This window comes from Xenopus tropicalis, chromosome 2 (genome assembly GCF_000004195.4).
Source record: "Xenopus tropicalis strain Nigerian chromosome 2, UCB_Xtro_10.0, whole genome shotgun sequence".
In the NCBI taxonomy this organism is placed as follows: domain Eukaryota; kingdom Metazoa; phylum Chordata; class Amphibia; order Anura; family Pipidae; genus Xenopus; species Xenopus tropicalis.
In genome coordinates, this window is record NC_030678.2 from 122,627,830 (window position 1) to 123,781,262 (window position 1,153,433).

The following is a 1,153,433-nucleotide window of genomic DNA, read 5'->3' on the forward strand; positions in this document are numbered from 1 at the left end:
TCCCAACTTTCAGATCATAAGTACGAAATTTTCGTGACATTTGCAATTCTCAGAAATGATCGGATTTCGTGATTTGGATTCGTACATTAGTGAATTGGCCCTTAGTCTTTTTTAATAATAGACATCACTGATGGTACCTGTTGAACAGCAGTTATCCTATAATATCATTTGAATGCAATGGATGTGGTAATGTGATAATTGAATTTATGTAGTTAAAAATAGTGATGAAAGGTGGCCAGCTAAGTTATCTTGCTTCATGCTGTTATAGCACACTTGTATATTCCTCTAATTCATTTATTTTGTGTATGTATGATTAGATAAACAAGACATGTTATTTCAGAAAGCAATAATTGGACCTGTTTACATACACATCCCTCTCTCTCTATTTGTACATTCCTTCCTGTAGCACAGCATCGGCCCATGTGGAGCTACATGAAGTGGATATCAACAAGAGCATGCATACTTTCACATTTCCACTCCAATATCTGAATATTAAAGTGGAACCTACTTTCTTCTAATTGGAATTGATGCGTCCACTGCAATGGTCTACTGGTAAATAAAGTATTAAAGAGTTTATTATAAGGTCCCCTTATGTATTTATACCTAGTTATCATATTACCCCATAAGCACCTCTTCTCCATCGTAAACAGACCCAACTTGGCCATTCTTTCTTCATAACTGACTTTCCATACCTCTTACAAGCTTAACTGCCCTTTTCTTTGCACCCTTTCAGGTTCAATAATATCCAGTTTGAATACTGGAGACCAAAACTGCATGACAAATTCTAGATGGGTCTTACCAGTGCTCAGTGGAAGAATGACCCTCTCCTCCTGTAAGTTTATTATGTACAAGGTATTCAAGGTCCTTCTCCATTATGGATTTCCCTAGGACATTCCCATGAAGGGTTAAAGTGGCTTGGTATTTTTACATCCCAGGTGCATGACTACATTTATCAGCATTAGAGTAGCAATTACGGTTACATACTGTATAACTTTAAATCTACTAAAATGTTTGATGAATGTATATTGGAAAGATACTTTTTCTAAGGAGTGAAATGGGAAAGTTACATAAGTCCTGATACAAAGTCCTTGAGTGACACTGTGGTGATATGTGGTGGATGATCACTTTGTGACCACCAACCAAGCTGAAATGCTCCTAACCTGCCCTGATTTTAAAGATAACATTTACTCTTTTCTACAGGGTGAAGTACCAAAGATAGAGTTAGTACAGGTATAAGACCCCTTATCCAGAATGCTCGGGACCAAGGGTATTCCGGATAATGAGTCTTTCCGTAATTTGGATCTCCATACCTTAAGTCTACTAAAAAATCAATAAAACAATAATTAACCCCAATAGGATTGTTTTGCATTCAATAAGGATTATTTATATCTTAGTTGGGATCAATTAGAAGACCCTCTCCTCCTGTAAATCTATGGCCCTTTTAATAATCAAAACCTTGTTGGCTCTTGCAGCTGCTGCCTGGCATTACTTTCTACAGTCAAGTTTATTATGTACAAGGTATTCAAGGTCCTTCTCCATTATGGATTTCCCTAGGACATTCCCATGAAGGGTTAAAGTGGCTTGGTATTTTTACATCCCAGGTGCATGACTACATTTATCAGCATTAGAGTAGCAATTACAGTTACATACTGTAACTTTGAATCTACTAAAATGTTTGATGAATGTATATTGGAAAGATACTTTTTCTAAGGAGTGAAATGGGATAGTTACATAAAAGAGAGGTATCCAAGCACAGTTAAATAACAGCTGGAGGGCTACATGGTGAACATCTCAGATGTATATACTGAAAACATCTGCTGCTTTATATATTATTGTTTGTCTTTACTCCAAAGGGTCCCTTTTATTTTATCGAGACCTAAGATACTAAGCTATGGCCTTACTATTTTTTTATATATATGGCCATGACCATTGGGTCCTTGGCCTGAGTATGAGCAATTGGGGTTGCTGAAATATACCATTTGGAAACCTTCCCAGTGTATGGTAATATGTACACTAACTTTCTGGGGACAAACAATATAGGTACCCTATAGGCAAAATGAGGCTAATACATGGCGTTTCAATCCAGCAACAATATAAGCAATGCAAGCCAGTGTTTTTATTTCAAGTACCTGTAATCATGCCCTATTAATTCAGAAGTATTTAATGTATCAGTGCTTACTGGCCCGTCAATTCAATTACTTTTCTGTAAGTAGGAAATTAACTGGTAGCTGTTTTTTTTGTTAAGTACATGACAAAAGTGCTAATTCTACTGTTAATAAAACCAGAAGCAACATGAGCTCTTCATCTCTTATATTTTTAATAGATTCTGGTTTTCATTCTTTGAAAGTGAAATAAATTAATATTGGAATTTTGAAGCATATATTAATAAATGTTACACTTTTTGTAAACAGAAAATTAAAAAAAAAAAAATCTCGTGAGTCTTTAGATTGAAGCACCCTTATATAACCCATTTTAACTTCAGGCTAAAAAATTGTATATATGTGGGGAAATCATAGCATGAGCATGAATTACAAGCAGAACCAGAAAAATTCAATAATTTATCTGCTTGTTCTCAGCATTTTGTGCACTGGTATTATATATATATGTAACTCAGCTCTTACCCGTTATCAATATAGTAATTGTTTGTCCATATATTGCAACATATTCAAGCTGGCCAACTACATCACATCATTCATGGTCTGGCCAGTCCTACACTCACTTTCATCTGAGAAACTTGCTTTCCAAGAATAAGAGTTCCATATCGTTTCCCTTTTATTGCCCGCCACTGGGATCATCTGACTGTAGTTGGGATGATGATGGGAGCTACAACATGAAGCTGACCACTACTCCTGTGTATATATATGTATATATATAAATGTGTATGTATATATATATACTCTAGATAGATATGTGTGTGTGTTTTTTTCCTTTGTTGATACCAAGTCCTTGAGTGACACTGTGGTGATATGCGGTGGATGATCACTTTGTGACCACCAACCAAGCTGAAATGCTCCTAACCTGCCCTGATTTTAAAGATAACATTTACTCTCTTCTACAGGGTGAAGTACCAAAGATAGAGTTAGTACAGGTATAGGACCCCTTATCCAGAATGCTTGGGACCAAGGGTATTCCGGATAATGAGTCTTTCCGTAATTTGGATCTCCATACCTTAAGTCTACTAAAAAATCAATAAAACAATAATTAACCCCAATAAGATAGTTTTGCATTCAATAAGGATTATTTATCTCTTAGTTGGGATCAATTAGAAGACACTGTTTTATTATTACAGAGAAAAAGGTAATCAGTTTTAAAATTTTGCATTATTTGATTAATATGGAGTCTATGGGAGATGGGCTTTCCGTAATTCGGAGCTTTCTGGATAATGGTTTTTCGGATAAGGGATCCGATACCTGTATTTGGATTATACCTAAATGTGGGTCTCCTCATTTCTTCCTTAGTCCTATGACCCTCACAAGGCATGCTGCGAATGGGGTGGGGGGATAACTTGGTTAATTATTAAAAACATAAATTCTGTGGGCTTCTGATCTCTGAATCAGCAAATATAATTCTTATATAATTCTTATATGTATTTCTAGTAATTTGCTGGCCAATTTGTAGATTTGTCTCTTTTTAAAATAATAATAATTGATCCCTTGGTGGATTTGGCATATGGTAGATCTGGTATGTGGTGATGTATTTTCCTTTCTCTCATACAGTGTGTATAGTATGTGTATAATGTGTAACAAAAGTAGGGAGCAATTATCCAGAATGAGATTCTAGTAGAATAGGACAGGTAATTAACTTACCCCCAAAGAGAAGGGAACCTTTCCATGTTTAAACGTTGCACATATATAAATAAATGATGATGGTGATGATTGTAATGGCATCACATTGAAATGTACGTACCAACCCATTAATGGCAGTAAGGGATCACATAACAGTACATGTGACATCAATAATGGTATTTACATGTGACATCAATAATGGTATTTACATGCAATAGGGTCCTTTTTGACTACTGAACTACTACGTATGAAAGCCTAGCCACCCAGAATTTAAAAGAAACTCCAGTTCCCCAACATGTAGCTCAAAGGGGCAACATTTTGGCAAAACTAAATTAGGTAATCTCTAAACGAATTAGCAAACTACAAAGTCTCTAACCTACTGTCTAAATGAGGGTGATTATTTGTCATGTATTCTAAATAAGGATTGTGCTTTTATTATTTTTTTCTATATAATATATTTGCTAATAAAAACACACAGGCATCTTTTTATATGCCTAGGTGGCCAGCACGTTTTTATGTTTTACGTGTCACTTATGTGAATACATAGCTGGGATAAGAACATTTCTACATAATGGTGGCTTCAAGGGGTAGGCCTAGCCCTAGAGGGTAAGATATCAGCCTTTGATGTTGGATCTCATGCTAGAGACCCTGTTTGATTGTTAACTCCTAATGTCCTGGACAAGTCACCTAATCTCCTGGTGTCCTGGCACACTTACAGGACAGTATTTCTATTAAGGCACCCAAGGGCCTGTGCCTAGGGTTACAGGTTTTTGGGGGTGGACATATTTTGGCAATATATTCAACTTTTAATTAAAAAAAAATGCCCCTAGCCTCCGCCAAGGATTTCCGTAGGAAATCTGGTGACGGCAGTGTCGGACTCGCCCACCAGGATACCCGTAAAACTCCCGGTGGGCCCAGGGCCCTCTTGCTTCTATCTATTTAGCCGATTTTATGGTCATTCTCTATTTCTGTATGGGAACATGGAAGCTTGATAAATGGAAGATTAGAGTATAGTATGTAGAGAAAAGAGACTAGGATAATAAAGAGTTTGAGGAAGAGAGCAGAAAATAAAGTTCTGAGAGTGGGCCCATGGTCCTGGGTTTTCTGGTGGGCCCCTGCCATCTTAGCCCAACACTGGGTGATGGAGCTGGGGGGATGAGGGGTTGGGCCACTTAGCGGAAGTGACATCACTTCCACTAAATAGGTGCATGTGATGTCACATGCACACTACACATGATGTCATGTAGGGGGTGTATTTATATCCAGTGCCTAGTGTGGCACCGGACCTAAATACAGCCCTGCACACTTAGTGCACCTATAATGGCCGTTTGGCTTGCTCTAGTGCGCTTTGAGTCCCAAAGGAGAAAAGTACCATAAAAATGATTCCCCCTTATTGAGCAGAGAAATTGAAAATCACATTTAGGGTTAATAGGTGGTAAGCTAGGCCATGGTAACCTGAATAATGTGCATTGCCTTTCTTTATTTCTTGATTTTGCTCTACAAAATAAATAGAGACAATAAAATTAAAAATAAAATAAAATAAAAACATAAATTAACAGCTATGGGACCTGCTCATAAATTCTTATAATTCTGGACTGCTGATACCCTGTAGGGTTAAGTTGCCTTTTTTCAACACAGATTATCTTGAATTGATATTCTCATTAATGTATAAAATATTTAATAATTAGGGTACTGTCTTTCTAATAAATTATAATTCTGCTTCACTTGGACAAACCAGGCTTTTTTTTTTACAAAATAAAGCAAACGATAGGAATGGGTAAAGCACTACAATTCATTCTTCCTGCATTGGTTATACCATTTAAATCTCTTAACTTCAACATATATCCTCCAGCCGTCTTCACTTCCTGGATTTCATTTTTTTTTGGTCCTTTGGGCAGCATCAGTCAAACCAGTATTATGAATTTAAAGTGCTAATGCCTTGAAGAGTAGAAAAACATTGAAATATATCCTTGCCTGATTAAATTACCACCTCCAGCTACTTTACATGCTTATGTCTAAACAGATTTCTGTTTTCTTGCCAACTACTGGATCTGGAGATTGGAAATGTAATGTAATTTCATGGGGAGAAAAAAATCACATAGACTTCTATAGACAAGTACGTTCTACTTAAGTATCTCTCAAATGTATTAGATAGAAAGCTTCGTGTGTCTGATATTTAAAATTGCATGCATTTTTTTCAAAAAGCAATGCCTGGAATTCAAAGAGAGAAATCTGCCATTTTGGTAAAATATACAACTCAATGTCACTTTCATTTAATGCCTAATGCAGGCAGTTCTAAATAACAAAAAACCAATGTCGACTTCTCTCACACTGAATATGAAAATAAATCCAATGAAAACTAGGGATGTTGTATCCAATCCCAGGCTCTAATATTACAAGAAAGCATAATGAAACCTGAAACAAAAAAATATTTGCCAAAAAAGGAAGAAAGGTAATTTTAATCAAAATGCACACTAACTTTTATAATGCAGATTATGGTACTATAAATGGCAAAAGATTTGTAATATATCACTGGACTGCTTTTTGGTCGCTAGGGGTCATTTTATAAAAAAAATTAGTACTGTGGTCCTAGTGATACTGACATGCTTCTTTCAAATATAGGAATTTGCCAGTATCACTCATAAACCTCCGACATGCCCCGTATTACTGTTTGTAACTATGTAATTTAAAGATAAAAACTGAGGCCACTAGCTCTCCATTGAGCCACTACACAAAGAGACCAGGTTGTGGGTTCTCTGATTTGAGCTACAATTTATTTTCTGCACTGTAATCACATTTACAAATTTATAGAAAATAAGCTCTGAATTACAGGCCATCTGCCATAGAGCCTATAATAAAAAATTATTTCCTTTTTCTCTGTAATAATGAAACAGTACTTGTACTTGATGGTGTAAGGAGCTTCCGGGTTGTGCTGGGGCGTGCATGCGCCAGGCCTATGAGCGTGATACGCGCGATAGTCCGTGCATCCGTGCACAAAATATATGCCCAGGCCCGGATTTGTGGAAAGGCCACAAAGGCCCAAGCATAGGGCGGCACCAATTGGGGGGCAGCATGCCACTTCACCGCACCAAAATATTAAAGATTGTAAAGACCGGAGCATGCGTGTTTGTGAGAGGGGGTGCGCGCGCGCCGTTCGCGCATGCGTGTGCGCGGGGGGGGGGGGGGGCGGCAGTCGACGGGTGGCCTCGGAGCTCCCGTCTTACAAATCCGGCCCTGCATGCGCACGTCAGGACACATGCCGACGCTGCGTTTTCGCGTCAAGCATAACTCTTTTTAAACCCACTGAGGGAATATTGGTTATAGGCCTAGCTTTCCTGCTACTTACTTGCTACCTCAGTATTTTGTGACTTTCTACCTGACTTTGGACTTTGGTGAATTCTGGGTTACTGACCCTCATCCTGATACTGGATTTACATGAACTCATGCCTGCCATGCCTGCCTCGACTTTTGTCTGTTAAACAACTACGCCTTATTCTTCTGCCTCGGATTAAGATACCCCTTGGATTGACTCTCTCTAGCCCCAGTTGCCTGCAGTGACTCTTCACGTGATCGAGCTCCACTATCAGGTATCATTAGATACGGTAACTAAGCTGCATGAATCCATATTGGTGGCAAAACAATCCTATTGGGTTTATATAACATTTAAATATTTTTAAACATTTTTTTCAGAAAAACTTCTTGTATGGAAAACCCAAGGACCCAAACATTAGGGACAATATATCCCATACTGAATTGACACTCCTACATGAATTAACCTACTCAGTTCTCTAAAATTAGGCATAAAATGGTACACTGTATTAAGTATGACAGCTAACATGTAACATGTAACATTCCTGTAATGTATATATAAGTTCATTTCATATCAGAATTTGCTCTAAGAATATTTTACAACATATTGTATAACATAAATATTACCGAGATATATAATACAATACTTATACGCTGCCTAGCCGCAGGATATGATTATAGAGAACTAATCCCTACAATTGAGTGTAGCTAGATGGTGATATTCATCTTGAGGCTTGATATGGTAATGTTATATTGCACAGTGTCATCAGCAATGATGTAAATGCTTGCATTTGGTTTAGTTTTATTTTTTACTAAAAATTCAAAGAATTAATGATAACTATTCCTTGCAAAGCATGGCACCAAAATTGGTCTCTTGGATATGTCAGTTACATGGTTTTTCTCTGCAGTTCCTTGACTTCTTCATGATCCCGAATTATTTCTAGGTCCCCAAACTTTTTTACGTGGGAGCCACAGTCAAATGTAAAAAGACTTGGAGAGCAACACAACCATCATAAAAGTTCATGGAGGTACCAAATGAATTGGCTATTAGGGAGCCTCTATGCACACTATCAGCTTACAGGGGGCTTTATTTCGTAGTAAATCTTGTTTTTATTCAACCAAAACTTGCCACCAAGTCAGGAATTCAAAATTAACTACCTGGTTTGGGGGCACTGAAAGCAACATCCAAGGGGTTGGGGAGCAACATGTTGCTCACGAGCCACTGGTTGGCAATCACTGGGTTAGTGCCTTACCTTCTGTAAGCAAACTCTTAATATCAGCGGCTATTTTTTAACATAGTTTGTCAGTTTTCCAGTAGATAAGGGTGTGCAAAGGGCATTCAGAAAGATTTCATATACCCCTAATACAAGTCATGTCACAACTGTCACAATAAAGAGAGTTCCATGACCATATAAAGGCACAATGCTGCTGGCCAAGTGTATTTCTAACTAACTAATGGCCTCAATTTCCATAATTTATAAGGATATATTTTAGTTTTGATCTATTATATATATTGTTTTAATATTACAGTCAAGTGCCTAAACCGTAAAACTGAAACAACATTTCTAGGACATTATTATTTGTCCTAGAAATAGGTCACCCCTATAGATTAGAGGAACGGAGCTTCCATTTGAAGCAGTGTAGGTGGTTTTTCACAGTGAGGGCAGTGAGGTTGTGGAATTTCCTTCCTAGTGATGTGGTAATGGCAGATTCTGTTAATGCCTTTAAGAGGGGCCTGGATGAGTTCTTGATCAATCAGAATATCCAAGGCTATTGTGATACTAATATCTACAGTTAGTACTAGTGGTTGTATTTATAGTTTATGTATGTGAGTGTATAGATTGGTTAGTATAGGTTGTGTGCTGGGTTTACTTGGATGGGTTGAACTTGATGGACACTGGTCTTTTTTCAACCCTATGTAACTATGTAACTATGTAACTATCTGTATCCCTACAATCTTCTTGTGACTCATTAAATAATAGTTTTAATAGACTTGGCTCATAGCTTGATCTGAGAGATATTGTTCTACAATTTGTAGATATGAGGACTGCCCTAGTGCAAGACCTGGCTGCTGTGCTACACATGGGGCCCGATTCACTAAAGTGCGATAAAACGTGCGCTATTTATAGCGTGCGTTAAAATTTTTATTGTGTCTTAATTTTCGCGACTTTTCGAAAGATTCACTATAAGCATACTTGCGCTTTTTTACGCGCAGTATTTCATGCGATAGGTTTGTCGCGATAAATAGCGTGCGCGGTATTTTCCGCATGCACGCTATTTATCGCATGCGCGAATTGTTGCAACATTACGCACGCGACAATCGGCAGCATAAAACTGGCGACATTTTGCCCTGGGAGAGCACAGAGTGCTAGAGAGGTGCTGTATAAAAGTTTATTTGGAAAAAAAACCCCCAAAAACCAATAAAAATCTAAGTAAGAAAAAAAAAGAAGTGCTAGAGATAATAAAATGGGGGGGGGGGGGCATTTAAGAATATTTAGGCAAATACTTAGGGGTCCGTTTGCTAAAATGGCTTAAATTAAGTGGGAGATTTTAGACACAGAATAAATGGCAAATATGTTATGGGCACTTTATTAAACGGGGACAAATATAATATTGCAATTATTCTGGCAACAAAACATTGGATTGGCAGTTATCACACTCGCCAGAAAATACGCTACGTACTAATTAACGCAAGTTTTACAATTCAGCAAAATGGGCTAAAGACTAAATTGTTGGCAGAATATTTGCAAACATTTAACCCATATAGCATATTGATGTGTTACTGATAAATGTAAGAGTGTAGGGGAAACTACATGAAAGTATAGAATACCATATCTAGGAAGGCAAAATAAGTAGACATTACTCAGTTCAAAAGTAGAAATATATAAAATTTTACTAAAAGAAGAAAAAAAGGGGGGAAAAAAAACTTAGGGTTTGCTGCCCTTGAGTTCTCTCATGTCCCTCTTGAGTTGATCCACCTCCCCCCGGAGCTGGGCCAGCTCGGCCTTCATGTTGGCCAGGTCCTCCTGCACTGATGGTCCCTCGTGCGCAGGAGAACCTGGCGCCCAGCGCTTGGCCTGGGGGGAAACTGGGGGAGGAATCAAGGGGGGGGCTGTCTGGGGCCTCGGGGGCATATTCGGCCTCGGGGGCCAATTGTCCGGCCTCAGGGGCCAGTTGTCCTTGGGCCTCGGGGGCCGCAGGTCTGGCCTCAGGGGCCGGTGGTCGGGCCTCGGGGGCCAGTGGTGCCTCAGGGGCCGGTGGTCGGGCCTCGGGGGCCAGTGGTGCCTCAGGGGCTGGTGGTCGGGCCTCGGGGGCCAGTGGAGCCTGCTGGGCCACAGGAGCCTGGAGGGCCTGGGGTTGGGCCTGGGGAGGAGGCGCCAGCTGAAGTTCTGTGAGATAGTATTGCAAGATGTTATTTTGTGTAATATATTATATATATATATATACATTCATACACCATCATAAATAACGGGGCCAACAAAGGACACACAGACATTGTTAGCCAGGGCCCCCTAAAGCATTCGTGGTCCTTCCCCAAATGACTCACACTATGGGCCGCTCCCTGCTGCTTCCCCCCTGCTTCAAACTTATTTATGCATATGTATTTGAAAATAGATGTGTATATATATATATACAATACGAAGTGCTGGGAAGCTGCACACCATAAGGAACAATAATACCTGGGTGCCTGTGGCAAAACAAAATCTAGACAGGCATGGGGTGACAGCACACACAGGATTTTCACAAGGAGTCACAAAGATGTGAAATAATATTCAGAGGTTTATTGTGACCAACGTTTCAGTTCCTCACTGGCATTATGGTTGAACGTGATGGACGTATGTCTTTTTTCAACCCAACTTACTATGTTACTATGTTACTTTCATCATCCCTGACATTTCTTACATTTGTACCTTTAGTTCAAATTACTTGTTAAATCTTTTACTGAACGTATACTGTAAAAGCATAATAAAGTACAATAATTACCTTCCGCAATTTCAGCAACCAGTTCTGGACTCCAGCGCTTCAGGTCAGACCACAGACGCTGGAGTTGGCGGGGGTCCACATCAATTCCGAAGCCCCCGCGCAACCCGGCTTGGAGGTCGTGCAGAATGGCTCTCTTCCTCTCGTGGACCCCTAAGTCCCCCAGCGGCGGGTCATCATATCCTGAACGCAGGAGCACGCTGATAATATAGCGCCTCTCCCCTGGTAGCAGATCAGAAACCCCAGGCATGGTCCTCTGAGTTTGGTGGCTGCAGGCTCAATGACAGAAAATGGCCCCAAGTCGCACATGTTACAAGATTACAAAATCGCCACAAAATGTCCGCAAGTCGCGAGATTACAAAATCGCGACAAAAAAAAAATCGCCAAAATATACATAGTAATGTATTTTACACGACAAATATTCACCGCTACAGTACAGTATATTATCGCGACAAAATAATGCGATATTTAGCGCGCAAAAGTTAAAGTGAATCATGCGATTGTATTCTTTTCAGCGCGGAAATTAACGCATGCGTTAAAACTAGCGCGAGAAATACCGCATGCGAAAATGGCGACTTATCGCACGCGATAATACTATGGTGAATCGCGCGCTAATTATCATGACAAATTTAACTCAAAAAAGCGTGCAATAATTTTTATCGCACTTTAGTGAATCAGGCCCATGGAATTTAATGTTTTCCAGTTTATGTGTTTCAGCCATACGCACATATCTTTTGCCTATCTTTTAGATAAGTAGAATACTCCTTTTATCACTGTGCAAATGTGCATTTTCAGTCTAAAAACAACAGGTCATGCGTCTTTGGTGACAGTGAGTGGGGACTGGCAGTTGGCTTCTCTTACAAGTTTGTTCAACCTTCATTGCTCTAATCAACACAAAGTTATGCTTATAATATATGGAAAATCCTTAATACTAGATGTTCAGTTTAGTTGTTTTCCTCTTGTATGGCGAGTCTAGACAGAATTCTAAAAATCCCATCTCGACCTTAAAACTTTACTTGTGAAAAAATTGCAAGCCAGCATTTTGAAGGATTTCAGGACAGTAGCACTACAAGGTATGGTGTTTAATGGATATTGGACTTTCTTCCTTTTTAGCATTGGGGGAACCTCTACTAAACGCTGTGGTGACTATGACTGTAGGGACTGGCAGGTGCCAGCTGTCTTCCTGACACTTTATATGCACATTGCCTTACAGTATGCTGTCTTTATGTGATTATCACTCTATTGCACCGTTACGATTTTACTTTTTCTTGGGATGTGTATTGGTTAAAAGTAATTGTGGTAGAGCCTAATGAATTGACTGATTTCATTGATTGTAATATAAATATTATATAATAGTTATATAACAGCAACAGAGTTACGCAAGGCAGGACTTCTTCAAACTCACTTATTAGATATTTTGGGGGACAATGATCACCAATTATTAGCATAACTGTGTGATCGATAGACACCTCACGCTTGTAACATTGTATCATATTCCTTGTTCATCAGTTTTACAGACTAATCACCGTACACAATGGTTTTCTACAAGAATTTGAAGCCAAAAATCTTTGGTGAAGAGACAGACAAAACCTTACATAAACCATTATACATGGTGCATTGTACCTGAAGAAGGGGTTATCCCCCCCAAAGCTTGTGCTATTTGTTTCGGCAATAAATGAGTTAAATGCATTGCTGGCATATTGGTGTGTTTCTTCCCTTTACAAAGATACATGGAAAAGGCCTGGGAACAGCTGAGGAAGTCAAGCACCCTCTGAGAGTATGTATGTAAGTGGTGTGCTGAAGATTTTTCTTTACGTTGATCATTCTAATGTATACATTCTATTATACTTTGCTGCCTCTGGATATTCATCAAGCAAGGGCTATATGTCCACATTTATTACAGAACTTAAGCCCTTTTTTTCTACTTCCATCCTTTCAGCTCCAGTAGTCAACAAAAAAAAGCAATGACCCAAGGAAAAAAGGTGGTGTTGCCATCTTACTTTTTCCTGTGGTCCCTTCAGCAGACTTAGACTTGTCCATAGACAGTAGAGTCAATTTAAAACATTTTACTCTAGTAAGCATGTGTCTGTTAGGGACTGGGCAGGGCTACTTTTTTCCAAGGGCTGGTGCATATTTTTTCTCAAGAGGAGCACAAGTGTAGAGGGAAAAAACTAGTTATTGAATTCAGTGTGGGGGGGGCTAACATACTGGCATCCCCCACATGCCAATATACCTATAGGCAGGTTAATTAGTTCCATTAACCATATTTCTGTAAGCCCCACTAGAACAGGGACAGATGTTAAATATGTAAAGTATTTGTAAATTGCTGTGGAATATGTCAGTGCTATAAAAATAAAGAATACTAAAATACTAATACAACAACTAAAAAAAAAGTCCCTGTTAAAAATTTTAAAAGCTGACCAAACAAGTCACCTCTGTTCTGGCCAGTCATGCTATCCTTTCCAAGACTTGACCCTCTCCATCAACAGCATTACATTAAAAGATGCCGACATGACTGTGACCAATAAATGCTACTGAGTGGCTACCTATAATTATACTCCTCTATGTGCAGAACATTAATTTAGTGGTACAAATTCAGAATTGCCTTATGCTTCCACAGCAAAACCTGCAGTGAATATTACAGTTGGCATTTCCTAGAAATTAGAGTAATAATATGTTTCTGCATTTACATACAAACTCCTTAAAATTCACTTGTCAGTTGTTTTCTTTAAATAAGATACATGTATTGATATGTGCTTGCACACAAAGTATTGATTTCCCAAGTGTGTACAAAAAATAAGGTAAAATTCCTCACTTGTACAGTACAATATTACTTTGCAGATACTTGAACCTATTAAATTGAAATACTAGTACTGCAGTTCAGTAACTTGCAGCAAGATCAGTCTGTCACACTTTAGCTGATTACCCGCGGTTTGGTTTTTAGCATTTTTTTTAGATATCTCAGCTTTATCTATAGTCATACCACTCTAGTATATTTCTCTAAAAATCAATGGAAATGCCCACTAATTCTTATTTATATAGAGTGGTGAGCTAGTTTATATTTGATCTGCACAGTTATTGTTTTAATCGATTTTTGAAGCCATGTTTTTGAACATTCCAACCACAAGAGGCTGTATTAGTGCTGAACACGTGGTCTATGTTATATCAATCACCTCTTTGAAGAAGTTATGCTGGGTGTAAACTTTTCCCCAGGTTTCCAGTATGTGGTAAGTGTGTATTTGTGAGAAGTGTGTGTGTGTGTCTATCTATCTATCTATCTATCTATCTATCTATCTATACACTCACACACACACACGCATATTCCCTATATTTACACATTGGTTGTATTCCCTTGAGAAAGGTCACAGTTAGTGACCAAAACATCGGGTTTGTAAATTAAATAAAAAAACTTATTTTTGCTTGCATAAGACCTATTAAGTGCTGTACTTTGTGGGACTACAGGGTATTACATTATTTATAACTAGCACCCAGGCAGAAGATATATTTTTTAGTGTGAGTGCTCCTCATTTGGGACTATATATATATATACACAGGTATAAGACCCATTATCCGAATTGCTTGGGACCTGGGGGGTTTCTGGATTAGGGGTCTTTCTGGAAATTTAGTCTTGTAAAAATCATTAAAATATTAATTAAACCCAGAAGGGTTTTAAAAGCTTTTGTTTTATCTTTTTTATTATAACAAAAAAAAAGGACATACATTTTAAAAATTTAAATTACTCGGTTAAAATGGAGTCTAGGGGAGACGGGCTTCCCATTATTTGGAGCTTTCTGGATAAAGGGCTTTTGAATAATGGATCCCATAACTGTATATATTTATATATATTTGTAAAAAGGCATCTGCATTTCAGTAATCTAATGCAGGTATAGGAATGCTTGGGACCTGGGTTTCCCAGATAAGTGTATTTTCCATAATTTGGATCACCATACTTCCATACCTCACCATAAGTCTGCTAAAAACATTTAAACATTAAATAAACCCAGTAGAACCGTTTTGCCACCAATACTGATTCATGCAGCGTACTTCCCATCAAGTACAAGGTACTGTTTTATTATTATAAAGGTACAGGAAAGCATTTTAAAAATTAGAATAATTTGATCTCTATGGGAGATGGCCTTCCTGTAATTTGAAACTTTCTGGATAACAGGTTTCCAGATAAAGGATCAGATGCCAGTACAATGCTATTGACAAGTTACATTTGGCACTGAAAAAATGTTTAAAATAAATCTTGGAATTAATATTCAATTATGGGGCAAAACTGCTGCATTTAATGTTGCCAAAAAAATAACTTTTCAGTAAATAAACGTAACTAACCTAAACTGGTACAGGTATGGGACCAGTTATCCAGAATGGTAGAAACCTGAGGGTTTTCCAGATAAGGGGTCTTTCCATGATTTGGATTTTCATAAATCTACTAAGAAATCATTTCAATATTAATTAAACCCAAGAAGGATTAAATATATCTTTGTAAGGATCAAGTACGAGGTACTGTTTTATTTTTACAGAGAAAATGGAACTATGTTTTAACATTTTTAATTATTTGATTAAAATGAAGTCTTTGGAAGATGGCCTTCCTGTAATTTGGAGCTTTCTGTAAAATAGGTTTCTGGCTAATGTATCCCATACCTGTATTTATATTTCTAGTAACGTAGGCATATACCAACTTGTACTCAGGCCATCTTCAGTCTTGCTCTGTCTGTAGAATCAGAATACCTGTTCCAAAGACATGCTTCCGGTTAATTGCACTGTTTGGCATTATTTTAGAAAGTTTTGATGAATTTCTTGTTCCAGGACTCCCAGCGGCAGGGATCTGTGTAAACCGTGTTTCTCATAAACCTTAATTTTATGGGAATTCCACAAAAATTGTGAAAAAACCCCCACTTATGTTTTCATTTAAAAATGTGATTTCCTTCCCAGGATTCCTGGAAAATGGTAACCTCTACAAAGGCAAAATCAACCTGTACCTGGGTTTATAAAGCCTGTAACAAGTCTCTCACAGGTGCACAGTAGCTCAGTAGTTAAAGGAGAAGGAAATGCATTAACACTAAGAAGTGCCAATTTGTAAGGCTCCCCCAGTGATTATTATTGCTTAAGTCCCCTGGTTGGTATTCCTGTTTGCTACAAACTGCACCAGCCTGGGCTACTACTGTAGGAGCAGCACATTGCCATCTTCTTACTCTTCAGTAATCCAATCTCTGAGGATGCAGGGATCCATAGGAGAGAGAAGATGGTGATGTGGCACTCCTACAGTAATCTAAACCAGTGCACCAGCAATTGCTCACTCGCTTGCTTACTTGCCATTTTTGCCAGACTGTTTTTGCAGTCACAATTACACCCCCTATCTCCTGCACCATAGGCAAGTGCCTACTGTGCCTACTCCTAGTGCAGTTCTTAAAAAAAAAAAATGCACAGCTCAGCCAAGAAACATATGCTCTAAGTCCTAAACCTCAGATAATGTATTAGATTTTTTTCTTGTAGAAGGCTCACACCGCATTATTATTTTTCAAAGTCCTTTATTCTCCATCAAATCATTAAACCCACCTAACGCGTTTCATCCACACTGGACTTAATCATAGGCTACCCCTAGTGCAGAGGTGACCTATTTTAGTTCCTGGGAGCCTACCCCTAGTGCAGCCATTGCCAAGAGGTTACTTATTTTAGTTCCTTCCAGCTCTTCCTGGCTCCCTAGGCTGCCCAGATGCTAGTTCATACATTGATCTACTGGTGAATAATCAGGCATTATAATTTTGGCAAAAAGATCAAATAATTAGGCGGTGATAGACACTTGCCTTGGGGGACGTTAGGAGCCCAAATGGATGACCGGGAAGGAAGGAGGTCTTGGGAGAATCCAGGATTTGATACCAAAGTGAGGTTGGGCTTTGCAAGGACAGTGCACACAAGCACAATAAATACAGTTAATGTGGCTTGGGGAAATATATGTGAGCAGTTATTGCCAGCACACTGTGATAACCAGAGCCCAGAAGTTGCCAGTAGGTAAAATCTAATAAGTATTCGAAGAATAAGTATTTTTGTAGTGCCCACAGAATGTATTCATTTACAGATGCACAATATCGAGCTTAAACGCTATTCCCAAAAGTACTTGCCCCTAAACAAACTCCTTGAAACTTACCCTTAGCTCCTGTGCTTTGATAAATTGCATTCAAGTTGCAAAGTACTTGACTTAACATGAGAAGTCCTATAGCATGTTAAGCCAACTCATTCAACTGACTTGCACCTTTATTAGTAAATCACATGCACCTTATGGTGAATGCTCTTTTGCAAGCACTTGATATTACACTTAAATGCTGGGAAAAAATGCTGCATTTTTCATAAAATAAAAAAAAAAAGATTTGCATGTATTTTTGCACCTATTTCTTTGATCTTGCAAAATGAGCTCTTCAGACCTACAATGACTGTAGGCAGATTAATAATAACCAGGGAAGGGTTGCCTGTCCCACATACAAATGCCACTGGATAAGCCTGCAGTATAGAGAGCTTATCTGTGAGGGGATGCTATTTGGAGGATCCCAGTGGAAGTAGCTTTGATTCCCAGGGATTACATGGAAGAGAGGCCCTGTTCCTGAGAGCAGAGGACACATGCATACAGAGAGGCCCAGGATTTGCAGGGCTTTGAAATGAACCATTTAATGCACAGCAGACAAGTGACAATACAAAACCCTGACAATGCCGGATAAACAGTTCCTTTGGGCTGAGGAGAGACACAGTGAAAGTGCAGAGAATGCATAAAAAGAAGCAAATCAAAGGCAATAAAAGGGAGAGAAAGTGAACAAAAGGCAGAGAGGGAGAAAAGAGCCATGCAAATAGATGAGACAAAGAAGGGAAAAAGAAAGGAGAACAAGAGGGGGAAAGAAGTAATATTTCCTTGATAAAAATGCACAAAAGGAACGATGAACTTTGGACTTTTTTTTCTCCCCCTTTCTTCTCTCCTCCCTCTCCGCTCCTCGCCTCGCAGCACGCCAGCCTAAGCTCAGAGCTGGAATGTCATTAAATTGCAAATGCATTTCCATTTCCGACACACACTGTTTACTTATCTGGCAAAAACATATGTTGGAAGGAATCCGTTAAATTCTGCCCACTGCCTTGGGTAAAAGTGCAATAGAAACGGCCCCAGCGAGGCCACTCTTTCTTGTGTTAGCGTTGCCCTTATCAGGCAAGCTGCTTGGCACAGAGCGGCTGATTCAATGGGAAGGGGAGATACAGCTGCAGATTACAGGGAAACACTGAGCACAGGATTCCTGGAGAGAGGGTCACTCCATAGCAAATCATTTCACTGCTCTGCATCTGCATAAATTACTAGTTTTAAGGCATCTCCAAAGTCTGTATATTTTTCTCACTCTGTCAAACATTTAATTTCACGCCCCATGTTCTGAATATGCTAAAAATGCATATCTCTGATGCACCTTTAAGCCAGAGAAACGAATGCAAAATTGAAGATAAAATGATGTGATTTACACTACAAGCCTATTACTTGAAGTATTTACATATAGTTTACCTTAGCAATTCCGCAAAGAGTTTATTTTTCTTTAAAGAAATAAAAAATCATCTAGCAGGATTAAGCTCATATAAATATGTATAAACCTTTGTTTAGAAAATAGATTTTTGTAGTTAGGCGAAGATTTCTATAGGCCCAGCAAAATAAATTCCCTTTTTCTTAAGAAAAATTGTACCGTTTGACAGCATTCTTGGTTAGAAGTGACATCCACTTTTGTATCGTATTTTTATGCAGATTTCTAACATGAAGCACTGGGGAAACTGAACATTATACTGAAATATTATGTATAAGATGTAACTCTATTAAAACAGAATACGTTCATTCAATAGAAATAAAAAGCACTTTTGTGCAGTTTAATACACAGGACCCTTTTATGTAATTCATCATTGCAAAAAAATTATCTTGCGCAGCTTTGAGTTATATAAAAAGCTAATCAAAAGTCTTTCTGAGTACCGGTATATTGTGAAGTAATTAGCAGATAAAGGAATAATTCTTTTTTTTGTATATATTTATAGGTAACATTTTGTAACTGCTGCATAGAATATAGACAGAAATCATTTTTGAGTTTGCTCTTTACCCCTTAATTCTGATGTAAAATTGCTTATACATGTTCAAGACATGTATGTAGGTTAAACCATTTTACATGTATGTTATGATGCCATACTAACTACATTTCATCAGGGAATAAAGCTATTTCATGGAATTAGGAGGACATAAATTTGGACATCTTTTTTACATAATAATATAGTGATGTTAGAACTGGTTGGCTCTACATTTTCCAGCTAATATTCTATATTGACAGCCCTATTTTGAAATAATACTTACATTTTTACAGACTGACCTAAACAGCTGCTAAGTCAGAACAGTAGGTACAATGACAGTATTAAAATAAAATCTTAAATTATCTGTATATAAGAAAAAAATGTTAGTTGACTTAATTTAAAGATAAAAAAACATCCTTGGCATTGATTTTCTATTATTCAATGAAACAGCTGACACTGTGTAATACTCTGACACTTTTTTCTTATTTATAATTGTTCCCCTTTTTTCATTCCTTACATTTAATAATTTTCTCAATATATCCCTTAGTACAAAGATGTATAATATAATGAATAACATCCGTTATATATATATATATATATTTTGAATTTTAAGGAAGCAAATACACTGGTTTGTCCAAAAAAAGTGCCTCTGTAAAGACATGGCAAGACATATTGTGGAAAGACATTGTTACACCACTTTACATAAGAAATATTTTGGTACCTGAACTTGTCCCGTTGATTTTAATCAGGATAGATATAGCATGGTGTGACATGTTGGCATCAGTGTATGGGTTTGGGTTAGTGTGGCATATAAATACACACATTTAAGAAGAATAGGACTGTATTATTGTAGTAATATATATTATATATAACAAAGTCCCAAGAGACACTCCCATGATACACTATGTCAACTTGCTTGGATGGAAAATAAAAAGTAACTGCATAACAGGAAATAACATTTCACTCTGCAAGTCAAACTCAAAAATGATTTATTAGATAAAATGTTAGTGGTCCAATGTTTCTTTCACAAAACTGTGACCTTTCCCAGGGACGGCAAGCAGAATATATAGTATGGGATCCCTTATCTGGGAGCCATCTCCCATAGACTTCATTTTAGCCAAAAAATGAGTACCTTGTACTTTATCCTAATTATATATATATATATATATATTATATATATATATAATGTATATATAAAATTAATCTTTATTCTATGCTTAAATGTTTAAATATTTTTTTTAAAGACAAGGTATGGGGATCCAAATTACAGAAAGACCCCTTATCCAGAAAAGCCAAGGTCACACGCATTCTAGTTAACAGGTCCTGTACATGTATATATAAACACAAAAAAGTCTCAATTTTCTTATTGGACAAAATGACATAATACAGAGTATCACACAAACGTATTACTAAAATTATACACCTGTACAAAAACTTATACCAGAGTCCAAAATCCCAGTATGAAATCTGTTGCCTTATAACCCCCTCTAGTGGATAATATGAGCAAAACAATGTCATGCTAAAAATGTAAGGGTCTAGTCTCTTACATGAAACAGTCTTGCTAGGCTTAAGAATCAGGGGCCTGTCTTCCAGGTGTCTTGACCAGTACCTATATCTTACCAACCATGTATCAATGAAACATTCAGAGCAATTGTGGCATTTACTTATACTAAGACTGAGGGGAAAATGCACTGGATAGATGCAAACTAGGTTCTGTGATATAGGAACTCCATAGAGCAGTGGGAGCTTTAGAGAATGGAAGCTTGAGAGAATCTAACAGTTGGGAAGACAAAGTGATGAGAGGACAATAGAGATGAAGGTCAGAAGCACAGAGTAGGGAGTTGGAAGGAGTGCATTTTCAGATGTGAGCTGCAATGTAGGTGGAGGATTCATTATTAAGGGGCCTTGAATGCAGGCATGAAGAGGAATTGAAAGGAACCATCCATCTTGTATTTTTTGCTGAAAGATTGTATCTTTATAAGATACAATTAAACTCCAATAATCACCCATGATAATTAAAGACATAAAAAAAGGAAAAGAAAAGCAAGGAGCTTCTTCAAAATATATTCTTAGTTTATTCTATGTACCTTTTAAAAATGTAGTCAACCAGCCTACCCTTACATTAAATATTATTAATATAATTAAATACACTGTATTTCATCAACAACAAAATATCCACCCCTATGATAATATATATGTTATTATTGTTGTGATAGGCAGATGTCAGGTGGAATAGAGCTAATGGAGGCAGATGCTTAGAAAAAAGGAAACATTCACTAGAAAACATATAATTCCTAGCAAACCCAAATAGGTAAATATAAAATCCTTACAAAATTCCAAACCTTCTGGATAATGGGTTTCCAGATAATGGATCCCACACCTGTAATATTTGTTTAAAGCTAGTTTTAATTTTAGTGTTGTGGATCATTAGAATATTTGGCGCTGGTGCCAGTGCTGTAGATTCTAAGCTTCTGGATTGAGGAGCCACACAAACTAGAAGGGATAAGACACTGCAACCATAAAGAAAACAAACAAATGTAACCAACGTTGTAAAAACTTTTTGAAAGAATACAACAACACCAAAATTTGCTCTAAGCCACTCAGCACATCAAGTCTAATTTAAAATTTGAAACAGCCAGTCTCAAGTAGCATTCGCTCACCCCTTCACAAAGTTGGTCCGGGTGCCGATCCCCGGACCCTTCACCCAGGGAAAATTATTTTCACGTCTATTTCTTCATTAGATTATCATGTAAATCACAGTTTTTGGACACTCACCCCCTAATCCAATGGTCTAGGTGCAGCGCCCCAGACCCATAGCAAAGGGAAACCCAGCAGTCACAAGCACAATTTCTCAATGTGTACGCACTCCAGACACGGGTGAAGGTGGTTTAAGAAATAGCTTTATTTCACATTTGAAAACCTTCACCCGTGTCTGGAGTGCGTACCCATCGAGAAATTGTGCTTTTGAAAGAATAACTAATTTAGAGGACACACTTTCTTATGCTGTATGCAAGCCTATGGAGATAATATATGGTCAATAAAACATTACAGGCAAGTCTATCTAATATCAGTAACATTTCTTAAAAAGTGGTACAATTTCGTGACCATTTTCACTTATTTTGTGGAATTGTAATGTGAAAAGGACATACTGAAATAAATAAAATACCCAGTCAATAAGTATTTATTTTTCTTCAAACAGCCATGAAAGGGCTTAGCAACTGTGAGTGCAGAAAGTTAGCAATGAGAGACGGAAGGTGTGTTGTGAATACCAGCTTTTGATGTGCAGTCCCCCAGTATAGAGATCTGAGAACTTAGCTCAGTGATATTCCCTTTCATGCAGGAACGGCTAAAACTATCTTAGGAATAGAAAACGAATACTGTTTAGCTTTTGCCAGTTATGGACCAGGAAATCGGATACACCAGGAAACTGGACTGTAATATATTAAATTATGGTGTCAAACAAAGTTGTCTAGGTATCTCCCAAGTGAATCCTCCGGCATAAAAAAAACATTTTAATTACAGTGGCATACAAGATATTTTAAATTATTATTTAAAATGATTGAATGCCATAGCAATGGAAAGCGCTAACAATAAATCTGGCAACACTGCATTGTGGGTGACAATGGCAAAACGGGCTTATCCCTGTGCTTCTTGTTACTATCAAGAGAAAAAGTGACACATGCTCATCCCTGCTATTTGGAACATTTCTACTTTGTATTGGCAATAAAAATACTTTGGGCAGTATTTATAAAATTGTCTAAAATATTGCAAGCCAAAAAATGTTATTAAAGTTGGCATAAAATAAATACTGTATTCACAGTACGTTTATGTGAATTACTACCATAGATAACATGTTAGTATTTATAAAGGTGTAGATTTTTCTTTAAAGGCAGACTAGATCTGAAAATCATTCCATTATTTCACACCATCTCAGGCCTGGCTCAACACACTAGCTAATGGGACAAATTCAGACAGCAAATTAAAGTAGCCTGGCAATAAACAGGCAACATATGATTTATTTTAATGTTGTTCACACACACCTATAATTATTCTCCATGTGCACCTAGCCCTAAGGACAATGAAACACCTGATGGCTGCCACTTTAAGGGGTCATTGAAAATGCCCACTACCTACTGCAGATCACTTGACATTTAGACCAGTGGCAAGCACTGCAGACTTCCCTGACCCTGCAATTAGCAGGCAAAAAAACACAAGTTTATGAATTCAGGAAATAATCACACGGGTAGAGGTGAGCCCGGTAGGGCTTTTTTTTTTTTTTGAGAGTTTGTTAGTATTTGGAAATAGTCATTATATGGTCCCTAAGATGTATAATTATGTGCTGAGGGTTGCAGTGCTATCCACAACGTAGAAGAAGGCATATGGATTAAAGGGTAAGGCTTAATAATGACAACTTTTTCACTTATGAGTGATGGGGGAAATCCCTGCTGTGACCAACCATTTGTCTTTTTGGTGCACTGCCACAGAAGTTGGACAGCACTGTTCTAGGGAAACAGAGGTCCTAGGAAGGCACCAAAGAAAGTGTTGGGTATTTCACTGCCTTTCGAGACCTGCATAGCAGCTAACAGATAAACTACATTGGTTTTTTAACTGAATTTGGGACAAACAAGGCTAAAACACAATGCATAGTTCATCACACACCTACAAGATGAAAACCTTTCCTATACTATATAGGAAATAGAAATACTCAATTTCCTGAATATAAACATTCAGTCAGTAATTGTATAATGCATAAAGTATGTTCAATATTTGGTGTCACTGGTCCTGTAAACCCAAGATGTATTTTCTTGCTGCAGTAAGATAAACTGACCTTAAGACAGATTACCTCTAACACTTCACTAGTTAATGGCCTCTTTAAAGTTAGATTCCCAATAAGAATACATAACTGGACAAAGAAAGGAAACAAATATGCTGAAATGATTACACATAAATTAAAACTTACAATACAAATTGATAAAACATGTTAGCCATAACAAAGCCAACAAGACCACAGTACTTTAAAACTAGACCTTGCAAATGCAAACTTGGTCTTTCCTGCAACATAAAACCACAAAGAACCATTTAAGCCTGCTTTCAAAGTTGAATTGATCACTCAAACTGTCATAGTAATCTCCTTTTTTTTTATAAAAAAAAAAATAGTATAATAGTATAATTAACTTAAAAAATAACCTGTCTCCCATGTTTTACCAGTCAATGCCTTGCAGTACTTTGTCCCTTTTCAGCAGTGCACCATCAGAAAAATGTTCCTCTGATATATGAACTACATTCAAATAAAAAACTGTATGCATCGTTATAATTAAATAAACATCTTTCATCCATCTAATCACATTTTATACATTTAAAAAACAGGTGATGTAATAGATTCCTTTGAAGGCAAGATTCTAGCAGTTCAATATCTACTGGTAGATTCCAATCTACGATTTGGGCAACTCTGCTGTACAGTCACAAAAAATAATTCAGGATGTAGCTTAGAAATGACTAAATCTAGGCTCAGACTTGTTTCAATATAAGTTGTATTGACTTCATGCTTTATGTAAGTTCTTAAGCATCATTTCACTTATTTCAAGTTCTTCAGTTTCCTCCATTCTTCAGCTGGCAGGAAAACAAACCTTCCAAAATCTTGAAAATTCCAACAATGTGGCCTTATTCACTTACTGGGTTATCAAGAATAATATCGGCTTCTGTGTCCTGAAGATACTGTTAAAGGCAGTGTGACAGATGAAAGGGAAGATACCTCCCAGTAGAGACTGTGAGACAAAAATAGTCTATACAGGATAATCATGGAGACTGACTGAGAAACGATGACACCGACAGTAATAACCTGAATGAGGAAAAAAAACAATTTTATCAAGCATATGATTATTTGCATGGCCACTACATGAAATGAGCTTGCTATAACATTTCCAGACAAAAATGAAGAACCAATTGTTTTTCAGATTCTGTTGGATGGGTTATTGAAAGACACTGATTGACACTACTGTAGTTATACAGAAGTATAACTGTATTTCAGTAGACTTATATGTACGGTATTTGTTAAAAAAATCATAGTAACTGTAACCCTGTAAGTGGAACAGATTGTAGAATCTACTATTAAGCACCAACATTAATAAAATTGTCTTCATGTCTAAGAATATATATTTACAAACACACCAAAAAGGCACACTCCTGCACCTGCATTTTATGTCTGTGTGCTCAAGAAAAACATACAGTTAGAGATGTACTTTCCAACTTCTCAGACAAAAGTATTGAATGATGGCAAGGGAAAGAAAATTTTGTTGACGAAGGAGACCAAACAACAACTGCTGCTATTTCTGAATCAAATGCTTCAATACTACAGTGTCAGTATAACATACAAAAAGGATAACTGATGTCAGCATAGCATTAGCATATTCTGGTAACGTCTGTAGAGAAGTGCATAAAGAAAACGAGGCAACACCCAAAATCAAGTGGGTCATCACTCAATGGCATTAATTCTTTACTTATAGTTTTAAGAAAACACATACCTTTTCTCTTTGATACTCTTTAAACAGAAAAGAAATAGCAACAAAACAAGGGTGGCACAGAAACCACAAGAAACAACCCTGTATAAAGAAACAAAAGAAAGATTTAGGTCATCTATTGACATTTATAGGGAAAAATAATATTTTTTTTGTTAACAAATAATAGATAGAAAGTTCTACATTTCTTGTGTAAATGATGGGATTCAGTTTTGCTTACAAACAAAACACAGAAATGCATCAGCATTCAGGTATGCATTATGGCTTACAGCATGTTAACTATGGACAATAAAAACAGCTTGTTTCACTAGCACCAATTTCTGCTTTTATTGCAAATTTACCCCGTAAATTTGTCGCTGGTGGGGGTTGATTTGTTTAGCACTCAAGTCAACAATAGGGTCATATAAGGGGCCTATTCATATCCATCGGCCCCAGATCAGAAATCTAATGGTTTGGGTCTTGGGCAATGATAAAATTCCTGGAATGTAGCAGTCTTTCCATTGGGTATGGGAGAGGTTCCTCTGTTCATAAAGTGGACCATGTTACTGAGAAGTAGCTTGAAAGAACCAATTAATGTTCCAGCTTTTATTCATATCTACATCCTTCCATAAGCTACACTTTTCAACACATTCACCTTGTCTGACACAAGGAATACATAAATAATAATTTACAAGCACAAGTATGGCATACATTTGCATAATAAGTCAATTTTAGTGTGTCTTCAAAGCCACCATTTTGTCAGTGACAGAGATCTGAAGTTATTGCAGGATCTAGGTTTATGAAAAATAAACAACCAGAAGAAACTATGTGAGGCAGTGGAATTGCTAACAGGAGTTAACTATAATTTATTTATGGTTGCGCATTGAGAGACCAAAAATTATTGCTGAAAACCTGCATGAAACCTTGGGATCCCTTTACACAGCATGAGCACCCAGTTTACCACAAGGCTTAATCTATGTGCAGTTTAATTTGGAACACAGGTTATCTTTTTTCCCCATAGACTTCTTTACATTTTACGTAAAATTGTTCACGCAGGAGTAAATTCCTTCCCTCATACATCCCTATCTCCACTCTCCAGCTCCTGTTGCTGCTACAGTGTAAAGTGACAAAATAATCCAATGACCCTGACCAGTTTTTGAACATTGGGAGATTCCCTTGAAGGGATGGTAGAACACATATGAGCAAAAGGGAGGATTTCCCCTGTGAAGTCCAGCAGTAGTAATCAATTACCACCCCAGCCAATGATAGGCAATTAAGAATCTATGAACAATGGTATTTGGAATAAATATCTGGACAAACAAAAAACTTCTGTAGAAAGAATGTGTGCAACCAAACAATTGCCCAAAATGGTTTTTTTTGGCCACTGGGCATCATGAGAACAACTCCCAGAGAGCAAATGGCAAAACAAGTCCTCAAAAAGTACTTGCAGATTGTCAGGCATGTTGTAATTCTCACCCCACTGGCGCTCTAGAGTTGAAGTTTACATTAAAATGTTGCTGCTAATTACTCACAAGCTGCGTATACAAGGGTCAATAGGTCTACTAACACAGGTGTCATCATTCATTTCTATTTTACAGCATGGTAAGCCTGGCTGCAACTGACACTGAATGTATAAACTAAATGTAATGGAAAATATTATCATGATAACTGTGGATTAATGTAAATGTTTATTATGTTTGTTTACTATAAGTTTACTATGAAATAGTATTATGTAATTATTTAAATGCCTAATACAGGTTTGTGATCTATTATGTATGCTTGGGACCTTGTGTGAGTTGATTAGTGATCTTCCATAATAATAATAAATTTTATATATATATATATATATATATATATATTCCTGCTTTCTTTCCCACTAAAAAGCACTAAAAGAAAATAGTTTTATTTATAATGAACTTTGTATACATCTCATTATACAGAGGAGGGCCTATCTGTTGATTTATTTTACTAACTAACTAACCAAAAAAAACCCCAAATTGAATTGTTTTGCCATCAACATAGGGTTATGCTAGATGGGCTAACATCAAACAACCCATTCAATTTTGTTATTACAGATCAACAAGAAACCCACCTTTGCAAAGGTGATGTAGAATTGTCGTTTCATAGTGCTTCTTTCCACAGTGATTATCCGATATAATCCACAGGCTAAAGATATAGCTAGGCAAATCTTTAGGGCAATCAGGAGATTCTCTGCTAGGCTCCGATGGGCATGGAAACTGTGATGATTGGTGTCTTCAAACAGCTCCCAAACCAGCAATATTACCTGGAACAAAACAACCAGATGAACTACAGTACAGAATGATGACTACTTCACATCATTCATTTATATAGAGAAGTGTATTACTGAACCTTTTTGTATGAGAATGAAAAATTAGTATTGTCCAAATATATTTTGTTGGTCCATTTAATTATACTTGAGCAACCCTTAACTGCATGGTGACATATTGCTGGGTTCCAAACCCACAGGTACAGAACCATTGTTGTTTTGTCTGTTGCAAATGGCTATGCTCACTCACGCTTGCATTAGGGAAAATATAGTGCTGGTTAGCATAGAACAATCCTCAAAACATACCCACATTTAAATTACCAGTGTCCCACCATATTTGAAGAGAACAGAAACAACAAGTTCAGCAAAGTAAATCACAAAAACAATCTACAACAATAATATTTTTTAGCAATTCCAGAAGGAATGCCAGCAATTTGATCTTTCTTCTTTCCTGATTTTGAGGAAATTTTTTCTTATAAAAGCAATAACGAATACAACACTTAACAAAGCTGGGCTACTACCCATTTGAATCTTGAATTTCCAGTGCAAATTGCATGCAGGGATTAGTACAATAAAGATATCAGATACAACGAGATCTGATACAAAGATACTAGATACAAACCTGGGCAGTGACAGCCAGAACCGCAATACCAGTAGATGTTGGTGTTGAATCCCACTGCAGGGGTCTCCCCTGGGATTTTTTTTTCCTGCTCAGAGTCCAACCAATACATAGACTAAGTAGTAAGTACAACATCTGCACTTCGGAGGCTATGTCACACACTGTAAACAGAGAAACACAACTAAGAACTGTTCATGCAAAAGACTGCATGCAGAAACCATTTAAAAAAAGAAATTGAAAAAATATTGAATATCGTTTAAGTAAATAATAACTTTGTCAGATGTAATAGGAAAGTCAATCTGCCTGCCTATTAGGAACTTTAGCATGTTTACAGCTCCAACCAGTACAACTAAAAACTACAATGTAAGAATAAAAATATATATATATATATATATATATATATTAGAGCAACAGAAAGAGACATGTATTTTGCAGTTTGATCTGTGAGGCCATAATCTTAACCCTCCATTCCCTTTAAACAACAAATCTCCCCATTCTCCACTTTGACATATCCAGTGTATTATAATTAAAACTCACATTCAGCTAAACTTCCAATCAGAGGTGCCCCTTTGCCATCTGTAGCATACCTATGGGATTTCAAAGGAAAGGCAGTCACAACAAAGTTACAACAGTTATAAGGACACAGCGATTTGAAGTTTCTACAAACCTGGAGAAATGCAGATAATTTGCCAAGGCTGACACAACCTGCAAGAGCAGAGCAGTTGACAACACCTTTAGAACTGTGTGCATTGGGCCACCTTTCTTTATCATTTGCCAGAGAGCCTGTATATAAATACAAGCAGCCACAAAATAGACGAGTACCAGGAGGAAGAAAAATTCATGCAGTCCTGAAAAAAAGAATGCTATATGTAATAAATATACCTATAACAAAGAAGAAGCCGGAGTGGAATGACACACAGGGAGATTTAATGGTAGCGATTTAATGCTGGCGACAATTCTCCCTGTGAGTCATTGCCCTAAAGAGATTAAATAAAGGAAAACCAAAGTCAGTGCTACACATTAGCCCTGTATGGATGACTGTAAAATTTAGTCATTTTAATTTAAAAGATGTTGGGCCATTACAGGAACACTAGTACTAAGTTGTTTGAGCAAAAATTAATTAATTACTGTATACTTTTAATATTTTTTAATAAATCATTGCACAAAGAACATAAAAAACTATTTTTTCCTTAAAGGAGAACAAAACCCCCCTATGTACAACAGCTCCCCTTAACTGCCCTCTATCAGCCCCCTCACTTCTCCCTCCCCACACAGTCTGTTACATAGAAAGGTACCCCTGTTGTAAACTTGCTATAAAACGTGGCAGAACGGTTGTTTTTGTGCCAGAAAGAAGAAAGAGCACCACAAGAGAGCCAGGAAAAAAAAAAGTTAGCTTTACAGGAGTTCACCTCACAAAACTACACTACTTCACTCTATAAAGAATGCCGTTGTCATACAACATGTAAACAGTAGTGCAGTGGTATAAATACATAGACATCTATTCATTATGCAAATACTTATTTTTTACCTGACTCATCAGCTCCGAAGTGGTCAAACGGATTTCCTGCAGCATCTGGATTCAACATGGTAACCTCAAAGGTGACAGCATCTGATTTTTGATCCTCATATTTTACAAGGCAGGTAAATTTGTCCACATATATTACATACCATGCTTTGGGATATACCATTTGTGGGAGAGTATAGTTATATTCAGTTTGATTTAAGGGAACTGTAAAATAATGGAAAAATAAAAATATACATATAAGGAATCCTACAACATTCCCATACAAGCTATGTTGTTGTAAAACACAAGGTCTGTTACACTGAAATATCATTGCTGAAATATCAGACTGTTATTATGAAACCTATCATGTATAGTCTCCTAAGACTAGAAATGCAGATCAAAATGTCTGACTGTTCTGCAGAACTGAGAATATTTACATATGAATATTCTTAATGTATTTAATTGGTTTATGCATACTTATTTTATCACAGATTATTTCTGCATACATTCCAGTTTGCATTTTGCCTTTGTTGAGATTTCTACTGATCTAATGCTGGCAAGACAAGGAAAGATGCGTCTGTCTGATCTTTGACCTGCACTTGCTAAATGGGGGGCAAACTGGGCAAAGGTACTAGCCCTGAATGTAATATGTTTAATTCGAAATTTAAATTTAAATCGAAATTTGCCACCGCTCAGAGATTAAAGGTTGGCCAAACAATAGGGAATTGTCTGACTGTACATGTAAATATATGCCAAATACTTGTTTGATCCCTGTGCAGATGGATAACAGAAAAAACCAATGGCATTTAATAGAATAGTAGTCTGGGCAGCTTCAGCCTGGGATCTGAGGCTAGCAATTACAATCACTGGGGGGTGCCCATCCCAGTCAACAAATTGATATCCCCCATGATTTAGCTGTTCCTTGTCCTTTCAACAGTATGGCATCTTCTGTAATGTTAAAATATGGAAAGTGGTTGATTTATGTTCCCTGGCTCTGCTACTAATTCCACTACAGCAAAATAGTAAGTGAAAATAACCATAATAAAAATAGTAAGTGTGAGTCTTTCAGACACAAGGTCACTAGTCTAACCCCCCCCCCCTTTTTTTTTTTTTTACACAATTTCTTGCAAAAGTATTTAGACCCTTGACAAATTTTTCTTTTAAATACTAGTATGGCAGCCTCCTAATGATTGTAATTACTTACCTGATACCCCAGGACAGTGCTCCTGTTTGCACTGACCAGGAACCTTTTCCTTCTTCAGGGCTGAGGCATGAGCAGTAGAGTAAAAATGCTGTCTTTTTTTTGTTAAGGTTTGTTTTTTTACTCTACTGCCCATGCGCACATGCACAAAAAGAAGCAGAAAGAGGATCGCATGCACAGTACCTGAGTTAAATATTCCATACAGGGTAAAACCATGTTTCCTGCAGTAGAACATTCTCAATATACCTTCAAAACAACTTCATGGTGTTGTTCGCAGATTTTTTTTTTTATACTGAACTTCATTCCGCAATTAAATAAAAGGACCTAACTTACTCGTGAATTGTGCCAGGGACAATCTCTCAGGGCAGCTATATTCCTCCAGGCTGCTGTGTATTTGTACCCATTGCTCATCTTGGTAGAGGTAAAGGGCGGATTCCTTGCCAGCAGCAGCAGCAACATTGTTGATTTTGACACGCAACACAGCTTGGTCACCTTAGAAGCACAAAAACAAACATTTAATAATATAAATCTACCAAAAAACAAATCTAACACCTACCCTTAGTAAACACTGTTGTTTTACAGGATACTACAAATGATGTAAAAAATGCTTAGAAATGCTAAAGACGAGAACTTCAAGATTTAAATTCCATTTTTTGTATCAGAATTTTGGGTTTTCAAGAGCAGAGAGCACAATCTCATACTTTGCACTAGTGATATGGCCCAGAAAAGGCCCCTATAGGGTGGCCAAGGGTGTAGAATAGTCCTTCAGCTTGGCAGTCATCTGAATTCATCAAATCATTATGCAAAGTGGTGTTACATCTGTTTTAAAAGCTGATGGTACCGCACTGATAAGAAGTTCTAATGCACAATGCACCGCTTCCTATCCTGCCATGTAATGTTAATCTGAATTAATATCTTGCACAATGGATTATATACATAGGAAATAATGTAAACCCTATTGTATTTCATAAGTCACCAAGGAGCTCCATGACCATATAAGAGTCATGAAAGTGCAAGGTGACTTCTAATAACATAATACAACAGGGGGGGGGTACGTTATTTTTTAATAGTACAAACATTTCAGTGAGACACAAACAACATCACTTATCACAGATATTCAAAGCTCTTGTGTATTATATTGAATTTATGGTGTCCTCTGCGAGCCTAACCAGCAGCAACCCAGGGCATGTGCTGTGAACCAACAGGCAGATAATCGGAAACTACTGGAGAATCTAGTCAAGTATCTTTTCTGCATTGCTACAGAATGCAAAAACATGGGGTATAAAATGTAAGCTGAAGGCTGTGTGCTTTTATACTAGTTATGGAACACTGAGGTGACATATATCCTTATATTTTTATAATAGGGGGTACATTATTCACTACATACAGTATAAAGTTAGATAAACTTTAATATAATGATGACCAACTGGGGCTTTAGGCAATAAATCCTATACCTTATGTTATTATAACCACCACAGCCTTTTAGCGTAAAAGATATTTGCTTCCCTAGATGTCCCAAGTAGTTTCCTATCTATCTGTTGATTCTCAGCACTTCACAGGTACATAGGGGGTAGATTATTTATTATTATACACATGTTATAGTCAGGTGACAGAAATGACATCACTAAGCACTAAGATTATAACTGATCACATCACTTAGCACCGTTTATAAGGATATAATTTACAGGATGATCATGGTTTATGTGTATTATAGGAAAGATTCTAGATAGCAGGGCTACATATATTAACACAGTGCAGCCTAGCAATCTGTTTTATTAGTAATGTCCCTGATTTTCTGGAAACCCTTGATACAATTGCACTAGTAATGAGCCTGATGACATGCAACAGAGTAAAGCCTTGCTGGAAAGGATGCCTTAAGTGGAAAACATAAATACTCTGATGATGCAGGAGGCCCAAAGAATGAATGGCATGAAGCATCTGCCTCCCGTACCCACCATGGAATAGGAAGGTGACAATATGCTGCCCACGACCATGCCACGCCACGGCACTATCCAAGCTCCCATGCACAGTCCTGGCACGTCCCGAGTGCAGAAGCTGCCACAGCACCAAGAGGCTCCAGAGCATCTCTTACTGCCTGCTATTTCTTTCCCGGTAACATGTGTATCGCCTCAAGCCGCCACATCTGCACAGCGACTGCAGGCGGGCCTGTGACGTCACAAGTAGGCGTTGAATCCCGTGGAACGCACAGCTAGGCGCACCCCTGCTACGTGTACTTTGTTAAAGCACTGCCACAAAGCGAGCCCGTCCTGTGCTGTCGTAGTAAGTTGTGACAGCTGATTTTGTGCGCTCCTCTAATGAAGGAAGAAAGAGTAGATTGGCAAGTTAGGGTCTGTCTTATGGACGGGACGTGGCAGGGTGTTTATTCGCGGATGAGTCGCCAAACACCGACTCTTTAGCTTATTTGTAGCCGGTTTGACTGTGACTCTTTCCCTGCTACTATGAATGGGATGGTACGGTCGGAGCGGCCCGCGGGCTTCAGCAAGAGGATCCTGGTAACCGGAGGGGCGGGCTTCATGTACGTAAGCATTAGCGTCAGTCGCAGGCCAATGTTAGTACGAACTCTGTATAAAGGGAACATTTCCACTTCAGCCTGTCATTCTCTTACTATGCCAACCAATAGTTCGTAACATATACTTTTAAGGGCAACTGAAGCCTATTTGTATTCCATCTGTAGGCTGGTATTTTATCCATAATGAGGGGCAACCTACTTGTGGCATACAACTACCGTGCTATATCCCCTAGACAGGGCCACCATCAGAAACCTAGGGGCCCCCCTAAGTATATATTTTGATTTGGGGGAGTTTATATGTAAGGTTCACTGAAAGTAATTTACTTTGTTTGCATAAATTATGTAATACAGGTATCCCTTATCTGGAAACCCGTTATCCAGAAAGTCCCGAATTATGGAAAGGCCATCTCCCATAGTCTCCATTATAAGCAAATAATTCTAATTTTTAAAAATGGTTTCCTTTTTCCCTGTAATACGAAAACAGTACCTTGTACTTGATCCCAACTACAATATAATTAGTCCTATTGGATGCAAACCAATCCTATTGGGTTGATTCAATATTTAAATGATTTTTAGCAGACTTAAGTTATGGAGATCCAAATTACAGAAAGATCCCTTATCCGGAAAACCACAGGTCTCGAGCATTCTGGACAATAAGCAGTCAAAATAAATAGTTAAAATGAATAATTAATGTGCTAATAAGTCAGTTCATTGGGGCAGTGGAATTTAAGCTTTTTAATTAAGCTTTTAATTCATTGGTGGTCAGTGGAGTTTGCTGCTGTCAAGCTACTCTGCCCTGTCTTTAGCTTGATAAGCAACTTACGTAAGTTTCTAGGCAGTTTTTGCAGAATTTACCGTATATACTCGAGTATAAGCCAATCCGAATATAAGCCGAGGTACCTAATTTTACCTAACAAAACTGGAAAAACGTATCTGATCTCCATTTTGGAATTTCAGCAGGTATCTTGTTGCTAGGGTCCAAATAATCCTAGCAACCAGGCAGTAGTTTGAATGAGAGATTGAATATGAATAGGAGAAGGCCTGGCTAGAAAGATAAGTAATAATATAAATCAAATTGCAGCCTCACAAAGCAATATTTTTTTTGGCTTCTGGGGTCATTAACCCCCATTTGTAAGCTGGAAACAGTCAGAAGAAGAAATAAAATAATACAAAAACTATAGAAAAAGGAAGACCAGTTAAAAAGAAAGAATTGGCCATATGCAACATACTAAAGTTAACTTCAGGGTAAACTACTCCTTTTACATTTCTGATGATTACTTCTCTTGCTTTTGAGAGTACATAATATTGTATAACAGAGTATGCTGTAATTTTGCATATTTGTGCTGCTGCCTGTGCAAAAATGTTCTGTTTGTAATGTCTACCAATGTCTGCATAGTTTGGTGTGAGTGACTACTGGCTGAATATATAGACGGCTGGTTGTTTATCAATGGCAAAGAGGGGCTAAAGTAGGGAACCCCAAAATATTGCCCTTAGCAAATTTTTCATAAACATAGGTTTTCTGCAATATTTTATTAGTCTACAGTAGTTGGACATTAAATAAGCCAAATCATATGAATGTGAACAAATATGTTACATAGTTACATAGTTACATAGTTACATAGGGTTGAAAAAAGACCATTGTCCATCAAGTTCAACCCATCCGAGTAAACCCAGCACACAACCTATACTAACCAATCTATACACTCACATACATAAACTATATATATACAACCAGTAATACTAACTGTAGATATTAGTATCACAATAGCCTTGGATATTCTGCTTGTTCAAAAACTCATCCAGGCCCCTCTTAAAGGCATTAACAGAGTCTGCCATTACCACATCACTAGGAAGGGCATTCCACAGCCTCACTGCCCTCACCGTGAAAAACCACCTACGCTGCTTCAAATGGAAGCTCTGTTCCTCTAATCTATAGGGGTGACCTCTGGTGCGCTGATTGTTTTTATGGGAAAAAAGAACATCCCCCAACTGCCTATAATCCCCTCTAATGTACTTGTACAGAGTAATCATGTCCCCTCGCAAGCGCCTCTTTTCCAGAGAAAACAACCCCAACCTCGACAGTCTAACCTCATAGCTTAAATCTTCCATCCCCTTTACCAGTTTAGTTGCACGTCTCTGCACTCTCTCCAGCTCATTAATATCCTTCTTAAGGACTGGAGCCCAAAACTGCACCACATACTCAAGGTGAGGCCTTACCAGGGACCTATAAAGCGGCAAAAATATGTTTTCATCCCTTGAGTCAATGCCCTTTTTTATACAAGACAGCACTTTATTTGCTGTAGTAGCCACAGAATGACACTGCCTGGAATTAGACAACTTGTGATCTACAAAAACCCCTAGATCCTTCTCCATTAAGGATGCCCCCAACACACTACCATTCAGTAGATAGTTTGCGTTTATATTATTCCTACCAAAGTGCATAACTTTGCACTTGTCAACATTGAACCTCATTTTCCAGTTTGCTGCCCAGTTTTCCAATTTTGTCAAATCGCTCTGCAAAGCGGCAGCATCCTGCATGGAACTTATAGTTTTGCACAATTTAGTGTCATCAGCAAAAATAGAAACAGTACTGTCTATGCCCACCTCCAGGTCATTAATAAACAAGTTAAAAAGCAAAGGCCCAAGGACTGACCCCTGCGGTACTCCACTAACCACACTGGCCCAATTAGAAAATGTTCCATTTACCACCACTCTTTGTACTCTATCCTTCAGCCAGTTTTCTATCCAATTACAAATATTATGTTCTAGGCCAATATTCCTCAATTTGATCATTAACCTTCTGTGCGGTACTGTATCAAACGCTTTAGCAAAATCTAAGTAGATGACATCAACTGCCATTCCAGCATCAAGGTTCCTGCTCACCTCCTCATAAAAGGCAACTAAATTAGTCTGGCAAGATCTGTTACGCATAAAACCATGCTGGCACAAACTAATAGTATTGTGAACTGCAATGTATTCAACTATCCTATCCCTTATTACCCCTTCCAGAAGCTTTCCTACTACTGATGTCAGACTAACAGGCCTATAGTTTTCAGGCTGAGAACGAGATCCCTTTTTAAATAACGGCACCACATTAGCAATCCGCCAGTCTCTCGGCACCATGCCAAACCTCAACGAATCCTGAAAAATTATGTGAAGAGGCTTGGCAATCACAGCGCTCAGCTCATTTAATACCCTGGGATGAATCCCATCCGGTCCTGGACCTTTGTTTACCTTTACATGTTCAAGTCTCTTTTGAATTTCCTCCTGAGTGACCCATGCGCCAGTAGCTAAATTACTAGCACTGGGTATATTAAAAGGGAAGCCTTCATTATCTGGCTCCTCAGATGTATAGACAGATGAAAAATAAGAGTTCAAAATTTCAGCTTTTTCCCCGTTCTCATCAACCAACGTACCCCCCCGTGATAATAAAGTTCCCACCCCTTCTTGCTTAATTTTTTTACTATTCACATAATTAAAAAATAATTTTGGATTCTTTTTACTCCTAGCTGCAATATCCCTTTCCATCTCTATTTTAGCTTGCCTGATAGCTTTTTTGCATGCTTTATTTGCTTCCTTGTACCTGATGAAAGTTTCCGCTGTCCCAGCTAACTTGAATGCTTTAAAAGCACGTTTTTTATTACCAACCTCGACCTTAACTCTTTTATTCAGCCATAAGGGTTTTGCTTTGCGATGCCTCTCCTTGCTTACAAGGGGAATATACTGTTGTGTATACCTGCAAAGCAATGTTTTAAAGATGTTCCATTTTCCTTCTGTGTCTAACCCCATGAAAAGCCTTTCCCAGTTGACACATTGCAGAGATGCCCTTAAACTGGCAAAGTCTGCACGTCTAAAATTGAGCGTTTTAGTTACTCCCTTATAGAGCTGTCTCTGTAGCATTATCTCAAAGGAGACCATGTTGTGATCACTGTTCCCCAAATGCTCACCCACACAAATGTTAGAGATAAGTTCAGTATTATTAGATATTACCAGGTCCAAAATAGACTCATTCCGAGTAGGTTCTTGAACCACCTGAAATAAAAAGTTGTCATTTAGCATATTTACAAACCTACTAGCTTTTTCTGACTTAGCCACCCCATTACTCCAGTCAATGTCCGGATAATTAAAGTCCCCCATAATAACAACTTGACCCAATTTTGAAGCCTCCTCCATTTGCAAAAGTAGCTGGGCCTCATCCCCCTCATCTATACGGGGTGGTTTATAGCATACACCAATGATCATTTTCTTTGTGACCTTCAGCCCTACTGAAATTTCTACCCAAAGAGATTCAACGTTTTCATTGGTAATGTCTTTATTACATGGCTTTAAATCTGACTTTACATAAAGACAAACCCCTCCACCCTTTTTAATCCCTCTGTCCCTCCTAAAAAGCGTATACCCATTTAAATTCACTGCCCAGTCGCATTTTTCATCCCACCAGGTCTCAGTGATACCAATTAAGTCATAATTTTCAATACATGCAATAGCCTGCAGCTCCCCTATTTTTCCCGACAAGCTACGCGCATTAGCCAGCATGCAGCGGAGATTACTACTTCTTCCTCTACAGCTTACATTAGCTAAAGGACAGTTAGAGCTAAGGTGAAAATTAGTCTGTTTCCCTTGTAACAATGGAAGCTCCTTATCTGATAAACTATATGCCCCCCTCACTCCTCCCCCACAACCCTTTACTGGTCCCACTGCCCCATCTACACTAGCTCTCCCATAAGAATCTAGCTTACCAACCCCCCCCTTGTCTAGTTTAAACACTCCTCCAGCCTCTTAACCATTCTCTCCCCTAGCACAGTAGACCCCCTTCCATTGAGGTGCAATCCGTCAGGGCTGTATAGATTGTACCCCAAAGAAAAGTCAGCCCAGTGCTCTAGGAACCCAAACCCTTCCTTCCTACACCAAGACTTTAGCCACGCATTTAGCTCCCTAAGCTCCCGCTGTCTCCCTAAACTAGCACGCGGCACCGGCAAAATTTCCGAAAAAATTACATTGGAGGACCTTTGCTTAATTTTAGAGCCTAGATCCCTGAACTCACTCTTTAAGGTCCCCCACCTACCGTTCATTTTGTCGTTAGTACCGATATGTACCAAGACAGCCGGGTCATGCCCAGCCCCTCCCAATAATGTGTCGACCCGATCAACCACATGCCGAACCCTGGCACCAGGAAGACAGCAAACTGTCCGGTTGAAGCGATCCGCTCGACAGATTACCCTGTCCACTTTCCTAATGATTGAATCCCCTATAACCACCATCTGTTTAGGCCTAGCTCTGCTCTCCTCCCCACCACTACTAGAGAAACTGGTCTCCCGGCTGTTAGAGAGATCAGCCTCATCAAGAACCGCCAGTCCAGAGTTCACACTCCCATCTTCTTCACACAATCTGGCAAATCTGTTGGGATGCGCAAACCCTGGAGCAGCCTCCCTTTTTCTTTTCCCCACACTCGATTTTCTAACTGTCACCCAGCTTACTGCCCTATCATCCTTTCCTTGCTCCCCTCCCCCCATACTATCTGACCCCGCTAGTTCTTGTTCAGTTAGCAAGAGACTTCTTTCAAGATTGTCAATAGAACGCAGTGTTGCAACTTGTTCCTCTAGTGCTCTAACGCGAGCCTCTAAAGTGGCACGCGAGCCTCTAAAGTGGCACGCGAGCCTCTAAAGTGGCACGCTTTACATTTTGTAAGTACCCTTCATTCCTCTCGGCTTGTAAATTAAACATATATAATTCATTTTGGTGAGCAGGTGTCTTAAGGTTAGATTATCTAAAAACATCTAATTACTGTAAGATAAGTACTAGGGGAAAAAAATCAACCAGGGTTTGTACAGTACATAATGATACAAAAAATTCTCACTGTTAGTAGTTTACCTCCATCTAGTGGAGAAAAGCATAACAGCAGTAGTTCCATTCCCCAAATGCTACTTCATAAAATAAATACCATACCAATATTTAAACAGATATTATTTAACCATTCATAAGCAAGAGTATATGTCAAATGCTTCCATATAGTGTGCTCCCACAATTTTATTTTTGCGGCATAGTGAACTAAAAGAATCTGTCTCTCTCTCCCTATTATAGACCCCTATCCCCTATCCCACATTTGGTTTTTCACTAAAAAAAAAATCCTGCTGTTGCTGGTCTTTTTGTGGATTCAATGTTTTTTTTACCATGCACGAGTGCTACCTTATGGAGATATACTGTATATAGGCCTACAATTACAAAGCAGTTTTAATAAGTGTTGTTTCCTGCAATTCGTCAATGCAAGGATACTGAAATTTACTAAAGGTTGGCATCACACCTATTATAGAACACATGAAAGCCAAACATTAATAAAGTCAAAGTGAATACAGTACACCATTGTTAAAGATTAGAGCACCACATATAAAATCCCTCCTCTATGAGAAGAGCAGCGTTAGGACCAACATTAAACAAATACTAATTGAAAATATTTGCCCATCTATTATTATTTGCTCATCTATATTAGGAAAACAATTTAGGGCAAACAGTTAGAGAAAAAGATGTATAATAGTCTCAGTTACTATATACTATAGCAGCTACTTAATTAAGAGAATTAATGTTATCATACTTTGACACATGAGTGCCTATGAGTAAGTGCGCACGAACACAGGCGTTTAGCTTTTTATATGAATCAATAAAGGACCTGCTTTTAAAGACCCTTCGAGTCCGGAGCGTTTGGTGTTCATTTTCGTTTATACTTTGACACAGTCAATTGATGTAACAGACCCTAGGAGGTGCATTGAGCATATGAGATCCCGTACAGTATTTTAGATCTCTTGTCCCATCCAAATCTGCCCAGTCCTATTAGCAAGGCATGGAATGTACAATCACTTTAGTAACCTTGGCAATCACCCAGATTTAGAAATATGAGCCCTGAATAGAGCTGGGCGGTATGACCAAAAATTTATATCACGGTATTTTTCAAAATTATATCTGTGTCACGGTATTTGACTGTATTTTTTTTTTCCATGCATGATTAGGTGTTAACCCCATTTCCTAATAAATTAGAGAATAATTACTGCAGTATTGAAAATCAGAGTCAGGCAAGCGAAGGATCGGCAACAGAAAGTCGTAAGGTAAATCAGGCAGGCTTAGTTTCCCAGGCAAGGCCGCAGACAACATAGCACAGGAGGAGGCGTTTGATAGCTTTAAATATCCCCCACGCGCCGTCAGCGCACCACGGACGTGCACGCTTTGACATGTACGTGCGCTTTGACGCACGCGCACCTGGACGCGCGTGCGCAACGTCCCGCGGACACCGGGACACGCGTGCACACGCAAGGAGGTGCGCGAGACCGGGACGCACGGGTGAGTACCCTGACACCCCGGTATTGCGGTATCTGAAAAATTAATATAGTTTTACAAAAAAAAACACCGGTATTCGGTATTAAACGGTATATCGCCCAGCCCTAGCCCTGAATATTGTTTTCAGTGTCTGGTAGCTTTGACATTGTATATGAGCGAACAGGAGCAAAAACTGTGTGTCAGCTCCAAATTCTATTCTAATACGATGAAAAGTCTGTGAGACAACTCAAACTCGGGTTTAACTTTCCCAACAGCATATCTTTTTTTTTTAATATCATCCTTGCAAGAAATGCTGGAAAAGGGAGAAAAAAACAGGAATTTGTTTTCCCTCAGCTGATTGTTTCCCAGATCTGGTTTTACTCATGACAGTCATGCAAGCAGCTCCATTCCATAATTGCCTAGTAGCTATCTGACTGTGTATGTCTTTTGCTGACTCTCACTCATGGCTTTCTTCCCATAAGGCTAACTTTTAAATTTTGTCTCATTGTTTACTGGCAATAAAGGTGCAAAAGCTAACACTAAAGTGCTCCTCTTATATTTTAAGCATTACATTCCTTTGAATGCTCCCATATGGTAAGTCATTTAAGTCCCAACTTATAAGCTAAACACATCTTTAAATTTATGCTTGGTAAAATACTTTTCTCTGAAACTAGGGTGAAGGTTACTATGTACGCCAGTCTAATCAAATGTCTCTTAGATAATTTAACAGCTTTTTAAAGGAAACATGAACATGTAAATGGAACCATCCTTGTCTAACCTACTTAAATCCATTAGTGCTGAACAGCTTTATGAAGACATAGTGACACAGTTTGACTAACCTAGAATATATCACTGTCCTTTTAAGGAAACTGTCTTGCCTTCTCCACAGGAGGTGCAATCTAAAAGAGCCGGATGTTTTGTGAAAGCAAGTATGGATGTTCCATTTATTTAGGTTATAGATTTTTGAGCAGACAGCCCTAATATGTAAACCGGTGTAACTAGTGGCATAACTAGATATTACTGGGCCCCAGAACTTTGAAATTTAACATATTTTACCAAGATATATTGAAATTGCTTATTAATTAGGACCTTACTGGGCCTCTTACACTCCTCTGCAGTTATGCCTATGTAGTGACTAGTACTGCCACAAATATGATGTGGGTCTTTGCCCTGGGTCCATCATTGCTTTGATTCTGTCCTGGCTACAATATCTTGGTGTGAAAAGGAATAACAACATAGAATTATTTAGGGAGCTGATATTCGCTCTTAAAAGACAGCCCGAGCAATGCTAACGTATAATTCCCCATTGCATGCACGTCATCTCAAAATACATCCAAACGCGGTGCAACAGATACTTGCAGTCCATTATACCTAAACTTATATGGATTGTCTATGACCACAAGTGTAGTTTTGGCTGCAAGTTACCAAGATTTTTACCCCCAGTACATCTTTTTTGCAGGGCGATAATTTCTGTGTAATTACAGACATGAGGGTAAGATGAGCTGATGTGCACTTTAGAGCAAATGGACTGCTGTTGGTGCTGAAAATCGGCATTGTTGGCATGTTATAAAAAATTGTCTACATGTGATGTTTAGGTGCATGTGTTCTGCATCTATTGATGCTGCCTGTGGAAAGCATTGAGCTACAACCACATTTGAGAGTTCCCTTGTGTCCACTGTTGCTAGGAAAATAGAAAGTATATATAATGAATGACCCACACTAAAGCTGGCAACACGCTAAAAGATCTGCATGTTTGGTGAAGTCGCAGATCTTTCCTCAATATTCTTACCTTGAGGTGGACACTATTGATCACACTGATCAGCATTTTTAGCAGTAGCTCTGAGTACTGCCACCTACCTGAATCAATAATAGTAAGTTCCTCTAGTAGCATACCAGTATCCTTGATCTTACCAGGCTTCCCCCACAAAAATGTTCAAGGGTCCGCTCACTTAACTGTAGGCCAAATTTGAAGTCTAAAGTGGCTGAGGAGGGGGTACTACAATTTCACAGAGCCCGGGATCCTCCCTACAGACGTGATGCACAATGTATCTACGGTCCCTCCTTGTGTCACCACCATAATTTTTTTTTTTTTTTTTAAACTCAAAAGCTACTTAAAAACAAATTAAGAGCATACAGTGCAAACTATTCTGAACACAGTTTAGAAGATTTCTAAAATTTCCCCTAAGCCAGTGGCAGATTAATCATATGTGTGGCCCCTAGGCTACACTTTTTTAAAGCCCCCCCCTTCCGTTGTGTGCAAGCTCCCTTGTTGGGTTCGGTATGCAATGGTGACATCACTGGTGTGCGCTGAACCCAACACATGACAGAGAGAGCTAAGGCCTTGGGCACGCACATGCTGGCCAGCACAAATAAAAAGTAAGATAGATACGGAAGAGTAGAGCTGAAAAATAATTTAGAAAAGATAAATGGGCCCCTAGGATATAGCCTAGGTATGCCTAATGGTTAATCCGCCCCTGTCCTCAGCCTTTGGATTCAAATAGTGCAAACTTTTTGTAAGAAAGGACTTTTCCTTTTGGATAAATGCTGGCTTTGTAACAATCATGTTCTTTCGTCATCCTTTTTTTGCTTGGTCATGTGAGGGTCTTGTGTGTGTTCAAGTAAAGACATTTCCTGGCATGTGAAAGTATTGGAGCATTTTTGAATTTTTCTCTGATGTTTATCAGTACAGTCCAACAAAATCTCTATCCTTAGGGGCATATATTATGTTTTTCAGGACTTGGTGTATTTTATTTAATGTTACATACAAGCTGGAATCCATGCAATCTCTTTTACTTTCCGCTTTATTTGAATATTATTTATTTTTGCCACATGCTAAATTACAAAAAAACCCCAAAACACTTATCCAGAACACACAAGACTTTAAGTATTTCAAATAATAAATCCCATAACTGTGTTTAGAGTGCACACACTAATATGTGATTGTCACATGAGTTGACAAAAGTACAGAGCCACAATTATTTGCCAATATGAGATTGTCCTAGCTTACAGAGTATGCAACAGTTTGACATTGCGCATACAAAATTAATTTTATAATATAAACGAAAATAACATTTATAAGACTTATTTATTTGTTTCTTTTTAGAGCATCTCACATGATAATATCCCTGGTTGAAAACTACCCTGACTATCTTATTATTAACCTTGATAAGGTAAGAATTATATTTAATCAAAGAGCAGAGATGTCAATTTTAAAATGGAATGTGTCATTTAAGATGGTCTTCTTCAAACAGGTCATGTCTAAACTGGTAAATGCAGGTATGGGATCTGTAATGCTCAAATTATGAGGCCATTTCCCATTCAAGTCCATTTTGCACCAATAATTCTAATTTTTAAAATTGATTTCCCTTTTCTCTGTAAAAATAAAACCATATCTTGTACTTGATCCTAACTAAGCTGCACGAATCAATATTGGAGGCAAAACAATCCTATTTGGTTAATTTAATGTTAAATGATTTTTAGCAGACTATCTGGTATAGCGATCTAAATTAAGAAAGGATCCCTTATCCAGAAAACCCAAGCATTCAGGATAGTTGGTCCCATACCTTTATACCATTTGAGCAGAAGAAATTCAAACTTTTCTCTATATGTTTTTACTCAAAAGACTGCCCAGCAAATCAGAATGGTATTTGAGTGCTCAAACAGGTAAACGCATTCTGATGAATTTACAGAACTCTCAGATCTGCTGCAGATGTCAATAAAAACTTTTCTGCTTCCATATTACACACAGCATCAAGTTTCCTTCCAGTTATTGGGTTATAGCTGTCTGTCTTTGGGGAAACAAAAAGAACAAAATGGATACCTTTATTATCAGTTAACCTTTTTAAAAATCTTATTTCCTTTTGTATACACTGTTAAACAGCCATGTGCAGTTCTCAAACAGTCAATTTTTTTTTAAATTATTTACTTCAAAATTCCTTTGGATTTGTTATAGGTTTTCTGTGTTGTCCACAAAAGAGGAATTTCAGGCGATAACTCCTTTTAGATTAAGACCCATGTACAGAATTATGTTATATATTAATTCAAATTTTTTGAAGATTGGGAAGATAGTACAGTAGCTAACTTACTTATGCTGAAGCGTGGCATTCATGTGGCCTGGTATGTGACTTGATAAAATCGTTTCAGTAGGAAATCTAGATTCATTTTATTGTGAGACTTTAAAAGCAAAGGTCAAGTGTTAACTCTTCTCAAGATTTAACTACAGAAACATCACCTAAAAAGTAATTAAATATAATGTACTGTTGCCCTGCATTGGTAAAACTGATGTGTTTGCTTCAGAAACACTACTATAGTTTATACAAACAAAATTACTGCGTTGGCATGGGGTAGCCATGGCAGTATCTGCTGCTTCTTTTTTATATAACTTATTAAAAGTCTCCTTTGTTCTCACCTAAGCTCCTCATATTCACATGGATTGTCCAGTGATTTTCTATTCTATATCCAAGATAAAATATTGTACAGGTATGGGATTCGTCATCTGGAAACCAGTTGTCCTGAATGCTCCTCCAGACATATAGGCAAGGTGTCAACATAAAACAAAGTAATTGTTCTCTTCTTTTTCCTCCCTTTAGCTTGATTATTGTGCCAGTTTGAAGAATCTGGAATCTATCTCCAGTCATCCAAACTATAAGTTCATACAGGTATGTTATGTGACAGCACCAAAATCTCTCTATATAAAGACAGAAAAATACACACTAAACCTGTATCAGGCTGACAAATGACATGTGCTGTACAAAATGACAAGTGCACAGGGACATAGATAAGTACAAAGGCATAGCACAGGCCCCCATTGTTAGGGAGCTAATAATTTTATTGTTATTATACATGCCTTACTTTTAAGCCATTTTTGTAAAAAAAATTGTCCAATGCTCTTACAACGCAAGGCTAAGCCATATCATTACTTGCAGATGTTTGGCCAGGCTTTGAGGTGGTGCAAAAGCCAAATAGTTTGGGCCACTAATTTAAACTGTTTCTCCAGCTTAACACTGCCTTCAGCAACAAATATGGGAACTCAGGGTTCTATTTATTATGCTTTGTAAAAAAAAACAAAACAGCTTCACTGTGTAAAAATGGTGTAATTTTGTGTTTTTTCTTCCAACGAAACTTACGTAATATAATGGCGTTTAAACATTGAAATTTGTCACTCATTTTACATAGCTTTTTACACCACTTTTTCTGCGAATTTCGTATTACAAAGGCTATTAAATAGGCCCCTTACTATTGCAGTAGCTAACCTATGATTTCACTGCTTCTAAATTGACAGACCTTGAGTTTAGACATCTCCTTTGTCAGTGTGCGCGAATGCTATTCTAACATTTTGTCTTAAGTGCAATCATCTTTTTTTACTTTAAAAAATTGACCTATTTTATCCTTTGAGTTGAGGGCTGTGTCCTTTACTTTATTTCAGTGCATAACTAGAGAATCAAGAGGGAGCTGGCATAGAAGAGAGAGTAAAGGTTAAAGAGACAACAGAATTCAGTTGTAGTGGTTGATTTATCAACGTTTAAATTTGAACTTTTTCAGAGATTTTTTTTTGCACAGAAACTCCCAAAATCTGAATTATGGTTATCATGTTTAATATTTTTAAGTGCAAAAAAATGTGAAAAAATCAAATCTAAAAGTTTGGCATCTAAAAGCTTGCAGTTGTGCAGCCAGCCCTGCTGACTTTTTCCATATGATCTGGGCATGTCCCCATATCGCTAAGTTCTGGTCAGCAGTCACTAAATAACTTAGCCTTCCCTACTGTGACTGCTCCCGAAACTTGCTTACTAGGAGTCCTAGACAGAATAATTGCTCAAAAAAACTCCCGGATACGCTACAGAATACTCCTGTTCTATGCAAAAGAAACAGTCGCAATGCATTGGATGGGCTCTACCCTGCCCACCATTACAGCCTGGAAGAATCTAATGAATGCGGTAGCTCCTCTGTATAAACTCACATACGAGACTAGAGGCGCACCTGATAAATTTGACAAAGTTTGGGGCCCTTGGTGTGACCTAGAGGGAAACTGATCGATCCTGCTCCTAGCTGCATAGTAAGATAGACCTGGAAAAGAAAGTCCAATACATTTTCCTCATTGCACTGTAAAATGTGTTATTTTATGTTTTTGTTTGTATGAAAATTAATAAAATGCACCTTTCAAAAGCTTGCAGTACATGAAGTCAGTGGGAGTTTTTTTTTTAATTGTTTGAGATATTGTAGACCCATTGAAATTGACAAGTAACATGCAAATCGATTAATTTTAGTTTTTTCACTATTAAATTTGATTGAGTTTTTTATATTCATATTTTTTAATAAATAAGCAAATCTTCAAGTTTGGTAAAATTTCAGGTTTATTTTCATTAAAGAAAAATATATAAGTGATAAATAAGCCTCATAGAGTATCTATGTCACAGCTACTTTGTATCTTAAATAACTAAATGGGCTTGAACATGTTTTGGGCATGTGTTTTTTGGCCCACTAATAACCCCGGGCACTGCCACAACAATAATATTCTTTGAAAACTAAACTTGTATGCACAAGTCATTCTTTGTAATACAGAAAAACCAAGTAGTCCATTAAGACAAGGCATTTTCCTGTGTGGCTTACTTGCATTTCTGCTGAGACCTAAGTGGACTCCTTGTTCTACATAAATGCCTGTCTATTTGCCAGTAATATTTGCAGACACATGCAAACATAATTGTAATTTTAGTAGGGATGTTTTAGAAAGGTGAGGCTGGCTACTAAACCTAAGTGAGGGCTTTGTGTATAAAGGCTGAGAACCCCCAACATTAGCATTGACATAGGTTACAGTATGGCTTGCTGTTTCCAAAATATTTGGAACTGAAAAAGTTCTGGTAGAACATGCATTTTTTTGTAATTATTACTTATTTACAGACTAGTAAATGATTTTATTTATAATTCAGTTAGTATCTCTCTTGTTATGTGTTTGGAGTAAAGAAAAAGACCCTGAAATAAAAAATTTTGCTTATTCAAAAGTGTCTTCCACAGTAGCGCCTGTAAAATTATACACATTTATTTTATGTGTAGCCATACATACATACAATTTTACTTTTAAAGTAGTATACGCTTGAACTATTACTGAATTTGTCCTTCTGGCATCAATTCGTTATACCAGGCTGAGGTGGTGTAAAATATCAGTGAAAATTTAGGCATTACTCTGGTGTAAAAAAAACCTTGAAAACAGATGTAAGATCCCGCACTGCTTGCTTAGCCATACAGGAGTACAGTAAGCCTTTCAGACTTGTCAGCCATGTGGTACGGGACTTGGTTTCCAATCCAAAAGGGAATATAAAATAGGCCAGGAATAATATAACTAAATATAATATAGAATATATTTAAAAGTTATAATGCTTTAATTTCTGTTTTTTTTTTTACCACAGGGTGATATCTGTGACCCTGACTTCATAAAACTTGTTTTTGAAAAAGAAAATCTTAATATCATCTTGCATTTTGCAGCACAGACCCATGTAGGTAAGACTGTATTTTTACTTATTATTTTTTTTAACTTTTTTTCAGTTATATAAAGTAATAAAAGCATGATTGTTTAGCTTTATCAAAGGTGCTTATTCTCACAGACTGAGGAGGGGAAGTTTACCTGCATGTGAAATTCACTAAGGTCAATAATAGTTTTTATGGGAGCTATGTTGTCGCAGGTTTACAGTATATCCTGCACAAATGCCACTTGAGTGTGGTTTTATTTATAAACAACCTAAATTCTGCAAGATATATTCTAAATAATTAAGTCTTCCAACACACAAGCATTCCTTTGCCCTTCTTTGAACTCTTTCATGTTTTTATTATATTGCTTTTTGCATACCATGGCAAACCCACATCCTATATTCATATACACTTAATAACTTCTGTAAGTGTCATTTATAGGGGATATGTAATGAAGGGTGGAAAGCAGGCTACCTATCTAGTAACCCACAGCAACCAGTCAGCAGATAGTCTATATTTGTCCACTGTTTGAAAGCAAATGTGATTGGTTGCTATGGATTATTATGAGATATACACTGGGCAAACTTTGGACCTTTTATTACATTATCATGTATATGATTATTTTTAAACTTTGTGTTCATATATTATTGATAATATCATCAAGTCTTTTATGTTGAGACATTTTGAAGTAACAGTCACTTAGTTATTGCATTAGTAAGACAATCCTTCCTTCCTTTATTTTAAGGGCAGCAGTTCTGCCTACAGTGTTCAAAATCCTCCATTTCTTAATGCATTGCCATCCAAAGTTTAGATTAATTAAATATAGCTTAGACTCGAGTGTATATTTTCCCTTATATTTTTGTGTAATGAAACTTTGTTTGGGTTTTTGTTCTAGATCTTTCATTTTTGCAGTCCTTTAAATTTGCCTATGTGAACACTTACGGCACAAGCATCCTTTTAAATGCAGCCCATGGAGCTGGAGTTGAAAAGTTTGTGTATATAAGTACAGATGAAGTGTATGGAGGTAGCCTTAATGAAGTAAGAGCTATTTTACTTTATGTAAGAGTTTGAGTGTGCATAATATGTGGTTAGTATTAGTATTTTATGTTTTCTTACCCCAAATTTGTCTCAGAAGCCACCTCTTTTTAACTCAGTGGCTCTTTTTACTATCACAAGTTTTGTCTAGGCAGATCTGTGTCAACTCTATGATTTTAGACAGTTTTGCGCTGTCTTTTGCTTTGTGCAGTTTATGTTTATGCTCTAGCCTTTTATTTCTTTCTTCTTCAGCTTCCTATCCCTGTGCTATTCTGATCTGCTGATAGTTTGATTTATACTGCTTGTCTTTTGCCTTTATGAGGAAGAAAAGAAGAGCAGAGACAAGCACAGATATTGGTGCTAATTATAACTAGAAAAAAACAGAACATGGAAAGAAAGAGAGAAACTACTTATTAGAGAGAGTTCCCTAAAATGGGTGAATTCAGAGTGTGGATTGAAAATAGTTTAAAGGAAGAAACAAACACAAAAATTGTTAGTGGAGGTGGGGGGCCACTTGCCAAGATTACCTAGGGCGCCAGAATTTTAATATTTTCAGTTATGTCTGTCATTCATATTCACTGCTGTATTGTAATATTTCATTTAGGAATTTGATGAATCTTCACCAAAACGGCCAACCAACCCGTATGCCTCATCGAAAGCCGCTGCAGAAAGTTTTGTACTGTCTTTCTGGGAACAACACAAGGTAAGGGCACAGAGACAGCCCAGGATGTATTAGCAAAGGGAGTCGTAGCTGTTGAAAAGGGCACGCGTGCAAATGAAGCATCAAATAGCCATATGTTGCACACTGTGAGGGAATGGTTAATATTGCTGGTATGTATAGACTAAAGTCTACCAAACCACCCTGCTGTTTTCCAGCTGTCGTTTAGTTTTTTCATAATGATAATTGTTCTCCTTAGCTTTTAAAATGTATGATCTGTCCAGCGTTAAATCACAGGAGCAACATTTGTGTTACAGTTATATTAAATGCCATTACCTTTATAACAGATGCTGTTGCATAGAAAACCAGTATACATATGTCTTAATTCAAAGCAGAGTAATGTAAGGCTTTGCAGCATCTACCTTTGTAGATGACTCTATATTGCTCTAAATAACCCATTTGCTCCTCAATTGAAGTCCAGTTGACCTAATGTATTATTAGTATGCGAGTATGGATTCATGTTGAATTCATACACTGCAGTTCATACAGAGCAATATCCAGGTATAATCACATCAGTTCAAAATATGTTGCTGGCACAGGATCAAAATTGGAGATATTAATTTTTCTGTCTTCTTTTCAACCATGGAAACTAACCTCCCATTCATGTGGTTTTTTGTTTGTGGCATTCTGGTACTGCAGAATGTGACTACATAAACTGATATTTATACTGAAAAGGGCAGTGCTACTTTACAGTTCCTAGCTAATTAGCAATATTGTGAATAGTAGGGCTCATTTTCTATGTGCACTTATTTTCTCCACTGACAATTTCTTATACAGAGCCTACAAAACGAGATTAGAAAGTTTGTTAATGAAAAAGTATTTCTTGGACTGTACATAAATCACAGCACTAATAACTATGTACAGTGTATAGTTTACACTTTGAGAACCCTTTGTGTATATAAATGTACTTTCTCTTTTTTTTTTCCAAGTTTCCAGTTGTAATTACCCGAAGTAGCAATGTTTATGGACCACATCAGTATCCAGAGAAGGTAAGTTCCAAATAAACCTAAACTCAGGAAAACTGTTTAATTCAGAAAGGAAACCATCTTTGTAGGCTGACCAGAGGCCACACTTAAAGAGACAGTATAAAAAAAAGAACACAAACTTATGTTGAAATGCATTCTACTTATTCTTTTAATTTTTTAAAAAAATCCATATTTTCTTACAACCACTATTGGAAAACTGGATTTTTTTCTCTGAAGGTCCAACACCCCTTTTGTTTAGAGCTTCTTATACGCCTTTGAACAAACAAACCCCTCTCAAGTCTAATTTACAGCCTTTGAACAGCTTTATTATCAGAGGACTTCTCAAGTGAAACTGGTTTAATTTTCATTTTTTGCCAGAAATAACAAAAAACATAGGCCAGTAGTTGAAAAGTATGTTCAGCATTGAGCTCCTGTTGAAAAGGTTTTTACTGTTGGAGTAATGGCCGCTCCTGCCACGAGGCAAGGCAGTATCTACAAGAGACTGGCAGTATCTACAAGGGCCCTGCTTACCATTTTTGTTACTTTTACAAAGTTATACAAAGTAGTCTGTTTGGCCTCAACCTATTGTTACTATTTGTTACTTATTGTTACTATTTGTTACTTTTCATGAGCTAATTTACTGAAATGCAGTTAACATTGAAGGCTTTTTTCACATGTGACATTTAACCCCCATAGCATTTTAAATATGTTTTTGATGCGTTTAGATTTCTAGGATAAACAACACAAACAATATTTTCTTGTTATTTCCTTTTTTCTTTTTAAGTCTTCATAGCAGCCATGTGAATTGGGTAAACCTTATATCTTTTCAAATCTTTTAGCTGTAAATCTTTTTAACATCACAACGATGGGCTAACATGATCCAAGATTGTGAGCTGCTGTTGACAACTAGGCCTAGTGTTATAGGGCTGCTGAACCCGTCAGTTGGTATGGAAAGTACAGTATGTAAAATACAGGTTTTTTTTAAGGCATATTTTTAGGCTTTAGTTCTTATTTAATGCTGATACCCAAGAGTCATATGTCATTCTTGGCTCTCTTCACACAAGATGTTTAAGTTGCCTGTCAGTGCTTTCAAATATGTGACCTTGATTCACTTTTGTAGTGAAACTTATCAAACCTATCCGTTGCCAAGAAACCCTTGGCAAATGTAAGTGTACATGGAGCTTGCAAATGGATTTGTTACAGTTTTTCTTTGCTTAAATAAAATTAACTCTTTCTCCTGTGTTTCATTGTGCTGTTGAAGCATATCTATCTTTAATGCTGATGCTTGCCTTGTTGAAATGTTGTCCATAAACGGAAAATATTCTTTTGGTGAGGTATCTCTGGGAGGTTAACCTAGCCAGATGCAGAGACATTCTTTGGATATTCAAAGTTTATGGCAGTGCATATAGCACTGGGAGCACTGCCAAGATGGCTCTGCCATGGCTTAGTGTAGAGTAGCCTGGCCAATCCGTTATTCAAAGAACAGTCTTTCTGCCCAGGGAGACTAGTTTAGCAGCTGGGGGTCACAGGGTAGAAATGCCTTTAAACTCTAATTCAAATATATTTACTTGTATTTCTCAATTTTAGGTAATCCCAAAATTCATATCTTTGTTGCAACGCAACCAAAAATGGTAAGTACAGTGACCTTTAACTTAAAATGTTCGTGTGACTGTATTTTATTTTTACTTTGATGTGTCTCTTAAAGCAGAAAATATACTTTGAATATGTTGTTTCACATTTTAAGAGTCCAATGTCAGTGTTGTAATAACTTTGGGAGACAGGTGCCTTGCTCGCTGCACAAATATGAGCATAAATTTAGCTTCAGCCTAGGTTGCCATTAGCTTTCCAAAAACAACCTCAATATATTTACACTGAAAGCAAAAATTCATAAGGGATCATTTACAATTCCTGTGGGCAAAAGTGCAAGAGTGCTTATTCATACAGCACTTCTGCCTGGGTGAATAGCTGTGCTGTGCAGCTCATGCTAGTTAAAAATATCCGCTGTGAGATCTACTGTAGTCAGAAAATCAAGTTAGTTAACAAGGGGGTAAACTAATAATTTAATGTTTGGCATTTATAAGCCCCTTGAACGCTGAAAATCTCTGAACATCAAGCTAAGCATAGGTGGCAGAGAATTCTAAAAGATATACAGTACAGGTATGGGACCTATTATCCAGAATGCTCAGGACCTGCTGTTTTCCAGATAAGGGATCTTTCCATAATTTGGATCTCCATAACTTGTCTGCTAAAAATCATCAAATATTGAATAAACCCAGTAAACTTGTATTGCCTCCAATAAGGATTAATTATATCTTAATTGTGATCAAGTACAGGTACAAGGTACTGTTTTTTATTATTACAAAGAAAAAGCAAATCATTTTTAAAAATTTGAATTATTTGCTTATAATGGAGTCTATGGGAGATGGCCTTTCTGTAATTCTGAACTTTCTGGATAAAGGGTTTCCAAATAAGGGATCCCATACCTGTACTAAAGGCAGAGAGGGTTTGGGGTGAAATATATGGGAATTACAGCAGTTACTGAACTACAACTACTAGAATTATTTGTCTTTATTGGATCTGAGTTACTAGCATTAGGACCTTCTAGTCTAGTGTATATTAGCCGTAAATGGGAACTCCACCCAAACACAACTGTAAACAATATTTAAAAAAAAAAAACTTTGCAACACACACCAGTTAAAAAATATGGATTTTTCATTATATTTAATGTAATAATATGGTTTGGAACAGTTACCTAAGCCTTGCCCCCTGCTCTCCTGCTCATCAGGCTACTTTGAGACTCAAAAAAAAATTGTAACAGTAGTTGACTCCTCAGCTTGCCTTCAGCCTGCATTTTCCAAATCCCACAATTCCCTGCAAACATGATGTCAGTAAGGAAAGGAATATCACAGGGCAATGCATTGTGGATTATATAGTTCCTGCAATGCTGTCTGTAAGCTGTGGAGAAATTGTTACAATTTGTAACATCAGTGTTTTAGTCCCTCCTCCCCTGCCAGGATTTCAAATGAAGAACTGTTTTGCTGGATTTCAGCATATAAAAAATAGTATTTATTAGTATTCCTGTGATATACTCTTTATATATTCTTTAACACATTTTGGTTCAGAAGCTGGAGTTCCCCTTTAAATTCATCTTGCATAGAACACCTGGGCTCCTGAAATGACTTTTTGTTCTATATTGCCATGCCGAAGTTGCTTCAGACACCTACATACGTTTTACTGGAAAAGTAAATGTACTCATTATGCACATATGGGGAAAAAAAGTTGGTCCCTAACCAATACGGTCTTTTTTTTTTTTTTTTTTAATTTATGGATGTTTACTGGGAAAAAAGCTGCATTCATGGGAGTGGAAGGCAGACCAGACATTTTCTTTATGCTTCGGATGTGGTGGACGCGTTAATCACCATCCTCACAAGAGGTGAAATTGGAGAAGTTTACAACATTGGGGCAAGTTTTGAAATCTCAGTATCTCAGCTAGCCAGAGAACTAATCCAAACAGTAAGTCACTGGCATCAAAGCTGTAAAGATTGAAAAAGTGAAAATTGCTTGGAACCTTGGGTTTTCTAGATTTGGGGTATTTTAGTAATGTGGGGTACCATGTCTTATTCCAAAACATTATCTTTAGCCCCTTCCTTTCTGCTGCTCTTTGATCTTGTTCTGTCTCTTGTTGATCTTGTTGTGTCTCATGTTGTTAGTAATGCAATACAGCACGATTTAAAAAAACAAAAAAAAAAACCTTTTTGATGAAGTGGTGTGCAGCGGACTTCTGGGAAATCGCAACTGTACTTGCGGACGTACCGTACATGAGTTCTAAAGTTATGATCATCTCATTAATATGTACTGCATACCTCAGTATGCACGGAACTTCTACCTATAGATATGTCTATATACACAGAAAGGGGTTGTGGGAGCACTTCAAGGCTAAATAGAGTATACAAATACAATGGAAGTGCGACTGATCTGGCCAAATTAAAGCATACAAAAAGAAAGGGGGATTGATCAATGCACATTCCCTGGTCCCCTGTTTCATAAGTAAATTATCTATGCTAGTGCATGTATTTACAAAATTATGATCATAAGATTGGTAAGCCACCATACCACGTCAAGGTAAACCCCGTATGGTGGTCCTATCTATTTACCTCATATTTTTCAAAGGCTGGCACTCCCGTGCACTGTTGCTTTTCTTGACCTGGGGGCTGGTTTGAGTCAGAGGGCTTAGTCACTCCCATGCCTTCAGCTTTTATAAAGAGAGATTGCCAGGACCACAGCTTGGTTCTACAGGCTTAATCCTCACCCCACTTGCCCAACAAGGCTTAAGACCACCATTAAAGGGATGGGTGTGGGGGTGCTAACCCACATGGAAGTTTGGCCATTCTTCCTGCAGAATAACCAGGGATTGTGCATTGATCAATCCCCCTTTCTTTTTGTCTATATACATCCTTTATTGGATTATATTCTCTTCTTAAGGGCCTACTTAATATAACACTTTATATAGCTTATGAAACCAATTTGGATTGTTCTTTGATTTGTTGGTGCTTCTCTGCACTTTGTGCAGTTTATGACTCTCAACTGAGTGATCCTGCATGCTTTTAGTACTGATGCCCCAGAGGTACTAATTATTCTTTCTCGCTATAACCTGCCTGTTGTTCTGTATCTGATTAAGCATTTGTTCTATATTACTGTTTTATAGCTCTATATTACTATGATGTTGTGTCTGTTTTATAAAAGCTATGCCAATAAAACACCAGTATTTTAAGTTGACAAGTAATTTTAAATAATCATTATTTGAGCTAATATTTGGTTTTATCTTTGCCTAGATGAAAAACACAGCATCAGAATCAGAAATTGAAAACTGGATTGTTTATGTGAACGACCGGTAAGGATATATTTTATTTCTTCTATTTGTGGCTTCATATGAATCATTTGATCTTTTCACATACATCATTTCTAGACAAAACACATAATAATTATTTGTAAAGCACTTTTATTTAAGGCACTTCTTTACAGGAAGATTCCTTTTTCAACTGTAAACTACCATGTGACGGGTAACTACCATGGATGTATCCCTACATCTGTGGGGGATGCTTTTTAAATAATGAATTAAAAAAAATCTTTTAGTTTTTGAGAAGTAAGTGGTTTATGAGTACTTCCTCAACCTGACATTTTGGCACCATAGGAAAATTGCAAATGATTGTATTCTATATTACAGCATTATCAGAGTACAGTGGTGTGAAAAACTATTTGTCCCCTTCCTGATTTCTTATTCTTTTGCATGTTTGTCACACAAAATGTTTCTGATCATCAAACACATTTAACTATTAGTCAAAGATAACACAAGTAAACACAAAATGCAGTTTTTAAATGAGGGTTTTTATTATTTAGGGAGAAAAAAAATCCAAACCTACATGGCCCTGTGTGAAAAAGTAATTGCCCCCTGAACCTAATAACTGGTTGGGCCACCCTTAGCAGCAATAACTGCAATCAAGCGTTTGCGATAACTTGCAACGAGTCTTTTACAGCGCTCTGGAGGAATTTTGGCCCACTCATCTTTGCAGAATTGTTGTAATTCAGCTTTATTTGAGGGTTTTCTAGCATGAACCGCCTTTTTAAGGTCATGCCACAACATCTCAATAGGATTCAGGTCAGGACTTTGACTAGGCCACTCCAAAGTCTTCATTTTGTTTTTCTTCAGCCATTCAGAGGTGGATTTGCTGGTGTGTTTTGGGTCATTGTCCTGCTGCAGCACCCAAGATCGCTTCAGCTTGAGTTGACGAACAGATGGCCGTACATTCTCCTTCAGGATATTTTGGTAGACAGTAGAATTCATGGTTCCATCTATCACAGCAAGCCTTCCAGGTCCTGAAGCAGCAAAACAACCCCAGACCATCACACTACCACCACCATATTTTACTGTTGGTATGATGTTCTTTTTCTGAAATGCTGTGTTACTTTTACGCCAGATGTAACAGGACACGCACCTTCCAAAAAGTTCAACTTTTGTCTCGTCGGTCCACAAGGTATTTTCTCAAAAGTCTTGGCAATCATTGAGATGTTTTTTAGCAAAATTGAGACGAGCCATAATGTTCTTTTTGCTTAAAAGTGGTTTGCGCCTTGGAAATCTGCCATGCAGGCCGTTTTTGCCCAGTCTCTTTCTTATGGTGGAGTCGTGAACACTGACCTTAATTGAGGCAAGTGAGGCCTGCAGTTCTTTAGATGTTGTCCTGGGGTCTTTTGTGGCCTCTCGGATGAGTTGTCTCTGCGCTCTTGGGGTAATTTTGGTCGGCCGGCCACTCCTGGGAAGGTTCACTACTGTTCCATGTTTTTGCCATTTGTGGATAATGGCTCTCACTGTGGTTCGCTGGAGTCCCAAAGCTTTATAAATGGCTTTATAAACTTTACCAGACTGATAGATCTCAATTACTTTTGTTCTCATTTGTTCCTGAATTTCTTTGGATCTTGGCATGATGTCTAGCTTTTGAGGTGCTTTTGGTCTACTTCTCTGTGTCAGGTAGCTCCTATTTAAGTGATTTCTTGATTGAAATAGGTGTGGCAGTAATCAGGCCTGGGGGTGACTACAGAAATTGATATTGAAATTGAAAATTTAAATTGATAAACCACAGTTAAGTTATTTTTTAACAAGGGGGGCAATCACTTTTTCACACAGGGCCATGTAGATTTGGAGTTTTTTTTCTCCCTTAATAACGTAAACCTTAATTTAAAAACTGCATTTTGTGTTCAATTATGTTATCTTTGACTAATAGTTAACGGTTTTTGATGAGCAGAAACATTTAAGTGTGACAAAAATGCAAAAGAATAAGAAATCAGGAAGGGGGCAAATAGTTTTTCACACCACTGTATATAAGAAATAATTTTGTAAAATGTATGAATGAACATGCCTTTACAGTTGTGGAGTTCTGAGATGGCTTCCAACACCCTTAATATTCTTTACACGTCTACAATTTCCAACAGTGTCCCCTTTCCAGGAACCTATCAGCCATCTTTTGCACTCATTCATTACACACCTTCACAATTCCCAAAGGTGTCCTCTATTCAGAAATTTGCAGCTATCTCTTGCACTGTTACTTTACACCTCCACAATTTAGAAAAGAATAATTTTTTCAGGAATTTCCTGCACTGATTCTTTACATCTTCACAATTCCCAGTATGCCTTTCAGGCATCTATGAACCATAAAAAAAAATAAAATTCTTAGTTTTTGAAGTGGTTTGACTGTGCTTCCTCAACCTTACCTTTCTTACTTACAAAAACTGAACCATGCTGCTGGTTAGAAGTGAATTGCAAATTGCTTATTATTATTGTTGAGACATATTTATGAAGCTAGTACATATGCCTCAGCACTTATAGGTGTGGTATTTGTAGGCAGAATACAATGTTTGGTTGACGAACACACATGTAAATTATTAAATGATTACACCTTGATGAATTTTTGTAAATGAGCCCTGCTTTCCTCCAATATTAGGGGTTTCTTTAAGTGTTTGCGAGTACCTAATTTTACCTCCTAGCCTTTCTGCTTATATGTTTGAATGGCGCCCCCTTGTTGTTGCAATTTAATTGACTACCTTTTACTTATGCAAACTTTTAATTAGTGATAATAAATAACTATTAATTAAATGCAAAAAGCACGTAGATTTCTTTAATAACTTTAGGCAACCAAAGGCAAACAAAGTTTGGGCTATGCCCGAAACACTGCTAATAAATTTAATTAGCTATGGGCCCTCAAAGCACCGTTATGAGATATGTAGGCTCCTCAAGCTACCAAATAATTTTTATAGGTCCTGTGTTATGTATTTATTTTCTGCAGAATTTAGAGTCCATTGCATTTTGATGGATACAGTGATTTTATTATTACTATCTGTATGTAATGTATTTACATCAAAGATTGGCTATGTGTGTTTTTTATATTGTATTATATTGTTTTATATTATCTAAGTATTGTACATTGTATTATTTGCAATCATTCACATAAAAATGTTCTTTTTCTTCATTTTAACTGAATGGAAAATTATTAACTTAAAATAATATTTAAATAATATTTAAATACTCCTACACAGTTTCAGTTACTACGTTTTTTGTATACTGTATCTCGTATAAAACTTCTGTGTAGTTTCTTTTGTTTTGCTTAATTTTCTGGCATGTGTGGATTTTCATTAGTCATTTACATGCAGCGGAGAAAAAAGGGGCAAAATGTGCATACATTTTTTTCACCTATTTGTACACCCAATACATTGGATTTCAGCTGTTTTATATCACTTATTTACAGAAACGTCTTTATGCTAGACTAGGTGAAATCCTTTACTTTCAAAGCATAATGCCCCAGTGCCCCAAGCACCCCTAACCCTGTTATATTCCCCACAAATCATTTATGTTATTTATTGGCATATGGGAGCCCTTCCCTGTCTAGGAGATTTTTCCTAAATAAAGAATAGGACAAAAAGATTTTCTTAAATACTAAATAACTCCCTCTCTAAAGGCAAAGCACCAGGACAAAATAGTAGTAATTACCTGAGATGAGTGTAGACTTTTTCCAGGGCAAAAACCCCAGTACAAAATTCTAGTAAATATCACTTGAGAAAAGTTTATGGCAAATTAAATGAACACATTTTATTGTTAAAGCATAAATGTCTGCCTTTTGGTCTCTTCCAAAGTAAATAAACTACAACAAAAATATCCCAAGTTTTTTCCCACCTTATTTTCTAATAGTACAAATTTTTATTCTTCTTCATTTTCTTCTATATATGTAAAACACTTGAGATTTTTTTCTGCTTGTGGTTATTAAGTTACTCTAATATATATATATTGTAAGTATGCTTTTATTTTTTAGACCTGTCAATGATCTTCGTTACTCCATGAAGTCAGAAAAAATGCACAGTTTAGGATGGAGACCTAAGGTTCATTGGAAGGAAGGTATTCAGAGGACCAGTAAGTAAAGTGACTGTATATATAGGGGCACATTTACCAAATCACGAACGCTTGGAGCGTTCATTCGCTGATTTGTTCGGGCGTCCGTACGCTTGCACGAAAATATCGGAAAGGCTTTACCGCTGTTTACAATTGTACGGTACGAAAATTTTGTGACTTTCGGATCGCCAATGCGATATTATCGTGACTAATACGATTTTTTCATAAGCATTTTCATGATATTTGCGATCTTCAGAAATTTTCGTTTCCAATCCCATTCGGGATTCGAACTCTTCAGGAACCTATCAGCCATCTTTTGCACTTATTCTCTACAATTCCCATGAGTATCTTCTATGCAAGATTCAGAATCTCGTGCAATCATTCTTTACATCTGAACAATTCTCAAGAGTATACCAAGGAATCTATGTGCTATCTCTTGCAATGTTTATTTACACTTTCGCAATTCCAGAAACTATACTATGTTCAGGCATCTCTTGCACTGATTTTTTACGCCGTGACAATTCCCAAGACTGTAACTTCTCCAAGGGTCTATGAGGCATCCTTTGCCCAAGAGCATTTTCTCTTCAGGAATCTATGAGCTATCTCTTGCACTGATTCTTTAAACCTCCACATTACTCAGGAGTATCCTTTTGTTCAGAAATCTATGAGACATCTCCTACATTCCTCAATTTCAATGAGTATTCTACAGTAATTTATAAGCTATCTCTTCCATTCATTCTTTTATATCACATTTTCAATGTGTATCCTCATACCAGGAATCATTTGTAATGATTCATTACATCTACTATACATTATATACATTCTTTATATCACTAAATTTCCTCTTAGTATCCCCTCTCCAAGAATGTGGGTCATCTCTTGTTAAGTTTATTTAAATCTACTAAGACAATCCTGTTTTTGTGTATTAATGTCATAAGCCAGCACCAACAGGTTTTTTAAGTTATCACCTCTCTTATATGCTTACATTGACATTGTTGACAGAAGGTGCCAACGTAGCATCCTCCTCCAGGAAATGCCAATGTTGCTTGAGTATATGTTTGACAGATTTAATGGCTGTTATGTACCTCAAAGAAAAAGAGGAAGTTCCTTCTTAAAGGAAAACGAAATCCTTGAACAATGTAGGTCTCTATAAAAATAAACCAGCTCATATTTAAAACCCTGCTTCATCTAAATAAATAATTTTCATACAAATATACTTTTAAAGTATTATGTGCCATTGGGTACTCCTAAATATAAAATTGCCATTTGAAGAATTAAGGGCCGCCTCCTGGGATCACAGGATTCACAATGCACACAAACAAACCAAGGCAAACATACATGCTAGGCCACATCAGCCAATTAAGGAACAGACCTTTGTCTTTTGCTTTCCTGTTACAGATAAAGCTGCATTATTTCTGGTCATGTGATCTCTGGGGGAGCACACAGCCCATCACTAAATTGCAGATCAAGGGAAAGGATGTAAAAGGGCAATATTTACTGATATATATATTCCAGTTTGGCAAGATTCTTTAATAGGCCACTTAGCATAATATAAACTATCTGTTGGTTAAGTATTCATTTTGGGGCTATAGATTTCCTTTAATGTGGTTATCTTTAGCTTTCAGTCATTCCTTTTGTTTGGCTTCTTCCACAGTTTAATGTATTCCATCTTCAAGAACAACAATTCTCAACATTTCCCAATAATATCCCTTCTTTGTGAATCTATGCAATATTTTTTGTACTCATTCTTTATATACCTTGACAATTCCCAGAATTATTTGTTTTTCTAGGAATCTATGAGCTATCTCTTGTGCTCATTCTTCAAACCTCCACAATACTCAAGAGTATCCTTTGTCCAGGAATCAATGAGCCATCTGTTTCATTTTTTTACACCATCACAATTCCCAAGAGTGTCCTAATTTATCAGCTATCTCTTACACTTTGACATCACCAAATTTCCAGTGTGTATCCTCATTCCAGGAATCTGTAAGTCATCTCTTGTAATGATTCTTTACATCTACTAAGACAAATCTGTTTTTGTGTATTAATGCCATCAAATGGTACCAACAGGTTTTTCAAGTTATAATGTCTTTTAAATGCTAACATCGGCATTCACAGACAGAAGGTGCCACAATAGCATCCTCCTCCAGGAAATGCCAGTGTTGCTTGATGATATGTTTGACAAATTTACTGGCTGTTGTAAAACAAGACTAAGTTCATTCTTAACACACTTATCCTCCTCTTTTTGTCATGCCTTTTGTTTAGTTGCTTCCACAGTTCCACAGCCATCTCTTGCACTGATTCTTTACACTTTACGAAATTCCCAAGAGTAGACTCATTTATCAGCCTTCTCTTGCACTCATTCATTATATCGCCAAATTTCCAAAGTATCCCCTCTCCAGTAATCTCTCAAACATCTTTAGTAATGATTCTTTACATTTGCTAATACAATACAGATTTTTATTTTAAATGTACATCCATTTGTGGGTTCTTACATTCAGGTCTACAGGAATACATAATTATATCTATTTTGAGGTAGCAGGACAGTCAGTGGGGATAAGCTTTGTAAAGGGTTGAAGGCAGACCTTTCCCTTTATAACCCTATAACTGAAGATGTCAATGTTAAGAGACTGCACTATGACATATGAAAGTGTTTATATTACCTTATCCCTCTGGAAGGAAAGCATATATGTAGACATATAATATAATTCCTTAATTACAGTAGGTATTCAGTTTTATAATGTTAGCTATACCAGCTAAATATATTCAAATTAAGACTCTAGACAGTAATTGTTGAGGTGAGTTATATGAAAAAGGCTTTTCTTTTGAGGTCGACAGATTATGTATACCGTTTTCAAATAATATATTTTTGTTTTTCATTTGGCAGTTGAATGGTATAAAGATAATTTCCATAACTGGCAGAATGCTGAGCTTGCACTGGAGCCATTTCTGCATGAGGCATAGGAGCACTTACAGTGCCCAGAAGCAGGGGAAGGAAAAGATGAATAAGGAAACACAGAGCAACAGAAATTCCTCTTGGAGTAATGAAGGGTAGGAAGAACAGCAGGAACTGCTTGCATTTCTAGGTTTTTCTTAGGTTTACTGGACATTTTATTCTTTGTAATTTTTTAATTTATATACCTCTAAATACTTTATTTTATTTATGAATCATTTTGGAAGTACTGTATTTATATCAAAGATCAATGCCTTTTTTGGCTTATGGCTAAATAATTTGGGCAGAGATGTCCGATCTGTTGCCCTTAATCATTTGTGGAACTAGCAACAGCGCCACACGTTAGACATACCAGCATTGGAAATTTGATCTAATCATGCTTGTTAAACTTGAATGACATTAAAGAAATAAAGTGAACATTGTAATGCTTTATAGTTCCATATTAAGCAAAAATACACACTATTTCCATAAATAAACATTTCAAGTTGGTGCATGGAAGCAAAGTTATATTTACTAAGTAATATAGATTTTATACTGTACAGTGTACGGTATCAGTGGAAAATGCTATTAATCAGCTTCAGATACCAAAATAAAGTTTATATTTTCTTTAACATACTGTATATCTTTGTAAAACTTTTTCACACATTTTGCACTTCATTCAAAATTGTTAAAGCAGAAGGAACAGCAAATCCACTGTGGGGTGCAAACATTTTACGTACCTCAAAGTGCATTAAATTACTTGAGCATTTTCTTTCCATACCAGTGCTCCAGAAAAAATTCACAGGCCTGGGGATATTTTCAACAGAGTGCCACTATCTAGTTCCCTGGGATGCCTTGCATATGCTTGCGCATGTGCAGTATACTGCAACTGGGTAATTTTACTTTATTGCACAAGCACCTGCCTAAAGTTTTGGTGCCCCACTGTGAATTATTCTTTGCGTGCCCTTTAAGTAGAAAGTATTATTGCTCCTCTTAATTAAGAGTCTGTCAAAAATCAGCTGAGAAGTTGTCCAATGTGCTTATTCCTGGCCTCAACAGAATGCCAAATGATCAAATGTGTCTTTTAAAACTAAATTTTTATGGGTCAGCTGTGAGTTAAATGTATTCTTGTAATCAATGTGTTTTTTTTTTATTCTTTAATGTTCTACAACTTACTAAATGCATTCCTTCTTAATAAAGCCTTTCGTTTTAGATATTGTGCATGGAGTATGTTTTTGCATAAATTCAAATTTAGCAAAGCGTTCCATCCCCCGGGGCAATTATAGTAAAATATTTTGGTGCACATTTATCAAAGTACGATTGCTTCCGAATACAAACATTTTTTGTTTTTTCTAATATTGAACTGTGTGTATTTTCTGTGTTTTTTTCGCTAATTTGTGCAACTTTTTCATACTTTGCAACAAATTTTACACGACAAAATCGTATTTGTCGCATTGAGTATGAATGTTTCGGGTTCATTAAAGCTTCGTTATTGCGACTTTCCTTTGGCCAGGTTGGAGCTGTAGTGTGCCATTGACTCCTATGGGAGGCTTCCAAAAACATGCACAGAAGGATCAAAGGCAGAAAGGTTTTCCTGCCGTTTGCGATTGTTCGGATACAAAAATTTTGTGACTTTCAGATCGTCAATACGATATTATCGTGACTATTACGACTTTTTCATAAGCATTTTAAATTCAAATTATCGTATCTAATCAGAATTTTACTCATTTCGGGATTCAAACTCGTCCTTTGATGAATCTGCCCCTTTGTGTAGTAAAGTCAAGCTTGCATTACTGCATCAATGTCTCAACCATGCCCCTCTTAGACGGAAGGCCACCTTTCCTACATTATCAGTGCCCGTTAACTCCAGCCCTGTCAATTAATGATATTTCAGTATACTTCTGCTGAGGAAATTGATTTTTTACCCTTAGTTTCTGAGATATGTGTCTCTTTTTTGGCTATTAGTACTTAGTCATGTACCAAAGTCACCTAAAAGGAAAGCCATACTAAAGTGTTGGCATGGGCTTTTTTCCCTTTATCTAGGCCAGCTCCTATTTATCTTCCAGTCTCTTAGTAAAAACCACTGCCTTTTGTAAATTGAACCCTTGTAAAGATATAGCTGCTGCATTTCCAAACTGAGAGCTGCTTAAAGAAGACTGAAAGGTGACATCACTGGGGGGTGTTAAATGTTAGTAAACACTTACCTGATGGGCACCTTGGAGCAAACGTCCTTTTCTGCTTCTTCAATGTCCCCGGGCCGACACATGCAATAGAATGAAAAGACTGGCTTCTTGCTTAAACCTCAGCTTTTCACTGTACTTTGCATGCATAGCCAGTGTGAGGAAGGATGAAGACAAAATCACAATCTGGTGCACTACAAAAGTACCCCAGGCCGGTGCAGTTTTCTGTTGCTAGGCCCCTGAGTGTTGTATCAGGTAAGTGATTATAATGACTGGAGTGACCTGACATCTTGCAACCTCCCCTCTAATGGTTTCAAGCGATTTCGTTTTTATTTTCCTTTAACAAAGAGCTGAAGCCAAAACCCATACAAAAATGTCTAGTAAATGTATATTGTCTTAGAATAAAACTGACTACTTCATACTAAAAGTAAACAAAAACTAACTATTTAACGCAAGTTTGCCTGTTTTACCTGTCAAGCTTCTTGCTTTGTAAAAAATATGTTAAACGCCACTGCCAAAATTTAGATTCCTCACACATACAAATTCTACAACCTAAGGCTTTGACTTATGGTAATTCTAATTGTCTGGGAGAATATTATTACAAAATATCATTCATTATAAAATACTCTTCAAGTCCCCATGAAAAAGTTACCTTACACCAACCTAAAGAACTGTGATACCTGGAAATGAGTGTAAATATGCCTAAACATGTGAGAGATATAATTTAAATAGGGTGGAGCGAGCAAAATAATACCTTACTACAGGTATAGGACCTGTTATCCAGAATGCTCTGGACCAAGGGTATTCTGGATAAGGGGTCTTTCCATAATTTGGAACTCCATACCTTAAGTCTACTAAAAAACCAATAAAACATTAATTAAACCCAATAAGATTGTTTTGCGTCCAATAAGGATTATTTATATCTTAGGTGGGATCAATTACAAGGTAGTTTTATTTCTACAGAGAAAAAGAAAATCAGTTTTAAAATTCTGAATTATTTGATTAAAATGGAGTCTATGGGAGACAAGCTAATATGGGAGACAGGTAATTCGGAGTTTTCTAGATAATGGGTTTCCGGATAAGGGATCACATACCTGTACCGTAAAGAAGGTTTATTTGGCACAATGTTGGCTAAGAATGCTATATAAATCAGGTTAAAAGCTGATTTAAATTCAAGTTAAAAGCCAAATAAGATTATAACATTGTTTTGTTCCCAAACAGTGTTTGTTCCCAATTAGGCAATAAAGCCTGTTCAATCCTCAAGTACATTCAGCCGTATTCAGAAATGTCACATTCCAGCCTTATAATTGTACTTGTGATGTCAGGCAGTGAGCTGGATTAATCCCTCTGGTGCTAAGTGAGTGACTCTCGGTTATCTTTATTCTCACATAATTTGCAATCAAACATATGTTTTCATGCTATTGTACAGGGGTTAGTTAATATCAGCACAATATGGAAAGTGAGATAATAACAAGAGGCACTAATGAAAATGGTAATGGGGGATATTCAAAGTGATTTGAAGTGTTTCAGCTTTCAAATGTCTGACTGACAAAAACAGCTAAATACATTTTTATCAGTCATGTTCTCAATACAATCTTTATCATTTCTATATATACAGCCTACAAGTTAAGCAATACGTTACACTGAGAAAAATGTACTCTTAGGGGCAGATTTATCAAAATGTGAGTTTAGAGCTTATACTCAAGAACTCACATATGTTCTATTCATTCCTATGGGATTTGAATCCCACAGGAATGAATAGAGCGTGGGTGAATTTTTGTGTATTAAGCTCTAAACTCACATTTTAATAAATCTGCTCCTTCATGTAAATGTAAAATATAAGGATATTCAAAACTCGAAATTCAATTTTGGGTACAAGCCTGCAAATTTAGTGCTTGTATATACAGGTATGGTATCTATAATCCAGAATGCTTGGAGCCAAGGATTTTGGGATAAGGGATATTTCCATAATTGAATGTCCCTACCTACTACCTTCAAAGTCTGTATTGAACAAGAAGGGTATACTGCCCCTTTAATTATCTGTTACCTAAATAGTACATGAATGGATGTCCACAGAAGGTTTTCAATGAGTGGTTGGTTATTGTATCATATCCAATAACCAAAAGAATTGGCACACACCAGCAAAAAAACTATTTCCATAATGTTTTAAATGTGGGTGTTCTTTAAGTATAGTGTAAATTAGCCCTAAGCACGCTCACCCCTCCCCTATCTGGCTTTTGCACATTTGGGCAAAGGGAGCCAGGGAGCAAGAGCACCTCTTTGGGATTCAAGGACTCCTTGAGGTCTCTCAAGGTTCTGTGCTTGGACCACTATTCTTCTCCCTCTTATTCTACATATCTGTCAACTCATTAGTTTCTTTGTCTTCTAGTACCACCTTTCTGCTAAATATATTTTTTTATACCTTGTGTCTCACTTTCATTTCCATTCCTATATACTGTAAACCCATGTAGGCAGAACCCTTGTTACCTACTGTATTGTATATCTGTATGTCAGTTATTTTATACCCCAATGTACAATGCTGCAGAATATCAGGTCCACTAATACTCCAAGTGATATTGTAAAAGAGTGGCTTTGTGGATTTACAAGCAGCACCAAATTAAAGGGAACGTAAAGTTATATATAAATTTAAAGGAGAATGCAAGTCAAAATTTAAAAAGCATACTGCCCAATAGTCCTCCTATAGTTTAGTAAAAAGGCCACACTTTTGGCTCACCTAATCAAATATTTACTCAGTCACACTTACTTCACATTTTCTATCTGTTTTCTTGAGCAGGCAGCCATCTTTAAAAAAGGTGTCTTCCTTTCCTTTCCCTCCTTGCTTCATACTGCACGTGTTTCATTTCCCCCCCCCCCCCAGCAGATCCGCATGATTGGCTGGTGGGCATGTGTAGCTCAGAACAGGAGACAGGATCAAGATACACACGTGCATTGCTACTGAAGGCTGCCTACAGGAAGGGGGGAGAGATTTGTGATGTCACTGGAGTCTTCTAACTGCTGTAGGCTGCCAGCACCATATCTCAGAGAAGCAAGCAGGGATCTGGGAATTTAGATATGCAGTAAGTACTTAAAAAGAATGCCTTTAGACTTACTTTTAATTTATATTAACCTTGTCCTTTAAAATATTGTTTCATGTAACTTTACAGTATACATTCATTATACATTTTCAGTGGTTTAAAACTTATTTTTACCTTCTATTAAAAGCAGTAGCTGCTTGTTCCTTTCTATTTTAATTTTGAGTTAGTGCAGTAAATGTCAGCAGTGTCAGACTGGGATACCTGTCGCTGGGAACCTCACCTCGAGGGCCCACCAAATACATATGTGCTTGGAGCAGAGGACGAAAGGACTGGTGGCAGGCAGTGGGCCAGTTGTGCTATGTAGATTGACAATCCAGGGGGAACCAGAACTGGGACCCATCAGGATTTTCCCCTGTACCCCACTATGCCAGTTCAACCCTGAATGCCAGCATGGGGTCTGATGGGACCTTTTTTTCCTCACTTCCACTGAAGTCAAACAAGCCTACCCTCTCTCTCTCTCTCTTACATGCCAACCTGAGGCTCTCATGTAACAAAAGTAACTATAATCAGGCCACTGCTGCCTGGCAAAAAAAAGCCCCTGCAAGTAGTCACACAAGCATTTTGCTGTAATTAAAACCAACACTGTGCCCTTAAAATGGAGAAGGTACTGAAGAAAAGACTGGTATCAGTATGCAGGGCTGCATGAAAAAAAGAATGTGGTTGTTCCAACACAATTAAAGAGACTGAAGAACATCCTGGGAAATGACTAGAATGACTTGTCTGATGTCTTCGCTTTAAATAAAAATTAAAAAAATGTTTTTTCTGTTTTGAAAAAAGGATTTCGGTACAGGATTATTTGAGGTGTGCTTTTAACTAAATGTTTTGAAAAAGTTTCTCCATGACAGTATCCCCTTAAAACACTATTAGGGGGACCTGGGGCACCTATGCTGCTTGAGGGGTACCTCCACACAGTATCCCCTTAAAACCCTATTAGGGGGACCTGGGGCACCTACGCTGCTTGAGGGGTAACCCCCCCTACAGTCCCCCTTGTTGCCCTAGCCATCTATGAGTACAGATACAGAGATATACTTATCACACAAACCACAAATCGTCTTTCTTACGCTGACAATACGGCCATGAAATCCTAAAAAAAAAAACATGCTAATTACACTGTGTGATTAATGTCCCACTGGCAATAAAGCATTTTTAGAGCAAAAATACAGTACAAAAACTGTCAGGTTGTATGTGATGTGTGAATGCAAAAAGAAGGGTCACTCCAGATTGTGTATGTATAAATGTGTGTGTGTAGAGGCACTCTCATGGGCACCTAATATAATTATTAGTCTCAATTATTGGAGTGTAATAATCCATGTATACCATGGTCCATGTACAGTATATCAAATTGTCTGTTGTGTATGTTTTCTACGTCTGCAACCTCTGCATTTCATGGAAAGCAACCCTGGGCTTACACAGAGGCAATGTTGTACAGACATGGAACAAATCTCTTTGTCAGGGCTTACACAGAGCCATTAAGTAGAAAATTCCTGTGCCGGTTAGTTGACTAGAACTAGCCAGACAGACACTGATTTCAATGGCAAAAACATTAACCAATTATTATTTAATAGTTATTTGTAATTATTTGAAGTTCCCCTTTAAATACTTGAGAAGGGAAAATAGAAACGGCAAACATTAGTAAAACTACATGATTCTGTCAGGATATCCCAGTGTGCGAGATACGAATTCCCTGTGGGAGGCGGCATGCTGGGAGCGGCTGTTCTGTAGGTAAGTCATATGCTCCTCACGAGTGGAGTGGCATGGGCATGAGTGGCCCCAGCCTGCGTGTTGGCAGATTAATTGCATGTAATTAGACATGAGACATTTGGCCTCCCAGTGAATGGCTGATTGTGAGTCCGTGTGCATGTGACACACACTAGCCGATAAGTAGCGGGGCCCGCCAGTGAGAGGAGCAGAGCGGAGATGGAGTGCAAGGGTGTCAGGGCTGTGTTGCTCCTCGCTTGCTGCCTCCAGGCGGTTCGCGCCCAATTCCCGCGGTCCTGTGTGACGGTGGAGGCGCTCACTTCCAAGCGCTGCTGCCCCGCTCTGGGCTCCGACCTCAACAACGTATGCGGCTCCCTGGAGGGTCGGGGCCAGTGCACCCCTGTGGTTGTGGATGAGCGGCCCTGGAGCGGACCCTATACCCTGCGCAATGTGGATGATCGGGAGCGCTGGCCGCTGAAGTTCTTTAACTCCATCTGCAGGTGCACAGGTGAGACGCGCTACTCAAGTGCGACACCGACTGTGCGACTTCCCTCCGCATCTGTCATGCAGTACTCTGCTGCACGGGTGTGGGAGTAGTTGGGGGAGCCTCCTGGGATATACTTGGGGTAACTGATCAAATAATAGCCGTGAACCTTGAACCCAATTACTGATGTACATTCTCCTATAGGTAACCCAGCCTGAAAGGTGAGATGTAGGGAGAATGTCAATATTCTTACCTTAGGGGAATATTTATAATGCTGTGTAGAAGGTGGAGTGGAGCCTTACCGGTGGGCAACCAATCCGCAATTAGATTTAAATTAGATTTCAACAGTTAGAAAACCAAAGCAAAGCTTTTGATTGGCTGCTATGGGCAACATCACTGGTAATGTTTTATTCCAGTTTTTACACAGCATGATAAATATACCCCTTAGTACATCTGAAAGTGTAATGCCATGGTCAACAGGGTGTGGGTTTGGGCGAAAAAGTAGTGGGCCTTGATGTTCTTGGAATTATGGCTGATATACCCATGTCTATACATCTGTTACTGTGTCCTTTACTATAGGCATATTGAGATCCACTGCACTGACCCATACAGCTAATCTGCAGCAAACAAACTGGAATGTTGCTATCATTTATCTTGCTGCAGCTCTTGGACCAGAACTTTGATAAAATATATTTTTTCTTTGGTAGAGGTATGGGACCTGTTATCCAGAATGCTCGGGACCGGGGTATTCCGGATAAGGGTTCTTTCTGTAATTTGGATCTCCATAACTTAGGTCTGCTAAAAATAATTAAATATTGAATAAACCCAATAGGCTTGTTTTGCCTCCAATAAGGATTCATTATATCTTAGTTGGGATTCGGAACTTTCTGGATAATGGGTTTCCGGATAAGGGATCCCATACCTGTACCATTATGTAATCTACAACTGAATCACCTATTAAGGGCTCTGGCACACGGGGAGATTAGTCGTCCACGAAAAATCTCCCTGTTCGCGGGCGACTAATCTAACCGAAATGCCATCCCACCGGCGAAAATGTAAATCGCCGGTGGGATGGCATACGCAGCGGCGCGATTTCAGTGTAATCGCGGAAGTTTCCTCTCAAGGCAATTCCATCCCACCGGCGATTTACATTTTCGCCGGTGGGATGGAATTTCGGGGAGATTAGTCGCCCGCGAACAGGGAGATTTGTTGCGGCGACTAATCTCCTCGTGTGCCAGAGCCCTAAAGAAACAGTAGCACCAAAATATAAAAGTGTATAAAAGTAATTACAGTATAATGCACTGTTGCCCTGCACTGGTACATCTGATGTTTGCCTCAGAGAGACAACTATACTTTATATAAACATAGCTGCTGTGTAGCCATGGGGGCAGCCATTCAAGAGAAAAGGCACAGGTTACTTAGCAGACAAGATATAAAGCTACTATTATATTATGCAGAGATTATCCGTTATCTGCTATGTAACCTGTGCCTTTTTCTTCTTTTTTCCAGCTTAAATGGCTGCCCCCATGGCTACACAGCAGCTTATTTATATAACCTATATGAGCATTTCTGTAGCAAACACACAGTTTTTACCAGTGCAGGGCAATGGTACATTATATTTTAATTACTTTAAAACACTTTTATTTTTTGGTTTTACTGTTCCTTTTAGTTCAAATTACATCCAGATTCCAATAACCACTGGTATGGTTCAAAAGACTGTACTATGACTGGGTTTTGAAACTGGTTTTATTTAGGACTCTTGCACACTGGCATTTTTTGAGTGTTTGATTTGTGATGCAGTTATGAGCGCATATAAATGCATTAATGCAATTGTAGATACTCAGAGTTGCATTTTATGGCATTCATGTTTCAGCACATTTTTTTTAGACACCGCATGCTGCATTTTCCCATACTTGAGAAACGTGGTTTGGTCTGATTATTGTAAATACATATTCTTGGATAAACACCACTGCTCTAATAGGGGAATATAACGAACGCTGGATAACTGAAAAAATGTGCATTGCGCAAATACTGAGTGGGTAATTTTCTGTTACGCATAGTAACTTTGTCCGCACATAGTGACTCCAATGGGAAAAAGCACGGCATGCCTTGTTAGAGCCAGTGCACAGTGTATGTGATCACACTAATGGAAAAATAAGCTATTTTAACCTCTTAAATGAGCATTTTTTTACCCCATGAAATGCACAGTTTTATTCCAATTATACTTTTTTTTCATACCGCCCTAATCATTTCCCCCATATGCTCTAAGTTTGCCTTTAAAGCCTTCAGATCTTTAACTGCTGTCATTTTAATCTGATGAACTAATGAGCTAATTTTCAATTCTTTTCAGTTGCAGTTTTGCCTGTGATTATACATAAAAATAACTAAGTATATGAAATTTTGTTGTGTTCTCCCAAATTGGCCTTTATTTTTTTCGTCAGCCTCAGATTTCACGCTGAGAGGCTGTTTCTAACAACATTGATCCCAACAGAAGAAAATTGCCTTTCAAGATGGTAAAAATGATTTAACACACAGAATATATGTAGAAATTATATTTTTATTTCCAGTGTGACTTTGTTATAATCAGGGCATATAAAGAGCCACTTGTGTGAAGTTCTTTAGTAGTTAAAAATCCTCCTGGAGATCCTGAAATCCAAATGCCACCCTTAATAAGCATAAAACTGCAAATCACACAAAGCATTAACTGGGAATGATTAGCGGTTTCCCCAATTAGTTCCTTTGAATCCCACTGTGTCTCGGAACTTCTGATCATAAGGGGGGCCATGTGACACGTGGGAATCTGCAACGCTAGGATAAGTAATTCTCAGGGGATGTAGTTATACAGAATAAAAATCCCAAATAACATTCTTAAAAAGAGAAGAAAAAACACAAGGAAAAAAAACTTTACTAAAAAGTTTATCGTTAAAGGGGAATCTCGCCAAAATAATTTAGAAAAGAATAAATACATAATTTTTTAAATCAAAAATGTATTTCTAAACTTTATATGTATTAATTTATGTATTCATTAAAAACATATTTGCCCTGCTCATGTTTATATTTATAAAGCTGGACGAGACTTTATTGTGCAAACATAATTGTGATTCGCAATGCGAATGTCTGCAAAAGCTTTATGAATATGGCACATTTGCAAATTGCGAATATTTGTGTGCTCTCTGCGTCCGAGTTATGCCACAAATTTGATAGTGTAAAAAATATTCACTAAACTGTTTGCGAATATAAAATTGCTATTTGCGAAAAGTGTGCACAATTCACATTTCACTAAGATTCACAGAAAAAAGTCAAGACTGGCACAGCAGAAAACATGCGCAAAACAATATTATGTGAAATAAAAACATTTGTGGGAACTATATAAATGACCACCATTGTCCACGATATTGTTGGAAAATGTAATTGCCGTAATTGTTTGTTTATTTTTCTCTGTTTCTGAGTCTGACTATAAAAATAGTTACTATAATAGAATACCTCACCCCTCTCCCCCACGCACAAACAAGTTCATGCACACTTAGGGGTATATTTATCATGCTGTGTAAAAAGTGGAGTGAAGCATTACTGATGTTACCAATCTGCAATTAGATTTCAACAGTTATAGCAGCCAATCAGATGCTTTGATTTGGTTTTCTGAGTAACATCACCGGTAATGTTTTACTCCACTTTTTACACAGCATGATAAATATACCCCTTAGTAACATTGCGCGGGGAAAGCAGCTAAAGTGACCTGTGGCGGTAGAGGTGCGAGGGCCCAGACTAGGGGTAGGCAGAACATTCCCAGCACCCTCCTCCCTTGTACCTCTTTTACCTACCCCTTACTCCCACAGGCTCTGTATAGAAAGAAAAGTTAGTGTATTGTTTCTTTAAGTTGCTATTTTTCCATCTGGGTGTTTTTATCACAATTAAAAGGGATATCTGAACTTTTTGTATTTAACTAGGGAACTTTGCAGGATTTAATTGTGGAGAATGCAAATTTGGCTGGACGGGACCCACTTGTGAGCAGCGGAAGCCCCCGGTTGTGCGAAAAAATATCCATTCATTGACTGCACAGGAGAGAACTCAGTTTTTGGATGCGCTGGATCAAGCCAAGAATACGATTCATCCTGACTATGTGATTGCTACTCAGCATTGGCTAAGCATTCTTGGGCCCAATGGAACAGAACCACAAGTGGCAAATACTAGCATCTACAACTATTTTGTGTGGCTTCATTACTACTCTGTTAGGGACACATTGCTAGGTTTGTAAAGCCATATTTGTAAATTGTGCCTATTCTAATGTGCTTATTTCCAGTCTTTAGGCATTCTTATTCAGCCCACTGGTCAAACAATTTTGATGTGTGCTGATGGTTTGCTACTTGGATATTTTTGGTAGACTGGTTACCAGTTTTGCATACATTGGATGCCCATAAACCATTCTTAAGTGAGCTGGCAGCCTACTGGCGCCAAAGTAAATCCATTATGATATTGGATCTCCTTTAGCTATTGAGTAGCAAGGGTGGAAAATCGTTTTGGCCAAGGGCTCAGGGTTAAACATTTAGATCTTTTATTTGGCCAAGTGCTGCCTTCAAGCTTGTGTTCCATGTGTCCATGGAGGAGTGGAGGTGCTCTGTGACACAAGCTTGAAGGCAGTTATTGGGCGAATTAAAATTAGATCTAAATTAGATCCAATACCATGATAAATTAAGTTAATTTTGGGGCCAGTGGGGGGGGGGGGGGGGGTGTGTGTGTGTGTGTGTGTGTGTGAAAAAAAATACAGGGAACTCAAAAATAAGACATCCTAGATCTGAATTAATGAAATATTCTTGTTAAATATTTCATTCATTACATAGTTGAATGTGCTGACAACAAAATCAAGCAAAAATTATCAATGGAAATCAAATTTATCAACCCATGGAGGTCTGTATTTGGAATCACACTCAAAATTAAAGTGGACAAAAACACTACTGGCTGATCCAACTTTGATGTAATGTCCTTAAAACAAGTCAAAATGAGGCTCAGTAGTGTGTCCTTAGACTTGTTTTAAGGACATTACATCAAAGTTGGATCAGCCTGTAGTGTTTTTGTCCACTTTAATTTGGAGTGTGACTCCAAATCCAGACCTCCATGGGTTAATAAATTTGATTTCCATTGATAATTTTTGGGTGATTTTGTTGTCAGCACATTCAACTATGTAAATAATGAAGTATTTAATAAGAATATTTCATTCATTCAGATCGAGGATGTCTTATTTTTGTGTTCCCTTTATTTTTTTGAGGTGCTGTGTGTGTGTGTGTGTGGTTCCTGTAGGTGCAGTATAAACAAGTAAAAGGGTAGTTTGTATATTTCAGACATTTATATTTTTTATACCTGGTTTTAACATTTTCATAATATTGGTGTTTTGCTTTATAGCAAGCCACACATTATTAAGAATCACTGAACCTAAAAGTGAACCTTACAGTGTCATTAAACTGACTCTGCTAGAAATGATCTTAATAGCTCCCATTTAAATGCCTCACTGATGCCGTTTAATCCATTTTATTGGCTGTAAGCAAATGGTTTTATGATGCCCTTTTATATATAGACAGAATTTAGTTTTAAAATAGTATCAGTGTGGGTTAAGATGTCTCGGCAGGATATTGTTACAAACCTGAGAATAAAAAAAAAGCTATAAAAACTAAGTCTTGCTTGTTACTTCCTATCCAATCTATTTTGTAGGACCAGGACGTCCCTTCACTGCAATTGACTTCTCCCACCAGGGACCAGCGTTTGTAACTTGGCATCGTTACCACCTGTTACTGCTGGAAAGAGATCTTCAGGTTGGGCTTCATTTCTTAAACATGTAACCCTCAAATTCTCTCTCTGTGCAGCACAGCAGAACTGCAATATCCTGATACAAGGGAGGAGCCCCAAAAATGTCTCTCTGGGGGTTAGTTCTATAGCATGTTGTAGATGGACATTTTTTTACTCTCTCTGTGTGGATCAGATCCTATCATTATCATATTAATGACCAAGCAGTGGTACCATATAGGAAGAGGGCAAAGTGTTTACTAGTTACAAAACTGTTATGAAACAATAACTAATGGGTGGGAGAGTACTCATTCTGCCTACCCCCCTAGTCTGGGCCCTCATCTGTGAGGGCTGCAGGTCCTACCTTCCTCCCTGTCCCCCATGTGCAGTGGAGTAACTATCGTGAGACCACATGGCAAGCAATCCTGCTGCTTGCGCTCCTGGAGGAGGGAGTGCAGGTCTAGGTCCTCACAGGGGGGGGAGAGGTGGCCAGCAGGCTTTGCCTGGCTCTGAGTTCAAGTCACTAATACTTTTCCATATCGATTTTTAAAATACATTATTAATTTCCAAAAGGAATCCATCACAATGCTTTATTTTAATCATTTAGCCTACACTCTCTTTTTTCTGTATCGTTAGTGTTTTATTTTATTTTAGTCTAAATTTTGAATAAATCATAAAATGCATGAGCTTTTTTCTGGATGACAGTACAGTTTGGGGCTAATTTTTTTCCCAATATCCAACAGAGAATGACTGGCAATGAGTCCTTTGCTTTACCATATTGGAACTTTGCAACTGGAAGGAATGAGTGTGATGTATGTACTGACGAGTTATTTGGTGCACCCAGACTGGACGACCCTAATCTGATAAGTGCTGGATCCCGATTCTCACGCTGGGGAATTGTGTGCAACAGGTATGTGTATTCTAGCCAAAATTGTAGCTTTATAGAATGTAACCTTTCACCTAGGACCTAATGTGTATGCAAATGTAGAGTTAATCACATACATGTGTGTCATGTTAGCATGCATGCCTGTAATTCATTCACCAAGAAAGTATCTCAGTCCCATAATTTACAGCAAGTATCATATTTATTATCTGACAGAGTATGCATTGGTCTGTCTCCCAGGTAAAACCTGTCATGAGTCTGCCAATGCCTTTTGTTTGTCCTTGGCAGGAAATGCACGTAGAATAAGAAATATTTATCTTTACAAGAATTGTGTGATTTACATTTCGGTTTTTTTTTTTTTGTTTTTTTATACTTTAATTGTTTCATATGTTTGAATCCTAGTCTGAATGATTACAATCGGCTTGTGACCCTGTGTAATGGAACTAATGAAGGGTTTCTTCAGAGAAACCCTTTGGGTGGTGCAGAAGGAAGGCTTCCATCCATGGAAGATGTGCAGAAATGTCTCTCTTTGAATGAGTTTGATAATCCTCCCTTCTTCAGGAATTCTACTTTCAGCTTCCGGTAAGGTGATGATCTGTGTTTGTCTGTTAATAATGAATATACATGATATTGCATGATATACTAAGGTCCTGGATATGCTCTAACCAGAGCTCCATCTGCAAGGAGTTTGTATCTTCATCCTGAATCTGTGTAGGGTTTCCTGCAGGTGCTCTGGTTTCCTCCCACACTACTTTAAAAGGGGCTTGGATCACCTTTTAAGGGGGTTATGGATGATTTCTTGAACAAGCATAGTACCCAAGGCTATTGTGATACTAAAATCTACAGCTAGTATTGATGTTGGTATATATAGTTTATGTATGTTAGTGTATAGATTGGTAAGTAAAGGTTTGTGTGTGCTGGGATTACTTGGAAGGGTTGCACTTGATGGACTGGTCTTTTTTCAACCCTATGTAACTACAAAACCAGGCTCCTGATGAAACTGACCCTAGGTGTGAATGTTATAGGGACCTTAGATTGTAAGATCCACTCGGCAGAGACTGGTGTAAATGAAGTATAATCTGTGAAGTGAAATATGTCGGCACTATATAAATGAAAGAGACGAATATATTTCTTTGATCATCCTAGGAATGCCCTTGAAGGATTTGATGAACCAGATGGAACATTAAATTCAACAGCAATGAGTCTACATAACCTTGTCCATTCTTTCTTAAATGGAACTAGCGCACAGTCACACTCTTCTGCCAATGACCCCATCTTTGTGGTATGGTTTCCTATTCCTTATTATGAACAGTCACGACTTTTAAATATTAAAAAGGCCCAAAGAAACTATGCATGTATAACTATAAATAAGTATAAATACGCAGGGAGTAAGTGCCATGTGGTATGAGACAGTAGGAAGGAGGTCCCTGCCCCGTAGAGCTTACACTCTAAGTGGTTGGGTAACATACAGGCACAAATTGGAAGGTAACATTGCACTAGGTTTGGGCATTTGCCCTTAAGCGCAGGACTAGGCAAAATAATGTTTTAGTGCTCCAGATATGTATATTTTATTTTGAGGTTTAATTCAAAAAGAATAACCTCACATCCACTAGAAATAGTGATTACAACACCTTTGAAACTCTGGACAGAAGTGCAAAAGTGCACCCCTGATTTGAAGAACATTTAATTTGGTAAGGCCCAAGTGCAATATTGCAAGGGAAAATGAACACCTGAAGCAATAATATGGCTTTGTTCAGGGAGCAGAAGGGAAGGAGGCTATGAAGATTCTGCATCACTCTTGAATTGTGACTACTCTTTCAGATGATTTTCCAGGAAGAGGTGTTAAATTATAATCTGTCCAGTGTTGGTGCCGGCATGCCATTTATTGTTATACATGATCTCTTAAGATTGCTATTAAGTAAAAGCAAAATAAAAGCATCATGCAGTTTATAAAAATAATTATGAAAAGTGCACACTAGTTGCCCATGTAGGCATTATCGTTTGTGGGGTGACCAACCCATTGGGGGAGATTTACTAATCCACGAATCCGAATCGCCGTTGCGGCTTTTTCATCGCTGCCGCGACTTTATTGTATTTTGCGCGACTATTTCGTTGTTGTTGTGATTTTTTCGTATTGAGCGATTGTAAATGGTGGAAAAACTAATCAGATTTTTTCGCCACAGCGCCGAAAAAGTCGCAAAAATAAGCCCGTCATGTACTTGTTTGATAGCAATAATATGGTAAAACATGTTCCCTTCCATGTCTAATGTCCACTATCTGTTTGACTGCATAAAGGAACAGTAACGCCAAAAAAATAAAGTGTATCAAAGCAATATATTATGTACTATTGCCCTGCACTGGTAAAAGTTGTGTGTTAGCTTCAGAAGCACTACTATAGTTAATATAATAAGCTGCTGTGTAGCCACGGGGGCAACCATTCAAGCTGGAGAAAAGGTTACATAGCAGATAACGGATAAGTTGCATATATTCCCGTTTCCATATTCTACAGAGCATATCTGTTATCTGCTATGTAACCTGTGCCTTTTCTCCTTTTTTTTTCCAGCTTGAATGGCTAAATTCTACACCTAAATTATTTATTAGGGTGACAGGTCCCCTTTAAGTGTTTTTTTTCTTATGAAAATTATGTTGTACATAAGTGTAAATTTGTCAGTCAGAATATTACCGCCATTATGCTATCACCATCCTCATTTTTTACCTAATGTATGTTAAGACCAGCCAATATCTGTTCCCATTCCCCCAGGTGCTGCACTCTTTTACTGATGCTATCTTTGATGAGTGGATGAAACGTTTTCAGCCATCAGATGTTGCTTGGCCTCAAGAATTGGCTCCAATAGGGCACAACCGTATGTACAACATGGTGCCATTCTTTCCTCCTGTTACCAATGAAGAGCTTTTCCTACCAGCTGAACAGTTAGGCTATGTTTATTCTATCGACCTACCAGGTACATTTTATATTCTTTCATTCTGAACTTTATTTTTTAATGTAAAGAGAGCCATAGCTTTAACAGCTATTAGTCCAACATTGAAAGATTGGGAAGACCTCATTTGTAAGGTTATCTCATGATACAGATTGACGTATATGAGGAGGGGTGGCTTAAAGAAATTCCCAGGAGTCTTGGAACCATGGCAGACACTCCAGGATATGACTTACTTAATGGAATACTTTTCTTCCTATGTAAATAACAGGGAAAATTTGACTTACTAAATACAGGTATCTATCAAAGTGAATAGCCATTGCTCTAAGATGGATGCCATTAAGTCAATGTCAGGGTGTTGTTAAATTGTTTATTGCATACAACCTAAAAACTGTAACACAATTGATGATGCATTATACTGTTTTTTTTCTTTAATAAAATAATTATATTACTATTACTTAAATTAGAAAAAAGTATACAATAAAAACCACATAAATAATAGCAAACTGACAGCATTCACAAACAGTCCATTTGCAATATTTATTTATTTATGGACACATGGAGTTGACTCCATAACCCTTTAACATATTGGTTAGGGCAGACATAAGCAAAATAAAATTTTACTACATATATTGAAATACAACCGATTTGGAAAGCCCCAGTATTTTGAGGGCCCCAGTACCTATTATGTATAGTATCACAGATAATTCTATCCTTTGTAGATCTAAATCCTGCAACAGTACAATACTACCTACATTTACTAATATTCATTTTTTTTTCAATACAATGTGTTGTTTGCCAAGGCATTCAAGTTTTTTTTTTTGTTTTTTTTTTGTATTTTTTGGGGGAGCTATTTCCCCACACATTTTTGCATCCTTAGTTTGAATGTTTTAGGTGTGTTTGAAAATTTATAAAATCTGCCTCAGGCTTGTGTAGTTTCAGAGGTTTTTTCTAAGAGACACAACGAACATGGTGGATTTTTTTTTTTTTATTGCAAAGCCTAAAAGATGCTAACAGTAAGCTGACCTCTTTGCCACATTGTGACAAATTCTAAATTTGTCTCTACCCTTTTACAGTGGAGGAAATAATTATTTGACCCCTCACTGATTTTGTAAGTTTGTCCAATGACAAAGAAATGAAAAGTCTCAGAACAGTATCATTTCAATGGTAGGTTTATTTTAACAGTGGCAGATAGCACATCAAAAGGAAAATCGAAAAAAATAACTGTAAATAAAAGATAGCAACTGATTTGCATTTCATTGAGTGAAATAAGTTTTTGAACCCCTACCAACCATTAAGAGTTCTGGCTCCCACAGAGTGGTTAGACACTTCTACTCAATTAGTCAACCTCATTAAGGACACCTGTCTTAACTAGTCACCTGTATAAAAGACACCTGTCCACAGAATCAATGAATCAAGCAGACTCCAAACTCTCCAACATGGGAAAGACCAAAGAGCTGTCCAAGGATGTCAGAGACAAAATTGTAGACCTGCACAAGGCTGGAATGGGCTACAAAACCATTAGCAAGAAGCTGGGAGAGAAGGTGACAACTGTTGGTGCGATTGTTCGAAAATGGAAGGAGCACAAAATGACCATCAATGACTTTTCATTTCTTTGTCATTGGACAAACTTACAAAATCAGTGAGGGGTCAAATAATTATTTCCTCCACTGTATATAATATAAATAAAAAAAAAAAAATATATATATATATACTGTATATTTTTATATATATATATATATATATATATATATATATATATATATAATATGTGTGTGTGTGTGTGCCAAGGGTCTACAGAACAATACCGTAAATCTGTAAAATCTACTTATAAACCCTGCCTACTCAATGCATTTGCCTGGCTCAGTCCATCCCCACCCCTTTTATGTCATCACTCTGCCCTGTTACAACACAACTCCACCCCTTTTTTCACCTGCTTCTTATATCATGAGTCAGTACAGGCCTGAAGAAAATGTGGCAACACTGATTATAGATTATACATTCTGTTGTGTTTCTGTTCCATTTGCCACAGATCATGGATTCTGCAATATGTGACACATATATATGATTAAAGGGTATTGTTTAAAGTAACACCAAAAAATGAAAGTGTATAAAAGTAACTAAAATATAATGTGCTGCTGCCCTGCACTGGTAAAAGTTGTGTGTTTACTTCAGAAAGTCTACTATAATTTATATAAATAAGCTGCTATGTAGCCATGGAGGCAGCCATTCAAAGGAGAAAAGGCACAGGCACATAGCAGATAACAGATAAAACACTATTGTATTCTACAGAACTTATCTGTTATCTGCTATGTAACCTGTGCCTTTTCTCTTTTTTTCCAGTTTGAATGGCTGCCCCCGTGGCTACACAGCAGCTTATTATATAAATTATAGTAGTATTACTGTAGCAAACACACCAGTTTTACCAGTGCAGGGCAACAGTGCATTATATATTTATTACTTTAAAGCTCTTTCATTTTTTTAGTGTTACTGTTCCTTTAACAGCAGACGATTGTGTAGTCTGATGTGGTAACATTCCATCCATGGTGTGTTAAATTTTTGCATCATTATGTACACTTTCTACCATTCTAGCTTCCATCGAAGACACCCGTGCAGTGGCTGTCCTGGTTGGGTCCACTATTGGTGGCATTCTTCTTGCCGTACTTTTACTTCTGCTTCTCCTAGTGCTCTTCATGCAAAGAAAACGTCAACAAGGATTTGAGCCATTAATGAATGCCACCTTTACCAACAAGAGATACACAGAAGATGCATAACATAACAATTGTAACAAAATAAACCGGTACTTCAGTGTGTACCATTATGTAAATATCTTATTAAACTGGTTATCACTATTAGGTTTTTGGAAAAAGCTTTTGTTTAAAACCTTAAAGATTTTCTTTGTTATTGTTTGAAAATCATATCCGGTTTATCCTGTATGATATGATAAATATTTTCGCACAGGTACACAAACATTATTTATGTGGGTACAGACTGACTACAATTCCTATCTCAATCAAACTACCTAAGTTCATTTTTTTTTTATTTGAAGAGGGAAATAATATCCATAGGCCATGTATTGGCTTCTTTAATATTTTAAAAAAAAAAAAAATCTAAAAGAATGTTAACCATTTTCCCTGTGTTTTATGTGATGCCCTCTTTCCATACACACAAAATATATATTTAACACGGGTCTTTCAGCCCATAGCGCCATCTCGAGGCGGCCAGTGGAACGATGCACCCTGCCACTTTGGTTTTTAGTTTTAAAGGTTGGACACTCTCTACACTAGAAGAGCCGAAATTCCAATTTAAAAATCAGAATCCTAGCTCTTGAAATTACCAGAGGCGGCTTTTTGTTGCCCCTGGTAACTTCAGGGTCTCCGCCGACTGAGGCAGGTTTCTTAACATACTGCATGGCAGTGCCCCTGATTTAACATAATTAACTTTGCCTATTATAAGTAGCTTGAACAGTCCTGCACAAGGATACATATATAATAATTAGATATTCAAAAAGTAGAACTTTTTGTACAAGACCTTTTAAAGATTAAAATTCTGCTGACTTTACCAGCACATGTTGTCACAAACTACATGCAGTAGAAGTTGGTTCTAAAATTTTGAAAACCATTTCATGCTATACAGTAGGTATGTGACCTCTTGTACAGAATGCTTGGGACCTAGGGTTTTCTGGATAAGGGATCTTTCCTTAATTTTGATTACTATGCCTTAAGTCTAATAAAAGCATATAAACATTGAATAAACCCAGTAGGATTGTTTTGCCTCCAATTAATTATATCTTAAGTACAAGGTACTAATTTTAATATGGAGACAAAGGATATAATTTTAAAACATGAATTAACCTTATTCAGAGCTTTCTGTATAATGGGTTTCTGCATAACTGATCTCATACCTGTACAAATAACCCCTTTAAAGGGAAACGAAAGGCAAAATCACTTGGGGGTGCCAAAATGTTAGGCACCCCCAAGTGACTTTAACCGCTTACCTCGTACCCCGGGCTGGTGCCCCTGTTAGGAGAAAACAGCACCAGCCTGGGGCACCTGGAGCGGATCGCTTCCTTCTTCCTGCTTCCGTTGCTGGAATGCCAGCGGTGGGCGCATGCGCAGTAGAGTGAAAAGCCGACTTTAATTTTTAAGTTCGGCTTTTCAATCTACTGCGCATGCGCGCGCAGCGAATCGGAAGAAGGAAGCGCCGGCAGCTACCCCGGGCTGGTGCTGTTCCCTCCTCACAGGGGCACCAGCCCGGGGTAAAAGGTAGGTGGTCAAAGTCACTTGGGGGTGCCTAACATTTTGGTACCCCCAAGTGACTTTGACTTTCTTTTTCCTTTAAAAGCCTTTTTTTTTATTAATATAATCACTTGTACTTCAGTTTTGTAAACAAACAAGGTTGTCACATTTGCCAAGTTTTTTTTAATTAGAAATAGGCATATTTGTTTTGCTGAACGTGTAAAAAATAAAAAGAACCTTAAAACTTTTCATAGTACGTCATTAGGTTAAACATTATATTTTAATGCTTCCCAGCTTTTTACTTGCAACACCTTGGGCTAGAAAATGTTCTCACAGTTTCATCCTATTACTATGAAACAAGTCAAAATGATAGAAAACAGTTGATTGCATATAACTAAATAAAGTTATGCTTGAGGATGCAGGTGTCTTTATAGAAGAGGTTTTTTTATAGAAGATAAAAATGAAATTACTTTATCTTTGGGAACATGGTTAGAACTCCCATCCATAATCCAAAATGCAACTTAAAATAAAATGGGTATTGGTTACATTGACATTAAAGGGGTCATTCATCTTGCCAATTCTTGAATCAGTTTAGTTGATTTCATACCGCATCAGAAAGCTTGAGTTTTTATTTTTCTAAGATTTGTTTTTGCTGAAAATCCTCCGATGCAGCTGAGAAATGAAACAAATTGTTAGAGGTCAAAGAGTCAGACAACCTGGCCTTATTGAGTAACTACTGGGCAGCTTTTATCGGCCTGTGTAATAGCCACCTTTAGTTTCCTTTTTACTCAATCTTTCAATACAACATATCTACTAGACTACTATTAATGTAGTTTAAATTGATTATATTTGAATACAATTGAATCTGCTCCCATCAGGCTGAAACGATTAAGGGACAGGAGGGCACTGGCTGATTAAAAACAAGAACATTTTTTTCTGAAGTTCACCTGCCGAAAAGTGGAAGAGTGAAGGAACAAAGATCTCTGCATCAATACACTAATACTTGTTCTAAATAACATTAAAATGATTCTAAGTGATTCTATGTTTCCCACTTAAAAACAAAACACTTACAAAATAATAAATCAGTTTAACTAGCCTCCCTCCTTCCTTCCTGTAAAAGAAATATGTGGGGTCTCAGGGTGTCTTCCTCTGATATATTAATACTGTGCTTTTAATGAAAAACATAGTTATATTAGATGGGGTCCCCTACACTAGTATAGGAATTTAGTAACAGACTGCTGGCACATGAGATTAGTTGCCCAGATAAATCCTCTCTAGCCTGGGTGACTAATCACCTGTAAATACTTCCCCACTGGTGAAAAAGTAAATTACCAGTGCGAAAACATACATGATGCTTCATTTTACTGAAGTAGAGAAAATGCCTGCTTTCGCATTTTGTGGGACTGCTGTACTCTGCTGTACCCCATGTAGCTGCATTCAGGCTGAAGTTGTGCCTGTCAGTAGAACTATAGGAAGCTGCTGATTACATCATGCCTGATTAAAAACCACAGGTGTAGTACAGCGCTTGATAAGCAATGTGTGCCCTTGTGATAAAGATGATATTGAACAGCCTTAGTTAGCAAGTTTATATAGAATATTATAGGCAATGTCACAACCAAAAATTGTTATATTGTTGATATAACAGGATCACATTTTTCTGGGCTGTTTACCTGTTTTTTTGAAACCAGTAGACCAGGGGTAGGGAACCTATGGCTCGGGAGCCAAATGTGGCTCTTTTGATGGCTGCATCTGGCTCGCTGACAAATCTTTAATAAAAAAAAATAACGGGGGGTGTGTCCTGCGCTCTCCTCCGCATCGCATCCACATTCGGCATCCTTGGCACCCACCCTACCTTGCCCCTGCGCTCGGCGGATAGAAGACGTGTTCTAAGCCTTAGAACACGTCTTCTATCCACCGAACGCAGGCCACGCCCTCCTCTGCATCGCATCCGCATCTGGCATCCTTGGGACCCACCCTACCTTGCCCCGAAGCATCCGCGGCCAAACATATCGTTTGGCTCTCACGGAATTAATTTTAAAATATGTGGTGTTTATGGCTCTCTCAGCCAAAAAGTTTCCCAACTCCTGGGTTAAATGATTCCCTTTTCTCTGTAATAATAAAACAGTACCTGTACTTGATCCCAACTAAGATATAATTACCCCTTATTGGGGGCAGAACAGCCCTATTGGGTATATTTAATGGTTAAATGATTCCCTTTTCTCTGTAATAATAAAACAGTACCTGTACTTGATCCCAACTAAGATGTAATTACCCCTTATTGGAGGCAGAACAGCCCTATTGGGTTTATTTAATGCTTAAATGATTCCCTTTTCTCTGTAATAATAAAACAGTACATGTACGTGATCCCAACTAAGATATAATTAATCTTTACTGGATGTAAAATAATCCTATTGGGTTTAATTAATGTTTTTTGATTTCTTAAGGACTTAAGGTATGAAGATCCAAATTACGGAAAGACCCCTTATCCAGAATACCATTGGTCCCGAGCATTCTGGATAATGGGTCCTATACCTCTATACATTTTTGTTAAAAGTTACATTTTTCGTTTTAGCAGCAGTGTCCCCTCTTTAATCCCTTCACTGACACTCGCCCCAGCTTATCTGTGCCCCCCCATAGCAGAACTACAGAGCTGCCTGACAGCATTGCCCCCCCTAACTTTAGCACTTTAGCTGTGCCCCTTCTGTTCCCAGCAGCCCCTTGGGGATCAGCAAGCAGCACTTACACACTGGCACCCAAACTGGGATATTGGGGTACTGGGAATTCAAATCAGGGGCCGTGACTGATAATGAATAAAGCACCGGTACCTTATTCCCAGCCTGGGGCCCACACTTACTGTTCCTCTTCCCCTCAGATTAAGTCCCGGTACAGCTGCGCAGTGATTGGATGGGCTGCAGGGTGAATGCTTCCAGTCTATCCAATCAGTTTTCAGCTGTACCGGGACTTAAATACTGAGAGCTGATTCGACTTCATGTTCCCTCAGTTTATCATTTTAGCCCTCAGGATTGGAAATACAGTAATTAGTGCAGAGTTTGCTCCCACACAAACCAACCAGCTTCCAGTCACAAACAGTAAACAAACAAGCTCCCACCTTGTAAAACTCGACACCCCATAAAATATCAAGGGGAATTAAGGGGGACAAAAGTGGATGGAGAGGCTCGGGGGTGTAGGGACCTGCGGGTAGGGCTGGTATTTTACAGTAAAACATGTTGCTTGATGCCAATGTTATTAATAGGGAAAAACATAAACATATAGGAAGGCCCTACCTGTGGGGTTAACAGTTTCTATGGATGTGAATCCCCTACAAGTGCTATTCCCCTAGTTGCTGGGCAGAAGCGCCTGTATCTCAGTCACTCTATGGGCAACTTTAGCCCCCAAACAAAAAATTCACCCTCCACCCATGCACAGCAGACTGGCGCAGGACAGCTGGGTACAGGGTACAGGCACCAAGGGGTTAAAGAAGTTTATGGCAAGTTTAAGTCCGGGCACCGTGTTGGGCAGGCAACTTCCAGTAGCAGGGAATAGGGGGGGCTGTAAGGTGCCACAGACAGTCACTATTTATTGGGCTGGGGGGGCTGTTTGTGCCTCTGGGTACTGGGAATGCCAGGGGGGCTGTAAGGTGGCACAGACAGTCACTATTTATTGGGCTGGGGGGGGGCTGTTTGTGCCTCTGGGTACTGGGAATGCCAGGGGGGCTGTAAGGTGCCACAGACAGTCACTATTTATTGGGCTGGGGGGGCTGTTTGTGCCTCTGGGTACTGGGAATGCCAGGGGGGCTGTAAGGTGGCACAGACAGTAACTATTTATTGGGCTGGGGGTGCTGTTTGTGCCTCTGGGTAGTACCCACCCGTTGGTGGAAGGTATCCAAGGGTGCTGATCACCTTGGGATATGGACTCCCTCAAGGAGAGGTGGAGATATGATTGATTGAAAATGTTTATGTGTTTACTATTTCCTTGCAGGCAATCCATTGTACCCTTGGCAGACCTCAGGAGAGGCTGTTGAAGTGTGATGTAAAAGTTTTGTGTTTGGTATTTGGGTGTGATGGCATGTGTCAGCCAGGAGGTGACAATTTTTCAGCAGGGGGAAAATGTAGGCATCCCCAAGATTTTGGGCCCCTGGGATGGGTTCTCCTTAGACAGGCACTAGAGGGTGGCCTTAGGGAATTTGACACCTAAAAGTGGTCCTGGATGTTTTTCTGCTGAAAGGGAGTTTCCCCTGCATTTCTCACCAGCAACCACTAGATGGGGTACTGGGATATATAAAGGGATGCAGCCATGTACTGGGAGACATTTTGTTAGTCCAGAGAGTGCACAGGTAGTGTGCACCCCTGGAACAGTTAATAGATAGCAGTTTCTATATAAGAGGACATTCTAGGAGTGTCATGTAGGACACCAGAGGTTAGAATGGTCAGACATCGCCCCTCCAGGAGTGGTAGCGAGGTTAAGACCTCCCAGCATTACATCTGCTGGAGTGCAGGGACACAAGTGGCTAGGTAGGTGGACAAGGTCCCCATTAGTCCAGGAGGCCTGATCTGAGGGTGCCTGATGTGAGTACCGGTGCGGGTCCCTGGGGTGTAGCGTCCTAGCGGAGTACCGGGGGAACTCTAAAAGAGAGTGTCTCTGCCGTGAGTACCTGGGAGAGCACCTAGAAGGGAGCACATGTCGGGAGTACCGTGGGGTATGCCAACAGGAGAAGGATCTCAATGAGAAGTAAGGAGATATGCCCTGCATGCTGTATAAATGATCTGTGCCGCTCCTGGAGAGGTTTCTGCCTAATAAACCGTTGCATCTATTTCACATACAATATTGTGTCTGCTGTGACTATCTGCCAAGCCGAGAGGACCACTACCAAGCTGGTAAGGAATAACCCCAGGGTGAGGTACATCTGCCAGGAGTAAGTGGGTCCCAAAAGGGGCATAGCAACCTATTAAGTTCCCAGGGTGGATTGTAGTTCAGCAGGGTGGAGGCACGCCATTTTAGGAGAAATCCTTGTAAACCCCCATAGTAAGCGGGGGCTCAGGACTCCTGTAGCGCCAAAGTATAGTGCTCCAGCAGGTAGTGCCACACAAGCATTTAAAAAGTGGGCTACACATGAAAGTTACTAAGAACTTGGATTTACAGCTCAGCGCCTCCACCTAGTGGGCACTGACAAGTAAACCTCAGGGGAATTCCACCAGGAAAATAAATCAAACACAAGTTTGCAGAAACAAATATAAATGATGCATTAAATAAACAGTATTTGTTTCTGGGGACACATGGGTTTCTCTACATCCTAGCACTGTCTCTCAAACTGCCACAATCCCACACTTCACTCCAGGTGGACAAATCAATTGATCGGTTCAGTCCCTGTCAAAGTGTCCCTTCTCCAGAGCTCATTAGTACCCCAAGTAGTGCTACCTGCTCTAAGTACCTCTCCCTTTGGATAAAGCTGTTGCTCCCATGTAGCAGGCTCATTAGAAACACTTCTCCTCACACAGAGGACACACAAGTATGGCAACAGACATCCACGGCAGCTGAACAGGACACTTTTTTTTGAGAGAACACTCTTTCTCTTTAGGGCTGAAGCTCAAAGTTGCCCCAACCTCAGCACACCGCAGCATCTCTGATTACTGCCAGTTTTTTTTTTACTTCTCTGCCGCTCCCTGTTTCTCTGGCTCTGACTGGCCGCTGCAGAATCCTTTATAACTTCTGGCCCACCCCCTGGTTTTTGCTCCAAAGCAAGACACTCCATGGGTCCTCCACTTTTCCCAGAAGTGCACTAGGGCTCCCAGCTAATCAGATTTCTCCCTAGTCTGTAACGGGCCTGGATGATGTCCAAGGATGTCCAAACCAAGGATTTCAGACAGTATGAAATGTAATGCATTTCTTGCCATGCAGATTTTTTTCAATAGAAAAGATGACATTATTAATAAATTACTGTTATAGGGCTGAGAAAGTTTAATATATAAAATACAGAATGTCTAGCTATATTCATTTTTAGTTTATGAAACCCCAATTTGGAAAACGCTTTGTAATCAATCTAACTGGCTGATCAAATTGATAGGCCTCTTTTATAAATTTTGTTCCAAATTTATATGTGTCAGAGTATTCTGCATTTGTTACTTGTTATCACTCCAGTCAAAAGAATAATTAAAAATGTAATTTTGATTATCTTGCTAATTAAAAAAATGGCAACATTATGTTTGCGAAACCATCATTTTCCCTGAGAGATTTTTCTCACCAGACTAATGAAGAGGGTTGGAAGATAAGGTAAAGATTATATGCCCTTGGGAATTAATTTCACATATTTTATAGGTTATAAAAATGACAGGCTAATATCTATTTATGCAGATTATTTGGGCACCTTGTCTTGTACATATCTGACCAGGAACTGTCTGAACAATTAACAGCAACCAGGGCCGGCCTAAGGCAACAGGACTTAAAGGGCCCCGCACTAACAACGATTGCCCAAAATGCTGCTATGTGTTCTGGGACATTAAACACAAAGTGGGCACTGCATTTATACTGCTACTCCAGGGCACTTTCTCAAACGGTATATAGTATGCTTGGTGTGTCAGTGCCCAGCGCTTGGGGACCAATGGACCAAGAGAAAGGTGAAAAGGCAGTGTTACAACATCAGTCACAGAGCGAGAGGCAGGGACTTTTTACCCACCCAACCAGCCCTGGAACCCTGTGCCAGCTGGCAACACGTTGTGCCAAAATGGTCCCAATTGGGCTCCGCAGTTTACAAGACAGCAAATAAAGTTCATATGAAGTTAAATCAGTAGCTAAACATTTCCTGATTAACATACAAATATACAAGTAAATACTTGTATATTTTTCTCCCATGCTGTTATTTTTAATTAATCTACCTCTTTCTGAATATATTTTCTTACAGAAATGAATTTTACAATAGGCCATTCACTAATGGTCAGTGTTTTTCTTTTCCGATTCAATTTTTTTAGCGCTAAAAGTCACGGAGAAAAAAAGTTCCCAATCGAGCAATGAAACTCAAAGGACTGGTTCCCAATGGAGAAAAAAGTTGCGACTTTTTCAAGATTTGCTATGCGACAAAATGGTTAATAATACAATTCCTTGTTGAGATCATGTAGAAGTCATTGCTTCAAAACTATAGAGGTTTTCAGAACCAGAACAAATGTAAAAAGGCATTATTAAATCTGCCGCCTAGTGTGATTAGAGGTTTTAACACAGTGCAACTGCCCTCTAGTGGCAAAAATAATTTTCTTCATTTTTTGCTGCTCTACTGATACCCATCATACTGATGTTATGTTTAAAGTGGACCTGTCACCCAGACATGAAAATCTGTATAATAAAAATCCTGTTCAAATTAAACATGAAACCCAAATTCATTTTTATATTAACACATCCAAACCCATTATAAAGGCATTTAAAAATCACAGCTGTCAATCATATATTGCTTGCCCCGCCTCTATGCCTTAGGCATAGAGGCGGGGCAGACAATAACTTTAGCTTTCCATTCAGCACTTCCTAGATGTCACTGCACATCTAATGTTTCCCCTCCCTCCTCCTCATCCGATTGTGTAGCCAGTGCATGGGCATGGGTATCAGGTCCCCCATTCTGGCACAGAAACAAGATTTTGGCATGATACAAAGCTTGCCTTAATAACAGTGTCCACAAAATGGTGCCTGCCTGCTTGCTTTGATTGAGTAATTCCAAGACGGAAGGAAACAAGATTTATATTATTTATATAGAGTAAGTAAAGTTTATTTTGCTCAACTAACAATATAGAAAATAATTTGGAGTTATTTCTTAGGGTGACAGGTCCGCTTTAAATGCTGAAATGTATCACTCAATCCACTCACTTTGGACAATGGAGCTTATTTAGAAACATAGCCACATTTTTGGCCTAGCAAAAATACATACAATGTTTAATCAAATTGATGCCATTTATTAATTAAAATGCACTTAGATGTATTTGTGCTAGGTGCAACTGCACCCTCCAAATCAGTCCTGATGACTTGTGCACAATTGCAGGGTAACCCTGGAGCTACTGTCACCTTGAAGGTGTCAGTAAATGAAGGGTTTCCAGTTCAGGCTGTGACAATACACACAGCAGATTTGTGCATAAAGTATCAGGTACACACATTATTTTGATAAAAGTTATTCTGGAATTATGGGAAAACACAGCAAAATGTATCAGCAATTGTAGTTTGCACACCACTCATAGCACTAATAAAACCTAATATGAAACTAATATCCTACTACAGATTGAATATAAGAGTATTCAAACCATGCACACAATAATGGTCATAGTTATAAATGTATTACTTTGCCTTGTATTTTTGAAGCTGCACTCCCCCACCCAATGGAGATTTTAACACAAAATTTTCTAGGCAACAAATTGTGTGAGCAAAAACATGGGTTGTGCGGTCAGCTAAGCCTCTGGCAGCCGGCGCAACTGTGTAAAGCTAATGCGAGATATCACTGTAGAATTTTGTTGTTGACCCTGTAGGCAGTCTTACTGCCAGCTGGAAGTGCAGAAGAAAGGTAAAAATACATTTTCTTTGTAGACATTTTTTTCTTATATTTTCAAATACAGTCTTGAAGTCTTTTTCTTACCATAGAAAATGTTTTTTAAGGACAAGTAGCAGGTCTTTAACTACAAAATGTTTGTGACTTAAAGCAAAACTTAACTCTAAAAATATATATGGCTAAAAATGCAATATTTTATATACTGAACTTATTGCACTAGCTTTAAGTTCAGAATCTCAGTAGCAGCAATGATTAAGTTCTTTACGGTTACGGAAGTGTATGCGACACTCACATATTCATTGAGTAGCTGTTGAGAAGTTTAGGGGTTGTTTCAAATTAGAAATAGTAGGTTTGTCTGTCATATAAGCTGATGTTACAGGGCTGGTTATTAAATTCTAATGCAAACTGCACTGGTTTCATTAAATGTGAATAAATGAAACTAAATCTAATCAGACATATATTGGGACATTTATATATAACCTATTTTGGCTCAATAACTGCCTTCCCAGACTAGTACCAGTAGAACATGGGGTACTCTGGACTTAACCAGAATTGGACTTCGCTAAGTGGAACGTTTTTTTTTACTCACACATGGTTTCTCAGAGGTAAGTGGTTCAGGCAACACCACATGCAGCGTGTAATACAGACTGACACTCCCCTGCGAACAAATTGGCAGGAATCTCACTTCACCTCTGCCACACCCCGTAGTGGATCCCTCAGGGAATTCTCTAGCCTGATTCCCTATTCACTTGGATCCTTACACTACAGGCAATGTGGCCTGGGAGAGATACCTCCAAAACTGCAAGTCCTATGTAGGAGCTCAGAAGTGCTCTTTTTAGCTCAACCCTAACTGCCTTACACTCTTAAAGGTGTATTTAACCCTATGGGTCCCTACATATATTTTATATATACAGTATATTGTGTGTTGGTCCCTAAGCTCAGTAACAGACAGCAGCACAGAGCATGTGAAGGGAATCAGCAGAAAAGAAGATGGGGGCTACTGGAGCATCTTTGGAGGCACCGATCTTCCCTGCTAAAGGGCTGTGGTTACCTTGGGCTGGTACAGAAACCCAAAACATAATGTACAACTTTTCTAGCCCTAAACATATGGAAAGATTAATACAATACACCTTTTATATACAAAATACCAAACTTTTAATTTAAGTCTCTAAAATATATAACTGTCAGTTACAAATAACCTGCTCACCCCGACGTTCCAAATCATTTTGTGGGGGCTGCCTTGTCCAGCAGAGCTGAGTAAATCATTGTGAGACATCCATTTAGGCTGTTTTTCTTGAAAGCAGCCTAAATGGTATGGCTTTATATTGAATGTAACTGTATGCCACTGCCACTCTGTGGTTTTTATTCAACCTCAGTAGTATGGCCTTATATTGAATGTAATTGTATCCTAATAGACAAAACCTCTATCCACCCCTGACCATGCCTAGTTACACCTAACATCTGCCCCTGTCCCTATCCTTATTGTAGCTTGCCTTTCAGTTAAAATATTTATAAACTGTTCTAAAATTCTGTCTTGCTTTAATAAATAGCACTATAAATATATGCATATATATATATTTTCAGCATTTCTTGGAACAAGAGTAAATGTCATATAAGACTATGCAGAACCTGACGCCTAAATATCTATCTTCTTGTCAGTGAAATTATCCGGAGGATTAATGGTGGTTGTGTCCCTAATTCAAGTAAATGAATAAAAGCTATGTAAATATTGTTATTGCTTGGTGTATTTAATGTGGTATATCATTATCTGTCTCTGCGGTCGGACTCGCAGCACTCCTTCTGTGCTTTAGGGATTATGCAGTAATGATATTGCACTTTAGGTTTTGATTTTTTTTCTTGAAAGCAGACCAAAACTTATCAGTTATTTTAATATTTCATCAATGTAGGCAATTAAACCCTTTGACTCCATGCCATCAGGCATCTGTGTTTAAAGGCAGGAGACCCGATAAAAGCAATTCTTCCAGACGGAGCCGTCGCTGAAAATGACATTTGCTGTTAGCAGCTGGCTGCAGAATGGAAAGTCAGATCACTGTTACAGAGAATTAGGGTTGTATATCAAGTGCCAAGGCAAAGTAGGAGGCTGATTTGGGGATTTATCATCCTCAATAATTAATCCAATGATATTATAATGGTTCAGAAAAAATCCTTTCGAACTGCTCTTATTTTGATTGATGTACTAGGAAAAGGCTAAATCGATAAATATGGATAGTTACTCCATCAACAGGAATAACTATTACCTTCTATGAGATTCTACATACCAGACCAATAGTTATTTTGTATGGCATTGGATACTGCATTCTGAATGCTCTATTAATAAATATTGATATTGATCTTAATGATTTCAAAAATAGTTTAAATGCATGGGAATTCTGTTCCAGATCAATTGTTATAAATAAGTGTAAATCTCCCTTATTAACAACCCTGCATGATTTCTCAGATCAATAGGAGCCTAGACCTTCTCTAATAATGTGTTTTATATCATGCATGTACAGGCTGAGATTATTGGACTGTTTCTAGATATCCTGCTAGATTTCACTGCATTCCTCACATCCCTCTCCCTCCTCATGGGATATAATTGTGTTGCCTGTGCATGGGCATGGATAATGGTCCCCCATTCTGGTGCATACACAATATTTTGGGGTGATATAAAACTTGCCTTAATAACACTGTCCACAAAATGAGGCCTGCCTGCTTGCTGTAACTGTGAATTCCAAGGCTGCAGGAAACAAGATTTATATAATTTATATAAAAGTTAAGTTTATTTTGCCCAACTAACATGATAGAAAATAATTTGGAATTATGTATTGGGGGGACCGGCCTTCTAAGGAACAGCAATGTATGGATTATGTTTGCAATAACCCTTGAACTTTGCTGGTAAAGATTGCCCAAACTAGCTTCAATGCAAGGGCCAAAAGCAAAATGCAATAAGAATTAAATGTTTGTTATCTTATGGTAAATTGGTACTCTTACAAAAGCTGCTCACTAACTAACCTCTACTATGTCACACCTAGGGGCACATTCATCAAAGTACGAGTTCGAAATGGGAAAAATTCGGATTAAATCTCAAAGTACGAAAAAGTCACGCAAATGTACGGAAAAGTCGCACACAGTTTTTTTGTATTCGGACTCAATCGTACTTTGATAAATGTGCCCCCTAGTGTGAGCTTTTACCAGCCTAATCTAACACTAGCTATACCTGCACCTCCTATCAGTGTCGGACTGGGACCCCAGGGGCCCGCCAGAAAACTTTAGACCTTAGGCCCAACCTCTTTATTCTCCTACGATGTAAATAGCCAGAGCGTATATGTTGGAAAACAAAAACATATAGTAGTGCAACAACGTTTATACGGAGTGATCCCTTGTCACCATATAAGGGAACTTGTGCTCAATTAATTTACACAAACACCACAGTGCAGTAATACTAACTGCTTACCAGATGGCAGTGTTGATGGACCAAACGAATATAATGTGCTCAATTGCAACATGTAACTAGATGAATGAGTATTGTATCCTGATGTAGATTGTAACTGTATCCACGTGCAGAATGAATCTGATGTATCTTATTGCAGATTGTAGCTGTATCCTCAGGCACAAAGAGAAGAACAGCAACTGGTGCAATATTATTTATTATAGAAAAACTGATAAAATGAATAAAACTTACAAGATGCAGTGAAATACAGGATCTTAAAAGCCCAACGCGTTTCGTGTACTTGGCGGTACACTTCCTCAGGAGCAAAAATCAAATGGTCATATACCACAAGTGATCATCCTTATATAGCCCTGTTGTAAGGGGTCTGTGCCTCGTGTAAAACTTCTGTCTGACGATTATGACGTCATCAGGTGTCTACCTGCAGGCTCATCTATACTATAAAAGGAGTAAGTGTCTCTGATGATATATAAGTAAACGTAGCGCCCCACATAAATTTGTTACCATGGGGATCCAAAAATAGGGCCACAAGAGGTACTTGAAGGATTGGTACTATACTATGCACAAGTATGGTGCCGAATTGGCATTTCCTTTTCTTCGGTGTCTAACGGCAGAGGCTTTGTATAACACGGTGTGTTGCCATGGTAACGCTTAACATAACCACGGGTGCCTCAAACTCCATGACCCCTGCCGTCTACTGAAAACCTGCCTCATTGCGCACATAAGCGCCTACTCAGGGAGAGAGCCAATAATGTTACTGATGCAGAACCAATAATATCAAGTGTGTGTGTTGCCATAGATACGCATAACGCTGAACAACGAGTTTGGACCTAACAGTGGTGGGGACATATGTATTGGAGTGGGGTGCGGTAGCCAAATACTTGTTATGTACCTTAATATCAATCCACCTCCAGCATGCGCGTTACCATAGCAATGCATAGCAAAAACCCTCCCTAGATCCTTCCAATCCTACTAACCTCCGACCTATCTCTCTGCTCCCATTCATCTCCAAACTGCTTGAGCGCCTAGTATACAACCGACTGACGCTATTCCTCTCTGACAATAACCTCCTGGATCCCCTACAATCTGGTTTTAGACAACAACACTCCACAGAAACTGCTCTAACCCGACTAACAAATGACCTCCTTTCGGCTAAAGCCAAAAAACACTACTCGCTACTAATACTTCTCGATCTCTCTGCTGCTTTTGACACTGTGGATCACCCTCTTCTCCTCCAGACTCTCCGCTCTCTTGGCCTTCGTGACACTGCCTTATCCTGGTTTTCATCTTATCTCTCAGATCGATCCTTCAGTGTCTCTTACAATGGGGAATCATCTTCTCCCCTGCCTCTTTCTGTTGGGGTTCCTCAAGGCTCTGTCCTGGGCCCCTTACTATTTTCTCTCTATACCTCCTCACTTGGCAAACTAATCAGTTCTTTTGGCTTTCAGTACCACCTCTATGCTGACGATACTCAGATCTATCTTTCCTCTCCTGATCTCAACCCAGAGCTTCTAACTCGCGTCTCTTCCTGCCTGTCTGCTATCTCCACTTGGATGTTCCAACGTTACCTGAAATTAAACCTCTCTAAAACTGAACTGGTTCTCTTTCCCCCATCCAACGCCCACATTGTTCCCGAGGTATCTATAACGGTTAACAATTCTACCATCACCCCATCTTCCCAGGCCCGGTGCCTCGGGGTTATCCTTGATTCTGCCCTGTCCTTCACCCCTCATATCCAATCACTTATCAAATCATGTCACTTTCACCTAAGAAATATCTCCAAAATCCGATCATTTATCACACAAGATGCTGCCAAAATTCTTATTCACTCTCTTATAATATCTCGCCTGGACTACTGTAACTCCCTATTAATTGGCCTTCCCCTCCAAAGACTGTCCCCTCTCCAGTCCATAATGAATACTGCTGCCAGGCTCATACACCTCTCCAACCGCTCTTCCTCTGCCATGCCGCTCTGCCAATCCCTGCACTGGCTTCCCCTACCATCCAGGATAAAATTCAAGCTATTGACCCTCACATTTAAAGCAGTCCATAACTCTGCCCCACCCTACATCTCTGAACTCATCTCTAGATACCATCCAACCCGCTTGTTACGCTCCTCTACTGACCTGCTCCTCAACTCCTCTCTCATTCCCTCCTCACACGCTCGCATTCAAGACTTTGCAAGGGCTGCCCCCCTTCTCTGGAATTCGCTCCCACAAACTGTCAGACTTTCTCCCAATCTCTCTGCCTTCAAGAAATCTCTAAAAACACATTTATTTAGAGAGGCTTACCCTAATCTAGTTTAGCAATACCCTGTGCCCCACCTCTCACAACTCTGGTCATGCCCATTCCCACACCTTGTGTCTCAACCCTTTCTCCTTGTAGATTGTAAGCTCTTTTGGGCAGGGCCCTCTTCACCTCTTGTATCGGTTATTGATTGCTTTATATGTTACTCTGTATGTCCAATGTATGTAACCCACTTATTGTACAGCGCTGCGGAATATGTTGGCGCTTTATAAATAAATGTTAATGTAATGTAATGTAAATGTAATGCCCAATGCTGAGGTTACTTGAATACTGTTCTTCTTGCTAACAATCCAGCATGCGCGTTGCCATAGCGACGCACAATGCTGTAGTGACTATGACCATAACAAGGGCTTATCATCAAGTTATAAAAAGGGGAATAATATATTATATTAAAATAGAACGATATAGTAAGAACTTGTTGTTAGCTGTGAACTATAAAGCTGACTGTAAAATATGTTGTTTATTCCCTCTCCCCCCCCCCTTCCTTTCTGTACCCCCACCTATCCCATGTTAAAATGATAAATAAAGAATATACAAAAAATATATTATATTAAAATGAAAAAATATAATAAAAAGTATAAAACCTAAACGTGTAAATAACTAAAAATAATACAGCCAAAAACTTTTTGTAATACAAAGGGAAAGATAACAACTAAAAAATCTATAAAATCACTTCAATCAATACATATGACGGGTATTAGAATGCAGCTATCTCCATTTAGTATAGAAATTAAAATTACAGTTACTAGGGTTAGTGTCACCCAAAAAAGTTGTCTCTTTTTGTTTTTTCTTTAGTAAAAGGTCTCTATCCTTGTTTAAGGCCTGATATTCCACCTCCTTTAGCCAAGAAGGTTTGTATCCCTTATTGAGAAATCTCTCCTCTAAAATAGCACATTCCCTCATAAAATCAGTTGGTCTTGAGCAATTTCTTCTTGCTCGCAAATATTGTCCCTTGGGAAAATTCCTAATCCACTGTGTATGATGGTTACTGGTGGCATGTAGTAGGCCGTTACGGTCCATAGGTTTACAGAATAATTTAGTCTCTATCTTACCATTTAGACTGAAAAGGGTCAAATCCAAGAAATCTGCTTTGGTGGCACTCATATCAGCAGTAAACTTTAAATTAAAGGTGTTCAAATTGATATGAGCGATAAAATCCTTCATTAGCTCCTCTGGGCCATCCCAGATAAAAAGTAAATCATCGATATATCTGGTGTACAAAATAATGTGTTTGTTAAAAGTAGGTGACCCCCAAATGTACATGTCTTCCCACACTGACATATAAAGGTTGGCATAGGATGGTGCAAACTTGCTACCCATTGCTGTGCCCTGTTTTTGTAAATAGAACACATTATTAAACATAAAGTAGTTATGCGTAAGAATAAATGAAATACTTTCCAATATAAAGGATTGGAGAGCCTGAGAGAGGGTACTTTCTGTGTTCAATTTTCGTCTAATAGCCTCTACCCCACTATCATGTGGGATATTGGTATACAGGGCAGCTACATCGCATGTGATCCATCTATAGGTATCTTTCCAACATAAATTTTTTAATTTATTAAGCAGATCGATCGTGTCCCTCAAGTATGACTTTTGTTTAATGACCACTTCCTGTAGGAAGTGGTCCACAAACTCTGAGAGATTGCAAGTCAGTGAATTGATACCGGAAATAATTGGTCTCCCCGGTGGTTGGCTGGAGTTTTTGTGTATCTTAGGAAGATGGTAATATAGAGGTATTCTGGGATAGCGTGTACAAAGAAAATTAAACTCCCTATCTTCAATAGTGCCCGCTGTCTTTGCTGTCTTCAAAAAGATATCCAATTCTTTAATGAAAGATTTGGTTGGATCAAAAGTTAATTTTTCATACACAATATTATCACCCAAAATCCTATCGGCCTCTTTAAAGTAATCTTTTTTATTTTGTATAACAATACCACCTCCCTTATCTGCCTGTTTAATGATAATGGAATGGTCTTTCGTCAGGGCACGTAGGGCAATAGATTCTTCCCGTGTGAGGTTCCCTTTAGATTTCAAAGTGCTAGTGAACAGATTATCAAAGTCCTGTTGTACCAGTTTTTGAAACATCCTGATATGTTCACCTTGCGAGTCCCTAGGATAAAAGTTATTTTTAATGTGACAGTTGAACTTTTGAATAGAATTGCTCATTGAATAAGTCTGTGGGGTTATTACAGGGTCTTTATTCTCCTAGTCTCTTTTATTTACATACTAGCATCTATTTCTCCTCTTTGTTCCCATTCAGAAATAGGGAATGATCATGAAGCAGGCCAAATGGTTATGAGCAGGAGGGTCCACTGACACCTGGGCCCGCCGGGAGTTTTCCTGGTATCCTGGTTGGCCAGTTCGACACTGACCACTATCCTCTCCAAGATCGCTCCAGAACCCATGAGGGTTCCACTTATATATTTTAAAATAATGCCTTCTTGTGGCTAAACTAGTTAACTACACTGGTCATATTTTGACCAAGTGAAGTGGCTTACTTCCCTTCTTGGAAAAGGATCCCCCTTAGGTGTCTAAAGTACTAGGGGACTGCCAGTTAAAAAGGGCAACCTATTTACCAGTCCCCTACATGTTTAAATCTAGTTAAGATCTAAAAGCAAAACTAAATCCTGATTAAGTTGAAAGTCATATATACCTTTGGCAAAGGGTTTGTCTGCCTGGCAGAGATGAAAACTGCCATCAGTTGTGGGGACCTGTTTCCTTAAGTTCAGGGAATTCAGGGAAATTAGAGAATTTATATACAAGCGGTAGATTAGAGTTTCATAATCCACGTATTAGAAAATCTGGACCATTGTGTTCCTAAATGTCTATTATATTGCCACATTGCAGCTAAAAAGTGGCTGTCTTTGTACTTATTCTTAGACTGTAGACTGGGCCAGGGGGTCCAGAGGAATTAAAATAAGAGTATAACTGCAGCAGAGACTATTGAGGTGCCTCATCTGCATTTATCTGCATCTTTAAAACTATCTGCATATATAAAGCAATTAACTCAAGCTAAGCTATGTATAAGCATACAGGTTTGCAAGTAAGAATAGAGAAAAATTCTCGTCCTCAGTGTTCAGCTTTTGCTGAGATTTTCTGTATCAGTATCAGGATAGCTGCTTTTAAGATTCAAAACTGTTCTTGTATTTTCTTTTGAGCACACAGCTTAACATGTTTTACTTTTACATTTGGCATTTTAGAGAAAGGCTACCTGACGTGCTGTGTTGTGGAAAATGACACATACTTTGGAGGTTGTTAATGGACGGCACCGCAGGATGCAGTACACGGGGGTGGCATATTTACTGCAACTTAAGATAAATAGGGAACACTCTGGATATAGCCATAGTTGTGCAATGAAATGAACAACCAAGGGCTTTCATCCCCCCATTGAACTACATATCCCAGTAGGCCAGCTATCAAACATAAACTGCATCTATCCTATAACTGCAGCCAACTGCAAAAGCAACCACTTGACATCTTGCTATCTTTTTGTTTGTCATTGTATCTATTGTATTGCATCTTTCCTGCTTTTCTGACTTTATATATCAATTTTAATGATCCCGAAAGCTCCTTTTTTACTGGAGTGTATTTAGTAATTGATTGCTCCACTGAAAGGAAACATTATTGTCTCTTTTTAAACATATTTTCTTCAATGCCACATGCAGAGACAAGGGTTCTGCTCCAGAATTCAAAGGGCTGAGAAAGGAAAGGCACTGCTCCGGTTTCCTAGGATATGCCACATTACATTTCTTCTAAAAACAGAAATATTATTCTCTGACTTTTTCTATAGGTGGCTGAGTTTCTATGATATAGAACACATGATTTATTCACCTGCTGTTATAAGTCACCAGTATGGCAGTTCTCTTTATGAAAAAAGTCTGTAAGTGTGTGGCAACAATGGCATAGAACAACAACATGAAAATTCCATTCTGCCAGCCATGAAAAAGTTGCCAAAGTTATTGATTCAAATAGGGCAAGTCTTGCCTTGTGTTATATGTGGTTTCTTTTTTTATGTTTTCAAAGTAAATAAAAAGCCATCTACACGTAATCACTATTGTTTTATAATTTACAATGTCATTTTGTACACAAAGTTTAATATTGTTTGGCTATTTATTGTCACAGTAGGATTTGAATTAGGTGCTGGGCACAGTATTATTTTTGCAATAGGAAAAATGATTACCCAGACACTTAGAATCTACAGTAGTGTAGGAATGTTTTGATTCGCCAAAGCCCATTGGATTGCTCCTCCTTATAGGGAAGTTCATTTTCATTATGCCACAACTGTTTTTCCTAGGGAAAAAGGCTCCCATGATGCCAATTGCTTCCAAACCCATGCTTGGACTGCTCCTCCTTAGATAGAAGGGTTAAGGCATCCATCCCATTTATTGATGTGGAGGGCATAGGGTAGATAATGATGTTGGGGGTTTTTCCATCACAACAGGCCACATTTTTTGTTCTGCAAAACAGACCGCATGGTAAAATTGTAATGTGGATTTGCAAAAAATTTCACCACTAGCGAAACTGCAAATTTTTCTGCAAAACTGTACCGGGCAAAAAAAAATAACTTGTGTTACAATCTATAATTCACTTTGCTTTCAAGAGATAAGGCTGATATGTCTAAAGGTGGCCATACACGTGGCGATCCGACGATGTTTCGTACGACCATCGGTCGCACGAAACATCGTAAGATCCGCCACACACCATTCAGGGCTGAATCGGCAGGTAAGGAGGTAGAAACAATAGGATTTCTACCTCCTTCTGCCGATTCAGCTCTGAAGGAGAAATTTTGGTCAGGCGCCTTCTATGGCGCCCGATCAAAAGTTTTCAAACTTGTCCGATCGGCGAGTCGTCCGATATCGGCAGCTTCCTGCGATATCGGTCGACTCGCCGACATGCCATACACGCACCGATTATCGTACGAAACGAGGTTTCGTACGATAATATCGGTGCGTGTATGGCCACCTTTAGTCTCGACAACATCACCTTGGTATACTATCATATAACCTGACTGTCTAATTGATAGTGCAGTGAAAATAACTTGAATAGAAAGAATCTACAGCGCTTTCACTTTAGCAGATGAGCGACAGCTTTCATGGTGGGTACCAGGGGTAGGCAGGGTAGACAGTTGCCTAGGTGGGCAATTGGAGGGGGCAACGGGAAATTACACAGTTTCCACCACTGGAGCACTTGCACAAGCAGTGGTGACAAATAACAACAATGGGGGAATCAGTGGGTCAAAGGCACAGGTTGGCTTTAGGCAGTCTTGGGTACCCATATCTTTCTCCCAGCTCTCCAACACTGTAGAGTCTACTTCCTACAACACTTAAATGGTTAATAAAAGTAAGTAGCTTTGATCTGATTCTGTTCCAAAAAATATCAATTACCATCCTGAATTTTCTCTGGTACACCTGAGCCTTCTTACTGGCTTCCCATCATGATTTGTTTAAACAAGAAAAGTGGAGAAGGCAATGAAAATAAGCCATATAATTATATTATGTCTTTAACTTTATTATCTTCTGAGACTGTAGAGCAGTGATTAATAATTTAGATAAGGATTTCTGACCCTGCACAATTTCCTTCTACAGACAGCTAGCATTTTGTGACTGGAAGGAGCAGGGAAAATATAATCCTTTGAGCAACAAAAAAAGATATTTTATTAGAAATATTGTACATTTATTGTTTTTAGTGGTAATCTATTTAACTAAACATGATGCATTGTTTTGGATTACTGTCTCCCTTTTATTGTGTATTGTTATTGTAAAGATCTTTACCCACATCTATACAAATAAGAAATCTAAATGGCATCAAGTGAGTACAATCTTTATGACAAAGCAGTGCTACAAGAATGGAAAGCTTGCCCAGGCCTGACTAATAAACTACAGGTATGGGATCTGTTATCCAGAAAGCTCTGATTTATGGAAAGGTCTTCTCCCATAGACTCCATTTTAATCAAATAATTACAGTTCTAAAAATGAATTCCTTTTTGTCTGTAATAATAAAACAGTACCGTGTTCTTGCTCCCAGCTAAGATAGAATTAATCCTTATTGGAAGCAAAACAATCCTATTGGGTTTATTTAATGATTAAATGATTTTTAAGTAGACTTAAGGTATGGAGATCCAAATTATAGAAGGACCCCTTATTCAGAAAACCCCAGGCATTTTGGATAACAGGTCCCATACCTGTATATTCTTGTCCCAGTATTTATCATCTATTTAGCAGGTATATCAAGTATGTACCAAGCACCAGGAGCTGCATCTGGACACCCCTCACATTTCAACTAAGAATTTGTTCTAAATTCTCTATTTTAAATATCATCATATATTATTAAGCAATTGTGTTGTTCTGATCATGCTTGCTGGGTAATTAGGCATTACTTATTCCATACTTTCTGTGATTTTTTGGCACAGATAGACAAGGCTCAGAGCTCAGCACAGTTCTCCAGAAGGAAAGATCACCAGTCTCTTGTAAAGTCTCTTAAGGGACATATTTTTAAGTATGTTTTGTGCATGCCTGTGGTTCAACCTGGCTGTTTCTGAATGAACTGTTTGGACACGTGTGTAGCCCCAAATTCATTTTTTACACAAAAAAAAAAAAGTTATTTGAAAAGCCCAACTGGTATGTGGTATAATCACACTGCCCAGATAAGAATGAGATTACATTTCTTCAAGGTTTTTCGAGGTTTCTTCAAGGTCATGATTGCTTTGGTTAAATTAGTGAAATCTTGCCATGTCCAAAATCAACACAACTCAAAACAAACTCAAATCCTACCCTTTTGGAGCACTAGCAAAGCATTGATTCATTCTTGACATTTCTGGACCAATGCCCAAAACACTGTGAATGGTAACATGCTCTATGGGGTAGGAACCATCATCCTCCTGTCTCCTATCATACATTGGGCACAGTCTTTGTAAAAGTTTATGTGCATTTTGTATTCATTACAATGTTTTTCCCTTCATCTGCATGGATTGTAATAATGTAAAATGCTGTGTATACAAGTATCACTATAAAAGTTATACCATCATACTTTTAAACAGGGAAGATCTGTGCCTCTGAATATGCCACAGTAGCTCTCCATCTTCTTTCCTGCTCAGTCAGTTACTGAGCTTAGGGACCGACACGCAATATAATGTATATATGGAATATAAATGTCACAATATGAGGCTCTGAAATATTTATACTGTATATTTCAGATTATTAGCACATGGCAGCTAAGCTTAGCACGGCCCCTAAGCTTAGCCTCTCAATAGCTGCCCAGAGCGCAGTGAGCACTTGCATTGACACTGATACTTCTAACAAAATCCAAGATGGGGAGCTTCCATGCACAACTTTGAGTGCCTGGATCTTTATGGTTATAGACATGCTGGGGGTCATTTATAAAAATTGTGCAGCACTGAATTATTTGCACAGTGAACATATTTGCCCTGCCCGTGTTTATATTTATAAAGCTGGGCAAGACTGGTGCATTTAATGTGCAAGCATAATAATGACATTTTTATTTGCAGTGCAAATGTACTTTTTGAATATGGCATATTTGCAAATTGCAAACATTTATGCGCACACTCTGCGTCCGAGTTACCCACCACTTTTGTAGCAGAAAAAATATTCTCAAATTTACATTCACAAATCGCAATCTCATTTGTGAATTTTTGTGTGCATTTTGCATTTTACTGTGATTCACAAAAAAAACGAAAAATGGGCACAGCAGGGCAAAATTTAAGCCTTAAGAGGAAAACATGCGCAAACAACTGTTTGCGAAAAAATATGAGCTGCGCAAACTTTATAAATGACCCCCACTGAACCGTAAGGCTACCGCAATAAGTTCAGTATATAAAATATGACATTTCTGGCCATATTCATTTTTAGAGTTTAGTTCTCCTTTAACAAATCTTGCTCTCCCCATATTTCACCTGTTCAGATGATCAGAAGCCAAACAGGAAGAAAAAACACTGAGCTCTGTAAAGAAAGTTCCCATAATGCCTCACTCCTGCACAGACACCCAGACCAAGTGAACATGCTCAGTTTGTAAGACTATGGAGCACATTTACTAATCCATGAACATCTGAAACTGTCCGAATGCATTTTTTTCGTAATGATCGGTAGTTTTGTGATTTTTTGGTCGCCGTCACGATTGTTTCGAATTTTGCATGACTTTTTCGTCGCCGTTACGACTTTATCGTATATTTTTCGCAACTTTTTCGCCGCCGTCGCGAAACATTTGGATTGGTTTTTCCGCCGTTTACTATAGCGCAATACGAAACAATTGCGACGGCGACGAAAAAAATTGCTAAATTTTCGTTTCCAATCCGTTTTTTTCCCATTCGGGATTCAGATTCGGGGAGTAGTAAATGTGCCCCTATGAGTCAGCTTCCTGCTGATTGGCTCAGATCCACATTCCTAAGGGGGGGGAGGGAGTTCTTAGCATTCTTGAGGGAGGGGGGAGCAGGAGAGGGGAGAGAGCAGAGAGCTGCCTGTCTCTGGCACATAAATTACAGACAGAACAAATCTTTTGACAGAGAAGTCAGTGCAGCATTTTTGTGAGTGCTTATGGCTGTATTTACATAGACTTTTCTGATAAAGCTTACTTAGTTTTTACCTTTTCTTTCTCCTTTAATTTAAAATGCTTTTTAGAGCGCTTTTATTTTTAAAAACAGCCTGCCCATGACAGTAGTTCACAAAGGCCTTGAAACTACACACACAGTGTGCTCCTTTATTACAAACCATGCAAGCTTCCCATCTGTTTTTATGACCCTGCACATTCTCAAGACATAAATTGTTGCTTAGAAAGCAATGCTATTAATTTCTAATTAGTTAATTACTCATTGTGGGTTTCATGTTACACAATTAATAAAAAGAAAAAAAAAGCCATCCTCTGGCTTTTTTTACTGTAGAATTGAGATTTTACCATGCAGTCCAATAAAATTAAAAAATAAAAAAAGCATACGTGGAGAGCCTAATTTGTGTCTGTTTCAACAGTTGTTGACTAACTAGTATAGAACTTGTGAAAAACTCATGAAATAGGTTACTCACATGGTATCCTCCTGAGGCATCATTATGGCCTTATCACTAATAAACTGGAACTGTGTTATTCATGGAAAACTGCTACGGAGAATTGTACGCCAACTGCAGAGAATTTGATGTGCCTGGAATGTGTAATTGTACTGGCATGCCAAAAGTAAATAAACCAGTTGGAAATTGAAGCAGCTCCCTTCCTTTTGGATGATATTGGTATACCTTAGGGGGAGGAAAACAACTGTATATTTCACTGAATGTTTATTTTGGCCATTGTACCTCCTACAAGTGGTCCTTCCTTAATTTGAATCTCCATACTTTAAGGGGGTAATGTAATAAAAGTTGATAACATAAAATTATTTGCAATGCGAAAATGTATGCCTCTGTGCAAACAAATTTGCCTTTGCAGGAATTTAATATGGGCTTTGGGAACGCGAAAACTATTTAGCGACCACTTCTGAAAGTGAAAGAAAGTTTGTGAATGTTATTGTTTGCACAGTGTGTGCAATAAAACTTCTTAATGAAAAAGTTGTTACGTTTGCTCCAACATATTACGCCACTTTCAAGCATGCCTTAAAAATTTGCAATGTGTAATTTGAATTCGCAATGCAATAACAGTCCAATGAACAATATTACATTGCAAAATGTGTATTTTTATTCTTATTTGTGTGCATCTTTTGTCCATTTATGACTTTTATTACATTCTCCCATAAGTCTACTTGAAAATAATTTAATGTTTTGCCTCCAGGATTAATTATATCTTATTTGGGATCAAGTACAAGATATTGTTTCATTATTGCAAAGAAAAAGAAAACATGTTTTAAAATTTTGGATTATTTCATTAAAATTGAGTCTTTGGAAGATAGCCTTGCTGTAATTCAGAGCTTTCTAGATAATGCAGAGATCCCCAACCTTTTTTATTCATGAGTCACACTCAGATGTCAAAAGTTCCTTGGGGGTCCTAAATAAGGGCTGGGATTGGCTATTTGGTAGCCCCATATGGACTGCTGGCCTGCAGGAGGCTCTGCTTGGAGTAAATCTGTGTTTCTATGCTTCCAAAACTTGCCTCCAAGCCAGAGATTTAAAAATGGCCACCTACTTTGAGGCCACTGGGAGCAACATCAAAGGGGGTAGTGAACAACATGTTGCTCATGGATCACTGGGATAATGTGTTGCCAGATAACGGATCCCATAGATGTATTATAAAAACAAGTCAATAAAGTGAAAGGTAAGGACTTTAATAAACTCCAGCTTATTATATGGGGGAATGGGAGTGTACTATCTGTGTCACCGATTTGCCCATAAAATCAATCTATATTGTATGGGCTGAAACAAATATGTGATTTATTCATAATAAGGAAAACTGAATAAGATATACATATCTGGTAAGATGATACCAGTCTCAAAACCATATATTCAAATTTGTGTTAACAGTATCTGCTGCCTGCATCAAAGGAAAGCTGCCTAAGGTGCAACCTTTTCTAGTCCTGGTCCCTGTATGGCCACTGTCTGCACATCGCCATTCCCTTTTCATGTGTCTACCTTTTACCCGGCCCCCGTCGTCAATGTTTGCGCATGTGCGTGGGGGGGAGATGGGGCTGTCCGGGTTGCCTAGAGTGCACAGTCAGCTTGGTTCACCGCTAGTTTGGTTTTAAAGTTTAAGGTTAATGCCAGGCGAGGCGTAGGGCGGATATTTTCGGCAAGCAGAAAAGCGCTTGCTGAAAATACCGCCCTACACTTTCTACATGTGCCCGCACCTGAATGAATGAGATACGCTCGGGTGCAGGCACATGTAGCAGAAATACGCATAAAAACGTGAGACTTTGCATTCTTTGCGTTTTTATGCGTATATCGGCTACATGTGCCTGCACCCTAGGCAGCAGAAATATGTAGCATTGCTGCTACCAGTAAATACTTTTATACATTGTAAGATAACATAAAAATATTCAAAGGCATGCAGGATATTGTGGTCTGCTGCTTGGAAATGAATCCGCTTAACCCTAAGCCCAACCTTGTATTCAGAAATGGTAACAGGAACTCTGCTGACTGGGATATATCGCACTGTACTTACCCATCTTAGCAGCTTACTTTTAATATTTCATATTTAATTAAAGTTGGAGTTACAAGGGTGATCAGTAAGAGAAGCAGAAGGAGCGCCGATTCCCTATTGGTGACACCTCACATATATATGACTGTTCCTGCCAAGCACTGTTAAGCTGGATGTACATCAAACCCACTAGTGTTCTGTTTTAATTACACTGAAGTGCGCTGATTGTGACATTTCTTATTGCACATTAAACATGTCATTTCACCCAAAGGCACAGGGGACAATGCACTGCTTGTATTATTAAAAAAAGGAAAGCCTCTTGTTGGTAGTGGTTTATTGTTTATTATCATTTTTCTGCAAATTAATATCTTCAAAAAATGATGTGTTCTCAATAAACAAAGTACAAATTAGGTTTGGTGGTCATTCTATACATATATATCAATATATCGATATATTATCAAATCCTGGCATGTCATAGTACATATATTCAGCAATAATACATTGATAATAATTAGCAGGTATTTTCAGTTTTACTGCATGAGTTCAGAGATTTTAGGACTGTAAACATAAATACATTGCCATGTCACATTTATTTCGGGAATAGTCATACTTTTATTGCCAACAAATGCCTGAATAGTTAATGCCATGAACTGCATTGTTGGAAAATAGATTTGAGTAAAGTAAGACATTTTTTAAATGCAAATCAGAACAGTAGTATTCCATTGTTCAACATATATATTGTATATTCTAGCCATGTCCATGTCCTTATTCTTCTGTCTACATTCATTTAAAGGGAAGCGCATATATTCAGGGAAGCTGACCTTCATTTTGGTTAGTGACACACCTGAGAGACTGTCATTTGGTTGTACATAATGTTATAGTATTTCACAAATATTTTGAAAGAACCATTTTATCCAGTCTTGTTGGAGTCAGGTTTGCCAATTTTAAAGGCCCCAACTTTAAGAGGAAGCTCAGCTTAAAATTAGAAGTACAATGCTTTATAGACAGTGCCCTAAAGCATTGGAATTGGATGTGGAAGTGATTGCCCACAATGCAGCTGATTTTGGTTGTTTAATTGTGAACATAATATAGACAATGTTATTCTAGGACAACTAGCATTTGGCGTTATTTATTTTTGTGGGTTTTGAATTATTTACTTTCTCCTTTTGTCATTTAACCTGCTTTGAGTGTGCTAGGCTCATGTATCTTAACAACTGACTAGATGTCTGAATGGCTGCAAAAAAAAAGATATAGAAATATAACAACAATAAAAAAATGTTTCTGGTTCTGTTCTGGTTGCAGGGATCACTTATTATAGCAAACAGGCTTCATTTCCAATTGCACTTTGGCAATCTGAAGCATAGAATGCAAAGAACTCAAAAACCACAAGAAGGACAGACACAATTAGGCTTATTGGAAAATAAATGTGTTAGTATACCATAGAAAAAAATTCTGTGACCAAGTGACCAACACAAGTTCGTAAATACAATTTGAAATATATAACGTCTTGCCAAGACATCGGCTTACTCATGTTCTATTTACTGGATTAAATAAATCAAATTAAAGAACCTGGTTGACAAAACTATTTTGCTAAAAGAGGTGTCAACCCTGAGCTTTCCATTAAGTAAAATTCTGAAATTGTCATACTTATATATATATACATATATATATACACTTACATAGCTATAAAAATAGATGATAATACTAATACTAAAAAAGTGAAAGAACCTTGGTACCAGCAGTCACTTGCATATCTATGTTGAGTTAAATTAATGGAACACATTGCAATATTAATGAATACTGGGAAAAACTGTGAGGAAATTATCTTCATGTAAAATCTACTCCATAACTGAATTACAGGTTAATTTCGCTTTTGACTACCACTTTTAACTCTGCCAAGAGGCGGCTGTAAGGTTTAAGGGAAGGAGCATCTATCTGTCAAAGAAGAATGTTGGATAGCTTCATCTATAGGTTTTACCCTTTTTGTATCCCCCACACTTATGGGTTGGATATCCTCACAGTGTTTTGGACCAAGGAAGGTGCTTTGTGTTCAAGTGTAGAACATAATATCCCAGATAAGCCACTATGCAGAATGGGCTGAAGGCATAGAACAATGGGAAAAATGAAAATACACAGGTGAGTAGTCTCTGGGGAAGTTTTATTCATAGGAGCTTGTCTAAAAAATTAATATCTTAATGTATTTAAAAACAAAGTTTCAAACATATTCTCTCGGTTTTTTGAGGCAGATATAATCCAGCTGTTTTGCAGTAATGTCAATTATCATAATATATACTATATATAACAGCAGAACATTATGTGTGTAAGGTACATGTATGTAACATGTACAACAAAATAAAAACAATGTGCATCTATAATTAGTTGGAAAGCCACATCCATTTAATTTGTTGGTGATGATTTCTTTCCACCCATGAGAAACCTACAACGAATGATCCAAATACAGAACAAATGCTCTGTGTTAATTAGCACCCCTGTTCCGCACAAATAAAATACCTAGGGGGAAAAAAGCTGGCAACTCTAGAACAATAGCTTGTGTATTGATGATATGCATCAGAAAATAGGGACCCATTATATCTATCTCTGTTCACAGGCTGGCAGTTCACTGTCTCTTAGAGCAGAGACAAATGGGGAGATTAGTCGCCGCCATTTTTAAAAACCCAATCGCTGCAACTAATCACTTGCTAATTCCATTTACGAATGTACAAGTTGCCACTAGTGAAAGATGTGGTGCAGCCCCACACTTATGTATGCCATTAAGTAACGTTATGTGGGACTTGAAGTCCCTCTGTTTTCCATAGCAAGTGGTGCACAGATTCTCTGCAAAGCAGAAGGACTTCAAGTCTCAGAATACATTACTCCAGAATAAAAGGCATGGGTGGGGTTGCATTACATTGTGTGGAAATTACTCATACGAGTATCATAGCTTTTTTCAATGAGTGAAATCAGGTATGTTTGTGTAGGAAAAAGACATTTATATTTATTTATGGAATCTCAGATAGCATTAATGCAACTTTTCTACATAAAGCTATAAGCTAATGACAAAAGAGGGTAACATTTTCCCTTAATGAAAAGAAAACTCATTTGTGCTAATAAGACCATGGTATATGTAAGCTATGTGTAGGCATGTGAATACATCTGATTTTGATAAAGCCTTTACATTGATGGGAGTCTGTCCTCTTTAGACTTACCTTAAACTTTCCAATTTGTGATAACATCTTTAAAATGCAGTCTCTGCAATAATATTATATCATTGCTAATGATGTTGTGCACAGACCGGCTTTATAAATCAGAATAAAACATCACAGATATCAATCAAATAAAACACTTGACTTCTCTAAAGGTGGCCTTACACAGGCAGATTTGAGTTGCCGATTTAGGCCCTTCGGACTAATGAGCCAACCTGATCAATATCTTGACGAAAATTGGGCATATGTTGTTTTGGCAGGTTTGATTTTTCTGTTGGGGACTGCATGGGCCCTAGAACTTAACCTTAGGTGGGCATATTGGGGAAAGGTCCTCTTTTTTTGACCAGTTTTACACCGTCTCCTGACGATATTAACAAACTTTCAAAACTTGCTTATCTCAAAGATTAAAACCTATTCTAATTAACTCCTGTCATCACAATTATGAATTTGGTATGTTCTGTATATGGAACATTGAACTGCGTTACCAATTTGTTTCCAATAGTGATTGCATATTTTACATTATTATTACTATTCATACAGTACTGTTTGAAAATAATATTTTTCATTGTTCCCTGGTCATGGCTTAAGTCAAGGATGGGCAACGATATTGCTATAAGTTGCCATCATAGGTTTATAATGTTAAATGTTACAAATGTGAAATGATTACTAAACTATGTAAGGGTAGCCCCAGTGGGACAGTTTTTTAAGAAGGTAATTATTGTTTAGACAGTGACATGCTTTATTGTGGGTTTTTTATGGCAGCCAGAGGTTAGAGGTATGCATATGACACCTACATCTTTTGGTGCTCATAATTAGCTTCTGGCATAGGCCATGCACTTGTTCTTAACCACAAACATATTGGTGGGCAGTAATGCATTGTGTTCCTCTGGATAAGGGTAACTGATAGATGGGTATAAATATATTGTGTATTATGTCAATATATTCATGCTGCACCACAAACCAGCTCCAGTGCATGTGAAAAAAACAAAAAATTATGTTTTAAAGGAGAAAGTCTATTGTCACCTTTTCTATATGTCATGGTAATAACTTTAAAAGCAGTCAGAAGCCGCATCAATTTCAGTGAGACCTGCCCCAGTTTTCCTAATTTGGAGAAATGGGCAGGTGGTTTTGACCCAGACAGCCCTTCCGAAAATTGGGTTGTCCGGGTTAAAACTGGATAGGTGGCAACCCTACATATGCATGTATTTTTTTTTATGCAAGATTAGTAAATATGGGCACCTTGATACCTGGTGGTGCTAGCAATGGATTCAACTCTGTAACTGCTGGGCTCTGGCAATAATCTGCTGATTTTAACAATTCCTCTGCAAGCTTACTGGCACATATGGGGTACATCAATTGTTTTGAAAGCCAATGAATTCTTAAGCATGTTATAATGATTGATACATTTTGATCTGTATGGGAATACTGCAAAACTTTTTTCATACAAGGGAGCTACTTACCTCAGTGGGGCATAAATACAAGTATGCAGACAATGTGCTAGTTTCTTTCTTTGTTCACGTTCCTTCACTTTAAAATAAAGTAAATTAAATGTTTGGTAAACTGCTGGGAAATCAAAAATATTTCAGAGGTGCTACTTATCTATCTAGGCTATCTGCCTGACCCTCATTATTATAAAAGTCTGTTGCTTTTATTCGTGGAGGGTCTGTGGGGTCTATAGACTAGAGGTGCATCAAGCTCTCCTACAATGTTAAGAGCAATTCCTGAAGCTCAAAAGTGCTCACCTCCCCACATGGATGAAACCACATGGATGAAACCCAACCAGGCATAAAAATGCAAGGATCCACAATAAAGGGAGACTGCAAAATAAATGGACTAAATCTTGGACAAATTACACTTGTAAAGTGTAGTATGATAACAAAAATGCTTGTTGCATGCCTAAAACATTCTATTCCTTGACAGATCTTGATATATGATATTACACAGGTTATTTTTCAGACACCTACGTAATGCAATTTTCTCTGCATCCTATACAGAACAATCCCAGAGATACATGTCCGATTATCTCTGCTCCATGTAACATTAGCTCCTTTTCAGATAGCAGTGGCTGCACATATTCTTCCTTTTCATTACAGCGGAGATCAGGATGTGGTAGTGCTAAGTGAAATTGCTTAGCTTACTGAAACATTACATGCATTATCCAATTATGATGGACCTGTGTGTAGACATACAGTATTTAGCTGTGAATGGCACAACATGCTGTCCAAGCTTTTTAATTTAAAATCTAAGGCTATATTCTGAAACCTTTCTTTTTTGTTGTTGCTTGTAGCTTAACACAATGTTCTCAAGGGCCTCTATGGAATATTCTCCAAAAATCAAATTCTCCAAAAAGAAACTCTTAGAATATAACACTGGTGCCTGTAATTAAAGGGGAGCAAGGAACAAAAGAAAGCAGAAGTAGAAACGTCAGTGGTTGCGAAATGGTCCATTGCCCAAAAAAGTGTAGGAAAAGAAGAAAATTGACTATTATTTATAACTAAAACAGTCCCAGGAGCTTATAGATTATCTCCATTGTCTCTGTAGTACCAGGATGACACATATGAGCACTGTGAAATGTGACTGGCTAATCTGTGATCCTGCAGAAAAGTCCATCTCCCCCCTGTCTGAGTCAAAAAGTGGTGCTTCGGTGGTGATAAAGTCAAACTCAGTCGGACAGATATCATCAGTGCACCCACTGCCACTTCCTGAGCCACTGGTTTCCTCACCTAGGACCAAGAAAAAAATGTAAAATAAATGATAAATTCAACACAAAATAGCAAAACGGCAAGGCTATTAAGGGTGTAACATAACAAATAATTAGTTCTATGAATAATTAAATGAAACACATAAAACATGTGATTAATTAATTATGCTAATTGCTCTTGAAGCAATGTAACACTTAACTGTGTCTATTTTTCTGTAAAAAAAAAAAATTCAAGTTTTAAGGGGGACAGCATTTGCTGCAGGATGTAGTTAAACAGCTCCTTATGGTCGCCTTCAAATTAAAGGAGAAGGAAAGTCATTTTGGCATTTTACTGCCAATAGATTCGCCACATTAGGGCTCTTTATAATACCCGAGTAAAGAGCCCTAGAGGTTCCCTCTGTTTAAGATAGCAGCTGCCATTTTAGCTTGGTCTTCATAGCTTTCTGCTGTAGCTCTAGCTGTTGGTAGCTCAGATTACATATTCCTAAGGGAGGGGGGAGTGAGTTTTATTAATTCTTATGGGAGGGGGAGCAGGAGAAGGGAGAGAGGAGAGAGCCGCACAGACCCTGGCCCCAGGAATGAAGAACATGTTTACAAAAAAGGAGACAAGAAATCCTGTTTTTCTTTTGATAGAGACAGCTTTTCTGTAAGTGCTTAAGGCTGTATATACATAGACCTTTCTTATAAAGCTTACTTACTTTTCACCTTTCTTCCTCTTTAAACCCTTTCCTGGTATAATCCAGCACCTGAGAGCTCTTGTTGATCTATGCCAAAGGGTAATAATAAAGTCTGTGGGACACATCTTAGGAGACATTGAATTACTTCAAGGGGTATTGATATTTTTTACTTGCCTTTCTTGGCCCCTCCATACAATGGCTGCACAGATATCTCTTATATCCGCACAGGTATCTCAGATATCTCTTAGCTTGCCTTTTTGACAGCAGATAAACATGAGAACCAGGTTATTTAATTTGTATAGCTGAGCACTGGTTACTCGTGCAGAAGTAAATTCTGTCTAAAAAGTTCTTAATAAACCTTGAGGATGGCTGGTCATTTTCAACTTGTAGAGGTGAGAATAATAGGAGGGTAAAACATAGGTGGGTTATTGGGATTTAAGACATTTCTGCCTTTGTTATCTAAACAGGATAATCCTGGTAACTGTATATATATATATATATATATATATATTTCTCATTTAGACATTTATGTGGCAGTTGATGTAGGAGGAGATTCAAACAAAGCAATTTTCATTTCAGGTTTGAAGTGGAAATATTTTTGTCTTTATCTGACACCTGTAATTTTGTCAGCATTTATTGGAATAATTGCGATTTTATGCATACAGTTTAATAAACTGCTCTCATCTATAAATTCTGTACACACCAAATGGAAAGTCTTTAACATGAATATAAAGCATTATTCTAATGTGCATTTTACGTGCCTAGGAAGGTAAGACGTAATTATCCAATCTCCGTGCCCAAGGGTCCCGCACAGTGTGTTATATGCATTCATTCTTCCTCCTCATTACAACTGAATCAGGATGTGGCAGTGCTAACTTAAACTGCTTAGCTTACTGGAACATTACTTGCAATATGCTATTATACTATCCAAAGGGAGAAGAAATCTTCATCATATTCCAAAAAACTTGAAAAAAAAAATCCCAACTACACTGTCTGCTTGTCATTGCCATGTAAAATCCACCATACCTATCAAGATGTAAATAATGATTTTTGCCAAATGTGTAGTTCCTTGTAAGGCAACTTCAGGCTACAACAGGAAAATGAAGTGATGTGAAAGAATTTACAGTAGATTAGTCAACCTAGTAGAGCAGATTTATCATGGGCGACTAGTCTCAATGTCTGCCATAGCCCTAGACATTTTTTGGCATGGGCGACATTTTTTTGCCCGTTTTGCAAAAATATCTGCCAATGGTGAAATGCGGAAATTCGCTGTGAATCCATGCCTGGTGAATTATTTTAACCATCACTATACTTGAGCCATATACCATGTTTAAATAAGGGAAAATGAATCAAGGTTACAAAATATTTGTATTTCATCTGAAGAAGCTTGAAGGATGGGCTGAACCAATGCAGAATTTGAAACAAAGGGTATTGACCACCTGTGTGTTTAAGATGGTTTTGTAGCACAAATGTTTACAAGTAAGTTTCAACTGTAAATGTTCCCAAATAACAACATACTAAAAGGATAAAGTAAAACAATCCTTGTTACACCCACACCATCCCCTTTTACTGGTTGACAAATGCTTACTCGTCCACTAAAAATATTCAGGGGAACCCTTTCAAGTATTTGGAGTTGTTAGCAAGTTTCTCTGAAAAACACTCAAAATTGGGATGTTACTTTATGTAGAACTGCATTTTGCTTTGAGCCAAATATTTCCTTGAGGTATATTTATTTAGGTTGACAGAGGAAAGGCTGGCATGACTTAGAAATTCCAAATTTGTATCAATCCTGTTTGTATTATACAAGTAAAGGATGTCAAATTGTGTTGTTGATGCAGAATTACCATGTATTAAACTTACACATAAATCACAAGGGCACTTAATCCCTGCATTTCTATATATTAGTTATGATCAAAGAACAGGACACAGGCACAGAATAACTGCAATTGCAGGATGATTTTAGACACCAAGACCAAAGGTCATTCCATTTGCTTAGATCTTAGAATGTTTACACAGAACAAGGAATCCATCTGTTGTCTCCTGTCACAAGTATTCATAGTGCAAGGCTAAGAAAGTCACAAATAGTCTCAGAAACACTGACTGCACAGATTCCATTCAGGACACTGTGGTGATGTAGATGATCTCTTTTACCACATTTAAGATGGACAGAGAGACACAGTTATGCTAAAACAAGAATGATCATTGGATGTCATGTGAACAGCCCCACGTAGGAAGAAATGGTTAAATGGCAACATTTTGTACTGGAATATGTTTCCTCCATGTCCCCATGAGCTTTCAGGACATATGAGCTATTATTTAAGACTCTGTATTAATGTATACCCTAAATAAAGCTGTCTGGTTAATATCCTGAGTGAATCTGAACGGTTCAAGTCAGGCCCAGGGGGAACTTCGGGGCCAGACTCAATTTGAGTAAGTATTTATTTAAATCCAAGAGTGACTTACAGTACTCACTGTGGGCGAGAATCATCATCATATATATCCCTAGAATAATAGGGGAAGATGAGTATATATGAACCTGACATTTAGAGCATGAACACAACATTTATGTATATACAAGCCTTTAAAAGAAACTCAGATCACTTGAGGTCCCACTAGAATATTATCTAGTCTAGTCTTGGCACTTGAAGGAAAAGGAAAGGGGCGGGGGGCAATTATAGTGATTATAATTGCTTACCTAAGAACCTGGGCCAGTGCTGCTGTTCAATGAAAACTGCACCAGCCTGGGTACCTCTGTAGGATTGGAAAAACTATCTTCCACCTTGCAGATCCCTATACAGCCCTGGGCTGGGTGTGTATGCTAAGTAGAGCATTTTTCTTCTCCATGTGCACATGCGCTCAGCAGACTCTATGGATCCCTGGTAGACAGTTGTAGCAGGTGATGTGGCACTCCTTTGGTAAAACCCCAAGCTGGTGCTGTTTTCAGCAAACAGGAGCACTGACCTGAGGTCTCAAAAAAGCTATTACAATGACTGCAGGGTGCCTAACAAACTGGAACCCCCAGCATACTTTTCTTTCTCCTTTAAGGGTTAATGCCTAAACCTTTGTACACTTTTGCCCTCCTATTTGTGCTTGTATGTTATCCACCCAACTACAGCTCTACAGGCAGGGACCTCCTTCCTACTGTATCTCTTACCCCATGGCACTTAATCTCTGTATATTTATAATTATTTTTGTATCATTTATTATGTGTACCTTTCTACACTGTAAAATTGTACAGTGTTGTGTATACTAACAGAGCTATATAAATATAAAATTATATTTACACACTTATACAGCTGAACATCGGGGCACAAGGTTGGCAATACAAATATTTGGTGATGTTATAAGTGGATGATTTATGAAACTGGCATACTGTACAGTATCAGTAGTTGTATGGAGTACTTAAATATTTGCGATGTAATTAATTAGATGTAAAGCATACCATACAATATATATATATATATATGTTAATGTGTAACTTAATGTGTTGTAAATGTATTTCCTATATTGTTGATTTAATAAAGTATATAAAGAATGATACTATATAGCATTTCTGGCGCTGGCGAGTTATGTATGTATAAGATAATTACATTAAAACCTATAAAAAAATCCACTTGTTAAAGGAACAGTAATACCAAAAAAGAAAAGTATTTGAAAGTAATGAAAACATAATGTACTGTAAGGGGTATATTTATCATGCTGTGTAAAAAGTGGAGTAAAACATTACTGGTGATGTTGCTCATTGCAGCCAATCAGATGCTTTGCTTTGGTTTCCTAACTGTTGGAATCTAGTTGCTGATTGGTTGCCCTGGGCTACATCACCAGTAATGCTTTACTCCACTTTTTACACAGCATGATAAATATACATCTAAAACTGATGTTTGCTTCAGTAATGCTACTGTAGTTGATATAAATAAGCTGCTGCGTAGCCACGGGGGCAGCCATTCAACTTGGAGAAAGAAGAAAAGGCACAGGCTGATAACAGATAAGCAGATAGAATCCCATTGCATTCTACAGAACTTTTCTGTTATCTACTAAGTAACCTGTGCCTTTTCTCCTTTTTTTCAGACTAAATTGCTGCCCCGTGGCTACAAAGCAGCTTGTTTATATAAAGTATAGTAGTATTACAGAAGCAAACTCACCAGTTTTACCAGTGTAGGATGAAAGTACATAATATTTTCATTTACTGTTCCTTTAAATATACTTGAAACAGCAAACTATATACAGTACATATTTAATGATTTGAAAAACACAAGCTTCCTTTGTGGTTTTTTTTCATAATCCATTTGCAGCAATCATTTATTCACATTCTCCCGCACTCAAATTAAGAGGGTTCATCTGAACCAGCATCTCTCTAATCGTTCCTTTTTCTTTCTTTTTCTATAACACCCAGTAATTGTATCTTGCTTCCTTTAAATTCTCATAAACCTATGGTTTGTGAAAGTGCAGGTTCTTATTTTTACCAATATAAGTAGTGTTATTATATTTCTATATACAGTATGACTACATATAAGGATGAAATCACTACCTTATAAACAAGATATATACATAAACTAGCCTAACAACTGCAGCTGCAACATTAATATTATGTGACTCATGAACACCTGCCTGAGAGTGGTATATAAGATGGAGCTAAGATATTTCCAGGCAAATGGTGCCACTGGCTATCTTGGAGTTACTAAAGATTAAAGTCTTTAAAACCATAGACTAGAAGTAATTATGAATCCATATCCATTCCCCATGTCTATTGATCGTTTTATACCTGCCAATGGGGTCAGGGAAAAAAAGCAGTGACTTCAAGCTCAGAGCCATGTAAGGCTTAACTGCTGTGATCTTCTATTTATAGACAGATTGATGCATTTGAGACTACATTTGCTAGCAATGTGCTCCCTAGTTCAAGCAATTTGTCCTGTAGCTGACGTTCCAGCGATTTACACATTACACGTAATTGTTGCAGCTGCTCATGTTTAGCATTAACTGCATTCCTACAGCTCCTTTTGAGGCACACAAAGAAATAGATTGCTGCATGTACAGGGATTATAGGACATGGAACATTCTGCTGTGTGATGGCTCTGTGAAATATATGGCTGTCTCCTGCAGTCAAACGCTTCTACCCTGGGCTACTTGCTTATAGAAATACCTAAGGTTTGCTGCTGATGAAAGGGGTTTGGTATCTGGGAGGCTGCAGGTTGCTTATACCTGCTTATAAAGTGTTACCGACACTTTTTTAACGACTCCTCAGATGATTTATGTACAGGTAAGTAACTGTTACTTGCAATTCCTACTCTTACTTAATCTTTACGGGGGCCTGCAGGCGACCCACACCGCACAAGAAATTGCGAGTGATCCCACGCATTTTTGAGCATCACAAGTGACCTGCGATTATTTGCACTTTGCAGGAGACCCACAAATTTGCCCACACCCCCAAAGTTACATCACTGGTTGCACTATTTACAAAATTAAAATGGACAAATATCATTTAACTATCCTCAACTCCTGAAAAGCGTGAAACTGGTACATACTTACCCCCAAATTGAAGGGTTAACATATGTATGCACAATTCTAAGAAGGTATGTGTATGTGCTACGTCAGTTGTTATGATTACCTTGACCATCCTGTCTCTGTCCAAGTTATTATCTCAGCAAATGTTCAAGGCTAATAAACCAAAATAAGCTTCAGCAGCTACTCTAAATGAATTCCTGTTTTCTGCAAAGCAACTGCAAAGCATATGTGCCCACCCCATGTTACGTAAGCATAATGGAATATCTTTATCTACATGTATATAATCTGTGGATTCACTACTTGTCTGTGTCTCTCTGTGCAAGTTCCCGGATCCTTATCACGTGACAGTGTACCAACAAGAGAGCCCGGGGTCCTAATAATCGGTAAAACCCAAATGACTTAAAAACATTATTCCTGCAAAGAAAGTGTGGGTAGCTATACAAACAACCTATTTCAGTGTTTTAAGTTAAATATTAATGTTTAGTTTTTTAAAGTTTAAAAAACTAAATTTGAGTTTTACCCCCATGTGTAATAAAAGTCACTATGGGGTATTTATCATGGTGTGTAAAAAGTGGAGTGAAGCATTACAGGTGATGTTGCCCAGGGCAACCAATCAGCAATTAGATTTCAACAGTTAAAAAACCAAAGCAAAGCATCTGATTGGCTGCTATGAGCAACATCACAGGTAATGTTTTACTCCACTTTTTACACAGCATGATAAATATACCCCTAGGTTTGCCCAGGAGCAGTAACCCATAGCAACCAATACGATGTTTGCTTTTAAACAGGTGACCAATAAATTCTATCTGCTGATTGGTTACTATGGGTTACTGCTCCTTAGTGCCTTTTATTACACAACTTCCTTAGTGTTTGAGGACTTAAAGGTGTAACTGCATTATCTTACTACTCCAGCTAGCTAAGAATGTTGAGGGTTTGGAATTAAAGGTATAATTGGCAGCTCCCAGAAAAGAACCACACAAGTACTAGGTGAAAAGCAAAAGTGCACAAAATACTTTTACCATCATCACTTTTAAAATTGTACAAATATTTATATGTGTCATGGTAGTAAATCATAGTAATGTACTAAAAAGTACTTGCAGTAAAAGTGGTAGTATTAATTTATATTCTCGGAACTGATTTGTTCATAGATTATTAAGACACCTAAGATCTTACAGGTAAAAAGATATATTCCTGTATCTTACTTGTATCCTGGAAGTTGACATCATTCCCATTGTATGCATTCTTCAGTTTGTTCGTAATCACTCGGAGTGCCATGATTTGCTGTCTTATGAATGTATCTGGCCTTGTGATGTCTACATCCACCTCTGGGTTATTGATCTGATTTATAAGTCCATCATTCATAATTTCAGGCAGATACCTTGGAATAAAAGAGTTTATGCGATAATTTCAGATTTACAGGGCAAATATGATAGCCAGAAATGCAATTTTAGGCCAGATTTCCTAAGAGCATTTACACATCATATATTCATAGTAGTTATATATGTATCTTTTATGCCCAAAACATCACCCTAACAAAACTAAACTAAATGGGGCTTATCTACTAATAAAGTGAAAATTTGCACCTGGGCAGTAAACCCCAAAACACTCAAGGCAACCATTTAGAGGTGGATGCAAAGCTTTGTGCTGGGTTTTCACATGTTTTACCTTGCCCAATTTATGTAAATGAGCCCAGTATGTAAATCTACAGAACGCATTTATTATATGGAATTAATGAACCTTTAAAATTCCCACGGTATCTTTAGAAGTATTATTGTGGAGACATTAGTGCTAACATTACCGAGCTCTAGTCTGCCCATTCCAGCATTTGTCTTCATTTGGGTTTTCTCCTGTTATTCTCACTTCCTTACAGATTGCATGTGGCAAACTCGACCACAATTTCTTTGATACCTTCAGTTTGTCTTTGATTTCAATAACCTAAGCAAAGAAGAGAAAAACAACACCAAGATTATATACACTTCTTGTGCTAAATATGAAACACATAAGGGCTCAATTACAAAGAACTAGGCACAAATGTAGGAGTGTGAAGAGCCTTTAGAGCTCCATGTACTGAAGGGTGCATCCAAAGCAATGGACAAGGGAGCCCTGTACTTAATGACTGCCATAGGTAAAAGGTTTAGGCTCTCAAACCCCTTCTTCCCCTATCTATGGGATACTCAGGTGCCATGGAGGAACTCCATTGTATGATGACTCTCCTTAAAGGAGAACTTTATCCCTGGGTGCTAAAAGCCCCCTTAACTATCACTGCCTAGACCCCCCTCACCTCTCCCTTATTGCATAGTTTTTAAAGGAGAAGGAAAGGTTAATAAACAGTTAATCTCAAGCTGCAGGCATACCTTCAGTTGTCTCAATAGTGCCCTTAAGTCTCCCAAAATTTCACCTGTTCAGAAGATCTGAAGCCAAACAGGAAGAAAAAACGCTGAGCTGTGTAAAGAAAGTTCCCATAATGCCTCGCTCCTGCACAGACACTCAGACCACATGAACATGCTCAGTTAGTAAGACTAAGGGGCTGATTTACTTACCCACGAACGGGTTGAATGGAGTCCGATTGCGTTTTTTTCGTAATGATCGGTATTTTGCGATTTTTTCGTATGTTTTGCGATTTTTTCGGATTCTTTACGAATTTTTCGTTACCAATACGATTTTTGCGTAAAAACGCGAGTTTTCCTATCCATTACGAAAGTTGCGTAAAAAGTTGCGCATTTTTCGTAGTGTTAAAACTTACGCGAAAAGTTGCGCATTTTTAACGCTACGAAAAATGCGCAACTTTTCGCGTAAGTTTTAACGCTACGAAAAATGCGCAACTTTTTACGCAACTTTCGTAATGGATACGAAAAACTCGCGTTTTTACGCAAAAATCGTATTGGTAACGAAAAATTCGTAAAGAATCCGAAAAAATCGCAAAACATACGAAAAAGTCGCAAAATGTTCGTTTTCAAGTCGGAACTTTTCCAATTCGGGTCGGATTCGTGGGTTAGTAAATCAGCCCCTATGAGTCAGCTTCCTGCTGATTGGCTCAGATCCACATTCCTAAGGTGGGGGAGTGAGTTCTTAGCCTTCTTGAGGGAGGGGGGAGCTGGAGAGAGGAGACAGCAGAAAGCTGTGTGTCTCTGGCACAGCGGAGAGACTCAAAGAGTCTTCAGTCAGTAAGAAGATGTCGGCCAGGTACGCAGCTGTGCTACTCTGCATTTTTAGCTAGGGGTTAGCGATAGGGACAGCGTTTAAACTTAAAAACTATGTGATAAGGGAGAGGTGAGGGGGTCTAGGCAGTGATAGTTAAGGGGGCTTTTAGTGCCCGGGGGTATAGTTCTCCTTTAAACTGTAGGTTTGGAGCATGCGGTAAGCTTTTTCACCCTTTTGTGGTTTACACACTTAATATTCCTCTTTTTATGATACTCAGGTGCTGCCCACCTTCTGCATGCAGCACTGCATAGAGGGCAAGGCACGACTCTTTAAACCCCATTCAAGGAGTGCCTCATACAGATTTAGATAGGGCAAGATGCAAGTGCAAAAAACAGGTTTAGCATTTGGCACATTATCACATTTTTGTAAATGAACCCGATGAGTTAAATATTTATTAAATCATGCTAATCCGATGTCCTACAGCACTTTTCTATGAAAGAGGCAAACAATACATTCTCTTCTGTTTAAAAGGCAAACATATAATCATTGGAGGACATCAGTGTCTCTGAATTTAAATGTCACAAATCAAATGGCGTCCAGATCTTCTTATGCCATGTGGAGAAGATCAGAATGTCATCAGCAGAAATAATAAAGTAAATATGTGTATCATCAAATGAATAAAGGTAAAATATGCATACAGATATACAACTTACAGAATTATTTTAGTGCTGCATAAGTTTCTTTGGGGGGGGTCCAACAGATTCTTTGTGTTTATGATATTATTGGATATCTGTTCACGGTATCTACACAGGTAACTGTACTATTATATAGTCTAACACTCCCCAACCAGTGGCTCATGTTTAAATTTCTGACTTGGAGGCATAAAACCCCATGTGTACTGCCAAACAGAGCCTCCTGCAGTCCACACTGGGATACCAAATAGCCAACCACAGCCCTTTTTGGACACCCCCTTGGAACTTTTTTCATACTTTTGTTGCTCCCCAACTTTTTTTATATTTAAATATTGCTTACAAGTTTAAAAGGTTATGGACCCCTCTCTAGCCTAAAAAATAATCCCTTCACATAATTCTACAAATCACTTTTCAGTGAACCTGTATACTTTCTAGGTCTCGGAACTGAAACGTTAAATTATTTAAGGTCACCCAGGCATTCATGAATAATGTTCTACGTCTTGTAGTCATATAATTAGACATCAGAATACCTGCAAATCAAATGCACTTATCTTGTAACTCATTGTACAGGAATGTAAAATTGATAAACCTTTGCTGAATATAATATGGGAACATGTACTAGAAAAGAAACCAACATTTATGTGTTTAAAAATATATAAACTGAAACAACTTAGCAGTATATTATTTTGGATATATATATATACTCAGTTTAATGAGGCACAGCACAAAAAGCCAGCACAAAATAAACACATAGGCTCAATAGGGCAGGCACTGAGATGAATGATTTAGGTTGCTAATTTCCTGACATATTTAATAAATGGAACTGTATCTGTTACCCATAACAATCAATGGCATCTAAACTTTAATTTTCAAAAGTAGATACTGATTGGTAGGTATTGACAATGTGACTAGTGCAGTTTGGTGCCCTGTGAGGGATAAGGTTCTAGGCTGCACTAAGGCCGCATATTGACCACCTTGGAACAGACTGTAAAATTACCACAAAGCTTTTTTAACTCCATCCCAGTCCCTCCTTCTCATTCACTGGTGTTGTGTTTGGGCATACAATGGATGTAGCTTGCTTGTCAGTCTGTGCTTTTTGTAAATATGCATGTTGGATTCAGGTTTTCTTTATTATAACCAGATTATCTCTAATTGGTATGGGTTTTGGAAGCAATGGTTAGTATGGTTTGTTACATTACTGGATACCTGAGCCAATTATTACTGAGCCACAGACATCGAAATGACTTCTGATAAAGAGTGCATCTATATAATGTAATTTATGCTGTAGAATGAGTATTTTATGTTGGACTTTTGCACAAGTAGATCGGAAATGGGGAATATTTGTATAACTATAATAACCATATATCCATATTTATTTATTCCAGTTACAACTAATAGGGGTTCAGTTATACTGTTGAGAAGTCACAGTTTTCTAATATTTTTTTTCAAAGCACTGTATAAACATTTTGATTGGACACATAGAGGTGCCCTGTCAATTCACTGGGTTAATTAATTAGTGTATACATTTGACAGTTAAGGGAAATAGAGCTTATTACTGTAGATGCTGATACATTAATTTTAAACATGGAACCGTGTCAACAGAATGGCATGCATGTCTTAATTTAATCAGTGCTATAGAAGTCAGTGCCTTGAGAGATGAAGGGCATTTTATCTAAACAGTAAGTCACAAAATGGATTCAGGTCCGTATTACATTGTCATGTAATCGCCTGAGATTGTTCCTTATGCTGTTCCTTATTATTTTAAAAAAATTAAATAGCCAAATTGGCTGGAACAAGATTATCAGAGTGGGTTCTATTATATATATATATATATATATAATATACACACTATATATTTGAGTATATATATTTTCTTCCCTATTAATAACATTGGCAACAGACATCATTTTTAAATTTTCAGGAAAATACCAGACAGTTGGCTACCATGATCTAAGTGCATGGGGCATATCTGGCCACTTACTTGCTGGTAGCATGAAAGCATACTAAGCTGTTAATATATTTGCAATAATAAAGAATTCCTAAAATGTGTCAGTCACCAAGACCTGGGGTTTTCCGGATAAGAGATCATTCAGTTATTTGGATCTCCATCCTTTATACCTACTAAAAAATAATTTGATTTTTACTTGATTAAAATGGAGTCTATGGGAGATGTCCATCCCGTAATCTGGAGCTTTTTGGATAACAGGTTTCGGGATAACAGATCCCATACCTGTACTTCTAATGCTTCCTGGAATACAAAATTTATATCGATAGTATTTTTCTTCAGATAAATCTAAATAATCATATAAATAACCTAGGGTAACTAATAAATGTATGAGCGGGGCCAGCTTTATAGGTGAAGCTTCCTCCTTTGATAAGTAAAATTTTTTCCACCATAAAAATTGTCCCCCTCAATTTTAACTAGTTTTTTTTTTTCAACTTACTTTTTTATTAGTTTTTACAATACATGCAAACCATAATAATTACACTATTTACTTTATCAGTATCTCCAGAGAGAAAAGAAAAACACCATAACTTAACATAACTGATAGCTCCCCCCCCAAAAACCCCCCCCAGACACATCAAACATAACTATAAATTATCAAGACCAGAAATGTTCTTCCATAATTTTTGAGCTTCCTGTAAGAATCTTCTTTCTGAAATATTTACTGGAATTGCCATTTCAAATTAACTAATTTTATAAATAAAGAATATGCAGAATATACATTGGCATCAATATTCAGACCCAACACAGATCTAAAACATTTGGGCTTTGCTAACAAGTCAGTAAGGCCTGTGAGTTCATACAGTGTATAGTTGCATGTTTGTATGTGCTTTCTGTGCTCATGTAAAACTTACCAGGTGATCTTAATGATGAATTCCCTTTAAACAAAGGCAATTAAACAGATAGAAAAATTCTACTCATAATAATATATATATGCTGGGAAAAAAATCCAGAGAAAGGTGATAAGACAGACAATGCATATTTGAGATATGATTGAATGTTGTTTGAACTGGGCTTTAATCAGCATCAGAATTTGGCTCCAAGCTCTAACTGACCTTTGCTGAATGAAGCACAATAGTATATCAAATAATTGACTATATAAAATGATGATTATCTCTTTACACTGTAAACCTTATGAACTTCTTTAAAAAAATATGAAAAATTATATATATGTGAAACTGAACAAGGACAAGAGAGAAACAAGAGTTTCTGGCCATCAGACATGAGGCTGATGTAACTTACTGGCAGCAAGGTATTGTAATGGGTAGGGGAAGGGAGTTAAATGAAATCCCTGCTGTAGCACAGCTGGTGACCAGTAGCACACTATTACATTGTAACCCTTTCTCTCAACTAGGACCTTGCAAGCTGTTAGAAGAAAGGTTTAAAGGAGAAGGAAAAGTAAAAACTAAGTAAGCTTTATCAGAAAGGTCTATGTAAATACAGCCATAAGCACTCACAGAAACGCTGCACTGACTTCTCTGTCAAAAGAAACAGGATTTGCTGTCTCTTTGTTTTCCTGTGCCAGAGACACGTACGCTCTCCTCTACTGCTCCCCCCCCCTCAAGAATGCTAAGACCCCCCCCCCCTTAGGAATGTGTGATCAGCAGGAAGCTTCCTCATAGTCATACAAACTAAGCATGTACACCGGTCTGGGTCTCGGTGCAGAAGTGAGGCATTATGGGAACATTCTTTACAGAGCTTAGCTTTTTTTTTCCTATGAGGCTTCTGATCATCTGAATGGGAGAAATATGGGGAGACTTAAGGGCACTATTGAGAGAACTGAAAGTATGCCTGCAGCTTGAGATTAACTCTTTATTAGCCTTTCCTTCTCCTTTAATGTTACTAAACTGTAAATCCCAAGATGTATACCATACTATATGAGGAAAGAACTAGGCAGCAGAGGTTCTTAAAAGGAAAAGAAAGGCATTTTGGCATTTTACTGCCAGTTGTTTAGCCACATTAGTGCCAGCTAGAATGCTATATTTATTCTGCAGAAAGCTTTACCACTGAGTAAATAACACTAGAAGCTCCCTCTGTTTAAGATAGCAGCTGCCTTTTTAGCTGGGTCTCAGTAGCTTCCTTTGCTGCAGCTCTAGCTGCTGGTAGCTCAGATCACACATTCTGATGGGAGAGGGAGTGAATTTTTATGAATTCTTATGGGAAGGAAGAGAGGAGAGAGCTGCACAGACTCTGGCCCAGGAATGAAGGATTTTTCTGAGACAGGAAGTCTGATACTGAAGAACATGTTTACACAAAAGAAGACAAGAAATCATGTATTTCTTTTGATAGAGGACTGAGTGCAGCCTTTCTGTGAGTGCTTATGGCTGTATTTACATGGAACTTTCTGATAAAGCTAAAACATAAACCTGCATCCCACAGGGCATATGTTACAGACCAGGGACTTCCTGAGTAGTAGGGGCGATGAACCCTTTGGCTCCCATGTGATGATCACTCTAGCTAAATTAACAGGACAAAAAGATGAATAAGGAATGTGCATTTCTCACCCCTCCAAGTGTCCTTAAACTATAACTGACAGAACCCAAAAAAATGTTGGAAGATACCGGGAGTCACTTATCAACAAGCTCTGTAGTGCCACAGAAGTTTTAAAGGCACAAGCTATATTATTTCCCAGCTGGGAGGTATTATATTATAGGTGTAGTGATAAAATATCTTACAACTGATTGCTGGTCTATGAATCAAAGAATTCCAACCCACTGACTCTGCAGCAGTATGATTCACAACTCCCAGCACCCTGAGTCAGCCATATATAAAAATATGTCTTCAAAGATGTTTGTGGTCAGTATATAGATTTCAAGGTGCTGTAAATCACAGTGACTGTAGTCAGTATGTTCCTAAGGGAGTGTGCATAAATACAGATGTGGTCAATAACAAAGCTCCAGACATAATATTATCAAGAAGGCACAAAATACCTTGTTTAACCATTTGGGCTGCACATAGCAAGTAGCATTAGTTCTGCAAGTTAATGATGAGCAGATTTCACTCTTGTGAATAATTTACCAGCCTTGCGTTTGTGAAAATCCTAAAACGGCACTTTGGCTTGATAAGCATAATGTAAAAACACCATATTGCATTACTCTGTAATAAATTATGCAGAGTGGGTTTATTTTGCCAAAGCATGCAATGTACAGCACTATCAGAAATGGAAAACGTATAGTTAGAATAGCTGTCTAAATAATAATAGAGACAGAGTGCCCCCCGGTGCACCATAATGCTTGCTCAGGGATGTGAGCCAACTGTTGGTTTAACGGTGATCTCAAAGGTTTGAGAGAACAAAAAAAAGCAAAAACAAAAGTAAAAAGATAACAATGACCAAATATGCAGCCCCCAGCCCCAGTTATGTCACTGTATATCCATATTAAAGAGGGTTCTAGAAATATGAACAATGATATATTCTTAAAGAGAAATTAAACCTAAAAATGCAATTTAACATAACAAAAGAAAATGAAATTTTGTTTCCAACCTCCATCCATTACAAATTTCCAGGGATTTTTAAAGTTGTAAATATCATTGCTACCAAAATCAGCATCTGTTTGATTCTCTGCACAGCTGGTTTTGAATATAAAAACAATGTAGCAGAAGTCAGCTGATTAACAGATCTATTAAGTAGCATGTGTGGCATGGTGTGAAATGGAAATTAAAGTCCTTCCAGTAAAAAGTTAAAAATCACAAATTGAAAAATACATTTTACAACTGAAAAAGATCTGTTTTGTGCATCTGTAATAGTTTCATCCAGAGTTGCATCTTTGCAGGACCAGAGTGTGAGCCAGTTGTTTCAGTAATAGATCCCCACATTCTACTACAACCACCTATTAGCACTAATATCAATTCTAATCGCAGGCTGCAGTCTACTGCAACCTGCTGTTAGCGCAGATATACACTTTATGTGCATGAGTAATAGAGCGTTGGAATTAGGGATGCACCGAATCCACTATTTTAGGATCCAGCCAAACCCCAAATCCTTTGCAAAAGATTTGGCTGAGGACAAGGAAGGTGTAAAGAGAACTTCAGTGTTTATGTAATAAAAAGTCATGTAATTTTAAAGATTCTGTTTGGCCAGAGACATGGATGAATTTGAATCCTGCTAAAAAAGGCCAAAACTTGACCAAACCCCGGACTGAATCCCGGATTAGGTGCATCCCTAGTTGCAATGAAGTACAGCCTTCCATTAGCACAGCGATCCCCAACCAGTGGCTCGAGAGCAAGATGTTGCTCACCATCCCCTTGGATGTTGCTCCCAGTGGCCTCAAAGTAGGTGCCCATTTTTACATTTCTGGCTTGGAGGGAAGTTTGGAAGCCCAGAGACCAAGTTTTACTTCAAGCAAAGCCTCCAACAAAAACAATCAGCGCACCAGAGGTCACCCCTATAGATTAGAGGAACAGAGCTTCCATTTGAAGCAGCGTAGGTGGTTTTTCACGGTGAGGGCAGTGAGGCTGTGGAATGCCCTTCCTAGTGATGTGGTAATGGCAGATTCTGTTAATGCCTATAAGAGGGGCCTGGATGAGTTTTTGGACAAGCAGAATATCCAAGGCTATTGTGATACTAATATCTACAGTTAGTATTACTGGTTGTATATATAGTTTATGTATGTGAGTGTATAGATTGGTTAGTATAGGTTGTGTGCTGGGTTTACTCGGATGGGTTGAACTTGATGGACAATGGTCTTTTTTCAACCCTATGTAACTATGTAACTATGTAACTATGTAACAGGCTTCCAGTCCACATTGGGCAACTAAATAGCCAATCACAGTCCTTATTTGGCATCACCAAGGAACTTTTTTCATGCTTGTGTTGCTCACCAACATTTTTTACATCTGAGTTTGGCTTACAGGTAAAAAAGGTTGGGGATCCCTGCATTAGCACATACTGCAGTCTAAGTGCAAATGTAATAGAGTGCTGGAGGCTAAAACTACTACAGCTGCTAATTCTAACTGCATTACTGCAATAGTGGTTGACACACTGGGATAGAGCAAGTGGGACACATGGCATAGCAGGGTACTGCCACAAGCCTTGTAGATCATCACAAAGGCACAGGGCTGCATTCCCTGCTCTGCTCCTAAGGATAGGGTTTTCTGAGCTATTATTTTACAAGCAGTTATGAAGTACAAGGCATTCTAGGGGAAAAGTAGGATTGTTCCATTCAGTAGGTGACTGTGTACTCTAGGCAAAGAGCTACAAGTGTCACGCTAATAAGGCAGAACCAGGGACAAAAAATACCAATATTACAATGCTATATGATTGCCTAAACCTTTGCATTTAGTTCCTACACTGTAAGGTGACAGAAACATGACACCTGCTTTGCATGAACAGAGTATTGGCACATATACAAGAAATGAAGCCTTTATTTGTCTTCTCAGTTGCAGCAGTTAATTGAAATGGCTAAGTGGAGTTTCTAGGAAGGCATCTGAATACATTAATAAAATGGATTCTTATATAAGAGAAGCAGATTTGTGCAGCCCTGTACACAGAAGCGTTCAGGCACATTGACTCTCTGCCTGATGGAGCTTAGAATCTCATTTTTGATGCCGGCAGCACGGGGAGATGAAGTGACTTGCCTAAGGTCACATCTTAGAGTGGAAAAGGGAATAAGATCAGTTTTCCTTGCTTCAGAGTTCAATATCTGTCTCAGCAAAGTGACTTATAGCTCTGAGCTACCATGTTTCTGGCAGATTGTGATTTCAGGAAAGGCAATACGGAAATCTTTTTTTTTTTTTTTTTAAATCTCAGTTTGTGATAACATTCTCTCAGATAAGATATAACAGACATGCCTGTCCCAGGCTGTAAACAATCTAGAAATCCCATCATGTTCAAGCAGCCATATCACAAGGATGTTGGGAACTGTAGTACAGCTATAGCTGTCAAGCCAAAGACGGGGGATGCTTGTCTTAGATCAACAGAAAATGAAATTGGCAAAAGCTAAACTTAATGGCCCTTGTCTGTAACCTATTTCTAAATAGTCGAAGAAAAAAGGATCAGGCTGATATGCACTGTCAGCTGTATTCCTATAATGAAGAGTCGCATTTTGTACATTATCAAAATACTTTTGGTGGCTAAATGTATTACAGGGCATGAATATTGATCATGAGCTTGAAAAGAATGACACTTCTCTGCCTGGAAGGCAAAGAGATTCCATGTATGAGCACTAGATGGCAGTATTGTTTAGCCATTCCACATGGCAGAGGGTAAACTGTATTCATCTATAATGTGCAAAACTGGCATCCCTGTTATTTTAGACTTCAAACTGACAGAATGTTATTTTAATGAGGGTTGCTGATGCCAAGGTTAACCAAACCTTTATTTTCCTAGGAGCTATAAAACCATGCTACTAAAAGGAGGGTTGTGAAGTTTATGTATAATGTGAATCCATCCCAGAATGCTGCTTCTAAAATGGCTGGACACCAGCTCCTAACATCACCATTATCAGCTCATCCAAAACTGAAGGATGATTTGCACGCCTGCATTTCAGCAGAGATCCCTAGCTTGCCTTCAATGGAATGAATAGCATGTATACAAGTATGCCATGATCCAGAATGCTTGGGACCTAGGGATTTCTGTAATTGATGAAAATTATTTAAACATTAAATAAACCCAATAGGATTCTTGTACCACCAATATGTTTTCATGCAACTCAGTTACCATCAAGTACAGGGTACTGTTTTATTATTACAGAAAATCATTTAAAATTGATTTAAAATCATTTAAAATTGTAATTATTTGATTAAAATGTAGTCCAGAGGACATGGTCTTTCTAGGAGTGTGAGTTAGTTAGGATTATTTAGAAAGTGTAGTTGTTTGCTCCAACAAAGGAGAGATTAGTGGGATTAGTACTCCCAAAGCTCTGCTGCCTTAGTGAAGGGACTATAGTGGCGACAGGGAACTCAGGTATAGCTCCACTCCCTGGTTCAAGTCAGATGTAGGGATCTGGCCCATTTAAGTTGGATACCCTTGGGACTTCAGCATACTGTACTTTCCCACATCAGTCTCAGTGGTGCTACAACACTCTGCCTTTATACCAACTGCACCTGATATTCTGCTATTATACCTCATCTTGTCGTCTTGGACAAATATATCAAGTTCTAGTTATTTGCAAAGAACCTATGGTGTCCTCATTTCATTATTACTACATTTGGCAGTGGAGAGTTGTAGTTAAACAACATCTCCCAAGTACATTCTTCCCCTTTGCAAAGGATTATCCTTTGTGTTAGAGTCACGTGTTCCCATGCTGTCACCCACTAGCTAAACATTGGCATAATAATAGCCAAGATAGCTTTACATATGTTTAGGCTTATATTTATTATCCATTTTACTCAGAAATGAATATTGATTTTTGGTGACCACCTATCCTGTTGATCTACCCAAGACATATTTAATGCCTAATACAACTTGGGCTCATTTATCATCACTGAGCAAATCCGCACCTGGACAGTAACCCATAGCAACCAATCTGTGATTTGTATTGTTCAGCCAGGTGCAAGTTTTGTTTGCTGTGTAAGATTGCATTAAGGCATATTTGTACTGTGTTAGTAAATGAAATCAGCATTTATCTTCACAAATCTTTATAAAGATCCCATTGTCAGCCTCTCATCTAGGCTCTCCCCAAGCCCATAGAAACAGCAAAAAGCTCAGATTGATGTGAAGTGAATCAGTTTATTACTATTAAGTTCCATTCTGTGTTGCTCATTTAAGGGGAATGGCACACAGGGCATATTGTTGCCTGCCACATATCTGCACTACCCCAGGTGACCTCGGTCCCTACAAGCATAAAATGTGGTGTAAAAGCTGTTGAGTGGCAAAAAACTTCTTTTTAGACATCTTTATAAAAAGTAAAGGCATGTTATCCTCTGTTATGTGATTATTGTACAGCGCTGTGGAATATGTTGGCGCTTTATAAATAAATGTTAATAATAATAATAATAATTATGCTGAAGGTCTTTGTGTCCTTTATGATTTATAGAAATATCCTGGCAAAAATATTTGAGCTTTGCTAAATAACAGATATTTGGCCAACATTCACATTTTTACAGTGCTCATATGAATGTTTGGTCAGAGCTTCATTGCTGTAATTTAATGAAGCAAAAAGCATCTCCTGATGATTCCCTGCTCTTTTCTATTGGCTCCTGTTTAGTGATGAGGGAATCTGTCCTGTTTCGCTGCGTGGGAAAATTAGCAAAACACATTGAAATCAATGGGCTGGGTGTTTTTTCACTGCACAATTTTGTCAGTGTTGAGAAAATATTCACAGATTGGAAATACCTGGCAAAAAATTTCACTCATCACTTCTCCTGTCACATTAATCCCTGAAAAACACTTCTTGCTTCATAAGTTAAAGTGATACTGACACCAAAAAACGACTCCTCAAAATATGAATGTACATAAAAAGTTACCTATAGGCCATGTTGATTGATTTTCGCTGAGAGATTTGCTTTTGTAAGTAATTGTTACTTGAAGTTCCTAAACCTGACTGTTTTGCCAACCTGACTGTCCCTTCTCAGCCTGTCAGTTATAGCTTCTAATGCTAACGGCCTCCTGCTGCACAAATATGGCAGCCCCCTTATAGAGGAACATGGGGGATCAGACAGGTAATATAAAAGCATTGGGCAAATACTTTTATGGCAAAAATTAAGGTCATGCAAAGACAATGTTATGATAGATGTAAAAAAAGGTTTAATTTCTGGTGTCAGTATCTCTTTAAGTGTTTGCCTTTTTCCCTGGCCATGACCTGGACAAAATTGCAGTTGGCACATGGTGGTTACAGATCCATGATATTAGTGGTGTAATGATTCAAGTGCTCAGAAAAGCAATCTGAGCAATTTTACGTAGGATGCAAGTCATTTAAAAAAAAAAAAAAAAAAGCCCATTGTTAAATTAAAGTGATATTAAGCATTTCAGTTTCAATTGGGCTGAATAGAAATGTATCAGTAAGTGCTGGGGTTCAGCCTAATCCTGAACCTTTTATCCTCAAGATAAGAGCAATGTAATAACAGGTAGATATTTGCACTACATTTAATAACCCATAGTAACCAATCAGATGTTTTGACCAGCAAATGTTTGCTATGGGTTTGTAGAACTAGGTAATATACATCTGTAATTATAGCTGCCTTTACTTACAGTTCTAGGCTTTATCATCTGAATCTTTGAGTTTCTTTACTGTGGATAACTTATCCAGTACAGTTATCACTAAGTAAGCTCTATGCACCATGTATACTGTTTGTAGAGACTTTTTTACTACCCTAGCTAGCAATAGCAAGGCGACCATACCCTAGTGCTAACTAAAGAATACAGGCACGTTGTAGCATATAAATGCAAGATCATTTTCAGAGCAGCTTCTAGTATACTGTCTAGGCTGTGGTTTTTAAGACAATTTACACCTGTCCTTTGGGATTTTTTTTTTAGATTTGTAAATATCTTTACGCATATTCTATGTAATTTTTATACAAGAATAATGAACGTATAGGGTCACTCACCATATACAGTGGTGTGAAAAACTATTTGCCCCCTTCCTGATTTCTTATTCTTTTGCATATTTGTCACACTTAAATGTTTCTGCTCATCAAAAACCGTTAACTGTTAGTCAAAGATAACATAATTGAACACAAAATGCAGTTTTTAAATGAAGGTTTACGTTATTAAGGGAGAAAAAAAACTCCAAATCTACATGGCCCTGTGTGAAAAAGTGATTGCCCCCCTTGTTAAAAAATAACTTAACTGTGGTTTATCAATTTCAATTTTAAATTTCAATATCAATTTCTGTAGTCACCCCCAGGCCTGATTACTGCCACACCTGTTTCAATCAAGAAATCACTTAAATAGGAGCTACCTGACACAGAGAAGTAGACCAAAAGCACCTCAAAAGCTAGACATCATGCCAAGATCCAAAGAAATTCAGGGACAACTGAGAACAAAAGTAATTGAGATCTATCAGTCTGGTAAAGGTTATAAAGCCATTTCTAAAGCTTTGGGACTCCAGCGAACCACAGTGAGAGCCATTATCCACAAATGGCAAAAACATGGAACAGTGGTGAACCTTCCCAGGAGTGGCCGGCCGACCAAAATTACCCCAAGAGCGCAGAGACAACTCATCCGAGAGGCCACAAAAGACCCCAGGACAACATCTAAAGAACTGCAGGCCTCACTTACCTCAACATCTGGCGTAAAAGTAACACAGCATTTCAGAAAAAGACCATCATACCAACAGTAAAATATGGTGGTGGTAGTGTGATGGTCTGGGGTTGTTTTGCTGCTTCAGGACCTGGAAGGCTTGCTGTGATAGATGGAACCATGAATTCTACTGTCTACCAAAAAATCCTGAAGGAGAATGTCCGACCATCTGTTCGTCAACTCAAGCTGAAGCGATCTTGGGTGCTGCAGCAGGACAATGACCCAAAACACACCAGCAAATCCACCTCTGAATGGCTGAAGAAAAACAAAATGAAGACTTTGGAGTGGCCTAGTCAAAGTCCTGACCTGAATCCTATTGAGATGTTGTGGCATGACCTTAAAAAGGCGGTTCATGCTAGAAAACCCTCAAATAAAGCTGAATTACAACAATTCTGCAAAGATGAGTGGGCCAAAATTCCTACAGAGCGCTGTAAAAGACTCGTTGCAAGTTATCGCAAACGCTTGATTGCAGTTATTGCTGCTAAGGGTGGCCCAACCAGTTATTAGGTTCAAGGGGCAATTACTTTTTCACACAGGGCCATGTAGGTTTGGATTTTTTTTCTCCCTAAATAATAAAAACCCTCATTTAAAAACTGCATTTTGTGTTTACTTGTGTTATCTTTGACTAATAGTTAAATGTGTTTGATGATCAGAAACATTTTGTATGAGAAACATGCAAAAGAATAAGAAATCAGGAAGGGGGCAAATAGTTTTTCACACCACTGTAGGTATTTTTTTACCTATATCTGTATTTTCTTGCTATGTGTTCCAGGGCTGACACACATTATTATTATTATTCATTTCAGTACTTAATTATTTATTTATAGGACTCTTTATAGGACTTTTAACTAAGAGGTGCAGCTTTTTTTATCCTCTTTATATAATGATGGTAGTGTTCCTATCTCTGTAATGACTGACACTGCTTCTTATCTAAAAGACACCATGATAGTATCCAATAGGGATGCTTAAAGGTTAGATGCTTGAAAGCAAACATCCCATTAGTTTCTATAGGTTACAAGACCTGGGCAAACATTAACCTTTTTATTACATTGCAACATATTTTGCTGAAAAAATCCATGTTAGTAAAACAGTATCAAGTTTTCCACATTTTAGTAGAGTACCCCAATTACACCATACCACCAGGGTCCACGAGACAATATCGGGTCAGATTCAATTTAAGAAGAAACACCTTTCTCCTATTTCAAAGCCTGATTTACCTATAGACGTCATTTGAATTGCATGTTTTCTGTAATCTGCACACTTTCCTTCTTTTTTTCTTCAAATGACTCTACAAATGGTACCTTGATACTTTCTCAGCCTGATATAAGGCTATTATCTAATATGCATATATAAGCAGCAGTTTGTGATAGAGGTAGTAATATATACTTTACTGTTAACACACCTTAAGCAATTTTAATTTATTTCCACCCTAAAATAGTATAAACCTAGCTCAGGAGGTAGTTCAAGTGACTTATGGAACTCTAAATTTCTTTAAAAATATACTCTTTGCTCAGTTTGACACCCAGGAAAAGAATGGGGGACATGGTCATACCAATTACAATTAGTCTTTTCACTAACATGAAAGGATCCCTTCATTTATTTAAAATATGTTCTGTTCTCAAACTAAAATACTGGCAAAAAACAAAGGGGGGGGGGGGCATTTGTTTGGACATCCCCATATTGGCTGGTGAGATTGGAACCTTTAAATAAGAAAGGCATTTATATACACAGCACATGTGCTTAGTAAGTTTCATTGGAAGCCAGAGGGGCTTCACAATAAATGTGCTTTCATCTGAATATCATTAGCCTTGTAAAACCTGTGAAAAAAGACTATCCATATTCATTTTCATTAAAAAGACCAATATTTCCTGAGCTATTTCAGTTAATTTGTTTTTATTCACTTTGAATGTCCTATCACAGCTGAATAGAAAAAGAACTGTGAAATGAGTGATCTAGAGGTTTTGATGTTGGAGAAAGGTGAGTAGTACAGTGATGTAGGCTAAGCACTCCCAAAGGCGGTAATACATTGAAAGGCTATGTGACAGGAAACATTCTGTGCTCTTGATGATAGAATCATTTCTGCAATTCGCTACATGGAATCCTGGGAGTAATGTGTCTCACTGACCTTGCTGTTAGTATCGTCCTGACCAGCCAGCGATATGGTGTGCTGAATCTGATTAACTGTAACTTACATCTATTACTGGTTTCAATCTAGCTATAAAATAAGATGGCAAAGGAATTTAAGATGTCATTTGTCTAGCTGCAGAGGTTGAGTTAGGAAATTCCACAAGGAATATGTTGGGTGCAAACAATAAAGGACAAAGATCCAGCAGGGAGCTACTGGTGACTGTGAAGGATGAGTAGCTATTAAAGACTCCAAGCTCCACAGTCCTCCTGTTCTCCTCCTCTGAGAAACAGAGATAGGCGAAAAACATATTAGCATGACAAGACGATCAGTGCGCCAGGATATATGCTGAATATTTATAAATAAACAGCTAACAACTTCGGAAACTGTTTAAAGTCACTTGGCATCCTAGATCTTACTTCAGTGAACTTTTTGTGCTGTAATGGCCCCCATCAGCTAACCTTTTGTACAAACCACTGGGAGAAGGGCAAGCTAAAGAATTGAGATATTTATCTTTTTTGTTCTGAAAAGCTCCATCTGTCTCTGAATATCAGAGTTTTCAACACAGCAGGAGGAAAGTTAAAGAGGTGTCTATTAAATGTCATCCTACATCGAAATAAAGCTAAATATCTCAGAAGATGACACACAAGTATTTTTCTCTGAACTACCTACAGCAGGATACAAGCTCTGTGCTTCCTTTATTTTTCTCCCACTATATCTACTAAAATGCTTCCGCAACCTTCAATGGAAAAACTTTTCCAGAAAGATTACTTTGATGCAATGCCTAGAACCACTTTGTACAATTTTTTTAGATAAAAAGTTAATGGATTTTTTTTTATCACCATGCAGAATCTTTTTTCTAAGACTATGAAAACTTCTTGCCGGCTTTCTTTGTTGTATATTCATGGAATTGTGCTTGAGAGTTCAGAATGCTTAGTAATAAATATCTGACATTTTGTGAGAGGGTTTTTGAGTAGCCAGAATGTAACAGGGTCAGATGGAAGCTCTCAACTAACTGCCAAAACAAAACTTCCTTTGTCGTGTCACTAATTGTTGCACAGACACAAGCTCCTAAAATAACTATCAATCTAAATTCATGCTAGGCTACAAAGCCAACAACTAAATGCATGTTAACAATAATAATAATAATAAAAAAAGGAAGAATAATGTGAAATAATACCACAAACTGTATAGTGGGTGAGGTGTCATGCTAGGTATGGGATCCGTTATCCAGAAACCCATTTTCCCAGAATGCTCAAAATTATTGAAAGCCTGTCTCCCATAGACATTTTAATCAAATGATTCAAATTTTTAAAATTGATTTTCTCTGTAAAAATAAAACCGCACCTTGTACTTGATCCCAACTAAGATATAATAAATCATTATTGAGTTTAATAATGCTTTATTGATTTTTAGTAGACTTAAGGTATGAAGATCCAAATTACAGAAAGACCCCTTATCTAGGAAACCTTTGGTCCCGAACATTTTGATTAACGGGTCCTATACCTTTATAAGAAAATTACATGAAAATAATTGACTGCTGATATTGATTGACTATAATTAAAATGTAACCATACATTGATAAGTCTCTAACAATTACTCATACAATTACTCATACTTTCATATTGTAATTCATTAGTATAGCAATAGTATAGAGTTAAATGTCAATTTATGGGGTTGGCCTATAAAAACATCTGCAACTCACCTGAAATATCACCAAAACTAGTTGTCAAGTTGTCAAAAATTCACAATGCCAGCAATCAAAGTTTAATGGGTGATGAGATATAGACAATTTTTACAAGCTTTATTAAACAGGCACCCGTAATGTCGACATTACATTTTCTCAATGAAATACTGACATTGTTAGAAAAGTCATATTTGTGACTTAAATTGATTCCATAAATTTCCTTGTTAAAAATGCCTATTGATACTAAGTTGCCCAGGGTGGTCCTATCTAGCCACCCTCTGCTAGCTCTGATTAGCAGATAACTACAGTGCACAGAGCTAGTTAGCTGCAGAGAAGAGGGTTGCCAAATATTGCAGTGCATTCATCTCAAATCAGTTTGATGTCCAGCACTGCCCATGGATCAATAATATACACAAACATCAGCTGGTGTTTCCCAAATGATTCACCGTAACATGTGAAATATCGCCTGCAACAAATTCTCACAGCATTTAATTTATGTGCAAAATCTGTTTAATTGCTCCTTAAAAGGAAAATGAGATTCATTATTAAATGTATTTCATTTGCATTTCTTCAGGAGGATTCCAGCAAAAGGACCTGGGTAAGTTAAAAAAAACAACCAGTATTTTACATTGGGATGAGAGTTACCTGGATCTAAAATAACAGAATGGTACAATCCTATTACTATTGTTGATAATGGAGTTTATTGTTCTGCCTTTTTGGCACATTTTGGTTATCTCTGAAGCTTAATACCACCGTCGGCAGAGCTGTCAACTTTTCATAACCAGGAGGATTCCAAGCGTCTCACACAGCCAAAAATGACGTCATGCTCAGTGATGCACCCCCAGAAGTTAATTCACATGCATTTGCTCTGCTGAAGCCACTGAACACTACCTGGGCATGCTCACACCCTCTACATGATTTTCAATGAACGCTTGCTGCACCACGCACACCCGCCAAATGAGGAAAAGTCAGAAGATTTCTTTCCCCCACATTCGGGGGAATGTGGTAGGATGTCGGGAGACCGAGGGGGAGGGTGACAAAATTGGAGACCTCCTGAAGAAATAGGAAGGGGTTGGCAGCTCTGCATAGGTAAACTTTACAGTGGAAGGCAGGCAAAAACCCAGTGCTGAACTGGCCCACTGGCATACCAGAAAAATCTTGGTGGACACCTCTGGGCCAAACTCTACTGACTCAATCCAGCAGCCACTATACCCAACAGATCACAGAATGCTGATTCAGGCCAGGTCTGAGTTGTGTGAGGATGGGGTGTGTTTGCATGTATATATACATGTATGTATGTGATAGTGGTTGGTTGGCCTGTGGGGGGATGTTACAGTAGGCCCCAGTCCAATGCTGCAAAAAAATCAGCTGTGGCTGAAGTGAGTGAAAGCTAGAAGTGGAATTTTCTGAACGTGTAGTAGACTGACTTACAACAGTTACTAACTGATTTGTAACTGGTTCATTCTATCACTTATATTAGTATATCAGACTCTTAAATTGCACCCAGGACAACGAATGAGTAGTCACCCCTTATCTCACTCTAATAAGCCAGCAAATGAAAGAATGTTTAACATAATTCATTGGGGAAAGAAAGAAAGCAAAACTAAACTGCTGAATTGAAACTGAATTTCAGACAGATTAGTTATTCAAAGCTAGAGTTATTAACCATGAAATAAGCTGTACTCCGCAGTAGTTAATAATTAAAGCTGATAATTTAATTTTTAAGTAACACAATGAAACTAAAAACAATATTGTGGTAGGTCTTTAGAAAATGTAATTATAAGAAATAACTGTTATTATAGTAAGTATACACCAATTGCATCTATACATTCCACACAGTCACACTTTTAAAACCGCTCAGCGGATACAATTTCTCTAGCCTGCCAAATTTCTTAATTACATTTTACAAAAAATAGATTGAATTGTAATTTTATGGTAGGATGTTGTAGAAAGAGGTGGAAATACTTGACTTTTATGAGCAAAGTAAAAACTTCAGCGGGGGTTCATCTCTCTTTTGTTTTGTATATGTACAGTAGAAACCTACAGCACTCTTATGTTATATAAAAATGTGAGGCAAGTAGTTTTTTATATTTTGCATGAATTGTTTCTAGGCCTGTTTTGGCTTTAACTGCAAATAAGGGCTTAGAGGATAACGTTGGTCAGACAGAGACCAAGAAGCAGTATATGATATATACTGTATGATACTAGTGCAATATGGCCACACACATAGGAGGACACATAACATGTTAGCTCATGTGGCAGAAATATTGAAAGTTTGGGCCTGTGAATTTCTAGGTGCAATCACTAGATGATACTGGGCTAAACAAACTGTTAAAAGGCCAAACATATAGAGACAATCAAATTGTTGAATTATTTAAAACATCTGGGGGTATATGCAGTGCTTGTGTTGGCCCACAACTTTGTAATAAAGACACTAAGCTAGAATACCAGCATCAAGGGCTGGCACCTGCTTAGTGGACACCAGTGATTTCCCATTGAATTCTGGATGTGACATCAACATGCCACTTTGGTATCAGATTCTAACCATAAAAGCCTCTCATGCCAATGGGACTTCTCTAGTTCATTAGGCCCTACTGTTGCTGGTGTCTTTGGTAGGTGCTTCTTTCTCCACGTCACTGATTCATGATTTTGATCATTCATTTCAGACACTTTTTAAGACCCTTTCCCATTGGTTAACTCTTAATGCATAATTCTGAGGACTGCCTGTATGAGCCAGGTGCTGACAATCACAGCTGACTTCCGGGTGTGACTTCAGCGCATCATGCTACATGTAAGTTTTGTCTAATATGCAGATTCTCACGTGCTACTTTGCATGCGTTGGATGGTACACGGTTAAATAATCAGAGTTAGGGACATTTGCACAGACTGATGACATTGTGTCAGTGTCCTGCAGTGGGTCAGGTACCCATGAGTACCTGTGGGTTACCCACAAAAAAAAAGCAGGTACCCTGCAGGTTGAGGGTAGGATTTTCACATTTTATACATGCAAGTCTGCGGGTTGGGTTGCAGGTCTTGTCTATATTTCTTATCTTATCTATATTACCTATCTTTTGCTCTTTTTTTACTAAAACGTTTTAGTTTTAAACATTTTACTTCCGATTTGCAGCAACAGTACTTTCTGTTCAATGGTGGTCAGCAGGGCGCAGATCTGGTTGCAGAAAAGGCAGTTGGGTTGGGTAGTGAGTAGAAGCAGGTTAAAATGAGGGTTGCAAATTGGGGTCACGGGTTGAGGACCGCAGGTCTGGGTCGGTTTTCAAAAAATGGTTCCGTGCAGTGTCAGTACTTATGCGCTTGCTGAATTTGCACTTGTCTTATAGGTGTATTTCTGGCTGTTTTATTAAGAAAAACTTTCCTCAACAATTGGGGGAACAAATTCACCTTAGACTAAATATCAATCTTCTTTTGTTTTAAAGAACTGCAACTTGACCGAAAGTTCCTGTAAATGCAGTGCAATGAAATGTAAAAGAAACTGAAGGGATTAGAACATGCCTTATTGTTGGGTAAAAATATTTTCCTCCTTTTTTACATTCTAATTATATTCAAATCCCTAAATTCAAGCTATTTGAAATGTCCCAGCTTTTTGTGACCTTGTCCCTATCTATGAATACAAAGAATTTGTTTTTTTACTGGAAAGCAATTTTGTATGCATACAACTGTCTGATATTTCAATGCATATCAGGTAAGGGCTAATATAAAATATAATTGCTGTGTCTACTTTATTGTTGACTTGGAAAATAGTATTTATATTCAAATGATGTCCCAAGGTAATGGTAATTATGCAAAAGCTATACCCATCACACGAGAATTTACATTCTAAATTCATTATTTTTGGCTTCAAGCCACGAATGTGTAGTTCTGGAAATCATCTATGGAGTTTTTTTTAACTTTATAAATGAAAGATATTTAAATGCGGTAGATCCATTAGGTACAGAAAACACCTTAAATTGGAAGACTACTTCTTTGCTTGAAGTGCAGTGCAATTTGTATCAGAGGCATACCTGGTTCAGATACAGTTTTTAATGTAAACATTATTAAAATGTATACTATATTCAGTTCTGAGCATAAGAGAGAGAGTGTTTATAACTGGAATTTTTAAAAGTTATGGTTCAGCTTTATACATTAGAACTTTATTCTACTATGTCCAGTAATATCTGATCAACTTAAGGGGGGGAGTTAAAGGAGAAGGAAAGTCATTTTGCCATTTTACTGCCAATAGATTAGCCACATTAGTGCCACCTAGAACACTATATTTATTCTGCAGAAAGCTTTACCATACCGGAGTAAAGAGCCCTAGAAGCTCCCTCCATTTGTTTATGATAGCCATTTTAGCTTGGTCTTTGTAGCTTCCTGCTGCAGCTCTAGTCATTGGAAGCTCAGATGACACATTTTGATGGGGGGGAGTGAGTTTTATGAATTCTTAGGGGGGGCAGGAGAGAACTGCGCAGACTCTGACCCCAGGAATGAAGGATCTTTCTGAGAGAGGAAGTCTAATACCGAAGAACATGTTTACAAAAAAGGAGACAATAAATCCTGTGTTTCTTTTGATAGGGGACCCAGTGCAGCTTTTCTGTGAGTGCTTATGGCTGTATTTACATAGACCTTTCTGATAAAGCTTACTTAGTTTTTACCTTTCCTTCTCCTTTAAATCAGGCTATATGTGTAGTTGTGGCATGACGCAACAAATCAGTAAAAATGTGTGTTTTCCCTTTTAGTTCTTCATAGTGGGAGATGTAAGCTTCAAGGAAGATGTGTCAGAGCCTGCTCGGCTCTGAATGAATTTATAGGGACCAGGAGGAAAGCTTAATTACAAGCAGTAGATTAGTCCAAGAACGCAGTACCAGAAGGGTTAAACAGTCTTAATCACAGCCCAGGCAAAGGTCAGTTCAGGTGGCAAATAGGATGGTCAGAAACAGGCAGCGAAATCAAATACTGGAAGATAGTAACATAGTAAGTTAGGTTGAAAAAAGACATATGTCCATCAAGTTCAACAGATCAATAACAGCTCACCCAGACGCTTTCTATAGAAGTCCTGTATATTGGCATTGAACCTGGGTCAATGGTGGGCTTTTAACTTTGAATTTCACGCCAAGCGCAATGACATCATCTGTCGGCGTGTGGCGTAGTGATGCCATCTTGGGCATGCACCCGAAGCAGAGCGCTCCTAAAGAAGTGCTCCTGACAAGATGTTATTAAACAGAGAATGCTTTCTCTGTTTAAAAGACTTTGTGGTCTGGTCTTGGAGCCTATAGTGTTCTGGAAGGAACAGGCAGACCAGGTGATTCCACTAATCCAGCTCAGATATTGAAGCTCATTTTCCACAGAAAGGCTGTCCTGTTTGAAGGTATTTAATTGTATAGAGAATGTGTGTAAGGTCTCTCAGAGCCGGGCACAGGGCAGGAAGGCTACCTGTCTGTATGAGGAACTCCCAGAGGGGCTGGGGGTGCTGCCTGTCACTGCAAGGAGCAGAGGGAGCCATTCATAAAGTGACTGTGAGACTGAGTGTCTGGGAAACTGAGTGGAAAGCCAGGAGGCTAAGAAACTCCCCCAAAGAAGTATTGTGGGTACAGGAGTGACCCCAACTATTGGTACCATTTTCTTACTGCTAGTCCACAAGAGGCCCATTTTAGTGAGGGAATCCATAAAATGTGTGAAGGTAGCACCCAGAGGACAGGATTTATTTTTATGAGTTGTGTTTTGTATGCTGAATTGACCATTCCTTTGTTAAATAAACTGCCTTAAGGTGTCTGTCATGGACGCAAGTTTAAAGTGTGGCTGTCTCTTGTGGTATTCCAATTTTTATCCTTTGTTGTATATGTATGTCGTTAATTCATTTAAATGTGTCACTGTTTTTAAACATTTTGGCTACCATTATGAAGAATAATTTGAGGAGCATTACATGATGTTATAGGTATGCTTTAGTAGAAATATTAATTATTCTAAGTTGTGTTTGTGTAGAGTGCACAGTTTCAGTATTAGTGCCTAAATGAGATATATAGTACTCACTTAGAAACCTTTTCTTATAAGTTAACTGCTTAAAGGACATGTAAACTCCAAATATAATTTTTTGCCTAATAAAAGAAAACATAATTCCCAACAACATTTTTAGTGCTTTAAATGTTATATGTAAATGTAATTGCTATAGAAAGCAGCATTTGCTGAACTCCTGGTTGTTACTTTTTAACCAATACTGCACACCAGGGCAGAGAATAGAAAAGGACTGGCAAACACTACGACTAATAGCAATTATATATACAAATAAGTCAAAAACCACTGTAATGAATGTATGTTGCAAAGTTGCCTAGAATTATGTTTCCTTTTATTAGGCAAAAATTATAATTTGGGTTGACTTGTCCAACTTATACAAAGAATTAGAGGTTGCTATTGATTGTTCTTGGGATTTGGACAAAAAGAACAATATGATATAGCAGTCAGTTTCAGCTGAGTGAATTAGAATTAGCGTCCTTTAACAACCCCATAACTACATCCCATAATACTACTTGACCTGGTGCCATATCAGAATGTCCCCTGCCTGCTATTGGCTGCTTGCCCCATCCCTTGTTCCCCTGCCGGTTTCTCACTTGCTCTACCGGTCTCTTGCTTAATGTGCTGGTTGGTTGCTTCCTCACTTTCCCTGACAGTCACTCTCTCAGAGTTGCACCCCTTACATGTGCTCTATAGGCAAGTGCCTTTGCAACCCCTAGTTCTAGCCCTGTCACCCCCCTCCCACTTTTTCCAAAATGTCTGCATTCCAGGCAGGTGCCTGTATTCTCTACCTCTATTTCCAGCCTTGATGGAACTGAAGACTTTTTTATGACAGGAACCTAAAGATACATACACCTTTCTAAGTATTTACCTCACTATCCATAATGCATGCTCATGTGTTCTTTTTTATTATTTTGCTAATTATATTCAATATTCTATTTATACACATGTTTTTATATATGAGAGACCAATGCCTCTATTTATTGTAAGAAAGTGTAACAGGCCTTCTTGAACAATAAACCATTAAATGGCACATTTATCAGGCAAGAGAACAGAGTTATGATTTTTTAGTCATTTTAATTATCTATTAGCATTATCTATTAGTTAAGATGTTGGTGCCACCAACTGGTAGGATTTACCTACAGTGTCCCACAGATATTTGATTTTATTGTGCCCCCAGTTTGCAGAAATCCAGAAGGTCTGCCAGTTCCATAAAAAATCCAAATGGCATTAATCTGGGTAATGTTGGTCTCTTGTAGTGGAATATGGCAGGGCCGCTGCTGGCCAAATGGATGCCCTAAGCAGAAATTTACTTTTGTGCCCCCTCCCCCAAATATTACAGAAGTAAAAATAAAATAATAAAAAAAACACCTACTATAGGGGCCCCACACACAGTGCCCCCATAGACAGTGCCCCCAATAGCCCCCATAGACAGTAGCCCCCATACAAAGTAGCCCCCGCCGTACACAGCCGCTCCTTCTTTTGCGGCTCTGCTCCTTTTATGGCAGCGACAGGCACAGGCCCTTTTATAAGGTTGCGCCCCATGCGTATGACATCACCCGTACCACGGGGCGCAACCTTATAAAAGGGCCTGTCACCGCCGCACAAGTTGCAGAGCAGCAGAAGAAGCCGATGGAAGGGTACAGTCAGCGCATCTCGCTGTGCTTGATAGTTCAATGAATGTCCCGGAAATGCGGGACATTGATTGAACTATCCAGGACAACGGGATGCACTATAAAACCGGCGGGACAGTGTTGGGGGGTATGTTATAATATATAAAAATGATTTTTTTGAGCAGCTGGGATGGTTCCCCCCTGGGAGTTGGTGCCCTATGCAGACTGCGTACTCTGCTTATAGGGAGCGGCGGCCCTGAATATGGTTTCTTTCACTTAAGGCAAATTTAAGTACCATTAATGGGTTAGATCCATTAATGGGTTAGATCCATTGTGCCAGGTGGTTCCTTGCCCACTGACTCCTAAAACAACACACAGCTCTTTTAGAATATACTTTTTTAATTTATCCTTTGTATTTCCATACTCCTCCTCTCAGTAGAAGGTACTATTTTATTTCTTTGTTCTAACACCCTTTCTGAGCTCTGTGGGTGAAGCAACAGCAAGTTCAAATAGACAAGAAAATACTCAAAGCAGGGATAGAGCTCCCATAATGAAAGTTGTTAGATTTAGCAGACAGAATGGCACCAGTGCCACTAAGGGCAACAGCAAGCTTACTATCCAAATTACAAAATAATTTCACCCTTTATATCCTGTAACACTGTACACTGAACCCCCACATAAAATAAAGCTATACTGTGAATACAAGATAACTAAAAATATCAAACACGCCCATGACAGGAAGCTGTAGCGTTGCATTAAGAATTATTTGTATTGTGTACTGGGACCTTATGGAAGGTCATAATTATAAGAAGTATCTTGTACTTGATCCCAACTAAGATATAATGAATCCTTATTGAAATTATTTTTAAGTATGGATTACTTATGAATTACAGAAAGACCCCTTATGTTGAAAACCCCATGTCCCAAACATAGATAGAGATGAACAGGAAAAAAAACATCTTATTCCATGACACCAATGAATTTGAATTACACCGCTATAGTCAACAGTGCAGGCAACGGCAGTGAAACCAGGTTTATGTTATCATTTAATGTCAAGTTATGAAGCGAAATAGAAACACCGACATGAAAAATATTGGAGCCGAACAAATGGATTTTCACATGTATCCGAAACACTTGTATCAATTCACAGTACAGAATATAGAACAAAGTAAATTCCTTTTTGACACGGTTAAGATGCAGCGAATAGCATGACATTTGTCCTATTATAAAACTGTAAGTGCAGTCTACAGTCAAAGGAATGTTTCCTGCCAGCGTTTCCATGAGCACTGTAATATAACTTTCAAAGAAAGTAGCCAGATCTACTTTTGATCAAAAGGCGTAAATGAGTTCTCTGTTGCATTTTATGATAGATCATTATGTACCATATATCATTTCATATTTTAAAAATAAAACAGTAATGTGCCGCAACATAAACACCAGGTTTTCTTGCCTTCCCAAAGTACAATCGAATGTGGAATAGATGGGAATCCTGCTGGCAGTAATAGGTCTTGATTCACAAGACCTATTTTATTCAACAGAAGTATAATTTATTTTTTTAACACATATCATTTGTTTTTAAGTATTATTTGACAAAATTTCAGATGCCTATTTTTAAATGAAATTGTATGCTAGAGATGTGAAAGCTATATATTTTGTTTGCTATGAATGGAATATTGAAAGTTACCACTTTATTGTGTTCATTGAATCCCAGTTTTGCAGTCAACAGTCTCAAAGAAGGGATGACAAAGTTTCCTTTTTAATTTTCCAGTCATTTTTTATTTCTCACCTGCCCTCGTCTGTGCTACAGAGATTGCATAAATGCAGCTTACAGGATATATATTTACTTAAAGATCAGTGAGACCCCAGATATTCCATGAAGCACTGCATGCAGGTTTGCCACCTGGCCAGTATTTCACAGGCAATTTTCTTTACCGTAACTTTGTAATTCCTAGTGGTTCGGCCATTAGCCCTTCCCCAAACGTCCCTCCATCCCCTCGCTATTCTTCTCCTTATGCATCCTGCTTACTCAGAATTCACACTTGCCCCCCATAATGCCTTAACCCTGCTACACAACTCCGCCCCCTTTCAGACCCTATCTGCCTCTTTCATCATCGGCTGGTACAGACCTGAAGAAAAGGTGGCTACCCTAACTGCATGTATGGAAGTTCATTTTTTTTTATAAAGCTGACACATGGTTTAGAGAATGTTGAATCATTCACACAACTTAGTGGAGACTACAATTTAATTTCCCCATTACAGGGACTGAACCACACACACACTAGAGTCAGTTAAAAAAAAGTCTTATTAGGACTTTGGGAGGAAACTATAGCACAAAAACATTGGGCTAACATCTTTAGGGCCCTGGTTAGGAATAACTCTAGACAGACTCTAGACCCAAGACTCTAGCACTGTAAGGCATCAATACTAGGACCTGTACCACCATTGTGTCTATTAAAAGGTGTTCATTATGTATGATTTCATTTCCTAAATGTTTTTGTATTTTTTTCTTCCTTGAAATGAATATGCACATGTGTTGTATAACACTTTCTAGTTCAGTAAGTAACTTTGATTTTTAGGGATCTCCCAAAGCAGACCAAATTACACGCAGCAGCCAATGTCAACCTTAAAAAACATTTAAATTGACACTCAGCGCATCTTCAGATTTAACGTCGTTATCTTTAACGGAGACTATAAACAGGTAATCAGAATAAACAGATGTGCACACTTACAGTAATTTACGGATCTCATTATTTATGCATTTGAGAAGTTTCATGATTTCAGCTGCTATAAACCTTAATTGTAAGGTGACACACAAAATGTGACCCACACAACTTTCAAACTAATACACTGTAGCAAACTGGTCCATTACATGCTTGTAGGTTTCTTTACATTAAAGGAACAGTAATACTTAAATGAGCTGAGAAAATGCCTTGTCTCTGTGTATACTATTTTCAGCAAACGTTATTCTTGTATAGATTGCACAAGTGGGAAACTGTAGTGATATGCTGGTGAGGAACCCATATTTGCTAAGAGATTCCAAAATGACAATAGTCACATTTCTGCTTTTATTAGATTTCCATATTTACTTTTTGGTTGATGCTTTGTTGGCCATTTTGCTTTATTTGCAAAGCACCCTTGTTTGGTTCACATTTGATCTTTTTCAGCCGATTTACCTCCAACACATGACCCAGCACAATGCTTTCTGAAAGCTCAGGCTTCATTTTATAACCCATGCTAAGGATGGAGCACAGTACATTTCATCATTACGATAACATGTAGACACGAATGTTTATACCCAAACACTTCTACAGCTGCCAGAAGCTCAGGAACATTGCTACATATGATGTACTTTCTGGCAAATATTGTATCTCTGTTATAGTTGTGCTATTTATGCTGCCACACACACACAAACAGAAACTAGAGTCAGGTGGAGTGTAGGCAGGAGACTAAAATAACTGAAGAAAATGTGACACAGACATGGGAAAAGCCAAGAAGCCCTTGGTGGAATCAGCCGAGGACACAATTTTCTGCATAGTAGTAGTGCTGTTGAGACTGCTCCAGCAGTGCTACCATATCACTCTTTTTTTTATCCATACAGTTTATCTGCATAAATATTGTGTAATATTTTTTGTGTACAAGGCAACACCAATAAATAAAAATAGCCATTTAAATTAAATGACTTACAATGATGTTAATCATGTAAATTTAAAATGTTTGTAAAGCAAGTCCCAGTTTCTCTGCTGTGTTTGGATTTATTGTGTTGCAAAGCCCTATGATTGTTTTTTTTATCCATTGTCAAGCACAGTCTTACTTCTTTTGCTTATGCGACCATAATAACTGCCATTGGGGTTTTTTTCACTGCATTTTTTTTGTTGTTTATTATTTTCGCCATTGAGATTTGTGAATTTTTTGGTGAAACGGGACAGATTCACTTATCACTAGTTGTGAGTACTTGGCAACAAAAGGCATCATTTACTCAGTGCAAAATGTTCCCATTAATCATCTACTGAATACTTGAATCCAGGGCAGTTGCTGCTCTCTGTACCTGGTGCTACCCAGCCTGTGTGTCTGACTGCTGCACAAGCTAACAGGCATTTCAGAAGAATGCTCATCACCCACTCTTTTTAATTAAATTGTTGTTTGTTTGCAAGCTGGAAGCAGCCATTACTGTATTCAGAATAATGCTCAGTTCTTTGTGTGCCAATTGCAAAAAGCTGCTTCTTCAGTTGCAACAAGTGAGGCAAGGTAAATAGTAAAAAAAAAAAAATTGGTTTTGTAAATGTACCCTCTATATAGATGATTACAATTACTGCTGTTTTGTACCTTAAAGGGCAATATACCACCATGTTAAGTGCAATGAATAGGGCTTGTGTTGGACATATGTTTTGACTTTTGCTTTAACCAGGAAAAAGCTATGGATTCTGTTATTCCTTGAAATGCAGGGAAACTGAAGCTACTCCATGTTGGGTCTTAGTGAGGTAAACAAAAACACTGCACATTGTATCAAAATACACAAATAATCAGGAATAAAATGATTTTTGTGAAGTGAACAGCTACATTGATAAGATATATATTTATAAATGTCAGTGTCAAAATTCAGAGCAATAATCCAGTTAGTAGAGACATGAGATTTTAATGTTTATTTTAAAAGGGGTGTACAGGTCACAGTTTCAAAAAGATTTACATTTTCTATTTTTGTTCTTGTGGAATTTATCTGCCTGTTTCTGCATTGTGTTGCAGTCAAACGCTTCTTGTCGCTGCTGCCTCCCTTTCACTTCAGACAAGAGCACTGTGATTGGCTCTTGGCACTGCCAAGGCAAAACCTGATACATATATTGTCTGCAAGTGAAGATCTATTTAAGCCTAAGCAAAAGCTCTCCTTGCAATGTGCAATATATCTTGCTTTGATATAAAGCACTAATATGCCAGTTCTTGGGAGGAATGTGATCCTCAGCTCTAGAATACTGACATAAATATGGTAAATCTTCAATGCACTCTAATAAACAGAGTAATAGCTTTGTCTTTTTATTGCAGAGGTTATTTCTCTGCATGAAACTATCATCTAAGCACTGTATATTCTGGCTTTTTATCATTGAAAGAAAGTGCACACAGACAGATTTAGCATTCGGAGCTAAAATTGTTTGAGAGGAATCTGAAACCAATTTAGAAAGTGTTTTGTGGTTGCAGTGTTTCAGTGGAAACCACTGCTTAAAAGAAAAAAGAAAGACTTATAAAAGCCTGGTGAGCAGCAAAAATCACTTATCTGCAGCTTGGGCCCTGGCCAGAATGTATAAATGTTAAATAATGTACAATTAGAGTAACTTTGTGAACTAATTTGTTGACACCTTAAGTTTAAACGCTATATCATGTCTGAAACGCTGAACAGTCAGGGCTAGGAGGCCACCTGATGTGGGGAAATGCTTGAGAGCTTGATGTCTTCATTGTTAGACAAATTGAACCACAGGGAAAAAGAACGTTGGCTATCTTGTCTTATAGCTGCCTGGCTGTGTTCCTAAAAGGATTACAGCTCCTTTTAGGATGAGAACTTTCCATTAGTGACTAGGGATAAGATAGACTAGGCTACAAAGACTAAAGACATGATCGAACCTTTTAAGCTACATATACTTATGGGGAAATCCTTTGTTATCCACTGTAAGAGCTATGTTGTCCGTTGCTAGAATTTCTTTATATCAGCTTCATTTAGGTTTTAGAAAATATACGTTTCTAAGCAGTGTGCTATGATTTGAAACAGTGGGTAAACAATTGAATGTGGAAATTAAAGGGTCATATTTAACCCTTTTTAATGTTTGAAAGCTATGTGACATGTTTTGAATACAGGTGTTAGACGTTATCCAGAATGCTTAGAACCTGGGGTTTTCCGGATAAGGGATCTTATCTCTACCAGAAAATCATTTTTAACATTAATTAAACTCAATGGGATATTTTGCCTTAAAAAAAGATTAATTATATCCTAGTTGGGATCAAGTACTGTTTTAATATCACAGAGAAAAAGGAAATTAGCTTTTAAAATTTGAATTATTTGATTAAATGAAGTCCATGGGAGATGGTCTTCCCGTAATTTGGACCTTTTGGGATAACAGGTTTTTGAATAATGGATCCCATACCTGTATTCTAAATGCTGTCTCACATTTAGGAGTTCACATCGAAAAGGATTGCAGAACTGAGCCACATGTTTGTTTCACACATTTAAGTTCTGCTAAGTGCTGTGTACTTTTACAGCATTAAGACTAAAATAAATGCAAACTTTGTTTTGATATCACACTATCACATGGTACAGGCATTCCGTTACACCATGGCAATATATAACATAATCCATTTCAATGTCTTCACCTCTAGCCTTGTCATTTGCATTAAAAACATCAAAAATAGCATGGCGTCCTCATTTGAGATTTATAAAAAACAATCTAGTTTACTTGCCAGACATTCATTGGTCAAGTAGTTAAGGTGGTTTTAGAAACACGTTCAAACTGGTAGATTATTAAAAAAAGAATGTATCCCCTACTTTAAAAAGATATTAGTGATCACCTTGTTGTTTCATGACCTAGACTGGTGTTATACCTTCATATGGTCATAAGATTGAAGAAATGGTATATATGTCCATTAACATTTCTATAGTGTCTAGCTCATTTGAACAAGTAGCCAATAAGCTGCATTCCTGTTGTTAGGCTACACTGTCAGCAACAAAAACCTTACCTATAAGATGCGTTATACTGTTATTTATTACTCTGCCAGCAGGGCTCAGTATTAATATCATTATGTGTTTATTAAGTTTTCTTAAAACCTGTGCATTCTGGGAAAAGTCTCTAGGATGCGATATCCTTTTTTCCCTTTGCTTGTTGTAAGGAGAATAAAGTATCATCCAATGGCAGGCCAAGCTGGCTGGGCAACCTCGGCAACCAGGCCGGGCCCCCAGCCTATCCGTGTGGGCGTAAAATATGCATACATGGTGTTGGCACTGGAGGGCGGGATTAGGTAAGCAACAGTTGCATGGTGGGGAGAACAAGGGCCTGGACTAGGAGTAGGCAGCCAGAAGAGGTACGTGCATAGAGCAACCCCCATTGTTGCACCCTGGACATGTGCCTTTTCTGCCTACACGTAGTTCCCCTAGCATCAGTGTGATTGCTGACACCAGATTACTCACATTCTCCTGTACTATATTTATATTATATTTATTTATCTGGAGTAAAACTATTTTATTTCTAAGAATATTTAAAAATCGATGACCCATGTTTGGTTAATGTAAACTTTGATATCTATGCTCCAGTATAAAATCAATTTTTCAGATTTTCTAAAGAACATACAAATTCCAGGAATCTCAGCACACTGCCTTTTCAGTATCTGCAGTCACCGAGAGAGCAATTTCTGTAATAAAATATGACAAACTGGGAGCAAGTACACATGAAGCCCAGAAATACATTATATTTGAAGATAGATGCAAAGGTTACATTGTTGATGCTGCTGGAACTATCCTGTCCCTATAGAGTCCTACAGGCTAAGAGGGTCCTTTATCACAAATTGAATATGATAAGAATAATGAAAACCTGGGATTCCCAGAAGTTTTCTAAAACAAATGTTATGTACTCTGCCCTATCTTGCAAGTCTACACGCATTGTAACAGAAGAGAGCTGAGATTACTCAATTTAAATGCTAATTCTGAGAAAGGTGATTCACACACTTTATTTACCATTTAATTCCCAGCTAACATCTGGAGAAGCTGATCTTAAATCTCCCCAATAAGCACAAAGTAGCCATGCATTCCATAAAGAAGGCATTTAGGACCACTGGAATGAGCTGGATGTGTGCTAGTAGCAGATGTTTAGGCACTAATTAAAATCACTTGATTGTATTTAACACTTTACATTACGCTAAATTGCATCTACTGCTAAACATTACAGAAAGGAACAAATGCAATGAAAAATAAAAATAAGCCAAAAGAATAAAAATGCTTAAAACTTACAGCATTCTGCATTGTCCTCCATAAAGTCCTCTGGAAAACAGTGGTGTGCAGGGATAAAAAAAAGATAGATTACTCTCTTATCTAATGAAATGGCAGCTTCCAGAAACATGACTCCAAACATTTACTTATCCTATATATTGGGTGCCAGTTCTGTAACACCCAGCCATGTCCTGATTTCAAGTTAGATCTGCCTCAATGCACGTGGTTTAAAAATCAATTAATGCTACTATGTTGCTGCTTAATTCTAAAATATAGATTGTGATTAGAAATGAGGCCAACAGTGGTTATTTCTTAGCTCCTAAATAAGTATATTTTAAGCTATATCACAGGCTAAGTATAGTGCCACACCATGCATATTATTAGTCTGTGGCTAAATGTAGGCCAAAAATCCACCCCTACACTCCTAACTGCTTTCTGATGTGTCTGCACCCAGAGTCACTGTGTTGGCCCAGGTGCAGGCACACAGAGAGGATGTTGGTGCCAAAATGCATACTCAAGTATTTCCACACCAAAATTCATCCATGTGCCTCTACCTGGTGTGGCGCTTACTTAACTGCTGCCATCTTGGTGGATGAGTTATTCATAACAGAGTAGCATGAATCAGCTTGTTCCCTCTTTGTGCATGTCATGTAGAAAAGTGGAAGGATGACAGTGCACTTGGCAGTGCGTGAAAGCTTTTTTTATTAAAGGAGAAGGAAGGTGTTAACCACCTCCAGTGTTTATAATAACTTACCTTAGTCCCTGGTACAATGCTCCCCTTTGCTGAAAAACATGCCGCCCAGGTTTCCATATTCTTACCTTGTCCAGCAATCCCATTTGACTGGTCTGTGCACACACAAAGTAGAGTGAGATCAGCACTTGTTCTCTTCTTTGAATGCTACAGTCCAGGGCCAGAGCAAAGATCAGTAGACAGGAAAGTAGATAGTGGTCTGGCGCTCACTGAAATTCTACACCAGGTTTTCACATTTTGTAGCTCAGAGGAGAACCATCCCAGGGACTAAGGTTAGAGATTAGAATCACTGGGGGTGACACATTTGGGAGTTATTTTGTGTCCCATACAGCAGTTTACTATTTTGCCTTGTACTGATTAGTGTCTTGGCTTTTGAATGACATAAAGCAACAATTATTTCACCAAGTGATGATGACATTCCTTTATAATTACCATATTTTTGATTATCATGATTATAAAAATCACTATGCTTGTTAAGTTGCACCAATAAACAGCTTTGATTTTAATTACATAACAGTTATAATAGTAATCAGCATATAGTGCAACGTCAAGCGGATATAACAATGTTTTCTCCTGTAAAACTTAAAGGAGAAGGAAAGATATATTCACTGGAAGGTGCCAATTTGTTAGGTATTATAATCTCTAAATAATGTCTAAACCCAGCCTAACTGAGAGGCAAAAAGATGGCTTTTTGCTCTACTCCCATGTTTACCTGGTGCCTGGGGCCATACAGATCCACAGGGTGAAAAGACAAATGATGCTCCTACAGTATTACCCTGGGTTGGTACAATTTTCTGTGAAAAGGAGCACTGGCCTGGGATCTTAGGCAGGCAGCTATAAATTGGCACCCCCAGTGATTATGCCTTTCCTCTCCTTTAAAGTGTATACCATGTAAAGTCATTGAAAAAGCCAGCCAAAAACAGGAGTCACCTTTATTGTATAGACTGGTACTTACTGATATTTATTAGCCACATTTAACTTTATAGTTTAACTTTTAACAATAGCTTAGCATTTGTTAAAGCATTACTGATCATTTGACAATTTATTTTATGTGCTGGAACAATTTGCTTGTCCATGCTATTTGCTGTTATCGAACAGCACTAAGTACTGACACACAAGCAAAATGAATGCATTTAACTAAACATTAGGTAGAATGCATAATATTAAGATTTATCAAAAAGTGAGATCAGAGCTCACTACTAAATTCCCCTACTTTCTATTCATTTCTATGGGATCTATAGATGTGAATTTATCAAATTTTAAATACCCCTCTTATCAACTAAGAAAAAAAACATAATTGCAAAAAAAAAAAAATTAAATAAACCATTGCATTTTATTGCTTTTATCTTCCACGTTTGAGTTTTGAATTTGACAAGCAACCTTGCAGCTACAGACCATATAAGCAAGTGAATCAGCACTGCTAAAACTTTTTCTCTGCGCTTTCTTTAAAAGGGATCACCAATCCCAACTTGCATTGTGCCCTAACAGGAAGTTCACTTTGAACTGGTTACTGAACATGCCTTTCCTCTCCTGCCTAATTTGTATTTAATTGAGTCGATTGACTGAATCTTGCCAGCCAATGGTATCAAAGATATACAAATGAAGCAGGAGAGCGAAGGCATGAGTAGCAATCAGTTCAGTGTGAACTTCATGTTAGGGCACAATGCAAACATGATATATAAGGAGTAGGAAATATTTTTTTTTGGAAGACATAAAAAAGGACTAAGCCCTGTAACCTTATTATATGGGGTTCATGAATTGTATAATCTTAATTGATCTCTGGGGTTCTTATTATCAAAACAATATGACAGCAGTGACCAGTTTATCCCTGAAGTTGTTTTTACGAGAGTCGAGTAAATGCCTAGAATGACAAAATGTATTTTATACAATAATACCTCTTCTGGTATGGTTTGAATCCATCCTTCTAAAGTTAAAAGGTTCATTAAGATTTCAGAAAGCTGATGAGTACATTATTTCATTCACTGACTATTGTATATAATTATTTTATGTTTTAAACGGAAAGAAAAAAAATCTTTCTTCTCACTAGTACCATAAATACTAGTAGTTCTAGTATTATAAGTAAATCTAACATTACAAGTTCAGCCTATAATGGTAACACAGCATACTGCCAATTGGCCACTAGGATGCATAAGTATACATTTGCATCTGAATATGACTTTTCCAATAATTGTGTTTTTTTCTGTGATTGTATGCTTTTTATCTCAAATGGGTTAATTGTGATTGGGTTATTGCACTGAAAATCATGTTCATGGTCACAAATTTCAAGCTAAATATACACTTCCTAATGACTACTTTGGCCTCTCGGCAGGTTTTAGGTGGCATAATTTGCAATTTTCGCTCTTTTTTTAAAAAAAATATAAATTTCAAGTAACCATCGTAAAAAAAATAGCAATGAGGAAAAATATGCAATCATGATAGGTAAAACGAATACTGATGAATATGCCCCTAGATATAACTTAATAAACTACAGTACTACAGAAACTTCTACAAATTTGATTTCTTTATACAGTTTGGACCATTTCATAAAAATATTTTTTAATTTTTCCTGAATTTTCCATTTCCTATAATTTCCATCAAATTAAAGCCTGGTCTCATGAGAAGTGTAAAATTAAGATTCCTACTATATTCCTACTATATTACCATACTTTTTGAAAGTACAGTTTTTAAAAATATAATATGCATGAAATGAATACCCCTATGCAATACAGATAATTTGTACCAGTCTGTCAAGGCTTGTGATTGCAGCAGTTGTGGGTCTCTCCTCTGCAGTGTAGGGATGGAACCGCACATTGTTATTTTCTGAAAATGATCGTGAAAGCCGTAGTAATGGTGGAGACTTGGGCTGGCCACATCCTAAAAAGACCTGAAAAATTAAATAAACATTATCCATACAACAGAAGAAGCAATTCCAATGTTTACTGTATCAGAGAAATGTATTTAAGAAAGGTTAATAAATAATCCAACAGAATTGTACAATACAGGGGGGTTTATTAAGAAGAAAGACGATTCGACAGAAAGGGGCTTTTATGTATTCCCTAAATATCTACATTTTTTAAAATTAATTAGCATTATATCTCCCTGTGGTTGCACCCTTATACTACTTTGGTTTTCTGAACCCATGGAATTGCAGACAGCCTCAGTACAGAAATGTTTTTATTTTTTCCCCACCATTTTAATTGGACACTGAGCCATCAAGGTTAAATGGGACAAACTTGTCTCTTTAACCAAACACTTATAAACAACCGATGGGTAGTGTTAGTCAATGTCTGCAGAATAATATATACAAAGAATATGCTTTGAACTTGATAAAGATGGGTTATCTCTAGAAATGAAACGCACACAATGAGACAGATAATTTTATACTAGTTGTAGAATTTAATTTTTTGGGAATATATTGTGCATGTATCTAATGGTTGGCTACATCATGCTAGAAAAAAGGGGTGAACTCATCCCTAGGACACAACATTTTTCCTGTAAGAACAGAAATATTACTAAATTTGGGCTACGGATTATCTTGGATCGTAAGCTCTCTTGAACAACAATATGAAGTTGTGAACTGTGCAGCTATTTTGGTATAATGTTTTGTCTGTATATGTAAACTGTTTAGTCTTGTATTTGTATCCCTTTAAAGCACTGTGGGGAATGATGACACTTTATAAGTAATAATAATCATAGGGAGAGTTTACAGTACTACATATATGAACTGTTTCAACACATTCTATGATATTAGACATTTTTCAAGAAGCAAGATACTCATGGTTACATTGAATCATTAGAGACTCATATAGATAAATAATAAAACTAAAGGGGAGCACCACTGTGAGGGCTATGAGGATTCTTGCCTTGGGTTCTTCAGCTCAATCCCCCTGTCTAGTAACTTTATTCCAAAGAGGCTGAACATTTGGATCCCTTACCATTTATAGGCTATTGAACTATCGGACAGCCTTGGTTAATAAGAAACTTACCCAAGGCATTTCTCTCTTAAGAGATTCAAATAAAAAAAAATGTATGTGGTTTTTCTTGAGGGGAGGACAAACCCTTACACCCCTACAGGTCATTTTATCATCTTGATGTTGCTAATATTCAGGCAAATCAAATGATAAAACAAGCAACAAGTGGCTGAATGTTTTTTTTCTTCTTTACAACCCAGTTATTATTTTGAGATCAAGATATTCCTTTACTTTTCTAGAACATTCCCTGCAAAGCTGAGCTGACCTTGCCCCACAGGCCCCTTTAACTAGGTATGCATCAGCACTGGTTAATTATTATCACATCTCTTTTCTTAACCTGTATTGGACAGCCTTGCAGTTTGTTCTTGCTCCAACAATAAATATTGCTCTACAAGATTGCTGTCATTCTGTTGCTTTAGTAGTTCTAATTGTGTTTTATGTTTTCATAGTGGCTGAAGTTCACCTTTTATGTGCTGTACTTGTGTGGTTGTAATTATTTCGAGTGCTGATACAATGGCCCTCCCCAGCACTACTTAATCCTCTAAAGCTTCTTAACTTGTTCAAGTGCTTCTAAATCACTTTACTCAACACTGACACAAGCCCTTTGTATACAGAATGTAAATAACAATATATGTATTTTCTATATAAAAAAATGTATTTAAACATTTTATTGTGAGTGTAGTGAATTTTGTCATTGTGTATAGCACTTATACATGTATTGTGGAAAATAAATATGCAAACAATTATTGGCTTGAAAGCCTCTTTCATTGTGTGGGTGCATGAGTGCATTGTGGCTTAGTCCACACAGTTATATAAACATAGTGACCCTTATAAACTGTAAGTAGCCAGTACTGACAAAAAGATACAGAGCTGCAAAACATTTAAGGCCAGAATCATCATAGATCAAACTGGGGAATTCAGAAGGATTCCTTATGATTCTTCCAAACTTTCATTATTATCGGTAATATTGACATATTTATTAAAATTGACACTGACTGACACTGTGCCTTTTAATAAATAATATTTTGAAAATAAAATGAGTATATTATCTAAGACTGCTATGTAGGAAACAAGCAGAACCTCTAAATAATCATGTGATCAGTTATCAATACATTTCAATGTAGAGAAAAACATTTAATGCACAGCAAAGGATAATTATGATAACAGTATTTCTTCTCCACAGGGTGTGTTGAACCTACTGTACTATGTATTGGTAATCTGACTGTGTAGTTTATTGCCACTGAATTTCTTACCATAGATACTATTTCTTTGGCATATTAATTTGATCTATTTTTACAGTGCAGGAAAGAGATATTTTGCTATTTTGCTGTCTGAAGCAGTCACTTCTATGTTTACAAAAATACAGTGAATATTAAAATCATGTTTTGTATCCATCTATGAAATACTACATCAATCATAGTTTTGTTTAGATTAATGATGTGAAGATCCAATAGATTGCTATTCATGGTCAGAGAACAGCTGATGTATAGCATAGAGAACAGCCATTTTTTAAATGTGTAACTGAGCAGCACTTTGTACTGCCCTCTACACTTTCTATATCTTTTTTATTGAACTAATAGGCACTGGGAAATGCTTAACTTCAGCTAAACCTACATATCTACTCTGCTCTCTTTATAAATGGGAGATTAACATGTGTTTTTGTATCTATGCTCTGTGCATTTTTGTCAGTGAAAGATAATTTTCCTGAGGTTACATATTAGTGATACTATGAAAAAGGGGGGTGGTGGTTAAAGAACAAATAATTAAAGAATAAAGAATTACAATGAGGCAATATGACTAAAATAGCATAAGCCAGAAGGACATGCATTCTAGAGCAAATTATGTTGCAATGCAAAAATAGTAAGAACTAAAGTTCATGTGAACAATTTATCAAAATTCGGTTAGAAGTCAATGAGAATTTTCTCTTAAAACTTCATTAATTTGCAATAAATTATGGCTATAAACAGAATATGCAGTGACTCTTACATCCCCATTATATGGGCAAAGGAAAGCAATATCCCAACAAGCACCCTCTGATAGGTGCAACTCTGAAGGTGCGGACATCTAATTATATCAAATACAAGCTCTCTAACTCCTCATATATCCTACAACCACTAATACAAAACATATCAAAACAGACCAACAATAATAACTGATTTTATACAGAATAATAGAATGATATCCCTAGTTTAAGTCCAAAAGAGATGGGGTATCCGCCTAAGAGATTGTTGGTGCTACAATCAAATACACCACTATATTAACAGTCTAAAGTATAATCAGGATAGATCACAACAAACATGGTGGGAGAAAATCCTAATCACAACACCAAATATTAACAAAACTATGTTTTCAATATATAGACATCTAATTTCAGACAATTTAGAAATAACTCCCAGCCACAAATATGCATGGGAAAAAGAACTAAAGATATCCTGATGAAACAGATGAAATTTGGTATGCAATATACAACTCAATCCATAAGACATCTATTGCATCCAAAACACAAGCAATTAATTATAAGTTGATATCTAGGTGGTATTAAACACTAGGCACATCCAACCAATGCTGGTGATGCCAATTGGAAGAGGGCACCTACACCCACATATGGTATACTTGCAAAAGTTTAGAAAAGTATTGGGGAAACATCATAGAAAATATAGAGGTCATCATACAAGAAAAAAATAAATCACTTCATATCAAAACAAATAAAGTAATCAAGAACAGATTACTAATTAATTTGCTCCAGGCAGCAAAGGCCTGATTCCTAGGAGTTGGAAAAGAGCTGAACCCCCTACATATCATGACTGGGTGAAACAAATGGAAGAGATAAGAATAATGGAGGAAATCACAGCAATTCTCCATAATAATAGCCACAAATATTGAAAAATGTGGAACCCATGGTTAATATATTTTCAGCTAACTAATTGAAAGAGGTATTTTTATAAATCAGTAAGTCTTTGTGCAACTGCTTAGGTACAGCCTTCTCAAACTGAAGGGATAAAGGTAAACAAACATATACGAGCAAATTGGGGATACTCATTTTGATGTTTGATATGTAAGAAGATGTAATATACGAATGTATGCACAGACTATGTTATATTGTGAGTTGAGATTTTTTTTTTTATCCTTTTCTGTTCCCTTATCCACCCCCCTTTTTCATTCTGTACCCTTACCTCTCCTTCTTTTGATAAAGCAATAAACAAAGATTTAAAAAAAAACAAAAAACAAACAAACAAGTTTTTTGCTTCACTGAAAGTAAATAGAATAATGTGATTTCCTCAGCATGTGACTTTTTTGTGACAAATGCACACAGTAATATTCTGTTGTGTATTTTTCTTAAAAAAGCTAGTTTTCAAAAAGTTTTGTCCCAGTTATTTTTTTCATCCAAGTTATTTTTTTTCACAAAGTTGAATTTTCTTAAGCATATTCTTAAGTATAATCATGTTTGAGTTTCTTTACCAAGTTTTTTTCTTAAATCATGAAAAAACACAAACTTGAATTTTGATAAATCAGCCCCCAAGTGTTGCATGTTGGAAATAAAAAATCCACTTTGTTGTTTGGGTTTCTCACCATACTTCTTAGAGTAAATGATACATTGTGCTAAACAGTGCAGAGGCTGCCTCCTGAAGATTGGAAAAGTGGTGTACTAAGTTGATAAAGTTTGTAATTTCAGTGATATTATTTATATATATATACTGTATTGTTGTGTGTTATTTGTGTTAGAAGTGTAAGAAAATTATCAACCCACATAAAGGCCAGTCCTGAGTAGTAAGTATTGCATCTCCACAATCACAACCTCAACACTCTATCCCAATCTTACATAGTTACATAGTTACATAGGGTTGAAAAAAGACCAGAGTCCATCAAGTTCAACCCATCCAAGTAAACCCAGCACACACAACCCACACCTACCAATCTATACACTCACATACATAAACTATATATACAACCACTAATACTAACTGTAGATATTATTATCACAATAGCCTTGGATATTCTGATTGTTCAAGAACTCATCCAGGCCCCTCTTAAAGGACAATGAAAGGTTAATATAAATTAAAAGTAAATCTAAAGACATTCTTTTTAAGTACTTACTGCATATCTAAATTCCCAGATCCCTGCTTGCTTCTCTGAGATATGGTGCTGGCAGCCTACAGCAGTGTGAAGACTACAGTGACATTACTGAAATCTCTCTTCCCTTCCGGTAGGCTGCCAGCGGCACATACCCACCAGCCAATCAGAAGCGGATCTGGCAGAGGGGAGGGGGGGAGGGAATGAAACACATGTGCAGTATGAAGCAAGGAGGGAAAGGAAGGGAGAATACCTTTTTAGAGATGGCTGCCTGTTCTAGAAAATGTGAAGTAAGTGTGACTGGGTAAATATTTGATTAGGTGAGCCAAAAGTGTGGCGTTTTTACTAAAAAATAGGAGGACTATTGGGCAGTATGCTTTTTAAATTTTGACTTGCATTCTCCTTTAAAGGCATTAACAGAGTCTGCCATTACCACATCACTAGGAAGGGCATTCCACAACCTCACTGCCCTCACCGTGAAAAACCACCTACGCTGCTTCAAATGGAAGCTCCGTTCCTCTAATCTAAAGGGGTGACCTCTGGTGCGTTGATTGTTTTTATGGAAAAAAAGAACATCCCCCATCTGCCTATAATCCCCTCTAATGTACTTGTACAGAGTAATCATGTCCCCTCGCAAGCGCCTCTTTTCCAGAGAAAACAACCCAAACCTCGACAGTCTAACCTCATAGTTTAAATCTTCCATCCCCTTTACCAGTTTAGTTGCACGTCTCTGCACTTCTCCAGCTCATTAATATCCCTCTTAAGGACTGGAGCCCAAAACTGCACTGCATACTCAAGGTGAGGCCTTACCAGGGACCTATAAAGGGGCAAAATTATCTTGGTGCCAAGCATAAGCAATCGTTTAGTAAACATTTTCGAAGGCACATGGTATTTAGAGGGTCTTTAGTTGGAAAAGTTCAGTTTTAGGGAAAAGTCAGATTTTCTACACAGCATACTACTACAACCAATGCAGCATATGTCATGAGACATTACTGAAGCTCCAATGCAGAACAAATATAGATTTGCATGCACGGTAATTATACTGTAAGCTCTAAAATACCAAAATTAGAATGCCTCTCTATAAATTTGCTTGTAACATAATTGTACAACATTTTAGCATATGCTGGACTTCATAAATAGGATGCGGATGCCTTAGACATATCAATCCCTTGAATTGTGTTTGCTAATCTACTTTTTAAATGTGATTGCCAACCCAAGTCTAGGGAATAAGGACTGTTCTTCAATGAGTATACATGTGGTATACAAGTGGCATCCAGGCAATGTACCAAAAGGCTAAGTGTCAATACATTAACATTATTTAGCTTTCTCTCATGGCAAACATATCTTCTATCTTCTCCAACAGGACAAAGGACAAACTGGACCCAGCACATGGGAAAACAACAACTTTGTTTTGTATGGCTTCCTGATATAAATCCTTCTTCCACTTTTTCTCTCTCTCTAACAATATGTTTGCCTTACTTTTACTGCCAAGATAATCTTTGTGAAAGGACTTTTTCTCTGTTTGTGATAACTGGATCTTGTGATTCATCAGCCTGCTCTAGGATTCTTGCCACAATTCAGGGTTTTGTCTTTTCAGGGATTGATTACAGGCACATGGGAGCCATTTGGATAACTTTGGTGATTTTATTTCTCTAATTATTATTATTATGTAGAGCATGCTTAATGTTTTAGATCAATGCTTAAAGAAGCCCATTAAATGTAGTTAAAAAGCCCACACTTAACTGAAAAACAGTTAACAGTACAAAATACGTCCTTCATGGATATATTTCTAAACAAAACTACAGGTATGGGATCCCTTATCCGGAAACCCCTTACCCAAAAAGTTCCGAATTGCGGAAAGGCCATCTTCCATAGACTACATTATAAGCGAATAATTCTAATTTTTAAATAAAAATTTCCTTTTTCTCTGTAATAATAAAACAGTACCTTGTACTTGATCCCAACTAAGATATAATTAATCCTTATTGCAGCCAAAACAATTCTATTGGGTTTATTCAATATTTAAATGATTTTAGTACACTTAAGTTATGGAGATCCAAATTATGGAAAGATCCCTTATCCGGAAAACCCTGGTTTTCTGAGCATTCTGGATAACAGGTCCCATACCTGTACTTTGATTTTTTTATTGGATTAATCCAATATATGCGAACACACAGCACATCACATAAAATATTTGACATTTCTTCATTTCTGTGACTTGCAGAGGTAATGCTCCTTCCCCAAGCTTAACCATTCAGTGTGGTGTTAGAGCTCAGTCAGTTGGCTAGTTGGGGTGACAGTAAGAAAGTGATCTGTTTGTGAAAGGAAGTAAACTGAACAGACTACTAACTTGATCTCATTCCTTATTTATGTAATTTGTAATTAACCTAAGCTCCGAATTACAGCAGACTTGCTGCACAGAGCAGTGGTATTGTGGCAAAAAAAAGTAGCCAAGAGGTTCACAGTTGTTCTCAATGTCCTAAACATGGATGATAGAGCTGTGGAACTTACATGCAGATGTGTAGGACAGTTCTGAGGAATTCATTCTGGTAGGCTTGCCAGCTGCTACAATAAAATGAAGCCTGACCATCCATAGGTAGGGTGCAGGTATGGTTATTAATACTATGCTAAACATGCACATATTTTTAAAAAACTATTATAATGAGAAATATGTACATCAAATGATAACATTTTGATTAAATGAAATATCCCTTTTTTTAGTGTAATTTTTACTTCATGTAATTCTGCCTATTTGTACATTGCGGCTGAAGGAGCCAGAAGTCAGCCAACCTTGGCAAAGAAGAGAATATAGAAATAAATAGCAGCCTAGATGAAGGATTTAGTTGGAACATGTAACATTTCATTATTCTATTAATAAATATTAGGGCAAACGTTTTCTTCTAAAGAGTTTTATATTAGTTTTCTTATCCCTTGTCCTTTAAGCAGAATAAAAGAGGGGCTTGAGCTGCACAGATCAGGTTTGTTCAGGACACCTTGTAACTTATATTTTTTCGCTTTTAATGCAACACGCTTTTGTTCTCACTTAGGAGAAATATCATTAAATTCTGTGGCCTTTTGCTTGTTCAATTTGTCCATTTTGGAAAGGATCTGACATGACAATAAACCTCTACAATGATAGTTATTTCGTGCCTTCCAATTTGAGCTCTTTATTTGATCAGAGAGATAAAATTTATTGGTATTCCGCAGCATGCCAAGAGCTGTTTGCCTGATAATATTACACACTTAATCGACTGGGATTCAACTCCAGATTTTTTTCCAATCACCATTGCTCAGATTGTCTAAAAAGCAGCAAAGTGTTTAGGTGACTGTTTTTTTTCCTAAACTGCAAATAATTGCATACTCCTAATAATCTGTAACTATTGTTCTTAAAGATAATAAAAGCAAATTGAGAAAACCAGTTTAATGACTGAGTTTTAATGGCACCTAGCTGGATAAATCACCTTATCAAGGTGAAAGCAACAAAACTAGCAAACACAGCTAGGAAAGATGTAAATCCATCCTTTCATTTTTAATTTGGAAAAATGTAATTTGGGCTACAACATTTTGTGTACAATTAAAGCACTGGTACAGTAAGGGGCAGATGGAGTTTTAGTGAGCTTTAGCTTTGTGAGTTTAGAGCTTAATACATAAAAACTCACCTACATTCTATTCATTCCTATGGGATTTTTAGAAACGTATTTATTAAATTTTGAGTTCTAACATTCACCCATTGATAAATACAATTCTAAAAAACCCATAGGAATGAATAGAACATGTGTGAGTTTTTATGTATTGTGCTCTAAACTTTTTTAGAGCCCTAATACATCTACCCCTAAGTCAATGTTTCATCAACATCATCATTTCTTTACATAGCAACATCAGATTATGATTTGCTTTACACTTTATAACAAACAAGGGTTTATAGTAATCCAACAAACAAGTTACAGAATAATAATGGCATCAGAAGGCCTTGCCTGTTCACAAGAACTTACAATCTGAATAATATATTTGCTGTACATGCCCCAATGCGGCCTAATCCTCCTTTCAATAGCTAGTCCCTGAACCAGGCAGATGTTAATTACATTTGTTATGTATGCTTGCAGATTTTGCAAATGTGTACTCACAGGGGTTTATTTATAAACATAAGTGCTAAATTGCACAAGAGCAGCTGCCAATAGCAACCATTCAGGGCTTTAATTTGCCAACTTGGAGTAGACTGTTTGCTGATTGCTAATTGGCTACTACTGGCAACTGCAGTTGTGCAATTTACCACCTATAATATATATGGTTAGCAATACCATAAATATAGTCTAATGAGGAATGTCATTGGCCTCTTCCTCTAGTGTGACATGCACAACCCAAGACTAAGTAACTTCAGAGGAGTGTTTTTTAAAGGGCTCCTATTACACAAATGCTTATTTGGGCAATAAGGACAACATAGAGTAAACTTTAAAAAAGTGAAGGTACTTCTCTAAGAAAACAGCATATATAAGGATTTCTATTATTATCCTATCCAGTGCTACTAATGTTAATTTATGTATTTCCCGGTAACCCTTTTGGGTTCACTATGTAAACCATTCTGACCAAGCATGCCCGATGCCCTGACAAATGGCAACAGAGGGTTATAATTACATATTGGAAACTGAGACAATGTTTATCCATGTTAATTTTTTGGCATGTTTAATAACCATTACACACAATGCTTTGCAAAGGCAATGGCAAAATGTTTTTACAGTTCAAAATTCAAAAAACCTTTTCACAGTTTTTTACTGCAAAAATTGACATAAATACTAATCCAATTTTACTAAATACTGAATCCTGTCAAATAAACATTCTCTTTGTAGCAGCTACATTGTGGTCTAAGTCTGCACGACTGACAATAGCAGGCACTTCAGTTTGAATTGATAAACGTAAGGATGGCTATATTTACTCGGTAAATATCTAATTTAATTGAAAACTCAAAGTTTGCCAATTAAAATGCTAATTTCTAAACATTTAATACAAACCAAAGATTCTAAACATTTACTAAAGTTTCAGAAATCAATATACAGTTTAATTGGTTTCTCAAACAATTAACTAGGGCAGGATTTCAGTTTTCTGGAAAACAAACTACAGCTTGATACTTGATTGCAATAGCAAATATAGTTGGACAGTCTTTATCTTGCTAATTAAACCCAATGTATAATTATTCCCACTCCATAAAGGCACCTGCATAAAAGCACCTCTGAGAGGTAACATGCTTCCTTTTAAGTGTAATTACTGGAATAATCAACCATTCAGTCTTCAAACTGGTTTACTGAGAGCTAGGTTATAATGGCCCTGATTGAAGGCAAAGCAATGGTAAATTCATACCCTCTGTGAAAGCCATATTTTTTGCACACAGGGCATTTGTAGTGACTATATGTTGACTGCATATATGTCTTTAGTTCCATATAGTTATTGTATTATGTTATTGATTCCAGCAACAGTAAAACTGCCACCTACATTGACAGAGCTTAATATTCTTAGCTTGTTGATAATGCAAGTGAGGGGGATAAGAAGGTCCCATATGTGCAGGGTTGACCATAGCGCACCTCCTTTGCCTTGCTTGGTCAAGCAACCCACCCAGAACTTTGCAGTGAAGTTCTGTAATACCTGATGATGTGTACACTGAAGTTTCTGAAGCACTGCTGCCTATTAAGATGGAGAAAGCAGGGGAATAGGTGGTGTCAGCCAAAAGGGTAAGGGAGTCAGTGACCCCCTCTGGGAGTATGTCCTTGTATTATTACATCACTACATTTCTGCCATTGGATGTAAATTATACTGTATATATGTTCCAAATCATGGTGAACTACCCCCTTTAAAGAAGAAACCTAAAGTATACACCAAACCGAACCGGGCTAAAATGTGTGCAGCAAGATGCGACACCATATTCAGGATTACATTTACTGCTGAAAAGAACACAGGTACTGGGGTTTATGTGGTGTTAATCTGGTGACCCCAAATGTTTTCAAGTGCAACAAGAAACATTTCCCCAATCAAACCTTGGGAGGATAGCTCATCTCAAAGAACATACAGAATGCTTAATTTTGCTGCCCAAATGCATTACCCTATATAATAGTATCTATTTCTGTATATAGTTTCTGTTTATGAGCACATACACCTACTTTAGCCAAGTCTCTCTTAATAGAGCAGCTGTCCTCATTTGACTTAATTACCTTGCAGAATTCAGTAACTAACTGAAATGCTGCATTCCTCTGCAGTAACCACATTTGATTCTAGATAAAAACCTATTGGAAAAGGTAACAGATTACATTTTGTCTGCAGTTAAACGACATTTACCATAAAAACAAAACAGGTTAATTTTAGATGACTGGCAATACACAGAAGGATACTATTTATTTGTTATAAGGGTATTAGGATTGAAATATTTAATAATGCTACCTAGCATACTTTCAAAAAGCTACCATAAGGATTGGGATACCGTCTGGTGCCATTAAAAAATATATATATTTTATTTAAGGGATAGTATTAACCTATTTTAAATATTAACTTTATGAATAGGGCTTGGGCTAAACATATTTTTGTTTATTGTTCTAATGAAAAAATGTCTATGATTTTTGTTAATCCTTGAGCTAAACAAAAAAAAAAAATACAATCAGTTTCACATCAGCACTTCCTGGTTCTGCCAAGCAAAGGAGTCATTCTTAAAACTATATACAATGAGAAGTACAATGAAAAGCCCTCTGCAGGTTGAAAAAAGGAGGGATTTGTTCAAAGGAGCAAACTCTGAATAAATTGTCCTGTCGCTAAGGGGAAACAGAGGATAAAGAAATTTTAAGTTTTTAAGTTTAAAAATTAGGAAAATCTGTTTTTCTTTTGTAATTAAAAGAATAGAATATATTTTTCAACAAGTTCTATTTAATTTTTTTATTTGCCAGCATAGGTGTTTTCAGGTTAATACTACCCCTTTGAATTGTATGCGTGTATTTTTTTTTTAACCTTAATTGGTGAGTGGGACCTCAGAGTTACATGTATTATATTTATCTTTTCATACCTAAAGAAAACATTCAGTATCATGATAGTGTGATCAAGAGCAACAACTTCCTGTTGCACTTATAAGAATTGGTGGTTGAAAATTGCCCAGGAACACCAAAATGAGCTTTTCATAGAAGTCCCTACCTGTCAGTGGCAGTATTTCTCATAGGCAGGGCTATTACCATTTACATATGAATATGAAGCAAGCACCCTGCATGCTATAAGCCTTATAACCTATTTCATAATTCAGTTGCTCTAAAATTTTGGAGGCTATTTACAAAAATAAAACCATCTTATAGCTTTTTGGTTACTGCCACACCTGTATATAATGAAAACTGAAACTAAAATGTTAAAACACCAGTAACAGCAACCAGTTACATTAAGGGGCACATTTACTAAAACCTGAATCCGAATCGCCATCACGATTGTTTCGTATTTGTCGCGACTTTTTTGGCACCGTCGTGACTTTATCATATTTTGCGCAATTATTTTGTCGCCGTCGTACGATATTTTCATATAGCGCTATAGTAAACGGCGGAAAAACCAATCCAAATGTTTTGCGACGGCGACGAAAAAGTCGCAGAAAATATACGATAAAGTCGTAATGGCAACAAAAAAGTCGCGCAAAATATGAAACAATTGCAATGGCGTTGTAAAAAAAATACCGATCATTACGGAAAAACACATTCGGACGCTTTCGGATGTTCGTGGATTAATAAATGTGCCCAAGTTACAACAGCTAGATGCTATTCTTAACATTGAGCCTAACATTTATTGCAAGCATCTTACCCCATTATAAAATAAAAATCACTAAGTTTGTCAAGATGCAGTAACCCATAGTAACCAATAAGATGTTTGCTTTTAAACAAGTGGCCAGTAAATTCTACTTCGCTGACTGGTTGATATAATAAGTTTTGCACCTTTTATTACATAACCCCTGTAAAGTGTTAAATGGTGCAGAAATACTAATACAAGGGACATGCAACAGTATGCATTCAGTGACCCGTAATATTTTTACACAAGTTATTGAACGGAAAGTTTCTTGCAGCCAAACACCATTAAATTGAAGCCATGAATCTTATTAGGAAATATCTCCAGACACGGAACTCACCTTTCCTGACACCTGCACACTGTTTTCTTGCATGTTCACGATGGCTTCAGAAATTTTCACATCAATAGGGCCCATAACTGACTCAATATTGAATGGTCCCTCTAATCTGTCAACTACCAACAGCATGGCATCTGTCAAAACAAAAATAATCACGCGTTAAAGAAAGGTCACAAGCAATCCAAAGCACTGTATTAAAAGGTCACATTACCCTCAAAGACCTTGTTCTGCGAGAGCTGAATTAATTGTTTCTTGACAGTAAATAGGCATCTACACCGTACTGTAAACACACCTGTCACCTTATCATCCTCTCTAAGACAGCAGCAGTTCAAAGTGGATTGATTTTATTTTTTATTTTCAGATGCCTTACAATACCTGCCTGCCAAGATTAAATAGCACGTTGACATACTCAATAATAACTTCTACATCAGTTAAACTTCTGAGTTCTAATGCATCCAATCCTGTGTTTATTACTGCTCATTTGAGGACTGAAAATGGCATTTTTGAATGTAACCAGCATAGTACAAGCAGAACAAAATACAGAAACGTTATTAGTAGTGCTGCAGCACAGGGAACCTTGTTTTTGTATAATAAAAAAATGAGCTAATACTGAGGGAACTGCTAGAAATATGCTTCATGCATATGTTTATAACTTTTTTAAAATATATTTAACAAGTTATAACAACCCGATCAGCATGCAGCAGTTAACGATCACCTAATTGAAAACAATCATTTCACTGGTTCCTATAGATTACTAGAGTTGGTGCAAACTTTTTGCAACTTTTATTACATTTACCTATTGATGTTTTAACTGTGATCTCCCTTAAGCACATTTCCCACTGCCATTAACATTACACATTGACATGTACACACTAACAAACCCTGAGGTCATAATTACAATGACAGCCCTACACCCACCAATGAATCCCATTCCCCCATTTACTCAACAACACACTGCACCATTTACATCTTTGGGTGGAAAAGGCGGCAGCTTGTTTATTAGCAAGTGACAAACAAACACCAAAACATTTGAAGTTGAACTTTTGAAATCATCCAGCAAGTGGAATACTAAAGTACCGTATTTTTTGCTGTATAAGACGCACTTTTTCTTCCCCAAAACTGGGGGGGAAAAGTTGGTGCGTCTTATACGGCACACTGCGTCTTCCTCTATGTGCCACGGCTCTCTGCTACATCCTCGCTTTTATAAGGTTGCGCCCGTGCGTACTGACGTCACACGCACAGGGCGCAACCTTATAAAAGCACAGAAGCAGCTGGGAGAGGCGGCAAAGAGAGGAAGACATCACGGGAGCCGGAAGCCGCTGGGGGGAGGTTAGGGGGGAAATGGAAGGTGCTTGGGGGCCCTGGGGGAAGCTGAAGAATGCTGGGGGTGCCGTGGGGGAGCTGGAGGATGCTTGGAGGCCCTGGGGGACGCTGAAGGATACTTGGGGGGGGCCCTGGGGGAAGCTGAAGGATACTTAGGGGGGGCCCTGGGGGAAGCTGAAGGATACTTTGGGGGGGGCCTGGGGGAAGCTGAAGGATACTTGGGGGGGCCCTGGGGGATGCTGCAGGATACTTGGGGGGGCCTGGGGGAAGCTGAAGGATACTTGGGGGGGCCCTGGGGGAAGCTGAAGGATACTTTGGGGGGGCCTGGGGGAATCTGATGGATACTTGGGGGGTCCCTGGGGGAAGCTGAAGGATGCTTGGGGGGAGCCCTGGGGGAAGCCTCATCATGTGCGAGCCCAGAGACAATTAACTTTATACAGTTGATATAAAATATTTTACTACCAGAGCGTCTTATAGGGCGAAAAATACGGTACACCTTATTGAGTATTAAAACCATTAACATCCTTCTTTTAGCCTCCATTAGCTGCACATGGCTGCAAACTATTACAGAAAAAGTGAGGGTCAGCTCGCAACTCATGCCCGTTCCACTGGAGTGAATGGATAACTAATGTAATAGGCAGAACACAACTTCCTCCTTTGCAGCCCTCTGTTATAAGTCAGTAAGCAATCAGTGAATCTGCCATGCATGCTATGGATCGAGAGCAAACTAAACAAACAGTTATGTCCCATGTGGCCCCCCTAAAGTCACTGACTACTTAAGAGGTTAGAGAGCTGCAAAGGAGATGTTGGGTTGGGTTCTGGCTTTAATGTTAGACATCTGCTCACTCCAGCCTTTATATATAACATTTTTGGCTAACTAACCACATTAGAAAGATTTTTTATTTTGCACAGCCTATCTATTTACTCAGTTTTATTTTTACACTGAACTGTTCTTTAAACTCTGTGAATAGATAAAGCTGATTGGGTGGTAGCAGTAGGAGTTCTGGGACCAACACAGTTGTGCTATAAAGGAATTAGATATTATTGATGCCAGTCATTGTGTGAACTACACCAGTGGACAGAAAGGTATAACTACCCTTGTCATAATCCATAAACAGCTATCAACTGCACACTACTGATCATGTTAAGTTGCCTCAGTAAACTATTGGTGCAATATTACTCCTATAACTCTATAAAAGGAAACTGGGAAGAACACCTACAGTTGGATATTGATCCTCAGGACAACACTTCTATGAAAGGACAAATTTATTGGCCACTGTCACAGATCTATTGACAGTTCACTGAATTATATTCAATTTAAACTTCATATAGAATGTATTTTTCCCCAGGGAGATGTAATTGATATGTGTATCAGATTAGATGCAATGAGTTAAATAAATGTAATCAGATACAGAAAGACCAGAGTCTGCAGATATTTATGTACCTCTAAAGGGACTAGTTGTTTCGCTGGGAGACAGGAATGATTAACACAGCTCAATATATTTCGGTAACATTATTAGTGTTTGGTTTGCATTAAAATTGTAATAAATACCACCAGCACCAAGTCAGCATACAATTATTTGCTGCTAGGGGCCATATATAAGGTTCTATTGTGTCAACCAAATAATATTGTTCTACTGCATTAGCCACTATCTCCTTCAAAGGTAGCCTTTATCATTAGCTTATTATATTTTTTTTATTTAATTTCATTTTAATTGAAGTTAATTTAGGTATCATTAGGTGTGAGGTAGTTTGACATATTTATATTTGTTATCAAACTTGTAAACATTTACTTAAAGCAGCTCATAGGCAAATGCTCCTCCAATAAAGGCACTGGAAAAGCTAAAGGATCAGGGGCAGATACATTGAGAGGCTCCCCACATAGGGGGCAGCCATGGGACAAATGAATATGGGGTAATCTGGGATCTGATAAATTCTTCCAAATAAAAAATTAAAGCAGCAGTTGAGCTAAACAATAAAAAAATAAAGATCAAGAGCAAATTGTATTCAAAACACCACTATGGACCTCATACTAGTTTCAAGTTGAATTGTCTTTTTATACTTTTATATTGTTTTATATGTGTTTATTGAAGGTGTGTTTTGTATTTTAATTGATGATATGTAAATAAACTTGCTTAGAATATCAGAGACCTACAGCTTAAGACTTTTCTTTATCTGAATTTAAGGCGCTTCCCAAATAGCTTGACTTATTCCTCCTTCCAAATAAATTCCACCAACTGGCTTCCTTACCCTCTTTGTAAGCCACCTGACATATATGACATGTACTAATGTTAATCTTTCTATTCTTGCTCCATAAAGCTGCATTTTCTATCCACCCCTTAAAGAACTGCCCCCCAAAATATTTAAAAGATACTGCAATTATACCAAAAGGAAAATATTTGTCTCTCTTGTATTCCCTGGCACCCTTGCTTGCGTATCTCAAGGCTGACACTTTATTTACTGTTCCCAGCAATTTGCCCATTATCTGTGTTCAAAGTGCATTAGTCTCATCCAAATCGTGATCTTGTTCTGTCCACATGCAGGTAAACCTCCTGACACTCACAGGCACCAGCAATATCAAAATAAAGCTGCTTTCCAAGTCATTACAGCACCCATCCCTGGGACCTTTGCAGCTGTGGGAACTGCTCAGTCTATCTATAATGCCATTGCCCTTGGGTTACAGTTTTGACTCTAGAGCATATCTGTTTTCTGGGGGTGGGGGGGGGGGGGGGTGAGGAACACAATTTGACTATGTTGCTATTTACATTTTTATGGGAAGTGGTCAAACTGTCTCTGTTAAAATATGAGCTGTTAAAAAACACATTAATATATTTAAGATGCCACTAAATATGCATTCAATCAAACTATATGCTATGAGTGCTATAATCTTGCATGGATTCCTTCAAGATGTACACACATAAATCATTTTTATTATAGCAAATGTAAGATGGCTGCATAATCTTATATAAACACCTGGAAAAGATTGCCAGGATTGATGCTTTATAGCTAGCTTCTATCAGGGAGAAAATGTGCTTTCATTAATGATGGGAGCTGATGGTTAAAAACACTCAAACAGTTATTATTGAAGAATTTTGTATAAAAAAGTCAGTTTATTGTTTGTGTTTCCAGTATTTGTTCGATAAACATACATACTGCTTCTGTAACATATATAATTGAATATAAGTAATGGAACAGTAGTATTAATACATTGTGTGCCAGTATTAATACATTGTGTGTGTGTGTGTAGTAAACTGACAGGCACCTAAACTGTGGAGACAAAAAAGTCCAACAATATTGGGAAAGATTATTTTCCTGTCAAATTCTCCAGTTAAGGACACGAATAAAAAGTAAACAAATGCATCTTAAATGTATATTTTATCCAAACTGGGCCCAATCTGCAGCTGTGATTTACTACAGGGTCACCAGTTAGGCTGTGACATACATTGAAGTGTGAGAGAAAACCAACCCAAACACAGGTATAGCATTCAATGCACATAGTATTGTGGTTAAAACCGTATTTAAAGTGAGGGCCCCAGCAATGCTAAACACTGCTTGTAGGTATTGAGTAGTGATAAGCGAAATTTTTCACCAGGCCTGGTTTTGCGGCGAATTTCCGTGTCTCGCCATAGGCGGATCATTTCCCTAAGCCCTACAGATACAGGCACACTACAGAAAAAGGGGTATGTGGGACAGACAAAAGCATATTTTACTGAGCAAACAAAACAATAACCAATAGTTATCCCAATCGTTAGCTGAACAGTAGTTTAAGAAGGTACTGAAAATGACCTGACTTTTATGAACATATGAGTATTAGTGAATAGGGAAGTGGCGTGACACTGATAAATGAAAATGACAATTGTGTTCTTGAAATAGAAAGTTTTATGTGATGCTGGTAAGATACTACACTGTTTGACCGAGAAAGTGGATTTTATCAATTATCAGGTGTAATTTAAAATAAAAGTAGGCTGGATGATGGAGACGATATCTGTGCCAATTCTCAGCAGTTATCAACATTGGGTACCACTTGGAAAAGAAAGACATTTGCTGTGCTAGGCTAGTAAATTAAAAGAAATGTCTGACTGTGACAGTTGGCTTAATCAGGCTTAATCTGTATCACTTACAAAGAAGAAAGATGTTGTTATAAGTGATAAGGATGATTGATTGTTGGTAGTAACACTTGTATCCTTCTAAGAGATGTTGTGACTTGGATATCTTACAAAGGCCTCTGATTAAGCCATGAAATGAGCATTGCCTTTCAAAGACTTATATAAAACATTTTTTTGGCTTTTTTCTATCTATTTTGACATGGTTCTAATACTGTTTGTCTTCAAAAGAAGCAGGTGCTATATGCCTTAGGGAACAAAAGTATAGTTTAAGAACTTTTCATTTTGGTAAGCAGAAGTTGAAAACAAGATGGAATGAGCCACATTGTGTTTGGTTTAAGGCAATCATCCCAAAATGCTAATAATTCTTCAAATGCTAACTTCCCTGAATGGCTTCTAAACTACCTGCAGTTATATTTCTCTTTTTCAATATGCATTTCCCATTCCCTTTTATAGGACATTCAATTATATCAGAACATTGCAAAGCAAAATACATTTTGACCCTATTATATTTTTCCTTTAATGCACTCTAAATATAATGAACTGGACACAAAATTCTAACTCTAGGAAATATATTCAGTGAAGCAAATAATTGAAAAAAGCTTTTCTAGATTTACACTGTTATTAATAGGAACTTTAAAATACAATCTATCAATAAGGCCCATGAGAAACCGACAATAATTTGACTGTTCTGGGGTGTTTTGTCAGTGAATAAGTAAGTTTAACTTCAAAGTTTGAGAACAGAAATATGGGGTGGATTCAGTGACAAAATAAGGGAAACAGCATGTGTTCTATCCTGCAGCCCGCAAAGGAGACCAATTCAACTATTACCTAGTAAAAGGTATTATTTGTGTGAGAATTGATACTTAATCATTTTCATTTGATAATTGCAGCAAGTATATCTCAACTCTGCAGCCTTTGTTTTACTCTTGTTTTACAATTACCAACATCCCACTGAAAGTCAAAAGTGTGTTGCGTGCAGTGTTGGTCTGGGACACCAAGGGCCCACTATAGAACCTAATATTAAGGGCCGTCCAGCCAGACCTCTCTGGACAGAATTGGTTTCCGCAGATTTATCAAAATGTGAGATTAGAGCTCACCACAGAAAAATTCACCCACTTTCTATTCATTCCTATGGGATTTTTAAAACTGTATTTCTTAATGGGTGAAAGTTAGAACGCACCAATTGATAAATACGCTTCTACAAATCCCATAGGAATGAATAGAACGCCGGTGAGTTTCTATTTATTAATCTCTGAACTCACATTTTGATAAATCTGCCCCTATGGGTAGAGCTACTGAGCTACTAGTAGCAGCTACTACGCCAGAAAATACCCTGCCGAAGACAATACTGAGAATTGCCTAAAGAAAGTTGCTAAAACACATGTAGAGACAATGATCAGTAAATGATCAGCATTGTCGATTTTAGTAGCCACAACAAGTAGCTGCTACTAGTAGCTCCGTGTGTCATCACCCTAAGAGGAGTACTCATGCTTGCCTCAATGATCTTGCACTTCTTTGCGGGGTCTTCGTAACTGACTTATTTGCAAACAATATACAGCAGATAGCTGTTAATATCTGACTGTTAATGAGTTAAAGCAAATTTGCACAGAAAGTACAATTGATTACTGGAACATAGAGGCTGCTTGTGGTAAAATTCACAATAAGTGAAGTAATTTAACAGAGTATTTTTCATTCATTCATTCATCTTTCACTAAACTTTTTATATGCCCGGACATTCCCTTTTATCTTCATATTGTTATTAATGCTGTATTTATTATTTACACACATACAAAATCAAAGTAGTGCTCACATATTTAATAAATACCAAATGTAAATGCCATGCTATTTTGAGTTGATTATTTCACAGTTATATTAGCATGCCAGATGTTTACCCCAGCTTCCCATTTGTGTGCATATTTCACTACAGATATGACAATTAAGCATTTCAACTCAGATTATGGTACCTCTCTGAATATTTTCCACTTGCAGATTTTTTCCACTTCATAGAAATGCCAGATGAGGACATAAGTGATTTCAATAATTAATGCTTCTAAAGTTGTGAAGCTTTATCCGTGAACTTTAAAGGCACTGCAATTGAATGCTAAATACAAAAATGTATAATGAGAAATAAGAAATCATGTATAAAACCTTTTTTTATGTGCTAAAGCTACCAAGTTCAGATATGCTGGCAACGTGTTGGGTCACTGACAGAGGTTGTTCTTGAGATAAAAAGAAAAGAAAGGAAAGTCCGGTTTAACATCACTTCAAATGTTCAACAGCTGGAGGACATCAGAGCATTATATTGGTCATTTACTAAAACCCTGGACAGAAGTGGAAGTCCTAAGGGATACAAACAGTGTCCTTTAGTTCTCACCAAACAGCACTTGTGTCGAGTGTCTGGCTGTGCTCTGCTTCTTGCCTTGGCTAATAATCAGAGAGCAGCTTCATTGGTGCAAGGCAGCTCTGTCCTCAGTGCCATCCATGAGGCAGACAGTAAGTACAGGGCTCTGTAGCAAATTCAAAGAGTCTTTGTGCCTCCCCCACCCACTCCTCATGAATAAAGCACTGCCAAACACGTCTGCACTTAGCATTGGAGTGCAGAGACCTGTGGCAGTTTTCCTACATGGAGGGCACTTAGCACCATGCCCTGCATGTAGTAAATTACCTCTAAATAAAGCTTAAGTGTTGTTGCCTCTTTCCTGTGTTACACACCAGGTACAGTATTGTGAGCCCTGTCATAAACTACTGACATGCTTAGTTATGCCAACATCCTAAAAAAATCTACATACTGGATGAGGCATAGTAATTAATTTAGTACTGTATAAAGTACTTACATGCTACAAAATGGTTTCACAGTGCTATCCATAGGCATTTTGCAAAGGTCCCCCTTTATTAAATAAACAATGAAATGGTCAGAAACACAGAGTTTTTGTTTAAATACCTGCATTTTTGGATCATTAAATCGATCTGTAGCCTCCCAATATAATATTTCTTATCTAAGATCACCACATTTCCTCTTTTGTCTAAATACTGTGTTGTCCATTATGTGGGATATAGAGCTCAGTATCAACTTTTGACTCTTTAATTGAAGGGTCTATTTATATAAGGCATCTCAGAGGCACAAAAAATATTGACCAAATTTGGTTAACACAACTGACATAGGTTTTTTGTTAAGTTGTTCACCAACGAACTACAATGAAAGCAAGGAGACTTGTTTAGCATTGATAAGTCTATTACAGGCCCAAGCAGCATAACACAGGGGATTTATGCTATAGAACAGCTGTTTTCAGAATGATTGGACTCAATGACCATTATTTGGCCAGGCTTTCCTTTATTTCCTTATTGCAACTGAAAAAGCAGCCACACAAGATAAAAATCATTTATGTTATTTATCAGAGCTGACAAGTTGCTTAAAAATCCAGGTATCATGTAACAGATCCCAAAATCAATATCAAGCATCAAAATAGAACTTTCTGACACTGGTAATCATAACAGTCTTAAAACTTCCTATACCTTTGAGTGATTAACAGTACAGTGGTTGAGAACCATTTGGGAATAACTGCCATAGAAAAAAGCTCCTCTGGGAAAAGGTATGGTTTTGCTACATGAAACAGCTTGTGGCAGACAGAATACAAGACTTGTTGCAGGACATCTTAACCCACTGTGTTACTGGAGTGGTGATGATCTGGACAACATTTGCAACAAACAACAGGACAAAGAAGAATCAGCAGACATTTCTGTTTTCATGTCTCAATATTATACTCATATCTCCACATACTGCATATATAAGTCTCAGAAAAACCATTTATGATGATAAAATGCAAAGCAAACCAGGCATTTCATGGTGCCCACTGTTTGATGGGTCTTATCTGCTTAATCTTTGTCTTATGTGTGAAACCCCTTCTAGAATATTTAAACAAAAAAAAAAATACCCATATTACAGGCAATTTCTAATATAAAACCTCAGTCCTTATTTAGATTGCCTTTACCCACTGTTGTCTGAGCAACTGTTTTTTTTTTTTAAATACACTTGCCAGTGGTTAATACATTATTGAGATGTTTTTCTATATGCTGTTACAAATAACATTCCTATTTAACTTATTTTTTACAGTTTATGTTGCCCATGCATTGCAAAATTTACAAAATATTCAACCCATAACGTTTCACCTATAAGGACACCATAATACATTGAAAAAAAGCTTGTTATTTACCAGCATACCTCATGAAATTAACACATAAAATTGAAAATACTGTAAATTACTGGAAGAAATTGTTTTTTTAGGGTACACACCATACCCAAAGCAGATTTTTAATTCTGAGGCTTTTAAAATGCACATATATTAATGCTCAAAAAAACAGCTTATAAATTGCAATAGAAGCACTTCTGCGTGTAACATGTGAGTCAATTTTAGTCTGGGTTGAATAATGAGGTTTTGGGATTGCCCTTTGTAATTTAAATTTAAGTTGTTATCATGGAAGACAAATGCTGCCTCTCATGATTCCACATTTCCAAATCCACCCCAAACTTAGATTAGAAATGAATTTTGAATGAATATTGAAGAAAGTTAAAGAGCAACAGTTTAACCAATAACATGGCATTATTACATGTCTACACTTCCTTTGAAATCCTTGCTAAAAAAAAGCACCAGTTGGCTGCCTGCCATGCAAATGAACATATTGAGCCTATGAGACAAACACTGGGGTTTAGCCCCGCACCCCTGGGAAGCATTTCTCTGACAAGCACCCTAACTGCCTTGAACACTAACTTTAAGGGAAGGCAAGTGTTCCCTGGCTGCCCAACAAGTAAAGAGACCTAAACTTCCTATCACTGTCCTTATATCTATTTGAGCCCTGACCTCACTTCCTGCAGTGCCTATTCCATCTCCCATCAATTGATGTTCTCCCACCCCCCATAAAAGCTCTTTGCTTGCCCTTCCATTTGGTGACATGTTGCCTCTAGGCTCAACTCTGTATCAGCACAGGTGATCCTTATTTTAGCTCCCTGGCTAAAGACTAAATTTGTATTGTTTATTACCTGCATTGGGTAGCCTAATTTGTTAAAAAAAAGTAGAGTAACAATTAAATAAGCACCCTGGGGCTCACTTGGCAACACTAGACAAATCTGCAAAAGGATAGAAACTCATAAAACATTAAAAGTACAACTGGTATTGGTTGCCATGGGTTACTGCCCTGGTAGAAATTAGTACATAAATGAGTCTCACTAACAGTGTCTTTAGGAACATTAGGTGGAAAGCTAAAAATCTACTGATGTCTTCATTAAGCATAAGGTATGAGAAGAAACTATATTTTCAAATATACCACAAAATCCTTAATTTAAAAATCATAACTTGATCCCACAAGATTCTCTTTATATGATTGTTATTGGGGTTATGTAATAACGGAAACTAAGTTTGCCCAGGAGCAGTAACCTATAGCAACCAATCAGCAGGATAGTCACCTATTTAAAAGCAAACATCTTATTGGTTGCTATGGGTTACTGCTCCTGGGCAAACTGTCTTATTACATACAGGGGGCAGTGTGCTGTTAGCTTCCTATTGTAAAAATCATGGTACAGTATACTACGTAATACAGACTTTTTAACGTTATTCTCTCTACTCTACTACCGTGACTATTTGCTGTATTTGGCAGATTCCAGTCATATTACTATTGCCTAAAATGTATATACATTGTTCATGACTCCACCTGCAATGTTCCACAAGTGTATTATTTTTAAGTTCTGTATATATTTTTATAGGTTGAAATATAAATACATCCACAAATATATTAAATATTGATGACTATATAGAGATTTTTTTATTCTCTGTACAACTGAAATGTCTAGCCAGTATGAATGAATAAATGAATATGTCATGAATTGTTTCCATTATTCTTACTGATTTAAGAGACATTAACAATAATAGCATTAACAGCATTAAAGCAGAACTCTTTATTGATTGAATAAGTCATAAGAACATGTATGTTTTGGTTATAGTTTTTCTTCTGAGTATTATTCATTTACTTGTATGTGCCTGAGATAAAACTGCAGACAGTTCATGACCCCACTACATGAATAGGATTATGCCCAGCGAGAAAAAAGATTTGCAGGTTATTCAGACAGGAAGAAGCTGGAGAGCCAAGGAGAATGGGTCAATAAACTGTTATCCTGTCAATTTACTGTAAATAAATATGGATTCTGAGCCAGTGCATCTGCAAGCCTTACCATCATACTTTTTTTACTTAAGTTTTAAATAGGTGAACACAGTTTTTTTAAAAAAAAAATAGTTGCTTTGAATAATACAGTTTTAAAACTTTACCTTACCAATATAAGTGCATTAAAGAAATACTCCTGTTTTTTAAAAAGTATTTAATTTTGAAATTTCACATTTCTATGTTCTTCATTTCCCAGGGTGCCACAGCCATATGACCAGTGCTCTGAAAAACTTCAGTCACACTTTACTGCTGAGCTGCAAGATGGAGTGATAAACCCCCTTACCCAGCAGCCGATCAGCAGAAAAATGGAAAGGTACTGTAGAAAGATAGCAGCTCCCAGTAGATCAGAATAGCACTCAATAGTAAGAAATCCAAGTCCAGTTTATGACTTCTCCAGTTACATGGGAGTAGGAGAAACAATAGATTAACTGAAAGCAGTTGTAATGTGTAGCGCTGGCTCCTTCTGAAAGCTCAGACTCAGGCACAATGCACTGAGATGGCTGCCTACACACCAATATTATAACTAAAAAATGGTATTGTGAATTATTTGCTATGTAAACAGTGTAATTTAGACATTAAAAATACACCATAAAAATCATGACAGTATCCCTTTAAACACTCCAGATGGTAATCTGGCAATTGGTAATGCCCCAGCTATACATTTGGCAGTCATGTTGTTTTTACGGGCATTCTTCAGTTAGAAAGATTTATCAGTGATCACTACGGAACAATTAATCCATAAAGATCACTGGAATTTATTAAAGCAACATTAAAAAAAAGAATTAACTTTTTTTTATCAACCACCCGGGAAAGTGTTCTCGTGCTTTGCTTCCAGGAAGATGGATTTGGTTCATGTCAATAGTAACCTAATCTGCCTATAGCCTTATATGGAGTTTGACATCCAAGACTAGGCATTCTATAGTCTTAACTGGGTTGAAACACACTGACCCCCTAAAGGAGACTTTACCTCCCTATTTAAGAACATTTAAAGAATGTGGTGTTTTAAGTACTTACTATATGCTCATAAATTTTTAAATAATGTATTGCTCTTTTCAATAGAGAGGGGGTGCAAGTATGGGATCTGTTATCCAGAAACCCATTATCTAGAAAGCTCCAAGTAACAAGAAGGTCTTCTCTCATAAGGGCACATTTCCTAAAGGACAAATTGTCTTTTTCTGGCAAAAACTCTCCATAAAGACAATTCGCACGGCATTCACTGATTTACTAAAAGGCAAAGGAGACATTTTTCTTGCAAAAAATCTCAACACTACGAGTTTTTGTGCAATTTGGCCAGGCAAATTTTCATTCAGGGGAAGAAGTGAAAATTCTGTAATTTATCAAATGCTGCAAATTTTCTGTTTGTTTCTCTTTTTGTCAAAGTCTATTTCGCCTGGTTCTGACTTGCAAATTGATGAAACTAGATCCACTATATTAGAGAAGCAAAGCTTCCACCAGAGGCGGAAGTTCGCACCTCAATGTATACGAGTGTATATGAGCTAGTGTTAATTGAAATCAGTGAGTTAAAGGAGAAGGAAAGGCTAAGTCACTTGGGGGTGCCAAAATGTTAGGCACCCCCAAGTGACTTAAATCGCTTACCTTGTACCCCGGGCTGGTGCCCCTGTTAGGAGAAAACAGCACCAGCCCAGGGTACCTGTAGCGTAGCGCTACCTCCTTCCTGCTTCGTGTGCGTGCGCATGCACAGTAGAGTGAAAAAGCTGGACTTAAACTATAAAGTCGGCTTTTCACTCTACTGCGCATGCTCCAGTCCCGGGAATTTGCCGGCAGAACGAAGCAGGAAGGAGGAAGTGCTCTGCTACAGGTACCCCGGGCTGGTGCTGTTCTCTTTTAACAGGGGCACCAGCCCAGGGTACAAGGTAAGCAATTAAAGTCACTTGGGGGTGCCTAACATTTTGGCACCCCCAAGAGACTTAGCCTTGTCTTGTCCTTTAATGTGAGTAAATGTGGCCCATAGACTCCATTTTAATCAAAGAATTCACATTTTTAAAATGAATAACTTTTTCTGTTCAATAATAAAACAGTACCTTGTACTTGATCCAATTAAGATATAATTAATCCTTATTGGAGGCAAAACAATCCTTTTATTTGACTAAAAACATCCAAATTACAGAAAGATACCCTTTCAGGAAGCATTCTGCATAACAGATCCCATATCTGTACATGCAACTTTGGAGTTGACCACATACAACTTTTGACATGGAGAATGCACCCCCTGCTCCGAAGATGTTTTTCCCTTACTAACCCTTTAACAATTGCGAGGGCACATATACAATGTATATATATATATATATATATATATATATGCACACTTGCAGGCGTATTTCAAATATTATGCTGAAAAAGTGTTCTTTGGCACATTTTAAAAGTATTAAAGCATTCGCAGCACACAGAAGCAGCAAGAACTGTCTTTATCTTCTGAATGAATAGTAATAGCCAACCAAATAAGCACTTCATTTTACCATGTATTATAAACTCAATTTAAATTGTGGACCCCACAGTTTTAACAAGGGCCCAAAGTGTAAAGAAAATGAATTACTAATGGTAGGCAAACAGTAAAGCTCTTCAAAATCCTTTGTAATATATACTGTAGTTAGTAAAAAATAGAACTTGAAATCTGAAATGATGGATGGTAATTTGATTAGGGGACTGCTGGCAGAATAAACAGAATTTATACAGCTTGATCATCACAGGGATCCAATTAGAAAATATGGGTGGTTTTGATGTCTAGTGTCATGTTTAACAGCCAAAGAAAAATATTTACTGAAGTAATCTGAAAAGGGAATAGGCAAAGTCTTGTCAAAGAGGTATAAAATCCATGAATTATGGAGGAAGTTAGTGGTGTTGATAACATGCTGTATGACACTTACAGAGTGTTGGGGAAAAAGTAGCACGTATTATTCCCTAAATTAATACTCTTGTTTGGAAATTTACAAATTTATGTCACTCACTGAGAATGAGGAAAACTGAAATAAAATCCACAAAGGCAGTTTTCTAAATTCTAGCATGGAAAGTCAAAAACCCATATGCAGAACTTACATTTTCACTTCACATTTGTTTTATTTATAAGGAAAATGTTTTATTCATGGTTTGCAAATATTTGCCAAGACATGCGCACTTTAGATGCCATCTTACCACGGCATGCTATTGGAGTTTTATTCATTCATTTATTTTGATTTGTCACAGATTTTATTAATTCATTATTAATAAGGATAAAAAGGCATATAATAGGGAAATTAAAGTAATAATAGGCATAAATATTGATAGTTGCTTTAACAATACTTAAACACTTTCAAAGAGTATAATGATTAAAATACTTCCAAAGGATCTAATATCTGTAAAGCAGCTATCCAGAAAGTTCTGCAAGGTCATCTACATCTTTATTTTTGACAGATATCGCTTTTCCATATAATAAGGCAATATTTTGTGCTTGATGTTACATACATTTGCATAAATCCACATTAATGGCATTTTTTTTCAATAATTAAATGTTTTTAGTACTCTTAATTAACAACAGTGTAATAGAGGTATGAAAACTGTATTAAATGGCTAATAATACATGGAATTTCCTTCTAAACAATACAGAAAGAATATAATTGCAGCATTTCACACAATATATACACCTTCTCTCTCTCTCTCTCATATATATATATGTATATATACAGTATCTATACACACATACACACACAGGGGCCGATTCATTAAAGTCCGAATTACGAGTACGATTTGCGAAAATTCCCATTAAATACGAAAATTTCTGATGTGCATTAATTTTGCGAAAAGTTATGTCGTGCTTGTACGAAAATATCATGGTATGATCCGAAAGTTACAAAATTTTCGTATCTGAACGATTGTAAACGGCGCAAAAAACTTTTTGACTTTGAACCTTCAGTGCACAATTTTGGAAGCCTCCCATAGGACTCAATAGCACTCTGCAGCTCCAACCTGGCCAAAGAAAAGTCAAGATACTGAAGCTTAAATGAATTCCGAAACTTTTGTACTCATTGCGACAAATATCATTTTGTCGAACAAATTGTCGCATAGTACGAAAATTTTCCAAAAGTTAGAAAAAATATGATTTTTTTCTATTCGTAACCAATCGTACATTGATAAATGGGCCCCATACAGTTTCAGGACACACTTAAATGACATCTTCATTTAGGAACATACACTTGTGAGGTACACTTGTATCAGAAGAAATGTATGCACAACGGCTACTTCTAAGGTGTTGGGAAATGTTGAGGCTTTATGGTTGGTGCAATGGATACACATCCTCTGGAGTGATAAATAGCATTTCACTATCTGTCAGTATGACAAAAAAATCTCGGTTTGGCAATTGAGAGAAGAACACTACCTGTCTGAATGCATAATGGTGAAGGGAAAGTATGGTAGAAGAACTATAATGGAATAAATACTTGGGCTGTTTTCCATGGTTTGGGCTAGGATATCTGTTTCTAAGAAAATGTAAGGCTACAGCATACAATTACAATGACAGTCATGACAATTTTGTACTTTCTACTAATACCCACATGCACAAAGCAAGGTCTGTACATAATGGCTTTGCTGAGATGACAGTGAAAATACTTGAGTAGAATGCACAGACCCCTAACCTCAATCCAAATGAACACAGGTGGGATGAATATTAATGTCAGCTGCAAGCCAGACCTGATCTCCAACATCAGTGCCTATCTGCTCTTGTTAGTGAATGGAAACAAATCCCACTACCAATGCTCCAAAAGTTGACGGTATTCCCATAAAAATAGAGGCTGATATAGAATTAAAGGACAAAGCACATGTTAATATCTTTGATTTGGGAATGAGATGTTGGATAGGCAGGTGTCCAGGCAGATCTGGACTGGGATTCAGATTAGGCCCTGACATATCAAGGACACAGAGGCTGAAACAGCCCCACACCAGCCCACTATATAGTAAATGTCTATGGCATCTTACAGCAGCTCCTCTGGCCTTTGTCCGGGTACTTTTGAGCATATATGGTGTGCCTCTGTGTTTCTATACACACTAACATATACACACACAAACATACGTACATAAATATATAGGCGTGCATTTACATTCACTTATATACACAAATCTATCTGTATCCCAGGAGATTACTGCATTCCTGTATATTTTGCCTCTCTAGGAAGACATTTAAGCCCCTGTTAAAGTCATTAAGGGAATCTGCCATCACAACATCTCCTGGTAATGTAGTTTACCTATTATGGCTTACTTATATCTTTCCAAAGAACCGGTGCCCAAAATACACACTACAGAAATTGATATTATTGTTTCACAAAATTGAAATATATTCCAGTGTTATGACATATTACCTACTCTTTCTTAGCATAGATCTCAAACCAGTTATGAAAATGCGAAAGGGAAGCTCTTTCAGTATAATGGCACTGCATTAGCAATTCAACAGTCTCCCAGCAGATATTAAAGAATAAGTTAACGAATAAGTTAAATATAAAATAAAGTGGTTTAGAACTACAGAGGTAAGTTCATTTAATACCTCGATTCAATACCCTCAGGTACTAGACTTTTTTTTACTTTTGCTTTTTTAAGTCAGTCAGTCTCTTATTCTTACATTTATTGGGTCGATTAAAATGAAGCTTTTGTTGACTGTATTTTATATGCAATTTACCTTACTCTGATGCAAAGGGTCCCATATTATATATTTAAACAAATAATGTAGCATTTGTTTTACTCAGCAATGCCCTTTTCAGTACATATTTGTTCTGATTGCTTTTGTTGCAATGCTTGAGTGGCCTCCTTGTGTCTAATAAAAGTTTCAGCTGACCTTCCTAACCTACTTAAATGCACATTTTTTTCCTTACAAATCACAGAGCAACCATTCTATACAACTGTTTTGCTTTGTTATGTCATTGCTTGAGTATATATTATTGGTAGACCAGTCATAAGTGCAAATGATTCAGTTCTGTACAATGTTAGCCATTAGCCTATGTCTAAATAATACTTCAGATGCTTTCTTTAAACTAGTGATCATTTTACATAAATCCATAGGATTGGATAATAAGACTGAGGTCTGTATTTTAAGAATTTCTACTCAAAAATGCAATATTACAATACTGTAAGATATTTTTGAAATACTAATTATTTAATGCAGTGTTCCGCCAATTCTTGTATATTATGTTGAGATGAAAAAGCCAAGTAGATGGTTTAATACTTCTTGGCTGCTACAGTGTGTCCTAGCATTCTAGTAGAGACGTTTGCAGAAGAAAAACACGAAGCAAACCCCCTGACCTTCTTCCAATGAAAGGTGGCAACCCTATGCTATGGTCTTTTTTACACATTGTCTGGACCAGGCTCCTTATTACAGTTATCTGCTGTGTCCCTTAGCTGTTCATTACATCTTGCTTTAACACATTGGCTCTAGTCATCTAGTTATGGCAATGTTTACTCAATATAGACTCCTATCAGCAAATTCAGGTTACCCTAAGGGGCACATTTACAAAAGCACGAACGCTCCGAGCGTATTTTCGCAGATTTTTTCGGGTGTCTGCACGACTTGTTCGTACGGCGCACCACTTTTTCGTACAGCGCACGACTTTTTCGTACGGCGCACAACTTTTTCGGACGTTTGCACGAAAAAATCGGAAAGGTTTTACCGCTGTTTACAATTGTTCGGTACGAAAATTTCGTGACTTTCGGATCGCCAATACGATATTATTGTGACTAATACGATTTTTTCGTAAGCATTTTCGTGATATTTGCGATCTTCCGAAATTTTCGTTTCCAATATGATTTTTTCCCATTCGTGATTCGGATTCGTGGATTAGTAAATGTGCCCCTAAGTGTGCTAAGATTATAATAAAATACAAATATAACAGGTTTATATCCAACAACACATTGCAGCTTATCAACAAAGTCCCCAATTAAAAGAAGTTACTGGATTGTATGGTGGGTGTAGGGTTAATTTTTTTAAAGTCCCTTTCTGATCTTGAACCTTGGATTTCCTGATGTAGCTTGTTCAGTTTTCTACCAGAGTATGCCCCCCTAAATGTCTGATTCCTGATCAAAGGTTGGCTGACTTGCCTAGACCACAAATTTGAGGACTGGATGTGCCAAGATTTTTCCATTCAGTGTTATAAAAAAGGTATTTCTAGCATATAAGAAAATTAGTGCAGAATCTCATAAAAAGAAGTAATTTTTAAACTAGAATTTTTCTAATTAAACCATAAAACTAATTATATAATATTTCATACTAGGACATGTGTCATCTCTGCAGCACAAATAAGATATGATGCAAGCAAAATAATAGCACATATATTGGAAATCTGTTTATTCTCAGCCGTATTGATTTATGAAAAGATGAAATGCTAGCCTTTAGAACAATAAGGAATCTACACATTGTTCCTCATACATAGTTACAAACATATGCTATAAATCCTTTACACAGGGATTTTCATAGAACAAAACAAACCAAAAACACGTTTTTATGTAGTTTTAACACACTAAGCCCATTTTTCAGTTTGAGACAATATTGCGCAGTAAATGGTCCTAAACATTATCTTATTAAATGGCTGGTGCTGAGTTGCTAAATTTTACACAGTAGTGAAAACTCTCACAGCCAGGACCCTGCAGAGTCTTATCTTTATTGGATTCTCTTTGTTCTGTCAGTCAGTGTGGCAGAAAATGGTAAAACAGCATTTGTACTGGATATTTGTCTGTCCCTTATAGAAGAGCCCAGGGGGATTTCCACTTGTGGAAGTCATATGGACATTTCTCCAGTCCCTATAGGTTAGCTTTATGGTGGAGCGCGCACATAAGAGGGGACTTATTTTTATTTTTAAAAATGACCCTCATCATGCATACAACTATAAATAAGATATGGCATCTGATACATCTCCTGGTGATCATGCACATCTGCCCAGGGTCTAACTAATTGACTCACAAAGTCTCTTTACCTTAATAGCTTCTAATGCATGGAAGTATGTGTTCTTCAAATTGAAAACCCTTAGCAACAATGCCATATATAAATGGGCACACACAGTTAAACAATGGAGCCCAGCAGACCATTTCTTTACATAATAAGCCTAATTGATTTTGCTACCATTTTGGAGCAACAAACACCAATAATAGTTATGAATACACCAAATCCAAGTATATGGCCAACAAATCTTGCAAACGGTGCTGGGGTTGTGCTAATCTTGAACAGAATTCTGGATTTGGTGTATTCACCTGCAGGGCCCCTGGGGTGGGAGTTTTGTTTGCGGCAACTTTTTTTGTCTTGGGCACATTTTTCTTGCCCACTTTTTTGTTTTGGCAACTTTTTTATCACTGCAAATTTTTTTGCGGTGAATTTTTGCAGCAGTTTTGCAAAACAATTCACCAATGGGGAAATTGCTGTGCAAATCCATGTCTGGTGAAAAAAAATCGCTCATCGCTAGTTCAGGATTCTGTTATGATATGATATGGAGTTTGGCACAATGTGGATTTTATCCCTTACAAAAATAACAAATAATTATGGCTCAAGCCCATTTGCCCAAATGTATTTTATGGGACATGGCACATAGAGTGCTCACACAGAAACAAATTTGTAATTTAATTTCTGTAAAAAATGTAGCTCAGATTTCTTGATACAAGATTTTATATCTAGTTTGTATACTCATAAGATTTTTGAGTTTTTAATATTGATTGTTAGGTCTAGATCACACCAATACCATCAGCTGTAATAATCTTTAGATCAGCTGCAGTTTGCTCCTTGTGGATTCCAAAATCTTCCCTGACTGGGATCTTGACCTTTGAGGGTAAGCTCTGTGATAAATTCTTCTGATTTATCTATCACTTAATGTACTCCATATGCTTGCATTACTTGCCTGGATGCTGTGCTGGTTTCCTTGGCCTCTGGACTTACAAAAAATGGAAATGATAAATCATTGTGCTGCTGCAGTATGCTTTCTAAACCTACACTGACAAATCTGAGAAAGGGAAAAAAATAAAATACATACAGTGATTGCATCCGACAATTTAAAAATCACAGCATTCTTAGCAAATACACCATCCTAGCTATGAACAGATATAAAAATTGTGATTTTCTTGTATAAAACTGTATGCATATATTACATATACAGCTGCAACATTTAATGAGAACTACCTTTAATCATTTTGATTTGTTGTAATATTAGATGAAATCAGCTGCACTATGCATTATGGATATGTTTTGCTTAGTAAATATTTAAGAAGTAAAATTGTACATTATGTTGATCAGGTTTACAAATAACATTGGTCGTGGCTGGCAGTGCTTTAAAAGAAATTCTTTAAATGCTCACTATCCTCATCCCTCTTATATGCCAGGATGTTGGAATTCACATTAATTATTTAAACCTGGTAACACTAATCTCCACCTCCAGTTAAATAACAAAAAAACAGAAATTGCCACAAGTCTCATTCTATTCTTAGAGCTTGTACAGTAGATATTTCTCAGCTTGTCATGTCATTGCTGCTAAGTGCATATTATCAATACAATACGATTATCGCCTAAAGTAACTTTTCTGCAACACCTGAGACAAAAATAGACGTACATGGGTTAGTATAAAGAATTCCAGGTAAATGCATATTTTATGTGCTCAAATGTTATTATCAAGAGTAACCTAGGAGAATGCCTACAGTGGGAAGTCATTCATTAATCATCATTAACTTCTCAGTACATTGTCAACATATGCCTTGTGAGTAATATACAAATGTAAAATGGATCAGTATGGTCTGTGGCCTTCCGCACTTGAATTCATAATATGCTAAGTTCTGCTTCTCTCACCCCCAATGCCCACCCTGCCCCCCGTCTCCACTATGGTAGAAGTAATACCTTTTTCTAAATGTACAACATAATGCTACTTCACACAAGGGGAGGTGTAGGCATCAGCTACCCTTAGAAGAGTGTATTCCAGGCAAGAAGTCAAAGTAGTCACAGAAGCATGTTTCCCCTAAACCCAACCCCCAGGCCCCTAACCACTGGCAAATATTGCTTATCTATTTTCCATGTGATTTTTTCAGGGGCACTAGCTGAACTAGCCAGTGTAACCCCAACCAAACATACTAAGATTTGACACAAACTGTTTGTTTAAACAGAACATTTAATAATAAAAATGAAAAACAAGACCCAGCAGAAAAGTATAACAAACAAATAGAAACCAATTCTGGATACTGGAAATTGGTTTGGGGAGGTGGCAAACACATCCAGGTTCAGGAATTAGGTCAGGGCAGGCAGCAAGCAAACTGAGTTCATTAAACAGACAGAGCAGGCAGCAGACAAGCAGGAATCCAGATAATAGGCCAAGAGTCAAAACCAGAGAGTCAATGAATGGGGGGACCGGGCAGAAATGGCTCACAGGACACTTGGACAGGATACTCAGGAGGATTGGTCAAGGCAAAAGCACAATGATCCAGCCCAGGGTATAGGAGGAGGCAGGCTATTATCTGCATCTGAATCACAATGTCAGTAAGGGAAAACAGCCCAGAGAAAAAGTATTTGATATTAATACCCAAGCAAAAACCACAGTGCCTCCTGTGGCCCAGTCTTGAACAGCAGCTGCCAGTATACACAGGGTCCTCGGTACTAGAGCAGGGAGTTCCTAACATTGATGTGGCATTGGTTTTGCAGAATTCTGGAACATTGTGATTTAAACACTCCACAAATGGCCACACAAACACAATACAAAACACAGAATTTAGGTCGATTTGTACCCTAAACTCTACATTATATTGCTTTTTGAAATGGTAAACTGTAATCCGTGGATAAATTACTAGCTGTAGCGTACTTAATAAATCGTAACACTGTTTGCTTCTATACACCCAGGAGTATATTCTGCTAATGGATCTCCATAGATTTCCACTTAATGCTTCCAGTTAATTATAATTACAAATGAGCAAAACTATTTTAAATGTGAATCAAGTTATCAGACCAGTTTAGCAAATGTATATTGTATAGCAATTTCAGTGGCAAAACAGCCCGTGCCATTGTTTCAGGCCTTCATGTCAACAAACATCCAAAACTTTTTTGGTTCATTAAGGGGGGAATGTGAAAAAAGTTACAAAGTTGTATTAACCCATAGCTATGAATAAGGTGTATGCTTATAAATAAATGAAAATAAACCTTTTGTTGGTTGCTGCAAGTGACAAGAGCTGTAACTAAAGGTCCCCATACACCATAAGATCCGCTCGTTTGGCGATGTCACCAAGCGAGTGGATCTTCTCCCGATATCCCCCACCTACGGGTAATTTAATTGTTTGGCCCTGGGGCCAAACAATCTAATTATAACACAAGGTATAGGAAAAGTCGGTCCGGGGACCGCATCAACGAGCCGATGTGATGTGGTCCCCAATCCGACTAGATTTTCTAACCTGCCTGATCGAGATCTGGACGATTTGAGGCCCGATATTGGTCAGGCAGGACCGTCGATAGTGCCTGCCCATACACGGGCGTGTATGGGGCCGGCAGCAACTATCGGCCCGTTTATGGGGACCTTAACTTTGTACCTTTTATTACTGGGGAAATGCCATACAAAGGTTGCCCACATCCAGTAACCCATAGCAACCAGTCAGATGTTTTTTAAACAGCAGACCAATATATGCTACTTATGGATTGAAAAGCCATCATTATATTTGGAGTGTCCTTGTAGATTCCAATACATAGGCAACTAAGAGAAATTGAGTGGGAGAATACATGAACATGTTAGAAATATTGAGAAAAGAATAGGAGGCCATAGATTTCAACATTTTAAGGACTGTCATTCTAAAAACCCAAAGGGTCTATAGTTTGGGGAATCAAAATAATGAAGGGGGGATAAGGGTAAAATTATATAAAAATAATATAATATTGCATTTTTAAAATGCATTTTTTGGGTTGTATGTAGATTGAGCTAGTAAGATTTAGATGCTATTAGATTAATACATTAAAAAGGACTTTTGAGAGAATGGGAAATGTGCAGCGATGTGAGACAATGCCACTATGGCAATGAAGGCCAGTAGGCAATGTAGGCCAGTAGGCAATGTAGGCTGACTATCGAAACACCTTCGAAGTCCCTACCTTATATATCTTACTATATAAAAATGTTTTTATGTGCCTGTACAAGTGCATTGATTTATTGGTTGCTATAGTTACCTGTGTTCTGTGGTTTATTGCTGCCCTGTGTGTACAGCCTCTGTTGGAATGAATAGGTTCTGTTAACTCATATACGCATTACCTTTAGAATGCATCATTTATTAATTTATGAACATGCATGATAGCCCCAAAATCTCTTGCTATAATTTCTTCGTAAAGGGATTTTCACTATACAATTAACTTTTAGAATAACATAGAGAATAGATTCACTTTACACTTTTTGTCTTAATTTTTTATTTTTGGTTGCTCTTTTTAATTTTTTGTTTCTGTTAAAGTAAGAACACCTATAAAACTAAAATCACACTCCTAATCTCTTTTCTTTATTGCCCAGCAACCTTATATTATTTTCAGATGCAGGTTTTAAAGAGGCTAAAAACATAGGAGCTGACTTGCCAATTGTGTTTTGATTAATGATTTCTGCCCACACGTTACCAGTAGTTTTGGATTTAACATTCTGTCTATTGAGCTGAAAAGATTTGTTCCAGCACAGAAAATAACTGTTGGAATACTTTCTTCCTGCATGGGATGCGCATCAGGGGGTCAGCATTCGGATGGGTCTTGGTGCATTGCTGAACTGTGCTGTGCACAGACACCCCATAAAAAATGAATGTGTTTGACTGCTCAGAGCTCTGATACCTGTGTCAATTTTTAAAACTTCTCTGAAAAAGTTGTTGTGTTATTCTCACAACATTGGCATCCCCTGTTGAATCAACTCTAAAGCTAATCCCCCCCCTCCCAATTTTACTTGAAATGTACTCCATTTTGGTTCTTATTTTGCAACCCTCTATATAATAGATTTACCCCAACAGTCACTTTACATAAGAAATCTAGAGGAACTATAAATAAAATAACCAGTAAGGTAGGCCTTACATAAGTCTGATAAACCAACTATACAATACAGCAGAAAATGTTTCTCGGTGTGTCATAGAACAGTGCCCATGGCTCAGATTTGTTCAGCAGACAAGACAGCTGCTGATAATGGAAAATAAACTTTGAATGAAACATCTCGTTAATGACGGTACCGCCAGTTAAATCTGTAGGAATTGTTTTCACTTTAGTCTTCGGAAAAAGGGGTATAAAAGCTCTTTAAACATAACCTGCCAGAATAAATGCTATGTTGGCTCCTTATCTATGCCAAGTGGCATCTTGTCACAGCCTGTTTGTGCTGATATTCTGACACCTTAAGGATGGTGGGATAAAGGCAAAGGAATTTTTTATATATATACTCATTCCATTCCATTATCATACTGTTATAAAATGCAGAAGTGTGGGAGTAAAAGACACAGCTCGGTCCATTCATTGGCTGATGTGACCTAGCATATATGTGTGCCCTTGGTTTGTGTGTGAGCACAGTGCCTCATATGAGCCAAAGGGAGTACTTGAAATGCTATTTTTTCTATATGAGATTATCCAATGATACACAATACTATTAATGTATATTTTTGTATGAAATGGTTGTATTCATACGAAACAGTGTTTTATAGGTGGGCTATTTTATGTCATACAGTTTTTTTTTATAAAGACCTGCAATGTTTCTTTTAAGGTAGCATGGTTTTCTTTAATTCATCACATTCTTTTCTACAGCTGCTTTAATCTTATACACCAAGGTCTGCTCTTATTAATAGGATCTAGTCAGCACCCTCTAAAGTTTTTATATTGCTTTATGAGGAAAAAATGACCTTTTGTCAAATCTTTTAATATCACTCAAAAGGCCTTTCATGTTTTCTGTAAGCTGATTCTGCAGACTTGCAAGACGGAGGCTTTATGACTAAAATGGCCAGTAGCAAATTTCTTGCTCATGCATTACATATCAAATAGCAGTGAGTAGATATTTTGTTGGATCTCAAGTGGGAAATGCTACATTTAGAACCATTGAGGGACTTCCTAACACCACAGCAAATCATCATGCTATAATCATTCCATATGGAATTACCACCAATACTCTTCTTTCTGGTGCAGATATTTACAGTATATTAATTTCATACAGAAGAAATGTACGTTTTTATTCGAAACTGTTATATACAATATTCAATGCACATGTTTTTATTTCTAGCTAGAAATAATTCTTCCAGGGAGAATATACTCAGTAAAGGTAAGAAACCATATAAAAGATGTTTTTGCTGCAATGCAAACGAATATAAAGCCAGTCACAGGAGAGCATTATACAAAACTTACATTTGTGTGTTGAAGAAGTTTAAAGGAGAAGGAAAGGTAAAAACTAAGTAAGCTTTATCAGAAAGGTTTATGTAAATACAGCCATAAGCACTCACAGTAAAGTCCTCTATCAAAAGAAACACAGGATTTCTTGTCTCCTTTTTTGTAAATATGTTCTTAGGGTATCTGACTTCCTCTCTCAGAAAAATCCTTCATTCCCAGGGTCAGAGTCTGCACAGCTCTCTTCTCTCTCCCTTCTCCTTCACCCTCTCCCATAAGAATTCATAAAACTCACTCACCTCTCCCTTAGGAATGGGTAATCTGAGCTACCAACGGCTAGAGCTGTAGCAGGAAGCTATGAAGACCAAGCTCGAATGGCAGCTGCTATCTAAAACATATGGAGGAAGCTTCTAGGGATCTTTACTCAGGTATAGTAAAGCTTTCTGCAGAATAAATATATTGTAATGTGGCGAATCTATAGGCAGTAAAATGCCAAAATGCCTTTCCTTCTACTTTAAGAATTCCTATTGTACAAGGAGGTAAGATGGTTTTGCCCAAGTAATATATGCCAAAGCATTCTCTTGCACTCCACCAAAGAGAGAGCCCAAGGTTAATAAAGGACTTCAGTGTAAGCCAGGAAGGATCTGGAAAGATATTGAATAACTCAAAATCTAAAAAAAATGTATAAAATATAAATGCTAATGTATCCTTGCAAATATTCCATAAAAAAGCCTCTTTACAAATATAAACTTTTAAAATAGTATATTTTATTCCATGTCGATTTTCTTTTTTTCTTATTTGTATTATTAATTCTCATATGTTAACCTTTTCACTATCTGTCAGTGTTCTCTGCTAGTAATTTTACTTTCCATTTTCAGTTGTGATAGTTGATACATCCCACAAGACCAACCCAACTGTGTGTTAGACTTGCATTCTGCTAGATTCTTATATACCGTATAAGCAATGAATAATAATATGTATCCCTAAAATAGATATTTATTCAATTACAGAAGTAGCAAGTACAGTAGCTAAAATGAACTCAGCCATACGAGTCTATAGGATAAGCTATACATAACAATAAACATAGCCTATAAGCAGCTCTGCTAAAAAGCAATCAATTTTGCTGGCACAATGCAGCTGAGGTGTCAAGCTCTTTGGCACAACCAATATTGATTTTCCCCTACCAGTTTGCAATTCATATAAAAAACTTCCTGTTGATTGCTTTTTGCATGTACCAAAGTCTGTAGCTGTGCTGTGTGAAGAATCACGGAAAAGCTTATAAAAATCACTGCCTTTCTATAGGGAAGTAATATCTAAAAAAAAAAACAACAACTTTTCCAGGCTAATGTTTAATTAGTCATAAGCCCAATATATGCGGACATTCTGTGAATGTGGCTCAGGGAATCCCTGTCCCAAAACAATAAAATAAAATGATTCGATTGTTTATTATTTTGACACTTGTTCTTAAAAAGAAAAGAAAAGCAGCCAGTGTTTATCTCAGAGGAATATGTGTTACAAGAAAAACACTGTAAAATATAATCAATAAAAATTGCACCTTTGCTCATCATTCCTTTGTCTACATTTTTTGAACTCAAATTCAAATTATAAGGTAAAAACAATATTATGGATTTCAAGAAAGTCAGAAAAGTTGCAATGCTTTTGCTTGATGTGCCAAAGCTAAAATAGTTTTGCAAGTATCATTATTTGCGGATTCTAATTTCTTATATAGAACTTATTGTATGTTCCCCTTATCCACAGTTATTATATCTGCCCTTCTGAATTGAGAAAGCCAGTTGGATGACTGGCGAAACGTCTTCAAGAAAAACACTTGACTTATTACTACAGATATATTATCCTCCTCTTTGGCAAATCTATGATCCTTTAAATACAGCTCATAACGTTGTTGCCCTTGCAGCTGCTGACTGGCATTGCTTGCTACTGCCAAATGTATTATCTAGAACAGTGCTGTCCAACTTCTGTTGTACCGAGGGCCGGAATTTTTCTGACCTACGTGGTGGAGGGCCGATAATGGAAGCCAGTTTTGACCACTCCCCTTTTTGAAACCGCACCCACTTGAAACCACACCCATGTTATCACATGACCATACCCATATTAAAACCTGCCATACTCTGCCTGCCCTACCCTGCCTGTGTGTGCCATACTCTGCCTTCCCTACCCTGCCTGTGTGTGCCATACTCTGCCTTCCCTACCCTGCCTGTGTGTGCCATACTCTGCCTTCCCTACCCTGCCTGTGTGCCATACTTTCACTGTGTGTGCCATTCTTGGCTGGTTTGTGCCATACTTGGCCTGTGTGTGCCATACTCTGCCTGCCCTACCCTGCCTGTGTGTGCCATACTCTGCCTTCCCTACCCTGCCTGCGTGTGCCATACTTTCACTGTGTTTGCCATTCTTGGCTGGTTTGTGCCATACTTGGCCTGTGTGTGCCATACTCTGCCTGTGTGTGCCATACTCTGCTTGCCCTATGATGCCTGTGTGTATGGCACACACAGGCAGCATACAGTGACACAATGCTGGCACTGCTCCTACAGTCTGCACAATAACTATATATTAAAAAAACTTTTTAATTGAAGTACCACCTCAGTATAAGTTCTATTTGTAGTGTGCAGGGATTATTTGTGGGTTTCTACTGCTCCTGAGGTGTGAACAGGGGAACAATGGGGGTGATTACAGCCTGAGCCTGAGGTGTGAACACTGCAGGGGGTGAACAATGCAGAGATTAAAAGGTGTGAACAACACAGGGGATTACATATTTAAACAATACAGAGGGATTATAGCCTGAATCTGAGGTGAGAACCATGCAGGGGGCCAGTTAATCTCAGTACTGATACCATTTAAAGCTTACACAAGAGTAAGCCATCAAAGAAGCCAGGCAGGTGGGGGGCCACACAAAGGGGGATCTAGAACAGTGCTGTCCAACTGGCGGCCCGCGACCCCCCTCTGCGTGGCCCCCCACCTGTCTGGCTGCTTTGATGGCTTACCTTTGAGTAAGCTTTAAATGGTATCAGTACTGTGATTAACTGCCCCCCCTGCATGGTTCTCACCTCAGATTCAGGCTGTAATCCCTCTGTATTGTTTAAAAATGTAATCCCCTGTGTTTTTCACACCTTTTAATCTCTGCATTGTTCACCCCCTGCAGTGTTCACACCTCAGGCTCAGACTGTAATCACTCCCATTGTTCACTTCTTCACACCTCAGACATAGGTACTGTAGGCAGAGTATGGCACATACAGCCAGCATAGGGCAGGCAGGGTATGGCACACACAGGAAGGGTAGGGCAGGCAGAGTATGGCACACACAGTCAGGGTAGGGCAGGCAGAGTATGGCACACACAGACAGCATAGGACAGGCAGAGTGCTGCCTGTGTGTGCCATACTCTGCCTGCCCTATGCTGCTTGTGGGAGGTGAACCCGGCAGGGGTTTGTTGTGGGAGTTTGTTAGCAGTTGGAAATAGCCATTAAATGGTCCCAAAGGTGTGTAATTATGTACTGGGGGTTGCTCTGCTATCCACAGGGGAGGAGGAGGCATATGGAATTTAATGGTATATCTTAATATGACATAATTCTTTCACATATGAATGACAGTTGATATCCCCACAGTAAGGACCAAGCATTTGGGATTTTGCTGTGCTACCACCATTGTGATAAAATAGGTGTGGTTTGAAGTGGGTGTGGTTTCAAAAAGGGGAGTGGTCAAAACTGTCTTCCATTAGCGGCCCTCCACTATGTATGCTAGAGAAATTCCGGCCCTCGGCACCGTAGAAGTTGGACAGCACTGATCTAGAAGTACTCCAATGTCCTTTTCCATTATGGATATGCCTAAAGCTTGCATCTAATCTGCCACTTAGTCACTATGATTGCCAGTTTGTCAAGATCCTGATGCAATGATACCACATCCTGGATTGAATTAATTGGGCTGCACAGTTGTGTGTCTATTTATTACTTTCAATGCCAATATTCAATACATTCAATAAACCAATTAAACAAAGTCAACCCAGTACAGAACCCTGCAGCATTCAGAACAACCCTCCATACAAGACCCTTTACCTGTTCCCTCTCCATGTGCAAACAGCACATAAAAAGCAATTACATTTGCTTTGACATGAGCTGTCCTTCATAAAATGAAAATGTATTTACAAGAATACATGGTTGAAATGCTAACTGACACATTTTGGCCTACTATCACCTAAATTAGTTGTAGGTAATTGCTTTTGGTCAGTGTATTTGACATGCAGGTACCACACTGACTTCAACACGGTACAGATTTAACCTCAGTGGTGGAACCTACAGAGACTGACCCAAGGTTAGCGCTGACAAGCTTTTGGGGGATGTAATAATCAGTGCCAGGTAGCTGTCATTAGTTACGAGCGAATCTGTCCCGTTTCGCTTTGCCATAAAATTCGTGAAACGCAAAGGAAAATTCATGAAACGCATTTGTCGCATGATTTTTTTGTTGCCCTCTTCTTTTTTGTCGTCCGCATCTTTTTTGGTCGCCCATGTCTTTTTTTTTTTTGTCACCCATCACATGCAACAAAATTTTTTTACACATGACAAATTTTTCCACTGTGAATTTACACTGAAGTTTCACGCCAATTTGCCAATGGTGAAATGTAGAAATTCATTGCGAATCCATACCTGGCAAAAAAATTTGCTCATCACTAGCCATCAAGCTGCAAGTATGCCATAAAGGTAACCAGTTATGTGCTTTGGTATATTAGACCAGATGCATTAATCCGCAGGCCAATAATCAGCTCAGTGTGGCATTAGCTTTAAAGTAATGTTGAGGGAAACAAAAATATAGACTTAAAAATAAGGTGAAAAAACAAAGCACCAATGTTATATAAACACAGAGAATACCCACAGATTGTTGGTTTGTGTTGGTTAGCAAATTATGATGGGAACAGAAATGGGGGCAGAGAAAGGATCCTGCTTACCACTGTGCTGGTAGTCAACTCATGAAACTCACTGTGTGAAGAAAATGCTGACTTCTGCATAGTACTTGGCTCTCAATCTATGGGGAAATCTTCGAAAGTGCTGAAGACTTTGCACATTGGGGAAATGTACAGTGCAGCCAAAGCAACATTGTGAATTCTGGTCTGCTGGGCAAAGCAGCCATACATAGCCTCTATAACTCACTGGGGAGCACACATTTTGACCCAAGTCAAGGAAGGACAACATTCTAAAACCTGCAATTGTTTTTTATTGCAAAAACCTTGCCCTTTTGTTAAACACAATTAAAGGTGGCTTTTTAAAGTAAACCTTTAAACACATCAGTGCCGCTTTTAAAAATAAAAGTATTTCTATTACCTAGTTTGTCATTTTTTTATTTACCTTTTTCATTTAGGTTTACCCAGTGCTATTTAAATATTCAAAATGCTATTCAAACTTTCAAGGCAAAGTTACATAAATGTTAGAAGTGCAGTTTTCTACACAAAATGTATTCTCCAATTTTCAAGAAATAGCCTTGTTATAATATATTTAGCTAAGATACAGCAAACTAGCCAACATTTTGAAGACAGACACTGAAATACATACGCAGCATTTATGTACATAGATAACAAATTCTTCCCATTTCCTAATAGAAAATCTATAACAGTTATTATGATTAAAAGTTAATGTTGCATAAAATCCTGCTTTGTGCAGTTCAGCACCAAGATAGTTGCTGCCAGGCAATACAAATTGTACAGCATATCTTCTATTATTGGCAGATTTTACTGCAGTTCCTACAAAAGGAAAAGTTGCACACCTGTAACAGCGTTGTTTTATTACCTGCAATAAGGATGTATATTGTCTATGTAAACCTTATATAAGTTTCATATTTCTTATCCATAAACCTGATATCCAGAAAGCTCTGAATTACAAAACGCCATCTCCCAGAGAATCGATTTTCCACATAATGTTCGAGATTTTGTGTTATTTATGTTATTTTAGTGAGAATAATCAATTTAACCTTTTTTACAATTTTATTGTTCATATTGCCAGTCTGCATTGTTGAACTGAGACTAGCAATATGTATAGTTGGCATCACTGTCTATGAAGATTCTTATTCATCCAGGTCATGATATAGAGTATCTAGTAGAATTAGGTCTAAGGGTGAAGAAACATGGAGGTACTCAGTAGCAACTACTTGTCACGGCTACTTAACACCAGAAAATACCCTGCCGTAAACAATACTGGGAATTGCCTCTGGTAAAACACAAAGTATTCCTGTAGCCATAACAAGTAGCTGCTACTAGTAGCTCTGTGCGTCAACTGGAAAATTTTTGACCAACATGTAACGCTGAAATACTCTGGTAATTTTATGGAGCCATCTATGTTATAGTTCACTGAGCTGTCCATGGTTCTGATATCATAAGTCCTGAGCTACACAGTGAATCAAATTCAATTTGTTTGGTGCAGAAATTCAGCCAGTATATTAAAACCTAAAATTTAGGCTGTAAAATAAGGCTGTATCTTGGGTTGATGGTCAACACAATAATCATTCAAGTCTTCTCAGTGGCTTTTATTTAGACTTGAAGACAATTTCTGACTTTTTACCTGACCTAATAAATTAATGGCTTAAAAGTGACTATTCATGAAGATCAGGTATCAAGTTAAGCAAAATGACTGCATAGAAAAAGAAAAGTGTAGGAAGGCATGTTGAAGTCCTTTATTTAACGACTGTGCCATTTTGAGAATCACAATATCTGCAATACCTCCAGGCCCGGATTTGCGGAGAGGCCACAAAGGCCCGGGCCTAGGGCGGCACAAATTTAGGGGCGGCATGCCGCCCCCGCCGCAACGAAATTTTTAAATTTTGCTCCGTATGGGAGTTAAATGCCTGCACATGCGCGCTTGCGTCGACGCGGCGCGGCATGGGGGCTTGTTCGCGCATGCGCAGGGGGCGCGAATGGGGGACGGCCTAGGGGCGGCTGCTTTTGAAATCCGGTGCTGAATACCTCATTCTGTATGAAGCATAAAAAAATCAAGGGTTTAGCTCAAGCTTTATATATTATTGAAGTCAAAATGGAAAACAAATACACATTTTTATTTCTTATGAAGGTTCCACTAGGGCCTGTAGAAATAAACCACCACTTTTTGTAAATGTTTTCTTTTCTTCTATATTTAAAAATGTCTACCAAGCATGCTATTTATGAAAAAGGGGGTAAACTATAATAAGGCTCATTTATCACAGAGATGCTGACCTCAACAATTGCAGATTTGATTTGTGTATTAATGGCTTGCCCTGACAATGTCACAAGCTCTGTACTCTGGCAGCATCTGCTGATAAACAGCAGTGAGCAAGTTGGAGTTGCACTGGGCACTCTTAAAAAAATGGATGCTACATCTCTCTACCATCTAAGATGCCTGCTGACACAATAAAAATTATGAAGGATTTTAAGATAAGTTATGCAGAAATGATAGAATGTTTTACTTTCTCTGCTGGACCACTTTCTCCAAAGGTCTCACTCTGCACACTAGTGAAGTGCAGGTCGAGTTTTAATCAACCCGACCCAAACCTGCCTGCTCCCAGCCCTAACCATACCTGACCCGGCTAGTCCCCTCTGTTTATAGACTTGCACCCGACCTGCCCACCATAGTCGTCATGTAAGGGGCGCCTGCCTATAAATAAGAGAGCTGGAACAAGAATGACAGCAGTCTAAGGTTGCGGGTGTGGATAGCGAGCAGAAGTGCTCAACCCGAACCCGCCACCAATCAACCCGAAATTGTTGTGCAGAGGTCTGTGGGTATTGGGCCAGCCCACACATCACTAATGCACACATATTGGGGCCTATTTATCATGTTTTATAAAGAAACGGCGACCGAATTAACACATCTCCAGTGCACTTGCGGTGTTACTTGTCAAGCTGTTCAGTGATTTTGACTTTTTTGTAAACATCTGGTGTAAACAGTACCAGCAACCTAAAAATTTAAAAATACAATGTTCCTTTATTGTGTTTATTTTTCTAATTTTTTCCATGTTTTTTTTTTTTCCGCAAGAACCCTCTTGACCTGCAAATCTGCATTCACGTGGTGCAAAATAAAACACATCATGAAAAATTTTGACACAGCTTTTTATGCCATTTTTATTAATAATTTTTATACAGTATAGTAGGCCCCAATGGTGAATATTTATTGTGACTGCAACACAAAAAGAGATCTGTGAATTACTGGAGGATAAGAGATATCTCTGAAGATAAAATGATGGCAGTGTGCAATAGATATAATATTGCAAAGCAATGTGCATGTGTATTATACAAAAATGAAAAACTTGTCATGATAATGCTCCCTGTGGATAAAGAATTATTCAATGACATTTACTAATCAGTTATCAAACAGGGTGCTAGATTGTGCAATTTTTTTCCAAACTAGTCATTGATCTAGGTTTCATTAGTATGTAACAGGATACAACATGAGCAATGATCCTTTTTGGACAATTAAGTACAGCGTTGCTTTTCCAACCCTCTGAAAGATATCACCATTTATTTATTGATTTCTCAGTGCCCTGGTGATAGCTTATCTCCTTTACTTGCTTTTCTTTAAGAATCTTTCTTCAGAGATTCTGTATGAGGCCATTTTTCATCTTTACACTTCCCTTTGTTGAAACTGCTATCTTCTGAGTTAGGAATATCCATTGTTATTCAGTACACCACATAACAAAATAACTGATTAATCAAATCATGTTGTACAATACTTCAAAAGAGCATGTAAAAATAGGCTTTGTGCAGAAAAGGAACAGCAAACAGTGACACTGCAGACAGCAAACTGACATATTCCAAATGTACAAATATTAGCCCAGAATAAAATATTGCTTTCAGCCTTTCCTAAAATAATGCTGCAGTACATCTCACATTACTGTGCGCTGTGGCTGCTAAGACTAGGCATTGCCTTCAATGACTTATATTCAATAAAGAGGTGAAGTAATGATCCCTAACAGCCTAGAAGAAGTAAATCAATAATTATAAATGCTTCTGCATTTATGGGGTTTTAGGAATAACAATGCAAAATGAAAGCAATCTTTTTAAAATTACAATGGCTTTAACAGCTAAGAGTTTGCAGTTATTTAGATTGGATTTAGCTGTCCAAAAAAGATTTTTCAGTAGGTTGAGAATAAAGTCAATTTTAAGCTTATTTATGGTTTTATGGTGCTCTCCGAGTAAACACTTTTACATAAATAATATAACTATCCAACTCAATTGCATATTCCTTATATTAGTAGCAAAGTATCCTGATGCTTTTTTTTTTAAAACACACACAATAGGAAACTGTAGAAACTAAACCTTCCAATGCCTCTATATTAGTGTTCTTGGCTTAGTCTATAAAATACCAGCCAGGCCTAGGCCGGTATTACAATTTACTGGCTATATAAAGTGGTTACACTTTACCACTGCAGTGGTTACACTCCCAGGCCACCCAATTCCCTCCCAAACTAACTCTTCCCAACCTCCTTCCAAACCCCAACAGCTCTCTCATTTTGCCTACTTGCTCAGTCTTCACTTGCTCTGGCCTCTGTCACATCTCTTTTCCTTTCTAGCCCCACCCCCATGTCATTGCCCAGACCCCCCTTTATGTAGGTCAGTATTGCCACCAGTAAAAGGTGACAAGTCTGCTCTATTTGAGACTAATTCTTATGCTGTTAATCACACAGTTTAAAGGTGGCCATACAGGGGTCGATGAAAGCTCCAATTTGCTCCTTCAGGACAAAGTAGTCAGCTTATTGGCTGTGTATGGGGCCCTTTGATATATGGCTGAAATGGGGCAGATATTAATTGGGTAGGTTTAAAAATCCCTTTAGGGCAAGAACTGCATTAGCTGCTTGATACATTTGTCGCCCTGACAGCCTGAATTTACCATCGTCATGATCCAATCATTTGGCCCAGTGTCAAAGGAGCAGATTTTTAAATGTATGGCCAGCTTAATGATACTTTTAAAAACATTCACTCAATGCACATTACTTGTGTGAATAAAATAGCATTCTATGGGTCTTAAACTCCAAAACTAATAGTCCCCGTGTTCTGTGAAATACTAATGATTCACTGACAGATTAAAGGGCACCATATGGTATATCCCTTCCCCACCCCCTTTTCTTTTTTTTCCACTTCTCTCTTTTCTATCTCTAATTTCTCTCCTCTCTCTCATACATTTACTTCCTGTTTATGACTTGAAATTATGATTGACAAATCTTTTGTTTTGTAAAAAAATAGCAAGATATTATTACAGAATAACTGCATCTGTATATACTGTATATACATATATATATACATATATTCATTTTTTTAAAAATCAGATACCAGCTTAATAGCCAGAATTGCTGAATAATAAAAATACATTTTAAAAATTGCACTTTGGAAAAGTAGCTAGAATATACTTAAAGCAACATTAATGTAGAAGAGTGTCTTGCCATTTTATATGTGTAAATTTGCCTTTGTAAAACTGCATCTGTTGAAAATTTCACACCCACTAATTCTTAATACAGTTTCTACTTGTAAAAGATACATCCTGCGCATAAAAGTTTAACGACAAAATAAATACAATAAATGCTGTTCAGTTACATTAAACCACACATCCCTCAGAAACTCCCTTTCCCATTTCATTGACTTTGCTTTAGGAAATATTAAGAATACTTAAGGTGCCAGATTTGATGGTGTGGGGGGATAGTGAGGCTCAAACCACCTCCTGCAATGCAGAAGAAACTCGTTGTCTGCAGTATGTAAGTTTAGCACTACAGATCCTAGATGTTGATAGGATTGATGTTTGCTTCTTCAGTCCAATTTTCTGTCTGCATTTTCCATTTAATCTACTGTCTGCTGCTGCTAAGGTGATATTAGTCTCCTTGAATTCACTCAGTTGGAACAATGTGACTTGGTATGCATAGTTGATAGGAAAACCCTTACACGCATACCTCAAAATGTTATCATTACATACATTAAGAAGTTTTTGTTGTTTTTTTCAATCATGAGCAATCCTTGGTTGTGCTGTATAAAGTACATGTCTTCATATAAATCACCATGGGTAGTATCATCCTGTTTATATCGCTGTAAATAAAAATACAATCTTTGTCAGCATTTACAATTTTTCCATTTTTATCATAACAAAATATCTCACTGTCCCAGACTGCCGGTTTTCAGTGTCACCTGGCTGCCGTGTGTTCCTTGTTTTATTGTCTCCACTGTTATATTTATTGCCATTATTATCTCTACTTTATCAATAACTTCTGTTTTTTTCCACCTCATTTTCACTTTTGCATGTTTTGTGATCTTCTTGCTCCATTTCCCCCTCTCTTTTTTCTTCTCTCATCCCACAGCATCTTTTCTCTTCTCTCCCATCTCAATCACCACTTTCCCTTTATTTTCTGCTTCTTCTGTTGTGCCTTTTACGTCTCTTTTTTACTGTTTTCTTTTTTCTCCTTTCCCAGATGTAATTCTATATCTAACTTCCAAAGCAGGCTCTATTTTCTCTAGGATATTCCGTTTGGTAATACATGTAATGTGAATACTAAAAAGCAAGCACAAGATTATCACCCATTACTATTTGTTATGCGATATCCTGTTACTTCTGTCAAGAGCTAATGATTCAAACTTATGCAGACTTGTATAAGCCTGAGACACAGGTCTAAAATATATGGATTTTGTTTTCTCCAAACAAAATCCATATAAATGGTCACAGCTACTGTGTGACCATAAACTAGCGGGATCCACGACAGACGCTTTCTTAGCTTAAGGCAGTTTATTTACGCAGGGGTGCCCATTTCAGCATACAAAACAAATCATAAAAATAAATCCTGCCTTCTGGGCGCTACCTTCACACATTGAATGAGTTCCCTCACTAAACTGGGTCCCTTGTGAACTACCAGTGAGAAAACACAAATGTTGGGGTCACCCTTGTACTCACAACACTTCTGGGGGATTTGCTCAGCCTCCTGGCTTTCCTATCAGCTCCTTAGATGCTCATTCTTTTGGTGGCTTTTTGAAGTCAAGTCTGGGCTCCCTCTGCTCCGTGCAGTGGCAAGAAGCACCCCCAGCCCCTCTGTGAGTCCTAAAACACAGACAGGTATCCTTCCTGCTCTGTGTCCTGCTCTGAGAGAGATTTACACACCTTTCCATACAATTAAATACCTTTCCACAGGAGAGCCTTCATGTGGAAAGTAAGCTCCAATAGGTGAGCTGAACTACTGGATTGGATCGCCTGATCCGCTTGTTCCTTACAGAACCCTATAGCTCCCAGGGCCAGACAGCAACACCCTTTAAACAGAGAAAACATTCTCTGTTTATCAACATCTCCCTTAAAGGTTACATCTTCCACTATGGAGAACTTTAAGGGAAAACTCACATTTTCTCTCATTTGTTGGGTCACTCTACCACATTATTTACAAATAACAAATTATAATGTTTATCTGTCTTTTTAAATAATATAAAATAGTTTTAATATTCAACAGCAAATTGTGCTGCTAGCAAAAAATGGTGTCATTTAACCTCAAGTGTTAAGGTGCATGAGCATTATTTCTATTTCATTTTAAAGCATTTTGTACATAACCAAGAAAAAAAATCAGATACGATATCAATATAAAGCTTTAACTAACCAAAAGAAAAGAAATGGGAAACCCAATGAACATTCCAGGATAGTCCTTTGTAAAATCAAAAGGAAATAATCCATCTGTTTTATCTGTTATTGTAATTTAAGAAAGTCTCTCCAGAGTTGACAAGCTTCCTGTATATGTTTAATTTTTCATGTAAATCTCTTGGAATTGCTACTTCATAGTCTAAGTTGTTTGCAACATCCTCTTATTTGAGTGATGTTTGGAATAGCTTGCTTTTTGTCAGTATCTAGCAATCAAAAGTTTACAGGCATTCAAAACCTGAAAAGTCAACAATTCATGTGATATTTTCGGACAAACAAGATATAAGTATAGAAGCATTGCTTCTGATATTCTCAAAAAATGTTTTGGGTAAGAGTTGTAAGTATATTGTACAATTGTTTTTTAATATGGTGAAGGTCTTGGTGAAAGATGTCTGCCATCTGTTAGTATGTGGACTGTACCTTGGATACATGGCATTCTTTCATGCATTTTATGCATTTATTTAATATTTTGATACTACTACTGTATACTATCTATCTATCTAGAATCCTAGGTTCAGATCCTAAGGTTCAAATTGATTTAATTTGCATCTAACCGAGAAGATGACATTGCTTTCTCATGCCCTATATTGATATTTGCACTGTAATTCAGAGTGGAACGTCTTTTTCCCTATTGTATGCTGAATAAATGCATCACCGTCACCATAAAGCAGGATACACTTTGGACAAGACCTGCCCTTGGGTTAGATGAACAAAATAATTCATCACATTTCGAATTTCACTGTAGTTTAATACATGAATCTAGACATGATGGGATTTTAATTGCTTAATTAACTGAGGAACGACTCCTGTGTGGAAGCACCTGCTTTCTGAACACTTTGCATGCCTCATTTACTGACGTTTTCCCAGTATTTTGGTATACTCTACCATATCTTTAAAATAAGTCTTAACCGATAAAAGTTTAGGGCATGCAAAATATTTTTGTAAGATCTGCAAATTTTTAGCTCTCTGCTTGCACTTCTTATATGACAACATATAAGGCATGCATACACATCTAAAGTATCCTTTGCTATGGTCACAATACAGATAAAAAGAACATGTACAAGTAACACCAAATATTAAACCTGTTACTTATAAAATACAAATATTAAACCTTTTGATAAAACTGAACAGCTATTTTTATCCTGTATATAAAAAAAACACACAAGATGGTTCATTTTAAGAAAGTTTTTACCAAGATTGAAACAGATGTGTCTGGCCCTAATGTTACAATAAGAAAAAAAACCATACAAATAACAAAAGTTAGTGTACCTGAAAAGGCCAATAGAAGAGTGGGGAGAATTGCTATTTGTTTTTCTGGAAACAACTGAAAGCTCAGTATGAAAGTTATCATTTAGGCAGGTAAAGCTTGGCATAAAAACTTGTTTGGTCTTCTAAATGTCCTTGTAACAGTGGCTGGTGGCTGACCTATACTGACCAACAAGCTGGCTAAAGCTGTCTATTCACAGTCTGATTTTAGCTCTAGACTGCACCTGTAGGTTACTGGACAATATGACTAAAACAACTACCATCCAACCAATATCCAGCTAAGGTGGCCAGATATCTACCGAGAAATGACTACATTAACCAACTAATGCAGTCCTCCCTGGATGGATCTGTATAATCTCTTGCTATGATATCATTATTGGCACAGAGACAATAAGTCCTATTAAGCCAATAAGTACATAGGTTTATTGCCCAAATACATCTTAAGCTAGACATGCTTTTGCTAAATTTTACTAACTCATGATTAAGTATAAGTATTTACTTGTACTAATTTTTGAGCTGCTATAACATTGTCAAAGGAAAAGTAACACTAAATTTTTTTAAGTAAAAAATCTATTTTACCCTGCTCCAATAATTGCCCTATCTTGCAAAGTATTTTGAATGCTTTATTAGAAAATAACTGATAAAACTTGGCTTCTGGTCATTTGAAATACAGTAAGGTGATAATGCGAAGGAAGGAGCAGCATCCACTATTAAAGCATCCACTAATAAACTGTACTAAGTGGTTTGCAGGATAGGGCAGTTATTGGTGCAGAGTAGATTTTTTACTTAAAAAAATTTAATGTTACTTTTCCTTTAAAGTTTAAGGTGTTAAGTCCTGGTTTTGTCAAAAACATTTTGGAGGCTTTCTACATGGGTTCCCAAAACCCACTGCTATATTTTCTGAATATGGACAAAGAGGTGCAGGTTGATTAGTAAGCAGAGTGGAAATTCTGAAATTAGGAGAATGGCTTTCCTGTATTGTATGTGGTGGGCATCAAGAAACAGGCACCAGTGGCCCCCAAATCAGGTATGACGACGTAGACTAAGAAGGTTTTCATGAGATGGAGGAATCAATAGCCTTTCTAAGCTGTTTTCGACCGTTTCTGCTTTCAGTTCCCATAATTGTATCAACTTGTCCCTGGGTAATTAGTAGTGAACACTAACGGCCAGATTACGATTTGTGAAAATTTGCATTAAATACACAAATTTCTGATGTGTGTTAATTTTGCGAAAGGTCGCATCATGCCTGTGCGAAAATATTGTGATACGATCCGAAAGTTACGAAATGTTCGTATCCAAACTATCGTAAACAGCGGGAAAACCTGACTTTAAACCTTCAGTCCATGATTTTGGAAGCCTCCCATAGGACTCAATGGCACTCTGCAGCTCCAACCTGGCCCAAGGAAAGTCACGATACTGAAGCTTGAATGAATCCGAAACTTTCATACTCATTGCGACAAATACGATTTTGTTGCACAAATTGTCGCAAAGTACAAAAAAGTTGCGCAAATTGAAGAAAATATCACAGAAAATACACAAAAGATGTTAGAAAAAATATGAATTTTTTGTAATCGGACCTGTTGTACTTTAATGGATGTGCCCCAAGAATAAGAATAAGTTTCATGCCATTTAGTTTACTATGGATTTATGAATCCATTATTTATGGATTGCTACTGTATATATGGATGTAACTATGTATTATTTTTGTAGGTGTGTGACTTTTAAGGTGTGTGCCAAATTTAAGCCCAGCTATATAATATTTTATTTTGAATTTATCCTACAAGAATTCATAGAGCAGTGATTTCATAGTCACTCTAAAGAGGCATACAATTTTAACTAGTTATACTTGCACAATGTTAAGGTAACTTTGAATTAGATTTTAGCTTCCCCGTTGCTTACGTATTCTCTCATTAATTTTAGAGCACTACTCATTGTTAGAAGAACACTCCTAAAATATTTGCATGTAAATAGTGTTGACATTTTGCCTGGCAAACAGTCAGATATATCCTTTCATTAAATCATGACAGTGGAGCATGAAATATAGATAAAGCTCTTTAAACCACATTGTTTGTGCAGATTGTGGTTTTTAAAAGGAAATTATGCTTCTCCATTATACATTGTTAATCTTGACATGAAAATGTACTAATAAAGCACTCTAAGTGCATTTTATCTTTTTGTTAACTAAGAGAATTTTGACAAAGTGTAGGTCATGAACTCTGGGATTAATCATTGGAAGTGTTTAAGATTTATCAAAGGTTAAATTATTTATCCTGGTAAAGTTCCTTCTAGTGGATGTTTTTAACATCTTTTAGATGTTCCCTGATATTTTCAGTTTTTCTCCAGGATTAAAAAAAAAAGTTATTCTTTTAATTTTCTATAAAAATTAGAACCATTTTTATTTGCACATTCCAAAAATCACCACTGGATGTAATCTACTGAGATCAAAATGTGGGGAAATAAATATGCTTATGGAAAAAAAACTCTTCTTTGTCTCCCTGGCACTATCATTAAATATTTATTTTAAAAATGGTTTTCAGGGGTATAGAATGACTAAATTGTCTTGGTCTAGAGCCTTGGTTCTGACCTTGACCTGCTTATTGAGATTTGGCTTGCCTTTCCCGTACCCAGACCTTGGCTTGTTTATTGGACTTTGCCTTGTCTGCCCTCTTGCCAGACCTTGACCTGTTTATTGGACTTGGTGTTGCCTGCCCCTTGGCCAGACCTTGACCTGTTTATTGGACTTGGTGTTGCCTGCCCCCTGGCCAGACCTTGACCTGTTTATTGGACTTTGCCTTACCTGCCTGTTTATATAATAATCCACTGCTGCATGATTAAGAACCACCGGCCCCTGTATTTTTATGTTACAACTATGATTGTACTACAACCATTTTTCCCTTCCTCCAGACACTTTCAACAAGATCTCATTTAATAGGAACGTACTTTAAAAACAAGGATGGTTTTTGAATACCCACACATTAACATAGCCAACTTGATAAAGGGCATTATACAGCCCGAAACATGTCGTGTGCAGTGGTTTGAAATAAAAGTATTTTGAGCAGATATTCTGCATGAAGGTGCTCTCCTCTGTGTTTATAAATGTATTGGAAGGCTGAGCGGTGTGCCTCTGAGGATTGATGCATCGAGTCTGAGCAGTAGGCTGTGCAGTTGAATACCTATATTCTGAGACATTAACATAGCCAAAGTTGCACCCAATAAAAGCAATAATATTCTCTGCACAATCAACTCTCTGCTATATTTTGTAAGCAACATTTTTATTTCTGTCCCCTTCCTTTGCTAAAACAATAATAGAAATTGAATTGTTGCCTCCAACCCCAAACTTCTAAAAAAAAAAAAAAGGCTGCTATATCTCAGGACCTGCATCATTGCTTTTGTAATCTAACCCTGTATACCAGTGCCATTATGTTGCAAGTTTTGGAATTCAGCCATGCAGAATTTTTATGGCAAATGCTAAAAATACACTTAGAAATTCTCTATTTAAAATGCCAAAAAAATTCTCTATCATAAAATAAATCTCTATGAAAAAATGTGGAACTATGCAATAAAAAAAATGATGCTATTATTATGTACATATCCTTCTAGGGTTTACAGAAGCATTTAGAACTCATCATATTCTTATAAGTATCTTTGCTTAAGGTTTATAGCACAGTCCTGAGATTTTTGGAAAGCACACATTGTGTAATGGTTTCAAATGTCTATTTGTGTTGCTCAAATGTATTTTCATAAAGAACATAACCACTACCATATGGGCTCTCTTCAAGCCAACACAGTAAATTGCTGCTACTCGCAGACCCGACTATATTATATACAACAGTTTTACTCAAACATTTTGGCTTGCAAAAACTTCTGATTAACATTCACAGCAATTTCATGGTAAAATGCTTGGCTGCTTTACACTAATCTGCATTAGTCAGAAACTCTCAGACTTCCACCTACACCGAGTCCTGTGAAAAATGTCCTATTTTTGTAAATTAAATTCATAACATATGTCAAAATGTTTTGCTTCTAAGTAGGATAGAAACAAAGAACAGAATACATAAGTATGAATTAGTGGAACTGATCTAGAATTAATGCATATAAGAAGCTTGGAAGTAGGAAAACAGCACTCAGCAACAATAGGCCATGCAAAGGAAACTTTAGAGAAAGTGAGAGTATTGATACAGAATTACAACTATTACATTTAAAATGTCAAATATAGACAAACAGTAAAGTCAAAAGTAAATGTAGGCTTATTTTACTAGTATGGCATTGTATGTATTGCTAGTATTTTACTAGTATGGCACTGTATGTATTGCTAGTATTTTATTAGTATGGCACTGTATGTATTGCTACTATTTTACTAGTATGGCACTGTATGTATTGCTAGTATTTTACTAGTAGGCTCTGTATGTATTGCTACTATTTTACTAGTATGGCACTGTATGTATTGCTACTATTTTACTAGTATGGCACTGTATGTATTGCTAATATTTTACTAGTATGGCACTGTATGTATTGCTACTATTTTACTAGTATGGCACTGTATGTATTGATAGTATTTTACTAGTATGGCTGTTCTACTTCTGTCAGCAGTGTGCTACTTAATTAACAGCCTTTAATTAATTGCCTTAACCCCTTCCTCTGCACCCAGGTTGGAGTAAATGCGCAATTCTTTGACCCAGGTGTGTAGTGTAGTGATGAGTGAATTTTTTCTAATTATTTAACAAGAGGTAGTATGCAAACTGTAAAGTATTTTAGATCCTTTTGCATAATAGGCCCATGGCACAAGTTTTTGCCATTAAATGCTGCATATGTTGAGTTAAAGTATCCCTAACACAAAGATTTAGATGCAGACTTGCATTACCACACTAGTTAGCCGATATAAAGATTTAAAAGTACATCTGCGTAAAAACGAATAGCTTAAATGCAAAACAAAATATATGGAAGAGTTGTAAATTATTTTGCCAACTTCTTACTTCTTTTATTGCCCATAAATCAATTACCTAATTACCCAAGTGAACAAAGATGTTTAATTAAAAACATCAATTCTAATACTTTCCTGGGGCCGGTACAAATTTCTTGCGGGGCACATAACAAATGCAAACATTAATTGCTATTGAGATTGCTTTTGTTGCATTTCAATCACACACTGCAAATCTATTGTTCTTTAAATACATATCGTGTTTCCCTATCATATTGGTAAGTTGATTGAAAAATTAGATTCCTTATTGAGAGTCAGTTTGGAGTTGATCCAGGAGTCTCAATTAAACAAATGATGTTACGTTGTAATGTACTAAACTCTTCAGAGTGCAAACTTTATTTGATTTGAAGCTTTTATTTATTTTTTTTTCAACAATTACTTACATTCAATAGAATTTTATGTTAAGAAAAGTACTTTGCACAGACCAGTGTTTTCCACACCAAAATAAACCTTTTATGAATACAAGGACTCTTAATGAAAAATCCAATTTGCCGATAGATTAATTAAATTCATTGCTTTCCCAACCATAACGGAATGTTCCCCTTGAGGAGGAGATGGAGTGATGAATTTGCTAATTAATGTTATTACAAATGCTGGAAAAAAAGAAAGAAGTGGAACACAGCAGAGAGTTGTATGATGTTACCTGTGGCATGATGGGAAAATGTGTTTGCAAAGAATACAGATAACATAACACTGCCTTTAGTGTGTCACAGGTGTATGAAACCAACCAGGACATTTTGAAGACATAACCAATTTTCAACTTCATTTATTAAATGGATGCCATACGTATTCTATTATAATCTTTACTGGACATTCACATTCATCAGATATTTTATTTTTTAAACGGTAAAATTTAATATTTTTTGAACTCTGAATGATGAAATTTAAAATTTAAGTGTACAATTATTGAAGTGGACATGCTGTGTAATAAACAATAATGTGCCAAATTGCTTTTCCTTCATTCTTCTGCTGATTGTGGAAGTGTTTTTTAGTTTACTTTTAGTATATTGGAGACAATTATATTTATATTTATTTGTTGGTTTAAAGGAGAAGGAAAGTTATTTTGGCATGTTTCTGTAAATAGATTTGCCACATTAGTGCCACCTAGAACAATATATTTGTTCTGCAGAATGCCTTACCATACCTGTGTAAACAACTCTAGAAGCTTTCTCCATTTGCCATTTTACAGCAGCTGCCTTTCTGCAGTCTAGTCGTTATAACTCAGTTCACACATTCCTAAGGGAGGGGGAGGAAGGTATAAGCATTCTGGTGTGAGGGGGGAGCAGGAGAGGGGAGAAAGGAGAGAACTGCATAGACTCTGGCCCAGGGAATTAAGGATGTGTCTAAGAGAGAGGAAGTCAGTTACCTGAACAACATGTGTACAAAAACGGAGACAAGAAATCTTGTGTTTCTTTTGATAGAGGAAAATTATTTAGTAGTATATGGTAATGTTAAACACACATTTCATGATTTTTACCACCCAAAGTCAGAATAGTTTTTTAAACTCTGTAGTTTCTTTCACTGGTTCTCTATCCAATTCCAGAGAAACAACATTATTCTGAGTCAAGAATCTACTAATTCCACATATAGACAGAATTAAATAGCGATGCACTGAATCCAAAATGTGTGCATTTGGTAAAATATAGAATCCCCTGCAACAAATTTGGCCAGATACTGACCCATACACTATGAGAATCTGTCAGACTATATACATAATACATTTGCCTCACTTGGTCTGGTCATTGAAAAGTTGAATTTTTCCTAGAAATCTCTGTTTTACTAACTAATAGTACTCTTGAAAAGTGTTTCAGTCTTCCTTCACATATGGCATCTATGGGTCCTAAGAAATTGAGATCGCAATACCCTAGGTCAGTGCTGTCCAACTGGCGACCCGCGACCCCCCTCTGTGTGGCCCCCCACCTGTCTGGCTGCTTTGATGGCTTACTCTTGTGTAAGCTTTAAATGGTATCAGTACTGAGATTAACTGGCCCCCTGCATGGTTCTCACCTCAGATTCAGGCTGTAATCAGGCTGTATTGTTTAAAAATTTAATCCCCTCTACTGTTCACACCTTTTAATACCTGCATTGTTCACCCCCTGCAGTGTTCACACCTCAGGCTCAGGCTGTAATCACCCACATTGTTCCCCTGTTCACACCTCAGGAGCAGTAGAAACCCACAAATAATCCCTGCACACTACAAAAAGAACATATACTGAGGTGGTACTGCAATTAAAAAGTTTTTTAATATATAGTTATTGTGCAGACTGTAGGAGCAGTGCCAGCATTGTGTCATTGTAGGCTGCCTGTGTGTGCCATACACACAGGCAGCATAGGGCAAGCAGAGTATGGCACACACAGGCAGGGTAGGGAAGGCAGAGTATAGCACACACAGGCAGGGTAGGGAAGGCAGAGTATGGCACACACAGGCAGGGTAGGGAAGGCAGAGTATGGCACACACAGGCAGAGTAGGGCAGGCAGAGTATGGCACACACAGGCCAAGTTTGGCACAAACCAGCCAAGAATGGCACACACAGTGAAAGTGCAGGCAGGGTAGGGAAGGCAGAGTATGGCACACACAGGCAGAGTAGGGCAAGCAGAGTATGGCACACACAGGCCAAGTTTGGCACAAACCAGCCAAGAATGGCACACACAGTGAAAGTGCAGGCAGGGTAGGGAAGGCAGAGTATGGCACACACAGGCAGAGTAGGGCAAGCAGAGTATGGCACACACAGGCCAAGTTTGGCACAAACCAGCCAAGAATGGCACACACAGTGAAAGTATGGCACACGCAGGCAGGGTAGGGAAGGCAAAGTATGGCACGCACAGGCAGGGTAGGGCAGGCAGAGTATGGCACACACAGGCCAAGTATGGCACAAACCAGCCAAGAATGGCACACACAGTGAAAGTATGGCACGTAGGCAGGGTAGGGCAGGCAGAGTATGGCACACAGGCAGGGTAGGGCAGGCAGAGTATGACAGGTTTTTGCTGTACTACAACCATTAATATGGGTATGGTCATTTGATAACATGGGTTTGCTTTCAAGTGGGTGCGGTTTCAAAAAGGGGAGTGGTCAAAACTGGCTTCCATTATCGGCCCTCCACTACGTAGGTCGGAAAAATTCCGGCCCTCGGTACAACAGAAGTTGGACAGCACTGCCCTAGGTGTACAAAAAAAACATATAAAAATAAACAAAAGCAGATTGTTTTGCCTCAAAAAGAATCAGTTATATCTTAGTTGGGATCATGTACAAGGTAGTGTTTTTTATTATTACAGAGAATATGGAAATCTGGTGTGTATGAAGGTAAAAATCATATTCCTAGGAGTTAATTGCAACCTGAACTAAATAAAAGTGAATCACCCATCAGATAAATAGCCTGAGATAGTTAAACTACTTTTCTCAAAAGGATGACTTTTAGGGTAATGGCAGTTGATTGTAAATGTGGGCTCCTATGTATCCAAAGGACCATTATCTGACTATTATTGTACTTAGCAATTTTGAGTGTTTTGGATTCCTCTCCTGAATTAAGCTTCAAAGCACCATGATTTTTTCCACATCCTTCTAAAAAGGGGCAAAAAAGAGGAATATTTTATCAGAGATTTCTTTGTAATGTTCATTCTTTTGTCGTTTCATGTTTTTTACTGTGCATTTTTAGTGCATTGCATAGATATCTAGCGGGAAGATCCATGTATGTGTGTATATATATATATTTCTTAACTTTTATACAGTTCAAGTAGGAATTAACTCCCATAAATATGATTTTTACATTCATACACACAAGATATGCCTTGAGAGCTCTGATATCCACAGACTATAAAATAAAAGCACATAAAAATCTGATATAAGTGGAGAAATAGAATGTAAACCGAGTCCTTTTATATAAAGTATGACTGATGCTTCTGTTTAAACTGAACAATCAATGCACCCAACTAAAGGACTTTTCAACTGTGAACATTGTAAAATGCTTGATACTCCCACTATTGACACTGCATTTTACCTCTCGCTTTATGTGCTTTGATCTGCAACACACTGCAGGCAAATGTGAAGAGGATATTGCAAAAATCCAAAAATAGGAAAAAAAAGCTCCAGCAGATTAACTGCAAAACATTTATTATGGGTAGTGGTAACACGACATGTTTCGGGTTAATACCCTTTATCAAGTGTACAAAGACCATAACCATGTGATCTCATTTAAAGCCAAATTGACCTATGACCCACCAAGCACACAGCATTTCAGGAAACATTCTTAAAGTGATAGTATAATAAGTTAACAAGTTAAACATAAGTGAAGGGTCATTATATAATATACCTTGTGTAAAAATGCTATAGTTAAATATGGTAATGTTTCATTATACATTAACATTAAAGTGATAGTGCAGCAATTAGCATAAATAATGCCACAATGTGCATAGATTTGTTTAGGTTTGTTAAAATAGCATAAGAGATAATAATTTATAAGATAATCAAAAACAAGTGCAAAGTGAATAAAGCATACAGTCCAAATACTAAGTCCGTAAGTGTTGATCCAATGTCCTTGGAAATCCATTAAAAACAGTTCCATAAAAGAGGAAGGGAGGTCCAGTTGAACCGAATCCACAAGAAACACTCCTGGGGGCCACTGTACGTTTACACGTGTCTAACCACACCAATGATAGGAAACTGCCCATACAGGGCCTATCCAGGGTAATGTAATCCTTTATATATTGAAATTGCCTATACATGTTTAAATGCAACATTTTCAAATCATTTATGTAAAAATTATTGTTACAAAATGGATACAATAAGCTGCAAAATATGCAAAAAGTTACTAATGAAGTATTACTTTTAACAGGCCGGCCTTATTATATATCTCTATCTCCTGTAATAGGTGACTCACCCATCCCAATTTTTTTATTTTTATACAGCAGGAAATCCGTGTTTCGCAACGACTAGCAGGCTAACTTTATTCACCTGAAAAATAGAGTGGACAATACATAATTGAACCTACAGGAAACAGAGTAAACTATATTGTTCATTCATACCTCTGGGCATGACACAGTCTAGGCACCTTATCCACCTAGCCTCTCTTTGTAATAGCAGCTTCTTCCAATCCCCACCTCTTACAGGTTTTTGTACCACCTCCAACACTTTCCATTTTAACTGACAGGCATTGTGCTTATTATCAATAAAGTGCCGTGACACAGATGTATCCGTGTAAGAATCCTTCTTAAAATTCCGAATATAGTTCTTATGCTCTTTTATACGTGTATTAACCGGACGGAAGGTTTTTCCCACGTATAGCATTCCGCACGGGCACTTTAATACATATATCACAAACTTGCTCTTACAAGTGGCATATGCTTTTAAAGGGATTTCCACTCCACTTAGTGGATGGTGTATGTTAGACCCCTTAATAATGGAACTGCAGCAATTGCATTCCATACATGGAAAAGTGCCTATCTTAGGTTTGCCTTCAAACAATGTCTTTGTACTAAATGATTGTGTTGGACATAAGATGTCCTTAAGAGACGAACCTCTTTTATACGCAAACCTAGGAAGCTTGCTGAATAAACTGCCATGTTTTGTATCTGATTGTAATATGGGCCAGTACTTTCTAATCACATTTTCTATTTTCCGGCTTTTCTTATCAAATTTCCCCACAAAAGTCATTCTATTGTCATTACAAATATGAGATTTAGGCTTTAATAATTGCTCACGAGGCAACTTACCAACCTCATTAGCGACATGTTCTAATTTTTGTTTGGGGTAACCCCTATCCATAAAACGCTTTGTCAAATCATTAGCAGCATCTCTATACAAAGAGTCATTAGAAGCAATTTTCCTTGCCCGAATATACTGACCCTTAGGTATTGCTTTCAATGTAAGGGGGTGGTGGCAGCTCCTGATATGCAAAAGGTTATTCCTATCCATTTTTTTGCGATATAGCCCTGTGACTAGTTTATTACCATCCAATTTAATGTTGACGTCAAGAAAATTAATCTCAGTAGTAGAGGTCTCAAAAGTGAATTTAACCGTTGGGTGTGATTTATTTGCTTCAGATACCATTTGCTCAAATTTACCAATCGGACCAACCCATAAAATTAAGGTATCATCCACATACCTGAAATACTGTTTAATATATGGTAAATAGGTCTTGTTAAGAAACAATTTTTTCTCCAACTCATAAACAAAAAGGTTGGCAAGGGATGGCGCGACCGCTGACTTATTTATTAAATAAATTGAATGCTTTGGGTCCATTGGAAGGTGACATTATCCTCTGTAGTATTGATATTGAAAGCCTTTTTACATCAATACCACAGGAGGAGGCTCTAAGTTGTGTGGAAAACGCACTATTGGATACAAATTTATCTAATGCCCTGATTTACTTTATTCTGGACTGCCTTGAAATAGTGTTAAAGAAAAACTATTTCATGTACGATGGGCAATTTTTCTGGCAGCAACAAGGCACGTCAATGGGGTCAGCGGTCGCGCCATCCCTTGCCAACCTTTTTGTTTATGAGTATAAAAGAGCATAAGAACTATATTCGGAATTTTAAGAAGGATTCTTACACGGATACATCTGTGTCATGGCACTTTATTGATAATAAGCACAGTGCCTGTCAGTTAAAATGGAAAGTGTTGGAGGTGGTACAAAAACCTGTAAGAGGTGGGGATTGGAAGAAGCTGCTATTACAAAGAGAGGCTAGGTGGATAAGGCGCCTAGACTGTGTCATGCCCAGAGGTATGAATGAACAATATAGTTTACTCTGTTTCCTGTAGGTTCAATTATGTATTGTCCACTCTATTTTTCAGGTGAATAAAGTTAGCCTGCTAGTCGTTGCGAAACACGGATTTCCTGCTGTATAAAAATAAAAAAAATTGGTATGGGTGAGTCACCTATTACAGGAGATAGAGATATATAATAAGGCCGGCCTGTTAAAAGTAATACTTCATTAGTAAGTTTTTGCATATTTTGCAGCTTATTGTATCCATTTTGTAACAATAATTTTTACGTAAATGATTTGAAAATGTTGCATTTAAACATGTATAGGCAATTTCAATATATAAAGGATTACATTACCCTGGATAGGCCCTGTATGGGCAGTTTCCTATCATTGGTGTGGTTAGACACGTGTAAACGTGCAGTGGCCCCCAGGAGTGTTTCTTGTGGATTCGGTTCAACTGGACCTCCCTTCCTCTTTTATGGAACTGTTTTTAATGGATTTCCAAGGACATTGGATCAACACTTACGGACTTAGTATTTGGACTGTATGCTTTATTCACTTTGCACTTGTTTTTGATTATCTTATAAATTATTATCTCTTATGCTATTTTAACAAACCTAAACAAATCTATGCACATTGTGGCATTATTTATGCTAATTGCTGCACTATCACTTTAATGTTAATGTATAATGAAACATTACCATATTTAACTATAGCATTTTTACACAAGGTATATTATATAATGACCCTTCACTTATGTTTAACTTGTTAACTTATTATACTATCACTTTAAGAATGTTTCCTGAAATGCTGTGTGCTTGGTGGGTCATAGGTCAATTTGGCTTTAAATGAGATCACATGGTTATGGTCTTTGTACACTTGATAAAGGGTATTAACCCGAAACATGTCGTGTTACCACTACCCATAATAAATGTTTTGCAGTTAATCTGCTGGAGCTTTTTTTTTTCCTATTTTTGGATTTTTGCAGTTGTATTTGGTTGCAGCACAGAGCAACAACTAGGAGCTAAAGCATTTTTCGTAAGTACTTTATACAAAGTTCACCAATAATTTTTCATTTGTGAAGAGGATATTATCCTACTCACAGGATAGAAACAACTTAGAAGAGAAACAACTTGCAGGGGTAAGGTGTACTACAAACTCTATTTATTTCTAATCATAAATAATGGCTGGTGCTTGGAAAACCACCCAATCCTTTAAGATTTAACAGTTGATTTCAGTGAGTAAAAGAATTTTACAGAATCGTTCCCTATTGACAAAATCTTCTTGATAAATGTGTTAATTAGTTAAATGCTTTCCTGTGTTTTCCTGCCAGTCAAGAAAGTGTTAACAGTAAAAACATGTAAACTGCTAAGAAGTTTTGTAAACCATCCCTATATGTACAGCAAAATGTATTTTTAACAATCCAGACTGTTTTTATACCAACCAAATTCTCACTACAGGTATGGGATCTGTAATCCAGAAGGTTTTTCAGAGTTTCCCTAATTTGACATACCAAGTCTACTCCAAAACTATTTAAACATTAAATAAACACAACAGGATTGTTTCACCTCTAATATGGATTCATGCAACTTAGTTACCATCAAAGTACTGTTATTATAACAGAGAAAAAGTAAATGTGTTTTAAAATGTAAAATGAAGGGAAAAGGGAAATGACCTTCTGTAATTTGGAACTTTCTGAATAAAGGGAATATAATATTAAATATAAACCTCATTTTATGGAGATAAAGAACTTTAGCTTCTGCAATTTACATTCATTTTCTATTTTTTAGTGGTTTTTGAGATACTTGTGCATTAAAACGAGCACTATTAATAGCATGAGTTAAAAATGTTATTGCGTCTTATTTTTTGCGACTTAACGCACAATTTACTAAAAGGATACTTGCGTTAATTTCAACGCGATGCTGTTTCCGTTATTTAACTCACGAAGACCATTTTCGTACAGTATTTGACGAAACGCGCGCTAATTAACACAGTGCGCACAAATTGCCGCCACGTGCGAAAAAACGCACGCCATATTAGCCACACACGCCATTACTTTCAGAAAACTACTGTTCTGAAAATGACCATTTCCCTGCAAACTGGCGGCTGCATCACTCTAGGGCCAACACAGACTTGAATAAATCACACTGCAAAGTCCATATTGTGTTGCCAAAAGCTCATGAACTGTACTTTTGTATAATTACCGCCTGCTCCAAGTAGGTGTTCATTTAGATATTTAGTGCGTTTAATGCTTCATATGTATTTGTGAATCATGCGTTAATACTATTTCTATTCACTAATTAACGCAATGCCTTAAGATTGACGCATTCTGTTGCGCGCTATTTAACACATGCGATATGCGACTTAATGCATGCGATAATACTTTAGCAAATCACATGTTTTTTTCCGCATCAATTTTAATGCAAAAAAACATGCAATAACGCTTATCGACCTTTAGTGAATCAACCCTATAGACAGTTATTGCTATTGCTGCTATTAGCAGTTTAATAATGTCTAAATCTGCTAATAAGCTAATATCTAAAAAAAAACTCTATTAAATGAATGTAAATTGCAAAAGTGCATAGTAGTGAAGAGTGTAATTTTTCAGCAGGCATGGATTCATGGCGTGGTGTCTGTTAACAGGTGAGTGCAAATAGGATCTTAAAGACTAAGCAGGGAAGCAGGAGGAAAAATTCCTTCCTGACTCCAAGATGGCAATCGGACCAACTTGTACTAAGAGCTATCTCCCATAACCCTGTATTTCCTCACTTGTACTAAGAGCTATCTCCCATAACCCTGTATTCCCTCACTTGTTAAAAAGCCATCCAGCCCCTTCTTAAAGTTATATAATGTATCAGCCAGCACGACTGATTTGGGGAGGGAATTCCACAACTTCACAGCTCTCATAGTAAAAAATCCTTTCCGAATATTTAAATGGAACCTCCCTTCTTCTAAACGGAGTGGGACCCTCGTGTCAGTTGGAAGTACCTATTGGTAAATAAAACATTAGAGAGGTTATTATATGATCCCCTTATATATTTATACATAGCTATCATGTCAGCTCTTAAGAACCTCTTCTCCAGTGTAAACAGACCCTACTTGGCCAGTCTTTCTTCATAACTGAGACTTTCCATACCCTTTACCAGCTTAGTTGCCCTTCTCTGGACCCTCTCTAACTCAATAATGTCCCGTTTGAGCACTGGAGACCAAAACTGAACAGCATATTCTAGATGGAGCCTTACCAGCGCTCTGTAAAGGGGAAGAATAACCCCCTTCTCCCGTGAATCTATACCCCTTTTAATACAGCTCAAAACCTTGTTTGCCCTTGCAGCTGCTGCCTGGCATTGCTTGCTACAGCCAAGTTTATTATCTACAAGGACTCCATGGTCCTCCTCCATTATGGATTTGCCTAGTGCAGTCCCATGAAGGGTATAAGTGGCTTGGATATATTTACATCCCAGGTGCATGCCCTTACATTTATCCACATTAAATCTCATCTGCCACTTAGCTGCCCAGATTGCCAGTTGGTCAAGATGCTGCTGAAGGCTGCCACATCCTGTATTAAATTGACTGGTCTGCAGAGTTTTGTGTCATTTGCAAACACTGATACATTACTTATAATACCCTCCCCTAAAACCTGCTGTGATCATGTAGAAGTCAATGGCAGATGCCACTTTTACAATTTGAAGATCTTTCTTTTCTTCGTGGTTTTAGAAGTTTTCTGGTTTTTTTTTATGCTGGCTTTAGTACAACAATACGGCAAAAGTTGAGGTTATCCAACAACAAAAAAAGTTGCAGGCTTCATGGTTTTAACACATCTTTTTTTCTTTCATGCTTTTTCAATTCGGATCTTTTGATAAATTAATCATGGTTTCAAAAAACTATATAACCAAGAGAATCTGAACGTTAATAAATGCCCCCCTAGGTGTGCTGTCTTAACTGTAACTTTCTATTTGTGTCTGGTGAAAATGGGTCACCGTGTGACTTACACCTTACCAATGAAAGATAAGCATGATTCTGATATCTGTCCAATCTGTAACAGTAAGAATTTTGAGATAACAAAAGGTGCCATTTCTTGCATTTGTTAAGCACATACAAATGGGGATCTCTGACTGGCAAACCCATTATCCAGAAAGTGGAAAGGCAATTTCCTTAAGGTAATAAATCTCATTTGTAAAAATTTTCTCTGTAAAAATAAAACATTACCTTGTATTTGTTGGTAAGTAGGCTGCATGAATCCATACTGGGGGCAGACCAATTATATTGGGTTTATTTCATGTCTAAATTAATTTTGTCAAACTTGAGATCTGTTATTCAAAACTCCTATGTCCCAAGCATTCTGGATAATAGATCCTATACCTGTACTGTAAATTTTCTGTACACACCGTCGCATATTTTTAAGACAGATCAACATATTTGAACAATTATATAAAATACACATGTAGACAATATCTACATAGAGACAATAAAAAATATCAAAATAATTTTTCATTACAGATAAGTGATTTCGCATCAGGACATTGCTTCTTAACATGTTCTTGTCTGAAATTCAAGTATTTCACATTTAGAACCAAGTAAAGTTTTGCATGAAGTCACTGAAGTGATACCTAGAATTCTAAACAGGGCTAACATACTGCAATATATACTTTCATTTAAAGATATCAAGCTCTCTTACTTTTATTCCTCTTGGCTCTTTTCATCACCTTCCGGAAATAATTGAATCGCCAGGAATGTCTTTTTCAATCAGCTTAGTCAGGTAAGTTCTTCTACTCTTGAAAAATCCATCTTTCTAAAAGCTTCCATCAGACTCAAACACCCCCATCCATTGCCACTTTACTGCACTTCCACAGCTCCTTACAATTTATGACACTTCTTCTACAGTAGCCTCTTTTAAATGGAAGTCATTTGTGTCATTGGTAAATATTAATGACAAGTTTTGGGCAGCAGAAAAGAAATGCATTTTTATCAGCTTGACTACATTGCTGCTGTGTTTCAGAAGCACTATAAAATTAAATGTAAGGGGGAAATGGGAAACATTTAATATCAATCTACTTCCCTCAAACTAATGGCAAATCTGAGCCAAATTATGTATTGTCAGAGTTACCATGGGTCAGTAATGCTCCACTGCTATAATAATTCACTTTTCACACTTGCAGTAGGCTAATCTAATAGATTTACAGATGTCCTGGAAAGACAGTATATGATTACATTTTACGTTTTTTAAGGTAAGTGTCAAAGTGAAGTCACCCAATCTCCCGTTATATGTTGCTTTTCAGTAGACATGTTTTGACTGATTTAGCTGCCTGTCTCACAATTCTTGAATTTAGGACTGTTGATCAGATGAAAGGTGCAATTTATTAGTGAAAATGACAGTTTCAATTTATAAAGAAACTGAAGACCAACTTTAAGCTAGGAAGCTATTGAGCAGTTTATGGAGATCAAGACTGTATTTGCTGATATGGTGTAAATAATGTACTTAGAGTTAAAGCTAAAAAATGAAGGTGAAAGCCATAAATGTTGCTGAACATTATTAGCAAGGCTTAGATAAAAAAGCATGGGTAATAATCTAACAAGGAAAAATGGTTGAGTTGAAACATTGTAGGTAAAGGGGAAATCTTGCCCCCAACATGTTTTAGCTGCATTCTGCCTATTGCTCTTTATTGAACATTATCTATAGTTTTGTTATTTATTGTGCTAAACATTACAGAATATACAGTTCCTTTTTGTAAACTTAAAGATACAGGCAGCAATGTGTGTGGGATACGGGAAAGAAGGACATTAATAATTACTAAACACTATGTATAATATTAAATAATTAGGGTCTGATTGATTTATCAACAAATTAAATTATTTTGCCACTATAAATACTGAATTCAAGCAACATTACATCTTCCACATGAACTGGTGGGTACAACAACAAATAAAGAGCATCATGTTAAAAAGTCTTTAACTATTTAGTCAAAATACATTAACACTTTCCCAAAAGTCAGACATCTAGTGATTTAATTACTCATAGTATGATGTGGAATTTTTAAAAATCAACCCACTTTTCATAGAAACAAATTGATATATTGAAAATGTACTGTATATTATGAGACCGATTCTACACATTCCTCCCCCCCTTAATTTATTTTTATTATATTCTTTGTATTCATATACAGTATGTACTGTACTTGCAATGATTAGATAGGCAGATTAATGTTTTATCCACCAACACTATAGATTGAGTTGGGAAATTTAAAAAACAAACTGAATTCAACTGGTTTCCAAAACTCAAAAGCTCATGTAGAAGTCAAAGAAAGGCACAATTTAAGCATTTTTTTCTATTCTATATTTTTCTGTAAGTTTTTTTTTATTTTAACTTATCTAATTTGGAGTGTGTGTAGAACCACAGAAATCAAAAACTAGAATATGAACGAATTGTGTTCAAGTTTTTTTCACATTATTATTGGATCAGGTTTTTTAGAATCAAGGTTTTTTTTTATTAATAAGTCTCTAGGGGCTTTTTTGAATTGTTGCACCAAAACCTCTACTTTTTCAAATTGTCGTGTCAAAAATCCAAAAAAAAGTTTTGAAAAAAAAGAAGGACCCTCTAGAGAAGGGACATCTGCCATTGAATTCTACATGATCTTGGCAAGGTTTAGCCGGGGAATTGTCGGATTTGGATTTTTAGCCGTTTTGACCCATTATCAATGTACGATTGGTTACAAATAGAAAAAAATTGTATATTTTCTAACTTTTAGAACTGTGCATATTTTCCGCAACTTTGTTTGTTAATTTCCGTGACTTTTGTCGCAACAAGTACGAAAGTTTCGGATTCATTCAAGTTTCAGTATCATTACTTTCTTTTGGCCAGGTTGGAGCTGCAGAGTGACATTGAGTCCTATAGACAGCTTCCCAAATCATGCACTGAAGTTTCAAAGTCAGAAAGGGATTTGCGCCGTTAATGATCGTTGGGATAGGAAAATTTCATGACTTTCGGATCGCCAAATGGATACGATCGTTTCAATATGAAAATTTTGGAAAAAAGAATTTTCGTGACATTTTCGATCATTAGAAATGATCAAATTTCTTGATTCAGATTCCTACCTTAGTGAATTGGCCCCATAGTAAAGCTTGAACAGTATGAGACTTTTTGGGATATGGTTTAGGGCAGTGCTGTCCAACTGGTGGCCCGCGGGCCACATGCAGCCTGCGACCCCCCTCTGTGTGGCCCCCCACCTGTCTGGCTCCTTTGATGGCTTAATTTTGTGTAAGATTTAAATTGTATCAGTACTGTGATTAATTGGCCCCCTGCATGGTTCTCACCTCAGGCTGTAATCCCTCTGTATTGTTTAAAAATGTAATCCCCTGTACTGTTCACACCTTTTCATCTCTGCATTGCTCACCCACTGTATTATTCACACCTCAGGCTCAGGCTGTAATCACCCACCTTGTACACTTGTTTACACCTCAGACATTGTATGTAAAATGTGTGTAGGCAGCATAGGGTAGGCAGAGTATGGAACATAGGCAGCATAGAGCAGGGAGGGTGTGGCACACACAGGCAGCAAAGGGCAGAGAGGGTATGGCACACACAGGCAGCAAAGGGCAGGCAGAATATGGAACACACAGGCAGCATAGGGCAGGCAGAGTATGGAACACACAGGCAGCATAGGGCAGGGAGGGTATGACACACACAGGCAGCATAGGGCAGGGACGGTATGGCACACACAGGGAGCATAGGGCAGAGTATGGCACACACATGCAGGGTAGGGCAGAGTATGGCACACACAGACAGCATAGGGCAGGCAGAGTGCTGCCTGTGTGTGCCATATTCTGCCTGCCCTATGCTGCCTGTGGGAGGGGAACCTGGCAGGGGTTTGTTCTGGGAGTTTTGTCGAGAGAAATTCTGTCCCTCCGTACCGCAGAAGTTGGACAGCACTGGTTTAGGGTATCCCTGTATTAAACATAGCTGCTTATTGTCCCTTTAACTCCAGGGGATGGAAGGGAGTGGTAATAAAGGTAAAAACAAAATAACTACCCATTAGTAATTTAAATAATAAAAAAGAATGAAAAGAATATGGATTAAAAAATGAACAGACTATGCATCTTGCAGTGAGTAATAGTAGGCAAAACAAATGTATAAGCACAATGTACAGTATTTGGCCTTTGCTGAACATAGGTGTATAAGGCCCCTAGTAGATATAGACAAATTAACTGCTCTTTATTTATAATAGAAATATAGTATATAGGGTAGGCTTTCCTTAGTGTAAAAGCTAATGGTTTTTTATATGAAAATTATGCTTGTTCTGAACTGATTTTAACCATTCTCATCCCCTCCTTTTTTTACTGAGAAAACTCAATTTTACATAACCTGATTTTAAGTTTTCCCTCATTTTCACTATTTGTTATGGTCCCACCAATATATAAAGGATAATGCATTTCCCAGATTTTACAATTTCCTGGATTTTACACCATTGTTTCTAGTACCATGAAAAATGTATCATGTATAAAAGTACATCAGAAGAATGTCTGATTCAAAAACTCAAGGCTTCCTGCAAATATATGCTGCCAAAAGTTCTATTACAGTATTGTCTAGTCCTAGATCAGAGAAGCAATTATGGAATGGAGTGATCTCTTATTTGCTGACCTACATGTGCACGTACTGTGTGTAGATTAGCTAAGGATGGTTTCAAATTGGGTGCACTGAAATCATCTGACATTCAAGGATTCTGTACAAAAGTGCTTAAACAATGTTGCCAATACTTATTTCAATTATACTTTAGCTTAAGAACTAAATACTGTGCTCAACAAAGCCATGCTGCCTGCAGGAAGATTTCCAGATTCCCACTTGTAATTTTTGTTTAATTAAAGAGCTGCAAATTGAAATCGAGGAATTCAACAAAAACAGAAACAAAAAAAAAAAAAGACAAGAGAGAATTAGGTAAATCTGAGATCATAGTATAAACATTTGTGTTTCACGTTCTCTTCACACCATATTCTGACAATGAAATATACAGTGAAAATCAATGTGTTGCTGGTTATCATCTACTTATATCCAATGCTTTTATTGTATGTAAATGTTGCTAACTTTTTAATGATGCCAACTTAACATATTGCTTAGATTGGAAAAAATTGAAAAAAAGTAAGCCCTGTAATGGCTTGTGAAATAAAAATTGCACATAAAACTCAGAAGAAAATACAGTTGAGTTAGTTTAGTAAGAAACTCCTGCTATAAAGGATCTTTACTGTGCATTATAATATGTGAATTTGGCAAAGCAACGTATTGCTTGTAGGAGAACATTAACAGAGCATAAATGATGTTTCCATTGAAATAGACACCTGCATCAAGGACAGATACTTCCCTGAAGGGTTGCTTCATAAAGGCAGCAAAAATGCGCCTTGGTGTGTCATAATTACACAAAGGGGCACATTTACTAATCCACGAACGTCCGAAAAGCGTCCGAATGCGTTTTTTTCGTAATGATCGGTATTTTGCGATATTTCAAGCGCTCAATACGAAAAAGTCACGACAATTCGCGAAAGTCATAATGGCTATGAAAAAGTCGCGATAATTCCCGAAATTTGTAATGGCTATGAAAAAGTTGTGACAATTCGCGCAAGTCGTAACGGCCACGAAAAAGTCGCAAAAAATACGAAAAAGTCGCAAAATGTTCGTTTTCCAGTCCAAATTTTTCCCATTCGGATTCGTGGATTATTAAATCAGCCCCAAAGTGTAGGATATCTTTCAACTTGTGATATCTGTGTATTATCATTATATGTTTGTATTTTTTCTCTCTATACGTCTTACCACACTGTGGTACCTTCCTTAATTCAGGTTTGTATAAAGTGCAGCATTCTCTTTCTCTAGTGCGGAATTCTCCCTGATTCACCTTGAATAAGGCAAAGGGCAATGTAGCAACCCTCTACCCTGTCTAGAATTTGCAGTTGCTCATGCATAAATAAATAATTCAATTAAAAAAAATACACATTTTGTTGTTACTCTTTATCTAACTTTATAATGTCAAATGTTTTATTTATTCTTTTAATGACCAAATTATATTTAAAAATTTAGTGCTCAGATAATTATAAAGAAGGTATCTATATTTAATATGAAAAAGCTGGAGCACTGAACTCTTCAAGCTGCATATAAATTTAGATTTAAAATAAAACCTACGCATGCCTACACTTATTTATGTTTTTGAGAGTATTTTCATACAGTTATTAATAAATGCTTTATTTTTAATATATTCATGTACTCTGGACACTTGCCTATTTTATAGAACTTTTCTGAGGAACTAAATCAAAAATAATTATAGTATCAGCAAATAACTTGCAGGAAAACATTCTGTGAAGCAAGAGACCCATAAATTATCAGTTTCTTGATGCCCTACCCTACATTCCTTTATTTCCTTTGTAACACATTTGATATACTACAGTACAGTATCTGTACTATCAAATCCATGTTTATATATGCTCTAAATGTATTCAGCAATTTACATATAGTAAAATATGCATTTACATACTTATGGGGGAATGTAATAAAAGTCATAAACTGAAAAAAATGTGCACAAATAAGATTAAAAATTAGCATTTTGCAGTGTACTATTGTTAATTGCATTACGCATTTTAATTGCACATTGCAAACTTGTTAAGGCATGCTTAAAGGTGGCGTAAACCTATGGAGCAAACATAACTTTTTCATTAAGAAGTTTTATTACACACACTGCGCACTGTTGGAAGTGGCCGCTAAACAGTTTCTGTGTTCCCAAAGTCCATATAAAATTCATGCAAAGGTAAATTTGTTCACACAGAGGCATGAATTTTCGCATTGCAAATAATTATTTCGTTTCACCCCCATAAATTACAAAGCTTTTTGAACCATAACAAGGCCTATCCTCAAATAAAATAACCAAACACACAGAAAGACCAGACTTAAAATGTGCCTTGAGATCAACATGAGGCATGTACCAAAAAGGTGTTTTATTGTGAGATTTTGTCAACATGAAACATGATAACAACAACATGATAATGAAACAGATATAATCTTGGCATGGAGATGATCTGGTGATCTGCTAAGTGGCAAATAAGATACAAGGCTGAGAAATGTAAAGCTGGAATTTAAAAACATTAGGGTTACTTGTACAGTTAGGCTGATGTTACAAGTGCTGGTCCCTGGATGCCGCATGTCGGAATATGCTTAAGTCCTTGTGTGGAGCGGCAATGTGCATTAGTGGTGGCCAATTCAAACTCAAATACCTTGCTTTTGCTTGTTATCATTGCCCAAGCTGGCTCTGTGTATCCAGACCTAGCTAAGCTTTGTCTTTGTTTGTTCCGCTGGTTTTGACTCATTGCCTGGGTTTTTGACTCTTTGCTGCCTGCCATCGACCCTTTGCCTGACTCTGACTTTGCCTCTGCCTGACCCCTTTTGTACCGCATAACTGTAACAACCTTGGCAGTGTTTAGAATCCCTGTCTTCCCCGCAGCATAAAGTCCTGGGCCCCAAAATGGCGTTGGTGAAAACCGGGTTGCCAGGGCTCTTCTATTTCACCTAAAAGGTTGTAACTAGCAGTCTATGGGCTTCCTCATATTACAGTCCCATGGAGCATGTTAGTCACCCGCAATAGATCTCTTTGCATCGCTTCGGTTTTCCCAAGTTGCGCAAGGTTGTCTGCAAGAGGAAAGTCTGCGAGACTTCAGAAAACCAAAGCAATGCCAAAGCCTTTCCACCAGCAAATCCTATATGTGCTGGTGGATAGGCATTTTGGAGCTGTTTGTTGCCCACGATAACAGAAATTCATCATTGCGACTAACCCTCTCCTGGGGACATCAGCCTTAGTAGCAGATTTATCAAGGCAGATTTATCAAAGAGTGAAGAGAATAGAGTGAAAAGAGCTTGCCACAATGACATTTCCCTACTTCCGTTTGTTTCTATAAGATTTTTAAGGACTAAATTATCAATGCGTAAAAGTTAGAATCCAACCCTTTGATAAATATACCTCTAAAAAACTCACAGAAATGAATAGAGACTGGAGGAATTTCACCATGGTATGCTCTAATTTAATTCTTTGATAAATCTGCCCCTTAACAGTAAATCATTGACAGAGGAGGGCCTAGTAGAACTTGTGGGTAAATAGCTTAACTTAGTTATAAAATATTTTACCATCTGTTTAAACTTTAATGTACACTAGTAGTCATCACTGTGTGCCATTACAATATCCAAATGTAATTTATTGGATGCTAATTATGTTATATATGCTAAATGTTATATATGATGACCCCCCTGTCATTGTGTTCTTATTTTGATGCCTCTAATTTGTAAACAGAGTTTCAAAGGCTAAAATTTGAATGATTGGCATTTTTTGCTAAATATTTGCTCAAGTTTAGGGAACTCTGTGTTCTGCATAATTATGGCAACCGGAAATTGATGGAAATTAGTTCCAAAGAAAACCAACTTGAGATTTTTGAAACACCATTTTAGTCGATATTCATTTATTCACATTAGTATCCTGTTGATTTATTAAGTAGCAGAAAATGGTGGTATTTAAAGAATGAATAACACATAATAAACATAATGAGAAGGGAAAAGGTTGTTTGCAAGCAGAAACATTTAATTAGATTAAGAATGCACACATTAAGTTTCATTATGAACAATACTATAGCTATAAAACATATTCTAACCTTTAGTTAAACAAGCCTGCTAAGAAGGACACTGTTAGGACAAAACTGAATGTTTAATTTCAGCAAACACATGCAACAAAAAGGCAAAAAAGTAACTGAATTCAACAGGTTCCTAACAGTGTTTAAATTCCATTACTTAGGAAACAATGCAAATAAAAGATCTCACAAATCTCAGCCAAAGTAACTTGATCGGGTGAATCCGCTAAATCATCTCTATACAGGGAAGGTCCTGTGACACACCCCTGGGCACTCCATCCTCATGAATACGGTAATGAGGGAGGGTCCCAGGAGTAGGATAAAAAAGGGCACAGACCCAGGTGCCTGTTAACTCATATTTGGGGCATCCATGTTCTTTTGGATTGTGAGTTCATTGTTTCTAACTCCGCCTACGGAGGGCACAAGATACCGGTAACGTTTCTCTGTGTTTTTATCCCCTTTTATTTGACTGTTTTGCATGTATATGTCTCTTTTGTAACATCTTTTTAATGCACTGTTTACCCTTGTAATATTAAATATAAAATTTAATAAGTTTTGTCCTTTGGCTCTATATCAATTCCCACGTAACTGGTATGACTGCTCAGGCCTAGAGGTGTATTAACTGCTTGGCTGTGTGCATGCTAATTAGCTAGTGGACTGTCAGCAGGACAGTGTATATGTAAACTAACCGTGGTTGCTGGTGTGTGTGTGTGGAAGTAGTAGAACTATTCCTCACTGCAGTAGGAATGTTTGTGTATGATATATTTGGGTCACTAGGTTTCTATCGCCTGTTAATGATAGATGGTGGCAGCGAATAGTTGTATTTGGGGCAGTGGTTTGTTTGGGGGTGCTTGATGTTAGTCTAACCTGTGTGAAAGGTGACTGCGTGTAACCCCTTGTACCCCGTCCCGTTGTGACAGGCGCGTCTGTGAGTGGCGTTTCCCTGACAGCGCCGAAATCGCCGAAGTTTCCTCTCAAGGCAACTTCACTGATTTCAGCAAATCGCCATGCCATGTATGCCATCCCACCGGCGATTTACATTCTAGCCGGTGGGATGGCATTTTGGGAAGATTAGTCACCCGCGACAAGGGAGATTTGTCATGGGTGACTAATCTCCCCGTCTGTCACGGCCCTTACCCTACGGGTAGTAGATCTGCAGCTCTAAACACTTTATATCTCAATACACCAAATAGTTATTAGATGACAGCTGCTAACATTTTTGTATCATTCAGGCATTTAATAAAAATGTGTTTTTATGTTATTTTAGGTTTAAGGCTGCTATAAACTTTCCAAACTCTTTTAGGCTAATATAATAAAAGGTGGAAGTTTACACCTATATTAAGCTATCAGCAGGTAGCATTTTCTGGCCATCTGTTTGAAAGCAAACATCTGATTGCTATGGGTGACTAGACTTGTGCAAGCAATTCCCCACTTGTCTTTGTGTATAATAACTGGTGTGCAGGCAGTTTGTGTGTGTGTGTGAGGACAACAGGGACGAGCAAGCTTTTTAGCTGATACAGTTTATTAAGAAAGGTTTTCACCAATTTAGTGCTACAATTTATTTTTTTACCAGTGAGGCAATTTTTGCTTTTCTGCACTGGAAAAAACATGTTTGCATTGGGGAGAAAGAATTCAAAGACATGATGGTGGCAGCTATTATTCAGCACAATTATTCTGATTAGAGCAGCCAAACACATCCTGACTAAATAACACAGGTATCAGCTTTGAAAGTTTTGTAAAATCATAAAAAGATCAAACTGTGGGGAATCATTCTGGATTTCACAGTTCAGTCTATAGTAAATATGCCACTTACATCCTGAAGGAAAATTAACATCAACAATTTCCTTTTTAGATAAGGATGTAGGGCTTAGAGCATTTAATATTTGGTGAATGATCACAAGTTCAAATATTTGATAAGATGCTTATTTATTGACTAAACACCAAGAATGTTTATTAATCAAGGTAAGCAGACATGAAGCAATATAATAGTTTACTTTAAGCATTACCAGCTAAGCCACTAAGCCTTAAAATGTCATCTTAGCTGCTAGCTCATGTTAAACAGTGGCTTTGTCCCCATTAGAATGTGTCACTTGCAAAGCACATATAGGCTATATTTATGTGACAACTGCTACAGAAACCTTTTTTCCCAGCTAGAGAAAACAGGACTGATCATTGGGTTGCTATTATAATTAGGTTTTAATAATATTTTTTTTAAATTCTCCTTCCTACCATATAATTATGGATCTTGTATGTAAACCATGTTGCCAACTTTCTCAAATGTACATTGAGCAAGATTAAATCAGATGAGTAAAAACTCATAAAATGTTATTGTGCCCTATCGGAAGTCTGCAACTGAATCAGGAATAAAGGTCTAGTTCCCGACTGTGCCAGATTCAACTGGGTGCATGGATTAACACATGGAAGCTCCATTGAAGACTATGGAAAAATGTTTATATAAATTTGACGCAATGAGCCAGATTCATTTCCTTGAGAAGCTGTTATTCTATGCTTTATTCAGTTCCAGTTTTTTTCCATAGACTGGTAAACAGTGAGATAATTTTTTCCCATTGAATAACATCTGGCTGTATGGAAAATCTGGAACAAAATTAGGAGAAAAGCTTTTCTCATCATATTGAATCTGGCTCATTATCTGCTACAGTTCTCAAAACCATCAGAAAAGTAGTAGCAAGTAATATTTCAATTTTAACAGTTGCTCTGGGGTGGACTTCAGTACAATTTGAGTATAATGGAAAGAGTATAAGTTCTCTGAATATTAATAATCAATACATTTCTAGTCACATGGTCATTGATCGGTGCAGACCTGGGACTGAGATATTTAAAAAAAAACCTGAAAAAAACGACATTCTTGGAATTCATCTGTTGACAGTCCATGTGTCCAGAAAAAATATTGTATCATCCACTACTTTAAGTAGAGACAGTCATGGGTTACCTCTTGGTTGTGATTGAAGTAGTACTGAATTCCAGTTATGTTTGTTGTAAGCTGCGATTGTTTATTTTATTATAAGTTAAGTAAACTTTTTTTCTATTTATATCATATGTTTGCGCCTGTGTGATTTCCTTGACATTCCTTAGTTACCATTATACTATACTCATCTACCACACTAGGCAGTGATTTGCTGTAAAATTACAAAGGGCCCTGGGAAAGAGTCTGAAAGGTAGAGAGGGAGGGGACATGATTTGGGGAACAAGCAAGGTCAACAGGGAGTAGTTTTGGGAGGTTAAGGGTAAGGATTATGCATTTGTAGTTTTGGACAGGTTTAGCAACTGGTGGTGTTTAGGTTTTTTTAAAAGTTGTATGTGGAAGAAGAAAGGCAGCCATTTTACCTGGGATCATGTGGTAGCTACCAGGTAGGAATTAATTGTCTCCTACAATTAGGCTGCCCTAGGGGGGTTGCCAGAAAGGGGGTCAGAATGGGTGCCCAAACCCAATCCCTGCAGGGCACTCCCTGATCTGCCAGTCTCCCTCCCCCGAGGTGCTGAAGTTAAGTTTCACCTATGTGTGATCGGGGGAGGGGTTAGAACAGGTGGTGGGGGCCCCTATGGGGGTGGTGTGAAGGCCACTGCGGGGGCCCATTAGGTCCTGCATGTATGTTATAGCCAATGTTGGAAATATTTCTGTATGATGTGTGTAATGAGTATTACACATACAAAGCCTTTGTAAGCATTATGTGTAAGTTATAATAAATTTTTTGCTTTTACCTGTACATCAACAATTTTGAGCTACTATAGACATCATTTTTGAGTTCCGGAGTGCCTGCCTTTCATTCGTTTTGCTTTCCTAAAATGGCTCCCTCAAGCTGAAGGTCTGGGGCATGAGCACCTGAACCCTCATTTAATACGGGTAAGATTTCTACCTCAACGACTTAAGAGTTTTGGACCTACTTGATTTTGCATTATTTCCACCAAGTTTGTTTGTGGAGGGCCTGGGGTGGAGTTTACATGTATCATGTATACAGAGTGCTGTCAGAGTGTAAATCCCAGTCAGGGGGCTATGTTAGTATTAGAGCAAAGCATTTTTTTTTTCATTCTGGTGCCTTTGCTTAGTGCCAGGTAAGGTCAATGAGCATTAATGATATAAATCCAATCATGTTTCACTTACAGCTGTGACCCATGTGTACAAAACAGCTGGAATAAAAATCATAGTTCACAAAGGTCTTGCTTGATCAGGCATTGCATGGTGACAATGCAAGCAGTCTGCCAGACCCAATTAATTAACAAAATAGGAAAATAAATAATTCACTAACATTCTTATTGACAGAGAAGACATGACCTTTCAACACCGCCATTCCCTACCCTGTGGGCAATAACAGTATATTGTAAAGGTGTCAATTCTGTTACTGGGGAGGAGAAGGATAGAAAGGGAGAGAAAAAACACTGCGAATTTTGTTACAGAATTCATACATTTTAATGATTTTTAGGGAATGTAATTACAACCATTTTTGTCAAAGTATATTAAAATAAAAGACCAAAAGAAAGAAAAACTGTGTAACATACTTCTTTGATTTCAATACCTGTACTTTAATATTCAGACAGAATGCTATTGCTTTGAGGAGACATATGCCTCCCTACATTGATACATAATTTAACAAATATCTACAGCTTTGAGAAAGACTCTTATTACACATGGGGAGAGGTGACATCAAATGAACTGAGCCTGAGCACACAAGGGCAAAAGCAGCATATAATCAAGCTAAAGTCATAAACAAAACTGTGTACATCTGAAGCTCAGGGCTGAAGAGCACAAACAAGAGTAACACTCTGTTCATATATCATAATTAAAAGCTTTAATAAAAGAAAATTAGACTATAAAATATAAACAGAAAAATAAACAGAAATTGTTAGGATTGATAAAATAGAAAACATATATATAGGGAAACAAACACAGATATGTATGTACTGTCAAATAACTGTTGTAGAAGTTCAGACTATAGGTTCAAAATTAAATATAGGCAATAGATACAGGTAGATATAAAGGACTCCAAAAAAGCAATGAGCACATTTTATCAAGATGTCATCAAATGCATTGGAGCCAATGACTATTTTTCAACATGTTTTTTCTTACACATAGGGGCAGATTTATCAAAATCTGACTTTAGTACTCAATACATAAAAACTCACAAAAGTTCTATTCATCCCTATGAGATTTTTAAAAGGGTATTTATCAAATGGTGATTTCTAACTTTCACTCATTGATAAATATGCTTTTAAAAATCCCATAGGGATAAATAGACCATGGGTGAGTTTTTATGTATTAAGTTATAAACTCACATTTTGATAAATCTGCCCCCAAATATATTTGAGTCAATGGTCACGTTTTTTCTGGAGTTTCTTGCTCATTCCAAATGCATTAAAGTCAGTAGGTGTTTTTTCTAAAGTGTTTTCTTGAATCAAATTCATTGGAGTCAATGAACATTATTTCTTGAGGTTTCTCTTACTCAAAATGGATTGAAGTCAATGAGAATTTTTTCTTAAAAAAACATGATTTTTTTTTCTGGCAAAACTTTTTTTAGTGGGAAAAAAGATCTTTTTGCAATTTATTATGCACCAAAACTGTAACAAACCCAAATGGAAAAACAAGCCATCTAAAACCTGTCAAGATAATATAGAAGTTAATGGCAGATGTCCCTTTTACAACTGAAATATCTATCTTTGCTTGATGGTCTTATAGGTTTTTGTGGTGTTTTTTACGCTGGCCGTTGTACAAAAAAACAAAAAAAATTGTGATTTTTGTGCAACAAATTGAAAAAGTGAAATTGAAATGTGTTTTTCACAACCCTTTTCGTTCATGCTTGTTTAATTTGGATCCTTTGTGAAATGACTGACATCCATGGAAATGAGTCTAGTTGTGGTTTCAAAAAACTATAAAACCACAAAAATCTGAATGTTTATGCTTATATAGTATTCATATATTATATTATGTAGTATTAATAGCCATATATGAAAAATAAATATAAAAACAATAAAATATAAATGAATGCAAATACTTACAAGCGCTGTAACTTGCGATCAGTGTCTGTTTTGTTTCGGCAAAAAACATTGAAGTCAATGGGTGTTTTGGCTACAACTTATTCTATACAGTGCAACTTTTTTTTTACCGTACTTTTTTCTTTCTGGACATTGGAGTCTATGAAAGTTTTTTTCACTGCAAAACCTGGAGAAAAATTTTGCTCATAGGCCTGTAACATGTCACCTGCACAAACTGCTTTAAAACAATGCTTTGGTACAAATACTGTACACCAAGAAATGTTCTTTTCAACAGAATGTGTGGTTTCTGCTGGTGTTCAAAATGGAACTCAATATATTAAGTCTGCAAAGAAAATGCCTTAAATAAATGATGATATGTTGAAATAAAAATGTGTTCTGTTTATTTGGGATGTTTGCTTGTTGATATTTTTGTGGTCACATCAGTATTAGTGAGTGATATTTCATTGCAGCTGAGAACCCAAACAAAATGAATGTGTCTGACTGCTCAAAGCAATTGAACACAATCTGATGAATCGTTAAAAACTCTCCTGACTGTCAGGGAAACTTTGATAAACAAAAGAAGGATAGAAACAATGGGAGTCCTTCATGTTTTACCAGTTCAAATTACCATAAACCTTCTATAAAGTCCAAGCATTTCTGCTGCTTTTACAGCAGATAAAGTTTTCAAAATGACCAACCAGATTGCTGCAAGTTTACACAGTACTGGTGGGAACTGTATGTTGTATACTGTCACTGAGCAACCAAAAGTAAAACAATTTCTCATTATTGCATAGAAAGAATTCTGATTCACGCAAATCTTCAACTGGAATTCACACAAGGCCCAGAATGAGCATTACAATATGTTCTCCAGGGCCTTTCTTGCCCGGTGATTTTCTGATTGCTGTTTAGTGAAATGTAAGATTTCACCTGCTTGATTAAAATTTTAAATAGCCCTTAGAACCGAAGTACTGCAAAGTCCAAATGATATGCACCATTATCACAGATTATAAATGAAGCCACCACTAATTTGAAACATATGGCGCATTTCTTTTCGAGTACTTATGCCATTAAACATAACTTTTTAAATCTTGCTTAGGTTACGAAGTACATTTTATGTTTTAAAAAAAAAAAAACTTAGCACAAAGGCGCATTGAAATGGCTTTGTTCTAAATTACAGTTCTTCTATTAACAGTAATTTCCAACATCTGTCACCAAGTAGTAAAGTATAAGAACATGAAATGCATTAGCAGTCTCCTTTTCATAAAGACAAAGGAATACAACTTGCCTGCTCTCTTTAAAATGGACAAAGCCCAAGCCACTTCTAAATACACAATGTACAACTGTACAGAAGCACAATGCATAATTGCTTGTTTTCTTTATTCCTAATCAAGAGATCCACACCAATTGGGTCATATTTGATTATGGAGGTACATTTTTAGATAGTCAAGCAAATTCATGTATTATAGCTAGTGATGGGCGAAATGTTTCGCCAGGCATGGATTCGCTGCGAATTTCCGCATTTCGCCATTGGCGGATTGTTGCGCGAAACGGATGAAAAAATTCGCCGCGCGTCCCAAAATTTTCGGCGGCGTAAAAAAAGAATTGTCGCGGGCGTCAAAAGAATAGCCGCGTGCGACGAAATAATAGCCGCGTGCGACGAAACAATAGCCGAGCGACAAAATAATAGCCGCGGGCGACAAAACAATAGCCGCGCGACAAAATAATAGCCTTGTGCGACGAAACAATAGCCGCGCGACAAAACAATAGCTGCGCGACCAAATAATAGCCGCGGGCGACTAAATAATAGCCGTGCGACAAAATAATAGCTGCAGGCGACAAAACAATAGCCGCGCGACAAAATAATAGCCGCAGGCGACAAATTTTTTTGTTGCACGACATTTTCGCCGTTTCGTGAATTTTTTGCCGTTTCGCTTCGCCGAAAAATTCACGAATCTTTAAAAAGATCCGCGAAACGGCAAAAAATTCGAACAGATTCGCTCATCACTAATTATAGCCAAAACCTTTTGCTGTATAGTATTAAACAAGTTAATGGCTGTCAAAAGATAGGAAACCCAACCACACTGCACCCTTTATAACTGGTTTGCCCTATACAAATAAGAATATTTCTAATTTGCCTGTTCTATAGTTATGAATATGACCCATCAAAGACACCAAGGGGCACATTTACTAATCCACAAATCCGAATGGGAAAAATTTGGATTGGAAACGAACATTCTGCGATTTTTTCGTAAATTGTCGCGACTTTTTCGTAGCCTTTATGACTTGTGCGAATTGTCGCAACTTTTTCGTAGCCGTTACGATTTGCTCGTATATTGTCGCGACTTTTTCGTATTGAGCGCTCGTAAACGGCGGGCAAACCTTTCAGACTTTGCATGATTTTGGAAGCCTCCCATAGGACTCAATGGCACTCTGCAGCTCCAACCTGGCCCAAGGAAAGTCACGATACTGAAGCTTGAATGAATCCGAAACTTTTGTACTCGGCGCGACGGCTATGAAAAAGTTGCGACAATTCGCACACGTGACAAAGAGGCTACGAAAAAGTCGCGCCAATTTGCGAAAAAGTCGTAACGCCTATGAAAAAGTTGCGACAATTTACGAAAAAAACGCAAAATACCGATCATTATGATAAAAACGCATTCGGACGCTTTTCGTTCATTCGTGGATTAGTAAATGTGCCCCCTAGATTTGCATATTGAAGTAATATAGTAATATGGATAGTAAGCAACGGGGGTAGCCATATATCCTGTATAATAAGCCTAAATACAACTGGTTCCATGTTATACACTGGTTCATGATCACGTTTAAAGCTTAACTAAAGCTCATATAATGCCTCAATTATAGTTTAAGAAGACGGAGAAGGACAACAGCCAAAGAAACGCATAAAAAGTTGTAAGTGTGAAAATGTGAATAAAAGAAAAGTCATCTAATGCATGAATAAACATTTGATTCTGAACTTAAAACTAAGCAGAGAAGTTGTTAATTGGAAAACACTTTCAAATAAAATACTTTACATAGTGTTGGCAGATATTCTTGTGGTAGCAGGGAACGATAATTTCAGTATATCAAGTCATGGCTTAGGTAGTTTGCAGTTGTGAGTTCAGTGAATGAAACAGCAAGTAACGTGTTAGGGGAACAGAACGGCTAGAACAATGTTGCCATCAGTAATTGTGCTAAGGTCATTTTCTATAATTGAAGCAGCTGGAAAGTGTCTGCTCCACTTCAAACAATTTGGAACTATAACAAATTGAAAATACTTTTGGGACAAATAAAAGTAAATTAAAAGCAGCAAGAGCAATGCTTAAAATAAATAAACAAATACCTAATGAAAGGGGAAAGGAATAGTGGAGTGGTTTAGTGGCTAAGGGGATCTTGGGACTTTTACCTTTTTGTGGTCTTGGACAAATACATTTATATGCCTACGCTTCAGGCACCAAACTATATGTATCATTTATGCTCCGGGGCAATTCCAATGTGTAGTTTTTATTTAGGAGTGCTGCATACATTTATTTATATTTTAATGCCATTACTTTTTACAATTTGTACCATCTTGGCACAATTCTTAAAGGCTTTGAAGATTTGTTCCCTTTATTCTTACGCAGTTTTTAAATCTGTACATTAAGAAAACAGGAAAGATAAAAGCTTGGAACTGGTCAATATTTTAGACACATATCCACATTAACTTATTGATTATGAGTGCCAGTAACTCTGGATCTAGTCAATATTTGAGATACGTGCCCACGATGGTTTACTAATCAACAGTACATGTAGCCACCTATGTAAAAAACAATTTACCAGCTTGCACAATAGGCTTTTATTTCTACATTCTGTGAGAAGAAGTATGGGTACGTTTTGTGCAGAATGAGCTTAAACTGTTAAACTAATTTACATAAGCTAAACTGAATCCTATATTGGGGTCACACCTCATTCTGCTCAGGTCTCATAAGAAACGATTTTCAATAAATAGGAAACTGATGCTTTATCCAAGGACCCAAGACTATTCAGAAACTATACATCTATCTTACCAAAGTGATAATAAACTAAGCTCCATATTTAACATATCCTATGTGCAGAAGGGATCATATTTACAAAGAGCTAATATTTCCTCATCATTTATGAGCGAGTTATGTAGCACTTTATGTTAATTTATAACGAAAAGGGGGTCCTACAATAATTTAACAAACAAGGCTTACAAAGTAAAAAAGAGGATCAGAAGGTCCTACTTACAAGAGCTTACAATCTAAAGAGTAATATTTGACTGAAAGTGTAGATCATGGGGCTGATTTACTAATCCACAAATCCGAATCCTGAATGGGAAAAAAACGGATTGGAAACAAACATTTTGCGACTTTTTCGTATTTTTTGCGATTTTTTTCATCACCGTCGCGACTTTTTCGCGAATTGTTGTGACTTTTTCATAGCCGTTACGACTTGCGCGAATTGTCGCGACTTTTTCGTATTGAGCGCTAGTAAACGGCGGGCAAACCTTTCCGATTTTTTCTCAATTTACGAAAAAGTCGCAACGGCGATGAAAAAAACACAAAATACAGATCATTACGAAAAAAACGCATTCGGGCGCTTTCGATCTGTTCGTGGATTAGTAAATTGGCCCCCATGTCTATGTAAATGATACTTCCATCTTTATAACTGCCCTTGAATTTATTTATGACATTTTTGTAAAACAAAAACTGTAGAAAAATATTTTTTTGAAACTCTGGTCTAGTGTTTATTTGGTCTGGTATAGTATTGTACTTATGAAATCAAACTAACTCCTGGGAACACAGTTTTACTGTACGTTACTGAAGTATAAAGTACTATTATAATAAACAGAAATGTGCATGTTGCTAAAAAAAAGTTAAATAAAAAAGTAAAGTCAAGTAAAATAAAGCCAAACGAGATATATATATATATATATACCGAATCAAACACAACCAGCACCTATATGGTATTCCGTGCACAGGGGCCGCTACATGGTAGCAATCTTTGAAGTGTGGTGCTGTCTCGTGGACTCTTTTAAATATAAATATATATACAATCCAAAAAAAGGGGCCGCTTCACACAGGTCTTACCACGAGTCTCAATAGTTTCGGCTACTCCTGCAGCCTTTCTCAAAGTTGCAGGACTAGCCGAAACATCAGTTTTTTGTTTTTTCACCTATTAAACTATTGAGATTCGTGGTAAGACCTGTGTGAAGCGGCCCCTTTTTTGGATTGTGTCTACGACTTTGAGGACTGCACCCAGGCTTTCATTACTGATGTATAGTGAGTGCCTACCTATTGGTTATTTGAGATATATAGATATATATATAAAAATATACTAAAAGTTGTCAAAGAAAAAATATTCACAATACCAAAATGTATGCTTTTGCACAAACAAATTTTGCTTTGTGTACATTTAATATGGCTTTTGCAAACCCACACTTCTGCCACTGGATGAAAGATTTAGAATTTTATAGTTTGCACCAGTGCACAGTGTATGTAATAAAACTTCTTACCAAATAAGTTATTTTTGCTCCAAAAGATTACACCACCTTCAAGTACGTCTTAAAAGTGTGCCATGCAAAAACTATCTAATGAAGAATATTACATGTGAAATGTAAATTGTTATTATTATTTTTGAAGCTTTTTTCTGTTTGCGACTTTTATTACATTCCCCCATATATCTTGTTGTCTCAAAATGAAAGCCTTAGATATGTTTCCATCTACTGTATACTCTTCAGACCAAGCTTGTAGTGCTGAAAACTGACAAACTGATTTCACAAATTGCGAATTTATATTGACAAAGTGAAGATTGGTGCTATATTTGCACGCACAGAGTGCGTGCTTAGAAAAAAAAGTAATCTCATTTGATTTTTTGTGCATAATGCACATTTCACTGCAATCTGCAAAAAAAGATGGGCACAGCAGTGCAAAATGTAAGCATTTAGGGAAAACCATGCAAAACAACCATTTGTGACAAAATATGCGCTGCACAAACTTTATATATGATCCCCATTGTGTCTGGCTAAAATAAAGGAGCACTACAAGCTGAACAGCACAAGTAGAATAAAAACTTAAGGGTTCTAGGAAGCACAGCTGAATATTCTTACTGCTAAAGCGATGATGTGGTGGGCACAGATTCTGGCATACCTATATATTTCTTTCAAAAAATGTCATTTTATCCCAGCTGTTGTGCTATTTGAAAACTTCCATTTGAGATTTAAAGTAAAGGGATAAGCAAGAAAAACAAGGAAATAGAAACCAATTAAAATGCTATCCCTTTGGTTCCCAACATATTAAAAATTAAGCTTTGAGTAATGAATCTTGTAGCATAGAGTGAAAAACCCTGAAGCATCTTATACTGTAGCATCTTCTGGGGGTTTCAACTGATGCTAAGGCGTTTTAATTACCTTTTCCTGTCTGGTTCATCTTTCTTGTTATGCTAAGCTTTGTTTCATTATTGATCCAGTTTGTTAATAGCTTTTTGTCTTGTGTCAGGATCTTCTAAAAGTGATAAAGCCTAAATGCCAGAAAGCTTCTGTATCAAATTCTAAATGTAGAAGAGTCACACTTACGCTGGTGGGTACATCTGAAAAATACACATGAAAACAGAAGTCTGTATATAATAGCAAATCAATAATATAAGTGACAAATAGGCAAATCCTGCGTATTGCCTTACTAAATGTCACTGTCTTTGAAGGCCCATTTATTGACTATAACACATTAATTAACTGTAGAGAATGAAGGTTGATTTGTCATCCAATAAACTCGTTGAAGAGCAGTTATAAAAAAATAACAATTTTTATGTCAGAAATAATTATTGTTAACTCTACTGAATAAATTAATCACAATCTAATTTGTAGCTGAATTATATAAACAGAAATCACTTCAGATGTGAATAGCATGTGGACAATGAGTATTTATTTAAGTACCCTAGTTAATAATAAACTGGTAGATATGGTGCTGTCACCTTAATGATGTCAAAGCTAAAATGAAAACACAATAATAAAAATTTCTATAAAGAGGTTGCCAAACAGCGTTTTTGGCTTAATCAACAAGTGACTATATAAAGGGGCATTTACTTAGCAGGGGCATCATGCAAAGGGCAGTTTGTGAATGTAGTTTACCATGTTTTTTCCCACATTGCAACATTCTTCCAGCATTACGGCAGGCACGCATCAAGTGGAGTCTGCTAAAATTGTGTCTGATGCATTAAAACGAGTGCATGTTTTTGTTAATTGGATGCGTGCTGTGGTCAAATTACATAATTTCTGGTGTCAGGTAGGGATGAGCGAATCTGTCCTGTTTCGCTTCGCCATAACATTTGTGAAATGGCAAAAAAATTCGCGAAATGCATTTGTCGCACAATTTTTTTTGTCGCCTGTGTCTTTTTTGACGCCTGCGTCTATTTTCCAGCATGACTGAGCCCAAATTGACGTGGCCGTGCCCTTTTTGCATCGACCGCACCCAATTTGATGCACAACAAAAAAATTCCTGTGCGATGAGTTTTTCCGCAGCAAATTTTTGCAAAACAATTCGCCAGTGGCAAAATGCGGAAACTCGCTGCGAATCCATGCCTGCCGAAAAAATTTGCTCATCACAAGTGTCCGGTGTTAAAACACCTGCTTATTAACAGTGTTACAAAAGTACCTTTTATGAATAGCATCAACGCACAAACCCATTGCTTCTACTTTAGCTCAGCTTAACTTGCACTTCCAGTATGAATGGCCGTTATAGTTTCTACTTCAAATGCACACAAGCAGACCTTGAAGTTCTCCACCAAGGTTCAGGGAGAACAGCTACTATAGCACAGTCTTTCCACTAAAGAGCTCCTGAAGCTATGTGCTACTGTTGAAAATGGCCACAGCATTTATTCACATTTCACATCAAATAAACAGCACCTTGCCAGCCTAACCTAAGGCAATATTCTAAAGCCATAATTCCATAAGAGGTCGCTACTATGCTCTGCCGTTCCTCATTAAAGACTTGAATGAGTATTAGACTGCCTCTACCTACAGAGAGGATGGCCCCAAACTCTGCTACCAGCAGGAGCTGCATTACCAACCCTGAGAGAAGTTCAGCAGCCCTGCTGCCGGTCCTGGATCTGCAGTGTCTCGATGATAGGAAATTCAAGCAGGTTGTTACCTAGCACAAGCACTAGTAGCGTCTGTATCTATCAATTCATTGTGCAGTCACAGGAGGGAACATCCTTTCTCCCTCTGCTAAAATTACATGTGCAGTACTCTGGCAAGGTCCTACCGCTGCTGTGACAAATAAAATGTAGGGGATCAGAGAACCCTGTCCCCTGTTTCTCAGTCTGTGACATCATCAAGCCTAGCTACAGCCTGGGGAGGGATCCGGTTGGCTGGCTGCCCCAGTGCACGTCTGGGAGAGGTGTGCCTAAGCTTTGGAGCCAAAAATCTAGGGGCGGGCCCAGCAGCTTATAAAGGGAGCCCCTGCTGTTGTTTGCCAGAGTTGAAAGAGATACAGTGTGAGCAGCCATATTGTGTGTTGGACTTGAAAGAATAAAAGTCTGCTGGGCTGCCAGGAAGGAATCAGTCCTCTGTGGTGTCTCTAGTGTGTGTCCCCTGCTGTGAACAGGTATTGTTCGTTTGCCTGCTACGTGGGAGCAGCCACCTTTATAAAGGGAAGGTACTCTGGGGCAGGTAGCGCTACCTGGGGGGACTAAAGAGCTCTTGGGGAAGGGACTGAACTAACCTAAGGGTTGTGGTTTATCCGGATCCAAGTGGGGATTGGGCATCTATAGAGACTGTCGGTGCCAGCTGTGGATAAACTACATGGGTTCCTCAGAGCAGGAAAATCAGTTATACATAAAGTGTTAACTTCCAACTCCAACAGTTATATAAAGTTTAACATTTCTGCCAAACCTGTGTGTGATTATTTCCTAGTGGAAATCCCCTAGAGGTGTGTTCCTCAGTGTCCACTAGGTGGAGGCACTGCGCTGTTCCCAGTTCCCAGTATCAATATTCTTTGAAGAACACACATCTCCTGAAAATACAGCCCATATAGAAGTGAATGTGCCAAGAAAGGGTTACAAAAACTTAAAACACATTAACATATATTCACTGTTTTGATCCAGAGGAAGGCAAAAAACCCAACCTGAAGCTTGTGCCAATTAAAAAAAAAATTCCTTCCTGACCCCATGGCGATCAGAAACATTGGATCAAGCAATCGTAGATAACATGAATGAAATACTGTATCAAGATAGAGAAAGCACAATATAACAATGCATTCAGGAAAACATCCACATTCAGTTATTAATAGATAATATGAGAACAAAAAGAAGAGAAACTCCTGACATTTTACAAAATATGCAAAAAAGGGGGAGGGTGGGTGGGAAGTTTCTACCTGCTCAGAAGATAAGGAAGTGAGTGCTTTGTTTCCTGACATGACATCCCTCTCTTTCCGCTCTCCCCCAGGCCAGGTTTCTCCTGCCTTAATTCTTTCCTTCTCACCTAATCACAGTTGCACCTGGTTCTGCCAATATCTAAACATAAACCAGTGTAATCTGGCTGCTGATCATTTGGATCCCTTGTCATGCAGCCCCTGCACTTATAGCTTCAGGGCTTTTTTTTTGTAGGAACGTTAGATAATTTTGTGCTCCACCTAAGGATTCATAGCTGGAGGTAGCTCTCCTTACCATTATTGCCCTTAAATGAAGGGGACCACAGTGTAGAAGAGATTTAGAATTCTAGTGTATCATGCCCTGAAGAGTTTCATTCAGACCACTTGCTGTTAACCTTAATTTGTATCTTAGTCTACCAAGCATCTCCAGAAGTATGTCACAAAACTCTACTCTACCTATCACTGTATTCAACAACAACAATATTACCTCAACTGATCTTTGAGTATTAACCCTGTGGCGCTTTGACAATCAAGTCTTTTGCAAGAACCTCATGCATCCTATTTGTATTTCTACACAGCATAGTAGAGGTGAAGTTGCACAACACCATCTCCCTTCCTCCTCCAGTTAGTGGTTGGTGGAAAAAGCCCCCATACATGTTTTTTTTTTAACCAAAGTAAGCAGGTATAAAATAAACTAATATCTACTTATGCCAATAAACTAATATCTATTTTATAATTGCTAAAATTGTAAATTATAACCTGATAAATGTCACCTTGAGATGTCAGAACTGATCATTTACAACTTAGAGAGACCCACATTCAGTTTTTTTCATGACAGGACAGGCAATACGCACATCGACAGAACTTCCATTACCATTTGCAAATGCTAGATTTTTAAATTCATTAAAGAGATTAAATGCAATTAAAGCAAAATTTTTAAAAATTCAAAGCAAAATGACTTCATCTATAATAACAATAATCCTTTTAATTTGCCTTTTAATTTTAGTATTATACGTAATTACACATGTAACTGATAATACGGCTTACTCTTGAATACACAGTGTTTGAAAAAGCTGTGATAGCAACTAATGTTATTGGTAAACAAAATGCTCATTTGTTTTCTTAGTGTAATGACATTTTGTAGTTGGTGTTTCTTCAAATCATATATAACCAAGGCCCCTCTCTTTATATGCTAAATGCTTCAATACAAAGCCAAAAAATAAATAATATAAAGTGTCATGGGTAGTGACGAGCGAATTTTTTCGCCAGGCATGGATTCGCAGCGAATTCCCACATTTCTCCATTGGTGAATTGTATTGCGAAACTTCTGTAAAAAATTCACAGCAAAAAAATTGGTCACACTGAATTTTTTTGTTGCGAGTCAAATTGGGTGCGGGCGACAAAAAAAATAGCGGTGGCGACAAAAAAGACGCGGGCGACAAAAAAATTTCGTGACAAATGCGTTTCGCAAATTTGGTGAAGCGATACGGGACAGATTCGCTCATCACTAGTCATGGGAAAAAAATTGTCCCACTCTAGAATAGGTATGGGATCTGTTACCTGAAAACCCAAATTAAGGGAGTCCATGGAGTCCATTTTAAGCAAATAATTATCATTTTTACAAATGATTTCCTTTTCTCCAGTAATAATAAAACAGAACCTTGTACATAGCTGCATGAATCCATATTGGTGGCAGAACAATCCTATTGGGCTTATTTAATGTTTAAATGATTTTTAGCAGACTTGTGGTATGGTGGTCCAAATTATGGAAAGATCCCTTTTCCAGAAAAGCCCCCAGCATTTTCAGGATTGCTATCCCTATATATTGTATTGGTGAAATGAAATATAAATAAATACAAAGTTAAAATTGATGGCCACTATAAAGTCCCTGATTGAACTAAAACTTTTTGTTTTTTTATTAATCTGTGTATATATCTATATAATCAAAGGAAAGAAATCCTCTGCACTCACCAATAGAAATATATTAAGAAGAATAAGACATTCTGTGCATTAAGCTCCCAAGAAATGCCCTCCCCTTTAAGCAAAACAGGGATTGTTTGTCCATATATTGCAATATACTTCAAGCTGGTCAATGTCAGAATCGTCCCCAGTCTGGCCAGTCCTACACTCACTTTTATCTGATTCATTAAAGGAATTCTGTCATGGTAAAACATGTTTTTTTCAAAACACATCAGTAAATAGAACTTCTCCAGCAGAATCCTGCATTGAAAGTCAATTTTTCAAAAACACAAACAGATTTTTTTTATATTTAATTTTAAAATTTCCCATGGGGCTAGCGATATTTTTCATTTCCCAGGGTGCCACAGCCATGTGACCTGTGCTCTGATAAACTTCATTCACACTTTACTGCGGTGCTGCAAGTTGAGATCACCCTCCTCCCAGCAGCCAATCAGCAGAACAATGGGAAGGTAGCTAGATAGCAGCTCCCAGTAGATATCAGAATAGCACTCAATAGTAAGAAAAAAAAGTCCCACTTGTGACTCCCCCAGTTACATGGGAGAAGGAGAAACAATAGGTTACCTGAAAGCAGTTCTAATGTGTAGCACTGGCACCTACACACCAATATTACAACTAAAAAAAAATACATTTGTTGGTTCAAGAATAAAATTTTAAATAGTAGAGTGAATGATTTGCCATGTAAACAGTGTAATTTAGAAATAAGAAGTATACCATAAAAATGACAGTATCCTTTTAAGAATTCTACCATATTTCCTACAAAATAACTTGCCTATGGTCGATTTGATAAGTGATATTGCTTGTTACTTCATACGCACACTGCCACAACTATTGAACAAATAATCCTTCTACTCAATGCAGTAGAGTATATTATATATATTCCTTTAAAGATTCCAATTTTACTGAATGTATTTAATTACTTATTTGCCATAAATTTGCATGTAGCAAAATATATTAATAAACATAAAACTTCCAAATGTGTTTAATAATTCTAAATAACAATCCTCTATACTGTATATTCCCAGGGTTTAACAGAAGACTCTATATTTTAATTAGTGGAAGTAGTTCTATAATTGCTTTAGGTATCAGAAAAAAATAGGAATAAACTATACATACTGTATTAAATGAATTCCCTAAAGGACATTTTATTACACTGTCATTTTAGACAGACAATTTAGAGGAGTCTGTTGTAGTGTGACAATGTGCTTTGGGAGATTTCAACTATTCCAAGCAGGTAGAAATAGGGTGTGACCCAGTGACAGATGCAGAACATACATTCTTTCTCAGTGATTCATCAGCTACAAATAAGCAATACAAAACCTATTCTTTTTAGGAATGCCAGAACTCAAAGCATTCTAACTACAGGCCTGACGAAATCTCATATGAAAGTAATTCTATGTCATTGCATTATCTTATGACCAACGTTACAGAGGGAAGGTGGGGCTTTGGTCTGCCCTCCCCCCTCTCTGATTTATGAAGCTGAAGTTGAATGACTCAAAGATTGACATAAGAATAACAGGGGAACTGTGCTGCATGCTCTCCATATCAGATGTGGAGTAGTTCCCTATCAAGTCAGGAACCAATTTATCTATGTTGGCCAGGGACTCTGGAACTCAATGTTAGATAAGTAAATTGCTGTTGCAATAGATCTATAGAGCTGGGTATTGATGTAATCACATATGTACTTACACCTATATATATCTGGGCAACTCGTGACAAGCTCCAATGCACATATTTAGCCTGTTCTAATGAACTCTGAGCTATGAGGATCCCGGACAAAACTTTAAAATTCCACAGAGAGCTTGAGCCAAAAATATCCAGCAACCAATGCTTAAGCAGGTTGCTTCATAAATGAGCCTTATGGTCTAAAATAATAATTGTCTACCTTCACAAAGAATGCAAAGCTGCCTGTGGAGCTATGTGACCTGTATAAAAGGACTCAGCCTGCTGCCTGGTGCTTTAACTCTTTAGTGACTTCTTATATCTTTATAAATTAAGGGGTACATTATCCATAATATAATACTCAAGAGTCATGATTTTCCTGTAAGCTATAACCTTATGAGTGGTTCTTAGTGATATCATCAGTTATAATCTGTGCTCAGTGATGTAAACTGTGCCAAATAACCTCATGTATCTCAGGTTGTAAAGTATGATGATATTATAAGTCATCTCAAAGTTTCATGACTTGTATGAAAGCATTTGGAGCTGATGTTAAGGCACCACTATCCTGTATTCCAATGGTGCAATCCCCCTATGTTATTGGTTAGAGGACATCCTATCTGATGCAGCAGCTGCAGTTTGTAGGGGTGCATCTGCTGACCATGAATTAAATTAAGCACAATTCTGTTCCCAGTATAGAAAAAGCAGTTACAGTGGTGTGAAAAACTATTTGCCCCCTTCCTGATTTCTTATTCTTTTGCATGTTTGTCACACAAAATGTTTCTGATCATCAAACACATTTAACTATTAGTCAAATATAACACAAGTTAACACAAAATGAGGGTTTTTATTATTTAGGGAGAAAAAAAATCCAAACCTACATGGCCCTGTGTGAAAAAGTAATTGCCCCCTGAACCTAATAACTGGTTGGGCCACCCTTAGCAGCAATAACTGCAATCAAGCGTTTGCGATAACTTGCAACGAGTCTTTTACAGCACTCTGGAGGAATTTTGGCCCACTCATCTTTGCAGAATTGTTGTAATTCAGCTTTATTTGAGGGTTTTCTAGCATGAACCGCCTTTTTAAGGTCATGCCACAACATCTCAATAGGATTCAGGTCAGGACTTTGACTAGGCCACTCCAAAGTCTTCATTTTGTTTTTCTTCAGCCATTCAGAGGTGGATTTGCTGGTGTGTTTTGGGTCATTGTCCTGCTGCAGCACCCAAGATCGCTTCAACTTGAGTTGACGAACAGATGGCCGGACATTCTCCTTCAGGATTTTTTGGTAGACAGTAGAATTCATGGTTCCATCTATCACAGCAAGCCTTCCAGGTCCTGAAGCAGCAAAACAACCCCAGACCATCACACTACCACCACCATATTTTACTGTTGGTATGATGTTCTCTTTCTGAAATGCTGTGTTACTTTTACGCCAGATGTAACGGGACACGCACCTTCCAAAAAGTTCATCTTTTATCTCGTCGGTCCACAAGGTATTTTCCCAAAAGTCTTGGCAATCATTGAGATGTTTTTTAGAAAAATTGAGACGAGCCATAATGTTCTTTTTGCTTAAAAGTGGCTTGTGCCTTGGAAATCTGCCATGCAGGCCGTTTTTGCCCAGTCTCTTTCTTATGGTGGAGTCGTGAACACTGACCTTAATTGAGGCAAGTGAGGCCTGCAGTTCTTTAGATGTTGTCCTGGGGTCTTTTGTGGCCTCTCGGATGAGTTGTCTCTGCGCTCTTGGGGTAATTTTGGTCGGCCGGCCACTCCTGGGAAGGTTCACCACTGTTCTATGTTTTTGCCATTTGTGGATAATGGCTCTCACTGTGGTTCGCTGGAGTCCCAAAGCTTTAGAAATGGCTTTATAACCTTCACCAGACTGATAGATCTCAATTACTTTTGTTCTCATTTGTTCCTGAATTTCTTTGGATCTTGGCATGATGTCTAGCTTTTGAGGTGCTTTTGGTCTATTTCTCTGTGTCGGGTAGCTCCTATTTAAGTGATTTCTTGATTGAAACAGGTGTGGCAGTAATCAGGCCTGGGGGTGACTACAGAAATTGATATTGAAATTGAAAATTGAAATTGATAAACCACAGTTAAGTTATTTTTTAACAAGGGGGGCAATCACTTTTTCACAGAGGGCCATGCAGATTTGGAGTTTTTTTTCTCCCTTAATAACGTGAACCTTCATTTAAAAACTGCATTTTGTGTTCAATTATGTTATCTTTGACTAATAGTTAACAGTTTTTGATGAGCAGAAACATTTAAGTGTGACAAACATGCAAAAGAATAAGAAATCAGGAAGGGGGCAAATAGTTTTTCACACCACTGTATATGAACTGTGTATAAAAAGCAGATATATAGATCGTGATAAATCAGTTAAAGCATGCTTATTTACTCTACTTGAAGTGAAGGTCAAATGGTTATCCCTTTTACAGATAAGCGTAAGCTTCCCAAAGTATCACAGGCCAGAGAGCAGTACATCTTAAATACTTCATGCCATGTATTTTGGAATAAATGTGTTAATCCATGCTAATCTGATTCAACACTCTGCACACAATTACATTTATTTTGCAGCCCACCTGGCACCCTGGCTGGTATAACAAATAAACTGCATTGGGTATTCATTTTTGCAATTGCAGCCAGCTGAAAAGCAAATAAAAAGGAAAAGACAATTTAATTTAATTTTTCCATTTTCCGTACTCGGAAATATGTTTGAACAATCCATTATATTTTATGTTCAATTTCCATAATATTATATTGGTAAGGTAATACTACCGCATCTGACCTTCTTTTCTAAAACCAGATTCGGTTATATTTCTCTGCGAAGGGGAATACTAATAATAATTTAAGGTAAATTTAAAAATGAGCTTCTGTGGAAATATTAATCATGAAAATGAAACATTAAAGGCTTTTTAAGATGCTAATGCTTTTTTATACTGCAATACACTTGTACCTGATATTGCCAAAAGGTATATATATTTGTGAAATGAATGTAGTTAGGCAGAAATCCTTAGATTTTGCCATGTAGAATGTTCATGAAGAAATAAAAATGCTAAATTGTTTGAGATTTTGTTTTATTTTCTGTGAAATGTACAATTCAAGCACTCTGTTGATATATTCAGCTCAAGAAGCAGGTCAGCAATATTAAATTTGCAATATGTGTCTGATTCCAAAAAGTCCACATATTTTAGATTTTTTTTTTCTTTATTGCAATGCAGGGCTGTATACTATTACTATACTAAGTAGACCTGCATGACGTATAGTACAGTATATAGACACACAATGTTACAGAATTCTTCAATTTCAAAAGAATTTCATAATTATTGCCTTACTGTTGTTACCTTTTCCTAATAGATTGTGATGCAGGGACCTCATCCCAACTGTTTATTGAAACACCTAAGCACTTAAGCATATATATATATATATATATATGTATTTTGCTGCTATATAAATAAATACATGCAAATACAATTCCAAAATGTTGTATTATTGTATGCAATATTGTAGATAAATGAAAGAAACATATTTAAGTTGGGTTAACTGAACCTCAGTGAACATGTATTACATGATACATAAACTATTCTAAACTCTCACATATATAGACTGTATATACCTATACTAACTGACGGCATATCCTAAGATCGCAATAGCCTTGGATACTATGCTTGTTCAAGATGTCATCCAAGTCACATTTAAAAACATTAACAGAATCTGCCACCATAACATCACCCGGGTAGGGAAATCGATAACCTCACTGCCCTCACTGTCAAGAACTACATACTCTGTTTCACATAAAAATTAATTTTGTCAAGTCTAAAGGAGTGGCCTCCTGTTCACTGATCTTTTTTAAGGGAGAAAAGATCCCGTTGTCCATCTGTATATATTGTCCAGTAAGGTTTTTGTAATGAGTAAGCATGTCCCCTTGCAACCGCAACCATGACAGCCTACCCTAATAGTTGAATTCTTCCATCCCCTTTACCAGTTTAGTTGCTTGTCTCTGCACTCTCTCCAGCTCATTAATATCCCTTTTAGGACTGGAGCAAGGAGACCATTACCAGATAATTATGTTATTATGCCTTGAGTTTATGCTCTTTATGCAAGAAAGTACTTTATTTGCTTTTGTATTCACTGAGTGCAGCTGGCTACAGTATATAAATATATATCATTATATGTTAAATAATGAATATAACAATTCAAGACTCATAACAAATCCACAATGAAAGTAGAGTGCAGTTAGCTGAGCAAATCATATGCCTATGCCCTTTCTCAAGTATGTCTCAACATACAGTTATAATTACCAAACTCCACTGAAACATTTTACACATACAGGAAACTTCCAGAATAATACTATACTATATAGCACCAGGGCATGAGCTGTTGTACGGTGTGCACCTATCTCAGGCCAGGCCATATTATGCCTTCTCAGACTCTCCACCAAAAAATGGGGACAATAAGTTTGCAAAATTTTGTAAGTCACCTTGAACAACTTTAAAATAATAAAGCTATGGCATGACAATTAGTAAATTCATATAAAATGTGCATACTCAACAAGAAGAGAGGATTTTGGTTTAATTACATACATTAATAATATGAACGCGGTGCACATGGTTACATATACAGTATCAACAAAGATGGACCAGTGTTTCTATTCAAAGAGTGATCTTTACCAGGAAAGAAGATCATTAGATTTATGTTTGGTTTACAGAGATTTCAGGTAAGGGTGAGACTGTTGCAAAATACACTGTACTGTATATTTGAACAGACTCATTTATTATAGGCTAGCTTAAATTCAGGCAAATGGGGTTTTGGATTCATTCTGTTTAAAGATTTGATTTCCATTTATTCCTAAGTAATCTCTCAGTGGATATTTCTTTCTAGAAATATTTTGATTCAGTCTATTTAATTCATAGTTAAGTAGCTAACAGTTTTCTTTATTGTCTTCTAAAATAAATTGCTTGGCCTATTTAACCGTATTTCTCTATTTTCTAATATTGCTTAATTACACTGTCCATTGAGCTTTAACTTTGTCTGAACTGTAACAATAACTATTTCCCTATATTAACCATTTTGATCTAGATCATTTATTTTTATCCCTTCCAATTGATACCTAAACAAGTATGAAATGTTACAACGTAGACCTTCAACAATGAGCAATATCAATTCTTTAGACAGCCATTAGTAATTTTCTGGCCTCTGTGCTTTTGTAACATTTATTACAATTTTGCAATATGAATTGTGGTCATTCAGTAAAAGCAAAATATAAAAATATGAAATCTGTATAGACACATAATTATTGCATCGGAATAAAATGTTTCACTGATGAATATATCAGCAACAATTCAATTAGATTGTAACTCAAACTTGAAAGATACAACCCATGCCAATTATATACTGTAACTCCTTTACTGTATTTGTCAGAAGTTTGAAATAATGTTGTCATTTTGCTTTTGATACATAACTATTATTTATGTATTTGTTTTTCAATGTAAGGGATTCAAAAAACAAAGGGTGAACTATGAGTTTAATGAGTTACCTGCCAGGCTATAAGACCGTTCTACCATTGCCTGTGCATGTTTATTCTATTAATTTGAATTTGGTAACATAGACTTTGTAGCATTCTGCCAGTGTGGATTTTACATTGAACTTTAAAGGTTAAGGCAGAGTTTTGTTAAACTTTCTAAAATGTTAAAAAGGTTTTATGTGCTTAAAACAGTCATTATAAAAATTTTTTAAGTATCCACATCATTTTGTATGTTCCCCCATTTTTGTGTCTGTAAATATTTAGATGTGGACATATCATTATCTTTATATATTAATAGTGATTTTTCTACATGCACAGAACCCCCTGAAATGCCGGGGGTCCAACACACTGTGCCTGCCATATAATGCTGGGAGGGGGGGGCTCATGCTCTGCCTGTTGTGAATTCTGGGGGGCCAACCAAACACTCTGCCATATTTGGAGCTATGGCCTCTCTGTGAAATTATGCCTGCTGGGAAATTATGAATTTAGTTTGTTTTGAGTTTTATTATATATGCCCCATACAAATCTCTGCAGTTTGCGTTAGAGAAACAACCCCTAAATGTCCTTAGACATACCACAGAGCTACATCAGAATATGCCCATAATTTTATACAAGAAACATTGGGGGCTGATTTATTAAGTTCAGAGCTTTCGTTCTAGCAGCTCATTAAACAGCAGAGAGTTAAAGCTGTTGAACACATCCATATCCTAATAAATTGACACATTTATCAGCTATTATACATCTGTATGGCAGCCTATTAAATACTGTACATATTAAATACCAACAAGGCATTGCTATTTTTTTAACAGAAACAAAACAACAACAACACAAATTTTACAAACAGAGTGTTAAAGAATATTAACAAAGCAAGAGCATGGCTATATGCAGTGTTACAAGCCTGAACACATTTGTACTGTAGTTCTGGAGAGAGCAACAGTCATTGTTCTGTACGCTAATTATTTTTTGGAAACCTCTTGTCACATTGTTATTAACATCTTTTCTTCAAGGCACTGTCAGTTTTGATTTGCCTGTTACAACTATCGCTTGCACTATCTGTTGGGGTACATCTGCAAAAGCGCCATTGAGCTCATCTAAATCAACTGCCCAGGGACTGAGAGCAAAGTAATTGTATCTCTGAAATATTCAAATTCATCTTAGTTTTAAACTAAAGTGTATTTTCGATTAAATGCAAATTGGCTGGTAGCCGGCTTTATTCATTGGGGAGTAGTTTTGCAACAATGGTCAGTGCTTATATATAAAAAAAAAAAAAAGAAGATATTATAGTTAGGATTTGGATAGCAATTACACCGAGTGCTTGACAAATGCAAGTACTGCAAATTTTGCAAAAACAATGTTAATAATTTGATGACCTAACACAAAACATGGTATTCTAAAATAAAAGCCTCCATTATATAATCTTCATTAAATTAAAAAGTTTCCATTATTTAATATTTGCAGGTGGCTAAAATTTTGAATATTACTACTGGGGGGGGCTGTATATTTTTACCAAGGGTATTCTTATTTTTTGCCTCATTCTTTTTTCTGCAATTGGTTTTTTGTCAATCTTTTATGAAAAAAAAAATCTAAACCACCTAATACCTGCCAATCTTTTTTATTATTTATTTTAAGAAAAATGTTATCAGCAAAAAAATCTTATAGCAGAAAAAAACAGAACAAGCTAATTATGTGAGTGAAATGTTTTTTTTTAGAGATTCTGTCGTGATTTTTATGGTATACTTTTTATTTCTAAATTACACTGTTTATATAATGCATAATTCACTCTACCATTTAAAATTTTATTCTTGAGCCAACAAATGTATTTTTTTAGCTGTAATATTGGTGTGTAGGCAGCCATCTCAGTGCATTGTGCCTGAGTCTGAACTTTCAGAAAGACCCAGTGCTACACGTTAGAACTGCTTTCAGGTAACCTATTGTTTCTCCTACTCCCATGTAACTGGAGGAGTCCCAAGCCAGACTTAGATTTCTTACTATTGAGTGATATTCTGATATCTACTGGGAGCTGCTATTTTGCTTCCTTCCCATTTTCTGCTGCTGCTGATCGGCTGCTGGAGGGGAAAGGGAGGGGGGTGACATCACTCCAACTTGCAGCTCAGCAGTAAAGTGTGACTGAAGTTTATCAGAGCACAGGTCACATGGCTGTGGCACCCTGGGAAATTAAGAATATGGCTAGCCCCATGTGAAATAGAAAAAATCAGTTTGCAATTTGGGTCTCCATATTTACATAAGGGGGTTATGTAATAAAAAGTATTAAGTTTGCCCAGGTGTAGTAACACATAGCAGCCAATCAGCAGGTAGAATTTACGGGTCACCTATTTAAAAGCAAACATCTTATTACTTGTGATGGGTAACTGCTACTGGGAAAACTTAGTGCCTTTTATTAAATGGTGATAACTCTACTAAACCCAAAAGGATTAATTACATCTTAGTACAAGGTACCGATTTAGCATTACAGAGAAAAAAGGAAATAATTTTTAAAAACTTGCATTATTTAATTTAACTTGATTCTATGAGAGATGGGCTGTCCCATAATTCAGAGCTTTCTGGATAACGAGTTTCCAGATATTTTTTTTTTTAATATACACGTTTCTAATCCCACAAGGGAAAAATAGTTTCAACCAGCACATAGAGCTTGTAAATAAAAGTTAAGAGCTATATGAACCATAGGCAGAGGACATTTGTCTGCATCAGTAGAAATGCAGTAGCAATGAGTGAATCTGTCTCGTTTCGCTTCAACAATTTTTGTTGATGCATTTCATTTTTTTTTGTGGTGCAGCAAATTTTTCCACTGGAAATTTTTGCTCCCGTTTTGTGAAACAATCCGCCAATAACAAAAATTTGCAGCGAATCTATGCCTGCTCATCGCTAGTTAGAAAGAAGTTACAGAGACTATAACTTACTGACACTGATGTTAAAATGCATTTAGTTACTGTACTTATATGAATGTTTAAAAAATAACCTGCTCTCTTCACATAAAGCTGATGTCAGACGAGGCGTAGGGCGGATAAACGCAGAAAAACGCTTGCCGAAAATTCCGCCCTACGCCTCTGTCTGGCATTAGCCTAACATTGCCCCAGCTGTGATAGAATAAACACATATTACCCTATGTAGCAGTCATGACAGAAATAAAACTAATAAATCAGTTTCCTTATACAGCATTTGTATTTAGTTTTTTGGGCAGTTTGATTTGTTCTTTATTTGCACACATCTTTGATCTTGTGTATGTATAAGGGCTGCTCATTCAGTCTCAAAGCCATCATTTGCAGCTGAGAGTTAGACATTACATATTCATGACATGGGCCAGAGAGCTTTGCAAAGGGAAAGAATATTTTAAATTAAGATATCTTGCTTTCTAGACATGCGGCATTGGTGTAGTACAGGCAAAATGCATATTAAGTAGAAATGTAAAGGTAAAGTCAAATTCTATTTTTGATAATATTGCTGACATTTGTGTTGGTTTATATATTTCTAGATTATTGTTATTATTATTAATAATAATATAAAGTTCTGAAATTCACATTATTCTTGTTCAATTCTGTCGTCATACATTAAGGGCTTTGTTTAGCGCTCCTTTCCAGTCTTGAACCTTTTCCATTAATGATTAATTGAAGGGGGTTATTTACCAAAAATAAGGTTTGCATTTTTCTCACATTAAGAAAAATGTGGCAAAAAAAAAATATTTTTTCTGAGAACTGAATAATAGGAATCAATGGGAATTTTTTCAAGCAATTTTATTTATTTTCCCAGTTTATGAAAACATTTGAGACTTTCAGCCTCATTGAAGATGAGACGAAAAATATGATTCTCATTGGCATGCAAGTTTTTTGCTACTGAACTTTATGTAACTGGTTTTGTCATAAGTTACATAAAGAGGTTATAAGCACATGTGTCATCTTGCATGTTGTTTCCAATATAGATACCCTATATTGAAGATTGTGTGATTTTCTTTTTTCTTGTTGTTACAAATTTGCTTATATTAGGAATGTTATGCACTTTTATTTTCTGAAGAGGGAACCCTGGACGATGGGTATTCTATATCTACAACTCCAGAAACGAGAGAAGTTTTGGATTCATAATTTGCAGACATTACAACCACGGGGGCTTAATAGAGAATATGACCTGTATGGATTTATCTAAAAGGAAGCATTGCTTAAAGAAATGATTTCCAGTATTATATAATCATTTTTTCTTAAAGGGGATGGCTATGGTGTTGTAAAGAGGTTATAAGCACGTGTCATCTTGCATGTTGTTTCCAATATGGATACCCTATATTGAAGATTGTGTGATTTTCTTTTTTCTTACAAATTTGCTTATATTAGGAATGTTATGCACTTTTATTTTCTGAAGGGGGAACCCTGGTCGATGAGTTTTCTATAAGTAGGATTATGGAATGTCCCTACTTGGATCCAGTAATTTGTTGGGGGAGTGATCTTTGGACTTGCCCCTATTTATACCTTGTGTGCTTTGTGTTCATTATCTTGCTACTTGATAAAGAGGCGTTTCATTTAAACAAGTCTGGATCTTTTTGTTTCTTTATATATAAGAATATAGCTAGCCCCATGTGAAATTTAAAAATTAGATACAAAAAAAAAAACATCAGTTTGCAATTTGGGTCTCCATACTTACATAAGGGGTTTATGTAATAAAAAGTATATTCTGGTGTGGTGTTTCTTGTTGAGTAGAAACTCGAGAGTTTTTCTGTGTATTTTCTGTGTTAATCTTGAGTAAACTGTATTACTTTTAATAGAGGGCCCCTCTGTGGATCGGTAACTGTGTTATGTATAAGCATTGTGGTATTTCTTCTCCAATTAATGTAATCATTAAGGATTAGCTCCTCTGCTTAATGTGACTTCTATGCAATTTATATACATCTTAAACTCTTTGGTTAATTGACTCTAAAATGTACAAACACCATTTGTTAATTTTCCTGTAGTTTAATGAAGCCAGGATTCATTTTCCTGCCAGTGGTATTTCACATAAATAGATTTAATTCAGTCTCAGTAGGAAAAAAGTGATAATATTAAAAAAGGAGTCTAGAAATAAAACTCCCACAGACAGACAGCATAGCAATTAAAACACTATGGTAAATCAATCAAACACTTAAAGCACTTGGACTTACCTCATGTTAAACTTTACCAGGTATCTGAGCATACAGTTGAAAACATTCACAGTTTTATGCTCAGGTTTTTGTACTAATAACATTTTGCAAACACAGAAATCCCCCCTAAACCCTGGGCTCATTTTCATAGCTTAACAGATGCAGTGAGTCATTTGCACTTTTTCTAAAACTTGCTTTATCATCAGTGCACTTGCACCTAAAAAATCTGATCATTTGCACGTCAAACCCCAGAACTGTTGCCAGGCAGTCTTGAAAAATACTTGTTTCCATTAATCTAGCGGATTTAGTAGTTGCGGTGATGAGACTGAAAGCTATTGGAGTGGTTATGTCCTTTGCCAGGCAATTATGTAGACTTCTGGTGGTTTGCTAAAGGAATCATTTAAAACACCATAATAATGTGAAATTCTTGCTCCCACCAAAACAAAAGTAGTAAGTCTTTGTTGCAAAATGGATCCTTTACAGCTTTCAAATAACTTGAGAGTTGGATGTACAATAGAAAGGCTTTAGTAGATACGTGCCATTTTATTGGACATTCTTCCAACGAGAGCAGTTGTTTTGTTATTAAGAACATTGGCCCATAAGATTATACCCACCTGAGTCCATTCTTGAGGGTTGAAATTGGGTATAAGCCCTTTAAAGGTTGAGAATGGAAATTTGGGTTTTAGGCCCTGAGTGAAAGGATCTACGTGAATGAATAAGTCCCATATTTTAATTCAAATCAAATCAAATCACTTTTATTGTCACATCATGTTACTGGTACACAGATACAGTACATATGAGTGAAATTCTTATGTGCAAGCTACACAAGCAATAGTGGTGAACAATTTTAAGAATAAATATGTATGTGAATAATACAGTAGTATTAGCTTGAGCAAGTATTAAAAAATACTTAGTGACTATAAGTGACCGTGTAATGTCTATGAGACCTATTGGTCAGTGTTCAGCAGTCTGATGGCCTGATGATAGAAGCTGTCCCTCAGCCTGCTGGTTCAGGACTGGATACTTCCATACCTCCTGCCTGACGGAGCCGTTTAAATAGTTTGTTACTGGGATGACTGGAGTCTTTGATGATCCTCCTCGCTTTCCTCAGGCACCGATTCCTGTAGATGTCATGGAGGGAGGGAAGTTCACCTCCAATTATTATCTCGGCACACCGCACCACTCTTTGCAGAGCTTTGCGGTTGTAGACGGTGCTGTTGCCGTACCAGGTTGTGATGGATCCAGTGCTCTCGATGGCACAGCGGTAGAAGGACCTAAGGATGCGGGGGCTCATGCCAAATCTCTTCAGTCTCCTGAGAAAGAAGAGTCGCTGCTGCGCCTTCTTCACTTTTTTGTCAATATGAACTGACCATGCGAGATCATCTGCGATGTGAACACCCAGGAAACGGAAGCTGTTCACTCTCTCCACAGCAGCACCGTTGATGATGATGGGGGAATGTGCACCTCTACACCTCCGGGAATGTCCACTATCAGCTCTTTGGTTTTTCCGACATTGAGGGAGAGATGATTATCCTGGCACCAATGTGTCAGGGCATTGACCTCCTCCCTGTATGCCGTCTCATCACCGTTGGTGATGAGACCCACCACTGTTGTGTCATCCGCAAACTTCACAACAATGTTGGAGCTGTTAGTGGCCGTGCAGTCATGTGTGTAAAGTGAGTACAGTAGAGGGCTTAATACGCACCCCTGTGGAGCACCAGTGTTCATTATGACGGAGGATGAGGTGAATTGATGCCTGTGTTGTAGGGAATGGTGTATAAATTTTTGTTTTGGTGGGATCTAAGATAATTCCTCAAGGTGGAGGAAGGATAGTGTTTTTTTTTTTTCTTTTAAGACCCATTGTGGTTTAATTGTTGTGGAGAAGATACACTGAATAAAATTTAAAAAGGAAGCTTGATAATAGTTTTTAAAAAAAATTAAAATGAGGGAGGCTGAGAGGTATTTAGAAATTGTCCTTTGTAGTAGTAATTTTTTTTTAAAATAAATATGGGAATAGTTCTGAAAAGGTAGAGAATCTTTGGTAGTAACATGGCCCTAATGGCTGCTAACCTCCCCAAGACATTTCTTTAAAAGGACCAAGTTCTAAGTTTTGTTCACATTTTAGTAAACATGTTTTTCAGAACTAGATTATACAGCTGCTTTGGAAAATCCCATATATCCCCCCACCCCTACCAATCCAGTACCAAATATAGTACAGAATAGAATAGCTCTCAAAATAATAACAAAGTCTGATGAATTAAAAATACTTACATGCAAATTATTACTGAATTTTTAATATGCTTTTGGGTACAAAAATAATACATGCAGAGACCTCAAAATAAAAAAAATGTGCATACAAACTGCTCAGACTTTTGTCTCCTCAGGGGAACACAACAAACCATCTGTTTTATGTGTTGGAAAAGCCCCTTAAGATGCCCACAAGAAACCATAATGTTTTAGAAACAAACTTTCTGAAGAATTAAAAATGACAAAAATAGCAAACTGCAAATTATATAATATAAAATCAGTAAGGTTTTTAATTTTTTTCAAATTATTAGAACAAAGAAGAATCATCTTAAATAATGATATATGTGTAATACTTCTGAAATGCTTGATGCTTTGTATGCAAAATGTGAATTCCCTAAAATTGCATTAAAATGTGAAAGGAATTTAAAAAGCAAAAAAAAAAATCAATAATCAAACTTCCACTTAAAGGAGAAAGAAAGGTAAAAACTAAGTAAGCTTTATCAGAAAGGTCTATGTAAATACAGCCATAAGCACTCACAGAAACGCTGCACTGACTTCTCTGCAAAAAAAGATTTCTTGTGTCTGCAATTCATGTGCCAGAGACACGCAGCTTTCTGTTCTCTGCTCTTTCCTGCGCCCCCCTCCCTCAAGAATGCTAAGAACTCACCCCCCCCTTAGGAATGTGGATCTGAGCCAATCAGCAGGAAGCTGACTCATATTGTAACTAACTGAGCATGTTCACTTGGTCTGGGTGTCTGTGCAGGAGTGAGGCATTATGGGAACTTTCTTTACACAGCTCAACGCTTTTTCTTCCTGTTTGGCTTCTGATCATCTGAACAGGAGAAATATGGGGAGACTTAAGGGCACTATTGAGACAACTGAAGGTATGACTGCAGCTTGAGAATAACTCTTTACTAGCCTTTCCTTCTCCTTTAACCTCAATGTGGAGGTTAATGTGAACAGTTGCAATAAATCAATTTGTAAGGCAAAATAACAACCACGATAATATTATAGAAACAGTACAAAATATGTGAGTGTAAACAAGTAACAGTTGTATTTTGTTTGTGAGTGTACAAATATGTCCTGTGCCTGTGCAAAAAAGGGGGGAAAAGCACAAAAGGTATAAACTTTTATCAACAAATACATTTTACAGCATTTAAGGGTTCAGTTTCGGTTCAGCTGCATGCTAACAATTTGAACCAAATTAAAACCCTGCAAAGAGTGCTGGGATAAGAACAATGTGAATTCTTTATACATCTGGACATGATTGGGATAGTGAATTACAATTGTCTTACTGATGTTTCTAAGTTACAGCAATGGCTGCTTTGGGAGTTATTTTGCATATCTGTAAATGAAAGATCTCCAATCAAAGGAAATTCATTGACTAATTATGTTTGCAGATGTAGCGCTCTTTCCATCTTATTTACTATGTACAACTGCAGATTTGAAAAATCTATGTTTGGTTACTGCAGGACTGGGCTGCAATCATCCTGTATATGTTACTGCGTTACTTCACAAAAACCTCTCTTTTTAAACCTGCTTGATATTTTTCTAAATAATAAACATTCATTTTCAAAGTTGCTTAATTTATTCAGTCAGCAATTTACTTTTCCTGTAATTGCTGTAATTAAACTAATCTTCATCTCATGTTTATGTTCATTGCTTTGCACTCTGCATTAATTAACTTCTATCATGTTTAACTGAAATTACTTGTACAAAAGCAATGAAGTCAGAGAACACCATTCACAGTGTAAAAAAAAATGTTTACCAAAAAAAAACAAAAAACATTTTACTGAAAAAAAGCTCTCTTAAAACAATGGATAAAATCACTTTGGCTGATTAAAAAACTAACAGGTGGAGCCGGTGTGCCAGTAAGTACAAAACCCTTCTAAATACTTTAATCCATAACATATCAAAGTCTGTTATCCTAAAGGAATGTAAAAGACAACTTATGTTACCAAAAGTCATAAATGTATGAAAGATTATGGATTATAAGATTATCTTCAAATATTTTAGAATAGAGCAATGCCGAGGTCAGGGTGTGATCCTCCCCTATAAGACTTAAAGTGTAGAAGGCTAATTATTTGCTAATTATGTTGGAAAAGCAGCATTACAACATCAACATCCCATTAAATGGGGAGACCAATAAAAAACAAGTCTACAAAATTTTAAATTAATCTCAAAAACACAAATTGAAAAGTAGGTAGAATTTTGCTATATATATTTGCTATATATATGAACTTCTATATGAACTCAACAGCTTTTAGATGCTGAAATTTTATCTTTGAGATTTTTATAGAGTGTTTTTGTGTCTTTTGCCACAAATAATAATAATAATAATAATAATAATAATAATAATAATACTAATACTAATACTAATACTAATACTAATAATAATAATAATAATAATAAATGACAACCTTAGAATCCAATTTAGCAAATTTCAAATTTGTGAGGTTTTGGAGTTTTTTTTCTTCTTTGAATAAACTTACAATTTAAAAAAAAAAATCAGAAATAAGAAAGGAATGTTTCCTTTCTTATTAAAAGTTGAAATGATGTTTGATGTTTTTGTTGGAAGCTCAAAAAAAAAATTGAAAAATTTAATAAATAGTTGACGTTTTTACTAGGGCAGCCCCCATTGACTTCTACATGACCTCACAAGCTTTTAGATGCCAAGTTTTTAAGTTTTTACCTTAATAAATACTTGATCTGAAGTTCATAGAGTCTTAGAGCAAGAAAAAAATTAAAATTATACATTTTATAATAAAATTATAAAATTTGAGCATTGATAAAACAGCCCCTTACTGTGTCATTGCGCTGTTTAATCTCCCTTCCTACCCCTATGAGGTCCAACATTGAGTCACAGTCTCCTTTGACTCATGACAAGGTTATAGATATGTCTAAAAACTGATGCTTCTATGAATCAGAAACAGTTTCACAAATATCTAGGGCTAAAACAAGTTTTCACCAATAATCACTCCATAATCTATTCTCAAGCTAGGCTTCCAGGAAAGACTAATTCACAGACCCATTATGTTTTCCATTTTCTTTATTCCGTATTAGCAGCAGAAAAAAAGCAGAATAAACCATTCAGGGTTATAACACTGTCCCCCACATGCCATATCACATTGTCTCAGCAAATTTACATTTTATGTGTCCATATTAGAGAAAAAAACTTACAGCATAAAAGAATAAGTATGTAAGACATGCATCTTTAAATAGAAGAAATAATGAATCCTGGTTATTATTAATATTAACATTTATTTATAAAGCGCCAACATATTCCGCAGCGCTGTACAATAAGTGGGTTTCATACATTGGACATACAGAGTAACATATAAAGCAATCAATAACCGATACAATAGCACAAATCTGTGTGTAATATCACATACACTTTGGTCCATTCACTAAAACATGAAATTTGGGTGGTTAAAAGCACGATTGGAAAAAATCAGAGTAACCATGATAATTTCTGATGTTCGAAAATGTCACGGAAATTATTTTTCCGTTCATATCAAAATATCGTGGTTGCAATCCGAAATTCACAAGATTTTTGGATCCGAACAATCCTAAACGGGCCAAAAACCTTTCTGGCTTTGAAACTTCAATGCATGATTTTGGAAGCCTTCCATAGGACTCAATGGCACTCTACAGCTCCACAAAGATAGTCACGATACCAAAGCTTGAATGAATTCCAAAATGGTTGTGAAAAATCTGACTTGGGCCCCTTAGTCTCTCCTCTTCAAAGGAAAATGTTGGGACATTAGAGAGATATTACCCCCACTAAGCATATTTATATTTTTCACCCTCTGTTTGGCCTTCAATAAGGATTGGTCATGTTCAGTGCTAATATACAGCCACCTACAAGCTGTTGAATCCACACACTAGCCAACACAGTAAAATGCCATATGCAATGTTTACTTAATTTCAGGTCATCTCCCTACAACCTTACAATAAATATGATGTGAAACATCAAGTAGAAGAAATAATACACATGGATACTGGTAACAATGCTAATAAATGTCTTCTAACTGAACAACAAGCTACTCAACATAAATGTACATGACAGAATACGATTTGTGCATTTATAAACCCATGCTCTGTAGAATTACACTTGTGTTCTAGTCAAACTAATCAAAATAAATTAACTAAAATGTGATTAAAAAGAACACCAATCTTAATATGATAATTAACAAAAGACATTTTAAAAGAATCCTATAATACTTTATATATACACTCATGGAGGTTTAGCAATTAACTTCAGAATTATCTCACATAATGTTAATTTAAAAGTTATAAACCTAGAACTAATTGAAATTCATATTATATCAGTAAATTAATGCTTATTCTAGGCATGATTACATTTGTTAGGTTTAAACGGGCAGTTACTTTTTTTAAGCATATTCAGTCAGGGTCAAAGTGAACTGTAACAGTAAATACTTGTGTCAGCCCGCCCAAGCCTGACTAGAAAGAACAAAACATTGCTCACAAAAATCTCCATTAGATTATTCCTGCTTTTGTTATTTGAGGTTTTTTACAATATAATTTTACAATGCATATATATATATATATATATATATAGTGTATACTGTGTATATATATATTTATATATAGATAGACAGAGTACCGCACACATAGGGACTTGGTGAAAAACAAAAAAGATTTATTGAAAAAGATCTTGGATCTTTTTCAATAAATCTTTTTTGTTTTTCACAAAGTCCCTATGTGTGCGGTACTCTGTCTATCTATTGAATTTTTTTGACCAGCACCGAGGGCATTTTCCTCTATTTGAAGGGTGTGCTCCTTTCTGTTTTTTTATATATATATATATATATATATATATATGTTTTTTTCATTTACCTAGAGCAGGGCTGTCTATGGGCTGGATGTGGCCCTCCAGGATGTTCAAAGATCCCTGTTACTGACTCCAGAGACTGTTAATTATTAAATCATTATGTTAGTATTGTGATGAGCAAAATTATTTCGGCAGGTATTGAATCGCAGCAAAATCCTGCATTTCACCATTGCCAAATTTTTGGCGAAACGGGCGCAAAAAATCGCTGCAGAAAGTAAGAAGAGTAAGGGAAAAGTCCCATGATGCGTTTTCAACATTTTTTGCGTTTAGCAAGGATTACCCACAGTTTTGGTGAAGCTAAATGGGACAGATTCGCTCATTACTAGTTAATATAATACACCCTAAAAATTAATCACATAATTGGGGCCACAACATGAGCAAAATTGGACAGCGCTGAACTATAAGAAAATAGGTTTTAAGAAGGAAATGAATGGCTGTTTCCATAACAGTGTAACAAAAACCAAGTGTTGCAGTGGTGGATCTGCATTTAACCTGCCACCCATCCTGTAAGGCTGATGTCAGATGAGGCATAGGGCAGATATTTTCGGCAAGCGGAAAACCGCTTTAGCCTTATAGTCTGGAGAAGGAAATGTTCTACTGTGGTAGCAGCAGCAGATCAAGGTGGAGAAAATAGCCAGAAACAAGGGAAAAAAGGGTGGCAATGAGTAAAAGAAATGCATAGGAAATACAAATGGAGAACATAAGACAAATAGAAGAGAACATGGGGAAGATGTAGATGATAAAGGAAAAATAAGAGATGAAAGACAAAACCAAAAGACACAAGAAAACAAGTCAGTGGTGGAAAGAGAATGACGACAGTGAAAAGGAGTATAGTTAATATTCAGTTCTACAGAATTGTAAATTTAATTGCTGCTGAATTTCAAATATGAAGTGGTTGGTAAGTACTTTGGCCCTACAAACTAGGCATTTGTTTTAATGTCAGAAGGAAGAAAACAAGCACCTCAATAAAATTCCTACTCTGCTTTTATATGGCATTATACTGGCCAGTAATGGGTTTATCTTGCAAAAGAAAAGCTTGGGTTAGTATTGCGGATGTGGTCAATGTATAACAATAGTAGAAAACCGTATACCTTATTACCCTTAGACTAAGCCCATGTTAGCAACTTCCCTTCAATAAAAGGTTAAAAAAAACAAAAACAAATAAGGTCCTGTGGTACAAATCCCATGGCCACGTGTCAGGTGTCACACTTCCTTGGGATATTTGGCTGAGAGCAAAGTTTGTAGCTGAGGACACAAAGCGTTTATGTTAAATTGCTAACCGTGGCCTTGAGCTGCCCAGCTAGACAACAGATGGCATGCTTGACAGTTTATATTGACTTAAGGATCATAGTGTGTACTTCAAGTTATTTGTATATTACATTAACAGCATGCAGCCTCATGCCAGCAACATACCTACTACTGTGAGTATTAATTGTGCAGAATGCATAAAATGCATCCTCTTGTGTTGTGCCTATAAATATTTAGTACTAAGACTAGATAACATTTGTTCAAGCAACTACAATAAATTGCTTTTGCAATATGTTTTTTTTTTTAGCTTCAGACACTTTACATAACTATACAAAAATGTCAATTGTGATATCCCCAGTTATGTATATGCTTTATCCCAATATTTTTTTAAGAAAAGCAGCATGGTGTACAGTGTGAATACTAATACACAGATGATAAATAATCACATCATGATTGACATTAGTATAGGTAAACGAACGTTAAATTCAAAATGCTTCCTTGACAACTAATCCCAAGTGATCGCTTATTACTTTTTAGGATTTAGTATTCTGTTTGTTTAGCAAAAAAACACCATTCCTGTACAAGGATTTGTAGCTTAATCATTTCAAAGTACAGCAGGGATTTGCTTGTTTATTTTATTTCTTGCTTTTAAGTATGAGCTTTAGTACCTTGATATTTGCTTTAAAAGGTTGCTTCAGGGTGTACTGTAAGTGGTAAAGAAATACATTCCCCCCATTATAAATGGCTGTGTGGTACAGGTATGGGACCTGTTATATAGGATTGTTTTGCCTCCATTAATGATTAATTATACCTGAGTTGGGATCAAGTACAAGGTACTGTTTTATTATTACAGAGAAAATGGGAATCATTTTTAAAAATTAGAATTAGTTGCTTATAATGGAGTCTACGGGATATGGCCTTTCTGTAATTCAGAACTTTCTGGATAATGGGTAAGGAATCTCATACCTGTACTTCCATTCTTAAAGGAATACTGTCATGGGAAAACATGTTTTTTTCAAAAGGAAGGTAGAAGGAACCTACATTCTACATGAGAAAGGTGAATGAGAGGTAGCATCATAACAAAACATATGCATATCAAAATTGAGTAATAAAACAAATGCATTTTAAACCTAATAAATTAAATATTAACTTCTGGGGCAGCACAGTATTCATGAGGGGAAAGCATGAGGGGCAGAACACAGGCATTACCTTACATAGTTACATAGGGTTGAAAAAAGACCATTGTCCATCAAGTTCAACCCATCCGAGTAAACCCAGCACACAACCTATACTAACCAATCTATACACTCACATACATAAACTATATATATATACAACCAGTAATATTAACTGTAGATATTAGTATCACAATAGCCTTGGATATTCTGCTTGTTCAAAAACTCATCCAGGCCCCTCTTATAGGCATTAACAGAATCTGCCATTACCCCATCACTAGGAAGGGCATTCCATAACCTCACTGCCCTCACCGTGAAAAACCCCCTGCGCTGCTTCAAATGGAAGCTCTGTTCCTCTAATCTATAGGGGTGACCTCTGGTGCGTTGATTGTTTTTATGGGAAAAAAGAACATCCCCCAACTGCCTATAATCCCCTCTAATGTACTTGTACAGAGTAATCATGTCCCCTCGCAAGCGCCTCTTTTCCAGAGAAAACAACCTCAACCTCGACAGTCTAACCTCATAGCTTAAATCTTCCATCCCCTTTACCAGTTTAGTTGCACGTCTCTGCACTCTCTCCAGCTCATTAATATCCTTCTTAAGGACTGGAGCCCAAAACTGCACCGCATACTCACTGACCCCCTATACTCACTGTAACTGCCCCCCATACTCACTGTAACTGCCCCCCATACTCACTGTAACTGCCCCCCATACTCACTGTAACTGCCCCCCATACTCACTGTAACTGCTCCCCATACTCAAGGTGAGGCCTTACCAGGGACCTATAAAGCGGCAAAAATATGTTCTCATCCCTTGAGTCAATGCCCTTTTTTATACAAGACAGCACTTTATTTGCTGTAGTAGCCACAGAATGACACTGCCTGGAATTAGACAACTTGTTATCTACAAAAACCCCTAGATCCTTCTCCATTAAGGATACCCCCAACACACTACCATTCAGTAGATAGTTTGCGTTTATATTATTCCTACCAAAGTGCATAACTTTGCACTTGTCAACATTGAACCTCATTTTCCAGTTTGCTGCCCAGTTTCCCAGTCAAATTGCTCTGCAAAGCGGCAGCATCCTGCATGGAACTTATAGTTTTGCACAATTTAGTGTCATCAGCAAAAATAGAAACAGTACTCTCTATGCCCCCCTCCAGGTCATTAATAAACAAGTTAAAAAGCAAAGGCCCAAGGACTGACCCCTGCGGTACCCACTAACCACACTGGCCCAATTAGAAAATGTTCCATTTACCACCACTCTTTGTACTCTATCCTTCAGCCAGTTTTCTATCCAATTACAAATATTATGTTCTAGGCCAATATTCCTCAATTTGATCATTAACCTTCTGTGAGGTACTGTATCAAACGCTTTAGCAAAATCTAAGTAGATGACATCAACTGCCATTCCAGCATCAAGGTTCCTGCTCACCTCCTCATAAAAGGCGACTAAATTAGTCTGGCAAGATCTGTTACGCATAAAACCATGCGGCACAAACTAATAGTATTGTGAACTGCAATGTATTCAACTAAAAATTACATAAATTTCTTCCAAAATTCCAGGTTTTATTATGTCCCATAATCTAAAATGTTTAATTTAAATTAATATTTGATTCATAATTTTTATTATATTATTATATAAACACCACTGGAATCAATATCTTCCACTAGTCAGAACAATAAGAGGATTTCTATGAGCATAAAAATGCAGGAAGCCAGAGGCCGAGTGCTTATATAAAACTCATGGTATTCCTTGATGACTTCTAATATAAGGTGAAATATATATAATATACAGTTTGGTAATTTCCCTATGAGACTAAACTGTAAATTAAATCCTTAGTGATGTCATCAGTTATAAATCGGAGCTTAGTGATAAAATTTCTGTCACATGACTTACTAAAACTTGTATTATGGCTTTGTACCTTTATATTGTCATGGAACTCCTCAGTGACCGCCAACATCCTTATCATTTACAGTAGGGGGTACATTATCCCTTATAATACATGAGTGATACTCAGAGATCCCTGCAGCCTTGTGCCTTTATATGGTCACAGAACCCCTCAGTGACTTCTAATATCCCTATATTGTACAATAGGGGGTACTTTATCACTATATATTTTCTAACACTGATCCTGTCTGAAAGAGAAACAAGTCCTAGTTCATATTAGCAGTTAGTTATATGAGCTGTAAGGTTATTTCTGAGCAGCACGTATGTATTGACGTAGGTGTTTATTAAATGAGCACTAAGAAGCCCAATTTTGCAACCCTTAGCGGTCTAGCACTTGCACCTATAAAAGGATTTACAGTGGGCCCAAACTAACATGAACATGACTGTAATTTAAACATTTCCAAGTACATAATAGTGAACAAAAATGATTAACCCAGAGAGATTTTACACATTATAAAACAAAATATATATTTTTCTATCTTTGCTCAATCTAAATTATTTTTCCCCCCAAAATAAATCACCTTTCTTATATTGTCAGTATTCACTGCCTTCAGCGTTACAGCTTGAATATTAATCACAATTTCAGAATCCCATTTTAAAGCTGGAATGACATCCATTTCAGGAGAAAATTGACCAGCACAACAAGCGTGATGCAAACGGGGCTTAACCCCTGCGTGTTTATTCATAGTATAGCACCAACGTTTTGGGGGCGTACCCCTTTGTTAGGCATGGGGTACGCCCCCGCAACATTGCTGCTATACTTTGAATAAACACGCAGGGGCTAAGCCCCGCACTCATTGTGCTGGTCAATTTTCTGGTGGATTTCTGTGAGAGTGCCGACACTCTAGGCTGTGCACCGAGTCTAGTATTGGGGGAGGTAAGGGTGTGCTGGTGGAACTTTTTGTCTTACGGCATCCATTTCTGGAGCCATTTCATTTCCAGTTCCATCTGAATATGTATGTATGTATGTATGTATACTATTATTTATATAGTGCTACTTGTGTTTGCTCTACTGTACAATGGAATAATACATTACTAGAAAAAATAGGGCCAATACAATAATAAAATACAAATAAATACAAAATACTTTATAAAATGTTAAGTGTTGTTAGTTACTGCCCCGTTTCACTTTGCTGCAAAATTTGCAGAACAATTCTAAAACATTGGAGTCACCGGGTATTTTCTATGCATTTTGAGTCAATGGCATTTTTCTATGCCAAGTGCATTATAGCCGGTGGACATTTTTACCATGTGAAAAAACACAATTTTTGTACCATTGCATGGCAAAATTCTACCACAATTTTCACTACTTGTGAAACCCAAATTTTGCTGCAAATTCATCCCAGGCAAATTTATACCAGCCAAAAAAAGAGGAAAAAAAGGGAGGAGTTCCCTGAATCACACAACCTACGTGAAAAATAACAAAATCTAGAGAAATAGTGACAAACCATTTCATAATCAAGACAAATTTTCATTTCTTTTAAGTCTTCTCTACAGTTAAAATAAAATACATTAGTTCCGCATAATAAAAATACATAGCTGATTCTGTTCCATTGCTTATCAGTAGTGATGAGCGAATCTGTTCCGTTTCGCTTCGCCGAAAAATTCGCGAATCTTTGAAAAGATCCGCGAAACGGCGAAAAATTCGCGAAACGGCGAAAATGTCGTGCGACAAAAAAAATTGTCGCCCGCGGCTATTATTTTGTCGCGCGGCTCTTGTTTCGTCGCCCGCGGCTCTTGTTTCGTCGCCCGCGGCTCTTGTTTCGTCGCGCGGCTCTTGTTTCGTCGCCCGCGGCTCTCGTTTCGTCGCCCGCGGCTCTTGTTTCGTCGCCCGCGGCTCTTGTTTCGTCGCCCGCAGCTATTATTTTGTCGCACAGCTATTGTTTCGTCGCGCGCAGCTCTTGTTTCGTCGCGCGGCTCTTGTTTCGTCGCGCGGCTCTTGTTTCGTCGCGCGCTATTGTTTCGTCGCCCGCGGCTATTATTTTGTCGCCCGCGACTATTCGTTTTTGACGCCGGCGCCAATTTTTGGACGTGCGGCGAATTTTTCCGCGGCGAAATTTTTCATCCATTTCGCGAAACAATCCGCCAATGGCGAAACGCGGAAATTCGCCGCGAATCCATGCCTGGCGAAACTTTTCGCCCATCACTACTTATCAGTCATCCATTTATAAAGTACATTATAACAGCTGGACTTTACATTTACAGTTTCATTTTTGATAGCCAATACTATTCATTTTACTGAGACATAAAGCTGTATAAAGAGACAGATTATCATTGTTAGAAAATGGACAGATTCACAAAGATCCTAATGTGCTATTGTTAAACATGGGGCCATGCTCACATTCTTTCTCTTTGCATTACAATCGTAGAGAAAAGCTCTTTTAACCATTTTTATTCAGTTCTATTAATTCTAAATAAAACATTTTTCAGTCTAACATGAATTCATTAATTGAGTAATTTTTTTAAATTATCTATTACATCAATTACATTAAAATTCTATGTAATGTCTACATGTCAAAACAATCAGTGTGTGTATTAAAGGAAAAGGTGGCCACCATTTTCCTCCTTGTTCCCAGCAATCCTTTGTGGCAGGTCAGGCTTCAGAAAAGATCAGGTCTGTGCATACGCCAAGCCCAGGTTATGGGTAATAAATGTAGTTACTGGGTGCCTAACATATTGCCAACCCCCAGACCTTCCCCTGTCCTTTAATACACAATATATATCTATCTATTATATTATCTATACATATACCGTCTAATAAAAATTACAAACATGTATAATATGATTATCAGGCCTGGAATTGAGGCGAGGCCTAGGGTGGTACCGAAATTTTGCCCTGCGTGCTTGTGGGTGGTGGGGGGTGACGAATGGGGGCGGCACTGATTATCCTATATATCTTTGGATATCCCTCTGCAATATTTTCACAGAAGGACAAACTATACATGGCTGCCTTGCTCAACAAAACAAAAGCAAAAACAAAAAAGGAGTAAGCAAATGTCAGCTGGTAACTGCTCCCTAAAGCTTTTTACCACAGAGCACATCAGCTGTCCTTTGTAAGATTGCAAGCTGATGGAAGTTGCAGGGGACCCTCTGGTGCTTTGAAGTCCAGGAAATGAGTATATCTGGACACAGTCTAAAGGGCTCACTCACATCTGGGGGGCAAGGTCAAAAATAACAGGTCATTGGCTTTTGTTGCATTGGTTTTTGTATCCAGGGGTGTCAAACTCAATCACATACAGGGGCCGAAATCTAAAACACAGGCTAAGTCGCGGGCCAGATTTTTTATTAATATACTTAGTAAGATACTAAGGGGTATATTTATCACAATGTGTAAAAAGTGGAGTAAGACATTACCAGTGTTGTTGCTCATAGCAGCCAATAGATGCTTTGCTACTATTGAAATCTGATTACTGATTGGATGCCTTGGGCAACATCACTGGTAATGCTTCACTCCACTTTTTACACAGCATGATAAATATACCCCTTAGTCTTAGTTACTATGTGAGGAAAATGGAAATTGATCAGGCTGGATGGTCAGACACACTCACCAAGGGCCACATAAAACAGCCAGTTGGGCCGGATTTGGCCCCCGGGCCTTGTGTTTGACATATATGTTGTATACAAAAGATATAGAAAATGCAATGTTTTTCTGAAGGATTATCATTATCCCATCATAGACATTGACATTCTCATGATGATTAGACATAAATGAAAAGTTCCCCATGAAACTTTTCTTTAAAAAAAACTTTTATTGAAAGTGGAACTGGATAAATCACTTGAAATGACCATATTTTTCAGATTTCATTTGTTATATGAGTTGATCAATCCAGGTTTTTTCACTCTGCTTTGGTAATATGGAAAGAGGATTGTATGTCCTGTTACAGCTGTATCGCTACATTAACAGACTGCTTTACATGTAACGGTGCATTAAACAGGGGCATGGGCTTTTAAATTCACAATTAAAAGAAAAAAAAGCCCTTGGGTAAAAGCCTATGAAAATCCTTTGCATTTTGTATAATATATATTGCAAGTTTTATAAATGATGAAAACGATGAAAATGAATGTTTGAAACAGTAAAAGTGCACGAACCCTCGGGTCTAAAACAGCACGTCACTTTAATGTTCTTTAAGTGTTAGTACTTAGGAGATGAATCTTTAGCACTTAGAAAAGAGATGCAGTTAAGTATGGTTAAATTCCAGATGATCAAAAGCATCAAAATGATCAATACATCCCACAATTGTTATAATTCATTTTTTCCTACAAGCAAAAGCAGATTAGTCCATTAGTCCTTTATTTCTTTGGTATCACAATCAATGTAAGGCCCAGAATCAGAATCAAGCCCTTTGGCTACTATGTCAGTTGAAGCATAGCTGTTAATGCAATTCCCCACCATAGCGACAATGGCAATGGCATAGATCTGCTGGAAAGCTGAGCTACTAGCAAGGGTTTGTGTGAACCAGTTTTCATCTAGGCATCACCAAAGCATTACATACTAATAGTATTATTATTATTTAATCTGCAATAATATGGCGCCATATACTGTCCCAAGATTTTTAACTCAAACTTTCATACACAGACATGCTTAACAGAAGCTCTACATCTTATAGACATAGTCTGTCTTCACAGCTATGTGCAAAGATGATATTGTTAACGGTTAGTTAGAATTTAAGCCACAAATATTAAGAAACAATGTAAAAGGGAAAACTCAGAAGCCATTCACAAGTTTTAACAGTAACTTGCATATAATTAGAAAAATCTATAATTTTAGAGGGAAAACCAAATATTGCCAGACAGATAAGAAAGGTTCAGTTTATAGGGTTCTTTTACCTATTTTGGATAGAAGAAATATCACTTTTCTACTTTTGCTCTTCACAATAAATGATTTTTTTCTGATATCTTTTCAAAACCACTCAAGAGAAAATAAAGTGCCTTTCATGTGCAGGGTTGCCTGCCCCCAGAGTTATGGTTTTATTACCAGTGTTAGCACTGTCACTTTGTAAGGCTAGCACGCCATCACTGCAAGTTCAAAGTGGTTCCACAGCCAATTCTATTTCAAAACAACAACTTGAGAAATATAGTGGAGGATTGCTGATGCATTCTTCTGAAATCTGAAACAGCTTCTAACATAATGTCAAATATGTGATTTATTTTGATTTTTATCTGTGATTCATGCATATATTTAATTAAAAATATCACACTTTGGTCTATGATGAATAGTACATTAAATATTTTCTGTTTAATACTTAAAAGTCCCCAATGTGAAGCTTCATTTGCATGAATATATAATTGTACTCTTCAGGCACCTCATAATATCACACAAAGCAATGACAAAATATGAAGGTATAGTGGATATGAAGGTATAGTGGGCATTAAAAACCTGTACAGGTATGGCATCCCTTATCTGGAAACCCATAGGCAATCTCCCATAGACTCCATTATAAGCAAATATTTCTAATTTTTAAAAATAATTTCCTTTTTCTCTGTAATAATAAAACAGTACCTTGTACTTGATCCCAACTAAGATATAATTAATCCTTATTGGAGGCAAAATAAGCCTATTGGGTTTATTCAATCTGAATTATTTTTAGCAGACTTAAGATATGGCGATCCAAATTAGGGAAAGATCCCTTATCCGGAAAACCCCTGGTCCTGAGCATTCTGGATAACAGGTCCCATACCTGTACTAAAATTTAATTCACTTTACTAAAAAAGTACCCATAATAATGGTGGTACATCTTTGCCAAAGGAATATGTTACCCGGAGTAATGAGGGTTCTTAAATGATTCATTAATGTTCATACTCATTGCAATATCGTTGATTATACTTTCTCAGACTAGTATAATTTAACAGAATGATGAAAGCTTACATTACATAGGTATCTGTATCAGAGGGTCTGCCACGCAATTTGTTACAAAACCCCAAGAAATTACTGCTAAATAACTGCTTTTACTATCACAGAAAATGTTATGAATATAAACAATATTCACTTACCTATGAAGAGATTCCATTCAATGTCTAAGTCAGCCTGATTGGCCAGACAGCCTTTCATCACGTTGAGACAGTAATTGCTGCAGGGTCTCACTGATGGTAGGCCGCGACAGTAAGGGCAGTAGAGCATCTTCATTAGGGCACGAATGCACCCAGGGTTTGGACTGATCTGTAAATACACATAAACAAAGATAAAAATAAAATGTTATCCAATACTGTAATGTAAATTCAAGAGTATTTTTCTAATTTGAATAAACTCGCATTTAAAAAAAAAACTTGAATACTCGCATATTTATTATTATGGAAAACTCGTTTGAATAAATAACTTGACTCAGAGAGTTTACAAACTTCAATAAAAACTGGAAAATCTAGAATCGTGAAAATATGACTTGACCTAGCCTAGGATTCAAGTTTTCAGGTTTTTTTGCGCTGCTCTTTACTATCAGACATTTGAGTTTTTGAGCCATAATTCAAGTTTTGGGAGGTTTAGTAAAAAAAAAAAACTTGAATCATGAAAAAAATCAAATTTGAACGTTGATAAATCACCTCCAAAATATCCCAAGTAACATTTCTCATGCCAAGGCTATCAGAGGCAGTTTTCAAAATTACCACATTTTTATTTTCTACTGAAATAGGTTGAGTGATACTACTTCCCCCTCCCAGCTTTGCTCCTCTAAATTTAAATATGCCAAATTCATAAATAAGGTTTATCACCTATTTCCCCTTAAATTAACAGACTAAACTAATGTGTGGGGAAAAGGATAAATGCCTTAAAGAAATCAGAGAATAAAGATGAAAAATTCACTCAATGAAGAATGAATAAAGCAGAATTGCACTTATGGGGAGAAGGATGTTTAGTTTTTTTTAATAAACCAATGAAAACAAATATTTTGGGACATTAATTTAAAAAAAAAGTCTGAGAACAATATATGAATCAGAATTAGCTCTCAGTGGAAGTTGACATACAATGTTTGGTATGGCGTGGCTGCTAAATGTGCATCATACTTTTCAAGTCACTTAAAAGGGTAAGCACAAATGCTAGGGTTGTTAATAAGCCCAGTATGTGGGCCATTATGGTGCTATTCAATTAGCACCTGCACTAACCTCTTGCTACACTGCAGGCGGGTTCTCGGCACTTGTGCAAGTTCTAAAGAGAAATAGTCAAGTGCTCAAAAGCACAAAACCCCTGTACTTTCCTTAGGCAGGCATTACTTACAGGGGTTACACTGTGCATTCTTCCTTTTGGCACTCCATCTAGTGCATGTTCAGTGGTAATAGCTGTGCCAATCAAAGCCTATGGGCTGCCCCTATGGTGCTCCTTACATGGTGGCAGAAAGTTGTGGCTGCAGCATGTTATTCACAGTTCAACACATATCTTTTTGTGTCCATAATTACAGGACAGCAGTGGGTGCAATTATAGCTGCATTCTAGGGACACATTTTGCATTACAAACGTGCAAAATGCATCAAGTGTTTGCCCTTTGCACCATTTGGTAAATTAACTTTTGTCAAAATGAATATGTGTGTCCTACCTATGAAATATTAGATTTCTTGTTGCTATATTATCTTTTCAAAGTACTATAGAGTAATCTGGAAGCAACTTGAAAGAGCCAATAAATTATCACTGATAAGCACTCTGTTAAGATTTAAGTTTACACATTTGACAACAAAAGGAATGCAAAAAATAATAAAGGCTTTCTTGCTTTTTCTGTTCTGAGTGAATTAAATGGAACATCAGTGGCCTTGGCCATTGATTTATAGAGAATCACCCCACTAAAGGTTCATTATAAATTTCTTTCTAGCACAGTTTGGTTGTACCTGTTGGTTACAAACAACAGTGATGATTTAAACCGCAGCGCTATGCCTAATAGACTCAAACCCAACAGGCCTTGAATGGTATATTATTGTACATATTGTATGTATTTTTAGGCAGGGGTGTATGTGATGAAGTGAAAAAAACAGGAAAACCAGGTCAGGGACACTTCTGTAGTAAGTGCATAAAAAAAATAGTTATGCCTTTGTATCAAAGCATAGGGAAAAAATCTCTGGAAATACATATTTTAGAGAATTATTGTTTGTGATTTACAGTAAAATAGATTTAGCTTGGATTCATGTAAATGTATAAGGAACTGACTTAGATTTATTATGTCAGCAGTGAATGCATTCAAACCAAAAGCCAGAATACACAGATACATAGAATCAGTATAAACATAAAAATAAAGTTGTCCCACTCAGACTTTAGCAAGCTACGGTGTTCATTATTATCATATTTACATCCACAAAATATAATGTTGAATATTTTTACTAACAAAAAGTCTTCTCTAAAATGTTATCATGTACAAGGTACACCTTTCATGCATTATAAGCATTTTAGAAAGCCCATTGGGATTCTGTGACTTTTTAGATGCACAAGATGACAGGTCAAGTGCTTTTATATGGTTATGATTTTGCTAGCCCATTGCATGTTTTATATATAGTTAAAACCTAAATAGGATTTCTTCTGATACATATTAAAAGCCTATTACACAGCAGTGTTTGCAGAAGAATGTTTAGCTTGTAGTAGTTAAAGGGCCACAAAACAATCTTCATATACAGTATATACTTATATGTATGTGTGTGTGTTTACGTATGTGTCTATCTTAAGGGAATAAATTGTTACAGGTGAATTTGAGTGGCCATTTTTAATCTATTAATGATAAATATAACTAAGTTAATACAATTCACACTTTCTGATACAATATTTGTGAATTTTGTTTTAAAAAAGGATTAAGATACCGTACCTTTATTTCCTTTGTCTTGTTTCCCCTACATAACTTATGCTGTATAAGTGTACTTTGTCTTTGTTCTAGCTCCTGAGTGAACTCAGATTCATTTAACATGAAAGCTGACAACCTGAAATCCCTATCCTTTCTTCCTTTGACTGGTATCTTTCTTTGTTCTGTTCTGTCATCCTTACTTAATATCCTTACAATGTCAGACAATGCAATAACAAAAATATTTTTACCCATGTAACTACTACAAGGTTCATTTTAAAAGCGTAAAAGGTATAATAGGAGCAATTTTAAAATTGCAGTGATCTAAATTGAGTAAATAAATATCTTGAAAGTTACTATTAATTTCTTGAAAGTTAGCGTGATTTTGCCTGTTTTTCTAAGTCTGATTTACCTATTATTTCTGGCTTTTATATTAATTTACTTGTTTTGCAGTTATCACATTTGGAGCTAGGAATTAGGGTACTTGATACCCTACCAACCAGGTAGTATTAAATTAAGATGTTCTGAATAGGGTCTAAAAAGAAAGAATTTCAAGCTAGAGCAAAAAAGAATGGAAAGTGCACAACCCACAAAAATATACACAAACCATCTATAGCACACCATAAACTTTTAGATAAGCGGTACCTTAACTAATACATTTATTAGAGGTAAGAAAAGAAATGTTACCACTGAAAAAAAATATAATTTTGTTGTGAAAATAAAAAGTATGCTACCTTGTTTTTTGGGGGGAATGAAAGATGTGAAAAAACCTTGTTGACAGATTTTATCATAGACTTGCATTGTGATAAGTTAACTGAGATAAATGAGACAGTTATTTTCTTTTTTCTTTTACTTTGGCAAAATAAATATATGTATTATCATAAATATAATGAAAAAACAACATGAGAGAAAAAAGGGAAATTTTAATAGTAAGACTAATTGAGCTTTGACATACAGTATCTGCCCCTTCACAGCAGTCATGTACATACTAAGGATCACTTACACATGCAGTGTCATTTTTGGATGCCATGTTTTCTATTCACAATGGAGCATTTTTTCCCCTCAGAATTTTAGTGTACTAACATGCAAGATTTGCATCTACTTTTCTCTGCTCCCTTTCCAACAAACTTTCTTTGTGATGAATTGTTCATTTTTGATTCTCCCTTCAGGACAAGATTAACCATTTAAAAGCACCAAGGACACATTCAGTGGCCTAATCACAATACAGGTGGAATGGGGACCCAGTACATCACATACACCAATCATGTACATTGTATAAAGGTAGATTTATCATAGCTCGAATGAATTTTCCTATTAGGATTTCTCTCTTTTCTCACAGGTTATTTTTTTCACCCTCAAATTTTATGAAAACCTTTAAAACAAACTGTGGCTCCACAAACATTTGTATATGGAGGGGAATCACAAGTCACACTATAAGGAGGAGGGTCCCAACAGTTTATTTTTAACTTGGGGGCTGGGAAAGTCACCTTATGGCATAGGCTGTAATGACTACATTTAAGTTAAATACATGACTTTTTTTTTTGAACTATGTTTTTATTTATTTTCAAAAAAGAAAAAGGAAAGACATTATAAAATCAAGGTAACGGTACAGTATCCATTTTTAGAGTTGAGTAAGTACATATGTTCATAGTGATCATGATAGATGTATATGTTAAGCAGTACAGAAAAATAAGATACATATTTTTTATTTTTACATTTGTTTTTTGCCATGGGTTCCGCTTATCTTTCCATCTTAGATCTAATAGGTAATCATGGTTAACCTTAAATTCTGTAATTTTATTGGTAGCTGCCCTGTGCTCGTGCTGCAGTTCAGATTGTATGTATATGATTGTGTAGCTGTCCCATAGGAACCAGTCCTCTAGAAAGGGTACTGTTTTTTCCTGGAGTATAGCTGTTAGGTAATCCATATTCCATATGTGTTGTATCTTATTTATCAGTTCAGGTATGGTTGGCATTGTGGGGGATTTCCAGTGGGCTGCTATCAGACAGCGTGTCCCTAGTAGTACACTTTGTACCACCTTTTGTGTCCGTTTACCTACTCCTTGTAGTGGTAGTCCTAGGAGATGTGACAGCAGGTCCTTTTGCAGGGTAAGCCAGGTGATTTTTGAAAGAATTTCTGTGGTTTTGTCCCATAGAGTTGATATTACCGGGCAGGTCCAGAATATATAGTACATTGTAACTTGATCGTGATTGCAGCGCCAGCATGTGGATGGTGTTCCTGGGAAAAGTTTTCGGAAAAGAGATGGTGTATGGTACCATTCGAATATTATTTTGTATAGATTTTCCTTTAAAGTGGTGCATATGGAGGTTTTGGCAGCCACTATCCAGATCTTTTCCCATTGTTCTAGCGTTATGTGGATGCCAAGTTCCGTATCCCAGTGTAGTATATAGGGGTGGGGTGAGTTCTCCATACTATGACATGACTATTTTTTAAATGCTTTGGTAACAACAATTCAGGATCTAATCTTAATGTTTGTGGTATTTCATTTACACAATGTGGTTTTCAGAATTAAAAAACTTTGTTTCATGACTTCATGAGCTCATAGTAGCTGGCTACTGATAAGGCCATACTGGGTGACTTAATCACGAAGGAAGCCTTACTGTACCTTATACATAACAGTAATGTCAATTAGTATAGATTTATATGTATATAATAATTCTAGAGTTTTCTTTAAGTCTCATGGTCATGAATCTGAAGAGTAGTTCCTAACATTATACTAATGTACTGTGATTGTAACCACTATAGGCTTTATACATAATGTTCTTATTCTCTGATTTGATTTTTTTATATAAAAGAATGCAAATTTAAAGACTCTTAGTAAAATAAATTGTGCACCCTAAGGCACCATGGTAAAATTTATAGTGACTGGTATAGCACAATACATTGATTTATAAAATTAGATCTAATTATGCCTTAAAAATAAATAAACCAGTGTAACTGAACCCATTTTAATCACGAAACCTGATATTTTAATAGCAGGATGGTGGCAGTTACAGTAAGTGTAAACATGAACTTACGCGCACCACCAAAGACTAGAAGCAAGGACAAATAACTTCAAATAAAACCAAAGGGCATTATGGCTTTTCTGCTGACTCAATTGTTTGGATACAATTTCAAACTGTTTATTTTGCTATTACCTTGAAATGGAACCTTTTAACATGCCTGTTGTTCTTGTATTTAACAAGATTATTTAAAATGTTTTGTGGGCAAAATAGACATTTCTCATTGTTTCTCCTTGAATGAAGCTATAATTGTCAAAAGATATACAAATAATAGTCTTACTTTAACATTATTAAGATTTAATACCTATTACATTTTGGAAAACTATAGCATTTAAATGTAAGCACAGTACAATATATTCCTTTGTCAAATAGCAATAGTACACAGATACCATTTGTGGGGATTTAGCTCTTTAGGCAGAAGTGGCAGCTCTTTTCACACAGGTAAGAAACAGGTACACAAGGTTTCAAGCTGAATTCTGGTGTGAATTTATTTAACACAAGAGCTTTGGCAGAAACTGAAAGTTCATACAGATGCTATGCCAATATAACAAATAAGTAGCAGGCTTACCAGAAAAAAACTGTCCTTCTCAGAGGACACACTCACAGTCCAACTTGGGCAGATTAAGGCTCAAGCCACATGATGCATATGGTGTATAGTTTCGGCAAGCCAAAAAACGCTTGCCGAGAATACGCGCCACACGCTCCTACCTGTGCTTGTACCCAAATGAATGGAATACACATGCAGCCACATGTAGCCAAAATCCGCATAAAAACACAAGACTTTGCATTTTCTCGTGTTTTATTCGGATATTGGCTCCATGTGCCAGCACCCAAGCATATTCCATTCATTCGGGTGCAGGCACAGGTAGGAGTGCATGGCGCATATTCTCGGCAAGCATTTTTCTGATTGTCGAAAATATAGGCCATACGCATTGTGTGGCATTAACATAAACCAACATAAGTAAATACAGTCCTTTGCAGAATCCCTGTGCTCTCTCAGAAGCAGCAGCACTTCAGTACCAAATCTTTAGGGCAACAGATAGTAGCTGGCCCTTGCAACTAGGAAAATCAACCTCAGGCTCAGAGGTAACTGTGCAGCAAACAGTTCTTTTCCCAAACACACTTTTCCAAGTTCTACACTGCAGCTCCAGTTGCTCACCTCTCTCCCAGAGCAGAGCAGAGAGACACTACTCCTGGAGCCACCTTTTAACTACAGGTGGGGCTAATCAGCCTTCCCAGCTGAACGCACCTTCAATTTCACAGCACTCTGTACTGTTTTATAGAGAATTCTGGGAGGATATATGACTATTCCAACACTGCTATGCATTATTAAATATGTTATTAGGCAGTATATGTGATTTCTTGGCAGGCGGGAGACCAACTGTTGACAGATAGGTGCATTTGTCATCCCCAGAACCCAGATTACTATGAATAACATATCTGTATAAACAGCAGCTTTTTAGAAGTATACTGTAGCTACTAAATGTTCTAGGAATGACTTGCTTAGGAAATTGGGTTAGTGCATCACTTTTTAGGGGAATGGGGGTTGCAAACCGGTTTCCTATGCATGGATGTTCTTGTGACTATACTGCCAAATTTCTGCAAAAGAAACCCCCAAAAAGTCATCCCAGAGAAACTTGATCCTCAGGATGACATAGACACGTTTTTTCAAAATCTGTCATTATACCATTAATTAGAAGCATGTGACCTATGATTTAGTAACCTATTACCTAGAAAGCTCAAAATACTAGAATGCCCTTTCCTATAGTCTCCTAGCAGACTCAGCTTGGAGACCAATTAGGGCGACATTTAGAGAAAATACCTACTTGCTCTCCGAAATACATCTGGAAGCCCAGCTTGAAGGTCAATTATGTTGAAATTTAGAATGAAAACATCTTTGCTCTCTTAGATATTCTTCAAACTGTGGCTGAATGATTAAAGAACTGATGTTGTCCTATATCTATAACCTTGTTATGAAGGAAAGGGGGCCAAACATTGGACCTCCAATGGGTGATTGAGCTGAAAAAGTCAGAGAACCGTAGAAACAGAAGAAATAAAATGCTAATTTCTATGAAATGTCCAATCCTGTCTCAGATAAGTATGCGATTTCTGTATTGCTTTTATTCATAGAATCACTGATTACTTATTATAACTGCTATAAACATGAATAAAACAAATACGCTTCAGTAAAGTTTAAATCTACATAACAATGTGATTCATACAAAATCTCACCCCACAGGGGGTGAGACAGTGTCTGAGGCACAAGCGATGTTTCATTAATAGCCAATGAGTTAAATGAATTTGAAATGAATAAATAACGGATCTCAAATATTTGTAGGTCAATACTGATGAGTTTAAAGGAAACTACATGCTAGCTTATTGGAATTTATTCCATAATATATATTGACCGAATGCATTAGATCTATTAAACAGATGTATATCTAACAATTTTTAGTTTCCTTGCAAGTAAAAACCAACTCATCTACTTTTAGGACCAAAAAAATCCCACTGACCCCCCTTTTCTCTTTAATTATTCTGCTGCATTTTAAAACGTAAAGAGTAGTTAAAACACAAGATTCATTTCAAAATCCACTTATTTCTAAGACAGAATAATGCATCGATGGGAAAGCTATTTTGTAGGATTATTTGTTCGTGAGCATGCATATTAATAGAAGTTATGTGTAAGCTTGTGGATAAATATATACACTACAAACATCATTTGAAAAGTTCTGGAGACTTTTGCAATTAATGGTCAATGTATAATGGTCAATGTATAATTATTATTATAACAGGTCCAAATAAACTCCCTAGTCAATGCACCAGATGCTGTTTAGAAACTTGCCAGGATACCTAGTGATGTTCATTAATTTTTTCTTAATTACAGACAAAAGAGGTATACAACGTAGCATATTCATTACTCTGAAGAACTCCCTTTGATCAGTGCTATTGTAACCCATTCTTAATACACACCGGAGTTCCCTGTTATCAGTCAGGCTCTTGCTTATGATACATAAGTGGAAATAGAAGTGAAGTTGAGTCTGTGTAGATTTCCATTCTTGTATAAAGGTAGAGAGCTCTTGGCTTGAGTCCCTCACAAACAACGGGACATAAACAGCCTCTAGCATGCACAGTATAAAGGCCACCTGCCCACAGTTTGCACAGCTCTTTGGGTTTTCATTGTTTTCTCCTTTGTTTCTTGTTTCCTTTATGTTAATGTAACAGTTATCATATAAACAAAATGTTTAACCAACACATAGAAATGTATCAATATAATATACCTATAAAACAACAAGACATCAACGATTCCTCTGGCTGTGTAATGGTCATTGGCCATTAAATAGTCACATTGTAACCGGCAGTGATTAAAACACAACACTAATCTGGTATTACTGGAATCATAACAATAATAAGAAAGTACACAGAATACAAAAAAAAAGAGATACACATGTTGCCATTATATTTTGTTAAACAATCACAGTATACTATTTAAAGGAGAACTAAACTCTATAACCAGAAATATTTTATATACTGAACTTACTGCACCGGCCTAAAGGTTCAGCATCTCTAGGGTAGTAATGATCCAGCCTTTTAAAGTTGTCACAAGCTTTCCCCATCTTGGATTTTGCTAGAAGTGTCAGTGACATTCACATGCTCAGTGGGCTCTGAGCAGCTGTTAAGAAGTTAAGCTTAGGGGTTGTCACAAATTATCAAGGAGAAAATTAGGTTGCCTATCATACCCATGTATAAGACACAGGGCTGATTATAACATTCTAATGCTAACTGCACTGGTTTCAAAACACCCATGTAATGCAAATAAAAATAAATTAATAATAGGCATTCTATTGTGAAATTTATATTCTGTATATTATGAGTTGGTCCCTAAGCTCAGTAAGTGACAGCAGCACAGAGCATGTGCAGTGAATCAGCAGAAAAGAAGATGGGGGGCTACTGGGGCATCTTTGGAGGCACAGATCTTCCCTGCTAAAGGGCTGGGCTGCCTTGGGCTGGTACAGAAGCACAAAACATAAAGTTCAGCTTAGTTAAGCTTTATCCAAACACCTGTTATCCAAAAAGATCTGAAATACAGAAATTCCATCTTTTGGAGTCCATCTTAAGTAAATAATTCTTATTTTTTTTAAAATAAATTCATTTCTGATAAACACTACCTTGTAATGGATGCTAGCATAAATCCATATTGACAGTAAAAGATATATTTTTTTTAAATTGTTGAAAAACTTTTGCTCTATTCTATGAAATCAACATAAACTGTTGCTTATTTTAGCATTACTTTCAGAACATTAAAGTATGATGATCTCTGCAACATTTTTAATTAAATCGATCAAATTAGCTAATTGCTTTTTATAAGCAAATTTGATCTAAATTCAAGAAGGATCAAACAGACGGCAATCCTACAAAGTATCCCCATTTGATCTTTGATAAATCAGTCCTTATTATTAAGTTCTAGTTCATCAGCATGCAACGTGATTTATTTTGCTGCCCCATTAATTGAAATAAGCCTGTTCTCTCATGTCTCCTCTTTTCAGCCTGTTCTCTCATGTTTCCTTTTGCTTCCGTCTGACATGTTTTTACACTTTATTTGTGTTGAGCGGCTGTTCGTCATAATGTTTTGCATTTTTCCATACCCAGCTGGAAGTGAAACAGCAGTGAATATTTTTCACCTTAATGAACTTGCTTCTCAGGACTGCAGACAAAGTAGCCATGTATTTATGCACTTATTTAGTTATTTGCCCTTTTTTTATTTCTGCATATCATTAGGATGGAAGTAACATACAGAGCAAAATAAACCGCTGGGCAAAGACCTGCTGATCTGTGGCAATGCATTTAGCATTACTATAGATAAACTATTGATGTTGAACAGAGGAGAGCTAGAAAAGCTGGAAATTATGAAAAATAATTTATTGAAGTCATGTTTATTGCTATATATTAGTGTTTTTCCCTCTCTGCCCCATTTCATTTCAACTTCTTAACAGTAACTTCTTTCTAGAAGACAATACCATAATGAAAACAATGGTGTCCTTATATTTGATAAGGTCCATATCCACCAAAACAACCACATAATAACGCTGTGAGAGTTTTATTGCACTGTATTTCACCTCTAGGTACACTAAGCATGTCTTGTACATTTGTAGGTCTCAGAATACTAAATGATTCTGCATGACATTAATAGAAAAGAGAACATTAGGAGAAAGCATGGCAGTCTACAAACATACACAACAAGGAAACTGTTATAAAACATATATGAGCATAATAGTCAGGGCAAAAAACACAAAAAAATTGCAAGCCTTCATTTACCGATAATATCTCTGCTTGAAAACAGTGTTTTCATAAGGAGCAGACTGGGGGAGACACGTAGGCAACCTGGTTCTACCCCCTAACTCGTAAGTCAGAATGCTGCCCATAAACGCAACTACTGGGTACATGGGCATAATGAGGTGCAATTGCACCTCATTTGTATATGACCCCTAATGCAGTGAACTAGTAACAGTCTGACAAAAGGAAAATCTTGCCAAACCAAATTGTTGTCTATTTTACACTGCCAGTAAATGGTGTAGAACAGTTGTGTGCTGTGTATTCTGTAAAGGTCCAGGGTGCATATTTATGCATTTGCTGGTTTTTATACAACATCACTAGAGTGTGACCTTTTTCACTTATACCCAAATGTTATTAAACCAAAAACATTGTAATACCTGTCTCCAGTTAGAAGTATCAAGAGAAAGCAACCTTGCTTTGTTTTTTGTACATACTCTTTTCTTTGTGTATGTTATTGAACAGCTCTTAAAAAAGAGATTTAAAAATTTGGCTCAGCAAGAATAGACACCAGTGATGTAAAACTACTAGTGTGTCCTGTCATAAATCTAGAATAATCTATGAAACCAAAATCTCACTTAGCAACCAATGCTCATGCACATGACACTGCCCATCCTGCTTAGATAGCAAAAGTAGTGAAAAGAGTAGCAAACATATCCAATGATCTACTAGGAAATGCAGAACTCTCTCTCTCAAGGAAATCTTCTGCATAAATTATTCTTAAAGTTTCACAAGATCATCCTTCAGTACAGACATCTGATGTGACTGGGTTATTGGCAGTGCTTGAAAAACTCGAGTTTGAGAATATGGCTTGACTTTGCCTATGGCAAGTTCCATTGACTTCTATAGAAACTCATGAGCTTTAAGATGCCAAATTTTTACATTCAAGTTTTTGGGTTATTTGCACTTAATAAATACCAGACGTTTGAGTTTTCGGACCATAACTTGAATTTGAGTTTTTCAGTCGAGAAAAATTATCAAACTCGACCATTGATAAATCACCCCCTTAGTGAAGTATGGTGGTATAATAAGTGCAGGGCTACTTTTCATCATGTTAGAACAGAAGGGATTATGGATGGTGCAAAATACAGGAAAATACTTCAAGAGAAATTGTCTCCATTGGGTGAAAGTTAATGTTTCAGCAGTGATATCCAACACAAGGTCAGGGTAACTTTGGAGTGGCTCTAAATGACAATTTGAATACCCCAATCTCGAACCAGTTGAGAATCTGTGATACTATTAGAAAACTGCATAACTGTCACCAAGCTAACCTGAACAACCTACTACAAGTTAACAGAGAAGAATGACTCCTGAACTTGTTGCATAATTTCCCCAATAGACATAAAACTAAAAGTGGTGAAAAGGTTGCTTTACAAAATATAAAACTGTGGATTGAATTCTTATGATTACCGTATATACTCGAGTATAAGCCGTGTTTTTCAGCACCAAAAATGTGCTGAAAAACTAACCCTCGGCTCATACTCGAGTATAAGGATTCGAAGATGGAATGAGTTTGTTGTTGTTGTTATTGGTTGCATTCTTGGGTGCTGGTTGTAGTTTCAAAATATATGTGGCTTATACTCGAGTCAATAAGTTTTTCCAGTTTTCTTAGGTAAAATTATGTACCTCGGCTTATATTCGGATCGGCTTATACTCGAGTATATATACGGTACATTATATTTACTTTGCACTGCACCACAATCTTCTTCCTCGCCTCTAGACATCCCCTTCAGTTCAGGCAGTCGCATGTGCAATACAGAGGAGCACCAAGCCAGGGCAATAGTTGACTAGAGGGGATCATTGGGGTGTTCCTGACAACTTGTCATCCCCCAATGATTTTACCTTTCCTTCTCCATTAATAACTATTGTGTTTGTTCTTTGAAATAACAAATATCCCAGAGAGCAAAATGTAACTGTAGGATTTTTAGTTAAAGTGGAGGATCTGAATACTTTTGCAAGGAACCGTATTTATGACTCCCTAGATTCGTAATCAGTTTCTTTTTTCTAAAAAAAATGCCCTCAATATTATAATAGCTTGTAGTCCTACTGAATGGTAAACACCAGGTTTTATGAATGGCACCCATACATATTGCTAATGTTCATAATGTCGTTTTAATTTTTAATAGTAGTGCACAGTTGCAGTTGCATATTTCACAGTGTCACAATGCACAAGACAATATTTTCGGAACTCTTTAATATTCTACATTCCAGCTGCATATTGCTCTCAAAAGGCTTTCGATTCTGTAAGAAAAAAATGAAATAAAGCATTCATTTCTCTAAACCAATATGTAAAACTTAAAATCTTTATCTAGTGCAGTCATTAATTGCCTTGCAAAAGTCTATCACTGCCTCTCATTTCAGTGTAATAAATGAAACATCTGCTCTGCTAACTAGAAATGGGATCACACGAACTCTCGCAAATCTCTTGACATCTTCCAAGCACAGGAATTTCTATAGACTATCCAATCATTTCCAAAAAGCGTGTGAATAAATTACACATCTAAAGAGGATGTTTTGAGAAAATTAGCAAACATTTGAACCATGTGTAAGCCAAATGATATTATTATTGAGTGGAATTATATTACATCTTATATTACAGCATAACAAACATTTACATTTCTGTCATTTTGTTCCTGAACTGTTAAAGAACCTGATGTAAAACTCCAAAGTACATGACCCGACTAAAGCTACTAGTTAACACAATGTGGTATATAAAGGGTGATAACTATAAACAGTGTATAAACCTGTTGAAATTGTACATGTAAAGTTTACCTATAAAAACAATAACATAGATAATTTAAAAAAGGAACTTATTAATTAAAGATACACAGATACACAGTCTAGATGCTTGCCAAAAAACAAAAACGTTTTAACAGGCATTCAGTTTACAGAACTCTAGAGGGTACTAGATAAAAATATCTTGATGTGATGGATATTCAAACAGGCATTTTCAAATGAACAGCAAACAATGAGGATAATGGGTAGATCAGAAAGTCTACTGTGTCTGTTTAGGGTGCACCAAACACATCTGTTAAATATGCAGAACTAAAGCAGCCCATTGCAGGCTGGTTTCTTTTTAAATGAACAGTGACCAATGTAAAATGCCTAGTAAAACAAATTGTGAGGCAATATATGTTTGTAGGAGTGGTTCCTTAAGACAAAAAAAAAAACACTGGCCAAGATTAACAGTTTTTTTCTGCAGAATCAGCCCCCAATTGTGAGAGCTAAGTCTGTAAAAGAGGAGGTTAAACTGTGTTCCACATATATGACCCTTAGGGCTCGTATTCATGAGCGTTTGCTTCTTCCCTTCCCTGACTTGGGTTCCACCACAGGGAAGCGCAGAAACAAACACATCCTATTTTTCCATACACTTGGAGCTGCTGAGCTTTTTAATACTGTCACTTAATTAAAAAACCCTTAAGAAATTTTTTTCGATAAAGTGCAAATGCTATATCAGTTTCATATCCGCATAAGTTTTCTTCAAAACCATCAACTTGTGACTGAGTAAATAAATAAAATGTGCAAATATTTCAAAGTGCCAACTTTTTTATACTCTCACTTAAAAATACCTCTAAAAACCATCCAATAAAGTGCACATCCTATTTCAGTTGCATTTCCTCATTAATTCAATCAGAACCATCAATTAATTAATTAGAAAAGTGGTTGTGCCTTTTCTTACCTATAAACTTTGCATTTTATACCCCTAAGGCTAATGTCAGATGAGTCGGCTGGGTATATTTTCAGCAAGTGGAAAAGTGCTTGCCGAAAATATCGCTATCCACCTCCTACCTGTGCCTGCACCAGAATGAATGAGATACGCTCGGGTGCAGGCACATACAGTATAGCCGGAATACTCATAAAATTGCGAGAGAATGCAAAGTCTCATGTTTTTATGCGTATTTCGGCTACATGTGCCTACACCTGAGCGTATTTCATTCATTCAGGTGCAGGCACAGGTAGGAGGTGAATGGAGCTATTTGCGGCAAGTGTTTTTCCGTTTGCCGAAAATATACGCCATACGCCATGTCTGACATCAGTCTAAGAAAACACTAGTTTTGTTGAAAAAAATATTGAATAAGAGAAGTTTTCCTTTTCCTATTCCCCTTTCCCTGTAACAAGGCAATGGAACACAGGCCATTTTGATTGGTCTTGCATTGCCCCTTAACAGCAAGCAATGATTCTGTGGGTGCCAAAAATGCCCAGAAAATACCTTCTTATTGTAGTGCATAAGGATTGTTAAATACTTTGGGCACTGGATAGGCACAGGTAGAGTCACCCATAAAAAGGTTACATATAAAAAGTGAATCACCCTCAAATACATACTTTTTGTTTTACAATCCCTTTCTAAGCAGCTATCAGGAAAAAGTAATGCAAGTTCAATCCTTGCGTGTTTTGAGACACCGGTGCATAAAATACATTTTTGAAGAAATATATATCTCCACTGTATATTATTCACTGACAGAATGCCAGGTTCTTTTACCTCCTTGTGAATGTTCCAGTTGAGGACATCACACGTGAGTATTTCAGCCAAAAGTGTCCTGATACTTCTGCCATATAGTGCAATTCTACCTGTATCAGTATTCACTAAGTATCCCTGGCAAAACAGTGATTTATCATGATCAATCACACCTGTTGCACTAATAGATTAAACTGCCTTTCACAATTGCTTTCAGTGTGCGCAAGTCCAACTGTATTTCTGCATTTCTCTTCGTATTTCATGAGGCCAATTGACTTAAGCTGCACATTGTTATTCCCATTGACACAAAAGATAAAGGATTGTTTAAAAGAGTGCAGCAACCTTCAGATACTGTTTCATACTATTGTTTGTATGAATGAACAACTGCATTGAGCTACTGTTTCATTCAATAATAAAGGCATTCTACACTGGATTTAATGGCACAAATCCCAATGATTGCTATATTTTATCTGCAACCCACATTTGTCTGCTACTTCATACTATCCCATGATCCCATGCCTGTACTGCATAGAAATCTTATTTAAATAACATACGTAAATCTAAGCCAATCCCTAAACCTGTATAAAACACTCCACAGTTTAAAACAAATGTATTTCTAAGGCTTTTTTTTATTACATGTAAATTACATTACAACCAGAAAATTTCCCAATACAAAGAGCTAATTAACTCTATTTATAAAGGTATGCATTTCTGTTGTTTTATCCCAGACAAATGTCTAATATTAAGCCACTATTTTATATTACTCTAGAACGAGCGTAAATAATTTAGGCTGCAAAGAATTTCTGTTTTAAAACTCATACACATCTGCATGAAAGCATTGCATAACTTTATAAATATGTGTAATTTTACTTGGCATTTTACTTTGGAGTTAAAATAGAGATGTATAGTGAAATTCGCAGCTACTGTATGTATATATACCCCTTTGTGTTTCTGACTTCTTTCAGCCTATCAGTTTGCTGGTTGCATATTCAATTCTACATCCAAAAGATGATTCTTCCCTGCTTCAAAACCCATCACTCCAGTTTCTCTCTTTACATTTCTGATTCCAGCCCTGAATGTTTTTAACTCCATGGCCAAGGTGGCTTCTTTTAAAATCCAAATCAACACTGCCATGTCACATCTGCAGCACTTCTCTGGGAAATGCATCTTATTTCTCAAGCTCTCTTGTCTTCAAATGCCTGCCAAATACATCCACACTCCCTTTTCATAAGCCTTATATGAAAAGCACTTTGCTCATGATCTGCTTTCTGTATTCACATCATAATATGAGCACTGGTGCTTACTGAAACAGCTTCTTCTCAAATACTTAATTAGGATCTAAACTCCGAGGAAGAATATATTTATTGCCTTTGCGTTTCCCATACTAATGCGCGGCAATTTCTTTACTGAATTGCAACTACAGTCATCAAACAAACTAACAACAAAAGGTTTTGCTGTTAAATGCTTTAAAGCCACTTGTGCTTAATAATAAACATTGTGGCAAATTAGCTCAAATCAATCCACAGTCACAATGAAAAAAATAACCCTCCACCACAATCCTGCTTCTCTGCTATGCAAGTGCTAAATGTGGTCTAATGTACATTTTAAGCCTTAGGAGCAGATTTGTTAATGGTGGAATTGTTTTTTCTGGTAACTCTTTTTCTGGTCAATGTACCTGTCATTCTGAAAACTTTTTATAAATCAAAAATTTAATCCAAAAGAGTTAAATTATAGAAGTTTTGCATAATTTTTTTCTGGAATTTTTCTCCATCTTTGAATATTTTTTAACCAAAATTTTATAGCAGTAACATAACGATACCTGGCTGGGCCTGGGTGCAGGAAGTACAACCAGGCCCCCTACCCCTTTCCAGACACAGATTTTTCATTAAATAAATTCCCTCTGTTCTGCTGCTTCAGCTGGCCCCCAAGGATCTCCGGCCTGGGTTTAATCGCACCCCCTGCACCAAAGGTAGTTATGCCACTGTGCCATCATCTGCTAAAGGGTAAAAGTTAAAGTGTGCAGTATGGTAACCAAAAATGAAAATTTGCCTCAACATTGCCAATCTACTAAAAGGAGAGCACAACAGGCTTAAATTACCATTGCATTGGTTTCACCAAATGAAACTTCTCCAGGGTAAAACAAAATTAAATACATAATTGCCAATTTACCAAGAAGAAATTTTGGCCAAAATAATTTTCTCCAGGTTCAGGTTGGCGAATTACCATTAGAAAGATAGAGCAACCACTTTTGCATGTCATTATCTATGTTACATCTTTCATGCTAATACCCCACATTCATCATTTCTTTATGTACAAATTTTCTAGTGAATTTTACCCACTACAATGGTTCACAGAGAATTTGCACAAAGAGAGATTATTCTCACAAAAGCATACTTAGGATTTCTAGTACATATGAGAAAACAGACATAATGAGGCAATGCTTTGGTGGAGCTAGACAAGGAGAAAATCTACACACTTTAGAATATGTTTTCACATCTTTTTGCGCAAGAATGAACACCAGGATACTAGGAAAAGTTTTTATTTTTATTTTTTCATCATTAATAAAATGCGAAAATAAAGGATATACTTATTTATATACATGCACTTAGGTTCTGTTTTTTTCCTGCAGGTCAGTAATGCTGAAAGACACAGCAAAGAGTTAAACTATACTTTTTTTTATCTTTTCAAGCACAAATAAAAGGTCTTCTCAGTATTTAAAAATATCACTCAATATGCTTATAGAACCAATGTCTATATCATGAGTGTAGGTCATATGTAAAATCTATAAGCACACAATTTTTAATTTTCCTTTGTATTACTTTTCACATTATTACACCATCAACTCTACAAGGTCTACAAGTGTTTGTCAAGCACAGCGGCCTAAATTGATCTATTCCAACCAAAGTCTAATAACATCCAGATGAACAAGTGACCACAATAAGCAAACACATACATAATTTTATCAAACTGCTAAATTAATTCTGTCTAGGTAGATTAGCTGTCTACTTGTGACAGTCATATAATGCATGCATACAATGATTAAACTCTGCACACAGAATACGGTGATGAGAAAATCACTAGTAAGTAAATCAGTAAGTTTCATTATATACACTGGGCACTGAAATAAATAAATAAATGCAAAAAGTAAAATATGCAGTATTTTCTGGACCTGCTGATGGGTTGCTAAATACTGCACAAAAGGAAAGATTATTCCAATTGTTGGCTTTGACTACAATTACTAAATGTAAGGTGCACTAATAGTATTTACAAGATAATATTTATAGAAAATAAATATCCCCAAAGATAATGAAAACACATGAAATAATGTTTCACTGAATATAACTTATATTGAAGTAAGTAGCTTGAATGCCAAAATACTATCCTAAATAAAATACGTATCTATTACATCAGGCACACTCAAACTAAGGCCTGCGGGCCCCCCCCCAAAGTTATTTACCCGGCCCCCACTATGATATGATGCAGGGATGCAACGGGGAGCCAGAGGAAGCAGTGGGGAGTGGGAGGACCCAGGGGGTCGCTGGAGGAGAACCCCTGTATTACATTATATAGGGTATACTGTTATCTTTCATAAGTACAAAATGTGAATTTGCTTTAATAATTTGAATACAGTTTATATAAATATGTTGCTGTGAACAAATGGGGGGCAGGAATTCAATTTAAATTGAACAATAGGGCGCATTTTTACACAGCACATAACTTAGGAGAAGGAAAGGTTAAAACTAAGTAAGCTTTATCAGAAAGGTCTATGTAAATACAGCCATAAGCATTCACAGAAAAACTGCACTGAGTCCTCTATAAAAAAAACAGGATTTCTTGTCTCCTTTAGTGTGAACATGTTCTTCGGTATCAGATTTCCTCTCTTTTAGGGCTCCTTCAGGTTTGGGGCACGAGTCTGCTCAGTTCTCTCCTCTCTCCCCCTCCCTTCTCCTGCTCCCCCTCCCATAAGAATGCATAAGATCTCCGTCCCCCCTCCCTTAGGAATGCGTGATATGAGCTTCAAAGGGCTATAGCCTTTTAGCAGGAAGCTACCAAAACCAAGCTAAAATGGAAGCTGCTAGAGGGAGCTTCTAGGGCTCTTTACTCAGGTATAGTAAAGCTTTCAGCTGAATAAATATAGTGTTCGAGGTGGCACTAATGTGGAGAATCTGTTGGCAGTAAAATACCAAAATGACTTTCCTTCTCCTTTTTTCACAAAATTATACAATAGGTCATTATTGAGAAATGGTATATTCATAAGTGCTGTATGAATTGATACAAACTTTTTTCCTTATTTACACTGGCCTCAACAGTGGGCAAAATGCAAAAGGCCACAGGCCACAATCAGCTACAAGAGAAGGAAAGGTGAAATCCCTGGTGGGGTGCAAATGTTAAGCACCCCTAGGGGCTGATTTACTAACCCACGAATCCGACCCGAATTGGAAAAGTTCCGACTTGAAAACGAATATTTTGCGACTTTTTCGTATGTTTTGCGATTTTTTCGGATTCTGTACGAATTTTTCGGATCCAATACGATTTTTGCGTAAAAACGCGAGTTTTTCGTATCCATTACGAAAGTTGCGTAAAAAGTTGCGCATTTTGCGTAGCGTTAAAACTTACGCAAAAAGTTGCGCATTTTTCGCGTAAGTTTTTAACGCTACGCAAAATGCGCAACTTTTTACGCAACTTTCGTAATGGATAGGAAACTCGCGTTTTTACGCAAAAATCGTATTGGATCCGAAAAATTCGTAAAGAATCCGAAAAAATCGCAAAACATACGAAAAAATCGCAAAGTACCGATCATTACGAAAAAAACGCAATCGGACTCCATTCGACCCGTTCGTGGGTAAGTAAATCAGCTCCCTAGTGATTATATTCATTTACCTGATACCCTAGGCCCATGGTCACTGACAACTGTGCATATGCACTAGAGTGAAAAAAAAAATCTTTAAAAAAAAAAAATAGGTGGCTTGTTCATACTACTACACATGTGGCAGTCTAAGAACCTTGTAGAATAGAGACGTAGAAGAAGCAGAAGTGCTTATAATCACTGGGGGGGGGTGTAACATTTGACACCCCTCCCCCAGTGATATTACCTTTCCTTCTCAATTAAGCCAGAAATTAGTTCTTTCCATCATTTTGAATACTTAATGAAACCTTTTTACTGCACATGTTGTATGTTTATCTCATACTGTGCTCATATTAGATAAATAGTAGATAAATCAAATTAAATGTACTTTATATATAGAGGTTATGATTGTACATTACCACAGTCATAAGGGTTAATTATAGTTGAATATAAAGGGAGAGAGTAGCAGCAGATTTAATGAACTACAGAACTACAGAACTTAATCCACTCATTTAATTAATTTAATGGATTATACCCTGCAAATAAACTAGGCTGCAAGGGAAAGCATCAGAGTAATAGCAATAATTAAAGATTTTTAAGAAACAAGAATAAAAAAGCTAATGACAAATAACAGGAAACCATTAGAATACAGAATACCCTTTATCCTCATAAGATGAAGCATTTAAATTTGTTCAACTCAGTGTCCTAATATACTTGTAAGACATTCTATGGATTAAACGCGTGAACAAAAAATAACGCAGATTCCAATAGCAAAGATAAGGTTCAATCCACCACTATCAACACCAATAGACAGTGGAAAGCAAGGCTGGCTTAAAGGGTCAGCATACCAGCAGTATAAAGGTTAATATGGAGCCAGACAAAGGGAGGGTTGTACATGTCCTAAAAACATTAATACACAGGTGGTCACTAGTGATGAATGAATCTGTCACTTTCAATCACCAGCGGTCACAATAAATGGAGTAAGCTCTCCAACCACATATTATTGTGTGGGTGCAGCTCCATATTAACCTCTACAATTATTATAGGGAAGCCCACAAAACCCTTGCAAAAAGCTTAAAGGAGAAGAAAAGTCATTTTGGCATTTTACTACCAATAGATTTGCCACATTATTGCCACCTAGAACAACATATTTATCCTTCAGAAACCATTACCATACCTAAGTAAAGAGCTCTAAAAGCTTTCTCCGTTTGCTTAGGACAGCAAAAAATGTTTACAAAAATGGAGAAAAAACATCCTGTGTTTCTTTTGATAGAGGACTCTATGGCTGTATTTACATAGACCTTTCTGATAAAGCTTACTTTGTATTTACCTGTCCTTTAAATGTGATAAAGGGTTCCCCTCTAAAAGATTGGGTTATTTTCTTTTCAATCAGCTATAACATGGCGCAGGGCTCTGTCTGGCCTAACCAATTGTGCCACCATGTTTTTTTGTACCCCTAAAGTGATTCTCATTAATTATTGTGAAAATAATCATAATTCTGATCATTTTGATGCAAACCTTCTTCCTATGAAAAAATATTATACCAAATTAACCTTAAGCTCTAAAACAAAGCTCTCTATTACACTTATCCACCTTTTTGATTTACCAAGTACCTTAACAGTTCTAGTGCATCTAGCACTGAAACACAAAATTGGTAATATACAACTATAACTGTGTTCATAAGGTATTTGCCTCCAAAAAGGCACCTTAACCAATAACAAGAAAACTTTAGACTCGAAGAGTAATAGATTTTGGCTGCTGGGGTCAGCGACCCCCATTTGAAAGCTGAAGAGAGTCAAAATAGGAAAGCGAATAACTAAAAAACTAGAAAAAAATAAAGACCAGTTGAAAATGTGCTTAGAATTGGCCATTCTGTAACATACTAAAGGTGAACCACTCCTTTAAGGAATTTTATGAAACACAACCATTTATCAAAAAACCCTACCTTTTTGTAATCAGCACAAGCTTAATTTTTCCTTATATCCACAATAAATAAGCTCATTTAAAAACAATTCCACAAGTCCATGGTATACCTATGTCAGTCTCCAGTTTTGGGCCCCGCATTATTCTATTTTTAAATAGATGTCAACTAAAAAATATACACAGCAAAAAGGAAAAGATCCAGTTATATGATTGTTTTGCCTCTGCAGGATGGTGTAGGCAGTTATGCACCTGGCCTGTAATATCTGTCACTGTATCTGACATATTGTAAGACACATTACTGTCATTTTCTACTGGCAGAAAAAAATTCTGCATACTGAAAATAAATTTGCCCTGAGATAGGCTTTCTTACAAAACAGTTCACTCTACTAACCTTTGTATTTCTTTTTTTTTTTTAATTGCATAATTTATCTCTGCCAGCTAATGGAAATGAATGTATGAGAAACTATTGATCGTATGTTTCAAATGTACTCAGTCATCTTTCATCCTGCTTTGACTTGATTTAGTCTCTGACAAAAAACGATTTCTTCATCTTCCAGACATGGCATGCCCTTTATATTACTCATCAGTGAGGGAAGCAAAGCTTATTAGCCCTCGTTACTGAGATCAGCATTCTAGTAAATAATGAGACAATATATTTCCAAAGAATTAGGTATGCACATAATTAAAGCCGCATGCATGCAAGATGTCAGGCAATCTACAATAAACAAAAATTATTTACTTTTCACTTGTAAATATAAATGCCATAAAGCAATTTGAATAGCATTTCCCCATAGTTTAAATCTTTTTTTTTCATACTTAGTACATATTTAACCTTGATTTCATAGACAGGCCAGTTATCTGAATATACAGCACAGCTCTAATCACATGGGAGATGCATGCCTAATGTCATACCTACTGCAATTATCTGTATGATCTTAGAACATGAACAAAAGTGTTAATCATATCTGTCATGCATCCGTTCTATTGCCAGTAGCAAAGGAAAAAAGCATCACATGTTCGTTCTAAAGGTTTCTATGCATAATTTACATCGTAAAGAAAGGAAAAGAAGGTACATTTGTGTAGTAACAAAGGGCAATCTCAGAGGACACTGATATGTTTAATAACTAACTTAATAAGTTTATACAGTTATACCCAAAAGCTCCAAATTATGGGGAGGTCATCTCTTATAGACTTCATTTTAATCAAATAATTCTGATTTTTAAGAATTATTTCCTTTTTCTCTATTATAATAAAACAATACTTTGTACTTGATCCCAACTAAGATAATTAATTCTTATCGGAGACAGAACAATCCTATTGGGCTTGTTTCATTTTTTAAAATAATTTTTTAGTAGACTAAGGTGCAGATTTATTCAAATATGAGTTTAGGCAGAAAAACTCACCTACATTCTATTTATACCTATGGAATTTTAAAGTGATACTGACAGCAAATTAATACATTTGATTATATGATTCTACCTCCAAAAGTACCTACTACTCATGTTGACCGTTTTCTCCGGAAAGCGCTTGTTTTCTAATTAAACGCTTCTTAAAATCCTGGACACGACTGTGAGACAAACCCGACTGTCTTTGTTCCTGAGCGATGACGTGTGCGCGAAAGGGCAGCGCAGGACCCGTCGCCGATTGGTGGAAAGGTAGGCATTTTTTTTTATTGCAGGGGTGGCGTTCCAGGAACCCAGAAGAGAAGAAAGAAGATGGCGGCGTCGTGGGACTTAGATTCAGAAGGTGTGGACAGAGGACCAGCTGGACCGTGGGATTTTTTTTAATAGTGTTTCAGAAGCTATCAGGTAAGTACATAACATGACAAGATAAAAAAAAATTCAAACTCTGTCAGAATCTCTTTAAGAAGTGTAATTATCAGATGGTGAATTCTAACTTTCACTCATTAATACAGTAAACATGCTTTTAAAAATCCCATAGGAATGAATAGAATGTAGGTGAGTTTTTATGTCTAAACTCACATTTTAATAAATCTGCCCCTTAGTCTACTTAAAAAACATAGACAATACAATGTTTTGAATATGAAAAAAAAAATAGGATTTGGTCATCAGTCCCCTGTTAACCTGTCCAATGCAAAAGCTGTATATTGTACAGTATACACTAGTTGGTTATCCTGGACATGGTGAACCATCACTGGCAAATAACATTTACACACATATATATATATATATATATATATATAATCATCTTTTTTTTATGACTGAGGTAATGGTTTACGAAAATCATAGTAATAAAATGTGATTTCAAAAATGGTCACTTTTCTTACCAAGAATTACCAAGATTTACATTAAAAAAAAAGTAAATTGTATCTCACGCCTCACATCCTGCTGATGCACTACATCGTATAGAAGTGTTACATATAATATATTATAATATATTATGTATTACATAGAAGTGTATGTTCAGCGTTATAACAGTGTTGTATAGAATAGTAGACAGATTTAGACAATTTGAAAAGTTTTTTCAGGATTTAGAGCACATTTATACATTTCTCAGAACTATTTTTCAGTCTTAGGTGTTTAGGTATTTGTTGCTTGAATTTTCTTGTAAAAATACTAGATAAAGACATTCTTGCATTGTTCAAGGTTTCAACAGACTTGAGAAATAAAGAAACTAGAGTATTCTTGACATCTCTTAAGAATTCAAGTGACTGGATTCATAGAAAGACTTCCACTTTTCATGGTAAAGACTAAAAAAGTTGACTTCTAGACACATTTTCCTGACAAGAAGATGTTTAATACATTGACATGTCTATCATATCTTATATCTGCTTTAATTCATCAGAATCCATTCAACTGCTTTGAGCAGACAAAAATCATTCCATTCTATGGAGTGGCAGAAGTCCTGAATTCTACTTCCACTCCGAATCATTTCTCCCCAACGTGTGCTACATGCTGGGATAAAGCATTTGGACAATTATTTTCCTCATTGGAACAAATTAAATCTAAAAGGCTTTACAACCAGGTCTTTTTTACCCATAGCAACCAATTATCAGGTAGCATTTATGGCTTACCTCTTAATGCAAACATCTGATTGATATGGGTGAATAGACTTGATGGAGGTATTACATTACCTCCACAGATACCTCATTTTCTGTAGTACACCATAAAATTATAATGGATTATTCTATACTCTATTGCTCAGAAATACTCGTTATGTCAAAACAGAGTAGATCTGTACAAGTTATTTATAATAATAGGTCTATGGAGGGATAATTACTTTGCCCAGATATTCATCATGTGAATCATGATTAAAAAATATGAAGCAGCAGGAGCATTGTAGAATTCCTGTGGTGTTTATTTGATACAGACTTGGACTTCAATATTAAGAAAACAGTGTTGATATTAAGGCAGAATTGACAGCAGTTAATAACAGTAAAATCACCTACAGCCCAACTTTATTAATCTAGTCTAGGGAAGATCAATATTTTTGTTTCATAAAAATCTTTCATTTTCCTTTAGATTACTACTTGTTGTGATGGTGGTATGATTTTTGTTTCCTTCACAGGGAAATATATACAGAAATTTACTTAGATTTGTGTGTACTTTAAAACATGGCACACTTCTGTTAGTTAACCATTTAACCAGCACATCTTATCTATTTACTGTGATTATGTGACCTAAATAAACTAATAATATAGTAGAGGTTGCTTAAAGAGATTTGTCAGACTGGGTCAGATAGGGCTACCAGCTGCATGGTAATACTCAAACTATTGTAGATGCCCAACTACATATGTTAAGTATGCTCACCAATGGAGGCCTGCACACATTTCTTCTCTTCAGTGTTTATTGTAGCTTAGTTTCCTGGCATAACCATGTACCTACCCTACTCAGCAAGTGTATGAAGGACAAGTGTGTACAGCTCCAGTCCACTAAACTATGCTTAGTTGCTTTATGTCCATAGACATGGCTCGTTATTAAGGCAGTTTTGCAAAATGAAAATTAAAAAAAAAATGTAATTTAGCAACACACATATCAGGTGATACAGGGATTATAGATATGGTCTTGCAATAGTAATATTGCTGCACTTCAATATAGAAGAATAAGAAGAATATGAGAAACATACTATTTTTTTATACACGTTCTACACTAATCATGATCGTAAGAAAGTAATGAACCTGTTATCCGGAAACCAGTTATCCAGAAAGTTCCAAATTAGGCTAATGCCAGACAAGGCGTAGGTCGGATATTTTCGGCAAGCAGAAAAGTGCTTGCTGAAAATACCGCCCTACGCCTCCCGAACGAATGAGATACCCTCGGGTGCGCATTCTTGCGCATTTTTCTGCGTATTTCGGCTACATGTGCCTGCACCCGAGCGTATCTCATTCATTCCGGTGCAGGCACATGTAGAAAATATCCGCCTTACGCCTCGTCTGGCATTAGCCTTACAGAAAGGTCATCTCCCTTAGATGCCATTATAAACCAAAAATGATTTCCATTTATTCTGTAATAATAAAACCTGTACTTGATCCCAACTAAGATATAATAAATCCTTATTGGAGGTAAAACAATCCAACTGGGTTTAATAAATGTTTAAATTATTTTTTTGTCGACCTAAGGCATGGAGATCCAAATTATAGCATTAGATGCTATAACTGACAGGTAGAGAAGGTACATTCAGGTTGGCAAAACAGTCAGGCTTAAGAACTATCAGCAAAAAATCAGCTTGACCCATATGTAGCTTTAATGTACATTAATATTTTGAAGAGTAGTTTTTTAGCTTCATTTAAAAGCATACACAAATTCACAGTACTGGTATTAGCTGAAGACAGAATAGTCTTACGATTGCTTATCCCTTAGGATTGCAAGAATGATGACTCCTCTACTGATTCAATGTGAATGCAGAAGTTGAGCTCTTTCCAGGAGCAAAAGGTATATCTTTATACATTTCATTGCATAAAATCAATATCTTCAGTTACAATAAATACAGAAATGCTTAAAAATTGTTTAAATGTACAAAAATAACCCCAAAATAAGAATGCAGTACAAAAGAAAGTTTATATCCAGAACATTTCAAGAACACAAGAGGAAGAGGTATTCTATAATTAAACATTTTATAATGGAAGATATTTTGGACAGATAGAATTGCTTTCAATTTTCATTCTATAGTATAAATTTGAATGAAACTCGATCATTGCTGTATTTATAATATGTCACGATAATGCGTGAATTGTTCAACGAAAATCCCACATTTTTTGAGTTGAAAGCATTGTTAAAACTTGAAAAATTTGACATTAGTTTCCATGAATCCTCTTTTTTTCCCAAACAGTAATTGCTCCAGCAGCCATTTCAGAAGCATTGGCACTCATGGAAAACAATAATGTGTTTAAGTTTCACTTTAAAGTGGGTGAAACTGAAAACAATAATGGGATTAACTTCCTCTTGCAAATAGCACAAAAATACCGACACAACAGGACTTGTTTATGTGGGATAAACCCTGCTGATTTTTAATAGTAACAAACCATATAACGTTTCAGGGCCACGTCCCTTTTTCAGACGTGGCGTTAACTTCCTCTTCAACTGGGTGAAACTGAATACATTGAGGGAGTTAATTTGTCCTTGTAAATGTGTCAAGGACAGGCTGTCACTGACTATTCAATTTCTATACTATGCTAAGCCTGCATAGGTCCTGGACAAACTTTTTGAATTTTCATTTAAAAAAAAAAAATTTAACTAATTATTAATTAATGAATCACAAATTATGGGAGTTATCTTTGAAAAACTTCAATTTTTTCTGGGAATAAAAAAATAAAAAATAGAGTTCTGGTGAAAACCCACTTGTAAATCTCGAAATTATCTAGAAGTAAGAAAAAATCCGACCGACTTTATCCCATAATTGCTTAGTAAATGTGCCCCTAAGTCTTGTAAACAATGTGTGCTGATAATTACAGTAGCTTTCTAAGCAAGAGGGATCTAATGGCATGTCTATGTATTTTTGGCATATAAAAAAGTATAGTAACTATTATCTAGAATGCTTGGGACCTGGGGTTTTCTGGTTAAGAGGGTTTCTCTCTAATTAGGATCAACTTTAAGGCTATTAAAAAACATGTAAATGTTTTCTAAACCCAATAGGATTGTTCAGCCCCCAAAATGGATTTAAGCAGCTAAGTTAAAAGAGAAGGGAAAAAGAAAATCATTTTTAAAAATTACATGATTTGGAAAAAAATGCAGTCAATGGGAGATGGCCTTCCTGTAGTTGAGAGCTTGGAGCTCTAAATATCAAGTTTCTGATTAAAGTATCCCATACCTGTACTGCATTAGGCAGTTTTTGCCCTTATTTATTTAAGAATATTGGTAGCTTCTACTATTTTGTGATGCTTGGTAATTAATTATTCTACCTCACTTTAATCTAACCTGTGATCCAAAATAGTATTTACTACTGATTACAGGGTTTTTGCCATAGAGCAAAGAGTTTTTTTGGGCTTGGACTTTTCAGTATTTTATTTCAGTTAGTTTGTTGAACAAAATGCAGCTTGTTCTGAACCTTGAACTTTTTTGCAGTTGTTCTCCATGGGTATTTATACATGTGTATATTTAACAGTATAAACAAATTAATTCTTTCCAATTAAAATTATTATTCCCTCTCAGTGTGATAGATAGAAATAACTTGTATAAAACAGGTATGGGACCCGTTACCTGGAAACCCGTTCCGGATTACATGTAGGCCATCTCCCAATAGACTCTATAATAAGCAAATAATTCTAATTACTGAAAATTATTTCCTTTCTCTCTGTAATAATAAAACAGTGCCTTGTATTTCCAGCTAAGATATAATCAATCCTTATTGGAGGTAAAACAAACCTATTGGGTTTATTCAATATTGAAATTATTTTTAGCAGACTTAAGGTATGGAGATCCAAATTACAGAAAGATCCCTTATCTGGAAAACCCCAGGTCCAGAGCATTCTGGATAACAGGTCCCATACCTGTACAAAAAAATCTTTAAACAGTTAAAAAATAAAAAAATTTAAATGATGTTTAATTTAGGACATAGCCCAAGGTTATAGCTAAAAATGTCCTCAAAAAATCAGGCAAAATATTAATACATAATGACAGAATTACTGGACTGTAATAAAAAAAAACAGCCATGAGTGCATGCATGCATTTTATTTATTTATTTTCATCTGCGGCTGGGTCCGTGAACGAAGTATCAGTTCTGCAAAGTCACCCATGATGAACAGGGACTATTATAAACCATACTTAAGTTTTTGAAATAACAATGATATAATAATTACAGTAATTAAGTGCCATAAATAGGACACTGCAAGCTTGCTGACTATGAATAATTATGTACTTACAAAATTTTCTATCACAGAGACAGAATTAATTTGACAACCAATAAAGCAGTATAAAGATCATGGCTGGCCTTTGGGGATTGCTTGACCTGTATGATTTTACAGGACTTCTCAACAAATGGCACATCTGCCTGGCTGTGCCCTCCCTAAACATAACAAACTGTGAAAAGAGAGGTTGCTGGATTTTATTAATAATTATAGACAGAGTTATTTTTTTTTAAATAAGTGTAAGGACCACCAGTGGTAGAACTATTACAAAAAAGACAGAATTTCATTTAACCCCAGTACACATTTCAAGTACCGAATGTCACAGGATTTATTCCTCTAAAAAAAAGTTTTTTTCTGACGTCATAGTGGTTGGGGGTTCACATGTTTATTAAAATAAACATATAAGTACATTTTACTGGCAATACTTGGGGACAGGAATGCACTGATATTCATGTTTTGTATTTCCTGCAGTTTTGTTAAGATGAATAAATATCCCAATAACCATTAGCACAAATTTATTATAATGTTTTATATATTTCTTCATCTTAACGGAGAAGGAAAGGCTAGTAAAGAGTTAATCTCAAGCTGCAGGCATACCTTCAGTTGTATTAATAGTGCCCTTAAGTCTCCCCATATTTCACCTGTTTAGAAGATCTGAAGCCAAACAGGAAGGAAAAACGCTGAGCTGTGTAAAGAAAGTTCCCATAATGCCTCACTCCTGCACAGACATGCTCAGTTAGTGACTATGGGGGAGATTTACAAAGACCCGAATGCTCGGAGTGTTCATGCGAATGCTCCAAGCTTATTCTTGCCGTTTTTTTCGCGCAGCTCACGTGAAAAATTCGGAAAGGCTCTGCCACTGTTTGCAATGGTTCGGTATGAAAATTTCGTGACTTTCGGATCACCAATACGATATTATCGTGACTAATAAGATTTTTTCGTAAGCATTTTCGTGATATCTGCGATCTTCAGAAATTTTCTTTTCCAATCCGAATTTTTCCCATTCTGGATTCGAACTCATGTTTTGATAAATCTGCCCCTATGAGTCAGCTTCCTGCTGATTGGATCACATCCACATTCCTAAGGGGGGGGAGTGAGTTCTTAGCATTCTTGAAGGAGGGGGGAGCAGGAGAGAGGAGAGAGCAGAGAGCTGCGTGTCTCTGGCACATGAATTACAGACACAACTAATCTTTTTCAGAGAAGTCAGTGCAGCATTTCTGTGAGTGCTTATGGCTGTATTTACATAGACCTTTCTGATAAAGCTTACTTAGTTTTTACCTTTCGTTCTCCTTTAATAGTTCATAATGTGATTTCCATGATTTTTACACTACTTTTAGTGGCATAAAGTAAGGTATATTAACCTTTATCATTCTCAACATTTAGTTTAATTTCCTGATATGTGGTTTGCAATATGAATTTGTATACGTATAATAACATGCTTAGGTGATCCTGGAAAGGAAGGGTGTAACATGCATCTTTTCCCTCCTGCAAAATGGCCTGTATAAGAAAACAGGTTTTCTGTGAGCCTCTAAACATGCCCATACTTTTAGCTTACAATAGAGGGAGTGGTTATACCAGTTCAATGGATGTAAGAAATTGCCTACATTTGCATATTTATGTTGATGAGATAGGTGCTTCTGGAGAGTTATAGCAAATATCTTTTCTCCCCAGCTTTGGCTTTCAAAAGACCTGGATAACAACAGCAGGTTGAGTTTTAGTTGGTCTCATAACATGCCTGCAGTCTTTAGCATTCAGTACAAGATGTAGTAATTCTACAGGTGATTATACTAGTGTGCCGCGAGATGTTGACTGGTGTGCCATAGGCAGGGCCGCAATTTTTACTTTCAAAGGGGGCCCTGTCATTGGTTGCGCCCCGTGTGACGTCAGTACGCACGGGGCGCAACGTTATAAAAGGGCCTGTGTGCGGTCGCGTGTAGGCAGAAGTGCAGAGGCGGCGCGCCTGAGGGATACGAAGATGCTGCTGAAGCCACCGGAGAAGCCGCCGAAGAGCAGAAGTAAAATGCTGCTGGGCACCAATGTATTAGGGGGGGCCACGGGGCACACTGACTTATGGGGGCACTGCTGCTGGGCACCAATGTACTAGGGGGGCTGGCTCTTGGCACCAATGTACTGGGGGGCACTGCTGCTGGGCACCAATGTACTAGGGGGGCACTGCTCTTGGCACCAATGTACTAGGGGGGCACTGCTGCTGGGCACCAATGTACTAGGGGGGCACTGCTCTTGGCACCAATGTACTAGGGGGGCACTGCTGCTGGGCACCAATGTACTAGGGGGGCACTGCTGCTGGGCACAGAGTTAAATTTTTTAACATTTTCTAATGGTGGTGTGCCTCGTGATTTTTTTCATGAAACAAGTGTGCCTTTGCCCAAAAAAGGTTGAAAAACACTGTACTAGCCTACTATAGGAGGAAACAGTTGGCATAAACAGTGCTGTGGATGTGTCACAGTGGTGCGAACATACTTAAATGACCTTCACAATTATAATGATTGGGACAGATTGGTTTGGTGAGACACAAAGGAAGACAATGAGAGAAATGGCACAAGAAGCCAAAGCCTTCTTAAAACAGAAGGAATGTGCATGTCTCATGTTACTCACTTAAATATCAGGTAAGTGATTTTAATGGGAGGAGACTCCTTAATGTCTGTTTTTCAATCTATGCAATTATAACCTTTGGTTTAATATCAGAGACACAGCTTTAACATTAATGGGGTTATGTAATAAAAGATACTAAGTTTGGCCAGGAGCACTAACCCATAGCAACCAATCAGCAGAAAGTGTTTACTGGTCACCTGTTTAAAAGCAAACATCTTATTGGTTGCTATGAGTTACTGCTCCTTATTGGTTGCTATGAGTTACTGCTCCTGGGCAAACTTTTATTACATTTGGGGGATAGAGCCTTAAAAACATTAAAAAATGTTAGTTCTTAATGGTGCATGATAATGAAATCTGATAATCCTCTGGGTAACAAATCAAAAAATCCAGATATGTTGGGGTGAGCTGAGCTAAAGGGAGCTGTAAAGCCCACCAGTCTAAATTACATATACTGAAGCCTTCTTTAAACAGAAGGTATTCACATGTAGTTGGAGGCTAAAACATTTTTTACCCATTCACTGTGAATGTTCTGAACAAAAAAACAAAAAAACACCACAACTGTTAACAGAAAGCGATCCCTATTTGGAACTTTTCTAGGTATCAAAAACAGCTTATTAGTGGACTATTTCTATATGTCTTTCTATAACAAATGTCAGATGAAATATATAACAGCTGCTGGGCATTCTACAGCCCTGAAAATCTCTACAAATGACACGTCGTCTTGCATTTTAACTCACGCACTAAGTGAAATCATTATGTAGTGTGCGTGACAATGAAATTTAATTCAAATCTAATTTATTGATTTTAGTATAAGCTTTGTTTAAAATTAGCTGCAAATGTGGTATCAAGTCAAGTTACTCGGAATTTAATACTGTAGGTTTTCTTGACTGAAAAAATTGCATTGCCCAGAACAACAATGAATTGTGATATATACTGTATACAACTATAGTGACTCTGTAGCAAAATAATATTTATAGCATGTAAGCTTTTTCTGTTTGCCTAGAATTATACAATGTATGTATGTATGTCTGTATGTATATAAAGCTAATTTAAATTCTGTTCATGCTATTTTCTTTGACTATGTCAATTGTATCATGCAGTGCAATTAATATGAACTAATGCTGCTTTTCCATTAAAATAAATGAGGTACGTATGAATTTTAGGGACTAAATGATATTTTTAGAAAAAGGTTTTATTTTAAAGCCAGTGGTATTTCTATAACCATAAATACACAGAACAAATTGTCATTTCAAGTAGCTAATATATAATAGCACAGAAATTAACAGGTAGATTTTTTTTTACATTTTAAGTTTTTTTTTTTGATCAAGCACCTACAAACTATTGCTTTGCAATAAAAGTTTTATTTTATATGGACGAAGATTTTATTCTATAGAACTATATAGAGAGGCATTGGTGCCATTAGAAACCTACATATCTTTGTGTGTAAAAACTAAAATTGTTGTATTCTACACATTATCTATCTATAGTGAAAGCATGACCTATTCATCTGCAACGGCTGACCCCATGGCTACAAAGCAGCTCATATATTTAACTTGCAGTAGTGGTTTTGAAGCACACATGCAATATTAACACTGCAGGGTAATAGTACATTATGTTTTAATGCACATAACACACTTTTATTTTCTGGTGTTACCAGAGGTGGAATATATTAATGATAGGTGACTCCTCAACCAACTGCTCTTCTGTTTGGGTCAAAAATAAAACAAAAGAGTGCCAGTCTTGCTTTGAGCCCTGTACTGTATGTGATATCCAAGACATAGTAATCTTTATGGGGGTCACATGGTATATATAGGGTGTTCCTAAGGTAATGCTAGCACCAGAATCATGGGTTCTAAAAGCAAGCAGTGTACCTGCAGTGATAGATCATATCAGACCTGTGACCCAGTCCATAAATCCTAGGAAACGTTGTCTGCTCATAGTAAAATATAAAACTCAACTGTTTTAGTGAGACGATGAATTGACCTGTAATTCTCTTCAACACAAGCAGCAGTTAATGATATACTTTAAGACTTTTGTAGTTGCCTCTAACTAGCACTCTTAATAGAAATTGCAATATAAACTAGACACACTCTATTTCAGCTCTGTTGCTACTCCACTTTATACAAATATGTCTTATTTATTATGCCTAAGCTTTTTAGCTTTCATCCTACATCTCCATGTGATCCTTTTGCCTCAAGGATAGTACACCACAGTACAACCTTAAAGCAGATCTTGACAACATAGGGATCTACGTTTAACATTTTTTCACTCCTAGTTTGGCAGTGACAGAAACTAGAATAGGGGCTCCGGACGGCCCATAGTGCAGGGAGGAGGGCAGTGACAGGGCTAGGAGGAAGTGATATCAGAGGTAGGGAGAGGAGATACAGGTGCAGCGCCCAGGGGAAGCTGCGCCATTTTGGAGACTGGAGCAGCGTCCCTCCCACCCGCCCTATAGGAAAGTTCAGAATAGTGACAGGTGGGGGGACTCATTTGGGTCCAGAGATTTTTGTTTTTCACAGCGGGCGGTGGAATGCTTGCCCAGGGGGCCTATGGCCATGGATTGTTATGGCTGAATAGCCGACTGGTGCTGATGCAGGCTCTTGTCGGGCATGGGTCCCGCAAGAGGGGTGACAAGTTGGTTACCTGGTTCCCATTTGCCCCCCTACAGGGTTGGGTGGCTGGCATGCCAGGTAGCACAGGAAGGAGTATAGCAGTGGTTTTTGGGCAAGCATTCCTTGGATATGGTTTTTTCTCAAAGCTGAAAAACATATTCATGCATGTTTAACTACACCAAATGATGCATTTTTAAATAAAAACATAGTTAAATTTTAAAGTTACTGAAAAAGTAAGGGGCATATGAACCAAAACAAACTTGAGGTGGGTGCTGGGCAGAAGAACATTACTTAAATCTAATCTTGCATTCACTTTTGTTAGGTTATATTTTATTTATTTAATACAGCAGTTTTTTTCCTTCTTAATTGCAGACTCCCCTCAGGCATGCCTCCCAAAATTTTGAAAATGGAAAGGAGGACAAAAATAGATGCTGCGCGCAGCACTGCAAATTTTTGACCATGCCCATTTTTGCGACCACACCCCCTAAATACCACTCCCAGCTGGTAGTTTCAAGTTTGTATAAGCTTTCATTTTTTTACTGTTCATCAGGCCCTAGCTATCCTTTTTCTTACTGATAGCACTCCTGTAGTTTCATAAACATCCACAGGAAGTATTTTATGTATATAGTGCTTAAGAGCATATAGATGTGATAATCCAGAATTTCATTTAGTGTGACTGAGGTTTATCAGAGCACTTGTCATATGACAAGACTGTTCCTGGGAAACTAACCCCATGGAAAATTTTAAAACTAAATATAAAAAATTTGCTTGCTCTTTTGAAAAATGGATTTTAATACAGGGTTCTGTTGGAGAACCGCTATTAACTAATGTGTTTGGCAAGAAAACATGTCTTCTCGTGACAGAAGCCTTTTATGTATTAGTGACGCAATTACTCCTTTGGGTAAGACAAGGTGGCCTGTCAGCTTAGACATTTGTAAAATAGTTTATCCATAAATAGTGATGAGTGAATCTGTCCCGTTTCACCGAAAGATCTGCAAAACTGCTGAAAAATTTGCAAAGCGGCAAAAAAAATTGCAAATTGGCAAAATATTTGCAAAACACATTGAAGTCAATAGGTGACAAACTTTACGCACAAAAAAATTTACATAGGTGACATTTTTTACACAAAACTTTTTTCACTCACTCCAAATGCATTGAAGTAAATGGGCATTTTTTGTATCAGTGACATTTTTGTCTTGACGACTTTTTTTCTTTCCGCAGTTTTGTAAAAAATTTGCAGAAGGCAAAATGCATCATTTCGTTGCGAATCCATGCCTGCCAAAATAATTTGCTCATCACTACTCATAAATGCTTTATAGCGTGGCAGGACCACTAAATGTTCATAAAATTGCCTACATTGTTATAGATGCTGGGAATAGCTTTTCTAATACACTTGGCACCAAGTACCACCTGTGCATAAGTTTTTTTGCATTGCATAAATGGCTGGCACATTAAGAAAACGATTCAGTTAAATATGAAGCTTTAGCCTACTAATGTGAAAGTTTAATTTCCTGTATAAAGCCTACCTTATCATTGCTAATGATTTAGATAATCAATCTGCTAGGGCTCTGTCATAAAATGTAAAACTTAGGTAAAGGAGGGATATTGGCATACGGTTTGTACAGAATCCTGGATCTTTACCTAGTCTGGGGACAATGGTTATTGTGGCCATCAGGATCTCATCTAATATTTTTATTTTAGCTATTATAGAATTAAAGAGAAAAGCTAGGCATGGAGTTAGTATAGGGCTAAAGGTTTCTATACAAATTTGCTGTCAGGCAAAGCACAAACATTTTATGTTATAGGCTTCATTTAATCAGAAACTGCAAAGTCAGCAGCAGAAATATTACATTTAGGTCAGTCTTGGTCAATAGCACTTGTGGGTAAAACAAATACATGAAAAGAAATTTGAGGATAAATTATCATTACAACACTTTCAGAACAATAAATTAAAATATTATTATTAATAATAAATAAATTAAATATTACATAGTAACATAGTAACATAGTAAGTTGGGTTGAAAAAAGACGTACGTCCATCACGTTCAACCATAATGCCTATATATAACCTGCCTAACTACAAGTTGATCCAGAGGAAGGCAAAAAACCCCATCTGAAGCCTCTCTAATTTGCTGCAGAGGGGAAAAAATTCCTTCCTGACTCCAAGATGGCAATCGGACCAGTCCCTGGATCAACTTGTACTAAGAGCTATCTCCCATAACCCTGTATTCCCTCACTTGCTAAGAATCCATCCAGCCCCTTCTTAAAGCTATATAATGTATCAGCCAGTACGACTGATTCGGGGAGGGAATTCCAGAACCTCACAGCTCTCACAGTAAAAAATCCTTTCCGAATATTTAAATGGAACCTCCCTTCTTCTAAACGGAGTGGGTGCCCTCGTGTCCGTTGGAAGGACCTACTGGTAAATAAAACATTAGAAAGGTTATTATATGATCCCCTTATATATTTATACATAGTTATCATGTCACCTCTTAAGCGCATCTTCTCCAGTGTAAACAGACCCAACTTGGCCAGTCTTTCTTCATAACTGAGACTTTCCATACCCTTTACCAGCTTAGTTGCCCTTCTCTGGACCCTCTCTAACTCAATAATGTCCCGTTTGAGCACTGGAGACCAAAACTGAACAGCATATTCTAGATGGGGCCTTACCAGCGCTCGGTAAAGGGGAAGAATAACCCCCTACTCCCGTGAATCTATACCCCTTTTAATACAGTTCAAAACCTTGTTTGCCCTTGCAGCTGCTGCCTGGCATTGCTTTCTACAGCCAAGTTTATTATCTACAAGGACTCCAAGGTCCTTCTCCATTAGGGATTTGCCTAGTGCAGTCCCATTAAGGGTATACAGGGCTTGCATATTTTTACATCCCAGGTGCATGACCTTACATTTATCCACATTAAATCTCATCTGCCACTTAGCTGCCCAGATTGCCAGTTGGTCAAGATCCTGCTGCAGGGATGTCACATCCTGGATAGAATTGACTGGCCTGCAGAGTTTTGTGTCATCTGCAAACACTGATACATTACTCATAATACCCTCCCCCAAGTCATTTATGAACAAGTTAAACAAAAGTGGACCCAGTACAGAACCCTGAGGGACCCCACTGAGAACCTTATTCCAAGTAGAGAACGTACCATTAACAACCACCCTCTGTACCCGATCCTGTAGCCAGTTTTCAATCCATGTGCAAACGACTTCACTAAGACCAATAGACCTTAGCTTAGAAAGCAGTCTTATGACCCTGTAGTCCTTTTTCTTGTGCTTACAATCGTATTTGCTTTTCACATTAATATATGATCTTCAGATGTCACTCAAGCTACTTTTTAAAGGTATATTGTATGCTTTTAAGCTTATGGTTATATACCACTGAACGATATTTAAAATAGATTTTACTTATAGCAGGCTAAAAGCCAGAATACTTATATATATGATTTAAAATAAAGGCTATAATACATACACAAAAGGCAAAGAAAGATTGGTATATAAAAACCCTCATTAGCTGATCAAAAGGTAAATACATGATCGCTTTTAGTCACCAAATTGTATATTTTGCTACTAAGCCTGAACTCTTTACCTGTAAACTAAACAAACATAAAAGCCTGCATAGTTTTGCATCAAATTTTGTTGTCTGTTGACCATAATAAGAACTGGGTGTATCAGATAATTTCTTTTTAGATGTTTTATAAATATATATTCCACTGGCAAATATAAAGTCAGCATCATAACGTTTTTAAATTTAGAACTTTCAATAGTGAAATATCAGTGGGTGGAATGCACAGTATAAATTATTTAACACCGCCTGTCCCTTTAGCTGAACTACATGCTGAACTTAGGAACCCCGGAGACAAAATAAATTGTTAATTAATGCACTCACCTATTAACAATGCTTTGTCTCTGCTTCCTTGTGCTCCCTTTCCTTGTAAACTTGTAATGATCAATATCAGAAAAAGCGAGCCAGCATTATGACTTTGTTTATTTGCATTGTAGTACTTGGTAACTGACCTTTAATTAGAACCCACACTGTAATGTGAAAATGTCATTCATGATTCTAAGACATTTCTAATTCCATGTCATGAGTAATGCTCACCAAAATACAGAAAGAGTTTTAGACTAAAAAAAATGTGACCCACCTAGCAATTGCAGAAAGCACCGGTAAAATAATAGAATATTTATTGGCAGATTACTGCATTTAACAATATTTTATGGTACATTTGTATTTATTTTAATATTCAGCTCCCCAGGGATAGTTGAATTGCAGACATCAGAGCAGAGAGCAGATTATTTTTGGAGCCATTTATAGTCTAATTAAATAATGAGTTAATTTCTCAGTATCTCGTGATAAGAATCAATACACAGGCCACCGATCTTGCATTAATTTGCTCTTGCTTTGTCACTAAATCTTGTAACAGTCTCACTTGCTTGACACTCAGAATTAACCTTGACTATAACCTAAGCATTAAGTGCAAAATAAACGTGTGATTTGTGGTTTGAACGCATTTCAATGTTCATTATTTTCTTATTTATATTTTATTCTTGCATATATTTATTTCTAATAGTCATTTTAGCTTAATTCCTTTTAATGAACACTACTATGAAATCATAAAAAATGCTCATATATTGGAAAACAACTAGAATGTTTAAAATATTTATGAAAATATTTTTGCTGACATTTCTGGTGCAAATCTAAAACAGATACACTATTTAATACTTCTAATACAGTAGAACTCCAACTATACTTTTCCTTGGGTCAAAATGTAAAGTCCCAGGAAAAAGACGCCCTTTGTCTGGGAAAAAATCCTGTCAATTTCGTTAAAACTTTAAATCAGGGTGTGTAAAATCTGGGTTCTACTGTAATTAGCAAGTTTAGGATATTTTTTATGCAAAAGAAATGCTTGGCAGATTGGGGAAAAGGATCACAATATATTGGTAGCAACAACTAAGAAAGGCCATGAAATCTGGTATGTAAGGAGATTTCATTGATGACTAGACAGGCATGAGATTTTACATAAGACAGAGAGCCTAAATATTGAAAATGAAGTACAACAATGATGAGTGGTGGGGTCATTGGAAAGGGGGGTTCAATATATTCATGTAGATAAGGACAGTGGATAAGGGGATCAGTAAACTTAAGTTAAGGATTAAGTCACATACGATATTTACATGGATCCACCCCTCAGCAAAAGTCAAGAGACCATATTTTTCTGTCTTTTGGTGGCCATCTAGGTGACATAGAGAGCATCTTATGGCTTTAGTTGATTGATTATACTTCATGTACCCCCAAAATAATAATTAGCCAAGGTGTCAAGGGCATAACCCTACTGGGAAGAATCTGGCACCAGGAATTTAAACAATAAAAATAAACAAACAAACCCTCTCATAGCAGGGCAAATGACAAAACATGCCTCTAGGTAGAAGGTGATCCAGGGGAGCTGGAGGGGAGAGATACTGTACTTTGTCTTCTCCCTTTTCTCACCTTACCTTTCCTCTTAGATTATTGTTTTAATAAAACATTAACAAAATATTATTAAAACAAATGATCCTTAAAACTGCTGTTTAAGGAACTAGGTTTAAACGTCCAGACCCCTAGATAAGGGTTAAAAATGGAAGTCTATTTAATAAAGTCTAAATTTATTTGTTTAGTGAAAGGGAATTTATCAAACAAAATGCAGAAAAGATGAAGGGAAAATGTCTAATTTGCAGATCAGTGTAGATACCGTTTAACCTAGCATGAAAAGATCCCGTGGCTGATAAAGTCAGTTCTACCCTTGAAGTCTGAGGCAAGGTCTTGGGAATGTAAATTGGACAGATGTGTCTGAACAATATATTTTGATATGCATTCTATTTAACCATATCAGTAGTTTGAATCTTAAGTTATTATAAAAAAAATTGTTATTGAATGAGAAAAATAGTAACTTGCATTTTTGAACATAGAGGTAAACCATAAAAAGACAAATTATTTTGTGAAATAAGCATAAGTAATGGATTTTATATTAATTTACATTTCTATTAATAGATTTATATTAATTTACAGAGACAACAACTCTTATTTTTACTCTAGTAATCCTCTTATAGACAATATCCTATGTGGGGGTATAAGGTCCTATAAGAAAAAGTAAAATAGCTGACTGGACAAAGACTTAACTTAATACCCCTATGATTCCTGATTAATAAAATCAGAGCTTTTACCTCTGAAAAGCTATAGTTTTCCATTAATGGTCAATATGTAAGTTATTGTCTGCCATAAACTATTTAACTGGAAGGAAAGAAGCAATCCACTTTGAAACTGTTACTGTGCATGACATTTTTCAGTATGATTTTAGTCTATTGCTGAAAATATTGTAGTTGTGAAATTGTTTCCCCCTCACATACATGAGCATATGAGTGACCGGGGCACTTGAGTATTACATTAGATCACTCTGGGGTGCTCACTGAAATGTGCTAACTTTTGGCTACACTTGCTATCACTTTTTATAAATAAACATCCAATCATTCTACAATTAAAAACTGTACAAAAACAGCATAAACAGGCCTCTTGGTTTTACACTCTCAAATGTAATTTCCTTCTTTTTAAATGAAAAATTACATTAGAGAAATGTCACGGCTACAAATTACTTGTGTTGCTGAAGAAACACTTTGCACAAGTATTTTATCCTAGGAGGACATTTTGCCTATTATATTTTTTTATGATAATCATATTACTGCATATAGAAGTATCTCCAACATGTACACAGTAATTAAATCTTATAACTCTCTAAAATGAAAAAAAACTAAGATTCCAGTTATCTTAATAAGACTTTTATTTTTAGATGTTTAGGAAATACAATTTCTACTTGCATGGGATGACAAATAATAAAATATTTAGAAGTGAAAAGGTCCTGTATGATAGTAGGTACACTGTTGCTTGCTTTGCCTAAATAGGATATTTGTTCAGTTTATTAACCTGTTACTATTATGCATAAAAAAGTCATTATTTTAATTAACAGCACATATAAAGAAGTAATCAGCCCACCAGAAGTATGGGGAAGGAAAAAGTTAGCGAAATCACTTATTAGCTGTATAATATGGGCTAGTTTGAGTAAAGGTTTATATATGCCTGTGTGTGCAAATTATATCTCTATATTGCCTTACAGCCTATGGTATAAATAAATATTTCTTCACAGATGGTTCAATACCCTGCTCGTTTCACTAAAAATCTCTTAAAATAAGGTAATTTAACACAATTTGAATTATTCTTTGTTTCTAATTGCTTATCATTTAGTATAAATAAATACACAGGTATGGGACCTGTTATCCAGAATGCTTGGGACCTGAAGAGGGATCTTTCTGCAATTTGGATCACCATAATCATCTAGACTGTAAGCTCTATGGGGCCTCCATCCTTATGTCTTCTTTGACTCTTAACTTTTGCAACTGTACCTTGTATTTATTGTTATACTTTTTATTTATCTATTATTATTTTAATAACCCCCTGTTGTATTAATCTATTCTACTGTCCAGCGCTGCATACATAAGCAGTGCTTTATAAATAAACATATACATACATATGTCTATCAAGTCTACTAACAAAAATTAATTTAAACATTGATTAAACTAAATAGGATTGTTTTACCAATAAGGACTAATTATATCTTAGTTGGGATCCAATAGAAGGTACTGAGAAAAAGGAAATCATTTTTACAAATTTTAACATATGCAGCAACAAATCCTTGGTTCTAGAGCCAATAAATACACTGGAACAAGGACAGCACTCCTAGGATTTGAGGAATTCTAAAACAAAAATGTTATTGCCAATAGAGAAAGGTTGATTTCAACATTTTGGTCTCACACCATGGGGCACATTTACTAACCCACGAACGGGCCGAATGCGTCCGATTGCGTTTTTTTCGTAATGATCGGTATTTTGCGATTTTTTCGTATTTTTTGCGATTTTTTCGGCGTCTTTACGATTTTTGCGAAAAAACGCGAGTTTTTCGTAGCCATTCCGAAAGTTGCGCAAAGTCGCGGTTTTTTCGTAGCGTTAAAACTTGCGCGAAACGTCGCACCTTTTAAGTTTTAGCGCTACGAAAAAGGCGCGACTTTGCGCGCAAGTGTTAACGCTACGAAAAAATTGCGACTTTGCGCAACTTTCGTAATGGCTACGAAGAACTCGCGTTTTTTTCGCAAAAATCGTAAAGACGCCGAAAAAATCGCAAAAAATACGAAAAACTCGCAAAATGTTCGTTTTCCAATCGGAATTTTTCCAATTCGGATTCGAATTCGTGTCTTAGTAAATCAGCCCCCATGTGTGTGCGAGTGTTCTCACTTAGGGGCTGATTTACTAATCCACGAATCCGAATGAGAAAAATTCAGATTGGAAAACGAACATTTTGTGACTTTTTCGTATTTTTTGAGATTTTTTCGTAACCGTTACAACTTGCGCGAATTGTCGCGTCTTTTTCATAGCCAATACAAATTTAGCTAATTGTCGCGACTTTTTCACAGCCATTATGACTTTCGTGAATTGTCGCGTCTTTTTCATGGCCATTATGACTTTCGTGAATTGTTGCGACTTTTTCATAGCCATTATGACTTTCGTGAATTGTTGCAACTTTTTCATAGCCATTACGACTTTCGCGAATTGTCGCGACTTTTTCGTATTGCGCTCGAAAAATTCACGAAAAAGTTGCAAAATACCGATCATTACGAAAAAAACGCATTCGGACGCTTTTCGGACGTTCGTGGATTAGTAAATGTGCCCCATAATATGACTTGGTACCTGGGTGTACTTTTTTTTTTTAACTGTGTTAAATACACAAACGCACAATATTGCTATTTATTATATACATGCGTGAATACTAATAAGACTCTATTCATGTGTTGTTTAGAATTAAGCCATGTGAGGCAAAAGGCCTGCCAACAATGTACTTGAAATGCAGACTACTGAACCAGTAAAGCATTCTGCTAAGGGAATGAGCACAGCACAAGAAAATGGTCAATAACACTTCTTTTGTTCAAAAATGTATATTTAGGTGACTCTGATATTTAATAATACCTAGGTGCAGATTTACTAAAACTCTAACATTTTTCTTTTTAAAAATGTAAATAGATTAATTTCTACAAATGTCGGACATTAAATGAAAAGTCTGAACTTAAGTAGTAAACGCAGGAAAAAGTTGCAGAAAAGTCACAAGCAAATTGTCACTCCGAAACATCTATGTTCTGAAGCAAAGAAGGATCCAACAGGGAAGGGAAGGAAACATCTGCCATTGACTTGTACATGATCTCAGCTGGCAATTTTGCGAAAAGTAGAAAATATTGTGGTAAGATCTGAAAGTTACAAAATTTTTGTATTTGAACGATCGTAAATTGCGCGAAAAACTTTCTGACTTTGAACCTTCAGTGCATGATTTTGGAAGCCTCCCATAGGACTCAATGGCACTCTGCAGCTCCAACCTGGCCCAAGGAAAGTCTCCCATAGGGCTCAATGGCACTCTGCAGCTCCAACCTGGCCCAAGGAAAGTCTCCCATAGGGCTCAATGGCACTCTGCAGCTCCAACCTGGCCCAAGGAAAGTCACGATAACGAAGCTTGAATGAATCCGAAACTTTCTTACTCACTGCGACAAATACGATTTTGTTGCACAAATTGTCGCAAAGTACGAAAAAGTCGTGCAAATTAACGAAAATATTGCAGAAAATACGCAAACATTGTAAACTTTAGAAAAAATATGAATTTTTTGTAATTGGACCTGTCGTACTTTAACGAATGTGCCCCTATGGGAACATTCTGTCCCTAAGAATGACTGCACATAGGGCTGCATACAATACACTTTTTATAAAGGTGCTTAACCAAATGGTCTTTGGTAAACTACAGCTCATTTGAACTTAATTCTAATATTTCTTTTAGTTTAAGAAAATACTGACTATATATATTATGTTACTTTAATAAACACAGGCACAGTACTTAATATCCATGAAAATATACTTTGTAGTATTTTTAACTGGGTCATAAGCAGCGCATAACAGGTGGCTTTTTTCCGGATATGCAGTATTGTAATGTGCCTTTGAAACATAGTTTATGCATTTCCCAACAATATTGATCAGCACTTTTTAAGAGAAGTTCAAAGATCAAAGCTAGCTGAAAGAGGAAACATCCCCTTTTATCCTATAATGCAAGCTTTAATCGTTTAGAGCTGTGAAGAAAAAAACATGTTATTAAGGGTCTTAAGCCTTAAGAAAAATTTGAATTTCTTAAACAGAATTAACATTACCAGATAAAATGAAGTCTGTATGAATTAAGCAAGGGAAAACATAGTATTGTAACATTTTGTAGGACGTTATTAGCTTTTAGGGGAGCCTAACAGAGGATTCCCTTTGCAGTTTAATTAAAAGAAAAGATGATACATGTTAATTTAGTAGGATAAGCAATTATTCATTAATAATGTTTAAGTAAAAAATGAATAGCTGCCTATTGTCTTAGAGGGACTTGTACACCAAAAATGTAACACCTTGAAACTTAGTAGTGGTAAGATACCACTGTATATTATATCCCACTGCGGTCTGGTACTTATTTTCCATCTTCTTATCTATCTTGTCTCTTTGACACTTCTTAATCTTTAATGTAATTGCACTTAGTATGTATATGTATTTATTATTGTATGTTCATTTATTGTCCTGCTGTACTGCTACATACATAACTAATATGCAATATATATATATATATAAATATACATACAAATGCAGTAAGAAAACATTGTATCTGCATTTGTGAATTGTTCGCAATTTCTGGCATCATCTATTTAGCAGATTCAATGATTCTGAAACTCTGGGGGAAAAGCTGCATTGTGGGTAAAAACATAATTATTTCCCCCTGAATTTTTCATGGAACATGGAGTGCTGCTTTAGTAAATGAGCCTTGTAAAATGCTTCTTCAGCAATACACGTCTTTGTCTTTTGCTTTGTAAGCTCTTTTAGTTCATTTTTTTTAAAAATTGTGATATCTGCCATGCCTGCTGTCTCGATTGTGTTGTTAACTTATATTAAAATTCAAGCCCACAAACGGCAAAATATAAACATACAATATGTTATTACAAGTACATAAGCAAGGGTGGGAATTCTGGAAAAGTCAGGATTTTAGGATTTGCTTGGTTGAAAAGAGGTGCAGCCTTATGCCACATAGAATCAATCAGGTGGATGCATGTGTGGCTTGGCAGAGGTACTTGGGGAATGTATGAGTGCTGTCCAACTTCTGTGGTACAGAGGCCCAGAATTTGTGTGGCCTACATGGTGGAGGGCTGATAACAGAAGCCTGATTTGACCGCTTTTTAAACCACACCCACTTCAAACCACATCAATATTATCACAAGAGCTTTTAAGACCACACCCACACTAATGGTGGTAGTGCAGCAAAAACCCAAATGGTTGGTGTCCACTGTGGGGATATCACCCTTCATGTATGTGAAAGAATTATATTATGTCATATTAAGACATACCCTTAAATCCATATGGCTTCTCCTCCCCTGTGGATAGCATAGCAACCCCCAGCATATAATTACACCTTAGGGACCAATAATTTACCAAATGCTAAGAAACTTCCAGAACAAACCCCTGCCAGGTTCACTTCCCACAGGCAGCATAAGACAGGCAGCGTATAGCACACACAGGCAGCAGAGGGCAGGCAGAGTATGGCACATAGGCAGCATAGGACAGGCAGAGTATGACACACAGGCAGCATAGGACAGGCAGAGTATGGCACACACAGGCAGCATAGGGCAGGCAAAGTATGGCACACACAGGCAGCATAGGGCAGGCAGAGTATGGCACACACTGGCAGGGAAGGCAGGCAGAGTATGGCACACACTGGCAGCATAGGGCAGGCAGAGTATGGCCCACACAGGCAGCATAGGGCAGTTGGACAGCAGGCTGCCAGTTAGAAAGCCCTGATCTATATAATAAGTTGGATAATTCGTTACTAAGCATCAGACTTAATGGACATCAGTAAATAGTATTACCAGCCGTCAATGACAATGCCACAAATAAACAATACATTGGCAACACATTTCTTTTGCATAGAATACCCTCTATCATAATCATTACTGTAGATTGGCTCACAAGGAGTTGGATTTACAGTATAATAAACCACTAATAAAAAGAAATCCAACATTATCATTTGTGTATTGGAATAAAAGATATTGAGTTACATCTATTATTTTCTGAAGCATGGATAACTAGTACCTGCTGTAATAAATCACATTTGATTCAATTTTCATGCTAACAGAAGGTTCTGATTTTCTATACATCAAGTACTAACTAGATATTAAAGCTGAATATATTCTATTGATATGACATTAGTATTGCTTTTTGCACTATAGAGTAGTCAAATATCTTATCCTGCTTGTGACAGATAACAAATGACAGAGGTCATTAGGTATTATTGTCCATTTTAGTGGGGCTTTCATCATTAGAAAGGAGAAATTCAGTATTTATAAAAAGAATATAGCTTACAAGTTCATTTTTTATTTTCTAATTAAACAAACAGTACTTTGATAGTGGTAAGAAGGAAGCCTAAATGTTCACCACATGCAACAAAATAGAACATTGTTACTGCTCATATGTATGTAAATAATGTGATATATGTTATGTACAGATAATATATGGAAAGGCAAACAATATGTCAGATACAGGTATTATGTTAATATGTATGTATGCATATATAGGATGTTTTATGGAAGATTTTGTAACCTATGCCCCATACTTTATTGCAGAGGACCCAAATTGTAACCCAAAAATTGGTCTAGAATTTAGCATTTTAATTACTATTTTCTTATGTAGGAAGAAACATTATAAGATGGGATCATGGAGACCAACATTGAGGGGCAGATTTATCAACATGTAAGTTTAGAGCTAAATATATAAAAACTACCCATGTTTTTTTTTTTATAACTTTTTTTTTTTTATTTGCATTTTGTCAGACATTTCTGTTACAACATTTATATTGGTATTTCGTTGTACGTACATGTCTTTTTAGCAATAAAAATTTGGGAAATGAAAACATTTGAGTTTAACATTGTAACAAAACTTAAACTTTTAGCTCATACCTGCTTTCTGTGGGCCATGTGAGAGGTAGTTTTCATTGTGGACAGTTTGCCAACATTCTATTTATTTGTTGGCTCCTGGGGGGTCCGTTGTTTTGTTGTTCAGTTTCTTGATTTTGGAGGTTTTGGAGGTACTGGGATGCTTCAGTTAGGAGCGGGTGTTCTTTGAGTGTTTCTGTGTCATACCATGTAGTTTGTCTGAATGTGTAGACTGTGAGATATCTAATTGATTGTGGTATATAAGATATGTATGCGAGCCATGTATTAAAAAATGTTTCAGTGTTTTGTTCTTTTCTGGTTGTCGTCTCCAACTAGTCCATATAAAAAATGTGATATCGTTTTTGTTTTACTAGTGTTGTGGATGGGGTGTCTGGGGTTAACCACTGGTGTAATATTGTTTTCCGTGATGCAGACAGTCTCCCCGCCAATTGTTTTTCAGGTTTGGTTAAGTGTGTGTAGAGTGTAGTTGTGCTAAATAATGCTCATTCTAAGTTTATTTGGAGGGGTTTTCCAGTCACCTGCGTCTAATATAAGGCTACTTCTTTCCAGAAGATTTGTATCTTGGGGCACGGCCATAGATTGTGTATTAGATTGGCTTTTGGGGAGTGGCATTTGAGGCACTCGTCTGAGGGTAAGTTGCCCATTTTGTGTCTCCTTTCTGGGGTGAGGTAAGAGTTGTGGAGGATTTGTGTTGCCATGTCTTGGTATTTACTGACGGGGACATAATTCCTGTGTGTTGTTTTAAGATTTGTGTTGTATTTATGTTTGAAATATCAGTTGCCCATTTGAAGATGTGTGATTTTTCATTATCGATGTTTATAAGGGTTTGGATAGTTTGGTATATGGATGATGTATATTGTTTTGCGTTTTTGTCTTTCCAGATTTGGTTAATTAGGCTTTTTTTTTATCTTTGCCTGTGAGTTCTTTTGTGATTTGTGCTGCATAACGAGTTATTTGCATACGTAGGTATATGTGTTGGGTTGTAAATGGATATTTTTTAGTTATGTCGGTTTGGGATGTAGTAGTAAGGTCTTTTCCTAATAGATTGTAGATATAGTGAAGCCCTTCTCTGCTCCATTGGAGTAGAATAGGGTTGTGGAAGCCTGTAGGGAAGTTTTTGTTTCCTATCCATGTTAGGTATGGAATGATATTAGGTGATATTTCATGTTTCATGTTTATTAATGTTTATTTCAGTACCAGCTACCCATGTTTTAATCATTCCTATGGGATTTATGAAGTGTATTTATCAATGGTGAAAGTTGGAGTTAATTTTCTAAATACATTTCTAAAAAGCCCATAGTGATGAATAGTATATGGGCGAGTTTTTATGTATCTAGCTCTAAACTCATTTTGATAAATCTGTCCTTAAATGACAATAACCCATTTTTGGATCCCAACTCTTAGGGGCACATTTACTAACCCACGAACAGGTCGAAATGAGTCCGATTGCGGTTTTTTCGTAAAGATTGGTATTTTGCGATTTTTTCATATTTTTTGCGATTTTTTCGGCGTCTTTACGAATTTTTCGTTACCAATACGATTTTTGCGTAAAAACGCGAGTTTTTCGTAGCCATTACGAAAGTTGCGTAAAATCTTGCGATTTTTCGTAGCGTTAAAACTTGCGCAAAAAGTTGCGTTTTTTTCGTAGCGTTAAAACTTACGCGAAACTTCGCACCTTTTAAGTTTTAACGCCTCTAAATAGGTAATTGCTGCATATTCTGGCAGCATACAGACCTCCACTTCTTGCTTCCCATAAATAGAACAAGATCAACATGCTGACTTACAACTCATGTACTTGGGTTAGGACTGGAAGTCTGGGTTCTTAAATCACTGAAGATTTTTTGTTCTGAATGAAAAAAGAATATATTTATTCTTTGCACTGGAAACCGGTATGTACAGTATAATAAAACTTAATACCGAAAAAGAATAAATAGAGTATGTCACTTTTAACAGAAGTTTAAACATTGTAGTCTGTAGATACATGATAAATACAGTTGATTTCTTTTTATGAAAATCATCATACCATAAATTCATTTGAGTTCAAGTGCTCAGTGAAATAAAAGACTAATTCTTTATTCCATATGTGCACTTTTATGACACTTTTTCTTTTTACTTACATTTACTTTATTCAAATTCTAATTTTCTTAAGCTTTGGCAATATGTGTTTGCTTGTACCACACACACTTGCAGATGAAGATACTGTTTACAAACAACCCTAGTTTCTCAGTTTCTAATTATGACTTAGAACAGTATGCCTGATCTAGAGCTCACACAGAGTTTCAGTAGGACATCAATAGAGATCTTAATATAAATGTAATGATTTCCTCCTCATATGACACTTCATTGATGACCAGCATTTGATATATAAAGGTTTAATCCTTCAGCACAGGCACCAAACTCCCACATTCTCCGTATAGATGTATAGCCTAATCATCAATTAAGGATGAAGAATTTATATTTCTATCTTACATAAGTAGATATAAAAGAGAAATCAATTAGGAAGAAGTCAACTTTCAAGTGCATCAAAGGATTTTCAAGCAAACAAGCTTTTTACGTTTCTGACATACAAGATGACTTGCTAATTTTCTCTCTTGGAGCCATAAATATGTTAAATAGAAAGTTTCTAGGAAGCAGCAAAGCTGAGTTGGATCTGGATAAATCTACTTTTATATGTCAGCCTAACACATCATTTCTGTGTATGTCACAAATACACTAATACTAAGGGGCTGATTTACTAATCCACGAATCCGAATGGGAAAAATTCGGATTGGAAACATTTTGCGACTTTTTTGTATTTTTTCGTCGCCGTTACGACTTTTTTGTAAATTGTCGCGACTTTTTTGTAGCCGTTACGACTTGTGCGAATTGTCGCGACTTTTTCATATTAAGCGCTCGTAAACAGCGGGCAAAACTTTCAGACTTTGCATGATTTTGGAAGCCTCCCATAGGAATCAATGGCACTCTGCAGCTCCAACCTAGCCCAAGGAAAGTCTCCCATAGTGCTCAATGGCACTCTGCAGCTCCAACCTGGCCCAAGGAAAGTCTCCCATAGGGCTCAATGGCACTCTGCAGCTCCAACCCGGCCCAAGGAAAGTCTCCCATAGGAATCAATGCCACTCTGCAGCTCCAACCCGGCCCAAGGAAAGCCTCCCATAGGGCTCAATGGCACTCTGCAGCTCCAACCTGGCCCAAGGAAAGTCTCCCATAGGGCTCAATGGCACTCTGCAGCTCCAACCTGGCCCAAGGAAAGTCTCCCATAGGACTCAATGGCACTCTGCAGCTCCAACCCGGCCCAAGGAAAGTCTCCCATAGGGCTCAATGGCACTCTGCAGCTCCAACCTGGCCCAAGGAAAGTCTCCCATAGGACTCAATGGCACTCTGCAGCTCCAACCCGGCCCAAGGAAAGTCTCCCATAGGGCTCAATGGCACTCTGCAGCTCCAACCCGGCCCAAGGAAAGTCTCCCATAGGAATCAATGCCACTCTGCAGCTCCAACCCGGCCCAAGGAAAGCCTCCCATAGGGCTCAATGGCACTCTGCAGCTCCAACCTGGCCCAAGGAAAGTCACGATACCGAAGCTTGAATGAATCCGAAACTTTCATACTCGGCGCGATGGCTACGAAAAAGTCGCGACAATTCGCGCAAGTCTTACCGCTACGAAAAAGGCGTGACAATTTACGAAAAAGTCGTAAAGGCTACGAAAAAGTCGCAACAATTTACGAAAAAATCGCAAAATACCGATCATTACGAAAAAAACGCATTCGGACACTTTTCGGACACTTTTCAGACATTCGTGGATTAGTAAATGTGCCCCTAAAAGTGAAATGCAAAGTACCCAATAATATTAAATGCCCACATTGTAGATGCATTGTAATAGACACAGTAACATTTTACAATGATCTGGGAACATATTTAAGTTTGCAAGCTCCTCCCTTTAACCTTAAAAAGTAACAGGTTTTTTTTTCATTATACTTTAGGACTTTCATGCCAATTGCAAACAGTGGTTGAGTTAGGTGATCCTAAGACTGCCCAAGTGTCATTTTATTTTATGAATCCTAGAAGATGGGGGGGGGGTGTTTACAGTTAGGGATTACTCATTTTTTATTGGAATTACACTTTACGCTTAGGAAAAGCTGGTTTGGCGGGTTTAATATTATGGCCAAGTCAGATTTTAGAATTAAAGCATAACCATTTAATATTTGGGGATTAATTAAGATTAATATTCTTGTTTATTTGTGGCTATATCACAAATAATATGGTAGGGGAAAGTGGAAAATAAAAACTCAGTGTAAGTGACATCCAGCCCTCTGTACACAGCCAGAAAATGATGTTTATATTGAACCCATACATTTATTTTTCATTACTTACATAGTTTAGTCGAGCTCAGTATAATAAAAAGAGTAAGATAACTTTCTAATAGAGTTTACAAATACATAATACCCAGTCTTGTTTTAAGAAAATCTCAACATAGAAAACAGGTAATAGGATCTCTTACCCAGGAAGAACCAAATTATGAGAGACCATGTCTATTTTTTAATGATTTCCATTTTCTCTGTAATAATAAAACAGTACCTTGTACTTGATAGTTACTAAAAGTGTTGGACTGGCCCACAGGGATACCAGGAAATCTCCCGCTGGGCCCAGGTGTCAATAGGCCCTCCTGCCACTTAGTATTTGGCCTAATTTATGGTCATTCCCTATTTCTCTATGGGAACAAAGAGACTAAATATAAAGAAGAATAGATTATAGTATGTAAAGAAAAAATACTAGGAAAATATAGAGCTTGAGTGAGGAGTGAATGAAAAAGTGTTTGGAGAGTGAGCCCATGGTCTAGGGTTTTCTGATGGGCCCCTGTCATCCCAGTCCACCCAGTCTGACACTGGTTACTAAGCTGCATGAACCCATATTGGTGACAAAACAATCTTATTGGTTTATTTTGTGTTTAAAGGCATGGTTAATCTAAATAGAATACCATACTCGGAATATAGAAAACCCCAGGTTCCAAGCATTCTGGAAAGTAGGTCCTATACCTGTATGTTATTTTTTCCATTCATTTTTGTAGTTATTTTATTTCTACTCTAAGTTATAAGTTTTACTTGGTAACTCATAATTTTTATTAGACGTAAAAAACATTAACTTTTTACTTTGATGCATGTTTTCAAAATAATTATAATTGTTTGTGGTCATTTTTGAGTTCATTTTCATCTGAATTTTTGGATAGTAAGTTTAAAACAATTCTGTAATTTAATGGTTGTATCCATTCACCTGGACTGATAACTAAGCAAATTGATAGTTATTAAAACTGCATTACTAGTACCCTTGAAAACAGGGGTTGGAATGAGGCTTAATGGATATTTGTAAACATGACACACATAAAAAACTTCTCTTAAAAACACTGATGATATAGAGATGGGACTAAGGATTCTGTTTTGATTTTCCTGCCATAGGCATAAATAGATTTGTGTACATGGTTACTGCACATAACTCGTTTGGTGATTGTTCCTCTGAGGATGGAAAACTTAATTCACAAAAGTACATCATGCTGGTAGAGCTGCATTGAAAAGGAAGAATACTGTTCTTGAGGCAACAGTCATAAATTTACTGCACCAAATTCAAAATATGCAATAACTTTGGCCCCTAGTGTGGGCTAACCTTTTTTCCCCCAAGAAAACAAGGGAAAGTTTCTAATTCTGCATTAAGTGTGAGAGTTACAACTCACTGAGGGAAAGCACACTCCAAAAGTACAAAACAGAATGTTGAAAAAAAAAAACTAGAGAAAGAAAAGGTCCCATTTGTCCATCTCATAGCTTGGGTGCTTGAACTCAATGTTAATACAGAAGCTGCTTGAATCTTTTTTTCTTGCGTTACAGAATACTTATATTGATCCTGGTGTGTATCAGCAGAACATGCACTGCATTTTAATGTTTATTTCTAAACAAACTTGGTTATATAAAATATGAGGCAGATGTAACACCTTCAAAAATAGGACAGTCTATTCAAAGCAAACACATTTCTTTATTACTTTATTATTGTATCATTTCCATACCTATTGCTCTCTTGGTACATATAATTTTTTTCTAAATCCATTAATCTGCTCGTTATGCCATATCCTTCATTCCATTTCTCTCCAGGGTGCCATACTTACCAATTCAACAAGCTGCTAGAGATTCAGGGTCACTTAGATTTTTAAAGTCTAAAGCTACTGAGTCCTCCAGTACCTAGAATAAATCTTAGCTTTATTACATAAAAGTTGAATGCATATTGATCTTCAAACCAATGCAAGTCAAACTGTAACTCATTGGAATTACTCACCATATGTCAAGGGGATATATATGCTGATCAAAACAACTATCCTTGATTTAATGGGACACGTGCAGAAACTGTGTGCCAGCCTTAAGTGCCTGTGCACTCCTGGCTTAATTTTTCAGACAAGCATATGTTACTGACAGAATCATCTATGATTTTGTGGTGTGAAGAATTTATTTCTTCATGAGAAAGTTGTTCTCACTATGGATGTATTATAAATCCTTCTAACGTCTTCAAGAAGTAACTCATACACAGGTGCTATCATAATGTATAGAATAATATTCCCGACAGTCAGGAAAGTCTTAGTAACTGTGATAAAATTTCAAGTGCTGAAAATCAGTCAGTATTTCTCAATCAGTATTGCCATAAATCTGTCTCTATATTGTAATTTAGTACAATGAAAAAAATACCACAGAATGTAGAATTTGTTATTCATTAAAATAAAAGAATTGTGGGGGGTCTATAGACTGTTTCAAAAACACTGTGGGGATCATTTACAATATGTACTAGAGCACTAAGGGAAGCAAAGCAATTGTGTCTGGGGTATTTCTGATCTCTAAAGTAAAACGTTTAACATGCAGAAAACTGTGGCAGTGGTCACAAGGCAGCCATTTACATAGGGCAGGTAGTAAGGCTCCTTGTGTCTCCCCTGCACATAAATACATGTAACCTCTATTTCGCTATAAAATAGTAAAAACTCAGGCTAGTATGGTTTAGAGCATGGGGTACATGTGACTCTCTTAGACAGGATGGGTCTTCGCTATATGGAAGAGACCATGCAGAGCAAGGGTGTATGAAACTACAACTCACTGTATTTGTATGCAGTGCAGATTAGCAAAGATGGACGCCAGAAGGTTCTCGCAGTTGAACTATAGACAGATTTATTGTCAGAGACAAATGAATATGCAGGGTTATACTCACACAGATGGTACAGATGTTAAATGATAGTGCACTCTGAGGACAGTGAAGAGAGGATGCACACCGGTTTATCCCACCTCTTTTGGGAGTCTGGGCAGGGTAAATGCCCCTGGTCAGCTTGGCAACCACTTTGTAAGCAGTCAGGATAGATACCTCAGTCCTCAGGTTGATAACCCCTAGCTTGAAAGTCCTACAGCCGACTGTGGAACAGGGTTGAGATACTGCCTGTCTTCTATGTCTGAAACGGTGGCCCTATGCTGAGGCAACATTGCCTGTGTGGAAGGGTACTTCCTTTCTACTTTCCTTGGTGGAGCCGAGCTGCTCTTGCTTCCCTCTCTATCGCACTCTCCTTGAGAGTGCTCTTACAAGAGTAACTATCTAACTGGTCCTCATTCACGGGGTCCCTGCCCCAACTTCTCTAGAGTAGGTGATGACTCTAGGGCAATAATGCTTTACTGGAACCTTGTTCTGATCCCAGGCTCAGTGGACCTTCACCTGAGACACAGAGGCAGCCACGCCTCCTTGCTAAACACTATATGAGAATGCAAGGGGTGTGATCAAACACATAAACCAAGAGGGACATAATGCAAATTGTAAACTAGATACATGGGTCTTTGCCCAGTAACAGTAGAAATCAGAAAGTGGTAGGGTTTAAAGCCATAGGAGCAGATTAACCCTATGGGTCCCTACATACAGTTCTGCCAAATGTACTTAGTGCTGTATTCATATAGGGAACGCAGGGCCCTGCAAGGCCATGTGGGCAGAGGTACTGACTATGGGAAAAGCTAAAAAGCGAGATAAACATGATAGTCTTTTTTGCATTTAGTACCTCCTATTTATGAAGTTAGTTTTGATATCACAGTGGTTATATGATGCACCATAAAATAGATGGACAGCGTTTGTGAACAGCAGTTTTCAGATCTTGCCACAGATTCTCGATCTCTGCAGCTCGTCCAGAGTCACCATGGGCCTCTTGGCTGCATTTCTGATCAGCGCTCTCCTTGTTCGGCCTGTGAGTTTAGGTGGACGGCCTTGTCTTGGTAGGTTTACAGTTGTGCCATACTCCTTCCATTTCTGAATGATCGCTTGAACAGTGCTCCGTGGGATGTTCAAGGCTTTGGAAATCTTTTTGTAGCCTAAGCCTGCTTTAAATTTCTCAATAACTTTATCCCTGAACTGTCTGGTGTGTTCTTTGGACTTCATGGTGTTGTTGCTCCCAATATTCTCTTAGACAACCTCTGAGGCCATCACAGAGCAGCTGTATTTGTACTGACATTAGATTACACACAGGGGCACTCTATTTAGTCATTAGCACTCATCAGGCAATGTCTATGGGCAACTGACTGCACTCAGACCAAAGGGGGCTGAATAATTACGCACACCCCACTTTGCAGTTATTTATTTGTAAAAAATGTTTGGAATCATGTATGATTTTCGTTCCACTTCTCACGTGTACACCACTTTGTATTGGTCTTTCACGTGGAATTCCAATAAAATTGATTCATGTTTGTGGCTGTAACAAAATGTGGAAAAGTTCAAGGGGGCCGAATACTTTTGCAAGCCACTGTATGACCTCAATAGTTTGCTTTCTGTTTGTGCATCAGTGATGTTGCCTAGAGCATCCAATCAGATCTTTACTTTTGTATGACCGTTCAAATCTAATTGCTGATAGGTTGCTATGGGCAAAATCACTGGCAATGCTGGGACAGGCTATTCTGGAACCCAAGAAAAATCTGAAAAAAATGTTACCTAGTCCAACATATTATTTAGATTTTTCTGCAAAATAAAATACAGTTTGCCCACAACCTTACCTTACATCTCATTTTGTCCTCCTATAACCCCTCTACCTCTATTCTTTCTTCTTGTAACAAAAGTCCCCCTCACAAAGCCACTGATTTCTCCACAACACAGCCCAGCAAAGACAAGTTTCAATGAATAGTAGAATGGTTACTTATGTGTAATATATGGTCTACCCAGAACCTAGAACTGTGATGAACATAGACAGTCTCATGAATGTGCTCTATTCTGTGTATTTGTGGGGGCTGATTCAGGTCTCTGTGCTCCAAAATAACACAGAGACATGTGGCAATGGTTAGGCTGTGTTTGTTTTTGCACTTTGGGCCTTAGAGTTCATATATGACCTTAATAGTTTGCTTTCTGTTTGTGCATCAGTGATGTTGCCTAGAGCATCCAATCAGATCTTTACTTTTGTATGACCATTCAAATCTAATTGGCTTACACACTATAATAAATATGCTCCATACTGTATTCAAAAGCATGCAAATACATGCATGTACATATAATAAAAATATTTAGAAAATATATCCTTATAAAAAGAGTGCTTAGTAATGTCACTAGTTACAACTGGAACTTACTGATATCTGTGTTAGCAAAGCTTGTTTATTATTAAAATGTATATACTATAAAAAAAAACTTGGCTTTGTGCCTTTATATGGTCATGGAAGTCCTTGGTGGCACAATTTCTGAATTGTTAGCTAGTGATGAGCGAATTTTTTCGCCAGGCATGGATTCGCAGGCAATTTCCGCATTTCGCCATTGGCGAATTGTTTTGCAAAACTTCCATGAAAATTTGGCGCGCGGAAATTTTTTCGTTGCATGTCAAAATCGGGCACAGTCGCATCAAAACTGGGCGCGGACGCGTCCAAAAAGCGCAGGCGACAAAAAAATTGCGCGACAAATGTGTTTCACAAATTTTTTGCCGTTTCGCAAATTTTATGGTGAAGCAAAACGGGACAGATTCGCTCATCACTATTGTTAGCAATGTAGAAATGCCATACCCAAAACCCAATATTCTGAGGATGGTAGCTGTTAACAAAGCCCCTTCCTTTTATTAAAGGGGAAACCACCTCATATTCTCGAACAATAGGAAATACTGACCCAACAGGCCATGTCTAACCTAGATGAGAAACACATCTTCTCACCTATACCTCTATAGAACAAATCACATAAAAGAATGATATACTAATTGCTACAATACATAAAGTTGTGCATGAAAATGCAGGCTATGACAATGTAAAGTTTATAACTCAGTTGAATCTTAATGTAGAATGTATTTAACCTAAAGTTTTGTTATAGTATGTTAAAGGAGAACTAAAGTGTAACTAAAGAAGTGGGCTAGAAATTTTGTACATTATGTTTCGCACTTCTGTAACAGCCCAAGGCAACCTCAGCTCAGCAGGGAAGATCTGTGCCCCCAAAGATGCCCCAGTAGCTCCCCATCTTTTTTCCTGCTGACTCACTGCACATGCTCTGTGCTGCTGTCAGGTGCTTAGCTTAGGGACCAATGCACAATATACTTTATATATATAGAATATAAATATTACACTATAAGGCTGATTAGAAATCAGTAGAGATAATTACTACATTGAAGCTCAGAAGTGCACCTAGCATCAGAATTTAATAATTGGCCCTATAGCATCAGTTTATATGACAGAGGAACCTTATTTTCTGCTTGATAATCTGGAACAACCCCTGAACTCAGCTTCTCAGCAGCTGCTCAAAGCCCATTGAGCATGCACAGTGTCCGGGACAGTTCTAACAGAATCCAAGATGGGAAGCTACTGTGACAACTGTAAAGACCTATATCATTATTACTATAGAGATGCTGAAACTTTAGACTGGTACAGTCAGTTTAGTATAAAAAATATGGCATTTCTAGCCATATTTCTCTTTAGGATTTACTGCTGGATTAAAAAGCAACAGGACTCAATATACAGATTATTAGTACATAAGCAATTTGATTTTTTTTTTTTTATTATTGCGAGGATGTACAAAAATGTCAGAACTAGAGTTGTCACTTGGCTAGTGTCTTGCCATAAAAGATTATAGGGTTGATTCACTAAAGTGCGATAAAACGAGCGCTATTTATAGCATACGTTAAAAAATTTATTGCGTCTTATTTTTCACGTCTTAATGCACGATTCACTAAAAGCATACTTGTGTTAATTTAGATGTGATGCTGTTTGCGTTATTTAAGTCATGAAGACTATTTTCGTGTGGTATTTTACGCAACGCGTGCTAATTAACGCAGCGAGCACAAATTGTCACCGCGTGCGAAAAAACGCACACCATATTAGCCATACACGACATTACTTTCGGAAAACTACTGTTCTGAAAATGACCATTTCCCTGCAAACTGGAGGCTGCATCACTCTAGGGCCAACACAGACTTGAATAAATCACACTGCAAAGTCCATATTGTGTTGCCAAAAGCTCATGAACTGTACTTTTCTATAATTACCGCCTGCCCCAAGTAGGTGTTAATTTTCGCACAGACTAATGCGATATTTAGCGCATCTTAGTGTTTGTAAATCATGCGTTAGTATTATTTCTGCAACGCGTTAAAATTAAGGCATTCGGTTGCGCGCTATTTAACACATGTGATATGCGACTTAACGCATGCGATAATACTTTAGCGCAGTGTTTTTCAACCTTTTTTGGGCAAAGGCACACTTGTTTCATGAAAAAAATCACGAGGCACACCACCATTAGAAAATGTTAAAAAATTTAACTCTGTGCCCAGCAGCAGTGCCCCCCTAGTACACTGGTGCCCAGCAGCAGTGCCCCCCTAGTACATTGGTGCCAAGAGCAGTGCCCCCCTAGTACATTGGTGCCCAGCAGCAGTGCCCCCCTAGTACATAGGTGCCAAGAGCAGTGCCCCCCTATAACACTGGTGCCCAGCAGCAGTGCCCCCCTAGTACATTGGTGCCAAGAGCAGTGCCCCCCTAGTACATTTGTGCCCAGTAGCAGTGCCCCCCTAGTACATTGGTGCCAAGAGCAGTGCCCCCCTAGTACATTGGTGCCCAGCAGCAGTGCCCCCCAGTACATTGGTGCCAAGAGCCAGCCCCCCTAGTACATTGGTGCCCAGCAGCAGTGCCCCCATAAGTCAGTGTGCCCCGTGGCCCCCCCTAATACATTGGTGCCCAGCAGCATTTTACTTCTGCTCTTCGGCGGCTTCAGCAGCATCTTCCCCTCACGCGCGCCGCCTCTGCACTTCTGCCTACACGCGACCGCACACAGGCCCTTTTATAACATTGCGCCCCGTGCATACTGACGTCACCCGTACACACGGGGCGCAACCAATGACAGGGCCCGGATTTTATTAAAATTAAAAATTGCGGCCCTGCCTACAGCACACCAGGCAACATCTCAGGAACAGCAGTTGAAAAACGCTGCTTTAGCGAATCGTGCGTTTTTTTCACGGCAATTTTAACGCAAAAAAGCATGCGATAAGCATTATCGCACTTATGTTTGATGCCAATTAATGTTATTAATAGAACAGAGATTGGGGGTTGGCATTTTTTCCAAAATAAATAAATAATCATTCAGAACAATAAATATATGTATATTTAGATAAGTGAATATTTTATACTTTTTTCCAATTAACCTATTAAACAGCAGAACAATACTGGCACTAAGCAGCTTGGATGGCCTTATTCTTAAAGTATCAGTCATCATCTAAAAGTATCAATGAGAAGGGCATGACAACAATTTAGAAATGACACTTTATATAAATAAAAGGAGTAATTAAACATCATTAAGCAACATATTTATGCTACAAGCATAGACACCAGTTATATTATATACTGTGATAAGGGATTTTTTTACTAAATCAAGTTTTATTTATTTATGCCAGCCATCACTGAATATACTTATGTAGAAATGTCATATTGCACATAACACAATTTTTGCATAGTTCTCTTTGATTAGAATATATCTCTCTCTGATCTTATTCAGACTGGATAGACCTAATGCTAATTGAATAAAAAATTGCTTTCCCAATTCCCCTGGCATTTTCTATTTCATTAATTGTTGCTGTGACTTCTCTTTGCTGTCAAATTTGCCCCCTTGTGTGCAGACTTCTGGACCTATAGTTATATTTTCATTTAATAATGTAAGATGTAGGTTAGGAAGCATTCATGAACAAGGGAATGACATTTTCTATGTGTGTATTTTTTCTTTTACAAATCTTTATGAAGCCATCTTTTAAAGAAATTTGAAATTGCAAGATGGTTAATGAAGTCTTGTGGATGTTAGCTATAAGCATAAGAAATAACACATCACATAAACCACAGTTCTGGGTTCTGGGTAGACCATACAGTATATTACACATCAGTAACCATTCTACTATTCATTGAAACTTGTCTTTGCTGGGCTGTGTTGTGGAGAAATCAGTGGCTTTGTGAGGGGGACTTTAGTTACAAGACGATAGAAGAGACTGGGGTAGAGGGGGTACAGGAGGACAAAATGAGATATAAGGTAAGATTGTATTTTATTTTGCAGAAAAAGCTTAATAGTATGTTGGACTAGGTAACAATTTTTCAGATTTTCCTTGGGTTCCAGAATAGCCTGTCCCAGCATTGCCCGTGCCTATGACTTGTCAGACTAAGGAGTCAATAAATCATTTTATGCTGGGTGTCGTACTAGAACAGGGGTTAATGTACCTTTTTATATTAAGGTCAGTATGTTATTTAATACTTGCAGTGGGCTTTGCTTAATAAGTTGCCTGTTTAAAGCATTTGCAGAAGTGCTGTATCCAAATATCTGTTTGAAACACTTCCCACACATATTCTTTACCATGCCCCAAAATAGAAAAGATTCTCTGCTTCCTTACATTTTTAAATGCATATGGGTGTCAAAAACACCCTTGTTGATTAAACAGTAGTTGTTATGCCTTAAGTTTTTGCAGGTTGGAAGGATATATCATTAATTCAACTTCTAAAATGTAAAATAAATGTACTTATTTACTTATTTCACATATCAATAATAAACTACTCTAATGGCAGAAAAAAGGGAAATGCAAGCAAATAATTTTTCCCTGGTACATACATAATCTTTTTTTGTGAGCACATAGTGACTTTTTCAAATGGACCATGAAATCCACATTTTTCTTTTTAAATTAAATTTCTATACATGTTATAAACTCTTTTAAAAATCTCAGCTGTCAGTGATATTTTGCCTTTACTGCCTCAATGCCTGAGGCACAACAATTACTTTCCCTTTCACTTATGCACCTCCTAGATGTCTGACCTCCTCCCATTCCCCCTTAGATTGTATGCACAGTAAAATACTAGTCTGTGCTTGCTTAAGGATGCTAAACCTACATACAGCAGAACATTGAGGTGTAGGTTTTGGTGTTCCTAGCCTACTACAAAAGTATCACATTTACATTTAAAGCAACTACTTATATTAGTTTTAAACTACTTTTATTAAATTTGGTTACACTGTAGAGTGTCCATTCCTGTAGTGCATCCATAAACCTTGCCAAAGCTAATGGTATGGTTAACTTCATTTAGGGGATTCACACTACAAATACAATTGGGTGGTAACATTATTGAAAGAATTCATGGACGGTGTTGGCAGTAACTAATATACAGTAGTAGATCTCTTTCCAGCCCAAAGTCATCTAAATCGTGTAAATACAGGAAATGCAAGCCCGGATATACAGTATAATGCAGTGATAAGTAGCTCCAAAAACAGGAAGAATAAACAGAAACCATATTTCTTAGATTCATCAAACACCAAATTCTCCTCAAATGATTCAGATGAAACTGATTTATGAGCCTGATTTACAAATTAAAATTTTAAATGGTGACTGCATACAATTGTTCAAAGCTTTAAATTCACATTACTTAACAGGTCAGTGTAATAAAAGTGTTGGATACTCTTTATGTGCCCTTGCCCTTGGATCTTAAATTGGTAAAAAAAGTATATATTTATATGCTACCCATCTACCAGTGAAAAAAGTACAAATGTTATAGTTGTTCCAGTGCACAGTGTATATAATAGAACTTATTACAATGATTAAAATTAATGAAAGTATTTACTTATTAAATGAATGCAGAGGCAGTCATTATAATTTAGCCAAAAATACACCACCTTGGAATTTGGTCACATCCCAAGCCAAACAATGGATTTAATGCATCCCTGGAAAAAGCTGTTCTAGGTAATGTCTATTGCAGCTAAACCATAGAGCTTATTCATGCACATAATACAAATTCAAAAGCTATGTATAGGTTCAGACTTCATTGATTAATTGCACAGAAACAACATCACAGTTGCATGTAAGGTAAGTCCTGGATGTAACACCTCCGTAAAGAGGGAATTCTCCAAAGCAGGTTGAACAAATTTATAGCTATTATGAAAGAACCCTAAAATTTACTACCAGTTACTATATAAGTGCCATCCAACAGTGTTTATATTAGATTAGATTAGATTCAACTTTATTGTCATTACACATGTACACGTACAAGGCAACAAAATGCAGTTTAGGTCTAACCAGAAGTACAATTAGCAGATAGTGCAGGATAAAGGTATAAGTTCTAAGTACATTTAAGGGATATGTGCAGGGAGAAGCTATGGATACTTATTACAGAAAGATTCATTATGTGAGCATATATACAGATTATTAGTAACCATGCTTATTAATTTACAATGGATGAACCGTATATACAAGTACTATTAACTGTAGTCAGGAATTTGCAGATAGATATGAACATAATGTACAGGATATTATGTAAGTTTAGTATACAGATTGCAAGTAACTATAATTATAAGTTTACAGTGGATGAACAATATATACAAGTTGCTGTTAGCTATAGTTAGGAATTTGCAAATAGATATGTATTCTGCCCTTCTGCTGAGCTCCACAACAGTATCACCAAGATAGATGCTCATTTTCCCATTTTTGATGCTGGAGCACAAGGATATTGCCAATCAATCGTCAAGGGCTTATATTTTTATAGAATTTAATTTGTGCATGGAGATCAAGACACATTGCACAAACAATTAATTAAATCCATCTTGCCAAATCTACAGAAAACCAGTACTTTTGTATTATGGTATATTGACCTTTTTTTTTTTTTAATATAAGACCTATGCATAATAAGTACCAATATTAAATATATAGAGAAGACTGAACTGAAATTCATGAGCACCTATTATATTACCATGTTTCAAAAAGTCTATATAGCAAACAAAACATGAAAATGATGCAATGCTACTGTATATTTAATGATGCAGAAGTACGTGTATATTTAAACTTAACTCAAATAGCACACAAAGCATATAATGCATTTTTATGTATCACTCCCCCTACAGTAAGATTTATTTTTTTCTATCCCTATAACTTTTAAAATTGATGGATCCTTAAGTGCAATTTTACAGTGCTTGGATAAGATATGTTTTTGCAAGCCCACCATGACATTTCATGCATGCTCATAAGATCTCCTTTACAGCTTATGCAAAGGTCATCCAACATACTGCAATCCACATTCACAGGTGATTAGTTATATGATATGCATACTACAATAAAAATAACCTATAATTTATTTCTGTCCCATAAAGCTAGATTTAAAGCCTTTCTATTTTGTTCCTCCCCTTATTTTCACAACCATTCAATATTTCTTGCTAGCTCTATAGACTTCTGACAGAAGATGACCATTCACTTTATCAGCCCTAATTCCAAATATGACACATTACAAATATTACAATGTTAATAAAAGACCCCATTTTCATTTCTCATGCTAGATTGGTCAGTACCAGTTCTGCATTTACTAAAGCTTCATTGAAATTCTAACCACACTATCTTTGCGTTGCAAGAACCAGAAACTTTTAAGGAGTGCAATATAGAATGTTTTGGAGGGAGCAGAAGAGAGAGAGAGAGTGAGAGAGAGAGAGAAGGATTAAGAAATTAGAGACAGCAGAGACAGATAAAAAATATAGGCAGGAAGGGCAGGAAGGGATTAGGCTTCACTAGAAGTTGTTTTGATAAAATATTTGATGCTTATGTTATTGCAGGGGTCTTGTTTGTGCTTCACCATACATGTTGTTAAATATGGCTGATTTTTGGTATGAGATAATACAGCACAATTCTATTAAATTCCATTTAAATCTTTAAATAACCTTGAACATGGTTCAATGGCTTCACAATGTGAAGTAAACCACAGTTCAATATACTAACCATTTACAATTTGGTATGGATTCCTAGAGACTGCTCAGAGAACTGAGAGGCAAGGTCAACTCATAACTGAAAGTGAAATAATAACTTAAGTCCATGCTTAAGTTAGGGTAATCTTATCTCATTTACTTATCACAGAACAACCTTTCTCTTAAGCAACTACTACAGATAGAGTGGTGGCCATCCCAAATGATTCCTTGGGTTGTGTTTGAAAGTTAGTTGGATTTCTAGGATTAAGATAGATAGATGTCATCCTATGAAAGTTTTCAGGTGACAAAACATACTAACTACCCAATATATAGGACATTCCATTTAGTGTGTAGAGTTTTCTATACAGTAGCTTGTGTGACTTGAAAAAAATAATATCCCTGAGGATACATCTTATAAATTAGATAAATATTTTGGTGACATCACTAAGCACTGTTTTGAACTGCTGTCATTGTCTCCAAACCTGTGGCCCAGGCATGCAAAGTTGTCCACCCCAGGCTGTAGGTATATCTAGTACTGTTCACTTTAAGAGTGACTCAGAGCCCATGTCAGGCCTAGGAGAACTGCAGTGAAGGTAAATTAAGCAGTCTCGCACTTAAATGGAAATGAGATCCTGGCTGTAAAAAAAGGCCACAGGAGCCCCATGATTAAAGATTATTATAAAGATTCTTATATTATTATATGGTTATTATATTATTATAAATTATTCATTTTTATTTAGGACTTTTGGGAAGGAGTTCCGGATTTGATTTGCACTTACACACCAGGGTAAACAAAATGTGATGCTCTTATCCCCTAGTGTGTATTTTTAGTTATAAGCACTCAAAGTTGTCCTCTGCCTTTATAAAATTACTTCATTCCATATCATCTACCAAGCCCCACCACTTTGTGTCGAGAAAGCTTCAAATTATGGAAAGGCAAAGTGCAATAGAGACCACGTTTTAAGTAAATAATTTACATTTGAGTGGTGATTTACGGTCTCTTGTAGTAATAAAACAGTACATGTACTTGATCCCATCTAAGCTGCATAAATCCACATTGGTGGAAAACCAATCCTATTAAGTCTATTTAATGTGTAAATGTTTCTTTAGAAGCCTTAATGTATAGAGATCCAAATTACAAAAAAAACTGGAAAAAGCCAGCTCCCAAGCCTTCTGGGTAATAGATCCTATAATCTATTATCTACTACACCCTTCCATTTACTGTATTAGCTGCTCCAGTGCATTTCTCTTCAATCAGACTCTTCAACACTCCTAACATCTAAGATTTCCTCCAAACTTCTCATCATGCTTGTTTTTTTATTTTCCTATGACTTCCCTTAAATGATGTTTATTATTAGTAGTTCTAATGATTAGTAATATAAATTCTATGTTGCTATTCTACTTTTTATATCTCTGTTTCTATTAGATTCGCCAGTCTAGAGATAGATTATTGAGTACAGCAATAATAAAGAACAGAAATGTGTAACTGCAGTTAGGAAGGATAAAGATGAATCACAATTTTTCTTCTAAGAGAAAAGGTGAATAATTATTTCTCCAGTGAGTTTACCATGAATTATTTCTAAAACCATTGCAAAAGAGAATCATAGGCACTTTGTTCTTTTTGTGAATGAGGCTTAAAAGCACTGTTGATCATTTAAAAGAAAATAATGTCAGCATTTTTAAGCAATACTTGACTTGCTACTGCTCCATCTGTCAGGCTATACAGCCTGGTAGAGCCAGCAATGTTAGAGTCATGCAACTCCTTTTTACCAGTCTGGGTAAGAACGTTTCCATAGAGGAAAAAGTTTTACTCTGAACCATACTATTATTTGAAAAGCCAATTTTTTTTGGATATATTCTCCAATGATGGATGGAAATATGCAGAAAACCCATTTTAGAGTCAGCAGCCACTAAAAAGATACAAGATAGCAAGCTAAAATAATACTGTAGCTAGCAGGAGTAAAAACTCTCTATTAACCTTTAAGGGCTCCCAGGAAGTACCTCTTTAGACTTGTCCTATCTTCAAATTATATCAGTTAATGTATCCTGGAGTACCCTATTGACAGTGAATCAATATAATCACATCAGCTCCAGCACAATAATGCCCTTAGACACCCACCAGTGATACTATTGCAACATTCTTATTGCAGTGCCAGTGCAAACAATGCACCTTCTCTCAAAGGAGGACTGCCTCTATTTGGAATATTATTTCATGGCTTGATTAGTTAATGCATGATAAATGCTTAGGGCCAAAACTAATCACTGATTGCTACTGTTTGTGGATATCAGTGCAGCAATAGATACTGTCCTACAACAGAAGTAGCACTTTAAATGCACAATCCCCAATGTAAAAAAGAAACAGCTATCTGCATATTGCACTGGAAAGGAAATTGTCATTTGCCAGGTTTAGAGTGTTCCAGGGAAATATATATCAATGCTTAAAGTCTGTTTTATGACATAGTTTCAGTCTGTAGTACACTTTGTTCTTTTGCATTATTAACAATGGAATTTTAGAAATAATCAAATGCAAGTCCCTCTCCTCTTATATATGTTCAGCTGAACTGACCCAGTGGAATTATATACATTAAAAACTTCAACAAATTACAGCATAAAACAAAGCAATCATTTGAAAAACATAAAGGCGCAATCTAATTTATTTATAAAGTGCAATACAATTTACAGCATCTCTTTTCCTACTGTGTTATAATGCATTTTATGTTGAACAGTCTGCTTTTCTTACAGATCTAATCAAATTATGAGTACAATAATGCAAGTTTGATGAGTGCATTATTATTGTTAGTAATAATAATCATAAACAGTAAGTACTGTCATGGGTTAGTTCCATGTTCCAAGTTATAGTGTTTCACAGCTGGATCCTTCCCTTCCCCTGGTTTAAAGTGAAAAAGCCAAGAATGTCAGAAATCCTGAGCAATAGCTATGGGGCAAATTCCCTAAGAAATGCCCAACCTGTGGCTTTACAGCTGTTGCTGGGCTACTGAGGCCAGTATCAAAATTGAAAATAAAACACCAAGCAGTGCCTATGAGAGACTAAAGATAAGACCTGATGGGAGAGTTCTAAACTGACCTATACTATATAGAAGTCAGTTGTAAACTCATAGCCCATCATGGAAGGTTCAGAACTATTGAAGTGATAATAAAAAGAAATGTATATACACATATATACAAATAGCCACATAGATTTATAGGTCGTTCAAAACACCATGTAATCTCAAACAATCCTTGCTGCCATAACTTTAGAAGTTGTACAACTCAACCCCATCCCATTTGACCAGTACAGCAGCTATAGTATATGTGAAATGTCTGTATTATGACTTTTTAATTCAATACGCAGTATGAAAGTGAAAATCACACACTTAGGGGGCCTATTTATTCAACTGTGTAAACGATTATGCTAAAAAAAAAAGTGTAAAAACTGGTGTCAAAGAACTAGCATATTTACAGCAGTGTGAATTTTCTTTTAAGCTGCCCAATTGCTATTTTTTATGCCATGATTTTACACCACTTCAGATCCTGCGTAAGCCATTAATATCAATAAGAGAAAATCAGAATGAGAAGAAAAACCATAGCATAAAAAAACCACTGATGGACAAATACTGTTTTTACACAGCCAGATGATAAAATGTATCCAGTCACCTATCAATACACAATTTGATAAGTATTTTTTAACTGCAATTCTTGCATTAAAATAGCAATGTGTGGTGTATTTTTTTTTTTTTTTTAACAAAGCTTGATAAATGGGCCCCTTAGTGTGACTTTGGAACTTGCAATCACCAGTTGCAGCACTGGATGCTAGAGAATAAAGCTGCTGTCTAGGTAAGTGCTATCACTTCCAAATGTCTTGCATTCCATAGTGACGAACAGCAATATTCTTTTAATATTCCTTCAAGTTAGTGGCTCACTTGGGCAACCTAAATTCTGAATGCATTGCATTCTTTCCAGCCAACAAGACAGTTTTGTTCAAAATGTAAGACCCTGAGGCTTATAAACAGTATTTTATTTAGGTAGCATGCAGACCTACCCAACCTGCTATAAAATAAAATTAAATAAGTTCTATGTGTTTCACTACACATTTTACTAGAAGGAGCAGGGTCAGACTGGGCTGCCGGGATACCAGGAAAAAACCTAGTGGACACGTTTCACTTACGCACGTTCAGGGGATGGAGGTGGGGGGTGCAGGGGACGTGGCTGGTGGGGGCACTTTGGCAGGTGCGGGGCCCATGGGGTGGCAGCCCTGGTGGACCCTACACCCCCAAGTCCGACCCTGAGATGGATGGACCATTTGTAAATCTGTGGGTGTTTGGTTTCACCTACTTTATTAAGTTACAATGTCCAAAAGTGGAACTGGAGTCAAAACAAACCTTTTTTGTTTTTACAAGCTCTCAGTCTAGGGTGTGTTATTAAAACACAAAGCTCCTTTTTAAAATTCTGGTTGAGGGGTTAGGCTTTTGATTGTCAGTAAACCATTAAATGTATTTTATTTTCTTAAAATGGAGTCTGAGAGATGGCCTTCCCATAATTCAGAGCTTTCTGGATAAAGGGCTTCCAGATAATGGAACCTATTTCTTTACAACATGCAGTAACAACCCCAGTCTAAGCCTAAAACTGAAAAATGGTAGAAAAAAAAAAGATGTTTTTTCTATTGTGCAATTATCTTTTTCTGTTAGTTTGCTTTGTCTGTTTACGCAAATCTACATACTTTTGGGAGACATCTTAATGACATTGCACACTACATTATGTACTTTCTTTCTGTGATCAAGGTACCAAAGCAGTTTTCTTAAGTAGTTAAGTTCAAGGCTACTTATATGGCACAGTAATGGGTTCTTTTTTTTTTTTATATAATAATTAGGAGATAAACCCATTTCTTTCCAGTCAGAATGCTATCTCATGGCTTTCACTTAGCATAAATCTCAAGAATATTATTTGTACAGCTTTCATAAAGCAATCTGCAAAATGAATACATTTTAGACTAGGACCAAAAATTAGCTGCTAATTAAAACTAATTAAATCAGTGGTCTGTGGTTTCTTCTTTATATAATTTCCCATGTTTAATAAGTTTCCAGCTGCACTTCATGCTAAAATACTCAGTTCCAATGATGTATGGCCTGGCTGACTCGCTGAGCATCCAGTTAAGCATAAAATGGGATGAGATTATGATGCACACAGTGTTTTAGTTCCTACTAATGCTCTCGGGATGCTTTTCTTAATACTTGCAGAAAATTAGGTAATGGCATTCAAGGTGAAATCAGTTAATCCAAGTTTAGCTCAGTCGCAGCTTTTTGTCTGTGCTAAAGAATCAAATATCCAAAGGCCTTTCATTTTAATTTAGATGGCCTACATCTTCTCCCCTTGTCACTTTTATTCCTCCTTGCTGCAAAAGACTGCGCGCTGACCTTATTTTCATCAATCCTGTAATCAAACTACATTGCTCAAGGTCACTGGTAATTGCTCACATGCAGGCATGGAGAAAATCTTTCTATGGCATCCAAATATTATTTGGAAATTGTTCTGTAAGCCTATATGAAATGTATAAAGAGGTATTTTCTGAGATATCAATCTCTCAATCCTATTAAAGAGTAGCAGGATATATTTCTGGGTGAGTTTGCAAGTGTGTGTATGCTTCCTTTAAGAATACCAAATTAGGGTCCACTAACTCTATAGAAATATTTATGCAAACTAGTGAGTTTTTGTGTTTACAAAATTATAGAAACAACTAACAATATAGGTGAAAGACCACAGTTTACCTACAGAACAGGAATGCTGGTACAGAAGCTCTAAAATAATATCTCCTAAATGGGAGACTAATTCCAAATTTTTGAGACAGTGTGCTCATTGGCTTTCCCTAATATGGGAACATTACGAGGGAATAGTTCTCTCTTATTACTTGGCTAACCAATCTCGGGACCAGATGACTCTTACAATATTTCTGCCCATACCTTTATAAATCTGAAACCATGGTTAACAGTTGGTGACAGACAACTGATTATTGTTTTTTCCCCAAAGTATAATTGTTCATACAGGAAACAGGATGAAAAAGAACTCATCAGAACCTGATACTTTTATCCCTTGCTTAGGAGTTGAAGACCAAGTTATGTGGTCATATCAAAGACAGCAAGTACCAATGTGCCCCCAATGTGTGTCGCAACTGCATGCTTGTGTAGCCCACTTTTGGTTATTCTGTGCTGCTACCTGCTGATTACTGTACTTTGGCGCTACAGGAGTCCTGAGCCCCCGCTTACTATGGGGGTTAACAGGGATTTCTCCCTTAAAGGCGTGCCTCCACCCAGGGATGGTGTTGTGGAATTATAATCCACCCCCTGGGAAACTTAACAGTCACTAGTACCTCTGCCTGGGATCCACACACAGCCCCCGGTACCTTGCCCCTCCCTGGGGTAGTTGCTTACCGGCAGGTAGATGATCCTTGGTGCAGGAAAGAGTCAGATACACAGGTAATATGATGAATTAGATGAATCGTTTATTAGGGCAGGACCTCTCCAGGAGTGGCACATATCAATTCATACAGCATGCAGGGCTTTACCTCCTTACTACTCATTGAGAGCCTTTTCCTGTTGGGCAACTCGCACCAAGTGTCCCCTTCTAGGTGATCTCCCTGGTACTCACGCCAGAAGGCACCCCCTCTTGGGGTCCTTCCCGGTACTCACGCTAGACAGCCTCACCACAGGCAGCCCACTCCGGTACTCTCGCCTAAGCCCCCTCAGATCCAGCCTCCTGGGCTAGCGGTGACCTTGTCCACCTACCTAACCACTTATGGCCCTGCACTCCGGCCGATGTAATGCTGGGAGGTCTTAACCTCACTACCACTCCTGGAGGGGCAATGTCCGCCCATTCTAAACTCCTGGTGTCCTACATGCCACTCCTAGAGCGACCTATCACAGAACTACTATCTTAACTGTGCCAGGGGTGCACACTACCTAAGTAGCCCCTGGGCTAAAATGTCTGACCTTCAGCACATGGCTGCTATCCCTTATATGGGCCTATGCACCACCCTGTGGCCATAACCCGAACTACAGGTATACTGCCTGTTAACTATTGACAACCCAGTCATCCCAGTGTCCCTGTTACCCAGCACCACCCTGTGGCCTGTCCTAGGGGTTCCTGTCCTAAGGGCCCATTTTTGGTAAACCCCTACACTTGTATGCTAGGAAATCCTGTAAGTTCCACCATTCTTGCCCTGGCAGCAATTTAAGGATGGCATCCCTATGCTGCACATGATTTATGAAAGAGGGTGCTAATCTGTGCTAAATTTGTGTCTATCAGCAAGCACAGCTATACCTTCTCTATTCTGCATTTAATGAAGCTGTAATGCAAAAGCAGAAGAAGTAATACAAAAACCTGCCTCTGGAAAGTTGCAGCTACATTTTAAGCAAGGTTCCCTGTATAACTCAGCCCGCAGCCTTTCACCTTTATATGGTCAGGAACCCCTCAGTGACCTTTAATATCCTTATAATTTACAGTGGGGGATATACTAAACCTTAAAATACATGATTAATAATCAGAGTTCTCTGTATAAATCAGTCTCAGAGTTCCAAGAGCAAGCTAATGTTTTTATCTGCTCACAGTTGCTATTTTATTGCATCACAAAAAACCCAGAGAGGATTTCGGAAAATATTTTTCTGCACTCAGCAACCTGTCTGTCCAATAGAGGTGTGTATTAGTTGTCCTATAGACTGAATGCAGCTTTAACATGGGAATAGTAACACACTAGTAAATAATCAGCACTTGGGATGAGGCCCTTGATATATGATCTAAAAGAGTGAATTAGATCTCTCCAGTTGGTTGAAGGGCACTCATGGAGGAAACTGACTTTAAAGCCCATTGAACTGCAATTTGAGGTGGCATGTGGCGCCAGTATAAAAAAAGAGAGTTAAAAGAGATACTTGGCTCTCAAAAAAATACTCTTCGTCATTTATTAGTACTTGGGGCAGAAAGAATACATTTCCCATGTCCCCATAATGATTAGATGATTTCAAACACTAATGATAAATGGAAGTTATTACTGCAACATTCAATCTAAAAGAAATCAAAAAGATTTGTTATGTATCAAAAACATTTTAACAAATATTGAACAATTTTCTTAAAAGCACAGTTTCCACTAAAGGTACTTATACTAATAACATTTATTTAAAGATTCAAATCCACTCAAGAAAAACATTAACCAAATATCTCAACTTGCCCATAGCCTACTATAGAATTCTATACTTAAGGTGGCCATACACGAGCAGATCCGCTCACTTGGCGATGTCGCCAAGCGAGCGGATCTTCCCCCGATATCCCCACCTACGGGTGGGCGATATCGGGGACCATTTAGGTAAAAAAAAATAATAATGATCGGATTATGTGGGCTGCAATGGGGCAGTCGGATCGGGGACCGCATCAACGAGCCAATACGGTCCCCGATCCGACCAGATTTTCTAACCTGGCCGATCGAGATCTGGCCAATTTCAGGCCAGATATCGGTCGGCCAGGCCGCTCTGCTCTCCCCATACACGGGCCGATTAGCTGCCGAAGGGACAGATTCCCAAAAACAATAGAACAATGTAAAATAACAATTTTGAACAAATGTAATCAAACTAATAGGATAATGAAATCAATTAGATAAAAATGCAACAAATATCAAACAAATAGAATTGCGGCAGGATTCCCCATTTGATCTTTGATTTTTTTTTCCCGCTGTGTAAAGTCTTCACTCACATGAGGATGACATTTCCAATAATGATAGAATCATTTCTTGCTGCTTTCAAAAAACAGTCCAAATGCTGAGCTTTAGCTATAAATCCCATGGCGCAATGTGACCTCCTTTCTACAGTGGGAACCAGAAGATATGCAATAATGGAAGTAAGCGAGAAAATCATTTACGGAAGGTTAGCGTTCAGTGAAAGGAACTCTGGAGGCAATAATTCACTTAAACTGGATATACTGTACCCTTTTAAAATGTATTTAACTCCTTGCTGCAAAAGAAATTGTTATACAGGTATCTATTATCATGAATGCTTGGAATCTGAGGTTTTCCAGAAAAGGGATTTTTCTATAATTTGGATCACCATACCTTATGTCTGCCAAAAACATGTTGGTCTCTTGCCGCCAATATACACTCATATAACTTAGTTAGGATAGTTAGTTAGTACAATTTATTGTATAATTTTTATGGAAAAAGGGGAATTGTTTTAAAAATTAGAATTATTTGCTTAAAATGGACTCTATGGGAGAATCCTTTATTTGGAGATTTCTGGATAATGGGTTTCTGGAAAAGTGATCTCATACCTGTCTCTGTCTATTATTTTGTTGCCAACAATACAGAAAATGATATCCAAAGAATGCACACGGGGGTTTTCATGTCTCCAGTAGAACAACATCTCATGTTGCCGTGGATGATCAAATTTGATTCCAGTGGGAAAAATGAGAGCCATATTTTATTTGTCAACTTGTTGCTACTATTTTGACAACATTTCAATGAATCATATAATCACATCTGTTAAAAATCCCTGAAAAAATTAGACAGAGCAAGAATATTGAACAATTGTATTAATTTATGCTATTGTTTATGCCACAGTTGTACTCCAGTGAGCCATCATCCACAGGCAAGTGTCACAACAATTGCAAAGATACCATCTGCTTAGGGGAAATGATCCAAAAGCAGCAAAAATCTATTTCTTCTACGTAATTCCCTGCATCAATACAATATTTTCCTAGTGTGCATATTGAATAAATGGTAACTTGACCAACTGCTCAGACCTTTACAGCGCAATGAAATAATGCCATGAGAAAGATTGTGTTTCCTCTACATCTGCTATATTTGTTTTTCATTTAAACAGACAGTTTAACGAGTGAATGACATTTCTGAATATGCTATGTAGCATACTTAACCTAGCATTGCCCACCTGGTGTTTAGACATTTTATACTTTAGAGACTATCAATTTTCAGTCTTACCAAATAATAAAGGCAAGACAATTCATGAAACCCATGGTACAGAATGTTATTATTTAAATAAACAAGGTACTTCAGCAGTTTCTATACAATTAAAAGCCCATCTTCTAGTATTTATTTCTTTTGTCTCCAAAACACTGTTTTATGAGTGTAATCTGTTGCATGTGCTGTATGTAAGCGTGAAAAAGATAATGAAATGATGTTTAAAATGGCACAACATATTCAGCATTCAACAGAGACTGTATTTTTTCCACTAATTCTTTTTACCAGAAGTTTAAAACAGTTACCCCCCTGTATGGAATAAGAGTATCCAAGTGCAGATTTTTGTTGGTCACTAGTAAAATGATCACTAAAAAACCCATCCTGTCATTTACATAAGCTATCTGGTTAGATAGTTTGTGATTAGATGATTGTGTAACATCCAAAAATATTTATTGGTTTGCCTATATTTATTGTTTGCCTATTTCCAGGGTGTACATGTACATTTGATGGAACACAGATACCCCTTATTCACTATGCAGGCAGTAAGGCTCTGTGCTAGGGGAAGATAATAAACTATATGAATGCATAGCACAATTACACAAAGCAAAATACACTACAAAATGAACTAATTATAAAATACAATTATTACATATTTTCTTAAATATGATCTTAAGCATACTAGTATTTGATAGTTGATTCATCTGTAGCAACATTTAAAAATTAGGCCAGTTCTTTACTGTACTCATAAACCCTGAGGAGGACTTCACATAATGTGGCTGCTAAGTTATCACTTTGGACTTATATAGGCTGCTACATGCATTTTATATGACATGTAAGGTCACCTTGAAATTATATCACATCTTAGAAGCTGGTTACTTGCAGCAACATACTGTAAGCATACTGTAACTCCAGTATGAGGCAATTGCTTCTTCAGTTCCAACATAGCACGCATTGCTTGATTTGGCATTCAAACAAGGTAAAGGATCCCACTGTAAGGTAAAACGAAGGAATATGAAGAGGTATTCATGTTATGCCAGATTCTATTTAGTGCTAACTTTTTTGTATGCCCTCGAGGCTGCATTCTATTCAATAACACTAAAGGGAAATTAGTCTAACAATATTGTTATACAAGCTGTTATGTAACACCATATGCTTAGTAAATATCCCACCTTGACCAGTTGTGTGTGCAGTTTGTGTCAATTAAATACCATGAACAGATGCTTGAAATTCTGTGTGTCCTGAGCGAACCAGCAGTGTGTTTGTTTTCAAACAGAAAAATAAAGCAGACCTGTTATATTGTTTTATAAATTGTTTTCAGTGTTTTAGCTGGTGAATCGTCGGATTCTGAATTTTAGCTGTTTGGACGCATAGTAAGTGTCGGAAAATTTCTGACTTATTTTCTGTGACTTTTAATGCTTAAAATCCGAATCGGAAAAAAAATCAGACTGTTAGTAAATGGGCCCCCTAGGCTTTAAAGCAAATGTTGAAACAAAAAGGACACTAGACAAGTGTGCCTATTGTCACATCAAATGGTCTAGGCACATTGCAGACAACAGTCACTCAGGCTCAAGAAACAGGAGGTCGGAAACATACAAAGAACAAAGCAGTATGAACTTGCAAGTAAGAGGTGTATGATGCCCCTGGGAGACAACTGCAGAACTTAACATATACCCACCAAGGAAAAACACTTTGGTGGTAAGTATGGATAGGGTTATCAACTAACTGAAATCATTTTTCAAAAAATAATGGGGATCCATAACTCTAAGTAATGCAAAGCAACATCTTATGTAACAAAAGGCACAAAGTTTGCCCAGGAGCAGTAACCCATAGCATCCAATAAAATGTTTGCTTTTAAATAGGTGACCAATTGATTCTACCTGCTGATTGGTCATTATGGGTTCCTAAACCTGGGTAAACTTACTGCCTTTTATTAGATAACCTCATAAATATTTAGCTTTTCTTTATGGTATGCTCATACATTAACAGGTATTACGGAAATGATAATACTTAATACATTAGTTCAGTGCTCTCCTACTGTCTTGCTGATGTGACTGCTTACCTTTGTGTAAGCTTTAAATGGTATCAGTACTGAGATTAGCCGCCACCTGCATTGTTCACACCTCAGATTCATGCTGTAAGCCCCTTGCATTGTTCACTCCTCATAGGCCCTCCCTGTTCAACCCTGCCTATGTGCCATACTCTACCTGCCCTATGCTGTCTGTGTGCCCAGAAAAATTCTGGCACCCGGTACCAGAGAAGTTTGCATTAGTTTAATTAAATTCCAACCACATACTGTACCTGTTAGAATTCTAGTATGCATTAAACAGAATTGGGGATTCATTAAGTGGGACAATGGTTACTTGTTCAACTTAAGCCTGATTTATAAATATTCATAAATAGCAATACAGGATTATGGTTATAAGTGCAACCTTATAAATTATTGCATACAATACTTGTTAATTATTCTTGTAAGCTTGAAAAAAGTAATGTCAAATAAAAATTGCTCAGGTTTACTTTTCACTCCTACACATTTATTTGAAAAAATCATGTGTTATAATAATAAGATAAGAAGCAGGGTAGAGCAGTGTGTTACAATGCATAGAGAATTTTGCTAATGATTATAGCGAACATATCTAATTACTTGGTAAAGACTTCAGGAATATTAGATGAGATGCAGTTTGGCCTTAAGGATTTGTGCACAACTGCATTTTTATTTGTATATAGATAATTTTATTGCCAATGCAATGCTAGGCAGTTTAATTTACCCATGCACAGCATGCAATCTAGGTGTATATGTCAGAAAAGGTTTCAGGATGCCACACCTTTGGTTCATTCCAATCAACGGGATCAAGAATGTCATCAAGATTTTTCACAGTGCATTTAAAAGCAGCGTAATGTAAGAGACTGGCTTCTCAGCAGCATCAAAATATTGAAACACATTTTAAAGGTAGCATAGAGGTAAGAAAGTTAAACTTTGCCCTAACTATTGGAACTGGCCTAGTAAACCATATATAGCGTAGCTTCTACATAACCTTAGTATACATATTTTCATTTGGTTTCCATAGTGCTTCTTTACAAAAATGGAACATGGCACAAAGAATTATGCTTTGCATTATACGCTTGGCATTCAGAAGGGCAAGATATGAGTGACACATTCAGAAAAAGTAACCCTGTGCCCTGCATTTATTACCTCCCTATGGCTTCTCCTGTGAGCTGCACTCTACCATTTGCACTCAATTAATAATCTGGCACAATTTGCACACTGTAGTTGCACCTTTCAGTTCTATACAGACAAATGCATTTTTTACACCCCTTAGTGCTCCAGCACTTCTGCCTGTACCCACCATTTTAAACATTTTTAATTATTTTATTAAAACTGAGTTTATGGGAGATGGCCATCCTATCATTTGGAGATTTCTGGATATCAGGTTTCTAAATTAGAGTTCCCATACCTGTACTTCTCTTTCACATCACATTTATTATATATCACTTTCACAATAAATCACTATATCTTCATCACATTACAACAGTTTACCTTTACTTCTTTCCTTATAACGCTTTACTATACAGGTATGGGATCCATTATCCAGAAACCCATTATACAGAAAGTTCAGAATTATGGGAAGGCCATCTCCCATAGGCTCCATTGTAAGCAAATAATTCTAATTTTTAGAAAGTATTTATTTTTTTCTCTGTAATAATAAAACAGTACCTTGTACTTGATCCCAACTAAGTTATAACTAATCCTTATTGGAGGCAAAACAATCCTACTGGATTTAATTCATGCAAAAATTATATTTTAGCAGTATTAAAGAATGAAGATTCATATTACAGAAAGATCCCTTATCTGGAAAACTCCAGGTCCCGAGCATTCTGGATAACAGGTCCCATACCTGTATTCCCTAACATTTCCTATCACAGGAAAGTTTTACATGCCCTTCCTTAGTACAATGTTATATCTAATGCACCATAGCATATAATTTCAAAACACTACTTTTCCTATAACATTGGTATTATTTTCTAGTAGACACACATATACTTCACAATATCTTCAGCAGCCTCCCATGAGATATGCTCAGGTTCAAAGGCAGCTGTAAACTGAAAAACAAGGTTAACTCAGTCTACAAATTAAACATTGACTCTGTCCCTTTAACTATTTAACACCACTTGGAACACTTTCACTTCACTTGCTCCCTGAATGCAGCTTAATTAGTATTAACTATTTAATAGTTATTATTAACTATTTGTATGCCAACCTTGGTAGAAACTGTGTTCTGTGTCTCTTATAGCAGGAGGCAGGTCCAGAATGAAATTAGAAATAGGCCCTGGCATTTTGGGTACCCAGAGGCCCAAACAGCCCCACACTGGTCCAATAATTAGTTATTATCTACGGCATCTTACAGCAGCCCCTTTAGCATTTGCCAGACTACAGATTGCCAGCTTGCAAGGATTTCTAATCAGCAGAAGCCTCTCGAGGTTTCCATTTTTGGCTAAAGCTCAGTCACCTACATATGTTGATAAAAAGAACTTGCTCTACACTGATGAGCTTCAACAAATGTGAAACTTGTCTGTATTTGGCATCTGATCAGAAACTGCTTAAAAACCCAGAGGGAAAAATTTAGCCTATAGGTTAATCTTTGAAAATGTACATTTCAGGAGTGTTTTTTCCAGGTTTTTCTGAGCAGCATACAAATGTGAAGAGCTTCTCCTCACTCAGAATGTTGTTCATGTGATACCAGCATGATGTGGTAGTAACAGAAACTACATTGAAACAATCGACCTATTACAAATTACTGATGCTAAAACTCTTACAAATTATTAGAATTTTTAATTTAAATGATGTCAATCCCAAATCTTTAAATTGCATAAAAATAAGAACGGTTTTACAAAACCAGAAATGAAGGAAAACAAGTGAAATTCTCTGTGTGACCTCTGTTTTAAAACACAAGGTCACTTTTCCATTTTTGTTTAAATTACTGACACTTTTATGTGATATTCTAAATCTAAAAAGCTGCTAAAAGCTTTAGTCTAACATTTATCTTTGGATTATAAAAGTGCTCAAATATTTCTGTCTTCTATTTTGGTAAAAAGATACAGAAGGAGTCTTCTCAATCACTTCATTTGAATCATTCAACCAAAAAACCTGCTTGGAATAACATATTTACTGATTTCCCCAATGAATTTTGCTTCAAGAGCACTGAATAGAACAAATGGGCTTCTTTCTGCAATCAAGTGATATTTATAAAGAAACAGTCATTTTAATTTTTACAAAATGATGATGATAATGAAACACAGAAAAAGCAATCAATCTTTGTTATTAAAATAACTGTTTTAGTTATCTAAAAAATATAATTTTTTTTAAATGTTTTTGGTTCCTGTGGGCTCCATTCAACAAGGTCTCATGCCATTTGTGTAACTGTTAAATGTGTAATCATAATATCAGCAGCAAAAAATTGGAATATCATTTTTATTTTTTTAACCCTAACAGACTATAAAATGTACTAGCACTAGTGGGATGAGAAATACTTTACCAGATTCTAAAGCCTGCACAGCACTTCTGATTGGTTATCTCCCCCCTATGAAAAAAGCAGAGCAGGGGTGTCTCCCACTGCCTTCCATATGTACTGTGGGAACCCTCTTGCAGTCCTTCAGTGTTCGTCTGTCTGCTACTCCCCACATGTAGTTTATACACACACACTTTTTGAATGCAGTGCTGCATTTGTCTATACAATGTCTGTTTGCACTATTCATCTCTTTTGCCATCTGAATGTCACATAAATTAAGTAATCATATGCATATCAGGCATTCATAATCAGGATTTATTTCTCTGGGGCTGCTTATAATCACATTAATTAACTCCTTTTTATCTGAGTAGTAAAATAGATTATTAAGGGACTGGCTCACCACCTATTCTACTGGCAAGTACAAAATGCATATGCCATGGTACCCTTAAAAGAAAACACACATATATTGCCACTTTTGATTAATGAACTGCGGCATATTTTTCACAAAATATCTTCAATCACACATGACACAATTCTCATACTTAATTAGCATTTGCACAATGTACAAATCCTGCATGTTTCCCAACACTAACATACAACAGTCACTCCAACCATGTAAGACTGATATACTGTATATATACCACATGTTAACATAAGGGATGAGCGAATCTGTCCCGTTTCGCCATGAAACGGCACGAAAATTCGCAAAACGGCGAAACACATTTGTTGCGCAATTTTTTTTTGTCATCTGCGTATTTTTGATGCACCACGCCCTTTTTGGATGCGACTGCACCCAATTTGACTCACAGCAAATTTTTCCGTGGCGAATTTTCGCGGAAGTTTCGAGATACAATTTACCAATGCCCAAATGCAGAGATTCGCTGCGAATCCATGCCTGGCAAAAAAAAATCGGTCATCACTAGTTAACATTCCATATCATAATACAATAATCTGTATTGGGTAGAAGGGGTGAATCACATGATTACCCTTCAATACCACAGCAGCTGGACAGTAGATCATTGTTACATTGCACTGTAAGTTTCTGGTGGAAAAAGTTGTTGAACTATTACCAAAGATGCTGTTACTGTATAAAGAAACAAAAAATAGCACTGGTGGTTCTTAACCATAGACTGAAGGTTTATTGAAGTGAAAAGTAACTTCCTTTGTACAATAACTACTGAGGCAATAGATCCAGCAACACGAGAGGAATCAGTAATGTATGCAATGGCTGTTGTATTCCCCACAATTTCCCCCCAGTTAGTTGCACATAAAACCACTTTAATAAAAGGAACTTACGTAAAAATGCATTCCTTGTACTTCTGTAAATTTCACTTGGCTCCACTTAGTCCTTCCTGCCTTCTATTACGAATTCTGCAATGCTGCACCTATTGATGCAGGGCAACCCTGGAGCTACCGCCAACTCCTGACTAGGCAGTAGCTCATCATCAATAGAAGCAGCACACTTGGGCCTAAAAGATTAGGAACAGATGTAATTTGCTTGCCGAACACCAGAAAATGATACTAGTCTTCCATGCAACTGCATCCAATTTGGGACAAAATGCACATGCAGTTGCTGTAATTTTGCCAAACTGGACACAATTGCAGTAAGCATGGCATAAGGGAATCGTCATTTTGCTACCACAATGATACTGACATTTTCTAAAATAAATACTGCTTTGTGGGAAAAAACATGCCAATTGCACTCAAAATTGCACTTTGCTCAGAAAAATAAATCCTCTCAAACTTCTAAGGGATACTGTTTGTAATAGCCTGAGTCTCTTTCCAGTACACTATAGTGGGTATTGATTGGGAAATACTAAGCATACCCTATTTTCCCTTGGTGGAGAACAGAACTGTTTGCTCACTAGCCCTGACAATATTACAACCCTGGGGTATATTATAACAGGAGCATCATTTATGGGGTCACAGAAACCATCTTATAATAGAATTGTTTACTTTAGGGCTTGATCTTAGATTCCAATACTGAGGCCTGATTCCAATACTGAGGCCTAGTTCCACCTCTGCACCTTTTGCAGATCTACATCCTGCTATGATGATGAGTCCAGAAAGAGAGAAAAAGCCTTCGTGTTATATAAACCATGGATAGAAACTGGTCACCAGATCCCCAGCCAGTTAGGAAAAACTCCTTCCTCCCTATAGTGCATAGGTAGCAGAACCAGAGCATCCTGAAAAGTAGGGTAGATTAACCCACTGGATCGCCAGCAAATACAAAAGTATATAAAGTCCATAATGCATTGAGTTAATTTGACAAAAAGGGGTAAAAAGCAACAAAATCTGTTTAAAATTATTAGATTTTTTTTGTTACTGCTGATATATTATACACTTACAAAGCAGAAATATTAGCATCAACTGAAACAAAAAGAGACTGAGATTAGGAGAAGACACTTGTTTACTGGGATTCATACAAAAACTGTATAACATATTTGCTGGAGGACAAAAGGTTAATCGTATACATGGCTCACGCTCATGTTCATGGCACTTTTATGAATACATTTAAATTATTCATGTTTTTGTGTATTGGTTTAACAGGTAAATAATAAAGATATAACACATAAAGAAACAATGGGCACTGTGATAAGCAAAGGTCATTTTCTGATTTTCCATATCTCCATAGAAAGTGGCGTCAAAGCTTCTTCAATACAGGCAGTGTACAGCATTTGTATTTACAGAGATATTGTGTTTTGCATTATTCTTTAGAGATTCAAAATACTTTCTAAAATTATTTTGCAAAAATATATGTTTCCTTTAGAGCAGAAGCACTTGATTAATTCAGACATATTGAGGAACTGTGTAATGTTCATGAAGGTGTAGTAATGTTGAGTTATTCTTCTAATATTAAATAAAAAGCCACATAAAACCACTATTTCATGTCACTCCTTCACATGTTCAAACAATGCAACAGAGCTGAAGATGATAAATTTATACAAAAGGTCATAAAAATGACAACGTAGTCACTGTGAAAGAATGTTTTACGTGCAAACGCTTTGCTGAGTGCCTGAATGATGCATTGTTTAGTCACAGCATGACTCAAGCTAGTAGTCAAATGATGCAGAACAATAAACAGGAAGTAGAACTAATACCACTTAGATTTGCACAAATGACACAGCCAAGTACAGTTACAATTAAAGGAAAACTGAATGACTTTTTTTTCCAGCATGGCATATGAAAATGTTACCTCAGACCAGTAAAAGAATAAATCACTAGGTTGTAGGAGAACTTGGCTCAAAGGTTAAATGATCTGACTGTGGCACTGAATCACACATCTTAAATCATCATTCATATGTCAGAATCAGTTCCTTGTGACCTTGAACAAGTTATATGATAATGTGGCAGGATAATTTGGGTGCACAAAGACTACAGATTTTTTCAAACAGAATGACACTGAAGCATTTTATAATAAAAATATAATCACAGCATCAAATATCCATTATTACCATACTGAAGAATATGCCATATATCTACCGGGGAGGCCCATTTATCAACATTCTCATTTTTATGGTTTTAGAGGTTTTTGAAACCATGAAAAAAATACATTTTCTCTAAAACCATGAATGCCAAGTGATTTATTAAAACAGCCTTTAAAAAAAAAAAAAAAAAATATGAACAAAAAAATGCAGAACAATTTTTTTGTATTGTTGAACAAATAAAAGCATCAAAACCCCAAGAAAACCTCTTGAACCACAAAGCATTAGCCAGTTGAAAAGGGACTCCTGCCATTGACTTCTACATGACCATAACATCTTATAATAAATGGTGAAAAAAACTTTTTTATCACAAAAAAATGCCCCCCTGAGTATTATGAATGGGACATACCAGATAATTCTGTCTTGATATATCCATATAAAAAGGTGCCTGTAAAAGTCATAAACTGGTACAATACCTGTCTAAATGTAAAAGTTTGTTATCTTGGAACTGAACATAATTAGTTCTTTTATATCGGTCACTGGGAATGTAGGGTAAAATAGCAATAGATTATAATGAATAGTATAACTCTTATTAAAATCTATCTATGAAAATATATAGAGAGCAAAATCATGAAATTGCTCACAGGTTATCACAGCTTTATTATATAAAAAAAATTACATTGCACAAGCCATCAGAGTATTCCATATTTTTTAGGGATCATCATTAGAAAAATGTGTTTTTTAACTGCATAATGGTCTACAGAGGAAAGTTTCAAGAAAAAAGGGTTAACTTTCCCTCTCAGCAAGGTCATTAAATGGCAGCTTAGGTAATAGGTGATATTGCCTGTAAAAAGGTATGTGCTACCACACTTATGGGCTCTTCTGTGTGTCTGGAGGTCTGGCTGTTACCACTACTTCTTTATCACTAGTAAAGCAAATATAAGGTACTTTTAAGCAAACGTTATCAAGCTAATCTGAATCCTGAATAATAAAAATTAAAAAAAAAACAACAGAAACCCGAAAGACAAATATAATGGAACATTCACAAACCAAGTTATGGGTATCTACACACCATTAATGCATCAGAAATTTGAGTAGAATAGGATATGGTTTTCATTTCTGATTTAGGAGACTTGCAATAACAGATGACAATTTATCAATTTTGAAAATTCTCAGAAAATGTGTGTGTCTAACTTAAGGACCATTTAGCAAACGTAGACCCATCAACTATTTTGGCTTCATGTTAAGAATAGGGGCCACTCATCAAAGCTATTGTATTGGATAGCTGTAACACAATGGCTCCTATCCAGCAAAAGGTAGCTTGACCTTCAAAAACACATTATTTGTGAAACAGGTGTCTCACAATTTAGAACATGCAACGGTTTCCATTAAGTGAACTTCATTTCCTGGAGCTTTAATTAATTTTCAGATACATTCTTTATGAGATGCCTAAGTATTCCCAAAACTTTATTTTTCTCTCATTGGGAAAATTGTTATAGCAAATTGCCTAAGCAAATTACAGAAGGGATACTTATCTAAATGTTGCATATAAAAACCTGGAAAATGTTCCCAAAAGAGACACACAGGAGTCAGTCTGAGACAAAGACAGAATCAGGTAATACCATCTCAACGTCATTGGCCCAAGAAATCCAACAACATTCTCTTAGATCTTATTTTATAAGTGGCAATGAAGAACTGAATATATTAGAAACCTACACTTTCAGCCACTGACAATTGACTTATTTGGATGAAAGTTGCTGAGAAAAGCATATAACCATAGGTGCTACTCAAATCTCAAGATGGAGAAATCTCCTCTCATTTATTACTTGCAAATTTAAAGATGGACAATAGGTCTTAGAAACAGGAGTGGTATTTCATAGGTGTTTTATGTTTTCCAAACTTTGTTAGAATAGTAACCCATGACAACCATTGAACAGTTAGGGGTATATTTATCATTCTGTGTAAAAAGTTGCAACCAATCACCAATTAGAGTTTAACAGTTAGAAAACCAAAGCAAAACATCTGATTGGCTACCATGAGCAACATCACCAGTAATGTTTCACTCCACTTTTAACACAACATGATAAATATATCACTTAGTATTCATTGATCTGCACCAACTAAAACTGTAATAGTAACGGCTGATTGAAAAGGTAACTACACGCGGTGGTTCTATTTTGCCATGTATCCCATAACTGGTAAGAGCTCATTTTGAATGCCTATATTAATCAAATGTCTCTTCAGAATAGGTAAGCATAAGTAGTAATTACAAATATATGTTCTAAATGTAGTGTGTCAACCTCTTGCTCTAGTAAAGGCCATTGAATCACCAAGTTCTCATTTTTCCCAGTCTGCCATAGTAGAGGGCTTCAATTGTTTTTTTGTTAGAAGAAACATGTACAGTAAACTTTGCTTCTGCTACATATAGTTTTAGTTAATGACCAAAAGCACAAGGTTAAAGCTACATTAGAAAGACTAAATAAAAAGAAATATTTTAAGCTCTAATATAAATCTTAAAAATCTTACATAAGGCTGAATGGCTACTTTAGAAGGTAATATGGTATTGTACACAACTAAATTAAATGTTGTATAATAAGTAGAGTACAAATTAATGTCCAGTATTAAGTCTCAATATATGATATATAATCATCAGTAGCGATGAGCAACATTTTTCGTCAGGCATGGATTCGCAGCGAATTTCCATGTTTCGCTATTGGCAAATTTCTTTTACAAAACAGCCACAAAACTTGGCACGCAACAAAAAAAAGTAGCCACATCAAAAAAATGGTTGTGGGCATCAATTCATAATTCGCTCAGCACTAATTAACAGTTATTTCAAATCACATACAAGCACAAAAAAGAAATCACCTTAACAGCATCTACTGCAAGGGCACCTATATAACACTGTCACTGTACAGAATCATATGCCAGTTAAAGATTATTTATCATGTTTTAGCATCATAAGCAGACATATATACATTGATAAATATATATATAGTTTACATTTCAGTTATTCTGTTTATGTTGGCCTAGTTTGATTATTAAATTGGCTTTGAGCATTGCTATACAGCAGTGTAGTAAATGCCTGTTTTGTTTTAGATAAAGGGTAACTGGTTCTGCTTTGCTGTGTGGGAAACTGTTTGAGATGCTGTGTGTATAACTAGAAACCCTGACACGTAGCAAAATAGTTGTCTGTTGTTTGCCAAAAAGGAAATATAAATAGTCATCATGCATCTAAAGAAACAACAGACATGTTTCCCCCTTAAACTACTTTACAAAAAGTAGCATAATAATTTAACCAAACCATAAAATATTTGTTTTCTGATAACAATATCACAAGCACAATTGCTAGTTTATAGATTTTAATATTTGAAACATAGCCCCAATATAGACATGATTTGGACTGATCTTCCATTGTTGACCTTTCAGACATGTCTGAACCTCTGCCTGGTTCTGTAACTATTTGTCTTCTGGCTGTGTTCTTGTTTTGTGCTCCTTGGTGCTTTGTTTGTCTTCTGACCTTGATCCTGATATGTATAAAATAGAATGTTAAGTAATTGAATTAGATGAGTTTTATACAGGTTCTTTTTGGTTCCAGTATCATTCATGAAAATGTATTTAATGTACCAGCTTATTCACTGTATTTTATTGAGGAGAACAGCAACCCCATTGATACCAGTTCTTCTTGACATACCAACCATTTAAACTCCCTAACAATTACAGGTTTCTGTAAAGATGCAGCATAGTTCTTTTTCATTTTGATTTCTCTCCTTCAGGCACTTTAACACTCTCTAAATCCATGGGTATTTGAAAATCAAATGTCCCAGTAGATGTGGGTAAAACATTCTTGTCCTTAAAATGTAGTTCAACAAATATTCTAAAGTCTGTTTGATATTTTAACATTGATTGCATTTTCTATTAAAGTAATGAATAATAGCAGTATTATATAGTCCTAATATCATCTCTGGAAGCACACAGATAATGAAAACAAATAATGCAATACCCAGAATATGCTCAGGTTCTTGGACATTTCAATTTTTTAAATTCATTTGAAAATAGACATTTGTAAGACAAAACTACTGAGTTATAAATATAGGAAGTAAATACAGAAAGTAAATAACCCATTAAAAAACAAAATGCCGTTTAAACAAAATGTATAACCTTGTTAATCCATGGATAAATATGAAATAAAGACATAAAACATGGCATTTCATCATGTTAGCTTTACATGAGTTTGCACTTAAGCATATAAAACATCTACTTTGCAAGTGAAGCAGTCACCCTGTAGGTTTAGGATGCTATTTATCCACAACAGTTTAATATGTTCAACCCAATGTTTCAATGAATTTCATTTTGGCATGCCTTTAACACTTTATGAAACATATGTAACACATGAACTCATTATGCGTTGTGTTGATATGTGCCCCCATTGTGTATTTACAGCAATAGAGGCATTATTTTGTGAAAGCTTGCATTTTGGGACAGTATTTAAAAACAGAAGTATTAGATTTGATGGCTTACTCTGGACTGGCACAAGCAATGAAGATAAAGACTCTAGAACACAGTCAGGATGTTGCTAGATGGTTACTACAGCAGTTGACATTCAGACATTTCACATGTATGGTTTTTCTAAAACCGTGAATTGAGCAGAATAAAACATCTTTTGGCATAGCTTTAAACATTTAACTTCATTTTAAATACACTCTATAACTGGTCATAGGGATTAACTGCATATTTAGGGGGATCTTGGAACATATGGCTTTGCATAAGGTGATTTTGTATTTCTATAAAGTGGTCTGTTTCTTATATATAAGTAAAACCATTATCCCTATGTCCTGTAACTAGGAGTTAGATTTATGAATGATCATTATACAACTATCAATTAAGATCAATCCATAATGCTCTTTAGAATTTATTAATGCAAATATTGATTGAGGTATTCAGATTGATTTGTCCTGAATCAGTTACATTTAAATGATAATTCAGGAAACTAGATTGATGAAGTCCGCTGAAAAAAAGACCTATAGCTTTATGTGGGATTCAGTTTCAGAATTTGGCAAAAAAAAAATATTGAAGGTTATACCTGTTGTAAAACAGAAAAGGAAGAATGGGTTGTCTGTATAATAAGCATAATTCCAAACCCACTGTAAAGAAATAGTTGAGGAATGAGAATTGAAGATAGATTGAAGAATGAGAGGGTTGAATTTAAGTAGGTTTAACTTTCCAGGATTGTAAGGTGGCAGGCAAGTTAGCTATAGTATACTACTGACCCTTTCACATAAGCAAAGACAAAGAGGTTTAGTTTTGATGCAAATAGACAAGGCTGAATGTTTGGGAAAAGTGATAATAATGGGTTGGATTATACCCAGATATTGACTGGAGCAAGAATACTGGCACCACACTTATTGGAGACAGGTTTTATGCTTATGATAATATCATGTTGCTGATTATTAAGGCCCAATCAGAAATCCAGTGGTCTAACAGCCCTGAACAAAGTGCAAAGGTACAAGTTCTAAAACACCTTGATAAAAGTGCCCTTTATATTGTTTCATTAATGTTGAAAAAAAACAAACATACACTGGTTCAACATAGACTCTTAAATTTCAGGAAAGCAATTTATTTTAAATTATATTAAACCATTATTGTCCTTATTTCAGTCCCTTAAAGGAGAAGGAAAGGTAAAAACTAAGTAAGCTTTATCAGAAAGGTCTATTGTTGCACTGAGATCTCTATCAAAATAAATAAAAGATGTCTTATCTCCGTTTTTCCTGTGCCAGAGTCTGTGCAGCTCTCTCCTCTCTCCCACTCCCCCCTCCCTCAAGAATGCTAAGAACTCCCTCTCCCCCTTAGGAATGTGGATCTGAGCCAATCAGCAGGAGGCTTCCTCATTGTCTTACAAACTGTGCATGTACAGGGGTCTTGGTCTTGGTGCAGGAGTGAGGCGTTATGGGAATTTTGTTTACAGAGCTCTTCATTTTTTTTTTTTGAAGAAGCTTCTGATCATCTGGATAGGTGAAATATGGGGAGACTTCAGGGCACTATTAAGAGAACTGAAGGTATGCCTGCAGCTTGAGATTAACTCTTTACTAGCCTTTCCTTCTCCTTTAAGAAAGGAGATGTATCGATGTTAATATGAATGAAACAAGCATTTTAAAACTAAAAGGCAGATGGGCCAGATACTTTTTAGCATAGACTAAAAAGCTGCATTAAGAGGATACAAGTAGAAAACAAACAACAGATTATTTCACTTGAAATGCGCAATGGCCAAAAAACATTAGTATAACAGTAAAACATGTTGTTTGAAAGTACAGCTCCATTAAAACTTGAGACATTTGCAAGAAGGGGACTCTGACAAAGCACACAGTTATTTCCCTTGGTGTACACAAAAAAGGAGCCATAATTACAGGATCAATTCTGTAGATTTGACAAAGAATATGGTACTTAAAGGCAAAGTTAATGTGTTCAAGGCCCTGTGTCTGATCAAATACACCATTCGCTATTTATATAAATATTTAAGGTAATAATATATAATAAACAATTTGATACTTTATTCACCAGAATATCCTTCCTGCCGGCACAAAGTCATCCACTGAGATCAGAAAAAGCAGATTCCTTTTAAGATTAAAAAAAAAAGTATTTTAGAATTATAGCTGTTAAGTTGTGGAGTTCTCTTCTGAAAGTTGTAGTGCCAGAAAAATAAACTTTTTTTTTATATACAGGTATGGGACCTGTTATCCAGAATCCTCGGGACCGTATAAGGAATCTTTCCATAATTTGGATCTCCATAACTTAAGCCTGCTAAAGATCATTTAAATTTTGAATAAACCCAATAGGATTGTTTTCCCTCCAATAAGGATTAATTATATCTTGGGATCAAGTACAAGGTACTGTTTTATTATTACATTACATTAAAAGGAAATCATTTTTAAAAATTGAAATTATTTGCTTATAAAAGAGTCTATGGGAAATGGCCTTGAGATCTTGAGGACCATATATGCTTTCCGTAATTTGGAACTTTCTGGATAACGGATTTCCGGCTAAGAGATCGTATACCTGTAATATATATATATATAATTTTGCCATAAAGGTATTTGCCTGATGCTTTTACATTATCTGATCCCCCATGTTCCTCTATGAGGGGGCTGCCATATTTGTGCAGCAGGAGGCTGTTAGCATTAGAAGCTATAACTGACAGGCTGAGAAGGGACAGTCAGGTTTAGGAACAATTTCTTACAAAGCAGCCCTGCCATTGAAAAATAATCTACATGACGTTTAGGTAACTTCTGTGGGTTTATTTATTAATTTTTGAGTTTGTGAATTCTAGTTCACAAAACTCAGAAGCTCACCCAATGACTTGTCTGGCCGGGTGTAAAAACCCCGGACCCACCACCCCTCAACTCAATACTTCAGAATAACTCTGAAGGGTGTAACTTAAAACCAGATAGCGAAGAAATGGCAAGCACTCCTTGCCTAGGACAACTCCCATTGACTTCTGTAGAAACTTGCAAAGCTTTTAGATGGCAAATTTTCACTTTCAAGTTTTCAGGTTTTTTTGAAAGTTTATTTTAAACATTTAGAATTTGAGTTTTTTAGCGCAAAAAACTTGAATCCTGAAAAGTAAAATCAAACTCAAACATGGATAAATCTACCCCTTAATTAGCCTAATGCAATCTCAATTCTGGGGAGAATTGAGAATAGAATCAAATCTTGGTAAATCTAAAAAATTATTAAAGTTTTTAATATATATGTATACACATATATTTGAAACTCATACAACCTTTAACAAGATTTCCTTGTTTTTGTAAAAGGAGAGTTCTGTTTATGCTGAAAAATAGGTCTAGATAAAATTTACAACTGTGAAATTGAGTGATTTGCAAAGTTTTGTTAAACTGAGCCTATAGAATATAGATTAGGCAACATTTCATAATTTATCATGACTTGTCATAATGACAAGATTTATTACCCTGTACACCAAATACTCTTGAAAAACATTTATCTTCCACAACACAACAAGCATAACAGCTTTATGATAAAAGAGAACCCAATTGTACATAAAAGCCGCATTCCCAAGTTCTGCATTTTCAAAACATATACATAATGTTTTTGTATGTAAACAGAAAGCAGAATAATCTTCATTAACAATTTTGTTGGTTTATATCAGGTTCTATGCAGAGAAATACACTAGAACATTTTTTAAGCTATGACTTTAAGATAAGAAAGTGGTTTTTCATGTTGATATTGATTTGTCAGGTACTACATACACTTGTGTAAGAGCGCCTTCAAGTTCTGTGGATGTAAATGTGTTCTCGATGAATAACCTATTTTGTTAAAGAAAAAGATTTTACTGTTAATAATAGTACATTGGGAATTTGCTGCAAAGGCATCTGTCTAGCTTCTGTAATTTTAGAAATGAGACCCAGAAGTATTATTATACAGTAAATGCAAATGAGCAAAACAGCTATAGATTAAGCAACAATGTGAATCTCTTTGGCTATCAGTCATTCTAAATTAATGAAAATCAGTATGTTTTTAGTCTTATTTAATCAAACTGTTTACCTGTATTTACATTGTTAAGAAACACTGAATAATATTGATGCCTTTTTGCCTAGTGTTTAAAGGAGTTTTAATAATTGGTAAGTGCCAAATGGTGGGTGGGTGCCCGCTTGAGACCTTGAGGATCATATATGCTTCTTCTGTGCTGCAGCCCAGTGAAGCATGCAGGCCCGGATCTGTGGCAAGGCCACAAAGGCCCGGGCCTAGGGCGGCACACATTTATGGGCGGCATGCCCCACCGCACCGAAATTTTGCTCTCATAAGGAGCAATGGGGACCTCTCCCCACTGCTTGGTATGTGAATTTAAATGCGCGTGGTGGGGGCGTCAACCAAGGGCGGCCTTGGGGTGCCCAAATGAGAAATCCGGTGCTGGAAGCGTGTGCATGCAAATTAGGATGAAAATCTGTCTTCTTGCTTGTAAATTCAGCTTGTCGCTCTACTGTGTATGCACACCAGGACTGGAACATAAAGAAGACCAAGAAAGAAGAAGATGGTGGCGTGGAGCTCCTACAGTAGTACTCCTCGCTGGGGCAGTTTTCAGCTAACAGGAGCACTGACCCAGGGTCTCAGGTAAGCAGTTACAGTACATTAAGGCTGGATTATTATTGCCTTATACTTGCACCCCTTCACATCACAACCATATCACAAGTTTCAAGGGGAAGTTAATCCCATAATTTTATTCTATTTCGCACAGCTTCAAGAGGAAGTTGATCCTATCATTGTTTTCTATTTCACGCATCTTCAAGGGGAAGTTAATCCCATCATTGTTTTCACAATACTTTCAACTCAAAAAATTTGCGATTTTTCGATTGTAAACTTGAAATTTCCCTACAAATGATTTAAGCATTAGTGTGCCATTTTATAAATACAGCAATGATCGAGTTTCATTCGAATTTATGACATGTTGAGTTTATACGATTTTCAAGGCCAGAAAAAACGAATTTTAGTAAATCAGCCCCATAATGTGTAGCATTTCTAGCCTACTTCTTTGGTAAGCCTTAGTTGTCTTTTAAGTTTTTAATTATGATGTCTGTATCATAATCTCTCCTAAGGTAACTTACAAGGATCAGTGTTGTACAAGTTATGGGGCCTGTTATCCAGAATGTTTGGGACCAGGGCATACCTCCCAAAATTTGAAAAATGAAGAGAGGGCCAAAAATATTTGGGCGCGCAGCGCGACAATTTTTTTGACCATGCCCACTTTTGTGGCCACGCCCCATTAAAAAAAAAAACAAACTCCTTTTATATAGTTAAAATGGCAGGATCAGACGCAAATGTGCTATACCCTCATAATGTACTACCTAAGGAAAACAATATAGCAACTCCTACATATAAAATACAAATATAGAGAGAAGGTAGTCAGTTATAACAATTTTGCCCCCAAACACAGTACCCCCATACACAGTGCCCCCAATTGCCCCCATAGACAGTACCACTCCATAGATAGTACCACTCCATACACAGTGCCCCCATAGACAGTACCCCTCATACACAGTGCCCCCAAAGACAGTACCCCTCATACACAGTGCCCCCATAGACAGTACCCACCATACACAGTACCCACCATACACAGTACACACCATACACAGTACCCCCCATAGACAGTACCCCTCATACACAGTGCCCCATAGACAGTACCCTTCATACACAAAAAAAAAATCATTAATTTTTTGGTGGCATCGGTCCTTTACAGCTGAAATTTTTTTTAACTCTGTTCAGTTCCATAATGCTGTCTCTCTAAGAACACTTAATATGAGATTAATTCTAAACCAACAGCTGCCTTACAATCAACTCCCAGCATTCATTTTTAAGTTCTACAGATTGTCTCTTGCATTTTTCTGTCAACTTCCAGTTAGTGATGAGCGAATCTGTCCTGTTTCTCTTCGCCGAAAAATTTGTGAATCTTTCAAAAGATTCGCAAAACGGCGTCGCGCAGTTATTCTTTTGTCGCCCGTGGCTATTCTTTTGTCACCCGCGTATATTCTTTTTAGACGCGGGCGACAATTTTTGGACGCACTGCAAATTTTTCCGCAGCAATTTTTTTCATTGTTTCGCGAAACAATCCGCCAATGGCGAAATGCAGAAATTCGTTGCAAATCCATGCCTGGCGAAACATTTCGCCCATCACTACTCCCAGCCAGTCCAGCCATTATCAGCTTAATATCTCTAGTTCTAAGCCCCCCACAATAACCAATTCCAGCTCAACGTTTCTCCCATAAGCCTTAACAGAGTTCATATTTCTAGCACCCCAATCCTTTATCACTCCCTATCATTTCCTAGAAAAATTATTCTAGATAGCCCCAAAAGAATCAGTTTCCACTTCAGACTTAACTCATGGGTGTACTTCTAATTTATATGAGCTCAACATGAAATCTATTACAGCTAAAACGTTGCCAGCACTCCTACAATTCCGATATAGTACAAGACTATAAAAATAAATAATATATAAATGAATATATGTGTGCTTATCTTACTAATAAGGTAAAGCAGCACCTTCTCCAGCTCTCTGCATTGCTTTCCCTCAGTAATTTCAGCTCCATGTAGCCTCTGCTGGGCTGGCTAATGTTACACTAGGAAGGAAGGCAGGGAAGAGTAGCAGACTATGAGCAGTAAGTAAGGAATATTGTACATAGCCTGAAAGGTGGCATACTGCATATTTACTGGGAGTTGTCTAACATTTTGTCATATTCTCCTTTTAAGAGATAATGCTTATTTTCAACTAATGGCAGGACTGACCCCTATACTGCTCATACTACTATCAAAGGAAAATGTCTAAAGGTGGGGTTTTAAAAAAAAAAAAAAAAAAAAAAGAAAGGGAAGCCAGGTTATTAGACATTTCCAGTATCCCTAATCGCTTATATCCTACAGTATATCAGGGCCAGCACTCATCTTTAAAAAGTACACCAGCCTGGGGTTGTTTCATTCAGTGCAGGTCACTGCCATCTTGCTCCAGACTCCAAGGTATCCCTGCACAATTTCAGACCTGGCACATGTGCCATACATAACTTGTACATTTAAAAGAAATGACACTATTTTTTGTGTGTCAATAATACATTTTCACATCACCATTATTTTATTTGAACACCAAAAGCATTTGGTGTTCAATAGTTTAGTCAGCAAAGAATAAATATTGTTTCAAGTGCCTTCTCGCTGCTTGGTAATTAAATTAAATTATATATTGCTGTACAGACAGGTTGTGAAATACAATGTACTCTGGCATTGGTATGGATGAAAAATAGAGTGTAGTCCTTTAATCAAATTAGCTTACAATGCAGTAAGATTAAGCTTTAGTATCAAATTATGCTGTAGAAATAACTTTAGCTCAGTCCAAAATATTCATTAGAAATCTATGCAGTTGACTGATATTCAGAATAGTACTTTCAGTTAAATATTATACTGGAGATTTGATTTTAAATTCTTTCCTTAAAGGGAATCTGTCATGATTTTTAATTACACTGTTTACATAGCAAATAATTCACTCTACCATTTAAAATGTTATTCTTTATCCAACAAATATTGGTGTGTAGGTGCCATCTCAGTGCATTGTGCCTGAGTCTGAGCTTTCAGAAGGAGCCAGTGCTACACATTAGAACTGCTTTCCGGTAACCTATTGTTTCTCCTACTCCCATTTAACTGGAGGAGTCCCAAGTTGGACTTGGATTTCTTACTATGAATGCTATTCCGATACCTACTGGGAGCTGCTATCTTGCTACCTTGATATCTTGATATCACTCCAACTTGCAGCTCAGAAGTAAAATGTGCCTGAAGTTTATCAGAGCACAGGTCACATGGCTGTGGCACCCTGGGAAAGGAAGAATATGGCTTCAAATGTAAAAATTAAATTTAAAATATGTGTTTGTGCTATTAAAAAGTGGATTTCAATGCAGGATTCTGCTGGAGAAGTTCTGATGCATTTTTAAAAAAATAACATGTTTTTCCATGACAGTATTTCTTTAAATTGCAACATAATAAGAGAATTTTATTCAAACAAAAAAGGGTAAATATTTTAAGCAGGAACTCCCCTATAAAATAGCTTTTTATCTTTTTAACACTCAGCTTGTGGTGTTATGAAATTACCCAGATAAAACACATAATATATTTACCAGCATAGTAGCAGGCTGTAAAACAAAAGTAAAAAATACCATTAATACTGACTTAAATGATTTAATAATGGTGATAGACTTTCTTGGAAGTTCTTGCAAATCAAACAATAATAGAGCTGAATTCATTAAAGCTTTTTTATATTTTTATTATAACCAAATAATAGGTAGATAAGGTAACTGCACATATTGTACCTGCATTTTACTGTAGATTTCTTGTTAAATAATAGATTAGGTCATTTTCTTGTCAATTTCCAAATTGTTCTTTCTGTTATAGTTCCCTCTTAGAGGGTATTCAGGGCTTTTAGTTGCCAGATGATAGCTTCAGAGTTGCTCAGCAGAGTGAAAAGACGAAGCAGTGATCTTTGCTGAGTGCAGGCTCCACCCCACCAAATTACTTAAAAGATTTATTAATGCATAATGGAAATTTGAATTATTGTTCATTTAACAAGTCAAACTTGTGTTTCTGGGGAGTTTACATTTTTTTTTTAATGTAACTGCTCATAATCATTTCAAATTAGCTTCTCCATGCCAATCTTTTTAATGAAATAAGAAACACAAACTAAATTCTACTAGAATCACAACTTATTGCCCTACCATTAGAGCAAGATATGCCATTGGTGTGCTGCTCATCAAAATAAATTTAATACTGCAGCACAACAGCTGTTCTTAATTTCAGCTTTTCAGCCATAGACTTTCAGGGCTGCTTTGTGCCTGCCAATGTTCCATGCAATGTTCCTTCTAGTTCCTTCTCTGCTATGTGCACAAAAAAAATTATTTTCTGCGCACATTTTAAACTTTTGTGTGCATTTTTAAAAAGATTATGCTCAGGTCAAAATAGATACTAAATGTTGTGTTTCACACAAAATTCTTTGTGCGTACCACTATTTGTTATATGCGCTGGCCTCAATATTTGTGTGCGTGTACAAGAGCACACACCTTAGAGGGAACATCGGTTCCATGCACTAGATTTTTTCTGGAACAAGAAGCCCGGAAGAAACAAGCGCTCACCAGATGGGTTCAATAGGGGCTTCATATTAAATCCTTAATGCTTTTGGAGCTGTAATAAATGAGCCCTTGTGAAGGTTATTTATATTACTATAAAAGAGAACAAAGACCTCTTCAAAACTGACACCTTTATAGGGACAGCAACAAATATGGCTGTACTTTACATTCAGCCTGTGGCTGTCCCTTTCAATAAGTTATCACCATTATATAGAGTAATATGTAGTGATGAGCGAATCTGTTCTGCTTCGCTTCGCCGAAAAATTCACGAATCTTTCAAAAGATGCGCGAAACTGTCGTGCGGCAAAAAAAATTTTCACCTGCGACTATTATTTTGTCGCCCGCTGCAATTATTTTGACGCTGGCGACAATTTTTGGACGATGTATCCTAGAGATGTATCCTAACTCTCCAGGGAATTCTATTCATATTAACCATTCAAGCAATAGGTCCATGGCATATTTATTAAGCTGTGCAAAAAATGTAGTGTTAGAACACACCACATGTCTCCATCTTTAACTTCATGCTGGGCTGTGTAAAATCAAGTGAATTTATCAAGCTGTGTAATGAATGTCAAGTTGAGCGTAAAATTCAGCTGTAAAGTATTGTGTGAAAACCAGTATCACAATGACTGTGCTTTTTTATTACTTTTGACTTGACCCATCAACTTTAATGTAGAAATATGATGGAGTATATATCCAGAGTAATTCAGCACAGAAAGTTTAATAAATAACCCACCTTGATAAATTGCATCATTTTTTACTCAGGCTACAGCCCCACTGACTAATGGATTATACCAGCTCTGAGATGGTGTTAACTAATGGTGTATATTTTTGTAGTAAATCAAAACACACCTTTATAAATTTCATCACTTTTAGCTATGTGATACCTGCTGATTTTTTGATTTTAGAAATGGTGATGGACGGTGTTAAATCCTGAGTGAGGAGACAAGCTCAGTTTGATAAATAACACTGTTTTCATGCTGTAAAACATTTTATACAGCTTGATAAATAGATCTCTGGGTGTTTGCTCCAACATTGTATTTCTGTCATGCACAAATACCAGTCATTGGCTGTTTCCAACTTACATTTGAAATAATAATATAGTAACCCTAATTCTAACTAAGAGAATCTATCACCTTTTGAAAAGTTTTTTTAACTAAAGCTGCACAAGCCTGTCTCTGTGTAAACTAAAACTAAGGTTGCCATATTATCCTTCATTATTCTCTTCACTTACCTTTCATTTTTAGTGTTACTGGTGTGTAGCTTAAGGCCCACAAATGGACCATTGTTACGTCATTGCCCTGCTTTTTAGCGTACCATATTATTGCAAATGGCTGATACTCTTCCGCAGAGCTTGCTGGGAATTATTTTGTACAATGTTATCATTTTTGTGAATTGACTGCCTTGTAACTCCATTCCAGTATGAAATCAAAACATGAGTGCTGCAGAAAAAAATATTCATTCCTTTAAAAACCAAAAATTCAAATTGCCAATTGTCTTAGAAGCTACTAGTTACATTGTAATAAAAGTAAATGTTAAGGTGAAATGCCACTTAATAAAGAAAAATAATGCTTTATGCTTTGCTTTCTAGAACAGAGAACTGACAGCTACTGTGTCTCTACATTAAATTTTAAAATTCATCTCAGATGACATTGCAACAAACAGACGAGACCTTGAGAATGTTACACACAGCTCTTCAGGTTTTTTGCCAACTATACAAGAACAAAGAAATGCTTAAGTATGAATAGGCAACTGCTAAACAATTAACTTGACTAAATGAATAATACTTTAGTTATTTTATATGTTTTGATTGACTTATGTTTCAAAGGATATAAAGGGTTAAAGAATATTTTTTTGAAATTTTCTTTCTAAAAGTCTACACAGTGGAATTGGATCTATGATGTTATTTAGAAATGTTAAAATATATATATGTGATTAAGCATGTCGGGTATATATACAGGTATGGGACCTGTTATCCAGAAAGCTTGGGGCTTGGGCTTTCCCTGATAGGGGATTTTTCTGTAATTTGGATTATCACACAGACTATTAAAAAATAATTTAAACATGTAAATACAGCCATAAGCACTCACAGAAATGCTGCACTCTATCTCTGAGTCCTCTATCAAAAGAAACAGGATGTCTTGTCTCCTTTTTTTCGTGGGCCAGAGTCTGCACAGCTCTCTCCTCTCTCTTGCTCCCTCCCTTAAGAATTTATAAAACTCACTCCCCCCACCGTTAGGAATGTGTAATCTGAGCTATAATGGCTAGACTGCAAGCAGGAAGCTATGAAGACCAAGCGTTATTGGCAGCTGCAATCAGAGAAAGCTTCTAGGGCTCTTTACTCAGGTATGATAAAGCTTTCTGCAGAATAAATATATTGTTCTAGGTGGCACTAATGTGGCCAATCTTTTGGCAGTAAAATGCCAGAATTATTTTCCTTCTCTTTTAAATAAACCCAATAGGATTGTTTTGCCTCCAATAAGGGGTAATTATATCTTAGTTGGGATCAAGTACAGGTACTGTTTTATTATTACAGAGAAAAAGGAATCATTTGAAAAAATGCAAATTATTTGATTATAATAGTCTATGACTATTATAAGTCTATGAGAGATGGCCTTCCTGTAAATTGGAGCTTTCAGGATAACAGGTTTCTGGATAACAGATCCCATACCTGTAGTTTGTAATTTTTAAATAAACATAATGTAGCATGTCATGGTTTTCATGTCTGCAAACTAAACCACAGAATTTTGATGATTTATATTGTCAAATATACAATAATATAAAATGCAATATGAAAATTCTTTCTGTTGGGCAGTTTAATCCACATTAATTTTTAAATTTTGTTAAGCAATATGCACATAAATTATGACAAAAATAAAGAGAATTTTAACACATGGCCACTATGAATGCTTTGATCTGTTCCTCCTCACTGGAGTGACAGATTCGCAACTCCTTAAAAAGAAAATCTCCCGTGTTGCAGCTTCTTTTACACACCTATCTATGAGTACAGTACAACTTTCTAACACTAGTTACTGTGCACACATTTACACAATTAGTGATTGCAAATGAAGCATCTACATCCACAATGGCAGAGTTTTTTTTTAATGAAGCTTCAGTGTCTCTAATAAAAGGAAAGCAATGTTAGATGTGAATTCTTCCAGTCTTTGAACTTCAGTCTGTTTGGAATTTGTACATATGGTGCACCATGTTGCCAAATATTTCCCTTGTTTATGAACAGGATTTTGACAAAGGTGACACTAATTGCTTCCAAACCATCTGATGTTTGTTTCCATTATTCTTTCACTCTGTGAAGAAAAAATGCAAATCTAATAGATGCTAAGTTATGCATTTTTGGTCACTTTCCTATCTTTTGAGTCCACTCACTTAAAATTACTCTTTAAAGTTTTATAACTTTTAGGGGGGCATTTACTATTGCTTAGTTTTTTCCGTTTAGGTTTTTGATGCCAAAAAATAGAATTTGTTGCAGCAAAAACACAAACCTGCAACAAATCCAAATGCAAAAATATGCCATCTAAAACCTGATTAGATCATGTAGAAGTAATAGGCAGATGTCCCTTTTCTTTGGTTCCTGGTTTTAGAGGTTTATGGGGTTTTTTTATGCTGGCATTCGTGGTTTTGGGTTTTTTCCTGTTTGGGCTTTTTCAATTTGGATTTTTGATAAATGGCTGATGTTTGTGGAAATAAATTTAGTCATAGTTTCTAAAAAAATATAAAACCACAAAAATACAAATCTTAATAAATCCCACCCTGCCATAATTTCATTGTGTATAAATTAGCTCAAGTGGGGAATTTGTGGAAGATAGATATTAATTCTCAATACAAGTAACCGAGTTAGACTCTATGTACTCAGATGCTTGATCTGGTAGAGAGGCCCCTCTGGCAAAAAAAAAAAAAAAGGTTTTATTGTTAGGCTGTTTTAATAAATATGGGTGCTTTGTAATTTGAGGCACAGCGCATTTAACAAGGAGTGTATTAAGTGTAGGTGACTGCAAAGCCGGTGTAAAATCCCAGTTTATAAGGCAATGGCTGGTTGATAAATGCTGTGTTAAGGGCATTCGTCAGAGCTTCTAACACTGGAATTTTCTTGCCATCTTATATTTCCCATTGGCTTCTGTAAAATAGTGGTACAAATGACCATTTAGACGGTGTAAAACAAAATATTAATCTTTATAAACCCCAAGACTAGTTATTTAAAAGAATGATTTCAGGGATTGCGGTGAATGATGTGAAGGTATATGTAGGGAGAAAACACAGCTTTTTTTTAAGAAGCCATTTATTTTACACCACTTTCTTATAGCATAAATCATTTTATAGGTTCCTTGGTGTGCTTGATCATAAAACAACTCCCATTTTACAAAATGTGGCAGGTTATTTAAAGTTTCAACACAGTTTTGCTAAAAAAAACAAAAAACATTTAAGCTCTTTAAGCTGCAAGTTCCCCCAAGAGACCTACAGTATTTATCTTATTAGTTACAACTGTATCTAAGTGCAGGGGTAGCTTGTTAAGTTTTCTGGGCTCTTTTCCAAAAGTAGTTAAGTTTGAGGTACTTTGTATCTTTTTTAGCATTCTGTGCAGAAGATCAAAGGGAAATGAGGGATTTTTCAGTAAGAATCCGGGACTGAGGGTTGAGCTGTTAAAATTGGGAGGTATGAGACATACCCTGACCACAATAACTTTATAATAACTACATTAAAAGGACAGTTTATTTTAAAATTAACATTTAGTTGCTGGCCTTTGTCCCCCCCGGCCTCCGACTGCCGCATCATGGATGCGAATAAGCCTAGCTGCGCCACCTCATCAGCTGACCCTTTTCGGCCCGATGCTCACATACAGACTGAATAGGAGTGGAAGACTCCATCCTGATGGCCACTGGATGTATCCACATAACAAGACCATGGACTTAAATTGGACTAATCCATAAAGCGAATGAGCAGAATGTTCCTATAATCTTTCTCATTCTTTCTATCCTTTCCTTCCTTAGTTATGGTTTTAATATATATACTTTACTGTTTCCCCCTCTCTTACCCTTTTCCACTAAGTATATATACCACTATCTTTGTTCAATTTGGTTAATCCAGACGGCACACCACCACTATCCATCAGCAAACTATCCGCCAAGGTGGTTCCCAAAAAACTCAATCTAGCGAGGGGAACTAAATTACCCCTCAAAGATGGAAAACCCCTATCTTGAAACACCGGTTACGATTACTATGCACTGTTATTCCATTATTAGAACTGAAATTAGCAAAAGATTGTGCACTCTTTGACTTAACTGCATTGTTAAATAAGAATGTAATACAAGGGTGCTGTCGTGGATTGTTATGCTGTAAATCACAATAAAAACTATAATTAAAAAAAAAAAAAAAATTAACATTTAGTACCGTATATACTCGAGTATAAGCCGAGTTTTTCAGCACCAAAAATGTGCTGAAAAAGTGGCCCTCGGCTTATACTAGAGTATATACGGTAACTTTGCCTTTGTTGAGGGATTGTGGGAGTTCTAGTTCCCAGGCACGGTCACACGACTGCACGGATAGCCGGCAAACTCACCCACGGTGTAAATCAGGTGAGAATACAGGTTTTCCTAACGTCCGAGTCCCCAGTCATCACTAACTTCACCACCAGGCTGGGATGCGGCGGAGCAGATACGGCCATTGTGCGATACCTGGCACTGGCCGCTCCCCGCCTCACGGAACAAGCCGCCCCATTCCCCCCTCCCCAGGTAGGTCCGTACAGGCAGCGCTAACCCGCGGCTTGGGCAGAGCTGAGAGGCAGCAGGCAGGGCTCTTCCGCATTGGCACATTGTGCAATCTTTCCATTGCCCGTAATGTTGCACAGGGCAAAGCACTGCACGCACAGGTTCCGGTTCTGTTGAGCAGTTTAGTCGCTCATCTTGTTTCCAGAGTTGCTGCTACCTGGTGTGAAAGCTGCACATGTGCAATATTACTACCTGTTACCTGCAGCTTTAATTGCATCAATATCCAGTTCTGGTAATACAGAATCAGTGTATCCCTGGCCCTGGCTTGGGACAGACCTACATACACTACACTGGCCAGACTGCCTGCTCTTGAGAAAGAAGTTTCCTGCCTTTATTCTGCTCATAGCAGCAGAAGCAGCATTTCTACTGAGCAGGTGACTTCTTTCATGTGTGCTTATGTCACTTAACTAGTCTGTGTAGCATGCTGTCTTGCCAGATTGCTTATGCATATTCTGCTTATTAAACTTATATAAAGGACATATATTTTTGTGAATGCATTATAGCAGGAAAGTAGATATTTGCAAATTCCTATCTATTTAGTGGGGCTGATGCACTCTCACAAATAGAAGTTATTAGACAGTATAGACAGTTAAAAAAAAAACCTAGCAGTAGCTGCTGCATTTCCCACCCTAGGCTTATACTCGAGTCAATACATTTTTCCAGTTTTCTTAGGTAAAATGAGGTACCTCGGCTTATATTCGGATAAGCTTATACTCGAGTATATACGGTATATGTATATATATGTATATCATGTCGACCACATGCGACTGGTATTTTTTTTTATCAATTATGTACAATAAATATGTATTTAATGTTTTATTTGCAGGTCTCCACTTTGGAAATTCATCTGGTTGCTAGAAGTTCTAATTATGGTGGCCAAACATGAACTGATAAAAGCTATCGATTTAGCAGTTTATTGGCCTGTATATGGGGCCCACCAACAGGCCCCAGTGTATGATCCAATTGTTGGCTCAGGACCAATAATTGGATCAGACCAGTCTGACTCTGTATGTGCAAGGTCACTAAACAAGTAGATATGGCAGTGAATATCTATCTTTAATTGAAAGCTTTTTGAATGGCAGACTATAAGAGTAATAGGAGAGGGCTTGAGGTGAAAGATATATTTTAAATATTCCTATCCATTTCTGGAATACTTTTCTGATAAAGACACAGACGTCTATTAACCTGCTGCCTTCTGGGGCTCTTTCATCTTGCCAAACCACCTTGTGCCATATGCAGTATGACAGAGTGAAATGCTACATGGTTTCACAACAAACCAGTGACGTCTACCAGAAAAAAGAGGCGCAGAGCACTGTCTAGTTAATGCATCAGGTGGGTGCCCAAAAGATTTACAACCACAAAGTTTGGGGGGTGTCTGTAGTCAGGTGCCTGGCAGCTGCTGTAGTAGAAATTTGTAATCTATTCTAAAAAAGGCAAGCAATTAAAAATTTGTAATCAATTTATGCACTCTGATGTAATGTCCCTCAATTCATTGGCCTCTGTTATAATAAAGACAGGCATGACCTTTTAATCTCCATAACTAACACAGTTATCATAACTGACATTATAACAATGTTAAAAGCAATATGCAGTAGCTGAATCTAGGCATAATGGATTAATTTTATAAAACTACTGTATATTATACACATTTTTTTCTTAAAAGGATTTAGATTAAACATTTTGTTTCTTATTTTCCATTACTATAGAATAGCTGCGCTCTTGGTAGTGGTTAGCAGATCTCGGAAAAAAAAACATCCAGAAAGCCCCAGGCTAATAATACACAAACAGAATTTTGCCAACTGCTGCGATTTTCTAAACTCATTCAACCAGCTTGAAATAACTCAACGTGATTCTTCTGAAACGGAAAATAGCAAAAATAATGCAACCTGTTTACGGAAAATATCTAAACAGCTTTGTTTACGACTTTCCAAAACATCACTTGCAAAAGTTAGGAAACAAATTGTAACCTACAGACTTTTGAAAAAACTAAAATGTTTGAGTTTAATCAAAATGACGAAACATTAGAAACAAACTTGAAGGGTTTTTTGTGACACAAGGGTACCTTTATGGCACCTTATACAAGCTAGGAAACTGCAAGAATATATAATTATAAACTTGGTATTTTCAAAGAAAGAATAAAAAGGCATGTAGTGACCTTTTATATATAATGTTACCAAACACTGTACATTTACTTGCTCATTTATCATATACAGGAGTCCTGCTGCAGCTTTCCTCTAGTCCAAATATGCCAGTATGGAGCAAATAACATGTGAGCATTATAAAGAAATGTTAGATTCTGTATAACACATATTAAACATTTTCAGTTCTAGAACCTTTTTGTATTCTTGATGACAGCAAGCATCTAATTGGTTACTATGGGACCAGACTTGAAATAAACTTAGGGTCTGTTTTTAAATTAACATGAAAGAATATAAGTCTTAGAGAAGAACACTGTGCAATTTATAAAAAGATTTGTTGTAGCATTATTGTTGGTCTCCTTCTTAACAACAATTCTGAAAAATATAATATTTAGGAAAAAGTCTTAGTAAGAGGAAGAGAGACATTTAAGGAAAAAATAGAAAAAGCTTTTTTATAACAAATATAATATACTAGTATATATAATTATATATATTTTTATGATGCCATTGCTTAAATAATCAAAAGTTTATATACAGAATTTAAAAAAAATCAGCTAATATCAAAGAATAAATATATGTCAAGAAAAGGCAGACTTATTACAAGGCTAAATTTACATATCACTACTCACAGTTCCCTAGAGCAAAGAAAAACTAAACAGCCTGTAAAGAAAAGGTATGTTCCAATACATATGCATGTTTCATACATTTCAAAATATTTTAAACAAGAAATATATAACAGATAAATGACGGCACTCACAGGGATTTTCACGATTACATGACGCAAAAATAGACAGAAAAATAAAGTTACTTAATAAGGTTTTTTATTACTCCAACATTTCAGTTCCTTCCTGGAACTTTCATCAGGGATATATATATATATATATATATATATACACAGCACTCACAAAGTCACCCAAATTAGGTGAATGAGGTCAAACTCACCAGACTGTATGTGGTTCATAATACAAAAAAATCCAAAAAGACCCAGCACTCAAAATCAGATGCAATATATTGTAGAAAAATACATCACATAGCAATGTTTCGGTACTTCTAGGCACCTTTATCAAGTCATATGTATCTGCCCATGACTTACATATTAATCCATTGAAAATAGCATTAGGCTGATGTCAGACGTAGGGCGTATTTTTTCGGCAAGCATATTTCATTCATTCGGGTGTAGGCACAAGGTAGGCGATTTTTACAGTAGCAGGGCGTATTTTCGGCAAGCGTTTTTACGCCACGTCTGACATCAGCCTTAGTGACACAAAAATGCCTTAGTGCTTGTATATAGAATCTCACTATTTATTTCAGTGGAAATCAATAGACACCCCTATGAAGCCTCATTTACCTTTTAGTAAAGAACTTACTAAAAGTGGCACTTTGGAACCAATGCCATGTGAACCTCTCTGTATCTGAATCAGTCCAAAGATGTAATAGGCAGCTCTGACCTTATGCAGTTATTCATATATATGTTGGAATCTCTATTCAGTATTAAGGAACACTAAAACACAGAGACAGCAAAGCACCTTCTGACAGCATATGGAAGAGTGATCATGGCCTCATGAATAAATACAGGAATTAAGGAGGAATATACCAATGAAACCTCTAATCATTCTTCTTACTGTGCTCATATAAGTGAGCCACACTGGACCAACAGTCATAGGAGTGGATAAATTGTTATCTCACCATAAATTATATGTTTATTCTGTAGATATTCCAGTTGAATGATGGGGTCAGATGGGTTTTTTTTGCCTTCCTCTGGATCATTTAGCGGTTAGGCAGGTTATATATAGGCATTAAGGTTGAACTTGATGCATGTGTGTCTTTTTCAATCTAACTTACTATGTTGCAACATTTTGGTCACTCACTGAAATTTTTCTCAAGACTTTTGGTCACTGTTTGGTTTGTTCACTTGAGAAAGGTCACAGTCAGTGACCCAAGCATTTGTTTTTTGTACAAATACATACATTTTGTTGATGTTAAAAAGACCTGCAGAGTGCTGTAATGTAACTATATATTAATGGCACCCAGGCATTTGATTTATTTTCAAGGGTGTGCTCCTCTTTTACATTTTATATATTCTCATATATAATCTCATATATAACACTTCAGGTGATTCTGGCTGTTTTTGTCATTTTTTTTTATCTTAAAAGTCCAGCAAGAGACAGTTGATACCAGTACAAACAGTTGCTAATGTGCTAACCCAGAGCATTCTGTCTTTTTTACATTTTCTACTTCTGTGGAACCTAGACATTTATGTCTTCATTTACCCAAAAAGTGTAGGTCCTTCAGGGAGATCTAGCCTTGCAAGAGTCCCTCTTAAGATGTTGCAACAGCCAATTATAGTGCCATTGATTCGGCAGTTCATCATTTTAATGGTGGTTTGTCAAAAAAACCTAGATTAAAATGGCGTGTGTGTTTTAGTGACTGCTGCTCCTGATTATGTCCTTAGATGCTATTGTAAACGTACACATTATACCACAGGGATGATGAACTCAACTTTCTTGAGCTATAAGGAAGAAACTCCAGACAAGAAATTTGTCAAATTTTGTGATGTGGACATAAAAAATATGAATTTCATAGAAACCTTAAAGAACATTATATTCAGGTTTGTTTCGGTACACATCTGCACAGTATCAGGTATTAATAATTTAAGCTTTAAAAAAAAAACAGTATTCTAGCCTATGAGCATGACATACAAAGATTTTTTTTCTTTTTTAGAGGGGAATTGTTTTATAATGCAATACTTTTCTTCAGTGCAGTGCCAATCCATGCTGATTGATCTATGCTGCTCTGTTTTCAACATCATGCTACTCAAGTCTGTTTGGCTTTTTTCTTATTCTCCTGGTCCGCCATCGGACCTTCAGGTAGGCCTTTCCCTTAAAGACTGTTATTCTACTCAGTGCTTTAGCTTGCTACTTCAGTCTTTACAGTACCTACAGCTATATCTTGTGATCCTAGATTCTTTATATTACCAGTACGATGATGTTTAATAATACTTTTTTCCTCTTCTCTCTGTGGTAAAAGTTTCTAACACAGCAATGACTCCAATCTCAATGCCTTTATGTGCGATCCAACACCAGAAAAAACAATTATGTCTATTTAAATAGTTACCTTTAACACAGTTAAATTGGGTTTAAAAAAGACAGAAGTCTTTAAGAGACATTAGGGTTGATTCACTAAAGTGTGTTAAAACTACTTTTCCCTGCAAACTGGAGGCTGCATCACTCTAGGGCCAACACAGACTTAAATAAATAACACTGCAAAGTCCATATTGTGTTACCAAAGGCTCATGAACTGTACTTTTCTATAGGTGTTCATTTTCGCACAGACTAATGCGATATTTAGCGCGTCTAAGTGTCTGTGAATCATGTGTTAGTATTATTGCTGCGCGCAAATTAACACAATGCGGTAAAATTAATGCATGCAGTTGCGCGTAAATTAACGCACTCGATATGGGAATTAACGCATGCGATAATACGTTAGCAAATCGCGTGGTTTTTTTTCGTCAATTTTAACACCAAAAAATCGACCTTTAGTGAATCAACCCTATTATTTTAAAATAAATAAATTTCTCAATTTACACTACTGGATCTTAGAGATTACCTTTAAGTAAATGAAAACGACTCACCTCCTGACTTCTCTGATAACATTACAGTTAACTTCTGCTCTTTAATAACGGCAGCTACCCAAAAATCTATCAATTTATATTGGATTAAAGAAACTGCTCCCGTTCTAGATGATGTTCTTCAATATCTTTATGGTCTTTGTCTACAAGATGCTATAAGATATAGTAGGTGATCAAACTTTTCTCCTCCTTCCACCATTACCATTGATGGTATGACCATTAACCCTGTTAATTCAGCACGCTACCTTGGGGTTATCTTTGACCAATCTCTTTCCTTCTCTAACCATATTAGTAACACTGCCAAAACCTGCCACTTTTTCCTCTGCAACATTGCCAAGATACGCCCCTTTCTTTCACAAGTTACTGCTAAAACACTAATCCATGCCCTTATTCTTTTATCTTTAACCTTTCTATCTCGCCGGCCCTTACCTCTGGAACTTTATCTCTGAATTCATCTGTAGGGAACAATTATTCACTCTCTTTAAGAAAAAACTCAGATGCTACCTTCTGGAGCACTAAAACATTATTTTGTCTAGTCCTGCGCTTGAGGGCAAATGCCCATACCTTGTGCACCAATTTGTGCCTGTATGTTTCCCAAACACTTAGATTGTAAGCTCTATGGGGCAAGGACCTCCTTCCTACCATGTCTCACACCATATAGTATTTATACTTATTTATTGTATTTATTATAACACTTGTCCTCCTTGTGTTAAATGATGTATATTGTTAAAATTGTACAGTGCTATGTATCTTTGTAGCATTTTATAAATGAAGTTATACATACATAAGCTTATGCTACAGGGCTGACTTTTATATTCTGATGCTAATTGTACTGGGGTTAGAGTTACCAAGTAATGTAAATCTGAATTAATTTCTAATCATCCTTATTTTGTGACATTTATATTGCGAGTCGGTCCCTAAACTCAGTAAGTGACAGCAGCACAGAACAGGTGCAGTGTATCAGCAGAAAAGAAGATGGGGAGCTACTTGGACTGCCCTGCTAAAGGGTTGTGGTTGCCTTGGGCCTAAAACATACTGTACAACATGTCTAGTCTATTTCTTTAGTTAAGTTGTAGTTCTCTTTAAAGTGATCACACCCCCTTATAAGTACATTTTCTAAAGAGAAAACAACCCCAATCTTCACAGTCTTTCCTTTTAGTGTCTTTACACAATCTCCAGCTCATTAATGTCCTTCTTAAATGTATAAATGTAGGCAGAATTTGTTATACCTGTACCTAAAAAATGTGGAAATAGCATGTAGCAACATTGGGTCATCATAATATGCATATTACTAATTTAATCTATTAATAATCTATTAATAAAAATCTATTTTTATTGGTTACTCATCACAAATCAAATTTTCAAAGATAAATTGTTTCCATGAATTTTTGATCGATTCAAACCAATTTTCCAGTGATCAATATGCACAAATGTTTGAAATTCAAACACCTTCTGGTTACAATTTATCACAGCTTGATATTTTTACCTAGAAGTAACAATAATCATCACTTGGAAAAAACATATTCTGTATCAAATCCTTAATCCCCACTAACACCCCATAGAGCAAAATGGAGTGTTCAGAGCAGCAAACCACAATCTGTAAAGTGTTAATAAATTGGAAAATATCAAATTGCTGAAAAAACCTGCTATATTACCCAGTTATTATGCTTTATTTATATGGCACCAAACTATTCCTAAGCACTTTACAAAGATTATACATCATTCACATCGTCCCTTAATGTCTTTTATTACATAAACTCATATCTGCATGAGTTTTACATAGTCATTACTTTATTCTTTGCTACAGCAGGATAATAATTCTATGGTATTCAACATGTTTTTGCAATTTATATTTAATCCTGGTTAGTGCCCTTCTTGTCCTTTAAATTAAATATTATGCTAAGTCACATTAAAATTTTAAAATATGACGCCTAATGTGCATTTGTACATTTAACGCAGACTTAACCAAATATAAAGAACTTTAGTCAGTGGGATTTCCCATAGTGTAAGATCTCTATTCCAATATGCACTATACAATCGACCCCCTTTGGGCAACAATAGTTCCTGAAGAAAGCGTAATAACAACTTTAGGAATTGTTTTTAATGTAGTTGCTTGCACAATATTAGCCAGGTTGGAGCTGCAGAGTGCCATTGAGTCTTATGGGAGGCTTCCAAAATCATGCACTGAAGGTTCAAAGTCAGGTTTTCTTGCCGTTTACGATCGTTCAGATATGAAAATTGTGTGACTATCGGATTGTCATTTGCAAACAATCGCTTCAATGCGTATCGTAAGTACGAAATTTTCGTATTCAAACGAAAATAATTTGCGATCATCAGAAATGATCCTATTTCATTATTCGGATTCGTACCTTAGTGAATCAGCCCCTTAGAGTGGGCTAATAAAAATTATTTTCATCTTTATTTCTCCCCTTATGCTGTGCATGGGATGGTTGCAATTTAACAGCCATCCATGGTAATTACAAGTTTCCTCCTGTTTTCAGTTATGTGAATTTGACTTTTAGAATCAGCTTTATGAGTGGATGGTGCAACTTTGTTTAGAGTGTTTTTTTTTTTGAGTGTTTATAGCTGAAGTATAAATTGTAAACAATGTGTTCTATACACACATATATAGATAGATAGATAGATAGATATTTAATCACTACTTCTATAGCAGGATAATAATTCTATGGCATTCAGATTGCTTTTGCTATTAATAGTTAACCCTGGGGGTTCTGATGTAAATGATAAGAACTTATAAAGAACTTATTGGCCTAATTGGCAAATAGGGACATAATTGGGGCAGGGTAACAATTTTTAAATGCTTAATAACAATATGCTTATATCAATTTAATTCAAATGATATTGCATTTAGGAAAGTCTTCATTACAAATAAATGCAGCTATAACCTGTATGGGTTAAACAGGTAACAACATAAATTAACATTTTGTATGTAAACAGCAAATAAGTGTAAAAAGAAAAAAACTCAACAGAAAAAGGGTGAAAAAAGCTTCAGATGTGAGATATTTAATTAGAAAATGTGATAGAGAAAACCCACAGCAAAGCAAAATCTATGTTAAATGCAAACTGGCACAGATGTAGAATATGTAAATTACACTATAAATTACACTACACATTTTAATAAGGTAACAATTTATAATAACATTCCTATTTAAATATAATCTCTACTTTTTGATTTATTTATGAAGGGGGTCAGATGATGCATATTCCACCTTTTGAATGGCCATGAAACTCTTTCACTGGGGCATCCTGAACCCATTCAGTACTCCTAACTAGTCCAATCACTGGTGGGTGAGCAATGAGACTGGCTAGGGGGCAGGTGGTTGGCTGGGAATGCAAGAGACTACAGGAAGAGTAATAGAACCAAAGAGGGGTTGAAATCTTTATGGTTTAGTTTAAAAGGAGGGAGGGCCACCAGAAACTCTGCAAAAACCTCTTCATGCTGTGTGCCTATGAGATATGTGTGCTTGTCTAAAAAATTGCATTAAATGCCTAGAAAATATATTTCTAGGAAAACGCAACAAAAGGCTAAAGATAAATAGTTACTAGTTCATTTTAAATCTGCTCAATGGCTGTCATAAAACATTTTTGTGTTCTTTTGATTTTATTACACTAAATAATCTATATTTATGTCAGTATAACCTTTAAACCAATGTAGTATATGCATTTGTTTTGTTATCATGTAAAGTAAAAGTTAAAGGGCCAATAATACCGAACAATGTTTTATTACCTTGTGTTTGTAAATGTCACATTTGATAAATGCTGGTTGATTTTTTTCTATGAAGACCATTTGAAGCATAGTGTAAAGGAGCTTCTCTAACAATGTAGGACAATATATATGTAATTCCAGAGCTAAAAAGTGAGTTCCCTTATTTGTCCTTTGACTGTGCAAAATCAAAAAGTATTTACCATTTTGCTATTTTATTCTGTGCATTAGGGAATTTCTATCCTTCACATTCTTACTATTTGAGTACACAAGCTCATCATTCCATTTAGACATCACTTTTAGCCTTCCTATTGCTGTCATTCTTTGCATTATATAGGAAATCTTTCTATTGTTCTATGTCACAAAAATCAATCACTCATATCTTTTCTATCCCACACACTGTTATATTTCTAAGGTTGCTTTAAGGCAACTATGTCTGCCACTACCAAATGGCATTCGTATTTTATACAGCACACGTCAATATCTAGCTCTTTTTAGTGATGCTGAAATGAGTTGATATAGATAAGTATGAACATATATACAATGAAGTTGTATATAAAACATCTGCTGAAGTTCTTATATAAAACATTTTGTTGTACAATAGTTATTTATTACTACTACTTTTGGCAAAAATACAGAAGTGTCAGAAGAGATCATTTACACAACAGCTGTTTTGATGAAAAGTCTAGAGTAACTTTTTCCCACTGGACAAAAATGCTGCCATTCATAGCAGCAACATCGCTGGCTAATTAAGCTGGAACTAGGGATCCTCAACATATTAGCTTTCAGACATCTACCACCCCTCACACTTTCATGTTACACAGAAATTGCATCATGTGATTCCATGAACTTACAAACACATTTTATTCATACAGTAAAACAAGGACCTTTCCTTTGTGCAGCTGCCCTTCAACACTATGTCATCCATGTATTTCTAAGCAAATCAATAAAAAAGGATTCTAAAGTAATGTTTCAGTAGTAACATCTATGTGAACCTTCCTAGGCATATATAATTAGACATGTTGTTAGCGGTATGTAGAAATTTTTTAAAAATACAGCATTTAACCTTAATAGTTAGATATTTAACATCATAGGGTAAATACATTTTTTATTTTAATTTAAAATGTCCCAATGTTGCATTTATATACATATTAGTATGTATTAGTATTAGGATGTGTGTGCGTGTGTATGTATATCTTTATATAAACAAATTTACCTTAGTAGGATTATTAGTAGGAATAAGGGGCTGGAACTTGGAATGGGAGGGTGGGGCTGGGGTCAGGGCATGACTGGGGACTATATTCATAAACAGGAGGACCACACACTATAATAAAGAAATAAAAAATTATACAGTTATAAAGAAGGTGGTTTCTTCCACATAATCTTCTGTAATACAAGTAATTTCAGTGTAAGCAAAACTGAAGCAAATGTATATAAAAGTCTATTACACTGGGGGGGGGGGGGGAGTGACAAAATATTATGTAAGTAAAATAGCAGCACAGTGCCATTCTGTGCTTTGCAGCATATATAACAGAGTAAAATCACCATCATTTTTTACTTGTTTTTTCTTCAACTGGAACTTAAGTAAAATAACGGCATCAAATTTGGCATTCGGACAGCAAACTTCTCAATTTATTTTAAACAGCTTTTTACACCATTTTTTAGCTAATTTTATTTTACACAGTATAATAAATAGACCTCTAAGTAACACCCCTAAGTATTTATCTGTTATATAGAAATGACACATTTCTTCTCAGCACCATACAAAATACTGGTCGCTGTCTTTACCCAATATTTACATTCTTGGCATCTTTTTACATAGTTCATCCACTTTTCGGTGCTCAAACACTGGTCTCTCAAGTTAAAGGCTATGATTTTACACAATGGTACAATGGATAGCACTGCTGATTTGAGTCCTGGGTTCAATTCCAGCCAGGACACTAACTGCAAGAAGTTTCTATGTTCTACCCATGCTTTCACGGGTTTCCCCCCATGTAATGCAGTTTCCTCTCACGCTTCAAAACCATCTACACAGGCTCCTGATAAACTTGGTCGGAGAGGCAAATTTATCAACATTCTCATTTTTGTTGCTTTAGAGTTTTTTTGAAGCCACGACTAAACTCATTTCCACTAAAACCATGAATGTCTAGTTATTTATTAATAGATCCAAATTGAAAAAGCACAAACGAATGAAAACACAAAATTGCAAATACTTGTGGTTTCTACGATTTGCCACACATCTTAGTAAACTTTGTAAACCAAAAACCTCTAAAAGCAAAAATTAAATAAAAGTAAAATTAAAGCAAAGATTGTTACAATTTGCCTAGGACTGCTCCAATTGACTTCTTAGTTAGTTGTTCAGCAGCATCTGGTAGCTAGGGTCCAATTTGTGGTTTGAATGACTAAAATACTGTATGAATATGAGAGCCCAAACAAAATGATTAGTTATAAAAAGTAAAAATAACAATAACATTGCGGCATCACAGAGCTTAAGTGTTATTAGAAACACAAACGTGAAAGCTTGAAAGAGGCAGAAGAAGAAGCAAAACGTCTGTGAAGGTTCTCATTCATCCAAGTCATGGTATATCTGTAGTAAGTCAAATCGACTGGACTTGCTGTATTTTTCTTAAAGACATTTTGCAAGTCACCTACCTTCTAATGAACAACCCCTTTAAAGGAGAAAGAAAGGTAAAAAGTAAAGTAAGCTTTATCAGAAAGGTCTATGTAAATACAGCCAGAAGCACTCACAGAAATGTGAATGCTTGTTTGCGAATTGTCGCGACTTTTTCGTAGCCGTTATGACTTTTGCGAATTGTCGCGACTTTTTCGTATCGAGCGCTCGTAAACGGCGGGCAAAACTTTCTGACTTGATTTTGAATGATTTTGGAAGCCTCCCATAGGACTCAATGGCACTCTGCAGCTCCAACCTGGCCCAAGGAAAGTCACGATACTGAAGCTTGAATGAATCCGAAACTTTCGTACTCGACGTGACAGTACGATTTTTTCGCGACGGTTATGAAAAATTTGCGAAAAAGTTGTGACGGCGACGAAAAAAATCACAAAATACCGATCATTACGAAAAAAACGCATTCGGACGCTTTCGGTCCATTTGTGGATTAGTAAATCTGCCCCATGGTCTTACAAACTGAGCATGTTCATTTGGTCTCAGTCTCGGTACAGGAGTGAGGCATTATGGGAACTTTCTTTACACAGCTCAGCTTTTTTTTCTTCCTGTTTGGCTTCTGATCATCTGAACAGGTGAAATATGGGGAGACTTAAGGGCACTATTGAGAGAACTGAAGGTATGCCTGCAGCTTGAGATTAACTCTTTATTAGCCTTTCCTTCTCCTTTAAGGCCCGTCACAGATGGTCTTTTCAAATATAAACCCTCAGTGTTACTGCATCCTTTCATGAGCAACTAGTTCAGATCTTGTATTTATCTAATATAGCTTAGAGGAAAATTGTAGGGGCTACGTTTTCTGACCATGATAGTCTCCTGTCTGGCTGCTACGAACCTTAAGGTAATTTCAATGATTTCAGTTTGCTTTCTGCTTTGGTACCACGGTATTTTGCAGTAATTTGTCTCCCAGGAAGATTCTATTGTACTTGTATATAATTTGAGATTTCTAGAACATGGTTCTCCTGCATCACAGATTATCATAAAAGCACAAGATAACTAAAGTTGTTTTGAAATCTAGATTATTTATTTATACAAACAGATGCTACCCCGCTTATTCATTCTGCTTCTTTGGATAATACTTTTTTTTGTTATTGACAAGTTACTGAAACCTACAGTATGTCATCTTTTGTACATTTCTGCTAGATCAGCATTTCATCCTCCAAGACTAAACATGATAACAGACGTTCTGGGTGTCTGACGGTTATAGTTACAGTCCTCGTGTGATACTATCTCTCAACAACCAAGTGTTCATGTTGTATCTTATCTTCTTAATGAATCACAGTTTGTTGAGAAGTAAATCTAAAATAAACGGATGGTACTTGAATAATTAATAACGTGGAACAGAAGGAAACTGTGCCTTCTCTAACCACATTATAAGTATTAAAATGAAAACAGTATTAGTTCCCCAAATGAAATTATTTTCTAGGTTAAAACATGTCGTTGTGTTAATTAAATCTATAGAGCATATAAAGAAATTAAAAATAAAACTTTTAGCAAATAGTAGTAGCAGCAAATATATCTTTTCTTTATATTTCAGGAAGAACCCCTGTTAGTAAAAAAAAATTCAGAAGTAAAATTAAAACAAAACAAAAAAATCACCCGTGACAGGCCTAAAGCTGAGGGCACACAAGGATAACCCCCACCTCTACATGCCTCCCCATGTATATGACACCATGGCTTGTGTGCGTCCTCAGAGATCACATGACCAGAAATAATGCTGCTCTAACTGTAACAGGAAGAAGTGTGGAAGCAAAAGGCAGAACTCTTTCTATTAATTGGCTGATAGGGCCTAGCATGTATGTGTGCCTTGGCTTGTTTGTGTGCACTGTGAATCCTATGATCCCAGGAGGCGGCCCTTAATTCTTAAAATGGAAATCTTCTATTTAGGATTACCCAATGGCACATACTGCTAAAAAACTATATTTTTATGAAAATGGTTTATTTATATGAAGCAGGGTTTTACATATGGGTTTTATACAATATATTTTTAAAGATACTTAGATGGTTTTGGGGTATATTTTTGCATTATATTATCCATACAGTTAACACTACTTCTTGCTTTCAGCTCTCTGACCTCTTACTTAGTCAATGACTTTAGGGGAGCACATGGGACCTAACTGTCAGTTAGTTTGTAAGCACGCAGGTCAGATTAAAATACCAACTAACGGAACAGTTTTGTCCCATATACCCCCCCCCCCCATCCTCCTCAAGGCCGCTCCAGCCCTTATATATTTTTTTTTTTAGGCATTTTTGCCTAACTAACTATGTTGAAAACATTTTTTATTTTGTGCAGTCTATCTATTTTACCCAGTTTCATTTTAACACTGAACTGCTCCTTGTATGTATGCTATTAGTCATCACAAATGCTGACTGATGAAGAAGAGGAAAGTTAGCTTTCACAAGCCCAGCACCACCCACAATATCATAACAGCTACACAAAAACTGGACTAAACAGTGCATTTTCTTTACATGTAACAAGTGATAAAGCTGAAGTGTGCTCCTGGCTTATCAAGGAACATCATTTTAAGCACAGCAATATATAGTTTGTGTTTGCACTGAGCTTTCCATGGGTTTCAACAGAAAGCCAAAGTATTATGTTTCTTGGTTCTAAACAAAAGAAACTAAAATATCTGAAGGGAAAAGGTAAAAGTGACTGCAAGGGCAGCATAATATTGAGACAGAATGTGATGAAAATCATCACAGTCATCCAAAGCTCTGTAACTACGTGCTTGAATGCACTAGCTGCATTTAGACAAAGCAAAAACGTTCACAGCAGGTTACTTAGCAACAAAAGAATCCTTTAAAATGTTTGTGTGTGAAAGTAACACTTCCAGGTAAGGAACAATTTGTGGGGTATCATTTAGTGATGTATTGACAGGCCAGAAGATAGCAAATTAGTATAAATAGTTAAATATTTTACTCTAATTTGCCAAAAGTATTTAAAACACTGAGAAATTTGCTTGGAAAAAAAAGCAACAAGTAGACATTTAATAACACTAATTAAGCATGAATACAATTATTTACGCTGATGAAAGAGCACAATTGAAAAAATTAAGAGGTAGATAATCAAAACAAAAGAGATATACAAGTTTTAGACTGTCCCAGTTGCCAACGTCTGATTATGACTGCTTCAGGAGCAAGCCATACTGATTTCTGAAAGAGGAAATGATCGGTAGGGCTTAAGAGATGTCAGCAAGGGATTCTGAGCAAAATACATAATCAGATTGGGACAACTGTGAACAAACATGAAATATACTCATTGACAGCAGTCCCCCTTGTGCATTGGATTATAAAGCAACTCTGAATCAAATGAGGGCCATGATGAATTTAGGGCAGGGAGAGAAACATCAAGTATAGTTCATAGATAGAAATCCCAAACACCTTAAAACAAATAAAACAATTATAATTATACAATCTAGTTACTGACTGGACCGCCATGGCTGTTCCTACATCTACCTTGGCTGCTCCACTGTCTGTTAACCCTGTCTGTACTGGTACCTGCCTTAATGCTTTTCTGCTTTTTTATGCAAAGATCTTGTTTCTGTTTTTGAATAACTCCCTGTTAGTTACAAGTAGCAGCTACTTGTCACGGCTACTAAATTCCAGAAAATACACTGCCAAAGACAACACTGAAAATTGCCTTTGCTAAAACACACACACACCGACAATTATCAGCTGGTGAGATGGCATATGTGTTGCTGTGATGTCCCGCAGTCGCCCAAAGTTGTCTTCGGAGGAAACTTCGGGTGACTGCAGGACATCACATGGTGGTCTTTAGTGGCCCTTGGTCCCTGACAACTTGGTATCTAATCTGTTGTGAGGGGTATGCATATTTTGCATTGTTCCTCTACTAATACCTTAAGATGCATAGAAAACTACTACCAAATACAAAGCAATTTTAATATTATTATTAATATATATTTTTATCCTGATTTGAATAGAATATTCTGGGAGGATAGTTCCCTTGGAACAGCAAGGGTGAAGACACACGGAGCTACTAGTAGCAGCTACTTGTCATGGCTATTAAAATAGACAATGCTGATCATTTACTGATAATTGGATCTACGTGTGTTTTAGCAGAGGCAATTCTCAGTTTTGTCTATGGCAGGGTATTTTCTGCCATTTAGTAGCCATGTCAAGCTGCTACTAAATAGCTCTGTATGTCTTCAGCCTAACACTTTGTACAATCATCAAAGAAACACCAAATGCTAAAAAAATAACCTGAGCAATGTATCCAAGATTTTGGTTCCATTAAAATGAATATATTTTAGACTGCAGGCTGTTTTCATTACTATTATTAACATTTATTTGTAAAGCGCCAACATATTCCGCAGCGCTGTACAATAAGTGGGTTTCATACATTGGACATAGAGTAACACATAAAGCAATCAATAACCAATACAAGAGGGGAAGTGAGCCCTGCCCAAAAAATCTTAAAATCTACAAGGATTAGTGCCCTCTTCAGCTCCTGGTACAATCACTTTTTGCATAGAAACTATATGCTTAATTTACACACCCATATAAACTACAGCACTTTGTAATATGTTGGCGTTTAATAAAAATGTGTTCAGAATAATAATTCACCTGTACCATCCAGTCCCCCTTCATTAAAAAGATCACTAGCCAGAATACAAGTACTGTAGGTTATCTGCCAAACAAGCACATTTGAAAGGATTCTTGTTAGGTCAGGACACAGTTATACTGAGCTGATTATCAATTCATAATACAGAAGGAAGATGAAGCAAATTCAATAAGTTCCACTGAGTATTTACTTTACCACTCTCTCACACACCACACATGCTAAAGTTATATTTACACTTCATTGATGGCCCTGCCATAATATAGAATAAAGAACATTAACTTAAAATGTACCAGGGGACATGAAATTCCATTATCCTGTCTCAAATTAAAGTGAACTTATTTGCTACAAGACATCAACCTTCACACAAAAGAGATGATCATCTATATCTGTAGATATCTATCAGATATAATCTAATAGGCCCTGTAGAAGTAAACATCCATCATAAATCACTCTTGGTTGAGAGAAAGGGGCTACAAGCCAGAAAAGTTCCACTACTGCAATATTAAAACCACACATATAATGGGCATCACATTAAAAAAAGCACATTACTCAGAAGTTTTTCTACTTATATCGCTTGCGTAATCAAAGTTTACATGCTAATGTTATTAGGTTCTCTACATATTAATTCAGCTGCCTACATGATGCAGTTGCACATTGTTTGGGGCATGCAACCATCTCTCTGCGCTCAGAGAAAAAAACATGTTTAAATACTTAATCAAAAATAGGTACAGTAATAAACACTCCCCTATACATTTAACAAGCCATACTTTTTTCTACTTCTTACTAGCGTATGTTTCTGCATGTGTTGTGTGACCTGTTGTTCTACTTGTAAGGAGGTAGAAAAATGATTGTGCATGGAGAATGAGAAATGTTTTTGGTTAATGAGTGTGTTAAAGATAATACAAAACCCTCCACTGACGTTCAAGGCTGAATCGTCAGATTGTAGAAACAATAGAAATTCTACCTCCACCTGCCGATTCAGCCCCAAAACTTATATTTTGCTCAGGTGCCTTTAATGGTGCCCGATCAAAATCTTCTAACCTGGCTGATCGACGAGACAACCGATATCCGTAGCCTCTTTGAGCCACCATACACACACTGAATATCATACGAATACCATAATATTGGTGCGTGTATGGCTCGCTTAAGTGTACTTCAAACCACCACCCACAAGGGGTCAGTGCATGCAGAAAAGTATAAAAGGAGTAGCAACACTCAGGTTTGGCTGTGGACTGGAGGGTGTGGCAGGAACAACATCATCTGCAGGAGGCTGAGTCAGACCTTGCACTGGTAGTGGAGGTTTAGTTAGAGCTAGACAGACAGACAGGCAACTAGAACAGACAAGCCCAGTGCCCCAATAAGGAGTTAGTGGGACAAGGTCCTAGCAGATACCAAGTTAGTGAGGGTATCTAGTGACAGAGACTTTTACAGATATATTCCTGTCTAGAAGAGAGCAGAGGGGCACTGCTGAGAAGTGCCGAACTGCTAGAACAAACGGGAAGGAAGTCCCAAAGTACTGTAAGTTACTGTAAGTTTGGAAGTGCAAGATATTTCCTCATAAATAGAGTGATGTCTACAGCACTCCTGCCTGTCCCTCCAACATACTGCATAGTAAAGTGCTTCCATCTGCAAAAATAAAATGCATATATTTATTTATTATACTACAGTGGTATATTATTGGTATTTTTATTTATATGGAAAAATGACTTGATCCATATTTAAAGGTCATCTCCAAACTATCCTCTTTGTCACGCACACACACACCAAAAATGGCAAAGAGGTATTTTTATAAGAAATTGCTCTAGTTTGATTGAAGTCTAGGCTTCTCCCACATAAATTTCTTCTCATAGTGTGTCTATATGGCTGTGGGCTACTTTGAATGATAGGAAAGAAAGCTTAATTTACCAGCAGATGCCACCCACACACCAGCAATCAACACATCGGACAAGCACAGAGACACATCTCAAAGTAATTTCCTCCCACTAACAATGCAGACAAGATGTTTAATAAAAGTTGTATCAATCACAAGAGGTGTATCGTGCACCAATAAAGATGGTGTGATCATTTTTTTGTTTGTAATGCTGGGTTGCCTTGCTTAACTCTGACCAACCCTGTGCATAAGTCTCTAAACACAAATGTAAAAAATATTAAGATACATTCACCAGTTCTTTTCTTCCTCTATTAGTTTCACTTTTTTTTGCAATCTATGTATTTTGTGGGTCTTTTTCATTACGTATATTTCTTTTTTAAATTATGAATCACAACAAATTATAATTTGGAACTTTACAAACAGTATAAAATGTATAAATTGCTTTGTGTAAACACCTTTCAAATAAGATGTACAAATATAAAATTCATGCTGTTTCATTGATTTTTTCCTGCTGAACCTGTGTATTTTTCCAAAAAACATTTAATAATAACAATTATATTCCTCAAATACAGCAATAGCATATTTTACCATATTTTATCAGGTTTCTGTTATTTAATACTGCGCCCTTCATCTTTATTTTTTATTTGTGTTTTCCAAAGACTTCATTCAACTGAAAGTTCATAAAACTTTCATGTAATGATATATAAACATAATATATTTCTCTGTTTATTATTATAGGGGGCACATTTACTAACCCACGAACGGGCCAAATGCGTCCGATTGCGTTTTTTTCGTAATGATCGGTATTTTGCGTTTTTTTCGGAAAATTGTCGCGACTTTTTCGTTACTAATACAATTTGTGCGAAAAAACACGAGTTTTTCGTAGCCATTCCGAAAGTTGTGCAAAATCTGGCGATTTTTCGTAGTGTTAAAACTTGCGCGAAACGTTGCACCTTTTAAGTTTTAACGCTACGAAAAAGGCTCAACTTTTCGCGCAAGTTTTAACGCTACGAAAAAATTGCCAGATTTTGCGCAACTTTCGGAATGGCTACGAAAAACTCGCGTTTTTTCGCGCAAATCGTATTGGTAACGAAAAAGTCGCGACAATTTCCAAAAAGTCGTAAAGACGCCGAAAAAATCGCAAAAAATACGAAAAAGTCGCAAAATGTTAGTTTTCAAATCGGAATTTTTCCAATTCGGTTCAGATTCGTGTCTTAGTAAATGTGCCCCTAGGCGTTTCTTCAAAGTAAAATTCTGAACCCACATGCTCATGTCAAAAATATAGTTATATCCAGATCACTGAAAAACTGTTCTTAATAAGGAAAACTTGTTCAATAAAAAACTCAAATACCTTGAGTTTTTCAATATTACAAACTCGAAAAATTTGAGTTTGCAAATATGGCTTGGCTTTGCCTAGGACTTTGCCTAGACATTCTAGTTTTTGAAACATAATTCGAATTTGTGTTTTGTTTTGTTTTTTGAATCGTGAAAAAAATCAAACTTGAATGTTGCTAAATCTCCCCCTATATGTTTATGTGTGTGTGTAAATATATTTGTGTTGTAGTACAGACAGTGCAGCCCACTGCGAATAATATCAGTGAAACCAATTCCACAGAGCACCAACATATACAATTATTTATGATACACTATAATTTACCTATTGAAACTTACCAAAGATCAATAATGCTAAAGGGTTTTAGCCTGAATATCAATAAAGCAGAGTAGAAAGAAATCCCTAAAGCTTTTGTTAAATATATTTACCATTGGCTTATGATGTACATAATTCCCTTTTAAATGTATGACATATTTCTTTAAAAAAAAAACAAAAAAAATGCTAATTGTCTAGAGCAGCTGGAAAGTTGGCACATCAAGATGAGAGAATGAGGGTATATGGTGGGAACTCCACTAAAATCAGAGATATCCCAGTGGTAACTCACCAGCTTGTAGTATGACTTCAATTCCCATGCTATTGCAAATACAGCTATTATCAATGACTGCAAGTTGTAAATCTGCAAATAATGCCTGAAGGTAAACAGAATACCAATAAGGAAAATGTACAGCTTGTCATAAGTAATTTTTCTGCAGTTTAGGATGAAGCAACTTCATAATTAACACATCTGCTGGAATGCCCTTATAGCTTGCAAAAGCATAATCAGAAAAGTATATTTGGCATGTTGAGTGTATATTTATGTGCACAAATACAACCAACAAATATCAAATTAATATATAACGGGTTAATCAATAACAATTGATTAAATAATAATGTTAATAATGTTATTTTCATCATCTGCAATCAGCTTTTTTCTTAATTAAAATAAGGTCCCAATTAACTCATTACAGCTTTTCTGAAATATGTGTTTAAACGACAGTGATCCTGCGCTCTGCACTGGCATCACTGAGCCGGTGAGGCTCCATAAAACCCGCAGCAACAATCTTATTGATGCAAATGCCAATCCTACTTGTGTAGAGACACAAGTAGGATTGGCATTTGCATCAATAAGATTGTTGCTGCAGGTTTATATGATGTCTGGTTCATATTTTTGTACATGATCATTCAATAGGGAAGATTCACAGCTTTATTTGAAGTATATACTAATATAGAGTATTAAATAATAGTTTATGCATTGTGAAAGCACACAACAATGCTGGAGATCATCTAACATAACATGTCACCATTTAACCATTGTATCTATGCGGAACCTGTGTGTCTGTGACTATATGCAACTTCCTTAGCCTGGCACTCATAGGTGGATTTTCAATAAGGCTAGTGGAGGCTAAGCCTCCCAAACTTGCTTGGCACCTTAAAAAATAAAAACAAAAAAAGACTTCACTCCGTTTCTGCACTGTCCTGCAACTCTTCTGTTCCTGCAAGCTCTGGTTCTGCTGTGCTCTGACTGGATCTTTCTTCTTGTGGATTCTCCAATCAGAGCACAGCTTTCTTGACAGACCGCAAAATTTTGCAAACTGAAGGCAGTGCAGAAATGAAGACTGAAAAGAAGAATCTGCAGCTGTAACTTTACTAGAAAACCAACTCTCAACTTTTGCTGCAGATTTCATCCCACTCCCACAGGTACTATACACAGGTACTATACACAGGTACTATACAGTTCTAAAGGCTGAATCACTAGTTGAAATTAAATTGTTTTTTTGCCTGACCTGACATTTATAATATCCCTATCCCCTACCCTGACAGATGGATGGTAAGTTAACTCTTTCCCCGAAAAAGCTCATTGTGCTTTTATAGATTTGTTGTTTTTTGCACTTACTATTTTGTTTTTTAATTTTGTCATTGTTTGTTCATTTCTAGTTAGTTATAGTGGAGCCAATGTTGTGTATTGGTGCCAGTGTTATAGTGCCAGGGCCAGAATATCTGCCATCTATACCCACTGCATCTCACTGCATATAATGTGCTGGGTTTGTATATACAGACTGCGTCTCACTGTATATAATGTGCTGGTTCTGTATATACAGACTGTGTCTCACTGTATATAATGTGCTGGTTCTGTATATACAGACTGCGTCTCACTGTATATAATGTGCTGGGTTTATATATACAGACTGCATCTCACTGTATATAATGTGCTGGGTTTGTATATACAGACTGTGTCTCACTGTATATAATGTGCTGGTTTTGTATATAAAGACTGTCTCACTGTATATAATGTACATGGGATGTCAGTACCCACTGCCTCTCTCTCTATAAAACTAACTTAAACACATCTAAAGGGGAGCTTCTCTTTTAAGTTAACTTTTAGTATCTTATAGAATGGCCTATTCCTAGCAACTTTGCAATTGGTCTTCCTAATTAATTTTTTTTATAGTTCTTGAATAAGTTGCCTTTCTCTTCTGCCTCTTTCCAGCTTTCAAATCGGGGTCACTGACCCCGGCAACCAAAAAGGGAATTTAAAGGTGACCTACCCCTTTAAGCTAACTGATCCCAAACACAAATGGATGGAGAACCCCTCACAGAAGTGCATGTAGGGATACTTTTACATCCTAAGCATTTTAGGGTAAAAAAAACTCTCCCACCCACACTTTTCCGCAGTATCCCTGGGAGTCAGTGGGAACCACAAGAGGTAGTTGGGAGGTTCATTTTTTACACCAGCAGTCTCACATTAGCTGTAGGTCAGTCTCTGTATGGCCCATCTTTAGCCTCCCCAAACAAAAAAAGTCACCCTCCGCCTATGCTGGCACTAGCAATTTTAGTGACAGGAGAGAACAGATGTATTCCTTGTTCTGTACAATGATTCCAGGACCATGGCAAATAGATAACCTTTTCCCTGAATTCTAAAATCTTTATACAAACATAATAACTCTCTATCAGTGTCTTGTTCTATTGTCTTTGTTCTTTAATAATAACCAACATAAATTTTCATAGCATACATCTATAACTATCTACACATGATAGGTACAGGTACTCACTTTCTGTTGTTGTATTAACCTTTAGCTGTCTGACCAAGCTATAAGTAAATTTTACTTCTGTTGTTTACCCTTGCTTTGTTTCAGGCTTTCTCTACCACAGTAAGATCTGCAGCTGGATTTCATTAGAATGAAGGTATGGGACCTGTTTTTCAGAATGCTCAGGACTAGAGATTTTCCGGATAAGGAATTTTTCCATAACTGGGATCTCTATACCTTAAATCTATTAAACCTAATAGACTTGTTTTGCCCCCTATAGGGATTAATTATATCTTAGTTGGGATCAATTACAAGCTACTGTTTTATTATTACAGAGAAAAAAGGAATCATTTTTAAAAATTTGAATTATTTGCTTATAATGAAGTCCATGGAAGTGGTCTTCCCAAAACTCGGAACTTTCTGAATACCTGTTTTTTGGGATAATGGATCCCATACCTGTACTTTCCTTCTCCTTCAAGCACCTTTCAGCTCCAATATTTCTTCAGAGTTGAAATTAGGTTACAGAGATATGGAGACTTTAGTGAAAAAATATGTAGGCCAGAAAAAGTATTCATCCCATAAATCCCGCGCAAATCGCCCCGCCGCGTCTGCCATCCCGCCGGCGACTTACATGTTCGCCGGTGGGATGGCAGGGGGAAGGCAACTCGGGGAGATTAGTCGCCCGCGAACAGGGAGTTTTGCCGCGGGCGACTAATCTCCCCGTGTACCAGAGCCCTTAGGCTGAATCCCCACAGCCTCTGAGTTTAGATTTGGATGTTAGTAGGAATGCCCTACTGTGAAATATAATGATCGTAAAACAATCTACAAAGTTTCTTAACCCAGCAGTCAGCCTTTTTGCTAAAAAAATAAAGAATATTCTGCAGATGGAGCAAATTATATTTAGATATTCGGCTCAGGTTGTTTACCGCATTACTCCATTTTCAAAGATCATTAGCTTACATAGTTCATTGGAATGAATGCTAAAAGTGTTGTGCTGTGATGTATGATATCAGAGTTTGTAAAATCTGTGTACTCACAGGTATCATATCAATTAAATCTATTTACATTGAAACCTCAATTTCACATACCCTGATTTTAAGTTTTCCCTCATTTGACACTGTTTTTATAGACCCACCAATATATAATGCATAATGCATGATTTTACATTTTTCTGGATTTCACAGCATTTTTTTCTGGTGCATTGAAAATAGTGCTACTACTAATATGATATCAATATTTCATCCACAGAGCCACTCCTATCATTAACTTTCATGCTATTTACAGCTACATACCATTAAATACAGAAATGTCAACCCCAAAAAATCCAAGAACAAGATGCCAATCCCTCACCACACGTCTGGATTAGTCAGTGCAAGAGTTATTCCTAAAAAAACTAAATTGACATAAGAGAAATCAGAAGAGAAACCTCCTTTTGACCCACGGACCAAGGAATCATGGAAATAAACTACAGGTAATTCTATTGAAAACAGTATACCTTATTTATCATTTTGCAAATGTGATATAATTTAGTTCTGCAGTTGGTGTACTAGCATTTATATGTTTTACAGATATGGATGATGATGAAAGCTAATAAAACATTTCTTCTGTCCATCCTGGCTTCTCTTTTTAGTTACTGTTGCTTTATCCTTTTAGTTTATATTGCCAGTCTGTTAAAATTCTTATACTCATGATTTTAATATCATTTGGTATAAAAAGTTCTGGCTTCATCATTTCTTTCCCCTAACATAACCTTCAGCTGGTGATAAATTGTTTCTGTATAGTGGAGTAAATATAGAGTGTTTGTATACCAAACAGCCATTTTTTTTTCAAGAAAACTATTATAGAAGAAACAAATGGCAAAGAACAGTGCAATGCATTTTATATTTGGTAATAGGCACAATATGTAAGATGTCATATCTTTATCAACAAAATATGAATATGTCAGTGGTAATATTTTATAGGCTCCGCTGCATGGCTCTTACTCCACTTCATCAGCACTATTAATGCAATATATCTGTCAAGCATTATTAAAATTCTTTTTGATGAATATCTTGGATCATAAACCTACACACTGTATTGAAATTGCCTGGGGGAATATTCTTGTTGCAATGTATCTTTCTGGATAGCTTGATATGAAAGACATATTCAAAACATTCCTTGGTATTTCCAAATAGTAATACACCAGGTTTTGTCTTCATATCAGTTTATATTATACAAAAACAACAATGGGTTCTCTGTCTTATATAGACATAAATGGCATTTTCCTGCCCCTTCCAATTGCTCATGTTGCAGGAGTTGAAAATTCAGCATTTCCCTTGTTCTCCTCAGGTTACACTGTTGGATAGAACTGCTCCTATACTGTATAATACAGGTGTTGCATTACATCTTCTCTTTTAAAGATTCATACTTTGTTTTATGCCATCTTTCTACTCTCTTCCCCTGGGGTATTCTCCTCCAGTTCCTGGGCCTCCAGCGTATCATTAGCAAAATGCTGACTAAAAATAAAATGATTGAGGGTAAGAGATAGCAACCAGGAATTTGAAAGGAAAGTTTAATAGAGGGCATAAAAAGAGAGGAGACTGGAAAGAGAGTGAGGCAGATTCACAGAGGGAATGCTGATAACATCAATACAAGAGGTCTTTTGTGTCTCAAACAAGAAGAGAACATAACGATCCTATATTCTTGTTGGACTAACAGCAAAAGAAAAAGGAATTATTAACAAATAGAGAACCCAATAGGCAATGGACAGTAGAGAGAAGAACAGACAACGTGGCCACAAGCATGCACAAGGATAGTAAGAAGAGTAACTGGCACCTTGCAAGCATATCAAGTAATCAACAAGGGACGGAAAGCATGGAGAACTGAAAAATAGAAAAATACAAGCTGTGAAAAGCTGATTGCTTTTATTTATCAACTAGAATGTTATTGATCTTTTCTGACTATCAAAGCTGGAGTGAGATTCTAGAATACACAATTACCTTTTATATAAGCATGGTGTTTTCCGAAAATAAGTACAGTACCTGAAAATAAAGGCACTCTGCTCTGATTCAAAGAAACTGTAGCATTAATCTAAGAATGGTCACTAGGATCAAGAAAATCATTAAAAAGCCTTAGCTCTAGGATAGTAATTGAATTGAATTTAAAGGCAAAAAATGTGCCCAGAGGGTGTATAGGATATATTTTGACAGTGACAGTCCATACTAAGTTACAACAAACTGTACAGAAAAGTGTTATGTATTCTGAAAAGAAGAACTGATAACACATAAATACATTTCTAAATTTACAGAATACAGCACAGCCAGCATTTTTACTTTCTAGCAAGTCCTAAAATTAACTGAACTAAATTCAGTTGAACAGTTACAGAAAGCTAGGGCCAGCTGCAAAATTGTTATGTATCTCTTAATGTGTCCTGTAGCATTCCCCATTGGCTGTAGCTAAAGTAATATTAAACCTGACAGGCCAGGGTGACTAGTAGTAACAGCCTCAAACACTGCAGAGATACTGTTCCTGGATCACAAAAAAATTACAACAGTACTCTACATAAAAGTGAAGTATAGTTTTAGGTTTGGAAAGCCTTAATGTGCCAAAGAATATTTGGTGAAAAATGGAGTGTTAGACCACCACAATAGTGCCCCCTAGTGCTTATTCAGTAAGGGTTGAACTCAAAGATCTGCATGCAGAGGTGATAATTGGGGGTGGGTACAATATGTAAAAAACATGGTGGCTTGCACATATTCTTTTTGCACTTTGCACCTTGTTTTGTCATCAGTAAATGAGCCCTATGGTTTGACATTGGTGCTCTGCAAAGCTAAACAGCGACAGAAAGCAATGTATAAACAGAATTAATAATATAACCCTAAACAAACAAACAACATATCTGTATTTATCAATATTTGTAGCTCATGGATATGCATTATCCAGATTCCTCCAAACCCAGGGGAGCAAGTGCTGATAGCACACTCTGCATTAAATCCCTGTACTTTGTGTCAAAATAGTTTTACATGAACAGGATATCAAGCTATAACATATGAATAAATACATTATAATTGGAACTTTTAGTATTGCTAGTTCCTTAAATCCACAAGCATTTACATAATAGCAGTAAAAAAGTAGGTGCACCATGCTTCTAAATTAGCTAAATTAGTACAGAGCATTGGTGTGCATTACATACATAAACCCTTCACTGTGTTGTCAGAGCACAGCTATCCAACAAGGAAGAGTAGACTGCTGGTTAAATAATAACAATAGGTCCGCCCAGAATGAAATAATGGTAATAGTCCTCGTTCATACTGGAGGCCACGAAATAATTACTAGAGAGATTAAAGGAAAAACATGTTCTGCAGGTCCCTAACTTTGGGCATCTAGTTGGACATTGCTGAGAAAAAAACATAATTGGTCCTGCTCTCTCTCTTGACACACAAGTGTTTTGATCATAAGTGCATATCTAGAATACCTGAAATGATCACAGAATGTGTCAGGAGGGAAGAAGAGACAGCCATATGAGTACCAAGAAACACAGGCACAGTGTCTATAACAGAGACTATAACTTTTTTATACATCAGCTGTAGTGACCAGTATCACAAAGGCACTGCTTGTCTTTGGGCAAAAGTAACACGTTTAGCCACCAATGAGTGGATATTTAAATAACCACCTATATGCAAGGCATCAGAAAGGTAAGGTCATAAATGATTTATGCTATGCAATTCTTTAAAACTCTGTCCAAAGTGTCCATATTGGCCAACAGTAAATAACATACACATTGTAAAATATAAGGATATTAGCTGGTACTCCCAAGTTCATATATAAGCACAATGCCACAAGTTGTTATTAATAACAAGTACTAATTTTATTTTTCTGATTATTCATAGCTTTTGAGAATTATAACTATATCTAAAATATTGCACAGTATCTGTTTAATAGTATTCAGTGAATTTGCTATACACACTTTTTTAAAAGAACAACATTTCCTCTCTGTAACACTGGCATGAGTTTCATTAATATTCCTATCCAAGTGTGACATGGCTCCCACCCACTGAGCTGTATTTATTAATGCAGTACGTGAACGCATTTTGGTCTTTTTATACTTACCCAATTACTGTATTTTGAGCAGCATCCAGAAATTTTCTGCAACTTAATTTTATTCTGCTAAAATGACAAGCCATAATTGATTCATCCTAAGCCAATTAACCTTGGCAGGTTACAGAATCTAAAATGCCTACACAAACCTGTGAAATAAGAGGGAATTGCAGTCCTTGGTCCCTACAAGCCCTTACTAAGAATGACTAGAAAGATGGCTCATCAATCTGTTTCAAACTTCTTTCTGGTCTGGATGAAGAGATGAGAGTGACTGAATATATTATACAGATATGTGGGTATTTGCAAGTATTTTCTTGAAATGGAGAACCAATAAAAACATGTTTTTTTAATCAATCATATATTTCCAAATTACACTTTTATTCTTGGAAAAAATGTCTTATATTATTTATCATGTTTCAAATAGCACATACCCTTTACAGTAATAGTCAAAGTATGTTTTTAAGATTCTTCACTTCTAGTCAATTGATTTTAATAAGCCAGATTGCAACATCGAATCCTCATACTGTTCTGGTGCAGAAATGCAATATAACTGTACAACAAATACCAATAATATGATTAAACATCTCATTGCTGTGAAGCAACTGAAGGACTTTAAAGTAGGCAGAGAGAAGGATGGAGATAACAGTTTCCAGATGGGTACCCTGTCCCAGGCTAATCCATCCTCTCACCTTGTGTACAAGGAGAAAGTAAGCCTCCATAAGACCCTACTGATAATAAAATGTAACCCCCCTCACAATTGCAAACCTTTCAAACAAACCTGCAGAGGGTTTAGATCCTCCATCCCAGAAAACATGCATATTAGATTCCCAAGATATAGGTGAGAGCAAAAAGTCTTCATTTTATTCTCTTTTAGAGCCCTTTTCAACATGTGAAAGTGCAGGGGCACCAGTCAAGGTTAGTACCAGGAAAGCAACATCTGGGAACTTCATTTTTGATCACTAGCATTGCTATATATAAATAATTGTTCAGTTGCACTGCATTTTACTGGAACAGTTATAATTATTACTTAAAGCATATATTACATTTTTACTCATGTGACAAAATTATACACAGCTTTTATTATTATTAGATTCATCTATGAAATAAACATTATCTAAGTGAAGATATTTTATTGCCACATCAAAGACAGACTCATACAAAAAAAATAAAGAAAAATAGTTCAACCAAGCTTCCCTGTGTCAAATGCTTTTAGAATTTGTAGGAATACACTGTAATTCCCAAGTCAGGACTCCTTTTGTAGTGGTTAAAAAGAATTGAAAATTGAGGTTAAGAGGAGTATTTATAACTAGAAAAACATTTACTTCAGTTACAAAGATATTTCAAGGAAAACAAAAATTGAATAAAGTGCAAATAAGACCTTAATTGAAAAAGTGTTACACAATATTGGGAGTGATGTTATCTTAAATGCCCATTTCATTCCCACTTTCAACACTATCTTGTCAGTGTCTGGCTTAACATAAGACAACATACTGTGCCGTCAATGTAGGGCAGAAGGTTTAATTCATTACTTTTCTGTAAAAATCCCTTAAACTAAACCAGAACTTTTTAACTAACATTAAAAATTGAAATAAAAATTCTAAAACCCTTTAAATAGATTATTAAGACTCGCCAACTGTTACAAACATAGCTGCAAAATTGTACATTGTAGGAGGAGTTAGCCCAGAGGTAAGTGCCTTTGGTGTGTGATGTTAAGCTAGAGAACCTGATTCAACTCCCTGTGGAAACTCCTTGTGACCTTTAACAAGTCACTTAGTCCAGGGTAGGACTGGGCCACAGGGGTACCGGGAAAAAAACCCAGTGGGGTCCCTCTCCTGACGTGTTGAAAGTAAGTTTCGTGCTCAGGGGAGGATGTCGGGAGGGGGACCCTGCAGAGGGTTAGGGGAGCGTTGGGGGGGTGCAGGGGACATAGCGGGGGGCACCTTGGCAGTGCGGGGCCCACTTGGTGGTAGCTCCAGTGGGTCCTGCACGATCCAGTCTGACCCTGACTTAATCTCTTAGTATCTTAGCATACTGTATTAAATGCCTTAATAGCGGTTGCCTTGATGGCTGTAAAGTGCTATAGTGTAGAGTCCAACAGGGGAAAGACACTCTAACATAATTGCCTTTATTGCAACCAATCAGCAATTAGGTTTGAGCAATCTACTAAAAGTTAAAAAGTAAAAAGACTTGTTTTTGAAAAATTCACTTGTGCAAGTTAGCACCTATGCCAATAAATAGGTCTTCAACTATGGCGATACCTATAAAGATGTATAGCCACATTTTGAAACAGTGACCATTATGAAAACATTTTAGGTAGAGCACACAATCAATACGCAAGGTAAGGTCTTTTTGAAGCAGCCAACAAAAAGGACAAAATTCTGTAACCAGCCTCTTTTGTCACAGCAGTAAGCTGAATACAACCCGTTATAGCATTCTGTTATATTAAATTTAACATCAGGTGAGAACTAAAATGTGAAGTTTAGTTGGGACAAATTGGGATTTTAAAACACATTAACTAAAGTGAGTGATTAACTAAAGTCAAGGTCCTATTCTTTCAATGTAACATAATGTATAGATTTCAAACCTATTTTTGTAGTGTAGCTCGCATGGGCTGCAATTGGTATCACAATGTAGGTCACTAATAGGGGTATAGACAAACACAGTACTTTATACACAAAAACAAATTAGTAATGTGTTTATCAGATCTATTTCCACCCTCCTGCCCTTCATACACAGCTATAACGCTCCACTATTTGCATCATTTTACTATTATAGTACTATTATTCTGAGCTTTGGTGATGTACGCCAAAATGTTTATTTCTTTCTAGAAATATCCAATTGCCATGTCTTCTTGTACCTTATTTAGCTACAATTCCCTAAATAAACAGATGCAATTTATCCTTTCTTCTAAAATTCGTTTATGACTTTACTCTGGCCTGCTTTTTTTCCCGCTCACGATTGACCGCCAATTTTCATTTCAGATACTACTGACTTATCAAGGTAGCACCTTCTGGGCAAATGTACATGTCATTTAATGCTTATACTTTAATCAAACTATTACAACCTTGGGAGTTACTTAACTGATGTGCAATTTAAAAAAAAAAAATCGGTGTCAAAATTAAGTACAGGTATAGGATCCCTTACCTGAAACCCGTTATCCAGAAAGCTCCAAATTATGGAAAGCCTGTCTCACATAGACTCGATTATAATCAAATAATTCAGAATTTTAAAACTGATTTCCTTTTTCGCTGTAATAATAAAACAGTACCTTGTAATTGATCCCAACTAAGATATAAATAATTATTATTTGGGGCAGAACAGTCCTATTGGGTTTATTTAATGTTTTATTGATTTTTTAGTTGACTTAAGGTATAGAGATTCAAATTACGGAAAGACCCCTTATCCGGGAATACCCTTGGTCCCGAGCATTCTGGATAACGGGTCCTATACCTGTATTAAAAAAAACAAAAATACATTTACTCAGCTTTGGAGTTATTGTTTTTCTAGTGCATACATATTTATTTCTTATATCATTTTTTCCATCACCAAAAACGCTAAAAAAACTTGAATTCATAGAAGTATTTTAAATCAAATCCATGCAGATGTATGTATTGGTACAATGGATTGCTAGGCCTCTAAGCTCCTGAGCAAAAGGTTAGGAAAAAAAATGCAAGGAAATTTAAGGAACAGAAAAAAATTGACTATTCAATCTGTTTTACAATATACATTTTGCTTTCATTGGTCTTTCACACCTCTATTGCAATTGTCCTTCTATTGCTCCCCTCCGAAAATAAAACATTAGTCCTCTCTTTGCCCCTGTTTTAGTTAAATGAGCTAATAAAGAATGCTCAAGCCTCAGGGTTTTCTGGATTACGTACTTTGGATATCCACAGCTTAAGTCTAGTGGAAAACATTTTTATTATCAACATTAAATAAAACCAATAGGCCTCAAATAAGGATTTATTTTATCTTAGTTGGGTAGGTACAAGGTATTGTTTTGTTATTATAGAGAAAAAGGAAATATGTTTTCAAATGTTAAATTATTTGATTCAAATGAATTTTATGGGAGATGGCCTTTCCATCATTCAGAGCTTTTTGGATAACGGGTTGCCTGATAATGGATGCCATACCTGTATCATGTTTTGCAACTATCTTTGAAATGATCCAAGTGTTTAAACTTCTTCAAAACCATATTTTCATATTGAATTGCTACTACCGTATCTTTTCACTATAACACATCAACATTTACTTTTAGTGCCATGATGGTTGACAGGTTAGCAATGTTGCCTTGTAGCACTGGAGTCCCAGGTTCATTTCTGATATGAGTTATTATATTCCCTCTGTGTCTGCATGGGTTTTCTTGGGGTACATTCCCTAGTGTGATATGGGAATGTGATTACTGTACTGTCAGCTCAACTGGGGCAGCAATTGATGTTGTGTAAAATGTGTTGGTACTATGTTAAAAAGAGAATAAATGATAAAAAAAAAATCTCATAAATTTTTCTTTACTTTGCACTGAGTTTAACAACCAACATTTTACATTAATTGCACCTGCATAGCACCCAACACTATTGCTTAGATCAGAGCATAATCTAGCTCTAAAAAGGCACAATATATGATACCTAAAAAAATAATGTAAAAGATGGAATAATAGAAGTTAAGTCTAATGCACTGTGATATTGGGTAAAATGTGATTTTTTGAATTGAACTGAAGAGCAAAGGAGGACCATATGTCATTCTTAAACAGAATTGTCATTCATTTTTAGCCTTGATGAGTCTACTGCCAGTCATTTTTTCAACCAAGGGAATTAGAATGCTGAAATGAGTAATGTCACTCACACATATTTGTCACATTTCAGTTACTGATAGGAAATGTCATCTGATTATAGTTCTCAGCTGTTTCTCCAGCGCTTATGAAAATGGCTTAAAAAGTTAACAGATGAACTGTTGAATCTCAGACCAGTCTAAACAATGTGAAATCATTTTTTGCTCATATATATTTAAACTGAGGCCATGGAATTAATCTGCACATAATAGAAATGTACTAGAAGCGGATATGATAGTTCAAAATTACTACTGTGATAATGACAAAAAAACAAGACACATATGAAAGTATATTGGTACTGTAGATTTAAAAATGAATTTTGATAAATCATTGCAGAGGTTGAATAAATGAAAGAAGAATGTGTTTCTCATTACCTTGGATACCCTGTTTGCTACTTCACGACCTACAGTGAGACCTTGGACAAATGTTCGTGCTGCGATAAGTGCTCTTGTAACTTGAACTTTGAGTTTCCTAGGTATATCTCCAAAAGGTTTCAGTTGGTCTGTGTATTTGCTGACACACTCAAGGTAGTCCTCAGAGAAATGATATTGAGGATTTATAAGCTGAAACATGCGTTCAAGCAGCCGTGCCCAAAAATCATTGAGAATTTCTTCCAGGTTGACATTGCCTCCTGTGTAGTAACGTTTCAGTTCGGTAAATAAGTCTTGGAACACCTCAGTGTTCTGCATATATAGCATTCCATAAGTATTCACAAACATGTCGTTAAGTGACTTCTCTGCATTTTTCAGGAGTTCTCTGAAAAATTCTAGATGCAATATGAAAAAATTAGAAATACAATTAGTATAGAATTTCTGTTCTGTTGGAAGATTAAACATTTAGTATGAACATAAGTATATAACACCCACAATTAAAAGGCTTTATACAGTATCTGTCTTACTATATATACACCTAAACTTTATTATAAAAATTTGAATACATTTAAGACAGTGGCATTTCTAAAACAAACAATACTGTAGAAATACTGTTAGTTCATGCAAGGTCCCAGTGTCCTAATGACAGTCAGTTTCACTTCCAATGCAAATGGTAATAGAGGTCTGAAAAATGTCAGGATCGTATAATTTCGCTTTTTTAAAGAATAATTTAGCTTGAAACATATTCACTGTGACCTTGAATCAGTTGGGCTTCACTCTATCATTTATATTTCAAGGGCTAACACTGATTTTGCTGCTGAAATTGTGAAAATTAGCTCATTAACTCATTAAGCGAATCTTTCCTCAGGCATATTATATTTTTCATAAGGTTTAGTTAGAAGGATGCTTTCCAGTCCAAGTATTTATGCCAGATTCATAAATAAGCTTTGAGACTCAACATAACAAGCAAGGCATTTGTAATGAATGTTGAAAAATAGTAATTACAACTATCTAACCCAAAGTTACATAACTTAGTAGAACTATTTAGACACCCCACAACATAGAGCAGTAATGTGTTCAAAGGTGGAGAATGATAAAGATTTAGGGATGTTAACTTGCCCAAAAAGAGACCAACTCCTATGTATAATAAGTTTTCTGATGCAAATCATTCTAGTGATAGCTTCCTCCAATGAAAATGCGTTATCACTATCCGCCCCCTGGATGTGACATGTAAAGCAGCCTGCACATGTTCTGTCTCAAAACTAATAATATACTCTGGAACATGCACTGTTGTTAATTTCATTAAATTTCATTAAAATTATCTTGTATAATAAAAGTAAATGTAATATACTTTAATGGAAATGTAAGGTCCAACTTTTAAACCTTTGCAGACACTGGCATTGATAGAAAAATGAAATACAAACACAAACATGTATTACTTAAGATGTTTTACTAGCTACACTGGCTTCTATGCTCGTTATTAACAACTTATTAAACACGTTCATACATGCACCTTCACAGATCTGTCTCAGGAAAAATTTGTCTTACATAGTAAATGACTGCATGAAAACCAACATTTGTATTTCTGAATCACATTTAAGGCTTGTACTGATGCGCATTTGGTTTTGCCTTTCCCTGCTGTGGAGAATTCCCCCGCAGGGAAGGGCAGGAAGAGATGAACCCCATTTTTCCTAATGGGGGCTGTACTACACAGGTGCAGGTAAGCATTGAATACATGTAAGTGGATGAAATAAATATTTAAATTTCTTTAATGTAAGTAGTAAACACAATATGCAGGTTAGCTAACAGGTGGCACTGAGTCCCCCTGTGAGTCTAGGTAAGACAATGCCTTACTGATGCACTTCCTGTGGTTATTAATAAAGTGTGTTTGAGTTCACTGCAATTGAGTGGAGATGCCTACTTATTTCAGAAAAGGTCCTAAATTTAATTGTGACAACAGCAAACAGCTGCCAGCCATGAGCAACAACTTTACACACAGGCAGAGCGCAGCATGGTGCATTCCACATGCTTACTTTCCTTACAAAAGCAGACATATCAGAGAAAAATGTGACCTACAAGTAACTTTTAATGTATATTAATATTTTGAAGAGTGACGTCAGTATCAGGTTTTTAGCAAAAAACAAGATTGTCATATAGATAGCTTTTAGACTCCGGATAAATAAAGTTTTTTCAACAAAATGAACTCCAGCTATTGACATTATACACTAGATTTCTTGGCACTGCTGATCTGACAGGCTGGATAAGAATATACTATATAAAAGCACTTTGCTTTATGTACTGTATGGAGAACAGCTGTACCTGTGTGTTTTCACTATGGTGTCAGAGAATGTAGTATGGTGCCTTGGAAAACAAGCAGTTGCATATATAATGTTTTCTAGATTCCCAAATAAAACCTCTATGTTATTTGTGTTGAGCTTTTATTATTATATTGGTCTAAATTTCCTTTCTTCCATGTTACTGTGAAAAATGTTGTCATAATATGTTATGAATAAAGACCAATGTGCAGGAGGAATAAAATTACATTTTCAGAGCATAAAAGAATTGGCTTCTTGACCCAAACAGAGAGTGCCTCGAGAAGAAGTGTGTCCCACAGAGAAGAGCAGTGGCACAGTCTTTAATCTACCATACGACCTATTCAGAACATTAACAAATACTCCACAACAGTAATTAACAACAGAATGTCATAACCACAGGTCACAGATAATCACAGGATATAAAATCATTTGAGATGATGTAATTAGGAAACATCCATCTTTTTTATCGTCCTATCAGAGCATGCATTTTTTTTAAAGATTTCTACAGGATTTGAATTTGTTGCTAGTGAAACCGTGAAATTCTCCCACAGATGTTTGTCTGACAGAACATAAATTAGAGCCTATTAATATTCATCAATGTGCTTTTACTGCTATGAACATAAAATTATGGTTTCTTCTTGCCTGCTTTCTAGCATCACTGCTTCACAGATAGAAACTTTAGCCATTACAGTGAATAATTCACTCAAAAAATGGTCATGATTACCTCAGTGGGATGAGAAATAATACAATTCTATCCATCAGAATACGTTTCACGCTATTTCTCTGCATATTAAGGTACAGTAAAGCCCTTGATCGATGATCGCTTTAGATTAAGCATACATGTGAGCAGCGAGACAAAACTTTATTTAAAAAAAATGAATCTTTGAAAAATGATGATCACAGCACGATATAAACCAAATTATATGTAGTAACAATATGTAATAACAGGGCAAAAAATATATTTTTGGTCACTTTATTCTTTTAAATATAAGACACTATAATAATAAAGAGATTCCCTTATCAGGTGGTGTGTGTGTGTGTTTCCTAAGTAATGGTGACAGGCAGGTATTTATATATGACCTTTCTGACTATAGGTATGTAAGTATATTTTTATTTATATATTAATGCATGGTCACAAAGCTAAGTACATATCAAACATTACATTGACAGCACATGCACAATGAGATGTTTAAGGAAGCACACAACAATGGATATGGTTGGGTGTAAAGATAGAGGGGATATGCAAGACTGTACACAAGTGAACCAATCGAGTGAGGTTTCATGGCAGTCTTTGTAAGTCAATATAAACATTTTGTAAGTTTAATATTTGAGGGGATACTTTTTCACCATAGTCATTATGATATACATCAGGGATCCTACTAAAATGGTATTTAAATATTTATTGATTATCTGACATTACACAAATCATGATCAAATATGGTTTGTTTCCACTAAATAAATAATTTCAGCAGATATATAATTGATACGGTTCACTTTATAGCCAGGTAATCAACTTTTTGGGATTCGTCCAAACCCCCGAATCCTTCGTAAAGGATTTGGCCGAATACTGAACCAAATCCTAATTAGCATATGCTAATTAGGTCTTGGAAAGGTTAAATGTCAGCAAATTTTGGAAAAATTTTCAACTTCCATGTTTACGTGACAAAAAGTCATGTGATTTTTAAGATTCAGATTTGGTTCGGCCAGGACCATGGATTCAGGCGAATCCTGACGAAAAAGGCAGAATCTTGGCCAAATCCTGGATTCGGTGCATCCCTAATTAAACATGACAGAGATAAGACCTGAATAGAAAGGATAAAAATATAAAACAAAATTGTAGCTGCACACAGCAATAGTTTTTGTCTGTTGGGATCAGTGACTCCCAACAACCAGATAGCATTTTTAAATTGAAATCTGGAAAGAGGCATTAGGAATGTAAATATTTAAAAAAGTATAAAATATGAGTCTGGTAAAAAACATTGCATAAAAACTAAAGTTAACTTAAAGGTACAGTTAACTTTGTTAAAGGTAACTTAAAGTGCCCCCCTTAAAGAATGACTGCTTTGTAAATAACAAGCACTTTGTAGATTTTTGAAAATGTGTTTAAAATGTTATGAAAAAAAGTGGGGGGCTGGGTCTTTACTCTTGCATGTTAGAAACCTATCTATACCCTCTCATTTGGAATACTATTGTTATTTTCAATGTTTAATTATTGCTCCTCCAACAGATTGATCTAAGCAGACTCAAAAAAAAAAAAGACAGATATCGGACTTGAAAGCATTAAGCTTAGTATTGTAAAGACTGGTGTAACATGTACTAAAAATTGTTTTCATTATAGCCGGATTGTATTGTATTTCCCCATTCAAGTTGAACAGCTGTGTCTGTGTTGAAGGGGTGGTATGGAGTCTAGCAAAGTATGTCAGCAGTTTATCATCTTTTTCTCTCTCCTTAGTCAAAGAAGTACCTATAGAATAAAAAATACATTATAGCTTTTCTGACTCTGCTGTAAGAACTCCACTGAAGGACACTGTAACTACTTCTGCCAAGCCTGTCTCTTCTCTTACCTGTATTGATCACTTTGTGTTATATAACTTATACAGTAAACTCTAAAATAGTCTTTGAACATCTTCTATAAAGTCCACAATCAAGGAGGTCCTTGATATACACCCTGACACAGCCTACCCTCTAGAATAGAGTCTTAATTTTCGCAACTTTTCGCACGATTCACTATAGGCATACTTGCATTATTTTACGCGCGATATTGCATGCGTTATTTAACTCGCAAAGACTATTTCAATGCGGTATTTGCCGGTACATGCGCTAAATAATGCTCGTGTTTAGTCGCCGGATATAAATAGTAGCTTTAAATAGTGTATATAAATTGTCGCCGCACATAAATAGTGTATATAAATATTAGCCACATATAAATGGTAGCATATAAATAGTAGATGCTTATAAATAGTAGCCACTAGTGATGAGCAAATGTGTTCTGGTTATCTTTGGTGAAAAATTAGCAAATCTTTCGAAAGATCCACAAAACGGCAAAAATGTTGTGCGGGCAAAAAAATTGTTGCCCGCGACTATTATTTTTTGACGCCTGTGTAAATTTTTGGACGTGCAGGGAATTTTTGCGTGGCGAATTTTTTTATGCGTTTTGCCATTGGCAGATTGTTTTGCGAAACGCATGAAAAAATTTGCAGTGGAAAAATTCGCTGCACGTCCAAAAATTCGCTGCGAATCCATGCCTGGCGAAACATTTCATCACTTGTAGCCGCATATAAATAGTCGTGCGAATGAATGCACAGCATGTTAGCCATACACGCCAATACTTGCGGAAAATTACTGTATTAAAAATGACCATTTTCCTGCAAACTGGCGGCTGCGTCACTCTAGGGGAAACACTGCAAAGTCCATATTTTATTGCCAAAAACTGATTTACTGTACTTTTCTATAATTTATCGTCTGCCTGTAGTAGGTGTTAATTTTCGCATAGCCTAATGCGATATTTAGCGCGCCTAATGATTGTGAATCATGCGATCGTATTCTTTTCAGCGCGGAAATCAACGCATGCGGTCGCGCGAAAAATAACTCATGCAATATGGCGACTTAACGCACGCGATAATACTATGGTGAATCGCGCGCTAATTATCACGTCTAATTTAACACAAAAAAGCGTGCGATAAGATTTATCGCACTTTAGTGAATCAACCCCATTGGGTTTAAGGAACACCTTCTACTGTGAAGCGGTTTATTGCCCCCCATTTAGCCACTAATGGAACATGGTCAGAGATTTCCCAGGGTAGATAAGCAGAGTTCCTCAGTCCCACCAACAAGATTTAAGTAATAAATACCATATCTAAAGAGCAAGAGATGGGATATAGAAAAACAGAAGCAGTGTTGTTCTTGGGGAATCATAAATCACCATACCTCAGTTTTTCTTTGGCTACTGCTAACATGTGATTTTATACAGAGAGGCCAAGCACCTCAGACTCTTACACCAATAAGAGAATAACTTGTACCCTGTATTTAATTTCTCTTTCTACAGAAGCATGTTAATGACATTTGAAGGGTGTAAAAGTCAACCTATACCTAATCCATTGAACATGATACACAATGCCTAAAATGTTTACCCCTGAAGGAATAAAAAGTGATATTACGTATCCAGTTGATCACTTTAGCAAACAAATCTCCTTTTTAGTTGGTGCAAGTTTTGACTTTGCAGTTCTGATGACGTGTTTTCTTTCTGGAAATATTTGGAATATTTTTACATTACATTAATGCAATTTTCCAGTGCCAGTGATTTTCATGTAATGACTAGTTAGATGACTGCAGCATATGTATAAACATATGGTCTTCCCTGAGCTGTCTGAACTGTAGATATGGGCTGAGCAGTGAAAATGCTTGTGGCAGCAAGGACTCTTTTTCTCTTACAACTACTGAATTCAGTTATCATTGGGAACAGACATCAACCACTAGTCTAATCTTATTCTGATAGATGGAATACTAACCCATCACAAGATTAGAGGCACAATGTGCTCTGGAGATAATAAAATTCAAATAGGTTTATTTCAAAGGGCAACTCAATCTCGATTTTGTTTAAGGGTCAGTTGACAGAGTATTTGTCAGTGTAGTATTTTTGGCTTTTGAGCACATGTGCTAATATACACACTGAGTTTAAAGTGCAGCAAGTTCCAAAAAGTAAACTTAAAAAGGTAAACAGTCTTCCATTGCTAACAATTGTGCTTCATGTCAATAAACAAAACAAAATCATACAAATGTAGAAACAAATCCTATGACCTCTATAGACTGTGATTCCAAGTTTAGGAAGTGCTGAAAGAATTTGTATACACATGCAAAACCAAAAGGAAATAAGTATTGTGGAAGTTCAGCGCAGTTTTTGCAGCTAGTGTGAGGGGGTACATTAACAAAATATGGAAACTATAAATGTTGAATAGTATTCTTACTAAAGAACCACTAAACTCAAATTGCAAATTAATAGCACTAAATTGAATCAAGGAGTATGCTCAGTATATGTGTATGTGCAATACTACAAGTTGTTTTGTATTGTTAAAACTTTCATTCCAAGTTAAAAAAGCCAAAAAATATAAAAAAGGCAGTGCCAAGTCTTGCCTGATAACTGTACCCCGCCCCCAGTCCTGCCCCCACTCACCTCGGATTCCCATACTTTCTTGTCCTCCCCCATGCACTCCCCCAAGACACAATAAAGACACTCAATTTTGGGATTTTAAAGGCCACAGCTCTTAACAACATTTTAAAATCAGATATAATAATAAAATATAAATTTAGAATCCACAAGTCTTTTAACTAAAACATACAGAATAATTACCCTCAATGAATGCTTGCCATCAACCTTACTGGGCTGCCTGACTGCTAGGGGTCAGATGAGCAAGTGAAACCAGGCAACCGCTTGTCCTCACTCTTGCGGGACCCGTGCCTGCAAACAGCCAGCACCACTACCAGTCAGCTACTTGGCTGTAACAAACACTGGCCATAGGCTCCCCATAGCAAGCATTTCACTGCCAGCTGTGACAAATGATATCAGGCTACTCCTGCTGCCATACAATTACATATGTAGCTATGACAGTACAAGCTCTTAGTACATGGTGGCCTGACAGTTTCTCTGCTTTATTACTAAGCAGTGGTGTGCCAGCAGAAGTATAAGTATGCTGTGTTGCTTACTACTGCAGACACATGATGGCTTGGGGATATAAATAAAGAGCACCCAAAATAGATGCATTTAACATTGCTTGTTGCACTTGCTGCAGGTATGAGATCTGTAACCCAGAAAGCTCCGGACCTGGGGTTTTTCAGATAAGTGGTCTTACCGTAATTTGGATCTCCATGCCCTAAGTCTACTAAAAAATCATGTAAACATTAAATAAACCCAATAGGGTTGTTTTGCATCCAATAAGGATTCATTATATCTTAGTTGGGATCAAGTACAAGGTACTGTTTTATTATTACAGAGAAAAAGAGGATAATTAAAAAAAATAGTAACAAATTATTGGATTAAAATGGAGTTTATGGGAAAGGCCGTCCCATAATCCAAAGCTTTTGGCATAACTGATCCCATACCACTAATAAAATAGTATATTTTTATGATAATGGTCTATATTGATAAAGCAGAGATTTATATATGAGCTGTTTATATGATATTTATAGAGACTACATTGTTTAGGGGTATAGTTTTCCTTTAAATTAGCAAATATCTCATTTAATATCACAGCTGAATGTGGTTGTATACAGTTGGCTGTTGCATTGGTACATCTGGGCAACTTTGAAGCAAATTCTGATTTTGCAAAAATCTGTTCAATTTTGTCCCTAAAAGCAAATCTGTTTCAAACGCATTTACTTTAAACCTACAAAAAAGCAAAGTGCTTTTTCCTTTTAACTGTATTATACTTATTTGCAAATCTGAAACTGTCAGGTTTACTGCTTTCCTACAAGATAATAAAAACCTACTCTATTTTAAAAGCATATTGTCATTTTAAAAGGGCACATTTGTAAAGAAGAGATTTGAAAATATTAATCTCCAGGCGTTAAAATAAGAATTCTTTTAATGTGTCCAAAAAATGTAGCAAAGTCAAAAAAAAAATGTTAACTAGTACATATCCACAGTGTACATCCTTTTTTTATACATTTTGAAAAGGTTAACTTGTACGGAAAATATTTTAGTTCCAGTGAATCTCTGGCATCTTCTATCTATGCATAACTACAGTACTTGCTCTGGGGTGTTACGACACTCGGGGATCTCCCCTATTTATATATCCCTACACCCCTACAGCCCATAGACCCCAATGTATTCTGTGAGAAACAAAATGATTGCCACAAAAATGACCATATACTCCAATATTGGTATTTTGCACTGAAAAATTTGCTGCCAATAAAGTTGGTGCAGAAAAAGTCACAAGCAAAAAACTCCCATTGACTAATGCATTTCATGAATTTTCACAGTTTTGGGAATTTTCCTTGGTTACCCATGGCAAAGCAAAGCTAAACAAGACAGATTTGTTCATCTCTAGTGATCAGCTAATTTTTTCGCCAGGCATGGATTTGCAGTGAATTTCTGGATGTCACCATCGGTGAATTGTTTTGTGAAACTTCTGCGAAAATTCGATGCAGAAAAATTTGTTGTGGTCACGTCAAATTGGGCGTGATCACATAAAAAAAAAAAAGATGTGGGCGACAAAAAAGACACAGCAACAAAAAAGTTGTGCAACAAATGCGTTTTGCGGATCAGATTCGTTCGTCACTATTCATCACTAGAATTGATGCATCTTTCTATTCTGGGCCTAACCCTTATTAGAAAAATGTTCTCTGACATGCAAAAATCAGCAACTGAATTATTGTAGCAAACACAGAATTCCAAAAATAATTTGTGTTAGTAAACCTTTTAGCTATTGTAGCCAAATAAGGAAATTACCCTTTACATTATAGCCATTTTAAATAGCCATTATATCAAGAAGCATTTCTATTTTGCTCTAGGTTGTTAGTGCCCACAAATTTGAACAATTTTGAGTAAGAAGGAATGATTGTTTCATGGTTTCATTTTTCACAGTTCTCAATCTTTATGGCCCCAAGCTTTCTGAAAACAGACCATAAAACATGAGTAATATATTCAAAGTCACAAGATGAAGGCAGGTCTAGTAACCCATAAAAAAGATACTTCCAATCTGACAAATGACCAGTAAATGTTACTTGCTGAGTGGCTCCTGTCCGTGATTAGACCAAGTGCAAACTTGGTGACTTTTATGACATAACCCCTTTATTATGGTCGCTTGTAAGGAAGAGGTTGCCTAATGACCCATGAGTTGTGATCTCATAAAACTAAAGTATGTGTCAGATGAAAAATGTCAGGAAATGAACGGTAAGAGGATCTGACCAGGTTTTGAATAGTTTAATATGACAATTATATCCATAGTAATAAGTCAAGTCAACTGGACTTGCTGGGGCTTGCTGGTTTTCTTGAAAAATGTTTCAGCAGTCAGCCAACTGGCTTTGTTGATTCAGAACTAAAATATGCAAGCCCCATATACCCTTAATGGGCAAATCCATAATGGAGAAGGATCTTGGAGTCCTTGTAGATAATAAACTTGGCTGTAGCAAGCAATGCCAGGCAGCAGCTGCAAGGGCAAACAAGGTTTTGAGCTGTATTAAAAGGGGTATAGATTCACGGGAGTAGGGGGTTATTCTTCCCCTTTACAGAGCACTGGTAAGGCCCCATCTAGAATATGCTGTTCAGTTTTGGTCTCCAGTGCTCAAACGGGACATTATTGAGTTAGAGAGGGTCCAGAGAAGGGCAACTAAGCTGGTAAAGGGTATGGAAAGTCTCAGTTATGAAGAAAGACTGGCCAAGTTGGGTCTGTTTACACTGGAGAAGAGGCGCTTAAGAGGTGACATGATAACTATGTATAAATATATAAGGGGATCATATAATAACCTCTCTAATGTTTTATTTACCAGTAGGTCCTTCCAACGGACACGAGGGCACCCACTCCGTTTAGAAGAAGGGAGGTTCCATTTAAATATTCGGAAAGGATTTTTTACAGTGAGAGCTGTGAGGTTCTGGAATTCCCTCCCCGAATCAGTCGTACTGGCTGATACATTATATAGCTTTAAGAAGGGGCTGGATGGATTCTTAGCAAGTGAGGGAATACACGGTTATGGGAGATAGCTCTTAGTACTAGTTGATCCAGGGACTGGTCCGATTGCCATCTTGGAGTCAGGAAGGAATTTTTTCCCCTCTGAGGCAAATTAGAGAGGTTTCAGATGGGGTTTTTTGCCTTCCTCTGGATCAACTTGTAGTTAGGCAGGTTAGGTATAGGCATTATGGTTGAACTTGATGGACGTATGTCTTTTTTCAACCCAACTTACTATGTTACTATGTTACTATGTTACTATGACTGGTGAAACTTCTTCCTGGACACAGCAAGTCCAGTTGATTTGACTTATTACTATAGATATACCATGACCTGGATGAATGAGAACATTCACAGACAATGTGCCAATTATTTTTCATTTGTACCTGAGATAAACCAATGCAGCTTCAAATGCAATTGTATTTGTATTTATCAGCTGGAAATGTTAAATGAAAACTGAAAGAAACGGTGGATCTCTTGTTTTTTTTTTTTTTCTTCGTTTATTTGGAAGCACAGCAGGGTTTTATAAATGTATTACTCTTTAATGTGTTGTTATTGCTTTAGGATTTGATTCTAATTCCCATATTATCTCCCAGTTCTGCTATATATCGGAATACAACCGTACAAACCAAATGATCATTATGTATACTGTTTCTTATTCAGACATCTGAATATAAATATAGTCATTACTGTAAATAAAACACTGAGTTGACAGTTTGTAGGCACCACCTTATAAAAAATTCATAAATACTGCTGGCTCCTGAACCTTATGAAGACCTTAGAGGAATACATTATACATTTGTACATGTATGTACTGTACATTCATCTGCATCTTTTCTGACTGGTAGAGCATTCTTGATTTACATTAATATTAGTAAGGTAGGTTAAAAAAAAGTCTTAATTCTACTATTTCAAAACTTGCTAGGACCTTGCTACCTTCCTAAGAGACTAGGGGCACAGGTCTGCAATGCAGTTCCTTGCATAAATATTGGATTTTTCACTTTTTCATTACAAATTGAAATTTAACTGACATTTTCCAAAGTTATTCACACAGGATACTTAACCCTTTTATAAATAAAGAGCAGATATTTGTTGTTGCATATGTATTTACTCCTGAGTCAGCATTTGGCAGAAACACACTTGGCTGCAATTACTGCTATGAGTAAATTCTCTACCAGCTTTTCAAATCTTCATCCTGCAGTTTTTGACTATTCTTCTTGGCAAAATTGCTTATGCTCTTGAAATTAGACTGTTGATGACGACCAAATATTAAGACTGAGCTTTAATATGGCCAGAAGACAGGTTGCTGATTTTGAACCACTCCATCATTGCTTTGGCTGTGTGTTAATGGTTGTGGTCTTGCTGGAAGGTGAATCAGCCCAGTCTCAGATCTCCTGCAGAGTCATGTTCACCATTAGGTTGATGGACAATGTTAACGAAACGTCGCGCCTTTTAAGTTTTGACGCTACAAAAAAGGCGCGACTTTTCACGCAAGTTTTAACGCTACGAAAAAATCGCCAGATTTTGCGCAACTTTCGGAATGACTACGAAAAACTCACGTTTTTTCGCGCAAGTCGTAATGGCTACGAAAAACTCGCGTTTTTTCGCGCAAATCGTATTGGTAACGAAAAAGTCGCGATAATTTCCGAAAAGTCGTAAAGGCGCCGAAAAAATCGCAAAAAATACGAAAAAGTCGCAAAATGTTCGTTTTCCAATCGGAATTTTTCCAATTCGGATTCGAATTCGTGTCTTAGTAAATCAGCCCCTTGGTGTTGTGCTTCTGCAGTTAAACCATGTCTGAAAAAGGACAGTCAGTGTTATGGAGACAGTTGTGACCATTTCTTTTGAAAGACGCCATATTAAAAGCAGCCAATCAGTTTTTTTTAACTTAAGTAAAAGTTAGTTGACTACTAAGCTTTCATTTATTTTTTATCACATTCCATAGCCTCTTCACAAAAAGCCAGCTGGGGTTGTTGTCCATTGACCAAATTGGCTGTGGTCTGATGTTACTAGGGGCACTGAAAGAAAAAGAGTGCTGTGGCTTTTTTGGCGAAACGTCTTGAACATTTGCTTGTGCTGCACGTAGTCCTTTATGCTCTTCATTTTTTGGGAGTGTACCAAAATATGCACCTCCTGGTCAGAGTTTAGAGGCCATATTGGTAAGATTCTCTAAAATAACATTCAAGGCGAATCAGCATACATGCATCTTTTCCACATAAATAGGTTCTTTCTCATTTTCTTAATGCTGCCAAATAACTTATACCAATGAACTTGAGATCCCATAAACCCCCTACAGTTAAGGAAAAGATTTAAAAAATTTATGAAATTCAGCAGTTTGGAGAACTTTCTACTCAGACTGTGACTCAATTTATAAAATTTGCTACTGGGTGGACCCTTTGGATATTCTCTTAAGGAGTCCAGATCCTACAAGACACTGGTTTCAGCATAACTCTTATTATTATCACTCTCTTCTCTTACTCTACCCTTACTCTACATTTATTTCAGCTCTCTTTCCTCTTTGTATTCTCCATTCCTAGCCCTACCCAGCCCCATCTCTATCTCTATAAACATATAGTTATATTATTGCCATGATTAAAATGCTAATTTGTTGTTATAGGCTAAAGGGCTATGGCAAACATGCAAAACCCTATAATACACCTGTGATCTATAACAGTATAAGAAAAAAAAAATGCATTTAGCCAATTATTCTCTCCAAGAAATCCTTGATGTTTTTCTTTAATTCTGTACTTAAATGTTATGTACCGTGTGCATAGCTTGAAGGACCAAAAACATCAGTATAAGCGTTAATATTTGAAGAATTGAAGTTCTTGGCCACAACAGAATTAAACCGATGGCAAGTGTGAAAGTATTTAACACTGTTGTGTTTGATAAGTGTTCTGTTTTACAGTCAATAAACTAGGTTTTAAAGAAATCAAGTGGGAGTCTGTAGGCTGCGAAAAGTCCTGGAAATACTCCAGCAGCTAGTCAGCAGCAGGACTTTGATTTGCCTAGAGATATTTATTTGTACTTGGCCACGTATCAGACAAGTCACCTTTATCAAGCAGCTGGGGCAAACAGAGTTCTGTGATCTTGACTTACACATGCTATTGTTCCTTTGATAAAAGAAATTAATCTCTGAGAGCATGTCAAAAATAGATTAACTTTTGGTATATCAAATAGATATATACAACGTCTCCCTCCAGAATATTTTTTTTTCCTTGTCTATAATTTTGTATTCAGACATGTTTAATTTTGGAGCAATTAAGTGTTCTAAGATGAAACCAAAATTATATTGTCTCAGAATGCATTGGGCTGTAAAACTAGCTGTCATCTTTACTTTTTAGGGATAAAACTGTCAGCACTTTACACTGTCTTAAATAAAAGATTCAAGATGCAATAAAACCAGGGGAAAGCTCGTGTTATGTTGTAACACTACAACAAGTCTGTAAATACCTGTTCAAATTTCCCAGAGCTCATCTCTTTTTCTATATTTATTACATTCACTAAGTGCTAGGTTTTATTCTGTGATATTGCTTTTCCTGTACAGCAACATCATTGTGTATAAATGATAGAATGTGACTGCTAGTTCAACCCATCAGTGTTTTCAAAATATTACTGTTTCAAAAGCTAGATATTTTCACACATCTTGGTGGCAGAATAACCTCAAACATTTCTCAGAAATCAGAGCACTGGAAGTACATGAAGACAAGAACAAGTGCCTTTGTCTATTATGAAAAATTATATTAAGCCGTCTAAGGCACACAGAGGTTGGATTTTAACAAGGTGCTATATGCATGGCGGTTGTATGCACTCCTTGAAATATTTTCAAAGGAAAACAGAAAATCCCACATTTTTATACTCAGCGCATTTCTGTTACCATTATGTATTATGCCAACCTATTTATAGAGAATTGTATAGGTCCATATACCTGTATTAATTGTATATGGGGGCTTAGAAACTTGCTTGCAAGATAAGATAAAAAATTATGGATAGTTAGTAGTTTAATAAAAATACTGGAAATGAATGAGTTAACAGTATTTTATACACATTAAACGTTGAGTGTAATTTCCATTTCAGTAGCTGTAAATACTTATGTCAGTATCAACAGCTTTAGAAACGTGTGTTATATTTTCCAAAAAGCGTATAAACATAAGATTAATTCTTACCCAGCCCTTTTAAATATGACACCTAGGGGGCAAGTACACTTAAATGTTGAAGTTGTGTGCCTTTTCAACTGCTTTGCAGGGGGGACTAGAGTGTACAGTGCCATTGAGGCTTCTGTGCTTTCTACCACAGCAGGGAAATAACTGTTATTTAAATTGTATAGGAAATTTCTGTACATGTTCACAACAGGGTGCAAGCAAATTTCAGCATGTATGTTGAGTTCTATTGTACTCTACATGAAGACTGTATTTAATTGTATAATTCCAAACAGCCTTGTCTTCATCCATATACTTCCATACATTGCAGATATCAAGATACAAATGCAAAAGAGTCCCTATTTGATTATATTGAATATGCTATCTTAGAAACTAAGGGAACCACATATTCAGTGGACGGAATATTACGACCCGTCATATTTACATTAAATTTGGATGTAAGGGTGCATTCAGCTCAACATAGAGCAATATGCATCATTTTTGCAATTGTAGTAAATGGTGTTCCTCTGAAATATATTGAATTATTTGAAATATATTGCATCATTAAAGGCTGCTGCAATATCAACTGTCTCAGCATAGGTGTTCTCCATAGACTTCAGTATAATATATACCCTACCATTGATAAATGCCTAGCTGATGCCTGTGAAGAATGGGACATGTTAGCTGGCAATACCACAGCTCTCACATGAACATCTTGAATAGAGTGAATGCAAACAAATAACTACATTTTCATATGTCATGTCTAGTTAATGAAAAATGTGAATATGAAAATATAAGACATAACTATATGTAGTTTTATATAACCTGGTAACATAGAGCTCCAGCTCTCAACACTAATAACCAAATCCTTACATGATTATTACAGTCAACATTGGCCTTATCATTTTCTACCTACAGTAAATTACAATTATATCTAGAGATTACTGCACATGCTTTTTACCTTATAAACTTGATATTGCGAACACAGAAAAAAACTGTTTCAATATGAAAATCTTGTGCTCTTGCACGTTAGTGTAGGAGGAAGGGAGAATGACCCTTGAACAAGATGCTATTACCATGGTTTGTCCTCACATGCTTCACGGCATATGCAAGGGGATTTTATAAGCAGGTGAACTCATAGTTTAAAAATGTCCTATTTAAATCAGCAGATCTGCCCAGATCACTGGCCAGTTTGGCTGCCCAGATTCCTGCTAATTTTAATCACCATTTGTTTAGACTAGTACATATACTTTAGGCAGATTGGGTGCAAATTGCCCATAGCAATCAACTTGAATACTTTTAATGTATTAATGACAGGAGCCCTGGCTGTAGGGACTTTCTTGAAAGTCGTATAAAATCAACATGGTATAAATTCGAATTAAACACGATCATTGCTGTATTTATAAAATGTCACAACAATGCTTGAATCGTTCGTACGAATTACATTCGAAAATCACAGATTTTTCGAGTTGAAAGTACTGTTAAAACTTGAAAAATACATTTAAATGGATGTTCTTACCATGAATAATCTTATTTTTTCCCAGCAGCAATTGCTCCAGCAGCCATTTTAGGAGCATTGGCACCCAATCTTTGAAAACAATAATGTGTTTATGTTTCACTTGAAACAGGGAGAAGCTGAAACCATTGAGGGGACTGAGGTCCCCTTGAAACTGGGTGAAACTGTAAACAATGAGGGTATTAACTTGTCCTTGAAAATGTGTCAATGACTATTCTATTCCTCTACTATTCTAAGCCTCCATAGGACTCAATGGTATTCAACAGATCAAACCTGTTAAAAAAAAATTTTACACAAAAAAGTTAACTAAACATGAATAAATCACGAATAATTGAAGTTTGTTTTTTTTTTCAAAAAACTTTTTTGGGGAACAATAATGAAAAAATCGAGTTCTGGAAAAAACTAATTCATAAATCTCGAAATTATCTAGACATAAAAAATCCGACTTTATCTCAAAAATGCTTAGTAAATGTGCCCCTAAGTCATTCCTATCTGTTGCTATACTGGAAAGGCAACATTATGTGGCATACCGTACACATGTTTCAAGGGTCATTGCATTTTTCAATGAGGATGCAAGTTTTGACTGTTTTAATAAACTGCGGGGGGGGGACTCCTATTGACTTCTACAGAAACTTGCTTTTTTATGTGATGTTTTTATAAAAGATATTCTTAAAATATTTACAATTCAAATTTTTGGGGGAAAAAGCAATCTAGATCTAATGAATCACCCTTGTTGATGTGTAGCTTAGTTGGTTGATCTTGTATAAAGAGTAGTAGTTTTACAAATTTATAGACAGTAATATTTTCAATCTGCAGAATTTAGAATTCAGAATTTATGGGCAAATGTTTTAAATATCCAGCTGAATCATCTAGGCTGTTGAGGGATTCACAGCAGTTTTATATGTTTTTGAACCAATAACACTTTCCTGAAAATTAAAAATATATTGAATTATCTTTTTAATAAACATGAATCAAAGCAATTACTACTGTGCAATTACAGCAAGGAGTCAAACAGATCTAATTTAAAAACGCAAGTGTATGTATGCACAGTGCTTTTATATGCAATCCGCCATGTTTCCCTGACCCGCCAGAATACCAATGTAATTGTGGCTGTGCACAGTTGCATTCGTTGAATTAAAAACCATGGATGATTTTACAAAACGGACGCAGTTGCGTTCAAAACTATTCATGTGGAGATTGAGCTATTGCCAGTGCTTGCCATTAAAATGATTTTTGTCCATTAATCCTTAAGTCTGTGTGCCTGCTGAAGAAGCCGCAATTAAGGTGTCATACACGGGCACATTTTAGCTGGTGATTTGGGTCCTTCAGACTGATTTGGCAGCTTATAGCTCATATAGATCCACTCATTTAGTGACCTTGCCAAACAAGTGGATCTTACTGTGTATGGCCACCTTTACAGAGTATTAAACAATGCTTATCTGACCAACTTTAAATAATATGCATACAGTATAGCATGAATGCTCATTTAATAGCTTCATAGTCATCTTATTTTCTCTGGACATTTTGCGAGGCTGAGTGGAGAGCTATGTCTCGTTCATAAGTGATTTAGGCAGGACAAATACTCTTGGGAAGATAAATTCTCAGATTTTGACTATGTCCTTAATTACAGAGCGGTGGGTTAACGTGAGCTTAAGGAATAATATTATGTCCTTTGTATCAATTAGCTTTATCCTTGGATCTTTAGAAATAGCATGTGATTAAGGCTTGATATGCCTATTGGGTCTGTGCAAAAAAGATTTACATGGTAGCGGTTAACATCAAAGTGTTTGATCTGTTATAAAGCAGGGCTGGCCAAAAACCTAATATTTTTATATAAAATAGCAAATGCTGGCTCGATTATCTCTTTATGACATTCACTGAACTAGTGCTAATTACATGCTCCGTGTTTAATTAACTTCAGCACAAAAGAAATAGAAGTGTGTGTTTAAATAGGATTTTAGGAAATTTAGTCAATATACTTTTCTATTAATAAGCCCTTAGGCACAGACTGGACTAAGAAGCTTAATATATGGGTTATAAAATGTGCAAATGACAAATATGAATTGTTTGGTCTTCAGTTAACTGACTTGTCATGTTACATTTGTTATATGCAGAACATCAAACTATTGTACACTGCAAAGCACTGTCAAATATAATTCTGGCGGAGCAGCAATGTTGCTGACATAGTAACAGTAAATAGGTGCTGAGCTGGTGAAGATATTTAAAAAAAGAAAAAAAAGTGCAAAAGTAGAAACATTTTCAAAGGATGTTACAAAAGCTACGCTGCAGACTTTCTATTGATTTACTGATTTGTGAAAAAGAAACTAAAGCTTCAAAGATTGAGTTTGACTCCTACATAAAATGCCTTGAATTGATCTGGGTCTCGCCATTATTCTGAAAATCTATGGCACAGAGCAGTTGTTTGCACATAAAAAGGTTAAAATGTGGAAACACTAGCAAAATTAATGGATATATAATATTCTCTTGCTGTGCTATCTCATTTGGATGATAGATAAAACTGTACATCTAGAGATGGAGGAGCACTATTTCATTTTACCTCTGGTCAGTGAGAAGTCTTGTATCAACAATGAATTCAGAAAGAGGAGCCTGAAATACGGGGGGGGGGGGCAGCTGTGGCTGTTAAATACCCCTAAAGGAAGAAAGTATGGCCCTTTATTATACAGCATTCAAGGCAAATTGGTAATATTGCCCTACATTAACACTGTAGACCTGCAACTAGAGGCCCGATTGTACGATTGAGTCCTAATACTAAAAATCTGCAATTTTTTCATTAATTTCCATTACTTTTTAGTACTTTGCGACAATTTGTGTGACAAAATCGTATTGTCCCAACGAGTACAAAATTTTCGTTATTCATTCCAGCTTCGGTATCGTGACTTTCCTTGGGCCAGGTTGGAGCTGCAGAGTGCCATTGATTCCTATGGGAGGCTTTCCTTGGGCCAGGTTGGAGCTGCAGAGTGCCATTGATTCCTATGGGAGACTTTCCTTGGGCCAGGTTGGAGCTGCAGAGTGCCATTGAGTCCTATGGGAGCCTTCCAAAAACATGCACAGAAGGTTCAAAGTCAGAAAGTTTTTCGCACCCTTTATGATCGTTTGGATACGAACATTTCGGAACTTTCGGATCGTACCACAATATTTTCGTACGACCGCAATGCGATCTGAAATTTTCTTATCTAATACGATTTTTCCCACTTGATAAATCAGCCCCCTGGAGTAGCAAACCATAGGAACAAATTATAATGTTGCCTTTATTAGTCTTAATTCAGTTGACTGCTCAGAGTTAATAGCTGGTTTCTAGCTCTGGGTTACTACTCTAAAATAGCATTAAACCAGTCTTGAATTTCTAGTCATGTGAAACAACATTTCACCTTGGTACTCACTGGTGGAGGAAAACTGCAATAAAGCATTCCTGTGAGGTTATGAATGTTAGACTGGCTTCTGCTGCCAATAAAGGAAATACCATGGTATCCTGAGAAATAGTTAGTATTTAAAGATTTTTTTGTTTACACAGTGCAGCACAGGGTAGAAGAAGACTCATACACAGTTTTACATCTCTGTTGGGACAAGCGGTTTGATTGTTAGTTATCTGGCTTTATGAAAGGGCACGTTATACTCTGAACTTCACATATGTATAACTTATCTGCACTCTGGGGGGCTAATTTATTGTTCAATGAGGGTTGGGGTCAGGTAAAACAAGGTAAAAACAAAAAAAACAAACAGCTTTACTTACTCACAATCCCTGCCTCTTTTCTTTTTTTGTGAATTCTTGTTTGTTCAATCAAAGCTAGAACCAGCCAGCTAAAACCTCACAAAACCTGGCAAACTTATTATTCTTTTGGGGAAAAAAAAATCAGCAATGAGATTTTCACATGCCTTTTTTAAACCTTGTTTTAACTGATCTTAAATTCAACTGGCCACATGCAATTTTAAAAAAGGGTGGAATGTGCCGTTACTCAACTGTGTTTAAAATTCACAGTAACTTCAACATCTATGTAATTTCAGAAGGAATCCGAGACACCCTTGCAATTCTGGGGAGGCCTGAATGGAATTTTTCTCCAGTCTGTTCACCTGTTGCTTCTAAAAGGGTTTCTGATTTAAGATTTTATTCTCAAACGGGGGTCCAAAAGAAAATATTTTATATTTGTAATCTGAAATATTACATTCCACTTGTAAAGGTTAAATTTTCAACATGTTTTTGAGATACAAGTAGCTTTAAAGGTTATGGAGAATTCTTGGATTAAAGGGATTCTGTCACAGGAAACGTTTTTTTTTCAATAGCCCTCCTCCTTTAGATTTCATTTTGAAATGTGATGTGAGGCTATATATGTTGTTAGTTTCCTAGGTGCCCTCAGTCATGTGACATGTACTCTGATAAACTTCAGACACTCTTTACTGAACTGAAGTTGGAGTGATATCACCCCCCAGCAGCCAATCAGATAACAACTCCCTGACAGTGGCATTGGTAAAAATTCTCCCATGCCCCACCTAATCGTAGATATGATAACAGCACTCAATAGTAAAAATCCAACTCCGGCTCACCCAATTCATGACTTATAGTTACACTGAGTAGGAGAAACAATAGCTTATTTGAAAGCAGTTCTAATGTGTAGCGCTGGCTCTTTCTGAAAGCTTCGGATCAGAAACAATGACCTGACATGGCTGCCTACACACCAAAATTACAACTAAAAAAATACATTTTGTGGTTCAAGAATAACATTTTAAATGATAGAGTGAGTTATTTGTAATGTACACACTGTTATTTAGTACAGCATAAAAATCATGACATAATCCCTTTATATTAGTAATTCAAATACAAAACCAGACATCTAGACACCAGACAAATACAAAATTATGACATCCCTTTACATTAGTAGCTCAAATACAAAAGCAGACTTAATTATGACACTTGCTTGCAACACTGATGATGGGAATACCTGTTGATACCTGCAATCTTAACTGTGAGGACTAGATGTACGTCTTAATGAAAAATGTGAAAATCACCTTATAATATGAAAGCTTTGAACACTGTATGTGCATCATCATTTTAATTTAACTTTTATTAATTTTGAACTAAAAAGGCACCATTTGATGCTTGTGAAATGAAATTTGGATAGCAAATGTTAACACCCACGGGTACAAAATGTTCTGTTAAGAAAAGACACCAGCAGGTTATCCAAGAACATGAATCTTTAACCACAGACTCACCTTTTGCTGCTAGGATAGGACAAGATGTCTGACAATATATTTCACACCTGGAGAGCTTTCTCTACAAAATATACTAAGTATGCTCAAACAGGATTAATGTTGTTTCAGAAAACACTTGATATAATTTTTGCAAGAGCAGAAAAGGGCAATCTTTTCAACAATGGTAATTAAATCGTGTTCTGAGTAAGTTAATTGAGGTCAAAGATACAATTATACATGCCACTGACAAACTGTCAAATGCACTGTGGCGTCTTTTCTTCTTTGTGTTAGAGACAATTCGATATTGTGCAACCAAATGAACCCCACAATATTCAAAGAAAGATTAAGAGTTCATTATATATTAATTTTATATGATCAATCCATCTATATTATTCTGTGCAATAGGGTTAAAGAAAAAAAAAATGTTTGTAAAAAGTGCTGTGAAGCATCTGCTCAGTACAAGCCCCAAGTAACATCCTAAGGCCCTAAGCATTTTAGGGCCATAATCCCTGAGGGAAATTTACCAAAGAACACATTCTTGTGCAAATTAAGTATGACCCACTTAACACCATATGACACAGGGAATTAGTCACATACACACCTGAGCAAACCCTGTAAAGCTTTGCCTACATGAAGCAGTGCAAACAGAGGACCTGCTTTTTGGGGGGTGCAGAAATAGAATATTAAAGTGTTACAAAATTGAAACAAATATGCACAAAGCTGTGTTTGAGAAAAACGGGGAATTTGCCTGCCACAGATTTAGTAACCTTGAGATGGGATCAAACCACAAATTTTCTCTCCATTGCCCTGTGTGTGTTGCATGAAAGTGTATCCCAAAGGCATATTTGTACTACTAAAAACTCACTGACATTTCCCCCTATACCTTTGCCTTACAGAAGCAAAATCACATTTGGTGGTAATATGTTTATAAAGCAGTTATCATAAAGGGCATTATTAAGCTTAAACTATTACTGTCATAGGGACACATGCTGCCTTCACACATGAATTGAAGTGCTTCATCAGCAAAATCCTACACTGAAATCTGAAAAAAATGATTTTTTTTTTATATTTCAATTAAAAAAATCTAGGGAAGCTATTCCTTTATTTTCCATGAATCCCCTCATTCTTGAGAATAGTTCTTTAAAAAAGCTGCAGCCTTTCTTTAGTGCTGCCCTCAAACCTGTCCTACATTCTGGCCACTGCAACACTGATAAAGAGTGATAAACAGGCACAACCATTCAAAAAATATTATTCATTAACTTTTATTTTCACACATTTATTTTCCCCCCCTTTTCATTTTTTTTAAACAAAAAACCCTCCCATCTGAAATCATCTTGTAATCCTAGCAGTTATGGAAAGGAAACATTCTATTAGTGAATGTAACAAAGCAGAAAGCTAATATTTAGATTTTACAATTGCAAGTCAGAAGTAGAACATTCAAATATTTATCAAAGTGGTTTATGCTTGATGTTACTGGTAAATTAATACAATATAAATAGATTATCAGTGTTTGGGAATGAAATAATATTATCTTTCCTTTATTGCGCTAAATGATTTCACAGTTATCAAAGCAAGAGCAATTCTGGACAATACAGATTGCATACGAATTGTGATGTTGGTAATATTTTAAACTTTGAAATCATTGAATATTGAGAAAATAGTGAGACAGGAGGGAAAATTGGTTTTAGATTTACTGGAGCAAGATCGGAACTAATGTACAGTTACCTTTATAAATACTGGGAGTTGAGCAACTTTTCTCCCAATCACTGCATTAACACTTAGAAGTCCAATTAAAACATCCCAGCTGTATTTTTCATTTTTGAACAGATTCATCTCTGTATTATAATGAAAGCTCCCTGCACTGCTGAAATCATGTTAGATCTGACTTTATCCAATTGCTCGATAAATATTTTATACAGACATAAAAATCCTGCAGGGCGTACTCAGGAGGACTCAAGGAAATTTGTGAAACCGGAGTTCACTGTAATTGCTCTCAGCACTACAGACATTATTTGGACACGTCTTCCCTAGGAATGTTGCATATATTTTTAATTACACTCTCTGAGGGTGTAGCAGTCCACTGCATTGAAAGAAATAACATATGAACAATGCAGCAAAGCTACTAACCAGATAGTACTTCAAAATGCCATATCCACTGCACAAAAAATAAAGATTTGCTGTACAGGTATGGGATCCCTTATACGGAAACCTGTTATCCAGAAAACTCCGAATAGACTCCATTTTAATCAAATAATTCAGAATTTTAAAACTGATTTCTTTTTTCTCTGTAATAATAAAACAGTACCTTGTAATTCATCCCAACTAAGATATAATTAATCCTTATTGGATGTAAAACAATACTATTGGGTTTAATTCATGTTTTATTGTTTTTTTAGTAGACTTAAGATATGGAGATCCCAATTACGGAAAGACCCCTTATCCGGAATACCCTTGGCCCCGAGCATTCTGGATAATGGGTCCCATACCTGTATTTTTAAATATCTTAGATACAATATACATCAATGTGTTTATACACTTACAAATGCTTGTTGCAACTAATTTTATCTTACATTTACAGTATTCTACCGGCTTACTTTGAAGCAGGTACTAGTGATGAGCGAAATTATTCTCCAGGCATGGATTCGTGGTGAATTTCCGCATTTTGCGATTGACGTATTTATTCACGAAACAGACGCAAAAAATCGCCACTTGGCAAGAAATTTGTCTCCAGCATCCCAAAAAATGTCACAAATCTTTTCAAAGATTCACAAATTTTTCAGCAAAGTGAAACGGGACAGATTCACTTATCACTACCAGCAACTATTGACAGTAGATATGAATTACTGTCATTTTAGCTGCGCAAAAGGACTGATTTATTAATTATCTAAATTTTTATTTTAGTGATCTGTCCCATTTTGCTTTGCTGAGAAGTTCACAAAATGGCAAAGATTTGCAAAACGCAGAGAAGTCAATGGGCGTTTTTGCACAGCGATACCTGGTGAAAATTTTTGCTCATAACTATTTACAAGCCAAAACAATGGTCACCACTCAGTAGATAATAATACCAATATCTTCAGATTCACAAACCTCATTTCTGTGCCACTTCTAAGTAAACTAGCCTTTGTTTATCGCTTTATATATGTAAACTCCTAGCACACATGGCCCTTTTCGCAATTAGTTCAAGGGAATGGTAGTGGTAGTAACCAGAATAGGTTGGCCACCAAACTTGATGCAAAACTCCTAGGAAGATTGGGTGGGTGTAAGATCTTCTGATGTCAAATACAGTTAGGCAGAGAAGGAGTTAATAACAAAGTTATAGACATACAGTATCTGCATCGCATTTAGCCATGACCTTTCAAAAGGATTAGTCTCAGATATCAGCTAGCCAGCGTATGTGTGAGTGACAGAACAGATGCATAGAAAAAGTGATCTTATAGTTTCGGTCCGTTTAAATGTAAACTATATGCATGCACCGAATAATACAAAATACCTCGTTTTGTTCTAAGATATTATGTTAAGCATGCTTGTGTGTTGTGAATCATATTTAAGTTATATATTTAATATTCAGGAGTAGGAATTGTACGCTATTTTAAATATCATATGGAATATGTGTATATGTAACGCCTATGAGAAATCCATTTCACGGTCTCGGGCGACATCATGCGGATTTCTTACATTATGACAGAATGATGTAATGTAACGCTTTATAAGGGTAAAATAAGATGATTGGAGACACAGGGCGGAGAAATATACGTAATTGAGAGTAAATATAGTTCCTATATGTGGTAATGGATAGAAAAAGGTATATAAACCAGCTGTCCTAAGACAGGGCAGATCTCACGTGGATGAATTTCATGGAAGCCTGCTAACATCACTTTCCACGCTACGGAACATCAAAGATCTCCTGTGTCCAGAAACAACGTAAGAAAGACTTTGCAACCATTGAACTCTTGGGACTTTGAGCCAAACTTATATTCTCCGTATGTATTAGCTGTCCTATGGAATAAAGCCTTCCTTGCTCCTGATACTTTCTACTCTGTTTCAAGTCGAACCGATAATAATCGACTGGGATTTAACAATTAATGACGAGCCTAGCCTATGACTGATTGCTGTGCATTCCGGAACGTTATCCTCTCCCTGTCACGGTCAATTTAAAGCGTATCTTATTCAAGTACCCTTGAAATTGAAGGGGGGGACGCCAGAAACGGAATTCAGCATCAAAAAGAACCTGGAAGAACAGAAAAAGTTCAGGACTTTTCGGAGGAAAGCGGAAAAATTCGGTGATCACCGTCGGAGGGAATTTGACCCTTGGTACCAAGTCCTCAGTCTAAAAACTCGAGAGACGGCGTCAGTCTTGAAGAGCGCATCAGGACGACGACAGGACAGGTAATTATAATTATGGAATTGATAAATAAGTTTGCAAATCAAAGTAATGTGATTTATAAGTTCATGTCAAATGCTGATACTGATTCAGATTTATGGCATAGTCTTTACCAACAATGTAGTGAAGCAAATACCCTACTGGACCGTAAGTTTATTTGTCCAAACAGACGAACGCTTAAGTTACGAAATATTCTGAAGATGACTCAGATTTTTAATAATATGGTTTTTAAACACAATCACGGTCAGATGATTTGCTCTAATCTACAGAGAAATGACACAGAAAATGACATGCATGAATGCTCAAACTGTAACATCTTAATGGACCATATTTTAGAATTAGAGCAACAGATAGCAAATGCTGATGAGGTTAAGTTAATATGTGCAGGCAGAAGAGCTCAGGCTTCAGGGCAAGATGAGGAAGGTGGGGAGGAGCTAGAAGAGCTAAATGATGCCGAATCTGCCCAACAGAGGAAGCGTCAGCTCTTGGACAAAGCCGCTAAAATTAAGTTAAAAATTCACGATCAACTAATGAAAATCCTTAAAGATATACCTGCCTATAACTTAAACAAAGATACTTTCATTAATGCAGACATCCTTGAATCAAATTTAAACAAATACAACCTTTCTGATTCACAAAAGAATCAGATATTCAAGGTGTGGCTCCCCACACATTTCTCTAGACGTCTAGTCCCACCCATAAGTGAGCCAATAATAGAGGCAGGACAGACTAGACACGGTACAAAAACAGATAGGCTCCAACAGTTAGTGTACCTTACTACAGGGGAAGAACTCCCATCTTTAGAGGTAATAGAAACCCTAAAAACATCAGCAAATGAGGATCCATTTGCATTTTTGGTTGTTTTTGAACAAGCCTACAGACTTGTTATGGGTCTAAAACAGGACGAAACTCCAGAATCTATGATTTCAACCTTTGTAAAAAAATTCAAATATCTTGACCCAGCAGCGGCAGTTTTAGTGTCTAAAATGCGCACGCTAGAGGACGCTGCAACTTTCATAGACAAATATAGAAGACAGCTCAAATTAAAACCCAAAATAGCTGAAGTCACTCAGGTAACAAATAGAGCTATGTCCACCCCCGAGACAGGCCCAAAACCCTTTAAAAGACAGGGCACCTCTGCAACAGGGCTGCACAGCCTAGTCTGCCATAGGTGTCAGAGGAAGGGACATATCAGAAAGTACTGCAGAGTACCAGTCAAAGATTTACCACCCAAGGGAGTTGGGAGGGATAATGGGGTTACAAGTGCAGCCTCAGCCCCACCTGCTAACACTCCAGTGGCACGGGAATCACCCTATGCACCACTTCTGAGGCAGGTCAGGGAATTGACAATTAACTCTGGTGCACAGCCTGTCCTCAATTCACAGGTATACCCAGAGGAAGTGGTCAATCCACAATGACTAGAGGCCCCCACTTTTCACCCCCTACAATACCTCAGCCCCCTATCTTTGGACGGCTCAGGAAGGCCTTACCTCCAGGCCATTTTAGCTGGAATCCATACAGAATTGTTAGTTGACACCGGGGCTCAGTTAAGCATCATAGGTAAAAAGTTGCCACTAGAAGCTGATCCAGCAGCACCTAGTTGTACTGTTGTCGGTTTCAACGGAAAGGGACACACGACTGCAACTATGTTCGCAGACGTTCCTTTAACCATCCCTGGGTACTTACAGACCAAGGTAGATTTCTGGTTTTGTGAGGGTGCAGACAACATTCTGGGAACAGATGTCATGCAAAAGAGGGGATGGATTGTTGATCTAGGCAACAAGGCGATCTGGAAAGATGCCCGAGGGAAGAAACCAGTTTGTGATTGATCCATCAGAATATGGCCACTTGAAAACTGTATGCTCCACTGAAATTACGGTAAAGGAGTTTCAATGGCCAGATACTGGGGATAATCAAGTTCTCACAGAGCTGGTACACAAGTTTCCAAATTTGTGGGCCCAATCCAAAAATGAGTGTGGTCTAATGGAAGGTGTACGGGTTAACATCCAAGGAACAGATCCCCCTCCACAAAGACAGTACAGACTCCCTCCTGAAGCGATAGAACCTATAGGACAAATTATTCAGGATCTGGAAAAAATAGGAGTAATTACTGAAACAACCTCCAAATGTAACAACCCCATATGGCCAGTGAAAAAACCGGACGGGTCATGGAGATTAACCATTGATCTAAGAATGTTAAATAAACATACACCACCCCTCACCCAGCTTGTGGCTGAGATGCCTGACATAATGTCAAAAATCTCAGCTACTGCAAATTGGTACTCAACCCTGGACATCAAAAACGGGTATTTCAGTGTAGAACTCGATGAGGGATGTACCTATAAAACGGCCTTCACTTTCCGCCATAAACAATTTGCCTTCCGCCGACTAATCCAAGGTTGGTCCCTCAGTCCCACCCTGTTTAATAATGCCCTTGCGGAGAAATTAGCCATGTTCTCACGCCAAGAATGTATCCTCCAGTATGTGGACGACATTCTGCTCCAAACGGTAGATAAACAAGAACATTTGATTCTGTTAGAAGAATTGTTCACGATACTCTCTAATGCAGGTTTAAAACTTCATACCACTAAGGTGAAGTTACTACAACCAGAGGTCCAATTTCTGGGGATCCAGATAGGCCCAGGTTACAGGAAACCCTTACAGGAAAGAAGCAAAGCTATTGCTACACTTCCTGTCCCAACCTCACATAAGGCCTTACGTCAATTCCTGGGATTGTTAAATTTTTCCAGAGAATTCATAGAGTCCTTTGCAGAAAAAGCTAAACCTCTCTATGAACTCTTACAGGGTAACCAATCCACTTTTGGTGACTGGGGCCTAGAACACCAGGAAGCATTTGAGACTCTCAAAAGAGATCTCCAAATGGCTCCTGCATTGGCCACAGTGGATCCAGCTGCTCCCTTTGCATTACAGGTACACACATCTGATGTTTCTATTTCAGCTGTAGTGTTACAACTCCAGGGAGAAAATTGGAGACCGGTAGGATATTTTTCCAGGCTGTTGACCCCAGTAGAAAGAGGATTTGAGGTTTGTGTCAGACACCTTCTAGGAGTCCATTTTGCGGTAAATGCATCCGAACATTTGGTAGGATTTAAAGAAATTTGTTTGCAAACTCCACACACCCCATTAAAGCTTCTCCTTGAGAGAAACATTCCGGGCGTGTCTAATCAAAGATTTGCACAATGGTTAATTGCCTTATCAGGGAGGCAAATCAAGGTCGATCACAAGGCAAAATACATTCTTTCACAACTCATGCAGTATGAGGGAGAGATACATGAATGCCTGGTAGATGCAGAAGAAACCTTACCAATCCTGTTCCGGAGAGAGGCAAGTACCACCGATGAGGCAGTATTTGTAGATGGGTCCAGATTTTTTGCAGACGGTAACTACTACACAGGTTATTCTATTTGGTACCCAGACAGAAATCTTGCAATTAAACACAAATTGCCAGGATACTTTTCTGCGCAAAGGGCAGAACTAGAAGCAGTAAAAACAGTCTTAGAAAGAGATCTAAGCGAGGGAAAACACCCCCTAGTCATCTATAGTGACAGTTCCTACGTAGTCAGATCCCTGACAGATCACTTAGCGGTATGGCAACGTAGAGGATTTGTAGATGCCTCCAACAAGACACTTACACAAAAAGAGACACTAGAGACAACATTTAAACTTGCCATGGAAGCACCACGTCTCTATGCAATTGTAAAAGTGCCTGCTCACAAGAAAGGTGAGGATCCCCTTATCGTAGGAAACACAATAGCTGATTCCCTAGCCAAAGAAGCAGCACTTAATGGAGAGGAAGTAATGCCCAAAACACCCCTCACAGTCTCTCCAGTTAAGAAAGCAGACACACGATTTCCCTCATTTGAAGAGGAGCAAGCGAAAGATCCATCTCTTAATCCTCAGGTTGACCTAACATTCCCCTTTATTCGTGAGAATGGAATGTTATTTCATGACTTAAACGGGAAATTGCGTCCTGTGGTTCCTAAACACTTACAAATACCATTCACAAAATACAATCACGAAAGTTTAGGCCACATAGGACAGAAAAAGCTTTTGGAGGTATTAGAAGAAAAATTTTACTGGGAAACAATGAAAGACACAGTAGAAAAGGTAGTAACCTCTTGTCTCATCTGTGCCCAAACCAACCCAAGGCCTAAAGGTCAACGACCACCTTTACAGCGTGTTCCACCCGCAGACGGACCATGGTCCACACTCCAAATAGATTTTATAGGTCCTCTACCGTCAGGTAAGTATGGGCTTAAGTACGCATTGGTAATAGTGGATGTGTTCTCAAAATGGGTTGAAGCCATCCCCTTAAGGAGGGATGACGCACAGTCTGCAGCCAAGGCCTTGTGGGAACATGTGTTTTCCAGGTGGGGTTTTCCACAAATTTTAGAGTCCGACAGGGGAACCCATTTTACAGGTCAGGTGATGCAAGCGACCTGTGCGCTATTGGGCGTCGCCCAACGCTTTCACCTACCCTATCGACCGCAATCTTCGACTGTCGCGGAAAGATCTAATCGCACCCTCAAATCCAGATTAACAAAAATGTTACTGGATAGAGGAAACACCTGGGTGGACGCACTACCTGCGGTCCTCCTAAGTGTCAGAGGAACCACTTCCTCCACTACAAAGTATACACCTTTTGAACTCATGACAGGAAGGCAGATACCACTAGTTTTTCCAAACGAACCTTTCTTGTCTACACCACAGAGGGATGCCATTGCAAAATCAGAATGGTTGAAACTTTTACAGGAAAACTTGGCTACCATACTCCCACATGCCGCCTCTAACATGCAAAAGATCACTCCTCCAGAATTTACAAAGTTTCAAAAGGGGGGGATGGTAATGGTTAAAACCCTGAGAAAGGCGGGACCCTGGTCCTCAGGATGGGAGGGACCTTACACAATCATAAACAAATTAGGTCCGGTAACATTACAGGTACAAAGACCTTCCGACTCAGTACAAAAACAGGCGTAGACAACAAACTTTTGGGTCCATGCGGACCAATGTAAATTGTATGTTCCAAAAGAATGATACTGCTTTGTTTTAACAGGAAACAGGAACCTACTTGTGGGATTCCAACATGAAAACAAGGAAAAAGAAATCATGCACAAGACAGATCTTCTTCATTACAGCCATCCTTATGATGATCGGGATAACAATGGCCTCAACAATCACCAACCAAAAGATTCCATCAGAAAGAGTCCGGAGAGAAGAACCGGAAGCAAGAGAAGAACAAACGGAGGCAAAGCCCACAGGAAAAACACGCATACTAGGAGAAATCCTAGAGGAGCAAGGACCAGAAGAACCAACGGAAGTACAAGGAGAACTATCTCTCGGAACTCAATCAGGTCCAGTTTTGAAATTCTGTGTAAGAATCCCTTTTCTTCAAGGAGGACAAATCCGGATTGATATAACTTTAGGGCCTAGAGCCAAATACAAATGGATGAAAGGGACGTATACATATGAAAATAACACTCAATCATGGGAATGTAATGTAGACGACTTTGCAGTTTGGACACTAGAAATTAGAGGGGAACAACCACTAACATTTAGAAGTAATCCAGACTTAGGGGAAGCTCACATATCTAAACAAGGCACCCTTAACCCTCTTAACCTTTACTCGTCTAGAATTTGGATGAAACAACTCAGACCAGGAAGATCATCCCAAGATAGGGAAGCAGGAGACGATACTGTAGGAAGAGTTTGGGAGATCCAAGCGGATAGGGGATTAGAACCCATAAGCATACAAATGTCATTCTTAGAAAGTGATGTTGTCTTTCCTGAAATCAGGATATGGCCAGAAAAAGTAGAATTGCAGGAAGACTTGTCTTTAAAACTAAGCTGTGGTACACGGCTGAGTTTACCTGCAGAGGCCACAATATCCTGGATTCGAGGAAAAGAAAATCTAGGAAGCATTACTTTTGGTTCACAGGTTGTCATACATCAAGGTATTATGGGTAAGATAGAATGGTCTGATCAAACACTCAAATTTAAGTCCAAAGCGCTGACACTTGCAGATCAAGGTAACTATGAATGCTGTATTTCCATTCAGAATAAAACTGCATGTAAATCAGCTAAGGTAACGGTTACACCTCACCCACGTAACATCTCTTGCTCAGGACAAAGTTTCATACCATCAAGCCCTTTCCAAATTAACCATTTTCACTCAAAACCCCTTCTAAAAGATGGGCAATTTATTACTATACTGTGGCACTTTAAATCGGTCAGAGTGGAAAATTTCCACACGATACCCACAGTGTAGGCCTCATTTGGTGAATATGGAGAAAGGAATGGACTACTGGTTTGGAGACAGGGAACATAACATACCCAGAGCAAGGAGAGATGTCATAGGAAAGATCCTAGGAGGTTTTGGAACCGTGGGATCTGTAATGAACAGCATGAGCATTGGCTCTTTACAGAAAGACTTAGAAAGTACAGGTTTACTAGACAGCAAGGGTATTCACGTCCAAAGGAATTTGAATCAAATCTTAAATTCCATGGTTGTCAAGACAGCTTCTGTTCTGGGTCCTTCAGTCCTACACCTGCAGGAAACAACCGTGGGGCTCTTGAAGAGTTCAAATATAGCTGAGGTAGCCAGAGCCTGTATGGAAATTCAAATTGAATATTCCACAGACCTTAAAGTCACTGCACAGGCCCTGCACGGAGGAATTACACCTTTAGGAATCCGTAATAGCTTACCAGAGGAATACAGAATAGCTTTAAACCATCTTGATCTTTGGATCAATAAATGGATGGGTTGCAATGAAAAAGAATGTCTAGGCACTTCACTAATCCCACTAGCAGGCCAAGAACTACCTGTTTATTCCATGGCTATCTTAGGAATACCTGTTAGTAACAATCAGTTGTTGTTTTATAAGTTACAGTATAAAGATTTTATTATACCATCTGTAGCAGCTGAACCCGAACAAGTAGATTTATCTGCATGTTTGCATTTTAGTTCAAAAGTCCTTTGCACTCCATATCAGATTAGAACGGTTTATCATTCATGTTTTCATAACCAATCTATGTGCCCCGTTCAAGTTGAAACTATTAAATCTACATATGATCTAGTCACGCCTATAAACAATGATAAGATCTGTTTTCAGGTGATGACAAATGATGAAGAGGTAAAAGTATTCTTTCATTCATGCACTGCCACTTCTAAGCTCAAAAGAGGGCTCTATTGTGCCCAAGACGGTCCAATCGAAGTAGTGCTGAGGAATGTCAGAATACCGGTCCCTAGATACCTTTCCAGAGATGTTAATAGTATTCCAATCCAATTTAACCTATCACAAGTCAGTGAGTTTCCATGGAAAGAATGGGCAGCACGACTAGAACAAGATCAGGGACTATTGCACTCATTACATAAGCAGTTGCATGAAGCTGAAGTTATCTTCCAACACGAGCAAGGGAATTTAGAGTTAATCGAACATGATTTATCAGGAATGTCTGGAATGACATGGTGGAAAAAATTCTCAAAATCGGTTCAATCTTGGTCGCATACTTCTGCGGGAACCGCAGCAACAAATTTTATGTTGCATCCATTTATCATTCTATTGTGTGTATGTCTCATTTGTATTTTTATGCAAGTTTGTTTAATTTGTAAAACAAAAAGCATGTATCGCAATTTAAGGCGGAGCCTAGAACAGGGCGAATTAATTTTAAGGGAAATGATTATTCGAAAAAACTAACTCTGTTCTGTCACGAAGCGAAAGGGCCATGAATGTGTGAGTGAATGTTGACTTAGTAATTTCTTTAGAATTCCAAAAAGAAATTAAGGGGGGTTTGTAAGATCTTCTGATGTCAAATACAGTTAGGCAGAGAAGGAGTTAATAACAAAGTTATAGACATACAGTATCTGCATCGCATTTAGCCATGACCTTTCAAAAGGATTAGTCTCAGATATCAGCTAGCCAGCGTATGTGTGAGTGACAGAACAGATGCATAGAAAAAGTGATCTTATAGTTTCGGTCCGTTTAAATGTAAACTATATGCATGCACCGAATAATACAAAATACCTCGTTTTGTTCTAAGATATTATGTTAAGCATGCTTGTGTGTTGTGAATCATATTTAAGTTATATATTTAATATTCAGGAGTAGGAATTGTACGCTATTTTAAATATCATATGGAATATGTGTATATGTAACGCCTATGAGAAATCCATTTCACGGTCTCGGGCGACATCATGCGGATTTCTTACATTATGACAGAATGATGTAATGTAACGCTTTATAAGGGTAAAATAAGATGATTGGAGACACAGGGCGGAGAAATATACGTAATTGAGAGTAAATATAGTTCCTATATGTGGTAATGGATAGAAAAAGGTATATAAACCAGCTGTCCTAAGACAGGGCAGATCTCACGTGGATGAATTTCATGGAAGCCTGCTAACATCACTTTCCACGCTACGGAACATCAAAGATCTCCTGTGTCCAGAAACAACGTAAGAAAGACTTTGCAACCATTGAACTCTTGGGACTTTGAGCCAAACTTATATTCTCCGTATGTATTAGCTGTCCTATGGAATAAAGCCTTCCTTGCTCCTGATACTTTCTACTCTGTTTCAAGTCGAACCGATAATAATCGACTGGGATTTAACAGTGGGGGTGGGGCAGGACTGTCTGGGAAGCAAGTTTGTGGTGGTTTAGGGTGCTAAGGGAGCTTTTGCAGGTTCCCTATACTTGCTAGTGGGTTTGGAGCACCTTTAAAGAATGCCTGTTGATATTACTCACAGCAAGTTGATTCCCCTCTAAATAATCAATGTACAAGCTCTTATCACTACTTCTGATGTAAATCTATCACTACTTCTGATGTAAATCTGACAGCATCATATAAAATGCCATTAATGGTTTACAAATGTACACAAAGGATATAGGTTTTGCTACAGTTAGATTACCTTATTTGTTTCTGTTTATACGCTGTGTGTATATATACACTAATGCACACACATAGGTTTGAGTGACAAATAGATTTATATACACTATGGGCCTGATTTATTATTTAGTCCAGGACCGGGGCATAAAATAAATGATTGCTTTCTTTATTATGTTCTAAAATTAGCACATATTTTGAAGCTTGGCTTTTTATTTTTTAAAAGAACACCACTGAGAGGAAAAAAAAGCATGGAAAATGTGCTCACTTTAACAGAAATGCAATGTGATAAGGAAAAGGATCCTTTAAGATTCTCCAATTCAAATATCCTTATTTGGTTCCTTCTACAACATTTTTTTGCCCAGTGAATTATCATTGATTTGCCCTGACTCTGTAACATCATCTAATAATTATAGGTGGGTATTCTAATGTGAATGTTGCCTTGCATTGACCCATGGCACTTATGGCTTCTGTTTTGGAAAATCCTGTTGAAGGGCTTTGCAGATGGGCCCAAAACTACTGTTTGGTATAGTGTCAATTTATGTGGGGCCAGTTTATGAATGCCTTTTATTGATAATGATAGTTATTGATTGATAATAGCATATACAGGTATGGGACCATTATTCAGAATGCTCGGGACCAAGGGTATTCCAGATAAGGGGTTTTTCAGTAATTTGGATCTCCATACCTTGTCTACTAAAAAAAACAATAAAACATTAATAACCCCCAATAGGATTATTTTGCATCCAATATGGATTTATTATATCTTAGCTAGGATCAAATACAAGGTACTGTTTTATTATTACAGAGAAAAAGAAAATGCATTTTAAAAATCTGAATTATTTGATTAAAATGGAGTCTATGGGAAACAGGCATTCAGTAATTCAGAGCTTTCTGGATAACAGGTTTCTGGATAATGGATCCCATACCTGTACAACATATACCATTTTATAGATTGTTCTTAATACTGGAACAATTTGTTCTGGATAATAAAAAAAAAATTAACCAAAATCCTTAATCTCACTTTGTATTTTGTACTGGGGATTACTGATTCAGATTTCTCGGCAGAATAGTTTGCTCAAAGAATTCAAATACACTGCCCTGAACTGACACAGGTATTTGCATTGATAAGTGTGCCAGTTCATTACATAGGGGCATTTTTATTATAGTGTGTAAGCCAAAATCACCGGTGATGTTGCCCATAGCAATCAGATCTTTATTTTGCATTCTAACCTGTAAATGTCTGTTTAAATCTAACAGCTGATTGGTTGCTATGGACAAGCTCACTGGTGATATGGTTTACATACTATAATAAATATGCCCCAAGAGTCAAGAAAGTTAATTTAATTAATAGCGAAAATATAGAACTGCTGAGAACCCCTATGGATTCTCAGTTTGGTCTTTTATAAATATGCCCATTAATTTACTAGTTGAATTTTTGTTCTGTTCAGTCCTATTAGAGATGACTTTTCCTCACAGATTTGCAATATATTCTTTACCCCAGAGGTGCCCAGACTTTTTTGCGCGGTGATGGATTCTGTCTCCTCCCCTCGTACGTACACATACCCAATAAAAGACACGGCCCACCAGAAGTCCATGGGGGATCTACTGGTGGACCGCGATAAACATTTTGGCCACCCCTGCTTTACCACATTAGTATATTATAGTTAGCTTATATGATACATTATGCTTGTATCAAACCTTCAGTGTGTGCTGTATATATCAGCCCTCTCAGTTTTCCATTGTAACATAATTAGCAGTTCTTACACAACATATTAATTTGTGCACTTTCGGCTTTTTATAAATGATGAAGCTATTAATATAAAATGAGTTCATGTTAAATGATTGTATTATTTGACTTCTGATCTGATTTTATATTCATTTTATATTCATTTCATAAGTGAGGAGTGGAGAAAAAGTAGTTTGGACAGTGGGCCCCTGGTCTAAGGTTTTCTGGTGGGCCCCTGGCCTGCCAGTCCGACACTGTACATGAAAAGTTCTAGACAAAAGCATGCTCAAGAACAAAAAAAGAAAAAAATACTTGTTTTGACCATCTCAAGTATCAAGTGAGCAAATTATATGAACCTATGTTTCCTTCTGAGCTCCGGCAGATTTCAAGCATACACTTGACTTCAATATTTTCTACAAGCTCAATAAATCCTAAAATGTTTTGCTTGCCAATACGTCTGCTTAAGGTTCTGCTTTAGTTTTTTGAGTTTTTTCCATTATTATATGTGTCATATTCAGCACTTATTCAGCTCCAGAAAAAATGATATGAGTAGAACAGCCACATTTCATAGTCACTTTTGACTACTGGCCACTAGAACCAAGAGGTTTGTCAGTGTCAGTTGTCTCTGCAGCCCCAGTCTTTTTAAAGCAAATTTATATTCTGGTTATAAGAAAGATTTGTTTTCTTTGCAGTGAAACAAAATACATTTATAGATGCTGAGCTAAGTTTATTGATGTATCTGGTGCACACAGTGGACAGTAGTCATTTGGGGGGAAGGAGTGGTAATGATATGGCTGTATGTGCCAGATACCTCAATAAAGTCTGTTCCATTTCTACAAAAGGGGAATCATTAAACAACAGAAGTCCTAAATCTACAATACCTTATGCTGTTTTAAAGCTGTCGGCAGAGAATTATTCAACAGAAGCCAGTAACTACACATTTTACCTGTATGTAAGTATATATGAAATATTATTTGTATGCTCGGCTGTTTTAGAGACAATTAACACTTTAGCCTTTTTAAAGTCACCTAATTTCTGGCATGCAGTCATTTCTTATTTTATCCAGCTAATTAAACTATTCATATATTAAGGCTGATTCCTGCATGTTTAGCAGTTTTAAAACAATTATGAAAAGAGGTGTAAGGAAAAAAAAATCAGCAATTGGCAGAATGAAAATTGCTGTGATAATTTATATTTAGTAGGTTTATATTACAGTATATAGAATTAGAGTTATGAAGGGGATGGTTAGTTCGGGAGAAGAATTTAATACTATTACCAGACTTTATATGTGAACAGGTAGTCAAACATCAGAAAATGAACATGTTAAAGCAGCACTGATAAACTAAATGTCCTTTCAGTAGCAAATCTGTGAGAGAGCTATACTTTGTAGGTGGTTTGTAATTGAAAAGAAACTGGGCTTTAACAATGACTAAATGTGAGGGACAGGGATGTACAAATCAATGCTGACACTAGCTTTGGGGTTTTCTTGTTTAAATTGAGTAGTAAAGGTAAGAATAAAATGTTATGCTTTTTTAATGGAGACACAGTCATGACAGTATAAGCAGTATGAAGTAGAGGCTGCAATAGAGAAGGCAATGGAGCAAAAAAAAAAAAAAATGCTTAGAAGTCCATGGAACTAAAATATTTCTAGGCACAAAAAAAAACTAGCAAACAAAATTAGCAGTATGCAAACCCACTCTCTCCCCCTTTGTTGTGACTGTTTTGCTAGCAAGAGTCCATTATGCAGGGGGGTGTGGACTGAAACAAAAAACATAGATTTAGTGCACACATAAGGAACATAGGGGAATACACATGTAAGATTCCACAGAAGTATATTATTGAGAAGAGAACTCTGCCAGTAAGTCATTACAATTGTAAAACTATGGGGCCCATTTATCAAAGTCCAAATTTCAGACATTTAAAAGTACAATAGAAAAAATTAGAATTAAATCCGATAATTTCTAATGTGCGTTAAAAACACAAAAATTTAGCATCGTGGTCACACGAAAATATTGTGGCACAATCCGAAAGTTCAGAAATTTTCGTATCCGAATGATTGTAAACGGTGTGAAAAACTTTCTGACTTTGAACCTTCAGTGCATGATTTTGGAAGCCTCCCATAGGACTCAATGGCACTCTGCAGCTCCAACCTGGCCCAAGGAAAGTCTCCCATAGGGCTCAATGGCACTCTGCAGCTCCAACCCGGCCCAAGGAAAGTCTCCCATAGGGCTCAATGGCACTCTGCAGCTCCAACCTGGCCCAAGGAAAGTCTCCCATAGGGCTCAATGGCACTCTGCAGCTCCAACCTGGCCCAAGGAAAGTCTCCCATAGGGCTCAATGGCACTCTGCAGCTCCAACCTGGCCCAAGGAAAGTCTCCCATAGGGCTCAATGGCACTCTGCAGCTCCAACCTGGCCCAAGGAAAGTCTCCCATAGGGCTCAATGGCACTCTGCAGCTCCAACCTGGCCCAAGGAAAGTCTCCCATAGGGCTCAATGGGCACTCTGCAGCTCCAACCTGGCCCAAGGAAAGTCTCCATAGGGCTCAATGGCACTCTGCAGCTCCAACCTGGCCCAAGGAAAGTCTCCCATAGGGCTCAATGGCACTCTGCAGCTCCAACCTGGCCCAAGGAAAGTCTCCCATAGGAATCAATGGCACTCTGCAGCTCCAACCCGGCCCAAGGAAAGTCTCCCATAGGGCTCAATGGCACTCTGCAGCTCCAACCCGGCCCAAGGAAAGCCTCCCATAGGGCTCAATGGCACTCTGCAGCTCCAACCTGGCCCAAGGAAAGTCTCCCATAGGGCTCAATGGCACTCTGCAGCTCCAACCTGGCCCAAGGAAAGTCTCCCATAGGACTCAATGGCACTCTGCAGCTCCAACCTGGCCCAAGGAAAGTCACAATACCAAAGCTTGAATGAATTCCGAAACTTTCGTACTTGTTGCGACAAATACGATTTTGTCGCACAAATTGTCGCAAAGTACGAAAAAGTTCGGGAAATTAACGAAAAAAATCACAGAAAATACGCACAGTTCTAAAACGTAGAAAAAATATGAATTTTTCCCATTCAGACCCAATCGAACTTTGATAAATGTGCCCCTATATGTGGCCAAGTAGTCCGTAAAGGAGAAAGAAAGGTAAAAACTAAGTAAGCTTTATCACAAAGGTCTATGTAAATACAGCCATAAGCATTCACAGAAACGCTGCACTGACTTCTCTGTAAAAAGATTAGTTGTGTCTGTTTTCCTCTGCCAGAGACATGCAGCTCTCTGCTTTCTGCTCTTTCCTGATCCCCCCTCCCTCAAGAATGCTAAGAACTCACTCCCCCCCTTAGGAATGTGGATCTGAGCCAACCAGCAGGAAGCTGACTCATAGTCTTACTAACTGAGCATGTTCACTTGGTCTAAGTGTCTGTGCAGGAGTGAGGCATTATGGGAACTTTCTTTACACAGCTCAGCGTTTGGCTTCAGATCTTCTGAACAGGTGAAATATGGGGAGACTTAAGACAATTGAAGGTATGCCTGTAGCTTGAGATTAACTCTTTATTAGCCTTTCCTCCTCCTTTAATCCTAATTCTTACTCCAAAGTGCAAATTATTCCATACTTTGCCGAGGCCTTCTCTTTGAATAGAGTTAAAAAATGGACCACAAAGCTCAAAAAACATGTGAAAAATTCAAGACACTTGAATTGACTAAATAGCTAAAATTTTCACTAGGACAGCTCCCTATGATTTCTACATGAACGTGGAAGCTTTCAGAAGCTGAAGTTTTACATCTGCATTTTTCATGTTTTTTTTTCATTTAATAAATTGCAGTTCTCTTATCATTATTAATTCATTATTTCATGAAAAAAGTCACAGGAAAAAATACCAATGTTGATAAATCTGCCACATAGATTATGACTGTACAGGATTTATGTGTGCTTGTTACCTTGGGTGCATCCGTTTGTATAAATGATACCCCATGTTACTGCTTTTTATGCAATTATATTTTCAAATAACTTTACAACACCTAAAAAAACGTATTGGAAAGCATCTTAGAATTGCTTTTTTTTCTTTCATTATGCAAAAAAACAGGTTTTGGGTGAGCAGCCCCTTAAAGAAAAGAAAAATTTGCACTTTAATGACATTTTGATTGGAGCTTTTAATCCCCAGCTCTTTGATGGTGTTTCAGAAGCATTAAAAGTTAGTTAATAAAGGACAGCACAAAAGCTACTGTGTGACTGACAGCTAAAAGTTAATGTTCTACAACTGGGTGCATTGATGTAATCATTAATTTACAATGTTCAGCCACAGGGATGACAGCTATAGTACCCACAGGGTTTGTGATTGTTCAGTAATTGTCTCTTGCAATAGACATATAAGCCTGCCCGCCCCCATGTCCTGACTGTCACTGGAGCAGAGAAGAACCTACAGGTGTACAGGTCCTATGAGGATAACAGTGGAAAGCAAGCAGCTGAAATTGCTTACTGCAGCTGATGAATGTCCTTTTAGGGAAGAAAGGCCACAACCGTGAAACTGCTTCCCTACCAAATTCTCAGAACAGTTATCAATCCAGCTGAAGTACAGGGATTGCCATGGAGAAAAATATGCATCCATCTAAGCTCAGCAAGGAAATATTACCTGTCAGACAGTTATTGAATATATCTGGCAAAACACAGAAGTGCTGGATTGTAGTGCTGTTAGCGGTATGAGTCACCTAGAAAGGCAGTTAATGCAATTTGCGAATAAATCTCTCCCCCCCAAGTTGATAACTTGGTATTAATCAAAAACACAACCGGCAGCCAGGGGAATAATTTTAGATATACTTCAAATGTTTTATGTCAGTCAATAAAAAAATGCCATAAGACATAAATCTAAAAACCATACTTAAACAGTTAAACAATAAAGTATATTATAAATGAAACAAATTAGTAATAAGCACTCACACAGTACAAGTGATTTACGAATAGCAGGAAAAAAGAAGGGTTAATAGGAAAAACAATGAAAAAGTGTTTTATTTAAAACAGGGGTTCAACTAATGAAGGACATGATAACAAAACATTCAACATATATACCTATATATTCATATAAGGCTGATGCCACACGAGGCGTAGGGCTGAAATTTTCGGCAAGCGGAAAAACGATTGCAGAAAATTCAGCCCTACGCCTGCTACTTGTGCCTGCACCCGAATGAATGGGATACGCTTGGGTGCAGGCACATGTAGCCGATATACGCATGAAAACGTGAGAGAATGCAAAGTCTCACGTTTTCATGCGTATATCGGCTACATGTGCCTGCACCCGAGCACCTGATAAAAATTAGGCAGCTTTTTCCTTGAAACCCTGCATGTGTTCTTTTGAATCATAAACCTGCCCCTCAATTTCTAGAAGTGGGCCCTAGCATGATGATGCAGGAAGGGTTCTGCAAAACTAAAATTCTCATATAAAATCAACAAAATGGGCACCAGTAGTTCTTAAAAACAAACAATTACTTCTTTATTGGCAGGGATGTAACACAGATCTGTTGGGGCAGGCAAAGATACAAGTATTGTTTTCAATTTATAAATACACTTTCTAAAGGTGTTTGCCCATCAGAGGCTAGCAGTCAGTCTGAGAATAGTCCAACCACTAGAGTCGCTCTCTCCAGGTGTCTCTATCCTGAGGGTGGTACAATTAATACTCTAATCCCTCTACGTTCCTCATAGGAGCATCAGGCTGATCACAAAATACCCTAACTCTCACTCCTAGAGCAAGCTTTAATAGAGATATCCTCACAACTAAACTTCCCTACTGGACCTCCACCCAGGCTTTCCACCTTCTCTCCCTGCCCAGGTGAAATCCAAGGAGAGAGGAAAGTGAGCCCTATCAGCCTCTTCCTTTTATACAAAAAAACAATGACTCCTCCTGTTCAGTTATGGAACTGCCATAGTCCAATTTAGAGTCCAATTTAGCTGTCTACAAACCCTGGGTTTTGCCTGCAACATAAAATAGTAACTAAATGATCAGTCCCCTTTACTAGCAAAAGATCTTTAGTGGCTAGACATGATGTTTCAGGTTACACAACAGCCTTTCTCAAAGTGAATATTACAAAGTGGCAGGAAGAAGTACATCACAACCATGTAATTACTGAGAGTCAAAGTGGAAAGAAACAAAATCTTATGCCTGTACACAATTTATGAAAATCAAACACCTTCAAAAGATAAATATAATATAGAAGGGGCTGTTACTATAGACTAGAGGTCTATAAGCTGGGAGTGACCCTCCAAAGAATTTTTATGGCCCTCAGTCCGCACAGAGGCTCTATAGACTTCATAGTATGACATTATTATTTAAATATAATCTGCCACTCAAACATGCTGTATGAGCCCACTACATGTACTGTAATGGGCTGAATAGCACTGCTGTTAAAAACAGTAAAAATCACCTAAATGTTGTAACTTAAAACATATTATCATAGCAAGTATGCTCTGTACGGCAGGACCAGAACTAGGGGTAGGCAGAAGAGGCATGTGCCTAAGAAGCAATGGTGGGGGCGCTGAGCACCTATCTCCCTGCAGATGATTCTCTGTAGTCTCTGCCCCCCCATCCCACTTTCCAGCATGCATGTGAGACCGGGTTATTACTTCCTTAAAAAGTCCAGCTGACAAACTGACCTTCCTGTTTACTTATAATTTGTACACACATACATTGCAGTACTGTACAAGATCACTTGTCTGTCCTGGTGCGTGACAAATATGTACCCCCATTTTTTAGAACTCCTCCTCTCTGGGCCCTCCTAAACTTGGTAGTGTTAGATCCCCCATTTGAAATACGTATGGACAATTTATGTCAGGCCCTTCCTTCAATCATCCAAATTAAGCATCATCTTTCCTGTACTTCAAAATTTGTTATTTACAATTGTGGTCTTATGTTTGTGTGAAAGACAGCCACAAGTTAGGATGGCCAACCAATCTACTCAGCAAAGGCAGCTGGCAAAAGTGACACACCTTTGACTCTACATTTTCTATGAAACATACTATGGCCATTGATCATATTCCTGTGTTACACAGAGAAGGAGACCTTGAAATAACTCTCCTACAATTGAAACTAAAATGGATACACTGATTAAATATTATCAACCCCAATGGACTAATTGAGATTATTTTATGTGCACCATTTTATTTTTAAGATTATATTGAAGTTTACATATTTATACTTGTTTTAAGCTACTGTATATTGTTTCATATGACATGGGAAATATTGATGGAATGGTCTGAAGTTCCTGCTAATGGTTCCTGGACTGTGCCTGACATGCCTCTAGTCTGTCCTAAGCTTTATTTGTTGAAAATGGCCCCTTGCTTGGCTTCTGATTACTCTTGGGCTCATCCATTTTTGCACCATTCCCTATGTCTGTAACCTCTAGCTAATGACTTAGAAATGGCAACAAGAGATTTGTATGAAAGTCAAGTCTATATGCAATTAATCATTTTTAAAGGCATTTCAGGCATAAACTTTCCCAGATTTTCCACATTTCCGATACAATGAAGCTCTGAAAAGTAAAAAGCAAATACAGCAAGCAGACAGCCTTACCCAAGGTTTATGCAGAAAGGCCCTTTGCCCTTTATTAAGAGAGGTTATAATGCTAAGTCTGATGTAGATCTCTTTTCCTCTTTAACTTGTGAACATATATGGCACCTGTTTAATAGTTACAGAATTAAACATTCCACTAGTAAGTAACTGCTAAGTAACTCATGGGAGATCAGTGAAATGATTAATTTCAACAGCTTAGAATTTAATTGATGACAATACTAATTATATTACTAAGAACACCCTTTTTGTCCCATAAGTGGACACACTGCAAAATAATATTATTCCAAGCACTGTGGGATTCTCATTACAAGTGAAATGTCTGCTTTAGTCAATACTGACCTTCACTTCCTCCTTTTAATGAGAATGTGGGTTTTTGCCATTAAAATTGCCATTATAAAGCCTTTCTATATACATATCATACAGTTACCACAAATACACTGTTATACCAAGTGACTAATAAAAAAGAAAGGTTTCTAATTATTATAAAAACAGTCCTGTTTCCATTATTACACATTTTGAAGTGGATTCAGTATTTTTTTCAATTTAAATGGATTTGAAAGAAGCAGCACAGACTGTATCTACTTTCTTTCTCTTAATAAAAGAAGTGTAACCAATGTGGCATCAAAATCTAATCACAATAACCTCAATTAGTTGCAAGGTATTAATATTCACCTGTATTGTATTCTGTCAGTTTATGTTAAAGGTTAATTTAATTTACATAACTGTTTTTGGGAACTATACATTGAGTATTCATTTTGATATTTAATTGATAAATCCAGAGTCAAATGGATAGACCACACTTTTGTATTAAATTCCTTTGAGATTCTGAGACCAAATTGTTCTTTAATCAAAGTCCCAGGGTCTCCTGGATTGCGGCAAGATTATTCATTAGTTGACAGGTTTTAGAATTTACTGAATAATGCAGTTCCTAAAAAAGTGAGCAAGGAAGGAGATACCGGTACATTGATTAGCTTGGCTCTTCTATTTTAAATCATGGCATTTTTTAGAATACATATTGTTGATGGACATTGCTTTAAAACAAATACTATAGTACTAAATAGTGTAGACAGAATGGTATGCTCTGGGTTAACATACTGTATATTGTATATGAAGGCATCTAATTATTCATCTCATAATAATTCAAATTTAGTATCATTTAATGAATAAATATGTTGCTTTCTCTGACCTTTTGTCATTTTCCCTACTCTTACAATAAAGTGTTTTTCTAGGGAGCAGTGTTATAAATGTAACAATAATAATAATCCTTATTAGTCTTGCACATTACTAATTCCGTATACAAATCTCAGTAACAAAACATGGCAGAGCTATTTTTTTTCCCAACTCTGTTTTTTTCTTATTTTAAGAGGACCCCATGAATGTTTCTCTTATATATAAATTGTTATCTTAAAAGGACTTGACAGTCCCCCTAAAACAGAAAAACAGAAGTGAAAGTACTGACTTTGCCAGTGTCTTATGCTTTAGCTGTAAGTAGATAAATTATGCAGCTGATGCTTTTTCTGCACTGTCGTTTTACACAATATAAATGAGAAAGTTCCCAATAGAATACACATTCTTTCCATATATTAAAGTAGAGATGGAAATTGCTGTAGGCCTTTGTGTATAATTCATTTAGAGGGGAAGAAAACAGATAAAAGCAGGTTTTTTTTAATTAGGTTTGTAAAAATTAACATATTACATGCCTCCCAACTGTCCAAGGGACAGTCCCTCTTTTAACAGCTCAATCCGTAGTCCCGGATTCTTACTGAAAAGTCCCTCATTTCCCTTTGATCTCCTGCACTAAACACTATAAAAGATACAAACTTAATAAAAAAAGTAGCTTATGGCAAACAGCCCAGAAAGTTAACAAGCTTCACCTGCACTTAGATACAATTGTAACTAATAAGCTAAACAGGTCTCTTGGGGGAACTGAGACTTGCAGCAATTTCACCTTCAGTAGCAAAACTGTAATAACGCAACTGTCAAAACCCCCAGAAATGTGTTCAAACTTTAAATAACCTGCCAAATTTAGTAAAATGGGAGTGGTATTTAGGGGGTGTGGTTGCAAAAACAGGCATGGTCGAAAAGAATTGCTGCGCTGCACATGGCATTTCTTTTTGTCCCTCTTTCCATTTTTCAAGTGCTAGGAGGTATGATACTATATCAATGGACAAAATGACTCATTTCCATACTGATCACGTCACACTGCATATCAAGAACATAGGAACATGGACAACAAATTATTTTCTTTAAAGTAGTTCCAAAATCATCAAAAACCAAAAACCAAGAATCCAGCAAAGGGTCCAAACAAAGTCATTAACTGGTAGTCAGTGATTTTTACAAGAAATACAAATAAAAACAAGCTGACTAAATTTGCTATACGCATATATTAACTATCTTTATGCCATTTGCTTCACAACATTACACCAACATGGTAGACGAGAATTTAATCACTAAGTTGGCCGAGGCCAGTACTTAACATAAAGCATAATCCATATCACCCAATGCTCACATTTTCTATTGGACAGCTCTGAAAAGCAGCCTTCAAAAGGGACAGGGCTTACTAAAAGTAGGTAGGTTTTTGGTGGACTAGAAAATTAGCTAAAAAAGCTCAGGATGGATAGAAGGCAGCCAAAGATGTCCTAAAATCTTAAATGCTGGGAGCTGTGCTAATTCTAGGGGCCAGTATTCTCCTGTGTATCCTTTTTTTTTTTTTTAGATGTTAGGAGTACAGTCTATAATGATACAGGCATGAAGGCATTTTAAATAAAGTCATAAAAATATGTCACTTTTCAAGTGCCCTCAGATATCACCACAATATCACAACTCATCAAAATGCCCAGTGATATGCCTGCTGTGTTTACACATGACATTTTGAGAAACACACTGTGTTCCAAAAGGTGCATCCATCATCAGAATTTTCTAATGCTTTATTTTTGCTTCGCTTCCCTGCCAATTTAACCTGAGACAGAGAAACCCTTATGTGTACATGCACATAAACAGTACATTAAACCCATTTAAGTGTTTACATTTCTGGTTTGGGGAACATGAAGATTTTGTGTGTAAGCTTATTTATTTTTGACTAATCGCTAGCACTATGGCTCAGTTTCAGCAAACTCATTTTCTGTGGTTTCACTTATTCAGTTTTCAACATTCAGTTTTTAATGTAAACAAATGTATGTTATAATATACTGTATATTGTACTTTGTTTATGGTTAAACTGCTCAGGCAGATCCCAGATCTCTGCAAAACTTCCTTTACATGTTTCAGAGTAAATAAAGCCATTAATATTAGGGCTCTGGCACACGGGGAGATTAGTCGCCCGCGGCAAAACTCCCTGTTTGCGGGCGACTAATCTCCCCGAGTTGCCTACCCCTGCCATCCCACCGGCGAACATGTAAGTCGCCGGCAGGATGGCAGACGCGGCGGCGCGATTTCGCGCAAATCGCTTTTTCGGCGATTTCCTGAAATCGCCCAGCCGCGCCTGCCATCCCGCCGACGACTTACATGTTCGCCGGCGGGATGGCGGGTCATGGCAACTCTGGGAGATTAGTCGCCCGCAAACAGGGAGTTTTGTCGTGGGCGACTAATCTCCCCCATGTGCCAGAGCCCTTATCCCTGTGGTTATTTACATAAATGCTAGACACTGTCTTGTATATCATGGCTGGCAACTTTAATGACTAGAGAGGGCATATTAGGTGGGAACTGTATTAATAAAGTATTCTCACCTCACTGAGGTTTTATCATGAAGGTATCTGATGTGACAGTGAGATAGAGAATCAGGGTTTAGCAGAGGGACAATCATCTTGGAGTAACGGGACAAAAGCACATATTATTTTACAGTAACAAAAAGATAAATGCAAAGGGTATGAATAAATGCTTATCCAAGGATGTAGGTAAAGAATAATTAAATATTGTTCTTTGACAGGGCTTCATTGAGATTCAATGGTTAGGGCTTGATTGAGATTCAATGGAACAAACCCTAAAAATTCAGTTTTGTTATATGCAACTGGACTTGGTTTGTAATTTTGCTTCACTACTCATCTGAAAAGCTTGAAATAAATCATCCATTTGGATGAGTGGTGAATTTAAAATAGGATTTAAAATAGGCCCTGGCATTTAAAATACACAGAGGTCCAAACAGCCCCCACCAGCCCAATAGTGACTGTCTATGGCATCTTACAGCAGCCCCTCTGGCATTTGCTGGAATCCACAGATTGTCAGTCCGGCCCTGGTGAAAAGCTTTCAAGATTACTTAGCTGAGCTCTAACATCCCATAGAAAAGAAAGTTGTTCATCTGTTTTGGTAAAGTCAATTCCTTAAAGGGATACTGACGTGATTTTTATGGTATACTTTTTATTTTCAAATTAGACTGTTGATATAGCAAATAATTCACTCTACAAATAAAATCTTATTCTTAAACCAACAAATGTATTTTTTTTTAGTTGTTATTGGTGTGTAGGCAGCCATCTCAGTGCATTGTGCCTGAGTCTGAGCTTTCAGAAGGAGCCAGTGCTACACATTAGAGCTGCTTTCAGGTAACCTATTGTTTTTCCTACTCCCATGTAACTGGAGGAGTCATGAGCCAGACTTGGATTTCTTACTATTGAGTGCTATTCTGATACTTACTGGAAGCTGCTATCTTGCTACCTTCCCATTGTTCTGCTGATCGGCTGCTGGGGGGGAAAGGGAGGGGGTCGTATCACTCCAACTTGCAGCTCAGCAGTAAAGTGTGACTGAAGTTTGATCAGAGCACAGGTCACATGGCTGTGGCACCTCGGAAAGAAGAATATGGCTAGGCCCATGTGATATTTCACGATTAAATATAAAAAAAAAAATCAGTTTGTTTTTGAAAAATGGATTTCAAATGCAGGATTCTGCTGGAGAAGCTCTATTAACTGATACATTTTGAAAAAAACTTGTTTTTTCATGACAGTATTCATTGAAACACTCTCAAGCATTAGGAAACAAAAGTATTTGATACAGTAAATGTCCTAAAATTGGAACTGTTGTGAATGATGACCAACATTTAAAAACCTTTACATATAGATATCATATATATATTATTCATAAAAATATAATGTAGCTGCATATATAATATTTTGTATTTTGAAAAAGAAAAATGATTCCTAACACATTTATCATATGAATTTAACTTCACCTTATTGTACTTGTGCCATAAAGTAGAATTACAATGACTCTAAGCGAGTTATTCCTGGATGTTTTTGGATAGCTTCTAATCTTTATTTAACTAGGTGAATGTATGATTTTCTCTCCGTTGCATGAGGATAAAAACAAGAAAAGATCCATTAAGCTCTTTAGGTATGAACAGTCCATCAAACACCTGTTTTTATTATAGTATTGACACAACCTTTGTAATCCTTTCAGCATGGCAAACAAGATTAGATGCTGAATTTTACAGCCCTTAGCTTCTCATTTCCATTATTCACTGAAAAAACATGTTAGTCTTCTGGGATATAAGTACACCTGATAATATAATATGGATAAAAAATGAACAATGTGCACAAATTTTATATTCCAAAAATGTATTAAAACCAAATAATTTTTACTATTGGTTTAACCTTCAATCTCAAAGATGGGACCACCCTAGTCTAAACACGGGGAGGCCTATTTATGAACATTCTCATTTTTATGGTTTTATAGAAAAAATGTGAAGAACATAAATTTTCTGATCAAATAAAAAAACAGTGAAATAGTGAAAAAAGTGAATGTTAGTAAATTCCCCCCAAGGTCCATAATATGATGGTTACCAGCAGGGAACAAGCTCCACTTGCACCCCTCAGTGAAGCAAAGACTGATTAGCTCTTAAAGGGAATATAGAGTATATTCAAATAACAAAGTATTTCAGTGAAATAAACAGACCATTTATTGGCTCAAAATCAAACAAACAATTCAAAAATAAGCAGTAAACATACTATACCAAACAATGGATAGGTGCATCCCAGTGCCTCATGGTACCCACTCTCCTAACGCGTTTCGCACCATTAGGTGCTTCATCTGAGGAGGTCAAATATATTCCCCTATTTTACCTTGACCTTATTGAATTTGGCTTATGTAAAAAAAGATGCATAAACACTATCTGGATGTTATATACATTATACAGTGGTGTGAAAAACTATTTGCCCCCTTCGTGATTTCTTATTCTTTTGCATGTTTGTCACACAAAATGTTTCTGATCATCAAACACATTTAACTATTAGTCAAAGATAACACAAGTAAACACAAAATGCAGTTTTTAAATGAGGGTTTTTATTATTTAGGGAGAAAAAAAAAATCCAAACCTACATGGCCCTGTGTGAAAAAGTAATTGCCCCCTGAACCTAATAACTGATTGGGCCACCCTTAGCAGCAATAACTGCAATCAAGCGTTTGCGATAACTTGCAACGAGTCTTTTACAGCGCTCTGGAGGAATTTTGGCCCACTCATCTTTGCAGAATTGTTGTAATTCAGCTTTATTTGAGGGTTTTCTAGCATGAACCGCCTTTTTAAGGTCATGCCACAACATCTCAATAGGATTCAGGTCAGGACTTTGACTAGGCCACTCCAAAGTCTTCATTTTGTTTTTCTTCAGCCATTCAGAGGTGGATTTGCTAGTGTGTTTTGGGTCATTGTCCTGCTGCAGCACCCAAGATCGCTTCAGCTTGAGTTGACGAACAGATGGCCGGACATTCTCCTTCAGGATTTTTTGGTAGACAGTAGAATTCATGGTTCCATCTATCACAGCAAGCCTTCCAGGTCCTGAAGCAGCAAAACAACCCCAGACCATCACACTACCACCACCATATTTTACTGTTGGTATGATGTTCTTTTTCTGAAATGCTGTGTTACTTTTACGCCAGATGTAACGGGACACGCACCTTCCAAAAAGTTTAACTTTTGTCTCGTCGGTCCACAAGATATTTTCCCAAAAGTCTTGGCAATCATTAAGATGTTTTTAGCAAAATTGAGACGAGCCATAATGTTCTTTTTGCTTAAAAGTGGTTTGCGCCTTGGAAATCTGCCATGCAGGACGTTTTTGCCCAGTCTCTTTCTTGTGGTGGAGTCGTGAACACTGACCTTAATTGAGGCAAGTGAGGCCTGCAGTTCTTTAGATGTTGTCCTGGGGTCTTTTGTGGTCTCTCGGATGAGTTGTCTCTGCGCTCTTGGGGTAATTTTGGTCGGCCAGCCACTCCTGGGAAGGGTCACCACTGTTCCATGTTTTTGCCATTTGTGGATAATGGCTCTCACTGTGGTTCGCTGGAGTCCCAAAGCTTTAGAAATGGCTTTATAACCTTTACCAGACTGATAGATCTCAATTACTTTTGTTCTCATTTGTTCCTCAATTTCTTTGGATCTTGGCATGATGTCTAGCTTTTGAGGTGCTTTTGGTCTACTTCTCTGTGTCAGGTAGCTCCTATTTAAGTGATTTCTTGATTGAAACAGGTGTGGCAGTAATCAGGCCTGGGGGTGACTACAGAAATTGATATTGAAATTGAAAATTGAAATTGATAAACCACAGTTAAGTTATTTTTAACAAGGGGGGCAATCACTTTTTCACACAGGGCCATGTAGATTTGGAGTTTTTTTCTCCCTTAATAACGTAAACCTTCATTTAAAAACTGCATTTTGTGTTCAATTATGTTATCTTTGACTAATAGTTAACAGTTTTTGATGAGCAGAAACATTTAAGTGTGACAAACATGCAAAAGAATAAGAAATCAGGAAGGGGGCAAATAGTTTTTCACACCACTGTATATTAATATATGTATACTGTATATATACACACACACATATATATATATATTGTTTCTTAACAGACATACTTGATTCCACAGAAAAGGAAATGATTAATCACAAGAATACAGTTCCCTTAGGCTAAGATTCTGTGAGTTGAAGCCCTCCCACAGTGGGGTCTTAGATACTGAATATTTCACATCCAATACCATCTATGGGGAACTAACACAGAAGGAAAAGTTTGAGTACGGATTCTACCCTATAACTATAATTCTTTGAATATAAAAATGTGTATAATGACCACTACAGTAAGCGTGGTTCCCTTGCCTATATTGATGCATGTAGAGAAGCCCTAAAAATATGTTGTTTGCTCTTATCTAAGAGAAATTCTAGAGTTGGCATTTATGTCAAAATACCCATCCTGTATGCAAATATATTAAATGCCCTTTGATGCTTTGGCACACCTTCCGAGACTCAATGAACTTTGCTTAGCTCTAGCCTGCTGTGTGTGACAAGTACACCGCAGACTTTTGTTGCTCACGCATGCATACTAAACCAGCCAGATTTCACACTGGGCAAGCTGCTTACAGCTACATGCCTTCAGGTTTAACTGAAGTTCTAACACATTAGTGTTTTTTATTTATTTACAGTATTTTATGTTAACCATGTAGGTATTGTGTAATTAAAAAAAAGATTTATTTTTTTTAACAATAATAAGCAATTAAAGGGAACCTGTCACCCAGACATAAAAAGCTGTATAATAAAAGTCATTTTCAAATTAAACCTCAATAGGAATAATACAGAAAAATTCAAACAGCACACTGAATAATTGCAAGGGTGCCAACTGATTTATTAACCCAAAAGCAGGCGGCAACTCAGTGCCCTGAGACAACTGCTACAGTTCAGTTGCAGATCAACAACACACGTCCCTCGCACACCAAACACTGGAAATAAAGGCAGACAGGCTTCGAAAATACAATATCCAACAAGCTTACAAGCAGTTGCGTTCCTTTTTGGCCTACCGCAACAGCATCAAGAGCTTTGCCCCTTTTCAACTTCAATGATGCCAGAGTTTTGGACAAAATGCTGCATTGCAGTGAAAAAACATAATTGCTCTCGAAATTGCACTTTACTCACTACACTTGCGGAACATGGGAATAGTTTGGGATAGTTTCTCCTCATCTTTCTGGAAGTTCATTATTAATTATAAACATCTGCCAGAACTTTGGACATTTTCTTTATAGCTTCCTTAGAATTGTATTTACATTTATTTTATGGAAAGTTTACCAGAAATAAAAGCTGTATTTAGTTAAATACAGTGTGCTGTGAATTTCTGTCCATATAGCTTTAAAGTGTTATTTACAGCTTTTTGCAGGTGTTTGAAGCATTTACAGAGTGACAGGGCAATCAATTACCTGATATGTGTGAAATGGAGAAAAGCTGGCTATAGACAGAATCCCGAGAAGGCAATTCACTAAGTGCAGTACAGATGCCTCAACAATGTGTTATAGCTTATGGAGACAGTAATAAATGTCAAATGTGCTGGTGCTTTTACAGTATCACTAAATGTGAGTCAGGAAATGCACAACTGAACACAAAAATGGGTGCAATAGTATGGCATTTAGCTTGTCTCTCAGAACATAAGTGTGCTTTTTAGCTTTGTGTATCAAAAACATTAACATACAATTTTACTTGTCATCTGGCAAAAAGGGGACATTATACTTAAGGGTATTTCACATTGCTGAAGTCATAAAAATTATTCATTTCATTATCCTTTCTTTATATAGTGCCAATACATTTATGCAGCACTTCACTGAGATCAGCAATCTTTCACATCTGTATACAGGTATGGGACCCATTATCCAGAATGCTTTGGACCTGGGGTTTTCCGGATAAGGGATCTTTCCATTAATTTGGTTCTCCACACCTTAAGTCTACTAAAAGATTAGTTAAACATTAAATAAATCCAATAGGGTTTCCAGACAATGGATCCCATACCTGTACCAGTAAAAAGAACAAAAAGAAAGCACTCGGTTCCAAACAAGTAAATTGCACTCACACAGAACATAAAGGTACTAAAACTGCCACAGCTGGACTACAGGGAGTATGTGGCCGTCTTGCTAATTCAATTATAAAACTGTGCATATAAAGAAAAAATAAAATCATACATATCAATGCATGCAGTATGAACAATTCAATAATGATGAACACATGTATCTCCAGAGATCAATAATTAAATGCTATTAACTGTCCAGCATGTTCTACCAGACATAAAAAATGTATATAATATTGGCAGACAAGTAGTGCACCATGTAGTCCTGCAAGTGTCTTGATGGGGCTGCTCCATTTCAACAAATGAACATTCGGTGGCAAAACTAGATGTCACTGGGCTCTCAACATTTAAGCTTAGGGTCCCAAAACATTGGTAAATTAACCTATTCTACCAAGATATATTGAAATTGCTCATTATTAAGTCCACACTGGGCCCTTTACACTCTGGGACACCTTGCAACCACAGGGACTGCTTCTTCTGTAGTTACACCCCGTGAACATGTTTTAATGAACTATGTGTTTGAAACAAAGTGTCCCAGCCAGAATCCCACATAGATGAGGCTGATAAGTGTATACCACTTAGACACAGCAGGGATCTTATACAGGGATAACAATCCAGGTAGTGATTGCGGGTCAAGTTTTTCTCGACCCGCACCCGACCCTAACCCGCTCGCTCCCAGCCTGAACCCTACCCATCCCGGCTAATCCCCTCTATTTATAGACCCACGCCCCCAATGATGTCACAAAAGGGATGGGGCATGGGTGGGTGTGTGCCTATAAATTAGAGAGCCGGCAGTGTAAGGTCGCAGGCAGGGAGGGCAAGCAGAGGAGCTCGACATGAACCCACAACCCGAAAAAGTAGTGCAGAGGTTGTCCTGAACCAGCCCGACCCATGGGTTTTGTGCTGGCCCGACATTACTAGTTCCAAGATTTACTCATTGGGCAGATTTATTAAAATTTGTATTTGTGTAATTTTCTTGTTTTTTTTTCTACCATGACTAAAGACCGAATGTCTACCCATTCATTAAAAAATCCACAAAAAGCATGAACAAATAGAAATATGGAAATATGAATAAAAATATGAAACCCTCAATAAGCTTCTTTTTGTAAAAATTTTACTGCAATTACAAACAAAACAAAATCTGGAAAACATCTTTAACCTCCAAATAAATAAAGATTTTACAATTTTATGGACAACGCCCACTGACTTCTTTATTACCTCTGCAGATTTTTAGATGGCAAAGTTTTGTAAAAAAAACTTTAATAAATCTGCTCATTGAGCATTGAGTTTCTCTGTTCCCCTCTCAGTTGGCTGGGTGTTTATAGGGGGTTCCAGTGCCTTCTAAACAGAGAGTTTCTGAGTATTTATTACACAGAATATGAAAGATGACTGCAAGTCTAATCCATTATAAAATTAAGGATGAGTAAAAATAATAAAAGAGCAATAGAATTAGCCTGTTTTGAAATATAATAAATATACTGTCTCATTCATATTCAGTAACACAGTCTTTTCCATTTGCTGCATTAAGTGCTATATTCTCATTTAAATAACCATAGCAATTAAAGTAACAATTAAACTAATAACTCATAACTTGAATAGGGAATATTATTACACACATCTTCATTCACTTCTGCAGTAGTTAACAAATGTAGTTTACTAACTATATCCATGAAATATAAGTACAGCCCTATGACTATGAGATTAACTATGTTGATATATCTGGAATCTGCAGCAAATCCAAATGTATGTATACACTAGAATAGCCTACTCTCACACTGAAACTTTGTTATAACATCCAAGAAATTTAAGTCTCACGTGGTCATATATGTAAAACACTATGGGGCACATTCTTCAAAGTATGAATTGGTCCGAATGGAAAAAATTTGTATTTTTCTTGTAGAACTGTGCGTATTTTCTGCAATTTTTTTCATTGATTTCCAAAACTTTTACGTACTTTGCGACAATTTGTGAGACAAAATCGTATTTGTCGCAACAGGTATAAAAGTTTCGTTATTCATTCAAGCTTTGGTATCGTGACTTTCCTTGGCCCGGGTTGGAGCTGCAGAGTGCCATTGAGTCCTATGGGAGACTTTCCTTGGGCCAGGTTGGAGCTGCAGAGTGCCATTGAGCCCTATAGGAGACTTTCCTTGGGCCAGGTTGGAGCTGCAGAGTGCCATTGAGTCCTATGGGAGACTTTCCTTGGGCCAGGTTGGAGCTGCAGAGCGCCATTGAGCCCTATGGGAGACTTTCCTTGGGCCGGGTTGGAGCTGCAGAGTGCCATTGAGCCCTATGGGAGACTTTCCTTGGGCCAGGTTGGAGCTGCAGAGTGCCATTGAGCCCTATGGGAGACTTTCCTTGGGCCAGGTTGGAGCTGCAGAGTGCCATTGAGCCCTATGGGAGACTTTCCTTGGGCCGGGTTGGAGCTGCAGAGCGCCATTGAGCCCTATGGGAGACTTTCCTTGGGCCGGGTTGGAGCTGCAGAGTGCTATTGAGTCCTATGGGAGACTTTCCTTGGGCCGGGTTGGAGCTGCAGAGTGCCATTGAGCCCTATGGGAGACTTTCCTTGGGCCGGGTTGGAGCTGCAGAGTGCTATTGAGTCCTATGGGAGACTCTCCTTGGGCCAGGTTGGAGCTGCAGAGTGCCATTGAGCCCTATGGGAGACTTTCCTTGGGCCGGGTTGGAGCTGCAGAGCGCCATTGAGCCCTATGGGAGACTTTCCTTGGGCCGGGTTGGAGCTGCAGAGTGCCATTGAGTCCTATGGGAGACTTTCCTTGGGCCGGGTTGGAGCTGCAGAGTGCCATTGAGCCCTATGGGAGACTTTCCTTGGGCCAGGTTGGAGCTGCAGAGTGCCATTGAGCCCTATGGGAGACTTTCCTTGGGCCAGGTTGGAGCTGCAGAGTGCTATTGAGTCCTATGGGAGGCTTCCAAAATCATGCACAGAAGGTTCAAAGTCAGAAAGTTTTTTGTGCTGTTTATGAACGTTCGGATACGAAAATTTTGGAACTAATGGATTGTACCATGATATTTTCGTACGACCACAATGCGAATTTTCGCGCAATTAATGCACATGAGAAATTTTCATATTTAATCTAAATTTTTCCTAAACGTACTTTTTAAGATCCGAAATTCGGACTTTAATAAATCTGCCCCTATATGTACTAACACATTAATCACAGCAAAGTCTATTGTTCAACACAATCAATATGTAACATTTTATGTTTCTTGCATTGCTGGTTTTTGAGACTGCATAGATTTTATCATTTTGAAGCTAATAAACCAATGGGACTGAAAGGTTTTGAAGCTCTAAAGAAAAGTCTAGCAAATAATTTAAAAGGAATCCAAATGTGTCTTCTTAAATCCCCATAAAAAGGCATTTTGGCTTTATTTGCCCAGAGGTCCATTTAAGCTGTACAATATACCCAGTTGACAGGTTAATTAAAAGTGCTTAGGTTCATTCTATTATGTCCATCTAAAATCCTATGCTATCATCTCTTACTACAGAAAAACCTCCTCTGTGACTTTTATACATTGCCTCCACATATTTCTGCGTAATACAATTTCACTCTCAGTCTAAACATTTAATAAAAACCTTTTATATTCAGCCATTCAAACTGCCAGTAATCACTTTTCCCTAAAAGTTCTCCATTCTCTTCACAAAGTGTTTCCCTTTGTTCTCATATACCTTATATCTGAAAATATTTTCATATATAAACTAATTTCCTTATACTATGTCTATAATCTCATATTTCTCATTGTAAGTTTTCTGTCAAGAACAATATATTTCAGTGTACACAAGTTCTTCAAATAAGTTCCTAGAAACCGTGACATGCTGCCATGCCTTGTTGGGGTTTAGTGTCCTTTCTGCATAATAGCAGATGTCAGATAAACTACTTTGAATACAATAGTGCTCTTTACAACAATAAGATATTTGCAGATGCTGAACAGTCAATGTATAAATCTATTGTGTCTTCAGATTTCAGTTACTGGTTAAAGAACGCTTGGATCACTTAATCACCACTTAAGACAAAAGAAGTGTTGAACAGAAATGGGACCTATTGTGCAGAATGCTTGGGACCTGGGGTTTGGATCGCCATACATTAGGGCTCTGCCACACGGGGAGATTAGTCGCCCGCGGCAAAACTCCCTGTTCGCGGGCGACTAATCTCCCCGAGTTGCCTACCCCTGCCATCCCGCCAGCGACTTACATGTTCGCTGGTGGGATGGCAGGGGTAGGCAACTCGGGGAGATTAGTCGCCTGCGAACAGGGAGTTTTGCCGCGGGCAGACGCAGCGGGGTGATTTCAGGAAATCGCCAAAAAAGACTCGCGAGTCTTTTTCGGCGATTTGCGCGAAATTGGGCCGCCGCGTCTGCCATCCCGCCGGCGACTTACCTGTTCGCCCTAGAGCCCTAATTCTGCTAAAAAATCTCTTCAACATTAATTAAACCCACTAGGATGGTTTTGTCTCCAAAAAGGATTAATTACAGTATATCTTTGTTGGGATCAAGTAGAAGTAGTTTATTATTACATAGAAAAAGGAAATATTTTTTTCACAATGCGATTATTTTATTAACATGGAAAATGGGCTTTTCACCAATTTTTGGATAATAATTTTCTGGGTAATTGGTTTCCAGATAAGGGATCCCCATACCTGTATATGATTATTGTATGTATGTATTTAAAATATGCCAAAATCTACATTCACTGCAACCTCTGCTTATTGTCACAAAAGTACAAAGATTAAAAAAAACCAGAAGAGAAAATTTCAGTAGAACCACCCCATTTATTCAATTTTAATCTTTGTACTACATAACTGTTTTAACAAATTGATTGTTGGGTGTTTGGCCATTGTGATACTCATGTTCTCCCTCTTGACGGATTTTTTTTTTTTTTTATAAACGTAAGTGCAAAAATACATGCACAACCGAGGATACAATTATGGTATGCACAAAGGTATTGTATCTATATAACATACATTATAACATTGCAACTTGTTATTGCACATATCTCTACATTTAAGACCTGCCCAAAGGTAATTTTTTTTGGTTTGTTTGTTTTTTCAAACAAAAATAACTTTTTGGGCAAAAAGTTTTATTACATACACTGTGCACTGTTGTAAACTGCAGTATAAAAATGTGCACTGCCAGTTATTTCTACCTGTACAAAATACAGGCTTAAAATGTCAACTGCTTCTTTCAAAGCAGATTATGTATATGCAGTGCCAATAACCCTTAATGCAGCTGACCATCAGGAACATAATATGTGCAAAAAAAATGTGCAAACAAGATATTCTAGCCTATATGTCCTTGAATTATTCAACTGTTGCAAAGTTGTAGCAGTTACTGGAGCAAGACAAAACATGACAGACATTGATTGTTTTTCATCATATAATTTTAATGAAAAATGACAGGCTGTTTGTCAGAAATTTAAAAGCAAAACATTTTAGATGTTAAATGAAAGTGAACAGAACCAGGACTAAACACTTCAGGATAAACAGTACAGGTATGGGATACCTTATTCAAAAACCTGTGATCCAAAAGCTCTGAATTATGGGAAGACCATCTCCTATAGACTACACTCTAAGCAAATTATTCACATTTTTAAAAAAATATATATATATTTTTCCGGAATAATAAAGCAGTACCTTGTACTTGATCCTATGATATAATTACCGTATATACTCGAGTATAAGCCGATCCAAATATAAGCCGAGGTACCTAATTTTACCTAGGAAAACTGGAAAAACTTATTGACTCGAGTATAAGCCTAACATAAGCATCCAACATAATATATTATGTTATGTATTATATTCGGATCGGCTTATACTCAAGTATATATGGTACTTTGAATAACATTTTCATTGCGCAAAGCCAGATGAGACTTCCTATTTCAATAATATTAAGATGTATAAGTCAAACACCTGTGTGCCATAATGGCTGGAGTTTGTTCCAAAAAGATCTTTTAGGGGCAATGTAATACTTGCAAAGATTGCTAATGGTCTTGTGTTCCTTCAGGCTGGTCACAAGCACCTTCCATAAGAGAAGCATTGGTGCAATTACAAATTATAGATGAAATGATGTTCCTTCACTAACTAAAACTTGACTTAAAACCTTTTTTCAAGTCACTGCTGCTTTGCTTGTGAAGCCTTTACTTGTGGTGCTCCTTGTGCTTTTCATTCCCAGCGGTGCGTGCACCCCCACACCCCCCATGAGCTGAGTGCGGAGCGACTCGGTGCGCCAGTAGGACAAGTAATCCAGCAGTGCTCCTCCATGCGGCATGTGTGCGTGCTCGGGGGCGACGCGCCGGGGGGGGGTTTGTGCGGCGCGACATGCATGCATGCTCCAGCGACTGATGTGTCAGTAGGATACTTGACTCGAGTATAAGCCGAGGATTCCTTTTTTAGCACATTTTGATTGCTGGAAAACTCGGCTTGTACTCGAGAATATACTGTAATTCTTTTTGGAGAAAATAATCCTATTGGGTTTATTTAATGCTTTTATGTTTTTAAGATCTAAAGGTATAGAGATCCAAATTATGGAAAGATACTTTATACGAAAAACCCCAGATCCAAACATTCTGGATAATAAATCCTATACCTGTATAACAATAAAGGTAAGGCAAAGGGATACAAGTCAAGTTCATCTTTCATCCAGCTCAAGGCTCACAGTATCTGATCCTCCTAAATGTATCACCTCAGTAATACTAATACCACCCAATAATTATATTCTGCTCCACAACCCTCTCTAGCTTAAATTAAAAAGGAAAGGAAAATTGAAGGGTTGTATATAATAAAGGGTCTATCCTCTACAGCAGTGCTGTCCAACTTCTGCGGTGCCGAGGGACGGAATTTCTCTAGCATACATGTGGAGGGCTGCTAATGGAAGCCAGTTTTGGCCACTCCCCTTTTTGAACCACACCCACTTCAAACCACACCCATTTTATCACAATGGTGGTAGTGCAGCAAAAACCCAAATGCTTGGTCCTCACTGCGGGGATATCAACAGTTATTCATATATGAAAGAATTATATTATGTCATATTAAGACACACCCTTAAATCCATATGCCTCCTCGTCCTCCCCTGTAGATAGCACAGCAACCCCCAGCATATAATTACACACCTTAGGGACCATTTAATGGCTGTTTCCAACTACTAACAAACTCCCAGAACAAACCCCTTCCAGGTTCACCTCTCACAGGCAGCATAGGACAGGCAGAGTATGGCACACACAGGCAGAACTCTGCCTCCCTTATGCTGCCTGTGTGTGCCATACTCTGGCTGCCCTATGCTGCCTGTGTGTGCCATACTCTACCTGCCCTTAGCTGTCTGTGTGTGCCATACTCTGCCAGCTCTTAGCTGCCTGTGTGTGCCATACTCTGCCTACCCTATGCTGCCTGTGTGTTCCATACCCTCCCTGCCCTATGCTGCCTACGTGCCATACTATGCCTGCCCTATGCTGCCTGTGTGTCCATACCCTCCCTGACCTATACTGCCTATGTGCCATACTTTGCCTACCCTATGCTGTCTGTGTGTGCCATATACACAGGCAGCATAGTCCAGGCACTACATACAATGTCTGAGGTGTGAACAGGTGAACAATGTGGATGATTACAGTCTGAGCCTGAGGTGTGAACACTGCAGGGGGTGAACAATGCAGAAACTAAAAGGTGTGAAAAACACAGGGGATTACATGTTTAAACAATACAGGGGGATTACAGCCTGAATTTGAGGTGAGAACCATGCAGGGGGCCAGTTAATCTCAATACTGATACTATTTAAATCCTACACAAAGGTAAACCATCAAAGCAGCCAGACAGGTGGGGGGCCACACAGGGCCGCCAGTTGGACAGCACTGCTCTACAGGATAACGTTTCAAGAAAGTTTCAAGGCACCAGTGACCAAAATTCTTTTTGTTTGTCCCTTAACCTAGAACTCAAAACATTAATGTAAGGAGTACATCTGAATAAACATCTGACCTTATAGGAGTTTGTAGGTCCCAGGTCTCTGATTTATTGAAAGTGCATATTGTTAGAAGATTCTAGTAAAATGCCAAAATATGGAATACCTTTCTGCAGAATAGATTGTGTAATAGACAGGCATATGGAATCTTTGTGCACATATTTCTTAACATAATGATGAAAAACAGAATTAAAATGCCTTGGTTTGTATAATTTTCGGTTCTAGGAGTACCTTGAGTAATACTAAAGTATATAATCTAGGACATAAAGCTGTAGTTGCCTTAGAGACAGCTCAAGCCATTGTAATGTTAAAAGAAGATTCCATTGTAAATCTTGCTGCAGAATAAGCTCTGCAATACTCCCTGGCTTGGTATCTCAAAACAAAGTCCTTTTTTTTTTTAATAACTGATGCATGATCAGAAGACAATAATACTTTAAATACTGACATTGATATAACTTTGCCACAAGCAACTAAAGCAATTATGAGACCCCGTTTGGGCACAGCTGAAACGCCTTGATAAGGGACCATGAAAAACGACACATCACACAAATGGAATATTTTCATCGGTAGAACACTAAATCAGCATGTATGTTTGCTGTTCTCTTCAATATCTCAATAATTGAATACGTAATGTATCAAAGACATTTTATGTGTATTACTGTTGCTGACTAGCTGCTGTTAATGGACATTATTTACGCTTGTTCTGTTAAGTCTCCTCTTGTATCCCAGTAATAGCCACATTAAAATTAATCTATTGTTTATACATTGCAGATCAGAATAATATGTTTATTTACCTGAATTTACAGGTCAGTAAATATTTGCCAAGGTAGAAGTATATGTTACATTTACTCTGCTATATGTAAGAATAGTTACCAGTAAATAATTGAACATGATAAATGAATGTATTACTAAAAATCAGACTCAACAGACCTTCAAGGAAATCAAAGCAATACCCCCACATGAAATTCCAGAACTGCACCAGACATATGTGTGCTCTGCATTAGATTATGTGCCTACCATTTACTCTGAGTCAGAACCACAATACATATTAAAAAAAAAAAATAGTTTGCTCCTTAATAAACCTGAAAATGATAGTAAAGCCAATAAATGAAAGAAGGCATGAAGGGAGAGAAAGAACACCTCTAGAATGATTTGATTATTTCCATGAATAATGCTACACTCTCAGCTCTTAACATACTGGATAACCTGGCACTTCTGTTTCATAGCAACATAGGGGAAATTATTTTATTCAGATTGCCTTACAACAGAAACACTATTTTCCCTATATAATTGCATGACTTTTTAAAATTGAATTATGGCAGACCTGTATAGGCTGAAGGTGATCTTTTCTTCTCTGCACATTTCTGTTAGTAAGGTGGTTTTTTGAGGGTTATCATTGTTGTCTTCTATCACATTTTTAAAGAGTCATGAATAACCTCTCTAGTGATGAGTGAAATTTTTGGACAGGTTTGGCCCCACCAAAAAAGTTGTGCAGAACTGAAAAAGCCACTGCAAAAAAAAACAATTCCCATTACCTTTAATGTGTTTTGCAAATTTTTGTTGTTTCGAACATTTTTCAGCGAAGCAAAACAGGACAGACTCACTCCAGGGAAATGAGCCAAGGGTTACCTTATTTATTTACGGTTATTATTAGTGATCAAATTTTTTTGCAAGGCATGGATTCACAGCAAATTTCCACATTTTGCCATTGGTGAATTGTTTCGAGAAACTTCAGTGAAAATTCGCTTCAGAAAAATTCATTGCACAGAATTTTGTTTGTTGCACGTCAAATTGGGCGCGGTCGCATAAAAAAACATGGGCGACAAAAAAAAAAATAGACGCGGGAAACAAAAAGTAGACACAGACGACAAAAAAAATTGTGCAACAAATGTGTTTCGCAAATTTTTTAACGTTTTGCAAATTTTATGGCGAAGCGAAATGGGACAGATTCACTCATCACTAGTTATGCTTCATTACAGTTTTTAGTTAAGCACCTTTGGTTCACTGTTGTAGAGATACAATGTTGCCATACAATAGACATATACACAAACCATGGGGGGTGGGGGTGAATATAATTATTTGGAGATTTCTAACTACAGTTGAATTACAGAAGATTTAGGTGATAGGTAATTTAGATGTATATATAATAATCTGATTTGTGACAACACTAAAGAAAATACACAAAAATTTTTTTAAGGTATAATCCATCCATTATTTACATCCTCCATTAATTACAATACAAATTCGTATATGAATAAAACATTTCCAATTCAGTTAGCAAGTCATCCAAATTAAAATGTTTTACAATTAAAATCTATATTTACTGTTGAGAAAATTGCAGTTACATTTATATAAATAATACCAGGTCATCAGTAAAATTCCTAAAATCTAATTTTAAAGCTCCAGTTATAATTACTGGCCTCAAATAGTTCATAAATGGTAATAAAACATTTCAAATCTGAATGTGCAGAAAAAAAATACTAACAATTTTTATTGCATATTTTCAGGAGTGGTTGACATTTCAAACAAGTACAGTCATGGAAGGACATTCCTGATATTTTGTTGAAGTACAATGAGAGAACAGTTGCAAATAAGCAAGAAACAACGGTAATAAACCTATTTAAATGGTTTGCAGCTATCGCAAAACAATAACCACAGGACCTCCTACACATTTTACAATATGTTTCCCTCTAATGGCGTTTCCAACAGTGTTGAAGGAAAAGTTATAGTAGCATTGTCAGTTATCCCTCCCCAAGTACTTAAGCCCCATTTACTGTAGGTGCTGGGTATATTTGAGGTAGGTGCTGGGTATATTTGAGGTCAGTTAAGCTTGTATTCTGGATGTAGCTGTAATAAAAAGGGCCTTACCGGCTCGGCGGGGACGCCCGCCGCGCCGTCCTCCCAATGCGCCGGTTCCTTCTTAGTGCTCGCGCACGCGCACTTCCGCATCTCATAGGCGCATGCGCGCTGACGTCGTGACGTCAGCGCGCAATGGCGCGAAATTTAAACTATTTAAAGGGCCATTTTCATACATTCATTGCCCGTGATAGGTTTTATTCCTGGTGCCTGTAAATTGTGCTTTATGCTTCCTGGTTGTTCCTGTTTTGACCCTGCCTGGCTTTGACGATTCTGATTCCTGTGTCCTGATCCGTGCCTGTCCATGACTACTGTTTCTGCCTCATCCTTCTGATTGATTCCCGGTTTGACCCATTGCCTGCCTGACGATCCTAGTTATCTGCCCGCCTCGACCCAAGCCTGTTTGACCACGTATTTGCCTACTCCTATCTGTACCGTGACCATCGGCCTTAAGACTTATATACAGTCTTGCCCCATTGCTAGCCAGAACTCCTGCTCTGCACCTCTCGTATAAGTCCAGGTGGCATCCGAGTAGCTGAGGGCTCCTCCCGAAGCCAAAGGCGGTCACGCTACTGGTGAAGCACGAGCCGAGACCAGGGTGCTTTGCACTTGTTCTGGTATTGGGTGCCGACCGTGACATTAGCTTAGTCAATATTAATCGCTTCATGTGCTTCCAGGGGACTTGGAAACCAAATGTTGAGTGTAATTGATCCCTGTTGGTAATAGGTGCTGTCATTTCTTCAAAGTGCTCAACTATGGAAATAACCAGTCATAGTGGAAGCCTTTTGCGATTTCCATCTAGAAGTAAGAACTAGACAGGCTGTTGTTGTGATGTGATTTACCAGTTTTTTGTGCTGGGCATTTTAGTTTTGGGAAAGGCAGTGCTAAGAGGAGATGTGGCAATTCTATATCAAGAGGAATTGCTAAGATGTATGTTTCACAGACTTCCTTCCAGAAAGATGTTATTCTAGGGCATGACCACATAATATGGCTTAGGCTCTGAGCAACCTCTCCAGCGTAGTGGGGAGGTCTGAGGGAATATATTTGCCAGCCTGTCAGGTGTTAAATGTCATTTTATCATGAACTTCTAAACATTTTCTTTTTGGTGTGTACACACCACTATGCCACTGGTATAGGAGAGAAAAAGCGAAGGGGGAAGAACTGGAACAAAAAACTCAGCCACTGGCCTGGTTATTTGCAATAAAGGGAGGAAAAAATTTTGGGGAAAAAAGGTAACTGGTGACACTTAAAGGAGAAGGAAAGGCTAATAAAGAGTTAATCTCAAGCTGCAGGCATACCTTCAGTTCTCTCAATAGTGCCGTTAAGTCTCCCCATATTTCACCTGTTCAGATGATCAGAAGCCAAACAGGAAGAAAAAAACGTGAGCTGTGTAAAGAAAGTTCCCATAATGCCTCACTCCTGCACAGACATGCAGACCAAGTAAACATGCTCAGTTAGTTAGACTATGGAGCAGATTTATCAAAACACAAGTTCGAATTCCGAATGGGAAAAATTCGGATTGGAAATGAAAATTTCTGAAGATCACAAATATCACGAAAATTCTTACGAAAAAATTGTATTTGTCACTATAATATCACAAAATTTTCGTACTGAAAGCAGAGAGCAGAAAGCTGCGTGTCTCTGGCACAGGATTTACAGACACAAGAAATCTTTTTTCAGAGAAATCAGTGCAGCATTTCTGTGAGTGCTTATGGCTGTATTTACATAGACCTTTCTGATAAAGCTTACTTAGTTTTTACCTTTCTTTCTCCTTTAACAGGATACTGCTCTCAGTATCCAATAAATATGAGAACTGACTAAGAAAGAGTTAAATTATCAGTGCCTACGCTGGTCAGTCAATGTTGGTCACAGTGACATGCCGGACCATTGGGACAGTGGAGGTAAACATTGTAGTTGGCTAGAGCCGACCCTTTCCCATTCAGTTATCATTTTGATTGGAGATTTCACATGTTCCTGTGTCAGTTGGGGCAAAAGCAGAAACGTCTTGCCTTGTGGATCTGGCAATTTTGAGTAACAGTTTAAATAGGAACAGATATGTTGTTTGCTTTTAGGTGGTGTGTAATGGGTTTCAGCTCTCGCCAGGGTAATGGGTGAGTAGTGATGAGCAAATTTTTTTGCCAGGCATGGATTTGCAGCGAATTTCCACATTTCACCATTGGCAAATTGTTTTGCGAAACTTGTGTGGAAATTCTCTGCACGTAAAATTTTTTTGTCACGCGTCAAACTGGCCGTGGTCACGTCAAAAAAGAGCAAAGTTCTGTAGGTTAGGCTGTCTAGGGCCTCAGACTCTGTGGGCTCTGTCAAAGCTCCATGCATCTGCTGGCAAATCTGGACAGATTGTCTGAGGACCTTGGGTTGTATGGTTTCTGGGACACCTTTGATTCTTAGGTTTTGTCTGCAATTTCTGTTCTCTAGGTTCTCACAATGCTGAGGATGTTTCCAGTTCATCTCTCATGGTCATTTGCTCTTCATTTAGGGCATTTTGGCATAGTATTAAGGTGTCTAGTTTATGAAAGATATCTGCCTTAATTTCTTGGGCCGTAGGTCTGAGAGCTGCTTGATAAGTATGTCTATAGTAACTGTTTGTACCTGAGTGATCCGATCTTTCTTAGTGCTGGGGAGAAAAGTCACCTTGTCTCTCTGAGGTATGTAAAGTGGCGCGTGCGAGCAAGCTGAGGTTGTTGCTGCCATCTTTCATCCAGTGCTTCTTATCTGAGGTCGTAGGTTTATGTAGCAATGGGGACATGGTGCAAGTTTGTTTGCGGATTCTGTTTTTCCACCGTCATGGTCTCCACTTGGAGATGTGACCCCTTGAGCTGCGGTGCGCTGATTGTTGTTGAGATAGGGGACTTTTTCAGTCATATCCTACAGAGTATTTATTGTATTTCTGTTCCAGTACACATATGGGATCCCTTATCCAGAAACCTGTTAACCAGAATGTAGCAAAATACATCTTCCATAGCATCTTTTATCAGCAAATAATTCTACTTTTTAAAAAGAATTTCATTTTTTCTGTAATAGTAACTTGAACCTTTTAGATTTGGATTTGACGCAAACTTTGAAACAACTACCAGTTATTCTTCCCTATTATAAATGGAATAATGAATCATTAAGTCCACAATAGGTGACAATCCCAGTTAGGCAGCCCACAAACAGCCCTTATTGTTTTGTTCCCAATTTGGAGAATTTGAATTTTTGGATGTCTTTATTTTATGAAGTATTATGATTGCATGTTGATACATTTGATAAAAATAGCAATAGAAATTGCATTATTTCAGTAAAGGCATGCCTATACATGGTATATTTTCTCCTTTGCTTCCTTATCTTGCAACTTGATTTGAGTGTTCCAGCTTTCTGTGGCCTCAGGACTGTGTGCTATACTCCAGCATAGTGAGTTCAGCTGTTGGTAGCTGGAAGGCAGAAGTGTGAATCCTCTTTATAAAGTGACATGAAGCTGTTAAACACTGCAACAATCATCATGTTCTCTTTCTTTTCTACATATTGAGGAAATACATTGGTGTGAACTATACAGATAGGCAGTGAGGAAGTGAAACATGTTTTATTAGTCAATGTTGCATGTTAGTTGTTAATTTATTGTTTATTGTTGGATAAAATGAAATGTAGATCTAATATTCACTCATTCCATTCCAACTATCAAAATTCTTTAGACTGCAGCCATGCATTGCATATGCAGACACAGGCTTATTTATCAATAATACACAAGAGTCATGAATATCCTGTAAATGATATCCTTGTAAATGATATCCTTATAAATGGTGCTTAGTGATGTCATTAGTTATAAACAGTGCTTAGTGATGTCATTTCTGTCACATGACTCACTAAAACTTGTGTATTATAATAAAGTACCCCCTCTTGGAAAATATAAGGATATTATAAGTCACTGAGGAGTTCCATGACCTTTATTAAAGTACTCGGCCTTCAGTCTCATGCTTTTAAATGGTGATGGAACTCCTTGGTGACTTATATTATCCTTATATTTTACAAAAAGGGGGAACTTTATTCACTATATATATTTGGTGCAGTTTCTTTGTAAAAATCGACCTCACAGACTAGCATGCATTCACTTCTGATTTACAAAAATGTCAGATTCCACAGAAGCATTAGCTCTGCATTACATAATATATGGTGCAAAGTTTCCAACAGTTCTTATCACCTGTCTGTCCAGCTTTTTTTACGTAATACACAGGTGATTTCCCTTTCTACCATGGAGTAAGGGTCTATCGCCCAAGCGCCTACAAAAACAAGCAGAAAAGTATTTTCAACTTACAAGTATTGCAGGTCCTGTGTTCCTACATGTTGTACCCCTTCTCTCCCAGCCTCCAAAGTCCATCTGCTCTCTTAGTTTTCCTCATGCACAAAGGGAAGAGCCATACAAACCAGGTATAAAAGCATGTGTTTTGCCTCCATTGGCACCTCTGTTCTAATCTACTATACGATTTCCTTGCTGAAAGGGAAAAATAACCCTTGCACTGACATGCAACCCTGTGCAGACCATATCCTGCATCTAAAATCAACACTTTACTGTACATTTTTAGGCCACATAGACATGTTTTTCAAGCACATTTTCACGATACTAATAGATACATAAATATCAGTGCTCTACCATGAATAGTAAGTGATCATGATAAGTTATGTATAAAGCAGTTCTCACTCCAACAATGAAGATTAGCAGTGACATGGATTCAGGGGCATTTTTACAATGTGTTCTCCAACCCGACCTAATAGCTACCTTGGTGCATTTGTAAATATTTACTAAATGTATTTTTTTTTTTTTTTTTTTTTAAAAAGGATGAAATTTGTCAAATTTATTTCTAATTTTTTAATTTAAATCTAAATTGTATATATTAGAGCACTGTGTACACACACACACACACACACATATATACTATATATATATATATATATATATATATATATATATATATATATAACAAGAACAAACGGAGCACACCCTATTGAAATTCAAATGCCCAGGGTGCTAGCAAAAAAATATACAGCAAAAGAATGAGCTGCACACACCAGGACCAGGTATAGGACCCATTATCCAGAATGCTCGGGACCAAGGGTATTCCGGATAAGGGGTCTTTCCGTAATTTGGATCTCAATACCTTAAATCTACTAAAAAATCAATAAAACATTAATTAAACCCAATAGAATTGTTTTGCATCCAGTAAGGATTAATTATATCTTAGTTGGAATCAATTACAAGGTTCTGTTTTATTTCTACATAGAAAAAGGAAATCCGTTTAAAAATTCTGAATTATTTGATTAAAATGGAGTCTATGGGAGACGGGCATTCCGTAATTCGGAGCTTTCTGGATAACGGGTTTCCGGATAAGGGGTCCGATACCTGTATATATATTTATTTTTATATTATATATATATATATATATACACATATACACATATATACACATACAGACATACACATACATATACAGTATACTACACAAGTACCCTGTAAATGACATCCTTATATACATATATACAAATGTAGTTATCTAAATCTCATATAAATGATTGTGAAGAACCAATCTCTGATGCTACTTATGAAATCTGTCTGTGCACAAACCATCAACAGATAGATTCACAAGTTAACACGGATAAACACTCCTACTCTCTTTGTTTATACTTTGACGTAGTTGATATTTTAGTCCACATTATGTCTGGGGGAAAAAAATGATTTTCCCAAGAACATTTTCTTATTTTTAGTTACAGGTTTACACAGCATTTTACAATTCATTTCTAATTATATGGTGTTAAACAATACATATGGAAGGAATCTAAGCGGTTTATAGAAAGCTAAAGACTAAGCTTTTTTCTTTATGATCCCACTGGGGCTGCTAAAATACATAGAGTACCAACTACAAAGGTGGTTTAACAAGGGTTTTGCAGTAGGTGTTAAAAGGGATACAGTCATATAATTACTCACTTTTATTACAATACATTTTTACATTTAATTAAACATGCATTAGCAATTTTCACATTAGAGGTTCAGAAGTTTATATAGTATATATTATTTATATATATTTAAATTAATCTGACTAATATGACAAAAAACAAAGACAAATGCCTTTCAGAATGATGAATCTGTCTCAGTGTGTAACCCAACTATATGTGAGCCTCCAGCCTTATTAGGGAGAAGTCTTAAAAGAAAAATAAGTAATACATCAGACAAGCATAAACAGCTGTGTGGACTGTTAGTTGTCATGTCATACGTTATATGCTAGGCCACAATCAAATATTTTCCCTGCAGGAAAGGAAAGCTTTTGGGAACAGTGAGAGTTGAACTTTAACAATATTTGGAAAGCCACAGGGTGGATATGACTTCTAACAGTATTCACTCTGTATGTATTATTATAAATACATGTTATTGAAATTCATATGACAAAGGACATTAGGTGTCTTAAAACCTATCCCAAGGCTGCAAGCAACTGTCATTTTGTCACAATAATGGTTTAACATATAATAATAAAATGTCTATCTTTAAGCATCAAGGATAGAACTAGTCCTTGAGAGAACATTGCTTAGCTACTGAATTGTTTTGTTAAATGCCCTTCTTTTAAAGTTCTAACTACACATATGGGGTGAAATCACATTAAAAGGTAGGTATACTTGGCTAAAGAATATAAAATGATATGATGGATTTATTTTTCATTACCTTCATAGTTCCTCATTATAAAGAATAGGTATAAATAAAAGCTAAAGAAAAGTGAGAAGACAGAAATCAATATGTTATTACAGCTTGTTTCAGAAATTTCCAGTAAAAAAAAAAATTGCTTTGATGGCATTGACCATCAGAGCTTCTGTACTGCACATACTACAATAATGGACAAAGATTAAAAAAATGAATATTAAATGTTTTGTTTTCTGAATTTTTCAGTCCATTAGAAATATTACATAGTATATAAATGTGCATATTATAATATTATATATGGAACCAAATCTTGCAATATCTACATAATAAGGACATTATAGGAGACCGTATGGTTCAATTATTGCAGAAGGAAATGACCAAATGTCCGTATAGCATAAAGTTGTTAGATTTTCCAAGTGAAATCTGGGAATGCCAACTGAAGTTTGGGACAAAGTACAGTGTAATCAGATTTGTATGCCATAACTTTTCCACTGCCAGGCACAACCACTTTTTGTTCCACTATATATTACCCTATACTGGCTGCAAAATTATGCGGTAACACAGTCAAGAAATGTTTTTAAGGGGGCTCATTTATCAACACTGGGCAAATTTGCCCATGGGCAGTAACGCATAGCAACCAATCAGTGATTGGCTTTTTTTCATCCAGCTGCAGGTAGAACAATGAATGCAACCATTTGATTGGTTGCCATAGGTTACTGCCCATGGGCAAATGTGCCCAGTGTTAATAAATGACCCCCAAGGTGTTTGGCAATCACTAACAATTACAGTGTAGGAAATAATTATTTGACCCCTCACTGATTTTGTAAGTTTGTCCAATGACAAAGAAATGAAAAGTCTCAGAACAGTATCATTTCAATGGTAGGTTTATTTTAACAGTGGCAGATAGCACATCAAAAGGAAAATCGAAAAAATAACTTTAAATAAAAGATAGCAACTGATTTGCATTTCATTGAGTGAAATAAGTTTTTGAACCCTCTAACAAAAAAAGACTTACTACTTAGTGGAAAAACCCTTGTTTGCAAGCACAGAGGTCAAACGTTTCTTGTAATTGATGACCAAGTTTGCGCACATTTTAGGAGGAATGTTGGTCCACTCCTCTTTGCAGATCATCTCTAAATCCCTAAGGTTTCGAGGCTGTCTCTGTGCAACTCTGAGCTTGAGCTCCCTCCATAGGTTTTCTATTGGATTAAGGTCCGGAAACTGACTAGGCCACTCCATGACCTTAATGTGCTTCTTCTTGAGCCACTCCTTTGTTGCCTTTGCTGTATGTTTTGGGTCACTGTCGTGCTGGAACACCCATCCACTACCCATTTTCAGTTTCCTGGCAGAGGGAAGGAGGTTGTCGTTCAGGATTTCACGATACATGGCTCCGTCCATTTTCCCGTTAATGCGAATAAGTTGTCCTGTGCCCTTAGCAGAAAAACACCCCCAAAGCAAAATGTTTCCACCCCCATGCTTGATGGTGGGGACGGTGTTTTGGGGGTCATAGGCAGCATTTTTCTTCCTCCAAACACAGCGAGTTGAGTTAATGCCAAAGAGCTCTATTTTGGTCTCACCAGACCACAGCACCTTCTCCCAGTCACTCACAGAATCATTCAGGTGTTCATTGGCAAACTTCAGACGGGCCTGCATATGTGCCTTCTTGAGCAGGGGGACCTTGCGAGCCCTGCAGGATTTTAATCCATTGCGGTGTAATGTGTTTCCAATGGTTTTCTTGGTGACTGTGGTCCCTGCTAATTTGAGGTCATTAACTAACTCCTCCCGAGTAGTTCTAGGATGCTTTTTCACCTTTCTCAGAATCATTGACACCCCACGAGGTGAGATCTTGCGTGGAGCCCCAGAGCGAGGTCGATTGATGGTCATTTTGTGCTCCTTCCATTTTCGAACAATCGCACCAACAGTTGTCACCTTCTCTCCCAGCTTCTTGCTAATGGTTTTGTAGCCCATTCCAGCCTTGTGCAGGTCTACAATTTTGTCTCTGACATCCTTGGACAGCTCTTTGGTCTTTCCCATGTTGGAGAGTTTGGAGTCTGCTTGATTGATTGATTGATTCTGTGGACAGGTGTCTTTTATACAGGTGACTAGTTAAGACAGGTGTCCTTAATGAGGTTGACTAATTGAGTAGAAGTGTCTAACCACTCTGTGGGAGCCAGAACTCTTAATGGTTGGTAGGGGTTCAAAAACTTATTTCACTCAATGAAATGCAAATCAGTTGCTATCTTTTATTTAAAGTTATTTTTTCGATTTTCCTTTTGATGTGCTATCTGCCACTGTTAAAATAAACCTACCATTGAAATGATACTGTTCTGAGACTTTTCATTTCTTTGTCATTGAACAAACTTACAAAATCAGTGAGGGGTCAAATAATTATTTCCTCCACTGTATGTGTCACTTAAAAACAAAGGACTAATCTCCCCGAAATGCCATCCCACTGGCGAAAATGTAAAACGCCGGTGGGATGGCATACGCAGTGGCACGATTTCAGTGAAATCAGGGAGATTAGTCGCCCGCGAACAGGAAGATTCTCCCCGTGTGTCAGAGCCCTTAGATAGATAGATGTTCACAAGCTGTGAGCTGTGCCAAAGACTGACTTCTGCACATGCTTCAATTATTATGTTCTTTGTCCCTATGTTTAACAGTTGTTGAAATAAAATAGTTGCTTTCAACTGAAGTGTATCATTGTCACAAAATTGTGAAATGTAATTGATGACTAGTAGTTACTCCATAGATAGATTAAGGACAGGTCAGTAAATTATGCTTGGTTATAATGCAGGACAGTAAGGAATGCAGATGATGGTGAACCAAAAGTTACATCTGCCTATAATCCCCTCTAATGTACTTGTACAGAGTAATCGTGTCCCCTCGCAAGCGCCTCTTTTTCAGAGAAAACAACCCCAGCCATGACAGTCTAAGTTCATAGTTAGTGATGAGCGAATTTTTTTCGCCAGGTATGGATTTGCAGCGAATTTCCGCATTTCGCCTTTGGCGAATTGTTTTGCGAATCTTCTGTGAAAATTCGCTGTGGAAATATTTGTCATACAAAATTTTTCTTGTTGTACATCAAAAAAGGGCGCAGTTGTGGCAAAAAGGGCATGGTTGCACCAAAAAAAAGAGTGTGGTTGCGTCAAAAAAGGGAGGGTGACAAAAAAATATAGACGTGGGCGACAAAAAAAGGCACGTGACAAATGCATTTCGCAAATTTTCTTTCCGTTTCGCGAATTTTATGGGGACAGATTCGCTCATCACTACTCATAGTTTAAATCTTCCATCCCCTCTACCAGTTTAGTTGCACGTCTCTGCACTCTCTCCAGCTGTCTTGTTTCCCATCCCATAAAAATGAAACAAGGTGGCAGTTTAGTGCTCACTGCAATAGATCACCAGGGGAGCCACAAATTGGCACCGTTATTGATTAACTCTTTCCTTTAATGCATACAGTCCAAAACAAACAATGGAAAGTAAGATATAGAACTGGACCAAAAAACTAATGCATGTTTCATAAGTAAAAAGCTAGTATTCATAAGGTATTCATAAGCATGATCATTCTTAACGACAATAGTAAAAATGGCTTGCTAAACTATTTGCCAGCTGAAAACAGCAATTACAACAAATAGGATTCGGGGCAGTGCCCCTGACATGGGGTTCTTCCCAAACACTTAGGGATGGATAATAACCTCAGTATGGCAGGGTTTCCTAACCAGTTTAATTGGAGACTTCTTAAACAGTTAATTGAAATGACACTACAAGCTTTTAATGGAATCCCTATATAGTAGTTGCTAATTGTTTATTTTAAGAGCCTTATGAGCTTTGCAGAACATTATTATAGCAGGTTTAAGTAGTAGCAATCTTCTGACATACTATAAGTAGCAGATTTAGATTACAATTAAGCTCCCGTTTAGTGAAAACTGAAGTGGATGTTTGGGATTCTTACTCTGAGTAGGCCACTGCAGGTCAGATTACCATAATACCTATATCTGCCTTTGCCATAAAGATCCCTAACAAATGTAAACAGGTTGTTCTATACAGAAAGAGAGATCAATTTGAAAACCCCTTCCAATATTTGCTCCCTCACTGAGAAGTAGGGGGACAAATACCAGTATTTAACAGCTTTACTCACATATTTACCCCTTTTCCTTAATAATGTGGGTGGACAGAACCTTCACATTAGCTTTATTACACCACCAGGAATGGGACGGTATGGGATGTAGAGTACACATAGGGCTGTACACATATACCACAAGGTAGGGTCTATGAATCGAAGAAACTTTTTTCTCTTAGATCTTTTTTTAAGAACACTTACTTGATGCCATAAGAACCTAGAAAAGAAAGTAATAACAGTTTTGCTCTACGTATTATTTTAAATTCAGAATAACCAATTTTTAATTTTTTTTTTTTTATAAATATGCATAGATTTTTAAAAGTAGGCCGTAACACTGTATGTTTAGTGACCAAAAAAGAAAAAAGACATACAAGAGGAAAAATGTTCTGCTGGTTGATTTGCATAGTATATTACTAGTGTTGTGACATATGTGAATCCAGTAGTCTTTGGTATTTTGTGTTCTTAGACTTTAAAATCATATTGGATAACAAATACATTCTACTAAATCTCTCTGTTGGTTTAATAAAAAATGTTTTCCAGCACTGAGAACTAAACACACTAAGTAGAATTCGCACATAAACAACTGTTTTGCAGAAAGGATTTCTTTCTACATTGTTTATTGTTTTCTCTCTGTTGGGGTTTTGTAAACCAAATATTTAATAATTTCACAGACTCCAAGCAAAATGGTTTAACTCTGTATAATATTGTTGTAACTGTGAATTCTAGATATAAAATTATTGAAATGAACCTACTAAAAAATCAATGTACAGCATCTTAACTATTCCACAAAATAAAAGGTAATAAAAAATGTATTATCTTTTTCTTCAATGCATACATGTATACACTGCACAGTATGTGAATCAGAATTGTGTGTGTGAAACAATTGCACGACCAGCAATGAATGTAACAGATGATATATATATATCTGAAGCAACATGAAGTTTTCTACTTGTTGTTGTAAAGTAAAGCATACCTAGGCACAATCAAAATAACTCTTTGAAACATTTTCTTACATCTATATATCCAACCCCAGTAATGCTAAAACATAGTGCTCTTTTGCTCTAAGAGCATAGAAGCTAGAGGTGAGGCATTCTTATTTTATCCATATCGAGTGCTATCCCTGTCTCCTCCCATTTACGGTTATGGCAAGTACCCCAGAGCATTTTCACTGCGACTACAAACATCTTATATACCATAGCCATTAGTCAATCACACATACTCAACATGTTCCCTTTCATAATAAACATCTGCCTCCTGTCCCTGTTTTATTAATAATTAAATAGATAAAATTTTGTTTTGTCCTTCCAATTTTGTTTTTAAACAATTCTTACTTACTTACAACTTACTTACTATTATAAAGGTGCTGACACCCAAGAGAAGCCAACTGCTAGATAAGGATAATCGACACACTACTTGCAAGGTCACAAAAAGAAAACTGTCCCACTGATGTAGAAGGTTGGACTTAAAACATAATTTAAATAATAAAGAAAGATAAAAGACCCACAGTGCCCTAAAATTGCTTCAATCTGAATTTATTCTGAGTTCAGAGTCAGAAGCGAATAATACAGCAGTTTAGAATGTACAACAGGCTGCTTTAGAAAAAAAATGTATTACTTCATGGAGATGGCAAACTACATAGTATGGCCCTTTCCACATCCAGATTTATGCCATCAGAACATAAGTCAAAATTCTTGACCTCTTCATTATGTAGTGCTACACCCATAGTGGAAGCAAAGGTTTTGTAGGTTAAATTAAAATATAAACCCCCACAGAGAAGATTAAACCTGTTGGCACACTGCAAGTAGTGCACCCTGCAAGTAGTGCAACAATTATACATATCTAGCAGATGGCTCCTCTTGGTTAGTCACTTTGCTTTGTAACATTGCAATTTTCAGACTAATATAGCAGACTATCCTGTACTTATTTAAGACAAATAAACCCGCGCCTATGTGCAAAATAAAAACTAATAATGTGCAAATACAAACACCCAGAAGAAAATAAAAACAAAAAAAAAACACAATCTGTGTATATAAGGTACTATTTACATGAACTAATATTGTGTATATACATTAATTCTTTCCTTTTTAACTTTGTGTATTATTTAAGTTTTTTTTATCACAAGTGGATCACAATAAAGTTTTGGAGTAATTTTATGAGTTTACTTTGGAGTGTGTGAATTTCTATGATGAGCGCCAACTCCTAGGGGCACATTTACTAACCCACGAACAGGCCGAATGCATCCGATTGCGTTTTTTTCGTAATGATCGGTATTTGATCGGTATTTTGCGACTTTTTCGTTACCAATACGATCTGCGCGAAAAAATGCGAGTTTTTCGTAGCCATTCCGAAAGATGCGCAAAATCTGGCGATTTTTTCGTAGCGTTAAAACTTTTCGCGCCTTTTAAGTTAACGCTACGGAAAAAGGCGCGACTTTTCGCGCAAGTTTTAACGCTACGAAAAAATCGCCAGATTTTGCACAACTTTCGGAATGGCTACGAAAAACTCGCGTTTTTTCGCGCAAATCTTATTGGTAACGAAAAAGTCGCGATAATTTCCGAAAAGTCATAAAGTCGTCGAAAAAATCGCAAAAAATACAAAAAAGTCGCAAAATGTTCGTTTTCCAATCGGAATTTTTCCAATTCGGATTCGAATTCGGGTCTTAGTAAATCAGCCCCTTAGTAGGTTAATTAGACTATCCTGTACCTTCAGGCCCATTTATGACATGTATTATGTCTGTTGGTAGGATAACACTGTTATATCATTTTGGTGCAGCATACAGTAAATTACAATGCAAAACAATGTTTTCACTTTTTAATTAAGCACAGGAATATTATGGTACATTTCTATTTAAAGCATTGTCATGAACATGGAGGCATTTCTTTTTAGAAATTACATTATTAGGACTAAGGATTTTCCATTGTTACTAATCACAGTCTCATTTGAGAAAAATTAGTAACAGATGGAAATCAATAAAGAGTATATAAATTATAAAGAAATTAACATGTCAAGTATATGAATCTTAAAATGACCTTTTTATTCACATTAAATGCAGTTGCTATAAATTATTTGCAGCTCTTAATTTAATCAACATTTTCCTTTATATTCCCAAGGCTCAAATGGAAATGTCAGTGGCATTTAGACTGATAAGGCCTACAAGCTATCTTCCCAGTTAACTTTGAAAGTCTTTTAGTTATACTGCAAAAATAAAAGTGCAGAAATAAAATTGCGATAACTGCTGCACACAAACAGCACATTTTCTTTAATGTCATGTTTCAAAAGCACTGAACATGGATCATATGATGTAAAAAAAAAGTTAAAATGATTATTTTTAGAGCAATTATTATTAGACTTATTAGAGTCAATATACTAAATATAAAACACAACTCTATGTTGAGTCCCTTAATACTGGTCACTACTGGGACAGTATGATAAACTTCCCCTAATGGATGCATACCACAAGATCCTCTACAGTTGTGTGGAAAAGGAAGAAGCAATGCCAAGAAGAAATACATACAAAATTCTCTTAAGAACCATAGTGAACTTTGGTTACTGAAAAGTCTATGTCATTAAGGCATCAATGAATTCCTAATAATTGGGAACAAACTTGAACGATAGACCCCTCAGGAGCACAGGATTGTTGGTACTGTTTAAGCTATAAAGGAATTGAAACTTAGTACACATGGGTAGATTATGTTACAAATTACTCAGAAGCAATAGTAAGAAAATGTTTGCAGGATAATTAGTGATGAGTAAATTTGCACTTCTAAGGTTTTTGTTTCCATGGCAGCATTGAAAGGTTCAAACTTAAAATATCCAAAGTTAAAATTAAATTGGACTTATCAGATGCAAGGAAGTTATCATATCAAAATTAGCCTTCCAGAGAAATCAGTAACAGGGGTTTTATTTCCCTGCCAAACTGTCATTGAATACTATCAACACAGCAAGCCCCTTTGCCTTAACTAGAACATTGACTTTGAAAACGAGTTTGGTATTTTGAGTATGCTGGTATTGTTATATCCTGTTGGTAACTTGACTCACCATTGCATCAAAATGTACCAGTAGAACCTAGCTACTTAGATCATTAACACCATGCATTCAAAGGAGCTCTATTGTTCCTTAAAGACAATGAAAGGTTAATATAAATTAAAAGTAAATCTAAAGGCATTCTTTTTAAGTACTTACTGCATATCTAAATTCCCAGATCCCTGTTTGCCTCTCTGAGGATATGGTGCTGGCAGCCTACAGCAGTGTGAAGAGTGACCAGTGACATCACTGAAATCTCTCTGTCCTGTCCTGTAAGGTGCCAGCGGCAGCCTTCCTATTCTCTGAGCATGTGATGGTAACTGATCCGGTCTTCCTGTTCTGAGCTACACCATGCCCACCAGCCAATCAGAAGCCGGATCTGGCAGAAGGGGGGGATGGGAATGAAACACATGTGCTAGATGAAGCAAGAGAAAGGAGGGAGAATACCTTTTTAGAGATGGCTGCCTGTTCTAGAAAATGTGAAGTAAGTGTGACTGAGTAAATATTTGATTAGGTGAGCCAAAAGTGTGGCGTTTTTACTAAACAATAGGAGGACTATTGGGCAGTATGCTTTTTAAATTTTGACTTGCATTCTCCTTTAAGAGTAAAACGCCAAGAGAAAGCCAAGATTCATGTGGACCGATATATGGTAAATACCAGAGGAAAGATACATAGTTACCAAAAAATGAAGCATCTCAAGTATTCATAGTGAACACCATTTTTTTTTTCACAAAATGCATTACCCAATGACACAACTCAGTTTTTGTCATGTTAGAATCAGCTTTTAAGACCAGGGAGAATGAGCTGTGATTTACAACAAAAGTTGTTTGCAAAAAAAAAAAGCGGCTGAAGTTAGAGATAAGCCATTAAATATGTAAAACGAATAAGGGGAAAAAAAAAAAATTTATTAGTGCCACACATAAAAAACCCAATGTGTTTAGTCCCTAACAAAAAAAGGGACCTTCGTCAGGGAAACATGCAAAAAGGTGCAGACCCCTGTTTTGTTAGGGACGAAACGCGTTGGGTTTTTTATGTGTGCCACTATAAATGCTGATATGTTTTACAATAGAGTGCCCTGTTCTTTGTAATTGGATCTAAATAAGCCAGGGCTTCCCAAACACTCACCTGATTAGCATCCCATTGATATAAACACCTAACTAATTTATTCTTAAAATAAACTTAGAATTCTAGAGGTTCACATACTTTTTCCACACAAAAATATGTAACTTTGGGTAATTTTTTCTCAATAAATTAATGAACAAGCAATATATGTTACAATACCTGGCAGTCTAATGGGGCAGCAGGGATTCCCACAGAGTTCTGGCACATGCGTCCTGCAGAGTTCTGGTCTTTTATTGTATTTGACATGGCCCAATGAAGTTGCGGCAACATGATGTCATCGCTACAAGGGCGCATTCTTTGGCTGTTCCCAAATGCCTGATCTTTGACTTTGCTGTTTTGCTGACTGACTATTTTTCCTGCTTTTGACTATGCTTATGGATCCTGATTCTTTACTTTACAATTAGTTTAGTTGTTGACCCATGGCTTCTTCTCATTGAATTCACTCTGCTCTTTCCCCTGATACACCTGTGACATGCTCCCTTTTCTGCCCAGAACTTCTGCCCTGGTTCTCTCACAATAAGACTTGCACCATCCGAGCAGCAGAGGGCTCCTCCCAAAGTGAAAGGCGGCTGTTATAGGCAGAAGAATGAGCTCAGACTGGAATCATGGTATTTTCTCTGGATTTGGTAGACTATGGGGCTGATTTACTAAGACACGAATCCAAATGGGAAAAATTCAGATTGGAAAACGAACATTTTGCGACTTTTTCATATTTTTTGCGATTTTTTCGGCACCTTTACGACTTTTCGGAAATTGTCGCGACTTTTTCATTACCAATATGATTTTCGCGAAAAAACTTGAGTTTTTCGTAGCCATTACGATTTGCTTGTATCTTGTCGCGACTTTTTCGTATTGAGCGCTCGTAAGCGGCGGCCGAAACTTTCAGACTTAGCATGATTTTGGAAGCCTCCCATAGGACTCAATGGCACCCTGCAGCTCCAACCTTGCCCAAGAAAAGTCACCATACTGAAGCTTGAATGAATCCGAACGCTAAGAAAAAATCGCAACATGTTGCGCAACTTTCGGAATGGCTACGAAAAAGGCGCGACTTTTCGCGCAAGTTTTAACGCTAAGAAAAAATCGCCAGATTTTGCGCAACATTCGGAATGGCAACGAAAAAGTTGTGATAATTTTCCGAAAAATCGCCAAATACCGATCATTACGAAAAAAACGCAATCGGACGCATTCGGCCCGTTCGTGGGTAAGTAAATGTGTCCCTATGAGTGACAATATGTTTTTGAACTATATGTTTAAAAGGGTTTTCATTAACTAGTTTTAGAACTTGAGAAAAAACGATTCTGTTTTAGATAATATTTATACAGAAATCCTGAAGCCTCAAAGGGGTTCACAAACTTTCAAGCACCACCATATGTGCGCTAGCAGTGAGGTCAGAGAGCGATTTTAACATTATTGTCCAAGTTACTTAAATACCAAAGGAAGAAAAATACTATATAATCATATTTAAAATTCAGCTTGTTAAATGAAATCAATGAACTATTCCATTGATATGCTAATAGGAACTTTAAAATGTCTTTCACTGATTAAGGTTTAAAATATTAATATTAATTGCTACAAGCTGTTACTGTTCGGTTAACCCTAACCAAAAATCCAATGCCGTTTTTTTACATTCCTTCAATTATATATCACGAACAATAAATAACTTATCATTTAACCACAGAACTGAATGCTTATGCTCACATTTTGTATAGTGATTTCTAGCCTGGTTTTCAAAAGAGAATGTCAATGTTATTACATAGGGTTATTAATTTAATTAATATTTCAAAAGTTGATATTAGGGGCCATCCCTTTTCTGTATTTAACCCAGAAACAGCAGTGTTAGTGGCAATGATGGAGTAGGAACTTGAGACAAATCGGCAAGGGAAGTGTTTCACCACTTCTCCACTGTGTTCCATTACCATGGAAACCCTAAATAGCCAAAGTAAGTAGTATGAAAATAAACATAGGCTAGGGAGGCCCTGCTCTGGGCCAGCTGATACTGGTAATATAAGAACCCCAAAGATGCCTGTGTCAAGTCCATCCCCCAAAGAGGCCAAATTAGTTAGTAACTGCATCACAACATAAGGACCCATATGCTTGCCTTTAAAAGAGGCAAGAATTTTTGGGACGCTATTATTAAGAGTGATCTCATACCCACACCACCATTGACTGGCTAAATTGACTAAATTTAATAGGAATGATGCAATAACTTTAACACTTGTAATGGACTTGTGAAAGGCTCCACATTTAGGCATCCCCACTCTGGTAAACAATACCAAATAAAATATAAAGTGACTTTGTTCTTTGCATTTTAATTGGTTAATTTCAAATTCTATAGGTATATTACAAGCAACAGTAATTTAAGAATTATGATTACTATTGTAATTAAATAGTGCTGACACATATATGCAGTGTTCTACAAAGAGAGCCCACCGTTCAGATCAGCCCCTTCCCAGTCTAAGGTCCCTAACACAGTTGAACACACACTAGGGTCAATTTCACCAGACTGACTGTATGTAATGTATATAAAAGACAGAGTACAATGAAGAACCAACACAGACACAGAGAAAATATACAAATTCTTTGCAGAACCTAGACCAGAATCTAACACAGGACCTAGAACACTGCAAGGCTTAAGTACTAACCTCTGAGTAACTGCCTAAAACAGGACTATTGCCTTAAGTGGATCAGTGCTCAGATACTGCAGCATTTTGTGGTTTTCTCCTAACAGGGGCACCAGCCCGGGGTAAAAGGTAAGCAATTAAAGTCACTTGGGGGTGCCAACCATTTTGGCACCCCCAAGTGATATGGCCTTTCCTTCTCCTTTAAATTACTTCCCCAAGTCAATTATTCCAGCTATCCATCTCAAGGTAGGGATTAATATGTGACCCTCATGTTTATTTGAAGGTAGAATTTAGTGCATGACCTTATTTATTTTGCTGTTACACTACAGGGCTTGTATAGTCCATATGCACAGTCAAGATCATTCTTAGAGGAACCAAGTCAGTAGATTTTTTTTACCAACAATACAACTTTTATTTCACAGCATTTCTGCATTATTCCAAGTTTTAGTGCTTTTCAAAATGTACTTTTGTTCCTAAATGAGCACTCTAAAGCTTAAAAAAGTGTAACATTTTCTGATATTTTGTTATTCTTACAGTACAAATGCATATATTTTTCAGATGTAAAGCTTATCGACTACCCTACAAAAATATCCTAGTAATAATACATTTCTCTTGTTTTAGTCACATTTACTTTGGACAAAAGTGCAGACAAGTTTAGCCAATGGAAGAAATCGTGTTTCACCTCCAACTTTCACTTATCACTTTTGTGGATAACAAGCTGTGTAAATGTAGGCAGTGTTATTCAGTAGTTAATAAAGTACTGTCTTGCATTAAAAGGTCAGTAATTTAAGGGACAAAAACACAATTTGTGCCTATTTATATGCCCCTGGTAAGGCCTTATAATATTTTGCCTAACTTGATGTCAGCATATGCATTTCTTTACTGAACACCTGGTATTTCTACAATGTATTTTCACACAATACTATATATGATATTTTTCCCTGTTTTCTTTGGCATCTATACTGCATATTAATATTATAATTATTTATGGACTTTCCAAATTGTCACAAGTATGCCTGTTGTTTTGCATATGTGCTTTTGGGGTTTTTAGTATTTTTTATTGTCTTTTGTTTATGGTGCTTCTTCTTTTGAACTTTGGTGTTGGTCTCTACATATTGACATACTAAGACGTCACTATCCATTCCAACCATGATGTGCTTAATAGACTTATTTGGCATGTTGTTTCCAATACTTTGAGAAAGACTTGGTTTATGTAAATGACAAAATTGTAAACCAAATTTATAAATATAAGAATATAATATACAAAAGTCATGTATAAATTGCAAAATAAACTCTGTCTCTTAGTGGGCTCACTTCTTTCATGACTTGAAACTTATAAACGTATAAATTGCACCTTTCTATAAATAAATAATATTGTCTTCTTTCTCTGACGACAATGTGTTCTTCAGAACTAATTATTAAACTTCAACTTTTCACTTCAGCGTCCTAGTCTGGCACATGTGCAAGGTGAATGAGATTTAAAAAACTGAAAATAAATTGATTTGTGCTGACACTCAGAGACAGACTTTTCAGACATAGCATCAGCAGCTTTTATGACAAAGAGTTATTCCTTATTTAGAAAAAAAACTAGTTTATCCATTAGGGCTATAAATGATCAATTTACAGGAAGCAGCCTCTGCATAGTGTTCTCTAAATCTTACAAAAGGGAAACAATCAAAAACTAGTTAATCGTTAAAAATATTTATCTTAACAATCCGCACTTTGCCATGGCAGTGTTTGTGAGAGAGATGGGTTTATGCGAGACATGCCCCTAGACACCAATGCTGGCATTCCAGCCAAATTCCTTATCATTTATCTGCTAAGCAGATTGATTTTCTTTAAAATTGTAAAAAAGCCACAGGTAGATTTAGCTGTCTGTATCTCCAAGCAATCACTGCCAGTATAAATTCCTGCAGCACTTTTAGATTATACAATTTAAATAGTTAGGAAACAAAACAATCACAAAACACTCAACTAAAATACAAGGTTAAAATGATTATCATTCAGATTTGTAGTACAATTCCTGTTTGCAGAGGTTCCACAAGACCGTGTTATTATGTATAATAAAACAAAAATCTCCATTTAAGGTTATATATTGTATTTGTCCTTTTAGTTACTTTGGTTTTACCATGACCCCAAAATGAGTATTAACGTACTAGAGGCTACAAACTAGTTCCTTTTGTGCTTATTCATGAAGTACTTGCACCTAGCAACAGATACAAATATTGGCTGTTGATGCAGACCACAATGGAGGTGGGCAAAAGGCAGATGTGTTTTTTTTATGCTGAGAGCATGCAGTAATTACAGAGCCCCTCGGCACCTTGAACCCACTGATGCGCAGTAACTTGTGTGATGTGCAAGTTAGGGAATGGGTGTGGGAGTGGAAAAAGGGATTGCCAGCATCCCTCCTTCCTGGCTCTTATGAATGCATCACTGCTGAATGCAGGCAGCACTGTATTCATGGGGGGTGGTTGCAGTTTCTGTTGCTCCTTTCCAGAGGACCTTAAATGCTAAAAGTGGGGCAAGTGGGGCATGGTGCAATAAAAGTGCAATAAAAATTGTGTTTATTTACATTTAATTTTTCTGTGTTTTGTTTTAAATTGATCATTAACTCCCCCATACAGGAGATAATCATTAATTCCTTTAGCATCAAAGCTTTGGAGATATTTTATTCCACTATAAATATTCCACCTGAAATTAGCAAATTTCTGGTGCAATACAACTGGCTGCAAATTTGTTTGTACCCTTGTACATACACCTCTCCATCTGTGATAATCCTAACACTTGATTCACTCTCAAAATGAGCAGATCATGTAAAATTACTGTTACCTCCTATAAAGTGTAGGCCATCTTAGAAAATCATAATCCAATTCATCTAATATATTTATATAAAAAGATGTCAAATACAGAATTCCCCCCACAAGGGCCAGGTAAAATTTAGACAAAGTATCCAAAATACGTAGAGGGACAAGACAAAATGATATGTACCAGAAACACCAATGAAACTTGACCTGTTTTAGCCCAGTTTGCCTTGCATTGTCCTTGCCTAGAGGTATCACCAATTCCTTTACATTCTATCCTACCACCTAAACCTGGCTCCTCCCTCAATTTAAAAATCACAGTCAACTTTATCCAGTCTTCCAAGGCAGGTGTCTGGGAGTCACTTTAGACCAGCCTCTTACTTTCTCATCCCACACTGCAAACCCCAACAGAACATGCCACTTCCTTCTAAGAAATATTGCAAAAATATGTCCCTTCCTCTGTCCCTCTACTGCTAAAACACTGGTGCAGGCCCTCACTCTCTCCAGGATAGACTACTGCAATATCTAATTGATTTTCAAGAATCTTATATATCCACCCTCTGCAATCTGTTCTCACTGCTGCTGCTGCACATATCATTCATTGCAATCTCCCCCTACCACTTCACTACTAAAAACTTTTTCATGGCTCCCAGTAAAATGGTAAATTAAATATAGCATTCTTATCCTGTCCTATAGAGCCCTGCATTATTCTGCTCTTTGCTTTATAACTGCTTTCATCTTTCTATACTCCCCCCTGGGTCCTGCACTTAGCTCAGAACAATACAGTTCACCAAAACAGCTAAATCATGTATAAAACCTTTCTCCCTGACTGGCCCCTACCTTTGGAATGCTCTAGCTCCTTTCATCAAAACAGTCCAAACACTTTTTGGGGTATATTTATCATGCTGTGTAAAAAGTGGAGTGAAGCATTACTGGTGATGTTGCCCAAGGCAACCAATCAGCAATTAGATTTCAACAGTTAGAAAACCAAAGCAAAGCATCTGATTGACTGCTATGAGCAACATCACCAGTAATGTTTTACTCCACAGAGCATAATAAATATACCCCTAACCCCTTTTCTCAAAGCTTCTTAAAAATCACCTTCTAGAGAAAGCCCTTAGCTAGACATTTATGTAGTAATAAACCTGTGACCTATGCACTTGTCCCCCACCCTTTTTTGTTTCTGTCTGTTTCCTCTTCCTAATATATTGTAAGCTCTACAGGACAGGGAACTGGTCCAAACTGTGTATTGAAATAACCTAAGTACTTATACAATGATGTATTTATTTGAATTTATAACTATACCCCTGTGTTGTGTTTATGTCTTGTAAAGCACTGTATACATTGTAGTATACAGAGGTTCTGTAGCAAGTTTGACAACCATTTTTCTGTGTATTAACCCCTGTTGTGGAAGCCTACATTCCAGAATGTTTCACCAGACCCTGCTGCTAAATCTGATTGTATTGTAAGGGTTCTTTCATCATTGCTCTTTTTCCATTTTAGATATTTATATTATACACAAGGAGCCACTGTGCTTGGTAATGCAATTAATGTCACGTGACTAATAAAATATGTGTGCCTTCATATGGCCAGAAAACTGGAAGGTAATTACGTTTACAGTAGCAATATTGTACAAAGAATATTAATCGGGTGTTGGTACATAATACCAACAATCAAGGCTTTTATCTGCAAATGGAATATTCAGTGTGATAGTAATTCTTCACTCATAATGGGTAATCAGTGAATGCTTGTTTAGGAGACAAATGCATATTCTCTTGCTATTAATTATGCTTTAGAAAATATTAATATTTCTCACACTAAGTGAGCAATAACAACTGTAATACCCTTAATACCCTTTTTGTAAGCTTACTTGAGAGGAAAATGCAATTCAAGTAATTTCAAATATTATGGCATAAAAAAATAAAGTATTGGTTACCTAGCTCTAACGCCTACATTCTGTAGTTACACAGTGTAGACTATGATTATCTTTGGAGATGAATCATAACAGAGTGAAACTTATAGACAATCATGACTTGTAATATGGTAATTACCAAAAGAACAAAACTAATATTCAGAATATGCAGTAGGAAAATATCCACAATGATTTAAAGCCTATAAAATACGCTAGTGTTCATAGATGCAGGAAAAAATATTAAAATAATAAACTATTTTTTATTTCGTGTTTTATCCTGATAAAGGCAGTATAAATACCCTGAGAACAGCAGGTATATAGCTCCTGACATAAATAATATGAAAAATGATAACAGAATGTAATGTAGGCATTCAATATCAGTTGTCAATAAACATGTACATATTACGCATTCATTTTAATGGTAATAGCAATGCTACATAGTTTTGCCTAGGTTAGTTTCTACCAAAGATATCTTCTGGAAACGGCAATTTTTTTCAATGTATTTACAAAGCAATCTTAACACTGAATTAATAGATATGACCATTAAACAACTACTAAAGGAGAAGACTCACTTTCGTTAAACTGGATTTTCTAGGTCTCCTCATTAATTTTTGGTGACGATCATATATTATTTGAAAAGGTCAGAAGGTATGTTAGGAATTGGTACTGTAACTGCTACAGTAACTCAAATAATAAAATAATAATAAAGTGCTTAAATCATAGCTCCCAACTGTCCCGATTTTCATGGGACAGTCCCTCTTTTGACAGCTCAACCCTCAGTCCCAGATTCTTACTGAAAAGTCATTTTCCTTCTATCTCCTGGACTGAACACTAAAAAAGATACAAATTTAATCAAAAAGTAGCTTTTGTCAGAGAGCCCAGAACGTTAAATAAGCTTCACCTGCATTTAGATACAAATGTTTCTCAAACTTAATTAAGAAGTAGCTTTTGACAGAGAGCCCAGAAAGTTAACAAGCTTCAGCTGCACTTAGATAGTAACATAGTTACATCAAGTTCAACCCATCCAAGTAAACCCAGCACACACAACCCACACCTACCAATCTATACACTCACATACATAAACTATATATACAACCACTAATACTAACTGTAGATATTAGTATCACAATAGCCTTGGATATTCTGATTGTTCAAGAACTCATCCAGGCCCCTCTTAAAGGCATTGACAGAATCTGCCATTACCACATCACTAGGAAGGCCATTCCATAACCTCACTGCCCTCACCGTGAAAAACCATCTACACTGCTTCAAATGGAAGCTCCGTTCCTCTGATCTAAAGGGGTGACCTCTGGTGCGCTGATTGTTTTTATGGGAAAAAAGAACATCCCCCATCTGCCTATAATCCCCTCTAATGTACTTGTACAGAGTAATCATGTCCCCTCACAAGCGCCTCTTTTCCAGAGAAAACAACCCCAACCTCGACAGTCTAACCTCATAGTTTAAATCTTCCATCCCCTTTACCAGTTTAGTTGCACGTCTCTGCACTTTCTCCAGCTCATTAATATCCTTTGATTAATATCCTCTACTTACTTACTTACTTACTTCTTAAGGACTGGAGCCCAAAACTGCACTGCATACTCAAGGTGAGGCCTTACCAGGGACCTATAAAGGGGCAAAATTATGTTGTTTTTTTTTTTTGCTTTAGTAGCCACAGAATGACACTGCCTGGAATTAGACAACTTGTTATCTATCCTAGATCCTTCTCCATTAAGGATACCCCCAACACACTACCATTCAGTAGATAGTTCACGTTTATATTATTTCTACGAAAATGCATAACTTTGCACTTATCAACATTGAACCTCATTTTCCAGTTTGCTGCCCAGTTTTCCAGTTTTGTCAAATCGCTCTGCAAAGCGGCAGCATCCTGCATGGAACTTATAGTTTTGCGTAATTTTGTGTCATCAGCAAAAATAGAAACAGTACTCTCTATGCCCTCCTCCAGGTCATTAATAAACAAGTTAAAAAGCAAAGGACCAAGGACTGACCCCTGCGGTACTCCACTAACAACACTGGTCCAATTAGAAAATGTTCCATTTACCACCACTCTTTGTACTCTATCCTTCAGCCAGTTCTCTATCCAATTACAAATATTATGTTCTAGGCCAATATTCCTTAATTTGATCATTAACCTTCTGTGAGGTACTGTATCAAACCCTTTAGCAAAGTCCAAGTAGATGATATCAACTGCCATTCCAGCATTGAGGTTCCTGCTCACCTCCTCATAAAAGGCGACTAAATTAGTCTGGCAAGATCTGTTACGCATAAAACCATGCTGGCACAAACTAATAGTATTGTGATTTGCAATGTATTCAAGTACCCTACCCCTTATTACCCCTTTCAAAAGCTTTCCTTCCACTGATGCCAGACTAACAGACCTATAGTTTTCAAGTTGATCCCTGGGACTTGTCCGATTGCCATCTTGGAGTCAGGAAGGCATTTTTCCCCCTCTGCGGTTTTTTGCCTTCCTCGGGATCAACTAGAAGTTAGGCTGGTTATATATAGGCATTATGGTTGAACGTGATGGACGTATGTCTTTTTTTCAACTCAACTTAGCATGTTACTATGTAGTCTGGCAAGATCTGTTACACATAAAACCATGCTGGCACAAACTTATAGTATTGTGATTTGCAATGTATTCAAGTACCCTATCCCTTATTACCCCTTCCAAAAGTTTTCCTACTACTGATGTTAGACTAACAGGCCTATATGCATTGTTTCTCATATTTAATTAAAAAGTAGCTTTTGGCAGAGAGCCCGGAAATCTTAATGAGCTTCACCTGCACTTAGAAACATTGTTTCTCACATTTAATTAAATAAGTGGGCTTTTGGCAGAGAGCCAAGAAAGTTAAAAAGCCCCACCTGCACAGATACAATTGCAACTAATAAGCTATACAGGCCTCTTGGGGGAACTGAGACTTGCAGCTTAAAGGGCCAATTCACCTTTTTAGCAAAACTGTAATAACATAAAACAGGACCCAAACCCTCCAGAAATGTGTTCAAATGTTAAATAACCTGGCAAATTTAATCAAATGGGAGTGGTATTTAGGGGGTGTGGTCGCAAAAATGGGTGTTGTAAAAAAAAAAACAAATTGCCTGCTGGGAGGTATGTTTTAGAATACTGCCTTTCTGAACAGCCTGCAGCACTGAGCAAATGTTTTATACTAAATTACAAATAGGTTTCACATGGCCATACTTTCGTACCAATGACAGTAGTAATCCTTATGCACACATGTAAAACATATATGAAAACTTTCTGAGCTAAAATTAGCATGACCTCTGTCTATTAAAAGTTGTAGAAACAAAATACCGGAGAAGACCCTAAGTACAAATGTTGAGAGGCTACAGCCTGTAATACACAGCTCTCTCTAAACATTCTATTCAAATGATTCCAAAATGATCATTGTTTAGTGCAGCACAAATTACGACAGATATTAATTTAAATTCAAGTATGCCTTGAGATATCCTTCTACAGTGCTGCCTAAGGTGAGATATTTTTTCAATGTATATTCAGAATTACAGGTGATAATTAGATATCCTAGGATTATCTAAGATACCCTGCAGCGTACTTTTCCAGAAAAACACGAGCTATATTTAGTAAAAGGGTATAATAACCACAGACACTTTATTAAAATGTCATCATCAATTAACTTACTGTGCCTGTGTTCATGTTAATCTTTATAGGCAGGTATGTATATGTCTGTTACCTCTACAGATAACATTTGTTTTGTTTAACTTCTACCACCAAATTATTTAGATCACTGGATTTTAACACTTTAGACTGTTAATATGATCTTCACAGGAGGACAGGTAAGTAATGATGAAGTTACTATGGCTGATCTACCTGTGTCATGCATTAATCCAACTTATAAGAACACAGGAATATTCTGAATGCACGTTTTAATAGGGTCTCTTTGATTAAAATGTATGGGGTTTTCATTTATGTACACCTTATTACATTATGGTTACACTCTATAATTACATTTAAGATAATGTTGAAGCCCAATCGATTTTGGGTTTTTATATAGTGTTGAATCCCACTGGATTCTCTGGTTTGATATAAATAATGCTGAATCCTACTGGGTTCTCTTGTCAGGGCCGGATTTGTAAGACGGGCACCACGAGGCCGCCTCCTGTCCGTCGAACCCCCCCCCCCACCCGCGCACGTGCGCAAACTCGCGTTCGCGCATACGTGGGTCTTTACAATCTCATACCATACGGAGCAGTGGGGAAGAGGTCCCCATTGCTCCATATGTGAAAAAAACTTTCATATTTTGGTGCGGTGGGGTGGCATGCCGCCCTTGGCCCGGGCTTTTGTGGCCTTTCCACAAATCCAGGCCTGTCTCTGGTCAGATATAATGATGATTCCCACTGGATTTTCAGTTTTGCTATAATGTTGAAACCGACTAGATTTTCCATTTTGATATAATGTTCAATCCCAGTGGCATCTCTGGTGGCAAATTTATCAAATCTGCAACCTTTGGCAGTTAGATTTTATAGTGTGGTGAGTCCTACTGCCACGTATGTCACACTATAAATACTTGGTTGCTATAGTGATGACATTTAAGGCCAACCTAGGCATGTAATGACCTCGCTACCTCATAAAGACCAGCTTTCCCCATAATGGTATTGCTAGCACAAATGTCTTTTTCAAAAAAAGTAAATTTTTCCTTGCAATAATTCTGTAGGGAGTATTTACTACATCTATTAAGTTTATCATTTATTTCCACTTATATTAAATTTAAAAAGTTTATGCAAACAGGTATTGATAATATCTCATGTAGACTTGGAAAAAGAGGTGGATTTGCTAACTTAAAGGACATGTAAACCCCCCACACAAAAATGTAATGAGTGAACAGCCTCTCTGAAATCTTTCAATACCTGCCACACTGGTTATCCAGAGGTTAATAGTATGGCTGAAACAGTACAGTAGTACGGCCTCCTCCCTCAGGAATTTGATTTGAATTCTGGCTTGTGGGCATGCTCAGTTGTTCTAAGCTCAGATTACTTAACACGCTCTCCAGTCTAGCAGCCAGTAAAGAGATGGCATTGCTGGTTCCCATAGAAACTGAGCTCTTGCTGTCTGCTTCAGTTTTTCTTCTCCTAACTTTCTCTCCTGAGCTCAGCTCAAACAAAGCAGAACTTTTATCAGAGACAGTTCTGCCTGTGTGAGTCTGTATTCTTGATGAAATGTATGCTGAATAAGGGTCAGTGTGTGTGTGTATGCTCTTTGCAGATTTAAATGTATGTGATGTATCAGAGGAAAAATGGCCACCAGGTGAAAGCTACCATTTGCTTTTGGAAAATGTGATGGTACTAGCAAACGGAGGGGATATATGCAGTACAAATGATGCCATTTAGGTGGGGGATATGTGCCCAATTGATATACATTGTAGGCAAATGTAGGCTTTACATGTCCTTTAAAGTCAGGCCTTGACCTTGGTCTACAGCAGTGCATTAGCTTCACTTGTGCTCAGCCCCCATTGTCACTTCTACTAATAAGTGTAATTTGCCACCAAATATTGTGGTGTATTTTGGGAAATGGCTTCTTTGCTGAATGTATCAACAAAATAACAGTGCATATGTATAACATTCTTGTGGCGTTATTAGACGGAAAAGGCATGGATTTGTCTCTATGGTAACACTACTTTGTGTATTGGTTTCCTTACAAATCTTGTTTGCCTGGTACATTTGTATTTTTTTTAATAATTATTTATATTCATGGTCCTCATCATAATTGAGCAATCAGACAGAGTAGTATGATATAATAAAGCACATGTAGCATTTATGAGGACCAGAGAGAGTGCCGACTACATTTATAGATATAGTAACACATTGGTTCTGATTTTCTAAAACTTGAAAAGCAACTAAAGAAGCGTGTTTGGGAGATGGATATCCACATACATGATAACTAAGCCTTATAAAGCAGGCATACTGTACGTATACAGCTCCCTAGGAAAGCAATTAAATCTTGTGTACACTACCCTGAGTTTGAGGCATGAATATTAAGCCATTTCAAACCATTGTGCATTAGTATACTCTATACTTACATTGCTTTGATTGAGTTACATATGTTAGATGGGCACATATTTGCATTTATACTTAATAAAACAGGCATTCACATATGATGGGAAGTTACATTATAAGCAACAATATTTACATACCCTGGGACAGGTTATTATTTGCAGCTTTTGACATTTTCAGTATGGTGGATGTCAGTTATAGAAAACACTGATCTATACCCACAAATCATATCCTGTAGCTGTTTAAGGCAAACAGTGCCATGTTAAAAAAGCTTTAACTGCAGATTAAGATGTTTTGATACTAGAAACGTATTAATAAAAGTATATATTTTTTACTGATATAAAGGCTTGGCAATGTAGTGTAAATATATATATATACACCTAAATTATATATACAGCTAAAACTTGTTTAGTTATTTATTGCTATGTATAGAATAATCACTCAGGATACCACTACTCTCCACAGTAATGATGATTGGTACCATATATATTTCAGTCTTTCTGAACATTTATAAGATTCCTAGAATGAAGCAAAAATCTATTTTCATGTCTTCATTTTTTATTATGACATTATGTAATACTGAAACCAAGTAAAATTTGTCTTCTGCTACACTTTCTACATCCTGTTAGACCCGATTCCCTTGGCTAAACCTTTATTTTATAAATAGCTTTCTTCAATTTCCTCCAAAATATATAACCTTTAGTTACCTGCATTCATCATATGTTTCTGACTTTCTACATTATTAAACTTCAGATCACTCTGTCCAGGCAAGGCATTTAGGAATTAAGTACCACATTTTGAAAACTTTCCATTTAAAAATGCAATATGTTAGGCTCCAGCTAATTATATTTGCTCAGCCCTATTATATGCATTTTGCATAAATCTAAATCCCAGGCAAAACCAAGATTTCTTTATAAATAATGGTATTAAGATGCCCTAATCACTTGAGGTCAATGAGAAAATAAAGCTTTTCAATTTTGCCCATTATACATGGTTAAACACACCCTGCTAAACTGTGGCCCAGTTGCCCAAGTTTATAAACAAATGGCAAATCTGCACCTCGGCAGAAACCCATGGCAACCAATCAAATGTTTGCTTTCATGAGAGAATACTGTGATATAAAGAAAAGAATTCATACAATAGATGTAATCTATCAAATAATTCTCCCTAAAAGATGAAGATAGCATCAGTTAAAACATTGCAGTGGTTTGCAATAAAGCCAAGTTAATAAAAACTAATAACCCATAGTATTGGTAATAGTTATTTTTAAAGCTACATAATTGCAAGACAATAATAACTAACAAGTACTCTTTTTGCATGCTTTGTATCAGAGAAAGCACCGTATCCTAAAGCAAGGTGCATTGCAATAACATTTTTCTGACATGAGGTACATGTGACTCAATCCTTCAGGATGGGCCTTCGCTAAATGGAAGTGACCAGTGGAGCTAGGGTGTAGTATAACTAAACTTCACTGTAGCTGTGTGCAATGCAGATTAACAAAAATGTATGCCAGAAGGTTCTTGCAGTTGAACAATAGTTTATTATCAGAGACAAATAGCAGTGCAGGGTTATGGTAATATACTCACAAAGGACAGATATAGCAGAAATCCTCTGAGGATAGTAAGAGAGTATGCCACCGGTTTATCCCACCTCTTTTGGAGACTGGGCAGGATAAAGCAACTGTCAGCATGGCACCACTATGGAGGGCAGTCTGGATAGATACCTCAATCCTCAGGTTGAATACCTTTTGCTTGGATGGGTCCTACAGCCAACAATGGATCAGGGATTTACACTGACCTGTATCCTACGCCTTAACCGTGGCCCTAGGCTAAGGCAACATTGCCTGTATGGAAGGGTACTTCCAGCTGGATGGAGCCAGAACTGCTCTTACTATGTTCTGTCTGTCTATCTGTCTCACCCTCCTAGAGAGTGCCATTATGGTATTCTGCTATTCTAGATAGTCCTCATTCACCGGATCCCTGTCCCCGACTTCACCAGAGTAGATGTAAATCTCTGGGGCAATGGCTTGCCTTTACTGGGGCCTATTCTTATCCCAGGCTCAGTGGACCCTCACCTGAGGCAGCCAAAGAGGAAGACACACCTCCTTGTTAAACACTATATGAGAGTGCAAGGGGTGTGGTCAACCAAATAGTCAATGAGGTATAGTACAAAGAATAAACTAGATACATGGGTCTTTGCGTCTTTGCCCAGTAACAGTGTAAACTAGGAAGAGGAAGGGTTTAAAGCCATAGGGGCAGTTTAACCCTATGGGTCTCTACACAGTATTACCCATGTGTCTAATAATTATTCTTCCAATCATATCCTACAGGAGCCGTATGTATTTATTGCTTGCTATTAACGTATCTGTAAAACATTAGGGTTTTAGCAATTTGCTTTCAGATATATTTTTAAAGATGGTACTTGTACATCATTTATTTACGAAATGGTTGAATTATTTGCCCTCTGGACTAAGTCATCTAAATTATTATTAGTTCATCCATCATTGTTAAAGCTTGTTAATAAAGGCAATAAAACCTATCTATTGCATTTTAAAATGCTGATTTTTTTTTTATCTATAATGTACTTTAATGACTTTAGGTTGCACAAGCCATTTGATAAGGGTCATTTATAATAGTGTGCTGAATAGATAGATGAACTTTATGTAAGGTAATGCAAGTTTTGTCCTCAGTGCAGCGTTTCTATGAGTGCTTATGGCTGTATTTACATAGACCTTTCTGATAAAGCTTACTTAGTTTTTACCTTTCCTTCTCCTTTAAGCAACATGTAGGTTTCTTATGCAGCTAGCTATCATATAAAATGTATTTTAGCTATTTTACATATAAAATGGCACTATAGCTTACAAAACCCAAGTGATGCTGTTGCCTAGACAAGCTAGGTTTTAAGAGCAACTAATGTTTTCATCTCAGCCAGCTAACCCCAGTCTCTATTTCAATTAATAGTTGTGTTGATATATTTTGACTCCGTCTGTCCTGCAGGACATTAAAGGTCTGTGTTTTATTTTGCCTTTGACTTTCACATGTGCACATTGTTAACTGCTAAATTATTCTGAGTGAATTAGCAATGCTAGGCTCTTTGACAGATCTGACAGGACTGGAGACTTCATTAGGTGACATTTCTCACCTCTGCCATTTGCAGGGAAAAAAATAGCCTAACATTCTAAACACTGGATTGCAAGGTTATAAGGATTTCACTGCTTTTGAAAGCACAAATTACATGCTGTTCAGTCTATTTCATATAAATCTTACTGCTTGAAGTATTTGGAGTTCATGTATGTTTTCCCCTGACACATTAGCAGCACACTAAAAATTCAATCTCAGTTATAATGCAATTTCAAAAGATTTTCTTTCACATAGTAAAAATCATAAAACCTGAGCAAGTAGCATACTAATACCCATGGCACACATGCATATTCTCTATCAGCATTATTCAGCCGGTGGAGAAACGCCAGAGCATGGCCATGTAATCTGTCATTTACTTCAATGGAAACTGCCTTTTACTAGCAGTGATGAATTTTATCCAGAAAACTACTTTTCAGCCCAAAATGTGCTACTGTTGGGCAGATTCCATTCAAATAAATGACATGCTGCACAGGCACATTTGGACATTCCTCTGCCAACTGAAAACACCAGTGGAGATAACGTCCCATCTGCCATCGACCTGAGAATCTGCATCGTAATACAAAAACAGCCACTAAAAATCTATCTAAAAAGAAGCATGATCAATCCAAAGCAGAAAGGCGGGATGTCTATCATTGGCCATTAATTATTCATTTATTTCAGAAGCACAAATACAGCTGGTTTCATTTCATTTCTTTAATGCCTTGATGCATGAAACAGTAACCATATAAAAATAAGAACAGAGAGCCTTCTTAAAACAGAAGGTATTCACATGCCTCATGCTACACATATAGCACTGACTTAGACCCAAAAAAAAAGGCTTTGACCTTCACTTATGGCATTATAGGCAGAGACTGGCAAACGAATCCTTAATCTGACTGTGGCCAACTATCCATCCAGAACTGCTATTTTATAGCACAGATAAAGTCTAACAGTTCAGGGCCGTATATTCAAACTTGCAGGCAGTCTGTTTTTATCATTTTTAGATCTCATCGGTAGAAGATATTGGAACATGGCTTCTGAGGAGGTGGGATATGAGGCATGTGAATACCTTCTGGTTTAAGAAGGCTCCTTTTAGCCTCTCACTCTCGCTAACCAATATGGTTTTTTCATATAAAAATGAGAAATTGTATTCTGAAGCAAAAAAAGATGCTTAAATTTAAAGACTCACAAAATTGTATTTTGGTAGGAAGAGTCAGTGACCCTGGTACTAGATATAAAATGTAATCATAACAGAAATGCTTGGAATTTCAAAACCATAATAATGAAGGTTCAAAGGGCCATATTACAAGACAGACTCATCTATAACCGTAGCCAAAAATAAACAGCATATGCATTGTTTAAAGGCATTGACATAGAAGGAAATAGAAACTGATCATTTTTATATATTTGTGCCACCTATATATAAATAATTCTTCCATTAGACAAATAACAGTGAATACATCGTATCACACTGCATAGTATAATTTGGAATTTCTGTAAACACATAATCCCTTGACGCTCACAATGAAGGATCAAGAGCATGCCCCAGGTTCCTTCACACATAATGGTAACTCATTGATAGATCAGGTATTTGCCGATAGTGTAGAGTTGGATTTGGTTTAGTTATGTTATTGTTTATTTATTTTAACAAACTTCATGTACATTACATGATGGTTTGACATATTTAATGAGTGCCTGTCATCTTATGTTTAAAACTGATTGTATTGGTACTATCAAATAATTATAACTGGGATTATTTCTATATATATTGTATTCATTGAAAGTAAATTATATACTGTGTGTTGGCCTGACTTTTGGAGTACGATTCTGCCTGCTGGTTTCTACTATTTCTGGCCTGTATATTTTTTTTATATTTGATTCTGCACCTATTCCTGTTTTGCTATTTGCCTTCATTAAAACCTTGCACATTGATATCATGTCCCTTCAGCTTGGTTCTGCCATTTACAGTTATACCCCAGGTTATGCAGTCTTCCAATTCCTTGTACTCCACAGCATCTACTTAGTGCGAACATTACAATATGTTTGTATTTTTTGTTAAAATAAAATAAAAATAACACAATGGAGATGCCCTTTATTTTCTTGTGTGGTAAAGCTGCCCATTCTTGTAAAATGAGATCTCCCCAAAGTGATTCTATAATGTTGAGACCAGGGGACTGTAATGGTCGTAGTTGAGGCTAATATATGAGTAGGAATCCAACCTATGTTTTACTAGCAGAGTTAATTTGCCTTCCCCAAGATGGCTGCTGGTCACTGTCTGGCGCAGTGAAGTCTTTATTGTGCCGCTCCCATTTAGGGCAGGGAGAAAGGCTCCTTCCAAGGGTCAAAAGAAAGTTGGAGCAGAGAGAAATGACTAAATAAAGTGAACTCTCTATGTGAGAGCTGCAGTTTAAAAGGAAGAAAATATTAACCCATAATGTTCCACAGTGGATTTTTCTGACTTGTGGACAGTGTGGCCATTAACAGAACCCCTAATTTTCACATCTTGAGTTTAAACTGTACTAACTGGTATTTTTATATTTTTGGTCATTTTTTTTAAAACCCTGATCTAAAACTGAATAATATAGCACTACTGTACAGCACTATGTCTCTGAAAGTTCAACAGGGAGAATTTTTTCTTTAGTAAATATGCCTCATTGTGTCACTCGGAACCCAGTACCAATGATGTGGTGACCAACAATGTTGTCTAACCTGCTATGTCTGTACTGTACTGTACTTTGCTGGCTTGTTTAATAAAACTTTAAACTGAAGAGCAATGCAATCAGCAGTAAAGTTTAATACTGGCCCCCTTTTACTGACAATGATGGTAAAATACTGACCAAGTGGCAACCCATACTGTACAGTCAAATGCAAGAAAGTAATACAGGTATAGGACCCGTTATCCAGAATGGTCGGGACCAAGGGTATTCCGGATAAGGGGTCTTTCCGTAATTTGGATCTCCATGCCTTAAGTCTGCAAAAGAATCAACAAAACATTAATTAACCCCAATAGGATTGTTTTGCATCCAATAAGGATTATTTATATCTTAGTTGGGATCAATTACAAGGTAAAGTTTTATTACTACAGAGAAAAAGGAAATCAGTTTTAAAATTCTAAATTATTTGATTAAAATGGCGTCTATAGGAGACAGGCTTTCCGTAATTCGGAGCTTTCTGGATAACGGGTTTCTGGATAAGGGGTCCGATACCTGTAGTACTTTTAGTTTTCTTATTATACCACTTCTGTACATAATCCTGTGTTGGTAACAATCTCCCTGTATAGTATATTATTTATATATTTTATCGCATTGAATCAAGTGTATTCTTTTCTTGTGGGTTTTTAAGCAACTTGTTTCCTCAGAAAAAAAACAAAAAAATCAGATGATACAGAGGTCCTAGATTCTTGAGTTGCCACAGGCTTTAGGAATTCTCTTAATTTCATGCTTGTCTGCACAGCTTTATTTACACTTAAAGCCTTATGCCATGAGCTTCACAGCAAAATTTTAGAGATGATCTGTAGCAAATCTTATCCATTTTAGTCTAGAGCTATTAGTACCCCAACCAGACTGCTTGACATATCAACTAAAATGCAAGTGAATTGGTTAATAGAGACTAATGTGCCATAAAAATTAGGTCAACAAGATACAATCTGAGAATAGATGTGTTGCTTTGATCAGAGTTTTCTTCTGTCCCACTTTTTCTCTAAGCAATCTTTGGAGTTAAACAAATGAGTGCTTCAGAATTCATTAAACTGTATTGGGTAAGCATTTAGAAATTAACTGATTATTAAGAGTGCTGGCATTAATTCAAAAAAATTAAATGTTGGCCTTGGTTTACTGCATACATATTTTTACATAAAGTGCAATGCTAAAAATATGCAATTAATATTATCTAGAATAGATACAAAAAACATGGTACACAAAATTACTTTGCTTGGGCAAAGAAAAATATGTAAACTGAGCCATAAACATCTTCATAGCAGTTTAGAAGAAATAAAACAAATGGAGGATAAATATACTTTAAGCTCTTAAAGGAACAGTAACACCAAAAAATGAAAGTGTATAAAAATAATTAATATATTATGTACTATTGCCCTGCACTGGTAAAAGTTGTGTGTTTTCTTCATAAACACTACTGCAGTTATATAAATACCCTGCTGTGTAGCCATGGGGGCAGCCATTTAAATTGAAAAAAGGAGAAAAGGCACAGGTTACTAAGCAGATAACAGATAAGTAGCATAGATTCCCATTGTATTCTACACAGTTATCTGTTATCTTCTTATGTAACCTGTGCCTTTTCTCCTTTTTTCAATTTAAATGGCTGCCCCCATGGCTACACAACACCTATTTCTATTAACTACAGTAGTCTTTCTGAAGCAAAACACACAACTTTTACCAGTGCAGGGCAACAGTACATTATATTTTAATTATTTTAAAACATTTTTTTTTTTAGTGTTACTGTTCCTTTAATATTTTCTTTAGGCAAATTAAAAGAAATGAAAGACGAGGGTTTAGGGGCCCTAAAACTAATATGTTTTACCCATGGTAATTCCTATTCACCTTGGGGAGTGTGATTTACTGACTAAGTGCATGGTGTATCACCCTTAAAGAAGAACTAAACCCTAAAAATTGTATATGGCTAGAAATGCCATATTTTTTCTACTGAACGCAATGCACCAGCCTAAAGTTTCTGCATCTCTATAGCAGCAATGTTCCAGGCCTTCAAAGTTGTGCACAGGAGCTCCCCCATCTTAGATTTTGTTAGAAGTTTCAGTGGGCTCTGGGCAGCTGTTGAGAAGCTAATACCGTCAATGATACAATGGGGCTGATTATTAAATTCTGATGCTAGTTTCACTGGTTTGAGAGCTGTCATGTAGTAAATGTCTATATTAATTACTAATCAGTAAATAACAATATTTATATTCTATTTATACAGTATATTGTGTGTCAATAAGTGGCAGCAGCACCGAGCATATGCAGTGAATCAGTAGAAAAGAAGATGTGCAGCGGCTGGGGCATCTTTGTGGGCACAGATCTTCTCTGATAAATGTGGTTGCCTTGGGCTTTTACAGACACCCAAAGCATAAACAACATTTCTGCCCTACTTAAGTTCTTTTTTAGTAGAAAACAAAAATAAACTATATCAAGAGGAATTGCAAAAACAAAAAATGCAGCTTTGCAGTAAACCCTATACTTATATGGTTTTGAACAATTGGTTGAATCTACAGATTTGAACACGAAAGTACTTTTCTTGTGTACAGTTTAGCCAGTTTATGACCAAACTGTAAAATTATGAGTATTTTGGAGCTCACACAGGGGTCCAGTGAACCCAGCTCTTTCTCCTATTCTACAAATAAAAATGCTTTGCAGGAAGCTATTTTGTATGGATCCAAAATATGAAAAAGTTACAAAGGAGTGTTTCAGGTGTCAAAAGTTCAAAAAGTGGCAAAGCTGACGATGATGACCATGAGTGGTGCTGGAAATATTTAATTGTAATGTACCCTTGTCACAGAGGCACAAAAAATACATTATGTAAAATACTACTTTATTTTAAAGACCTTTGGTATATGTTTTTATGAACATTATAGTCCATTATAATGCCAATACAATTCAACACATATTTTAAACATCATTCATAATAAAAGAACATAATAAAAGAACTAAGGATAAATGTTAAAGAACAGCATGAAGGCAAGAAGAAAGGGGTGCCAACTGATTTTTATAGAACAATCCTGTTATGTCTGCTAAAAAGCATTGGGGAAATGTTATCTTTTAGCTGAACAACTATTCCAAAAACAACACAAAATAAATATTCTAGTGGTGGAGAACAAGAAAATAGATGTCCTACAAAGCCCTGCTTTTAATTCAGTTGGGAACCTGGATACTGTTTGAAAATTAAGGTTCACAAAAAATCAACCATCAAACCTAAACCAACTAGTGCAATCTGCTTGGAAGAATGGGCCAAATCATTCTTGAATATCATGCAATGCTGGGGATTTATTATTTATGAAGAAGCAGCTCGGTATCATTGAGTAAGGCAACATGATGAAAAGTATTGAAGCGTAGAGATATAAAGCAGGTAAAGATTTACTACTCATAATAGATCAGAATTTGTATTCCTTGGATTCCTTGATGATGACACGTGAACAATACCAGCAGAATATTGTGAGATGAACTGTTACTTCTAAATGTTTTTAAGAATTATATTGCGTTGACTTATGTGAGTGTGATTTTATTTTATGATGAGATTAAAGATTTTATATGAACAACCCCTCCTCTCTTAGTGAATGTTAGCTACATGTATAAGGAGCAGACCAGTAGATTTATGGCATGACTCAGTACAGTGGTTTCCAGTAGCCAGAGTACAACTTGAAGTGTATTGCAATATATGGACAAACAATCCCTGTTTTGCTTAAAGAGGACCTGTCACCCTAAGAAATAACTCCAAATTATTTTCTATATTGTTAGTTGAGCAAAATAAACTTTACTTACTCTATATAAATAATATAAATTTTGTTTCCTTCCATCTTGGAATTACTCAATCAAAGCAAGCAGGCAGGCACCATTTTGTGGACACTGTTATTAAAGGAACAGTAACACCAAAAAATGAAAGTGTATAAAAATAATTAATATATTATGTACTATTGCCCTGCACTGGTAAAAGTTGTATGTTTGCTTCATAAACACTACTACAGTTTATATAAATGCCCTGGCTGTGTAGCCATGGGGGGCAGCCATTTAAATTGAAAAAAGGAGAAAAGGCACAGGTTACTAAGCAGATAACAGATAAGTAGCATAGATTCCCATTGTATTCTACACAGTTATCTGTTAACTTCTTATGTAACCTGTGCCTTTTCTCCTTTTTTCAATTTAAATGGCTGCCCCCATGGCTACACAACAGCTATTTCTATTAACTACAGTAGTCTTTGTGAAGCAAACACACAACTTTTACCAGTGCAGGGCAACAGTACAATATATTTTAATTATTTTAAAACATTTTTATTTTTTAGTGTTACTGTTCCTTTAAGGCAAGCTTTGTATCATGCCAAAATCTTGTTTATGTGCCAGAATGGGGGACCTGATGCCCAGGCCCATGCACTGGCTACACAGTTAGATGAGGAGGAGGGAGGGGAAAAGTGAGATGTGCAGTGACATCTAGGTAGTGCTGCATGGAAAGCTAAAGTTATTGTCTGCCCCGCCTCTATGCCTAATGCATAGAGGCGGGGCAGGTAATATATGATTGACAGCTGGGATTTTTAAATGCCTTTATAATGGGTTTGCATGTGTTAATATAAAAATGAATTTGGGTTTCATGTTTAATTTGAAAAGGACTTTTACTATACAGCTTTTTATGTCTGGGTGACAGGTCCTCTTTAAAGGGGAGAGCATTTATTGGTAGCTTAATGCACAGAATGTCTTAATGTCCTATATATATTGATAATGGAGGAGTGCAGAGGATTTCTTGTCTTTATATAGTGTGATTGTATAGATAGGTCTGTATAAGTATCTTTAACTATAAGTATGTGTATGTATGTGCACGGGGGTTTGTTTGAAGGGGTTGAACTTCGTGGACTTTTTCTAAAGCCAATTGCACATTGTAATTAACAGAATTAGTGCTTAGATATTCTCTTGTTTATTCTATGATTCTGTTTACAAGGCACTCGGTGCTGTACCAGAAGACAATAAACGGAAGTGTCTCTCATGCAAATTGCAGTGTCAGTTTTATTCCACTCACAAAGCAACATTCACAGACAATAAGCAAGCTGCAACATCGAGATACGTTTCAAATATTACACAGGTCAGAAAGTTCAGTTTTGCACCATGCTGAGAATGTTATGCTTTAATTTTAGTTACAGATCCTAGGGAATAACATAATCAATAAGCTGTTGCAGTGACACAAAAGCGTGCTTACCCGCCATGTTCTGTCATAGGCCTGGCAAACAACTTGGCAGCCCTTTGATAGCCACACGTTTTTCAAACAGAATAATATGAAACCTTGGCTTGTTGCCATTCCTTGAATCTTAATGCTCTTTAACCCTGCAACACAGCCTATGATAAATGACCCTTCACATATAGAATACAATTCTTTATACTGCATGCATAAGGTTTAGATCAGTTTTTTTATTCAGTTTACATTTGGGGTGTCTGATGATCTGCCAACTGTGAAAACACAACGAAAAATAACAGGCAACACAAACTTGTAGGTATTTATATGTCAGTGTAGAAGCAGTGTAAAACTTAATTACAAAACAAAATTTCATTATGTTGTAAATATGTGTTGTCTAAAAAATGTATTTATGTATCATTTTTTCCAAAGAGGGCAAATTAAACGTAGTTGGTACAAATCCACTGTGGCCCAGTTCATTTAGGGTCCACAAAGCAAAAGAATAATTAAATACCATATTTAGTGGTACAAGCAGAAAGGTTAGGTTACGCAACAGCTGGAAATAACATTTTGGTGTGGGTATTCCATTTATTCATTCATTATTGCACCTTTTCCCTTATTCCTCACCTTTATTTTAGCTTTCTTACATTTGTATCCATTTACCCTAAACAAAACCTTCACTCCACAATTATAACATTTTGGCCTGTCCATCCATCCACGAGTTTTCTTCTTTCGGACTACTGTCCAACACCCTCTAAAATAGGCAGTATAATGGGTATATATGGCATTACTGGACACAACCTCACACCTTATACCATAAAAACTTAAGTCACAAAAAGTGGTATAAAAAGCACAAGTAGCTAAAGGTAATATCTTATACTTCTTAGGGAGGAATGTAATAGTAACAGTACCAGAAAATGATTCACAATGTGAAAATGTACACCTCTGTATCTTTGTGTGAATTTTATATGGGCTTTGCAAATGCGAAAACTGTTTAGCGAGTGTAGTAATAACAGTGTATGTAATAATATTTCTTAATAGAAAAAGTTGTTACGTTTGCTCCAAAAAATTACACCACCTTCAGGCATGCCTTAAAAAGTTTGTCTAATAAACAATATTACATTGCAAAAAGTGAATTTTTATTCTTATTTGTGTGCATTTTTTCCATTTACAACTTTTATTGCAGTCCCCAGCTAGTCTTAACTGAGGTGGGTAAAGGCACACAATTTGTGTACTTGACTTCTTCCTTGACCTCCAAGGAGTTTTCTAATTACAAATGACTACTTTTTATACAGCCTTAAGATGCTATCTATACAGAATAACAAATCTGGCATCATTCAAAATGACAAATTGTTTCTAATAGTTTGAATTGTGTGATTTGTGTTAAATATGTGTTGGCCAAGGGGTTATTCAATACATACCAGGAGCCAGTTATTTAAATTTAGAATAATGTTATGTGAATATGGTGCAAATTTTACATTAAAGAACAAGGAAAGCCATTACACAAAGTCTGTAGGGTGATGTAGCAACCCCCCTGTTCTACCTGATTGCTAGATTATTTCATCAAAATTTTCATCAGTGCTCCTCCTGTGCCCTCTGATATGTGTGCCTTATTATCCTTGATCGCAGGCGCCATATTGCTTTGTGTGCCGTCATCAAGATGGCCGAGCAGAACGCTATCCGCATGCGCCAATATTAAATCACCCTGAACCCGAGCATGTCAGAGAATCTCCTGCGTGAGCGCACTCGTGAATACTTCTGAATGTGCAGGCGCTGTCCTCTGACTCCAAGAACTGCGCATGATCCCAGGTCTTGGTCATCGTGAAGCAGAGGTGGATTATGGGTATGTGTATTGTTTAACCTAGTGCTTTTTTCTACAATGAGGCTTAGGACCAAAAAAGGGCTTGAAACAGAGAAAACTTAAAAGCATGGATGACACCACTGGAGGTTTATCAGTTCCCTTCACATATCTGGGGCACTCAATTTTCTGTATAATATTTCCCCTTTTGCTATTTATTGGTATGTTTTAATATATACCTGTAGCCCACTTTTGCAGATTCTGTGGCACTACCTGCTGAATTACTTTACTTGGCGCTACAGGAGTCCTGAGCCCCCGCTTACTATGGGGGTTTACAGGGATTTCTCCCCTTAATGGCGTGCCTCCACCCAGGGATGGTGTTGTGGAACTATAATCCACCCCCTGGGAAACGATCAGGATGCTATGCCCCTCTTGGGACCCACTTACTCCTGGTTGATATACCCCCCTGGGGCTATTCCTTACCAGCTTGGTAGTGGTCCTCTGGCTTGATAGATATTCAGATACGCAGACACAGTATTGTATGTGAACTAGATGCACGGTTTATTAGGCAGAGTCCTCTCCAGGAGTGGCACATATTATTCATACAGCATGCAGGGCATATCTCCTTACTTCTCATTGAGACCCTTTTTCTGTTGGATCACTTACGGTACTCACGCCACGTGCTCCCTTCTAGGTGATCTCCCCGGTACTCACGCCAGGAGGCACCCCCTCTTGAAGCCTCACCACAGGGACCCACACCGGTACTCTCGCCTAAGCACCCTCAAAGCCGGGCTCCTGGACTAGCGGTGACCTGTTCCACCTACCTAGCCACTTGTGGCCCTGCACTCCAGCAGATGTAACGCTGGGAGGTCTTAACCTCTCTACCACTCCTGGAGGGGCGATGTCTGCCCATTCTAACCTCTGGTGTCCTACATATCACTCCTGGAGCGATCTATTACCAAACTTCTATCACTAAGCTGTACCTGGGGTACTCCTGACTGGAGCAGTCCCCAAAATGTCTGCCAGCACATGGCTGCATCCCTTTATATATCCCAGTACCTCATCTAGTGGTTGCTGGTGAGAAATGCAGGGGAGACTCCCTTTTTAGCAGAAAAACATCCAGGACCACCTTTAGGTGTACAATTCCCTAAGGGCACCCTCTAGTGCTTGTCTAAGGAGAACCCATCCTAGGGGCCCCAAATCTTGGGGATCCCTACATACCTTATGTCAAATTTGTCTGCCTTCCACGAAGTCCAAAAAAACTTGCATTAAGTACTATTTTGTGTCTATATTAATCTTATATTTCTGCCAGGATTTATGGAGAAAAGCATTAGACTTGACATGATAAACTCATGTAAGTTTGCATGTAAGTGCATTAAAGAAGTTAAGGGTTGGATAAAATGGTTAGGTAGATTATCTGGCATATCATTAGGATATAATACTATTTTAAAAAATAAACAAAAAGACAAAAATGGATTTCCACAGCTACAGAATGAAGTCGTGACCAACTGAAAAGCAGTCAGTGGTGATATACGAGGACAGAGCAATCTGTCACATGAGACACAGACATGATGAAGAAAGCAGGAGATGGTACTCGGATGAGATTATATTCAGAGAAAAGGAAAGACAAGGGAATTGATATAATAAAGCACAGAAGCAATGAGCTATAATGATAAGCTTCAATAAGAAAAAAATATAAGATAAGGTGAAGACCATTTTTCAGTTCGTATTTAAGAAGTGTTCTTATTTTGCTGTTAATTGGCTTTCTGACAAAAATTCTGTTCTTTACAGGTTACACATCCACATGGAAATGTAGCAGGATTGCAGGACAGCTTTAATTCCACAGCCTACTGACAGATGTCTCATTGCATCTATTTAGTATGCTCCTATGAATTTACTCCAAATTATGAACACTAGTTAAATTGTGAACTTGAATAAATTCCCTGTTGATTACAGATTACAGTCACAAATCTAAGGGTTCAATTTAATGTACTTTCCTTGGGAAAAAGCATTATTTCAACTCTTTGTAGCTCAATAGCAAAATTTCATTCACCAGCAGGCTAATATGCACAATCTAAGCATTTAGCAGCAGGCTTTTACATTACTAACAGCAAGAATCAATTTTATGAGCAGAACGAGGGATAAGACTTTTTAAAATGTTCCTCTTACAGAATGATCTTGACTTGCAAGTGCTTTATTGTTTAGGAGATCTGTTAAATCACGCCACATGGTGTCACGGCAATGTACTATACAAAACATATTTCAATGTAACAAAGCCATGGGTAGGATACATTTCAAATGGCCACGGCATCATTAAACAACATATATTTGTAAGAAAAGCTATGTAAGTATGTTTCTAAAATAATTTATTTTTCAGATAAAACACAAACAAAAATCACTCATATTATATATAACATTACTTTTACACTGCCATAAAACTTTCTTGCATTAATAGGTGCTTTGGTTGAAAAGGTCAGAAAAATATGCAGCAGCTTCGGTTATGCTATACATATGCTCCTTTAGGCATGCAGGGGACATTTTTTAATCAGGATCAAAAATATTTACACAAACCTGAAAAGTTGTGTAACATTATATAACGTAGGGAACACTGGCAAAAGATAAAAGTTACTTCTAAAAAATGAATCACCATTGATTGTTGTCCTTACTTATGGAACGGTTTTTCCTGGTACTCGTAGTAATTATTTGCAGTATGAATCAAAGTGAGGAATTACATTTGCAATTTTTTGTCAAAAAAAGATCAATTATCTTCCTTTCTAAATACTTAGAAAAACTAATCACTAGAACTTCCAAATATGTAATCTAAATATAATGTACATCAAATGTACTGAGTAATTTAAACAACACTCCTGACAACAAATCGTAAAAAAAAAAAAGAAAAGGCAAAAATCCTGTCTGAATCAATTTATTGATTCATTACTCATTACCTCTCATGTACATTATATTCAGATCATATTTTTGAAAGTTCTAGTTTTACCTAGACACCGCCAAAGGTATATGCCCAGTCAAGAAATCAATCAGCACTATATTTCATCCTCCCCACTTTTGCTACAGTCTTTGTTTCACCCCTTAAACCACATTGAGATTGGACCAGAATTTGCGGCCTACATATGACACAAAGCTTAAGAGCAAGAGAAAAGCTGCAATTGCAAAGTGATAGATATGGAACAAGGTCAACTAAAATGCAAACAAATAGAAAAGAAGGCGACTGACAGAAGAGAATAGAAGTTTGGGCAAGTATATAAAAAAGCTAAATGTTGACAAAAGCACTGCATCTGCATGCAGTGAGTATAAGAAAAAGATCAGAATGTAAAGAGAAGAGGTTAAAAAACATTTTTATGACTAGAGCCCTATTCACTGATTGTGAATACATAAATCGTTTATACAATAACTGTTGTATTCAAATTACAATAGTGCAGAATTTAAACAAGTAACAGTAACATTAAATAGCAAGCATTCCCATAACAGCGCAATATGATTTACCATCTGCAACTTGTCATTTATTGCCTTCTTTCCATTGCTAATGATTTCAAACATCATAAAATGGGAGGCAAGAAACAATAAGCAACAAGTTAAGAGTTGTGTTTCAGCTGAAAAAAATGTGCTTGTCAATCACTTTGTCAAATGAATTTTCAATGCAATATGTCCTTTTCAAAATCCCTAAAGCATGCAGATGCTTTTGATAGATAGGCATTGGTTGTATGCATATATTGTGCCCAAGGGGTGTGCATAATTTTGCTTAAAAGAATTATTACTAAAAGGAGTATGCAAATCCAAGCTCGATGATGAATTGTACGGAATTATTCATTTACAACATGCTCAGAGATGCGCAGGTAATGTTTGATATAGAAATTTTGCAGAAAACTTTTTCCTCCACAAGTTAATGTGTACGTTTAATACTGCTAAAATAAAAAAAAATACAAAAAAGCATAAACATGAGCAAACAGCAGCATAGCTGAGATTAAGATGGTATCTATAATTTTTGAAATAAAAGAATTTCTGAAATGTTTAACAAGCATTTCCCAGCTTAAAGATTAGAGTACAATAGAACACAATAGTCTGCGCATGGCAGTATTGTAAAACAGATTTACAGCACGATAAACCACTTCCATTGGTACACAAAGCATCAAATTTGTACTATGTAAATAATGATTTTTGCAGCAAAACAATTTAGCTTTTTGAATTGACTAGCAATAAAAAGGGATTTGTAATCAGCTGGAATAGCTTCAAAGGCAAATAAAGAATTCAAGTTCATTTTGAAACTTTTTTATGATCATCATCTCATTACTACGGAACTTGCATGAAAACTCAAAACATTTATGTCTATGCATTTTAGGGTACATGTTAACAAATGTTTAATTCACTGGCAAACTGTGCTTTAAAAAAAACAGAAAATCATATTTATATATGTGAGTGTATAGATAGGTTGGTATGAGTGTGTATATATGTGTGCTGGGATTAATTTGAAGGAGTAGAACTTGAAGGACTTCATTGTCCATAACTTGATTGACCCAACTACTATATACTATAACTACTATATTTAAACTATTTTTTTAATCAACCACATTTAACTGTGAGAGTTTCCCCAAAAATGAGAAATAAAAACTTAATAGGGCAAAATTGTGTATGTTTGGGGAGGGATTGAAGGTTAATGTAGATTGTATGGATAATTTAAAGTTATGCACTTGTTGGCTGAAGATTTGGTCACACTGGGTGGATTGGCAGCCTGTGGATAAGCAGAGGCTGACAATCTGCACCTACACTTAAAAAACTGTCTCGTTGTGCCAACACCCGGAAGCACTGAATCCTCCTGGGTGTAGGCACACGCAGCCGATATCTGCTGACAACCACTTTCAATGCTTCGGGGTACAGGCACAATGGGACCAATTTTGGGTGCAGGTAGGTAGGTATCTGGGCCTGCAGTTGACATGGTATGGCAGCAGTTCTGGAAATGAGTGCCCAATTTGGATCCGCCTCCTTAGGGGAATGCAACACAGAACAAGTTAGGGTACCCGAGTATAGGTCAGTAGAGGGATTTATGGCTGGGCTCAGGGTCCTGTTAGAGCAGTGATACAAATGGAGGTACTGGTAGTAGAGCTGTCTGCCAAAGTGGTGGTGAAGAAGTTGGGGAAAGGCTGGGAAGCAGTGCAGTGCCTTAGTACAAAGGCATAAATATTTGTGAATATTTTCCTTTATCAACTTATTCTTCATATGTGCAAATACTAAGGATTCAAAGAGCTGACTTTTACATCTGGAAAGGTACACATTGATCGAATATATACACCTTACTACAGAACAGTAACTTTCATCTACCCACTGTAAAGATCAATTTCTTTCCTTTCATATCTTTCTCAATTTCTTTCCTTTCCTCTCATTGGAAAGGTTTGTTGGCCTCAATAACATTTTCTCTTTAAAAAGAATCAGATCATTTCTATGCGCAGAACATATCATGAGCTGAATGCAAGTGAAACAATTAGCAACACAAAGAAAACTTTTTAGTAATAGAACTGAAATCTTTATCATTATTATATACAGACTATAAGTCTCTGTTTGTGACACTGCAGTTTTCACTTCTGTTATTGTTAATTATAGTATATTCTAAAATGCCAAAAGGGTCTGCACCTTCTTTCGTTGTCAGCTATCATGAGATTATCATTCCACAATCAGTGGCATAAAGGTATGAAGAACAAATTTTAGCTCTCTGAAATAACTGATTTTTCAGTATGCACTGTATGTATATAAATCCCCTTTAAAGTGATCTGTACGTAAACCCCTTCCTTCTGCATTACAAACTTTCTTAAATACTTTAATGTAAAATATTAGTGCTTTAGTAGTTACAACTGAAAGGAGTATTTTTGGTGGAGAAAGGTATGCACTACTCATGTGGTCAGAAACATTACACATTTTAATGTTATATACATTTAGCAATATTTATATTGTTTTATATCTACATATTCCTACAAATATGTTTCATACTTGCCCTTTGCTCTATGCTGTGCCTGTCTGTTTTGAAATGTAATGACTACTCAACTGGCCTACAGTTTGGAAGTGGAATATGAGAATTTGGGAGCAGAGACCTTTAAAACCTGTTTCAAGCTAGTAAGTAACTAACTAGAGCAGAGTAGTATAGGATCCTGCTATTTTGATAGGGTGTCAGGCTTAATGGTCCCATAGTCACATTATTGTAGAGTACTTTTCTGGGATGATTTGGGTGATTTTGCATGAAATGGTGAAACGAGTATACATTATACTATTACATGGGGTATAGCCTAGTTTTTGCCTCTGGTCTGTCACTGCAGCTAATGTTATATTATGATGAGGACACAAAGCTGTGAAAGTGAACCACATGCCATAAATGCTGCCATCTGGCTGAAAACATGGAGGTCCTACCTAGATAGATGGGGTTTTTTCTACTGAGAACCACTGCTGTTTATGCTGGTGGACAAAATGCCCAATGTGCCATTAGCATTAGCATCAAGGGGTTGGGAAGTCAGAGGGATTTAATACATTAAATCCCACTACAGGTTACTGAACTCGTAGCACTCTAACCAGTTGGAGGGATTCCTGGTAATCTACACCCTCAGTGATTCCTCCTTCTATAGCAGAGACAGGGGAGGGCATGCTCTCCAGCAAACTTCCTAGTTATCCTAGCAACTCAAAGATATTGCATTCTATTAAACTGGAATAAGGTTCAGGGAACCACTCGTATTTGTTATTTAATTGCCTTGGAAATATGCGTGTACATTTAAATAGCTTTATTTGCCCTTTGGTTCATTATTTTTGATTGGCAAGCCTGATGCACCACTATCTTTAACTTACAAAGCTAAGAACTTCCTTTCTGAAATCATATTGAATATCTATAGGTCTTCACTTTAATAAAGGTTACTGTGGGCTTAATTTAGACATACGTTTTGCCTTGTTAAGTTCCTTGTTAAGAGACTTGTACAACTGAATAGCAGTAATGTTTTTAGATCCCTGTACCGAGTGAAAATGCCCTTATAGGGCAGAATTCAGTTAAATCCACCTTGTTATTCATCTGGTGCCTAATAGATGCTCCACTATCACAACATAATTTAGTCAGCACTAACTCAAATTATATTGTATAATCTATTCTATTTCTATATTACTAGTTATTTTGTACAATAAATAATGCACCATTCTACTATTATGAGCATGAAAGAGCTACTAGAGCATACAAATGTGATAATAAAGTCTCCCTGTATTAATATCAATGCTATGAACCCTTCCAGTGAGGTTAACCATTAGCTGCTTATAAAACAATGCTTACAAAATGTTTTGCGACTCCACACTGGCTGATGAATAAAAGCAGCAGTTTAAGTAGCTGTTATAGTAATAGATCATGTTACAAATGATGGCATACACTTGTTCTAAATACAATCCAAAGGAAAGTGCATTTCTCTGATAATCCAGAGAAGCTACCTTTCATGGGTTACCTTTCATGTTCAAGTCTGCAGAAATCTCTTCAATGATTCCTAGCATTAAAGAGCAATTGCCACAGAATAGTAGCACTGCTTCCATAAAAAGGGGCTTAAGATTGGCAATTGGCAGCCGTGGGGTCAGATGCTAAATGGCTAACTCTAAAAAAGGGGAATAAGTACTACTACAACCTCTCGCAAAGCTGATTTAAAGAGACAGTATACCCCTTTGTTTGGCATTTGTTCAACGAATGGGGATTTTGCCAAATATACATTTGCCTATTACTTTAATTTTAAAAAAATCTATTTTTGTTATTTCTTGATCTAAAGAGGGCAAATGGGGAAGTTAAAGCTACTCTGTGTTTGTTCCTTGTGAGGTATATAACTAGATTACCAGTACACAGATAAAAACTTTGCATGATGGGCTCCTGCTTACAAAACAATCAAAACAAAGGGGAAGGAAGTATATGCAGGTATGGGACCTGCTATCCATAATTCTCTGGACCTGGGGTTTTTTGGGATAAGGGGACTTTTCATAATTTGGATCTCCATACCTTTAGGGGCATATTTATTATGCTGTGTAAAACTAATTTGCCAAAAAAATGGAGTAAAAAGCTGTGTAAAATAAATGGAAAAGATCGCCATCTTAACGCCGGATATTATGCCGTTATTTTCCATAAGTTCCGGTGGAAGAAAAAACGCGTAAAACAATTACGCCGTTTTTAAGCCATTTTTACATGGCGTAGCCTGGCAATGTGTGGCGAATTTTCTTGCCGTTTTTTACACAGCATAATAAATATGCCCCTAAGTCTACTGAAAAATACTTTGAACATTAGTTAAACCCAACAGGATTGTTCTGCCTCCAATAAACAATTTATTATATTTTAGTTGGGATCAAGTACAAGGCACTGTTTTATTATAGAGAAAAAGGAAAATCATTTTAAAATTAAAAAAAAAAAAAAAAGATTTTTTTTATGATTAAACAAATATGCATGTTAAACAGAGGAGGTATACTGCTCCTTTAAGATATCCTAACACCATCTTTTTAAATTTAAATGTGCAAACAGAGGGGTGGACAGTGACTTGTAGTTGAAACTAAATCCTATGATAAGCAAGTTTTGATATCAATTAAAAAAGAGTTCTGCTTCTAGTAATACAACAGCAAATGTTATACACTAGTAACATAATCTATAAAAAAAAAATCATGATGTTTTTCTGATTGCAAGCTGCAGGTTAGGGTATAATAGTGGCACTGAAAATCATGCATATTTTTAATGACATGGCTATATTAATAATATTTATAGAAAGGCATTATTAAAGCCATCATTCTTCCCCCACACCAGTCAACCAACAGTAGCAGGCAGCCATGATAGGCAGCTGGCACAAGTTTCTTTGTTGCCACTGTCATAGCAGGGACTACAATGAACAAGGGATGAGGTGTAAAAATGAATTATGTACCTGATGCACAAAAGAGGTGGAAGCAACAGGATCCCAAACAGTGGTTAATGAACACCTAGTAGAGCCACAGTCTAGAAAATTCCCCAAATTGCAATGAAAAGGGTTCTATGCAGATAGTGACAGAGAGTTAATTAGCACAAGTTAGAAGGAAAGCTAGACCTGGCATATGCAGTAGCTGCCCTTTATTTGTAGATAAAAGCCATATTATAAGTGTTAGAAAGCCATGGAATGCACAGCCAAAGTATTTCAAGAGCCCCAAGTTGTGATATACTATATAAATGCAAACATCTTGAGTTACAGTTTGGTTTACAATGTTAAACAATTATCAGTTATTTACTGTTTAATGTTTAATTATTGCTTAACAAAAAATAATTATAGTAATAGATAATTATTTAAACTTGCACCTTCAGGTTAAATGGACATTGGCAGATGGTAGATTCTTCAAGATTTACTATATAACAAAACTGTAACAATTCTGAATCCAAAAATCCTCCAAAGCTTTTTGAGAACATGTAGAATCATTGGCAGATGTCCCTTCCCTGGAAGATTTTTCTTTGCTTTGAAGCTTTAGAGGTTTTCAAATTTTTGACAATGACTTTTGTGCGACAATTTGAAAAAGTTGCAAAAAAAAAAAGTTTTCACAGCTTTTCCCTGCGAGTGCAGGGCTGTGATTGGCTATCACCCTCCTACTCTGCTTCTCGAAGGGACTGTTAGGACACGCCCACCCTTCATTTGAAACAAAGACAGAGAACTGATGGGATCTACAGGGAGCTCCAATAAAGGGGCAATTTCTACAGATAGGATTCATTTTTAGCCCAAAATCATGCACTGAAGGTCCAAAGTTAGAAAGGTTTTCCTGCCGTTTTATGTTTGTTCAGTACAAAAATTTTGTGACTTTCAGATCGCCAACACAATATTATTATCGTGACCATTACGATTTTTTTTATAAGCATTTTCATGACATTTCCGATCATCAGAAATTATCGTATCTAATCCGATACCCATTTCGGGATTCAAACTCATACTTTGATGAATCTACCGCTAAGTGTCTCACTGAAGAGTAATTTTTGCTCCGAAAGATTATGCTACCTGTAAGCCTAAAAAGCATGCGACGTGCAGTTAAAATCAATAATGTAATAACTGTCAAATTACATAGTTAGTTAGTTACATAGTTACATAGGGTTGAAAAAAGACCAGAGTCCATCAAGTTCAACCCATCCAAGTAAACCCAGCACACACAACCCACACCTACCAATCTATACACTCACATACATAAACTATATATACAACCACTAATACTAACTGTAGATATTAGTATCACAATAGCCTTGGACATTCTGATTGTTCAAGAACTCATCCAGGCCCCTCTTAAAGGCATTAACAGAATCTGCCATTACCACATCTCTAGGAAGGGCATTCCACAACCTCACCGTGAAAAACCATCTACACTGCTTCAAATGGAAGCTCCGTTCCTCTAATCTAAAGGGGTGACCTCTGGTGCGTTGATTGTTTTTATGGGAATACTACACTATTGCACTACATAAATATAATACTAGAGCAACAAATGCAGAATTCCTATACCGCACCCTTTATCTAGCTAAATCTCACCAATTATAATGCTAATTTCACACACTGTGATTTTGAAAGAATTTGACACTTTTTTTTTTAAAAAAAATTTAAATTGCCTCCCCCAGCAACTTTATTATTTAATCACGTTAAAACATTGGTGTAGGTAATTTTCATGCAATTCTCTAAAACTCCTGACACACAGACTTCCCTCAGCAATGTTACACATATTAACAGTAAGAAAAGAATTGCAAAGTGTTCTTTTTAGCCACATCACTTGTTAAAGAATTGTCATTACAGAGATATCCTGGGCTCAGTAGTAAACAGTCAACATTGCTTTTTCATGTTAACTCCAACAATAGGTAACAATTGCATTATCTGTTACTTACAGAATAACAGCTTACTTCCATTAAGATCTTTTAAGATTCTTTCTTGAAATCTTTTTACAACACATTTTTTTTATTTTTCATTTAGCTTGTGGGTTATCAGAACCACATTTTCTTCTGCCAATGAACAATGAAGTCCTACACTTCCCCTCAGTTGCTTTAGTTCAATGTTGATATCAGATAGAGCAGCAACAAGTCCCTATTCCATATCTGACACTTAAGTTATTTTAGAAAGCAGAAAACCAATTCACATTGCAAAATTATAAAACATCTGGAGATGAAACAAAGAGCAAATTTTGCAGTACTAATCATAAAAACACACAAGACAGCAATACAAACTGGATAGGAAAGGTGCACAGTATGTATCTGCTCATATCTGAAACACCGCCAGCAAAAGTGAGCATTAATAATTGGATAACTTATGTAGCTAGTGTGATGGCCAATTAAAATAATTAAAAATACTTGACTAGAAAAGGCTATGATGCATTTGTAAATGATGCTATAATACAAATATAATGCAGCTCAATCATATTTGTTTTCAATGCAAACAACCAGATCTTTGCCTTTTCATTGTATTCTAATAAATCACAGGGGATGGTACCGCATGGCTCAGAACAGTTGAGTAGATGCTTGAGTAGATGAGTGAATTTGTCTGCCAGGCCTGGTGTTTTTCTGTCAGGCATTGGTCTCTTTTTTTCACAAAATCACAGCAAAATTTTGCAAGAAAAAGTTGCCGTAAACACCCATTGACTTAATTGTATTTTACACAAAAACATTTGTTGCGGAAAAAAACCCCATCGACCAGTGGCGTAACTAGAAATCCCCCCCTCCCCCTTGACTTCAATGCATTTCACAAACTCAGACTAAAATTACATTCCTTGCCTATACTAGAACTACAACAATAGTCACTAAAGGGGATCTATAGTTAAAAAATAAAAATAATGGGTTACCCACATAAATTACCAATTTTCTTGCATTAAAAATGTGCAGTGTTTAATAGACACCTGCAATAGTTTTCCCCTGTTCCTTGAAAGCAGTTCGTAATGATCTTCTGACTGCTGGCTGGCTGTGCTGCAAAGGAATTTTTGGCTTTCAGATCTGCTGATCATTTCACAATTTCTCTGTGAACACATGCCTGGCGAAAAATCGGTTCATCACTAATCAGAAGATCATTAGAAATGGCTCTAACAGCACAGGGGGACAAACCTTAGCAGGTATTTCTTAGGTGCACCATTTTTAAATGAATTACACTGGTGAGTTTATTTAAGTATGGGGAACCCAAGAATCAATTTTTGTTTTTCTGTCTGAAGTTCCCTTTTCAATGTTTACTTCCAAAACATTTCTGAAGTCAATTAGGCATTTCCTTATTTCTTAGGCTTTTTTGTTTGTTTGTTTTACAAATATTGGTAAAAATTAGATTTTTCAAATGCCAGATGTTCCCTCAAAACAAATCCTTGCTGCTTTGTTCATCTTCATTGAGCAAAAACACTGACATGGTGTTGTGTTCTAACACAGCTACTACTAATACAACACTTGTTCCCCAAAAACTCTTTTTTTTTTTTAAAATATTAGAATGGAGGAAATGGCTTTAAATACTCCCTCCTTCTCTTTTCTAATTTTTAATAAAGGCATTTATAACATATTGGTGTTATTGTTACTAGATTAATTATGTGTATCAAATATTGTTATCAAATACAACATTTAATAATATAGTACTCACCGTCAAACTTTCTATGCCATGACACAAAAGTAGCTCGGACAAAATGGCTTGTTTCTTCAACAAGGCTTTCAAATTCCAATTTGCTCTGTTGGCTTAACTTGTCTTCCATTTCAGAAGTGCAGCATGTGTATTCCTGAGGACAGATACGCAAATGTTCCCCTGCCAAGAAATCAGGAGGCAATGATGGAATTAGCTTAAAAAAACACAAAAAAGTAATTAATACAGTTAGTACTTGGATAAAAAGGAAACAATCAGAAACAGAAATAATTTGTAAAGTTGTATCAGAGCCATCTGTTGTTATGAAGCGTAGGAAGTTCTTGCCAATGTGTTTGCCTTATACAAAGGAAAGCAACAGGTGATGATGTTGGGAAAATTTGGCAACTAGCAATACATACATTCTTTTGCAATGAAAAACAAGGTCAAATATACTGAGAGAAAATGCAAGCACTAATGCTTTTCGTGATTTAAATGTAAGCCTACAGATTGACAGAAACTATATTGTGAAGATATACTCTGCATATATTTGAAATAAATTAAAATAAAATGTAAACAACAGATTGTAGCAAATCATTATAATACAATAAAGGTGAGAAGCAACATTTTAATTTCTGCCCACAAGATGTGTTCATTTTACACAATGTTGATCTATAGATGACATATTGGAAAAAACTGTTCATTATTTATCTGTATATTGTATCTTATCAATTGTACTTTTTATACAACCTATATATTGAATGTATACAGTATACAGAATATTCTGCCATTTTATAAATGTGGTAATAATAATTTATAGTATCAAGCAAAACAATTAGTAAACAATAGGAATAAGAAATCTAGTACAGATATACAGATTGGCCACTGTTTTTTTTTGGTTTTTCTTCAGCAATTTCTGATATGAAATCAGAATAATGTTGATTTAAAAGGACTTATTTACAACCACAAATTAATGTTGGTGCAAAGTGCCACAAATGACGCAATCCGAACTCTGAGAATTTTCAGTGCAATTATGTCCCATTCATCAAATTGTGCATATGCATTTTGACATGTCAGGCACATCTCCCCGCCGTAATTATGTAATTAAATATTTTGGGGAAAAAATACTGCAAGATACTTTTGCATGAAAACAAGCATGGGAAAACCATAATACCTAATAAATAAACGTAGTTGTTCTAATCATATGGAGTATACAAATATACTCTCTTAAAGTGATACTGACAGGAATGTTGACAGTTTTTCGCTGACAGGTTTGGTTTTGTAAGTAATTGTTACTTGAAGTTCCTAAACCTGACTGTTTTGCCAACCTGACTGTCCCTTCTCAGCCTGTCAGTTATAGCTTCTAATGCTAACGGACAAATATGGCAGCCCCCTCATAGAGGAACACAGGGGATCAGACAAGTTATGTAAAAGCCTCAGGCAGATATTTTTATGGCAAAATTATAAAGTTCTTGCAAAGACAACGTTATGATAGATGTAAAAAAAGATTTGCTTTCTGGTGTCAGTATCACTTTAATGTAAACACTTTGGTAAGCAATGAAATAACTAACAAATGAGAACAGTCTCTCCTCCATGGAAATGCTGGACAGGTCAATCTAAATAATCTTTAGGAAAACAACACTATACTGTGTGAACTTGCGGGATCCACAACAGACACTCTCTTTACTTTAAGGCAGTTTATTTAACACAGGAATGGCCAATTCAGCATACAAAACACAAATCCTGACCTCTGGGTGCTACCTTCACACATTAGATGAGTTCTCACTCTACAACGGGCCCCTGGAAAATGGGAATGGTTAAGGCCCCCTGTACTCACTCTCAGTTTCCCAGACACTCAGTTGCTCAGTCACTTTGTGAATGGCTCTGTCTGCTCCTTGCAGTGACAGGCAGCACCCCCTGCCCCTCTGAGTGGGGGGGGGGGGAATTTTGGTTGTAAATTGAAATTATTGGCCGGCATGTCGGTCTTAGTTATGTTAATTCTTACTTGTGAAGTTTTTAATAAAAACACATAAAAACCCTCTGGGAGTTCCTCACACAGACAGGCAGCCTTCCTGCTCTTTGCCCTTATCTAAGAGACCTTCCACACATTTTCAGTACAATTAAATACATTTCCACAAAACAGCCTTCCTGTGGAAAGTAAGCTCCAATATGTGAGCTGGATTAGAGGAATGAATCACTTGGTCTGCCTGTTCCTTCCAGAACACTACAGGATCCCAGACTAGATCGCAAAGTCCTTTAAACAGAGAAAACATTCTCTGTTAAGCAACATCTCAATTGAAGCTTACATCTTCCACTATGGGAACTTAAAGGGAAAACTCACATTTTTACTTTTTTCTTTGGTAACTCTACCACAACTGTTTTTACTCAAGCCATAATTACTTGCCTAACAATCAATTAAAAAGTGTTTATTATGACGAGTTTGAATCCTGAATGAGAAAGATTCGGATTGGATATGATAATATCTGAAGATCGCAAATATCACGAGAATGCTTAAGAAAAAATCGTATTAGTCATAATAATATCGTATTGGCGATCCGAAAGTCATGAAATTTTTGTACCGAACGATTGTAAACAGCGGCAGAACCTTTCAGAATTTTTCATGTGGGCGTACGAAAAAGTCGGGCAAGCGGGAAAAAAATCGTCGAAAATACGCTCGCCGAGTTCGAATGAACGCTCCGAGCGTTCGTGTCTTAATAAATCTCCCCCTAAGAGTTATTTATAATTCTGTGGGTGCATATATAAAAGGGGAGTAGTAGTAAACCTTGTGCAAACTTAATGCTCCATGTTCATGGAAAAGAAACAGCGTTCATAATAGTCAACAAAATGGTCTACTTTTCACATTATGGTGTGATGAATCTGTGTCTCTAAAATGCTTTATATCCACACACTTCCATTACACTTCCTAAGTAAACCTTGGCTGGACAGTTCACACTCGAGTCATGCTTAAGTGCTTAAGGATGTGCTGCATTATTTAAACAAATATAATGACAGTACAATACAATGATTTGTTGAAATTGTGGAAAACAATTGTTCCGTGTGTATGATAAAAACATCTTTTATAGTAATTAATGGAAATATTTACTATTAAATATATAGAATAACCACCTTGCAGCACTTCATAATTCCAACCTTACACTTTCCCTATGTACAGACCACATTACAAAAATGAATCTGTAGATTTCTAGTGTAGGGGACATCAAACATAGCCACTATTTATACATAGTGGATCTTGATCTGGTAGCCTCCCTAACAGGTTGTGTCTATATTCTCTGTAGAAGAGGATTTGCACCTCACCCCCCAAGTCAGGACTCGATTAATCTTATTCAGAAACTACCAAGTTACTCTGCAATATGTCTAAATAGACATACTTAACATAACACTTCTGAAGTAACAGTTGAGCGTAAAGACCAGCTATTTACTTCATCTAGGTAATACAGAGATATTAGCGTCTTAGGTATATGGATATAATGTGAGATAACTTACTGTACAGGATACACGCAGAAGACTATTCCATTTGATGACCATTCAAATAGAATGAGCAGTTCATACATGTTACAATTGTTAAGCATTACTCTTTAACACAGAAGATGATTTGTCTAATCCAGAGAGTCCAGTAGTTGAGCTTTGTGCAAGGCTTATTCTTTTTTATAGGGATTTTTAGGGATTTTCTGTATTAACAAGGTTTTAAAGTTCAGCACCGCCACTGAACTCTAACACTCAAAACAAAAATAAATTGAATTCAACTGCTCAAAGTGGTCAATATAATTCTCGTAAATGTAATTAACAATGCAAGATGCAAGCACTGGGGAAGATAAACCTGCCATCTGCCAGTCAAGGGAAGAGACAAAAAGGTCTTACTATGTAGATAGATACCTAAGAATAGAAATAGGCAGTGCTTATTCACCCCCATCAAAAAAAATGTGGGATCATATCACACTGAGTAGTGAAAATGTTTGTCAGGTTTCATGGCAACTTGCCACTTCCACAGGCAACATTAGAATGTCACACACCTTTTCAACTACCAAGTGAAGATACAGAGGAACACTTAACTGTTGGCAGGGCCAGAACTAGGGGTAGGCAGAAGAGGCACCTGCCTAGGGCGCAACAGGGTGGGGGTGCTAGGAAGGCACCTAGCCAACCCCTAGTCCAGGATCTCTTACTCCCCATTTGCACGCTGTCTGTGAGCTTTACACGCTGTGTAATGGCAGGGAGGAAGGAAGGTGGAAGCAGATGTGGGGGCAAAGTGCCAGCAGGGTTGCTTAGGGCATCTGGCCAGCTTGGCTAACCTCTGACTGTTGATGATCTTTGAGGGAACAAACCTTTAGTATTCTGCATGTTTTGGGAAAGGTTTGTGAGAATCCATCCCATAATTTTATTCTTAAAAGAACTCAAATACAAATGTGAAATTTAAGGTACAACAACAACAAAAAATTTTTTTTTTTTGTGTTTTTTTTTTATTATTTTTAAACAACCAAAGAAATATTCTGGAGCATCATCTGTGTTAGGCTTCTATTACTTTCAGCAAATCACCAACTAAATATTTGATGCGGAAGTACTGTTGCATACCTCCAACAAAATATATGCCAACTTAGAGTGCAGTTTTTCTAGATGCTCATGGTAGCTTATATCTTTGGAGACATTCAAACAATTCTGAAATAACTATAATTTTATGTACCGTGTTTTTTAAAAATTGTACACTTGGTGGGCCAAAAGCTACTTCAGAGCCACAGCATTTGGGCAGGAAGTGAAATTAGAATGATTCTTTTGAACTACTAATCAAAGGAGGGGCTGGTGAATTTAGAGCTGGGGGGGGGTCAGTTATAGTAAGTATATGGATTCTAGAATGGGCTTCATATACCCTACGACTTCAAGATTCACACACACACATAAATTGCATATTGCTTATGAGGGTATCACATGTTTCCTAATTATACTAAACAGGGCAACCCTATACACAACCCTATACACAACCCTATACACACCAGTTAGGTTCTGGGGAATTGAAACTTCGGACACCTTTCATGTTTGACCGCCCCCCTATAGAACACAGCATGCCCATACCTATATGATATTTGGTACTAGCAACCAATTTTATATTGCAGAAACTGGTCTGATACCCTGGGCACACCTACCTCATGCATAAGGGGCAATATCCCAGCAGGGAATGAAAAGGTGAAAATGTAAGAGTCCAAATTGGATTGTATGGCCAGTTTCAAAACATTTGCCTTGGACACAAAAGGAAATTCTTGGTATGTATAAGGTTTCTTTGTGTTTTATTTCTTTTTATTGTATTTATTATCTTACAATTATATATATTTTATTTATGTCTTCTTTTTTAACATTTTTTTAAATACTAAACATAAATGTATGCATTTTTTCCTTGTTACTTTTATAAAACCCTAAGCCTGTATGAAAGAGTGTGCCAGTGTGTCTTTCTGTGTGCTGAAAGGAATAGTTATCCATTTGCATGCCAATCACCCAGTTGACTGCTTGCATAAAGAAATTGTGTGAATTTGATTTAACACTCTTGCTGCTGAAATGCTTGTTGACTTACTAGGAACAAATCCTGATTAGGGTGAGAGAGTGTTTGATACATTTGTGAACAGTGAAGTATTATCAGTTATAGAGAGCAAAGAATTAATAATCCTAGGTTTCTACCACATTGTTAATTTTATTAAGGGTAGATAGTGGCAGTGAGTTTTGTGGGTGTTGGTGTGTCTTTGGAGCATCATTACTTTAGCGTAACTTGTGTGTAAGGCAGGTGAAAGACAGAGTGTGTAACCCCTTTTAGTTACACCTTGAGTCACATGCATTTTCAAGTGGCATCTCTGACTGTGACATTCAGTATAGATGTTCATGCTTTAGTAAAACTAACCAACAAAAGAAAATGGATTAAAATTTCTGTTTTCTAAAAATCAATTATGCAATATTATCCCCCCCATTATAAAAAAAAAATCCGTTACTAGTGATGAGCTAATTTCCACAAAATTTTGCCATGAAAAAAAGACTCGGTCACGTAAAAAAAGGCACAGGCACACAAAAAAAGGTTGTGTAAAAAAAAAGCATGGTCCCATCAAAACCGGCACAATTATGTCAAATAAACATGCACAGTACCCGCATTTCATGAGTTTTGAACCATTTCATTAATTTTTCCACAGTTTTGCTAATTTTTTCTGAATACATATAAGGCACAATGGTATTGGTGACTTGCAGAAATAGGGTCCTCAGTTCAATTCCAGCCACTATCTGCTAGGAGTTTGTTTGTTCTGCTGTGCTTGTGTGGGTGTCCTCTGCAGGGGTGCTCCTGCCATGATGCAGGGTGAGAACCTTGGCTCAGATGGTAGTTCCAAGCAAGTTACCAGGGGCAGACAAAGACAATCTTGAAAACTGCAAGAGCTGACATTTGTCCTTTCTAATGCATAGAGGAAACTAGTGCCCTCTGCACTGGTGATGTAGCCCCCCTTGACCCACTACTAAATTGAAGAGATACATGTGGGAGAGGGGCCGGCATCATGAAAGCTGCCTCAGGGCAACATGAGGGCCAGAATCACCTGTTCCTTTGGAAATTTCTGTTTCCACACACTGGCTCATGATTAAATTGATCATAGACCTTTCTCTGTACGCTACACTGGGGCAGAGTCTGATGTGAATGATGTCATTTTTATAAACCATACTCCTACGCTGCTTTAAAGCTAAGACTCATGTATCTTTAATACGTATTACAAAAGTTACTAATGGTTATATGACACCATGCAATTTGCTTCTCATGTTTAATGGTTTTTAGCTTCTTTTAAAAGGTGTTCAAAAGGCAAAGCTCTTTAGCTTTGTAGCAAGCATTTCACTGTTATGTTATTATAGTTAGTCAGAGTTTTCAAAGTGGCTTTACTACAATTAATGTAGACTGTAATCTCTAATAAACTGGACCCTCTTTACCTTCTGCATTGCTCAATATTTGTTTGTAGTCTATATGTTTGATGTATACATCCTTCTATTGGAAAGTGCTGCTGAATATGAAAACTTGTTATTAATGTCTAAGTAGCTTAAATACATTTGCAATTCATTCAAAATGCCTAATAAAATGTCTAACAAAAACAATAAATTAAAGTGCTATCCAAAATCTATCTAAAGTATATTGCTATAATGTAGTTATACTGTAAGAAACACAATAGAGAAGACTGAAAATAAATTATTGAAAATAACCAGTGCCAACAATGGGTCAGCACTTTTTAAAATTGTTTAAGTTCATGTAATTAATAGCACAGTATTATTATATGTGAGTAAACTGGATGGTGATAAAAAAATAATTTTCATAATGCGTATGAATTGTTACCAGTAGTAAGTCACTTTGACATTGTGCCTAGAGGGAAATAAGGCATCAGGATAATAATGTTTTGCACAACAATTGTTTCCAGTACAGTTTTTGTCTCAAGCTTAACTCACAGAAACAATGAATACAAAGGCAAAAACGAAGAATTCCATTTACTTGAAATATTTAGATTGCAGATAGTTGACAGTTCCGAGTCCAATTAAGAAATGAATGTCCTGCAACAGACCTGTAATTGGTTAAGTTTTATTTCATTAGGCGTCCCAAAGGGACCATTCATTTTCAGCTTTCTCTGACCGGGTTGTCCTTGTGAATCATTCTCTTCAATAAGTCATAGAGGCCGAGGCCACACTAAGCCTGTTCAAAATAATGCTGAACAGAAAGGAGTGCGAGTCCTTGGAGATTTTTCAGTGAAAACATTATTCTGTTGCAGTAATGTACAGACTCTTCCATAATTTTAATAGACTTGTATTTCTCTCTGTTTCAGTTAAGAATGTTTGCATGGTTATTTGCCTTATACATTAGAAGAATTTTTTTGCTTCTATTAAGTTATTTTTTTTTCTTTACAAAATTAATGAATTTAAATATGAAATAGTATTGTATAATAATAACATTTATTCATCTACAATTAGATGTGAAGAATAGCCACATGCCATGAACATATTGCAGCACTATGTATCCTAAGAGGAATTTTTAGTGTTATTTAATATCTACTGTAAAAAAGAATTCTGCATATGCATACATTCACATGGTGGACAATACATATAAAATTGTAGGAAGGCAACAACATTTTAGTTTACAGTTTCTTTTCTGTTATCCACAGGTTAGCACTATTGCCAGTTCATTAGCACCTCTCTGTCTAGTTCTGGAAGCAGAAAGCCCTTAGGCTAATGCCACACGGGTGAATTCTCAGCAAGTGAGAATACGCCCTGTTACTGTAAATTCAGCCTACCTTGTGCCTGCACCCGAATGTATGTAATACGCTTGGGTGCTGGCACATGTAGCCGACACCCACCAAAAAACACTAGACTTTTCACAATTTTCGGCAGATATTGGCTACATGTGCCTGCACCCGAGCGTATTGCATTCATTCACAGGGAGGGGCGTTTTTGAGCATATGGAGTGTTTTCTTGCCAAAAATACACTCCATACACTACATGTGGCATTAGCCTTATAGAAACCACAGTAGCATAGAACACAGGTGCAAATACTAAACATCTGAAATAGTGTAATGGTAAGGTGATCCAGTAGGCCATTTTGCCTCTAGATGCTGAAGAGATGCTGGGCTTTGACCTTTTTTGTGGTCACTTGGATGCAAGTACAATTCCTGTCATCAGATCAGTACTATGCAAGCTCTCAGTTTTCACATTAATGAACTTTAGCAGTGTATTTATTTTCCCATATCTTAATTACAATTGGCACTTTTCTGCTAGCCTAAACACCAAATTGCAAGCAACCAGGTGCATAACTAAAAACATGTAAAAGGTTCCTTACTACCTGCTCCTTTGTGACATTTGGGCACTTACTGGAACAGGTATAATGTTGAATATTATTTCATTGTTAATTTAGCACCAAACCACCAAAAGTGTAATTGAGGAGATAATTTATGACCTAATGAATATCAAAAATGCAGTTTCATGATCCATAAAAAGGCATACATCCGACAGCTTTCTGCAGCTATTAGAAAGGGCTAGGGCCGCCTTGGGAATTCTTACATTTCTAAAATATTTTCAGGTTGAACTAGTAATATATTATCTTAAGTATAACCAAAAACTTTCATTTATTTTCTTAAACATATGTACAGGACATTCAGTTCCAGAGATGCAAAATAGCAAGATAATGAACCAATAAAAAAAACATTTCTGTAAATACATTAATGTCAGGGAGTTAACTAACCTTGGCAAAGCAAAGAATGGCTCGTCTGTGTTTTATCACTCATTCTTTTAATATCACCCAGCTGGGGATGCAATTTGCATAATTCAAACATATTTATTTTTATAACAAACAGAAATAAATGCAGTCTGAAAAGCTAATGTTACTTACTTAATGGTGTGCATTTCCAAATTATATATTTCTGTGTGTTGCTGCAGCAAGAAACAAACTCTTAACAATAACAATTCAACCCATTAAAAAAGGAAACATAGTAAATGTGAAACACAGGCTAAAACCCTGCTTGGAAGCCCTAAAACAGAATTAGGATGTGCTATAAAAATATTAAAATGAGACTTATAAGGGTAAAGACACATGGAGCTACTAGTAGCAGCTACTTGCTGTGGCTGGTAAAACAGACAGTGCTTTTAATAGCCATGAAAAAGTAGCTGCTAAAGCTGGCCATACACATGGCGATCTGATGGTCGCAGGAAACATCGTCAGATCCGCCACACACTGTCAGGGCTGAAACAGCAGATAAGGAGGTAGAAACAATAGGATTTCTACCTCCTTCTGCCGATTCAGCCCTGACGGCAGATTTTGGTCAGGCCCCTACTATGGCGCCCGATCAAAATTTTCTAACCTGGCCGATCGGCGAGTCGTCCGATATCAGCAGCTTCCTGCGATATCTGTCGACGAGGTTTCGTACGATAGTATCGGTGCGTGTATGGCCAGCTTAATAGCCACGCCCACTATGTGGCCACACCCCCAGATGTCCTATTTTTGTACGACGTCCTGCTGTCCCGGATACTTACCAAAATCTCCCGTGGTGCCTTTAAGCGTTCCGCTCTTCTTCGGGTCTTCTCGGCTCCTTCCATCACCACTGTCTTTGGATCTTCCCAGCTTCTTCCTGCACGTTTGTCTTTGGCTCTTTCCAGCTCCTTCAGGCGCTTCGGGGCATCTTAGTTCTTTTTGTCATGGGTGTTGGTTCTGGTGCTGCTCATGCTGGTGCTGCTGTGCCTTTTTCTACTACTCTACTTACTGCTCCATTTTTAAAAAAACCAAGCTTGGTAAGTCCCTGGAGCAGTAAGTAAAGCTTGTAGAGTAGTAGATAAAGGCACAGCAGCACCAGTGTAACTTTTGTGGCCCACAGCCTGAGCAGCACCAGCACCCACTCTGTTCATTCTAAATTTGAATTGAAATGGCTTGCTATGCCATACTCACATCTTGCGATACTTGCAGACATTCGGAAACCGACGAAGGACCGATATGACCCAAAGCGCCTGAAGGAGCTGAAAAGAGCCGAAGACAAATGCGCAGGAAGAAACCGTTAAAGATCCAAAGACAGCGGTGATGGAAGGAGCCGAGAAAACCTGAAGGAAGATGAGAAAACCCAAAGAAGAGCGGGATATAGAAAACTGGACAATAATATAGAAAACTGGACATAAGCACCACAAACTTATTTTAATGAATGTTTTGCATCAAAATAAATAAGAAAATGAGAGGCCACAGTTTTTGTCAATGCAAATAAAGTCACTAAAATGACAATAAAAAAAAAATCACATTTTGATTTCCTGTGCCAAAAAAACTCTAAAATGCAAATTTCCCCACTAGTTCATACCAAGTGAAAATTCACTCATCCTTATAGCTACTAAGGCCTAAGTAGGTAATTAGGCTTCAGGACCTTGCAAATGCAGTGTTTATCACTGCAGAAGTGGATGGGAGTCCATATTTTTTGCAAGTCATATGTAGCATGATTACAGGGACAACCGTAGACATTATATCCCACCCAGAAACCTCTATGAAGGAGCACGGGGGCTGTGAAAATCAGACTTTGCTCGGGTGTGACGTCTGATTACCCTTACCTGTAAATAAAAAGGTGCAGAACTTTAACTTCATCTAACTTCTATGTGAAATAAATAATCAAGCTAAGATCTGACTGAATCCCTGTGTACCAGTCTCTAATCTGTATAAAGGAGCTGCTGTTACTACCTAGGAGTGGTCCCCCAACAATATACAGTATAAAACACATACACCACTAAGGAAAATTGGTTTCTCTTCATCCATCTACATCTGCCAAAAGATTAAGGATATACTATGGTGCCTATTTACTCGTGTAAAGGTTGTGTTTGTTTTCACGATTTGTATTCTTTTGTGCAAAAATACAACCATTTATCATTTGTCGAAACTGTGACAAATCCAAAAGAAAAATATGCCATCTAAAAGGTGTTGAGGTCATGTAGAAGTCAATTGCAGCTGTCTTTTTTCAATTTGCCCAACTTTTCTTTGCTTTTTGGTTTTAGAGTTTCTGTGGGGGTTGGCACTTTCATTTGTGCAACAAAAATGTTTTTTCAGTTTTTGTGTTTTTTTTTTTACTCATTTTTATTCATTCCTGTTTTTTATTTTTCCGTTCGTGATTTTAGAGGAAATGAGTTTATTTGTGGTTTCAAAAACCTTTTTAAAACCACTAAAATGAGAATGCTGATAAATGGGCCTCTTAATGTTATTCCCATCTATATTTGAATAATGAAGTATCAAGATTATTATGTAACTGTATTCCTTAGAGCACTGGTCCCCAACATTTTTTGTGCCAAGGACCGGTGGCAAGCAGGTAAAATTTTCCACGGACCGGGGGGTGGGTGGGCGGTGTGCGCGAGCGCTTTTAAACGCACATATTCAGCGCAGCCAGGAACAGAGGCGACCCACTAGAAAGTAGCCCATGGCCCGGCACTTGTCCGCGGACCGGCAGTTGGGGATCCCTGCCTTAGAGGGCTTTGCACAATTACTAAATGCAATTCTATCTCTTACATTTTATTTTTGTAATTACCTTTATGTCCTGGTTTACAAAGAAATAATATATTTATGTATAAAAATAACACATATAGCTATAACACATTTATGTCTAGGCTATGTTTATTGCAAAATAAAGTAACCACAGGATATTTTTAGGGTTTAAAATATTGCAAAATTTTTTTAAAGTAAAGAATTCAGTGAGGCAGGAAACGCAATAAAGAACAAATCATTTTAGAATGCATGTATACAATTATTCAGTAGGGAAACAGGAAGGTACTTTTAGTCAGTAGGACACTTTACCTAGCCTTTGCAAGTTTCTCATAAAAAACTAATGCTATTGGTAAATGGAAAATGTTTTTTTCTAGACAGACAGATCTGGAAGAAACTTTTTTCTATCATCTGTCATGAAACTTTGAACAAATTGATTTAAAGATTTGATTCAGGATTTCTCCTAGTCTGAAACTTTAGGGGCAGCGCCCCATACCTTGGAGACTGAGAAGGTGATAAGCTTCCCACTGGGGGATAAACTCTGAGGGTGAGAACAGTACGAGCTCAGCTGAATAAAAAGCATGAGTGCCAGAAATCCCTTAGCGCAAGTCAGTAAATATTCAGGAATCTAGGCACCAGCAGAGGGGTTCAGACAGAAGTCTCAACTTGAGACAGTAAAAGGAGGTCAGAATCAGAAGATCAAAAACCCTATATTTAGAACCTGAAGAAGTAACACAAGGAGGAGCCAGGAACAAGATGTAGTCAGGAATCCAGAAGTCAAATAGTAGAATAAAAATGCTCAGTGTTAGCCGAGGACAATCACAGTGGACCACAGGTGAAGCTTTGTAAATCTGCCCCTTAATATCATGTGACTGGACAGCTAAAGATTTTTTTTTTTGGGGGGGGTATTTTGTGGATACAATAAAAATTAGCTCCTATTTCATTAGGTTTTACATTTTGGATCCAAAATGATGGTTTTCACTAAATCCCTAGATTCTATTTTAGGTCAAAGGAGAAAATATGCATGCTCTATATTCAGTTGGCTACAGAAGGATAGAAGTACAATCACATGGGCAAACAAAAAGGAAATACATTTGCTGATAAATTAGGATAAAAAGGATTTATTTACCATGGTGTAAACCATATATTCACCAAAATTTGCCAAAGGAGAACTTTGAAGTTTTTCTTTTTTTTTATAGGGTTTTTAGATATATCCTGTGATAAATTTTGTAAAAGTGGACACCTATTCTTTAACAAATATGCCCCTCAGATTCATAAAGAAATTCTAACCTGTGTGTTCAGAAACCTGAAATGGAAGAAAAAATTACTATAAAATGGGGGATAAGGGCTGCAAAGGGAGGGTAATGAGGTGAGCATTGGCAAAAACAAGAATGTTAGTCAGATGAGCAAATCAAAATGGAAGAAAGCAAAGGTAAATGGTAAAACTGAATGATAATAAATGAAAAAGGACAGGTTGTAGTTTATTAAGTCTAAATGATCCTAGCACATCTCCAATTCTTGTGCATAAAAATCTGTATAGTCATTTATTGGGGTGTTCAATAAATCACCCTTTTTAAAAGTTTCTTGGCTGGTCACTTGAAGCTTTCCATTTAGTCAATTGCTAATTTAAAGTTTTGTTTTTAGTCTCCTGTTTGCTCATGTTATAAGTGGAAATCTTTTTTGAAGAGTAATTATTTATAATGTCTCGAGCATGCCGAGGAACACTGCTTTAAGATTAGTTTGAGATTATATTAACCATTACTAAATTGCTGCCAGCTTTAGCTATTGATGGGAAAATGAATGCATTATTGTCTGTATTGTCTTTCACCAAAGTAAAGCTGCTGGATATGTTGATTTTTCTGTCATTCAGCATTTTTCCTTACATCTGCTGCATCAACATAATTAATTTTACAGCTACATTACTGAAAAGATGAATTCATCCACTGCGTGCTGCATATTCTTAAATGCTTCTATAATATTGTTTTAAATGATACAAGAGTCCAAAATCTTAGCAGACTTCTCTCTTGAAAATAAAAGGACCTGCTTTATCTAGATTTCAGCCAGTCTAAAAGGTTATTGTATTTTTTATAGCCTTTTGTGAAAGCAGTCAGATTAGGAAGAGAAAAATTATGATACAGGAATAGGCTAGTTGTTTAGGGATCGTGAAGGTGTTAAGATTTACATCCCTCAGTGAAAACCAGTGTCCTCGTGTTTTTTTCGACACTGTCTCTAAGGTTCACTGCATAGCCCCAAGTTCTGTTAGACCTCACCACATCAAATAAATCTGTCTGTTCCACTTTGTCAACCCTTTGAGGATTTTAAACACTATTATATCTGCCTTTAGTTTCCAAGCTCCTGGCTGAGAATGTCAAGCGTAGATAATCTCCTCTTGTAGTTTCTACTTAACAATCCACTTTATCATTTGACTATGACTTTTCCACACATTTTCAGGATACTAAACAAAGTTAAACGGATGCATGTGATATGGAAATCAATACGGCCAGGGGTGTTTGTTTCACATGCTCTTCCTTTTTGAACAATATGTCAGAGCTCTGTATATTACATATTTATAGGACAAGGACATCTTAACTATATCAGGGAAGTGGGAATGGGAAAAGGAATTTTCACCTTGTAGGTTAATTTTCTCCAGAACAAGTGTGTTTTTAGGGGTATGAAAAACCAGATTTATATATAAAAGACAAGGACAACCCTTTAGTTAGGAACCACTATTCACTAATATTTCTGTTATGACAAGGACATCTTCTCATAGATATTATGTGGCACAATAGCATTGTAAAGGCATAATTAAAGTGAATGATGCTTTGTAAATTATGATCAACTATAAAACAAAAATAAAATCAACAAGGTTTTAGACTTGGATTACAAAACTAAAAAATATACTTAATTTATATTAATTACATTTAACAGGTTTGGGACCTGTTATCCAGAATGCTTGGGACCTGGGGTTTTCTGGATAAGGGGATAAGGTTTCTGAATTTTGGCACCCACCAGTGATTTTACCTTTCCTTCTGATGAGCAAATCTGTCCCATTTTGCCATAAAATTTGTGAAAAACATCAAGGAAATTCACGAAACGGCGAAAAAGTTGCTAAACGCATTTGTCGCGTAATTTTTTGTCGCCCACATCTATTTTTTGTCGCCCACATTTTTTTTACACAACCGCGCCAAATTTGATGCAACCACGCCCAATTTGCTGTGCGACAAAAACATTTCCGTGTGACAAATTTTTTCACTGTGAATTTTCACGGAAGTTTCGCAAAACAATTCGCCAATGGTAAAATGCGAAAATTCGCTGCGAAGCCATGCCTGGAAATTCGCTCATCCCTATTTACGGATAAAGGATCCCATACCTGTATTACATTTTATTTATGTACATATATTACATTTTACAAAGCTGTCATGCAAGATTTCTGTTTCAATTGAATTGTTTAATTTCTATTTATTTTCAGCTTACAGCCAGATGAAATACATTTATGTCTTTGGTAGAATGAATGAATTAATCTCTACATAGTGAGAGAAATCAAATAATTTTTGTGACTGATGATTTAGTAAATTAGAAAAAAAATAATTTTCTTTGGAAAAAATAAATAAATGCGACCGCACCCAATTTGGCGTGCAACAAAAACATTTCCATGTAATGAATTTTTCCCCTGTGAATTTTTACGGAAGTTTCGCGAAACAATTCGCCAGTGGCGAAATGCGGAAATTCGCTGCGAATCCATGCCTGGCGAAAAAATTTGCTCAGCGCTATTTATGGATAAAGGATCCTTTACCTGTATTACATTTTATGTATGTACATATATTACATTTTACAAAGCTGTCATGCAAAATTTCTGTTTCAATTGAATTGTTTAATTTCAATTTATTTTCAGCTTACAGCCAGATGAAATTCATTTATGTCTTTGGTAGAATTAATAAATTAATCTCTATATAGTGAGAGAAATCAAATAATTTTTGTGACTGATGATTTAGCAAATTAGAAAAAAAGTATTTTCTTTGGAAAATTAAATAAATTCTTTGAGAGAAAAAATGATCGACATTTTTTTAACTAATAATGATTTTGTCAAGGTAATTAAAAATTCTATTACAATACTGGAATTTTATTTTACTAATTAGATGAAATTTCTGCTCCAAAATTTAACTTTCCCATCAACTCTGATGGACACCTTTAAAGATACATAAATAGGCAATTTCTGTTTCAATAAAAACAGGTGCAGTGGAAACGTTTCCCTTCAGTGCTTCATTAATAGGGCCCTAAGCATGTCAGGCTACCCTGTACCACTAGAATAGCTTCAGCTTTGCTTGGCGAGGATTTTTAAGTGTCTGGAATACAACTGGAGAGATAAAATAAGCAGCTGACATTTTACTTATGGAAGCAAAAACAACCTGATTATGCACCAATTGGATTAAAAAAAATGTTTTAAGGACATTGTGAGGCATCCAGGGGAGTGATAATGGGAATCATTAATGCTTCAATTTAAAAAACAACATTTTGCTTACTTCGCTCGAACAAATCCATGTTGTCCCTGTTATTACTCTCCTGTCTGCAATGTGTTAATATAGACAAATTCAGTGTGATAACTGTTCCAGTTTGTTGGCCGCCTTGACCTACTTTCATATATTTTTAAAGAGCACAAACTGATAGTGAAATGTCTCCAAGGCAGATTTCAGTCATTTTTACCCATAAGTTCTAAGATTTACTTTCATGTCTTTTGAAATCTATTCACAAAGGGTCTTACCTCCTTTCACATAATGCAGTCATTTATCTGTACTGTCCTCCATACCTGTAATATAATTACCTGTAACTGCTGAGTTTCCTGATTCACGCAACTTCATTCCAGTAAAATTGTCCACTTTAATATTTAACCCTAAAATACACACCTCCCTCTGCTGCATTAAAATTATTCTCTATAACCTTCACTTTCTCCATTAAACTAACTACTCGAAGACGCTACATCACTGGATTTTGGCATTAACTCTCTGGGGCAGATTTATCAAAACACAAGTTCGAATCCTGAATGGGAAAAATTCGGATTGGAAACAAAAATTTCTGAAGATCGCAAATATCACGAAAATGCTTACGAAAAAATCATATTAGTCACGATAATATCGTATTGGCGATCCAAAAGTCACAAAATTTTCGTACTGAACAATTGTAAACAGCGGCAAAATGATCCATTTTTTTGCGGGCTAAAAGTATAAAAAAGTCCTCGGAAAAGTTGCGAAAAGGTACGAAAAAGTCGCGGAAAATACGATTGGACCAATCGAACGAACGCTCAGAGCGCTTGTGGATAAGTAAATGTGCCCCTCTGACTGGCGGCTTAGAGGAATTTTTTTATTTTTTTTCTATTTTGTCAGGAACCAGTCTTGCTTCAATACTATTCTGACAATCAAGACATAGCAGAAACTTTTCCTAAATCAGTTATTTGACTATGGCCTAGTGTTGGTGGGATAGGTCAGACTAAAAAATAAAGATAATCAACAGAATATTTTATTTGTACCTCCTTTACCAGTATATTAAACATATGTGAGGAGGATGTCGGCGGCACAGTAGATCACTCAGCCTGCTTTTTATTCACTTCAGTCTGTAGCTCATAGAAGGTTACATTTTTAGAAGACGGTATTTAAAAAACAAGAGGGAGAAGTGAACAGTTTATAAAGCAGAGATGGAATAAATAATACAGTTGGAGCAGCATGCAAAAACAGAAACAAATTTAGCTTGTGGATATGACTAGGCTGTAAACAATGTCATGATATCCAGTCATTCAATGTTTTCTGTTTTTGTTGCTATTTACTTTTAATCTTCTTACTTTCTATGCATAGTGCTCCTTTTAGTGTGAGATGCTTAAGTGACAGCAAGATACATTTCTAGAACACTCATAATCATTTAAGGTTTGTAATGAATTTACTGTCACCTCTAAAGCCTGAAAATAATGATCCATTAGCATTTCGCTGCATGTAGGATTTTGTCTCACATATACATTCTTTATTCTTACATTTCTTCAAACTGACATTAAAGTCTACATTCAATAAATCCTTTTAAACATGAATTACTCTTTTACATTATTTAATTCACTTAGGATGCGTTAATAATTTACTTGCTACAGTAGCTAAGCAGTAATTAACTATATGTCATTCAAGACAGGTCTGCATGATGTAGTTATATAACTACTGTACTTCTTAAATTGTACGCTGTCCATGAAGATAAGGTGGGAAGCTCTACTGGATTTATATTTTTATCTACTGGGTTTCTTACAGTGGTTCTTACACCAGGTATCATGTACTATAACCCCTGATACTTATATGTTATAGTGCAAGGATTCCCAATCTTTTTTTTACTTGGGAGCCACACAAGCATGAAAAAAGTTCTTTGGGCATGTCAAATAAGGGTTGTGATTGGCTATTTGGTAGCCCCATGTGGACTGTTACCCTGCAGAAGGCTCTGCTTGGAGTAAAACGGTCTCTGTGCTTCTGAAACTTGCCTCCAAGCCAGAAATTTAAAAATGGGCATTAAGAACACTGGGAGCAGCATCAAAGGGGGTGGAGAGCAACATTTTGCTCACTGGTTGGGGATCCCTATTATAGTGCTTTTCATGATATTTATATTGTGATATCTTGTTCTATTTTTATTCCTCTGAATTGTTTTGTGTGTGTTTAAGTTTTCAGGCAAAACCCAGGAAAATCTCTAAAGTTTTGAGACAAAATAAAGGACTTCAAGGAAAGGAACTTTTGCCATTGACTTCTACATGAACTCAGCAAGCTTAATCTGGCGAATTGTTGATTTCGTATTTTTAGACATTTAGACACATAGTAAATCTCAGAAAAGTGTTTCTTTTTGGTTATTTTTTTAAAAAAAAACTCAAATCGAGTTTTAAATAAGAAAACAATAGTTAGTAAATGAGCCCCATTAAAGCCAGTGAGAGTGAAACTAATTCTGGAACTAGAAGGAAAACTGACCCTTACCATTCTGGCAGTGTATGTGGGGGATAGATGTCTTTTACTAAGGAAAGGTAGACCTAAAAAAGTCCAATCTCTAAACAGACACATATAAGGCACCCTACAGTTTAATTCAGATTGCTTGTTTAACCATTGTTTAATAAAATCCTATTGGTACCTGTAACAAAGCTAACCCTGACTATAAAATATATTAAAGGTAGAGGAAGCACTGTGACCAGACTCTTCCACAAGGTACAGCAAAATTCATCCTGAAGCATTTTTTAGCAGTGTTCAAAAGTACATTTGAATTAATTTATACTTAATATTATTTTTACTTGAAAATGGGATCATTATGTCATAATGTATAAAATGGCAGCATATTTTACAGTGCTGTAGAAAAGAAGGGCGTATGCATCTGCAGCAGCCTTGACAGAGTCTAGTTGCTTTAGATTTATAACTATTAGATCAGTTACTCACAACCAAATTATAAAAGGAGGTAGATTATTGTCAGGCTAGTTTCACCTAGAGTTGCCACCTGGAGAGTATTTTACTGGCCGAGCTTGATGCCAATGTTTTTAATAAGGGACAAAGATATAGGAAAACTGGTATCTTCTCCAGAAAAGGTGGCAAACCTGGTTTCACCAGAGTGTTTGAGCCCCAATATACTCACTTCAGTGATCATTCAAACTGCTAATGTGTTCTATGGCAGGACTGGCATTTACTAAAGACCTCATTCCATGGGTCCCTGGAATATTTGACTTAGTTTGAATTAGGAGTCCATAGAAAAAAATACAGTGGCTTGCAAAAGTATTCGGCCCCCTTGAACTTTTCCACATTTTGTCACATTACAGCCACAAACATGAATCAATTTTATTCGAATTCCACGTGAAAGACCAATACAAAGTGGTGTACACGTGAGAAGTGGAACGAAAATCATACATGATTCCAAACATTTTTTACAAATAAATAACTGCAAAGTGGGGTGTGCGTATTTATTCAGCCCCCTGAGTCAATACTTTGTAGAACCACCTTTTGCTGCAATTACAGCTGCCAGTCTTTTAGGGTATGTCTCTACCAGCTTTGCACATCTAGAGACTGAAATCTTTGCCCATTCTTCTTAGCAAAACAGCTCCAGCTCAGTCAGATTAGATGGACAGCGTTTGTGAACAGCAGTTTTCAGATTTTGCCACAGATTCTGATTGGATTTAGATCTGGACTTTGACTGGGCCATTCTAACACATGGATATGTTTTGTTTTAAACCATTCCATTGTTGCCCTGGCTTTATGTTTAGGGTCGTTGTCCTTCTGGAAGGTGAACCTCCGCCCCAGTCTCAAGTCTTTTGCAGACTCCAAGAGGTTTTCTTCCAAGATTGCCCTGTATTTGGCTCCATCCATCTTCCCATCAACTCTGACCAGCTTCCCTGTCCCTGCTGAAGAGAAGCACCCCCAGAGCATGATGCTGCCACCACCATATTTGACAGTGGGGATGGTGTGTTCAGAGTGATGTGCAGTGTTAGTTTTCCGCCACACATAGCATTTTGCATTTTGGCTAAAAAGTTCCATTTTGGTCTCATCTGACAAGAGCACCTTCTTCCACATGTTTGCTGTGTCCCCCACATGGCTTGTGGCAAACTGCAAACGGGACTTCTTATGGTTTTTTGTTAACAATGGCTTTCTTCTTGCCACTCTTCCATAAAGGCCAACTTTGTGCAGTGCACGACTAATAGTTGTCCTATGGACAGATTCCCCCACCTGAGCTGTAGATCTCTGCAGCTCCCCCAGAGTCACCATGGGCCTCTTGGCTGCATTTCTGATCAGCGCTCTCCTTGTTCGGCCTGTGAGTTTAGGTGGACGGCCTTGTTTTGGTAGGGTTACAGTTGTGCCATACTCCTTCCATTTCTGAATGATCGCTTGAACAGTGCTCCGTGGGATGTTCAAGGCTTTGGAAATCTTTTTGTAGCCTAAGTCTGCTTTAAATTTCTCAATAACATTATCCCTGACCTGTCTGGTGTGTTCTTTGGACTTCATGGTGTTGTTGCTCCCAATATTCTCTTAGACAACCTCTGAGGCCATCACAGAGCAGCTGTATTTGTACTGACATTAGATTACACACAGGTGCACTCTATTTAGTCATTAGCACTCATCAGGCAATGTCTATTGGCAACTGCACTCAGACCAAAGGGGGCTGAATAATTACGCACACCCCACTTTGCAGTTATTTATTTGTAAAAAATGTTTGGAATCATGTATGATTTTCGTTCCACTTCTCACGTGTACACCACTTTGTATTGGTCTTTCACGTGGAATTCCAATAAAATTGATTCATGTGTGTGGCTGTAATGTGACAAAATGTGGAAAAGTTCAAGGAGGCCGAATACTTTTGCAAGCCACTGTATATAGGATTCCCTCTTTTATATAGACTAGGCAATACCCATAGCACCCTGGGTCATTACACTATAGGGTAAGTTAACTCTAACATCCTCTCTATATTAAACAAATAAATACTGACCAATATCAGGAGGTGTAGTGAAACCTGCCAAGGAAAGGCTTCTACTATAGCACCTAATATGTTGTAGAGCCCCCTTTCCTGTAGCAGATTGCCAACTTTATTTTTTAAAATAATACTAACTTCTCCCCAAAATTTCCTTTTAACTTCCTTTTAACTTCCCAGTATCACGGCCGCCATCTTGGATTTCTAAACACCTGCGCTCGCACCCCACCCCCCCCCCGCGCACCAAACACTCGCAATCCCCACCCCGGTCACCACACACCTGTGCTCGCATCCATCCCCCCCCGCGCCCACCTGCTCGCTCGCTACCCGCTCGCCTGTTCCTGTGTCAGTGAAGGGAGCGCACCTGCTTCTGAATGAATGAAAATCAGCAAAGCGCACGGCACTACAGTGTCCCGGTCACACAGTCAATGCAGGAGCGATGCATTATGGGAATTCTCTTTACCCAGCTCAGCGTTTTTTCTGCCTGTTTGGCTTCAGATCTTCTGAACAGGTGAAATATGGGGAGACTTAAGGGCACTATTGAGACAACTGTAGGTATGCCTGCATTTTGAGATTAACTCTTTACTAGCCTTTCCTTCTCCTTTAAAGATCTTGTGAGCAGGACCCTCTCTGCCATGGGTATTGGTCAGTGTTTTTAACTGATTTGTATATGTGATATACACAACCTTCTACCGTATAGTGTTATGGAAAAAGTGTTAATAATTGAATATCTATGTAAATCCCCTTGGAGCAAAATACTGTTAATGAGCAACACAAAATTCTTAAAAAATATTCAAAATGTAAAATACATCATTTTTAATTCACACATTCCTAGATAAAACATGATGCATTCATTGAGATTCACCTTGAAAAGCTGCGTAATTTCAATTCACAGCAAAAAATGTTGCCTTGCTGATTTGATTAACTATGTATCAGCAGCAAATCCCTAATAATAATAAGTCCACTAAATCAACAATATATAATTTATTCAACAGTCAAGGCCACTGCCTTGCTGCAGTTAATTACATAGTTGCTGCAATCCAACCATATTATGAAAAGTAAGAAGTAAAACTAAACTTGGGACATACCATATAAAGATCAGTCCTGGCTAATACATTCTTTACTTGCTTAAAATGCAGCATCTAAATGCCCCAAATCTCCAATGCCCTCTAATCTTGCAGGAAATAATGAGTAATATATGATGCTGGTTTCATTCTGAGCTAAAACTTGTCCCCATATGCAGTAACCCAAAGCAACCAATAATATGTTTGCTTTTAAACAGGTGACCAGTATATTCAACCTTCTGATTGGTTGCTATGGGTTACTGATCCTGGGCAAATGTAGTGCCTATTATTACATAACTCCCCTAATACAATCTTTAAACATTTCTACTTTATTGGAGCTCCCCATAGATCTGCTATGGTCCCTGTCTGTATTTCAAAGGAGGGGTGGCCATGTCCTGCCCCTGCCAGAAGCATAGTAAGAGTGGGATAGTCAATCACAGACCTGCAGTCACACAAGCAAAGACAGACTTCAGTTCCCTAACAGGTCAGCCTAGCTGCTGATTGGTTCTTCTCCTACAGTGCAGTGTGCTAAGTGCTGCCGGTTCCCCAGCACAGCCTGGAAAAGAAGGAAGCAGGAAGTGGAACAGATCGGTGGGACCAGTAGGGTTTTTGGAAAAAAAATTGAATTGATTAACCTGAAAGACTACTTTTTTTAAAGCACATTTCTATTAGATTTAGGAGTATAATGCAGTGGCATATTCTTGTTTTCCAATAATTATATTGTAAAAGCTTGATCTAAATCTTGATCTTCTGGATCTCAAGAGCATGAATAATGTGAAACAGTAGCTACAAGTCTGTGTTATTAAAGCCTCCAGTAAAGGAACAGAATGGAAGCTTTTCACCTAGACTTAGCAGAGAATAGTTTTGCTAAAGCATCAAAGCAATAGGGCAAGATGCTAGAAGAAAGTCATTAATTGTCTATGTGGGTGGAAGAAGGGATAATTGAGAATGTAAGGGCTTTAACAATGTAAGGAGGTTAAGTGTCATGAAAACCATGATGAGAATATGAACCAGGGATGGAAGCTCTGTTGGTAGTAAGTTAAAGTTTGAAAGAAATAAGTAGAATACAATCTTTTAAAAGTTCTACTCTCATTGCCAATTACTTTGCTAAAAATGCATAGAATTCTTGAAAACTAAAATATGCAGAAAAATAAGATAATATGCAAAGTGACTACAATTTTGAATGAGGTCTATTTATTATTGAAATGAATTATCTGCTTTGGTGTCCTATTCTTTGTCATAAGGCAATCTGCATTGCAGTAAGTGTTATGCAAACGAAGAGTGAATATAAAAATAGGCAATTTCCAAACACAAATTAAGATGCAGTGTCCGGGAGCTGATGAATATTTAAGGTACATCTTTATTCAGCAATGATCACCTGCTTGTCTTTCAACTGTCAGCTTTAAATACACCAAAGCCAAACCAAACACAAAGAGAGCTACAGTATTATTTAAATTATTCTAATATTTAATGTCTTTCACTGTTTAAATGTAAGTTCTTAAACATTCTTTTGTAAGACTTTCTCAAGTGTAACATAACAAATGACAGAATGATACATAAAAAGACATTTAGAAAGGTGTAAAAATGGTGTAAAGTAAATGGTGTATTTGCAAAACACTCTATGGGGCGCATTTAGGGTATTTTTTCCCATGATTCATGTTATTGGCACTAAAAACATGATTTTTGTGCAAAAAAAAAAATACACAATCTAAAAGCTGTCAAGGTCACGTAAAAGCCAATGGGAGTTGTCCTGTGCAAATTGTAACAATCTTTATTTAATTCATAGTTTTAGAGGTTTTTGGGGATGCAGCTCTACCAGGAGCACCAGCCTGGAGAAAAATTTAGCACTCTCTTTCACTGGAGGTGCCTAACAGACCTTATGGGGCTGATTTACTAAGACACGAATTCCGACCGAATTGGAAAAATTCCGATTGGAAAACGAACATTTTGCGACTTTTTCGTATTTTTTGCGATTTTTTCGGCGCCTTTACGACTTTTCGGAAATGATCGCGACTTTTTCGTTACCAATACGATTTGCGCGAAAAAACGCGAGTTTTTCGTAGCCATTCCGAAAGTTGAGATTTTTTCGTAGCGTTAAAACTTGCGCGAAAAGTTGCGCTTTTTTCGTAGCGTTAAAACTTAAAAGGCGCGACGTTTTGCGCAAGTTTTAACACTACGAAAAAATCGCAACTTTTTGCGCAAGTTTTAACGCTACAAAAAAATCGCAACTTTCGGAATGGCTACGAAAAACTCGCGTTTTTCTGCAAAAATCGTATTGGTAACGAAAAAGTCGCGATAATTTTCCGAAAAAATCGCAAAATACCGATCATTACGAAAAAAACGCAATCGGACGCATTCGGCCCGTTCGTGAGTAAGTAAATGGGCCCCTATGAGTCCTTTAGGAATCCCATACAAGGGCAAAGACTGCCTGCCTTCTTAGCTATTCACCTACATAATCAGGCTGCCTACTGGCCTATATAAGAATGCAAAACTACTTTGCTACTAAAAAAGGCAGATAATTCAGGTCCAGTAGCAGTACAATGAAAATCATTCCTGGTTTAAGGAAGAAACATCAGGTTGTGGAACTCTGTTTACTTTCACATTTTTCAATCTGTTTTCAACCTCTTCCTGGGTCAACCAGTTCCCCATACTTAATTTGATGTGTTTCTTATGTTGAGTTATGAATGATCAGGCTGGATCATAGTAATGGTCAAAACAGAAATAGTAATCTACTGAAGTGTCCATTGTGTTTTTTTGCTTTTGATTGGTGCAGAAAGGTTGAGAGGTTGAATTCATATTGTTGTGGTAAACACTAGACACAGTAATTTCACTTCTGTGTTAAGGGACACCGTAAACCCTTATCAAAAGGAGGTTTTTTGAATTTGATGTTATTGACTTTGAAATATAAACCATCATGGAAGCAGAACAAAATAACTGTGCAGATCAGTGTAAGGTACTTTTTGGCAGCTATCCCATTAAGTTCTCCTCAAAACTCCCATGTGTACAAAAATCCAATAATACATTTAGGATTGGTAATTAAAGGGGAAGTGCACAGAGAAGGCCAATAGTGCAATATGGTATAGAAAGGGTAATGTATTAAAACCAAAGGTGTACTGCATCACCAACACTTTCAGTCCATAGTTTCAGTGTGCCTGGGTAACAGACACACTATAAAGCTATTTGTGCATTACAGTAAATACTTGTAAGGTGTCATTTTCTCTTGATCCATGACAATACAATCCAAAGTCCTGTCATATCAGTAATACTTGCAGAAAGAAACTGAATGTCGTAAAAATACTTTCAAATCACATAAATATGAATAATTGTACCAATAGCTGTTTAAAGACTATACTGTATGTCTTTTCTATTCCCTTCCCTTTCAGTTACTAATATGTGCCAATCTATGCATACCCTTGCCCACATATGTACAAAACTTCTTATTCAAATATATATGCCATTTTACCCACGTCTGCACACTTGCAAACGTACTTGTACCCACACCAATAGGTACATACCGATCAACCGCTTCACGTACATATTTACAGCTGCCAATCCATGCACACACAATCCCACACACCCACAAATACACACATAACCAAATGAATATATGAACACAGCAAACCCAATGAACCCCCAAAAAATATGCAAACACAAACCATTACCCAAAACCAATAATAGAACATATAGATCACTGCATCTCCCATTGCTTCCCCATCCCATTGTAAACCAGCAGAACAGGAAGTAACACGCAATGTATTTCAAATTCTTATTTTCCTTTCTGAGATCTCCTTCTGTCTTTGACCATAAGAGGTAAAGAGGAATCTACTGCACATGGTTGTTTGCTCCTGTTCCAATAGAAATCAATCAGGCTCACACAGTAAACACCTCTTTAACCTTCTTCATGGTCTAAGACAGAGGGAGAGTTTAAAAAAGAAAAGGGTGTAGATATCACAACTGGAAGTAGCTGAAAGAGCTGCAGTTTTCAGCTTGGAATTTAAATACATCATGAGACTGAATGCAGGGAGAAAGGTATGTTATTCTGGGAACTATTTACAGTAATTTTAGATATAGAATAAAAGATTTACTTATTCTTTAATGGCATTGATGTTCGCCAATATGTACTGAGGATGTGTATTAAGAAATGTGAAGTGCTACTAAAAAAAGAAATATAAGTAAATCAAATAAAGTAACAAAAAATATATATGTACAGTATGTATACATATTTCTATTATATATTGCATTATACTCCCAGCCTTATATATTTTTTAAACTTACATTTTTACAGAGAAATATACTTGTGCCACCTGTATCTCTTCCAAAGGAATCTTTTTTTTTTCGCCTATTATTTTGTACATTGTTGGATAAACTCCAACTGCTCTTAGCCTAATATGGTCTAAAGCGCTTCACTTTTTTATTCTAGTTTTCTCCTTGACAACCCATCAATCACTTTGGTCACGCTTGTTAGAAACATGAACGTTTCACTGGGTAAAATCTTTTTCGAAGAGTCTAGCTAAGGAATAACAATTTGACTTTTTAATTTTTAGTTGATTTCATTTTTTATTTTTGTGGTATTCAAAAGTTACTATTTTCTCAATGTGACCACTTTCTTTCTCTTTTCTCTAAACCTGATCTTATTATTGTATTAATAAAATAGTCATTAATGCAGTGCATTTAAACAGAAGAAAATAGCATTTGATCTTTAAAACCCTATCTATTGGTAAAACTTAATCTATTTGTTTCCTATAACTAAACCAGTTAATGTGAGCTTTTATGTTAAGTTTCTCCTCCATGAAGGCAAATTTGAATGAAATTTAAAATCATTTAAACTTATAATTCAGTTTTTATCATCATGTAAAAATCAATGATCAATCAAATTCAGTCTTGAACACAAACAAAGGACCACTAAGGCAACATTTCAGCTCACCCATATCAAACAATTTTTTTTAATTCTATTTTAATATCATGGGACAATAGTGAATGCCACCTTAATGAAAATCTCTTTACAAACCAGCCTCTTAACTCAAACTACCAAACCTCAATTAATTGCTCAAGATGGCCCCAACCAGAAAGCACTGTAGGTACATTTGTATCAGTTTCTACACTGTAACTGTAACTGTCTTTTGATGGGACTGCTGGCAAGAGAGGAGTGTTGGTGAGAGTCTGGCAAGTTTTTCTGCTTTCAAAGCAAATACTGAGCGCTGGATTTTGGCAATATCTGTACCTTTCCAAATCCAGAGATTTTTATATTTATTTAGATTGTTGTCTTGCTGAGATGTGGGTTAGTTAGTATTGTGTATGTGGAGCCAAATGTTATTCTCTAGCAGGGATCTCCCTCATCTATTAGGCACAAAGATATCCATGTTACCTGCACGTTACAGTATATAGTAAATAAAGATTTCTATTGAATACCCTACCCAGTGTGCATCTGTTTACATTATCTTTAGGGAATGGGGATCTGGGAAATCATACTTTAATTAGGACATTTATTTACCATTAACTTGTCTCTGCAACTGAGATATATTTTGTATATTTTGTTAAAGATAGAGATTGGGGGGATTTGTTTTTATTTATTTGTCCATGGGTCTATAATATATTAGGCCTTATTTATGAACATAGGTGATGCATTGCACATGTCCAGTTGCCAAAATAACAACTAATCAGCAACTAGTTTTGAGCAATCTACTATAAGATTAAAGTAAAAATCTCATTGGTTGCTATTGGCAACTACATTTGTGCAATTCCACACCTATGTTGCTTAATTAGCCTATGTCACTGATGCAATTTGTGGGTCCATCACAAATTGCATCAGAGAGTAGTACTTTCTATTGTTTTGCAGTGGTAATTAAATATACTGCATTAATAGAGCCTCTGTAAAGGTGTTTTTCCTCTTTTTTGCCTTTCTAAGGATGTGCGGGTAAAGCTGCTATGGGGAGTCAGTCTAACTCCTACATTGTGCTGCCTAGGGGCCAGCATGGCGCACTTACACCCTTGGCATCAATCAGTTCAGCCTTCTTCATTATATTCTGTTATTCAGACCACTGCCTGGTGTCTATGGTAACTGGGCCCTAGCAATCAGATAACACAAAACAAAAAGATCAACAGCATAAGTTAGAGTCCCTTTCCCATCATACTACAAAAATTATTATTTTGTGGTGAAGCAGAACTTAAAAACTGTAAAATAAATAAACCTTGTTAATGTTATTTAACAATTCAGAGAGTGCGAGTTTATTAGTGTCTGCTCCAAAAAAAATATTTTTCTAGTTTTTATAAACAGTTCATGGGTCCTTTCCTTAAAAATACTTCAGTCATATACAGTACAATTCAGTTGGCGTACTTTTTGTACATGGATGCTATATATTACTTGTGTTAAAGGTTAAGTAACATTCACTGTTTCATATACATTTGGGTTATGATTATGAAGGACATAAATCTTTTTTCCAACACAAGTTAGTCCACTGGATGTCCACAATTACGACTTCCATTCCATTCTTGGGCAAGGAGGATTCGGCAAAGTGAGTGACTGGTTTCCCAACACAGATTATTATATTATATAGGGAATTATATGCTTTGTGTTTTTTATAGAGAAATTCTGCAACTGACACCATACTATTTTTATGTGATCTTTAATATGATTTTTAAATATTTTCCTTAAGATATTTCTCCTTCTACCCAATAAGTGTATCAGTAGGACTGATTGGTATTGTACCTACAAGAAAACCTGTAATACCCATCTATTTATGTTATTCTCAGGTTATGTTGGCTACATTTGCCAACCAGAAGCATCACGCGGCCATGAAGTTCATAAAGAAGAGACCTGAATGCAATTACAACAGCATGCAGATAGAGGCCAGTGTGCTCATGATGGCTGATCAAAGCTCATTCCTGTGCCAAGGTTATGTGGCTTTTGAATCTAAAGTACTAAATTAGGTCAATATTTATTCAGTTTTGTGCCATTGCTTCCATTGTTTTAATCTCTTTTCTATTTGTCTGTATAACTAACATCATGTTTTCCTTGTGATGGAGTACCTCAGTGGGGGCAGCCTTGCACATCACTTGGATTTATACGGGAGCCTGGAGATGGATAGAGTGATGTAAGTCATATGGGGGGATTTTAGGAAAAATATATATTTTTGGCAACTTGGAATTTGCATTATGCTTTTTTTTTTTTACATTTTATTTCTATTTATAAGCTTTCATTCAGCAGAAATCGTGTACGGCCTGGAGTTCCTGCACAACCGCGGCATTGTTCATTGGTCAGTATAGCTTCGCTTCTCCCTGATCTTTCCACCCTAATATTTATATTGGGTTATCTATATTTTGATCACTTATACGTTACTTTCAACTTTCAATTTGATGCTGTTAAAATGTTTCTTTATCTGTTTGACCAATCTTATCTACCTCTAGAAATACTTTTATTTATATTACAGAAATCTCAAACCAGACAATATTTTGCTGGACCAAGACGGCCATGTCAAAATATCTGACTTTGGTTTGGCAGTTCCAAACATGTTCAGCGACAGGACTATCAGTGGCCGGGCAGGAACACTGGGGTGCATGGCCCCAGAGGTGAGCAGTGCATTTGCAGTTCCTGTAAGAGGAATTCTTAGATTGTGGGCTAGAATTAGTACTGTTTTTTTACCTCATTAACTGCCAGAACTTATCAAGATAATGGACATAAAGGGTCATCACCACTGATTATACTGTGTCATCTGTAAAGTTTAGAGGGTGAAGATACACACAGAGCTACTAGTAGCATATACATGTCAGGGCTACTAAAACAGACAATGCCGATCATTTACTGATAACTGTCTCTACTTGTGTTTTAGCAGAGGCAATTCTCAGTATTGTCTATGGCAGGAAATTTTCTGGGGTTTAGTAGCCGTGACAAGTAGCTGCTACTAAGTAGCTCCGTGTGTCTTCACTCCTAACAGGCAGCATTGTACTGGACATGTACCTTTGTTATGTTATGTATAGCCACTGAAACAAAACCAATAATGGAATAAAGATTACCCATATTGTCATTTGTGAGCAGCATATAAAGTAAATTGTGAAATCTTAGTTATTTTGTGTGTAAAAAAGACATTACCTTTAAGCAGGTCTGAAATATGCCAAATGCACAATTGTGTTTAAAAATATTATTAATGAACATTAATGTTTACATCAAATTTTTACAAATGTTTATTCCATTAAAATATTGTTTATTAAATATTGTCATAAGGACCCATTTACATTCATTTATAACATTCTTTTTTATTAGTACTTTATGGGCAGTCCTCCTTCATTAAAAAATAATAGCTTTTCCTGGCAGCTTTATAGATTATATTTGTTTTTTTTATTTGTTTCTTTAAAGTTAAGTTTCAAACATGAATTAGTTGCACTTTTCTATTTCCTCTCACTTTGATTTTCTAAATTTTTAATGTAGAACTAAAGCTTAACAAGGCAACCCCATCCCTTTAGCAGGGAAGATCTGTACCCCCAAAGATGCCCCAGTAGCCCCCCATCTTCTTTTCTGCTGATTCCCTGCACATGCTTTGTGCTGCTGTCACTTACTGAGCTTAGGGGCTGACAATATACTGTTTATAAACAAAACAAAATGTATGTTACACAGCTAAGAAATTTACATAAGCATTATGTGGCAGCATAGAAAAATATGTATATGTGCAATAGCGGGTGCTAGGAAGGTATCTGTTTCTGCCTACCCCTAGCCTAGGCTCTGTTGTCCCCACTGCTGTCACTAGTCACCACTAGTGATGAGCGAATTTTTTCGCCAGGCATGGATTCGCAGAAAATTCCTGCATTTCGCCATTGGCGAATTGTTTCGTGAAACTTTTGTGAAAATTCACAGCGGGAAAATCCATCGCACAGAGTTTTCTTGGTCTCACGTCAAATTAGGACACATAAAAATTGGACGCGGCTGTGTCAAAATGGGTGAGGTTGCATAAAAATGGGCGCGATCGCGTTAAAGTGCGGGCGACAAAAAAATAGCCACGCCGACAAAAATAGATGCAGGTGACATAAAAATAGCCGCGGGCGAAAAAAAAAATGCACAACAAATGCGTTTCGCTAATTTTTTGCCGTTTCGTGAATTTTATGGCGAAGCGAAATGAGACAGATTTGCTCATCACTAGTCACCATGCTCTCCACCCCCCCCCTACCATGATACTATGAGCACATCCATGCACGTGCGGTGAAGGGGGCAGCTGGGTTGCCTAGGACACCCGGTTGGCTTGGCCTGCCCCCAGCTTCTATGATGAAGGTAACCTAACTTTCTGCTGATATTATCATGATTAAGAATTACCCCTTAGCAGCCCCTAACTGGTATAGAACTGCTGACACATTTTTCAGCAAAGGAAAATGCGAGCAACTCACGCAACTTTTAGTTGCTGCTCTGTGACAGACATTAGGGAACATGCTTACGGGATGAAGATTCTGCTTCAGCTTCTAAAGAATTGTATCATGATGGTTATATAATTATGACATTATAAAGAAAGCTATCTGTGCTGTTCAGTGTAAAAATAAAACTGGGTAAAATGAATAGACTGCACAAAATAAAAAATATTTGCAATATTTGCAATTTGCAAAAATGTAATCTGTAAAGGCTGGAGTGAGCAGATGTCTAACATAATAGCCTGAACACTACTTCCTCCTTTGCAGCTCTCTTAGTTAGTCAGTGACTTTAGGGGGGAGGCACATGGGACATAACTGTTCAGTTAGCTTGTGAGCAGCAGGTCAGATTCAAATGTAAACTAACTGAACAGTTATGTCCCATGTGCCCCGCCCCCTCAAATCAATGATTGATTACTCCAGTCTTTGTATATTACATTTTTGCCTAACTAACTATATTGAAAACATTTTTATTTTGTGCAGCCTATTTTACCCAGTTTCATTTTTACACTGAAGTGCTCCTTTAAGACTTGCTAGAACCAAAACTGTTGAGAGAAAATCTATTGCATTTAAGATGCCAATGTACATTTTAAGTAAATAATTGATTCCAACACTACTTACTATATACTTAATAAGTAATATCTATAATAGTGAATAGACAAAGACAAGAGGTCCTCTGCAATCACCAATTATCAATATATACAAGACATTAAGACATTCTGAGGACTGAGTTTTACCAGCAACTTGCTTTCCAAGGTTAAAACTCCCAAATGGTTGCCCTTTACTTGGCACTACTGGGATCACCTGACTGTAGCTGGGAATGATGGGAGCTTGGAGACAACTCATTGTGACTCGTTTGGGCAGAGATTCGATTTGGAACTCATTTTGGGTGATTAAGAATGATGGGAGCTACAATAAGGAGCTGGCCACTGCTCCTGTATAAATATAGCAAAAAAGAGAGTTGTGCTCATCACTAATAATAATAATGAAAGTGTACACATATATACATTTTACTATGGCAACTCCTAGCAAGCTATTACATTTCATGGACTGGTATTGGGCAACAGTACTGTAGAGTTAGCTGAAATCTGTGTGCAGAATGCCCCATACACAAGTAAATGCTAAAGAAATCACATTTAAAGGCCTCCCTATGTCTCATACAATTCAGTCTCTAAAAAATCTTAGCTTACTCTGTACTCAAAAGAAGCAAAGTTTGCTAAATGGCTAGTCTAGTATTTACAGCTGCCAATCATCAGGTAGCAATTACTGGTCACCTATGATAAAGCAACATCTTATTGGTTTCTATGCGACACTGCACGTTTTATTACATTGGGGGGATTAAGCCCTTTATGAACCTTGGAGCTCTGCAGTTATGCATGGGGTTTATTTTAAATATAACTGTATAATTAACTGCTCTGTACAGCGCTGGATTTCTAATCCGGGTGCCCCGAGGCCACCCCCGTTGGTCTCGCACATGCGCAAGACAAAGTTGGGGGGTGGCATGCCGCCCACCAAATTTGTGCCGCCCTAGGCCCAAGCCTTTGTGGCCTCTACACAAATCCGGGCCTGGCTCTGTATCTCTATTTCCTGGTACAAACTCCTGATAAAATTGGCCACATGTAACCAGGAACTGCCACCTGATGATTGGCATTTCACAACATTCACAACAGTCCCTATCATTTTTACATCCACTGACTGTGGCCAATTTTATTAGGCTTCTCAGTGGACTGCAAATTTATTTTTACTTTGCTTGTAGGGACAGGAGTTTCCTTAATTTCAGATTTTGCAAAAAAAAAAAAAAGACAAACTACACCTGGGCGCCATTGCTCTTTACACAGCATTTTGTGCCACTTTTCATGCCAGAAATATACTGACCACAGAATTTGTTTCATTGGCTTCAATCAGTTACACAAGCTCTAGACCAGAGTGAGGTAAAATATTAGTGTAAAGTTCTTTGTTGGTCTGGGGTAAAGAACAAAATACACACCATTATAAATACAATGAATTAGCTCCTTTGTAATGGATTCTTTCTGTGATTATAATGCATGTAAGTAATTCACGCATATGGGTAACAATGGAGCTCTATAAATAAGCTGTTTAGTTTACTACTGTCTTTCAGTGTAAAACATTTTATACATTCTCATAAAAATGCAAAGTCCCCTTATCTCTCAGAGAAATCTGGTTTATTGTGAAAAGTTTATCACTTATATATAATGAGGGTCAGTGCAAAGCAGTCAGCAGCCTTTGCAGAGAACTAACATTTATGTCTAGGTTACACAGTCTAAGTATTTTTCCAGGTATGTGGAAGCACACTTGGCAGTATGAAAAATGCATTACAATTCACAGAGCCTGACGAGCACCTCTTGCCATGAAATGGTTACTGAACTGTATTACATTACTCTGTAATTTGTGAGCAATACCATTTACTGGGTGCCATATGAATAGAAGCTGGTAACAGCTAGGGGAAAAAAAAAAAAAATATATATATATATATATATATATATATATATACACACGCACACACCACACACACAATTATTTTCATTTTTTCATGTAGAGATTTAGATTACTTTGTTACTAGCAGTTCATTCCTTAAGTAGTCATCTCAAAGATAATAATTTGTAAATATTTTCATTATCTTCTTTCAATAAAATTCCCATATTCCGTTTAGCTAAAGGTGCAGTTTATATGCTGAGCGCTCAGTTGGATTCAGAAACATCTTGCCTTTCCAATGATAGTTTTACCTTTTCTTCATGCTCCTGGCAGTCAACTCTGTTCCACTCCATCAACTCCCAGGAACATAAGAGAGAAAAGATAAGGGTCTGTTTTACTATCACAGCACTCATCCTGATTCCTTTCTACAACATCTGTTTGCATTCACATTTTAAGCATTCCTACCTACCATTTGCTAAAGAGTCTTTTAAAATTAGAAAAAGCAATGCCAATGTCCCCAGATTTTTAATTCAAATATTTTTTTCCAGTGATTGTAGTGATCATTATATTGATAGAAACAATCTTATTATTATTAGATTGCAAGCTGCACTGGGGCAGGGACTCATAAGCCTGATGTATAATCTCTGTTCAGTGCTGCAGAATAATTTAGTGCTATAATAACCAATTATAAAGAACAACTCCTAACAGTGTGTTATGGTTTTTTATTTATTAACACTTTCCTGTCTCTTTTTCTTAATTTCCCACCAAGTACTCAAGGCAGGGCACACAAAGGTAATTTAGCATCAAGTTATCGTGTTTCCAGTTGACCCGATTCATGTTGCGAAGGTATCCTGGCAGACCCATGTGTTATTACTGGAATGCTCAGTAGCTGTGAACACAACAGAACCCAAGATGTTGGCTGCTTATGCTTAAAGAAAAAAAATAACTAAAATATTAGGTAATCAGAATATCCCTAATAAACAAAATAACCAACCTAACCACTGCATATTGCAGTTGAATAATTATTGGAAAATGTCTTTCTATGCCATTCTGAATAACTGCTCAAGTCAAAATCAACCTAAAATAAAAGGAGAAAAGCCAATATAATCAGGGGAAAATAATGAATGAATAATTACAATTTTAAAAAGATTCTTTTCAAACATTGAAAATAGCAAATCAGTCCTACAGACTATGTTTAGGAAATAGGAGCAGACATCTGGCTCTAAGAAACATAGTATAGCTTTATGCTATGACCTTATGGTCAAACGCAGTGCTAAGTCAGTGAAACAGGTAACAAAGCCAAAAATTGGTATAGAATTTCAGAATCAGTTATACACCTCACTCACACCAATGACTGTTTTCTATTGTAGCAAGAAATTTCATATTATTATAGGGGATCAGGAAGTGCCACTCTAAACTGCATAAAGCCACAATCAAGAATACCTGACCTAATGTGAAATTTCCATAAATAATGTAGTACTGTGTGTTTGGATTCAGTTTTTATAGCCATTATCTTTCCAAGCGTCTCTTAATAATTTACCTTATTTATTGCATTAAGAACAAAATTACTACTTTGTTTTATACCTGACAATTTCTTGATCAGCTAAATTATTGTGCTCCTGTCGGCAGGTGTAAATCGTTTAAGGTTTAATGGTTAAAGCAGCTCATATATTTTTATTAGTTTACCACTCTTCAGCACATTGTGTTGTTTATGGCTTTTTACTTGTTAGAAATGCTAGTGTTGTCCCAGGTCCCCTCCTGCAAAGACCTCTTCCCAGCTTCATTCTGAGAATTCTCTACTGAAATCATTGTTCACTTGGCTCCCTTTTTTTGTTTTCCAATAGCTTTACAGGCCCTTTTGTAAGAAAATGAGCCCTTTTTTTGCAATTAATAAAAATGATCATAAGGATATTCTACATTACATTATAATTTATGGTAATTTACATACCATGATATGGCTACTTTGCTGATGGTTCAGCTTTCTATGGACCTGGGATTATTCATCATTATTGAGGGTGTGCATGTTTATAATGTGTATGCTGTTCAAATCAGGTTGAGCATTTTAAAAAAATAATCTAGTCTCCAGAATGTCAAGTTATTATTAGGCTGATGCCACACGTGGCGTTTTTACGCTGCGTATTTTTTAATTCTCTCGGCGGCTGAAAAACGCCTGATATCATCATCCATAGAAATAGCTTGAAAAGACGCAAAGCAAACCACACAATGCGGAAAATGCCTTAGCACGGATTTTTCAAGCGTAGGCCCGAAATACGCCAGTACTTGCAAAGCAATCTATTCCTATGTATACGCAAAGGCAGCTGCCAGACCTAGCGGAAATACGCAGTGTTTTTTGCTATTTCGCACTATTAGCACCATGGCAACGGGATTTGCTTACGTCACCAGTACTAGGCTTGTGCGGCGTTTTTAGGCCAAGAAAATACGCAGCGTAAAAACGCCTCGTGTGGCATCAGCCTTAAAGGCAATGACTTCAGTAAGCCTGAGCTAACAGACTGCCCCTTGTGACTGTGATGACATTCAGGTTATATGAGCATCATCAACGTTATGTCAGCCCTCCCTATAGTGATGAGTAAATCTCTCCTCAATTTTTTCGCAGCAACTTTTATTCACATTACATTTTATTCATCCATACATTTAAGTCTATGAGCATGTAAAAAAAAAAAAGGGAAAATTTCCATAAGAATGCATTGACATTAGCAGGACCATGAAAAAATGGAGAAAACCATAAAGTCTGGGTTCATACATTTGGAGGTTTGACTGTACTTATAAGTGAGATAGAAAGCAAAAGAAAAGAAGAGCTATTGTACTGGAATGGTGGAAAGTACCAGAATATAGAAAGATGTCTTGGAAGAATGAAGAGAGGATTATCAAAATGCATATGCAAATGAATAGACTTGCATAGTGAGCAATTCAAATAAATGATTAGTTGAGTATTATGACAGGTTGAAACTTAAAAGCTATAACTTGTTCAGGAAGGCTAGGACAGGTGGTATTATACTGTCAAAGATTTTTGACAGTCTGCCTCACAAAAGGGTATAGTGACAGCAGTGGCAATGTAAACATTGCATAAATAGAAACAGACAATAGCAATAAGGTTGCCAAAAATGACTGAGGTGCGCTACAAGTCATCAAGTGCAAAGGAGTGTTCAAAAGCTGCATTAGTAATACAAATAGATAGAAAGCTGGGTTCTGAAATAAGCAGTGTGGTCAAGAAAGCCAATTAGATGTTCTTTTTATTGAGGAGGCAATGATATATTAGACTTTGTAAAGTAAAACCTATATTATATGGCTACACAAAAAACGAATTATGAGATACATCTATCAAGTAATATACAAAGGGAGTAATGTTAATGGAAAAATACTTGCAGAGCGAAAATGTATTCTTATATGCAAACAATTTTTACTTTGTAGACAAACTATGGAGAACTAAATTACAGAACGACCCCATATCGGGCATTCTGGATAACAGGCCCCATACCTGTTTATATATTTATCCAATTAAAATGAAAGCAGCTGCTTTTTAGAATGTGTAATGACACCTTTGTTATTTTAACTTTTTCTGATCACCTTGCAAAGTAATTCTGCAGCATTTTATCAAAGGTGGCAAGTTGCTATAACATTTTACAATGCTGTACAGGGTATGAGCATGAATTTTACATGAAAAGGCTTATTGCATAACTTGAAAAAAGTTACATTACGCCCTAAGATTTAGTCTAAAAACAAACTTGTCTTGGCCTAGTTTCCCTTTGCAGTAGCACTATGCCATTACAGAGAATGCATTTGGATTCTGCAAGGTGTCAAGACTCTTAGTACTTTTACGTTCACACTTAATGCGTAAGACATTTTCTTTTTCCTCATGGAATCTGACCTTTACTGCCAAGCATAAAATCCAGCCATTTTCACATTTTATTACTGTTAAAATATTTAAGTGAAAGAGATGCATGCAATGCAATTCTCGTGTACCTGGATGCGAGCAAGGCAGATGGAAACTTTCCTTTTGCCGCTATGCATATATTGTTTACCCATAGTGGTACAAATATTTAGAGGTTTCCTCAAAACGTTTATCTAGTTTGAAGCTAGGTATGTGGTGAATAATATGCAATGCAAAGCTAAAATATATATGTTATTAAATCAAGTATCCCCTTTAATTAACCCTCTCTGTGCTGCAGCTGGCTTTGGATAATGTTTTTGCATTTGTTTACATGTTCATGGACACTATAAGTAAATCAAAGCCACCTGCAGCTTGGTTGCCATAGATTATGTGAGATTATGTGTATGTTAATGGGTTAAAATGCTCAAGGATCAGAGAACCTTCATCAGAACATCATGTGTACTTTATCTTGGCATATTATTATTGTTAATGCTTAATTTCAGATACTTATTGTACTGTGTAATAATACTTTGCCACATCAAAGTCTGTAATATGGTACAGATATGGGACCTGTTATCCAGAATGCTCAGGACCTGGGGTTTTCCAGATAACAGATCTTTTAGTAATTTGGATCTTCATACCTAACCCCCATATGCAATAAAAGGCACTAAGTTTGCCCAGGAGCAGTAACCTATAGCAACCAATCAGCAGGTAGCATTTAGTGGTCACCTGTTTAAAAGCAAACATATTGTTTGCCATGGGTTACTGCTCCTGGGCAAACTTAGTGTCTTTTATTACATATGGGTGTAACTCTCCTAAAAATCATGTAAACATTAACTAAACTCAATAGAACTAATCCTTATTGGAGGCAACCCAATCCTATCTTAGTTGGGAACAAATACAAGGTACTTGTTTGTATGGGAGATGAGCATTCCATAATTTAGAACTTTCTGGATAATGGGTTTTCAGATAACAGATCCATGCCTGTATATAGATAGATGGATAAACAGATAGATGCGTGTATTTATTTTATATATGTTATTACATAGATATGTAGGCTGGATGAGTCAAAGCTGAATCATGCATCATCTGCCTATGCACAGATGCTTGAAAATTATTTTTTTCACTACATTTATATATAAACATTAAAGTGGTAATAAAAATACACACTCTCAGCAAATAATATATCTTCTTTATGGATACCTCAACAGTTACATGTTCCACTTGAAAATCAATATATCCACAGGAGGTTAGGATTGTGACAGTTGTGCATTCCAGGAGTGGGAAAACTTTTTAGTTTTTAGAGATCAGCTGGTGACCACACACTTGTGACATTATTTAACTGTGGAAACTTTTCCAAAAAGTAGGTAATCTGTCTTCAGACTCTAGGACAACTGCTGGTTTTTGTAAAAAGGGGGATGCCCTTTTAGATATAACTACGCATATACCCTTTTTATATAATGTCATGATTAAGCTAATTCAGACGCACGCGACTTGGTGTGGCTGTCTAGAGGGTCACCTGCTCAGTCTCACACACCTTGCATACAGGTCAGACTAGCGTCACAGCACCCCAAAGACCAACCAACACTCACAAACTCATACACAACTTGCTGTCACCACTCATACTTCTTACACTGGCGATAAGAGATGCCAAGCACACTGGTAGAGAAAGGGTTTATGTAAGGAACTGACGCACACACTCTCCTTTCCAGCAGTCAAAGGGTTAATCAGCATACAGCATGCAGAGGGCTAAGGCACACAACACAGTTACACACTCGGAGGTTAGGTACGCTTTAGAGCATCAACGACAAACGTATTAAATTTTATATTTAATGTTATAAAAGGTATAACAGTGCATATATAAAACAAGATGTTACAAAAAGGACATACAGTAAAATAAGTACAAACAGTTTTGTAAAATAAAAGGGAAAAACATAGTCCTATATAAGTCCTATACTGTACCAAGCAAAGTCCTTCTAGTCCTGGAAGCAAGGGGAAACCATGGGATGAACCTCCAATCAAAACTGGTCCTTCCAGTAAATTACATTACATTAACATTTATCCAAGTGTAGTCAGAAGAGCTGACTATTTATCCTAGTTTGCAGGGGCATCAGGTAACTGGACACTCCCCCCCCCCCCTCAGTAATGGAAGGGGTGTCACCATAACTCCTTGTGGAAACATAATAGAAAGATGAAATTAAATTCATCAGTTCTCAATGATCCCACCGGTCCCAAACAGATTAAACATGACTACTGTGTGACCTGCCCCTGCCCAGATATTCATATCTGACAAGCAGAATGCCCAAAGGCAATCATGTTTGGACTCGTATGACAGGCCATATTAAATTAAATATATACTCGGGTTTTGGTACCTCTAGTATAAATGGTATGGGTTCTGGGACAATAAATGTGTGTGAGTTTGGGTTATGGTGTGACCTCCACATCACCAATGTCCCAATGTGAACTCTAATTCACCCCCATGTGGGCTTTCACTCCCCCACATGGCATGGCTCTTATAAGCCAGGGATTAGAAATGGACATCCCAGGTTGTGAGACCTTTACACATGGCAGGTTCCAGACCCTAGTGACCAGAGGCCTGTTAAATATCTGTTTCTGGCACATTAGGGAAGATTATTGGGATACCTTGGCCTGCTTTATTAACCCTTACAGGCCTATATCACAACACCACATTAACCTCCTCAGGATTTGGGGTCCATTAACTGCTACTACTGTATTATACACTTATGAACTCTCATGTGTGCACATTTTCGAAAATGCTACAGTTCTTATAACTAGAACAGTGTTACAGCACTATATTTGTTTTGGGAGAAACACCATAGGCAAGTAGATAGTAGAGTAGAGATAGTAGAGTTGCTATTTCTATAAAAAATGACTAAATCAGTTTTTGGAGGCACTTATGGTAGGAGATAATAGGTGTAAAGGAGAGAAAGGGAGAATCATGGTGGAAGTGCATACAACCCAAAGTGCTAGAGAGAACTGCAGGATGAAACTAACTCCGTTAGACACAGAGGATGATGAGAGCAGAACTGTATATAAGGCCTAGCACAGAGTTGCCCAAACACTAAAAAGGCATGAATCTACAGTTATCAACAGAAAGATAGATATCTTTGTATTAACCTATACCAGTACTATAAAATGAAAGAAGCATGCCTTACAAAAGCAGTAACAAATCAAAACACACTAATACCATAAAGGATCATTCCAGTACTACACTAGCAAGTACATAAAAAGGTATGCCTGTACTGTATGTATCATAAGTTAATAAACCAGTCATTACTAGGTTTTTCTTAGATGTCGGTGATATCTTGATAAAAGGAACAATAATAAAACACATCGCCAGCGTGCCTATCTAATGACCAAGAAACACAGATCATGCAGATGTACCCAAGTGACTGCAGTACTGCAAATATCCCTGAGTCTCTCGGGACCAGGATCATATCCTGCTAAATAGACCATACTTTAATGCAATAAACATTGCTTGAGTTACATCTGATTTAGCCCTCTCAATAAATCAAACTCAGAAATGTGCAAACATTTTATTTTTTTATAAGTTTCATTTGTAGCTGTTGTAGTTACAGCTGTTGGTCTGGATACTGTAATTACAATTTGTAATCATTTCAGCTTTAAACTAGTTTAAGGCTGTGATAGAGAAGACACTGGACCTAAAGGCCTAAGCTGCAAAAGTAGCAGGCATTCACAGCTATTGCAAACATTATGGAATGGGGCCTGGCAGGGATTCCATTTTCCACTTTAAACAAATCTTTCTTTACGCCACTGTTTGAAGCTGCTATAACTTAAGGTCCTGGACCTGCTTGGCAATTTGGCAGTTTAATTAAATGTAAAACATAGTTCAGTGTGTTTGAATTCAAGTTTTATTACTGTATGGTATATTGTATATTAGGCTTTGGCCAAATAGTCTTAGCAGTTCTCTGCTACACAAGAAGGAAGTTCTCCATTTGTTATAATAAATCATTATATATTTCTCTCATGTTACAGGTCATCCAAACTACTTTATCTAACTTCATTTTGGACAGTTTCCTGAGACCAATAATAGCAAATTTACAGTGTGACTTAACACAATTGTAAACAAATAAGGGTAAAACACTAAAAAGGGCACGTATTGTTCAAAAAAGCAAGTGTATTTTTTCACAATATGCATGCAATCAACCAACAATATAACGTTATATTAGAATCCCAGTATAACTAAGAAGGCAGCAAGTAACTGTGTAACACAGTGTCCCTGAATTCACAATTTAATAACGGGTTCACACATTTGACCAATAGCATGCACAGCTGAAGCCAGAGATGGGTTGGCTATATTGGGAAAAGGATCCAAATGGCACAAGACAGAGCCTGCCAGTATTTAAGCCCCCAAGTGCAGTTGAGGAAAAGGGGGCTCTGGTGGGGGTCTAGGGTCTAGGGTTTTAACCAGGCTTTCGTTTGGGCTAAATTGTTAGCTTTACACATCATGTTAACTGGTTAACTGCAGATTCTAAAGTCAAGTGTCTTAAAAAGATTAACTACATACTTTACCTTTTCTTCTCTTCATGAATCCTTGTGACTGATACAGAAGTCTTTTTGCTGACAATAAGAATATTTTTACACGTTAATCATAGTGGATGCAGTATTTTTTCATAAACAAAGATCAAATTTTAGCTAGGCTTTGCGGCAAAAACCGTTTCTGCTGCCTTTATTACCTGAATCCATCTTTTAACATCTGACTTAATGTCACGTTATGAACAGATTCAAGCATTTCACAGAACATGTTGGGTTTTTTTTCTCTAGTCTCTGCCTTTTTATATATAAACAAAGCAGTTGCATATTGTATATTTGCATCATTACTTAAATTATTCTCATTTAGGGTTTTTCCCATAAAGCTTGACATTTAATAATCACTAGATCACATAAAAATAAAATAAAAAAAAATATCTCCTGGAAACCTGACTATGGCACTCAGCATTCTTTATTTTTAAATTTACAAAGTACATTTAACTGTTTTACTGCCAGTCAGTTCCCCTATGTCATTAAATGCCAGGCAATTTATTAACATTTTGCACTCTGTGTCTTTAGCAGACGTTAATAAACTTTTAGTTCATGAAGGATAACATTAACTTTCTAAATCAGTCTGAATTTGTGGCTAATTCCACTTCTAAATAGCTAAAATAATAATATGAATAATATATCTATATAAATAAATTATAAACATAGTTTTATATGCATGAAAACACAACACATTTTGAAAACCCCATATCCCTGATTATGCCAGTAGCAAACATGCAGGACTTTTATGGATGCTCTATATACTTGTATTAATCAAAACACACCAAAGTATAAAACTCTCTCTCTTCTTATATACGTATATATATCTGTGGCAACAATGCACAATGTCACACATAAAGGAGAAAAAAAGGTAAAAACTAAGTAAGCTTTATCAGAAAAGTCTAAGTAAAATACAGCCATAAGCACTCACAGAAATGCTGCACTGACTTCTCTGCCAAAAGATTTGTTGTCTTTTTCCTGTGCCAGAGACACGTAGCTCCCTTCTCTCTCCCCTCTCCTGCACCCCCCTCCCTCAAGAATGCTAAGAACTCACTCCCCCCCTTAGGAATGTGGATCTGAGCCAATCAGCAGGAAGCTTCCTCATAGTCGAACTGAGCATGTACACCAGTCTGGGTCTCGGTGCAGGAGCATAGCATTATGGGAACTTTCTTTACAAAGATCAGCCGTTTTTTTTTCTTCCTGTGAGGGTTCTGATCATCTGAATGGGAGAAATGTGGGGAGACTTAAGGGCACTATTGAGAGAACTGAAGGCATGCCTGCAGCTTGAGATTAACTCTTTATTAGCCTTTCCTTCTCCCATAAGGGCTCATTTACATCCGCAAGCGCAGTATGTAAATTGCAGTCTGTACAGTCAGTTGGGTCTATAACTGCTTTCACTAAAGGTACTTGAATCAAAATGCACTTTTTACACTGAACTTTGAACTTTGTATAGTTGAACTTTGTGCCGCTCAGTCTTTACTGTGTTCTTAATCAGGAGCTGATGAACCTAATGATGCAGGGGAGCCCTGGAGCTACCCCCTCCTGACCAGGCAGTAGCTCCAGGGTTTCCTCGCCTCCCTGCAGCAAAAGGCACAGCGCACTTGCACTTAAAGAATCAGGCTCAGGTGTCATTCACACTGAACACCAGAAATAATGTCAGGCATCCATTCTAGCAAATGTACACAACAGCAGTAGGAGCAGTGCAATTGTGTCAAGAGAATTGCCTGTTTGTGTCCACAATAATGTTGCAATACTGGGGAAAAAACATAGCAATTGTGCTCAAAATTGCACTTTGCAAACTGTCAAGGTAAATATGCCCTACAGAGCACTGCATAACTTGCTGGTGCTATATAAATAAATTATAACAATTTACCAATATTCAGCTGTTTTCACCAAAAGTGAATCTAAATAAAATGGTGTTTTTTTTGTTGACACCTGAAGTGATATCTGCCCCAGTCCTCTGGATCTCCCCTTACACTTGCAGCATGAAAAAAACTGCCTGTTCATTCTATAGATTTCTTTTGGAATTCTCACTGCCTCATCAGTGCAAATGCAACTGCCCCCTCACTGTTTATTCCCTGTATACAGCTAGCACACTCAGCTATAGCACACAAAGCTGGCACATTTCAACGTTCTTGGGAGAGACCTGGTGCAAAACAACTGAAGGTCAACTCCGAAGTCAAAAGTAAGCTGTTATGAGCAAAAAGCCTTGGCTTTTGAGCCAATTTTCCTTGATGAGGAGCCAACGGAGGCTGAGCAGTCCCAATATATAACTTTGTTTGGAAGTGCAAGAAATATCTCAGCCAAGTTAATACTAATCAGCAAACCTCACCATCAACAACTACAGCCATAATAATCTCTTAAACTCGTCCTCTTCCTTTTCTTGAAAGATTTCCTCCTGGACATTCCCAGATCACTTTTTATGGGACAGGATTAGTATTAATAAAGATACTTACATTACATACAGCTGGACTGTTATTTTCTGACAAAGCACTGCCTTTATTGGAGATATGTTTAGGTCATGCCTCTTTGACACAAGATACGTGAGAGCATTGCCTCTGCTGAGCCTGCCAGCAAGGTGCTAATAAATACTCTATTGAATTCTATCTATGGGCTCCTGGCAGGAAATTGAAAAGCATAGCACACTCATTCTAAGCTTATTAAGGATGGTACTGTCCAAAACATACCCTTAAAAGGGGTGGATCACATTTGATTTAACTTTTAGTGTCATAGAATGTCCTATTCCTAGCAACTTTGCCTTTGGTCTTTATTATTTAATTTTTATCGTTTTTGAATTATATGCCTTCATTTTCAACATCTTTCCAGCTCTAAAAAACAATTGCCTTGTGAGCTTACAATTATATTATCATTCTATTCATTCCCTCTCCTATTTCTATTCCAGCCTCTCCTTCAAACCACTGCCTGGTTGCTAAGGTAAACAAGACCCTAGCAACCAGATAGCTACTGAAATTCTAAACAATTGCAAATTGTCTCAGAATATTAATGTCTGGATCATACTAAGAGTTAATTTAAAGGTGAACAAGCTCTTTGAATTGTGTCTCAAGTTCTCTATGTGTTCTAATATTTCCTTTGATGATGAGAAACTTATGGATTTAGGGGGTACTGATCTTTCTGCAAAGAAATAAATCCCACCAATAAGTTCGGTTGCAACATTAATGGACACCTATCTATCATCCCCCATCAGAGGTTTAGGCTGATAGAACCCACAAAAAAAATACTATTTTGCCTAAATAAATTCTCTAAGTGAGTGCTATACTCTCCTCACTGAGAGGCATCTCCAGCCATTTGGCTGACCATGTTGCAACCCTAAGCATTTGAGTCCCAGTCTGCTCATTTAGGCTGTCAGACCAGGCGTATGGCGTATATTTTCAGCAAGCTGAAAAACGCTTGTGGAAAATACCACCATATGCCTCCTACCTGTGCCTGCACCTGAATGAATGGAATACGCTCGGGTGCAGGCACATGTAGCCGAAATACACATAAAACGAGACTTTGAATTCTCTTTGCGTTTTTATGCGGATATCTACATAGCTACATGTGCCTTCACCCAAGCGTATTCCATTCATTTGGGTGCAGGCACAGGTTGGAGGCGTATGGTGGTATTTTCCACAAGCGTTTTTCAGCTTGCCGAAAATATACGCCATACGCCTGGTCTGACATTAGCCTTATGTGCATTGTATATGGTGTCACACACACGTGCATAATGAGCAAGCCAAAAGATTCACTCATTACATGCATGCACGTCAACATGGTTGCCTGAACCGGGAGCTATTGATGTGGGAGGCATATTGATCACCACAGTAATACTTCAAAATAGTATACTTTCCTACAGAGTATGGGGTTGTATTAGGGCTTTATAGTCATCCTTTTCTAAAGTAGGAAGCACTAGTTATAATGATCTTATTGTAAAACACCACTTCTAAAAAGAATATGAAGCCAAGTGCATGTGTCATACCGGCAGATCAGAGAGGCAATATCCTACACTGGAAACAGTACAACTACCCTATGTACTGGAACAGACTGTTGAACAATAGTTACAGTGTTTTTTTTTCCCTTGATATTTCTAAAATTATTTCTATAGCAATCCTGCAACAGAAATGTGCCAGTATTTGGGAAGAAACGGATCATTTCAAAAATCACCCTATATTTGAATAATTTATACCCTAGTGAATCTAAGTCTACAAATGTAACAAGCTGTTAGGGAATGAAGTGCACTTATTACGCTGTTAAAAGCATTTCTGTCATTTTGTATTATCAGCTGTTTAATGACTATGTTTTCATAACATTAAAAATGAATTAATATCTCCTTTGCTGAGCAGTTTGCTCAAAACAGTGTCAGACACAAAATATGTTATTTTAGGCAGCAGACTGAGGCAAACAAAAGTGGTTTTTTTTATTCATTCCGTATTGGCAATAAACATAAACACATCAGCAACTAACTTTGCCAGTGTGGCATGAATTATCCCCTTTATGGCACTAATAATTTAATGCCAAGTGTCATCATTTATTCAAGCGCAATTACTAGTATTGAAATGCATACAATAACAATTTAATATAAAAGTTATATATTTAAATAATTTAAGCAGGGGGGTGACAAAGCTTTTTGTATATTGTGTCCTATTTTTAAAACATCCACAAGAACTAAAGTGAATGTCAACTTTATCTGATTAAAATAAAGGGATAATTAGCAGAAACTTTGTATTCAAAACACGCTTTTATGACCGGAGCACAGTTTAATTTCAAAATAAATGTATTATAGTTTAAGATGCTTTTTCTGCCGCGCTGGTTTAATTTCTGTCAGGCTACATTAACTTTGCTTACAAATGCAAAATCATTACAAGCTGTTTGTAACACTGGTGCAGTGTGATGACGTTACATATCCATAATTATTATGAAAAAATGCATAATTTTTAGAGTTTCAGAAAAATGAGACATTAAACGAATGCTTATGGTCTTTATTATTAATAATAAAAATAATTATATTGGCTAAAATGTTTTTACAACCACTCAGTGGAAAAGAATATTAAAGGAGAATGAAAGGCTTAGCTGAAATGTAGAATCCCTAGCCAGCCATCCCTCCCTACAATTAAACCACATAAGTTTGCCCCTAAAGACCTTCCCTTTTACCTTGTACTGTACATACAGATAAAGCAGAATAGCAAGGACCTTCTGTTTTAAAGGACAAGGAAACCATTGGCACCTGTTATGCCTTTACTTACCATACGCAGGTGTCCTTAGGACAGATTCTCTGCGCATGTGTGAGTCTAGGGTGCAGATTTACTAAAACTTGTGTTTTCTTTATTTATATTGTGGTATGGTGACAAAAAGGTCCCCGGTTTCCTGGGGAAAAGTGATTGACAACAGGTATGTTGGGCCACGGATTCTCAGACATTTTTACTGAGGTGAGACCAGCAGTGTTTGGGGCATAGAAACACTTTGTTTCTCTGCAGTTTTTTAAATTGTTGATCCGGGGCTGGTCTTACTGGGAATCCGCAAGAGCAGGGTGGGTGGATTCCCAAATCCATAGGCCAGGTTTTTCAGGAGGCCCTAGGCCTATTTGTAGTACACCTGAAGCTGTGCAGGGAGCTGATGAGCCTGTGTGTGTGAGAGAGAGACACGCTGCTGGATTTGCTCAGCTTCAGGAGAAAGAGAAGCATTTATTTTAGTTAGCCAGGAGGCTTGATATTTCTGTTCAAACTGTTGTTTTATACCCCCTGCGAGGGGAAACTTCTGCAGCCGCTGAAAAATAAACGCGGGCAGGAAGCCCTTACACCAGTCTTGGGGGCTGATTTACTAACCCACGAATCCGACCCGAATTGGAAAAGTTCCGACTTGAAAACGAATATTTTGCGACTTTTTCGTATGTTTTGCGATTTTTTCGGATTCTGTACGAATTTTTCGGATCCAATACGATTTTTGCGTAAAAACGCGAGTTTTTCGTATCCATTACGAAAGTTGCGTAAAAAGTTGCGCATTTTGCGTAGCGTTAAAACTTACGCGAAAAGTTGCGCATTTTTCGTAGCGTTAAAACTTAACGCTACGAAAAATGCGCAACTTTTCGCGTAAGTTTTAACGCTACGCAAAATGCGCAACTTTTTACGCAACTTTCGTAATGGATAGGAAAACTCGCGTTTTTACGCAAAAATCGTATTGGATCCGAAAAATTCGTAAAGAATCCGAAAAAATCGCAAAACATACGAAAAAATCGCAAAGTACCGATCATTACGAAAAAAACGCAATCGGACTCCATTCGACCCGTTCGTGGGTAAGTAAATCAGCCCCTTGGTGTGTGAAGTTGCCTCATTTGCAGCCTACCAGCGAGTGAACCCCCACAATATTTGTTTGAAACCATGAAAAAACTCATTTCCACAAATGGCATTTATCAAAAGATCTGAACTGAAAAAGCACAAATGAAAAAAATTTGCGGAAAGGCCACGAAACTGTGACTTTTTTGACTTGTTGCACAATAACCATGACTTCTTTCACACAAAAGCGTCAAAGAGCTTGAAAACCTCTAAAACCACAAAGCAAAGAAAGATCTTCCAATTGTAAAAGGGACATCTGCCATTGACTTCTAATGATCTAATGATCTCGGTTAAAGACGAAGTATGTTCGGATTAGGAATTGTCGCAGTTCTGTTGCATAATAGATCTTGGAAAAGTCACAACTTTTTTTCTGGAACTTTTTCGGGTTTCCAGCAACATAAAGCCCAACCTCAAAAGGTTGCAGTTTAGTTAATGCCCACTCACATCTGAACAGTCTGAAAAGGTAACTGTGCTGCTGTGTTAGATGAACAATTCACTTCAAGTGTAGAAGGGAGTAACATGTTCTATATTTTCTGGACCTGGCTGCTTATTTAATTCTTTTGGGATGCTGAGTAAGCTACTTGCCCAGAACAGAAAGGTGTTCTAACCTCTTCTCCTCCCATTCTTCCTAAGTTAAAGAGACAGACACAGAACATGGTCAATCAGATTCTAACAGCAGCAAGAATAGCTACAGTATAGCCACCAAATGCAAATCTAAATTCTAAAATCTAAATTCTTAGAAACCTGGTGTATGTGAAGCTTTTTCAACCTCAAATATACCTTTATATTTTGGCATGCCATATTTGATTTATTGTTCTTTGTTCTTTACCTTTCTCTGTATTTGTTTATTGCTCAACATCCTTTCAGAATTACATTACTATGATGTATGTTTCTAGAAAACACTCAATAAAAAAAATTAGATTCACTGGGGAGTGCCTAAAATATTGGCACCCCCCAGTGAAATGCAGTTTCCTTGTACTTTAAGGTGTTTTGTAGGTGATAGAAAACATGGTAAAACAAACATACGATTAGCAGATCTTCATTTCTGGCCTGGAATCAGTGCAGCACAAATCAAGCCTCCTAGAGCCAAATCTTTTATACTTAGTGCTACTGTGCATGAATTTTTATAGTGAAGATAAAGTAAGTTTCCATCACACAGAGGATAACTATGCTATAATGTTCTGAATAAATTTTTGTTCACAGATGATGCAGTTTTGTCACTTGTACTTGTGTCCAATGCCATTTAAACTTTAGATACAGTTCAGCATCTAAACAGCTTTAGTTATTTAGTTGAAAAATTATACTGTATATTTGGCATTTCCTTATTTTCTTACCATAGACTTACGACAAACTACAATTTGTTTTTTTTATTGGAGATCCATTTTAAAACTGAAGAAACTAATCTGGAATACGATTTGCAGAATATTAACTAGAACAAAAACTTATGACATTTCCAACAGCACACATCATCTTAATTGATTTTATTCCTACTGCACGCTGGGTCTAAAGGATTTTCTTCAACTACAATCTGGGGTTTGTTTGAGAGCTTTCTGTATCCAATAAAACAAAGATCACTAAATCTCTTCTTGTGGTTTATGACCATATGTCACAACTTTGAATAGAAAATTCAAATCTTTTATAGCTTTTAGATAATCTTTAGCTGTTTAGAAATAATTCCCATTTATGCTAGGTCTTTTGTCATCAAAAACAAAAAGATTTGCTCTGAACACATCCACATATGTATTGGAAATGAAACAACAGCCAGTGCACTTGTGCTTGTGATGAACATAGTTACCCTTTTATCCTTATGGAAAATGCCACCAAAATAAGAATTTGTACCTCCATTTTATCAATGCCTAAAGCAACTATTTAGCGATACACGTCATGAAAATGTATAGAAAATTCTAGTTGGATTAAGTACATACCATCTTTTTACTGTTTATGGATGTATTTTGCCCACTCACACCGGAAGATTTGCTCCAGGGAGTTCAGGTTAGTTGAGGGACACAAACAGTGGTATAGATTCTCAACTGAATTGACATTGGAGCTTTTAGGACATTTACCTTTTTGTTCTTGATCACTTTTGGAAGGGAACATCTGAGCTGAGTGCATTATTGTTTTAAAAGGAAATTGTAATTTTCTAAGCAAAGTTACAGTATACATTGAATACAAATTGTCATTGGTTTAAAAGTTATTTTTAGCTGGTAATAAATATAGTAGTATTATTTACATTTTTTATTTTCTGCCCTTGAGGACTTTTGAAACAATGCAGTACAAGAGAGAGTTTCAAGAGAGAAATTCAGTAGTAAAGGGACAGGCAAATATTGCATTTAATGCCAAATACCTTGATAAATACATTTAAAACCACTAATATAATCAGTGCTGGATTTATCCACTGGGCGCCCAGAAACAACCCCCCAGGATCATGTGCATCCATTTATCCCTTACACAGAGCACTGGGGACAGGACATGCAGAAATCTTGAGTGCACCTAGACCCCAGTGCTCCATATGTGAGCGAAGTTCCAGTGCAGCTGGGCGGCATGCCACCCCTAAATTTGTGCCACCTTGGCCTTTGTGGCCTTGCGACAAATCCTGGCCTGATTATAATATAGGCTTACCCAGCCCTCTAAATGCCGCAATGTATGATTTCCTACAACATGGCAATGTCATGGGGAATTATTCAGTGTAGTATTAGCAGTGCTGGTATATAAAAAGATAAAGTTAACTAGCCACCTTCCCCTGTGCCCATGCAAGGACATATATAATATATATAAATATTAATGACATATATATATTACAGCAACATAGCACCACACTCAGCAGGAACTATCAAAGTGATTTATTTGAATCAAACATTTCCATCACAATATGATCTTCCTCAGGGAAATATATACAGGTGTGGGATCCATTAACCAGAAAGCTCAGAATTAGGGGAAGGTCATCTCCCACCGAATAATTTTTAATCAAATAATGCTAAGTTTTGATTCCAACAAAGATATACAGAATCCTTATTGCTGGCAAAAAAAATCCCATTTGGTTTATTTAATGTTTAAATAATTTTCAAGTAGGAAAAATCCCAGCTCTTGAACATAACTTTATATATTATTTTTTTTGGTGGGGGGGCTGGTGAGGCCAGTGTTGACAAACTCAACTAACTCTATATACATACAATAAGCATCCTATGAGCAGAGAGTATATAGGGTGCCATAGGGTTAAATCCCCTACTAGATAGGAAAATCCCTTACTGGTATTATCTCCCTCTAATTTTTAAAGGAAGTCCTGGTGCCTTTGACCTGATTAGTATAGTGCTTCCTATTGGTGCAGGATGGTTATGATTACTTCCTGTGATTTTGTTTTTATAGGCACAACAAATCACTTCAGCAATTCAGGCCTTTTCACCTGTGACTCCTACTGTTGCTGGTGGAAAGGCATTTTGGAGTGGTTAGTCAGCCGCGGTAGCGACAAACGTGCACCATGGGGCATTAGCTTAAAGGGCAATTTCACCTTCATTAGCACAACTGTAATAACACATGAAACAAAACCCCCAGAAATCTTTTTTAAACTTTACATAACCTGCCAAATTTTGTGAAATGGGAGTGGTATTTAGGAGGTGTGGTCACAACATGAGCGTGGCCAAAACGTTCACTGTGATATGCGCAGCATTTCTTTTTGTCTCTCTTTACATTTTTCAAGTGTTTGGAGGTATGGAGACCCGTTGAAGAGCAGCTCCAGTGTAGAAGTTACTCTCTCTAAGGTGATACTACCGGTTAGTGTAGGGATCATATTGGAAAGAGATTCAGGTTAGTGGTTTCCCTGGAGGTGATCCAGGTTCACTAAAGGTCAGAGTTAAAGTGGAATCCTGCCAAGGCTGTCTCCAAAAAAGTGGCAGTATGATATGATCTGCACTCGACTACTGCTATTACCATTTTACCACCATTGCCACGTAAGTATTGCATGATGTATTTGCTTAATAAACATTTTATTTGTTCAAGACACTCTGGCATCCAAAATCAGTTGTATTCAAGACTTGCTGCTTTGGTAATATAGTGTTTTCTGTACAATGTGACATCGGTGCTAATACAGTACATTGTTCTTGCTTAAATTTGGGACAAAATAAAAATATATCACTGATATTTCAAGCACATTTTAAAATCCTGTGTTTAACTGCTCTATATAGCTATCAGTAATCTCAAGGTTTGTATGATGCTTGTGTTGCTGAAGTACTTAATAATTCTCAGATTTCTTCTATTTTCAGATATTTCAGAAAACTGTATGTGAGGCAATAGTACACAGATTAGATGAAGCCGTTCCTTGGATTGACATGAAACATTATGAGACACAGCTCTTGGAGGAAGCAAGCTTTCATTACGAGTGCAAGGATGACTTCTGAACCTTGCCTTGTGAAAGAGCGTCTTGATTTAGGAGAGAGGCAGGCAAACTTGTTACCATGGAAAGTCACTTGTGATTTATCTGTGGAAGGTCCTTACCATCTGTATATATTTATGGTCAAGCTAAAGAAAACACTAGTATGATGTACTAAGGACTAATTAAGGTTGTGAAAAGGGTTTAATTAAACCTAAAAGACATTTTTAAAAAATTAAATAACTAAATACAATGTTTGGCTTATGTTAATCGTATTTAGGAATGCTACAGCCCATAGTTATTAACAACAAGTGACACAATCTGCACTTTGTCAGGACAGCAAAAAATAACTGTAATTGAAAATTAAAAATGGAGACTAGGTCCTTCCTAAAGCATGACTCAAACTGAAACAGGATACACCAAACAAAAGCTGAACGGCAGTGTTAAACAAGAAGATTCATTGGAAGCCATTCTGCATAATTCTCCCTCTTTTAAAACTTAATCAAGCACAAGCAGGAATTGTCACCCTTGGGTAAGAACGGTCCAAAAGTCTGTTACTTTCTTAAGCAGAGCTTTTGTATTTGAGAAAACAATTTTTGCAGAGTTTACACTTAAAGGACATGTAAACCTCACACACAAAAATGTAATCAGTAAACAGCCTCTTCGAAATCTTTCAATACCTGCCACACTGATTGTCCAGAGGTTAATGGTAAGGCTGCAACATCATCTTAATCACTTAGATTTGCTTCTCCTCCTGTAACCCACTCGGCCCCCTCCCTCAGGAATTTGATTTGACTTCTGGCTTGTGGGCATGCTCAGTTGTTCTAAACTCAGATTACTAAACACACCCCCCAGTCTAGCAACCAGTAAAGAGGTGGCATTGCTGGTTCCCATAGAAACTCGGCTCTAGCTGTCTGCTTCGATTTTTTTCTCTCAACCTCCTCTCCTGAGCTCAGCACAAACAAAGCAGAACTTTTATCAGAGACAGTTGTGCCTGTGTGAGCCTGTATTCTTGTGTGTGTGTGTGTGTGTGTGTGTGTGTGTGTGTGTGTGTGTGTAGGCTGTTTGCAGATTTAAATGTATCTGATTATGTATCAGAGGAAAAATGGCCACCAGGTGAAAGCTGCTATTTGGTTTAGGAAAATGTGATGGTGCTGGCAAATGGAGGGGATATACAGTATGCTGTACAAATAATGCCATTTGGGTGGGGAAACATGCTCAACTGATATACATTGTAGGAAAATGTAGGCTTTACATGTCCTTTAAGTACATTTTTTGTAAAATCCACCTTAGTTATGCCATACTTGGCTGTATGATACTTAAACTATAGCCAAAAAATAAAGCATTTTATATGGTAAAGCATTTTTCTAACTTGAGAAATTGTTTCAAAAACCTATATTATTTATACAGAAAGCATTCAGACTGCCTTGAGATCATACTCCTCACAGAACCTTTTTTTAAGCAGGATAATGACATGCTATATGCGCCACCAGCCTCAATAAATCAGAATCTGTCATTGAATCCATATTGGATTGACCTTTTCCTAGTATCAGATGGATCACATTTAATTTTCAACACTCTTTATCATTTCAGTGCACTTGTATAACTTTCATTAAAATCTCGTCACCCCACCCCCCTTCAGGTTTCAAATGCATTGTTTGCATAATGGAATGATTTCCTTTTAGTTTACCTTAAGAGTAATATAATGGCATTAATGATATATAGCAGCCTTGGGGGTTAAGAGATGCTATTTTATAAAATAATTAAAAGAAAAAGATAAACATTAAAAAAAGGCTTTTACATGCGGAAATGTGGAAAGCTGAAGAATAGATGACAAAGTTGTAATCAGCCTCTTCTATGTTAGTTAGGAATGCAATGGGAACATTTGGTGTATATAAAGTAAGCTTATTAATTATATGCACGTATAGGATCTATTAATCTACTTTAGAGAATACTTGGGACCAGGGGTCATTCTATGATTTGGATCAACATACCTTGAATCTCCTAAAGATCATTAAAACATTACATAAACCCAATAGGATTGTTTTGCCACCAATATGGATTCATGCAGCTTATTAACCATCAAGTACAATGTACTTATTATAGAAAAAAGGAAAATCATTTTTAAAAATTAGATTTGCTTAAAATGGACTCTATTGGAGATGGCCTTCCCATAATTCAGAGCTTTCTAAATAATGGTTTCCAGATAAGGGATCCATCCCATATAAAAAAAGTAGATACAGGGCCGGATTTCAAAACTCACCGCCCCCAGGCCGCCCCCGGTCCCACGCCCCCCCCCCCCCGTGCGCATGCGTGCGTCGTGCCTGACCAGCGGTAGTGCGCAGACGCGAGGGGGGGGTGCGCATGCGCAAACAGCGGGGGGCAAGCAAGCGCACATGCGTTATGGGCCAAAGTGCATATGGAGCAGTGGGGAGAACTCCCCATTGCTCCGTATGGGAGCAGAAATTTTGAGATTATTGTGCGGCTGGGCGGCATGCTGCCCCCAAGTTTCTGCCGCCCTAGGCCCGGGCTTTTGTAGCCTCTCCACAAATCCGGGCCTGAGTAGATATTTTATTCCAATGTCATTTCTCCACTGGGGGTACAAAGGTCTGACCCGTGGGGCACAGTTGCTCCGGGGGCCCCACACAATAATAGGTATGTGGAAACCACATCTGCATCCAGACTCCCACTCAGTGCCACCCGCTGCCATTTTTGGAAACATGGTAATCTTGTCTATGAAGATTTTCATTCATCCAGGTCATGGTATATCTAGTATAAATAAATTTAAAGCAACTGGACTTGTTAAGTTTTTCTGCGGTAAACTCTCATTTCAAACTTTAATAAATCTACCCCTAAATTTACTTCTGTATACTTGTTCAGTGCCTTTGCGCTGCATAATCTGTAAAATTCCTGTATAATCTGTAAAACCAGCATTAAAAAGTTAAATTAATAAAATGCCAAAGTGAGCCATGGGCAAATATTCCTAGGGTCACATTTACTAATCCACGAACATCTGAAAAGCGTCCGAATGAGTTTTTTTCGTAATGATTGGTATTTTGCGATTTTTTCGTAAATAGTCGTGACTTTTTCGTAGCGTTACGACTTGCGCGAATTGTCGCGACTTTTTCATAGCTGTCGCGCCGAGTACGAAAGTTTCGCATTCATTCAAGCTTCAGTATCGTGACTTTCCTAGGGCCAGGTTGGAGCTGCAGAGTGCCATTGAGCCCTATGGGAGACTTTCCTTGGGCCAGGTTGGAGCTGCAGAGTGCCATTGAGCCCTATGGGAGACTTTCCTTGGGCCAGGTTGGAGCTGCAGAGTGCCATTGAGTCCTATGGGAGGTTTCCAAAATCATGCAAAGTCTGAAAGTTTTTCAATACGAAAAAGTCGCGACAATATACGAGCAAATCGTAACGGCTACGAAAAAGTCGCGACAATGTATGAAAAAGTCGCAACGGTGACGAAAAAATCGCAAGAAATACGAAAAAGTCGCAAAATGTTCGTTTCCAATCCGAATTTTTCCCATTCGGATTCGTGGATTAGTAAATCAGCCCCTTAGAGTGAAGTATTACATTTTGACTCCAAGTAAATGGGGTCACTTATCTCCATATGGTAGAAGACCTATGGTTTTTCTAGGGAATTGTGTAGTGCACACAAAGGTTACATAATCTGATATGATTTTCCTCAATTACAGCTCTACTCTGGTATCCTGGAATGCCGACTGACTGCAAGAATGTCATCCATGAAGTGAGTCAATTATTGGCCCATAACTCTCCTCTGAAATGAATGCTGGTGTTTCAGTAACAGCACCTGATGCTTTATACTCAATGTGATAAATGCAGTGAGATGTTTCCACTATACTCTGTCCTGAAAGTAATCAGCACTAGGTCTGGACATAAATTCCACACAGATAGATTGGTGCCTGCTACTTAGATGGCTAAAAATAAAGAGAAATTGATTTGAACAAGATACAAAGAGTAAGTACTAATCTGTGTGTGTGTGAAATACAGTGTCACAACTATCCTGGTAAGTGCATACAGTGCACATGTACTGTATGTTTTCTTTTACCCACAATTGCCTATTCCTTTACTACACAGTTTTGTCCAATTCTAACCATTGAAAAACTATTACAAACAACTATGTTAGTGTAGCCATGTTTCCATTCCCTTCAAAAAATTCTAACACTTTTATTAGGCATACAAATTCTATCATTTCTTCTCTCTGTTTACTTAATATTAATACTTAATATACACTGTTGGTTTTGTAAATACCCAGAACTTGTTAATTCTTCATCTCTGCTCCAATTATCTTCAAGAATTTAGCTCTGATACCTAACCTGTATAACCAGTGAGTATATCTTCACAATATTTGCGGAGTAGAATTGCCGAAGTACAATGGCAGCCTTTATAGCTTCCTTAGGTTTATTAAAGCAAATAATAAACTAAAGGAATCAGATACTTGCAATGTAAAGTAACATACAAATCATTGATAAACTTACCAACTTACCCAACACCACATGTAATCCTCAATTTTTTTTTACTGACACACCAAAATGTTACATTAGTACCAATATCAGCATACACATTCCATGTAAGAATTTTCATTACCAATAACAAGCTGGAAACACAAAGAGGTTTGGAAACACATAGTGGGCTGGAGATGAAACATTTCAGTCGCTCAAACCTCTACCTACAAAGCTTGTTTAAAAGTACATTTCGTCCGATTCATCAGGTGCCAGAATTTTCAGAGGGATGGCTAGATTCTCCATCTACCCTTGTGGCATCAGTAGGTGGACTGCTGTATAAGGCTTAACATGAAATATGTTCTAACCATACTCTCAGTGATATCCTAGGAAAAAATGAATAATATCCTTGCAGGACCTGAAATGCTCAGCCAGCTGTGCGGCGAAAGACATGATTAAAACTTTAAGCATAAACATCAAATAGTATTTATTGATTCAGGAGACTGATACCGTAATGGCATGTTTTGTCTTTTTAACTCTCTTGCTGCAGAGCTTGAATTTAAGTACTGTGTTAGTTTGGAAAAATGTGACCAATGACAGTTTATAATAACCACTTGTTCATCAAGCTAAACCTTTCAATGTACATTATTACACAGCATTATTCAGCTACAGGAGCCAAAGAAAGCTGTATCAAAAGCTCTTTTCGACACTTATTTAAAAGGCAATGTTTGCACAATGATTTCCTTGATCGATATATTAATCATTAATATATACAGTAATGCCCATATGTGCAAATAATGAGAAACTCTCAAGGGTACCGCACACTCTCATCTACCTTTGCCTTATATTGAATCACTCTAGTCATCCTCTGACTAAACAAACACAAGCACTGACAATTAACTGTAAGATCACCATCCACCAGTATTGTTATATTTATTATTGCTTGTTCTAACTGCCCCTGTACTGTAGATATCTAGAAACAAATACAAAACAAAATACAAACAAATATATACTTTACAATGTCATGCCAGCCCCTGTGGGATACTTGACTGTTGCAAATATCAACATGCATCATGACAACAACTCATACTTCTAAGCTATGCAAAAAACTGGAAGATGGAGTACTGTCTTTGATCAATTGACTGGCACAATTAACCCTTTTGAGTACCTGGTGGTAGAGCTTTACTATAAGGAGAAAAATGCCCTACAAGCAAGTTGAACCCTTAAAGAAGAAGGAAAGGCTATGCCACTGGGGGGTGCCAAAATGTTAAGCAAGTGAGTGTCTCCTCCTCCCTCTTTGTGCCACTTGCGCATTAGAGTAAAAAGCCGAACTTTAACAAAAAAGTCAGATTTTTCACTCTACTGCACATGTGCCGGCCCAGAGATTCAGAAGACAGAAAGAAGGAAAAGGAAATGCTCGCTTGCAGCTACTGGGGGTGCCAAAATGTTAGGCACTCCTGAGTGACTTATATTGCTTATCTTGCTAACATTTGGCACCCCCAGTGATTTTTACCTTTCCTTCTCCTTTAAGTACAGCTACAGATGGCATGGATTACATTTTTCCTTGAAAATCTTTCAAACAAAAGAACTAAACATTTTTGTTACAATTTACAATATTACCATGTAGACAGTCTAACTTTACCTATGCTCAAAATGAACTTATATAATCCATTAGCCAGGAGGAATACATTGAATACCTTAAATATTTGTTGCTGTTGTTGTTCATATATAAATATATTTGGGAAATGCACTGGGGATGACTGCAGTATGGAAAAATGAATGGATGTAATATTATAAACTATTGCGCAGTTATTACCATAGACTTTTACATTTCATTTAGCTTTGTCATTTTAATACCCTTAAGCATTTATGGCACTATAAAGGTTTTCAGATTGAGAAGTGGTAACTTGCAAAGCAGTAATTTTGCAGCTCTGAACAAATTCCCTATTAATGCTTTTACATTGCAAAAGAAACAGCAAATAAAATATAAGGGAAATCAGAAAGCTGGTCTGGTTTCATACCATTAAAAAAAGTTAACTGTTTTAGCTTTATCACTTTCACAGAAACTTTAACTTAATATGCTCTATAAGTGCATTTATGGGACAGTTGCAGGTATTGTACCTGCGTATAAGGTTACATAAGGTAGATTAAAAGTCAAGGGCAGGAAATCCACAAAAAATGCATTTAAAGAAAACAAAAGTTACAAAATGAACATCAATGGTCATAATACTGTATTAATCAAATAATATAATATTTATAAAGGGTATATACACTGAACATACATATTACATACACAAAACAGCCAATAACCTATACAAGAGGTAGAGGCATGTAACAGTGTAATATGTAGCGTTATCTAGAGAGGAACAAGGAATTACTTTTTGTTACTGTTTTGACACTAAACCATATATCTGACCACCATAACCCAGGGATACATGTGGAAAACACTACAGGTATGGGATTCTTTATCTAACTTGTAAAAAAAAATGGTATTTTCTTATCATCGGTTTCTATAAAATAATAAAACATTAAGCTGTGCTAAATTCTACACTGCATGAATCTACTGTATACCGGTTGCAAAAAAATCCAATTTATTTAATGTTTAAATGTTTTTAGCAGACTTAAGGAATGGTGATCCAAATTACAGAAAGAAAACCCCAGGTCCCAAGCATTCTAGATAACAGATCATATATTTGTACTAGTTTGATGATGCAAAATTATTTAATCACTAAGTCATTCTAGCTGCTTTAAGATATTAACTTTGAGATGTGCACTCTTTATGAGGTAGCAGAATAAAGGCATGGATAGAATTGCAAGTTTTGTAACTGCTCTAAAGTTAAAATTAAAAATCCATGTATTCCTTAAAGGAGAAGGAAAGTCATTTTGGCATTTTACTGCCAATAGATTTGCCACACTAGTGCCACCTAGAATGCAATATTTATTCAGCAGAAAGCTTTACCATACCCAAGTATACAGTTGGAGAAGCTGCCATTTTAGCTTGGTCTCAGTAGCTTCCATGCTGCAGCTCTTGCTCCTGGTAACTCAGATCATACATTCTGATGGGAGGGGGGAGTGAACTCTTATGAATTTTTATGGGAGGGGGGAGCAGGAGAGGGGAGAGAGCTGAGCAGACTCGGGACCCAGGAATGAAGGATTTTTTTTTAAGAGAGGAAGTTTGATACCGAAGAACATGTTTACACAAAAGACAAGAAATCCTGTGTTTCTTTTGATAGAGGACTGCAGCTTTTCTGTGAGTGCTTATGGCTGTATTTACATAGACCTTTCTGATAAAGCTTATTCAGTTTTTACATTTCCTTCTCCTTTAAGAAGACAAAAATATACAGTTTAAGTATAATAGCTTTAATTATAAACATCCTAAAAACAAAATGATAAGAATGCTGGTACAGTTAAAATAAAATAGATAATTATGAGCACAGGCCAAGGGCAATTGTTTAATAAAATAGTTTAATTTTTTATGAACAAGTCATTTTAAAAATGCGGATAGTTCTACAGTTTTTGTGGTACAATATACATCAATGCACAGTCCTTTGTCAGGTTAATGGGATCAATTCAGGCTGCTTTAAATAGCTAGAGGGACAAGACAAGGATGTCCTCTGTCACTTTTTATATTCAACCTCTGTACAGACACATTAACAGAAATGCTGAGAGAAGAATTCACAATAAAATGCACCCTGATAAGCATGAACTGCAAGGAAATGTCAATTTTATAGACATATTTCTCTGGTTATAACACTATCAAAATATGCTGACTTCAATGTTTCTACAAATAAATTACATGTAGATAAAAAGTCATAACATAGTTACATAATTAATTTGAGTTGAATAAACAGACCTTTAAGATACCTTTGCTAAAGTCACTGTAGATCTTGAGATCTTGAGAAAGCAATGGCCCAGTTAGAAAATGTTCTGTTTACCACTAATCTTTGTAACTAATCCTTCATCCAGTTCTCTATTCAAATGTAAATATTATCTTCAATGTTCCTTAAATGTAATCAGTAAGCTTCTGTTGGTACTATATCAAATACTTTAGTAAAATCCAAGTATATCACATCCACTAAAATCAAAGAGTCTAGGTTTCTGCTCAGTGCCTCTTAGAGGGCAGTAAGATTATTGAACATAAAACCATGCTTGCACAAATGAATAGAAGGAAATTAAACTGGAGATAGCATTTTGTTGAGTAAAAGTGGTGTAAATACAATCTTCATATTGACAAACAGATATCCACTAAAATTTCGACTCAACTGCTTTTTATTTTTTGTAAAAGACAGTTTACAGACTTTTTTTTTGTGAATGTCAAAAGGATAAAATCAGGGAAGAAAAACATAAGTTTACAAATGTTGGGGAAAATATTGTTAAAAAATGAGTAAAGCTCACCATATTTTTTCCCCGTTGCTTCCTATGATCTTAATTCACCCTGCTTTAATAGCAGTATAGAGGACTCCTAGCATATTAATAGGGATTACTAGCCTATTGTCAGGGTACAAGCCCCATTTTATGTCTAATCAGCATATTATAACACTATGGGGCCTAAAGTCTGAAAAAAAAGTGATATTTATAGCATGCATTAAAAATATTATCACTTCTTATATTTTGAGAATTAACGATCAATTCACTAAAAGGACACTTGTCAGAATTAAGAAGTGATACATATTTTTAAGCATGCAATATATGTATGCGTTATTTCATAGCACGCGATATTAGCGCACGCTATGTTCTGAAAATGACCATTTCCCTGCAAACTGGAGGATACATCACTCTAGGGCCAACACATACTTGAAAATATCCGACTGCAAACTCCATCTTGTCACCACAAACAATCACCAGCTGCAATGTTGTTTAGTAATACCTACTCCTGGGAGGCGTTAAGTTTCACAGTAATTATCGCCACATTTTATGCTTTTAACGCTTCATATGCAAATAATGCTTTGCGATAATGCATTTTTTTGCACATGCGATATGAGTAGTAACGGGTGCAAAATGACTTTGATGAATCGGTACTTAATTATCAAACACTTTTTAACGCAAAAAAAAAAAAACTATGCGTTAAGCGTTAATGACCTTTAGTGAATCAGCCCCCATGTGTAAAAAGCCTAATTATAAAAAGTGTAATAAACAAAGTATATTTTTATATCACATTTGCATTAGCTAGTTTTGTCTTAATGAATGAGGAAATATTAACATTTTGATTGAATATATTATATAAATCTTTATTATTCAAGGGGAAGTAAAGCATGCATTATCTCACACTGGCCTTTAAAAGAGGCAGAGAATCTCTTCTAGTGTTCAAGGCACATGTACATCTAAAAATCAGACTGACATATTTAGGAAGAGATAAATACAAATTCAGAAAAATTTTATTAAAATGTTGTGCAAAAGACAAAATGGAAATTGTTTGTTTAAAAGGCAAATTCACAGAGCTTTCCTACGACATATGTCAAACTAAAAGGCTTATAGTTTTAAGGCTGAGAACGAGATTCCTTTTTAAAAAGAGTCACCACATTAGCAATTTGCATTCTTCTGACACTATAGGGGACATTTACTAATCCACGAACGTTCTGAGCGTTCATTCCAACGCTCCGTGCGTATTTTCTGTGACTTTTCCATCGCTTGCGCGACTTTTTCGTACCTTGTGTGACTTTTTCGTACTTTGCAACAAAATCTGTGCGACAAAATCGTATTGTCGCGCCAAGTACGAAAGTTTTGGATTCATTCAAGCTTCGGTATCGTGACTTTCCTTGGGCCAGGTTGGAGCTGCCATTGAGTCCTATGGGAGGCTTCCAAAATCATGCAGAGAAGGATCAAAGTCGGAAAGGTTTTCCCACTGTTTACAATTGTTCGGTACGAAAATTTCGGATTGCCAATACAATATTATCGTGACTAATACGATTTTTTCCTAGGCATTTTAGTGATATTTGCGATCTTCAGAAATTATCGTATCCAATCCGAATTTGTCCCATTCGGGATTCGAACTTGTGTTTTCATGAATGTGCTCCTATGTCAGACCTAAACAAAACCTGAAATAATAAGTAGCTTGTTTACCTTTACATGTTCTAGTCTCTTTTGAATTTCCTAAGTCACTCATCCATCAATAGTTATATTATTATATTCCGAATCTCCACGTTTTCCCTGCTGTGATCACCCAATTGACCTCCCTCTGATATTAAGGGTCCTTGTGTGCTTGTGTTTTCTTACTTATAAATGAGCTGATGTATGCATTATACAACAATAAATGGAACTATAAAGCAAAAAGGATATTTGCCATTTGTGGCTATGAAGAAACCTAGTTCTTGATATATATCATAAACCAATTGGTTAACTACAATATATTAAAGAAGGCATCTAGCAAAAAAAAAGGATTTTTACCATTTAGCTGGTCATTTCTTGATTTTATACTACATACAATACTGTGCACTCTGAGAACATGCATTTATTTTACCACTTGCAATAAGACAAGAAATTCATCCTTAGCCAGCTTCACATTTACAATGTTGCACCAAGGATTACTCATTATATATACATAAGATTTATGATGGCTATATGGTTGCTTAAGCAGTGAGCTTACATATAATATACTTACATATATAACACAGTATTGTTTGCAGTTGAATCTTTCCCTTCTCAATACTGATTTGTTCAACATCCTGAAGAGAATGTTCCTTTAAGCCAGAGGTTTTTAAAGCTTTTTTTTTCCACCCGGAGATCCCTTTAGTGCCTTTCCAATAACAACATTGTTAGGGAAACCTAAAATATTGTTTACAATAACTAAATAAAAAGGAAACTGTACTGTAAAGGATTGCTCTGAAATCTTCTCTTAAACAATGTTCTATTCATTTAATTGTGTCTCTCTTCTTCCCTAATCTCCATGTCTATTTTCTTATTTTTCTTTTTGTCTTCATTTTTTTTGTTTTTTTTTCTCCCCATTTTGTCCCTTTCACATCCTTCTGCTTCTCCTCTTCTTCAGCTTCACACTTTTACTTTTGTTGTGCGATCTTTGTACTTGTCTTCATAGCCATTTCTCTCCTCTTTCTTTTTCTACTTTTATTGTCTTTTAATGCCATACATTATTTCTTTCTATCTTGGCCCTTCTCTATGTCCACACGGGATTACTCTCGCTTTCTTATCCCAGGCTTCACAACTGCCTTTAAAACCCAAATGCCCCCCCCCCTCCTTTTATTGATGACTATACCATTATGCCCTTTTCTCCAGCCTCTGATCCACATTAAATTTATAAAAGCAGCGCACCTCATCAACTATATACAATATACTATTTTTTTTTATTTCAGTGTATACTATTGTAACGGTGTGTATATTGTACTGGCACCTTATTCATTTTGTTGCTTGTTTTAGTATTGATCAGTAAGATCTTGGAAAAGGTGTCATTCCAATGATTATACATTTTCCTATAATTATAAATGACTGCAATATGCTGTATCTAATTTGAATGTTTATAGGCAATTTAATACCAGTTACAAGGTTTCTACCAATCTAGTGACCTATAGTAATACATTACCTCCAAGAGGTCAAATTCTAAACCAATTCCAAGTGTAAGATCAAAGGTAAGAAGCACAGAGATTGCAATACTGTGAAAACAAAGCTTCTCAGAATCACAAATCGTAAAAATGTGTACTAATATAACATGACTATGGTCTGTATATTTTAACGCAATTAGAGACTCTAACCTATTTCAATAAGATTTTAGAATTGCAAGCACTGATGTATCTAGTAAAAACTTATCTTATAAAACTATAACTGTGGGGCAAATTTATCAAAATGTGAGATTAAAGCTTAATACATATTATGTTTGTATGTTCTATACATTCCTATGGGATTTTTTGAAGCGTATTTTTCAATGGGTGAAAATTAGAACTCTCCCTTGATAAATCTGCCCCTACGTCTATAGAGAAGTCTGGTAATAAAAGGACAGTTTTTTCTCACTGAATTAAATCCACCACTTTTATTAAAGAAGTCTCTTGGGGTACTAATAGCCAATACCCTGTTTCACACCTTTTATTTATTTAAAATACTATTTCCTTTGTATTTTTCTACAAAAAAATCAGTTTCTGAATTCTCACTATCCTCAAACCTCTGAAATACAGCAATATCATCCACCATATTGCATTTCTCTCTTATAATAAAACAGTACCTTGTAGTCGATGGTAACTAAGCTGCATAAATTCATATTGGAGCCAAAACCAGCCAATTTGTTTAGGCGTTTTTAGAAATCTTAATGTTAATCTTCTTTGTATCCCCCCTTTATCTTCATCATATAATTGCCTAAATTAAGGTATTCCACATCCGTGGAACAGTTCTACCCAAAGGAACTGTCCCACCAATGCGAAGATCTCGAGTTCTCAAAAGAATTTTGTTCTACAGTTACAAATAACAGCTATAAAATAAAGTGCAGCAAACAGTATATTGGTTGTACTATGGGAGACCTTAAAGATAGGATTAGGGATCATATTAATCAAATTAGTAATGTTAATACTTTGATAAAAGTAATGTCACTAGGCATTTTGCTGAATGTAGAAATAACAATAAAAATTGTCAGGAGTGGGGGAGACCCCTAACTATATAAACGTGAGGTCTTATAGACACTTATACCTTTAGGGATGAATTTTACTTTTGATGTAACCTGTTATGTATGATTTGACATGTAGCTGTGAAATATTTACATTGTAAGTTTTTTGTTTCTACATTTTGTTGAATTGTGAAACTGAAATTATTATTATTAATTATTATTATTATTATTATTATTATTTATTTTATTATTATGCAACCCCATAATGTGGATTTATATTTTATAGTCCTGGATGGGTCATTAATTATACTAAGGGGCAGATTTACTAAAACTACATAATTTCTCATTTTTTTTAAATTTTTAAAATTTTCTGGCGAATTGTCAAATTCTAATTTTTAGCCGTTTAGACACATAGTAAATCTCAGAAAAGTCACAGCATTTTTTCTCTGTGGCTTTTTCGAAAAAAATTTGAATCAAGTTTAAAATTAAAAATCAATGGTTTAGTAAATGAGCCCCTAAGAGGATCAGTAATACTGTAAGAGATTTGTGATGTAATCGCCGATGCTTTTAAAACTGATTGGTTTTAATGATAGGTAGTGTAGGTTTGTAACCTATATATACAGATATTTGAACATTTTTCAAGTGGAGCTGGTTAAGTGCTGTGTTATTAGTGCTATTTGGGGTTAATATAGCTTTTATTCTACTTGGTATGAAATGGTACAGGTATTTTCCTTTAATAATAATCACAACACAGGAGAAGCATTTTAGGGTTCAATTGGCTTCTAACCCAGACAAACACATTCACAGCAATAGATGATTAAAATAAATGTGAAAACAGGAATATTTAAGTACAGATTTTGAAAGTGTTATGAGTATTTGCTGTAATCAAATATACCATAGATCATTAAAACTGACTTTTGAGTTGTCCGTGTAACACAGGAAAAGAAAAATGTAATGTATGACGGGTAGCTTAATGTAATCATTGCTTAGGATTCTAGGAAAGGGCATGTGATGCAGCTAAAATTATTGCGAGAGAAATGTAATCATTACTTTGCTCTGTTGGAAAATGGCATTTTCTACAGCAAAATTGTCTGGAAAATGAGAGCAAAGCTATTTCTACCTTAAAAGCTTGTATTTACAATGGCTCAATATGGCGCATTAAGTGATGTACCACATGAAAATCACATATAACAATCTCGATGATAAAACCCAGAGGCTTACAGATATAATTCTTATCTTACAAAATACATACCGCATAAGATAAACATTTTTGGATTGTTTAGTTATATTGCTGCCTTTTTCTACCTTTCTAAATGAAATTATCTGCAGAATTATATTTTCATGGTATCTTTAGTATACAACTTGCTAACTTGCATCCCTCACTTGAGATTTAAAGGGTTAACTTATCAAGGTGTATTAAATAACAGCATACAGATACATCACTTAGTTCATATTCTAGCCTAGCATTAAGGACAGGGCTTATGCAGTCCTTTGAGTATTCTGGGGGTACAAGCTGCACTATACTTATTAATCGACAAAAAAAAGCTACAAGGTGATTGCAGTGTATTTTTGCTACTGTCTTGTGATCAGCTGTATATTTAAATAAAGTATAGGCATGTGTTTGCAGAGTTAGAGAATAATAATACAATAGTACTTAGGTCAATATAGGAAGGCAAATAGTTCAAATAAGACTTCCTTTATTGTTTCAGGTATAGTCCCAGGCTGCCCCCTAAGTACTGCAGTAGTAGCCATCAAAATTAGCAATGGTTATGCACCCATCCCCTTGCATGGAAGCCACCAGAATTCATATCCATTTAATATGAAGGAAATAACGTACCGTATATACTCGAATATAAGCCGATCCGAATATAAGCCGAGGTACCTAATTTTACCTAAGAAAACTGGAAAAACTTATTGACTCGTGTATAAGCCTAGGCATCCATTTATTTTAACACACCTGCACATGAAAGTTGTGAGCATGTACGTATGGGCGAGAATCTGCAAATACAAGGGTCTGATAGGAGTGGGTGCCTATGATGCCATTATTCCCTATCACTATAGCTGGTTCGGTACACTTATATACACATGAACACTTACTTGGGTTCAACATGTGGGTCTTTATTATCCACCAATAATACCCTGCAATTGTGACTGAATTATGCTACTAGTAGGAAAACACACTCAGTTCCTGCTTAAGTGTGTTCCAGAATTGACGTGCGTGAGTTATAGTTGCACTGGAGACTGTTGTGGGCATATACATACAGGATCCTCGAATCCATCACTGTCTGCGATCCGATCCTTGCTATTATACTAATGCGCGCTGCCTGACTTCTTAACTGCCGGTGTGCCCGACGCAACCTACAACCCTACTGACAGCGAGATGCAACCGGCACACGTCGCACACGCAAGCGCATCACCTCCGTGCGCGCAACGGGGCCTGCCTTATCTACTTGCCTCGAGTATAAGCCGAGGGTTCCTTTTTTAGCACATTTTGAGTGCTGGACAACTCGGCTTATACTCGAGTGTATACGGTAGCCATAATTTATTTAAACTGTCAGGTAAATATACCCCTTAAAGGAAACAGGCTGTCACCCTAGTAAATAATTCCACATTTTTTTCTATTCTGCTAGTCAAGGAAAATAAACTATAAATTGCTTATACTATATAAATTACATAAATCTTGTTTTCCTAAGACTTGGAATTCATGATCACAGCAAACAGGAAGATGACATTTTGTGGACACTGTTTTAAGACAAGCTTTGCATCATTAATATATAATATACTATAATATAATATACGCCAAAATATAGTGTATGCGCCAGAATGGATGACCTAGAGCTATGCCCACGCAATGGCTACACAATTAGATGTTGAGGAGGGAGGGGGAACGTGAGGAGTGCCTCTATGCCTGAGGCATAATGGGTTTCATGTTTAATTTGAAAATAATTTTATTATACAGCTTTTTATGTCTGACCGTTCCTCTTCAATGAAAAAAACCTGTACCCTACAAATAGGGTATATTTATGTGTCCCACTATTATTATCTAAAAGGAATGCAAACATTAATCATAATCAGCATATTCTACATAAATAAATTCAAATAAATGCTGTTAATACAGGCATAGTACAGAAACAATATTTGTTTCCCACTATACCTTTTATAAAGTAATTTGTTCAAAATGATCTCCTTATATGTATATTATATAAACGTGCCTCTTTCCTTACATAAGCTGACCTCAAGATATCTTGTGCTTAATTATTTTCTGCTGTTACTTAATGAAACACAAGCATTGTAGACCCTTGGGCTGAATGTTTTACAAAGGTATATGTTAAATTTATTATGTTAATTAACTATACCTGCACTGAAACATTAGTATTCATTTGGCACTAGTCAGCAAATTTATATTAATTACAAGTGTCTGCGTAATATCTGGGTACTAATTACTATATCATTTATAACACAGACACACTTTACTTGCTGACTATAAAATAATACTTTATTTTACCTGTCTCAGCTATTAACTATTAGATAGAGGTAAAGTATGCCTGGTTAGAAATATTCATATATTTCTGTTCTAGGGGTCCAGATCTTTTATATTGCCCAGCTGCCCCTTTAATTTTAATTACCCTCAGGTCCCTTTCTCTTTCACACACACACACATTATGGGGGAGATTTATTAAGACACAAACGCTCCGAGCGTATTTTTGCCGATTTTTTCGCGCTTGTGCGACTTTTTCGTACACCCACGCAACTTTTTCGTATGCTTGCGTGAACAATTCAGAAACGTTCTGCTGCTGTTTACAATCGTTCCGTATGAAAATTTCGTGACTTTCGGATTGCCAATACGATATTATTGTGAGTAACACGATTTTTTCGTAAGCATTTTGTGATATTTGCAATCTTCAGAAATGATCATATCCAATCCGAATTTTTCCCATTCAGGATTCGAACTCTTGTTTTAATGAATCAGACAATTACCTTCTTCTATGTTTTTGGAGTGTGGGTAATCCCTTTTCCTCTAATAACTCTGTATCCTATGAACAAAATTATCATTTACCCCCCCCCCCGCCCCTATGCAGACAAAAACACATTTCAGTGCTAATACCAGTGAACAATTACAAGTTAAATGAACTGATTTTAACTGCAGAAATTACATACCTGTAACCCTTTCATGGCACATTCACTTATATATGGGCTGTATTTTCAGGAGATGTGTGTTCTTCAAAGAATATTGATACTGGGAACTAGGAACAGCACAGTGCCTCCACCTAGTGGACACTGAGGAACACACCTCTAGGGTTTTTCCACTAGGAAATAATCACACACAGCTTTTGCAGAAATGTTAAACTTTATATAACTGTTGGAGTTGGAAGTTAACACTTTATGTATAACTGATTTTCCTGCTCTGAGGAACCCATGTAGTTTATCCACAGCTGGCACAGACAGTCTCTATAGATGCCCAATCCCCACTTGGATCCGGATAAACCACAACCCTTAGGTTAGTTCAGTCCCTTCCCCAAGAGCTCTTTAGTCCCCCCAGGTAGCGCTACCTGCCCCAGAGTACCTTCCCTGTATAAAGGCGGCTGCTCCCACGTAGCAGGCAAACGAGCAATACCTGTTCACAGCAGGGGACACACACAAGAGATATCACAGAGGACTGGCAGCCCAGCAGACTTTTTCCTTTCAAGTCTAACACACAATATGGCTGCTCACACTGTATCTCTTTCAACTCTGGCAAACAACAGCAGGGGCTCCCTTTATAAGCTGCTGGGCCCGCCCCTAGATTTTTGGCTCCAAAGCTTAGGCACACCTCTCCCAGACGTGCACTGGGGCAGCCAGCCAACCGGATCCCTCCCCAGGCTGTAGCTAGGCTGGATGAGATCACAGACTGAGAAACAGGGGACAGGGTTCTCTGATCCCCTACATACCCAAAAGAGAATCATCCAGTCAGAGGTGAGCCAAGCCGGCCAGACTTCCTAGGCAACCTCGCTGGCCACCTCGGCCCTCCACCCTCATACTGGGCCACTGGGGCACCTTGAAAAAACCCAGTGGGCCCCAGCTGCCCAGACCCAATCCCCACAGGGCGTTCCCCTGAGCCGCTGGTCTCCCTCCCCCGTGCACTGAAAGCAAGTTTAATTTATGCACACTCGGGGGAGGGGTGTGGTGGGGGCCTCTGGGGGGTGTGAAGCCCGCAGTGGGGGCCTGAGGCAGTTTCCCCAGACATCTCTGCACCCCTTAGTCCGACCCTGGGAGGTATGGGCAGGAAATATGTGTTCACACAAAATCCTTTATGTGCACCCCAATTAATAGCGTGTGTTGCTTTCAGAATTTGTGTATGCATACAGATTAAAGGGAATATTGTCCCCAACCCCCCCCCCCCAAAACACATCATCACAAGCGCACCTCCATCCAACTCTACTTTCGCTAAACTGATACTGCATGTATACCTCATAAAAGAGAAGCTACTACTTATAGCAATAATTTGTATTGTTCTGCTCTGGCAGTGAGCCTTCTTAAAGAGGTTCTTTGAGTAAACTTTTAGGGGAGAATGTAATAAAATGTAATAAAAGTAGACAATGGAAAAATTATTTGCAATGCGAAAATATATGCCTCTGTGTGAACAAATTTGCCTTTGAGCTAATTTAATGTGGGCTTTATGAACATGAAAACTGTTTAGCGACCACTTACGACAGTGGAAGAAAATTTGCAAATATATATGGAACTTAGAGCTGCCCTTACTTACTGACCCTGATCTACCTTACATCATTGGGGTGTACTATGGCAGGGTCTACACTATCACTCTCTAAATCTGCATTCATGGGGTCCTGATCCCCTGGATTAATTCAGAAGTGAGGCCTATTTCAGCCTCTGTACCCACAGCACGCCCACCTACTAATCACAAGGAGAAGAAGAACAGGGAAATCCATCTTTTTATCAATTAGAGAACAAGATATCCCAAAATATCCTTAAACCAATGGGAGAATACCTCCTTCCTACAGGGAACAGACCCCTCTATGTCACTTCCTACCAATGAGAAAAATGTTAAAAATTTCACATTGCCACACATATTTAAAAATGTACACCAGTTGATGATAAAGTGAAATTACATGCTCCAAAAGGCTTTTAGTGGGTTGTAGAAGATAAAAAGAGAATTACTAATTCAGAGTTATGTCAAGGAGGGGGGGGTTTACTTCTGTTTTACTGTCTTCTCTTCTTATCAATTGAAAGTAAAACCACAAGCCACAACACACAGAGATCCATGGAGACATAATGCAATAGAAATAATCTCAGATGATATTATTTTTACAAAAAATAGAACAGCAGCACATATAAACAAAATATAATGATTTGCCTTTTGAGGTGGTGCATCTTCTGAGAAAAATAAACACAATACCAAACATTCTCATCTAGATACTCATCGTTATATTCACTTTGACTAGAAATGAACACTTTGTCAAGCAAAAATTCTTTTTACATTTTCCAAGTGCTCATGCTGCTTTGTTCATGGCATCCATCCAAACAATTCACAAATGGTTTGATTCAAACAAAGCTCTTCTTAAAAGCAGGCTCATATTTTATCTTGAGTGATCCTGGAATGAGAGCCATTGTTCTCAGATGGCTCAGTGTGGAGTGCTGGTTTTTACAAACACTACTCTAACATCCTCCAACATCTATTGAACTTCAGGGGTTAACCCAAAATGCAGAATGCAAACCACACATATCTTATTCAAATATAGGACAATTCGTAATTAATGGTGCTAATGGAACACACATCTTGCAATGATGTTCAAGGTTTATTACACTGTGAATTTCAATTGTGCATTGCAACTTTTCACGCCCTGTGAAGGTGGTATCATTTCTTTAGGGCAAAATAACAGTGATTATTGTAACATACACTTCATTTTTCACAATCTTTTTTTTCTTTGGCAGTTCCATTGCCATATGTTTGCACAACATATCTTAACTATGCACAATTGTTTGCACTGCAGATTTTTTTTCAGCTCATACGGTTTATTATACATTATATCACAATCTAAAATCCCTATCACATTTACATATACTGAGGCCAGTTATGTCAGGAAAAATATCCTGCTTGTTTCTAGGCAGTGGGACAATTTGCAGACAGTGCCTTTTCTGGAATCAGCCCTAAGACCCCATCACTTGAAGGCATTACTTGATGCATTCCTCTGATAAGATAATACTGAAGATCAGAGAAGTGGGTAATAAATCTACCTGCCACATACTCCAGCAAACCTGGGCATACTGGTCTGAAAACAAAATGTACATAGCATTGCAATGCCTATCCAAGAATAATAGGGAGTAGCTTGGTGACAGTGCCAACTGGGGGATTAATCAAAAAATAAAGGTGCCCATAAATTGCCAGATCCACTTGTTTTGCAGATCTGAACCCAATTTGGCCACCCACCACCATGAAGGGCCAAACTGGGCGGATGTGATCATTGGCCCTGGGCCTAATGACTGAATGACACATTGGAGCCTATTGTGGCCAAGCTTGATGAGAACCACATTAATGCTCTGATGTGTTCCTTATCCTATGGTATTTTTGCCTATTGGGGAATTAAGTCAGCCCTTTTACAGCAGTTTCTGTAAAATGATGAAAACCAGACTGTAAAGGTGCCCATACACTATAAGATCCGCTCGCTTGGCGATGTCGCCAAGTGAGCGGATCTTCACCCGATATCCCCACCTACTGGTGGGCGATATCGGGTAGCAAGTAACTAAAAAAAAAAATAATCAGATCGCTTGGCCCTGGGGCCAAACGATCGGATTACATCTGTGGTTATGGGGCAGTCGGTTCTGGCCAATTTCAGGCCCGATATCGGTCGGTCAGACCGCTCTGTTCTGCCCATACACGGGCCGATTAGCTGCCGAATCGGTCTAAGGGAATAAGACTGGAAGAAATCACTTTTTCATCTTCTTAAGTCATAAATAGACAAAAGAGACATTGGAGCAGGGCTGTTTCAATATTGTAATGTTAAGAGCCATCAATCCATTTAGTTCTCTATGCTTTACTAGTGCAGAGAACATGTTCTGCAATAGCAATTTGCCCCTCTCTTTCTCTGTGCTTTGAAGGTAAACATGGGGGGTCTGAGGGAGGCAATGTAATTTGTTAAAATGATAATTGTGCTTAGCAATATCGTGGGTGGGGCAGTAAAAGAAGTACAGTAGATGGAGGATCTGAAAAAAAATCAACAGCATAGAGGATTTAAAAAAACAGAGCAAATAGGTTTGTTTTGGTTAAAAAGGTGGTACTAAAGCACAGCAGTGTAGATCTAAAGTGGTGAAACAAGAGTGGTGCACAAGAGCATATGAATACCTTTGGCAGGGTGACTCTTGGGCTCTCTATGTCGCTTGCACAAAGAGGACAATTGCACCCTCTGGACTGAAATTTTTGGTTAACAAAAAGACCCTCACTTTTGGAGAGCTCCAGTTCTGGCTGTATTCCAAGGCAGTTGTTCAGGTCCTGTGCATTGTGACCTGCCAGGAACTAGCTCATTAATATTAGCCTTTCAAAGAGAAGTGCAGTTTTAGTCACAGGAGCACTAGGCAATACACTACAATACACAGGTACAAAAATTACTTTCATAAGAGAAGTGAATGCTTCTAGAACAATATTAGAGTTATTTTCATGTACAAGTAAAGATATGTATTTTGACAAGACTGAATAGGGTCTATAAAAAGTGGGCCATTATGGGATGACAGTATTCATTTAAAATAAGAAAATGGTGGCTGCCTAAATGGGATCTGTAATTGTACACTGCCATTTGGTTCACAGGATTATTATTGCTTTTCAAACAATACTTGGCTGGCCTGCCCTCATTTGCAACACTTTGATATGTGAACTGAACGACATGCTTTTTATAAAGGCTGAATGATACAAATATACATCTTTCTCTAAGCTCTTCAAAATTGTTTTAACAATATGAAATGTAATCTAGTGCTGTCATTATTTATATAAACACATCTGCAAATACACTCTATTTCTGCTGTCTGCAACTCATAAGATGTGGGATGTATGATCCTAGTTATAGCACACAGTAAAATAAAAAAAAGTTTATGTTTTTAATATCTACAAAGAGACACTGGTTTTTAGCATTCCATGTTATTTAAGGGAAGGACTAAAGCGCCAATTAGGAATATAGCACAGGGTTTTATGTATAGCTAAAGCCTGAATGACTTTCTAAACATGGCATGCAAGCAAAAATTATTGGGAAGAAATGCTGTCAACAGTAAGGCTGATTTTTCTCCAGGGCTTTGGCAAATTATTTTTATGGCAGCTCTGTGCAAAACTACATTTAATTGCACTGCTTTCAGATTGTGAAATCAGATTTATGTCTTGATATCCCTTAATGCTGCCGAATTCATTAGGTACGTATGTCTATCACATGTTCATGATTTATTTAGCCTTTATTACCATGCCTACAATTTATCTGTAACAGGAGGTAAATGAGATAAGCAAGAAGAGTGGGTGGCTTGTAACATTTGTGCCTGGGAAAGTTTCATAATCATATATACAGCTGCAATGCGCACACATCCACCGAAGAATCTAAACTTGCTTCAATTTAATATACAAACAGACTGTCCATCCACCAGTAGATTTATAGATATCCTTCTAGGTAAATAACTTTATTTTAATTACTATTTATTTTCCAGATTATATGAGCCTCCTAAAATAAAAGCAGTAAAATGTATTTTTTTTTTAGACTGGGATTAAAATTCTATCAGCATTCTAGCACAAACCATATGCATTATACATGATTTACATCACTTTCTATTTAATGGACAAACGTACCTGTAAGCAGGGCAGAATGTTAAGGTAAGATTATAATATTAACTATACACTCCAATGTATAATGCAGCAGAAATCAATTCACCCCTTAAGTGTGTGCTATTCTGAAAAGCATCAGTGTAAGGCACAGCTTACTCATTAATATTTAGTGCACAAATAAAACACTGGTATTTTTATCCTGGTCTAAATGGGGCTCATCAAATGCCAAACTGCATTTTGTTTCCATTTGACCACCCAAGTCTAATACAGGTACTTTTTGAATCTGAAAAGTTGCAATGGCAGCACTTTCACACATACTGCACAAAGCCCATTCTTGGTGGAAAAGATCAGAGGATTTCAGTTGTGGTTCTGGCGGTGAAAGAGCCTTTTATAATCTCTGACCAACACAGTGTTTTAAAGGACTAATGAGATGGACTAATAGAGGGGTCCTAATCATTTGGTAGAAAAGAGATGCACCTAATCCCTAATCTTTCATGAAAGAATCCCAAACGAACAGGAGACCTACTTTGTATATACAAATTAGAGCAAGAAGGATTACAAATTTTGAGATATTCTTGTTCACTTGACCAAAAGGCATGTGGTTTTCAGGGTTTGGATTCAGTTCTGCACGAAGCAAATAAAAATTGGACAAAGTTCATCCTTAAACAGATCAGCTGTGTAAAGGAATAACATGAGTACAAACCCCAAAACTGGCTAGTAAATTACGGCTTGGAATTAAGCATGTGAATGTTATTAATTTCTATAGCTTCAACTCTAGCACTTCATCGGAAGTGGGGTTTTACAGAAATAAAACAAAACTGATAGAGTCCCTTTCTTACATAAATAACTTGAACTTCCCTATGGCCCTGCTGTCCCCTCACAATTATTTACAGCACTGTGCAGGGCAAGGGAAGGGGGGTGGCAGGATCTCTTCACACATTTATAGGCAAAGTTTATTTACTGCAGGTTCTTCTAGCGTGTAGTTACAATTAGCAAAGCTTGAATAAAGCAAGTAATTATATTGTGTTCCCTACTTCTTGGTGTATTTTGCTTTCATTGATTGATATCATGTGACACATTTAATGTTGTTTATATGGCTAGAGTCTGATTTTTAAAGTGCTTTATTGTAGTGTGAGCACTCAGTTAAATCAATTTTCCCCCTGTGGACAACTGTAGCATTAAACAAAGAAAAAAAAGCTCATTATGAGCAGTTTTACATTTCAGTTTTACATTTTTCTTACAGCGCCTCTGTAAACTACCCAAATGCCAGCATCCGAACTGCCCATGGATAGGCAAAGTGTTCAGTTTTTAAAACAATCCAAATTTACAGACTTCTTTTTTCTTGTGAGTAAAATGATGCCAGATTTAAGAAATGTTGGTAAAAAGTTAAACCAATAACGTTTGTTTGAAGTAGGATTTTCTACATTTAGAGCAAACGGAGCACATTAGTTTTAAATGATACATTATATTTGCTATTGCAAAGACAGAATATAAATTCGAAACTCATCATTTCAGATAATTAGGTGTCGCAAGGATTACGCTGAATGAATTCAATAGCCCGGGCAGACTTGAAGAAAAAAAAAATCTCTTCATATGTAGTTATATAACAGTTCTGTCAAATTGGTTTTAAGATCTAATTAAATCCCATTTTACTATCACTAAAGCCTCAAAGGGCATATTAAACACTATGGCAAATATTAAAGGAATTCATGCAGCAAACCCATCTTCGGAAGACTTTTTTTGTAGCCAGAATGAGGAAATTGTCCATTCTTCAGGTAATTTAAGAGGGCATCATTTAACATTTGCTTAAATCGCATATGTATCAAAAGACTGCAGGCAACAATCTCTAATTATCTAACATGTCAAGTTCTACTTTCTAAACTTGCTATCAGAGTAATATGTTATCACCCTTTTCACCATCATTAAAAAAAGTTAACAAGCAGAATCTATAATTGGAATGAAGGAAATAAACGAACCATTATCATATCAGCTGCCTTAGCCTCTGTAGGTTTAAAAAGGCATTTAGCATTTTTAAATTATTTCCAGAATACGATTTCAGGACTATTATTCATGATTTCTTTATTTGTTGCCAAAACAGTGGCAGCCAGTCAGGGAAATGCACAGGGCTGATTCCGCCATCCCTTAGTGTGATGGTGTAAGAATTAAACTTGTGTTGCAGGTCATCAATGTCATGTCAGCCTAACAACAGGGAACCATAACATGACTCACAGTTGCACCACAGGCTTCTGCAAAGGTCATCCCTGACATCTATATTGGCACAATGCTTTTGATCATTCTCCTTTGTGTTGAAAAGCATATTCTAATGTTTTAATGCAAAACATAAAGATATGTCCTTCAAAGAGCCCAATTAACTGCCACCAGAATGGCTACAACTGACATTTTATTCACATTATATCTATTAAATAATGGATATACAATCAAAACCCTGCTATTTATTGACATACATTAGTATTAAGTACATATTTACATTAGTTAAAAAAGCATAAGGACTCTTAGACACAGGGTTCATCAATATTAATAAATAATTTTCTATCCTATAGTGACAATATCCACTGCACTGGACTGAACTGTTGGACACAGAGCACTGGCTTGTTGCATCTCACCTACATTCAGTGGATCAGTGCAGGGCAGTGTATATGTCTAATACATTTATAAAGATTAACCTATTCTGTTCAATGAACTATACTATTAGATGCTGGACATCTATATTGTCTAATATTCATTCAGTACAATTCCACTTTGCTTCTAGGTTTGTCCAGATGCAGTAAGCTACAATAATTAGTTAACAAGTAGCATTTACGGGTCACCTGTTTAACAGCAAACAACTTTTTAGTTGCTATGGGGCAAGACACTTGGCAGCAGATAACCCTGTTCACCGTTTGTCTCCCAGTGTAGTAGCTGACCTTTATGACATCCAAGCACATTGTGTTAACATTAAGTTAGGTGTAAGGGCTCTGGCACACAGGGAGATTAGTTGCCCACGACAAATCTCCCTGTTCGCGGGCGAAAATCGCTCCGCCGCGGATGCCATCCCACCGGCAATTTCCATTTTTGCCGGTGGGATGGCATTTCGGGAAGATTAGTCGCCCGCGAACAGGGAGATTTGTCGCGGGCGACTAATCTCCCCATGTGCCAGAGCCCTAAATGCAATTGCTACTGATAGTAGTATTTGTCGGTTTGTTCCATTCATTAAACTCCTGAAACATTTGATTGCAAGATATGGAGGAGATCTAAAGTCTGACACTGCTTTCAATTGCAATTACATTTACATATAACTAAAACCATTGTAATCTTCTTAGTATATTACTACTTAGACTGATGGGGTACTATTACTATATAAAACATTCAGATGTTGAACCACAGTCTTTCATAGGCAAATCACAACTCCCTAAAGCTCCTGGTAAAGCATGTGTTACATGGGATTCTCTTTTGGGTGGGTCTTGCTTCACTGAGGAAGAGCTAACCCTGCTGACTTTCTGCACAGAAATAACTTGGGAATAACTTGAGTATTGCTGAAGGTGCCAGAATCAATTTAGAATTATTAATTAATCTGATACAGACTGCAGTTAAAATATTTTATTTGACCTAGAAACCAAGCCTGGTGGCAGATGGCTAAGACCAAAACTGGGCACCTATGCTCTATAAGACTGTGGGGAGAGGAGCCAAAGCAGTATCAAAGCAGATAAGCCATGATAGTTAAGTACTTTATAGACTGTGTGGCTGATAGACTCTACTTTTTTGCCAGAAGCATGATTATTTTCAGTTTACTTTGTGGTATTCTGTCTTGATTTAAAGCATCTGCTTGGCAGGTGAAAACCAAATTCATCAAAAAGTACTTTACAGTCATCTTACCTGCAGCAGATTGAACTCCAATTGCTGTCTATGCTCTGCATATATCTTTGCTTTTATCTTCAATGCAGATCAATAAATGAGCAGCTTTCTGCTCCTCTGTCAGCTTCAGGGCCTGCAGATGTCAGCTCTATACACGCCTTCACTTTTTCTAGCAACAATACCAGTGTAAAATCCTTTCACCTCAGCCACCATGTAATGATCAGTGAATAAAACAAAAACAGACTTTATAGTCTGTCAAATTATATTTAAAAAAAAACAAACAAAAAAAAAGGTGCATCTTCTAATCCTTTAGTAATACATATTTCAATTCCCCTAGCGAGTATAGCAGAAACATGAAAATGCAAATGAAACATTATAACTAAAATAATATTTTTACAACACCCTAAGGGTCTTTAACAGTGGCAAATATATTTTTATGGGAAATACAGAAATAATGTCACAAAAAAGAGGAGAGTATAATGATTGTACACACAGAAAGGAGAAGATCATGGCACAATGTGGAAATAGAAGAGTTAATGGCACAATGGCAGAGGGGGAACCAATTACAGAATATTACAGAGTGTGGGGTAGAAGAATTATAGAATAACAGATGTAAGACTTGGAAAGGGACACCATGTAACATGTACCTTGTCAACAAAAAGTGAGCAGCAAGGTCTTGTTTTCAGGGTAAATGGAGCACTAATGAGAGAAAAGATGAGGAAAAGGCAAAAAAACATGCAGAAAAAAGGAGAATGGCACACTGGGAGTGATGGAAAAACAGAATCAAACTGTTTTTATTTATGTCAGGGTTGGTAAAACCTGCTGCATTGCATCTTAAAATAAATAGTTATCACATAATTATCACCTTAAATAGTGATATTGTTCTGATATTTATGGTCATATTATATGTTCAGTTTTCATATAGCTTTATAGATGATCATTTCTAGGAGTCTGCTTTCTTTCATTTAACTAAACCTTCATATCATTGTTAAATTAGCAAAAGACATTTCAAGCAACAGCGTATTAAATATTAATAAGTGTTTCAAATAAAAGGTAATTGATCCCACTTTGTCCTGCGGGACGTTGGCATTGCTTATGAAAGTTATGAAAGTATGTCTAAATACTTTTCCTGTTGTTTGCTTGAAAGGAAATAGAAATAGTCACATGGAAATGGATTCTCCCACGCAAGCAAATGTGCCAACAACAACAAATCATTTAATGTCATTAAACATTTAGAGCCCTGCTTACATTTATTTACCTTTACTAAATAATGAAACAAATCTTTCAGTGTACCTGGCCATTACTGCATTACTGTACTGACTTTGTTTGTCATCCATTCTCAAATTCATAAGTCACGGAAAATGTTTGCAGGATTCAACGAATGGTTGTGCAAAATGCCAGGTATATTGGCATATGCCCATCAACTGTAGGAACAAAGACTGATTACAGGCTCAGGTCTATGTATACACCTATGGCTAATGCCACACGAGGCGTATAGCTGAAATTTTCGGCAAGCGGATAAACGCTTGCCGAAAATTCAGCCCTACGCCTCCTACTTGTGCCTGCACCCGAATGAATGGGATACGCTCAGGTGCAGGCACATGTAGCTGATATACGCATGAAAACGCGAGACTTTGCATTCTCTCGCGTTTTCATGCGTATATCGGCTACATGTGCCTGCACCCGAGCGTATCCCATTCATTCGGGTGCAGGCACAAGTAGCAGGAGTAGGGCTGATTTTTCGGCAAGCGGAAAATCAGCCCTACGCCGCGTGTGGCATCAGCCTATGATGTGCTTCTATCACATACTTATTTCTGAAAATGAGAGCAGCATGTCTAGTATTTTGCTTGTAAGGTCATAAATAATAAAGGGTTGTCCCCAAAAAATTACATCAACCAACAAACTATTTTGCATTTAAAGTATCTGACAATGATCCGTGCTATCCCTGTAATTCACAGTAGAGGTGTATTGTGCCTATATTAACAAAAAAGTCAGAGGATCCTCCATGGTTGGACAATAGCAGTTGGTTCACATGTTGGAATTGTCAACAAGTGCTACCAATTGACAAATGAATATGAAGCACCTAATATGAAAATGGCATTCAGAATACTGGAAAAAATTTCAATCTTTTATAACAAAAAGCCATTTTTAATTGATTACTGACTAAAAGGAAATATGCTTAGGATGGTAAAAATGTTTCAGAGGAGATTGCACAATGATAATGTTACAGGTATATGGGGTGGGGGTACCCCAAAATGACTGATGTCACCTCTGTTGGTATATCTTAGGCCTGCTTTAATTGGCCTAAACTCCTTTGCAACTTCCAGTAGGACATGTGTTACTCAAGACTCACAAGAAGGCAGGCTCTTGCTTACTGTTGGATGAAGGGTTAACCACACTGTGTACCCACCACAAAACAGATTGCTCAAATAAACTTGGGCACCAGTGGTTCATTAAAACCAAGACAAACTTTTTATTGAACAGATGTTAAGACACTTTGGAATTGGTGGGTACTAACTATGATGTTACAAGATCTAATTAGTAAATGCTTCAATAACTTTTCAATTAGTTGTTACTCACACAGTTGCAGCTGTAGTGTTCAGAAGCAAAGCTCACAGAGGTGTATTACTCCAGGAATCTATCCTTGAGTCCTTATACTGGCAGCATTAACATTGCAGGGTACTTACCTAATCCTGACTCTCACTCTAAAAGTGAGTTATTATAAATCTTTCCTGGCACTTCAACTACTGAAACCTACCTCTGTTCCAGGCTCCCAGCACTTCATTGTGCTTCCTTCAGCAAGTCTGCAGACCAAAAGAGGCCAAGCACATGTGAGCTTCCCTTGTAATAACCTAAGGGGAAGCCCGACTCCTTACTCCTTTTGCCAAACTTTTACCCTCCTACAATAATTATGCCCGATGAAAGATTTCATTTTTGCTTGTTTCATTTGTAAAAACAGATCTATAGGAAAGTAAATAAGTTAAATAAATAAGCAGAACCTGTTTCCTTTAAGCACATTTGCAACTTAATTACTTATGCAGTGGACCTCTAATGAGAGACATCCTTTAAGGGGAGGCCCTCCACCCTCTTTGCTGTAAGTTCACTGTGCTGGGCTCTGGAAGGTCTGCATTCCCCACTGCACCAATCAGAATGTTGCTTTCATTAGGTCTTGCTGCAGCTGGCCAAACAGAGCTAACTTCTGATTGGCTGGTATGGGTTACAACACTGGCATAACATTACTTTTGTTTATTTTAACACTCCCTCAACAGTATTAAGTGACTTTTGTCATAAGGCTAATGTCAGACCAGGTGTATGGTGCATATTTTGGGTAAGCTGAAAAACGCTTGCGAAAATACCACCATACGCCTCCTACCTGTGCTTGTACCCGAATGAATGGAATACGCTCCGGTGCAGGCACATGTAGCCAATATCGGCATAAAAATGGGAGTGAATGCAAAGTCTAAATTAGCCTAAAATGTGGTGGACCAAATCAAACTGATTTGATTATTTTACACCCAGGTCGAAATGTGGCCACATAGAGAGGTCTGCGCACATTCACAGGCTTATGTAGTCACCAAAACCAGTTTTACTATCCAGCTCCATTGATATATGGCCAGACTCAGGACAGAAATAAGCTGGGATGGCTGAGAGTCGCACTGTTTTTTTGTTTTGTCAACAATAAAAACCATTTACAGATATCACTTGACATGATAGCATAGGTCACTAACTATAAACATTCACATAAAATAAGCTCTTAAGGAAACTCAAAATTAAAATACATATGGAATAATTACATTTAATTTTTTACATTTATTTTGACTTTGTTTATCTCTTACAGCATTACTCTGTAGAACATTAATTACCTACTTTTCTCCCAAATTATTCTCTTGTATCAATCATACAGCAATAATGTCTGGCCATTACATGTATCTTACTTCACAGAGCTTGGCACATAAGTGCCTTCTCAAAATGTCTGATTAAGTGGAATTGATACCTTGGTACCATTTATGTGAATTTAATATTTATAAGATTGGAGTTATCTTAAATATATGCAAACAGAAAAGATACAGTTCAGACTCATTTTATTAGCATTAAAGTTACTAAAGAAATGACTAATTAGTACTAGATTATAGCGGTTCTCGTGGTGCGTCAGTGTCGCAAATTTCTGCTCATAAGCCTTGTTTCGGAAAATGTGGACATTTGCAAATAATTATTAGTAGGGGACCAAGGAATATGCATTGACCAGTCTGATTAACTGAAAGTATATAGGTTGTTTTCACAAAGCATATGTGATGGATTGACATTCATTTTTAGAAAGTGGTTCAGGATTGAATACAAATTTTCCCTGAAAAATACAAGTATAGAAACTTGCTGTAATCCGAGAATATGAAACAAATGAATGGATTTATTGTACAACACATTTAGAGAAATGAGCAGCTGCCAAAATGAGAATGTTGCCAGTTCTGTAACGATCCACCCTGGGTTGACTACTGAAGAGTTGGAAATGATGCCTGTGTGAACAGTTACCAATTAGAAAGGAAAGGTTATTCTCCTGAACTGAGTAAATAAACAGTGGCACTTAGGGAAAGCATGACTTTCCACTTTACAAAACAGGAGACCAAGCGAGAGTGAAACCCAATGCATTTTCATTAAAGGACAAGTTCTCTTTCTCTAATCTGAATGATCGTTGCCAGTAGAGTCCAATAAATTTCATCCAAATATATTTTTAGGAAGATTAGTAAAAATATAGGTAATGGATACAAGGCACATAAACAAATAGATAACACACTGCTATTTCCTATAAAGACCCAGAATACAAACTCTAGATCCAGAATACAAATATCTAGAGGTACCCCAACTTGTTTAACAACCAAAAACAAAGCGAAAACAGAACACCAAACAGGAGTGAAAACCCATACTGCATATGTACACAGCTGCAAAAAAAACAATACCAAGGTGGTCAACAAAACACATTGGGCAAGCCATTGAGGGTTTATCTATAAACATCTATCACGCAGATCTCTACATTGGGCCATCTGCCTACATACAACATGTGGATCTTATTTTGGCATTATTAATTTCACTACTACTGGCCTTCTGTTTTCCATTTTTGATTTGTTTTATTAAATAGACTGCAGTAGGCCTGGTTTTGTTTGTACATTTGTGATAGTTAGAAAAACCCTCGAAAATGTACAATCAGCTGGATCAATGCTAACCTACACACTCTGTGTCAAACGTGGGTCTGCTTCGTTGTTCTCACCACCTACATTCAAGATTATAGATGCAGGTATTTGGACTTCATTTCCTTTTGCATTAGTATGAAAAGCTAAAGGTTAAAGGGCTTAAGTTGTTTGGAGTTGTTGAGAAAAACCTTTGATTAAAGCCAAGTTTTTAAAGGGGAACTATCATGAATGGAAATCTGCTTAACTTGGCTCTGTTCTGACAGGAAGATTTTGTTCTGATCAGAGAGAAGTGGGAATTGTCCAACCATTCTTGACTGACATCTTAAGATCAACCTCCACCTGCCCATCTTCCTTCCTTTAGACTTTGAAGAAAGTCTAAAAATTAAACCTAATTCACCCTTACATTGTCTGACACCTGTTTCACTCACTAACATACACCTAGAACTATTTAATGGTTATTTGTAAGAAAAACATGAAAGAAGTCACATGAGCTGACAGGTGATGCTGGGAGTTGTAGTTAAACAATAACTTTAGGGCATCCATTTGCACATTCCCATAAAACTACAATTTGCCTTTTCTATAACTTAATAAATAAATGTTGTAGGAACAGTAACTTGTACCACTGTGCAATAACATTGTAGTCACGCTTTATTTGTATGCAAGCTAAATCGATAACAGAATATATTGTTAATTTTTAAAAATACATGGACTGACTATAGCAGAGTAAATGCTACAGACTGACCAGGTGGGCCTGATTAGACTCAGCTGGCCAATCAAGACGCCTGAGAGCCTGGCTGGTCAGTTTACAGGAGAGCTCTGACTGAGGGACATAGGGAGGGGTCTGTGAATCCAACACACAGGAATCTATGTGCCTGTACACACACAGTTGCCTGTGAAGAGGTCTGTAATATTGCTGCAATTGATGTGCAACTGTCACTGGTATGGAGAAAGTCTCTTTTATACATTCTTTTGTTCCACCTGTGTCTGGCTATTGAAGTAGGATTTGTATCTGCTTGTGTAAATTGCAGGACGGTGAATGGCAGCTGATCCAATACTGCTGGAGGGCAGCACACAACCCTAATGCAAAAGAGCCTGAAGTGCTGTGTATAAGTGGATATAAAGGATATAAGAAATAAGCTACTTTATTATTATATGTACAAATGCAGCTTTATCAGCCTCCAGCACAGTTCCATTCCTTTACTTTCCCTTGCTCTGTCACTCACAAATTTTGGAGGGTGGGGGATGGGAGGCTGTTTCAGTAATTGGCCATAACTTTCTAACAGTGCAAAATTGTTAAAGGAGAAGGAAATGTAAAAACTAAGTAAGTTTTATCAGAAAGGTCTATGTAAATACAGCCATAAGCACTCACAGAAATGCTGCACTGAGTCCTCTGTCAAAAGCTTTGTCTTTGTTTCCCTGTGCCAGAGACATGCAGCTCTCTCCTCTCTCCCTCAAGAATGCTAAGAACTCACTCCCCCCCCCTTAGGAATTTGGATCTGAGCCAATCAGCAAAAAAGCTGACTCATAGGGGCACATTTACTAAGACACGAATCTGAACCGAATTGGAAAAATTCCGATTTGAAAACGAACATTTTGCGACTTTTTCGTATTTTTTGCGATTTTTTTCGGCGTCTTTACGACTTTTCGGAAATTGTCGCGTAGCGTTAAAACTTGCGCGAAAAGTTGCGCCTTTTTCGTAGCGTTAAAACTTAAAAGGTGCGACGTTTCGCGCAAGTTTTAACGCTACGAAAAAATCGCAACTTTTTGCGCAAGTTTTAACGCTACGAAAAATCGCCAGATTTTGCTCAACTTTCGGAATGGCTACGAAAAACTCGCGTTTTTTCGCACAAATCGTATTAATAACGAAAAAGTCGCGTCAATTTTCCGAAAAAAACGCAAAATACCGATCATTACGAAAAAAACGCAATCGGACGCATTCGGCCCGTTCGTGGGTTAGTAAATGTGCCCCATAGCGTTACTAACTGAGCATGTACACTGGTCTGGGTCTTGGTGCAGCCCAGAGTTCTTTTTTCCCTGCGAGGCTTCTGATCATCTGAACAGGTGAAATATGGGGAGACTTAACGGCACTATTGAGAGAACTGAAGGTATGCCTGCAGCTTGAGATAAAATCTTTATTAGCCTTTCTGTTTATATTTTCAATCTTATAAAAACATTTTTCATGATTGTTCCCCTGTAAGGATGACATTAATACAGTGGCTCCTGGCATGAGTTTGTTATCCATGGAATGGGAACTCAGTGCAAAGTCAGTGGAGGCTGATTCAGGCATTTGTCAGTAGCCCAAAAATGTAAAATGCTTGAGCCCTCCCAGTAACATTAAAACCATCACGCCAGGTGACAGTTGTCTGAAAATGTAATATTAGTCTTTTGTGGCTGTTTGGGCACTTTAAAGGAGACATTTCATATTACCTTCATATTCAGTTAATATGATTCATCTTTCTTCAATCTATGTAATCTTGCAGAAAAAAAACGATTTGAATGCATTTTACCTGCTAAAATCGTTTTTATATCAGAGCTGCAGAGAGATCTTCACTCTTCTGAAGCTAAACTGAAATGAGAGATGGGAGTGTCTCTTCATTCTCCCACAGGAAATGGTCACAGCACTGACTGACAGGCTGAACTCTGCTGTAGCAGGGAAACCCCTCCCACTCCCCTGCCTGTGTATCTGTTACCAGTCTACACATAGCTGTCCTGTGCTGCTGCCTGAGCTTTACAAGTTGCAGGGAGTTGTTGCAGGAGAAAATACCAAAAAACAGCCAGTTTAGGTGTCAAAGTACAAGTTGCAGGGAGTTGTTGCAGGGGAAAATACCAAAAAACAGCCAGTTTAGGTGTCAAAGTACAAGTTGCAGAGAGTTGTTGCAGGGGAAAATACCAAAAAACAGCCAGTTTAGGTGTCAAAGTACAAGTTGCAGGGAGTTGTTGCAGGAGAAAATACCAAAAAAAACCCAGTTTAGGTGTCAAAGTACAAGTTACAGGGAGTTGTTGCAGGAGAAAATACCAAAAAACGGCCAGTTTAGGTATCAAAGTACAAGTTGCAGGGAGTTGTTGCAGGAGAAAATACCAAAAAACAGCCAGTTTAGGTGTCAAAGTACAAGTTGCAGGGAGTTGTTGCAGGAGAAAATACAAAAAAAACCCAGTTTAGGTGTCAAAGTACAAGTTGCAGGGAGTTGTTGCAGGAGAAAATACCAAAAAACAGCCAGTTTAGGTGTCAAAGTACAAGTTGCAGGGAGTTGTTGCAGGGGAAAATACCAAAAAACAGCCAGTTTAGGTGTCAAAGTACAAGTTGCAGGGAGTTGCATGTAAAAAAAAAACCTCTCATAGCGATTGCAGAACGTAATACTGATGGGCAGGGACACTGCAGGATTGGGTGCAGGGAGTTGTAACTATATATAATTGGAACCTAACATGGATGCAGGGAGTTGCAAGCAAATAACACACATCATTTATCATTAGGTACAGTCTAATGAATAAACAGATCTGACTCCTTCATTGTAAATAACGTTTTTTTTTTATTTGGTAAATAATTTTTTTTTAAGAAAGAGAATCAAGGTGCCTTACATTCCAGCATGTCACAGACGCAGCGAATCTTCCTTCAACTGAGCTGCTAGTCAGGAGAGCAGGGCGGGCCGGGAGCAGCACTGAGAAGGACCCCAGCGTGACTGACGTGGGCGGGGAAATGACGTCATCAAAGGCGCCGCCCACGTCTCACGCCCACTCCTCTCTCAGTGGCTGCAGCGTCTGTATAGGAAAGAAGCCAGGGCCGGCGGCCCTAGCTAAAGACAGACTATTTCCAGCCGGAAGCCCTGTGAAAGGGAGGGGCTTTAGCATTTGTGAAGGGATTACACAGCCTTCTTCAACAGTAGGTATAAAATACACTTTATTTTATTCAATTTTAGAGTGTTAGCTGCAATTTAAGATAAACTGAAAAATTATGGTATATGTCTCCTTTAATTCAGACTGTTTTGCTACTAAAAAACACAAGAATTAAATTACCTAAACAGTCCTGTCAGGCATTGCCCTTAGATTGTGTGCCACAGTGCTTAATGCATTTTACAATTAACAAGGTGTTTTTTAGTAAGCATTCTAGAATGCATAAGTGAAATGTTTATCTCTGAGAATGGCAAAATGAAGGTTTAACACCTAGGATCATGGGGAAGCGAGACGAAATACTGCTAATGACTACAATTCTGAGATTTAGAACAAACGAGTTGTAAAGTTCAGTTGTTTTGTTTGTAATTTACATGCATGAGTCAATATATCTCTATCTACGCTGCTAATCTGGCTTTGTATTACTGGGACACTCGATGAAAGCTTCAAATTATTTCAGATATCTATGCTGTATGGCAAGGGGGAAAGATGCTGCTAGAAAACACTTAAAGGCATACCGTCATTAAAATAAAAAAACGTCTTTACCTTAAATGATATATAGGTATGGGACCCCTTATCTGGAAACCGGTTATCCAGAAAGCTCCGAATTACAGGAAGCCCTTCTCCCACAAACTCCATTTTAAGCAAAGAATTCTATTTTTTTTTTAACTGATTTCCTTTATCTCTGTAATAATAAAACAGTACCTTGTACTTGATCCCAACTAAGATATAAATAATCCTTACTGGGGGCAAAACAATCCTATTGGGTTTATTTCATGTTTAAATGATTTGAAGCAGAGTTGAGGTATGGAGACATGATTAGCAAAATGGTAAATAATGGCTCAAAGTAAGAAAAGCTGATGTGGTTCCAATACAACATTTGTTTAATTGAAAGGGCAGACTGATAAATAATCCTTGGCATGGCATAAAACAGAGGGGAACAAATGACATATTAAGAGATGCCATGGCCCAAACAGAATAGGAATTAGATAAAGTAACCTTACAAATGATGCACCAGTAAGGCCAGTGCCACACATAGGGGTTCCAGCACGCGAACAGGGGTGGATTTCGGTGTAAAAAAGCAAAACTATGCATTTTCAAATTAAAAATCCCCCTTGTATGCACTGATGTGTCAGTGCTGTGTCTGAACACATAAGAGGGGGTAGAGGGGAACAAATTGGCCTGTATGTGCCACCGGCTTTACAATAGTGAGAAGAAAATAAAAGACGGTTTAATTTAAATGGGTTTTTTAAGCAAAGGCATATCAAACCAGTTTACACATGATGAAAACATTGCATGCCAGAGGCGGGCCAAACCAGCTGGGCACCCTAGGCGACCTGGCCGGCCACCTCGTCCTCACCGATAACCCGCCCCCCCCCATACGCGGGTTCGTCAGGTGGGGAGCGCCAGGGAATCAGCCGTGGGGGTAGGAGATCCCAGACTAGGGGCTCACCGTTGCGCGCTAGGCAGGTGCCTCTTTAGCCTACCCCTAGTTCCGGCCCTGCTGCATGCACCACAGTCCTACAGATTGTGATAGGTGCCCAAACACAGACTATTCAGTTTCATTTACTAGAAAAATAACTCGCAACTACCTGTAAATAAAATGCTTTGGTGTTTATATCCACAGTCTTTGTTGTTGATATTGCTCTTAGGCACACAAGAACACTTGTGGTAGCACAGATTTACATTACTTGCAGCAATCCGGCTTAATCCCCTTGAAACTGTGAGGTATTAAACCGGATTGGGCAGCTAACTTGTTTTTTTAGAGTACTTGTCACCTGTACAAAACTTTGAATGCCTGGATCGTCACTTACAATGTTTAATGTTTAAAATACAGCATTTTTGGTCGCAGGGTTTAGTTCTCCTTCAAATCTCGTTTTATCCTAAGCAAACAGCAATTGACCATTAAGAATACCTGTCCAGATTTTAAATTGACTTTATAATGCTGAAATGGCTAAGACAAGCCTTCATATTACTATTATTTAAAGTGATTTTTTTTTTTTTTTTTAAATAAAGCCAGTGTTGTAACTACAGGTATAGGATCCCTTATCCGGAAACCCGTTATCCAGAAAGTTCTGAATTACAGAAAGGCCATCTCCCATAGACTTTATTTTAAAGAAATGATTCTAATTTTTAGAAATGATTTCCTTTTTCTCTGTAGTATTGAAACAGTGCCTTGTACTTGATCCCAACTAAGGTATAATTAATCCTTATTGGATGGAAAACAATCCTATTGAGTTTACTTCATGTTTAAATTATTTTTTAGTAAAATTAAAGCGTGGCGATCGAAACTATGGAAAGATCCCTTACCCGGAAGACCCCAGGTCCCAAGCATTCTGGATAACAGATCCCATACCTGTACTATACAGCAGACTTCACAAATGTGGGGCGCTGGGGACTAGGCTCTGCTGTATGGAAACCCTGCTTTGCTTTATAGTGGGTAAAACCAGGAATTGTTGGTGCAGCTGATAATGGTGGGAGGGGCTTATTTCAGCACACCATGATATGAGCAGTGCACATAGCAAGCCTCCACTTTTTTACTCCAGGTTAAGTACTGGTTATGCCAATGAAAGTAGCTCTAAAGAATCAAACATTAAAAAAAATGTTGCTCTCTCTAAAATCTAGGTAACTCCGGGTTAGGACTGATGAATAGGGCAAAGGTCCCTTTACATTAACTGGATTTCTTTTTGTATTTCTATAATTAATTGAATATGCTTAAAAACCAATAGTATATAAAGTATAGTATTTCAGCTGATTGCTTTCTCCCTGCTAAATGGAATGTAAACAACATAAAGAAAATTACAATGCAATCCTGCCCAATACAAGTCTGTCCAATATAAGCTCAATATAAGCTCATCTCTCACAACATTATTATACTATTGATATTTCTCAGGAGAAAATCGTTTACAATATCATTCCATTTTCAAGCTATTTCTCTAAAGATGAAAAGATGCACAAAACACAGAAGACATTAATTTTTATTGATGGATTGGTTTGGTCTCTGATACAAATACATGCTTCTTTGCTCACAGCTACAAAGCTATCTGCGGAAACTAACATCATCTAGAGAGCTTACATAAAAACTAATATATGTTCATACAGTAAATGTTATGTTACTGCTATAAATTTCTCAACCAATTAATTTCCTGTTTAGCAAATTTTCCTGCCTTCAGAAGTCTGACAGACAGTGCACTAATGAGCAAAAAAAAACTATTATAAACAGCAGTTGTTTTGCTATACTAATATGCTAATTTCACTGGACATTGAGTTTGGAAATGTTAGTGGAAATCCAGCTTTTTGTTTTGTTTTTTACTCTAACATAAATTATGAAATAAAAGTATTTAAAACCTGCAATTTTATATCGGTAACAACTTTGTTTGAAACCATTTGTAGGTTATTGGGCACCTTAAATATATCAGCAGGGCCAAGGCCGGGAGGTGTGGCTCAGTCAGGTCTGGGAAAGGGGGTGGGGGAAGTCGGACTGGTTGCACCAGGCCCTCTCAAAAGAATTTTCTACAAGGGGGCCTGGCACAATGAAGTTACGCTGCTGCAAATGGCCAAATGTATCTGCAAGCCAATGAAATGGAGGTGTTATGTGCTCCAGAAAACTCTCTCCTCACCATACAAATCAATAATTGAACAGTAGAGTTGTTCAACTCGGAAGTGTCCCATTCTCAGTATCATAGGCAAGCTACAGAAGTCCCTAAGTCTGTTCACTTGCATCCCTTTCCTAATGGTGGCATACCCAGGACTCTAACCCTCAATCTCCTGGACAGAGCTTCTAGCTAGTCAATATTCCTTCCTATATGTCTCATCCATCCCCTAGCAAACTTTTCTTTTTGAAGTGGGTATCCCATATCCTATTCTAACCCCAAGTTGAAAATGAAAATGAAAATGAGGTTAGGCAATGCCTTACCATGAAGCAAAAACAGAATATATTATTATTTTTTTTTTAATGGTTACATTTGAACCAGAACCACACTTAAGCTGGCCATACACGTGGCGATCTCACGATGTTTCGTACGACCGTCGGTCGCACGAAACATCGTCAGATCCGCCACACACCATTCAGGGCTGAATCGGCAGGTAAGGAGGTAGAAACAATAGGATTTCTACCTCCTTCTGCCGATTCAGCTCTGAAGGGAGAATTTTGGTCAGGCGCCTTCTATGGCGCCCGATCAAAATTTTCTAACTTGGCCGATCGGCGAGCCGACCGATTTCAGCAGCTTCCTGCGATATCGGTCGGCTCGCTGACATGCCATACACGCACCGATTATCGTACGAAACGAGGTTTCATACGATAATATCGGTGCGTGTATGGCCACCTTTAGCCATATATATTTACAAACAGTAGATGCTCCCAGTATTCATATTATTAAAAAAACTTAATACATCTAAGTACAGTACATCCGCCTGCATAGTCTGACCACTAAGTGCTGACATTAAAGTTAATTTGTTAAGATAAAGGTTTTGCCATATAAGACTAAAAGCCATCATTAGTCATGCAGTTCTTAATCTCTATTAAGTAACAGAGAAACCATTAGCAAGGAGATGAATTTTACAATTCCCATGGGACATTCTGCTAACCATTCTGGCCTGGATTGCAAAATATTTCTCAGCATGGCAACCTTAGCTGACCTATTTAAAACGTATCTAGGATCACACACCATAATTTAGTAATAATAATAATAACAATAAAAATAATGGCAATAATATTAATATAATTGTGTTAATAATTACAATATGATTATTAGAATGGATGATAATTAGTGATGAGCAAATTTTAGGGTAGGCATGGATTTGCAGCGAATTTTGGTGATTTTTTTCTCAAAACTGCAGTAAAAATTCCCCACAACAAAAATTCAGGAGGAAGAAGTAGTGGTCATGTTAAAAAAAAAATGTAGTCGCATCTAAAAATTAAACCGCATGTCAAAGTCATGCGGTAGAGCATTTCACAAATTTTCACCAAGTTTACACCAAAGTGAAATAGGACAGCTTCGCTTGTCACTAATCATATTGATAACAATCAGGGCCGGATTTGTTTTCTGGGCGCCGACCTTGGCCACCCCCATTGATCGGCCCAGCCCCGCCCCCCAATGCGCATGCGTGAACGAGCGAACATGCGCACATGCGCATACATTTAAAGCCCCATACAGAGAAGTGGGGAGAAGTTCCCACTGCTCCGTATTGAAAAAAACTTCCGTTGCGGCGGGGCGGCATGCCGCCCCTTACATTTCTGCCGCCCTAGACCCGGGCCTTTGTGGCCTCTCCACAAATCCGGGCCTGACAACAATAATAATAGCAGTATGTAATATATACATACTTATGCTCATATAAGAAGCTCTACTCAAAATGCACAGTATGTCTGGAGTAGACTTTCAAATGGAGCACAATGGATGCAAAGAAAAAGAACAAAACAGGGGGGCAAATATTGGGAATAACATTCACATAAAAAAATCCTCTTTTGAAAAAAAAATTCATAATCCAAATTTAATTTAAAAAAAACTCACAAAAATGTAATGATGGCTACTTTGATATAAATACAAGTGTAAGACATTATTAGTTTTTAGTATTGTTGGTTAACATAAAAATGAGCGACTTATAGAAGTAAACTCGTAGGGGCAGGTGCTTAGATTTACTTTACTAAAGTTGTTTAGCTTATTAGTTACAATTGTATCTAAGTGCAGGTGTGACTTTTTAACTTTCTGGGCTTTCTGCCAAAAGCTACTTTTTAATTAAATGTAAGAAACAATGTAAGTGCAGGTATAACTTGTTAACTTTTTGGGCTCTCTGCCAAAAGCTACTTTTAATTAAATTTGTATCTTTTTTAGCTTCAGTGCAGGAGATCAAAGGGAAATAAGGGACTTTCCAGTTAGAATCTGGGACTGTGGGTTGAGCTGTCAAAAGAGGGACTGTCCCGGGAAAATTGGGACAGTTGGGGGCTATGCAAATATATAAATCCTTTAATGCTTTAGGATGCTAGCAGCGCTACTGCTGCATTGTTATTTTCACCCTGTACATGAATACATTCTTAGCATTTTTATCATCTTGCACCATTTGCATGCATAAAAATTATGTAGGGCTGGCTGCTTTCTAACCAGGCCTAATATAATCCTCATTAATGTTTGCATGGGAGGCATTTATAACTAAAGATTACCCCCATTTATTCTGTAAAATGTAAATGTCTTACACAATAACAGTTTTTGCATGCAGTCAATAAAACTCCCAGACATGCACAGTGTATCTGTAATGTGAGCCCTGCCTCAGCTATTTCACAGAATGTGTGAGTTTCATTTGCTTTCTATTGCTCCATATTTTACACAGTAATCTTCAATTTAATTAGCGCAATTGGATTTTTTTCTATTACTTGCACCGCACAACTCTCATACATATTATTCATGTTTGCTTTAAAGATTAAATTCAGTACTAGAAGAGAGTTTTCAAACATTGTAAAATACATTTCAGATTAATTAAAAATGAACGATTTGGAAACAGCCAGTTCAATCTACAGATAAGACTACCGATATTAACATAAAAATAAACACATAAAGCAAACCTGCCTGCTGGAGAAATGCAAACTTTCACAATACACCATAATTTTGTTATCTAACCCCTTTATTACCTTTAAAGGGTAGGCAACCCAAAGAAATTAAAAAAAAAAAAATATTCATCAGAACTGACATGGTATCAAATTTTTAGAAGGTCTGACTATGTAAATGTTTTAGGGCACTTCCATTTTCTGGCTTTACTGGCCCTTTACAAAGTTACTGTTCCTTCCATCCCCCAACTAAACCATAAGTCCTTGCATTAGATCTTTAAAGGAACAGTAACACCAAAAAATGAAAGTGTATAAAAGTAACTAAAATATAATGTGCTGCTGCCCTGCACTGGTAAAAGTTGTTTGTTTACTTCAGAAAGTCTACTATAATTTATATAAATAAGCTGCTGTGTAGCCATGGGGGCAGCCATTCAAAGGAGAAAAGGCACAGGCACATAGCAGATAACAGATAAAACACTATTGTATTCTACAGAACTTATCTGTTATCTGCTATGTAACCTGTGCCTTTTCTCCTTTTTTCCAGCTTGAATGGCTGCCCCCGTGGCTACACAGCAGCTTATTATATAAATTATAGTAGTGTTACTGTAGCAAACACACCGGTTTTACCAGTGCAGGGCAACAGTGCATTATATTTTTATTACTTTAAAGCTCTTTCATTTTTTGGTGTTACTGTTCCTTTAACTGCTTCTTGTGATTCATTGTTACAATGCATTAATGCAATAATGTCCCATGATGCCCAGTTATTTTAGTACCGATAGTCAATATAAATGTGTGCTGAGTGACTGATTTTTTTTTTGTGTGCCAGGGCATTTTCGGCTAGCTTGGTGCCAGGGGAAGGCTGCAAAGCTTATGTTAATACAATATCAGAAGAGAAGAAAATATACTACTCTAGCCAAAAAACGATTAACTTACAGGTTTGACTACTAAAGTATCATTTATATTTGATAGTCAAAGTCACATTCAGATATACAGTACCTTGCAACGTTATTCAGACCTATGATTATTTCTCAACCAAAGTATTATATGATCGCAATATATTATGCTGTGGGGCTGGACATCTGGTTTACTCAGAAAACAATCTTGTTACAGCAGGACAATGACCCCAAAAACTGGTGTTTCACAGCTATTTTCCGTCATGGTGGCAGTAGTCCTCCCGCACAGTTTTGCTACATCACAACCTCACTTCACGGCGATTGGTGCATGTGCATTGACCTTTTAAGGATGCTCAGTTTCACAACTCCTTAGAAGCAATCTGATCCTATTCTTCTGCAACACAGAGCCTTTATTGCCTAGTTCCTGGATCTTGGGCCTCTGGCTGCTAGAGTGTTACCAGAACAGGAGAAGGAAATGTTAGACACCCCCAGTGATTGTAATCACTTACCTAGTGCCCCTGTCATTAGAAACCCTCTCACACCCCCTGGACCACTTGATGCAGTGGGGGAGTTGGAATTATTTTCTCCTCCAGCTGTTGGTTCGCACCTATTTCTATTCCTCCAGCTTTTTTATTTAACTCTTTTGAGGTGCATGTCCTTCAAATCTTGCATCCTCTCTCTATACGGGTGGCTGTCATTTACAGATCTCTGTCAGGCTCCTCCTCTGCTACCTTCCTCTCTGACATTGAAACCTGACTATCTTTTTTCCTCTGTAGTGATAGCCCTGCAATTATCCTTGGGGATTTGAAATCCCATATTGATGATCCCTTACAATCCTCCTAACCTCCTCCTTTGAACTCCCACAGTGGACAAAAGCTCCAACTCATAAGGATGGCCACTTTCTGGATTTAGTCCTTACTAAAAAAATCTTTCCCTCTCCTCTTTTCTGACCATCATCTGGTTTCACAGTCTCCTTCCCAACCTGCTCCTTCCCCCACTGTACTAATTCAGAATACACATGACATAGATCTTCAGGCCTTAGCTCACTCTTTCAGGTCCAGTCTCTCTTCCTTTAATGAGATGTCTGATCTGATACCCTGGTTAGCGAGTACAACCACATACTAGCCTCCACCATTGATTCATTTGCACCCCTTCAGCCAAACCGTATTCGGGCTCAAAACCCAAGCCCCTGGCTGAATTCACAAACGAGATTCTTACACTTCTGTGCAAGGTCTGCAGAACTTATGTGGAGGAAATCCTGTAAACAAGCAGACTTTATCCATTTTGAATCCCTATTGTCATGCCTTAAGTTTGCCTTGTCAAAGGCCAAACAGGAGTACTACAATACCCTTATAACCCATGATGACTGCTGGAGTCAGTAGTCAGTGACCCTCATATGAAAGCTGGAAAGAGGCAGAATTGAAAGGGAAAAAAGCAAAAGCTAGCATATTAAGGAGTAGGACTTAATACTTGGCCTTGGCATAATATAATAGGAACATGTAAAAAAAAAAAAACAATTACTGTCTAATGTTTTGCAGCAGAGATGCATAAGACATGCTTAGGTGTATGATGTTCTGGCCTCCACATACACGTACAGCTGTACAGAGCTTGTTTAACATTAAAATCAGTTCCTTTCCCAGTGAAGCTTACAGTATATACTATTCACACAACACACAAAGGTCAATTTGATCAGGAGTAAGTTAACCCACCAGTGATTCTGGAGTGGGGGAAATTGGAGTACCCTACAGAAGCTCACACAAGTACAAGGTGAACATGTCATCTTGTTGCAGACAACGCCCAGGTAAGATTGGGACTCACCCAGATTCACTTTGTATACACTGCCAAATTTTTAAAATATCAACATGATCATTACTTGTTTTCATGAGTAAGAATTTCACTGAATGACGATTTAGAATACTTAAAACTAAATAATGACTTCCAATGGGCATCCTGACAATGATCCAATGAAGATCGAAGCATGTTGACATCACTGGTGGGTCACCAATTTCTCTAGCAAAGCAAAGCTTTCATTTTCATGGCTTTTTTGTAATCTATAACCTGTGTCACTCAACATATTATTGAAGACAGGAAACATATGTTAAGTTATTTACACTATTTTACAATAGTATTTACAACGACCAGTACAACTATGACATCACTATTTACATTACATTAATGACATTTTTGAGTCTTTTGATCAGTTGTGTTTAGGTTCTTTTGCTTCAAGTTCATACTGTGATCCAAAACTAGGTCACAGCCTCTTTCAGTACAAGGTTACATATGCATAAAACAAAAAAAAAAGTTATTCTGCTACTTAAGTTCCTTATATGCATTCTCAGAAAATCTTCCCCTATTAAACCTTCAGGCTTCCCTAAAGCTGATTTGCCAAGGAGAGATTTAGTTGCCCACGATAGATCTCTGCTACCACGGGCAACTAATCTCAAAATGTCTTTCTACTTTGGTCTGCTGAAGTCGTGCAAAGTTGCCTGTGCTTGAACACCTTTGGGGATCAGCCCCCCAGATTGGTAACTGTTAATACCTGCTATAGCAATAAAGTATGAGAATTCCCATGTAACATATGAAGTCTTAGAAATGATTCCTTCCTGGAATGTATCATGTGTCAGAAAAATGAATTATTGATTTAGATGGAAACATGCTGCAAAAAAACACGATTAGAAGCAACAATGGCTATAACTGCATGGATTGTTTATTATTTCAGTGCTATAAATATACAGCAGGTTTCTCCATGCTATTATAACTAACAATCTCTGATTTCAAGCATACCATTATATCCAAAAAAAAAGCTGTTTTTTTTTTTTTTTTTTAAATTGTTTCTAAAGTGTCAGGGATGCTTTTACTGTATAACTTGCATTTATAATCCCATCATTTTGAATCTTATTTACATCACTTTGACCTGAATTAATATTAAAGGGGCAGTATGCCCTCTTGAGTAAAAATATCAATGAATACAGGCTTATGGTGAATACATTATTGAAGACTTTTAATATCTATGTGTTTGATTATTTATTGTACAAAGAAAATGCTTAGATTTAAAGCAGTTTTACTTGCCAACTTCTCTGGTTCATGTGAACAAATGTAGAAAGAGAAGGCGGCAGTTAATCAAATGACCAGTCCATAGATATACTATTTATTTAATGAGAAATTAATTCAATACACTCACAGTAGTTTTGAATAGTTTTGGTAAACTTACGGTCAATGTTAGACTGGGGTACCCGAGTACCTCACCCTGGGGGCCTACAAAACACACTCACTGTACCCCCCCCCATCCCTCACTACGTAGACAGATAACCTGGACATCATAAAATAAATTGGCTGTAAGGTGTATGTACTGCACATACTGTGCTGCTGAATATTTTTGGTCACTCCTTCTACCATAATTAACAATATATGCTGGTATGATCACTAGAGAAAAATGTACTATGGGTATTTCATTAATCTTAAGCATCAAGCATACCAGTATGATCAGTGCACAAAATGGACAATGGAGTGCCTATCAGTACTGATTAGCTGAGGAATGATTGACTGTGGCAGCATGATGTCAAGACTAAGCAGGGAACGTCACTGGAAGAAGTCGTTGAGGAAGGACCTCTCCTACACCTCCCACTAAGGAACACAGCCGCTGGGGATGGAACAGGACTGGAGCCAAGTGAAGGAGTGGCAGGAGTGCCGAACCAGGCGTCTAAGGCAAAATCAGAAGGCAATCGGATGGTCAGGCAGGCAATAGGTCGGTACAGGCAGCAGGATTCAGAGTCGGGAGTCAGGCCGGGTCAAAATAACAAATATCAATCAGGAATAATGCTTGGCGTCTTTCACAGGGAAAATGATCACTTCGCAGTGATCCTAGGCCTCTGGTGTCTTTTTAAGCGCAAGACGCACGCCCCCTTGCGACCAGGTGGACGACCACGACGAGCAGGTACCTTACACATGAAGAGGAGGGGATATAGAAGTTGGCGATAGTAATATAGTAGAAGTGGATGTTAGCAAACTAAATAGGGCAGACAGTGAGAGGCCCCAGGGGATTTGCTTACCGGTGAGAAGGCAATCAAATATTTAATAATAATCTCAGTCAAATATATGATTTTCTTTTTTAAAGAACAGGAATCTAATTTGACAGGGACACAGTAGCAACGATGGGTTGGGAGAAGCCACTATCTGTATCTGAAATTAGTAAGCTCTATTACACATGGGCTTTCTGACAACCGAAGTGCTTCCAGGGAGAACAGCGGTTCCTAAAAGTGAGATTTTAATCTTTGCTTCAGCAACTGTGCACAATTGCAAGTCTGTCAGTGCTCACATCTGATTCTATATGGGAGCATGAGACCTTATGAATAAAAAAACCTGTCCACGCTTGAAAGCTATTTTTGTAAATAACCCCACTATTCTGGTGAGCAAATGAATTTTATTTCTTGTTTGTCTATATAAGTGGTACACCTAATCTGAGAATTTACTGTGCTCATTTCTGCATTTAATGTTGCGCTATAAGAGTTTTGCAGGGCACACTATCTTTAAGTACTGACATTTCTTTGCCTATTTACAAAGCAAGCAATAAGAAAAGTACAGCTTGAAATGAAAACACCAAATTAACTGTGAATGAGAAGTCTTTTAAAACAATACCTTTTAATCATCATTTAGTTGTCTGGATAAAAACATCCTCTTTACACATGAAGGCAAATTAAGAACAATAAAACACAACAATAAACCATGGAACCAAAAACAAGAACAAGCCCCGAGCAAAAAATGGGACCTCATCACCAAGTTTTAAAGGTTAAATACAAAATGGGACAAATTTGTCAAAATGTGAATTTAGAGCTTAGTACATAAAAACTCACCCATGTCCTATTCATTCCTATGGGATATTTAGAAGCCTATTTAGCAACATGTGAATGTTACTGTTCGCCATAAATACGCTTCTAAAAATCCCATAGGAATGAATAGGAAATGGGTGATTTTTTATATATTAAGCTCTAAACTCACATTTTGATAAATCTGAATATCTAGAATTTCTCAGATATAGTGTTGTCTCAGCTTCCATGTAATGTATGTATCAGGAACTATAGGGATCCGAACCCTGGACTGTATGCGGAACTCTAGGTGCACATGCTTGCTGAGCCACAGGGGGCTCTTTGAGCTATATGGGATCGGTTGCCCTTGTGTCCCTTCTGCCTTTCTACCAGTTTCCCTATCTTTATTGGTCATCACATGTGTGGCTGCTTTAGTAATTACTGGACTATATAAACCCTCTCCAGACTACACCCAGTGCTCGATCATTGTTCCCGCTGAGCTTGGTCTTGCCACCTCTGATTCCTGAGTTCCCTGCCTTGTTCCTGTTTGGTTTTCGCGATATTGACTTCTGCCTGACTTTCTGGATTGCTTGAACTCTGCCTGGACTGACCCCTGCCTGACTAACGGATCTGCTAGAACTCTGCCTGGACTGACCCCTGCCTGATTCTCGGACTTGCTAGAACTCTGCCTGGACTGACCCCTGCCTGCCTCCGGATTCACCTGTTACAGGCTGGTACAGTACTTTTATTTCCATTCTGTTTTGTTTTTCATTAAAGCTCTTTCATTCATCTAACTTGGCTGTCTGGCCCTTTAAGGGAGTTCTGGGTTATCTGCACATAGGCTCCTTCCTGCCAGCCACTCACCTGTGGTTGCACCTGACAGTATGATCGAGCCATACAATAACGAGCCTGCTGGTAACCCCTCATTAGCACATAAACAGAATGAACTACAACTCTCTGCTCAGTGGCTTTCTTCTGTTATAAAATATGAAGGGGAAGAAGGGACTTTTTCTGACTTTTTGCCCACCTGTAAAAAGTTTGCTACAGTTCCCTTTGTCAAGCAAGCCCCTGATTATATGAAGAGTCGGCTCATCATTTTGTTTCTGTTGGGAGGCAAAGCTCAAAAATGGGCAGAAGGTTGCATTGATGGAGAGGCTTACTTTTTGGAGGATCCTTGTACCTTTCTTTATATTCTGAAAGCAACCTTCACAGGGGATTTATGGCCAATCCCTCCGGACATTTTTTCCTCTCCGGCAGTTAAACCCGCTACAGACTCTCTATGTACCCCTCCAGTTATAAGTGATTCTCAATGTGTGGGGCCCCTAAGCACCTCCCAGCCTGCTGTTCCATCAGGTATTCCGAATGTAGAAGAGCAATTCCGTTGGGAGGATGAGACTGACTGTATAGATATTTCTGAGGATGAATGGGAAGATATGGATTCTGAGGATGAAATACCAATGGCATATACTACCAAGTTCAAGGGCCGGTCAATCTCCCAGTTGTCCACTGTACCTGCAGTTCAGCCTTATATATCTGTACCCACAGATCAGTCACCTGATTCCGTTCCTGCTCATTTGCCTATTTTTCTGGTACCTGCGCTCAGGCGGCTTCTTGGTCCTTTGCCAGCTTTCCCACGGATTGGGCCCCTACCAGTCCTCAGGCAGTCCAGCTCTGAACCTTCATCGGCTCCTGTGCCAGTGCTTCAGTCACCTGCTCCAGCCTGTGCCAGTGCCCCAGCAACAGCGGCCTTGTCCAGTTCCAGCACCCAGACAGCGGCCTTGTCCTGCTTCTGTGCCTGAACCGCAACCCCCAGCTTCTGTGCCTAAACCGCAACCCTCAGCTCCTGTGCCGGCTCTCTGAAAGCTGCTGCTGCCTGCTCTAGCACCTGCTATTAGCCTACCGGTTCCTGTACCCGCAGTCCAGTCTCCGGTTCCTGTACCCGCAGTCCAGTCTCCGGTTCCTGTGCCTGCCTCTGTGCCAGTTCTCCAGCCATCAGTTCCTGCCTCTGTGCCAGTTCTCCAGCCATCAGTTCCTGCCTCTGTGCCAGTTCTCCAGCCATCAGTTCCTGCCTCTGTGCCAGTTCTCCAGCCATCAGTTCCTGCCTCTGTGCCAGTTCTCCAGCCATCAGTTCCTGCCTCTGTGCCAGTTCTCCAGCCATCAGTTCCTGCCTCTGTGCCAGTTCTCCAGCCATCAGTTCCTGCCTCTGTGCCAGTTCTCCAGCCATCAGTTCCTGCCTCCGTGCCAGCGGTTCTGCCTGTGACGGCTCCCGTGCCAGCAATCCTTCCCATGCCAGTGGTCCTGTTAGCTCCTGTGCCAGCAATTGTGCCTGCTCATGCCTCAATGCCAGCGGTTGTGCCTGCTCTCGCTTCAGTGCCAATGCTTCTACCACCAGCCTCTGAGGATAAAATTGCTTCCGGGCCTACCTTCCCTGCTACTAGGTCTGGTAGTTCTGTTGTCGCAGACTCTGCCGGTCCAGTTGCAATGAGTGGTGGTCTTGTTGCTTCCCTGGGCATCTCCCTTCCACCTTTAGTGGGTATGTATGATGGTGCTCCACCTGTAATGGGTGTCTATGTTGGTCCTCCACCTGTAATGGGTGTTTTGTGTGGTAATTCATCCACTGTGGCTCCTGACCCTGGTGTCTCATCCGCTGAGGCTCCTGACCCTGGCGTTTCATCCGCTGTGACTCCTGACCCTGGCGTCTCATCCGCTGTGACTCCTGACCCTGGCGTCTCATCCGCTGTGACTCCTGACCCTGGCGTCTCATCCGCTGTGACTGCTGACCCTGGCGTCTCATCCGCTGTGACTGCTGACCCTGGCGTCTCATCCGCTGTGGCTCCCGATTCTGGCAACTTCTCTGTTCTAAATACTGATCCTGGTGGCCTACCTTGTGTTAAAGATCCTAGTGACTCTCTGGCATCTGCTTCTGACTCTGGCGGCACTCCTGTCCTGGCTTTGGCTCCTGACTCTGGCGGCTTTCCTGTCCTGGCTCCTGACTCTGGCAGTACTCCTGTCCTGGCTTCGGCTCCTGACTTTGGCGGCACTCCTGTCCTGGCTTTGGCTCCTGACTCTGGCGGCACTCCTGTCCTGGCTCCTGACTCTGGCGGTTTTCCTGTCCTGGGTTCGGCTCCTGACTTTGGCAGCAATCCTGTTTCGGCTTATGACCCTGACGACTCTCTGGCTCTGGTTCCAGACCCTGGTGGCTCACTCCCTGCTGATGGTCTTGTTTCTAATGGCTCACTCCCTGCTGATGGTTTTGAGCCTTAGAGTATTCTCACTTGCATATCCTTGTCCTTGCAACACCTTTAATGACTTTATTTCAATGCATAAATGTTATTTGTTTAAAATTTTGTTGTCTGACTGGGCCATCGCCCGGAGGGCGATCTTTAAGGGGGGGGTAATATCAGGAACTATAGGGATCCGAACCCTGGACTGTATGCGGAACTCTAGGTGCACATGCTTGCTGAGCCACATGGGGCTCTTTGAGCTATATGGGATCGGTTGCCCTTGTGTCCCTTCTGCCTTTCTACCAGTTTCCCTATCTTTATTGGTCATCACATGTGTGGCTGCTTTAGTAATTACCGGACAATATAAGGCTGATGCCACACCAGGCGTAGGGCTGATTTTTTCGGCAAGCGGAAAAACGCTTGCCGAAAATTCAGCCCTACGCCTGCTACTTGTGCCTGCACCCGAATGAATGGGATACGCTCGGGTGAAGGCACAAGTAGCCGATATACGCATGAAAACGCGAGAGAATGCAAAGTCTCGCGTTTTCATGCGTATATCGGCTACTTGTGCCTTCACCCGAGCGTATCCCATTCATTCGGGTGCAGGCACAAGTAGCAGGCGTAGGGCTGAATTTTCGGCAAGCGTTTTTCCGCTTGCCGAAAAAATCAGCCCTACGCCTGGTGTGGCATCAGCCTAAACCCTCTCCAGACTACACCCAGTGCTCGATCATTGTTCCCGTTGAGCTTGGTCTTGCCACCTCTGATTCCTGATTCCTGTGTTCCCTGCCTTGTTCCTGTTTGGTTTTCGCAATATTGACTTCTGCCTGACTTTCTGGATTGCTTGAACTCTGCCTGGACTGACCCCTGCCTGACTAACGGATCTGCTAGAACTCTGCCTGGATTGACCCCTGCCTGATTCTCGGACTTGCTAGAACTCTGCCTGGACTGACTCCTGCCTGCCTCCGGATTCGCCTGTTACCGAACTCTATCTTATTACAGGCTGGTACAGTACTTTTATTTCCATTCTGTTTTGTTTTTCATTAAAGCTCTTTCATTCATCTAACTTGGCTGTCTGGCCCTTTAAGGGAGTTCTGGGTTATCTGCACATAGGCTCCTACCTGCCAGCCACCCACCTGTGGTTGCACCTGACAGTATGTAATATTCGGAGTGTGGGGTACCTCCCAGGAGATCTGGGGGGAGTTCACAGGTCTACATGAAAAACAATAGCAAAATCATAACAATCATAACAATAGCAAAAAGAACTGGTAACATCATACTCAAGACCTGATTTTTATTTTATGCATACTTGCAAATAGTATTCCAACATATAAGGGATATTACAATATTTTTGTGCTCCCCTAAACTTTGAGAATAATACTTATTGGTTAATGCCTCATTGGGCACCCAGCAGTGGTAAAGTCTGCATTCTCTATAGTTACACATCTGTATTCCAAGATGGTTACCAATACTTCTCAAACAGTCATAACTCTTTTTTGTGAAAGTAGCATGACAGCATTCTAAATATAACACCCCAAATGTACCATCTTAACTACTGTCACAAAAGTGCATTTGGACTTGACCCCATACAACTAATCAATTGTCAGAAACTGCTTTAGTGCACTTAAAACTCAACTTTTAATGTAGTTAAAATATTTGCAGCCAGCAAATAAGACACATGTGAACCGAAAAAGCAAATAAGAATTCAAGCAGGGTTCAACAGTCTATGCCCAGAACACTGTGCACCCCCTTTAATCATGCAGAATCGAACACACTGCTGCATCAATACACATGCCACTACACAGCCAAGTTAGATCAGTCTTTTTTTTCGTTAATGTAATCAGATTGCAAATGATTATTAATCCCAATTCACTGCCCTACAGTTTGCTAAACCCCCCAAACCCGCTGCAGTTCCCATATTCCGTTCGCAACTTCAGGTCTGATCAAAGTAGTAACCAATATACTGTATCTCACCACTAATCAATATCCTAGGCACTCAGCATTCAATTTTAATAGTGCTACTTGTGTTGTAATAAAAACATTTTGGCCAAGATAAGGAACCTAAAAGTGTTTTTTCTAGGCCCAGTATAGTGGTGTGTGACTCCACTGTAGGTCTTTCCTCTCATTGCTTGGCTTCCCCCGTAACCATTCATGGCTACTAATTGAGCTCCTCTGAAATGACTTTAGTATTGGAGAAACAAGCAGATGCTATTCTCAAACAACTTTATTATCCAGCAGAACTTTTAAATGAACCATGCAAGTAATTATGAACTGAAAATTAATTAAGCACCAGGCATATATGGGTTAAAAGTTGTTTTATGGTGGCACATACATAAGCTGTCAATGTTTTTGGCTGGCTAAATAACAGGTAATTTGTATAATTTGTATGTCATTTTTATAACTTATTTCCACACATTAAATATACATTAAATATCACCTTGCTGAGTGGTATTTATTAAAGATACTAAATATTTAAGAAACCTAGTATAGAAGCACTGTGTACTTAGATCACAAAACGTTATCACTTATCATTACATTGTATCTCTCAATTAATAAAATGCAACTTTATATTACAGGTAGCACAACAGATTTGTATAATCCAACCATCTCCAAATTAAGGCAAATTTAGTTCCTGCTCTCTGGAGACGTAATGAATTTCACAATTCAAAACACAATTCATTTACACACAGAGGGGGTTTCAATGTTTCTGAATAAAGAGTGTGAAAGTAAAACCTTCATTTAAAACTGCTGGAGCTCATGATTTGAGTATATAAATCTATTTGCATTTTTTTCTTAGCAAAGGTTCATCTATTCCCCTTTTCTGTTACCAAGAGATCCTTTATCTTATTACATTTGAATTGTGAACTTCTATTCGGTGTATTTATTTTCGATGAACAATACAGCTCACATGTTCCAGAAGTACTTGTTTTTGCTAGAGCCACTTTAATAAACGGCCAAATGGGGCACCTGACAAGGGTGCACTGATTTGGGGGGCCCCACTGTGCCACAATGCCATTGTGCATTGACTCCTCTGTTCTTTGGAGAAAATGGTCACCTGGACTGTTCATTGGCCATTTTTCAATGATCTTACTTGCTTGTCTTGGATTAATGGAGTGCTGATTGGCCATTTTTACAGTGATTATACTGGCACAGCTGGGGTTAATATGCTGATTATCTATTTTCTATAGTAATTATACTGGCATGTCAGGGTTTAATATGGCGATTTTTCATTTTCTGTACTGGCACATCTTGGTTATGTTTTGATAAAACGAGTGTGGTGGTTAGGGGTATGACCAAAGTGGGCACAGTCCAAAGATTTTTGCCATGCTGACGACGGGCAGGATACTGGTGGCCTTCCTGCTGGATTTTTGCCTTGGGGCCATCAAGGCCTTTAAAAAAGCCCTTGGTTTTGCCCATTCATATCTTAGGACAATTACAAATTGCTGCAAAGATAACTCCCATAACCCTGCAGTGCTATACACATCCAGTAGCTAGACTTTTGTTCTAAATCTGAGTCTCCTCTCAATATGCCCCAATGTTTGTTCAGAAGCTGGTTATTGGATATGTCTACACACCTAATTTAATTTTCCAATTCAGAATGTTTTCTGTCTCTTGACAGATCCTCCTTTCACCAAGTGCTTTTTATTGAGACATTTTAGTGGGTAGCCCTTTTGCAGAAACCTATTCTGGAGACCTTTCGCTTTATCTTGAAAGTCATTAATGCAGAATGATTCTTCACAATTTCATACAATTAGTACAGGTATGGGACCCATTATCCAGAATGCTCGGGACCAAGGGTATTCCGGATAAGGGGTCTTTCCGTAATTTGGATCTCAATACGTTAAGTCTACTAAAAAATCAATAAAACATTAATTAAACCCAATAGGATTGTTTTTCATCCAATAAGGATTAATTATATCTTAGTTGGGATCAATTACAAGGTTCTGTTTTATTTCTACATAGAAAAAGGAAATCAGTTTTAAAATTCTGAATTATTTGATTAAAATGGAGTCTATGGGAGACGGGCATTCCGTAATTCGGAGCTTTCTGGATAACGGGTTTCCGGATAAGGGGTCCGATACCTGTATACTGTTGCTCGGGCCCAGACACTTCCCATGAAAGTGCCCCTAATCTTGTGGTAATACTTGCTATTCAAAGTAATTGTGTGCAAGGAAATCGCACAGCTAGCAGCTCAATCTTCTATCATAATTTTCCAAGTACATCTTTAGTGTCTTTAAAGGACAATGAAATGTTAATATAAATTAAAAGTAAGTCTAAAGGCATTCTTTTTAAGTACTTACTGCATTTCTAAATTCCCAGATCCCTGCTTGCTTCTCTGAGATATGGTGCTGGCAGCCTACAGCAGTGTGAAGACTACAGTGACATCACTGAAATCTCTCTGTCCTTCCTGTAGGCTGCCAGCGGCAGCCTTCCTATTCTCTGAGCATGTGCGTCACTTGATCCTGTCTCCTGTTCTGAGCTACACATGCCCACCAGCCAATCAGAAGCGGATCTGGCAGAGGGGAGGGGGGGAGGGAATGAAACACATGTGCAGTATGAAGCAAGGAGGGAAAGGAAGGGAGAATACCTTTTTAGAGATGGCTGCCTGTTCTAGAAAATGTGAAGTAAGTGTGACTGAGTAAATATTTGATTAGGTGAGCCAAAAGTGTGGCGTTTTTACTAAACAATAGGAGGACTATTGGGCAGTATGCTTTTTAAATTTTGACTTGCATTCTCCTTTAATATGTGTAATGGAAAGCAGCAGGGTCGGACTGGGCCGCCGGGACACCGGGAAAAATTCCCGGTGGGCCCCGGTGGCCCAGACCCGACTCTTGCGGAGCTCCCCCTGCCCGACCGGTACTCTCCTGACACATTAAATTTACGCACTCGGGGTAGGACGCCGGGTGGGGGTGCCCTGCGAGGGGGGTTAGGGGGGACCCTGTGGGGGGGTTAGGAGACACCTTCAGGGTCCCTGGGGCGGGAGCCCTGGTGGGCCCTTCACCCCCCAGTCTGACCCTGGAAAACAGTGACAAAAATGTGTCCACAAATCTACCAGATTTTTCAGTTACAGGGGTAGTAAACCCTGCTGCACTGCAATGCTCAAGCAAACTTTACTCAGCTGTTGCTGGACTACAAATCACAGAATAATTTAACATATAATGAAGGTTGAGGCATGCTGGGAGCTGTAGTCCAGCAACATCAGGGTTGTATTCTTAAAGCAATATTGCACAATAAAACTTTTCCAAAACTTTCCCCAACTCTTCAGGGCCAGTGGCTGCATTAAAATCCTCCAATGAGAATCCCAGCTGATCTTTGTAAATCTGGCTCAATGTACTTTGTTCCTCCAATTGGAGTTGGAAGCAATAAGCACAGTTTCCCAGCACTGAACAAGTCCTTTATTCCCACGTCTGATTCGAGCATTATGTAATGAAGAAAAAAACAAAATAATTATCTCTATATGTAAAATAACAGGAAGATGCCTGACATAGTGCTGGGAATAAGCATTCTCATTGGTCACTTCTCTTGCACTTATAATGAGATTTTTAGTCAGTAGAATGCTCAGTGATAAATTTTCTTGCATTTATAATTATGTTTTTTGACAACTTCTATAGCAAAACTAGGGAGCACAGTAGAACAGTGTTATGATTGGGTTTACAACCCATTTATATAGTTACTACCAGAGACTAGTTTATCTGTAGAGCAGGAATATCTATATATCTAGAAATTTTAACTTCCGCATATACCCATTTTTATGTCTGTTTACAGGATCTGAGCCATTTATAGCACAGGTAGAAGAGATGATTCACCCTAAAAAATTGTTTAAAAATTTCTTTGCTAAAAGCTGTTTTAGAAGATTTTTTTTTTATAATCTCGTGAAGAATTTACTTTCCCTTTAACAAATATGAACAATTTCCTCTGGATTTCTTTCACTTGATTCAATTGCTTTTACATTTGAATTTGACCCTTGCCTACTCACTAATTACACTCTTGAATGCTTCAAATTTTCACAACTTCAGCAAATTCTTAAACTCTGGGCAATTAAGACCTTATGTTCCTTGTTCTAGTAAATTAAAAAAAAATCTACAATCTGAATAAACTGTTATATTATACTCAGCATACAGTCACCTGAATCCTAACTGGATCTTTAAACCTAAAGGAGAAGTAGGGTAGAAATGCTGCACATTGTGTTTTGGGTTTCTGTACCAGCCCATGGCCTCTAGAGGGAAGCTCTGTGCTTCTGAATATGCCCCAGTGGCCCCCCATCTTTTTTTCTGCTGATCCACTGCACATGCTCTGTGCTGCTGTCACTCTGTGCTGCTGTCACTTACTGAGCTTATGGGCTGACCCACAACATATGGAATGTACAGAATATAAAAGTCTCAAGAATGGCTAATTAGAAATTAATTTCCATTCATATAACATGGCAGCTAAAAAACCAACACAATTTGCATAATTTAATAATGATCCCTGTTTCATCAACTTCAGATGAACCCTTATTTTTTGCTTGATAATCTACAAAGACCCCTAAACTTAGCTACACATAGCAGCACAAAGCACACTGAGCATGTGTGTGTCATAGACACTTACAAGATGGCCTTACATAATCCAAGATGGGGAGCACCTGTACACAACTTTAAAGACCTAGATCATAATATTTATAGAAATGCTGAACCCAGGGCCGCCGTCAGGGGGGACAATCGTCCCAGGCCCGGGTGTTTTTAACTTTAAAGGGGGACCGGCCGTGCTAGAGTTTCCTTAGGTCGGGCCCCCTTTAATCAAGTCCGGGCCCTGTCATTAGTTGTGTCCTCCGCTATGTGCCATGCCTCCCCCCTACATCTGCACTTTTAAAAGGGACGCAACCATATAAAAGCGCAGAAGTAGCGGGGAGCAGCGGGACATAGCGGAGGACACCACCGGAAGAAGCAGGACGAGCCGGAAGAAGCAGGAGGCCACCGGGGGGAGGGAAGGGGGGAATTGGAGGATGCTTGGGGGCCCTGGAGAAAGCTGAAGGACACTTGGGGGGGCCTGGTGGAAGCAGGAGGATGCTGGGGGATAGCTGGAGGATGCCAGGGTGCCCTGGGGGAAGCAGCAGGATGCTGGGGGGGGGGCCCTGGAGGAAGCAGCAGGATCCTGGGGGGGAGCAGGAGGATACTTGGGGGGGCCTGGGGGGAGCTGGAGGATGCTTGGGGGACCTGGGAGGAAGCAGGAGGATGCTGGGGGGGAGCCGGAGGATGCTTGGGTGGCCCGGAAGGAAACAGGAGGATGCCGGGGGTGGGGCGGAGGATGCCGGGGGTGGGGCGGAGGATGTTGGGGGGGAGCCTAAGGATGAGGAAGGAAGCAGCAGGGAGCAGGCCATAGAGTAATTTGGGAGAGGACCACCAATGTTTTAGAGGGCCCTGGGCTGGCAAGCAATGTTTTAGGGGGTACCTGCCCTGGCACCAATGCAAAACATAACCCCTGGCCACCAATGTTTTAGGGGGGCCCTGGCTACCAAAGTTTTAGGGCGCCCTGGCTACCAATGTCTGTATGTCCTTTGTATTGATGGGAGGGGCCATTGGGGGTGTGGAAGAAGGGGGGCCCAGAAAATTTTGTTGTGAGGGGCCCCGTGATTTCTGATAGCGGCCCTGGCTGAACCTCTAGGCTAGTGCGCAGTTCAGTATACAAAATAAAGCATTAATAGCCATTACCTTGCCTTCATTAAACTTTTAGGAAAATACAACTCGGAATCTCCTGCATCTTTGTTTCTTTCTGCCAACTAACAGATGTGTGGTACCAGAGATAAGCTTACATGTTTAATCTACCAACCTACATGTTTCTGGTCATTCATCACCTTGATAAAGAAATTGCTTTGGAAAGCTCCAGCCATTTAGGCAAGAGTTTTCTCTGGGTCATATAAGATTTATAAGACTCCAGGCTGCTAAACTGCTTCAGCTGTATGTATTTATATGACAAAATTATTCTGATAAAATCTGTCCGGCCAACATGTAGTGCAGTTTGTAAGATAATTGTATCCAAGCAGATGGAGCACTGAACACATCTCTTGTCCCAAGTGCTTTACTTTATTTAAGCTTCACGTCATACACAATGTTATGAAAAATCTCAAAATCTCTTGAATGTGCACTTATTGATAAGAACACTTGAAAATCAAAAACTTGATTGCTTAAACACAACTCGATCCCCTTCACTTTTAATGACTGCTAAATTTTAAAATGTATCTTGAAACTCAAATTGAAAAATAACTGGAATTTATAAAATACATTCTCCCATTGACTTGTATCGCTCAGACGCTGACTTTTCATTCACATTTATGAGCTATTTGCACTTAAAAAATGCCAGTTTGTCAAATTTTTGTTGTGGATTTTGCTTCAAACAACTTGAATCGTGGAAACAGAGAAAGAGAGAGCTCAGTTTCTCGCTTGTTTTGTACTTTGCATGGTGCAGAAATGATTTAATTATGCAAATCATTCTAATAGCAAACCTGATTAATGCGTTGTCACTGTATTCACTTAATGCACTGTCTGCTGCTGCTGGATGTGTAAGATATGCTCTCAAAGAAAACCATTTGGATGATTAATTTGGGCCTGGAACACTGAATGACATCTTCACTTCTGCCTTAAATAACAGCATGTATAAAGTTGTTTTCCCTAAAGCTGATCTCTAAAGCAATATGTAAAATTGCATTTTTATTCGGTAGGGGAAGAATAAATATTTGTACGTTAATAGTAAATAGAAAGAGGCGCAAGTGCTCCCAGAATGAGCAAGAGACATGCACTTTTGTTGCTTAGTACTCTTGCACTTGCACCCCCCCCTGGGGTGAAGGGTGACCCCTCTAGTGTGTGGCTGCTGTATTACATCTGTGTAGATGTAAAGTAATCACAACTATAATTTTCTTGATTTTTTTTTTCATTTAGGACATCTCCAATTCATCATCCATTCTTAGTTTTACTTTCTTACTTGTTGTTTGGATAATTAAACTCTAGCAACCAGACAGCAGTTTTAATTCCAAGAGGTTAATACAAGTTTCAGTGATTGCACCAGGGTCAGCAACACCCTGCAAGGCAACTAGCAAATGCTACCTGCTGCTTGGTATGAATTACTAGAACTGGTTTTTGTGACATTTAATTCAATCATGCTTAGCCCGTAGACCATAAAGGCAGTTGCTAAGCAATAGAGGAAGCAGACCACCTACAGGCGCGTGGGGTACTGGACTGGCAAAGTTACACCACTGGATAAAGGTTTTTTTACCTTTTCACCACATTTAAATTTTACACGCACGTGATCCCTTGTACAGAAAGCTCCAAATTACCTGGCCTAGGACAGCAGGACTTAAGCTGTGGCATGCTGCCCAGCTACTGCACCTAAATTGGGTTCGAAGCACTGGAAAAATGCAGGAGACCTGATGGTTTTAATTCCCCTGCACACCGTTTCCCAGTGCTTCATGCCCAACAATGGAAATGCGCACACAAAGGGGAGCAGGGTGTATTGGAAAGTTGGCAGCAGTGGCTGGGCATAAAAAATCCTGATTTGCTTTCATTTTCATACTCTACATTTGGAAATGAACTTAAATCTTGCACCATAAATGTGATGAAATGCATCACCCCTATGTTCATGCAGAACACTTATATAAATCATTTACAATTAGTCTGACAGCCCTGACTCTGAAGAATGACAAGCATTGATTACATGAAGTCTCATTAGCGTTTATGCCATAAAAGGAAGGAACTTAAAGAACCAGTCTGATTGATTAACAACATCATTAGCCACTTAAAAATATTCCCAATATATTTCAAATGTAATGCTGTGACCATATAAAAGAAAAATGCAGTTTTAGAATCAGCAGTAAGGGCACATCTTTTACATGGTATCTATTATCAGGAATGCTTGGGAACTGGATTTTTCTGCCCAAGGTACCATTCTGTAATTTGGAACCCAATACAATGAATGGGATGTGATCATAGTTTCTCTTCCTGAGTAAAAACTAAAACCAGTGTAGTATAGATATGTTATATGTAATCTGCTATCTGTGTGCAGCTTATTTTTAAATATGTCAGCTTTGGTACCTAATCAAGAGCAAGCACACAGTGTTTTCTTTACCAGTGAAGGGTAAAGGTGGCCATACTCAGGCCGATTTTAGCTGCCAATATTGGTCCTTTTGACCGATTTGACAGCTTATCTACCCATGTAAGGGCATGAATGAAGGGCCTCCCCAATTGGGCAGATTTTATTTTTTTGTCAGATCGGGAGCCATATCGGCTCGTTGATGCAGCCCCTGAACCCACGTCACCTATACCCACCGAATTAGCCCGTTATTGCCCACCCATAGGTGGGCATACTGGGAAAAGATCCGCACGCTTGGCGACTTCTCAAAGTGATCAGATCTTACCGTGTATGTCCAGCTTTACAGTACATTATATCCATATATAAATGCATTTAAAACAGTTTAATCTTTTATATTTACGAGTTATATATATATATATATATATATATATATATATATAGCTGTAGAGAGAGTCCGCACTCACAGGTCTTACAGAATATGTAGAGGTGTTTATTCAAATCAACATCTAACGTTTCAGCTGCATCCACAGCCTTTCTCAAAGACAATGTGAAACAAACAATGGTGCACTGAAAAAAACGAATTTGGCGCCAAATATATATATATAAAAACACAGTTCAAATGGTAGGCGCTCACGATAAGTCATCCGATGCCTGGGTGCAGTCCTCCAAAATCAGCTTTTGTTGTACTTTTAATAAATTATTTTATTTTTTCATAAGTTCTGAGCAAATTGGCCCATTTGTACATATTATATATGTATATATATATATATATATATATATATATATATAAAATCGTATTGTTTAGCCATGAATATAGGTTTAGTCTAGCTTAGTTAACGTCAGGTACACATTCCTGTTTTAGTATGATGAAAAAAAACTAAAGATGAGACAAAGAAAGCCTAAGAAAATTATGCATGTTACATCTAAGACATATATATTTTATGCCTACATGCCGTTCGGAGTTGTTTTAATTGTACTGGAGCGAGAAGGAAGCAATCCCCTTGTGTTTTACATAACCATAACATGACACTTCTAAATTAATTTTTTAAAAGATTTTTTTTACTCAATTTAGTATATAGTTTGTTAGTTTTCCTCCCGACAGTGTCAAGCCAAATACTGAACTAGAAACAGTGTCTCCTGTTTATTCTTCATAGCAATGGACCCAGCATGCTAGGGGAGACCTGCCTGCGGCACCACACAGGTCTCCCCTACCTGAGACCAGATTGCATAGGAAAGGATCTGGTGGCAGTGAAAAGGGTTTTTTTTCAGAAATTTTTTTTAAGGAAGACTCAAATCCAAGAACGATTGGACACGCACTTATCGGATACCAGGACAACGGTTGAAAATTCAAAAGGCTTTATTCATGAAAAGATCCTGACGCGTTTTGTTTGTATACACATGCAGTCATAGGCATAAAAACAACAGCACATAGCTGCACATTTAAAGACTGCATCAGAAATGATGTCACTTTCTTACAATTAAAATTAATTGCAAACCTCCATACTTCACCAATACAGCAGAACAAGTATCCATATCCATATTTTTGGACAACCAATTGTCTGCGAGGGGAACAAAAAAGAAAAAAATGAACAAATGAACATTGCTGCTTATGAGAAATCTGCAACTTTCATATTAAACAAGACTTCTGAATAGGTGGCTTCTGAATAGAAGCAACCAGAAAAATATATCTGAGATTTAAATGTATGTATCTTTTTCTTAAAGAGCAGTTGTAGATTTTGTGAACACCTTCAAAAGGTTGAAGGCCCCATTAACCATAGCTTTAACCTGTTTAATAAAAGGGAATAGGCCTGGTTTCAAATATTGAAGATATTATGAAAAACAGTGCTAGATGATGTAAAAATACAAAAAGGATTTGAAGGAGTTATATATATTAGTTTGTTGCAAGGCTGCAAGAAACTACACACAACTATTTTTGATTGGTGACAAAGGCAGGATTGATGCCACCTTACAACCTCAATGCATTTTGAAGCTGAATTTTTTCCAGCATCGTCTTGAAGAGGTGGCATTAAGAAATATGTCTTTACAAATAATTAGATGTAAAGCAGGCCAGTCAACTTGGAGAGAATATCACACTTAAAGGAACAGTAACACCAAAAAATGAAAGTGTATAAAAATAATTAATATATTATGTACTATTGCCCTGCACTGGTAAAAGTTGTGTGTTTGCTTCATAAACACTACTGCAGTTTATATAAATACCCTGCTGTGTAGCCATGGGGGCAGCCATTTAAATTGAAAAAAGGAGAAAAGGCACAGGTTACTAAGCAGATAACAGATAAGTAGCATAGATTCCCATTGTATTCTTCAGTTATCTGTTATCTTCTTATGTAACCTGTGCCTTTTCTCCTTTTTTCAATTTAAATGGCTGCCCCCATGGCTACACAACAGCTATTTCTATTAACTATAGTAGGCTTTCTGAAGCAAACACACAACTTTTACCAGTGCAGGACAACAGTACATTATATTTTAATTATTTTAAAACATTTTTATTTTTTAGTGTTACTGTTCCTTTAACTTTTTGAATCCAATAAAGAATACTAACAGCACAAGAACGTTCTGATTCCTAAAGTCTCCATCCTCAGATGGGTGATTGGAGTGGCATTACTTTCAGCTCTTAAATAAAGTGCTTAAAGGAGAGGGAAAGTAATTTTGGCATTTAACTGCCAATAGATTAGCCACATTAGTGCCACCTAGAACACTATATTTATTCTGCAGAAACCATTACCATACCTGAGAAGCTTTTTCTGTATGTCTTGGCTTGGTCTTCATAGCTTCCTGCTTGCAATCTAGCCATTATAGCATAGATTACACATTCCTAAGGGTGGGGGATGTTTTATGAATTCTTATGGGAGGGGGAAGCAGGAGAGAGGAGAGAACTGCACAGACTCTGGCCCCAGGAATAAAGGATTTTTCTGAGAGAGGAAGTCAGATACCCCAAAGAACATGTTTACAAAAAAAGACAATAAATTCTGTGTTTCTTTTGATAAAGCTTACTTAGTTTTTATCTTTCCTTCTCCTTTAAAGATACATTGAATTCCCAGCAAATCCCAGTAAAGTTTTTTTTAATTGGGACAGGAACCTTTCTATATGCACCTCATCCTCTTTGGATTTCCCATGGATCCCTTGTGTGGGCTTGGGCTTGCACATGTGCAATACAGTAACATTTTCCTACTGTAGTATACTTTGCATGCACATGCCAAACCTATCCATGTGATCCTTAGTGAATACAAGTAAGATGGTGGTATGGTGCTTACATAGAAAGCTCTCCATGTTGGTGCATTTTATTCTCAAGAGAAATAAAACAATCAATCAATTCCCAGAGGGGGGTGCCTAGCACAGTAAAAAAGCCATTCCTTTTTAAATATATAATACTGTATATAATATAGTATATAATAGTGTTAGTAATCTCTATATAACTGTATATTTCAGGGTCAGATAGAAATGCTTCTTCATTAGTAGGACACTATAAAAATGTCATGGCAACCAGTGCCGTGAGTCTGCATTCATCTCTAAACTTTTGCATATTAATGCAGTATGCATATTTTTGTTTTCAGTCACCTCTATTAATTATTTATAGCAAAGTCATAGTTAATGAATGCTGAAAAACGTCCCAAACTTATCAGTTTATTACGGCTGCCACAAAAGTAAAGATAGCAAATATTTTAGAACCAACAGCATGTTTGGAAATAAACTCTTAATCTTCAAAAGTAATAGGCATTAAAATCTGATTAAGACATTCAAAAATGCATAATGTATATATAAAATATATGCAAACAACATTAGGTGCAGTTATCTGGCAAAATGTTTATTTATTTAATGAATGGAGCTTCAGTTAGGCATGTAAATGAATCTAATAGGAATGGCCATGCATCCAAGGCTTCCCTCATTTAACAAAAGCTATAAAAACACAGCACTGTGTACATTTCTGAAGAGATCTGGTTGCATAACATAAGTATAAAGAGCTGTCCTTGTCTATATGCAAGTGGATAAATGATAATATTTAAATATATATTAAGAAATGAATAAAGCTAAATTGAAACATTTTGACAGCTCTTAACAGTATTTTATAGAAATCAGGGTAACCAGTGCACTTGTCCAGGTTCACAAGTAGTTGCCGCAGGGATGCAATCCATGGTCTCTAGTGTAAGAACCATTGTCGGACAAATCACTTAACTTTTAGACTTCCAGGTGAACACTTCAAGCAAACACATGGCAATAAACCAGAAAAATACTGCAAAATAAATGATATGGAAGGTTGGCAACAGTAAATGTATAAACCGCTACACATCTTTCCTTGCCAACGGCTCTTCTCTCTGGGTCATGAGCACAATAAACGCAACAGTAGCCTTGCTGGGCATGAAGCTGTACTGAGGCAAACAGTGCCAAACAGAACTGCAATATTCTGACATTGTTCTGCTACAATGAGTCAAAAGAAAAAAAAAGAGAGAATGCAATGAACCTGCCACCAATACATAAAATTAAATACAGGTATGGGATCTCTTTACCCGAAAACCCGTTAACTTAATTCATCAAATTATTCTAATTTTTAAAAATAATTTCATTTTTCCATTGCTTTTGCATTTTTTCAGAAATAAGTTGTATAATACGTAAATGGTGCCTATGGGGGGAAAATTGTTGCAAATGCAATGTTTTTAAACACAAGGTTGTTAAATAGCAGGGACAAATAAAGATACTTACATTTCTCGAGATGATTTATGGCCTGTCTTATTTTCTGTATCCACACATGCCAGTTGTGCAGGAATCATTCATATTATATAAGTTCGGCAACCGCTTGACATGACTGATCATCGCTGGCAGCTTTGTCCATCTCTCGTATCTCAGTTTCTCAGGGACACGTTATCATATGGAAGTAGAATGTGCTTCCGTTTCATTTTATATTGTTTTACACAGTTTATTATATACCTATTTGTAACTGTTTTTTCTAAGCACTGTGAAATTGATTTCTTAGATTAAAGAGATATTTTCTGACACATCCCTGGCAGGTTTCTGTTTTTTTTACAGTAAAGTGTCAGTTTAACTTGAAAAACATTCCCCGTGGTGTCCTTTTTAAAAATTCTAATGGCTCGCCTGCCTCCCAGCCAGCCTATACCTGCCTGTTTCTCAATCTCTTTCTTCTCTGGCTGCAGAGATTATACAAGGCCGGTTGGTGAAAACCCCCCACAGGCTGGAGATAGATTTTACATTGATGCTCAAGCCTATTGGGTCTTTGAATTGCTCTAAGGCCAATGTGACAGCTGCTGCAGCCAAAGACAGAGGTGTGTTGGAGTCTGACACACCAAACACAGGGGCTTTGGAGAACGGCAAGATATTGAAATGATAAAATAAGCACATAACATGCTTAAGATGTTATAACAACATGTTTCTGATAAAAATTCACAAAATTCACAATTTCTAGACTGGTGAGTACAGGCAGCAAACCAAGCAACCCAAGCACCCAATTTGCAAAATGTAAGGAATCATGGGTCAACATTAATATACACATTTATTAAATCAGTTATTCGATTAGTAAATAAAAAAAGTTCAAATTAAAGATACTGATTAAAGTTTGAATTAGATACATTTACCTCTCAGTCAGAATACTCATTTAAAACCAGGGCCGGAACTAGGGGTAGGCAGAGTAGGCGCCTGCCTAGGGTGCAATCACTGGGGGGCGCACTTTAAGGGAGAGTTTTATTTTTTTTTATTTATTTTTTTTAAGACTAGTTTACTTGGCAGCCTTGGCCTTTAATAAACCGCCCACGGCCCACTCCAACCCGCCTCTGGCATGTGTGTACCTTGTGTATTGCTTAATCGGTAGCCAGCCTGGGACCCGGGAGCACTCCCCACCACTCCCTTTGCCGGCGCTATACCTGCTGTGACGCATGCGTAGGCGCGCACATAGGCGTCTCTCCATACACTTGCGCACACGTCATTCAAAAAGAGCTGGTGCGTTGCAGAGATACCTGAGCAGGAGAAACGGCTGAGCTCTGATGCATGCTGGCTTCTGGAACAGGAAGGAACAGATAGGGGCAATTCTTGGCTGCTGATGGCACAGGTACATATGGTTTGGGGGCAGAATATATTTTTATGTGCAGGTTGGGGACATATTGGGCAATATAAGGGACTAGCTGCTGCTGGCACAGTACAAATGTGGGGGCAATATAAGGGACTAGCTGCTGCTGCTGGCACAGTACAAATGGAGGGGCAATATAAGGGACTGGCTGCTGCAGGTACAGTACAGATGGGGGGGCAATATAAGGGACTGGCTCCTGCAGGTACAGTACAGATGGGGGGGCAATATAAGGGACTGGCTGCTGCAGGTACAGTACAGATGGGGGGGCAATATAAGGGACTGGCTGCTGCAGGTACAGTAGAGATGAGGGGGTAATATAAGGGACTGGCTGCTGCAGGTACAGTACAGATGGGGGCAATATAAGGGACTGGCTGCTGCAGGTACAGTACAGATGGGGGGCAGTATAAGGGACTGGCTGCTGCAGGTACAGTACAGATGGGGGGGCAATATAAGGGACTGGCTGCTGCAGGTACAGTACAGATGGGGGGCAGTATAAGGGACTGGCTGCTGCAGGTACAGTACAGATGGGGGGGCAATATAAGGGACTGGCTGCTGCAGGTACAGTACAGATGGGGGGGCAATATAAGGGACTGGCTGCTGCAGGTACAGTACAGATGGGGGGGCAATATAAGGGATTGGCTGCTGCTGGCACAGTAAAGATGGGGGGCAATATAAGGGATAGGCTGCTGCAGGTACAGTAGATGGGGGGGGAAATATAAGGGACTGGCTGCTGCTGGCACAGTACAGAGGGGGCAATATAAGGGATAGGCTGCTGCTGGCACAGTACAGAGGGGGCAATATGAGGGATTGGCTGCTGCTGGCACAGTACAGATAGGGGGGCAATATAAGGGACTGGCTGCTGCTGGCACAGTAAAGATGGGGGGGCAATATAAGGGACTGGCTGCTGCTGGCACAGTAAAGATGGGGGGCAATATAAGGGATAGGCTGCTGCAGGTACAGTACAGATGGGAGGGCAATATAAGGGATAGGCTGCTGCAGGTACAGTACAGATGGGGGGGGGGGCAATATGAGGGATTGGCTGCTGCTGGAACAGTACAGATGGGGGCAATATGAGGGACTGGCTGCTGCAGGTACAATACAGATGGGGGGCAATATAAGGGACTGGCTGCTGCTGGCACAGTATAGATGGGGGGCAATATAAGGGATAGGCTGCTGCTGGCACAGTACAGATGGGGGGCAATATAAGGGATTGGCTGCTGCAGGTACAGTATAGATGGGGGGCAATATAAGGGATAGGCTGCTGCAGGTACAGTACAGATGGGGGGGCAATATAAGGGATAGGCTGCTGCTGCTGACAGTACAGATGGGGGGGCAATATGAGGGATTGGCTGCTGCTGGCACAGTACAGATGGGGGGCAATATAAGGGATTGGCTGCTGCAGGTACAGTACAGAGGGGGCAATATAAGGGATAGGCTGCTGCTGACAGTACAGAGGGGGCAATATAAGGGATAGGCTGCTGCTGGCACAGTACAGATGGGGGCAATATGAGGGATTGGCTGCTGCTGGCACAGTACAGATGGGGGGCAATATGAGGGACTGGCTGCTGCTGGCACAGTACAGATGGGGGGCAATAGGATGCCATTGGTACATGGGGGCAATAGGGGGGATAATTTTATGTGGCTTGATGATAGCAGCATTTTATTAGTTCTGTCTGACTGTCTGGGCTGTGACTGTGCATCGGGTGGGGCAATACATGTGGCTATGCTCTGACTGGGGGGGCACTGATTGAAGCCCTTGCCTAGGGTGCCAAAATACCTTGGCCCAGCCCTGTTTAAAACTATTATACAATTTTGTTTAAGTGGGTTTTTATCAGACTATGCTGCTGATTTGTGTGCAGCTTCACTGAGCCAATTTTTGGCCAAAATCCACTCAAAATAGCTGCATACAAGCTGATGCCAGTGGAGCTACATAGGAGCGGATAGGAGCAGATTCACTTAAATGAACTTAAATGCCTATGGCAGATGTGGAGGCAACAGCTGGGGGTCACTCTGTTAATTCTAAGCAGGTAAAAGAGAAACCTCTTACAGCACTATTTTCCATCTCATTCCAGAGACAGTCAAATACCTTGTTAAACAAAGATTTGTTTAAAGTCTTTGATAGTGTAGTGGCAGAGTATTGGTGCAGGTTCAGTGCAGGAGATCAGAGCAGGAAATGAGGGACTTGAATCAGGACTGGGGCTGAGCTGTCAAATTTGGAACTGTCCCACAAAAATCGGGGCAGTTTAGAGGTATGGTATAAGTGCATTTGTCGATAATTTAATGCGTGCTAATTATTCATTTTTCAAGAGAAACATTTTGATAAGTGATTCCTCTTGTTATGCGCTGTTAGTATAAACTGTCTGTATGGTACATTTGTAGTACAAGCAAATCAAGGCCATAACTATGCAGAAATGAGTCCCAATTCAATAGATGCAATCTAAGATTGGGGCACTCTGGCCATTCCTACATACCTGAAGCCTTATTTGTCTGCAAGGGAAATAGAGCCAGTTGTAGGATACCCAAATTTAAAGTGAAAGTGGTTGAAATCTAATTATAAAAATGTGTATAATTAAAGCAAATTTAATTGAAAAAGTAGCCCAATACACATTTGCAAATGTTTATTTCCACCTCACAAATCTCTATTTGAAGAATTAGAAAACTATCACTTATTTGTAGGCTTTCCTGTAGGAACAAGACTACTAACAGCACTCATGCACATACTCCTTAGGGAGAATTACAGTGCAGTGCAGGGGCTACAATATCATAAAGTTGAACAGATTTAATGTGCCCATCATTCTCTAGACTTGACTAGATTTATACATTTTCTCTGGTTTCCTCAGCATACATATTTAATACATGCACATATGATCAAAGACATTTAAGTAAGATTTTTTGGTATCTGGGGATTGTGAGTCACATATTTCATTTTGCCACTTGAAAGGTGATCCTCTATTATTTAGACTTTTCTTACAGCTGTTGCAAAACATACATTTTAAGACAAACATGTAGCAACCATGAAAACAAATGTTTAGAAGCTGTTATCTGCTCAGTATGTCATTAGGGTAGAGCTGTAGAAAGAAATATGAAAATGTTTAGGCTAATGCCACACCACGCATATGGCGTATACATTATATTCTTGACAAGCCAAAAACCGATTGCCGAAAATACGCGCCATAGGCACCATATGCTCCTACCTGTGCCTGCACCCAAATGAATTACATGTGCCTGCACCCGAGCGTATTCCATTAATTCGGGTGCAGGCACAGGTAAGAGCGTATGGTGCGTATTTTTTCCGAAAGCGTTTTTCGGCTTACCGAAAAATTACACCATACTCATGGTGTGGCATTTGCCTAAGGCTAATGCCACAAGAAGCGCAGGGCGAATATTTTCGGCAAGCGTAAAAACGCTTGCTGAAAATTCCGCCCTACACCTTCTACATATGCCTGCACCCGAATGAATGAGATACGCTCGGGTGCAGGCACATGTAGCCAATATAGCGTAGGGCGGAATTTTCAGTAAGCGCTTTTCCGCTTGCCGAAAAAATATCCGCCCTACGACTTGTGTGGCATTATCCTTAGGGTGCATAACATGACCATAGCTGCTAAATTTACCAGCGTCATTGCCATAGCAACCAATTAGACATTTTTAAATTTAACAAGCAGCTGATTCACCTAGGGAATTGCATGCTTTTTTTTTTTGGCACCATGCATAAGGAGTTCAGCAGCAATACCTTACATGTGATTTACTGGCACAAACACTAAATTGCTTATGCACTGGTAATTTTATGCTGTAACAGTGTTTGGGGTTTTTCTTTGGACACCCATTATTATGCTGGAGTTCTGGAAAACACTGGCACCCAGTGTTGGAATTTTAACAGGCCATCTTGTGAACCTATCAGAGTGCAATTGTTTTGTCCAAAGTTTCACCTGATAAATGGAGCATCAACAGATGAGAAATGAATGGTGTGACGGCACATCCTAATACTGCCCTCGGGTCTGCTCATTTAGTCCATCAGCTCAACAACAGATTAATGGTATAGTAAAGTTTTGGTAAAGTTTTATAGTGGATAAATAACAGAAACACAAATAAATGGTCTTTAAATTTGAAACAGTATATCACAATTACCAGCAGCAATGCTACTGTTATATAAGGCTGACTGCCAATTAGCCATATAGTCTCTTTTCAGAACGAGACAAATGACAGATTTTAAGAAGGCCAGTTAGTGCCTAAATTACAGGTGCATCGGTCACAAAAACAACAAAATTGAAACGAACATTCTATCTTGAAAATAATGTCAAACACAGACATACTGCATCAGTGACAGATATAGCCAAACACTTAATGGGATAGTTGCTAAAAAGCACAAAACTACTGTCACCAATTAAATTGAATTGTCACCTCTCTGACACAGTTTCAACAAAAACTATACAGCTTGAGCTAGGATTAATGGCAGAGTTGCTGTATGACAGGATTCAAAATGGCCTCCTATGGTGCTTCAATTAATTACCTCATCCTCAACAAATGCAGTAGGTTCTAGCTGGTCTGTAAGGAAAGCAGCAAATAAAATTAGGCATCACTAGATTGCCACCTGCTACAGAGAGTTTAATCTTATTTTATACCCCCAGCCTTAAATGTCTAATTGCAACAGGAGTTGTATTTGCAAGCAGATCCATGTCTAGATAAGCTGTTATGGGATCACTGGTTTGTTAGTAAATCAACAGACAACTGTAAAGCTGGCCATACATGCACCTATGATATTGTAGCAAACCTTGTTTCATGCGATAGTCGCTCTTGGAATCTGAGGTGCAGAATCTAAGGGGGGAACTGGCAGCACTGAGGGCAGCTGCAAACATGGGGGAGAACAGGAGGCTCACTGAGCAACCACTGGCAGGGGCCGGTGTAGTGGGGGGGGGGAGAAGGGACAGTGGAGGTTAATGAGGGAGACAAATTTGTAACAGTTAAGAGGGGCAGTAGGGGACACAAGGGTAGGGGGGCTGGTTCAAAGCTTGTACAAACCAACAGATTTGCCGCGTTAGGTGAAGATGCTGGGGAAGGCAGCTCTGAGCTGGCGTGTATGGAGCAGGCTGACTCTCAGAGCACCCTGGGAGCCGGCACCTCTAATACAGGTGGGGGGAGTAGTGCTAGGAAGGGAAGGCAGGTTATAGTTGTAGGGGATTCAATTATTAGAAAGGTGGATAGGGTAATTTGTCGCAAAGACCCTACATGCCGAACTGTGTGTTGCTTGCCTGGTGCTAGGGTTCGGCATGTGGTGGAACGAGTGGACAGATTGTTGGGAGGGGCTGGGGAAGACCCGGCGGTCTTGGTACACATAGGTACCAATGACAAAGTTAGAGGAGGGGGGGAAGTCCTCAAGAACGATTTTAAAAAGCTAGGTGCAAAGTTGAGGGCGAGGACTTCCAAGGTAATTTTCTCAGAGATATTACGGGAGCTCAGGGAGATTAATGCGTGGCTGAGAGATTGGTGCAGGGAGGAGGGCTTTGGGTTTCTCCAGAACTGGGCTGATTTCTCAATCGGCTACAGGCTCTTTGCCAGGGATGGGCTGCACCTCAATGATGATGGGGCAGCTGCTTTGGGGGAAAAGATGGCTAGAGGGTTGGAGGAGATTTTAAACTAGGAGTGGGGGGGGAGGGTGCAGAGGGAAATTCTGTGGTAGACAGGATAGATGAGGTAGTGGGCATAGTAAGGAAAATTGGGGGAGGAGACTTGCTTCGGGATACTGATAATGGCAGGGAGGCCCATAAGTTGTTTACACGTCATTCTCACGCCGGAACCAGTATTAAATGTATGTTTACCAATGCAAGGAGTCTGACTGGTAAAATGGGAGAGCTGGAGGTACTGGCGTTGGAGCGGAAATATGATGTGATTGGTGTTGCTGAAACTTGGTTGAATGAGTCTCATGACTGGGCTGTTAATATTGGGGGTATACATTGTTTCGGAGGGACAGGGGCAATAGGAAAGGAGGAGGAGTGTGTCTGTTCATTAAGCACGACTTAAAAGCAAATATTAAGGAGGAAGTGATGGGGGTAACAGAGGGAGCTGAATCCTTATGGGTTGAGCTTCTCACAGATAGTAAAGAATCTACCAAGCTAATTGTAGGGGTATGCTATAGACCCCCTAATGTAAGCGAAGAGGAGGAGGCCCAGCTCCTGTTGCAAATAGAAAAGGCTGCTGGTTTGGGACAAGTGATAATAATGGGGGATTTTAATTACCCTGATATTGACTGGGGCAATAGTACTGCCAGGACAGTAAATGGGAACAAGTTTATAAACTTGCTGCACGACAACTTTATGTCACAGGTTGTTGAGGAGCCAACCAGGAACAATGCTATACTAGATCTAGTGATCTCTAATGACCCAGAACGTATAGCAAATGTGCAAGTGGTTGAACCCCTGGGTAATAGTGACCATAATGTTATTTCATTTGATGTTTGGTGCAGGAAACAAATTTACACGGGGGCAACAAAGACACTGAATTTTAGGAAGGCAAATTTTAGCTCCTTAAGGGCAGCGCTTCAGGGCATAGATTGGGGCATTATGTTTTCTGATAAAAATACAGAGCAGAAATGGTTGTCATTTAAAATGATATTAAATCATTACTGTTCTCAATTCATTCCATTAATAAGAAAAAGTAGAAGTGTTAAGAATCACCCCATGTGGCTTAACTCTGAGGTAAAGAAGTTAATAGGGAAAAAAAGGAAAGCTTTTAAGAAATATAAGTCAGAGGGGACAGTAGCTGCGTTTAATGAATATAAACACTATAACAAGTGTTGTAAAACAGCAATCCGGAAGACAAAGATAGAAAATGAGGAGCGCATCGCGGCCGAGGCCAAGACTAACCCCAAAAAGTTTTTTTAAGTATATTAATAGTAAAAAGATGCAGGTTGAGGGTGTGGCCCCATTGAGTTATAGTAACAATATGGTTACAGCGGATACAGAAAAGGCAGATGTGCTTAACCAGTTCTTTTCTTCTGTGTATACAGTAGAGGAGCCAGTGGGCCAAGTCTCACCCAATAGCTTCACTGTTGCCTCAGCTCCAACTACACAGTGGTTGGCACAGGATATGGTGCTTAAAGGGTTACACACGATAAATGTAAACAAGGCACCTGGGCCAGATGGAATACACCCTCGGGTACTGAGAGAGCTAGGGGCAGAATTGCAGTGGCCCTTGTTTCTGATATTCTCAGACTCTCTTTCATCAGGTATGGTACCTAGTGATTGGAAGAAGGCGAATGTCACTCCCATATTTAAAAAGGGAGTAAGATCTCAGCCTGGCAATTATAGGCCTGTAAGTTTGACATCCGTGGTGGGCAAGTTATTTGAAGGCTTGTTAAGGGATCACATTCAAAATTATGTAGTGGAGAATGGCATTATGAGCAGTAATCAGCATGGCTTTATGAAGGACAGGTCATGTCAGACCAATTTAATTGCTTTTTATGATGAGGTAAGTAAGAAGCTGGACAGTGGGGATGCAGTAGATATAATCTATTTGGATTTTGCCAAAGCATTTGATACCGTTCCCCACAAACGACTGCTTTCTAAGCTAAGGTCTATTGGTCTTAGTGAAGTCGTTTGCACATGGATAGAAAACTGGCTACAGGATCGGGTACAGAGGGTGGTTGTTAATGGCACATTCTCTACTTGGAGTAAGGTTCTCAGTGGGGTCCCTCAGGGTTCTGTACTGGGTCCACTTTTGTTTAATTTGTTCATAAATGACTTAGGGGAGGGTATTATGAGTAATGTATCAGTGTTTGCAGATGACACAAAACTCTGCAGACCAGTCAATTCTATCCAGGATGTGACATCCCTGCAGCAGGATCTTGACCAACTGGCAATCTGGGCAGCTAAGTGGCAGATGAGATTTAATGAGATTTAATGTGGATAAATGTAAGGTCATGCACCTGGGATGTAAAAATATGCAAGCCTTAATGGGACTGCACTAGGCAAATCCATAATGGAGAAGGATCTTGGAGTCCTTGTAGATAATAAACTTGGCTGTAGCAAGCAATGCCAGGCAGCAGCTGCAAGGGCAAACAAGGTTCTGAGCTGTATTAAAAGGGGTATAGATTCACGGGAGGAGGGGGTTATTCTTCCCCTTTACAGAGCACTGGTAAGGCCCCATCTAGAATATGCTGTTCAGTTTTGGTCTCCAGTGCTCAAACGGGACATTATTGAGCTAGAGAGGGTCCAGAGAAGGGCAACTAAGCTGGTAAAGGGTATGGAAAGTCTCAGTTATGAAGAAAGACTGGCCAAGTTGGGTCTGTTTACACTGGAGAAGAGGCGCTTAAGAGGTGACATGATAACTATGTATAAATATATAAGGGGATCATATAATAACCTCTCTAATGTTTTATTTACCAGTAGGTCCTTCCAACGGACACGAGGGCACCCACTCCGTTTAGAAGAAGGGAGGTTCCATTTAAATATTCGGAAAGGATTTTTTACAGTGAGAGCTGTGAAGTTGTGGAATTCCCTCCCCGAATCAGTCGTACTGGCTGATACATTATATAGCTTTAAGAAGGGGCTGGATGGATTCTTAGCAAGTGAGGGAATACACGGTTATGGGAGATAGCTCTTAGTACAAGTTGATACAGGGACTGGTCCGATTGCCATCTTGGAGTCAGGAAGGAATTTTTTCCCCTCTGAGGCAAATTAGAGAGGCTTCAGATGGGGCTTTTTGCCTTCCTCTGGATCAACTTGTAGTTAGGCAGGTTAGGTATAGGCATTATGGTTGAACTTGATGGACGTATGTCTTTTTTCAACCCAACTTACTATGTTACTATGTTACTATGTGTATGGCGGCTTGAAGAGGTGAGGAAGGAAGACGTGTTGTAAAACTATACCTTTCAGATGCAAGAGGATTCCTATTTCTTTAACAAATAAAAAATGTAGATAAAAATTAAAAATTTAGCACACTTGATAAAGTACTCACATAGTAGTACAGAAGAAGCTGAATTAAAGGGGTCCTGTCGCCCACACATAAAAAGCTGTATTATACCTGTTTTAAAATGAATTTAAAAATCGGAGCTGTCAATCGTATATTGCCTACCCCACCTCTATGCCTCAGGCATAAAGGCGGAGCAGGCCATTACTTTCCCCTTGAATTCAGCACTTCCTATATGGCATTGCATTTACGTAACCTTCTACATAGGCGTGTGCACCAGGTGCCAGATTTTGAAGCATAAACAAGATTTTAGGATGATGCAAAGCTTGTTTTAATAACAATGTTTACAAAGTGGTAGCTGCCTGCTTGCTCTGATTGTGTTCTTGTAATACTGAGGGAAACAAGATTTATATAATTTATGTAGGGTAAATAAAGTTTATTTTGTTCAACTAACATGATAAAAAAGGATTTGGAATTATATTTTAAGGTGACAGGTACCCTGGTTACAGCAATATGGTTGCACACTCCCCTAAGGACAGATTTGGTAGGATCTCACTTCACCACTTTGACACTCTTTAGTGGAACCTCCAGGGAAACCTCTAACCTGACTCCCTATCCACTATGATCCCCACACTCACAGGCACTATCACCTGGGAGAGATAGCTTTAATCCTCCTATATTGGAGTTTAGAACGTCTCTTTCTAGCTCAAAACCTGACATAATAAACACATTTTTAGTAATTTTTTTACTAGTTTTTTTTCTTCCAGAACATGTAAAATAATGCTGTAAAATCTGTTGTTTGGGCAGCGAAATTCACCATTTGTTTTACAGAGCTTTAACACCATTCTTTCAGCAAATTTTGTTTTACACAGTATAATATATAGCCCCCCGAGAATGTATGGACAATATATTCATTTTAGCGGTGGTAAAAAGTAAACTCCATTTATATACATTTTACCTTGGAAATCCTTTTTTATTTTCCCCATTATGCTTTTTACTCTCTCTGGATTCTTATATCATGGATTGTGGTCAGCTATTGGAACCTACGCAAAAAAAAAGTTGGTGTTGTTCAGAACATGTGCACTACTTCACCAGAGCCTGAAATAGTAAGGGAGGAATATGACAGATCCCCATGTACAGCTTAGCTTGCCTCCATTAAAAGGGCTTAACTTGCCCAACCGTAGTCTTATTACTTATTTTGCAGGAAATAGAATCCACTATGAATTTCCCCAGTGGTGATATTAACATCACTTGTGGAAGTGACATCATTACAGATGGTAACAACAACGATCAGTGCTGAGATCTATAAGCAAAGAAGCCAACACAGCTGGGATCTGGCAGCCATGGCCTTAGAAAAAATGCTTTTGCTTCAAGTTAGACAATGCTTGGGGTAATTACACCACTGGGTTTGGCTATCCAGTTTATCTGTTATTAGCTACATAAATGTGTGATTAAATGCTCTATCATACCTCCCAACATTTTGAAAATGGTAAAGAGGGACAAAATAAAATGTTTGACCACACCAATTTTTGTGACCACACCCCCTAAATACCAGGTTATTTAAAGTTCGAACACATTTCTGGGGGTTTTGGGGTCCTGTTTTATGTGTTATTACAGTTTTGCTGAAAAAGGTGAAATTGCCTTTTAAGACAAAAGTTTCAGTTTCCCCAAGAGACCTGTTTAGCCTATTAGTTACAATTGTATCTGTGCAGGTGGGGATTTTTAACTTTCTGGGCTCTCTGCCAAATTATTAAAGTCCGCAAAATTTGATTAAATGTGAGAAACATTTTTTCTAAGTGCAGGTGAAGCTTGTTAACTTTTTTGGGCTCTCTGTCAAAAGCTACTTTTTAATTAAATTTGTATCTTTTTTAGCTTTCAGTGCAGGAGATCAAAGGAAAATGAGAGAATTTTCAGTAAGAATCTGGGACTGAAGGTTGAGCTGTCAAAAAGGGACTGTCCCACCAAAATCGTGACAGTTGGGAGCTATGCTCTATTTAATCTTTGATAACTACCCCCATGGTCTATTCTATATAATTTATAATTTAAGCCTGGAAACAACAATGTCATTTATATGAGTGAAGGGTAACAGTGCATGATATTTAAATGAATACAAGAACCCTTGCAAGTTTTGGTCCGTTAATATATTAGCGGTGTATAAAATATGTGTACACATATTCACAAGAAAGAACAAATCTAGCTTTCTTCCTCTACAAATGCCTTTAGCTTAATTTCTGCATATGGTCTTACTCTCTGGTTGACATAATAAACAGGCTATGTAAACTTATCACAGCAGTTCACATTTTATAGTTAGGGCCAGCAACACCCAGGGGTAAGCCGTTGTTGCCAAAAAACATCATTCCAAGTAAATAGCTTTGCTTCAGAGAACCAGCCCTATTCAGAGATGAGGAATTATAATCCACTCAGACAAGAGAAGCACCATCAGCACACACAACCTTCAGCTATCTTCCTGCAAAGGCCAGGGTAAAGATGTAGCACCCTTAACTGGCTGCCTGAATAGGAGATATATCACCCAGACTCATCTTCTAACTTGCAACACTCTGGAAGCAAAAACAGAGAAGATTGATAGGGCAATAATATCACAGTGAATTCAGGTAAAAGTTCAGCAGTCATATGCTTCGATATATATGAGCACCCATAATAAAAACTATAAAAATGTAGTAAAATCATAAAAAGCTAGTAAAAGCAAGGTGAATCAGGCTGTTTGGTTTATTTTATGGACTGAGATAGTCTTGTTAGTTACTTGTTTAGTAGTAAATGCAACATACATACATATGAATACACTACTGCGACGTTGTTAAGCAGATTTCTGCAAAATTATAATTTAGTATTGTGATGTATGGATACAGGGTAATAAATAGAGAGAATATATTATTATTATAAAACCATAGTCTTACAAATGTGTTTGTAATATTCGCTGTTCCTCTGATAGGCCCTGCATTGATTGACAGGTGTTGAACTATATTCCCTCCTTATATGTCTTTTTCCTGAAACATTTTCTGTCACAAACGGTGCAGATCAGTTGTACAGTAACCAGATTAATATATAGAAAACAACAGCAGAGCAACACTCATTTCAGTTACACTACAGAGCCTCCTACTGGGCACATAGGGGTTTTACAAGTTATATTTACAGCTATTTTAAAACAAAATATAACAAAAATCATGTATTCTTACTATCCTGTAAAAGTGAAAGGCATCTCAGTAGAATCAACATAGAAATTTTAGTTTCCAACATTTGCACAGCCAAAAGACTGAGAGAAAGCTTGAACCAGGTTCACCAGTTCACAAAACATGTTAAAAAGAAAATTCTTTGACTAACAAATCCTTTATATTTATTTTTGGGATTACTACATCTTTTTATGAAACACAAAATTCTTACATTTCTAAAAGTGATCTAAAAGCTACCTGTATATGTTTTCATATATTGGGGCAGGATAGTGGTGCAATTGCTGCCAGGCAGTGTTGGGGTCCTTGTTTTAATTCTGCAAGACATTTGTAGTTTCTTTGCCTGTCTGTGTGGGTTTCCTCAGGGTATTCCGGATTTTTACCAAACTCCAAAAACATACAGACAGGGTAACTGGATTGTGATAAAATTGACCATAGTGTGTGAATGTGAGGGCCTTAGATTGTAAGCTTAATTGTGGCAAGAAATTAATATTTATTATGTAAATAAATAGTAATAAATACAGTACATACAAATTGTAAAATACTAGATTAATACTAAATTCATAGAAATTAGAATGCAATGTTTTAATTAGAATTAGAGATTCTGATAAAGCAAATGTACTGAGCTGTATTGGATTGAGGAGGTTACATTACCAGGGTAAAACAACAGAAGTCCTCAGATGACCCATAATAGACCAAGATTACACCAGTCAGAGATCTCCTTATTAATTTCTGCATTTTTATTTTTTATAAAAAAACTGTAAGGCAAATGTACAACTTCAGATACCCAAGAATTGTCTCACTTAATCTTTAAAATAAGAACACAGAAAAACATACTCCTAATTATATGGAGCTAATACGTATGTAGTGTAACCAACCAATAGCTGTCTGTTTGGGTATTTTCTGTAAATGAATATATAAGACCCAGATAAATTGTTGGTTGTAAAAATCATTATTATTAAGTTAATTCACAAAGCAGCCATATATTCCCCAGAGCCAATTATATATATATATATATATATATACACACAAACACACATACAGGGGGGTCCTGCCCACAAGGACTTTCAATCTAAAGGGAGTGATAATACACGAGCCACAATGCATAAATGTGTAACTGTATAGGGAGAGTTATGCTATCAAGTGCACAGCTGTTAATAAGGAGATAAAATGTTTGAAATGTGCCAGCAGGGAAATACTATGTCTGCCTTAGTCCTAAGTTGTATAAGCTTAGCAAAAATTCAAAAAAATAAAATGAGTTCAAGGACAAAATTCAGATTTTTTAACTCAACTTTACTTTTAACGGAAAGCTCAGTACCTATATTGGCAAAGTCATATAAAGTGTCAAGTACTATAATCACCATGCATGTTTGCCAATAGCTTCCTTTCCTCTTTCTTGCAGTGAGTACTATGCCCTGAAATATATTAAAAAAAGGAGAAAAGAAACTCTAAAACCTGTCTACATAAGTACTCCACTTTATAGCAACAACTAAATATTTTCTTTATGCAAATTTTTTATAGCTTTTGCAAACCTGGAAATGCATTTGCCTGTAGAAGAAATATTTACCCCAATATGTAAAAAAAAGGCACTAAGTTTGCCCAGGAGCAATTACCTATTGCAACCAACAAGATGTTTGCTTTTAAACAGGTGGCCAGTAAATGCTTCCTGCTGATTGGTCACTAGGGGGATCATTTATCAAAGTTTTTGTACTGTGCACATTTTGTGCGACTTTTTCGTTAATATGCACAACATTTTCGTCCTTTGCGTCAATTTGTGCAACAAAATCGTATTTGTTGCGCCGAGTACAAAAGTTTCAGATTCATTCAAGCTTCGGTATTGTGACTTTCCTTGGGCCAGGTTGGAGCTGCAGAGTGTCATTGAGTCCTATGGGAGACTTCCAAAAGCATGCACAGAAGGATCTAAGTCAGAAAGGTTTTCCCACCGTTTACGATCGTTAATCGACAGTGACATTCGGATCGCCAATATGATTATCATGACTAGTGATGAGGGAATTTGTCCCGTTAATCGATAGTGACATTCGGATCGCCAATATGATATTATCATGACTAGTGATGAGGGAATTTGTTTATTTGCTTCGCCATAAAATTCGCAAAACGGCAAGAAAATTTGTGAAACGGATTTGTTGCACACGTAAGCATTTTCGTGATGTGAAATTATCGTATCTAATCCGAATTTTACCCATTTTGGGATTCAAACTCATACTTTGATGAATCAGTCCCTAAGAGTAACTGCTCCTGGGCAAAATTAGTGCCTTTTTCCTCTTAGGCTAATGCCACACGTAGCGTATGGCGCATATTTTCAGCAAGCCGAAAAATACACTCCATATGCTCCTACCTGTACCTGCACCTGAATGAACTGAATATGCTTGGGTGCAGGCACATGTAGCCAACATCCGCCTAAAATCGCGTTTTTATGCGGATAACGGCTACACGTGGCTGCACCCAAGCGTATTCAGTTCATTCGGGTGCAGGCACAGGTAGGGGGAGTTTCAAGCTAATGGAGCATTTTCTCGGCAAGCGGTTTTCGGCTTGCCAAAAATATGCGTTATACACTTTGTGTGGCATTAGCCTTAAGAATCTTACAGTTTGCACCTGGCGTCAGTATATGTAATAAAACTCCTTTCTGAAGAAGTCAGGCATGCGCTACCATAGCAGGCTACATGCAATTGAAATTTGCAATGTAATAATTGCATGCCTCCCTACTGTCCTGATTTTCACAGGACAGTCCCTCTTTTAACAGCTCAGCCTGCAGTCCAGGATTCTTCATGAAAAGTCCCTTATTTACCTTTGATCTCCTGCACTGAACGCTATAAACAATACCATTTTGGAATACCTATTTGGAAATATTTAGGGCAATTTGTTTTTATTTAAGCACGTTTCTTATGTTCATGACCAAAAGGCCAAGTGTTTGGTCTGTTCTTCCCGGCAGATATGTTCCAGGTTTTTTAGCTCATTTATAAATAAATTGAAATCAGTGGACCAAGGAGAGACCCTTGAGGTACTCTACTAACCCTGGACCAACAAGAAAACCATTTTCTTGATGGACCATTTATCATCACTCTTTGTAATCTATCTCACAGGTGCTTTTCTTGCAAGTACAAGTAGTGCGTCCGAGACCAATAATTTTTAATTTAGTCGTTAAGCTGCGTGGTACTGTACCAAATGCTGTAGCAAAATAACATCCACTGCAACCCCAAAGTCAATGTTTCTACTCTGATCTCTGATCTGTTTCTACTCTATGATATAGTTCTCTTTATAGAACTCCAGAAGAGTACTCAGGGATGAGTACCATCAGCTCCTGGATGAAATGCAGTATTACATATTTTATAAGACAACTCTTAGATATTATTTGTACAACCATCTCTGTGATTTCAGGGAGGGACTATTGACTAAATCTTACAACAGAATCAACAGTAGAACAGTATAACACAAAATGGGCATTCTAGAACTTTGTTTTGTATTTATGATACTGGATAAGACCACAAACCCTTATTTGGCGAATTATTTTTCATTCTACAGCACACATATACTGTCTAAAACTAAAAACTGTAGCAGATGCTAATTTGGGAATCTTTGAGATTGCATCCCATTATATGTCTGGATATCACAGAGATTGGACCAGGGGATTTGATTTTCAACATATTCAGGTTCAATACGCCAAGTCCTTAAAACTGCCCCATTGAGTTGCCAGCTTAAGAGAGGAGACCACCCCAACCCAGTAGGCTCTGCTTTAAATAAATTGGGCCACTATTCACAGACATAACTCAATCTCCAATCTACCGAGCTGTCTTCAGGGCTGGTCTTATATTCCAATCAGAAGTGAGCATATGCAATGCCATTGTAGCTAGAACTATTGCATCTGCTAGCCTATGCTGTTCCTCCTCATGGCGTAAGAAAGCAAGATCTGGTTGGGTTGTCCTTAAAAAAAAAAGGGATAAATCAGTTTGCTACAGAGGTGTGGTTTTCTGTCAGTTGCATTTGAAATGTATTAATAATACTGCATGCCTGTCTGTCGCTGTATCACTTGCAAACCAACTTAGAAGCAGCTTTTAAAAAGATGATGCCTTTTTTTTCCCTAGGGAAATAAATAAATGTTTTCTCCCTGATTTGCTACACTAAACCTGAATGGTTATTCTCCATTGGAATGTGCAAATTGGAATATGTCTCCCACAATTTAAGGTCTCTGAAAACCCAATAAGAATCTTCTCACAAAATACTGGCTCACATACTGGCTCGATTAACTATGACAAAAGGAATATTTTTATTACCTACCCTTATGCATAAGGCTTAAATCCCAGATTTAACAACATTTCCATTAAAGCACACTTATTGGGTCACATGAACCTGCAAGGCACTGCGGAATTATTCAATCTCCAAAGAGAAACAATTATACTGCCAGGAATGTATTTCTAATGATTTTATTTGTCTTATCATATCTACATAAATTGTACAGACTTAAGAAATCTCTCAAATAAAAAACTAAAATTCTCTGGGGTCTGTGGTTTGATTCAAGCCACAGTACAGTAAAGAATCTGTATGTTCTCTGTGTGCTTGTGTGGGTTCCTCTGGGTACTCCAGCTTCAATCCACTCAAAACATGTACAAGACATTTAAATGGCCACTAACAAAACTGACAATAGTGTTTGTGTGTGTATGTGATAGGGATCTTTGACTGTAGGCTCCCCTGAGGCAAGGACTAATGTGAATGATATATAACCATGTGGAATATATCAGCACTACATCAATAATAGATAAAGGATAATAACAATAATTAATGTGCTGTTCTATCTTGTTTTTGCCACTCAGTCCCCTGAAATGAGGCTTGTCACCTAGCTGCACCCTTTGCTAATAACATGCCTGAAATCATTGCCTGCTTAAGTTGTGTCTTAGCTGGCAAGGTGCATGGACTCAGTTCTTACAACACCCAAGGCGAGAAATGAAAAACAGCAGATCCCATTTACAGATTTAAAATGATGGCTGCAGAAAATATCTCAGCTGAGAAAAACTATAAGGCAGCTGCAAATAGATGTGTGCTGTTCTGTGCAAAGGCAGAAAAACAGAAACACAAGAATTCCTCCAAAATAAACAAAGTATGTTTTTATTAATGATAAAAGTGACTTTCTCGTGAAACTTTTTAACAAGGTAGAGCAGTGTTTTTATACAAATGTAGGACTCTCATAATAGCTTATTTTAGGTTTTCTTGATTAAAAAAAAAAAAAAAAAAAGGTTGCCGTAGCAAGTAGTAAAATTGCAGCTGTCTTTAGTAATAAAAAGTCACAGCTACTTTTAATCTCCACTAGATATTTGCTAGTGCTAGTGTTGATAAGGGGAAAAAAATGACACGGCTAACATTTATTTCAGAAAATGATCATTTTTCCAACAGAACAGTATTATGCACATTTGCTAACCCAGTTAATTGGACTGCTGGAATGAGCTAAACCTCACATTCGTAATCCGCACTGAATCAATATGTTCTCCAAGCAGGGGGTATTTTTCACAGGAAGTCTAAGATTCCAGAAATAAGCTTAGTGCAAAATTAGCAAGTGTATTTATTTAGGAAATCTATATGGATGGAACAGATGCCAAGTGTGTCCCCCGCCATCACAATAATAAAGAGGAGCAAAGGGGCACACTGCAAAGCCCAAATATATAAAGCCTGGGATGCCAAACACTTATAATATTGCTCAGCAAACTGCACAAATACTAAATTATTTTTAAATAGATGTATTTGGGAAAAGATAAATACATTTTAGACATCTATGAAAAACAGGTTAGCTTTCAGTTTTGCTAGACAATTGACCATTAGGATTCCCTTAGAAGAGCCCAGTCAGGTTCTCAATGCACCTGTCCAGTACCCCCTTCCTGCACATGTCGTGTCTAGTGTATATATCATGCCTGAAACTTGCATGTTCAAGGAAACATTTTACAGGCAGGGGACCTGCTATCTTGGAACCAGTATCTGGAAAGCTATAGGAAGGCCATCTCCCATAGTGTCCATTTTAAACAAATAATTCAGATTTTTTTAAATGATTTCCTTTTTTGCTGTAAATAATAATAATAAAACAATACCTTGTACTTGATCCTAACTGAGAAATAATTTATTTTTTAGTAGACTTTAGGTATGGAGATCCAAATTATGGAAAGATCCAGAAAATGAAAAAAGGTCCCAAACATTCTGGATAATAGCTCACATAGCTGTACCTACATGCCAACTGCTACTACTCTAAGATCTATGGCACACACAAACAGGGCCCCACCCTAACAAGTTAGCAGGGTCCTCGCCTAGGCAGGCCCCAGTTATTTATGCAATGGTCACCTGGGCTCCTGGTGGAGAGCCCTGCCAACAAACAGAATGTGGCTCCAATGAACAAAAAAAACCAAAAAACCACAAATGGCCCGAGCACACATGACCATGACCCTGCTTCACCCCAAAGCACGTAACCAGAATTCATATCGTATATTATAAGTTGGCCTCTAAACTCAGATAGTATCCCAAATCATGTGCTATGATTTAAGAGAAAGATGATGGAAACTTACTGGGGACATCTAGGAAGGCATTTGCCTTAGGTTATTACAGAAAGCCAAAACATAAGGTGTAGCATACTATATCTAGCCTGTGGCAACATTTGGGGGCCTAATTATTATGCTGTGAAAAAAAAAACACAGATCAACACACCACAGGTTGCCATCTGAATGCCAGGTACTGTCTTGTATATGTATTTGAAGGCTGTTTTCAGCATACCTATATAAATATGCCGCACAGAGAATTCTCAGCATACTGAAGCTTTGAATTAGAAGAAGTGGAGACTGTACACACTCTCCCATTTTAAGAAGGCATGGTTGAGTCTAAAACTCACAGGTAGCTTAGCAGCCGAGGAAGCCAACAAGGGAGATTCTATATATCCCATAATACAGTACAGTGTCACTATCACCTCAGTTTCTGGATGACTGGCTACTAACCCTAGCAACCAGTTTTCCTGCTGAAAATTGTTGTATAATAAAAGATACATTTAAGATTTCCAGAGAATCTGCGCATCACCCATAACTGAAAGACTTTTGAATCCATCGCTTCACAATAATACATGATAAGGAAGGGGTTACAACACCCTGTGAGCCTAAGGGGGTTGGGAAATTGTTTGTGGTCTCCTTTTAATCTGTGGAATATGTGTATAAAAATAAATTATATATATTTCAGAAATGTTGTGTTCATGTGCCTAGTCCACATAAGTCCAACTGAATGAGCTCATGTTTAAAAGAGGGGAGTATATTTTTCCTTTTAAGTAGATTTTAATTTCACAAGGGGGCAATCATTATTGTTATTGTGGTGCCTCCATGCTTAACAGAAGAGATGGGCCAAAATCACAGCTTTGAAATAAATTTACTGCCAGTTTGGATTACTAGAATTGGTGAGGAGTACTTTTTACCATTTGAAAAAAAGCAGCTGTTTACACCAGGCAATGGCAAGCCACAGGCAGTTAGTTGCAGTTGAGATTCCATGCTGCCATATGTTGCACTTTTATTCACTTAGCCTAAAGCAAAATAAGCCACAGAGAGGGATAATTGCTTGGGGCCAATATTTCTGCTTTTCTTCTCCATCCCTGTGTGTGTGTGTACAGAGAGATTAAGCATAATGTGCCCTGTTTTTCATGTAGTGGTGCCTAACTGATGCCACAGATATGCATCGCATGACTGCTAAGGCTCCAAATAGATCCTAAATGCCTGCAAGTATAAAAATCAATAAAATAAATCAAATAAATTCACTAATCCTTTCTTTAAATATGTGTGTGTGTATATATATATATATATATATAATGTGTGTGTGTGTGTGTGTATGTGTGTGTGTGTATGCTACAACATAACTGTGTGTTATTGGCCACCAATCAGATTATATTTTTCCTCTTTCTACTTTCTGCTACAGATACTAGCCTCAGGCTCTTATTATCCGTTATCTTTATTTCCAGTACCATATGTTGCATATTCATATTGTAAAGTGGCAAACACAATCTACTGCAATTCATAGGGGAAAAAAACAGCTATCACGAGGAACAGACGTGAGCAGAGATGTACAGCTACCATGCGTCGCATAATCAAGGAAACGGATGACATATCTCAACAAAATCATATTCAGACACAAATTTACATATTTGTACCAGCAAACCCATTCTCAGTGACTCAAGAGTAATAATCCTTTTATTACAACATTAACAATATTTAAGCAATTGAAATGCACATTCAATGTTAAATGGCAGGTAGGAATCATTTGGGGCAGCAGACACTGTTGAATTAAAACTGCACGTAACAATGCAATGAGTTATTGCCTAGGATTAACACATGCGCCTACACCTGCAGTTCATGAAGGCAGCATACACTTTAGAGGCAAGTCCTGCAAACCTAAAGGTAACATAGCCTCTGTAAGTGGTTAATGAGAGCCACTTGATTGAACTGCTGAGAAACAGCCATTAGAGTAATATTACCTGTAAACGGTAATATAAATGCAATTGTGTATCCTTTATGTTACTGCTGGGGTGGAAATGCCTTCAATTGTCTCCAGCGTCTTTACTTTTGTATCAGCTCACAATATCAACAAATAATACAATACAGGTCAATCCCCCATTGAAGTGGTCAGAGCCTGAATTCCCAGGCAGAGACACAACAATGTGTATCAGAGAAAAGCTAGCAGCAGATCTGTGACTACAGGCCAACTAAAGTAAAAGCAACAGTTAAACATTTAGAGAGAAAGGATAATCCCTGCCGGACTCATTTCATTCAGCTCTCTATAATGTGAGTGGATGGCAGGGCCTCAACAAGGTAAAACTGGTAGTGAATTTATAAAGGTGGATCATTCTAGTCTTTCCCCAGTTATTAACCCAGTGTATGTCAGCCCTCCAGCACATTCTCCTCCCAGAGGTAGGGAAGAGTGTTCATTTAGGGGTTATGTGTTCCCTACACCTGAACAAGGAAGCAAGTGGTCCTGCAGGGAGGAAAATAGCTTATGCCACAAAGCTGCCACACAGCAAGGAAACAAATATCCTGAATAATGTATTCAAGAGAAATGTCTTTTACTTGAGACATCAAAAGCATCTTGCCTCAGGGGCTCCTTGGTAGATGGCATAACCCTGAGAACAAGACAGCCAATAATGATGTGGCGCTGCACACAGCCATTAGAATATAAGCCCCAAAGTTCTGTAAGACAAAGGGGGATATAGGAGACACAAATTGGGTTCCACTAATAATAAAATGAAGTCAATAAAGATAAAAACAACCGCTGAAAGAGGGGTTAAAAATTGCTTGCTGGCTCTGTGTAACTAGCAATTGGCTAAGTGTTCCCATAGCGCCTTATGTACAAAAGTATAATTGGCTGCACGTGCCGGTCTCCCCAGCGCAACACTTTCTCCTTATTACCCGTAGTGCATTGCACAGTATTTACTAACACGGAGTATCATTAATAACACACAACAATGCTCTATTATTAACATGATATGCAGCTGTAGGGATGTCCAACGTGCGACTTTGCAGTTGTAGAGCGGCAGTAGGCTGGATACCCCCTGAGATATCAAATGCAAAGAGAGCAGAAAGCAAGTCATTATAGCATTAAGGAGGAATAAAAGCGGAGAGGTACCTGCTATCTCCTGATAGGGGACACTGGCCAGGCTGAATCCCTTAGCGCTGTATGCTTGTCTCACCTCACTGCAACTGCGAACTCTCACATCAGCCCCGGCGCAAAGTGACAGCAGCACCGCTCCCCAGCACAGCACCGGCTCCATCCCAAACATGCTGCCCAAGGCGAGAATAATCCAAAGGGACAATTCCTCCACACGCTATCCGACAATATATCCCAGTAAGGTACTTCCACCGCGATGCCAAATAAATACCCCCCCAATTCCAAAGGAGAATTTAAAGCCCCACTAAGTGCAGGAGACGAGAGAAAGGCGCCCCCTAGACACTTACTCCGCTAAGCGCAGAGAGGGAAAAGTTTTCACTATACACCGGCTCATCCAGGAATCCGACGCTTATTCCTAACATGGACTCTGTGCGGCTCATTGGCACAATCGGGCATGGACGCTGCGAGCAGCTCGGTGGGTGCCAGAGCCAAGGTGAATGTGCCCGGCCAGTCAGACAGTGTCTGGTCAGTGAGGAGCAGGGCGCAGGGAACTTGAGCTAAGCACGGCTGCAAGCGTCTCCTCACACTGGAAGGCAAGAAATCCCGGACAGAGACAGGCGAAGAGACGCGCTGCACATCGCTCTGCTGCGATCCAGGAGCAGCCGGGCTACCGGGGAAATGTGGAGTGGATTCTCAGCAGTACCGAGCGCGTCCCGGCACCAGGGATCTTCCCTTCATTCACCGCACGCTTGTATAGGCTGGAGATCTGCTGCTTGTCTCACACGGGCAACTGAGCGTGAAAAGAAGCTGCAACTGAAGAGCATTTGATGTCATTTTCACCCTCCCTGGAGACAAAACGGAATAGCTCTGACTGGTGCTTTGAAAGAAGCAGCTCCCTTTCCTTTCATTGTGGGTTTAGGGAGAGATCCCAGTGTGGGGCAAAGGATAATAGTTTAGGACAGTCTGGGGAAATTGCACTCATACCAACCCATAGAGATTTCATGGCCCCCACAATGACCAGTCCCCACAGATGTAATACTTGCCAACCAGTCATCTTTACAGATTTAGCTTGTAATGGTGCAAATCATAAATCTCTGTCCCTTACTAGATCATATTAAACATATAACAGGAAACATATGAACAACAGTGTGATTTTGTTATGTGCCTGTAGCACTTTCTACCTTTGGGCAGTGGCACGGGGAGATTAGTCGCCTGCGAAAAATCTTCACTATTGCGGGTGCCTAATCTCCCCAACATGCCGTCCCACCAGCAAGAATGTAAATTGCCGGATGGCATACGCGACGAAGTCAAACAAAGTTTCATTGCTTTGCAACTTAGGCGACCGAAGTGATGTGTATACCATCCCACCGGCGATTTACATTCCTGCTGGTGGGACGGCATGTTGGGGAGATTAGTCACCCGATTAGCGAAGATTTATCACAGGCGACTAATCTCCCCGTGTGCCACTGCCCTAAAGACACACTGAGCTACTTAAGGCGGATCTTCACCCGATATCCCCACCTACGGGTGGGCGATATCGGGTAGCAAGGGACTTAAAAAAAAATAATCTGATCGTTTGGCCTTGGGGCCAAACGATCGGATTACATTTGAGGTTATGGGGCAGTCGATTCGGGGACCACATCAACGAGCCGATGTGGTCCCCGATCCGACTGGATTTTCTAACCTGCCCGATCAAGATCTGGCCAATTTCAGGCCAGATATCGGTTGGCCAGGCCGCTCTGTTCTGCCCATACACGGGCCGATTAGCTGCCAAACCGGTCCAAGGGACCGATATCGACAGCTATAGTCGGCCCGTGTATGGGGGCCTTAAGTAGCAGCTACTTGTCATGGCTACTAAACACCAGAAAATACCCTGCCATACACAATACTGAGAAATGCCTCAGCTGAAGCATATGAAGAGACAGTTTTAGTAAATGATCGGTATTGTCTATTTTAGTGACAGGTCGCTGCTACTAGTAGCTCTGTGTGTCCTCACCCTTAGGGGCAGATTTATCAAAATGTGAGATTAAAGCTCACAATAGAACAATTCACCCACTTTCTATTCATTCCTATGGGGTTTTTAGAAGTGTATTTATTAAGTGGTGAATTCTACCTTTCCCACTTTAATAAATATGCTTCTAAAAATCCCATACAAATCAAAAGAAAGTGAGTGATTTTTTTGTGATGAGCTCTAACCTCACATTTTGATAAATCTGCCCCTTAGGGTATATACTAACGCAGAATCTTTCATTCTACCTACTACAACAAACTGCTGAGGGCACCTTATTGGGCTTATTTACTAACATAGGTGCAACTTCAGTAACATTGCTATTTAGCACATAAAGTGGCTTTTGAGAGTTGATTGAGAGTTGAGTTGATTCCTGAGCTGAACATTTTTATGCTTTAGGGCAGTGGCAGACGGGGAGATTAGTCCCCGCAATGCCATCCCACCAATCGGTGGGATGGCATAGGCATCCCTATGATATCCAAAATTTACCTTGAGAGGCGACTTTGGGAAATTGTAGTGACGCGTATGCCATCCCACCGGCAATTTACATTATTGCCAGTGGGTTGGCATTGCAGGGAGATTAGTCGCCCCTGGTAACGAAGATTTGTCATGGGGCGACTAATCTCCCCATCTGCCCTTAAACTACCCAACAATACAGGAGTTAATTCATTTCAATCACCCCTATAGGTCAATAGCAACCCTTTTTACCTGTGGTCAGCGTTTTTGTGCACTCTAGTCAGTAGAGACACAGAGAGGAGACTCAGATCAATTGACACCTGTGTTGCATGCAGGCCCGCATTTGTGGTGAGGCCACAATGGCCCAGGCCTAGGGCGGCATGGTGCCCAAGCTGCACTGAAACTTTGCTCACACACGGAGCAATGGGGACCTCTCCCCACTGATCCGTATGTGAGTTTAAATGGACAGGGGTGGGGGGCGCGAACGGGGGCAGCCTCAGGGCACCCGGATAGCAAATCCAGTGCTAGTTGCATGCGATGAAATGCAGAAAAATTTCACCTCAGGTGAGTCCTTTAGGCAGGTACTGTTACAGGATGGAGCGGGCGTAGACCAGATGGGACCAGACAGGACAGGACGGAGCAGGCGTAGACCAGACGGGACAGAGCGGGCAAAGGCAAAGATCAGGAGTGAGAAGCAAGGAGCAGGAGCAAGAACAGGATAAAAACAAAGGAGCAAAGGAAGCAATGAAACAAAGCTAAGGAGCAAGACAAGGAGCCAGAACAGGAAACACAAATTAGGGACAGGCCACAGTGTTTAATGTAAACCAATGTTTAGGCAATGTGTGTGAGAAGGGCTGGGCTTAAATAGGGCAGAGTCAGCCCTGATTGGCTGACCCCACCTAGCCAATAAGGCTGCTGGGATGATGTTACCAAGCCCAGGACACAGGTGAAAGGAAACACAAGGCAATCACCTCTTGCCGGCTGCAATATAATAAGTTGTATTACATCAAGTTTGCCACCCAATATAAAGTCAGTGCTTTGTTAATTAAGGTGCTATGGATATCCTCATCAATCTACATATAAAGATCAAGTGGTGGTAACATACGCTGAACACAACTGAAAAGCCTATTCCTTGTGGGTAATTAATGTCAGAATTATAAAATACAATTAGAAAGGGAGAGAATCTTAATCACACATCTGATGTGAACTATAGCAACAGCTATCTAATTACATTGCCATAGATTGTGTCACAAGAAGCAAGCCTACTTGCAGTGCTGTGATATAAAAATATGTGCTACTAATCATATTATATAATAGACTACACAACATATGCACCTAGGCAAGGTCATTAGGTATAACTGATGAAAGAGAGAACACTTGGGATAAATCATTCTTGAATTTTTTATGGGGTATGTCAAAATCATGATCTTGAATTTTGGTAAATTTCCCCCTTAGTCTAATTTAAAAACATATCTCCCTTCCATAAGCTCATGTTACATTGAATGGATCCTCCACTGGCAGTTCCTGGACAAAAGCCAGGAAAGGTGTATAAATATTATTTGAAATTCCAAAAATATATATTTTTTTTATTTTACACAGATTCCACAGATAAAATGGAAGGCATGTTACTCGCAAGAACCATTGCCCCAACCCCCCTTAGGCTCACAGTGTGATGCAACCCCTCCCTCACATTATTCTACTGTGACCTGATGGATTCTGGGACTTGAAGTCCCTCTGCTTTCCATAGTGGGTGGTGCAAAGATGGTCTGAAAAGAAGATGGTTTTCAAGTCCAGGAATCAATCACTTCACAAAGGAACAAGGTAAGGGAAGAGTCGGATCACTCTTATGGGCAGATTTATCAAAATGTGAGATTAGAGTTCACCACAGAAAAACTTTCACTTGATTCCTATGGGATTTTTAGAAACATATTTATCAGATGTTGAACTGTAATTTTCACCCATTAATAAATACACTTTTACAAATCCCATAGGAATAAATAGAAAGTGAGTGAATTAGTGGTAAACTCTAATCTCACATTTTGATAAATCTGCCCGTAGGAACTCAAGAGACAGGGGAAATAATCCCTGCATCAAAGGCAGTATATCCTGGTTTCTGTTCAGTTTATGGAATTTGGCATGTCTATGTAAATAAATAGGTTTATATTTATTTCTGAAAATTTCAGATAGGGTTATACAGCTTGTCTAATTAAGCCCAACTAATTGAGCTCAAAAAGAGGGCTATATTTTCCCTTTAAGGTCAAAGCAGTGTAGATAGTGTAGATGTTCATAAACATTGTCAGAATTTCAGAATCAGTTGGCCCATTGGTTCCACCCTCAAGCAGAACAGGCATTAAGGCTACTGAGCTATGAATAATCTTTTTTTGAAGCAAAATAGCAGCAGTCAGCTCTGCACCAGCCAAGATACTTTTACAAAACACTTGTACTACATGCTACCTTACAGGTCCCGAGAGATAAACTAAATTTTAACATAATAGTTGGCTACAACCGCTGTACAAAGAAAATGATCATTGGTGTATGTTATAAACCACCCCGTATAGATGAGGGGGATGAGGCCCAGCTATTGTTGCAAATGGAGGAGGCTTCAAAACTGGGTCAAGTTGTTGTTATGGGGGACTTTAATTATCCGGACATTGACTGGAGTAATGGGGTGGCTAAGTCAGAAAAAGCTAGTAGGTTTGTAAATATGCTAAATGACAACTTTTTATTTCAGGCAGTTCAAGAACCCACTAGGAATGACGCTATTTTGGACCTGGTGATTTCTAATAATAATGAACTTATCTCTAACATTTGTGTGGGTGAGCATTTGGGGAACAGTGATCACAACATGGTCTCCTTTGAGATAATGCTGCAGAGACAGCGCTATAAGGGAGTAACTAAAACACTCAATTTTAGACGTGCAGACTTTGCCAGTATAAGGGCATCTCTGCAATGTGTCAGCTGGGAAAGGCTTTTCATGGGGTTAGACACAGAAGGAAAATGGAACATCTTTAAAACATTGCTTTGTAGGTATACGCAACAGTATATCCCCCTAGTAAGCAAGGAGAGGCATCGCAAAGCAAAACCTTTATGGCTGAATAAAAGTGTTATTGTCGAGGTTGGTAAGAAAAAACGTGCTTTTAGGGCATTCAAGTTAGCTGGGACAGCAGAAACTTTCATCAGGTACAAGGAAGCAAATAAAGCATGCAAAAAAGCGATCAGGCAAGCTAAAATAGAGATGGAAAGGGATATTGCTGCTAGGAGTAAAAAGAATCCAAAATTATTTTTTAATTATGTGAATAGTAAAAAAATGAAGCAAGAAGGGGTGGGAACTTTATTATCACGGGGGGGTACGTTGGTTGATGAAAACGGGGAAAAAGCTGAAATTTTGAACTCTTATTTTTCATCTGTCTATACATCTGAGGAGCCAGATAATGAAGGCTTCCCTTGTAATATGCCCAGTTCTAGTAATTTAGCTACTGACGCATGGGTCACTCGGGAGGAAATTCAAAAGAGACTTGAACATGTAAAGGTAAACAAAGGTCCAGGGCCGGATGGGATTCATCCCAGGGTATTAAATGAGCTGAGCGCTGTGATTGCCAAACCTCTTCACTTAATTTTTCAGGATTCATTGAGGTCTGGCATGGTGCCAAGAGACTGGCGGATTGCTAATGTGGTGCCGTTATTTAAAAAGGGATCCCGTTCTCAGCCTGAAAACTATAGGCCTGTTAGTCTGACATCAGTAGTAGGAAAACTTTTGGAAGGGGTAATAAGGGATAGGGTACTTGAATACATTGCAGTTCACAATACTATTAGTTTGTGCCAGCATGGTTTTATGCGTAACAGATCTTGCCAGACTAATTTAGTTGCCTTTTATGAGGAGGTGAGTAGGAACCTTGATGCTGGAATGGCAGTTGATGTCATCTACTTGGACTTTGCTAAAGCGTTTGATACAGTACCTCACAGAAGGTTAATGATCAAATTAAGGAATATTGGCCTAGAACATAATATTTGTAATTGGATAGAGAACTGGCTGAAGGATAGAGTACAAAGAGTGGTTGTAAATGGAACATTTTCTAATTGGACCAGTGTGGTTAGTGGAGTACCGCAGGGGTCAGTCCTTGGGCCTTTGCTGTTTAACTTGTTTATTAATGACCTGGAGGTGGGCATAGACAGTATTGTTTCTATTTTTGCTGATGACACTAAATTGTGCAAAACTATAAGTTCCATGCAGGATGCTGCCGCTTTGCAGAGCGATTTGACAAAATTAGATAACTGGGCAGCAAACTGGAAAATGAGGTTCAATGTTGATAAGTGCAAAGTTATGCACTTTGGTAGAAATAATATAAACGCAAACTATCTACTGAATGGTAGTGTGTTGGGGGTATCCTTAATGGAGAAGGATCTAGGGGTTTTTGTTGATAACAAGTTGTCTAATTCCAGGCAGTGTCATTCTGTGGCTACTAAAGCAAATAAAGTGCTGTCTTGTATAAAAAAGGGCATTGACTCAAGGGATGAGAACATAATTTTGCCCCTTTATAGGTCCCTGGTAAGGCCTCACCTTGAGTATGCAGTGCAGTTTTGGGCTCCAGTCCTTAAGAAGGATATTAATGAGCTGGAGAGAGTGCAGAGACGTGCAACTAAACTGGTTAAGGGGATGGAAGATTTAAACTATGAGGTTAGACTGTCGAGGTTGGGGTTGTTTTCTCTGGAAAAGAGGCGCTTGCGAGGGGACATGATTACTCTGTACAAGTACATTAGAGGGGATTATAGGCAGTTGGGGGATGTTCTTTTTTCCCATAAAAACAATCAGCGCACCAGAGGTCACCCCTTTAGATTAGAGGAACGGAGCTTCCATTTGAAGCAGCGTAGGTGGTTTTTCACGGTGAGGGCAGTGAGGTTATGGAATGCCCTTCCTAGTGATGTGGTAATGGCAGATTCTGTTAATGCCTTTAAGAGGGGCCTGGATGAGTTCTTGATCAATCAGAATATCCAAGGCTATTGTGATACTAATATCTACAGTTAGTACTAGTGGTTGTATTTATAGTTTATGTATGTGAGTATATATTGGTAGGTGTGGGTTAGGTGTGCTGGGTTTACTTGGATGGGTTGAACTTGATGGACACAGGTCTTTTTTCAACCCTATGTAACTATGTAACTATAACTATGTAACTATACATTACGGGACAAAGTTATCAAAATGTGAGAGCGCATCACAGAAAAACTCACCCACTTTCTATTCTTTCCTATGGGATTTTTAGAAGCGTATTTATCAGTGCCGGGCCAAACCTGCCAGGCACCCTAGGCAACCTGGTTGGCTTGGCCCACCCACCACCAACACCCTCCTCATTCCCCCGCGTGTGTGCACTGGCACATGCGCACACAAGGCGGCCGGGTTACCGGGGGCCACTGCATTGGAGGGAAGGGTCCGGAACCAGTGGTAGGTGAAAGAAGAGGTACCTGTCTGGCGCCACCGCATCATTGTGCCCATAGCAGGTGCCTCTATTTATCGATGGGTGAAAGATAGAGTTCAACATTTGGCTGATGGGGCCTAGCATGTATGTGTGCCTTGGCTTGTTTGTGTGCACTGTGATCCCAGGAGGCGGCCCTTAATTCTTAAAATAGTAATTTTCTATTTAGGATTAACCAATGGCACATACTACTAATAAAGTATATAGCAGGGTTTCCATACAGTGTGATAAGATATCATCATATGATGAAGGTTTATGCAATAAATTAAAGAGAACTACATTGTTGGGGGATATAGTTTTCCTTTAAGGATCCATCCAAAGACCTAAACATAAAACGATGGAGAAAAAATACACACAAATTATACATGCCCCAGTGCATGTTGGTCCTTTCTGCAACTGTCTAAGCAGCATAAAAATATGCAGGTAACCTTTACAAATAATATGACAAAGAGTATTTTATAGAAGGTTTCACATTTACCAGCGAATCCAGTTTTGACTATGATGTGATTTCTAAAACCTTCTTGCAGACATTATCTTGATGGTGACAAAAGGGCGTCAGTGATCAGATTACTTCTCGGATTAAAAAACAGAAGACTAAATGCACTTATCGGTTCTCAAAGTTTCATGCTGTCTCTGAATATTGTGAATCTCTGGCTTGTGTTAGCAACACAGTGTAGTACAAGCAGCAGAGGCCAGTGACAGACATTAATCTTGATTTCAGATTGGTGAAAACAGCACATATTCCTCATCAGCAACGATGCACTTTCCTTCTGGGATTGTATGGGTTGTTCTTAAAAAAATAAATAAAAATAAAAACATTTTGAAGCATTTTCGATTTAGCTTTTATAGAAAGCATCATACATCTTGTTTAGATAGGGTTATTCATCATTTCTAAAAAAAAAATGATAAGAACCAAATTTGTATTTCTTTCTTTTACAGCAGAAATATCCTTGAAGTACAAGAAATGCATATATGCATAAGTGTTGGCAAAAACTAATAGTCACTTATTTCATTATGTAAACTTTCTGGTAATGCAACTACTTGTTTTGTATTGGCACCACCTACATGAGAAAGGTGATAATTATACAGGTATGGGATCAGTTATCCAGAAACCAATTATCCAGAATTATGGGAAGGCCATCTGCCTTAGGTCCATGACACGCGGGATTAGTCGCGCCGCAACAAATCTCTGTTGTCGCGGGCGATTAATCTTCCTACAATGCCATCCCACCGGCTAGAATGTACAGCGCCGGTGGGATGGCATATGCGGCGCAGCGATTTGCCGAGGTCGCCGAAGTTTCCTCTCAAGGTAATTAGACAAATCACGGCACCGCGTACGCTATCCCACCGGCGATTTACATTCCAGCTGGTGGGATGCCATTGCAGGGAGATTAGTCGCCCGTGACAATGGAGATTTGTTGCCGGGTGACTAATCTTCCCATGTGTCATGGCCCTTAGACTCCATTATAAGCAAATATTTTTCATTTTTAAAAATGATTTCCTTTTTCTCTGTAATACTAAAACAGCACCTTGTACTTGATGGTAACTAGACCATGAATCCATATTGGTGGAAAAACAATCCAACCGCTTTTATATAATGTATAAATTATTTTTTAGTAGATTGAAATTATGGAAAGACCCCTTATCAGGAAAACCCCAGGTCCCAAGCATTCTGAAATTCTAAATGTAAGTTTTATTTTAAAACTGCAATTAAACATTGAGTTTTTTCTGCCATCACAGTTGATTTTATCTACTGCTGGTAGCTAGCATTTCCAATGATTTTTAATGATTCAATGCTCAACAAATATAAAAGATTGAATGTTGAAAGTACACCTCCCATTGACTTTTATAGAACCTTGCCAGATTTTAGTTGCCAAATATTTTCACATTTTTGAGATTTTTTTCAATTGGCAAGCCATGAACATTTGGCTTTGAAAAAGTCAAATTTAAAAAAAATTTCTTGCCCCAATTTTACTGAATTGCAAAAAAAAAGTGATCTCTAAACTAAATACATGTCTGCCTTAATGAACTGAATATTAGACAATGATTTATGCTTAAAATGTCCCCCTTTGTGTAATGTTTAGGCATTTTATTGATAGTTGCCTAGACCCTATAACAGTGATCCCCAACCAGTGGCTTGTGAGCAACATGTTGCTCCCAAACCCATTGGATGTTGCTCCCCGTTCCCCCAAACCAAGTAGTTATTTTTGAATTCCTAACTTGGGGGCAAGTTTTGGTTGAATAAAAACAGGATTTACTACCACTTAAAGCCCCCTGTAAGCTGATAGTGTGCATAGAGGCTGCTAATAGCCAATCTTAGCCCTTATTTAGCTCCTCCATGAATTTTTATGATGCTTGTGTAAAATGCTTTTTACATTTGATTGTAAGAAAGGTTGGAGACCCCTGCCCTATAGTATCAGACCTTCTCCTGAAGGCCTTTCAAAGCCCAGTCATATACATACAATATGGGATGGAATCAGCTATTAAGAGTGACCAATTAGTACAGGTATGGGATCCCTTATCCGGAAACCCATTATCCAGAAAGTTCTGAATTACGGAAAGGCCATCTCCCATAGACTTCATTATAAGCAAATAATTCAAATTTTTAAAAATGATTTCATTTTTCTCTGTAATTATAAAACTGTACCTTGTACTTGATCCCAACTAAGCTATAATTAATCCATATTGGAAGCAGAACAATCCTATTGGGTTTATTGAACATTTAAATGATTTTTAGCAGACTAAAGTTATGGAGATCCAAATTACAGAAAGATCCCTTATCTGGAATACCCCGGGTCCCGCGCATTCTGGATAACAGGTCCCATACCTGTAACCCAGTCAATGAGGCTGCTCTCCTGATAAATAGTATGTTGGGGAAATGTCTCCTGATAGAAAGCAGTTCCTATATGTGTGTTGTATTGGCTGTTTATGAGTGAGTATTCTTTCCTTTGCTGCATTATGGAAAAACATGATTTCTGTGATATTTTGTGTTTTCAGATGAGCACATTCCTAAAAATAGAATATATCCTTTTATGTAAAATCTAGCAATACTTGATTATATTAATATGGGCCAGTATTGTTCCAAAAAGACATCAAATAATTATAGACAGAGGAGAGATAAAAATGTATTAATGTTTAGTCTGTCCCGCCAAGACATCTGACTGCGTCTTTTTGGACAATGCCCAAATAAGCACTTAGAATCTGAATCAACTATGAAGATTTGATACTGTATACGGCCCTTTCCCCCTTGAATAAATATCTCCAAAAATAACATACATGTTTAACACCCTATTCACAGCTGAGATGGGCTGAAAATCTGAATGTGTTTTTGCAAGATGGTTATGAATAATGCATTCTGCTCATATTTAACCTAATCATCACTTGAGAAAGAGTCTGCAAAGCACAATAAATGTGGGAGTTCAAAATGACAGAAGTGATCACTCAAGTCATAGAGGGATATAATTCATATCTTGTGGCAAAGGGCATTTGTGGATTCAGCTCACATGCACTATTACTGCACTATTACCACTGGTTACAGGATCACTTTTAAAATACCAAGACTTTTATTTCTGCAGGAGTAAAACATACATTAACATGCATACACACATGCACACACACACAAAAAAATAGGTTGCAGAATGAGTTTCAAATTTACTAGCAGTTTTAAAAAGAACACTTACATTTACATTTATGTATGGGAAAAAGAAATGCATGGGAAAATAGAGTATGAATAAACCCCACATTGCTAAAAGCCAGGTATTCATAAATATGTGTATTTAGGTGACCATGAAGCTCAGTGTTCAGTTCCAGTGTAGAAAGCTGTGTAACAAAAATTAGTCTCATTTACGATGTACTGTGCCATGTGCAAAGTGCAAAAAATGGGCACAATTGGACAGGGCTGAGCTGCACCTCCTGACACTGCTCTCTGCACTGAGCACTAGATTTTTGTTTAACGACATTTGGGTGATATTAAAATAACTAGAGCCTGTCTTATTTAATACCACTACAAGTTCTTTTTAATGAATAATTGCAGGGATCACAATGAATGGCACAAAGTCCATTCTAAGCTTTATAGATACACAATTTATTTTGCACTGTTTTTCCAGCATCAATCACACAGCTTAATAAATACGCCCTACAAGACCAGACCAAACAGAATTGGTGCCCAATACTATCTGGCCCCACACCCTGCCTTAATGCCTGGGCTGTCAATCAGGGATCTACAGCCCATTACTCTTCAAATGCAATGCCTAAGTAGCCCAGAGGTAGCTGAAGAGGCAAATGTTACAGATGCTGCATGACTTAGTACATTAGACACAGAATTAATTGTGTGAGGCAGAAGCACACACATGCACTGACAGAAAGACTGACACTTTTACACAAAGTTTCTATCATAGACACCAAATCTTTTCTTTTATTCACATTCTTACACTTTTGTTATTACATTCACATTCTCACTTTCTATTCATGAGCCTATAAACAGGCTTAGCACACAACACATTAGACTTGTTTTTTTCATTTTCTAATACACTTTAAAAAAAATACATACTTTTTTTACTTTTTAAATGACCATGTCCATGTGCACTTCCGTGGGGTTCTCAAATACCTAATAAAGCTTCTCCCAGTAACTGTTAACAAACCCCCCAATACTTTTGATGTTAAATGAGCTATGCTATTTGCATAAAATGAAGCCAATATACAATTCATATATACTACTCATCTTATAAAGCTTTTCATTTCCTATATCTTTGTTACATTCGTAAATAAAACTATCAACACATTATTGCAGCCCTATTCCATGAAGAAATTAATTTTACATTCCTGGGAAAGAAAAAGGCAGCCAATGCAGTAATATAATGATCACTTGTGGCAGTCAAAGCTCTGTGTTTTTTTCCCTTATTAACACACTGCCTGCTTTTAACAAAAGCCTAGTACAATAGACCATCTGAATAAGCAGTAGAATCACAAAGCTGTACTTCAGAGTGATTGTTCCTTACTTCAGACCAAAGGAATAAAAAGTACCTACATTAATGTAGTGAAGTACAAAATCACAATTTCTGAATATAGATGAAAGCCAAGTACTCCAAAATTGTTTTACTTTATACCAAGCCAATTAGTAAGTATAAACTTTACATTTAAATTCTTGTATAATATTGGTATTCCGTTTAATAACAGCTAAGGCTAAGCACCAGTAAGGCCTAATGATATACCCCAAACAATGGGGCATTAGTTGCGCCCAATTTGATGCGACCGCACCCAATTTGATGCGTGACAAAAAAAAAATTTTGCGGGCCTAATTTTCACAGAAGTTTCACCAATGGCGAAATGCAGAAATTCGCTGCGAATCCATGCCTGGCGTAAAATTTTGCTCATCACTATATTTGACCTCCAGGTTCTTGTAGTTCGAGCAAAGCAACACCATTATAACCCTAACAACTGTTTGGCAGTTCACATTATAATCATAAAAAAAGCTAATTCCTGTAAATACACTGCAAAGATCTAGACTGAATAGTTAATAAAAGAGTAAATGATGACTTTTATATCATATCATTTAAATCCAGTCCCTACTTCACTGCAGAAAACTACATTAGGCACCTCTAAGTGCAAAGAGCAGTTTAAATATGTGAATTTATATCTTAAAGAAGTAATTGCAGATGTGTTTGACAAGTGTGATACAGTAGGTCTGTTAGATGTATTTGGATATCCAAGCTGCTAATTTACAGCCGCATCAGTGCTCATAAAAAGAGATCATCAAAACTAACTGTTCATTTTAAGTGGGACACCTTTTCACCAAGTGTCAGATTGCTGTAAAACATGTTGACAGCCAGGATTATGAAGCTCAAAAAAAACAATAATTACAGAATCAGGTGTTTTGATACCTTAACTGATACAGTGGTAGTGTGCAGTTCTGTAAGCAAACGCATTACAGATGGAGCCTTTCACCACAATCAGTAGGTGTTTGATCTCTGGGTGCTCTGGTTTAATGATGTCACTCTATGTTCTAGCAAGGTTCCACTTTTCTGTCTCTTTCTATAATCACTAAAAATCTTTGCTGAAGTGGTTTGATGATGGAGCCATCTTGCATTTGGGCAAGGTACTGTTTGCAGTATCTCCAAACAGCATAATGGGAAGGTCATCTCCCATAGACTCCATTTTAATCAAATAATTCAGAAAAATGATTTTGTTTTTCAATGTAATAATAAAACAGCACCTTGTACTTGATCCCAGCTAAGATGCATTAATCCATATACTGGTGGCAAAACAATCCTATTGGATTTATTTAAGGACAAGGAAACCCTTCCTTTTGTTTCTTTGCCCAAGCATTTGCCACATAAACCCCTACTGGACCTTTACAAAATATACATAGCATAACAGATTGATTCTGGTTATCAACTGTTTAAGGCTTCTTGTTAACAATTTTAAGAAGTAGTCTGGGGAAAGGGTACGTGTCCAACTGTGGGAAAACATGATGGGCAATGGTTAGCACTGCTTGCTACCTTGCAGCGGTGAGGTCCTAGACCAGGGCTTTATGTGCAAAGAATTTGTATGTACTGCCTGTGCTTACTTGGATTTCCGTCAGGTACTTTGGTTTCCTTCGAAAAACTTACACAGGCAGGTTAATTGGCTCCTGATAAAATTGACCACAGTAGGGCTTATGAAATTTGCACAGAATTATTCACACAGTGAACATATTTGTCCTGCCTGTGTTTATATTTATAAAACTGGCCAAGATTGGTGCACTTTACATGCCAACATAATTGCAAATTTCTTTTTTTTTTCAACTTACTTTTTATTAGTTTTTACAATACATATAAATCATAATAATTACACTGCTTACTTTATAAATATCTTCAGAAAGAAAAGAAAAACACCAGAACTTAACATAACTGGTAGCTCCCCCCAAAAAAACCCCAGACACATCTAACTATATAACATAACAATAAATTATCAAGACCAGAAATGTTCTTCCATATACAATTGCAAATTTTTATTTGCAGTGCAATAGTCCGTAAGAGCTTTTTAAATATAGCATAATCGCAAATATTGATGTGCATGCTCTCTGTCTGCGTTCTGGTGATGAAAAAAATATTTGCTAAACAGATTTCGCAAATTGCAGATTTGTATTTGCAAAGTGAAAATTGCCACTGTATACAGTACATGTACAAAAAACACCCAGAGGGCATGCTCACAGGAACTGCAATCTCATTTGTCAATATCTGTGTGCAATCTGCATTTTACTGCCATTTGCAAAAAAAAAGGAAGGAAGGAAATACAGGCACACAAGTACAAAATGTAAGTGTTTAGGGGAAAACATCTACAAACCAGCCATATACGAACAAATATGCTCTCTGCAAACTTTAGAAATGACCATCAGTGTGTGTGAAAGTGATAGGACCTTAGATTGTAACGCCACTAATTTATATTGTGTGCTATCACTATATATATATATATATATATATATATATATATATATATATATATAGAGTCCACAGGTATAGCGGTGCACACTGGGAATCCTTTAAAAGTTAGCTTTTATTGAACTATATAAAACTTAATACAACAAACCTGGATGCTTTAAATGCCCCAATTGCACCTCTTGTCGGTATATGACTCCAGGGGCGACTTTTTTACATCCCCATACGGGTAAGCGTCTCAATATAAGACATCATATCACTTGTACTACATCTTTTGTCATTTATTTGATTACTTGTCCCTGTGGTTTGTCCTATATAGGAAAGACTGATCAAACGTTGAGGCTGCGTATGGATGGTCATCGCTCTGCTATTAGTACAGCATTTCGTGATGGGGTGACTAATAAACCGGTGGCAAAACATTTTTTAGAACAGGGCCACAGGTTACCCACCTTTCGTTATATTGCAATCGACCATGTTCCCCTACCCAGGAGGGGGGGTGACCGCTCCCGTTTGCTCCTACAAAGGGAAACATTCTGGATTAAAACTTTAAATACATTATCCCCTTTTGGCCTTAATGAATATTGCTCTTTTTCCTGCTTTTTAAATCAACGCTAGATCTCTGTGGGGTTTAGATTCTAGGGCCCTTAATGTGAGGTGATGGGCCAGAATATAAATGGGAGTTTATGGCCAGTGGTATGCTCATTATAATTTTCCTTATGGTGTTTGATATTGTTTTCTCCTTGGTACAGGGTTTCTTTTCTTTTAATTTTGACACATGACTGGAATGACTTGTGCCATTGGGTGTGGGTTTGTGCTTTTATCTATTTATAGCTTTGATGGTTGTTACATGTTTAAGGTCTTGACAAAGGCCCAAGATGGGGGCCGAAACGTTGACCTATTTCTCCATGTATTAAGTTTTATATAGTTCAATAAAAGCTAACTTTTAAAGGATTCCCAGTGTGCACCGCTATACCTGTGGACTCTATTGAAATTGCTTGAATCGGTAGCACCTGGGTCAATTAGCCATTTGCTAAGGAGTGCTGAACCCTCTTGGTTTGTATATATATATATATATATATATATATACTGTATATATACTGTATATACACAATATACACTGTGGGGCCCATTTACTTACTCACGAACGGGCCGAATGCGTCCGATTGCGTTTTTTTCATAATGATCGGTATTTTGCGATTTTTTCGGAAAATTATAGCGACTTTTTCGTTACCAATACGATTTTTGCGGAAAAACGTGAGTTTTTCGTAGCCATTCCGAAAGTTGCGATTTTTTCGTAGCGTTAAAACTTGCGCAAAAAGTTGTGATTTTTTCGTAGTGTTAAAACTTGCGCAAAACGTTGCGCCTTTTAAGTTTTAACGCTATGAAAAAAGCGCAACTTTTCGCGCAAGTTTTAACGCTACGAAAAAATCGCAACTTTCGGAATGGCTACGAAAAACTCACGTTTTTTCGCGCAAATCGTATTGGTAACGAAAAAGTCGCGATAATTTCCGAAAAGTCGTAAAGGCGCCGAAAAAATCGCAAAAAATACGAAAAAGTCGCAAAATGTTCGTTTTCCAATCAGAATTTTTCCAATTCGGTCGGAATTCGTGTCTTAGTAAATCAGCCCCTATGTATAGTGGCGTCACCCCCCCCCCCCAACACACACAATTTTTCCCCTGCCCCTCCTGCTTAAATCAAGGCCCAAAAAAAATATATCCGCTTGCCCACATTGTGCGTCAAAAATAAAAAAACATGGGGGTGACCAGTCATTTCATGTGAATCGCAGGTCACTTGTGGACCCCCCTACAGAGGAAGCATATATATATATACTGTATAGTATAGAGTAATAAACCTTTCTATTGTTGCATTTACATTTTGCTCACAATTCTTTGAAATCATAGGAGTGCTGTCCTTGTTCCAGTGCATTTTTTTTGTACTTGCACCCAGGTTTTGTTGCTGCAAATGGTGTGCACTCTTTGGACTATTTTATATACAGTATACTGTATATATATAATCATTTATTTATATTACATAATACACTTTTAGCACTTCCTTAAGAACTGTCATTATATAGCCCTGTGAAGACTCTATTTATTATCCATTTGGCGCCTAGTTATTCAACTCTCATGATACTGAAATTCACCGTCTGAACAAGCACAATTTATATCTAAGTCCAATTGTTTCTCTTGTCCCTGCGTTTGTAGTGTCTCCCTTATTCTCAATTCACTTAGCTTTATTTGATCACACTGACACCTTGTGGAGAATTTTTATTATCAATTATTTTTTCAGTTTTACCTCATTTTTGAGTTTGTACATTTCACTGGATATAAAAAACATTCAACAGTGCTAGAACACAAGGGAACAGGTGTTGTTGTCCCTTAATTTCTTGTGTACAATGAAAGTTATAACCTTTTGATCTCACACACTTTTTGGTGGAAATCCCACGCTGCTGGGTTTTGTTGTACATGAAAGATATGGTAAAGCAGGTAATGTAAGATAGGTAGATCTAGTGGTAGTCTCCTATTGGATTCTGCTCAGGTTCCATAAATACCTGCATGGAATAAAAAGTGTCCCTTAGGTTACGTTTACTGCCCAGTCACTCTACTAGCTGATGCAACCTTTTATTAGTTAGGAGAGCATCAACCACCTTAACTCATCCTTGTTGGATGGGTGCTCAAGCAGCTCGGACCCTTGCCAGGGATGACAAATCATATAAAATAGAAGACACTGCGGCACTTCTGTTTGCAAAAGCGCAAAGGCGTCTTTTATTTTATACTCTACTAGCTGATGATGAGTGGGGCATTGCATCAGGCATAGCATTGGGTCAGACTACAGAAAAAAATCAAAGTTTGTTGGCTGAGAATAACAATCTATATATATAATCTATATATTGGATTCGAGTTGGAGCCTAAGAGAAAGAAAAGTAAGATGTATTTAAGAGATAGATAGAATTCCATCAAGGAATGCAACTGGTGGTAGGGACATGGCAATATTGTTCTATCAACTTCATTTCCATAGTACAATTGTTGTGTGCACATCATAGATTTCTGCAAACACTTACATTTAGCAGCAGCTGGTAGGAGGGTGAAACCTAGTAGTAGCTTTAATAAATGTTACTCTCTTTATATCAGAAATTCAGTGGTGTTTTAAAAATATCTTTGAGTAAACAACCTTCATTATGATAATGTGTAGAGACATGTCTCTGTAATGTGCTTTGGTTGAACCTCAGAGAGAGTGTCCTTTGAACTAGGAGAAAGAAGTGTTAGAGAGGGTCTTGGCTGAAAGCGTTCAGGTTTAATAGTATTGGCCTTGGCTGGTCTGTCAGTTAACAGGGTGTGATGAATGGGAAAACTTGACTAGACAAAAAAAAGAGATTAAATTCATCATCACATGGGTTTGAGATACAACAGAGAGGACTGATCAGCCCCTTGGTCTCCTGTTTTAATAGTTATTTAGTATCTGTGCAAGTTCATACATTTTCAGAAACATGTGTTTTTAGTTGCAAGGTTATGATCAAGACCAACACAATTTTTTAAAATTTGAGAACCAATTAGACCTGGTTGATATACATATCAAGTGAGACAACATCCTTAGTAGTCCCAAGGCAAAGATATGCAGTTGTGAAATGTGAGAGTACCCTGAATCCCACTGTAATTTTGAGTTGCCATACTGGGTAAAATATAATTGAGAACTGACTAGACATGGCTGATTTGGTTGTCATACTGGGTGAATGATTGAAAACCAATCAGACCTGGTTAATATCCATATCAAGTGGTACAACATCCTTAGTAGTTCCAGAAAGGATTGAGACATTCAGCTGTGAAACATGGGGGAACACTGAACACATTTTGAGTTACCATACTTGGTAAACTACGATTCAATTTGCAACCTTCCTCTGGAATACTTTTATCTGCACTTTGTTAATAAGGGCTGTGGAGGAATTACATATAGGCCAGCTAATATTTGCCACCTTAATGAGAATTTATCCATTCTGTATGTATCCTGAGACCATAGCCATGAGGTAAACTTACATTGTTTTAGGCACCAGCTCCAGAATTTCTTTTTTCTTGTTACATGACTGCACATTTCACCTTAGTTTGCTTGGTTACATGATATGAAAATTCGAGTCAAACTCAAACTCAATAATCTACAAATGCCATTATCACTAATACTGTATGTCTGTACTGTTTACAGCATGTACATTAGGGTAACCAGATTACTTTAGGGACATGTCTAATAAAAACCTGTTGCTGCAATCAGTTTAGCCCTGCTAGCTGGGTTTTTTAGACATGTCCCTGAATTTTCCGATCACCCTAATGTATGTTATAATATGCAACCACCCAAGCTTACCTTTTTACATGTTTTAGGAAAAAACTCTATATTTTGGAAATGGGGCTTCCAAGTACCATCATTATTCTCTACACCGGTGATTTCATTTTTATTTAGAATGATAATGCAGAGACTGTACAAGACTTTGTTGATTATTGCAAATTTTTGTATGAGACCTCTAACACACACATATAGAGCCCATATCATATATAGATGTTATGTTCAATGCTCAGTAGAAACATCTCCAGTACTTTCTTTTCCTTAACCTCACTTCATTCATACATCAATTATAATTACTGAGTCTAAATGTAATGTTATTACTTACAACAGTTATTGACATTGTGATTAGGGCAAGACGTAGAAAGTATTTGTATATTAAGCAAAATCAATATATATGTAATTAGGTCAATGCATATATTATTCAAAAGGCATACCTACCATTTCAGACTTAGTGGCTGTAAAATAAAATGTAATTCAGCTCATTTGATATATTGATTTTATAATCTTTGTTGCCTCATTAACATTCCTATTTGAAATGTTCACTCTGACCTTAACTGTCAGATGTAAAAATGATTATATGTTGTTGTAAAAGGCTATTTTATATTTAGAGTTCATCTTGTTTACTTCTTTAGAAAATATGATTAAAAAAAATAAATATATATATATGTATATATATGTGTGTGTGTATATAAAACATAATCGGAGGAGGGCACACACCGAAAAAGTCATATGCCTAGCTGCCACATGATAAATGTAGAACAAAATCAATGTTTCGGTCATATACTCAGGCTTTATCAAGGTGCCTCACTGTGTACAAAACCCCATCTAAATAGCCCAGTACTGAATTTGGCACCAAATTACATTAGTATGATGTCAACACCCACCACTTAGCAATAAAGCCATACAAAATTAAAATAATATGAGAAAATATGAAAAAACATGCAGAGTAAACATCAGTGGGAAATAAAGCTTGAAACCAACGGATTCTGCATTTTGTCTTTTCATCTTGAAATTAATACGAGTTGCTTTTGGGATCACTAAGCACAGGGGTCCCCAAACTTTCTTACTCGTGAGACACAGTCAATTGTAAAAAGACTTGGGGAGCACCAAAAGCATCATAAAAGTTCATGGAAGTGCCAAATAAGGGCTAAGATTGGCTATTAGGTAGCCTCTATGCACACAATCACATTACGGGAGGCTTTATTTGGTAGTTTTTATTCAACCAACATCCAAGGGGTTGGTGAGCAACTTGTTGCTCATGAGTGGTTGGGGATCACTGACTAAGAATATCCTCTAACATGCCTTTGACTCATGACAGACTCAGAAAATGTATGTTTTTTATAAGATTTTGTGATATTAAAAGTTTAAAGCTTTACATGACAGTTTACATTTGAATCCTGAGCAACACTTTGAAATGTATCTTTTGCTCTTGTGTATTAATGACAATTACACTTAAATTACGTTTCCAAAAGACTCTACTGAGAGGGAATGTATTGAGGGAATACAGTTTTCTGTTAATGCTCAGAGTGGACAAACTGGGTGACAACTGTTCAGAGCATTTTCCTTATGCATTGCAATAAAACAGAAAGGAATATATAAATAAAGTAATTGTCACCACAGTCATAGTTGATATGGAACACAATAAGGTAGAAAGTCAAGTTAAAAAAGGCATCAGCTATACCCTATTTTTATCTCGAAAGAGGACATCAAATTGATTTCATCAGCAGACCTGCAGTCACACATTAATAAAGTGTGTCTTGCCTAACCTCAGAATAGACACAATATATTTCCTGGGCATAAGTGATTTAATTACATAATCTGAATTGTGTAGCGCTGCAAATTTAAGCATTTAATCCTGATTAACCCGAAGATTCAAGCAGAAATTATTCATACTTCTGAAGCTAACACTAATTTCCATATCTGTGTACATTTTATAGTCTGCACTTGTGGCCAGGAGATTGCAAGACTGTTTAGCTGAAATTTGTTTTAGTATTGGATAACATTCCCATTCTCAGCTGAATTCCTGCTTTCAGTATAGTAAGTAAACAGGGAATAGAAAGAAACCTGTACATGGTCTCCTGTAATGTTTTTGGAAGTGAATTAATAAAATCAAACAAGTTGTAGTTTGGTTGTACGGCCATGCAACTAAATGGATTTCAAATCAAAATACAGTATTATTAATTATCATATTACATTATTGGTTTGCTTAGATAGCATATAGAAAGCTTATTGGTCAAAATTGAATTCTGTCAGAACAAAAGGTATTTGCCAGTTAAAGGACAAGGAAAGCTCAAACAACTTTATATGCCATATGAAAAGTCCATTATAAAGTGCTTTAATTACCTTTAACCTTATTTATGTAGGTCCTGTATAACTGTGTTTTTATAAAAACCACTGACTCCTTTAAAAGAAATAGCCCATAGTGCCTCTGTCTTTATCAAGACTAAAGGTGCCCATACACCTTCAGATCCACTCGCTTGCCGATGTCGCCAAGCGAGCAGATCTTCTCCCGATATCGCCCACCTACGGGTATAGGCAAAGTCTGTCGGGGGACCGCATCAATGAGCCGATGCGGTCCCCGATCTGACTAGATTTTTTAACCTGCCTGACCGAAATCTGGTCGATTTCAGCCCAGATATCGGTCGGGCAGGCCCGTCGGTAGTGCCCATACACGGGCCGATTAGCTGCCGAATCTGTCTAAGGGACCGATATCGCCAGCTAGAATCGGCCCATGTATTGGGACCTTAAGACCGTGCATTTATTACGCACATGCTTTGATTTTGTGCACAGTTAGACTGTGCAGAAAATCAAAGCATGTGCGTAATAAATGCTCTTTAATAAGCTCTCAAAGCCTAATGCCAGCCCTGCCCTCTGTATTGCCTGCCTTCCTTAACATTGCTGGTCAGTGGGCACAACAATAGTGGCATATGTGCTTCTGTGATCCTAAGCATCAAAGCCAACAAAAGTAATCAGACAAATACATTTAAATTGAACTTGTATTTATGTATAGATATTGATCACAACCCCTTATATATTTGTGCAGAAAATTTGGCTGCCCTTATTTGGACCACCAGATTTCAACAGATGGCTGTCCCATATTTAAAAGAGAAGTAAAACTACTGATAACATAGGGTCCCTGCACAAGGCTCCTTCTCTAACTGCAGCAACAAGATTGTCCAAAATGGCCATGCTCCCTTGTACCTTAGCACAGAAGGATAAGCTGTGATGTGTGGTTGCTCACCACCATGTGTGGCCTAATTGCTTATGTTCCATGATAACCAAACAGGGCCATGCACAGTGGAATCTGATCTGGTTCCGGCTGCCAGTGCACATGCTTCTGGTAAGAGATCAACAGCAGAACGTTTGGCCTTATTAAAACTGGTCAACTGTATCTGTATCACTTTTTTCTTTCTGCAGTTCTCTCAAAGATACATATTGGGATAATACATGCCGTAATGTGAGAAAAACTCACAAGTAAGGGATAGTGTAAATTCTATATATCTGCATTTCAATCTGCAATTTGAAGTAATTGCTCCTTAAGGTCATGTAGTATGTGTTTAAGAAAAAGCACTTTCTTCATTTCCCCACTTTTTAATTAATTTATAGGAGGCTTATATTTTTTATTCTTCAATGTGTTTTCTTCTATACAAGGGTATATTTTTAGCACCAGATGCTAATTGATGATACTGAAGGCAAGGATATTCTTCAGTACATTCACAGTGTTGCCCAAACGAGCCATCTGTCGTATTCTTTACCTTGTTAGCAAATGTATTTAATAGCAGGCTATGTTATGCTACCTTTTAGTTAACCTTTATCCATCAAAAGGTTCTATTAAATTATGAAGAGATGTTATAGCTGAATTCCTCTAACAGGCAAGGGGGTTGAGGAGCTGTAGGTCTTACCCTACCCAACAGAGGTTATTCTAAGATAATCACCAAAATCGGAAAGATTTGTTCTCTACTTTCCCCTTTCCCTTTAATTGGAATAATGAATCTCTAACATTTCTTTTAGTCGATTCTTTCTCACTTCTTTTCTCATTCCTGACTTATTATATCCCTTTGCTTGTAAAAATAAGATACATTTTCAGCCTGTACATCACCAATTAAAGAGAATTTCTCTATCCTACATACATTTGCCCCTAGGACATACAGAATTATTGATAGCTACTGAGTGAGTTTTATTAGATTCAAACAAAAGTACAAGTTTGCTGGCTAAAATGAGTTTAAAATGAGTTGTACTTATTTGTACTTTGACTAAACCTCTCTCTTGCAGACCCTGGCCAGGAAGCAGAAGGGACTGTGTCATGTGAGTGCAGGAAGCAGCTCAGTTGCTACACACATCCATATACTCACCATCTGCCAATATGTTAGTGTTGATCCATTAATTAAAAAAAGCCCAAAATAGCAATTTTGACTTTAATAATTAATGATAAAATACATATGGAACACTGAGCTAGACAACCTTTAATATACCCTAATGTAAAAAACACAATTACCACAATTTAAAAACAAAGATATAAAGTTAAATAAATAAAGTTATTCCTGTCCACATTTCATTATATATTCTCCAACCCCGCCCCCAATTATAGGTGCGGTTATACAAATGCATTGCGAAGGAATCCCTGCAGGAGTCTGGCTTCTAAGAATCTGTTTTTGAGGAGGAGATATGAAATATAACATTTGCTGCAGGAATTTCAGTACTGTACATCTCAGCTTGATGCATTTTTCACAAGAGTTCCTATTTAAAAGTGAACCAGTGGAAGTTGCAGAAAGTTTAAAGAGAATAGATAAACATGAAAAAATGCCATCTCTGGCCTATATAATGTACAATGTTCACAGAATGACAACTCTTCTATTAGATTTCAGCTCTGATAAGATTCATAATATCAAATACAATTACAGAGGAGCTCTCATCTGTACAGTTAACATGGAAAAAAGAAAACTGTTTTTTCACCATAATAGATCTACTATTAGGAAATATTTCTATTTAGAAATGCTCTAAATAGTTAACTGTATAACTGCACCTGAAAGCATGCATAACATGACAATATCAGCTAACATTATCTTTATGTATAAACAACAAATGACACTCCAAAAGATGCCAAGTTCTTCTGTAAATGTTACATCATATAAAGCACATGCTGATCAGGGCAGGGAGATAATGTATTGCTATACAGGCATGGGATCTTTTATCCAGAAGGTGTGTGATGCTGAAGCAAATGTAAATATCATCCATAAGTTCCAATTAACCCAGTGCTAAACCCATGGGACTGTATATTTTCAGGATTTTATTTTTCACCACGCCACTAGCTTCTTGCTCAGATCCAGCAAACATCCCTGTGCTTTTCATAGCTATTGCCTGCGGCTACTGCAAGATTATGACAATCCTATTGCATGACCTGTTTGGAATTATATTACTGTACCATGTGGAATCCCAGCATTAGCACTGAATATCTGCCAGGAGAATGGATAATGTAGGGATGGTTTCCTAACACACAGGTTACATTATACCATTACAGATACCCATAGCAACCAATCAGATCTATATATATATATATCTTTTTTTTAATTCAGTTGTCAACACAGAAGCAGATTGAGCCAGACTACACATTAATAAATAGTCCAATATTGAATTTCTGGTTAAAGTTGCTTCTACTTCAGACTTTAGGGCAATAACAGATGAGTTGCCTGTGATAAATCTCCATTCCAAATTTAGCAATGCTTATGTTTTTTCACCGGCGATTTACATAACATCTTCATGTCTGTCTTAGGATAATTGTATGGCTGCTTTTTGTTTTAGATATTATTGGCTTGAAAGATGATCATTTTCCATTGTTCTGCCCCCCCCATGGTGCTTATCATGTGTGATATTTACATATTAGGACAATGAATAACAAATTAGGCTGCACCTCTGAATCCATAAAACTTTACTTGTATTCCAGGCAACTTAAAAGAACTGTACAGTCATCACAGTAGCTAGTGGCTCTGTCTGAAGCGTTTTGGAGCTTACCAGTCCGATATCCATCATAAAACAAGAATAAATAACATATGATTTAGATCACATAGTTTACATAAAACTAGTACCTATAGACTCCACAAATCCACATTACATCTCTTATTTAACTCTTTAGGTATCCTGGTTTATGAGATAAAAATCCAAATGACCTTCTGACACCTCAAGACCCTATTTAAGACTATGGCTCCCCCCATCTAACTGAGGGATTGATCTTTTCTATCATCTGTACTTTTAATAGATCACAATTGCCCTCTATGCATGTGGGGAAACGCCTGCCTACCAGGGCATCCACATTGAACTTGGCTATTAAACGTCTTCCCTCACATAGAATTTTCATTCTACCTACATACTGGAATTAACATGTTGCATTCAAGGAGATAAATGATTGAGGTAGAAATATAGCTATTATAAATTCTCTGAAATCTTTCAAAGTTTCAGAGAGTAATGCTGAAAAAAAAATCAGAAACATTATTTTCTAAATACAATAAGGTGTTATTTCTGGGGTATAAATCCAAATATTATTGCAGATAAAATGTTTTTCTCTTGGGCCCTGTACCAATTCCCCCTTTGCATATTACAAAAATAAACCTGGTCAAAGTAATCAAAAGCAGGTAAGTTTTTATTGCATGCATATGTTGTTGGCATTGCCATATCTTGAAAATAACCCTTTGGCAATCATACTCCATTCCCTTTTACAGTAAGGTGGAAGTATTGCTTTTATAATGAAAGTCCAGGGGAAAAACAAATGTAAAGATACATTCATTCATAAGAAGTCAGTTCTACGTCCCCCCTCACCATACAATTTTTTGTGCTCAGTTCAGGTCCCAAATACTTCTACACAAAGACATGCAACTAAGAACAGGATACTGTCAAAAAGGCAAAATACAGAGTCTATGTGCCATTATAGATAGGTACAGGTATAGGACCTGTTATGCACAATGCTCAGGACCAAAGGTGTTCCAGATAAGGGGCCTTTCTGTAATTTGGATCTTCATACCTTTACTCTATTAAAAAATCAATAAATCATTAATTAAACTCAATAGGATTATTTTGCATCCAGTAAGGATTAATTATATCTTAGTTTGGATCAAATACCAATCACTCTTTTATTTTTACAGAGAAAAAGGAAACCAATTTTAAAAATCTGAATTATTTGATTAAAATGGAGTCTATGGGAGACAGGCTTTCCATAATTTGGAGCTTTCCGGATATTGGATTTCCAGATAATGGATCCCATACCTGTACTGCAAATTATAAGTGAAGAGTGAAGTCATCCTCCAACATTTTTGTTGGAGACAGACTTTCAGCCAATGACTTCCATCTCTCTGCTTTCCAGTTACTTTTGGGGAGCAAAATGGTAAAAAAAAGCATAATCAGCTTATACATTGAAATTATACACAAGCATTTAGAGATATTATCCAAAAATGTCACAGCATTATCTCTAATAAAGCAATACATTATATTTTAGCAATTGTACCCCTTAACTACAACAATTTTGTGTTACATTATCTCAGCAAATACTGTTAAGTAGTTGTTTTAAAATGATTCTAGAATACTGGGCACCACAGGGAGTGTGTAGCAGAGAAGAAAAAAAAGGGAAAAATGTGGCATGAAGTGTAGGAAAATGACAGCAGTTTTATATTGTTCATAAAATTCCTGCAGAGCCATTCAATTGAATGTCAGTTGAGGAGGCAGAATAGATACCTTGAGACTTAACTCCAATATACTGCTTGGAAAACAAGCACGCCTCTGAGAATAAAGGCAGCAAAAATTATAGACGTAGTTTTAACAGAGTATGAAAGGCTCTGGGGAGTATTGTTACATATTACAGGACCCAAGATTAGCAATTTATTGGATTTATGTAAATTCAGTTAACTTGCAAATATTTTTTAACAGGTGACAGTAGCAAACGTGTCCATTATATTTTAGTTTTAAATGTTATCATGATATATTATTGCCTTAAGTTATTCACAGCTGTCTTATTCACAACAAATAGTGTGTTAAAAATAATAACGTCTTTTTTGTTACATAATAATACATTTCTGAAGCTTTGTCTGACTAAGGGTTTACTTGGAATAGTGGACCTCCTGGAATATATTTCGACCTCTGATCTTTACTGATGGAAACTGCACTTGGAGTTTGAATTCAATAAAGAGTGAAGCATAAAAAGGAAATATAAAAATGAAATGTTTATAGTTTATTACTAGTGAAACTGATCTTTTCCATAAGCATTTAAAATGTATTAAAAAAAAATCAGTAATGCTGGGTAGCTTGATAAGTCTTAGATCAGAATAAAAATATAATGTACAGAGTTTGAGACCAGAACAACTTTTGCCTATCTGTAGTTGGCTTCAGCCTTGCTCAACAGTTTAATTTGAGGCATTGCACATGGGATACCAAGTGTATCATGGTATGCCTGCAATACATGTAAAAAGCTTTAAGAATAAATCCTGGCCCAGGAAGTGCAACACTATTAAATGAGCCCTATGGGACACACAATTGACCACCCAAAGACAGAAAAGGCACAGGTCTACTATGAAGTGTAGACCTGTGAGTATGAGCACCACAAACAGATCAGGGTCCAATGTGCAAAAAATGACACTTTGGCTCCTCATTAGTACATAAGCCCTTATATATAGCCAGCCAGGCTAGTCTCACACATCTTTTTTACTAGAGTAAATATGCATATGAAAAAAAACTCCAATGATCAACCCCATCTTCAGTATTAACTGGCATCCAAGTCAGTGTACAGGTAAGCAGTACAGGTGCAGCATTAAAAAAAAAAAAAGGCCAGGAACTAGCAGCAAAGATAAAGTGAACAAATGTTTATTTGTACAAGCCTGCTGGGCTACAGAGGATTTACTTGAAGTCTGCAGGTTCTGATGTCAAACCTGAAGGTTTCCAGCTGTTCTTAAACTATAAACCGCAGCATCTCTCAACAGCCAGACACTTAGCTAAAACCAATATAGCTAAATACAGTACCTAGGGTTTGGGATAATAAGCAGTGGAACCCTAAGTTAGCATTAGATTAGGCAGTTCAAGACTGGCAATCAAATGTATAGTAGAAGAGAATTTAAAATGGATCACTGATGTGAGATACAGTAGCAGCGCAATCTTTCTGGCCAAACACAGCAGTACAGGGACCAGATATAAACATCAGTAACAGATCTAGGAAAACACATTCAGGAAAAGAAAAACATCACAGAACTGGAAGCATTGCAATGCATGTACACTGTTGGATAATTAGACGGATTGATAAAGAAGTTGATCTCTTAAGCTGGCCATACACGTGGCGATCTCACGATGTTTCGTACGACCGTCGGTCGCACGAAACATCGTCAGATCCGCCACACACCATTCAGGGCTGAATCGGCAGGTAAGGAGGTAGAAACAATAGGATTTCTACCTCCTTCTGCCGATTCAGCTCTGAAGGGAGAATTTTGGTCAGGCGCCTTCTATGGCGCCCGATCAAAATTTTCTAACTTGGCCGATCGGCGAGCCGACCGATTTCAGCAGCTTCCTGCGATATCGGTCGGCTCGCTGACATGCCATACACGCACCGATTATCGTACGAAACGAGGTTTCGTACGATAATATCGGTGCGTGTATGGCCACCTTTAGCCATAAGTTACAAACCAGACGGACCCTTTTAATCTGTTTTACATATTAGTGGTTGCGCTTTTAATTAGACACTATTGGGGGAACGTAATAAAAGCCGTAAACAGAAAAAAATGTGCACAAATAAGAATAAAAATTAGCATTTTGCAATGTAATATTGTTCATTAGACTGCTGTTGCATTGCGAATTTTAATTGCAAACGTAACAACTTTTTCATTAAAATGTTTTATTACTCACATTGCACACTGTCGGTCGCTAAACAGCTTCCAGGTTCGCAAAGACCACATAAAATTTGTGCAAAAACTCAAGATTTTTTTGCACAGATATAAATTTTCGTAATGGAAATAAAGTTTTCCTTATCTCTTCAAGATGAGTTTAATGAATAGGGCTTGTGCTGAACATAATTTTTTGCCTACGTTTGGCTATTTCTTGAGCTAATAAGGGCAAACAGGGAAATGGAAGCTAAATGATAAAGTGCACAATTGTCAGGCTTTACCCAGTGATTATAATTGCTAACCTCAGAGCCTAGATCAGTTCTCCTCGTCATTAAAAATACACCAGCCTAGGGTTGTATTCCAGTGAATGCCAGGAAACCATTAAATGTTTGGTTTTTTAATTTGATGTACTAATTCAACATGCGTGCATATAGCCCTAAAAAAGCTGCAAGGGATCCCTGAAAAGGGCAAGATCACAGAGTGGCTTTTATTAAGCCTGAGGTAAGTGATTTCTGTCACTGAGGCGGTGTCTAACAAAGTGTCACACTTGATTGATTAAATCTTTCCTTTAAATTCAGATATTTTATACTTCAGAGGCTCTTACTGTGTTATTACAGAATGAAATATGCCCAGTTAAATGTATACTTGTATTGAATCATATAAAACCACATAATCTGCTGTGCCTAACTTTTACTGCTAAAAAAGTCAAAGATGTGCAAGTCTTATTATGCCCATCCTGTGCTAATAAGAACATTTGTTTAGTTCCAAGTGATCAAATTTAAATAAAGCGCAAGATGGCATTACCTATTCTACACTTGGTCTAATAGATTCTCGAGTGCAGATGTGCCAAAACACTTGGGCATACGCCACTCTCATGGCAGAAATGACGCCAACTGCTCTTAGAAAACGTTTAGCACAATTGTGTTCTGATCTGCTAAAAAATGCGCTAGTGTGTAGTAGTAGTATTACAGCGAAACCCTGCATTGTGGAAAAAACCATGACAATTGCTTCCCAAAGTGCACTTTGTACACAGACTGCACACAGACTTTTCTTGTATGCAGACGAGAGTATACGTTAGCTAATTTATATCTGAAACTGTGCCACAATATTGTCTTGAAATTATTGTCGAAATATTTCAATTCTATAATATAAGTTTATATTATTATATTCCAACTTTATATTATTATTATTATATAAGGAATGGAATATTCACTTTACCCAGGGAAGACATGGGGGAAAAAAAGTGAGTTAACAAAAACATAATAAACAATAAAGATAGTTCAGGCAAGGCCATATCTAAATTTTTCTAAAAATTCTACAAAAGTCTATATGACAGCAGTAGTAGAACTTACATGTTTAGGGGAAGGTCTCAAGGGCTCAGGAAACTTTACTAAAAAGCCAAATTTCCCTAGCAGAAGGTAATGTCAGAGCCCATGTCACCTAACTTTCTGCAATAAAGATCATGAAAAGTACTTACATTTCTGATGAACTATTACTGCTAAATTTATTTAGACATTGTTCTATAAAGAGGGAGGAAGAGCCAGAAAATTAGATATATATTAATAAAGCCCTACTTTACCAACCTATGGCTCTGCATGATATTATAAAAGTAGAGAACCATATAATATTATGGAAAGTTTGCAGATTTTTATGAAACTTTGTATTCCACCAAAAGCAAGACTGTATATGAGTACATTAAGGGACGTATTTATTATGCTGTGTAAAACTAATTCGCAGAAAAAACTGAGTAAAAAGCTGTGTAAAATAATAAAAAAGATCGCCATCTGAACGCCGGATATTACGCCGTTGTTTTCCATAAGTTCCGGTGGAAGAAAAAACGCGTAAAACAATTACGCCGTTTTTACGCCATTTTTACATGGAGAAGCCTGCCGATGTGTGGCGAATTTTCTCGCCGTTTTTTACACAGCATAATAAATATGCCCCCAAATGTGTTAAGGGCTTGTCTCTATCTATAGATTTATTTAATGGTTTCTGTTTCTCAGGATATAACACAGGAGACAATAAGGCTCCTTTCTATTTTGAAAATTGTTGGGTTAGAAGGTCTAGCAATATAAATATTCAGGCAATTCGTAGATGTCATGGCCTCCAAATTATCAGTCACATACCAAAAATGGCAAAGATAGGCAAACTGTCTGTATGTGATATTCAGTACCAAACATGTACAACCTTTTTAACTAAATGAATCCTGCCTAATTGCTAGTTGATCCAGAGAAAGGTGGCCCTCTGAAGCCATTCCGGGTTTGCCTATAGGGAGGGGGTGCAATTCTTTCCTGACTGTAAAAAAGCCATCACACCAGTCCTGTATCATCTACGTACTAAAGATTACTTTCAACAAATTTGTATTTTCTCTCTTTCTAGAAAGGCATCCAACCCTTTCTTGAAGGTATTTAATGTATTTGCCAGTACAAAAGCCTCAGGTAGATAGAGAGAAGAGATGGGCCCTAATTGATGCTTTGTTAAAGGGAAAGAATAATCCTTTCCCCTCTATGAACCTATATGCCTTTAAAAAAATAATACCTTGCTGTCTGTTGCTGCTGACATTATCTGCAGTCCTTATGAGACATTAGGGCATATTTTCTAAAAGACAACATTGCCAATTTACTAAGAGGAGAGTACCACTTTGCAGTGATGAAAATTCTCTTCACATTGACGAATATTCATATCTTTTTTGCCAGGTGAAATTTCTCCAATGAATATTCGCCAATTTAGAAAAAGCAAAAAACAAGAATTAATTTCAGGTTCAGTCTGCTAAACTGCCATTACAAAAATTAAGCAGAACTTTTGCATCTCATTATCTACATCATCGCTTCCATGCTATTATCCCACAATTCAATTCACAATTTACCCAGGAAATATGCCTTAAGGTGTGTCTCTTTCAAAATTAGTGTAACATTTCTAGAAGTTAGGCAGGTTATATATAGTCATTATGGTTGAACGTGATGGATGTATGTCTTTTTTCAACCTAACTTACTATGTTACTATGTATTTCCTCCCAACACTAATGTTTATTTGTGCTTAAAAACCATTTTTTTTTTCATTTTGGCTACAGAATGGAATTTTCATTTGCGATTTTGGCGATGTTATGGCCATATGGAAATGAGTTAATCACATGAAACCTTAATAGATTATTTGATCATCTTTTGAAAATGTAATAAGGTTTACAAGTTTGCTTATCTATATAAACATTTCCAGAGTCTAAAAAAATTAAAATGATTTTATTGTGCAGTTTTAAGCCCTCCTAAATCATATTATCAGCACTGACTTTCTTTGTTTTTATTTATTTATTTTTAAATAAATGTAACTGCCAACTGTCACAGCTTGTTTTGTGTAGGTGACTGTAGGTCAGAAGTGTGCTTGTTTATCTACCAATTATTTAATGTATTCCATTATGAATTAATACATGTTAATATGTGGACACTCATCCCTAGGATTCATTAATTAAATTAATGAGATTTTCAACATTCACTGTAGAAACCTGATTAGAATAAATAAAAAAATAAAAACAGCATATGGTATTTTTAGCCACTGTGACCTTGAACAGTGCTTGGATAATTTGTTTCACAGAAATTGTTACTCTCCGCAACGCCTGTGTGACTATATAAAATGTGTGAAAATGCATAACCCGAACCAAATATTTTATAGATAGAAAGTAATACAGGGATTGTGTTTAGCTGTGATTAGACAATAGCATTAATACAAAAAATAGAAATACCTGGACAGCACATCAAGTGCTCGTCTCACTTTTTTAAAGAAATACTTAACCAATTTGAGTGTACAGAAGAGTCTGGCATGTACACTTTAGGTTTTTCTTTTATTGTGTTCCACATATTTGGAGCTTTGTAGCAGGGAGATACATAAGGCCTAGCTCATAAAGGTAAAGACACAGGGCAATGTTTTCTATATTGTTTTTTTCTCTTAACCTTGCCCAGAGAAACTAGAAAACTGATGGAATTTGGTATAATTACTGGAGACTGGGGGAGGGAGTTCAAAACATATGCCAGATTATTCTTGAGAGAATGGAGCTCTGGCAGATAAGGGAAATTAACCAGAACAAATGGCAAAATAGGGCTTAGGGAGCAGTTGCAGACAAGCAAAATGGATATAGGTGCATCCAAAGCTGCTCCTTTAACCTCTGCATTTGTTGCCGCTGCGTCTGTCACTCCTCCTGCTGCAAATCATGTGCAAGTGTGCCTAATAACCCTGAAAGGGGTGGCAGTTCCAGAGCATCCATGGCGGCTGCAATTACACTGGAATTATGGGGGAAATGTGCATAAACAAATATGGAGACTTTGTACATTGCATTTGGGGAAGCAAGTACTTTAAGTTCCTCTTGTTTTCATTGTGTGGGATTTTTTCCCATCATCAAGTTATAAAAAGTTTTCTTGGAAAATAAATCCTGCACAAATGTATAAGGAAAAAAACATCTATTCAAATGCAATGTGAAAGACAGTGTGTTTTCTAGTATCACTGTAGTCAAACCAGATACTTAATGGTTATTAATTCACATTTACACAGTCTAAGGGGCTGATTTATCAATGTTCATATTCATATTTTTGCCGCAATTTAAAATCTTTTGCACCTAAAACTCATGAATTCGAATTAGGGCTTTCAAAACTCAATTGTACGATATTTAAAAGTAAAAAAATTCTAAAAAGTTTGTAGACCTATAAAAAATGATGAGAATAGGATTTTTGATGCATTCATTGTTTTATTTGATTTGTTTTTTTAGAACCAATTTTTTTTCAATAAATAAGCAAACAGTTGAGTTTAGTAAAATTACAAGTTCATCCAAATAAAAAAAAAAAATTACAATTTCAAATTTTGACCAATAAACCTCCCCATGTACGCTAGGGACATCTGGAAAAGTATTTTACAAGTATGCACTAACATTTAAAAAAAAAACTACATTGCTGGTGTTAGAGCAAGGAACCTTCTAGGACCTACAGAACCTTAAGCACTGACGAGTCTTATTTTCCACTTATCAAAAGCAAGCTAGATGTTACAATAGTGATGAGAGTAACAGTACCTGGTGGTCTAGTGGGGCGGCAGGGACGTCCACCTCTTTGTCGTGCACGCTTATGTGCGTGTCTTCCTAGACGTGTACGTCCTTTTATACTCGTCGCGACGCATGTGCTTATTTGACAATCAATGTCTAATTATTCTCTATAAATGCAGCTTGAAAGGGTATGACATATTTTAGTATTTGCCTAAAAAAGTAGCACCCAGATAAAGTGGGATAGATAGATACATGATAGATAGATAACTCCAAAGCCCCCAAAGCAGATGGCAGTATGGTGTTTAACTGTTCATACTGCCAACAATTTTAATATCTTAAGTAAGCCAAGCATTTCAAAACAGATGTTGCATCTGTTAGAGACTAAGGTGCTTTATAACCCATTAATGGTATTTTTGGTCAGCTAAGAAGACTACTTTAAACAACAGCGAACAGATAATTTGATATTATACATATTATACCAAAGTATTTGGAAAATATTTTCAAACAATGATACCTGGCCTTTTCATATTAAAGTGATGCAGTGTTTCAGGCCAATGGTGGAATAAGACTGGCTTACAATAGTAACTGGACTGGGCCCAATTATATGTTAGCAATCACATGCAAACATTCACTTCTTCTGCTGAACAACAGCATCTAAAAGTAAAGGATGGCCAAAATGACAGATCTTTGGATCTGGGCTAAATAATGAACTCATAAAAGCCCTAGACAGATGGTTAAAAAGAACTGGTCAGTAAGATTTTCAAATGTGTAAGCTCAACATTCCATACACTAAACGACCTAAAAATCATCCTTTGTTGCATCAGTCAAAAGTCTGGGTACTATCGCCATCTTGACAATATTTGTTAATGATTTTGATACCTCTACTCTGACAGCATATTTTTTTTGTTACTTCTCAAACCCGCTAACAATTTCAGTAAAAAAATCAGCTTCACTTCTTAGCACAACTAATAACTGTGAAAATTCTACCCGTCACTACTCTTCATTTAAAAACACATGGCCCATGTATGTTCTTGCATAGGACTGCTACTGCTATGTTTACATTACTTTTATGTATCCCTTGCTGGGTGCATTTGCAGTAAAGAAAAGGTACTAAGCATGGCAAGAAAATATTCCTTGCTGGGAGTTTTTCTAACGAAGAGCACTGGGTTCTTATCTCCCTGTTCTATATGACAGAGCTTTACTCTTATGACAGAGCTTTTACTCTTATGTCAGTACTGTCCAGCTTCTGTGGTTTTTAAACTGCACTCCCTTCAAACCACACCCATGTTATCACAAGAGCTTTTAAGACCACACCAGCCATCTCCTCTCGTGTAAATAGCACAGCGACCCCAGCATATAATTACACACCATATAATGACTATTTCCAAATGCTAACAAACCCCTGCCAGGTTCACCTCCCACAGGCAGCATAGGGCAGGCAGAGTATGGCACACACAGGCAGCATAGGGCAGGCAGAGTACTGTACTATATTTATTTAAAAGTTTATTCACATCTAGTTCTTTAAGGCATTCCTAAGAATTACCCATGCTAGAGATAGACTGCGCTGGAAAATAAATGTTATTTCCAGATTAAAGGTAATTTCCTAGCTGTTGGGTTTGGAAAAATGTTTACTTTTTTAATGCTGTTGTTTGTGCTGTACATTGTTCCCTAATTAAAGCCTTATGGGGCTCCTATAAAGTGTCAAACCAAAGAATCTTTCATCCAGAAATACTCTCCTTTACAAAATTTCAGTTTATTACATGTGACAGACAATTTTAGAACACATTAATTTAGTCCCACAAAAATGTGGGAGAACCTGTTGTTACAGTAATTTCTATGGGTTCATGATCTGTCCATTATATAGAAGGTACTTTAGACTGTTGTCTAAATGAGGGAAGAAAGAAAAATAAAATCAGTGGGTGTGTAGACCTTGTGTGAAAGTGAGGACATAGTATAGTTATTGGTGCAACATGCTTTGTGGTCAAATGCACATTCTACCATTTTGTACTGCATGTAAGCCTGCATAAATGCTTTATTATATACGTCTTTTACTAGAAAATCATTTCTTAAAGCTTATAAAGCTGTCAGTAATGAAAGACCAACAGTCACAGTTTCGGAAAAAGATTTAAAGCAAGTAGTCATATGATGTTGGTGCTAAAGAATAATTTGTTGCAAGATGGTACTCTTCATTGTCAAGAGAAAATTAAAGTCTGCTACTAAAACCTGATCTGAGCTTCTATAGAAGTAAATAGGAAATCTGAATTTTAATAAATTTGCCCCTTGGTGTAGCTGAAAAGTTAAAGGAACAGTAACACCTAAAAATGAAAGTGTATAAAAGTAACTAAAATATAATGTGCTGCTGCCCTGCACTGGCAAAAGTTGTGTGTTTGTAAGCAGTAATTCACCTTTAATCACTAATCACGTCACCTACACCAGGAAACACAAAGGGTGCTGGGAGTTGTAACAATCAACACTTTATTTCTTTCTTCACCAAGTGCACACCAATAGAGCCCTTGTTCTTCAACCACAGGCACACAGATCATAACACAACAGGATACAGTTTACAGTTACCCATGCCAGATAAGTGTAACAGTCAGGTTGCAAAATCTTTTCCCCAGGCAAGTTCACTTCCTGGTCCCTCCAGTGTTCCCTTCCACTATCACCATCAGCCTCCAGTGCCTTCCTAGGGGTAGAGTCAACACTCCCCCCTTTACAGGGCTTAGCCCAAAACACCAGCCTTGCCAGGTGCTCTGCAGTGGAAGTCCAACACTGTTCGCCACTACTTGCCGAATCCCAGAAGGCCTTCCTACACCCTCACTATCCACTTCAACCCTGACTGGCGGGGTACCCGCTGGGAAGCTACTCCCACTCACTCCTTGGTGGGGCTTTTAGCTGCCCATTCTCACTAACCTGGGCTTCCTCACACCATTACAGTGTGCTATAACACAAGCTAGGCCCTCACTAGTTTGCCTACCTCTCCCTGTTTTAGTCCCTTCTGCCGGTCAGATGACTTCCTGCGTGTGCCTGTTTCCCATGTGGCATTCTCCTTGCTCTGCCACTCCCCTCCTTTTATACCCTTTTCAACTCCTCCTTCTGGGACTTTCCTAACACTCACTAACTCCCTCTAGCTCTCTCTAGAGGCCCCTATATTGTAATTACAACTAGAACCTTTTTATATGACCCACTAGCTCCACCTTGTGGACACAGCTAGAAATTACCCTATTATTATACTAACACTCTTTTCCACCCCCTTACATGTTTACTTCAGAAAGTCTACTATAATTTATATAAATAAGCTGCTATGTAGCCATGGAGGCAGCCATTCAAAGGAGAAAAGGCACAGGCACATAGCAATTAACAGATAAAACACTATTGTATTCTACAGAGCTTATCTGTTATCTGCTATGTAACCTGTGCCTTTTATCCTTTTTTCCAGCTTGAATGACTGCCCTGATGGCTACACAGCAGCTTATTATATAAATTATAGTAGTGTTACTGTAGCAAACACACCAGTTTTACCAGTGCAGGGCAACAGTGCATTATATTTTTATTACTTTAAAACTTTCATTTATTGGTGTTACTGTTCCTTTAAGTTTACTAGAGTGCTGGAATTCTTCAGTCTTGTAAGGTGATTTTTTAACTGCAGTGTTGTGTTCAAAAGTTTTGCTATCTAATTATAATATACATGTATAATATTAGATTATTTTGTAATATAGTGAATCTAGTGTAGGTAACTGACTGGTCTGGAATTCCTCATCATATAATCTCTACCACTAATCCAATCATAATGGCACATTGTTGATAGGATTAACTGTGAGGACTTCCCATAAGAAGCTGCTCGGATGAGTAGTGAAACGGCAAGTTCAGTTGCTTTAGATTTACCTATACTAGATATACCATGACCTGGATGAATGAAAATCTTCATAGTCATAATATAGTGAACATTTCACTCCAGTATAGTGAAACTTTTTTAAAATAAGATGTGCTTAGTTAGCTTTATTTTATAAATGCTAAGATCCCAGGTTCTCCTTTAGTCACGTCTTTTACTAGCTTCTAATATTTACATTGTATGTATTTTTTTAAAGTGAAAGTTGTGTATTAATTGCACTATATTATAAATAAACTATTGCATATTATTTGTTTTTGCAGTAAGGCTAGATTTGAAGGGGTAGCGGAACTAGATATTATTTATTGTTGTTGGGTTTTGTATTTTAATATTAAACTCTAATTTCCATTAATTCTACAATGTCATACATTGTTAATTTCATATGTGATATCAGAGGAAAGTCACCTAATACTTCAGTTGAATTAATCTCAGGGAGTATGCTCAGTAGGGCTGCGGCAGTAGAACTGTTTTCAATGCTGTAATATGCAATAGGAAGGTATATTCAGCCATTGTGTTGCCTGTGAAGGAGGTTTTTGTGCAGGCAACAAAACCTACTTACACTTATTGGGGTGATTTATTAATGCTTAAATTAAAAGTTTTGCCACAATTAGTATTTTTTTAAATAAAACTCCTAAATTTGTATTATGGTTTTTAAAAGCTCTGGAATCTGCAGGCTTGTAAGTTCATGTAGAAGTCAATGAAAGTTGCCCTTAGCAATATTTATATGGGTTTTCAATTCAAGTTTTTCAAAATGTTTTGAGAGTTTGTAGACCCATTGAATATGATGGGTAGAATATGAATTCAATGCATTCAAGGTTTTTTTTTCACTGTTTAATTTGAATAGTTTTTTCTTGAAATTTTTAAATAAATAAGCAAACATTTGAGTTTGGTGAACTTTAGAGTATATTCAAACTGAAATAAACTTCGAAAATTGATAAATAAGCCCTTTAATGTGTGATTTATTTGGTGCATAACAGCAGTGACTACTAATCATTAGTTTCTGAAGAATTTCTCTAGTGGTTAGGACAGTATATTCATTGCAGGCTTATTTTAAAATGTTGATTTGGAAGCATCAATAAATCAGGTGGTGCTTTATAATATAGTCCTGAAAAAGTTTGTCAGATTATATTTTTTGGCTATACAGTATTTTGAATAATTCTGCACTTTTGCATGATGAAGAAAAAATAGCTAATGACCCAACACTACAATTTAAAGATGTAAGTTATCAGTACCAAGAGCAAAATCAGGAATGAGTGCTCATTCACAAGAAACTTATTTCCATTTTTTTTAGCAGTAATATCCAAAATTACATTCTATAATTGTAAACTAGTGTATATTTAAGATTTTACCTTTTGAAAAGCTACCTAACATTGTAACTGTTGCACAATAAAATTGTTCAACGATATCAGTGCATTATTCTCGAAGGATGAATACAATTATGTGCTTTCCGCATTCCAACTTTAAAAACAGAAGTGAATATGCATTCTTACATTGCCGGTTCAGATTAAATTTATTCTTTTGTGGTGTTGATGCTTACGCCTTTCTACTTCACACCTTTCAAGACTTTCCAAGTAAAGTTACAATTGACGGAATGTCAGTCTTCTGCCTGTTTTTCTAGCAATTACTCTCTGTGCATCATGAATAATGCTACTATGGATAATTGTAAGCATATAACGACAAATATTTATTGCACTCATGTGCTCATCTGGAAGTTTTTTAGCAGGTCTTACTGGGTCTAAGACTTTATTTTTATATCCAAAGCTTCAGATTTATTTTAGATGATTTAAAAAAATGTGATAGTTTACCAAATAAATTGACTGCAGTAGTAGGTTGAATTATAATAATAAATAGATAATTGTTTTTGTGTTTTTTTCTTGATTAGAGAAAATGTGAATTATATGATTAAAATGGAGTCTATGGGAGATGGCCTTTCGTAAGCTTTAATTTTTTATCTTGATCTTGAATTCTAATAAATTGTCCTCCCCCAGTTTAAATATAAAAACATTAATTTGTGTTGTATTTTGGGACCAAATACTAATCTTGACAGAGCTGTCTCCAGTCCCCTGCAACCCTGTCAAAAGCTTTTTCTGCATCCACTGATATCACCAAAACACAACAGTTATTTCTTTGGCTAAGTTTTAATATTATATAATATATATTTATATAATAATATTTTAATAATTTTTATATTCTTTGCCAGAAATAATTTCTGATTGATCAGGATATACTACATTTAAAAAGTGTTTGTTTTATTTGCTAACAATTTAGCAAATATATTTTGATAAAGTTGATCAAAGATATTGGCCTGTAACTTGAGAATTCTCCTGATTTGTGTAATATGTAAAAGAAAATTGCAGCATTTGTTTATTAAAAATGCACATATATCACAACAGAAGGTAGCAGTGCTGAGAGCAACTCTATGGAAAAGCTAGGCTTTGGCTGCAAGTACCTTTAAAGGAACAGTAACACCAAACATTTAAAGACCTTTAAAGTAATTAAAATATAATGTACTGTTGCCCTGCACTGGTAAAGTTTGTGTTTAGTTACATAGGGTTGAAAAAAGACCAGAGTACATCAAGTTCAACCCTTCCAAGTAAACCCAGCACACACAACCTATACTTACCAATCTATACTATCACATACATAAACTATATCTACAACCACTAATAATAACTGTAGATATTAGTATCACAATAGCCTTGGATACTATGCTTGTTCAAGAGTTTGCTACATATAGACTGCTATAGTTTATATAAATAAGCTTCTGGTAGCCATGGGGGCAGCCATTCAAGATGGAAAAAAGGATAAAAGGCACAGGTTACATAGCAGATAATGGATAAACTCTGTAGAATATAATTGTGTTTTATCTGTGCCCTTTCTTCTTTGAATGGCTGCCCCCATGGATACACAGCAGCTTATTTACATAAACTATAGTAGTCTTTCTGAAGCAAACACACAACTTTTACCAGTGTACGGCAACAGTACATTATATTGTAATTATTTTTATACACTTTTGTTTTTTGGTGTTACTGTTCCCTTAATAAATGGATTTATTTTTGCATGGGCATTTTTAAAGACTGTAACTGCACTAGTCAAATCTTTATAGTTTAAACATCTACTAGTAGTAGATATATGAAGAAGTTATAAATTTCATAGGTAACGCATTCATTTTTGTTTAATATATATCTTAAAGTTTAATAATTACTAATAAACCTTCAGCAAAGTTCTAAAGAGTCATTTACATTGTGCCATTTCAGATTGTGATTTGAAGAGTCCAGATCGTGATGGCGTCTTCATTTCCTCTACTGGACTGTCATTATTTCTTGAGGCATAGATAGTTTATGAGGTTTAAAAGGTAGCCTTTTTAGCCTTTAATGTCTATGCCTTCTTGGTTGCCATTTGGGATATTTTTGTCTTTTTTCTATTAGTTTCTCATAAAGTACAAATTGAACACATAAACTTATGTAGATTTATTCTTGGGAGTCTTCCTGGCAATTCTATTTTGTTTGCCCAATTCAATCAAGCAAGGGACATCACAGAGAATATTGATCAGAGATCTAGTAAGGCATGCCACCTCCCATTTATGTTGCATCTGTGTGCTGACTTAAAATTACAGGCTATTTGCTTGAATAAACTGCCACATGGGTCAATTTTGGGCATTTTGCCTGCCATGCTTTCAGTCCTCATATGGGCTGTTTTTGGGTGTTTCTGCCCTCAGTCTTTTTGGGTTACTAAAAAGCACAGAAAGTCAAACTTCTGATATTAACCTGTGTGCTAGTTCTTGGACAGCATATAAGCTGTGTATTAGCACACATACTTAATAACTGGAAATTAGTGTGGTTGCTGATAAAACAAAAGCATTAAACATGAATAATATTAATGACTATGAAAGCTAGATTATGATTTATTTAATGCTTTTGATTGCCACAGAACTCTTATAAAACCTTTCTTCTTCTTCTATGAAAAGAAAAGATTAGCTTACACTGGAATTTAACCGGTTTGACCTTGTTTATGTCATACTTACTATAAATTATGCAATTAGCAATCTTTCATCTGCAAAGATACTTAAGGAGAAAATCAATACACAAGGTTGGTTAATTATAATGGCTTAGCCTGTATACTCACAATTTTATATTACGTAAGTTAAAAAAAAAGGAGAAAAAAAAATCATACCAGCAAAGTAACGTACATGTTTGAAAGTATAAGTTATATTTCTGAACCACACATGGTATAATTGCTTAAAATAAAATAATAATTGAAAATTTAAAAAATAATTGAAATTTAGATTTCCTATTTGTGTCTGTTAGTTACCCCTCCCATATAAATTGTAAGCTCTACGGGGCAGGGACCTCCTTCCTCTTGTGTCCTCGACTCTTAACTTATTGCTGCTGTATTTATCTGTATTTATTATTATACTTTGTATTTATCTATTATCTTATTAACACCCTGTTTGTATTAATGTATTCTACTGTACAGCGCTGTGTACATAAGTAGCGCTTTATAAATAAAGATATACAGATGCAGATTTCAATTATGCACTTATTAAACTTCAGTAACTCCGTATTGTTCTTTATGTACATATCCCATTGCACCATGTTGTTCAAATCCAAAATTGGTTAGGACTATAAAAAAGTTGAAGTCTAGACACTCATCAACAACCCATCAGATCTTTGCTTTCAGACAGGTGATCAATAATTTCTAATAATTTCTGACTCGTTGATATGGGTTACTAGACCTTAAGTATATGTTCTTTTTATTACATATACCTGTAATGTCTAACTTTTTCAAAATAGCAGGCCAAACCATAATCAAAATATTACTACATGGCACTCACACAACTTTGCATGGTGCAAATGTTTTGTGGCAATATTTACCGTGTAAATTTGTGTGAACGCCATTGGGTTAAACTTTGAGATCTGAGAATAAATCCTTAATAAGCAACTGAAGTACCAGACAGCAAAACACCTATATATGAACTAATTATTACAGCCATACACAGGGACTTATGTATTATTAAACTATACTACATGTTTAGGACCATATTATAATAAAATCCAGACGTCATTAGAGCTTGTGAGCAGTCTTGGGGCCATAAAATTTCATGAAGGGTAAAATCCGCCCAGTGGGTAGCAAGGTGGACATCCTTACCTTATCATTTCTCTCATCTTTCCTAGAAAAATACATGCATTTGTTTTACTGTTGTATTATTCTTTTTCAATTTGTAATTTTCACGTACAATATAGTTTTTACTGACCAGTCCAAAGAAATCAGAAACCCAAATTTAGTATAAACATTATGCCTCTATTTAACAGATTATAGATATATACAGTACATACACACACACACACACACAAATACACACTATAATTTTTAATATACAGTTTAATAAGGTTGTTTAAACAATGTCTAAGGTGTGCATAAGCACTAGTAGTTTTTTATAATTATTTAGTTTTTTCACATGGGACTAGCCGTATTCTTTATTTCCCAGGGTGCCACAGCCATGTGATTTGTACTCTGATAAACTTTAATCACTCTTTATTGCTGCGGTGCAAGTTGGAGAAATATCACCTCTATCCTTCATCCCCCCCAGCAGTACAATGGGAAGGTAGTAATAGAGCAGCTACCTCTATTGCTAAAAGTGGTAGGTATGAGAATAGCACTAAGTAGTAAAAAATCCAAGTCCAGCTAATCTTTTCAGTCACATGAAGTAGGAGAAACAATTGGTTATCTGAAAGCAGTTCTAATGTGTAGCGCTGGTTACTTCTTTTAGTGCCCCAAAAGGTAGGATCTAAATTTCTTTTAAAAGAGAATGATAGCTCTACAGGGATAGAAGTCCAGAGGTAAGCCTCAGCAAGAGAGAAAGGATTAAGATAACAGATGGTAATGGGTGTGGATTGTGTAAAAAGATGGTGGCTCTGAAAAGGGTAGAAATGTAGTGAGGATGAGTAAAGGGCTTTGATTGTTACCAGAGGATATACAGCACAGATGCAGGACACATATACAATGTCTTCTGTACTTAGGAAAATAATGTCTTTAGGTCAGGAGATAGCATTTCATGCACACAGAGGTCCAATAAATAGAGACTGTCAATGGCATTACAGCAGACCTTAAGACATTTGCCAGAATCTAGAGATTGCAAAGCCAGGCCTAGATATGTTGTAATCATTTAGTTACAATATAACTACCCATTTTAGTGTAACCTTCACTAGATTTACTTTTAAAATCAGTTGTGAGAATGAAAAGGAGCTTATTTAATATAGGAGATCTGGGACTGTTTGTATGGACCCTATAAAATTCAGCATTTTCATTTGTTTAAACTTTAACACTCCATTTTCAGATGAGAAATACGTTAGTGTATGAAGAGTAATTCTCCTTACAAAATTATAATCAGCTTTTTAATGTAAGACTAGGATCAGCATACTGTACATCCTAGTCTTATGATGTAAGACTAGGATGGGCATGAATACACCAGGAGTGACATCAATGCCAAATGCAGAAAAAAAGACATATTTTTGTGTCCAGCATTTCTGTCCTATCAGCATGATGACCTTTGCTACAGAACCACACTACAAAGCAAGTTTCTTATAATGAAAATAACAAAATGGATTCCTGAGATTTTTTTTACATTTTTTATCATAAGGGAATAATTTGCTAAGCAAATAGTTGAGTTATTTTAGTAAGCACATGCCTGATGAGCACTCGAGGCTTCACAACTAATTATAAAATACTGATACAAACTATTTCTAATATGCACTAATTAAATGCAGTCTAGAGGGACATTTATCAGCAGCAAAAAAAGTTAATTTTATAACATAGCTAGTTCATGAATAATAGCTAAATAACAATGCGACTTTATAAGGTAAAGACTGACAATTTGCCAAAAAAAAAATGTGAATAGATGCAAAACTATAGAATAAATAAATGTTGATATCTTATAATGTATTACCTGTTATAAAAGCTACACGTGTAAGACAACAGCTACATTTTGATTTAGCTGTTGTAAATAGGTGTTAAATCCCACTAGATGTGCTAGGTGCAGAAGAAAGAACCCATATATCAACTTATGTGTTAGTATAGTGAAGGCACCAGCACTACAAGTAAATGCAATAAAAATTATTTATTTATTGCAAATGCAGTGTGCAAAGTGCAATTTCAGATTTTGCATTTTCCCCATAATTCCAAGGGGAGATACCATCAAAATGACATCTGCTCATAATTCTTTAGGCACAAGTTTACTGTGTCTATTGACGAATGCTGCTGTGTGAAGCCAGGAGCTGAAGGGGCCCTGCGTCAACACATTTGCACAAAATTTGCAACAGGAAATGGAGTGAAAGTGTGCCGTATTTATGGATTATAGGGTTTTATGAAGTTGTCTTTTGGACAAATACTATGTCCTGTAGGAAAAGTATAGGTCTTTAAAGTGAAGAAGTTACACAATAAAAATGGAACATTTTTATAGATTACAGTAAATCAAATGTAGAGGTGAAAACAATAGGATCAATAGATGCATTTTGGAAGGGAGGGGCCACGTACCACCAAGCGTAAGTGTATGGGAATACAAGCAGCACCTTTTGACGCAAGTATGAATGGGATTGTTTTGTGCCATTCCCATCTGAACTATGTTGAGCTCTATTTCATTGGTTAAAAGATAAGCCTCATGCATATTGGGAAACACATGGACCATGTCTAAAATACACTACCTACAAAAAAAGTGACATATTAAAGGAAATATAAACTCCAAAATTACTTACAGCCCCTTCGTAAAAAGGACCTCTTCCCCACCTGAACTGCATCACTATCGCTGCCCAGAACTGCTCCCATCGCAGCACTATCACATTTGCACTGAGCAAATGAAGAGTTTTTCACGGCGGCCATTTTCCCCGCCATCATAGACACATAGGGGCACATTTACTAACCCACGAATGGGCCGAATGCGTTTTTTTTGTAATGATCGGTAATTTTGCGATTTTTTTCGGCGTCTTTACGATTTTTGCGTAAAAACGCGAGTTTTTCAGCGTCTTTACGAAAGTTGCGCAAAGTCGCGATTTTTTCGTAGCGTTAAAACTTGCGCGAAACGTCGCGCCTTTTAAGTTTTAACTCTATGAAAAAGGCGCGACTTTGCGCACAAGTGTTAACGCTACGAAAAAATCGCGACTTTGCGCAACTTTCGTAAAGACGCCGAAAAACTCGCGTTTTTACGCAAAAATCGTAAAGACGCTGAAAAACTCGCGTTTTTACGCAAAAATCGTAAAGACGCCGAAAAAAACGCAAAAAATACGAAAAAGTCGCAAAATGTTCGTTTCCAATCGGAATTTTTCCAATTCGGATTCGAAATCGTGTCTTAGTAAATCAGCCCCATAGACTAAGGGATTTTCCGAATGCACATGTGCGCATTGCCGCCCCTAATGGCCAGATCTCATTCTAAAGGGAGGGGGGGGAAGAGTGCCTGTGCATGCTCCGGTCTTGGTCTCAGAGCACAGCACTATGGGAAAATTTGATCTGCAACTCTGCACTTTTTTTGAATGGATGGTGGTGCTGATTGAAAACGGATGTGATGTAAGCTGATTCCAGGGTGTTGGAGTATGTATTAAAGTAAGGCTTTTTAAATGCAACTGCATGTTAACTGGGCTTTCCTTGTCCTTTAACAAGATTTTGGGCCAAAATATTTCCAGGCACTCCACAGACTTTTCCTATATAATCTATTTTTAATGTAACCCATGACTATTTATTGTACACAAAACACAGAAAGAAATCGCCAGCGCTCGGTCTAACCCACACTATTGTGCCAGCGCTCGGTCTAACCCACAATCTGGAGTTGACCAGCTGCTATAAACGATAAAAAGCCATTAATTATACACAAAGAGAAAGAAAGATTGCCAGCGCCTAGTTTGCCTTTAAAAATAATTGTACGTGAGTCCTACACTGTCTAATGACTTTGAGTCTGTGATGCAATTAAAATAAAGTCCCCCAGAAAACAATGTGTCTGAGTATTAAGACCTATTGCACCTTCCTTTAGCTCAAAAAGGCTCTAGTGGAATTTGGCTACAATTTGTACACAAAACACAGAAAGAAATCGCCAGAGCTCGGTCTAACCCACGCTGTAGTGTTGACCAGCTGCTAGAAACACACTATTGTGCCAGCGCTCGGTCTAACCCACAATCTGGAGTTGACCAGCTGCTATAAAGGATAAAAAGCCATTAATTATACACAAAGAGAAAGAAAGTTTGCCAGCGCTTAGTTTGCCTTTAAAAATAATTTTTACAAAAAATGAGGTGTTAGTACCACACTTTGGCCAAAATATGTAAGCTCATGTGCCAGAAAAAAGACATACATCCATCATGTTCAACCATAATGCCTATATATAACCAGACTAACTTCTAGTTGATCCCGAGGAAGGCAAAAAAACCCATCAGAAGCCTCGCTCTAATTTGCTGCAGAGGGGAAAAAAAGCCTTCCTGACTCCAAGATGGCAATCGGACAAGTCCCTGGATAAACGTAATGGGTCTGTTAGTCTGGCATGAGTGGTAGGAAAGCTTTTGGAAGGGGTAATAAGGGGTAGGGTACTTGAATACATTGCAAATCACAATACTATAAGTTTGTGCCAGCATGGTTTTATGTGTAACAGATCTTGCCAGACTACATAGTAACATGCTAAGTTGGGTTGGAAAAAAGACATACGTCCATCATGTTCAACCATAATGCCTATATATAACCAGAGTAACTTCTAGTTGATCCCGAGGAAGGCAAAAAAACCCATCAGAAGCCTCGCTCTAATTTGCCGCAGAGGGGAAAAAAAGCCTTCCTGACTCCAAGATGGCAATCGGACAAGTCCCTGGATAAACTTAATGGGTCTGTTAGTCTGGCATTAGTGGTAGGAAAGCTTTTGGAAGGGGTAATAAGGGGTAGGGTACTTGAATACATTGCAAATCACAATACTATAAGATTGTGCCAGCATGGTTTTATGTGTGCTCACGTTGCATCACAGACTCAAAGTCATTAGACAGTGTAGGACTCACGTACAATGAGGGGCCTTGACGTGGCACGTGAGCTTACATATTTTGGCCAAAGTGTGGTACTAACACCTCATTTTTTGTAAAAATTATTTTTAAAGGCAAACTAAGCGCTGGCAAACTTTCTTTCTCTCCATGACTATTTATTGCATAAGATAAGTGCTCTAGGTAGTTTCAAGAATTAGCCACCGAGACGTATGAATAGGTGCAAGTTTATTTATAAATATACATTTTTACCAAACATTTCTAGCTTGCAAGAGGTTAAATTGATAGAAAGAAAATTATTTAGGCTATACCAACGTGCTTATTAGGATAGGAACATAAACACTTGTTAATATTATTATTTAGTAGTACCAAACAAAGTTATAAGTGATTTCTGACAGACTAAATCAGTATTTCTGTAATAAGCTTTCCCTGAACCCACTTGTGAATACTGCCAAATGGTCTGGTCACAGGGGCTGCTGGCCTTGCAGAAGGTGGCACAAGGAAGGCATCTATTACCTTTTATGGTAAAGTCACTTTATCAATTAACAGAAAGACTGTTATTCAACAAATTGTGTGCTTATTGGCCTTTAACGCTGACTTTACTTTTATAATGAAAAGTTTTAGTAGGAAAATGATTTTCCTACTACAAGGAAATAAAGAGTTATATTTTATATATATATATATTTTTTTTAACTGCACTAAGATGCAGGAACCTATAAAATCCAAATAAGCAGGTTGCAGTTACACCAACTCCTAACAATTACTTAGATTCGATAAACCAGATTTACAGGCATTTTATCAGTAGCTGTATTAAACTTGATGTCTGCAGCTAATCTTATCTGACAGTACAGCCCTACCAGCATTTTAGTATGGGGTAAACACTCTTGAATGGGATGTTCAGCTATAAATTAACTACAAATACACAAATAAACAAATTTTATCTGGTTGTTATAGTCATTGCTCCTGGCAACCAATAGGCAGAGTAACTGCGGCTTCAGATTTATTGTTATTGTTTATTGCTTATCTCTAGCCAGTAATATGCCCCAATTAGTGTAACCAGTGTAACTGGTAACAGTGTAAATATCCCTTTAAGTAGAATCCATGAGTGCCCTATTACTTACTGTGGGACCAAACCTAGGAAAGAATACAATTTCCAATTAGCTGCTATCTGATAAAAACATCAATCCCTGCTTTATGTTTATTCTTATTGCACTTTTACAGTACAGGCAAGGGACATATTTTGGGATATATTATTTGGAAATCCATCATCCAAAATGATTCAAAATACCATAGTATTCTTTTGCTGGATGTTACAAAAAAAAATCACACTTCATCCACTCAGTTTCTTAATCTAGCTAAAAGTAAGGGTACTATAAAAGCTCCTAATCAGTCCCCCCCCCCCCCCCACAAACCCAGAAAAGCACAAATATTATTAAGAACATCCAATAATTTTCTTATGAAACTGTTCTAATTTAATCGTTTGGCCCTGAGGCCAAATAACCAAATTAATTTGATTTCGCCCACCCATAGGTGGGGATATCGGGGGAAAATTTGCTCGCTTTCCTGTCCTTCGGACAGATTCGGTATCTTCCAATATCCCAACCTATGACTGGGCGATATCGAACTAATTCGGTTAATTGGCCCCAGGGCCAAACGACTGAATTATCTTCCCAACCAATATCTGGCCAAAAATCGGCTTAATTTAGCAAATCCTGTGAGCCTGTGGGTCCAGTTTTTCTGCATTGTGTATATATATATATATATATATATATATATACACACTAGGTATGTTGTAGTATTTCTAAGCATACACAAGAGAATTGAAGGCAGCTTATTAAAAACAACAATAACATTTCATATAAAAAGAAAAGTATTTGTCACTAGCCTGGTGAAGGTTATAATGTATTAAAATAATTTTTAAAGAATTATAGCATTAATGTTTTATTTCAAATAAATGAAAGATGTCTTTTGCTATAAAACATAACCTTGAATACCAGAATGTGGTAGCATATAGAGATCTTGTGGTATGAATGTGGGTATATCAACATACCACTTCTAGTAAGGAACTCTATGGAAAAAATGATTTTTGTCAAAAGAATGGTACAATATGTTGTACAATCATATATGAGGAATAACTATTAGTATGTACCACACTGTTTTTCTCACCTTTATTAATTTTATCCCTTACAAACCAGTCTACATTCCTTTATGGAGTGCTGGTAAGGCCCATCAAGAATATGCTGTGTCGGTTTGGTCTCCAGTGCTGGATATTATTGAATTAGAGAGCTTTCAAAGATGGGCAACTAAGCTTTTAAAGGTTATGGAAGGTCTCTTTTATGAAGAAAGACTGGCCAAGTTGAGAGAAGAGGAACTTCAGGGGGGATATATCTATGTAAGGGGACAATATAATGTCTCTAATGCTTATTTACCAGTAGGACCTTCCAGCAGACTCAAAGGCATCAATTCATAGTAACATAGTAAGTTGGGTTGAAAAAAGACATACGTCCATCAAGTTCAACCATAATGCCTATACCTAACCTGCCTAACTACAAGTTGATCCAGAGGAAGGCAAAAAACCCCATCTGAAACCTCTCTAATTTGCCTCAGAGGGGAAAAAATTCCTTCCTGACTCCAAGATGGCAATCGGACCAGTCCCTGTATCAACTTGTACTAAGAGCTATCTCCCATAACCGTGTATTCCCTCACTTGCTAAGAATCCATCCAGCCCCTTCTTAAAGCTATATAATGTATCAGCCAGTACGACTGATTCGGGGAGGGAATTCCACAACTTCACAGCTCTCACTGTAAAAAATCCTTTCCGAATATTTAAATGGAACCTCCCTTCTTCTAAACGGAGTGGGTGCCCTCGTGTCCGTTGGAAGGACCTACTGGTAAATAAAACATTAGAGAGGTTATTATATGATCCCCTTATATATTTATACATAGTTATCATGTCACCTCTTAAGCGCCTCTTCTCCAGTGTAAACAGACCCAACTTGGCCAGTCTTTCTTCATAACTGAGACTTTCCATACCCTTTACCAGCTTAGTTGCCCTTCTCTGGACCCTCTCTAGCTCAATAATGTCCCGTTTGAGCACTGGAGACCAAAACTGAACAGCATATTCTAGATGGGGCCTTACCAGTGCTCTGTAAAGGGGAAGAATAACCCCCTCCTCCCGTGAATCTATACCCCTTTTAATACAGCTCAGAACCTTGTTTGCCCTTGCAGCTGCTGCCTGGCATTGCTTGCTACAGCCAAGTTTATTATCTACAAGGACTCCAAGATCCTTCTCCATTATGGATTTGCCTAGTGCAGTCCCATTAAGGTTATACGGGGCTTGCATATTTTTACATCCCAGGTGCATGACCTTACATTTATCCACATTAAATCTCATCTGCCACTTAGCTGCCCAGATTGCCAGTTGGTCAAGATCCTGCTGCAGGGATGTCACATCCTGGATAGAATTGACTGGTCTGCAGAGTTTTGTGTCATCTGCAAACACTGATACTCATAATACCCTCCCCTAAGTCATTTATGAACAAATTAAACAAAAGTGGACCCAGTACAGAACCCTGAGGGACCCCACTGAGAACCTTACTCCAAGTAGAGAATGTGCCATTAACAACCACCCTCTGTACCCGATCCTGTAGCCAGTTTTCTATCCATGTGCAAACGACTTCACTAAGACCAATAGACCTTAGCTTAGAAAGCAGTCGTTTGTGGGGAACGGCATCAAATGCTTTGGCAAAATCCAAATAGATTATATCTACTGCATCCCCACTGTCCAGCTTCTTACTTACCTCATCATAAAAAGCAATTAAATTGGTCTGACATGACCTGTCCTTCATAAAGCCATGCTGATTACTGCTCATAATGCCATTCTCCACTACATAATTTTGAATGTGATCCCTTAACAAGCCTTCAAATAACTTGCCCACCACGGATGTCAAACTTACAGGCCTATAATTGCCAGGCTGAGATCTTATTCCCTTTTTAAATATGGGAGTGACATTCGCCTTCTTCCAATCACTAGGTACCATACCTGATGAAAGAGAGTCTGAGAATATCAGAAACAAGGGCCACTGCAATTCTGCCCCTAGCTCTCTCAGTACCCGAGGGTGTATTCCATCTGGCCCAGGTGCCTTGTTTACATTTATCGTGTGTAACCCTTTAAGCACCATATCCTGTGCCAACCACTGTGTAGTTGGAGCTGAGGCAACAGTGAAGCTATTGGGGGAGACTTGGCCCACTGGCTCCTCTACTGTATACACAGAAGAAAAGAACTGGTTAAGCACATCTGCCTTTTCTGTATCCGCTGTAACCATATTGTTATTATAACTCAATGGGGCCACACCCTCAACCTGCATCTTTTTACTATTAATATACTTAAAAAACTTTTTGGGGTTAGTCTTGGCCTCGGCCGCGATGCGCTCCTCATTTTCTATCTTTGCCTTCCAGATTGCTGTTTTACAACACTTGTTATAGTGTTTATATTCATTAAACGCAGCTACTGTCCCCTCTGACTTATATTTCTTAAAAGCTTTCCTTTTTTTTCCTATTAACTTCTTTACCTCAGAGTTAAGCCACATGGGGTGATTCTTAACACTTCTACTTTTTCTTATTAATGGAATGAATTGAGAACAGTAATGATTTAATATCATTTTAAATGACAACCATTTCTGCTCTGTATTTTTATCAGAAAACATAATGCCCCAATCTATGCCCTGAAGCGCTGCCCTTAAGGAGCTAAAATTTGCCTTCCTAAAATTCAGTGTCTTTGTGTCTTTCCAATTAGAAGAAAGGAGTTTCCATCTTAATATTCAGAGAAAGTTTTTTACAGTGAAGTTGTTGAATTCTCTCCCTAAATTGTTGTACTGGTGGATACATTAGGTAGCTTCATGAATTGGTTGGCTCGATTATTAGGATGTGATAACATATATATTTCTGATGATCGAAAATGCTTACAAAATAATCGTAATAGTCACAATAATATCGTATTGGCGCTCCAAAAGTCACAAATTTTCGTACCGACAGCGGGAAAACCTTTCTGACTTTGATCCTTCTGTGCATGATTTTCAAAGCCTCCCATAGGAATCAATGGCACTCTGCAGCTCCAACCTGGCCCAAGGAAAGTCCCAATAACGAAGCTTGAATGAATTCGAAAATTTCGTACTCGGCGCAAGGTACGAAACTGTCACAGAAAATATGCACAGCAGCTTTGTTTATATAAACTATAGCAGTCTTTCTGAGGCAAACACACCAGCTGTACCAGCACAGGGAAACAGTACATAATATCGTAATTATTTTTATACACTTTTATTTTTTGGTGTTACTGTTCCTTTAAAGGAGAGGTAAACCCTAAAATGAGACTATACAGCTAAATAGACCTTCCTTCAAAAGAAAAAGGGAGAAGTCTTCCAAAGTTGCTGTGTTCAGGAAGGAGACTGGAAAGGACATCTGAGGTGCCTAATCTCTTTCCGAGCAGAGAAACATTTAAGTACTTCTCTGTTTTTCATCGGAAGTCTCTTTGACTGTCCAGATAAAGAAACTGGTTGGTTACAGCAGTGATCCCCCACCAGTGGCTCGTGAGCAACATTTTACTCACCACTCCCTTTGATGTTGCTCCCAGAAGCCTGAATGTAGGTGCCCATTTTTACATTTCTAGCTTGGAGTTTTGAGAGCACAGAGACACCGTTTTACTCCAAGCAGAGCCTCCTGCAGACCAGCAGTCCTCATGGGGCTGCCAAATAGACAATCACAGCCCCATCAATTGGCATCCCTAAACAACTGTTTTTCATGCTTGTGTGGCTCCCCAACAATTTTACATCTGAGTGTGGCTCACAAATAAAGGTTGGGGATCCCTGGGTTACAGGATTATCTTGGAGGATTCAGTATTCTATTGCTGGAGTTAACCCAAAGGTATGAGAGCCAGACCCATACTGAGACTAGAGACTTGCCGTATTGTGAATTTCCAGTTACCAAATCTCATTCCTGCTCTGTGTGCTTCTTTTCTAATCTAATGTTTACTTTTGAGTTCTTTGATACTTTGTTGCAGATATATGGGAGCTATTTGTGTTCAGTTTGACTAATAATTCAGAGTGTTTGTTTGATTCATTAAGCCAGCTAGTCTATACTCTGCCTGCTAGTCATTTGTATACAAAATTACTGCAGTCACTTTTTCCTTAATTATTGTGGTAGCTTAAGCAACTGTCAGTGACACGCACATGCTCAGCGTGCTCTGGGCAGCTATTGAAAAGCTAGGGTCGTTATAAATGATCAAGCAAAAAATGTAATTTCCCTGTCATAGAAGCCGATGCTACAGGACTGATTATTAGATTTTGGTGCTAATTGCACCGGTTTCATTGCTGCCATTTAGCAAGAATCTGAAAAGTACTGATCAGTCTTGTAGAGGGATGCTAAGTCAGTCCCTAAGCACAGGAAACTGACAGCAGCACAGAGAACATGCTGTGATTAGAAGAAAAAAAAAACTACTACTGGCAAATTCAGTAGCCTTGGGATGGTACAAAACCCTTTAGCTTTCTTTTAAAGGAACAGTAACACCAAAAAATTAAAGTGTATAAAAGTAACTAAAATATAATGTGCTGCTGCCCTGCACTGGTAAAAGTTGTGTGTTTACATCAGAAAGTCTACTATAATTTATATAAATAAGCTGCTATGTAGCCATGGAGGCAGCCATTCAAAGGAGAAAAGGCACAGGCACATAGCAGATAACAGATAAAACACTATTGTATTCTACAGAACTTATCTGTTATCTGCTATGTAACCTGTGCCTTTTCTCCTTTTTTCCAGCTTGAATGGCTGCCCTCGTGGCTACACAGCAGCTTATTATATAAATTATAGTAGTGTTACTGTAGCAAACACACCAGTTTTACCAGTGCAGGGCAACAGTGCATTATATTTTTATTAATTTAAAGCTCTTTCATTTTTTGGTTTTACTGTTCCTTTAAGCCAGTGCTGTCCAACAGGTGGGGGCCCCCTCTGTGTGGCCCCCACCTGTCTGGCTGCTTTGATGGCTTACTCTTGTGTAAGCTTTAAATGGTATCAGTACTGTGATTAACTGCCCCCCCTGCATGGTTCCACCTCACATTCAGGTTGTAATCAGGCTGTATTGTTTAAATATGTAATCCCCTGTACTGTTCACACCTTTTAATCTCTGCATTGTTCACCCCCTGCAGTGTTCACACCTCAGGCTCAGGCTGTAATCACCCCCATTGTTCCCCTGTTCACACCTCAGGAGCAGTAGAAACCCACAAATAATCCCTGCACACTACAAAAAGAACATATACTGAGGTGGTACTGCAATTAAAAAGTTTTTTAATATATAGTTATTGTGCAGACTGTAGGAGCAGTGCCAGCATTGTGTCACTGTAGGCTGCCTGTGTGTGCCATACACACTGGCAGCATAGGGCAAGCAGAGTATGGCACACACAGGCAGGGTAGGGCAGGCAGAGTATGGCACACACTGGCAGCATAGGGCAAGCAGAGTATGGCACACACAGGCAGGGTAGGGCAGGCAGAGTATGGCAGGTTTTTGCTGTACTACAACCATGAATATGGGTATGGTCATGTGATAACATGGGTGTGGTTTCAAGTGGGTGCAGTTTCAAAAAGGGGAGTGGTCAAAACTGGCTTCCATTATCGGCCCTCCACCACGTAGGTCGGAAAAATTCGGCCCTCGGTACAACAGAAGTTGGACAGCACTGCTTTAAGCTATTCTTTATAAACAGTGGGGAAGAGCTCAACCCGTTTGGTGCAATGGACTTATGGAAGTGTTGGGTGCTTTTCCAGAAGACCACTCTTCTGCAGAGTGGTCAATAATACAGGCATGATAAAGGACCCAGGTAGGACCTAAAACGTTGCCATTTGTACATGTGTATATGGGCTAAATAAACACCCTTTTCTTTGCGGTGTGCTACTGGATTCGCCCTGATTTGATGGAAATTAAGTTGTGGGAAAAAGCAATATGTATAACATTAATAGTTCATTATAATATGGAGGAGAAGGAAAGGTAAAAACTAAGTAAGCCTTATCAGAAATACAGTAAATACAGTCATAAGCACTCACAGAAACACTGCCCTGAGTCCTCTATCAAAAGAAACACAGGATTCCTTGTCTCCTTTTTGTAAATATGTTCTTCAGTATCAAACTTCCTCTCTCAGAAAAACCCTTCATTTCCGAGGCCAGAGTCTGCTAAGTTCTCTTCTCTCTCCCCTCTCCTATAAGAATTCATAAAACTCACTCCCTCCCTTAGCAATGTGTGATCTGAGCTATAACGGCTAGACTGCAAGCAGGAAGCTATGAAGACCAAGCTAAAATCGCAGCTGCAATCTTAAACAAACAGAGAAAGCTTCTAAAGCTGTTTACTCAGGTATGGTAATACTTTCTGCAGAATAAATAAAGCATTCTAGGTGGCACTAATGTGGCAAATCTATTGCCAGTAAAATGCCAAAATGACCTTCCTTCTCCTTTAATGTGATACTTTGTGTTTCTTACACTTGTATTTATATATTGCTGTATGTAAAATGCACAATAGATTAAGGAGTATTATGCACCAAACTAGACTTCTGAATAGTGTGAATTGTTTGTCTTTGCCATGAATTTTATAACTACTGTAAACCAATAAAATACTGAAAAATAAAAAAATGTCTTTTGTTTTTTAGGAAGGAAAAAATTCACAAACAATTATACCACTTATTTGGTGAACTGACAATCCAGATTAAGACAATCAATAAAATACAGTATATAAAGGCTAAACTCCAAAAACGCTTATGTCTGATGGTGTTGGATCAAAAGAACACACCTGACAAATCAGATGCAGTCACACAAGTCAAAATATAATCGGCTGATAGAAAAATGTGAAGTGTAAACTATATGTAAAGACTTGCCATCCTGTCAGATGGGAACACAGCATGCTGCATCCGCATCTGACACAATAGTCGGATTCAGTCAAAGATCAGATAAAATATGATCAAAATCTCCCATGGAGTTTATACCTTTAAATTACGCTATTGTTATGGTTACTCTGAATACAAAGCACATGACTCTGTACTGCTCTTTAGTATCTGATGTTGCAGCTCCATGTTGTGGCCACTTTTGTAACATACACCTTTTCATTTTACTTCCACTCACATTTCAGCAATCTCTTAGGTATGATCTTTAGTTTTGGCATTAACTTGGGACAAAAATTAAAAATTCTTAAACAATTTTTCCTCTGTATTTTTAGTAACTAGTGAAAATATTTTACACTTTTCTACATGCTCACATTACAGAGGGATGACCACTGTTTGGCAAAAACTATAACCTAGTAGTGTGCACAGTGAAGTAAATAATATCTTTATGTATGACAAGTCACAAAACAAGTAAAGGCAAACTGCCTGTGAATCTGTTTTATGAATAGTATAAAAATTAGATTTAATTTTAATGGTTCCTGTACATTTGTTTTTGTAACCAATCTAATAAATTGTTTCCTCAATCCTTATACCTTGTACTCGAAGGAAACTAAGCTGCATGAATCCATATTGGTGGCAAAACAATTCAGTTGGTGTTTTTTAATGTTTAAGGCTTCTGCCAGATGGGGCTGATTCTCAGTCTTCATATAAAATTTGCTCTGGTGGTCAATTATCAACACTGGGCAAATTTGCCTGTGGGCAATAACCCATGGCAACCAAATCAAATTGTTGCATTCTTTGTTGTACCTGCAGCTCACTACTAAAAGGCTAATCACTGATTGGTTGCTATGGGTTATTGCCCATGGGCAAATTTGAAAAACTATATAATTAAACGGTATATGCACTGCTCAAAAACAAAAAATAGGAGATACAGTCTAGTGAAGTAGATCATAGACAGTACAGTTTGCATAGACCCTCGGTCAGAGGTAAGAAATACCAATTTAGATAGTTTAAAGGCAAAGCAGACCATCAATTATTATTAAGATAGTGAAGTAAAATTCAAATAAAAATGTATTAGGACAAAAGAGAGAGCAGCCTAACGTGTTTCGGGCCTTGTAAGGCACTTACTCATAGGCTCATAGCCAATGATTAAGTGCCCTACAAGGCACAAAATGCGTTAGGCTGCAAATTTGCCTAGTGTTTCAACACCCAGGCCAATGCAGTGTCTCTCGGTGCAGATGTCAGTGGATCTGCATATAAACATAGAATAATCAGCAAAGTTTGGCAGTAGCCTAAATAACTTTAGCAGACTTAAGATATGATCCAAACTACGGAAAACATTTTAGATAATAGTTCCTATACCTGTACATACAATCCCTTCTTTACATCTTTTACATTGATCCATGATTTTGTGATACTCTAGGTGCTCTCACTAACACTTTACCAAAAACAATGTAGCAACAGGAAAAGACAGTTTCTATCTATTCACTGGCTGGTAGCCTTGAATGTAAGTGTCTCCTAGATTTACATAGGAGCATGGTACCTCACTCTGGGAGGGACTTTAGAATTTGAAATGGCAGCATTTCAATAGGGGATTTTAGAATAAAACAGTCAGAGCTTTTAGATCCTGTGCCACCCTAGGCACAAAACTTGAGCAACTTGGCAACCATCAAATATGCAGACTGGCAGCCTACGGGAGGCTCTGTTTGGCAGTACACCTGGTTTTTATGCAACCAAAACTTTTCTAAAAGCCAGAAATTCAAAAATAGCACCTGCTTTGAGGCCACTTGGAGCAAAATCCAAGGAGTTGGAGAGCAACATGTTGCTCACGAGCCACTGGTTGGTGATCAGATTGCAGAGCCAGATCAGCACAGATCCTTGCCTCAATTTCCAGTGCGGGTTCCCCAATGGCCACTTTCCATCAGCACATCCAAGCAAACAGAATCCGGAACAGCACCACTTATAATATTCTTTAAAATGCCTTTATTGCATACAACTTTTTGGGCATTACAGAAATATTTCAGGCCATGTGTGGCCTTTTATCAAGCTGACAATTAAACACCTTCCTTTTTATACCCTTGTGCACCACCTAGTGGATACAACTTTATGTATAATAGTGTAGCAAACAAGGTTACAAAAGCCAACATTTCCATTAATGTGTCTCAATAAAATGATTGTTTCAATCTTTATCATTAAGTGATCTTTAAAATGCAACATGACAGCAGTCTATATTTTTAAAAAGTTCTATATAACATAAAAAACAACAATAGTATTTTAATTATTTTTATAAAGAGAGTGGGGGATATCCAGAGAGCCTCCCTCTATAGCAATTCCTTCAATCTTTTTCCTCCTCCCCTTCTCAACTCCACTGTTTCAATAATTTGGAATTTAAGTTGATTCACTCTATGTCCACACTCAATAAAATGACTTGCAACAGCCTGATCTATTTTACCTGTATTTATTGCCGATTTGTATTCCCTTATTTGTTCGCGCACCATCCTCATTGTCTGCCCAACATATGCCAGCCCACACGGGCATTTCATTACATACACTGCATACGTTGAGTACCTTTTTTCCTTTCTATGCCTTTAAATATATTGTTTGTTCCCATATCAGCTTAAACCAAATAGCTGCCCACACTCTTTCCTTTTTATAGGCAATCACTGGGGGCCTTTCAAATTCCTTAATATGTAGGAGGTTATCTTTAACCAAAGACCAATGCCTCCTCAAAATTTGGGTAATATGTTTACTTAACGTGTTATATTGGGACACAAAAGTCACATGATTCACTACTTTTTTTTTGTCCATTTTTGAAGCATTTCTTTTCTGTTCTGTTTCTGAATATCCTCCGGCTGTTTCTGCAATAAATCATTTGGATACCCCCTAGATCGAAACCTGTTACACATCTCCTCTAACCTCTCCTCTACATTTTCCTCTGAGGTTACTATCCTCTTTACTTAATTGTGACTTTGGTAAAGCTCTTTTTAACTGTGGTGGATGAAAGGATTTGATATGTAGTAACAAATTCCAATCTGTTGGTTTTACATGAAGGTCAGTCAAGAGTCTATCATCAGTTTTGTATACTCTTGTGTCAAAAAAGGGAGTTTCAATAGAGCTAACATTTAGTGAAAATTTGATGAAGTACATGCAAAAACATCATCCATGTAGCGCATCCATATTTTACAATATATCTTATATATCTCAAAAACTTGATTTTTATCCAATTTACAGTAAATTGTCAAATCCATTAACTGTATTCTCACCTCTTCTCTATTCATCACTACCAGAGCTTCTCCCTTGTCAGCAGCCTTAATAATGAGTTATGGTTTATTTTTTAAGCTCTGTAGGGCTTGATATTCACTATTCGTTAAATTCGTTAAAATAAATATTTTTCCTCTAAGAGCTTAACCTCTCTATCCACATGTTTTACATAGGCTTCAATAAACACATCACATTTTGACATAAATTCACTGACAGGTTTCAACCCCAAAGCATAAATTTGAAGGTGATTGATAAAAAACCTAGCAACTTATTTACAATGTACCCATCCTCTCACACCTATTTTTTATGTCCTTCCAAAAATTCACAAAAATTTGGAACACCCCCCAGGGAGGCCAATAATCTCTAGTGTTTATTCCATTTTGTCCCCGATAGTCATTTTTGTGGATAAAGTTATAAGACCATACGTGTTGTTACATCGGTCCTATATCGGAGATACAAGTGATTTTCTAACAAAATTGTCTGATTGTACTGATGATGTTAAAGATCTGTGTCTGGTAACACTGGACGTGAAGAGCCTCTATATCTCCATCCCACATGATGGGGGTGTGGAGGCTGTCTCGGTAGAACTAGCTGAGGATGATTCTATGGATAGGTCCCAAAAAAAAATTCATAATCCAATGTTTGACACTTCTTCTATATAATAATTATTTCCAATTCCAGGATGAGTTTTTTCTACAGGTACGAGGCACAGCGATGGGGTCCAATGTGGCCCCTGCCTATGAAAACATTTTCATGAAACAAAGTTTTTGAAAAAAAAATTTTTTTGAAAAAGTTTTTTGTATACAAATACGCTTTACTGTAAATATTGATATTTATCAATAAAATATGGCTGCACTACATGGATGATGTGCTTGCATTATGGGCCGGGCCATGTAGGACCCTAGAAACGTTTGTGCAGGAAATAAAAAATGTACTTCCTTTCATCAGATTTTCACTAAATGTTAGCTCTACTGAAACTCCCTTTTTGGACCCTGCATCTGTACCTGCCCGTGTTCCTGTGTCCGTACCTGCCTGGTTCCTGCTCCTGTACCTGCCTACTCCTGCCTGGTTCCGTTTGCTCCAACCCGTTCCTCGTCTCCTGTCCTTGACTTCTGTTTGATCTCCTGGTAATTGACCTCGGCCTGTTTATTTGACTGCTCTCTGTCTTCAGCCTGCCTCTGACCACCGCCTGTTATTCGGACCCTCCTTGCCTGCTGCCAGTCCTGACCCTCTGCCTGCTAACGGACTTGTATTGTTTTGCCGCCTGCCTCTGACCACTGGCCTGTTTTATGGACTTGTATTTCTCGCTGAATCCTTAATAAATGTCTCTGCATCTCAATATGCCTTCTGCCTATATACAACAGTACCCGTTATATCCATATTACACAGCATATAGGCTCCTACCTGCCAGCCAGCCACCTGTGGCTGCGCCTGACATCAAATGCCCGTGTGGGCTGGAATATGTTGGGCAGACAATGAAGATGGTGCGCGAACAAATAAGGGAATACAAATCGGCAATAAATACAGGTAAAATAGATCAGGCCGTTGCAGGTCATTTTATTGAGTGTGGACATAGAGTGAATCAACTTAAATTCCAAATTATTGAAACAGTGAAGTTGAGAAGGAGAGGAAGAAATAGATTGAAGGAATTGCTATACAGGGAGGCTTTCTGGATACGGAGACTAGAAACATTGAGTCCCTTTGGACTAAATAAAGAATATTATCCGAGACTTATATTCAGATAGATATCCCCCACTTTCTTAAAAATACTAATAATAATATATGTTTTTTATGGTTGTTTTTTATGTTATATAGAACTTTTTAAAAATACAGACTGATGGCATGTTGCTTTTTAATGATCACTTAATGATAAAGATTAAAAAAAATCACTTTGTTGAGACACATCACATTGAGACACAAACGTTGTTTGCTACACTATTATACATAAGTTGTATCCACTAGGTGGTGCACAAGAGTATAAAAAGGTGTATAATTGTCAGTTAGCTTGATAAAACGCCACACATGGCCTGAAACATTTCTGTAATGCCCAAAAAGTTGTATGCAATAAATGCATTTTAAAGAATATTATAAGTGGTGCTGTTCCAGATTCTGTTTGTTTAGATTGCCGAGTATTGCCTTACTCCAAATTAAAGACACTTATGGGTGCCTTTTTTTTTTTTGTTTAAATACTTCACATTTTTTGTATAGATTTATGTATGTTAATTTCAAAATACCTGGTTTTAACTTTTCCTGCTTTAGTATTTCACGTAAGGAGTTCTGTTTTAGTTAGGGATTCAACGAATCCACTTTTTTTTTTTTTTTTTAATACGGCTGAACCCCGAATCCTTCATGAGAGATTCAGCCAAATGCAGAACTGAATCCAAACCTTAATATACATAATGTATATGCCAATTAGAGGAAGGGTTAAACATAATCGTGTGCAGTGAAAACCTCCGTGTTTACATGACAAAAAGTCATGTGCTTTAACGGATTCGGTTCGGACAGAAGCATGGATTCGGTGTATCCCAAGTTTTAGTGATTTTCAAAATACAGTCCCTATGCCTGCATCTGGGCTGACACAATGGCTTCAAGGTGCAGGCACATGCCAGCCTAGAGGCTGATTCTAAGCCTGCATTTATCTGCAGGCCGAATCAACCACACGTGACATTTCCTCTTTCCAGACTGTGTGGCTAACCCAAAGCAGTTAATGAACGGCCCACTCTGAGCTGCAGTAAAGGTGGCCACACACGTGGTCGCATGAAAGATCATCAGATCCTTCAGCTCTGAAACAGGCAGATAAGGAGGTAGAAACAATAGGTCTATGAAGATTTTCATTCATCCAGGTCATGGTATATCTAGTATAAATAAATTTAGTCCAGTTGCTTTAAATTTATTGATACTAGATAGAAACAATAGGATTTCTACCTCCTGTCGATTCAGCGCTGAAGGCAGATTTTGGTCAGGCGCCTTCTATGGCGCCCGATCAAAATCTTTTAACTGGCCCGATCAGCGAGTCGACCGATATCAGCAGGTTCCTGCGATATCGGTCGACTCGCCGACTTGCCATACACGCACCAAATATCGTACGAAACGAGGTTTCGTTCGATATTATCGGTGCGTGTATGGCCAGCTTAAGAGTGATATTTGTGTTCACTGCTGTTTTGACTGCATGGATGCTGCTGGAATTTGAGCAAGGCGACTCAAAATTAGGCCCTATAACTTATCTTGAAGGTGAGCAGATGAATTGGCAAACCACACAAGGGGACACGCAAAAAAAAAAAAGAATGTTAAAACCCATGCTCTAAAGGACAAAGAACCCAAAAACAAAAAGTTGCTTTTTACTTACACTGCACTAGTGGCAGCTTCAGAAACTTAAATATAGTTGGCATAAATAAGCTGCTAAATTTTATCATGGCAAAAAGGCACATTAACACAAGGTGTAGAATCAAATAGTTTTATTTCATACACAAGATCATGAAAAGGAGTCAAGTGCCTTACAGCTTTGTATTGAATGGTAGAATAACCTCTCATCAGAGGACAAGAAATTATTTATTTGCAGGTGCTCAATCAATAAAAAAACTTCACTTTTTGGTGTTACTGGTCTTAGACTAGGCTCTAAGTGATTAATTCTACAAAAGCATTTAGGACTCCAACAAACAGGGTGCTTCAGTGCATGCTTAAAATCTCCTCCACCGGGGGTTATAAATCACCCCTTAACATTTGCTGAAAACTCCAGTTTCAGGCAATTGCCCTGGCCTGCCACATGTAATGTGTTTTACATGCAGTCATTTCAACGAATGTGGAGGGGGCACGTATCATCGGTTTCATGGTCCAGGGGAGAGGAGATTTCCAGCTGGTCGATAAAGTGCCCTTTGTCAGAGCCCTTAGAGCCACCAATTGATTGTTTGCTTAAGACTTTCTCCACCACTACCTAGACAGAATGCTAAGCTGAAGACAAAGTGATCTCAGTAGGGTCAAAGAAGACAATGGTAACTAGAATAAAGCAGCAGTAAATAACTGCTTTGGTTAGGACTAGGATCTAATTAGGATTAGATAGTTTGGGTACCTTTGACCCCAATAAGTATCAACAGTCAAGAAAACAGTACCCAGAAGTCTGTTATGGGAAACTTTTTTTTTTTCAAAAAAGCAGTTAATATTGAAATCTGTTTTTCAAAAACACAGATTTTATTTTTATATTTAACTATTCTTTATTTCCCAGGGTGCCACGGCCATGTGACCTGTGTTCTAATAAACATCAGTCACACTTTACAGCTGAGCTGCAAGTTGGAATGATATCACACCCCTCCCAGCAGCTGATCAGCAGAACAAAGGGAACGTAGCAAGATAGAAGCTTCCAGTAGATATCAGAATAGCACTCAATAGCAAAAAAATAAATTAATCCAGCTTGGGACTCCTCCAGTAACATGGGAGCAAGAGAAACTATAAGTTATCTGAAAGCAGTTCTAACGTGTAGCGCAGGCTTTTCCTGAAAGCTCAGACTCAGGCACAATGCACTGAGATGGCTGCCTACACAACAATATTACAGCTAAAAAAACAAAACAAAAAAAAAAAAATACATCTGTTGGGTCAAGAATAACATTTTTAAGGGTAGCATAAATTATTTGCTATGTAAACAGTGTAATTTAGAAATAAAAAGCATACAATAAAAATCACAACAGTATCCCTTTAAGTATTTCCAGCTATCTCCAGGCTTCTAAACAGTTCTCATAGTTTTCCAACAACTGAGCAAATTTATCTTAGTGCAGTAAGCCAGAGCAAACAGCTAGCAATTGAGAGTGAACAGCAGACTGAATGCTGAAAGCAAATCAATTTAGATATTTTCAGGTGCCAACTAGATTTCACATTTAATTTGAACTCAGTGGAATTTTTTGCAACATTATCTATTTAAGTTCGTTTCCTACCCCAGTGGGAGGTACAGACACATGCAGAGGGAAGCATAGACTTTAGAACACTAAACAAGTGCATGTGTTAATTTGCAGGAGGGAGAGACTGAACATTTCTATCAATTTAGTTCCAATGGAAAAGTTATTTTTGGGTAATCTGTCCACGTTTCATTATCCATGTATGGTCCGGCAGCAAGACCCTAAACAACATTTATACTACTTTTCTAAACAAACACTACTGTGCCATCTTGTGCCTGTTATGGGGTAGTGTCAGAAAACTGGACATTTAGATAGCAGAGGGAAGGAAAGGAAAAGCCAGGAACTAATATAATTTGTAGGGTAATAAATAAATTGGTTAGGAAGATTTGGGGTGTAGGTGGTTTATACTTACAATACATTTGACACTAGAGTAGATATATTGATGGCTTTGGTTTTTGTAGACTATAGTATGTATGCTGAAAATATAAATATTATGCTCAGAAATACATTGATAAAAACATTGCAGTTGGATGCACTTATTAACCCTTTCACTGCCAGCTGTTTTGAACAAAGTGGAACTTCTACTGCCAGACAGTTTTTGAACATTTTGCACTGTTTGACTTTAGGGGCTTTTCCTCGGGGGGACTTTTAGTTTACCCAGGAAAACTATATATCATTTTTTTCGGGACATCCTAAGCTTTCAAAATATGGTGGAATTTTTGTGTAATTCCAATTCTGTAACAAGATATAGGCTTCTAAATGTCTAAAAAATTTGTAAAAAAAATATTTTCCATAATATAAACACATACACCAGAAACAAAAATTATTTTATGCACTAAAATACACCTGATTTGGAAAGTCCCATGTCTCCTGAACGTGCCAATACCAAATATATATAGTTTTATGGAGATTTCTCACTTGTGTAGGTCAAAAACTCCCAGCAGTACACTACCAAATTTCCAAAGCACTGCTCCAGAAAGCTGCATACTTTAGATTTCAAGGACAAAAATTCCACTAACAGAAGGTTTATCCCATAAAATTGTACATTTTTGGAAAGAACAGATTTTGGGGAATCCAGAATAGGCACAACTGTCTGTCTACTCCAAACTATCAAGTCGCAATGCTTTCCTAAAGTTATTGGTTTTTATCAAAACTTGTGATTTTTTTTAAAAATCGCTTCAAAGCTTCCAGTCTATAGTATCTTATCCCCTACAGGTCATAAAGTAACCAAATAAAACACTCTAAATATGAACGCCAGGGGTCCACTGAACAGTTTGATGCCCAATATGTATAGGTTTACTTAAGTATGTGGCATGTAGGGGCCCCAATGTGAACATACCCCCATATGATCTATCATTTCTGTCATTTCAGCTTCTGCAAAATCAACACATTTACATCATTATATGTGGGATAATGCTACCAAAAAGTATGCTCACCCCAGAAAGCCATATATTTTTGGAAAGTACACATTCCCCCGAATCTAAAATGGGTACCCATGTCTTTCTACTCCAAAGTACCAAGTCGCAAAGCTTTCCTAAAGTTGGCAATTTTGATATTTCCAAAAATCCTCTCAAAGCTTCCAGTTTGCAGCATCTAATCTCCCATGTATCATTAGGTACCAAGATAAAACACCCTGAACTTGAACGCCAGGGGTCCACTGAACAGTTTGATGCCCAATATGTTTAGGTTTACCTAAGTATGTGGCATGTAGGGGCCCCAATATGAACATACCCCATATGATCCGTCATTTCAGCTTCTGCAAAATCAACACATTTACATCATTTTGTGTGGGATAACGCTACAAAAAAGTATGCTCACCCCAGAAAGCCATATATTTTTGGAAAGTACACATCCCCCCGAATCTATAATGGGTACCTGTGTCTTTCTACTCCAAAGTACCAAGCCGCAAAGCATTTCTAAAGTTAGCAATTTTGATGACAATTCCAAAAATCCCCTCAAAGCTTCCATTTTGCAGCATCTTATCTCCCACATAGTATTAGGTACCAAGGTAAAACAACCTAAATTTGAACGCCAGGGATCCACTGAACAGTTTGATACCCAATATGTATAGGTTTACCTAAGTATGTGGCATGTAGGGGCTCCAATGTGAACATACCCCATATGATCTGCCATTTCTGTCATTTCCGCTCCTGCAAAATCAATACATTTACATCATTTTGTGTGGGACAACGCTACAAAAAAAGTATGCTCACCCCAGAAAGCCATATATTTTTGGAATTACACATTCCCCCGAATCTAAAATGGGTAGCCATGTCTTTCTACTCCAAAGTACCAAGTTGCAAAGCTTTCCTAAAGTTGCCAATTTTGATAATATTTCCAAAAATCCTCTCAAAGCTTCCAGTTTGCAGCATCTAATCTCCCATGTATCATTAGGTACCAAGATAAAACACCCTGAACTTGAACGCCAGGGGTCCACTGAACAGTATGATGCCCAATATGTTTAGGTTTACCTAAGTATGTGGCATGTAGGGGCCCCAATATGAACCTACCCCCATATGATCCGTCATTTCTGTCATTTCAGCTTCTGCAAAATCAACACATTTACATCATTATATGTGGGATAATGCTACAAAAAAGTACGCTCACCCCAGAAAGTCATATATTTTTGGAAAGTACACATTCCCCGAACTCTAAAATGGGTACCCATGTATTTCTACTCCAAAGTACCAAGCCGCAAAGGTTTCCTAAGTTTGCCAATTTTATGACATTTCCAAAAATCACCTCAAAACTTCCAATATGCAGCATCTTATTTTCTATTGGTGATCAGGTACCAAGATAAATCACCCTAAATATGAACCCCAGAGGTCTACTGAACAGTTTGATGCCCATTGTACATAGGTCTATCAAAGCACATGGCACTTAGAGACCCCAAAACATACCTAGTGCATACTAATTTCATGGCTTACCTTTACCTAATTCATAAACACATGGCAGTTTTTATGTGGGATAGAAACTGCAGAAATGTAGGGTAACCCCTGAAAACCATATATTTTTGGAAAGTACACGTTCAGACAAATCCAACATGGGTAAAGAGTCCTTTCTACACAAAAGTATCAATCTGCAAAGCTTTCCTAAAGCTAGTGGTTTCTATGACATTTCAGAAAATCGCCTAAAAATGTTGCAATTTGCCGCATTTATCTCACACAATTTCTTGCCTACAAAAGGAAAATCACCCCAACTAGGAACACCTAAGGTCTACTGAACAGTTTGATGCCCTATATGCATAGATTTACTAAACTATGCGGAGTACAGGGGCACCCAAATAAAAATAGTGCATATTCATTTTCACGAATGACCCTCCGGCTCAAGCAGTTTTTGCACCCGGTATGTGTATTATGTGCCATAAGAACCCCTAACAGTACAGAAACCCTAGAAAACCATACATTTTCTGAAAGTACACATTCTGACAAAACAAAAATGGGTAAATACATCTTTCTACTGCAAACTACCAAACTACAAAGCTATGCTAAACAGAACGGTTTTTATGACATTTCTGAAAATCGTCACAAAGCTTGCATTTTACCTCATTATGTACCCCCACAATTTGTAACGTATAAACATAAAACACTCTAAATATGAATGCCAGGGGTCTACTGAACAGTTTGATGCCCTATATGCATAGATTTACTAAACTATGCGGAGTACAGGGGCACCCAAATGAAAATAGTGCATATGAGTTTTCACGAATGACGCTCCGGCTCGTGCAGTTTTTGCACCCGGTGTGTGTATTATGTGCCATAAGGACCCCTAACAGTACAGAGACCCTAGAAAACCATACATTTTCTGAAAGTACACATTCTGACAAAACAAAAATGGGTAAATACATCTTTCTACTGCAAACTACCAAACTACAAAGCTATGCTAAACAGAACGGTTTTTATAACATTTCTGAAAATCGTCACAAAGCTTGCATTTTTCCCCATTATGTACCCCACATTTCATAACGTACCAACCTAAAACACCCTAAATATGAATGCCAGGGGTCTACTGAACAGTTTGATGCCCAATATGCATAGATTTACTAAACTATGTGGGGCACAGAGGAAGCCAAATTGAAATACAGCAGACAAAATGTCCATGTGCTAGACAAGTAACAAAGAACAATATGAAATGCAATAAAATCGCTAAAATCCCCCCCAAAAAACTAAAATCAATGTTTTTTTTTTTCCTAGTGATATCTGCAATAGAATCACAGTTTGAGTATTCTGGCTTGGGCAAATTAGGTTTCCAGACAAAGTAAAGCAAACAACAACTATGCATAACTAAAAAAGGCAATAAAATGGCACCAAAATCACAGAAAATGTAATAAAAACACCAAAATAATACACAAAATGTATTGCGCAGTGCGGTTAGCGAATACGCTATACGCAATGGCAATAAAACATTTTTTTTAGGCAAGAATAAAAACGATGCGATAAAAAAAAAATTACAAAAGTGAGTGTGTACACATGGCAAAATGTGTTTTGTGTGCATGTGTGTGTGCAAGTAACTGAGTGTAATAAGTGCTATGAATGTGTGAAAATGTATGTGTGTGTAAGTGTGAGTATGTGTGTATTAGTGTAATATGTGTGTGTATGTGTGTTTGTGTGTGTAAGTAGCACATACCTGGGGTCCATGGAGCTGCAGATCGCTGGAGATCAGACGCAGGCAGAAGATGCAGCCACAGCAGCAGAAACGGTGAGTAACAGGAAGCAGGGGGGCGCGCAGGAAGGAAGGGAGAGAGGAGAAAAAGTCGGGCACGTAGAATATACGTGCCCGACTTGTTCTATGGGGCCCCATGGCGATCGCGCCCCAGGGGCCACTAGTAACCCCCCTCTGCGCGTTGTCTAGGGGGTTCCTTACCTTTCGCTTGTTCTCTGCGCTCGGACTAAGCAGCGAGCGCAGAGAACAAGCGAAAGGTAAATAAAACGTAGCTCCTACATGCTGGGCATTCAACGCCTTTTTATAGCAGCACGTAGGAGCTACGTGCTTGGCGCCCAAAGGGTTAAATTTTAGGCAGCAAAAAGAATGAGTCAAAAAAGTTTAAGCCTCTTCTCTAGGGTTACGTTAAAGTCATACTGACAGCCACTTCAATTTTTTTTACACCTGCTGTTGTGTTTTAATTTGTATCACCTTTAAATTCCTTATAAACTAATTGCAAAGTTTTTTCACTTCAGAATTACGGTAGCACGAATTACAGATCCATGGAGCAACCATGTCGCGACTTTTCCATAGCCATTACAAATTTCGTGAATTGTCGCGACTTTTTCATAGCCAGTACGACTTTCGCGAATTGTCGCGACTTTCGTATTGAGCGCTCGAAAAAGTCGCAAAATACCGATCATTACGAAAAAAACGCATTCGGACGTTCGTGGATTAGTAAATGTGCCCCATAGTCTAACTGAGCATGGTCACTTGGTCTGGGTGTCTGTGCAGGAGCAAGGCGTTATGGGAACTTTCTTTACAGAGCTCAGCGTGTTTTTTTTCCTATGAGGCTTCTGATTATCTGAATGGGAGAAATATGGGGAGACTTAAGGGCACTATTGAGACAACTGAAGGTATGCATGCAGCTTGAGATCAACTCTTTATTAGCCTTTCCTTCTCCAAGTAAAGAAAAATCATTACACGTATAGCTAACTTTAGAGTACAGTAGCAATACAATCTGGGACTGGGGCTGCATATATATGGTAAAAAAATAAAAACTCACTATTCTCTGTTTCTTTTTTTCAGATTTTTGAAATTGGTTTCTCTTTATTCTGCCCCCTCCCGGCAGTCTCTCAGCACACAGATTTTGTATACTTTTTTTTGATGGATCTTGCATGACTCCTTTGCCTAGGCCAGTGATCGCCCCAACCAGTGGTTCCTGAGCAACATGTTGCTCACCAGCACTTTGATGTTGCTCTCAGTGCCCTAAATGAAAGTGCTTATTTTTGAATTTCTGGCTTGGAAAATGGGTTTTAGGCAGACGTGGCGTATTATCGGCAAGCCAAAAAACACTTGCCAAGAATACGCCCCGCTACTGTAAATGCGTTCTACCTGTGCCCGAATGATACACGCTCATGTAGCAGATATACACATAAAAACGCAAAAATACGCCACATCTGAAATCAGCCTAAAGCCAAACCGAGCCTCCTGTAGACAGCCAGTCCACTTAAGGGGCTACTAAATAGCCAATTATAGCTCTTATTGGCACCCCCGGGAACTGTTTCCACGCTTGTGTTGCTCCAAAACACTTTTCCATTTGAATGTCGCTCATGGGTATAAAAGGTTTTTCATATATTGTCTAAGCCAGGGATCACCAGTCTATTAAAAAAAGAAACCCAACGCACCCCATCCACAGGTCAATATGATGCCACCTCCTCTGGAGGGTCAGAATCAGGCAGCTTTAATCAGTCTGTGCCTAGCCACATTACCTTGGAGTTAAGGAAGGCTTTTCCATTATCCAGAAAGGCAGACTTGTGTTTTTCTGACTAAGCGGTTTGCAGGCCTGTAGAAGCTGGGAAGGCCCTTGAATAATTAATATAAAATGATGACCAAATTAACAGTACAATTACAATAAGATGCTATGATATAGCTCAAGCAAGAACTTGATAATCTTAGAAGCAATGGCAGAACGGACTGTCATTTGCACATGTGGCAAAAATAACCTTAAAATTACAGAAAACGGGCTTTTCACATTTGTGTTAACATTCTGAGAAAATGTGGCCTTCATTTTAGTTTTGTTTTTTTAAATTAAAAGTTTTTGTTAAGCAGCTCTCCAATTTCAACCAATATCTGGTTGACAGGGTCCAAATGACCTTAGCAACCAGTAAGTGGTTTTAATAAGATACTTATATTTATAGGAGAGGACCTTAAAGGAAGAGAAAATAAAGGTTTTTAAAAGTAATTAAAATATAATGTACTGTTGCCCTACACTGCGACAACCGGTGTATTTGCTTAAGGAACATTACTATGGTTTATATAAATAAGCTGCTTTGTAGCCATCGGGGCAGACATTCAACCTGGATAAAAAGGCACAGGTTACACAGCAGGCAACAGATAAAACACCATCGTATTCTAGAGTTATCTGCTACATAACCTGTGCCTTTTCTCCTTTTGAATGGCTGCTTCCATGGCTACACAGCAGGGTATTAATGTACATTACATGCATTAACATATACATTTATAAGCCATAGTAACAACTTACTAGCGCAGTACAATAATACATTATAGTTTCTTTGATATTTTCATTTTTTGGTGTTACGGTTTCTTGAATAGAAAAATGTTGTATAAAATAATAAAACTGTAGCCTCAAAGAGCAATAGTTTTTGGCTGCCATTTGTAAGCTGCAAAGTGTTAGAAGGCAACTAATTAAAAAATGATAAATAATTAAGACCAACTGAAAAGCACCTTAGAATTGGCCATTCCAACATACTAAGTAAACTTAAAGGTGAGCCACCCCTTTGTCATGTGGGAGAGGAAGTAAAATAGTCAGCTCTTTTGGGCAGGGCTCTCTTAACCTCTTGTATCGGTTATTGATTGCTTTATGTGTTACTCTGTATGTCCAATGTATGAAACCCACTTATTGTACAGCGCTGCAGAATATGTTGGCGCTTTATAAATAAATGTTAATAATAGTCCACTGACACTGCCTGCTACGGAACCCCCCCCCAAAAAAAAAAAAAAAATTTGCACATGGCATGCTGTTCACACAAGTCATAAAATATTTGGTCTTCATTTTGTATGTTGACAGTAAAATTGGTTCCTCACCTAACAGAGAAATATCATATGGGGTGGTTGTCAAAGTCAAAATAGCAGAAATGATGGAAAAGGGATTGCAAAATGAAATGCAAAAACACTGAAGGTCACTTTGCCTTGCAGGCCAATGTTTTTATAATAAAATCACAAGATTAGCAATTTAATATTGTTTTATTTTAGCCACAAATATTTAGATCAGCCTTTAACAGTTCTTTTTAAATACAACATACATAATATATTAATGCAGGTCAAACACACAAAAACAAAGTTACAAACAAAATCTGAATTATGATATTTTTGCATGCTTTCTAGATAATTAGCTACATTGATAAATCTGCCCTAGTATTGAATTGTAGTTACTGAGTGACTAGTAGCTTAACTTTTCAGGAGAAGGGGGAACAGATCATATTTACTTTTTGACTTGGTACCTCTGGAGTACAAAGACTCTGGCTAGTCAACTGAACACTGTTCAAGTCGACCACAGTACTAGACAAATTTATAAGATATGTGTACAAGATTGCTGCCCTTCTACAGCCTTACACCTATGAGCAAAGTTAATGAAAAATACAAGTTATATCCTGAAAAAGTGACCACAGATCAGTGGAACCACCACTAATTTTTCTACAACCTGCTGTTCTATTGTGTGATTTACTTGCCCCAAAATGTCTGGTCATACACAATACTTGCACAGGGTCACCAAACATGCAAATCTTTGCTCAGTTTGTTCGCCCGAGCAGCAGATTCAACTGGTATGAGCTGAACGACACATGGCCCAATGTGGGCAATGGGATATACCCACTTTATAAATCGGATAGTGACAGACCTTTTTTGGCCAGAAACCACAATCTAAAGATGACTTGTAGAAAACAATTATGCATTAAAGCAGTTTTATTCAGAAGACACCCTTGTTAATGCTGGAAGACATCAGTTATTGAGTAACTCGCCCTAGCATTCCATGTTTCAATTGGCCAGATTCATACAATATGGCTTCACAGATGGCCAAATTGCACTTTTTCCCAAGACAGTGGGCTCTAAAGCCCATGCATCCCCTGAAAGGCCTATGACCTACTACGTAAACAAATTAATTTTAGCCACAAATTTGTTTGGGTTAACAATGTGCACAGACTATCAGAGAAGTAAAGAAATAACTGAGAAACACCAGACAAAGTTACTTGAGACACACTGGGTATCAAACCAATCCATCATGGAAAACACACACAAACAATCCCCCCCCACCCCCTTAGGACTCTGCTGCTAACCTACAGGCGTACAAAAATCACCCCCATAACAGAGTGGCTGTAAGTCAAGCAAACATCAGACAGGGACTAATGTGACTTAAATCTATTAATCTATTGTCCCCAAAAAATACAGAAAGCTTTCATGCAAGCTATTGCTGGTGGTTACATGCATATCCTTAATAGAAAAAAAGATATTGCAGTAATTATACATATTTGCTTGTAGTACCCATGTTTTCAATAAGCCACAGAAAACCATGTTCAAATGCACAACAGCAATTTATGTGCACAAGAAAGCTTACGACTGTATGTTACAGTAGTATTGCAAATTTTAAAGGAACAGTAACACTAAAAATATAAAAATGTTTTAAAATAATTAAAATATAATGTACCGTTGCCCTGCACTGGTAAAAGTTGCGTGTTTGCTTCAGAAAGACTACTGTAGGTAATAGAAATAGCTGCTGTGAGGCCATGGGGGCAGCCATTTAAATTGAAAAAAAAAAAAAGAAAAGGCACAGGTTACATAAGATGATAACAGATAAACTGTGGGAATCTGCTACTTATCTGTTATCTGCTTAGTAACCTGTGCCTTTTCTCCTTTTTTCAATTTAAATGGCTGCCCCCATGGCTACACAACAGGGTATTTATATATACTGCAGTAGTGTTTAGGAAGAAAACACACAACTTTTACCAGTGCAGAGCAATAGTATATAATATATTAATTATTTTTATACACTTTCATTTTTTGGTGTTACTGTTCCTTTAAGAGCGCACACCTTATATTACAGCAAAAGAAAAGAGGTGCAGGGACACAGGAGAAACCCCATTTAATTACTCCATCAACAGTCAAGAAAAAGGCAAAAGTATCCGCACACAAAATAAAAAATTTATTGAATACAAAATTACATTACAAGAAAATATAGCCCAAGCTATATTTTCTTGTAATGTGCTTTAGTACTCAATAAATGTTTCTCTCGTATACTTTTTGCTTTTTTCTTTCAGTATGTTTCAGTAGAGCTTTAGTTCTTATATTTCTAAACCAGGGTTTCTTTTCAGTGATTATCTAAGGTATTGTGAGTTGCTTAGTACATTAATAGTACAATCTTATTTATACCATATTTAAATATGAGTAACCAAATTTACATTTAGGTATACAAAATGTGCAAGTCTTTTAAGGTTTATATTGATTTTATAATTACGTTGTTGTTCCATATACATAAATAAGCAGCAATAAATTACAAAGTTAAGACAAGTACTTCCATGGACTAATGACATTTTTAACAAATAAAGGGAAAAAATAAAGTCGGAATGCATAAACCATTTGATAATCCCAAGCATCCTAAACAGGCCGGGACAAGTGCAATACTACATAAATAGTACAGCATTGCAACCAATCCCAACCTATACAGAAAGGGGCAACTCCCCACCATCCCACAGATCAGTTGCCGATTAAGTGCCATAATCAGTTTTGCATGGATTTGCACAGTGAGCCAGAAGAACAACTGGATGCAAACCTGCAAAACTAACCATGAAGCACCAAGATTTAAGGTACATTTTTATGACTGATTGGGTCGGCATGCAGCTAGGAGTACTTTAAGTGCTCATTATGCAGTAGAATACAGAAAAACTACCTGCACTATAAGCACTTTAGCACCACTTTAGCCAAAATGGTACAGTGTGAGTGAGAGCTTGCTACTGCAGCCAATACAGGCTGCCATCAGTTTTGCATAGATTTGCACAACTACATTTTTCTTGTAGTGCAACTATGCAAAACTAACAGAAGACTGCACAAAGTAGCAAAAGGCACAGATCAAATATTAACGAATAGAACAAGTTTCAGCGAAAGAGTACTTTTTATGCCAGAAGGAGCACTTAGGGCAGTAGATGCTAATCTACTTCACTATCTGCACTAGATGCACCTTAGGACAAAAAGCACAATATGGACACACACACTTTTATTTGCCTCTAGAAAACACTGTCAATATAATGCTACAAGTGCCTTCACTGCAGTAGGTTCTGTTAAATCACTACCTGCACTGTAAGCACTTTGACATTACTCTTGACAACAGCTGGACACAGCCATCTTGGAGATCAATGATATCTATACAAGAAAAAAAAAAAAAAAAAAAAAAGAATTAGATAATCATTCTTAACAGCTTAGACTATTATCACCTTTACAAATTACACTGAACTTCATTTTTAGTAGTCAATGAAATTAATCTTAAGGTTTGTATAACCATTAAATCTTAAATGTAACCATGTGAATAAACTTTTATACACCTATTAATTGAAAGTGTCAGACATGCACACATTCTACAGGACAAGGAGCATTAGTGGCAGCTCTTGGAAACCAATTTAAGATAACCAAAGAAACAGGGGAGACACGGAAGCATGTTAACACTAAAGCAACAGAAGGTGGATTAGATTTGTTTTGGACACTCACTGTTTGCTCAAATAATTGTGAACATGACATGGGCAGTATTAGCTGCATTATTGTAAATCAAGGAGGTCACAGTAAGTCCATTTGCTTCCAATGTGAGAATAGGTTAGTATGAACTTTGTTGACATTGGTTTCTCCAACAGACTTGAGTCAGAAGCCATAATAGGTGATAATGTAGTGGCAGCCAATGCTAGAGTGCAGTGTTATATGAGGCCTGCTGGGGCCCACATCCTGCCTAGGCAGTGACTGGCAAAAGATGACGGAGTAAGGAGCGCGGAGTAACGCGCCTATGCGGCCCTCATGGAGGCACCACGTGTTGCTGCAGCTGGGGGAACAGCCGCTAGGGGGCTGCCGCAGAGGGAGGTCACCCAGCGGCTACAAATATCGGAACCCCTTTGTAATAAGGAGGGAGCAAATATACACTAAGGGCTACCAATTCAAGGGACTAAACCCATGTATTTAAACGCCTGTTTATGGTGACGCAAGTCTAATGAGGACAAGTGAGGGAGCGGACCTTAAGCTCCCATTTCCTCTGCAGGCAGAATACAGCATGGCGTAGGACAAACCCCCTCCGTATTAGTACTGGCGAGAGGGTAAGGCTGCGGTGAGCAACCAGGTATCTCATGTGCGGCCTATCCCCAACTGGGCTAGGCGTCCTACGCAGTACCGGCGTTGTGCATGAAAGCCGCAGCAAGGAGCTACATGTATACATTGTGGCCTGGGTCTCCCCTCCCCCACGCACTCCGCTCTCCCGCCTAACATGGCGCCGTAGAGTCCCTCAGCTGCTCCTGCCGCTTCTCTCATTAACAATGAGCCCCGAGAGCTGGCCTGGCCGAGGGAGGCGAGAGGGTGGTGCGCTACGCAAACACCGAGGACGCCTAACAGATGTAAACAAACGCGGCAGGGCTGAGTGCGGGGGCACGGAGAGTAAGGTCAGCCGAGCCGTGTGCTACATTATTATTGTGTGAGAAAGGGAATGCAGCACGAACACGTGACCCGAGTCTTGGCCTAGCCACCTCGCTACTGCTTCAGGGTCCCCTTGGCAACAATAACACTCCATTAAGCCCGAGTGAGGGGGTAGTGCAAGGAAGTCGCACACACAAACAAAGGACTTTGTCCCCAGTGGGGTTGAAAGAACCTACTGCTAGTCCTCCGGGAAACTGGCACAATGGGACAGTGTCCTAAACACAATGGGGCTTCCGCATGGCCTGGAACGCTCGGCTTTAACCCGAGATCCCCTCCTGCTACTTCACAACATTCCCCCCCAGAAGCCCGGCTGTTGTGGGGTCACTGGGAACCGTAGTCCAGTGTCGTGAGAAGCCACATGCCGAAAGCGCTTGGCCTAGAACAGCGCTATGGCCAAGGCTTTGTTTTGGGCCCCTCTCTCTACTGGCAGCGCCAAGTCACAAAATGTCACCTAGCGCCGAAGCGCAAGCGGCACTAGGAAAACATAGTCCCCGTGTGAGTGCGGCCACATGAGCGCAGTGTTCCCACGCTAGGCTCCCTCTCCCCAGGGCTGCCTCTCATGTGCACTCGCAGCGTGTAAGTGCGGAGGAGGGAGAACACTGCAGCACGCGTTTCAAATCTCCCTCATTCTTCCGCACTATGGAGGAGCCTGCCATGCGCTCCCCTTACTATTATAAACAAGAGGCATGCAGCCGCCCAGCGCTCCCAGCCCAACAGCGCACACACGCAGCAAACCCTCCGCGCCCACACAGCGAGCCCTGTCCTCAAGAACAAGCCACTCGCCCAAGGAAATCCTCCATCTTTCACTTGTTATCACTTACCTCCGCTTACCAGCAGTAACAGCGGCAGCTCGGCCCGTCTCCGCCGAACCCCCCGAGAGCGAACAACAGGCAAAGAAGAAGAGTCTGGGCGGAGAAAGCGTGGGACACAATTAAAATAAATTACAATTGAGAAAGTGGCGCGAACGCTGTCTGAATCCGACCATGTGGGTGAATGAAGGGCGGCTCCCGCACCAACGTAAATATCTACAAGCCCAGCTTCTTCATTTGCATAAAAAAAATGGACTTCCGACCCCCATCGCACAGCCAATAGCGCAACAAGCCATACAAACTGCACGCCAAGGGAAGCCGCGCTCAGCCCTCCCCTCACACACACGCTGATACACTCTGTAGTACGGCTTCTCACAACAAGCACGGCGCCACATTGTGCCATTACCTGCTGCTACCACCTCAGCGCGGCATGGGAATCGCCTGCCCACCATGATGGGAAGCGCCACTCACCCCCGCTGGCACCCTGCTGCCTACCCACTGGCCGCTCGCACTCCTCAAACAAGGGACACGTGGGGACACCAATAAAGGGGAACTTCGTAGATTTTTATCAAAATAACAGCCAACACCTTCACCCCTCCCCCAACCAACCCAACCTTCATTTTGTTTTTTTCCTCCAACATTCTTTCCTTAAAAATTAGCTACTAATCGAATCTCTGCTGCTCAGATATTTCAAAACGTCCATGTATTGGAAGTGTGGAGCACACAGGGATTTTTGCTGAGGTATACTCTATGGACAGCAAGTGCTGGTAGTATCCCTTGCCAGTACACTTGTATATCATACACGTGTAACCATACATGCTGCATCTGTGTTGAGCCCAACATTCCATTAGTGAAGAACAGTGGCGGTAGCATTAAATGCTGTGTGGGGAAAATAAGATAATGGGGGGGGGGGGGGGGGGGGGGGGAACAGATGTTAAGCCCTACACAATCTTTTATTCCAGTTACTCTTTGAACATCTGTGAAGTATAATAGAAGTATTTTAGGACAAGATGGTGATGACAGGGCAAGAGAGAAATACAGCAAGGTGAAAACTGTTTCATCAGATTCCTGTTTCTGAACTGGATTTGATAAAGACATACAAATTAAATTGATCTAAATGCGTGGAGATGCCTTGATATTATGCATTTTACATTTCCATTGAATGACCAGCAAAATGTTGGCCTATTTATAGAGGAGTAAAGCTTTGCTGTTTGCTCTATTAAAAGCTTGCAACCCTGTCTTAGGGCATTCAGTTAGGTATCTTTTTTTAAAAATATTTATCCCTTTTGAAGGAAGGAAGTTTGTTGCAAATCCCTCTCTCTCTATTTATATATATATATATATATATATATATATATATATATATATATATATATATAGAGAGAGAGAGAGCAAGCAAGCAAAGAAAGATGCTTGTTGCACTCTGGGGACTTGCTTTTAAACTGGTATCTTTTATTTCATATCAATGTCCGCCTGGCGTCAACAAATCCCTGCAATGCTACAGCATCTTTCTTTGCTATATTCTATAATCTGTTTGCACCTGGACATATTGTCCCTCACTTAGGAAGTGTGTGCAGAGGTCATTTTACAAAGATATATATATATATATATATTTATTTATTTTTTATGTTGCTACTATGTAGCTTCCCTTGTGCACGGAAATCCAATGTATATAGAACACTCCAGATGAAGGTTTCTATGTGAGACCGAAACGCCGAGTAAAAAACCTTTCTATTTTTACATTTACATTTTGCTCACAGTTCTTTAAATCCTAGGAGTGCTGCCCTTGTTCCAGTGCATTTTTTTGGTACTAGCACCTAGTTTTGTTGCTGCAAATGGTGTGCACCCTATGAACTATTATATATATATATATATAGTGTGTGTGTGTGTGAGTTTATTTTTTTCATAAAATAATAAATAATATTTTATTGAAGAAAATTTTGCAAAGCGTTCTTTCTGTAGTATGAGGTCGCTTCTTCAAGTTTCCTTTTTACATTGTGCTATAAAATGTAAGCTTGGAAAATGGAGCTCGGATTCCAGAAAGCTTGCTTTATAGTGTTTCTATATATCTAGTCATTAAAAGTGCAGCATTTATGCCACTTGTTTTGCCACTTGTTTTTGTTTAAAAACACATTTTTGTGATATACTGGCTGACATGGTAAAGCTATTTATGTATTTATTCAGTTTGCAACTTCGCCTAGTAAAAATTTACATACGGTTTTGTGTTTCCTTCATGCTCACATGGTTTTAATTATTGTTATCCACACCAAAAAGCTAAACTAAATTACATATGTACTGTAACAATGATGAAAACAAAAGAATGTGTGTGTCTTCCCTAAAGCATTCCGAACACTGCCTATAGAAGCACTATTGTGTCTGGAAAAAGCTTTGATTGAAACAAGAATGTTTAGTGGTGGGATGTGGCTACAAGTCACATGATTGCCAGGCAATACACTCCTTTCAGCAAGCAGTCATATAATATAACATAGTATGAAGAAAGCTAATGCAGTTCTAGTTACAGCACTACTCCAATGCACCTCTTCATGCATATCATCTACTCAGAAGTTTAAGTACATGATAAATTGGATTTCATTGGTGTTTAGCAGTAAATAAGTTCTCCACATATTTGAAAATTAAATGTGAAAATTAAAATTAAACAGAAAATCTAAATTTAATAAACAGATGGGTTGGGAAGAGATGCATTAAACTATCTGTTATGGATTTGTGATTGAGGGAAAATGTTACAATCAAACTCCAAATTTACGTAAACCCATATTACATATTCCCAGATTATACTTTTTTTTTATTATAATACGTTAATTTTGTAATCCATTTCAGTGGAAGCATTTCTCAGATTTTGAGTACATTTTCCCGCATTTTACTTTCTTACTGATTTTACGTGCCTCCACTATGGTTTCCCGGATTTTACTTTTTTCCAGTTCCCTTGAGAATGTAAAATTGGGGTTTTACTGGGTTCATGTGTACTACAGGTATGGGACCTCTTATCCAAAATGCTTGGGACTTGTGGCTTTACAAATAAGGGGTCTTTTCATAATTTGGATCTTCATGCGTTCTACTAAAAAATAATTTAAACATTGAATTAACCCGATAGGATTGTTTTGCCTCCAAAAAGTATTAATTATATGTTAGATGAGATCAAGTACTAGGAACTTTTTTATTATTACAGAGAAAAAGTAAATCATTTTAAAAAAATTATATTATTTGATTAAAACAGAATCTATGGGAGATGGTTATCCTGTAAATAAGCCCTTTCAGGATAACGGGTTTCTGGATAATGAATCCCATACCTGTATTAGTAAACTACATGCTATATATGTGGCAGTTATAGCTGCCTCAGATATATACAATTTAGCATACTCTTTATAACTATAGATATTTATACAGTGAAACCTCAGTTTTACATCCCCTGAAAGATTTCCCTATTTTTCACCTTTTTGTGTTTCCCTATCTTTGACCCTGAATTTACACCATTTTTTCTGGTCCCCTGAAAAATGTAAAATGGGGGTTCTCCAGTCATAATTCAGTATCTGCATAAAATGCAAGTTAAATGTGTAATATGATTTAGTTTAGGTTTCCAGTTATTATTGCTTTTTTGGAGGGATGGTTTAAAGTTAAAATATTTGCCTAAAAATGTACATGTTTAATACTTTTAAGGGCACATTTTTTAAAGTACGACAGGTCAGAGTACAAAAACGTTGTATTTTTTCTGTAATATTTTCATTGATTTGCGCGACTTTTTCGTACAATTTGTGTGACAAAATCGTGTATTTTTCACGAGTACAAAAGTTTTGGATTCATTCAAGCTTTAGTATTGTGACTTTCCTTGGGCCAGGTTGGAGCTACAGAGTGCCATTGAGTCCTATGGGAGGCTTCCAAAATCATGCACAGAAGGATCAAAGTTAGAAAAGCTTTCCTGCCATTTACAATTGTTCAGATACGAACATTGCATAATTTTTGGATTGTACCATGTTATTTTTAGCAAGCCCGACGCGACTTTTCGCAAAATTAACGCACATCGGAATTCGTTCTTTAATGAATGTTACTGCATGTATATAAATGTATCTTGCTTTCAAAAAAGGATATTCAGACTAGTTAAATACTAAGGGGAAAATTGTCCTTAACTGTGACATTGTTGCAGTGAGAAATAATGTAGGTAAGTGATATAAAAATATCCTTTTTAACATGTGGTTTTCTACATTTTAAAGAGGAAATGCAACATTCTTCTATACTACTCTGATGATAATTGATTAAAAATCATGTCATGCAAAGGTGCTGTTTAGTATTTAAAAACAATATTTAAGGTTGCTTTGTGTTTTAAGGCATTGATAAAATCAGTTTGAATCGTCCAATTGTAGCTTGATTACATAGGCATTAGTCTTTATTTGCAAGTGCCCTTTGTATTTCATACACTGGTCATGGTGTAGTCCATGTCAGATATCTCTATTCCAACTTTTTTTGCTTTAGAAAAAAATTAAATGAAATCTCAAACTGAATTGGCTGTGGGGCCTGTAATATCTACTTGTTCCACTGGGCGTGCTTATTTACCCTTTTATTCACTTCTCTAAAAATAATGTACTTGTGCAAATTTCACCAAAATCTGCTAATTTCACACTCCTTAAAGTTCAATTGGAAAACAAATAAACACTTGGAAAAGGAAATAAATAGAAGGGTTGAGATATCCCAGAGAAAACTGCTATCTCAGTTTTTGCTAACTAATCCCCATAAATACCACCAAGCTGGTGATTTGAGATAATCATGTATCTGGTTATTAAATATCTTTCCTTGATCTGGAAATTTTCAAGACCAATGATGGTAGACTGCAGACAAGAAATAACAGAAAGGAAACAGCAACCTATTCCGTTCTAAATTTCTCAAACTTTCACACCTATTTAGTAAAAAGAGCTTTACCAATGGGTGAATTCTTGACACGGAGACGAAACTGTTCCTCTCTTGAATTATACAAGGCACAAGCCTCTGATCTTAAAAGGAGACTACGGGAAAGGGGCTATTCAGGGAAACTAATAAAAAATGCTTATCATAAAGCCTAACATACTGAAAGGAAGACCATGCTGACAGTAAAAGAGGGATGTGAAAATATTACATTCATCAGCACATATAGTAAAAACAGCACAGAAGTCCACCATAGGGCAATTTTACAAGAGGATGAAACATTACATTCTGTTCTCTCTGACCAAGTGGCTATATGCTACAGAAGGTGTCCCAATTTAAAAGATTTACTCTCTCATAGCCATTTTGATAATGGCCCATAAAAACATAAAAGCCAATGGTTCTCATCCTTGTGGGAAAAGCAATATGTGCAGCAAAATGGTAAAACCAACACCATTTAATGATAGGTTTGGTAAAATCTGGAAGATAAAAAACTATATTTATTGTAAATCACAAGTGATCATATATTGCATTGAGTGCCCATGCCACATGCGATGTGTTGGCATGATGATCCAGATGTTAAGTCAGACAACAAAAGCACTGTTGTGCAATCCAAAATGTGGAAAATGATATAAAGCAGATTGGACTTTAACTACAGTAGCACAACATTTTAAGAGATGTTATATTGCCGATCCAACCAAACTCAAATTCTGGGCAATTGAACAGGTCTATCTGGGAATAAGAAGAGAGGACCTAGAAAAAGAATTACTAAAAAGGGAAAGTCACTGGATACTAAATACTGTGTTCCCACATGGTATCAATGAGAATAACATTTTAACTGCTTTTTTATGAATCAGGAAATTGGGGGACATACCCCTGTTCATTCTTCATTCTATTGACATGATCTTGATGGAAAATAGTAGAAACCTTCCCCCACTAACTAAGAAAAACAGAACCGTACAACTAAAACAAGTTGTTAAGATACAATAGACTTAACAAGTAAACAAGTGCACATACAATGCAAAGCAGTCTATATATATATATATATATATATATAACAACTGAATTAAACAATTGAACTAGTATTAGTTCAATATGTTGAAACTGGGAAACTGAGGAAAATAATTACCTAAGAAGTACGTGGGGTTTTTTTCTCTTTTGAAATTATATCTCTTAAGAAGAGGCGTAGAAGAAATAAACATAGCCCTTTTAGCATCTTGCATAAAAGTAAGCATTTTATTTCACTTCAAAAATACTCTAGTTAATCCGCAGGATTTTGCCATGAAATCAGAAAACTGTAATATAGACGTCTCAGACTTAAAAGACTGCAAAAAGGTATCCAGAAAGCTTCAAATTATGGAAAGGTCATCTCCCATCTCTATTTTTACCAAATAAATTAGCTAATTGTCCCACACTATATTGAATCTCTTGGGAGGATAATTTAATATACAATGTAACTCCAATGGTTAATCTCATTCAATATCAAGGTCAAACCATTATATAAATCCAGGTTTACAGATCATTATTAAAATCATAAATACTATCTACAGCTGAAAAAAAATAATATATTTATTTCAGTGCAGTATATGTGAGGTTTTTTTTTTATCAAGATGTCCTGGAATCTGAGTTCAAAAGTAAATAATGAATCTAATTTATTTTGTTAAAGGACAACACAAACATGATATTGAAGACTTTTTAGTAGAGTGATGTGCTGCCATGGAACGGCTCATATGTAGAATGAGCCAGCCCAAGTTCTACTTTCTCCCCTAATGTCTAATTCTATCACCAAAGTGCTCAGAGATTTTGGTTTAGCAAAGTGACAGTCTACCAAAGTAATGGTACCTTTCTTTTCATCACTTAAACATACTGTCTTTAACCAATGTGTTAAAGGTATTTTGTCCTAATGTCTAGTGTTGTCATGCCAACATATCTTGCACCTCATCCATACTCAAGGCAATACAATATAAATGGTGATTGACAAGTATAAAAGCCATTCATAGTAAACATATGCCTAGCATGGAGGAATATAGTTTTTACCGCATATACACACCTTACTACCAAAGGGGTGGCTCCATGATATCTGTTGCAGTTGTCTTGATCTCTGTTGTGACACAATAATCTGCTAATGACCTACTTGTCCAAGCTGTCATTACCTAAGACTTTAATAAGGAATCAGACAGATCCTCATCTGTAACTAGAATATATCAGTGCCCATAACATAGGCGGAGGGTGACTTTTTTGTTTGGGGAGGCTAAAGATGGCCCATACACAGACTGACCTACAGCTAATGTGAGACTTAGTGGATTCGCTGCTGGTGTAAAAAATTAACCTCCCAACTACCTCTTGCCGTCCCCACTGACTCCCAGGGATACTGTACAAAAATGCGGGTGGGGGTGCTTTTTTTTTTTTTACCCTAAAATGCTTAGGATGTAAAAGTATTCATACGTGCACTTCTGTTAGGGGATCTGCAAACATTTGTGTTTGTGATCAGTTAGCTTAAAGGGGTAGTTCGCATTCGAATTCACTTTTATTTTTAATGGTTTTTCAGTTATTTTGGTATTTCAGCAGCTATCTGGTTGCTAGGGTCTTATTTACCCTAGCAACCAGGTAGTGGTTTAAACAAGAGATGGGAATATGAATAGTTAAGGGGCCTACTTGGAAAAATAAGTAATACAAAATTATAATAATAATAAAATTGTAGCCTCACAGAGCAATATTTTTGGCCCCCATTTGAAATCTGGAAAGAGGCAGAACAGAGGCAAATTATTCAAAAAAATTAATTAGGAAGACCAATTGCAAAGTTGCTAGGAATAGGCCATTTTATAACATACTAAAGGTTAACTTAAAAGTGAACCACCCCTTTAGATGTGTTAATGTTAGTTTTATAGCAAGAAAGGCAGTGGGTACTGACTCCCCATTATATACAGTGAGACGCAGTCCGTATTTACAAACCCAGCACATTATATACAGTGAGAAGCAGTGGGTACAGATGGCAGATATTCAGGCCCTGTCACTATAACACTGGCACTGATACACAGCATTGGCCCCACTGTAACTTACTATAAATGAACAAAACAATGACAAAAATAAAAAAAAAATAGTAAGTGCAAAAAACAACAGCAAATATATAAACACACAATGAGCTTTTTCAGAGGGAAAGAGTTAACTTACCCTCCATCTGTTAGGGTAGGGGATAGATTATAAATTATTATAGATGTCAGGTCAGGCAAAAAACAATTTAATGTCAGCTAGTGATTCTTTAGAACTGTATAGTGCCTGGATATAGTGCCTGGGTATAGTTCCTGGGTATAGTGCCTGGGTATAGTGCCTGGGTATAGTGCCTGGGTATAGTGCCTGTGTATAGTACCTGTGTATAGTACCTGTGTATAGTACCTGTGTATAGTACCTGGGTATAGTACCTGTGTATAGTACCTGGGTATAGTGCCTGGGTATAGTACCTGGGTATAGTACCTGTGGGATGAAATCTGCAGCAAAAGTTGAGAGTTGGTTCTTAGGTAAAGTTACAGCTGCAGATTCTTCTTTTCAGTCTTCATTTCTGCACTGTTTCCCGATCCCTGTGTGCATCTGTGCTCTGATTGGTCAATTTTACTGTCTGTCAAGGAAGCTGTGCTCTGATTGGAGAATCCAGAAAAAGAAAGATCCAATCGGAGCACAGCAAAATGGGCTTGAGGAACTCATTTCCAGGACAGTGCAGAAACGGAGTAAGGTGTTTTTTTTTGTTTTTTTTTATGTGCCAAGCAGGTTTGGGGAGGCTTAGCCTACCCTAGCCTTATGGAAAATCCGCCTGTGGCCCATAACATTTATATTAATGGGTAATAAACCAAGTTACATCATTCCCTGTGTTCTTTACTTAAGGGCCGTGGCAGACGGGGAGATTAGTTGCCTGCGACAAAGGTATATGCGGCGCCGCGATTTCCCAAAATCGCGGAAGTTGCCTTAAAAGAGAAGGAAAGGCTAAGTCCCTTGGGGGTGCCAAAATGTTAGGCACCCCCAAGTGACTTAGATCGCTTACCTTGTACCCTGGGCTGGTGCCCCTGTTAGGAGAAAAAAGCACCAGCCCAGGGCACCTGCAGGAAGCGCTTCTTCCTTCCTTTTTCTTCTGCCGGCGAAATCCGTGGGCCGGCGCATGCGCAGTAGAGTGTAAGGACGCGCACCTTGTAGCGCATGCGTCTAGGGAGACGCCACTGTCTCCAATTATTATTGGCCTACCCTGGTTACGCAAACACAACCCATTTATTAATTGGGACACTGGCTGTATCACCTTCTCATCAAAGTATTGCTCCTCGCATTGCCTCTCCACGCCTTCTGCTAAGTCTTGGGAGATTTGTAGTATTGCTGCTAAAGAGTTTCCGGGTTTACCTATGGAGTACTATGACTTCCTGGATATCTTTGATAAAAAGGGGGCCGATTCACTTCCCCCTCATCGTATCTACGATTGCCCTATTGATCTGTTACCCCGTTCGCAAGTGCCTTTCGGAAGAATTTACCCCTTGGCCGAACCTGAGCTTAAGGTTTTGCGAGAATACATTGAGGAGAACCTTGCTAAGGAATTTATCCGGCCTTCCACTTCTCCTGCCGGAGCAGGAATCTTCTTTGTTGAGAAAATAGATCAGTCTTTAAGGCCCTGCATTGACTATCGGGAACTCAACAAAATCACTATCAAGAACCGATACCCACTGCCTTTGATACCTGAACTGTTTCAACGTTTTAGAGCAGCTACTATTTTCTCCAAACTGGACTTAAGAGGAGCCTACAATTTGGTGAGAATCCGCAAAGGAGATGAATGGAAAACAGCATTCCGCACCAGATATGGACATTTCGAGAACCTGGTGATGCCCTTCGGCTTATGCAACGCTCCAGCAACCTTCCAACACTTCCTTAATGATGTGTTCCGAGATTTTTTTGGACATTTTTGTTATTATTTATCTCGATGACATTCTTATTTTTTCTAACTCCTTTTCAGAACATCAAGTCCATATGAAAAAAGTTTTCTCCCGTCTTCGGTCCCACCAATTATTTGTCAAGTTTGAAAAATGTGAGTACTTCGATTGAATTCTTGGGATTCGTGATTTCTCCGGGAGGAATACAAATGGATCCGAAGAAAATTTCTGCTCTCCTCAACTGGCCTGCTCCTTCGTCCAGAAAGGAAGTTCAACGCTTTATCGGATTTGCTAATTTTTACAGGAAGTTTATTAAGAACTTTTCGCAAATCATTTTGCCTATTACTAGACTTACTTCTTTGACTACCTCTGCACCCGTGCTTTGTCACCCGAATCCATCTCTACCTTTTGTTTTGGAAGTAGATGCTTCAGAAAATGCAGTAGGAGCGATCCTGTCCCAAAGATCAAATCCCTCTAGTTCTCTACATCCCGTGGCATTATTTTCCCATAAATTGAGTAAATCTGAACAAAATTATGATGTTTCTGACCGGGAGCTTTTGTCAATTAAATTAGCTTTGGAGGAGTGGAGATATTTGCTGGAGGGTAGTCCTGATCCTATTTTAATCTTCACAGATCATAGAAATCTAGAATACCTTCGTACGGCCAGGAGATTGAGACCCAGACAAGCCCGTTGGGCTCTCTTTTTTATGAGGTTCAATTTCCACCTCACTTTTCGTCCTGGCTCCAAGAACATTAAGGCTGACGCCCTTTCTAGGATGTTTCCGTCTGAAGCAGACTCGGGCAGCTCCCCTGAGACCATTCTCCAACCTCATCATTTTTTATGTGTACAGTTCTCTCTTATCGACCAGATCAAGCAAGAGTGTAACCTAAATGCTCCTTCAGAGCCCGATCTTGTGGCTAGAAATGGGCTATTTTTCTTCAGAGATAAGATATTTGTGCCCAAGAAATTTCGCTTAGAGGTTCTTCGTACGGTCCACGACTCCAAATTGGCAGGACACCCTGGGGTCAAAAAGACCATTGTTCTGGCAAAGAGGTTCTTCTGGTGGTCGAACTTATATTCAGATTGTGTGGCCTATGTAAAGTCCTGCGACATCTGTTCGAGAACTAAGAGTACGCGTTCCAAACCTATGGGACTACTTCTGCCTTTACCAGTTCCCGCTAGACCTTGGGGGTCAATCTCCATGGACTTTATTACGGACTTACCCCCTTCCAATGACTATACTACTATTTTTGTCATCGTTGATAGACTAACCAAGATGGCTCATTTTGTTCCTCTGACTAAGCTTCCTTCAGCAGCCCTCACCGCTGAGACTTTTATTAAGGAGATCATTAGACTTCATGGACTACCTGACGAAGTAGTATCCGATAGAGGAACACAATTTACTTCCCGATTTTGGAAAGTACTATGTGAAGCTCTGAAAATCAAGTTCTCATTCTCGTCCGCTTTTCATCCACAATCCAATGGACAGACTGAGAGAACGAATCAAACTTTAGAACAATATCTAAGGTGTTTCACGTCATATCTCCAAGATGACTGGTTGGCCTTACTCCCGTTAGCGGAATTTGCTTATAATAATGCACACCACTCTTCTATCCAGCAGTCTCCGTTTTTTGCCAATTATGGTCTTCACCCTGCAGTGTTTCCGTTGTCTACTCCAGAGGTTCTCCTTCCTGCTGTCCAGGATCGATTAACCTTTCTGAAGGATAACTACAAGACCCTGCAAACTACTATGACCAAAGCTCAGAAAAATTTCAAGACTTTCGCTGATAGGAAGAGAAGTAAGGACCCAGAATTTAAAGTTGGAGACAAGGTTTGGTTGTCAGCTGCCAATCTAAAAGTCTCCTGTCCAAGCAAGAAACTTGGCCATCGTTTTCTGGGCCCTTTTGAGATTGTGCGGCAAATTAATCCTGTAGCTTTTCAACTGAAACTTCCGGAAACCTGGCATACCCATCCGGTCTTTCATTCGGCTCTACTCAAGCCTGTGGTTCCGAATCCTTTTGTTGGCCGAGTCGCGAAGCCTCCTCCTCCAGTGTCATTTGATGGGGAGGAAGAATTTGAAGTTGAAGATATTCTGGATCATAGGATCCGGGGCAGACAACATCAATATTTGGTAAAGTGGAGAGGTTACGGCACGGAAGAGAACTCTTGGGAACCTGCACAAAATATACATGCTCCTAGACCCCCAAGAAGAGGGGTATTCGCGTCCAGAGGTCGCTCCTCGGGGGGGGGCAATGTAAGGACGTGCACCTTGTAGCGCATGCGTCTATGGAGACGCCACTGCGACGCTCGCTGCGCCCGCGCCACGTTGCACGCACGTCCAAAAAAGGTGCGCGCGTAGAGTCACACGCACACTACAGGGGCACGCACGTAAAATCTCGCGCAGCGAAAAGTCGTGTGCGCAAGCCCGCACGGGGCGGCGTGCGTCCTGACATCACACGCACTGGGGCCTGTAAATAGTCGCCATTTACAAGCCTTCATTGCTTGGTTATCAAGTTTACTCTGGTTTCTTTGCATTCCGATTTCCTGTTGAACCTCTGCCTGGATTTCCGCTTCTGAACCTGTTCTGCCTGCCCCGACTCGGACCCGTTTGACCACTCCTGCGCTTGACCCCTGGTACCTCGTTATTGGCTCTCCGGCCTCTCTCCACTACCGTGCTTCCTGTCCTCATCCTCAGGCGAGCCTCCGGTTAGTGTGAGACGTTTGTGGGCTTGCTCGCTACAATCCATCCCTCGGCTTGACTTCTCTCTACGGCCTGTTACCACTCCTCGGCCTGACATAGAGTGAAAAGCCGACTTTCTTTAAGTTCAGCTTTTCACTCTACTGCGCATGCGTGCGCAAGCGAATAGGAAGTAGGAAGCGCTCGCTGCTACCCCGGGCTGGTGCTGTTCTCTCCGTACAGGGGCACCAGCCCGGGGTAAAAGGTAAGCGATATAAGTCACTTGGGGGTGCCTAACATTTCGGCACCCCCAAGTGACTTAGCCTTTCCTTCTCCTTTAAGAGGAAACTTCCGCGATTTCAGGAAATTGAGGCGCCGCATATGCCATTCTACCGGCGATTTACATTCAAACCGGTGGTATGGCATATCGGGGAGATTAGTCGCCTGTGACAAGGGATCTTTGTCGCAGGCGACTAATCTCCCTGTCTGCCATAGCCCTTAGAAACAAAAAAAAACCTAATCTCTGTTAAGGTCAGAGGCTAATTTCAAGCAAATTCTAATTACTATATTAGGATATCTTATCTTAAATACTATCTAGAAAGTTACTTTCTGAAAAGATCTAAAAAACTATTTTTAGAGCATTTTATTTATATACAGGTATGGAACCCGTTATCTAGAATGCTCGGGACCTGGGGTTTTCTGGATAAGGGGTCTTTCCGTAATTCCAATCTCCTACCTTAAAGGAACAGTAACACCAAAAAATGAAAGTGTTTTAAAGTAATTAAAATATAATGTACTGCTGACCAGCACTGGTAAAAGTTGTGTGTTTGCTTCATAAAGACTACTATAGTTTTTAAAAATAAGCTGCTGTGTAGCCATGGGGGCAGCCATTCACGCTGGAAAAAAAGGAGAAAAGGCACAGGTTACATAGCAGATAACAGATAAAACCCCATTATGTTCTACAGAGCTTATCTGTTATCTGCTTTGTAACCTGTGCCTTTTCTCCTTTGAATGGCTGCCCCCATGGCTACACAGCAGCTTTGTTTATATAAACTATAGTAGCCTTTTTGAGGCAAACACTCCAGATGTACCAGTGCAGGGCAACAGTACATTACGTTGTAATTACTTTGAAACACTTTCATATTTTGGTGTTACTGTTCCTTTAAGTCTACTAACTCCTACCTTAAGTCTACAACAGTAATTAAACCCAATAGGGAAAAAGGAAATCAATTTTAAAAATGTAAATTATTTGATCAAAATGGAGTCTATAGGAGATGGCCTTTCAATAACTCAGAACTTTCTAGATAATGGGTTTCCAGATAAGTGGTCCGATACCTGTATAACAAAAACTGTCCAACCAGAATTCCCTCAGTTGGAGGGGGTCAGGTGGGCAATTGTTGGTTGCGTCTACCTTTTAGTATAAATTGGTCCCAAACTGTTATATCTGGAAATGATATCTGGGTAAAGTAGTATTCTATGTTCAGGTAATTATTATTATTTATCATTAAATCACAATTTAATTTTGTAACAAATTACTTGAATATATCATATATCCATTCTAGAGTAATAGGATATCATTGGTATAGTATGAAAACAAACTATGCTTATTGTATCTTTAAGCTGTCTCTCGCTCTCACCTGCCTACCACCAGTACTACCCATGGTAGTACTTCTCATCTGCAGAATAAAAAATAGCTATGGCTAAAATATCATCTTAGTTACAGAACCATCAAATAAAATTTTCGTTTCATGTTTCTTTAAAAACAAGACCTAAATTATGTGGTATACTAGAGTAAAGACCCTCTGCATCTCATCTTATAACCTAAGTAGAATATTACTAACAAATGGTGGTAAGCCCTCCAACAGTGGTCTCAAACATTCATCCACAATCTAAATGCTAGGTGCAGCAAGCTTCCAGTACCTGAAGTGATTGGATGGCCTGGTAATTTACTTAGTTGTGTGTGAAGTTTTAGATGCAAGGTAATAAGGGAAATTCAGTCATGAAATTTTATAAGATTTTGTGAAATTGTATTTAGGATTGACAAAATTATTTTATAAATTATTTTCTTAACTGATATTGTCAACATTTTTTTTTATAATATATTTTATTTGAACCAGTTTCCTTCTTCAAAATAATAATCTTTGGACCACACCACTATATTCTTACCCTTTTTAGATTCTTTGAATTCTACATTGTTCCATTGCTCCCATTCACACAGAGCACACTATGCATATTAAGCAATATTTTGCTTGAATCTGATTTTTGTTTAAGTTGAACGACAGGGCTAAATGTTATTGACACTAAACAGGGAAAATTTACTTTTGTGCAAATTTAATATATATTTTACAAATGTGAAAACTGTTTAGCGACCACTTCTAACAGTGAAATAAAGTTTGCAAATTTTATAATTTGCGACAATATGTAGTATATGTAAAAAATTTCTTAATGAACAAGATATGTTTGCTGCAAAAGGTTATGCCACCTTCAAGCGTGCCTTAAAAAGTTTGCAATGGGTAATTAAAATTTGCAGTGTAATAGCTAATAATTTATATTATTTGCTCTTCAGAATTTTATTTTCTTTCTCTTTTTTCCCTTTTCTCTTCCCTTCTCTTTCTTCCTACTTCACTTCCTTCTCTTTCTATGCTCTCTTTTTCTGTGATTGTCTTAAAGTGTACAGACACATTCAGTATTTGAGATACTTGTAGATATAATGCAAATCTTGACTGTTAAACTTGTAAATGCAAAAAATCTGTCAATAAAAAATATTGCAGTGTAATAACAGTCTAATAAAAAATATTACAATGCAAAATGCAAAAAAAAACTTGTTAAGTTCTGTAGAAATACATTTGCTAGAGATTTCTCTGAAGTCTAGGGAAATTTATGGTGCAACTGCACTATACATTTTTAACAGGGTAGGTGGGTAAAGCAGTTACAATGGTGCACCTTAATAACAATGGCAATATTGTACATCCCCCTGACAATTGTGTGACATTTCTTCAACAAAAAAATCTGTGGTGTTTTTTCTTAAATTAGCTCAGAATCGCTTCTAAATAAATACTTTGTTAATTGTACTGTATTAGTTGTCATCATTAATCTATTTGATTATCATTTATAAAGTAATTGATGTTATATTAAAGGAGAAAGAAAGGTACAGTCACAGTGGGGTGCCAAATGTTAGGCATCCCCCCTTCCCCCAGTGATTGTAATCACTCACATGATACCCCGAGCTGGTGCTCCTGTTAGGGGTAAGGGGACCTGTTAGTTAGTAATTTGCTTTTCTGTGATTAAATTTTTTTTTTGTGGAAATTCCAGCAATATTTTTCCTTTTCCTTTACTACACTTTTTAGTTTATCCATCTCACTAGAGTCAGAATTAGGTGAAAATATTCTATTTATGCAGTATGGAAACAGCCAATAACTCTATATCTAGGATTAATCTGAACCCCTAACACCTTTCCATACTGGGACTAATGTAGAATAACTTATGCAAAACACAAACATATTAAACACTGCAAAGACCTTGCAAAAGTGTAATAAAACATTCTTAAGATATAAAAAAGAAAATAGATAGACTAAACTCAGGGAGGCAAGATTCACATACCTGTACTGGGAATAATATTTTCATTTGCCTAAATCATTTGTAAACAGTCTTTACAATAAATGTTTTTAGTGACAGTTACCTCTATCCTTGTATAGGTATTGGTTGTTTTTTGTATACCCCCTTTTACTTTAGCGCTGTAGAATACATTGGCACTTTATGCATATGCACTAATAATAATATCAGCTTTGGTCATAGTGTTTCTCCCTCACAATGGAGGTTAACATGCAACAAGGGATTCTGTTATGGTGTCATTTTTATTTTTAAATTACACTGTTTACATAGCAAATAAATCACACTTAAAATTTAAACAGATTTAAAATGTTATTCTTGAACCAACAAAATGTATATTTTTTAATTGTAATACTGGTGTAATATTGGGAAGCGATCTCAGTGCATTGTGCCTGATTCTGAGATTTTAGAAAGAGCCAGCACTACACATTAGACCTGCTTTTCAGATAAGCTATTGTTTATCTTACTCCATGTAGGAGAAGGAATCATTTTTGGATTTTTTTACTATTGAGTGCTATTCTGATATCTACCGCTTTTAGCAATACAGGTGTCAGGTTCTGCTATCTTGCTACCTTCCTGTTGTTCTGCTGATCGATTGAGGGGGAAAATGGGAGTGATATCACTCCAACTTGCAGCACAGCAGTAAAGAGAGACTGAAGTTTATCAGAGCACAAGTCACATGGCTGTGGCACCCTGGGAAATGAAAAACATAGCTAGACTAAAGTAAAATTTCAAAATTAAATATAAAAAATTCTGTTTGCACTTTTCAATGCAGGATTCTGCTGAAGAAGCTATATTAACATATATGTTTTGAAAAAAACATCTTTTCCCTTGACAGTGTTCCTTAAAGGAAATGTAAACCCCATAATGATGTGTTGAAATGTTACTTAAGTTACTAGGGTTGATTCACTAAAGTGCGTTAAAACGAGCAATATTTATAGCATGCGTTAAAAATTTTATCGCATCTTATTTTTTCGTGACAGCGCACAATTCACTAAAAGCATACTTGCGTTAATTTAGACGCGATGCTGTTTGCGTTATTTAAGTTGCGAAGACTATTTTCATGTGGTATTTGACGCAACGTGCACAAATTGTCGCTGCGTGCGAAAAAACACATGCCATATTGGACATACACACCATTACTTTCAGAAAACTACTGTTCTGAAAATGACCATTTCCCAAACTGGAGGCTGCATCACTCTAGGGCCAACACAGACTTGAATAAATCACACTGCAAAGTCCATATTGTGTTGCCAAAAGCTCATGAACTGTACTTTTCTATAATTACCGCCTGCCTCAAGTAGGTGTTAATTTTCGCATTGACTAATGCGATATTTAGCGCGTTTAACGCTTCATATGTATTTGTGAATCATACTATTTCTATTTGCTAATTAACGCAATGCGTTAAAATTAACATTAAATCACATCTTACCAAAGGTCTTGTATAAACTCGGTAAAGTAAGTGGTCCAGGTGTGACAAAAGCCTCAGATCTGACACTTAAATGAAAGCTCATCTCTTACCACTAAGCAAGTAACTGCTGTTAAACTTTGATGATCTGGAATAGAGGGAAAAAGAGAAATATTATATTGGGGATTTTCAAGCCATAGAGAAAGTTAGCTGTATGGGTCCCTGCGCTAATGACTGTGTTTGCTGTTTCGTAAAAGACCCAAATAGTTAATTTTTTTTTTTAGAAGACATGAGGAAGAGAATAATTCCTCCTCAAAAGTTCATTTGTAGATTATGAAATGTTTACATAGGCCATACTGCTGGCTCAGGTGTTGTGCTTAAAGGAAAACTATACCCACAACAAATGTAGGTCTCTATCAAAATATTTTGCATAAACAAACTCATATGTAAAACCCTGCTTCATCTAAATAAACCATTTTCATAAAAATATACTTTTTTAGTAGTATGTGGTATTGGGTACTCCTAAATAGAAAATTGCCATTTTAGGAATTACTGTATGGGCCGCCTCCTGGGGCCAATTATGGACAGAGTTCTGTCTTTTACTTCCTGTTACAGTTAGAACTACATTATTTCTGGTCATATGGTCTCTGAGGGCGCACACAGCCCATCACAAAATGATGGCTCAAGGGAAAGGATGTAAAAGGGCAATATTTACTGATATATCCCTGATTCAAAATGAGTAAATATGTGTTTCTACACCAGTAACCAAGAAAAACAGAACAATACAGAATGCAATAAAATCACTAAAAAAAAAAGAATTCTTTTTTCTATATTCATAACTGAAAATAAGTGTGTGTGTTTGTGTATTTGTGGCACTTCTAACTCGCAGACACATAGTTAGAAGAGGCCGAGGAAAAACAGGATTCATAGAAGTGAGGAGCGATTGGGGCTGATGCTGGAGGGCACAAGAAGTAGAGACAGCAGACAGACTTTTTCGTATTTTGAGACAAAATTTGTGCGACAAAATCGTACGAAAAGTTTCGGATTCATTCAAGCTTCGTTATCGTGACTTTCCTTGGGCCAGGTTGGAGCAGCATACTGCCATTAATTCCTATGGGAGGCTTCTAAAATCATGCACAGAAGGATCAAAGTCGGAAAGGTTTTCCTGCATTTAACGATCATTCGGTACGAAAATTTCGTGACTTTCGGATCACCAATGCGATATTGTCATGACTAATACGATTTTTTCGCAAGCATATTCGTGATATTTGTGAACTTAAGAAATTATCGTATCCAATCTGAATTTATCCCATTCGGGATTCAAACTCTTGTTTTCATGAATGTTCCCCATATTGTTTCAGTGTGTCTGCTGCTGCCTAGTCCCCCCCCAGGGGGCCCAAAATGTGCTGGTGTTTTTATTTCTATTAATTTTGTTAAAAATTAGCAATTCTAAGTATAATGTTTCTTAAAATAACTAGATTGTGTATAATGCTCGGAGATATACAATGTTCAACCAAGACTGACAGCTCTTACACTGGATTGGTACTTTCTGTCCATTTTATTGTGCCATTGCCCATTTATTCAAACCATCAAGCAGCCTCTCAAAGACTACACAATAAGAGGACCTGCAACCGGACCCAAACCTGCCCGCTGATTTCTTATCTTGAATACCTTATCAAAATACTATAAAATCTTTATTGATATTTACCACACGAATACAACATGTAAGAAAGGCATTGAGAATAAGACTTCAGTTGTTCAGTTTATTTTCATATTAGGAGAGTTAACTGAGCTGTCTCTATTTTTTTTTAGATTAGAAACTTTTGTTACTGCTAGTAATGCCTAGAAAGTTATACTTAAAAATTACATTTATGATCCGTGAAAATGTTAACACTTCATTTCAAGTTCATGTTTATTGCCTTTTGTTCTAAGACATCTTTTTACATCTTGCCATGCCAGCCTGGTGGCCCAAGTTTGAAACTCTTACTTTGGGTCCTATGCTTTAACAGGGGCAATTTTTACAAATATTAATACAGGTCACAGTTCACTCTTTCAAGCAGGTCACTTTTAAAAAAAGTCTAGATGTACTGAATTTGTGTTTTGATTGCTGAGGTGAATAAGGAGTAAGCATAAGTCAATGCGGAGATTAGTCAATGCGAGTAGAATCACTGCCACAACTAAAAAGTCACAGTGACTAACTGCCCTGTGTGTCTTCACCCTAAAAGAAAGTGTGTAGGAATTTATGGTTTCAGTTTTAAATGCCTTGTATTACTTCAAGTACAAATGAGGTTATTCACATTTATATAGAATGTGTCTGTGAATGGCATGCGTAATATAATGTAGGGGCAGATTTATGATTGCTCAAGCCATTTGTGGAAAGAAATGTTTGTTAGTAGAGGAACTTTCCCCAGAAACCCTGTGGGTTCCTTAACTTAAGTGAGATTTCCTTTATGATTGCTCAAAAAAATCTTCATCCAGAGATGGGTATAAACCATTAAATATAAATGACTGGCAGGTACCCAACAGGACAAACAGACTGCAAACTAGTACCAAACCGGAATCCACTTTTTCTCTGGGTGCACATTCCTCCATGTTCACATCACAGGACCAAGAATTCTTCAATTATAAACAGCACTCTAAATTAACCCAACAGGAACCCCATGGTCAGACTGGTAAACAGTGATCTATTAAAAGAAGAGCTATCAGCAGATACCCATTTTTCCTTTCATATATAAAGACTGCACTTTCTTCAATAAATAACCATTATAAGCATTTTGATTGTGGGGTTCTTATTTGTATGCCTACACTTATTTATGTTCCAGGGTTTACCCTGTAAAGAGAATATTCTGAAATTATGATGAACAGCATCCATTTACTTTATATTAGTTTATCAGAGCGAATGAATATCTGCAGTCAACATTACATTTAACAAACCTCTGCGGAGATGTCAGTTCACCCTGCTGTCAGAGTGAGTGGATATAACACAGGTCCGCTCTGTATCTCTGATGCCAGTGTATTTAAAACATAACATGTTAATGATCCCTATGTGTATGTGATAGTATGGATCCTATGAAGTCAGTCGGTATACATGAACAAGCAGTCATTGCTTAGAAACCTAATTCATTTTGAACTAAGCAATCATATAGTCCCATTGGAAGACAATGTTCTGGAACTGACAGTTAACAGTGCAGAATTAACACACTTAAACAATACAACTAGTGTTAGTAAGAAATGGAAAAAGTGTATAAAATGTCCAGCTAGAAGATGCCAGTATTTGCCAGAATGCAGATTACTCTTTAGAATGGCAATTTCAACTATATCTTTCTCCACTGCTTCCAAGTTCCAGGCCTGTATGGGATCACAAAATCCCTTTTAGTTGAGGCTAATGATTTCTGTTGTTGCTGTTTTATTCTTGCGGCATGTGTTTTCTGAATTAATGACTTGGCACCTTAATAAAGTTCTATCGTGATTTCAATCTATATTAGTTAAAAAAATGCTGTTTTCCATTATACTGTATTTGCAAGTAAAGTAAGAGCTTACCCTATCATCGGTAATGTACAGTTTGGCAGCATGAAGTGAGAAGAAGTCAGGGTGCATAGCCCAACTCTTTTTCCTTTATTTGCATACCATTAATCATATTTTCTGCCAATACTACAATAATCATACGCAAAGAAGAGACTGGGCATGAACAGTAGGGCTTGAAGCCTGACTGTCCTGAATGTTTCTGAATTTGTGCTACAGAACTATACTTTAGCATAATGGAGGAGATTTGTAAGCTTGTATATATAATGAAAAAAATATTCCTTTTAAATAATTATACAATGGATACGTATTTATTTGGCAAGTGCTAAAGATGAATATACAGTACCCATTAACCTTAATTTAAATAAATTAACAGAAGCCAATATCTATGTAAGTTTGTCATGGCTATATATAAACATTGAGATATAGAGGGTATGGTTCTCTCTTTAGGAATAAACCAATGTTCTTATTTAAAAGATCATGTAATTTAGATATAAAAAACTTGTTGAAATTCTGGAGCAGACAGCCAACATTTTTGGTACTCCTAAGCCAGGTACATATCCATATTTATTGTGTAATTGCTATGGTAGCATAACCAAAGGTAAGGCATTTAATTGTCCATCCAAAGGGTCTCCATTAGCATTGAGGGTCTTTGCAAACTGCAGTACTGCAGGTGTAAGTAACATGGTGAAATGTCCTTGTGGTAAGGCCTACATGGAAAAAACAAAAAGATCTTTGGAACATGCAAAGTAGAGCATGTAAAATATGTAAATACAGCCATAAGCACTCACAGAAAAGCTAAACTGAGTCCTCTATCAAAAGAAACACAGGATTTTGCCCAGCTCTCTCCCCTCTCCTGCTTCCACCTTCCATAAGAATGCTAAGAACCCACTCCCCCCTCCCTTAGGAATGTGTGATCTGAACTATAACGACTAGAGCTGCAGCAGGAAGCTACTTAAAACAGCAGCTGCTGTCTTAACCATAGGGAGAAAGCTTCTACAGCTGGTTACCCAGGTATGGTAATGCTTTCTGCAGAATAAATACATTATTTTAGGTGGCACTAATGTGGCAAATCTATTGGCAGTAAAATGCCAAAATGACTTTCCTTCTCCTTTAAAAGATAAAATACTCCAGCTTTTTCTAAATACTTCATAACATCTGAATTCCTACAGTTGCATCCAGTTTGCCAAAAGTAATGCAACTGTGTGCACATTGGATGCAATTGCATCAGGCACAGCTCAGTTGGAGTCATTGGATGCAATTGCATCAGGTGCAGCTCGTTTGGGGTCATGGGGGTGGGTCAGTTTATTCAAATTTTTTTATACCTCTTTTTAAACAGTGCTCTAAGGTTTTATACTTTGTCACATCAAATTAAGGTTCCCATATATTTAGAATTGGGACAGCTACAGAGCAGTCAGATGGGGTCTGGAGGACAGGTTCATTTAGAAGATTGGTAGGTGGGAATCAGAAAGGTTCAGACTGTTTGTTAGACCTCAATTGAACCGTAATTTGATGTGACCAAGCTTAAACTCTTAAAGCACTGCTATAAAAATTTAATATGGGCCACATTGAATTCAGTGAGAAAAAGTTGTCTCATGGTTTGTCATGTGAAAACTCATGGACATGATTTAATTCAAGGAGAAAAAAAACCTCCAAATTCAGTTTCAGTTTTTTTCCCATATCATGTGAAAACTCTAGAAGGAGCTAAAGGATATGCAGTTTTGAGCAGGTCAAACCCTGCATATTTTTATTCCAAAATTTAAAAAGGGATTATGAGCCTGGCAATTATAGGCCAGTAAGTTTGACATCTGTGGTCGGCAAGTAATTTGAAGGCTTGCTCACATTCAAACTTATGTTCTGGAGAATGGCATTTTGAGCATTAATCAGCATGGCTTTATGACAGATAGGTTGTGTCAGACAAATTTGATTGCTTTTTATGATGGGTTTAGTAAGAAATTGTACATCAGGGTTGATGTGATCTATTTGGATTTTGCCAAAGAGTTTGATACTGCACCCCACAAATAAAGATGTTTGTATATGGATAGGAAACTTGCTAGAGAATAAAGTACAGAGGGTCGTTGTCAATGGTACATTCTCTTTTTAAATTAGGGTTCTTACTGGAGGAGGTAAGGGTGTGCTGGTGGAACTTTCTTTGTTGTAAAAGTATGCAAGCCACTAATACCCTTAATAGGACTCCCCTAGGCATATCTATAATGGAGAAGGACCTTGGAGTCTATTTAGAAAATAAACTTTACTGTAGAAAGCAATGCCATTCAGCAGTTGCCAGAGAAAACAAGGTCTTGAGCCATATCAAAAGAGGCATAGATTTGCTGGAGAAAGAGGGCATTCCCTTTACAGAGTGCTGGTAATGCCCCATCTAAAATATACCCTGCAGCTTTTGTATCCAGTGCTCAAATGGAATAATATTGAATTAGAAACAATCCAAAGAATGACAACTAAGATGGTAAAGGTTGTCTGTTATGAAGACAGACTGGGGTTGTTTACACTGAAGAAGAGGAGCTTAAGGGGGGATATGATAAATATATGAAAGGAACATGTAAAAAAACTCTTGAATGCTTTATGTACCAGTAAGTGCGTCAAGCATCGATTCCGATTAGAAGAAAGGAAGTTCCATCTTAATATTTAGAAAGGATTTTTTCAGTGAGAGCTGTGAACTTGTGGAATTCGCTCCATGAATCAGTCGTGCTGGCTGATACATTCAATAGCTTCAAGATGGGGTTTAATGGCTTTTTAAGAAGTTAGAATATACAGGGTTATTGAAAATAGCTCTTAGTACACATTGATCCAGGGACTGATCCAACTGCCATCTTTGTGTCACAAAGGAATTTTTTCCCCATCTGAGGCAAACTAGAGAGGCTTCCTCTGGATCAACTAGCAGTTAGACATGTTTTATAAAAGGTTAAACTTGATGTTTGTTTGTTTTTTTCAACCTACAGTACGTTACGATGTTACTATCCTTGGTGGTCCTTGGCACACCTTAAAATTATTTGGTACTGTATGTGAGAAACAACTTTTGTCTGTGTAACATCCCCTGGGCTGAACCTGGTCAGTCCATATATGGCCACCTTAACTGATATGCTCCCATGAGCTCCCATATTTCTGTTATCGGTCAGAAAACAATTAAGATGAAAATACATAAAAACATAAACATAAAAAACATAAAAAGAAACTATATCTCAATTAGATATATTAAACATCCACAGTTTGTTAACAGTAAGTTAATTTAATCAGAGCAAGAGTTCCTCCTTCTTTAAGATTGTAAGTTCTTTGGGAAAGTACTTTATAAGATTGCTGAGTGAAAGAAAAATGCACTGTATGGTCAGGAATATACCGGAAAATATTCAAGCCTAGTTGCTTGAATCAAATTATTCTCATTATTATTGTCAATATTAACATGTATTTATACAAACACCAACATATTTTGCAATGCTGTACCATAACCATGTTGCATAGAGGAAACCATGCAGTAACCCCGCTTTTAGAGCTCCGTATCGAGTCATGCCTAGTAGTTACTACCCTTTTCTTACCACACTCCTGTTGAATCAGATCACATTCACGTAACTAGTTCACTTTCTGTGTTTGGAATCCAGTAGCCTTAACCTCTTTGCTATGAAAGATAGTGGGAACTGGGATTTACAGTGCAGTGCCTCCACCTAGTGGGCACTAAGGAGAAACATAAGACTAATTTCACTAGGACAATAAATCAGACACAATTGCAGAAACAATGATTACATTTATATAAAGATTAAATATTGTAACTTTACAATGCAAAGACAATATAAGCCCTGCACTGGGGAACCCATGTTGTCTATTGAGCTCCCAGCACAGTCTCTCCCAGGACACAGTCCCACATTCTACCCTCAGTGGACAATACCCAGTATTTACTTAGTTCAGTCCCTGGCAAAATGTCCCTTCCCCAAGAGCTCTTTAGTACCCCAGGTAGCTCTACCTGCCCCAAAGTACCTCTCCTTTGGACAAAACAGTTGCTCCCACGTAGCAGGCACACGATCAGCACTTGTCCTCCCAAAGGGGAGCCTTCCTAACATTTTTTCTTTTTAAAGTAGTACCTGACCTAGGTTCAACTGTTCTCCCAAGCTGCCTGCTCAGGAGGGCTTCTGCACAAAATGGACCCAGAGCACATGGCTGCTCTGCCTCACATTGTGTAATGTGGCCAAACTATAGAACTACATTGGTCGTACTTTGATCCAGGAAAACATACTCACTTCCTTTCTAGAATAAAGACCCCCTTAACAGTGTAAAGGTGGTCATACACGCTAAGATCCACTCGCTTGGCGAATTAGAACAGCGGGTATAGGCTCTGATGGTTCAATCTAACAGAAAAATCAAACAAGCCCATACACAGGCAGATAAGCTGCCGAATTGGTTTAAAGGATCAAAATCAGCAGCTAGAATCGGCCTGTGTATAGCCACCTTAAAGGAACAGTAACACCAAAAAATGAAAGTGTATAAAAGTAACTAAAATATAATGTGCTGCTGCCCTGCACTGGTAAAAGTTGTGTGTTTACTTCAGAAAGTCTACTATAATTTATATAAATAAGTTGCTATGTAGCCATGGAGGCAGCCATTCAAAGGAGAAAAGGCACAGGCACATAGCAGATAACAGATAAAACACTATTGTATTCTGCAGAACTTATCTGTTATCTGCTATGTAACCTGTGCCTTTTCTCCTTTTTTCCAGCTTGAATGGCTGCCCCCAGGGCTACACAGCAGCTTATTATATAAATTATAGTAGTGTTACTGTAGCAAACACGCCAGTTTTACCAGTGCAGGGCAACAGTGCATTATATATTTATTACTTTAAAGCTCTTTCATTTTTTAGTGTTACTGTTCCTTTAAGTTACTAGGGAACTGACAAAGAAAAGGGGTCCTCTTACTTACTCTTATTTACTTACTTCAGGTGACAATAAGTGATGAGCAAAATATTTTGCCAGACATGAATTCTCTATGAAATTCCACATTTTGACGTTGGCAAATTTTTTAGCGAAACTGCTGGAAAAATCTGGCATGACCAAAATTTGTGGAAAAAGTTGCAATAAATTTGCATGTGTGAAAACAAAATTGTGTGGTAGCCGCATTTTGCTAATATTTTGCCGTTATGCACATGTTTTAGCAGTTTCACGAAAAACTGATTTGGTCATCACTAACAACGATTTGAAATTATGCAGAGATTAAGCTCACACAGGCTAAGACAGCAGAGGTTCAGACTGAAGTCAGGTCCAACAGAGTTCAGGCAGGTTAAATCCAGGCAGAAGTCACAACAGGAAAACAATCAGCAATAGCAGGAATAATACCAGGTAGGGAACTTGATAACCAAGCAATGAGTGGCTTGGCAAATATATATATTTGTGTTGAAAAGTTAAGGAAGAAAAGCTAACAAGGACATTATATCATAATTCTTTATTTACTAGAATCTAGCAACACATTTCATTTTATAGACTGTGTTATAAATGAAAGTGACAGATTAATTACTTGCATATCAGAAGCCTCTTGTATTTTAGTAATAACTGTACTGATATAGTAAAGGGTTGCAAGTTTCTTTGAAGAACAGAGGTTATGAAAAAAAGACAAACAGAAATTTAATATATATGTATATTGGTGTGCATTGGTGACATTAAAATAAATCAGAGAAGGGAATTTAAATGAAAATTTCAGGAAATTATAGTCTGATTGTCATCTCATAAAACTCCAGAATATTTTTTAATATGAAATCATACTGTTTAGGAATAATAGAAAAGTAAATTCAGGTTTTTGCTTGTGAAGTACAGCTAAAGCATGTTAGTATTTTATTTTAGTTTTATTTTAGGCTGTTCTCAATTTTTAAATGCCATTCAGTTAAGCTTTTATTAGGGATACACAAAATTGTATAATGTTTGGATTTGCTCTGATACAAAATACATAGACAGAAGATGCAGCCAAGATGTAGCCAAATATGAACCTTTGTTTTTACAAACTTGGGTAATATTGACAAATCTACATTATCTAGGGAATGATCAGAATGATCTTTTCAGAAGAAATTGGCCCTTGGGTGCAGTCTCCCCATGGTCCACACACAACATCAGACACGTGTAAATCAGCATTTCTTTATTGCATTGTGTTATTTTTTTTTCCCCCTAAAAGATCGTATTAGGATCCCTAATAACGCAGTGTAATTACTTGTATTAATACTGTAGAACCCAGCCATTTTAAAGTGTCCAACCAGGACACTATCTACAAGGAGTTTGTATGTTCTCCCCATGTCTGCTTGGGTTTCCCCTGGGTAGTCTGGTTTCCTCCCACACTCCAAAAACATACAGGCAGGTTAATTAGCTTCTGGCTAAATTGACCATAGTGTGTGTAGTTTTTCTAGGTAATGTAAAAGTCTTCCCCAGGTAAATAGCTCTAAAGGCAGAGAGCACAAGATGTTCAAAAAACAATGACACTAATAAATAGTGCAAATGAAATGTGAAATTCTTCTAGCACTTGGGGTTAATGAATGAGCATATCTGTGGGGAAATTGATTTGCTCTTATTCTGACCATATAACTTGCATATTCTCTAATAGTCATGTGTCTCTTTTTTCAGTAATGTAGGAATTTTAGATCAGATGCATTTTAAAGTCAGTAGTATGAATTCTCTTTGTTCTTATATCACAAGCCTGCAGCCTATTGATTTGTTTAGATGTTTCCCCCATATGTAATAAGATGCAGTAAATTGCCCATAGCAACCAATAAGATTTTTGCTTTTAAACAGGTGACCAGTAAATTCTACCTGCTGATTGGTTGCTTTGTGTTACTGCACCTGAGCAAACTAAGTGCCTTTTATTGCATAACCTCAGAAGAGTGAAAGATATGAGAAAACACATAAGGGTTGATTCACTAAAGTGCGCTAAGCGTTATCGCATGCTTTTTTGCGTTCAAATTGACACGAAAAAAACGTGCATTTTGCTAAAGTATTATCGCATGCGTTAAGTCGCATATCGCGTGTATTAAATAGCGCGCAAACGAATGCGTTAATTTTAACGCATTGGGTTAATTCTTGTGCAGAATTAATACTAACGCACTACAAACACTTAGATGTGCTAAATATCGCATTGGTCTATGCGAAAATTAACACAGTACAGTTCATGAGCTTTTGGCAACACAATATGGACTTTGCAGTGTGATTTATTCAAGTCTGTGTTGGCCTTAGATTGATGCAGCCTCCAGTTTGCAGGGAAATGGTCATTTTCAGAACAGTAGTTTTCCAAAAGTAATGGCGTGTATGGCTAATATGGCGTGCGTTTTTTAGCACACGTAGACAATTTGTGCGCGCAAACAGCACGCGCATCTAAATTAACGCAAGTATCCTTTTAGTGAATTGAGCGTTAAGATAGCGCATGCTATAAATAGCGCACGTTTTAACGCACCTTAGGGAATCAACCCTAATGATGTGTATGAGACTGTAACACCTTTATTTGTGATGTATATAATACATACAGATCATATCCAGCTTGGAAGGTATAAAAAAAGTTACCTTATATTCCCTTATCTGATTTACTTAACATTTGGAACAAGTTTTAGATGTAAATATATATTCCTGCATTATAATTTTCCCTTTAAGCATAACACCGCTTGCCTAATTGGCTATACATTTTCTAAAAGAACGCTGTTTCTTTGAGACATCATTTTCTTTTCACCTCTCGTATAATAACTTTCTTTCTTTCCTGACTTGATGGCCACTTTAAAAGCTATAACAGGAAAACATTGTTAAAAGTCAAGGATAAAACACAAGTATCATTTGTGCCATTCATATTACTACAAAACAGTTTAAAGTATGCTTGGAAAAATCAGCCTGTAGTAAAAGAAATATTTTTTGTGTTAAGGCTACATTCTGTGTGAAACATATATTGGTGTCCTATAAATATTATGCATACATCCATATGCAAATTTTAAAAAATCTATTTTGTGAATGCAGTTTTCCCCAGGAACATGACAGGAATAGAATGAAGCCTGACCGGCTATGTTTGGAATTAATCATACATAACCTAGATTTCATTTTGTTATATTTGATAGGATTTTCCATTTAAAACTGAGCATCATTGCACAGCAATATTTGTAGGTTTCTGAACAGAACTAAACTTTTGAATTCCATTCCATTGTCCACTGAGTCATAAGAAGAAAATAGCTGGTTTGTTTGCATATTTATATACAGGTATGGGATCCCTTATCCAGAAACCCATTATCCAGAAAGCTCTGAATTACGGAAAGCCTGTCTCCCATTGACTCCATTTTAATCAAATAATTCAGAATTTCAAAACTGATTTCCTTTTTCTCTGTAGTAATAAAACAGTACATTGTAATTGATCCCAACTAAGATATAAATAATCCTTATTGAATGCAAAACAATCCTATTCGGTTTAATTAATGTTTTATTGATTTTTTAGCAGACTTAAGGTATGGAGATCCAAATTACAGAAAGATCCCTTATCCGGAATACCCTTGGTCCCGAGCATTCTGGATAACGGGTCCTATACCTGTACTAACCCCCAAACTAAGTTTGCCCATGAGCAGTAACTCATAGCAACCAATAAGATGATTGCTTTTAAACAGGTGACCCGTAAATGCTTCCTGGTGATTGGTGTAATGTTTCCAAAATATATATATCTGAATATATTTTGGAAAAATGCTTTGTGAAAGTGGTAAAGCAGTTGGATATATGGTTTTCCTGTACGGAGTGATGTTATCTTGAAATCTGTACTGATATGGAACCATCTGTGTTCAAAGTGATAACGGCTTGAATATGTCGGATGTGTTGCTGACAGTGGGAGTGGAAGTATTGTTGCTACTGGCAGTTTACATAACCACTTCCTTTTCATAATGCAGACAGTGTACTTTATAATAACATCCACTTTTGAGGTGCAGGGTGTGAAATATGATTTTTGTGTGGTTTTTTTTAAAGCAAATAATGAGAGGTTAGTGTTCCGCTTATTGTGTAAGCATCTTAAGCACAATGTAAAATTTCTCCAATGATTAATATCCTAAGAATATAGGTCATGAAAATCATCTTAAAAAACAATGTAATATTAGTTATTGTTGTACGTGTCAGGATTTGGTTAGGCATTTTGTTGAATTTACCCTTTACTGTCAATTATAATATATTTCTGTGCCCCACTTTCCACCATGTGTGTGACCTGTCACTCCTGTGTTGCACATGCAGGGGATCTTGGGTCCTTGATCATAGGACTTAAACTAAAGGGTTGCCTAAACCATGGTGAGCCTTAAGGCAAGTCTCACAGACAGACAAAATAATGAAGCACAATTTAGTAGGACACTAAGGTTCTCTAAGTGGATGTTTTATTATCTCAAGTAGCAATGAGCGAATCTGTCCCGTTTTGCTTCACCGAAAAATTTGCAAATCTTTCAAAAGATTTGCGAAACGGCGAAAATGCTGTGCAGCAAAAAAAAAAATTGCCGACTATTCTTTTGGCGCCCGTGACTATTCTTTTTACGCCTGCAACTTTTCTTGCGACAGTTTTGGACGCGCGACTATTTATTATATACCCTCATGAATACAACGGTAGAAGGCTTGCTATGAAAACCGAGGCTTCTCATCCTACATGTACCCTTACCATATATTTATATATTTTCTCACTGTTGAAGTCGTTGTTGCCTCCAACTTCTGCTTTTCATTCCCCTAACCTTTTTTGCTCATGTACCTGATATACTTACTTCTTCAGTTCTGACCAGATCTATAATTTTCACATGCCATAGACTGATGTTCTTTTTTCCCATAAAAACAATCAGCGCACCAGAGGTCACCCCTATAGATTAGAGGAACAGAGCTTCCATTTGAAGCAGCGTAGGTGGTTTTTCACGGTGAGGGCAGTAAGGCTGTGGAATGCCCTTCCTAGTGATGTGGTAATGGCAGACTCTGTTAATGCCTTTAAGAGGGGCCTGGATGAGTTTTTGAACAAGCAGAATATCCAGGGCTATTGTGATACTAATATCTACAGTTAGTATTACTGGTTGTGTGTATATAGTTTATGTATGTGAGTGTATAGATTGGTTAGTATAGGTTGTGTGCTGGGTTTACTCGGATGGGTTGAACTTGATGGACAATGGTCTTTTTTCAACCCTATGTAACTATGTAACTATGATGCTAAACAGCAGATGCATCAAGAAAGCAACAGTATGCAGTATAAATGGGGCAAAGGAAAAATTATTCTTTCTGTGTATGGCAGGGTCACACAAAGTAAATGCCAGGACAGCAAAAAAGACTCTTAAAGAAAAATGGCTTTTATTCAGCAGGCAGCAATATAGCTCTTCCAAGAACAACAAAAATTGTTTCCAGCAGCAATAAGACATCAGAAAATAACAGTAACGTCAGTGTTACAGACCTTGGACCAGGTAGGTGTGTGTGGTCAGGCAAATAGACCTCTATGCTAAGTTCCCAGACCTCTCTCAATGTCTATTTCACTGTAAGCCCCTGTAAGAATGACCAGCCAGGTTTTTAAGGACTACTTATAAGCCACCTGAAGCCAATCAGACCCAGCTGTAGCTCTGTTACTGCTTACTACACAGGAAAATTATTGCTTAACCCCTATAAAGGTTTTTTGTCTACACTGCCCCTAGGCCAACCTCTGAGGCTTCTGTTTTAAGAATAAACGGTTTTGTAAAATCTGGACTTTTTAAAGTAGGAGAGCTTCACAAACAATTTTTGACGTGGTCAAAAGACCTCTGACACTCTTGTGACCACACAACCTCTGTTGGGGCACTTTTCTTTGTCAGGTCAGTAAGTGGGGAAGTGATGGTAGAGTAATGGGGAATGAAGCAGCAGAATTACCAGCAAACCCCAAAAAGGACCTTACTTCAGTTTTTTTTTCTTTGGAACTGGGGTCTGTTGGAGAGACTACTTTGTCTCTAAAGGAGGGAGAAGTAACAATACTTTATCACTAGGCTGAAATGTCCGAAGACAAGCATTTCTATTTTTCTCCTGACTTTGTTGTACCTGCTCCTCCCAAGACTCCTTTAACAAATCCAAGACTCCACGTGGCTGTCTCCCATAAAATAGCTCAAAGAGGGAGAAGCCTATAGAGACCTGTGGGACTTCCTGGACCACAAAGCGCAGAAAATGGTGTAATTTTTCCCTTCAGAATCTACAAACTTTTTAACATGCTCTTTAAAGTCTGGTTTAACCTCTCAACCAACCCATTAGTTAGTGGGTGATACACTGAGGTTTTTATGGACTGTACTTTCAAGAGTTCTGACACCTTTTTCATAATTTTGGACATGAAATTGGTCCCTTGATCGGTAAGCATTTTCTTAGGTAGAGCAGCGCCAAAAGTTTATCAGTGACTTGTTTAGCAGAAGATGTTCTTAAAGATCTCTGGGTAATGCCTCTGGGTATCGAGTGGCTTAGTTGAGGACTACTAAAATGAACTTGTGACCTTTTGCAGAAGGATCCAAAGACAAAGCTATTAAAGGGGCAGGTTTGGGATTTATTTGGCTAGTTAACTGTCAATCTGGGCTTGCAGCGTAAAATGTAAACACATCTTTGTAAATACCTGACCAGAAAAACCTTGCATGAATGCGGTTTAAGGTTTAATCTCTGCCTAAATATCGACCCCATGGAACTGCATAAACCAAATTAAACACAGCCCTTTTTAACTCCCTAGGAACCATAATTTCTTTCAAAACCTCCCCTGTTTGTGTATTCTTCTACACCCTGTATAACAAACCATTATGCAGTTCAAAATGAGGAAAAAGATTCTTTCAGGTACCAATACTTTGTCCCCAATTTTCACCACTTTGTCATAGAGTTTGGACAACAGTGGGTTCTCTTTCTGTTTCTTTGTATAGTCAGAAAGAAAAGATTGTGTTTAATAGACAACACCAAAATCTTTCTGTCTTTCGCAGGGATATTCGGGATCCCGAGTCCTGTTTGTCCATTCGTCTATGTTTCAGGGACTTTTTCAGGCACTTTGTCTGGCTAGCGATGTCTGGTGAGAAAGCAAACAGTTTATCTGGTGCATCTGGACACACAAATTTGACCTGGGAAGGTGTTTGTATTAGTGAAGAATAGAAAGGCAAATCCCTCTCCAGTAACACAGGGGTACACAGACAGGGTGCAACTACAACACAAAGGGAAACTGGCTGGCCATTAACCTTTAAGGTTACCTGAGCTGTAGGGTATTTCTTTAGATCCTCATGAATACACTCAATATTAAAAGTAGAGGTATAGTTAATAAACTCTGGGGGTATTAACCCTGTCAGAATGAGAGTCCTGGTACTTGATTCAACCATTCTGGTAACCTGCTTCCCATAAAACTCCACCCTTACCACTGGGGGACAAAGACTTTTCATGATGGCTGCTGTTGCTGTTGTTTTAGCAAATGTGCAGTCCCCATCGGATCCAATTTCCTCTGGCAATACTGTACCTTGCCACAGTAGTACAGGTTCTGCAGGCAATTTCTACGTGGAGGGGAGCCGACTGCTCTGAGGTTTAAGTGGCCACATTGTCCTCCATCCTTGGCTTTGCCCCTTTAACATGGGGGAATCCCCTTTCCATAATGGAGACAGTGCAGTAGCGGGGGGTAATGGCTGTCGCTGGCCAAGAACACTGGCTCCATGGGCGACTGTCCTAGTGTTTTGCCAGGACCAAGTTTCTCTTCTGCCGACAGGTAAATTTCTACTAGTTGTACAGCAGTAGCTTAGTGTCTTTGGACCCAGCGGTTTACATGATCCTTAGTGTTTTTTGTGGGCTGGATCCACCTTGTGAAACCAGCCTTCAGCCGCTGGGCTAAATAACACAGAAATAATACAGTAACAGCAGTGTTACAGACCTCGGACCAGGTAGGTGTGTGTGGTCAGGCACATAGACCTCTATGCATATAATACTAACGCATGATTCACAAACACATGTGAAGCGTTAAATGCACTAAATATCGCATTAGTCTGTGCGAAAATGAACACCTTCTTGGGGTAGGAGGTACTTAAAGAAAATTGCGGTTTGTGAGCTTTTGGCAACACAACATGGACTTTGCAGTGGGATTTTTTCAAGTATGTGTTGGCCCTAAAGTGATGCAGCCTCCAGTTTTCAGGGAAATGGTAATTATCAGAACAGTATTTTTCCGAAAGTAATGGTTACGTGCGTTAAATCGTGCGCTAATATAGCACGCGGCGAAATATATAATGTGCAGCGAGAAATAACGCACGCCGCGGAAAATAACGCAAGAAAAATGCTCATCGTGAGTTAAATAACGCAAAGAACATCACGTCTAAATTATGACGCCTGTCCTTTTAGTGAATCGTGCATTAAGTCGCAAAAAATAAGAAGTGATAACATTTTTAACACATGCTATAAATAGCACTCGTTTTAACGCACTTTAGTGAATCGTCCCCAATGTCTATTTCTTTCCAAGCCCCTGCGAGACTGACCAGTCAGGGATTTCAGGACTACTGATTAGCAACCTGAAGCCAATCAGACCCAGCTCATCAGTCTGTAGCCTGTATATATTTAATCCACCTCCTGAATCAGCTAAAACTGTGCAAGCTCCTGCAAAATCTGTATCGGGAAACTGAACGAAGTGGATCAGAATACAGAAGATGGTGCTGAAACTCAGTGGTGTAGGTTTATAGCAGGTTAGCACACAAGGAGACTTCTGGACACAATAGGGTTGATTCATTTAAGTGCGATAATGCATATTGCATGCTTTTTTGCATTAAAATTGATGCGAAAAAAATGCGCGATTCGCTAAAGTATTATCGCATGCGTTAAGTCGCATATCGCATGTGTTAAATTTTGCGCGGTACCGCATGCGTTAATTTTAACGCTTTGTGTTAATTAGCGTGCAGAAATTATACTAACGCATGATTCACAAACACTTAGACGCGCTAAATATCACATTTGTCTGTGCGGAAAATAACACCTTCTTGAGGCAGGTGGTAATTATAGAGAAGTACAGTTAATGAGCTTTTGGCAATAAAATATGGACTTTGCTGTGTGATTTATTCAAGTCTGTGTTGGCCCTAGAGTGATGCAGCCTCCAGTTTGCAGGGAAATGGTTATTTTCATAAAAGTAGTTTTACGAAAGTAATGCCGTGTATGGCTAATATGGCGTGCGACTATTTGTGTGCGATGCATTGATTAGCGCGTGTTCCGTCAAATACCGCACGAAAATAGTCTTTGCGATTTAAATAACACAAGCAGCATCGCGTCTAAATTAACGCAAGTATGCTTTTAGTGAATCGTGCGTTATCCGGACATTGACTGGAGTAATGGGGTGGCTAAGTCAGAAAAAGCTAGTAGGTTTGTAAATATGCTAAATGACAACTTTTTATTTCAGGCAGTTCAAGAACCCACTAGGAATGACGCTATTTTGGACCTGGTGATTTCTAATAATAATGAACTCATCTCTAACATTTGTGTGGGTGAGCATTTGGGGAACAGTGATCACAACATGGTCTCCTTTGAGATAATGCTGCAGAGACAGCGTTATAAGGGAGTAACTAATACGCTCAATTTTAGACGTGCAGATTTTGCCAGTATAAGGGCATCTCTGCAATGTGTCAACTGGGAAAGGCTTTTCATGGGGTTAGACACAGAAGGAAAATGGAACATCTTTAAAACATTGCTTTGTAGGTATACACAACAGTATATCCCCCTTGTAAGCAAGGAGAGGCATCGCAAAGCAAAACCTTTATGGCTGAATAAAAGTGTTATTGTCGAGGTTGGTAAGAAAAAACGTGCTTTTAGGGCATTCAAGTTAGCTGGGACAGCAGAAACTTTCATCAGGTACAAGGAAGCAAATAAAGCATGCAAAAAAGCTATCAAGCAAGCTAAAATAGAAATGGAAAGGGATATTGCTGCTAGGAGTAAAAAGAATCCTAAATTATTTTTTAATTATGTGAATAGTAAAAAAATGAAGCAAGAAGGGGTGGGAACTTTATTATCACGGGGGGGTAAGTTGGTTGATGAGAATGGGGAAAAAGCTGAAATTTTGAACTCTTATTTTTCATCTGTCTATACATCTGAGGAGCCAGATAATGAAGGCTTCCCTTGTAATATGCCCAGTTCTAGTAATTTAGCTACTGGCGCATGGGTCACTCGGGAGGAAATTCAAAAGAGACTTGAACATGTAAAGGTAAACAAAGGTCCAGGGCCGGATGGGATTCATCCCAGGGTATTAAATGAGCTGAGCGCTGTGATTGCCAAACCTCTTCACTTAAGTTTTCAGGATTCATTGAGGTCTGGCATGGTGCCAAGAGACTGGCGGTTTGCTAATGTGGTGCCGTTATTTAAAAAGGGATCCCGTTCTCAGCCTGAAAACTATAGGCCTGTTAGTCTGACATCAGTAGTAGGAAAACTTTTGGAAGGGGTAATAAGGGATAGGGTACTTGAATACATTGCAGTTCACAATACTATTAGTTTGTGCCAGCATGGTTTTATGCGTAACAGATCTTGCCAGACTAATTTAGTCGCCTTTTATGAGGAGGTGAGCAGGAACCTCGATGCTGGAATGGCAGTTGATGTCATCTACTTGGACTTTGCTAAAGCGTTTGATACAGTACCTCACAGAAGGTTAATGATCAAATTAAGGAATATTGGCCTAGAACATAATATTTGTACAGGTATAGGACCCATTATCCAGAATGCTCGGGACCAAGGGTATTCCGGATAAGGGGTCTTTTCGTAATTTGGATCTCAATACCTTAAGTCTACTAAAAAATCAATAAAACATTAATTAAACCCAATAGGATTGTTTTGCATCCAATAAGGATTAATTATATCTTAGTTGGATCAATTACAAGGTTCTGTTTTATTTCTACATAAAAAAAGGAAATCAGTTTGAAAATTCTGAATTATTTGCTTAAAATGGAGTCTATGGGAGACGGGCATTCCGTAATTCGGAGCTTTCTGGATAACGGGTTTCCGGATAAGGGGTCCGATACCTGTAATTGGATAGAGAACTGGCTGAAGGATAGAGTACAAAGAGTGGTGGTAAATGGAACATTTTCTAATTGGACCAGTGTGGTTAGTGGAGTACCGCAGGGGTCAGTCCTTGGGCCTTTGCTTTTTAACTTGTTTATTAATGACCTGGAGGTGGGCATAGACAGTACTGTTTCTATTTTTGCTGATGACACTAAATTGTGCAAAACTATAAGTTCCATGCAGGATGCTGCTGCTTTGCAGAGCGATTTGACAAAATTAGATAACTGGGCAGCAAACTGGAAAATGAGGTTCAATGTTGATAAGTGCAAAGTTATGCACTTTGGTAGAAATAATATAAACGCAAACTATCTACTGAATGGTAGTGTGTTGGGGGTTTCCTTAATGGAGAAGGATCTAGGGGTTTTTGTTGATAACAAGTTGTCTAATGCCAGGCAGTGTCATTCTGTGGCTACTAAAGCAAATAAAGTGCTGTCTTGTATAAAAAAGGGCATTGACTCAAGGGATGAGAACATAATTTTGCCCCTTTATAGGTCCCTGGTAAGGCCTCACCTTGAGTATGCGGTGCAGTTTTGGGCTCCAGTCCTTAAGAAGGATATTAATGAGCTGGAGAGAGTGCAGAGACGTGCAACTAAACTGGTTAAGGGGATGGAAGATTTTAACTATGAGGTGAGACTGTCAAGGTTGGGGTTGTTTTCTCTGGAAAAGAGGCGCTTGCGAGGGGACATGATTACTCTGTACAAGTACATTAGAGGGGATTATAGGCAGATGGGGGATGTTCTTTTTTCCCATAAAAACAATCAGCGCACCAGAGGTCACCCCTTTAGATTAGAGGAAAGGAGCTTCCATTTGAAGCAGCGTAGGTGGTTTTTCACGGTGAGGGCAGTGAGGTTATGGAATGCCCTTCCTAGTGATGTGGTAATGGCAGATTCTGTTAATGCCTTTAAGAGGGGCCTGGATGAGTTCTTGATCAATCAGAATATCCAAGGCTATTGTGATACTAATATCTACAGTTAGTACTAGTGGTTGTATATATAGTGTATGTATGTGAGTGTATAGATTGGTAGGTGTGGGTTAAGTGTGCTGGGTTTACTTGGATGGGTTGAACTTGATGGACACTGGTCTTTTTTCAACCCTATGTAACTATGTAACTATGTAAGATGCGCAAAAATTAGACACGATAAAATTTTTAATGCATGCTATAAATAGCGCACGTTTTATCGCACTTTAGTGAATCGGCCCTAATAGCTCTTACGGGAAGGGAACTTGAAGGGGGGCAGTGGAAGGGGGTGGATGGGAGGCTGAGAATGGGTAGCGTTTAGTTCTCCTTTAACTAGTTTTGCTAAAACATACATGATCAGTTGTTAAAATTATGAACCCCTTGGTTGACATATGCTAACCTATATATAGACAGGGCACCACACTTCTATGTCTGTATCAAGGGACTTGACTCACCCACAAAAGTTTTAGCAGTCAGGATCTGGCAATCGCCATGTTTTTTTTTTTCCACACAATGCACTTTTTTTTCAAGAATTTTGCTGCCGTTTTACAAAATATGTTGTTAATAATAATTATAATAATATTGTTGAGAAATTATTTGAGGTTGTGCTGTCAGAGCAAATATGATAGTTAGGGCTGTTATACCAGAACAGCAGTTTTTTTTTATGGGTACATTAAATCCATAATCATGGAAATTCCAGAACTGGAGCAATGTATTATAGCAAGCCAATCACAACGAATTGCCTTATTTTAATGAAGCCAATGGCAGATTGGGACACATTTCATTATCCTGTTAGTTTGAGCAATTTGTACTGAATTTAATTTACATTATGTTAAGTCAATTTTAGGTGTTAGTTAGAAGACAGGATTAAGCTGAAATTGTGTTTGCTGATCTTGCAATAGTTACAGTAGAAATGCTTAAGGTTATACATATGTGTAATGGGAGCTGCACATAAAAATCAGGTATATACAATGCAGAGTAATTTAATACAATCCACAAAGTTAGCCCTGGTCTAGTTACCTGCAGCAAAGCTTTGTTCCTTTTATTATAATACCCTGCACTTGTCTTATTCTTAGCAATGTAAAAAGAGTTGTATCTATGAAATTTTGCAAAACATTTGTATTTGTTTAAGGCTTGAAATAATTGTCCATTGTGCCATGCCTTCCATTTACCCTTCTTATAGCAGGGCATTTTGAACACTTCCATCTAACAGTCAAAATACCCCATCCACCTATGACCGCTTCTGACGTTCTTCAATGTCAACTTCCATGTATAAAGCGCCTCCACTCAGAAGACACTTATTTGAGTATTTTTGAGAAGAATCATGGCAGTCACCACTCCATGAGGTCCAGACACTGTTTCTTCTATTGAATGACAAGGGTTGTGGCAGTCGCTCATGTGCTTTTAGACTATAAAGAATAAACTTCTCCATTATTGAAAGATAAAAGAAATTCCAATAATATGCAAATTAAACTAGGAGTGAAAGAAAAGCAGTGACTGTTGTGGTGTTATTTAATATAAGACATTAAGGGGCCTACTTATTATGCTGTGTAAAATGAAATTCACAGAAAAAGCGGTGTAAAAAGCTGTGTAAAATAAATGGAGAATTTTGCTGTACGAACACCAGATTTTACTTTTTACTGTTATTTTACGTAAGTTCTGGCAGAAGAAAAAATAAGTTAAAATGTACGCCGATTTTACACCGATTCTTTTTTTCATGGCAATGTGGGGTGAATTATGTTGCCGTTTTTTAAACTGCTTAATAAATCTGCCCCTAACTATGCTCAGGGGTAGTAACCCATAGCAACCAATTAGTAGGTAGCATTTATTAGTAACATCTTATTGGTTACTATGGGTTACTGCTCTCTGGCAAACATGATGACAAGGTAGCATTGTAAAGTACAATTTCACAGATATACCTTCTGTATAATGAGGTGATCCTTACCTCGAAGGTAAAGAGGTGTTAAGATAATACACTTTCCTAATGATTTCCACATAAAGAGTATGGGGCAGATTTACTAATGCACGGACCAAAAGCGTCCGAACACGTATTTTTCGTAATGATCGGTATTTTTGCAACTTTTTAGTTGCCGTCGCGACTTTTTCGTATGTCCTGCGATTTTTTCGTCGCCGTTACAACTTTATTGTATATTTTCCGAGACTTTTTCGTCGCCGTCGCAAAAGATATCGGATTGGTTTTTCCGCCCTTTACAATTGCTCAATACGAAAAAATCACACCGGCGACGAAAAAGTAGAGCAAAATACGATAAAGTCGTGATGGCGATGAAAAAATCACGCAAAATACGAAAAAAATGTGACGCCGATGAAAAAGTCGCAAAATTTCCTTTTCCAATCCGATTTTTTCTCATTCGGGATTCGGATTCGTGGATTAGTAAATGTGCCTCTAAAAGAATGCATCTGATTGAAAATATGTATATGCAGATTATACTGGCTCTGTGTCTATGTGTATGGGGAAAGGATTATATCATTATACAGGGCTCATAATCTACCTTTACACTAGTTATTTTTTTATTGGGGCAGTAGAAAAAAGCGAAGGTAGTTCTTTTAAAAAAATAAAAAACTATTTTCCATCGCTGCTTTATAATGATAAAACTATTGTTTGTTTTTTTTCCTTTAATTGAAAGAATAGGCAAGCTATTTTTTGAACATGTTGAGCAAAGGTGTAATAACTGTATATTCCTTTTTTTAAGTGTTTTTCACCTGGTCCTTTTACAAAACTAGGATTCTCATCCCTGGACTCAAAATGTGTATTTATATATAGGCTAGTTCATAAACATACACTGCACTAATCCAAATTTCTTTTAAAAGCCCATTATTGTAATAGTTAGCTTGCACATCTGAAAGAAGGCGCATTAGTCTAAATTCCTTCCAAATGGCCATTGTTATATTCATGAACTACAGAAGCTGCATTATTCCAAATTCCTTCTGAATGCTACTCATACATCCTCCCATACTACCCAAGACAATGGTTTGAAATTCCAAATTTTAACACTTTACATGTTCCACCTGTATTCAGCGCTTCCCTGTCGCACAGTGAGTACAAACTGATAGAAAAGAAAGTACTTCATTAAAGGAGAAGGAAAGTCAATTTGGGATTTTACTGCCAACAGATTTGCCACATTAGTGCCACCTAGAACACCATATTTATTCTGCAGAAAGCTTTATCATACCTGAGTAAAGAGCGCTAGAAGCTTTCTCCATTTGTTTAAGATAGCAGCTGCCATTTTAGCTTGGTCTTAATAGCTTCCTGCTGTAGCTCTAGCCCTTGGTAGCTCAGATCACACATTCCTAAGGGAGGGGGGAGTGAGTTTTATGAGGGGTATTAGTGTGTACTTATTATCTTACGATAATGATAATTCTAGAATTGAGGCTTCAGCGCTTTGTATTCAAGTTCAAGCACTTTGTTATGAATTGTTTAAATGTCCAAGCACTTTGAAACTATTCACAATTGAGAAAGGGTCCCTGTCCATGTAAGACCAATAACAGTTTAGTAGCTAAGTACTGCGTTTGGTGTTGCTCCCTTTATACTTTTGATTTTTTGTATATACTTAGGTCTAATACGTTGACAACAAGAGGCTACCTAGAAGGGGCATCCGCCAAGGGGGCCCCAGTTATTAGCCCTGTTCTTGCCTAGAATGGGACCTGTATTAAAATAAACAACTATATTGCACAGCTGGGACTGGCCCCAACCCACCCGGCAAGCTCCATCTAGTAAGACTTTTTTTTTTTTTTTTTTTAAATGGAGCCTTAGATAATTCATGTTCATAAGTCATTAAATGGCTTTATAAATATACTGTATTTTTTAGCATTAGCATGACACTATTTTTGTATTCCAGTGCCTTTTTGTACACTTTTATAAATATGCCTTTGAGTGCAAAATCTGTTTTATTTCTGTTTCTGGTCCTTGAAGCATATACATAACCTGCTCCATTTTATAGAAATATGTGGGTATTTTCTTGTGGGACTAAGGGCTTTGTGTATTGCTGGTTTCAGCTGCAATGGTGGACCTTGTAAGATTTAAAAAGCTCCCCCTCTCCTTTTTTGCTTAATATTTCATTTTGGACAAAGATAACACAGGAATTCTCCTCCCTTCTGGGCTGGTAATGTTGTCTCTGCAATTTGCATTTTCACTGTCAACTACAACTGATCAGCTATAATTCACCGTTTACATTTCAACGAAAATACATACAAAAACTGAACAGTAGATGGCAGCATAACTCAATATATAATGTATTTTTTTTTTGTAAAAGGTGTTATTTTGTTCTAGCACTATAAGCCTTGCATCATTTTCTTATATTGAGCTTTACAAATGAATTTGGTGACATGTAATTGTTTACTGCTATATGTTTTAATGTAATAACTGTATTTATGCTGCCCACTCAACTCCAATCACAACATGACAACATATTTTAATTTCCTGAATTTATAACAAAAACACTTTTTAAAATGCCTGCAAATGAATTCTCCTTTTAAATTAAGTGATCTGCATGGCAACACTGATGAAGCGCAATGTTGCTCTACTGTTAAAATTCCATTTCCTATTCTATTGAAATCTTTCATGGTGAATTTGAGTCGGTTTGAGCACATTCCTGTATTTAAATCTTCTATTCAGTCTGAGTGCAGGTTTCCGTACAAATGATAAACAACAGACTGTGCATTCCGAAATACCTTTCTCATGCATTATTGTCCCATTATGTCTTATATATTTGTTTTCATTGCTAGGATGGAACACTGTAGGAAACTATATAGGCCTTCTTAATTGTCAAAAGTGGTATTATTCTTAGTAAAAGTGTAGAAAGGTTACATTTTAACTTAAGGGGACAATTCATCATCTTAGCATGATGTAGACAGTGATGTTCTGATTTGCAATCATTCTTCATTTTTTAATTCATGTTTTATTTTAATTACTTAGTTATTTGTTCAGCAATTATTTAGTTTACAATTCAACAGCTATCTGCTTAGTATGGTCCAGTTTACCCTAGCAACCAAGCAGTTGTTTGAATGGAAGACTGGAAGATGAACAGGAATGGGGCTAAACAAACAAAAAAAAAAAAATACAATGTAACCAAAACAATAACATTGCAGACTGGTTTAGTAACCCTCATTTCAAGGATAGATAAGTGGTCAAATTATTCACTATGAAAAAATAAAAAGGAGGACCAAATAAAAAGTTGCTGAAGAGGCCTTTTTGAAACATGAACTAAAACATGTAAACGAGTTTGGTACGATATTCTGATGACTTGAAGGGAACATTCCTCGATTCTTCTGCGGCAAAATCCCTGGGCCGGCGCATGTGCATTAGAGTAAAAAGCCAACTTTGTTGTTAAAGTTCGGCTTTTTACTCTAATGCGCAAGCGCTCCAATGCGGAGGAAGGAAGTGCTCACTGCTACTCCGGGGTACAAGGTAAGCGATTAAAGTCACCCAAGTGACTTAGGCTTTCCTTCTCCTTTAATCACTGATATGATGTGATTCCATAGCATAGTAGGTGATAACGAAAAGTGTCTCTGTAAAGCTGACTTACAGACGCAGAATAGCTCAGCAGAACTGATTCAAAGAAAACCCGAAGATAAAGAAGATGGCACCTATAACTGTGCCAGGCTGTGCAAAGACGTGGGCATAGGGTAGGACTCACATACATGATACCTTGAGGGAATGAGGCTGTTTATTGTAGCTTCAGCTTTACCGTTTTTTTCTGAGTTTCTATGGTAGTCAGCCTGCACTTAGTGGTTCTGCTCGCGAGAGTTAGGAGCTGGAACATGTGGGCACAGCTGTGATGGGCAGTCTCTGTCATCTTCCTTGTATATAAAAACACTATCAAATTGGAATTCTTGGCAGCCACCTTTGTAAGACAAAAAGGGAACAGCCCCTGTTGTTAATGCAGAACAGGATTTGATTCTTTCTGCCAAACACAATGGCAGCTTCCAGAGGGGGCCAGTCCCATAACTTTCCAAGTCGGCCACTATAGGAACCAATCTGGCCCTGAACTGTGATTAGACCAATCACAGCTAATACTGCTGGGCCAGTGGGGTGCCATTCGCTGAGCCTGCCCAGTTTAGTCTGTATGTAGGATCCACACAGTGCACAGCTCTTATATTTACTTACCTAATCCTAGCGGGTGCTTCTCTTAGCCGTAAACTGCCTTGGCCCTGGGGTTCTTCTCAGTGAGCACCAGAGTGATCCTCTTCTTCCACTTCGTCTTTCTTGGCTACCCCAGGTTGACGCATGTGCAGCAAAGTGCGAAAGCTGTTATTTTTGTTAGAGTTTGGCTTTTTGCTCCACTGAGAATGTGCAACTGCGCGAAGATAGAAGAAACAGAAAGATGATTGTTCCATGGTGCTCACTGAGAAGGACCCTGGGCAAGGGCAGTGTTCTACTAACAGAAGCAATCACAGGGGGTGCCTAGCTATTGTAACCCCCCTCAGTGATTTCCAACCTTTTCTTCTCCTTTAAGCTTGCCAATTAAAAGAACCAAGCTTTAATTTAAATGCATAAATTTATCACATTGTGGTTGCTTTTTAATAATCACATCATTTAACTATATGCAGTGCTAGCAAGCTAAACAGTGCTATACAGTAAGAGTGTAATAGTGTCCAACCTCTGCAAATTATTATGGGAGCGGTTGAAGAATAATGAAGCTTAGTTTTACTATACATAGTTACATAGTTACATAGGGTTGAAAAAAGACCAGTGTCCATCAAGTTCAACCCATCCAAGTAAACCCAGCACACCTAACCCACACCTACCAATCTATACACTCACATACATAAACTATAAATACAACCACTAGTACTAACTGTAGATATTAGTATCACAATAGCCTATAAAGAGCTGAGGAGCAAGATTTACTCTGGTTCCTTCTGTAGGTTAGACCTTGCATATCATGGGAGAATGAATGGAAAGCTGAAGTTGGTTTATTCTGGCAAAGAATGATGCTGCATATGAACAAAAGGTATAAAAATATACCTTCATAAGGCTTTTCACATGGTTCCTGGGAAACCACTTGAGAAAGTGTCTGTAGGCTTGGTCTTTTATCTGGGAATTAACTGTATCTGAAGCTCGTTAGTAAACAGCTAAGGGACACTGACCACTTTATTAACTGTCATATAGATTCCTGGTTGGAATATTTCTTTGAGAACAGTGCAGTCTGTGACATGCATTTCTGTGGGCTGCTTCTCAGCCATTCTGCATGTAGATTTCATATGTAGCCTGTACTAAGCTGACAACCCTTCTGAAAGCAGCTGCATCCCATGTCTCTAAATGATCTGTGTATTTTAACAATTTGTTGTTGAAGGGATATTCCAGTTTTTCAGTCTCTGCCATCTGATTCATTAAGAATTTTGCTGCTTCAATATAAATTTAACAAAGGGACTGAGTTTTACTTGCAACTTGCTTGCTTTTAATGTTAAAACCTATAACGTTCAAGTTAGGTAGGAACCAGTGTGCGGCCGCTAGATGTAAAATCTGACTCTTACGGTATAGCAGGAACTCCCAGCCCTTCCCCGTCTTCACCGACGCCCTTTTGGGGCCCCGGAACTTTCTGCTGCGGTCCAAGCTGGGGTCCTGCAAACTTTCAGAGTACAGACGAAAATACGAGGTACCGGCAAGGTGAAGGCAGAATCGTAGTCGGGGTACAGGCAAAGGTCGAGGCAGGTAGCTAGAATCGTAGTCAGGAACCAGGCCGAAGTCAAAACCAGAAATAACAATCAAAAAGCTTGAGCAGGTACTGATAAACAACCAGAAGCCAGCTTGGGCAAGGAGAAACTGAGGGAAGGGATTTAAATAGGCAGATTTTGGCGCCAAACAATAAGGGAACGGAAGTAAACAAAACCTACACCAAGATGGCGCCTAAGGCTTCAATGGGCACAAGTGCGCATGTCACGGCATGCGCAGTAACGCCGCAACGTCTCCTACAGTCTGCCTGAACTCGGAAGTGCGGGCCATTATAGGAGCGCGTCTGCCGCCCGGGGCAAGCTAAGGTAAGCGAACGCGCCGGACTGGCAGAACGCTTTACAAAACCCCAAAATGGTTCCTTTTTATTGGCTCCACTGGGATCACCTGACTGTAGCTGAGAAATCAGATAAAAGTGAGCGTAGGAACTGGCCAGACCGGGGGATAATTTTGACATAGTTGGCCACTTTGAAGTATACAATCCCTGTATGCCTATAGTGGAGGATAGTATGGGGTTATATCCACTAACCAGGGTATTAGGGTCAAACATCTCCCTAAAGGAGGAGAAACTGGACCTGAAAATGTTAGCTAAGGCCGACAGGTCTATGTCCTATGTATTCCGAATTAGGACAGTGGGGGAACAAGAGTGTGAGAAAGAAAATGTAACCAAACGATGATCAAAAATGGGGAAAGGGTCACTGTTAAAATCAATGAGAGATAGATTTTAGTAAAGACTAGATCCAGAAAATGGCTATCCTTATGAGGAGTTCAAGGGAGGAGGTTAGAAAAAGAAAACAAGAGGGCCGAGGTAGCGAGGGATCATCGACATGAGGAGTTGAAATCCCCAAGGATGATTGCAAGGCTGTCAGTACAGAGACAAAACAGCCAGGTTTCAAAGTCAGAAAGGAAAGTAGCAGTGGAGGAGGCTGATGGAGATCTGTAAATGACAGCCACCCGTACAGAGAGGAAGAGGATGGAAAATTTGAAGGGTATGCACCTTGAAAGATTTGTGTAAAAAAGCTGAAGGGAATAGAAATAGTTGTGAAACAACAGCAAGAGTAGAGCAGAATTCCGGCTCTATCAACGCATCCAATGGTCTGGGGGGTGTAAGAGAAAGCGAGACCACCATAAGAAAGTGTATTAGGGGTCACAATATGTGTGTCACCACATACACAATATATATTTTAAAATTCATGGGTGACAAGCAGTTTGTCAGAGAAAGAAAAGGCTATCTAAATATGGGGTTACAGCTAATTTCATAAACCGGCCTAGGCATAGTGGTGATATATTAAAAAAAAACAAACTGCAATATAACAAATCCAGTTGGATTAAGAGATTTAGTAGCCTGGGTCCTTGAGGCTTGAATAAGGGATACAATTTGTTAATTATTTTTGGTTGTATTAATATGAATATTATTCTTTTTATCCTCTGGCTTTTTAAGATAAAGTATAATTCTCTAAATAAAGAGCAAGAATACTATGTAGGAAAATTTTGAACTATGCAGTTTGAGGATAATTGTCTGATATTTATTCATTTACTGTTGTTTTGTGCTCATTATCATCACACATGCATATATGGGTTTTAGAAGTTCATGCCCTGCTAATGATAAGTGACTCTAAATGGCACATTAGCAAGGCTGCCAATCACTTCTCAGTGTAACATCTGCATGAAAACTGGAAAGCAAGACCAGAAGCAATTATTTCTTTCATTAAAAAGATAGACCCTATATTTTTCCTATGAAGGAATCATTGTGCCAGTTAATTGTGATGGATTTGGATAAAAGTTAGTAACCTTGTGCTGATGGGACTCATGGTTTGTTCCATTTTAACTTTTTCGGCTGGTGTATTCCCAGCCATCTTAAACATGCAATAATCAGACCTATCCTTTAAAAACCTTCTCTAGATCCTATGATTCCCTCCAACTATCATCCAATCAATCATTTTTGATTAATCTTTGCAGGAGATGATGACGTAAATATAAATAAATAAACATAATATAAGTAAACTGTGGGGCAGTATGGAGAAACTCTTACACTGCCCTCTTCCTCACAGTTTGATTACTTGTTTTGTGTTAATGAATAATTGCAATCCAGGCAATTTTGTTTGCTAACTGTTGAAGGAACTTCAAGCACACCGGACAGCGGAGTCTGCGTGTGCGCACTTAATCATAAGCCTATGATTACGTGTGCATGCGCACGAAACGCGTCAGGTACCTTGGTTTTGAATGGAAAAATAAAGACCTTTAGCAGACTCCGTTGTTCGGTGTGCTTGAAGTTCCTTCAACAGTTTATGATTTCCCCTTCAGCTACGGGTTCGGGGCCTTGAGCACCCGGACCACTTCTGGACTGGTGAGCTATTTGAACTTTATTTGATTTGTTGACTTCTCTTAATTGGTTTGGGATTGAACATTTTAGAGACAGGCTCGGGGTTTACACACCTGAGCCTCCACGAGTTACTGGTATGCTTTATATCACTATCGCAATATAAACCTTATCATTTATTTATTATTTCACTTGGAATTTGTTTTGTTTTTGGGGTACAATTTTGTTAGCTAAGCCAACAGACCCCGGCTGCCTTGTACTGCTCCCTTGTCCCAGTGGATGCTCTAGAGAGTCTTGGGGTTGGGCATTGAAACCCTTTCTTGCTTTAATGAGCAACATCACACTTCAGCAGCAGGCATGCATACAGCATCTTTTATCTCCTTTTGTTCTAGAATGGACTTTATAGAATAATAAAAAAATTAGGTGAAATGTCAGTTTACTAAATTGCAACTGACTTCCTATATGGCTTATTAACACAAAATCTTTATAAAGAAATTGAATTATGCCTGCTGAGAAAGTGAGAAAGGTCCCTCGAAAAGGTACTTAGATGTAAAGAGGATTCACTAAACATTAAAATTCTATTGGCAAATGGATAACAGATGCTGCAAGTGACTTTGATTGGAATAGAGATTTTTTCGATGGCTATTTGTCAGTAGAACTGTTTTATTACTGGTAGCTCTATTTAAAAATAAAACTACTACGCTATGGGGGTGATAAAAAAAAATGAGAAATTATGGCGTTTTAGATAATTTTCAAATTTGACTAAATTCCTTTTCCCAAATGTCTGATAATAAAAGTTGCAAGGAAAAGTCGCACCGAGAAAAGTTGTAAAAAGCCTGACTTCCGGACATAACCCAGCAAAATCTCGAAGGTTTCGAGACAAAAAAAACAAATTCAAGGAAAGACAGAGGACCTTTGCCATTAACTTCTACATGAACTCGACAAGTTTAATCTAGCAAATTGTTGAATTCGTATTTTTAGCCGTATAGACGCATAGTAAATTTCGGAAAAGTCGCATTGTATCATTTATAGTATCATTCTATCAAAAAGTTTATACATATTATTAGTCTCCCACTTTATAATGCCAAGAGATGTTTCTAAAGCTAGCATCTTGAATTTTTCCAAACTGGACAAAAATCTACAAATTAATTCATCATCTGAAGGAGTCTGCTATATCTGAATATTGAAGTACATATTACTTTTTCAGACGTGTATTTGATCTGTTTTACAATTACAACTGTTGTACAATTAAAAAAAAAACATATTTCTGGACTATAGATATTTGTTGTTCTTGTTTCTAACACTCCTTCAGATGAAATCTGTCCTTAATTATTAATTTTGATGGATATAGCCTACATTTTTAACTAATTGCATCATTTGCATTAATTTTATAGGAATTCTTTATACTACTGAACAATGGATGAATTAAGATCCACATGTATTATTTTCAGTATTTATAGTATTTTAAAAATACTATAGATACTGAAAATAATACTCGTGGATCCTAATTCAGGTTGGTTAAATATATTTGGAACTGACAGTAACCAGTGTATTGTATATTAATTGATATTGGTTTTAGAGGGGTATCATTTGTGCACCATACAGCAGTGAAAGGTCTATCACTACTTGCAGAGGTGCATTGCATTTCCCAAAGCCCTTCCTAATGTTAGGGTATAACAATTTTATATATAAATAATATGCACAGCATAATTTTATACTAAGGGTCAACTAGATATGCCAAAAGCCAGGGCTTTATCTAAATATAAATAAATAAAAGACATGGTTTACTGATCTGAAAATCCTGTTGGACAAGGCACATTGATGCAGGTTGAAATAATTGTATACCTAGAGTTTATTTATGGGCTCATAGCTTGCGGTTTTTTTTAATATGAGTTGATTTTATATTCCTAATATGAGGGGGTGGGGCCATATACAACTCACAGTATGTTTTAGAGCCAGCTATTTTTTTGTATATTGCTGTTCAGTAAGGCAGATATGTATATATTTTGAGCGTTTTTATGTATTTTTAACATTTTCTTGGAAAAAAACAAATGTAAAGTTTTTATTAGTGTGCAGCAGGGCATAGACAAAGGGGCTGATTTACTAAGACACGATTTCGAATCCGAATTGGAAAAATCCGATTGGAAAAACGAACATTTTGCGACTTTTTCGTATTGATCGGTAAATTTGCGACTTTTTCGTAATGATCGGTAATTTTGCGACTTTTTCGGAGCTTTCGTATTGGTCACGAATATATCGTATAGACGATCCGAAAGTCACGAAATATTCGTATCGGACGATCGTAAACGGCGGAAACAGCCTTCCGAAAGTCACGATAATTTCGTATTGACGTTCCGAAAGTCACGAAATATTCGTATCGGACGATGGTACACGGCGGAAACAGCCTTCCGAAAGTCACGATAATTTCGTTACGGCGGTCCGAAAGTCACGAAATATTCGTATCGGACGATCGTACACGGCGGAAACAGCCTTCCGAAAGTCACGATAATTTCGTATCGGCGGTCCGAATGTCACGAAATATTCGTAAATTTAAATGGCTTGCCATTTCTATCAATGGCGGTTTTGTTTAAAATGAAACAGGAAGTTCTCCAGCGACCATTTTACAAGCATTTGGCGCCAATTTCTCTTGTGGGTTAACAGGAAGTGCTCCAGTGGCCATTTTAAAGGCATTGGCGCCCTTTTCTTTCTTCACTGCATTATTGGAAAGCAAAGGGAGAGGAGGTATATTTGGGAGCTGCTCCAAATTGCTGCAAATTTGTTTTTTCTTTGCTGCCATGGCCCACAGCAGGGGTAGGGAGGAGGGGGAGAAGTGGAGGGAATGGTTGGGTGTGGCTGAGGAGGTAGTTGGGGAGGTAGGTGAGGAGGACAGTTGGGAGGAGGAGGGTTTGGGTGGGGGGGCCCAGGACTTGCCTGAGTCAGGCCAAGAGGAGGTGGAGGAGGTGGCTGAAACTCAGGCAAGTCCTGAGCCCCATGGGGAGGAAGGTAGATGGGGGGTAAGGGAAAGGGCACAAGACCCTTGGGAGAGGGAGGGAGAGGAGGCCCAAGAGGCCTGGGCTAGTGCAGGGGGGGGGCAGTCAGAGGAAGGGTGGGTGCAGGGGGGGGCAGGTAGAGGGAGGGGGGGCAGGTAGAGGGAGGGGGGGGCAGGTAGAGGGAGGGGGGGGGCAGGTAGTGTGGGGGGGGCAGGTAGTGTGGGGGGGCAGGTAGTGTGGATGGGGCAGGTAGAGGGAGGGGGGGGGCAGGTAGTGTGGGGGGGGCAGGTAGAGGGAGGGGGGGGGCAGGTAGTGTGGGGGGGGAGGTAGGTAGGGAGGGGGGGCAGGTAGAGGGAGGGAGGAGGTAGGTAGGGAGGGGGGGCAGGTAGAGGGAGGGGGGAGGTAGGTAGGGAGGGGGGGGCAGGTAGAGGGAGGGAGGAGGTAGGTAGAGGGAGGGAGGAGGTAGGTAGAGGGAGGGAGGAGGTAGAGGGAGGGGGGAGGTAGGTAGGGAGGGGGGGCAGGTAGAGGGAGGGGGGGTTTAGTTAGGGCTGGCCAGGGCAGGGGGGTGGGTATGGAGGAGGAGGAGGAGGGGCAGCAACCCCCTGTGGGAAGGAGGAGCCGCGTGGTGGTGGTGGAGGAGGAGCAGCAGGAGGAGGAGGAGCAGGAGGAAGAGGAGGAGGCGGGGCCCAGCTCCAAAGGCCCCCGTTTTTCCAGTGAGGAAAATTCAGCAATGGTGGAGGAAGTTGTGAGACAATGGGACAGTCTTTTTGGTGCGCAGTCCTGTCAGCTCACTGCTGCCAGAAGAAGGGACCTGTGGCAGCAGGTAGCGGATTGTGTGAGCGCTGTAAGCGGAGTGCACCGTGATCACAACACGGTGTACAAACGCTTCAGCGACCTGAAGAGATGCATAAAGAAGAGGTTCGTGGCCGAGAGAGCACGGGCCCAGAAGGCGGGTGTAGGGCCTCCTACCAACATCTTGTTCAAGCCCTATGAACGCCGCCTTCTGGATCGAGCTGGTGTAGAGGTCTTCGGAGAGCTGCGTGGCGAATATATGGACTCAGATAGGAGACGTAAGTTTGTATATATTTTTTTTTTCCAAAACTACATTAAATAATTAGGACCAATTGAAAAGTTGCTTAGAATAAGCCATTCTATAACATAATAAAAATTTACTTCAAGGTAAACCATAGCTTTAAAGTCCTTGGGGTTTTCCAAAGTCCAAAGCTGGTAAGGTAGAGTTTTGGTCTAGTTTTTGGAGCTTTGACGGCTTTGTAGTTTGGAAACTATTCACATTTGTTTCCACCCTAGTGTGCCTGTCACACTGCATGCTGGGTAATGTAGTTTGTAGCTTTCAGCCTAAACTTGTCTGTTCTACAGCCTGCTCTATAGGGTATGTGATTGTACCGTTACTTTCTACTGGGATGTGGGGGTAGATCTTCAGTTGATCTTTAAGCTATAACTCAGGATATCTTGGGGCTGCTGTGAGAGTTGTAGTTAAACGCACCCATATGTATATCATGTCTGGGGTTAATGCAACATTGTGAATATATTTGCGTAGTGACTTCCTAGCTGGACTGGGCACAGAGGGCAGGGAATTATCAGCCATCCCAGTTACTTGGAGAGGGGCCACACAGGATATTGCTACTGATTATACGCTTTAAAAAGACTTGCTTTCCCATATATAGATCTATCTATCCATATATAGATCTATGTGTCTATCCATAGATAGATCTATAGATAGATAGATAGATCTATGGATAGATAGATAGATAGATATATCTATAGATAGATAGATCTATGGATAGATCTATGGATAGATAGATAGATCTATGGATAGATAGATAGATCTATGGATAGATAGATAGATCTATGGATAGATAGATAGATCTATGGATAGATAGATAGATCTATGGATAGATAGATAGATCTATGGATAGATAGATCTATGGATAGATAGATAGATCTATGGATAGATAGATCTATGGATAGATAGATAGATATATCTATGGATAGATAGATAGATCTATGGATAGATAGATAGATCTATCTATGGATAGATAGATAGATCTATGGATAGATAGATAGATAGATCTATGGATAGATAGATAGATATATCTATGGATAGATAGATAGATACCATCCATACATCTATCTATCCATAGATTTATCTAACATATATATAATTAATATGGGGTTTTTTTTTTCATTGTGCATATTGGGCTATTTTTGGGCTACTTTCAAAGTGGCTTTAGTCTAGTTTTTGGATGCTTTTCAAACTGACTGTTTTTTTAACAAAAAAAAATGCCAAATATTTGTTCATTTGCAGCTTGGGTTCCACATGACAGTCTTAATAGTACCCCAGTTCTCCCACATGCCCCTCAAATAGATTCCATGAACTGCAGCTGTTAGGCCTCATTTTAATGATGACAAGTGATTTATCTGTAGTTTTTGAATGGTTTTTGTCTTGTTTTTGAATCTCTGCTAAATCCAGAACGTTTGTGTGGCTTTGTAGTTTGGGTTCAAAACTTGTTGAGCATTTTTTGTTTTTTGCTTTCTGTGAACTTGTAGGTCAAGCGCAGCGCCAAAGGCCCACAGTCCAGGAGAGGCAACAGACCCGGCAGCAGACGCCGCCAGAGGCAGAGGACCAGCCCCAGGATGTCAGTGGAGCAGATGAACGGGACCCTGGGACGCCAGGTAAATATTATTTGCCTAGTTGTTTCACAAAACTGGCAATTTAGCATTTTCTGCAATGTATTCTTATGTCTATGCACTATTTATATTTTTCAGAACACCAAGCTGGACCTTCCCGCCAGTCCTTGTCCCCGCCACCTGTGTCACCCCCCAGGCGTAAGTAACTTCTCTTGCACTTGCACCCTCTGGTATTGGCAAAATATTACAAAAAGCTGAGTGTTTAGTGCCAGGGCTAGCAGTGGCAGCTTTGAGGGCTTCATAGACATAGCTGATTAAGTGAAGAGTTGCAGAGGTGGTAATGGGGTGTTATGGTTCTGACAAGGCCAGGGCCTTGGCTTGTGTTGCCCCCAGTTTGTGATTCTTAAAGGCGTCTATAACCCCTATATTGTTTCCCCCACTGAAGGTGTGGGTCAATAGAGCTAATAGAGCCCACACTGTGGTTGTGTCCCCCCAAAAATTTGAACCCTAAAAATCCCCCCGCCAACACTGGCCTCCCCTCCTGGTGCGGGTGGCCTTGCTGCTGGCCACACATGTGCATAGTAAGCTAACTCCTCACTCAATTACTATGCAGCTGACGTAAGTGCGGTGAATGTAAATCAGCCTCCAAAAGCTCACACACATGCTCATAATGAGCAGCCAATTGTGGCACACACGCGCATAATGAGCAGGCAGTTGTGAGGCAAAACTCACTCATTACACATGCTTGTGACTGCAGATTGTGCAGCTGGCCTAGTGCTTTCTTTTCATCTACCTGGAGTGTGCCTCTATTAACCTGACCCAGTGGTGGGGGGTGCCAGGTGCCCTTTAAAAGGGAACTGTCATAAGAAATAACTTCTTATTTTTGTGTTTATAGTATGTATAGAAAATCAGCACTGTGAAAATGATTACCTTTTCAATGTCATTATTAAGAAAATTTAATTTTTACTGATGGGGTCAGTGACATCCATTTAAAAACTGCAAAGAGTTTGTAAAAGCAGGAAAATGAAGTCCAACAAATAAATATGACCAATTGAAATATTGGTGATAATTGTCCATTCTGTAACATGGTAAAATTTCGCTTAAAGGTGAGCCCACCCCTTTTACAGACATGCCAGTCTGACTTCTCTAACTCAGCCCAGGGGGCAGCTGTGGGTCTTCAGATGACATAGTAGATAGTAAGGCACGCCCACTCTTCTCAATCCTGAATGCAGTTTGAAAAGAATATTTGATAACCATGCTTTTTTGGAGTACATGTAGGATAATGGTTTGTAATTATTGCGGTTATTGCAGTAGCCGTTGTTTTGGATCCACATAAATTTCACCAATAAAGGTCACTTTTTAATGCGATAATAACTGGATATAATTGGACCCCTTTAAGGGGCAAATGTTTCAAAATGTGAGCCTACAACTTCATACATAAAAACTCAGTCATGTTCTATTCATTCCTATGGTCATTTTGTAAGCATAAGGGTGAGTTATTGCTAACTAACCTTTTTTTTTTTCTAAAATGTGTTTAGAATAAACAATATGGGTTTTTTTTCTGTATTAAGTTCTAAACTCACATTTGTATCAATCTGCACCATGTTCTTGAAAATGCTCTTCTCTGAATAAAGTTTTTTCAATTCAAATACATGATTTACTTATTTGTTTATACTCTTATCCTAGATGCTGCTGCGAATGTTGCTGCTGCCGGGGGGAGTGGCCAGGAACCAGGACAAGGACTGGAACGTCCATCTGCGGAAGGTTCAGTGAGGAGACCGCGGGCGTCCCAGGTTGTGGTAGCCGCCCTCGGGCCTGCTCTCGGCAACCAACGCAGCTACTTTCTCTCCCAAAGGCGGCTGTTGGCTCGCCAGATCGGCGAACAGGCCGCCTTGAGGCGAGAAGTGGCTGCGTTGAGGGTCGAGCTGGAGACCCAACGCCGAGAGCGGGCAGCACAGCACGAGGAGCGGCTAAGAAGCGAAGAGCTGTCCCGGAATGCTCTGCTGGCACTTTTGGGGCATGTACTACATGCGCCTGCCTCTGCCTCTGCCGGGTCTGCTGAAGGGTCACTGCCTGGGCCCTCTTTTGCGCCTCAACCACCACCTCCAAGTCCTCCACCTAGGGCAAGGGGGCGTGGGAGAGGCCGCAGAAGAGGGTCTGACCCTGACTGTGGGCCTTTAAAAAAGCGCAAGTAGGTCTCCTATCTGAGTCCCTACTTTCGCCTTGCAGCCTTTTTTGAGACAGACCTCTACACCAACTTGCTCTCTGGCCATGAACTTTTTTATGCATCTCTTCAGGACTCACACTATCCGCTACATGAGCTGACAGGACTAAGCACCAAACAAGTAGTCCCATTGTTCTCCATCTTCCTCCACCAAAGCTGAATTTTCCTCACTGAGGGGCACCAAAAAAAATATCTGGTGGTGCCCTCCCCAATACCATCTGGGAAGCACTTATAACATCAAAGTGCATTTCCTCTAACATGAATATGGGCCATTTCCCCAAATACAAATGTGGTCATGCCTGTGAATTGGGCTACTTAAACACACATAATGCAATTCTAACATCCTTAAAAAAAAAAAAAAGTGTTGAACCGACATACCAAAGAAACGTGCCTCCTGACTAAAAAGGGGTCTCTCTTTAAGCTCCTTATTCTCTGCTGTGCAGTCTAAAGTGCAGTAGAAACAACTATATGGGTTTCAGGTTGTGTATGTCTCCTGCTGGTATAGTGTTCCCAGAAGCCAGCTTTCCAAGTCCTCCTTTCCCTTTGCTTTCCAAAATGCAAGTCACTAATGCCTACAAGGGTAATTGAATGTTGTACTACTATGCACTAATGCTGCGTGGCTGTCAAAAGCCAAAGTCAAGAGAGCAGCCTGGTAAATTTTCTCCTCCTTTTGTAATATATTGTTTAAAGGGCAGCTTTCAAAGTCCTCCTCTCCCTTTGCTTTCCAAAATGCAAGTCAATAATGCCTACAAGGGTAATTGAATGTTGTACTACTATGCAAGGGCCTAACACAAGAGGCCAGCACTTACCTCATGTATCTGACTGCTTTTCCAAAGAAATGGATATGTTTACAAGTGATACATGTTAAGTATTTATCATGTATTGTATTTTTGTTAATGTTTTTATTGCCTGGCTGTAGGGGTGCAATAAGTTTAATGCAATAAGTGCTTTGCACTTTTTCTTAGCCTTTGTCCTTTACGGGTCAAGCATTGCTGGGTTTCTAATGCCCCCCAGGCCTACCGTAGCTATTTATATTTCTTGTGGAAATGTTCACCTTTTTTTTTTTTTGTTTAAAAAAAAAAAAAAAAGCACACTTTGCTGGATGTTTAAAGTATTGATTTCATATTTATTATGACTTTGTCATTAAAAAGACATTCAAAATGGCCTTTACTTTCTTTTGCATAATTTTCGAGATCAATTTAGTTGTAAAAGGCAGGAAGGTGTAAAGGTGAAGTTATTGCTCCAGTCAGTAAGGGGCCATTGATTGGAGGGAACACAGGCAATGGGATTTCACACAGCTAGCCAAGAGTCGCATCCTTCTGAGTCTCAGCAGCAAACAGCAGTCTCAGCAGCGTGCAGTCTTCTCCCACTGTGAGCAAGTGAGGGAAATTTCCTAAAACAACAATTATTCAATTAACCCCCACAAAATTGCTTTGTTTTAACCTTGAACAGCATTTAATTTCTGTTTGAAACAGTCACTTACCCGGTATTTGTGGGTCCCTTTACAACAGCGCTTAGTCCAAGCATAAGAGGTGGTCAACTTGATAGGGATTAGGGCAGCATCTGGGGCGGTCCCATGGATCCTGGCAGGATGTGTAGTTGGTCTTATCATTCAGAATGCATTTTGGGGTTTTTTTTTTGCCTGAAAGTGAACATATTATTCTGTAACACGCAGTAACATTATTGTTTTGTAAAGCAGAGTAAGTGGTAGTCACCTGAAAGTGGCACTTAGCAGCAAAGGGCAGAATGCCTGGCACTTGTCCATAGCAGGTCCGTCTCCCAGATGGTTGGTAACAGCAGTGACAGGTCCAAGCAACAGAAATGAGGTTTTAGCTTTTCACCAGCGACATTCAAAAGCACAAAAGGATTCCAGTGGGGGTAGCCACACAACACAGTAGATCCCACAAACCTGAAAGAATAATTACTTAGTAATGCTAATAATTTAAAGGACAAGTGAACCCCAAACTTCATTTAGCCCTAATGGAAAACACACTTAAATTGACTGGGGTTGACTTGTCCTTTAAATGTTTGACAATATTTTAACATTAGTGTTTTTTGTTTGTAAGCGTGTTTACTTACACCAGAAGGTGTCCCGGGAAGGCCTATACTGCTAGGGGTACACCAGCACATCACAATCAGCAGGCTCTTTATAATTAAGAAAGGAAAAGATTTGATTAGATTTAAAGAGACATTGCACTGATAATGTGAACAAACTCATCATAAGCATGATAATGGCCATTGAGGTTGTGTGTGCCATAAACTTGTGCTCTACCCCAACACAGTAATGAGATCCCTCTATATCAGTGATCCCCAACCAGTGGTTTGTGAACATGTTGCTTCTCAACCCCTTGGATGTTGCTCCCAGGGGCCTCAAAGTAGGTGCCATTTTTGCATTTCTGGCTTGAAGCCAAGTTTTGGTTGAATGAAACCCAGTGTAAAGCCAAACAGAGCCTTCTATAGGCTGCCAGTCCACATAGAGGCTACCAAATAGCCAATTATAGCTCTTATTTGCACCCCCATGAACTTTTTCCATGCTTGTGTTGCTCCCCAATACTTTTTCCACTTGAATGTGGCTCACGGGTATAAAAGGTTGGGGACCCCTGCTCTATATCAAGGCCTAACACCAATCAATCACACTTGTTTCTGCACTGGCCAAAGTCACTTGTGTTCAGACAGTGCCAGCATTTCCTCCAAAAACAAACCAGTAAATAAACATACACATTTTTGTTGGCATCATTCATGTTCTTCTGGTTAACACAGTTGCAAGGGCAAGTTAAACACATTTAATGAGATATATTATCAAGTGAATGATATGCTCAACTTACAACTAAAGTGTGAGGCAATCAGCTGATCACGCACTCTTCTCCCCTGTGGTTGGTTATCCATGCGCCTGCCAACATACCCCTCAATCTCAGGTTCCAGAGCATCATTGATGTCTGCGCCTAGGCCATGATCCATTGCCACATTGTGCAACATGGCGCAGACAACAATGATCTCTGAAACCTTAATGGGGGAGTAAAGAAGAGCTCCCCCCGTGACTGAGAGGCATCGGAAGCGCGACTTGAGCACCCCAAACAGGCGCTCAATGACATTGCGCGTCTTCCGATGGGCACGGTTGTACCTACGTTGGGCAGGTGTGCGTGGAAAACGAACAGGGGTCATCAGCCAAGGCAGAACCCCATATCCAGCGTCTCCTAGAAGAAAGGAAAAATTATGAGTGGAAGCACTCCCATTTAGCAACTCCCACCTATTACACCTGCTCAGGTGTGAGGAGTTAATTAGTCCATCAGAAACACACAGGTTGAAAGTAATGCTTTCCAAAACTACCATTCCCAAGATGCTTAGTAAAACAAGGGCAAGTGTAAAGTGGTGTTAATTTGGAGATACATTTTGCCAGTAGCAAGAACTGACATGATTACATAGTAAAAAGCTACTGCCCATTATATTGGGCCAGCTGTATGCACAGAGGACTGATGGGTGTGTGTCGCCATGACCAATTAACTGTCACTACCAGTGGCATACGGCCGCTTCAAGCCAGCATGTCCCTATAAGCTCCCATTTAGCAACTCCCACCTATTACACCTGCTCAGGTGTGAGGAGTTAATTAGTCCATCAGAAACACACAGGTTGAAAGTAATGCTTTCCAAAACTACCATTCCCAAGATGCTTAGTAAAACAAGGGCAAGTGTAAAGTGGTGTTAATTTGGAGATACATTTTGCCAGTAGCAAGAACTGACATGATTACTTAGTAAAAAGCTACTGCCCATTATATTGGGCCAGCTGTATGCACAGAGGACTGATGGGTGTGTGTCGCCATGACCAATTAACTGTCACTACCAGTGGCATACGGCCGCTTCAAGCCAGCATGTCCCTATAAGCTCCCATTTAGCAACTCCCACCTATTACACCTGCTCAGGTGTGAGGAGTTAATTAGTCCATCAGAAACACACAGGTTGAAAGTAATGCTTTCCAAAACTACCATTCCCAAGATGCTTAGTAAAACAAGGGCAAGTGTAAAGTGGTGTTAATTTGGAGATACATTTTGCCAGTAGCAAGAACTGACATGATTACATAGTAAAAAGCTACTGCCCATTATATTGGGCCAGCTGTATGCACAGAGGACTGATGGGTGTGTGTCGCCATGACCAATTAATTAATAAGAGTTGTGGAAGTAGAGGTAAAAAAATTTGTCAAAAAGTACTTACCCACCAGCCAGCCCCGCGGCATTTCTCCTTGAGTGAAGCGCTCATAGAGGGCTGACTGACGCAGGATATGGGCATCGTGGACACTTCCAGGAAAACCAGATCTCACACTCATGATCCGCAGGTGGGAATCACACACCACCTGGACATTGATGGAATGGGAGCGCTTTCTGTTAAGGTAGCGCTCCTGGTGAGCCCGAGGTGGTGTGAGCGGAACATGAGTGCAATCAATGGCTCCCAGGCAATTTGGAAAATGGCCAATGAGGTAAAAGTCTTGCTTTACCCTTGTCCACTCTGCCTCAGTTGAGGGAAAGGAAATGAGCCTTTGCGAGTGCGGTAGAAGTGCCCTCAACACTTGCTTCAGTATCCTGCTGAAGGTGGGCTGGCTCATACCAACAAGGCGTGCGGAGACCTGCTGGAAACTGCCACTGCCCAGGAAATGCAAAACTGCAAGCAGTTTGCTTATCCCGGGCAGGGCCTGAGACCGTGCCGTCACAGGATCTAGCTCCTGCCTAACCAAATCAAATACCTGCAAAATGGCGGCACGGCTCAGACGGTACATCCGCACCACCTCATCATCAGACAGCTCGTTAAGTGAAGGGACACCTCTCCAAAACCGACGAGGCTGTCTGATCCTAGCAAGTGGCAAATTAAGTGGGGGCTCCTGCGCCTCTGGCGCCTCTGGCGCCTCTGCCCCTTCTAAATATTCTAATGCTGCCAGCAGTGCTGGCACCACAGCATCATGCTCCATACTTGGCAACCAAACTGAACCAAACTTTGGCCAACCAAACTGAAGTGAGTTAGAGGGGTTTTATACCTTTGGCAGCCTTTAACGAGCAAGCTGTGCAGTGTTTAACTCTTTCCTGTTTGTTTATCTGAAAAGGTAATGGCAGCCTGTAAATGACTGTATTTTTCTGTAAACACAAATCACACACAAACTACTCAACTTCCATTTGAAAGCCATGTATGATTGAAAATCCCTATTTGTATGTATGTATAACTTTATTTATAAAGCGCCACAAGGGTACGCAGCACTGTACAATCTTACAGAAAACAAAATTACACACAGGGAGGACAAGTGATATAATAAATACAATAAATATATATATATATAAGTGCCATGTGGTATGAGACACAGTTGGTTTTATTTCCCCTTGAAAGCCATGTATGATTGAAAATCCCTATTTGGTTTAATTTCCCCTTGAAAGTAGTAAAAGGACAGGCTGACAATGGTTATTCACTTTTTGCCTTATTTTCGCCATCAACACGAAAATTTCGGCTATTGAAGGCTTTGGTTACGATTTTTCGGGATACAGTCGGATGTAAAATCCGACTGTAGCCCGAAAAAATCGTAACCCAAAAGCGTTTATGAATTTCCTATTTTCGCAATGTTTGCGAATTTATCGGGAAATGTTTCCGAAAAAGTCGTAAAAAATACGGAAAAATCGTAATAAATACGAAAAAGTCGTAAAAAATACGAAAAAGTCGTACAAATTACGAAAAAGTCGGAAATAATACGATCAAGTCGTAGCGGCTCCGCAAAACAATACGAAAGTGCCGAAAAAGTCGCAAAATTACCGATAGATACGAAAAAAACGGATTCGGACTCATTCGACCCGTTCGTGGGTTAGTAAATGTGCCCCAAAGTGTAGCAAACATTGAGCACTTCATATGGTCACAGAGAATGCCCTTCTTAATCATCTTAATCCAACAAAAAAAAAAAAAAACAACAATTATTGTAATTTGAAAAAATAATCTGTCACAATGTATGGTTAAATGTTCTGCAGTAGCCATCCCTAATGAGACTTCTTGTCCTTTCTTTTGAATACATATCTGCAACATTTTTAGTCTAGAACCACAAGACACAATTGTATTCTCTTTAACTTTGAATAGGTTTAATCGCTTCAGCTGATGTGTGACCAGTTAGCCCACATGCTTAGGGATCAGATTTTTTTAGTCTGGCTACAGATGTATGTGACTGATTGACCTATTTCATGGAAGAGTGGGCTTGTTCAGTTTCCACATTCTGATCTGACTTAACTAGTTGATGAGATTCCCCTTTGGGCCTCTCAACCCTGTCTCTCCACAGTTTGATAAAATCAGCTTGTTAGAGGGTTTACTCATGGACTAGTGATCATACAACATAGTGAAAAATGACACAATCTTGTAAAATGGTCAATATGTTTGTCGGGTACAAAGTACAAGTACTTATAAGTATAAGTGCAATATATTATTTTAGAACCTAGTCACATAAAAGTATGTTAGTCTCAAGTAAATAATGAACTCTAGACATCCAGTAAAAATATACATACACACTAATATCCTCTGCCCATAACATCACATAGAAATATTTCTGAAATATTTGTTTTTGTTTAATTTTGTTTAAGCACATAATTTAATTTTAAAGTTTAGATTTACTTCTAAGTGTCCATTATACTACTTCACTGCAAAATGAAGCCAATTTTTCAAGAGCTGGAAAAATGTATATCCAGAAGGACTACATTTAAATGGTTATTAATTTTTTCCAGAGAAAGGAAATCAGTATGGAACCTTACTGCTTGCCTTGTTTACTACTTTGATTAGTTTATTACACAGCCGTGTGCATACCTCACATTGCTATATAATATATACACACACATATATATATATTGTATATATACATATATTCATATTTATATGAAAGTAAATATACATGCCATTTAGCAGAATTATCAAAGGGCTTTTTCTCTTTTAAGATCTTTTAAGATCCCCACTGGGAAATCTGGGTAAGATAGCAATGTGATTCTTAGGCCAGTGAGATTAGTTGCCTCAGTGGGGTATGTAAAATATTCTGTGCGCGCCACAATTGTCCCTTGTGCACTTGTGGTATAGCTTGTAAGCAAACACAAGAGCACACAGCTTAGAGAGAATATTGTCCTGTTAATATGATAAAGAAAGATTTAAGATAAATAAGCCTTTCTCTGCAGAATAACTTATGGAAGAATTCTGCACTTAACATTTATTGAAAAAAAAAATGAAGGGGTCGATTAATCAAGTATCGGTAAATTTAAATTGTTACGATAGTCCTTGCAAAAACATTACCCAGACTTATGGATTTCACATCGGTCCAAAAGTGTTAGTGCTCGGTGCTGCTACAGAGCATAGAAATATGATCCATAGAAAATATGTTTGAAAGCAGTGTATTTTGTTGAACTGATACCTTTATCAGTTTTCTGGCTGTCAAGAAATGTTCCAGCAGTCAGGAAATTATTGAAAAACTGCTGGGAATCTGGATTTCCCACTTTGATTTTTTTTTTATAAACCTGCCCCTAAACAAATGTGAACCCTATTTATGTATTTTTTTCACTTGAAGGGGTTTATTAAACCATTAAGTATGCAGTTCTATTATGCCGTATGCATTTTAGCAAATGGCAGGGAGACAATATACTTTTTATAATCTCAGTGCTCAGCTGCATTGAAACAAGGGAACATCCTGACAAATGTGCTTACTTTAGTTAGTTTGTCAACTTGAAAAAAAATCAATCTTGTCTCTTCTCCCTAGAAGGTTTTCGCGCACAGTTCATTATTAGTCACCACATGCGCAGGCTCCACTCACTTTGTGTATGTGACATATGCTAATCAGCATTGTACTGTGACAGAGAAATTGTAAAGTACCTAAATCAGATTAGTGAGTGACTGTTCTGACATTCTATTTCCCAGTCTCTGTATTCTTCCCATGGTAGTGATATTTTTTAATCTACTATTAACTAATTATCTCAGTTTATAATTGTTTTAGGGTTTCACTCACCTATGCATAGAAGGAGCTAATTACTGCTAGTTGATCCCTAATACATTATTAACAAACAAATCTAGCACAGCAAAATTAAGAAAATGTATCAACAAATATTCTTTTGAGATAATTGGACAGATGGTCAATTGAGGGCACATGATAAATATATGGTGGTGTGTGGTCTTATGCTCAAATAGAAATACAAATAACTATACAATATACTCCTTTGAATTTAAAAGTACACAGCTTGATTCATAGTACAGGTATGAAACCTGTTATCCAGGACAGGGGTCCCCAACCACTGGGCCACGGACCGATGACGTCTCGTCCCAGCTACAGTCTATAATAGCTTCAAAGATAATGAAAATGGCCCCAATAACCTACAATCCCAGCTCCCTAATGTGTTCCTCAGCATGACGCGTCATCCCCATGACAACAGCTGTGCGAAACCCAGGAAGCTTTCTACTGATTGCGACAAGGACCAAAATATTTCAAGCTCCATACTAAACTGCGGGGAATGTCACCAGGTAGGCGGGAGTAAAGGTGGCCATACAGGGGCCCATTGCAGCTGTTAATATCGGTCCCTTGGACCGATTCGGCAGCTTATCGGCCCGTGTAGGGGCAGGAACGAGGGGCATGCCCGACCCATATCTGGCCGGAAATTGATGCAGTCCCCGAACCGACTGCCCCATTGCCGTCCTGGGGCCAAACGATCGAATTAGCCTACATGTTCCCCGATATCAACCACCCGTAGGTAGGGATATCGGCAGCTTATCGGCCCGTGTAGGGGCAGGAACGAGGGGCATGCAGGACCGATATCTGGCCTGAAATTGATGCAGTCCCTGAACCGACTGCCCCATTGCCATCCTGGGGCCAAATGATCGAATTAGCCTACATGTTCCCCGATATCACCCACCCGTAGGTAGGGATATCGGGAGAAGATCGCCAAGCGAGCAGATCTTCACGTGTATGGGCACCTTAAGAGGAGCAAGAGCCTGGGTGAATCTTGTTGCAGGGAAACAAGCTCAAGTCTCCCACTGATTCTGTATTATGGTGAGTTATATTATATTTTATATATTGCAATTTAATAATAATAATAATAATAATAGAAATAAAGTGCATAATATAAAATGTAATAATTACATTTACATTATATATGTAATAATTAAATTATATACTATGAACTAGCTTAATGTGTTTAATTATGTGCCCTCCCCCTGGTCCTTGGAAAAATTGTCTTGCTTGAAACCAATCCGTGGTGGGGACCGCTGATCCATGCTTGCGACCTGGGGTTTTGAAGGTAAGGGGTCTTTCTGTAATTTGGATCTCCATACTTTAAGTCTACTAAAAAAGCATTTAAACATTAATTAAACCCAATAGGATTGTTTTGTACAAGGTACTGTTTTAGAGATAATAGAAATCATGTTGAAAAATTTGAATTATTTGTTTATAATGGAGTGTATGGGACATGTTCTTCCTGTAGTTTAGAACTTTCTGGATAATGGGTTTCTGGATACCAGATCCCATACCTGTATTGTGTAAGCTGCAAAAAGGTGCTAAAAAAAACCCTACCTCTTTATAAAGCAGGGGTGTTCAGATACAAATAAACTAGCTAAGATGAATGTACAGCACTCTTTGCAGGTAACTTTTGATTTTTTTTTTGGTTTTTTACTGTTGGGAGTTTAATCTATTTTGAAAAATAAATTTTAAATATTGGTATTTTACATTACAAAAAGTGTGTGTAAAAAGGGGTGCAAATTTACACCAGTACTGCTTTTTCCATTAGAAATTTAGATTTGGCACCACATTTGTTACACAACTTTATAAATATACATGATTTTATATGGCGGAGGATTGTTTGTGTACACTTTTATAATTATGCCTTACAGTGGTGTAAAACCCCGATTTGAGGGAATTTTCTTTCAAATGTTGTCACTTGTGTTTCCTTGGATGTTTTTCTTCACATCGCTAACTGTTTTTGGATGTGCTGTATCGATCCAAGTTTAATTTCCTTTTGAGCCTATTATGACAGACTTGGCTTTCCCCTTCGACTTTTTATAAAATCAACTGTCAATTGTGTACACATCAATAAAGTTAAGTATAATCTAATTTATTGCTGTGTTTTGTAATCATTTTGTACACATATTTGAGAACAAAAGAACATCTGGCTTTCAAAGTGGTGATATTTATAAAAGTGTGTAATTTGATTTACTCTAAAAATGTACACCATTATTTTAAACCACTCCGAGCTTACATAAGTCAATCTAGCTGCAAGGAAATTATGGAGTAAATGGTGTAGTTTTGATTTACTCCACCATAATATTATACCACCATTGATGAAAGTCAGTGGGACAAATTCAGGCTTAGATATTCTTGTGTACAGTCGCTTTTACACCAAATTCAACACACAGCTAAACATTACTTATACATCTTTATAAATATACTTTTCTACACAGCTTAATACTGTAAGTAAGGACAGCAAGGCTACAGCCTACCAAATCTTTGGAATGGCACTTTTGTTGAAAGTATAGTATACGCAGGTCATACTCGGATGGAAATGGCAGCAAGACACTCTAGAAGACAGTAACTCAGATGGTCCAACCTTTATGGCAGACTTGCACCAGCCAGGCCACAAGGTTAGTGATTTTACTGGGAAATACCCTACACATTGGCACCCAAATGTTTAAACCTTTAGCTCTCCTTTAAAGGGGAAATATGAAAACAAAAAAAAGATTTGCTTTATCTCATGGAAATATCTCATGGAAATCATGGAAAGTAATTTCCAAATATAATCAGTTAACAATTCTGTGCCATTTCTAAGATAATCAAGTTTCCCTTTACTATTTTACTCCAGCTCATGCAGACCTTTTAGCAGTTATCTATTTAAAAGACCATTCTAGCTGTCTGTCATAAAATATGACTTCAGATATATATTGTAGAGAGACAGATTGCTGAAAGGGGGATTGGCAAGTATAACAATTATTTTAGTAATGGTACCACATTTATAATTGAGGAATTTTTTTTGTATTTTATTTTATGTTTCTTACTTCTAAAATATGATGCCTTTGTTTTCATGATAGTCCCCCTTTAAAAGAAACATAGCTTTTATCATTTTCGTTTTCATGATAGTTTCCCTTTAAGAGAAACTTAACTTCCTGCCTGTTCTATTTCCTCTTTAAAGGAACTGTTTAGTTTAAAATTGAAACTGGGTAAAATAGATAGTCTGTGCAAAACAAAACATTACTGTTTTTCAGTATAGTTAGTAAGCCAAAAATGTAATCTGTCAATCAAGGCTGGAATGAATGGATATCTAACATAACAGCCAGAACACTACTTCCTTCTTTACAGCTATTTAAGCTGTTAGCACTCAGTAACCAATCAGTGACTTGAGGAGGGCCATATGGGACATAACTGTTCAGTTAGTTTCCATTTGAATCTGTGTGCTCACAAACTAACTGAACAGTTATGTCCAATGTGCCCCTCCCTAAAGTCACTGACTAACTAAGAGGTTAGAGAGCTGAAAGGAGGAAGTAGTGTTCTTGCTATTATGTTAGACATATGCTCACTCAAATCTTTATAGATTACATTTTTGCCTAACCAGCTTTATTCAAAATATTTTTTATTTTGCACAGCTTATCTATTTTCCCAGTTTTATTTTTACACTGAACTGTTCCTTTAATAATATCTGGTAAAATTATAGACAGGTGGCAATCCCATTTGCCAGAATTATATATATATATATATTTTTATTATCCTTTATTTATAGAGCACCAACACATATATAATGTATGTTTATGTTAAACAAAAGCACAGCAAGATGCATAAACATTAAGGGTAAAATTCCATTCCTAAGATGGAAAGTAGGTGTTCTATTTAAACATGCCATCAAAGTAATCATTTAACACTGAGGAAGATAAATTTCATCCAAAACTTTGTTCTCTTGAATCCTGAATAAACTGTTCAGTTTGACCCACTTTGCACTTTGCTGCTGTGAGCACTAAAGTGTTATTTCTAGCCTCCAGCTAAAATCCATTTTCTCCTTGAGAGCCAAAATGTGTCACTGGATCCTGGCAATTGTAGTAACAACACAGCAACAAATGGAAGGTTGTGAAGTGGGTAATCCAGCTTTAAAAATGATATTGATTTTAATTCTAGGGATTAAACATTATGTCAATGAAATAAATAAATCAACCTATTTCATTAAAAAAAAACCTTTCCTTGGGCGTGTAATTTTATGTCTTTTTCTTTGTATTCTGTATGTGAAGAATGAGCTAGGAACAGTGCACTGTTGCGCTGGTATCACAAAATGAAACAGTCATTTTTTTTTTAAACTGACTGCTGTGCAAAACGGGTATCAGGCACTTATTTTAACCTAGCTGGGTAGGCAGGTGTTGAAGCGCCATGGGTGTTGATGGTGTGGGAGAGGGGAAGAGGGTATGGTTTGGTAAAGGGTGCGTGGTGGTCCTGAACAATGTTGGTGGGTGGTATGGTGTGTCATACAATCCAGCACAGGTAGAGTTAACCCCACACTTACCTTTCTCCCCACCTGTTCTCCTTAAGCCATTGCTATTGTGGATACCTCAGTGTCTCACCGAGCTGTACCCCTTACTTCTAGTATTTTTTATATATTTTAATGGTTAATTAAAGGTTAAGTTTTAATTTGGTCCTAGTCTACAAATCAATACAGCTGTGGGTGGTGCAGTGTTTTGATCTTCTTTCTTTCTTCCTAATTGCATTTATGTTTTTGATCCTGCACACCTGCATGCAATCATTTTTTGTTTAGTGTTGGTTCCCCGTCTATATCTTTAATTTGGCCATCCTCTGCACAAACCTGTCAAAGTTTCTGCATTAAATTGCCAACCTGTACCTCTGTAAATTGGGTTTGGTGGTCTGTAGTCCAAGACTTAATAAAACTGGTATGTGTTTAACTGTCAGTCTTTTGAAGAGTATGACAACGTTCGAATACCCCCCTCAGGCTGTTGTAATAATGTGTAATCTCCATGGTTGTTTCTTATTTGTTGCATTAACAAAAAGAAGAAATTCACATCTATTTGACCACAGAGAATGAAAATTACTTATGTGGCATGTAGATTTTTGCAAGTTACATACCCATTATACCCATTAAAGATCCCACACCTTTCTGATATAAGTTGTGATTAAAAGGAATGGCAACTGTGATGTCAGTTTCAGTCAATGCCAGTTATCAGTCACAAGCCCGTGCTTTTTCAAAGGCATTAAGGTCAGGCGGATCATGGGAAAAATTAAATATACAAAGGACCAATCGCACACGCCCCCAGGAACCCACCCCGGGAAGCATCATACCCATTGCCACACCCCCCACTTCCTCTCCACTAATCTATTACTCCCCCCTTTCCCCTCACCTCTTACCCATAGTGGAATGCCGAAGAACCATATGATACACCTTACAGTGATTTTAACCTGTGAATAAAAAATAAAGTAATAGAAAAAAACATGTTTTACATAGTGACAAACTCATACATACTGACTTGAATCCCTGTACACAGGCTTCCATTTATAGATGCTTACTTCACTATGCACAAGCTCAGAGGAACTTTGCCCAGATTAATAAGTGCTTACTCTGTTTGCAGGTTAATAGATGCTTAATCTGCTCTACACAGTATCAGAGGCACTTACAAAGGTTAATAGATGCTTACTGCACCATACACAGTCTCAGAAGAATTTGAACAGATTTCTAGTTTCTTTTTTGCTATACACAGGCTCAAAGGCACATACACAGGCTTGTGAATGTGTTTTTTTCATGCATAGAGCACTTGTGCATAACTTTATGTACATATGCACTTTGTACTTTGCACAGTTGTAGAATAGCTTACTGTGGGCTGCAATGCTTTCCTGTGCCTAGCAGTAGTGATAACTGATTTTTTTTCACAAGGCATGAATCCACTGCAAAATTCTGCATTCAGCCATTTGTACAAAAATTATCTGCAGCAAAGTCACGGTTGCGTTTTCAGCAGTTTCGCAAATTTTTTGCAAAGCGGGACAGATTCGTTCATCACTACCTTGCAGCCTCAAGTAAAGTTGATGCTCCAAAATTAGAGCAGTAAAATCCCACTGCTATCTTTTTATTTCTATGGTATTTTGAGAGCTGTATTTACCATTGGGTGAAAGTTCACTTTAGAAATCTCAAAAAAATGAATAGAGTGTGGTTGAATTTTACTGTGGTGAGCTTTAATTTCACTTTGATAAATCTGCCCCTTAGGGGCACATTTACTAATCCACGAATCCGAATGGGAAAAATTCGGATTGGAAACGAACATTTTGCGACTTTTTCGGATTTTTGCGATTTTTTTCGTCGTCATTACGACTTTTTCGTAAATTTGCGTGACTTTTTCGTAGCCGTTATGACTTGCGCGAATTGACGCGACTTTTTCGTAGGCGTTACGATTTGCTTGTATATTGTCACAACTTTTTCGTATTGAGCGCTCGTAAACGGCGGGCAAACCTTTCAGACTTTGCATGATTTTGGAAGCCTCCCATAGGACTCAATGGCACTCTGCAGCTCCAACCTGGCCCAAGGAAAGTCACGATACTGAAGCTTGAATGAATCCGAAACTTTCATACTCGGCGCGTAACGCTATGAAAAAGTTGCGACAATTTACGAAAAAGTCGTAATGGCTACGAAAAAGTCGTGACAATTTATGAAAAAATCGCCAAATACTGATCATTACGAAAAAAAACGCATTTGGACGCTTTTCGGACATTCGTGGATTAGTAAATGGGCCCCTTAGTGTACTATAATTGACAACAACGATCTTTATTTTATTAAAACGCTTCAATGTTTCTCACAATGTGATTTAGTGAATCAAAATTGTTATTGAATTTAAAGTTACTGTTGAGTGCTTGTCATGTAAAATGGTAAAATGCATGCTTGACTTTTGATACTTTTTGAACTAAGCATGTAAGAACATTTGTTTTTCTATGATCCCATCTAGTTTTAATTTCTTGAGAAATCTAAAATAACCTGACCAATTGCTTTGCTTTGGCAAGCAGGCTTTATATTTATTGTGTCTGTGACGAATAGTTTATCTTCCTAGTCTTCAATTTATTGTGCTACGCTTGTAGAGTTTTTGTGATGAAGTTGAAAAGTTGAATAGAATATAAAAGGTGAAAGATGACATTTTTTTACAACAAGAAACAGTTAGGCTTTATTTAGCATGGCAAAATATAATTTACATAACAGAATGAAAATGACTCACAGAAATAGAAACAGCCTTTTTTTGCACAGACAAAGATTTTGTGGTGTGTAAAATGGCACTCATGCAGAATAAATTCCAAGAGATGAAAATTAGAGCCGCAGATCCATTTAACTGTAGCAATATGATTTCATATTTTTAATTTCCATGTTAACATAAAAGCAATATTTTTTCTTTCTGTCTAGATTGTTCTTTTTTAAACTGAAATATTCATGGTTCAATAATAAATGTTGTGTAGTTCCCCTTTTTAAAGGGAAAATAATTTATATTTTATGCAAAGGTAAATAACAATGTGGTCTGACATTACTGGACACTTACCTGTGTTATTTAGCAGTCCATCTTTGTCTTCTCAAAGATTTGCGAATTATTCGGCGAAGCTAAATGGACAGATTCACTCATAACTAATTATAACGCTCCTCTTTTTAAACATAGGATTTAAGCAGCATAACATTCCTTTCAAGGGTTTTCAACACCCCAAAATCAGGGCAGCTGATCCTGTGGATCCTAACTACCTCCCCTACACTATTCTTACCCCTTACATATAACAGGGATTTCTCTCCTAGTTTGCAACATATAGAATACATGCTCATTGGGAAACCTTACAAGATAAACCTTCTAAAATATCATATTTTATAGACAACGGCAAGATGATCTCTCTAGCTTTCATGCAGAAACTTTGGGGCAAACATCCTTTACCGATATATTAATAGTATCCAACCTTGTAATTGCACTAGAGCCTTTGCCCTAACAACTGAGAGGCTTCTGTAGGTAGTCTGATCTGTCTTGGACTTCCAGGCCTCCCTACAATGTTCTCCTTATTTGTGTGGGATAGTGAAGTTAATCTGTCCTATTTCGCTTTGCATAAAAATTTGTGAAACTGCAGAAAAATTAACGAAACAGCGTAAAATTCTCAATATGCATTGAAATCAATAGGTGACAATTTTGCAGTTTTGAAAAGAATTTGCTGATGGCGAAATGTGGAATTTTGCTGTGAATCCATGCCTGTCAAAAAAAGTTTGCTCATCACTAGTGAGGGACTTGATGTCTCCAACAGACATACAATTCAGAACTGAATGTTTAGTTAAATATGAGCATCTCCGATCTTTTTCCACTAACTTGGAAGACTAAGGGGGAGATTCACTAAGACACGAACGCTCGGAGCGTTCATACGAATGCTCAGAGCGTATTCTTGCCGTTTTTTTGCGCCCACGCCCACTTTTTCTAACCCTGGAATTAACACTTAAATAATGGCATCAGTTTAAATATAAACCAATGAAATTTAAACTGTAGGAGAAGTAGCGTTTAGAAAATGGGGGGCGCTAAGAAGAAGAAAAAGTGGAAGAATAAGCTGAAGTCGAAGAACAGTATGTTGTTCAACCCAACCCGCCGCCCTTTTTTTTGACTTCCGCAAAGTCAAACATCTGTACAGAGAGCAGGCATACATAAGGGTGAAGACACAAAGAGCTACTAGTAACAGCTACTTGTAGTGGCTATTAAAACAGACAGTGCTGATCTTTTACTGATAATAGTCTCTACGTGTGTTTTAGCAGAGGTGATTTTCAGAATTGTCAGCGGCAGGGCACTTTCTGGCATTTAGTAGCCGTGACAAGTAACTGATACTAGTAGCTCCATGTGTCTTCACCCTAATGTTCCATGAACTGCTAGCTTATACTTATTCTGTAACTAGTACTGGAATAAAGAAAAATTGTACAACATCTATTGTCTAGAGGATTAGAACTGTTCAGTGTTGTGTGTTTGTTTCTGTACAGAGAAACTAAAGGATTTTATCTAAATCTTGGTGACAATTTCATTTATCAAGCTAATACAGATCCAACAGAGCCAGAGTTAAAGATTAACAGCTGAATCTCTGCCAAACATAAATTCCCAGTCTATTTCTACGTCCCAGACAAGTTAGTATGCAGCTCCTATATTTTTTGTAGAATAACTGGGGATGAATAAATCATATATCATCTGGCCAAGGTTCAGACAACTGATGTAATGCTGGCCCTGTTCCTGCTGCTTTAGCTATTTTTGCACTAGAGGCACTATAATGTGACTCCTGAAGCATTACTTTTAGCTGCTTATTCTACTATACTCAGGAAATCCTGAAAGCTAATGTTCTGCAGTCATACTTTATATAATACTGCAGTCACAAATGCCATTTGTGACCTACTCTGCTCCTATAGCGCCCTTTCTCAAAAAACTCCTCATCCAAACACAAAAACACAAATACATATAATAACTGAATTAAATAACTCTCTCATTTTCACATACTCCACCTAATTTGTGTGCTTGCTGTGAAAACATTTTTCCTCTACGCACAAAAATCCAAATTATCCAGGATAATTTACTGCATGCCGATTTCTATCAAAGCTTATAGTTTCCCTGCCTAATACCAGACCCCCTTACTGGTATTCTAGTTAACTTAACGCTGCAAAAGCAATCATCTCCAAAAGCAGTTAGGGTAGCAGGGCCCTCTGTACATCTTGTATATCGATATCTGTTATATTTTTTATGTAAGTAGCATGTTTGATATATATAACATTATTATACAGCACTGGCAAAAGTGTTGGTGCTTTATAAATACATGTTAATAATAATAATAATACCCACCAATTCATACTCTTATGAATAGCAAGCATGCTCCAAAGTACAGAATGTTTGAATATAAGGAAACTTTGCCATGCGGAGGGGTTACTTCTAGGGTTCATTTAATCATGGCATGGCTAATTTATTATAGTTTAATGAAGAATCCTCAAAGATTACTTTAACATTTCCCAAAAAAGAATAAAAATTGCTTTTTTGCATTTTATTACAAGTTAAATTTAACATTTCAACATTTTTTAAAGACCTTTTTTTAAGTAAGATGTTTTATCACAAACATCGCACACTCAATATACAAAATACACAAACATGTTTTTTTGCTGCTGGATGGAGCTAATAGAGTAAATGGCTTCTGAAACCAAAACTGTTTATGCTGAGGAAAAATGTTTGCATATGTTTATTAGATATTTTTATTATATCCCCCACTAATTACAAGAGGTAAAGGTAAGGTGGTAATTCCATTGCTGTCTCTTTCTTGACTGACTTTCCCTGGGCTGCTAATATAAAACACTTTCTGGTATTTCAGTCAGTGAACTGCTCTGTATTGCCTCAAGAACAAAATATATTTTAATGTAATCTTTGTCAGGAACTGAATACCATTGTTTAATATTCAATTTCCCAATGAATGATACCTCTGATTTCCATTGTAGCATAATACATTAGCAGTGTTCCTGTTAATGAGTTATATGTTCAGATCTTCTGCTAGTCTTTTTCAAGAATCATCTAAATCACAAGGAGAAATATATTTCAGTGTGATCTTTGACACACAATTAGTATTGTTTTATATTCAGTTTTCAGGTTAGCGATAACTTGAATTTATGTTCCACTGTAATGCCTCAGCACAGGAGCCTTTTGATTGTGAATCAAGTCTGAATTTATCAGGCAGCTATATGTAATCTCTTTAAACAAAAAGCACAATTCACTGAAATAAAATCAAAACAAAGTAACAAGGATTCAAACATCCATATAAAAGGACATAAAACATTAGAGTGTTGTTGGACTTAGAAGCCAAGTTACCTGTTTTGCTGGATTGCTTTGAAGGGTGTTTAAGCTGAGAATGAGTGCAATATGTTAATATTTGAAACATGGATTTGCGTATGTTAGTGGTATTTGGTGTGTACAGTTTGGGGCCCATTCATCAAAGTCCGAATGAGTACGAATGAGAAAAATTCTTATTTTAGAACTTTGCGTATTTTCTACGATATTTTCATTAAATTACGTGACTATTTAGTGCTTTGTGGCAATTTGTGAGACAAAATTGGATTTGTCGCAACGACTACAAAAGTTTCGGAATTCATTCAAACCTCGGTATCGTGACTTTCTTTTGGCCTGGTTGGAGCTGCAGATTGCCATAAAGTCCTATGGAAGGCTTCCAAAATCATGCATTGAAGGTTCAAAGTCAGAAAGGTTTTTGCACCGTTGTAAGGTACCTGCTCGTCGTGGCCGTCCACCTGGTCGCAAGGGGGCGCGCTCTGACGCCGGCGCGCGCCTTGACGCCGGCGCGCGTCTTGACGCACGCGCACGCTCTGATGCTGGTGTGCGTCTTGACGCGCGCACACGCTCTGACGCCGGCGTGCGTCTTGACGCCCGCGCATGCGCCTTGCGCTTAAAAAGACGCCAGAGGCCTAGGATCCCTGCGAAGTGATCATTTTCCTTGTGAAAGACGCCAAGCATTATTCCTGATTGATATTTGTTATTTTGACCCGGCCTGACTCCCGATTCTGAATCCTGCTGCCTGTACCGACCTATTGCCTGCCTGACCATCCGATTGCCTTCCGATTTTGCCTAAGACGCCTGGTTCGGCACTCCTGCCACTCCTTCACTTGGCTCCAGTCCTGTTTCATCCCCAGCGGCTGTGTTCCTTAGTGGGAGGTGTAGGGGAGGTCCTTCCTCAACGACTTCTTCCAGTGACGTTCCCTGCTTAGTCGTGACAACCGTTTACAATCGTTTGGAGAAGAAAATTTTGTAACTTTCGTATCACACCACAATATTTTCATACGACCACGATATGGATTTTCGCACAATTAGCACACATCAGAAAGTATGTTATTTACTCTGGATTTTTGCCAATCTTACTTTTAAACATCCGAAATTCAGACTTTGATAAATGTACCCCTTTGTGTATGCATGTGTGCTTTGTGGTTGGCAGTGGTGAATGCTAGTCTTAAGGAATAAATGAGAGGAATCAGATAAAATATTTTAGGAGTACTGTAGGTAGATCAAACTTTGTTTTGATTTGACCTGAATCATAGGTGCACCACTTTGCAATGTTATTACCTCTCTGAAATAAAATGATTTGATATTTAATCAGGTTCCTTTTTTAAAAGTGGCAGCAGCTGCCACTACTGTATGTATACGGAGCAAATAGTCTACTTAGGTATTATTAAGTGAGACTTATGAGTGAGAATACATTCTTTATTCAAAAGATTCAACATTATTCTTATTTTGTCTTATTGCTCATAATTGTATTGGAAGCTATGCACCTATTCACTCCACAGCCACAATTAGGATGGAAACTAGTAGGAGGGAAAAGTTGCCGGATTCTGGGAAAAAAACATGATAGATTGCATAGTAAATTTGTACTTTAGGACTTAATTTGTCCTAAATGAGCTTTATGATGTAATCAGAACTTTCTTTTTTAAAAAAAATAGTGAAGAACTCTAGATAATCTGAGTGACCAATAAGAAATTACCTGAGTCTGCGTACTTGAATAATGAAACCAAACCTTGGATTTCTGAAGTGGGTTACTGCTCTTGTCAGGATTTCATCAACAGATGGAGGTCAGTTTATTTATGACTCATACAACACACTGGCAATTTGCTGGATATTTGCTGGGGTGAAATTTTTCATTCAATTATACACTTTTGCACAAGGTGTAAAGATGACATCTCCATACTACAGTGTTCCTACTATATAGTAAACTTCTTAGCAATCACAATATATTTATTTAGTGCAACAAAGAACTATTTTAAGGTTTAATAGCATTTGGCAAATTTTGCGCCATTTCAGGAATTTCAGCATAATTTCGCAAATTTTTTGGTGAAGCAAAACGGGACAGATTCACTTACGGTATCACTAATTAAGTACAATAAATGTGAAAACTGGAATATAAAACATGGGCATCTAAGCTAGTGAATTCATGCAACGTTCAGTGGGAGTTGTCGTAAGCAATATGTAAGCCTCCTTGAGTCAACAATTGCAGAATTGTGTTCAAAATTGTTGTAGTGGATATTGCATTTTTTGCAGTGTTTGGCATTAAAATTATTTTTGCACCAAGTGTGCAGCACCTATTGATGCAACCGGTCAGGGTCATTCAGATTAGCAGTAACTCCAGGGACCCCCTGTATCATTAGGCACACATAATTATGTCATTAATCAGCACATTTTCTAATGCTATCTAACCCAATTTTATTATCTATTAGTACATAAATCCGTTATGGTATATAATAAAAAAAGAACACTTATAAATGGAATTCCCTCAGTTATTGTTTTTATATTACAGTTTGAATGTGTTGAACAGAAACTTAACATGGGGAAATGAAACAAATGATTAGATGAGAGAGACAGCAACGGTACATTTGCATTTATTAAATTCACCAGTAAGCCTAATTCTCTGCTAGCGTAGATGGAAAGTTGATTCTAAAATTCAGTTTTAACAACAATCTTGTAGCTTACTTTTTGTTTTCCCAAGATATAACTTAAACTAATTATTTAGAAATCACAACAATGTATTCACAATTTCAACAAAAAATTCAACAACATCTTTAGATCTAATAATAGGGTAAGGCTGAAACTTTTCTCTTTAATATTTAGACAACATAGACAGGTAAGAGATGCTATCACTTAGTTTATTTAAAACTATTGTAAATGAAATTTAAAGCCCCCCAAAAAAGCCCCCCCAGAGTTCTCTACAGACAATTGCACTTTTAATTTTATATATTTTATATAATTTTATCATTTTCTTTATATTTCCACTGCTAATATCTTGCTTTTGGTGCAGCCCCTCTAGAAACACTATGAGTGCAATTTTCCAGTTCAGCAGCTCTGTATTGCATTCAAAATGCATGAGACATATGACAGCTCTGCAAGTAGGGTGAAAGACCAGAATGATATATAACAAGAATTTCTGGTAAACCGAGTCTTTTGTTAGGGGATAAATTGTGCATGCTCTTAAACTTCATACTGGACCTTCTAGACTGCATTTTTATTACAATATCATTGACCACCCTGTACCTGATTGTTGCAGAGCAGCACAAGGAAGGCTGATCTCTAACCAGTCGATCCATTACATGGCCTATGCACATGATGTGGGGCTGTTGGGCAGAATGTCAGTCAAGGATCTACTTGCCAAACTGGGGCAGGAGGTGTCAAAAGCAGGCCTTAAGGTTGGTTGTGAATGGTGCTAAGGCCTATTATAGCCTGTAAGGCCTAAGTATAGTATCCAGTTAAGTGGTGCTTGAAGACAACCTGCTGTATGGGGAAGGCTCTATCTTACTTAAGATCAAGGGATCAATATTCCACTGGTTGGTTTTATACATACTGGGGGAACCAGTGTTTTCCTTTACCCTTATAAAAGATTGTTGCTAAATGCATTACCTCTACAGTGGCTGTGTGCATGCTCCTCTTGGTTCGTCACATTATGGTCACTATGAACATTTGTGGCATTTGTGTGGCACTATGCCTTGATATTTTAATTTCCTGCTAAAGCCTGATTCTCTGCTAGTCCATCTGGTTTTGACCTCTGCCTGTACTTTCCTGACATCTTGGATTTTGATTTTGTATGGCCTCTGTTAGTACCTCGCTATATTATATTGATGAGATCTCCAAAATTAATTGGCTTCCTGTCTGCATCACAGCAGAAAGATCCAGGGTCCCCAAAGGGTGCTGATGGAGACCCCTTTGTTCATGAAAGAGTTTGACTAGTGATGACTCACTCAGTCCTTCCTGCCTACCATTCTGAACTGGGCATTGCTGTGCCTATTGACGCTACAGCAACATCTGAATCAGGTGGTACTTCCAGGGTTCCCGGGTTCCCTCAGCAAATTGTGTCAATAGACGCAGCACACTTAAGAATTGGGCACACAAATCACTTGCATGCCAAATGGAAATCAGTTCACTGACGTCAATGGTAGATGCCTCCTCACTTTGACTTCAGTGAGTGTTTGTTTTATTAAATGTAATTATTTAACAGAGTAGAAAGTATACCCAGCATGAATATCTTTGGGGCTGCTTGGACCTGAACTGTGGTAGCTGCAGAAGAACTCTACAAACTTCTGCCCAGAATAATACAACAGCGGGACAAATCCACATGTGTTGAAAAAAACCTGTAACAAGGTGATTGCTGTTGCATTTAGGGCAACAATCATATTTTTGCTCTGCATATTGATGATGTATGCATGATGCAACAGTTTGTAATATTATTTAGTACTGTTATAAGGGCAGTATTAACCATTCTGCAATATTAATTTATTAAATCATTTTCAGCTATTTTAGTTCACTTCATTATATGATATTAATAAATGTATACAAAGAATTACTATAATTATACAGCAATTCATTTTATTTATAAGGACTGAGGTTTTGAAAAGTTACAGTATATTAACATGTCTAAGAATGAAGATTATGGGAAATGGGCTTCTAGCAGTTTAATCCAAGTTTGTCTTAAAAGATGTTGCGATGTAAAATATAGCTTAAGCTCTTATTTTCTTTCTTCTCTATAACTATAAAAAATAAATTTGTCAGAAAAAGAGAAAAGAATAACCAGTAAAATGGCTTTGCGATTTTTGTGTTTAATGTATTTTTTTTTTTTTTTTTTTAAATGTAGATTTCTATTTAATTCATTGTAGCATTTGGCCCTGTATATTGATTTGAAAAGAAGTTCAAGGTAGTCCAAATCCCCATGAAATTAAAATATAATTTGAAAATGTTAAAAACATCTAAATCCAGGGGAAAGATAATAAATACATTTGAACTGCCATTTCATGGTCATGGACAATGTATGAGATGAGTGTATTGAAGGCCATTTTCTCACCCACGCTACACCTACTTCTGAACTTCTTTTATAAGTACTTTACTAGAAGCCTACAAAAAAGTTAAATATTTTACAAACCTTTTTGAAAGATACAGTTCTGAAAATGACATTGCTCTGATTGTCATCCTGTTTCTCCTCATCATAATCATTCCCAACCATATGTACCTCTTCATTTACACAGTACTATTCTTTATCTGCTAGCTGTTTGTATGCCATGGTATGAATCCTGTGCAGTAGGCTAGAAAAAGTATATGCATTTAATAAGGAAAGAGCACAAGACTGAGGACTGTAATAAGCTTACCCCAGAAAAATGACAATTAAAAAGAAAAAAAGAAAGAAAATACAAGAAAGAAAAATTAGAAACAGGAGACACACAAAGGTGTGTTCGTATAACATCAGCACATATTTTTGACCCATCTGGATTTTTGTCACCATTTACGGTATTTATTTATGGTAAAGATCCTGTTTCAGGAATTATGGGAAAATGGCATTTGCTGGGATGAAGGACTACCATCTAACTTAACAAGTAAGTGGACTTAGTGGTGTTTAGAACTGCCACAGTTACTTAATATATCAATCCAGCTTCACTACTTTAAAGTTATGGGTCACACCTCTAGAAGGTTACTTTCCAAAGTTCTATTCTGGAAACCATTTGTTGCAAACAGAGCAGCAGACATAAAATCACTCACTGAAGCAATAGCATGGTCACACTGGCAGGAATGACCCTGCAGATTTTCTTACAAGGGGTCAAGTTACACATAATTTAAGTAACAATCACCTTTGGTGGCATGGGTCGTACTGGTTACAAGGTTCACAGTCAAGAAATTCACAAATGGTCTCTAATTTCACATTTCATAGAGCCGGAAGATGTTAAATCTTAGATTTCTAATATCTTAATATTTTAGCAGCAAATGATTGTATAGAACTACACCCGTCTGTGCCAGAATACCAAGGAACTCTGGTAGGTCATCTAACTTAGGATGTTAGATAGTCGTACTGTACTGTGTCTACACAGTGTAACACTACACTTCCTCTCGCTAAATAACCCTACCCTTACTTTCCGTGTAGCGTTTACTTTGCTTTGCACTTCTTATGAGGGCACAATGCTAAGGGGTTTCTTTTATAATGTTAGAGAATATATGGCCTTGTGTATCTAATTTGTATCCTTAAGACACAACAATGGGCTTTGCTTGACTAGCATTCAGCCTTCATTTGTCATTTAAATATTTATATCAGAATCCAGTATTGTTGGGATAATCTTGCATTATAATTCTTAGAAAACCTCACTTTTCTGTCATGTAAAATAAAAAGGCATTTGTCACTTTCCTCAGCAGTTTGCCACAGTTTCACCCTAAATTGCACTTTGCACACTGTGAAGCAGTAATTGAGTGACCCCTTAAATGTGTTTTGCATGTGCTCATAAAAACAAAATGTTAAGCTAAGCGAGCTAACAAAGTGTTTAGCTGAATGAATATACATGAATATCACTTCAAATTATTCCTCATTTTTATATATAATTTGTTTGCCTAGGCATTCTGTGTAATTTTCAAAAACTATGGACGTTTTTGCTGGTTAGGATTTGGATAGTGCTCCGTGCTGCTGAGTTGTGCTGAGCACTAAAATCCCATTTTAAAGGATAGGGCCGTATATTTCCAAGTGCAGTTGCAGTCCCCACACTTTTCCTGCAATTGGTTGTGTGTAAAACCACTTTCATAGTAGGTAGTTGTGCTAAAATGCACTCAGCACCACTCTCAGGTGCCAAGTCAAACCTTCAGCCAAAGGGGGGTGGATTAAACCATATTCTGCAAAAATGAGCAGGCACTCAGCAAATCCAACGGAACAAGCCAAATAGAAGTAAAAAAACTTTAATTTAATTACATGTCCAAAAAAGCCTTACCCATTTTATGCCAGTAATAATCAACTGAATATAAAGAGAACAATTAAGAACAATATATAGAAATGGTATAATATATTTGTGTGCACGTAATGTAATCCCATCTAGCACAAAATATAATACATTTTACATTTATCATAATCCTGATAATAAAGTTCATCAATTTAGTATATACTACTAAATAGGATTTATTCCTACTTTGGAAAATAGTATATGCACATACATTGGTACATCAGCCTTATCATTCATATCATGAGAGATCTAGAAAATGAGCACCTCAATTAATATTATTAGAAACATATCACATCAAACTGTGAATTCAACCTCTTTAGGTATCTTAGTGTCTATGTGAAAGATCCACCTTGTTTCCCTCTGTATCAGCAGGAGTATTATATCACCTCCCCTAGGTCCTAGTTTTACTCCCTATATACTTGTGCCTCAAGAACGTTGGTTCTATTTTATGTAGTTAAGGAATAAAACATATTAGAATGTTGTATATAAAAACAAGTGATGCATTTCCTTGCCTATTGTATGCAATGAACTGACATCCATTCATCAAAATCAAATCTAGAGTAGAAACTGTTGTCAGAATGGGAAGATACTTTTGTAGTACATGTTAGGATATAAGAGGGTCACTTTTGAGAGGGCCATTTTTTAACCTTGTTAGGATCAAAGGTGAAGTTGGTAGTTCTCCTACATACTGTGTTGTAGATTTCCTAAACAGGGTTTGATGAGGTATGTTGATGGCACATATTGATCCAAAGTGCCCATTTATTATCAATCCATTTTAACATTGCCTAGATGTATTTAATACATTTTTCAGTCAAGAACAATCAGCCTTGATACATAATACAAATAAAAAATTAGAACAGAAACTGCACATATGTGTGCCCCATAAGTATAAATACCCATGTGTATGTAGCTTAAAGTTGTTTCATAAGTTAATCATGTTAAGTTCATGCATGATAAATTGTATTTAATTATTTCCGTTTTAGATTTTTAATTAGCCTATTTCTTATCTTGTTCCACTCTCTATTTTATGTACCGGACTCGTTAGAAGAAAATAACATGGATTACAAAGAACTGTCACACTTTTTGCACCGGCTTATATGAAAATTTAGATTTTGTTCCCTCTTCTTTATTTGCTCTTACATTGAGCTGTTTCAGATTAGAGTTAAAGGGAAGAAGGAACAGAATAGTTACACAAGTCAATTAACGTAATAGTTATGTGAAAATATTAATTAAAATGTGTAAACATTAACTGAATTCCGATAATAAACAAGTGTGTGGTTATTTATTTTTTTCTCAAGTATATATACAGCCACTTTTATATTTATGAAAAATATACAGACTTTCATTCACCTTTTCATTTTTGTGTGCATCCATTTGCATGCTGAAGTAGCTAGCAGTCATAAAGAGTACTTCACGTTGCAGTGTGCAAAGGATTAAATGGTAAAGATTAATGTGAATGACATTGTAATGACATCTAAAATGTAGCTGATCTCAGGGGATGGTGAGCCTGTAATAAAGTGAAATGTATTTTGTTTGAATTGTTGATAGTTAGGCATTATTCCAATTCAGCCAGTAGGTGGCACCAACCCTTAATGTTAGCCTGTAGGGAAATACACATACAGGAGTCTATATATGGAAGTACAGGAGCTAAGAATCTCCTCTTTGGCATAAGAGTACCCTGTTAGGGCTAGAAGGTAAGTTAGGAAAATGGTATTAGCTCACTTTAGAAGTGAGAGACAGCCAGGTAGCCAGCAAGGACAGTCTGTTGTCCAGACAATGAATCAGTATTTTGGGGGTAAAGCCCTGGGCAATTATGCCCAGTTAGGTAATTGGAGCATTCAGGAATAGGTTAGTAGGGACCTACGGGAGCTTGGACGCAACAGAGAAGTAGGAGGGAAGCTTTATTGGGAGAGGAGGTCTCTTCAATAGCTAATGGAACTCTGCTAGTGATTTTACACATGACAGTGGCACTGGGGCTTCAGGAGAGAGAATGCGGTGTGAGTGAGGATCCATGGAAGTAGTGCTTATTTGTGTAGAAGATATACTTTGAGTCTGGTTTCTACTGCTACAGTCTGTAACTTGCCATCCCTGTGAAAAGCTGCCAAATAAAGTCCGTGCCTTGGTGCATTGCATTACGTGGCCAGATGTCTACTTTTTAGGTTTTGTGAATAACAAATAACTGAAAGTGATTAATTTATATTCTGAAAGTGTGTATGTATGTATGTATGTATATCTTTATTTATAAAGCGCTACTTATGTACGCAGCGCTGTACAGTAGAATTCATTAATACAGACAGGGGGGTTAAAGATAATGGATAAATACAAAGTACAACAATAAATACAAATAAATACAAGGTACAGTTGCAATAAGAGTCAGAAACACAAGATGAAGGAGGTCCCTGCCCCGTAGAGCTTACAATCTATATGGGAGGGTAACTAACAGACACAAATAGGCAAATATAAGTGCTATAGGTCACAGTGGGTGACATTACAGTATAAGTGCCAGTTTCCAGATCAGGTGCTGGGTGAGTGCTCCATAAGGTAGTCTTTAAGTTTAGTTTTAAAAAGACTGAGGGAGGATTCTCTCCGGAGGACATCAGGGAGGGAATTCCAAATGTAAGGGGCAGCCAGGCAGAAGGATTTAAGGCGGGAAACAGCAGTAGTAGTGGGGGGCGCAACCAAACGGTTGCTCTGCGAGGAACGAAGGAGACGGCCAGGAACATGCGGAGACACCAGGGAAGAGATGTAGTGAGGAGCAGAGGAATGGAGGGCTTTGAAGGTTAAGAGAAGGAGTTTGTAAACTATTCTTTGTTTAACAGGAAGCCATGATAAGGCCTTTAGCAGGGGAGGGGCCTGAACTCTCCTGGATGAGAGGAGGAGAATTCTGGCAGCGGTGTTTAATATAGACTGTAGGGGGGAAAGATGGGAATTAGGGAGGCCGGTTAGCAGCAGGTTACAATAGTCAAGTCGGGATAGGATGAGGGCATGCATGAGCAGCCTAGCTGTTACAGTAGAAAGAAAGGGCCGGATTTTGGCAATATTGCGTAAGAAAAAGTGACAGGTTTTGACAGTGGTGTTAGTATGGTCAGAGAAGGAGAGACTGGAGTCAAAGATCACCCCCAAACAACGCATGGAATTGACAGGGTTAATGAGGGTGCCTTCAATAGAGATAGAAAAGGGGGGAGTAGGACCAGGTTTAGGCGGAAAGATCATTAGTTCAGTTTTTGTTAGGTTGAGTTTGAGGTGGCGTTGGTTCATCCAATTGGAGATAGCCAGGAGGCAGTTAGAGATTTGAGTCTCAGTTTCAACTGTTAATGAAGGGGTCGAAAAGTAAATTTGGGTATCATCAGCATATAGATGGTATTTGAAGCCAAATGAACGGATAAGATCTCCCAAAGACAGCGTGTAAAGGGAGAACAGCAACGGCCCAAGTACAGAGCCTTGGGGTACCCCCGCATTAAGAGGAACTGGAGATGAGATTTTGTTAGCGTAGGAGACAGTGAATGACCGGTTAGAGAGGTAGGAAGAGATCCAGGATGCAGCCTGACTACGGAGACCAATCGAATGCAGAATTTGCATTAGGAGGGAGTGGTCAACCGTATCAAACGCAGCCGATAGATCTAGGAGGATTAGTACAGAAAAGTGACCACTGACTTTGGCAACCTGAAGATCATTCGTAACTCTGCACAACGCTGTCTCAGTAGAGTGCGCAGGCCGAAAGCCAGATTGCAGCGGGTCCAGTAAATTATGTGCATTAAGGAAGTTAGTGATACGGGAGAAGACAATGCGCTCTAAGATTTTGGAGGCAAGCGGTAAAAGCGAGACAGGACGGTAGTTTTAACTTTGACTATTATATCAGTTTTGCATTTGCTAGGTTTTGATGCTGGTATCTGTTAAGTGAAACTTGGCCCTGTTAAGGTTTCTGCTTTTCAGAAGGCCATCACGGGAAGGCCCATACATGGACAGATAAATTGCCAATTTAATCTGAAGGGGCAGAATTGTGATCTTAAATCTGCCCATGTATTGTCACCTTTGGTCTGCCACAGTCCTCACAATAAACAAAATAAACATGACAAAGAAAAGCTCTTTATATGATTAGAACATTGGCTTAATTACACACTGAACAACATTTACTTTAATGTACCTTGAGTGGGAATATAATTACCTAGACTGTTTAAGATTAGAGGAAAACATTTTTTTACTTTCCTTGTAGGAAATAGTTCATTTGCTTTTGTTTTTCCTTTTACTCAAGTGAAGAGCAATACAATTGTTTTTCCTTTTATTTATTTATAGTTTCATAACATCTTAAAGTGACATTTTATAGTATTTAGAAAGCCGACACTTGCACACATGTAATTTGTGCACCCTGCTTTTGCACTGAATCTGCTGCAAAGTGCATTGATGTCAAACTGCTCCTAATCTTTCCCACTAACTTGCTGATCTCTATCAGTACTGGAGAAGATTTTCTCGGCCCCTTGCTGGTATCCTGAAAAAAATAGGTTTTCTGAAAGTGATTAGTTGATATTCTGAAAGTGAGTACAGCTATGGGATCCCTTATCTGGAAACCCAATATTCAGAAAGTTCCAAATTACAGAAAGGCCATCTCCCATAGAATCTATTATAAGCAAATAATTCTAATTTTTAAAAATGATTTCCTTTTTCTCTGGAATAATAAAACAGTACCTTGTACTTGATCCCAACCAAGATATAATTAATCTTTATTGGAGGCAATACAAGCCTATTTGGTTTATTCAATATTTAAATGATTTTTAGCAAACTTAAGTTATGAAGATCCAAATTACTGAAAGATCCCTTATCTGGAAAAACTCCAGGTCCCGAGCATTGTGGATAACAGGTCCCATACCTGCTAGGTTTTTAAGTTGGTATATGTTAGGTTAAACTTAGCTCTGTTAAGGTTTCTGCTTTTCAGTATTTTCACTGGATAATAATAAGTTTGGTTTTGTCAGTAATCTGGTAATCACCACCATTTCCCTTTTGTGCTTGTTCGTAACTCAGAAATGACAATACTCATATATAGCGTGTTTAGTCAAACAATTTGGCAACAATAGTCAGTAGCGCTTTTGTCACCCAAGCCTCTTAACAGCAGTGCCCTCCTTTAAAGGCATTGTACACCTTTGAGTTAACTTTAGTATGATGTAGAGCAGTGATCCCCAACCAGTTACTCGGGGGAAACATGTTGCTCCCCCGATCTTGCGCTCAGTGCCCCCAAACCAGGTAGTTATTTTTGAATTCCTGACTTGGTGGCAAGTTTTGGTTAAATAAAACCAAGATTTACTACCAAATAAAGCCTCCTGTAAGCTGATAGTGTGCATAGAGGCTACCTAATAGCCAATATTAGCCCTTATTTGGCACCTCCATGAACTCTATGATGCTTGTGTTGCTCTCCAAGTCTTTTTACATTTGGTGGTGGCTCACGAGTAAGAAAGGTTGGTGTAGAGAGTAATTTACAAGTGGTCTTCATTTTTTTATTATTTGGTTTATAATAATTTTCTTTTAGCAACTTTTCAGTTTGGAAATGCAGCAGTTATATGGTTGTTAGGGTTCAAATTACCTTTGCAACCAAGAAGGGGATTTTAATGAGAGACTGGTATATTAATAGCGGAGGTCCTAAGTAGATAAGTAATAAAAAGTGACAAAAATAACAAAATTGTAGCCTCACTGAGCAATAGTTTTTTGGCTGCTGGTGTCAGGGAAAGAAGACAAATAATAAAAAAAAAACCCTAAAATAAATAAATAATGAAGAACAATTGAAAATTTGCTTAGAATTTGCTATTCTATAGCATACTAGAAGTTAAGTTAAAAGGTTAGGTACATGGCCCCCTAGAGGTCCAACCTTTGTTCAAGGTCTTCCTTATCTATTCAGCCACAGCACCAAGAATATTTGAATCACATTAACTGACCTTCAAGCTTTTCGAGATTTTATGTATATTTAGGGGCTGATTTACTTACCCACGAACGGGTCGAAATGAGTCCGATTGCGTTTTTTTCGTAATGATCGGTATTTTGCGATTTTTTCGGATTCTTTACGAATTTTTCGTTACCAATACGATTTTTGCGTAAAAACGCGAGTTTTTCGTATCCATTACGAAAGTTGCGTAAAAAGTTGCACATTTTTCGTAGCGTTAAAACTTACGCGAAAAGTTGCGCATTTTTCGTAGCGTTAAAACTTACGCGAAAAGTTGCGCATTTTTCGTAGCGTTACGAAAAAGTCGCAAAATGTTCGTTTTCAAGTCGGAACTTTTCCAATTCGGGTCGGATTCGTGGGTTAGTAAATCAGCCCCTTAGTCTTCAGTCTTTATCCTCAAATTTCACCATTACTGGCCTTTAGACTGAGCCTAAGTGCCACTGTTTTAGTCCCCCAGTTTGGGGAATACTGATTTAGAATGTGACTCAAGAGAAACCTAGTTGCTTTGCTTGTCATCAGGCAAGCTTTTCCCCATGTATAAGCAAACAATAAACATTTTAACACCAACAAAATAACTGGTGTTCATAGATTATGCTACTCATAAATACCATTTTATCAGAGGAAGCACTTATTCTTGATCACCTATGTCGTATGTTCAAAACATGTAGCAAAAGTGCCAGTGATCTCACAGTACATCAGCACCCAGTGGCAGCCTTTGTGGACTGACCAGTAGTATATTAAAGGGAGGAGACTATTAATCCAAGTAGTTAGATGACAGCTAGCAAATTTGAGACACTCCACACACAAGAAAATCCTTATGTGTAATTAAACTTTACATTCTGGGGCACATGATAAGGGCATTTAAATACATTTCTATTTATGTTTCTGCAATATAAATAAACCATAATTGTTACAATGTTTAACATGATGTGTGAATTTATAAACATCACTTCAAACCCAACATGGACCCTCTGCTGGAATTATTTGTAATTTTGCAGGTTATAATAAGTTGTAATATTGAATATAGAAAAATGACATGTATTACTTTTATATAAAGGGATACTGCCCATGTAAGATGACTGTTTAACAATAAAAGCTGGTTTACTTGACTTCACACTACTAATAAAGTGATAAACCAATTTGCATCAAAGAATATGGCAGATGTGCACAGCATCTTTATAAGAATATTGCACGGAGGCACCATTCACCTTTTTACTGAAATTCTTAGAGTAAAAAGGACTCGGTGTGACATTTTGATCACTTTTATTAAAATACATTAAAAACAACTTTTGCGGAGAACATTACTTAATACTGTTGCTTTAACCCAGTATGAAATGTAAATGTGTTTTTTGGTATGATGTTTTCTTTTTTTACTTTCGGAGCTGAATGGAATGCCAAAGTACCAGTTGCCTCAAGGAAATCGATTTCATTTTTATGATTTCTAAAAGGCTGAAGACTGGGCACAGACCATATTTAAATCTGTTAGGTGCCACATTATAACTATTGTGTTCCCTTTTCAAACAATAAAAGAATTGCAACATGTCATTCATTTTCAAACTGGAACAGCTTATATTATAAATATGCAAATCAGCCAATTAATTTGTAATCTAAGCACTCAATCCAACCTCTTTTTCAAGGAAAATTATAATACATATTTGACATAAACACATGGTTTTCGGCAAATAATTATACTGAATCTGTATTACCAAGGGAAATCACTTGGGGAAGAAGATGCATGTTATTAATACTTAAATAAGCATACAAAAATTGTTTCCAATGTATGAAGACTAAAACCCTTCTACTGAAAAGCATCAGCATCACCAAATTTAATCCACCCAGATGTTGCTGTCACAAATGTATTAAAATGGATGAAATACTGTTGTTAGCATAGTAATATAATATCTACTGGTAAAAATCTAGAGTGTTATAAAATATACTTGCTAGATCTATGTAGATGGATAATCAGACAGACAGAAATGTTCATCTATTATTAATTTGACAGTATTTTGTTATACTGTACAGGAAAGGAACATTATACACACACACACATATATATATATATATATATATATATATATATATATATATATATACATATACATATACAGGTATGGGATCCCTTATCTGGAAACCTGTTATCCAGAAAGCTCCGAATTACGGAAAGCCCGTCTCCCATAGACTCCATTTTAATCAAATAATTCAGAATTTTAAAACTGATTTCCTTTTTCTTTGTAGTAATAAAACAGTACATTGTAATTGATCCCAACTAAGATATAAATAATCCTTATTGGATGCAAAACAATCCTATTGGGTTTAATTACTGTTTTATTGATTTTTTAGTAGACTTAAGGTATGGAGATCTAAATTACAGAAAGACCCCTTATCCGGAATACCCTTGGTCCCGAGCATTCTGGATAACGGGTCCTATACCTGTATATATATATTTGGTAGAGTATACCAAGAGAAAAATAACAATCACTTTATATGTACAAAACATCTACGTGTTTTGCTCTTCAAGACATTGTACACACATAAGCTCATGTTTGTATGTATATTTTTATTTATAAAGCATTACTTGTGTATGCAGCACTGTACTGGATTTAGAACAGACTGGAGTGGCTAGAGGTGGGATTTAGGGAGGCCAGTTAGCAGTAGGTTGCAGAGGCCTAGGCGGCATAGAATGAGAGTACTGTATGTATACACATCTTAGTCATTGTTTGTGAATGAAAGAGATTGAGTTGGGATATATGGCATAAGAAAAAGTGGCAGGTATTGACAGTAGTGTTAATATGGTTAGAGAATGAGAGGAAAAACTTTAAGATCACCCCAAGACAATGATGTCCTTAGTTGAAAGGGAGGTTTCACTCGCACAAGTGAGTCATATAATATCAATACAAATTTTGCTCCATTTGTTCTTTATAAAGAGTAATGCAGCTTTATTGCTTGTACATGTAAATAAAAAAGAAGATCCTAAATTGCCCCAATAAAGCAGTGTTTCTAAAATTGGGGGGCTTAGTGCCTTATCTGGGTTGGGAGGTAACCTGAAACCACTTGGCTAGTTTATTGGGTAGAATGCCTCTTTCTATCCTAAATACTCATGAAAACATATTTTGAAGATTGATTATATTGATAAGATATTCTGGCTGATCTAGTACTTTTCCACAGTTTAACCTTAAGGGGGGGAGTGTAATAAGCATTTTCCAACAATAGCACACTCTTTCTAGCATTACCTGCTTACAAAGTTTCTTTGCTCTCATGAGTATTTGTAAAAAAAAACTTAAATGTAGCAAATTCACATTTTACTCATCATTTTCAAAGGGTCTACAAACTCTCAAAAAACAATTGGAAAAATTCAGAAAGCTCAAATTGAAAAAGTTGCTTCAATTTTGAACAACTCCCATTGACTTCTACATAACTTGAACTGAAGATGCTGCTCGGATGAGCAGTGAAACATCTTCCATGATTACTCAGCAAGTCCAGTTGCTCTAGATTTATTTATATTAGATATACCATGACCTGGATGAATGAAAATATTCATAGTCATATTACTATATATTTGCTTTTAAAACTCTAACATTACTAGCTCATTTAAAGTATCTTGCTGTATGGTCAATATGTTCACAACATCAGGAAAATATTGCAAACGTGGGTTTATTCCACTTCATGTAAGCACAGAATCAATGTATTTTTTGCCAAAACAACTCTATATCCCGACTGTCTGTCTGTCTGCAAAAAGTCTAAAAGTGTATGCATTAGGATTGACACTTATAGGACACTGTTTTAGATAAATGATGAGTTTGCAGATAAACCTGTATATAAATATCTCTTTTTTTAAAGTGGGCTATCTCATGGTGGTCCTTGTATTTGTTAACCCAATATGGAAGACCATTAAGCTTACCCCAGCTTTTGGACACATATCAACCACCTTTTCATGAAATCTACAGTACTAGTGATGAGTGAATTTTTTTGGCATGCATGGATTCGCTGCGAAAATATGCATTTTGCCATTTGCAATTATTTTTACGAAACTCTGAAATTTTACCGCAAAAAAAATTTGCTGGGTGAGAAAAAAGTTGCGGTCACGTAAAAAAAAGTCACAGTTGCTACCACATCAAAACCGACAAGCAGTATCTGCAATACACAATTTGGTGTGAATTTTTCAGCAAAGCGAAATGGGACAGATTTGCTCATCACTATATAGTGCCTCACAACTTGCATGTTATATACAGCAACAGGCATAATGCCATGAACATAATACTGAGGGTATTATGTTTACGTAGTTATGCCCGTTGCTGTATATAACATGCAAGTTGTGAGGCACTATATAGGGATGAGCAAATCTGTCCCATTTCACTCAGCATCAAGTCAGGAATCCACATGCTGACAATTACCATTAGCACCTGGAACTCTCAGCTTCATTTACAAAATACTCAATCAACCCTTCCCTTACAACAAAAAGTTCAAGTTACATGCTGAAATAGGAGAGAGATCTTAACGTGACACTCTTAACATAACAATGGTCAGTGTAGCTTGACTTTGAACAAAGGGAGCACCTGTGTGACCATCACAGAAACATTCTGAGAAATGCTAGTCATGCTGCTTGGAGAAAAAAAACCTGAAAATTGACTTACTTTGTTTACAGATTGAGCCAACATATCCTGATTGCAGCAAGGCTATTAATAGCCAGTGACTGGAAAAAACTGGACTCTCACTAAGTTCTTTGAAAACTAAAATAATTAGTAAAATAAGTAACTAACAAAAAGCTTACCTTAACATTAAAGAACAACATGGAAACTTATGACAAAATTTGGCATCTGTGGTTAGCCTAAGAAAATGACCCCCACCTTTTCACAGTCTTGCATGTCTAAAGCCTCAAAAATGTATCCAAGGACTATGGGCTACGAAATGGACAATTTAGAATAGAATAGTATATATCTTTATTGTCATTGTCACATAGTAAACAATGAGATTTTAAAAGAAGCAAGCAACAACTCAAAGCAGTGGCATAATAAAAGGTAATTTACACCAGTGATCCTCAATCAGTGGCTTGTGAGCAACATGTTGCTTGCCAACACCCTTTTTTTGAATTTCTGGTTAGGAGACAAGCTTTGATTACATAAAAACCCAGTGTAATTGCCAAACAGAGCCTTCTGTAGGCTTCCAGTCAACACAGGGACTCTCAAATAGCCAATTATAGCTCTCATTGGCACCCCCCAGGAACCTTTTTCATGCTTGTGTTGCTCTCCAAAACTTTTTCCAATTGAATGTGGCACACGGATATACCTGTAAATGGTTGGGATCCCTGATTTACACCTTTACTGGTACATTACAAAATGTAGAACCTAGCTGCTACAATTATGTTATCTTTATTGGTTTGCCTTTTTTTGTACATTTCTAATGCTATCTTTTATACCACTGCTTTTGGAAACGACCGTACTACACAGTCTGCCTTACACTTGTTTCTTATTAAAATCAATAAATCTTGTCACTTATAAAAAATCATTGCTGAATAATAATTCTTAATATTTATAAATTTGATTTAACAGATGAAAACTGTTGCTGATCTTCCTGAAATGTTCCCCTCATTGCCTGAATTTAGAAGACTACCGAATAGGCAAAAGCAGTGGAACTGCCAATTCTACAGTAGATATAACGTACAGAAGAAATGCTGAAAGTTATTGCCAATAGCTAGCAGAGACATAAAAATTCTAAAGTCTAAATGATGTTAAAAAAGGCCCCGTTATACAAAAGGTCTTTGTAGATTCAATTATTAAACTTTTTTTAAAAATGCTATTGTATGATTTTTGTTTTGGTATTATGTTTACCCTGTATGTGGTATTTTTTAGTAGAAGTTAATTGTTTTTTTATTTACCAGTATTTAGTGTAATTAAGATGCTCACTGTGTCAACAAGAAACTTCTTTCTTAAGGTTAATGGAGTAAAAAGCATTAGCAAAGGACTGATGCATAAGACTAAGCAGAATGGCAGCTTAACTGCTCTGCTCCAAATCTGTGCCTGGTAAAATCAGCAGATACTTTGTAAGCAGGCTTGTTTATTAAACACTCCAAGTTTCTTTTCAATTCGGAATGCCTTATTAGTGTGTATATTATATTACATTTACAGTACACAGTAATTGTAAGCTGTGTGTTGGGAGCATACACGCACGTCTGTGAGTTAGGATCACATGAGTTTATTGTTTGTTTTACTATTATTTTATAAAAACATATTTATAAAGTGCCAATATATTCTGATGTGCTGTTCAGTAAATGGGTTTATACATTGAATATCCAATAATTTATACAAGAGGTAAAGAGTGCCCTGTCCAAAAGAGCTTACACTCTAAGAGGATTCTTTTTTCCACAAATTGACTGCCTTATTTTTCCTTATAAACCATTTTTAATTGGTTTATGAGTGTGATTCCTCATCCAAACCTTTTTTTCTATGCTGAACAACTCAACCATACTGCTTGTGTTGTGCTTTGCATATTGCTGACTCAACAATTAGCTAGTCAGACTCCTGCTCACAGCATGAATGTGTTCTTTGCAGTCAGAAAAAAAGAAGTTTGGTGGAAGAACTCATCAAAAAATGTTTATATATAAAGAACTATAGAAAATAAACTGTAAAACATTCACTATATCTTCCACATATCGACTTTTCTTCTGTTAGATGTCAGTAGGGACATGCATGTTGCTGACTCATATTGGAATCAGACAAAGCAAGTGGAATCTGTCAGCTTCTAACAAGGTTACAGATAAGAAATAGTGCTGTAACAGTAATTCAGCCATTGTTCCAAGAATGCCTGGGACAGCAAATAAGTGTTTACCCTCAAATCTTAACCCAACTTTTCTTCAAGCTGGACTTACAGAAGCCATTAGTTATATTCAACAAATCTCAACCCTAACTGACCTTCAGGCTTGTTCCCCCTCAGGGGGACAGTCCCGGTATTTGAAAACTTAAACGAGTCAAATGGTATAGGGAGATACATGGAATGGTTTATGAGGCGAAACAACGGGAAAACTGAACAATTGACAGAAAAAGGCAGAGACAAGGATAAAATGCTGCAAAGCTTACTCTGCTTTTATGTCACCTACAGACAGACATTTGATGGAAAGCTTACTTTTTTTTACTCATTTTTATTCATGTACTGAAGTGCGGATTTGTAGAATTAGTGGTCTAGTATATACAGTACAAGTATGAAACCTGTTATTCAGAATACTTAGGATCTAGGGTTTTCTGGACAAGGGGTATTTTCTGTAATTTGGATCTCCATACCTTAAGTCTGCTAATAAATGTTTTAAACATTAAATAAACCCAAAGGGATTGTTTTGCCACCAATAAGGATTATTTATGTCTTAGTTGGAATTAAGTACAAGGTACTGTTCTATTATTACAGAAAATTGCATTTTTGGCAAATTTGAATTATTTGATGGAACAAACGGTAATGGAAGCGGAACGCCGGACAGCACTTACAGTAAAATCACATATTTATTTGTATTGCGTTAAAAACATAGGAGAGTAGCGTCCATACCCTTACAGCCTAACGCGTTTCGTGGCCAGCATGCCACTTCATCAGAAGCTGAATTTGCAATCCAAACACCCACCAGTATTTATCCAATTAACCCCATCAAAAGATACACCCACCTACACCACATTAACCCCCTAAATGCCCAAGCAGTGGTCAATAAGTAATAGCTTAGAATAAAAACACACAAATAAGAGCAATAGGATAAGGAAATAAATGTACAAACAAGCACAGAAATTTCCCTGACCCGAAACAGTCACTATAAAAGTAACAAATATATCAAAGGGAAAGATACAAAATATGTATCAATAGTAGCAAAAGAATGTCAGGTGTATATAATAGAATGCAGCCACGTATGTTGAATTATTTGATGGAATGGAGTCTATGGGAGATTGCCTTCTCATAATTTGGAGCTTTATGGATGAGTTTCTGGATAGCAAATTCCACACCTGTACTCCTTTTTCTTATATTTTTTAATTGACAAATAAAACGTAATTTAGTCTATTTATAAAATTACAATGGTTAAACTTGCTCAAGAAGAACAAAACAGACATTTTAATTTAGCAGTAACAAAAATATTTCTAAATTATTTATTTATTCTAAAAAATTAAATTGTAACATGTGGTTCTCTTCTCTCTAACCTTGATGCACAATGAATACTTTTATTCAGTCTTCAAATCCAACTTGATCAATCGATAATAAAAGACTATGCTACACAGATCTGTGCTACTAATTAATTTCTGTATGGTACAAATTATATCTTCTGAAAACAGGACTATTGAAATATACACTGTTTATACCGTTGTATTTGCTGTATTTTTACCGTACAATGGAGTAATTTAGGTAATATCTAGATAAATTGTTGATCAAGGTTTCTAACCTGTTGTCAAGGTGACAGGTAAGAAGGAAAAGAAAATATATTCATGAATATACTTATGGTTTATCTTTTACACTACTGCAGGATCATTACTGGTTTTCCAAAGATTAGTAGGTATCCAGACAATTCTAAAACCTTTGCTTAGCTCTGGTGGCTCCGCATTATCCCTGTCACTGTGCATATTATGTGTGGGATTTTTTTGATGTATAAGCAATGATGGTATGCTCATTAAGTTGAAAGAGCTGTGCCATTCCATACACACATCACCTATAATTCAACTGCAGAAAGTAGACAGTTTTAACAGTTTAGAGCTCCTTACTGCATGCTGAGCAGATCGCTTATAATGATGCACTTTATGTGTGAGAAAAAGCTTGATACTGTGGTCAAATCATATATAGCTATGCCATGTGTATCTGTAAGAAAAATCAAATGTCTCTACAAATATCACTTTGCACAATTTTTCATATTAAATTTTAAGGAAACAGTTACAAAGAAGTCCAAAAAACATATAAATAGCTTGTCTATGTGAACAGTATATGCACCATATTAAATCTTCCCCACTCCGGAGTACTAATAATTTCATTTTTTCATGTAGAACAGACTCAGTCAGTTGGGAAATTCAACAGAAAAAACTGAACTGGGATTAAGAAAAGTTGAAGCTATGCATATAATATTTATTAACAGCCAAATATATATGTTTGCTCAGTGTATCCTCAATATTTTGAAACTCATTAAGCTGGCAATTATAAACACATCACTTGCAGCTTATGCTCAAAATTCATTGCACACTGGTTTTTTCTACCTTTTATAAGGGAGGAGGTTAATCTCTTGTTTTTAAAAATGTGAGGAACGTGAAGATTTTTTTGATAGATGTAAAGATTTTGTTGAAATGGTAGCTTTTGTAGAGCTCTTGCTATTGCTGAAACTGTCCATATTTTCCACTTCTTCACTGATTTGTATATTTAGCATGCATATTATTTGTTACTATGATAATAATATAAGGGGTAATTTACTTTTCTCCAGGCTGCAAGTGGTTGTAAGGGCCTCTTCAGCTCTAAATTGATTTGTAGTAGAAACAGGGTAGGAAGCTTGATTACAGGCAGTAGAATAGTCCAAGAACGCAGTACCAGAAGGGTTAAACATTCTCAAATCGCAGTCCAAACGGCAAACAGGATGGTCAGAAACAGCCAAAATCGTAAGATCAATAGGAGAGCAATAATAGCACACCCAGAAGCTTGCTATATATGGACACTGAGCCCGGATCAGTGAAGGACTTATAACTTTAAAGTTTGCACCAAGTACAATGATGTTATGTGCAGTGACGTGCAAATGTCCTATGGGTGCCGACATCTTGGGGGCGCACCGGAAGTGGAGCGCTCCTGACAGTGGTAGAGCACCCTGCCCACCCTTCATGATCTTCTTAGTTTTTGCACTTTTCACACTGGCCATGAGCTGGTAAATGACCCTTATAAGGATGCAGATCTCTTTCCTGTAAGAAAGACAGAAAAACGGTTGACAAATCAATGTGCTTGCTACGAATCTTGTATTATTCTTAGAAATTTCAATTTTTGTTCATTTGCTTTCATATCTGTAACGTTTAAAAATAGCCTCCTCTTTGCTGAAGTGTCAATATCCAAGATTTCTATAAACATGCAGGTTTCCTTGAGCAGCAAATGGTTATGTCTGATTACTCTGGGCTTGTGGATGGAGCCCATCTGTAACCATTTTGTAGGTTAGCTATGTTTGATCTCAAAGCCTTTGAATAAATAACCATCCTCATCTATTCTAATGAAGCTTGCTAAGCCAAAAATTGTTTCTGATATGTTTCTTGAGATAAATTTGTATCAGCATGGGGGCCTTGTGATTATAATGATGATGATACTCCTGTTGTGAGGTTTAATAAAATGCTACAATGCATGAAAAATGCTTCACAAATTGTAAGCTTAAGGATGAGAGAAAATAGCCTTATAGAAACAATTTTAAATCTTGAATTCGAGGCAACACAAATAGTTCAATATTGTTTTGAAATAATATTCTGAACATAAATTCAAATAAATTATTGATTTATTAACATAACAGAAAACAAACACACAGAACAGAGGAATAGTTATGTGCTGCAACTAGTATGAACTCAATCATGCTTCATTTTCTTCTGTTACCCAATCTGCTCCAATTTTGCAGTATAACATTCACTACACTTGAGAGCATCATATTTTTATAGGTTAATATAGAATCTGTAGGGTGTCTCCAAAAACAACAAGAAAACACAAACACATTCAAAGGAGACTTGTCCGTTTACTAAGGTGTCATAGACAGCGATAATGACTTGCTCCAAGAGCAGGTTTACTAACTGCTACGCTTGTGTTAATATTGCCACTTATCACTACTTATTGCACTTTAGTAAACATGGGAACGGTGTAAATTTTGTCGCAAGAATATTCGCAGCGATAATAGACAATAGTTTATAGACAATTTTTGAGACCTTCAGTGAACAGATGCCTTAATTCATACTCGTTATGTGTACTCAAATATGCCAAATACATTTTACTATATATATATATATATATATATATATATAATGTCATCACACATATTAATCACCAATGAGGTTAAAAACAACGCTATCCTTTAAAAGGAAAATGGCATAACAGGGGCCAACCCCTTGTGTATAAATGTATATCTGTGCTAAGTGAATTGGATGAATGATGATTATAAGCATGCAATGATTTGGGAAGCATATTATGATTGGGGTCTACCATTAGAAATGAGATATACATGACAGGTATTTCAGAAGGAAATCTTTACTGTCCAGAAATAAAATCAGGGCAAGATTAAAGTTTGGCCATGAACGTCTAGGGTAGGCAAAGACCAGCACATTTGGAACAATCTGGCCTTGACAGAAAAGGCAAAGAGTTTTTAGATTACAACAATTACTATTATTTATATAGCACTATATTCTCAACAGAACTGTATATAATAAAGGGATACAAATAGAGGTATAGGACCCATCCTGAATGCTTGTGACCTTGGGTTTTCTGGATAATGGGTCTTTCTGTAATTTGGAGGTCTATAGTTTAAATCTACTGGAAAAATTATTTTAACATTAAATAAACCCAAAAGGATTGTTTTGCCTCCAATATTGATTAATTATATCTTAGTTGGGATCAAATACAATGTACTACAGTATTTTATAATTACAGTGTTTTATAGCAAAAGCTATTGCTCTTTGAGGCTACAATTTTATTGCTTTTGTTACTTTTAACAATTTTTATTTCTATTTAGGCCTTCTTCTGTTCATCTTTAAGCTTTCCAACCATAATGCTGCTTGGTTGCAGGATCCTGGCAACCAGATAGGTGCTGAAATTCTGGAGATAATTTTCTGGAGAGCTGCTGAATACAAAGCTAAATAGTTTAAAAAAAGAAGACTAATTGCAAATTGTCTCAGAATATGACTGTATATATCATAACAAAAGTTCATTTGAATGTCAACTATCCCTTTATGGAACTTATTGCTGTGTTAGCAAAGCCCTAATTGAATAGGAATAAGACATTGAGCCATATAGGGTTTAGGTACCATCTGCTTTAAGATGTAATTCCTTGTAGCCCTGCAAATGCTGGGTCAGTCCTAGAGAGTGCTGTATGTGATAGGGTAGTGCACAAGTATTGATGTTCTGTAGAATATAAATATGATATATTGATCAGCCCTAGACATGTATGTGGTTTGTTTGGGCAATGCCACTTAACACTATTGTGATGCAATAGTCTTAGTAACTTTTGCATAAATAAATTATGTGATAAAATGTGTGGTGTAGGCATTTTATCTTTGTACACTGGGAGTTATATAAATATTAGACAAAATAAGCTCAACAGTATTGACACGGCCTATTTTTAGATGTTGCTGTTCAACTATGATGATTTAACTGACAAATAGGCATACCTGCTGTGTGGGAAGAGTAAGTCAAGATGTTTGCCCACCAAATCCATTTTTTTTCTGAGCTATATTTTTGCACAAAATGTGTATTTCATGTAGCAAAGTTATTTTAGATGATGTTTAAGAACATCAAATACTGATTTGCACTTTTAACCTTGCACCTTTCAGCTAATTAAGTCCGAGGGCATAAAAAGATTGTTTAAGGAATACAGCAAACTTGCAGTGTATAGGGTGCAATACTGTACACAGTTATACATATGTCAATAGTTTTAATATCACTTACAATTTACCAATGGTCTTTGAGCCTTTCCAGAAAAGTCTGCAAATACATGAACTTGAACAATTGTTTTTTATATGCCAAGGTAAGATCAGCATCACCCCTATAGATCAGAGGAACAGAACTTTCATTTGAAGCAGCGGTGAGGGTATTGAGGTTGGGGAATGCCCTTCCTAGAGATGTTGTAATGGCAGAATCTGTTAATGCCTTTAAGAGGGGCCTGGATGAGTTCTTGAACAAGCATAGTATCCAAGGCTATTGTGATACTAATATCTACAGTTAGTATTGATGTTGGTATATATGGTTTATGTATGTGAGTGTATAGACAGGTCAGTATAGGTTTGTGTGTGCTGGGTCTACTTGGAAAGGTTGAACTTGACAGACTCTTGACAGTCTTTTTTTTAACTCTGTTTAACTATAATCTCTGTTGTTAAGCAGTCTACCTATTAGGAGTCTAGGAGGACTGGCCAGTTGTGGACTCCTGGTAGGCATCCAATGCACCATTTAAACTGTAGTGGTAGATTCTGTCTTGCATGTTCCAACCTTGTTCTTGCCAGAGTTTTTTTCTGGAAAGCTAACTTCTTGCCAAATAGGCTGTAGCCATGCATTAGAGGCACTGCATTCTGGTAGGCAGAGTAGAACCTGAGTCTTCCAGTGCGCTAATTCTGCTCCACAGCAGCCATTTATTCCCTCAGTATTTACAGGTTGTATATGGGCATGTAATCTAAACTGCCTCTAACGTTAATTTTGTAGCTGTCTTATTGACCATTAATAGTTTGTCTTTAAGAATTCATTTTTAGGATTTTGGATTATTTTTTCCTTATTAATAAATTTAAAGTGAAGTATAATTACTGTAAAAAATATACTTATCTTTTCACAAAATGGTCTCTATCACTAAATTAGTTGAAATAAGTTTTGAATGATTAAGGTACGATTTTGTTAATATTTTTCAAATGTAACTGAATTGTGCATGCCCCTTTATTGTGCTTTAATGGGCACATACTATATGGTTGTGAATTCAGTGTAGTAGGAAATGGCTCAGTGAGTGCCTTAAAGCCACAATGAAAGCCATCAAGAGAAGGCCAGATGCATTTGCTAAGGATTTTAATGTAAACAGTAAGTGCAGATGTCAGGGTGTCGCTGCAGGGGAAACCAAAAAGATAAATGAGCCCATTTCATACGATGACTTGGGACCATTTGCTTTTTGTCTGTATCTGCGGCGAAAACCAATGATTTAATGGCCACAGGTCATAGCACAGAGGGAGAAAAATGAGATCTCACACTGGGAAATCAAGCAGAGTATAACTGTTGCTACTCATAATAGAATTTTCCCTATCTTCCAACTGTTCAGTATTTGTAGAAGCAGTCTTCAGTTTGGGCAATTCTCAAATGATCCTGAAAATCCAACATGGATTTAAACCTGCCATTTCAAAAGATAATAAAATTATTAAAAATACATACAATTAGTTGTATGTATTTGGTTGGTTGTATGTAGTTGGTTTAGCTTTTTATGGGTAGGGCTTTAGTGACCTGATTGGTTACTTTTATCATCCTACTGCAATAATGGTGCAGTGACAGCTACAGTACTATAGAAAACTTTTATTTTTTTGTTAATGCTGAACCAATTGCATTATGGGAAGCAGGTAAGCAAAATAATATGAATATACAGACAGATAAGGGCATCATTTTTTTTTTCTCTGAAAATGTATACTGAAAATGACATATTTTCACCGATTTATTAGTAACGTATTACATTAAACGTATTATATTAAACAAAACCTCTCCCCCAGCCTAGGGAATAGTCGGTTGGGGCTAAGCTGTCAGAGACATGATTTTGCTAGACAACAGACTCTATCCTATTTAAAATCTAGGAGTTGGAGGTCAGTTTTCACCCCCCCCCAACTTAAAGGGCACATTTATTAGCCCTTATTTATTATTTTTTATTAAAAAATTATTATTTTTTAGTAACATGTCGTTTACTAATAATCTCTCATGTTAATTCACTGTTCATTCACTTTTGTAGTTATGTGGAAAAGGATCCTGTCAAATTTTTAAAGCAATAGACTAATAATTTTGACAAGTACTTAAATCACTAAACAAGCCTCAGTCAGGAAAGGGTTAATAAAGGTGAAAAAAAATCCCTTCCCCAGTTCAAATGTTCATTAGGGCCAGAACTAGGGGTAGACAGAAGAGGCATATGCCTAGGGTGCATCGGTTGGGGGGAACCAGGCACGTACCTCTTTCGCCTACTCCTAGTCGGGGCCTTGCCACTCGCCACTTGCCTGTCTCTTGCTTCTCTGCCCCCTGTCTTTAGAGCTGCCGAATGCACACTCAAATGTGCAATTGTGGGAGGGAGCAAGGAGGCTTGCCAGGTTTTGCGCCCGGATGGCTTGGCCTGGCGCTGATTTTCATAAATCTAGCTCAGAAGGGTAATTTCTCTTTCTTTAGTTATACTCCTTCTTTGATAGTAAATTACCGCAGAAGTAGAGAGGTAAAGGCCAGGGTGGGTGCTAAGGAAACAATTACACTCCGACATGTATTAATATCCCCCCTGCTACGTAGACTACACACACATGATAGCTTTCCTCACCAAAAGTGTTTGCCCCGACCTATGCAGTATATTTACACACTTGAAACTGTGGGTGTTAAAAAATTGGGATATCTTCTCTCTGACGCGCTTATCTGGCTTCACCACAATAAACTAAATTAGAACTTTTTCCACAGACTTTAAACGTGATGTAAGTGCTAAGTTAATTTTTTGTGAGTGAACAGTATTGTCATGGGATGATTTTCTGTAATTTTATTGCTAGGATACAAGCGAAAATTGATTTCCACTTTTGTTGTGACATTAACAGTAGGAGGATGAGTAAGAACTTGGCAAATGACAGGAAAAGGAATAACTTATAAATCAAACAAAATGTACATTGATTAAATATCTAACAAGTAAAAATCCTTCCTATCCATGCACTTTACATTATACAACTTGTGAAAACACGGATTTAACATGCAAGTATACCAGTGGCATTTAAATGCTTTTATTTAACTCTGATCATACAATTACAGTTGCCTGTAGAACACAGCCCATTGTGTAAATAAAGTCCATTTATCCACTGATACCTCATGGCTGCATACACATACATTGATGTGGAGAGTTGTATCATGTTGGTTAGGGAGTTACCTGACACAGAATGGAGTTTAGGTGATTGTTTTATTGCTTAACTGAGTTAAAAATTAACAAGCTTTTCAGCCAACTAAACCTTTTCTTAAGATATTCATTTTTAGAAAAATGCCTGACAAGGAGACCTAATGGCCTAGAAAGTCTTAAGTAGTGATGAGCGAATTTTTTCGGCAGGCATGGATTCGCGCGTAAAAAACCGCAGGCGACCAAAAAATTGCGCAATAAGTGCGTTTTGCAAATTTTGCGCCGTTTCGCAAATTTTCTTGCCGTTTCACGAATTTTATGGCCAAACGTGACAGATTCGCTCATCACTAGTCTTCAGAATTATACAACTCAGTTACCTTAGATAATAAAGGAGTCCACTCAAATCTATACTAAGGGGCACATTTACTAAATGAATGAATGTCCAATATTTACAAAACAATCCGAACTTAAAAAGTCCACAAAACTGCGACTTTTTCGAATTGTCACCTCGAAAGCTTGAATTTTTTTGCATTGTCGCACAAAAACCAGTGGCAAAATGCAGAAACCTCTAAAGTTTCCAGGCAAAAGAAGGATCTTTCAAGTAGAGGGAAGGGACAACTGCTGTTTGGACGCATAGTAGATCTTGCAAACTAAATAAACTATTTTCAATAAAGTATAATCCTAAGCAGAAAAAACTGCCATTTTAAATACTAAGGCCACTCCAGCTGATAGGTTTCACTGTGCTCAAACCAAGGGAACACATACTGTACATGCTAGCTGACATCAGCCAATGAATGGAGCTGTGTCTTTTTCTCTGACATGTCTTCCTGTTATAGTTAGAGCTGCATTATTTCCTGTCAAGTGATCTCAGAGGGATCACCCATCCCAATTTGGTATTATTCTTTAATAGGTCACTTATTATGATATACGTTATCTGTTTAATAAGTATTTAAGTATAGGTTTCCTCTTAATGTTTTCACATGGCCAGAATTTGCACCCAACATGTTTGATTTACTAGATTCATGTATCATTAAACTGAGAAAACATATTGTACATGGCAATGAGTGTTAAACATGACATTAGATAGCTTGTTCCTTACTCAAGAAGCATTAATTCTCTTATTGCTGGTTTGTAGAGATTTTTAAACAACAGTAGTTGTATAAGTCACTAAAATTATGGCTGATGCAGATATTCTTTCACACTTATTGGAATCCCTGAAAAGATGGACACCAAGAAAATAAAAACTCTTAAGGATCATTCTATGACTTGCTCCTTTTCTTAATTAATTGTGTAATGTCTCTCTGCCAAAATGGTACCGAATTGAGAAACCCAATACCCCTCTGTGACTGACTTGAATGTAAATGTGTCAATGCCAGCGTCAGGCACATTTTAGTATGAAAAACTACAATTGACACAATGTATCCAGGCTTTATTTGTCTGTTTAAATAGATTGGTGGATATATGATTCAAATGCCATTATCCTGAGAGTGGATTTCACAAGAGTGTCTATTTCAGATTCAGTTTAATTAGTAAAACTTATTTCTTGAAATTCCTCTAGGGATTTATGTGAAAAGTGGAATAGAATATGAGACCATCTTTGATCTATTTATTCTGTAACACTGATCAATCATGCAGGGAATCCTGGCATCAGTCACCATTACAAATAATATTAAAGGGATTCGATCTTTGTTATTCGGTTTTATTGTGTCATTTTTATTACTAAATGACATAGTTACATAGTTAGGTTGGGTTGAAAAAAGAGCAAAGTTCATCAAGTTCAACCCTTCCAAGCAAACCCCAGTGCACACATAGACCCATGCCAACCTTCCTATACACAAACTATATATACTAATATTAATACTAATTGTAGATTTTAGTATCAGAATAGCCTTGGATATTATGCTTGTTCAAGAACTCATCCAAGCTCAGAAATAGAATCTGCCATCACAACATCACTAGGAAGGGCATTCCACAACCTTGTTGCCCTCACTGTAAAAGACCACCTACGCTGCTTCAAATGAAAGTTCTGTTCCTCTAATCTAAAGGGGTGACCTCTGGTGCGCAGATTGTTTTAATGGGAAAAAAGAACATCCCCCATCTGGCTATAATCCCCTCTAATGTACTTGTACAGAGTAATCATGTCCCATTGAAAGCGCCTTTTTTTCCAGAGAAAACAACCCCAACCTCGACAGTCTAACCTCATAGTTTAAATCTTCCATCCCCTTTTCCAGTTTAGTTGCACGTCTCTGCACTCTCTCTAGCTCATTAATATCCTTCTTAAGGACTGGAGCCCAAAACTGCACTGCATACTCAAGGTGAGGCCTTACCAGAAACCTATAAAGGGGCAAACTTACTGTATGTTTTCATTTCTTGAGTTAATACTAATGATGAGCAAAGCTGTCCCATTACATGTTTCTGAAAAATTTGCGAAACTGCTGAAAAACTTGTGAAATGGCGAAAAAATTTGCAAAATGTGGCTAACGCATTACTTTTTTTGACGCTTGTGACCTTTTTTTGGCCCAAACAAAACTTTTTTGATGCAACTGCGATTTTTTTAATGCAACTGCAACTTTTTCCTCACTCTGCAAATTTTTGTCATGCAAAGTTTTTACAGCAGTTTTGCGAAAAGGTGGAATTCATGCCTGGCAAAAAAATTTGCACATCACTAGTTAATGCCCTTTTCTATGCAAGACAGTAATTTATTTGGTTTATTTGGCTGCATGGAACTTATAGTTTTTTTACAATTTAGTATAAACTACAAAAATAGAAACAGTACTTCTTTTTTTTTTTTTTTTTTGTAACTTAAATTTTTATTGAAAATTTAAGTTTTTATACATCACAGACAAAAAGGAAATTACAAAGGTTATATATGAAATGTAAATATATAGTCAGCATGGTACAAATATCATATACCGTTATAAATTTGCATAATATTGTTTTCATGCCCCCTTTTCATGGGGGAGAGTGCTAATCTTTGTAATGAGCTTAAACACCAAGAGAATAACAAAAATAAAAGTAAAAAAAAAGAAAAAAGAAAGTTAACATTGCTAAATGAAGTTGGGCTGGCATATAAACAGGAGCACGGAATTTCTACTAGTTCTTTGTTTTTTTTTTTTCCGTTGTAGTTGTTCCTAAGGCATATATGTGGTTACAATTATTATGACCCAAATCGGTTTGGCTAGGAGTTCATAGGGTGCCCAAATCGCGAAACAGTACTTCTTATACCCACCTCCAGGTTTTTTTAATAAGTTAAATAGCAAAGGAAGGACTGACCCCTGCGGTACTCCACCAACAACAAATGTTCCATTTACCACCACTTTTTGTAATCTATCCTTCAGCCAGTTCTCTATCCAATTACAGATATTATGTTCTAGGCCAATATTCCTCAATTTTATCATTAACTTTCTGTGTGATCACCTCCTCATAAAAGGTAATTTAAATTAGTCTGGCAACATCTTTTCCACATAAAACCATGCTGGCACAAACTTATAGTATTGTAATTTGTAATGTATTCAAATATCCTATCACTTATTACCCCTTCCAAAAGCTTCCCTATGATTAATATCAGACTAACAGGCCTTTAGTTCATCATTCCAACTTGCTTCCAAGTGTGATTGAAGTTAATCACATGGCTGATGGTACCTGTAAAACTAAGGCATGGCTAGCATCAAATTTCAAAATGAAATATAAATAAATCTGTTTGCTCTTTTAAGAAATTGATTTCAATGCAGGATTCTACTTAAAAAGCTCTGTTAACTAATGCATTTTCTAAAATAAACATGTTTTCCCATGAAAAAATCCCTATAAGAACCAATTGTTTAAGTGGCATTTGGTCTGAATCATAGATGTCTGTGACATATGAATCAATCTGCAAATAATTTTCCATTTACTTCTATCATAATTCACAGTGATTGAAGTCAATTCAAATGAATTCACACCATGATTCATATTGTTTGTAATTGAGTCACATGATTTACAGGTTAATCTTCATGGTTGTCCTTTATTCAGATCAATATGCAATCAAATTCAAATTACAGATAATTTGAGATTCTCTTCTGATAGCAACTGAATGTTCCCAGGAACAGGAAAGTTGTAAAAGTAATACTGTCAAGTTCATTTTTTTTCAAAACTAAAGCTGATCTTTAAAGCTGCACAGAGTGATCAGTTTACTTGGTACTAAAAAATATAAATCTTGTGGAGCTGAATTCAGCACATGTAGTAAACAACTGGTCACATACCAGATTTATCATAGTGTTATCAAATACAGACTAAATTGTGTGTGGGTTGCCTTGCCATGCAATATGACCAGTAACCCTCTGGTGTATAGGATCATTACACATATCCGTGCAATTTGTCATTCATGTATTACAAACTAGCTCTAATCTCTAAGCATTCAGCAGGATAATTGTGACAAATAATCCTCTACTTTGGTGCTGGTCCTATGTGACCAGTTTACACAACTAGGTATACAATTGTAACTGGGAAAACTCCTGAATCTATTTTTATTTGGGGTATCTCCAGACAATAGTCTCTTCTCTTAGTGAGTAATAAAATGTATTTTTTATCTTAAGAAACATAGCCTCACCCAGGTACTACTCACGCTACTCCCATAATGTGATGTGCCTCCTGAGTTTCTACACATTTATAGACCTCAGTGTTAAGCATTTCACATCATTCACCCTGGCTAAGAGACATTTTAGAGAGTTTTTCATCAGAAAAATTAAGATTACTCAAGGTTCTGTTAATCTTTAAAGGGATAATGTCATGATTTTTTTTTGTATACTTTTATTTCTAAATAACACTTTTTACATAGCAAATAATTCACTCTACCATTTAAAGGGACAGTAACACCAAAAAATGAAAGTGTATAAAAGTAATTACTATATAATGTAATGCTGCCCTGCACTGGTATAACTGGTGTGTTTTCCTTAGAAAGACTACTATAGTTTATATAAATAAAGCTTCTGTGTAGCCACGGGGGCAGCCATTTACAGGAGAAAAGGCACAGGTTACTTAGCAGATAACAGATAAAACCCCATTATATTCTACAAAGCTTATCTGTTATCTGCTATGTGCCTGTGCCTTTTCTCCTTTTTCCCAGCTTCAATGGCTGCCCCCGTGTTGTCATAGCAGCTCATTTATATAAACTATAGTAGCATTTCTGTTGCAAACTTACCAGTTTTACCAGCACAGGGCAACTGTACATTATATTTTAATTACTTTAAAACACTTTAATTTTTTGGTATTACTGTTCCTTTAAAATGTTATTCTTGAACCAACAAATGTATTTTTTTATTTATAATATTGGTGTGTACGCAGCTATCTCAGTGCATTGTTCCTGAGACTGAGCTTTCAGAAGGAGCCAGCGCTACACATTAGAACTGCTTTCGGGTAATCTATTGTTTCTCCTACTCCCATGTAACTGGAGGAGTCCCAAGCTGGACTTGGATTTCTTACTATTTAGTGCTCTTGTCATACCTACTGGGAGCTGCTTTCTTGCTACAGTACCTCCCCATTGTTCTGCTGATTGGCTGCTGGGAGAGGGGGTGATATCACTCCAACTTGCAGCGCAGCAGTGTGACTGAAGTTTATCAGAGCACAGGTCACATGGCTGTGGCACCCTGCCCTGCGAAATGAAGAATATGGCTAGCCCTATGTAACATTTCAAAATTAAATATAAAAAAATCGGTGTTTTTGAAAAACTGATTTCAATGCAGGATTCTGCTGGAGAAGTTCTATTAACTGATGCATTTTGAAAAAAAAAACACGTTTCCCCAGTATTCCTTTAATAGTAAAGCATCTCGGTTTTTTTTTTGCTAAGAATTGAAAAATCATCATCTTGACCTTTAATAAATTGCTCATTGGATATGGTTTTAATCATGAAAGCTGCAGGTAAAACTCAGCCCCTTTGTTAAATGTATATTGAAGCAGTAGAATCAGACAGATCAGAGAATTGTAGTACCACTGTTGAGACCAATGTGGGGAAGTAGTAAGATTTCACCTTAAATGGCCTGGATGCCAACAGCAGAGTAGGATCAAGGAGAATCAATCTAAGTCTGATACCCTTGTCACTAATGTGGTCCTTTCACTAAGGCAGCAGAGCCTCTGAAGAACTATTCCCACTATTTCTACTGGTTGGAGCACACAACTGCTCTTTCTAACCAAAGCTGAACTGTCTCACACCTATTCCTCTTACAAATAAATATCCTGCACACTGAGTTGTCCTCATTCATGGGGTCCTTGCTCCCTGACTTTTATCAGGGAGCAAAGGCTGGATACTTCTGGGCCTTGTTGGTCCAGGCTCCCTGGAACACAACCATTTAGATGGATAGAGGAAGGCCAAAGGGGAAGTGCCTACCTCCTGCTAAACACTATATTACTGTGTGCAGGAAGTGCATATGATACCTAGAAAATGGGTAATATGTATTTCTGCATAGTAACAGCAAACTAGGAAGTGGTAGGAATTAAAGCCATAAGGACTGTTAACCCTATGGGTCCCTACATATATATTGTGGCAGAGTGGGGGATTTTGTGGCCAAGAGAAGTAATATTTCTATCAGCAGCTCTAGGATTAATTCTGTCAGGCAAGCATGTGCATGGTTTCCAATTAACCTAGCTACTGTATTTTAGAAAGCCTACCTCCAACTGCTGGGCTGCCTGTTAGAGCAGGTGGGAGCTCCTCAGTAAAACTGCTCTGACCAGAAACCCACAGTTTACTAAACAGGTGAACACCTTCCTTTTGATTTTCTACACCAGGATTAGAATAGCCGAGTGACATTTTAGAAATGAAAAATCTTGTGTTTTGTTAGCTTCCATACAGGATTAGGATTTTATTTTGTAGCTTGTTTAATTTTTGTGTGAATATCATGATATCATGATATTATATCATTTTAGGTTAACTGTAGCGATAAGCACATTTTTTCACCAGGCATGGATTTGTGGCGTAACTCTGCATTTCGCCATAGGCAATATTTTTTTGGAGAAACTGCAGCAAAAATTCACTGAAACAAAACCATTTGCAGAGAAAAAACGCCCATTGACTTTAATGTATGACCCACATTCTAGCCCAAATTGGGCTAAGATGATCATTTTGCTCCTTGGCAAGTGATACAGACTCATCAGGAGCGGAATGCATTAACATATCTGTTAGGTCCCAATCATTCAGCAAGATTTTCTATTGTGCTTTACACATTTTGGTTGGCAGCCTGCTGGGAGGTCCCTATACAGGTATATCAGTGATTTCCAACCAGTGGCTCAGGAGCAACATGTTGCTCACCAACCCATTGGATGTTGCTCTCAGTGCCACAAACCAGGTAGTTATTTTTCAATTTCTGACTTGGTGGTTGAAGTTTTGGTTGAATATAAACAAGATTTACTACCACATAAAGCCTCCTGTAAGCCGATAGTGTGCATAGAGTCTACATAATAGCCAATCCTAGCCCTTATTAGGCACGTCCATTAACTTTTATGATGCTTGTGTTGCTCCACAAGTCTTATTACATTTGACTGTCCCTCAAGAATAAGAAAGGTTGGTTGCTATACATGGACCAGTAAGCTGCTGACTCACCCTAGAATGGCTATTGGCATCTTTTATCAGCCTGTGTGTGGCCATGTTAACTTCAAAACAGTGAGATTACAACTAGAGTTGACCCTTTGATAAACATGCCATTAAATAGCTAATAAAAGTAAAGAGTACTGAATTTCTCCTCTGGCAAACCCTATTTTGACCCTTCGGTAAGTATAGCCTTATATCTTTGTTATTGTGTATGTGTGTGCAGTCTGTGAGTTCATTTGTGTCTACATATAAATCTGAATTTCAATGTCATTCAATAAAATTGGACTAGAACAAAATCTATATTGTGAAGCCTATGTTTTTATTTTCTGTGGCCCTTCACAATGTTGAAATCTTTTTTGCTGTTTGACAGATTTAAGTATTGATTGATTTCGGGGTTTTTTCCATTATGTATTCATTTATTGACTTTGCTTCATAGGAAAAGTATTTACTACGCTGCAACAAACACAAGCTTAGTTTTAAAATTAAATGCTAAACATTCTGTCATTATTTTTAAACAAAACATTTCAAGCCAATGTTTATATGAATAAGAAAGCTTTGCATATAGTTAGGATTATGTAAATTAGTGTACAGGGATGAGTACCGAACATAAAAAGTACAGATTTTTTTTTTCAAATACAGAAGATTGCTGTTTCTCTTTAGAGCATATTCTGGTCCTTTATACATAGGGGCACATTTACTAATCCACGAACGTCCGAATGCGTTTTTTTCGTAATGATCGGTATATCGCGATTTTTTCTTAGCCGTTACGACTTTTTCGTAAATTGTCGCGACTTTTTCATAGCGTTACGACTTGCGCGAATTGCCGCAACTTTTTTGTAGCCGTCGCGCCGAGTACGAAAGTTTCGGATTCATTCAAGCTTCAGTATCGTGACTTTCCTTGGGCCAGGTTGGAGCTGCAGAGTGCCATTGATTCCTATGGGAGGCTTTCCTTGGGCCAGGTTGGAGCTGCAGAGTGCCATTGATTCCTATGGGAGACTTTCCTTGGGCCAGGTTGGAGCTGCAGAGTGCCATTGAGCCCTATGGGAGACTTTCCTTGGGCCAGGTTGGAGCTGCAGAGTGCCATTGAGCCCTATGGGAGACTTTCCTTGGGCCAGGTTGGAGCTGCAGAGTGCCATTGAGCCCTATGGGAGACTTTCCTTGGGCCAGGTTGGAGCTGCAGAGTGCCATTGAGCCCTATGGGAGACTTTCCTTGGGCCAGGTTGGAGCTGCAGAGTGCCATTGAGCCCTATGGGAGACTTTCCTTGGGCCAGGTTGGAGCTGCAGAGTGCCATTGAGCCCTATGGGAGACTTTCCTTGGGCCAGGTTGGAGCTGCAGAGTGCCATTGAGCCCTATGGGAGACTTTCCTTGGGCCAGGTTGGAGCTGCAGAGTGCCATTGAGCCCTATGGGAGACTTTCCTTGGGCCAGGTTGGAGCTGCAGAGTGCCATTGATTCCTATGGGAGACTTTCCTTGGGCCAGGTTGGAGCTGCAGAGTGCCATTGAGTCCTATGGGAGACTTTCCTTGGGCCAGGTTGGAGCTGCAGAGTGCCATTGAGCCCTATGGGAGGCGTTCCTTGGGCCGGGTTGGAGCTGCAGAGTGCCATTGAGTCCTATCATCAATTAATGAATTAATTTTTTCATGTAACAAAGTTCATCCCATGACCTTAGAAGAAAAAAGGTTTCATGTTAAGGTACAAAATGTTTTGTGTGAAATTGTGAAATTATCTCTCTGAAATGCATGTAACTGCAATTATTAACTAATGTTTCAATATTTCAAGAGTAAAATGCTTTCACAGCATGTGTGTAAATGCAAGGCTATTTCTATAATACAGGTATGGGACCTGTTATTTAGATTGCTTGGGACCTGGAGTCTTTCCATAATTTGGATCTCTATACTTTAAGTCTATAAAAAAGGAAATATAAACCCCTAGTGAATGGTAAGATTTTTATAATTTAAAAAAAATCACAATATAGTTGTTCAGCCTAACCCCCAAGATATGGATAAATGTCTAACAAACATCAACTTACATCAACAAATATCTATGACGTGGGTTTGTGAGGTGTGTGCATAATAAACAACAATCAATTACATCAAACCAATAGAAAGTACATGTAAAAGTAACAATAAATCACTAAAATTACACAAACACATAAACGTATACAAATCACCGAAGGTGGGGAATATCGTGAAGAAATATGAACAACAGTTCATACAGCAAAAGATAATATAGTGAGAGGTCATACAACTACCCCTGGGAGTCAGACATGTCCGATACCTTACTGTAGCTATTAGCAGTGCTATACACAGCGCTAGGGGAGCTCTCAACTGCTCCGTTGTTGTTAGGGCCGGCTTGCCCAGCAACCGCAAATGCGGTGTACTTGTTGCTTCGTAGGAGTAAGTTATATTATGAAAAAATATACTAATAATCAAAAACCAAAACAAATACAAAATAAGAAATAAAAATAAAACTAAGGGTGGTGTGTCACAAGTCGGTACCCCCTCACAGCGGCTCCGGGTACTAGACAGTCTTCTTAAGCCTTCTCCTCTGCAGTGTCTGTACATAAAACAGCGAGGCTGCAACCTGTGACCTGCCTTACTTACTCCTCTTACCTGCTACCAGTCGGGACAATGATGGTGAGGTCTCTAAGGACCAATGAGTGACTGTATTTTAGTTGATGATCCTTCCTTTCCGCAACCTGCGCCTACTGACTTACCTTCACTAGTTTCTCTCTCCGCTCCTGCTTTTTTGTCTGGTAAGATACTATACTTTGAACCACAAGACCCTTGGTGCTGGTTATGTTTTATTCGGTATATATACTGTATATATATATAATGTATATATAGTTGTTTTGTCCCTGAGGAAGAGCACAGATTGTGCTCGAAACGTTGGAATTTTTTCAATAAAACCACTTTTTCTTTTGTATCAAGTCCCTATGTGTGCGGCACTCTTTCTATTATATTTTTGTTTTTTGACCTGCACCAAGGGCATTTGGACTTTTATAGGGTGTGCTCCTCCCTGTATAATATATATATATATATATATATATATATATATATATATATATAAAGCTACCATTAAAAAAAAGCATTATTAAGGTAGCTTTTTTATTTTGCATGTATTTTTCCATGAAATACGAATCAATATAAAGCAATTGCGTTCACATAATCAAAACTACAGCAATAAATAGCCTCTATTTTCATATCAAACTGATCATAACAGCATGAATTCTAACCCACTATTTTACCTTCAGGGCTCCTATTATAATATTATAATCATTCATAATTCATAATTCTCATATTTATAGTGCTTTTCCTAATGCAAGTCTGTGTCAGGGCTCATTTGTACCATTTCATTTCCTTTATCCAACGAGGCAAAAATAGGTAAATAAAAAATTGAAAAAAAAAAAAAACTGTTCACATTTCTACACTGTTCTTATGAATTGCTTATTTCCTACTGACAATATCTCCTTTGGTGCTGCTAAGATTAAAAAGGGAGTATGATTTAACATAAATGTAATAAACTATATGCTTGATACAAGTCCTAAAATTTAATTTAACATTAATTACTAACACACAGGATTTATATAGTTACATAGTTAAGTTGGGTTAAAAAAGTTCATCAAGTTCAACCCCTCAAACAAACCCCAGTGCACATATATACACACACTCATACCAACCTATCTATACACTAAAATATATACCTACTGTATATATACCAGTATTATAGTATCATAATCACCTTTGATATTATGATATATCAAGAAATCATCCAAGCCACTATTAAGGGAATTAATGAAATCTGCCTTTACAACATTATCCCCAGATCCCACTCTGTTAAGGATACCCCCAACACACTCCCATTTTTATTATTTCTACCAAAATGCATAACTTTTTCATTTTCCATTTTGCTGCCTAGTTTTCCAGTTTAGTCAAATCACTCTGCAAAGTGACAGAATCCTGCATGGAGTTTTGCACAGTTTTGTATCGTCAGCAAAAACAGAAACAAATTAAACAAATTAAAAAACAAAGGACCAAGGACAGATCCCTGCAGCACTCCACTAACATTACTGTTCCATGTACCACCACTCTTTCTAATCTATCCTACAGCCAGTTCTCTGTCCATGTACAAAAATTATGTTCTAGGCCAATATTTCTAATTTTCACTATTAACCATCTGTGCAGTACTGTATCACAGGCTTTAGCAAAGTGCAGAGCACATTCATTGCCATCCCAGACTTAAGGTTCCTGCTCACCTCCTTATAAAAGGCTTATAAATCAGTTTGGCAAGATCTGTTATGCATAAAACCATATACATAGTTACATAAAAAGACCATAGTCTACCAAGTTGAACCCCTCCAAGTGAACCCCAATGGTTGGATATTTTGTTTCCATGATTTTGTCATGTTTTTTTGTCTTTTTGCTAAAAACACAATTTTATCATTAAAAAGCACACATTGTTTTACCATTGATTGAGGCAAAACTGTGAAAAACAGAAATGTAACATTTTTTAACGTGGCTGTGACTTTTTTGCCACAATTTGAGTTTTTTAAGCACAAAAACACTCGATTCCAAAAAGCAGATCAAACTTGACCATTACTAAATGACTCCCTAAGGCTAATGTCAGATGAGTTGTCTGGCGTATATTTTCGGCAAGCGGAAAAGCTCTTGCCGAAATACCGCCATCCGCTTTCTACCCATGCCTGCACCAGAATGAATGAGATACGCTCCGGTGCAGGCACATGCAGCCAAAATACGCATAAAAACGTGAAAGAATGCAAAGTTTCACGTTTTTATGCGTATTCCGGCTACATGTGCCTGCACCCAAGCGTATCTCATTTATTCCAGTGCAGGCACAGGTAGGAGGTGGATGGCGCTATTTCCGCTTGCTGAAAATATACGCCAGACGACTAATCTAATAGTCTAATGAAAAATCATTTAAACATTAATTAAACTGGATAGGATTGTTTTGCCTCCAATAAGGATTAATTATATGCTAGCTGGGATCAAGCACAAGGCGGTTTTATTGTTACAGAAAAAAAGGAAATCATTTTTAAAATTTAGAATTATTTTCCTATAATAGAGTCTATGGGAGATGGCCTTCCTGTAATTTGGAACTTTCTGGATAATGGGTTTTCGACTAATGGGTCCCATACTTGTGTGTGTGTATGTGTATATTATATATATTATATATATATATATATATATATATATATATATATATATATATATATATATATATATATATATATATATATATATATATATATATATATATATATATATATATAGTCCAAATTGAATCGGCACTCACCGCTCCAAAGGCACTCGCCGGGTGCTGACCAAGGGGTAAACAGCAAATTTGTAGAAAGCACTCACAGCATAAATAGAGTAAAAATTTTCTTAGTGTTTATTTAATCATCGCATCTACGCGTTTCGATCCTCATGGGATCGTCATCGTACAGTCCAACGTTTCGGTCCCGCATGGAACCTTTATCAAGGACATTGTGCAAGTGAAAAATACAAACTTAAGTAATACAAAAAATTAAGAAACTCCAGTGACATCATAATTTGCATAGACTGATTATCCAATGCTATTAAAGGAGATGTAAATGAAAAAAAATATATATATATAAATAAAAAAAAATCATATATTTAGCCTTAGACTACTATTCTCTACACTTTACACTACCTTAATTTTTAATATAAGACTACCTTAATCCACCGTGTCCAGCACTTCCCCCTGGTGTTTTGCAGTCACATGTGCCATGTTTGAAAGTTTTCAGAAGGAGCAGAAGCCCCCACCCTCCTGGGAAAAAAAAAGCCTGCTCATGCACAGGCTCCTGCTGCCTCCAGGCATGCACAGAAGGGGCTCTCCACTCCAACAAGTTGTAGGTGTAGTGAGAGACCTGAACAGGAAGTGGGGGCGGAGCTTCACTCTGAACAAGGAAGGAGTGGAATAGAGCAGAATGTAACTCAGCAACCAGGTAAGAAAGAACAGAGGGACAAAGGCAGGCAATCTGGGAAGCTGTTTAGAGTTATTTTATTAATAGAAAAAAAAAGGTTTACTTATTCTTTAAGGTGCAAATCATATATAGTTAACCAATCCAATGGTATATAGACAATGTGATTTCTCTCTCTCACCAATAGGTGCCAGTATACGCATGTGTGACTTTTCCAGTTTGAAATCCATAGAATGTGCATATTGTGTAAACATCTATAACAAAATATATATATATATATATATATTTTTTTTTTTATATAAAATACAATTCCCTTGTATGTCTCTCATTTCAAACTTATGTTAGCCACCTTGGCTACGTATTCATACAGTATATTTAACTAAGCACCAATTGTTCATTGAGTCCCCTAGGGGCCACACAATCTAGTTCATTGATCCAGAAGGCCTCCTGCTGTAAGAACAATTTATTTAAATCACCACCTCTTGACCGTCTAAGTATATGCTCAATAGGCATACACTCAAATGCTGCTGGATCAGCTTGTTGGGCTATATCCTGCTTTTTATCTTTATCCTTCTCTTTACTTTTGTGGGCCCGTTCTGGATCTAAAGCAACCCGTATGCTTGCCCTGTGCATGCCGATGCGTTCTTTTAACTGTCTTTTAGTTTTTCCGCAGTACAATAACCCACACGGGCGCTTTATAATATAAATGACCATAGTGGTAGTACAGGTCATTCTATGTTTGACTTCATATTTTTTGCCAGTATGTGGGTGAAGAAAATATGTACCTAATATTAAACTATTGCACATGACGCAACCAGTACATTTAAATACCCTTGGCCATTAGAAAGTGGGGCAAAGGAACTTTCCTGTGTTTATCCACAGGGTCCTTTAGAGTTTTTCCCCACGTGTAACTGAATTTGGGCTTTATTTGTTTCTTAAAAGGCAGATTTTCATCAGTCATAACCAGTGGGCAATTTTTTAATATACTCTGGCACACTTCCTCACTATGGGGCCCATATCTACTTACATAGTACATATCCCCATTTACTGAGGTTTCAGCTTTGATCCTTTCCGAATCCTTCAGTACCTTATCACGGTCTAATCCCCTAGCACATTGAAGGGATTCCTCTATCAATTTACCAGGGTAGCCTCTTGCCAGAAATTTCTTACCCATCAGGTTTGAGTCCCTGTCCCTCTTCTGTTGGTTGCTATCCTCACCACTCTCAACATCTGCGATTCAAGCATTGATTTCAATAAATGTTTGGGGTGATGACTTTGATAATGTAACAGGGTATTTTTATCAGTTTTTTTTTTTAACATAAATTGATGTATGTAATTTACCCTGTTCTTTTGTTCCAAAAACTCTATTTTAGTAGTATCAAACTTCATAGTTAATTTAATTGGATGACCCATAGTATTCAGTTCATCCACAAATGTGTTCAATTCATTTACTGAACCTGTGAATTGGTGTGCTGATTATAGGTATTTTTATAGGTTTATAGGTATTTATATATTTTTACTTCAGCACCCATCTGTTAAACTGGTTTAGAGTGTGGACACACAGCTTGACACATATATATATATATATATATATATATATATATATATATATATCTATTATGTGACATGCTGACTGCCTGTATACGCAATTTTGGGGGAATTAGCAATTGTAGGCAGGCATGCAGAGGATCTGGAGCATAGAGACAGGGACACCAAGTCCAGGCAAAACACAGGTTTATTCAGGGCCAATTCTTCCCAACAGAAACATAAGGCAGTTCATCAACGTACAGTTCAGGGTTGTGATTTGTCCCTTCTTCAGGGCTCTCACCTTCCAGGGTTAGTTCCACGCTCTGGAACACTCAGGCTTCACCTTAAGCCTTGCTGAGCCCTCTCAGCACTCATCCATCTGGTCATAACTCCCTCTGCTCCCTGCAGTGGCAGGAGGCACCCCCAGCTCCTCTGGGAGTTCCTAACACAGGCAGCCCTCCTGCCCTGTGCCCCGCTCTGAGAGTGACCTTCACACAGTCAAGGTTCAATTCCAACTCCACCAACCCTGTAAATCATACAGCCCTTTTATTGGCTGCTCACCTGCAGCCTAATCAGGCAGCTCCCTACAGCTGGGCAAATCAAAGCCTTAAAAGGAGATTTACTCCAAAACAGCATTACCTACTGTAAAACCAGGTATTTTACCTGGTGCCATTTGTATCCCACCTTAAACACTGGTGGAAAACACACCAAACAATGCTCTTTCCCATTGCATCTCTCACAATATATATATATATATATATATATATATAGAAAATAATCATCTGTGGCCAGCACACCCTTCAATGTTTCATCAAAAAAATTTTTATTGCAGATATATTGTTAAAACCAACGTTTCGGTCCTTGTTAGGACCTTTCTCAAGGATAAAAAATTATCCTTGAGAAAGGTCCTAACAAGGACCGAAACATTGGTTTTAACAATATATCTGCAATAAAAAATTTTTTGATGAAACATTGAAGGGTGTGCTGGCCACAGATGATTATTTTCTATGCATACATAATTTTGGCTAAGCACCCCGCAGAATATTGAGCCTTGGAGTGCGGACACCATTTGGATTGAGATATATATATATTAAAAAAAACAAAACTTGTAGATCCAGCACTCCCAAGTCTAGCCAATAGACCCGGGTGCTACCAATTGAGCATAAATAGATAAATATTCGAATGTAGATTGGTGGACACCGGGAATCATTTAAAATATAGCTTTTGTTAAATAATTAATACATCATAGGACAGGCCAACCTTTCGGTCTGCATCTAAGACCTTTATCAAGACCACAATCCCACTAAAACCAATACATCCATAAATAGTTAAGAGCAAACAGACACACCCCCAAGAACCAAAGTTCCAACCAATCCCGTGACCGCAACAGACGCCAGGAAAGAAAGAACCCCATACCCAGGGGAAAACAATAATAAAACAAAGGAGGATAACCAGAGTGACTTAATCTTCCAGGGTGTTTTTGAAGGTTAAGTCATTAACCCATAAAAATGGTGTTGCTACTGCATATTTTTTTTAAGCATCCCCAAATTTCTAAATTACTTATAAAATGTAAAGCTAGTAGATGCATAATATTCTTCCTGGATTCTGGGTAAAATCTTGTTGATTTTTTATGCTGCAGTAGATGGCAGACTTCGATTGCTTACACACAATTCTATAATATAAACACAATTCTATAATATAAACAAACAGCTGGAGCTGAGATTCATAAATTTAGCATCTTGCATTCTTTTTACTAGAACAATCCATATAAAGGCCATTTTACCATGTAATCCAAAAGAATACTATAACAAAACTGTTATTTGCTAGGCCTGTTACTTTGTAGATAGTATGTAAGCCAAAACATCAAAGTAACACTTAAATCTGAAATCTAAAGCTCTAAAAATGTTGTTCTTTTATGTTCACTTCACAAGCAAAACAATCCTCTTTTTAACATTTTTTACAGACCATTTTTATTGAGAGCTGCTCTGCAGAATTTAAGAAGATGTTATTATTCCTTTATTGTTAGTTAACTTCTGACTTTAGAAAAAAAAATGTTATAAATAGCTGTCCTCTTAATTGGTGCATTTTGATAAAAAAATGTAGATTTAGCCATTTTGTTTTGGAAAAAAGTACTATAGGATTTAAGGCACACACAATAAGACACCCTAACATTATTTCATATTTTTAAATTCAGTACATACAGATGTATGTCGAAGGAAAGTGATAAAAATAATAAATGTTCAGCTTAAAAGAAAATATTTAACAGAGTTGGACAAACAAGCTGCAAGAGGGGTGAAGGGTTGCAGCCATTAAAGTCTATGGGCTTTTTTCGTGCCAAAGCCTAGTGAAATATTTTACTCATCACTAGTAAATAAATATGAATTCAGCATTTCCTAGAACTAAAGGATATATACACAGTTTGAATTATCACAGAGCACTCACTGATCTGGATGCCCAAGTTCACTGCGTCCTGTGCTACCACGTGATCCGCACCTCTGGGTCAGGTCGCTCCAATCAATAAACAGTTTAATCTCACGGAGCACTAGAAGCCCTTGTCGTTCATTAAAATATCACTTTTATTCCTTTCATTAAAACCAGAAATACATCCAGGCACATAGGTCAAAATCTTATACCTTAAGCTCATGGCCTCTCGCCTCTTCATCAGAAGCTAGTGTGGCATCCCATAATACATCACCCAATATAAACAGCGTTTCTAGTTCTCCGTGAGATTATCCAAAGGATATATATAATTAAACTGCCCGAGAAAGTTGCTGACAAACATGAAACAATCTGCTATATTGTGGACTTAATGTTTTTACACACTCTAACATATCTTAAAGTTCAGAAACAGGAAACTAGCACTAGAAGTGGAACACATGTATTTGTTAGAATGCAGCACCATTTGAAAAATATACAGAGAGAGACAGGGCGGTGGGTAGTGATGAGCGAATCTGTCCCATTTTGCGAAAAACTTCATGAAAAATTCTTGTGCATCAAAAAATTGTTGCAAAAAAGGACGTGTTTTTTGTAGTGCAGCAAATTTTTCCGAGGCGCAATTTTGCTCCCATTTTGAGAAACAATCGGCCTATGGTGAAACAAGGACATTCGGCGCAAATCCTTGCCTGACAAAACGTTACACTCATCACTACTGTTAACTCTTGTCCAGCTGGGGAGTGAAGAAGGATAACGTTATATAGGAAAAATTATAAGTATAATCAGTGGATGGCACTCAGGGGATTTAAAATGTACTCTCATGCCTCCTAGCCACACTAGTTCATGAAAGAATAAAGAAGAAGAAAAAGGAAAAATTAAAAGTCTTATTAAACCTGGACCTGTCAAAACCCAGGTTTGATCTCACTCAATGGATATGTACTATGTGAAAGAAAAGTGTTCACTTAATCATTAAATGTTTACACTGTATTTATGAATCCAGCAATTCTACCACATTAAAGTTCCCCAATGACCAATAACAACGAGAACCTTGTTATGTTATCTATAACCCAATAAATTATATATAGGTAAGAGAGATTCAATTATACACATGTAGTTTGATAAACATATGACGGCGCATTTACTTACCTTGATGCAGTGTGCAAAGTGCAGTTTCGAGTGCAATCACCATGTTTTCTTCCCACAATGCAGCATTTCTTTTCAGAATTCTGGTATCGTGGATGTAAATGGGTGATTCTCTTGAAGCAATTATGTTGCACTTACAACAGTTGCGTCCGGTTTGTCAAAATGCCCGATGTTTTTTTATGTCTGCCTAGTGTCATTTGCAGCGTTTGGCGTCCAAGTTATGTGTGTCTGATTCTTTCGTCACAAGCCTATTGATTCTGGGGGCTGAGGGAACCCTGGGGCTACTACCTGGTCAGGAACAAAGCCCAATTTAGAACAGGAGGCAGGAAGGAGCAGGTGCAATTGAAGTCCAAAGAGCTCATTTTAACACTTAACATTTAACCTTTAATGGAAGTGGTTATAAGCGCAACTGACTTCAGGGAAGCACGAGTTGCCCACTACACTTGTGGATGTAAGTGAGCCATAAGGTATTCATAAAATTATATATTGCATTCCCCTCCCTATTATATATAAACACCATGCATTCTATCATATACCAGCATATTCCCATTCATATAGTAAAACACTACCATATGTTTTGTGTGTATAATTGAAATGTAATCTCCCTTGCCTACTGTATGTATAAACCATTGTTTACACCATGTTATTGGTCATTGGTGATTTAAAATTTATTGTGGTATAAATTGCTGGATAAATGAATGTGACTATTTAATGATTAAAGGAAAACTATACCCCCCCAAACAATGTAGGACTCTATAAAAATATATTGCATATATTGCACAAGCTCATATGTAAAACCCTGCTTTATCTAAATAAACCATTTTCATAAAAATATACTTTTTAGTATTATGTGTCATTGGGTACTCCTAAATAGAAAACTGCCATTTTAGGTGTCACTTCCTGGGATCATAGGATTCACAGTGCACACAAACAAGCCAAGGCACACATACATGCTAGGCCCCATCAGCCAATTAATGGACAGAGTTCTGTCTTTTACTCCCACACTACTTCCTGTTACAGTTAAAGCTGCATTATTTCTGGCCATGTGATCTCTGGGGCACCACACAGCCCATCACTAAATGATGGCTCAAGGGAAAGGATGTAAAAGGGCAATATTTACTGATTATATATATATATATATATATTATATATAATCTCCCAATATCGGCACTCACCACAACAAAATGCAATAGCTGGGTGCTAACCTCTAAAACTCATATCAATCCTTAGAAAGCACTCACGGCATGAGGATTCGTCCTCATGCCGTGAGTGCTTTCTAAGGATATATATATTCCAGTTTGTCAAGATTCTTTAATAGGTCACTATGGGGTTGATTCACTAAAGTGCGATAACGCTTATTGCATGCTTTTTTCGTTAAAATTGACGAGAAAAAAACGCGAGATTCACTAAAGTATTATCACATGCATTAAGTTGCATATAGTGTGCATTAAATAGCGCGCAACCAAATGCGTTAATTTTAACGCATTGCATTAATTAGCGCGCAGAAATAGCATGATTCACAAACACTTAGGGGGAGATTTACTAATCCACGAACGGTACGAAGGCTTTCGAATGCGTTTTTTCGTAATGATCGGTATTTTTGCGACTTTTTCGTATGTCACGCGATTTTTTTTTGTCGCGACTTATTGGTATATTTTCCGCAACTTTTTCGTCACGTCACGAAAAAATCGGATTGGTCTTTCCGCCGTTTACTATTGCTCAATAAGAAAAAAATCACCACGGCAACTAAATAGTCGCGCAAAAAAAAGATAAAGTCGCGACAAATACGAAAAAAAAGTAGCGCACGTGCGTTAATTCGCGCACACGACAAGTAGCGCGCTGCGTTAATTAGCGTGCGTTGGGTCAAATACTGCACGAAAATAGTCTTCGCGACTTAAATAACGCAAACAGCATTGCGTCTAAATTAACACAAATATCCTTTTAGTGAATCATGCGTTAAGACGCGAAAAATAAGACGTGATAACATTTTTAACACAGGCTATAAATAGCGCTCGTTTTATCGCACTTTAGTGAATCAACCCTTATGAATAATATAAACTACCTGTTAGTTAAGTATTTTTTCTGGGGGTATAGTTTTCCTTTAAGTGAGCATTCTTTATTTGACATATGAAAAATTAACAGGGTTCCAAAAAACAGGGATTTGTTGTTGTGGCTAAAGGTGACACCTTGATAGCATGCATTTTGGGTTTTTTTTTAATTTAATTTTTTCATTACATTCCCTGTGCAGTACATACTGCCTTGTTCCTATTACATCATTTAATTAATTATTCTGGCTCATTTTGCCCATTGGTAAATAGTTTGTTCCACATATTGTAATATCTTCCCTTTAGTCAGGAACTTATTAACATTGTCTTTTACATCTATTACCATTATTCTCCTTGCCCCGCTTCCATCATCAGTTTATTTCCATTCATTTCATACATCCATTTATTTCATATATGAACTTTGAACTTTATCATATCAGTAATTTAATTAGTTCATATTCATTAGCTTTTTACAAATATGAATTGATAACAATATGTAAAGTTTATGAATCATGGGTTTATAATAGACTTAAGCTTAGTATGTGAACATTAAATCTTTTGCAGTATTAAAAACTATATCTATATGATATTATTAGATTAGCTAGCCATACTCCAGCTAGAGTGGAGATAAAAGTTTTGTAAGATATTATATTGATCTTGATAACTGTGAGCCCCAAATTTCCAAGAAATGGTGAAAAACAGGTTCTCACAGCTGTTTGCTGTTCAACATAGAGCTGTAAAAACCCTGTCTGATTGTGTCATGGCTAGTGGTAGTGGTAGTGGTCGCAAAACTGTCACATTTATCAAAGCGTATAAATGTCAGTTTTCAATGTGCATTTGACTGCCTTATGCATTTAACTGCTCTGGAGTGTTAAAGCACAGTGACAGTACTAAGCTTTAACACCCAATTTGCAAGTGATATTTAGCAATATGTAGAATTCTTTTCCAGAGTGAAAATTAGATTGCTGTAGAAGATTGTTGTAGTGTAGTGGGAAATGAGAAATGTAGAAGCAATCTGTAGTTTTCCCATCAATGTATGCAATTTCAATGAGCCTGAGATATAGGTTTTAAATAAATAAAATAATGCTAGCTGATGTACCCAGGTTTGTCTAGGTTTTTAATAATGTTTGCTGGCAAATGGACCACGCAACCAAGGTCAGCACCCCTGAAATGTACTGTAGTTTCTGCTCTGCAGCGATGCACTGATTGGATCCTCTGGAATTAATCAGTCTGTGGCTTGGAGGTAGATAAATGGCATATTAAAACTCAGCACCTTTGAAAATCTTTAGGTACATGTTTTGTTGCTTGAAATAGTGCCTAATGGAATGCTGGAATTGAATGGGTCAGACAAATTGGCAGGCCATTGTAGGCATTGTGAAGATGTTGACCTGATAGGTCCCTGAAAATGTATTCCCATAAACTAGACAAGGCTTTCCCACCATTATACTCGCTACTCGATATACTTCTATTCTTCAAACAGAGTAGAGGCACCATGACACATACATATTTGGGGGGTTTATAAGGGATTTGGGATATGTACACTGTAGAATTAGCATCTAATGAAATATTGCTAGATCTGAAACACATTGTGCACTACACAATAATCAAATGACTAGATGATTTATGTGAGTCCCTGAAAAGTTTTTTAGTATTTTATGTCCAAATGAGTGAAATTCAATAACACGAGTAACACCACAGAAGGGGGCGCAAGATATGCAGTACCATTGCCTGCAGGGGTCTGATGTTTTTGAAAGTAGTTGTCTAAAAAGTTTTCATGCATTTGAACATATTAGGGTTGATTCACTAAAGGTCGATAAGCGTTATCGCACGCTTTTTTGTGTTAAAATTGACGTTAAAAAAAACTGCGCGATTCGATTAAGTTTTATTGGATGCGTTAAGTTGCATATCACATGCTTTAATTTACGCGCTACCGCATGCGTTAATTTGCTCGCAGAAATAATACTAACGCACGATTCACAAACACTAAGGGGGAGCGTATTCTCGCCGATCTTTTTGCCCTTGCGCGGCTTTTTCAAGCGCCCGCACGAAAAATTCGGAAAGCCTCTGCCGCTGTTTGCAATGGTTCTGTACGAAAATTCCGTGACTTTCGGATCGCCAATACGAAATTATTGTGACTAATACGATTTTTTCGTAAGCATTTTTGTGATATTTGCGATCTTCAGAAATTTTTGTTTCCAATCCAAATTTTTCCCATTCGGGATTCGAACTCGTGTTTTGATAAATCTGCCCCTTATACGCGCTAAATATCGCATTACTCTATGCGAAAATTAACACCTAGTTGGGGCAGGCGGTAATTATAGAAAAGTACAGTTCATGAGCTTTTGGCAACACAATATGGACTTTGCAGTGGGATTTATTCAAGTCTGTGTTGGCCCTAGAGTGATGCATCCTCCAGTTTGCAGAGAAATGGTCATTTTCAGAACAGTACTTTTACGAAAGTAATGCCGTGTATGGCTAATATGGGGTGCGTTTTTTCGCATGCGGTGACTATTAGTGATGAGCGAATCTGTTCCGTTTCGCTTCACCGAAAAATTTGCGAATCTTTCAAAAGATCCGCGAAACGGCGAAAATTCACGAAACGGCGAAAATGTTGTGCGACAAAAAAAAATTGTCGCCCGCGGCTATTATTTTGTCGCGCGGCTATTGTTTCGTCGCCCACGGCTATTATTTTGTCACCCGCGGCTATTATTTCGTCGTGCGGCTATTATTTTGTCACGCGGCTATTCTTTTGACGCCCGCGACAATTCTTTGTTTACGCTGACGAAATTTTTGGACGTGTGGCGAATTTTTCCGCAGCAAATTTTTTCATCCGTTTCGCAAAACAATCCGCCAATGGCGAAACGCGGAAATTCGCCGCAAATCCATGCCTGGCGAAACATTTCGCCCATCACTAGTGACTATTTTTGCGCGATGCGTTCTTTAGCGCACGTTGCATCAAATAACGCACGAAAATAGTCTTCGCGACTTAAATAGCGCAAGCAGCATCGCATCTAAATTAACGCAAGTATCCTTTTAATGAAGACACAACAAATTAGTATCGAATCAACCCTATTGTGCCTAATTTTTGTGCAATGGAGATTTCTGAGGAGAGAATATGTTGAGATTTTGCATAACCAGTGGCAATTTATATACAGAAAAGATTTGGTTATGAATTATGATTTATGGATACAGTCATGCTTCAAATGTTGTCATAATGTTGATTGTGATGCAAAACATGACTTTTACCTTTTTCTTTCATTTTGTTTTTATTGGGTGCAGCTGAATATCTAACTAATCAAGCAGTATGCTAAAATGCAATTAATCCAATTATTTCCAGTGATTTAATCAAAGCCTAGACTGATTAATTCACAATGTTACATACTGTACTTAAATGGAGAAATTGTTAAGAGGATAACGGAATGGTGGATTTACAATTAACTATAAGTAGCTGTACCTTTAGAGAAGCCCATAATCCAGCTGTCCAAGATGTAATGTTATCAGAACTTAAGTAGCAATGCCAATGCCAAGTTTACTAAAGAAAGAAATAGGAATATGATATAGGTACTTCTTAACAGGCAGTTTTCAAAATCAATGGCTTCTAATATAATCACCATCAGCTAATGTTGCAGCAGACACCCTGCAATTCCTGAATACAATAAAAAAAAAGAGGTCAGTAGAAGAGTTTTGATAGAATGGTGGTATTGCCATTTTTGATAGAATGGTGGTATTGCACATTTTATGCTTTCAACGCTTAAAATAGTATTAGCATTATTTCTATTAGATAATTATCGCAGTGCGAAAACTATGCGTTAAGTGTAAATAATCTTTAGTGAATCGACCCCTTACTGTTTCAAAAAGTGTTTGCTTTTTCTTCACTTCCCATCTTATGACAAATATACTACCCTAGCAATTCTGTACATGACTTACATTTCTATTTAATAGATATGTGTAAACCACCTTGCTCAGCCTTTCCTTTTTTATCTGTACTTTTACCTTTGTGATTGTAAAGTCTCAGCATATAAAGGCACATTCTTCTATATCATAAAGTGCCCGAGGAAAAGAACCTAGTTGTCTTGAAAGCTTGCAGATTCATCTAACCTATTTAGCCAATACAGGTACTGCAAACACCAATCTGTTTTTTCCATCCTGAAAATGAAAAGAAACATTCTATTTTTTGCTAAGCCTGTTACAGACAGCTGTATTCATTACAGTACATCATGACTTTCTACAGTCATTTGCTCAGAGTAAAATAAAATGGCTACATATAAAAAGATATGCTGAAACAGCACCTATAGTACCTCTTTTCATTTCATGAAAAAGAGTAATCTCAGAAGATTATACAAGTTTATAATAAAACATAGATAAATAAAAAATTATTAGTAATGCAAAAGATGACAATTGGCATAAGCTATATTTAGGAACAATATATTATTTAGTAATATCTGGATGAAACACAAATAATAGACTGAAATAAATGTTTAAAGGAAGCAATACATATTAACTACCAATCAAAATGCTATAATAGTAGAAAATTATTGAATGCATCAAAAGTCAAAGAGAATAAAAGAACTTCAAATTCTCTCTGGACAAGATCACATATATAAGACCGATGCTCATATGACAATTTAGGCATAAAATACTGGATGTTAAAAGGGGTGATAAGTAGTTATTAGCTAATTTTTTCGCCAGGCATGGATTCGTAGCAAAATTCCGCATTTCGCCATTGGCAAATTCACCACGGAAAAATTTGTCTCGTGTCAAATTGGGCGGCCAAGGCAAAATGGGCATGGTGGTGTAAAAAAAAAAAGAAAAAAAAGATGCAGCGATAAATGTGTTTCGTGGAAGCAAAATGGGACAGATTCGCTCATCACTATTGATGAGCGAATCTGTTATGTTTTGCTTCGCATGAAAAATTTGCGAATCTTTCAAAAGATCCACGAAACAGCGAAAAATTTGCGAAACGACGAACATGTCGTGCGGCAAAAAAAAATTTCGACTATTCTTTTGTCGCCCATGGCTATTATTTTGTTGCACGGCTATTCTTTTGTCGCCCGCGGCTATTATTTCATTGCGCGGTTATTCTTTTGATGCCCGCGACTATTCTTTTTTGACGTCAGCAACAATTTTTGGATGTGCGGCAAATTTTTCCACGGCAAATTTTTTCATCTGTTTTGCGAAACAATCCGCCAATGGCGAAATGCGGAAATTCGCCACAAATCCATGCCTGGCGGAACATTTCCATCACTACTCATCACTAGTCAATGATTTCACCAATCAGATAATGGAGGACAGCAATACGTACTGTTATTTTTAATGTCTTATTTTTTCAAATGCCTTTTCTGCATTTAAACAAATGTCAAATTGTCAAACTGGTTTATTGTGGTGGCCATAGTTAAAGTTGATCAACATGAATTAAATTACCTTTTATATCACTGTGTTATTAGAGTAAAATGTCATTCATAAAAAATACTAAAGAACAAAAAATTACATGGCCAGTGGTTAGCTAGACATTCTCTGTTTATGTAAGAAGACAACCAACATTTCACACACGGATATATATTTATACTGTGAGAGAGGCAATGGAAAAGATCGTTATTTGGTGTCTTTCCACCAGGGAATCAGTGTCCGAACCCACGGGCTCGAACAGAGGGGGGAGGTATGTGAAAAAAAGGTTTGTCTTGGTGAGAAGTGTCTGTTGGATGGCAGATATATAACACCCAGGCTGGGGTACTGGCTTCCTTTAAATCTCCAGGGCAGGAGAGGCTAGGACCCTGAAGTATGGCTAGAGAATGCTGGAGCCAATTAGGCAACACCTGAATCATTTAAAGTGAGCCTGGGTGTGCAGCAAGAGTTGAGTTTCTGAGAGAGACTGAGAGGGGCAGGCCGGACTGATGACAAGCTCCCCTGATTCTGGGACTCCAGAAAAGAACTGCCGGGCGTTGAGGATTTGTGTTACCCCATTTGTAGAAACTACAGTCTGGTGAGGCTTTGTTTTCTTGAACTGTTTACTTGCAAACACCAAGTTATGATATATACTGTTGTGCTGTGGAAAATAAAGCACAGGCAGGAGCCTGATCATTTTGGTTGCAAACCAGAGTTGCCTGTCTCATCCGCTACTGGCTGCTACCAGCTAAATCCCCACAATACATATACATAAACAAAGCTCAGGGTTACTGCACACACCTCTTATGAAGACACATGCCCAGGTGGGACCAGGATATTGTTGATACAGGTACAATCTAACTCTATCACTAAAACTCTCAAAAATTTTAGATCACCATCTGTACAGTTCAGAAAATATATGGTTACATTGGTTTCTTTTTTGGAACTAATGTCTGAGATATGTTCCCTTATACCTGTCTATAATGTTCTATAAGTCTGTCCTACATATTGGCATCCACACTTAGGGGCTGATTTACTAATCCACGAATCCGAATCCCTAACGGGAAAAAAATCGGTTTGGAAACGAACATAGCCATTACAAATTTTGTGAATTGTCGTGACTTTTGCATAGCCATTACAAATTTCGTGAATTGTCGCGACTTTTTCATAGCCATTATGCCTTTCGTGAATTGTCACGACTTTTTCATAGCCATTACGACTTTGGCGAATTGTCACAACTTTTTCGTATTGAGCGCTCTAAAAATTTGCGATAATTCGCTAAAAAGTCGCAAAATACCGATCATTACGAAACGCATTCGGACACTTTTCGGACGTTCGTGGATTAGTAAATGTGTCCCTTAGTATGAATCAAAAGGTATAGAGCACACTTTGGGGCCTATTGACTGATGTTCATATTTTTTTCATTTCCACAAAACGAGGTGCCATCAGAAAGGTCATGTAAAAGTCCATAGGAGCTTTCCTAGGCAAATTGTAACAATCTTTTTTTATTTTGTGCCATTGACTTCTACATCATCTCTGCAAGTTTAGGTGGCGAATAGTCAGATAAAGATTTTTAGACGTTTTTACACGTAGTAAATATCGAAAAAAAAGTTTTTTTCTGCAGCTTTTAGTTTTTAAAAATCTAAATTGGAAAAAAAATCTGAGTGTTAGTAAATGGCCTCCTTAGTTTTATGATTAATATACTCTTTAATAGCATATGATTTGCCTGTGTTTGTAGACAATGTGATTGTTGACAATGGAGAGAGCCCTGGAAGTAACGCCTCCTTAGGAGTCTGTGTGCTCTGTACTTTGTACCTTTTTCAGAAAGGTCAGTTCCATCATTGAACTACGCAGGTGAATCAGTTTATTAATATCAATATACCTATTACTGTATCTAGTTAAACCTACAATATAATGCCATTTATATGTAATCTGTTGCATAATCATGTTTAACAGAATATTCAAGACAATCTATACATGTTAGGCATTTAATATGACTGCATCGTCAATTGAGTCGGATTTTTCAACCTGAAAGGGATTCCCAAACTACCTTTGCCAATACCCCCCCCCCAAAAGGCAATAAGGACAACCAGGTTGGGATATAACAGGCCACAGCTTTATTAACAAATTACTGTTACAATAACAATCAAGCCATATATCCCCACACGGAATGCTTGCCCACTGGAAGACCATCACCAACTGGGCTACCTGCCATGCCGGCAGCCTGTCACAGGAGCAACAGGTGGGCAAGTGGGAGCAGGTAACCATAAAACCACCGTCCTGGGACCCTTGTCCGAGGAAACCATATCTACACATTTGTGCCTAAAACTGGGGCATAAGCCCCCACCCCTGGCAAGCATTCCTCTGCAGCTGTGACAATAAGGCTTCTGTAGTCAAATTTCAATGCCCCCTCACCTGTAAAACTTACCACAAAAACAGGGCGGGAGGGTGGGATGTTGCTTGTCCTCTGCTCCACCGGAAAAGGTAGGAACTTCCTTTCCCACGTTCCCTATACCATGTTGTCTCCTCCTTCTGCCTGCTGACTTCCAATTGCAGCCATCCAGAAGTTAACCCTTTGCAGACCTCCTCCATTTCTAGCCTGACCTTCCTCATCCAGTCAAAGCCCTTCCTTTAATAAGTCTGAGCCCCATTAGGGCTGTTGTTCACAAAGTATCTTGTACACCAGAGGTCAAAGAATCTAAAATACTCTGTTACTACTCCTGATAATAATATTAAATGTAAAGCACCTTGAGTGACAAACATGGAGCAGTGAAAGGCAGATCTCTGCTTGTGGTTGGCCACAGCACATTTCATATTATCAGAAGCATATTAAGACAGGATGGTTTTAACAACTGATTTTTCTTTCCTGTGGCAGCAGTTAATACCCACACCCCCATGTGCTCTTAGGGCAATGGCAGATTGAAGTGTTTTGTTACATACAGGAAATCACATACCCAACAGGCAGCAAAGCACACAAAATATCTTTGAATTAAAAATGACCCTGCAGAATTGTGTGAAAATTCTTCCATTAGCATTTTTGCACAGTTACCTGAAAAGTCATTTTTACCTGCAACAATTTACATAGGGGCATAGTTATTATAATATGTTAGCCAACATCACCCCACAACTTGTGCCACTGCCCTTAAAGTGAATACCAACATTGGCTATTAGCCCATTGATAGCAACACAGAGGTGCCATCAGTTCTATTCTTCAGGACAGGTGTCAGGAAGTGCTATTAACTGGCTACCTACACAGACTGCGGCGGGTGAAGGAAGTGTTTGACTCCAACTTGCAGTTCAGCAGTAAAAATAGACTTAAGTTAATTAGAGCACAAATCACAAAGCCGAGGGGACATAGAAAAGTAAGAAAATGGCTAGCCTCACATCAAAATTTAATATAACAAAAAATCTATTTACTTTCAAGAAAAATGGATTTCAGAACAGAGTTCTGCTTGAGAAGCTTATTAACTAACGCATTTTAAAAAAAATTGTTTACCCATGACAGAATCCCTTTAATAGCCTGGAACAAATCTACCTTGAACAATGGACCAACATCATTCATGTGCAGCATCCTTACCTGTGATTGATGGATCTACAAAATAAAAAAAGTAAGGAATGTAATTTCTTTTAGATATAGTATAGTTCATTGTTTCACAGAGCAATTTCATATTAAAAATCACATTTTTGACTATTAATGCATTAAAATAAATATGAACAGAGCAAAATTTTATCTTAGGATTTGATATTCAGTAAGAAAAAGATTTTGTCAAGATTCAGAAAGTTTTTCAAGACACTGTATTAAGAGCCTTTGAAATATAATGATATACAGGGTGGGCCATTTATATGGATACACCTTAACATAATGGGAATCCATTCCCATTATGTTAAGGTGTATCCATATAAATGGCCCACCCTGTACATTAAAGGCAAAATGAATAGCTTGGCAATCACTACAAAAAAGAAGGTTTTTCAGGGAGTAAAATAGTTTAACTTATGCATTAGCTACATTTTACTTAGGGCCGATAACCAAATTTTATTTATAGTGTGACCGTAAAGTAGGTTCTTAGAGCCCAAACATATTAGAAGGTGGTTACATATATAATACAGAAATAATCAATCAAGTAATGTTCTTATGGAAAAAAATATAAAGCACTATTGTTACGATTGTTAACTCAAAACCCAGAACAATTGGCAAGGTCCCATTCACAGCTCACGCTTCTGCCTATAACAGCCACCTTTGGCTTCAGGTATAGCCCTCCACTACTCGGATGCCGCCAGGTCTTAAAGTGAGAGGACCAGGACAAAGGTTCTGGGTAAGCAAGGGAACCAGACTGTTGAAGGAGGACTGAGGAAGTTTACTAGAATGCAGGCCGGGTCAAAACTAGAACAGCAGCGCAGTACAGAATCAGGATCCAGAAGAGAAGTCAAACAGGCAAAGGGGTCAGTCCAGGCGGATTTCACTCAGTCAGGATACAAGCAAGGACCAACTGACAGGACAGGACAGGACCCAGGAACTTTTCTAGGAAGACCTGAGACAATGACTGAGTGCAGAACAGAGGGTTATATAGGAAGGTTGATGGTTAACACAGAGCACCTGTGTTAACAACAGGTGAAACTAACCATGCCTAAATGAATATACAAGGGTACTATAGCAAGGAACCAGGACCTCTGTCTGCTCAAATAAAGCAGTGGTAAAAGCTATTGAATAGCAACCTGCCGGTCACTGGTTCAATTCCTGGCAGGATGTTACAACTATGCACAAGCTTGGTACTGTAGATGTGCTATTGCAATCAAATAAATGGTTACAAAATATAGGTTCGGGATTATGGGAATCCGCCGATTTTAATTTTCAAATATATTAATGTAGTACATGTATAGGACCTGTTATCTACAGTAGAATGCTCAGGACCTGGGTTTTTGTGGATAAGGGCTGTTTATGTAATTTGGATCTCCATATTGAAAGTCTACTACAAAATCATTCAATCATTAAATAAATCCTAAACTGCTTATTATATTGCAGTTAGGATCAAGTACAAGGTACTGTTTTATTAATACAGAGAAAAATAGAAAGAAAAAAAAAAATTATTTGATTAAAATGGTGGCCTTCCTGTAATTCGGAGCTTCTTGGATAAGGGATCGTATACCTGTAATAAGTAATGCAAAATAGAAGAAAAGTGGAAAAGACCCGTATACACAAACATTAACAAAAGTAATGTCTTTACTACAAGCAAAACCTAAACAAATCATTTTGAAACAATTCATAACTGTTATTTTATTGACAGGCAGATTCATGATGAAAATAAGGTTTTTTATATTGTTGATCCTTGTAGATTATTGTATTCATTAAAGGTAAAAAGGCCAATTTATCAAGCACTAGGCACAACTGCAGGAAATCTGAGAATTGCAGAATTTCTCCTTGCAAGGGATTGTGCCTCAAGCTCTAAGTACTAAAGCTGCTCTAGATAATAAATCTGGTGCAGAGCCTGTTCAAGCCCACCAGGCATAAGGAGGCCCCTGAACTGAAAACCTGCCCAGTGCCTTTAAACTTTCTTGCTTTTTAGCTTGTGAGTTCTGACTAGATAAGAAGATAAAGCTAAAGGTGTTCCAGGGGACCCCATATACTTCCTACCTTACGTTATAAAGTACTACACATATATGCCTATTGTAACAACTTGGAAACTAATTTACAGTAGGTAAAAGTAAATTTTAGGAAAAAATATCTTGCAAGATATTCATAGTCTTTTGAAAAAGGATGTTCTCTTTGGCCCTCTTACAATTGCTTGGTCTTTGGGTCACAGAAACAGCAACTTTCTTTTTAATCTGGACATTCAGATAATTTATTCTTGCTAGCAAGAATTCGAGACTCCAAATACCTTTAACCACTGACAAACAACCAAAAAGGTATGAGAGAATTTACCTAATCTCTCGTGTGTATATGTTATACAACCACCCACTTGCCACCCACTCCACTTGCTATTAGCGTCTCAAAATGCAACATAAAATTGTATTACATTGATGTCATTGGAAGTACCTTATATCTCTGAACCACTTGGTTTTGTGTCTCATTGCATGAGTTCAATTATGTTCAGTTAACATTTTACATACCAATCTGCAATGTCACTGGTTCAGTATGTTTTACTTAATATTTTAAATTCCAGGGGCAGGCAAACCGGGTACTAATATATTCTCTGTGCTTCTTTCACTCATATTATTTCTCATCTATGTTGATGAGGGAATTTTTTTGGCAGACATGGATTCGCAGGGAATTTTCCCATTTCGCCATTGGCAAATAGTTTAGTGAAAATTTGCCACGGAAAAATTTGCTGTGCGGAAAAAAATTTATTGCACGTCAAATTGGGGGCAGTCAAGTCAAAGAGGAGCGCGGTCGCGTAAAAAAAAGCACGCTCGTGTCAAAATTGAGCTTGGTCACGTCAAGTTGCCCGCAGTCGCATCAAAAAAACGTAGGTGACAAAAAAAAAGATGCGGGCGACCAAAAAAATTGTGTGACAAATGGGTTTCGCTAATTTTTTGCCGTTTTACAAATTTTATGGCAAAGCAAAACGGGTCAGATCATTACTCATCCAGAAAGTCATAAAATGCATAACAGGGGCTAATTTTTTCTGTAAACCACAAAGCCAGCTTCCAGATTGGGCCAATCAGGGGGCATTCTAGATGGCCCATAACAGGGACCAATAAAGTGTTGAATTGTAATAATACTGCTGGGCTTCTGGGGCACTATGGTAAGCTTTCCCAATTTAGTCTGCATGTAGGATCCAGACGGTACACAGCTCTTACAAGACAACTTGAGGCCAGTTATGTTTAAAGGGGAGGGCTAATCTTATAGAGAGTCCAGGCTTAGTTTTCCCTCACAGCAGGGGTGAATGCAGGCTACAATTAGCATTATATACAGGGCCAAATGTTAACCTTTTAATACCAGTTGGCACACGATTAAGTTGGGAAGAAGAGTTAATATTTTTTTCCAGAGCAAAAAAGTTATTTTATCACACTGTATGTCAACAGAAATAATGTGAGCACAAAGAATACTTTCACAAAAAACAATTACCAGTTTACTTTATGAATCACCAGTCAAATAAATAACTTGTACTGTACATTAAATCCTGTACGTAGTAGAAAATATTGCATCTGTACTAAAGTTATTTGAGGTAGCTAGTGATGAGCGAGATTTTTTGGCAGGTATGGATTTGGGAGGAATTTCTACATGTCGCCATTGGTGGATTTTTTAACAAAACAAGCGCAAAATTTCACCCCACCAAAAATTTGTCGCAAACAAAACGACACGCATGACAATTTTTTTGACATGCGTCATTTTTCACAGTTTGTGAATTATTTGCCATTTTGCTAATTTTTGCACGGTTTCACTAATTTTACTGCAAAGCGAAATAATAGGTAGCTTACCACAACTAAAATTATGGAACAACTGCAAATCATTAATTATTAGATATCTATTAGAAGGAGATTTACCGAAGCACAAATTCGAATCCCGAATAGCAAAAATTCGGATTGGAAACGAAACATTTTTTCTTCGCGACTTTATCGTATTGAACGATCGTAAACGGTGGAAAAACCTTTCCAACTTTGCAGGATTTTGGAAGCCTCACAGAGGAATAAATGGCACTCTACAGCTCCAACCTGGCCCAAGGAAAGTCACGATACTGAAGCTTGAATGAATCCAAAACTTTCGTATTCGGCACAACAATACGATTTTTTTGTGAATGTGCCGAAAAAATCGCGAAAAATATACGAAAAAATCGAGACAGCGAAGAAATAGTCGCAAAAATACAGATTATTACGAAAAAAACGCATTCGGACGCATTCAAAGCATTTGTGCCTTAGTAAATCTCCCCTTAGTGCTATCCCAGTTTTATATCATATGTTGTATGCAAATGCTATGTTAGCATTTATATTATATGCAATTACAGTATTTCCTAAAATAAAGAGTGATATAGATTGAAGATTATCTAAATGACTTCTGAGATAACAGTTGGTTCATCTAGACCTGCTAGTACATATGTTTTGTCAGAGGTCTGGTGCTTGTTTTACACTGATTTAAAAAAAGTATTTCTTTGTACTGTAGTAATGCTAAAGTAAAGGACAGAGGTTGCCATATTAAAGTAAGGCATGGTGGGAAATGTTGCTGCAGGCAAAAATAGCATGAAAAAGATAGAAACCTAAATAAAATAAGAACGAGAACAAAGTAACCCTTTTTAGTCCTTGGGAGTATGTATGAAATAAATGGGTGCAGAAATAAGTGCTAAATAAGAAGTGCTAAAGTGAATTCATAAAACTTAAAAGTAGTGCTACAATAGACATGGGCTAATATATATACAGTATATAAATCACTTTAAATTCCAAGGAAATCATTGTGAATTTCTAGATTCTGTAGAATGATAATTTAAGTTAAAGTAATGGAAGGATCATTTTTTTGTATTCTTCTAAATGTTATTAATTACTATTCGGTTATAAACTGAAGTAAACATAAATAGTTAGGCCAATAATGGGAAAATAATATAGCAGGTGGGATCTCCCATTTGATTTAATGTAACTACAATTATAACTACAAATTAAAAATTGCTTTTTTCGTCTTAGTGATTTAGAAGTACTCATAATACTTATGGTTCCCCAAAACAATAACAGTGCTATAGTGTCAAATATAGATTAGGGTATGTATAGATCAGTAGTGAATGGAAAATGTGTTTAAATGATGATCTTCCCCTGGCATCCTTAAGTGTCAATTGATTATATAATCTATTTTATATATGTGAATATATGTAACTTCCCCTAAAGATGTTGAGGTATCACTGGGTAACAGTAGGCACCAGGGCAGTGATCCCCAACCAGTGGCTTGGGGGTAACATGTTGCTCACCACCCCTTTTGATGTTGCTCCCAGTGCCCTCAGTAGGTGCCCATTTTTAAATCTCTGGCTTGGAGGCAAGTTTTGGAAGCACAGAGACACAGTTTTACTCCAAGCAGAGCCTCCTGCAGGCCAGCAGTCCACATGTGGCTACCAAATAGCCAATCTCAGCCCTTATTTGGCACCCCCAAACAACTTTTTTTTATGCTTGTGTGGCTCACCAACATTTTTTTACATCTGAGCGTGGCTCATGAATAAAAAAGGTTGGGGATCCCTGCACCAGGGGAATATGAGGAGTGGTCCTTTAAACATAACTCGTTACTTTGCTCTTATTCCATGCATGCACTATGAACCTGTGCCCTATACTGTACATCACTATCAGTCTTTGGCACTGCAGCATTTTTTTTTTCATTCTAGGGCACCATGATTGTGCAGCCTTAGTACTTCAATATCAGGGAGACCTAAAGAATAATATTTATGACTGCAACATGGGAAGGCATATTTATCAGTTTTTGAATTTGTGAATTTTAGATTTTTTTTTAAATTGTAATTAAATTTTAAATTTTGCTTAGGACTTCTACATAAATTCACAGGCTTTTCGATACTGACATTGTTTCAGATTTTTTTTGCACTTAATACATATTGAAAATTTAAAATCCATAATTGAGAGTTTTAGCTAAAAAAAAAATTGAATGGCGACAAAAATTCAAAAAGTCAAGCATTTGATAAATCACTGCCATAGTGTCCTGTCTGTCTTCCCAGGGCACCCTTATATCATGACAGACTCAGAACTAGGTACCCAACCTTATTTTCTGATTTCCCAGCTGGTGTATCTTTATTTATTTCAATTGTTTTATCACATATTTACCACAGATTTTAACATGATCAGACTGCCAAAGTAATGGAGGATCTCCTGTTGGACCCCAGCCAAGGACAATTCCTACAATCCCTTTCTTAATTGCATTATAGGCTTATAAAACACAATGCTACTTCAACAAAACGTGACTTCAATGGCGCTACCTTTTAGACTCAAGAAAATGAAAATTTCAGGTAGGAACAAATTTTCTCTTTTTTATCAAGAATTCCTTCTATTTTAAGATACGTGCATAGTGATAAAATGCTTTTAGGAGCATAGTATGTTAGATGTTTTCCACAACATTGAAATGCATGACCAAATCACCTTAAAGCACCAGTATTGACTTATGGGGATAATAAATGACCATCTTTTTTAATATGCTATTGTGCCCTCAAGAAACAACTGCATTGACTGCTAAATTCTCTGTGAATATTTGGCTTCTGGGGAAAATCCAAAGCATATTCCCTTGGAAGTAATTAATTTATGTTTCCTTTTATTACACAATGTTTAGGGGCAGATTAATCAAAGTGTGAAATTAGAGCTGACCACAGTAAAATTCCCCAACTCTCTATTTATTCCTATGGGATTTTTAGAGGCGTATTTATCATATTTATCAATATGTGAACGTTGGAGTTTACCATTTGGTAAATATGCCTCTATAAATCCTATAGGAATGAATAGAATGTGAGGGAATTCTCCATGGTGAGCTCTAATTGCATGCTTTGATAAATCAGCCCCATAGTCATCACACTGGAAGGTAAAGCAGAAAAGGCCAAAAGAGCACACACATGCCAAGGAAGCCAACCACATCTAGCTTAAAGATGATGGAGTTCAGAATGGAACATAAACAATAGTACTGACAAGAAATTAACAATATATTATTTATAGATATTTATTTATCTGGAAACCCATTATCCAGACTCCCTATAAATCCATAATGGGGGCAAAACAATCCTATTGGGTTTATTTAATGTTTAGATTATGTTTAACAGATGTTTGTGATTTTCATATTTTTCTCCTAAGAATTACCTTATTTATTAAAAAATCTGAATGAAAAAAGTAAGCAAATAAAACGGTAAAAAACCTTCAATTATTAATCTTCACGTTAAATGTAAAAATATTGAAAAATTCTGATTGACTAAATAGCTACAATTTTGCCTAAAACAGCTCCCATTGATTTCTACATGACCTTGCAATGTGTGTTTTTTAAACTATTTTTCAATTTCATGAATATTTGTGCAAATGTATAAAAGTAACCCCCTTAATGTAGCAGACTATCCCTTATCCAGAAAACTATAGGTCCAAAGCATTCCGGATAATAGATCCCATACATGTTTATATACACTCAGATTGTAAGCTCTACGGGGCAGGGACCTCCTTCCTACTGTGTCTCATACCACATGGCACTTATATATATATACATATATGTATTTATTGTATTTATTTATTATATCACTCGTCCTCCCTGTGTGTAATTTTGTATTCTGTAAGACTGTACAGCGCCGAGTACCCTTGTGGCGCTTTATAAATAAAGTTATACATACATACATATAGGGGCTGATTTACTAAGACACGATTTTGAATCCGAATTGGAAAAATTCCGATTGGAAACGAACATTTTGCGACTTTTTCGTATTTTTTGCGATTTTTTTCGGCGTCTTTACGATTTTTGCGTAAAAACGCGAGTTTTTCGTAGCCATTACGAAAGTTGCGCAAAGTCGCGTTTTTTTCGTAGCGTTAACACTTGCGCGCAAAGTCGCGCCTTTTTCGTAGCGTTAAAACTTATAAGGCGCGACGTTTCGCGCAAGTTTTAATGCTATGAAAAAATCGCGACTTTGCGCAACTTTCGTAATGCCTACGAAAAACTCGCGTTTTTACGCAAAAATCGTAAAGACGCCGAAAAACTCGCGTTTTTACGCAAAAATCGTAAAGACGCCGAAAAAAATCGCAAAATTACCGATCATTGCGAAAAAACCCAATCGGACGCATTCGGCCCGTTCGTGGGTTAGTAAATGTGCCCCATAGTATTTATGAAAGTCAGAAGAGTCAGATACCAGTTGGGAAGGTCTATGGCAGACAAAGTACAATGTTGCTTTGTGTGCAGCAGTTTTGGGCTTTGCAATGGATTTTTAATTAGAGGCAAGGTGTAGAGCCCAGCCTGCACAGACTATTGCCCCAGGTGACAGTGCCCTGTGTATGGCCCTTAGACTGCAATTGTTTTTCCTTAATCCTCTTTCACATGTACCAGGACATAGTAAATCAACCTTTTGCCGGTTTGTCATTTATACAATTGCAAATAAAAATAAATAATGAATGAATAAAAAACCATTAACAGCAAAAATGTAAAACATATATTAATAATAAATTATGTCTTTAACTATGCAGGCCAATATAATCGGGTTGCTATATATGTTTTACAGCTGCAGTTGTTTACCACCAGTCATGGTTTTTTTTTATCGAAATGATTATCAGCAAATCTAACATTGTTTATTTTAATGGAAAAATATCATGTGCTATCACAAAGTATATATGGATATTTAGGTCACCGTGAAGTTCCAATGCCAAAACAGAGAGAGAATATTTCCTCTGAGTGACAGCATTTTTATTTAATTGCTGCATTGGAAAAAGGATTCGGAGTACAACTGGAAAAAATGTGTTGCAGCCACAAATGAGTGTTTGTGGTGAGTGTGAGGCTTATAAGTACCATTGTAAGTGATGCTACGTGAGCAGAAAGCTAAGATTGTTCAGGTTAAAGTTTAAAATGCATTAAATGGATTCAGAACTAGGTAAACCACTTAAAAGAAATGGGAAAATGAAAATAACCACAACATAGTGGTCAGATTAAATGATTTATTGCAGCTACAAAATCCTCTTTAAGTCTGGTCCTTGACATTAGCGCTGGCCCTCATCACTGTTACACGTTTTACACATAGTGTATTCTCTCCCTGTGCTTGGGAACTGTTCCATTTTGTTCAGTGAAATTTTCAGATAAAATGTTCTGGCAGAATCCTAGGCAAGGTGAATGCAGAATGAATACAGATTGCACTGCATAGCCTTGGTTTTAAGCAGTAACAATTGAAAGAAAAGACAATGCCCTTGGCCAATGCTATATGTGTATCCAATTAACAATAGAATAGGGAATGATCAAAAAATAAAAACAGACATTTAAAGCAAAGTGGTAAATAATGTATACCAGTAAATTTGCCCCTTGTGACATATTTTGCAAAATACATCAACTGCATATAAATGTTTATATGTATATATTTGAGTAGTGTTTTTTTAACAAAGGCACGGGCATAGAATTATTTTAGCTCAATTTTCAAGCCCTTATTATTTTTTCTCTTTAAGCTATTACATTCAGATTTCTGCAGGTTATGGTCTTGATGCTGGAATTTCAATATGTGGATATAATGAATTCAATATGGACAGTGGGTGGTCAGTTTAGTCAGGTGTAGAAACCCTCTGGTACTTTCTTATTTCTTTATTCATATTGTCTCTGTTTGTAATAATGCTTCTTATAGTTTCTAATACATCACAAAGGCTGTATTTGAAATTTTAAGCTTCTTGCCAAACCAGATACCAAAGTCTCACTCCATGTTTAGGAGCACCATTATAACACCTCTCAGTTGAGGGTTCAGATAAGAAAGCATTATTACAGAGAAAGGCAATTTGGAAAAAGAAATTGGACGATAGCTTGCAACATAATGGACTAAATGGCCAATGGAGCCTGAAAAGCTTCCTCTAGCATAGAGTGTTCTATTTCCTTCCACAGATTTAAGTGAATACTGCCTCCAGCCTATACAATATGATTTTCTTTTAATTTATTTTTGAGTTTAATGGACAATCATTTTTGTGCAAATGTATTTCTGTATCACTGCCTGTTATACAATGTGAAGCCTGTACTTATGGAATTGAAGAGGTTTTATGCTAACATTTTTGTATGATAGGTTGAACCTTCCCCATTAAGATTGTGTAGATCAGGGGTCCCCAACCTTTTTTACTCGTGAGCTACAGTCAAATGTAAAAAGACCTGGAGAGCAACACAAGCATCATAAAAGTTCATGGAGGTGCCAAATAAGGGCTAAGATTGGCTATTAGGGAGCCTCTATGCACACTATCAGCTTGCAGGAGGCTTTATTTGGTAGTAAATGTTGTTTTTATTCAACCAAAACTTGCCACCAAGTATGGGATCCCTTATTTGGGAAACCTGTTATCCAGGAAATTGCAACTTACAGAAAGGTCAGCTCCAAAAAATGCTATTTTGATCGATGAAATAATTTTTAATTCTAAAAATGATTTGCTTTTACTCTGGAATAATAAAACAGTGCCAACTAAGATATAATTAATCCTTATTTCAGGCAAAGCATCCCTATTGGGTTTATTTAATCTTTTAATAATAATAATAATAATAATAATTTATAGTAAACACTTTATCAGCATGACATCAATCATTCTGGCCAGAGAGAATACATAACTGCTTAAAGCCATTAAAACATAAGTATAGCAAATCAATACATACATAAAACCACAAAAAAGAGGAAGCCTAATATAGTTTGTATGTCAATATACATATCTACTTCTGAAATTCTACTCAACAGAGTATCATATTTCGAACAGTTCACTTAGATGCAGTTTATGGAGAACATTTGGCAAGGTGGTATATATTATAATAGTAGTTAAAGTCTACAGATTCCAAAATACATTGTGCACAATACTCACAGAGTATACACATTAGGCAGTTACTGAAAATGATATTCACCACCACAGTTGGATAGCCTTACACATCTAAACTCTCACAATGTAATGTTGCCTCCCCCCCCTGTAATACAGAGAGCAGGCCTATCAGTGATGCATGTTGAAAACACTGCTCAGTACAATCTAAACCACCCCTTATAACTGAACATGGTCATCCACTTGAGATACAGGTAATGGGGCCTGTTTTTCAGAATGCTCGGGACCTGGGGTTTTACGGATAAGGGATCTTTCTGTAATGTGGATCTTCATAACTTAAGTCTACTAAAAATAATTTAAAAATTGAATAAACCCAATTGGATTGTTTTGCCTCCAATAAGGATTAATTATATTTTAGTAAGGGTCAAGTACAAGGTACTGTTTTATTATTACAGAGAAAAAGGAAATCAGTTTTAAGAATTAGAATTATTTGCTTATAATGGAGTCTATTGGAGATGGCCATTTTGTAATTTGGAACTTTCTGGATAATGGGTTTCCGGATAAGGGATCCCATACCTGTATGAATAGATACTATGTACCAGGAAGAACAATACCTTATCAGCATGTATAAATAAACAAATACATGTCTATTATTAAATAGAGCTCAATAGCTCTATATAGCTCAATATTCTCATAGAGCTCAATATCATGTGGGGAGCTCCAATTTGCACACTCAATCTTTTGGATATATTACATGTAGGTACTAGTGATAAGTCATTATTTTCACCAGGAATGGATTCCACAAAATGCAAAATAACGTATTTCTCAATTGACAATTTTTTTTGAAACTAACAAAAATTTGTTGCAGAAAAAAGTGCAGAGTGAACAAAAAGTCATAGTCCATCAAAAAAGTTGTGGCCATGGCAAAAAAATTTACAGTAGAAAAATTGTTACACCAACACATCCTTACCTACTCCAAAAAGTTAGCAATTTGGTGCACGGCCCAGAGAGTCGGCACTCTCAGCAAAGTCCAATGCAAATTATTTCAGCCAGCACGACAAGTAAAGTGCATCAAATAAGTCATGGCCATGACAAACAAGGTGTGGTAGCTGCATTTCGAAATTTTTTGGCCGTTTTTCAAATTTTTCAGCAGTTTCGTGAATTTTTTAGTAAAACGAAATAGGACAGATTTGCTCATCATTACCAGGCACATGCATTTATGCAGGGGAATGATGCAGTTACTGCTTGCCTGGTCCTGGCAATAATAATTTCAGGGTTCCCTTTGTAGGCTTAGTTAATATCGGCAAATGATTTGGCAAGCTAATGCTAATGCTGTTATTAAAAATGGCATCATTCCAACAATAGTTTCAGTGCAACTTATGCATAAATTACCAACACAGGTATTGTGGGTAAAAACCATGGGACATTGCATTCAGAGATTGTGGCTTGAACTTTGCACTTACTTTATTAATGAGACTCATTGACATCTATCCGCAAGAAGAATCAAAAACATCTTTAGAAACAAGAAAAACCCTACAAACTTGGCAAACTCTCTCTTTAAATTAATTATAGGCATCTGTGAAATAATGGCTTATGGGAGAAAAAGATGAAATGTTTGTGTAAATATATAAAGAAAATGCCATTTATAATTAACTGTATAGACTAGAAAATACATTAAGTAATTTATTTTTTAATTGGGCTTAGAATAAGACATCAGAGAGCACTGTGAGTGATCAAGCTGGACTAATGTGAATTGCAAGCAAACTATTTATTGATCAGTTTATGCTTAAAATGTGGTCATTTATTTGAATGCACATACTATAATACATACTATATAATCAGCCAGTACATTGATTATTATAATAAAATGCCAGCTGTAGGATATCATTCAGAATTATGGTTTTGCCAGTCCCAAACTAGAACAAATTAGGTATTTAAATGAACTTTTATTACAGTTTTGCAGCAGAGAAATGTAATGCTTTATTATTCAAGAGAACTGTTAGCTAATAAAAACAAGATTTTTCATGTAAAAGGGTAACATAATGAAAAGGTAATACTATTTTAGAGACAATTAAATCATGTAAAATGCTAAAATGGTACACACTAAAATGATATTAAAGAATGGAACAACAGTTGTGCCAAACATCATTTTAAGCTACAATCTTACTTTCTATACAGTGCCTTTAAGAACGCAAAGGAACTGTTCAGTGTAAAAAGAGAAACTGGGTAAATAGGTTTAATTAAAAAGTTTGAATTGAGGTAAAAATTTGCCCCCCTAACCCTTTGCAGGGGCCCCTGCCACCTACCTGATGTCCTCCCAGAGCCGGATTTAACTTTTCGTCCCCTAAACTTGTGCCGCCCTAGGCCCGGGCCTTTGTGGCCTTTCCACAAATCCGGGCCTGTGTCCTCCCCTGAGTGGGTGTAAGTGAAACGCGTCAGGGGAGGACATGGGAAGCGACAAAAGGGATTAGGTCTGGGCCACCGGGGCCCACCGTGTTTTTTCCCGGCAGCCCAGTCTGACCCTGTACAGATAAACAGATAAGTTATGCTGGAATGCTTGGAAAAAATACTACATTTTGGGTAAAAAATTTGGCAAATTGCACTTTGTAGATGAACAGGAGACCTTCCTCGCACCCCCTTAGCTCTCCAAAAAATTTTAACGCTCGGTGCACAATGCTGGAGGGATCAGCACCCTCCCAAAATTACAAATAGTAAAAAAAGCACAGGCACCAGTGAGTTTTTTACTATTTGCAAATTGCACTTTGCACATTGGACCTGGTAAGTAAATGCCGCTTTTTTTTATTACCACCAATGTATTAAGTAGAAGTGAACATCAACCCATACATTTAAATGCTCTATTTAAAGGAAAGTCTAATTTATCATTCTAGGGGCACCACTGAGATTATTCTGAAATCTATCTTGACCACCTCTTTTGAGTTTGTTGAGCTTTTAATCTTTCCAGTATTCTGTACTGGGGAAATTGTGTGTTGTCATAATGTTAAGGACTCAAGGTCACTTCAAAGGTTTCAGCATAATTTGAACTCTTAGGAAGATCATAGCATTACATTGTAAAATATTATATTTCTTACATTAGAAAGTAGCATTTCTTTTGCTGTGAAACATTTTTTGTATATCGCATTAGAGATAAAAGTCCCAGTTGAGATCTTTTAAACGATCCCCTACAGGGACATGTTGTACCATGAGCTCATTCAATACATCTAATTTTCGATATACTCAGATCTTTACTGTGATTTATTAATAGCGTTTGAACCTTTTATCATATTTCGTTTGTGCTGAAGAAAGTGTTTAATCACCTTTCAGTTTTAAGAGCAATGGATCTCACATGCAGTGCAACTTAAAATATTTTCTACACATTTGCACATACAGTAGCAGCGTATTATTTACCTTACATTTAAAAACAATACATATTAAATGATGTCTATTTAGTAGGATTTTAAAACAAAACCTGTGTAGGCTTCAGTGCTGTTCAGTCAAAGCTTTAATAGTTAAATGCAGTGGCATAATAATAGTGCGCTGAGCCCCCTGCAGAAAAATGTATGGAGGGGCCTGGCATGCACAGCAACCTGTATCCGGCTGGTAAGAGAGTGGCAGGGGAGGGGGGATTTCTAAAAACTATACAGAGATTAGTGATAAGCAAATTTTTTCGCCAGATATGGATTTGCAGCAAATTTCTGCATTTCATCATTGGCGAATTGTTTCGCAAAACAAAAATTCATTGCGAAAACATTCGTTGCATGTCAAAAAAGTTCATGGTCACGTCAAAATAGGCACTGTCGCCTCAAAATGGGCGCACCCATGTCAAAATAGGCGCAGTCACGTCAAAACAGGACAAAAACGTTGTGGTGACAAATGGGTTTCATGGACTTTTCGCCATTTCGCAGATCTTACTGTCAAAGTCGATCACTAATAGGGATCAGTTGGTATGGGTTGCTGCTGAGGTGCAGATCTACCCACTGTTACTAAATGAACGTGGAATATTTCTCATAATATTAGGAAGTTATATAAGCTATGAAGCAGTTTTTTAAATCAACTTTTAAATTATTTCTACTTTTTCTGTTGTTCTTAAATATAAGAACAAATAAATATCTATTTTGTGCTACAGTTCTGCCTTTGGTGTTTAACCCTTTCAATGAAATAATCAGAAGCAACATACACCTGCTGATAACTGGGATTACAGGCAATCCCCAGCACAGAATTCAATGAGTAGTGGGCAACAACTTCCTAAACTCATTATACAATGAAAGCAGTGGTACTGGCACCCCAGGGGCATTATACAGACTTTAAATGTAATGGGCAATAGTGCCCCAATCTCATTATGCACTGAGGGGAAGTGGGTTTTGGCACACTACATAGTGAGACAAGTGTGTACGAGGCACATTTGCACTCAGGGGGATAAATAAAGAATGTGTTCTAAAGAGGAAGTATAGAGGGGAAGTATAAAGACTGACTTTCTAATTGTTACCTGCATATAAGGTACTGAAAGTTTTTCATATCCTATTATATGCTGTATCCTATAACATGCAAGGGCCTATTAATAAAGGGGTCCTATTGAGTCCCTAAGGGCATAAAAACTATTTTTCGCATTACCTCTATTTCTGTCTGATGCTTTTAAAGGGTGCACATGTTCCTAAAATTTGTAATACATTCTGAATTTTTCCTCCCTACAACACCCCCGTTGCCCACCTTAATAAAACATGTATTCCTGTAAGTGACCAGGGCAGCCAAGCAAACTTGAATACATATTCAAATGTACTTTTATTCGAGTGCTGCCAACGTTCTATAAACTATAACTTGAAATATTGGTGCACATGCTTTTTTGGGGCTTTAGCTCTAAAGCAAAAGCTTACTACATTAGTAGTATCAGTTATATCATATGACCATAGAGACTTTAAGAATAGCCTCCAGGTCAAGGTAACACTTCTTCTGTAAGTCTCTGCTCAAGTCTGCATGCTATAATAAATCTTTCTTTGTAACTTAGGGGAAGCTTAAATGCCTCAATTGATTAACCTAAAATAGAATGGGCTCAAGAAGGTATAGAAAAGGTTTATCAGGCTTCCAAACAATCAAATTATTCCCAGAATTGAATTTAACACATTTAAATGCACATTTATTTGGAGTATGGCCAATCTGACCGAATTTATAAAGGCCGCAGTGTAGAATATAAGCATACACTTTTTTAAAAACGTTTTAGCAAAAATTGCTTGGGTGTACTGCCATTTTTGGAACCCGTTGTTAGTCATTTTTATTCTTCTGGTGCTGCAGTGCCTGGCAACTCACTATACAGATTGATTAAAAAATCCTAGCACATTTAGTCCATTCAGTAGTACAATACAGAAAGCGATTTTAGGATTATTGATGCTTAAATGGACATAAAACTCCTACTTATTATACTTTGATCTTGTGGAAAGGTACAAAATTGACCTGAATTTGTGTCTCTTTTCAAATGATTACATTGAATGACAGATGAGACAGAATGACAGATAAGATGAAACTAGAAAAACAGGCTAACTACAATGACATATTTAACTATATAGATAGTAATGCATAAATATTATTGACCACAGTTGTGCATTCAAAGTGGATTCAAAGCAATTATTCTGCAAGTATACCTGCCAGCCACTTTACTTATAAGATTACAGGTACTATGTTCTAAAGCTCTCCCATGCAGTGAACTAATACTGTCTGTCTCTTTTCCCTCCTGTTAAACAAGCTGGGACATATAAAGGCCCCTTGCAGCAAGGCATATTGTTCCCACATTTTTGCAAATCCTGGCCCAGATGTTGGCGAGTTGTGTGTGGAGTGGTGTGTGTGGCTGTAGAAGAATTGCTAGAAAAAACATTTTGTATCTTGATAAACAGAGCTCTTAGCCTGCTCTTGTAAAGATTGTGCGTGCTTTCCTCAGAGGCTCCCTTACATTTCATAGAAATAATTTTATTTGTTCCAGCATTGCAAGCTGTCATATCGAAGCCTGAAGGGCTCTAGGGCTTACACAGAAAATAAAGGGTGAGCTATTTCTTGGATGCAATTGTTTTAGTCTTTAAAATAATGATGAACAGGGGTTAAATGCCATTCCTGCTTCAATACACATTGATAAATTGGATAGTATTACCATATAAAAAGCACAGTATTACAAATGCTATATTACTCATACAGAAGGGAATGAACAGATGAATGTATACATTTTTTTCCGTTTTTCTGAGTTTTTTATTGAGCAAGTTTTTAATTAAGTTTTTGTTAAGAACGTTCGTTGTGTAGTCAGTGCTTGCAATGCATATATATTTTTTCACATAAATTCTTTGGAAAAGTGGCTAGTTGCAAACATACTCCCACTTCTAGCTAATCATTTTGTAAATGTTGCCCCTTGGTGCACGTCAAAAAGAAAAAAATAATATTTGGCGTTTGAGTTATTATTTAAATATTTTGAAACAGGACACATAAAATGCTTGTATTACATGGCTACTTAGCAATTCATTTTAGTGCAAGCCTCGGGCTTCTTTGGGGCCAGCTTCCTGGACTTGGGTAGATCAATGCATGAATATTATACCTCCTACATATATACATCATTTTAGAGCATTGACAGACATTTATTTCCTTTTATGTTATTTTGATTGATATATAATGTCTTGGGACATTCACATTGTTTTTGAATAATACATTCCCAGTATTTTCTGGGAATGCATCTGTGGCTGTTCAATCCAAATATTCATAAAACCTGGTTGGACTTTAGTGAACTACCTGACCATTACAAAGTTACCACTTGGCATTTTAATGTACCCATCGTTCTTTAAACCCTTATAAGCCAATATGAAATAGATCTTTACACATAAATAGTAGTGATGAGTGAAATTGCCTCATACACATCACCATTGGAGCCAGTGGGTGTTTTTTTCTCCATGTTTTTTCTTGTGTCAGTACAGTTCTATCCTTCCTTCTCCTCTAAATAGGAAGCCAGTATTAAACTAGTGTTCATGCCTGATTCATGCCATTGGAGCAGAAGGCAGCAAGCATGCACAGTAGATAGCTTTTGGATCAGCTTCCTATTTAAAGGAGTAGGATGACTTGGTATGCTAAAGAGGGTGGAATTTCACAATAGATAAGGAATTTAAAGATTCCAGCTGCAGGTTTTTTCTATCATTGATAAGACAGCAGACTCAGTTAAGTGTAAGAGGTATGTTGGGGGCTGTTTAGAGTTTTTTAGGGATTTTAATATAAAAGGGCTTATTTATCCTTTAAAGGGGTGTTCTCCAAATTGTTTCTGGACTCCTTTAAAGACATTAGCGTCCAGGCCAACAGCTGCCTGCAAAGCATCTTCACAGTGGTGTCACATTGCTAAGCTCTACTTGTGACAACAACAATACTACAGGTATAGGATCCTTTATCCGGAAACCTGTTATCCAGAAAGTTCCGAATTACAGAAAGGCCATCTCCCATAGACTCCATTATAAGCAAATAATTATAATTTTTGAAAATGTTTTCCTTTTTCTCTGTAATAACAAAACACAACCTTGTACTTGAGCCCAACTAAGATATAATTAATCCTTTTTGGAGGCAAAACAATCCTATTGGGATTTTTTTAGTAAACTTAAAGTGATACTGACACGAAAAAACTACTTTTCAAAATATTAATGTACATTAAAAGTTACCTATAGGTCATGTTGAACATTTTTTTCTGATAGGCATGCTTTTGTAACTAATTGTTACTTAAAGTTCCTAAATCTGACTGTTTTGCCAACCTTGTCCCTTCCCAACCTGTCAGTTATAGCTTCTAATGCTAACAGATTACTGCTGCACAAATATGGATGCCCCCTCATAGAGGAGCAATAGGGATCAGTTAGGTAATGTTAAAGCATTGGACAAATACTTTTTATGGCAAAATTCTAGAGCTCATGCAAAGACAGTATAATTATAAATTTAAACAGTTTAATTTCAGGTGTCAGTATCTCTTTAAGGTATGGAGATAAAAATTACGCAAAGATTCCTTATCCAGAAAGCCACAGGTCCTGAGCATTCTGGATAACAGGTCCTATACCTGTACCTCATTGCTTTATGAGTATTAACCCTGTGGTGTCTTTGACAATAAAGTCTTTTTTTTTTGTTTGCAAGAGCCTCTTGAATGCTATTTCTTAGAGCAGCTAGTATAGTTTCAAAACACCTTCTCCCTCCCTCCTTCACTTATCAAGAGTCCATTTGGGTCCAGTGTGACCCATGTTCTACCATCACTAGTTGGAAAGGCACTTTTAGGCCAAAATAGGGTTACATTTAATTTTGGGTTATAATAATAAACCTCTAGGTAGTGTTTGGCAACTCACAGTTGACTGGGTTATAGTTAGCATCAAAAGTTTGTTGCTTTCTAGTTATTAGGTCTAGGGATATGAGAATGCAGCATTGTGTAGTGCTGGGCTGCTTTATTTATTTTGAATAGGCTCAGTGGGGTATATATTGGATTTAGCAGGTTGAGACAATAAAGCAATACATCTTTTCTCTTGATGCGTATCCATTTATCATAGACTACAATACCATCTGAATGGTGGACTAAACTCATGGTTATTATTGTAGATTGATGCAACCATCCACATATATGACTGTTGTAATGATTTGCCTAGATCTTCAACAATCTGGATAGGATCTGATTTAAGGCTTTATCATGCTGGCTATTTATCAGCACAAACTTAGTTATAGGAAATTTACTTCTAGACAAAAACATACTTCACAAATATAGGATTTTACAGGGTTGTTTATCATAGTCAGTAGTGGCAATTTAGAGAAGTGACATCATTTACGGACAAAACCAGTGATAGATAAAGTGGGAAATCGAATAATCTCTGCAGCAGGACTAAGCAGGATTTAAACAATTCAGCTCAGCTCCAATAAGCTCAGTGCTGAGAAAAAAATACAGAGATCAAATGCGTTGCATGAAAGCTGTAGCCACCAGCTACCTGTGTAAACCTCCCCACAGGTATCCTAATTACAGCAATGTTCTTTAGCAACAACTAAGATGCAGGAAACATGTGCATCAGCCTCAGGGTTGATCTTTAAGGGGTTTTGCCTTTTTATCTTTTCTTTTTTTTTTCTACTTATGGCTGTATCTTTTATTTTGTATATATTTTATTAATGTGCTACGTTCAATTGAACTAGCATGTTCCAGTTCCACAATAACACACAGGCACAAAAACTCACTGAAAAGAACTGAACAGATGTGTGTAATCTTATAGAGAAGAGACAGGCAATATTAACACAGAGCTACAACTACTGTACATAATACCTTGTGCCCACCAGTAGTAGCTGGGTGTTATAAGGGGTAATTTACACACTAAAAGGCAGGAAGTGCAAAAAGAGGGGCAAGCCAACATTCTTTGACACTTTGCAACCTGCCTTTCAAATTCAATGACTTGTCACAGGTCATGTCCTGTTTTTAACACAGAGACCTGCATGTGTCTCCATGAATACAATCCTGCCTGTGTTCCTAGAGTGACTAAAGAGTCCATACCAAATACCAATACTTAAGCTAAGCTGCCTTTACCATATTAAGAATTGGGTCAAAGAATATTGCTGATCTCTAATCATTTAATACAGATGGGTAAAGGGGTGACATTGATTCATACAGAGTATGCTAGATGTTTTGACAATGTTACATTTATTGAACAAGCTTTAACATTTTCTGGTATTCAAAGATTCCCAAGTAACAGAATAAATAACTTACTATTATCTGGATGAATGCTTTCACCAAAAATCTTGAGGAACATACATTTATGAAGATGCGGTTGGACAAGGCAGTTGTAAGGATTATTTGGGAAAGCTGTTGCTTATATAGGATATTAAATAAAGGTATAAATCTCAGTTTATGAATAGTTCTAATGAATAGAGGTATTTCATTTCATAAAAAAACAGAGCAGAAAGGAATCACATGCTGCTTTGAACTTTAGATATATGTAGCTTTAGATATGAACATTTAATAAGAACCGACACTATACTTGATTTGTATCAACAAACTCAGATTTGTAAGAGAGAAATACCACAAGCTTTTATCAATGAATCAAACCATTGCATGATCTTTTTTCTGTGCCACAACCAAGTTACCGTATATACTTGAGTATAAGCCGATCCGAATATAAGCCGAGGTACCTAATTTTACCAAAGAAAACTGGAAAAACATATTGACTCGAGTATAAGCCTAGGATGGGAAATGCAGCAGCTACAGCTAAGTTTCAAATCAAAATAAATACCAATAAAATTACATTAAATGAGGCATCAGTGGGGTATATGTTTTTAAATATTTATTTCAAAGAAAAACAGTAAACTAGCTCTGTAAGTGGAGAAGAGGGTCAACAAAAACAATATGGTATCAACAATGATACCTTGAGAGTACTACCCCCTTAGCTCAATCAGCAACCAAGCTAAAACACAAAGAGTTAAAGTCCTTCAAAACTATATATAGTTTCTATAGAATATAAAGTGCAATGTCTAGTGCAGAGTAGGACAGGTGGATGGTAGATGAAGATGAATTTGGGAGCGGCCAGGGCACTGGAGGGTCTGGTTGCGGGAGGCCTAATTTGCACACAAAGGACAGAGGGTGCTAGTCTGGAGGGACCCATGGCACCCGACTCGAGTATAAGCCGAGGGTGACTTTTTTTCAGCACATTTTGGGTGCTGAAAAACTAGGATTATACTCGAGTATATAAAGTCTTCCTACATGCCAGAGTTCATGTTTTTTTAAATAGTTGGGTGATGTATTGCCAAATTTGGCCCTGTTCTATTTACTTGTGGCGACCAATCAAGAGTAAATCACTCTTGATTAGTGGTGAGCGAATTTTTTTGCCATTGGTGAATTGTTTCGCAAAACTTCTGTGAAAATTTGCTGTGGAAAAATTTGTTGTGCGGAATTTTTTTTTTTTGCGCTTGTGTCAAATCGGGTGTGGTCGCATCAATAAAGTGTGGGCCATTTCGCAAATTTTATGGCTAAGCAAAACGGGACAGATTCGCTCATTACTACTCTTGATGGTTCTTATCAGCATTGCTCCTGGATAGACTATTCCTGATAAAGGAGGATTACCTCAGGGCCCATGGCTCAGAAGAAATACAGGGAGCTCTAGAATGCTGCTTTTCTAGTCTTTCTCTATAATACTAAACACTGCAGCTCATTACCTAAAATTTGTAGATGTTTGGTATAAGTATTTGGCCAGCTACAATATGTGCTTAATAAAAATGCATGCCTGAATGAAGGTATTCCTGGGGTAAACTGATGAGGATATACTGTAATCTGGATATTCAAAACTTACTTAGTTACTTTTGGTTAATAATAAAAATTTTCTTTAAAGTCAACCAATCATGTATTCCCTAGCATTACTGACCTGCATTAGGGGAAAAAAACCACTTGGCCACTGTATACCTTGTGCAAAATAGTGTAGTATCTTAGGAAACTACTGTATTTACTAGGGGACAATGAGTACATTTTTTTACCTGATACATATTTGTTGTAGAATTGCATTTTCATAGTAGTAAAAATGTCTCATGAACTTAATACAACAGCAACCATTGTTTATTGTTCTTTCTTAAAAGGTATAAAAAAAATGATGTTGTTGAATGAGACTGAAAGGAGGAAAGTGTCTGTGATTGGTGTATTCTAGGCAGATCCCATAGGCATTATGTGGTAGCTCTCTACATCAATAATTTTGCCATACTGAATATTAATTATTCAAAACTAAAATCTCATCTAAGGAAGAGTAAATAAAAGATTATTCCACACACATCTACTAAGTCATATGTTCCTAAAATGTGAGGTTGACCCCTGCGCACAGGAACAGTTGGGGGTCTAGCCTGGAAGCTACTTAGTAGAAGATTTGGAGTAAATGCTTATTTGCCATGTTACATATTTATGGAAGATCAACATAAACTTAATATATTCTTCAGAATATACTGTACATACATTTTTGAATGAATAATGAGTACTTACATTAATATTTAACATAAATCTACAACTGAAAAAAACATATCTCCCTTTATATTATTGAAAGTCTGTTACATTTAGAATACCCTGTCCTAAAGTTGTATTAGAAAGAATGCCAGTCACTATGCCATGGGAAAGAATTTAGCCTGAGCTGCTAGTCAACAAGTGTGTAAACATCTTAATCACTAGGATTCAAGGAAAAGAAATTCAAAGACTCACTGTACCCAAGAACGATAGCAACACATTTGTCATGTTGTGGCAGGTATCTTTAGTCAGAGAAAACACTTACGGCATTTTACTAATGTTTCCCAACTCAAGGAACTGCATTGCCTTTTTGTTCTATGAAGTGCTCTTTATTTGAAGTGTTTTATTTATGTCTTGCATCCAGTGAGTTCTAATAAACACATAGCAAATATTTTCTGAACAGTGAACTTTCCCAATTTTATATCATCTGAAATTCTGACCATGTGGTTGAGCCATGAAGCTGGAACATGAGTTATTACTGTGTCAATATCTGTATATGGCTATTTCAGCACCATATTTGTGTATGGGGTTGTTGAAATAATGTGCAACATTTATGCCACATAGCATTTTTGCAGTGTTGATTGCTTTATCAGTTTACACAATAAATGTAAATCTGACTGAATAATATTGCCAGAAGGCAAAGATAATTTTCCGCTGAGCAATTTAAACAGCTACTGTATGATTTCTTTACAAAATAGTCAGAATTTAAAACAACAGAAAGGGGTTGTAGGAGCACTCCAAGGCTAAATAAAGTATACAAATACAATGGAAGTGCAACTGATCTGGCCAAATTAACTACAAGCATACAAAAAGAGAGGGGGAATGATCAATGCACATACCCTGGTCCCGTTTCACAAGTAAATTATCTATGCTAGTGCAAGGTAAACCACCATACGGGGTTTATCTTGACGTGGTATGGTGGCTTGCCAATCTTATGATCATAATTTTGTAACTAAAACGCCCTGTTTTTTGTAAATACATGCACTAGCATAGATATTTTACTTATGAAACTGGGGACCAGGGAATGTGCATTGATCAATCCCCCTCTCTTGTATGCTTGTAGAATTTAAAACAATATCTAAAGGGCCAATTGGATCAGGTATAGGTATAAGTACATCATAGGTTTCTTAAGTAAAAGACTTAATTTCAAATCCACATAGAAAATCATGCTACATAGTGTACTAGAGTAGGCTACTTTAGTGGCCAGATATATGTGCTTGTAATGCTGGAAGGCAACAGTATAAAAAGCCACATAGAAAATGACAGGTAGAACCCTCAAGACAGTTTATGATAGTTGGAAACTTATTTTTTACAGCAAAAAATATTACTGAGATAGCACATCTTGATTCAGTTAGACTTTGTGCATTTGGGAGCCTACTCTGTCAGCCAAGTCAATCGGATTTACAATGAAGTCTTAGATAGTGCTCATTTATGAGACAAGCTGTGTCTAAAACATTCTTGGCCTGAAGACTTTTTAGTTTGACATCAATCAGAGGCAAGTTAACTCACAAAGTTTCAGCTGTTGGAGTTACAGGCAGAGAAATCAAAACCCATAACTTTTGCCTGGTGAAATTAAAATATGTCCCTATTTTCTATCTTCCTTTATGCTAGAATTTGACAGGGAATTTTCAAAAAGAGAACTTTCCTTAGACTAGCACAAAGTTTGCTAGAACATTGTTATGTGTGCCATTGCTCAGCATTTTTAAACAGTACTAGATACAACACCAAATGCCATTTTATTCAAATATACTATTTAAAAATGTGCATTTTTGTAAATCCTCTAGTTTAGATTTATGATATTATTTTAGTATGGTCTCTACAATTTCAGATACATTAGTCACTAATTAAAATAAAAACAAAATGCACTGATGATGTATATACCATATTAAAAGATAAAAGGGTAAATACATTGTAAAGCCATACACTTTGATTCTTTCATTGTACTGCTAATACATTTTTCACAGGTTTTCACTTCCAAATGACTCAACCCTGGAAAGAAATTTGCAGGTAAAACTTCATCCCTGTAAAAAATGCATAATGAAAAGTAGAATTATTAATGAATCAGATGAAAGTCAGTGCAGGAATGGCCATAGCAGGGATAACTTTGATGTACTCGTCCAGCTTGTAATATATGGATGAACAATCCTTGTTTTGTTTAAAGAGACAGGCATTTTTTGTTGGTAACTTAATACCCTATATACCCGCAAATTGATAATGGGTGAGTGCAGAAGACTTTTTGTCTTGTATTTGTTTTACTTTTCACAATGTTAATTCTGCCTTCATACACTTCCTGCAACTTACACCTAGTTCTGTTTTGATTAAATGGGGCTCATTAATAAACATGGGGCACCAATCAGAGTTTAGCTTTTTTGAGACAGCTGCAAGTAGAATAATTCAATAAAATGTTTGATTAGTTGCCATGGGTAACTGCCAAGGTGGCAGTATGGGAAATCTGAATACACAGAATTTTATTCTCTCTCAATAATAAGCTAAAAGTTTTGGTACAATTGTGGATAAATAAGGTTATAGCATGCATATTATGCCATTTATACTACATATACATGTTTTGGTCTCTGAAGATGATGTATGATGTGTATACGCCAGGGGATCCTGGTGTGTTTGGGATGTCTTGAGAAAGGTGCTCGCAGCAGGACCGAAATTTTGACAAACTAATAAACATTTTTTTCACTCATTCATAAGTCCCATGAGTTCTCCATTTTTCCATGTGGATATTCATTCCTCCTGGATGCACCTGGGCCATTTTTCCCTATATTGGAAGTGTGTTACTGTCATTTGTTTTGCACACAGCTTATGATGTAGGGACACCATATTTACTATACATGTCAGGTATTTTCTTCTTCCATTAACATTCACCTGATATTTTCATTCAGCATAAGTTAAACAGTGCATACCAGCACTAACATATCAAAGAATAAACAACTGCCTGTCTGTCCCTTTCTTTACAGTGTCCCAACTGTTGGAAACACAAAAGATTTACCCTTAGTTTTTATTGTCAAAAACAGCAGGCTTTGTTCTCCCATGGACTTCAGAAAGCACTGAAGGAGCAGTGCCTTCTCCCTACCTTACAAATACATATATGCACATATGACACAGAGAGACAAAAAGGACAGTCCTTGCAGGCAACCACCTTTAAACTTGCTGTTCATGGTAAATTTTACATCACAATGTCAGTGATAAAATAGATTATGACAAATGCACATTTATCTTTTCCTTTCCTCTGATTTGTTTAATTGTTGCAGGAATAGGACCCTTTTCCCTTTCCCTTAACTGCATTTTTTCAGTTGTTTTTGGAGAATTCAGCTGTGCCTTTATTTATTAATTTTTTATTTTTTTATTTTGAAATTCCTTGTTTTAAGTTTCCCAGGCCAGAGGCCATCTTAAACCTAGACATGGATTTTTATTAGTCTTCTTTAGCAACAAACCAGTTTATACTCTATAGGGCACTCAACAGGGCAGAATTACTGCAGTACTGACTCCTTAACATTCCTTACTGCCAAGCTCACTAGCCCCCCGTTAGTACTGCACTAATGTAATCCCCTAGCACAACTTGAATTCTTCTGGAGCCTATGTCACACACTAGAACGTATCTGTGCTCCCATTTCAGGGAGATTAAAGATGCTGAATTCTGCCTGTGCCGTGAAACTCCCTGTACCATGAGCCTCTAACAAACCAACAGGACATTATTCCTGGTAGGGCTGCCCTAAGCTCTCTGACCAGAAAACTCCACCTACACAAGTCACACGGGTTCTTAGCTCTATTTTTATTTGGAGCACTTCCATACAAGGAGCACTTTAAAGGTCTTATTTTTCTATTTGTCTTTTTTCTCCATAAGACATTTTAGGGTTGATTCACTAAAGTGCGATAACGCTTATCGCATGCTTTTTTGCGTTAAAATTGACATGAAAAAAACGCGCAATTAGCATGCGTTAAGTCACATATTGCGTGTGTTAAATAGCGTGCAACCGAATGCGGTAATTTTACTGCATTATGTTAATTCTCACACAGAAATAATACTAACACATGATTCACAAACACTTAGACGCACTAAATATCTCATTAGTCTATGAGAAAATTAACACCTTCTTGGGGCAGGCGGTAATTATAGAAAAGTACAGTTCATGAGCTTTTGGCAACACAATATGGACTTTGCAGTGTGATTTATTCAAGTATGTGTTGGCCCTAGAGTGATGCAGCCTCCAGTTTGCAGGGAAATGGTCATTTTAAAAAAAAGTTGTTTTACAAGCGTAATGGTGTGTATGGCTAATATAGCGTGCGAGCGATAAGTAGCGCACGTGCATTAATTAGCGCACGCGACAAGTAGCGAAATGCGTTAATTAGCTAAGTCTGCGCAACATAAATAATGCAAACAGCACTGCGTCTAAATTAATACAAATATCCTTTTAGTGAATCGTGTGTTAAGACGCGAAAAAATAAGACGCTATAAAAATTTTAATGCATGCTATAAATAGCGCTCATTTTATCGGACTTTAGTGAATCAACCCTTTTGTATTTACTTGTATTGTCATGTTTGCAACAAAACAATTCTGTATACTGTGCAAGTCATTCTAAAAAAGAGTATTGTATTCTGGTCTAAATCTTTGTCATGACCTCTAGCCTTTGTTCACTGAAACATGCTTTCAGTCTTGAACTTTATTGAATTGTCCGATATATCTGTATTTTATTATTAAATCCAGCTAAAAATGGCAGCCAGTCCGTGCGCGATGCGTTTCCTATTCATGTATAAGATCACTTCACAATTGATGTATGCCTGTGTGTGCATATGAATTATTACATCTATGATTTATATCAGTATGAATGTGTTTGACAATCTCTGTTCGTCTCTTCTTGCATGTCAGTAGCTTCACAAGCATTTTGATTTTCAGAAAAATGCCTACAAGCTTATGATCTGACTGATGTAATGGAACATCAACATCTTTTGCACTGATAAACATACATTTCAGTTCTTTTATTTTTCTAGATGCATTTCCTACAAGTGAGTTCTCAAATCTTATTTTTTAAAGTCATGACCTGACAATATGTTATACATTTTAATGGGTTTAGCAGAGGAATATATAAAATACGGGAGAATATACAAAGGTATACATTTTGATAAACATTAAAATGCATTTAAAAATCCAGAGTTATTTAGGAACAGATGTATTTCCATTTTCTTTGATTTAAGGCCATTTGGAGGGGTTTCAGTATTGTTATAGATTACAGATATGATGACAGATATGCTGTAAATATTATGTGTAAGTAAAGTTCCATTTGATGACATGAACTCTTTGTATGTGTGTTTATATATATATATATATATAAATAAAGTACATATATATATATTGTAGTTAGTTGAAGTAGCAGGATTGTGTTCTACTGGGGATAGACCGTTTCTAACAAATAAAGAGGTCACTGTTATTTCTTAGAAATACTGACAGACTGTTAACAATTCACTGTTTTTATTCCTCACACACACACAGACTGACTTTCCAGTCTTCTCCCACTATCTCAAAAGGCAGCAACATTCTTCAAAGGCCATCAACTTTATAAAACATGACACCACTTATGAACATACATACCAAGCAGTGAAGCTGGGAAAACTTTTTATTACTCAGATATAAAATGGCACATAAAACCTAGCAAAAGAAGCATATTTTGAGACTGTGAAAAACTAGTTTTTGTATTAACTGCCAGAGAAGCCAGTAAATTTTGTCCTTCCGTGTGTTTGTGCTAATAGCCATCCAATTTGCACAATCAGCCTGTTTTGTCCAGTGTAACAGTTTGTTAGAGAGAACGACAAATGGGAATAACAGTTTTACTTAATTATTTACAAGAGAGTAACACATATCACAAAGGTCTTGTATTTTCATTTACTGTACACTATTAAAATAATGTAACATAGAGGACAACAAGGAGAGGCATAGAGAGGTTAAATAGAATCACCATTAATACAATTCAAATGTAATCTAACCCAGGATATTGGGGCAAATTTGTGATGGGTGGTTAAAAGCTGATAGTAAATTGACAATAGCAAGTCCATGTTGTTATTCCCCACATCTATGTGAGAACAAAGAGAAGAAATATAGCAGAAGATACATAATATGTAAGGGAAAGTGATTTAGAGAAGAAAGAAGGAAACATAGTTTGGAGAGTGGGCCTGTGGTCAAAGATTTTCTGGTGTGTCCCTGGCACCCCAGTACAACACTACTGCAGCACTGGGGTTCTAAATGCAAGTTTCTATTTTCTTTTCATAATATACTGTACATACCAAACATACATGTTTTATGACTCCTGATAAAAATTGGAAGCTCCACTGTGGAAGGGACTAGTGTGAATGGTGTTAAGCTCTGCCTCAGTGTACCAGCTGTATATAAATAACTGATAATACGTTTAATTAAAGTACCACAGAGCTCAAAATCTTTGTATTTATCATTCTGTCAGAAGGTATAGAATGAGTCGACATCTGCAGTCTGGAATGTAAGGGTTGACATCTGCAGTATAGTAAGGGTTCGTATCGGCAATATGGAAAGTAAGAGTTCACCTCTACAGATTGAAGTAGGGAAATCACATCTAACAACTGCTTACTATAGACTTGAACACTGGCTGAGTGGGCAGAGAAATGACAGATGCAATGTTATTTGCTTAAACTTTAGTAAAATTTGTTATTGTAAAAACTGTATTAATTATGATGATTAACAATGGAAAATGATGTATGAATAACTGTACATAGCAAACCTGTTTGCATCGGCAAAGTCTAAAAGGATATGGGTTGGCTAAAATCCAGTACTGTAAAAGTTATATCCCACCCTGTCAAAAATAATCAAGAAGGTTAAAAAAATACTGTGTGCAGATAAAAGCTACAGCAATAGCAATCTTATTCACAAAAATTGTCACAGTCTTATGCTTCTTAGGCTCCTAGTATTTTTATTGGATCAAAGTGATTTTTTGACTTATCACAGGCACCTTTATCAGACCAAATGATTAATCATTTAGCAAGCCATCAGTCTTCCTTCGCGTATTTAACATATTAGATATTCTTAGTCTAAAACCTGATAGCTGTCTATTTTCTATATGGACAACACGCAGTTTAGCACGTGAGGTCCTAAATGCAGATTACACAGATTTCTTTCCTAATAACTGAATCTCCTGTTAACACAATTTTCTTAGCCTTCCTGACAGAAATTACTCTACTCTACTAATTTGATCCCTTAGATTTTTGAGAAGTCAGCCTATTTCATAAATGCATGCTTTGAGCTGTCTGCCCCAAAACCTTTTACCCAGGATGACAAATAAAAAGAGAGAGACCAGCTTTGCACCAGGCATCATGCCTTTGTTGGGTACTCTGTTTTTAAGAGTAACAAATTTGCCTCAACAGTTAGTTATCACATCATTTTATACAGTACTTCAAATGCCTTCATGCAGAGGGTTCTTCAGTTCAATAGTGAGGTGTATGAGATGGGGAACACTTGCCTTGTATGCCTTGTACCACTGGACATCGAGAAGGTTTTGAATTCTGACACTGATCTCTACAGGAGATCTGTAAAGTAGCTGAATCCATCCAACAAACCGTGGCCCTATCCCAAATTTCTCAAGTAGTTTGCACAGATATTTCAATATACTGTATCATGGTGTTTTTTACCATGTCTAGGTGATTGGTGAGGACTTTGAAATGCAACAGAATTTTTAATTGATTATATTTGAAAACTTTATTATTTTTGTGATATGTAGCTTATATTAAAACATTTATTTTCATAATATTTCCTTTGAAAATAAAAGTAATAACCAATAAATAAGCCTATTTTTAATTTCAGTTGTGCCATCTCTACCCCTCACCCCCATGTCAGTGTCTGAACACTGAGCAGCATACCTTCTCCAGAGCATTGGGGTAATGTAATAGAAGGTGCAACATTTGTCCAGCTAGTAAACTATAGCAACCATCCTTGCTTTTTAACCTTATATCAAATTTACCCCAAGATTTATTGCAAAATGACATTTGTTTGTTTCCTTGTCTTACTGTAAATGTCTTTTTGTTGTAATACGGCATATTGCACATATTTTGGGCTCCTTCAGTTGTAAAGCAATCATTTTTTTCTTGTACTTAGATACTGACTTACTGGTTTTTGCTGATGTATCTTTTTTGCCATGAAACGCTACTATTAAACTTTTTTCACCCATATTGTATACAAGTACATGCCTCATTCTAAATAAGACACACTCTGCAGTTATGCCTCACTACCCACAAAGCATATTTTGCTCTGTGCGATGAGAATGATATCTTCTGGTAGCACATAGCAAAACAAAGTAATTTCATTAGTGGTGCCCCAAATGAACTTTCCGTGCAAGCTGGATTCAATAACAACTTCCACTTTCCCTAGACTGGTCACTTTTATCCTTTTCAGTTTCTTTAAATTTTAGATTTGGATCTTTAAATTGCTTTGGTTATCACTAATATTCTAGTAGTAAGGAAACAACCTAAACTGAATAAACATATACCTATATATGTAAGTATATATATATAACAATAGGAAGTGACAGGAATTTCACACAAATATGAAATATTTGAGTGCCGTCACTACCTGTTGTTATATTTGTTATTTTAAAAAACACTGGCACCCAGGTATTGTCCCTATTCGTCGGTTTGCTGCTTAATGACTATAAGTATATATATATATATATATATCTATATATATATTCCCCCAATTGCCAGGCACTGAAGACTGGGTAGGTGGGAGATTCAAACTACCATAAAAATTTCCCACCCAATCCCCAGTTCAGATGTGGCCAGCAGATGGCATGCTGCCCACAGATCTTTGCCACCCTAGTTCCAGGCCTTTGTGGCCTGCCCACAAATCCAGGCCTTACAGTACTTACTGAATACATGCAAAAATGTGTATTAGAAAGCATGACAAAGCCCACAAGGTGACATTTTGTAGCGCTTAATCTATTTTCTCAGGCCAAGGAAATAAGGATCACAATAGGACATGATATTATTAATTTTTTTTCCAAAAATGTTTAACACCTTATTATTCCATGAGACATAGCTCATCCAGAAGCAAACACCGCACAACAATTCTCACTGTCCTTCCCAAATTTAAAGGAGAAAAAACATAAACAGTGGAACCACTTAAAGATATTTATACAAATTCATATAGATCATAGTCTTTGTTCAAGCCATGAGGAGCCAATGTGGAACTGTGGAATCTGGTGAACAATAGTCCCGAAATATGGGCGAAATAATTTGGCAGGCATGAATGCATGCCCGAACTATTTTTTTTTGGATGTGCAACATTTTCGCCGTTCCGCAAATCTTTTCAAAGATTTGCAAATTTTTCTGCAAAACAAAACGGGACAGATTAATTCATCACTAGTCCCTGATAACCTTGTTGGGGGGCACATTCGAAAACCATATATTTCAGTTCAGCTTCAGTATGTCTCATGTCAACAATATATGTATACACATGCACACACAAAAAGTCAGTGCTCACAACTGAAATGTAGCCCGGCAGGCTATCTTTTAGGCATGCAATGTGCCCTTTATTGTGCTGAATAAACAATACAGAATGTCGACAGAACCAACATTTCTAAAAAGAGTACCAGAAAATTACTTAATAGCAAATTGCCATATCAAAGTAGTCCCCTATTTAAGACTGGGCACCACTGGACCATAATGGTTTGTATTGGAGAGGACTGCTGTGATTAGTGTTCATATATATGCTTGTGTATGATAAAATATGCTTTAATATCATTATAATCTAAATACCATATATGATTTCTTTTTTTCCTAGTCTAGTTACAAACACCCTTTTATTATTATTCATAGCTTCTCTTTCTTGTAATCCTGAATTTTAAGAAATAGGCCCATAGTTTTTAAACATCATTTATGTCTAATGATATCAGTGCTTATATTAGTCATTGTCCAGACTTTGGCTCAAAGATACAAAGTTGTATAGACTGACCACTTCCTCTCCCTGTGCACATTGCATCACATGAGAATTTGATTAGATGAACAGGAACTTATCTGCTATGGTACAAAGACATTAGCGTGACTTTATTTTAGTAGTAGTATGTACGTAGTTTGTATACCTCATGTAGTATATTCTGATATTGTACATAATTGTTAAGACAACACATTTCAGGGAAAAAACATGTTTTAGCATATATTAATAACATCTGATTTTGAAGTGTCATCAAGTTTCTTGACAAAATTTCATAGATGCCCGACATGCCTGATTAGATGTCCTTCCTTTGACGGGGCCATTATTCTTGGGAAAGATATTTTAATGTACTTAACATGAGCAGAAGTTCATGCACCCTTAACCTAATTATTTTGTCTGCACAATATTATGCACTCTAGACAAACTCTGATTTGCCTTATTGCTGAGGTGTTTAAACAAAACCCATATTCTTATTGTGCAGCTTTCAAAGTTTCTTTTTAGAGCTTTTTTAAACTTCCATCTGCTGCCACAAAGAGATAGGATATTAATATTTCAGTAGGGTTTTCAGTGTTCAGTTAAAGTATCCTTGTATTATCAGCATATTTTATAGTATCTCAGCAAAATAGTGTTTCGTTCTTAAACATGCAGAAGTGGGATTTAGCCACATTAGTGATTTAGAAAATATTCACAAACATGACTCATATGATTAAACAAGATAGCACATTGAAGCTTGATATAATTAGTACATTGAGGTGCCATTATATGCGTTATTTGGTACAGTAACATGGGTTTTATTTTCATACAGATACCAGTGACCTCTGATGCTGAATATCATCACTGCAGAAGTAAGTCATTTTTCATAAGTAATGAAAAATAGCTTATGGAATTGCATGGTGCCATAGTTCAGCTGGTTGACAAGAGACATGCTGATCAAGTGCACTCAGTTTACTACCCTTGATGAGAATTTAAATGTTTCCATTCTAGTGAAACATTGCTGTAATTTACCAGTGACATACAAGGCTGTTAATGGACTTTTCAAGTACCAACAGATCACATTTGTTGATCATTAGTTAAACTTGGTTGCTCAGTTTGAGCAGAAGGAAAGCAACATATAGGAAGAGAAAGGTAGGATTATATCTGTAATTATTAAGTAAAGGGGTAATTCATCTTAAGATTTACTTTTATTATGGTGAAAAAAGTAATAGAGTTAGACATTTTGCAATAATTGTGATTGGGGGGCGCTAGGCACATGCTTTTTCTACTCCCCTACTTTGTGCCCTCCTCCTCTCGCTGCCAGCCCATTACTGTCCTTGCTGTTGTCCTAGTGCATCACACTCCCACCCCTTATTGTCAGCACACATGTGTGTACACTGGAATGAATGATATGGAAGAAGTGGCCGACTGCGTTGCCCAGGGTGCCCCAACCGGCTAGGCCCAGCACTGATTCTGGTAGCTTTTCTATAAAGAAAATCTATCCCCACCCCCTTTAAAACCTTTGCATAATGCATTGTTTTATATCATTCGGCAGTATAGGTAGAATAATGTTTTGCTGTTGTGCAGTCTAGTCATTCAATGAATCTTACAGCAAAAAAATAGATCTTTATTTTTAGTGAGAAAGCTTAAGAGGAAAGTTTCATGGATGTTCAGGGAGAAACACAGACCCTGAGATGCTGAGGTCTGAGGGAAGATGCTGTAAGGGATCCAGAGACGGAAACATTACTTAATGGGACTTGAACAACCAATGGGAATTATACTTTCCAGAGATTAAAATTGTTGCTTTTCTGGACTGAATTTTGCTACTAAAACTATAGTATATTCTTTTTTTTTGTTTATAATTGACATTGTTCTAAAAGCATTTCTCTTATAATTTCTTTTTTTTGTTTTGTTCAGTGCTCATCTACCTTTTTGTTCTGGTAAATGCATGTTTAGATCTCAGAGTAACAGCCATGACAATGACATTAAGGTCACCAGACTGAAACAAGACACTTGAACAGTCATTTATATGATTATATTTATATTAGATGTGTCAGATGTGTTGTCTACTGTATTTTTGTTTTTATTGAGATGTTGTTTTGTTTTTGTAAAAATAATGTTTATGACCTAATTGTTTGGAATCTCTACAAAGAAAAGCAGATAGTATAATAATGTTAATACAGTACTACAGCTTATCTTGCCTTTCTGTTTTTGTGCTTCTTTATTTTGTCTTCAGTTAATACTTTGCTACTTACATCACTGATTAAAAGTTTGGCTAGTCTACTCATTATTAAGCACTAGCTTGCTGTGCAGATTGAAGGTAAATTATCAGATTTTATGAGGGTGACCAGAATTCTGAGCAGTAGTCATAGAATTAAATATATATTTCAGTCCATATTATGCTACAAGATGCTAATATGATTTGTTGTGTAGCCGTGCTATTATATACAGCAGCAATAAAGAAAGCTACATTGAGTGTTGCTTTATTAATTTTAAAGAAAAAAATCACTGAATGGACAGCATGAGATGAAGGAGAGATCAATACATATTTTTGCTCTCAAGGTTTCTCTTCAAATTTATTAGGGTTGACAATGGAGTTCTAGCTATGAGCAATGCATACTGAAACACATACCTTGCTCAATATTACATACTAAGTTCCCTAAATAAAAAAATAAATTTTGGAAGCTCAGGCATCAAGCACTGCAAGAGAGGTGCTTAAGGGGGTGTTTGATATATGTATATGTGTATATAGATATATATGTTGGGATCATACAGTAAATCCTCTGATACCTTATTCAACAGTATATCCTCCTAACAGACCCAGGGGCATCTTGAGATATAAGAAAGATAGTTCCATCCTAATGTGCAAGAATTCTTTTTTCACAATGAGGCCTATTCAGTTTGAAATTATTTTCCCAAGGTAGTTGTATTGGCAGGTATATTAGATAGCTGCAAGAAAATGATGGGTGCCTTTTAGGGAGTATAAAGGCTATACAAACAAAGGATCTATTTTCAAAAATGCTTGGGATCTTTCTGTAATTTGAATCACCATACCTTGTTTGCTAAAAATCATCTAACATTAAACATTAGCATTAACATTAAATAAATCTGATGGGATTGGTTTGCCATCAGTACAGATTCATACACTGTAAATTCCTGCAGATACAAGATTACTGTATAGAAGAGAAAAAGTAAACCATTTCTAAAAAATAAAATTATTTGCCTATTTATGGGTACAAGGTACTTTTTTATTTTATTACAGAGAAAAGGAAATCACTTTTAAAAATGTGAATTATTTGATTAAAATGGAGTCTTTGAAAGATGGCCTTCCTGTAATAAGGAGCTTTCTGGATAATGGGTTTTCGGATAATAGATCCCATACCTATATAACTAACTCTTTGTACAAAATGTATCCAGACATTGGTCCTATTGTTATCTTAAAGTCAGATGTTTTTTTTTCTCTCTGAGGCAAATTAGAGATGGCTTAAGGCTAATGTCAGATGTGGTGTTTGGTGTATATTTTCGGCAAGCCGAAAATCACTTGCCAAAATAGCACCATACGCATCCTACCTGTGCATGCACCCAAATGAAATACACTCGGGTACAGGCACATGTAGCCGATATCCAACAAAGATATGAAGTCTCGCGTTTTTTGTGCCTGCACCCAAGCTTATTTCATTCATTCGGGTGCAGGCACAGGTAGGAGGCGTATGGCACTATTTTTGGCAAGCAATTTTTCTGACAGTAGCCTAAAGCAGGGATCCCCAACCTGTTATACCTGTGAGCCACATTCAAATGGAATGCATGGAAAAAGTTCCTGGAGGGGCAAATAAGGGCCGTGAGTGGCTGTTTGGTAGCCACTATGTGGACTGGCAGCCTACAAGAGGCTCTTTTGTTTGGCATTACACTAAGTTTGTATACAACCAAAACCTGCCTCAATGCCAGAAATTTAAAAATGAGCACCTACTTTGAGACCACGAGGAGGAACATCCAAAGGGCTGGGGAGCAACATGTTGCTCATGAACCACTGATTGGGGATCGCTTGCTTAAAGGAACAGTTTAGTGTATAAATAAAACTGGATAAAACAGATACTTAATACTTAGCTGAAAAGTCTTTGTTGGTATTGACAGCTTCAAGGTACTTCCTGTACTTTGTGGGCCATTCTAGCATCTTTCTTATTTTCTTTGAAACCAATTGAGAGTTTTCTGGGCTGTGTGTTTGGGATCATTGTCTTGCTGAAATGCCCACCCTCATTTCATCTTCAGCATCCTGGTAGATGGCAGCAGATTCTTATCAAGAATGTCCTGGTACATTTCTCCATTCATCCTTCCTTCAATTATATGAACAGCACCACACCATTACCAAACTTCACTGTTGGTAAGGTGTTTTTGGGGTGATGTGCAGTGTTATTTCTTCTCCAAACATGATGTGTGTCATTGCATCCAAAGGGTTCAATTTTGGTCTCATCTGACCACACTATATTGTCCCAGAATTTCATTGGCTTGTCCAAAATGTTGTACAGCAAACTTAAGACTAGGGATGCACAGACTCCAGCCTTTTTTTGAATGATTGGGTTTTGGCCAAATCCATGGTCCCAGCTGAACCGAATTCGAATCCTAATTTGCATTATTTAGCATATGCTAATTAGCACCTGAAAGGGTTAAATGGTGGGTGGGGAAAAAAATCTTACCGCACGCTGCGTGCACGGCAATTTTTGACCCTTACCGATCCTAATTGGCATATGCTAATTCGGATTTGGTTTGGGATTTGATAGAATCCATTGGGGTGGGTTCGGGGTGTGGCTGAACCCAAAAAAGTGGTTTTGATGCATCCCTACTTAAGACGAGCTTCAACATGTCGGTTGAGTGCATTACTTAATGTTTTCTTTAAAACAACTGTACCTGCTAATTCAAGGTCTTTCTAAAGCTTACCGCGAGTGATCCTTGGCTCTTGGACAACTCTTCTGATTATTCTTTTGACTCCTCTGTCTTGTCAGGAGCACCTGGTCGTGGCAGTTTAGGGTGAAATTATGTTTTTTCCACTTCCGGATTATGGCCCAAATGTGCTCACTGGAACATTCAGAATCTTAGAAATACATCTATAACCAATGCCATCAGTATGTTTTGCAATGATAAGGTCGCAAAGGTCTTCAGCGAGTTCTTTGGCTTTTCCCATCATGAGTTGCTTCTTGTGTGAGAAACCTTTTTATAGGCCATCAATTAGGACTAATCCTTTTTTACATGTGTTCAATACTTATTCCCTGTGGAATTCCATTTTATTACACATAACTTAATTTAAAGACTTGTTTGTTTTGATTTCTTTGTATGTGTGGATTACTTGGGTTGTTACAGACTTCTGGTGTAAATTTCATGTCAATAACACCATTAGAAATATATTTACTGAGAAAAATCTTGCCATTTTCAATACTTATTTTCCCTGCTTGTATATATAATATTGTTTAACATCAATCAATATTGATGTAATATATATAAAGTTCATTAACACTCAGTTGTCTTTAGTTTTATTGATCTATGTAGCTAGTATAGTGTTTAGATGAAACTTACTTAAAGGGGATATATACGTAGGGATCTCCAAAATTGGGCTCCCTAGGATGGTTCTCCTAGCACAGGCCCCCAAGGATGGTTTGGGAGGTAATTAGCTAACAGGAAGTATCCCTGCAGTTTGGGTTACAGCCACTGGGTGGTGTATTAGGATACATAAGGGAATGCAGCCATGTGCTGGCAGGTTTTCTAGCCTGGGACCTCCCTCTGTTCAGAGGTTTATAACGGGTTAGCATTTAGATAGTAGTAAGGAGGTACTAGCTCGCTCTAGGAGTGAGAGGTAGGTTGTTTAGTATGGGCAGTCATCGCCCCAACAGGAGTCAGTGGGATTAAGATCCCACAGCACTACATCGTTGGAGTCAGGGTGTATAGTGTGCAGTTTAGGAGATTCCTAATCCAGTGGGTGCTCGGGCGTGAGTAACGGGGTGAGGTCTCAAAGGGGTGTCCACTTGGCGGGAGTACCAGGGAGAGCCCTAGAGTCGTGAGTACCTGGCGTGAGTACCACAGGGAACACCAAAGGAGGATCACTTGGCGGGAGTACCGCGAGTAGCCCCAGGAAGAGAGATTCTCCAAAGTGTGTGTGTAACCTGACATATAAGTGTGCTCCTGTATAGAGATGTAGCGAACTGTTCGCCGGAGAACTAATTCGCACGAAAATCAGGTGTTTGCAAGTTCGCGAACCTTTAACAATGTTCACAATTTTGGGTTCGCCTTAGCTGGAGCCAAATTTTGACCTCTCACCCCAGAGCCAGCAGATACATGGCAGCCAATCAGGCAGCTCTCCCTCCTGGACCACCCCCGGACCACTCCCTTCCATATATGAGTTAGCATAGGGAGAGAGCTGTGCAGGGGTTTGAGGGACAGTTTAGGTAGCTTTGCTGACTAGTAATCTACTTTCTACTGCTCTGTATGTAGCTGCTGTGGGCAGCTGTCCTGCTGATCTCATCTGCTATAACCCAATAGTCCTTGTAAGGACTGCTTTTATTTTCTGATTACTGTTACTCTTCTTTTCATTGTGTACTGCAGCACCAACCACACATTCACATCATTTGTGTTTTTTTACTTTGCTACTGTAATTTATAGAGCCCAGTGCTATTAGTCTAGCTGTTGGGGACTGATGTGCTGTTCCTAGTAGTTCACCCCCAGCACCAACCAGAGATCACTTCTTTTTATTATTAATTTTTTTTTTTTATTTAACTGTTCTTTAATGTGTCCATTGCTGTTTGCTGTTATTCATAGTAGTGCACCAAACACGTTACACATAGTAGTGACATTGCATTGCAATAAAATCACCTGAGTGACGTTTTTCCACCAGCAATAATATATTCCGTATCCACTACTGCGGTGTTTTGTCTTTGCGTGTGAACCGGCTGTAACCTTTACACGACTTGAGTGGCATGTAGACGCCGGACTTTTTAAAGCAGTTTATTACACAAGTTTAGAAATGTAGTGTGATTTCTGCCCTTTACAGCACAAAATGCAGCGCTGTGTCAACAACGTATTTTTCAGAGAAATTTTTGCCCTTGATCCCCCTCCTGCATGCCACTGTCCAGGTCGTTGCACCCTTTAAACAACTTTAAAATCAGTTTTCTAGCCAGAAATGGCTTTTCTAGTTTTTAAAGTTTGCCTTCTCATTGAAGTCTATGGGGTTCGCAAAGTTCGCAAAAGTTCGCACTTTTTGGCAGAAGTTCGTGAACAGGTTTGTGAACTTTTTTTGTGAGGTTCGCTACATCTCTACTCCTGTATAACCTGCCTGTCTGCAAGTAATAAACTACATTCTACTGGATCAACATCATACCAGTGTCCTGGTCTCTTCATACAAGGAGGATCCTCACTGCCTGGTAAGCAGCTACCCCAAAGGGAAGGGGCAAGGTACCAGGAGTGCAGGGAGTCCCTGACCCAGGATTACAGTACAGCATCAAGTTCCCAGGGAGGGGAGTCATAGTTTCACCTATACCTACCCTGGGTGGAGACTCGCCATTAAGTGAAGTGACCCCTGTTCCCCCAAGTAAGCTGGGGCTCAGGACTCCTGTAGCGCCAAAAGTATCAGCAGTAGCAGCACTGTCTAAAAAGTGGGCTACATATACCATAAATTTTTACAATGTACTAAACATGTAAAATAATGTAAAATATAAGGAAGTGCTTTTATTGTATTACCTTTGGGTTGAGATATGTCCATAACTGCTTGAAAACGGTGCTCTATCCAGACCTTATGCCAGACCTTATGCCTGTTTAGACTCTTCGGTATATGGCTCAGGGCCGCCGGCCCTCATAGACTTCAATGACACAACCTCAACTACTTAAAGTGAAGTGAATATTCATAGAGTGGGTGGGGCTTAGCGATGTCAAAGCAGTCCATTCCTGCTCTACTCGCTCCTCCCCCCCCATCAGCAGCACAAGCAGAGAGACACAGAAGGAGAGAGGGGTTTTCCCTGCTACTGCTGAGTAAAGCCTGTCAGTCAGTGCTGTGACCACTTCCTGTGGGAGACTGAAGGACACTCCCATGTCTCATTTGGCTCTAGCTTCAGACTGGAGAGCTTGTCTATGCAGCTCTCATATAATGGCAGTTTTAGGAGGTAAAATGCTTTCAAAACCTCTTTCTTTCTGCATCATTTAACATTTTGAGGGAGGATGGATATTATAACTGAATATGAACGTTATATAAAATGTCTCCCTTAACATTTAAGTAGATTGCTTTAAAGACACCACACAGACTTGGAAAAACAACTCTTTGGGGGCACATTCATGAAAACGCGAGTTTGAATCCCGAATGGGATAAATTCGGATTGGATAGGATTATTTCTTAAGATCGCAAATATCACGAATATGCTTCCGAAAAAATCGTATTAGTCACGATAATATCGTATTGGCAATCTGAAAGTCGCAAAATTTTTGTACCAAATGATAGTAAAATGCAGGAAAACCTTTCCGACTTTGATCCTTCTGTGCATGATTTTGGAAGCCTCCCATAGGAATCAATGGCACTCTGCAGCTCCAACCTGGTTCAAGGAAAGTCACGATACTGAAGCTTGAATGAATCCGAAACTTTTGTTCTCGGCACGACAATACGATTTTGTCGCACAAATTTTGTCACAAAGTACGAAAAAGTCATGAAAAATACCAAAAAGTCGCACAAGGTACGCAAAAGTCGCCAAAAATACGCTCGGATCATTTGAGAGCGTTCGTGGATTAGTAAATGTCCCCCTTTGTTTTATGTTAACATTTTGCATTGTTTCTGTATGTAGTTGGTAAGAGATAGTACAGGATGTAATGCAACTGATTTTTTTTATATGTTCTGCTATTTTGAATAGAAGAGAGCAAAGAAAACACCTAATAGAATGTTAAACGCAATCAGAATTTCAATAGCAAAGAGCAGTGTCACATGTGTAGTTAGCATGCAGAAGATTGTGTCTAGATAATCCCTATGGCAAAGGCTCTTCCTCAATAAAAGAAAAGCTGAACAAAAAAAATCATCTAATTTATACAGATCAGTTGAAAATCCAACAACAAAGTAATCATAGCGTTTAATTTAAAAAGTTTAAACAAATATGGCACTGCATACCAAGCACACGTAGAAGGGATAGAGCAAATTACACTGAAGAAGCGCAGTTTAGACAATTGTGTTAAAAATTAATCAGAATAAGAGGGAGGTTTTCCAGTAATTGGAGTCATATACAAATCTCAAAAGATTTTTTTCTCCTTTATGTCAAACTCATTTATTGGGATTTAGAAAAAAAAAACTGCAGCTAGATAAAGTTTAGATAGAGATTAATGTGAAAATGAATCTGCAGCTAACACAGTTAAAATTAAGACACAGGGAAGATTTTATTAAAGGAGAAGCATAGGTTAAAAATAGGTAACCTTATCAGAAAGGTCTATGTAAATACAGCCATAAACACCATAAACAATTACAGTAATGCTGCTCTGAGTCCTCTATCAAAAGAAACATGGCATTCCTTTGTTTCTATTGTGTACACATGGGCTTCAGTATCAGATTTCTTCTTTCACCTAAAACTCTGCACTGGGCAGCATGCCTGTGCAGCTTGATCCCTTCTTTCTCTCCCCCTCCCTTCCCTGCTGTAATCTGAGCCCATAGCTACAATCCAGCCAGAGATTCAAAGCAGAAAGAAAGGGAAGTTACATTGCACCAAGCTGAAATAACAGCTGCTATCTTAAACAAACATAAAAATTCAACGGCTGTTTACTCAGGTATGGTAATACATTCTACAGATATATATATATATATAGCATTCAAGATTGCACTATTGTGGCTTATCTACTGCCAATAAACTGGCTCAGTATCTTTCTTTCTCCTTTAAAAGGGAAATCTTTTTTTTGTTTTGTGGCTGATTTGGTGGTTTCACTTAAGATTACAGAATAAAGAAACTACTACTCAAATGAGTATAAAAATGCTCATGTATCTCCAAATAGCATGTGTCTTCATACAAACCAGAGACCACTTTATCTGAAGCCCTGCTATTTAGAACAGTATGGGGTCTATGTGGTCCATACTACTCCTGGCAGTACTAATGGGAAATATAGTTAGGGGTCAGATTGGCTGAGAAGGGAGGATATGCTCTTTTAAATTATGCATAGGAGGGTTCCATTTGTACCTGAATAGCTCCCACCTCTGTATAAATATGTATAAATATAAGTTGCATACTGGAAACTTACTTTCATTTACTTTTTTTTTTTTGCAGTTCATTGTTTGTTGTACCCTACACACCTTCAGGATATGCATGCATTAAGTCCATCAGATCCCAAATGAACTGATGGAAGGGAGTCCCTTTAGTCCCTGTAGCTAACTCATGTGAAGTTTATCCAGAAACTTCTACAAATGTGCCTGTTAAGTGCCCCCCACAAACAAATTTTCACATTAAAGAACAGGATTCAAGGCATAAAGTTATATATGAAATATTGCCCATTTTAAAGTTAAGGTGTTTTAGGGAGAAAAGTTATAAGAGTAATCTTTGCATGCATCAAAACAAGGGTAACAAGAATATCCACCACACTTATGAAGATGTTACCAGCTTTAATCTATTTATCCACTTATCTATAGTGCTGTCAGTTAAGGACTTGACTACCATGTCCTGTAGTTTCAACATTTTTCCATTTCATTGTATGTTATATATGTATATACAGGTATGGGACCTGTTACCAGAATGAATGTGACTTGGGGTTTTCCAGATAAGGGATCTTTCTGTAATTTGGATCTCCATAACTTGTCTGCTAAAAATCATTTAAATATTGAATAAACCCAATAGGATTGTTTTGCCTCCAGTAAGGGATTAAGTATATATATACAGAGAAAAAGGGAATCATTTTTAAAAATTAGAATTATTTGCTTATAATGGAGTCTATGGGAGATGGCCATTCCGTAATTTGGAATTTTCTGGATAGAGGGTTTCCAGATAAGGGAAATGTATATGTTTTCTCCTAGCAATTCTTGTTTTAATATTTGTTCCCTTATTAATTGTAACTTCACTAAATGGTGGGCAGATGGGAAGCCGCTGCCTGCGTTTCCAGCTGTTTTGATTATTGCAGTGACAGGCCTACATATGCTCTGTGCCCTATGACAGGTATGCTATGCCTCCTCTAAGGCAGTGATTAGCAACATTTTTCGGGAGGCATAGATTCACAGCAAAATTGGCATTTTGCTGTTGGCAAGTTTATTTTATAAAACTGTCTTCAAATTTGAAGTTAACATTTTCGCCATTAAAAAGTGTAAAAAAACATCTATTGACTGTAATGCATTTTGCATGAACATAAAAACTGTAACTGAGACAGGTTCGCTCATCACTACCTCATCAGCACTTAAGACTTCTTATTACCATTAAACAACATATCCTAAAACCAGTTCAAATAAAGCAATTAATATCTTGGCACCAATTCCTCTGTGCTTATTAGCCCAATCCTATCATTCCCTTTGTCATTGTAAACTGTGAGTCTCTCCTCTAACAATGTAATCTATGGTGTCAAATATGTAAGTTAATTTAAATGTAAGTATCCCTTTTTTCCAATTTGCTTTGAAATTGCTGAGTTTTTCAGTCCAACAAAATCCGACCAACTAAATCAATCATGTGAATGAGGCATGCGTGTTTCTGTGTATTGATTGGGTGCTATTTTTACTGGCTGCAAGCTGTGTGACATAATTTCTTTATTGATTGCAGTGTCTCGTTTCCTTGATGTTTGTAAGCTTATTTTGATTCCCCCCAGTGATTTTACATTGCCTGTTGAATGGCGATTACATGATGCGTGGACATTCACTTTACCTTTGTAGGTGGTGTAAGAATTTAAAACCTTTTTATGGTACCCCAATTAGGATTTCTCAACCCCCCGCCACTATAACATTGCCCAGTAGTGCTTTTGTTATGCAACATATTTAAGTTTCTTTCCATTGTTTCCTTTTTCTGTGCTACGCAAATTGGTATATTCAACTTCCATGCACAACCTGTGCCAATATATAAAATATAAGGATATAAGAAGTCACAGAGGAGTTCCATGACCATATAAAAGCACATGGCTGAAGGCTGATATATAGGTGAAAGAACTCTGAGGTGACTTCTAATATCATCAAATGTAGGTATAAGATCTCTTATCTGGAAATACCTTGTACTTTATTGGAAGCAGCTGCATGAATCCATATTACAGGTAAAACAATCCTGTTGGGTTTATTTAATGTTTAAATATTCTTTAGCAGACTTAAGGTATGGTGAGCCAATGTACAGAAAGATCCTTTATCTAGAATACAACAGGTCCCAAGCATTCTGGATAACAGATTCTATACCTGTACATAAGTTGCAGTGAATCATGTGATACAAATGATGTTAGGGAGACTTATTTATCAAAAGTAAAATGTGTGAATTTTAAAGTTTTTTTTCATTTGAAATAAAATTGAATTTTATTCTCAAATGTTTGTTTATTAATTAAATCATTTGAACCGAATATGCTTTATTAAATTAAACCATGTGAAAAAACTAAAATGTATTAATTTTGCATTTTGCTCATCATTTTCAATGGGTCTACAAACTCACGAAATAATTAAAAGCTCAAGTTGGAAAAGATCACTTAAAGGAAAACTATACGCCCCAACAATGTTGGTCTCTATATAAAAAAAAAAACCCTGCTTTATCCAAATAAACCATTTTCATTAAAATACACTTTTTAGTAGTATGTGCTATTGGGGAATCCTAAATAGAAAATTTTAAGAATTAAGAGTCGCCTCCTGAGATCACAGGATTCACAGTGCACACAAACAAGCCAAGGCACACATACATGCTAGGCCCCATCAGCCAATTAATGGACAGAGTTCTGCCTTTTGATTCCACACTTCTTCCTGTTACAGTTACAGCAGCATTATTTCTGGTCATGTGATCTCTGAGGCACCACACAGCCCATCACTAAATGGTGGATTAAGGGAAAGGATGTAAAAGGGCAATATTTACTGATATATATATTCCAGTTTGGCGAGATTCTTTAATAGATCACTTAACACAAAATAAGCTATCTGTTGGTTAAGTGTTCATTCTGGGGGTATAGTGTTCATAAGATTCCTTCTATAAACATGTCAGTTAATTCTAGATAGAATAGTCTATAGATAAAGCTCAGCTAGAACAGCAAGAGTAGGGCAGAAGCACGGAGTACCAAGTAACAAGATTTCATTACTTTGTATCCGATTATAAATCCAGGAGACAGGATGAAGTCTCCTGTTGATGTAACTCTTTTAGGGTTGCCAATAATCTCATTTGTGAGAGATCTATTAAGCTTATTGATGCATAAATATGGTGATATGTGCATTGAGGATGATTTTTCATTCTTCTCACCTTGAGCTGACTCATACAAGAAATCTTTGTTACTAATTGACCCATATCTTGAAAACTATAATTTTATGTATGAGAAGACCCCACAAATTGACATTTCCTTCTTGTTTTAAAGAAGAATTGTAAAATAAGAATTTCTCTAGCTCTCCCAAGATGTGAGACCCACCCATAGAGTTAGCTTTACCATTTTTTAATATGATGATCTCTATCATAGTATGAATGATTTCTAAGTAACAAACCTCTTTCCAGTTATATCATGTCTTCAGCATTTTAGAGTATATTGCTATAATTTTTTATGTAGTTTAATAGTAAATATGTCAAAAACATATAATAATTTCAATGTATGATTTTAGTTAGTTGGTTATAAATCGACATTTCTCAATCTGTGAGCTCTATGGGGCCAGAAGAAATTTCTTGGGGGCGAGGGAAGATTCAGACCTATTAAGTAATGGTTTGGAGAAAATTTAGGTTTGATCAGCTAGACAAACCTGGAAGCCCAAACTGAAGGTCATATTGAGGTGAACGAGTATGTTTTGCTATAGGTTCTTGGCACTTTCGGTTAATGATTGAGCCTTTGGAAGGAAGGATGGAAACCCTGCATGAGCTTGTTAACTCACCCAGGGCTCCGCAGGTGGGCTTTTGTAAAAAAAACAATAGTTCAGCAGCTTTTAGGTGCCAGAAGGCTTGAGTATATGTCATAAATCATATATATATATATATATATATCATAACTGGCCCCATGGCTGACTGATATATGCTTTGTGCCCTTAACCTTGTTATGAGATAATTGGGGTCCAAAATCCACAGTTCTGTATGGAATAGCCAATAAAGCCTTAGGTGTTAGGATTTATGTAATTTCTGTATTTTGTATTTTTATTTAATTTCTGTATTTTATGTAATTTATATATTGAACTTACATTTCCATATGTGTATTTCCTCATATGTGGTGGTACTGCTTTGTCTCCTGAACTTAAACAGAGTATACACAAATATAAGTATATGTAGTGGTCGCAATTGATGATTTTTTTAATCTTTAACAAACATATAGCATCCATGTTTTGTTTTTAAGCAGCTCATTGGTTGGTATGGGTTACTAGGCAAGTAGCAAGCTTAAAGTGGACCTGTCACCCAGACATAAAAAGCTATATAATTAAGGTAATTTTCAAATTAAACAAGAAACCCAAATTAATTTCTATATTAACACATCCAAACCCATTATAAAGGCATTAAAAAAATTCGAGCTGTCAATCATATATTGCCTTCCACACCTCTATGCCTTAGGCATAGAGGCGGGGGAGACAAGTACTTTAATTTTCAATTCAGCTCTCACTTTCCCCTTCTCTCCTAATTGTGTAGCCAGTGCATGGGCCTGGGCATCTGGTTTCCCCCGTTCTGGCACATAAACAAGATTTTGGGGTGAGACAAAGTTTGCCTTAATAACAGTGTCCACAAAATGGCACCTGCCTATTTGCTGTGATTGTGTAATTCCAGGACTGAAGGAAACAAGATTTATATTACTTATATAGTGTAAGTGAAGTTCATTTTGCTTAACAAACACAATAGCGAAGAATTTTGAATTATTTCGTAGGGTGACAGGTCCCCTTTAATACCTTTTTTTTACATTACCTTCATTTTAAATAAAGTAAATCGTAAACAATGAAGCACCCTTTTTCACAGCAAATGAAAAAGCACAACATGATACTGTATATTTTATATAATATCCTTTTAAACCTTTGAATAAATTATCTTCCTAACTCTGTGGCATGCATTCATTCTTTAAATTGCTAAGATAAGAATGGAAACACAGTTCTCAAAAATCAAATGATTTTGCAAAACAGCAATTTTACACACGACTAAAGAAGTCTTGTTGTAAAATATATATGTGTGTGTTTAATAATAAATATCCTGAAAATCTAAAAATGAAAACTAAAATGTGATAGCCAAGCTTGATTTGCAGGGGCTTTTAAAGTGGAATAATGATTCTATTGCTGAATACAGGTTTCGTTTAAGAGGTTAGTGAAATATGTAGGAAGCACTCTCTTCAGGATACACAAGGCTGGTAAATTGCAAGTCATTTAAACAATATAATTAAAGAAGGATTAAAACATTTAAATGTACAGGGACCTGTTATCCAGAATGCTTGGGGCCTGGGATAAGGAATCTTCCTGTGCTCTGGATCTTCATATCTTAAATAAATCAAATAGGATTGTTTTGCTTTCAATAAGGATTAATAAAATTGTAGTTAGGGTTAAGTACAAGGTACTGTTTTACTATTACATAGAAAAGGAAATAATTTTTAAAAATTACTTTTGTCTGTCATGTTTTTCACCTTCACCCTTAGCAACAGAACAAAACTTAACCCAGAACAAGTACATTCCTTACCAGACATACACCTGAGTACCAAGTACAACTACAGGCAGAAGCAAGGCTGTGCCATGTGATCTCCAGCTTTGTCCATAAGGGCAACAAGTTCATGGAGGAAGTAGAATGAAAGGCCCTGGATACCTTCAAAGGAATAGCACCCAGTCATAGGTTTTGATATGTCGATGACACCTAGGCCAAAATACACATACAAGAGGTACAGATTTACACTGAACACGTTAACACAGTGGACCAAAATTTACACGGGAGGATGTGCAATATAATACACTGGCTTTTTTGGTCTGCTTGGTAAGAGTCAGAGAGGGTGGAAAGCTGGAGACAGAGGTCTACAAGAAACCAAACCACACAGACCAGTACCTCCTGTTTGACTCCCACCATCCACTTGATCACAAACTTGAAGTTATCAGAGCCACAGAGCAGACAAGAGCACCCCCACCAGCACAGAAACTAAGGCGAAAGAGTTGGAACATCTAAGAGGGGCTCTTAAAACTTGCAGGTATCCAGATTGAGCTTTTGTTAAAACCAGAAGAAGAAGAGGCAATAACAACAACACGTAGGTGAAGGTGGGAAGCATGACAAGCAACACAATTTGCTCCCATATGTAGCTGGGGTGTCCGAGAAACTCCGAAGAATCCCTGTCTGCTTTAAACCCAGCAACCACACTGAAACAGCAACTGGTTCACCAAAAAAACCCAATCCCAAGAAAAGGTACAGTAACATTGTGTACACAGTGAAATGCAGTGAGAAGTGCTCTGACTTGTATGTGAGAGAAAACAAATAACGGTTTCACCAGAATCTGGTGCAGCACAGAAGAGCCAGCTCCTCTTTTGTACTTACATCTAAAGGAAAAATTACACACATTTGAAGACTGCCAAGTCTGCCACATTCTAGAGGTGGGGGATATGTATTGTCTGCTACATACTGTGCTGTTTTGGCACCTCTCCTTGGATGGTTTAATAACATCATAGCTCCAATCATGCAAATGCAATCAACACCTTACCTTCATGAGGTCCCTGACCCCAATGGTGGTTATGATAAACAGATTATGCTGATTGGAGCAACATTCCAGAGTATTTATTTTTAAAAGATCATTGCAATTCTGAATTGGGAAAGCTAGTCCAGTTGATTTAACTTATTACTACAGATATACCATGACTTGGATGAATAAGAACCTTTATAGACAGACCATGGGGCAGATTTATTATGCTGTGTAAAAAAACACGGATAAAATTTACCAGGCTTCGCCGTGTAAAAAAACTGCATTAATCCAGCGTAAATGTAAATGTATGTGGTTCTTTTCTGCTGTTTATTCTATAAAATAATGGTGTAAAATCTAGTGAAAATGGCATTTTGGAAAATTTCATTTTACACAGTATTATAAATAGACCCCTCTATGTGAGATGGCCTTCCAATAATTCAGAGCTTTGTGGATAATGGATAATAAAATTTGAAATGCAAAAGAGAAAAAAAGTAAAACAAAGAAAGTAAAGAAAGTAAAACTTCCAATTTTTTTCCTTTGCTGTTCCTTTGCAAATTTTTTCTGTTTCGCAGTTTCTCCACTGGATCACCAATTCAAGACAAAACACAGATCAGCACCACAGGAAAAAAAACAAATAACTGAACCTAGAGCAATATTGTTAACACTCAGTACAAACACCAGGGTGTTGCAACACAATTCTGTGTCTATCCAGAACCATAAAAAGTCTATACGCAGATTTTTCTGTGTGTTTTAAAGTACTCTAGTGATTATTGAAAAATGTTACTGTGCTTCCTCTAGGCCAGAGGTGTCAAACACAATCACATAAGGGGGCTGAAATCTAAAACACAGGCTAAGTCAAGGGCCAAATTTTTTATTAAGATACTTAGGGGCACATTTACTAACCCACGAACGGGCCGAATGCGTCCGATTGCGTTTTTTTTCGTAACGATCGGTATTTTGCGATTTTTTTCAGAAAAATGTCGCGACTTTTTCGTTACTAATACGATTTGTGCGGAAAAAACGCGAGTTTTTCGTAGCCATTCCGAAAGTTGCGCAAAATCTGGCGATTATTCGTAGCGTTAAAACTTGCGCAAAAAGTTGCGATTTTTTCGTAGCGTTAAAACTTGCGCGAAACGTCGCACCTTTTAAGTTTTAACGCTAAGAAAAAGGCGCAACTTTTCGCGCAAGTTTTAACGCTACGAAAAAATCGCCAGATTTTGCGCAACTTTCGGAATGGCTACGAAAAACTTGCGTTTTTTCGCGCAAATCGTATTGGTAACGAAAAAGTCGCGACAATTTCCGAAAACTCGTAAAGACGCTGAAAAAATCGCAAAAAATACGAAAAAGTCGCAAAATGTTCGTTTTCAAATCGGAATTTTTCCAATTCGGTTCAGATTCGTGTCTTAGTAAATGTGCCCCTTAGTAGTAGAAGGATAAATCCTTTCTCAGCCTGAAACACCATAGCGCACGCCATTCTCATGCATTAATAATGTTCAGAAAATAGCAACAAGCACAAAGCAAACTGTAAGCAAAACTGTGGGACGATGGGACAGGACTCACCCACCAGGTCCAAACTTGCGGCGCGGGGTTGCATAGCTTTGCCTGTTTTATGTGGCCCCTGGTGATTGTGCAGTACCAATAGCCTGACTGTGCTGCTCCAGTCCCAGTGGCTCTTCGAGTGGCCGCTTACGTTCTGCCCTGCAGGGTGCTGGTGCATATTACGTCATTCCGCACCAGGCACCCTGCAGGGCAGAATGAAACCAGCCGCTTGGAGTGATACTGGGACTGGAGCGGCGCAGTCAGGCAATTGGTGCTGCATGGTCCGGCACAAGTACTTTGTGATTGAAGTTATGGTGGCGCTTACTCCCAAAATATTTTAGCCAGCTTATTAAATAAATACACATTTAATATCAAGGATTACCAGTAAATTAAAGGGTAAGTAAATTCCTTTACTGCCCCCTTCAAAAACTTACTCTGAGTGCTATTGTGGCCAATTTTAGAAATGACATTTTTATACTGCCAGTTCAGCAGCAATATCTCAGACCTGCTGTGTTCATGGCTGCAAGATTAACTGAGTGTGCAGGTGGCCTCTCTAATGAGGCGCCACTCGGAATATTCCTCCCTACTCCCCCTGCTGACTTAAGCATTGTGCTGACAGCTGCAGGGAAGTAACTGATTGCTTCCAAGGACAGGATTCCTAGACCCCCACCACATACTTAATTTCACATCCTGACAGCATTCTATGGACATGATACACTTACTTATTTACTTTAAAAAAACAAAACATTTTTATTGGCCTATTCCATAATTTCTATGGCCTAGCAGTTCAAGACAGAGCTGCTAAGCTGATAGCCACTAGTGATGTAGCGAACATCGCTGAAAATGTTCGCGAACCCGTTCGCGGACTTTCGCCAAAACTCGCGAATATTCGTGAACTTTGCGAACCCCATAGACTTCAATGGGAAGGCGAACTTTAAAACCTAGAAAAGCCATTTCTGGCCAGAAAACTGATTTTAAAGTTGTTTAAAGGGTGCCACGACCTGGACAGTGGCATGCAGGAGGGGGATCAAGGGCAAAAACTTCTCTGAAAAATACTTGTAAAAAAAATGCCAAAAAAAAACGCCAAAAAATAACACAAAAAAAAACCGCAAAAAAATAACGCAAAAAAAAAAAAAACACAAGCTATTCCTATGTATATGCATAGGCGATAAAACGAAGCAAAAAAACGCAGCGGAAAAACCAAGGCGAATTAGTTCGTTACATCTCTAATAGCCACATATTAGCCATATAAAACTAAATTAAGGGGTGAAGTGCAACTGTATTGTAAAAAGACTCAGAACAACATCATGAACAACTTTCATTTTTTTTTTTTAGAGTCTTCCCTCCTACATGGGAATGTAATAAAAGTCGGTAAAGGAAAAATTGCAATGCGAAAATGTATGCCTCTGTGTGAACAAATTTGCCTTTGCACAAATTTTATATGGGCTTTGCAAACACGAAAACTGTTTAGCGACCACTTCCAACAGTGGAAAAAAGTTTGCAAATGTTATTGTTTGCAACAACGCACAGTAGGGCCGATTAACTAAAGTGCGTTAAAACATGCGCTATTTATAGCATGCGTTAAAAATGTTATTGCGTCTAATTTTTCACGTCTTAGCGCCGATTCACTAAAAGCATCATTGCGTTAATTTAGACACGATGCTGCTTGCGTTATTTAAGTCGCGAAGACTATTTTCGTGCGGTATTTGATGGAACGCACGCAAATCAACGCGCAGAAATAGTTGTCGCGTAGGAAAAAACGCATGCCATATTAGCCATACACGGCATTACTTTCGTAAAACTACTTTTATGAAAATGACCATTTCCCTGCAAACTGGAGGCTGCATCACTCTAGGGCCAACACACACAATACTTGAATAAATAACACTGCAAAGTCCATATTTTATTGCCAAAAGCTCATTAACTGTATCAACTGCCTCAAGTAGGGTGTTATTTTTCGCACAGACTAATGCGATATTTAGCGCGCCTAAGTGTTTGTGAATCATGCATTAGTATTATTTCTGCGCTGTAAAATTAACGCATGCGGTTGTGTGTAAATTAACGCACTCAATATGCGACTTAACGCATGCGATAATACTTTAGCGAATCACACGTTTTGTTTTTCACGTCAATTTTAACGCAAAAAAGCATGCGATATGCGTTATCGCACATTAGTGAATCAACCCTTGTGTGTGAAATGAAAAAGTTGTTGCTCCAAAAGATTACTCCATCTTCGCAAGGCGCAATTAAAATTCGCAATGCAATAACAATAATGAACAATATTACATTGGGAATTGAGAATTTTTATTCTTATTTCTGCGCATTTATTTCTGTTTATGACTTTTATTACATTCCCCCAATAGTATGATGTAAACAATGATGTTCTGACACAATTTACAATTGGTTTTCATATTTTATTATTGTGATCTTTGAAGTATTTAGCTTTTTGTTGAGCAGCTCTCCAGTTTGAAACTTCAGCAGCTATCTGGTTTTTAGCGTCTTTCTTACATTAGCAACCAGGCAGTGGTTTGCAGAAAGACCCTTATATGAATAGGACTGGGCCTTAATAGAAAGATAAGGCATACAAAGTGACCCCCATTTGAAAGCTGGAGAAATGTAGAAGAGGAAGGCATATAATTCAGAAACTACAAAAAATATATAATGAAGATCAATTGCAAAGTTTCTAGGAATATGACATTCTATATCATATTAAAATTAAATTTTGAACTACCGCTTTAAATGTTCTAATGGAATTACAGACCCATCCTTTACTGCATAGGTTACAGTACACAGAATAAGTCACACTGGGCAAGCACACATTGCCAGACTATTACACAGTAATGGCGTATTAATGCTTTACAATTAGACAACTGATCATTCATACATATAGATTGCAATATCTGTTATACATCATTTACTCGCATCACATGTGCATGTAACACTATTAGTTATTATTGTTGGACATGTTCAAGGTCAGGATGTTTATGCCTCTATGTAGTTGTACTATAAATGGTTTAATACTAGGCTTAATTCTGTAGTCATGAGAGAAACAAAATGTTTTGTGTTCTTCATCTGAATGGGGACTAATCCAAGCCAAATAATGGGAAGAGAGTGTCAGATATGGAGATGTAGGAAGAGCTGCAGTAGATGCTATTTTCATTTTATATTATCCATATGGAAGTAAACAAAATTGCCTCAGCAGATCAGGGGCAGTTCATTAACAAAAGGCTATCTCCCTGTAACTAGAACTACTTCACACTTTTCTTTCTAAAACAGGACTACACCAGTGAAATACAACTATTATCTTGATAGACTATTTCTCTAACATAGTCATTTTTAGAATTTTGCTTATAAGCTGCCCCCTTTTCTCACACAATATTAAGATAGCCCTAAAGTTACACATTCACAAGGTTATAGATATTTGAAAACATTGTCCTGTTGTAGTTCCAGGGTTACCGTATCTAGGACAGCACATAACCAGTCAATTCAGATTGTATGATTATTTATATTCAGGATGGCTTTTTAACATATAAAAAAAAATAAGCCTTCAGCTTAAGGGCACGCTACCTAATTTTCTGACTGGGTCCCCCTTTTTCTCCTCTAGGGTGGGCCAGTCATGGAATAGATTCATGATCACAGTTTCCAATATGTATCTCAAAATGTCTTTCACATGGCAGCCATTTCTCTTTAATTTGAATGGCAAGCATTCTGTCTAGTTCGGGGTAATTATTTGCACCAAGGAAGAATCCCTTGGCAACAAATGAGATGTTTGCTTTCATTGTTCTACCTGCAGCCCGGTGGGGGGTTTTAATAAACATGTCTCAACTTAATTAGGTGCTGAATGGTACTCTACTTAGGCTAGAAATCGAATCTTCCTGGCAGAAAATGATATGTACTCCTATTAAAATCAATATTTTTAGCTGTACTGTTTGATAAATGTGAGTATGTAAGAGAAGATCTCAATGCTTTAACTTTCATCCCAGATTTTTAACTTTTTATGTGACTATATTTTTTTTATTGTTATGACATTCAGGACCACAGAAACCTGCAAGTACTGAGAGTAATTTCATTCTCTTTATAGTTCATATACTTCAATTACTACTTTGCTTGCTTTTAAAGCTGCAGCAGTGAGTGTGCCTCCGTGTACCAAAGCAGCTATTACTTATTGATTGGAGGATTTAGTGTCAGGTGCAATATGAATCCATTCATCACATAAGGGGATGGTATTGATCAACCTTTCTATAACATATGGGATATCTATAAGTTTTGTAGGAACTTAAAGGCTTATTTCATTTTCTACCTGCCAAACAGCTGTTGCTAGATGGTTACCCTCTTAATCCAAAATAAATTCAATTTGTAGATTTTAGATGCTGGCAAATTCTACACGGAGTTGTACAATATTCCTCATAGTTACAGAAGCACATACCCTCTTTGTACCTCTGTTAATGTAAATGTTTTGCCTGCCTATACTGCAGCTAGAGAATAGTATACAGTGCACCACTATCCCCCACAGGGATAGGAACATCAAATCTTTTAATGGTGTGTTAAAAATACATATTTATAATTAATCACTTTACACAGGCAAGTCAGGGGGCAAATACCACCATGTTCAGTGGGCCAAGTTTTATGCCCCTGATGAAACCAGAGATGTAGTGAAATGTGTAGGATTGAGCATAGCTGGACAGAAGTAGACAAATTATCCCCATTAACACTCCCAATGTAGATGTCAGAACTAATAAATTGGTTGGTTTCGGGTTGGTGGTAGTTAATAAATATGTCATTACTAAAGGAAAGGGTGCCATTTGGTAAACTTATCAAATCACTACATATGAGACAACAATAATAAGGAATTGCTTTATATTCAGGAGGTCCACTCTGGTCCATACACTTTCACTGCATCTCTGGCTTCATCAGGGGAATAAACATTATGGGGCACATTTACTAAGACACGAATCTGAACCGAATTGGAAAAATTCCGATTTGAAAACGAACATTTTGCGACTTTTTCGTTTTTTTTGCGATTTTTTCGGCGTCTTTACGACTTTTCAGAAATTGTCACGACTTTTTCATTACCAATACGATTTGCGCGAAAGAACGTGAGTTTTTCGTAGCCATTCCGAAAGTTGCGCAAAATCTGGCGATTTTTTCGTAGCGCTAAAACTTGCGCGAAAAGTTGCGCCTTTTTCGTAGCGTTAAAACTTAAAAGGTGCGACGTTTCGCGCAAGTTTTAACGCTACGAAAAAATTGCAACTTTTTGCGCAAGTTTTAACGCTACGAAAAATCGCCAGATTTTGCGCAACTTTCGGAATGGCTACGAAAAACTCGCGTTTTTTCGCACAAATCGTATTAGTAACGAAAAAGTCGCAACAATTTTCCGAAAAAATCACAAAATACCGATCATTACGAAAAAAACGCAATCGGAAGCATTCGGCCCGTTCGTGGGTTAGTAAATGTGCCCCTATGTGTTCCATAGAGCATGCTGGTTCTTATGGTGCATTCCCTCCCCTGATGCATGTATGCAGGTAATTGTTTATATTTATGCAATATATAGTATATAATATGTATTATATAGTTATGTATTAATGTACTGTTAAAAGTAAATAATAATAATTTTCCCAGACTATGTGCTGATTATGTGATCTACTGGTTCACACTTCTAAATAAGTCTACTTTCTTTACAAACCAGTTTTTTTTTTAATTAATTTTCATGGTTATTAATAAATCTTATATGCCTGCGGAGTGAGGTGACCAAGTTTTTTATGATAGTTGATGCTGCCAAATGATGGATGACCTTGAGCTACAAAATGATAGTAACACATTATAGTGACTATATTGCTGCATTTAATCAATTTACTTCCTGCAAAAGTGTGTGTGAGTGGGATATATATATATATGTAAAAAGTGAAAAAGTGACAGCACTCACAGGGATTTACATGATCAAAACTCAAAAAATCATCAACAGCAAAAGTAATAAAAAAAAGTTGTAAAGTTTTTATTAAATCAACGTTTTAGTTCCTTACTGGACCTTCATCAGGGACCTAACACAGTGTGAGTACAAATGTACAAACACTTAAATGCACATATTGGCACCAAAAAGATGTTGCAAAATTCTGCATAAGGTACACAAAGCACAAAAAAAAATATAAGACATAAAAAGAGAAATCAAAGTAAGAGAAAAAAAAACCTAATAGTCCCAACACCCCCATGTCACAGATATATATATATATATATATGAGCTCCCTCCATAGGTTTTCTATTGGATTAAGGTCCGGAGACTGACTAGGCCACTCCATGACCTTAATGTGCTTCTTCTTGAGCCACTCCTTTGTTGACTTTGCTGTATGTTTTGGGTCATTGTCGTGCTGGAACACCCATCCACGACCCATTTTCAGTTTCCTGGCAGAGGGAAGGAGGTTGTCGTTCAGGATACATGGCTCCGTCCATTTTCCCGTTAATGCGAATAAGTTGTCCTGTGCCCTTAGCAGAAAAACAACCCCAAAGCAAAATGTTTCCACCCCCATGCTTGACGGTGGGGACGGTGTTTTGGGGGTCATAGGCAGCATTTTTCTTCCTCCAAACACAGCGAGTTGAGTTAATGCCAAAGAGCTCTATTTTGGTTTCATCAGACCACAGCACCTTCTCCCAGTCACTCACAGAATCATTCAGGTGTTCATTGGCAAACTTCAGACGGGCCTGCACATGTGCCTTCTTGAGCAGGGGGACCTTGCGAGCCCTGCAGGATTTTAATCCATTGTGGTGTAATGTGTTTCCAATGGTTTTCTTGGTGACTGTGGTCCCTGCTAATTTGAGGTCATTAACTAACTCCTCCCGTGTAGTTCTAGGATGCTTTTTCACCTTTCTCATGATCATTGACACCCCACGAGGTGAGATCTTGCGTGTAGCCCCAGAGCGAGGTCTATTGATGGTCATTTTGTGCTCCTTCCATTTTCGAACAATCGCACCAACAGTTGTCACCTTCTTTCCCAGCTTCTTGCTAATGGTTTTGTAGCCCATTCCAGCCTTGTGCAGGTTTACAATTTTGTCTCTGACATCCTTGGACAGCTCTTTGGTCTTTCCCATGTTGGAGAGTTTGGAGTCTGCTTGATTGATTGATTCTGTGGACAGGTGTCTTTTATACAGGTGACTAGTTAAGACAGGTGTCCTTAATGAGGTTGACTAATTGAGTAGAAGTGTCTAACCACTCTGTGGGAGCCAGAACTCTTAATGGTTGGTAAGAGTAGCTGTAGAGAGAGTCCGCACTCACAGGTCTTAAGAAAATATAGAAGTTTTATTCAAATCAACATCTAACGTTTCGGCTGCATCCACAGCCTTTCTCAAAGACTTTGAGAAAGGCTGTGGATGCAGCCGAAACGTTAGATGTTGATTTGAATAAAACTTCTATATTTTCTTAAGACCTGTGAGTGCGGACTCTCTCTACAGCTACTCCATCTATTATTTTGGGACTGCACCCAGGCTCCCTTGGACTTACTTATACGTGAGTGCCTGTCTTCTTGCAATATATATATATATATATATATATTATATATTAATATATACATATATACACTGCTCAAAAAAATAAAGGGAACACTTAAACAACACAATGTAACTCCAAGTCAATCACACTTCTGTGAAATCAAACTGTCCATTTAGGTAGCAACACTGATTGACAATCAATTTCACATGCTGTTGTGCAAATGGAATAGACAACAAGTGGAAATTTTAGGCAATTAGCAAGACATCCCCAATAAAAGAGTGGTTCTGCAGGTGGTGACCACAGACCACTTCTCAGTCACTTTTGCTGGCGGTGCTTTCACTCTAGTAGTAGCATGAGATGGAGTCTACAATCCACACAAATGGCTCAGGTAGTGCAGTTCATCCAGGATGGTGCATCAATGGGAGCTGTGGCAAGAAGGTTTGCTGTGTCTGTCAGCGTAGTGTCCAGAGCATGGAGGCGCTACCAGGAGACAGGCCAGTACATCAGGAGACGTGGAGGAGGCCGTAGGAGGGCAACAACCCGCCTTTGTGCAAGGAGGAACAGGAGGAGCACTGCCAGAGCCCTGCAAAATGACATCCAGCGGGCCACAAATATGCATGTGTCTGCTCAAACGGTCAGAAACAGACTCCATGAGGGTGGTATGAGGGCCCGACGTCCCCCAGGTGGAGGTTGTGCTTACAGCCCAACACCATGCAGGACGTTTGGCATTTGCCAGAGAACACCAAGATTGGCAAATTCGCCACTGGCACCCTGTGCTCTTGACAGATGAAAATAGGTTCACACTGAGCACATGTGACAGACGTGACAGAGTCTGGAGACGCCGTGGAGAACGTTCTGCTGCCTGCAACATCCTCCAGCATGACTGGTTTGGCAGTGGGTCAGTAATGGTGTGGGGTGGCATTTCTTTGGGGGGCCACACAGCCCTCCATGTGCTCGCCAGAGGTAGCCTGGCTGCCATTAGGTACCGAGATAAGATCCTCAGACCCCTTGTGAGACCATATGCTGGTATGGTTGGCCCTGGGTTCCTCTTAATGCTAGACCTCATGTGGCTGGAGTGTGTCAGCAGTTCCTGCAAGACGAAGGCATTGATGCTATGGACTGGCCCGCCCGTTCCCCAGACCTGAATACAATTGCGCACATCTGGGACATCATGTCTCGCTCCATCCACCAACGCCATGTTGCACCACAGACTGTCCAGGAGTTGGTGGATGCTTTAGTCCAGGTCTGGGAGGAGATCCCTCAGGAGACCATCTCATCAGGAGCATGCCCAGGCATTGTAGGGAGGCCATACAGGCACGTGGCCACACACACTACTGAGCCTCATTTTGACTTGTTTTAAGGTAAATACATCAAAGTTTAATCAGCCTGTAGTGTTTTTTTCCACTTTAATTTTGAGTGTAACTCCAAACCCAGACCTCCATGGGTTGATAAATTTGATTTCCATTGATAATTTTTCTGTGATTTTGTTGTCAGCACATTCAACTATGTAAAGAACGAAGTATTTGATATTTGATCTAGCATGTCTTATTTTTGCGTTCCCTTTATTTTTTTGAGCAGTGTACATACCATAGTTCTGGGAGATCCATGGTTAAATTGGTTAAATGCACAACAAGAAATTGCTGCTATAAGGAAATGATCTATTTATGCTGATATTGTGCTAATGCAGTGGTTTATTAATGACTTTTATACCAAAAGTGAAGTACTTACAAGGCAACCCAATGTGACCAGCTGGAAACATGGCTGAAATATGATAACAACATTTAATTGTAACAAAGACATATCATCTGAAATAGCAAGATAAGACAAGTTAAAAACAAATAAATGATACAGTAGAGAAACAGAAATGACTAATAATGAAGAAATTGGTCATTGTACAAACTGAAGTTTACCACGAATCCTCAAAAGAAATAGAACTTGTAACAACAAATATATTCATTCATTTTTAATAAGCAACAATAAAAATATTTTATGTATATATCATGTTGCTCCCAAAGGGACGTAAAGTGCTTTCCAATTACACAACAGAGCAAATAATGAACTAGATAAAATAAGAAATTACAACAATATTATATGAATAGGATAGAGAACACTTTATATGGGGACTGGAAAACCTAAGTATTTGTGTCTGTTAGTTGTTTACGGCATTGGAAAACATTTTATAATTTATACTTAAAAGATTTAAATCCACTTTCATTAAGTTTTGAGCTTTTTATAGTCCCTGAAGTGTTCCATTTGCAGCAAGTAAACTTGTTTTTGAGGGATGGGCAGTTTGGGCAGTTCTGGAATTGATCTATACATACTGGTGCATGCATCCTGTTATACAAGCCTGGGTTATGAACAGCTCTTGATATAGTCATTTAGCAGGACAAAAGTCCCAAATACAGGGTCAGAGAAACATTGGAGTGGCCCAAGGACAGACAGGTAAATATTCTACAAACAGCATATTTTTTTTGTATTTTCCTTTAGATTGTTTTATAATATAAAATAATGATACACAATAAAAAATAATTTTAGAATTTCAGAAAAACATTTAATCCTAGAATGTATTATTTAGTAAAATAAGATGATTGGTAAAGGCTCCAGGACTGCTTATATCTTGGAATAAAGAATGCCAGGTTATTCTCAGCTGCAATATTTCAAAGCCCCTTATCCTTAAATTAATTGTACTTAATCTAGAATTTGAAATTACTTACATTCTTTCTCCAGATGCTGTTTATTAGTGCAGACATGGGGATGAGAACAGCCCATGCTAAACTTTATACTGATGTTTAAACTACCTTTCTGTTTAGAAAGTACAAATTGAATAGGAACAGAATGGTGCAATGTGACCTATCATTTTTTGAAACCATATTATGGTACAGCCCAGGGTCAGATAACTACAGAAGGAGGTGAATCAGCTTCATATACTCTGCTTTTTTCAGATGTTGGCTCTTTTAGAGAGCAAGAGAGTAACAAAGTCAGTAAAAAAACAAAAATAAGCAAAATGGTGTTTATAGAAATATAGATAAAATACAATTATTTGCAGTTGAGCATTTTGTAGTTACCCCCATGAACAAACATTAGTTTTAGACACTAGAGGATTATAAAACAAATGCATAAGGAAGAAGCACAAGCTGCTATACCCTTTGTATTTAGGTTCCACAAGCTACTGTACCACCCACACCCAGGGCACTCTCTTATACATCTTTCAATTTGTCATTAAAATAACTGCATGACAGAGAGGGCCTTAGGGACCATAGCAACCAGATATTGGTTTCAATTTAAAACTGAAAGCTCAAATCTAATGTGTATTTTTTTATTTTCATGTTTTTCTCAGACAAAAATAATAAAACTGCCCCTGAATGTCAAATAAAGATAAAATCTTTTTTTTTTTTTTTTTAAATCATCCTCTTAAGCTGGCCATACACGTTAAGATTTTTAAAATATCTTTTCATAATCGTAGAACCAAGCTTATCCTGAAACAAACGTTTAAAAGTATGATTTGTCCATCAACGAAAATTACCATTTGAAGCTAAGCACATTTCATTGCTAACTATGAAAATATTCAAAGCTGCCTGATCAATTTTCTGACTGATGTTGGATAAAAAATCATTAGATGTACAATCGTTTGGTGCCCACTAACCTTGTGATAATTTGACAGATTTGTCAGATGGCACTGAAGTAGATCTTAACGTGTATGGCCACCATTACAATCTGACCAATTAGATGCTGCCATTTCATAAGGTATGAACATATGCAACAAAAGGTGTATTAGGGATTTCCAAAGGTACAGTCTGCCAGCTGTTTACCCTAAAAATGACTTGCAAGCCCATCTAATTAAAGAGATTGCTTCATTCTGTATTACAGGTATGGGATACCTTATCCGGAAACCTGTTATCCAGAAAGTTCCAAATTATGGAAAGGCCATCTCCCATTATAAGCAAATAATTCTAATTTTTAAAAATTATTTCCTTTTTCTCTATAATAATAAAACAGTACCTTGTACTTGATCCCAGGTAAAATATAATTAATCCTTTTTGGAGGCAAAACAAGCCTATTGGCTTCAATATTTAAGTGTCATTCAATATTTAAATAATTTTTAGCAGACTTAAGTTATGGAGATCCAAATTACAAAAAGATCCCTTATCTGGAAAACCCCAGGTCCCGAGCATTCTGGATAATGGGTCACATACTTGTATTGGAAAAAACTTCTATTATTATTGCAAAGGTAATTTGACCAAGGTTTGGATCATACTAGGGGTGAATGCAGACCTGTCTGGTTAGGAACACGTCAATAGACTGATACCTGACTAAAGGGATTTTCTAAACAACTCAATGTTGGTCCAGCAGGCCATGGGTTAGACCCCAGGAACTTATATTACCAAATGTATGGCAGGTTTAAGGCTTATTTAGGAAATGGTACTAGGAGTGATTTTTTTGTATTATGGAGAGTTACTTTAGATAGAGATTGTAAACTTCATTGCAATTTCAGGTGTGACGCTTAAAAAAATAAAAACTCAAAGTTTATCTTAAAGTCATAAATGCAGTCATAAAATCCCTAAAATATTTTTGTATCCATTTAATTAAAGAAATGTCAAGGTCACAATGAAGTTTAACAAGAATGTTCACCTTTTTAATAAGTCATTTAAAAGATAAGATAAGCTCTTCAAAATGTATTGTATTTTATTATAACTAGTGAAGCATGCTAAATCAGCTGGGTTTCATATTTAAGCCAATTTGTATGTGTTATCAGAACAAGTTTGTAATTATAAATTGCAATTGTCATGAATTAAATTTAGCCTTTTTTAGAGAGAGGTTTTATAACTTGCTGACAAATATTCATTATACTGAGGGCACACAATCTACTTTGTGAAAACTGGAACAAAACAAATAATGATCTGAAGTTAAACAGTCTAATGTTAGGAAATATATACTTATATATATATATTGTAAAAGAAAATCTTTATAGTATATACTTAAGGCAATGATACTCCAATTATTATCCCTATTTTCAATGATACATGTCTGTCTGTAGTGCCAAACCATGCCAATGCATTATAATGAGCCAAATCTATTGATGCTTCTCTTACATACAGATAGATCAAATGTTAGCGAGACATTCAGTTAAGTTTCCTCACCATGTCCCACACTGATAATCCATTGAAATAGATCATTGTCACTCAGTGCACCTTATGGCGTCTAGTTTACTGTATCAGGGAAACCTTATCAAGATCATTATGTTTCAATTCTAATCTCTATTTTTGCAGGTTTGATTTAAATTTACATTTACTAATGGATAACTAGGCACCCACCCTAGATAGCCAGGCTATGGGAGAGCGCAAGATTCATTTTAACTTTTAAAATAAACATTTTTATTTTATTACAATCAGAGCACTCCTCTTTTGCTGTTTTTAGGTGAAAAAGTGGTGTGGTGATTACCTGATCAAGTGTAACCTAACCCAAGTGTGGCAGGCTGTTTAAGGATACAGACTTCAGTTTTGTTGTATAGCTTACCATGTTAGCTTTGTATCTTTGAAATAGGTGATTGACTTATTCCTGTGGCATGTACTCTGGTGCTACCCAAAAGGCAGATGATTAGTGATGAGCGAATCTGTGCTGGCATAAAAAATAGTGAAAAATTAGCAAAACAGCAAAAATAACGCAACATTATTTGTTACGCAGCAACTATTTTTTTTGACGCGGCCAGCAATTATTTGTCGTGTAAAGTATTTTGACGCCCGTTGCCAAAATGTGGAAATTTACCACAAATCCATGGCTGGTGAAATATTTAGCCCATCACTACAGATGATATATCAATGGGGCAGCAAGCTATATAAATATACTTACTTGCATACTCCTGCTAGAAGCTAATATGCCAAGTAAATAGCTTATAGCCTGCTTAATATGTTTTGGTAGATGAGGCAATTATAAAACAGAAAGCAGAGCATGAATCAAAGTGCAGGGACCTGAAGAACAGAGTACAGTCCTTTACAGCCTTGACTGGCTAATCAGAATTAATTTTATGGCATAGTAGACACAAGGGTCTTTTAGCACTTTCCATTTAAAAACAGAATAGATATGAGATCAAATGAAATGTTGCTATACATTTTTTGTATGCAGCTTTTGTCCTTACACTGCAGATAGTAATGCATAGAACAAGAAGTGGAATTCTTGCTGTGAATAACCACATTTTTTACCTTTTATCTTAACACTGTAATATAAAAAAACATAACCCAGACTTCATTTTATCAGTAGTTTTGTATTCCTGGTAACAGTGTCTGCGTAAGCAAATTCCTCCATGCACCACACATACCATTATTATTTTGCGTCAGTAGGAATAGGATAGGGAAACAATGAAGTGGGACATCAAGTTAAATCACATAATTCTAGATTTATGCGTGTTGAATTATTCATTGCCAAACAAACCCTAAACACTCTAGGTGATATTTTATAGGTACTTTAAAGAGACATTGTCAGTTTCAGAACCCTGCACTACGATACCCATAATTATAGATAGTATCAAGAATAAACCTTCAGAAAAGAGTGCTCAGTAAAGAGAGCAGGAACAGTTTGAGCACCACTGTCCATACAAGTTACTGCTGTTGGAGAAACACTCTGTGGTGGTATTTTCACAAGTGCCACATTAAACAAATACATAGGTAACTCAACTGAAAACAAGTAACTAGGGGAAAGATGAATAGAAAAGAGAAAAGGAGAATACTGGAGGGAAGGGAGTTACATTAGGAATAACACATTTTTAATGGATTACAGTATTGCTTAAAGAGATTCTGTCATGATTTTTATGGTATACTTTCAATTTCTAAATTACACTATTTACATAACTAATAATTTACTCTATCATTTAATCATTTATTCTTAAACCAACACATTTATTTTTTAGCTGTACTATTGGTGTGTAGGCAGCCATCTCAGTGCATTGTGAGTCTGAGTTTCAGAAAAAGCCAGCACTACACCAGTTCACAATTTTTATTTTTTGTGTTTTTTTTCAGTTACTTTTACTTTATGATCTGAATCTCTCAGAAACTCTCCTATTCACATTTCATTCTGACTATAGAAATACTGCCTGGCTACCAGAGTAATTTAGCCCTAGCAACCAGATAGCAATTCAAATTCCAAATCTGAGTATAAAGATATGCAAAAAGGTAAGAATAACATCATTAAGAAAACATACTTCATAAATAATGAAGACCAACTAAAGAGCTGCTCAGAATAAGTCAATTAAAATTGAATGTAATGGTAAACATTTTAAGTGCAGACTGAAACCCCCTAGCATAAAGTAAGCCTTGGAGAATAAATTTTTGACTCAAGTACAACAACTGCACCAGTAAAATGCATAGGGGGGATAGGCCTATTCTCTAGCAAATCCCACAGCAGTATTACAGTAGTTCCTAAAACTGATCCTTGCATCAATAGTTGTCTTTTTTCTGTTATCTTAAACATAATCTCATACTGATAAGTTTTTCAACATGGGTTTTATGTGTTTTTCTTTCAATACTTTAGATTGTGCCCCCTATGACCCCTATTAAGATTTGTATCGTAATCTTACCATCCACTAAACACTTCCAGTAACTGAATCCACTTAAACATCTATATATTGACACTTCAACTCAAACATCTGTTCCTGCCCTTTAAAACTGTTTTAACATTAAACAAGTTCAACATTTTATCATCTGCATTCAGAATATACATGCTATATTTGATATTGTCTCAGCTACTTTTGTGTTTCTGCTTATTAAATTATAGGCACAGTAAAGCCAAACAGCAGGTTCCATCCTTCTGGATAATCCCGTTTAGCTGCTAAAGTGATAATAATCATAAAGGCAGGTATTTTATTGTATCTGCAATTTATTCTAGAGGCTCCAAACCATTTAATATAATAAATCTGTGACTTGTAGATAGTGTAAGATGAATAGCATATTTTATTCAGCTTTAAAAACAATGGTGACATTTGTTAACACTCATTTCAAATAAGCATGTTTCAGAAAATAGTGAAATGTTGCTGCTAGATCCAGAAAGCTATTTGTCTTCCTAGTATGTCTAGAAAGCTTCCCTCTGTAATAATATGCTATTACAAACAATATTTTACGGGGGTTTTTTGCAGCAGCCTTTCTCATATAAGACCTGACAGATCACTTGACTATCATTTGAATACCTAAACTATATTGCTGAAGGGACACTGAACTAAATACAAGGACAAATGCAAGAATACAAATAATAATAATATAATAAAAATAATTAATATATTTTGTATCATAAGACTTAAAACTAGTCTGTGTCATAGGGGGATAACTGAACCTGATGTGTAGCTTCCTCCTACTGCATCATTAGACACCTTTACACTTATGCAATACTGTGGAGGCAGATGTCCTGTTCAACCTAAGGGATATTTCCCCCCTTCCCTTTTCTTTATGAGGTCCTATAACTATGAATAGGGTGGAAGGAATTGATAATTACATGAGATACAACATGGTTTCAAGACCAGTCAGCATACAGTGCACTACACTCCGAGGGTAATTTTGCAGAAGGATTTAAGAATAGTATGGTTTCCCTTTCCAGGGATCTCTATTAACAGGCTACTGTTTCTACGTAAAATGAATAATAGTCCCCATATACACTAACAATACACAAGAGCCATGAATATTTTGTAAATTATATACTTATAATCTACAGTTTGACCATTTCCCTATGGGCCAAACTGAAAATTATAGCCTTATAAACAGTGTGCTCCTACATCAGAATAACATAAAGAAACACTGACAGATGACTGCTGTCTCTTACATGCAAAACCTGGCTACTGATCTCGATCTCCACCAAAGTCAGCCATCACACTCCCCACCCCACCTTGCACTGCGTGTAAGCCCTGCCATATCTGTCTGCCAACCTCTCTCACCGGGAGATTCCCCACCCTATGACGCCTTCCCTCACACCTCTTTACTCTCTGCCACTGCTCCTCCACTGAACTCAGTCCTGATGTCAACATCCAGATAACCCAAACTTTTACTAAAACTTTAAATTACATGTGAAATGAAAAAAATATTGCTGTAACTTGGTGGGGGTGTGCAATGGTCAGGCTTTGAATGTTTAAGTTAAGTAGGGTTTAAGCAATGCTGTGTATGTCTTTGTTTGAGGGTTGTGGGGAGTAAAGATATTGGAAGTGACCTTGGAGTGGTAGGGAGTAAAGATATTGGATTGGTCACCTTGGATTCAGGGGTAGTAAAGATTTTGGAAGTTACAGTACGTTGGCGTTATATGACCTGTATAAAAGTCTTCCACCTGTGGCCTCCTGCTTTTATATGGTCACAAAACTTTTCAGTGACTTTGAATATCTTTATAAATTACAGTAGGGGATACAATATTCACTATATATCCTTATAAATGGTACTTAGTAATATAATTTATGTCAGATGACCTACAGTACTGAAACCTGTGTACCACATGTATTGTCACATAGCAATTCCATGACCTGTACAAAAAAGCACTTGGCCTTTGGCGTTATGCCTTTATATGAAACTTCTCTGTGACTTCAAATATCCTTATATTTTACAATGGGGGTACATTATTCCTTATTTAAACTATCAAACACTTATCATAAACACATATATCAAACAGATACAGGTATTGGACCCCTTATCCGGAAACCCATTATCTGAATTACGGAAAGGCCATCTCCCATAGACTCAATTTTAATCAAATAATTCACATTTTTAAAAATGGTTTCCTTTTTCTCTGTAATAATAAAACAGTACCTTATACTTGATCCCAGCTAAGATAAAAGCCTGTTTGGTTTAATTACTGTTTAAATAATTGTTTTAGTAGACTTAAGATAGGAGATACGAATTACAGAAAGACCCCTTATCCAGAAAACCCCAGGTCCTGAGGATTCTGAATAATGGGTCCCATACCTGTACACATAAAAGGACCATCCAAGGTAAAAAATATCAAACACAGTATGAAACACAGAGGCATATTTATGAAATATAACATGTCCAGGTATGTACAGTACATGGTAGTAGGATTCCCAACTGTTTGATATTCTTTTTTTCCATTTCTTTTTTTATTTGCATTTTGAGTGTGAGAATAATACATTGTACATTGAATCACACTGACAGTAAAGTAATGATACACTTTATTGGCTAAATGATATATTTAAGTATGCAAGCTTTTAAGAAAAAATTAAATATGCTATTTCTTCTTCAGGAATTTTCTTGATGTTACCAATATGTGATTCACTGCTTTGACCAATCAGTTATATAGAGCGTTGATGCTTAGTGCCGGTCAGCTGCGGCATTGAGGACTATCACATGTCCAAATTGTTGCTCCCAGATGTGGGGAGAAAGGATTCAGACTATTATTTTTATTATAGAATGATTTGTTCTAGCACTGACAATTTATTAAAAACGATAGCGTCAGTAAAAATTTTTCATTGGCCCATATCCAATTATACACAAAATATGTCCGCTTTTACCTTGCTTTGTTAAAAAAAGCAATATTTGCAGTTTTATAAAGATGCCCTTAGGTTTAGTGTTACACCTGAGTACTTGGGAAAGCCAGAAAAATTGGTCATTCTTGACAAAAAAAAATCTGAAAAATTTAAGGACACTTACATTTCTTGAAATGTAAGGGTTCCATTTTGAGAGCTTCACATACTGCCAGCTATGATATTGCATGCTTTTCTTTTTCATATTTTTGTTATATTTGTATTTGTTCCCAAAGCACGCTATACTGATTTACAGTTTACAGTTGTAGCTATCATCATTATCTTATTGGTATGCATTTTTTGTCTTGGGATGTCATGCAGTTGCTAGGCAACTCTGGGTTTAGGTACCACAATATTGTTCTCTTCCCTGCATTCTTGATAACCAGAGTCCCTAGTCTGCAGTGAGTGCCACACTGTAGAAAGTGGGCAGCTTGCTGGCATATAAACTGGGCTATTCACATTAATTACAGGTACATTCAAACATTCAAAGTTTATTAACATCTATTATATACATGAAACGCATAGCAAATAAAAGGCAGTTGATTCAGCATTGTTTCACCATGGTATCATCTCTTTACTTTATTATTGTGCTTGCAAAGCATAGGTGTTACATTTTATATATCTTTTAAGAGTAATATACTTGTGCTGGCTTGTCTGTATTTCTGTTTGTACATCTACTTACTTATTGATTGTATTTTGCTGTCATTGTTAAAAAAGACTTCAAAGTCTTCACAGAATTCTTTCACTAAAGGAGTGCAGAGTGCAAAAACACATGCACAATACACTGTTCTGTTTTTTTTTTTTTAATCCAAAATGCATAAATTCATTCAAAGCAATCAGGTGCACAATTGTACACCAGAACAGTATGCACAAAGATTGGAATTTTTTAACAAAGTCCACAAAATGTGCACAACTTTCTGTCTGTAAAGAAAGAGGAGCACAGAGGTCAGATATCAGTTATATAATTGAACCAACAGAAACCCCTATAGGTGCAAGAAACAGAGGGAGCCCAATGCTTACTGCTTGGTCAAGGGAGGCCTTGTGCCAGAGCATGCATGTGGGAGAGACAGTAACAAGCACATGCACATGAAAAGTAATGTGATCTATGCTGTCCAGTGTAGTGAAGAGTGCTCAGACTTTGGGGAGACAAAACAACCCCTCTGTAAAAGAATGACCCAACATAGGAGGGCTAACTCCTCAGGACAAGACTCAGCAGTCTATCTACACCTCAAGGAAAAGGGACACTCTTTCGAGGACAGTAACGTGTATTTTGGACCAAGAGGACAGATGGTTTGAAAGAGGCCATTTATGCCAGCCTGGAAAAACCATCCCTGAACAGAGGAGGGGGCCTGCGACACCGCTTGTCAACAACATACAATGGCGCGTTGACAGCAGTTTCACAACAGTTCACACTTTCAGTCATGTACTTTGAAGGATTAACACCTGCATCAATGAGAATTGTGGTACCATTGTTGACTAGATCATACCTTCTTACACCTGTCAGTTTCAGCCAGTTCCTGACTGGATGGGTTCAATTGAACCATTGTGATTGGATGTCTGTGACTGTACTACCCTCAAGGGTTTAAGTGCCAGGGAATTTCCTACCAGTCATTTGAAATGAAGAAGCCACTCACATGAGTGGCGAAACATTTTTAAGAAAAGTCCAGTTGTTTTAGACTAAATTCTAGTAGATAATGTATTACTATTACCATTTAACACACACACTATCAAAACTATGCATCAATATGTCCTGCAGACTGGAGATTGTAGAAAAAATATAGAGGGCCTGATTCACTAAAGGGCGATAAAAATTATCGCACGCTTTTTCGCGTAAAAAAATGCAAAATAATTTGCGCGCGTTTCACCATAGTATTATCGCGTGCGAAAAATCGCCATTTTCGCATGGGTTATTTCTCGCACTAGTTTTACCGTTTTGCGTTAATTTCCGCGCTGAAAAATACGATCGCATGATTCACTATAACTTTTGCGCGCTAAATATCGCATTCGGCTATGCAAAAATTAACACCTACTACAGGCAGGCGAAAAAATTATACAAAAGTACAGTAAATGATTTTTTGCAATAAAATATGGACTTACAGTGTTATTTATTCAAGTCTGTGTTTCCCCCAGAGTGACGCAGCCGCCAGTTTGCAGCGAAATGTTCATTTTTAATACAGTAATTTTCTGCAAGTATTGGTGTGTATGGCTAACATGGCGTGCGTTCATTTGCGCGACTATTTCTATTTGGCTACAAGTGATGAAATGTTTCGCCAGGCATGGATTTGCAGTGAATTTTTGGACGTGCGTTGAATTCTTTTCTCGGCGGATTTTTTCATGCGTTTCTCAAAACAATCCGCCAATGGCAAAACGCATGAAAAAATTTGCCACGCAAAAATTCACCGCACATCCAAAAATTGATACAAGTGTCAAAAAATAATAGTCACGGGCAACAATTTTTTTGCCCGCACAACATTTTTGCCGTTTCGTGGATCTTTCGAAAGATTTGCTAATTTTTCACTAAAGATAACCAGAACACATTTGCTCATCACTAGTGGCTACTATTTATAAGCATCTGCTATTTATATGATACCATTTATATGCTACCATTTATATGTGGCTAATATTTATATACACCATTTATATGCGGCGACAATTTTTATACACTATTTCTATGCTACCATTCATATGCGGCGATTATTAGCGTAATTTAGCGCATGTACCGGCAAATACCGCATTGAAATAGTCTTTCGCGAGTTAAATAACGCATGCAATATCGCGCGTAAAAAAAGCGCAAGTATGCTTATAGTGAATCGTGCGAAAAATCGCCAAAATTAAGCCGCGGTAAAAATTTTAGCGCACAATAAAAATAGCGCACGTTTTATCGCCCTTTAGTGAATCAGGCCCAGAGAGTGATATTTATGGCTGGATTTCTCTTTCTTCCTTTCACTGGATTTAGGACTGAGAGGAAGCTACAGACAAAATCAGTAAATTCTGCCAGGAATGTTCATATATATAAACCAGGAAAAACGAAACAGAAAATAATACTCCAATTGTGTATTCTCTTGTACATGCCAAAACACAGCATAAATTAAATCATTTACCAATGATTTTCTGAGTTATATAAAGCCAATTATTTGAAGGTATCCCACATTTTTTTTTATTTTGCCCTATGCTTCTATCAGTGGGTTCACTTTACTCCCCATCTATATGTCAGTACCCAGGAATTATAAGGTACCTCATAGAATCCACAGTCAAACAATTTGCATCATCTTTTCCTTCTCTGCATCAGAGAGGGTTGAGATCCTGTCATTAGCTGGTGACATTTTTACACAGTTGCAATAAGTACCAGACAAGAATCTTGTTAAAGGAGACGAAGGAAAGGTATAATCCCAAATATTAGGCACCCTCTAGTGATTGCAATTACCTGATATCCTGTGTAGGTGCTGGCCAGAAACCTGCACTGGCCCAGTGTGCATGCAAGTGATCCTCTTCCTTCTTCTGTCTTAGGGAAGTTTTATAGAACCTGTATTAAGCATACCAAAGCAACACAAGAGAAAATGTTGGCACACGCAGGCTGGATCAATCACCACAAAATATAAGAATAGCATGAGCAATGGAGGTACACATTTTGGTGAATAATATATTCTTTAGGGAACACACTAAAGTGGAGCCAATCTTTCTTTTTGTTTGTTTTTTTCAATTCTTGAGATAATTCAAGGCTGTTATTGTGATATATTTAGAAAATATATGTTTATATAGAAACTGATTAAGAAGAGTACATATGACCCACCCATAGAGAAAATGAGATGTTTCAGTATTTAGTTTTGACTGAATACAAAAAGGTCTTTTGCTCTGGGATAAAAATGAAAAGTATCTTATAATATTACACGAGAAGAAGGAGGTTATATCTACATTAATGATGTACCCCTCAATCATCATTACAAGTGGATAAAGGTTGAGCCATGGTTATCTAAGACAAACATAAATATTTAATGGCAGAGAAACAGCTTAGTAATAGTGTTTTGAACAAAAAACTTTTGGTTAATCCCACCATAAATCTTTTGTCTGTTGCCAAAAATCCACAAAGCTCCAATCAATCCACCAGGTCACCCAATTGTAATTAGCATTCATTCTGTATTTCAACCTTTGGCCATCTATGTGGATTATTCCTTCAGCCAGTAGTGATTGTTATTCCTACCGTTTTTCAAGATACTACTGTTTTTTTTAACACAATTGATAATGTACTGTCTGATATGTTTTTTTTTTACACAGTTAACATACAGTAAATAGCTTTTAAACTTGCATTCCCCATAAGGAAGGTGTAGAAAGCATACACACATTTCCTCAAAGCTACAGATTTGAATGTTGCCAAAATATAAATATTGTGCACTCCCTGTAGTATAAAAACTAATTTTACTTTCACGATAAATATTATCTGCAAATGCAGGGCATAAATGTGGGCACTAATGTACTTATGCTAGTTTATATACGTTGAGGTTGGAACTTGTATTTTTTTGCAGAATAAATTATTCTGTAAACATATATATCATTACTATATATTTGTGGATGACATTTTACATTTGGAAGGACAATGAAGAATGCTTCTTGCAGTTTGTGGAATACATACATAATGTGCGTAGGACTGTCAAGTTTGCATGAGAATAGATATACTATGCATTATTTGGATCTAGAGGTTACAGGAAAATATGGGCACAAAAGACTAATTCATACAGGAAACCAACAGATGGGAAGAGTATGCTATTATATAATAGCTTTCACCCACCAGGTACACAACAGGCCTTGCCTAAAAAACTGTATATAAGGGTCAGATGTATAATTTATTCAGATGTGCTATACAGAGCGCAGGCACTTACATTACACAGAGCATTAAAGACTTAATAAGATAATGATCCTAATGTGTTATTGAGAATTAATAGGGAGGACTTCCTTAAAGCCTAGTCTACACAGGACAAACTAGGAGCGCAAATACAGACCAGATTAAATGAGTGCAGGAGTCATCTAGAAATGTGGCTAAGAGAAAGACACACAGTTTGGCAGGTGTAATAACCCTTAGTAACCAACAGGTGATCAGTAAATGTTATATTAGTGGATGGTTATTCTATAATGATAACAATATAACAATGCCATATTTATATTTGGCACACTCTTTAGCCAAGGCAGCTTTAATAGTCATAAAAATTCATAAACCAAACTCCTGGAAGACAGGACAATAAATGGTAAGTTTTAATAACATTCTGCATGCGTGGAACCGCTATTATTAATTTCCAGGGCATAGAAATAGTGTGATATTGATAAATTATTAATAAATTATTTTGCAAATATTCAGTCTGTTCATTTAACCCATTAGGTGTGACTGTATCCAACCTTTATGTCTATCCATGTCAATGTGGCTTCAAGTTGTAAAATAATCCGTTCTCTATTGCCCCCCTTCTAGGTCTTGGAACTTGCTCTAATATCTGAAACCTCAATTGTGATGGATAATGGCCTTTTTCTATAAAGTGTTGTTCTACCGGGGTATTTTTATTTGTGGCAATATCTGATTTGTGTTTCCCTATTCTATCTAAGCACACTGGATAGTTTTTCCAACATACCCAAGCCCTCAGGGACATTTTAAGAAGTAAATTACATACGCGCTCACGCAGGTATGATAACTAGGGATGAGCGAATCTGTCCCATTTCACTTGAAAAATTCACGAATCTTTGAAAAGATTTGTGAAACGGCAAAAATTACGCATGTCAAAAAAAATTCTCTGACACACATAACGTTTTTATGTTGTGTGTCATTTTTTTTACACAAGCGGCAACTTTTTGATGCATTGATGGTTGATTAGTTTGCGAAGCGGGCGACAAAATTCGCAAACTAATCAACCTATGGCGAACCGCTGAAATTCGACACAAATCCATGTCTGGCGAATTATTTTGCCCATTACTAATGATAACCAGAAATCGGAATTGCTTTTCCCGTGCAAGGATGCACATATTCACATTCATATATCTCATGTATTTCTTGCTCTCTTAAAAGCAAACCTTGCTTTTTCCTTAAAGAGATGGCCGATTTGGGGATCATCCTGTAGTAAATGCCAATTTCTGAGAATAATGCCCCTAATATCATAAGATTGTTGGCAGTAGGTTTGGGAAAATACAATCATTTCTATTGTTTCTTTAGTTTTTACCCTAAAGCAATTGTATGGATTCTCTCTTCTGCTTTCTGATGTACTTTTGCTTGATAACCCCTATTCAAAATTGTTTGTTTAGTATCAGTAACCCTATTAGGTAATATTTTGGGGTTACTAACTATCCTCTTTACTCTTACCATCTGACTATAAGGTATTAATCATACCTGTGCTTTAGGATAACTGTTTGTAGCCAAAGGTTTCTGGTATAAATCAGTCTGGAGTTTATTAATTACCCTATGCACTTTCACATCAAGAAATTCCACCATCTCTGTAGAGGAAGTAAAAGTAAATGTAATAGTTGGATGAAAATTGTTTGAATAAATAACAAACCCAAATAATTCTTCTAGAGGGCCTGTCCACAGCATGAAGCCTTCAGCCTGCAACCTCCAAATCCCGCAATTCCCTGCGCACTTGATGTCAATAAGGAAAAGAACATCACATTGCAATGCATTGTGGGTAAAGTAGTTCCTGCATGCTGTCTTTAAGCTGTGGAGAAGTTGTTACAATTTGTAACATCAATGTTTTAGTCCCATCTCCCCTGCCATGATTTCAAATAATGCAGAAAGAGAACTGTTTTGCAGATCGATTTCAGCATATAAAAATGGTATTTATTCATACTTTTTCAAGAAACAGATAACAGTGATATTATAAAAGGGGTTTCTGTGTTGTGTGGGCTCTTTAACAAATTTTGGTTCAGAGACTGGAGTTTCCCTTTAATATATCTTCTCATTATGTGTCTTCCTGTTGTGTCTGTAAAGTTAAGGATATGTGTAACATGACTGCAGTATATATTAACTTCAATTTTGGATGCAAAAGAGGCCTAAGGCATCTTTGTGAATGCGTATACATACTTATGTTGCACTGCACATACATTTGACAAATAGGAAATATTTTTATCACTCAAAGATATATTTCAAATGTTTCTTCCACTGAGAGATACTGCATTTTCTGCTTCTCTGCAGGAAGGGAAGTAATTTTGCTTTGTGCTCCTCGTTTTCTTAGCACTTACTGACCACTTTCAGAAATCACCTTCTGACTAGTAATTGCTTCAAAAAGAGGATGATAATTACTCACCCCAACCACCGAAAAGTAGAACACTTTATTTATCTTCAGTTCTGTTGAGGTATGAAAACTTTTAAATGTACATTTGTCAATGTTACAGAATCATTTCTGCGGCAGGATCTATATATATTTTAGTGATGGTTTGCCTTTCACAATAGAAGACTTGATGCAAGGAATGGATCTGAGAATAAGAGTTAGTGCAAAAGGAAATGAAGGCACTTGTTCATACTTCTACAGTGCTGTCGGGTCACAGACAAAAAAGATCTTGTATAAAGAAACTTGGCATAATAGAACTATAGAGAATGGAGGAAGCCAATCTTTAAAATGTAATTTTTGGTAAGAAACTTGAATAATGTTTCTGTTAAAGTGGTAGTTAATAATTTTAACACTATGCTATTCTGTCAATATAGGAACAATTTGCAAACCTCTGTGGCTGCACTTTGGTGCAATTTGTTCACGTTAAATGAAGCATATAACATATACATTGCCTGGTGCAAGAAATTATATGTATATATATATATATATATATATATAGATACAAACAGCTCAAAAGCTGCACACCAAAAGTCTGGAACGCTACCTGGGTGCCTGGACAGTAGGATAATGTGTACATCAGCAGGAGAGAACGGCACTCACAGGAACTTTTTCACACTGGAGACATCAAAGGCATCATAAGCAGTGAGGTTCTTTATTAGTCCGACGTTTCAGTTCCCACAGGAACTTTCATCAGGGACAACAAACTTGCAGTACACAGTGAACGTTATTTAAAGCCCAAAAGGGCGCCAAAGTGGTTGCTAGGCAACAACAAACAAACAACATGTACACTTAATGTGAGAATATGGACACAACACAGATTAAACAAAACAGTGTGAGGAGCATGGGCTCCTTCGGTATGGTATCAAGGACGGGGTACATAAACAGCAATACAAAGGGTACATAGAATAAATCAGCGCGTTCACCCGAGCGCTAATAGGTACAAAGGGTACATATGTGTACATGTTGTTTGTTTGTTGTTGCCTAGCAACCACTTTGGCGCCCTTTTGGGCTTTAAATAACGTTCACTGTGTACTGCAAGTTTGTTGTCCCTGATGAAAGTTCCTGTGGGAACTGAAACGTCGGACTAATAAAGAACCTCACTGCTTATGATGCCTTTGATGTCTCCAGTGTGAAAAAGTTCCTGTGAGTGCCGTTCTCTCCTGCTGATATATATATATATATATATATATATATATATATATATAAAGTCAAGCTGTATGTCCGCACTCTAAACCAGTTTAACAGGTGGGAGCTGAAGTCAAAATATGCAAATACCTAAAAAAAAACCAGGGCCAGCACATCAATTCACAGCAATTCTTCTATTTATTCATTCGCATGCATGGTGAATGAATAAATAGAAGAATTGCTGCGAACAGGTGTGCTAGTCCTGTATATACTGTATATATATATATACTGTATATCAGCAGCTGTGAGTTAGAAGAGGAAAGGAACCTTGGGAGGGTTTTTTTCTTTGTAGATTTTGCTGCTCATGGCACTAATAAATATGTTCTGAGGAACATAAAAATCCAAGAGTTTAAATGCCTTCAAGTAACAAATTCCTTTCCATAATGCTGCACAAACAGAAATATAGAACAGAAATAAGAACATCACAAAAAGTTCTGTATGTCTATAAAAAAGAAAGGTTTACCATTCGGTGGGGTTCAACAATAGGTTGCGTTTTGTGCTAGCTGTATATGCATTCAATTATTTTTGATGTATTTATTAATGGCCATGCCTTTTATTTGTTGCTTTCTGACTAGGACTCTAAGTAATTTAAGTAGCTTAAAGCATTCCGAAGGCAAGTCCACTTGACTGAGGGTTTTGTCATGGTTCATGGCCTGTTGTCATAATGTCTAACATGTCTAACATAAAATCATCTCACCCATTCCCGTGGACCATACAGGTGACCCTGTGTTGCTGAAGTCACTAAACTGTAGTCAATGTCTATGGAAAGCACAGTGGTGCAATGGTCTGCACTGCTGCATTGTAGTACTGGGGTCCAAGGTTCAGTGTCAGCGAGGGCACTACAAGGAGTCTGTGCTTACTTGGGGTCCTACGATTTTCTCCTTCACTCTGAAAATAAACAGGCACTTACAGTAGCTGCAGAATATATTGGGGCTATACAAAAAAAAGGTAATAAAGAAAAATATAAAGATCCAGGTACTTCAGTTATAGGAGTTCACTCTCCTCATTACCTAAGATACACTTCACCCTTTAGCAAAGCATTTGTTGTTTAGCCACAATATGGCTCACAAGTCATGTCACATTATAGCAAGCCTCTGTCTCAGGCCTTATGAATGCCATGGGCAACTCAAGTTTTAGTAACATAGTCACCTGTTGCAGCCATTAGCACTGATCCATATCCTACTTAACTTGAACTTGCAGTAAGAGTGATCTAACAGGCATGGTGGGAGTGTACATTCAACATCACCCTTGCACATGACTCTGTTTCTTCCCTTTATAGATTATACCATTTTTGTTAGTTATTTAAATTGCACAGTAATAGTTAGTGATGAGCAAATTTGTTTCAATTTGCCTCGCCAAAAAATTAGCTTTTTGAATGTTTTTTAACACCCCCCATGATTTATATGGCTTGACCGTGACTTTTTTTCTCACTTGCCGGATTTTTGTGGCCATTTCAAGGAATAATTTGCCAGTGGCAAAATGCTGAATTTTGCAGCAAATCCACGCCTGGAGATGAATTTTGCTCATCACTAGTAATATCTCAAAAGAGGAGGGGAGGAATGTACAGTGAAACTCAACAATAATTGTATAATTCATATGCAGGAGTGTGAAGGTTTTTCTAAAGCTTTCAGAGGGCCATACATGGACCAATTTCAGCTGCCAATATCGGTCTTTTAGACTAATTCAGCAGCTTATCTGCCTGTGTATGGGATCCACTGATGGGTCTCCCCAACTGACATCTGTCCTGAAATTGGCCAGATCTTGATCAGGGAGGTATGATTTTTCCGTCGGATCTGGGGCCATTCTGTAAATAACACTGTGCTGCAGCTGCAAGCAGGAACAGCCCCAATCCAAATTATGACCCTGCTAAAAAAATAAGAAGAGATTAAGAGAGATGGAAGCAGAAATGTGAGAGCTAATAGGAATACAAGTTTTTTTTACGATCCATTTCTTTTCCAAAGGGTTTGATTCATTTCTATTCATAAAAATGCTAGCAATAAAAAAAAACTTAATTAAGTTTTGGAAGAGATTATGGGCCAGATTCAATTTGATGAGAAAATATTTTCTTTTAATTCCAATCTAAATTTTCCTATAGATCCAGATGCCAGGCATGGAGTAGCAGGGAATTTCTGCATTTCAACATTGGCAAATTGTTTCGTGAAACTTCTGTGAAAATTCGCCATGGAAAAATGTTGTGCGACAAACGCGTTTCAAGGATTTTTCGCCGTTTCACTAATTTTATGGCGAAGTGAAGCGGGACCGATTTGCTCATCCCTAAGATAGTAATATTTTACCGTTTATCAAATGAAACCTCTATTTGAGTCAATAGGAAAAAATGGAACGGAGTTAGGAGTTAGTGTGTTTTTATCAATAGAATATTGGGTAGATCCACCAAGAATGCAATTTGAATTCAGGAGCTGTCCCCAGCACAAAGAATACCAAATAATACAATAATTGTAAGAGTAAATGCCCATATCCTACGAAAAGTCATCTTCATTGTCAAGCCAATTTAATCAGTTAAGTGAAGTGGCTGGATTTTGCAGTTAACTGGCGGTAGAGAACTTTTATGGTAATTATGTAAAGATAGGTTGCTTTTGAATTAGCAATTTTAATATAAATACCTTTGTGTTTATATGGCAAGTATGAACATTTATAAGATTTCTCTATTTTTGTTATTTAAAAAAAATCAAAATAAACTATATCACGAATCACAGCACACAAAAAACCTTTACAATGCAGAGTTCTATTTATCAAAATAAATAAGACAGGTTTCTCTTATTTAAATTGCAGAGGGTATTCAGAATACAACATTTAAATATTTGCTAGATTGGTAGCTGGTATGTGAATATATTTAGCATAAATAAACAGTCTGTTTCTATCCCAAACAAAAGAATAAATAAGTGTATAGACAAGGACACACTTTTGTACACTGGCTAATAAATGACAGACCGCAGAGATGCAATGAAGGAACATACCCAATTTGGCACAGCAGGCAGTATTCAGCACCAATAAATAAAGGGTGGTGCAGTCAATGGAACTATAATGTAAACTATGGTTTTGTGAAACTCGTAGATAATTGAGCCTTGCTAGAGATTCATCATAAACAACTAAATGCAAGATGGGTGCAGAGACCATCAAGTCTTTTCATAAAAATAGATGCACAGGAAGTGTAGCACATAAGAAAGGTACATCTCTCAGGAATCTCTAAAAGTGATTTCTTTCTTGGCATTCTTCTATATTTTTTTTGAATGGTATGGCGGCTTCGTGCTTAACATTGGTCAGTTTCTTAACTGTGTAGGGAACTTGAATGCTCGCTTATTTATTAATATTGAAAATTTGTTTGAATAAAAAAACTTGAATACCTTGAATTTTCAAGTTTACAAACTCGAAAAAAAAATATGGCTTGACTTTGCCTAGGACTCCCATTTGCCTTCTACATGAACTCACAAGCTTTTAGCTGCTGAATTTTTACATTCAAATTTTGTTTTTGGTTTTTTTTAACACAAAAAACTTGAACTGTGAAAAAAATTCAAATTCGAACATTGATAAATCACTCCCTAGGTGTGATAGATAGAGTCAGGTTAGCTAGTGATGAACATCCTGAGCTCCACCTAGGAAATATAGTAAGGATCAGAATCCTGGGTGCACTACCCAAGAATAGGGACCAAGTGTACAGACCTAGCGACTAGTGTAGATTGCCTAGGTTCCACTTGAGAGGAAGCCTGAAAGCTGGGAGTGACACATTTAAGTTGAAATAATCCACTATTCATTGACTGACCCTGAGGGGCAAAGTACTTGAAGCTTGATTCTGTATCCTATTTCATGTGCCTAATTCTCTCAAAGACTTCTATGGCAAGATCCTGTTGATAATGCTTTTACTGTTTAAGTTTAAGGACCACTAGTGCCTATTTTATTGACTTATCCTTAAAGATATAGTTCTACAACACCCTGCCTCCAACATCCACACTTGTAGATCAAGAGTCACATTATTCTGTCATATAAAGTAGCAGTGGCTTGGAAATTAATAACTAGCATTAGCTATTGCTGCTTTTATTATGCCTTGTTATTCAACTGCTTCCACCGTATTATTTATCAGGCTGGGATATATGTGGGTGAGCGTTCCTTCTTCCCAGAGTGAAAAGCCAATTTTAACAAAAAGAAAACAGCTTTTTTTGCTCAACTGCCTTTGTTGGCCCAGGGATTCCACCCGGGGGAATTAACTAAGCAATTACAATCACTGGGGGGTGCCTAACATTTGCCCCCCCCCAGTGATTTACCCTTTCCTTCACCTTTAAAGGAATAGAATGCATAGCACATAGCACTTCTCAGTTCATTTGCCTCATATATTTATATATTACAGTTGGATTTCTGTGTTGAAAAAGAGTCCTTCTGGATATTTTCTTGGCTGCTGTAGACCAGCTGCAGTTTCCATATATAATGCAAACATTCTCCATATGTAATGCAAATATTTCCCGTTTGAACTGAGACGTTTACTATGTCTATATTTTTTAGTACCTTTTTATTAAGTTATCAAGAACGTTCAGTTGTGCGCTATAAATCATGGATTACATTTTGTGTGACTTCATGGATTATAAACAGCATTTTGTATTGATTCTCTCATTCCATAAAGGTTAGTGAATAAAATGTCCATTTTATATCAACGATTTCCTTTTGACTATTGTAGTAAAGAATAAAAGAAGAAATTGAAAAAATATAAGAAATAGGAGAGAAAGGGAGTTTATTGTGAGTTGGTTAGAGCTTGGGACATGATGGCAAGTAAAGGTAGGTGGTTCTGTAAAGGGAAAGGACATTAATCTTCACATATACACATATACAATTGAATCTTCTAAAATCCTATATATATATATTGCACTTTACAAGAGCAAAAAATTGAATGTTTCTTTCAACTACATTTGACTAACATTAGCAAAAAGAAAAAAAAATGGTGACCTGGTTGTCATAATATAGTTGTAAGAATAAAATGTGTTCTTTACACATGAAGGCAAAATAAGAACATAAGAAAACGTGAAATGTAACCAAAATAAGAACAAGCCCCAAACAGAATATGTGTTCTCATCACCATTTTTAAAAAAGTTTAAATACAATAAGGGGGATAACATCCTTCTATAAAAGTAGCATTTCAAATTTGTAACTTATTCTAAAACTTTTAACATACAGTATACCCATTTTTATTCTAATCTATGCCTGTCCATGGGTTCTGAGGCATATATAGAACAGGTACAAGAGATAATGCAGCCTAAATGTTTTCCAAAATCTCCTTCAAAAACACACCCTGAAAAAGCATGGTTTGGAAGATTTTTTTATATAATCCTGTGGAGAATATTCTTTCCTCTCAACAGATGCTGCGAGATTTCTTTCTCTTGATTCTAATGCTTTTGGCATTTGAATTTGACCCTTGCCCACTCACTGATTCCTCTCGCTTTTTGTTTTATTCCAGTTTTTTACAGCTACAACAAACTTTTCAAAAGCTGTGCTATTTAGATGTTACATTTTGTTCTAGGCATCAACTTGTATTGATTAAACATTAGGGACAACACAGTCAAAAATATCCTGCATCTCTGTTTCTTTCTGCCAACTAACAGACTTGTAATAATGAGACTCCAGGCTATTCAACTGCTTCAATGATATGTATTTATATGACAAAATTATATAATCTGGCCGGCCAACATGTCGTTTGTAGGATAATTGTATCCAAGCAGATGGAGCACTGAACACATCTCTTGTCTCAAGTGCATTACTTTATTTAAACTTTATGTGATACACAATGTTTAGGGTCTCAAGCACTTTGAAAAGGGTCCTGGAGATGCCATGTAGTTATAGTAAAATACTTGGGAAATGGGATGAGTATGGATGATCTAATTTTTTCACCTGTTAAAGATTTGCATCAAAATTCATATTTTTCTGAGTGGTGAAATTTGTTGTGAATCTCAACTAGAATTGTGCCATGTGTTTTATTTTGGTGGAAAAAAAACAAGTTTTCATGTTCACTTGGGAAAAAAGATACATTTACTTCATCCAACAACATCAGAAGCTTTGTCAGAAAGAATAAATATTATAAACCTTTCATTAATTTATGTTAAATAAGGTTTTATATTGTACTATTTTTAACAAAGGAGTCATGTGGCGGATGAAGCTATTTTAATGAGCTATTGCCCTCAACTAACCTTTGTTTCAAGCCTATAATATCCTGTATTGTTGTCTCATCTCGTTCTGGGATGTTCCATGGTTCTTGTATATATACTGTATATTATATGGCTGATTGGTAGTGTAGTAACTAGACAGTAGATCTTATGAAAAATGTAGCTGTTGGCTTTTATTTTTCTCACAAGTGAACTTGCCCTTTAAGGCCCCAAAAGCAAAGCATAAAATAAATTCTGTCAGATGACTAACCATTCAGTTCCCTTTCTCACCCACTGGCCAGCTACTGTACACTGGTAACAGTCCACAGCAACAAACATAAATCACCTTTATTTCTAAATTATACTGTTTACATAGCAAATAATTCACTCTACAATTTAAAATGTTATTCTTGAACCAACAAATGTATTTTTTTTAGCTGTAATATTGGTGTGTAGACGCCATCTCAGTGCATTGTGCCTGAGTCTGAGCTTTCAGAAGGAGCCAGCGCTACACATTACAACTGCTTTCAGATAACCTATTGTTTCTCCTACTCCCATGTAACTGGAGGAGTCCCAAGCTGGACTTGGATTTCTTACTAATGAGTGCTATTGTGAAATCTACTGGGAGCTGCTTTCTTGCTACCTTCCTATTGTTATTCTGATCGGCTGCTGGAAGGGGGGGGGGAATACCACTCCAACTTGTAGCTCATCAGTAAAGTGTGACTAAAGTTCATCAGAGTACAGGTCACATGGTTGTGGCACCCTGGGAAATTAAGAATATGGCTAGTCCCATGTGAAATTTCAAAATTAAATAGAAAAAAATGTGCTTGTATTTTTGAAAAATGGATGTCAATGCAGAATTCTGCTGGAGAAGCTCTAAAAACTGTGCATTTTGAAGAAAAAACACTTTTTCACATGACAGTATTTCTTAAAAATAGAAGTTTTCACCTTTGTTTGTAAAGAGAGACAGGGCTGGAGGCAGAATTCTATACACATATTTATATTTATTTAATTGGCAAACCCCTTGGGAGGTGCAGAACAATAGATCTTTTCCCAATGCCAATTTGCCTCACTTTAAAATTAAAAAATTCTAAAATGGGCAGTAGCTCTTGCCGTTTTCTTTCTCATGCCTGGAAGATGGAGGGAGACACTAATATCTTGATAAGGTGGCCATGTTAGAGTCATTTGGCCTTATTCATATAGTAGTTACATTTGCTTTTTTGGACTAGCTGTCTGATGAGATTGTAAAGAATCCTGCTGCCACCAAGAAACTGCATACCTTGGTTAAGCATCACCTAGAGCTGCACACGTCACAGTCAAAATGGCCATATATTCAAGCTAGTTGCAGTATTGCATTTTCCAAGCAATGCAGCTTTCCAGCAAGTTATGCATTGAAAAGTTAGCCAACATTCAGCAGGATACTACATCATGTTGTGAAGGAGATACTGCTACATTCATAGAAAATTAAATTTCCTTCCCAATCACTGAGGTAGAAAATTAAGGAAAGCCTGCAGGGAAGTTTATTAGTTTTTTATTTTGTATGTTATAATCTAATACTTTTTTAATGAAGCCAAAATATTTAATGAATATTGCTGAACATGCAGATGGAAAGGCTCAGGATGGAGGAAACATTCTATTTTTAAATAATAAAAATTGTAGGATAGAGGTTTCTACTGTTCTGCCACTGATGACCCCATTGAGGTATCCACATTCAGAATAATAGGTATGATTAAGTCCATTACAATACACAAAGGATAGGATGTATTGTCGATTGAAACATCCCCCCTGTGTTAAAATAGCTCGCCACAAGTTGAACCAGAGTATGCATGTGTGCAAGTAACTTTCTGTTCGGGATTCGGTCAAATCCAGGCTTTTTTTGAAGGATTCGGCCGAACCAAATCCTAATTAGCAAAAATTAGCATATTCTAATTAGTAATCAGAAAGGGTTAAATGGTCAGGGGGAAAATTAAATTCCGATTTTTAACCCCTTCCGATCCTAGCTAGCATAATAAGGATTTGGTTCGAGATTCAACAGAATCTGTCAGGGTGGGTTCGGTGCATCCCTAGTTGTTTGGAAATAAAAGTCATAGAAAAGTCAAGCATATTTGTGTTTATTTTTTCAAGTGTATTTTTTTTCCCAAATAGTTAAATCTTTTTTTCCCACACAGGAAAAACTTTTTACTTTTGGTTTATCTTGAGTTCTTCTGTGTTGGAATTTTTTTTTAAAAACAAATATCTTTGATCTATATGCCTTAGGGTTCTGCTGTCTTCTTCCCTGCGCGCTTACCAAAGCACTGTCTCCTACTGATTAAGTCACTTATGTGGCGTTACATCCTAATATGTTTCACCCTCTGATTTCATCAGAGATGCCCACTGTGTCTTTTACTTTTATCATTCGCTTTTGAATATCCGTCATTTCAAAAGTCTTTTAAACTCTCATGCAACCCAAGTCTTTACAATAGCATTAGGTTCAATAGCATTACATTGTAAAAATTCTACCTTACTATGTCTGTAGTTCAAATGAATCAATAACATATTACAAATTGTGACCTTTAGATGAATATTACTATAAAATACAATTCATTGAAGAAAACAAAATAAATCCACAATATTGCTCTATTTCTAATTTAAATTATTCATATAAAGGATAAACAAAATAACATAATGGCCACCAAAGACAATAAACACAATAGAAATTAAAATTCTGTATATCATTTTTAATCCTGCGACTATATTCACACATAACTCCCACATTGTCCTGTTTTTAATACATAAATCTATTTACTTTTCTCGGGGTAAGCTTTATTCTCTCCATCTTTGCCCATATGTGAGTAATGGGAAGTTAGTACACAATCCTAAAGACCTTAAATACTGGGGAACAGAATATGTGACACCAGAGAATAAATAGTGCAATCTATTGTTCTACTTAAAAATGTATGGCACTTGTTGTATATTAGGGAATTTAACCCACTTGAAAGTTCTTAAGTATGTTCCATATATTCCCTTGAATTATAGTGGGTATTCATATGTTTAATTAGAGTCTGAGCTGTATCGTAAATAGACTTTCTTGTTTTTTGTCAGCTTTTAATGGATAACGGTGGAATCAAATAACTGAATATTTTAAATTTTACTACTAAATACACAATCCCCCTCCCCCAAAAAAAGGATGTTTTTCTGTAACTTTTTGGAACTTGTTGGAAAGATGGATTTCCTTTCATCTTAGGTCTCCTTGTTTCCCTTATTAATCCATAGTTAATGATGCAGTTTAGGATTGTATGTGTTTGTAGTTTCTTTTTGCTGAAGAATAGATTCTCTTGTTTGTCTAGTGTTAGAATTAAAATTGGTGTTGATATCTCTGTATTAAAACCTTTTTGAAAAATACATAATTATTTCTGGTTGTTGTTTTATTATATCATTTGTACCTAAGTCTGGGGGGAAATGATTGTGGAATTTTCTGGGGGAAAATTCCACAATAAATATAGAAATCTCCTTTCCAAAACATAATTTATACAAAGTACAAAAATTGGCAAAGTACAAAAAAAATCAGTTTTACTTTGTTATTGTTTGTAAGTAAGCTTTGAAAGAAGAACTATATGGAAATCTGAGAAATGGTGATTATTACAGGCAGTGTTGTGGACTGCTTGGTGCACTTTTTCTGCTAAGAGCTGTGCTAAGATACCTACTGTACGTTAACTGTACGTTAACATACTCTGTTCTATAGGTACATTTGTGGTAAATGAAATCTGCTGGGCTCTATAGCTCTACTGTATATAGTTTCACATGAAGTGCATTTTTTGTTAAAATTGTGCAGTCTAAAGTGAAACCACTACATAGTTTTTTGATCATGTTCAATAAATATGTTTCATTTTTAGAACATGCTGCTGATTATGTTTATGCCAGCTTATACAGTTTTGTAATAGCCACCAGTTTTAGCAATGGCAACTATTATGCCAATGCCAATATATTGTGTTTTATTTGTACTATTTAATTTTCCTGTCACAATTCCTGTCAGGAAAAGAGGTGATCAGATGTTATATTTTTTATGTTATATTTTTTATATTAGTTGTTCACATGTGTTCTAGACTCCTCTGTGCATTCGCCAGTTCTGGTGCAGATGCATGCTTAGGTATCTGTCTGTTATGGGTAGTGGGTGCTGTCAGACCTGATTTGTATGAGCTATCTATGGTAATTATATTTTCTGTTTGAAGCTGATATTTACTGTTTATTATGTTAAGCTATTTTTAAATAGTTTTTGGTAGTTTCATTATTATGTTTTTTTGTAGTAATCTAATTTTTGACAACGGGTACATTATTCTTTTGCAATGTACAAGTTCCCAGTAAAAGCATTGAGCACAAACTAGGACTAATAACATTTATAAAGATGTTAGAATAACCAAGTCCGCGCCTTGGAGAGTGACTGCAGTGGTGATCCGTAGCGAGAGGAGGCGCCTTGTTCTAGACACCATCAGCTTGGCCTTGTGTGAAGGAGCTGCACGGATTTATTTACACCACACACATCATAATTAAGTTATCGGCTGGGACATCGTCACTGTCTAACATTTTCTGCTCCTCTGGGGTCCTAATACCTTTGGATATTTGTTGCTAATTTCACTGGTTATAAGAAGGGAGATTATTTAACCCTATGCTTCTTAATGGGATGTGAGGAGATGTTTTTTTTATCTATTTTTATAGTACTTGTTTGTACCCTGCAATAGAACTCCAATACCCTGAGTATTTTATTTGTGTGGATCAATATTACAACGACAACAACGAAACATTTGTGAAGCGCTTTTCTCCCGTGGGACCCAAAGCGCATAAGCTTGTCTCAGATCAGTACATATCTATGTGTGCAGAGGAAAAGTTATGTGGACATAAATGCCAGACTAAACAGGTGGCTTTTCAGTTTTGATTTAAAGTGTCCAGGGTTTGAGCTGTCTTGATCCCGTTTGGCAAGGCATTCCACAGGGTAGGGGCAGCATGACAGAAAGCTCTGGATCCAAAGGTTTTCAGTTGAACTCTGGGGGTGGTCAGATTATTGGATCTATTTGATCTAAGATTGTGGGAGGTGTGACGTAGTTGCAACAAGTCCTTCAGGTATCTGCGGCCTAGGCCTTGTAGGGATTACAGAATGAATTGTTTGAGTGAATTGTTTTTATCCTGATTTTGTAAATAACGCCTAAGGTACTTTTAATCAAGTTTTGGGTGTTATTTAATCTGTAAAAAGATATTTTTTACAGGTTATTAGAGGCTATTGTGCATTAAATAGTGAATAATGTGCTCCCTATTGTAAAATATAAGGATATTATAAGTCACAGAGGAATTCCACAACTATTTATAAAACAGCTGAAGCCCAAAGTGCTTTTATACATGTCATAGGATTCCAAGGTGACTTCTAATATCCTTATATTTTACAAAGGGGGTAGATTATTTAGTATAATACACAAGTTTCAGTGGGTCGTTAGAAATTATATCACTAAGCAGCATACAGTATAACTTGATCACATCACTAGTTTACCATTAACAAGTACTGTTCGTAAGGATATAACTAATAAGATATTTATGACTCTTGTGTATTATATAAGAGTATTCCACTAGCAAAACTGACAGGAAGAATATCTGAGCTACAGTTCATGTTTCTGGTGCGGAAGCAGAATTTTGAAAAATGACACTCTGATATGTGGCAAAACAGAGCAAATAATGGCAGGGAGAGACAGGCACAAATGTAACTGAGTAAAACAAAAGGAACTTCAGGAACATAAGTGACCTTAATGAATTTGTAAGGGTTATAAACAGCAGTAGTGTTTCTAAATTGGGGAATTTGGTGCTATACTGGTGGCAATGTCACCCAAGAGAGGGATTTTTCTAGAATTAAATAATTTGCCACTGGTCATTACATAGTGGCAATACATTTGCACCCCAGCTATGCTCATCTTTGCCCTTCTAATCATGAGCAAAAACAGATCCTAAGGGATTTAACCTGTCAATGAGTTAAGATGGGGTTGTAATTTGGGACAATTAACACAATTAATTCAGTGTCAAGAACATTTAAAAATAGAGATGTTATATGAGGAGAATAAACTATGGAAGTGTATGGATAAGTAGTGTCCATTTCATAAAACCTTTATACTGTAATTCTTTTTCAAACTAAGATGCAAAGAAAATTGGGTTTTTAGTAAGTTCTGTGTACCTGTATAAACTCAGATTATATTTAGTAGACAGAAAAATCAATCATTTTTAATATGACACAGACTAATGGTCAAATAAGAATACAGCAATCGCTTTGCATTTCACTTTTTTCATATGGCTCTTGAATATGATATCCTATTTCAGTAAACAAAATCGAAGACTTTAATATGGTGAATATTTGAAATACAGTTAGTGTTTAAGGACTGTATCAATAAGCAAGGACTTTTCATCAATAGTAAATAGTAGAAAATGAGATTGTTGATTTAAACTGTTGTCTTAATAGATTTTCATGCCTCATTTACATAAAATATTTATCAGGATTCCATTCTACCAAGTTAAACATATTGCTTTCCTTTAGCTAGCTTCAGTTTATTCTCAGAGGGTCCTAGGACTGCATGATTTAGTGTTCCTTCTCCCTAAAACAGCATCCCTTCTGTCATATAACATTCATGGCCATGATTAATTCATATCATTGACTTAGTATTACTGATGATGATTTGATTATTGTTGATGTTGTGTAGCACATGCTAGTGAATCAATCAAAATGTGAGTAAAAGTCATATAAGGCCCTCAAGTAAAATCTATGTAATTATATTTATTTGCAAACGATGTCTGATTATCTGGATTAGTGTAACACAACTATGGTGTGCTTGTAGAACAGGGACCTGATTAAATAAAAATACATTAATGACTTATTTTTAGCTGCACACTGGGGAGTGTTTAGCTAACAAGAAATAGGTAACCTCTACCAGCTATAGAACATAGAATATCATATATAGTATTGTCTGACATAGTGTATACATTTTCACAACACAAACATTCCCCAATACTGTGAATGCCAAAATAGTTGCCACGTTATCCCAGTTGAATACTTGTTTAAAAAAGTAAATTTAGTTTCCATAAGAAAGAATAGATCGCATTAGCTCTAATTTTTGAATCAAAAATTGATATTTGATATGGAAGAATTTCTAATGAAATGTCTTTTGTAGAAGGATTTCTAATGAAACGTTGTCTAGAGAAGAATTTCTAATGAAATTTCCTCTAGAAACATGCACATACTTTACAATGAAACAACTCATTTGTATGAGTTGATTAATTCCTTAATTTTGCCTAGTACAAATTAAATAAACCTGAATATGATATGTCCTGGCCCCTGAGATTTCATAAATAAAAAATGATGATACAATAAAAATATAGTCAACGATTGACTTTTAATTATAAGAACAAATGCACACAATCTGGTAGTCACTAATCGTGTGTGGGATTTATTTTTGTATGGAATGTTTTTTATAGCCTTTCTAGATAGTGTACAAGTAAGCATACAAAAGAGAGGGTATTGACCAATGCACATTTCCTGGTCCCTTGTTTAACTAGTAATTTAGTATGTGGGCAAGTGCAAAAACAACTTTTTTTTAAAGTATGTTTTGTGAATATAAAATGGGTAAGCCAACATACCACACCATGGTCTTAACTATATGGCAGTACTAACTATATACCTCCAGTCATATTTTTTATAGGCTGGCACCTCCCTGCATGGTTACATTTTTTGGGATAAATGTCTCCTGACCATGGGACTTAATCTTCCACTGGAGTTAGTTTTTATAGGAGAGAGATTGCTAAGACCAAAGCACTAGTTCCACAACCATAATACTCCCACTGCTAGTGGTTTTTTTAAAGGAGATAGATTGTCCAAATCAACGCCTAAAGGGATGGGTAAGGGGCTGTTAAAACCACATGCAAAATTACTCAGTACTTAGCCTTGGAGTAAAGTAAAGCTAGATGGTTGGTTCTCTGGGTTCTGGGATGGTTATAGACCAAACACGCATTTATAAAATCTTCAAAGTGAAGGTGAAAATTAACAGGTGCTTTAGGTTCTCTAAAAGGGTTAAACCTTTATATTGTATAATAGTACTTATTTATACAATGATACATGTTCTGTGAGTATATTGGTAGGGCAATTGGTTTCTGACTTATCTTATGGAATTGCTAGTGTGTATGTGCAGGGATTGATAAGAATGGTAAACCTTACTTTACATTCATTGTTATTGCTATATAAAATTAAAACAAGGATGAATGTTGGAACAATCAGTAATGAAACAGTGGATCTATATATATAAATATCATCATATAAAACTGCACTCACAGGTCTTGCAAAGTGAAAAAAAAATAGGTAATTTATTGAACCAACCTTTTCAAAGTTATAAGGCAGGAACAAAAGCAGACATAAATAACCCCACACCAATATATATATATATATATATATATATATTTACATATAAAAAGTCATTTAAAGCTGGGCACTCACAGGGCTTAAGAGTATGGTGAAAAAAATAATGTTTATTCAAGAAAGACTGAAACATTGGAATAACAAGTAAACTTTATTTCTTTATCACTTTACTAAGTCCATGAGTGCCCTGATTTATATGACATGCTATATTATTTTTTTTTGCAGTGTGCACCCAGGCATTCTCTCCAATAAACAAATATATATAAACAAATGGTAGCAGCACACTTCAAATATAGGGGAAAATGGGCAAGAAAAATGAATATCCACATGAAAAAATGGAACACTCATGGGACTTAGGAATAAATTAAAACATTTTTATTAGGTTGTCAATGTTTCGGTCCTGGTTGAGAAAAGTCCTCTTAGCAGGACCGAAACATCGACAAACTAATAAAAACATTTTCACTTATTTATTACTGAGTGCTTAATTCTTTTATGTATGTATATACATATTATACTCATTGAAAACTTCTGTTCCATTTACATCTGCCACCAGTAATTTTTACCTTATTTCAAAGGCAAAAGAACAAAAAAAAAAACATGATTGTGGTCATGCACATTTGGTTTAATTTTCTGTTAAGTGACCTTGAAAATTAGTAAATCTCCCTTTTCAGAGTGCATCTAGTATCCCTGAACACAGGGATCCCAATACACAGGAATTCTGTTTCTTTGCTAGAATGGAAAAAGAAAGGAATAATACATACCCATATAGCTCTGCAAACTGTCTGGTACAGGTGTTAAATTTCAAGAGGCCTAATCCTCAAAAAGTTACCAAGTTTTGTAGACTTTTTGTAATCCTCTTATGATCTTCAAATATGGTCATGCACCTTTCTTTTTATAGGTTCCCCTTGTGTACTTCAAAGTCTAAGAGACCATACAAAATCATGTATGAGGTTATCACATTTTCTCGGTTTACGTAAAATAAATATGCATGTAAAAAAGGCTCCCAAATGTTGTCAATATGGTTTTAGAGCTGAAACATGAGTTGGTGGGTTCCCTGACATTATTTGCTTATGAAAGTGTAGCCAGTTTGTTAAGTCTTCTTTCTCGCACAAAGTGTATCTTGCTAAAATACTGAGATTCTAAATATCTCAGTATATTTACAGAGCTTTGTGACTACAATAACCAGATCCTACTTGAAACCCATTGTTTTCGAACAGTTCACAGTATTATTTTGCAGGGTGATTTAGATAAGAAATCTTGGCAAAGCAAAATAAACAACTCCAAACCTTTTTAAATTAGAAATTTTAGCATGACAGCATGCTTTGTGTATCCCTTCAAATGCTATATTGTGATTCATAAATGATCTTGTTGTTTTAACATTAATACCATATGTTGGTCTTATAGATTTATAGATATTGACATAATGGCCTTAAGTAGTTACATGGTTTTTGTTTTAATTAATCTTTTGCTCTTTGGTTAGTGACCAGGACTTTTGGGATGAATGAAAATAAAAAAATAGACTGGACCCACACCAGATTTTTGGAAATTCAAGTCTGCAAAAAAAACAAACCAAAAAACCCACAATCGCGAAAAGGCCGAAGTACAGGCTTGCATGCGTTCCACAGCACGGAAGTGACGCAGAAGCGGATGTTATCGCTCTGAATGTGGAGCGCGCCTCTGGCGTCATACTGGGCACCAATTTTTGCACGTTTTGGTTGCGAAAGTCAGTCTGACCATGGAATGGTGAGCGTCTGACTGAATCTCAATGACTTGCAAGTTTATGTAAGTCTATTTTGCTGTACCCACGTTTGTTGCGTTTGGGAAGCATGATGCTTTTGGATTTCCTTCTTTTTGCAGCTACTGTGATGGAACAGTTTGGCTGGGAAAGTACCTAAGCAGGAGATTAATGCTGATATTTTTATTTCAGCCTCCCTGCCAACAGTGAAACTCATAAAGAAACTGCTCAAGCTAGAAGGTCTGCAGATACATAGCAACTGTTTGGGGAAGCGCAGGAAGCTGGATTACCACAAACTGATGCACTTGTTTCCCTTACTCTTCTTCCCTGACTGCAAAAAGATCAAAGAGAGGGAGAGAGTCCATTTATGACTCTTTGTCGGAAATGTCGGAGGAAGAGTTGTATGACCCAGGAGAGGGTCAATCATTCATATCTGAGGAAGGTGAAGTTTTGTCAAAAGGACGAGACCACATTGGATTCTGCAGCTATAGACAGCCTAGTCAAAGCTGTGAGGAAGGCATTAACTTTAACAGAGGAGACCCCTAAGGGGTCAGCAGCTGATAAGTTCTTTCCTTCCCTGAAAAAAGAAAGTAGCCACCTTTCCAGTTTACGAGTCCATCAAGGAGTTAATTACGGCAGAGTATAAGGTGACATAGAAGATGGTGTTGGTACAAGGAAAGTTTTTGAAGAGATATTCGGATGGAGTGGATGAGGCATTCTCCAAAATGTGGGACAGCCCTCCTAAGGTGGATGCTGCGGTAGTTTGTTTAGCAAAGAAGACTACTCTTCCTGTGGATGACACTGCAGCATTTAAAGATCCAATGGGGAAACGTTTGGAATTTAATCTAAAGAAGTCGTTTGTGGCAGCGGGGGCAGACTGCAGACCAGCAGTTGCCTTAACTTTAACCTCCAAGGCTATGAAAGTCTGGCTAGATAATTTGGAGACTGCAATTACCTCCAATGTTAAGAGATCCAATCTGAAAGAGATGCTCTCTGAGATGAAGTTGGCAACGGAGTTTATTGCAGACGCTTCATTGGATTTAGTTAAATTGTCAGCGAGATCCATGGCCCTTTCGGTGGCCTCAAGACGAGCACTGTGGCCTTGGATGGCTGATTCTTCTTCCAAGTCTAATCTTTGCCAGTTAGCCTTTGAAGGTGAGATGCTATTCGGGGAGAAGTTGGACTCATTACTTATCATTAAGAAAACCTCAGGAGGTAAAAGTGTCTTTTTGCCCCAGGAGAAGAGGTACAAAAGTCAGAAGTCTACAGACTATCCGGGGGAGTGGTCCTTTCGGAGCTCAAAGTTTTCCGGGTCTGAGAAGTCATATGCCAGACAGTCAAACTTGAGATCAAGACGGCTTTCACTCCAACTTCAGGAAAATCACAATGAAGTTCAGCCGGTCCAGATTTAAAGATAGGCGCAAGGTTGCAGCTTTTTCATGGAGTCTGGGCCTCAGCAGTGAGAGATTCCTGGGTCTTAAAGGTTGTCTGAGAAGGGTATCGGCTAGAATTCCAAGAAAGACCCAGAAGAAATGTTTTTCAGAAATCTATACCTCCAAAAATCCCACAAGCAGAAGTAATTTTTCAGTAATATGTAGATGCACTCAGAGAATCAGGGGCAGTGGAGGAAGTTCCTCACTCGTCCAGGAGGTGCGGGTTCTACTCAAAGCTTTTTCTGGTGTGGAAATCCTCAGGAGCCTTCAGACCGGTTCTGGATCTCAGACTGTTGAACCAGTTCATCCATTGCAATTGGTTCAAGATGGAGTCCTTGGCTTCCATAATCCTCGCAGTTCCTCCGAAAGCGTGGTTATTAAACCTTGACTTAAAAGATGCCTATTTCCATGTCCCCATGCATGAAGCAGACAGAAAGAATAAATGGAATAAATTGATTAAGCAGCCTCTGTTGTCCCTCCCTTCTTTTTTAGCTTGAGGAATTCCCAATGTTGGTGAAGTGCTGCTATGGTGACTTGGGAAATTGAGAATTTTATTTTCTTACCGTAATTTCTATTTCCAATTCACTCTTCATGGCAGCATTCACCAACTTCCCTCTAAGACTAGGTGCTGTGGGAGGGGGGATGCTTATATGCTGTGTTGACGCTTTCCTGTCCAGTGACCTAGAGGGGCGGGGATTACCCAATTTTGGTGAATGCTGCCATGAAGAGTGACTTGGAAATAGAAATTACAGTAAGTAAACTGGCAAAATAAATAAATAAATAAATAAAGTTGTTAGAGAATTCTCATAGACTTCTAACCAGCTCACATTTTTTTGGGGGACATTTTTTTTTAATAAATCCAAACTAGTCATGGTTTCAGAAAATACATGTGCATTTTTTTGCATCTTCATTGTTTGCCAAGTTTTTCTTGAATCTAGATTGATTTTTGATAAATTTTCCCCCATGTGGGGAATTTTAATTATCTGAGGAACCAAAAAAATGCAAAAATATGCCAAATTTTCATCAGTTGGACACATTATTATTTCTGTTTATGCTTTTTTTAGGGATCACAAACCCAATATATTTATATATATATATACAGGTATGGGATCCCTTATCCGGAAACCCGATATCCAGAAAGCTCCGAATTACGGAAAGCCTGTCTCCCATAGACTCCATTATAAGCAAATAATTCAGATTTTAAAAATTGATTTCCTTTTTCTATGTAAAAATAAAACCGTGCTTTGTATTTGATCCAAACTAAGATATAATTAATCCTTACTGGATGCAAAATATTCTTATTGAATTTAATTAATGTTTTATTGATTTTTTAATAGACTTAAGGTATGAAGATCCAAATTATGGAAAGACCCCTTATCCGGAATACCCTTGGTCCCGGGCATTCTGGATAACGGGTCCTATACCTGTATATATATATACTGTATATATATATATCCTGATGACGATCCTGTGGGGATCGAAACACGTAGATGCGATGATTGAATACACGGACTATTTATACATTTATTGCCGTGAGTGCTTTCTACATGTGGACTATATATATATATAGCTTGTACACTTTTTTGCAATTTTGTAACTTTTGAGTGCCGCCTTTTCTTATTTTTGGGAAATGTATATGGAGGTCTCTCTCTTAGGCTGTGCACCTAAAAAAGTAACTATATTTACACTCAAGGTGAGTGCTGCAGTACCTTGTATATATATATATATGTATATATGATAAAAAGCTTTCCAAATGCTCTATTTCTACTAACTGATTGATCTAGACATGCACTTGCCTCTCATACTGTCAGCTGGCATGTCTTCCAAGCATTCCATCTATATCACAAAAAGGAAAACATAATAAATCAGTTGATTCCTAAAGGATAGCGACTCTACTGCAATTTGAGCTACAGATCAAAACAGTTTGCATTTTATTTATTGTCCTAAAAAATAGTTTTCTTCTTTTGAACTAAAATGGGACACACGATTTCAACATGATTATGTTGGAAAATGTTTGAGCTAACTCGTGTTCCATCTGCACCTAGGCAGTTAATTGTTTCCTATGGGAAAGTAATATCTTACAACAAAGAGCAAAGTGTGGCTATAATTTGCAAACACTGAGTCTTGCCATTTGAAAATGACAAATGTAGTAGAATAATAGATTCAAGTATAATATGTACATAAAGAATGCGTCTAAAATATGTGTCTATAATAAAACCTTGTGTTCTGAATATGATTTTTCAGCCTTTTATTGCACTTATTTAGGTTTATGCTCTCCATACAAAGGATAGAAATAGTTCATTTGAGTCCAAACCATTAAAAGAACCCTAAAGACTGAATGTTCTTTTAACATACAATGTTTTGCAAGTTTTATGTCACTTCACAATTACTTGTGCGAGACAAAAAAGTGGAATTAAACTTTTATATGTTTCTTCTATGGTTATTTTTTTTACATGGTTTGGGTCAATGTACAGTATTTACAGATACACACAAAATAAATAGTCCACCAATATGCACAGAGGTAGTTTATTTATGTGTATATGCTCAACAACAGATCAACTCAATAATTAAATCAATCACCCTTGATAAACATTTTGATAATGTGTTTGGTAACTTTTTAGTAAATGTCTTAGGTTAATTAACATTACCCAGGACTGCCTAAAACAATGCTTTCAACAATTAATTTAACATAAAGGTCTGGAACTCTCTGGGAAAGGGCACAATGGGGCTTTGTGACCTGCAAGAATATATGTTTCCTGCAGATGACAAAGCGAAAAAAAAAAACCCATACAGTTGTATTGCATAATTGTGCAAGTATCTTTGGGGTTTATTTAATAAAAGGCACTAAGTTTGCCCAGCAAGTAGAATTTACTGGTCACCTGTTTAAAAGCAAACATCTTATTGGTTGCTATGGCTTACTGCTACTGGACAAACTTAGTGCCAATCTTTACATATGGGGGTTAGTGTCTAAAATGGTTGTATTGAGCAATCATTCAAAAATGGCTTCAACTCTGGTGAAAAATCCAGTCTGATACTGCCATTCCTATAGGTAAAAATATTATTTAAACCACATTTGACTATATATTTTATGAAAGAGCAAAATTACAGCTTGCCACAATCACAATGATATTTCACCACTCTCTATTCATTTCTTTGTGTTTTTCAAAGTGTATTTATAAAAAAAGGTATACACTCACTTTTACCTTCTCTTTAAGAATCCCATAGTCAATATGCCAGACTGTGGCGAGCTCTAATTTAACTCTTTTATAAATATGCACCTTTATATTATATGGTATATAGTGATGACCTGATCTGTCCTGTGTCGGCAAAAAATTAGCAAAATGCTATGAAAATTCGCCCACGCCCATTTTGATGTGACTGCGCCCATTTTGACATGACCCTGACTTTTTTTGATGCACGGATTTTTGGCAGTAGATTTTCACTGAAGTTTCACAAAACAATTTTGCCTTTACACTGTGATAAGCCAAAATCCAATTTTCCATGGAGATAATAATACGAGCAATAAAAATACTAAAAGACCACTGTTTTCTTCTCAAGTTTGCAATACAACAATTAATCTTCTCTACATCGTACAGCAATACCTGTTATTGTTCATATTTTGCATTTAAGACTAAGAAATAGCGTAAGCTAGAAACATTTACCAGGGCTGTCGAACTCCTGACAGGTCATATATACATGTAGTTTTTAATTGCAAAGACAAAACACTTTGGGGGTCATTTACAATACCCCACACAATGTGCAAAGTGCATAAAAAGGCATTAATTGGACAGTTTGCACATTGAGTTGGGCAATTGAAAAAAATGTCATGGCTCAAGAAAAAGGTTGCCTTTATCTAGATCTTTCTCCAACCTTAGATTATACTTTAAATATGCTGACAATTTGTATATAAAATACCTGAGGGTTGATTCACTAAAGGTCGATAAGTTTTATCTCACTTTTTTTTGCGTTAAAATTGACAGGAAAAAATTCGTGATTCGCTAAAATATTATCGCGTGCGTAAAATCGCATATCGCATGCATTAAATTTCATGTTAATTTTAAGGCATTGCGTTCATTTGCGTGCAGAAATAAAACTAACGCATGATTCACAAACACTTAGATGCGCTAAATATCGCATTTGTCTGTGCAAAAAATAACACCTACTTGAGGCAGGTGGTAATTATAGAAAAGTACAGTTAATGAGCTTTTGGCAATAAAATATAGACTTTGCAGTGTCATTTATTCAAGTATGTGTTGGCCCTAGAGTCATGTAGCCTCCAGTTTGCAGGGAAATGGTCATTTTCTTAAAAGTAGTTTTACAAAAGTTGAAACTTGGCTGAGCTGGACTTAGATTTTTACTATTGAGTGCTGCCTACCGCAAGTCGGGCATAGGAGCATTTTTAGCAATACTGCAGTCAGGGAGCTGCTATCTTGCTACTTTCCCTTTGTTCTGCTGATTGGCTGAATATCACTCAACTTGCAGTGTAGCAGTAAAGAATGAATGTTTATCAGAGCACAAGTCACTTGGCTGAGGGCACCTGGAAAACTAAGAATATGTCTAGCCCCATGTTAAATTTCAAAATTAAAAAATCTGGTTGCTCTTTTAAAAACAGATTTCAGTGCAGAATTCTGCTTTGCTGGAGGAGCACTAATAACTGTTGTGTTTTGAAAAAGAAAACTTGTTTTCCCGTGACATTATTCGTTTAACTTCTTTTGTCAGTTGCTAATTAAAAATGTCCTTTCATTGGAGCCCAGTTTGCTTTCAGTAAATTTTCACTCTGATGTTTATAGATGCACTTTTGTATTGAATGTTTCTAACCTCATGTTTATCAGCTGAGACCATGAAGGGTTGCTGCAAATATCTGATCCACTACTGATGAGGACTTGGCACTTATACTGATGTGTGTGGCTGGTTCCCTTGTAACACTTTCTACGAAAATCTTTTGTGCATCAAGACCTACACTGACAATCTAGTATTCTTCATGCGAATATCTCTATAAAAAATGTACTTGGTGTTTGTAAGCAATTTTCTCAGAGGAGACTTCTGACTGCTATTTGAATACTGCCGTAGAGAGATTAGACATTTCCTGGCATTGTCCTATAAATAAAGGAAAAAGAAACCCTTGGTTTATTTCAAAAGAAAAATATACTTTAATAAAAAATACATAATTTATATATATGTATAATATAGGCATTATGGTTGAACTTGATGGACGTATGTCTTTTTTCAACCCAACTTACTAAGTTACTATGTTACTATGTATATATATTATACTAGATTTATGTTTCCTGTAATAGAAATAGAAGTATAAGACAAAAACATAATCTGGAAATTCAGTTAATATTTCCATATTTTTAACAAAATATATATAAATAGTTAATTATCCATAATCCAAGCCTGTTATACCAACTGTAGTTTCTCCTATGTCATGTTTTTTTCTGGCAGAGAGAATGCCACTAAAGCATACCACTATAACTACAAGTTGCTATATTACTTGCTTTGGTAGAGAGGTTTTTATTAGATATATCTCCTACAAAAGTGACAATACAAGCCATACCTAATGAAGCTTGCAGTTGGATATTTACATAATTTTTGACCAAGCTGGTCATTTCAGTTTTCACAGTCCTTAATTCTTCGATTTTTGAGATTTATAATAACTGTACAAGGATCTCGAAAGATCAGAAGTTTCATCTCTAAAGATCTGTTAGATCTATAGAGATTCCATAGTGATGGAAGGCAAGTGGATATTCTGAATCCAGAATATTCTGACCATGTTTTTGCCAATGTTTACTGAGTCATCAAATGGCCTGAAATGCTTGGAAAGCTGCAATTTGTGCAAATTACCGTGATTATCTTCTGCAATTGAACACAGTAATAATAAAATAAGGTCATAATTATTCACAATGTAATTCCTGCAACTATGCTTTTCTTAATAAATCTAGTGTTACTTCTAGGAAGTACGAAATCTTGCACATCCAAGTCACCTATATAAAAACAGATATTCAGCACAGTACTGTCAGTACATAATGCAATATTTGCTCATTTTAATGTCTTCATAAATGTAACTGTAATTGATGTCACAAAGTTAAACAGGGAGTCAAGGTATGCAATGTAATGCTTTTAAGGGAACATTTAAAAGGGCAGGTTGACAAGAGTCAGTTGGTGTTTAGAAAAACAGTGAATTATACCAAGTGTATGAAAATAGACTGATATTTTATGATTTTTTGACAAATGTCTTACAGACTGGGAACAGGGTGAGAGACATATACAAATGCTTAATCAGCATCTCCATGTTGGCCGAGATTGTGTCATTTTCTTCTAAAAAAGTCTTGGAAAAATAGTTCAGTTGTAAGTTTACATATTACTGTGCATATATATATATATTTACATATATATGCGCTTTGGGTCCTATGGGAGAAAAGCGCTTTACAAATGTTTGTTGTTGTACTGTAAGTTAAAGCCATTTCAATCTCAACTAAGCAGATCATATACTTTACTCCAAGATGCAAGTGCTAGAGCACTCAGGGTGCAACTGCACGTCCTTCAGTGATCACTTCAGAAGCAATTGTGTCTCAGGATAAGCTTCACTCTGACCCTTGCACCGGGTTAAAAATCCTTTGTGATTATCAGAGAGCAGTGACAGGAAGCTGTCCTTACCACCTGCCTTTGGGTCTATGTGCCTCACCCCACCTGTCCCTCTTAAATTGGCTAACACAGGATGCAATGTGCAAAGTGCAAAAAAAAAAATGCCAGTTGTGCCTTTTTTGCACTGTGCACACTGCCTCCTGCATTGTAAATGGCTCCTAAACTCAAGTTCAAAATGGGTAACACAAACAATGGAATAATGTAAACATTGTATACAGATGAAGATGGGTTATTGAATAAAACTTTCATGCCCATGGAACTCAAACGTAGTAACAAGTCGTTCACAAAGCGTCTTTAATTCTAATAATAATAAGCGTCTCTAATTCTAATAATAAGTGTGCTCTACTTCTGTTTAGAAGATATTCTCCCCTAATTTTTAAACCTCAAGCAATATGCTCAAAATTAAACGTACTAACAAAATTAAAATAATTTATTGGAAAAGTCTTTGAAGCGCCACAACTATCCATTTATTTAACTTCTATTAATGAAACCGTTCTAAAGCTCCACATAATTCTTAGTTATACTTTATTAACATTATACATATGCTACACTTATGATGCTATACTTATACTTATGATGCAACTGTATACTGTATGCATTATTTTGTAAATTGAAAGATACAATTTGCTTGATATTAACATAACTATTATCACAACAGATTGTTCATCAAACTTATCTATAGTTATGTAAACAATGAAAAATTACTAGCACCTGAAGAGAACAGATTTGATTACTTTCAGGTATTTGCATTTAAAATATACTAAACTGGATACAAGCAACATACTGTATTTACTCCAGTCTCAAGAGACAAATATTCCTGACAAAACAAATCTGAATTGTGAAAATCTGTATTTCCATTGGGCATTTTATTTTTAGATACAGCTCTCGCTCCCTTTGCCTCTAAGCGCTTTTTTATGCTTCAAGCATGAGCAAGCAATATTAATCCAATTTCAAGTTTCTCTTAGACACATTACTGTGTATCATATGCACTTCAACTGTGGTTCTATAAGACAACCATTCTTCAAGCGTATATCACTCATGTTCTGTCAGATAAAGAGAAAACACAAGTGCACTTTGGAGGAGAAAAGAAAAGTAAATCGAAGAGCTGATTTCTACAATAAAATATAACTATGTTAAGTAGAAAAAATATGTAATTGAAAAAAACAAAAGATACTGTATATACAAATTGCTGATGGTTTGAGGTTTCTGAATCTTTACCGCATGATGTCTTTGAACACATCAAATACAACTACATTAGCTACATGTACTGTATAACATTGCTAATAAGTGACATTTCATTATTCTCGATGAAATCAATGATTGTGTCAGCAGTCATTAAAGTCAAGTTATTACCCCATGAAGATGGATTTTTATTCATATTCATTTACATTTAATGTTACTACTAGTGCACAAGCATGTAATATGATGGAAAATACTACCAATAAATCATTAATTTAAATGTAAATCTTTTATAGATGTGATTTGTTGCTTAGTATAATTAGTAATCTGTGATTTTACAGTTTTCAAGTATATCCCTTACATAATTCCTGTAGTAATTTTTTAGGATTACTCAGCCAACATTTTGTTGATCATTACAACCCTGTAGTATATAGGTGGCCAATAACATGTTAGTAGCCTCAATAGTGACTAAACAAGCTAAGATGCTTCTGAGCCTGAATCGGGTAAAGACTTGCAGCTGACAACTGATAGACATAGCCCTTTTCAGCTTGTGGACTACAGTCTCATATTAAGCAAAGTTTTGTACGATAACGATTACCATATAAATTGTGTTTACTACCGTATTTATTATTATGTGGCTGCTCATTTGAGTTGTGGTTTCAACTTAGAAAATGCAAAGAAATGCTTAGAGAAGCACAATGTCACATAGAAGTTATCTTTCTGTACACTGATAATATAGTCATTAGGTAGTGAGATCAAACATGGATTGTCAAGCATTGTATGAGTAGTCACAACCATCCATTTACAGAAAAACTCCTTCAAAAATGCACTCTATTACACTCATTTCACTTCTTTGCTATCATCAGGACTTGCTAATGATGGTGGAGTGCAGCCGGGAGACAGCTTGGGCCGGTGGTGCGAATGTATGGTAATGGTGGAATTTAAAACTACCCAGGATAAATGACTGGAGAGAAAGGTCTAATTGGATCACGTTTGCAGAAGGGGAAGAAGCACTTTAGAAAGAGCTTGGAAGGAGAACAGATGCATGAGAGGTGGAAAAGTATTAAAAGTAGGTAAGTGTGCAATTAGGCTGCTTGCTGCTAAAGTTCCTGTCCAAGTTTTCAGCCAAGAAAAATACACAACATCGTGCCAATGAACCTTTGGAAATGTCAGAATTGGATGTTTAAACACATGACTTATAGCAAGCGGAGGACGTATGCTTTTGAACAGCTACCTATTTTGAAGTGCACTGTTAAAGTGCATATACCCAAATATAACAGACATTGCAAGGAATGGATGCTTTCTACCTTGAATAATACTGCATAAGTGATATTACAAACTACTACATGCACGATAAGAACTTTAAACCACCTGGGCATAACATGAATTAATAGTTACAGTTTTTATGACATGTTGTGTAATTGGATAACATGAAATCTTTGTTTATGAATTTGGTTGGGAAACATATGAATTTTAAAGTGTAATAACAAATTAATTTTGACTAGTAATTATTCTGATATATATTTCCTCCACCAATATAATGAATTGATTATTGACTTAAAATTGAGTTTTTGAAGGCACTTTTTCTGTAAATAGATGGTTGTGATTATGAATTTTGGCCTGACGCACCATCACTATGTGTGACTAAATGAAGTCTGTTGCAAAAGTGCTCAGATACAATAATTGGTGATCTTTGTATGAGTAGTGTCACCACCAAACAGTTTCCTACAAATAAATAAAATAATCAGAGATACACTAACATAGATTTTATGGTATATACAGTACAGTTTATACATTTTATATTATTGATAGTGATGAGCGAATTTTTTTGCCGGGCATGGATTAGCAGCAAATTTCCTCATTTCACCACTGGCGAACTGTTTCGCGAAACTTCAGTGAAAATTTGCTGCGGAAAAATAAACACGACATCCAGTAAGAAATAAGAAAAAAACAGTAATAAATAATACATTCAAAACAGTTCTTACAAGGGTAATTCATTTATATCATTCTTATCATTATTTTGATTATTATTAAGACTATTTATTTAACAAATTTAAATTCATTAGAAGAAACTACACAGAGGCCCAATGTAAAGAACAAACAAAATCCCTCATGCAGAAATCCAAAGCAAAGCTATAAGATGAATATGAAGGAAAACTCAAGGCAGGTTATGGACAAAAGTCAAAGGTTAGTGCTGCTAAAATAAAAGAGAAAATACAATATATTGAGTGGAAATATGAACATACAAATCAAAATGTATCAGGGATAAAACAAGAAATTGAAAAAACCTCTTTAAATATGAGTGATAAGCACTCTATTTGTACTGTAACCAGGATGCTGTACTGATAACCTAGGCTGCTACAAAATGTTTTAGCCAAGTTTTCCATTGGGTATTTCAGTGCATCAGAGGGTTCACATGTTTTTGACTGTTCTGGCAGATTAGTGATTTGGGATTATTCTTCTGACTTATGAATTGTTGTTTCCTGACTCTTGTAAGAATTGTTAGCAATGTTATTAGTGGCATTTGAATCATTATCTTTCTTCTTGTCATTCTTCTCTCAAGCATCATGGGATTCTGGCATATACATTTTTTGCACAGAAGTACAGACACCTCCTCTAGCATGTTTTCTTTGCAGAAGGAACTTTTTGTGCTTTTCGTCAATAATAAAATAGATTCTAAACACACTTTTTAGAACATGCATTTACACATGCACAATACAGTGGGAGACCAATAAGCTGCATCAACAAGCCAATGTGTTCCTCTTCCTAGGGCCCATACAGATAAGCTGCCAACTCAGCCTGGGGGCACAATCCCCAGTTTAAATCTGTCTGTGTATTGCCATTTTAAGGCATTCTTATTTTGGGGGGGGGGGGGGGAAGCTGCTCTTCCTACTCTTCAAATAAAAGAAACTTGTTTGATTCAAATGCAAGTAACGTGGTCAGAATATACCATTCAGACAATTCTTTCTTAGGCTAATGTGTCAAGAAATTCTATTATGTGTTCAAATAATAAAAATGAAGTTGTTTATTTCTTGGCATATCGTCTTTCTTTCTTTACTTAATGTGGAAGTTTGAAGTGAGTCTGAAATTGTAGCAACATATGTGCAGTTCTTATCTGATAGCAAATAAATGTGCACTTGTTTTCCAGCCAAAACAGGTAATGCACAAGTTTATCTTCCAACACATGATGTTTCTATATAAAGAAACATTCGTTTACATGCACTTTTAGATATTATTAATGTCTAATTAAAATGTGTTCAATGTTCTCAAACATTTGTTATCAGTTATAATGAAGATAAAGTGACTTGTCTGTGTGTAAATCAGTTATTTTATACACATCTATGGTACATTGAAAAAAAAAACACAAAAATCTGACAGATGGAGCCAGATGGCACATTGCAGGGATACATTAGCAAGGGAAATCTAGAAGTCAAATCTATCTATTTATTTATTTAATTTAATAAGTAGTTACATTTAAAAAAAGATCTTCTCAGCAAAATATTTATGTTTACAATTCCAATACGCAAACATCCTCTTTATTGTGTGACCTGAATTTTAACATTATGCATATATAATCTCTAACTGTAAAAGCTGTGTGTGGAAAGTGTTTTAGGTTCAGTAACTTGTGCACAAAATGGAAGTAAAGAAAGCTAATGTGGATACATCAGCATAATCCTAAATTATTGAATGTTCTTAGAAAATAATCTTCTCTATGTTATTTATTGTTGTTTAAAGGGATTCTGTCATGATGTTTATGATGTACTTTTCTATTTCTATTACACTGTTTACATAGCAAAATATTCGCTCTACCATTTAAAATGTTATTCTTGAACCAACAAATGTATTTTTTAAGTTGTAATATTGGTGCATAGGCGCCATCTCAGTGCATTGTGCCTGAGTCTGAGCTTTCAGAAGGAGCCAACACTACACATTCGAACTGCCTTCAGATAACTTATTGTTTCTCCTACTCCCATGTAAGTGGAGGAGTCCCAAGCCAGACTTGGGGTGCTATTCTGATATCTACTGGGAGCTGCTATCTTGCTCCCTTCCCATTGTTCTGCTGATCGGCTGCTGGGCGGGGGTAAGGGAGGGGGTGATATCGCTCCAACTTGCAGCACAGCAGTCACAGCACAAATCACATGGCTTTGGCACCATGGGAAATGAAGAATATGGCTAGCCCCTTGTTAAATTTCAAAATTAAATATAAAAAAAAATCAGTTTGCATATATCAAAAATAACTTTTATGCAGGATTCTGCTGGAGAAGCTCTATTTACCGATGTGTTTTGAAAAAAAAACATGTTTTCCAACAACAGTATTCCTTTAAACATTTGTCACAGTATTTACTTCTTTTAGAAGTGCATTATAAAATGCTTGCTTTTATTATAGTTATTGTTTCTTATTATTTCAGTGTCTGGCAGTAAAGGGCAGATTTCTAAAAATGGAAACTGGGGAATAACAATGAATTCAGTATATAGTCTAAAGTTTATTAAACCTTATTATAGTGTACCAGCATTAGCAGACAGCAGAGGGTATCAGAATATTGGACTGTTCTTTGCTAATGCTGTACCTAGCCTGACCTTTGCTGTTTAAGGGACCTGCCTGTCCTGACCTCAGACCTTACCATCATCTAGGCTCTTTAACTTTTGAGTTCTCTGTATGTTGCCTTTTCATAACTTTATCTTTGACCTATCTCTGCTTTCATACCTTTGTATGTAACGGGTTTTTCCAAAGCTTCTCTCCCAGAATTGCTAACACTTTTCTGACACTTTTGACATGACACTTTTGTTAAATAGGAAAATGTATCAAACCAAAGTTTACTTTGCAAAAGTACCACAACATAATTGTGTATTGAATGTCTCTGTTTCAGTATTTACTATATAATACAATTATATTACAATTTTGTGGTCACCTGATTTCAGAGAGCTTGGTGTTGAGGAATATTACACATGCTCTGGCTATCCTCACCTACACTGCATCAAAAGAAAGTTCTGTTTCCCTAATCTAAAGGGATGGCCTCTGGTGCACTTTATGGAAAAAAGCACACCCCTTTTCTGTCAATAATCCCCTCTAAAGCACTTGTACAGAGAAATCATGTCCCTTTTTTCCACAAGGGAACAACCCCAACATTGAAGGTCTAACCTCATACTTTAAATCTTTCATCCCTCTTACTAGTATAGCTGCACATCTCTTCAGCTCATTAATATCTTTCTTAAGCCCTTACCAGAGACCTATAAATAGTGATGTAGCGAACATCGCCGAAAATGTTCGCGAACCCGTTCGCGGACTTTCGCCAAAACTCACGAATATTCACAAACTTTGCGAACCCCATAGACTTCAATGGGAAGGCGAACTTTAAAATCTAGAAAAGCCATTTCTGGCCAGAAAACTGATTTTAAAGTTGTTTAAAGGGTGCCACGACCTGGACAGTGGCATGCAGGAGGGGGATCAAGGGCAAAAACTTCTCTGAAAAATACTTTGTAAAAAAAACGCCAAAAAATAACGCCCAAAAAAAACCGCAAGCTATTTCTATGTATATGCATAGGCGATAAAACGAAGCGAAAAAACGCGGCGGAAAAACCAAGGCGAAAAAACGCGGCGCCAAAAAAAAAAAAACCAAAGTGGCGAACATTGGCAAAAGTCCGCGAATTTGCGCGAACGCGAACACCCGATGTTCGCGCGAATTAGTTCGCCGGCGAACAGTTCGATACATCTCTACCTATAAATAGGCAAAATTATGTTTTCATCCCTTGAGTCAATGCCCTTTTTTATACAAGACAGCACTTTATTCGCTTTAGTAGCCAAGGAACTTGTTATCTACAAAAATTCCCAGATTCTTCTCAATTAAGGATTCCTTCAATACACCATTTAGTGTGTTACTCTTATTTAGATTATTTCTACTAAAGTGCATACAGTAACTTTGGACTTAACTTTGCAGTTTTTAACATTGAACCCCATTTTCCATTTTGCTGCCCTGTTTTCATTTTTTTCAATTGCTCTGCAAAGTGGCAGCATCCTGCATGGAACTTGTAGTTTTGCACAATTTTGTATCATCTGCAAAAATAGAAACCGTACTTTCAATTCTCATCTCCATATTATTAATAAACAAGTAAAAAAAAAGCAAAGGACCAAGGACAGTCCCCTGCAGTACTCCACTAACAACACTGGTCTAATTAGAAAATGCTCTATTTACCACCACTCTAACCACTGTAATCTATTTATCCTTCAGCCAGTTCTTCATTCAAGTACAAATATTATGTTCCTTGCCAATATTCCTCAATTTTATCATTTACTTTCTGTGCTTTACTGTATCAAATGCTTTAGCAAAATCCACGTAGATCACATCCATTGGCATCCCAGAGTTTAGGTTCCTAAAAGGCAATTAAATTAGTCTGGCAAGATCTGTTATGCATAAAAGCATCCTGGCACAAACTCATAGTGGCAGATTTATCAAAACACCAGTTCGAATCCTGAATGCAAAAAATTCGGATTGGAAACGAAAATTTCTGAAGATCGCAAATATCACGAAAATGCTTATGAAAAAATCATATTAGTCACGATAATATAACAACATTTTCGTACCAAATTATTGTAAACAGCGGCAAAACCGATCCGATTTTTTCACGCTAAAAATACGAAAAAGTCGTAAAAGCGTCAATAAAAGTCGTGAAAGTGCTGAAAAAGTCGCGCAAGCGTAGAAAAAGTCGCGAAAGTGCCAAAAAAGTCACAGAAAATACGATTGGACCAATTGAACAAACGCTTGGAGCGTTTGTGTATAAGTAAATGTGCCCCATAGTATTGTGATTAACAATATATTCAAGTATCCTATCCCTCTGATGTCAGACTAACAGGCCTATAGGTTTCAGGCTGAGAATGGGATACCTTTTTGAATAACGGCACCACATTAGCAATTTGCCAGTCTTTTGACACCATGCCAGACCTCAATGAATCCTGAACAATTAAGTGAAGAGTTTTGGCAATCCTGTCTAGTACCCTGGGATGAATACCATCCACTCCTGGACCTTTGTTCACCTTTACATGTTCAAGTCTCTTTTGAATCTCCTCTTGAGTGACCCATGCATCAGTAGTTATATTAAAAAGGAAGCCTTCATTAGCTGGCTCCTCAGTTGTGTAGACAGATGAAAAATAACAATTTAGAATTTATGCTTTTTCTCTGTTCTCATCAACCAACTGATCCCCATGTGATAATAAAGGTTCGACATATTCATACTTAATTTTTTTTTCTATTAACATATTCAAAAAATAATTTTGGATTCCTTTTACTACTAGCTACAACACCCTGTTTCATCTCTATTTTAGCTTGCCTGATATCTTTTTTGCATACTTTATTCAATCCTTGTACCCGATCAAAGTTTCAGCTGTCCCAGCTAATATGAATGCTTTAAAAGTAAATTTTACCTCGACACTTACACTTCTTATCAAACTATAAAGGTTTTGCATTGCAATGCCTTTCCTTGCTTACAAGGGGAATATACTGATATGTATACTTGTTAAGCAACATTTTAAAGATATTCCATTTTCCTTTTGTGTTTAACCCTGTAAAATGCTAGAGATAAGTTCAGTATTAGATATCGCCAGGTCCAGAAGAGAATCATGCTAGGAGGTACAAGGACTACCTGAATTAAAAAGATGTCATTTAGCATATGTTATAATCTGCTAGCTTTTTCTGACTTGGCCACCCAATTACTCAGTCAATGTCTGGATAATTGAACATATAAGTGAGGAGAATGAAGCCCAACTACTATAACAAATGGAGGAGGTTTCACAACTAGGTCAAGTTGTGGGCCATAATAACAACTTGACCTAGTTTTGAAGCCTGGTCCATTTGTTATAGTAGTTAGGCTTCATTCTCCTCACTTACTGTATATGGGGTGGTTTATAGCATACACCAATAATAATTTTCTTTGTAACCATAAGCTCTGCTGGAATTTCTACCCAAATGTATTCCTCTCCCAACCAGTACTGTTTCTGGTATATGTCTTTACATATAGACAAATTCCTCCCCCCTTTCTAATCCTTATAGCCCTCCTAAAAAGGGTGCAACCATTTCAATTAACAGCACAGTCATGTTTCATTCCACAAGGTCTCAGTGATACCATTTATATAATAATTTTCATCCCATACAAAAACTTCAGCTTTCCCAATTTTCTGACAAGTTCTGCCAGAATACAGTGTACATTACTACTTGACCTTCATTAAAGTTTGGAAAATCTCCTTTTAGATTGTAAACTGGGACTTAAAATAGGTTCTGGCATGTTAAGTACACAAGGCCAAAGCAGCCCCACCACCCCAATAAATAGTGACTTTCTATGGCATCTTAAAGCAGCCCCTCTGGCATTTTCTAGAATCCACAGATTGCCAGTCTGGGTCTGCTTGTGGGTGACAGCTAGTTCTACTCTGACTTACAACTTAGAAAGCCATTCCTTGAAGTCCACTCCATAAGCCTACAAGAAAGGTAGAGCAGAAAAGCAAAGAAATATAAAAAATTAAAAAGAAAAAACTGGTGCTAAATATCTCATAATAACCCTGTCTACATCATTAAAAAGTTGGTTTAAAGCTGAACTAGCCATTTAAGGTCTATTTGCCAACTGTGCTAAAAAAAAGGGTAGTATAATTTAGTAGAAATAGTTTAGGTAGAAAAGTTGAGTGTGGAAAAGCCCATAGGGGAGTTGATAGGGAGTGTTTGATACCAGTCCTATGCCATGTCCTTAAGAAAACATTGCTTTACCAGGTTCTTCTTCCTTTCAGCTGTAAATATATGCCTGTATCTGTTGAAAAAACCCCACACAGGAGCTGTGTTTCATTCAGTCCTTGATGAAGTGCTTTAAATTAAACCTCATCTTCTGAATATGTATTCTTTCTACAATTTGATATTATCTTTTCAATAACATGGCTTTAATATCCATTGCTATCCAGAGATAGCTTTCCTCCCAGACCACAGTGCTGTAGCTTAAATAACAGTAATGTGTACATTTATTTATTTTACCATCCATCCTGGAATTCCAAAAATAATCATATACTGTATATTTCTGAGAAACCACCTTATAGGAGATCAACATGTTATTTGCATAGATTGAATGGGCTATACCTTAGGCTGCCAATGTAAATTGAACAGAATTACTTATTTTATAGGCATGCGCCAATTGTTATTGGGAAAAAGAAAACTCTCATTGGTTGTGACAGTTTTTGACATTTGTATCTGGTTTTTTCTCCAAGGGAAAAATGTATATGGACAGCAAATAAAATTAAATCTCCCCCAAATAGTTTTCTGTGAGCAAAGTGCAACTCATGCTGTATGGAATTTTGTTAAAACATCATCTTACCCTTATAGACATATTACACTGACAGTAAAGCATATGTAGCACATAATATATCAAATGAAAAAGAAACATTCAACAGATTAATTCTTTCCAGAAGACAAATATAACCTAAAACCTAGAAATGTGGTGCTCAAAAGAAGAAAATGTGTATTTTCTATAGGAGTACTGAAAAGCAATCTGTATATCAACAATGTTATAAACCAAAAATATATGTAAACAATGTATTCTTTGTTTAATAGGTCAATGGGTATTGGGTCAAAATAACATCCTAAATATATTTACCATGTAGAGCCATTTCAAGCATTCAGTACCTGGTTGATAATGCCTTTATATTATATACACAGGGATACTTTGTAATATCATACAAGTTATATGTCAAAAGATGTATGAGGAATTCAAACAATAGTTAGTACGGCACAGATTGCAAAATGTCAAAGGAGAAAGTGTAGGCTTCTTCTTCATTTCTATGTTGACACCAATGTCAAGTGCAGTTTATGGAAATGATTTTGCACGAAGGGTCATTAGAAATAATTTCCATATGGCAGGGCTAATAATCTGTTACTTTTAATAACTAGCCCCATAATGATATATAACCTTCCTTATTAAAAGCATTTCACATTAAAATTACATTTTCCCTCTTAAAATAAATACTTTGGCATCTGAGGAACTCAGCCTCAATCTTAATGAAACATCTTAGGAGACCCTAAAAGATCATTTCTGTTTCAAATGGATTAGCTGTAGTATGGAAATTAGTACTTACTGTTATTAATATTCTCCAAATCAACTACTACGAAAGATAAATGTGAAAAAACCATTAACCTACTTGACCCCTTAGCCACACTATATATTATAAATTTACTGTATTGTAATGTCTGAGTGGTAGAACCCTTTAGTGTCTTAATAGTGTGTGGGGGGTATGGGTGTGTGTGTGTGTATATATATATATATTTTTTTGTTTGTTTGTTTTGTTTTTAGAATTATACAAAAAACAGTTATTTTTAATGAACTTCTAGAAAAGATAAGTAAAATATTTTATTTAGAACCATGTGTAAGTTTAGAAGAGAAAGAATATACAAATAAAATCCACAAAGGTTATTGCAAGAGTTGCAAAGTAGTAATTGGTTGGGTGGAGTAAAGGACAAATAAAGAGAACTCTGTGCTAATTTCTTAAAAAAAATCCCATTAGGAATTAAATATGTAAAGACTAGTAAAATACTGAACAAACACTTTTTATATTATAAATACAATTAAGACCTAATGCACTGACAATTTGTGTATGATGCTGTACTTTGTATAAATATGGAGCTTGATCCACGTGGCTTTATATTTTGTTAAGTAATATTTCATGAGGGTTGGTCAGTCCGGCCAAATTTGTGTGTTTCTGCAAATGTGTAACTGACAGCAGAGGGAATATGTACTTTCAATATCCTCACTCTGCCCCACAGATCTGTATGTATCTGGGGCTTTACCAATGCCAATACCCTTGCCAATTGTGTTCTTTCTTTAGTCAATGATGCTGACAATCTTTGATATTCCCAGAGGCAATCTTTAATTAGGCAGCATTCTATAGTGATAACTACCGTGTATTTGAGAACAGTCACTCAATGAGCAGTCCTTAAAGGAACAGTAACACCAAAAAATGAAAGTGTATAAAAGTAACTAAAATATAATGTGCTGCTGCCCTGCACTGGTAAAAGTTGTGTGTTTACTTCAGAAAGTCTACTATAATTTATATAAATAAGCTGCTATGTAGCCATGGGGGCAGCCATTCAAAGGAGAAAAGCCACAGGCACTTAGCAGATAACAGATAAAACACCATTGTATTCCACAGAGCTTATCTGTTATCTGCTATGTAACCTGTGCCTTTTCTCCTTTTTTCCAGCTTGAATGGCTGCCCCCGTGGCTACACAGCAGCTTATTATATAAATTTTAGTAGTGTTACTGTAGCAAACACACCAGTTTTACCAGTGCAGGGCAACAGTGCATTATATTTTTATTACTTTAAAGCTTTCATTTTTTTGTGTTACTGTTCCTTTAAGGCAAGCGTACACAAGTCAAGTTGGTTTATTTAAGTACAAAAGTCTGAGGTGTTTCATGCTGTCATAGGCCTAGGTGATAGGACAAAATCTTTTCTATTTTTAGCATTCAATGGTACACTGGTCAGGCAGCAAAGTACTAATGGCAGGGGGATTTATAGCTAGGCTCAAAGTGCTTGGTGTGCCTGAGGCAATGCACCATTTGGTGAAATGTTTTATTTTATATTTTTGTCATCAAAACAGCTAGCACAAGTCTAATGTGTTATCAACAAAGAGCAGTAACTATGTCCATGGCTATTTGTTCTCATGTCTGTCCTATCCATCTATCTATCTATCTATCTATCTATCTATCTATCTATCTATCTATCTATCTATCTATCTATCTATCTATCTATCTATCTATCTATCTGTCTGTCTGTCTGTCTGTCTGTCTATCTATCTATCTATCTATCATCTGTCTATCTATCTATCTATCCATCTATCTATCATCTATCTATCATCTATCTATCTATCTATCTATCTATCTATCTATCTATCTATCTATCTACTAGAGAAAAGTAAACTAAACTCAGAAGCCATGCTAGCATGTTCATGCAGCAGGTTCTTTTCTTCTTTGTTTATACAAATGTTATATGTGGTTTATGGAAATTATTTTACATGAAGGGTCATGGGAAATTATAATAATCTGTTTCTAGACCCATAATAACCCTACCTTATTAAAAGCATTTCACATTAAAATCACATTTTCACTCTTAAAATAAACACCTTATCTGATGAACTCAACCTCAATTTTAATGAAACAACTTAGGAGACCTTAAAAGATAATTTCTGTTTCAAATGGATTATCTGTTTTCTAAGAGTATGGAAATTAGTACTTACTATCAACTACTAGTCAAGATAAATTACTCCAAGCTTTTTAAAAAAACACTGAGTAACAATTAACCTTTAACCTGCTTGACTTCATAGCCCCAGTATATCTATTATATATTTATTGTATTATAATGACTGAAGTTGAAGCTGAGTCCTTAAGTGTCTTAATGGTGTGTGGGGTGTGCGTGTATAAATATATATATATATATATATACTGTATATATATATATATACACAGTATATATATATATATATATGTGTATGTACACACAATCCAAGTGTTCACACTAAAAAAATATACAACTTTATACCAATGCTGAATTATATATGTATTAGAAAGGACCAGCACTGCATTTTTTCATACAACATGATTTATTATATAACATGTTGTATCCAATGTTTCAGCCCCCCTTGGGACCAAAGGAATTTTTGTATTCGGTGGAGTATCCTTGGCTAAAAATGGCTTTTAGTCTCATGTTTTAATTAGTTCTAGGTATTAAGTTTTAGACATGTACTGTGCTTATTTTATTAATATTGCTGTTCTTGTGGAGGATTTGTAAAAAAAATGGTTTCATAAAAATATTGTAAAGCATTTCCCCATGCACGGGACAATATAGGCTGCCAACTCAGTCCATGTATGGTGCCAAAATGATGGATGTAGACTGTGGATCAGCCTCTCACCCAGTTTTTAAACATTTTGCAGCTTTACTAGTCCTCTGATAATTAAGTTCAACACTTAAAAAAGAGATTCTTGGTATACCAAAGGATATTGTTAATAACTAATTTAATGCTAAATAGTTGGAAATAGTTGTAGTCAAGGTGAAAGACATTATAGGGCTCATTTACAACCTGCAAGTGCAGTGTTAAAAGTGCAATTTAAATGCAATTTAAATGCAATTACTGTGTTTTTACCCACAGTGCAGTGCTTCCCCACAATTTCAGTTTCATTGCATCCATGAGGGGTAAATAAGCCTGACACAATTGTGACTTATGTTTCAAAATTAGTGCAACTGCGTGTGTGGTTCTACTGCCACATTAAAAGTGGCAGAATGTCCCTGTGTTCCCGACTTGTGCAACGTTTGTAACAGGAGGTGGGAAGGAAGCAGCAGTGACTTTGTACGCATGTACCTTTGATAAATTGCATTCTTACTTAAGGCAGTAGTATGGCAACTATGCAACACTATTACATACAATTTTGATGATGTAAATAATTGAAGTGAATTTAAATAATATTTTGAAGGTATTTGTAGCCTATGAGTGTTTTGGAGTAAGGTCGGCATACATCAATAAATCTATATGCTGGTACGCATTAAGGTTACCAGATGCTGTGAAATATCGAGGACACCTCAAGAAAATCCTGCTAGAAGGGCTGCCCTGATTGCAGTTTCATTCAAACGCAATCAGTGCAACCTTGCAACAAGCATTTATTATAAGTGTCCTTGAATTCCCAAGTGATGTGTGAATCCTAATTTGTAATTACAACAAACAAGGATGGTAGGAGAACACTGGATTGCTTCTTAGTAAAAACACTTTTTTATTTTCATCCTTAAAATCATGACAGAGAGTTCCCTCCAATAGCTTAACACGTTTCATGGCTACATGCCACTTCCTCAGAAGCTATAATTGTGACCCAAACCACCCATTTTAAATAGGCACATCAATCCACATCCACTATATCAATTAACGATTAACCCCATCAGTGAAACAAACTATGTAAAAACGTATATGAATGTAAAATAAAAGACCCCCCTAGCCATAACAATGGTTAAGCACTAAAGTATGTGTCTAGTCTAGGTGGTGTTACATATAGCAAATATAAAGATATAAATACAAGGAAATTCAAGATTTGTCATTTTAAAATCTATTCCCCATGCCATATATAATGTTAAATAATACCAAAGATACTACATATTGCACACATAATGGTATTTGCCCGGGGGATTACTACAATAGTATTCAGCAGGGGGTCGTTCATATACATTGGGCACATAAACCCCACGTCCATATGTGGTACAAAACCTGGGTTCACTTCTAAGGCTCAACTTACGATCCTTACTAACTCTTGTGGGACACAATAAATCCGACCTATTGGTGGCCACAGCCCTTCCATAAGCCATTTTAATCACTTTTGTATTATAGCCCCTTTGTGTAAATCTATCCCACAATTGCATTGCTTGTTACTGAAAGGTATCCCAAGTAGAGCAAATGCATTGAAGACGTAAAAATGGGATGCCTCTTACACAAGCCCTAGGATGTCCACTCTTAGCATGCAAAAGGGTATTCCGTCTAATGGCCTTACGATAGAGGTCTGTGGTCACTGTACCACAGTGGAAAATACCACATGCAAAAATGGTATCTTAACCAGGTCAGTTTCATAAGTAAAGTTACTTATCACAGCTCCGTTACAATAATTAACGAAAGACTGTAGAGAAGATTCATCACCATCCCACACCCCAATACAGTCATCGATATACCGATAGAAAAAAAACGTGGAGCTGCTCCCACCAACCCATGAAAAGGTTGGCATAGGTGGGAGCAAAGGAATTTATAATTGCTATAAAAGTGTTGAGCAACAGCAATGGTTTTCCTAAATATCATGCTTCTGTATTTTTTCATGAAATAACCTTGGTATTATATTCATATTTAGAAATTGTGTGTACCTCTTTCACACAATATAAAAGCAGTAAAAAAAAAATAAGCTGACAGAATGCTGGATATGGCCATACCCACGTTAGCAATGACGATACCATGAATTTTTTTCCAGGCAAATTTCCCATTGTCTATCCCAAAATGTGCTTTAAAAATAACATTTACAGTGTGTCTCATCTGAACTTTCAGCATTTTACTGTAGCACGTTATAGCAGAGCATAAAAGCGTTTTTTGAAGGTTTTGTCCAACCTGGTACAATAATGCGCTTAATGCAACTATATTTAAAATGTCAAATAACTGTAAAATTATTGTAATGTCCTTGGACGACAGCTATGTCAATTAAAGCAGATTTATATAATCACTCATTCATCACTGACCAGACTTTATACCAATTATCTCTTTCTGTAGCAACCCACACGTGCCGAATTGTACAAATTTAATACATCTTATTCCCAGCTGTGCAAATTCCATTGTATTGCACATCTATCATTTTCTCCATCCATAAAAATATTTCCACAAAGTGTAGTTCAAAAACCTTTATTCATTTCATACTCACAGAGGAGTACAATGTACTTTATTACTTAACAAACCTCCTCTTATAGCATACTAATGCATTGCAATATTCACTCATTCCAGCAAGGACTTGCTAATGAAAATGATTTTGTAATTTGTACAAATTTCCCTGGCTGCCTGAGTCCATCAATTTATCAGCATTTCGTAATTAACTTTTTTTCAATATATATTTCTTTTCAGCAGGAATACAAAATTGGGTTTTTAATGACAGGTGTGATTTCAGGACTGTTTCAGGTGTGAATACACATTTGGGAGTGAACTCCGCTGCATTAGTATCTCAGATTTAATCACTCAGTTGTAAGGTAAAAGTTGAAATTGTCTAATATGTTAATATACAGTAAATGGTGTATTGGCAGCAGGAACTTGCCAGCTAAGGACACATCTAGTTTAGTGCACTGGTGCTTTTTTTATTTGCAAAGGTTTTGAAGCCAGAAGGTCTTCAATATAATAGAATCTGATGAAAATACACCTTCTGTTTCCTATTTACTGCAAACTCTATTCTACGTTGTCTGTAAAGCAGTGATAGTGTCATGATTATTAATGTTTTTTTTTATTATTGTGAAGAAAAATTGCAGAAATCAGATAAGAGCTGCCTGCAAAAAAAGCCCATACAGCACAAGAGGGTCCATTTACAATCATAAGTTCTAAATTGCACAAGCAAAGTTGCCAATAGCAGTCAATTAGCTTGGAACAGTCTACTACTACTAAGTTAGAAAATGAAAGATCTGATTAGCTGCCATGTACACTAGACCAATTTAGTACCTATGTACCTGACTTTTCCTGGTTTCCTGTTTGTGTGTGACAGTTGTTCTTGTATTCCATTCTAATGGGTTCTTGACCCATTGGTATTAAAGGAACAGTAACACCAAAAAATTTATATATTTTAAAGAAATTAAACTATAATGTACTGTTGCCCTGCACTGGTAAAAAATTGTGTGTTTGCTTCAGAAACATTACTAGAGTTTATGTAAACCCTGGTGTGTAGCCATGAGGGCAGCCATTCAAAAGAAGAAAAGGCACAGGTTATATAACAGCTAACAGATAAACCCTGTAGAATACAATGGTGTCTTATCTGTTATTTGCTATGTAACCTGTGCCTTTTCTCCTTTTTTCCAGGTTGAATGGCTGCCCCCATGGCTACACAGCAGCGTATTTATATAAACTATAGTAGTGTTCCTGAAGCAAACACCCCAGTTTTACCATTGCAGGGCAACAGTATGTTATATTTCAATTACTTTAAAACGCTTTAATTTTTTGGTGTTACTGTTCCTTTAAGATCCTATTCTTTCGTTCCTGAATTGATTGATGTCCTAACCACATTTCTACCATTCCTCAGAAGGTATCCTCTTTCAAGACATTATACCTATAAAAGTGGAAACAGTAGATCTACCATGGGAATATAGAAGCATTGTACTTTAGAGTAGTGATAAGCAAAGTTTTCCTGTTTTGCTTTGCTAAAAAATTTGTGACATTGTGGGAAAATTCATAAAGTACAAGCCAATTTTTTTTATAGCAAATTTTTTGCGCAAAATGCATTGGGTCTAGGGGGTGTTTTTCGAGGCATTTTTTTCTGCGTAGAATGCATTGGGGTCTATAGGTGTTTTTTGGAGCCACTTTTTTGTGACAAAAATTCTTGCAGCAAAGTTTGCGCCACAAATCTATACCTAGGGGCAGATTTACTAATCCACAAATCTGAATCCCGAAAGGGAAAAAATCGTATTGAAAACGAAAATTTTGTGACTTTATCGTCACCATTGTGATTTTTTGTATTTGTCGCGACGTTTTTGTCGCTGTAGTGACTTTATTGTATTTTGCGCAACTTTTTCGGCAATTTTTTCGTATTGAGCGATAGTAAACAGCGGAAAAACCAATCTGATTTTTTTGCGACGCCGCCGAAAAAGTCGCGGAAAATATACGAAAAAGTTGCGACGGCGACTAAAAAATCCCGGGACATTCGAATAAGTTGCGATGGCGACGAAAAAGTCGCAAAAATACCGATCATTACGAAAAAAAAACGCATTCAGACGCCTTCGGACCGTTCGTGGATTAGTAAATCTCCCCCCTAGGGTGAAAAAGTTGCTCATCACTGCCCTAGAGTTACATTGTCATTGCACTTAGCTGCAACTATGGATCTATTTCTGGAGGAGGCTAAGAAAGGTAAGCAACCCTCCATCTATTTTTGTTATATTCTGTAGAGGGGTCAAAAAGACTGTACTGCATATTTACCATCTACTTCACTCACTGTCATTGCGGTTTTGTACACTGCTCTCAAATTGCACTGAATGGTGTCTGTTTTTTTTGTATATTGTTTGTTGAAATACATGTTGTATATTGTTGATTTTTACTCTAATTTAAAGCTAAATTTGTCCTAATGGTACTTATATTGTAAATTCTCCTCTGGTGTCCTGTATAAGGGCCTTTACACACCATTGTTTGTACCTATGATCCTGTGAGGTTGAATACACAAAAGCACCACTGCACAGAGTTAACTGAAACATGCAATATTTTAACTGTGTTCAGGGTTCCAAAGCAATTCCATGTGTACAACCTGATACATGTGTGAATACTGCCCAAGACCCTGAATAAACAATGTAGTCAGGCCCAGATTTGTGGCGAGGCAACAAAGGCCCGGGCCTAGGGCGGCAGAAATATAGGGGCAGCATGTCGCCCAGCTGCAATGTAATTTTGCTCATACAGAGCAATGGGGACCATAAACTTTAGTGCGTCCTCCCCACTGCTCCGTATGCGACCAAAGCGACGCACATGTGCGGGGGAAGGGGGTCCGGCGCGAGGTGGGTGGGCGGCGAAAGAGGGCTGCGAAAGAGGGCGGCCTCTGGGCGCCCCATTCTCAAATCCGGCCCTGAATGTAGTAAGAAAAGCTTTGCATCATCCCAAAGTCTTGTTTATGTGTCAGAATTGTGGACCTGATGCCCATGTCCATGCACTGGCTACACGATAAGTGAGGAGGGAGGGAGGGAGAAAGTGAGGGGAGAGAGGAAAATTGAGGAGGGCAGTGACATCTATAAGGTGCTGAATAGAAAGTGAAAGTGATTGACTGCCCCACCTCTATGTCAGGAGGCAAGGCAATACATGATTGACAACTGGGATTTTTAAATGCCTTTATAATGGATATGGATGTGTTAAGAAGAATAGTAATTTAGATTTCAAGTTTAACTCGAACAAAACTTTTATTATACAGCTTTTTATGTCTTGATGACAGGTTCCCTTTTTGGTTCCCTTATTGTGTGCAGTAAACTTTGTTTTCATATTTGATGCAGAATGGAGTTTTACTTAAAGGAGAACTAGAGGCAAAACCTAAGCAAGCTTTATCAGAAAAGTTTATGGAAATACAGCCATAAGCACTCACAGAAAAGCTGCACTGAGTCCTCTATCAAAAGAAACACAGGATTTATTGTCTCCTTTTTTGGAACATGTTCTTCAATATCAGACTTCCTGTCTTTCACATTTGGGGTACGAGTCTGCGCAGCTATCTCTCTCTCTCTTCCCCCCCTCCCTTCTCCTACTCCCCCCTCCCATAAGAATTCACAAGAACTCACACCCTCCTCCCTAAGGAAGGTTTGTTCTGAGTTACCAATGACTAGAGCTGTAGCAGGAAGCTACAAAGACCAAGCTAAAATGGCATCTGAATGGCATCTTAAATAAATGGAGGAAGCTTCAAGGGCTCTTTGCTCAGGTATGGTAAAGCTTTCTGCAGAATAAATATAGAGTTCTAGGTGGTGCTACTGTGGCTAATCTTTTGGCAGTAAAATGCCAAAATGCCTTTCCTTCTCCTTTAAATTAATTGTGGCACCATATTATTATTTAGATTTATATAGTGCCTTTGTCTCCCTCATCCCTCAGTAAGGGGAAACACACTTAAAATATAACAATTTACACCTACAAACACCTGCTTATATCTTCCTCACACCCTATATGAAAGCCTGCACCTGGTTAACCCAGCCAGCCCAGTCTTGCGTAATAGAATTATATTTAAACTAGTACACAGAATACATGTATCTACAAATAAGCATGTCAACAAAGTACACAAACTCTGAAAAAAATACACTCTGGTCATTAGCATTAGAAGATGTTGTTTGGTGGGATTACTGGCTTGTTAAACTCCATTCGCTTAAACATCTAACAGATTTCCCTAAAAGGCTTATATTGTACATTCACTACAGCATAAAATGCACTTCTTGCTCTTAACTAAAATGCACTCTACTGTATCCTAGCAAGAACTGTCTGTTTCTTATATTACAATTTATGTTATGCTGCCCAGCTAAGTCAATTATGCCTTATCTTACCAGTCTCTATATCATAGCAGGAACTGTCAGTTTCTTATGTTGCAGTGTATGTTATGCTCCTGTGTTAAGTCAATTATTTCTTATCACACCGGTCCCTACACATTTCTAATAGATTTAGTCAGAACAGTTATTGCTATGGTCTTTATAAAAGGGCAGCATCGACCTACATCTTGCTGTGCTATGGCAATACTGTCTGTTCTGTCCTCTCTATAAGTGATATAGATTAACAGGCAGCTGAAGTTCTTCCTTCATCAACTCACTGAAACTGTAATTAGTCTACTTTAGATTTATTGACAAAGTTAGGGGTGAAACCAGGAAATCACAACAATAACAGTGCTTCTAGCTGATACTACACAGCATAATACTGAGTCATTTAGAGGAAAGTACATTCAAATCAGAGCACACATAAGTGCACTTAAAATGGAGGATAACGTTATACACAAAGGCAATAACAGCAAGCAAAGTGGGTTGCATTAATGCAGACAAAGTCAAATTACCAACACTTGTAAACCATGAACTCAGGAAATTAACCAAGCATTTTATTAGACCAATCATAGACATTAATGGTTTGCACCAGAAATACTACCAAAGGCCTAGATATAATAGGATGGCAAAGATAACAATAATAACAATGCAGGAATTACATCTCCTCCTAAATCGCAACCGCTGTAAAGTGCATTTCTTTTGTTTTTCTAATTATAGGACAGATTTTTCAAAATGTGAGTTTAGAGCTTAATACTTAAAAACTCACTTACGTTCTGTTGATTCCTATGGGATTTTTAGAAGCTTATTATGAAATGGTGAATGCTAACTTCCACCCATTGATAAATAGGCTTCTGAAAATCCCATAGGAATCAATAGAACATGGGCGAGTTTTTATGTATTAAGCCCTAAACTCACATTTTGAAAAATCTGCCACTATGTCTCAATATGGTCCATACACGTTGAGAACTGCTCCTTTGCGAAAGAAAACAGCACTTAATTTTTTCGTAGTCACCCGAAGTTTCCTCGTGAAGCAACGTCAGGCGAGTTTGGAAAAATAAACCACTGTTTTCCCTCAGTTATTTACATTATTGTTGGTGGAAAAGCATTTGGAGAAGATTGGTCGCTGAATATTTATTATAGGTGACTAATCTCCTGTGCCCATACAAAAGAAGTTAGTATGACTTCAGAAAATGAAGCATCACATATCTTTTGCCACCAGTGCTGCACATTTTATTGCAAGTGGAAAGCATTCAGAGGAAATGTGTTGCCCACATTAGCTCAGATTTAACAATGTGCGACAAATCAAAAGCAGTGGTCCATAACCAGTGGCTTGCGAGCAACATGCTGCTCATCAGCCCCTTAGATGTTGCTCCCAGTGGCCTTAAAGCATTTGCTCATTTTTTAATTTTTGACTTGGAGGCAAATCTTGGAGGCATAAAGACCATGTATTCTGCCAAACAGAGCCTCTTGTAGGCTTAGAGTCCACAAAGGGGCTACCAAATAGCCAATCATAGTTCTTATTGGGCACCCCAAGGAACTTTTTTATGCATGTGATGCTTCCCAACTGTAACTTTAAATGTGGCTCAGGGGTAATAAAACATTGGGCTCTCCTATCCTAAAGAGACTTTGCACTTCTTGGTGATCTGGCACTTTAGTCAAGGGTCATGGTACAGTATATAACCCCATAGTCTTCTGTCTACATGTAAACAAACCACTTTAGAGGATTTAGGCTTTTTAGAGGAGTTAGACTGAATCTCTGATACAGTGCTTAGTTTTGAAGCATTCCCTGGCTATAAGACAGAAGCATTCTCGCTCCTTACACCTCCATCTCTTTAGTTTCTCACAACTGTGAACGTCTACACATACTCCAATACACAAACAATATTCTATGCATTTTTAGATATAACTTACACTTTGTTTCAAAAAATAAGATTGTTAAAGGAATTTCAGAGCTTTAGGATTTATTTAAAGGCCTGTGCCTCTGGCCTATATGTGATCATAGGAATACTTGGAAACTTCTGTGTTCTTCTGAAGAAATACATTAATAAATAAACCAAACATCTTCAGTTAAGATGTTATAAGTGTAAATTGGCTAAAATTGTCTTATCATAGAAAGACATAGAATGAAATGGTTATAGGCCTAGATATAAGTGACATAAATCAATAAATATACAGCTGAATAGTTATAACCACAGATGAACATCCAGGCAAATCAACTTCAAAAAGAAGGGAAAAACCCTCTAGATAGAATAAAGATATTTTCTACCGTAAGATACAATTTTAAAGGGGGAACTCTACCCCATAAAATAGATGGGGGCGCACCATCCACCAATTTAAAAACATATCAGAAGTAGTATCTATAAATCTCTATTGGAATCCTTATGTGCAAATCAAAGCCTTGTGGTGTGATTTTGGAAATAATCCATTAGAAAGAGATAATTGTTTTTATAAAGGCAAGCCATTACTTTCACTTCAGACTATTTCTGACAGTAACAGCAATATTTTGTGCAATCTCAGACCTGGTGTAACACATTAAAGTCATTTGGAGTCTTGGGACAAATACACACTACATAAAGTTCCTGGCATGACCCACTAAAGAATTTGTGCGTCTCCCTCTTTTTCCATAGAGAGGGATGCCTCTTTATTATGTAGTACTCATATGAACAGGCATTTATTTCTTTTATAAGTTTATTTATGGGCTGTATTTTTATCAGATGTAATCTGACAATATAATGAGATTTTGTACTGCATGTTCTATACAGTAAAGCTGCAGAGCTGTTTGCACTGTGTAATAAATGAACTGTTTGCTAAATTCTGTTTCTAAGACTGAAACTGAGCTAATCCTAACTATATATATATATATATATATATATATATATATATATATAAACATTAACACTTTATACTTACTATCTATCTATCTATCTATCTATCTATCTATCTATCTATCTATCTATCTATCTATCTATCTATCTATCTATCTATCTAGTATATACACTATGCTTACACACATATACACATACATTATAACATGCATCTATATATATTATTGACTTTGTTTTCTGAAGCTTCCATTTCAAATGTAAGACCAGCATAACAATTTCTGAACATTTCCATTTCCATGGAAACTGTAATGCACATCTTCCAATCTATGCAATGGGTTTTGCAAAACATCTTGACAATCTTATACAAATACAATCTTTGTGTAAAGTAAAATATACTGAGATATGCTTTTGCAGCTCCACAACACATTTACATTTGCACAAAAATACCCAGACATAATTTTTATATAATTACAATCTGATAAAATATAACATATTTTTATTTCTCTGTTTTTCATAAGTCATCAGCTGATTTCCTGTTTTGCTATAGTTAACAAGCTGAGCATTGTCCTGGACACTGACATGAAGAATACTCCTTGCACCTTAGGTGTACTTGTTTTATTTCATGAGCCTGTTAACATTACTCAGATTTTCTTCCCCTACTCTCTTTTGGATTAATACAGGACTAAATATTTAAAGTGCTTTTTTTCATTGCACTGTTTTATTTTGCAACAAAATTGAAATAATTTTACTCCTGGTATGATGCAATCAGGAAAATATAAACACATTATCTTAGTGTAATAGAAACTGAAAATAATATTGAGACTAGATGTAATTTACAGTTGGAGGGTCTATTCTCAAAGGAGCTTATTACTTACTGTTATACTCAATAGAGTATTGATTTTGGTACATGAAAAAAGTTCCAAAATAGAGAATGGATTAAAACAGGCTACAGGGGATCATATTCTGTGCAGCAAGAATAGCTGCATCTAAGGATGAATTCTACTAATCCACGATATTTCATATAGATTATAGGGTAATCATTTATCTAGATAAATTAGGCATTATTAGAACTTGTCTTTTCAATAACGACAGCAGTAAAAGACCATGTATTCTGTTGTTCTTAATAAAATGAACCACTATATATGATGTTGCGCTATCAAGGAAAATATATGCCGCTTGTCTATCTAACTATGGCTCTAGCCATAGGACAACCTATGGAAGGCACACCAAATGCTTCTTTCATTTATCACCCCATTGCGACTTTCCGCAAAGACAGATTTACCTCGATGGCAAATGTTCACGCTAAAGCATTGTCCCTGTTCATCTTGTAAGAGCTCATTATACGTTAGTAAAATATCCTAGTGTCTAATATCAGTGGTACATTCTATCTCTTTTTCTTCTAGATATTTTATCTACCATACTTTATTAACTATGAAATATTACCAGTCATGGGAGAGTCCCAGAAGTTTGGGAAGCTTATCTACAAGGCACCTGAGAGTGTTTGGAATATCAGAATTCAGAATATCAGATTAAGATGTGATTATAAATGAACACAATATTAAAAAAAGTGAACGTATATATTAAATTCTGCTTTCTGATAAAACTTTCTTAATCTGACCTTCGAACACTCACAGTGATAACTTGTACTGCTACTTATTTCTCCCATACATAATTTTTTACCCCAAGCAGGCTTGTACTGCAGTCTCTTGTAAACCACTTTTAGTGAGATAAAAGCAGTGGAAATCACTGTTCTGCCTTCGAGTCCCATAATTTGTTAATAATTGTATCAAATTGATAATAAAATGTTTTCACTGGAGAGCTACTTGTAGGCCCAGTGGCAATTTTTCAGCCCATACAGGAAAAAGGACATTGTTAAAACCATTTTTCCCAGAAATACTGTTACACTTTGCAATATGCTGATTAATTACTCAAGACACTAATGCTTGGATCATATAGGATATTTAAGATGTGTTTTGCTAGAACCTATTATGGCCAGTGCACAGAGCTAATATTCTTTTATTCCTCCTTTCTTAGTATTTATGTCTTGGAAATCTGTGCATAAATGTAAAAATATCATGGATATACAGTATTTTCATGACAATTCCTTTATTTTAAAAACTAGTCTTACTAGCCCTCTCTTGTACTGCTACAGGACCGCAACTTGTCTCTAACCCTGTTCTAGCCATAACCTCAATTACTGGTTTCAGTTATCTGATTGAAGGGCCAGAACTAGGTGTATGCAGGAGAGGCACATAAGCGCAACAGTGGGGGTGGGTGCTAGACATGTACCTCCTTTTTTCTGCCTACCCCTACTTCTGGGTCCTGGGTGATTTTTTGATGCCACCATTTTCTGTAGTGATAAGTGGGGGCTATGGTTTTTGTCACCCAAGCCCCCACTTATTGCTAACTCACTACCCTTGCCCCTCCCCCCGGTTGTCACTATGCGTGCACAAGCATGCGCATGGTGAGGAGTAAGAGGGGTGAGATTGACGGCTTGCCCTGGGCGCTGTCAGCCCTGGCCCGGCACTGTTTGGGGCATACACCACACCAGCATTTGTACTTTTCATTCCCCTTTTCTACATGTGATTCTAAATCACTTCCACACAGGGACGGGCCAAGATGACCGGGCGCCCTAGGCAACCCTAGGCCCCTAGGCGCCCTGTGCTTTATTATTATTATTATTAACATTTATTTATAAAGCACCAACATATTCCGCAGCGCTGTACAATAAGTGGGTTACATACATTGGACATACAAAGTAACATATAAAGCAATCAATAACCGATACAAGAGGTGAAAAGAGCCCTGCCCAAAAGAGCTTACAATCTACAAGGAGAAAGGGTTGAGACACAAGGTGTGGGAGCTTTAGCGTGCATGGGGGGGAGGGGTGGTGGCGTGTGTTCGCGATGCAATAGATCATTGCCCCTAACGTGTAAAGACAAGCGGCGGGGGCAATGACAAAAAAGGAGGACATGGGGTAGGCAGGAGAGGCTCCTGCCTGGCGAACCCCAATCTTTGCGCCCTAGGCAGCTGCCTCTTCTGCCTACCCCTAGTTCTGGCCCTGCTTCCACATGATCTTATATCACCTTAACAAGTGCTTCCATAAGCTCACCCCATTATCTTTTATCTAAGAAAGTACCACTCTTCCAGATGGAAGCTCCAAACATAAATGTGTGGCATTAACCTATAGGCATATTATTTTTACACATCTGTTCCCTGCATTCCTTAGTTTTTAGCTGGGGTATTATCACTGTAAGTGCAATTGCCCAACATGGGCAGTATTATGAAAATTCTAAAAACAAAGAGTACCACTGTTATCAAATAATTAAGTAGGTGAATAAATATTGTGAATAAACAAATGATGATCCTTTTATTAGGGAAGTGCTAAGACTTTGTGTTCACACTAACCTGAAAAATGGAGCAGCGATTAGCTTAATGATTAGAATTTATGGACATTTAGCACATTGCTAGTAATGCACTTGCTGTTTTGGTTTATTATTGTGGATAATTGATGTTATTGCATTTTCTCACAATTAAAATTATTATTACAATGTATTGGAGACTAAAACCGGCACACTCAGCATTTTTCTGTTTTTATTGTTATGAATATCTTGGCCATGTTATAACAAGAGATACTGTAGGAAATCACAGTACACAAAAATTGCCTTATTAAAAGGCCAACCATTGGGGAGTTTTGAGCTCAGAAAAGCAAGTTGCCAGTAAAAAGTAGTTCATGTCTAAAGAATTATTAAAATTCTGTGTAGGACTGGCCATACCAGGGATGACAGATGGAATTGACCAGCCTGAGTATATTGAAATATAAGGATAAACAATCATTATTTTGTTTAAAATGGGATGGGTTAGTAGTTTTATGCACAAAAGGAGAAACATTTTCTGCTGTATTATATTTCTTATTGGTTGATTACAGCACCACGAAAAACATATTGCCTGTAATTAAATACCGAGGATTTCTACAGGGACTACATTTTACTTACAACTTGTTTTTCAAAGGTTAAAACAGCACGGATATCACCCATAGAAGTTGGAATAATGGGAACTACAACATAGAGCTGGCCACTGCTCCTATATAAACTACAGCAAGAAAAGGAAAGTTGTGCTCACCGCTACATTTGAAACAATTAGGTGGGGGTGCAATGAGCCTGTGACCACAACGTTCATACAAAGGTAAGAGGTCCTCTGCACTCACTCATTATCAATATATATATATATATATAGGACATTAAGACGAGCAAATGGATTGTCCACGTCTATATTTTGTCGGCCGCACTTTTTTGATGCGACCGCACCCAATTTTTAACGTGTGATAGAAAAAAATTATGCACAACGAATATTTTTGCAAATTTTCACGGAAGTTTCACGAAACAATTGCGAAATGCAGAAATTCGCTGCGAATCCATGCCTGGCGAAAAAATTCGCTCATCACTAATAGCAGATAGTTTGCAATATACCCCCAGTCTAGGGGGCTGATTTACTAACCCACGAATCCGACCCGAATTGGAAAAGTTCTGACTTGAAAACGAACATTTTGCGACTTTTTCGTATTTTTTGCGATTTTTTCGGCGTCTTTACGAATTTTTCGTTACCAATACGATTTTTGCGTAAAAACGCGAGTTTTTCGCAGCCATTACGAAAGTTGCGTAAAATCGCCCGATTTTTCCGTAGCGTTAAAACTTACGCGAAAAGTTGCGCCTTTTTCGTAGCGTTAAAACTTAAAAGGTGCGAAGTTTCGCGTAAGTTTTAACGCTACGAAAAAAGCGAAACTTTTTGCGCAAGTTTTAACGCTACGGAAAATCGCCAGATTTTACGCAACTTTCGTAATGGCTACGAAAAACTCGCGTTTTTACGCAAAAATCGTATTGGTAACGAAAAATTCGTAAAGACGCCGAAAAAATCGCAAAAAATACGAAAAAATCGCAAAATACCGATCATTACGAAAAAAACGCAATCGGACTCATTTCGACCCATTCGTGGGTTAGTAAATGTGCCCCTAGGGGTGACAAATTTACAAACAAAGCAGCTAAATTGCAGAGGCCATCGAAAAAGAAAAACAGTAGTGGTAAAATTCAAAAGGTCATAGGCTCATTGTTTGTCCAATCATTGCAATATACTGCAAGCTGGCCAACAGCTTCAAAGTCATCCCCAGTCTGGCCCGACCTACACTTACTTTTATCTTATTCATTAAGAATTCTGCTGCTTCAATATACAATTGAGTTTTGAATAAGCCCGAGTGAGTGCGGTACCGTTTACCTTTTGTTACATTTTTCATTCTTTTTGGACTGCACCCAGGCATTTATAATAATTTTTGACGTGAGTGCCTGTTGTTACATTGTTAAGATATATATATGTATATATAGCGAACCCAGGGTGGCACTCTGCTTCAGCTCTTAGCTCGGGTGCAAGGTAAATGATTTAAATATCCAAAAAAGACCAGCAACACCGAGTTATATTCCAAAAACAATCAATTGTGTATTAAGAACGCATGAACAGCCAACGTTACGTTTCGGTCCCCATCGGGACCTTTCTCAAGGCCTTGAGAAAGGTCCCGATGGGGACCGAAACGTAACGTTGGCTGTTCATGCGTTTTTAATAAACAATTGATTGTTTTTGGAATATAACTTGGTGTTGCTGGTCTTTTTTGGATATATGTATATATATATACAAATGTAGAAAATTACGGCACTCACAGGAATGACACAATTGAGAATCAAAGGGTCAGCAGCACCATAGGAAAACAAAAATTCTTTTAAGGTTTTTATTGATCCAATGTTACAGTTCCTTACTGGAACTTTCATCAGGGACCCTTTGATTCTCAATTGTGTAATTCCTGTGAGTGCAGTCATTTTCTACATTTGTATATCTTTGTTGCACGGGCACCCAGGTGTTAACCCCTGTCAAATGGTGTGCTACCTCTGCTTGGACTCTCTCTCTCTCTCTCTATTAGATCTTAGGGCACATGTAGGTACCTGAGTGTAGTGTGAAAATGAAATTTCAAGCGCAATCGCCCTGTTTTTTCCCCCAAAATTGTGCTGTGCCTATACAATTGCTTCCAATCCTCCAACACTGATGCAACTGCATGTGCGCTTTGCTGCAAAAGTCTACCTGATGTCATTTCTGGTGTTCGGTGTGCAAGTGATGTGAGTCCGAATTGGGACAGATTTGCTCATCACTACTAAAAATGATTATGTTCAAACTCTATTCTATACCCCTCAAACAAAACATCTACCCTGCACAATGTTTCTTATTTAAAATTATCATTAAAACAGGCGAGATGGTGACAACTGTACCAGACCCTACGTAACCTATTTTATGACTGGGCTCACAATAAATATTTTGAAATATTGAAATAGATCACTCTACACAGAAAACCTTATTTAGATACATATTTTGATCATACCCATACCTATGACTGAAAGCTGTCATTTTTGTTCTGATAAGTAAATCTCAGTGAATTTAATTAAAAGTGTTCTCTGGCTGCCTAATTATAAAAAATGCTCGCATGGCTTTACTGTCAATAATTTGTATTATAAGCATCTCTCTGGGACACACAAGGGAATGTTAGGTGACACACTTAAATGGCTTCAAATAACCACAAATATATGAAATTCTAGTTAGGAAGTGAAATCTTTTCAGCTCACTTAATCTCAGCTGTGATACAATCACAAACAGCATCAATGGGCAGGAATGGCAGGAAAAGGGACATGAACAACTCAGACTAACAAAATACTGTACTTTCCAAGTTCCAGCATTCAATGAAACATTTCCTGCAGATTATCTTGTGATTAAACACTACACTCCTCAAACAACAGTTACTTTTTATTCATTTGCCCGAAATGTTACTGCAGACTGAATTATATTTTTAATCTCCAAGTATGATTTACACCTTTTAGACAGACAAAGATTATTTCCATATGACCATGCACCAACTAAAATAAAGTTAAAAATGCCAAATAAATCAAAGTTTTAATGACTTCAAAAATGAAATAATTAATTTCTTGCTAATTCTGAACTTTTTAGACTTTAAACTATAGATGAAAACCTGTTCATATAAACCTATACATTTTTAGACTATGCAGCAATCATACAAAGGCCCAGATTTAAGTCAATGAGAAAAAGTTATCTCATAGTTTATCACATGACAACTCATGGTTGAAATTCAATTTGATTTAATTCAAGGAGAAAAAACTTTTCTCCAAATTCAGTTCCAGTTTTTCCCATAGACTTCAAAAGATAAACAGTGAAATACGCTTTTTCCTGGCCACTACTCATGTCAGCATTACTACGGGTATTTACCCCGCCCCCAATACCCTGTTAGCCCTGTCCCTCCCCCACCAAAGTAATAAATGAACCACACCCCCTTACCACCTTGTCTTTTTTGCTTTGTCCTCAGATCTGTTAGTCAGGGCAGCTGTTTCCGTATGCCAACGCTTGAAAAGGTTGGTGGATTCTGAGGGCTATTCATTCAGGGCAACTGTTGTATGAAGCCCCCTCAGCTGGGACGTGCAGTTCCAGAATCGAGGCTGTCCAGGTTAGTGGTCTAAGAGGCTGCTTCTGGGCATGTAGGACCACGAAGCCCTGCTGGAGGTTTGCCTAGCAGAGGTTTGGCGCGTGCCAGCATCCAAGATGGCGTTTGGCATGGGCGCATATGTTGATCGCGCGTGTGTTCACACAGGCGCATATGTGTACGCACACCCAAGTTGCCGCAAACGCGCGTTTTTTCGCGCGCATGTTTGCCGCGAATGCGGTTTTTGCGCACGTTTGTCGCGAACGCGTATGTTTCGTGTGCATGTTTACCACGAACGCGCGTTTTCCCGCGCACACATTTGCCGTGAACGCGCGTTTTTTCGCGCGCATGTGCCGTGACTCTCGCGAAATTGACGCAAATGTTCCTGGTACTCTTTAAAGATGCAGGCGCCATTTTTGAAATGCGGTTTTTGCTGTTGCATTGCTCTTGTGGCGTTCAGGTATTCTTTTGGCTTGTGAAAGCTTGCTTATAGAAGGGTGTCTAGGGGATGTTCATTTCTATATACCTTTGTCCCTGTAGTATACCAGGAGAAAGAAGGAGTTCAATCTGTGGTCCTACAGCCTCAATTTACAGCTGCCCTCTTGCTTGGTAGGTCCCTCTTGTTCTGGGGGTTCCTGTCGTTTTTTCAGGGGGTTTTTGGAACCCAGTGTTAATGTTTTCTTCCTCTTCTCTTCTCTGCTTATCACTTCAGCTTAACCTGCCCTCTTCATGGCGGAGCTGGCACAAAGGAAGAGAAGGAAGTCCAGTGCTTCACCTCTGGAGTGTGCTGGCTGTTTCAATCCACCTCTGCAAGGGAAGAAATTTTGCAAGTCTTGTTTTGGTTTACTGCTGGAAAACGCAGGCTCAAGTAGCGGAGTGCCTTTGGGGTCCAGAGCTTCAGTGTCCCGGGAAGATTTAGCTTCTTCATCCTCTTCAGAAGTCGAGAGCTTCAGGGGGGCTTCAACTTGTGATCTATTTTCGGATGAGGAGGAGGAGGAGTCTGAGTCTACGGCTTTTGACTTATCTTTGGTGTACCCCTTGATTAAGGCGGTGAAACTCGTTCTTGGAGTCGAAGACACGATCGAGTCACAAAAGGCAAAAGTTCTTCCTTCCTCTTCAAGATCGAAGTTTTTTCCCCTATTTTCTGAAGTGTCTGAGCTTATCTCTTCAGAGTGGAGTAAGGCAGCAAAGAAAATTTCCTTCAATACTTTGGCTACGAGATTCTCAAAGTTATATCCATTTAAGGAAGAGGAGACTAAAGATTGTGACTCACCTCCGGCGGTTGATCCAGCGGTTATCCATGTGTCTAAGAAGACAACTCTACCCATCGATGATTCATCTGTCTTGAAAGACCCGATGGACAGAAGAGTCGAGACTGAATTGCGCAAGGTCTATCAGGTGGCTGGAGCCTCATGTAAGCCGGCAGTAGCGCTTGTGTCAGTCGCAAAAGCTGTCTCCTTGTGGATTGACAGCTTAGATAAGGCAGTGTCCGACGGTACAGATGCAGCGGATATTAGTGCCGGCTTATCAGAACTGAAGATGGCGTTGGCCTATATGTCTGAAGCGCCAGATTTTACGCAACTTTCGTAATGGCTACGAAAAACTCGCGTTTTTACGCAAAAATCGTATTGGTAACGAAAAATTCGTAAAGACGCCGAAAAAATCGCAAAAAATACGAAAAAATCGCAAAATACCGATCATTACGAAAAAAACGCAATCGGACTCATTTCGACCCATTCGTGGGTTAGTAAATGTGCCCCTAGGGGTGACAAATTTACAAACAAAGCAGCTAAATTGCAGAGGCCATCGAAAAAGAAAAACAGTAGTGGTAAAATTCAAAAGGTCATAGGCTCATTGTTTGTCCAATCATTGCAATATACTGCAAGCTGGCCAACAGCTTCAAAGTCATCCCCAGTCTGGCCCGACCTACACTTACTTTTATCTTATTCATTAAGAATTCTGCTGCTTCAATATACAATTGAGTTTTGAATAAGCCCGAGTGAGTGCGGTACCGTTTACCTTTTGTTACATTTTTCATTCTTTTTGGACTGCACCCAGGCATTTATAATAATTTTTGACGTGAGTGCCTGTTGTTACATTGTTAAGATATATATATGTATATATAGCGAACCCAGGGTGGCACTCTGCTTCAGCTCTTAGCTCGGGTGCAAGGTAAATGATTTAAATATCCAAAAAAGACCAGCAACACCGAGTTATATTCCAAAAACAATCAATTGTGTATTAAGAACGCATGAACAGCCAACGTTACGTTTCGGTCCCCATCGGGACCTTTCTCAAGGCCTTGAGAAAGGTCCCGATGGGGACCGAAACGTAACGTTGGCTGTTCATGCGTTTTTAATAAACAATTGATTGTTTTTGGAATATAACTTGGTGTTGCTGGTCTTTTTGGATATATGTATATATATATACAAATGTAGAAAATTACGGCACTCACAGGAATGACACAATTGAGAATCAAAGGGTCAGCAGCACCATAGGAAAACAAAAATTCTTTTAAGGTTTTTATTGATCCAATGTTACAGTTCCTTACTGGAACTTTCATCAGGGACCCTTTGATTCTCAATTGTGTAATTCCTGTGAGTGCAGTCATTTTCTACATTTGTATATCTTTGTTGCACGGGCACCCAGGTGTTAACCCCTGTCAAATGGTGTGCTACCTCTGCTTGGACTCTCTCTCTCTCTCTCTATTAGATCTTAGGGCACATGTAGGTACCTGAGTGTAGTGTGAAAATGAAATTTCAAGCGCAATCGCCCTGTTTTTTCCCCCAAAATTGTGCTGTGCCTATACAATTGCTTCCAATCCTCCAACACTGATGCAACTGCATGTGCGCTTTGCTGCAAAAGTCTACCTGATGTCATTTCTGGTGTTCGGTGTGCAAGTGATGTGAGTCCGAATTGGGACAGATTTGCTCATCACTACTAAAAATGATTATGTTCAAACTCTATTCTATACCCCTCAAACAAAACATCTACCCTGCACAATGTTTCTTATTTAAAATTATCATTAAAACAGGCGAGATGGTGACAACTGTACCAGACCCTACGTAACCTATTTTATGACTGGGCTCACAATAAATATTTTGAAATATTGAAATAGATCACTCTACACAGAAAACCTTATTTAGATACATATTTTGATCATACCCATACCTATGACTGAAAGCTGTCATTTTTGTTCTGATAAGTAAATCTCAGTGAATTTAATTAAAAGTGTTCTCTGGCTGCCTAATTATAAAAAATGCTCGCATGGCTTTACTGTCAATAATTTGTATTATAAGCATCTCTCTGGGACACACAAGGGAATGTTAGGTGACACACTTAAATGGCTTCAAATAACCACAAATATATGAAATTCTAGTTAGGAAGTGAAATCTTTTCAGCTCACTTAATCTCAGCTGTGATACAATCACAAACAGCATCAATGGGCAGGAATGGCAGGAAAAGGGACATGAACAACTCAGACTAACAAAATACTGTACTTTCCAAGTTCCAGCATTCAATGAAACATTTCCTGCAGATTATCTTGTGATTAAACACTACACTCCTCAAACAACAGTTACTTTTTATTCATTTGCCCGAAATGTTACTGCAGACTGAATTATATTTTTAATCTCCAAGTATGATTTACACCTTTTAGACAGACAAAGATTATTTCCATATGACCATGCACCAACTAAAATAAAGTTAAAAATGCCAAATAAATCAAAGTTTTAATGACTTCAAAAATGAAATAATTAATTTCTTGCTAATTCTGAACTTTTTAGACTTTAAACTATAGATGAAAACCTGTTCATATAAACCTATACATTTTTAGACTATGCAGCAATCATACAAAGGCCCTGATTTAAGTCAATGAGAAAAAGTTATCTCATAGTTTATCACATGACAACTCATGGTTGAAATTCAATTTGATTTAATTCAAGGAGAAAAAACTTTTCTCCAAATTCAGTTCCAGTTTTTCCCATAGACTTCAAAAGATAAACAGTGAAATACGCTTTTTCCTGGCCACTACTCATGTCAGCATTACTACGGGTATTTACCCCGCCCCCAATACCCTGTTAGCCCTGTCCCTCCCCCACCAAAGTAATAAATGAACCACACCCCCTTACCACCTTGTCTTTTTTGCTTTGTCCTCAGATCTGTTAGTCAGGGCAGCTGTTTCCGTATGCCAACGCTTGAAAAGGTTGGTGGATTCTGAGGGCTATTCATTCAGGGCAACTGTTGTATGAAGCCCCCTCAGCTGGGACGTGCAGTTCCAGAATCGAGGCTGTCCAGGTTAGTGGTCTAAGAGGCTGCTTCTGGGCATGTAGGACCACAAAGCCCTGCTGGAGGTTTGCCTAGCAGAGGTTTGGCGCGTGCCAGCATCCAAGATGGCGTTTGGCATGGGCGCATATGTTGATCGCGCGTGTGTTCACACAGGCGCATATGTGTACGCACACCCAAGTTGCCGCAAACGCGCGTTTTTTCGCGCGCATGTTTGCCGCGAATGCGGTTTTTGCGCACGTTTGTCGCGAACGCGTATGTTTCGTGTGCATGTTTACCACGAACGCGCGTTTTCCCGCGCACACATTTGCCGTGAACGCGCGTTTTTTCGCGCGCATGTGCCGTGACTCTCGCGAAATTGACGCAAATGTTCCTGGTACTCTTTAAAGATGCAGGCGCCATTTTTGAAATGCGGTTTTTGCTGTTGCATTGCTCTTGTGGCGTTCAGGTATTCTTTTGGCTTGTGAAAGCTTGCTTATAGAAGGGTGTCTAGGGGATGTTCATTTCTATATACCTTTGTCCCTGTAGTATACCAGGAGAAAGAAGGAGTTCAATCTGTGGTCCTACAGCCTCAATTTACAGCTGCCCTCTTGCTTGGTAGGTCCCTCTTGTTCTGGGGGTTCCTGTCGTTTTTTCAGGGGGTTTTTGGAACCCAGTGTTAATGTTTTCTTCCTCTTCTCTTCTCTGCTTATCGCTTCAGCTTAACCTGCCCTCTTCATGGCGGAGCTGGCACAAAGGAAGAGAAGGAAGTCCAGTGCTTCACCTCTGGAGTGTGCTGGCTGTTTCAATCCACCTCTGCAAGGGAAGAAATTTTGCAAGTCTTGTTTTGGTTTACTGCTGGAAAACGCAGGCTCAAGTAGCGGAGTGCCTTTGGGGTCCAGAGCTTCAGTGTCCCGGGAAGATTTAGCTTCTTCATCCTCTTCAGAAGTCGAGAGCTTCAGGGGGGCTTCAACTTGTGATCTATTTCGGATGAGGAGGAGGAGGAGTCTGAGTCTACGGCTTTTGACTTATCTTTGGTGTACCCCTTGATTAAGGCGGTGAAACTCGTTCTTGGAGTCGAAGACACGATCGAGTCACAAAAGGCAAAAGTTCTTCCTTCCTCTTCAAGATCGAAGTTTTTTCCCCTATTTTCTGAAGTGTCTGAGCTTATCTCTTCAGAGTGGAGTAAGGCAGCAAAGAAAATTTCCTTCAATACTTTGGCTACGAGATTCTCAAAGTTATATCCATTTAAGGAAGAGGAGACTAAAGATTGTGACTCACCTCCGGCGGTTGATCCAGCGGTTATCCATGTGTCTAAGAAGACAACTCTACCCATCGATGATTCATCTGTCTTGAAAGACCCGATGGACAGAAGAGTCGAGACTGAATTGCGCAAGGTCTATCAGGTGGCTGGAGCCTCATGTAAGCCGGCAGTAGCGCTTGTGTCAGTCGCAAAAGCTGTCTCCTTGTGGATTGACAGCTTAGATAAGGCAGTGTCCGACGGTACAGATGCAGCGGATATTAGTGCCGGCTTATCAGAACTGAAGATGGCGTTGGCCTTTATGTCTGAAGCGGCCGTAGACATGACTCGTTTGGCCTCCAGATCCATGCCAGTGTCAGTTTCGGCTAGAAGGGCTCTCTGGTTGAGGGCCTGGGGGGCAGATACAGCGTCTAAAGTAAGCCTCTGCAATCTGCCTTATGTGGGAGGTAGTCTCTTTGGTCCAAAGTTGGATGAAGTCATTTCGAAAGCCACAGGGGGCAAGAGCTCCTTTCTCCCACAAGAGAAAAAGAAGTCGAAATCCCAACCGTTCAGGGGGTTTCTTTTTCGAGGCTCAGGTAGGGCGAGAGGCCCCTCTTCTGGATCTAGATATTTCTTCAGAGACAGCTCCAGACAATCCTCTTGGAGAGGAGTTCAGTCCACAATCCTCAGAGGAGGGAAGATCAAGTCTTCTACAGCTAAGAAGTCCTCCTGACTATCAGTTCCCCAAGGACTCTCGAGTCGGTGCCAGACTTTCAAAATTTTATCCAGTCTGGGAGCGCTCAATTACAGACGAATGGGTCTTAGCGGTATTAAGAAGAGGATACCGCATCGAATTTTTGTCAATACTGACTCAGAGTGTTTTTTTTGTGTCTCCAATCCCTCATTCTAGGGAGAAAAGGGAAGTTATGGAGACATATGTTCAGATGCTTCTGGATCAGGAAGTCGTAGTCCCAGTTCCGGTTGGGGAGAGGGGAAGAGGCATTTATTCCCTTCTCTTTTTAGTCCGGAAGACCTCGGGAGGGTGGAGACCAGTGTTGGATTTAAAGAAAGTGAATGTCTTTGTACGGGTGCAGAAATTCAAAATGGAGTCGATCAACACCATCATTGCAGCTGTGCAGGAAGGAGATTGGCTTTTGTCAATCGATTTAAAGGACGCTTACCTCCACCTCCCGATAGCAGAACAACACCAGCGTTTTTTACGCTTTGCAGTTGGTCAAAGGCATTTTCAGTTTCAGGCTCTACCGTTTGGCCTCTCAACCTCTCCCAGGACGTTCACCAAGGTCCTTGTCACATTAATAGCAGAGTTACGAAAGCAAGGTTTGGCTATCTGGCATTATTTGGACGACATTCTTCTGTCCGCAAAGTCTCCAGAAGTTTTGTTGGCACACAGGGATGTGGCCATCTCTTTTCTTCAGTCTCACGGATGGCTAATAAACTGGGAAAAAAGTCAGTTACAGCCATCTCAATCCCTAATCTACCTGGGGGCTCAGTTCAATACGGCAGACAATGTAATCAACTTGCCACAGCAAAAGATACTTCGCATTTTACAGGAAGTAAAGTGCTTCTGTCAGCAAAGTTCAGTGTCAGCAAGGCAGTTCATGTCACTCCTGGGTCGGCTAGCAGCCTCCATTCCAATGACCAGATGGGCCAGGTTCCATATGAGGGAGGTGGGAAAAAGCCCATTGGGATCGGTGGGAAAAAGACTGGAATCAGTTAATCTTCCTATCTCCTCAGCTCAAGGCCAGCCTTCAATGGTGGCTAGACCCAGAGAACTTGTCCAAGGGGTTTCCCCTTACTCCAGTCAATTGGAAAATTCTGTCGACGGATGCTTCCTCTCAGGGCTGGGGAGCTCTCCTAGAGAACAGTGTGGCACAAGGGGTATGGGAGTTCCCGATGCAGAGCACACAATCGAACATTCTAGAACTGAATGCAGTTTTTCAGGCGCTGTTGGCATTTGCCCCAGACTTGAAGGGAATGGCAGTAAAACTAAAGATAGACAACTCCTCGGCAGTCTCGTATGTGAAGAGACAGGGAGGAACCAAAAGCCGCTCCCTATGGAAGACGGTCCAACCAATCCTATCCTGGGCGGAGCAGAATCTGGAACATCTGACAGCGGTTCATGTTCCGGGCATTCACAATCAACAGGTGGACTATCTCATTCGAATAGCCTTGTCAAAGCACGAGTGGAAACTGCATCCAGAAGTTTTTCACATACTGGTGGAGAGATGGGGTCTTCCAGAGGTAGACCTTATGGCAACCCCAGAGAATGCCCAGTTGCCAGTTTTTTATACAAGAAGGTTCAGTCCGTTAGCCATGGGAACGGACGCTCTCCTTCAGACATGGAATTTTCGTCTGGCCTATATTTTCCCTCCAATCCCTCTACTTCTGCAAGTTCTTTTGAAGATCATTCAGGAGAGGGCAGAAGTGATTCTGCTAGCTCCTCATTGGCCTCGGCGCCCATGGTTTCCGCTGCTGAGGAGATTAGCGATAGCGGATCCGTGGCCTCTTCCAGTGACAGAAAGTCTACTGTCTCAAGGTCCAGTAGTTTATCCGGACCCAGGGGCTCTATCTCTGATGGCATGGAGACTGAGCGCAAGAGGCTCCTAGATTTGGGTCTGTCCCACTCGGTGGTAGCGACCCTGCTTAAAGCACAAAAGCAGTCTACTTCAAATGTTTATTACAAAATCTGGGAAAGATTTCTTGTGTGGCAGAGGCAGCCTGAAATCAGTGCTTTTCCTCCTCCTTTGTCACAAATTCTGGACTTTCTGCAGGAGGGATTAAGCAAAGGCTTGCAGTACAGAACTCTAAAAGTTCATGTAGCAGCTCTGTAGACGATGACAGGAATTAAATGGGCAGAGGATCCGATTGTGAAATGTTTCTTCTCTGCCATTATTAAAATCTGTCCTCCAAGGAGGAGGACTTTGTCTCCAGTCTGGGGTCTCCCTCTGGTCCTAACAGCTCTCTGCGAACCCCCCTTTGAGCCTTTGCAAGAGGCATCATTGTGGATGGTCACACTAAAGACATTGTTTTTGGTGGAAATAGTGTCGGCAGCAAGGGTCAGCCTTCTACATGCTTTGTCTATGAAAGATCAAGACATTGTTTTCTGGCCAGATAAAGTAGTTTTGAAGCCAGTAGATTCCTTTCTGCCAAAGGTGGTTTCTACTTTTCACCTTACACGGGAGACCGTAATACCGGTGTTGCCGGAGAGTCCCGACGTCTGAGAAACTTAAGAATCTAGACCCAGTCAGAATGCTTAAACATTACCTAACAATGACGCAGTCTTCAAGAAAGACTGACAAATTATTTGTTATTCCGGGGGGCCCACGAGAAGGGGAACCTCCGACCAAGTCTACGATTGCAAGATGGATTGTAATCCTTATCCAAAAAGCTTATAACCTCCAGGGCAAGCAAGCACCGGCAGGGCTTAAGGCTCACTCGACAAGGGCTGTAGCCACCTCCTGGGCAGCGGAGGCAAATGTTCCAGAATCGAGGATTTGTGATGCAGCAGCATGGTCATCCGCACGTACTTTCTTGAAGTTCTATCGTTTGAATGTAAAGAATTCTTCGCAGTCTAATTTTGCTTCCTCAGTTTTGCGGTCTGTTTCTGTTGATTAAATTCTTGTTCCCTCCCTCATGTGTCTTATTGCTTGGGTACATCCCGTAGTAATGCTGACATGAGGTGGCCAGGAAAAAGGGAAATTTCCTATCATACTTACCGTAAATTTATTTTCCTGGCCACTACTCATGTCAGCAGACCCATCCTCTTTGGACTAAATTATGAGACAAGGTGGTAAGGGGGTGTGGTTCATTTATTACTTTGGTGGGGGAGGGACAGGGCTAACAGAGTGGGGGCGGGGTAAATACCCGTAGTAATGCTGACATGAGTAGTGGCCAGGAAAAGAAATTTACGGTAAGTATGATAGGAAATTTCCCTTTTTTTTACTTGAATTGCTTCTCAAATTAAGTCCCATCTATGAGTTTTCACACGATAACATTTTTTCTCACTGAACTGAATCTGGCCCAAAGTAAGATATATATTACTAATACTATTATCAATTAACACTCTAGGCACTTTACATAAAAAAATCAAATGAGACCTTTGTTGAGTTAATTAAAACCAGACAAGAGGTTACCAGCTGTGTATTACATAGAACAGTGAAATGATTCTCAAATAGTATTTTCTTCTTTTCTTCCATACTAGGGTTAATCTTCAAAATAACACCGGTACAACATTTAAGGATAGCCAGGGATATGACTTTTAGAAACTCTCCTACATTTCACCATAATTTGACAAATCTAGTTACATTGCTAGCACATGTATCACATTTTCATATAACAGTTTCCACTTGGTGTCATGCTGTGCATAAACTATGCTTCATTCTTTTTATGCTTTGCCATGTTATACTTCATGACAGTTTTACTGATGATCTTCACTGTCAAGTCACTATCGAAACAAACAAAAATACATATGTTCCTCACTACAGTGCATGATTTTATGACATCTAAATGTAAATTTTGTAGCATCTGTTACTGTTATACTTTTTTTCCTACTCCAGGTTAGCTTGAATTTTCCATCAAAACATGAGAAATAACCTTATTGCTTATTTTATTCGCTTCTTTTGCTCACAAACTTGGCAACATTTGTCAAATAATGTAGTGTGGGTGGGAGTGCTATGAAAAAGAATCAGCAACCAACAACAGGTTAATCTGCCTATTTGTGCCTGCCATCTGTGCAGTGAGAGTAGCACAATCAATCTTCAAGGAATCTTCTGGTGTACTGAAATCAGCAAGAGACTGATCATGCTGTTTTCTCTCTACAGACAGTGACCATGAGCATAGAAAGCATAGTATATGCTGGAAATTGCCATTTTGTGTAGATACACGTTTTAGATAGATATACTGTACAGTCGAGACATAGATATCTTTGTAGCTCTGTATTTTAAAGGCTGATTTTTATTTAAAAAAAATATATATATCTGACAGAGGCAACAAAAGGTAATGTATGTACTGCAACATCCCATTGATCAACATTCAAATTTTCGTGGTTTTAGAGTTTTTTGAAACGATGACTAAACTCATTTACACTAAAACCATCAATGTCAATTGATTGATTAAAACAACTTTTTATAAAAAGCACAAATAAAAAAAGTGTAAAATATGTGTAAATCTTTTGGCTTTTTTTTAATAAAGAAAGCGTCCCAAAATATCCAAAAGCCTCTAATACCCAGAAGCAAAAGAAGATCCTCCAATTGGAAAAGGACAGCTGCCCGTTGACTTCTCCCTGACCTTTACAGCTTTGAGATGGCGTATTTTTTCTTTTGGATTTGTTGCAGCTTTGACGCTACATATAATGGCAAAAAACACGAATTGTAAGAGGAAATTAAAAAAGAACATTGATAAATACCCCCTAGAGCAGTGCTGTCCAACTTCTACGGTGCCGAGGGCTGGAATTTCTCTAGCATACATGGTGGAGGGTCGCTAATGAAAGCCAGTTTTAACCACTCCCCTTTTTTTAAACTACACCCACTTCAGACCACACCCATTTTTTCACAATAGTAGTGCAGCAAAAACCAAAAGCTTGGTCCTCACTGCGGGGATATCATCCGTTATTCATATATGAAAGAATTATATTATGTCATATTAAGACACACCCTTAAATCCAAATGCCTCCTTCTCCCCTGTGCATAGCACAGCAACCACCAGCACATAATTACACCCCTTAGGAACCATTTAATGGCTACTAACAAACTCCCAGAACAAACCCCTGTCAGGTTCACCTCCCACAGGAAGAGTATGGCACACACAGGCAACACTCTGCCTGTCCTATGCTGCCTGTGTGTGCCATACTGTGCCTGCCCTACCCTGCCTGTGTGTGCCATACTCTACCTGCCCTATGCTGCTTGTGTGTGTCATACTCTACCTGCCCTATACTGCCTATGTGCCATACTCTGCCTACCCTACCCTTCCTGTGTGTGCCATACTCTGCCTACCCTACCCTTCCTGTGTGTGCCAGGAACATCTGAGGTGTGAACAGGTGAACTATGTGGGTGATTACAGCCTGAGCCTGAGGTGTGAACACTGCTGGAGGTGAACAATATAGGGATTAAAAGGTGTGAACAACACATTTTAAACAATGCAGGGTGATTACAGCCTGAATCTGAGGTGAGAACCATGAAGGGGGATACCACTGATACCATTTAAAGCTTACACAAAGGTAAGCCATCAAAGCAACCAGACAGGTGGGGGGCCACACAGAGGGGGGTTGCGGGCCGTCAGTTGGATAGCACTGCCCTAGAGCATCATGTGATGCTGGCCACAAATATGTCAATTTCTGAATGTCCATACTGGCAATTTGGCCACTGATGTGGATGGGCAGACTAATCAAGATATCATTGATATCTCTACTTAGGTAAGAGACGCATCTTCTGTCCATTAATATGTTGTAACTATTCACAAAAATTGTGAATATTTAAAAAAACGTGTGAAACAGTGAAAAAATCTGAGCATGCCAAAAATGACGCAACAATTTTTGTTTGATGTGCATGATAATTTTTTTTGACGTTTATGACAATATTTTGACCAAATTATGACCAAATTTTTCCATGAAGAATTTTGGTGCCGTTTTGCAAAAAAATCCGCCAATGTCGGAAATTCAGCACAAATCCATGCCTGCCGGAAAATTTCGCTCATCACTAGTTGTAACCAATATCCCGACTGTAAAATAGCCTGTAAAGGTTGCTTAAAAGAAACAGGGAGACGTAGCAATGTAATATTTGTGGATATTATTAGAACAGAAGCATGTCAGTGTGTCTCCAAAAAATAATAAAAAATGTTCTGTGTTTAAACATATTTTAACATGATTTTGGTAAGTGCCACTTCCTTAGAAGCTACAGGAATCCTCTTTGGGTTAAACTTTGTTTTTAAATTTGGAATTATAATGGTGGTTTCACAATGAACATATTATTTATATTGTATATTAAATTGGAAAGTTCTATATATTTACATGCCCTACAACTTGAGGCACGTTTTCTATTGCTTGAACCTCTGGGCATAAGCAATCGGTTATAGAAACCATGAGTAAGTTCCTGACCTCCCTTGTGGTTGCTGTGCTCAATTACTTATGCTTGCTAACGACTGGATTTTAAAAGGAAGAAAATGTTTTTCATTCAAAAGAGGGAGTTTCGAAAAATAAATAAATAAATATAAAGCTCAGCAGGTTTTAGGTGGCCCATTAGGTTAGAAACTCACTCGCAGTTTCTTGATTGCTCAAGCCTGGAGCCTCAAGTAATAGTAAATGTGCTTCCCAATATGGCCACATCACAGCATTAAGATCCTTTCATATCCAACCAAGACCGTGTTGTAAAATATAAGGTTTAGATTTCTCCGAGAATTTTACTGACAATAGAAATCAATAACAAAAGACTCACAGGCCAATTGGAGCGCCAATGAAACTACCATAGCCTTATAGTTTAAGATAAGTGCTACATTATTTCTGATTATATAAAAATATCAGTGAGATATGTTACCTAAGTGACATCTCTGAGCACAAATTATGTCTAATGACATCATAAGAACTATATATAAGAATATATTTTACAACATCTCAGAACTCACCAAAGTGCTCTGTTTCAATTTAGTGTAATTGTAAAGGTCAGGAAACTCCTTAGTGACTACAAATGTCTATATGTATCATAGTGTAGACATTGCTATGGCTTGGAATGAAAATAGATGCTGACAGCTAGGAAGCAGAGAGTGTTTTGGTCAAGTCTTTGGAGCCAGTGAAAGAATGTATTCTTTCTGAAATTCATAATTGGATTTGTTATATTTTCTCTTTGTATTTTTTTAAGGTTTTTGTGCCCATTTATTTCAGCACTTATTCGTCATAAGTATATTTAAAGCCATTAAAGGCATTCTGTCACCATACTGAAGAGTTTTGATACATCACAGGCCTATAGATATAGATATACTTTCAAAGTACAATGTACAGTAGGGCACACTTTATTCTTTTGAATACAAAGGATTTTTATTGTTTAATAAACCGAAGAAGTCAAATTGGGCGCAGGCACATCAAAAAGGGTGCAGTCATGTCACAATTGGGCACGGTTGCGACAAAAAAAGACACGGGCGACAAAAAAATTGTGTAAATAATGCGCTTCGCAAATTTTTCGCCATTTAACGAATTTTCTTGCCATTTCGCGAATTTTATGGTGAAGCGAAATGGGACAGATTCGCTCATCACTATTAGGGATCCACCGAATCCAGAATTTGGTTTGGGATTCTGCGAAGATCCATTCAGATTCACCCAAATCCAAGTGTCTGGCCAAACTAAATCCTAATTCTTAAAATCACATGACTTTTGGCCAAGTCAACATGGAAGTAAAAACGTGTTTTAGTGCGCGATTCGGTTCCGTATTCAGCACAAATGATTCTGCCAAATGGTTCTGCCAAACCCAAAAATAAAGTATTTGATGCATACCTAAAATATATAATAATATCATGAAACATTCTTATGTACTTAGAGGCTTATTTATCAAAGCAAAGATTAGGTTTGTGTCATTTAGAGGTCTTTTATTTCAATTTAAATAAACTCAAAATTTTACCAAAATGTTAATGTTTGCTGATTTGTTAAAATATTTGAATCTAAAAAATGCATTAAATTTATACTTTACTCATCATTTCCAATGGGTCTACAAATTCTACAAAAAAATTGAAAAACTCAAATGAAAAAAATTGCTTTAATTTTGCCAAGACAACTCCCATTTACTTCTACATAAACTTGCAAGCTTTTAGATGCTGAAGATTTATATTCTAGTTTTTTGATATTTTTTGTGCTTAAATATTGAACATTTGTGTTTTATGTATGCAACCAAGGAAGCTTGATGGGTAGAAGAATAGAGTATAGTATGTAAAGTAAAGAGACTAGGAGAATAGAGAGTTTGAGGAAGGAGAGAAGGAATTAAAGTTTTGAGAGCAGGCCCATGGTCCAGGGTTTTCTGGTGGGCCCCTGCCTTCTCAGTCTGACACTGACTTTCTCTATATAAGTTACTGTACCAACTCCAAACAAGTGACCATTCAGACTTATTCAGAATTATTCCTCTTGCTTTCTATCTTTCTTAAAGAAGAAGGAAAGTCATTTTGGCATTTTACTGCCAATAGATTTGCCACATTAGTGCCACATAGAACACTATATTTATTCTGCAGAAAGCTTTACCATACCTGAGTAAAGAACCCTAGAAGCTTTCTCCATTTGCTTAAGATATCAGCTGCCATTTTAGCTTGGTCTTCATAGTTTCCTGCTTGCAGCTTAGCGGTTATAGCTCAGATTACACATTTCTAAGGGAGGGGGGAGGGAGTTCTTAGCATTCTTGTGGGAGCAGGAGAAGGGAGAGAGGAGAGAACCGAGCAGACTCTGGCCGCCGTAATGAAGGATTTTTCTGAGAGAGGAAGTCAGATACACTAAGAACATGTTTACAAAAAAGTAGACAAAAAATCCTGTGTTTCTTCTGAGAAACTCAATGCAGCGTTTCTGTAATTGCTTATGGCTGTATTTACATAGACCTTTCTGATAAAGCTTACTTAGTTTTTACCTTTCCTTCTCCTTTAATTCAGTAGGTTTTTTACCTGTCAAAACTGGCTCTCTCTAACCATGATTACCTATAGGCTTCAAGTCTCAGTTAAATAGAATGTTTAGGAGAATGTTTATAAGTTATAATATTATAATTTTAACCTAGAAATATAATTAACAATACACTATTTTGCCATAATTGAAATCAACTCTGCCTGCAGCTTCATGGTTTGGTACTCTACTCTATTTAGAAGCAAATGCCTATAAGCCTCCATGATTCAGGGCCGATTACTAATTAGCTTGGATGTAATTTGCAGACTGCCGTAGTTTCTATGTGTTCATGCTGTGCAGTTCTAAACTAATAACTATTAAGCCCTGCAGCATGTGGTTGTTAAATGCATTTAGTTTTAAACTGATAGAGTTACCAAATCATCATTTTACTGGACACATCTATGTTTTACTAGAAGTTTGTTCTTATAAGTGCTCTTACACACGGGATAATTTATGAAATACGTTTACAAGCATAAAAACAAATATATTGAATTTATATGTGTTTTTTTTTAAATGCACCATATTTTTGTTTTATAATTTTCAAATGCAATCATCTACTCTATTGTATTCTGAACCCATGTCAAGCGCAAGAAAATGCAGCATGGGTTAAAAAAAAATGTGATAAAATGCAATATTGCTTATTAGGTAAGTACAACCAGGCAAAATGTAAAGGAGTCACCTAGCTGATGTATTCAGCCCATGTGTAAGAAGTCTAAGTAAGTTCAGCTACATATCTTATACGCACCAATAAAGCCTATAGCATGAATTTGGCTTGCATGCAGTATGGTGACATGATCAGATTATCAACATTCTAATTTTGCAGTTTTACTGCAGTTTTAGATTTTTTTGTAGTAAAAATCATAAATTCAAATTTGAGTTTTAAAAAATTGAATTTTCAAGATTTGGTAAGCACAAACACGAATAAAACATCTTGGCATAGTTTTAAGCTATTTTTCAAACAAGTGTTCAAGTTGAAAATTAAAGGTTTAATATGTTTTCACTGCATTCTAGCTGTTCTTCTATATTTTCAAGTGACTAGTTTTCAAGCTTCGAGTTGTTCCTTAAATAAACACACATGTAAAACATTTAAGCTTTTTTGAATTTAAAGAAAAAAATAAATAAAATTTTGATAAATCTGCCCGCTAATAATCTTTAACCATGACCCCTTGCAAAGAAAATGCAACAATCATTTTTATGTATTTCCATTCAAATGGGTAATCTGAAATTGTATTATGAGCTCACAAGAAAAATTGTCAAAATGTATCAGTTTTCGAGTTTGTGAATTTTTCTATTTTTCTATTTTTCTAATAGAGTTTTTCTAATTTAAATAAACTCACATTTCTAATGCTTGCTAATCAAATTGATAAGGAAAAATTGATCAAATGAAAATACTAGGACAACTCCCATTGACTTCTGAATAAACAAACAAGCTTTTAGATGCTAAAGTTTGACATTCGAGTCTTCAGATTTTTTTTCCCTTAATAAATCAGACATTGGAGTTTCTGTATCAAAATTAAAATTTTGTGAGTTTTAGCTATATTTTATACTGAGAGGTTAAAAAAGAACAACATTCCTGATCTCAAAACATATTTCTCTTATTGAAAAAATTAATAAATGAATGATTCTGTGGGGAGTTAGAACTGTAGCGCCCAATAAGCAGATTGTTGTTTGAGTGCTCAAAGAGATCAAACACATTCTGCTGAATTGATGCATTTATCTTAGTTGAGATAAATGTACCAGTTACGCATCAAATATTTTCCTAAATGGCTTGTTAAATACAGTATTGATATGCAAACAGGACACTATTGTCATATTAGTAGGAAATACATATTGGGCTCTGCCTAGATATTATAACTCTTTGGAGTGTTTGATCTCCAAAGGAGAAAAATGATTCAGTTTGCTCTGTGGTGCAATAGAAACATATGTGGTATAGACCTTTTATTGACAGACAAATGAGTATTCTAGAATGTTGAGAGGTAAACAGCGTTCATCATCAAATGATCTGGCCATGCTTCATTAGAAGTAATTATCAGAGTATCTTACAATACCAAAGGGCAAAGCAAGTGGACATGAAAAATGATGACCTGTTGTACAACAATCTAGGCAAGTACAGAATAAAACAAATTCTAAGAAAAGATTTAAAAATAAATGTGACATCAAAGGACACTGTAACAACTGTGCTTTGAGTGCTCAAGCCTGGTTGTCAGGGGTGAATTACAATTAGTGCCGGGAAAAAGAGAAATCTAAGCTCAGTTATTAGCTAGCATACCTAGAAAGAGAAATATCAAAATAAAAACGCATCATTTCTAACACAGTCTCAAAACAGATAAGGAAAAAAATTTCACACTACACATTAGCTGCCGTACGAATAAACTTTGAAAATAGAAACTGTCATGCTGCAGCAAAAGCCACAATAACAGGAATTCTCCTGGCAACATAACTGAAAAATAAACAGATACAAATTCACATTCCATAGGGGTCATGTATTAAAAGGCACTAAGATAGCCCAAGAGCAGTAGTTACCAATCAGCAGTTAACATTTACTGCTGATTTAAAAGCAAATATCTTATTGGCTTCTATGGGTTACTGCTCCTGGGAAAACTTAGTTCCTTTAATTACATACAGTATGCGGGGAAATGTGGGTATATATTGAAGCCTATACAAGTAGGAAATAGTACAGGTATTATCCAGAAATCCATTATCCAGAAAGTTCCGAATTACGGAAAGGCCTAGGATAGGACCTATTTTTCCATGTACTAAGTTTTTTATACTACAATAAAAGCTAATTTTTAAAGGATTCCTGGTGTGCATCGTTATACCCTTGGACTGTATCGAAATTGCTTTAATCAGTAGCACCTGGGTCAATTAGTCACCTGCTAAGGAGTGCTGAACCACCGTGGTTTGTATATATATATATATATATATATATATACTGTATATATATTTATATATACATATATATTCACTGTGTAGAGACACACACCAATTTGGCAATAATATTTTAATCCTAAATTCCTAAATACAAGAGATAGCCCCACATGCAAGTCTCTGATCCCCAAGTACTTAAAGCTTTGTAAGGCACCTGCCTTTTCCTTAAATAAACCCAGTGGAGTCTTTGGGGCTGATTTACTAACCCACGAATCCGACCCAAACTTTTTGAGCAAGTTTTAACGCTACGAAAAATCGCCAGATTTTACGCAACTTTCGTAATGGCTACGAAAAACTCGCGTTTTTACGCAAAAATCGTATTGGTAACGAAAAATTCGTAAAGACGCCGAAAAAATCGCAAAAAATACGAAAAAATCGCAAAATACCGATCATTACGAAAAAAACGCAATCGGACTCATTTCGACCTGTTCGTGGGTTAGTAAATGTGCCCCTTTGTGTCTCAATAAATTTTCTCCTATCAAATAAATATCCTGTCCCCACAGGATTTACTGCTAATAATTACAAATTGTGTTTAGCTATTGTAGCTTGTCCCTTACCTAAGGGACCCTGATGGAACAGGAAACTCTGATTACCTACTTAATAGGCTTCAGTATTCATACATTTACAGTTGCTAAGCAAGGTAAGAAAGTAGAATACTATATCATGTATAAATTACTACTAGTAAGATACTAGCACAGAGATCATAATATATACCACAGCTGTTTCTTATTAATTTTCTGTTCATCAGTCCTTGGATTTGGGTTTTAAACTATAATTGGGTTTGGGTGTTATTGGTTACTACCTTAAATGTGTTAATTGCAACTGAGTTTCGTCATGGCAACAAAATGCAATTCCAAATTTGGTTTTTATACTTTGACTTTTCAGGACATTTTGTGATCATGATTTTTTGCAGCTATTTTCCCAAATCAAAGCAAAGTTCTGATGTTATACAGGTATGGGACCTGAGGTTCCTGGATATGGAATATCTCTGCAATTTGGATCTTCATATCTTAAATCTACTAAGAAATCATTTAAACATTTATTAAACCCAATAGAATTGTTTTGCCTCCAATAAAGATTCATTTTTTGCTTAGTTGGGATCAAGTCCAAACTACTGTTCTAAATAATTTGATTAATCCATAATTTAGTGCTTTCTGGAAAATCAGATTGTGGATAACGGATCCCATCCCTGTGTATATTATTGTTTTATATAATAAAACTATTCTTCTCAAAATTGCATGAAAATACTCAAAATGCTTATTCAAGCATTTTTCTGGAGAATTTAGTAAAACAGTTTATTTCCATAAATATGCCAAATGCTTTTTTAAAATCACCTAGAACCTGTTTATTAAATTGTATGTTCAAATCTCTACTTTGTCTCTTTTCTCCACCAGATTGGTTATGTCAGCTCTTATAACTTATAACCTGTAACTTTATAAAGCTTAAGTGACAGCTGTGAAAGCATCTGAACCCATGCCACCTCTATGTCTGGAGCTAAGTGCGAGCATATTTAATTGCTTATTCAGTAGTACAGTATGAGTCCCTGCAGTCTGGCTTTACTCCAGGTGCCCTCTAGATTGCACCTTTTAATAAACACATCAGTGATCAGAATTACAATCTCTTGTAACTGATATTTTTTTCTAATTACAGAGCTGACTTCATTTTTGAAATTATATACCATTCTCGAAATGCCCATACATCTATATTAATGTTATCCTTGTATTGTAAGTATACAGCGTGTAACTTTCTACATATGTTGTTGTTAGAAATGTATCACATAAACAATGACTATTTGCCTCGCTTATACCAAGGTTTCTGGGACTTGTATCAAGGCAACATGCATTGATTCGTTCATACCATTGGAGCTATGGAAATTGCTCATTTGGGGGCAATACCTGATAAAGGCATTCCATGAGCAAAATGCCTTTATAGCTGATATGCCTCTTTTTAAGGTATTAGGCCAGTTTACTACCCCTACAAATTATACAGAGAACCCTATAATTATCTTCTGAGCTGTTTAAGAGGCCCTATGAGTGTACAGTAACTATGTTGGATAAAGATTTAGTAATCCTTGCCCAAACTGGCAAAGGAGGAACAGTTGCACAGCATATTGCACGTTTTTACCTCTTTATAATTTACTTTCTTTTTTCTATTGTGCCTTTTTGTGGTAAATTCCATTTTATCTTCATCAACTATAAAAGTCACATAAACGATTGTTTTTAGGTGTATTATTCATATATAAAAATATTGAATCTGTTTGAGAAATCCATTGTGTACACAAATTTATTTTGTAGACACATATATTTAGTACTCACGTGTGACATTGTATTTTGTATAAGCCTTGAAAACTGAGAAATTTTTCTTTATTCAATTGACCTGATAAGGTCGAAGATTGTTGTTCTAAAGAACAGCATCTAAATGGCTCCATTAATGAATCATATTTCACCGAAGAAAGTAGCATAAAGTGCATTTAGATTTTGTAAATGACGCTGAAAATGAATGGGCTTTTACAGATGGAGTGCTTCAAGAGAAAACTCCTGTGGTTCACTGCTGCCATTTGGCTTTATAATGAGGCTACATATTTCAACAGGTTTATAATTCACTGCCTGACAACTCTATTTTATAGATGGCAGCTAAATTATTAGGTCTTGCCCTGTCACATGGTGGAGCCAACCTTTTTGATATGTTATTGGTTCACTGTGGCCATTGGGTTTTATAATTAGGCTACATATTTTGGCAGACTGAAAATGTCTATTTTATATATGCCAGCTAAATAATTAGGTCTTTCATTAATGTCTTCAAAAGGAGGAAAACTTGTTGATACATTTAGGGGGTTATTTATCAAAATTTGTGTTTGTGGCATTTTTGTTTACTCAATATTTTTTAGTTTTTGTTAACAATTATTCAAATTCATTATTTATAGCTCAAAAAAACTCTTGATTAATAACCTCTGCTGTCCTCAATTGCGGCTAGGTTGCCTCTATCTAGAGCTTCTTTTTTCTGTCATATGCATGTTCTTGGCGCATAGGATCAGTCCTAACTATAATATCAAGAATATAGCATAATGTATGTACTACGGATATGCTATCTTTTGTAAGGCATTACAATCCTCAGAGGATATACTGTATGTATATATACAGATGTAGAATCCACTATTGGAAAACCTATTGTCCAGAAAGCTCCACATTATGGGAAGGCCATCTCCTATAGATTCCATTACAATAAAATAATTCAAATTTTTTGTAAGCATGGACAATGCTCAGCATCTGTTTAGATTCTCTAAAAAAATGTAAGACTTAAAAGTTGCTAGTTATGCCTGCACTAAAATGTCCTGGTTCATCCCTACCTGGGTTCAGCTTTGTAAAAACCCCAACAGACTTGTAGTATATAGGAGTGAACTTTTATTAAAATTAGATCAATTACACAGTAGTGTTTGTGACATTAGGGATAAACTGTTTATTATAGTATAACAAGTTAGAAATGTTTTATTTTTATAGTTGCAAACATAAAAACTCCTACTATGATACTGAAAAAGATACAGGGGACTTTTGTATTTACCTTTGTCAAAATAAAAGATTAATATTAAAATAGCAGGCAACATTTGAATAAAACAAAAAAAGATATGTGTAAGAAATATGGCGTAATATGTTTTACTAGCAGAAAGAAAAGACTTGTAACCCATTATTCTGATATCATTCTTTTAGAGAGTGCATCAGTGAAATCTTCTGCTGCCAAAATGGAAATGCAAAATGATGTTCCGGAACTGCAAGTATATATAACCCTTGGCCTGTCTTGCGACCTTTGATCCTAAACTGCCTGCCAGCTGTTGATCTGCTATTGTGATAATGATGTTTTTCAGCAAGATCCATATAGTTCCATCTTCTCTGGGCGAATCCTGGTGCCTGCCAGAAGGGTCTGCTCCTAAGGGGAGACTGGCCATTAATAATGAAAATGCTAGTACCGCAGACTTCCTAAATCCCTTCTCCTCTGTGGTATCCAGTCACCAGACTCCTGCAACCTGCAGCGCAAACCTAAACCCACACAAATGTCACTGCTATTTTTACCCTACATCATGATCATTCTAAAACATTTTTTGCAGCTGTAAATCAATTCCAAGTGATACTTTTGAAATATACAGTAGCTTTTGTGCAAAGAACAGTATAAGAACAGTATAGAATAACTGTGTGATAATATAAAAATTGTTTTTTTCCCCTTCACCCTTCATGGCTTGATTGCATATATATATAATTTGGGTGTGTGGCACATACACTGCACCCCTGGCATTCACTGGGAATGCCAGTGGGTGCTAGATACCTAGTAAAGGGCTGGTGTGTATTTATTGCTCATCCACTATATTATATATACACACATATATTTGTTTGGTGTTGCAAAATATGGAATGCTTTAGAAATAGCTAGTGATTTGCTATCACACAAACCTTGACATTTGGTAGTGTATTCAAGTTTTAACATTTGTATTTGTATTTTTTTATGTATGTATAAGAAAGAAATCTGTAGGAATTTAAGTGTATTTTGTGGAATTATGTGTTAAGCAGCTATGACTTCTTAAGGTTAACTGTCACACCTGAAATTCATTTACAGTTTTGTACTTTGGCCAAGGGAACAATGATTCACAATAAAATACATTGGTAAACTTATGACATTTGTGACATCCTCTGTGTCACAAAGTATAATCAAATACTCTTTACATGAAAAGCTTGTTAATATATACTATACTCCTGCTTTTAATGCCTGCAGCTGATTTAACAATAGAAATGAAAGAGCTAAGTAGGCGTAGCTGGGGCAAAGTAAAACCAATGTATTAAGTTTATAAACTTTATACAATGAAAACATGTAATTCTAAACATCTTTCATTATACAGTAATTACAGATTTCAATGATATTAAAGTAATTTGTAAACACAATTGCTACTGAAAGTCATAGAGCTATTCACAGCATGGCTAGTTCTGCACTACTGTACCACTGATACAGTAAAGCTCTTCCTACCACAACTCCAGTTCTTATAATGTTTGGAGTTTACTGTAATTAACAGACCCTGTAATGAAGGAGAATCACAGAGATATACAAGGTGGGAAGCTGAGTTTTGAATGAAGAAGAGCTATCTACTGCTATTAGAGAGAGATTGCTTGAATACAAACACATAGGGGCTGATTTACTAACCCACGAATCCGACCCGAATTGGAAAAGTTCCGACTTGAAAACGAACATTTTGCGATTACTTTGCGATTTTTTCGTATGTTTTGCGATTTTTTCGGATTCTGTACGAATTTTTCGTTACCAATACGATTTTTGCGTAAAAACGCGAGTTTTTCGTATCCATTACGAAAGTTGCGTAAAAAGTTGCGCATTTTTCGTAGCGTTAAAACTTACGCGAAAAGTTGCGCATTTTTCGTAGCGTTAAAACTTAACGCTACGAAAAATGCGCAACTTTTCGCGTAAGTTTTAACGCTACGCAAAATGCGCAACTTTTTACGCAACTTTCGTAATGGATAGGAAAACTCGCGTTTTTACGCAAAAATCGTATTGGATCCGAAAAATTCGTAAAGAATCCGAAAAAATCGCAAAACATACGAAAAAATCGCAAAGTACCGATCATTACGAAAAAAACGCAATCGGACTCCATTCGACCCGTTCGTGGGTAAGTAAATCAGCCCCATAGTTTAACATGGTCTATAGGTTGAAGTAATGTATCAATTACATAGGAAAATTTCTTATTTAAACTTTTATGGACCTTAGGTAACATATGGAAAATGGGAACCATTGGTGCAGTAACAGCTACATCTTCTATTTGGTCCTTGGAAAAAAACTTTTACTATTACCAAAATTAAAGGTTCCTTGTAATATACAGTATATCTGTAATAGTTAGTAGGATCCCTTGGTAGTGGGTTATACAGTAGGTCTCACAATCTGAAAAAATGTTCTCTTCATTACCACTACAGAGTCCCCCTTGTCTGCATCCTTTACAATAATATCTTTACTGTGTTTTTTTTTTTTATCTCATACAAAGCCTTATGTTCACTATGGCTCAGTTCAACCTAAAAGGTGGGATACTTATTCATTCTCAGCCCACATGATACACAGTTTTCCTTAATTGATCTCTCCATCATGTTAAAGTCCCACCAAATGTTTTTGTTCTTTGACTCCAAGTCTCTCCAAATCATTAAATAGGAGTGATAGAGGTTTACTTTCTGAAGTTTGGGAAGCTACTATCCAGAATTAAATAACAAATCATCTCTATTCTTCATTGTAGCATTAGCATATCAATATCATTAAGTGAATAAAAATAATGTAAACATGAAATAAACCCAGTAGGATTGTTTTGCCAGCAAAATGGATTTATGCAGTTTAGCCATCACCCCCCGGCATCGTCTTCGGCTCCTCTGGCTCCTTCGGCAGCAGCAGCTTCGGGCTCCTCTGGCGAGGTCCTTCCTTGATGACACCTCTGTACTTCTGAGTGCCGAAAGATGACAGGAACTTTCATAAGGGGTTACGCCCTATGAATATTGATGTCACACGTATGCACAGGGCACAACCAATAGGATTACCCTCTACCCCCAATGACAGGGCCCAGAATTGATTAAAGGGGGCCCGAGCCTTAAACTGTAGCACGGCTGGGCCCCCTTTAAAGTTAAAATTGCCCAGGCCCAAGACGACTGTCTCCCCTGTGCCCCCCTGAAGGTGGCCCTGGAAGCAGGTCAAGAAGAAAGCAAGGCATGGGTATTTAGTCAAGAGCAAAGATGGAGCAAGACAGGCTCCTTTAGTTAGGGGTGGGGTCTTCTAAAAGAGTGGGTAGAGCAAAAAGAAAACATTGGCTGTGTCCCAGTGATCCAATTTGTTGATAAAGATCAGCCATATGGGTGTTGGAAGGGCATATCCTTTAGGAATAGTGGAATTTAGTTACTCAGAATTACCTGAGTTGAGAACGGCTCAGGAGAGCCAGGTTTGTTTCAAATTGTGGTCCACTGCGGACCAAATATAGCAGAAGATTTTGGTAATGGAGAGGCTTGATTAAGTGTGATAGAATCTTTAGGCATCAGGCCTAGAGCCTTTTGCCATTTTGATGGTTTTGCAGGATGAAAGGCTGGCCTGATCAATTACCAGATGGTTTTATCTCCTCAGGTATTTCCCTGAATCTAAGGTTTTGGTTTTCAAGATCTAGACCTGTTCTCAAGCTCTCACATGTCTCTCAGATGGGGAACTTCCTCTTTAAGGAAAGCGTTATCCTCCTCTACTGTACAGTAATCAATCTCTGGGCAATAGCATCAGTATAAGTCTCCAATTTATCTGTTTGTTCATTTTTTATAGCTGCACTTACTGCAGCAGACACTGTTTGTGTAATGGTGGATTGCAAGGATGCTTGTAAATGTGCTAGATCTGGGCAGTTCATTTCCCCATTTCGCATCTATGTGGGTGAGTAACTTGACCTTTGTTTATACTGCGACTGGTTTCTTAAATTCAGGTATCGCTGGATCAGTTGAACAGAGCCCTTAAGATGTGTGTCTGGTTTCCACCATGTCTAGGTTCAACCCCCCGCAGTCTGTTCTTTTCAATCACTTTGTACTCACTCTGCCATTGGCAAGTTCCAAATGCAGGTAGAAAACAACCTGCTTGTGTGTAAGTGCCCTTAAAGGAGAAGGAAAGGTAAAAACTAAGTAAGCTTTGTCAGAAAGGTCTATGTAAATACAGCCATAAGCACTTACAGAAATGCTGCACTGAGTTCTCTTTCAAAAGATACAGGATTTGATGGCTCTTTGTTTTCCTGTGCCAGAGACATGCAGCTTTCTCCTCTCTCCCCTCTCCTGCTTCCCCCTCCCATAAGAATGCGAAGAACTCCCTCCGCCCCCCTGGATCTGAGGGCAATCAGCAGGAAGCTTCTTAACTAACTAACTAACTAACTGAGCATGTACACTGGTCTTGGTCTTGGTGCAGGAGCGAGGCATTATGGGAACTTTCTTTACAGAGCTCAGCATGTTTTTTTCCTATGAGGCTTCTGATTATCTGAACGGGAGAAATATGGGGAGACTGAAGGGCACTATTGAGAGAACTGATGGTATGCCTGCAGCTTGAGATTAACTCTTTACTAGCCTTTCCTCCTCCTTTAAATCCAAAAGATATTTTAGGGATTTTATAGGATATAAATAGGATATTTAGGGATTTTATAGGAAGGATAACAGATTTTACTGAGGCACAACTTAGACTAAAGATCTGATCTTATAGTTTATAGTTAATAGCAATAGAATTAATAAAATGTTTGCTAAATGTGTTCCAAGTGGCAGCAAGATGTGCCTTTTGCTCTGTATTCAAAACCTGACTTAAAGCAGAAAGACTTATATGGTTTGACTGCAGGGTTGTTGTACTGTGAAATAGTGATGTTCACATGTTGGTTTTGATTAATGATCTTTCTGGTTTTATTGTATTAAACTGGTAAAAAAAAAATCTCCTATACCTGTCTGACTGCTATTGGTGTTGTACAAGGGCAGGACAAAGTCATCATCAAACAAGCACAGAGAAATGCCATGAGAAAATCACTATAGTCAAACACCACAAATGAGCAGTATGGTATTAGCTTTAACAGCAGGTGGGATAGACTTTATTCCTGCATTTGGTTAGCAGGATGCAATTGTCAGTATATTAATTTCAGTGAGAAAAATGTGTGACTGTGTGTGCCAATTTAAACTGACCAATTTAAATTATAGCAAATAATTTGTATATATCAATGTTGAATCATGCCCTACTCTATCACTCCCATTATCAGATATTCACATCTGTAACCCAGGGAATCGCTTGGAAATGAAGATGAAGGCACTGTTCTTTGGTAAAAACAACCATGGGACAATTACTTTTTTTTCTAAGTGAAGGAATGTAGCTGTTTAATTCACTGGGGATATTGCTGCAGATATTGGTACCCCCCAGTTATTTTAGCTTTCCTTGTCCTTTAAAACTACAGTGCTTACTGTTTCAGAATCCTATCCCTGTATATTTCATATTTAAGTATTACATGTTATTCAGGTAGTGGGTTAAGCAGATATATAGCAAACATGCATTTCCTTTCTTACTGCAGAACCCTTATTGACAGGTATGTACAAATGCACAATCATTTCTTTGCTTTTTCTTTATTGCTCATTATAAAAAAAAACATTGTTTCCTATTCAAATGGTTCCAGCTAAAAGGACTACAGTTTCTTCGGGTGTAAAAAGCTCTAACCATGCTCTCTTGTTTTGTAAGAACAAAGAGTATATGTTAAGAGCTAACAGGTTAAATTTGTTTATTTCCCCTCTCTTGTACATTGCTGACTGACTGGTCAGGGGAGATCAGAAATGCAGACATAGCTATGTGGGTCAGCGCTCCTAGCAATTGTTTCCTACTGTTTGACAGATTGTATGTGCCAGGGAAATAGCAATAACCAAGTGATGTACATAGCAAACAACCATGTAGACATCGTACATATCTTGTGACAACAAAGCCGTGCACTTTTCATTGACTAGTAGCAATGTATATATAAATGATTTGCGTATAAATGTATGCAGAGGAATGTTAAGGTTAAGTAGGGATTAAATAATTCAATAATCATGACAGGCATACGTTATATTTAGTTTTTTTTTAATAAGCCATAAAAAGTGGGGATTTATTTTATTATAATTATTCTTTTAGAAAAATCTCAATGTAGGTATTGGGTCATAGGAAGGTAGGCCCCCAGGAGTTACTAATATAAGACTGACAGAGGCAATACTGTCTAGAAAATGCAAAACAGGAATTAACTCCTTCCTAATTCTACATTGTGCATATCACCCCTTGTTGAAAGGCTAAATAAAAAAGAATATTCATTATGTTTCATTTAGATTTTTTAATTTAGTTTCTAGTTACAGTTTAATTAGTTTAGTCTTCACTACACCGAAAACAGTTTAATCTGCAACATGTATCTAAATTACCAGCTAAGTAGGCATGCAGTACCTGAAACACCCCTTGTTAAAATGTTGATATTCTGCATGGAATTTATAGGTATGGGACCTTCTCAGGACCTGGGGCTTTGTGGATAAGTGATCTATCCATAATTTGGATCACCATATCTTAAGTCTACTTAAAAATAATTTAAACATTATTTAAACCCAATAGGATTGTTTTGCCAGCAATAACAATTAATTATATATTAGTTGGGATCAAGTGCAAGATAATATAGGAAAAATTAGAATGATTTAATTAAGATAGAGTCTATGGGAGATGACCTTCCCGTAATTCAGAGCTTTGTGGATAACAGGTGTCTGAATAACAGATCCCATGCCTGTACTAATATTGGTGACTGGTTTTCTAGTCACCGTTTTCTCTTACACATACGTGATTCTATGCTCAGAAATAGTGGAGGTTTGAGACCCTTAGACAGTCTGACTCTGGATTATCATCTGCCCTGTTAAAACTTAATCAATAACATATATATGCTTAAAATAATGATAACTGTATTACCCTAAATGTGTGAGCACGCTGCAGCTAAAAAGGGAATTGCAGGGGGTGAGTATCACACGTTAATGTATTGCCTAATGCATTTTCCCAAGTGCTGAACTGATTTTTCTTGTCTGTTTGGATGTTAGGATCATTCTGTTGTAGCCTGGGGTAAATGGAAAAAAAACATTCTCCATTTTTACTTTTATGGCTCACATATATGAATACTTTTGTGGCTTCCTGTGGCAAATGATCTGCACTTATGCAATTTCAGTTTTATGATACTGGCTATTGGCATCATGTTGTGTCAGCCTGGAGAAAATAAGTAGCATTTTGGCCATTTAAGTTGTTTGGTTATGAATAGCAACATCATTTTGTGGTAGCCTGATGTTAACACACTTCTTCCATAATTTCAGCTTTTAAATGCATTGTATCCTGTACATTTTTCATGTGCATTTAGTCAGGGAAGGGCTATTTCATTCTCCACCTGGAACACTCTTAGACCCACCTGTGCATCCTTCCAAGTGCAAATCTTAACTGAATTAAAGAACAATAATGGCAAGAAAAAAGAAAGCTGTCAGTGGTTTCTACTGTAACTTGCACAGTCTCTTAATGTTTATACCAATTTCATCTTTCCAAATGCATATAATCCTCTTCTTTTTAACACTGTTACATGCAAATAAAGTGAAAATATGCCCCTTTAATAAATACACACTTTTTTGTACCAAAACAGAGCCATTTAGTGGCCAACCACTACCATGCAAGAAATGTATTGTATAACCCAAAATACAACACATTTTTGTAGTGAGTATTATTCAGAAATAAATTTGCCTTTGTTTTTCCCAGCAAGTAAACCCATGCAATCAAATTGGCAGATAAGTGAAAAGGATCAACACTCATTTCAAAACAAAGAAAGTGAGTTAAATAGAAAACGAAATCATAATTTACACTGCCCTGATTATCTGTAAATACTTTTGTTCAGAACACTCCCATTCACGTATTTATGAGCCCACTGCTTAAATACTTAACAAAATACTCAACAGATGATATTGCCTCACCTGACCCTAAAACATGATACAGTACAGCAGCATTCTTGAGGGGGCATATCTGCTCACAAGTCTTTGATTCACATTTGAATACACTACATAGAAAATTGTCCAAGTAGCTGTATTTTTAGACCTTCAAGAAAAAACTCTAGGCATTCCTAGGAACTTAAGAATGACTATTCCTAATAATAATCTAATTTCTGTGTATCTGTATCCATCTTATAAACTAAAGGACTAAAACTAAATGTTTTAACCCCAAAATGCTTACATAGGGGCACATTTACTAACCCACGAACGGGCCGAATGCGTCCGATTGCGTTTTTTTCGCAATGATCGGTATTTTGCGATTTTTTTCGGAAAATTGTCGCAACTTTTTCGTTACTAATACGATTTGTGTGAAAAAACGCGAGTTTTTCGTAGCCATTCCGAAAGTTGCGCAAAATCTGGCGATTTTTCGTAGCGTTAAAACTTGCGCAAAAAATTGCGATTTTTTTCGTAGCGTTACAACTTGCGCGAAACGTTGCACCTTTTAAGTTTTAACGCTACGAAAAAGGCGCAACTTTTCGCGCAAGATTTAACGGTACGAAAAAACCGCCAGATTTTGCGCAACTTTCGGAATGGCTACGAAAAACTCACGTTTTTCGCGCAAATCGGATTGGTAACGAAAAAGTCGCGACAATTTCCAAAAAGTCGTAAAGACGCCGAAAAAAATCGAAAAAAATACGAAAAAGTCGCAAAATGTTCGTTTTCAAATCGGAATTTTTCCAATTCGGTTCAGATTCGTGTCTTAGTAAATGTGCCCCATAGTATAGGAAGGTGTCTACATAAAACACAGCAATCAATAAAAAAAACTAACGGAAGCACACAAGATAACACAACGAATAGCAGTAATGTTGTATACACATGGCTAGCTAAAATACTGTCCAATAAGAAATTTAGTCGGCACAACGAGTGTGATGCAAGTGGGCTTAGCCCCTGTGTGTTTATTCAAGACAGCAACGTTTTGGGGGCACACCCCTTCATCAGGTACGCCCCGGAAACGTTGCTGTCTTGAATTAACACGCAGGGGCTAAGCCCACTTGCATCGGCCGGCTAAATTTCTTATTGGACTGTGTTGGGAGCGCTGACTCTCTGGGCCGTGCACCGAGTATTGGAGGAAGTAAGGGTGTGCTCGTGGAAATTTTTCTTCTGTTAGCTAAAAGACTATACCAACCTTTGCTAGGATAACACAGTGGGTGGTGTTTTATATGCAAAATATTTTTTCAAGCAAACAGGAAGACATAAAAATGGCTAGAAATATACAATAATGGTAAGAAAGTTTAAAATATTTCAAAATCAAAAAAATCAATCAAAATATTTATAAAAAATGTGGTATTGTTTGTTGAAAAGGAAGTTACACTGGGTAAAACAAGATAAAATAAATAGATGTTTTCTAAAAAAATTCTCTACAGAACCATCCTTTATTGCCTTCATTCTTTACAATGAGGCAAAAAATGACAGATAATTATGAGTAAAAAATTTTTTAGCAGGTATAGATTCATATTAAAAGTCAGTGTTTTGTCAACCTGTTAGCAAGAGAGCTACAACTGGCTTTCCCAAATACACCAGAAGCAGGATTACTATTACACTTGCCAGAAAATCTCTATGTCCATGAAAAAAACTCTTATTTCATATGTTCAATGCAACCATAACATATAAAGCAAAGCACTTGAATACTGGAGGCCCTTATGATATGCATCAATAAACACAAGCAATAGATGTAAGAGCAGCAATGGAGAAAATGGCAGCTTGGAACGAAAACAAGCAAGAACAATTTAATAAAATTTTGGAACCTTGGTTTACCTAGAGATAAACATACAAAGTATGATGTAAGGACGTAAGGCTTTTATAATTTAATAACTTTCACTTATTCATTTTCGTGAATTGTCGCGATTTTTTCGTATTAATCGCTCGAAAAATTTGCGTCAATTCGTGAAAAAGTCGCAAAATACCGATCATTACGAAAAAAACGCATTTGGATGTTTTTCGGACGTTCGTGGATTAGTAAATGTGCCCCTTAATCTTGTATTACTGTACACCTTGAAAAGATTTCAACTAGAAGGATACAATAAAATTGACATTAATGGGGAAATTTAAACTTAGCGCTTTGAAGCTACACAGCCAATTGTATTTAAGTTTTTGATTTCAGTGGGGAAATTGTAATTGCTGTCATTTCCACATTTTTAATGTCAGGGTCCCCAATCTTTGCACAGTTTGTCACTGGATGACTACATTTCAAGTTTAGGAAAGTGGACAGGGCCAACAACAGCCAATCAGATTTCACTTATAAACATTCATTGGTTTAAATTTAAACTGCTGCCATTCTTTAAATATTTAATACCAGGGTCCCCAAACATTGCAGGATTTGTCAACAGGTAACTGCATTACAAGGTTAAAAAATGTGGGCAGAGCCATGAACAGCCAATCAGATTTTGCCTATTGACCTTCACTGGGGGAATTTCAACCTGCTGCTATTCTCACAGTATAAACGCCAGGGTCCCCAATCTCTTTACAATTGGCCACTAGGGAACTGCAGTTTTAGGTTTTAGGGTCCCCAAACTTTGCATGTTTTGTCACTGGATGACTACTGGTTTAAGGTTAGAAAAAGTGGGCACACCAACCAGCTGCCAATTACAAGTCACCAATTGATTTTTATTGGTTTTAATTTAAACTGCTGCCATTTTTTAAATATTAATGCCAGGGTCCCTAAACTTTGCAGAGTTAGTCACTGGGTAACTGCAGTTCAAGGTTAGAAAAAGTGGGGTGCAGTCACCAATCACCAATCAGATGTCACTCGTTGACTTTTAGTGGGGAAATTTAAATTGGTGCAATTCTGACACTTTTAAAACTAGGTTCTCTAAACATTTCATAGTGTTTAGTAAACAACATAAAAGTCTTTGTTACTGGCTGCTAATCTTGGAAAAGAATCCATTGGCATTCATATATTCAATACAAATGTAATTTCACTTTTATGTGCTAGGTGCGTTTTGTTGCATGTAGTGAACTGTCATCAACTCACTGCATCACAAGCAATTCTGTCAGAATTCCCCACGTTTGCTGGTGGGTGCATATCCACAAAACATAAATTAATAATGAAACCTGAAGGCAGGTTTTAATATTAATATAGTACGGTTGTGTGGTGCTATAGATATGCGTATCAGCTGTTTTGACCATTTTGGTCATATAGAACCATATAGAATAAGAATTTATTTATTTATTTTTTAAATTACTGCACATACAGGTAATGATATGACTAAATTCCCAGTTGGACTAAGGTATTATAATTACAGGTTAACTGTGAATGTCCCTTTACCTTTAATATAAGTGAGAGTTGGGTTATAATTATTGTTACTTCTCTGTACCTAGATTTGTTTTCATGGAAGCTTGATTTTGAATTTTGAATACATTTGAATACATTTTTGAATACATTTTTTAGAATGTAAACAAACTAAAATGTCAAAAATCTCAAATGTGCACTAAATTAAAAATGTCTGAACCCAAAAACTTTGTTGCTTCAAAAATGTGAAAAAAGCAACTGGAATGCAGTGAAATCTCATTCTAAATTCCATTTTTAATGAGCCTGCCAAATTTCTCCTGAAAACTCAAATTCAAAAATAGCTGTAAATTTAATGTAAACCTGCCAGCTTTTACATGGCAAATTTTTCTTTTTAAGTATTTTGTATGTATGTATTTATTTGTTTATAAAATTAGACAGTAAAAATAAATAAATATATGCTTAAAGTCCTTAGGTATCTCAATACACATGAGATGAGGGCCATGCTAGTGATGAAATCTTTTGAAAATCTTTTGCCAGGCAGGAATTTGCAGGAAATTTCCACGTTTTGCTGCTGAAAAATTAGCCACACACTGAAAAACTATTTTTTTTTGTCGTACATCATTTTCGTTGTTTTGCATTTCTTTTCAAAGATTCACAATTTTTTTTGCCAAAGTGCAACGGGACAGATTCGCTCATCACTTGTCCCTGCCTCAAAGAGCTTACAATCTATTAAGAAAATAGACAGAAACAAAAACAGGGAATGGAAAGAGGTGCAAAATTTGTCCTTAATAAATGGAAATTACATTTTTCAATTGTTGCCTTGAAAAATTTCAAATTAAGGTAAAAATCAAATTTGAATTTGATAAATCTGACTGCCACCTGTGCATTTCATATTAGTTCATGTCTCATAGCTGTAATAGCAAATATATTCGAATAGTGCCACATTAACCTCAGTTAGTGTCCTAGTTGAGCTTACAAGCTGATTTCCCTATCACAGAGTCAAAAACTAAGGTCAGTTATTTAGGAGGCCAATTAGAGTGTAGCAGTATATTATTGGACTGTAATGGGAAACCTTAACTCACACAAACATGAGAAGACCCATATAAGGGAGGTTTACAAAACAAGCCCAAAAACCTTTCCACCATAAATTCTTACCTACAATGCACCATCACTTCCCCCCCATTAAAATTACAAATACATTGCCACGCCTATTTTGTCAGTATTGGTTCAAGAATATCGACAAAACAAAAGACAAAAAAAGAAATGTTTTAAAGATACCAACAGCAGCAGATGACTAGCATTTTAGTTGCAAAGTTGTTGTTTGGTCAAATTTCTAAATCAGAATATTGTGAACATGAAGAATCTTAATTGGACATGAAGGATAAAGTTAATTATAATTTGAGCACTCCTCAATCACACAAGGGAAGCACTCTTACAATTTATAATTAATAAAACTGGGTAGCTATATCTTTGCCACAGTTTGATGTATCTTTGAAATGCATCAGCATTCCATATAAAAACTAATTTACACAACCTGGAAAATAAATTGGTGCATCGGGGAGACGTGATGGTCTCTGTGGCGATCTCATTGATCTGAAAATACATTTCATAATTAAACTTTTTTTTGTGGTGGAGAGTCAAATACAATTTACCATATTTGCATAAAAAATCTATGATATAAAAAACACAGGGCACCATCTAAATCCATACATTTATAAATGCCAGCAATGACAGAACTTGAGAGATAGCTGTATGAGCGAGGTGTGATCTAAAGAGACCAATTCATTAAAAAAAGGGGAATATAAAGCTTTCAGATACTAAAAGGCCTGTCTAGGGTGCTCTTGAAGGTAAGATAAATTAAAGCTAATGTGTGCAAATAAAATCAACATATTAATGCAAAATGAATGGAGGCATTATTAGCTGCTCACTATGCATATGTGTATTTCCATAAGAAATGCTTCACATTACATTGTAAGTGTTCCTCATTCAGCTCTGTATTGGTGAGTGCTGGATTCCAGCTTTGTGACTTTATATAAATGTTATAGGGCAGTGCTGTCCAACTTCTGTGGTACCGAGGGCCAGAATTTTTCTGGCCTATATGGTGGAGGGCCGATAATGGAAACCATTTGACCACTCCCCCTTTTTAAACCACACCCACTTGAAACCACACCCGTGTTATCACATGACCATACCCATATTAATGGTGGTAGTACAGCAAAAACCTGCCATACTCTGCCTTCCCTACCCTGCCTGTGTGCCATACTCTGCCTGCCATATGCTGCCTGTGTGCGCCATACACTTCCTGCCCTATTCTACCTGTGTGTGCCATACTCTACCTGCCCTATGCATAGGGCAAGCAGAGTATGGCACACACGGGCAGCATACAGTGACACAATGGTGGCACTGCTCCTACAGTTTGCACAATAACTATATATTAAAAAACTTTTTAATTGCAGTACCACCTCAGTATATGTTCTTTTTATAGTGTGCAGGGTTTATTTGTGGGTTTCTACTGCTCCTACAGTCTGTCTGAGGTGAACAGGTGAACAATGTGGGCGATTACAGACTGAGCCTGAGGTGTGAACAATGCAGTGGGTGAACAATGCAGGGATTAAAATGCGTGAACAACACAGGGGATTACATGTTTAAACAATACAGGAGGATTACAGCCTGAGTGTGAGGTGTCAACCATGCAGCGGGCCAGTTAATCACAGTACTGATACCATTTAAAGCTTACACAAATGTAAACGTAAGCAGCCAGACAGGTGGGGGGCCACACAGAGGGGGGTCGTGGGCCGCCTGTTGGACAGCACTGTTATAGGGGATTGAGTGAGAAGACAATACTGTAGATCCCCAAACAGTGGTTCGTGACCAACATGTTGCTCACCAAACCCTTGGATGTTGCTCCTAGTGGCCTCAGATCAGGTGCTCATTTTTTAATTTCTGGTAAGGGGGTTAGTTTTTTTGGTGCATAAAAAACAAGTACAATGCCAAACAGAGCCTTCTGAAGGCTGCCAGTCTACATAGGGGCTATTAAGTAGTCAATTATAGCTCTTATTGGCAACCCCAGGAACCTTTTTCAGGCTTGTGTTGCTCCCTAACACTTTTTCCATTTAAATGTGGCTCACGAGTATTAAAGGTTGGGGTTCCCTGCTGTAGATTAAGGAGATTTTCAAAGAGTACAGATAGGGCCTGTTTTATCACCCAAGGCACATTTTTTTATTGTGCTGTATTTAATTGTAGTGAAAGAGAGTGGTTGTTCAGAAATCTGTCAACATCTGTAAATTATCATTGAATGATGGTAAAAATATAACTACTTGGAATATATACTTGGAAGTATCCACTATAATTTAATTGATATATAGAAGGAATAGAATGATGGAGGAGATACATAAAACCTATTAAACCTGGTTATATAATTATGTGTTATGAGTGAAAGATTAGACATACTGTATATAGTCCTTCTTATGAGGGTGCCCCCTTTTTTTCACATAGCTAATGTAATAGCACCCCTAATTATTTAGATATTATTAGATCTACTCTTACCCTAACTTTTCTATTTTTCCTGTAGCTCAGTCTCCATGCTCCTCTATTAAAGCAAAATGCAGCTCTCAGAGGCTAATTTCCTTTTGCTACTACTTCTTTAATTGTTAAAATGGCTTTGTTTTCCTGGCATCATGTGGTTTCTACCATTCCATGTGTGTTAGTAAAGTCAATGTGAACATAAAGGAACAGTTCAGTGTAAAAATGAAACTGGGTAAAAATAGATTTTTAGATTATTAGATAGACTGCACAAAAGAAAAAAATATTTTGAATATAGTTAGGCACAAATGTGATCCATAAAGATTGGATTGAGTGGATGTCTAACATAATAGCCACAAAACTACTTTCAGCTCTCTAACCTCTAAGTTAGTCAGAGAGGAGGGCAAGTGGGACATGTCCCATATGACACCCCCCCTCAAGTCACTTATTTGTTACTGACTGCTAACAGCTTAGAGAGCTGTAAAGGAGGAAGAAGTGTTATGGCCATTATGTTAGAAATCAGCCCGCTCCAGTCTTTATAGATTACATTATTGCCTAACTAACTATATTGATTTTTTTTATATTTTGCACAGTCTATGGGCCTGATTCACTAAAGTGCGATAAAAATTATCACACGCTTTTTTGCGTTAAAAAGCGCAAAATAATTTGCGCGCGATTCACCATAGTATTATCGCGTGTGAAAAATCGCCATTTTCGCATGGGTTATTTTTCGCACTAGTTTTACCGCATGCGTTAATTTCCGCTCTGAAAAGTATACGATCGCATGATTCACTATAACTTTTGCGCGCTAAATATTGCATTCGGCTATGCGAAAATTAACACCTACTACAGGCAGGCGAAAAATTATACAAAAGTACAGTAAATGAGTTTTTGCAATAAAATATGGACTTACAGTGTTATTTATTCAAGTATGTGTTTCCCCTAGAGTGACGCAGCCGCCAGTTTGCAGCGAAATGTTCATTTTTAATACAGTAATTTTCTGCAAGTATTGGCGTGTATGGCTAACATGGCGTGCGTTCATTTGCGCGACTATTTATATTTGGCTACAAGTGATGAAATGTTTCGCCAGGCATGGATTCGCAGCGAATATTTGGACATGCGTTGAATTTTTTTGCGTGGCGGATTTTTTCATGCGTTTCGCAAAACAATCCGCAAATGGCAAAACGCATGAAAAAATTCGCCTCGCAAAAATTCACCGCACATACAAAAATTTATACAAGCGTCAAAAAATAATAGTCACGGCAACAATTTTTTTGCCCGCACAACATTTTTGCCGTTTCGTGGATCTTTCGAAAGATTTGCTAATTTTCCACTAAAGATAACCAGAACACATTTGCTCATCACTAGTGGCTACTATTTATAAGCATCTACTATTTATATGAAACCATTTATATGTGGCTAATATTTATATACACCATATATATGCAGCGACAATTTTTATACACTATTTCTAAGCTACCATTCATATGCGGTGACTATTCGCGGGCGTAATTTAGCACATGTACCAGCAAATACCGCATTGAAATAGTCTTCGCGAGTTAAATAACGCATGCAATATCGCCCGTAAAAAAGCGCGAGTATGCTTATAGTGAATCATGCGAAAAATCGCCAAATTTAAGTTGCGGTAAAAATTTTAGCGCACAATAAAAATAGCGCAAGTTTTATCGCCCTTTAGTGAATCAGGCCCTATCTATATTACCTAGTTTAATTTTTACACTGAACTTTAATGTTTAATGTTTAGTTAGAAAAGATTGAGATTCAAACAATTCCAAGGTGGGAACTGTTTTAAATTACTACTGCTCCACATTGTGGCAAAAGACTACCTAAGGCAGAACACAGTTCAGAAATCTGAAGTTTACTCTTTAAAGTACATTACCCTATTCTCAATTATTACTTCTGTCACCTCCTAAACTGTACCACCAGGCACTTACCAAACACACTCTATCACTTTGAGTAGCCTAGCAGGGTTGGAAGGCAAAAATCTCCCACTCAGGAAAAGAGGTAGATGGTGTTTGGTGCATCCACAGTGGTGCAGTTTGGGAGAGGGATGGGAGGCCTGTGGGGTTTAAAAAACAGCAATATCAGACTCTGGGATTACTACACATACCAGAAAATACAAATGTATAGATATAGATATATAAACGGAGGTAGAACTTGCTGCATGTAAGCACCTTACAGAAACAAAACAACAGATTAGAAAGGTCTGAAACCATTTACCATATGTTGTATTCTGTGAAGTAGAGGCAATAACCAGAAACCCACGCGAAAGTATCCAAGACAAAATGGTTAATTTTTTTAGTATATTACCAATATTTCTGGATATAAAAATCTACTTACTAAGGGGCTGATTTACTAACCCACGAATCCGACCCGAATTGGAAAAGTTCCGACTTGAAAACGAACATTTTGCGACTTTTTCGTATGTTTTGCGATTTTTTCGGATTCTTTACGAATTTTTTGTTACCAATACGATTTTTGCGTAAAAACGCGAGTTTTTCGTATCCATTACGAAAGTTGCGTAAAAAGTTGCGCATTTTTCGTAGCGTTAAAACTTACGCGAAAAGTTGCGCATTTTTCGTAGCGTTAAAACTTTTCGCGTAAGTTTTAACGCTACGAAAAATGCGCAACTTTCGTAATGGATACGAAAAACTCGCGTTTTTACGCAAAAATCGTATTGGTAACGAAAAATTCGTAAAGAATCCGAAAAAATCGCAAAACATACGAAAAAATCGCAAAATACCGATCATTACGAAAAAAACGCAATCGGACTCATTTCGACCCGTTCGTGGGTAAGTAAATCAGCCCCTAAGTGTCCAAATCCATTCTTTCTGCATTTGATTTGCATCAGGAATTAAGGATTCTGAGAGGTGTTAATTCTATGAGCTGTGCACAGAAGATTAGGAAATGTTTCTAAAATATTGATCTTTCATATATTAACCCCTTGATCTATGGCCTAAACATACCTGTAAACCAATAAAAAAAAAAGGAACAAACAAAAAAAAAGAAAGGCCGTGCAATGCACTGAGAAATAATATAAGGAATATTCAGGATAACATCCATAGGCAAAACAATTCTACATGATGACCACCTGCGATTTGGGGGTGGAATTACTCCACTGCTAAACTATGGATCTTCAAAATGTCAGCTTGCATTAATTATCCAGAGCTGTCTGACTACGCTCACAGTTGAATGTGTCCCTCCAAGGTATTTTTACAGTAAATGCCTATCAATGAGCTCCTCACACTACTGTTAATAACATTATTTTAAAATAATCCAGACCAGTAACATTTTTACAGCTTCCCCTTAGCATCTGGCTGTGTTTTGAACCTCAATGCTGTATTAAAAAAACAGCATATGGTGCAGAGGGCAGAATTGGATGGCACAGGCCAGAACTGTCCTTACTGTCTGCAAGAGCAGGGCCCTCTGGCAACCCACGTCTGTTGCTCCTGCTTGCGCCTGCTGCTTAACTTGAGTATCTGAATGACATGCAAGTTAAGGAATGATCAGGAGGCGGGTGTAGTGATGCCTATATGCCTTTGCCTGCCCCTCATAAATACATAACTTCTGAACATAGGCATTTAAATGACTCATTGTCAATTTCAGATGCTTCTGTACAGTTAATCAGTTAGTATTAGTTTTTACATTATACTAATTTTGCAAAATACTACTGAAAAATGTTTGCCAAAATGATTGCCACTGCCAACATTGGCAGAAATATTTCATTTTGATAACACTTTGGTGCAACTTCTGCCTTTTCTCATATCACCATATTTATAAATAACTTCATCATCTACTTAATCTAATTGCTTCACCACCACAGATGTGGAAAAAATCCCATAATTTCCTTTCGTCAGATTTAGAATGCTAATCTGGTCGACAGCAATAATCTGACCAAAGTTGATAAAATGCAATTAAAATAATGGGATTTTAGTGACAATTCCCTACAGTACTCCAGCAACAACTCCCTTTCCCTTGGATTTATAAATAAGCAATAATTATATTGATCAACACTGTTGATGTGCAGTAAAGGAGTAATCTCCAACAACCCAGTACATAATTCACAAATGAAAAGAATAGTTGTAGAGAAATTTCTGTATTGTACTGCAATGTGCTAAATGCACCACTAAAGCTTGCCCTGTCTGTAGCTGCCTAGTGAGGCAGAATGGTACCACAGCCCAGTGCTGGACTGGCCCACAGGGATACCAGGAAAACTCCTGGTGAGCCCCAGTGTCAGTGGGCCCTTCTGCCTCTTACCATTTGGCCTAATTTATGGTCATTCCCTATTTCTCTATAGGAACCAAGAGACTAAATATAAAGAAGAATAGAGTATAGTATGTAAAGATAAAAGACTAGGAGAATATAGAAATTGAGTAGGGAGTGGATGAAAAGTATTTTGGAGACTGGGCCCATGGTCTAGGGTTTTCTGGTGGGCCCTTGTCTTCCCAGTCTGACACTGCCACAGCCAATTCAAAAATTATCAAACCCCTGGAGAATCAATCAGCTACATTTACTCAGATGCACTTAAAGTATAAAATCTCCTATGGCACAACTGTAAACCTACCAAGACAAGGCCATCCACCTAAACTCACAGGCCGAACAAGGAGAGTGCTGATCAGAAATGCAGCCAAGAGGCCCATGGTGACTCTGGACGAGCTGCAGAGATCTACAGCTCAGGTGGGGGAATCTGTCCATAGGACAACTATTAGTCGCGTACTGCACAAAGTTGGCCTTTATGGAAGAGTGGCAAGAAGAAAGCCATTGTTAACAGAAAACCATAAGAAGTCCCATTTGCAGTTTGCCACAAGCCATGTGGGGGACACAGCAAACATGTGGAAGAAGGTGCTCTGGTCAGATGAGACCAAAATGGAACTTTTTGGGCAAAATGCAAAACGCTATGTGTGGCGGAAAACTAACACTGCACATCACTCTGAACACACCATCCCCACTGTCACATATGGTGGTGGCAGCATCATGCTCTGGGGGTGCTTCTCTTCAGCAGGGACAGGGAAGCTGGTCAGAGTTGATGGGAAGATGGATGGAGCCAAATACAGGGCAATTTCGGAAGAAAACCTCTTGGAGTCTGCAAAAGACTTGAGACTGGGGCGGAGGTTCACCTTCCAGCAGGACAACGACCCTAAACATAAAGCCAGGGCAACAATGGAATGGTTTAAACCAAAACATATCCATGTGTTAGAATGGCCCAGTCAAAGTCCAGATCTAAATCCAATCGAGAATCTGTGGCAAGATCTGAAAACTGCTGTTCACAAACGCTGTCCATCTAATCTGACTGAGCTGGAGCTGTTTTGCAAAGAAGAATGGGCAAGGATTTCAGTCTTTAGATGTGCAAAGCTGGTAGAGACATACCCTAAAAGCCTGGCAGCTGTAATTGCAGCAAAAGGTGGTTCTACAAAGTATTGACTCAGGGGGCTGAATAATTACGCACACCCCATTTTGCAGTTATTTATTTGTAAAAAATATTTGGAATCATGATTTTCGTTCCACTTCTCACGTGTACACCACTTTGTATTGGTCTTTCATGTGGAATTCCAATAAAATTGATTCATGTTTGTGGCTGTAATGTGACAAAATGTGGAAAAGTTCAAGGGGGCCGAATACTTTTGCAAGCCACAGTATATATATATATATATGCATATATATGTGTATAAAAAAATATCTGCACCACCTGTGTGATCTCACCTATACATGTTTGTGTGTTGGTATATAAGGGTGAAGAAAGTTAGATTTGGACAACTTTGCTGTGGATTGGAATGAGATCCTTTATTATGAGAACCAGTATCCACCAGATGCACCAGAAATCTATTTCTGTTATGCAGAAATACAATTACAGGGAAATAATCACTTGTTGAAACTGATCTAATATTGATACTGTTAGGTGGTAGCACTTTCTGTTTATACCTTTAAAGGTGATGTGATATGGTGCATATTGTATGACTGTATGATGTGGTTTACATTTTAAAAGACAAGTTAGCCTTATTTTAAAAATTCCATAAAACGTCTCCCCCAACATGACAAAGGATAGAAACAGAAACATGTTGCGAAAATCATCAACTTCCTTATCTAGCGTAAAGTTCTACCACTTTAGCATTCTAAGTAGTGATGAGCGAATCTGTTCCGTTTCGCTTCGGTGTGACAATTTTTTCTCTGCAGCAAATTTTCGCACCCATTTTGTAGAAAAATCTGCCAATGGCGAAATGCAGAAAACTGCAGCAAATCCATTTGTGGCGAAATATTTCTCTAATCATTTATTGTGAGATGTGAATTGGAAGGTCATAAAAGAGCTGTCTATTTCTTTTTTTAAAATAGAATGTTTAGGTTTGGAAATGCTGTTTTTTCTTATCCTTCTCTCTTGCACGGGCGCGCTCTCTCTCTCTCTCTCTGTATTATATACAAATATCATCAGCAATTACTTTTGATTAAAAAAACCTGGAACTGGAAGGCAATGACCTTGTGTACTTTGGGCCCCCATGATGATCATGATGTTGGGAACTTTTTAGAGGCCCTCTTCTCATCCATCTTCTCATTCCAAAGCTCTGAGAGAGTATTGTGACAAAAGGGCAAAATATGAACCTAACAGTTTGTTCAGGTGTCTTATGGGGGAATGTAATAAAAGTCGTAAATGGAAACAATATTGCACAAATAATTGACATTGTAATATTGTTCGTTAGACTGTTTTTGCATTGCAAATGTTATTTGCGCATTGCAAACTTTTTAAGGCATGCTTGAAGGTGGCGTAATCTTTAGGAGCAAATGTAACACATTTTTCATTAACAACTTTTATTACACACTGCCACACAAACAATAAAATTCGCACACTTTCTTTCACTGTCGGAAGTGGTCGCTTAGCAGTTTTGAGTTCGCAAAGCCCACATAAAATTTGCGCAAAGGCACACAGAGGCATACATTTTCACATTGCAAATAATTTTTCCATTACCGACTTTTATTACATTCCCCTCTTAATCTGTTATCCTTTTATCCTAAAAAGCCTTCCTATTTGACCAATCAGACTGCATTTTGTGGTATTAGAGCACTAATGAGCTGTTAATTGTGCCGAAGATCAAATCACATACCTAGAGGGTTTTAAAGGTGCTGAGCCCAATCTCAGATCTGAAAGGGAAGGAGAAGGACTTGCTTATGCGTTTGCATTAGAGAATATGATTCTTTATTACACCACATTAACAGTTGTATTGCTTAGTAAAAGAATACAGCTTTATTTCATGGCATCCTTTGATATATTACCTTAAAACTTGACCTTTAATTCACCATTATTAAAATAAAAAAAAAGAAAAATTCATATTTTTAAAACATATACCAAAAAGACATTTAAAATGTGCACTTTATAAATGATTTGGGGTCAGTGGTTTCACTGAGGGAATATTAAGCAGGATAATTCCTGTTGGTCCTATATATATGTTTAACAGCCATTTTAGCAATGAATTCACACTTTTAACCTTCAGTCACCCAGGAGCTGATACCCCGCACTCCACAGGGACAACAGCTGAGTTCAGTGGGTTGTCACGCTTGTGATGTTACTTCTCTTTTATTGATTGTGAATAACCACCACCCTTTATTTTGTATCAGTCAACATGCATTTAATAATAATTCCTTGAGTTTGATCTTGATAAAGCATTATGTTAAACACGCTGCTAAATTTACCTGTAATCACCTGTAAACCATTATCAAGCAAAATACTACTTCGATTTTGTAAATATTCCATAATTTTATCAAACATAAAACTTAGGGGCTGATTTACTAATTCACGAACGTCCGAAAAGCGTCCGAATGCGTTTTTTTCGTAATGATCGTAATTTTGCGTTTTTTTGTGAATTGTCGCGACTTTTTCGTTGCCGTCACGACTATCATAACGGCTATGAAAAAGTCGCGACAATTCGCAAAAGTCGGAATGGCTACGAAAAAGTCGCGACAATTCACGAAAAAATCGCAAAAATACGAAAAAGTCGAAAAATGTTCGTTTCCAATCCGATTTTTTCCCATTTGGGATTCTGATTCGTTGATTAGTAAATCAGCCCCTTACTGTATTACAACATGTGTGTGTGTGTGTGTGTGTACACACACATGATATAAAAACAGGTAAAAACATATTGTTCACTGAGTTATCCTTGTTGCAGTAGAAATGTATTTTAATGTAAAACTTTATTGGTTTTGCATAAATTTGATATACCTTTATTGATCAACTATGCAATAACTATAAAGTGATATGTTTGAGGAGATATGTTTGAGTTCACAATTTACAGATGGAGCATATATTCCTTTCGTAGCATGAGGACTAAAGCTGTAAGCTGTAAAGAAGAAAAATGTACTTTATTGTGACTATGGCTTATCATTATGCTAAACTGAAGCTGTTAGAAGAAAATAAAAGCACATTAAGCTGGGAGAACAGAAAAATGATTTACATTTTACAAAATAAATATAGTGTCTCAGCTTGAAATAATGTTACTTGGACTGAAAAAGGACTTTATTATAGTATCCTACATCTAAAGAGGAATGCAGAACTTTTTACAAGCAGATAAACTATACCAAGTTATATAAATTACAGGTACAAGAAGGCTGACTGATACAAAAATGACTAGGGGAGTAAGCAGAATTTCTGTACCCAACATAAATTCTTTGTAGGTTCAACATAGGTTGAAATGATGCACCATAAATTAATACCCACCAGACCCACTCCCAACCATTTCCACCTGCAGTTGCTGAAGCTTCTGTATCCATTGTGGGGACTTCTATGAGCAGTAAAGACGAGCAGTAAACACATAAGAGATAAAACAAGAGGTTAGGTCGGGAAAGGATGAGACAGCACTATTGTCATTGACTGAGCATTAAATACAGAAAATAAAGGTTTTTTTTTTAATTTGGGGTCCCTATTGGTAGGGCAGGTGCAGATCCTGGTAATGGAGCATTGGGTTACAGTTGCTGAAATTTAATCTTGAGGTGGTCAGGGGTATACAGTATTATTCTGAGGATTAATAGGAATCAGATGAACAATATAAAAATTCAGTTTAAGGAGAAAAAGTTATCTCTTGGTTTATCACGAGAAACTTGAACATTAAAACTTAAAACTTTTTACATAGACTTTAATAGAGTTTTCATGTGATACACCTTGAGAAGTTTTTCTGAATTGAATTGCATCTGAAATATAATCTTGTCCATAAAAAACAGATAAGAGAGCTGCAGTATGAAAGAACTGGGGACATATTTATCAAAGGCTGAAACTAGAGTTTGTCACAGTTTGCCTGGATGGGGAACTCCAGTGTTTACTTTGTTATGATTTTTTGTGGAATTTATATAATGGGTAAAAACAGGGTTCATCCTTTCATAAATATACATTTTTTGGATAAAATTAATTTAGATAAAGCACCCAGATATTTAGAGAGTTTTTTTTGTATCATTTTTTTGATTGAGTTTTTTACTTTTACATCAGTTTTTTACGATTGGAAAAATTTCATAGTAACCACAATAATTTCTAATGTGCGTAAATTGCCGTAGGAAAATATTGTGGTAGCTATCTGAAAGTTACGAAATTTTCATATCCAAACGACCGTAAACGGCGCAAAAACTTTTCTAACTTTGAAACTTCAATGCCTGGCCAAAAGAAAGTCAAACCTGGCCAAAAGAAAGTCACGATACCAAAGCTTGAATGAAATCCGAAATGTTTGTAGTCGTTGCGACAAATACGATTTTGTCGTGGAAATTAACACAAACCGCGAGAAAAATGGAGAAATAAACAAATATATCGTGGACATACCGCAAAGTTCTAAAAATTAGAAAAAAATTACAAATTTTTCTCATTTGTACTCAATCATGCTTTAATGAATGGGCCCCTTAGTGTAGTGATGAGTGAATCTGTCCCATTTGGCTTCACATAAAAATTTGCGGAACTGTGGAAAAATTTGTGAAATGGCACAAAATTTGCAAAACATTGGTGCCGTGCGCCTCTTTTTTATGCAACTGCTCCTATTTTGACACGACTGTGCCTATTTTGACTGGGCTGCATCTTTTTTTTTTTTACGTGACCACAAATTTTTGCTGAATGCGAAAATTCGCTGCAAATCCATGCCTGCTGAAAAAATGTGCTTATCACTAACTTAGTGCAAAGTATTACAACAATAAACCAATAATGGGATCACAGTTATGATAATGTTATACCTCTTATCAGGACTGACTTTATTTATACATGATATCTAAGGCTGAGGCTAAGGGCTCCTTAACTAAGGCGAAAATGAATGGTGATAACGGGCATCCCTGCCTCGTTCAATTGAATATGTTAAATTCTTGTGACATAAAACCTGATGCTAACACTCTGTTCATTGGGTTGTAATAAAAGGCCATAATGACATTCAAAATGGAACCCTTGAATTCAAATATTTTGAGTTAACTAATATCCCCAGTGGACGAATGCCTTCACATCATCCAACGTGAGGAGGATTAAAGGTGTTAACCAGGTTTCCACCGATTCTATCAAATTAATGAGTCTCCTAGTTGCATCTGGGGCTTGTCTCCCTTGCACAATGCCTAGTTGGTCATTTTGGACCAGTTGAGGAATAGTATTAATTAGTCAAGGCGCTAAAATTTTAGCAAAAAGTAAGAAGCACACCAGCATACCGGCAAATGCCTTTAACACATTTATTACAGAAAGATGTGCCACAGCTTTCTGTAATAAATGTGTTAAAGGCATTTGCTTGTTTTTATATATATATGTGTTTCTTGGATACAAACTATATCATCTTGGCATTTTATTAATTCTGAATGGACTATTCAAGCCTTTTACATTACGAGAAACCATGTGTAATTGTAAGTGGATGCTGTAATTCAAACAAGCCTGTTAGATGTTCCCCTTCAATACTAATATGAGAGATCCCATTTAGTGAGTTCACATTTTTAAGATGAAAATGTAATATTTAACATCATTGCTATATTACAGTCAAAATCTTTGATCCCATCAGAATCTATTAATCAAAACTTAACCATAGTTGTAAAAGAATGATAAGCTCTAGTCTCTGACAAAGTTATTCAAGCTGTATTATCCGAATTAGCTGGCAATAGGAGGCTGTGGTGTATTATATCCAAGTTAAACAGTATGCAATCTAAGGGGATATTGAAGGTGAAAATTAAAGATAATTTAAATGTTTCTTCTGCTTTAGGTAGGTCCTTGTCGTTGATCCATCATCCAACTACTTTCCATTTGTTTTCTCCATTTTGCTGGTGTGGCACAAGGGGATTCACTGGATTCGTTGGCATCAATCAAGCTCCAGGAGTGAATTTTCTTCTTTTAGCAAGTGTTACTGCAAATAAATCAAAAAATATTAGGATACCTTTATAGGGCTCTGGGAGTTAGCTTTAGAAAATGGCATCGGTGCTTTCTTTCCATGGTAAAAAAATATATTCTCACTATAACATCTCTGGTAGTGAAGCTATCCATGCTACATAGCCTGGAGTAGTGCTCCTATAATTGGGAAACTCTTTCTGTCTATCGTGCCAATTCCAGAAAAAAAGCCCCGAACTGGGTGTGCTAACCTAGTTATATAACCTCTTGGCACCATCCCCCACTAGTGCACATAATATCCCAACTTGTGAACTTCTGCCACTTAGTGGTCAAAGTGCAAAAACCCTATTATCTAAACTGCTAACACTTGCATACTGGGACATGACATAAACTTCAACATTCTTACATTACACCCACATACATGTTGTTAGCCTAACACACTTAAATAGACATTTTAAATCACCTACATTTTCCCAGTATACCTGGGCCAGTAAACTGTTGATGCCTAACATATCAGAAACCCCTTGTGAATTAGACTTTCCTTTAATAGTTGCTAAACCTGCAATAGTATTTTGTGAACATTTTTCTTAAAAAAATATTTTGCATCCCAAAAAAGAGCCATCTTTAAGTGCTGTGTGTGGCTGGAATCACCACTGTTATTACTAATAAATAATATAATATTGCAATATGTAGGTTTTTTTGTTAGCTTACTGTTTACTGAAGTAGCTGTCTTCAGTTTAGCCTCAAGGACAATAGCTTAATAATGTATCTACACAGTTAATGCATACAATGATTAAATACTCTGACTTGTCATAGTGAAAATGCTGAAGTGCTAATCTCTATTGTCAGCCAAGGCCAGAGTTGCCCAACCGAAAAAGAAAAGCCAGTTGGATGTTGGCCAATACTAATACATATAAGTTTATAACATACTTTATTTTGTCTGCTGGAACACAGTGCCTCACCATTTTAACTACGGAAAATAATGGTGTGACTTGTAATCCTGACAAGAAAATAAGAGCTCCATCTATATGTAATTATTAGCCTCGTCTGCAGCAGGAGGGATCTGCACTTCAGTGAGCCGATCAGTACAATTTGGTTATCCATATGTGTGTCTATATTGCTTAGATATAAACATTTGGAAAGTGTAGCATTTTCTGACCACTACTGTAAACAGTACTCACCATTCTAGCGCATTCCCCACAGACATTGCACAGCTTGATATACATTTTAATGAACTAACCCAACACTGCGGCTGTTTGCTATTCTTATAAGAACAAGCATTGTTTAAAAGAGTCTCTTTATAATAAGCTTGCTTTGATCATATTCTACATTTTGCGTTTCACATTTTTTTAAGCCTTATTAAACCTCATTAAACGATACTTATTATATTTTTCCATGGTTACATTGTTAAATACTGAGTAACAAGCATTAAATCTCATTTCTTGTAAATGCTGCATTGTACACACTGACTTAAGATATTATGACCGTGTCTTTCATGGACAGATTACATTTTGTACTGTAAGAACAAAATGTTCTTAGCAAGCTTTGCATATCATATTTTACAGTTTTTAAATGTGAACTGGCTGATGTTTCCCAGGTGAAAGCTCCATTGACGGCAAGAGGAGGAGACTTCTGAAAGTAATTATTACTATTGACATAAAATTGAAGGTATTCCATTTCTTAAATTAGACAAGACAATGGTATGTGCTTGTGTGATTGATCTTTGCACTGTAGTTATTTTTTTACTGTAAAATATCTGTTGTTTCCATCTACATCTGGTATTAATTTCCCATTGATACATTTCTATAAAATAAGTATTGGACTGTTAAAAATGCTGCACAAGTACACAATGCTACAAGGTATTGTGTGCAAATAATAAGTACACAGATTCCAGCGACTTTTATTCTAATAGCTTCTAATCTTTCTATACCAGATACCAGTTATATCATCATTTTAAATGAGTCTATATTAACATACTGATATATTGGACCCAACATATCTTCCTTCCCAGAAGTCTTTATAAAAGACTGAGAGCTTTGAATGTCCCAGTATTCACTAAGTCGCCTTTTGGGCCCCTGGCTTCATGCGATTGTACATACTCACTTAGTTCAAGTGAAAAAAAAAGGTAAACAGTGAAGGCCCAGGAAAGCAGGGGCATAGGAGGCTGGTCAACAACAAAACAGAACATACATGGGATTCAGACCACAGATTAGCACAGGTAGCAAGTATCAAGGTCAAGAACTTGGGAATCAGGGAATCATTGGCAGCAGGGAAAAGGCTATAGCAAGTTCTACAGTAGAGATGTAGCGAACCTCACAAAAAAAGTTTGCGAACCCGTTTCCGAACTTCTGCCAAAAAGTGCAAACTTTTGCGAACTTTGCGAACCCCATAGACTTCAATGGGAAGGCGAACTTTAAAACCTAGAAAAGCCATTTCTGGCCAGAAAACTGATTTTAAAGTTGTTTAAAGGGTGCCACGACCTGGACAGTGACATGCAGGAGGGGGATCAAGGGCAAAAATTTATCTGAAAAATACTTTGTTGACACAGCGTTGCGTTTTGTGTTGTAAAGGGCAGAAATCACACTACATTTCTAAACTTGTGTAATAAACTGCTTTTACAAGGACTATTGGGTTACAGCAGATGAGATCAGCAGGACAGCTGCCTGCCCACAGCAGCTACATACAGAGCAGTAGAAAGTAGATTACTAGTCAGCAAAGCTACCTAAACTGCCCCTCAAACCCCTGCACAGCTCTCTCCCTATGCTAACTCAACAAGCACACACAGGCAGAATGTAAAATGGCTGCTGGGCTTCGGTTTATATATGGAAGGGAGTGGTCCAGGGGGTGGTCCAGGAGGGAGAGCTGCCTGATTGGCTGCCATGTATCTGCTGGCTCTGGGGTGAGAAGTCAAAATTTGGCTCCAGCTAAGGCGAACCCAAAATTGCGAACATCGTTAAAAGTTTGCGAACTTGCGAACTTGCGAACACCCGATTTTCGTGCGAATTAGTTCGCCGGCGAACAGTTTGCTACCACAATTAAGTTCAAGTTAAAAGAGTGGACTTGGCTTTAAATTCAGGACTAGCACAAAAAGAAATGCTTGCCTGACAGAATACCCCCTTCCCATTTAGAAACACTAGAAGAGAAGGGTTCTGTTTGTAGCACTTAAGATTACCAGAGCAAGAGTGTATTCTGGTACAAGGTTGTGTAGGGATGCATTCAATGCTTTAGTAACTAAGACCCTGGACAAAGGTTTAATATCATTAACAGGGTTAGCTTTTTAGAGCAAGGACAAAAAGAGATTATAAGATTGTAAGCTCTATAGGACAAGGATCTCCTTCCTCTTATCTCTATGACAGATAGTTAATCTTTGATGTAACTGTACTTGGTATTTATTTGTATTTATTACTGTAATGACCCATTTGTTCTATTAATTTACTGTTCTGCTGTATAGCATTGCATGCATGTATAGAGTATAGCTTGAAACCCAGTGTCTGCCTGAAACTTTGCTACTGGCTGAGGTTATAGCCAGTTTTCCAATAAGGCTTTTAACCTTTCACATTTAGATAGTGCTGTTTATTTGATTACTGGATAGTGTATAGAGTATATTCATAATGGATGTTACCAGCATTAAAAAGCAATTTACCCACTTTGCCAAGTGCTGACAAGATTGTAGGACCGAGATATAATTTGGAAAATATCTTGGCCTTTATATGATGGAATATGAGGAAGAGGGTCAATGTATTTTTGTTCAGACTGCAATAATCTAGGAATGATTTAAAAGCCTTTTTTGAAACATAAATTCATCTTCTGTGTGTATATTCTTGCTCTTTGCACTGTAATTAATAATCAACCTGCAGTTACTATTTTTTCCTGTGAAAACTTTAGCTTTAGTAGGAGAGTTTCTTATAAAAGCCGTAGCTGAATATTCCCAAATGCACTTTTTTATCACCTGAATATCATGAAGCAGGAGTTTTCCTAGAGGAGAAAAAGTTCCAGGGAGTAAGTCAATGGTGCAGTCATAAGGTCTGTTAAGGGGTAGGGGAGGTGGAAGAAACAGTTAGAAAATGTCTTGAATTATAGACAACAAGGTTGCAAATAGTAGGCACTAAGATATTTGTATTTAGAGAAACAACTCCAGAAAGACTATCTGACCTATAGATCCAGTGTCGGACTGGGACCCAGGGGCCCACCAGAAAACCTTATACCATAGGCCCCCTCTCCAAACTATTTTTCCTCCTTTCCTCGTCAACCTCATTATTCTCCTAGTCTCTTTTATTTACATGCTAACATTTATTCTTCCATCTATTTCTCCTCTTCATTCCCATTTAGAAATAGGGGATGACCATATAGCAGGCCATTTAGTAAAGGGCAGGAGGGCCCACTGACACCTGGGCCCACCGGGAGATTTCCTGGTATCCTGGTGGGCCAGTCCGACACTGTATAGATCAGTCCAGACAAGTCTTATGATACTACAGCAAATGTAGAGAAACTATGATTTGGGATGGTGATGTTAGGAGACTGCCCATCTGATAAAGAGGAAACACTGTGCATTTTCTCCTGAGAGGCCTAATGGGGCATGGGTCCCTTGAAGGCCAAGGGCAGTTCACAAGCTGACAACTGATCCTTAAGGCTTTCCAACAGGCCCTGCAAAAAAGATTTACTACCAGACCTTTATTTCTGTAGCTAGTACCAGCAGCATTGGTTTGAAAGTCAATGTCATATTAAGTCACAATACAGATTTCTTTAGAGATCTGCAGTACAGCAGAAGACACATTGAAAACACACCGATTAGAATCATAGTCCTAAGTACCATGGTAAACCTTGCTGCCATGCTGCTGAGGCATTAGGTTTGACTTCCTTCAGGCTCTCATTGCATTTGTATGGTCTTCCCTTGCTTGCATAAATTTCTTTCCATATCCAGATGAGATTGCCAATAGTGTGTTTGTATGTGAAGGCGATCTTATATTGTAAACTCTGCAGGAGCAGGGATCAATGTGAATGAGGTATATTTTCTTTAAAATGCTGCAGGATATGTTGCCACTATATAAAAATATAATATTAAATGTAATTATAAAATATCTAACAGCTTCTGCAAAACAGATGCCAGTTGGGGCAAATACCACAAATAAAAGCATGTTTAAGTGGCACAAAGATTGCTCAGACCCGCAGGGTATCACCTGCACCTTGCAGGATTCAATCAAGCCAGTATGAAAAAGGACCGTGTGCAAGCCAGCAGAGATGTGCACCATGCCACTAGTCCATGCACCTGAGAGAGTGCCAAACTAAGTGCCTCACATCAACTCTCAAACTTTGCAATAGGAACTGTGACAGTGTGTATGCTCTGTGACCCACCCACGTGTTTTTCCTTAAGTCAGGTGGGTTAGGGTTGAAATTTGAGTGAACATTGTGGGTTTGGGTTGGGTGCAGATCAGACTGCACAACTACACTCTTCCACTGCTCACAAAATGTCCCTGTCTTGAAAGCTAAGGCGCACACAAAAGTACCATACAGAGTTGGTAGATGCGGGTTAGGGTCAGGTGTGGGTTACGTTTTTCCTGACCCACAAATCACTAGTATGCTCTAGTTTTGTGTTTTTCATTCCCTGTATGTGTCACTGCCTGCGTGTATAGCCTTGGAGCAGATTTAGGGATAAACAACACTAGAGATTTGGATTTGGTTTTGGTGTTGATAGAGGAGGAGTAATCTCTCTAAGCTGTGGCTCTTGTGAACACTAATGATGAGCAAATTTTTTCGCCAGGCATGGATTTGCAGCGAATTTCCACATTTCGCCATTGGCGAATTGTTTCGTGAAAATTCGGCACAGAAAAATTCGCTGCTCTCAAAAAATGTTGCCAAAAAAAGTCAATGTTGTGTCAAAAAAGGGTGCAGTCGTGTAGAAAAGGGCACGGCGACAAAAAAAAAGGACACAAGTGACAAAAAAATTGTGGACGCCAAAAAAAAATTGTGCAACAAATGCGTTTCGCGAATTTTTTGCCGTCACGCAAATTTTCTTGCCGTTTTGCGAATTTTATGGCGAAACAAAACGTGACAGATTCGCTCATCACTAGTGAACACATGCAACTTTTGACAACAGGACACACAACAAATCATGGATCCCAGACAATTTAGTATGTGCACATACACACGATTAATTACTTGCAGACACCCAATTGTAATTTAAAGGATGCTCACAAAAGATAATTTCTTTGTACATTACCTATAAGGTGACCATACATGCACAAATAAAATTGTATGTAACAACTTTTATATAATTATCTGTGTATGTATAGTAGATCCCCCAACCTGATATTCATATATTCTGGATGTCAGTCAGTATATGGATCTGGAAAGTTTGAAAATTTCAACCACTGATCCACCATGTCAGCCAGTCAGCCTTCTTTTTGGCACACCATCAGTGTAACAGTTTCTACCAGAACCTTTTCACCTATTGATCTAGCTCCAATTACTTAAAGGTTCTGTTTTAGGGCATTTTCTTTTGTTTCTTTACTTGTTCCCTTGAACTCATCACATCCCTCTGCTTTTTCCAATATAATAAATTGTTCATCTTTTCAAGATTGCATCTGGAATGTTTGGCATAATTTCTCTTGGTTCTCAAAAGAAGCCTTTTGCTTGGCTTAGTTGCAATGGCTTAGTGATTGGCACTCTAGTGACAATCTGATATCCAAATAGATGTTCTGTTGGAGATCACCTATCACTGCCAAACAAGGGTTTTCTTTTGATTTATGCTGTCTTTATAATAGTTTTTAGTATTCATACTCCTGCTTCTGCCACTCCATTTCTCTTACCTTGCGGTCTAGTGAATTAACATCATAGGTAGAGGCCAGCAACTCTAGAAGACACATTCATTAAAGTACAAATCTAAATCACGAATTCCGTTCGTTCGAATACAAAGATTTCGTACTTACTATCCGAAAGTTTTGAAATTTTCGTATTGAAATGATCGTTTGCAAATGGCGATTCGATAGCCAAGAAATTTTCGTATCTGAATGATCATAAACAGCGGGAAAACCTTTCTGAATTTGAACCTTCAGTGCATGATTTTGAAAGCCTCCAATAGGACTCAATGGCACTCTGTAGCTCCAACTTGGCCCAAGGAAAGTCACGATACCGAAGCGTTGGGACAAATACGATTTTTGTCGCACAAATTACGAAAAAATTGCGCAAATTAACGAAAATATCTTCTTGTATTTTTTTGTAATCGGACCTGTCATACTTTAATGAATGTGTCCCTAGGTATTCCATGTCTAGCTACAAATGACTAGCTCTGCAGCTTGCAAATCTTGCAGCTTTACAAGTTTAAGATAGTTTGATGTGCCCTAAAAGTAAAACTATTCATTCCAATTTTCTTTCAAAGAGAGACTGAATAGTCTTATCAAGTTAGGGTCCTTTGGTAGTTTATTGTGATACATTTGGCAAACCTCACACAAACTGATAAACTGTTTATCATTTTCATTCATGGTTGGTCAATAGACACAGATGTATGCTCTACTTTTTGCTTTCTGTATTCCCATATGCCTTTCAGCTCCAGACATTTCTCCAGGCATTTCTGTTCTAGCGGACAAAGCAATATTCTCTCTTTTAATGCACTTATTTACTGTAGGAACAGATACAGAGTTGCCCATCATTTAAACAATTACCATTGTGTAGGATCTTCTATTTGCTATGAAATTGCATTCATTTGCATGCTTTGCAGCTCTATTTTCAGATTTTTTTGTTAAATTAACTGGCACTTTGCACCTTGCATGAACTACAGGTGCCCCTTGTACCAATTATAGTGTGGGTTATTGGAAGCTTTCAAAGTCTTTCAAAAAATGTTTATATTTTGTATTACACAGGAGCTGTGTTCTCAAAGCTCCTGAAAAATCGCTTTCTAGGGGAAGTACTTAGCTAGCCTTCCTTTGCAGCAACACACCCTTGACCTATGCACTTGTTTTCCTCCCCAGTTTGTTTTTGTCTGTCTCCTCTTCCTTACAGATTGTAAACTCTTTGTGACAGGTACAGCATCCCATCTCTTAACAGAAATGCCTAGTATTTCTTCTCACTGTCTATGTTATGATAACTGTACCCCGATTTATGTTTAAGTCTTGTAAAACACTACATGCATTTGTATTGCCATATAAATACCATTAAAAAATATACATATAATACAAACTATTTTAGAAAAAAATCTGGAATAAGAAAACATACCTATTCTGGGATTTGTAATTCAACAGCATATGGGGCCCCAAGCTTAAGAACTAGCAAATGGCACCTATGAACTAACTTGAGTCTTGTTAATTGGTTGCTAATAACAATATTGATGCTATTGATGGCACATTTGCACAATGAGAGCTAAAAGCTTGGCCAAATGGCCACTGATCCCATCAGCTCTGTTAAATTGCTTTGCTACAGCCTTCTACACATATTACATTGTACATGCATGAATAAATCATTATTTGGAGAAACCTAATATTTTTTCAAATAAAACTATAACCAACTAAAAAGAAAAGCTTGCAAATCATCATACACCATGAGACATACAAGGTTTGCTCAACCAAATAAATGATTCTATGTTTTTGAAATATGTATAAAACTTAAATGTAGGGATTTAAAAATATTCAAAGAAAATGCCTTCTTCTTTAAAACAAGCTGAAGATGTGGTTGATGTACTGAATAAGGAACTCACACTTGCTTAACCATTGCTTGCTAATGATGAATGGGAGCTGTCGTGTCTGCATTGACCCTTGGCAGTGAAGGGTTTGAATAAAGGAAAGTGACTACAGAAGCATGAACATATAGTAATGCTGGTGTCTGTATGTAAGAAAAATCCTAAGAGAACCTTTGTTGCTGTGGCAATCACTGAAAAGCCTTTACAGTAGTATCTGCTACCGGCAAACACTATTTCAGCAAATTTGTGTTGATCAGCTATTGATACCACCCTGCAACTGTTGAAGCTTTCTGTATATTTTACAGTTTGTACTGATAAATTATCAAATATGATTTTGATGCAGCCTGGAATATTTACTGTTCCCCACACACAGCACAACTGGTTGGAAAAAGATCACAATACTGATTGTTATTGTAAGCACAAGCATTCAGAGACATACAGAGGCTCAATGGCTACACTAGGCAAATCTGCACTAGGCCAGTAACCTAGAGACACCAGCAGGTATTTGGTGCAGGTAGAATAATGAAAGCAAAATCATTTTCTGGAACTGAATTAAAGCTACTCAATTAGATTGAAGTCAAATATAATACATCTTTTTTAGATCAGATCTAATGTCACTTGGGTCTAGATAACCTTGAATAATGGAACAGAACCACTTAGTTGTTATTATGATAAGTTGCCCAGTTAGAAAGATACTTTGTAGTTTAGTGTGCTTGTACAGGCTTGTAATCAGCTTTACTGAAAAAAATGAAATTTTGCAAAAGATTAGTTAGCTGGCAAATCATTTCTCGCCATTTTCATTGCAATGAACAGCTACATCTAAGAGTCAAAAATATAACATCTAAAACTAACTAAAGCCCAACAAAAATGAGGAATGTTTTACAACACAGTCATAACAAGCAAACAATAAAAAAGGTAAAATCTTATACTTTAATTCTTTAACTTGCTTGCAATCTTAATATATTCCCTGTTTGAATTAAAAGTTATATTTGACAGGTGTAGTAACAGGTGTAGTCACTAAGTCACTTTTTGCTCTGTATATATATATATATATATACAGTATATACAGTATACATATATACAGTATATATATATATATATATATATATATATAGTGACTTTACACCTGTCAAATATAACTTTTAATCCAAACAGGGAAAAAGGTGCCTGAGAAATAGCAAATCTACATAACAAGTCTGAGAGAACTTAAACAACCTTTTTCTAAATTTGCCAGATCATATGAAAATTCAAGGAAGGTGAAATGCAGTAAGGCTCATTGTAGGTCAGATCAGAATGTCCCCTGCTAACCCCATTGCAGATTTTTATTGGAGGTACATATAAAGATATATTTTGAAACTAACTGGTGATATGGGAGGGGCCCTTTTCAAAGGAGTCTGGGGTAGGAGGGAGTCGGACAAATGTACTGTATGTATGTATGTATATTTTTATTTGTATAGCACTACTTATGCATGCATCATTGTAAATCAGAACAATAAATGAATAGAACAAACAGGGGTCAATATAATAAAAAATACAAATAAACACAAAGTACAGTTACTATAAAGATTAAGTGGGAAAAAAAGAAAAGAGGGAGGATATCCCTGCCCCATAGAGCTTACAATCTAGGTGGGTGGATTACTTACAGCACAAATAGAAGATAATTAAGCTCTGCAGTGTTCAGTGGTTGTCACTGCAAAATAAGTGCCAGAACTGGGTCAGATGTTATGCGAGTGCCCCAAGAGATAGTCTTTGAGTTTATTCCTGAAGAGACTGATGGAAGGCTCTCTCTAGAGGAATTCAAAGTTAGCATTCCAAATGTAAGGAGCAGCATGTAGAAAATGTAATGTGGTTATTATTCTACTGTGTAACATGAGTATTTTATGGTAAATTGACCAGATGTAATGCAATTTGTTCAACATGTACCTGACTAAGTAGAGTAAATGATTCCCTTGCATCTTTTGATTCCAGTCTATGTTGCCTCATAAGACCATGTGCCTTGCTCTATAGAAAACCGTAAATTCTATTTTGCTTACTGCGCGTCACTTGTATGGACCACCGGTCACATAAGAAATCATCTGACAGTCAGTTATTTATAGAATGCTTGGTGCATATTCCCTTTATACAGTATGTCAGGTTAAAGGGGTGATACAATCTGACTATTTTACTGGGGCTCAGTCTTCTGGTAAAATGCGATATGTCTAAAAGTTGAAAGATCACTCAGTTTACAGCTTAGGGTTCCAACATATACTTTTAAAGTGCCAAATATTAATCTTAACAATCAATTCTCTACCTTAGAATATTTAAAAATTGTATACTGAACAGCAATACTTGTAAACATAGCCATATGTCATTTTATGAACTGATCTTATTTAAAGAGATAATCTACTAGGCTTACCCTCCAATATTCACCATTTCATTTTGCATTTGATAATAATTCTATCATACTATAAATGAAACATGCTGCATTTTTCACCCTTGACACAAGTTTAGAAGTCGTTAAAATAAAGGGTTTCATTTAAATCTCACAAAAATGCATATAATTGCATTTAAAAAAGCCTATAAATGCAATGTTTGCATTTTGACATGCTCAGAAAGATGCAGGAAAAATGCTTAAGTGGAAGAACCCTTAAAATGATATACTTTTAAATAAGCAGCAGTAAATGCTGTGCTGAGATTTCTGCAAGCAACTAAGTGGTATTGAAAGTTCCAAAAAAGTTTATTTATATGGCTGTTAAGGGATCAAATGGCTACTTTAAAATGTATTTTGTAAATATGTCATGTATAATACACGACTGTGGGCAACTCTATCTTTTTTAAACTGAAGTAGTGTTTGCTTTACTGGCATTAGGGTTTTAAAAAGGATAGCGTGTCCTAAACACTGTATTTAGTATAAAGGGCCAGTGGATTTGTTGATCTTTAAATAAGGCATGTATGCTGGATTGTTGGTAAGGGGGGTCAAAGCATAATACAGACTGCAGCATACTGCATTAACTTCTATTCAAACGTGGCGAGAAAATGAATTACTACAAACAGGTAATAGGAGCACTTTACAGATGTCGAATTTTAAAAGGATGATCTGGGAACTCTAGTTCAGATTCATATTTTGATTGTTTTCTCTGCGACTGAATGGTATGTAGTTGAACTAATGACCAACCAGCTATGAATCACATGTATTTTATAGGGTGTTAAATTGATCTTGCAATTTCATAATACTTATAAAATCCATACACTACAAGGTTAGTAATTAGTTGAGATGCACATTGCATAGTGGCATAGAAAGAATAGCTGTCTGCACAGAGCTCTAGATTTCTTGTTTTTTCAGCATTTTAAGATTATCCACTTGTAAGAAATTTAGAATGCAGTATATTACAGACACATGAAATGAAATCTCATGGAGAGCGCTACCATTACAAGCAGCAACATATTTGAACAAGGTATGCTTTGAAAAGCCTTTTCTTCTATTTTTTTTTTACGAATACTTTATATCTGCTTTGTCTTCCTATAGAATTATAGCATGGACATATCATCAGATTAATTCTAATCTAATACTTGTACTTTGAATTGTACTTGATCCCAAGTTAGATATAATTAACCCTTACTGATGGCAAAACAATCTTATTGGATTTAATTCATGATTAAATTATTTTTAGTAGACTTAAGGTATGGCAATCCAAATGACTGAAGATCCATTATCTGAAATGGTCCATCCTGTATAACAGAACTCATACCTTTTGTATTTAAAAACTGCCTCTAAAGGTACTGTCTACTCAAGTCTATGGGGCAGATTTATTAAGACACGAATTGAAATCCCGAATGGGAAAAATTCGTATTGGATACGATCATTTCTGAAGATCGCAACTTTTTCATCGCCCTTGCGACTTTTTCATATTTTGCGCAAATTTTTTGTCGCCATTGCGACTTTTCAGTATCTTGTGCAAATTTTTCGCCGCTGTCGCGACTTTTTCATATTGAACGTTTGTAAACAGTGGGAAAACCTTATCGACTGTGCATGATTTTGGAAGCCTCCCATAGGAATCAATGGCACTCTGCAGCTCCAACCTGGCCCAAGGAAAGTCCCAATAATGAAGCTTAAATGAATCCGAAACTTTCGTACTCGGCGCAACAATACAAATTTGTCGCAAAATCGGACACATTCGGAGCATTTGTGGATAAATTCGTGATAAATCTCCCCCTATGTATTAATTAATATAACTCTACAGAAGTTTGAGGGTGTGCATATTTTTAAGAAAGTTAAAACCACATAGCAACGGATATTGCTATCTTCTCACTAGATCGATACAACTAGAAGAGTCTTCTCTAGAAAAATACCTACATAGGCCAAACCTAAGAAAGGCCTTTTCATGGTTCTACACCCTATTGTGGCAATCGACCCCAGACCCATTATCTAAGGCCAACAAGAAAGGGCATAGAGATGTGCCAGGCCTTCATGATGATATGTGGCATTATGCCCCTGGGAAAAGTCCCAGAAATAACAATGGCAGTCAGAGACAGGTTCAAACAAATTAAGTTTATTAATCATGCCTACTTTACACCCCACAGATTGGCCAAGTTGTATCCTCAAATGACTGACACATGTCCCAAATGTAATTCTGCTGAGGGCACCTTCCTGCATGTCTTCTGGGAGTGTCCGGCCATTAAACAGTGGTCTGCAGTTTTACAATATGCAAACGAAACATTGTCCTTCCCCAATATTCTCTCTCTGAAGGTATGCTTGTTGGGGGTGCTGGAAGACGCATTATGGGATGTATGATTAAATGCACAATCCTAGTATTCAAAGAAAGCTTGCCTTAGTCATCTATGTTTTCCTTCCTTTCTCTTTTCTTTTGTATTGTTGTTAAAATGTTAAATTTCTAAATAAAAACATTACTACCTTATTTAGTACTTCGTTCTAAACATTTTAGGCTGTTTTATTACCAGGGAATGAACCTTTATACATTTCCTTTTCTTTTACAAGAGTATTACTTGTGGCAACAGAACCTCTTTGTTTTATATATTGCCCCAGTCTTATTATTTGTAAAGTGGTTTACACTGTGTTGCTTTCTTTTCTTTTTTTTTCTAAGTCATATAAGCTTAAAATATTGTTATTCTAAGTTATTCAATTAAGGACTTAAGATATTTTGTATAATTCATATTAAGCCTCCCCAAAACCATTAAATCTAACTTCTAATGCTATCAAATGCATGTCACTGGAAGAGATTCAAATTTTAATCTTTAACCATTCTGCAATTGTAATGAATGCAAATCTCTGAAGGAATGAAAGATGATTTAGAATCAGCTAGAGCACGTTATGTCAGTCTGACCAAAGTTTATCTCTTCAGTTTACCCTTCAGTGAGGCTAAATATTTCACACTTTAAATTGAATTAGATAACTTTAGGGGACTTGTTATTGGTTGTTTGTTCCCATGGAAACAGCTCAGGGTCTGTGGTTAATACCTGGCTCTAAGTATTTTTAAATGACTATGATTCTATTGATCTTTTTTCAGGTTGTTGCATATATTAGGATTGTTTACCTTTTGCAACAACATTGGCATATCCTTCTGCATGTTAAGTCTCCTAATCCTTTAATGTATAATGTATTTGAATGATTCTTTGACCTAGTTTTCCATTCTTTAACATAAACATGCTCACAAGGCAAAAATTGATTTCTCAACATTTTATTTTAAGGAAGGACAAATTGATAAATTTACTGCTCTTATTTGTATCATATTGGAATAAACATAATAACAATATTATCTTGCCTTTGTAGGACACTTAAAACTAGCCCTATTTGTCTGTTCATTTTTCCCAAAGTATTTTGACTTATTTCTGTAAATTATACTAGTATACTCTTACCAGTCTTTATGCAGTTAGAATTTTGACCATAACGTAATGCAGTTTAATAATGCAGAAACATGTTCCATTCTTACACTGATGTGTAAATGATGAATACAAAATTTCTATCCATAATAAATGGGCAATATGAGCATGTCCAATTGAAGATAATGTTAATATCTTTCCATTGCAAAGTCAATAAATCTTTTATAACATTTGATGCTGTTATTCTATAGTGGGAAAAGGGAAAATCTATAAATAATATATAGTTGTAAATTTGTATTCTTGTGGTGCTTCTATTTTGTAAGTGTTTCACTTCCTATTAATTTGAATTGAAGATGCATTGCCATAGCAATTGTTTAATTAGATATTACAAACACCTTTATCTGCAATAGCAAATCACTCTCTGAAGGAGGTCATCTCCAGATCTTAATGTGTAAGAACCAAGGGCACATATAGTAGTATGTATAGTTAGATAAAAGAAATATGTACTACCTTTTGTATATGGATATCCACATTTTTAGCCATGTTTTGCCCATTCATTTATATGTACAGGGGATTTTATTTCTAGAACTCCATCAGAATGCATTACTTGAACATCATTCAGAGATAAAAATTAAGGAGTAGTACAGATATCCCTGGGGCATTGTTAAAACCCCATCTAAAAGAAGTACAAAAGTACATTGATATCCCCAGGACCCTTCTAGAGGCCTAACTTCCATCTCCTAAACCTCATAATTAGGGGGCTCCAATACCACCTCATTTGCAGTACCTGTGATTAAAAGTTAAAGCAGTGCAGTGGAGTGGAGTTAGCAAGAGCTATATCCTGCCCCCTGATGCAGTGATCTGCTCGCTCACTAAGGTACTGTAGAGACCTATAATGTTAATGATACCTATAGCTTTAAACACTACACATCCTTATTTTACTGTTTCTGGGCAGAGACTGATGTGACAGTTTTTCCTGTTTACATGTTGTACTGTATTGGCTCATAGAGTGTGAAAGGGAGTGTTCTATCTAACTGTCCTATCAGATAACCTGGACTGGGAGTGCCTTGTGTCTCTGAACCAGTCTTCAACTACCAGCCCTTACCCATTTGACCCCTTTGCTGTATATCAGGGCATTCATTTAAGGGGAAGCATGGCTGGGGTAAGCATGGCAGAGAAGCTATGGCAGATATAGCAACTTAAATTCCAGCTATTTAAAGTAGAGACATTTTAAGTGAGGATATGGGACCTGTTATCCAGAATGCTCAGGACCTGGGGATCTTTCCGTGATTTGGATCTCCATAATTTAAGTCTGCTAAAAAATCATTTAAATATTGAATAAACCCAATAGGCTTGTTTTGCCTCCAATAAGGATTAATTATATCTTAGCTGGGATCAAGTACAAGGTACTGTTTTATTATTACAGAGCAAAAGAAAATAATTTAAAAAAATTAGAATTATCTGCTTATAATGGAGACTATGAGAGATGGGGTTTCTGTAATTTAGAACTTTCTGGATAACGGGTTTCTGGATAAGGGATCCAATACCTGTATAACATTTAGCGTTAGACTGAGTTGGACAGCAGTTGGATCAGTGGCTTGGAAACTCCCAGCAACATTGGACATCTCATCCAGACATTTCTACTCAACTCTACTTTCGTAAACAAGATAAGCCTGGTTTTAGTATTTGAGTATGTTTAAATGAATTGACTTCTTTCTCTCTCTCCGCCATTACTCTCCATGTATCCTCTGCCCTCAAACACACACCCTTGCATTGTTAACTCACTAAATCCTTTTCATCCCATCAAACAACACTATGCTCATAGTTTCAAATCTAGATCTCACCGTGTGTCACTTTCCTTATTGCTGTTACTTGTAGCTGGGGATGTTTCCCCAAAACCTGGTCCCACTTTCCCACAATACATTTCTTCATCTATTCCTATACACAAGTTCTTGTTATCATCATCCACAGTCTCTATGACCTCACCCACTTCTAATCCTAATCTTACTCACATCAAACCATCACCATTTTCTTCTTTCTCTTGTGCCCTCTGGGATGCACAATCCATCTGCAATAAACTCACTGCAGTTCATGACCTCATTGTATTCAAATCCCTTAACCTTCTGGCTATTACTGAAACCTGGCTCACTCCTACTGACACTGCCACACCTGCTGCCCTCTCCTATGGAGGCTTCTCATTTAGTCATTCCCCCAGACTTGGTGATCGTCAGAGTGGAGGAGTTGGATTTCTTCTGTCCCCTGAATGCAGGTTTTTCAAACTGTAACCACACAAACCACTCTTTCCTTTACAGCACACTTATTTTCCCCAATCTCTCTATGTGTTGTAGTCATATATCATGCCCCTGGTCCCTACTCTACCTTCCTGGATCACTTTGCTGCTTGACTTCCTAATTTTGTCTTATCTGACACACCAACTCTCATTATAGGTGATTTCAACATTCCAATTGACAACGTCTCCTCTCCAGCTACCTCTAAATTCCTCTCACTAACAACTTCATTTGGTCTATCCCAACCTTCCAACCTTACTATCACTCCCTGTTTTTTTTTTTTTTTTAACAACCAGCTCTCTCCACCCACACATACAGAAATCTTGCTGCATTTGACCCACAACAACTATCAACAGTAGCAGCCACTCAGATCTGTCACATAAACAACCTTTCCTTTCTGAATACATCAGTTTCTCTCTATAATGATGCTCTTTTGTCAGCTCTTGACACCCTTGCTCCTTCCACCACCAATTACTTTCGACCAGCTATACCCCCAACCCTGGCACACTAACTTAACATGGTACCTCAGAAGATGTAGTAGAGCTGCTGAACGCAAGTGGAGGAAGTCACAAACTGCTCTTAACTTTATCCACTTTAAGTTCATGCTGTTCTGCCACAATCAAGCTCTATCAAGAACTCAACAATACTTCTCTTGTTCAATCTCCACTCTATCTTCTAAACCACAGCGATTGTTTGCCACATTTAACTCACTACTGTGCCCCCTCCGCATCCTGTACCTGCTACTGTAACTGCCCAAGACCTTGCTCAGTTCTTTAAGGACAAAATTGACCTTATTAGACAGAACATACCATTTAATGACAATCTCAAATTACCTTGCTACTCACTCACATCAGCTTTATGCTCTTTCTCCTGTGTAACATTAGATGAAGTTTCCAAACTTCTAGCCTGCTCAAACCCTAAAACCAGCTCCCTTGACCCCATAACTTCTTACCTTCTTCACCCAATCTCAGCTTACCCACCTTTTTAACCTCTCACTTTCTGTACTTTTCTTTTGCCATATAAACAAGCATTAATCACTCTCATCCTCAAAAAAACAGCTCTTCTGCCAACTATGATCCATGTTCCCTTCTTCTATTTGCACCTAAACTGTTAGAAAGACTTGACAACCGTCTGGTCCAGCATCTCACTCGCAAATCCATTCTCAACCACCTGCTATCTGGTTTCCATCCAACACCCAGAAACTGCTCTCATCAGAGTTTCTGACCGTTCCTTTAAAGTTGCATTCTCAAACTTTACCTCCACCTCAATCCCTCTTTCTGTTGGTGTTGCTCAAGGCTTTGTCTTAGGCCCCCTGCTGTTCTCAATGTACACAACTTCTTTTGTACTTATTCAGTCATTTAGACTACAGTACCACCACCTTTATGCTGGTGATACCCAACTCTACCTGTCTACTCCTGACCTCTCTCCTTTTGTGCTTTCCCAAGTTACAGACTGCCTGCCTACCATCTCCTCCTTGATGTCATAGCACCATCTGAAACTGAATCTTTCTAAAACAGAATTCATTATATTTCCTCCAAAATCCTTCCCGTCTCTCAGGATTCACTCACAGTCAATAACATTAACTTTTCAATCAAGCACTTGAGCACCCTGCCTAGGAATTATCTTAGACTCACAACTGTCTTTTACACCACACATTCAATCACTTGCCATATCTTGTCGTATTCACTTGCACAACATTGCCCGAATATGGCCTTACCTTAGACATTAAAACACTCATCCAGTCTCTCATCATCTCCCGCTTTGATTACTGTAATTTACTCCTTACAGGTATCCCAACACATCGCCTTTCCCAACTTCAATCTGTTCTAAACGCTGCAGTCTCACCATTCCACATCTGTTGCTCTCCTATGCATATCTCATATTCATATTCAAATTACTAACACTTACATATAAGACCCTTACTAAGCCCCTCCCTATATCTCAGCTCTAATCCAAAAATACACTCCTTCACACAACCTACGTTCTGCCTCTGACCTTTGTCTCTCTTCTCCTCTCATCACTTCTTCCCATTCCCGACTGCAAGAATTCTCCCAGGCTTCTGTCTGTCTCTGGAACTCTCTGCCTCAGCCCATCAGACCCATCACTTCCTTACAAACCTTTAAATGCTCCCTAAAGACCCATCTGTTTAAAGAAGAATATTCAATGTATCTAAACTGATACATTTGTATATGTATAATAAATAATCAATCCGTATCCACATTCCTTTTGTTTAAATGTACCCCTAACCCTTGTAGATTGTAAGCTCTTGTGAGCAGGGCCATCCAATCCAGCAAATTATGCAGCGCTTCACAATAAATTTAAACAAACAGGGATCTTAAAGAGTTCAACAAGCAAGGGCTTGTTTGTTGAACTTTTATGATCCCTGTTTGGGACTATATAAATAAATAATGATGGGACTTGGGACTTTGGGACTATAAAAATAAAATAGAAAACTTGTGGAAATATATACATTTTTTAAATAATGAAAAAAAAAAATAGAAAATGTTACCATTGACTAGAATTGAGAGAAGATAAACATTAATTTCTATTTTTTTTTTAATTTCCAATAAGCTTGCAATCATATATGTTACTCATATATAAATGGCAGAAACTTTACCTTTGCTAAATCTGTCTTATTTGTACAGCCTACAAAGTGTTACTTTGCAATACATCTTGTCTAATGGGGTGAATGGAACAGAGATGCAAACATGATTTACAGTAGTTAGAAAACAAGAAGCATAATTTTAGGAGCACTTAAGGGATGTATTATCTGGAGTGGGGATTTCCAGATAAGGGTTTTTGAATAATTTGGAGCACTACATTTTAATGCTTTTAAAAACAATTAAACATTAAAAGCATCCAACAGAAGTGTTTTACCATCAGCAAAGATTTAAGTTAGCTTAGTTAACCTCAAATGCAAGGTAGTACTTGTTTTATTACCGATGAAAAGCAAATCAGTCAAAAGTTATGGTTATAAATAACGTAATTGTGGGATTTGGAAAGAGTATATTGAAAGAAAAAACAAAGATGCATTTGGGGGTCTTCTGGATTGTAGGTTTCGTACCTGTATAAAAATGTAATTATTTCCCCTACGCATCTCACCAGCATATGTTGGTAGCATATTATTAGTGATGAGCGAATCTGTCCCGTTTCGTTTTGCCATAAAATTTGCAAAACGGCTAGAAAATTCGCAAAACGCATTTGTTGCGCAATTTTTTTTGTCGCCCGTGCCTATTTTTTTTTTTTACGCGACCACGCCCAATTTTGGCATGGCCATGTTTTTTTTTAACGCGACCACACCCTTTTTGACACAACCACGCCTAACTTGACGGGGTCATGGCTGATTTGACGCGCAACAAAAAAATTCTCTGTGTGGTGAATTTTCACATAGTTTTCGTGAAACAATTCACCAATGGCAAAATGCGGAAATTCGCTGCGAATCCATGCCTGGCAAAAAGTTCGCTCATCACTATATATTATATATTTATATAATTAATTGTATAAGTATAATAGTTTTATTCTTAATTCCTTGAGTCATGGAAGCTCTATTTTACTGACACTAAAGTACACTGTGCCAGGCAGTGTAGATTCTAGATTTTTAGCGTCGGTGTTTGGTGAGTGTTAGGCAGCATGCAATGCCAGGGTGGCCTACTCTGCCTGAAAGCAAAGGGTTTCAGCTGTATCATATTTTTATATTATTACATATATCACTTTCTCATAGTAAATTTAGGGGCACAATTAAAATGCTTGTGCCTTTGGTCCTAAAACCATGCAACAGTTAACAAACTCTCAAATGGTTTCTTTATCACATTAGCATGCTTTGTACAAATCAGGTTTTTCTTTTCCCCAAGAAAAAAATGAAAAGCTTGGCAACTAAAACTCTTGCATGGTTTAAAGGAAAAGTAACGCTAAAAATTTTTAACTAAAAAATCTATTCTACCCTCCCCCAATAATTGCCCTATCCTGAAAACTATTTGTTATTTTGAATGCTTTAGAAGAAAATACCTGTAAAAAACTTGGCTTCCTGTCATTTGAACAAAGGCGATATGGCGATGCCGGGAAAGTTTCAGGGTAAGCGTTCACTCTGCGGCGATCGACTGTCAGGCTAGTCAGGCTAGGCTCGATCAATCGATCACCGCATAGATGATTATTCACCCGATACTTTCTCCTGCATGGCCATATCGGCTTTGTTCAAATGACCGGAAGACAGGTTTAACAGGTATTTTCTTCTAAAGAATTCAAAATAACAAATAGTTTTCAGGATAGGGCAATTATTGGGGGAGGGTAGTATAGAATTTTTAGCGTTACTTTTCCTTTAAGGATCTGAATGCTCAAGATCCAATGCTTAAATGCTCAGTATATAAACCTGGTCAAGGTTTCACATAATTTAACTATTTAGTGTCCAGTGAGCAATATTCTCACTTCATTGTGCATTTGATATCAACCAGTTTGATTATATGTCAGTTGGCATTTGTTTATATACCAACCAATAAACATAAACCAGTTTATTAGTTTGGGGACGGCACATATAAGAAAATGTTAATTGTTTTGTTGCTTTGTAAAGATCCTTTTATTTTTCCATGTATTTCTGTTTTCCAATATAGTGCTCAAACTTGACTAAGTTGTGTGCTGGACACACACATTGGGGGTCATTTATAAAATTTGTGCAGCGTAGTATTCGCACAGGGAACATATTTGCCCTGCTCATGTTTAGATTTATAAAGTCAGACAAGATTGGCTCATTTAATGTGCAAAGATAATTGCTAATTTTTTGTCACAGTGCAAATGCCTGCAAAAACTTTTTAAATATGGTGAACTGCAAATATTTATGCGCACACTATAGCAAAATATTCGCTAAAATGATTAGGCAAATTAGGCAAGCTGAAAATCAGCACTATATTTGCGCACAATAAATACGCGTAAAGGGCATGCTCATGCAAATCGCAATCTCATTTGCAAATTTTTGTGCACATTTCACTGCAATTCACAAAAAGAGGAAAGGCACAGCAATGCAAAATGTAAGCATTTAGGGAAAAAAATATGCACAAAACCACCATTTGCAAAACAAGTATGAACTGTGAAAACTTTATAAATGACCCCCAGTGTCTCAGCAGAGGCATCTTGACATATCATCTCTTAATTAAGATACTGAATGATCCACCTCTGACATTACAAATTGAAATAGATAGTATCAACTCCACAAAACATATATAGGGTAACGTACTGTAATAAAATGCCTTAAATTTGCCCACCTCTAATAATCCATAGCAACCAATCAGGTATTTGTTTTCAAACAGCTTACCAGAAGTGCTAATTGCAGATTGGTTGCTATTGGTGTTTTCTCTGCCAGTGGAGAAAATGCATCAGCGTCAAGGTAATAATTATGAAAATGAAGGGGTAATGTGGGTTCTGGCCTCCAATCAATATCTGTCTAAATTTATTTTGGCCGTTTCCAGGTCAGCTTGATTGATTCATTTTAATCTTGACAGTAAATAGCGCATTGTTTACCATTTACTCCAAAGATATCTGTACATTGCTAAGTTTACTTGTATTTAGATTGTATTAGATTTTTTTTTAGCCATGTTTGTTTAAAATTAAAAAATAATTCTATGTAAAGTTATTTATTTTTGTTACTACTGCTTAAAGTGTGCTGCAGCCTATTGTATTGAAGTTTGTTGCCAACATTTTGACAAAACAACTATTTGATCAGCTTTAATGTAAAACGATATTAACTTTGGAGACTAGGTTTTCCATGACTTTCAGTTGTCTCTGGGTTTGTTGCTTGCAGATGGGTGCATTCTTTCTTTGTGGGTCTCCATTAGTGTGTTTCAGGTTTAAGCTGCCATTTTGATGGTGTGGAGGTCAGGCACTTCCACCCTACCTATAAATATTTTTTAGCTTAGTACAGTAACAACACAGGGTCAATGCATACTTCTACAAATGATTGTAGTTACTGTTGTTGTTCATATGTAGTTTACACTAGAGAAAGCCACAACCTAGCAGTATAATTCATATAAGATATTTAATATAGTATTTATAATAGAAGATATGAAGAATACTTTTCAAGCAAAAAATACAAAACCAATTGCATTATAAAAGTAAAAAAATAATTAAGAACCAACATGAAGTACCTATTTTTGATTGCTCAAGATGTAGTTATTAAGCAAAGAGCACAAATACAAAAAACAAATCTGTCCTTGTTTCTGTGTATTAGGCACTCAAAGCTCTCTCTGAACTCTGGCTATCCCTGGTCTTCAAAAGGTGAAGCTATCAGTGCCCTCAGCTTGACACCGGGTAAAATGCTTTGGATTGCTCTTCAGTTTTATTATATCATTAATGCACCACTATCTTAGTTTTTAGGTTTCTTCTATTTTTTTCCCATATACTCTTTCCCACAAGGGCATTGTATCACATATACTGAATTTCTAGTATCACAGTTATTAAAGTGTTCTATTTTATATTCTTCTTGGGTAGTGTGTGATGTAAAAACTATTGATTTTCTTAACTGAATTGAAATCACAAGCTTTACAGTTTCCACAACCACAGAAAGATCTGGCTTTGTGTTTTATTAGCCAATTCATATCATATTTTCTGGTATCTAAAGATGAGGTCCTTCTGCATTTTTCTAATTCAGTACTTAATAAATAGTATTTCTTATACCTCAGGTTGCATTTGATTTAAAATGTTCAACTCAATCATTCTTTTAATTTTCTGTTCATTTTTCCATGAACCAGTGAACAAGCAATGTAGTATTTTATGTCATCCTTAGTGATGAGCGAATCTGTCCTGTTTCACTTCGCCAATATTTCACCAACATCTTTTGAAAGATTCGTGAAACAGCTAAATTGTTGTGCGTTAAGAAAAATTGTCTTGTGTTTTGACATGGCCAACATTTTTTTGTCCATGTGAATCCATGCCTGCCGAATGATTTCGCAGGTTTTCGCAACTTTAAGCTATTTTATTTATTTTTTTCATAAAAAAAATATGCATTCAAGATATTAAAATTTTCATGTTTTTTAAATTATAAAGACTCTAAAAAAGATGAAAATGTAAATGTTGATAAATCTGCCCCATATTCACTTGGGCCTATTTATTATCTGTCAAGGATCATTTTTGGGGTAAATAAATGGTCTCATCATCATTTAATTTATAATAACTTTTCTCTATTTGTATTTAAGGCAAAATAGGTATTTTATAAACTCAGACAATGATGTGCTAGAATGTCTACAACTCCATTTTTCTATACTACCTGTCTTTCATCAGTACATTTTTAATATTAATTTTAATATTGTTCAAATTCTACACACAATCATTTTTAAACATAAGTTGAATAAGTTCAATGTGTGGGTGTTGGCTGCAACTGGGATGCTGATAATTGAATTTTGGAACAGTTTGGGTTCCACAGATTGAAGAACTCATTATTACTATAAAGTTACCATATATATAACAAAATAGGTTTTGATAGTTTAATAAGGACAACGAATGCAAAGACATACAAACTAAAAGGAAACTATTTGGGCATGTGTATTATTTATGTTAGAAAGCACAAACAAATTTTAAGAATTATTCATAACAAACTAAATAAATAACTAGGACAGCTGCTGATTCACAAAGCTAGAACAAAGAAGTCAAATGTTAATTAGAGAAATAATTGAAATAGTTTGTGTATCTAGACTAGAATTCCTGCTCTAATGTATCTAATCACTAGCCATTTTCAGAATACAGATCAGTGTTATAATGAGGTTTGTGAGATTGTAGATTATTAGATAAAATACAAAGAACTCTATAGTTAGCGCATTGCCTTATTTGCTTTTGTTACATATTAAAATGCATTTAATTGTTTTTAACTGAAATTAATTTAATTAGTGAATTAACATTCACTGTCATAAAAATGATTATAGAAGCAGTTGATATATACAGTATGAGCAGATATATTGCCTGTCAAGTGAAGGTATTATTGTGCGGCTCTATAGACTTTCATAACGTAAGACCTGCTCTCAATTAGTGATGAGCAAATTTTTTCGGCAGGCGTGAATTTGCAGCAAATTTCCCATTTTGCCATTGACAAATTGTTTTGCAAAACTTCTGCTAAATTTCACTGTGAAAATTTGCTGTCGCATATAAAAAAAATGCTGCCGTTTGTGAATTTTCCACTGTTTCCCAAATTTTTCTGTACTTTCGTAAATTTTTCTGCGAAACGGGACAGATTCGCTCATCACTGATTATAATGTTAATGTATTTATTATATATATTATTATATTATGCAATTGTATATAATAAAATGTGTAAAAACAATGCATAGTGGATCCCCAAATGTTTCTTTAATTTAGGAGATAGTACTTCTAAAATTCTTTGGTATTAACATTTGTTTTCCTAGAGACATACCAGTCAGGTACTTTAACCTTTTGAATTTGATAGAAAATAAAACATTAAATTTCACAGGGGTTCCAAATTAAATAAACATAATTATTTTATAATTGTACAAAAATTAATCAAATTAATCAAATAATTAATTAATTATAATTAATTGCATATATAAAAAGAAATTACTTAATTTAATTAAAGCATATATTATACAAATGAAAAACCAAAAGGGCAAAGGCTGAAAAAAAAATGAATAAAATAATTTATTTCTGGAACTTTTTTATGTTAAATAGTTTTCCAGCACACCAATTTAAGTAACGTAGGCATCAAGCTGAGTAGTAAGTTGGTATTCCATTCATAGCATGTACCTTCTGTATTTCCCAAAATAATAAAGAATAGGAACTGATACCAAAAGGTTATTCATTAGGCAAAAAGGACATATCATGTTCTGGTCTTAATTAAATTTATATCAATGCAAATTATTATGTAACTTATGTATTTATAAAAATTCTAAATTAATAGCAATAAAAAAACCATGATGTATAACATGAAAATGTATTAAGGTTTGTATTTTGCCATGAGTTGCATAAATTGCAGCATAAATCAAAGATTTTTTCTTTTCATTTTTTTTATTGTGCTTTTTTGTGACAAAATAGAGTTATATTGACATGCTGTCTGCCTGTACAATTTTTGGGGGAATTAGCTATAGTAGGCAGGTATGAGGAGGACCAGGAGCATAAGAGACAGGGACACCACATGTGTTTTTTTTAGAGAAAAGGGTGACGTCATAAGTTTATTTGGGGCACACTCCTCCCAACATAAACATAACAGTTCGCAGTTCAACAGCAAACAGTTCATCAAGCATGTTTATGATTTGTTCCTTCTTTATGGCTCTCACCTTCCAGGGCAACTTTCACACTGGAACCTTTTCCTGGGCTTCTCACCATCCCCAGTGGCTTTCACACACTTGGGCTACTCACTCAGCCCTCCTGGAATACCAACTCACCAGCTTCTGTTATACTTTGGCTTCTCACTAAGCCTTGCTCACTCTTCTCCGCTCTCATACACTTGATCATGACTCCCTCTGCTCCTCACAGTGGCAGGCAGCACCCCCAGCTCCTCTGGGAACTCTTCACACAGGCAGGCAGCCTTCCTGCCCTCTGCCCTGCTCTGAGAGTGGACACCTTTCTGAGTGACCCCTCAACTCTGAGTGACTCCTTCACATTGAGTGGCTCCCAGGTGTGGGAGCACACCCCTTTTTACCTCTCCAGGCAGCTCTTCTCTCAGCTGTTAATTAGCTAACTGGAACAGATTATTAACCATGTCTGCAATAAAAATTCCCCTGCTGTCCACATCACACATCTCAAATGTACACTTTCTCTTACACTTTTATACTTTCACTTACACTGTCACAATCAGTGATGTGCGAATTTTTCTGCCAGGCAAGGATTCGCAGTGAATTTCTGCATTCCGCCATTGGCAAATTGTTTTGCAAAATTTAAGTGAAAAATCGTCGCGGACAAATTAGTTACGCAGATTACTTTTTGCAGAATTGGGGGCGGTTGCGCTGAAAAAGCGCAGGCCACAAAAAATAAATGTGGGCGACAAAAAAAATACGTGTTTTGCGGAATTTCCGCCATTTTGTGAATTTTCTTTCTGTTTTGCGAATTTTATGGCAAAGCTAAACGGGGCAGATTTGCTCATCACTAGTCATAATATATATACATATACATACATATAAATGTAAACCAACAAATTTAACAGAAGGTTCAAATCATATAAAAACATTTCCAGTTAGACAACAAGCTCCCTAAATATTATTGTAATGTTGTAATGTATTGTATTGCAACATAAGAAGGCTTATTTACAAATACAGTGCAAAGTGTCAAATTTAGGTGTCACTATGTAACCATTCCACAATGAAGCATGCATGAAAAATCACCACTATGTTATTATGCTTTGGAAGCAGTTTTTTTTTGTCATTATTATTAAAGGGATACTGTCATGATTTTATGGTATACTTTTTATTTCTAAATTACACTGTTTGCACAGCAAATAATTCACTCTACCATTTAAAATGTTATTCTTAAACCAACAAATTTTTTTTTAGTTGTGATATTGGTGTGAAGGAGTCTGAACTTTTAGAAAGAGCCAAAGCTACACATTAGAACTGCTTTCAGGTAACCTGTTTCTCCTACTCCCATGTAACTGGAGGAGTCCCAAACCGGACTTAGATTTCTTACTATTGAGTGCTATTCTGATATCTACTGGGAGCTGCTATCTTGCTCCCTTCTCATTGTTCTGCTGATTGGCTGCTGGGAGGGGGATGATATCACTCCAACTTGCGGCTCAGCAGTAAAGTGCTTTCCATTTTGGCTCAGAAGACAATGTTTAAATGTAGATGAATGTATTATCTATCTTTGTTACAAATAAGAAATGCTTCAAGCTATGTATATTGTCTACATTTCCTAATACTTTCTTCTGTAAAACATAAATAAAAATATAATTTACAAAAAAAATAGCACTGGTTTTCTTTTAAGTATATATTAAACATTTCAAAAAGTTTAAAGTTATTTGTTCATTAAATTGCAATTGAACACAGATTCTGTCTGTTCTTGGCATTCTTGGTTTGCCAGACAACAGAAGCAATATATCACAATTTTTTTTTCAGTTTCTCCTTGTTTTAAACACTTTATAGGCTCTGAATATTGTATGTCTCTACTGTCTGATTTGTAGACTGTCTGCTCCCTTTCTATTAACACCCCTGCATCTGAGCTAAGCTACATAGTTTGTATATCTTTTATAATGGAATACATTGAAAGGAGCAATAGTTAAATATCTGTTTAATGGACAGCCATGTTCATTTTGTCTTTTGAATCTCAAAGTATTGTTCTTCAAATTATGTATATATTATGTATGATCACAAGCTGTTATTTATATGTTTTAAATCTGTTGCGTCTATTTTTTATCCATAAAAAGGAAGGAAATATCTAATCATGTTCAAAAGCTCATAATGTAACATTCAATAACAGACAGATGTGATTCTACTCTTACCTAATGTTTGCCCACTTGTATATCACTCAACATTTCACTGATTTATCCTCATCATTAGATGTTTTTTAAAGTAAAAAAATGAAAAGAATGCGAGGGAGCCTATATTGCTATAATAGCAATACAGATTAATTCGTATTTTGAATTGAATTTGTATTTCGGCATTTATATAATATTTTTTTAACCCTACAAGTCACTTGCTGCTTGATATGCAAAGACATCAAGTAATATTAAGGGACTATATTTTTCCTATTAGGCATGTTCTGTATGGACTAATCTATTTATTCCACCTATTTAGTTTTATACAGAAGAGACCAAAGCATTTTGGAGTTAAGAGCTGACTCATTATTCATCATGACTTGAAGTAATTGTACATTTCTTGGAAAAGGCTGTATGACTTGTTGATTTTTTTTTTTACATGCTTGAGAATGCTTCTTTTAAAGTGCTTTAGCATATATATATATATATATATATATATACAGGTCCTTTTCAAAAAATTAGCATATTGTGATAAAGTTCATTATTTTCTGTAATGTACTGATAAACATTAGACTTTCATATATTTTAGATTCATTACACACAACTGAAGTAGTTCAAGCCTTTTCTTGTTTTAATATTGATGATTGTGGCATACAGCTCATGAAAACCCAAAATTCCTATCTCAAAAAATTAGCATATTTCATCCGCCCAATAAAAAAAAAGTGTTTTTAATACAAAAAAAGTCAACCTTCAAATAATTATGTTCAGTTATGCACTCAATACTTGGTCGGGAATCCTTTTGCAGAAATGACTGCTTCAATGTGGCGTGGCATGGAGGCAATCAGCCTGTGGCACTGCTCAGGTGTTATGGAGGCCCAGGATGCTTCAATAGCGGCCTTAAGCTCATCCAGAGTGTTGGGTCTTGTGTCTCTCAACTTTCTCTTCACAATATCCCACAGATTCTCTATGGGGTTCAGGTCAGGAGAGTTGGCAGGCCAATTGAGCACAGTAATACCATGGTCAGTAAACCATTTACCAGTGGTTTTGGCACTGTGAGCAGGTGCCAGGTCATGTGAAATCTTCATCTCCATAAAGCTTTTCAGCAGATGGAAGCATGAAGTGCTCCAAAATCTCCTGATAGCTAGCTGCATTGACCCTGCCCTTGATAAAACACAGTGGACCAACACCAGCAGCTGACATGGTACCCCAGACCATCACTGACTGTGGGTACTTGACACTGGACTTCAGGCATTTTGGCATTTCCCTCTCCCCAGTCTTCCTCCAGACTCTGGCACCTTGATTTCCGAATGACATACTTTGGACCACTGAGCAACAGTCCAGTGCTGCTTCTCTGTAGCCCAGGTCAGGCGCTTCTGCCGCTGTTTCTGGTTCAAAAGTGGCTTGACCTGGGGAATGCAGCACCTGTAGCCCATTTCCTGCACACGTCTGTACACGGTGGCTCTGGATGTTTCTACTCCAGACTCAGTCCACTGCTTCCGCAGGTCCCCCAAGGTCAGGAATCGGTCCTTCTCCACAATCTTCCTCAGGGCCCAGTCACCTCTTCTCGTTGTGCAGCATTTTCTGCCACACTTTTTCCTTCCCACAGACTTCCCACTGAGGTGCCTTGATACAGCACTCTGGGAACAGCCTATTCGTTCAGAAATTTCTTTTTGTGTCTTACCCTCTTGCTTGAGGGTGTCAATGATGGCCTTCTGGACAGCAGTCAGGTCGGCAGTCTTACCCATGATTGCGGTTTTGAGTAATGAACCAGGCTGGGAGTTTTTAAAAGCCTCAGGAATCTTTTGCAGGTTTTTAGAGTTAATTTGTTGATTCAGATGATTAGGTTAATAGCTCATTTAGAGAACCTTTTCATGATATGCTAATTTTTTGAGATAGGAATTTTGGGTTTTCATGAGCTGTATGCCACAATCATCAATATTAAAACAAGAAAAGGCTTGAACTACTTCAGTTGTGTGTAATGAATCTAAAATATATGAAAGTCTAATGTTTATCAGTACATTACAGAAAATAATGAACTTTATCACAATATGCTAATTTTTTGAAAAGGACCTGTATATATATATATATATATATATATATAATATGCTATGTATTTGTATTGCAGTATAATTGCTTACATTACCTATTTGCTTATATTAACTAAAGTCTAACAAATATTTAAAATAACATGGTGTTAACCTTTAGGGGCAGAGTTATAAACATTCTGATATTTCTGGTTTTAGAGGTTTTTAAAACCACAAATAAACTCATTTTCACCATAACCTTGACAGCTATTAGATGGCAAAGTTTTATATAAGTGTTTTTCGTGGTTTTGATGCATGGTAAATGGCAAGATTCATCAAAGGGGCAGATTAATCAAAGTACGAGTTTGAATCCCGAAATGGGTGAAATTCGGATTAGATACGATAATTTTGAATGATTGGAAATTTCACGAAAATGCTTACGAAAAAATTGTAATCGTCACGATAATAGTCACAAATTTGTTGCAAAACAACTCAAGTCATGGAAAAAAAGCATTGATAAATCTCCCCCTAAATATTCAGTTTTTTATCTTGCCACTGGGTCAGGTACAAATAGAAAATGTTTCAGTGTCAGGTTACACCTAAGAATGGTTTTTATGGGAAATTGTGCCCTAAAAGAGTTTTTAATATTTAAGGGGTATTTTCAATGTAGAGATCATCCATTCTGGGTAGCCCTCCAAAATGGGACATTTGGAAGAGCTTCTTTTGATAGTTGCCTCTACAGAAAACCAGAATTCTCTACCAAGGAGGTAAACCACTACACAATATACTTATCAAAACTCTTATTTGTGAAATTGTTTTCTTACGTGATTGAACTCATATGTGTCTAGGACAACTCTTATTGACTGCTGTATTACCTCTCAAGCTTTCAGATGCTGAAGTTTTATATTCAAGGTTTTCGAGGTTTTTTTCCCCTTAATAAATATTGAACATTTGAAGTGTTTAAAACCATAATTTAAATCCATGATGTTTAGCTCAATAGAAGTCAAATGACTGTATAAACTGAAATATGAACCTTGCTAAAGTATCCACTTAATGTGAGTCTATGCAGAATAAAGAGAAATGAGGATATTGGGATTTAGTTCGGTATTCAGCTGAATCTTTAACAAAAGATTTGGGGTTCAGCCAAATACCAAATTAGTGGATTCATGCATCCCTAGATTAAACAAGTCTGCAGTTGCCCAATAAATCTTGTCAAAAGGCTTGATAGGAGAAGAACTGGAGAAGTAAAGTAGCATGGGGAGAACATCCATTTTTATCAGCACCCTAGCAGATGGAGAGGGAGACCTGACTAGTTTCTAAAGTTTATACCCACATTTTGAAATGTGGGTAGATAGTCCCCATTCAATTGCTTAAGTTGAATCCCCATGGACCCAAAGCCCAAGGTTTTTAAACAACTCTCCCCACGTCAGGCCTGTATAGGTAATTGATTGGAGAGAACCCGATCCACAAGACAGTGGACTACTTCAGTTCACCATTAGTCTTAAATATAATACTAAAGTATGTTCAGTTCATAATAAGAGTAACAAAAGATCAGTAGATTTTGCTATAGAGTTTTCTATTATATATTTTAAAGGTGTAATGTCATGAGATAACTGAAACATGTTTCAAGCCTAATTAGTCTTACACTAATATATAATAAAAGGTTCCTAGTTAGCCCAGGTGCAGTAACCCATAGCAACCAATGACATGTCTTTGAAAAGCTGAGTAATTAATGCTACCTGCTGATTTATAGCTATAGATGATTTGTAGCAAACTGTTCACTTTTTATAGATGTGTGATCTTTTGTCCAAAAATGTATTATACAAGTTTTGACAAACAATTCTTAATTTGACTGATATTTCTGCGTAATAATAAGATATTATCTTTTATCTAATAACAAAGCTGGGATACATTTTAATAAAAAGAAAACACTATTATTGTTTTTTAAATATTTAAAGTAGCTTTAATACATTGTGCATTATATACATTACCCCTGGGGGCACATTTACTATGGGTCGAATCCGAGTCCGAATTGGAAAAATCCAATTTGAAAACGAACATTTTGCGACTTTTTCGTATTTTTTGCGATTTTTTCGGCACCTTTACGACTTTTCGGAAAATTGATCGCGACTTTTTCGTTACCAATACGATTTTTGCGAAAAAACGCAAGTTTTTCGTAGCCATTCCGAAAGTTGCGATTTTTTCGTAGCGTTAAAACTTGCGCGAAAAGTTGCGCTTTTTTCGTAGCGTTAAAACTTAAAAGGCGCAATGTTTTGCGCAAGTTTTAACACTACGAAAAAATCGCAACTTTTTGCGCAAGTTTTAACGCTACGAAAAAATCGCAACTTTCGGAATGGCTACGAAAAACTCGCGTTTTTTCGCAAAAATCGTATTGGTAACGAAAAAGTCGCGTCAATTTTCCGAAAAAATCGCAAAATACCGATCATTACGAAAAAAAACGCAATCGGACGCATTCGGCCTGTTCGTGGCTTAGTAAATGTGCCCCCTGGTATCCCTGAGGTCAGAACTGCATCTTGTCAGTTATTATCTGTACCATTTTTCCAGATAAATCGGTTGTTTTTTATAGTACATCCCTCCCAAAATGTCTTGAAAATGAAATTTTAATTTTTTTTAATCATTATTCAATTTCATATTTTTTAATGCAAAACAACTTGAATTGCAGAAAAATACAGTATATATGAAAAGTATGTGATTTACTGGTGGGGGGTAGGGTGGTGCAAGATCATTGTGGCTCATATTATATTCTTATATTTTATTACAGTAGACAGTTTTAGTACACAGGAACAATTTTAGAAAGTAACTTAAACTTAAAAGAGTTTTGTAAGAGGTAGAGCATGGATTTGCTGCATAATTCCACGTTTTGCCAAATTATTTCGTAAAACCACTGCAAGCATTTGGCAACATCAACATCAACATCTAATGACTTTAATGCCTTTTACATGACAAAAAAAAAAAACCTCAGAAAAACAGCCCTTGACTGTTTATTTTGCATGAAAAAAATCTAATTGACTTCAATGCATTTTGCTCATTTTTTTGTGGTTTTGTGAATTGTTCACCAAAGCAAAACAGGACTAACTTGATCTGCACTAGTGAGAGGATTTTTCTTGGTTAAAATACTTTGTTATAATTATTTATGTTAAGTTTCACAACTATTCAAACCTGAGCCAGGGGTGTTCCTTTTCATGAGCAAAGGTCAGAATGTGTAGTGTAGTTTTTCCAAGGATAACATAATGCTGCTGTACACACTATAAAACTGGGAGTCTACATTAGTAACAGGAAGTGAAGCTATTTTGCTGTAAGAAAGCACATCACCCTGGTGATCCTTCTTTCCGCCTATTTACAGCAAGATAACAACTACACAGGAGGGGAGTGGGGTGTGTTACTGGTTGGCAATAGTGATGAGCGAATTTTTTAAGCAGGCATGGATTCACAGCGAATTTCTGTATTTTGCCAACGGCGAATTGTATTGCAAAACTTCCACAAAAACTTGCCGTGCAAAAAATTAGTTGCGCATCCAAAAAAGTTGCATCTGTGTTAAATTGGGTGTGGTAGCATCAAAATAGGCACGATCGAGTCAAAATTGGCCCGGGCACGTTAAAATGGGCGTGGTCGCATAGAAAAAAGAAGACGCGTGTGGAGAAAGTGAAAAAGTGTTAAATTGGGCAAGGTCGTGTCAAAATTGGTGAGGTCACATCAAAATAGCTGAGCCCGCAGCAAAAAAAACCCACGCGCAACAGAAAAAAACCACAAGTGACAAAAAAGTTGCAGGACAAACGCATTTCGTGGATTTCTCACCTTTTTGCAAATTTTTCCTGTTTCGTTAATTTTTTGAGAAAGCAAAACTGGACAGATTCGCTCATCACTTGTTGGCAAATAGCCTGAGATGGCCTTTAAGCCAACTGACATTTTTAATGTGCTGCTTGCATTAATGAATCTCATGCTAGTATGTATATATATATAATAGAATTGGCTTCAAAAAATTCAGTCTAAGCGGGAGATTTTTTTTATCCTAGTCAAAGTCAAGCTATATTTCCAAACTTAAGTTTTTCAGGTTTTTCAAGTTTGTAAACTCGAAAAATTTGAGCTATTCAAATTTTTTTATTCTAGCAAATTTTCCTTATTAATAAAGATGTGTGCATTTGATATGTAAGTTTGTTCGGTTTAGAAAAACAAACTCAAATTCGCACACTCGGCAACTGATAAATGAGCCCATAAATATTGTTTTTATAGCGTAACATCAACTTACATTTAGCAACAACAAAGGGACAATTCTCTACATTTTTAGGCTTTGCTGCATTAAGCTGATCTGGTGGTATTGTTTAAAAATGATGTTGCTCATTCAGTGCTGAGTAGTTGCTTTTAGACTTACCAGAGACAAAAGCAGGTTGGCATAATAACATTCATTCAAAACTGAAAAAAACATTAGCTTTCTAAAATATAGAGATATCTGAAAAGCAGATCATTCTCCCTGCCTCTTTATTTTTCCTTTTAATCAAATATATGGTTTTAAAAACCAACAGATTCTGTATTGTTTTCAAACAAAAAATGACAAAATGCTGCAGTACACACTATAAAACTGGGAGTCCAATTTCTACATTAGTAACAGGAAGTTAAGCTATTTTGCTGTAAGAAAGCACATCACTCTGGTGAACCTTCTTTCCGCCTATTTACAGCAAGATAACAACTACACAGTAGAGGAGTGGGGTGTGTTACTCGTTGGCAATAGTGATGAGCAAATTTTTTAAGCAGGCATGGATTCACAGCGAATTTCTGCATTTTGCCATCGGCAAATTATTTTGCAAAACTTCCAGGAAAACATGCCGTGCCAAAAATTTGTTGCACATCCAAAAAAGTTGCGTCTGTGTCAAATTGAGTGTGGTAGCATCAAAATAGGCGCGATCAAGTCGAAATTTGCACGGGCACGTCAAAATGGGCGTGGTCGCATGGAAGAAAGAAGACGTGCATGGAGAAAGTGAAAAAGCGTTAAGTTGGGCAAGGTCGTGTCAAAATCGGTGAGGTCACATCAAATTAGCTGCGCCCACAGCAAAAAAAAAAAAAAAAACACGTGCAGATTCTGTATTTTTTTCAAATAGCTGAGCTTTAGCTGTCATAGTGGAAAGGTACAGTATTTACTCCAGTTTTACCTTAATTTGTCTGCATTTTTAGTAGTAAATTTAATGCAAAATAAACTAAACAAAAAAGCAGTTACATATATGTTGCTTAAAAAACACAAAAGAAACATGGGCTAAGGTTTTCAATGACACAGAATATTTAACAGATTTTCTGTATATGCCTCAATTTTCTTTACACTCATTATACTGAATTACAAAGGCCATCTCCCATAGACTCCATTAAGCAAATAATTCTAATTTTTAAAAATGATTTCCATTTTCTCTGTAATAATAAAACAGTACCTTGTAATTGATCCCAACTAAGATATAATTAATCCTTATTGGAGGCAGAACAGCCCTATTGGGTTTATTCAATATTTAGATGATTTTTAGTAGACTTAAGTTATGGAGATCCAAATTACAAAAAGATTCCTTATCTGGAAAATATGATTGTTTTTTTAGTTTTTGAGTATTTTTCAAAGAGTTCATATTATTTAAAAAAATGTTCAAGATTTATAAAAATGTATGTGTCTTTTTTAGACTTACAAAAAGCACACCAGGTTTAAGCTGCCGACAACAATTGAGACCGATGCAAGGCTTTTAATATTCAAATTTTTAGATTTTTATTGTAAAAAAAAAAAAACACGAAAAAATAGAATAGTTAGTGAGACACAATTTCAGGGGGAAGTTAAACATTACACATTAAGCAGTTAAATATTGTTTTCTATACCACACACATTCAAGGGAAATGTAACACATTATTGCTGGAGGACCTCCTGTTTGGAAAAAATAGAGGATTCATGGAAATGAATGTCTGTTTAAATTTCACAATTTTTTGAGAAACAATATATATAGCAATATATTCTTGAAACATTTGTAAAACTCTTGACAAATTTCTTGAATTCCTTGTAGAAAACTAAGTTTTACGATAAAAATAAAACAAAATCCGAAACTTTTGTAAGGTCAGCTTAAAAATTATCAAGGCTATTAATAAATACATCATTGATCAGTAGTGATGTAGCGAACCCGCGCAAAAATGTTCGCAAACCCGTTCGCGGACTTTCCCCAAAACTCGCGAATATTCGCGAACTTTGCGAACCCCATAGACTTCAATGGGAAGGCGAACTTTAAAACCTAGAAAAGCCATTTCTGCCCAGAAAAATGATTTTAAAGTTGTTTAAAGGGTGCCACGACCTGGACAGTGGCATGCAGGAGGGGGATCAAGGGCAAAAACTTCTCTGAAAAATACTTGTAAAAAAACCGCCAAAAAATAACGCCAAAAAAACGCCAAAAAAAAACGCCAAAAAATAACGCCAAAAAAACCCCGCAAGCTATTCCTATGTATAGGCGATAAAACAAAGCGAAAAAACGCAGCGGAAAAACCAAGGCGAAAAAATGCGTCGCCGAAAAAAAACGCGGCGAATTAGTTCGCCGGCGAACAGTTCGCTACATCTCTATTGATCAGATCATTAGATTAAGAAATTTTTCCACAACTTTTTTTGTGTGCTAAAACTCCCAAAATTTGAGTTATGGTTCAAGAATTTTTGCTATTTATTAATTGTAAAAACTTTAAAAATTTGAATTTAAAAATGTGGCAACATAAGTTAATGTGGAAATCAATGCGAGGGCAAAGTCAACCCATATTTTCAATTCACAATTTTGTTTGTAAGCTTGAAAATTGGAGGTATTCAAGTTTTTCTATTCAAACAGGTTTTCCATATTAATAATTAATACAGTAAATAACCAAGCATTTGAGGGTTTTTTTTTTTTTTTTAAATCCTGAATTCACAAACTCTAAAATTGATAAATATGAAATACATTTTTGATTTATTTATAAATAAATGTTATTGTAGTTGCTGCATTGTAATGGGGCATTAAGTTATGTAAGGCTTTTGACCAATGCTAAAATATATAAGTATGTGAAATCATGCCACTATAAAGACTCTTGAGTATCTTTATGGACTGCTCATCAATAATGGGTTTTCTATATATATACTGATGTGCCCTTGTGGCCTTCCAGCTTTTTCAGCAAAGACATGCTGTGCAATTGTAGGCATTTAAATCATAATATCACTAGATACTGGTATTAAACTATATCAGCTAACCTTTTTATGCTAAAAGATCTGCCTTCTGAATACAGGAAAAACTGTGATCTCTGGAACAACCAAATAAACAATATGCAGGTAAGTTTAAGTCATAGGCAGGTACTGTAACTATGCTTCGAACAAATTATATAAGTTATCTTCTTGCACCTTTCTTGCATGGGGAAGAAAAATATTCCTGATGAAGTGTTAATAGAATATGGTTATTAAGCACAAACTGATCTAAGTTAAACTGAGTTAAGCAGCTGCATGTAGGGCTACAGTATTGTGTGATAAGGAGCTTTAAGCTTTAAACTGCAATCCAAAATATTACGATGGAAACTGGTTAAGTAACATAAGCAGAAAATATTGCGAAAGGGCATGGCCAATGAAAGCATGAAAAATAATTAAAAACAGCAGGCATCCCAACCGCATACTCTGTTACCTTTCAAAATAAACACAAAGTATATAAAGAGATTTGTCTACAAGGGTGCCCCAGGAAGAAAAAAATAAATCTTTCTAAAATTAAAAGATACATATCCAGTTTAAAATCCAAATAACACAAGAATAAAGGAAGTGAAGGCCAAACATTTCCAAGTCTACGCATGGTTCCAAAAAAACCCACTACTTTTCCAGTAAAGGAAAAGTAAGGAATATATATTGTAATGGAATATATATTGTAATGGAATATTGGTAACTAATGACAAGTGAAACTGCCCAAGTAAAAATTAGCAGTTTTGCCCAAATTTCACAACGTGTTGGAGTCAACAGGAGTTTTTTTTTCTCATGCTAAATGCATTGGGAGTCAATGAGCATTTTTTTTTTGCAATAAATGGATTGAAGTCAATAGGAATTTTTTCTTGTGCCAAATGATTCTTTGGAATCAGTGGGCTTTCTATTTTTTAAGTTAAATGCATTGAGTGAACAGGTGTATTTTCTTGGGTCAAATGCATTTACATGAATGGCCATTTATTCTGGCACAATTTTTTTTTTGTTGGTGAAATAAAATGTGTGGCAAAATTCAACCGCAAACTCATGAAAGTTTGCACGGCTAGCAAAAATGTGAATTTTGCCCATATCTGTTTTAGCCAAAAAAAAATGTGCTCATCCCTATCGGTAACCACTATACATGCACATTTGATTAATGCCTCTGAGAAAACCCAAACCTATGTATATAAATAAACATAATATCCGTGCACATTCATTTACATTGAATTGTTTAGAGCATTCTCATATGAAAATTTAAAAGAAATGGGAATTATCTTATCTTTACATCCTGTAGTAAGTAAATATTTAATCACAGGCATTTATGTACAGGTTATACAAATATCAATGCTTACAAATTGATGGATGTTATGCAATTTCCTTTCTCATGACAAATTTACCTTTTGTATGATAACATGACGACAACCCTCTACCGCTACAATAATAACACTAAATATTAAAGCAAAGCATTGTATTGTAATTACAAGTCATTAGACAGCCTTCGTCTAGCTTTTAAGCACTATACAGCTGACCCCAGTAAACTAAAAGTTTAGATAAATAGACCTGAGGCAGTTTTTTTTATAAAAACATTGGATATTTAAATAACATGTGCAAATTAAGTGCATTCCTAGAAAACAAATGTGTTGCAAATTATATGGAGCTGATGTTTCAGTCTATGCAGATCTTAAAACTTGTTTGATTCTTGTTCCATCCCCTATGCCCTATATTAAATGGCTGTTTCAAATCAGTTCATATTTTTACTTGTCTACGTTTTAATTCAAAAAGAGAAAACACTAGAGACCGTTTATTTATCACATTGAGATTTAGAAACAATACAGAAACTGCAGTACTTCATTCTGCAATTCACCTTTTATTGGTTTATATCACTACATATTTCAGGAACTTGTCCCTTTTTCAAGTCCCTTGCAAAAGGGGCAAGTTCGTGAAACATGCTGTGATATGCACCAATGAAAGGTGAATGGTAGACTGAAGTACTGCGATTTCTGTGTTGTTTCTAAATCTCATTGTGCAATTGTTATTACACTGTGGATGGTGTGTGTTGAAACAGAGGAAAAAAGGAAATATCTTGGCATTCTCTCTTATTCTCACTAAAGTTTATCACCTAGTTTTTATGAACTTAACAGCATTTTTCCATTGTTTTTCCACAAACTATACACAGTGTATAACTACTTTAGTAAGTAGAACAGAAAGGTTAACTGAATTCTTCAAAATAATCACATGAATGCAGGGCATTTCTCTTTTTTTATGATAATATTCCTATGTTTAAAACGTTGTTTTAAACCCCCTGCCTAAAAGCAATCTCAAGATACCGTCTCCTGCGATGCAGAAAAGCCTTAGGTGAATTCAAAAATGTAGTTCCTTATGTAAAAAAAATAAATTGTTAGAAAATGTGAAAAAATAAACACTGCAGTTTGGATATTATGGCAATGCCAGGGGCTTATTTTTCATACATTGTTTTTCACATAAGCAAGATACAGCAACGCCCAAGGATAAAAAAACAGGTTACACTATCATAAACTTTGTGCACATTATGTTATCCCTGCATACAGAAAAAGGTTCTTAAGTATAAAATGCTCCTTAACTGAATATAGAAACTGTATTACTGAGAAAGGCAGATTTGATAATTCCAAATAATTATGTGTGTGGTTGGCTAGATCTAACCTATACTTTTGTATGTGCACATTAAATACAGATAATATAAACTTAAAAATATGTGCCAGACAAAAACTCCTCTTGGATCATTGTGAATTTCTGATGAGCACATAGATCCTTACTCGCCCCCCTGGTATTTACATAATCTTGTGTCATCTTTGCAAATAGATGCCAAGCTATTTTAAGGGTTTTTCATGAAACATGACCAGTCTAGACCTCAGTTGTGACTCTAGTTTGTATTAATTATTTGGATACTGTCAAAAGGATGCAGAGCTTTGAAAAAGCTGAGATCGAAATTAGTTTTTCAATAGTATTAAATAGGATAGAGATCAAAACGATTCAATGGATTTTTATTAGGGGATAAGCAAAATAAAACAGGCTAATGTAAGCCTTGTTTCCCCCCTTTCATTTATGACAGGTGATAAGTAAAGAAATATCCTTTTGAAGACAGAACATTTTGTGATTTTGATACTGTCATTATAATCTTTTTTGAGTGGAAGCTTATTTATTTTGTATTATGCAGTTCTGTTCATGTTCATTTAAGATGAAGATAAAGGAAATCGCTTGGCTACAACATATTGTCAGCCTGAATATTCCCATTCAAAACCACAACATTTCAATCAGCTTTAAATGCTCTGGGATGGATTTGGGGAGTAAAATAGGATGATGCGCTTTTGCATTTTGTAGATTACCTCTCGAATATAATTTGTTGAAATTTGATTTTTTCAATTGACCTCATTTAAAAAAGAAAGACTCTCAAAGCAACGCATAGAAATTAAATCACACAAACGTAGTAAATAGAACACTTTTCTTAACACATTTATTCCAGTGATGGAATTACTGTGAAATCGAATAATGTAAGTGGTAAAAAAACAAATATGCTTAACTGTTTCTAATTGATGACTTTAATATATTTAGACAATGGTTTTCAAAAGTAAAAGTTAACAGGAATTTGTGTAAATGAATAAGTGATAAAGAGTAGCTCAAACAAAATTATAGTGTGATTTCCTTCACTGCCCCACAGGGTTAATTATTCCCACCAGTGTTAACTTAGCAGCCTGGGTGTAAGAAGTAAGTGGTTTTGTGCTTAAGTGATGTAATTATCATATAACATGCTTGGGCCTCTCTTCTTCATTAAGTCCTATTGCTGCATTATACACCAAATATTATATTCTAACCTATCCAGTATGTGCAAGTGATGTTGAAACTACAGAGATAAGAAATAGTTTAGTGCAATAATATAGTAGCGGTATGGGATTCATTATCTGGAAACCCAATATCCAGAAAGTTCCCAATTATGGAAAGGACATATCCAATGGACTACATTATAAGCAAATAAGTCGAATTTTAAAATGTGATTTCCTTTTTATCTGTAATAAAACAATAGAGATGTAGCGAACTGTTCGCCGGCGAACAAATTCACGCGAACATCAGGTGTTCGCGAACGCGTATGTTCGCGAACTTTCAGCGTATGTTCGCAGTTTGGGTTCGCGCGGCGTTTTCTGCGGTTTTTTTTATCGGCGCAAAAAATATCGCACAAATCACACATGGCGTTTTTCTGCAAATCCCATTTTCATGGTGTTTAGCGCGAAAGAAAAAAAGCCGCGTATTTTTGCTAGAATATCTTGCGTTTTTTTTTTGCGCAACGCTGTGCCAACAAAGTATTTTTTAGAGAAGTTTTTGCCCTTGATCCCCCTCCTGCATGCCCCTGTCCAGGTCGTGGCACCCTTTAAACAAATTTAAAATCAGTTTTCTGGCCAGAAATGGCTTTTCTAGTTTTTAAAGTTCGCCTTCCTATTGAAGTCTATGGGGTTCGCAAAGTCCGCGAATATTCGTGAGTTTTGGCGTAAGTTCGCGAACGGGTCCGCAATTTTTTTTTTTTCAGGTTCGCTACATCCCTATAAAACAATACCTTGTACTTAATCCCAACTATGCTATAATTAATCCTTATTGGAGGCAAACAATCCTAGTGGGTTTATTTAATGTTTTAATGATTTCTCTGTAAATTACAGAAAATTCTAGGTCCTGAGCATTCTGCTAACAGGTCCCGGATCTGTATCTCTGTCCCTTTGTACTGTTAGTACCTGCTCAGGGAAATATATGTTGGTGCCACATCTATCAACTGTGTATTGAAATCACCGAAGCACTTAAGCACTAATTTATTTTTTCTCACTGTCCAACTGTATTATAACTAATAGTTTGTGCTTATGCTTTGCTGCGTACATTGTGGTGCAATATAAATTAATAAATACATACATACATACAAAAAATATTATCTTAATGTTTTATCAAACAGAACCAGGGCAGTTGGAAGCAGTTACCCAATAGCTACATTACTAGGCCAGAGGAGTTCTTTGCCTTCTATGTTTATGTTTCTTAGTATTACAAAATATGTATTATGTGATATGTACCAATCTCACTTTAAATGTAGAGGCATCCTTAGGGCTGATAACTGACCAGTTTTAAATTTTTACATATCGAATATACATCCTGTATTTTCAATTACCAGTACATATAGATGCTTGCTGCAAACTATATTGTTGTGCAGAAATACACTACGAACCTAAATACATTTCTGATTAGCAATTGAGACTGTGCTTTTCATGTGTGCACAAAGAGCATGGCTGATATTACAATACAGGTATAGGACCTGTTATCCAGAATGCTTGGGACCTGGGGCTTTCCGGATATGGGATCTATCTGTAATTTGGATCTCCATACCTTTAGTATACAAAAATAATATTTAAACATCATTTAAACCCAATAGGATTGTTTTGCCTTCAATAAGGAATAATTATATCTTAGTTGGCATCAAGTAACAAGGTACTGTTTTATTATTACAGAGAAAAAGGAATACTTTTTAAAAATAAGAATTATTTGCTTATAATGAAGTCTATGGGAGATGGCCTTTCTGTAATTCAGAACTTTTGGAATAGGGTTTCCAGATAAGGGATCCTATACCTGTACTGTGTTCCAATAGGTTTGATGATAATGTTATAAAAAAACACACTTTTATTGTTAATAGTGAGGCATGTCCAATTAAAAATAATACGTTAAAACCTCATTCAGTTCAATCACTCAACTGAGACTCTGGTCTTCATAAGTCACACATTGGCATCCATAGATTGTAGCTGAGACAAAGGACAATTAAAATTATAAGGGAAAAGTACAAAGACATTATTTATGGTTTACCTTTAACTTGTATTAATTGGCTTGTTGTACCTACTAAAATATTCAGTTGTTATATAAACTGAAAGCTGGCATCTAATATGTGATAGCAACTAATAAGTAAGCATTTTTTTTAATTGTATTAACTGTCATGGGTTACTGCACTAATGCAAAACAGGAAGGCACAGAGCACAGGGCTCACATTTGGGAGGAGCAAACTAGATGTTGTAACGCTGTACAAAAAAAAACCATGGCAGATGGCACTACATTGTAAATAAGTCCTGTTTAAATATTTGCAGTATGTTTCCCTTAATTAATTCTTTATTTTCACACTTCAGTTGTGCATTGAGGAGCTCTCTCTGAATGTATTTACCTCACGTTGAGGACTAAAACTAGAACAGGGTCATAGGTAAAATAATAAGAAGAGTTTCAAATTGCAAATCAATGTGCCAAAAATCAATATGCTTGAATCAGAACCAAATAAAATGAGCTCTTCTTTACCAGTGAATCGCTAGTGAATTTTTAAAAACCCACTGAAAATCAATGAGAATCGATCCACAAAATGATTCAGATGTTGCAAATTTTACGATTCTCTCAAAATTTGAGCCGGCTTTGTTGGCAAGGAGGTTTGTAGCTCAATCTGAAAACCGCAGATTTTATAGAGATAGCTTTAGTACACACATCTCCCCACAAAACAAGGAGCATATAGCAAATATTAAAAAGTAGCATTTATTACATTTAAAATAAAACAAAATAACCATTTGTTATTATTAAAAGTTAATTCAGATAGGAAAATTAAGATTACAAATTTGGATGACAAAACAGCAATGCTTAGAATAAAAAAAGGTACCAGTATAGTCTACCCTCTCAGTATTTCACAATATTTTCCAGGCCAGTAGCACATATGCCTCTAGGGGTGGTGGAAATGAATTGCTCAACTTAGCTAGATCATAGCTAGAAACCTGACTTCCAAAACTGAGTAAAGGACATATAAAAACCCCACAAAACAAATTGTAATCAATAAACAGCCTTTTTGAAATCTTTGAATACCTGCCACTCCTGTTGTTTACAGGTTAATAGTAAGGCTGCAGCATCCCCTTATCAATTAGGATTCCTTCTCCTCTTACTCACTCAGCTCCCTCCATTAGGAATTGACATTGGTGGCACTTGGCTTACTGAGCATGCTTAGTCTAAACACAGGTTACTAAACACAGCCTCCAGTCTAGCAGCCAGTGAAGAGTTGGCACTGCTGGATTCCATAGAAACTCTGCTCTAGCTCTCCTGAGCTCAGCCTAACCATTACAGTGCTCGATCCAAGCAGAACTTTTGTAAGTTGTAAGTTGTACCTTTTAAAAGGCTGTGACTAATCCACGCAGCAAAAAATTGTAGACTAATTAGATTGTACAGGACCCTATGGTGGGAAAGTTGCTGCAATTAGTCTCCAGGACCAGAAACTAATCACCCCATGTGTCTTCACCGTAAAAGTAGGGTTGCCATCTTTTGAGGTCACTATCTCTGGGTGGGGGGGGGGCAGGGCGTGATGTCACATTGGATGGGTGGGGGAGGGACAATGATGTGGTGATTGGCTGATTGCCACCTCAATCTCAGAGGGTCCTGCTCCGTTTTCCAAATTGGGGAAATTGGGCAGGCAGTTTAATTAGGGTTGCCACCTGTCCAGTTTTGGCCCAGACTGCCCTGTTTTCGGAAGAGCTGTCCGGGTCAAAACTGTATCAAATGTATGCTAATTAATATTAGCCTTATTCCAAAAGATATGATGGCTGCAAGTAATAATGGTGTATGAAAACTGCTATATGGTAGGCATTGCTATTTTTAAATGTATAGTCTGTATATATAATAACAATATGTTAGTTGACATCATGGTAAAAAAAAGAGCATCCATTGACTGCAATGCATTTTGCAAATTTTTGTTGTTTCACAAATTTTTCAGCAAAATGGGACAGATTGACTCATTACTATTTAATTTTAATAAGAGTATAGCTTAATTATTTTTTGTAAGTAGCCTTTAAAGGACAATGAAAGGTTAATATAAATTAAAAGTAAGTCTAAAGGCATTCTTTTTATGTACTTACTGCATATCTAAATTCCCAGATCCCTGTTTGCTTCTCTGGGATATGGTGCTGGCAGCAAAAATTTCTCTGAAAAATACGTTGTTGACACAGCGGTGCGTTTTGTGCTGTAAAGGGCAGAAATCACACTACATTTCTAAATTTGTGTAATAAACTGCTTTAAAACGTCCGGCGTCTACATGCCAATCAAGTCGTGTAAAGGTTACAGCCGGTTCACACGCAAAGACAAAACGCCGCAGTAGTGGATACGGAATATATTATTGCTGGTGGAAAAACATCGCTCAGGTGATTTTATTGCAATGCAATGTCACTACTATGTGTAACGTGTTTGGTGCACTACTATGAACAACAGCAAACAGCACTGGACACGTTAAAGAACAGTAAGTTAAATAAAAAAATTTAAAAAAAATTAATAATAAAAAAAAACGTGATCTCTGGTTGGTGCTGGGGGTGAACTACTAGGAGCAGCACACCAGTCCCCAACAGCTAGACTAATAGCACTCTCTATTAAACACATGTGCAGTATGAAGCAAGGAGGGAATGGAAGGCAGAATACCTTTTTAGAGATGGCTGCCTGTTCTAGAAAATGTGAAGTAAGTGTGACTGAGTAAATATTTGATTAGGTGAGCCAAAAGTGTGGCATTTTTACTAAACAATAGGAGGACTATTGGGCAGTATGCTTTTTAAATTTTGACTTGCATTCTCCTTTAACGCCAAATATGATCATTGAGGTTATCCCAAGTATCCCAAGTTCTATTTCAAGTAAACACTACATACAGTGTCATTCTTCCTTCTCTCTTTTGTGGCAAAAACACTAAATGGCTCCCTAATGATGTATGCATTTAGTGGGAATATCATTAACTATGCTCCTACATATAATTATTTTACACAACAAAAAAGTGTCAGGGTGTTGAAAGTTTTATCAGATTCCTCCCTGGAGTTAACCTTATTAAATATGATATTGTGTAGTTCATTACAATACTGAGCATTGCAAGGAAATAACACATTTGCAACAGACTTAGTGATGATCTTGCATCTTTATTCCTGAAATGACTCTGTATTTGCTTTAATCATTTCAATAATGCATCTACTGAGCTTGACAGGTACTCATTAAAATTGTCCTGGCTGAGTTCTGAATAGAAACTAAAGCTGTAAATGGTGTTGGTAAATCACTCGTTTCCAGTTTGCCTTTTATCAGTTGCGTCTAAAAATATTGCTGACATTTAAAATAATTGAAAATGAAATGAAGTTTTGTTTTAGAAATCTTTAGAAATTCAGATGGTTATTTTGTGTTATTTCTGGAACTGCTGTATGTACACCTTATGGGGAACTGATTATTACTTACCTAGCTTTCTACTCTATCGCCACATTTTCCAACCTCTTTGCTCCATTTACTACTCGTGGTACCATATATATTGGTTCTATAACCTTATTCATTTTTCTTAGTTTTAATGTTTTGTACAGTTGCACACAGCTCAAACCATATGTGCAACACTCAACTGAACTTATCTTCTCACTCCACTGGGAAGTAATAGCTGAGTGTTCATGGATCAGGGTCAATCATAATTTATTTTAAGAAGTAGTGTACCCATTTGTTTAATTTAAGTTTTATGAATATAAATTGTGCTGAAAATACTATTTGCTTATTGTTTTGATCAAAAAAAGTAATGCTTACTGATTTAAACAGGGAGAGATATTTATATATTATTCAATGTCTTACCTTCTGGTTTTCAGGTTTATAATGTTTATATGATCTATCAAGGATCTTCTTGCAAACATACCAAAACCCTTCCCCAATTCTTAAAAAAATCAGCCCCACAGTCTCTTTCAGAGACTTTTCAGCTACCCTAAAGTTTGTGCACAGGCACTGCAGAATTAAATTGGCTGCCACTATAAACAATGCTAACTTTGGTTACAAGTAGGAAAGCCAATTTGTTGGTTATTATGAGAGGTTAATCATGAGAGAACGGAAAAGAAAAGCAAAACTAAATGAATCAATATTGCTTAACTATAATTCCAATTTTAACCAGTTTAGGGCTTTAATTACAGAGTAGGAACAGAATACAAAACAACCTCAACTTTTAAAATGTGTCTAGTAATTCACTAGTAAGGCTTTCCTATGTATCAGGCATGCATTACACTTTTTAGCTTTTATTTAATCAGCTAGCTTAATATGCAATCCTCTACAGAATATGTTCATTTATAGAAATCCCTGCCCCAGTGGAGACTGTGGTCTAATTTCTTCACAACAGGAGCTCTGACATAGAGTACATTAGGGTCAGTTTTATCAGTGGCCAATTAACCTATGGTTCCAGCTTGTTTTCATACTTTGGAACAAAAAGGACATGCTAATACACAATCAACATACAGATTTTATGCTGGAGAGTCCAGGTCACAATCAAACCTAAGATCCAACACGGCACAATTTTAGTGCCTCATATCACCCCAATACCAGAAATGAATACAATTGGAGTTTTACTTTTTATATTTCACATTAAGTAATAATTCAGATTCAATGGACAAAATGTATAATAGTATATTTGGGGTAAATCTCATGCTAAGAGAATGCTATATATATATATATATATATATACTGTATATATATGTATTTGAGATTGTACAGCGCTGCATGTCTTTGTACTGCTTTATAAATAAAGGTATAATCCATACCCTGTGTCTGCCTGGTGCTTGGAAACTATTTTAATTTGCACCTCTGCAAACCTGGTTTCCAAAAGAATGCTATTTACTGGATTTCATGACTAGACCTGTAACGGAAACAGCAGATGCAGGGTCACTGCTGAACAGAGCAGGCAGGACTCATTATAAAGTTTGCCTTAACATAATCATTCCACTAATGAGAACTCGGTTCATGTTTTTCTATAAATGCACATATTACTATATAATTAATAGGTTAGTTCAGAAAATGTGTGCTCCATACAATGTATTTGTAATTTGTAATGCCTTTGATATTATATAAAGATGTTGCTTTTTTAAATGCATTAGGTAAACATTTTCTATTAATTTATTTCTCTTCATCCCTTATTTGAGAAAACAATGGCCATGCTTTGTGATTAACATCCCAACTTAGGGGCAGATTTATTAAGACACGAACGCGTTCATTCGAATGCTCCGAGCGTATTTTTGCCGAATTTTTCGTGTCTTGCCAACTTTTTTGTAGAAGGAAGAGATCCTCTCTCTCTCGATTTCTGCCGTCTAATCTCTTTAGCAGATCTACATTAAAAAGTGACTAGTGGTTGCTCTAGGGTTCAGGGGAGCTTCCCCATGGAAGCTGCAATGGTGCTGGAATTATGGTTAAAGAAAGCTGCATTGTGGGTAACACATGGCAACCCATTGCAGCTGAAACTGCACTTTGCACACTCTCGATCCCCCTGGACTATAGCCTACATGTAAAATGTTACTGATATGTTCCAGATTTTTTTTTTATTTTTTTTTTATATGAGTGTGGCAAAAGTATGTAAACATCTATGTTCAGTTCCTTTGAATTCTGCAGAATTCAAACTAGAGTGTAGACAGAAATATTTACAATTTGCCTTTATGCCATTTTTAAAAAGCTCTTGAGGACAACTTTAGCGCAAATAAAAATTTGCAATTATGTTTCAACATTAAATACACCAATTTTGTCCAGCTTTACAAAAATAAACATGCACAGGGCAAATATGTTCCCTGTGCAAGTCCTTCTGCCCTGTACAAAGTTTATAAATGAGTCCCACTGATGTCCATCTACAGTTTGGTAAAGAACACTAGGAAAAATCAGAAGGCTAATGAAAGTATATTCTGTGGACACTGCATTTCAACATTAAAAACAATGGGGTTGATTCAATAAAGTGCGTTAAAACGAGCGCTATTTATAGCATGCGTGAAATTTTTTATTGCTTCTTATTTTTTGTGACTTAACGCACGATATACTAAAAGGATAATTGCGTTATTTTAGATGTGATGTTGTTTGCGTTATTCAAGTCGCAATGAGTGTTTTCTTTTGTTATTTACCGATGTGCGTTAATTCCCGCTGTGCGCACGAATTACCGCACGTAACCATTACATTCATAAAACTACTGTTCTGAAAATTGCCATTTCCCTGAAAACTGGAGGCTGCATCACTCTAGGGCCAACGCATACTTGAAAAAATCCCACTGCAAAGTCCATGTTGTGTTACCAAAAGCTCACCAACCACAATTTTCTTTAAGTACCGCCTGTGCCAAGTAGGTGTTAATCTTTGCACAGACTAATGCAATATTTAGCGCATCTAACGCTTCCTATGTGTTTGTGAATCATGCGTTAGTACTATTTTTATGTGCTAGTTAACACAACGGGCCTGATTCACTAAAGGGCGATAAAACGTGCGCTATTCTTATTGTGCGATAAAATTTTTACCGCCGCGTAATTTTGGCGATTTTTCGCACGATTCACTATAAGCATACTCGCGCTTTTTTACGCGCGATATTGCAAGCGTTATTTAACTCGCGAAAGACTATTTCAATGCGGTATTTGCCTGTACATGCGCTAAATTACGCAAATAATCGCCGAATATGAATGGTAGCATAGAAATAGTGTATAAAAATTGTCGAAGCATATAAATGGTATATATAAATATTAGCCACATATAAATAGTAGATGCTTATAAATAGTAGCCACTAGTGATGAGCAAATGTGTTCTGGTTTCTTTAGTGAAAAATTAGCAAATCTTTCGAAAGATCCACGAAACGGCAAAAATGTTGTGCGGGCAAAAAAATTGTTGCCTGTGACTATTATTTTTTGACACTTGTATCAATTTGTGGATGTGCGGTGAATTTTTGCGTGGCGAATTTTTTCATGCGTTTTGCCATTGGCGGATTGTTTTGCGAAACGCATGAAAAAATCCGCCGCGAAAAAATTCAACGCACGTCCAAAAATTCGCTGCAAATCCATGCCTGGCGAAACATTTCATCACTTGTAGCCAAATAGAAATAGTTGCGCAAATGAACGCACGCCATGTTAGCCATACACGCCAATACTTGCGGAAAATTACTGTATTAAAAATGAACATTTCGCTGCAAACTGGCGGCTGCGTCACTCTGGGGGAAACACAGATTTGAATAAATAACACTGTAAGTCCATATTTTATTGCAAAAAATCATTTACTGTACTTTTGTATAATTTTTCGCCTGCCTGTAGTAGGTGTTAATTTTCGTATAGCCGAATGCGATATTTAGCGCGCAAAAGTTATAGTGAATCATGCGATCGTATTCTTTTCAGCGCGGAAATTAACGCAAAACGGTAAAACTAGTGCGAGAAATACCCCATGCAAAAATGGCGATTTTTCGCACGCGATAATACTATGGTTTTTTATCGCCCTTTAGTGAATCAGGCCCAATGCGTTAAAATTAACGCCTTGCGATGATGCGTTATTTAGCGCATGCCATATGTGTCTTAACACATGTGAATCTGTATTTATTTATCGCATCAATTTTAACGCAAAAAAAGCATGCGATAACGCTTAGCACATTTTAGTGAATCAGCCCCTATATCCCATTGGTTAAATGTGATAGTTGCATTATCATGGTTTTTTAGAACCACAAAAAGGGGGATTCCAGGCACTCAAGATCACACAAAGTATGCAAAAATAAAAGTAAAACATCTTTATTATAAAAGATCAACATCTCCATTTGCCCTGCACATTTCATTCCCCACTGGCACTTAATCATAGGCTTTGATGCCCCCTTTTCTGCTGTTGTCAATAGTCCACTCCCTGTGCTAAGGGTGCCCTCTGCAAGGGCATGAATTTGTTTTTTAAATAATTAATGATCTAATACAGAATGCCTGGGAAATTCCTGGACACACTTTATATGTGTTCCATGTTGGCTAATTAAATAGTCCTTCCCAGCTGATGTGTGGAGTGGGAACTGGGAAGTGAATTGGCTGTTTGTTCCACCATGAGCTGGGGGACTGGACACAATACCTTGTGTCACTTTGCTAAGAAGCTGAATTCTGAGGAGCTGTGTGAGATGATTATTGGACTTTGGGCATTGAAGGCTATAGTGCTGGAGATTTTTAATTTCTGTACACTGATCTATATGTTGAAGCAGGGCTGCTGTTCCTTTTGTTGAATCAAGTTTGCTAAACCTCTTATATTACTAATCCTCATAATAAAAATCAACAAAGCTGCACTGAACTTTAAAATGTTGCTCTAGACTCGTGTGTATGTGTGCTCACATTGTGCCAAGGCTGATAAATAATTTAATATATGTTTAATGTAGGACATTTAAATTTAGTATCCCTTGATAATGATAAACATATCAAAAATAGATTGATCCATCACCAACTGAGAAAGTAAGCTGGAAATGTAGTGTAAAATCATCCACCCCCATTTCATAAATATGCATAATGTAGAAGCAAACACAGGAGCAGAAGGAAAACAAATAAAAGAGATAAAAGGAACAGAAGGAAAACAAAACGCATAAAAAACAATATGAATCCAATCAACAAATAAATAAGTGTGTGCGTAACTGTTATGTGTGCATAATTGCATATACTGTAGGCCAGACACATCTAAATGCTTTCAAGTAGGCAGATCAGGTAAACAAGTGTGGAGTCATAAGTATAAAATATTCAACTTAGTGGGCTAGAAAGACATTCAGCGTTTTAAAATATGTTGTCATAGAGAAGATTCTTCTTTGAAGCTGGCATGCTTTAGAATACCTTTGTAGCTTTATATTTAAGCTGAGCAATGTAATAAAAGGCACAACATTTGTGTCTTGTAACCCACACCAGCAAATAAGCATTTACCAATTAGCTATTTGGAAGGAAGTTTTTGGTATGTGATTCTAATTATATGACGTAAAACATTTTTGTTATTTTTGTTATTTTTTATTTTTCAGTTTTTTTTTTTTTAAACAGAGATCATCACAATTATATAAGAGGAAGACCCAGATAAACCTGTGAGATGTTTTAAACAACATACTGTATGTAAAGACGGCCATTTTAGGGGGGCATTTTCTAACGCTCAGTTTTTTTGGTTTGGGTTTATTGATTCCAAATTATGATTTTGTTATGGGGAAAAACTTGATTTTGTTGTGGTTTTGCAACAAATACGAAAGAAAAAATGGACCATCTAAAATCTGTCAAGATCATGTCCATTTTACAACTTTAGAACTTTCTTTGCTTCACGGTTTCAGAGGTTTTCTGGGTTTTTTTGACAATACAAAAAACTTACCGTTTTAGTGCAACAGTATAAAAAAGTCACAGTTTCCAATTTTTTTCCTTGTCTTTTTTTCATTCCTGCTTTTTCAATTCAGATATATGATAAATGACTGATGTTTTTGGAAACAACCACAAAAATCCGAATGTTAATAAATGCCCCTCTTAGTATATCATTTGTGACCATATGCCATTGGCCAGAAGATGGACTTGGCTCTTTATTAGTGGCATAACCTTAAACCATGGTTCCAAACCTTGGACTGCATGTCTTATACAGAATTCTAGCTTTAATATATTTATTCTGAATTGTACTGTCTGATCATTTCGAACTGAATCAATAGCCAAATTGATTCAGTAGAGAAAATACTCTTGAAATAGCTGAGGTAGCATTGCTGGTGTGTTTGCTAAAATGAATAGACAATGAATTATATTCCCAAATGGTATTTTCTAAGCAATAACAAAAAATATTTTTCTGATCTCAGCAATTTGTCAAAAACTGAATCTTTCCCATAATGTCAACTCTGACTTAGACAAAATGAAATATACATTATAGAAGTGGCAAAAAATGTGCAAAAGTAACATCAACATTGTTAAATGAAAAATATATTACAACAAATGTGAAAAATATATCACAATATGTTACAGAAAGAAATATTGGTGTCCCATCTGAGTTGTAAATCCAGTGCATAGCGCATAGTATTACTTATAATATGTATGTAATGCTGAAGAGTGGTGTAGTGTTGTGTAAACTGACTAGCCAACAGTGGAACTTGTTCTCTTATACTGTGGGGGATTTAACATAGCATCAAATGACAGCTAGGTCTATAATTCAAGCTGACTTTTGTTAAGTGATTCTTGAGTTATATTTCCTAAAATACATAACATTAGCTCCACTGTTGGCTAGTCACTGGTAGGGACTCAAGTGTCTCACAGCAGTTTTTTTGCCATTTACCTTATAATATTTGTTATGAATTCTTTATTTGACATTGCTGTAAATTTTACTGGGAAGACCAAGAAGACCTGGAAGACCACAAATATTAAAACATTCACTTTCACAAATTTGACAAGGATCAAAAGGATTTTGTCAATGTGTATAATAGATGTTATTGCATTATAGAGAATCTGATAAGTTTATGTCCTTTGGATATATAATAAGCAATTAACAGTATAATGCAGGCTTTGGATAGTACCAGTATTTGCCTGTCCCATTTATTATCCCTGCCACTCTCTTCCATACCTCAGCAAATTCATACATGTGAAAATGAATTCCTTTGCTTTAACATCAATTTAAAGATTGCACAGTGTATCTAATAAAACATCTTACCGAAAAAGTTATTTTTGCACCAAAAGAGTACACTACTGTACCTTCAAACATGCCTTAAAAGTACACTATGTGCAGTTAGAATTTGCAATTCTCTATATGTGTAATGAAAAGCATTACATTGCAAATTTACATTTTTTATTCTTATAAATACAAATTGTGTTTTTCATGCATGACTTTTATTACAGTTCTCTTGGTATATTACCTGCATTTATCTCTTTACTAAACTCATTGCATCCCCTCACTGTTTTCTCACACCTCATTTTTCCCTGCACTGCTGTTACTTCATTCATCTCAACTGCACATATTTCTTACTTCAACTTCAATTAAAATCATCTCCATCAACTTATTAAACTACCCTTGTTCCTAATCCTCAGCATATCCTTTATCCCCTATACATTATTTTTAGTAGTATTCTTAGACCAACTTCTTTCTTAACGTTGTCAACACTAAGGGGCAGATTTATCAAAACACGAGTTTGAATCCCGACAGGAAAAATTCAGATTGGAAACTAAAATTTCTTAAGATCACAAATATCACAAAAATGCTTATGGAAAAATCGTATTAGTCACGATAATATCGTATTGGCGATACGAAAGTCACGAAATTTTTGTACCGCATGATGGTAAACAGCGGCAAAACCAATTTTTTCTCGCTATAAAAAAAAAAGTCGCGGAAAATACGATTGGACCGATCGAACGAACATTTTGAGCATTCAAGGATAAGTAAATGTGCCCCTAAGCCTTCACTCTCTCCATTTACCACCTATCCGCCCAATGCTACCATCTTTACTGTACTACTTTCTTTTTCTTTAGTAATATCTGATATTTTTGCAAAGTGCATGTTGCAATTACCGCAGTTTTTTTTTACTGTAACAGATGGAGGACAGGTGACCAGTGAATGCCACCTACTGATTGTTTGCTATAGGTTACTAAACATGGTACAAACTTTTTCAGCTTTTATTACACTATCTTGAAGATGTCTAATTTATTGCATGTTTCAAATAAAAGATTTTGGTAATCCATTACAGGTCTCACAATTTGCCCCATGCTTAGAAAGGTATTGCAACCAATAATACCTGTATGTTTGTTTCAGTGAGTGACCAATCATGTAAATCCTTCTGAAAGCAGACGGTATTCACATGCCTCATGCTATAAACATAGCACTGCCTTTAAATAAAACATTAGATTGTTTTAACTTTCACATAATTAATTTTTAAAAGACATGGAAAGGTTAATATAAATTAAAAGTAAGTCTAAAGGCATTCTTTTTAAGTACTTACTGCATATCTAAATTCCCAGATCCCTGCTTGCTTCTCTGAGATATGGTGCTGGCAGCCTACAGCAGAGTGAAGACTACAGTGACATCACTGAAATCTCTCTCCCCTTCCTGTAGGCTCCTCCCCTATAGTAGCAATGCACATGTGCGTAACTTGATACTGTCTGCTGTTCTGAGCTACACATACCCACAAGCCAATCAGAAGCGGATCTGGCAGAGGGGGGAGGGAATGAAACACATGTGCAGTATGAAGCAAGGAGGGAAAGGAAGGGAAAATACCTTTTTAAAGATGGCTGCCTATTCAAGAAAACAAATAGAAAATGTGAAGTAAGTGTGACTGAGTAAATATTTGATTAGGTGAGCCAAAAGTGTGGCGTTTTTACTAAACAATAGGAGGACTATTGGGCAGTATGCTTTTTAAATTTTGAATTGCATTCTCCTTTAACAGGACATGCAATTTAATCCTTAATGTCCCCATGGCTAACTGTGAATTCAGAACTGCTGGTTTAAATGGCTAATATGAAAACCTGCAGGCAATCTGTTTGGATCTTGTTAGTCCAGTGCAAAATATTGGAGCATAGCTTTTGAAAGGGGTAGGACTTAAAAACTGCAAAGCAGAAAAACCAACCTGGTTACGATGAGAATGGCTAAAATGAGCCAAAGAACCCTTCACAATGCAAGACATGCACTATAAAGCCTTCTTAAGAGAAGGTATTCACATGTCTCATGCTACACATATAGCACTGCGTTAAAATAAAAACGAGAGGTTTAAACAGGAGGCTTTACATTGCATATCTTGCAATATGAAGAACTCTTTGTCTTCTTTAAGTCCTTCTCACAAATAATTACTAAATGTAAATACTAACTTGCTGATGGCTTTTTATGGTATACTAACCTTGTGCAAACATTAATTACCTGTAGTCATTTCTCATTAATATAATTATATGTAGAGGTATAGTATCCATTATCTAGAAAGCTCTAATTACAAAAAAGGTCACTTTTCATAGACTCCATTTTAAATTAATTATTCAAAATGTCTCAATAATACTAAAACATTATTTTGTACTTTATCCTAAATAAAATATAATTAATCCTTATTGGAGGCAAAACAATCCCACTGGGTTTATTTAATGTTTAAATGATTGTTTAGTAGACTTAAGATATGGAGATCCAATAATGGAAAGACCTTTTCTTCAGAAAACCACGGTTCCTGAACATGCTGGATAACAGATCCCATACCTGTATTTACAAAGAATAAATGACTGTGGTCAGAAAGCAAACTGACCCCTACATGTAGCCAGCAGCTGTCAGGGCTGCTGCCTGATGGGGACTGGTGCTGCATGAGTTAACTAATAATCTAGTTTGACACACTGCTGCTAAGCCTATCAGCACTCTGCATAGGATTCCTAAACCCTCAGCTGACTTGGGCTAGTTGCCAGATCAATTTGCTTTGCCGTGAAAGTGTATGTTCCTGTAAGCGTATGTTCATTTGTTAAGTATAGATTGGATTCCTACTAGTGTATGACCTAGGCTTGTTATTAGACAATTCCTAATTGTGTTTTCCCTGGTACTGTGTTGTTTTACTGCTTACTTGGTTCAGACCCAGCCTGTTTACCATCCACTTGTATTTTCTCTGTACTGTTCTGCCCCAACGTACTAGAATTTACCTTGCTGCAGCTGCACTTGTATTAGCCACAAGTCTGCTTCCTCCACACTGCCACTGCGCTGTCTAAGAGCACAGAGGATACAAGCAGTATTCAGCTGCTATCCGCTTGATATACCAAATGCTACATTTCTACCCTCCTGTGCTCTATGTATAAGCAGTGTGAAGGAGCAAGGGGAATTACATTGTATCCCTCAGCCATTGGGATCCCTTTGTGAACATAAAAACATAACTGCAGTTCTTTCCTGGCCTTCACCCAAGTTTTATATTCTCCTAAAAGTTAGCACAGTAAACTTCCATTTTAAATCTTTCCTAAAAAGATATATTAGGTTAAAGAAAACTATGTAGTAAACACTACATTTGTACTATATATAGGCAAAAGGTTCCTTTCCATTATCTGCTTGCATGACTGTTCTATTTTATTGTAATCAAAACTGGCGTTACACAATAGTGAAACAGATTGGCTAGTCATATGTTTCTCAAATAATTAATCAGTTTCATCTGTTTTATATCTAATTTATGGAAATTTAGAATAATCTTTGTAATGATATATCATTTTTGACATATAACTCCATATAAAGGGAAACAATATAATGGGTCACGGTCAAATGTGCCATTCACAAAACAAAAGAAAAAAATCTTACTGTTTTGACATTTTAAAGTTTTAAAGTTTGTCTTTTTATGACAATTAATATCAAGGTGAGGTGTGTATTGGTTGTGGTGTTAAACACTTTTCTTAGCGAAGTTGCCTTTTTTTTACTTCTAAAGTGATGTAAACATTGAGATTTGAAATCCCCACAGATTCAATCTGTTTTATGGCCAGCCCAATTACTTTTGATGTATAACCATAGAAGTGGCAATTATGTTCCATTTGACATTTCATGTGGCCTCGATGTCATTTATTCTAGGTATAAAAATGCATTTCATTCCCAAATAAATTGACTGTGTTAAAACTTGTAGAAAAGATAACCACAGTTCTAGGGCTGAAGAGCTATTTTTGCAGAGTACGGATAAGAACACACTGAGTTTATCTAATAACAAACCTATATTAGGGGAGAACTGTCTTCTATATGAACATACCTCTAAACTGTAGTAGTTTTTTATAATAATTTTTTTCACAAAATATTTTCATTTATTTGTTTTTTTCTCATATTTTTGGGATATAAATGGTTTGCTGGTGTGCATTTGTAACCTAAAATGTGTTTCCTACTGCAATCATCTCAGCCATGCTATTTATTAGTAGTGCATCTGAAACTAATGATTCATGCTGGAATCTGCCAATTAGAACAGGTAAAATCAGTCACCAAGTCACAACATGCCTGTGTCGGGGACAGCTGTTCAAACAGTTATATTGAGAAACTAATCAATCATTAAAGAATAATAATAAATAATAATGCATGCATAGTTCACTCCCAACATTAAATAAGCAGTAAATAGTTCCAAACTGTAATTGGTCTACATACATTTTGTACTACCAGAAGCAACCCTTCCTACTTGTAGAAAAAATTAACTTTCTTTTCATTACAAATTAAAACAGATAATGGAAATGTGTAATCTTTTGAGCATAACTAGACTACTCTTTCCATCATCCAATGGTACGTAGAAGAAATGCAAAAATGATAGCAATATCTCAAATATTCTGGAAAAGTTCTCAGATATAAGCCATGTGGTTCCTTGATTGGCATATGATTCCTATACATTAGTCTACTAAAATGTAGCACTGGTTAGGAGGTGATACAGTATGTAATATATGCTGTTATAGATGTATGGATTATTAATACTGATATGTATTCACACCTGATACTTGCATGAAGACCTTGAGCTACAGAGCTCATGACTGAAAAATGACTAACCTTAACAGCCAAACCTATTTTATAGGTTATTCATTTTTCCAAAAAATTGTGAATCATCATTCTAGGGTGATTTTTGTATCCATTATAATAATGCCTTTTTGGCAGTTCCCCCTTTTCCAATCTTGACAAATCATCTATATATGTAAAATAAAAAGGCTATTGCTTTGTTTTAATGCAATTATTTTGACTGGTGTCTGAAAACAATTTTCAGTCAGTAGTCTTCACTAGAGCTATTGTTTATGCAACTTTTACTTGTTTCCCCTTTGATGTTGGCAGAGGTTATTACTCTTCTTCATAAATGTAATACCTAAGCAGGAATACGTTATTATGCTATGGTATCTTTTTATGGTAGACCAAAAGCCTTCGTACACGATTTGGATTTGAAAAGCTCTTTCGATTAAGCATTATAAAATAATTCCAGAATAGATTGTTCGGATTTCAAGATATAAACATTGCATAATTTACCATGAATTGAGTAAAGCATAAAGAGTTCTTGGCCATATAACATTGAAAAAGCCTGGAGCAACAGATGTTGACATTTCTTAAAGCACATTATAATTTCATATATAGCTACACAAAAGGTTTGTAGTGTTTAAATATTGCCACTGAATTTACACACTGAAAATAATATCCAGCACAATGCAATTTCAGTATCAATATTTAATTGTTAAGCTTTTGGCAGTAAGATATGCTTTTTATGTCTGGTAAAACAAGATGGAATTTTCTCCAAAATATAAAAGCCATCCTTTTATTATATTATTTAAAAAAAATAGAATACATTTTTTATCATTCTTTGGTCATTTGTGCAAATAGGCATACGCCATGTAAATACTTGTACAGGTATGAGACCTATTATCCAGAATGCTAGGGACCTGGGTTTTTTCTGGATAAAGGATCTTTCTGTAATTTGTATCACCATACCCTAATTTTTCTAAAAAACATTTTAACATTAAATAAATCCAATAGGATTGTGTTTCCTCCAGTAAGGATTAGTTAAATCTTAGTTGGGATCAAGTACAAGGTACTGTTGTATTATTACAGAGAAGAAAGGAAGTCATTTTTAGCCTTCCTGTAATTTGGCACTTTCTATGTGTGTACAATACCAAGTGCTTTCCCCTACAATGCAATCAGAGTTTCTTGTTGTTCTTGTTTCATTTTCCCAAAAAATATTCATCCATCTCTCTCTCTCTCTCTCTCTCTCTCTCTCTCTCTCTCTCTCTCTCTCTCTCTCTCTCTCTCTCTCTCTCTCTCTCTCTCTCTCTCTCTCTCTCTCTCTCTCTCTCTCTCTCTCTCTCTCTCTCTCTCTCTCTCTCTCTCTCTCTATATATATATATATATATATATATATATATATATATATATATATACTGGAACAAGGACAGGACTCCTAGGATTTAAAGAATTGTGAGCAAAATATAAATGCAAAAATAGAAAGGTTTATTACTCAACGTTTCGGTCTCACACAGAAACCTTCATCTGGTTTTTCACTCCAGATGAAGGTTTCTGTGTGAGACCGAAATGTTGAGTAATAAACCTTTCTATTTTTGCATTTATATTTTGCTCACAATTCTTTAAATCCTAGGAGTGCTGTCCTTGTTCCAGTGCATTTTTTTGTACTAGCACCCAGGTTTTGTTGCTGCAAATGGTGTGCACCCTATGGACTATTTTATATATATATATATATATATATATATTTATATATATATATAATATCTTTATTTGCATCAATAAGATACAAGCAAAGTAAAATGAGACATACCAACACAGTCATGAATAGGGTTAAATACATAAATTGAGGTCTGCACACTTTTGTTGACCCACCTCAATGATCCAAATCATGTACCAAACATTGTTACCCTAAATATTATGAATTTTACACTTTCCTCTCCTAGTGCCCTTCCCATTTCACCCAGGAATGTGTCAGGATATTAATAAATATCCCCATATATTTAGGTTGCTTTTATCAAAGCATTTCTCCCCACTAGCTACTCGGATATATAGCAGGCAGTAAACTGGAATAAATAAAGAATTTCTTGTTGCTGTGTAGGGGGTAAGGTTTGCACGTATTAGGCATCTTCCATGCCATAGGCACAATCAAGGTAAATAAGCATCATGTCAAGTGATGGAGGTAGATCTGATATCAGCAGTGCAATATAGCTTTTATACTAACCGCAGAATCTTTTGGAATCTTTACTGTATCTCCAAAAATTGCCCACAAGGGTGTAAGAAATATGTGAATATGTAGGGTGAATCTGCAATAAGAAATTACCTCCTCCAAAAATAGTTTATTCAACAGGCAAGACCATAGACAATGGTAAATATCTGATTTTGGTGCATGGCATTTGGAATAAATGTGGGATTCTGACCAGCCCACTTTTTTACAACACAGTAAAATAAAATAAAGGAATGACATTTAAACTGGATAATGCGTGGATTTGTGAGGAGATCTTAATTCCCAGAAATTGTATTGTCGCCGTGTGTTTTTTTAAATGAAGGTTAAGGGGCATAGCTATTGTTTTACTCAGGTTCACGTGGAATCCTGCCACCCTGCCAAAAATGTCATTACTAGTTAACAAAAAGGAAATTACTTTTAATGGATTATTCATAAGCAGCAGTATTAACGCAAAAGCGTTATATTTAAAATGATGAGTCCCGATAATTATCCCTTGGAGTGCTGCAGAGGCCAGTAGTATATGCAAAAAAGGGAGTAAAGTGCTAAATTAAATAATAACAGGGAGAGAGGGCACCCTTGTCCTGTACCTCATGCAAGAGGGAACAGAAAAGAGAGATGTTCATTAACATAAAGTTTGTCCTGGGAAGGTTGATATAGCATGGAAATGGCTTTTATAAATAAGAGTCCAAAATGTCCAAAATTAATTTAACTATTTTAATCAGATGATAGTAGAGTACCCAATAAAAATGCCTGAATGGTGTCTGTCTTTTCAGGGAGTTGGTTACTTATGCTTTATATTTTAAATTGTTTGAATGAGTCTGAACAACTATTAAGAACTGACTTTAAGGAACACCTTGCTTGGCTTCTTTTGGAATGAAAGATATTGAAATCTAAAGTGGAGTACTGCATATTACCCATTAACATATAACATTTCATTTTTTTGTTATTACAAGATTACTTAAGTCACATAGGTTAGTCAAGGGTCTTGAGGTAGTCAGCTGAAAAAGTAAGTTCAAAATTGGTCTTTGGCCAGTTAGGAAACAGATCATATAAACGATCATGCATGACCCCTGCCTTACCAGATGGTGCCCATACAAACGATTCCTGCACAGTATGTTACTGGCATGTGATACAGTACATCCCATAGGACCTTAATCTGTTCAAAGACCTCAGAACAAACAACAATTACCGACTTACATGAATTCTATATACAATGTGATTGTCCTCTGAGACTTCTGTTTCTCGAGTGGATTCAGATTTGCAATGTAAATCACAATAATCACAATTCAATACATATTCTTCTGTGGTTCTTTTTAGAGTTATTGGTCATTAACATTTTTAGATTACTTTTGTTTCTGATATATTCTTTGCTTTGACCTCTTGTACTATACAGAATTTACAGCACAAGCCTAAAAAAATAGATCTTACTTTATAACTGTACAGTGGTATCCTCTTAGGTCTGTCTGACCTTTAGCCCATTTCAAAAGCCATTTTCAATCTGATGATTTGTTTTAGCAATGGCCTTTGTGTGGCATATGGGACTTAAAGGAAAAATGCAGTTTGCAGTGTAATGACATTCATTATTACATTGCAGATTTTAAATGCCTGTTGTATCTTTTTAACACCAGCTTGAAGGTGTCATATTATTTTAATATGTTCATTGAAATGTTTTATTGTATGTTTTAGAGTACTGTTTAATGGAGAAAATGTCAAACAAACAATCATATTTCTGTTGTCAGGTGATCTGTTCATCAGTTAAATGTGTTCATACTGAAATATTTCACCAAATGGTTCACAAAGCCCAGCTTTTTTTTCTTTGTTCTATATGAAGGTTGCAGCTCATGAATCATTTCAATGTATTTCATATTAATCGGAAAATCTGAAAATATTTGTGTGAATTGCAAACAAAGTGTCCTGGTATAAACTTCCATGTAAATACCATGAAGAATTCATGTAATTAAAATGCTTATATTTAAAATGATGCAACTGTAATCAGCTCCAAATAAATGTAATAATTCTCCATATTGTAAGTGCCTGGCAACCAGACCTACTTCTAGCAGGATCCAAGAGGGAAAAGGAGATTGCCAACTATTTGTTATCCTACCTGTACTGGGTATATTTGCCTTATCTTCATGGGGAAATAACTAAAAACCTTTCTTTAAAAATCATCTAGCATGTACAACCCATCTGGAGCTTGGCCTAGCCTAGAGGTTCCTTATAGTTCCACAATCTAATGTAATTATTAAACATTTGTTGTTATTATTATTAATAAGTATTTATAAAGCACCAACATATTCCACAGAGCTGTACAGTAAATGGGTATATACCAGTGATCCCCAGCCAGTGGCTCAGGGGTAACATGTTGCTCCCAACCCTTGGATGTTGCTCTCAGTGCCCCCAAACCAGGTAGTTATTTTTGAATTCCTAACTTGGTGGCAAGTTTTGGTTGAATAATAACAAGATTTACTACAAAATAAAGCCTCCTGTAAGCTGATAGTGTGCATAGAGGCTGCTTAATAGCCAATCTTAGCCCTTATTTGGCACCTCCATGAACTTTTATGATGCTTGTGTTGCTCTCCAAGTCTTTTTACATTTGACTGTAGTGCACGAGTAAGAAAGGTTGGGGACCCCTGGTATATACAATGAACATAGAGATTACAAACAAAAAACAACCAACATAGGTAGAGGTAGAGAGTACCTTGCCCATAAGAGATTACTTACCATTATTGTTTAATAGAAGTTTAGCAGTCTTTCTAAAAACAATAATCAGATACACACCTCCACACATACTGTATATACATAAGAGAAATTACTGTTTGTAGCACATTTCAGCATCTTCTTTCCTATAAGTACCTCCACTTGTATGTTTGGTAAATTATAGACCTTGCTTGGAGTACTGACACAGCCGTTGAAACTAATATCACTAAAACCAAGCAGAACCTACCTGAGCAGCAAGTGATGGATGCCAGATACGTATTTTGGAAATGGGAATAGATGCAAATAAATCCATGTGGATGCAGGGAAATGACTTCATTCCCCTGTCGGCGTATATTGAAAAATGAGCTGTCACTTCATCTAAGATAAGGGACCACTTGCATATAAAGTATTTGAGTGCTTAGTGCTTTTTTTTTTTTTTAATGCTATTGGCATCCACTGAAACAGTCACCTTGTTTGGTTGACACATGCAGTAGCAAAAAAATGGATGCCACACACACAGATAGTGCACTTCATTATATGATGCTCCATTAATTTGTTGAAACATCAATTCATGTATTGCTGAAATGATACAGTTCTATTCCCCATTTTATTCTCTTCTGTTTGACTAAATTCCAAAAAGCAAGGTGACTTTTTGTATCTGACTGTGGATTAAAAATGGAAAACCACTAAAAAGATTTAAGCTTTCTATATTTTCAGGGACATTGTTAATGAGGAAATTTACATTGAAATTTATGGTCTGCGTGCTGTTTGTTAATAAGGTTCAGCAAAGAGATTTACACTTGCTGCAGAGATATTTTGAATTGCTGTATGTCTGCTGTGTGTTTGCATTGCAGTCACAATTAAGGTTTATGATGTGCACAATGTGTAAAATGAATAACTTTGCTTTGCTGTTACAAACAGAATTCAATTAGAAACAAAACCAACCTATATGTTGCATTTTTCCCTTTGCAATTATTATATTGGCTGTTTGTTGGGATTGTTATGCATTGTAGAGTTAGGTCATGGTTTGTTCTCAAACACATTAACTGTCAGTTCTGGAATACAAAGACACGTGACCAAACCCCAAACAATGCTGGTACATTTTAATGACTTTTATGATGATTATATATACATCCAAATGATTACACATTTCAGCTACTATTTCTGTTTATGTTTCTGATTACATTTCTGGTCATTTCTAAAACTCATGTATCATTGTATTTTTAATTAGGTGACAATGCAAAAAAGGGACAAATAGCTTGAACTAAAGCCCAGCTTTATGTTTTCTAAATGTTAAACTTTCAAGGTCCTGTAAGTCGTTACTGTGAGAAGACTAAAGGAGCTGCTTTAACAACCCTCTTATTTTTTAACAGCACTAGGAATAGTTACTATTTCTAAGAAAAATAACAGTAGTTTCTGTTCACAAACTATTTTCTACCTTAAATATGATGTATATAAAATGTAAGTCAGTTCTTGTTTCTCAAAGTGCGAAATTCTAACAACTTAATTCAACTTCTCAGTGCAGTCAATCATATGCTGACAAATTAACATTACAGATTTTATTTCTTTAAAGGGGAACACCAGTATTAGAACCAAAATTTGTTAAAGAGCCCCACACAACAGAAAAACCCCTAATATACATATACTGTAACTGTAATCGGTTCCTTCAGAAAGCATGAATAAATAGCATTTTATATGCTGAAATCCAGCTGCAAAACAGTTCTTCTCTTCCTGCATCATTTGAAATCCTGGCAGGGGAGGAGGGACTAAAACATTCATTTTACAAACTGTAACAACTTCTCCACAGCTTACAGACAGCATGCAGGAACTACACAACCCACAATGCACTGTAATGATACTTTACTTATTGACATCATGTGTGCAGAGAATTGAGGGATTTGGTGGGTACAGGCTGAAGACAGGGTGAGGACAGTCGACTTTTACTGTTATTTTTATTTATTTTTGAGTCAAAGTAGCCAGATCAGCAGGAGAACGGGGGGGGGGCAGGCTTAGGTAACTGTTCCAAACCATATTCAAATCACAGAATCTTAGAGATTTATTTTAGGATATCAATTTTGTTAGTCCCAAGCCTTTATTTTAAGATGCTGAAGCTGGTTATATAAAGAGCATAGTTTCAAAACCGAAGGGGAATGAGATGTAATTTCATATTTCAACACTTCGGGGCACATTCATTAAAGTACGAATCTGAATCACAAAATCCGATAATTTCTGATGATTGCAAAAGTCACGAAAATTCCGTTCGTCTGAATACGAAGATTTCGTACTTATTTTCCGAAATTTTCGTATTAAAACGATTGTTTGCGAATTGTGATCCGATAGTCACAAAATGTTCGTATCTGCACGATCGGAAACGGTGGAATACTTTTCTGACTTTGAACCTTCTGCGCATGATTTTGGAAGCCTCCAATAGGACTCAATAGCACTGTGCAGCTCCAACCTGGCCCAAGGAAAGTCACAATACCAAAGCTTGAATGAATCCGAAACTTTCGTACTCGTTGCGACAAATACGATTTTGTTGCACAAATTGTTGCGCAAATTGTCGCAAAGTAAAAAAAAGTTGCGCAAATTAACGAAAATATTGCAAAAAATATGCAAAAGTTGTAAACTTACGATTTTTTTTTTATTCAGACTTGTCGTACTATGAATGTGCCCCTCGGATTGATTGTCTAACCTGATACTATAGCTTTCATTAACATCTGGAACCACAGTTGCAGTCACTCAAAAATGAACTCAGTCATTGCCATTCATCAAAGGTACTACATGCAAAGTCACTCCTTCTGCAGAGTTTCTCTCAGTAGCGCTGTATCTGTGGCATCTAGTTTTCCAAGCTTTCAGAGTGTGCCTATTGACACTGGGAAACCCTGGAGTTAACAATCTGAAGGTAACCCTGTGAGGCATGGGGAATATTTCACAAAGAAAATTATTGCCTTGATGCAAAAATCAGAGGTTTATTTTATTTCATAAGACCTCCATAAAAAAACAATAAGGCTCTTATTTACACACATCAGAGACTTGCAAAGCAGGTATGGTAAAACGTTTAAGTTAAAAGCTGAACTTGCAAAGTATTTCAAATGCTTTGACAGCAATACATCTAACATACATACATGCATTGCATTTCCAATACATGCAAATTGTTTAGTATTTACTAGCTAGTTAAATGCATGTTTCACAGGTGCTGGCAGATTAAACAGAATAAAGAAAGAAAAGTGCATCAGGTGGCCAGCCCAATGGAGAGAAGTAAAAATAGAAGACAGGAAATTTCCCATTCACCCAGAATAGGTCAGTTAGTCCATGTGACCACTTGCATTAAAACCAATGTTGTAGTCTTTAGCACACATTAGACAGATTAACGCTTTACAATTCACATATCCGCAGACCAACAATGACCTGTGTCAATTGGCACATTCATTCTTAAGCCTTAAGGATCATGTGTGGATGTTATTTTCATGATGCAATCCAGACATTTTCAGTACAATTATGTCCAATTTGGATTAAAGTGGAAGCAAAATTGCATCAGGCGCCCATTATGCAGGAATTATGGTGAAACACTGCATTGTGGGTATGAAATTAAATGATCAGAAACTATTTCTTATAGCCAGTGTATTAACAGAGTAGGGTAGCAAAGAAAGACCAGACAAGGAGGTGGTTATTACAGACCAGAGTGATGACTTTCTGTGGAGAGGAAGGGCAATTACCAGAGAGTTAAATTGCTTATGTATTTATGTTTCTTTGGTTTGATTATGCCTTTGACTGTATCAAATTATACTTGAGTATAATTATATATTGTCTTTTTTCATCTTTAATTATTATGCAACTATCTTGGTAGATGTAATTGTCATTACAAGTAAAACATTTCCCTATCACAAATGCTTGGATAATCCTTCATCAGTTAGAGTTGGTCTATTGAATTGCTGGATGTTTCTGACATACTGTTTTCAGCAAGAGGGATTTGACATACAATGACATGATCTCTATTTTTTTTTAGCACTTTGTAAAATGTATTTTGCAAACTTGTCATTGTTATGCGCTGCTTGCTTTGGTTTGTCTTTCTTCCCACCCCTTGCTTTTATTTTAACAATGTGAGTAAAGAGCGGATTGACACTTAACCGCCACTCTTTGACATGGGAATGATGAGAAGGAGGAAAAGGAAACTTTTAACTGATTTCACAAGTCAAAATATTATTGTTTTCCTTATTGGACAGTTTTGTGTCGTTTACCTTTTCCCACTATAGTAGTCTGTACATTTTTGCAATTATTGTGTGTTTTATTGTGTGTTATAAGTATGTTTAGAAGCTGTTTAGATTCATTATTGCAGTCACTTTGCATGTTTTTCATTGCATACTCTGACAAGCTCCAATACCACTCAGTTCGGTGATCTTTATACTCCGTTTAACAGACTTCTGTTTGTTTTCTATAGCCCTTCTCAGTTTGCCCTACACTACATTTCCACTACTTTTCTTTTCTAGGAAATTCTTTGCTGCAGTGAAATAGTTGGTCCTAATACAATCTCTAGTAAACTGCTTTCATCCAGCAAGGCTATTGTGGTCATGCAAAGGTACAAGTGACGGGGATAACATGGCATATGAGTATTATATAGCACTATTTATGAAACCACATGCCTGTTGCTTTTGCTCAGTTCTCAACTACTTAAAATGTACTAAAACATTTTACTCAGTAATGTCTGGACTCATGACAGGAAATGTATTGGGAAGTCCTAGCCACTCATGGGGCAAGTATGTTTGTATTGAACTTTACCCTTGTTTCAAAGATACACTAAGAGCAATTAAAGGGATTTTAAAGCTTGGCTTTACTGACTGCTGACCAATAGCCACCAGCTGCCCTCATTTACCTGCATGGTGGGTACGCATGGCTTTGTACCTGAGCTCTGTAACCACACCACCTATCAAAGATCCCTTTGCTCTTAGAGAGGCATTTACCATTAACTCCTCATAACACCAGCTCCATTGCCAGGGACCTAACACCTAGCTGTGACGTCATTGTTAAAACCCCTCTTACTTTTCTGTAGCTCTTACCCACTTTCCATCTTCACTTAGCTTGTAACCCACTAACCCAGACCATGCTTGTAACCAATGCAATTGGCTTTTCATACCTTTAAAACCAAGAAAGTCTATAGGGAGGGGCGGGTGGGACTCGCTTCTTAACTTAACTACGCCCCATCTGCATATTGTGCCCTCTAGCCTTAACCCTTTAGCAGGTCAGTTAGTCCCACCCTGTCAGGCACCCTGCTGCTACATTCTTCATCCTTGGGCTTATTTGACATGGGCAGGGACTAGCCCCCTGCTGCATCCACCCCTATTTACCTACCTCGGCCTAGAAATAACTGACTCCAAACATGTAAAATTCCACTGGGATGGTTATTGGCCACAGTTTTATTGAAATACATACCCATATCATTCCCTCCCACATGCAAAATTACCTGTTCCTTGAAGGGGCCCCATTGCCCCTACTGATGCAGTACTGGACTCTGCAATAGTTATCACACTACGTGCTGGTGTCAGCATTTCTGGCACTGCCCTGGGTTCCCACATGGTGACTGGGCCTGCCTGCCCTTGTGACACATTACCTTCCCATTTACTTAACTCCCTCATACCTGCCTTAAAACCTTCCATGCCCGCCATCCAAGCCCCCTTCTTTGTCATTACCTGTAAACATATAAGAATACAAGAATACCTACCTAGTGAGTGATGGTGCTGCTGTTCCTTGAAACCAGAGACATCCTGCTGCAATGTCTGTCTTTCTCCATGAGTTACCTTATGTATGCTGCTGCTGTTGCCGCCAAATTCCTGACGCTGTTCCTGCTGTCTGCTGCTGTTGTTCCTCTCTCCCCAGGTGTCCCCTCTTGTCTGTGGAGACAGAAGAACAGAGGAGATCCCACCAGACCAGCTACCCCCACCTGGGGGAGCAGTCGTATTCACTCTCATGATATCTCCCTCCTCATCAGCACAGCTCATTGCTGAGCTGGCCGCTCTCCACTCACCTCTGCCCTCTATGTCCCTTGTCTGGCTCTTTGGCCTCTCCGCCCTTTCCCTCCTGGCCATGCACAACGTCCTCCCCCTGTCCGCCATTTTGTTTCCCTGCCTGCTGCCTGGGTGTGGACCCATGTCTGGCTGGCCTCATGCTCCCGTCCTGTCTATTCTTACTGCAACCTCAGTTGGACACCCTGGTGGACTCGCTGCACCACTCTGGTTGTTCATCCACGTTGAGGGGCTCCTTCACCATGTTCTGCTTGGTGGTGCGCCATCTGGGGACGGGCTCAGACACTCAAGTGATCGTGACCTCTGTGCCTGAACTGGTCCCTCTTGCGCCGGTGCTGTAATGGCTGCTAGCTGACCCTGGACCCACTCTTCTCCTTTTTCCTCCACCTGGCTAACAATTCTCCACATAAACTCTTACAGGGACGCCATGGTGTGCTGCATGCTGCAGAATGTTGAGTCTAAAAGCACATTTCCATTTCACTTTTTTCCTCTGGGCAACTTTAAAGCTTTAGAACTTTAGAGATGATAGTTAATTGTACGCTGTACATAAATGTTGCATAATGAAAACAAATGTAATTTTGAACTTTACAAATTGCATTAATTAGTTTTTCTTTGTGAATGTAAACTTTTTTTTAATGTAGTTATGGCTGAAACCAGTATATCTTTGTAATTCCCTGCATTACTGATCTTGGCCACATGTGCCATTGAAACATGTTGCAGCATTCTTTTTCCACAATGCCTTGTCTGTTAATCGTAGAACCTGCAAGACATTGGGTTTTTATGTGTTTTTATTAAAAACTTCACAAGAAAGAATTAACATTACTCAGACCGACATGCGGGCCAATAATTACAACTTACAACCAAAATGTCACCCCCCCCCCCCTCCCGGTCACTGGCCAAATGTCCTGATTGGGAACTGGAGTCTTGCCTTGAGGGGAGCCTTCTTTCATTTGTACATGTTAAAAGGACCAGTAATTTAGAAAATAAAGGACAGGATGCTTTTAATAGCAATTTCAGCACATTTAAAAATATAATACAGTGAAACGGATGTTTTCTTTATATTTTGTTTTTAGTAACTAGAAATAGAGAGGACACCCTTTCTAATTTTTTTGCTTGGTACTTTATAGATTTTACTCAATAAGGTTTTTAAACAAATGTTATGTATTTTAACTACAGTTATGTTATTAAAGCCAATAATAATGCTCTATTAAGTGAGAATATTTTCATGATATCTTGCTGCATCATTTCATTGTTGAAGTACCCAAAGAGTTTTCAGACTCAGCATGAAATGCGTGTGACCCATTTGTTCTGTTTGTTCAAGCATTAAGAAAAAACATAATATTACAAGAAGCTTACTGCACCACAGGCTGCAAACTGATGTTTTTTTTATTTTTTTTAAACTTCTGTGCAATGTTCCCTCTAATTTCCTTTTGGCCATTTGCACATGAATTATCTTTGTGGGAGCTTTTGAAAAGCTTTATTTGCAGAGATGTAAATGGTTCAGAAACACTAAATTAAGCATTTTTAAAGGAAACAATCTGTGCAACACAATTTCTTCTGTGCACTGACCTCAACAGTTGCAAGCATGAAGGCATGGCTAAGAGGAATCTTTGCTTCAATGAAATGCCCAGAAATTGAAAATACACAAATTCAGACATTTCTGTACAATCCCTGTATTGTGTTTTGTCCCAAAACAGTACCAGCTGCTCATAAATAGAACTAAACAATCCCACCTGCATATCTTTAATTTAATTTTTAAAATTATTTCTGAAAACTATCTGTTACATCTCTTACACTCCCAGTCCCCTAATGTCTGTAGGCATGTGTGTGGCGGCACAATGTTAGAAATCTTGTTACTTGTGTGTATTTTGATGTCATTTGCCCATAAAAAGGCCAGTGCTGTATAGCACTACTTTATAGTACTGATCCTTAAAGGGCATAAAAACCCAACATTATATATATATCTCAATCCAAATGGTGTCCGCACTCCAAGGCTCAATATTCTGCGGGGTGCATAGCCAAAATGAAGTATATACAGAAAATAATAATCATCCGTGGCCAGCACACCCTTCAATGCTTTATCAAAAATTTATTGAAAATATATTGTTTAAAACCGACGTTTCGGTCCTCATTAGGACATTGATAAAGCATTGAAGGGTGTGCTGGCCATGGATGATTATTATTTTCTGTATATATATATATATATAGTTCCAGTACTGGAAGCACACCACATACAAAGTGGTAATTGCCCGGGTGCTTATGCAAAAAATACAAATAACGGAGCAATGTAGGCCAGCACATCTCCCCCACCCAAACCACATAATTTGCTATTAAAAACAAATAGCAGCTTTTACCTGACAGCCATTTTCCCTCACACATCATCATCTTACACAGGCAGAACTTACTTTGCTAAAAAGTCCTGCCTGGATTTAGCATTGTATTGGTTAAGCTGACCTCAGAAGAGGAGGTTAGGATAAAAAACATATTTCACAGATAGAGCGGTTTCTATTGAAACAAGCAATGCCATCTCTTCATTGGCTGCTAGACTGGAGGATGTGTTTGGAAACCTGAGTTGAGAAGAACTGAGCATGCTCAGCAGCCAACAGCCAAAGCACATTCCTAAGAGAGGGGGACAAGTGGGTTAGAGGGGGAGAAGAAATTCTAAGTGATTAAGACGATGTTGCAGCCTTGCTATTAACCTTTTACTAACCAGTGTTGCAGGTATTTAAAGATTTCAAAGAGCCTGTTCACTTGTTTAAATTTGTTGTGGGGGTTTACATAACCTTTAACTCTTTAGGTCCCAACTCTTAAGTGTGCTGGTTCCCTGAAGCAGATAGGCCCCTTAAAAGGGCATTGGTGAAAAAAAGCCACTGATAAGGATTTGCCTTCTCCACAGAGAGTAGTTGTAATAGTAGGTTGAGAACTAGAAAGGGAAGTTTGATAACAAACTTCATGTTGGGTAGAAAAACGTTGTCACTGAATGAAATCTGATCTGTTGTTGTCTCCACCCGCTTTTTCTAACCTTGGACCACAGTTATATAGTAAAACCACTGTGCAAAGTTTGGGGACCCTGGTTTTAAGTGTCTGAATGTCAGCAACTTTAATCTCCCCACTGAAAGTCAACAAGTGACATCTGATTGGCAGTTGGTGGCTCCATCCCCTTTTTCTTACCTGGAACTGCAGTTACCCAGTGACTAACTCTGCAAAGTTTAGGGACCCTAGGCATTAATAGTTAAAGAATGGCAGCAGTTTAAATATAAATCAATATAAGTCAATAGATAAATTGTGTCTTTTGTCTTTTATTTTATCTATTTTATTGGTTACAGCTTGAGATTTTCCTTAGGACACCTAGGTGAGTGTTGTAGGTAATCACTAGGGAAGTGATCCCCAACCAGTGGCTCGTGAGCAACATGTTGCTCCCCAACCCCTTGGATGTTGCTCCCAGTGGCCTCAAAGCAGATTCTTATTGTTGAATTCTTGGCTTGGAGGCAAGTTTTGGTTGCATACAAACCCAATATAATGCCAAACAGAGCCTTCTGTAGGCTGCCAGTCCACATGGGGCCTATTAAGTAGCCAATTATAGCTCTCATTGGCACCACCAGGAACCTTTTTTATGTTTGTGTTGCTCTCCAACCCTTTTTCCATTTGAATGTGGCTCACAGGTATAAAAGGTTGGGGATCCCTGCACTAGGGGTACTAGGGGTACTTCATCTTGAACTCCAAGGGACCGATATCGGCAGCTATAGTCGGCCCGTGTATGGGGACCTTTAGACAAGAAAAAGTGAAGACACAAGATAAGGGTCCACTGGGTGGGATAACAACTGGATCTTATCCACTTCCAAGTTCAAATCAGACTGTAAAAATATGGACTTGTTAATATCTACATGTACAGTTTCATGTCACATAACCTCTCTAAGCCTGGAAAGAGATGTAATACTATCATCTAGAAAGCTTGCAAGTTTTATTTACTCAGTTAGCCAATAAAATGTATCACCAAACCTTATACATATCTTCAGTTACTGTTTTAGAAACTGTAACATTCCTGATGAAGAGATGTTGTTCTTTTCTCAAAAGCTTGCCTTTTTACATATAGCAGCCAATAAACTGTTTCACATTACCACAAAACTTCTTTTTTTAATTTTTCTATGCTATGGCTAACATGGTAGAACACCCCACTAAATGGCAGGTTGTAAATGGTATTGTGGTACTTTTCACTCAACAACTAAGAAAAAAATGTATCACTGTTAAATGTTAACTTGTGTTTCTGCTAGCCAAGTACTTTTAAAAGCATATTGAGAATCATTATCTGTTCCATGTATGCATTTGACATTATTTGAATGATGAAAGGTATATGATGATAAGAAAAATGGAAAAAAATGCATCTTTGTATTTAAGAAAAAAAAAAAAAAGCTTTAAGCTTAAAAGAACTAGAGACCTTGTAAAGACACTTTAGAAAATAAACTACCCACTAGAATCTCCATCACAAAAATTTTCCATAATGATTACAGAGAAATATAATTAAAAAACTAGCGACTTGGAGCACTTAGCATTATAAAATCCACTTACACATTTCACTTATCTATTCCTGCTTTTCATGGATAACATTTTATCTCATTAGAAATATGCTTGAAAGCATATCAAAGCAAAGTACAAAAAGCAATATATTTCTGTTTAAAATCCATCTTCTATTTAGCCATTTGTGAACATTATTTTAATTGTATAATAATATTTTGCTTGAATATAAGTATGAAAAATGAATTATGAGCCATTGCACTCAATGGATACAGATTTGACATAAAAACAATATGTACAATATGCAATAGATGTAAATGTATTAAAGTCACAACACATGCACACATGGTATATAATAACTTGTAGATACATGAACTATTGCATTAGAATACAACAGGAAGCCTATATCAGACTGTAGGGAAGGATCTGCCCTCACTGAGATTCCTTAGCCTCATGTGTTGAGAAGAACCATATAAAAGACACTGATAAAAATCACCTGCTCAGATGAAGTTGTCCCATATGACGTGCCAGTTATGATACTGCAGCAGGAGAGACTGAAGTGAGTTCCCTATATGTTCTAGAAAGAGATTATTGTGCATAGACTACAGGTATCCATAAACCAAAAACCGTTATCCAGAGAGCTCTGAATTACAGGAATGCCATCTCATAGACTTAAATCATTTAAATTTTTAAAAATGTAATAATAAGGCATTACCTTATACTTGATCCCAACCCGATTTAATTATAATTATTGGAGGCAAAACAATCTTATTGGGTTTATTTAGTGTTTAAATTATTTTTTAATTGACTTGTTTTCTAATTGAAAGTATGTTGAATCTGTCCTGTTTTGCTCCGCCGAAAAATTTGTGAAACAATAGGAAAATTTGTGAAACACGCTTGTCGCATGTTTTTTTTTGTTGCCCACACCTATTTTTGACGCAACCACGTCTAATTTGACAGGACCACAACTTTTTTTGATGTGCAATGATTTTTCACGGTGGATTTTCACAGAAGTTTCACAAAACAATTTGCCAATGACGAAATGTGGAAATTCACGGCAAACCCATTCCTACTGAAAAAATTCACTCATCAACTAGTGTTGCCGCTTTATTAATGTGTTCATGATAATTTCCAGCATGAAAAGTGAAAGAAAATGCTGCATAAAAAGCAGTGGTGCTTAATGTTTTGATTTGACTTTTTTAAGCAAACACCTCTTTTTATTGCAGAATTTTATACCTAGCTTTACAATCACATACAATTCTTACACATCATTATAAATACATTTAATTTTACATCATTATGTGGCTGTTATGTGTTTTTGCGGTCTTGTACTTGGCCTCTTAGGGCCCACCAGAGAACCTGACATTCAGGGACCACTGTCAAAAAAAATAAATGGAGACAGTGCCAAAGGACAGAGGTTATACTTAGTGATGAGCAAACATTTTCGCCAGGCATGGATTCGCAGTGAATTTCCGCATTGTCTAATTGTTTGGGCATCAAAAATGAGCGCGGTTGTGTAAAAATGGGCACAGTGCATTGTCTTATTTTACGAAACTTCCGTGAAAATTCACTGCAGAATGCAAATGAGGCATGTAGTTTTTCTTTATTTTTTTTTATCATGCGCTGAATTTTTGCACCCATTTCGTGAAACGTTGCCAAGGTCATGTAGAAAGTCAGAGGAACTGTCCTAGGCAAATCGTAACAATCTTTCTTGAAAATGAGGATTTAGAGGTTTTTGTATTCGTTCTGAGGTTTTTATTTTTGTATTTTTTATATTTGAATCTTTTAGTAAACAAGTCAACATTCACACATTTGTCATTTTTTCATTGTAGAAAAATTCATAAAAATGACACTAATTTAAACTTTGATAAATCTGTCTGAAAAAAATACCGCTAGAAATTAGAGTGCTGGCGTTTTACTGTTAAAATCTTCCCCTAACTCTTTGTACTCAAGGAAGGAATATGAAAGGGAATTCTAGGATTTCTAGGTAAATAGCAGAGAAATCATCTTTTAGAAGTTTAAAAAAAATGGCAAACTAAACGCTGGAATGTTTTGTATTTCAACATCCCATTAAAAGTATACTGAACTGGATGGCATTCTAGCAAAGATGAGCAGTTATTGGAAATCATCTTCTGTACTTGCTTTGTTATATTTCCCTGTCAATATATACTCAAGGATTTCATTTTTTGAAGTGCTATTCAAATTGCTGGTACAAAGCGTTAATTTTTCAGTAAATAAAGGCAGATTGTGCCAGGAACTAAAAACACCAGAATTCCATGACTTTGCAACAATTGGTGCAACATTTACAAAAAGGGTTTGTTCTCATCTGTTTAAAGGAACATGAAATGCAGATCACATTACTCACTATTTAAAATCTGTGTTGTGCCATATTACTGCTATGGAACAAAACATTTTCATATGGCAATCCATTAATACCATCACACTGTCAGCAATTCTGACTCAGCAACAGATGGAGAGGTGCAGGTCTGGTTATTCCGGACGCTATTCAGCATTTACAGAGGTATGTGAATTGGAAAGGGACACTATAGATGTCCAGTGAAAACCCATTCCATGAGTAATAATTAATATCTAGATGCCGAACAGTTGATGTGTCAGTTCAGATTTATCCAGTGACCAGTACAGTATATATATCGAGAAGAAAATGGTGATATACTAGGAAGGCAAGTATATTCCTGGAAGCCAGGGATTTATAATTTTTTTCTCAGTATAACTTTGAATGAGTGGGTTCAGGGATCTCTTCTGATTGATTACACCAATTAT

General features: G+C 37.2%; 5 protein-coding genes, 1 long non-coding RNA gene and 6 other non-coding genes across 15 annotated transcripts; 3 read left to right on the top strand and 9 right to left on the bottom strand.

The window, feature by feature from the left end:
• Nucleotides 1–20,123: 20,123 nt before the first annotated feature.
• Nucleotides 20,124–33,412, bottom strand: gpr180 (G protein-coupled receptor 180). 2 transcript variants are annotated; one of them, NM_001142042.1, is given in 10 exon segments: nucleotides 20,124–22,007; nucleotides 23,110–24,990; nucleotides 25,673–25,750; nucleotides 27,738–27,929; nucleotides 28,555–28,712; nucleotides 29,089–29,138; nucleotides 29,219–29,399; nucleotides 30,080–30,280; nucleotides 31,590–31,748; nucleotides 33,212–33,395. In NM_001142042.1, coding segments are annotated over 9 exon segments (1,308 nt in total). In that variant the 5' UTR covers nucleotides 33,342–33,395; the 3' UTR covers nucleotides 20,124–22,007; nucleotides 23,110–24,831.
• Nucleotides 33,413–33,576: 164 nt separating this feature from the next.
• tgds (TDP-glucose 4,6-dehydratase) lies at nucleotides 33,577–64,347 on the top strand. The gene is made up of 12 exons (XM_002939281.5): nucleotides 33,577–33,792; nucleotides 44,195–44,261; nucleotides 45,681–45,749; nucleotides 48,492–48,582; nucleotides 49,445–49,587; nucleotides 50,189–50,287; nucleotides 51,232–51,291; nucleotides 52,855–52,898; nucleotides 54,615–54,780; nucleotides 56,100–56,158; nucleotides 60,123–60,220; nucleotides 63,087–64,347. Exons 1-12 carry the CDS (start codon nucleotides 33,716–33,718, stop codon nucleotides 63,161–63,163), a joined length of 1,050 nt encoding a protein of 349 aa, XP_002939327.3. The 5' UTR covers nucleotides 33,577–33,715; the 3' UTR covers nucleotides 63,164–64,347.
• Nucleotides 64,348–70,323: 5,976 nt separating this feature from the next.
• On the top strand, nucleotides 70,324–83,034 carry dct (dopachrome tautomerase). Its single transcript, NM_001017161.2, is given in 8 exon segments — nucleotides 70,324–70,612; nucleotides 74,536–74,835; nucleotides 76,292–76,392; nucleotides 77,107–77,273; nucleotides 77,649–77,828; nucleotides 78,393–78,528; nucleotides 80,008–80,209; nucleotides 82,775–83,034. Coding segments are annotated over 8 exon segments (1,557 nt in total). The 3' UTR covers nucleotides 82,957–83,034.
• Nucleotides 83,035–110,067: 27,033 nt separating this feature from the next.
• On the bottom strand, nucleotides 110,068–685,015 carry gpc6 (glypican 6). Of its 3 annotated transcripts, XM_031897065.1 has the most exons (12): nucleotides 684,248–684,273; nucleotides 584,512–584,559; nucleotides 576,380–576,424; nucleotides 541,773–541,931; nucleotides 422,086–422,477; nucleotides 285,365–285,530; nucleotides 174,150–174,280; nucleotides 160,720–160,863; nucleotides 157,250–157,279; nucleotides 123,627–123,763; nucleotides 123,031–123,206; nucleotides 110,068–115,671 (listed from the first exon to the last, which is right to left on the bottom strand). In XM_031897065.1, the coding sequence occupies exons 4-12, from the start codon at nucleotides 541,879–541,881 to the stop codon at nucleotides 115,469–115,471; spliced, it is 1,488 nt and encodes a 495-aa protein (XP_031752925.1). In that variant the 5' UTR covers nucleotides 541,882–541,931; nucleotides 576,380–576,424; nucleotides 584,512–584,559; nucleotides 684,248–684,273; the 3' UTR covers nucleotides 110,068–115,468. The 3 variants fall into 3 exon arrangements, with proteins under 3 accessions (XP_031752925.1, XP_012812967.2, XP_017947142.1); XM_012957513.3 differs by lacking the exon at nucleotides 576,380–576,424 and having other exon boundaries at nucleotides 684,248–685,015; XM_018091653.2 differs by lacking the exons at nucleotides 576,380–576,424; nucleotides 584,512–584,559 and having other exon boundaries at nucleotides 684,248–685,015.
• LOC101733871 lies at nucleotides 447,182–456,877 on the top strand. Its single transcript, XM_004911678.3, has 2 exons — nucleotides 447,182–448,303; nucleotides 453,373–456,877. The coding sequence occupies exon 2, from the start codon at nucleotides 453,403–453,405 to the stop codon at nucleotides 454,582–454,584; it is 1,182 nt and encodes a 393-aa protein (XP_004911735.1). The 5' UTR covers nucleotides 447,182–448,303; nucleotides 453,373–453,402; the 3' UTR covers nucleotides 454,585–456,877.
• Nucleotides 685,016–759,451: 74,436 nt separating the features above from the next.
• Nucleotides 759,452–763,521, bottom strand: LOC116408873. Its single transcript, XR_004221353.1, has 2 exons — nucleotides 762,904–763,521; nucleotides 759,452–760,777 (listed from the first exon to the last, which is right to left on the bottom strand). It is a non-coding gene; the product is annotated as an uncharacterized LOC116408873 (long non-coding RNA).
• On the bottom strand, nucleotides 760,012–760,089 carry mir92a-1 (microRNA mir-92a-1). The gene has a single exon (NR_049670.1). It is a non-coding gene; the product is annotated as a microRNA mir-92a-1 (primary transcript).
• mir19b-2 (microRNA mir-19b-2) lies at nucleotides 760,131–760,209 on the bottom strand. The gene has a single exon (NR_049549.1). It is a non-coding gene; the product is annotated as a microRNA mir-19b-2 (primary transcript).
• Nucleotides 760,256–760,339, bottom strand: mir20a (microRNA mir-20a). The gene has a single exon (NR_049655.1). It is a non-coding gene; the product is annotated as a microRNA mir-20a (primary transcript).
• On the bottom strand, nucleotides 760,384–760,464 carry mir19a (microRNA mir-19a). Its single transcript, NR_049548.1, has one exon. It is a non-coding gene; the product is annotated as a microRNA mir-19a (primary transcript).
• Nucleotides 760,526–760,612, bottom strand: mir18a (microRNA mir-18a). Its single transcript, NR_049637.1, has one exon. It is a non-coding gene; the product is annotated as a microRNA mir-18a (primary transcript).
• mir17 (microRNA mir-17) lies at nucleotides 760,654–760,740 on the bottom strand. The gene has a single exon (NR_049547.1). It is a non-coding gene; the product is annotated as a microRNA mir-17 (primary transcript).
• Nucleotides 763,522–1,153,433: the final 389,912 nt, after the last annotated feature.

Excerpts from the sequence above, each read along its gene's own strand:
- gpr180 (XM_031895743.1), bottom strand. The coding sequence starts at position 33,341 with ATGCTCTGGAGCCTCTTGGTGCTGTGGCAGCTTCTGCACTCGGGACGT. Across the intron at positions 29,139-29,218 it reads AATTATCTGCATTTCTCCAG|GTATGCTACAGATGGCAAAG; the intron begins GTTTGTAGAAAC and ends GAAATCCCATAG. Across the intron at positions 25,751-27,737 it reads TCTACATCACCTTTGCAAAG|GGTTGTTTCTTGTGGTTTCT; the intron begins GTGGGTTTCTTG and ends TTCTTTATACAG.
- tgds (XM_002939281.5), top strand. The coding sequence starts at position 33,716 with ATGAATGGGATGGTACGGTCGGAGCGGCCCGCGGGCTTCAGCAAGAGG. Across the intron at positions 44,262-45,680 it reads TTATTATTAACCTTGATAAG|CTTGATTATTGTGCCAGTTT; the intron begins GTAAGAATTATA and ends TCCTCCCTTTAG. Across the intron at positions 49,588-50,188 it reads ATGGAGGTAGCCTTAATGAA|GAATTTGATGAATCTTCACC; the intron begins GTAAGAGCTATT and ends TATTTCATTTAG.
- gpc6 (XM_012957513.3), bottom strand. The coding sequence starts at position 684,401 with ATGTTTGGGATGGAGCCGGTGCTGTGCTGGGGAGCGGTGCTGCTGTCA. Across the intron at positions 541,932-584,511 it reads ATTCATGAAGAGAAGAAAAG|GGGAACATTTGCGTATCTGT; the intron begins GTAAAGTATGTA and ends ATTTCTTGGCAG. Across the intron at positions 123,207-123,626 it reads AATGGGCAGACTAGAGCTCG|GTATCTGCCTGAAATTATGA; the intron begins GTAATGTTAGCA and ends TTTTATTCCAAG.
- LOC101733871 (XM_004911678.3), top strand. The coding sequence starts at position 453,403 with ATGAAAACAAGGAAAAAGAAATCATGCACAAGACAGATCTTCTTCATT.